The 1,153,433-nt window shown below is 41.6% G+C and overlaps 1 protein-coding gene and 1 long non-coding RNA gene across 3 annotated transcripts; one reads left to right on the top strand and one right to left on the bottom strand.

Moving 5' to 3' along the window:
* Positions 1 to 385,553: 385,553 nt before the first annotated feature.
* Positions 385,554 to 1,107,280, top strand: CRIM1 (cysteine rich transmembrane BMP regulator 1). Its single transcript, XM_075862815.1, has 17 exons — positions 385,554 to 386,595; positions 496,685 to 496,858; positions 746,086 to 746,328; positions 777,717 to 777,837; positions 820,194 to 820,315; positions 899,133 to 899,315; positions 912,588 to 912,785; positions 984,378 to 984,506; positions 1,006,309 to 1,006,465; positions 1,042,968 to 1,043,089; positions 1,049,984 to 1,050,193; positions 1,060,370 to 1,060,585; positions 1,074,354 to 1,074,575; positions 1,098,917 to 1,099,111; positions 1,100,651 to 1,100,770; positions 1,101,721 to 1,101,908; positions 1,105,872 to 1,107,280. Exons 1-17 carry the CDS (start codon positions 386,283 to 386,285, stop codon positions 1,106,046 to 1,106,048), a joined length of 3,090 nt encoding a protein of 1,029 aa, XP_075718930.1. The 5' UTR covers positions 385,554 to 386,282; the 3' UTR covers positions 1,106,049 to 1,107,280.
* Positions 983,078 to 1,117,304, bottom strand: LOC142759977 (uncharacterized). Of its 2 annotated transcripts, none has more exons than XR_012883221.1 (3): positions 1,117,230 to 1,117,304; positions 986,832 to 987,182; positions 983,078 to 983,356 (listed from the first exon to the last, which is right to left on the bottom strand). It is a non-coding gene; the product is annotated as an uncharacterized LOC142759977 (long non-coding RNA). The 2 variants fall into 2 exon arrangements; XR_012883222.1 differs by having other exon boundaries at positions 987,021 to 987,182.
* Positions 1,117,305 to 1,153,433: the final 36,129 nt, after the last annotated feature.

The following is a 1,153,433-nucleotide window of genomic DNA, read 5'->3' as shown; positions in this document are numbered from 1 at the left end:
TTTTTGGCCCTTCCCAGCCTCATAATACCAGCCTGCGGCCGCCCCAGTACCCGACCATCACAACAGATGGTCGGGTACTGGATCGTACCAAGCTCTTCCCGGCACCCCTGGTGGTGGTGGGTACCGGGGTAATAATGGGTGGTTAGTGTTAGCCTCTGCACCGGCTAACACTAAGTACCGCCTTAATAATGGACGCTGTCAATCAGCCAACTACCATTATCTAGGCACTAATAAAGTTTAAAAAAAAACACAAAGACAATTCTTTTTTATTGAAATAAGAAATCCCCAACAAAACCCTCGTTAACCATTTTATTAAATTTTAAAAAAACGTAGATCTACGCAGTAGTCCAACGAATCGAAGATGTAGTCCAATCGGTACATCAAAATCTGCAACAACATAAAAAAACAGTTATCAATGTGAACAATAACAATACTTCTACTCACCTACACACATATACGCACGCACACACAAACAACCATACACAAACACACACAAACACACACATATACACACACCCATATACACAAACACACACATATATAAACACACACACACACAAACATCTACACACAAACATATATACAAATACACCCATATATATACACAAACACACATAAACACACCCATATACACACATATACACAAACACACACATATACAAAAACACACACACAAACATCTACACACAAACATATACACATACACCCATATATATACACAAACACATATACACAAACACACCCATATATACACAAACACACATAAACACAAACACACATATAAAAACAAAAACAGACAAAGACACATACCCAAACACACACACTGTTTCTTTTAAATGCTGCTTGGGAACCCGCTCGATCCACTATATAAGGCTGCGCTATAGTGCAGCATTTAAAAGAAACAGGATCCTGACCTGTCCATAGAGTTTAAGGCAGCACAGAGTATTTCAGGAGATGAGCGTGCAGATTCAGTGCTGCTGTGAACTCTGCTCTTACCATTACGTAGCTCTCAGTCTGTTACCTCTCCTCCACTCCTGTCCTCAAGAACACCTTCACATGATTGGCAAGTCACCACGTAATGGTAAGAGCAGAGTTCACAGCAGCACAGAGTATTTCAGGAGATGAGCGTGCGGATCTTGTGCGGGGTGGTGACTTGCCAATCATGTGAAGGTGTTCTTGAGGACAGGAGTGGAGGAGAGGTAACAGACTGAGAGCTACGTAATGGTAAGAGCAGAGTTCACAGCAGCACTGAATCTGCACGCTCATCTCCTGAAATACTCTGTGCTGCCTTAAACTCTGTGGACAGGTCAGGATCCTGTTTCTTTTAAATGCTGCACTGTAGCGCAGCCTTATATAGTGGATCGAGCGGGTTCCCTAGCAGCATTTAAAAGAAACAGGATCCTGACCTGTCCACAGAGTTTAAGGCAGCACAGAGTATTTCAGGAGAGGAGCACGGCCGGCCACAGGCAGCCGGTCGTTTTTCCAAGCCGTGCTCCCATTATGCACACGACCGTAAAAACACCCGTTATTGTGGGTCGTAATTACGACCCGCAATAACGGGCTCATAGACTTCTGTTACCCATGGGTACCTTCCCATTTTCTCACGGGAAGGTGCCCGTGCCGTTAAAAAAATAGAACATGTTCTATTTTTCTATTTTACGGGCCGTGCTGCTATAAAATTTAGGGTATGTTCACACGACAGCGTCCGTAACGGCTGAAATTACGGGGATGTTTCCGTCTGAAAACATCCCCGTAATTTCAGCCGTAACGGCATGTGCAGGCGCTTGAACGCGGCGTCCATTACGGACGTAATTGGCGCTGCTATTCATTGGAGTCAATGAATAACGGCTCCAATTACGGCCAAAGAAGTGACAGGTCACTTCTTTGACGCGGGCGTCTATTTACGCGCCGTCATTTGACAGCGGCGCGTAAATATACGCCTCGTGTGAACAGACAAACGTCTGCCCATTGCTTTCAATGGGCAGATGTTTGTCAGCGCTATCGAGGCGCTATTTTCGGGCGTAATTCGGGGCAAAAAATCCCGAATTACATCCGTAATTAGTGCGTGTGAACACAGGGTATGTTCACACTCACTAATTACGGACGTAATTCGGGCGTTTTTGCCCCGAATTACGTCCAAAAATAGCGCCTCGATAGCGCGGACAAACATCTGCCCATTGAAAGCAATGGGCAGACGTTTGTCTGTTCACACGAGGCGTAATTTACGCGCCGCTGTCAAATGACGGCGCGTAAATAGACGCCCGCGTCAAAGAAGTGACCTGTCACTTCTTTGGCCGTAATTGGAGCCGTTATTCATTGACTCCAATGAATAGCAGCGCCAATTACGTCCGTAATGGACGCGGCGTTCAAGCGCCTGCATATGCCATAACGGCTGAAATTACGGGGATGTTTTCAGGCGGAAACATCCCCGTAATTTCAGCCGTAACGGACGCTGTCGTGTGAACATACCCTTATAATGACAGCACGGCTCGTAAAAGCGGCCGGCCGTGCTCGTAATTACGAGTCGTAATTACGAGCACGACCCGTAAAATAAAAAAATAGAACATGTTCTATCTTTTTAACGGCACGGGCACCTTCCCGTGAGAAAACGGGAAGGTACCCGTGGCTAACAGAAGTCTATGGGCCCGCTATTTCGGGTCGTAATTACGACCCTTAATAACGGGTGTTTTTACGGTCGTGTGCATGAGGCCCCGTAATGACGGGTGGCTACATGTGTGCACCCGTCATTACGGCAGCGTTGCTAGGCGACGTCAGTAAATAGTCACTCTTCAGGGTGCTGAAAGAGTTAACTGATCGGCAGTAACTGTTTCAGCACCCTGGACAGTGACTACCGATCACAATATAGAGTACCTGTAAAAAAAAAAGACGTTCACACTTACCGGGAACTCCCTGCTTCCTCCAGTCCGGTCTCCTGGCCGTTGCCTTGGTGACGCGTCCCTCGCGACAGCCGGCCCGACATTCATTGATGACGATGCAGCCCATGTGAGCGCTGCAGCCAATCACGGGCTGCAGAGGCCTCTGCAGCCAATCACGGGCTGCAGAGACCTCTGCAGCCAATCACGGGCTGCAGAGGCCTCTGCAGCCAATCACAGGCTGCCGCGTCAGAAAAGAAGGTCCGACTGGAGGAAGAAGAGAGACTCGTCCGCAAGACAACGACCAGGTACGTATGAAATGCTTTTTATTTTATTTTTAATCAGCAGCCTCTTTTCTCTATCAGTGATTGATAGAGACAAGTGGCTGCCGATTTGTATAATATTTTTGACCGGGTTCGGTCAAAACGGGTTCGGCCGAACCCGGTGAAGTTCGGATTCGCTGCGAACCGAACTTTTCCGGAAGTTCGGACCGAAACCGGGTTCGGTTGTCCCGGTTCGCTCATCTCTATAGTAGACCTTGTAAAGATACAGAGCTGGATCACTGCGTCCTGAGGTGTATAGTCCATAAAAGTCGACAATAACTGCATGGTTTCAAACCTCATCTCGCATTAACATCAACACAAAAACTGTGCGCCTGGAGCTTCATGGCATGTTTTTCCATGACCGATCAGCTGCATGCAAACCTTACATCACCAACCACAATGGCAAGCATCGGATGAAGTGGGGTAAAGCATGCTTCCACTGGACTCTGAAGAAGTTCTGTTCCGTGGAGTGGAGAATCATCCTTCTCTATCTGATGGACGAGTCTGGGTTTGGCGAATGCCAGGAGAATGTTACCAGGAGGAGGGATAATGCTATGGGGTGGTTTTCAGGGGTTAGCCTAGGCCCCGGAATTAGAATAAAAGGAAATCTCAATGCTTCAACATACCAAGACATTTAGGAAAATTGTACACTTCCATCTTTGTGGGAACAGTTTGGGAAAAGCCCTTTTCTGTTCCAGCATGACTGTGCCCCAGTGCACAAAGCAAAGTCCATAAAGGCAGGGTTGGGAGAGAACGGTGTGGAATGACTTGACTGGCCAGCACAGAGCACTGACCTCAACCCCATCGAACACCGTTGGGATTAACTGGAATGGAGATTGTGGGTTTGACCTCACAAATTCTCTTCTGGATGAATGGGCAAAAATACACACAGACACACTCCAAAATCTTGTAGAAATCCTTCCCAGAAAAGTGGAAGCTATTTTTGCTGCATAGGAGGGACCAAATCTATATTAATTCCCAATGCTTTTGTCCATAAACGGTGTGTATATATTGATAAGGTTTACCTAGCTAGCAAGATCAATACCTTTCCAATAGTACATAGTAAGCAAATAATACATTTGTTCTGTTCTGCCATATGCTGTTTTCAGAATTAGACTAAAAATTGAAAGCGGTACTTTACCAACCACATAGAAGATGAGTGTGTCCAATGTTCAGTGAGGGAAGAAACCTCATTGCTATATACTTGGAATAACATTATTATCATTTCCTGCCATGTACTGAACTCTAATTGTCTGACAGTGATCTATGAAATAAAGGGAACAAACACAAAAATTAAAAAATTAAATCAATGTAACAGTAAGACTTTGTTCTTTTAAATACACTAACAATTTTTGGCAATAGTTTCCTTTCAAAGGGAAAATATCATAAAAAAATAAATTTGTATTTAAATTAGGTTGATAAAATTATTTTAATTTTGTTATTTTTTTTATTTATTTGTTTATATCATTATCCATACAAAATAAAGAATTCCAGTTTATACATTAGTCACCGGAGCATACATAATTGATGCTTCCTATTTTCTGTAGGTCACTTTTCAGCTTTGCTGCGTAGACTGGAATAGCAGAGCTGCTAAAAGAACCTCCCCCACTGCTCTGTCTGCAATAGGAGACAAAGAATGCTAAGCCGGCCTCCTTGTCTAAGCCCAGCCCCCTCAGCGCTCTGTCAGCCAAACAATGATGTCCATATGCCTTAATAGGGAATATGGAAAGGGGTTGTCTCCATGAAATAAAAGATTTTAACTGCCATGCATTGTAGCTGCCATAGTACACACACACTCGCGCGCGCACACACACATACACACACACTCATACTCACACACACACACACACACACACACACACACAGACACACACACACACACACACACACACACACACACACAAACACACACTGTGTGTCCCTTCAATATGGCAGCCCCCATGTAAGTTTTTGAAAATTCAATATAAATACCTACATTTAAAAAATTACAAATACTTTTATTTCTCTTCTACAAACTCTAATTTAAGTAATGAAATAGATGAAACAGTCCAGGTAAATTGAGTTTGTATTTTGATTTAGTGCATTGCAGACCCACATTTCTCTATAAATATGTATCCCACATAACCTACTAGGAATGTTGGCATGCCTTAATCTACCAGATATAGTTGCTCAGAAGGCGTTTCTACACATTCCACTTGGAAACCATGGTGATAACTACTTTTATTTTGTCTTGACAAATAGCCGGGAAGTACCTAAAATTGTCATAATTTGTGCTTCTTTCATTTTGAACAAAGTTCTCCTCAAGAAATAATATAATTTTTTTTTCAAATTTACAGAACATTGCCAAAATGTATAAGTCCAAAAAGGGCGACTTATTGGCTTAGCCGCAAATGCCCCAAATCTTCCTAAATAAGTCAGCATCGTGCTGTCATTACACCATCTGGCACTAAATAGATGAATGGTAATTGCTGCTTGCTGACTGCTTATTTGTAGTTTTGTACCTTTCTTAATTAAAAAGAGGGAATATCTTACACGTTCTAATACTCTCTGTCTATTCTCCTGTTTTACAATCATACTTCATTCTTAATAATAATGTATTACAGAAACACTGATTCTAGCCATTCTAAGAACACATTAAGTGTTCAGGCCGCTTTGCTGTCATTAGAAGATGAGTGGTATATATTGCTTAAATTGTTATAGCATCACGGTTGACCATCTACTGGATGAAATGCTAATACAAAGGATGAAACTTGTTATTAACCTGGTAGCCTAGGTATATCACACATTTATTTAGAATAGATCTTTAAACTGTATGTGGGGCAAAAGAACATGGACAGAATATAGTTAGTGAAAATGAGTATATTATTTGAGTATGTACCAAAATTACCACATCTATTCCCAAGTGAAATTTTATATAACATTACATCTATTATTTGCTATTCAAATAGCGCTAATATATTCTGCATTATTTTGTAGAGAATGTATTTACATAAGTCCCTGCCCAACGGAAATAAATTCCCTACATCAGACAAATACAAACCAGTCGTGTGGATATAGGGGTCGCAGCGTTCGCAATCGCGACCGGGCCCCACTGCCAGGGGGGCCCATGGCACCCCGCACGACGTCTAGAAAAAGTTACTATAGTAACTGGGGCCTATGTAATAAACTACACAAGCCCCTGTTAGTCCCTGTTCACATGGAAGTTTTTTGCAGGCAGAAAATTCTGCCTGGAAAAATCAGTGCCGCTTTTTTTTAAGTGGTTTTGCACCACGCACGTTTTTTGACGCGTTTGTTGCTGTGATTTTTGCTGCGCTTTTTTGTCGTGGTTTTTTTAGGCTTTTGTTACCAAAATGATACTAGCCTGCGGCTGCCCCAGTGCACAACCTTCACTACAGATGGTCGGATACTGGATCGTACCTGGCTCTTCCCAGCACCCCTGGTGGCGGTGGGTACCAGAGTAATAATGTGGGTTAGTGTTAGCATTTTTACCAGCTAACATTAAGCACTACTGCGGCAATTACTAAAGCGGTAGCAATAAAGTTTAAAAAAAACAAGAACATACAATTTTTTTTTACTGAAATAAAGAATAAACCCACAACCCTCATTAACCATTTTATTGAGAATAAAAAAAAAAACGCTACAATGAATTGAAGCAGTCCTCGAATCCGAAGTAGCATCTGAAAACGTCAAAAAACACAAACGCACAAAAAAAAATTTGTAACACATATTATTATACTTACCTTTCCTGGGTCCAGCACTGGAGCTGCAATGCGTGAGCTGGGCACTATATCTAAATCCTATAATGTGTGATACTGTCTGCTAAGCCATTGTATCTAATCCTATCCATAGCTATAGGGTCGTAGTGCTATAGATATGCTGTCTCAAATAAATATATATATATATATATATATACATAAATATATATATATATATATATATATATATATACGCACACATAATTTTTTTGGGGGGGGACATATGTATTGGGGCTATTGCTCCTGTCGTTTTAAGACCTTAGTGATGCCTCTAGCTGCTAGTGCTGAATTATTGGGTCACTTAGAAGACCCAGCGTTGCAACTCAAAGCTGCAGGCCTTTGGCTATGAGAAGAATTTGGGAGGGGGGCCAAGAAGAACTTTTTCACCGGGGCCCATGAGCCTTTAGCTATGCCCCTGATACAAACGAAAGGCTTATGCACTTGATGCTTCATGCATGATCCAGGAATTGCATTGGATCATCTTCAGTGAGATCGAGGTACAAAGAAGCATGTACAAAAGGCTTTCCTTATCTCACCGGACGGTATTCAAAATTAGCCTTGGCTCTAGATATACAGCTCATGTAGGAGTCATTATGTGCTCATGTGCACAAGCTCTAAGGAACTTTTTTTTATTAAGAGTTTGTATAGGAAGTCTAAAGTTTTTACCTTATGTCTTGATCCAGCACTATTCAACAGCTTCAAAATATCAATATAAATAGTATCAGCCAACGAAAGGTTAAAGGGGTTCTCTAGGACTTTTCCATTAATGGACTATCCTTACTAATCTTCTGTAGCAGTTGTGCCTCGGATTGCAGCCCAGTCCTAATCACTTGAAGTGTATGGCGCTGTGCTTGGTAAACTATGAAGAGACTGCGGCATTCTACGACTCGGCCCCTTGAGACAGTTTATCGGTGAGGGTGCCAGTAGTTGAACATCTATCGATCTGATATTAATAGGCCATAAATATAAAAGTCCCAGAGAACCCCTTTAACAGCTTTAACATATTTTTGTCTTGATGCTCATTATTGGTAATCAATGCGGGAGACATGATCGAAATAATGTCTAGTATCACTCTTCTTTGATGTGAACAGTATTCTGTGCTCATGCACTTCTCATGTATATTCAGATGTAAAACTATAGACAAAGTGCAGAGTATTTAGAATTCATTTGGATGCTATGGAACCACTTAAGTTCAATTCACCTGAAATACTTGTGTACAGTGTCAGGCTAAAGTTTCATGGGCCACTGGTAAATTATTCTGAGGGCTCATCCTACTTTTATACAGAACATGTCCACATCCAGTTTTAATTGCATCATAAACATTGCTGTTCTCATTGAGCACACATTGTGAATACACCCATAAGTAATAGACCCCAGTCGCAAGGGAGCTCCACATAGAGCTGTCATCTCCTGAACCTTTGAGGCCCTGCTGTATTAGGGGCCATTATTATGGGCCGATCTTGTACTCGGTGGGCCATTCGGCGTATCTGCTAGTGTATTTTAATTTTTTTTGTCCCTAGTTGGACAACCCAATATTTCATTATTAGGACAATTGGCTGAGTTTGCCATTTTACAGGGAGATAGTAACAATTTTATAACACATAATGATGTTTTTCATCTCAAAAAGAGTATACATGATAAAATTGTGTTCAAGTACAGCTCAGATTGAAAAACCTAAGTTAGTTATATTGCATTATTTTGCACGTTCTAAGTAAATAGTATTAAGTGAATATGTGAAACAAGTGTGTTTTGTTTGAGGTTTTTATACATAAATTACCGATCAAATATTCCTATGATGACATTTTTAATATTTTAACTGATGTTATTCCTGCTTTTCAGGGTTTACAATCTCCTGTTTATATCAGTCTCTTTAAACTGTGCAGTACGAGATTGGCCAGTTATTTCCTGCAGAACTTAGCCTTAGCTACAATGATAACAGCTTCCATTTGTGTTGGTAATCCTCACTGTATTGTTCTGCTGCTCGCACAGGAAATGCCCACAGAGGAAAAGCAAACCAAGTTATATTGTTTAATAAATAGCTCGGGAGAATGGTATTTCCGGATGGGCTCCATGTCACTTGGAGAAACATTACATTTTGCTTGATGATGGCCAAGGGAGCACGTTATAGTTTAGAAACATCATACCGAGACCCTAAACTCTGCAGATTTCCAGAGTGATCTATGTTTTCAGCAATGATTATAAATGTTTTCACAAAGGAAATAGTGTGTTGTCCAGGAAATCTAATGTACGTGATTTCACATATTTATGATGAACTTGTGCTTAAGTCCAGCCATATTTCTTCTGCCTGAGGTATTTCACACATGCGGTATACATTTCCTGAATATTATTAGTAACAGATTAGAATTTAGAAACAATCTGAATATCAACCAGTGCATTAAAAACATAGAAGTAAAAAAAAATTTATATCGGAAACATAAGGCATATTTATTTCATTGGAATGTGATCCTAATTCCAGGTTACGGGTAAAATTAGCAAATAAATAAGGCATTGTGTTTGACAATTGCAACAGTCACTCAGTATAGCTGCAACCCCAAATAAGCCCTGTGCATTCTTCACAATAGTAAAATTAAAGAAAAAAAAATCCATGCTTCAGCACTAGCGGCCAACAGTTATCATCCACCGCTAGGTGCCAGCTAATAGATCATAATGTATACATGGTGCCATTCAACACTTCTCCACTAGCGGTAACACCTGTACTATACATTGTGTGTTTCTAAGCAGCAGCCAAAACATGTTCAGCCCCTTTGTAGTAAAAGGCTTGCATAAAAACATTAGGGAGCTGAAGGACTGTCTAATGAATTACTGCATTGGAAAAAACCACTGCCGTTTCCCTTCAATCTCATAAAATATTTAGCAGAGGGAAATATTCAAGGGAAATCTGGCAAAATGTGTCCCCCTACCCCAAATTGGTGTCTGTATAAATTTGTCATCACCATACCAGCCCTACTATTGTCTATATAATAGTACCAGCCACCTCATTGCCTGTATAATAATACCATCTACATCAATTGTATTAGCCTTGTTGATCATATAATAATACCAGTTACTTATAATATCCCCAGTCATGGTGACCATATAATATCATTACCCTTAATATGTACATATCGAGGCACCAACAAGTAAAAGTTAAATAGAAAAAAAAAATTTATAAATATATTTTAGTACAAATGAAAGTCCATATGTAAAGGATCTGCCAGGCACTGCTTCGGGGTTAATTCCCAGAATTAATCAGTCAACACCTGAGTGTACATCCCTGAGACAGACACCAGCTTCCTCCACTCAGGCTGGCAGGCTTAGGAGTGGGAGAGCCTATCGCAACCTGGCCAGACTCAGCTAGCTCCCGCCCTCGGTCTATTTAAGCCTGCTCTTCCTGTCCATCTGTGCTTGTGAATTCTTTCCTTGAGGTTTCCTGGCCCAGCTACAGCTCCTGCTACTTTTTGATCCTGCTCCATACAGACCCCGGCTTACCGACTACTCTTCTGCTTTTCGCTTTGTACCTCGCACTCTCCTGGCTTGACTCGGCTCGTTCACTACTCTGTGGCTCACGGTGTTTCCGCGAGCAACTGCCCATTTCCCTTGCTTGTATTCCCTTGTTTGTTTGTCGTGTTTGTCATGCACTTACTGAGCGCAGGGACCGCCGCCCAGTTGTACCCCGTCGCCTAGGGCGGGTCGTTGCAAGTAGGCAGGGACAGAGTGGCGGGTAGATTAGGGCTCACTTGTCCGTTTCCCTAATCTACCCGCCACTCTGTCCCTGCCTACTTGCAACGACCCGCCCTAGGCGACGGGGTACAACTGGGCGGCGGTCCCTGCGCTCAGTAAGTGCATGACAAACACGACAAACAAACAAGGGAATACAAGCAAGGGAAATGGGCAGTTGCTCGCGGAAACACCGTGAGCCACAGAGTAGTGAACGAGCCGAGTCAAGCCAGGAGAGTGCGAGGTACAAAGCGAAAAGCAGAAGAGTAGTCGGTAAGCCGGGGTCTGTATGGAGCAGGATCAAAAAGTAGCAGGAGCTGTAGCTGGGCCAGGAAACCTCAAGGAAAGAATTCACAAGCACAGATGGACAGGAAGAGCAGGCTTAAATAGACCGAGGGCGGGAGCTAGCTGAGTCTGGCCAGGTTGCGATAGGCTCTCCCACTCCTAAGCCTGCCAGCCTGAGTGGAGGAAGCTGGTGTCTGTCTCAGGGATGTACACTCAGGTGTTGACTGATTAATTCTGGGAATTAACCCCGAAGCAGTGCCTGGCAGATCCTTTACACCATATGTTTAGAAAATGTAATATTTGGTGACAGTCTGATCTAACTTTTTTACATATGAAATGTTTAGGGGCGGTTTTGATCCTTTTACATGTAGAGATATCCATTTTCCTTAGTGAATGTCCCATTAGCTCACGATGGTAATAAATACACTATCAGCACAGTATGTAATATCTGCTAAAAGCAATAAGTAATACGTTTAAATAAGTTAAGATTTATTCCTGTTTTAAATATTTATTTTGGCAAAGCTTTTAAAAGCATATCCATCTATATGTTTTCTGAATGTCAAGTGGGGATCAAATACTTCTCTAAGGCATTTAGAGCAGTCCATTATCCACGTAAGATGTCACTTATTTTCTTTCAATGTCTTATAACACAATGGCTGAAATTAGTCATTTCACTTCATCCAACTTTTGAATTATGATGTTTTCCAAGGTCAATAATATTGGCAATGTCTGTATAGTTCTGTACACATGCATTGTATAGGCATAGCATTTCAGACAGATGTTAGCACAGTCAGAACAGGAAAGGTTATGGTTTTAAACCTTTACACTTCACAGGTAAAACTCTGTACTCAGACAGTCAAAAGATAGAATGCTGCAAAAAAACAAAGACAACATGAAACGATTAATTAAATGAATAGTGTAAAATATTATTGTTTCATTGTTAATGTTTTCTTCCTAGATTAAATAGTTATTCAAAAGTTATTCAAAAGTTATCAATTCTCCAAAAATTAGTACATTATATTGAACTTGGCATTATGCTCCCATAATTTATGTTACCATTATTATCCTAAAAGAGTACCTCAGGTTATAGATAACTTTGCATAAATCAATAGTACAAGCGAATGTAAGAAACTTTGTAACATATCTTATTAGAGAAAAATGCTACTTTCACAGGCTATCTGGCTCCCCCCCCCCCTTCCTAACTGTTCTAAAGGAGATGGACCATCAGCTCACTGAGGGATAAGGTTACATGCTGCCCATAAAAGTCTATGGAGGAGGTAGGAGGGAGCAGGAGCAGAGTGAGACAGAGAAAGAGGAGGGAGAGCCACAGAGACACTGCATCAGCTTCCTAGTAAGTGTTATATCTCACCCCAGTGAAGGATTCTTAACTGCACTGCTCAGTACTGCTGTGTGATCTCCTACATGTTGCTCCTGTTTCTAAATATGTGATAGATAGAGATCGGAGAGCATGATTCTCCTTTGTGTCCCGTTTATAAATGACATGATAGCAGTTAAGCTCCACCCACTAGCTCAGAAAAATTTTAGAATTAGAGATAAAAACTTCAGAGGAAAAAACTACTAAAAAAATGGCATATATAAGTCTTATAATTGCCAGATATACCGTGGTGTTATTCCTCATGTACACACATATGACATTTTATTCTGAAAAGTTATCTGAAAAATTATCTGACAAGTTATTTAAAAAAATATATATTTAAAGAGATTTAACATTCTGTGCTGATTAATTTCTTTATATGTCTTTATAGCAACCAGAGCTTAATTTTTCTAAAACGTATCTCTATATCCCCTGCATAGACATAAAGTTAAATGACAACATTATGGCTTCCTGCAGCCACCACTAGAGTTCCTAAGAACTAAATGCATATTGCTTATATATCAAACTTAATAATAAAACAAAATGCAGTACTACTTCGCTCCGTCTAGTGGTGTCTGCAGTCAGCCATAATTGCATAATTTAACTGTGTATACAGGGGATTTAAAGCTTAGTGTGAGAAAAATGGTGCTCTACCCGCTATAATGATATATTAAGAATTTATTCAGCTCAGAATATTAGACATAAAAATGACACAGTGATTGGTCACTATGAGTCACAAGGCCACAAATTCACGCAGCCATGCTTGATACCTGCTGCTAATAGTTACAGGCTGAAAAAAGACACAGGTTCATTAAGTTCGCCCTTTCTCGTTCATTTATACATCATTCACTGTTAGATTAATTATAATCCTCATTGCTATTCGTGATTAGATAAGCATCTAGTTTTGTTTTTGTTTGTTTTTTTAAATGCTGACATAGTATCTGCCATTACTATCTCTTGGGGGTAGGGCATTCGATAATTTGACTGCTATTACTCTAAAGAACTCTTTCCTATACTCATGTCTGAAGTTCCCCCACACGCAGTGAATGTCCTCAGGTCCTTTGTGCAGTCATATTTTTCTTGATCAAAAATTATATAAATTAGTGTTAGAGTACATAAAAGCATTGTGAGCATGTTAAGCACACATATACAGATGTAGCCACCCTTATCTTGACTTTTAACGCATTAAATACACAGTGTCAAGAAACTTTAACTTGACATTTTTCATGGCTTTTCAATGGCTTTTGTTTGTGTGACATCACGCTGCAGCAAGTTATCAGTCAAGATAAAGATGGCTACATCCTTACTGTATAACTTTTTGTACAATATCCATACAAATACTGTACACTGTGATAGTTGCTACTGGGCATTTATTATTGACTGACCCCTTAACAGATCAATAAAACAGCCTATGCAATTACTATTCTTATTTTCAGGATTGCCAGACAAAAACAAAATAAAACTCAGAATAACAGAATGTTGAAGTAAAAGGTTTCAAAATGCTACTTAGAACAACAGTCATCAGGTTAGCATTCTTAGCATGATTTCATATTGTCAGTAGGAGGAAAACCTCTTCTGTTGCTTTATAGAGCAAAATTCTTTAAGCTGGGTCAACAATCTATAGGGGAGTCCAAAGTCCCCCAATAGCAGCTTTCAACATGTCCAATCCTTTGTTTCCACCAGAGATAAAATACCAGAGGTGTGTGGCAGAAGGTTAACCCCTTCGCTATCCACGACGTACTATTCTGTAATGGTAAGCGCATCGTTCCCGCTCATTGACAGAATAGTACGTCGCGAAAGCAATGGCCATTTCGGCCGTCCTCCCGACACATACAGGAGATGTGACAACTGCTGTCTCATACAGCAGTTGCCGCAGCTCCTTCAGCGGGGACCGATCGCGGTGTCCCCACTGATTAACCCCATAGAAGCCGGTATTGCCACGTCCGTAACGGCCTAAACTGCAAAAGTATTTTGTTATCTATCCCGCGCGGTGAACGCCATAAAAGAAAATAATATTAAACCATACCAGAATCACAATTTTTTGGTCACTTCATCACCTCCCAAAAAATTGAATAAAAAGAGATCAAAAAGTCGAATGTACCTAGAAATGGTTGATAGGAGTTTCTGATATATAGGCCCCTCAAAGCCACTTCAGAACTAAACTGGTACCTAAAAAAAAAAGAGGATTTTGAAATTTTATTCAAAATATGAGAAATTGCTGCTAGAAAAAAAAAAGAATGTTAAAAAAATGATGCAAACATATAGTAGATATATGGAAAATGTGAGCTAGTAACTATTTTGGGTGGTATACTGTCTTACAAGCAGATGCATTTAAATTCAGAAAAATGCTATATTTTTCAAATTGTCTCTATATTTTGCTATTTCTCACAAATATACACTGAATATATCGACTACATTTTATGACTAACATGAAGCCCAATGTCTCACGAGAAAACAATCTCAGAATCGCTTGGATAGGTTTAAGCATTCCGAAGTTATTACCACATAAAGTGAAATATGTCAGATTTGAAAAATGGGTTCTGAGCCTTAAGGCCCAAACTAGGCTGCGCCCTTAAGGGGTAAAGACCTTTTTACATGGGCCAATTATCGGGCAAACAAGTGATCACAGAACGTTCATTTTTGATCATTGCTCTGTGTAAAAAGGGCATTGATCAGCCGATGAACAAGCAAACACTTGATTTCAATGGTGTCAGAACTGGTGCCTGTGGTTTCCGTTTGTCTCTTTTGTGCACCGGACCCGTCGTTCTGCCGGAAGCAATAGAGAATCAATAGCGTAGTCGACTATGCTACTGCTTCCGGCAAAACGACGGGTCCGGTGCACAACAGACACAAACGGAAACCACGGGCAAGGGCTCCGTCACCATTGAAATCAATGGTGATGGAAAGGGAAACCTCTGGTTTCCGTCGGGGTCAGTTTGTGCCTGCTAAGGGTCCCGTTCTGACGGAAACCTCCGACGGAACATCAGAACGGGACCCCAACGCAGATGTGCACGAAGCCTAATGTGTATTTTTTAGATGCCTTATTTTGATGTGATTCTTAATGTTTTAGTAAACTTTGAAATCAAAACAACCAAGGTTATAAAATCTAACTATACATTTTAAAATATTTTGTAAAGTCTACATATTAATTTAGAATAGGATGTAGAATGTCTAAAATATCAATGGAGTAGTATCAGGGGTTAGCAGCCAGATTTGGTCTAACAGAGCTCCACTGTGACCCATTATGCTAATATTTATTCTGCTCTCTGTGTGAACCTAGCAGTTGACATAACATATTTTGCATGGTCAATCCCAGTCATCATGACAATTATGTAATTAAATAGCATTATCAAAAATAGGTGTAAGACGTTGAGTCAAATTATTGCATGTTAGGTCTTTCCATGATGTTGTATCTGCAAAAATGTAATTAAAGCGCACCTAAATTCTCAGTTGACTTTTCAGATTAAGCTGTCGTGTGAATAATACATGAGAAAGAACAATATTTCTGACTATTATATGACTCATATTCTCCCTTACTTTTCATTTTTTGCAGTTTTTCCCTCCACAGGCTCTATCTCTAATTCTCAGTTTTCTCTGCGCTAGTGGTTGGAGCCTAACTGCTATCATGTCTGCCATACACTGCACACAGAGAAGAGAATAATCCTGCTTCCCTATCTGTATCTATCACATATATAGAAGCAGCAGCATGGTGGAGATTAAGATACAGTAATGAGCAGTGTAGTTGAGAATCAAGCACTGGGGTGACATATAACTCTTACCAGCAGCTGCAGCTTGTCTGTGTGTCTCACTGACTCTGTTTCCTCCACTCTTCTCCATAGACTTCTATGTGCAGCATGTGTGTGTCTTTCTCCCTCTGCTCCTTCCTCCTGCTCCTCCCCCCTATCCATAGACTTCTATGGCAAGCATCTGTTTTTCTCTCACTCTGATACAGCTCCCGCCTCCTGCTCCTACCTCCCCTCTCCATAGACTTCTATTGACAGGCTGTTTAGACACTAGAGTCTGCTTTGGCAGACACCCATTTACTTCCTGCAGTCTGTATGCTCTGCTCTGTAAATAGAGACAGATTTTACCCAACAACAGGGGGTGAACATCAGATTATAGGAAGGACACATAGTGGTATTAAGTTTACACAGAATTTGCATGGATAAAACAACTACATTTTAACAGTAAGTAAATTACAAAGTTGAGATATATCAGGTATACTTATAGATTAGCATAAATTGTTTGAAATATTAGTGTCCATTTACAGGGTAACTAAACTTTCAAAAAACTTTTGACATGTCATAAAGTTTTGGTTAGTGGGGGTCCAAGCACTGAGACCCCTACCAATCGCTATAACGAAGTGACAGAATAATTCGGATCAGTGCTTAGTTTCTGATCGCTTTCCTCAGAAAGCCGAGCAAGCGGTGTACGGACTCAATAGAAAGTCTATGAGTCCATACAATGCAGACCCCCTCTACAGCACAATGCAGAGTTCTAAGAATTCCAAAACATATATTTTATGGAGAATAAAAGCATTTACTAGAATAGACTAACAGATCCTTTTTAAATTTTTGCTTACTGGCTCAGATGGGCATTACAACACTCATACAAAGATCAAGGTCAAAGAGTAAAATGATGAGATGATGGATTTGCATTTATACTACTGTCATCACATGCTGTCTGCATTGCGAATCCACCACTTGAAAAGTTTCATATGAAAGATTACATATACTTACTTTAATCTCTGATTTTCATAAATATATGATTTTTGTTGTTTCTTAGATAAGATTATATACACATGTAATGGTGGAAATTGTAGATACTAGTTTAACCAGAGTGCTGGCCTTTCTGCTTTACATGGGCATAGTTCCAAGGCACTTCAACAAAGTCGTGTCTTAAGATAAGCTAAACAATTCAGCAATGTTTGGAATTTAGACTTGGTCAGTTTGGTGGTCCCTAATTGACCTGCAAACTGAATTGTAGGAAGTTCATTTAGAGGGCACTGTTTCATAACAACCAGCAGAACATTCAGAGTAATTGTACAAGAAATAATCATTCTATTTTTCTATTCTATCTTCCTTGAAACATAATTTTGATCAATATGAGTCTGTCCCATAACACAGGTATGCACAGGATATGGTATCATGCATTTGCACTGTTTCCCTTTGCCTCAAACTCAGAACCTAAACATGTTATAAAGTTGCACCCGTCCCAATTGCTTAGCCATGACATGCGCCATATACAGCTTTATGCTTTCTATAATCCTTCAATGGATTCCAGGATAGACCCTAAAAATGTTGATGTAAGCCAAAGACGCAAAACACTTATCCGAGTGCTTCTCCATCTTTTGTAGCAATTAATGGGGTTTTCAGCACCCAGCGCCTTACAGAAAGAAACTTCTGACATGTTTCTATGACATCTCAAAAGCTTATGTAAACCATAGTTACCTGTAAAGTGCTCTCAAGTTGATATTTACCCTTGGTGACAACACCACGGGTTCTATATTCTGTTTGGGTTTAAGCTTCTTAAAAAAGTTCATGATTCCTGTGATTTTATATGTTCACCCTGTTGTTAGTCAAGCTCTTCCTCTTTTTCCCTCAACTCTTTCAATAATAAGTGTATTTTGCAAGCTTCTAATAAGCTGGTCATACATATTAGATAATTATCGATGGAGTCCACCAATTTTGGTAGGGTTCACTTAATGTATGTGGAGAAAAAACAACTGTTAAATTTGAAATCTATGTCTGTTCCCCCAGGAAATAAATAACACCAGAGGTATTTATTTAAGGGGTAATAGGCTGTTGGCCAAGATACAGTAGCTATCAAAAGTGTATGGCCAGCTATAGATTGTCGAAAATAAGATCACTTCAGTCTGGTCAATAGCACTTCAAACTTTAGGTATAAATTAGATAGTTATCAATTTTGTTCCACTTTACACCAACAGAAAAGTGGAAAATATATATTTGCAGTTAATTTTCTTTCACATGTTTACATATACAATATAAAGAAATCATGCCATGGACTAATTTAGGTAAACTTAAGCTAACTATCAGTTTCATATGTTCTAAAAAAAAAAACGTTTGTACATCAAGACCCAAAGGCATTTGAGGACCATTGTACCCATCCCCAAAATATAGAAACTCTACCAAAAGGAGGAGTAAAAAGAACATAAATAAGAGCACATTAGTAACATCTGTGACCACCACTAATTTCCAAGAGAAATCGGTAGTAGCAATCACTGGCGTAGCTATAGGGGTCGCAGCGGTCGCAATTGCGACAGGGCCCCGAAGCCAGGGGGGCCCACGGCCCCCCGCGCCACATCAATAAAAAGTTACTATAGTAACTCGGGCCGCGGGCCCCTGTTACTATAGTAACATACTTTACTTACCTTCCTGGTTCCGGATCGCAGTGGAGGTCCTGACGTCAAGCGCTGTGCGCAGCGCATGACGTCACAGCGCTATGCGCCGCGCACAGCATCGAGACGACAGAACTCCCGCCGCGGCCGAAGAGGAAGGTAAGGTTAGCCCTGACTGGCGGGGTCCGACTCCCGGGACCCGCCAATCAGCTGTTTTGAAGGGGCCGCAGCACTCGTACGAGAGCTGCTCCCCTTCATTCCGGTCACACTGTGAATCCGTGTCGGCGATTCACAGTGTGAGCGAGTAGTGAAATGAAGGGGAAGCAGCTCTCGCACCGAGTGCTGCGGTCCCTTCAAAACAGCTGATTTGCGGGTCCCGAGAGACACATCAGCTATTGATGGCCTATCCTGTGGATAGGCCATCAATGTTTAGGGACTGCACAACCCCTAAGCCTATGATGTAGCAGGCTTAGGGTGCCCATGAGACAGGATCACAGATTGTGTGATTGTGTCTGCTGGGCCCTGTATCTAAGCCAATCACATAGTAGGCTTAGATACATGGCCCATGCGTGATCCTGTCTGCTGGGCCCTGTATCTAAGCCAATCACATCGTAGGCTTAGATACATGGCCCATGCGTGATCCTGTCTGCTGGGCCCTGTATCTAAGCCAATCACATGGTAGGCTTAGATACATGGCCCATGCGTGATCCTGTCTGCTGGGCCCTGTATCTAAGCCAATCACATGGTAGGCTTAGATACATGGCCCATGTGTGATGCTGTCTGATGGGCCCTGTATATAAGCCTACCACACTGTAGGTTTAGATACAGGGCCCCAGCACACAGTAATCTTATACTGTATAAGATTACTGTCTGCTGGACCCTGTATCTAAGCCTACGTTGTGGTAGGCTTAGATACAGGGTCCCACAGACAGTATCACACATGGGCCCTGTATCTAAGCCTAACACATGTGTTACTAATCGTTTTTCTTGTGTGTTTTCTTACAGGTTCGGTCGTTGGACTACGTCGGATTCCAGGACTACTTCGATGACGGCTTTTTTTTTATTATCAATAAAATGGTTAATGAGGGTTGTGTGGGTTTTTTTTTTATTTCAATAAAATATTTTTTCTATGTCTTTGTGTTTTTTTTTAAACTATATTACTACCGCCTTAGTAATGGCCGCCGGCTGATTGACGACGTCCATTGCTAAGGCGGGGCTTAGTGTTAGCAGATGCAGAGGCTAACACTAACCCCCTTTATTACCCCGGTACCCACCGCCACCAGGGGTGCTGGGAAGAGCCGGGTACGATCCAGTACCTGACCATCTGTAGTGATGGTTGGCCACTGGCGTGGCCGCAGGCTGGTATTATCAGGAGGGGAAAGGCCAAAAACAGTGGCCCTTCCTACCCTGGTGATGCTAGGCTGCTGCTGCTTTATTGTATCTGGCTGGTTATGAAAAATGGGGGGGGACTATAGGTTTAGAAAGTATAGTTTGTAATTGGATTGAGAATTGGCTCAAGGACCGTATCCAGAGAGTTGTGGTCAATGATTCCTACTCTGAATGGTGCCCAGTTATAAGTGGTGTACCCCAGGGTTCAGTGCTGGGACCACTATTATTCAACTTATTTATTAATGATATAGAGGATGGGATTAATAGCACTATTTCTATTTTTGCAGATGACACCAAGCTATGCAATATAGTTCAGACTATGGAAGATGTTTGTGAATTGCAGGCAGATTTAAACAAACTAAGTGTTTGGGCGTCCACTTGGCAAATGAAGTTTAATGTAGATAAATGTAAAGTTATGCATCTGGGTACGAAAAACCTGCAAGCATCATATGTCCTAGGGGGAGCTACACTGGGGGAGTCAATTGTTGAGAAGGATCTGGGTGTACTTGTAAATCATAAACTAAATTTCAGCATGCAGTGTCAATCAGCTGCTTCAAAGGCCAGCAAAATATTGTCGTGTATAAAAAGAGGCATGGACTCGCGGGACAGGGATGTAATATTACCACTTTACAAAGCATTAGTGAGGCCTCATCTAGAATATGCAGTCCAGTTCTGGGCTCCAGTTCATAGAAAGGATGCCCTGGAGTTGGAAAAAATACAAAGAAGAGCAACGAAGCTAATAAGGGGCATGGAGAATCTAAGTTATGAGGAAAGATTAAAAGAGCTAAACCTATTTAGCCTTGAGAAAAGACGACTAAGGGGGGACATGATTAACTTATATAAATATATGAATGGCGCATACAAAAAATATGGTGAAATCCTGTTCCATGTAAAACCCCCTCAAAAAACAAGGGGGCACTCCCTCCGTCTGGAGAAAAAAAGGTTCAACCTGCAGAGACGACAAGGCTTCTTTACTGTGAGAACTGTGAATCTATGGAATAGCCTACCGCAGGAGCTGGTCGCAGCAGGGACAGTAGATGGCTTTAAAAAAGGCTTAGATAATTTCCTAGAACAAAAAAATATTAACTGCTATGTGTAGAAATTTTTTACTTCCCCTTTCCCATCCCTTGGTTGAACTTGATGGACATGTGTCTTTTTTCAACCGTACAAACTATGTAACTATGTAACTATGTTACTATGTAACCCGTCATTTAAAAAAAATAAAAAAAAAATTGGAAATAACGATGTGGGGTCCCCCCCAATCTTCATAACCAGCCGGATACAACACAGCAGCAGCAGGCAGCATTACAAGGGTGGGAAGGGCCACTGTTTTGGCCTTCCCCAGCCTAATACTACCAGCCTGCGGCCACCCCGGTGCCTGCCCGTCACTACAGATGGTCGGGTACTGGTCCGTACCCGGCTCTTCCCAGTACTCCTGGTGGCGGTGGGTACCGGGGTAATAATGGGGGTTAGTGTAGTCTCTGCACCGGCTAACATTAAGCCTCGCCTTAGTAATGGAGGTTGTCAATCAGCCAGCGGCCATTACTAAGGCGGTGATAGTAAAGTTTAAAAAGATACAAGCACATAGAAAAAATATTTTATTGAAATAAAGAAACACAACCCTCATTAACCATTTTATTGAGAATAAAAAAAACGCCGTCATTGAAGTCCTCGAATCCGAAGTCCAACAACCGAACCTGTAAAAAAAATACAAACACACAAAAATAATGAATAACACATAAAGAAGCAAAATTATTATTCTTACCTATCCTGGGTCCAGCGCTGGAGACGCAATGTCAGCGAGCTGAGCCCTGTATCTAATCCAATCATGTGTGATGCTGTCTGCTGAGCTGTGTATCTAATCGAATCATGTGTGATACTGTCTGCTGGGCCCTATATCTAATCGTATCTTGTGTGATACTGTCTGCTGGGCCCTGTATCTAATCCTATCATGTGTGATACTGTCTGCTGTGCCGCTGTATCTAATCGTATCTTGTGTGATACTGTCTGCTGGGCCCTGTATCTAATCGTATCTTGTGTGATACTGTCTGCTGGGCCCTGTATCATATCCTATCATGTGTGATACTGTCTGCTGAGCCGCTGTATCTAATCCAATCATGTGTGATACTGTCTGCTGGGCCCTGTATCTAATCGTATCTTGTGTGATACTGTCTGCTTGTTCCCTGTATCTAATCCGATCATGTGTGATACTGTCTGCTGAGCCACTGTATCTAATCCTATCATGTGTGATACTGCCTTCTGAGCCACTGTATCTAATCCTATCATGTGTGCTACTGTCTGCTGAGCCACTGTATCTAATCCTATCATGTGTGATACTGCCTTCTGAGCCACTGTATCTAATCCTATCATGTGTGATACTGTCTGCTGAGCCACTGTATCTAATCCTATCCATAGTTTATAGGGTCGTAGTGCTATAGATATGCTATGCTGTCTCCTATAAACACATTTTTTTTGGGCGGACACATGTATTGGGGCTATTTCCCCTGACATTTTAAGCAGAAAACAGCACCGTAATTTCAGCCGTAATGGCATGTGCAGGCGTCCTTTCGCTGCGTCCATTACGGACGTAATTGGAGCTGTTTTTCTATGGAGTCCATGGAAAACGGCTCCATTTACGTCTGAAGAAGTGACAGGCACTTCTTTGACGCGGGCGTGTTTTTTACACGCCGCCTTTTGACAGCGGCGCGTAAAAAAAATGACCGTCGGCACAGAACATCGTAAGACCCATTCAAATGAATGGGCAGATGTTTGCCAACACTTTTGAGCCGCATTTTCGGACGTAATTCAATGCTAAAACGCCCGAATTACGTCCGTAAATAGTGTGTGTGAACCCAGCCTTAGTGACGCCCCCGGCTGCTAGTGCTGCATTGTTGGGTCACTTAGGAGACCCAGCGATGCAGCTGAAAGCTGCGGACCGTCGGTCATGAGAAGTTTGCGGGGGGGGGGCCCAGTAAGAATTTTTGCATAGGGGCCCATGAGCCTTTAGCTACGCCCCTGGTAGCAATACACACAGCAATTGCACCCCTTAAGGATTTGTCACAGCGAATCCGCGGCAAAATTTACCTGTCTTATCTTACATGGGGATTATGTTGTAGATTCTGATGCAGAAGTGATGCAGATTTAACCATTTGCAATGTCTCACCAAGACAGCCCCTTTTTTAAAATGAAGCCAGCATGGCAATCATCTTATTGCTGCGGGTCTAGCTTCTGTAATCGAAAGCGATCAGCTGTTATCACTTTGGAAGCCGCGTCTCCCTATTCTTCTGCCTATCTTTGTAGCATTACATGTCGGCAATCTGTCTTATACACGGATGGGGTGTGTCCGCTAGAGCTGCTTTGAAGAGAAGATTACTTTTCTGGCTCATAGAGTAGGTCCTGAGCAGAGTACCCCCCCTTTATGACATCCATATGCCCTAATAGGACATATGGACGGTGGGTATCTTTATGAGACAACCCCTTTAAGAATACATTTTTAGATTTAACTTTTTAACTTAGAACCAGTAAACCATAGCATAGTCCTCACATCTGGATCTGAAACTTTGTGAACAAATAAATGAATAAGTTACTAACTTTCAGTACACTTGAACATGTCAAGTTAAAACAGTGTTCAATTTTCTTCTGCCCTCAAAACCTCCGCCTGTACCTCTTAGGGTATGTTCACACGCTGAGCCAAAAACGTCTGAAAATACGGAGCTGTTTTCAAGGGAAAACAGCACCTGATTTTCAGACGTTTTTTGAGCAACTCACGTTTTTCGTGGTGTTTTTCGCGCCGTTTTTTCGACCGTTTTTGGAGCTGTTTTCAATAGTCTATGAGAAAACGGCTCCAAAAACGTCCCAAGAAGTGTCCTGCACTTCTTTTGACGAGGCTGTCATTTTACGCGTCGTCTTTTGACAGCTGTCAAACGACGACGCGTAAATTACAAGTCGTCGGCACAGTACGTCGGCAAACCCATTCAAATGAATGGGCAGATGTTTGCCGACGTTTTAGAGCCGTATTTTCAGGCGTAAATCGAGGCATAATACGCCTCGTTTACGCCTGAAAATAGGTCGTGTGAACCCAGCCTTATTGTCCACTATTTAAAGCTTTGTTCTTGGCTGACACGTTTTTCTTTTCAGCTAATAATTGTGTTTTGTTCCCATAAGAAATCAGCAGTATTTTCTATATTTACTTAGAGTCAGCTCATGGAATACAATAAACAGCACCTTAGAGGACCAGAGTCACTGTTTTGAACCCAAGAAATTGTTCTTAATACAGGAAGGCAGATGGATGCCATGTTTTAGTTCATCAGCTGAATGCCTGTGGAATCCCCAGAAGACGAAGCATAAGAACTAAAAAAATTTTTACTAAATAAACAAACACCCTAAATAAAACAATCATTGCTCGGTCGCTGTTGGAATCTTTTAACTGCTTATAATAAAGTTTGTTGGCAGTGAGAAAGTGTTAATGTTTTGTCAGTTATGGCACTCTTTAGGAATGAAAGGGCAAGTGCTAACTTAAGCAAACGTAATATCATTTCCAATATTCACACACCATACTCATGACTGCTGTACTGTACGATCAGCTGGTCCTTGTAGAGCAAAGGGAATGTTTCAGCCAGATGTTACCTTCAACATATGCAAAGCCGGGTGAACGAAACTGTCTGATGAGACACAAAAAGCAGGCATAGTAACATGGTTTATATTTTTACTTGCACATCATTTACTCTTGCAGCAAATCTTGAGCTAGCTAAAGCAATTTTAGCATTCTTTTAGGAGAAACATGGCATAGAAAATAGACAAGTGCGAACGAGTAAAAGTGTATGAACAGAGGCAGACTAGTTGCAGAAATTACCATCCCATATATCAGAATGGGGTTGTCTCTGCATCATATGCATTTTTACCAACCCCATTTACTTGTTGTAAACTAGTATGTAGATTCTCTCATTTCTGTATTGGAATAATACATAAATAGTTCAGTTATTTAAGATTATTTAATGAAAATTAATCTGATAGCAGCAACAATCTATAATATACAGTAACTGTTGAGTTGATCAACAGAAATAATGTAACAATAAGCATACTGTAGCAGTAACCATAACTGCACAAGATATTCGCAATTAATCTATTATATTTTCACTGTGAATTGATACGGCTGTAAGATCAATATTTACACTTTTTGCAACTATTGAATATAATATGAACGATTGCAAATTTGATCATAAATGTAGGAATATAATTATGTATTAACAAGTCGGTAAACAATTTATATTTATATGTAATAAATGAAAAAAACAACAACCTAGTTGGCAAACATAGTTTTAATATTTAGATCAGTTTTACACCATAATACGGTTGCAATTTAGGATTGAAGTTTGGTTCAGTAGGAACATGAGGGTAACATCTTTTGCGACCCTAATACAGAACATAAAATGCAACTGAATTACTGCCATTTAAAAACAGCCTTAGGTCTTATTCTGACGAACGTGGCTAAACTCAGATATGAAAACTGCTGTTGCCCCCGTGCGAGTTCCAATTACACGGATCCCCATAGACTTGCGACTATGGAGGGATTCGTGAAAATGGAAGAAAATAGGACATGTTCTATTCTTCAACAGACCCTTCACACAACGAGACAACGGCTGTGTGAACGGCCCCATTGAAATACATGGGTCTATGTAGTGGCCGTTGTTTTAACGGCCGTCACACAGGCGTGTTCAACGTTCGTCTGAATAAGCCCTTAGGCAGTATTTTAGTCCGTATTTGCTTCAGTATTTGTAAGCCAAAACCAGTAGTGGAATCTACATAGAGAAAAAGTGTAATGGAAAGATTTGCACCTCTTCTGTGTTTTGGACCCACTCCTCGTTTTGGCTTCCAAATACTGATGCAAAATACTGCCCAAAATACAGCAATGTGACCTAACTTTTACACAATGTATATTCTACATTTAATTTTCTTGAATGGAACCAACAATCACTTTGTGTAAATTGGTGCAAATTTGTCAGAGCTTGCTACTTGCTACTTCATTTTTTAGCAACGGAACACAATCAATACATCTAAAAACTGGGGCGTGGCCTGGACGTGCATGGAGGAAGTTGCATAGTAGCTGAGCTCCCGGTTTGAGAGCCAAAACCGGCAAAACTAAACCCTGTACCTGCTCCTTTTCCAGTGGATAGGATCTCCTAACTGCTCTGGTGGTTTTGAGCTCCGATTAGTGCTTGCTCTGGGACATTTGGGGTGCGCAGCACTTACCTTGTGGCTGGCGGCGTCGGTGCCGACATCTTCCTGCTTCACAGCTTCTCTGCTCCTCTGGGTCATCTTCAGCGGCTTGGTGCAGAACCCTGGACTCGGGAGTGTGAGGTGCGATCCTGGTGCCTCCTGTGGGTACCTGCCGGCAGCTTCTTGTGGTGTGGTGCCCCAAGTGAAGCAATCTGCTCACGATTACTGGCGCCATTACAGCTCTCCCTCCTCCGGCGGCCATCTTGAGATCCGGACTCTCTGTTCAGCGTGGTGCAGCGTTCTATATAGCAACATATGAGAAATATAGACCAGTATAGGCCCTGCTTCTGAACTAATCCTCGCTGGTGGCCTTAGGAGTGGAACGGTGCAGCTGTTTGAAAGGTACTTGCATCTTCCTGGTCTTTCTCAGTGAAGACCTTACTAACTTTCTGCCATATTGTCAAGCAGTGTATTCCCCCTTGCCAAAATGGGGGGTACATCTAAAAGAAATACTAAGTCCAAGCCGGTCTAAGCTTACTGAGTTTTTTACTAATTCTTCATCTCAGCAATCGGTGGTGAACCGCCGTATTTCCCTTCCTCCATCCTCGCCCTCTCAATCTTCTAAGGCTGCATCAGTGGAAAATGACATGCAGGATGATCTGGAATCTCAACCTGTTTCTGAAAACATGATTAAGAGACTTTTAAATTCGTTGAGGGATTCGATTCAATCGGATATACGTCAAGTTATCAGGGATTTACGGTTAGATATACAAGCTATTGCCTCAAGGACAGATCACATGGAACCTAAGTTGGAAGAATTTGTAAAGTCACACAACTCGCTCATTGATGCGAACTCCACGTTGGAGGAAGAGGTAACGAGACTTTCTACTAAAGTTTTGGATCTAGAGGATAGATCGAGACTAAATAATGTCCGAATCAGAGGTATACCTGAGTCGGTCACACCAGATCTCTTATCTCAATATCTTACGGACCTGATGACTATTGTCCTGCCGCAAAAATCTGCTCTGGACCTTACAATTGATAGGATTCACCGAATCCCTAAGCCTAAACACATTGCTGCGCATTGGCCTAGAGATACGATTGCTCGCATCCATTTCTTTCATGTGAAAGATGAATTTCTCCGAGGATTGAAAGCATCCCCTGATTTAACAGACCACTTTAAGGATATTGCTTTGTATCCGGATCTGTCTGCGGCGACCATGCTACGACGTAAAGAATTTGCAGTGCTGACAAAAATTCTACGGGATACATTTTATACAAGTGGGGCTTTCCAGTAAAGCTCATAATCACAAAGAATGGCAGTCAACATGTTTGCCTCTCGCCAGACTCCGCGAAAGATTTTCTCCACTCTTGGGGTCTCCTAGCATCCCCTCCTCCGAGTCCTCATCATAGGAATCCTACCAGACCGGAGATGGTCAGACACAAGGAATAGGCACAAACAGAGACTTCCTGACTAGAGCTGGGGCTTCTTGTCCATCAAGGCTTTCTAAGTTCTCACCTGGATGCTACTCGTCCTTTCTGCTCTTCTTGTAGCCTTAAGCTATTTGACTGGCTGAACTTTTGTCTCTACACTCTTTTACCTGAAAGAGGGAAGTTCCTGACTGGTAACTATGCTGGGTTGCATATCGGTATTGGATGTTTTTTTTCTGTTGTTTTTGTATTATGTTGGTTCTATTTTGCTGTGCCACAATCCTAATAATTTTTTTAGTTTGTCAAAATGGGTCTCAAACTACTTTCTGTCAATGCCCATGGCTTAAACTCTCCTTTCAAGAGATCTCTGCTTTGGAAAGAAGCTTTCAAATCTAATTGTGATATATTATGTGTTCAGGAATCACATTTATCTTCCAGAGATTGTCATCTATTTTAAACATAAGAAATTTCCTCATGTTTACTATGCCTCTAAAAATGTAAAAAAAAGGCGGGTGTATTTATCGTTGTGAAGGAGACGATTGCTTTTAAATGTATTACCTTTTTTTCTGATCCACAGGGTAGATATATAATTTTAGTCTGTGAAATTGATAACCTCACATACACTTTGGTTTCTCTATATCCCTAATGTTAGAAAATTTCCCTTCATTAAAAAAGTTCTGTCGAAAGCTTAATCTGTTCAGAAAGGGGGTTTAATACTGTGTGGAGACTTTAATGTAGATTGTCTCCTGACTTGACTTCCTGGGTATTGGAAGAAGGGATGCATGACGTTTGGCGATATCAACATGCATCTGAAAAGGATTACACGTTTTATTCTTCCCCGCATAAGATGTATTCTAGCATTGACTTCTTTTTGGTGGATAGGGAGGTGTTATTAAATTCGGTTTCCTCTACAATAGGTTTGATAACCTGGTCCGATCATGAACCAATTGCAGTTACACTATCTGATCAGTACATTGCTCCTCGTAATTCCTCTTGGAGATTAAATACTTTCCTTTTAAATTCCCCAGCACTCCAAGCCTCTATCGAACAGGATTTGAAGGAATTTTTTAAGCTTAATGGTCCTACGGCCTCTTCTCCTGAACTACTCTGGTGTACGCACAAAGCTTTTGTTAGAGGTTTGTTTATTCAAGCCGCTGCTAGAGCGAAAAGGGATAGAAACAAAGACTTTGATTTTCTTATTGGTAATATTCAGTCCTTAGAGTCTCAATTAAAACTTAATCCTTCATCTTCCCTGAGAAAAGAATTACGTAACTTTAGGAATAAATTGCGTAACCATCAGCTCTTCTTATATGAGAAAACGTTGAAAAAACTAAAATGGAACTTTTACGTTCAAGGGGATAGACCAAGTAAAATCTTGGCGAAAAGAGTAAAACAACATATGGCAAAGTCTAAAATGTCCTGGTTGCGCACTGCGGAGGGCGCAAAGGTGTCTGATCCTCAGGAGATCACTGATACATTTGCAACATATTATAGCTCCCTATATAATCTTAAAGAGGATAAACAGCTTCCTGAACTGTCTAAATCCACGGTAAATTCTTTTTTGGAGCAAGTGCATCTTCCAGTTTTATCTGATTTACAACTTAGTCAATTAAATGCCCCTTTTCGGTTGAGGAAATCAAATTGGTAATTCTTAGATCTAGACAAAATAAATCCACTGGGCCGGATGGTCTACCGAACGAGTATTACAGAACTTTCGCAGATTTGCTGCTTCCATGTATGCAGTCTACGTTTATGGGTATTGCGTCTAATCCTACCCCCCCTCCGGAAATGTTACAGGCCACCATAGTTACGCTTCCTAACCGGGTAAAATACCAGATTTCCCAGCCAATTTTCGCCCGATATCCCTATTAAATTGTGATATAAAATTTTATGCTAAACTCTTGGTGAATAGGTTGAACGACTGCTTGCCTTCCCTAAAAGCTCTAGACCAAGTAGGGTTCGTCAAAGGTCGCCAAGCGAATGATGGTACGCGCAGAATTTTAGATCTCATCCAGATAGCCGGAGATTCTAAGACTGCCTGCCTTTTAATTTCCCTGGATGCCGAAAAGGCATTTGACAGAGTAAATTGGCAATATCTGGAGGGTACTTTGGATAAATTTGGCTTCCATTCCTTTATAAAGACGGCTATACTCTCTCTGTATTCCTATCCGTCGGCTAGGGTTCTTTCTTCTGGAATTCTGTCTAGATCTATTGCAATTACTAATCTATTGCAATTACTAATGGGACTAGACAGTGTTGTACTTTATCACCTTTATCACCTTTATCACCTTTAATATTTACTTTGTGTATGGAACCATTTGCGGACATAATCCATAGTTCTGATAACATTTCGGGTATCCAGGTAGGTAGGACCGAACATAAAATAGGACTATATGCGGATGATGTTATCTTGACCTGCACTTCTCCCCTTTCTTCATTGACAGAGTTACTTCTTATCCTTTCTAGGTTTTCGAAGGTATCTTATTATAAGTTAAATGTTTCTAAATCAATGATGTTACCACTGCATGTAGACCTACTTTTCACATGGCCTGGACTGAGTCAGGTTTGGTGTACTTAGGGATAAAACTGTATTCTTCATTATCTCACATTTTACAGGAAAAATACTCAGATCTTCTTGCGGGTATGAGATCAGAATGCGAGAGATTGAATGCTTTTCCCTTGTCCTGGATTGCTAGAATCAATTTAGTTAAAATGTTATTGCTTCCCAAGTACCTGTACCTTTGCAGAACTATTCCTTTGTTGATACCTACTTCTATTACGTCACAAATTCAGAAATGATTTCTCAATTTTATTTGGAACAATAAAAGAGCGAGAGTAGCTAAAAACGTATTGTTTCGCAAGGTCAGGGAGGGGGGTTTAGCAGTCCCAGATGGGCTTTCTCATCAGAAAGCCCAGCTAGTAAAAGTAGTAAACACGCCCCGATGTACGCACATAATACACGCCCAGTTGTACTTTTACTTTTCAACACGCCCAGTTGTACTTTTGCAAGCCTCATTTGCATAAATACGAAAATGGTCATAACTTGGCCAAAAATGCTTGTTTTTTAAAAATAAAAACGTTACTGTAATCTACATTGCAGCGCCTATCTGCTGCAATAGCAGATAGGGGTTGCAAAATCTGGTGACAGAGCCTCTTTAAGAACTCTGATGGCTGCGACTTATGTGGGGGCGGGTCTGCCTATAGTGACCTTGCAAACCACTTCTGATTCTTTGAAGAGTTGGAAGCTATATGCCTGTATGGCTTGACTTCTAGCATGTTTCACCAGTATCTCCAGCTTAGACATTTGCTTCAATCGATATCTGTCACTGTTAAACCTACTAATCTTTCCTCCTTTCATAATTTTTTCTTTAAATGGCAAGGATACAGTAGGGGTCTTTCCTGTAGTTATGATCTTCTCGTGAATAGGAAAACCTCGGGAAAGTCTGCTCACATGCTAAGATGGGAACGAGAGTTGGGAGCAACATTTTCTACTGAACAATGGTTGAAGGCTTCTAGTTGGATTATTCGACATTCTAAATTCGTTAATCATACAGAACTTACCCGTAAAATTAATCTTAGATGGTATCTGACTCCGTCCAGATTTGGAATTTTTTTTACTGGCAGTTCTAATAGCTGCTTTCGGGGATGTGGTTCTCTTGGCTCCACTCTACATATATGGTGGTCATGTTCCATGATTGGAGTTCTGTGGAAAGAGATTTTTCACCTACACTTACAGGTATATATTTTCCGTATAGCCCGGAGTTGGCCATCCTTGATATTGGGCTGGATGAGGTTCCTACTGACTTTCGAGTTCTAGTGCAGCACGTCTTCATTGTCACTAGAATGGCTTTCGCCAAATCATGGAAGTCTCCCATGTCTCCTTCCTTATCAGAAGTAATAGGTAGGGTGAATGTTACCTGTCACGATGAAACCCTTTTACTGCAAACTCCCTCTGTTCATAAAAGGAATCTATGTTCTTGGAAGTTATGGGTAAATTCTAAATATTATGTCTAATGACTTGCTTTCTTTGTAATTGCAATTTTAATTTTTTGATGTACATGGCACAGTGATGTTGATTTATGTTTGTGTATGTTTTTTTGTGTATTTTCTTATGCTATCACATGTGTGCACTGCTTCTCATATGGGTCCGTGTTCCTAGGACCGAGCTTTGGTTTTCAGGTAATTCAGACGTTGCAGATATCACAGCGGACTTGCCATAGATTTCAGTTTTTGCATTGCAAAGGCTGAAATCCGCAGTGAAATTCCGCTGCTTCTCCGTGTAATGAGCATGCTGTGGAGGGAAAATTCTGCACTGCAGCCTAATTTCCGCACAGTTACTTTCTGCAACGTCTGAACTAAGTTTCCTAAAAATGTATAGAAGGAAATGTAAAAAAACGGCTGCTGTAGAATTCCACTGCGGACTGTATGCAGCAGAATTCAACAGCACTTCTGTCACGTCTGAATGTGCCCTAATTCATTTAATTAATACACAGATTGTGCATGCCTTTTAACCCTTTCAGGACTGAGCCATTTTTTGCTTTTTCATTTTCGTTTTTCACTCCTTGCCTTCCAAGAGCCATAACTTTTTTATTTTTCCGTCAATAGAGTTGTAGTTTCTATTGACACCATATGAAGTATGATATACTGGGAAACTGAAAAAAATTATTTGCGTGCTGAAATTAGAAAGAAAAGCGATTCCTCCATTGTTTTTTGGGTTTCGTTTTACGGCGGTAAACGATTACGGTGATACCAAATGTATATATATTTTTATATTTTACTACTTTTACAAAGAAAAAACTATTTGTTAAAAAAAATTGTTTTGTTTCACCACATTCTGAGAAACATAACTTTTTTATTATTTTTTTGATTGAGCGGAGTGAGGGCTTGTTTTTTACGGGATGAGCTAGTTTTTATTGGTACATACAACTATTTGATCACTTATGACATCTTTTTGGAGAGCTAAGGTGACCAAAAAACTGTGACTTTGGCGGTTTACATTTTTTATTTTCTGTGGCGTTCACCGTGTGAGTTAAATAATAGTAAATTGTAATAGTTCAGACTTTTACGGATGCAGCGATACCAATTTTCTTTTTGTTCTTTTTACATTACTTTACAAGAAAAATTAGAAAAGGGTTTTATTCTTTTAATATATTTTTTATTCACAACTTTTTTTTTTACACATTTTTAGTCCCCCTCAGGGAATTGAACCAGCGATTGTTAGATCGCTGGTACAATACACTGCAATTCTAGTGTATTGCAGTATATTGTAATTTTAACAGCCTTCTGTTAAGCCCTGCCAGAAGCACAGCTTAAGGCCTCATTTACACGAGCATGATATACGTGCATGCGACGCGCGTGCTTTTCACGCGTGTCGTATGCACCTATAATAGTCTATGGAGGCATGCAGACAGTCCGTGAGTTTTGCTCAGCGTGAGTCCGCTGAAAAAAACTCACGACATGTACTATGTTTGTGCGCTATTTGCGCATCACGCACCCATTGAAGTCAATGAGTACGTGAAAACCACGCATGCCGCAAGGAAGCACTTCCGTGCGAACTGCGTGATTCGCGCAACAGCTGTCAAACTCTGAATGTAAACAGAAAAGCACCACGTGCTTTTCTGTTTACAAACATCCAAACGGAGTGTCATAATGATGGCGGCTGCGCGAAAATCACGCAGCCGCGCATCATACGCTGATGACACACGGAGCTGTTAAGTGCCTTTATGCACGCAAAACGCCACGTTTTTTGCGTGCGCAAGACGCACACACTCGTGTAAATCAGGCCTAACAGAGGCAGAGTGAAGGCAGACCTGGGTGCCTTCATTAGGCCCCTGGGCTGTCATGACATCCATCGGCACCCTGAGATCGCGTCGCGGGGGAGCGATGAGCTGTCAGAGGGGGCCACCCCCTCTTTTTAATGCCTCAGATGCTGCGGTCACGATTGACCGCAGAATTTAAGGGGTTAAACGGCCAGGAACAGAGCGAACGCTGATCCTGGCCATTAGTCCCAGATGACAGCTGTAATACACAGCCGACACCCGTAGCATATGGAGCGGGCTCAGTGCATGAGCCCGCTTCATACATCACCCCCCGCACCAGGACGTGCCATTACGTCCAGGTGCGCAAAGGTGTTAATAAATTAGGTGCATGTCTGGCCGTCCGTACACCAGAGAGTAAAATCTACATGCTATGAGAAGCATTAGATTTGCGCTATAATTTATGTCACTTTCTGGCGTAAATGATAGTAAAGCTCAGCCCACTTTTCAGAAATGTGCCGTAAGTGGCGAAAACTGAACAAAAGTCTACATTTTTCTCGTTTGTGCTGGATATGACTTTTCGCCAGAAAATTCCCCCCAATGTTCTTTTTGCTTCTATTTCCTACATTTTGTCCGAAATATGTAGAGATCTTTAAGTTAAAAGTCAAACATAACAGCTAGCAAATTCCTGCTCGTGTCAATGCATGATCTAATTTGCGCTTTAAAATTAACATTCTGTTACTCTATTTGATTTCACTGCTTGAATTTACTTCTAAAAATAGATCCAGAGTCAATATAACATGATAACCGCAATTACTAAGTGAACACAATGTTCAATACAAATTTATGTGCATCAGAAAAAAAGTGAATTGTCCAGCAGCAGCATTTATTAGCCAGCAAAAATTACAATACTAACTACAGGGAAATGCGTATTGAGTTTTGTATCTGATTTTGTCCTATCTACATAACACTTACGCGTTTTTCCATCACTGCATTTTCCACTGTAAAATAAGTTTAGATGCATGTTGGGTAGTAAAAAATTCTATTTGCTATTTGAAGTAGGCTATCTGCATACAAAGAAGGTTCTTGGGATATGTTCAGTATATTATTCCACGTGTTCCTTCCCTGAAGCTGTTGATAAAAGGATTTCTGGTTCAATTTTGCCAGGTGATATATTGCCCCAATTAATAACGAGAGCTGAAATTTAATTTGCCAGAAAAAGCACTCACATTTTCTGTCATATTTTTGCTGGGCTGTTAGGCAAAAAAATACTAATTTTTCAGATGACTAATCCCTATTACTTTTTTTAAATGCGTTGTGTATAAAGCATGAAATTCTTGTTTTTGCAAAAAGGAATAAAACTTGTTCAATTATTTATTTTACAAATAAATAAAATGTATGGCAGGGTTTATTAGCAGAATGACAGCTTTGCTTTCTAATAATACCTTGTTAAAGAACAACTCAAGTAGCAATATAAATAAGTATTTTACCTACATCCAACATATATACAAATGACGCTCTCTTCCATTGAATGAAGCTCCACCTTTTTTTCAACATTGGCTCTATAGTCAGCAAATATAAAATCTAGTTTCTGTGTAATACATAACACCGATAAATGACTCCATAAGGCCTCCTCGACACAGAAAATTGCTGGCAATTTAAACTGCATCAAAAAAACCGCTTCTTAGACCGGGTTCCCACGGGTTGGATACGCTGCATAAAAACTGCACAGCGTATCTGACCTGGAACCAGCAGCACCTTCTGTCATCCCGTGAGCCCAGCCTGCTGCAAGAAGGAGAGGGTTTTTGGCTTACTGTTGCTGGTTTTGCATCTCCATTGAATTCAATTGGGAAATCCCGCAAGAGAAAATCAACGAAAACGCAGCATAAATTGACATGCTGCGGATTTAAATTCCACACCACAGATCAATTTATTAACGTTTACGCTGCAGGTTTTTTTCCGCAGCGTGGGCATTAGATTTTCTAAATCTCATCCACTTTGATGCTATTGTAAATGTATAATTCATAAACTACAGAATTCCGTTGCGGAAATTCCGCAGCATTTATGCGGAAATTCCGCAGCATTTACACTACTTGGGAACCCGGCGTTTCTAATGGTGATTTTTACTGCGGCCAGATGTGCAGTCAAGTCTATAGTCTATTGACTGAAATCTATAGTAAAATATGAAATACACTACATGCAACTGCGTTTCGGTTTGTGGCGTTTTTGAGGCAATTTTGTGGTCAGTGGCGGTTTTTTTTCAGATGCAGCATGCATGCAGCAGGTTTTTCTTATAAAACCTCAAAAATGCCAGATAAAAGTATGTACAAAATTATACCACATGAAAAATTCCACCAAAGACGCCACTAAAAACACCCTAAAAACTCATGTTTCATTTGAAAACACTAGCTTTATTAAAATGGAACATGCGTGTTTTTATGGTGTTTTTAGTGGTGTTTTTTGTGACGTATTTCATACAGTCTCATTTTGTACATGTCTTTTTTATGGAATTATTAAAGTTCTTCAGAGAAGCCTATTGGAAAAATGGCTTAAACACCATACCCAGAGCATAAAAAAAAACGCCACTGACCACAGAATTGTCTCAAAACGCCACAAACCAAAACACAATTGTATGTAGTGCTTTTGTATTTCACTATACACTTTTATGTAACAACAGGCCGTACTAAAAAAAAGTGTTTAAAAACCCATAAAAAATATATAGTGTATCCCGCAGTCACAACAAGGGGGAGACAAATAACTGTTCATCTGTAACTTACAGTAAAAGGCACTGTAATTGGAGAGGCTGTTTCCGGGAAAAAAAGATTTGGGCCTGACAGGTAAGGGATGTGTAAAGTGTTTCCCGTCATTGTACATGTGGGGAGCACTCTTCCAGAGGCGGCCTGTGTGAGCTGCCTACAGAAAATTGTGGGCAGAGAAGCTGTGTGCAGAGAAGCTGTGGGCAGAGATGCTGTGGGCAGAGGAGCTGTGTGCAGTAGAGTGGTCAGAGAGGCTGCAGGCAAAGAAGCTGTGTGCAGAGAAGCTGTGTGCAGAGGAGCTGTGGGCTGAGTAGCTGTGAGCAGAGAAGATGTGTGCAGAGGAGCTGTGAGGAGAGAAGATGTGTGCAGAGGAGCTGTGAGAAGAGAAGATGTGGGCAGAGGAACTGTGATCAGAGAAGATGTGTGCAGAGGAGCAGTGAGCAGAGAAGATGTGTGCAGAAGAGCTGTGAGCAGAGAAGATGTGGGCAGAGGAGCTGTGAGCAGAGAAGATGTGTGCAGAGGAGCTGTGAGCATAGAAGATGTGGGCAGAGGAGCTGTGAGCAGAGGAGCTGTGTGCAGAGGAGCTGTGAGCAGAGAAGCTGTGAGCAGAGAAGATGTGTGCAGAGGAGCTGTGAGCAGAGAAGATGTGTGCAGAGGAGCTGTGAGCAGAGAAGATGTGTGCAGAGGAGCTGTGAGCAGAGAAGATGTGTGCAGAGGAGCTGTGAGCAGAGAAGATGTGTGCAGAGGAGCTGTGAGCAGAGAAGATGTGAGCAGAGGAGCTGTGAGCAGAGAAGATGTGGGCAGAGGAGCTGTGAGCAGAGGAGCTGTGTGCAGAGGAGTTGTGAGTAGAGAAGCTGTAGGCAGAGAAGCTGTGTGCAGAGGAGCTGTGAGCAGAGAAGCTGTGTGCAGAGGAGCTGTGAGCAGAGAAGATGTGTGCAGATGAGCTGTGAGCTGAGAAGATGTGGGCAGAGGAGCTCTGAGCAGACAAGCTGTGGGCAGAGATGCTGTGTGCAGAGAAGCTGTGGGCAGAGATGCTGTGAGCAGAGAAGATGTGTGCAGAGGAGCTGTGGGCAGAGGAGCTGTGATCAGAGAAGATGTGGGCAGAGGAGCTGTGAGCAGAGAAGATGTGTGCAGAGGAGCTGTGAGCAGAGAAGATGTGTGCAGAGGAGCTGTAAGCAGAGAAGATGTGTGCAGAGGAGCTGTGAGTAGAGGAGCTGTGTGCAGAGGAGCTGTGAGCAGAGAAGCTGTGGGCAGAGGAGCTGTGAGCAGAAAAGCTGTGTGCAGTGAAGCTGTGTGCAGAGAAGCTGTGGGCAGAGATGCTGTGGGCAGAGGAGCTGAGGACAGAGGAGCTGTGAGCAGAGGAGTGGTGGACAGAGGGGCTGCAGGCATAGAAGCTGTGTGCAGAGAGCTGTGGGGAGAGGAGCTGTCAGCAGAGAAGATGTGGGCAGAGGAGCTCTGAGCAGAGAAGCTGTGGGCAGAGGAGCTGTGTGCAGAGAGGTGTGGGGAGAGGAGCTGTGAGTAGAGAAACTGTGGGCAGAGGAGCTGTGAGCAGAGAAGCGGTGACCAGAGAGCATACTACAAAGGGAGGTAAAGAAAGCAGCCTCCCAGACTATATTAGGAGTCCTATTGCCACAGGTGTATAATATCAAGCACCTATCTATACAGTCTGCGTTTACAAGTATTTGTGAAAGAATGGGTCATTCTAAAGAACTCACTGAATTCCAGCATGGTACTGTAATAGGATGTCACCATTGCAACAAGTCAGATTGTGAAGTTTCTTCCCTCCTAGATACAGGTGTAGCCATCTATATCTTGACTCTTAACGCATTAAATACACAGTGTCAAACAACTTTTACTTGACTTTTTCAATGGCATTTCAATGGCTTTTGCTATGGGATATCACGCTGCAGCAAGTTATCAAGATAAAGACGGCTACATCCATATTCTGCGATCAACTGTGAGTGGTATAATTACACAGTGGAAGCGTTCAGGAACCACAGCAACTCCACATAAAGTAAAAGAGCCGAGTGCTGAGGTACATAGTGCATAAAAAGTCGCCAATGCTCTGCTGACTCAATAACTGCAGAGTTTCAAACCTCCTTTGACATTAACATCAGCACAAAAACTGAAGGCGAGCTTCATGACATGGGTCTCCATGGCCAAGCAGCGGCACGCAAGCCTTATATCACCAAGCATATATATCAGGGGCGTAGCGAAAGGCTCATGGGCCCCAATGCAAAGATTCTTCTTGGGCCCGCCCCCCCAACTTATTATGGCCAACGGCGCGCTACTTTCAGCTGCATCGCTGGGTCTCCTAAGTGGTCCAACGATGCAGCACTAGCAGCCAGGGGTGTCACAAAGGTCTTAAAACGTCAGGGGAAATAGCCCCAATAAATATACCCCCCAAAAAATGTGTGTATGTATATGTGTGTGTATATAGGAGACAGTATATCTATGACCCTATAGCTATGGTTAGGATTCGATACAGTGGCTCAGCAGACAGTATCACACATGATAGGATTAGATACAGTAGCTCAGCAGACAGTAGCACAAATGATAGGATTAGATATAAGGCCCAGCAGACAGTATCACACATTATGGGATTAGATACAGTAGCTCAGCAGACAGTATCACACATGATAGGATTAGATACAGTAGCTCAGCAGACAGTATCACACATGATAGGATTAGATACAGCGGCTCAGCAGAAGAGTATCACACATGGTAGGATTAGATACAGTGGCTCAGAAGACAGTATCACACATGATAGGATTAGACATAGGGCCCAGCTCGCTGACATTGTGGCTCCAGTGCTGGACCCTGGAAAGGTAAGAATAATAATTGTTTTGCTTTTTTTATGTGTAATTAATAATTTTTGTGTGTTTGTGTTTTTTTACAAGTTTGGTTGTTGGACTACATCGGATTCGAGGACTACTTCGATGACGGCATTTTTTTTTATTCTCAATAAATGGTTGTGTGTGGGATTTTTATTTCAATTAAAAACAAAATCCTATGTCTTTGTATTTTTCTAAACTTTATTACTACCACCTTAGTAATGGACGCTGGCTGATTGACCACGTCCATTACTAAGGCGAGGCTTAATGTTAGACATGAAGAGGCTAACATTAACCCCCACTATTACCCCGGTACCCACCGCCACAATGGGTACCGGGAAGAGCCGGGTACGATCCAGTAACAGATGTGAAGGTTGGGCCCTGGTGGGTACTGGATCGTACCCGGCTCTTCCCGACATCCCTGATGGCAGTGGGTACTGGGGGAATAATGGGGGTTAGTGTTAGCCTCTGCACACTAAGCCCTGCCTTAGTAATGGACGCTGTCAATCAACCAGCAGCTATTAATAAGGCAGTAGTAATAAAGTTTAAAAAAAAATCAAAGACATAGAAAAAAAAGGTTTATTGAAATAAAAAAAAAACACACAACCCTCATTAACCATTTTATTGATAATAAAAAAAGCCGTCATCGAAGTAGTCCTCGAATCCGATGTAGTCCAACGACCGAACCTTTAAAAATACAGAAACACAAAAAAAAAACATTAGTAAGGGCCTGTTCATATCACCGCTGTTCTTCTGTTGGGTAACCCCTCAACGGAAAGGCAAACTGAAACCTCAGCTTCCGTTTCCTTCACCATTGACCTCCATGGTGACGGAAACGTTGCTAAAGGTTTCCGTTTGTCACCGTTGTGACAGGATTCCATTGTTTTGATGGAATCAATAGCGCAGTCAAGAACAATGGCCGCTGCGACCCCTATAGTTACGCCACTGAGATATATATTCTTTAGATGATGCACTGTTAAAGTTTTTTTGCTGCCTTCCCTTTAGTATAGAAGAAGTTAATCGTAACAACTTTATAAACAGTACATTATAAAAACAAGTCGTACCATGGGTGATAAAAGAAAAGATAATATGTTTTGAGGCCGATTGCTACTGAAATAATGGGTTCAAGCAAACGACAACCAACAACCCCGTTTGGGATTAATGAGACTCTACTGCTGCAGATTATTAGAATGTTCTATCGACTTGTAAGGATACTCCTAAAATATGTCCATTTCTATATTGCTGGGGCATAAGAGACTGCTCAATTATTCAAAACCATGACACCATATTGAGAGCTGCATACAATATTAACACACCAGAAAATGTCTGCCCTCGAATAGATTTATGTGATTAATTACATGGAACATAATCTGTCTCTACTATAGCAAAGGAATCTGATCTGTCTGGAAGAATATAACATTGTGAAATTCATAAAGTTGATTTTTGTATTTTATGTGTAAATGACACAATTCTAGAAGTACAAATATAATTCAAATGGCTCAGCACTAAAAGAAGCCATAATCCTTCAGTTTAGTCTATTTAGGATCATTTGTATTATTTCTTAAACAACACCAAATCCTCCCTAAACTCACAATATATGACAAAAATATATAGCTGACATAGTTTGAGTATGCACCCTCCTATTTTAGCACAGGACTGGGAGCCATCTTCCATAACTGCTTCTGGTTTCATGGGTGGAGTCTCCATGCGCTCTTCTATGTTCATGTTCATGTTACTTGGCATGTTGTACCTTTCCCATTAGTCGCATGTTGTTTTCTCATGCCTTTTCATTATAGCTATTGAAAAATCCAAAGCAATTCTATAGCGGATCCCCCTAGGTCTGTTTAGGGGCCCGAGGAATAGAAAAATAAAATCACAATCACGCTGCCTGCATCGCTTCACTGGACTCAGAAGTGACCAGGTCTCAGAAGAGGACAGCGTGGGAATGAGAACAGGTGACTGTGGCCACTGGCGTAGCTATAGGGGACGCAGCGGTCGCAATTGCGACCGGGCCCTGAAGCCAGGGGGGCCCACGGCCCCCCGCACCACATCAATAAAAAGTTACTATAGTAACTCGGGCCGCGGGCCCCTGTTACTATAGTAACAGACTTTACTTACCTTCCTGGTTCCGGATCGCAGCGGGGGTCCTGACATCAAGCGCTGTGCGCAGCGCATGACTTCACAGCGCTATGCGCCGCGCACAGCATCGAGACGACAGAACTCCCGCCGCGGCCGAAGAGGAAGGTAAGGTTAGCCCTGACTTGCGGGGTCCGACTCCCGGGACCCGCCAATCAGCTGTTTTGAAGGGGCCGCAGCACTCGTACGAGAGCTGCTCCCCTTCATTCCTGTCACTTCATTCCGGTCACACTGTGAATCCGTGTCGGCGATTCACAGTGTGGGCGAGTAGTGAAATGAAGGGGAAGCAGCTCTACGAGTGCTGCGGCCCCTTCAAAACAGCTGATTGGCGGGTCCCGAGAGACACATCAGCTATTGATGGCGTATCCTGAGGATAGGCCATCAATGTTTAGGGACTGTACAACCCCTAAGCCTACGATGTAGCAAGCTTAGGGGGCCCATGAGACAGGATCACAGATTGTGTGATCCTGTCTGCTGGGCCCTGTATCTAAGCCAATCACATGGTAGGCTTAGATACATGGCCCATGCGTGATCCTGTCTGCTGGGCCCTGTATCTAAGCCAATCACATGGTAGGCTTAGATACATGGCCCATGTGTGATCCTGTCTGTGGGACCCTGTATCTAAGCCTACCACACTGTAGGTTTAGATACAGGGTCCAGCACACAGTAATCTTATACTGTATAAGAGTACTGTCTGCTGGACGCTGTATCTAAGCCTACGTTGTGGTAGGCTTAGATACAGGGTCCCACAGACAGTATCACACATGGGCCCTGTATCTAAGCCTAACACACGTGTTACTAATCATTTTTGTGTATTTTCTTACAGGTTCGGTCGTTGGACTACGGCGGATTCCAGGACTACTTCAATGACTGCTTTTTTTTTATTATCAATAAAATGGTTAATGAGGGCTGTGTGGGTTTTTTTTTTATTTCAATAAAATATTTTTTCTATGTCTTTGTGTTTTTTTTAAAACTATATTACTACCGCCTTAGTAATGGCCGCCGGCTGATTGACAGCATCCATTGCTAAGGCGGGGCTTAGTGTTAGCCGATGCAGAGGCTAACACTAACCCCCATTATTACCCCGGTACCCACCGCCACCAGGGGTGCTGGGAGGAGCCGGGTACGATGCAGTACCTGACCATCTGTAGGGATGGTCGGGCACTGGGGTGGCCGCAGGCTGGTATTATCAGGAGGGGAAAGGCCAAAAACTGTCCCTTCCTACCCTGGTGATGCTAGGCTGCTGCTGCTTTATTGTATCTGGCTGGTTATGAAAAATGGGGGAACCCCACGTCATTTAAAAAAAAATATATATATATATAATTGGAAAGAACGATGTGGGGTCCCCCCCAATTTTCATAACCAGCTAGATAAAACACAGCAGCAGCAGGCAGCATTACCAGGGTGGTAGGGGCCACTGTTTTTGGCCTTCCCCAGCCTACTACTACCAGCCCCCCGGTGCCTGCCTGTCACTACAGATGGTCGGGTGCTGGTTCGTACCCGGCTCTTCCCAGTACTCCTGGTGGCAGTGGGTACCGGGGTAATAATGGTGGTTAGTGTAGCCTCTGCACCGGCTAACATTAAGCCTCGCCTTAGTAATGGAGGTTGTCAATCATCCAGCGGCCATTACTAAGGCGGTGATAATAAAGTTTAAAAAGATACAAGCACATAGCAAAAATATTTTATTGAAATAAAAAAACACAACCCTCATTAACCATTTTATTGAGAATAAAAAAAATGCCGTCATTGAAGTCCTCGAATCCGAAGTCCAACAACCGAACCTGTAAAAAAAACACAAACACACAAAAATAATGAATAACACATAAAGAAGCAAAATTATTATTCTTACCTATCCTGGGTCCAGCGCTGGAGACGCAATGTCAGCGAGCTGAGCCCTGTATCTAATCCAATCATGTGTGATACTGTCTGCTGAGCTGTGTATCTAATCCAATCATGTGTGATACTGTCTGCTGGGCCCTGTATCTAATCGTATCTTGTGTGATGCTGTCTGCTGGGCCCTATATCTAATCCTATCATGTGTGGTACTGTCTGCTGAGCCACTGTATCTAATCCTTACATGTGTGGTACTGTCTGCTGAGCCACTGTATCTAATCCTATCATGTGTGATACTGTCTGCTGGGCCACTGTATCTAATCCTAGCCATAGTTTATAGGGTCGTAGTGCTATAGATATGCTATGCTGTCTCATATACACACTTTTTTTTGGGCGGACACATATGTATTGGGGCTATTTCCCTGACATTTTAAGCCCTGAGGGTATGTTCACACGGCAGCGTCCATTACGGCTGAAATTACAGTGCTGTTTTCAGGAGAAAACAGCACCGTAATTTCAGCTGTAAAGGCATGTGCAGGCGTCTTTCGCTGCCTCCATTACGGACGTAATTGGAGCTGTTTTTCTATGGAGTCCATGGAAAACGGCTCCATTTACGTCTGAAGAAGTGACAGGCACTTCTTTGACGCGGGCGTCTTTTTTACGCGCCGCCTTTTGACAGCGGCGCGTAAAAAAAAATGACCGTCGGCACAGAACATCGTAAGACCCACTCAAATGAATGGGCAGATGTTTGCCGGCGCTTTTGAGCCCCATTTTCGGACGTAAGTTAATGTTAAAACGCCCGAATTACGTCCGTAAATAGGGTGTGTGAACCCAGACTTAGTGACGCCCCCGGCTGCTAGTGCTGCATTGTTGGGTCTCTTAGGAGACCCAGCGATGCAGCTGAAAGCTGCGGACCGTCGGCCATGAGAAGTTTGCGGGGGGGGGGCCCAGTTAGAATTTTTGCATCGGGGGCCATGAGCCTTTAGCTACGCCCCTGACTGTGGCGCTATCTACAGGGGGTGTGTGGAGCTATCTACAGGGGGCAGTGTGGCGCTATCAACAGGGGGAATGTGCGTAACTATCTGCAGCGGGGGTGTGGCATCTGCATGGGGCTCTGAAACACTATCTACAGGGGGCTGTGTGGCATTATCTACAAAGGGCTGTGTGGCATTATCTACAGGGGGCTATGTGGCACTATCTATAGAGGGATGTGTGGCACTATCTGAAGGTGGGTGTATCTACAGGGGAGTGTCACTATCTACAGGGGGGTTTGGCACCATCTCTAGGGAGTGTGGTACTATCTATAGGGGGTGTGTAGCACTATCTACAAGGGGCTCTATGGGGGCACTATCTACACAGGAATCTATGGAGGCAATATCTACAGGGTGCTCTATGGAGGCGCTATCTACAGGTGGCTCTGAGGGCGTATTATCTACAGGGGGCTGTGAGGGGCTACGCTGCTTCTGTAACTGCCATTCTCTTCTATTGCAGCTACGGAAACAGAGTAGCTCAGCGAGCTACGCTGTTTTCATAACTCCAACCATCTAATCAGGAAGTGGCCCGGTTGCAGCGGGAGCTGAGAAAGGTAGAAATGCGTTTAGGGGGCCCGATTCTAGAGATATGTGTGGGTCCCAGAGAAGGGACCCGCATCTATCTGACATTTATGGAATATCCTGTAGGGAGTATTTATATGTACCACCAGCTTTTTTTTGCATTTAATAGTGTAGGACATTATATCCTAAGGTGTTTCCCAGGATGTATAAATTAGATTTAAAAAATGAGGGGGTGGCCTGGACCTGAATGTGAGCGGTCACACGGAGTAAGAGATCCTACTCGCCATTTATCCTTGGACACATTTATCCTGTTCCATACCGTGCTTGATGCTCATGGACAACCTCTTCAAGACAGGCAAGGTACAGGGCATACTCTGGTGGTCTTCGCACACTGTTCTTATGACCCGCACTAAGAAATCCCTTCTTGAAGAGGGAGACCGCATGGAACAAAATGGCGCCGCCGCCGGCTCCCAAACTCCTTGGCAGCTGAGACAGGCTGAACGGGCTGCTGAGACAGCGACAAGTCTGGAGCAGTATGCTAGGTCTGCAACAACCAGCCAGGATAGAACGGTGCCTGCTGTGGCTGATATGCTGGTGGAAGAGGTGGATGACACTGGTGAGGAGGGAGAGATGGAGGAGGGTCGTGCCGGGAGTGTACTGGGTTCCAGGACGGACATGTTGGAGCAGGCTGGGAAGGCCCTCACTGGATCACCAACACAGACCCTGATAAATTCTGCCACTGAACCGACACTGAGGAACATTATGACGGCAGTTACTACATGTAATACCAATGTTTCTACACTGTTCTCACAGATGGGAAAAGTGACCGCTGGCGTTACCTTTTTGAGACATGATGTAAAAAAAAATCTCTGATCGGACGACTGAGGTTGAGGGAAGAATGAGTGATGTGGATGATGCTCTGACACCTGCCTTCCAGGATTTACACCATCATGACCAAACTATTGCGAGCCTGGTAGCCAAAGCAGACGACCTAGTATATAGGTTAAGCCGGAATAATGTACGCATAGTGGGAATGCCGGAGAAGGTGGAGGGTTCGGATCCCACTATATATTTTGAGTCTTGGCTTCTGTATACATTTGGAAAGAAGAATTTGTCGCCGTGGAGCGGGCTCACAGGTTACCAACTAGGCTGCTGCCTGAGGGAGCTCCGCCAAGGACTGTGCTGGCCAAACTGTTACACTATAGAGACAGCGATGCCATCCTGAAAAAGGCCAGAGACATATCTGACATATCTGTGAATGGTTGCAGAATTGCTTTTTATCCTGACTACTCCACGGATATACAAAAGAGGAGGGCAAAATTCACGGATGTAAAGTGTCGCCTCAGAAATCTTCATGTACAGTATGCCATGTTGTATCCTGCGCGCCTACGTGTGGTGGCTATGGGCTCTACACACTTTTTTGACACGCCTAAAGCGGCTTTGGGGTGGCTAGACAGATGGGAGAACAGGATTCAACGAGGTGATCCTGGAGTCAATGGGCATGACGGTTGACTTTGCACACCAGCAATTTGCAGTTGTGAGAAGTCTGTGTGCATCGACACGGATGTGCTGAAAGTCCATAGTTTGTTGCGGAGTTAAGCCGAGTTGGGCTGAAGTTATGACATATATTATGTGGACGCCTTGCAGATATCACTCTTGTGGGGGTCGTAAGGTAATCTCTTAAAATCTCATTTATGAAATTCTGGAAAACCGCGGGAGCATTACACAACCCAAAGGGCATGACGATGTATTCGAAATGACCTTTGGGCGTGTTAAACGCAGTCTTCCACTCATAGTCCTCTTTGATGCTGATAAGGTTATACGCCCCCCATAGATCAAACTTAGAGAACCATTGGGCCCCCCTGAACCTGATTAAAGAGATCAGGAATCAAAGGAAGGGGATACTGGTTCCTTACAGTGACCTTATTCAAGTTACGGTAGTCAATGCATGGCCTAAGACCACCATCCTTCTTCCCTACGAAGAAGAAGCCAACACCTACCAGAGAAGTAGAGGGTCGAATGTAACCCTTGGCCAGGCATTCCTGGATATACTCTCTCATGGCTTCACGTTCGGGACAAGAGAGATTAAATATCCTACCCTTAGGGAGCTTAGCTCCTGGTACCAAATCGATAGCGCAATCGTATTCTCTATGAGGAGGTAACACTTCGGAGGCGTCCTTAGAGAAAACATCAGCGAAGTCCTGAACAAACTCTGGTAGCGTGTTCACCTCCTCAGGGGGAGAAATAGAATTAACAGAAAAACATGACATCAAGCATTCATTACCCCATTTGGTAAGATCCCCAGTATTCCAGTCAAATGTGGGATTATGCAACTGCAACCAGGGAAGGCCTAAAACCAAATCGGACGATACTCCCTGCATCAACAGTACAGAGCACTGCTCCAAATGCATGGAGCCAACAAGGAGTTCAAAAACAGGGGTATGCTGTGTAAAATAACCATTAGCAAGAGGAGTGGAGTCGATACCCACTACCGGGACAGGTTTAGGCAAATCAATGAAAGGCATAGCTAGAGACATAGCAAATTCCACAGACATGATATTAGCAGACGACCCTGAATCCACGAAGGCACTGCCGGTAGCAGACCTACCACCAAAAGAGACCTGAAAGGGAAGCAAGATTTTATTACGTTTCATATTTACGGGAAATACCTGTGCGCCCAAGTGACCTCCCCGATGATCACTTAGGCGCGGAAGTTTTCCGGCTGCTTATTCTTATGCCTAGGACAGGTGTTCACTTGATGCTTGTCATCCCCACAATAGAAGCAGAGACCATTCTTCCTGCGGAACTCTCTACGTTGTTGGGGGGACACGGAGGCCCCGAGTTGCATAGGTACCTCCGAGTCTTCGGTGGAAGAACGAAGCAACGGAACCTCGGGAGGCATCATGGGGGAGTCAGAGGAGAAAACACATAAACGTTCACGTTGTCGTTCCCTGAGACGTTGGTCAAGTCGTACCGCTAAAGCCATAACCTGGTCTAGGGAGTCAGAAGAGGGATAGCTAACTAGCAGGTCTTTGAGGCAGACCCAACCTAAACTGGCACCTTAAGGCAGGGTCATTCCACCGAGAAGCTACGCACCACTTCCTAAAGTCAGAGCAATACTCCTCAACAGGTCTCTTACCCTGACGTAAGGTCACCAGCTGACTCTCGGCAAAGGCAGTCCTGTCAGTCTCGTCATAAATGAGTCCGAGAGCAGAAAAGAAAAGATCAACGGAGGAAAGTTCAGGGGCGTCAGGAGCAAAGGAGAAGGCCCATTCTTGGGGCCCTTCCTGGAGCCGGGACATAATTATACCCACTCGCTGGCTCTCAGAACCTCAGGAGTGGGGCTTTAAACGAAAATAGAGCCTACAACTCTCCCGAAAGGAGAGAAAAGTCTTCCAGTCCCGAGAACCGGTCAGGCAACTTGAAGTGGGGTTCAAGAGGTGAGGTGAGGGGCACTACCATGGTAGCATAAGGCTTGTTGACCCTCTGAGCCAGGGCCTGGACCTGTAGGGAGCGACCCTGCATTTGCTGAACCAGGGTCTCAAGGGGGTCCATAGTGGTGTGAGGGACAAGGGTAGAGTAGGTATATGGGCTTGTGATTATGTAATGCTAGGGATAGGGAAACAGACAAGTGAGCCCTAATCTACCCGCCACTCAGTCCCTGCCTACTTGCAACGACCCGCCCTAGGCGACGGGGTACAACTGGGCGACGGTCCCTACACTCAGTAAGTGCACGACAGACAACCAGACAAGGAAACACAGAACAAAGGGAAGCGGGGCAGTTGCCCACGGCAACACCGTGAGCAACAAGAGTAGTAAACGAGCCGAGTCAAACCAGGAGAGTACGAGGTGCCAAACGCAGAGCAGGAGAGTAGTGAACAAGCCGAGTCAAACCAGGAGTGTACGAGGTACCAAACGCAGAGCAGAAGAGTAGTTAGTAAGCCAGGGTCAATACGAAGCAGGGACAAGTAGTTCAAGAAGCTGCAGCAGGGCCAGGAAACCAACAGAGAAGAATCACAAGCAAGGAGCAAAAGGGAAGGCAGGTATAAATAGACGGAGGGTGGGAGCTAGCTCCGTCTGGCCATGTTGTGATAGGCTCTCCCACTCCTAAACCTGCCATCCTGAGTGGTGGAAGATGGAGTCAGTCTCACAGACATAGAAGCAGGTGCAGACTGATTACCTATGGGCGTGGATACAGAAGCTGTGCCTGGCAGATCCATAACACTAGCATTGCCAAATCACAGGAAGAGTCTTGATATGTGGCATCTGTATATGCCGCTCAGGGGAATATGGTGTCTGAAACTACACAGATATTGGAGGTGTTTCATCTCTTCTATAAAAATTTATATCAGTCTAGATTAACAGAATCGAATGACAGGATTCGGCAATTTCTTTCTGATGCACATCTAAATGTCTTGTCGGATGAAGATAGAGATTTCTTGGAGGCTCCTTTGACTTTGGAGGTGTAATGACGGGGTAGGGAAACAGACAGATGAGCCCTAATCTACCTGCCACTCAGTCCCTGCCTACTTGCACGACCCGTCCTAGACGACGGCGTACAACTGGGCGACGGTCCCTACGCTTAATACGTGCACAACAGACAAACAGACAAGGGTACATAGAAGCTAAGGGAAATGGGGCAGTTGCCCACGGCAACACCGTGAGCAACAAGAGTAGTCAACGAGCCAAGTCAAACCAGGAGTGTACGAGGTACCAAACGCAGAGCAGGAGCGTAGTCAGTAAAGCCAGGGTCAATTTGAAGCAGAGGTCAATAGTACTAGCAGGAACAGCAGAGCCAGGAAACAAGACAGAATCAGAGGTAAAGGAGGAGCAGGAAATTAAGGTATAAATAGACCGAGGGCGGGAGCTAGCTCCGTCTGGCCAGGCTGTAATAGGTTCTCCCACTCCTCAGCCTACCAGCCTGAGTGGTAGCAGATCGAGTCACTCTATCAGATCTAGGAGCAGATACAGACTGATTAACCACGGGCGTCGACACAGAAGCTGTGTCTGGCAAATCCTTTACAGGAGGAGTTACAAAATGCTACTGCCTCGTTAGCAAATAATAAAGTACCGGGGGACGTCGGATTGCAGGTAGAATTATATCAAAAGTTTGGGGAGGTATTGCTTCCATAATTACTAAAGGTATTTGCAGATGCTTTGGTGACGAGATTGATGCCTGAGTCTATGACAGAAGCTATAACAGTTGTATTGTTGAAACCTGGAAAAGACCCGTTTTTAACTGATTCGTACAGACAAATCTCCTTATTACCAGTGGATGTTAAAATTATTGCAAAGGCCTTGGCCGTACGTCTTTCTAAGGTCATCACCACTATGATACATCCAGCTCAGACTGGTTTTATGCCCGCGAAATCTACAGCCATTAACCTTAGACGAGTGTATTTGAACTTGCAGATTCCAGTGGATAACCTTGGGAAACGTGCTATATGCTCCTTGGACGCGGCCGAGGCCTTTGACATTATAGAGTAGGAGATTTTATGGAAAGTTTTAGAACGCATAGGGTTTAGGGAAAGAGTCATATCTTCGGTACGTCTTTTATATAGATCTCCTGTGGCTCGTGTACGGGTGAATCGTGCTTTGACTGATACGTTTATGTTGGGTAGAGGTACTCGACAGGGCTGTCCTTTATCCCGTTGTTATTTGCAATTGCCATAGAGCCTTTAGCGGCTGGCATTAGAGATCATCCTGGAATAGTGGGTTTTCGTCGTGGAGGATTGGAGGAACGAATAGCCCTGTATGCTGATGACATGCTATTATTTTTGTGGGATACTGGTCATACGGTGGATACTGTAATTAGTGTCATCCGACAATATGGGTCCTATTCTGGGTTATCTATAAATTGGACAAAGTCTGACTTACTTCCGATAGATGAGCCGTTGGTGGACTTAGATAGGGAACATATACCACTGCAGTCGGAAATTTCTGGGCTCCATTCTGGGGCCCCCCTCACTATGGGATATAGGATGGGAGGTAAGGCAGCGGTGAAAAGCAAACTAGTAAGGTCTCGTTGGAGAGGCAGGGCAGAAACAGCTGGTGGGTATCAGGGGGCAAGGTGGAGAGACTAAGTGCCAGGGCTACGTGGGGGAAGGAGGAGGGGATTTCTGGGAGAACAGGAAGTGGCAAGGGTGGCGACATCGGGCATGAGACCGCCCGTGCCACCTGTCGGAACGGTCCCCCCCATGGCCGGCGGTGTACAATAGCAGAGCAGGGAGGTATCTCCCTGCTCTGCAATCTACTAGCGCCACTGTAGCTCCCTGAAGGAGCGAAATTCCTGTGTGGTCGGGGGTTCTACTCCTGGTGTGCTCCGCTTGATGTCTCTGTCTGTATATGGACAGTGACATCAGGGGCAACTCCTGAAAGGGAATCCCCATCCACAGCGTTGCCGACTCTGTGACCGGGGATTCCACTCCAGGAGAAGCCCTTGACGTTACTGTTCATAAATGGACACAGGCGACAGGGGCTTCTCCTAGAGTGGAATCCCCTGTCACAGCGTCGGCAACGCTGTGGATGGGGATTCTGCTTCAGGAGTTGCCCCTGATGTCACTGTCCATATATGAACAGAGACATCAAGCGGAGCTCTCCAGGAGCGGAATCCCAGGCCACAGGGGGATTCCGCTCCTTCAAGGAGCTACAATGCCGCTAGCTACAAGAAGGGGATGCTATCTACAAGGGGGCTGTTGGCTGTGTGGCACTACCTGCAAGGGGGCTGTGTTGCACTACCTACCAGGAAGCTGTGTGGCACTACCTACCAGGGTGCTGTGTGGCACTACCTACAAGGGGGCTGTGTGGCACAACCTACAAGTGGGCTGTGTGGCACAACCTACAAGGGGGCTGTGTGGCACAACCTACAAGGGGGCTGTGTGGCACAACCTACAAGGTGGCTGTGTGGCACAACCTACAAGGGGGCTGTGTGGCACACCCTACAAGGGGGCTGTGTGGCACCACCTAAAAGGGGGTTGTGTAGCACTACCTACAGGAGGCTGTGGGGCACTACCTACAAGGGGGCTGTTTGGCACTACCTACAGGGGGCTGTGTGTCACTACCTACAGGGGGCTGTGTGGCACTACCTACAAGGGGGCTGTGTGGCACTATCTACAGGGGGAATCTGTGAGTGACAGGCTGATGGTCATTTTACTGTGAGTGGGGCGCTGATGGTCATTTTACTGTGAGTGGCGGGCTGATGGTCATTTTACTGTGAGTGGGGGACAAATGGTCATTTTACTGTGTGTGCTGGGCTGATGGTTATTTTACTATGAGGGGGGCTGATGGCCATTTTACTGTGGGTGGGGGGGGGCTGATGGTCATTTTACTGTGAGTGGCGGGCTGATGGTCATTTTACTGTGAGTGGGGGACAGATGGTTATTTTACCGTGAGTGAGGGGCTGATGGTTATTTTACTGTAAGTGGGGGGGGCTGATGGTCATTTTACTGTGGGTGGGAGGGGGCTGATGGTCATTTTACTGTGGGTGGGGGGGGCTGATGGTCATTTTACTGTGTGTGCTGGGCTGATGGTTATTTTACTGTGAAGGGGGCTGATGGCCATTTTACTGTGGGTGGGGGGGGGGGCTGATGGTCATTTTACTGTGAGTGGCGGGCTGATGGTCATTTTACTGTGAGTGGGGGACAGATGGTTATTTTACCGTGAGTGAGGGGCTGATGGTTATTTTACTGTAAGTGGGGGGCTGATGGTCATTTTACTGTGAGTGGGGGGCTGATACTTATTTTGTCGTGAGTGGGGGGCTGAGGGTCATTTTACTGTGAGTGGCGGACTGATGGTCATTTTACTGTGAGTGGGGGGGCTGATGGTCATTTTACTGTGAGTTCGGGACTGATGGCAATTTTACTGTGAGTGGGGGGCTGATGATGATTTTACTGTTAGTGGGGGGCCGATGATTATTTTACTGTGAGTGGGGAGCTGATGATTATTTTACTGAGACTGGGGGGCTGATGGTCTTCAAGTGGTTTCCACCTCTGACCTCCAATTGAAATTAATAGGAGGCAGAAAATATCTGCGTCGCTCGTTTGTTGCTTTTTTTCCTGCGTCTTTTGCATTTGCTTCAACAGCTTAAAAAAAACGCAATAAAAAGGTCAAACAACACTGTCAATTCCTGAAGGAATTTTGAAGCAGGTTTTTTTTGCCTAGCAAAAAACGCAGTGTGAACATACCCTATGAGTGTAGTACTTGTTTTTAGCCATTTTTTGTCTTTCTCTAAACATTTTTTGGTAGGTGGGCCCTGAGGAAATTTTCTTAGAAAAAATTGGTAGAGACCCTAGCAGCTGGCAGGGATAATTTTAATGAACGAACAGATAAATGTGCATAGGCACAGAGAAGTCCCAAATTTCCCAGCTGCTATCGAATTAATTAAAATATAACTTTTAATGTTTAGATTAGAAACAAATTGGAAACAAGTTGCAGTAAATAAAGTAAATAGTTGTACAATAATTGTTTGATTAAAATTTTTCTTCAGAGCTGGTTAGTCTAACGTTGGAGATCTGGAGTATAGTAGGATCTCAATGTGTCAGGCATGGACGGCAGCTGCAGACTGCTCGGTCAGCCTCTATTATGACACAGTGGTAGGATTAATTTGTTAGACCAGCAATGATTTTAAAAAAGAAGAAACGCTAGCCCCCCCGACATGTTTCACTGCTTCAGCAGCGTCCTCAGGGGATAATTTCAGGGCTATTACTCGCGCGTTTGATTTCCTCTTCCTTATATAGTGAGGAAACACCTCTTTCATGGTGTGTCATCACCATGAAGCAACCAATGAAGATTGTGAACCGAGACGAGCCTTCTCTGTGTTTAACTGGCACAGAGATCGGCCTATCATATGTCGAGGCCGTTGTCCCGGACATGTGGAATGCCTGGTGCATGCGCACTACCGTCGGATCAAGTGATAGAGTCAGGTAATGAAATTTATGGCTCTTAGAAGATCGTTGTTCTAAGTGGAGCTGGTAGTGATGCCCGAAACTGAACGATACATTATATATACAAGTGCATTCTATAATACCGGCGAACTCTTAGTTTTTCATCAAACAATGGAGTTGTCCGATGAAATAGGTCATTGGTTCTATAGTTTGTACTACTGTCAGAGAGGTCATTGTCGGAATCAGACTATAAGTAGCGACACTTACGTGCCTTAGTTAGATCCGGACGTAGAATTACGATATTAAGAGGGACCACTATGATCACTAAAGATGCCATAATAGACAAGAGAGAAAAGAGTAAAGAGTAAATATGCTCTGTATACAGGTGCACTGCATATTATCGGCTGCGTCTACATTTACTGGCATCTAGTGTAGATCCTAGATTTAGAGGCAGTTACATCTGGACGTATATGTATTTATTGAGATGACAGTGAAGTATGGCCTTCACTGAGACCTCTGCTGTCATTAGAAGATACCGCAGCAGATAAATGCGCTGTATGTATAGTCGCATAACATATTATCATCTAAATTTAGGTTTGCCTGCTATAATGTTGTTACTATAAGGTATATCTATATTTACCCACATATAATTAAATTACTATGTGGCAGGTGTATTGTCTAGGGAGAACCAGAAAATGCGCCGTAATAGCCCTGAAATTATCCCCTGAGGACGCTGCTGAAGCAGTGAAACATGTCGGGGGGGCTAGCGTTTCTTCTTTTTTAAAATCATTGCTGGTCTAACAAATTAATCCTACCACTGTGTCATAATAGAGGCTGCCCGAGCAGTCTGCAGCTGCCGTCCATGCCTGACACATTGAGATCCTACTATACTCCAGATCTCCAACGTTAGACTAACCAGCTCTGAAGAAAAATTTTAATCAAACAATTATTGTACAACTATTTACTTTATTTACTGCAACTTGTTTCCAATTTGTTTCTAATCTAAACATTAAAAGTTATATTTTAATTAATTCGATAGCAGCTGGGAAATTTGGGACTTCTCTGTGCCTATGCACATTTATCTGAGGAAATTTTCTTTCTCCAGTGGTGCCTCGAGTCCGAAAATGTTGGGAAACTCTGTACTAGGCTACAGGATAACCCCGGCCGACGCAAGGATTTCATGGTAGAGCAGCTCAGTTCATCGTGGGAACGGGGCCTAGGTGAGTGCAACTTTTTTTTTTTTTGGGAGCACTGTCTACAAGGGGGAGGTGGGGGAATGTATGGCACGATCTACAGGGGAGGTGGGGGGCTGTATGGCACTGTCTAGATGAGGGAGGTGGAGGACTGTATGGCACGATCTACAAGGGGGAGGTGGGGGGCTGTATGGCACTGTCTACATGAGGGAGGTGGGGGCTGTATGGCACTGTCTACAAGGAGGAGGTGGGGGCTGCATGGCACTGTCTACATGGGGGAGGTGGGGGGCTGTATGGAACGATCTACAAGGGGGAGATGGGGGATGTATAGCGCTGTCTACAAGGGGGAGGTGGGGGATGTATGGCACTGTCTACAAGGGGGAGGTGGGGGCTGTTTGGCACTGTCTACAAGGGGGAGGTGGGTGGATATGGCACTATCTAAAAGAAGGCTGTATGGCACAATCTACAGAGGGGCACTATCTACAGTGGGAGCTGTGTGTGGCAGCCAGGGGAGGGGGGCATTATACTGTTTGGGGGCCACTAAGCGGACATTATACTGTGTAGGGGTACTACATGGGAAAATATACTGTGTGTGGCAGACAGGGGAGGGGGGCATTATACTGTGTGGGCACAATTAGAGGACAAAATACTGTGTTATTATACTGTATGGGGGGAACTAAAGGGAAATTATACTATGGGGGCATTATACTTTTTTTTGGGCCCTTTTTTTTATGATGGGGTGGGGCGCCGAAAGATAATTTTGCATGGGGCACCATCTATCCTAAGGCCGGCCCTGTCACTACCCACCACAGGTTTGAAAGCTATGTAAACATTTGAATGTGTTTTTTGTTGTTTTACCAGTATGTTTTGTCCTACTTTGTAAATACTTTTTATTAACAATTATTTTTACTTTATCAGATACAGCTTCTTTGTATCCTGTATACAGAGCAGCTGTATCATGCACTGAAACCTTTATCTGTAAGATCAGCGGGACTGATGTGTTCAGTGTCAGCGGGTCCTGCGCGTCACTGTTCATAATTTAGATTTGATCAATAACAGGTGGATCCTGACCCGCCGACACTGAACCTGTCAGTGCCCCGGACCTAACGGATTCAGGTCTCAGCGCACGATATAGCTGCTCTGTATACAGGATACAAAGCAGCTGTATCTCCAAAAGTAAAAATTATTTTTAATAAAAAGTATTTACAAAGTTTCATAACACACACTAGTAAACTTTTTTGTATAAAAAAGAGGTGTACATAGCCTTTAAGATATCTCCCCCTCCCCCAGGTATCCTCTCTCTTTCCTCTACCCCTCCCTTCAGATATCCTCTTTTCCCACAGTTATCATCCCCCTAGTATATTGTCTCCTTCAGTGTCATCCAGCCTTCATTATTATCTCCTACCCACTACACCATCATCTCCCTGTCCCCATTGTCATCCCACCCCCCATAGAAAACAAGTGTCTTACCCGGGACTGCGGACACTGAAGCACCGCATTGTATCACTAGCAGCAGCACTAGGACAGCTATCTCCTGTGCTGTGTATAACGGGACAATAAACCTGTCTTCTCCCTCTGCTTACACAGCCCGGGAGATAAGAGGGAAGAACTGCTGCTGCTGATACAAGACCATGAAGCAGAGCTGAGAGGGTATAGTGCCGACATGGGTAACATTGCTTTTTATTGGGGGAATGGGATGTGAGGAGGCTCCGGGCAGCAGCAGCAGCCTGACAGACATTACATACTGTACTCACTGTGTCAGAGGACTTCTGCTGCTGCTTGACGCCTCCACTGCATTCAAACCTCCCGCTGCCTTCATGACGTCTCCCCTCCTTGTCTCCTCCACACACGCTGTCACGCCGCTGTGGAGGAGGAGGAAGGGCAGGCTCTATGTGAATAACGGGCCCTTATGATTTTACTTTGATGCAAAGAACGGGCCCCGACTCCGTGTTGGGACCTGTTCCTTTCACCAAAGTGAGGGCCTGTGAGCAAATGAATTCCAGCATTGGAGCACGAGCCCCCGTTTTTTCACATTTATGACCGACCCCTGACGGCAGTAACGCCAGTACTGCCCTGATGGCAGCCATGACTGCAGTGTGCTTCTGTTATTAAATACTTAGGAATAAGGATATCAACAGTGCTGACAGATTTTGAACATTTGAATTTAGATCCTCTAGTGGCTAAATTTCGGACTAAATTTGTGGCATGGTGCGTGTTACCTTTATCTATAATAGGGCGAACAAATCTTATTAAGATAGTATGGATGCCTCAACTGTTATATGTTTTACATAACCCACCGGTTTGGATACCCCAAAGTATTTTTATGATGAATAATCGATTGTTTAGGGATCTTATATGGAAAAACGGAGATGTACGCATAAAATTGGACACTCTACAACGTAGTAAAACTGACGGGGGTTCGGCAGCTCCTAATCCAGGGTTCTATTACTTGGCAGCACAGTTACAGCACTTAAGGGGATGGGGGTTGGAAGAACATGATTCTACGCTAGATATGTTACGACATTACACACAGTGCGACAGGTTATTTGCAGCTTTTGAAATTGGTAAATTTAAGACTCATACTAAGCGACCGCCCACTTTGTATCAAATGCATAAAGTGTGGGGGAAGGTGAAGTACTTCTTGGGCATTCAGGGTCATACTCAGGTCACTCCTCTTTGGAATAACCCCTTGTTACCAGAAGTTGCGAGTTTGGAAGGTTTCGGGAGATGGAAGTACAAGGGCATTTGGTGGTTGGCTCAGCTATATAAAGGGGGGCATATGAGAATGTTCTCTGATCTGCTTTGCCGAAAGATTCCTTTTTTGAATATTTACAGATATGTCATGCATTGGCAAAAGAGACTACGGTGCGCGATACCCTCATGTGTACTATGAATCCCATCGTCCCTTTCAAGGGGTTATTTCGATGGTGTATAACTATTTCTTAGGCAGAGAGCATTCTAAATTTCCTATTGGGGTCAAAAGCAAATGGGAAAGGGATGTTGGTCCTATTGAGGATGGGCAATGGCAGGATATAGTGGCATACACCCCTAGATTGTCGCTTAGTGAGGCGCATAGATTGTCACATATATATCTTTTACACAGGGTGTATAAAACACTTCTGTTCCTCTTTAATATTGGCTTGAGAGATAGCCCCTTGTGTAACAGATGTAAAACTCAAAATGTTGACCTCATAATATCATGTGGTCATGTCCAATTCGTGACACTTTTTGGAGAGGGGTTGTGAGTATAATTAATGGTGTGTATTCTGCTGATATTATATTGATGCCATATGTATGTATTCTAGGGTATGTGGATGATTTAATAGGGTCGGAGCTGTTTAAAAGCGCAGTGGCTCGTTTACTTTATATGGCGAGTAAATTGATTGCTCAGCGATGGTTCCAGGAGCTACAGTGAAGGAAATAAGTATTTGATCCCTTGCTGATTTTGTAAGTTTGCCCACTGTCAAAGTCATGAACAGTCTAGAATTTTTAGGCTAGGTTAATTTTACCAGTGAGAGATCGATTATATAAAAAAACAAAACAGAAAATCACATAGTCAAAATTATATATATTTATTTGCATTGTGCACAGAGAAATAAGAATTTGATCCCCTACCAACCATTAAGAATTCAGCCTCCTCCAGACCAGTTACACGCTCCAAATCAACTTGGTGCCTGCATTAAAGACAGCTGTCTTAAATGGTCACCTGTATAAAAGACTCCTGTCCACAGACTCAATTAATCAGTCTGACTCTAACCTCTACAACATGGGCAAGACCAAAGAGCTTTCTAAGGATGTCAGGGACAAGATCATAGACCTGCACAAGGCTGGCATGGGCTACAAAACCATAAGTAAGACGCTGGGTGAGAAGGAGACATCTGTTGGTGCAATAGTAAGAAAATGGAAGACATACAAAATGACTGTCAATCGACATCGATCTGGGGCTCCATGCAAAATCTCACCTCGTGGGGTATCCTTGATCCTGAGGAAGGTTAGAGCTCAGCCGAAAACTACACGGGGGGAACTTGTTAATGATCTCAAGGCAGCTGGGACCACAGTCACTAAGAAAACCATTGGTAACACATTACGCCGTAATGGATTAAAATCCTGCAGTGCCCGCAAGGTCCCCCTGCTCAAGAAGGCACATGTACAGGCCCGTCTGAAGTTTGCAAATGAACATCTGGATGATTCTGAGAGTGATTGGGAGAAGGTGCTGTGGTCAGATGAGATTAAAATTGAGCTCTTTGGCATTAACTCAACTCGCCGTGTTTGGAGGAAGAGAAATGCTGCCTATGACCCAAAGAACACCGTCCCCACTGTCAAGCATGGAGGTGGAAACATTATGTTTTGGGGGTGTTTCTCTGCTAAGGGCACATGACTACTTCACCGCATCAATGGGAGAATGGATGGAGCCATGTACCGTCAAATCCTGAGTGACAACCTCCTTCCCTCCACCAGGACATTAAAAATGGCTCGTAGCTGGGTCTTCCAGCACGACAATGACCCGAAACATACAGCCAAGGCAACAAAGGAGTGGCTCAAAAAGAAGCACATTAAGGTCATGGAGTGGCCTAGCCAGTCTCCAGACCTTAATCCCATTGAAAATTTATGGAGGGAGCTGAAGATCTGAGTTGCCAAGAGACAGCCTCGAAATCTTAATGATTTACAGATGATCTGCAAAGAGGAGTGGGCCAAAATTCCATCTAACATGTATGCAAACCTCATCATCAACTACAAAAAACGTCTGACTGCTGTGCTTGCAAACAAGGGTTTTGCCACCAAGTATTAAGTCTTCTTTGCCAAAGGGATCAAATACTTATTTCTCTGTGCACAATGCAAATAAATATATATAATTTTGACAATGTGATTTTCAGTTGTTTTTTTTATATAATCTATCTCTCCCTGGTAAAATTGACCTAGCCTAAAAATTCTAGACTGTTCATGTCTTTGACAGTGGGCAAACTTACAAAATCAGCAAGGGATCAAATACTTATTTCCTTCACTGTACCTCCCATACGATCAGAGTACATTGCTAAAGTGAATTGGTTTGTGTCTATGGAAAAACCTATATACTTAAAAAGGGGTGGTTCGAAAAAATACGAGGAGATGTGAGCTTCTTGTTTGGATGACTCGAGTTTGGCTTCTATTGCACTGATCAGAGATAGAGGTACACTACCGTTCAAAAGTTTAGGGTCACTTAGAAATTTGATTATTTTTGCAAGAAAAGCACAGTTTTTTTCAATGAAGATAACATTAAATTAATCAGAAATACACTCTATACATTGTTAATGTGCTAAATAACTATTCTAGCTGCAAACGCCTGGTTTTTAATGCAATATCTACATAGTTGTGTAGAGGCCCATTTCCAGCAACCATCACTCCAGTGTTCTAATGGTACATTGTGTTTGCTAACTGTGTTAGAAGGCTAATGGATGATTAGAAAACACTTGAAAACCCTTGTGCAATTATGTTAGCACCGCTGTAAACAGTTTTGCTGTTTAGAGGAGCAATAAAACTGACCTTCCTTTGAGCTAGCTGAGAATCTGGAGCATTACATTTGTGGGTTCGATTAAACTCTCAAAATGGCTAGAAAAAGAGAGCTTTCATGTGAAACTCGACAGTCTATTCTTGTTCTTAGAAATGAAGGCTATTCCATGTGAGAAATTGCCAAGAAACAGAAGATTTCCTACAACGGTGTGTACTACTCCCTTTAGAGGACAGCACAAACAGGCTCTAACCAGAGTAGAAAGAGAAGTGGGAGGCCCCGCTGCACAACTGAGCAACAAGACAAGTACATTAGAGTCTCTAGTTTGAGAAATAGACATCTCACAGGTCCTCAACTGGCAGCTTCATTAAATAGTACCCGCAAAATGCCAGTGTCAACGTCTACAGTGAAGAGGCGACTCCGGGATGCTGGCCTTCAGGGCAGAGTGGCAAAGAAAAAGCCATATCTGAGACTGGCTAATAAAAGGAAAAGATTAACATGGGCAAAAGCACACAGACATTGGACAGAGGAAGATTGGAAAAAAGTGTTATGGGCAGACGAATCGAAGTTTGAGGTGTTTGGATCACACAGAAGAACATTTGTGAGACGCAGAACAACTGAAAAGATGCTGGAAGAGTGCCTGACGCCATCTGTCAAGCATGGTGAAGGTAATGTGATGGTCTGGGGTTGCTTTGGTGCTGGTAAAGTGGGAGATTTGTACAAGGTAAAAGGAATTTTGAATAAGGAAGGCTATCACTCCATTTTGCAACGCCATGCCATACCCTGTGGACAGCGCTTGATTGGAGCCAATTTCATCCTACAACAGGACAATGACCCAAAGCACACCTCCAAATTATGCAAGAACTATTTAGGGAAGAAGCAGGCAGCCGGTATTCTATCTGTAATGGAGTGGCCAGCGCAGTCACCAGATCTCAACCCCATAGAGCTGTTGTGGGAGCAGCTTGACCGTATGGTACGCAAGAAGTGCCCATCAAGCCAATCCAACTTGTGGGAGGGGCTTCTGGAAGCATGGGGTGAAATTTCTCCCGATTACCTCAGCAAATTAACAGCTAGAATGCCAAAGGTCTGCAATGCTGTAATTGCTGCAAATGGAGCATTCCAAGACGAAAGCAAAGTTTGAAGGAGAAAATTATTATTTGAAATAAAAATCATTATTTCTAACCTTGTCAATGTCTTGGCTATATTTTCTAGTCATTTTGCAACTCATTTGATAAATATAAGTGTGAGTTTTCATGGAAAACACAAAATTGTCTGGGTGACCCCAAACTTTTGAACGGCAGTGTATATCTAGGAGTCTTGTTTAGATAATAGGCTAGAAGGGGTTGTACTTATATGAACCTAATAATTCACTGTATTTTAACGATATATATTGTGCTCCCACAAATATGAACATTTGAAAATTCACTGAAGTGATAAATGAGTAAAATGTATAATTTTTATTTCATAGCTATCTAAAAACAGGGGTACAATCACCACTGTGAAAAGCCCAACCGTGTATTTAAAAACGTATTAAACACAATACTCCCAGTCCTAGTTCGTTTGCGAACCCTTTGTGACTGGGTATGTAAACAGAGATATCAAAATATGGAATCAGCGTATAACATTGGTAAAGCAGTGGTTTGGACCCTCGTTCACACAGGAGCCTGTGTGAAGTGAGGGAATTTTGCGTAGGGGGCAGTGGCATTGTTGTGCATCTGTACATTGGGAGAATCTGGTGCGGTTAACGCAGGCTCCAGTGTGAACGAGGGTCCAAACCACTGCTTTACCAATGTTATACGCTGATTCCATATTTTGATATCTCTGTTTACATACCCAGTCACAAAGGGTTCGCAAACGAACTAGGACTGGGAGTATTGTGTTTAATACGTTTTTAAATACATGGTTGGGCTTTTCACAGTGGTGATTGTACCCCTGTTTTTAGATAGCTATGAAATAAAAATTATGCATTTTACTCATTTATCACTTCAGTGAATTTACTTATATGAACCTGCTACTTCTAAAATTAAAGGATGTTGTCAGTAACGTGTCTGTTTGGGAGGTGCTAAACTATATGATGACAAAATGTTTATACAGATTGAAGGGAATCTCTTCTCGGGTGCACCGGTTTGGGGGGAAGGGATGGGTGGGGATTTGTGTTATGTTTCTTGTGGGTGTCTTTCTCACTGCATGTACTTGTAGGTGCTTGTACTGGGGGGGGGGGGATGCACTAGTATTGTGAAAAATTTAAAACTTGTTTGTTTTAATAAAAAGTTATTTGATTTTAAAAAAATGTAAAAAAAAATTAACTTTATAAAACACTTCTATTAATTATTCTGCTCTATCAAGCTGTCGGCTCCAAGTCTTTTTTTGTTTACAAACAAATGTAGTGATGTGCAGCGAATGGCGTTTGACCACAGCGATAAAATGATATCACAAAAATAACATGTCATTCATTGAGTACACTTTGTACAGACGAGTGAGGAGCATGGGAATAGAAAAAAATTAATAAGATACATTACAGGTTTTTAGGTTTACATTTAAAGCCCAAAAAGCCTTTTTCATATCTTGTTTAAAAAAAAATAAAGAAACCTTTCTGCAGAATATTATAAATTCTGCTGAGCTACGATGCCAAACAGCACAAACAATATAATTTTTTTAAAAGCATTTTAAAGCCGTTTTCTTTTACTCAAGTGCAAAAAAAAAAAAAAAAGGTTCATTGGAATATGGTCTATCACAAGCGGTCTCCAAAAGGAAGATGGCCTTTAACCTATTCTCAAAACCTTGAAGTCAGAAGGCGCTTCAAGGATCAGGGACAAGTGGTCTCACCTTGTCAAGGCTGCGTTTGGCTATGCAATCAAAATAGAATTGGACGTTCAATATACTGTCAACTAAATAATTACTTGACAAAGAGGTGACAAAGTTGAGGGTCAGGATTTTGCCTTGCATTTTGTTGCAGATTTTCCACGGATCTCACCCTTTGCAATCTAATTTGCAAATGTGCAAAAGAAATGACATACTGCGGATTTGAAAATATGCAGCATGCCCTGAATTCTGCACAGATTTTTTCCGCTACATGTGGATTCCGGTTTTGAAAACCTTATCCATATGCACTGTTTTCTAAGACCTTGTTCACACAGTGCAGATTTAATGCAGATTTTGCATAAATTTTTTAAGCCAAAACCAAAAACGCAGCATAAAAAAATTGATCTGTGGTGCAGAACTTACATCCGCACCATGTCAATTTATGCTTTGTGTTCATTGCTTTTCTGTTGCGGGTTTTCCCCAATTATTTCAACGGGGATTCAAAGCCCACAACAGAAAGCATTTGAGGCGGCATTGCAGTGACTCCGCCACAAAAATCAAAACTCAGAAAAAAAAAAAATCATACTTACCTAGAACTCCCTGCTTTTTCCTGCTGCCCGTCCTCCGGGGATGAAGTACCATCCCATGTGACCGCTGCAGCCAATCACAGGTTGCAGTGGTCACATGGTCTGCAACGTCATCTTAGGAGGCCAGACTACGCACAGAGGAGGGAAAGGGGGTAAGTATAAATTTTTGTTTTTTTCAGCCCGGAATGTGGACGGAATGTGCTGTGGGTTCCAGGTCAGATACGCTACACACTTTTTACGCAGCACATCCGACCCATGGGAACCCGGCCTAAGGGCTTGACCACACGTAGCGGAATTGCTGCGTATTTTCTGTCCGTAATTGCGGATACAGTATACAGAATACAGTAGTAAATTTCCGACCAGAAATTGACCTGCGGTTTTTCGTACCACAGCATGTCAATTCCTGCTGCAGAAATTGGACTGAATTGCTGCGTTTTTCAGGGGAGATGTCACCATCTCCCAACATTGAGAAAAGCAAAATTTGCATCATTTTCTGTAGTAAAAAACACAGGAAATGGTGTGGTTTTTCTGCCACGAAAATCTTACTAGTTTCTGCGGAACTGCTGCAGAATTTTTCTGCACCAATTTTGTTACATGTGGACAAGTCCTTAGACCGGGTTCACACGGGACGGATACGCTGTGTAAAAACCACGCAGCATATCCAACCTGGAACCTGCAGTACATTCCGTCTGAAAACCACACCACATTGTGGTGCAATTTCTCGGATTAAAAAGCATTCATACTAAAGTAGGACATTGTTATGGTGACATGTCCCTCTATTGCACTCCGGTCTGGCCTGCCTAGATGACGCTGCAGCCCATGTGACCACTGCAGCCTGTGATTGGCTGCAGCGGCAGTCACATGGGATGTAATGTAATCCCAGGAGGCCGGCTTCTGACATCATCCAAGCCGGCCTCCTGGGATGACGTATCATCCCATGTGACCACTGTTGCAGCCTGTGATTGGCTGCAGAGGTCACATGGGATGCAACGCCATCCCAGAAGGCCAGACTGCAGAAAGAAGGAGGGGGTTCTGGATAAGTATGTTTTTTTTAAATGTATCCACAGTTGCGATTTTTGCGGCGTAATCGCTGCGAATACGCCACAAAAGTTGCAACACTTGGCTTTCTGTTGCGGGTTTTGCATCCCCATTCCCAAGTTCCGCAGCGTTAATGCTACTTGGGAACCCGGCCTTAGGGTGCAGTCACACAAAGCAGATTATGTTGCAGGAATTTTCTGCGACAGAAAATCAGTTCCATTCATCTGAATGAAACGTGCAGAAATCCATGCATTAGCTGCAGAAAAACATCCCCATTCAGATGAGTCAATGAGTCAACCACAGAAATTTCTGCAACAAAATCTGCCAATTTGAAACCTCCCTATGCCTCCCGGATTTTCAGTGTGGAATGTGCACATAAAATCTGCGTCAAATCGATGTGTGACTTCACCCTTAGGTCTCTTTCACATGGCAGAATTTTGATTAGTATTCTGCATCAGTATTTGTAAGCTAAAACCAAGAGTGGGTCCAAAACACAAAAAAGGTACAAATCTTTCAATTATACTATTTCACTCCTAGTTTTGGCCTCCAAATACTAAAGGGAAATACTGCCCAAAATACTGCCATGTGAAAGAGGTCTTAGGGCATGTACAGACGTGCCGGAATTTTTCCGCTGCAAATGTTGCTGCAAATTCATGGCAATTACGCAACGAATCTGCCACAACATTTGCATATTTGACAGGTAGTTCACAGTGGACTTGCTGTAGATTTCAGCCTTGCAAAGGCTGAAATCTGCAGTGAAAGGGCGGATTCAGACGAACGTGAGCGTTTAGCGCGTGCACAAAACGCTGCGTTTTGCGCGCACGGCAGCAGAGTGTCAGCTCCGTGTGTCCTGTTCATATGGATGTGCTGCTGTGTGATTTTCGCGCAGCCGCCATCATTATGACAATCCGTTTTGATGTTTGTAAACAGAAAAGCACGTGGTGCTTTTCTGTTTACATTCATTCTTTTACTGCTGTTGCGCGAATAACGCGCGTCCCACAGAAGTGCTTCCGTGGGGCATGCGTGATTTTCACGCACCCATTGACTTCAATGGGTGCCTGATGCGCGAAAAACGCCTAAATATAGAACATGTCGTGAGTTTTACGCAGCGGACTCACGCTGCGCAAAACTAACGGACTGTCTGCACTGCCCCATAGACTTGCATAGGTCCGTGCGAGCCGCGTGAAAACAACGCGGGCTGCACGGACGAAAATCACGTTCGTGTAAATCCCCCCAAAATCTGCTGCTTCTCAAGAACAGACTGTGCATGCTGTGGTGTGAAAACTTGGCACCGGAGCCTAATTTCCACACTGTTATTATCCGTAAGTTACCTAAAAAGGTATAGAAACAAATGGAAAAAATGGCTGCAGAGAAATTCAACAGCAATTCCGCCACATCTGAACATGCCCTTAGAGTAGAAGCATTGCAGTGTGCACAGTACTGCATGTAGTACTGTATGTATGTATATAAAAATGTTGTTAAACATTGGACTGTAATACACTCAACATTTGTATTTATGCATAACACATTGACATAAGTCATTGAACATAATTATTCAGTTTTTATTTCGACATGAAATGGGGAAAAAAAATAATAATATTATGCAGATTTCAGACATTGGCCAGCATCTTAAATGTCACTAATAGTAAAGCAGAAGCAAATAGCTTTCAGATCTCAGTATGCTCAATTTTCATATAATTGAGCATCTTTGATATTGAAAGCCTGACCAAATAATTTAATTTCACAAACTTTCTCTAAACAGTGACAAAAAATTCTTTGCTGTGTAATAAAATAATTGAAAGTATTAAATACGATAGTATCACAGAAAAAAAAATACTTTTATATATATATATATACATATATATATATATATATATACATATATATATATATATATATATATATATATATATATATATATATATATATATATATATATTCATTATATAGAAATTGATGAAATATTCGTCAGTCTTTAGAATTAAAGGAATCTGCCTTTTCTGGAAGCTGTAAATTACTGTATGAAAAAAGGAAGAAAAACAACACTTTTGTGAACTTTTAATTAACAGTTATTATTATTAGTACTAAAATTAAACTGTGCACAATGTGTAAAATAGGATCAAATTTATAAGCTTTACTTCCCTGTAAAGTGTGCAAATAGTGTTTTACCTATTGGGGAACTGAAATATATTGACAGACTTAAAGTGGCTCTGTCACCACATTATACGTGCCCTGTCTCCTACATAGTCTGATCGGCGCTGTACTGTAGATAACAGCAGTGGTTTTTATTTTGAAAAACAAACATTTTTGAGCAAGAAACGAAATCTAAAATTGCTCATAACTTGCTCAAAAATGATAGTTTTTCAAAATAAAAACCACTGCTGTTATCTACATTACAGCGCCGATCAGATTATGTAGGAGACAAGGCACTTATAATGTGGTGACAGAGCCTCTTTAAATTTACTATGTGTCTTTTATATATTTTGGTTGTCCCTACATATTCTTTGTGTAATCAGGAGATGCGATTGGGCAATCCTCAAGTCAGGTTTCATTAAAATGTACCTCCAGTGATCATTACGGTATGCCCTATCAAACAGAATAGATATCTTTGAGCATGCGCCGTCTTTAGAATATCATGAATTTAACTAAGTCCGGGTGCATGCGCAGTCCGCAGTAACCCATACTTAGACTGTGTTTTTTGGTGCTACCGGGCATGCTCCGTACGTAAGAAGCAATTGGCTCTCGTAGGAGCTTCGTGTATTGCCTAAATCCGCTGTCTATCAAATGTGTCTGAATAACCGACAATACACCAAACCAGCTGATTGGCTCCTGTGCACTGGTCCTCTAGTGGTGTTCTACGAAGTTTTATAAGCCGAAGACTTTGCTGTTTCTGTCACCATTGCCACATTGTACCCTTGAGCACGCCATCTCGGCAAAACATGTCGGGGGAGCTTTGTTGAATGTTTTTAACATACCATCAGCACAGAATCAATTCTGGAATAGCAGTCTGCAGACGCTTCTGTAACGTCTATGGCCGCGGACCGTCATCCTGACTTACCCTCTGACGGCCGCAGCCATGGACGAGTGAGTTCCCGGCGGCATCTCCCTCCTGGGAGAAACTGGTAATCACTTCCTGGTCTGGACACTGTCTCCCGCAGGGCATGCGCGCCCGCGCGTCCACGGCCTTAAAGAACCTCTCCGGAGTTTCAATCCAGGACTGGGGCGTGTAGACAGAGCCAAGGCAAACCCAGCAACATGGGGTTGACGGCCTTGGGTAGGACAAACAGGGAGATGAGTTCAGAATGAAGGGCTCCCTCTTGAAGCCTCAGCGGTTTGGTCACAGACAATATTGGGTCGGGCAGCGGCAGTCCATCTACTGAGGCAACGATCAATGGCTTCTCCAGAAGGGTAGCGGGCAAGTGAAGAAGATCCACAAGGTCTCCGCGTATAAAATTGGCTGCAGAGCCAGAGTCCAGATAGTCAGAGACCAGATGGGACCTCTCGCCAGCGCCAATAGTCACAGGGATGGACAGCATGGAGGAGCGTTCTCTGTCAAATGCTGTGTCGCCCAGAGTTGTCTCTCCACCAATCCTAGGCATTAGAGTTTTTTGGCTTCTGGGGACACAGACGCACAACATGGCCAGCGAGGCCGCAATAGTCCAGAAGTGCGCTTGCGCTGTTTCTCCTGAACAGGTAGTCTAAGCCGATCTACTTGCATCGTGAGCTCGGGTGGAGCAACAGATGAGGACAAGAGGGGTTGCTGGAAGTTGGGAGTCAACCTAGGAAGCCTTCTCTCTCGGTGAACCTCTTGGGATCTTTCTCTGAGCCTCATGTCAACCCGGGTGGCAAGTAAAATTAGGTCGTCCAAGGTAGGTGGTAGATCACGAGCAGCTAGTTCGTCCTTGATCTCGGATGACAGACCATTCCAGAAGGAAGCTACTGATGCCTCGTTGTTCCAGGAGAAGCTCTCTTCCCAGAGTCCGGAACTGGATGGTGTACTCGCCCACGGAGGTGTTCTCCTGGCGAAGGTTCAGTAGAGAAGTAGCTGCCGACAAAACTTGTCCAGGCTCCTCGAACACAGTGCAGAATAACCGCAGGAATCCCTGGAAGTCTCGGGTCCCTGTCATTCCCAGATAGGGTTCGCCCATGCCAGGGCTTTGCCGGCAAGCAGGGAAACAATAAAGGCAATCCTGGCGCCATCTGAGGGAAATACTCGGGCTGTAGGGTGAAGTGGATATGACACTGGTTGAGAAATCCCCTGCACGCGCTTGCGTCTCCGTAAAAACAAGAATTGAGCATCAGAACCGGTGCTAACAAGAGGTGTAGCAGGAGGATCAGTCGGAGAAACTGGAACAGGAGCAGAGGAGGAAGCAGCTAGCACCCCTAGCTGTAGTGCCATGGAGTTTATTGCCACAAGGAGTTGATCCTGTCGTGTTCGCAGGTCCTGCAGGTCCGCTTGCATGGCTTGGGAAGGAGACAGGCCCTTGAATTGACCAGCGGGGTCCATGTCCTGAGCGTACTGTACTATAGACATTGCATTATACCTGTTTGGCCAGCTGCTATCCCGCTACGCGGTACGGCCCAGTGGGTCCACACCCCGCGCCGTGACAGCTTCCCTCTAGTATAGAGAGTATATTAATTCTAGTGTTGTTAGCAGAGACTGACCATTACATCTCTATATGAGTGATAAAGTTTCTGGGTTGAAGGGTTGTTTTTAAAATATAGGCTATGTGCCTTTAATAAAGGTTATATTCATTAATAGGAATTATGTAAATAGAACAATTCAATAGCTTCTGTTAGTTAATTTCTGTTTATAGTATTAGCACTATCTACATGGACTCTCTGGGGGGCATTAACTACAGGGGACTCTGAGGGCACGATTTACAGGGGACTCTATGTGGGGTGCTATCTACAAGATGCCTATATACAGGGGACTCTATGGGGGGGCAATATCTACAGGGGACTCTATGAGGGGCACTATCTACAGGGGGCTCTATGAGCAGCAGGATCTACATGGGGCATTGTGAGCAGCACTATATAAAGGGGGCTCTATATGGGACACTATGTACAGTGGGCATTGTGAATGGCACTATCTTCAGGGGGCTCTGTGAGTTGCGCTATCTACAGGGGCACTGTGTGAGCTTTACTTTACACTGTTTGACACAATTTTATTCAGGGGTACAGTGTATGGTATTATTATATTCAGAGACACAGTGTATAGTACTATAATATTCAGGGTCACAGTGTATGATGCTGCAGAGAGAAAGAGAAAATGATCCAGCGCTGATGTAGGTTTAAAAGGGAAAGTCGAGTCCCATGTTTATTTCAGGAAAATCTTAAAATCGAAAGGGAGACGCAGTCCCAAGGCAAAAGGTAGGAGTAGTTGGGGTGGATGCCCAAGCCTACGCGTTTCGAACGCGGTCTGCGTTCTTAGTCATGGCAGGAGAGAAGTGTATGATGCTATTATATTCAGGGGCACAGTGTATGGTTCTATTATATTCAGGGTCATAGAGTGTGGTACCATGAGTATTTCATCTTCGTTTATAGGTGCGGAAATGTTGGAAAAGTGAGGAGTCAAAGACATCTGAGCGGCAAACTCTGCAGAAATGGGTTGTGGCCAGGAGGTGTCGTCATGAAAGTCTGGACCGGATGGAGAAGAAAAGAGAAAGTGAATGACTCCAATCTGAGAATATGTCACATGTGAGTCCCTATATGTAAATGTTTATTCTTTCTGTGACTGATCAGTACTAATCACTGTATGATCTGCAGCGAGATGATGGGTGGTAGCATTCTTTTTTGCGAAATAGCAACTTTCAGCATAACCATTGTTTAGGCCATACTGGGTAGTAGTTTTAGGGTATGTGCACACACACTAATTACGTCCGTAATTGACGGACGTATTTCGGCCGCAAGTCCCGGACCGAACTCAGTGCAGGGAGCCGGGCTCCTAGCATCATAGTTATGTACGATGCTAGGAGTCCCTGCCTCTCTGCAGGACAACTGTCCCGTAATGTAATCATGTTTTCAGTATGGGACAGTTGTCCTGCAGCAAGGCAGGGACTCCTAGCATCGTACATAACTATGATGCTAGGAGCCCGGCTCCCTGCACTGAGTTCGGTCCGGTACTTGCGGCCGAAATACGTCCGTCAATTACGGACGTAATTAGTGTGTGTGCACATACCCTTATGCTGTACAAACTTAAATGGTAGGGGTTAAAGGGGTTGTCTGGGCATGAGGTGGTTTTCATACTGATGACCTACTCACCGAATAGGTCATCAGTTTATGATCGGTGGGGGTTGGACGCCCGTACCCCACACCGATCAGCTGCTCTAGCTACTTCTGGCACCGTAAGTTATGCAGTGGTCAGTGTCTGAAGCAGAAGGCTCCAACCACTGTATAGTGGCGCGTGCTGCAGTACTGCAGCTCTGCTTCTATTCACTTAATAGGAGCAGAGCTGCAGTGCTGCAGCATGGCCACTGTACTGTGATAGGAGCATTCCGGCTCTGACCACTGCATAACTTACAACACTGGAGGAAGTCGGATTAGTGTGTGGTCCGGGTGTTGGACAACCACTGATCATATACTGATGACCTGTCCCGTGGATAAGTCATCAGAATGAAAAAACACCCTGAAAAACTGAATTTGGAAATGATCCCTGTACTGAGCTGTATTTGTGCTGGCAATGTATATATGTACTGAGCTTGGTTCAGGTGATGTATTTATGTTCTTGGCTTGGTTCTGATGCTGTATTTATGTACTGAGCTTGGTTCTGTTGTTTTATTTATGTACTTGGCTTGGTCCTGATGCTGTATATATGTACTGAGCTTAGTTCTGGTGCTGTATTTATGTACTGAGCTTTGTTCTGGTGCTGTATTTACATACTGAGCTTTGTTCTGGTGCTGTATATATGTACTGAGCTTTGTTCTGGACATGTATATGTACTGAGCTTTGTTCTGGTTCTGTATCTATGTACTGAGCTTGGTTCTGGCACCGTATCTGTGCATTAGCCGGAAGATTTGTTGTGACTTACTATGCACACCGCACTGACCTCCACCCTTTTCACAGTGCACAGTCTACCTAAATGGGCTGAGTACGCTTAGGATATTGAATGTGCACATATAGGTCTATACGTAACGGGTGGGTTTAATATAATGTGTGGCTTATGTAATTATATACATAATGTGGAAATCCAGTTAAATGTTCTGGACAGGAAGTTTCTTTATTTAGAGTCTACCTTAATATAGGGTGTATTTGGAATATTGTAATTGTAATGCGTTTTTAAAATCAACCAATTGACTTCTATAGACTAAAACCTGAACCAATACGGACCTGTTGGAACATATTTCATATTGATAAAAGGCAGGTGCATAAAAAGATGCGCATATCAAAAATGGAACTGTAAATAAAACCATTTTAATATATTTGCATCCTTTTTCCAATGAAAAAATAACCGAATTAAGCTCTGTGCCAGTAAAATGTAACTTTAACCACAATAAAGATGTATTATGAAATTATTCAGAACAGAATTTTGGACCTATTAATTTATACAGCTAGCATTAAACTCAACCTATTGGTGGACCCTACCTCTATGGTAATTGCCTGTAACTTTAAGAGATTAGATTGGTATTGACATTTTTATTGTACAATACAACGCCTTTTTTATCTCTCTTTTTGTCAGTTTGCTTTAAGTTGGCCATAGAATTAGATCTTTTGGCCCTGGGCATTAGCCGATGGTCTCTCAACAACTCCTGTCAGAAGTAAAAAGTATCCGAAGAAAAGCATCTCTGATGTGTCAGGTGGCCGCCTACTGTCCGCCCCTATTAAAAAAAATATATCCTACACTCAACTGAGCCAAAAAAATACATGTTTACAGGGAATCTTGGTTGATAACTGCAGGCTACCAGATATTGCATGTTTTTGAACAGAATTAAAATGTAGATGTATTTGTACATTGTTAAAAAAACACAATTTCCATTGTAGGAAATTTTAACAGCAGAATTATTACTGACTGGTTATATAGAATAAATGTAATTGTTTTTTTAATCAGCCAGGATGAAATGTACTACAATCGAATGTTATCTTCCCATAAAATGGGCAGGCATAAGGTTCTGTTCACAAATTTTTCGTGGCTTCTTGTGCCCACAGCGCTGCACCGTAACCCCAATTGCACCCGACTGACCCCGTTGACTTATAATGGGTTCCATAAGGATTCCGCTGTAGTTTTTATAGTTTTGATAGGAAGAAATGTGCTGCATACCTATGGATCCTTCAAAAGCAGTGTGAACATAGGCTAAGTAGAATACCGATGTCAAGCTGTTGGCCAAAGTTTTGGCCAGCAGATTGATGAAGGTAATGAATAGTATAATTCATCCTGATCAGACTGGGTTCATTCCTGGCATGGTTATGGTAAATAATGTCCATAGAGTCTTTGCTAATTTACAGCATGGGAGAGTGTATGCTAAAGGGGGAGTGCGGCAGGGTTGTCCCCTGTCTCCCCTCTTGTGTACCCTAGTAATTGAGGTCTTGGAAATGAAGATCAGAACTTCTGAGAATATATAAACACTAGAGAAGAAAGGAGTCCATAACTCTCCCACTCTTCACACACTGATAGCAACACCGCAGAAGAAATGCTAGCACAGGCTTCCAGTATCCGTAGTTTCAGTTGCTGCACATCTTGTATCTTCTCAGCATAGACAATTGCCTTCAGATGACCCCAAAGATAAAAGTCTAAGGCCTCATTCACACGGCAGGGTTTCCCGGCCGGGTGCCGGCCGTTCATAAATCGGCCGGCACTCGGCTGCATTAGGAATAATAGACCCCTAATGGGGCTATTCACACGACCGACTTTTTGACGGCCGGGAAAACCGGCCGTCAAAAAATAGGACATGCTCTATCTTCGCCCGGGTACCCGGCCGCCCAGCTCCCATAGAAGTCTATGGGGCCGGGTAATACACGGCCATCACCGGGATGTGTTCCGAGTGATGGCCGGGTTTTCCGGCGCTTGCGCTCTATCTCCTCCTCACAGCGCAGAGTGCATGTGAGGAGGAGGAGTTGATGCCATTCTGACGAATTGCATCGCTGTACACTGTGTGGCAGGGCCGGGGTGTACAGCAGGTGGAAGGGAGCGCTGCGCTGGCTCCCTTCCCCTGCTTGAAAAGCACCCTGGCCCAGCGACACCTTCGATGGCGCCGCTAGCAGCTGCAGCTGCTGCTGCTGCTGCGGCTGCTACTACTGTAGTGACGCCAATATAGCAGAGCGGGGAGGTATCTCCCCACTCTGCTATGTCCTAGCCGCACTTTAGCTCCTTGAAGGAGCGGAATCCCCGTGTGTTCGGGGATTCCGCTCCTGGACAGAGCGCTTGATGTCTCTGTCCATATCTGGGCAGTGACATCAGGGGAAACTCCTGAAGCGGAATCCCCGAACACATGGGGATTCCCCTTCAGGAGTTGCCGCTGATGTCACTGTCCGGATCTGCCTGGCCCGGCACGGATGCAAAACTTAATGCAAACCGGCCGGGCAAAATGGCCGATTTTACCGGCCGACACTCGGGCTCGGGGACGACCCGGTCGTGTGAATCCCGCCTTAGGGGGTCAGATCGGGAGGCATTTCTTCTGCGGTGTTGCTATCAGTGTGTGAAGAGTGGGAGAAGATGGTTGCATTGACAATCCAACACAATGGGCAGCACTTTGAACACATTTTATAAGTGGTCAGAAACTTGTAAATTACTCATGAAAGAATAAAGTAACGTTAAAACCAAGCACACCATTGTTTTTCTTGTGAAATTCTCGATAAGTTTGATGTGTCACATGACCCTCTTCCCATTGAAAAAACTAAAGTTGGATACACAATGGCTGACTTCAAAATGGCCGCCATGGTCAACACCCAGCTTGAAAAGTTTCCCCCCTCCCATATACTAATGTGCCACAAACAGGAAGTTAATATCACCAACTATTCCCATTTTATTTAGGTGTATCCATATAAATGGCCCACCCTGCTTAAAGAGCGGACTCTCAGCTTTAATTTGGGGTATTCACATCCTAATTTGAGGAAGGGTTTAGGAATTACAGCACTTTAATATGTAGCTGCCTCTTTTTCAAGGGACCAAAGGTAATTAGACAATGATCTCAAAAGCTATTTAAAGGGCTGCATGGGCTATTCCCTTGTTAAACCATCATTAATTAAGCAGGCAAAAGGTCTGGAGTTGGTTCCAGGTGAGGCATTGGCATTTGGAAGCTGTTGCTCTGTACCCACAACATGAGATCAAAGGAGCTCTCAAGGCAAGTGAAACAGACCATCGTCAAGCTGAAAAAAAAATGAAGAAATCCATCATAGAGAGCACAGATGTTAGGAGTGGCCAAATAAATTCTTGAAAAAAAAGAGCGCACTGGTGATCTCGTGAACTCCAAAAGGCCTGGACGTCCACGGAAGACAACATTGGTGGATGATCGCAGAATCCTTTCCATGGTGAAGAAAAAACACCTTCACAACATCTACCCAAATGAAGAACACTTTCCTGGAGGTAGGTGTATCAGTATCTAAGTCTACCATAAAGAGAAGACTTCATGAGAGCAAATACAGAGGGTTCACCACAAGGTGCAAACCATTAATCAGCCTCAAAAACAGAAAGGCCAGATTAGACTTTGCCAAACAACTTCTAAAAGCCAGCCCACTTCTGGAACAGCATTCTTTGGACAGATGAAACTAAGATCAACCTGTTCCAGAATGATGGGAGGAAGAATGTATGGGGAAGGCTTGGAACGGCACATGATCCAAAGCACACCAAATCCTCTGTAAAACATGGTGGAGGCAGTGTGATGGCATGGGCATACATGGCTGCCAAAGGCACTGCGTCACTAGTGTTTATTGATGATGTGACTGAAGATAGAAGCAGCCGGATGTATATTGAAGCATTCAGGGATATACTTTCTGCTCAGATTCAACCAAATGCAGCAAGGTTGATTGGACATCGCTTCACAGTACAGATGGACAATGACCCAAAACATACTGTGAAAGCAACCTAGGAGTTTTTTAAGGCAAAGAAGTGGAATATTCTGCAATGGCCAGATCTCAAACCGATCAAGCTGCATTTCACTCTCTTAATACAAAACTTAAGGCATAAAGACCCACAAACAAGCAAGAACTGAAGACAGCTGCAGTAAAGGCCTGGCAAAGCATCACAAAGGAGGAACCCCAGCGTTTGGTGATGTCCATGGGTTCCAGACTTCGGGCAGTCATTGCCTGCAAAGGATTCTCCACAAAGTATTTTAAAAAAAACAAAAAACATTTTATTTATGGTAATGTTAATTTGTCCAATTACTTTTGAGCCCCTGAAATGAGGCGGCTGTGTAGAAAAATGGTTGCAATTCCTAAACGTTTCACAGGATATTTTTGTTCAAACCCTTGAATTAAACCTGAAAGTCTACACTTCAATTGCATCTCAGTTGTTTCATTTCAAATCCAATGTGGTGGCATGCAATGCCCAAATCATGAAGATTGTGTCACTGTCCAAATAATTCTGGACCTAACTGTATATATATATAATTATGTATATATACACATATATCTATATAAATATATATAGAGAGAGAGAGAGAGATCTAAAAATACAAAACAGGCAGCACGTCCAGATGTAAGGATAGAAAAATAGAGCTGTATTAGCCCATGTGCGACGTTTTGACTCCACACACTAGAGCAATGGATTGTGTGTTTGTTTGTGTGTGTGTGTGTGTATGTATACAGTATATATATACACATATATATGTATATATATATATATATATATATATATATATATATATATATATATATATATATATATATATATAGTTCTATTACAGTCCTATTCTAAAATGGATATTTGTTTTTCTTATCAAACCTGTCAGGGTTGATGAGAGCAATGATGCACAACTTTTGCCGGATCTCTCCATAGAGGCTCGATAAGGTTTAAGTCTGAGCTCTGACTGGGCTACTCAAGGACATTTACGGGCCTGTCCCAAAGCCCACCTGCATTGTCTTGGCTGTGTGCTTAGGATGGTTGACATCAAGATTTTCCTTGTAATTTGCTTCATTATTTTTTTTCCTTGTGAATGAATAGTCTTCCAGTTCCAGCAGTTAAAAGACATCTCCACACCATGATGCTGCTATAAGAATGTGAACGAAAATTCCCATCCTCCAAAAGGGACATTGGATGCTTGATTTGTACATTGGTGTATATACCGAAGTATGGTATGTTTATTTATTTATGCAGTGTGCCATTAAACTGTATGCTTTTTATGTTGCTTTTACTCCCTAGGTGGCCTTCCAAAGGAGGAGCAGCCTGTCCGACTGGCTGTACTTATGTCACATTTATGTGGCCAGTAATGGTTTGAACTTACATTGTTCTGCTATTCTGTTTATTCGGCTGTAACTTTACATCTCTTTGTGGTTGGCTCGTTAACTAGTATGTATGGCCCGGACGCCATATTGGGTAATTATGCTGCACCATAACAGTGCCAGGTCATTGCAGTGTAGCTACCCTGCATCCTGATGCTGGGTGCGGCCATGTCTTGTATAAAACGGTGGTCTGCCCGAGCTGTATTGACTGTTCGAAGAAGAGTAGGAACCTGGCTGTGGAGTGTGAGCTGTGGAGCTGCCAGAGAGGCAAATAGTAGTAACAGTGGGCTTGAGTCTGTGGTTCCGAAGCGTGTTGTGGGTGACAGTAATGAGTCTTTATGTGATGTGCAAGAGTGGTGTGAACTGTGGTGGGTTACGGGCAGAAGCATTCCAACCTGTGACAGCGTATAGCACGTGAGCAGGCCAGTAGTGGCCAAGTAGACCTAAAATTGCTAGACCACCTCTGTTTTAAGGAGGAGTGCCCTTGGCTCTGATCACAACAAAGTGTGAGCCAGCCATCCATCATGTGCGAGCCTAAAGTGGCATATGCAAGAAACTGTGTCTTTCATATTGAGAAGTCTTTTGTGTTCCGCTGTGACTATGTGTTCCATCAAGATCGGAATATTAAAGTTCAGCTGACACAAAGATCTCCTTCCTTCATACCATTTTGCCACAACACCTAAGCATTAGCTCTTACACTACTACATATCAGGGGCCACTTCCTTAAACTGCCATCGCTATGCTTCATCATAGGGATAGTATTGGCAAGTTGATGAGCAGTGCCTGATTTCCACCAGGCATGACACTCAGTCCAAAGAGTTCCATCTTGGTTTCATTGGACCAAAGGATCCTTTAAGTGCATTTTAGCAAACTCCAATAAGACTTTCATATACAGTACCCTTTATTTATGGTCTTCCATCTGGCCACTCTACTATAAATATCTGATTGGTGGAGTGCTGCAGATATGGTAGTCCTCCTGCAAGGTTCTTCTATCTCCACAATGGAACTCTGGAGCTCTGTCAGAGAAAACACCTCTGTAAGCAAGCCCCCCCCCCCCGACCCAATTGCTCAGTTTGGCCATGTGGTTAGCTCTCGGAAAAGAGTTCTGGCTCCTGACTAAATCCACTTAAGAATTATGTAGGTCAATGTGGTTTTTTTTTGTACCTTCAATGCTGCAGTCATTTTTTGTATTTTTCCCCTGATCTGTGCCTCAAAACAATGGTCTGCAAACACTTCCTTTGACTTTGTGGCTTTGTTTTTTCTCTATGTGCTGTCCAAATGATTTCCAACTAGTTGAATTGGATTCCAAAGTTATAGACACATTTCAAGAATGATCAATGGAAGCAGGATGCTCTTGAGTTCAGATTTTTCTGCCATAGGAAAGGCTCTTAAAACTTATATAAATTAGATTATTCAGTTTTTTATTTTTAATAAATCTGCACAAATTTCTACAATACCTGATTGCATTTTGTCGTTATTGGGTATTGTGTTTAGCTTGATGAGAAAAACAATGAATATTATCCATTTTAGAATAACGAAAATAATAACCTAACAAAATGTGCTAAAAAGGGGACTGAGTACTTTCTAAATGCTGTATATGTACAAGATCGGAGTTTCTTCTGGGTCCTGTACAGTACAAACAGTGTAAAAATAAAATAGAGCCATCCACACATGCAGCCAAAGGAGCAACTCGACCTGACACATTTAGATAGCAGTAAAGTACATAAAGCTCTTTATTGTACCTTTATTGAAAATCCCATGCATTGCAGATCAACAAAACTGTGACATTCAATGTGGTAAATTGAAAGCGCATTATAAGCTTAAAATATTGTAAACAGAGGCCATAGGATTGTTCAATTTTAGCACAGAAGAATTTGGGGGACATAGGGTGGATTTATTGTTTAAATACAAACCCCAATAACCTCAACGATGATGGATATAGGTTCCTATGGATGTATTCAATGACCATGTCTATGAATATGCATATGTAAACAAACAAAACCCCTTCTGCAATTGTGATCAGCGCTCTTACGCCTTATAAGAAATATATATTAGGAATTTGAAACATGACATTTGTTCCTATTTTAGCAATGGTGATATAAAACTATAGGACCCCTTGGAATTAATTCCCTTTGAATTTAACTTAGCTATTTAGGTGCAGCGTCAGCTAGAATCTTTGATAAACACTGACATTATTACATTTTAAATGAAATGTTCTTTGCATGCCTACTCCAAATGACTGCTTTTATCTTTCCTTTTGTTTTATTCAGGAGTAGCATAGTTAATGAGATGAGGTGGTGAACTTGTTCTAAAATTCCTAATATTGCATTTCAAATGCTGTTGAAAACCTTTTTAAGACATTTGCACAGATAATTAACAAATTACATGTTTATCTACACAACCCTGATAAACATTTATTCACTCAACAGCAGCAGCTTGTATAAAAAGAAAAAAAGACTACAGATACAGTCATTTTTATTCAGAGTTTTGCTTCGGTTTTGTAGAGATGAACAATTTTATAGATGCACCGTTATCCAAGAGTACCTGCATAATTCCCAGAAGGCGTAGTCTCTGAGACAGTGTTTATTCCTTATAATAAAAATGGAAAGGCTAATTTAAATGACACCAGTGAATGCCTTGTAGCCAGATGTGGGTTATATGACTGAAACATCTGTTACACTTGACTATGCCTCGTATAAACACTGAGACATGGAGAGAATAAGTATGAGGAAGCTATATCCCTTATCGACCACTATATTAAGTAGATTGCTTGAATTACTAAACAGCAGTTGGTGGTTTAATGCCTGGTGTCAGAACGTAATAATAAAACTAAAAGTGTTCTCCCTGCTCTATAACAGCAAGTAATGACATATGTACCTTGGATTTTATATAATACTACCTTTATATTAAAGCCTAAATTCACTCAAATTCGGAAAATTCAGGTTTGGCTGTAGATAGACCTGGGCTAAATGACGACTTTGGAGCAACATAGAAATGCAATGATTCAGCTGTGATAACCTCGGAAAGCCACTTCTGGTCAGATATTTCAAATAAATGGTAGATGATGTAATGTATGGCTGGGCCGGGACTGCCAGAGCGGGAGATACTCTTACATTGCAGCATCCGGGAGGCCTCCTCTTTGATATACATATGCCCTAATTGGGTATAGGGACAGTGGTTGTCTTTGTGAGACAACCCCTTTAAGAAGCTCCCCACATTGTGAAGGATGTCTGTCAGAAACGCTTTTTAAGCCCATTTAAGATGACTGCATATTGTTGGTGCCCAGGGGTTGACCAAGGGGGGAGAATGGCCAATAGTGTTATTTATCATGTACACACAACTTCATCTCAAGGTGTAGGTACGCTTTAAAGTGGTTTTCCCATCAGGGACATTTAGCATCCCACATCTGCGACCCGCACCTATGTCTAGAACAGGGCCCCTAAACCCCGGCCTACCGCTCTGTGCTCTGGCTTATTCATGTGATTCCTGACCATGAAGAAGAAAACAGCGTAGCTCGCTGAACTATGCTGTTTCCATAAGTCCCACAGTAGTGAATGGCAGTTATGGCAGTTATGGAAACAGCGTAGCATTTGAGCTACGCTGTTTCTTTAACTACCATTCAGTTTTATGGGACTTATGCAAACAGCGTAGCTCAACGACGCTACGCTGTTTTCTTCTTCATGGTCGGGAATCACATGCGTTAGCCGAAACAGAGAGCAGCAGAACGGGGTTTAGGGGGCCTTGTTCCAGAGATAGGTGTGGGTCCCAGAGATGGGACCTGCATCTATCTGACATTTATGGCATATCCTGTGGATATGTCATAAATGGCCCTCATGGGAAAACTCCCTTAAGTATATTGGACAAAGTCCAAAATCATTTATCCGTTGTTGTTGTGTTTTTTTTTTTAAAAGTCAATTGAGATGTACACTTGAATTTCACACTGTTCTAAACAATACATTTTTATTTTGCTATTGTCTTCTAGAAATGTACACATAAATAGGCTAACGAAATAAAGTGGGTAAGCGAGATTCAAAAGCCTTATCATTATGTGTAAAGGATGAATGAACAAGAGGCTGTGACACATTCGAAAGAAATAATTCGATATTCACAAAATTATCCATAAAACATGCCACTTGACACAGGCAGGGATGCTTCATGTCACATACTTTTGAAATGTTAGAAGAGGATTGCCCCCAGTGTCACCTTTAATAGCTAGCAGAATTATTTTTATTGCAGCAGTTTTGTCACTTGGCAGAGTTTTATACATGGTAGAATAATGTCAGGCTGCTATTAATGCTAGTTAATTTAACAGTTAACTAATGACATTATTAAGGTCGCTACATTTGCACACTGCAGGTTGCTGCACGTAACTTTTTTAAGAACATTTATTTTAAGCTTTTACTTTAGTTTCAATCATATTATCTCCCATCAGTTAAAACCACCTTTTGTGTTATAGAAAGGGCTTTCAGTGGAAGCTGTCAATGTATATTGTACATCTTACATTCCCAGTAAGGCAGGGTTCACACAGGGATATTGAGTCAAGTTGAGAGATGCACTGAATATTCTATCTAAAAAAGGCATTAGGGCTTATACACACGGCCGTTCTAAGGGTATGTTCACACAGCCTTTTTTCGGCGTTCTGTTCCGATGGGCCGTTTTTTTACGCGGCCGTTTTGAAGATCGGCCGCGTAAAAAAACGGCTGCGAAAAAGAAGTGCAGGTCACTTCTTGGGACGTTTTTAGAGCCATTTTTCATTGACTCTATAGAAAACAGCTACAAAAAGGGCCGTAAAAAACGTTGCAAAAAAACGCCACGAAAATCGCGAGTGGCTTAAAAAACATCTGAAAATCATTATTTTCAGACGTTTTTGAGTTTGAATGTGAACATACCCTAAAGATCCGTCTTGTACAGATACCTAATATGTGCCCATAGACTGCTATGCATATAGAGATGTAGCCAAGTTTATCTTGACTCTGATAACTTGCTGCAGCGTGATATCACACAATAAAGCCATTGAAAAGTAATTGAACAAGTCAAGTTAAAGTTTCTTGCCACTGTGCGTTAAGAGTCAAGAAAAAGATGACTACATCTGTAAATACAATTTGCCAAAAGCCAGCTAATACCTTAATTCTCCCTATATTTAAAACATAACTTTTAATATTTTAAATTAGTAAATTGAACCCAACTGTTAAAACAACAGCTAATTGTCCCACTGTTTAGTTAACTTGATCATCTAAGTCATACGTAGTTTACTTCACATTATTTATGATGTATAACATGTGATTGTCTCACACTTATTATATACTGTATGGAAAGACAAAAGTGGCTATTAAATTATTAAATAGCAGAGCCCCTGACATGTTTCGAGGTGAAACCGTTGTCATCAGGTGTAACCGGACTATAGTTGTGATATTTTTCTGACATGGTTTCTTATAACCTCATTTGACATCACAGAGGTTTCTCTTTTTATTTAACCATTGACGGTTGCGATAAAGAGCACGCCCCCCTCAAAATCTTTGATGGATGATTATAATAGTCAATCAGAGCCTTACCTTAACAGCCAAAACAATCTGATACTGGGCCCATGCACCATCATCCTCAGAGTGTTTTCATTGTGCCTGTGCTGGCAATTAGTAGATTTAGCCATCGTAGACGTAGACTGCGCCTGTGCAGCCTCATGGCTGTTACAGTTCATTCGTCGTCACACTTTCAGTATATGTCACTGCGCCTATGCTGACAGTTTTTTCTACTTTGTGATGGCTATTATTACTAGAATGGGAGAAAAGAGTGCCCCATGGAGTCACCATACAGCAGCATAAGGAGCGTCTAAGGCTTTATAATATATAACTGTGGGACTGGATGTGCCACCATACAGTCTCCTTGCACCCAGATTTGCACAGGCCTCACTTATAATGCAAATATAGGTTTTGTTTTTGGTGTCACTGTGTCACGGAGCGGGTTAGTGGACCCACTAGGCCGTACCGCCGCAGCGGGGAGGCAGCTGGCCAAACAACAGGACACCCCAGAAATACAATGTCCCGCACAAGGGTACCTGAATACTCCAGATGGTGGCCGCAGCTCTGGCACAGATAAGATGGGTGCAGCAGATGGCACCAAACGTGGCGGACGACACAGGAGCCGCAAGTTGCGCCAGACGTGGCGGATTCCTCCGGACGTGGCAGATAACACAGGACGTGGCGGATTCCTCTGGACGTGGAAGATGACACAGGACGTGGCGGATTCCTCCAGACGTGGCAGATGACACAGGACGTGGCGGATTCCTCCAGACGTGGCAGATGACACAGGACGTGGCGTATTCCTCCAGACGTGGCAGATGACACAGGACGTGGCAGATTCCTCTGGATGTGGCAGATGACACAGGACGTGGCACGACTTGATACTAGGGCAAAGCACGGGAAACAGGAACGGGGAACAAGGTACGGGTAACAACAGGAACGGGAAACACTAAGGGACCATTTGCAAGACAGACTGGGAAAACTAACAACGCTCAGGCATCGAACTAGGGGGCTGGACCCCTCTTATAGCCCAGGGTACTCACGGGTCAAAGGTCGTTCATGATGTCCGGCGCGCGCGCTGCCCCTTTAAGAGCGGGGACGAGCGTGCGCGCGCACCCTGCAGGCTCCGGCGGAGGTGAGGTGTTACAAGCGCTGGCGTTTCCTGAGGAGGAGGCTGGGGCCAGCGCTTGCCGACTCGAGGCTGCGGCTGTCAGCGGGAGGCTGGAGCTGACAGCCCGCAGCCACGGACATTTCACACTGCAATGCATTTTTTTTATAGAAGCAAGAAGATAACAAAAAGGGGGTCTAAGATAAGAAAAAAGTGTGTTTCCATCATTGCAGTCACCGGGCAAAAATGCTACAAAAACTGCCTGAGAAATTGTTCACTGTGGGTGACATAAAAAATTATTAGGGGCTTAAAAACAGGTAGTACACAACCACATCAGAACACTGCACCTTGGAGTTGTGTTATTTCTTATTTAAAATACTGTATCAGATCACATACAAAGGAGGAAGGAGACAGTAGGGTAGGGTAGAAGCTGAGGTAACAGAGAGGTTGGATCCAGCGCTCTGGGTAAAGTAAAATGGAAGCGATTTCCAAGTTTAATGGTCTTGGTTAAAAAGGTCCAATAATGTGGAGTCCTGGTGTGCAAGAATATGGGATATTGATCCTATGAGCCTACGCGTTTCGGACGACTCTGCCGTCCTTAGACTTGGATGACACTACAGCCAAGTCTAAGGACGCCAGAGTCGTCCAAAACGCGTAGGTTCATAGGATCAATATCCCATATTCTTGCACACCAGGACTCCACATTATTGGACCTCTTTAACCAAGACCATTAAACTTGGAAACCGCTTCCATTTTACTTTACCCAGAGCGCTGGATCCAACCTCTCTGTTACCTCTGCTATATACATCGTGTGCCGACACGAGGACCCGGGCGCTAACAGCGACACCAACATTGTGTCAGGTGAGCTGGAGGATTCCTCTCCATTTCCTTTTTTCTAGGGTAGAAGCTGTTCATCTGGTTGAGTAGTGGCAGTATGGATATTTCAGTTTGTAAGCTTTTCTAAAGAGGTGGGTTTTCAAGTTGCTTTTGAAGATTTGGATGGTGGAAGAGAGTCTGATGTAGTGGTGTAGAGGGCTTCAGAGTATGGGGGATGTACGGGAGAAATGTTGGAGACAATGATGAGAGTAGAATATAATAGCAAAGCAGAAGGTCTTGTGAGGACCAGAGTTTATGTGTGGGGAGTTATCGGGAGATTAGGGCAGAGATGTATGGAGGGGACAGGTTATGGACGGCCTAGTATGTCATTGTTAATATTTTTAACTGAATTCACTGGGCAATAGGTAGACGGTAAAGGGATTTGCAGGGAGGAGAGGCAGACGTGAAACGAGGGGAAGATAAACCTGGATACAGAGTTATGGGTGGATTGGAGCTATATGGGAGGCCACAGAAAAGGATGTTGCAGTAGTCTAGGCAGGAAATAATAATGGCATGTACTAGCATTTCTGTTGAATTGCGGTTGAGGAAAGAGCGGATTCTAGTAATGGTTTTGATGTGGAGGTGGCAAGAGGTGGTAAGGACTTGGATGTGCAGTTTGAAAGACAGGGCGGAATGGAAGGTAATACAGAGGCAGTGGACTTGTAAAACTGGGGAAAGTGTGGAGGCATTGACTCTGATTAATAGTTCTGGAAGGGGGTTGAGTGAGATGAGGAAAAGATGATAAATTTAGTTTTCTCCATGTTGAGTTTAAGTAAACGGGAGGAGAAAAAGCGGATATGGCTATTAGGCATTCTGGAACTCCGCAAAGTAGTGATGTGATCTGGGCCAGAAAAGGATAATTTGAGTACCATCAGCATAGAAACTGTCCCAGGCCAAAGGTGTAGATAAAGAAGAACAAGTGTCCCAAGACAGAGACTTGAGAGACATCAACAGAGAGAGGGTGACGAGGAGATGGTGTGCAAGTGAGAGACACTAAATGTTCACTTGGGGAGGTATGAGCAGATTCAGGATAGGGCAGCTTTGTCTGGTGCCAAGGGATGAGAGATTTTGTAACATAAGGGAAAAGTCAACTGTGTCGAAGGCAGAGGACAGGTCTACGAGGAGGAGCACAGTGTGATATTGTGAGGCTTGAAGCAGTTAAAAGATTTTTAGTGACTTTGGTTAGAGCCATTTCAGTGGAGTGGTGTGGTTGGAAGCCAGGTTGGAGATGGTCGAAAATAGAGTTGGATGAGAGGTGGCAGGACTGTTCAAGTTAGACATTATGTTCAAAGAATTTGAAGCAAACAGAAGTAGCTAAATGAGGCGATTGTTGGGCAAAGAGGGGTGGGGGTCAAGGTATGGTTTCTTAAGGATGGGTGTGATGGTTGCATGTTTAAATGTAGAAGGGAAGATTTTAGTGGATAGTGATAGGTTGAAGAGGTGGGTTAGGGCTGGGCTAAATACTGTAGTAAAGTTAGGCATGAGGTGGGATGGAATGAGGTCAAGTGCACATGTGGTGGGGTGTGATTTGGAGACTAGGTGGAAAGCTTTAAATCAGTAATAGTGGAGAAGAGCTCTAAGCAGCTGTGAAGAGGAATATAATGGTGGTTTTCTTGGCTCAAATACCCACAAAATCTCTCTCAGACCGGAGCAGGCAAAACTAAATTGGGTATGATCCAACAAATACTCTAAATAACATATATAAAGTACAGTGAAGTTTACCGCTCAGACGGCACTGGTAACAGTCCAATATCATTCAGTATGGACTCTCTCCCAGAAAAATGCAGTGGACAGTCCGCAATCCAATGAGGGTGTGGATGGTAATTCTTATCCTTGTAGTTCCACCAAGCTCCTTATCGTCTCTCTCCACATTCAAAGAACTCCTGGTAGGAAAAGGATCTTATGTCTCTAATAGATGGAAAAAGGAAGACACATAGTGCAACACCCTCTGAAAAAAGATTGCTCCACGCCAAGTTTAATTCATACTCACAGAAGTAACAAGAAATAAAAGCATCAAGGTAAGTAAAAATCTTTAAAATTTCTAGGCGGCACGCCAAACACTCTCGCCAGACCCTGGGTTTCGCCGTTCCGGCTTCCTCTGGCGTGGAGCAATCTTTTTTCAGAGGGTGTTGCACTATGTGTCTTCCTTTTTCCATCTATTAGAGACATAAGATCCTTTTCCTACCAGGAGTTCTTTGAATGTGGAGAGAGACGATAAGGAGCTTGGTGGAACTACAAGGATAAGAATTACCATCCACACCCTCATTGGATTGCGGACTGTCCACTGCATTTTTCTGGGAGAGAGTCCATACCGAATGATATTGGACTGTTACCAGTGCCGTCTGAGCGGTAAACTTCACTGTACTTTATAGCTGTGAAGAGGAGTTGTGGAGACTTTAGGTTGAAGCTTTCTCTAATCCTTCAAATCTTTTGTGTGAAATGTGTGGCAAATTCCTCAGCTTAGATGAAATAGTAGGGAGTTAAAAGTGTTAAATTATTGTTTGGAGTTGTAGGACAGAGAACATATGAAAGCGGCAAAGTATTGCCGTTTAGTAGAATTAATGCTGATTTGAAGCCGAGAAGAACTTCTTTGTATGTTGTGAAGTCTTCCCTGCAGTGGATTTTCTTCAAAGGTTGCTTTGCTACACTGGGAGCTTAGTTTTTGTGTGCAAAAGGGGTGACTGAGTTAAGAGCTGATGTAATTGTGGTGTTATAGTATAGTATAGTATAGTATAGTATAGCTTCTGTGTCTTTAAGTGTAGAAATGGGATAAGAGGTTCCTGTGTAGGCTGTGCTAGTTTCTGAACTGGGGGGGGGGGGGTAGTTAAAGATAAAATGGAAGAGAATATATTGCCTTACAGGCTATGTTCACTGGAATCTGCTGTGTGCCTGCGCCCTTAAAAGGGTTGTCAAGGCATGGGACGTTTTTTTATGCTGATGACCTATCCACAGAATAGGTTATCAGTATATGATCGGAGGGGGTCTAACACCCAGACCCCACACTGATCAGCTGTTCAATCTGCCTTCGGGCACGTCAGGTTTTGCAGTGGTCATGCCGGAAACAGCTCCAGTCACCGTATAGCGGTCGTGCTGGGTTATTGCAGTTCTATTCACTTCAATAGGAGCAGAGCTGCAGTACTGCAGCATGGCCAGGAAACAGCTGATCAGTGCGGGCTTCAGGTGTTGGACCTCCACCGATTCTATACTAATGACCTATCCTGTGTAAAAAAAACTGTCCCCTGTACAACACTCACTTGGTCATATAGTAAAACACGCCCAGTTGTCCATTGAGAAACTCATTAGCATAAAGCTAATATAGGTCATAACTCCATCAAAAATGATAATTTTTCTAAATAAAAGAACACTGCTGTAATCTACATTACAGCACCGATCACATTATGTACAATATAGGCCAATCATAATGTGGTGACAGAGCCTCTTTAAGAACAATCAATAAATATGGCTGCAGGGCAGCAAAGGTTGTAAAATAATGTCTCTGTATATTTTACACTATTGGGTGATTACAGCTGGAAACTCTTTTGAATGCCCTGCACAGGTATTTAGGACTTTTTGTGAATTCTAACATCTCTGTTTCTCAGGTTTCTTCAGCAGTTCCTGAATTTTAACAGATCAGTGATAAATCTTGTTCGACACATTCATTCTCAAAACTTTTCGGGGATGCAGTGTGAAATACATATTTTGTTTTTTAGTTTAGGGAGGGAAAAAGAAAGAAAGAAAGAAAGAAAGAAAGAAAGAAAGAAAGAAAGAAAGAAAGAAAGAAAGAAAGAAAGAAAGAAAGAAAGAAAGAAAGAAAGAAAGAAAGAAAGAAAGAAAGAAAGAAAGAGAGACAGAGAATAAAAAAGGCTGGGGGGGTTCCTCATCAACCATCTACTAACCGCCATTGTGAATCCAAGTATTGCATTAGTGTAATGACGGGGTAGGGAGACAGACAGGTGAGCACTAATCTACCCGCCACTCAGTCCCTGCCTACTTGCAACGGCCCGTCCTAGGCGACGGCATACAACTGGGCGACGGTCCCTACGCTCAATATGTGTACGACAAACAAACAGACAAGGGTACACAGAAGCTAAGGGAAATGGGGCAGTTGCCCACGGCAACACCGTGAGCAACAGGAGTAGTGAACGAGCCGAGTCAAACCAGGAATGTACGAGGTACCAAACGCAGAGCAGGAGCGTAGTGAGTAAAGCCAGGGTCAAAATGAAGCAAGGTCAATAATAATAGCAAGAGCAGCAGAGCCAGGAAACAGGAAAGAATCACAGGCAAAGACAAGCAGGAAATGAAGGTATAAATAGGCCGAGGGCGGGAGCTAGAACCGTCTGGCCAGGCTGTGATAGGTTCTCCCACTCCTGAGCCTACCAGCCTGAGTGGTAGCAGATCGAGTCACTCTATCAGACCTAGGAGCAGGTGCAGACTGATTAACCACGGGCGTCAACACAGAAGCTGTGTCTGGCAGATAGTTTACAATTATGTTATCAAAGAGATATATTCCAGAGAATTCTCAAAGCTAAACCAGTAATGCCAGTAGTGCAGAAATTTGTCATGAGTGTACCCCGCAAAGAGGCAGTGAGTTACTGAATCTTATGAAACAAAAGGCGTGTTGTAGGAGGGTCAACTTGCTTCCATAAGGCTGGTATGCAGGCATGAGCTGTGTTAACCAAGTGACATGCCAGACAGTGTCCCAAAAGGCAGTCAGCTTTGAACAGCTCCAAACGGTACGTAGATGGTCACCTACTTGAGAACCACATCTCCAACACATGTGTGAAACCGAAGGGAAAAAGCCATGGAGTTTGGAGGGGAGCAAACTTATGAAAAGTTCGGTTCGGCAGGTTCGCCGAATTTCATGAAAAAGTTTGATTGGGACCGAACTAGTTCTGACCGAACCTGTAATACAAGAAAGCCCTAAAAATCGTGTATAACACTGTTTAAAAGCCCTAGAAGCCCTGTATAACACTCTTAGGTCACCCATGAGTGTATCCAAGTACTTTTGAGCTGTCTTTAAGGCAAAGTTAGTGTCAAAGTTACGCCAACATGTATGGCTATAGGAAAACGGATGGGACACGGTGATAACTAACAGAAACCACTGCACTTAAAAAAGGTACAAAAATTAACCATTTTTGGCGGCAGATGCCTGCCAGGGTTCATACATATAAGGTGGTAAAAGAAGAAGCAATGGCTTTTGACAAGCCCTCAAAAAATTTACCCTTTTTATTGGCAGATGCCTGCCGGGGTTCATCCATACATGGATGTAAAAGCAATAAGCAATGGCTTTTGACAAGCCCTCCAAAAATTTACCCTTTTTATTTGCAGATGCTTGCCGGGGTTCATCCATTCATGGATGTAAAAGCAACAAGCAATGGCTTTTCACAAGCCCTCCAGGCCTGCTTGTAGCAGACGGGCGGCAGTGGAGGTGTATTGGTGGTAGTAGAGGTAGCCAACACAGACAGCAAGGGTGGTAGACTGGTAGTAGTAGTAGTAGCAGCACATTAAAAAAAGAGACTGGACGACAGTCACAGGACAAAGCCCTGTGGTGGGGCAGGCCTCAGGCCTGCTTGTAGCAGACGGGCGGCAGTGGAGGTGTATTGGTGGTAGTAGAGGTAGCCAACACAGACAGCAAGGGTGGTGGTAGTAGTAGTAGCAGCACATTAAAAAAAGAGACTGGACGACAGTCACAGGACAAAGCCCTGTGGTGGGGCAGGACTCAGGCCTACTTGTAGCAGACGGGCGGCAGTGGAGGTGTATTGGTGGTAGTAGAGGTAGCCAACACAGACAGCAAGGGTGGTAGACTGGTAGTAGTAGTAGCAGCACATTAAAAAAAGAGACTGGACGACAGTCACATGACAAAGCCCTGTGGTGGGGCAGGCCTCAGGCCTGCTTGTAGCAGACGGGTGGCACTGGAGGTGTATTGGTGGTAGTAGAGGTAGCTAGCCAACACAGACAGCAAGGGTGGTAGTAGTAGTAGCAGCACATTAAAAAAAGAGACTGGACGACAGTCACAGGACAAAGCCCTGTGGTGGGGCAGGCCTCAGGCCTGCTTGTAGCAGACGGGCGGCAGTGGAGGTGTATTGGTGGTAGTAGAGGTAGCCAACACAGACAGCAAGGGTGGTAGACTGGTAGTAGTAGTAGCAGCACATTAAAAAAAGAGACTGGACGACAGTCACAGGACAAAGCCCTGTGGTGGGGCAGGCCTCAGGCCTGCTTGTAGCAGACGGGCGGCAGTGGAGGTGTATTGGTGGTAGTAGAGGTAGCCAACACAGACAGCAGGGGTGGTGGTAATAGTAGTAGCAGCACATTAAAAAAAGAGACTGGACGACAGTCACAGGACAAATCCCTGTGGTGGGGCAGGCCTCAGGCCTGCTTGTAGCAGACGGGCGGCAGTGGAGGTGTATTGGTGGTAGTAGAGGTAGCCAACACAGACAGCAAGGGTGGTAGACTGGTAGTAGTAGTAGTAGCAGCACATTAAAAAAAGAGACTGGACGACAGTCACAGGACAAAGCCCTGTGGTGGGGCAGGCCTCAGGCCTGCTTGTAGCAGACGGGCGGCAGTGGAGGTGAATTGGTGGTAGTAGAGGTAGCCAACACAGACAGCAAGGGTGGTGGTAGTAGTAGTAGCAGCACATTAAAAAAAGAGACTGGACGACAGTCACAGGACAAAGCCCTGTGGTGGGGCAGGCCTCAGGCCTGCTTGTAGCAGACGGGCGGCAGTGGAGGTGTATTGGTGGTAGTAGAGGTAGCCAACACAGACAGCAAGGGTGGTAGACTGGTAGTAGTAGTAGCAGCACATTAAAAAAAGAGACTGGACGACAGTCACATGACAAAGCCCTGTGGTGGGCCAGGCCTCAGGCCTGCTTGTAGCAGACGGGCGGCACTGGAGGTGTATTGGTGGAAGTAGAGGTAGCTAGCCAACATAGACAGCAAGGGTGGTAGTAGTAGTAGCAGCACATTAAAAAAAGAGACTGGACGACAGTCACAGGACAAAGCCCTGTGGTAGGGCAGGCCTGCTTGTAGCAGACGGCACTGGGGGTGGATTGGTGGTAGAAGTAGTAGCAGCACCAACAGCGGCACATTAAAAAAAGAGTGGACAGGACAGAATCCCGTAGTAGCAGGCGGCAGTAGCAGGCGGCAGCAGCAGCAATGTCAGATCTAATCAGTGGCATCAGGCACAGGGGTTTTAAAATCCTCACCGATCCACGCTTGATTCATTTTCAGAAATGTGAGATTTTCCAAGCTGTTGGCGGACAATCTTGTTCGCTTAGTGGTGACGAAGCCCCCTGCCGCGCTGAATACCCTCTCTGACGCTACACTGGAGGGTGGACAAGACAGTACACCCATGGCAAACTGGGCCAGTTCTTGCCAATGATCCAATCTGCTGACCCAGAAGTCGATGGGGTCTGGGATCAGCATTTCTGACGGAGAAAGGGCACAGTCCAGGTACGAGTGAACCTGGTTGTTTAGGTGCTGCACCTGGTGATGGTGAACATCCCTTTGGTGACTACGATGTGTGTCAGGTCGGGGTATTGGATGTAAAAATGTTGTCATCAGATTTTCCAAACTGAATTGGCTGCTGCTGCTGCTTCCGCTGCTGCCGCCTATTGCAGAGGTAGCTCTGCCAGAGGTGGAACGATGAGACAGTGGGGAGCGGAGAGTGGCCCCCCGGTCAGACATGCTTGCAGCATGTGTTTGCCGTTTGAAAGCCGTGACAAGCTGGCTGCATAGCTTCTCTCGATAATAAGCCAATTTTGCCTCCCTCTCGGAAGGCGCAAAAAACTCCCCCATTCTGGCTTTATACCGAGGGTCTAAAAGTGTGGCTATCCAGTACTCATCTCTTTGCTTCATGCTAACAATACGACAGTCAGCGCGCAAGTAGCGAAGCATACAGCTCGCCATCCTGGCCAGCGTTTCAGAGGGCCCGGTTGGTTCCATATCCGCCCCATACTGCCATGGTTGTCCATTATCAAGGTCGTCGTCAGACTCGTCATCACCACCATCACTGTCATGTTGTGCGGCTGCCTCGTCCCCTATCCCTTCCTGTGATTCCATCTCCAAATCCAGCTCCTCTTCAGGTCCTGTTTCCTCATCCTCATCCTCCTCCTCCTCCTCAACATCCATAGCCAGATGTGATCCTTCCTCCATCCTTTGCTGAATCATCGCTGTGAGCGTTTGCTCCATAATGAATATCAGCGGCATAACATCGTTCATTCCGCTAGCGTCATGGCTCACAAATCGTGTGGCCTCTTCAAAGGGCCTCAAAACGCGACATGCGTCTCTAACCAGCTGCCAGTGCCTGAGCTCGAAATTACACTGGCTCCAAACGCTGCCCGTCTGCTGCATCAGGAAATCATTCACGGCTTTCCGCTGTTCGTACAGACGGTCCAACATGTGCAGGGTGGAATTCCAGCGTGTTGGAACGTCGCAAATCAGGCTGTGTTCTGGGAGATTGTTTTGACGCTGCAAGTCCAGGAGGGCGTGCTTAAATGCATACGAACGTCTAAAGCGAACGCAAACCCTCCTGGACATGGCCAGCACACCCTTCAAACCAACATAAGACTTTAAGAAGCGTGTTATGACCAGATTGATCACATGTGCCATGCAAGGAGCGTGTGTCAGGTGACCTAGACGCAGTGCAGCCACAACGTTCTTCCCGTTATCAGAGACAACATTGCCCAGTGTGAGTTTCAGAGGAGACAGCCAGCGTGCGATTTCCTCCTTGATGCACAGCAGCAGCTCCTGCCCTGTGTGGCTTTTCTCGCCCAGGCTCAGCAGGTGTAAGACAGCGTTGTGGCGCTTCACCTTGCACCTATGAAAAGAGGAGGGAGGAGGAGTGGAAGATACGCTGTGTCCTGTCGGGGACGGGAAGACCTCCAAGGAGGAAGGCAAGGAAGAGGAGGAGGAGTAGGAGGAGGAGGATGGTAGGCGCCTGGTGTCCGGAGTTGAACAAGAAAGATACAAGCATGGAGGTGGTAACGCCTGGCATTGCTGCGGTGGTGCATCGGACTGCAAAATATTGACTCAGTGGGCCGTGAAAGACATGTACTGTCCCTGCCCATAGTTGCTGCTCCACGTGTCGACGGTGGCATGTACCCTGCTGCACACGGATAATTGCAAGGACTGGCACACCTTTTCCTCCACATGCTTGTGCAAGGCAGGGACAGCTGTTTTGGAGAAGTAATGTCGGCCAGGTTTTCGCCACCTAGGCTGAGCGCACGCCATCAATTGCTTGAAGCCGGCGGAGTCGACCAGGTGGTACGGCAGCAACTGCACCACCAACAACTTAGCCAGGTGTGAATTAAGCCACATGACAAGTGGTTGACTGGGTATATATTGTTGCTTATTTGACAACGATTCCGTAATGGATAACTGACGGGTCGTAGGAGGAGCACTAGATGACAGTGATGATGATGATAACAACGACATGGTGGATAAGGCCTGGCTACTACTTAGATGACAGGGACTCGGAGCAGCAGCAGCAGCGTCAGAGGGGGTCTTCATTAGATGTACATGATGATGGTGGGGCATGTTGATTGTCCCACATGGCCTTGTGATGCCGCTCCATGTGTTTACGTAGAACGGTAGTTCCTACATTGCTGCCCTGCCCACGCCTTACTTTCTGCTTGCAGATACGGCACTGTGCCATGTTTTCGTCCTCCGGGAAGGTACAGAAAAATTGCCACACGGCAGAGTACCGTAAAGAGGTAGTACCACGTCCACCACCAACACCACCACCATCCGAGCTTGCCCCTTGTCTGGCAGGCTTTTTTCAGGGAGCCTACACCAGCATCAGTCTCGCCGTCACCGGCTCCTGAGCTGACCCTACCGCTGCAACGTTTTGCAGATTGACTTCTGCCCCTACCTCGGCTTGGCTGTTTATCACGGCCAGTGCCGCCACTACCACCCTCCTCCTCTGACGCCGTCATCACCTCATCACCTGGTTTCCACGTCCTGTCTAAAACAACATCATCATCATAGCCTTCCTCATCATCCCCGCCACTTCTGTCACTGTGTTGTGAATGTGATGTGACATCATGGCGTTCTCCATGCCCCCCCTCATTACTGCGTCTGCCACCACGGCTACCACCACCAACACCCCCACTACCGCAGCTATGCGTCTCGGACACCGCTTCCACCTCCACCACCGCCGCAACACACTCCATTGGCTGACTCGCGGAAAACAAATCATCATCATCACTATGCTGTTCAGTATCTTCCTTCGCACCCAAGGAGATGTCTCTTAGGACTCTCAGGAAAGATGGCTTCCCGCTAGGAAGGGGGAGCGAAGACATAGATGATGGAATGGAAACCCTAGAAATACCTATATTACTACTGTCACTGTGCCAAGGAACTGTAGAGGATCTGGAATCCAACGAAACCTGGCTTGAAGCCAGATCGTCAGAGTCTTCCTGCTGAGATGACCGCGAGCCAGCCAACCAGTCCACAATGGCCGTATTGTCTAAAGTAACCCGCCCACCGGAGGAGATGGACAAGTCTGGCTTGCTGATACTACTACCAGCAGGCACATGGCGGCTGCTACTAGTGGAACTGGGCACATGTCTTGTGCCACAAATGCTGGTACTGAGTCTGGCACCAACAGATCCAACATTTGGATTGTAAGAGGAGACGGCATGGGTGTTTTTTCCTCTACCCCGTCCTTTCACAACCTTTTTTTTACCAGACATTTCACTGCTGGAGTGCAGCAAGTTGAATCAAAATACGGGGGATGAGCCCCTTCTAAAAGCATATTCACACTGGCTTGGCAAATGGCAATGAATGAGAATTTCTATCAGCCACGCCGCAATGCACTCAGGTAATGCTGGGCGTTGTAGTACTATGTCTACTACAAAGGCTGCCTGTATTGCAAGTTGGATTGTTATTTGTTTGTTATGTTAACAGCCGGGGATGAGCCCCTTCTAAAAGCGTATTCAGACACTGACACTGGCTTGGCAAATGGCAATGAATGAGAATTTCTATCAGCCACGCCGCAGTGCACTCAGGGAATGCTGGGCGTTGTAGTACTATGTCTACTACAAAGGCTGCCTGTATTGCAAGTTGGATTGTTATTTGTTTGTTATGTTAACGGCCGGGGATGAGCCCCTTCTAAAAGCGTATTCACACACTGACACTGGCTTGGCAAATGGCAATGAATGAGAATTTCTATCAGCCACGCCGCAGTGCACTCAGGGAATGCTGGGCGTTGTAGTACTACGTCTACTACAAAGGCTGCCTGTATTGCAAGTTGGATTGTTATTTGTTTGTTATGTTAACGGCCGGGGATGAGCCCCTTCTAAAAGCATATTCACACACTGACACTGGCTTGGCAAATGGCAATGAATGAGAATTTCTATCAGCCACGCCGCGGTGCACTCAGGGAATGCTAGGTGTTCTAGTACTACGTCTACTACAAAGGCTGCCTGTATTGCAAGTTGGATTGTTATTTGTTTGTTATGTTAACGGCCGGGGATGAGCCCCTTCTAAAAGTGTATTCACACACTGACACTGGCTTGGCAAATGGCAATGAATAAGAATTTCTATCAGCCACGCCGCGGTGCACTAAGGGAATGCTAGGCGTTGTAGTACTACGTCTACTACATAGGCTGCCTGTATTGCAAGTTGGATTGTTATTTGTTTGTTATGTTAACGGCCGGGGATGAGCCCCTTCTAAAAGCGTATTCACACACTGACACTGGCTTGGCAAATGGCAATGAATGAGAATTTCTATCAGCCATGCCGCAGTGCACTCAGGGAATGCTGGGCGTTGTAGTACTACGTCTACTACAAAGGCTGCCTGTATTGCAAGTTGGATTGTTATTTGTTTGTTATGTTAACGGCCGGGGATGAGCCCCTTCTAAAAGCGTATTCACACACTGACACTGGCTTGGCAAATGGCAATGAATGAGAATTTCTATCAGCCACGCCGCAATGCACTCAGGGAATGCTGGGCGTTGTAGTACTACGTCTACTACAAAGGCTGCCTGTATTGCAAGTTGGATTGTTATTTGTTTGTTATGTTAACGGCCGGGGATGAGCCCCTTCTAAAAGCGTATTCACACACTGACACTGGCTTGGCAAATGGCAATGAATGAGAATTTCTATCAGCCACGCCGCGGTGCACTCAGGGAATGCTAGGTGTTCTAGTACTACGTCTACTACAAAGGCTGCCTGTATTGCAAGTTGGATTGTTATTTGTTTGTTATGTTAACGGCCGGGGATGAGCCCCTTCTAAAAGTGTATTCACACACTGACACTGCCTTGGCAAACGGCAATGAATAAGAATTTCTATCAGCCACGCCGCGGTGCACTAAGGGAATGCTAGGCGTTGTAGTACTACGTCTACTACATAGGCTGCCTGTATTGCAAGTTGGATTGTTATTTGTTTGTTATGTTAACGGCCGGGGATGAACCCCTTCTAAAAGCGTATTCACACACTGACACTGGCTTGGCAAATGGCAATGAATGAGAATTTCTATCAGCCATGCCGCAGTGCACTCAGGGAATGCTGGGCGTTGTAGTACTACGTCTACTACAAAGGCTGCCTGTATTGCAAGTTGGATTGTTATTTGTTTGTTATGTTAACGGCCGGGGATGAGCCCCTTCTAAAAGCGTATTCACACACTGACACTGGCTTGGCAAATGGCAATGAATGAGAATTTCTATCAGCCACGCCGCGGTGCACTCAGGGAATGCTGGGCGTTGTAGTACTACGTCTACTACAAAGGCTGCCTGTATTGCAAATTGGATTGTTATTTGTTTGTTATGTTAACGGCCGGGGATGAGCCCCTTCTAAAAGCGTATTCACACACTGACACTGGCTTGGCAAATGGCAATGAATGAGAATTTCTATCAGCCACGCCGCGGTGCACTCAGGGAATGTTAGGCGTTGTAGTACTACGTCTACTACAAAGGCTGCCTGTATTGCAAGTTGGATTGTTATTTGTTTGTTATTTTAACGGCCGGGGATGAGCCCCTTCTAAAAGCGTATTCACACACTGACAATGGCTTGGCAAATGGCAATGAATGAGAATTTCTATCAGCCACGCCGCAATGCACTCAGGGAATGCTGGGCGTTGTAGTACTACGTCTACTACAAAGGCTGCCTGTATTGCAAATTGGATTGTTATTTGTTTGTTATGTTAACGGCCGGGGATGAGCCCCTTCTAAAAGCGTATTCACACACTGACACTGGCTTGGCAAATGGCAATGAATGAGAATTTCTATCAGCCACGCCGCGGTGCACTCAGGGAATGCTAAGCGTTGTAGTACTACATCTACTACAAAGGCTGCCTGTATTGCAAGTTGGATTGTTATTTGTTTGTTATGTTAACGGCCGGGGATGAGCCCCTTCTAAAAGCGTATTCACACACTGACACTGGCTTGGCAAATGGCAATGAATGATAATTTCTATCACGCCGCGGTGCACTCAGGGAATGCTGGGCGTTGTAGTACTACGTCTACTACAAAGGCTGCCTGTGTTGCAAGTTGGATTGTTATTTGTTTGTTATGTTAACGGCCGGGGATGAGCCCCTTCTAAAAGCGTATTCACACACTGACACTGGCTTGGCAAGTGGCAATGAATGAGAATTTCTATCAGCCACGCCGCGGTGCACTCAGGGAATGCTAGGCGTTGTAGTACTACGTCTACTACAAAGGCTGCCTGTATTGCAAGTTGGATTGTTATTTGATTGTTATGTTAACGGCCGGGGATGAGCCCCTTCTAAAAGCGTATTCACACACTGACACTGGCTTGGCAAATGGCAATGAATGAGAATTTCTATCAGCCACTGTGCACTGACTCAGGGAATGCTGGGCGTTGTAGTACTACGTCTACTACAAAGGCTGCCTGTATTGCAAGTTGGATTGTTATTTGTTTGTTATGTTAACGGCCGGGGATGAGCCTCTTCTAAAAGCGTATTCACACACTGACACTGGCTTGGCAAATGGCAATGAATGAGAATTTCTATCAGCCACGCCGCAATGCACTCAGGGAATGCTGGGTGTTGTAGTACTACGTCTACTACAAAGACTGCCTGTATTGCAAGTTGGATTGTTATTTGTTTGTTATGTTAACGGCCGGAGATGAGCCCCTTCTAAAAGTGTATTCACACACTGACACTGGCTTGGCAAATGGCAATGAATGAGAATTTCTATCAGCCACGCCGCAGTGCACTCAGGGAATGCTGGGTGTTGTAGTACTACGTCTACTACAAAGGCTGCCTGTATTGCAAGTTGGATTGTTATTTGTTTGTTATGTTAACGGCCGGGGATGAGCCCCTTCTAAAAGCGTATTCACACACTGGCTTGGCAAATGGCAATGAATGAGAATTTCTATCAGCCACTGTGCACTGACTCAGGGAATGCTGGGCGTTGTAGTACTACGTCTACTACAAAGGCTGCCTGTATTGCAAGTTGGATTGTTATTTGTTTGTTATGTTAACGGCCGGGGATGAGCCTCTTCTAAAAGCGTATTCACACACTGACACTGGCTTGGCAAATGGCAATGAATGAGAATTTCTATCAGCCACGCCGCAATGCACTCAGGGAATGCTGGGTGTTGTAGTACTACGTCTACTACAAAGACTGCCTGTATTGCAAGTTGGATTGTTATTTGTTTGTTATGTTAACGGCCGGAGATGAGCCCCTTCTAAAAGTGTATTCACACACTGACACTGGCTTGGCAAATGGCAATGAATGAGAATTTCTATCAGCCACGCCGCAATGCACTCAGGGAATGCTGGGTGTTGTAGTACTACGTCTACTACAAAGACTGCCTGTATTGCAAGTTGGATTGTTATTTGTTTGTTATGTTAACGGCCGGAGATGAGCCCCTTCTAAAAGTGTATTCACACACTGACACTGGCTTGGCAAATGGCAATGAATGAGAATTTCTATCAGCCACGCCGCAGTGCACTCAGGGAATGCTGGGCGTTGTAGTACTACGTCTACTACAAAGGCTGCCTGTATTGCAAGTTGGATTGTTATTTGTTTGTTATGTTAACGACGGGGGATGAGCCCCTTCTAAAAGCGTATTCACACACTGGCTTGGCAAATGGCAATGAATGAGAATTTCTGTCAGCCACTGTGCACTGACTCAGGGAATGCTGGGCGTTGTAGTACTACAAAGCCTGCCTGTATTGCAAGTTGGATGCAACGGGGACGAGCCCCTTCTAAAAGCGTATTCACACACTGGCTGAGTAGTGAGTAGTGGATGAGCCCCTTCGATTGCTGGATTCCTGCCTTTTAGATTCCTAAAGCTTTCCCTTACTGCACAGAGATGCTATCCCTACAGCTCCTGTCTGTAAAATGGCCGCTGAGCTCCATGCATAGACTTTTATTGCAGGCTTGAGCCCGCCCCTATGCTGCCTCCCGATTGGCTGGGAGAGCCGTTAGGCATTATGGGGTAGCCTGATGTCAGGTGATCTTGTGAAATCCTCCATTTTAGATGTAACATATGGCAGGCGCCAAAATGTAGCCGGGTTCGGTCAAAACGGGTTCGGCCGAACCCGGTGAAGTTCGGATTCGCTGCGAACCGAACTTTTCCCGAAGTTCGGACCGAAACCGGGTTTGGTTGTCCCGGTTCGCTCATCTCTAGTAAGGAGGATAGGGAGCTAAAAAAATAAGCGTAACAGGTGTATGGGGAGGTCTTTGAAAAAATATAATAGGCGGGGTAACACCATAATTTTAAAGATGGAGCAGCGACAAAACTAGGTAAAGGTCCCTTTGGACCATCTGTCGAGGTCACCTTTGATTGTGCTTAGGAGAGTGGGAGTATAGTTGTGAACACGTTATCTGATAGGAGAATCCCAAGGTATTTAAGAGCGGAAGAGGCCCAACGTAAAGAGAAGGGATCTGCCAGGGCTGATGCCATTTGGGGTGGTATGGATACATTGAGTTCCTCTGATTTTTGGAAGTTAATTTTAAAATTAGACAAATTTGCATAGGATTTGAATTCGGCTAACAGATTGGGTACCGAAATGTAGGGACAAGAGATGAAAAACAGCAGGTCATCTGCATATGCTGCTACTTTATGAGGCGTGTTACCAACAGTGACACCTGTGATGTCTAGGTTAGGCCGGATGTGACAAAGGAAGGTTCTAAGCACAGGATAAAGATCAAGGAAGATGGCGGGCAGCACTGGTGGGTTCCATTGGTAATGGGTAAGGAGCGTGAGATGTAGCCGTTGACCTTCGCGGATGGCGAGGGAGAGGAGTACGAACTCGAAATCCAGCTATTCATACCCTGATAGAGTCTCTTGAAGAAATGAACAATCTACTCGGTTAAATGCTTTCTCGGCAAAACCCAACTGATCACCATGGATAATCGTAGTGGGGAAATGTGGTGAGTCGTGTGGATAAAATCTTGGAGAATAGCTTGAGGTCTAAGATTAGGAGGGAGATGGGGCGATAATTATAATTTAAGGAGTGGTCTTTGCTTTCTTTGGGGATTACTGTTATATGGGCTCTCAGAGTATCTAGGGGCATTGTTCTATCTTTGGGGATGGCTTTAAATGCAGCTAGGAATCGGTAAGTGAGGTAGGTTGCAAGTTTTTTTATAATATGGTAATGACAGACCATCCAGTCCTGGAGCTTTACCCGATGGAAATTATTTAAGGGCTAAATTAAATTTGTCTTCCGAGAGTTCCGGTGGGCGGGGCGTCGTGTTTGCCTGCGTTTTTCAGACGGGTGATAGCTGGGGGATATCGGCGCCATCCGCACCTCATCTGGTACTGGCAGGTGTCTGGTAATACCCTGCAGGGGGCGCGGATTTCGGAGCCTCGAAAGTTCTGCCAGAATCGGCCCGAAAGTCCGGCAATACTGCCTGGTGCACGGCACCGCATTACTCGGTCCGCCATCTTGGATCTTGTCACGTGTCCGACCGCCATCACGGACTTTGCTCTGGGAGAGCCAGTGATCAGAGAGGGGATCCAGCGCTGTCGCGGACCTGCCTTCCCAGACAGCACAAACTCCATCTGCCACAGGTGAGCAATCTTGGCCCCACGCTCCCTGGTGTACCTGGGAAAGGGTGTCTGGCCCTGAGTGTAGGCCTGAACCTCCCTCCCTTCCTGCCTGCATCCAATAGAAGGGGATGCTGTGGGGCTGCTTAACTGCCATCCCGGACAGCATAGATACAAAGTACCACAGGGGAGTGATCCTTGCTCCCTTGAGACCCTGGTGTGTGGCCCGGAAATTTAGGCCTGAGCCCCCCTACCTGCCTGACTTCTCGACTGTTATCCCAGGTTGCACAGATACACGCTGCTGCAGGAGTAAAATCTCTGCCCCACGCTCCCTGGAGTTCCTGGGAGGGGGTGTTTGGCCCTGAACCTGTCTACTGGCCTGGCATTTTGAAAGTGCTCTTATAATACATAATAGGACCCCTTGTGGCAACCCATATTGTTCACAAATTGTTTATTCTCTGACAATACGACCTATTTGGCTGTGCGGTTTTAACCTCTCGACGGATGTTCTAGAGACGTTGCTTTGAAAGTTAACATTTGCTTAGCAAGGGAACACTGCCAGCACGAATAATACCTAGGGACGCCCTAAGCTACGGGTCCAAATTTCCCCAAACGCTTGGCCCTGACTTTTTTCGCACTGATGACCTATCTGTGTCCACCGGGCCTCCACATGAACTAGATTAATTGGATACCCTTCCTGGGGAAACTGATCTCTCTCTCTCCCACTCTACCCATATAGGGATGGACAAATACCTTCACAAGCCCTCCTCAGCCACGAACCTACGACAGACTAGACAATCTCAATCGTCACGACCACCTACACTGACGATGTCTAAGGGGAAACAACCGAAAGACAATACAAAAGCACAACAAAAATCTTGTGCTCCACAGGTGGAAGAGACACCCTCGCCATCAGAGGATCTACTCTCCGATGGGGATATCACCCCTCCCAATCTTTCTCTAGCACCCTCTCCTGAATTTTCCCCAGTTTCTATGCAGGGTCCAGCCTTTGATATGGCACAAGAAGTCACACGACAGCTCCTCCCAATACTGGATAAACGCTTTGACATTTTGCACGCCTCTATAAACTCAGCCTTGACATAAATAACAACCAACTCTCAAAAGATAATTGATCTTGAAACAAAATTATTGTCGCACGAGGACACCATCTCGAATCTGCACCAAGCTATGTCGCAACGACAAAATGCTGAAATTATACTACGTGACAAAATAGAGGACTTGGAGAACAGGGATAGGAGAAATAATTTACGATTCATAGGAATTCCCGAAAAAATCTCGGCTGAGAACATTATTCCCTATCTCACTAAAGAAGTTCCGCTGGCTCTCAACCTTAACCCACCATATGATCCCTTGACCATCGAAAGGGCTCACCAAATCGGGACACCGAGGGGAGAGAGAGACAACATACCAAGACCGGTTATCGCCAAATATTTAAACTGGACTGTCAAAGAAATGATTCTCCGAGCATATCGGAGGCAATCTCCCCTTCGAATACAAGGTCATAACATCCTGATATTCCAGGACTTTTCGGCTGCAGTGGCACTGAAGCGAAAGGCCTTTACTCTGATCTGTAAATATCTCTTCAAACAGAAGATCCGATTTCAACTACTGTTTCCTGCCCGCCTGTAGGTTCTGGAGGATGGCAGACAAACGTTCTATGAAGATCCAGTCGAAGCTAGACGACGCCTGATCAGAGAGGCACCGGACTGATTTATACTAATATAATCCCAGGGAGGAAACTTTCCATCTTCTCTTCATTCATAAATGTTTCATAATTTCACTGTTATGCTTTTCCTTCCCTTTTACCTTTGCATAATGTCAAAAGTATTGGGTTTACATGTTAACCTTTGTTTTTTCATTCCTGTGACCCATGGTTCCACACCCCCTTCTGGACATCCGGGCTCTGGAAACTGAGGAGGCTCTTCGCTAGCTGGGACGAGGAGTCTTGACAGATCCAACGTACACTATCATCTACGCACAGGAATAGGATGAGTACTCTTGATACAGACACGTGGACACACACGTATCCACAACCCCAGACACTAAATTTTGTATCCTGGAATGTAGCAGGACTGAACACAGTTGTTAAACGGAAAAAAAATCGTAACTCACCTAAAAAGATTAAAGCCAGACATAGTCTTCCTGCAAGAAACACACTGGAATAAAGAGGCAGTAGGGACACTAAAAGCTAACTGGATAGGTGATTGCCTGACGGCGTCTCAGATGTCTAAGACTAGAGGAGTAGCGATCATCATACATAAATCATTATCATACTACATTCCTGAATCCTATGCAGATCCAGACGGTAGATTTCTATATGTGGATGTAACGATCCAGGACACTAGATATAGCCTCCTCAATATATATGCTCCTAATTACCCCACTGCAAATTTTTTCTCTCACTTGCTAAACTTTCTACTACATCACTCACTTCATTCCCTGATAATAGGGGGAGACTTTAACACCACCCTACATAATGACATAGACCGTACGAGCTCGTCTACGCAGGATGACACGGCAGCCTCGGTTATTCTTGACCTAATGACCCAACTATCTCTGTGTGACCCCTGGCGATTACTACATACGACTGAACAAGACTATACCCACTATTCACACGCTCACCACTCACACTCCAGAATTGATATGTTCATAATGTCATTACAGGCCTTCCCTGCGATTTTCTCGGCGGAAATATTAACAATGGCCATATCTGACCACGCTCCCATAACTCTCACAATAGAAGCAGAACCACCAAAACGTAAAAGCCGTAATTGGAAATTTCCTTCTTACCTATTTACCTCAGAGGATTTTAAACAATATCTAAACACGCACTGGTCACACTATGCCACGGATAATAAGGAACATATAGATAATTCCAGCCTATTTTGGATGACATCAAAAGCAGTTATGAGAGGTCATGTCATCTCATATCTGAAACATAGACATAGCAACCTACAGAAACAATATGATATAATAAATCTTGGTGTTATGGAGGCACATAAATCCTATTTATCAGACAGATCAGCGGAGAATAAATCCCTTTTCATAGAAGCTAAAACTCTTCTAGACACTTACTTGCAGGGTCAAGCTAAATGGCACATTGATGCCATAAATAACAAGTATTTCCGCTGGGGCAACCGTATAGGCCAGCTGCTGTCAAAAATCCACAAGCCTCGTAGATCCTCATATGATATACCGAAACTAACTCATCCCACCACGGGAGAAACCATGTTGATCCCAGACCAAATCCAACAAACTATTAGGGAGTTCTTCTTGGACTTTTGCAAACCCGCACAATTTGATTAGGAGACGACAACGTCTTTCCTGTCCTCTCTTACATTGCCTAAACTCTCATTGCCAGACCAGCAACTCCTAGACCAGGCACTCACAGAAGAGGAGGTACAAAGAGCCATTACTGCCTTGCCAAATAATAAAACACCAGGCCCAGATGGCATATCCTCAGAATATTACAAAATGCTTTCACCCCACTTAATTCCACCCTTAACTAGATTTCTGAATGACATCTATACCAAGAGATCTGGGCCACGTGAATTTTTCAGCTCACGTACTATTTTAATACAGAAACCACATAAAAACCCGACAGACATAGGTTCTTACAGACCTATATTCCTGTTAAACCAGAGACTATAAATTGCTAATGAAGATTTTGGCAGATCGTATGCAATTGATCCTGGGAAAGATAATTACGCAGCATCAATTAGGTTTTCTTAGAAATAGACACTCAACCAAAGGGATTAGACAGGCAGTGGTGTCCACGATACAGGCCCTGCACCCACACTCTGCACCCACAATGATTCTGGGACTGGACGCGGAGAAGGCCTTTGATTCTGTTTCATGGCCTTTCTTACACGCCAATCTTCAATACAGAGTGTTTGGAAATGTTTTCCTAAACTTTCTCACGGGATCACAAGACCAGGCGCATACCACCTTCACTATAAATGGAAGTAACACACTACCCATTGAGATTAACAGAGGCACACGACAGGGTTGCCCATTACCACCCCTTCTATTCAATCTCTCCATAGACCTCTTTCTTAGACACTTACTCTCACTGACCCCCTTTGAGGGGATACACGTTGGCCCCACGGAATTGAAGCTCTCAGCTTTTGCAGATGATATATTGTTATATATCTCCAATCCAAGAACCTCCCTTGACACATTACTGTCTGATATTATCAAATTTGGCTCAATATCGGGTTTTAAAATTAACACAACTAAGTCCGAAGCACTACTTCTAAAAGGCCCTGCAAATCCATCTTGGGCCCCTGGATATGACTTCCACTGGAACACCACTTCTCTTACCTACTTAGGTATTCAAATTACTAGATCCCCCAGTCTCCTATACAAGCAGAACATAGGAGCCTTCATCTCATATCTGGGGTCCCAACTTACCACATGGCGAGGCGTCACACTCTCCTTTCTAGGAAGGGCAAATCTCCTAAAAATGGTAATATTTCCCAAGCTATTATATATTTTCCAATCTCTCCCAGTTCATCAATGGGTTGTTTCGCCGTTTCATCTGGAACAACAAACGACCATGAATTGGCTTACATATTCTGCAACAACACAAAACAAATAGGAGTTATAAACATCTCGGACATACAACGTTATAACATAGCCGCCCAACTGCGCATTGTGTGAGACTGGTTACAGCAAACCTCTGTATACACAGACACCATATTAAAGGGTACATTTTTTCCTCATATATCGTTGACTAACCTCCTACATACCCCATACTCAGAACTTCCTGAGGACATTACTAAAAACCCTTTATTGTTCACAACATGGAAAACTTGGACCAAGAGTAGACAGTTACTGTCACTTAATCCGAGGTACTCCCTATCCCTGCAATTCCTGAAAAATCCTACTTTTCAACATGGTCAACCGCCCCCAATTTTCAAACTTTGGCACTTTGGAGGCCTGAGTAGCGTTGGGAAACTAGTGGATAAGTCCAGGAGACAGATATATATACCTTTAACAAACTAAGATTGCAACGTGATGTAGTAGGTCCACACCTGTTTTACTATCTACAAGCTCACAGCTACATCACTAAGATACTACATCACATGACGGATAGGGATTGGGATGATCCCTTTTTGGCACTGACACCAGCCAGACAACACTCCCCTAAACTAATGACATATTACCAACTACTTTCCCATAAATGGGATTACTCTAAATCCAAAGCAGGAATGTTCCGTTGGACCACTCTAATATCTGACATTGCGGTGGACGATATTTTGGTTGCATTACAAACGGCAAATAAATACCTACCATCAGCAATGTATTGGGAAATGGCATATAAAATAACTCATAGAGCTTACATCTCCCCACATAGAGGCTTTATGATAGGCAACACCACGGATCATTCTTGTCCTAATTGCTCCTCGCCCAACGCAGATTTACTCCACTGTCTTTGGTTGTGTCCCCAAATAAGAATATTCTGGACGCAAATTCACTCTTTTGTCACCAAAAACCTGCTACACTCTTGTCCAAATGCAGATGTGTGGAGCTTATTTGGTATTGTCCCACCCGAACATAACATAATCCGGCAACATGAGAAAAAGCTCTTACTATTTATTTCAGCACCAGCACGTAAAACTATACTTCACTGCTGGATCTCACCCTCCCTGCCTACTATTAGACTCTTCCTTTAGAAGTTATCATACCTCTTTCGTATGGACTGGATAGAAGCCTCCTTGTCTAAGGAACAGAAAGTAAAACACTTCTTCAAAATCTGGAACAAATTTATAACCCTTCTTCCTGATAGGATCAAGCTTAAAGAGGCTCTGTCACCAGATTTTGCAGCCCCTATCTGCTATTGCAGCAGATAGGCGCTGCAATGTAGATTACAGTAACGTTTTTATTTTTAAAAAACGAGCATTTTTGGCCAAGTTATGACCATTTTCGTATTTATGCAAATGAGGCTTGCAAAAGTACAACTGGGCGTGTTGAAAAGTAAAAGTACAACTGGGCGTGTATTATGTGCGTACATCGGGGCGTGTTTACTACTATTACTAGCTGGGCGTTGTGTATAGAAGTGTCATCCACTTCTCTTCAGAACGCCCAGCTTCTGGCAGTGCAGCACTGTGACGTCACTCACAGGTCCTGCATCGTGTCGGCACCAGAGGCTACAGATGATTCTGCAGCAGCATCGGCGTTTGCAGGTAAGTCGATGTAGCTACTTACCTGCAAATGCTGATGCTGCTGCAGAATCAAGTGTAGCCTCTGATGCCGACACGATGCAGGACCTGTGAGTGACGTCACAGTGCTGCACTGCCAGAAGCTGGGCGTTGTGAAGAGAAGTGGATGACACTTCTATACACAACGCCCAGCTAGTAATAGTAGTAAACACGCCCCGATGTACGCACATAATACACGCCCAGTTGTACTTTTACTTTTCAACACGCCCAGTTGTACTTTTGCAAGCCTCATTTGCATAAATACGAAAATGGTCATAACTTGGCCAAAAATGCTCGTTTTTAAAAAATAAAAACGTTACTGTAATCTACATTGCAGCGCCGATCTGCTGCAATAGCAGATAGGGGCTGCAAAATCTGGTGACAGAGCCTCTTTAAATTAAAATCTTGCTTTGGTCCTACTACTTGGTATTTGGAACAGACTCCCTTGGGTTCCCCACCGATTAGGATATGATGAAATCAATATACTTGGGGTGCTGACCCAACGTTTTGGTCCAGGAACAGGCCCGGATGCCCCGTCACTGCCCCCCCCTTCCCCTTGTTTTGATAATATGCTAATCTATATTGTTCATGGCAAGTTGTGTATTATCAGACTAGATTTCTTTATTGACTGTCATTAGAAGATTGTACCACATAATTCTGAACATGTTGAAATATCTCACTGTTTGTATTATTCCCCCTTTTCCTTCTGTATCCCTTCCAGAAAAAGTTGAAAATTTAATAAAAACAGGTTTAAAAAAAATAAAAATAAATTGTCTTCCGAGATGGGGGATTCTAATGTCTCGAGAGCATCTGATGGGATAAGACTCATTCCAGAATTCTGAAGAGAACCGATAAAAAGGTAGGACCTGATAGAACTAAGTCTGGAGTTGGAGGCAAGGTCTCCAGGAGTACTAGGAAGATTGTAAAGATTCAAGTTGTAAGAGCGAAAAGCCAATGTGTCTTAGGAAGCCTCTTTATAAAACATTTGTGTGCTTCCCACACTGAAAGAGGGGTTGGAGTGCTCAGTGGAGTTGATATAAAAAAAGGAGCATAAGTCATTAGTTAATTCCTCAAGGACTTTTGGGTCCTGTTGTAAGGATTCATTTAGGCGCCTGTAGCGCTGGCAGCCATAGTTCACCACTATCCGGCTTCCCATGGTGGCCGCCAGCTTAACTTGCCTCTATGCCGGTGTTCTCCTCCCCCTCCCAGGAGACGCGGGCAAGTACTGCTTCTCCCTGCTGCTCGTTCCCGTGCGCCCTGGTCTCCTCTTAAAGGGCCAGCGGGCGCACCACTATTTTATTCCCTAACCTATCCCTGTCCACTATGCCCTACTTTAATACGCCCTGCCAATCTTCCTGTGACTGAGCGTTGTTGTATTCCCATGTTAGTCTAAGAAAATGGTCCATTAGTTGTATCCTGCTCCCAGTGTTCCCGTATCCTGCTTCCCGTATCCTTTATCCTGTTGCTGTGTTTGTTCCTCAGCCAAAGTCTATTGTTGGAGTCGCGTATTTCTCATCTGCCACGTCCAGCGTCATCTTCCACACCAAGCAGCATCTGTGCCAAGTGTCTGCTACACCAAGTGTCTGCTACTAGGAGTATCTGCCAGATCATCTTCCCAGGTACGCTAGAGACTGTTATTGACTGTCATTTGGCCACCTGCTACTCCGCTATGGCAGAGCGGCCTATTGGGTCCACATACCCCACAGGAGTGACAGCGCCACTGCCAGGGTGTGGGATGGAGGGGCGGGAGGGCTAGGGAGAGTAGGATCATGGCATGGTCAGAGAAAGAGATACAGTCAATCGATGCAGAGGAGAAGAGCAACAGTTGTGAGTGACAAAGGAGGAAGTAGTCTACACAGGAGTACATATTGTGTGGGTGAGAGAAAACTGTGTAGTCTCGGTCAGTGGGATGAAGGATACGCCAAAGATCTGTCAGTTGTGAGTATATAAGAGGTGACGTAAGCGGCGATTCAAGGACATAGGAGGGTTAGGTAGTGGTTTAGTAGTTTCAAGTGATAAGTCTAGCGGTAAGTTAAAGTCGCCTCCCAGTACCAGAGTCCCCTCAGCAAACTCGTCAAGGGCAGCAAGGGTTTCTTCCAAGAACACCAGTTGACCTGGGTTAGGGAGGTTGAGGCTTGCAAAAGTAAGTGTGGAGTTTACAAACTTAACTTTAAACAGGATCTGTCACTAGTTTAGTAATGCCCAATCTCCTAGCTAATCTAATAGGCGATGTCACACTGATAATTCTAGTGAATATTATGTCCCAAAAAGTTTATTATTTATGTTTATTATTTTTTCTAAATATGCAAATGAGGCTATACTAGGCAAGTGGGTGTCAACACCAGCGATTCTCCTGAGGTGGAGCTACCTCACAAACTCTGACGCTGTCCTATCAGCATGAAGCTCCTTTACACAGTGTGAGAGACTAATGCTGGAGGGAAGGTGGATCACTTCCAATAGCCATATCTCGTGCTGTGGATCACATACAACAGTGGTTCATAGTGATGGTATATGAAAGGTGAGATTCTAATCTTTCATACGGCACCTGGATTGCAGTTCTAGCTATGACACAACCGGAGGTATCACCAGTTGAAAACACAGTCAGGAATGGAAGCTGTATACTATATGATCAGGCTGTGTTGCTGGGCTGGGAATGAGGAGATTGGACAGCGTCACACAGAAAACTTACACCGCCCAGAGTGAAAAGAAAGAGTCACCTCCCATTTGGCAAATATAGTCAAATTAGCATATTTAGAAAAATGCACATAACTTTGCAAATAATAAACGTTTTGGAAAAAAAATGACACTGTATTCATCAGCATCTTAGCCAATTAGATAGGGCACTAATAAACTAGTGACAGATCCTCTTTAACAAACAGGTATCTCATCTGTGCGAGTACCCAGTAATTCCCATAATTCCCATGGTAAGGAGCGAGAAATAAGGATGGACACGCGTTTCGTTTTAGAGTCTGGAGAGGTGCTGTGAGAAACATCAGGGAATCTAGAGTTACACAAGCTCAGTAGCACTGAGCTTGTGCTATTTTTGTAGAGTTGTAGAAGGAAGGACCCCTTTTCCGTGACATTCAGACCCTGGACATTTGAATAGACAACAGAAAGGTTATCCATGGCAATACAATGTACGTTGAGATGAGGTCAAGGGATAGGGGGATGGAGCAAAGTAAAAAAAAAAAAGGGGGGAAGAAAGATAAAGAAAAATAGAAGTAGCAGTGAGAGGGGACAACTGTGTGTTGTGAGACCCTAAGGTGCAGCAGCAGACAGGCCCGGAGAATCCGGAATATGGTAGCGTATATAGCAAAGAGTTAACTGAAACCTGAATAGTTTTATATAACAGCTATCGAACGGGCAACAATGGTGGTATAAACCAATACAGGAGCAGCTCAGTATGTTAGATACCAAGTGAGGGGGACTATAACGTAGGATATATGTAAACTATCATCCTGGATAATAGCAAAGCATTGATGCTCCACCTACTTGGTGTGAGCTTGGTGTGAGCTCCTGCCATAACAGGAACCAATAAGGGGTGTAGGAAATAAGAGCAGATCAATGTCAACAGGGTACATAACTGGAAACAGTTCCATTTGTAGGGTAGTGAACCCCGCAGCAGGTAAGGGCATGTGAAGAGATGTTCCTCAATTTGTAAATGTAGCCAAGTCAGGCGGAGACTTGCAACATTGCTAGAACACCTCCAATCTACGTGTAACTGGATGTAAGCATATATCAGACCAATGGATGGTCAGTATAAGGGGATTCTTTGACATCCCTCCAAGGAGGCTACAGTTCCATAAGATGTGCCGATTCAAAGATAGGGGATAAGGAACCCCTGGGAGAGGAGACTGACCTTGGAGGCAGAGCTGCAGAATCTCTCCATTTTGGTAGTGTAGGAGGAGGTAGGGTCCAGTCAGGAACTGTGACATGCTCCGTTTCCAAGAAGATGAAAGCCTCAGCCAAGTCATTAGATGACTTGACTACAAATGTGTGACCAGATTTTTCATAGAATAATGTAAAAGGGGTGACCCCCAACGATAGGAGGCTTCAGCTCGCCTAATAGCTTCCAAAAGAGGTTTGACAATGCCTCTCATGTACAATGTTAGTCTTGTTACATCTAGTAGTATTAAAATGTCAGCTCCATTATAAGGTACCAAACCCTGTTCCCAAGCGCGGCGTAGGATGTCTTCTTTCTGTTTATAAAAATGGACTCTGCAGAGAACGTCTCTGGGATGATTAGGGTATTGGATCTTGGGCAAGCTGAGCGATGGACCCTGTTCAGTTCTAGGAGGGCCTCCACTTGACATTCCAGCAATTTATTAAAGAAGGATGTCACTGCATAATACAGATATTCCGGTGCTGTGGATTCAGGGGTGCCACGTAGTTTGAGGTTATTACGCCTTCCCATGTTTTTGACATCATCAAGGTGGAAGGCAAAGTCATTCATTTGTATTGCTTGGATAGCAAGCGAGATGTTGTGGTTCTCCAAGTGAGTGGGAAACGTCCTGCATGGTTTTGGCCTGTTTTTCTTCAAGCCAGGTCCTGTGCGCATCCATGTCTGCCCTAGTAGGGAGAGCTCATTCCATCTCCACAGCTCGGTGAGGGTGCGGCAAGCTGGGGAACAGGGAGCCGAAAAGGCACATGATGCCGATGCTGAAGTTGGCGGGGATGGGCGGAATACCGCTGGAGAGCCTTGCAAGAGCGGAGTCACTGCTGACGCGGGTGCGCTGGGGTCAGGGGTGGACGTCATTACCAGTTCATGTGGTCCGTCGTCTTTTAGGCATTGTTGCGACATTGAATTTTTCGCCAGGAGATGTCCGCAGCTCCGGAGAAGTGCTGCCTTACGCTGCCATGCCTAAGCCATGCCCCTCTACAGAATTTTTTTATGGTTATAATCCATTTTAAAGTGGATTTGTCATCATACTATGCTACTCTATGAAAAAGCAGCATACTATGGGGACATGTCAGCTCCATTAGCCCAAATGGACCAAAAAATATTACTCATATAGCCTTATAAAGAATACAGGAAAAGGATTCATTTGTAGTATAAGATATTTCCATATCGAGTTTTGTCATTATAGCAAATTATACTGGAACATCTGAATGCATTCAGCAGGGACCCTAACAACTATTATTTCCAGTGATGTTTTTTAGCTTAGAGGTTTAGGTAGACTCATAATTATTTATTACGTTTTCATTTTCCTTGAGACATTTTCAACCAGAATTTCTCTATATGCTTTTACTAGAATGTATTATGGAATTTATGTGTGAAAGGTCTATAGGTGGTACAGTTTACTTTGCAGTGCCCACCAGAGATGACATTTATTTCCTTATAAATGGAACTTAATCAACATGTGTGGGATAAATTGTATTGGCTAGATATGATAAAGATAAATCTAGTCAAATGAAACAATATTCTGTGTGAAATGTATGATTGTATAGAATAGAGCTTTAGGATCTAAGTGCTCTTGTAAACTGCCATATTATGGATCTGTGTTGTACTGTGTTGTACTGATCTGTAATATAGCGTGAATTATCTGCTATAGGCCCATAATATACCGTTGTATGCTTCTAATTTCATATAGAGGAACAGAGGATTTTTGGGAATCTGCCAAAAAAAAAAAATTTTTGGAATGCTTCATTGCATTATATTCAAAGACAAAAACCTGCAGATGCATGCTGTGGTTGCTAAGATTATGCTGTTTTGAAGGCAAAGGGTGGTTACACCAAATATTTGATTTAGATTTCCCATTCACTTTGTATTTTGAGAATTGATAAAAAAACAACTATTAACACCTCTATATTTTTATTATTATTGTAAATTACTTTACTGATATATGTATTAGGCCTTATGCACACAACCACATTGGTTTTGCGGTTTGCAAAACCACGGGTCCGTGGCAGTCCATCAGACCGCAAAAACCCTTGTTGTATCCATGTGTCATCAGGACTTACGGATCAACAACAATTCACCAGTAATGGTGAATCCGCAAATACGGCCCCCCCACACGGATCAATGTAAATCACGGTTGTGTACATGGAGCCGTAGAAATGAATGGGTCTGCAATTTATCCGCAAAAATAAGGATAAATTGCCACCTCAAAAGCATGGTCATGTGCATGAGGCCTTATACTTAGAAATTTGAGGTTCTTAGCACTCAGTTTGATTAAATTGTGCGAGGCCATCTGCTACGACAAGGCAACCTCATACAGGGAGTCTCTACGCTCAACATTATGCCTATATAATAGGAGACTTACCAATCTCTTGGGACTAAGCCCAAAAAATGATCTCAGGGTAGATAGGAGTTAGCTTTATTCTGCTCTAATTGAAAACAGGACACCTGTAACGTCCGTGGACGCTGACCACGAACTCCTTCCATCCAGTCGACGCTCTTCTCTCAAGAGTTATCTGCACATACGGCCGTCCTGCTCCACATTGACCACCAGGGTGCGCTCACAAGCTCAGTCCAGACTTAAGAAGCCAGAGCGCACGCATTTGGACATTGAGCTAATTGCTCCCAGAGCACCCTGGGCTATAAGAAGGTCCCAGCCCCATCCTCCCATGCCTGAGCGTTGTTGTAGTATTCCAAGTCTGTCTTGCAAATGGTCCCCTAGTGTTTCCTGCTCCCAGTGTTCCATGTTCCTGTATCCTGTAACCTGTATCCTGATCTAGTGCTGTGCTGAGCAGTAGCCTTGTTGTGCTGTATACCACGCCTGTCCTGCTTCTCCACGCCTGACGTCTACCTGCTGCCTAGTTCCTGCCATGCCTGCCTTGCTACTGTCCGAGCTGCCACAAGTACCCTATATGAACTATAGCATCTGACCTGCGCCCTGTTGGCCAGCTGCAATACCGCCAAGGCGGTACGGCCCAGTGGGTCCACGAACCCTACGTGACAACACCTTGGACAGGTGGGAGGAGAGCCCGACCAAGATGGAGGCAGTCACCAAACCCAAATAGATAGGACAAACAACATGGTTAGTTAGAATCTCCTTAAAAATTAAATAAATACTAAAGGTGTGTGTGTATATATATATATATATATATATATATATATATATATATATATACAGTGAAGGAAATAAGTATTTGATCCCTTGCTGATTTTGTAAGTTTGCCCACTGTCAAAGACATGAACAGTCTAGAATTTTTAGGCTAGGTTAATTTTACTAGTGAGAGTTAGATTATATAAAAAAAAAAAACAGAAAATCACATTGCCACAATTATATATATTTATTTGCATTGTGCACAGAGAAATAAGTATTTGATCCCTTTGGCAAACAAGACTTAATACTTGGTGGCAAAACCCTTGTTGGCAAGCACAGCAGTCAGATGTTTTTTGTAGTTGATGATGAGGTTTGAACACATGTTCGATGGAATTTTGGCCCACTCCTCTTTGCAGATCATCTGTAAATCATTAAGATTTCGAGGCTGTCGCTTGGCAACTCGGATCTTCAGCTCCCTCCATAAGTTTTCGATGAGATTAAGGTCTGGAGACTGGCTAGGCCACTCCATGACCTTAATGTGCTTCTTTTTGAGCCACTCCTTTGTTGCCTTGGCTGTATGTTTCGGGTCATTGTCGTGCTGGAAGACCCAGCCACGAGCCATTTTTAATGTCCTGGTGGAGGGAAGGAGGTTGTCACTCAGGATTTGACGGTACATGGCTCCATCCATTCTCCCATTGATGGGGTGAAGTAGTCCTGTGCCCTTAGCAGAGAAACACCCGCAAAACATAATGTTTCCACCTCCATGCTTGACAGTGGGGGCGGTGTTCTTTGGGTCATAGGCAGCATTTCTCTTCCTCCAAACACGGCGAGTTGAGTTAATGCCAAAGAGCTCAATTTTAATCTCATCTGACCACAGCACCTTCTCCCAATCACTCTCAGAATCATCCAGATGTTCATTTGCAAACTTCAGACGGGCATGTACATGTGCCTTCTTGAGCAGAGGGACCTTGCGGGCACTGCAGGATTTTAATCCATTACGGCGTAATGTGTTACAAATGGTTTTCTTGGTGACTGTGGTCCCAGCTGCCTTGAGATCATTAACAAGTTCCCCCCGTGTAGTTTTCGGCTGAGCTCTCACCTTCCTCATGATCAAGGATACCCCACGAGGTGAGATTTTGCATGGAGCCCCAGATCGATGTCGATCAGTCATTTTGTATGTCTTCCATTTTCTTACTATTGCACCAACAGTTGTCTCCTTCTCACCCAGCGTCTTACTTATGGTTTTGTAGCCCATTCCAGTCTTGTGCAGGTCTATGATCTTGTCCCTGACATCCTTAGAAAGTTCTTTGGTCTTGCCCATGTTGTAGAGGTTAGAGTCAGACTGATTAATTGAGTCTGTGGACAGGAGTCTTTTATACAGGTGACCATTTAAGACAGCTGTCTTTAATGTAGGCACCAAGTTGATTTGGAGAGTGTAACTGGTCTGGAGGAGGCTGAATTCTTAATGGTTGGTAGGGGATCAAATACTTATTTCTCTGTGCACAATGCAAATAAATATATATAATTTTAACTATGTGATTTTCTTTTTTTTTTTTATATATATAATCTATCTCTCACTGGTAAAATTAACCTAGCCTAAAAATTCTAGACTGTTCATGTCTTTGACAGTGGGTAAACTTACAAAATCAGCAAGGGATCAAATACTTATTTCCTTCACTGGATATATAGACAATCCAAATTCCAGCAGCAGAGGCAGCGTGTGGGTGCAAGCCCTGAGGAGCAAACCAATGTCCGTCAATATAGAAGCAAAAAATAGGCAGCTCTCCGCAGATGTAAGAGAAAGATAGGGGTAATTCATGGATTATTTATAAAATAAAGTACCCCTATTTTTGATTTTTTATATATATATAGATATATATAGAGAGAGAGAGAACCATATGAAAATGGAACGGCACCAGGACTTCAATGAAAATGAAAAATGGTTGCATTATAAGGTGAATAAAGCAACCATTTTTCATCTTCATTGAAGTCCTGGTGCCGTTCCTTTGTCCAATGGTTTTCTCTACATATTCATTGGGGAAGTGATTCATCCTCTGGTAATGTGCACATGGCCTAATATTTAGCTTTGGTTGAGTGCTGTGTTCAATTATGTTTGGACTGTATATATATATCTTAGAGCCCACAGCGTGTATCTGTATCTTTGCGTCTGTGCGAATGGCTGTCTATAAAATCCCATTCACAACCGTGTAACATCTGGCAGATACCATTATTTACCACATCAACAAGAATGTGTTATAACCACCTCATGTGCACATACCCTTATACCTTTGTGGCCAACTATGCATCTGTTGTATAGCATAGATAAAGTCTACAAGTACATAGCTATTTATCCCCATTTGCATTCACCTGTTTCCGGCTTGTTAGTCCTCGTGAGTAGAAGGATAGAAAACTTGGCTTCTGTGGTGTAGAGCTTGGGGAATACAACCACAATCTAACCTGTAAGCTTCGTATAATACTGTATTTACATAGCTCATATCCAGAAGGGGTGTTGGAATAGAGTTGTTTGGTTCCCTTAAATTCTAGTCAGCCTAGCCTTACTCAGGAGACGATTAAGCTGGATCTCCATATTGCTGTAGAGAGGTTTGCAACCACCTACTAGTCTGCAGAAGAGCTGGTATCACATATTGATGACACCACACCAGAACCTCGACACCAAGGATTTCTTCTCTTTAGCGAGTTGCTGAAGTATATCAATCTGAAATACAGAACAATATTTAAAGGCGTTGTCAAACGTCACTCTTTGAATGGTATAAATGTTCATACCAACTGTTTAAAACTGTTTACAACTTTACCGTTTACCGTACCTTTTTTGTTTTATTCCCTGTATCTTCTTTCCCTTCCGTGTCGAACGGCAGAGATTGTGGGAGGGATTGAGAGTAGGCACACGTGATGGCACTATAGCGGCTGTTTGCTACAAGCCCCATAACTCCATATGTGTGCCTCTCCTACTGCGCATGCTCGGATTTCTCGCTAAAAAGCAGTAAGAAATCCTAGCCTAGTACAATTGAGGGGCAGGGCACAGGGAGATTTGTAGATCAATGCACTGCTGTAGATCTGACCGCACAGTCAGTATATTTGCGCATGCGTGTCCTCCAAATCATTCCTGGAAGGTTGTGTAAAGAGCCATACAGGAGAAACAGCAGAGGGTGTCAAACTAAGTTTTTTTTTTTTTTATAATATGATTTGTTATTGTTGTTGATTTATATAACAAAATATTCCATACTACATAACAAAAAACAACTAAGAAAATGTTCAGAGTTAACATTATATTAAAAAAAATACTATACCAAAAGTCAATGCTGGAAAATCAACAGTTACGCCCTAAAGCCCTGGAAAATATTGCGTGGGGTGGGGAGAGAGAAAAAATAAATAAATATATAATAATAATAATAAAATAAAACATTACTCCTAAAACAACTACTAACACATTTTAAACCAGCCCTAAGGTTTTTTTCTGTTTGGGGGATAGTTCCATTAAATATGTTCGGATCTTATAAAAAAAAATGTTTCTCCTTCCTCTTTACTTAGTGTCAAGTAATATGATCTTTCTAAAAGCATCACTCTATTCACATTATGGTGCCATTCTACTTCCCGTGGGAAATCTTTTGAGATCCATTTATAAATGATAACCAACCTTGCCAGAAACAAAATCTTTCTAATTAGTTTTCTACAAACACAGTCTTGCCAAAAATAAATAGCATCAGTTCGATTGGAACCTCTTTCCGAATTAATTTAGAAACAGATGCTGGTACTCCACTCCAGTATCTATGTAGCTTGGAACAACGCCACAACAAGTGGATGAGATCCGCTTGATTTATACCGCATTTCTGACAATTATCGTTATTCCTTAACCCCATAAAATGTAAACGCTTCGGTGTATAATAAAGTCTATGACTGACCATTAAACAAATAAATCGGTGATCGGGCTTTAACCCCTTCCCGCCGCAGCCCTTTTTCAGATTTTCATTTTCTCCTCCCCACCTTCCAAAAGCCATAACATCTTTATTTTTCTGTCGATATAGTACTATGAGGGCTTGATTTTTGCGGGACGAGTTGTAGTTTTCCGTCGCACCATTTATTTTGCCATATAATGTACGAGGAAACGGGAAAAGAATTATCTGTTGGGTAAAAAATGAAAAAAAACAGCAATTCCTTCATGGTTTTTTGCGTGCCGTTTTTACGGAATTCACTGTGCAATTAAAACAACATGTTAACTTTATTCTGTCGGTCAATACGATTACGGCAATACCAAATATATATAGTTTTTTCTATATTTTACTACTTTTACAAGTAAAAACCTAAGTGTAAAAAAGAAAATTTATTTTGTGTCGCCAGATTCCGAGAGCCATAACTTTTTTATTTTTCCATCGATTAAGTGGTATGAGGGCTTATTTTTTTGCGGGATAAGCTGTAGTTTTTAATAATACCATTTTGGTGTACATGCGACGGTTTGATCCCTTTTTATTTCATTTTTTGTGGGAGATTAGGTGACCAAAAAATAGAGATTCTGGTGTTTACAATTTTTATTTTTTTACAGCGTTCACCGTGCGGGTTAAATAATGATATATTGTAATAGTTCAAACTTTTCCGGAAGCGGCGATATCAATTATGTTTATTTATTTATTTTTTTACTAAGCACTAGGGGGTAAATGGGAAAAGGGGGGTTTTTAGAACTTTGAATTTTTGTAATTTTGTTTTGCACAAAAAAACTTTATTTAACTAATTTTTCCATTTTTTATTAGTCCCCCTAGGGAACTTCAACTAGCGATTGTTAGTTACACGCACGATATACTGCAATACTAATGTATTGCAGTATATCGTGATTCTGACGGGCAACTATTAAGCCATGCCGTAGGCACGGCTTAATAGGTGCACAAAGATGGCGGACCTGGGGGACTTCATTAGGCCCCCAGGCAACCATAGCAATCATCGCCCCCCCCCCCTCGATTGCGTTGCGGGGGGCGCGATGAGCTGTTAGAGGGGGTCGCCCCAGTCTTTCTAACGATTTAAATGCTGCGGTCGCTATTGACCGCAGCATTTAACGAGTTAAACGAGCGGGATCGCGCTCGAGCGCGATCTCGCTCGTTACTCTGAAGTGTCGGCTCTAACAAACAGCTGACACCCGCATCGTATGGAGCGGGTTCACTCCGTGAGCCCGCTCCATACTTCCCCTACCCGACTTTGGCGTATGGATACGTCAAATGTCGGGAAGGGATTAATGATGCTTCTCCGATATGTTTATAAACTAACCCCCAATCGATCCTAATCCCAAGATCCTTATCCAATTTGATTTGTGATTTAATAGGTTGCCAAACTAACTTAATAATTAGTTTATCTCTGGATCTATTTCTTTATTTTTTTGAAAAAACACTTCCAATAAACTAAATTATTTGTTTTATATAAGGAATAATTTAATTAGCACTTTGTTTTATAAGACTATGCCTTCAATAATTGCAGCTAAGCATTTCAAATATATTTCTGTGTGTCTCTATATATATGCAGGGTTGCTTCATTCTCATCAGTTTACAAAAACAGTGGTCAAATTATTTATTTCCAGCAGCTAACAAATGAAATAAACCCCACAGAACACACTGTTCTGTTGGGTTCTAGTGTTTTATATTTTTGTAAACAAGTTGACAATAAACACATCCTTGAGACAATTATATCACTCATGTACTAATTGCAAGTCGGTGCTTTCCGCAGCCCATATGCTACATGGATTCCATATGTTGCTAGCTCGCAACAATAACAGAAAAAAATAGTTTGGGGCATAATGACTACGGATAAGTTAACAAGCTGTGTCAAAGATACACACCCTGTATTTCAGGGATTTTGTATTTGAAGTAAACGTCTACTAACTTCAGCTCAGCTGTATTTATTTTAGTCTTTTTTGTGTAGAGTTTGTATCTGGAATGAGCAGCTGCATTGTATTTCTCACAATGTTGAATCAGGACATAGAATAAAAATTGAGCATCAGAGAAAATGTAGTACAGTACTTGCTAAAGGTCTAAATATTTGAAAAATAAGGTTTATTTATGTTCAAAACTCTTGTTATTACCTATATTTTGTGAAAATTTATGAGAGAAAAATGTTGATGACCAGTACGGGCAGTATGGTGGCACAGTGGTCAGCTCTGGTGGCTTGCAGCAGCAAGTTCCTGAGTTCAATATATGACAGGGCAACTTCTTCATGGTGCCTGTATGTTTTACATGGGCATTTTCGCACTCCATGGAAATACAGATAGGTCAAATGTACAAGTGTAGGGAGGGGAGTCTCGTAGATATAACACAGATATTAAAATACGACTGTCTGAAACCGGCCTTATGGGCAATAATGTATATTTACACCCCATCTTAGATCCTCATCAGAATTGTTTTGCGACCACTTATCCCTCTCTCTCTATGACAATAAAACTTCTTATTCAGGCATGTATGTTTATGGGGGAGTTGGGCACCCTATTTAAATTATGCGGACAACCTAATTTGCCCAGTACTGCTCTTACAGGTACTGATAGCAGACTAGATTTATGAAGCTTGTATTTTGCTGATGACGCCTGTAGGGCAATGGAGGCAATCCAGATTCTCTGTAGCCCTCGAGAGTTATAATCGAATAACTACTACTTGTGAAGGGATTTTATATATATATATATATATATATATATATATATATATATATATATATATATATATATATATATATATATTTATATTGAAGTCAAACAGCAAATCACAATACATGAAGAAAATGGAGAAGCATTGCAAATATCTCAGAGACCTAAGTATCAGCATATTGCAGAAGCAAAGCATAATACTGCGAATAGACACAATTTACAGGTAATAAAAAAAGATCTACAATTATTTAAGAGGGGCAGAGATCAATACTGGGAAGACAATTTGGTGTAACTAACCATATAAGCAAACACCAATGATACCTACTGAAGAAAAGAGATAGAGGAACAAGTCCATATATGATAGCTGCAGAACACTTCACATGCACCAAACATGGGAGTTGATAGCTGAGGTGTGAAGGGTCCAACAAGTAATGTAAGTGGACATCAGAGACCACTGTTGTGGCAGTTGTACACCAAAAGAACCCTATCTTCTCTAACTTCTGAGAGCACATGGGATGTAATATACAAGTTTCAATACAGCATGTCAATAATAAGTTGTATCCATTAAGTAGGGTAGGGCATGGAAGTTGCCACTGTGGGGTGATGACTGCTGAGAATTAGAGAATGGATAGCTATGTAATCATTAAAGTTACTTCAAATAAAGCTTCACTTTAAAACCCCCTTTATTTCTTGTTTTTGTTCATGTAACCAATTAGGCATCTGTACCTGGATGGATTATCAATATATAGTTAGAATCCTTTCAATTATAATAGTGTAATAACACCAAATCCACCATATTAATTAAATATACAGCTGTGCATTAACAAAACGGGTTGTAATACCCAACGCTGTGAACTGTTCACACAGCTGCAGGAGTTTTGTTCCAAAAATACATAGAGAAATAAATGAGCAGAGTTTGATGATGCTTATAACAAAGCCAGAAAATAACATGGAGCAAAGAAATCCAAAAATAGAAAAATATGTGTTCTAGATTCTCCCAAAGAAGTATTGATAACTAAATCAGTCCAATCACACATATACTAAATATAGGGGGGAAAAAACATTATCTACACATAGCAGGATTTTATATCCAAAAAAGCAATCAGCATTAAGTAACAAAATGTTCTAAAAAAAAAGTATGATCTCCATCATTTTTAAAGATAAAGAGCGTGAAGAAAACTGGTCCCATGCATAGTCACACTTAAATATAACAATCAAATGAATTACCACAATGCTATTAAAATGATGGCGTATTGATAATATACAGCATGTATATTATGGTTCATCATAGAGAAAAACATTAAAATATTGATTAGCCCTGACTTCTAAGAATCAATAGTTAGCAATCCAAGTCCCTGGACGTAGCCATGGCAACCAGAATGAATAGCTGCATTGCTTACATTGATGACTGCATTTAAAGACTTAGAAAGCAGTGTGTAAATAGGAGTGAATCAAGGGAGGAGTTTATTTTTTATTAGATTAAGGATATATTCACACGGTGTTGTCAAATCACAGTTAATTACCATAATCACCACAAAATCGTAGCAAATTAGTGCTGTTTTAGTGAAACTGCTGCAAAATTACGGCACTTTGTGGCAATTTCAAAGTAATCATGTTAATTAACTGCATCATCTGAATATAATTAATGAATGCTTTAAACTGTATGTTGCAGAATTTAACAATCGTAGTTTAGATGAGCTCTAAATACGGCCAGAGACAAGTCAGCAGTAGCCCTAAGAACCCAGTTCCTAAGACTGTATTGTAATACATACTGACTATGAAATACATAATGAACAAGTTGGTAACAGTCCACAGCAAAACCGTATTATGAAATACACAAAATAAATTGTAATTCACAACAGCAGGATATAAATTGTAATCCAAAACCACAGAATATAAATTGTAATTCACAATGGCAGGATATAAATTGTAATCCACATCGGCATATAAATTGGAGGAGCCATTAGATCCCCAAAGAAAGGCTGTGCTTCTTCTTAGATGCTTGATTCCAGAGATGCTTGATGCCTAAGGGGTAGAAAGTATGGCGCTTACCATAACTGCTGTGCCAACAGTCAATCCTTCCAGGGGAGACTCTGCCGTCTTTGCTTACGTGCAAGCAGGAAACTGGGCGCCCTCCAATTTTTCCTGTACGTCTCTGTATGGCATGGGTAATTAAGGCTACCACTAACAAGAGGGCTTAAAAGTGCTCAATAAATATAAGTCTTATACTACAAAGTGACTTCTTTATTTAATTTCAAGAGTTAAACAGCTTTATTAAAGCTTTGAAACCCCTTTAATGAATCTATCGCAACAACAGATTGCAATATTTAGGCCATGTGACATATTTAAATGAAGGACTAATTTGAAGATTAAATGACAAACAATTTAGCAAAAGTATAATATTCTATAACATGTTCAATGCTCAGAATTAATTTTTTAAATATTTTATATATATATATATATATATATATATATATATATATATATATATATATATATATATATATATAATATGATGACAATAGACAACAGGTACAGTTTTTGATTTAGTATCTGCGCTATACTCTCTATAAGGCTGAGTTCACATGGAGGCAATACTTTGCGTAAAAACCCTGTGGTGCAGTTTTTTGCCTGGAATGTCCGCTGCAAAAAACTGCAGCACTGCAGCATGATGATTCATCCCAGGAGACCGCTGCAGCCTGTGATTGGTATATAGCAATGGTGGCCCATTAACTGTCTTTTGGGGGCCACAATAATTACTAGCTGATCTTTTAGGAGACTTAATCATGAAAGCATAAGCAGCAGATATTATAGCAAAACTTTTATATGTAAGAACCACCTATGCGTCTTCGTATATTACCCTGGTCATACCTCCAAAACAAACCTAGTGGTAATTTCGAGACAACACTCCACACTAGGGCCACATAGCACTTATACAGTGGTGCCACATTGCAAATAGTCCACATGGCAGAGTCAATCAAGAGCTGTAGGCCAAAAAGTAACACCGCTATAGTAATAACACTCACATAGAATTACCCATAACATTGTGCCCACCAGTTAACTGTGACAAAAAAATAACTGTTGGGGTTCTTGCCCTGGCAGGGTGCACGTCAACTTATCTTGACCTGTGGTGTTCCATTGCCAAGGCGATGCCACAGCTCCTTGCTTTGTACTGTGCTCAGTTTGGCCACGGGATCGAGGCCTAGCCACAAAGGATAACGTCAGAGGCTGAAAACATTAAAGAGGAACTACTTGTCCACCTACACTGACTAGTGAGGAGCACCATAAGCGATGGCAAGTAAATCAGTGTCTTAATTGTAAACACTTCCTGAGCATTCACTTGCATGCCACTGTGTAGGAAAAAACATTGAAAAGGCTGCTGCTCTAAGGAGGAATGAATGGTCCATGCTGCAGTTTCCTGGACATCAATGAGCGACATCAGGAATGGCCTACTCGGTCACCTGTACTGACTAGTGAGTAGCGCCGTAGCCGATGGAAAGCCAATCTGTGTCTTTATTGTGGTAAGCCTGAACACTTTCTCAGCACCTGTCCTACTCAGCCACCTCGTGCCGGTATGCGGGTAATTCTACCGCTGCTTCTGTATACAGACATCCCATCTCATTTAATAATCTAGTCACCAGCCTTTGAACCCTCTCCAGCTTTCCTATATTCTTTTTACAATGTGGAGCCGAAAACTGAATGCCATATTTGAGATGTGGTCTTGAATTGTGGATTCGCATAAGATTGGTTACTTTTTCATGTTGCCAAAACCCCACTGTTCCCTAATATCCTGGTTAAGGACACTTTCATCAATTGCTTCAGCAATTCAATCTCTTTTCCCTCTTAGGGTATGTTCACACGCAGTGACCAGAAACATCTGAAAATATGGAGCTGATTTCAGGCGAAAACAACTCGTGTTTTTCACTACATTTTTTACGGCCGTTTTTGGAACTGTGAAAAACGCCTCCAAAAACGTCCCAAGAAGTGTCCTGCACTTCTTTTGACAAGCCGTCATTTTACGCGCCCTATTTTGACAGTGACGCGTAAAATAAAGGCTCGTGGGAACAGAACATCGTAATTCCCATTGAAAGCAATGGGCAGATGTTTGTAGGCATATTAGGGGCATTTTTTCAGGCATGATTCGAGGTGTAAAATGCCCGAATTACGTCCGAAACCACTGCGTGTGAACATACCCTTAAGATTATCTATATTTCTGTCCAAGACTATTCTGAGATGTTTGCTCCCCCAGAGATCTCCTCCCTGCTTAATCTGGATGTCATTGCTAATCCCCAGTAAGTATCATACATCTGTGGATGAATTCTGTACTAAGAAAAGTGGAGTCTCTTCCTCCTTATCGGATCTATGATTGCCCGATAGATGTCCTCCCAGGGGCTAAGATTGCCACCATTTTTCCCCTAACATTAGTTAGTACATGCAACGCTACACTCAAAATGAACCCCATATATACAAAGGACTTGTTCACATCATGTTTATGCTCTCCACAGAGCACATACACTTGAATATTATAAAAAAAAGTTTTTCAAAATCTATTCCTCGGCATATACTTTGACTTTAATGGGCCAAACGTAGCCCAAAGAGTATACTTTTGACTATGTTTGACCGACTTTATCCAGGCATACGCTTTACTTGGAGGACATACAGTGATAGCACAGTATACTATGCTATTTTGTCCCCCATTGAAGTCATATACTTGACATATATGTGTTTTTTTTTTACATTATAGTCAATAGGTGACATATGCAAATGTAAAGCTTTTCCTTTGCATATGGTAAACGTATACATTTGTAACTCCTTTTTGGTGCAAGAAAATAAAAAAAGGTGTTGTAACATTTAAAGTAAAAGTTAAACAGATTCACAAATTAATGCAAATGGATGCCTATACGTTTACCGTATGCTTCCAAAAAACTTAGACAGAGGTATTATAATGGCATACATGAAACATATACACTAAATGAAGACTCAAAATTTGATGTGAACAGAGCCTAACAAATATTTAATGTGTATGGAAACCTTATTGCATATCGGAAACATTTTACAGCAGCCAGATGTCACATTGTTACTGGATTTTATAGACTGTTCTTCTCACTGAACACTGAATGTTAAATCATTTTGCAATTTGCATTAATAATTTGGTCCCTGAAGTGGGATCTTGGAGGCCTGGGCTGTATGGACAACATGTGTTTTGCCTTAACACATACCCATGCAGTGGCCTCAATGGACAAGCTGCATAAATTCATCTTATTTTCCAGCAGCCCAACCTATTACTTCTGTCCAGTACATCTTAAACATTAGATCCCAGGGTCTTGATGGTGAGTGCATAATGGACCTATCTTCATATGGGAACATTGATCCCCAAAGTGGTTTACAGTAGGTGATAGAACGTATTGAATCAGAACTACTATGCAGATATTACAATTCTTAACGCAATACTTATTAAAGCTTTGGTTAATGTGTAAATTGCTTCTAGACTTTGTTTTTCATAAAGATAGCGAATATCATCTAAATCTTGATTGTAATATAAACTGAAATGTAGTACCTGAGCATGGACCTCAAATAACCTGTCTGCATGAAAGGGCTGTGTTTGTTTATTCATGCATATACAAACCTCCAAATATTTGAGTCCCTTTTGGCAGGACATTTTAAGTCCCGCCCAAAGTCCACCCAAGAATATCTACAAAACCTCCTAAAAACACCCACTTTGGTGCACAATTTAATAAGCCCCCTCTCTGAGGTCCATTTTGCGGGACATTTACGCAAAAAAAAACATGCATATATATAACTGCATATATTTAGGAAGATTTATTAAAACTAATGCTATAAATATCCCCCAATATGGTCAGAAAGAACCTGCAGCTATTATCCATGCCCTCTGCTGATAGAAATCTTGACGCTGGACTAAATGATAGTATAGGTACAGCTACTGGTTACGGTGCCACACAAGCATTATAAGGCATCAAATCAAATTATCACATACTCAGCACTACAGAAATAAAACATATTCTACTTGTTGTATAGATTATATGAACTATGGAACTCCTTAAAGAAGTTGTCTAGTTTAGAAAACCCATTTTCATATGCTCTATTAGGGAATTCTAGGTTAATAGAGGGGCGTCCTCTGTTCAGGATCCTCATCTCATGGGCAGAGTGGAAATCGGTTAAAAAGAGCAACTCTCGGTCTGGAGGACCTGTCCTGTCCTGCATTACACAGATAACCCACTGATTTGAATGCGCCCTGTGTAAGTCTTAATTTCCCACGTGGTAGTGTGGCAGGGAAACTGAACAATAGTCAGATTTCCTCACAGGTTACAGCTGATTGCTGGGAATCCCAGCTGGGGGACACTTTGCGGTCAGCTTATTGTCAAGGAACCCTTCTAACAAGTAGAGAATTGTGGGAAAAAAAAGATGTAAACGACCTCCAAACACTGCTTTTAAAATATGAACACATCACTAAAAATTGGAAACAAAGAGAAGTATAGAAATAACTATACACGGCATATGTATTACAACCCTTTTGAAAAATGCAGGGCTGAGATGTGTAGTATCTGGGGAAATACTCTAAGGAGCAAAGGGTTCAATGAAAAATTGGGAGTTCCCCTTTTGTATTTGGAGAGATGACAAATAATCTATCGAAACCAAAATTCTTCTTCATGTAAGTAATGCCAAGAGGTTTGTCTTGGCTTTTAAAGGAGAAAAAACTTACTCTAACTATTAGTTAACTGTGCAACATCTGTTCTCCCTGTAAAACTTCATGATTATTTCTACATTATTTGATGTTCTTTCAGTTGGCAAATTACAAAATAGTGTATCTAAGTAAAGCATGTGTTTTTAAAGGGGCTATAATGCAAAAAAAAACAAAGCATTTACATTTTTATTCAAGGATATATTAAGCACAGTAGCAATTCTCGCCTGTTGTTAAAACTCTACTAAACCATTACTTAGAGAAGCATTACTTAGGGAAACTGGACCATTGCAGTATCTGGAAAAACTGCTGCAAAAACACAGTAAAACAACATATTAAATGCACAGTTCTACCATGTAAATACTTTAGCCGCCAAAAAGTAAATCTGACAGTGTTGAACTGACAAACCACCACATTTTCCTGGTCTAGCTAAATAGACTTGTTTCATTCTAATCCTCTCATTATTCAAAATATATTCATTAGTATATTTTTCTATCAGTTTAACCCCTCAAGGGCACAGCCTTTTTTCGCTTAATGGACCAGGCCATTTTTTTCAGATCTGACGTGATACTTTATGTGGTAATAACTTTGGAATGCTTTTATTTTTTAAAGCGATTCTGATACCGTTTCCTCGTGACACATTGTACTTTAAGTTAATGATAAAATTTGGTCGTGACATTCAGTGTTTATTTGTGAAAAACACAAAAAATTGGCGCAAATTTGCAAAAATTTGAATTTTTCTAAATTTAAATGTATCTCCTTGTAAAACAGAAAGTAATACCACAGAAAATAGTTACTTGTTCACATACCCCATATGTCTACTTTATGTTGGCACCTTTTTTGAATATTCTTTAATTTTTCCAGGATGTTACAAGGCTTAGAACTTTAGCAGCAATTTCTCACATTTTCAAGAAAATGTCGTCTTTTTTTTTATGGACCAGTTCAGTTCTGAAGTGGCTCTGAGGGCCTGATTTATTAGAAACCCCCTATAAACCACCCCATTTTAAAAACTGCACCCCACAAAGTATTCAAAACAGCATTTAGACAGTTTCTTAACCATTTAGGCATTTCACAGGAATTAAAGCAATGTGGAGATGAAATTTACAAATTCCATTTTTTTTGCAGAAAATTGTAATTCTTAATTTTTTAAAGTTTTAATTCATTTTTTTCTGTAACACAGAAGGTTTTACCAGAGAAATGCAACTCAATAAATACTGCCCAGATTCTGCAGTTTTTATAATTATCCCACATGCGGCCCTAGTGTGGTAATGGACTGAAGCACAGGCCTCAGAAGTAAAGGAGCACCTTTTGGATTTTGGGGCCTCCATTTTATTAGAATATACTAGTATTTTAGGCACCATGTCAGGTTTGAAGAAGTCTTGTGTTGCCAAAACAGTGGAAACACCGCCAAAAAGACACCATTTGGCAAACTAGACCTCTCAAGGAAGTTATCAAGGGGTATAGTGAGAAATTTAACCACACAAGTTTTATGCTGAATTTAGTGCAATTAGGACATAAAAATGAAAATCGAAATTGTTTCCAATAAAATATAGAAATTTTAAATTTTTACAAAGCATAAAGGAGAATAAGCACCCCTACCTTGGAAAAGCAAACTCTTCTAACTATGCCAATGGGCAATATGTGGTGATAAACTTCTGTTTGGACACATGGCAGGACTTACAAAGGAAGAAGCGCTATTTGGCATTTGGAGCTCAAATTTTGCTGGAATGCTTTGTGAAAACCCCCCAAAAAGACACCATTTGGAAAACTACACCCCTCAACAAATTTTAATGAGGGGTATAGTGAGCGTTTTAACCCCACAAATGTTATTGGGTTTTTTTTTGCTGAATTTATTGGAATTAGACTGTGAAATTGAAATATTTTTTTTTCTGATAAAATTTTGAAAATTTACATTTTTACAGGGAATAAAGGAGAAAAAGCATCCCAACGTTTGAAAAGCAATTTCTCCCGAATACGGCAATACCCCATATGTAGTAGTAAATTCTTGTTTGGACACACAGCAGGGCTCAAAAGGGAAGAAGCATTATTTGTCTTCCAGAGCTCAAGTTTTGCTGGAATGGTTTGCGGCACGATGTCGCATTTGCAAAGCCCCTGAGGGAACAAAACAGTGGAAACCCCCAAAAGTTACCTCATTTGGGAAACTACAGCCCTCAAGGAATTTATCGAGGCGTATAGTGAGCATTTAGACCCCTCAGGGTTTATTGCTGAATTTAGTGGAATTAGGCCGTGAAAATTAATATCAACAATTTTTCCACTAAAATGTTGACATTTTTCATTTATACAAGGGTTAAAAGAGAAAAAGCCACTCAACATTTGTAAAGCAATCTCTCCCAAATACAGAAATATCCAACATGTGGTCATAAACTGCTGTTTGGATGCACAGCAGGGCTCAGAAAGGCAGGAGCGCTACATGGCATGCAGATTATGCTGGAATTGTTTTTGGGCAATAAATAAAGCATTAAAACCACCCTAAAATTTGTAAAGCAACCTCTTCTGAGCACAGCAATATTCCATATGTGGCAATAAACTGCTGTTTGGACCCACGGCAGGGCTTAGATGATAAGGAGCATAATTTGGCTTTTGGAGCTCAAATTTTGCTGGAATGCTTTGCGGAAACCCCCCAAAAAGACACCATTTGGAAAACTACACCCCTCAACAAATTTTAGGGGTATAGTGAGCGTTTTAACCCCACAAATGTTTTTGGGGTTTTTTTTGCTGAATTTATTGGAATTAGACTGTGAAATTGAAATATCTTTTTTTCTGATAAAATGTAGAAAATGTTAATTTTTACAGGGAATAAAGGAGAAAAAGCATCCCAACGTTTGAAAAGCAATTTCTCCAGAGTACGGCAATACCCCATATGTAGTAATAAATTCTTGTTTGGACACACAGCAGGGCTCAAAAGGGAAGAAGCATTATTTGTCTTCCAGAGCTCAAGAGAAAAAGCCACTCAACATTTGTAAAGCAATCTCTCCCAAATACAGAAATACCCAACATGTGGTCCTAAACTGCTGTTTGGATGCACAGCAGGGCTCAGAAAGGCAGGAGCGCTACATGGCATGCAGATTTTGCTGGAATTGTTTTTGGGCAATAAATAAAGCATTAAAACCACCCTAAAATTTGTGGAATTGTTTTTGGGCGCAATGTCGCATTTGCAAAACTCTTGCGGGACCAAATCAGTGGAAACCCCCAAAAGTGACCACATTTGGGAAAATACTCCACTGAAGGAATTTATCAAGGGGTATAGTGAGCATTTTAATCGTACAGGATTTTTGCTGAATTTTGTGGAATTGTGCAGTGAAATTGAAAATTAGATTTTATTCTGATAAAACGTGGAAATTTTCAATTTTTACAAGGAATAAGGGATTAAAAGCACACCAATATTTGAAAAGCAATCTTCCAATTACAGCAATACCGAACATGTGGTCATAAACTGCTGTTTGGACACACTGCAGGGCTCAGAAAGGCAGGTGAACTTTTTGGCATGCAGATTTTGCTGAATTGGTTTTTGGGCACCATGTCGCATTTGCAAAACCCTGAGGTATCAGGGTACAGTGGAAGCCCCCAAGAAGTGACCCCATTTTAGAAACTACACCCCTCAAGGCATTTATAATTTTCTTGGACATATGACAGGGCATTTTAAGGGGTGTAGTGAGCATTTTGACCCCCAGGTGTTTTTTTCATTAGAAATTAATGCGCATCGGATGGTGCAAAGTGAAAATTGCAATTTTCCACTGATGTACCACTGAAGACAAATATCTCATAAACTATCAAGCGGATTCTCCCGGATATGGCGATCCCATATATGTGGACATAAACTGCTGTTTGGGCACGCTGTAAGGTTCATAAGAGAGGGAGCGCAATTTGGCTTTTGGAGCACAGATTTTGCTTGATAGTTGTTCTGTTTGGGGTTTTGCTGGTATTTCAGTTTATGATGCGGGGGCATATGTGAGCTGTGCAGAGAACATCAGGGCATAATAAAAGGGTATAATAATGCAGTAAATAAATAATAATCCGCAGTATGTGGCCAGAGTCGCACTGATAAATGGTGCACAATCTTATCTGCTTTTGGAACACTGCACATTTTGTGTCGCTATATTCTGAGAGACAAAACTATTTTAATTTTTTCTCCAACGGAGCTGTGTGCTTTTTTCTTGCAGGACTATCTGTCGTTTTCATCGGTAAAGTTTTTGGGTACACGCGATGTTTTAATTACTTTTTATTCAATTTTTTGGCAAGCAAGGTGACCAAAAACCATAAATTCTGACAATGTTTTTTTATTCTTTTTTTTTCACAGTGTTCACCGTGGGCTATAAATGACAATTTTACTTTATTCTGCAGGTTGATACGATTACGGCGATACCAAATGTATATAGTTTTTTTATGTTTTGCAGAGTTTGCTCAATAAAATCCTTTTTTTATTAAATAATTAATTTTTTGTGTCGCCATATTCTGAGAGCCATAACTTTTTTATTTTTCAATCAAAAAATATGTGTAAGGGTTTGTTTATTGCGGGATGGGTTGTAGGTTTTTTGGGTAGTATTTTGGGGTACATGCGACATTTTGGTCACTTTTATTCCATGTTTTTGAAGGGGGTGACCAAGAAATAGGAATTCTGGAATTTTTTATTTATTTTTTTGCAGTGTTTACCGTGCAGGAGAAATCAAATTATTATTTTATAGTTTGGGTTGTTTCGGACACGGTGATACCATATATGTGTACTTTATTTAACGTTTCATTTTTTTCCTATAATAAAAGACCTATTATAGAAAAAAAAAAGGCAGTTTTTATTTTATTAAAGTGAAATTTTATTTTTACACTTTTATACAACATTTTTATTTACTTTTTTTGAGCTTTTTTTTGTCACACCAGGAGACTTGAAGGTCTGCGTCTCTAATCTTTACTCTAATACATTACACTACCTATGCATTAGAGCTGTAATTTATTCACTGACAGCAAGCCTATTAGGTCCCGCCTCTGGGTGAGGCCTAATGGACTTCTGTACGTGGCAGACCAGGAGGCCATTGTTAGACCTCTCATTGCCATAGCAACGATCGGCATCCTCACAATCACATTGCGGCAATGCCTATCACTACAAACCATTGAGAAGCTGCGATCTAAGGGGTTAATGGCAGGCATTGGAGCTAGCTCCATTCCCTGCTGTTACAGCAGGGTGTCAGCTGTAGCATACAGCTGAAACCAGCAGCTGATGTCGCAGGCTCAGCTCCTGAATCTGCACCATCTTCTTTTTGCGTCCTGAAGCCTATTGGGCCCCGTCTTTGGGCAGGACATAACAGGCTTCCGTACTTGCCAGATAGAAGGCCATTGTTAGGCCTCTGGTCTGCCAGAGCAGCCATCGTAAATCCACGATTGCTGGTGATGGTGCACCAGCAAAGCAAAATACAGATTAGTTATTTAGCATTAAGTACATAACGACAACAACGTACTAGTACGTTGGATGTCATTAAGGGGTTAAACCATTTTACCGGTAACCAAATTGGGGAATTTACTATGTACAAAATTTGCGGTAAGAAAACAACTTTATTAATGCTAATCATTCAGACATATTTAACGGTAACCTATTCCACACTGACTGCTTTACTCAAAATGTTTCCAACAGTGGTTGCAAATTCAGTACACAGAATCTATTCAGATCTCCTGAGCACTTAACCCCCATATATTTGAGAGTCCTTTTGTTTCAAAACTCTTAAAACCATCTTCTGCAACACATACAAAAGGAATAGTATCGGTTTTTACCCATTATTGGCCAGTCGAGAATACCATCAACAAAATATAGGGGTTGTCTGCATTTTTAAATATCCTGTTAGGCCAATCTGCGTTAATAGAGGAGATCCCTTTTTCATCACCTCTATCAATTAGCTGGAGCACAAAGTAGCTACAAAGAGCATCTCTGTCATTGGAGGACCCGCCCTGTTCATGCATTACAGGGACAGCTAAATGATTTCAATAAGCACTGTGTAATGTTTTATTTTTCCTGTAGTGGTGCTGCAGGGGAATTAAACACTTGCTGCCAGGTTCTAATGCAGATTGCAGCTGATCACTGGTAGTCCTAGCAGCAGGATACCCTTTGATTAGCATATTTTCGGGGGACCCCTCTTACAAAGAGGAAATGTTAAAAAAAACCACCAAATTTAAGGCATCTTTATTCTCTCAGTGGACAGAAGAAAAGAGCTGTTGCCAACAGCCATCAAGGCAGTCCTATTCTCCTTCCATAAATGGCATCTGTATTCTGCAAATGTTGCCGGGGGCTGTTAAAGGGAATTTGATTATATCTCAAATCAACCCAACGGGAGCAGTTTTTAAATTAAAATATAAGAGGGAATTGCTCATGCCGCAAATCCCTATTATTCAAATGTTGTATCATGCAATGTAGGACATATACTTTAGATCAATGTATGCATTGTGGTCCTGTGCTGCTAAATATCCACCCTAAATAAGGGTCAAGTAAACTTTTTAGACAGGGAAATGCCTAACAACATACAGTGGTTTGCCTTCTACTTTATTACCAACAAGATGCAGTTGGAAATGCTAATTTGGCAAATCTCCTTAGGTCTGTAAGACTGATGCTGTAATTTAACAGTGCTAGAGTATACCTAATAATGATGTACCAGCACATCAAAAACCCTAGACTTTAACAGAGAAGATGGTAGTCAGTCTTACATGGAGAAATAAAGAATTACATTTTTGCGTAGGGGTTAAAAAAGAAACACATGTGAAGGCTTATATTTATAATTGTTGTTTTTTTTACATTGCGTTACAGGGAAAATGGGAAATGTTTGTTTTTTTACTTTTAAAATGTAATATTTTTGTACATAGAAAAACTTTATTTAATTGTTTTTTTAAGTTCAATAGGAGCACAAATATGGCAGACCTGCTAGCCTTCAATAGGCTCCCAGGCTACCATGGTAACCATCAGCACCCCACGATCGAGTCAGGGGTGGGCGATGGGACATCGGAGGGAGTTGCCCCCTTTTTCACATTAAATAATGTAACAGCTTTATAGTCGGGGTCATTACGGACGCGGCGATACCAAATATGTGTAACTTTTTTCCTTTTTGTAGTTTTTTAATAGTAAAGCATTTTGTAAGGGGAAAAAGTGGGTTTTTCATTATTTTTTTTTTCACTTTTTTTTAAATTAACTTTAGTAAACTTTTTTTACTTTTATACTAGTCCCACTAGGGGACTTCACTCCTTCGATCGCTATTATAATACACTGCAATACTTTTGTATTGCAGTGTATTACTGCCTGTCCGTGTAAAACGGACAGGCATCTGCTAGGTCATGCCTCTGGCATGATCTAGCAGGCATTCACTCCAGGCAGACCTGGGGGCCTGTATTAGGCCCCCGGCTGCCATTGGAGACACAGACACTCGGCGATCTTATCGCCGGGTGTCGGTGGGAGAGAGAGGGAGCTCCCTCCCTCTCTTCAAAACCACTCAGATGCGGTGCACGCTATTGTGCACCGCATCTGAAGGGTTAAACTGGGGAAGATCGATACTAATATCGATCTCACCCGGCAGAGCAGGGACGCCCCCAGCCCTACGTCTGGCAGCTGAGAGCAGGGAGATTTGACAGCTCCCTGCTCTGTTTACTTTATTCTACAGCAGCGCCGTGGAATGGCGGCGCTGTAGAATAAAGCCCATTAATGACCGCCGTGAAAAGGCTTATCGGGGGTCATTAAGGGGTTAAAGGAAACAATGGGAAAAGGTTGTTTTTTTTAACTTTTTTTCACTAATAATAACATTATTAAACTTTTTTTTTACACCATTTATTAGTCCCCCTAGGGGACTTAAACCAGCGATCGTTAGCTCGCTGGTACAATATACTGCAATACTAATGTATTACAGTATATCGTCATTTTCACAGGCTTCTGTTAAGTCGTGACAGAGACACGGCTTAACAGAGGCAGACAAATTGCAGCCCTGGGGGACTTCATTGGGCCCCTGGGCTGCCATGAGAACCACCGGTGCCCCCCGATCGTGGTGTGGTGGTGCCGATGAGCTGTCGGAGGGGGCCGCCCCCTCTTTTCAACGCTTTAGATGCTGCGGTTGCAATTTACCGCAGCATTTAAGGGGTTAAACGGGCAGGAACAACGCGATCGCTGTTCCCGGCTGTTAGTCTGGGCTGTCAGCTGTAAAACACAGCTGACACCCACAGGGTATGGAGGGCGCTCCACCTGTGAGCACCCTCCATACTTCTCTATGACACTTATCACATACATGTATGTGATAATGCATCAAGGGATTTAAGGAGATACATAATTTAAATGTATTTATCTTTTAAGACAGAATTAACAAGACTATTTTTATTAAGTACTAATTTTCTATTTTTCGTGTGAATGTTTTTTTGTTTTTTTCATCATTTGGTCAAATTTGGATCATAAAAATGTCTATATATATATACACTACCGTTCAAAAGTTTAGGGTCACTTAGAAATTTCCATATTTTTGCAAGAAAAGCACAGTTTTTTTCAATGAAGATAACATTAAATTAATCAGAAATACACTCTATACATTGATAATGTGCTAAATGACTATTCTAGCTGCAAACGTCTGGTTTTTAATGCAATATCTACATAGGTATATAGAGGCCCATTTCCAGAAACCATCACTCCAGTGTTCTTATGGTACATTGTGTTTGCTAACTGTGTTAGAAGGCTAATGGATGATTAGAAAACACTTGAAAACCCTTGTGCAATTATGTTAGCACCGCTGTAAACAGTTTTGCTGTTTAGAGGAGCTATAAAACTGACCTTCCTTTGAGCTAGTTGAGAATCTGGAGCATTATATTTGTGGGTTCGATTAAACTCTCAAAATGGCTAGAAAAAGAGAGCTTTCATGTGAAACTCGACAGTCTATTCTTGTTCTTAGAAATGAAGTCTATTCCATGCGAGAAATTGCCAAGAAACTGACGATTTCCTATAACGGTGTGTACTACTCCCTTCAGAGGACAGCACAAACAGGCTCTAACCAGAGTAGAAAGAGAAGTGGGAGGCCCCGCTGCACAACTGAGCAACAAGACAAGAACATTAGAGTCTCTCGTTTAAAAAATAGACGCCTCACAGGTCCTCAACTGGCAGCTTCATTAAATAGTACCCGCAAAACGCCAGTGTCAACGTCTACAGTGAAGAGGCAACTCCGGGATGCTGGCCTTCAGGGCAGAGTGGCAAAGAAAAAGCCATATCTGAGACTGGCTAATAAAAGGAAAAGATTAATATGGGCAAAAGCACACAGACATTGGACAGAGGAAGATTGGAAAAAAGTGTTATGGACAGACGAATCGACGTTTGAGGTGTTTGGATCACACAGAAGAACATTTGTGTGACACAGAACAACTGAAAAGATGCTGGAAGAGTGCCTGACGCCATCTGTCAAGCATGGTGGAGGTAATGTGATGGTCTGGGGTTGCTTTGGTGCTGGTAAAGTGGGAGATTTGTACAAGATAAAATGGATTTTGAATAAGGAAGGCTATCACTCCATTTTGCAACGCCATGCTATACCCTGTGGACAGCGCTTGATTGGAGCCTATTTCATCATACAACAGGACAATGACCCAAAGCACACCTCCAAATTATGCAAGAACTATTTAGGGAAGAAGCAGGCAGCTGGTATTCTATCTGTAATGGAGTGGCCAGCGCAGTCACCAGATCTCAACCCCATAGAGCTCTTGTGGGAGCAGCTTGACCGTAAGGTACGCAAGAAGTGCCCATCAAGCCAATCCAACTTGTGGGAGGGGCTTCTGAAAGCATGGGGTGAAATTTCTCCCGATTACCTGAGCAAATTAACAGCTAGAATGCCAAAGGTCTGCAATGCTGTAATTGCTGCAAATGGAGCATTCTTTGACGAAAGCAAAGTTTGAAGGAGAAAATTATTATTTCAAATAAAAATCATTATTTCTAACTTGTCAATGTCTTGACTATATTTTCTAGTCATTTTACAACTCATTTGATAAATATAAGTGTGAGTTTTCATGGAAAACACAAAATTGTCTGGGTGACCCCAAGCTTTTGAACAGTAGTGTATAGATTTTTTTTGTGCTAATATATTTTAATTAAAAATGATTCAAGCGTATAGATATGGATAAAAAGTGGATCTTTCACACAATAACCATAAGGGTATGTTCACACGCCCTATTTACGGACGTAATTCGGGCGTTTTAGAAGCATTCTCCACCCATAGTGGTAATGGGAATAGGTAAGTAATTATGTTATTATTTTTCTGTTAGGTACATAGATAATTATGGGGGCATTATACCGTATAGGACAGCTAAGGTGAACATTATACTGTATGGGGCAGCTATGGAGGGCATTATACTGTGTGGCAGCTATGGGGGCATTTTTACTGTATGGGGCAGCTATAGGGGGCATTATACTGTATGGGGCAGCTATAGGGGGCATTATAGTGTATGGGGCCGCTATGGAGAGCATTATACAGTATGGGGCATTACAGTGTATGGGGCAGCTATGGAGAGCATTATACAGTATGGGGCAGCTATGGAGAGCATTACACAGTATGGGGCAGCTATGGAGAGCATTACACAGTATGGGGCAGCTATGTAGAGCATTATACTGATTGGGGCATTATAGTGTATGGGGCAGCTATGTTGGGTATTATATTGTATGGGGGAATTATACTGTATGGGGGGCATTACACTGTATGGGGCAGCTATGGGTGGCAATATACTGTGGGGGCAGCTATGGGAAACATTATACTGAGCAATTACAAGAGCTGCAGGTCCAAGGGGGGGGGCGCTGTGTAGCACTATATACAATGCGGGTGGCGCTGTGTGTCACTATATACAAGGTGGGATTGCTGTATGGCTGTAATGATGGGGGTAGGGAAACGGACAAGTGAGCCCTAATCTACCCGCCACTCTGTCCCTGCCTACTTGCAACGACCCGCCCTAGGCGACGGGGTACAACTGGGCGGCGGTCCCTACGCTCAGTAAGTGCACGAGACAAACAGACAAGGGTACACAAAGCTAAGGGAAATGGGGCAGTTGCCCACGGCAACACCGTGAGCAACAAGAGTGGTGAACGAGCCGAGTCAAACCAGGAGTGAACGAGGTACCAAACGCAGAGCAGGAGAGTAGTCAGTAAGCCAGGGTCAGTATGGAGCAGGATCAAATAGTTTGAAGCTGTAGCTGGGCCAGGAAACCACACGAGAAGAATCACAAGCAAAGGAGGAACAGGAAAGGCAGGTATAAATAGACAGAGGGCGGGAGCTAGCTCCGTCTGGCCAGGCTGCGATAGGCTCTCCCACTCCTAAGCCTGCCATCCTGAGTGGTGGAAGATGGAGTCAGTCTCAGAGACATAGACTCAGGTGCAGACTGATTACCTATGGGCGTATACACAGAAGTTGTGCCTGGCAGATCCTTTACAGTACCCCCCCTTTTATGAGGGGCCACCGGACCCTTTCTAAGTGGACCTGGTTTATTGGGGAAACGAAGGTGGAACTTCCTGACCAATACCCCAGGGTGAACATCCCGGGCGGGTACCCAAGTCCTCTCCTCAGGCCCGTATCCTCTCCAATGGACCAGGTACTGGAGGGAGCCTTGGACCATCTTGCTGTCCACAATCTTGGCCACCTCGAATTCCACCCCCTCAGGGGTGAGAATGGGGACAGGAGGTTTCCTCGAGGGAGCCAAGGACGGGGAGCAGCGTTTAAGGAGGGAGGCATGAAACACGTCGTGTATTCGAAAAGATGGGGGCAACTCCAGTCGGAAGGAGACAGGATTGAGGACTTCAATGACCTTATACGGCCCAATAAACCGGGGAGCAAACTTCTTGGACGGGACCTTAAGGCGCAAGTTCCTAGACGATAACCACACCAGATCCCCGACCATAAACAAGGGGTTAGCAGAACGTCTTCTATCAGACTGAGTTTTTTGTACGCTCTGGGACGCCTCTAGGTTCTTCTGAACCTGGGCCCAGACTGTGCACTGTTCCCGATGAACGACCTCTACCTCGGGATTGTTGGAACTACCAGGTGAAACGGAGGAGAACCGTTGATTAAACCCAAAATTACAGAAAAAGGGGGAGACCCCTGACGAGTTACTGACCCGGTTATTAAGGGAAAATTCGGCGAGGGGAATGAATGAGACCCAATCATATTGACAGTCAGAGATAAAACACCTTAAATATTGTTCTAGAGATTGATTAGTCCTCTCTGTTTGGCCATTCGTTTCAGGATGGAAGGCAGAGGAGAAGGACAGATCAATCTCCAACTTTTTACAGAAGGCTCTCCAAAACAATAAAACAAATTGTACCCCTCTGTCCGAAACAATATTGACAGGGACCCCATGGAGACGCAGGATGTGTTTGACAAACAAGGTAGCTAACGTCTTGGCATTGGGTAGTTTCTTGAGGGGCACAGAGTGGCACATCTTACTGAAGCGGTCTACTACAACCCACACCACCGACTTGCCTTGGGATGGAGGTAAATCGGTGATAAAATCAATGGAGATATGTGTCCAAGGTCTCTGGGGAATGGGCAAAGAACGTAGTAAGCCCACTGGTCGGGACCCGGGAGTCTTGGACCTAGCACAAACCTCACAAGCGGCGACGTAGGCCTTAACGTCTTTAGGCAACCCAGGCCACCAATAGTTTCTGGCAATGAGGTGTTTGGTACCCAGGACGCCTGGATGACCAGATAGTGTGGAGTCATGATTTTCCCTAAGTACCCTTAGCCGGAATTGCAGGGGAACAAACAGCTTCTCCTCAGGAAGGTTCCCGGGAGCTGAACCTTGATCAGCCGCAATTTCAGAGACTAAATCAGAATCAATAGAAGAAATTATTATACCAGGAGGCAAAATACAAGTAGGATCTTCCTCCGAAGGAGGGCTGGCCATGAAGCTACGCGACAGTGCATCGGCCTTAATATTTTTAGACCCAGCCCTATAGGTAACCAAAAAGTTGAATCTGGTAAAAAATAGCGCCCATCAAGCTTGTCTCGGGTTTAGCCTCCGGGCAGATTCTAGGAAAACCAGATTCTTGTGGTCGGTAAGGACCGTTACCTGGTGCCTAGCCCCCTCCAGGAAGTGGCGCCACTCTTCAAATGCCCATTTAATGGCTAAGAGTTCGCGGTTGCCAATATCATAGTTACTCTTAGTGGGCGAAAACTTCCTGGAGAAGTAGGCACAGGGGCGGAGATGGGTGAGGGACCTGGTACCCTGGGACAAGACAGCCCCCACTCCCACCTCGGATGCGTGAACTTCCACGATAAATGGCTCCATTTGGTTGGGCTGAACCAGCACCGGGGCCGAGATAAAGCACTTCTTAAGGACCTCAAAAGCCTGGACAGCCTCAGGAGGCCAGTGGAGGAGATCAGCACCTTTGCGAGTGAGGTCCGTAAGAGCCTTAGCGATGACCGAGAAGTTAGCAATAAATCTCCTGTAATAATTAGCGAACCCCAAGAAACACTGTAACGCCTTCAGGGAGGCAGGTTGGACCCATTCCGCCACAGCCTGGACCTTGGCGGGGTCCATGCGGAATTCATGAGGAGTGAGGATTTGACCCAAAAATGGTATCTCCTGTACCCCAAACACACATTTTTCGGTTTTCGCAAACAGTTTGTTTTCCCAAAGGACCTGGAGCACCTTCCTGACATGCTCAATGTGGGAGGACAAGTCCTTGGAAAACACCAGTATGTCATCAAGGTACACTACAAGAAATACCCCCAGGTAATCTCTTAAAATCTCATTTATGAAATTCTGGAAGACCGCAGGAGCATTACACAACCCAAAGGGCATGACGAGGTATTCGAAATGACCTTCGGGCATGTTAAACGCAGTCTTCCACTCATCCCCCTCTTTGATGCGGATAAGGTTATACGCCCCCCGTAGATCAAACTTAGAGAACCATTGGGCCCCCTGAACCTGATTAAAGAGATCAGGAATCAAAGGAAGGGGATACTGGTTCCTTACAGTGACCTTATTCAAGTTACGGTAGTCAATGCATGGCCTAAGACCACCATCCTTCTTCCCTATGAAGAAGAAGCCAGCACCTACCGGAGAAGTAGAGGGGCGAATGTAACCCTTGGCCAGGCATTCCTGGATATACTCTCTCATGGCTTCACGTTCGGGACAAGAGAGATTAAATATCCTACCCTTAGGGAGCTTAGCTCCTGGTACCAAATCGATAGCGCAATCGTATTCTCTATGAGGAGGTAACACTTCGGAGGCCTCCTTAGAGAAAACATAAGCGAAGTCCTGAACAAACTCAGGTAGCGTGTTCACCTCCTCAGGGGGAGAAATAGAATTAACAGAAAAACATGACGTCAAGCATTCATTACCCCATTTGGTAAGCTCCCCATTATTCCAGTCAAACGTGGGATTATGCAACTGCAACCAGGGAAGGCCTAAAACCAAATCGGACGATAATCCCTGCATCAACAGTACAGAGCACTGCTCCAAATGCATGGAGCCAACAAGGAGTTCAAAAACAGGAGTATGCTGTGTAAAATAACCATTAGCAAGAGGAGTGGAGTCGATACCCACTACCGGGACAGGTTTAGGCAAATCAATCAAAGGCATAGCTAGAGACATAGCAAATTCCACAGACATGATATTAGCAGAACACCCTGAATACACGAAGGCACTGCCGGTAGCAGACCTACCACCAAAAGAGACCTGAAAGGGAAGCAAGATTTTATTACGTTTCATATTTACGGGAAATACCTATGCGCCCAAGTGACCTCCCCGATGATCACTTAGGCGCGGAAGTTTTCCGGCTGCTTATTCTTATGCCTAGGACAGGTGTTCACTTGATGCTTGTCATCCCCACAATAGAAGCAGAGACCATTCTTCCTGCGGAACTCTCTTCGTTGTCGGGGGGACACGGAGGCCCCGAGTTGCATAGGTACCTCTGAGTCTTCCGTGGAAGAGCGAAGCAACCGGACCTCGGGAGGCATCATGGGGGAGTCAGAGGGGAAAACACAAAAACGTTCAAGTTGTCGTTCCCTGAGACGTCGGTCAAGTCGTACCACTAAAGCCATAACCTGGTCAAGGAAGTCAGAAGAGGGATAGCTAACTAGCAGGTCTTTCAGGGCGTTTGACAGACCCAACCTAAACTGGCACCTTAAGGCAGGGTCATTCCACCGAGAAGCTACGCACCACTTCTTAAAGTCAGAACAATACTCCTCAACAGGTCTCTTACCCTGACGTAAGGTCACCAGCTGACTCTCGGCAAAGGCAGTCCTGTCAGTCTCGTCATAAATGAGTCCGAGAGCAGAAAAAAACGATCAACGGAGGAAAGTTCAGGGGCGTCAGGAGCCAAGGAGAAGGCCCACTCTTGGGGCCCTTCCAGGAGCCGGGACATAATTATACCCACCCGCTGGCTCTCAGAACCTGAGGAGTGAGGCTTTAAGCGAAAGTAGAGCCTACAACTCTCCCGAAAGGAGAGAAAAGTCCTCCGGTCCCCTGAGAACCGGTCAGACAACTTGAGGTGGGGTTCAAGAGGTGAGGTGAGGGGCACTACCATGGTAGCGTCAGGCTGGTTGACCCTCTGAGCCAGGGCCTGGACCTGTAGGGAGAGACCCTGCATTTGCTGGGCCAGGGACTTAAGGGGGTCCATAGTAGTGTCAGGGACCAGGGTAGACTAGGTATATGGGCTTGTGATTATGTAATGATGGGGGTAGGGAAACGGACAAGTGAGCCCTAATCTACCCGCCACTCTGTCCCTTCCTACTTGCAACGACCCGCCCTAGGCGATGGGGTACAACTGGGCGGCGGTCCTTACGCTCAGTAAGTGCACGAGACAAACAGACAAGGGTACACAAAGCTAAGGGAAATGGGGCAGTTGCCCACGGCAACACCGTGAGCAACAAGAGTGGTGAACGAGCCGAGTCAAACCAGGAGTGAACGAGGTACCAAACGCAGAGCAGGAGGGTAGTCAGTAAGCCAGGGTCAGTATGGAGCAGGATCAAATAGTTAGAAGCTGTAGCTGGGCCAGGAAACCACACGAGAAGAATCACAAGCAAAGGAGGAACAGGAAAGGCAGGTATAAATAGACAGAGGGCGGGAGCTAGCTCCGTCTGGCCAGGCTGCGATAGGCTCTCCCACTCCTAAGCCTGCCATCCTGAGTGGTGGAAGATGGAGTCAGTCTCAGAGACATAGACGCAGGTGCAGACTGATTACCTATGGGCGTATACACAGAAGTTGTGCCTGGCAGATCCTTTACAATGGCACTATATAGAAGGGAGGAGCGCTGTGTATCACTATATCTAAGGGGGGATTGCTGTGTAGCACTATATACAAGAGGGGCTGTGTGGCACTATATACAAGAGGGGGAGGGCTGTGTCACACTATTTACAGTGGTCTGTGTGTAGCGCTATATACAGAGGCAGTGTTGCGCTATTTAAAGAGGGGAATTGGCTGTGTAGCGCTATTTACAGGGGTCTGTGTGTGACGCTATCTAAAGGGGCCTGTGTGTGGCGCTGTCTACAGGGGGTCTGTGTGGCGCTATCTACATGGGGCTGAAGTGTGACGCTATTTACAGGGGCTGCGTGTGGCTCTATCTGCAGGGGGTGTGGTGCTATCTGCAAGGGGGTGGCACTATCTACAGGGCGGTTGCGTGTGGCGCTATCTATAGGTAGGGCTGTGTGTAATGCTATCTACAGGGGGATGTGTGTGGCGCTATCTACAAGGGGGGTGTGACGCTATCCACAGTGGGGGTGGCACTATCCACAGGGGGATGTGTGAGGCGCTCTCTACAGGGGGGGTGGCGCTATCCAAAGGGGGGGGTGGTGCTATCTACAGGGGGATGCATGTGTGATGCTATCTACAGGGGCTGTGTCTGGCGCTATCTACAGGGGCTGTGTGTATGTGGTGCTTTTCTTTACAGTGTTTGACACAATTATATTCAGGGGTGCAGTCGACTGCGCTATTGATTCCGTCGAAAAAGCGGAAACCTGCCGGAACGTTGACGAACGTAAACCATTAGCAATGTTTCCTTCACCACTTTGATATCAATGGTGATGCAAACAGAAGCTAAGGTTTCCGTTTGACTTTCCGTTGAGGCATTCCACGATGGAAACCTCCGACAGAATCCCTGAATGGAAAGTCAACGCTGATGCTAACCAGCCCTAACCCTCATTTGAAAAAAAGATACAGTAGTTAGAAAGACTTTGTTTATTGTTTTTGTTTATGTTTTTAATAACATCTACTTTAGCTCTCATAAAATTTGCTACAGTGTGTGTGGTCAAAAATGATCAAACTGCGCAAATCATTAGCTGACGTAGAAGGTACTTGGTAGTGGAAGAAAAACTATAGCCTTTGTTTTGACGTAATTTAAAATTTCTTTTATCAGCTGGTAACAAATGAATCCTTGTGATTCTAATTTCTAGGTCAGCTTTTTCAAGGATCTGCAGTAAAATTAAATGATTTATACAGTGCAGAAAATTGTATTTGATCTATAGGGTAATGAGAATTTTTGCTGACCTGCAAATTAGTCTGATCTATTGCAGATCATGCAGATAATTTACGTATCACTAATCGTGATTCATGAATCATTATATTTTTCAGGATCTTGGTCTAAGCTTACTGTAACTGTATTATCCAGAATGAATGGCATTTTTAAAAAGTACTTAAATAATGTATTACCATGTTTAGGTGTCTGAGATAAGAAATCTTTTTAAGGCCATATTCACACGAACATTGTATACGTCTGTGTGACAACCGTTAAAACAATGGCCGTCACACGGACATGTATTTCAATGAGGCCGTTCACATGGGGCCGTTGTTTTAACAGACAGTGTGAAGGGTCCTTTGAAGAATAGAACATGTCCTATTTTCATCCCATTTTCACGGACCCCTTGATAGACTCAAGTCTATGGGGATCCGTGAAAACAGTTACCGCATGGGTGCAACTCAGACGTGAAAAACGGCTGTTTTTCACATCCGAGTTTGCACTAGTTCGTGTGAATCTGGCCTAACAGTCAAGATTACTGCTAACATTCTAATTTTATAAGGTCCAAAAATAAATTCTTATGTGATTAAACTAAATCAATGTCATTGTTTAGTATGTACTTTATCTTTCTATGGTCCCGTCTGGTTTAGAGAATTCATATTTAAATACCCTGTTAGGGAATGCAGAGTTAATATAGTAGGACTCCCTGGTTCAAGGGGTGGGATATATTATGAAACAAGTGAACAGTCAGTACTTGTTGTAAGTTGATGTTTTGGAAGCAGGAAAAATGGGCAAGAGTAAAGGCCAATTTACAGGGGCCAATGATCGGGTGAAAACAGGACAGCAATCAGCAGACGAACAAGTACTTACTAATTCGTCGACTGATATAACCTTTTATGCTGCCCATAAAATTATTGTTGTCGGCAGCACAACTCCCCGTATAAAATGGGTTTGTGCTGCCGACATTATATAAACTGTTTGGGGACTGAACGAACAAATTAATGATCGTTTCTTCTCATACAGTTTACATTGACCTGTGCAAAAGGCCTTCAAATGAGCGCCGATCGACCTGTAATTATCTGCGATCATTATGGGCAGATATCTGCCCATGTAAACCCAATTTAAGGATCAGAGCTACTTTGAAAATGGCCACATTGTGATGACTAGAGGACTGGGTCAGAGCAACTCCAATCAGCAGGTCTTGTGGTGTGTTCCTGGTATGTATTGCTTAGTACCTACCAAAATTGATCCAAGGAAGGACAACCGGTGAACCGACGACAGGCGCACAAGGCTCATTGATGCACATGAGGGGTAAAGGTTAGCCTGATTGGTCCAATCCCACAGAAGAGCTACAGTAGCAAAAATTTCTGTAAAAGTAAATGCTGGCTATGACAGTAAGGTGTCAGAACACACAGTACATTGCATCTTCCTGCATTTGTGGATGCCTTACAGCAGACCACTCAGAGTGCACCACTGAAATTGTCTACACAGGGCACATGAACATCGGAACTGGACCATGGAACAAAGGTAGAAGATGGCCTGGTCTGATGAATCATGTATTCTTTTACATCTTGTGGACGTTCGGTTGCATGTGCGCCTCTTACATGGGGGAGAAATGTCACCAGGATGCAGTGCGGGTAGAAGCAGGTGGAGCAGTGTGATGCTCTGGGCAATTTTCTATTGGGAAAACTTGTGTCCTGGCCAGTGGCGTAACTACCGCCGTAGCAGCAGTAGCGGCTGCTACAGGGCCCGCGGCATGAGGGGGCCCGTGTCGCCCACCGGCACGGGCCCCCACCATGGCCGGAGGCTCCGCTAGCAGCCGCTATGGCTGCTACAGCGCGACGCCGCTGAACAGTACGGCAGAGCAGGGAGGTATCTCCCCGCTCTGTCATTAAGCAAAAGACATGTATCCCCTATCCACAGGACAGGGGATACATGTGTGATCGCTGGCAGCGATAGGGAGAACGGGGGACTGAAAGTCCCCTGAAGTTCTCCATCACAAACCTCGGACTTCCGGGGTCTGTGTCGGCAGCTCCGTAGAAATGAATGGAGCGCCGGTCCCGCTTGTGCGCATGCGTGACCAGCGCTCCATTCATTTCTACAGAGCTGCGCAGACGCCGGAAGTCAGAGGTTAGTCATGGAGAACTTGGGGGGACTTTCAGTCCCCCGTTCTCCCTATCGCTGCCAGCGATCACACATGTCTCCCCTATCCTGTGGATAGGGGATACATGTCTTTTATTAGGACACAATGTAGGTCGCATTTTTTTGGGAGGGGGGATGCTGTATAGCGTTCCCTACAGGGGGGGGAACGCTGTATGGCGTTCCCTACAGGGGGGGACGCTGTATGGCGTTCCCTACAGGGGGGGACGCTGTATGGCGTTCCCTACAGGGGGGACGACGCTGTATGGCGTTCCCTACAGGGGGGGATGCTGTATGGCGTTCCCTGCAGTGGGGGGACGCTGTATGGTGTTCCCTACAGGGGGGGGACGCTGTATGGCGTTCCCTACAGGGGGGGATGCTGTATGGCGTTCCCTACGGGGGGGACGCTGTATGGCGTTCCCTACAGGGGGGGACGCTGTATGGTGTTCCGTACAGGGGGGGAAGCTGTATGGCGTTCCCTACAGGGGGGGGACGCTGTATGGCGTTCCCTACAGGGGGGGGCTGTATGGCTTTCCCTACAGGGGGGGGCTGTATGGCGTTCCCTACAGACCCCCCCTGTAGGGAACGCCATACAGACTCCCTGAAGGTAACGCCATACAGTCCCCCTGTAGATAACGCCAGACAGTCCCCTCTATAGGGAACGCCATACAGCCCCCCCGTAGATAACGCTATACAGTCCCCCCTCTAGATAACGCCATACAGCCCCCCCTGTAGATAGCGCCATACAGTTCCCCCTGTAGATAGCGCCATACAGTCCCTCTGTAGATAGCGCCATACAGCCCCCCTGTAGATAGCGCCATACAGCCCCCCCTGTAGATAGTGCCATACAGCCCCCCCTGTAGGGAACACCATACTGTCCCCCCTGTAGGGAACGCCATACAGTCCCCCCTGTAGGGAACACCATATACCCCCCCTGTAGGGAACGCCATACAGTCCCCCTGTAGGGAACGCCATACAGCCCCCCCGTAGATAACGCCATACAGCCCCCCGTAGATAATGCCATACAGCCCCCCCGTAGATAACGCCATACAGCCCCCCGTAGATAACGCCATACAGCCCCCCCGTAGATAACGCCATACAGCCCCCCGTAGATAACGCCATACAGCCCCCCCGTAGATAACGCCATACAGCCCCCCCCCCGTAGATAACGCCATACAGCCCCCCCCCGTAGATAACACCATACAGCCCCCTCTGTAGATAGCACCATACAGCCCCCTCTGTAGATATCTACAAAGGGGGCTGTATGGCGTTATCTACAGGTGGGCTGTATGGTGTTATCAAAAGGGGGGGTTTGTAAAAAAGGCACTATCTACAAGGGGGGGTTGTGTGACACCCACGGGAGGGGGGGCCCCAGTCAAAAGTTTACTATGGGGCCCAGTCTTTCCTAGTTACGCCCCTGGTCCTGGCATTCATGTGGATGTTACTTTGACACGTATGACTACAGCACCTAAACATTGTTGGAAACCAAGTACACCCCTTCATGACAATGTTATCCTCTAATGGCAGTGACCTCTTTCAGCAGGAAAATTTGCCCTGCGACACTGCAAAAAAATTTCAGGAATGGTTTAAGAAACATGACAAAGAGTTCAATGTGACTTGAACTCCAAATTCCTCAGATCTCAATCCGATAGAGCAGCTGTAGGATCTGCTGAAAAAACAAGTCAAATCCATGGAGGCCCCACCTCACAACTGACAGGCCTTAAGGGTCCCTTTGTTCCAGATACCAAAGGATACCTTCAGAGATCTAGTTAAATCCATGAGGGATCAGAGCTCTTTGGGTGGTACAAGGGGTTCTACACAATTATAGGAAGGCGGTTTCAATGTTAAGGGTGATCGCTATATATATATATATATAAATGTATATATATTTTTTTGTATTTTTTTTGGAAGTGAGGTCATTTTTACTCTTTACATCAGGTGGTAGATAAACTAGATTCTCGAGTACATAGTCTAGCAACAGCTGTACATGTATCCAACAGAGACATTTTACTGTCTTTTAAGACCTCTGATTAAAGGGAAGGATCGTGATATTGCAGTAACATTTTCCAAATCAGAAACTATCTTTATTTCCCTCACACATGGCCAGTCAATAGATCAGGCTGAAAAAATGATAAGCTTCACGTGCAGACACCCGCAAACGTATTGTATAATTATTCCATCTCCTAAGAATCAAAGCTGGTACTAATGCTACTCCAAACATCTATGACCATGCACAAATAAGGATCTTTACATGCAAAAGGGAGAATCGGAAAATAAAACTTTTTATAACATTCATTTAGCCAATCTTATCATAAACTTCGGACTACTGACCAAAAGAATCCATCATAACTCATCAGAAGTTTGACAACTTGTCTATCAGGTAGTCTTTTGTATATAAGAAAGTGGCTTATAATCTTGAAAAACAGTTGACAGCGAATGTTTTAACGATATTTGTCTCATGTTTATAGGCAGTTTAACATGTCCAGATAAATGTCATATAAACAACACTCCTAAGTAAAATAAACTTTTTATATCCAAAATGTGCTAGATTCATCATACCAATGGTGCCTAAAGAGCCTCAATTACATTTATTGGGGGTCTGTCATTTTTATGGCAAGAAATGATTGGCATGCTGCCCTTTTTTTGCCGTCAAATCTGACAAAAATCAGGCGAAATAGCCGACAGATCCTCTGGTGCAAGCAAGAACATAGTCTTTATTGGAGATGGAAGATTTTTTTTATTCTTGTTTTTAAATAACGCAGCCAGCAGAGAGCAACAGAAGAGTACAATATTGCAGATGACATTACTGCTATTAGAGGTTATTACAGCGAAAATGTAATGCATCATCCTCAATGTGTCTTCATTTATAGTGTTTTAGTACATTTTTCCTTATTCATTTTGCAGTGTAATGGGAAAACATTAAAATGAGGCATTATTACATCTTAAACTGAATTTCTAAGAGATCAAACACTGTGTGTCTAATGCGAAATGTGTGACTTTCTCATTTCTATACTGTAAAGTTAATTACAAGAAGGGACGTCTAGAGACATCTGCTTTAGTAAGCTGCATAGGCAAATTAAGGTATGCAACAGCATGTATTTAACCTCCAATGTCACAGTAACCCACTCTTACACACAAAATCTTCAATTAGGTAGAATCACTGCTTCTGTATTAAAATGAGACTCAGAGGGATACAATATCAATTCTATGGTTTTATGCCCATGAGCTGTAATGCATAAGGATGTAATGCATTTTAAATGACTAATTTAGCCCGGAATTTGCTGTAGCTTTGACATAACGATATTTTCACAATTTATAGTAATGCATGCATTTGTTGGCAAATCTTCTGCCACTGCGCACTGGTTCTCAAAAGAGCTGTTTCAGAAATGATTATTGTAAATTCAGATCAAGAATGAATATTACAGAGAGATAACAAACAGAAATGTGTTATATGCAGGTAATAAAGGAAAAGCAAAATAATTTGTACATATTATCATCTTTTTTTAATAAGATAGGCCTGTTAGAAAGAGGAAAAAAGATTTGAAATTGAGTTAGCTTAGAAATGTATTAGAAAATAACATTTCAAATTACTTAAAGCGACTGGTCCACATATGAGCACCATTTTATAGTTTGCATATGAAATTATTCTACAGAAAAAGTAGAGAAACTTTTATTATCTTGTGCGAATCCTAAGCTACAGAATGTATTATAGTCCAGAGATATTTTCACAATTCTGTAGACTTCAGCGATGAAATCTACCAGCATTCCTTGTTAGTCCAGTGTCTGCACATTCTGGTGATTGGCATTCTGGGAAGCAGAGCCGGCCTTACGTTCGATGACATCCTGTGCGCTACTTTCTGTTGGCGCCCCTCATAGTCTGCTGTCATATGATACTACCATACAGTTGTCCAAAAAAGAAATCTCTACAGTGCACCCACCACTATACACTGAAAAAATAATTTACTGTACAGTGTCTAAATAGCAGTACCACACAATGACGAAGTAAATACCGTCATACAGTGCTTTAATAATACCAAACATATGTGACCAAAGAGCTCCATACAAGAAGTAATCTAATAACAGTTTTTTACAATATCTAAATATTATTGCTGGGCAATTAGTGTTAAGGTTCATGCTGGTTGCTATGCTGAGCTGCCAAGCCAACTGTAGCGCCCCCTTCAGTGCGAGTGGCTGATGCACCCTGTGCAGCCACACATGTTGCAAACTTCTAAGACCGGCCTTGCTGGTAAGTGCAGTCTTTACACCAGGCACTACATAGCAATCGAAAGTAGGAAAACCTAACAGTCTCACTGCATTATATGAGCACTACTAAGCTTTTATTTGTCGGCCAACAATATTGTTTCCGATGACAACCGGAACTGTCAATGTATCTCTGCACTATAAAACAGATTATAACTCAGAATCAGTACCTGGTAAATCATGTAAAGTTTCTACAAAGTTACTTAACATTTTATGTGAAGTATCTACAGTATGAATAAACTGAAATGGTGTTAATGTAGTTGTAATTCTTGGTGGTGGTGCTTTATCTGATTTTCCTAACTTTTCCTTTCAAGGGTGCCATAGATCAGGGACTGAATTGAATCTAGTGTAAAACTTATCAGGAAGAATCCCAGAGAGAGGTGAAGAGGGAGAAGAGAGAAGGCACTACACTTTTCTAAAAATCAATGGGTGACTGTGACAAAATTATAGCTATATGGTAATAAAAACTGGCTGCTGTAATGTAGCTAATTCCTAAACCAAACGGTTAGATCAAGAAGTACGGTATAACAAAAAATAATCACTCGATATGTGTTGCCAGATTCCAGCTCGGAATACCCACTGTCGCTGACAGATTCAAAATTGTCATTAACCAAGGAAATGCAATACACTAGGTTTTTTAAAAGCTAGCTTGATGTTGCTGAGAGACATGCGAGAAGGCAGAAAGATGGCAAAACCACACTAAATGTTTGCTACTTCTCCACTTGAAGTCTGCTCTAGTATCTATACGAGCGGTCCAGTGTGAAGAACGCTTATAACTGGCTCACGTGACCTTGGATGGGCTTCCCTATAATGCATTGCAGGTAGCCTTCCCAAAATCCACTGTGTTTATCCATCCCCCTACCAAGGGCCACACCGTCCATGAAGCGAGATGAGCATCTCACCTTAGGCGTCGGCCTGCTGCCTCTCTGAGGTAGCAGCGGCGCCACTGAAACCAGCCGCCCCCACCGCCTTCTGAACTATAATTGTACCTGCCTCTATAGGACGCAGATACACTTAGATGCATAAGCGCTGAATCGCGGGGCACGGAACGTGCCCCGCTATTCAGCAGCTTTCAATTAAGTAAGCGGCATGATGTCGTCATCGCACCGCTTGCGTCGTTGCACTGCAAGGCAGCCTGCCAATCAGTGCATTTCAACGATGCAACATCTAAAGGCGTTGAATGGCCGGGCAGAATGATTTGCCCTGTCACTCAGCGCCTTCATTCAGCCCCAGCAGACCTGCTCAGAAGAGAGCATGTCTGCATTGCAAGATCATGGCACGGGAACGAGTTTAGGTGAGTATGTAAAGGTTTTTTTTCTGTTAAAAGTGTGAGGGGCTAAATGTGGAGTACTACCTACAGGGGGGCTGTATGAGAGGGCTATATGTGAAAGATTATCTACAGTCTGAGGATGTATGTGGGGGCTATATGTGGAGCATTATCTACAGGGGGTGGGGGCTATATGTGGAGCATTATCTACAGGAGTGCTGTATGTGGGGCTATAGAGATGTAGCCTACTTTACCTTGAATTTTAACGTATTAAATACACAGTGGCAAGATCCTTTAGCTTCAGTTTTTCAATGACTTTTTCAATGGCTTTTGTTGTGTGATATCACGCTGCAGCAAGCTATCACAGTCAAGATAAAGATGGCTTTATCCATATGTGGAGCACTATCTACAGAGGGTGTTGGCTATATGTGAAGCACTATCTACAGGGGGCTATATGTAGGGGTCATATGTGGATCACTAACTACAGGGATGGCCATATGTGGGGCACTATCTACATGGGGCCATATGTGGGGCACTATTTACAGGGGGCTGTATGTGGGGCACTATCTACAGGGGCTACTATCTACAGGAGGATCTATGTAGGGTACTCCCTACAGGGGCTCTATGGGAGGCAGTATCTAAAGGAGGCTCCATAGGAGGCACTATGTATGTGAGGCACTGTCTACGGGGGCTCTATGCGGGGCACTGTTTACAAGGGGCTCTATGTGGGGAACTGTCTACAAGGGGCCCTATGTGGGGCACTGTCTACAGGGGACTCTATGTGGGCTGCTGTCTACAGGGGGCACTGTCTACAGGGGGCACTATATACAGGGGGCACTATATACAGGGGGCACTGTGTGTGTGTGTGTGTGTGTGTGTGTGTGTGTGTATGTGTGTGTGTGTGTGTGTGTGTGTGTGTGTGTGTGTGTGTGTGTGTGTGTGTGTGTGACAAAGTGTATGGTGCTATCATAATCAAGGACACAGGGTATGGTGCTATTAGAATTAAATGTGCAGTGTATGGCGCTATTAGATTTAGGGGTGTTGTGTGTGGCACCATGAGAATTTTATCTTCGTTTATAGGTGCAGAAATGTTTGAAAAGTGAGAAGCTGAAGACATCTGAGCGGAAAACTGCAGAAATGCGCCATGGCCGGGAGAAGTCATCATAGTGGCCCAGACCGGATGGAGACGTCACCTGTGAGTCACTTAATGTAAATGTTTATTCTGCCTCTAATCAGCACTGTAGTCTCTGTATGATCTGCAGCAAGATAATGGGTGGTATGATTTTTTTTTGTGAGGCTTCTAGTGAAAAGCTAGAATCGGCCCTGCCTCTACCCAAATATGCTGCTGTTACTTTGATATAACTAATGCTGGCTTGGCGTAAAAGAGCTTGATAGGGGGTTGGATACAGTCCTAGAAGACAACAGAGAGTCAGACACGAGTTTTCAAGGCAATCGGGGCACTTGCGATTTGAGGTGAATTTATTCAGACTGAATATAAATTGGATGACTGATTCGACCAGGATACCACTAGATCTGTCACTCGGAGCAGAGGGGAAGGTCTGCTAGCATTCTCTAAAGATAAGCCAGCAGCATTTGCACATCAAGATGTCGTCTGAGTGGCAATTGCAACTGCAGCGCCGGGGGAATTAATTTCTCAGTCGCGCATCTTGCATGACCGAGACCACAGGTATTGTAATAATGTCCTTCCCTATATAGCACAATTAGCAGTTTTGAGGCCTCAAAACTGCTGACAAGAATAGCTTTAATGTCTCCACTCATTATTTTTGTTGACTCAAATGTTAAGCCAATGAGTCCCACCTGTGTCCTCCCAATAGGGGGTGTTTTCACAGGTGTCACTAATATTATTTTAAAAGTGACCTTGTGACTATCTGAGAAAAATCTGATCAGGACAGAAATTGTGCGGAAGTAAAGTTTCACCCTTTAAAAAACAAAGTTTGTCTTCAGTATCAAACAGTCATGGTCCACATAATAGTTTCCTACAATCCTAAGATAACATAATATATGCTTTCCTTAACATAGCACATTGTAGAAAGTTGTCAAAAGTACTAGTGTAATACTTTTCCAGATAATTCCGCCTGGAAAAGAACGCTTAAAATACAATTTTAATAAAAAATCCTTAAAATGGGCTTCACTAGCCAAAATTATTCCGAAAGATACCAGGTAGGTAAAGACTAGATAAGGGTACCAGTAATGAGTAATAATCCACCTAAGGTTAATTTATTGTAGCATAACTCCAGAATATCTAGCTAAAAATATAACACCTATCTCTACCTGGACTAAATAGCAAAGTGTGCATTCTCACTAAATAAAGAAACTGAGAACTAGCAGAGTGTGCATTCACACTTAATAGTGGAAACGCAACACCTAAGACAGTGTGCATTAACACTGAAATGAGCCACAGCACATAGGGATAATGTGCATTAACACGCATAGATAACAGCGCAGCACCTATAGCTATAGTGTTAATTCACACTAAATGAAGATCTGATACCTAGAAGAATGTGCATTTACACTTAATAGCGAAAAAGCAACACCTAAGACACAGTGTGCATTCACACTGAAATGAGCACCAGAATGTAGGGATAATGCGCATTCACACTCATAGATAACAGTGCAGCACCTATAGCAATAGTGTGCATTTACACTTGACAGAGATTATACACCCAAAGCAAGAGTGTGCATTTACACTAAACGAATTTGAACACCTGCGTGTGCATTCACACTCAATGGCGAAAAAGCAACACCTAAGACACAGCGCACATTCACACTGAAATGAGCACCAGCACGTAGGGGTAGTGTGCATTCACACTCATAGATAACAGCGCAGCACCTATAGCAACAGCGTGCATTCACACTTGACAGAGATTGTACACCCAAAACAAGACTGTGCATTCACACTGAACGAATTTGAACACCTAACGCATTTATGCGTCCTTAGTTTGTATAGGATGTTTCATTTTTTTTTTTTAACTCGTTTTATTGAAAGAATTTGCACAATACAAATGTCCGTAGTACATAACAGCAAAGAAACACATTTAGATAATCATACATTACATGAACATAGAGGCATAGTAGTAATGGTGGTAGTTAACAGGTCATAACACATTAGATCACATATTTAACCTTCAATAAGAACATCCCAGCGGGCAACATACTTTTTAAGGCCAATTTCCAAGTTATTTCATACAAAATATAGAAGCCCTGCAAGTAACCAATCATGTATCGTCCGCCCTCCTCAAGGTTGCAGCAGCTGGTCCCTCAGATCTGTGAATCTATGCAGAGTGTACAGGGGGCATGATGAGTCACACCAAATCTGCCATATTTTATAAAATTTACTAATACACCCTCTTTTCTTATATAAAACTCGCTCATATGGAATAATGGAATTAATCAGCGATTTCCATTTCATCACCCTAGGAGGCCTCTGATCCATCCACCGAAGTGCGATGGTTTTCCTTGCCATAAACAATACCTCCTGCAATAGAATACGCATGTGGAATGGCCACTGATCCTCAGGCAGCACCCCAAATAGATAGATTTTGGGTGAAAGGGGAATCGGCTGCTTCACCACTTCCTCAACCACTTTCAACACATCCCCCCAAAAGGAGGCCACCATTGGACAATCCCAGATCATATGCCAGAAATCAGATCTGGGAAAACGGCATCTATGGCATTCAGTGCTAGGATATCTACCCATTCTATGCAGTCTCACCGGCGTGAGATAGCTCTGATGAACTATAGATAGCTGAATCATTTTGTTATTTGCCACCGGTGAGACAGAAATAGGAGATGAAAGTACATCCTCCCATTCCTCCCCCGTCAGATCTGGTATCAAGCCCTCCCATTTATCCTTTACCGGTAACTTGACATTGGCCAGTTTAGCTTGTATAAGAGCAGTGTAGACAGCAGAGATCAACCCCCGGGGGCCCTGTGATCTAAAAACACCAATCAGAGGGAATCGTGAGAATTTGTGATCTGACCTAGGGTATTGGTCCAAAATCAGTGATATAAAGGTATACGTTTAAATTTATTGAAATACACTTGTTCTACCTGTATAAACGTTTAAAATAATTCTTTAATGATAATTTATTAAAATGTAGTAGGGCACAGAGTGCCAAAAGATCCAAATACAGGCGTTGGCAGCCAGATCAAGAGTGCACAGTAAGAGGAATGTGAAGTAGACAATCAACATGCACTGATTAAACAGTGCCTGACAAGTCTGATGTAATTTTCAACACCTCTTAAGATGTGCTGGCAAATATTGGTAAGATCTGATTGCCACAGATTACAGGCACACTTCCCTACGCGTTTCTGCACCACATTAGGGGAGCGTCCTCAGGGGTATGAATTGCCTGATATTACTCGTATTTGTTCACGAGATGCCGGTCAGCTGATATTCAGCTGTTCAAGTAGTATAACGGCGCATACGAGACACTGATGTCGGTCCTAGGGTATTGACTCGCGAGAGCATGTCGCAGTTGCAGATATCTATAGAAGCCTTTTCTAGGGATTTGGAAGTCCTCTTGCATTTGTGTAAAGGATTTAAAGGCGTTATCAATATACACATCCCCAATTCTACGCACCTCAAAGCCACACCAGAAAGGGGGGGCTTGCCCCTCCATTAGATGAGAAAGAAGGGGATTATCCCACAATGGCATGTCCACCTGTATATCTGCATATGCATAAATTTGCTTGGCAGCCATCCAGGCCTGCACTGCCACCCTATGGATTGGAAGCATTGCTTTATAGGTTCCCGGGGAACTTTCCAGCACTGGCCAAAGATGTGTAAGATGCAAATATGTAGCGAGGTGCTGTTCCCTCGTTGGTAACGGATCCGACCCTGTCCATAGCTGTAGGTACCTCAGCTGCCCAGCTAGATACTACATAAACAGGTCCGGCAATGCCATCCCTCCCTCATGTTTAGGTCTCTGCAGGGTGGACAAGCTAAGTTTGGATCTGTTGGATCCCCATATAAAAGCTGGGAATAATGCATGGAGGGATTTAAAAAAAAAGCCTTATATACTGGTATGGCTGTGTGCTCCAGGACATATAGACATTTTGGCAGAATAACCATTTTAATTAAATTTACTCGGCCCGTCACTGCCAATGGAAGGGCCCCCCACACCTTGAATTTGAGCTTAATATAATCCAACAGAGGCAATATATTGGTAATTCGGTCCTGCCTATAGTCTCGGTTTATAATAATACCAAGGTATTTAACCCTTTCAGGACACAGCCTGTTTTGGCCTTGTGGACGCAGGCGATTTTTTCAAATCTGACATGTGTCACTTTATGTGGTAATAGCTTGGGAATGCTTTTACCGATCCAAGCGATTCTGAGATTGTTTTCTCGTGACATATATTGTACTTTACGTCTGTGAAAAAATTTGGTCGATAAATTCAGTATTTATTTATAAAAAACACCAAAATTTAGAGAAAATTTGCAAAAAATGGAATTTTTCTAAATTTGAATGTATCTGCTTGTAAAACAGATATTAATACCACACACAATAGTTACTAGTTAACATTCCCCATATGTCTACTTTATGTTTGCATCATTTTTTGAACGTCCTTTTATTTTTCTAGGACGTTACAAGGCTTAGATCTTTAGCAGCAATTTCTCACATTTTCAAGAAATTTCCAAAACTTATTTTTTCATGGACCAGTTCAGTTCTGAAGTGGCTTTGAGGGCCTTATATATTAGAAACTCCCCATAAATCACCCCATTTTAAAAACTTCACCCCTCAAAGTATTCAAAATAGCATTCAGAAAGTTTCTTAACCCTTTAGGCATTTCGCAGGAATTAAAGCAATGTAGAGGTGTGATTTACAAATGTAATTATTTTTGCAGAAATTCATTTGTAATAGAAAAATTTCTGTAACACAGAAGGTTTTACCAGAGAAATGCACTCAATATTTATTGCACAGATTCTGCAGTTTTTAGAAATATCCCACATGTGGCTCTAGTGTGATAATGGACTGAAACACCCGCCTCAGAAGCAAAGGAGCACCCAGTGGATTTTGAAGCCTCCTTTTTATTACAATATATTTTAAGCTCTAAGTCTGGTTTGAAGAGGTCTTGTGGTACCTAAACAGTGGAAACCCCCAAAAAGTGACCCCATTTTGGAAACTACACTCCTCAAGGAATTTATCTAGTTGTATAGTGAGCATTTTAACCCCACAGGTTTTTTGCTGAATTTATTGGCGTTAGTCTGTGAAAATGAAAATCTACATTTCTTCTGAAGAAACATAGACATTTTTAATTTTTGCAAGGAATAAAGGAGAAAAAGCACCCCAACATTTGTAAAGAAATTTATCCTGATTACGGCAATACCCCATATGTGGTCATAAACTTATATTTGAACGCATTACAGCCCTCAGAAGGGAAGGAGCGCCATTTGGGTTTTGGAGCTCAAATTTTGCTATAATGGTTTTCGGTGCCATGTCCCATTTGCAACGCCCTGGAGGGACCAAAACACTATCACTATCAGAATCCAAGAGAGCAAATGCCTCTTAAGTGGTATATAACTTGCGTGCCATTTTTTACGTATTTGTTTTTTTACTTATTTTTTGTAACAGTTTTAATAAAAGTAACAAAGAAAAAGTCCACTAATCCATTGATCAATAAATTTATGAACAACCCTAAGGCCCTGTTCACACAGAGTTTTTTTACGAGTTTTTCGGCACGGAAACTGCTCCGCAAAACTCGTCAAAAACCGCCCAAAAATGTCTCCCATTGATTTCAATGGGAGTTGGACGAGTTTTTTTACCGTGAGCAAAAAAAACGCATCGCGGTAAAAAGAAGCGGCATGACCTATCTTTTGGCGGTTTCCACCTCCAAAACCCCATTTCAATCAGTCAGAAGGGTAAAAAATACACCTCGACGAGTGTTTTGGCGAGTTTTTGTCAAACCACTGTGCAAAAAACATCTGGAGCAGTTTTTGCAAAAGGAATTTTCCTCCTGCAAAAAAATCAGTGTGAACACAGCCTAACAATGAATCAATGTATTTAGAATTTACATACAATTTAATTTTTTGACGTGTAAAATATATGAAGAGATTTATATATGTATATGTGTGTATACGTATATATTACATGTACGTATATATCTATATGATGTTATAGATATATAACATCCCTAATTATTAATTTTTAGTATTAACAAATTTCAAATATATGTCTATATATCATATATATTACGTGTGTGTGTATATATTATATATATATATAATATAGACGTGTGTATGTGTGTGTATTTATATATATATATATATATATATATACATACATACACACAGTATATAAATATATATATATATATATGATTTTATATATACATATATATATATATATATATATATATATATATATACATACATACATACATACATACATACATACATTATAAGCCCTAATTGATTACTAACTAATTAATTGTCCTAGTCTGAGTAATATCTACCTAACAGACTACCTGAACTATAAGGGTATGTTCACACGGCGGGGGTCCGTAACGGCTGAAATTACGGGGATGTTTCAGCCTGAAAACATCCCCGTAATTTCAGCCGTACCGGCATGTGCAGGCGCTTGAACGCCGCGTCAATTACGGCCGTAATTAGCGCTGCTATTCATTGGAGTCAATGAATAGCGGCTCCAATTACGGCCAAAGAAGTGACAGGTCACTTCTTCTACGCGGGCGTCTATTTACGCGCCGTCATTTGACAGCGGCGCGTAAATATACGCCTCGTGTGAACAGACAAACGTCTGCCCATTGCTTTCAATGGGCAGATGTTTGTCAGCGCTATTGAGACGCTATTTTCAGACGTAATTCGGGGCAAAAACGCCCGATTTACGTCCGTAAATAGGCCGTGTGAACATACCCTAACTAGCTGCCTACACTAAACTATCTATGTGGAGGTGGTTTTGTGTGCTTCACAGTTGCTGTGTCTTTATAGGAGACACACAGCAGCTGCTCGGCACAGTGCTGCTTCTTCTCCCCCACTGTCTCAGAACGATCTGACAGGGAGGGAGGAGAAACATTGTAACGAACAGCTTAGAAAGTTTGTTGCTGCAACAAACTTTGCTGTGAACACCATGATAGCTTTATGATGGTGATCACGTCATCAGGACCGACACCAATCCGGTCCTGTTGTCTTCTCTCAGCACTTAGGCTGCTAGTAGCAGCGTGTGCTGAGAGATTCAGAGCACAGGGAGAGCGCTGTGCACTCTGTTCTGGCACCACGTGAATTAACGGGCTGCAGGAGAAAAGCCCAGCACGGCAGCCCGTTAATCTACGTGGGCTGGTCGTGAAGGGGTTAAAGGACGACACCACCTGTAAACCGTGCTCAGCATCCGCCCACCCTACTTCCTTCAAGGGCATGAAAAATGATTTATTCCAATTGACATATAGGCCAGAAAATCCACCGAACTGGTTCAGGATTTCAATAGCTAGCCCCAAGTTGTCCCTTAGGTATGACATGTACAATATCACGTCATCTGCGTACAAACTAATCCTCTCCTCTCTTCCCCCCAACACTATTCCCCGATATTCTGGGTGCGTTCTGATACGTATCGCCAAAGGTTCGATAGCTACTGCGAACAATAGCGGGGAGAGAGGGCACCACTGCCTGTACTAGGCAGGTCTATGGAGTTGAAAATAGGGGGACATTATACCATTGATCAAAATTTGCACCCTCGGATCCTTATACAGGATTGTTATCCATTTAATGAAAGTCGGGCCAAAACCAAACCTCTGTAATATTTCAAACAAATATGCCCACTCAACGGAATTGAAGGCCTTGGCCGCATCTAGAGATGCCATTGCCCAGTCCTCCTTCAGTGCCTCACCTATTTGAGCCAAAATTTGAACCTTGCGTATATTGTCAGAAGTGGACCTCCCAGGCATGAAGCCCGCCTGGTCCGGGTGAATGATTTGTAATATCACCTTATTCAATCTATTTGCCAGTACCTTTGCAAGTAGCTTCTAATCTAGATTCAATAATGAAATAGGGCGGTAAGAGCTACATTCACTAGGGTCTTTGTCAGGTTTTAGTAACACTACAATTGTGGCGTCATAGAAACTGTCCGGGAGTTTACCCTCCCTCAGAGCGTGAGAATACATAGAGCATAATGGGGGAATGAGCTGGTCAGAATAACGAAGGTATACCTCCAGTGGAACCCCGTCCGGGCCCGACGCCTTACCCTTCGACATATCCCTCAATGCCTGTATAACCTCATCTTCCGTAATGTCAAGTTCTAACATGTCCCTGCCTGCCGCATCTAACTGTGGAAATTCCAAATCATCCAAATACGATATGCACTCGGACCAAAAATACGTAGACTGGGAGGAGTATAAATCCCTATAGAATTGGGTGAAGCGGGCAGCTATGCTGGGAGTATCAGTCAAATCACGTCCCCGACCGTCCTTAATCTTTAGTATTGCTGAGCTCTGAGAGCTGTGATGAATTAAATGAGCCAACAATTTGCTAGATTGGTTTCCCAATTCAAAATAGGATTGCCGAGCAAAAAACAGTTTCCTATCAGCTTTTTCTTGTAGCAATAATAACTATCTACGGCCCACCGTCAGCCATGCATGTTTGTTTGCCTCCGAGTGGTTCTCTATGTAGTCGCCCTTCAGTGTTTTACATTGATGCGCCAACTGACCCTCTTCCTTTGCCGCCTCACGTTTTATGTAAGAGATGGTAGATCGCAAGCAACCTCTCAGATAGGCCTTCAGGGTATCCCATAAAATATTTAAATTATTACACTTGGAATCTTGGAAAACCTCCAATTGATCCGGTATGCGATCTTGCGGCCCAATCAGGGTGAGCCAGAATGGGTGAATTTTCCAGTTACCAGTTCTCACAGGCCCTGGGTTATTGAATTGCGCTACTATCGGAGAGTGGTCTGACACTCCCCTCGCTTCATAAGAAATATCCGTTACCATAGGGACCATTAGGGCGTTCCCAAAGATATAATCTATACGGGACAGGGAGTTTCTGCCGATAGAATGACATGAGTATACCTTTACATTCGGATGTCTGCACCTAAATATATCTATCTAGCCCATTTCTTGAAACAGCAAGTTCAACGCTGTCGGAACCACCGGTACAGCACCAGAGTCCACTTCCCCCCTGAATTTATCACATCTGGGATCCAAGACCATGTTAAGGTCCCCCATACCCAATACCGTAGCTTGTGGCTATGTGGCAGCAAATGCGGCAGCCTCATGTAAAATCTGTGCATTCGCCGGAGGAGGAACATACAGGCCCAGTAGTACAAATGGTATAGTGTCGATGTAAGCATGTATAAACACATATCTACCTTCCTTGTCCACTTTAAGTTTGACCACTTCCCACCTCAGAGATTTGTGGATTAATACAGATACCCTCCGGGAGTAGGACGTATGAAAGGAGTGCGAAGACCATTGGATCCAAGGTCTACGCAGTAATCTCATTTTATCTGGGACTAAATGCGTCTCTTGCAGACATATTATAGAGAGATTGAATTTACGGATACATGCAAAAATGGCCGCCCTCTTCCGCGGGGTACCCAACCCCCGTACATTCCAAGACATGATCGGTATGGACGCCATTAGTGGACCTGGAAACTAAGTCTACCTCGGAGGGAAGTTGACTCCCGGCTCCTGCATAATACCAATATACATTTCCTAGTGACATTTTCCACACCTCTTTGCACTGTATGATCTTTTAGACATTTGCATTCATAAATAAGTATAATTTCGCCTACATACGGCATTGAAAACATGAACGACAGAACTAACATATAAACAGTGAACTGCATCGGCAATGCGAGATGACACATAGGCCATTGCCGAATCATGCCCTCCTCGTGGCACTAAAGATTAGCAGGGAAGGCCCCGTGCTATTAGGCAGTGTTAAAGTATCCTTCCCTATCTGCATCCCCAAACACCACATTACATCCTAAGCCCTTTCCAGAAATTCGCATAGGAGAACTATAAATCAATCATCAGTTTAAGCTATACACCAGTAATATTCGACCACCAAATGCTTTCTGGGCAGATACCAGGAACACTTCTGCGTTTTCTCAACTGAAGCCCCTTCTTCACTTCGACCGGATCACTCCTTCCCAGTACAGGCTAAGTACCTTAAGCAGAATGGAAACGGATTGGCAGTCCCGGCAGTCCATCCAGATTAAATGGGGAGGATAAGAATGACCCTTTTCAAGGCCTCCAGAACTATCAATCCACCGGATAAATCTTCCAATCTGGGTTTACCGTAACATCGGCATCCCTCCTTAAACACAGGAGACCAACCGAGAAACTTTAGCCTGCATCAGGCGCATGAGGAACTCCAACGCCAACTTTAAATTCCAGCACTTTCCATCCTCGCTATCCAAAGGATTCACACGCGGCGGGGCGATCTCTTTCCTCTCACCCAATCGTCGGCCTCCACCGGAGAGTTAAAAAAGATAGAACGGTCGTTATCCACTACCCGCAGCCTTGCAGGGTACACCATGGAATATGGGATATTGAGATCTCTCAGCCGCCTTTTCACCGCCATGAACGTAGCTCTAATACGGGAAATATGGAGATGGCGACACCATTATACTTGATTCCTTGCAGTCGGCGGGCTTGACGTAGGATCATGTCCCTGTCGTTACAATTAAGCAACCGGGCCAGCATAGGCCTCGGAGGGGCCCCAGGTGGAGATGGTCTTGCCGGTACTCTGTGCGCCCATTCCACTGCAAAGGCCTGCGAATAAGGTGCATCTGGCAGTATCTCTTTCAGCCACTTAGATATAAATTCGCCCAGATCTTGGCCCTCCGACTTCTCAGGCATTCCTATTATCCGGATATTATTCCGGCGCAGCCTATTTTCCAGATCATCATTTTTTTGTTTTAATAGCTCAGTCATGGATTCCAGATCCGTAATAGCACGTGGCATGGCTGCCGTCCTGTCTTCCACCCCCGACACTCTATCTTCCACATGTATCACTCGTTCTTTCAAGGCCTGCATATCCTGTCTGATAAGGCCTATATCAATTTTCACCTCCTCCATCTTACCGGTCAGCGAGGTATTGCATGCTGATATGGCTGCCAGGAGTTTATTCATCACCTCTGACGGGGTAGGTTCCGGCTCCATCTCCTCCACCACCGCTGAAGAAGAGGCCGTCCCTCCAGGCGTCTCACTGCCTTTTGAACGCTGCTGCACAGAAGCATTGCCGCCATCTAGGGTTTCTCCCCGGGCATAGCTCTGCAGCTTTTCCGTGGCCGTTTGGCCTCTCGTGGGGCCCATAACTCCACTCTTACCACCCGATTGCTGCCTGGATCTCCGGGACGTAATGGTGAAGGTAAGGAACGATCAGGATAGTCACAGGATCAGTATAGCACGGGACCACAGCGGAGCTCTCAAGTCATGCGACTGCTCCCGTTGCGCGCCAAGCCACGCCCCCGTATAGGATGTTTCTTCAGAGGTGTATAGTGAGACAGGGCAGATTAGCACATCGATTTCCTGTGCAATATAATCAAGCCGCCCTGTGTCTGCTAGAACTTTACTCTAACAGCACGGTTCTGGTATCTGACCGCAGCACATGCTATTTAAGCCTTTAACCCTGCCCATCCACAGGCTGGACGATTACGTCAAACCCCCAATCAGAGGGCGCCACGTCATCAGACGTCCGTCCTCTCAGGAGCTCATCCAGATCTATCCTCCCTGAGCATATTGAACGATGCCTAGCGTCATGTTGCCATGGGAACCTCCAAGCGGCTACAAAACCAAATAGAGGCGTACTATATAAAAGGGAAACACTGTATACTGACATCGGTAAGAGGTCATATAGAAATAAAGCATTAACAATTTAGACAGATACACAAAACTAGCCACTATGCATATAGTAGTAGCCGTCGATGAACATATTGAAACCCATATGAATATGCCCACAGGACAAAGTATTATAAACGGGACAAGACTGACCCCACCATACAAACACAACTCACTCATAAAAAACATGTAGAAGAGATGTTTTCATTCAAGCCCCCAGGTTTAGCAGTCTGTAGCAGAAACATCCATTGTGATTCCCGTTGAAGAATACGTTTATCCCAGTCACCCCCTCCCCCCAGGATGAGGATGTACCCTTTCAATGCCTTGAAATCTCAAATGATCAGTATTGCCCTGATTTTGCTCCCAAATGTGGCGTGAGATTGGAGTATCAGCTCGTTTTTCAGTATCATTAATGTGGTCTCTAATTCGTCTGCGAAACTCGCGAATGGTTTTACCCACATATTGGATACTACAGCTGCATGTCATCAAGTATATCACACCTTGGGTCTTACAATTGATGAGATCATAATTTTTGTAAGAACAATCAGATGTAGTACTCATAAATGATTTACTTATTGAGATTGATCTACTGGCCTTACAGGCAACACAAATGTATGTACCTATTGGGGGCTTAGACAGCCATGTTGAATTAGTAATTGGTTACATATGGCTCTGGACCAGTCTGTCCTTTAAATTACATCCTCTACAGTAGGTTATTGCTGGCCTATCACTCAAAAGTCTCCCTAAATTGGGGTTGGCTTTTAAAATACCCCAAAATGTCTGAATGACCTCTGTCACTTGTGTGTGTTGTGAATCATAGGTCCCTATGATTCTAAGGTCGGTCCCGTAATTCTCTCTCATCCTTGGATTAAGAAGTTCATTCCTATCCACTGATAAGGCATGTTGGTATGCATTTTTGAGAACCCAATCTGGGTATCCCCTTTGACCAAATCTCGTTTTCAAGTCCGAGGCTGCATTCTGATAGTCAGACAGACTTGTACAATTTCTACGGGCTTGTAGATATTGAGCCTTTGCAATTCCTTTCTTAAGGGGTTTTGGATGCCAGCTATCTCACCTTAATAAGGTGTTAGTGGCTGTCGGTTTTCTATGAATTTGTGTATTGACGCTTCCTGATACTGACTTGCTTATTAGCAGATCTAAGAATGTAATCTTGTGCACGTGTATTTCTGAGATTAAAAAAACAAGGTCATTGACATTCAATATCTACATACTCATTGAATTTAGCTTGTGAACCATTCCACAGTATTAAAATATTGTCAATGAACCAAAGCCAGACACTTGAGGTCCAAATTTCCATAGCCTCTTTTCCGTCACCAATTTCTTTCTCCCACCAGCCCAGGTAGAGATTGGCAAAGGTTCGGGCACATGGACTGCCCATTGCCCCTCCCCTGAGCTGGTTTAAGAACTTCCTGTCAAACGTGAAGCCGTTCCGTCCCAACACAAATCAAAGTAACTTCATGACAAACTCATTATGGCTTGTATAGTGAGTACCTCTAGATTTGAGGAAATATTTCACTGAATCACAAACCTTTTCATGCAGTACACTGCTATAGAGGGCCTCATCGTCCAAACTACCCAAGAGTACATCATCATCAGGCTGTACCCCCTCTAACTGTTTAAGGACATTTATTGTATCTCTGACATAGGATGGAAGTGTCCCCACAAATGGACGGAGGATACTATCAACATATAAGCCGGCATTTTGTGTAACACTATCAATGCCTGCTACAAGAGGCCATCCTTTAAGTGGTACTAAGCCTTTGTGAACCTTGGGTAAGCTATAGAATGTTGCCATAACAGGAAACTCTGGAAATAGAAAATGTAACTCTCTCTTGTCAATAAGACCTTCAAATCTTGCAGACATCAATAACCTGTTTAATCTTTGTAAGAATTAGACAAAATTTCATAACACTATGATCGTCATGGATCGCGAGGCACATAGATATATACACCTGGCGATCCATGACAACCACATTATCACCCTGTCAAAGATATTTTAATATCTTTATATGTGTGAACCTAAACTGCTCAACATGGACGGACAGTTGAAATGGAAAACAGCCTACAGAGGGGAATGGCTATTCTATTCTAAGGGTATGTGCACACGGTGAGAGGCTTTTACGGCTGAAATGACAGACTGTTTTCAGGAGAAAACAGCTGCCTCGTTTCAGCCGTAATTCCTCCTCCTCGCATTTTGCGAGGCTTCTCTGACAGCCGTAAATTTTGAGCTGCTCTTCATTGAGTTCAATGAAGAACGGCTCAAATTACGTCTGAAAGAAGTGTCCTGCACTTCTTTTAACGAGGCTGTATTTTTACGCGTCGTCGTTTGACAGCTGTCAAACGACGACGCGTAAATGACAGGTTGTCTGCACAGTACGTCGGCAAACCCATTCAAATGAATGAGCAGATGTTTGCCGACGTATTGTAGCCCTATTTTCAGACGTAAAACGAGGCATAATACGCCTCGTTTACGTCTGAAAATAGGTAGTGTGAACCCAGCCTAAGACTTCTGGTTTATGACTTTACATTCAGCTGTTACAAAGGCTGATGTGACAAGACTTGATGACGTATTTCTTTTGGCTAAAGATACATACTACGATGAGCTTGGGATTCTGTATGTTACCATATGTACTGTAGAATGTATATGTATGCAATTATGAGGGTAACATCTACTCTCATTACCTTATAAATGAAGATGCATTTGCCCCTCCCAGGGGCAGAGACTGTTTTGAGCACCGAAGCTGCGTGTCATGGTCTCTCTCCGGCCAACCGGCCTCTCTCAGATCCACCAATTAGAGAGCATAAATTAATTTGGAACTCATAGACAAATGCAGATGATGTCCAAAGTTAACGGACAAAGTAAATTCTGCAGCGACATTTCCTGGGGGCTCTTGTCCGGGATCCCAACACAGATCAAAGGAGACAATCGAAGGTGGACGACAGCTGAGTAAACAATGGGAAATTTCACACAATATCGATGAGTAAGGAATGTTATTCTTACTGTGCACTTCTCTCTTGTTTTAACTGCTGTCCAGGTATTGTCTCTTTTGGCTAATTGGGAACTATGAACACCATTTGTCTATGAGTTGTTGTATGATGTATTGGACTAGCTGGGTGAAATGAATCTGTGAATGAATCTGTGATAGGCTGAGATAAGGGACCATTTGTTTTCTGATCCCAAGACATACAGAAACGTAACCAAATACTGAGATAACACTAAACGGCCTGTCCAAAGTATTCCCTCCGGCCCCTGAGTTTAGTCTATATTAGGATCAGATTGCAAATTGATGCTTGCAGAAGTAACGTGTACCCAACCCCACCCAAGCGATTGTTAGGACTTTCGCACATCCTGACTGTGACCCATAGGAGTCGTACCTGTCCGGAAGTAAGAGTATGTATATGGGCTAAACTTTGGATGCTCAATCTGAATGAGTTGCTGATTATTAAATAATACCTCTGTAGCTAGAAAGTTTATAGAATAGCCAAGGGCCACTAACACAGTTAGACAGTTATGAATCACACCCACCCCTTAAATGATAACAAAGCAGGTTAACGAAGCTTGTTGATAATAATTATTTGGCTGCTGTTTAGGGTTAAACAAATCAGATACCTGGTTACCCTACTGACAGACTAAAATATTTAGCAGAGTGCAAAGGGAACCCCTAATGACAGTCTAAATGTAGGTTGAAGGCCAGGATTTAGCAGAGCGCATATGAAACTCCCGTTTGACAGACTAAAAAATTTAGCAGAGCGCCTGCAAAAGTCTGGATCTACTGTACGTGTGCCCAAGGTAAAGTGCTGGCCAGCCAAGATGAAGGGGCATGCCACCCAAGGTACAGGGTGGGGAAAGACAGCAGCAGATATTGTTAGAAAACTATGTGGGAAAAGGTTCAGTGAAGAACCTGGAGAACATAAATAAGAAAGTGAGAATGCCCAAGTAGGGGAGTCCTCAATTATACTAGATGGGTTGGTTTCTTGAGAGATGATGGGTCCTGGATTAATAGACAGAGTTGCAGAGAACAGATAGAAGTGATTAAATCTACCAGAAATAAATAAAAATAAAAAAACACAAGGAAACCCAGTTGTCAATTATAAGTAAGAATTATACACTGTCTAATTCTATGGATAGTGACATTCCAGTAGAAAAGAATGTGCCAATGTATAATTCTTCTATGTACAGCTTTATAAAAAAAAAAGTTTACAGAAACAAGAGGTTTTTCAGGGGTGATATGCCCTCAGTTATTAGCAATAGGTTGAGAGAAATGCATCATTCATAAAGGAATCAATTAACTCTTCACTTCCTAAAAAGGAAACATTGGGTGAAATGTTCAGAGATTATTGATAGAGAGATGTAAGGCTGGATTCACACGACCATGTTAGGTCCGTAGAGGACGGAACGTATTTCGGCCGCAAGTCCCAGATCGAACGCACTGCAGTGAGCCAGGCTCCTAGCATCATAGTTATATATGACGCTAGGTGTCACTGCCTCGCTGCGGGACAACTGTCCCGTACTGTAATCATGTTTTCCGTATGGGACAGTAGTTCCAGGGCGAGGCAGGGACTTCTAGCATCGTACATAACTTTGATGCTAGGAGCCCGGCTCCCTGCAGTGTGTTCGGTCCGGGACTTGCAGCCGAAATACGTTCCGTCCTTTACGGACCGAACATGCTCGTGGGAATCCAGCCTTAGACGTGGATTAGGAATTGGCTAGAAATAGAGTTAGAGCCAATACGATAATTTTAAGTGTAGTGACCATGGTTTGTAAAAGTAGAAGTGAGATTGATAAAGTAAGATTCTTATATATTTCTATCCAGGATAGGATTGTTGGAATATACTGTATTTCATCTGTCCCAAATTGTCACTAATGAAATTTCCTCTCGTTACAGGAGTTTTTCCAAGACATTTTAAACATTACTGTAAATCTTTTTACTTTTAGGTTTATTTAACAGTCATTTTAATAATTGCATGGAATGTCTAACAAGGTATATTGTTAATCTATAGTAACAGTGTTAGACTAATATAACTAATGATAAAAGAGGATAACGTGTGTTACTTACAAGAGCATGATGCCTCAGATCTACATTGTGGAATGACCATGTGAAGATGCTTGGTCATTGATTGACAGGAGCACATGGTGACATTTTGACCTTGTAGCTCATAAGTTTTGTCTTGTTAATGCTAGATTCTCTGTTATCTGTTGTAGTATGGCTGTGTCTGCAGAAAGTGCAAATTTAGTGCAAAATAAGTACTGTCACTTAAAGATTAAGAAAAAAAAGCCTGATAAGATCACATACATTACATATGCATACACACACACACACACACACACAAACACACACACACACACAGACACACACACTCACACAGACACACACACACACAGAAACACGCACACGCACATTGGGTATCAGATTCCTGTCCAGTCAATCTTATAGTTTCTGACATCCTTGTAGCAATGTAGGTTGTCATCCAATATAAGCCTGATGAACAGATTGAAGTTACTGATTATATGCAAAATTTTATGCGTGCTGTACTCTATGGGGATTGCACTAAGAGGAAGACCTCAAACCTCAGGAATTATTGAGGGCGGTCCTGTCCTCCTTCTGGGCACAGGGTAAACAGACTTAGGATGCATGCCTGTGGCCCCTGTGACTGTTAAAATTATTGCACACAGCCCCAAACCCCAGTTGAAGCAGTGCCCCCTAGGCCTCCCACAGTTTAAAAGTATTGATAACCAGATAAGACAGTATTTGGAGGCAGGGGTACTGAAGACATGTATATCTCCTTATAAACGCCCCTCTCCCTAAGAATGGCAAACAACTTTGTACCTTCCAGGGTCTCATAGGGTACTGTAAAAATTGGGTGCACTCCGCCCCTGCCCTTATGCAACCCCTATACGATGCAATAGGGCAGTAACCCTTCACTTTGCAGAGGAAGAAGTTGAAGCCATTAACGGTCTAAAGCATGCTATTGTTTCTGTCATACCTACCGTCTTGTATCTGTGTAGTAGCAGCAGCTGCTCTACTCAAAGACAAGACAACAGACATAGTGCTAAGATTAGCCTCTAGTTCACATGGTACCTCATGCTGTTAGTGAGATTCTTAATAAAACATATACTAAGCATACTGTATGTCTACTTTACCTATCACTAATTATAAGACTAGTCTCATCGCCACATCTAACCTAACCATACAGTGATGTACTGTTTTCAACCCTGCTACATTGCTTCCGCAGGGTCCAACAGAGGAGGAAGAGAAGGATAGGTTACATGAGCAATGGGAGACTTGAGAGGGAATGGGATAAGTCGCAGAAAACAATAGACAGTGAGTTTCCAACTTGGTGGGAAGTTGATTTCCCAGCACATTTGATTCCCCAGTACCAAGATAATCAACATAATTGTCTTGAATTACTGAAAATAGAGATGAAAAGATTAGAAAATATAACAGATGATCCAATATCTAATCCAGCTTTTGAGGGGTTTTTTTCGTATATGGTTCCAGGTACCACCATGAAGGATGCTACAAGACTGGGTATACTATCACCACCGAATCAGAAGTAATAAAGTAAGAACCACTCCCATCCTCTATATCAGAACAGAAGGTGGAGTTGAAGGTACTCGCTGAGGTGTGTAGACTGGCTTAAGGTAAAACCACAAATATATATAGTGACTCTAGATATGCCTTTGGTATTGCACATGATTATGGCCTAATCTGGAGGAGCAGTGATTTTACTAGGCCCACGGGTAAACCCATAATGTTGAGAGAGAGTGAACGAACTGTTTGAAGCTCTGACACTGCCAGAGCAGGTAGGTATACTCAAAGTGTAAGCCCACACTAAAGAAACTACACCCGAAGCGAGGGGAAATAAGATTTGCAGACGAGGCAGTGAAAGCTGCGGCTCTCACGTCCCTCAAGGAGTAGGACGTATTTTTGACCAGCATAGCATCTGGTCCCATAGACATGATAATATTAAGTAGACTACAAAGTAAAGCCACAAAAGAAGAAAAAGGACAGTGAAAGACAAAAGGTGCCAGTGAAGGGGAGGATGGAATATGGAAGGTGGGTAACAGGATGTGCCTACGCAGAGTCCTCTGCCCCATGGTAACCCAAATAATGCAAAGACCAACACATGTGTCAAGAGAAGGAATATGTGCAATGGTGACTAAATGGTGGGTAGCCCCAGAGTTCAGCAGTGCTGCTGCCAGATTTGTCCAGAGCTGCATGATATGTGCCTGCCATAACATAGGCAAAGCTGTGCTGGTTGCAAAAAGGCATATGGTAAAGGCAGACTACCCATATCAGCGATTGCAGATTGACTCAGTTACCAAAGGTGGGACAGTATGAATATGTACCGGTCTGTGTAGATCTGTTCTCTGGGTGGCCTGAGACGTGGCCAGTAATGAGGGCCACAGCAAAAGTAACTGCAAAAAAAATTGCTCTCAGAAGTGGTATGTATATGGTGTCCCTGAGACAATAGAAAGTGATAGAGGAACTCACTTTACTGGAGAGGTACTCCGAGAAATCTTGCAGGCCCTGGGCATAGAGCAGGCTTTTCACACCTCTTATCATCCCCAGAGGAGTGGGAAGGTAGAAAGTTTAAAGAGGACTTTAAAGTTAAAAATCCAGAAAGTCATGGCTGAAACCCAGAAACCCCGGACTGAGCACCTGCCACTGCGCCCTGACCTCACTAGTTATGTTGGAGCTCTGTAAAAAACAGTTCACGCAGATGTATAAATATGTTTATGATTCCATTCCAGATCCTAAGGGCAGATACAGACGGACGTTGCGTTTTTGAGCGCGCAAACAACGCAGCGTTTTGCGCGCGCAAAAAACATTTGACAGCTGCGTGTGTCATCCGTGTATGATGCGCGGCTGCGTGATTTTCGCGCAGCCGCCATCATAGAGATGAGGCTAGTTGACGCCCGTCACTGTCCAAGGTGCTGAAAGAGCTAACTGATCGGCAGTAACTCTTTCAGCACCCTCGACAGTGAATGCCGAACACAATATACAGCAACCTGTTAAAAAAAAAGAAAAAGTTCGTACTTACCGAAAACTTCCCGGCCGTTGCCTTGGTGACGCGTCCTTGGTGACGCGTCCTTGGTGACGCGCCTCTCTTGACATCGGGCCCCACCTCCCTGGATGACGCGGCAGTCCATGTGACCGCTGCAGCCTGTGCTTGGCCTGTGATTGGCTGGAGCTGTCACTTGGACTGAATTGTCATCCCGGGAGGTCAGACTGGAGGAAGAAGCCGGGAGTTATCGGTAAGTCAGAACGTCGTTTTTTTTTTTTACAGGTTCATGTTTATTGGGATCGGTAGTCACTGTCCATGGTGCTGAAACAGTTTAACTCCGGTGAAGTTCGGTTCGATTGTCCGGGTTCGCTCATCTCAAAGACACTCCATTTGGATGTTTGGAAACAGAAAAGCACGTGGTGCTTTTCTGGTTACATTCATCCTTTTGACAGCTGGTGCGCTGTTTCAGTCGGTTCGCACGGAAGTGCTTCCGTGCGACCTGCGTGGTTTTCACGCACCCATTGACTTCAATGGGTGCGTGATGCGCGAAATACGCGGAGATATTGAACCTGTCGCGCTTTTTGCGCAGCTGACAAACGCTGCGCAAAAAGCACGGACTGTCTGTACTGCCCCATAGACTTGTATTGGTCTGTGCGTGGCGCGTGAAAACCACACGGCCCGCACGGACCGAATACACGCTCGTGTGAATCCCCCCTAAGTGAAAGGAGGACATTGTTTACAGCCAGGGGACTGGGCATTCATCTTTTCTGTCATCTCTACTCTACCTATGGTCTAAATCAGGGGTCTCAAACTCGGCCGGGTAAGTGGGCCACATATAGAAAAAATGTGAAGTTGACGGGCCGCATTACTTTCAAATTTGATACATTACAAAATGATTATTAATCAATTCGTTATTTGAACTACTATAATAATACTACATTACTACTACAACAATACTACTTTACTATAATAATACTACATTACTATACAGTGAAGGAAATAAGTATTTGATCCCTTGCTGATTTTGTAAGTTTGCCCACTGTCAAAGTCATGAACAGTCTAGAATTTTTAGGCTAGGTTAATTTTACCAGTGAGAGATAGATTATATTTTTTTTAAAAAACAGAAAATCACATTGTCAAAATTATATATATTTATTTGCATTGTGCACAGAGAAATAAGTATTTGATCCCCTACCAACCATTAAGAGTTCAGCCTCCTCCAGACCAGTTACATGCTCCAAATCAACTTGGTGCCTGCATTAAAGCCAGCTGTCTTAAATGGTCACCTGTATAAAAGACTCCTGTCCACAGACTCAATTAATCAGTCTGACTCTAACCTCTACAACATGGGCAAGACCAAAGAGCTTTCTAAGGATGTCAGGGACAAGATCATAGACCTGCACAAGGCTGGAATGGGCTACAAAACCATAAGTAAGACGCTGGGTGAGAAGGAGACAACTGTTGGTGCAATAGTAAGAAAATGGAAGACATACAAAATGACTGTCAATCGACATCGATCTGGGCTCCATGCAAAATCTCACCTCGTGGGGTATCCTTGATCCTGAGGAAGGTCAAAGCTCAGCTGAAAACTACACGGGGGGAACTTGTTAATGATCTCAAGGCAGCTGGGACCACAGTCGCCAAGAAAACCATTGGTAACACATTACGCCGTAATGGATTAAAATCCTGCAGTGCCCGCAAGGTCCCCCTCCTCAAGAAGGCACATGTACAGGCCCGTCTAAAGTTTGCAAATGAACATCTGGATGATTGGGAGAAGGTGCTGTGGTCAGATGAGACTAAAATTGAGCTCTTTGGCATTAACTCAACTCGCCGAGTTTGGAGGATGAGAAATGCTGCCTATGACCCAAAGAACACCGTCCCCACTGTCAAGCATGGAGGTGGAAACATTATGTTTTGGGGGTGTTTCTCTGCTAAGGGCACAGGACTACTTCACCGCATCAATGGGAGAATGGATGGAGCCATGTACCGTCAAATCCTGAGTGACAACATCCTTCCCTCCACCAGGACATCAAAAATAGCTCGTGGCTGGGTCTTCCAGCACGACAATGACCCAAAACATACAGCCAAGGCAACAAAGGAGTGGCTCAAAAAGAAGCACATTAAGGTCATGGAGTGGCCTAGCCAGTCTCCAGACCTTAATCCCATCGAAAACTTATGGAGGGAGCTGAAGATCCGAGTTGCCAAGCGACAGCCTCGAAATCTTAATGATTTACAGATGATCTGCAAAGAGGAGTGGGCCAAAATTCCATCTAACATGTGTGCAAACCTCATCATCAACTACAAAAAACGTCTGACTGCTGAGCTTGCCAACAAGGGTTTTGCCACCAAGTATTAAGTCTTGTTTGCCAAAGGGATCAAATACTTATTTCTCTGTGCACAATGCAAATAAATATATATAATTTTGACTATGTGATTTTCTTTTTTTTTTTTAGATAATCTATCTCTCACTGGTAAAATTAACCTAGCCTAAGAATTCTAGACTGTTCATGTCTTTGACAGTGGGCAAACTTACAAAATCAGCAAGGGATAAAATACTTATTTCCTTCACTGTAATAATACTACATTACTATAACATTACTACATTACTATAATAATAGCGCTAGATTTAAACAGAAATTTGCGAGATTTCTATATGTACTTATTTCAACAGTCAAGTTTTACAGTTTAAGTGTCACTAAATTCAGTCCCGCAGCTCAGTTGGCAGCGTTTGGCAGACGCACAAATGTCAAGATTAGGCAGCCCCTTTTTAGATCGTGCCACAGAGCCCTCTATAGATACTGCCACATTTCCCTCTATAGATAGTGCCACAGTGACCTCTGTAGATACTGCCAAGTGCCCTCTGTAGATACTGACACAGTGCCCTCTGTAGATAATGCCACAATACCCACTGTAGATAATGCCACAGTGCCCTCTGTAGATAATGCCACAGTGCCCTCTGTAGATAATGCCACAGTGCCCTCTGTAGATAATGCCCCATTGCCCTCTGTAGATAATGCTACACACCCCTAGATAATGCCAATGTCCTCTATAGATACTGCCACACACCCACCCATAGATAATGCCACAGTGCCCTCTGTAGATAATGCCACAGTGCCCTCTCTATATAATGCCACAGTGCCCTCTGTAGATAATGCCACATTGGCCTCTGTAGATAATTCCACAGTGGCCTCTGTAGATAATTCCACAGTGGCCTCTGTAGATAATTCCACAGTGGCCTCTGTAGATAATTCCACAGTGCCCTCTGTAGATGCTGCCACAGTGCCCTCTGTAGATGCTGCCACAGTGCCCTCTGTAGATGCTGCCACAGTGCCCTCTGTAGATGCTGTCATAGTGCCCTCTGTAGATGCTGCCACAGTGCCCTCTGTAGATGCTGCCACACACACCCCTTGTAGATAGTGCCACAGACACCCGCAGTAGATTGCTCTGTTTGGGCTCTCTCTAGGAGTGGAATCCCCAGCCCGAGCATTGCTTTGGCCCGGGATTCCTCTGCTGGAGGAGACCCTGATGTCACTGTCCATACTCAGTGACATCAGGGGATCCTCCTGGACCAGAATGTGATGTCTGGGGCAACCCCAGAGCCGATGTCCCAGAGTGGAGCACTAGTGTAGGCTCTGCTCCAGAAATCTTGGGAAGCCACTGACATCAGTGTCCATATATGCACTAACATCGCAACTAGCGCAACTAACATCGTGTGTCCATTCATGGACAGCGATGTCAGGGGATTCCACAGAGTCCTGGAGCAGAGCCCATGATAGCGCTCTGCCTGGGACTCCGCTCTGGGGAAGACCCTGACAAAACTGTCCATATATGGACAACGATGTCAGAGAATTCCACAGAGTCCCGGAGCAGAGCCTATACTAGCACTCTGACCAGGACTCAGGCTCTGGGGAAGCCACAGACATCGCGTGTCCATTCATGGACAGCGATGTTAGGGGATTCCAGAAAGTCCTGGAGCAGAGCCTATGCTAGCGCTCTGCCCGGGACTCCGCTCTGAGGAAGACCCAGACAACACTGTCCATATATGGACAGCCATGTCAGGAAACTCCACAGAGTCCCGGAGCAGAGCTTATACTAGCGGCTCTGTGTCCCGCGGGCCGCAGATGACAACCTTAGGGGTCGCATGCTTGAGACCCCTGGTCTAAATGATGAGATAGAAGAAGAGTTTAAGAACAAGTTTATCAAACATCAAGTGATATCAGTATTGACTAAATTGCTGGACTGTTGTATATGTATCCATTCCCCTCTTTATTCAAAAACTATGCCATATCTGAAGATATATGAAGTTATTGCCTTGGCCTTACAGTCCCATCTCTTTTCCCTAGTGCATAACCCTAACTCTCCTGGAGTTGTTTCTCTTGTTCCCTGACTGTTTAACCGTGTAAGACATTTGGCGAAGTACTGTGGAAAATAGATCTCAGACCAGGAATAATGTAGTCCATGATTAGATGTTACCCCAATGACACTGTGTGATGTGCAAACATAAGTCAGGTTAATAAAAATGACATGTTGTTTGATGCTTTAAACCTCACCGATTGTCTGGCAAAAGACACAAAATATGTATCTTGTGTGGAGATAAGAGCAGATGGCAGCTCCCAGTGCTTCAAGACCACTAGTAAATGGATGATGCAGGGCCTAGAAAGCGCAATACGAGGTAATGTAACTAATAAAGAGGTGGCAACGATGAATGCCACCTGACGGGACATAATCTTGTTCTCCTGGAATGAAGGAGTGTTTAATCACTCCAGTGATATGCTTCAACCCAACATATACTTCATATATGTGGGTTTAAAACATATAAGTGGTTGCCACCCAGGAGACCAGGAGTATGTACCCTAGCTAGACTACAATCAGCTACATAGATAGAGATATTGGTTAAACTTGTAAACTGTGATTACAAAAATAACAGCAGTCAAGAAAAATGTGCAGGATATTAAAGTGCATGTGGTTCAGACCACCCACCACCCAAAGAACCGAGGAGTAAGTGAACATTCAGGACCACCTGTTTACATGACACTGAATGCTTCCATACATGATAAAGTTATTTGTCAAGCCATAGCACAACACCAAGGTGGATGGTATTGCCCGAATTGTAAAACCTGGAATTCCCTAAATCTTCAGGTGTGTACAGTATGTAACGCTGTACACTCACCTATTGATAGACTTGTATACTAAGTACCCATCCAAAGGTGAATGGCACACGGGATGCCCTGATTCAGGGGATCTGATCAGAATGTACCTGTTGGGTGTGTATTCTAATACATGGCTAAATAAATTTATGTTGAAAAAAGGGAATTATCAAAGATATTTTAATATCTTTATATGTGTGAACCTAAATTGCTCAACATGGACAGACAGTTGAAGCTGAAAACAGCCTACAGAGGGGGGTGGCTATTCTATTCTAAGACTTCTGGTTTATGACTTTTCATTCAGCTGTTACAAAGGCCGACGTGACCAGACTTGATGACATTGTATTTCTTTTAGCTAAAGATATATACTACGATGAGCTTGGGATTCTGTATGTTACCATATGTAGAATGTATATGTATGCAATTATGAGGGTAACACCTACTCTCATTTCCTTATAAATAAAGATGCATTTGCCCCTCCCAGGGGCAGAGACTGTTTTGAGCACCGACGCTGCGCGTCATGGTCTCTCTCCGGCCAGCCGGCCTCCCTCAGATCCACCAGTGAGAGAGCATTAATTAATTAATTTGGAACTCATAGACAAATGCAGATGTCCAAAGTTAACAGATAAAGTCAATTCTGCAGAGACATACCCTTAACGGATGTCTTAATCACAATGGATTCATCTTTCTCAAGGTGCCTCAAACCCTCCACCTCTTCAGGCGTGATGTTATTCACTTTGCCACTAGAATATAGATGAGTAAATTGGTCAATGACTACTTTAAGGAATGTATCAATAGGTGTATTGTCATTTATTGGAGGATTTTTTGTTGAAGGGAGGGTCAAACTGGTGAATGAATCTTCACCTGTTATCCTATTACACTCATCCAACAAACCATGCATTGTTCTCAAAAGTGGCATGTCCTCCTCCTCCAAACCCAGTTCAATACATCTGTGTCTATGATTCAACTTGAAGAATTTTTTCCACTAGGGCTTACGCCCAAACAATTGCAAATCCTTCACCCCTGAAGACAGGTCAAAGGATGGTGTAGGTACAAACGAAAGCCCATGTTTCAATAAACGCAGTTCTCCTTCCGATAGTCTTTTCTGGGATAAATTTAGGACTTGTAGTTCATGTGTGCCCTTCACTAGTTTTCCTTGCGTCCCCGCAGTAAATAGTCAGACACTAGTGGGCCTTGGGCTAAAAAATCATCCCTATTAGAAGAACTAGACCTACGTTGGCCTCTACTTCTCCCTCTAGCATTAACATTGGGATAACGAGATCTACCCTGATAACCCCTCTGTTATTGACACAACGGGAATTAAAACTGTCATAGTCAGAGGCAAGGGCAGATTATCATAGGGCGTTTTGGGCGGCCGCCCGAGGCCCTAGACTAGGGCCAAAGCACATTGTAGTTTTGTCACTTTTTGCCGCGATTTTGACATGAATCGCAGAAAAAACCGGTGACTGAAAAGACAAAACTGCATTGTGTATGTCCTGCAAAAGAACCTTTAGACATAAGGTCACATGACCTTATCTCTGAAGTTCCTACTACTGCTTAGAGACCTGCTGGTCACATGACCGCAGGACCTTGAGCAGCAGCAGCAGCAGCAAAATTCCACAGAGAAGACTGAGGAAAGCTGCTATGTAAGTATAAGGGGATGGATTTGTTTAAGGGGTCTGTATTTAGGGGGACTGTATTTAGAGGGTCTGGTGTGGGGGTCTGTATTTAGGGGGCCTGGTTTGGGGACTGTATTTAAGAGGTTTGGTGTCTGTATTAGTTTAATGGGTCTGTATTTAGGGGGTCTGGTCTGGCGTCTGTATCAGTTTAAGGTGTTTAGGGTCTGTATATTTAGGGGTCTGTGTTAGTTTAAGGGGTCTGGGTTTGGTATTTAGGGGTCTATATTAGTATGAGGTCTGGGGTCTGTATTTAAGGGGTCTGGTCTGGGCTCTGTATTAGTTTATAGGGTCTATTTAGGGGACCTGTTCTAGGGTCTGTATTAGTTTAGGGGTCTGTATTTAGGGGTCTGGTCTGGGGTCATTATTAGTGTAGGGGTCAGGTCTGGTGTCTGTATTTAGGGGTCTGGTCTGGGGTCTGTATTTAGGGGTCTGGTCTGGGGTCTGTATTTAGGTGTCTGTATTAGTTTAAGGGGTCTGTATTAGTTTAGGGGTCTTTATTTAGGGGTCCGTATTAGTTTAGGGGGTCTGGTCTGGGGTCTGTTTTAAGGGAGTCAGGTCTGGGGTCATTATTTGTTTAGGGGGTCAGGTCTGGGGTCTGTTTAGGAGTCTGGTCTGAGGTCTGTATTTATTTAGGGTGCTTGTTCTGGGGTCTGTATTTGTGTAGGGGGGTCTGGTCTGGGGACTGCAATAGTGTAGCAGGTCTGGGGTCTGTATGTATTCTATGATCTAGTCTGGGGTCCAAATTTATTAGTCTGAGTAAAAGGGGTTGTCCAGGCACATCGATAGGTCGTCAGTATATAAAAACGTGTCATCAGGAGAAGTCGCCATAATGGTCTGCGTCAGATGGAGATGAAAAGAAAACAACTCCTATCAGAGAAGACATCACTTGGATCTATAGGGGATCTGTCACCTCCCCTGACATGTCTTTTGCAGGTAATCCTTGTATTCTACATATCTCTGTGTACCCAGGACTAATAGACAAATGTGTGTTACCATTCCCATTGTCAAGAGGAAGTGTCTCCACACAGTGTGATACTGTCAGCGATGGTTGGGGACTGTCAGTATGTAGGGACACAGCTCTTTGACAAGGGGAATCGTAACAACCATTTGTCAATGCACGCACAGAAAGGTCATGTTCACTATAGACACGGCAGAGAAGCGGTGGGGAAGGGGGCCCAAGTTTGTGGAACAGCCCAGGGCCTATGGTCTACTTAATCCACCACAGGTCAGAGGAGGAAAACTCAGTGTCTAGGTCATGACCAACCTGATCTTTTCTGTTAAATTCAAAGGATTCTGACCTCTTTAAAATCCAACAAGTCTCTACGATATTGAAAGTGCTTTCTTTCTTTAACATGAGCCGTGAATTTTTCTATAGCCTGCTGCAACACCAGTTCCTTTCTCTCAAAATCAGTGTGGCTTTCAAACTTTTTCACCATGTGAATACTTTTGTAATACTTTCCGCTAGGCTTCTTCATCGGTCCTTTTAGGGCGAAAGGGAGTACACAAGTAAAATATCCTGAGGCTTTTTAATAAATTGCCTGTATCAAAGCAGTCCCTAAGCCAAGATCTTAGGGAACTTAGCGCTGCGGCCCCCTTCATTTTCACGATCAAAGGGTTATGTCCTAGCGATATACCATAACATTCAATGATGGGATTACCCCTTAAAAGCATATTGATCATTATAATATGTTTTGCATAAATGAGTAGTACATGTGAGTATTGTACTGTATATGAAACTTTGCATTAAATATTATCAGATAAAGTGAGAATAAAATACTTCTTCCATCCTCAAAATTGTATCTATCTGGGGTCTTATGATGTTAAGGTCTAGGAGAATCTCCTGGATTTCTTCATCACAATCATGATTTAGTGCATAATGGAGGTAATAATGACCCACTCTGTCCTTTGTACAATCAAATAGCCCATATGCACTGCTTCAGTTGAGATGAGATTACAGCATCATGTATAATTTACAGCAACAAGCTTTAATGGGTTAATATCTGCTTCACGTACGAGTACTATACTCTTGGTAAAAGTTTGCATTCTCCAATATGCACTTTCCTGATATATGAATACAACATGCTGACAATGTGTCACATATATATTATATTTTGAGAACTAAAGGGCAATTAAATCTTAACTCTGTTTGAAAGCTATAATTCATATTTTTTTTCTACGTTTTGATGAAAGCGATTTATTACCATAGTTACTTTATTTTGTTGGCACCTTTCCTCTTCTATGTTCCTCTGAAGCTCTCAACACTTCACTAACTTGTTCAGACTTTACTGAATGAGAGCCAGAAGAAAAAGCACAAGCTCTCTTTGGGATAATACATTTGAAGTTGCAGCATGAAGCCACTCTCTAGCCGCACTCCAAAATCTCACATTCTTTTACAAATGAACAAACATTGCTATGAGCCAAAAAATCATACAAGACTTAAGGGAATACTCAAGGGAGCAGCTCCTCCTAGTTTTTTCCTTGTATTTTTTTGTTTTGTTTGTTGTTTTATTAATGATGAAATAAAGAAACCAAGATACTTAGCCACAGCCTACATAAATAAGCCTCAAACTGAAATAAATATTTTGTTTACTTCTATTTGGCATGGGGCACTAAAAACAACTGCCTAGTATTCCTGATATGCCTGTCTAGTGCATTGTGCGTGACTAGAGATGTTCCTTCCCAGCAGCAAAGTGTCCCTAGGGATTGCATTCAGATGTTGGCAGCTTTACTTTATACCAAGTTCCAATGAGCAATGATGTAAATAATGTATATTAGGCACCAGTTTCTCTATCATAAAACATATATTATTGATTATGCAGGACACAAACATATTGACACTGCCAATTTTTTATAAAAGTTCTACAGAGACAACTATACCTATGTCATTATCATATGTCATTATTAAAATAATGGCCAATGTTCCAAATACCTGCTTGCTCTTCAAACTTTGTGACCTTTATTTTTAAATGATCAACAGTTAATAGCTTGTCAAAAAGGAACAAGGCTCAGTTTTGCCATACATAAATCATAGGTTCTCATGGAGTCCAGTGAGTTCCAAGTTAATCATCATTATTAAACAAATCATCGGTCAGATAAGGGTATACATGTACATTTGTAGCAGAGCTGAATATGTCATAAAAAATTTGATCTTTACTTAGAGTCAATTATGAGTCAGTTGCTACTTTGCTACACCGATGAAGTCCTGTCTTTGTACAATATGTTGCATAGCTAGAAAAAGGACACAGGTCCATCAAGTTCAACCTTTCTCAATCAATTACACGTCATTCATTGCTAGATTAATTATAACTCTCAAGGCTATTCATCAATAAATAAACATCTAGCCCATTTTTAACTGCTATTACTACCTCTTGGGGTAAGGCATTTCATAGTTTGACTTACTCTAACTGTAAAGAATCCTTTCCTATATTGATGTCTGAAGTGCCTTTCTCCCATATTCAATTAATGTCTTTGTAAAGTCATCAGAAAGAACAGATTATGTGCTAGTTCTATGTATTGACCACATATAGACTAAGCTGTATGATCATCTCTAAGCTGTGTTTTTCCAAGGTGAACAAGCCCAATTTTTCTACACGTTTATTCTAAGAGAGACCTCCCATCCCTTTTATTAATCTAGTTGCCCATCTTTGAATCCTCTCCAGCTCTCCTAAATCCTTTTTACTATGTGAATCCCAAAACTGAATGCCATATTCAAGATGTGGTCTTACAAGGGATTTATAGAGGGGTAATATTACATTTTAATCATGGGTCTTTTTATACACCCTAAAATCATATTTGCTTTTGCAGCTGCTGCTTGACATTGAGCACTGCTGCTTAGCTTACTTGTAACCAAACTACCCAGGCCATTCTCTTGTTCTTTCATAGTTTTAATGCATATACATTAAATGGAATAAAACTGGAGTTACTGTGGCCTAGGTGCATTGCTTTACATTTATGTATCTAAGCCACTATTGCGTAGAGGTCAAAATAAAATGGACGGATTTAGCCATCTTTAACTTGATTCTGATAACTTGCTGCAGCGTGATATCACACAACAAAAGCCGTTGAAAAGTCATTGAAAAAGTCCAGATAAGAGATCTAGCCATTGTTTATTTAATGCGTTAAAAGTCAAAGTAAAGACGGATACATCTGTAGAATGCCATGTCAGTTATTTATTTGAAATCCAATTTGAATCACCTATACTCATCTACAGGGAACATAGTACCTTTCACGTTGGGTACGTGGACCCACTGGACCGTACCGCCTTGACGGTATGGCAGCTGGCCAACAGGACATAGGTCACAGTCTATAGTTCGTATAGTGTACCTGTGGTAGCTCAGACAGTAGCAAGACAGGCTCGGCTGGGACTAGGCAGCAGGCAGGCGCCAGGCATGGTGTATCAGGACAGGCGTGGTATACAGCACAGCATGACTTCAGCTCAACACGGTACTTGACCAGGATAGCACGGGATACAGGTTACAGGTAGCAGAAATGGGAAACACTGGGAACTGGAAAACCCTTAGGAGACCATTTGCTTAGACAGACTAGGGGAATGACAACAAGGCTCAGGCAAGGCAGGAAGGGGCTGGACCACTCTTATAGTCCAGGGCTCATGGGCTAATTCTGTACTTAATTTCAGGACGGGACCTGGCCAGGAGAAGCGGAAGTGAGCGCTGGAGTCTCCTGAGGAGGAGATGGGGACCAGCGCTCACAGTTCCATGGCTGGGGGCGTCAGGAGGTGAGTAAGCCTGACGGCCCACGGCCATGGGCATTACAGTCCCTATAGAAAGTATTCACCTCCTTAGGCTTTTTCATATTATACTTTTTCAACATTGAATCACAGTGAATTTAATTAGGTGTTTTGACATCAATTAAGTGAAAAGTGATCTAAATTCACTACAATTATTAATTTAAAATAATTAAATTCATAATTATTTATCCCTTTTTCCTATGACATACCTAAATCACTAAAAGCCAGTAGGTTTTGCGACAGTTGCAGTCCATAGAAATACATTGATTTACACATACATTCAACTTTCATTAGATTTTCATTTATGTGACTAAATATCAGGGTGTAAAAAAAAAAAAGATGCACACACAAGTCACATGAAAGTTGCATTTAAGACACAATAGATACTAATAAAGCTGTTGCATGTAGCTCATGGGACAGCTCCAATTTCAACAGCCCCAAATGAAAGGAGGACCCTTTGGGTGACCTGCAGACAAATAAAACAGCTTCATGACAGAAAATATGGCTAAGAATTGTAGCTACTTCCTGTTCTAAAAACTAAAGGGAGAAGAAGTCTAGGGTACACACTTTTTGAGCTTAGAGAGAGTTTGCACATGGTTCATGTACACAAGGATTCAAGAGCACAGTTCCATTTTCATTTTTGGCTGCTAGTATGTTTAAATTGTGGCAGCTACTCAGTGATCTACTGAGATAACACGTCACATATAAAGTTGCAAAACCTAATTGTCACGTAGAAATTTGGAATCAACAATTTATCTTGCCTTCCTCAACATTTATATGATGTAAGTATGTTCATACACTGATTCTGTGATACCATATGTCAATATAATGTACAGATATCAATCTTGGGGGCAAAAAATAATCCAACTTGACTTTATCATCTATAAAATTATCAATTCCCCATTAGTACAGGTATTGGTAAAGGGTCTTGTGTGTCCAAACTGGCCTCGTTATTGTTTTCTATGAGAATAGACTGCCTAAGGATGTTGACAACACTCATAACTATTAGGCTTTCAGCTAATCCTGACAAAAGTTTGTCCGGAACTTGCTGACATAAATATAATGTCTATTAGAAAAAGTTATTCTCTTGTGACTTTATGCTAACTAAAAACAATCAAGATCACCAGTCCAGATAATAATAACCAAGTATTTCTGCCCAGCTATGATTGATACTGGGAAAAAAACGACTAGGGCTCTGTATAACTCCTGAGTTGTATGGAGCAGTAATATGGCACCCAGAAAAGTCTATGGTACCATACTGTACATTCATATACAGTGAAGGAAATAAGTATTTGATCCCTTGCTGATTTTGTAAGTTTGCCCACTGTCAAAGACATGAACAGTCTAGAATTTTTAGGCTAGGTTCATTTTACCAGTGAGAGAGAGATTATATAAAAAAAAAAAAAAGAAAATCACATAGTCAAAATTATATATATTTATTTGCATTGTGCACAGAGAAATAAGTATTTCATCCCCTACCAACCATTAAGAGTTCAGCCTCCTCCAGACCAGTTACACGCTCCAAATCAACTTGGTGCCTGCATTAAAGCCAGCTGTCTTAAATGGTCACCTGTATAAAAGACTCCTGTCCACAGACTCAATTAATCAGTCTGACTCTAACCTCTACAACATGGGCAAGACCAAAGAGCTTTCTAAGGATGTCAGGGACAAGATCATAGACCTGCACAAGGCTGGAATGGGCTACAAAACCATAAGTAAGACACTGGGTGAGAAGGAGACAACTGTTGGTGCAATAGTAAGAAAATGGAAGACATACAAAATGACTGTCAATCGACATCGATCTGGGGCTCCATGCAAAATCTCACCTCGTGGGGTATCCTTGATCCTGAGGAAGGTGAGAGCTCAGCCGAAAACTACACGGGGGGAACTTGTTAATGATCTCAAGGCAGCTGGGACCACAGTCACCAAGAAAACCATTGGTAACACATTACGCCGTAATGGATTAAAATCCTGCAGTGCCTGCAAGGTCCCCCTGCTCAAGAAGGCACATGTACAGGCCCGTCTGAAGTTTGCAAATGAACATCTGGATGATTCTGAGGTAGATAGAAGGAGATCAGCAGCACAGGACAATTTCAATTCTCAATGCTTGAGAAAGGCTCGCACTGAGCTGAAACGTTGCACACGTGGAATAAAGGATCCTTATTTTTGAATATTTTGGAGTGCTGTCTCAATTTCTTCCTATCCTGGATGATTCTGAGAGTGATTGGGAGAAGGTGCTGTGGTCAGATGAGACTAAAATTTAGCTCTTTAGCATTAACTCAACTCGCCGGGTTTGGAGGAAGAGAAATGCTGCCTATGACCCAAAGAACACCGTCCCCCCTGTCAAGCATCGAGGTGGAAACATTAGGTTTTGGGGGTGTTTCTCTGCTAAGGTCACAGGACTACTTCACCGCATCAATGGGAGAATGGATGGAGCCATGTACCGTCAAATCCTGAGTGACAACCTCCTTCCCTCCACCAGGACATTAAAAATGGCTCGTGGCTGGGTCTTCCAGCACGACAATGACCCGAAACATACAGCCAAGGCAACAAAGGAGTGGCTCAAAAAGAAGCACATTAAGGTCATGTAGTGGCCTAGCCAATCTCCAGACCTTAATCTCATCGAAAACTTATGGAGGGAGCTGAAGATCCGAGTTGCCAAGCGACAGCCTCGAAATCTTAATGATTTACAGATGATCTGCAAAGAGGAGTGGGCCAAAATTCCATCTAACATGTGTGCAAACCTCATCATCAACTACAAAAAATGTCTGACTTCTGTGCTTGCCAACAAGAGTTTTGCCACCAAGTATTAAGTCTTGTTTGCCAAAGGGATCAAATACTTATTTCTCTGTGCACAATGCAAATAAATATATATAATTTTGACTATGTGATTTTCTTTTTTTTAATATATATATATATATATATATATATATATATATAATCTATCTCTCACTGGTAAAATTAACCTAGCCTAAAAATTCTAGACTGTTCATGTCTTTGACAGTGGGCAAACTTACAAAATCAGCAAGGGATCAAATACTTATTTCCTTCACTGTACCTCTAATTTTATACAAAGCATATATAGGGGGTTTTTTTCTGTTAGATTAATAGGGATCCAAAATAAAAAAATCACAGGGCATGTGCCATCATACGCTGTATTATGGAGGAATTCTTACCTAGAAACATTGCTTCTAGTTCAGAATATCTCCATAATATGGTGCCATATGGAGGCAACATACAGAACACACATAGTGCCTAGAGCTCGTAGTACGGTCCTGTGGGGACTCTCTGTGCCTCCATACAGGCAGAACACACATGGTCTTTGCCACTTACATGAGGCCTCACTTCAGATAAGATTTAATAAATATCGTATTTACATTGATAAATAATCAATTCTGAGTTAAACTTGTCCATGCAGCAGACAGAAAAAATCATGTATAAACTAAATATATTCCATGGTACTGAAATGCCTCCTTTGTGTTCTCTACTTTCTTCAGTAATAGTTTATTGTACCATACATATTTATTTATTTATTTATTTATTTATTTATACATACACATACATACTGTACAAATTTATATTTGCATTTAATACACAAAGTCTAAATGTAATATCATCTATATCAGCCTTCCTGTGAGAAAATATTGTATTCCGCAAACTCAAAAGGAGTTTAAAAAATGCAACAATTGGTCTATGTATAATGCAAAATATATAACACTGGATTATGGTTCAATCCTTCCACAGATGTGGTTGTTGGAGGGGGATGAAGCTAATCTCTCCCAATGGTTTTGACTGTTACGCTTTGATTTAAATAAACGACAAAAGAAAAATAACAGTTGGAATGGTGTTAGCAGTAATGACCAAGGACTTCATCTCTTGAGATTCTGAGGTTAGAATGAAGCAAATAACCAGTGACAAGGTTTTGGTCTAAAAGAGTGAAAAAGCATTCACTGCTGAATTGCTTAAAACTGGGTCATTCCCTTGGTCCCAGCTGGGACTTTTTAAAGAGTCAGTTGGACTGTAGTGTTAACCCAATATTAAACACTTCAATGAATGGAAGTGCCTGCAATACTTCAGTTTTATGTTTCTTGGCACCTATTTTGCGCTGTACCTTTTGATGTGTCTGCAGAGAACTAATTTTCCAGAATCCCAGACAAAGAAATACTTATTTATATCAATGCTAAATGCACAAACATTTTACATAATGACATATGGCACAAACAATTCTTGCATTCCTGATACTTACACAATCCGTATTTTGTGGGAAAGGATAATGAGGCCCTGTACCAGAGGGTTATGTAAGGACTGCTTGGTTGGAATAAACAGGATCAGTGTGAAGATCTACAGTACATCATGGTTGTTAGTGGTACATTTAGTTATTTAATTAGCATTAGCAAAGTTATGTCGTACCAGAGACACCTGCTTACAGCTATATCATTGAAAGGTCAGCAGGATATAAAGAAAAAGGATATAACCTTGTTAATTGCTATACTTGTACACAGAAAATAGAGCATCTCAGGAGTCAATAGCAGATGACAAGTAATTTCCACTATCAGGTTTTATATAGGTTTACACATGGCTCAAAAATAAGAAGAACCATCTGCTATTTAAATGGTTTATTATTAGTATTATTAGTAGATTCATTTAGTATTATACATACAATACTTTTAGAAAGGTACAAGCACACGATATATGAAAATACGGAAACAAAACTGCATTGTATACAGATGTAGGGTTGTAAATATAGGGGGTCCTGATGTAGGAGGTGCGCTCAGGCCCTTATGCCTCAGGAGGTCCAAATAGCTCCTCTGCCACATAGATAGACATATTATAAATGTAACAAGGCCCCCCTCCAAGAGTTGGGGGGGGGGCCTTGTTACAGATTTTGCATTGGGGCCCAGGAGCTTACAAAAATAAAGCATTCAAATGGAAGCCTTATGGATGTTTTACACAGATCCAAATTTTTAGATCTCCATTAACATCTATGGGGGAAACCTGTCCTGCATATGGCGTCCAATGGAGTTTGCAGTCATTTTTTTTTTTTACACAAACTGCATGTACAATTTTATATAGAATATTAGTTGCACATTCAAAACCTTTTTGATAAGTGGACCCATACAAATTACAAATGTGTTTGTGTGCAATAGCCCTTTACAAAGTTATGAAACAATAGTAAAGGTGCATAAGGTCGATCAGCTTCATTGGACAACTATCTGAGGGTCATATCAATGCTGCATTCTTTAAAGAGCATTGACTGAATTTTGTTTGTGTATCCAGTAGGGGAATAATCACTAGAATATTGCATAGGCATACAGCACTGGTTTAAAAGAGTTCATGGTAATTATAGAAGCTTTTCACCAGATTGGTCTGGTTGACACTTCAGGATGTGTTAAAGGCAGCTTGGAATTTAGGACTTTAGTGGGATAAGGTTATATACTGTATGTCTGAAGAACGCTACTATGACTCACATGGTAGCCATGTAAACTCCACCATAGAAGAAGCTTTCTTAGTTCCATAATAGGTATAAGGAAACATAATAAACATAAGTGGAAAGAGATAAACGGCACGTTATAATAGTGATATATTATTGATGTATTCATAAATGTGGTTTTACTGTGGTTCAGCCACCATACAGTAATGATGCCGCTTTATGTGCTACCTTATTGCACTATGTGAATACACCTTTGATAAGGTATTATTGTTTCAACATATAGCTTACAGTATTTATTGTATAATAAAAAGTTATTTAATTTTCTAATATACTTTTTATATGAATTATTCATGGTTTTCGAGATTATAGCTTGTAGTCATGGAATGGGATCCTTCATTGCTTACTTCCGGACAATGAAAATATGTCTTGGTCATGTGATGATTGGAAGGTGTGGGAAGGGTCCCCCCCCCCCCTTCATGGAGTGGAGAAGCTCTCATCCACAGATCTGCTGCTATCTCTTGAAATGTAATAATTTATGTTTGTGTTAAATGCATACTAACTTTTCAAACAACTTATGCTGATCTATTAGTATGCCTGATATATATCAACTTTGAACTCAACTTACTGTTAAAATGTAGTTGTTTTATCTATGCAGATTTTGTGTGAACTCACTGTCTGTCACGATAGGTGTGTGGACCCACTGGGCCACACCATCATAGCGGGATAGCAGCTGGCCAAACAGGATACCAAGGCAAAGTCAATAGTTTGAATAAGGGTACCTGTGGCAATACAGACAGTAGCAAAGGCAGGCTCGGATGGGGCCTTGGTAGCAGGCAGACACCAGGTGTGGTGAAATACAACAGGCATAGTATACAACACAACGCGACTCCAACTCTCTACAGGAAAGGAACAAGGTAGCACGGGATACAGGATTCAAGGTAGCAGGAACGGGAACAATGGGAATTGGAAAACACTAAGGGACCATTTTCAAAGACTAACATAGGTAACACAACAAAGCTCAGGCAATGAAGGAAGGGGCAGCTCCCTACTTATAGTCCAGGGTGATCATGGGAGCAATCAGTCAATATTAAACATGTGTGTGCTCTGGCTCATTAAGGCCGGGAATGAGCTTGAGTGCACACTCTAGTGGTCACTGTAGGACAGGATGGGCGCATGTGCTGGCATCTCTGAGGAGGAAGACGTCTGCAGGATGATAGGAGACTGCAGTCTGCGACCGAGACCGTTACACTGCCACTAGATGTCTCCCATGTCTGCTGTCCTTCTGTTGTCAAGCAAAATCCATCCCTAGTTATACAGCAGAGGAGACAAATTGCAGGAAGTGGGGTGTGCCCATAAAAGTCTATGGAGAGGAGAGGGGGAGCAGAAGGAGAGAGCAAGAGCAGGAAGGAGACAGAGAGATACAGAGACATTAGGTCGAGAACTATTTGGACAGTGACACAAGTTTTGATATTTTAGCTGTTTACCAAAACATATATAATATACAGTTATATAATCAATATGGGCTTAAAGTGCAGAATCTCAGCTTTAATTTGAGGGTATCCAAATTCTAATTTGAGGAAGTTTTAGGAATTACAGCTCTTTAATATGTAGCTGCCCCTTTTTCAAGGCACCAAAGGTAATTGGACAATTATCTCAAAAGATATTTAATCTGCTGCATGGGTTATTCACTTGTTAATCAATCATTAATAAAGCAGGTAGAAGGTCTGGAGTTGATTCCAGGTGTGGCATTTGCGTTTGGAAGCTGTTGTTGTGAACCCACAACATGAAGTCAAAGGAGCTCTCAATGCAAGTGAAACAGCCCATAGCCAGGCTCAAAAAAATTAAGAAATCCATTGGAGAGATAGCACAAATGTTAGGAGTGGCCAAATCAACAGTTTGGTACATTCTTGAAAAAAAGAGCGCACTGGTGATCTCGTGAACTCCAAAATGCCAGGACATCCAAGGAAGACAACAGTGATGGATGATCGCCGAATCTTTTCCATGATGAAGAAAAACCCCATCACAACATCTACCCAAGTGAAGAACACTCTCCTGGATTTAGGTTTATCAATATCTAAGTCTACTATAAAGAGAAGACTTCATGAATGCAAATAAAGAGTGTTCACCACAAGGGCAAACATTAATCAGCCTCAAAAATAGAAAGGCCCGATTAGACTTTGCCAAACAACATTTAAAGAAGCCAGTCCAGTTCTGGAACAGCATTCTTTGGACAGATGAAACTAAGATCAACCTGTACCAGAATGATGGGAGGAAGAAAGTATGGAGAAGGCTTGGAACGGCTCATGATCCAAAGCACACCATATCCTCTGTAAAACATGGTGGAGGCAGTGTGATGGCATGGGCATGCATGGCTGCCAAACACACTGCGTCACTAGTGTTTATTGATGATGTGACTGAAGACAGAAGCAGCCGGATGAATTCTGAAGTGTTCAGGGATATACTTTCTGCTCAGATTCAGCCAAATGCAGCAAGGTTGATTGGACATCGCTTCACAGTACAGATGAGCAATGACCCAAAACATACTGTGATAGCAACCCAGGAGTTTTTTAAGGCAAAGAAGTGGAATATTCTGCAATGGCCAAGTCAATCACCAGATCTCAACCGAGCATGCATTTCACTTGCTTAAGACAAAACTTAAGGAAGAAAGACCCACAAACAAGCAACAACTGAAGACAGCTGCAGTAAAGGCCTGGCAAAGCATCACAAAGGAGGAAACCCAGAGTTTGATGATGTCCATGGGGTTCCAGACTAAAGGCAGTCATTGCCTGCAAAAAATTGTCTACAAAGTATTAAAACATTTTTTATTTATGGTAATGTTAATTTGTCCAATTACTTTTGAGCCCCTGATGTAAAGAGGCTGTGTAGAAAAATGGTTGCAATTCCTAAACGTTTCATAGGATATTTTTGTTCAACCCTTTGAATTAAACCTGAAAGTCTACACTTTAATTGCATCTTAGTTGTTTCATTTCAAATCCAATGTTGTGGCATGCAGAGCCCAAATCATGAAGATTGTGTCACTGTCCAAATAATTCTGGACCTAACTGTAGATGCTGCCCATAGAAGTCTATAGAGAAGAGAGGCGGAAGCATGAGGAGGGAGAAAGAGAAAAGATTGGGAGACAGACACGCTGGCCATAGAAATTTATAGAAAGAAGAGGGGAAGCAGGTGGAGGGAGCAGAGGGAGACACAGATGCTGCTGCCCACAGAAGTCTATGGAGGGCTGAGTAGGAGGAGAGAGCAGGGAGAAAGAGAAGACACAGACAGTACTGCTTATAGAAATATATGGAGAGGGGTAAGGGAAGCATGAGGGGAAATAGAAGCAGAGGCAGATAGAGAGAGGAGACAAAGGCTGCTGGTAAGAGTTATATGTCAGCCTACGGCAGGATTTTTAGCTACACTGCTCATTACTGCTGTATAATGTCATCCATGCTGCTTCTGCTTCTAAGTGTGCTACAGAGAGATAGCCTGTGCTGTGTATAGAAGACATAATAACAATTAGGCTCCACCCACTATCTCAGGGAATACTGACAATAAGTGATAGAGCCGGCAAAGGGGGAAACTGTTTAAATAAAATGCCATAAACAAGTCATATAATGGCCAGAAATAGTATTAGTTCTTATGTACATGGATATGACAGCTTATCCTGAAAAGTCACCTGAAAAGTTAGATACGCTTTAAGGAGACCAATGCTGATGTTTTATATGTTATGTATATATTTGCATTGCTGTTCTGCCGCCTAGTGGTCAGGCTGCATTATTATGTGTTGTATTGTGGCAGGGCTTGTGGTCACATGTTCTGAGCTGTGCAGGTCATCAAGCCAGCAAAGGTCGCTGCAATGTAATACTGTTCAGGCAATGGTGGCTCGCCCTGGTATTGCAGGTGCCAGAGAGAAGGACCTAGGCGCAATCTTGGATGTATACTTTAGTGCACCAACAGCATAGTGATGGCGCAAACAGCTTAGGGATGCTACCTTCCTCACATGGGGTTAGTGCCTGATTGATAAAAGGCAGCAGTTCCCTCCCAACAATGGGGTATAGTGCCATAGAGCAGCAGGGGTGCTGTTGGGATAGTGGGCACAAATAGGCCCTGAAGCCAGAGAGGGCCCATTGCTGTGGTGAGTGGAGTGCTGGAGCTTCCTCGCAGATGATTGCTGTGGAGGAAACCGGGCAAAGTTGCCTGGGACCTCCCCACAATAATGATGAAGGACAAGGACTGTTGAAGGCCAAGAGAAAGAAAAGGGCCTGGATTAAAAGTGGACATTACCCCTGAAACAGGGAGCAGCCCAACCTCTGTCCACAGAAAACCAAGATGGTGATCCACCATTGCCGCTTTGCCTTTATTTGTATTTTGCATTGTAAAAGTTAAAGTTACAGTGCCTCTCTGCTGAGAAATGTTTGTACCCTTTGTGGTCATTTTGTGAAGCTTTCCGACCTAGTAAAGAGACTATTTTTGCATTAACCCAGGGTTTTTGTCATCATTCTACAACTTATCCTACAAACCTTCCCGATTGGCTTACATGATCACGTAGGTGCTTGGATCATTACAGTACAGTTATCAGTGCTTTGACTTGTAACAAGCCTAGCCCCTGTGTTTTTTTTTATTATTTCATGTAGACACTCTATGTCACTAGATATTCCAAATTATAAGACCACATCTCTTATGAATCAAACATGTGGTGCATATTACACAGGCCACCAATGTATGCAAGTTATTTGCATATTTTTCCATATGGGACATTTCCGGAAACATCCTATCTTTTTCTGAGTTTCTTAAAGAGACTCATAATTCCAATGATGCCCCTCACCTTGGAGGCTTCTCTAACACAGGAGGCAGGCCACATTATGCACAGGGTTACATACTTAATGTGGCATTTTAATGTGAAAAGCCCTTAGCTCACTCCAATTTGCTGGTTAGTTTACTTTTGGCCATGTATGGATGCCCCACAGCAGCTGCTATACATGTCACACTAGTAGTTACCCCTTTTTCCAATACAGTGCTTTTAGTGTTTTTCTGGAGCTCTTGTTAATGATATACTTGTGCCCCACTAAAATAGGAGTACAAATTCACACATTCTATAACTTGAGGGAGCACCCAATGTAAATGTCCACCGTTTAACACAATGTTCAATCTCCTGTGCTGATGAAGAAATACCCAGGTTACCCAGGCACAGCGTCAGACTGGCCCACTGGAGGACCTGAAGTTCCTTCAGTGGGCTCAGGCGCTGAGCTGCATCTTTCTTTAGCGTCGGAGCAGAGAGCCATTGGCTACCTGCCCTGCCGCTTACTCTTTTAGGCCACAGGCTGTTGTGCTGGTGACACAATGAAGTAACTGCACTGGGTCACGGAAGGAGGCAGAGGAGCTATGCACTCATTGTGGGAGCGGAGTCAGGTTAGAGTTTTTTCCCTTTCCACTAGCACAAAGGGGACCTAGCTAATATATGGAGGGCACAAGGGGGCCTAACTACTATATGGAGGGCACAATTTTTCATCAACATAGGCCAATGAGGGTTAGTTTTTTGTGAGAAAGGTGCTTATAATATATTAAAAACCTTTTATTCCATTTTTGGGGAAGGGGTGAACAAGATAAAAGCAATTCTGCCATTGTTTTTCGTTGTTTGTTTTTTACTTTGGATTTTGGATCTTTTTTAACTGTAATTTTTATCAAAGATTTTAAATTTTCCAAGGATAAGTACATAGAGAACAATAAATATATAGAAAGACAATAAGAAAAAAATTGCCACTAACCACTCAGTTAGTGGATTCATCTACACAATTATAATAAGACTGCATAGAACTATACATAAACACCTTTCAGTAAAAAATATCAACACATAAACAATCATCAGTGGTAGCGAAAAATGGAAAATTAAACAAGAAAGACAAGACAATGGGGAAAACAAGTGGGTGGGAAGGTAGGAGTAAACATTGATAGCCCGGAACTTCAGTATTGCTCATGCGGCATCATAAGCGATTCTAATCTCTTGTAGTCAAGGTACATCAGATGTCACACTGCTCCCATTAGGGCCTGTAAAGAATCTAAAGTATTATTAAGGGAAGCGACTAAATATTTTAGAGAACTCCTATAACCTAGCATAGAGGTCTAGTCTGGAGGGAGGGGCATTCTGCTTCCAAGACCTGGCAATAGGAGACTTCACTGCCATGCAGATAAGTAAGAACAGAATGGAGCACTTTATACCCAGTCACTTCAAAGGAACATTGAGTATATAGTGAAGAGGATCCAGTGGGATACTAGCTGAAAAGATGGCATCAACTATGCTCCTCATATCTTTCCAGTAGGGAATAATCAGGGGGAAGTCCCAAAAGATATGGATAAGACAACCAATATCTGTTTGACAATGCCAAAAACTAGTTAAAATAGAAGGTTTAAGGATTTACTTTTGATTTGATTTTTCATATTCCTCTAGGGGACTTAGACATGTGATTGTTTGATTGCCGATATAATACTCCTGTATTGAGTGTATTATCCCTGTCAGTGTACGGTTACAAACACAGTGCCCTGGTACTCGCAGGGAATTCCATTTTACCTCCCTATTAAATTGCTCCTGTGCCCTACCATCCCGGCTAACAATGTATGCCCTTTTAGAATTCCCCAAGGAAAATAGTATACGACAAAGTCGTCTTGATTTGTCTCAATTTCATGTATAGGAAAAACACTGTTGTATTTAGCTGTATATTTGGTGTCAGTGTTAGTTTCATATTTTTTAAAGTATACAGTGTTACTATAGCGCAAATGTTAGTCAAAAGAATATGACAACTAAATATGTCAACTAATAATCAACTAAATATTGAAGTCAATGGCTCCTTATTTAATTATCTATGAACTATGAGGTAGGAATGTTGGGGTTCGAAGTCAAGGGGTAGGCAGTGTGTGTGCTTATCTGACAAGTATACTTAAATAACACATGTGGTGAAAATATCAGGTCTTGATCCCTGATTAAAGGCTATGTAAACCTTTGGAGGGATTTTTTTCTTTTTTGTGTTTTTAATAAAAAAAGGTCAGCCAGTGTGATTAGTGAAAATTTCTAAATTGTTTTTTTTTTAAAATTAGTATTACTTTCTGAGATACAGCTGCTCTGTATTCTCTATACAGAGCAGCTGTATCATTCGCTATAACCTGAATCCGTCAGTCCCGCAGACCTAACGGGTTCAGTGTCAGCGGGTCCTGCGTGTCTCTGACACACAGGATCCACCTGTAATCTATCACATCTAAGTTATATCTAAGTTATGAATTTAGATGAGAAAGATCACAGGTGGACCTGACGGGAGCAGGATTTAGCGTTAGATACAGCAGTTATGTATAGAGAATACAGAGCAGCTGTATCTCAAAAAGTAAAACAAATTTTTAATAAAAACAGACTGATCTTTTTATTAGAAAAAAAATTGCCCTCCAACGGTGTACAAAGCCTTCAAGATCATTCTGACTGCTGCTGGGAGCAAGGTGTGTACAGTATATAGGTTCATATAGCAAAGTCTTTATACACAAGTGTGTGTAGACCATAAAACATAATTACATACTGCTAAAAATTTAGAGACCAAAAATTTTTATCAAAAGTCATTCACTTTTCATATTATTGTTTTTAATAGAATTTTATTGTTCCATTGGCGAGATGAAGATTGTTTTCTTCCTGCCAGTAAACAAAACCTCCTCAAAGAGAAAGGAAAATTAATTCAATTGCAGTTGTGAATTTTGGAGCCAGTGTGAACCAGCAATGCCTAAAATGACATTTTGTCAGCAATGGATGGGTTTAGTAATGTTTAATTATCTGAAGTTGAAAAACTCAATAGTTCTGTTTAAATGTCATTGCTTCGTCTGTCTATCAAATAAAAATTATTCTGTGTCAGTAGAAATGTTCTTGACAGTTTTGGATGCAAAGATATAAAAATGATTAATATTCACATGCAAAATATACTTGAACTTGACAGCTAAGAAAATACCGTGATATGCCAGCACTTTGTTCCCTTAGTTTTCTGTATGAGAGTCAGGTGTACAGTTTAGAATTTAGGGTCATGGAGTCAAACAAAACACATTGTTACTGTGTATTCAATCACTACAGATAATTGCTGATGAGGAAACAATTCAATGCAGTGGCAGCAAGAAAATTAAAAATTTCAACTACTTCAGATTATTGGAACAGGCATTACATCTACTGCAGTCAGTATGTGAAATCTGATACTGATTCTCAGCCTAAAGTCCCTTTTACACTGGGCAATTTTCGGTCAGAACGCTCGTTGCCGATAATTGCCTGTATAAACAAGGCATCGCTCGTTCATCTGCTGATCGTATCGTTTTAAAAAACTAAAATACTATCGTTGTCGGCAGCACATCTCCCTGTGTAAACAGGGAGACGCGCTGCCGACATGATGATAATGTATGGGGGTGAGCGATCGGAGTAACGGCCACTCATCCCCATATATAGCTCCTTGTGACAGGGGCAAACAAGTGCCGATCAACGAGCTGTGTCCTTGATCGGTGCTCGTTGCACAAGCCGATATGGTCTTATTTACACTAGCATTTTTTTATTTCTTTTTGACAATCCTTAGGACAAGAAATGTAAGTTAATGGATCCGTCCACAAATACCATTTAGGCTAATTTCACATATGCAGTTTGTGGGACAGTTTTTGAGCCACACATGAGTGGATACATAAGAGAGAAGTATTATGCTGGCTTCACATACAGCGTTTATCTGCATTTTTTTATGTTTTTTGTGGTGTTTTTAATGGCGTTTTAAGCAGCGTTTTGGTGCTGCCATATTTTACATTGAAGTCTATAGTAAAATATAAAATGCACTGCATACATCAGCATTTCAGTTTGTGGCGTTTTAGAGGCCATTTTGTGGTCAGTGGCAGTTTTTTTATCCAAATGCAGCATGCTCTTGGTATTGCGGTTTTTTTCTATGTTTTTCGCATAGGCTTCTCTATGGTTTTCTGGCGTCAGCGTATATATACGTCGGGAGAAATCCTGAGGTACACGCTAAACGTGTCCATAGGGCTCCATAAGCAGAAAGGAGGCTGTAAAAGTGTCCTTCTGGTTTTCGTCAAGCTGGTATACGTTGGTATACCTTTTATATGGAGGAGGAAATAACGTAGTAGACCATGCAATTCCATCCTGAGGGATCCAGCAAAAAACATTTTTTAACATGGGAGTCTATGTGTGATGGATGCCACTGAATGACATCAGTCAGAGGTTTACTTTAAATATACAGTATAACTCAAGAAGCTTCACCAGGGCCGGGAAGAGCATCAGGAAGCGCTGTGGCCTGAGACTCCAGGACATCAGGGGCTTCACGAGAAGCCGAATCCCCGTTCAGAGCATTGCCAATGCTCTGGCAGGGGATTCCGGCATCTTAAAGCTGCTAACGTCACTGTTCATATATGAACAGTAAGGTCACAGGCTTCACCAGAGCACATGCAATGCTCTGGCTGGGGACTCCTGCACTGTAGCTTCTGACATCACTGTACATATATGGACAGTGATGTCAGGAGCTTCCCCGGTCACAGTGCTTCCAGTAGCGCTCTGCCCGGTGAGTTCGAGTGAGGTATCGCACTGTATGTCTGTACAGTGGGATATGTCGCCACCTTCTGTTGAAGGCATATGTCGAGACTCCTCCAGACATATACCTCCGACGTTAGGAAAAAACGTGATGTGCCCAGACCCTAACAACCACACATAGTTTTATTTGTATTAAATAAATTTTTAGAAATAATTTTTGTTTATTTCTCATTATGCCCCAAACCCATTTTATTCTGCAAGTTCTGGTACTTCAGGCTGCCAGGGCTGCTTGACTTCCTCACTGTGTAGCCACTATGTGCTACAGGTAATGAAGTGAATAAAGGGCATTCTATTTCACATATAAAAGCCTGCCTCTCTATGTTGTGCATGCTTTTGTAGATCCAAGGTCACAGAGGTGTAGATACAGGTGATACAAAGGTAGCAGTCACAACTGAGCACTGGTGCCTGAGAGGTGAATTCAAAAAACACCTCTGCAAAGCATTGGAAGAAATAATACAGCCTAAGGGCGGATTCAGACGAACGTGTTTTGCATCCGTGCCGGCCGCGTGGTTTTCACGCGGCTTGCGTGGACCTAGAGAAGTCTATGGGGCAGTGCAGACAGTCCGTGAGTTTTGCGCAGCGGTAGTCCGCTGCGTAAAACTCGCGACATGTTCTATGTGTCTGCGTTTTTCGTGCATCACGCACCCATTGAAGTCAATGGGTGCGTGAAAATCACGCATGCCCCACGGAAGCACTTCCTTGGGACAAGCGTTATTCGCGCAATAACAGTAAAAGAATGAATGTAAACATAAAAGCACCACGTGCTTTTCTGTTAACAAACATCCAAACGGAGTGTCATAAAGATGGCGGCTGCGCGAAAAGCACGCAGCCGCGCATCCATATGAACAGGACACATGGAGCTGTCAAGTGCCATTTGCGCACACAAAATGCTGCGGTTTTTGCGTGCGCAAAAACGGCACGTTCGTCTGAATCAGCCCTAAGACCTCTTTCACATTGTAGTAATTTGGTCAGTATTTTGCATCAGTATTTGTAAGCTAAAACCAGGAGTGAAACATAAGCAGAGAAAAGTATAATGGAAAGAAATTTACCTCTTTCCATATTTTGGACCAACTCCTGGTTTTGGCTTCCAAATACTGCTGCAAAATACTCACCAGATTACTGCTATGTGAAAGAGACACAAGGCTGGAATCCCACATGCAGTTTTCGTGGCAGTCTTTTGTGCTAAACCTAGAAGTGTATCCAGGGACGTAACAATCACAGTCACAGAGAGTGCGACCGCTGCCGGGCGCGGAAGGTTAAGGAAGTCTGCCAACACCAGACCACTGTGTGAGGGCAAATTACTATGGTGGAGCAGAGAGCCACTAGCTGCTTGCCCTGCCACTAAGTATAGTGGTTCCTCAGGACGTTAATCAGACATCCCGGCTCAGGCGGCACGATGATGTCATTGCATTGCACCAACTGCACCAGGCGGAAGAAGCAACAGCTAATTCTTGCATCGGGGTTAGGTGAGCTTCACATTTTTTTATTTTCATTGGTGCAAAGGGGGCACTCTTAATGGAGGAGAGGGCCTATATACTATATGAGGGCACCTAACTACTATATGGGACCTAACTAATATATTGGAGCACCTTAGTACTTTATGGGAGGCCTAACTACTATATGGGGCACCTATCAACTATATAGTGTTTTTTTTTTATATTCAACATTTTTATTGGTTTTAATACAAACAAGTGCAAACACATTTAGAGGGGATGTGTCCCCGTAATCAAAAGAACATGACAAAAAAGGGCACAGCCCAAACAGGAAGGTGGACATCACAACCAATGATATGAGCAGTATACGTCAGCAGCCTGAATAAGCGCAATGTATAGGAGCATTGCAGAAAAAATTAAGTAGAAATACAATAATTCAGACTGTACACAATAAAATGTAACGGCCGTAGGCAACCGCAATCACAGGAAGCATATGACCACTTAAAATAAACACTGGAAGGGAAGGGAACGATAGACTGGGAAACAAACAAGGGCAAAGGAGACACAAGATGAGCTCATGGAGAACCTGGACTCCAGTTGCGGATTATCATGTGTAAATAAAAAGAAGAAGCAAAAGTATCTATGCACCTGGCTGAGGCCTGATTGGAGCAAGCAAACCCCCACGCAACTGTACGGATCCCCCTCTCATATGGAGTCTCATAGGAAGAGGGAGGGTAATGTCTCAAGTCATTGTAGTACGGTAGATGGAAGACGAGAGGAACATAAGCCAATGAGACCATGCATCCGTGTATCGTGTAGAAGCAGCCGAGGAATGAGCCATAAGGTGTTCTATTCTCTGTATTAAGGCAACCTCCTGGAACCACTCATCCAACAGTGGAGGAACCACCGTTTTTCACCTGTGTGGGATAACCGATTTGGCAGCTTGGAGGAAGTGTCTAATTAGGGAGCGTTTGTAAATTGGTAGTGGCATAGGGAACATGAATATAAGGGCCACCTCGGGAGAGCTAGGGACTAAGACCCAAGTTACTTCTAATATGATTTTAAGTACCGCCTACCAAAAACTCTGCAAGGAGGGGCAACTCCACCAAATGTGAGACATGGATCCCCCCGACGCTCTACAGTGCCAACACGTGTCAGGTACAGATGGGTACCATTTATGCAGGGCAGTGTGGACCCAATACCACGTAGAGATAATTTTATAGCTAGTTTCCTGAGCCCGTATGGCTATCGAGACATTTTGGGAAAGGGAAAAACATTGTTTTCATTGTGCGTCAGTGAATGTCTTGTTCAATTCCTTCTCCCAAGCCTTGCAGAAGGATGGGAGATGAGGGGACCGCTGGGAGAGCAGTAGTTTATATAGTGTGGAGATGGCATGTGTAGGAGACAGGGTGGAGTCAGTAAGTGACAAGGAGACAAGCCCCCCCCCCCCCCCCCCCGGAAAGGCAGGGTTGTCAGTAATAGGGGTCAATGGGCCCAGTGGGTTAATGAGTGGGCCCCCTATCCCAGAGCACCGTAGCGCCAGGAGGGTATGAAAAACAACAAAGGAGGCGGGAGAGGGTCTGTTCCCAGGCAGGGTCCATGGCAGAGTAGCTAGGGTACGAGTACAGAGTTGTTGGGCTAAACAAACCCAGAGTTTAGAATCGTGGTTGTGAAAAATGGAGACGACAGTCCGGAAAACCAACCCCACCTGCACCCCTGGAGCAAGTAAGAATTGTTCTACTCAGGCGGGGACGACCCGTTGGCCATATGAAGGATTCAAAACATTGTTGGATACGTAGCCAATAAGAGGATGGGATGGAGATTGGGATCGTCTGCAGGAGGTACAGCAATCTGGGGAGGAGTGACATTTTTATAATATTAATACGGCCAAACCAGGAGAATTCCCTCTTGTTCGAAGAAGCGAGTTTGGTGCGAAATTTAGCGATTAGGGGGTGACGTTATTGGTGAACGGTTGTGAGAGATCAGAGCTTATACGTGTATATATAGTGGGTTTTAACTACTATATGTGGACCTAACTACTATATGGGGTCATCTAACTACTATTTTGGGGCAACTAACTACTATATAGGCGCACATATCTACTATATGGGGACAGCTAAATACTATATTTGATACCTAATTACTATAGGGGGGTCTAATTACTATATGGGGCCTAACTACTATATGGGGGCACATATCTACTATATAGGGGATTCTAACTACTATATAGGGCTTAACTACGATTTGGGGAAACCTACTACATTGGGGTACCTAACTACTATGTGGGGACACCTAACTACTATATGGGGGCACCTATCTACTATATGGGGACAGCTAACTACTCTATTTGGCACTTAATTACTATATGGGGCTCTAATTACTATATGGGACACTTATCTACTATTTAGGGGATTATAACTACTATATTGGGGTCTGACTATGATATGGGGACACCTAACTATGATATGGGGACACCTGACTACTATATTGGAGCACCTAACTACTATTTGGTGGCACCTAACTATTTGGTAAATAATTACTATATGGGGGTCTAATTACTATATCGGGGCCTAACTATTTTATGATGGCCTAACAATTATATCGGGGCCTTACTACTATATGGGAGCACTTATCTACTATATAACGGGTCTAACTACTATATGGGGGCCTAACTACTATATAGGGCTTAACTACGTTATCGGGAACCTAAATACGATATGGGGCTTAACTTCTATATGGGGGCACTTAGGTACTTTATGGTTGGCACCTAACTACTATACGGGCATAAAACAGGACTACTATTATATGGGGCACAAAAGAGGACTACTACTGCGTGACTGTGTGGGGGTATAAAGGAGGACATTACTATTGTGTGGTAGTACTATTACTGTTTGAAGGGTACTATTACTGTGTAGGGCACTAAACGTAACACAATTACTGTTTGGGAAAAGGTGGGGAGGATGCTGTAAAGAAGACAAGTCCTCGCTGAAAGAAGTCGTCATGGCAGTCTGGCCTGGATGAAGAAAAGGGAAAGTTCACTCTGAGAAGATGTCACCTGTGAGTAATTGGATATAACAATACTATAATCACTTATATAGTCTGGAGAGCGCCTATGTGGAACTGGTATATACCACTATATGTTCACTGTATGGTGGTAATATAAACAGTATGTTCGCATTATTCCTTCACTATGCGGTGGTGATATGTGGTCATGGTGTTGCAGTATTTTTTTTCCTCTGTACAGTGGTGTTATTGGTAATGTTAGTCTCAGTATACTGAGTTTTGTTCAGTATCAGTATGGTGAAATTTGTTCCTTGTATAGTGGATAATGGTATTATGTGGTAACTTTATGACTGTATACACCGCGTTCCAAATTATTATGCAAATGTTATTTTTCGCTGATTTTCCTAAATAGTCGATGCAAATGACAGTCAGTATAATCTTCAAGCCATCAACCGTTGGAGTATAATGCGAATTTTATTGAACAAATCTCCTAATGATAACAGAATTTTTTTAGAAGTAAAAAACTCAAAATTCACTGTTTCACATTATTATGCACAACAGAGATCAAAACATTTTAAAGGTTGTAAAGAGAAGTAAAATGGTAATTTGTTGAATTTGCAGCATCAGGAGGTCATATTTACAGAAATCAAAAGCTCTTTCAATCCAAAAAAACTTAGCAGGCCAAGTTACATGTTAACATAGGACCCCTTCTTTGATATCACCTTCACAATTCTTGCATCCATTGAATTTGTGAGTATTTGGACAGTTTCTGCTTGAATATCTTTGCAGGATATCAGAATAGCCTCCCAGAGCTTCTGTTTTGATGTGAACAACCTCCCACCCTCATAGATATTTTGCTTGAGGATGCTCCAAAGGTTCTCAATAGGGTTGAGGTCCGGGGAACATGGGGGCCACACCATGAGTTTCTCTCCTTTTATGCCCATAGCAGCCAATGACACAGAGGTATTCTTTGCAGCATGAGATGGTGCATTGTCATTCATGAAGATAATTTTGCTAGAGAAGGCACGGTTCTTCTTTTTGTACCATGGAAGAAAGTGGTCAGTCATAAACTCTACGTACTTTGCAGAGGTCATTTTCACACCGTCAGGGACCCTAAAGGGGCCTACCAGCCCTCTCCCCATGATTCCAGCCCAATACATGACTCCGCCACCTCCTTGCTGATGTCGCAGCCTTGTTGGGACATGGTGGCCATTCACCAACCATCCACTACTCCATCCATCTGGACCATCCAGGGTTGCACAGCACTCATCAGTAAACAACACGGTTTGAAAATTAGTCTTCATGTATTTCTGAGCCCACTGCAACCGTTTCTGCTTGTGAGCATTGTTTAGGGGTTGCCGAATAATAGCTTTATGCACACTTGCAAACCTCTGGAGGATCCTACACCTTGAGGTTCGCGGGACTCCAGAGGCACCAGCGGCTTCAAATACCTGTTTGCTGCTTTGCAATGGCATTGTAGCAGCTGCTCTCCTAATCCTATTAATTTGTCTGGCAGAAACCTTCCTCATTATGCCTTTATCTGAACGAAAGCGTATGTGCTCTGAATCAGCCACAAATCTTTTCACAGTACGATGATCCCGCTTACGTTTTCTTGAAATATCGAATGTTTTCATACCTTGTCCAAGGTATTGCACTATTTCACGTTTTTTGGCAGCAGAGAGATCCTTTTTCTTTCCCATATTGCTTGAAACCTGTGGCCTGTTTAATAATGTGGAACGTCCTTCTTAAGTAGTTTTCCTTTGATTGGGCACACCTGGCAAACTAATTATCAAAGGTGTCTGAGATTGATTACAATGATCCAAAGAGCCCTAAGACACAATACCATCCATGAGTTTAATTGAAAAACTAATAATTAAATGTTTATGACACTTAAATCCAATGTGCATAATAATTTGGAACACAGTGTAATTTAGAGGTATATTATCATACATGGAAAACTGTCTCATAGCAATGTTGTTTTTGAGGCTCGCAACCCCACTGGGGCCCAAGCATCCAAGTAACAAGCGATGGAGACCAGGTGCAAAATTTGCTCTGGGGCCCCTAGGACTCTAGTTCCGCCCCTAAGTGAATCCAAAAAGGAAGAAAAGTATAATGGAAGGACTGATATGTCTCCTCTCTGTAGTATCCACTCTTGTGTTAGGCTAAAAAAAACTGCAACAAAAACTGCCACAAAAATTGCATTCAGCCTTTAAATGAAAAACATAGAAGTCAATTGTAAAACACACAGGAACAAGAAATCTATAAACTATGTGCTGTCTACGTACTAATAGGGAGACTTGTGGTAGACATTTTAAAGGCTACGTAAACCTTTGAAAGTCAAAATTTTTTTTTAATAAAAAGGTGTATCAGTGTGTTCTGTGTAATTTCGTAAATAGTTTTTATTTATTTATTTTACTTTTTTAGATACAGCTGCTTTGTATTCTCTATGCAGAGCTGCTGTATCTAGCACTATTCACTAAATCTGTCAGTACCACTGTCAGGGATCATTACCATGTATATTGTTTTAAAAATATTATCCTCACACATATGTATATACATTTCAGTTCTTTGTGTAATATACTGATATATAATAAGTTCTTTGTTCATGTCGGACACACCTATGGAAGACACCGCTCCCTGGAATGCAAGAAGAGTCAGTCTGAGAAGTTACAGCTGAGAAACCGGTGGTTGGCTTGGGCACTCCCACATCTCTCTGGAGGCATGTGTCTCTTTCTTTGTTTCTTTGTTCTGAATAAAGAGTTTCAGTCTTCCTCCTGGTTGACGGAGAGGATGTCTACCAACATTACTCTGTGTGGTGTACTTCTCTCCAGGTATGCCTTCAGCTTTCAATTTACAGAGGTGGTTATTCGGTGTGAAATACGGACCTGACATTTGGCTCCCAACGTGGGGCCTCACTCGAGGAAATATCAAAATCCGGACAATCGACAATCACAGGGTGAAACAGAGGACTCAAAGTTGCCCACTGAAGGAATTTGATCATCTCCATACTAAGCACGGTAAGTCAGTTGATTTTATAAATCTTCGACTTATCTGTGTTAGTGGACAGTCTTGTGGCGATCTGTAGAACTCTTTTGTTGATTTCCTGGATTATCTCAGACGACAGAGGTGATATTTTCCGCTGTGAGGTCGAAAACCTGTGAGACCTTAGTCGCGCCCGACTAACCATCCTCTGGGTAATTAGAGTCTAAATAAAAGGTTATATAACAGACCGGAGAGCTGCAGACTGCAAATGTTAATATTTCCAGCGAGGCCAGAGAGTCTAAATAAAGATTTTTATATCCTAGCGAGATGTAATAAATACATTGCAGACTAGAGATTATACTATTTCGGCGAGACTTAGTGTTGCAGACTGTGAAATTATAATATTTCCTGCCAGACCAAGAGTTGCAGATCGAAAATTGTTATATAAATTACGTGTATAATATAGACTGTTAGAATGGATGGTTTACGGTCCATATTCAAATCTCCAGGATCGTCCGTAAAATGAAGAAATTGATGGAAGTCTGTGGGATCCATAGAGGAGGGCGGCTCCAAGCCGCAGATTGGGCAAAAGGTATTCTGGAGAACAAAGGGAAGTTGGAAGGTAGTAAGTTGATGGAAAGTGCTTTAGAGGTATTTGCAGAAGAGGAAGTTAGGAATAAGAAAAGTATTATATGTATTAGAAAACACAGGACCAGCCGACGCCCGGTAATGGTGTCCGTACCTCATGTTGAGTGTGTCCTCATTGTGGGTGGGAAACCCCCCCCCCCTCAAAGCTGCACAATGTATTTCCAATGGGTGAGGCTGCCCCCCCTGCCCCTGATGTGGCCACGCCCGGCCCAACCAAATCAGTATGAAATAATCGCCTTGTTAATTTTGTCATTTGTAGTGTCTTTTCTATTTTTAGGTTCCATTCTAGTGTGCACACTGGCGTAGCTATAGGGGTCGCAGCGGTCGCAATTGCGACCGGGCCCCGAAGCCAGGGGGGCCCACGGCCCCCCGCACCACATCAATAAAAAGTTACTATAGTAACTCGGGCCGCGGGCCCCTGTTACTATAGTAACATACTTTACTTACCTTCCTGGTTCCGGATCGCAGCGGAGGTCCTGACGTAAAGCGCTGTGCGCAGCGCATGACGTCACAGCGCTATGCCGCCGCGCACAGCATCGAGACTACAGAACTCCCGCCGCGGCCGAAGAGGAAGGTAAGGTTAGCCCTGACTGGCGGGGTCCGACTCCCGGGACCCGCCAATCAGCTGTTTTGAAGGTGGCCGCAGCACTCGTACGAGAGCTGCTCCCCTTCATTCCGGTCACACTGTGAATCGGTGTTGGCGATTCACAGTGTGAGCAAGTAGTGAAATGAAGGGGAAGCAGCTCTCGTACGAGTGCTGCGGCCCCTTCAAAACAGCTGATTTGCGGGTCCCGGGCGACACATCAGCTATTGATGGCCTATCCTGTGAATAGGCCATCAATGTTTAGGGACTGCACAACCCCTAAGCCTACGATGTAGCAGGCTTAGGGGGCCCATGAGACAGGATCACAGATTGTGTGATCCTGTCTGCTGGGCACTGTATCTAAGCCAATCACATGGTAGGCTTAGATACATGGCCCATGTGTGATCCTGTCTGCTGGGCCCTGTATCTAAGCCTACCACACTAGGTTTAGATACAGGGCCCCAGCACACAGTAATCTTATACTGTATAAGATTACTGTCTGCTGGACCCTGTATCTAAGCCTACCTTGTGGTAGGCTTAGATACAGGGTCCCACAGACAGTATCACACATGGGCCCTGTATCTAAGCCTTAGGGTATGTGCACAGACACTAATTACGTCCGTAATTGACGGACGTATTTCGGCCGCAAGTCCCGGACCTAACACAATGCAGGGAGCCGGGCTCCTAGCATCATACTTATGTACGACGCTAGGAGTCCCTGCCTCGCTGCAGGACAACTGTCCCGTACTGTAATCATGATTACATAAGTACATAAGTGCGACGCTAGGAGCCCGGCACCCTGCACTGTGTTCGGTCCGGTACTTGCGGCCGAAATACGTCCGTCAATTACGGACGTAATTAGTGTCTGTGCACATACCCTTACACATGTGCTACTAAGCATTTTTTGTGTGTTTTCTTACAGGTTCGGTCGTTGGATTGCGGCGGATTCCAGGACTACTTCGATGACGGCTTTTTTTTTATCAATAAAATGGTTAATGAGGGTTGTGTGTTTTTTTTTTTTATTTCAATAAAATATTTTTTCTATGTCTTTGTGGTTTTTTTTAAACTATATTACTACCGCCTTAGTAATGGCCGCCGGCTGATTGACAGCATCCATTGCTAAGGCGGGGCTTAGTGTTAGCCGATGCAGAGGCTAACACTAACCCCCTTTATTACCCCGGTACCTACCGCCACCAGGGGTGCTGGGAAGAGCCGGGTACGATCCAGTACTTGACCATCTGTAGTGATGGTCGGCCACTGGGGTGGCCGCAGGCTGGTATTATCAGGAGGGGAAAGGCCAGATACAGTGGCCCTTCCCACCCTGGTGATGCTAGGCTGCTGCTGCTTTATTGTATCTGGCTGGTTATGAAAAATGGGGGGTACCCCACGTCATTTAAAAAAAAAAAAAAGAAAAATAATTGGAAAGAACGATGTCTGGTCCCCCCCAATTTTCATAACCAGCCAAATACAACACAGCAGCAGCAGGCAGCATTACCAGGGTGGGAAGGGCCACTGTTTTTGGCCTTCCCCAGCCTAATACTACCAGCCTGCGGCCACCCCGGTGCCTGACCGTCACTACAGATGGTCGGGTACTGGTTCGTACCCGGCTCTTCCCAGTACTCCTGGTGGCGGTGGGTACCGGGGTAATAATGGGGGTTAGTGTAGCCTCTGCACCGGCTAACATTAAGCCTCGCCTTAGTAATGGAGGTTGTCAATCAGCCAGCGCCCATTACTAAGGCGGTGATAATAAAGTTTAAAAAGATACAAGCACATAGAAAAAATATTTTATTGAAATAAAAACACAACCCTCCTTAACCATTTTATTGAGAATAAAAAAAAACGCCGTCATTGAAGTCCTCGTATCCGAAGTCCAACAACCGAACCTGTAAAAAAACACAAACACACAAAAATAATCAGTAACACATGAAGCAAAATTATTATTCTTACCTATCCTGGGTCCAGCGCTGGAGCCGCAATGTCAGCGAGCTGAGTCCTGTATCTAATCCTATCATGTGTGATACTGTCTGCTGAGCTGTGTATCTAATCCAATCATGTGTGATACTGTCTGCTGAGCCACTGTATCTAATCCTATCATGTGTGATACTGCCTTCTGAGCCACTGTATCTAATCCTATCATGTGTGGTACTGTCTGCTGAGCCACTGTATCTAATCCTATCATGTGTGATACTGTCTGCTGAGCCACTGTATCTAATCCTATCCATACTTTATAGGGTCGTAGTGCTATAGATATGCTATGCTGTCTCATATACACACTTTTTTTTGGGCGGACACATATGTATTGGGGCTATTTCCCTATGTTCACACGGCAGCCTCCGTTACGGCTGAAATTACGGTGCTGTTTTCAGGAGAAAACAGCACCGTAATTTCAGCCGTAATGGCATGTGCAGGCGTCTTTCGCTGCGTCCATTATGGACGTAATTGAAGCTGGTTTTCCATGGAGTCCATGGAAAACGGCTCCATTTATGTCTGAAGAAGTGACAGGCACTTTTTTGACGCGGGCGTCTTTTTTACGCGCCACCTTTTGACAGCGGGGCGTAAAAAGAAAAGACCGTCGGCACAGAACATCGTAAGACCCATTCAAATGAATGGGCAGATGTTTGCCAACGCTTTTGAGCCGCATTTTCGGACGTAATTCAATGCTAAAACGCCCGAATTACGTCCGTAAATAGTGTGTGTGAACCCAGCCTTATAATTGTATAATTCCTATACAATGGTGTGATGAATGATTGCAGATACGTATGTTGTTTTGCCGGCATTGAAAGTGTTAAGATTGTGAGACTAGAAGCTGTGAGAAGTGAGTGTGTGACCCCCCTCCCTCCCCCCTGTAGTATGCTGTGTTTAGGAGGAGGAGGGGGGGCTGACTGGGTGCAGTCTGCAGGGCTGATGAGACAAAGGAATTTCAATATGCACTGCTGAGAGATATATATATATATATATATATATATATATATATATATATATATATATATATATCAGTAATGTCTACAAACCTAAATAAATTTCTTCTTTTTGCACATGCGCTGTTGTTTATAAAAGTTACGATATTTATGTGTTATGATGTGATCAGATTTCATGTGTTATGATGTTAATTCAGATGTATTAAACTATAGATACTGTGAGACACAGGGTTTTGAAAATGTTTGTGCCCCCCACCGTTCCCTATTTTTATATACAGTTTATTGGTTTGCAGTAATTAATGTTATCAGATATAATATTTTCGGTTTTATTGAATAACTAACTACAATTGTTTTGTTTTTGATTTCACACATGAGTTATGTCATTGTAAAGATCAAATGTATTTTCGTCAGGAAAAAGTCATTTTTGTTTCAGGCTGTTGTACATTACAGGGGGTTCAACTAGTGCCCGACTTTGTTATGTTGAGATGTAGTTTTGAACTCTGCTACATTACTTTCGCAGAGTCCACAAAGCGGGGAATGTTGAAGGGACTGATCACGTACAATTTTGGTTTGTTTTGAGTTAATTAATTTGGTTTCAGGAGATCTAAAAATGTGTAAGAGACCCCAATGAGTAATCCAGATTAAATGTGTATGAGAGTAACCTACATTTTGAGGTTTTTCTGTGTAGATGGTTCCAGATCTTTCCAGAACAGTAAATATGGCACTGGGTAAGCTGTGCTGTAGTCTCCACCCAATATGAGGTATTGTGTAAAAGACCATCCCCCTCCAGCAAAGTTACACAGGAGGTGACGTCACTCACAGATGGGTCTTTACAGATTTAGATGGGGGAGAAGGAAAAAAACAAAAAAACTTGTCTGGACATTGTTAATTTGATGTAAAGTTTTTAGGAATGTTTTATTTTTATTTGTTTTTGTATTAATCAAGTATTTGCAGAACCTGATAGAAGTGAGATTCTCAAAGTATTCTGGATTATCAGATGAGTGTGGAGAAGTGTATAACATTTGGTTTTATTTTAGAGGATGAAGACGCCACCCCTTTGAAATGTTCTATCTATATGTGACGTGGGTTTTTAATGTAAATTTGTAATGTAGAAATACTTCATACAGTATGTACAAGACAGGATACGAGGCACCAGGTAAATTACCCAGAAACCACTCTCACCTTCTTGTTCATCTCAAGGAGCGGAGCTGGAGGTGCTCGCTGAGGCTGTAACCTGGCAAAAAGGTAAGACGGCCGACATTTACACTGACTCTAGGTACGCTTTTGGCATCGCCCTCAATTATGGGCCCATTGGTAGTAGGAACTTTATTGGATCATCGGGTAAGCCAATTGAGAGAGCAAGACAAGACAGACCTGACAACAAGAATATGTGCGGCCAGGTGTCAGTAAATTGGCTTGTCCCTGGATACAATAATGCCACCACTAGGTGTGTAGCAGCCGGCATGATGTGTGCACGGCATGACATAGGTAAAACAGCAAAGGTACCTGTGAAAAGTGCAGCCCGGCCAGATTACCCGTCCCAGCGACTGCAGAACATACAACTACCCGAGGTAGAAGTGTATAACAATGTGCTCGTGTGTGTAGACCTGTTCTCAGGGGGGCCTGAAGCCCGGCCTGTATCTTCCCCACTGCAGACGTTGTGTGTAGTGACAGGGGAACAGTGCTTATCCCAAGTATTGACCTGGTGTTTGTACAATGATAAGATGTCAGCAGTTCTCTAGACGTTGTCCCAAGGTTAGTTTGTTTAATAACTGTATTTAAGAAGTGTTGTGGGAATATTAAATACTGAGGTTAAGTTTTATGTAAAGTTCTGGATGAGCCTCAGCATTGGACTATTGGAGGCGTCAGATACAGAAGCGGAATATTCCCATGCGAAAACATTTTTATTTGTTTATTTTTGTTGTTATTATTGAGAAAGGGAAATTTTAGAGCAGAGAATTCTGTGCAGTGTATATATGTGTATGTATAGATATATATATATATATATATATATATATATATATATATATATATATATATATATATATATAAAGAAGAAGAATCAGTTTGTAAGTTTTAGTTACTGACCAGTGTGAACTTTTAAAATAAATCTGTCATTGTTAATGTTTTTCTTCAAGTTAATTATCTGATTAAGATCAATTACTGATTAGGCTATGAAAAGCTTGTTCTTCACAGGAAGAGTCCAACTGGGAGCGGAAGGCGTGAGAACCAGATTCTAACAGAATGTGGACGGATAAAGGAAGGTAAACCGGTAGCGCCCAATGCATTCTTGATAGCCCTCATATATGCCCCAAGACTGCAAGGATCGACGTGGTAAGATCTAATTGGTATGCCCCAGGTTTTACAGCTGATGCTGCTAAATTCTGTTAGAGCTGTTTGATTTGCCTACAGAACAGTCCTGGCAGACCGGTGCCAACCTTATCATACCCGCCTCCCACGAAGAGAACCGACCTTGAGAGGCCTTCCCAGGTAGAACGAACCAGATTAGAGTAAGAAAAATAGGTTTAAGACACTTGTCAGATAAACATGTGGAATCTGTGTATTTTTCTGTGAGGTGGAGATGTTCTAGGCAATCAGCTGAGATCAAGGTACAAATCCTGCTGAAAGAGTATCACCAAGTGCAAATGAAATGTACCCAGTAATCACACATATTCTAGGTGCACTGTCCATTGTAACAGAGAAGTTTTTCCTTTTATATATATATATATATATATATATATATATATATATATATATATATATATATATATATATATATATATATATATATATACAGTGAAAGAAATAAGTATTTGATCCCTTGCTGATTTTGTAAGTTTGCCCACTGTCAAAGACATGAACTGTCTAGAATTTTTAGGCTAGGTTAATTTTACCAGTGAGAGATAGATTATATTTAAAAAAAAAAAACAGAATATCACATTGTCAAAATTATATATATTTATTTGCATTGTGCACAGAGAAATAAGTATTTGATCCCTTTGGCAAACAAGACTTAATACTTGGTGGCAAAACCCTTGTTGGCAAGCACAGCAGTCAGACATTTTTTGTAGTTGATGATGAGGTTTGCACACATGTTAGATGGAATTTTGGCCCACTCCTCTTTGCAGATCATCTGTAAATCATTAAGATTTCGAGGCTGTCGCTTGGCAACTCGGATCTTCAGCTCCCTCCATAAGTTTTCGATGGGATTAAGGTCTGGAGACTGCCTAGGCCACTCCATGACCTTAATGTGCTTCTTTTTGAGCCACTCCTTTGTTGCCTTGGCTGTATGTTTCGGGTCATTGTCGTGCTGGAAGACCCAGCCACGAGCCATTTTTAATGTCCTGGTGGAGGGAAGGAGGTTGTCACTCAGGATTTGATGGTACATGGCTCCATCCATTCTCCCATTGATGCGGTGAAGTAGTCCTGTGCCCTTAGCAGAGAAACACCCCCAAAACATAATGTTTCCACCTCCATGCTTGACAGTGGGGATAGTGTTCTTTGGGTCATAGTCAGCATTTCTCTTCCTCCAAACATGGCGAGTTGAGTTAATGCCAAAGTGCTCAATTTTAGTCTCATCTGACCACAGCACCTTCTCCCAATCACTCTCAGAATCATCCAGATGTTCATTTGCAAACTTCAGACGGGCCTGTACATGTGCCTTCTTGAGCAGGGGATGAAGGAATAAAAGCAAAAAAACGGGTGTCTTCCATGCGCTACTGATCGAGGTAGTCATCCATATCATCCAATATGTGAAAAGTCGGAGATTAGTCCGTGGAAAAAGGATTTATTGAATATAACACGACTGTTTGACAATGAACAGTTTCAAAACCGGACCGGTTTCTTCCTCAGGTAACAATACAGATACGTAACAGGGTGGAGTGTCGGTTAAATAACCGATTAAAAGGTCAAGTGAGGACAAGAACTACCGGGTCGGGTACATAGATTAAACAGAGTTGCATATCGAATAATACATATGATTACAAAACAATTTAAAATAAGTAAAACGATTAAAAGTGTGAGTTTGTGTAATGGTTAAAAACATAGTTACTTTTCATATTTTATAAAAGGGAAATATCTGATCATTATATAAAAACACTAAACAAAATAAAATCTATATGCACATATATATATAAATGTCATATACACATGTATTTTATCGGACAAATACCACTGTATAAAAACTTTGATAATCAAAAGGTCTTAGTTTAAAAAGGAAATTTGTTTAAGTGGGGGGATAAATTTAAAAAGAATTTATTTCATAGTATTCTTAACCCTTAAAGTGATTACCGTAAAGGATATTTTAGCATATGAATGGAGTATCATTCTCTTTATAGTTGTTTCTAAAGTCCTTTTTTATATATATGTTTATTTCTATTTTTATATTTAACCATAAAGATTCATAAGTTTTAAGCCATAATATTTTTTCTGCGGATTCTGTATGTATACAAAATTCATGTTTCCTTATTGCTCTATAGTTATATCATTTCCATAGAAAAGTACTGATTTTTTATTTAATATTTTTTATTTTTTACTGGACATTAATGTTCTTTTTTTAAAAAACAGAGTCATAGTTTTTATTATTTAGAAAAATTCTGTGTCTATACATTTTTTTCTTTTTTTTATATAGGTATGGTCTTTGCCGATTCCTATATAGTGATATATATAGTCACCTATAACGAAAATCTTAGTGTTCTTTGTGTCATTGAACTGATCAGAAATAAATTCGTTTTGTTAAATTATAATCTCACTAATTTCATTTAGACCTTCAGGTTTTAAGGTCTTCAGTTTATAAATCCAATAGATTTCCCTTTTGCAAAGTGCATCATATCTGTCCACTCGGTTTACATTTATATGTTCAATAGGTGTAATATTAAAACACTTGAAATCACTATTATGAGATAGAGTACAGTGTTTAGAGATACTGTGCAGGAGAAATTTTTGCTTACAATTAGAACGGTGTTTATTTAGTCGGCAATGTAAGGGTTGAGTGGTTCTTCCCACATATTGAAGACCGCAAATACAATCAATGAGATAGATAACATAGCTTGATAGGCAATTTAGCTGTATTTCAATTTGATATATCTTTTTTGTTTGATTTGATATAAAGGTATCTGAAATATGTATACTAGAACAGCATAAACATCTTTTTTTCTTACATTGAAAACTCCCCTTTGTATGTAGACACGGAATCAGAGTACTTTGTTGCAACTTCTTTTGTTTTCCATCAAAATCAATACGGCTCGGTGCCAGAAAATTCTTCATAGTTTTTGCTCTTTTAAAAGTTATTTTTGGTTTTATTGGCAGGTTATTTTTTAAAAACGGGTCAATATGTAAAATGTGCCAATGTTTATTCATGATATTTTTTATATTTCTGTGTGCTGCATTATATTTAGTTATAAAATTAAGGGTAAAGGAGTTCGTTTGTTGTTTCTCCTTTACTTTTTTTATGTCTGTCTTATCCCCTATTTCATTTTCATTCGATGGTGTGTTTTTAGGAGGTAGGCAATCCTCTTGACTTAGAGTTACTGTTTTTTTATATGCATCCCTAAGTAGTGTCTGTGGGTAATTCTTTTCTTTAAATCTTTTTTGCAAAATACGACTCTGCTCGTTAAAATCTTTATCCAATGTACAGTTCTTTCGAATTCTTTTGTATTGACTATACGGAATGTTTTTTAACCACTTATGGTAATGGCTACTCTTATAATCTAGGTAGCTGTTACTATCCACTTTTTTAAAATGTGTACGGGTGATGATTTTGTTTGTAGTTTTTACAACCGTAAGATCCAGAAAATCTATTTCAATTGATTGAATATTAAAAGTGAAATTTATCCCCCAGATGTTGTTATTTAGAGATTGACAAAATTTTGTCGCTGTCGTAGCATCACCTTCCCAAATAAGGAACAGATCATCTATGTATCTTCTGAATAATAAAATATTAGAGGTTGCCCATGAGTGTTGCCAGATATGTTCTTCCTCAAACATTCCCATAAAAATGTTTGCATAGCTAGGAGCTACCCGTGTCCCCATAGCTGTGCCTTTTACTTGGTGATATAGTTTCTGATTAAATAAAAAAATATTATTCTTGAGGATAAATTCCATGCAATTGCAAAGAAAAATAGTTTGTATCGGTGGAAGATCCATATCTCTCTCCAATCTTATTTTCAATTTTTCTAAACCCAATGTATGTTCAATATTGCTATAGAGAGCAGTCACATCTAGAGTAATAAATAGTAGATTTTCTCTCATAGAAATTTTCTTTAGGTCTCCTATTAGCTGTGTTGAATCTTTTAAAAAACTTGGAAACTCCATCACATATTTCTGTAACATTATATCCAGATAATGAGAAAGGTGACAGGTAGGCGATTGCATGCCTGATATAATTGGTCTCCCTGGGGGGTTGACTGGATTCTTGTGGATTTTAGGTAAGTGGTAAAAAAAGGGCATATTAATATTTTCTGGAATCAAATAGTTTTTCTCTTTTTTATTTAGAATATTATCAGAAAAGGCTTGATTAACCATATTTTTGAGGTTCTCCATAATTGTCGATAATGGGTTATCTGCTAAATTCTTGTAATAATTCTCGTCTGATAAAATTTTCAAAGCTTCTGCGTGATAGTCTGTAATATTTTGTATTACTGTCCCCCCGCCCTTGTCTGCTGATCTTATGACTATTTGATCATTATTTTTCAAATTTTTTAGAGCTATTTTTTCTTTATGGGTTAAGTTGTTTTTACCTCGAATTTTATATGAATCTAGATCCTCTAAATCTTTGAGGACTAGGTGATGAAAGGTATTAATAAAATTTCCCTGGTTTCCCACAGGATAAAATTTCGATGCCGGTTTTAGATCTGTATGTCTAATAGAGTCCAATGTTTCTAGATTTGAAATTATGTTTGTATTATTCACATTATCGGGGCTGATAGACTTGTTTTTTGTAGCTATGACCTCAAAATGTCTATGTAATGTTAATTTCCTCGTAAACCTGTGTAAATCTAAAAATAGTTCGAAACCATTGGTACTGGCAGTGGGGCAGAAGGCTAACCCTTTATTTAAAAGTGATATTTCCGAATTGTTTAAAATATGGTTTGAAAGATTAAAAATAGAGGTTTGTTGTATGGGGGGGGGAGGCTTATTCTTTTTTTCTTTTTGCCTCCTCTGGTTCCTCTATATCGCATTTTCTTTTTTTGGGGTGAAAGAATTGGGTAATTGTTGTTTTTGGTAACTTGAGTGGAGGAATTGTATCTAAAAAAAGAGGGGAGGTGTGAGAACTGGAGGGTATGGGTTCATCTATTTGGGTTAAAAATGCAGAGGCTAAAAATGGAACTGACATGTTTGACCCAGCTCTCGTGTTGTCGATGGTATTTGTTCTCATAGGGAGAGGGCAATCGACAGAGCCTAATAGTGCCAACTCAGGAAGGGGTGATAGTGTAATCGGTGAGTGGGAAAAGGAGGAGTCTAATTTAGTTCTAGTAGGAGAGTTGTCAGGTGAATTATGGACTGTTAATATAGACATATCAATTGATAAATTTCTAGTCGGTGAATTCTGAACTTCCAATGGGTCAGAAAGGGTAAGGTTAGTTAGATTGAAATTTTTCTTGTTTTTTTCTCCAAGTGGAGGTTTGTAATTCGGTGTATTCCTATGATTTACTTTATTGTATTTACTATTCAAAAACATTCTACGGGATTGACTGATCTCAAATCTTTTTTCTAATTCTATTTTTTTATTGTCTGATTGAAAAGAAATAATAGTTGGTTGCAGAAGATTATTGGTTGTATGTATTCGTTCGGGACGGGTATGTTGAAAAGATTGTTTAGTCCAAGATCTAATTTGGTTAGTTTGATAATCTATTCTGTCTCTAATGAGTTTATTCGCTTTTTTCTCAATTAATTCCTGTTCAGCTTTAAATATTCTATTATTAATGTTTTGGTTGATATGTTGAAAATCTACATGTTTGGAGTAGATTTTAAGTTGTTCTATAATAGTCTCAATATTGCTAATGAGTTTTACACATAACATTTTCCTTTTAGATAACAATCTATTAATCATTCCTTTTGTGCATTCTTCCATAAATTCTTCCCAATTTGTTGTAAAAATAATATCATCTTTAAATGTGGAAGAAAAAGGCATTCTAAGGCCCCTGGGCGTGATTTTTTCTTTTAAATACATAGATAAAAACATTACATCAATATGATGTTGCATTTCAAGTCTGGATGTATTTTCTAATTCATTGAAAAGAGTGTTCATTTTTTGTGATTCCTCAGCGTTAAAATCTACGGTCTCAAAAGCCATTTGAGGATCAGTAGGGAGGTTACTTGCAGTCAGTAATTTTATCAGTCTCTCTCTGGACTCTTTGCGGTTTTTAAAATGTTCCATTTTTACGGGTGATCCAAAAAATGAAGATTTGATTGAAGAACGTATTTCTTCTTCTAGTCTTTAAGGTACTCCAGAAGGAACTATTCTTTGCAGCTTTGTGAAGAACACTGGGGTTCAATCTATGGGTTTTCTAAAAAGATCCCATATATAAACTAGAAGGAGATAGAAAAAACACAAAGCGCACAATAGTGCATGACACTGTGGTAAGCAGCGTGTGAACAAAGACTGAAAATGGCTCACCTGGTGCAGTTATGCTGGGAGCATAACATCCAGTATAACAAATTCCAAAAAACGATAGCCTCCACGATGTGGGCAGCTTCACAATGCAGGTGTCAGGATCAGATTTGCAGCATAGGACCCGATTTGAGAACTTAGACTATGAAGTCTCAATAAGGAAATGAAGGAATAAAAGCAAAAAAACGGGTGTCTTCCATGCCATACCATACCTATATAAAAAAAAGAAAAAAATTTTTTTTTGGATCACCCGTAAAAATGGAACATTTTAAAAACCGCAAAGAGTCCAGAGAGAGACTGATAAAATTACTGACTGCAAGTAACCTCCCTACTGATCCTCAAATGGCTTTTGAGACCGTAGATTTTAACGCTGAGGAATCACAAAAAATGAACACTCTTTTCAATGAATTAGAAAATACATCCAGACTTGAAATGCAACATCATATTGATGTAATGTTTTTATCTATGTATTTAAAAGAAAAAATCACGCCCAGGGGCCTTAGAATGCCTTTTTCTTCCACATTTAAAGATGATATTATTTTTACAACAAATTGGGAAGAATTTATGGAAGAATGCACAAAAGGAATGATTAATAGATTGTTATCTAAAAGGAAAATGTTATGTGTAAAACTCATTAGCAATATTGAGACTATTATAGAACAACTTAAAATCTACTCCAAACATGTAGATTTTCAACATATCAACCAAAACATTAATAATAGAATATTTAAAGCTGAACAGGAATTAATTGAGAAAAAAGCGAATAAACTCATTAGAGACAGAATAGATTATCAAACTAACCAAATTAGATCTTGGACTAAACAATCTTTTCAACATACCCGTCCCGAACGAATACATACAACCAATAATCTTCTGCAACCAACTATTATTTCTTTTCAATCAGACAATAAAAAAATAGAATTAGAAAAAAGATTTGAGATCAGTCAATCCCGTAGAATGTTTTTGAATAGTAAATACAATAAAGTAAATCATAGGAATACACCGAATTACAAACCTCCACTTGGAGAAAAAAACAAGAAAAATTTCAATCTAACTAACCTTACCCTTTCTGACCCATTGGAAGTTCAGAATTCACCGACTAGAAATTTATCAATTGATATGTCTATATTAACAGTCCATAATTCACCTGACAACTCTCCTACTAGAACTAAATTAGACTCCTCCTTTTCCCACTCACCGATTACACTATCACCCCTTCCTGAGTTGGCACTATTAGGCTCTGTCGATTGCCCTCTCCCTATGAGAACAAATACCATCGACAACACGAGAGCTGGGTCAAACATGTCAGTTCCATTTTTAGCCTCTGCATTTTTAACCCAAATAGATGAACCCATACCCTCCAGTTCTCACACCTCCCCTCTTTTTTTAGATACAATTCCTCCACTCAAGTTACCAAAAACAACAATTACCCAATTCTTTCACCCCAAAAAAAGAAAATGCGATATAGAGGAACCAGAGGAGGCAAAAAGAAAAAAAGAATAAGCCTCCCCCCCCCCATACAACAAACCTCTATTTTTAATCTTTCAAACCATATTTTAAACAATTCGGAAATATCACTTTTAAATAAAGGGTTAGCCTTCTGCCCCACTGCCAGTACCAATGGTTTCGAACTATTTTTAGATTTACACAGGTTTACGAGGAAATTAACATTACATAGACATTTTGAGGTCATAGCTACAAAAAACAAGTCTATCAGCCCCGATAATGTGAATAATACAAACATAATTTCAAATCTAGAAACATTGGACTCTATTAGACATACAGATCTAAAACCGGCATCGAAATTTTATCCTGTGGGAAACCAGGGAAATTTTATTAATACCTTTCATCACCTAGTCCTCAAAGATTTAGAGGATCTAGATTCATATAAAATTCGAGGTAAAAACAACTTAACCCATAAAGAAAAAATAGCTCTAAAAAATTTGAAAAATAATGATCAAATAGTCATAAGATCAGCAGACAAGGGCGGGGGGACAGTAATACAAAATATTACAGACTATCACGCAGAAGCTTTGAAAATTTTATCAGACGAGAATTATTACAAGAATTTAGCAGATAACCCATTATCGACAATTATGGAGAACCTCAAAAATATGGTTAATCAAGCCTTTTCTGATAATATTCTAAATAAAAAAGAGAAAAACTATTTGATTCCAGAAAATATTAATATGCCCTTTTTTTACCACTTACCTAAAATCCACAAGAATCCAGTCAACCCCCCAGGGAGACCAATTATATCAGGCATGCAATCGCCTACCTGTCACCTTTCTCATTATCTGGATATAATGTTACAGAAATATGTGATGGAGTTTCCAAGTTTTTTAAAAGATTCAACACAGCTAATAGGAGACCTAAAGAAAATTTCTATGAGAGAAAATCTACTATTTATTACTCTAGATGTGACTGCTCTCTATAGCAATATTGAACATACATTGGGTTTAGAAAAATTGAAAATAAGATTGGAGAGAGATATGGATCTTCCACCGATACAAACTATTTTTCTTTGCAATTGCATGGAATTTATCCTCAAGAATAATATTTTTTTATTTAATCAGAAACTATATCACCAAGTAAAAGGCACAGCTATGGGGACACGGGTAGCTCCTAGCTATGCAAACATTTTTATGGGAATGTTTGAGGAAGAACATATCTGGCAACACTCATGGGCAACCTCTAATATTTTATTATTCAGAAGATACATAGATGATCTGTTCCTTATTTGGGAAGGTGATGCTACGACAGCGACAAAATTTTGTCAATCTCTAAATAACAACATCTGGGGGATAAATTTCACTTTTAATATTCAATCAATTGAAATAGATTTTCTGGATCTTACGGTTGTAAAAACTACAAACAAAATCATCACCCGTACACATTTTAAAAAAGTGGATAGTAACAGCTACCTAGATTATAAGAGTAGCCATTACCATAAGTGGTTAAAAAACATTCCGTATAGTCAATACAAAAGAATTCGAAAGAACTGTACATTGGATAAAGATTTTAACGAGCAGAGTCGTATTTTGCAAAAAAGATTTAAAGAAAAGAATTACCCACAGACACTACTTAGGGATGCATATAAAAAAACAGTAACTCTAAGTCAAGAGGATTGCCTACCTCCTAAAAACACACCATCGAATGAAAATGAAATAGGGGATAAGACAGACATAAAAAAAGTAAAGGAGAAACAACAAACGAACTCCTTTACCCTTAATTTTATAACTAAATATAATGCAGCACACAGAAATATAAAAAATATCATGAATAAACATTGGCACATTTTACATATTGACCCGTTTTTAAAAAATAACCTGCCAATAAAACCAAAAATAACTTTTAAAAGAGCAAAAACTATGAAGAATTTTCTGGCACCGAGCCGTATTGATTTTGATGGAAAACAAAAGAAGTTGCAACAAAGTACTCTGATTCCGTGTCTACATACAAAGGGGAGTTTTCAATGTAAGAAAAAAAGATGTTTATGCTGTTCTAGTATACATATTTCAGATACCTTTATATCAAATCAAACAAAAAAGATATATCAAATTGAAATACAGCTAAATTGCCTATCAAGCTATGTTATCTATCTCATTGATTGTATTTGCGGTCTTCAATATGTGGGAAGAACCACTCAACCCTTACATTGCCGACTAAATAAACACCGTTCTAATTGTAAGCAAAAATTTCTCCTGCACAGTATCTCTAAACACTGTACTCTATCTCATAATAGTGATTTCAAGTGTTTCAATATTACACCTATTGAACATATAAATGTAAACCGAGTGGACAGATATGATGCACTTTGCAAAAGGGAAATCTATTGGATTTATAAACTGAAGACCTTAAAACCTGAAGGTCTAAATGAAATTAGTGAGATTATAATTTAACAAAACGAATTTATTTCTGATCAGTTCAATGACACAAAGAACACTAAGATTTTCGTTATAGGTGACTATATATATCACTATATAGGAATCGGCAAAGACCATACCTATATAAAAAAAAGAAAAAAATGTATAGACACAGAATTTTTCTAAATAATAAAAACTATGACTCTGTTTTTTAAAAAAAGAACATTAATGTCCAGTAAAAAATAAAAAATATTAAATAAAAAATCAGTACTTTTCTATGGAAATGATATAACTATAGAGCAATAAGGAAACATGAATTTTGTATACATACAGAATCCGCAGAAAAAATATTATGGCTTAAAACTTATGAATCTTTATGGTTAAATATAAAAATAGAAATAAACATATATATAAAAAAGGACTTTAGAAACAACTATAAAGAGAATGATACTCCATTCATATGCTAAAATATCCTTTACGGTAATCACTTTAAGGGTTAAGAATACTATGAAATAAATTCTTTTTAAATTTATCCCCCCACTTAAACAAATTTCCTTTTTAAACTAAGACCTTTTGATTATCAAAGTTTTTATACAGTGGTATTTGTCCGATAAAATACATGTGTATATGACATTTATATATATATGTGCATATAGATTTTATTTTGTTTAGTGTTTTTATATAATGATCAGATATTTCCCTTTTATAAAATATGAAAAGTAACTATGTTTTTAACCATTACACAAACTCACACTTTTAATCGTTTTACTTATTTTAAATTGTTTTGTAATCATATGTATTATTCGATATGCAACTCTGTTTAATCTATGTACCCGACCCGGTAGTTCTTGTCCTCACTTGACCTTTTAATCGGTTATTTAACCGACACTCCACCCTGTTACGTATCTGTATTGTTACCTGAGGAAGAAACCGGTCCGGTTTTGAAACTGTTCATTGTCAAACAGTCGTGTTATATTCAATAAATCCTTTTTCCACGGACTAATCTCCGACTTTTCACATATTGGATGATATGGATGACTACCTCGATCAGTAGCGCATGGAAGACACCCGTTTTTTTGCTTTTATTCCTTCATTTCCTTATTGAGACTTCATAGTCTAAGTTCTCAAATCGGGTCCTATGCTGCAAATCTGATCCTGACACCTGCATTGTGAAGCTGCCCACATCGTGGAGGCTATCGTTTTTTGGAATTTGTTATACTGGATGTTATGCTCCCAGCATAACTGCACCAGGTGAGCCATTTTCAGTCTTTGTTCACACGCTGCTTACCACAGTGTCATGCACTATTGTGCGCTTTGTGTTTTTTCTATCTCCTTCTTCTTGAGCAGGGGGACCTTGCGGGCACTGCAGGATTTTAATCCATTACGGCCTAATGGGTTACCAATGGTTTTCTTGGTGACTGTGGTCCCAGCTGCCTTGAGATCATTAACAAGTTCCCCCCGTGTAGTTTTCGGCTGAGCTCTCATCTTCCTCAGGATCAAGGATACCTCAGGAGGTGAGATTTTGCATGGAGCCCCAGATTGATGTCGATTGACAGTCATTTTGTATGTCTTCCATTTTCTTACTATTGCACCAACAGTTGTCTCCTTCTCACCCAGCGTCTTACTTATGGTTTTGTAGCCCATTCCAGCCTTGTGCAGGTCTATGATCTTGTCCCTGACATCCTTAGAAAGCTCTATGGTCTTGCCCATGTTGTAGAGGTTAGAGTCAGACTGATTAATTGAGTCTGTGGACTGGAGTCTTTTATACAGGTGACCATTTAAGACAGCTGTCTTTAATGCAGGCACCAAGTTGATTTGGAGCGTGTAACTGGTCTGGAGGAGGCTGAACTCTTAATGGTTGGTATGGGATCAAATACTTATTTCTCTGTGCACAATGCAAATAAATATATCTAATTTTGACTATGTGATTTTCTTTTTTTTTTTTATATAATCTTTCTCTCACTGGTAAAATGAACCTAGCCTAAAAATTCTAGACTGTCCATGTCTTTGACAGTGGGCAAACTTACAAAATCAGCAAGGGATCAAATACTTATTTCCTTCACTGTGTACATATATATAAAGGTGTTTGATGTCATTTAAGGGCCTGACATTATTTCTATGTACTTAGAACAACGTTTATAATGTATGTGGATGATGTTATCACCAGATTAGTGTTTATTTTAACAATTGACAAGGATTGGGGGTCCCCAGCAAGTGCCAGTAAATATGAACTAAAAGACTTTTAACACGATGAACTCCATCACTGAGATGCGGCAGGCACAGCCTGAGCCAGTACAACGCGTTTATCATGAACTGACGGCAGTGTCACAATTCTAAGCGGCCGCCCAGACAAATAACTTGCCAGAGGAAGAGATCAGATGCGGAGGGTTCGTGATAGTCACAATACAACTCAACTAATCCGCCTACATGGGATCTCACCCCAGGCTCACAGCATGAGGTGCTATGTACAGCCCGGTGACGTAAACTAAAGGAGACGGTGTCGGACAGATGAGAAGGACCAAACCAAGTCCTGATGACATCAGCAAAGATCAAAGTAAAGACCAAAGACCTGAGTGAATCCGTCAGCAGGATCAAGTGTTTTGATAAGTAAGTGGCTAGGAGGGGGTAATAATAACTCCCCCACTGGACACCAACGTAGTCTGACTCCACAATTGTGTGGGTTACCCTGAGGGTGACAGTCAGTGAAGAGCAGAAGACAGGAGAAGAAGAAGACGATGGTGTACAGGACTGGCAATGAACTGATGGGACCCGAAACCTGAGGGTGATAGCATGAGATTGGTGATAGCATTATGTTATTAGTTGAGGCCCTATTGTTTATAATGTCTGAGGTTTATAATTATAATGTGTGTAAATATGCCACGGTGCTGCAAATTACAATCTGAGGAGTTTTATGTGGAGGTGTGAGGTGAAGGTCACTGTGCTGTCCATGACCTGTTATATCTGCAGGGGTAAAAGTCCCATTAGGACAGTAAGTGACAGTGCGACAATTGTTACCATTAATAAAATGTAGACTGGATTAATTATATATATATATATATATATATTACAACCAGCAGCGGTTTGTAGATTATATCAAGACAACCATCCTGTATCCTGAGGAGAATAGGGAAAGTTAGGATCATTCCGACACCTTGGAAGTCCAGGTACAAAGGGGGGTCACTTATCAGGAGTAGCTCGTCTCAAGCTGGTGAAGAAATCCAAAACCCCTACCCGCCTGGTTCGAGTGGTCAGTGGTAGGTTGCTAGGCAAGACTCAGGGAAAGAGTAATAATATTTTTAGGGGGGACTGTCAGGGATCATTACCATGTATATTGTTTGAAAAATATTATCCTCACACATATGTATATACATTTCAGTTCTTTGTGTAATATACTGATATATAATAAGTTCTTTGTTCATGTCGGACACACCTATGGAAGACAACGCCCCCTGGAATGCAAGAAGAGTGAGTCTGAGAAGTTACAGCTGAGAAACTGGTGGGGGGCTTGGGCACTCCCACATCTCTCTGGAGGCATGTGTCTCTTTCTGTGTTTCTTTGTTCTGAATAAAGAGTTTCAGTCTTCCTCCTGGTTGACGGAGGGGAGGTCTACCAACATTACTCTGTGTGGTGTACTTCTCTCAAGGCATGCCTTCAGCTTTCAATTTACAGAGGTGGTTATTCGGTGTGAAATACGGACCTGACACCACGGACCTGACAGGTTCAGTGTCGGCGGGTCCTGCGTGTCTCTGACACACAGGATCCACCTGTAATCTATCACATCTAAACTCATAACTTAGATGTAATAGATTACTGGTGGATCCTGGGTGTCAGAGACACGCAGGACCCGCCGACACTGAACCTGTCAGGTCCACAGGACTGACAGATTCAGTGAATAGCGCTAGATACAGTTGCTTTGTACAGAGAATACAGAACAGTTGTATCTAAAAAAGTAAGAATAATTTTTAACAAAAAGTACCTACAAAGTTAGAAAAAACACACTGATTTTTTTATTTAAAAAATTGCCTTTCGAAGGTTTACATAGCCTTTACAGCAAACATACAAACATATAGCATTTATTTGAGAAAGGGTAACTTTTTAGTTACTATCACTGAAAGAAAGGGTTAAAGTACTTGTTCAGCCTAAAGGTACTGAGCTGCAAAAAATTAAAATAAATCTATTGGGCAGTCTGTGATGGGGCTGTTTGTGAGTCCACAAACTTAGGCCGAATTCAGGCAACCGTTGTATATGTCCGTATGTATTTCAATTGGGCCGTTCACACTGCCGTTGTTTCAACGGACTGTGTGAAGGGTCTGTTGAAAAATAGAACATGTCCTATTTTCTTCCGTTTTCACGAATCCCTCGATAGACTCAAGGGATCCGTGAAAACAGGATACGCACGGGTGCAACTCGTCTGAGTTTGCACCCGTTCATGTGAATCTGGCCTTACTATGTTCTCCACTAGAGGTTGTGTTTCAGGTGAGATCCCTCTAAGCTTTTAGTCTTGTATTCTTTTTCATTACTACAGTTCTTTCCACTGTGTGTGAGGAAAACGGAATAAACAGATTAATGATTTTAATTATGTATGCTGTGTAGTATTGTCGGTCATAATATATTCATAAGATTTTTTAATAAATATATGCTCCCATTTCTGACAGGCATGGTAAAACACTGTTGCTTACACATGGTTTAATACACATTTTATATTAAACCTTACTTTTACAGCAAATACTAAACCTCCTCTTGGTGAACATTCACCTTTGGCCCTTTTAAATGCTTCCATTTTAGAGACGACATTTCGTATGTTGTTGTAGGAAGACAGCGTGGTTGTCAGGATTGTTCTAAAAGTCATCCTGATTAAACATGTCTTTTACATATTGATTAATGGGTCTACCATTATCCAAACTTTTGGAATAGGAATGCTAAGAGCTGCTAAATATCACATCTAAAAACCTGTGCTGTTTCACAAATGTCTGACATTTTAGAAAGTATAGCCTTAATTGATTTGGCAGTGGAGAACAAAATGTGCTGTGATAAACTGTCACTTTATGCCCATTCTTAAAGTTGTATTCCCATTTAAGACAAATGTCTGTTAAGTGCTGGGACCCGCACCTATTTTATCTGACCTGGGTCCCACAACTCCCTTCCCACCTAGTGAGGTTGCCAGTGGCCGCCGCGTCCAGATGGAGAGTCAATGGAGAGGTGGCTGTGCAGCTCTACTTGTATGGAAACAGTTGATCCCGCTTGTCTAAACTTGAGTGCTACATGGTACCAACTACAATGCACTCATAAAGAATATCTAATGAACAAGTAGAGCTTGTGAGCTGTCAGACAATGGCCAACATTGACCTCTTCACCCTAAGAGCCTGTTTAGCAGTTCACAGCAGAGGCCTTACTGCTTCCTAGTATGGAACTACTCAGCCTCCATGACGTACCACTGTGTTCCATCGTGCACCCTATATTTAGAGACATTCTCCCCTAGAAGCAATGCTTTTAAGGGAGAACATCTCCTGACATATGCAATCTGATGAATTATAATATAGACGTACAGTATGTCTGTATGGGCACCATATTATGGCTCCATACAACTCAGTGAATGGAGCCATAATACGTCCGCGTGCATGAGCCCTATTATTTGGTATAAATCTCCATAGCAGCTTCATATCAATCAACGTGTTAATGTGCACTTCTATTTGCAAGAAAGTAAAAAAATGTTTTACACTTCTATAAACAAAACCTCCCCAAATGTATACTTCCATCAGATGCTATGATGTTTACCTGTTCCGATAATGTTATGAGGAGGGCACACACCTGTTTTCTAATCCCCCCCCCCCCCCCCCCCGACTGCTAAAATAATCCCCCACATAAATAACACAAGACAAGTGTTTGGCAAAAAAGATGGTGGCCAATTACACCCTATCACATGGATATACAAAAAATTGGAACACCACACCCCCTACCTCCACCTGGCCGGCTTTGACCTTTTTAAGGACCAACCGGACAGTCATGTCATTGCCCACTGATGGTTGACTAGCCTCATGGCCATGCTCAACCCACTGTGGGTCCATCAATTACCACGCCCTTGTTGCAACAAGGGTTTGGCAAAAAAAAGATTGCCACCTTTTTCTTTTATGTAACTTATTACATGGACATACAACTTGAGGAGCCTGGGCCAAATTGCAACACCACAGCCCCCGCCTCCATGCACAGCCTGCCGTGGGTCCACCAATTACCACGCCCTTATTGGGGGGAAGTGTCACAATTCTGCCAATAAAATATGTTTTTTTCAAGGAATGGCCCCTACTTTTCTGCCAAACTCTTAGACAATTCATTCCCTAAAAATGCAGACACTAAAAACTCTAGTATGTCTTGCAAGGAATTATTAAATATGTCCAAACCAATTAGGCCTCATGCACACGACCGTAGCCCGACCGTAGCCGTGTGCACGGCCGTGATTTTCGGGTCGGCCGGCTGCGGACTGTCAGCGGACTGTCAGCCGCAAGCCGCCCGCACATGCACATGGCCGCGGCCATTGTTTTCAATGAGCCCGGACCGCAACTCCGGACCGTAATAAGACATGGCCGTACTTTCTGCGGTCCGGGCTCCCGGGCCGTGCACGGACCGCAAAAACTACGGTCGTGTGCACGGCCCCATAGAAAAGAATGGGGCCGCAATTCTCCCGTGGATTTTCGGGGGAATTGCGGACGCAAAAACACGGTCGTGTGCATGAGGCCTTAGTGTCAGGTGCACACCATCCGACTTGTACAGTCCCTTGCATTTAACAGCCCTGCATGACAGCCCAGCATGACACACGACTGCTCAATGGCCTCATTTACCTTTTTCCTTCATCTCTCTACTGCACGCACGCACCCAGTTTGGCGCCACTCACACCTTTAAATGAGACTAAACTAAACCAGCTTCAGAGCGGCCTACCTAGCCATTGATGTCTGAAGCTATAGATGTTCCAGTGGATGTCAAGATGGAATATTCCATTTCAGAATGGCAAGAGCTGTTCCAGAATCATTTGGCTACAAGTATTGTAGATCATGGCTACAACAGATTTTTTATTTTTTTTTCCAAGACACAGGTTTGTCTCAACCTACCTGCCCTTCCTACCTGCAAGAATACTCACCATGTTAGAAGCCATAGAAGAGTTCACATCCAAGAGTGCGATAGAGGTGGTACTAGTCGACCAATGGGTGTTTAAGATCTACTTTGGGACCTACTTTCTTCCCAAACCAGACAGAAGATTCAAAACAATAATCAACTTCAGATATCTCAACACCTTCATTCAAAATAAAAAAAATCAGGTTGTAGAGAATTTAGTTAGTGCTATCCCTGAAAAACCCAGACAGACATATGGTGGCCCTGGATCTTATGAACGCCTATCTGCACATGCCATTAGTGCTCACCCACAGCAAGTTGTTGAGGGTAGTAGTTGGGGTAGGGAGATCACTCTGCATTTTTAAATCCAGATGCTGCCTTCGGGATCTTCTGTTCAATCATTTTTTATTGGATTTTACACAAAAAGAATGGATGCAAACTATACATGTAGCATATTATTGAATACATATATCAAAAACTACAGCATCTTATTCATCGAAACATCATTGTTTCGGTCCAACATAATAACATTTCAACAAGACAACAGAATAACATCACTAGCAGCTTGTATATCGTCAAAAGATTTTGTTATGAATATGAATCTAATTAAGATGTCAGTTGTTTATATATGAGCTATATTTGATGGCACAAAGGGCTGGCTGACCAGCTTTCCCAAATGTTGGAGAATTTAGGGAAACTAAGATTGCCAAGTGCTATTATTCTTTCATATGCATAAGAGGAGTTAATTAGCAACAACAGTTCGGCCTGGGTGGGTATGTCGGCACTCTTCCAATGTCTAGTCACCACTAACTTTGCCATAGCTAATATTTTACATGACAGTATTCTGAATTTTGGAGGAATGTCTTCCATGTGTAAAAACAGTAGTGCTAAATGAGGGGATACAGGAATCCGTATGTCAAACATAGTTTCTAATAATGCAAATACCTCTCTCCAGTAGCTTAGTATTACTGGACACTCCCACAGTACATGTAATAGAGTACCTCTGTTACCACATCCCCTCCAACATGTTACTGAGACATCTGGGAACATTATATGAAGTTTGTCCGGGGTGTAATACCAGTGTAGATGGGTTTTTAGAGCCGCTTCTAACTGGGAGCTACATTGCAGCGAACTATGAATCTGGTTGTATGCTTTCCTCCATGTTTCTTCCCCGAATGACATTCCTAGCATCCGCTCCCATAATAAAATATTGTGAGTTTTACAAAAATCCGTGTGACTTGACAATGTATCATATACTCCTTTCAATATCTTAGTAGATTTGGTCAGCAAGCTAAAAAGTTTTGTATTATAGATAGGGTGACGATCCTTTAAAGTGGATATAAAGTGTCTGACCTGTAAGTATTTATAAAAGTCACTCCTTGGAAGGGAGTATGTGAGCTTCAAATATTCAAAGGAGTGTAGTTGTTCCTTGCAATATAACTGAGAAATTTGGGATATTCCCCCAGACTTCCAGTTGTTTAAGTTTAAATGAGGGATGGCCAGTTCCAGCACTTCCAGAGGGACCTGCGATTTGGTAAGAGGCACACGATTAGAGGAGTGTTGCTGTATGTAGGACCAACACCTTAAGGCTGCTTTAGTAATTGGGGAGATGTGTGCAGGGATGGCTATGTTCCAAAGTTCAAGAAACATGAGAGCTTTCAAGCTAGACGGATAAACATAAGATGTTTCTATTTGAACCCAATGTGTTGAGAGATTAGTCGTCCACCCTGGACTTAAGAGTGCCACCAAAGTGGAGGAGTAGTATGCATAAATATCTGGTATTCCCAATCCCCCTAGTCTTCTATCCCTGGTCAAAATATGTGCTGCGACACGTGGTTTGCGATAAGACCAAATAAATTTCATGATAGCCGTTTGGATACATTTGAAGAAAGATTTTGGCACGGCTATTGGGACCGTTCTAAACAAATACAGCAGTTTAGGTAGTAATAACATTTTGAATGCGGCAATCCTGCCTATCCAAGACACTTCAACTTTATGTAGTCTAGCCATTTCTACTTGGATTGTTTGCAAAAGGGGTTCATAGTTAGATCTGTATAAAGATTTGTGAGATTGTGTCAGAGTTATACCCAGGTATGTGATACCTTTATCTTTCCAGTCAAATGGATATCTATACTTAAGAAGATGAAGTAGAGAGGGCGAAATGTTCAGTGGTAATATTTGAGACTTCTGGGTATTTAATTTGTATAGCGAGACTTGTCCAAATTTTTGAATACAGTCTAGAGTAGCTTCGAGTGAATCTTCTGGGGAGGATAAGGAGAGTATTATGTCATCTGCATATAATGAAACTGTATGTACTCGATTGTCAATGCATATACCGTGAATGTTTGCATGTGTTCGTAAAATTTGGGCTAGGGGTTCCATAGATAGTATAAACACAAGGGGGGATAAAGGGCATCCTTGTCTAGTTCCGTTTGTAATTTGGAAAGAGTCCGACAACACTCCATTAGTATATACCTGAGCTGACGGGCATGAATACAGAGCTTTAATAGCGTCAATTATACATCCTCTGAACCCCATCTTTCCTAACGTCGAAAAAGCGTATTCCCAATGGATACGATCAAACGCTTTTTCAGCGTCTAGGGCTAGCATTACCGAAGGCATCTCTGATTGTTCTATAGTATGTAGAATACACAATACTCTACGAGTATTGTCTGAGGCATGTCTACCCTTTACGAATCCTACCTGGTCTTCTCCTATAAGCGTGGGCAGCAAGTGGGAAATTCTCATAGCTAGTATTTTTGCATATATTTTAACATCTACATTTAATAATGAGATAGGACGAAAGTTTTGAGGGGTATCTATAGTTTTCCCTGGTTTCGGGATGGTGACAATTAAGGCAGATTGATTTTCGGCCGGTAGAACCCCTGAGTCCATTGCTTTCTGGAAAAATCTACACATGAACGGTAATAATATACCTTGTAGTGATTTATAATACATGTTGGTAAGTCCATCTGGGCCAGGAGACTTGCCGTTGGGTAGTAACTTAAGAGCGTCAGATATTTCCTTTTATAGAAACGGGGCGTTTAAATTCGACAGTTGGATCTCAGAGAGGTGAGGTAGATTTATTTTTTGCAGAAAAGCCTGAATATCTGCATCCGACGGATGCGGGGAAAATGGGTCTTTCCTCAAATTGTATAAAGAGGAATAAAAAGTTCTAAATTGGTTAGCAATGTCTGTGGGGTGTGTTATTTTCGTTTGGGTGTGGGGATCTATCAGAAATGGAATCTTGGATTTTTGGTGTTGCGTCTTCAATCTAGCTGCCAACAACTTGCTGGCCTTATTGTTCTGCGAATAATACCTTGCTTTGGTTTTTTTGAGATTTTTCTCATAGTCAGAAAGTAAGCTACATCTTAAGCGTTGTCGGAGAATAAAAAGTTTTTCGGCGTTTTGTGGCGTCTGCTTAGTTTTATTTTGGGTTTCCATGGAGCAAATTTCTTCTGTAAGGGAAGAAATTAAGGCCATCCTTTGTTTTTTAACTATATGTCCCAAACGAATGAGAGTGCCGCTAACAAAGGCTTTGTGGGCATTCCATAAGGTGAAATCATTGATTTGGGAATTGTCATTTTGTTGGAAATATTCTCTGAGGTCATTCGCAATGGTTTGTTTATGTTCCGGATGTGACAGTAAAAAAGGGTTGCATCTCCAGAGGTAAGTGGGTTTGGACCTATGACTTTCCTCAATTGTCAGGGTTATTACCGCATGATCCGACCATTTAATGGTCTCTATTGATGAGTTTTTAGTGGCAAAGAGCGATTCTTTGTCCACGAGAAACATATCTATGCGGGAATAACTATTATGGGTTGAAGAGTAGAAGGAATAATCTTTCTCTGTACTGTGCTGTGCCCGCCAGACATCATATAGTTCTTGTTTCCCTACCAAGGGTCCAAGCTGGGCTTGTGATTGACGAGTGGGGTTTGTAGTATCCAAAGAGGCATCGACTATAGTGTTGAAGTCCCCACATATTATCACCCTACCTTGACGTAGTTTGTTCATTAGTCGGAATATTTTGTGGAGAAAACGAATTTGGTGACGGTTGGGAGCATAAACGTTTACAATTGTATATGTTATGTTGTTAATTATGCAGATTAATATAATATATCTACCATTTGGGTCAATATGGGCCTGAATTTTCTGGAACGCTACCGAGTTTTTTACAGCAATTAGAATGCCTCTGGACTTAGCCGTGTGGTGTGATTGGAAAATGTGAGGAAATAAATGGTGATTTATGCGATTCGCATCTGTTTGTAATAGGTGCGTTTCTTGGGCACACAAGATATCACATACTATGGATTTAGATTCTTGCCACATATGCGCTCTTTTATGTGGACTATTAAGCCCGTTCACATTAAGTGAGGCTATTTTAATAACCATTGTAGCTGTAAAGAAATGCGATGTAGTATCCTATCTGAGGAGATATTAGTTTGTTTTCCCCTGTACCTGTACACAATGTGATCAGCTCGTTCAGTTTCCATCGACCATATTCACAATGGGTGTATCTGCTGCTAGCACAAAAATATAAAAAAGAATTAAACACAAAACAGTAGATTCTACATAAATCTAGTACGAACCATGGACAAGTGAAACTGTCCATCAGAAAAGGGGCAAAGACAGTCAGCTTGATGTTGGGCCAATATGACCGCAACTGCACCAATATTAGCTAAACCTCAGCTAATACTTTGAAGAGGGATGTTCCGTCATATCCGAGACCATCAGAGAAAAGCGGAGAAAAGAAAAACACATATCATTCTTTTCATCATTTGTGTTGTTTCTGGCGATCTACCATCTGCCATTCATCCCTTACTCTTTGGGGGGGGTGGTTAGATGGCTGTTCTTGTAGATGTACCGTAATGTCCCATGTTTTCAGTAGGACTACTCCCTCTGAGATATTTCGGATCACGTATAGAGAGTTATTTCGGTGAATAAGTAGGCGAACTGGGAATCCCCAGCGGTATAAAATGTTGTTGTCCCGTAGGGCATTTGTGATAGGAGCTAAACATCTTCGTAGCTGCATCGTCGCAGCTGAGAGATCTGTAAAGATGGATATCATACTGTATTGTGATGGCGTAGCATCTTTTCTCTTGAGAGACATCATCAATCGTTCCTTGATATGGTAAAAATGAATCCGGGCTATTACGTCGCGCGGTATGCTATCTGCAAGATGTTTTGGTTTTGGGAGTCTATGAATTCGATCTATAATAAGATCCCTCGGGGTACATGCCGGAAGCATGGTCTTAATAAATTCTTGCGCAAATTTAGGCAGATCTTGTGTATTTACATCTTCAGGGATCCCTCTTATCTTGATATTGTTTCTACGGGATCTGTCCTCTAGGTCAGCCATTTTTGCTTTTATCTGAGATACTTCAGTTTCTAGGTCATAGTGTGCATCAATCAGCTCATTATGAGACATGACAAATTCACTGAGTTTAGTTTCAGCATGTTGAACTCTAAGTTCTACGTCTTGTACTGCTGCTGACAGGGGATGTAGCATTTTAGCAAACCCTGCTTGCAGGGAGGTACTGAGAGCCTGAAGCATGGTCTTCATTGCAAGCTCTGTGACTAAATTAGCTGAGGAGGGCATGTCATCTAGATTTTTTTCCTCTGACAGGGAGAACCCAGGGGGTATGCATTCTCCTACCTGAGTTGATGGAGATTCCGGAGAAGACCGTCTCTGTCTCTGTGGAGATGTACTCCTGGAACTCAGCAAAGGCGGCGATAAGGATGCAGAGGTAGGTGTTGATGATTTAAGATGGCGCCCACGTCGTCCTGAATGAGTGAGGCCTGTAGCTGGAATATCCCGGGTAGACTTCACTATAGTTGCCGCAATGAGTGGAGGAGCTAGCGACGGGACAGAGGCACTCCTCCTCTGCGTAGCTGCAGCATTATTGAGTTGAGACGGGGAGTGTGGAGGCGGCTCGGTGGTAAGGGAGCCAGTCAGGGAGCACGTGTCCCCTCCATCTTGGATCTCCTCAGTGTGGCGCGGAGGGAAGAAGTCCGTGAGCTTGGAGGGTCTCTGTACGGGCCTTCTGCGTCTCGGCATATCTGCTTGGTATTCCGGTCTATGCAGGGAACTGCCTTCGGTTCGGATTTGTGCTGTTTTTGAGGCTTTAGTCGCGGTAAAGTCGGGTCTGGTGCAGGAGCTCTGTACTCACACGGCCATTCAGACCGACCGCCAAGCCACGCCCCTCCTGCCTTCGGGATCTTGACAGCCCCAGGATCTTTACAAAACTCATCCTGACTATGGTCGCCAAACTCTGTCTTGAAGGGAATTTCATCATACTATACTTGAACAATGGGCTAATCAAAGCGATATCATACTAACTAGTATCATACTAGAAACGGGTCATATGCTTTCTCTCCTGCCTAGATTGAGTCATGAATCTGGAGAAAACCAGTCTCACTTCCACCAGGAAGTGTCAGTTTCTGGGGTTCATTGTGGACTCAGAGAGTATGATTCTAAGCTAGATGCCAGAAAGGGTGGTCCTTCTGACTTCACAGGTTGAAAGTCTACTGGAGCACAGACCTATCTCGATCTGTCAGGACTCATGTCTGCGGCTATAGATACAGTCCAATGGGCCAGATAGCAGCTTAGGCTCCGCTATCTGGAAGTCCTCAGAAGATGGCACTACAAACCAGATACTCCTTACACTGGTGGATGGATGTGAGAAATGTCAGTGTTGATTACCATGTCATCCAAACCCAGGGAACTACTGGGAGTATCCAAGGCTCTCCTCCATTTTAGCCAGCTATTAACAACAGCTCTGAAAGTCCACTGTCCACAATGCCCCCACAGTGGTCAACATTAATAGTCAGGGAGGAACAAGGTTCCAGTGCCTTCTAAGATGGTTCTGACCTGGGTGCATGCATATGCAGAGGACATTTTGGTGACCACGTTCGTGAAGAACTCAATGTATGGGCGGACCGTCTCATTTGCTTTCCACCCATTCTCTTGATCTCAAGAGTCCTGGACAAGGTCAGGTGAGACCGAAACTCTGTGATAGCTGCCATTCCATTGTGGCCGAACAGAGCACGATTTCCCTGCTTCTGATTCAGGAAACCTACTGGAGCCTTCCGCTCAGCTAAGACTCAGAACATTTGTATGGCTGCCTCATGGGGTATGCCCAACACCTTTATTTGTGACTATGAGCTAGACTTCTCAGCTAGGGAGGACGTTTTGTTCAGTCATTCAGTTTTGTCTGTTAAGGTTCTGTGAAAAGTCTGAATTTGCTTAAGCAATTCCTCTTTCCTGTAGTTCAAACAGCAGCATAAGTTTGCTACTCTTCCAATAAAGTTTTGATGGTTTTTTTAATGGCCTTAAAAAAAAAATAGAACATTTTCTATTTTTGGCCGTTTTGGAAGAAAATTTGTTTTTTCAGTTAAATGAATGTGTTATTTGTTTTTACGCAACTTTTAAAGGAAACCTTTCACTAGCCCATGCATGTGCAGCTGAGTGCTCCATGTAATAGGCACTGCTGCACAGACCTTGTGTCACTTTAAACTATGTTTCTAGCCTCCTCTGTTTTTAAGATATTGGTGCCGTTATATTTTTCGTCCGATATGTAAATGACCCCCTGTACTGTTAACGGGGCGTTTCTTTTCTTGGAAACGTCAAGGGGAGTGATACTTAGCGCTCTGATGCTGTCCAATCAGCTAAAATATAACGGCATTTAATAGAAAAAACTAAATTGCTTCCAAAGGTGTACATAGCCTTTAATCCACTGGTCCATGTGTGATGCTTCTATGCAATCCATTTTCCTTAGTGTTAAAGTGTTTCCTTAAAGTAGCGCTGTGCCCAGGGAGTCCCCTTATGAGGGCTAGGATCCGTTTTTAACGGCAATCACATGTATTTATTTCTGAACAACAGCCATTAAAAACTGATCCATTGACTTCTATGGGGATCGTCGGGCCGTTAAAACGGCCAAAAATAAAACATGTTCTATTTTTTTAAGGCTGGTATTCACGGACCATAAAAAAAATGGCCATGTGAATACAACCATAGAACTTCTTTTTTCTGAAAACGGCCGTGTGATGGCATTTAAAATGTATGGGCACGTAAAAGGTTCCCTTTAACCCCTTCCCGACATTTGACGTCTTTGAACGTCCTTTTATTTTTCTAGGACCTTACAAGGCTTAGAAATTTATCAGCAATTTCTCACATTTTCAAGAAAATTTCAAAAGGCTATTTTTGTCAGGGACCAATTCAGTTCTGAAGTGGCTTTCAGGGCCTTAAATATTATAAAGTCCACATAAATCACCCTATTTTAAAAACTGCACCCCTCAAAGTATTCAAAACAGCATTCAGAAAGTGTTTTAACCCTTTAGGCGTTTCACAGGAATTAAAGCAAAGTAGAGGTGAAATTTTCAAATTTTTTCGGAACACAGAAGCTTTTACCCAAGAAATTCAGCTCAATATTTATTGCCCAGATTCTGACGTTTTTAGAAATATCCCACATGTGGCCCTAGTGTGCTACTGGACTAAAACACAGGCCTCAGAAGCAAAGCGTCATTTGGATTTTGTAGCACAGATTTTGCTGGAATGGTTTTTGGTGCCATGTCGCGTTTGCAATGCCCTGAAATGACCAAAACAGTGGAAAACCCCCAAAAGTTAACCCATTTTGGAAACTACACCCCTTAAGGAATTTTTCTAGGGGTATAGTTAGCATTTTGACCCCACAGGTTTTATGCTGAATTTATTGGAATTTGTCTGTAAAGATGAAAATCTACTTTTTTTTTCTGAAAATAATGTAGAATTTTTATAAGTAATAAAGGAGAAAAGCACAACAACATTAGTAAAGCAATTTCTCCCGATTACGGAAGTACCCCATATGTGGTAATGAACTGCTATTTGGATCCACAGCAGGGCTCAGAAGGGAAGGAGCCTCATTTGGATTTTGTAGCACAGATTTTTCTGGAATGGATTTTGGTGCCATGTCGCGTTGGCAATGCCCTGAAATGACCAAAACAGTGGAAAACCCCAAAAAGTTAACCCATTTTGGAAATGATACCCCTCAAGGAATTTTTCTAGGGGTATAGTTAGCATTTTGACCCCACAGGTTTTATGCTGAATTTATTGGAATTAGTCTGTGAAGATGAAAATCGACTTTTTTTCTGAACATTTTTTTGAATTTTTTAAATTTTTACAAGGACTAAAGGAGAAAAGCACCACAAAATTCGTAAAGCAATTTCTTCCGATTACGGCAATATCCCATATGTGGTAATAAACTGCTGTTTGGACCCATGGCAGGGCTCAGAAGAGAAGGAGTGCCATTTGGAGCACAGATTTTTCAGGAATGGTTTAGGGTGCCATGTCGCATTTGCAGAGCTCCTGAGGTACCAGTACAGTGGAAACCCCCAAGAACTGTGTACATTTTGGAAACTAAATCCCTTAAGGAATTTATTTAGGGGTGTAGTGAGCATTTGGACTCCAAAGGTGTTTTATAGAAGTTATAAACACTGGGCCGTTAAAATGCAAAATTGCATTTTCTCCAATAAAACGTTGCTTTATCCCCAAATGTTTCATCTATACAAGGGATAATAAAAGAAAAAGCACCCCACAAGTTGTTATGCAATTTCTCTTGATAAGGGCAAACCCCGTATGTGGCCATTATCTGCTGTCTGGGCACATGGTAGGGCCCAGAAGGGAAGGCCCACCGTTTTGTTTTTGGATCATGGATTTTGCGCAAATGTTTTTTGAGCACCATGTCTCATTTGCAGTACCCCTGAAGTGCCAATACAGTTGAAAATCCCAAAAAGTGACCCTGTTTTGGAAACAACACACTTCAAGGAATTATTGCAGGTAGTTAGTGCGTATTTTAAACCAACTGGTCTTTTCCAGAATTTATTGTGCAGTGGATGGTGGAAAGTGAAAATTGAAAATTTCCCACCATTACGACATTTCAGGTGCCCAATATGCCCAACTTGTGCCACTGTAGATATATATCTTGTGCTGAATAATACTCATATATGATTTTTACACAGTTCCAGGAGGTTTTTAGGGCCTACTTTTTACTTGGATCCAGAGGTTCCAGAGCATAAAGGAAGTTCAAGAAATGCCTCATTTAATAAAATTACACCCTTCAAGACACCGTATTCATCTAGAGGTATAATGGGAATTTTTAGTTTTTTTCTTTGGGGAAGGGGTGGTTTTATTGGAATATCAAATTAATTTGGAAAATAAATGCCCAGAGGGTATGAATGAAGTGGATGCGATGTCAACGAAGGAGTAAAAATTTGATTTAATGAATATCGAACAGAGGAGTGAAATAAACTGAAGCATTCTCCGATGCAGAGACCTGGTTTAGAGGGACAGGTTATACAGTAGTGAGTGGTGTCTTTCCTAATCCCTCTGCTTGAGCAAACTCTACACCTTTTCTGGGGTTTTTGTTTTTTTTCTGTGGGTGGAAGTACTCCAGGGAAATGCTGGCCATGTATTATTCTGGAGATCCCAGAAGTGCTGCTACCTTCACTGCTGCCCTTCCTGGACTCCAAAAATCTGTTTTTTTATAATTTTTTTCCTGAAATCCGAGGAAAGTCTCCGTATTGCTGGCTGTTCTTTAGAGAACAAAGGAGTTATAGAGTGCCACTTGGGTGAGGTATACAGAGAATTTTTTATACCGCACTTTTGATTTTCTTATGACATTGTAGGGCGGCAGTACCGGGTCCGAAAGATCCACCCCTCCCATGAATTGGTTATAGTCTTGGATGCACACAGGCTTGATGGTCTGCTCAGTGGCTCCTTTGACTGGAACTGGGGTGGATCGATTAGCATGGAGTGTGGTCAAAACAAAGACATCCCGCTTTTCTTTATATTTCACAAGCATTCGATTTTCCAGAGGAAACAGCCCTGCTTTCCCCACGGCGAAATGTCTGTTCTAAAAAGGAGTTGGGGAGACCCTTTTGATTTCGCCAAAATGTGCCACATGCTAGTGTGCCCCTGGCAGCAAGGCACTTCAGGAGGCGGATGCTTTTGTAATAATTATCCAAATACAAGTGGTATCCGTGGTCCAGTATTGGGTGGAGCAAATCCCATACAATCTTCCCACTTATTCCCAGACAGGGGGACAGTCTGGTGGCCCGATCTTCGAATCCTTCCCTTCATAAACATGAAAGCGCAGTGTATACCCAGACACACTTTCGCAGACCTTATACAGCTTCACGCCGTACCTAGCCCTTTTGTTGGGCAGGTACTGGCGGAAATATAATCTGCCTTTAAAGTGGACTAGGGATTCGTCCACTTTTCGAGCAGCATAGACCTGACTAAATTTTGAGTTGTAGTCGTCAACTACTGGCCTAACTTTATAGAGTATATCATAATTGGGGTCGTTTGGGGTGGGCACTCATCATTATTGCTATAGTGAAGGAATTTTAATATACTTTCAAAACGGGTCCTGGGCATGGCAAAAAAATAAAGAGGGGAATGATAAAGGATGTCTCTGTTCCAATATGAACGTATTGTGGTTTTTTTGGTAATGCCCATACTCAATAAAAGACCCCAGAACTTGTGAATTTCAGTGGGGTTTGTGTGGGTCCATTTATGGGGCCTGGCGTAATAACAATTTGGATTGTGGGCAATAAATTGCTCCGCATAGATGTTTGTTTGCGCCACCATCAACTTCACAAGGTCATCAGTGAGGAACAGTTGGAAAAAGTTAATTTCACTGAAACCTGTGGTATTGATGCCTAGAGTCATAGTAAATTCAGGCACCTGGGGCACAAAATTATCTGCGGGGATCAATGTGGAGTCAATTGTACTGGGCTGTGATTGTGCACTACTGATGCCTACCCTTGGACGCCTGCATGACGGTTCATCAGTAGATGAGTCACTAGATGAAGAGGACACTAAAAATGTCACTTCATCCCTACTGCCAGAATCAGATTCCTCAAAGAGCAAGGCACATGCCTCCTCGGCAGTATACGGCCGCTTAGTCATTTTTTTTTCTTCTGTAAAACTAACACAAAACGTTTTTTAGTGTTTTGTTTTTTTTGTGTTTGTTTTTTTTATATAGAACTATAACTAATTCCCTAAACCCAAAGTAATTATTTTTGCTATGAACAAAAACTCCCAGGTAAAATGTGTCAAGCTCAGGTGGATGGAGATGAGGTACGGAAGTTTGGTATGGGTCACAGATTTGTCTCAATTAGGCGCAGGATACAGGAGGGTAGCGATGAGGCAATGAAGGGGTGAATTTATTTTACATCCCCACACACACACACACACACACACACACACACACACACACACACACACACACGTCACTGGGCAGTGAATTACAGGTGATACTGGAGGCACAGAGTGCTGATGAGGCTGATTGGTGCCAATCAGACACAGGAGGGTGGCGAGGAAGCAATGACTGGGTTCATTTTTTCCTTTATACGCTGGGCAGTGTACAGGCGTCTTGATAAACAGGAGGCTAAATAAGGCATGGATGAGGCAAGTAGGCTGGTACAGGTGCCTAATCAGGCACAAGGCGCTTGCACAGGAGGCTGGATGCGTCACAGGAGGCTGTCATACTTATGATGGGGCACCAAGGGTACTGTTCTGTGACGCAGATGGCTGGTGATATTGGGCACAGATCACCTATATAGGACACAGGCCACGTTTACAGGACAAGTGTATAGGGCAGTGTAGACTGGCTTCTGGGTGATCCAGGGTTTAATTTATTTACTTTTATATATTTTTCCTGATAGGGTAACTATACAATCTTCAATGGCTCCGTCTCTGATCGCTTCGTGAGAGAAGTGAAGTGGTCAGAGACGGAGACTACACTAAACTCCCCCTCCAACTGACATATTAAACTGTGATTGGTCCATCTGCACTGATAGACCAATTACAGCGATCGCGGGCCGGGGACTGCTGTGATTGGTCCTCGGCCAGAAACGCTAGTTACTATGCTGTCACAGACAGCCGTCTTTATTAAACTCCCGCCACCAGCAGTTTAAAGCGATCACGTAACTGTACGTGGAGATGCGGGAACAGACCGCATCCTACGATGTACAGTTACGTGGCAATGCGAGAAGGGGTTAAATATAATTTTTCAACTTTAAAATAGTTTAGAATTAAAAGTATGCAAATCTGTTTCTTTAAGTCATGCACAGCAAGCAATAGCAGCAATGTATCATTTATTAACAGTACATGCTTTTATGTGGTGCAGCTTTTATTTGTAAATGTACCCCAAGACTCTTGATTGTTATTTTTAAAACTGGGTGCCACAGAGATGTGGCTTGTTAGTCTAAGGTGAGAAGCACATTTATCAATGTCTAAAAACACAGTTTTGTCTTACAAAAATGGAGAATGTGTAGGACAGGTTAGACAGCAAGTACTTAACATTGTGCCTGTTTTAGAACAGTCTTAAGCAATATGAGCCATGCGGTCACTTAAATTCACTGTTCATGGCAGTTTTTATACCGGACTAGAACTTCTCAATATTAATAAATCTGCCCTAGAAAATTTTCTGCAGACTTGTCATGCTTTCAGGAGTGTTGTTAATTTGGTAAAGCACTATGTTATATAAAGGTTACTGTTTTCAGAAGTGCAACTTTAAAAAAGAAAGTTGGATTTTTTAATATATATATATATAAAGCAATAGAAAGCAGGAGCACTCACTAGAAACAAATGTGTAGGTGCCAAGCAAGTCGTCCAGATCCAAGGACAAGGTAGTATATAAAAATAGAAATCTTGCAGCACTTCAAAGTGTGAAAAATAAGTGGTTTATTCAGCCAACAAACAGCGACGTTTCTGTCCTATTGTAGGACAGAAACGTCGCTGTTTGTTGGCTGAATAAACCACTTATTTTTCACACTTTGGAATGCTGCAAGATTTCTATTTTTATTTATATATATATATATATATATATATATATATATATATATATATACATACGTACATACATATATTTTATTTAAGCCTGTGCTGCTGGATTCTATTTTTGTATATATTTATCAACAAGAAGAGCAGCGCCAAAAAAAAGAAATTTAAGTGGTAGGGTGTTCGAACCTCAGGACCTCGACCTCCAGTCCCACAGTTAAATATCCAAAAGATAGGCAGCCCTCCACATGGTTTGTCAAGTGAGAAAAGGGATTTTATTCACCCATATATAAATGCGACGTTTCAGCCCTTATCATGGGCTTGAGAAAAGTCCATGATGGGGGCTGAAACATCGCATTAATATACGGGTGAATAAAATCCCTTTTTTCACCTGACAAACCATGTGGAGATAGATAGATGATAGATAGATAGATAGATAGATAGATAGATAGATAGATAGATAGATAGATAGATAGATAGATAGATAGATAGATAGATAGATAGATAGATAGATAGATAGATAGATAGATAGATGATAGATAGATACAAAAGTCCAGCAGCACAGACAGTAGTGAGTGCAAAATATAGTAGTCAAAAATTAGGCAGCACTCCAATGGTTCAAGTGAAAAAGATAGGTACTTTATTTCCCTGTGCAACGTTTCAGCTCTTTCCTCTAGAGCCTTTCTCAAGCAACTGACACATTGTGGAATCACAGCATATAACATGGTTTCAATTAACAAGTAATTAGTGGAACATTTTACAAAGTTATCATGTGAATTTAGTTACATAGTGAAAATTCATATATTGTCAACAAGAGAACGTGACAGACAGTGTACATTTATGAATAGAACTGTATATATATATATATATATATATATATATATATATATATATATATATATATACATAATGGTATAGTGATAAGCATTGATCAGCAGCTGTAGTGAATAGTAACATTTTAAAATTAATCACCTCATCGTCTCCATAACTATGGAAGCGCCAAACTCGGCGTCCGTGTAGCGCTAGTGCACATGCGTGGAAGGGTAATAGTTAAGAATAACAAAATGTAGTGTGCATGTCAGCGCATGCGCAAAAACTAAAAGAGGCCATGGCGGCCATCCTAACTATGGGGATGGGTATGTATATTTTATTGATGCGGTCGACGCATACATATAACGCAACTCTCGGTAATTCTGAAATATGAACAATTGACTTAGAGAGATAGTTAACATGACATTATGTTTATTCAGTAATTAATAAAGCTATATTAATAAGTAAGGTAATAATCTTCTGGTATGTTATAGATAAATGTAACAGGACCACATTGATAATGTCTGTGATTTTGGACCACCAAAATGAAAGGGCTCTATAGAGAGCTCAGGGGCGAACATACCGTCCAAGCATAGTTTCAGCATTGACAAGTGAGTGAGGCTTAGTGCTACAAAAGGGCATAGCTTAACATGATGTGTATGAAGGATTTGACTGGTGTTTACATTGTGAGTGATATTTGTGTAGTGTTAGCAATTTAGGTCCAGTGTATGAGTGAAATATGCACGTTTGAGTGGTGTGTGGGCATTGAGTGTGCGAGAGAGAATGTATGGCATGTTTCTAATGTGTGCTGTGTGTGTTTGGTAAGTAAATGATGTGTAACTGACATGTATATAGTGTGAATTTAATTTGTACATTTTGTATATATATATACACTACCGTTCAAAAGTTTAGGGTCACTTAGAAATTTCCTTATTTTTGAAAGAAAAGCGCAGTTTTTTTTTAATGAAGATAACATTAAATTAATCAGAAATACACTCTATAAATTGTTAATGTGCTAAATGACTATTCTAGCTGCAAACGTCTGGTTTTTAATGCAATATCTACATAGGTGTATAGAGGCCCATTTCCAGCAACCATCACTCCAGTGTTCTAATGGTACATTGTGTTTGCTAACTGTGTTAGAAGGCTAATGGATGATTAGAAAACACTTGAAAACCCTTGTGCAATTATGTTAGCTCTGCTGTAAACAGTTTTGCTGTTTAGAGGAGCTATAAAACTGACCTTCCTTTGAGCTAGTTGAGAATCTGGAGCATTACATTTGTGGGTTCGATTAAACTCTCAAAATGGCTAGAAAAAGAGAGCTTTCATGTGAAACTCGACAGTCTATTCTTGTTCTTAGAAATTAAGGCTATTCCATGCGAGAAATTGCCAAGAAACTGAAGATTTCCTACAACGGTTTGTACTACTCCCTTCAGAGGACAGAACAAACAGGCTCTAACCAGAGTAGAAAGATAAGTGGGAGGCCCCGCTGCACAACTGAGCAAGAAGACAAGTACATTAGAGTCTCTAGTTTGAGAAATAAACGCCTCACAGGTCCTCAACTGGCAGCTTCATTAAATAGTACCCGCAAAACGCCAGTGTCAACGTCTACAGTGAAGAGACGACTCCGGGATGCTGGCCTTCAGGGCAGAGTGGCAAAGAAAAAGCCATATCTGAGACTGGCTGATAAAAGGAAAAGATTAATATGGGCAAAAGAACACAGACATTGGACAGAGGAAGATTGGAAAAAAGTGTTATGGACAGACGAATCGAAGTTTGAGGTGTTTGGATCACACAGAAGAACATTTGTGAGACGCAGAACAACTGAAAAGATGCTGGAAGAGTGCCTGACGCCATCTGTCAAGCATGGTGGAGGTAATGTGATGGTCTGGGGTTGCTTTGGAGATGGTAAAGTGGGAGATTTGTACAAGGTAAAAGGGATTTTGAATAAGGAAGGCCATAACTCCATTTTGCAACGCCATGCCATACCCTGTGGACAGCGCTTGATTGGAGCCAATTTCATCCTACAACAGGACAATGACCCAAAGCACACCTCCAAATTCTGCAAGAACTATTTAGGGAAGAAGCAGGCAGCGGGTATTCTATCTGTAATGGAGTGGCCAGCGCAGTCACCAGATCTCAACCCCATAGAGCTGTTGTGGGGGCAGCTTGACCGTATGGTACGCAAGAAGTGCCCATCAAGCCAATCCAACTTGTGGGAGGGGCTTCTGGAAGCATGGGGTGAAATTTCTCCCGATTACCTCAGCAAATTAACAGCTAGAATGCCAAATGTCTGCAATGCTGTAATTTCTGCAAATGGAACATTCTTTGACGAAAGCAAAGTTTGAAGGAGAAAATTATTATTTAAAATAAAAATCATTATTTCTAACCATTGTCAATGTCTTGACTATATTTTCTAGTCATTTTGCAACTCATTTGATAAATATAAGTGTGAGTTTTCATGGAAAACACAAAATTGTCCGGGTGACCCCAAACTTTAGAACGGTAGTGTATATATACACACAGTGCCCACAAAAACTTCAGGAACACCCTCATAACTTTTGAACGGCTCGAGGTAGAGGGTTGAAATTTGGTGGGATTTAATGGGGTCATAAAATCTACCAGTTAACGGCAAAAAAACACCCCCACCCCCAACACCTTGGGGGCGGTGGGGTGGGCGGGATCAGCAAAATCTTAAATGGCACAGGAGGGTCGAGTGGGAGCTTATTTGAAAGCTCTTTTCCATACGAAAGCAATGCCGCAATCGATTTTTAGATATTTAACTTTAAAGTTATCATCTTCATTATCGGCTACCGCCAGTGTTAGCATTACCCAAAATGTACCGCGCGGGTAAAATCCTAAATGTGTGTGGGCGCGTGTGCGTGTGTGTGTGTGAGATGGGGAATGTCACATCAAGGTGACTTTAAATTGTGCATTATTACAATCGGCCTCGGCGATACAATATGGACCTTCTATACGATTGTAACATGATTTCATGTGTACAAATTTCGGTAGTCGCTTGTGAATTTCAGAGAGCGCTAATTCGGAGAGTAATTTTAATTTTTGTACATTTCTATTGTCATATCACAAAATGCATTTGACTGAAACTGAAAGGATCACATTATTGATGATGAGAGGGTACAGCGAAGAAAAATTTAGATCCTGTCGAGAAGTAGCGGCTTTATTCAATGCCACTTATCCTATCCGTGATCAATTTCATTGTCAACTGTTAAAAGAACTGTTCATCGTTTTGAAATTAAATTAAATGAAATTAAATCGGTTCAATTAAAGACGCACCAACATCTGGAAGACCCAATCATGCTAGTAATGATGAAAAAGCTTTAGATGTTATGCTCACTGTACATGACAATCCTCACACATCTGTCTCAAGTGGAGCACAGCAAGTGACTACCGAAATGTGTACACATGAAATAATCTTACAATCGTAGACAAGGTCCATTTTTCACCTCGAGCCGTTCAAAAGCTATGAGGGTATTCCGGAACTTTTGGTGGGCACTGTATATATACATATATATATATGTATGTATATATATATATATATATATATATATATATATATATGTATATATATATATATATATATATATATATATATATGTATATATATATATATATATATATATATATATTATAGATTTTTTGTTTTATGTAAACAAATCTTATTTATTGTAAAATAAAAACGTATGAAACTTTCTAATATACTTTGTGTTTCAATTCTTTTCACACACTAACACTAGTCATACACATTTGAGTAATATTAGCAACCATGCAGCTTCTTGATAGTGTTAGATCATTCCTTCGATAGGAATCAACCATCAACATGTCAGATGGAACTGGCAGATTAATCCACAAGTAAAGTTGCATTTGCACTTTTCATTAAGGTTGCAATTTCCCCATTGTAGTCATTTGGAGAAAATGTCAAAAAAGCAACAAAAATGACACAAATTGGGCATGCTGTGGTGTTCAAAAACCACAGCTAGCTGGACTGTGTTTCATAATAAACCATTGATGACAATGTAGCATCTGGCGACTGTAGTTATTTATAGCAGCAGCAAAAAGCAGGGAAAACAGTGAATATAGTCACCTTTCCTGTGAAAGTGTTCTCATTTATTGTACTTCTATTTAGCTGGATGTTACACACATTCTAGACATCTGTCAAATAAGCTATATCTAGAAAGTTATAGTTAACGTTTTTAATATTCTTTTTCTAGGACCTCCCAGGTAAACCACTAGAGGCTCTTAGTTTATAAAACGAAGCATGATATTTTTTCTGTTTGTTTTATTTGTCTTCAGCAACCTTTATAAAAAAAAAAACAACAACAATAGTACATTTACTGCTTACAAAAAATTTGAATCTATTCATATTTAATTGTATTAAATTTCTTATAAGGAGATATAGTATTGTAACTTAATATGTTTGAACAGCTAATAAACTACTACAAGGTAGAGATTATTCAGAAATATTTTTAAAGCCTGTGCCAAAAAAACGTGACCTATGTTATAGATACAACAAGCCATGTTCCAAAATTGCAATAATTTTCTTCTGTGATGCCCCCTTCTACTTCAAATGATGCCTGAATATGCATAATTTTCTCTAAATAGATTATAATCTCCTAATAGACCTAGCTGTCAAAGACAATAATTCAAATAGGGAACCTACAAAACATCTAAAAAATTAACAGACTCCTTTACATACTAAGCAAAACCTAAAGATTGGAGTCTGACACACCAAAATAGAATTAAAACAATGTAACTTTATTAAATCAATATAAAATAACACACATTAAAAACAGAGATGATTTCCACAGTGCGGAAAGACAACCAGATTAAATAGACATAGTAGCTATAACCATATAGGTAATAAGTGACACAATGTAATCACAAACAAGATGATATTACAGCATATAGCAATTGTATCATATATATGTTTTAATATATGAAACGACAAGAGAACCTGCTCAGCAATAAATAGATGGGTAATGTATCAGTACCCATAAATAGCAACAGGTAAAAAAACACACTGATAATGTAGTGAAAAGATGTATATAGCAATATGTAACCAAGTAAAACCATTAAATGGTACACCCAGGATGGTACCTGTATTAGCAACCAAAAAATTATTTATCTATAAGTTTACCAAAGGTGGAATACACTATACCCTGAAAGAAAATCGTATGCTGAAAAGGGACTCTTACCCATCTTGACAGTCCTTGTCTCGGGTGTCAAACCCCGACGCGCGTTTTGTGCCGAAACGCGCGTCGGGGTTTGACACCAGAGACTTGAAAAGCCATAGCCATACTATGTATAGGGCCAAGGCTGTGATTATTGACTCAGTGGAAGAACATGGTTAATACCAGACTCCTTTTTGAGAAAATTGTGTATAACAACTGGGGTGCCCCAATAAAATTCAAAAGGTTTTGCATCACACGCATATAACTGGATACAACACCTTCTGCAGAAATAATTATGTTGCAATGCTTTTAACTGCCTGTTTTTCTATCCAATTTTAAATACTGTTCTTAATATCTACTTTTACCTTCATCAGGATAGGTTTATTTGTGAAATGCATATTGTGTTACTTATTTGTATTGATGTCTGTATGGCTGCTTTTTACACTATTTATATTTTGCAAAGTGTAATTTCTCAATAAAACGAGTTTAAAAAAATATGAAATATATGAATATAATTAAAAAAAATATTATAGAAGGTGGCAATTTCCTAGTGCTGAGGGTTAGATTTATAGAGGATAATTTTTGAGAGGGAGTGAGGTTTTAACAAAAGCCATTTTTGGTAGAAAAGTTTGAGGGACAGGTAAAAAAAAAAAACACAGCAAAAAGTGGATGCTAAAGCAAAAATTATAACTACACCACGTTCCAAATTATTAAGCAAATGTTATTTTTCGCTGATTTTCCTAAATAGTCGATACAAATGACAGTCAGTATAATCTTCAAGCCATCAACCGTTGGAGTATAATGCGAATTTTATTGAACAAATCTCCTAATGATAACAGTTTCTCCTTGAATATCTTTGCAGGATGTCAGAATAGCCTCCCAGAGCTTCTGTTTTGATGTGAACTGCCTCCCACCCTCATCGATATTTTGCTTGAGGATGCTCCAAAGGTTCTCAATAGGGTTGAGGTCAGGGGAACATGGGGGCCACACCATGAGTTTCTTTCCTTTTATGCCCATAGCAGCCAATGACACAGAGGTATTCTTTGCAGCATGAGATGGTGCATTGTCATGCATGAAGATAATTTTGCTACGGAAGGCACGGTTCATCTTTTTGTACCACGGAAGAAAGTGGTCAGTCATAAACTCTACGTACTTTGCAGAGGTCATTTTCACACCATCAGGGACCCTAAAAGGGCCTACCAGCTATCTCCCCATGATTCCAGCCCAATACATGACTCCGCCACCTCCTTACTGATGTCGCAGCCTTGTTGGGACATGGTGGCCATTCACCAACCATCCACTACTCCATCCATCTGGACCATCCAGGGTTGCACGGCACTCATCAGTAAACAACGCGGTTTGAAAATTAGTCTTCATGTATTTCTGAGCCCACTGCAACCGTCTCTGCTTGTGAGCAATATTTAGGGGTGGCCGAATAATAGCTTTATGCACAATTGCAAACATCTGGAGGATCCTACACCTTGAGGTTCGCGGTACTCCAGAGGTACCAGTGGCTTCAAATACCTGGTTGCTGCTTTGCAATGGCATTTTAGCAGCTGCTCTCCTAATCCTATTAATTTGTCTGGCAGAAACCTTCCTCATTATGCCTTTATCTGAACGAACCCGTCTGTGCTCTGAATCAGCCACATATCTTTTCACAGTACGATGATCACGCTTAAGTTTTCTTGAAATAGCCAATGTTTTCATACGTTGTCCAAGGTATTGCACTATTTCACGCTTTTCGGCAGCAGAGAGATCCTTTTTCTTTCCCATATTGCTTGAAACCTGTGGCCTGCTTAATAATGGGGAACGTCCTTCTTAAGTAGTTTTCCTTTGATTGGGCACACCTGGCAAACTAATTATCACAGGTGTCTGAGATTGATTACAATGATCGAAAGAGCCATAAGACACAATACCATCCATGAGTTTAATTGAAAAACTAATAATTAAATCTTTATGACACTTAAATCCAATGTGCATAATAATTTGGAACACGGTGTAAACACAGAAATTCAAGATTGTCTATCCAGGAAATTTTCATTAGTGCCAAGGTAACCCCACCCTAAAAGTGACAGCCGCTGTGTCAGCATAAGGGTATGTGCACACGACCTCTTTTCAGACGTAATGGAGGCGTTTTACGCCTCAAATTACGTTTGAAAAGACGACTCCAATACGTTGGCAAACATCTGCCCATTGCTTGCAATGGGTCTTACGATGTTCTGTGCAGACGAGCTGTCATTTTACGTGTCGCTGTCAAAATACAGCGCATAAAATGACGGCTCATCAAAAGAAGTGCAGGACACTTCTTGGGACGTTTTTGGAGCCGTTTTCTCAGACTATTGAAAACAGCTCCAAAAACGGCCGTAAAAAACGCTGCGAAAACACTGCGAAAAACGCCGCAAAAACCGTGAGTTGCTCAAAAAACATCTGAAAATCAGGAGATACAACAGCTCCGTATTTTCAGACGTAATTTGTTAATCATGTGAACATACCTTTAGGCTATGTTCACACAGTTTTTTGACAATTTTTTTCACGTGGAAACCGTGCCGCAAAACTCGGCAAAAACGGCCCTAAAATGCCTCCCATTGATTTCAATGATTTCAATGGGAGGCGGGGGCATACCCTATCTTCAGGCGTTTACACCTCTGACCTCCCATTGACTTCATGCCTCCCATTGGTCTGAACATGTAGGATCCCTAGATAGTGGTAATGGGGAGTTGTTCACAGGGGATCAAGAGAAGGCAGAGTTACTAAATGGGTTCTTTAGCTCCATATATACAACAGAAGAAAGAGCAGCTGATGTAGCCGGTGCCAGTGCTGTTAATATATCAGTGGATATACTGAATTGGATGAATGTAGATATGGTCCAAGCTAAATAAAATAAAATAAATGTGCACAAGGCCCTGGGACCAGATGGGTTACACCCTAGAATTCTTAAAGAGCTTAGTTCAGTTATTTCTGTCCCCCTTTTCATAATATTTAGATAATCTCTAGTGACTGGAATAGTGCCAAGGGACTGGCGCAGGGCAAATGTGGTACCTATTTTCAAAAAGGGCTCTAGGTCTTCCCCGGGTAATTATAGACCAGTAAGCTTAACATCCATTGTGGGGAAAATGTTTGAGGTATTATTGAGGGACTATATACAGGATTATGTGACAAAAAATAGTATTACAAGTGACAGCCAGCACGGTTTTACTAAGGATAGAAGTTGTCAAACTAACCTAATCTGTTTTTATGAAGCGGTGAGCAGAAGCCTAGATAGAGGGGCCACTGTGGATATAGTGTTTTTGGAATTTGCAAAGGCATTTGACACTGTGCCTCATAGATGTCTAAATGGGTAAATTAAGGACTATAGGTTTAGAAAGTATAGTTTGTAATTGGATTGAGAATTGTCTCAAGGACCGTATCTAAAGAGTTGTGGTCAATGATTCCTACTCTGAATGGTCCCCGGTTATTAGTGGTGTACCCCATGGTTCCGTGACGGGACCACTATTATTCAACTTACCGGTATTTATTAATGATATAGAGGATGGGATTAATAGCACTATTTCTATTTTTGCAGATGACATCAAGCTATGTAGTAATGTTCAGCCTATGGAAGATGTTCGTGAATTGCAAGCGGATATAAACAAACTAAGTGTTTTGGCGTCCACTTGGCAAATTAAGTTTAATGTAGATAAATGTAAAGTTATGCATCTGGGTACCAATAACCTGCATGCATCATATGTCCTAGGGGAAGCTACACTGGGGGAGTTACTTGTTGAGAAGGATCTGGGTGTACTTGTAAATCATACACTATATAACAGCACACAATGTTAATCAGCTGCTTCAAAGGACAGCAAGATATTGTCGTGTATTAAAAGAGGCTTGGACTCGCGGGACAGGGATATAATATTACCACTTTACAAAGCATTAGTGAGGCCTCATCTAGAATATGCAGTTCAGTTCTGGGCTCAAGTTCATAGAAGGGATGCCCTGGAGTTGGAAAAAATACAAAGAAGAGCAACGAAGATAATAAGGGGCATGGAGAATCTAAGATATGAGGAAAATGTAAAAGAATTAAACCTATTTAGCCTTGAAAAAAGACGACTAAGGGGGGGGACATGAAAAAGTTGTATAAATATATTAATGGCACATACAAAAAATATGTTGAAATCCTGTTCCATGTAAAACCCGCTCAAAAAACAAGGGGGCACTTCTTCCGTCTGAAGAAAAAAAGGTTCAATCTGCAGAATCGAAAAGCCTTCTTTACCGTGAATCTATGGAACAGTCTACCGTAGGAGCTGGTCACAGTAGCTACACTAGATGGCTTTAAAAAAGGCTTAGATAATATCCTAGAACAAAAAATATATAAGCTCCTATGTGTAGAAATATTTCCCTTCCCTTTTCCCATCCCTTGGTTGAACTTGATGGACATGTGTCTTTTTTCAGCCGTACTAAATATGTAACTATGTAACAAGGGGGGGCTGTGTGTGGCAGCCAGTGATGGGGGCATTATACTGTGTGGAGGCCACTAAGCGGATATTATACTGTGTGTGGCACTTAGGGGGCATAATACTGGGTGGGCACAATTCGGGGACAAAATACTGTGTCCTTGAAGGAATTATATTATATTATTAAATATTTTTATTATACTGTATGGGGGGCACTAAAGGGGCATTATGCTATGGGGGCATTATACTATTTTATGGGGCATTTTTTTTATGATGTGGTGGGGCGCCAAGAGATAATTTTGCACAGGGCGCCATGTATCCTAAGGCCGGCCCTGTCTGCAACCATATTTTTCTATTCTCATACAACCCCTTTAACCCCTTAAGGACGCAGCCTAGTTTGGGCCTTAAGGCTCAGAGCCCATTTTTCAAATCTGACATATTTCACTTTATGTGGTAATAACGTCGGAATGCTTAAACCTATCCAAGCGATTCCGAGATTGTTTTCTCGTGACACTTTGGGCTTCATGTTCGTGGTAAAATTTGGTCGATATATTCAGTCTTTATTTGAGAAAAATTGCAAAATTTAGAGAAAATTTAGAAAAAATACCATTTTTCAGAATTTAAATGCATCTGCTTGAAAAACAGACGGTTATACCACCCACAATGGTCACTAGTTCACATTTCCCATATGTCTACTTTAGATTGGCATCGTTTTTTGAACATTATTTTATTTTTCTTGGACGTTACAAGGCTTAGAACATAAACAGCAATTTCTCATATTTTTAAGAAAATTTCAAAAGCCTTTTTTTTAAGGTACCTGTTCAGTTCTGAAGTGGCTTTGAGGGGCCTATGTATTAGAAACCCCCATAAAGCACCCCATTTTAAAAACTAGACCCCTCAAAGTATTCAAAACAGCATTTAGAAAGTTTTTTAACCCTTCAGGCATTTCACAGGAATTAAAGCAAAGTGGAGGTGAAATTTGCAAATTTCGTTTTTATTTCTGAATTTCAATTTTATTCAATTTTTTTTCTGTAACAAAGAAGGTTTTACCAGAGAAACACTACTAAATATGTATTGTCCAGATTCTTCAGTTTTTAGAAATGTCCCACATGTGGCCCTACTGCGCTCGTGGACTAAAACACAAGCCCCAGAAGCAAAGAAGCACCTAGTGCATTTTGGTGGTGCTTTTTTATTAGCATATATTTTAGGCAGCATGCCAGGTTTGGAGAGGTGTTGAGGTGCCAAAACAGTAGGAATCCCCCAAAACTGACCCCATTTTGGAAACTGCACCCCTCAAGGAATTAATTTATGGTTATTGTTACCATTTTGACCCCGTAGTTTTTTCACAGCGCGTATTTGAATTGGGCTGTGAAATTAAAAGAATGACAATTTTTCCAATAAGATGTCATTTTTGATCAGAATTTCTTATTTTCACAGGGAACAAAATGCCCCATTTTGTTGCCCAATTTGTCCTGAGTGCGGCAATACCCCATTTGTGGTGATAAACTGCTGTTTGGGCCCATGGGAGGCCTCAGAAGGAAAGGAGCGCTATGTGTTTGTTGGAGTCCAGATTTTGCTGGATTGGTTTTCGGGTGCCATGTCGCATTTGCAGAGCCTCAGAGGTATCAAAGCAATGGAAACCCACCAAAAGTGACCCCATTTTGGAAACAAAACCCCTCAAGGAATTTATTTATGGGTGTTGTGACCATTTAGACCCCACAGTTTTTTCACAGAACTTATTTGAATTGGGCTGTGAATTTTAAAAAAAAAACTTTTTTCCAATAAGATGTAGTTTTGGCTCAAAATGTCTTATTTTCACAACGAATAAAATACCCCATTTTGTTGCCAAATTTGTCCTGAGTGCGGCAATACCCTATTTGTGGCCATAAACTGCCGTTTGGGCCCATGGGAGGTATTAGAAGGAAAGGAGCGCTATGTGTTCTTTGGAGCACAGATTTTGCTGGATTGGTTTTCGGGTGCCATGTCGCATTTGCAGAGCTCCAAAGGTATTAAAGCAATGGAAACCCACCAGAAGTGACCCCATTTTGGAAACTACACCCCTCAAGGAATTCATTTATGGGTGTTGTGACCATTTAGACTCCACAGTTTTTTCACAGAATTTATTTGAATTGGGCTGTGAATTCAAAAAAATGTAATTTTTTCCAATAAGAGGTAGTTTTGGCTCAAAATTTCTTATTTTCACAAGGAATAAAATACCCCAATTTGTTGCCCAATTTGTCCTGAGTGCGGCAATACCCCATTTGTGGTGATAAACTGCCGTTTGGGCCCATGGGAGGCCTCAGAAGGAAAGGAGCGCTATGTGTTCTTTGGAGCCCAGATTTTGCTGGATTGGTTTTCGGGTGCCATGTCGCATTTGCAGAGCCCCAAAGGTATCAAAGCAATGGAAACCCACCAGAAGTGACCCCATTTTGGAAACTAAACCCCTCAAGGAATTCATTTATGGGTGTTGTGACCATTTAGACCCCACAGTTTTTTCACAGAATTTATTTGAATTGGGCTGTGAATTCAAAAAAATGTAATTTCTTTCCAATAAGAGGTAGTTTTGGCTCAAAATTTCTTATTTTCACAAGGAATAAAATACCGCATTTTGTTGCCCAATTTGTCCTGAGTGTGGCAATACCCTATTTGTGGTGATAAACTGCCGTTTGGGCCCATGGGAGGGCTCAGAAGGAAAGGACCACCATGTGGCCTACTGGGAATTTTCTGGTGCTAAGTCGTGTGTGCAGAAGCCCCTGAGGTATCAGTACAGTTGAAACCCCCGAGAAGTGACCCCGTTTTAAAAACGACACCCCTTAAGGAATTCATCTAGAGGTGTAGTGAGCATTTTGACCCCACAGGTATTGTGTAAAAGATAATGTGCAGCAGTTGGTGCAGAGTGAAATTTGCAATTTTCTATACATATATGCCAATTCAGTGTCCGATATATTGTGCCCAGCATGCGCCACCGGAGATATACACCTCATAAACTGTAATGTTGGCTCTCCCGGGTACGGCAATACCCTACATGTGGCTGTTATCAGCTGCCTGGGCACGCAGCAGGGCTCAGAGGGGAAAGATGAGGAGGGGTAAGCTGTGCGAAGTGGATCAGAGCGAGTAAAACTGGGGTAAATTAAAAATAAAGGGATGGATGATAAATTTGAAAACACTCTTTCATACAGAGCTCTAGTTTTTCGGGACACGCGTCACATTGATATATTGTGTCCTTCCTTATCCCCCTCTTATAGCAGACTCTGCACCTCTTTTGACTTTTTCCCTTCTTGCCAGTTTGGGGAACTTCTCCTAAAAAGTGTTGCCCTGGTACGATACCTGTGGCCCCGCTTCCAGAAGTACTGTAAGGCTTCAGGACTTGATCTGACAAGTCCACCCCTCCCATGTACCTATTGTAGTCCAGGATGCAGTCTAGTTTGGGGGTCCCTGTACTGGTACCTCGTACAGGTACATGGGTACTGGTGTGGCATCTCCCTGGTCTTGTACTTGACACACAATATGTTGCTGCTAGATTGTGCCCTGCTCTCACACCTTCTGAGTGTTTGCCCAAGCAGAGTCGTAGGGAGGCCTCTCAGGTTTCTTCTAGCAGTGCCGCATGCCGCAGGACTTCTGGAAGCGAGGCAGTTGAAGAGTGGGATGCTGGTATAAAAATTATCCAGGTAGAGGTGGTAACCCTGGTCCAGCAGTGGGTGCACCAAATCCCACACAATTTTTGTATTAACTCCCAGTAAGGGGGTGCATTCTGGGGGCTGAGTACTGGTGTCCTTCCCTTTATATATCCTAAATTTGTAGGTATACCCGGATGCACTCTCGCACAGCTTATACATCTTCACGCCATACCTTGCCCTCTTACCCGGCAGGTACTCGCGGAATTGAAGCCTCCCTTTCAAATGTACCAGGGATTCATCTATAGAAATACACTTCTCGGGGGTGAATGCTTGGGAAAACCGGGCACTGAAATGGGCTAATAGGGGTCTCCGTTTATACAAACGGTCAAAACTGGGGTCATCTCGGGGTGGGCACGGCTCATTATGAGTATAATGTAAGAAGCGAAGTATTGCCTCATTTTTATTTTATTTTTTAGTTTCCAGCTCAGTTCTGAAGTTGCTTTGAGGGGCCCATATATTAGACACGCCTATCAAACACCCCATTTCAGAAACTAGACCCCTCAAAGTATTCACAACAGCATTTAAAAAGTTTATTAACCCTTTAGGCGTTTCACAGGAATTTAGAGCAAAGTAGAGGTGACATTTAATTAATTTAATTTAATTTATTAGGCACCATGTCCGGTTTGAAGAGGTCTTGTGGTGCTAAAACAGTGGAAACCCCCCAAAAGTGACCCCTTTTTGGAAACTAGAGACCTTGAGGAATCCATTGCAGTTTTCTTGGGGTGCATGCGACTTTTTGATCAGTTTTTATTCTAATTTTAGGTGGCGTGGTGACTAAAAAAACAGCAATTTTACTATTGTTTTTTATTCAATTTTTTTTACAGCGTTCACCGTGCGCTATAAATGTCATATTCACTTTATTCTGCGCGGCGATACGATTACGGCGATTTCAGATGTTTATAGTTTTATTTTATGTCTTATGGCGTTTGCACAATAAAATACATTTTGTAAAATATAATTTACTTTTTGTGTTGCCTTATTCTAAGAGCCATAACTGTTTTATTTTTCCATCAGGAAAGTCGTGCGAGGACTTATTTTTTGCGTAACGAACTGTAGTTTCGATCAGTACCATTTTTAGGTACATGCGACTTTTTGATCTCTTTTTATTCCATTTTTTGGGAGGTGAAGTGACCAAACAATTGTGATTGTGGTACGGTTTATTATTATTTTCTCTTACGGCGTTCACCGCGCAGGATAAATAACGACATAGTTTTGTAGTTCAGGCCGTTACGGACGTGGCGATACCAATTATGTATAGTTTATTTGTTTATTTATATATTTTTATTAATAATAAAGAACTGATAAGGGAAAAAGGGGGACTTTTACTTTTATTACTTTTAAATCTTTTATTTTCTTATTTTTACACAACTTTTTTTTACTTTTTTACACTTTTTTTACTTTGTCCCACTAGGGGACATGAGGGCAGGAGGCTCTGATCGCTATTCTAATACACTGCACTACATGCGTAGTGCAGTGTATTAGAGCTGTCAGCTGTTCGCTGACAGCAAGCATAGTGGGTCCTGATTTTGTCGGGACCCACTAGGCTTCCGTCGATGGCGTAGCTAGAGTCCATTGTTAGGATTCTGGTTGCCATAGTAGCCATCACGGCCCGCTATCGTGTAGCAGGCCGGCGATGGCAGCTTAACCCCTAAGAAGCCGCGATCGCTATTGAACGCGGCTTCTAAGGGGTTAATCGGCGGGGACCATCGCGATCGGTCCCTGCACACTAAGCTGTGATAGCCTGCTGTCGGAAACAGCAGGTATCACAGCTCAGACACGCGCCGGGATTAAATGGCGCCGTGTTTACTCAGGTCAGTAATAGTACTGACCTGAGCGCGAACGTTCTACTTAGCAGGACGTACTATTACTGACCTGAGCGCGAAGGGGTTAATACCATTATACACCTGGTGTTAATGAGATTTTCCAATTCCAAATTTTAAATTGCCAGTTTCATAAGACATCTTTAGGAAAGCCAAAAGAGACTGCCAAAGCTGTTCTGGAATTTAAATTTCAGAGCTCTTCTGAAAAAGATGTGTGGGCAGCAGTAGTAGGTAAGAAGTGCCTAATGTGCTATATGTAAATAAGGCCCGGTTGCTGGTATATTTAGTGCTTTTGTTTAACCCCTTCACGACTGCCATACCGCTATATATGTTCTAACTGCCGATGCCCCGTGCAGTTAGCACGTGTATAGACGTCGGCAGCCTGGAAGGGGTTTAATGAGTGCAGTGCTGCTTCAGCGTGAGCAGCACTGCACTCTCATGTGTGCCGGGGCTTTGAGAGCTCACTCCCCACAGTGGATAGTGCCGCCCACAGCCCCCGCAAAACCCTCTGTAAACAGCGCCACCTAAGCTCCCTCCAGCATCGGAATCCCCGGCCAGCGCTCTGGCCGAGGATTCCCCTTTTAGAGGGAGCCCCCGCCATCTTTCTATCCCCGCAGTAGATAGTTCCACCCCCCTGCAGATAGCAAACCCCCCCACCGGCTGTAGATAACATCACACCCCCAAATGTAAATAGCGCAACCTGAACTGAGTCTAGGAGCGGAATCCCCGGTGTCAGATCGCACGGATTCCGCTCCTAGACAGAGTCACTAACGTCACTGTCCAAATAGTGACAACAGGGGCTTCTCCAGTAGTAAAAAGTGTCGGCCGGGGATTCTGCTTCTAGACAGAGCCCCTGACGTCACTGTCTATTTGCACAGTGACGTTAATGGCTCTCTCTAGGAGCGGAATCCCCGGTCGACACTCTGGCTGGGGATTCCGCTACTGAAGAAGACCCTGGTGTCAGTATTCATATATGGACAATGACGTCAGGGGCTCTCTCTAGGAGCGGAATCCCCGAGTCAGATCACTCTGCGTCGGGGATTTCGTTACTGGAGAAGCCCCTGGTGTCACTATCCATATATGGAAAGTGACATCAGGGGCTTCCTGTAGAAGTGGAATCTTCGGCCAGAGGGATTCTGCTTCTACAGGGAGCTTTAATGGTGCTATTTACAGGAAGGGAGTGCCATTTACTGGGGGGGTTGCGCTATCTGCAGCTGAGATATTGCTATCTACAGAGGGGGTGACGCTATTTACAGGGGGTGTGGTGCTATCTACAGGGGGGTGCTATATACAGAGGGTATGGCACTATCTACATGGGTACTGTGGCATTATATTGGAACTCTACAGGGGACACTGTGGCACTATCTACATGAGCACTGTGTGTGGAACTAAGTGGGCATTATCTACAGGGAGAACTGTGGCACTATGTGGGCACTGTGGCACTATTTACTGTGGCCACTATCTATGTGGGTACTGGCACTATTTATGTGGGCAATGTGGCACTATCTACAGTGGTATTGCATCACTATCTACATGGGTACTGTGGTGTATTCAGGGGGTTGGGACAAATAGCCCTAACGGATAAAATTCATAATTTTTTTTAACGTCCATGAAAAACGAATGGCAAATGTCGCTTAAAAACGGTCAGACGGCTGGAAAATGGATTCAAATTTTGAGACACATTAATGCAAAACAGCCATGAAAAACTCACAGTTGATTCGTTGTTGACTGACATTTTTTTCACGGTTGTGTGTATATAGCCCTCTTCACTCTCCCCTCACAGCAATCCAGGGTGAGGGAGAGAGAAGAGGACTAATTGTTACAGAACTCTACAGTGTATGTGTGTGTATATATATATATATATATATATATATATATATATATACATACATGATAGATAGATAGATAGATAGATAGATAGATAGATAGATAGATAGATAGATAGATAGATAGATAGATAGATAGATAGATAGATAGATAGATAGATAGATAGATAGATAGATAGATGATAGAAGAAAAACAAATGGATTCAGCCGCACCGGTATGCTGTGGGTGCAAGCCAACGGGATAAGACCACAATCCCAATGGTATATAAGACAAAAAATAGGCAGCACTCCGTTCAGGTAGAGGTGAAAAAAGAGGGTACTTTTATTGTCCCATAAACAGTGGCAACGTTTCAGCTCCTTCCACTGGAGCCTTTCTCAAGCAAGAGAAAGGCTCCAGTGGAAGGAGCTGAAACGTTGCCACTGTTTATGGGACAATAAAAGTACCCTCTTTTTTCACCTCTACCTGAACGGAGTGCTGCCTATTTTTTGTCTTAGATAGATAGATAGATAGATAGATAGATAGATAGATAGATAGATAGATAGATAGATAGATAGATAGATAGATAGATAGATAGATAGATAGATAGATAGATAGATAGATAGATAGATAGATAGACAGATAGATAGATCGATAGATAGATAGATCAATATACATAGAAAAAAATACAAAAAAGTGTTTTTTCTTTCATTTTTAGTGATTTGTCTGCGCATAATAAAAATTAAAAACACTGAATTAATTAAACTAATCTAGAAAATGAAAGCCCCATAAGTCTTGTAAAATAAAAAAAAAAACAAAGTAAAAATAGTTGTGATATTCAAAGCGGTTCCAAAGATATTATCGTTTAAAGAAGTGCATATCAAAAATGGAAAATTTGACCTGGACACAAGGGCATCAATGACCCTTGGTCATGAAAAGGTTACTGATATTCTTGAGCATTAAACATGTTCCAGAAATTGGCTATTCTTTAAAGAATTTCCATATCAACAGGTCTATGTTATGTTTTGATGGTACAGAAAGATCATTGCTGAATATTTAATAAGTATCTTGATATTTCGCTCTTCCAAAACAGCACAGGATATATGCGCACAAAACAGCTTCTTTGCTCAGAAATAGAATTAGGAAGATATCTTCTGTGATGTTGGCGAAACTTTTATAATTGAAAGACATTACTCCACAATGACCATAACTTTTTATTACAACCAAGCAAATGTAGACTTTAAAAAATATATCTTTTATTCCAAAGACACAATTTGAGGTAAAGACTGAACTGTAAATTGTCTACTTACAGATCAATATAGAGAAATGCATAAAGAAACCATCATCTTTTGAATCAGCCAGAGCTGATTGTAATAAGTATTTTTTTTCCGGAAAGCCTCGATAAAGGAAGTTAGATTGTCATAGAGAACCCAGCAAGATCTCCTATAGTGGTGCAGTTTCGCTCAGGGATCATTGACTGGAATATATATCAAGTATATCAGGTCCTATTTTTCAAGCTGAGAGAATGCAGTTCAGCTATAAACTTGTGCAGAAAGAAGCATTTTAAAATATAATAAGCTGGCCTGAGTTTTTTACTTAGTCCTCTGGTATTTATAAAATATATTTCATTTATTATATTTTCTAGCATATTGATCCTACCGTCGACCTTTTATTATGTGTTTTCACTATTTCAGGACCAGGCCATTTTTTATTTTTTTCATTTTTGTTTTTTCCTACTGAAAGAACCATAACTTTTTTTCCGTCAAGCTGGCCATATGAGGGCTTGTTTTTTGCAAGGTAAGTCGTTTTTAATACCACTATTTATTGTACCTTATGATACGTTTATTTTTATTTTTTTTACATTACTTTAGGGGAAAAATAGGAAAAGGTTTTTTTTTACTTTAATATATTTTTTGTATATTACTAAAAACATTATTATATGCCTTTTTCTGTTTTATTTAGTCCCCCTAGGGGACTTAAACAATCGTTAGGTTGCTAATAAAATACACTGCAATACTTATGTGTTTCAAACACAAGAAAGAGAAACGAGCTTATAGCCAGATTGTATATAAAAAGTAGAGTTTATTTAACACATATAACAAACAGAGTTAAAATTGAACAAAAGGACAAGACCCTAGTATAAACATAGGAGCAGTTACTGGCTCTTGCAAAACATTGAATATATGTATATGGGCTATAAGTCATGTGTAGACCCACAAGGGGTAGTCTACCCTTGCATTTTTGGGTAAGTTATCGCTGTTTGTTTCAAACAGCATTTTGATGCACTAGCACTTTATTTACTTGATAGTCTCCCCTGTGTTCTTACTCTACTATTGACTTAACATACATGTATACGGTTTATTAATTATCAAATAGGGTAGACAACCCCTTGTGGGTCTACACATGACTTATAGCCCATATACATATATTCAATGTTTTGCAAGAGCCAGTAACTGCTCCTATGTTCATACTAGGGTCTTGTCTTTTTGTTCAATTTTAACTCTGTTTGTTATATGTGTTAAATAAACTCTACTTTTTATATACAATCTGGCTATAAGCTCGTTTCTCATTCTTGTGTTTGATATACAATATGGAACTGCCTATGTGGTAACTTATGGGGGGACGCTTCTGCTGTGAATCGTGCCCAGCCCTTAGTACAAATGCTTTTGGAGTGCATATATTGATAATACTTATGTGTTGCAGAGTATTGTGCTGTTTACTGACTTCCATTAAGGCAGGGCTTAATAGGAGCAAAAACATGGCAGACCTGCAAGCCTTATTAGGGCTCCAGGCTGCCATGACAACCATCGCACCCCACAAAAGCGTTGCGGGGGGAAAAGATGGAGTGACAAAGGGGACTCACCCTTTTTCTAATGGCTAAAGTAGTTAAACAGCCAGGATCAGACTTATCGCCTATTCAGTCCATTAGCACCACGTACCTATTGTATCATTCTTCCCATTTCATGTAGATTGTAAGTTTTAGAGGTGGAAACTTCTCTCCCTAGGTCTCATAGCGTGTTCATTTTTTTAATTACTTGGCTTTATACTTGTTTGATACTTCCCCAATCGTAAAGTGCTACAGAATCAATAACAATTTATTATTTTGTGTAAATAAAGGCGTATATGTAACCTCTGCCTGCTCCTTCCTATACCGAAACTCTAAGTAAAATATATTGGAAGGTGTGAGAACTTTTGTGCTGGCTGCAACAGACTCTAGCTGTTAGTTCTGGGGACTCCCTTTAAAGTGACACTTTATGCAAAAGCATAAAATCTAGCTTTTGCCTAGAGTGAAGAAGCCAGCATGAGCCTGGGGTTCCTTGGACACCCACCAGAGGAAACAATTCTGAGGCCCACCCTCTAACTATACAGAACACGTAAACATTCACTTTTAATTTCTTCATAATCGTTATTGTCATTATTGCACGTATAGGACATATTGTATCATCAATACTGAGTGTGGCGGGTATACATGGTTACTGGTCCTAAGCATTAGCCTTTTAAACCACTGTTTTGCTGGTATGATTTACAAGCTACTTTCATGTATTGCCTTGATACTGTTTAACTTTCTACTTTATTGGATTTTATATTCGGTCATCCTGCCCCTACTTTCTCTACTTGATTTCTACATCTGGTGGATTGTAAAAAAATGTGTTTCCTCCCCTTTTTTTATTTTTATGTGTTCTGTACCTTGTCTGTTTTACTATTATGTATGTTTTTAATGTATATCAATAAATTTATATAATTTTTACCGTATATGGGTCGAGCACATAAAATCTCTATAGATGCCATATTTAATTTAGGGGTGAGGTCTAAGACCAAGGATTACCCAACCTATCCTTTGTTAGAATCAGAGCTTTGCATCGGTGGTATTGTATTATCAGTAGGTCTAATAGGTTCTTTGTAAAATTAATTCATAATTAATTCATAAGAAATAAACCCTAGTTTTAAAGCTAGCTCCAAATGGGGCTGTCTTCTGTTGGTCTTGTTATATTAGTTGTTCAGTATTGCGTCACCGGGAATTCCGCTGGTACTCTGATGGCCCAGTTCAGCCCTGGAAGGAACCCACCCTCAAAGTTCCAGTTACCTGCTGATCTGGAGATCCACGGGGCTCTTATTGCAGGCTGCTACGGCAAGTATGTTCAGTTGTCATGACTCACCTGGGGACATGTATAGAAAGTAAAACTCAGGGGTGAGACACCCCACTCTGGGAAAAAACTTGATGCTCATTTTTCGACCAGCACGTGACTTTACAGTCAGTTATGTCTTAAAGCTGCACAAGAGCCGGCACAAATATTCCTAGCACTTCTTATATTGAACAAGCTTTTTAGTTATAATGATATAAATGTCCGCCATCAGGGCAGTACAGATGGAACTCCCGTCATGGGCCCGGGCTAAACAGGGGCCCGATGCGACCACGTAGCCAGGATGGGGGGTAGCAATTGTTACCATGGTCCCGTAGCCAGGGGGTCGTGGCCCCCGCATCACGTCTAGTAAAATTTACTATAGTAACTGGGGACTATGTAATAAACTACTCGGGCCTCTGTTACTCTAGTGATAACAGTATACTTACCCTCCTTGTTCCCAGCTCAGCGGAGGTCCCATTGTCTTTGACATCACAACGTAGCGATGCTGGAAGGCATCAGGACCTCCACTGCGCCCAAAGCCAAAGAGGAGGCTAAGTATACTGTTACTGTCCGCTGGGGCCCTGTATCTAAGCCTACCATGTGGTAGGCTTAGATACAGGGCCCATCAGACAGGATCACACATGGTGTAATCCTTCTGCTGGGCCCTGTATCTAAGCCTACTTTGTGGCAGGAATAGATACAGGGTCCAACAGTCAGTATCACACATGGGCCCTGTATCTAAGCCTACCACACTTAGATACAGATATCATGTGGTAGGCTTAGATACAGGGCCCCAGCAGACAGGAAGCTTATATTGTACAAGATTACTGTGTGCTGGGCCCTGTATCTAAACCTACCATGTGGTAGGATTAGCTATAGGGTACAATAGACAGTATCACACATGGGCCATGTATCTAAACCTACCACGTGTTACAAATTTTTTTGTGTGTTTGTGTTTTTTTACAGGTTCGGTTGTTTGAATACTTCGATTCGAGCACTACTTTGATTATGGATTTTTTCATAACCATCCAGATACAACATAGCAGCAGCAGGCTAGCATTACCAGGGTGGGAAAGGCCACAGTGCCCAGCAATCACTACTGATGGTTGGGTCCTGGATCACACCCAGCACTTCCCGATACCCCGGGTGGCGGTGGGTACTGGGGTAATAATTGGGGTTGGTGTTAGCCTTTTCACCGGCTAACACTAAGCCCTGCCTTAGTAATGGACGCTGTCAATCAGCCAGCGGCCATTACTAAGGCGATTGTAATAAAGTTTAAAAAAATACAAGGACATAGAAAAAATATTTTATTGAAATAAAAAAACACAATCCTCATTAACCATTTTATTGAAAATAAAAAAAGCCGTCATCTAAGTAGTCCTCGAATCCGAAGTAGTCCAACAACCGTTCATGTAAAAAAACACAAACACAAAAAAAATAGTAACACATAAAAAGGAAAGCAATTATTATACTTACCTTTCCTGGGTCTGGAGCAGTAATGTCAGTGAGTAGGGCCCTATATCTAAGCCTATCATATGTGATAAAGTCTGCTGCGCCACCGTATATAATCCTATCCATAGCTATAGTGTCTTAGTGCTATAGATATGCTGTCTCCCCTGATGTTTTAAGACCTTAGCGACACCCCTCTATAGGAGTATAAAGGACGAGAACAAAACTCTGTAATCTTGTCGTAATAATTCCCCAAAACATGCCAGTGTTTAATGATAATTCTTGCCACCTTGGAACTTCCTTTATTAAAAGTGGACACCATTGGAAGTCTTTTGTCTTTAGTCACTCTACTTCTACTCTCACTCAACTCCTCCCTTCTCAACTGTTGTACTCTATCCAGATGTACCTTAATAATCTTCTTGGGATAGCCTCTATTTGAAAATGTATTGGTCATTATATTCAGTCTAATATCTAGATCATTAGGGTCATCCACTATCCTCTTCACCCTCAGCAATTGGCTAAAGGGTAGGGATCTAATCATCCCACTTTGGTGGTGACTGTCAAAACTAAGTAAAGTGTTACAGTCAGTCGGTTTTATATAGAGATCAGTCATGAGTCTACCCTCATGTATAAAAACCATAGTATCCAAAAAAGTTAAGTTTGTATCCGAGACCATTTTGGTGAACTTAATGTCAGGGTCTATATTGTTAAGGACCTTAAAAAATTGATCCAAACCTACTATGTCCCCAGTCCAGATAAGGCAGATGTCGTCGATGTATCTCGAACACTTCAGCACATGTATGTCTATGTATAGACCGACATCTCCTCAAGGTCCACTATGAGCATATTGGCATATGTGGATGCCACATTCGAGCCCATGGCGGTACCTCTCAATTGCAAAAAAAAATTGTCATTGAATAGGAAGTAATTGCACATTAATACAATCTCAAGTAATCATAAGAAAACGTTTACACTCTGTTGGGAAATCAGTCTGATCAAGTGCCCTGCTTACACTATTCAACCCCCCGTTAATGGTTAATTGATGTGTAAAGGCTCGTTACGTCAAACAAAACTAAAAACGCGCCTGTCGTAATGGAGATCTCACTGATCTTAGACAAAAAGTCTGAGGCATCTCTAACATAGGATCTAGCTGAAGTGGCAAATCTCCTAAGGAACTTGTCCAAAAAAATCGCCATTGGACTTAATAAAGAATCCCTACCCGAGACTATTGGTCTACCAGGGGGTGCGGTTAAACTCTTATGTACTTTGGGTAGACAGTATAACATAGGTGTAATAGGAAATTTTGGAACAAGGAATGAATACAAATCAGCATCTATAATATCACTAGCGAAAGCACTATCTATTAGGATTCGCATACGTTTCTCTATGTCCTTTTTGGGATCCAGAGACATCTTCCTATATACATTCACATCTCCCAATTGTCTATAAACCTCCTCTGGATACATCATTCGGTCCATAACGACGACCGCCCCTCCTTTATCAGCAGGTTTAATAACCAAAATATGCACTCCAAAAGCATTAGTACTGCGGGCTGGGCACGGTTCAAAACAGAAGCGTCCCCCCATAAGTTACCACTTAGGCAGCTCCATAATATATAACAACCACAAAGAAGAAAGAAGAGCTTGTAGCCAAAATTATAAAAAATACTATTTTATTAAACATATATCACAAACAAGGTTTAAAAAAAGATGAAAGGACAAGACCCTAGTATAAATAAAAGAGCGATTACTGACACTTGCACTAAGAAGTGATGGGTATCTGTGTTACAGAATATTAGATCAAATACATGTTCACATAGAATAGGCTTCCCTGTTAAATAGTTATTGAACCATTGAAAAATGATAACACACATTAATAACCAGGTCGTCGTTATGGACCAAATCAGCAAGAGCTCTTTTCTCTCCAAGTGTTAAATTATTTTGTACATAATTTTGTAAACATTCTTGTTTAAATCCCTCAACATCTTTTAATACTGACAGAATAAATGTTTCAACCACCTGCATGCATGTTAGGTGGATGAAAATTACTTTTACTAAATAATTCCCATTCCTTGAGACACAATTCCTGACATTTCACCACGTCTTTCTGTCCAGTGATTATTTCCTGTTGAGAAAACCATACTTTTAGGCGTACTGATCTAAAAAAAATTGTTTAAATCAACATCTAATTGTAACCAATTTATGTTAGTAACCCTTACTTAACACTGATACTTCCATAGAGGTCAAACAATGTGTAGAGATATATACCACTGATTTACATTTGGAGGCATCCTCCTCCCAGTTTGTGTTGTCAGTTTGAGATGCTTCATATTTCTTGTTCTTGAACCATCGATTATAGTGTCTCCCTCCCCTCCTTGTACCGCGTTGTTTTCCCCTGGATTTCTTTGAGGAACACCTAAAAAATCATCATGATCATTGGTTGAGCGTCCAGCTTTATTTCTAGGTATTCTTGCCTGAAAGTCCCTTCGTTGCGTTTTCTTCTGTACTGTTTGTTGTTGTTCCCGTTTCCAACTATAGATCCTCCCATTCGCATAATCATCTCTGTCACAATACCACTTATGGCGCTTGATCTCCTCCTGTTCTTGCTGAAACTTATGTAGGATAGAGTGAAATCTTTCAACATATGATATATATACATCATCAGTCATCTGTGTTCGCAAATTCTCTTCTGATTCTGTCTTTCTTTTTTGACAATTCTCAATCTCAATCTGTAAGAATTCTATATTCAATAAAATCACATCAAGGGCATATTTGTTCGAAAGTCCTTCCAAACGAGTACAGAAATCCACATTATTGGGGAATAGGTTTGGTTTCAGGGTATAATTTGGTTTCTATAGTATTCTCCCAGAAGTGACAGATGTAATTTCAGACTGATGATCCTCCTGGAATCATACTCAAAACCGCGTTTCATATCCACCTTGGCAGGAACGCCCAAAAACGCTCAATCTCCTAGTGAACCTCCCAAGATCCTGTCCACATCATCAGTGGTATAGGAAAAGATGTTGGATGAAATATTCAATGTCTCTATGGGCTCCATGTTACTCACGTGTTCGACCTCCTGGTCAACAAGGTATATAGAAATATCAAAGATAGGAGCAGCACTATGATTTCTCGCCTATTAAGGCCGGTGCTATGCTTTCAAACAAGGAGTGACCTCTCCTTGTATAACGTACATCCAATGAAGAGAGAACAAAGCAGCACTCAAAAAAACTTGGGTTTATTCATCCAACATCCACTCCAACGATTCACCCTCTCTATGAAAGCTTTTTCAAGTCAAATGTGTTCACAATACATGTGTATATATAAGGGGCAAAGCCCAGAGGTACCGCCAAGGGCTCTAATGTGGCACCCACATATGCCAATATGGTCATGGCAGACCTCGAGGAGATGTCGGTCTATGTATCCCACCACTTCGGCTTTGTGCTGAAGTGGTGGAGATACATCGACGACATCTTTCTTATCTGGACTGGGGACATAGTAGATTTGGATCAATTTTTTTAAGGTTCTTAACAATAAAGACCCTGACATTAAGTTGGTCTCGGATACAAACTTAACTTTTTTGGATACTATGGTTTTTATACATGAGGGTAGACTCAAGACTGATCTCTATATAAAACCGACTGACTGTAACACTTTACTTAGTTTTGACAGTCACCACCCAAGTGGGATGATTAGATCCCTACCCTTTAGCCAATTGATGAGGGTTAGGAGGATAGTGGATGACCCTAATGATCTAGATATTAGACTGAATAAAATGACCAATACATTTTTAAATAGAGGCTATCCCAAGAAGATTATTAAGGTACATCTGGATAGAGTACAACAGTTGAGAAGGGAGGAGTTGAGTGAGAGTAGAAGTAGAGTGACTAAAGACTTCCAATGGTGTCCACTTTTAATAAAGGAAGTTCCAAGGTGGCAGGAATTATCAAGAAACACTGGCATGTTTTGTGGAATTATTACGACAAGATTACAGAGTTTTGTTCTCCTCCTTTATTCTCCTATAGGAGATGTAGCAATTTAAAACACCAACTGGTAAAAACAGATGTCAGCAATGTACATAGTGGACAGTCTTGTTGGACACGCAAGGGATGCTTCCCTAGCCTCTCCTGACTCCTGCCTCTCCTGCGACAACTGTCCTCTTATGATTAAGGGTGAGGTTTTTACACACCCAATAACACGTAAGCATTAATTCTTTCTACACATGCAAGATTGATTACGTGATATATGTACAAAAGTGTCCGTGTAATTTGATCTATGTCTGGGAGACGACGACGAAATGTCGCTTACGATTAAATAACCACAAGTCTAGTATATGGACTAAAAAAGTGGAACTACCTGTAGCACAACATTTCATTGAGGCTGGGCATCAGATCCAACAGCTTAGGTTTACCATCATTGATGGGGTTCCCCCATTAAAACGTGGAGGTAATAGGGAATTGACTTTAAAACGGTGTGAATTACAGTGGATTACAAAACGTAATTCCCTCCATCCATATGGTCTAAATATAGACTATCCACTCAATGTCTTTAGATAGAATTAACAACATTAAACTCACTCTATTACTTCCTCCACTATATCTTTGGATCCTCTATAGAATATGGCGTATCTAGATCTAGTCCCTCTGTCTGGGTTCTTTCATTTGAATCCTGTTGATATCATATAGAAGTGGTTATTGGATCATTTAATGTGTTGATTTTTTTATCATGTATTTAGGTGATTGTAGGTAGTTTTAACCCCTTGAACCCCCAACATGCAGTAATACATGACCTGACAATATTTCCAAACATTTTCCTGTATGTTTTTTTCAGACGCAGCAAAATCTTTGAAATCAACTTTTAAAACAGGGCACACTATATGCTAATTACTCATTAAAGAGGCATGGAGCGGTGCCGCTATCCTGCAGAGTCACATAGTACTGTCTCCAAAACAACCTTTCCATGTTTGATTGACATCCTCCTGGCTAATATACATCACTACGTCTCCTTCAACTTTCTTGGATTCGCCATTGCCTTGTACTACTTGGGCACACACTGTGCAGCGAGGTGTACTCTGCCCGGCTGCAACGCACATGCCAGTACAAGGCAACGGCACATCCGGAAGAGTTGAAGGAGGCTGCTAGTGATGTAGAACAGCCAAGCCAGGTGGCTGTCAATCAAAATCTTGGGTGCGCCATTTCAATTTTCGCCTGAGGCAACAGAAATGCTAGAATCGCCACCCTTGGTGGCTGGGAGCATGAGTGTGCAAGAGAAGCGTCAAAGGGAACTCTGTCCCTTAATTTTTGGGATCAGCGGGTGTCCCAGAGGTCTGACACTAACCAATCAGAATGTTATGGCATATCCTGGAGATTTGTCATAACATTCAAAGCTGGGAATACCGTTCCAATTATTGTGCTAAATATCTGAAGACTTTTAGGCTCTGTTCACACACACTGTGGTTTTAACACATTTTTTCTGTGATATTAAAAAAAAGTGTTAAAATCGAGGCAAAACCACTAAAAAACCACAGCAAAACCACTATAAAATCACAGCAAAACCACAGCGTGCAAACACAGCCTAATGCATTGACTTTGTAACCACGTGATTGGCTGATTAGGTATTTGCATTAAAGGGGTTTTCCCATCTTAGATATCTCTGGCATATCCACAGAATATGCCATCAATTTCTAAAAGATGCAGGTGTCAGCTCTGAGACCCGCACCTATATCGAGAACAACTCCAGACCCCTGACTCGCCGCTGGCCGCAGAATCCATGCGGGGTCTAGTCGAGAGAGGGTCACACGTGCGCGCTGCTCTCTCCATTCTGTTCAATAGGAGTTAAAGAAACATTCGAGCAGCGCTTGCTCAACTGTCATAGCTCACATTGAACAGAATGGTTGTTACGGAAACAGATGAGCAGTGCTGTTTCCGGAACTGCCATTGAACAGAATGGAGAAAGCCGTGCACACGCGCTGCCTTCTCTCCACTAGACTCCGCCTGGATTCTACGGACGGTGGCCGCCTTATATATCTTTTTCTTGAGAAAGGCTCTTGTGCTGAGCTGAAAAGTTGCATTTACTTATGGACCAATAAAGCACCACCACTATTTTGCTTGTATCGCTGGAGTGCTGCCTGATTTTCTGGATCTTGTTTTGGGTCTCATGACCCAGGCGGGCTTGCACCCACACACTACTGGGCTGTGCGGCTGACATCTTTTTGTATATTATATATATATTTTATATATTATATATATCGTCCAATTATATATATATATATATATATATATATATATATATATATATATATATATATATATATATATATATATATATATATATATGGACGATGACCTAGCCAATACCAAGTATAAAATTTCTGGGACTAACACCTGATGAACCAGAATCAGCAGGTATCTCAGAATACAGATATAGAGAGTAATGATGCCCAAAAATGCCACTTGGTCCAATTTCGACCATAATAGCTGGCACCCAGACAAAACTATTAATAGACAACGTGTTACGCAGTATGAAAATAGCCCCCTATAATAAAAAGATATATAAGCTAGATAGCGGCAATATGTGACCCCTAAAGAATATATGCCACAGCGTACGGGATCAAAAAGAAAAATATAGGTGTAATAGCTATTCAAGGAAACCTATACAGTATATAGGGAACAGTCTGGAAAGTCTGGGAAGCAATAGCCAGAAGATGAAATCAGAACATGGATTACCTTTGGACATGATGATTGGCCTTGTCCCAAAATACCATGACACACGTTTCGATGGCCTGCAGCTTCATTCTCTATATCTTTGGGCCCTTTTTTAATCTCTGTGGCCCTATCAGAGTTTCCCTCCTATTTTATATATATTGTCATATATCTATGCACTATTTTTCAATAAAATTAAATTTTGTATTTTCGTATACATATTGTTCTGTGGTTATTCTTGCTCTCTTTTTGGTGGGATATCCTATGGATAAGCCAGAAATGACCAAGTTGGGAAAACCCCTTTAACTAGCACATGTACAGTTGTACCTCATAAAGTGGCAACATAATTGTATTTTGTTTATTGTAGACGCTTTTTTATTTTTGGTGGCTGGCATCCTGTAAATTGAAATTTTTGGGTGATATTGTTTTATATTGTTCATCTCATTTTTGCCGCAGCTGGTAATTAGCTTCCATCCACAGTGATTAGGACTTGCAGAAGTGTGAAATGATCTTTCTGCACTTGTCTTATTTTGAGGTAAGAGATACTTTTCATTTTCTCCCAAAATAAATAATGGGCTTTCAAGACTAAATAATATACTAGTTGCACTTTTTCAACAATAAAAGAAAACATGTTTATACTCTTTTCTTATGCTTATTTTATATTTTTATTGATTTTATTTTTCAAATTTCTTTCACACATCACTACTATGACTATAGTACATTTTCCTTATAATCTCAATGAAAGGGAAAAGTCTTTACTACATATAAAATATAAATTTGTCAAAATAAATTTTTGAGAAAATGACATATACAAAAAATATTTAGGGTGCCCATACACATAGCAGCCAAGCGGTGGTAGAGAGTACGCAGTTTTCCTGGTTTTGCCATGCAGTTTTTTGGTCACACACTTCTGTACAAGCGAAGCACATTGTTTCACTGTGCAGAATTGCAGTGATCGGTGGTGAAATTGTGAAAGATTTTGCTGTGGAGTTTTCGCTACACACCTGCTACATGTACAGGTACCCTCCCCTGTTCAATCAATCTGTATGTCATATTTTCAGATGTGTTTCTTACAGCAAAAAAAATCACAGAATTAGCCTTTATTTGCTTTTGCATTAACCCCTTAATGACCGGGCCATTTTGCACGTTAATGACCAAGGATTATTTTTTGTTTTTTCACGGTCGCATTCCAAGAGTCGTAACTCTTTTTTTATTCCGTCTACATAGCCGTATAAGGGCTTGTTTTTTGCGGGACGAGTTGTATTTTGTAATTGTACCATTTTTAGATGCATATAATATATTGATTAACTTTTATTAACTTTATTTTAGGAGAGAATTGAAAATAAGCAGCTATTCCAGCATTGATTTTCACGTTATAAATTTACGCCGTTTACTATGCAGCGTAAATAACATGTTAACTTTATTCTATGGGTTGGCACGATTACGGGGATACCAAATATGTAAGGGTTTTATATGTTTTCCTACGTTTGCACAATAAAAAGCCTTTTAGAAAAAAATTACTTGCTTTTGCATCGCCGCATTCCAAGAGCCGTAACGTTTCTATTTTTCCGTCGATGTGGTCGTATGTGGGCTTGATTTTTGCGGGACAATGTGTAGTTTTCATTAGTACTATTTTGGGATACATAGGACTTATAGATTAACTTTTATTTTATTTTTTATGGGGGGAATGGGAGAAAAGAGAGAATTTTGACGTTGTTTTTTGCGTTTTCTTTGGACGCCGTTCATCCGGCGGTTTAATTAATATGTTCATTTTATTGGTCAAGTTGTTACGATCGCGGGGATACCATATATGTGTATGTATGATTTGTTTTGACCGTTTTACTAAATAAAACCTCTTTTTGGGCCAAAAAAGTAGTTTTATTTGACTTTGACTGTAATTATTTATTTATTTTTTTCACAAACTTTATTTAACTGTTTTACATTTTTTTTTTTTGTCCCACCAGGGGACTTCACTATGCGATGTGCTGATCGCATATATAATGCTTTGGTATACTTCGTATACCAAAGCATTATTGCCTGTCAGTGTAAAACTGACAGGCAATCTGTTAGCTCATGCCTCCGGCATCGCCTAACAGGCAGATGCTGAAGGCAGACCTGGGGGTCTTTGTTAGACCCCCGGCTGTCATGGAAACCCGACGGCGACCCGCGATTTGTTTGCGGGGGCGCCGATCGGGTGACAGAGGGAGCTCCCTCCCTCTGTCAAACACATTAAATGCCGCTGTCACTATTGACAGCGGCATTTAATGGGTTAAACTGCCGGAATCGGCGCGCGCTTCGATTCCGGCAGTTGCAGCAGGAGCCAGGCTGTGTATAACAGCCATGTTCCTGCCGCTGATCGCGTGGGTACAGTCTCAGTACCCGCGCCATCACAGGACGGATATATCCGTCCTCCTGCGCGAACTAGCAGCTGCTGAGGACGGATATATCCGTCCTTCGGCGTTAAGGAGTTAAGAGAGAAAGACAATGATATCCAATGAATTTGAACTATAGGATAATAATAATAATAATAATAATAATAATAATAATAATAATAATAAAAAGCACATACATTTGATTTTTTGTAGCCTGAATGTTTTCCAAACAAGAAGGAATGGGTTGTTACTAGAGAGCAGTATTAAGTATTCATTTAGTCAGCACAGCATAGTATTGCGTATGCAGTATGAATATATATATATATATATATATATATATATATATATATATATATATATATATATATATATATATATATATATATATAGACAAGAAAAGAGATTGCAGCACTCCAGCAAGGTCCAGTAAGAAAGCCTGTGGTATTATTTGCCCATGTTCAGAGCCAAGGGACGTTTCAGTTCCACTCTTTACACGAGTGCTGCTTCATTTAACCCCTTAATGACCGCCGATAAGCCTTTTCACGGCGGTCATTAATGGGCCTTATTCTACAGCGCCGCTATTCAACGGCGCTGCATTAGAATAAAGTAAACAGAGCAGGGAGCTGTCAAATCTGCTGGGGGCATCCCTGCTCGACCGGGTGAGATCGATATAAGTATCGATCTCACCCGTTTAACCCCTCAGATGCGGTGCTCAATAGCGTGCACCGCATCTGAGTGGTTTTGGAGAGAGGGAGGGAGGGAGGGAGTTCCCTCCTCCCCCACCGACACCCGGCGATAATATCGCAGAGTGTGTGTGTCTCCGATGGCAGCCGGGGGCCTAATAAAGGCCCCCAGGTCTGCCTGTCGTGAATGCCTGCTAGGTCATGCCGGTCATGCCTCTCCGTTTTAAACAAAAGTATTGTAGTGTATTATAAAAGAGATCGGATGATCGCATATGAAAGCCCCCTAGTAGGACAAGTTGAAAAAAAAATTGAATAAAGTTAATTAAAAAAAATGTGAAAAAAAAAAAATGAAAAACACACTTTTTCCTCTTACAAAATGCTTTAGTATTAAAAAAATACAAAAAAGTAAAAAAGGTACACATATTTGGTATCGTCGCGTCCGTAACGACCCAGACTATAAAGCGGTTACATTATTTAACCCGCACGGTGAACGCTGTAAAAAATTAAATAAAAAACAATGGAAAAATTGCTGTTTTCTGTTAATCATGACTTAAAATAAATTTTGTAGGTGAATAGGAGCCTCATACAGTTGCAGTGATATTTTTATTTCTTATGGTATTTTAAGCAAGTATTTAAAAAAATGTCCTGCTGACCTAACGGATTCAGCTTTGACAGCAAGATACAACTTTTATGTACACAGGGTAAAAAAAATTGTGCAAAGGTCTCTATATCCTTTAATGATTTCTTTAAAAAAAAATTGTTAGAATTATCTTTTTGTTAGAATTATCTCTCGAAAATATGCTGCTCACAGAGTGTCCTGCTTCTGAGACCCCCTTGTGATGAGTTTATGGCCTTTTTACACAGGTCAATGATCGGGCAAGCGTCCATGTGAAGGCTCGTTCCCGATTATTGCCCTGTGTAAACAGGGCAACGATCAGCCAATGAACGAGTAAAAGCTGGTTGATGGGCTGATCTGCTCATTTATGTAGCCAATAAAATGATCACAAGTCAACAGCACATCACCTTGTGTAAATAGGCTGTCTCGTTGATCAGAGCTCGTTTTCATGGCCCATATTGGTCCATGTAAAAGGACCTCAAGGGGAAAGCATAGCAAGTGTCTGATTCCCCTGAACGGCACTACAGAGGAAATATGGCATTACATGGTTCCCTTGAATTAATGGGCTGTCCTTGTAATAGATGGATGTGTTGGGGCGTCCGAAGAGAAAGACGCACTTTGACGCTACTTTCTGCTTCAACTAATTGATCAAGGTCCAGATTAGGCACTCACTATTAACTCGAAATATCTTAATATGGTATTTAAAGCTTAGTAATTATACAGCCTGTCTTGGCCATTAGTACTATAGTGCTGATATTAGACACAATGGCTTGGGCAATAAGCCAATCCTCAGTGTGTCTGTCAATCATAGCACTGTGCCCGCACATATAATTGCAGGAATATTTTCCACATATACAGGGTGGGCCATTTATATGGATACACCTAAATAAAATGAGAATGGTTGGTGATATTAACTTCATGTTTGTGGCACATTAGTATATGGGAGGGGGGAAACTTTTCAAGCTGGGTGTTGACCATGGCGGCCATTTTGAAGTCGGCCATTTTGTATACAACTTTAGTTTTTTCAATGGGAAGAGGGTCATGTGACACATCAAACTTATCGAGAATTTCACAAGACAAACAATGGTGTGCTTGGTTTTAACGTTACTTTATTCTTTCATGAGTTATTTACAAGTTTCTGACCACTTATAAAATGTGTTCAAAGTGCTGCCCATTGTGTTGGATTGTCAATGCAACCCTCTTCTCCCACTCTTCACACACTGATAGCAATACCACAGAAGAAATGCCTCCCAATCTGACCCCCTTAGACTTTATCTTTGGGGTCATCTGAAGGCAATCGTCTATGCTGTGTAGATACGAGATGTGCAGCAACTGAAACTACGGATACTGGAAGCCTGTGCTAGCATTTCTTCTGTGGTGTTGCTATCAGTGTGTGAAGAGTGGGAGAAGAGGGTTGCATTGACAATCCAACACAATGGGCAGCACTTTGAACACATTTTATAAGTGGTCAGAAACTTGTAAATAACTCATGAAAGAATAAAGTAACGTTAAAACCAAGCACACCATTGTTTTTCTTGTGACATTCTCGATAAGTTTGATGTGTCACATGACCCTCTTCCCATTGAAAAAACTAAAGTTGGATACAAAATGGCCGACTTCAAAATGGCCGACATGGTTAACACCCAGCTTGAAAAGTTTCCCCCCTCCCATATACTAATGTGCCACAAACAGGAAGTTAATATCACCAACCATTACAATTTTATTTAGGTGTATCCATATAAATGGCCCACCCTGTATATTGGATGATACCCTGTGGGATGTCTTCTATTTGCACCCTCCCTTCTTGTGTACCATAAAATGACCACCTAATACAGTCATATAGCATACAAATGTCATTGCTGTAAAATGTCCAAATAACACTGCCAGATATTTTTGCCTGTATGACACTGACCAACCAATAAATTAGGTGATGAAGCTATATCCTGTGTAGCTGTAAGCCTGTGGTTAAGACATGGCACTAAGTCCAGATTATTATTATGCAAACAGCAGTCCTTTTATTAATAACAGGTGGTATAAAAATATCGGACAAAAGGGGGTGCAAATCAAAATGATGAAAGGCACAGTCTTTAAAAACATTTTAATACTGGCATTGGTGGCTCACCAATTCTTCCTTCTACAGAGCTTTTTACTACTCCCTAATACAGGGGTAGCACCCTTTTTCCCTTTAGGCCCTCTTCTCTTCTTACATTCCTTACAGTTGTTACATTCACAGCCTGTGACCACTTCACCCACTCTCAGCTCCAGAAACTCCTCCGGCCCCTAACTTGTTGCGCTGTCCAGCCAAGGAACTCCTGCCCATGTCTGCTCTGCAGCTTCCGCATCTTAATCACTCCAACCGCCTTATTGCAGTCTCTCTTTGAGGGGAGGCTCCCTGGCAAATTTACCAGCTGTTGTAATCTCGCACTTTGCGTGGAGGTACACTGGCAAATCTACTCACCAATACTAGACCCACTCTCATGGGTCTCTCACGCTTTACGTTACTCAACAGGGCTACTCTCTACTGCTACTCATGCCTTGCTTCCAAGAGGGATGCTATTTAACACTTTACACACTCCGTACTGCATAAGGCCCACAGCGTCCCTATGAGGGTTGCTTCCCCATACCATTGTTGGCACAGTAAAATACATTAGAACATGGCGTCTGGGCCTATTCCTTCTAGCGCAGCACCCAAAACAAACCACATTTCAACTGATGAATAAAACAAATCCACAGGAAAACCTTGTGCGGGTTCACGGCCGCTGCGTTTATGGGCACCCTAAAATTTTCAATAGTGGAGCAATACAAATTGGAAATACACATTAAGATGATTACTCAAATAACAGTTGTGAAAGTAATTAAAACATAGACCAGGAAATCATGACAGTTGATGATGGTGACGACGATTTCCTCTGTGCGCGCACTGGCCCTTTAAGGCCGGGCATGAGCGTGCGTGCGCACCCTACGGGACACAGCAGACCGGAGCGGAAGTGAGCACTGGCATCTCCTAGGAAGGAGATGGGGACCAGCGCTCACGGATCCATGGCTGCGGGCTTCGGGAGGTGAGTAAACCCGATGGCCCGTGGCCATGGACGCTACAGTTTCTACATTAGTTATGTTTGTCCTTGGTTCTCATGCGAAACTCGTGGAAAGAAGGAAAGAGGAGTGAGATAAGGGAGGGAGACACATTCACATATGTATGTGAGTAAAATTCCCCCATCTTAGAAGAACAATCTATTATATCCTTGCCAAGAGAAATAAGCCATCTGCAAACCTGACGTCAGCATCTAATGAAATGATAATATTCTATAAAAAATTGTTATATATGCCTGTGATTTGCTAAAATATGAAATATTCTCATTGTATGCTATTGGCTGAATCAGAATTATTGTCACATTGCCTCTGATTGATTAACCTCAAGCCTTCACCCCTATTGAATGATATTATTGTAATTGAGTTTGGCAATAAAGCTCAGGAGTATTTTGAGCATACCAGCAGCATCTGTGTGTTATTCCTCTCCGATATATCGATAAGATTTTTGACCTGGATAAATTACTGAGGTTATCGGTTGATGTACCCATTACAAACTTTAGTCTAATATATTTCTGGGCCATGATTGCATTAACAGTTTTTGGTGCCGGAAAACCTGGGAGATTGATCGTCTGATAGCTGTCACTGGAGGTCGGACATTGCATCAGTGAATTAAAACCGTCCGGTACGTAAGAAGCTTATTCTTACACGTACCTTTTTCACTCATTCACTGGAATTTAGCTGTCATGACGTTACATCTTCTGGACACAGTGTGATTTATCCAGAAGTATGAGGTATGTGAAAAAATGTTGTGTGATGAATGATGGCAGATGCGTACGTTCTCTTGAGTTGTTGTCGAAGATGTGTACATCATGGTATGAGAGAATTTTTTCAGGCTATGAAACTGTTACAGAAGTTGTGAGTGTCATAGGGCTTGGGAGGAAAGTGACAGTGAAAAAACTTGTGCAGTGATAAAAAAAAACTTGTGCATTGCATCCAGCTGTCTGTGTGTAAAGTGAGAAAGAAAGGATTTGTACAAAGAACTTGCAATGAACTGCGGTTTTGATTTGTGTATTGTTATAGGTAAATTGGCAATTTAATTTATTATTTGGCTGCTGTTTAAAATTGTTAAGGATCAAAGGAAAGGTTACCCTGTTGCCCGGTTGTTCTGAGAGAGCCGAGTGTCAGGGACCCTTGACTCAGCAACTGTCCGAATAGACAGACTGCGCATTTATAGCAGAGAGTCACAGATAGACAGACTGCACGTTTAGAACAGGGAGTCTGGATCAGAAAAGTTGGATATTCACAGGTGATATCCAGTAATATCATCAGGACTTCTGTGGTAGTCCTAATAATGGAGGACTTAGAGAGCAGAGTGACAGGGGAAGCCCAGTAGTGTGATATACAGCCAAAGAAATTATGACAAACCGGGTAAGAAAGACACTATAACAACTAAAAAGGGTCCTGTAATATTCAGGTCCTTTGTCAGGATTGTAATGGTCAAATGGACATATATGGGAGTGCATGTGACAAATGTGATACATGTATATGTACCATTACACAGTGCAATAGGGAAAACATTGAATGTTGTATTAAGTAACCATTTATGAGCTCCTAGCACACTGCCAGCTTGTAATATTGTGTGTAAGGTTTGTTTTTTTTGTTTTTTTTAAACAAAATCTCATTTTGAAAATGTATGTTGTTTTAAAAGTAAATGGCTGCAAGGTATCTAAAAGATAAAATGCAGTTTTGTCAGTAGAAAGTAATTTTTGTTTTAGGCTATTGCATCTTAAAGAGGGCAAAACTAGTATTGAGATATGCAGTTTTGAACCCTGCTACATTAATTCTGCAGGGTCCAAAAGGGGGGAGTAGTGATGGGACCGATTAGGTACGTCTCAGTGACAACGTACATTTTTGATTGGAGATCTACACAATGTGTCAGACGCTAATGAGTAACCCAGATTAATTTTGTATGAGAATAAACCAGATTTTGAGGTTTGTTTGTTTTTTCTGTGTAGATGGTTCCAAATCCTTCCAGATTGGTAAATATGGCACCGGGTTGCTGTGCTATAATCACCACTCAATATGAGGTATTGTGTGGCAGATCACTCCCCTCCAGCAAATCTGCATAGGAGGCCGAGGTAATGTCACTTACAGATGAGTCGTTACAGATTAAGATGGGAAGGAGGTGAAAATTACCTGAATATTGTTAGTTTTATGCCAGATTTTAGTAAAATAATTTTTGTTTGTTTGAGGTGTTAATCAGGTATTTGAGGGACCTGATAGGGGTGGGATCAGAAAACTCTACACTTTTGAAATAATCTATATGCAACATGGGTTTCAATATAAATTTGTAATGAAGAGAAACTTCATCATATACCATATGTACAAGACAGGATACACGGTAGTCACGATGCACGAGGTAATTCAACAAGAAAGCACTCCCACCTTCTTGTTCATCTCAAGAAGCGGAGGTGGAGGTGCTCGCTGAGGCTTGTAACCTGGCAAAAGGTAAGTTTTCCAACATTTACACTGACTCTAGGTACGCTTTTGGCATCACCCACGATTATGGGCCCATTGGTAGTAGAAACTTTGTTGGATCATCGGATAAGCCAATTGAGAGTGCAAGCAAATTGGCTTGTGCCTGGATCAATAATGGCACCACAAGGTTTGTAGTAGCCTGCATGATATGCTCATGGCATGACATAAGTAGAACAGCAAAGGTACCTATGAGAAGTGTACCCTGGCCAGATTACCCATTCCAGCAACTGCAGAACATACAACTATCCGATGTAGGTGTGAATGAAAAGGTTTAGAAAAAAAGCAGATATTCCTCAGCACATCCACAATGTGGAGTATAAGAATACCTTTATTTGGGGATTTTTTAAAAGTCCATAGAGAACGCAGGTAAGGCGTGTTACCGCTTACCCGTTTCGAACAGAAGTGTTCTTACTCATAGCGTAACGTAACAGATTCGATACATGTGTTTTAAAATTACAGATAGCCAATCCTGACACATCCAATTAGGAGTGATTTGCGATTAGGTTATATAAAGTATAGTTCATATTCTAGAAAAAAAATGAAGAAAAAGTGTCAAAAAATAACCTAGGAAATGTCTACTAAATGGGAAATGTGTAAGAAGACATAGTCCCTATATTATCAAATGAGTTTTGAAACTATGCGTATATAACTAGACATAAATAAATTGCACCAAGAATATCAAAGTAATGAGACTGTTTTTCGTTTGAAAAAAACTATTCCTAACGAAAAAAGATCAAAAATGTATCAATTGCACAAAGCAATTGAACAAAAACCACAGTAAAAGAATCAATATGTATACTTAGGCGCTAAATATGCATAACCAGGGCATATAAATATTATGTACAAATTACAAAGTAATAGATCTACTTTACACTTGGAAATACAATTTATATATAAGGACTGTAATAAGTTGTGTCACTGACATGCAAAACTCTACAAACCAGCCTTGCAATATTACATAAGTTTTAGATGGTGTTTTTCGGCTTAATAATTTTAAGTGTCTTATTTTAAAAAGAAGTCATTAGAAAATACAAAATATGAAAAAACTTTTCCCTTTAAAGCCAAACTTTTTAGTTAGTATAAATAAAGGAGATCTCCCCTCCAATTTATCCCCTAGGGGTGACGAGTATCCACTTGGAGAATCCAATAGTCTTCCCTATTAAAGAGATGTCTCTTCCGATCGCCTCCCCATTAGCCCAATAGAATGGAATCTGAAATATTCCAGGGAACTATTATGTTTGTCAATGAAATGTTTGGCAGCCTGAGATGTCTTTTAAGAATTTTTCGATATGCCGCTCAGTGGCGGATTAAGTAGACTACAGGCCCTGGGCTGTTACCCAAACTTGGGCCCCCCTTCTCCCCCGCCGCGCCGTAACTATTGTTAACACTACCTTATTGTGCAAGCATTAACTAATGGGTGTTACGATTCCCCTTGTCAAAGGGCTGTGTCCCTACATACTGACAGTCTGAAACCATCGCTGACAGTATCACACTGTGCAGGGAAACATCCTCCTGACAAGGAGAATGATAACACGCATTTGTCTATCAGTACTGGACTGCACAAAGACTTTTTGTGAAACACAAGGATTTTCTATAATAAACATGTCAGGAGCGGTGACAGATTCTCTATAAATCTAGTGACTCACAGGTGACGACTTCTCAGATTCTGGTAACTTTTTTCCTCTTTTCTTCTCCATCCGGTCCAAACTTCATGACGACTTCTCCCGTCCATGACCCATTTCTGCAGAATTTGCCACTTAGATGTCTTCTGTTCCTCACTTTTGCAACATTTCTACACCTATAAACGAGATAAAATTATCATGGTGCCACACACTGTGCCTATAAATATAATAGCACCATACACTGCGCCCCTGAATATAATTGTGTCAAACCCTGTAAAGTAAAGCACCACATGCACAAAGGCCCCTGTAGATAGTGCCACACACAGACCCCTGTAGATAGCCTCACACACACAGCCCCTGTATATAGCTTCACACCCCCCCCTGTATATAGCGTCATACACATCCCCCTATAGATAGCGTCACACACAAGCCCCTGTAGATAGCTTCACACACCCCCCTTGTAGATAGCGTCAGACATACCCCCTGTAGATAGTGTCACACACAACCCCTGTAGATTGCGTCACACACACAGCCCCTGTAGATAGTGTCACACACACAGCCACTGTAGATAGCGTCACACACATCCCCCTGTAGATAGCATCACACACATCCCGCTGTAGATAACGTCACACACACAGCCCCTGTAGATAGTGTCACACACACAGCCCCTGTAGATAGCATCACACATACAGCCCTGTAGATAGCACCACACACACACCCCTGTAGATAGCGTCACACACACAGCCCCTGTGGATAGCATCTCACACCCCCCCCTGTAGATAGCGTCAAACACACAGCCCCTGTAGATAGCGTCACACACACAGCCCCTGTAGATAGCGTCACACACACAAGCCCTTTATATAGCATCACACACAGCCCCTGTAGATAGCATCACACACACAGCCCTTGTAGATAGCATCACACACACACCCCTGTAGATAGCGTCACACACACACCCCTGTAGATAGTGTCACAGACACACCCTTGTAGATAGCGTCAAACACCCCCCCTGTAGATAGCGTCACACACAGCCCCTGTAGATAGCGTCACACACACAGCCACTGTAGATAGCGTCACACACCCCACTGTAGATTTTGTCCCACACACAGCCCATGTATATAGCGTCACACACACAGCCCTTGTAGATAGCGTCACACACACAGCCCTTGTAGATAGCATCACACACACACCCCTGTAGATAGCGTCACACACACACCCCTGTAGATAGTGTCACAGACACACCCTTGTAGATAGCGTCAAACACCCCCCCTGTAGATAGCGTCACACACAGCCCCTGTAGATAGCGTCACACACACAGCCACTGTAGATAGCGTCACACACCCCACTGTAGATTTTGTCCCACACACAGCCCATGTATATAGCGTCACACACACAGCCCTTGTAGATAGCATCACACACACAGCCCCTGTAGATAGCGCCACACACATCCCCCTGTAGATAGCATCACACAGCCCCTGTAGATAGCATCACACACACAGTCCCTGTAGATAGCGTCTCACACACACAGCCCCTGTAGATAGCGCCACACCCTTCCCCTGTAGATAGCGACACACACATCCCCCTGTAGATATTGCCACACCCCCTATAGATCGCGCCACACACACCCCTGTAGAGAGCATCAAACACACCCCCTGTAGAGAGCGCCACACAACCCCCTGTAGATAGCGCCACACAAACACCCCATGTAGATAGCATCACACACAGCCCCTATAGATAGCGCCACACACACCACCTTCAGATAGTGCCACACACAGCTCCCTGTAGATAGCGCCACACATACCCTCCTGTAGATAGAGTCACACTCATCCCCCTGTAGATAGCATCACACACATCCCCCTGTAGATAGCGTCACACACACAGCCCCTGTAGACAGCATTACACACATCCGCCTGTTGATAGCGTCACACACACAGCCCCTGTAGATAGTGTCACACACACACAGCCCCTGTAGATAGTGTTACACACAGCCCCTGTAGATAGCGTCACAAACATAGCCCTTGTAGATAGCGCCACACACACACACCCCTGTAGATAGCGTCACACACACCCCTGTAGATAGTGTCACAGACACACCCTTGTAGATAGCATCAGACACACCCCCCTGTAGATAGCGTCACATACAGCCCCTGTAGATAGTGTCACACACACAGCCACTGTAGATAGCGTCACACACCCCACTGTAGATTTCGTCCCACACACAGTCCATGTATATAGCGTCACACACACAGCCCTTGTAGATAGCATCACACACACAGCCCCTGTAGATAGTGTTACACACAGCCCCTGTAGATAGCGTCACAAACATAGCCCTTGTAGATAGCGCCACACACACACCCCTGTAGATAGCGTCACACACACCCCTGTAGATAGTGTCACAGACACACCCTTGTAGATAGCATCAGACACACACCCCTGTAGATAGCGTCACACACAGCCCCTGTAGATAGTGTCACACACACAGCCACTGTAGATAGCGTCACACACCCCACTGTAGATTTCGTCCCACACAAAGCCCATGTATATAGCGTCACACACACAGCCCTTGTAGATAGCGCCACACAACCCCCTGTAGATAGCGCCACACAAACACCCCATGTAGATAGCATCACACACAGCCCCTATAGATAGCGCCACACACACCACCTTCAGATAGCGCCACACACAGCTCCCTGTAGATAGCGCCACACATACCCTCCTGCAGATAGCGTCACACTCATCCCCCTGTAGATAGCATCACACACATCCCCCTGTAGATAGCGTCACACACACAGCCCCTGTAAACAGCATCACACACATCCGCCTGTTGATAGCGTCACACACACAGCCCCTGTAGATAGTGTCACACACACACAGCCCCTGTAGATAGTGTTACACACAGCCCCTGTAGATAGCGTCACAAACATAGCCCTTGTAGATAGCGCCACACACACACACCCCTGTATATAGCTTCACACCCCCCCCCTGTAGATAGCGTCATACACATCCCCCTATAGATAGCGTCACACACAAGCCCCTGTAGATAGCGTCACACACCCCCCTTGTAGATAGCGTCAGACATACCCCCTGTAGATAGTGTCACACACAACCCCTGTAGATTGCGTCACACACACAGCCCCTGTAGATAGTGTCACACACACAGCCACTGTAGATAGCGTCACACACATCCCCCTGTAGATAGCATCACACACATCCCCCTGTAGATAACGTCACACACACAGCCCCTGTAGATAGCGTCACACACACAGCCCCTGTAGATAGCATCACACATACAGCCCTGTAGATAGCACCACACACACACCCCTGTAGATAGCGTCACACACACAGCCCCTGTGGATAGCATCTCACATCCCCCCTGTAGATAGCGTCAAACACACAGCCCCTGTAGATAGCGTCACACACACAGCCCCTGTAGATAGCGTCACACACACAAGCCCTTTATATAGCATCACACACAGCCCCTGTAGATAGCGTCACACACACAGCCCTTGTAGATAGCATCACACACACACCCCTGTAGATAGCGTCACACACACACCCCTGTAGATAGTGTCACAAACACACCCTTGTAGATAGCGTCAGACACCCCCCCTGTAGATAGCGTCACACACAGCCCCTGTAGATAGCGTCACACACACAGCCACTGTAGATAGCGTCACACACCCCACTGTAGATTTTGTCCCACACACAGCCCATGTATATAGCGTCACACACACAGCCCTTGTAGATAGCATCACACACACAGCCCTGTAGATAGCGTCACACACACACCCCTGTAGATAGTGTCACAAACACACCCTTGTAGATAGCGTCAGACACCCCCCCCTGTAGATAGCGTCACACACAACCCCTGTAGATAGTGTCACACACACAGCCACTGTAGATAGCGTCACACACCCCACTGTAGATTTCGTCCCACACATAGTCCATGTATATAGCATCACACACACAGCCCCTGTAGATAGTGTTACACACAGCCCCTGTAGATAGCGTCACAAACATAGCCCTTGTAGATAGCATCAGACACACCCCCCTGTAGATAGCGTCACACACCCCACTGTAGATTTCGTCCCACACATAGTCCATGTATATAGCATCACACACACACCCCTGTAGGTAGCGTCACACACACCCCTGTAGACAGTGTCACAGACACACCCTTGTAGATAGCATCAGACACACCCCCCTGTAGATAGCGCCACACAACCCCCTGTAGATAGCGCCACACAAACACCCCATGTAGATAGCATCACACACAGCCCCTATAGATAGCGCCACACACACCACCTTCAGATAGCGCCACACACAGCTCCCTGTAGATAGCGCCACACATACCCTCCTGTAGATAGCGTCACACTCATCCCCCTGTAGATAGCATCACACACATCCCCCTGTAGATAGCGTCACACACACAGCCCCTGTAGACAGCATCACACACATCCGCCTGTTGATAGCGTCACACACACAGCCCCTGTAGATAGTGTCACACACACACAGCCCCTGTAGATAGTGTTACACACAGCCCCTGTAGATAGCGTCACAAACATAGCCCTTGTAGATAGCGCCACACACACACCCCTGTATATAGCTTCACACCCCCCCCTGTAGATAGCGTCATACACATCCCCCTATAGATAGCGTCACACACAAGCCCCTGTAGATAGCGTCACACACCCCCCTTGTAGATAGCGTCAGACATACCCCCTGTAGATAGCGTCACACACACAGCCCCTGTAGATAGCGTCACACACACATGCCCTTTATATAGCATCACACACAGCCCCTGTAGATAGCGTCACACACACAGCCCTTGTAGATAGCATCACACACACACCCCTGTAGATAGCGTCACACACACACCCCTGTAGATAGTGTCACAAACACACCCTTGTAGATAGCGTCAGACACCCCCCCTGTAGATAGCGTCACACACAGCCCCTGTAGATAGCGTCACACACACAGCCACTGTAGATAGCGTCACACACCCCACTGTAGATTTTGTCCCACACACAGCCCATGTATATAGCGTCACACACACAGCCCTTGTAGATAGCATCACACACACAGCCCTGTAGATAGCGTCACACACACACCCCTGTAGATAGTGTCACAAACACACCCTTGTAGATAGCGTCAGACACCCCCCCCTGTAGATAGCGTCACACACAACCCCTGTAGATAGTGTCACACACACAGCCACTGTAGATAGCGTCACACACCCCACTGTAGATTTCGTCCCACACATAGTCCATGTATATAGCATCACACACACAGCCCCTGTAGATAGTGTTACACACAGCCCCTGTAGATAGCGTCACAAACATAGCCCTTGTAGATAGCGCCACACACACACCCCTGTAGATAGCGTCACACACACCCCTGTAGATAGTGTCACAGACACACCCTTGTAGATAGCATCAGACACACCCCCCTGTAGATAGCGCCACACAACCCCCTGTAGATAGCGCCACACAAACACCCCATGTAGATAGCATCACACACAGCCCCTATAGATAGCGCCACACACACCACCTTCAGATAGCGCCACACACAGCTCCCTGTAGATAGCGCCACACATACCCTCCTGTAGATAGCGTCACACTCATCCCCCTGTAGATAGCATCACACACATCCCCCTGTAGATAGCGTCACACACACACCCCCTGTAGACAGCATCACACACATCCGCCTGTTGATAGCGTCACACACACAGCCCCTGTAGATAGTGTCACACACACACAGCCCCTGTAGATAGTGTTACACACAGCCCCTGTAGATAGCGTCACAAACATAGCCCTTGTAGATAGCGCCACACACACACCCCTGTATATAGCTTCACACCCCCCCCCTGTAGATAGCGTCATACACATCCCCCTATAGATAGCGTCACACACAAGCCCCTGTAGATAGCGTCACACACCCCCCTTGTAGATAGCGTCAGACATACCCCCTGTAGATAGTGTCACACACAACCCCTGTAGATTGCGTCACACACACAGCCCCTGTAGATAGTGTCACACACACAGCCACTGTAGATAGCGTCACACACATCCCCCTGTAGATAGCATCACACACATCCCCCTGTAGATAACGTCACACACACAGCCCCTGTAGATAGCGTCACACACACAGCCCCTGTAGATAGCATCACATACAGCCCCTGTAGATAGTGTCACACACACAGCCACTGTAGATAGCGTCACACACCCCACTGTAGATTTCGTCCCACACACAGTCCATGTATATAGCGTCACACACACAGCCCTTGTAGATAGCATCACACACACAGCCCCTGTAGATAGTGTTACACACAGCCCCTTTAGATAGCGTCACAAACATAGCCCTTGTAGATAGCGCCACACACACACCCCTGTAGATAGCGTCACACACACCCCTGTAGATAGTGTCACAGACACACCCTTGTAGATAGCATCAGACACACACCCCTGTAGATAGCGTCACACACACAGCCACTGTAGATAGCGTCACACACCCCACTGTAGATTTCGTCCCACACAAAGCCCATGTATATAGCGTCACACACACAGCCCTTGTAGATAGCGCCACACAACCCCCTTTAGATAGCGCCACACAAACACCCCATGTAGATAGCATCACACACAGCCCCTATAGATAGCGCCACACACACCACCTTCAGATAGCGCCACACACAGCTCCCTGTAGATAGCGCCACACATACCCTCCTGTAGATAGCGTCACACTCATCCCCCTGTAGATAGCATCACACACATCCCCCTGTAGATAGCGTCACACACACAGCCCCTGTAGACAGCATCACACACATCCGCCTGTTGATAGCGTCACACACACAGCCCCTGTAGATAGTGTCACACACACAGCCCCTGTAGATAGTGTTACACACAGCCCCTGTAGATAGCGTCACACACACAGCCCCTGTAGATAGCGTCACACACACAGCCCCTGTAGATAGCGTCACACACACAGCCCCTGTAGATAGTGTTACACACAGCCCCTGTAGATAACGTCACACACACAGCCCCTGTAGATAGTGTTACACACAGCCCCTGTAGATAGCGTCACAAACATAGCCCTTGTAGATAGCGCCACACACACCCCTGTATATAGCTTCACACCCCCCCCCCCTGTAGATAGCGTCATACACATCCCCCTATAGATAGCGTCACACACAAGCCCCTGTAGATAGCGTCACACACCCCCCTTGTAGATAGCGTCAGACATACCCCCTGTAGATAGTGTCACACACAACCCCTGTAGATTGCGTCACAAACACAGCCCCTGTAGATAGTGTCACACACACAGCCACTGTAGATAGCGTCACACACATCCCCCTGTAGATAGCATCACACACATCCCCCTGTAGATAACGTCACACACACAGCCCCTGTAGATAGCGTCACACACACAGCCCCTGTAGATAGCATCACACATACAGCCCTGTAGATAGCACCACACACACACCCCTGTAGATAGCGTCACACACACAGCCCCTGTGGATAGCATCTCACATCCCCCCCTGTAGATAGCGTCAAACACACAGCCCCTGTAGATAGCGTCACACACACAGCCCCTGTAGATAGCGTCACACACACAAGCCCTTTATATAGCATCACACACAGCCCCTGTAGATAGCGTCACACACACAGCCCTTGTAGATAGCATCACACACACACCCCTGTAGATAGCGTCACACACACACCCCTGTAGATAGTGTCACAAACACACCCTTGTAGATAGCGTCAGACACCCCCCCCCTGTAGATAGCGTCACACACAGCCCCTGTAGATAGCGTCACACACACAGCCACTGTAGATAGCGTCACACACCCCACTGTAGATTTTGTCCCACACACAGCCCATGTATATAGCGTCACACACACAGCCCTTGTAGATAGCGCCACACAACCCCCTGTAGATAGCGCCACACAAACACCCCATGTAGATAGCATCACACACAGCCCCTATAGATAGCGCCACACACACCACCTTCAGATAGCGCCACACACAGCTCCCTGTAGATAGCGCCACACATACCCTCCTGTAGATAGCATCACACTCATCCCCCTGTAGATAGCATCACACACATCCCCCTGTAGATAGCGTCACACACACAGCCCCTGTAGACAGCATCACACACATCCGCCTGTTGATAGCGTCACACACACAGCCCCTGTAGATAGTGTCACACACACACATCCCCCTGTAGATAACGTCACACACACAGCCCCTGTATATAGCGTCACACACACAGCCCCTGTAGATAGCATCACACATACAGCCCTGTAGATAGCACCACACACACACCCTTGTAGATAGCGTCACACACACAGCCCCTGTGGATAGCATCTCACACCCCCCCCTGTAGATAGCGTCAAACACACAGCCCCTGTAGATAGCGTCACACACACAGCCCCTGTAGATAGCGTCACACACACAAACCCTTTATATAGCATCACACACAGCCCCTGTAGATAGCGCCACACACATCCCCCTGTAGATAGCATCACACAGCCCCTGTAGGTAGCATCACACACACAGTCCCTGTAGATAGCGTCTCACACACACAGCCCCTGTAGATAGCGCCACACCCTTCCCCTGTAGATAGCGACACACACATCCCCCTGTAGATATTGCCACACCCCCTATAGATAGCGCCACACACACCCCTGTAGAGAGCATCAAACACACCCCCTGTAGAGAGCGCCACACAACCCCCTGTAGATAGCGCCACACAAACACCCCATGTAGATAGCTTCACACACAGCCCCTATAGATAGCGCCACACACACCACCTTCAGATAGCGCCACACACAGCTCCCTGTAGATAGCGCCACACATACCCTCCTGTAGATAGCGTCACACTCATGCCCCTGTAGATAGCATCACACACATCCCCCGGTAGATAGCGTCACACACACAGCCCCTGTAGACAGCATTACACACATCCGCCTGTTGATAGCGTCACACACACAGCCCCTGTAGATAGTGTCACACACACACACAGCCCCTGTAGATAGTGTTACACACAGCCCTTGTACATAGCGTCACAAACATAGCCCTTGTAGATAGCGCCACACACACACACACCCCTGTAGATAGCGTCACACACACCCCTGTAGATAGTGTCACAGACACACCCTTGTAGATAGCATCAAACACACACCCCTGTAGATAGCGGCACACACAGCCCCTGTAGATAGTGTCACACACACAGCCACTGTAGATAGCGTCACACACCCCACTGTAGATTTCGTCCCACACACAGCCCATGTATATAGCGTCACACACACAGCCCTTGTAGATAGCGCCACACAACCCCCTGTAGATAGCGCCACACACACAGCCCCTGTAGATAGCGTCACACACACAGCCCCTGTAGATAGCATCACACATACAGCCCTGTAGATAGCACCACACACACACCCCTGTAGATAGCGTCACACACACAGCCCCTGTGGATAGCATCTCACATCCCCCCCTGTAGATAGCGTCAAACACACAGCCCCTGTAGATAGCGTCACACACACAGCCCCTGTAGATAGCGTCACACACACAAGCCCTTTATATAGCATCACACACAGCCCCTGTAGATAGCGTCACACACACAGCCCTTGTAGATAGCATCACACACACACCCCTGTAGATAGCGTCACACACACACCCCTGTAGATAGTGTCACAAACACACCCTTGTAGATAGCGTCAGACACCCCCCCCTGTAGATAGCGTCACACACAGCCCCTGTAGATAGCGTCACACACACAGCCACTGTAGATAGCGTCACACACCCCACTGTAGATTTTGTCCCACACACAGCCCATGTATATAGCGTCACACACACAGCCCTTGTAGATAGCGCCACACAACCCCCTGTAGATAGCGCCACACAAACACCCCATGTAGATAGCATCACACACAGCCCCTATAGATAGCGCCACACACACCACCTTCAGATAGCGCCACACACAGCTCCCTGTAGATAGCGCCACACATACCCTCCTGTAGATAGCATCACACTCATCCCCCTGTAGATAGCATCACACACATCCCCCTGTAGATAGCGTCACACACACAGCCCCTGTAGACAGCATCACACACATCCGCCTGTTGATAGCGTCACACACACAGCCCCTGTAGATAGTGTCACACACACACATCCCCCTGTAGATAACGTCACACACACAGCCCCTGTATATAGCGTCACACACACAGCCCCTGTAGATAGCATCACACATACAGCCCTGTAGATAGCACCACACACACACCCTTGTAGATAGCGTCACACACACAGCCCCTGTGGATAGCATCTCACACCCCCCCTGTAGATAGCGTCAAACACACAGCCCCTGTAGATAGCGTCACACACACAGCCCCTGTAGATAGCGTCACACACACAAACCCTTTATATAGCATCACACACAGCCCCTGTAGATAGCGTCACACACACAGCCCTTGTAGATAGCATCACACACACACCCCTGTAGATAGCGTCACACACACACCCCTGTAGATAGTGTCACAGACACACCCTTGTAGATAGCGTCAGACACCCCCCCTGTAGATAGCGTCACACACAGAACCTGTAGATAGCGTCACACACACAGCCACTGTAGATAGCGTCACACACCCCACTGTAGATTTCGTCCCACACACAGCCCATGTATATAGCGTCACACACACAGCCCTTGTAGATAGCGCCACACAACCCCCTGTAGATAGCGCCACACACACAGCCCCTGTAGATATCGTCACACACACAGCCCCTGTAGATAGCATCACACATACAGCCCTGTAGATAGCACCACACACACACCCCTGTAGATAGCGTCACACACACAGCCCCTGTGGATAGCATCTCACATCCCCCCCTGTAGATAGCGTCAAACACACAGCCCCTGTAGATAGCATCACACACACAGCCCCTGTAGATAGCGTCACACACACAAGCCCTTTATATAGCATCACACACAGCCCCTGTAGATAGCGTCACACACACAGCCCTTGTAGATAGCATCACACACACACCCCTGTAGATAGCGTCACACACACACCCCTGTAGATAGTGTCACAAACACACCCTTGTAGATAGCGTCAGACACCCCCCCCTGTAGATAGCGTCACACACAGCCCCTGTAGATAGCGTCACACACACAGCCACTGTAGATAGCGTCACACACCCCACTGTAGATTTTGTCCCACACACAGCCCATGTATATAGCGTCACACACACAGCCCTTGTAGATAGCGCCACACAACCCCCTGTAGATAGCGCCACACAAACACCCCATGTAGATAGCATCACACACAGCCCCTATAGATAGCGCCACACACACCACCTTCAGATAGCGCCACACACAGCTCCCTGTAGATAGCGCCACACATACCCTCCTGTAGATAGCATCACACTCATCCCCCTGTAGATAGCATCACACACATCCCCCTGTAGATAGCGTCACACACACAGCCCCTGTAGACAGCATCACACACATCCGCCTGTTGATAGCGTCACACACACAGCCCCTGTAGATAGTGTCACACACACACATCCCCCTGTAGATAACGTCACACACACAGCCCCTGTATATAGCGTCACACACACAGCCCCTGTAGATAGCATCACACATACAGCCCTGTAGATAGCACCACACACACACCCTTGTAGATAGCGTCACACACACAGCCCCTGTGGATAGCATCTCACACCCCCCCTGTAGATAGCGTCAAACACACAGCCCCTGTAGATAGCGTCACACACACAGCCCCTGTAGATAGCGTCACACACACAAACCCTTTATATAGCATCACACACAGCCCCTGTAGATAGCGTCACACACACAGCCCTTGTAGATAGCATCACACACACACCCCTGTAGATAGCGTCACACACACACCCCTGTAGATAGTGTCACAGACACACCCTTGTAGATAGCGTCAGACACCCCCCCTGTAGATAGCGTCACACACAGCCCCTGTAGATAGCGTCACACACACAGCCACTGTAGATAGCGTCACACACCCCACTGTAGATTTTGTCCCACACACAGCCCATGTATATAGCGTCACACACACAGCCCTTGTAGATAGCATCACACACACAGCCCCTGTAGATAGCGCCACACACATCCCCCTGTAGATAGCATCACACAGCCCCTGTAGGTAGCATCACACACACAGTCCCTGTAGATAGCGTCTCACACACACAGCCCCTGTAGATAGCGCCACACCCTTCCCCTGTAGATAGCGACACACACATCCCCCTGTAGATATTGCCACACCCCCTATAGATAGCGCCACACACACCCCTGTAGAGAGCATCTAACACACCCCCTGTAGAGAGCGCCACACAACCCCCTGTAGATAGCGCCACACAAACACCCCATGTAGATAGCATCACACACAGCCCCTATAGATAGCGCCACACACACCACCTTCAGATAGCGCCACACACAGCTCCCTGTAGATAGCGCCACACATACCCTCCTGTAGATAGCGTCACACTCATCCCCCTGTAGATAGCATCACACACATCCCCCTGTAGATAGCGTCACACACACAGCCCCTGTAGACAGCATTACACACATCCGCCTGTTGATAGCGTCACACACACAGCCCCTGTAGATAGTGTCACACACACAGCCACTGTAGATAGCGTCACACACCCCACTGTAGATTTCGTCCCACACACAGCCCATGTATATAGCGTCACACACACAGCCCCTGTAGATAGTGTCACACACACACAGCCCCTGTAGATAGTGTTACACACAGCCCCTGTAGATAGCGCCACACACACCCCTGTAGATAGTGTCACAGACACACCCTTGTAGATAGCATCAGACACACCGCCCTGTAGATAGCGTCACACACAACCCCTGTAGATAGTGTCACACACACAGCCACTGTAGATAGCGTCACACACCCCACTGTAGATTTCGTCCCACACATAGTCCATGTATATAGCGTCACACACACAGCCCTTGTAGATAGCATCACACACACAGCCCCTGTAGATAGTGTTACACACAGCCCCTGTAGATAGCGTCACAAACATAGCCCTTGTAGATAGCGCCACACACACACCCCTGTAGATAGCGTCACACACACCCCTGTAGATAGTGTCACAGACACACCCTTGTAGATAGCATCAGACACACCCCCCTGTAGATAGCGCCACACAACCCCCTGTAGATAGCGCCACACAAACACCCCATGTAGATAGCATCACACACAGCCCCTATAGATAGCGCCACACACACCACCTTCAGATAGCGCCACACACAGCTCCCTGTAGATAGCGCCACACATACCCTCCTGTAGATAGCGTCACACTCATCCCCCTGTAGATAGCATCACACACATCCCCCTGTAGATAGCGTCACACACACAGCCCCTGTAGACAGCATCACACACATCCGCCTGTTGATAGCGTCACACACACAGCCCCTGTAGATAGTGTCACACACACACAGCCCCTGTAGATAGTGTTACACACAGCCCCTGTAGATAGCGTCACAAACATAGCCCTTGTAGATAGCGTCACACACACCCCTGTAGATAGTGTCACAGACACACCCTTGTAGATAGCATCAGACACACCCCCCTGTAGATAGCGTCACACACAACCCCTGTAGATAGTGTCACACACACAGCCACTGTAGATAGCGTCACACACACAGCCCCAGTAGATAGTGTCACACACACACAGCCCCTGTAGATAGTGTTACACACAGCCCCTGTAGATAGCGTCACACACACAGCCACTGTAGATAGCGTCACACACCCCACTGTAGATTTTGTCCCACACACAGCCCATGTATATAGCGTCACACACACAGCCCTTGTAGATAGCATCACACACACAGCCCCTGTAGATAGCGCCACACACATCCCCCTGTAGATAGCATCACACAGCCCCTGTAGGTAGCATCACACACACAGTCCCTGTAGATAGCGTCTCACACACACAGCCCCTGTAGATAGCGCCACACCCTTCCCCTATAGATAGCGACACACACATCCCCCTGTAGATATTGCCACACCCCCTATAGATAGCGTCACACACACCCCTGTAGAGAGCATCAAACACACCCCCTGTAGAGAGCGCCACACAACCCCCTGTAGATAGCGCCACACAAACACCCCATGTAGATAGCATCACACACAGCCCCTATAGATAGCGCCACACACACCACCTTCAGATAGCGCCACACACAGCTCCTTGTAGATAGCGCCACACATACCCTCCTGTAGATAGCGTCACACTCATCCCCCTGTAGATAGCATCACACACATCCCCCTGTAGATAGCGTCACACACACAGCCCCTGTAGACAGCATTACACACATCCGCCTGTTGATAGCGTCACACACACAGCCCCTGTAGATAGTGTCACACACACACAGCCCCTGTAGATAGTGTTACACACAGCCCCTGTAGATAGCGTCACAAACATAGCCCTTGTAGATAGCGCCACACACACACACACCCCTGTAGATAGTGTCACACACACCCCTGTAGATAGTGTCACAGACACACCCTTGTAGATAGCATCAGACACACCCCCCTGTATATAGCGTCACACACAGCCCCTGTAGATAGTGTCACACACACAGCCACTGTAGATAGCGTCACACACCCCACTGTAGATTTCGTCCAACACATAGTCCATGTATATAGCGTCACACACACAGCCCTTGTAGATAGCATCACACACACAGCCCCTGTAGATAGTGTTACACACAGCCCCTGTATATAGCGTCACAAACATAGCCCTTGTAGATAGCGCCACACACACACCCCTGTAGATAGCGTCACACACACCCCTGTAGATAGTGTCACAGACACACCCTTGTAGATAGCATCAGACACACCCCCCTGTAGATAGCGTCACACACAGCCCCTGTAGATAGTGGCACACACACAGCCACTGTAGATAGCGTCACACACCCCACTGTAGATTTCGTCCAACACACAGCCCATGTATATAGCGTCACACACACAGCCCTTGTAGATAGCGCCACACAACCCCCTGTAGATAGCGCCACACAAACACCCCATGTAGATAGGATCACACACAGCCCCTATAGATAGCGCCACACACACCACCTTCAGATAGCGCCACACACAGCTCCCTGTAGATAGCGCCACACATACCCTCCTGTAGATAGCGTCACACTCATCCCCCTGTAGATAGCATCACACACATCCCCCTGTAGATAGCGTCACACACACAGCCCCTGTAGACAGCATCACACACATCCGCCTGTTGATAGCATCACACACACAGCCCCTGTAGATAGTGTCACACACACACAGCCCCTGTAGATAGTGTTACACACAGCCCCTGTAGATAGCGTCACAAACATAGCCCTTGTAGATAGCGCCACACACACACCCCTGTATATAGCTTCACATCCCCCCTGTAGATAGCGTCATACACATCCCCCTATAGATAGCGTCACACACAAGCCCCTGTAGATAGCGTCACACACCCCCCTTGTAGATAGCGTCAGACATACCCCCTGTAGATAGTGTCACACACAACCCCTGTAGATTGCGTCACACACACAGTCCCTGTAGATAGTGTCACACACACAGCCACTGTAGATAGCGTCACACACATCCCCCTGTAGATAGCATCACACACATCCCCCTGTAGATAACGTCACACACATAGCCCCTGTAGATAGCGTCACACACACAGCCCCTGTAGATAGCATCACACATACAGCCCTGTAGATAGCACCACACACACACCCCTGTAGATAGCGTCACACACACAGCCCCTGTGGATAGCATCTCACACACCCCCCTGTAGATAGCGTCAAACACACAGCCCCTGTAGATAGCGTCACACACACAGCCCCTGTAGATAGCGTCACACACACAAACCCTTTATATAGCATCATACACAGCCCCTGTAGATAGCGTCACACACACAGCCCTTGTAGATAGCATCACACACACACCCCTGTAGATAGCGTCAGACACCCCCCCTGTAGATAGCGTCACACACAGCCCCTGTAGATAGCGTCACACTCACAGCCACTGTAGATAGCGTCACACACCCCACTGTAGATTTTGTCCCACACACAGCCCATGTATATAGCGTCACACACACAGCCCTTGTAGATAGCGCCACACAACCCCCTGTAGATAGCGCCACACAAACACCCCATGTAGATAGCATCACACACAGCCCCTATAGATAGCGCCACACACACCACCTTCAGATAGCGCCACACACAGCTCCCTGTAGATAGCGCCACACATACCCTCCTGTAGATAGCGTTACACTCATCCCCCTGTAGATAGCATCACACACATCCCCCTGTAGATAGCGTCACACACACAGCCCCTGTAGACAGCATCACACACATCCCCCTGTAGATAGCGTCAGACACCCCCCCTGTAGATAGCGTCACACACAGCCCCTGTAGATAGCGTCACACACACCCCTGTAGATAGTGTCACAGACACACCCTTGAAGATAGCATCAGACACACCCCCCTGTAGATAGCGTCACACACAACCCCTGTAGATAGTGTCACACACACAGCCACTGTAGATAGCGTCACACACCCCACTGTAGATTTCGTCCCACACACAGCCCATGTATATAGCGTCACACACACAGCCCTTGTAGATAGCATCACACACACAGCCCCTGTAGATAGCGCCACACACATCCCCCTGTAGATAGCATCACATAGCCCCTGTAGATAGTGTTACACACAGCCCCTGTAGATAGCGTCACAAACATAGCCCTTGTAGATAGCGCCACACACACACCCCTGTAGATAGCGTCACACACACCCCTGTAGATAGTGTCACAGACACACCCTTGTAGATAGCATCAGACACACACCCCTGTAGATAGCGTCACACACAGCCCCTGTAGATAGTGTCACACACACAGCCACTGTAGATAGCGTCACACACCCCACTGTAGATTTCGTCCCACACACAGCCCATGTATATAGCGTCACACACACAGCCCTTGTAGATAGCGCCACACAACCCCATGTAGATAGCGCCACACAAACACCCCATGTAGATAGCATCACACACAGCCCCTATAGATAGCGCCACACACACCACCTTCAGAAAGCGCCACACACAGCTCCCTGTAGATAGCGCCACACATACCCTCCTGTAGATAGCGTCACACTCATCCCCCTGTAGATAGAATCACACACATCCCCCTGTAGATAGCGTCACACACACAGCCCCTGTAGACAGCATCACACTCATCCGCCTGTTGATAGCGTCACACACACAGCCCCTGTAGATAGTGTCACACACACACAGCCCCTGTAGATAGTGTTACACACAGCCCCTGTAGATAGTGTCACACACACAGCCACTGTAGATAGCGTCACACACCCCACTGTAAATTTCGTCCCACACACAGCCCATGTATATAGCGTCACACACACCACCTTCAGATAGCGCCACACACAGCTCCCTGTAGATAGCGCAACACATACCCTCCTGTAGATAGGGTCTTACTCATCCCCCTGTAGATAGCATCACACACATCCCCCTGTAGATAGCGTCACACACACAGCCCCTGTAGACAGCATCACACACATCCGCCTGTTGATAGCGTCACACACACAGCCCCTGTAGATAGTGTCACACACACACAGCCCCTGTAGATAGTGTTACACACAGCCCCTGTAGATAGCGTCACAAACATAGCCCTTGTAGATAGCGCCACACACACACCCCTTTATATAGCTTCACACCCCCCCCTGTAGATAGCGTCATACACATCCCCCTATAGATAGCGTCACACACAAGCCCCTGTAGTAGGTGTCACACACTCCCCTTGTAGATAGCGTCAGACATACCCCCTGTAGATAGTGTCACACACAACCCCTGTAGATTGCATCACACACACAGCCCCTGTAGATAGTGTCACACACACAGCCACTGTAGATAGCGTCACACACATCCCCCTATAGATAGCATCACACACATCCCCCTGTAGATAACGTCACACACACATCACCCTGTAGATAGCGTCACACACACAGCCCCTGTAGACAGCATCACACACATCCGCCTGTTGATAGCGTCACACACACAGCCCCTGTAGATAGTGTCACACACACACAGCCCCTGTAGATAGTGTTACACACAGCCCCTGTAGATAGCGTCACAAACATAGCCCTTGTAGATAGCGCCACACACACACACCTTTATATAGCTTCACACCCCCCCTGTAGATAGCGTCATACACATCCCCCTATAGATAGCGTCACACACAAGCCCCTGTAGTAGGTGTCACACACCCCCCTTGTAGATAGCGTCAGACATACCCCCTGTAGATAGTGTCACACACAACCCCTGTAGATTGCATCACACACACAGCCCCTGTAGATAGTGTCACACACACAGCCACTGTAGATAGCGTCACACACATCCCCCTATAGATAGCATCATACACATCCCCCTGTAGATAACGTCACACACACAGCCCCTGTAGATAGCGTCACACACACAGCCCCTGTAGATAGCATCACACATACAGCCCTGTAGATAGCACCACACACACACCCCTGTAGATAGCGTCACACACACAGCCCCTGTGGATAGCATCTCACACCCCCCCCTATAGATAGCGTCAAACACACAGCCCCTGTAGATAGCGTCACACACACAGCCCCTGTAGATAGCGTCACACACACAAGCCCTTTATATAGCATCACACACAGCCCCTGTAGATAGCGTCACACACACAGCCCTTGTAGATAGCATCACACACACCCCTGTAGATAGCGTCACACACACACCCCTGTAGATAGTGTCACAGACACACCCTTGTAGATAGCGTCAGACACCCCCGCTGTAGATAGCGTCACACACAGCCCCTGTAGATAGCGCCACACACACAGCCACTGTAGATAGCGTCACACACCCCACTGTAGATTTTGTCCCACACACAGCCCATGTATATAGCGTCACACACACATCCCCCTGTAGATAGCATCACACAGCCCCTGTAGGTAGCATCACACACACACAGTCCCTGTAGATAGCGTCTCACACACACAGCCCCTGTAGATAGCGCCACACCCTTCCCCTGTAGATAGCGACACACACATCCCGCTGTAGATATTGCCACACCCCCTATAGATAGCGCCACACACACCCCTGTAGAGAGCATCAAACACACCCCCTGTAGAGAGCGCCACACATACCCTCCTGTAGATAGCGTCACACTCATCCCCCTGTAGATAGCATCACACACATCCCCCTGTAGATAGCATCACACACACAGCCCCTGTAGACAGCATTACACACATCCGCCTGTTGATAGCGTCACACACACATCCCCTGTAGATAGTGTCACACACACACAGCCCCGTAGATAGTGTTACACACAGCCCCTGTAGATAGCGTCACAAACATAGCCCTTGTAGATAGCGCCACACAAACACACACCCCTGTAGATAGCGTCACACACACCCCTGTAGATAGTGTCACAGACACACCCTTGTAGATAGCATCAGACACACCCCCCTGTAGATAGCGTCACACACAGCCCCTGTAGATAGTGTCACACACACAGCCACTGTAGATAGCGTCACACACCCCACTGTAGATTTCGTCCCACACACAGTCCATCTATATAGCGTCACACACACAGCCCTTGTAGATAGCATCACACACACAGCCCCTGTAGATAGTGTTACACACAGCCCCTGTAGATAGCATCACAAACATAGCCCTTGTAGATAGGGCCACACACACACCCCTGTAGATAGCGTCACACACACCCCTGTAGATAGTGTCACAGACACACCCTTGTAGATAGCATCAGACACACCCCCCTGTAGATAGGGGTCACACACAGCCCCTGTAGATAGTGTCACACACACAGCCACTGTAGATAGCGTCACACACCCCACTGTAGATTTCGTCCTACACACAGCCCATGTATATAGCGTCACACACACAGCCCTTGTAGATAGCGCCACACAACCCCCTGTAGATAGCGCCACACAAACACCCCATGTAGATAGCATCACACACAGCCCCTATAGATAGCGCCACACACACCACCTTCAGATAGCGCCACACACAGCTCCCTGTAGATAGCGCCACACATACCCTCCTGTAGATAGCGTCACACTCATCCCCCTGTAGATAGCATCACACACATCCCCCTGTAGATAGCGTCACACACACAGCCCCTGTAGACAGCATCACACACATCCGCCTGTTGATAGCGTCACACACACAGCCCCTGTAGATAGTGTCACACACAGCCCCTGTAGATAGTGTTACACACAGCCCCTGTAGATAGCGTCACAAACATAGCCCTTGTAGATAGCGCCACACACACACCCCTGTAGATAGCGTCACACACACCCCTGTAGATAGTGTCACAGACACACCCTTGTAGATAGCATCAGACACACCCCCCTGTAGATAGCGTCACACACAACCCCTGTAGATAGTGTCACACACACAGCCACTGTAGATAGCGTCACACACCCCACTGTAGATTTCGTCCCACACACAGCCCATGTATATAGCGTCACACACACAGCCCTTGTAGATAGCATCACACACACAGCCCCTGTAGATAGCGCCACACACATCCCCCTGTAGATAGCATCACATAGCCCCTGTAGATAGCATCACAAACACAGTCCCTGTAGATAGCGTCTCACACACACAGCCCCTGTAGATAGCGCCACACCCTTCCCCCTGTAGATAGCGTCACACACATCCCCCTGTAGATATTGCCACACGCACTATAGATAGCGCCACACACACCCCTGTAGAGAGCATCAAACACACCCCCTGTAGAGAGCGCCACACAACCCCCTGTAGATAGCGCCACACAAACACCCCATGTAGATAGCATCACACACAGCCCCTATAGATAGCGCCACACACACCACCTTCAGATAGCGCCACACACAGCTCCCTGTAGATAGCGCCACACATACCCTCCTGTAGATAGCGTCACACTCATCCCCCTGTAGATAGCATCACACACATCCCCCTGTAGATAGCGTCACACACACAGCCCCTGTAGACAGCATCACACACATCCGCCTGTTGATAGCGTCACACACACAGCCCCTGTAGATAGTGTCACACACACAGCCCCTGTAGATAGTGTCACACACACAGCCCCTGTAGATAGCGTCACACACACAGCCCCTGTAGATAACGTCATACACACAGCCCCTGTAGATAGCGTCACACACAGCCCCTGTAGATAGCGTCACGCACATCCCCCTGTAGATAGCGTCACACACAGCCCATGTAGATAGCATCACACACATCCTCCTGTAGATAGCATCACACACAGCCCCTGTAGATAGCATCACACACATCCCCCTGTAGATAGCGTCACACACACAGCCCCTGTAGATAGCATCACACACACAGCCCCTGTAGATAGCGTCACACACATCCCCCTATAGATAGCATCACACACAGCCCCTGTAGATAGCGTCACACACATCCCCCTGTAGATAGCGTCACACACACAGCCCCTGTAGACAGTGTCACACACACAGCCCCTGTAGATAGCGTCACATTCACAGCCCCTGTAGATAGCATCACACACATCCCCCTGTAGATAGCGCCACACACACAGCCCCTGTAGATAGCGTCACACACACATCCCCTGTAGATAGCGCCACACCCTTCCCCCTGTAGATAGCGTCACACACATCCCCCTGTAGATATTGCCACACGCACTATAGATAGCGCCACACACACCCCTGTAGAGAGCATCAAACACACCCCCTGTAGAGAGCGCCACACAACCCCCTGTAGATAGCGCCACACAAACACCCCATGTAGATAGCATCACACACAGCCCCTATAGATAGCGCCACACACACCACCTTCAGATAGCGCCACACACAGCTCCCTGTAGATAGTGCCACACATACCCTCCTGTAGATAGCGTCACACTCATCCCCCTGTAGATAGCATCACACACATCCCCTGTAGATAGCGTCACACACACATCCCCTGTAGACAGCATCACACACATCCGCCTGTTGATAGCGTCACACACACAGCCCCTGTAGATAGTGTCACACACACAGCCCCTGTAGATAGTGTCACACACACAGCCCCTGTAGATAGCGTCACACACACAGCCCCTGTAGATAACGTCATACACACAGCCCCTGTAGATAGCGTCACACACAGCCCCTGTAGATAGCGTCACGCACATCCCCCTGTAGATAGCGTCACACACAGCCCATGTAGATAGCATCACACACATCCTCCTGTAGATAGCATCACACACAGCCCCTGTAGAAAGCGTCACACACATCCCCCTGTAGATAGCGTCACACACACACAGCCCCTGTAGATAGCATCACACACACACACAGCCCCTGTAGATAGCGTCACACACATCCCCCTATAGATAGCATCACACACACAGCCCCTGTAGATAGTGTCACACACATCCCCCTGTAGATAGCGTCACACACACAGCCCCTGTAGATAGTGTTACACACAGCCCCTATAAATAGCGTCACACACAGCCCCTGTAGATAGCGTCACACACACAGCCCCTGTAGATAACGTCACACACACAGCCCCTGTAGATAGCGTCACACACACAGCCCCTGTAGATAGCGTCACGCACATCCCCCTGTAGATAGCGTCACACACATCCCCCTGTAGATAGCGTCACACACACAGCCCCTGTAGATAGTGTCACACACACACAGCCCCTGTAGATAGTGTTACACACAGCCCCTGTAGATAGCGTCACACACACACAGCCCCTGTAGATAGCATCACACACACAGCCCCTGTAGATAGTGTCACACACATCCCCCTACAGATAGCATCACACACACAGCCCCTGTTGATAGCGTCACACACATCCCCCTGTAGATAGCGTCACACACACAGCCCCTGTAGATACCCCCACACACACTATAGATAGAGCCACACCCCCACCCCCCTGTAGAGAGAATCACACACATTCCCTGAACAGAGCACTACACACCCTATAGATAGCGCCACACACCCCCCCCCCCCCTGTAGAGAGCATCCCACACACACACCCCTGTAGGGAGCGCAACACAAAAACCCCCATGTACATAGCATCACACACAGCCGCCTATAGATAGTGCCACACACATCCACTGCAGATAGCGCCACACACAGCCCCCTGTAGATAGCGTCACACATTCCCTCCTGTAGATAGCGTCACACACACAGCCCCTGTAGATAGCGTCACACACATCCCCCTGTAGATAGCGTCACACACACAGCCCCTGTAGATAGTGTCACACACATGCACCTGTAGATAGCATCACACACACAGCCCCTGTAGATAGCTTCACACGCAGCCCCTGTAGATAGTGTTACACACAGCCCCTGTAGATAGCGTCACACACACACAGCCCCTGTAGATAGCATCACACACACAGCCCCTGTAGATAGTGTCACACACATCCCCCTACAGATAGCATCACACACACAGCCCCTGTAGATAGCGTCACACACATCCCCCTGTAGATAGCGTCACACACACAGCCCCTGTAGATACCCCCACACACACTATAGATAGAGCCACACCCCCACCCCCCTGTAGAGAGAATCACACACATTCCCTGAACAGAGCACTACACACCCTATAGATAGCGCCACACACCCCCCCCCCCTGTAGAGAGCATCCCACACACACACCCCTGTAGGGAGCGCAACACAAAAACCCCCATGTACATAGCATGACACACAGCCGCCTATAGATAGTGCCACACACATCCACTGCAGATAGCGCCACACACAGCCCCCTGTAGATAGCGTCACACATTCCCTCCTGTAGATAGCGTCACACACACAGCCCCTGTAGATAGCGTCACACACATCCCCCTGTAGATAGCGTCACACACACAGCCCCTGTAGATAGTGTCACACACATGCACCTGTAGATAGCATCACACACACAGCCCCTGTAGATAGCTTCACACGCAGCCCCTGTAGATAGTGTTACACACAGCCCCTGTAGATAGCGTCACACACACACAGCCCCTGTAGATAGCATCACACACACAGCCCCTGTAGATAGCATCACACACACAGCCCCTGTAGATAGTGTCACACACATCCCCCTACAGATAGCATCACACACACAGCCCCTGTAGATAGCGTCACACACATCCCCCTGTAGATAGCGTCACACACACAGCCCCTGTAGATACCCCCACACACACTATAGATAGAGCCACACCCCCACCCCCCTGTAGAGAGAATCACACACATTCCCTGAACAGAGCACTACACACCCTATAGATAGCGCCACACACCCCCCCCCCCTGTAGAGAGCATCCCACACACACACCCCTGTAGGGAGCGCAACACAAAAACCCCCATGTACATAGCATGACACACAGCCGCCTATAGATAGTGCCACACACATCCACTGCAGATAGCGCCACACACAGCCCCCTGTAGATAGCGTCACACATTCCCTCCTGTAGATAGCGTCACACACACAGCCCCTGTAGATAGCGTCACACACATCCCCCTGTAGATAGCGTCACACACACAGCCCCTGTAGATAGTGTCACACACATGCACCTGTAGATAGCATCACACACACAGCCCCTGTAGATAGCTTCACACGCAGCCCCTGTAGATAGTGTTACACACAGCCCCTGTAGATAGCGTCACACACACACAGCCCCTGTAGATAGCATCACACACACAGCCCCTGTAGATAGCATCACACACACAGCCCCTGTAGATAGTGTCACACACATCCCCCTACAGATAGCATCACACACACAGCCCCTGTAGATAGCGTCACACACATCCCCCTGTAGATAGCGTCACACACACAGCCCCTGTAGATACCCCCACACACACTATAGATAGAGCCACACCCCCACCCCCCTGTAGAGAGAATCACACACATTCCCTGAACAGAGCACTACACACCCTATAGATAGCGCCACACACCCCCCCCCCCCTGTAGAGAGCATCCCACACACACACCCCTGTAGGGAGCGCAACACAAAAACCCCCATGTACATAGCATCACACGCAGCCGCCTATAGATAGTGCCACACACATCCACTGCAGATAGCGCCACACACAGCCCCCTGTAGATAGCGTCACACATTCCCTCCTGTAGATAGCGTCACACACACAGCCCCTGTAGATAGCGTCACACACATCCCCCTGTAGATAGCGTCACACACACAGCCCCTGTAGATAGTGTCACACACATGCACCTGTAGATAGCATCACACACACAGCCCCTGTAGATAGCTTCACACGCAGCCCCTGTAGATAGCGTCATGCACATCCCCCTGTAGATAGCGTCACACACATCCCCCTGTAGATAGCGTCTCACACAGCCCCTGTAGATAGCATCACACACATCCTCCTGTAGATAGCGCCCCACACAACCCCTGTAGATAGCGTCACACACATAGCCCCTGTAGATAGCATCACACACACAGCCCCTGTAGATAGCGTCACACACCTCCTGTAGATAGTGCCACACACATCCCCCTGTAGATACCGCTACACCCCCTATAGATAGCATGACACTCACCCCTTGTAGATAGCGCCACACACCCCCCCCTGCTGATAGCATCACACACAGACCCCTATAGATAGTGCCATGCACCCCCCACCCCCCCACCCCCCCCCCCCCCGGCATATAGCATCACACACAGCCCCCTGCAGATAGCGCCGCAGATATCCCCCTGTAGATAGCGCCACACATACCCTCATGTAGATAGCACCACACAGCCCCCTGTAGATAGCGCCACACATAGCCCCCTGTAGATAGCGCCATACAGTGCAGTGATGAAGGGAGGGAGTGATGGAGGGATGAAGGGAGGGAGTGATGGAGGGATGAAGGGAGGGAGTGATGGAGGGATGTAGGGAGTGAGTGATTGAGGGAGTGATGGAGGAATGAAGGGATGGAGGGAGTGATGGAGGGATGAAGGGATGTAGTGCGTGATGGAGGGATGAAGTGATGGAGGGAGTGATGGAAGGATGAAGGGAGGGAGTGAGGGATGGAGGGATGAAGGGAGGGAGTGATTGAGGGATGAAGCGAGGGAGGGAGTGACTGAGGGATGAAGCCAGGGAAGGAGTGAGTGATGGAGGGATGAAGGGAGAGAGGGAGAGAGTGAGCGAGTGAGTGAGTGATGAAGGGAGGGAGTAATGGAGGGAGGAATTGATGAAGCGATGGAGGGAGGGATGAAGGGATGGGGGTTTGGAAAAGCACTCACCAGCCTGGGGCACTATGTAAAAGCCTGACTGGTGGGCGGGCCTTCTTCCCTGCAGATATTCTGCTTCTTTACTGTGGTAGAAGGACCTGACCGGTGGGCGGGGTCACATGGACTTGACGTCATCAAAGGTCCTTTAGCCTACTATACGGAGCACTTTTATGTAGAGAGGCATGTCCTAAACACTAGCAGATGTGCTTAACCTCTGCTAGCTTTCACTATCCCGGCTAAGCCTGCCCTGAATTGCTCTCCCTGCACCTTCTCCCCATCTCCGCAGTGACAGTTAGCAGTGCAAGGGCGTTGCATAGTTTTTAAAATTATGTGCAGTTCGGGCTGGGTGCCTCGGGCCCCTGGCGGCCGCCAGAACCGCGCTTATGATGATCCGATATTGGTTCTGCTATACGTATTTTACGTTTTCTGGTCGTACACCCTATATAGTTTAAATTGCATAAAGCACAAGTAATAATATAGACCACATGGTGTGTATCACAATTTATAAAAGAGTCTCTTTTATGTATTTTATTGTTAGGTAGATTTGTCTTCATACTATATTTGCAAACATTACATCTATTGCCGCCACATTTGAAAAAGCCCTTTTGGGATAACCATATTTTATTGGTGACATTGCATGAAAAAAGGCTTGGTGAGAGGATATCACCCAGACTCTTACCCCTTTTGGCCACATATTTTCAGCCTTGTTTTATAATTTGAGACAAAGTAATGTCTTGATTTAACATGGGAATATATTTCTTTATGATGTTAACAATCTCCGAGTCATTAGAGCTATGGGCAGTAGAAAAAACTATAGGGGATATTGCTGAGGAATTAATTTTACTACTGTTTTTCAGAAAAGACTGTTGTGATTTATTTATGACATAATTCCAGGCTTTTTTCCACATCCACTTTTTATAGCCTCTACATGAAAGTCTCTTCTCTATGTCTTTACATTGTGTAGCAAAAGACAGGTCATCAGAGCAAGCTCTTCTTGATCTGATTAATTCTCCTTGCAGTATCGATTTGATTTTGTGACTGGGGTGACAACTAGATGCATGTAAAATGGTGTTGCCTGCCATAGATTTACGGTATAAAGTAGATACACTTTTGCTTTCAGTGTCCCCACTCAGAAGTAAATACAAAAAAGGAAGTTTGAAAATTAGATGCATTAAAGTTACATTTTAGGTTCAAGGTGTTATCATTAATGTAGTCCACAAACTGTGGTATGCATACCACATCTCCGTCCCAAACCAAGAGCAAGTAATCAATGTAGCATTCATACCACTTGATGGCACTGCTAAATTAATTAATTTCTGAAAAAATAAGATTTTCTTCCCACCAGGGCATATATAGATTGGCTAGGGAGGGTGAGAATTTTGAGCCACCTTCAATTTGTATATAAAACTTATTATGGAAGCTGAAAAAATTGTGACTCAAAAGGTATTCTACTGACATTACAATTAACTCCTGTAGTTCTAATTTATAAGCGCTGTATTTATTTAAATGGGATACAACAGCATGCAGTGCCATGTCGTGGGGGATACAAGAATATAGTCCCACGACATCACATGTAAACTAAGACGAAGTATTAGAGTATGTGAAGTTTTGAAAAGATTTCAAAGCTTCTTTATTGTCTTTTAACCCCTTAAGGAAACAGCCAATTTTGGCCTTGAGGACAGAACAATTTTTTATATTTCCCTCTTAATATTTCTGACTTTGGCCAGAGGTGCTCCCACTTTATCTGATTGATCTAAATATTGCAATTTCCTCAAGTTGACTACTATGTCTAAACAATTCTATGAGCTTGATTTGAATCATGATTCGATCTCTACTATCACCAAAGAAACAGCTATTAAACCGATATGTGATACCACTACTATGGATGCACGTTTTTCCAAACTAGCAGAAGATATTTTGGTCAATCAGTCCCACGTGATACAAGCACAATGGAATGTAAACAGCTCTTTTCCACCTTAGAGAAGCTACTAAGTTCAGAACAACATACTTGGTGGGACCATAAAACATTGAAAATGTATGTGGAACGTCATATGATACCGAGAGGTCTCAGAATGAAAAAAATTCTCACCACTATATACTCATCGCAATTTGTGGTTGAATGGAATTCAGACTGCTCCATCAAACTTATAAACTTAAAGAGGCTCTGTCACCACATTATAAGTGGCCTATATTGTACATGATGTGATCGGCGCTGTAATGTAGATTACAGCATTTTTTTTATTTAGAAAAAAGATAATTTTTGACGGAGTTATGACCTACATTAGCTTTATGCTAATGAGTTTCTCAATGGACAACTGGGCATGTGTTTTACTTTTTGACCAAGTGGGTGTTGTACAGAGGAGTGTATGACGCTGACCAATCAGTGACCAATCAGCGTCATACACTTCTCTCCATTAATTTACTCTGCAGATAGCGATATAGCTATATCGCTATGTGCAGCCACATACACAAACACTAACATTACTGCAGTGTCCTGATAATAAATATACATTACCTCCAGCCAGAACGTGATGTGTATTCAGAATCCTGACCACTCCTGTAGCGTCTCTGTGATTTACAGCATAGCAGGCGTAGTCTCGCGAGATTATGCTGTAAACTGTCATTCACAGTGAGATCTCGCTATGCTGTGCTGTAAATCACAGAGACGCTACAGAAGTGGTCAGGATTCTGAAAACACATCACGTCCTGGCTGGAGGTAATGTATATTCATTATCAGGACACTGCAGTAATGTTAGTGTTTGTGTATGTGGCAGCACATAGAGATATAGCTATATCGCTATCTGCAGAGTAAATGAATGGAGTGTATTGGTCAGCATCATAGACTCCTCAGTACAACGCCCGATTGGCCAAAAAGTAAAACATGCCCAGTTGTCCATTGAGAAACTCATTAGCATAAAGCTAATATAGGTCATAACTCCATCAAAAATGATCGTTTTTCTAAATAAAAACACTGCTGTAATCTACATTACAGCGCCGATCACATCATGTACAATATAGGCCACTTATAATGTGGTGACAGAGCCTCTTTAATCATCAAATATGAAGAAGTAATACGAGGAAAAGACTAACTTAGCTGGACTTTCAAAGAACAATAATGTCATTATATTATCTCCAACAATTCTAACTAAAAACGAAATGAATGTTCTTTTAAAGGGACTAAACTTTGTACCTACAGCCAAAGTCAACCTTTTCCAAACTATACTAGATGTCAACAAATTTGCTCGTCTCCTGACAGTAAAGAAACACTTTTTTGAGAACGATCAATGTCAAGAAACTTAACAGAATATTTATTGTAATATGAATACTGAATTTGTTTCAAACTCCTCTATGTCAAAAAACATGTACAATTTTGGTCATGGTTCACATGAATGCGGTTTTTCCGATAATTAATTTTTACATTTAAATTTTCAAAAATCAGTACTACATTTGACAGATTTGTATAACGAAAGCAATGAACCTGTTTTATACAATACAAAGGCAGCTAACTTTAAGATGTCGAATCTCAGGTTTTATCCTACACAATCTAGGGTTGGCATCTTGGATGACTTCCAATTTTGCATAGAAAGGGATCTAAAATCACTATTTGATGAAACCTCAACTCCCTCGTCAACTAATACAGAATGTGATCTAATTAGTCAGAAGTACAATCTTACATTGTAATGTCAGTAGAATACCTTTTGAGTCACCATTTTTTCAGCTTCGATAATACGTTTTATATACAAATTGAAGGTGCCTCAATGGGCTAAAAATTCTCACCCTCCTTAGCCAATCTATATATGTCCTGGTGGGAAGAAAATTTTGTTTTTTCAGAAATTTATTTATTTAGCAGTGCCATTGTCACGGTGCGGGGTGTGGACCCACTGGGCTGTAGCGTGTAGTGGGATAGCAGCTGGGCAAACAGGTACAATGCAATGTCTATAGTCCAGAAAGGGTACCTGAGGCAATGTAGATAGTTCTCCATAATCTGGTTAACCCTCTTGACCTGACCATTGGACTGGGGATGGTAGGCCGAGGAGAAGTCCAACTTTACACCTAGGAGACCGCAGAGTGCTCTCCAAAACTTTGAGGTGAACTGGACCCCTTGATCCGAGACAATATGCAGAGGCAAGCCGTGCAGACGGAAGATGTGTTGGACGAAGAGATCGGCCAGTCGGGGAGGAGGAGGCAGACCAGTCAGTGGAACAAAATGAGCCATCTTGGAAAAGCGGTCCACCACCACCCAGACCACACTGCATCCAGCAGAGAGAGGCAGATCTGTGACAAAGTCCATTGCAATATGTCACCAGTTGGCATCGGGCACAGGCAGTGGTTGGAGCAGACCAGCTAGTCTGGAGTGGGCAACTTTATTTGCTGCGCACACCGTACAGGAGGAGACAAAGTCCATTACGTCTTTGGGCAGGGGGGCCACCAGAACTGACGGGCAATTAGGTCTCGGGTCTTACGGGCACCCGCGTGACCTGCCAGCTTGGAACTGTGTCCTCAGCGAAGGATTCTTCCTCTGTCTGCCAGACGTACAAAAGTCCTTCCTGGAGGAATATCTCTAACTTGCAGAGGGTTGACAGAGAAGATGCAGAAAGGGTCAATAATATTCTGTGGGGACTTCACAGTGTCCTCTGTCTCAAACGACCTAGACAAGGCATTGGCACTCACATTCTTGTCGGCAGGTCGGTAGTGGAGCTCAAACTGGAACTGAGCGAAGAACAGCGACCAGTTGGCTTGACGAGGATTCAGCCGTTGAGCCGTCTGAAGATAGGTGAGGTTCTTGTGGTCTGTGAAGACCAGGATTGGATGAGTTGCGCCTTCTAGTAGGTGTCTCCACTCCTGCAGAGCCAGCTTGATGGCCAGTAACTCCCTACCCCAATCGAGTAGTTGCGCTCTGCGGGAGAAAAGAGCTTAAAGTAGTAGCCACATACCACAGTCTTGCCTTTGGAACCTCTCTGGAACAAACATGCGCCAGCACTAACAGAGGAGTCGACCACCTCCAATGAAAACTGTAGGGACACATCAGGAGGATGAAGAATTGAGGCTGACGTGAAGGCCTTTTTTAAGCTCTTGAACGTGGCCTCTGCTTTTGGAGACCACACCTTGGCATTCATGCCCTTTTTAGTGAGTGTAGAGATGGGAGCTGTCAATGAGAAGTTGGGAATGAACAGCCGGTAGAAGTTGGCAAATCCGAGGAAGCGCTGTATGGCCCTTAAGCCTTGAGGACGTGGCCATTTCAGGACAGCCTTTACCTTCTCAGGATCTATTTTGAGGCCCTGATCGGAGATGATATAGCCCAGGAAGGGTTGAGACTTTATTTCGAACACGCACTTTTCCAGCTTGGCATATAGGTGATTCTCCCTTAATCGAAGCAAAACCTGGCGGACATGTCTCTGATGAGTTACTGGATCTGGGGAAAAAAATCAAAATGTCATCGAGATACACCACAACACAGACATAGAGGAGATCACGGAAAATGTCATTGACAAATTCTTGAAAAACCTCGGGAGCGTTACACAGGCCGAAGAGCATAACCAGGCATTCGTAATGCCCATCAAGTGTATTAAATGCAATCTTCCACTCGTCACCCTGACGAATACAGATTAGATTGTAGGCCCCACGCAGGTCTAATTTAGAAAAATTTGTCCCCCGTATGCGATCAAACAGTTTAGAGATTAAAGGCAATGGGTATCTGTTCTTTACCATGATCTGGTTGAGACCCCAGTAGTCAATGCAGGGTCGAAGGGATCTGTCTTTTTTCTTGACAAAGAAAAACCTGGCTCTGGCCGGGGATGAGGATTTACGTATGAAGAAGAGAGGGTATACTCTACCGCGAGGAGGAGACGAATCAGGAACCAAGTCAATAGGATAATCATATGCTCGATGTGGTGGCAGCGTCTCTGCCTCCTTCTTGTCGAAGACATCTGAGAACTTCGAGTAACAAGGAGGCAACCCTGCCAATGACTGATGCGGAGGAGATTGAGGCAGATGGATATGCCCCAGACAACGGTTGAGACACTTGGGACCCCACTGAAGAACCTCTCCGGAGTTCCAATCCAGGACTAGGGCGTGTAGACGGAGCCAAGGCAAACCAAGCAGAACGGGGTTGACGGCCTTGGGCAGGACAAACAGGGAGATTAGCTCAGAGTGAAGGGCTCCCACTTGAAGCCTCAGCGGCTTGGTCACAGACAATATTGGGTCGAGCAGTGGCAGTCCATCTACCGAGGCAACGATCAACGGCTTCTCCAGAAGGGTAGTGGGCAAGTGAAAAGGATCTACAAGGTCTTGGTGTATGAAGTTGGCTGCAGAGCCAGAGTCCAGGTAGGCAGAGACCGAATTGGGCCTCTCACCAGCGACAATGGTCACAGGGATGAATAGCTTGGAGGAGAGTTCCAAACAAATGCTGTGTTGCCCAGCGTTTTCTCTCCAACCAATCCTTGGAGTTTTTTGCCTTCTGGGGACACAAACGCACGACATGGCCAGCGAGGCCACAATATAGACAAAGTTTAGAAGTGCACCTGCGCTGTTTCTCCTGGACAGACAGTTTAAGCCGATCCACTTGCATTGGGACCTCGGGTGGAGTAGTAGATGAAGGCAAGAGGGGTTGCTGAATGTTGGGGGCCAGTCTAGGAAGCCTTCTCTCTTGTCGAACTTCTTGGGATCTTTCTCTGAGCCTCATGTCCACTCGGGTCAGAATTAGGTGATCCAAGGTAGGTGGTAGATCCCGAGCAGCAAGTTCGACTTTGATTTCGGATGATAGGCCATGCCAGAAGGGAGCTACTAGTGCCTCGTTGTTCCAGGACAGCTCTCATGCCAGGGTCGGGAACTGGATGGAGTACTCGCCCATGGAGGCATCCTCCTGGCGAAGGATCAGCATAGCAGTAGCTGCCGACGAGACTCGTCCAGGCTCCTCGAACACAGTTCGGAATAACCGCACGTACCCCTAGAAGTCTCGGGTCCTTGTCATTCCCAGATTGGGTTTGCCTTGCCGGCAAGTAACGAAATAATGAAGGTGATCCTGGCTCCGTCTGAAGGAAATGCTCTGGCGTGCAGGGTGAAGTGGATATGACACTGGTTAAGAAATCCCCTGCACGCGCTTGTGTCTCAATGGAAACGAGGTGGCAGTGGCAGCGAGAACCGAGGTTCAGAATAGGAACTGCCAGGAGGTATAGCAGGAGGATCAGTCGGAGAGGCTGGAACAGGAGCAGAGAAGGCAGCAGCTAGCGCCCCTGGCTGCTGTGCCATGGAGTCTACTGCCCCAAGAAGTATATCCTGTCATGTTCGCAGGTCCTGCAGGTCCGCCTGTATGGCTTGGGAGGGTGACAGGCCCTTGAATTGACCAGCGTGGTCCATGACCTGAGCATCCTGTCACGACGCAGGGTGTGAACCTACTGGGCCATACCATGTAGCGGTATAGCAGCTGGCCAAACAGGTACAATGCAATGTCTATAGTCCAGAAAGGGTAGCTGAGACAATGCAGACAGTAGCGGTGGATTCAGGCTAACATGAGGCTCTGACAGTCAGAGGCGTAGCTAGGTTCTCCAGCACCCAGGGCAAAGATTCAGTTTTCACTTTTCCAACATTTCTACACCTAAAAATAAAGTTCCCATTATACCACACACTACGCCCCTAAATATAAAAGCCCCCTGTAGACAGTGCCCCCATAAAGCCCACCCCTGTATATAGTGTCCCACAAATAGCTCCCCCTATAGTGCTTCACAGATAGCCCACACCTGTATATAGCCCCCCTGTAGATATAGCCCACCCCTGCATATAGTGCTCCACATAAAGTCCTGCCCTGTATATAGTGCTCCACATAGTCCACCCCTGTATATAGTGCTCCATAGATAGCCAACCCTTGTATATAGCCCCCCTGTAGATATAGCCCACCACCTGTATATGGTGCTCGATAGATAGCCCACCCCAGTAGATAAATCCCCCCTGTAGATAAAGCCCCACATGTAGATAAAGCCCCACTGTAGATAAAGCCACCCCTGTATATAAAGCCCCCCCATAGATAAAGCCCCCCATAGATTAAGCCCCCCTGTAGATAAAGCCCTCCCTGTAGATAAAGCCACCCCCATAGATAAACCCCCCTCTAGATAAAGCCACACCCTTTTTGTATTACAATAAAATAACAAACTATTCAAACTTACCTTGATCCCATTCCCACGCCGGCCGGCAGCAATGGAGACCTGCTCTCTTCTGCACAGGTCTCCTGGGGCTGAACGAAGCGTCTATAAATGGCGCTGATTGGTTGGCAGAATGACTTTGCCTGTCAGTTAGCGCCTTTCAACGACGGAAGCGTGATACCGCTTCACTCGTGGAAAAGCACTGAATGGCCGGGCACAGAACGTACCCGGCCATTCATTGCTTCTAATTGCACCTGCGTCCTATAGATGCAGGTACAATTATAGTGCAGGAGAGGATGGCACTGGCGACCCCCTCTAAATTGCGCCCGGGGCACATGCCCTGCCTGCCCCCCCCCCCCACTAGCTACGTCCCTGCTGACTGTAGACAGACACCCGGCGGGTTGTGACACAATAGATGCAGCAGAAGACACAACACGACACAAAGGCATGGTAGCACGGTATACAGGCAGCAGGAACGGGTAACACTGGGAACTGGAAAACACTAGGAGACCATTTGCAATGACAAACTTTAGGTAACTGACCAACGCTCAGGCAATGATCAAGAGGGCAGAGCCCCTTTTATAGTCCAGCAGCATTCTGGGCTAATTGCAGATATTCTGCAACTGTGCGCGCACTGGCACTTTAAGGTCCTCCCTGCGGGAGACAGTACCGGACCAGGTAGTGAATGCCGGCGTCTCTCAGGAGGGAGATGCCTCCGAGAACTCACTCGTCCATGGCCGCGGCCGTCAGAGGGTAAGTCAGGACGACGGTCCGCGGCCATAGACATTACAGCCATCATGTGGTATGAACGCTACATTAATGAACTGCTCTTTGTTTGGGGTGGAGATGTGGCATGCATACCACAGTTTGTGGACTACTCTTAATGATAACACCTTGAACCTAAAATATACCTTTAATGTATCTAATTTTCAAATTCCCTTTTTGGATTTACTTCTGAGTGGGGGCACTGAAAGCAAATGTGTAGCTACTTCTTTATACTGTAAACCTATGGCAGGCAACACCATATTACATTCATCCAGTTGTCACCTCAGCCATACTATCAAATCAATACCACAAGGAGAATTAATCAGAACAAGAAGAGATTGCTCTGATGACCTGTCTTTTGCTACACAATAAAGACATAGGGAAGAGACTCTCATGTCGAGGCTATAAAAAGTGGATGTGGAAAAAAGGCTGGAATTATGTCAAAAATAAATCGCAACAGTCTTTTCTAAACAACAGTGGTAAAATTAATTCCTCAGCAATATCCCCTATCGTTTTTTCAACTGCTCATTGTAGTGTCTATGGCCGCGGCCCACCGTTCCTACTCACCCCTTGGCGGCAGCGGCCATGGATCTGTGAGTGCTGGCCGACATCTCCTTCCTAGGAGACGCCAGCACTCACCTACGCTCTCCGCGACTGTGTCCCTTAGGGTGCGCGCGCACGCGCCTGCCCGGCCTTAAAGGGCCAGCACGCACACATGAATTATATTACAAATTAGCCCTAAACACTCTGGACTATAAAAGTGGCCCTGCCCTTTCAATCCTCGTCTGAGTGTTGTTCGTATTTCCCATGTTAGTCTTATCAAATGGTACCTCAGTGTTATCCTGTTCCCAAGTGTTCCCGTCACCTACTACCTGTTCCTGTATCCTGTGCTGTGTTGGTTCCTGAGCCCTATCGAGTGTTGGATTCGTGTTCTGCCATCGGTCACGCCTGCTGTCGTACGACCGTCTGGTGTAATCTGCCACGCATGATATCCTCCGCCACGTGTGGCATCCTCTGCCGTCAAAGTTCCATCTGTGCCTAGCCACTGCGACTGCATGGACTATTAAGGTACCCTTGTGCTGGAATTTGTATTGTTTGGGTACTCTGTTGTTTGGCCAGCTGCCTCCCCGCTACGGCGGTGCGGCCTAGTGGGTCCACATACCCACAGATCGTGATACTCAGATCTAATTACACGGAGATTGTTAACATCATAAAGAAATATATTCCGAAGTTAAATCAAGACATTACTTTGTCTCAAATTATAAAACAAGGCTGCAAATATGTGGCCAAAATGGGTACAATTCTGGGTGATATCCTCTCACTAAGCTGTTTTTCATCCAATGTCACCAATAAAATATGGTTATCTCAAAAGGGCTTTTTCAAATGTGGTGGCAATACAAGTAACGTTTTCTGATATAGTATGAAGACCAGAGAATTTAATCTACCTAACAATAAAATACATAAAATAGATTATTTTATAAATTGTGATACACATCATGTGGTCCATATGATTACTTGTGCTTTATGCAATTTAAACTATATAGGGTGTACGACCAGAAAACTTAAAATACCTATATATCAGACATATCAAAAAACTTCTTTAAAGACATCTGGGGCTGCCAAACATTTGATTGAGAAACACAATAATTCCCTGGAATGTTTCACATTCCATGGTATTGAGCTAGTGGGAAAACCTGTCAGGGAAGGCAATTGGAAGAGACATCTCTTTAATAGGGAAGCCTATTGGATCCTGCAAATGGATACTCGTCACCCCAAGGGGATAAATTGGAATGGAGATCTCCTATATTTATACTAGCTAAAAACTCTGGCTTTAAAGGGAAATGTTTATTCCTATTTTGTATTTTCTAATGACTTATTTTTAAAATAAGATACTTTAAATTATTAAGCCGACAAATACCATCTAAAACTTATGTAATATTCCAAGGCTGTTTTGTACATTTTTGCATGTCAGCGAGAGAAATTTGCAACGTTCCTTATATATAAATTGTATTTCCAAGTGTAAAGTAGATCCATTACTTAGTAATTTGTACATAATATATATATACCCTGGTTATGCATATTTAGCGCCTAAGTATACATATTAATTATTTTACTGTGGTTTTTGTTCAATTACGAAAAACAGTCTCATTACTTTGATATTTTTGGTGCAATTTATTTATGTCTAGTTATATACGCATAGTTTCAAAACTCATTTGATAATATAGGGACTGTGTCTTCTTACACATTTCCCATTTAGTAGACATTTCCTAGGTTATTTTCTGACACTTTCTTAATTTTTTTTCTAGAATATGAACTATACTTTATATAACTTTATCGCCAATCACTCTGCATAGGTTTCTACATGCGTTTATACGTTTTGTAACTTTGTAATACATTTAATCTGTTTCTAAAAGTGGTCTTTTAATTGGATGTGTCAGGATTGGCTAACTGTGATTTTAAAACACATGTATCGAATCTGTTACGTTATGCTATGAGTAAGAACACCTGTTCGAAGCGCGTAAGCGGTAACACGCCTTACCTGTGTCCTCCATGGACTTTAAAAAAATGACCCAATTAAGCTCTTTTTATACTACACATTGTGGATGTGAGGAACATCTCCTTTTTTCGAAATATTGAGTTCCTTGTCTGCCTAAAAGCCCTTCCAATTGCAGTCAATTGAGGAACTACAGATCTCAGGACGGACTATTGGGTGAGCTAATTTGTGGCTTTTGCTGCTGTCTTTTTTTCTCTTATTTGTATGAAAATGTGCTTGTATGTGTAGATCTGTTCTCAGGGTGGCCTGAAGCCTGGCCAGTATTTTCCCCACTACAGAAGTTGTGTGTAGTGACAGGGCAATAGTTTTCTCCCAAGTATTGAACTGGTGTTTGTACAATGACTAAGATATCAGCAGTTCTCTAGATGCTATCCCAAAGTTAGTTTGTTTGATAACAACAGTATGTCTAGTTATATACGCATAGTTTCAAATCCCATTTGATACTATAGGGACTGTGTCTTCTTACACATGTCCCATTTAGTAGACATTTCCTAGGTTATTTTTCACACTTTTTCTTCATTTTTTTCTAGAATACGAACTATACTTTATATAACTTTATCGCAAATCACTCTGAATAGGTTTCTACATGCGATTATACATTTTGTAACTTTGTTATACATCTAATCTGTTTCTAAAAATCGTGTGTAGAACTGTCTTTTAATTGGATGTGTCAGGATTGGCTAACTGTGATTTTAAAACACATGTATCGAATCTGTTACGTAAAGGCTATGAGTAAGAACACTTACTCCGTGTGAGGGGTAACACGCCTTACCTGTGTCCTCTATGTACTTTTAAAAAATGACCAAATAAAGTTATTTTTATACTACACATTGTGGACGTGCTGAGGAATATCTCCTTTTTTCTAAATATTGAAAATCCCCCTCCCCTTCCAATTGCACTCCATTGCGGAACTACAGATCTCAGAGCAAAATATTGGGTGAATACATTTGTGGCTTTTGCTGCTGTCTTTTTTTCTCTTGTTCGGATTGACTTTGGCCAGAGGTGCTCCCACTTTATCTGATTTTTTAAATATTGCTATTTCCTCAAGTTGACTACTATGTCTAAACAATTAGTGACCCTAAACTTTTGAACGGTAGTGTATATTCAAGAAGTATTATGGGAATATTGAATACTGAGGTTAAGTTTTATATAAAGTTCTAGATCAGCATGGCTTAACATTGGACTATTGGAGGCATGTGTCAGTGTTATAATTAAAATGATAACGTCTCAGTGGAAATAGATTCCCATTGCACAATGTTATTTGGTTTTGCTGCGGATTTAACCAGCAGTTTGCTATAAAGTTCTATGCAGTATTTATAAAAAGAAGAAAAATCAGTTTGTATGTATCACTTTTCGTTACTGCCCAAAGTGAATGTTTAACGTAAAGATGTCATTGTTAATGTTTTCCTTCAATCTAATTATCTGATTAAGATCAATTAATGATTATGCAATGAAAAGGATTGTTCTCCACAGGAAGTGTCCAACTGCGAGCGGAAGGCATGAAAACCAGATTCTAATGGAATGTGGATGGATAAGGAGGGTAAACGTGTAGCATACAAGGCACTCTTGATGGCACTTGAATTGATGGTATGTGGCCTCACACATCCCTCCAACACTGTAAGATCTAATTGGTATGTCTCAGGTTTTACAGCTGTTGCTGCTAAATTCTGTTATAGCTGTTTGATTTGCCTACAGAACAGTCCTGGCAAATCGATGCCAACCTTATCATACCTGCCTCCTACAAAGAGACCTTGAGAGGCCTTCCCAGGTAATACAAGTTGTTTTAAGCTTCCTAAGATATTAGGAATATGTTAAGGGTGTTCATTTGAATCTTAGGGTAGGTAAGAGAAAAAAAATTGGTTTGAAACACTTGTCAGATAAACATATGGTATCTGTGAATATTTTTGTGGGTAGGAGCTGCAGAAGTAATCAGCTTAGATCAAGGTACAAATCCTGCTGAAAAGTGTAACACCAAGAGCAAAATAAAATGTACCCAGTAACTACACATTCTCTAGTTGTCCTGTCCATTGGGACAGAGAAGTTTTTCTTATACAAAGGTGTTTTTTTGATTTAGGGCCTGTCATTGTTATTGTATTTACTGTACTTAGAACAACTTTTATAGAGTATGCAGTTGTTGTTATCACCAGATGAGCATTTATTTTAACAATTGATAAAGGTTGGGTGCCCAGTAAGTGCCAACAAACTTAAATCAAAGATTTTAACAAGACGAACTCCATCACTAAGATTGCGGCAGGCACAGTCTGAGGCAATACAACATGCTTGTCATGAATTAAAGGCAGTGTCACATCTCAAAGCAGCCATGTAGCAAGCTACTTTCCGGAGGATTTCAATTCGGAGGGTTTTGGGGCAGTCATAATAAAACTCCACTAATCCACCTACGAGGGAACTCACCCCAGGTTCACAGTATAAGGTGCTGTTTACAGCCCGGTAACGTACACTAACAAGAGACAGTGACTGACAGATGAGAAGAACCAAACCAAGTCCTGCTGACATCAGCAATTGTCACAGTAAAGTAAAGGCCAAAGACCTGAGTGAACCTGTCAGCAGTATCTAGGTGTTTCACAGTGGAAGATAAGTGACCAGGAGGTGGGTAATAATAAATCCCCCACTGGACAACACCGTACAGTCTGACTCCACAATTGTGTGGGTTACCCTAAGGGTAACAGTCAGTGAAAAGCAGAAGACAAAAGAAGAAGAGGATGATGATGTACAGGACTTGACAATGAACTGATGGGACCCAAACCTGAGGGGTAATAGCATAAGACTGGTGATAGCATTATTTAATAAGTTGAGGCCCTATTGTTTGCGGTTTATAATTATAATGTATGTAAATATGCCATGGTACTGCAAATTACAACCTGAGTTTTTTTATGTGGAGTTATGAGGTCAAGGTCACTGGTTGTTGTCATTCATAAGTAAGAAGTACATGGCAGCAATGAGAACCCTGAGGTTGTTACGTGGGTGTCTTTAGGTTTGGGAAAGATGTTGCCCATGACCTGTTATATCTGTAGGGGTAAAGGTCCCATTAGGACACTATGTGGCAGTGCAACACAATTATTATGACCAATATATATGCTGTGGCAGGAGAAGTTTGGATTATTGCCAACATTAGTAGGTTTAACAGTAAAGAAAGTATATAATATAGAGAAATTAGCGGAAATATTTGACAAAGTTATTGATTATGTATTTGATGTTTTCAATGTAACTTCTTTAGTTGCTGGATAATTAATATACAATAGTGTGAGATGTTTTTAATGCTGCCCAAAGGGGCATGTGCCAAGTAGTTGGCCTAGCATGTTGCCATTATATAGACCTTTTTGCCATTATACAGGTCAAGTATGACAAAGAGCAAGGGTGGCCAGATTGGTTACCATGCCTAGACCCTTCTAACTGGTTTGAGGGTATTGGGGGATGGATAATGGTTTGCTCCAGAGTGTCCTGCAAGTTACATAGTTACATAGTTAGTACGGTTGAAAAAAGACACATGAACTTCAAGTTCAACCAAGGGATGGGAAAAGTGAAGGTAAAAATTTCTACACATAGGAGCTAATATTTTTTTGTTCTAGGAAATTATCTAAGCCTTTTTTAAAACCATCTACTGTAGCTACTATGACCAGCTCCTGCGGTAGACTATTCCATAGATTTACAGTTCTCACAGTAAAGAAGGCTTGTCACCTCTGCAGATTGAACCTTTTTTTCTCCAGACGGATGGAGTGCCCCCTTGTTTTTTGAGGGAGTTTTGCATGGAACAAGATTTCACCATATTTTTTGTATGTGCCATTAATATATTTATATAAGATAATCATGTCCCCCCTTAGTCGTCTTTTTACAAGGCTAAATAGGTTTAATTATTTTAATCTTTCCTCATAACTTAGATTCTCCATGCCCCTTATTAGCTTCTTTGCTCTTCTTTGTAATTTTTCCAACTCCAGGGCATCCTTTCTATGAACTGGAGCCCAGAACTTAACTGCATATTCTAAATGAGGCCTCACTAATGCTTTGTAAAGTGGTAATATTATATCCCTGTCCTGTGAGTCCATGCCTCTTTTAATACACGACAATATCTTGCTGACCTTTGAAGCAGCTGATTGACATTGCATTATTTAGTTTATGATTTACAAGTACACCCAGATCCTTCTTAACAAGTGACTCCCCGAGTGTAGCTCCCCCTAGGATATATGACGCATGCAGGTTGTTGGTACCCAGATGCATAACTTTACATTTATCTACATTAAACTTAATTTGCCAAGTGGATGCCCAAACACTTAGTTTGTTTAAATCCGCTTGCAATTCACGAACATCTTCCATAGACTGAACAATACTACATAGATTGGAGTCATCTGCAAAAATAGAAATAGTACCTATTAATCCCATCCTCTATATCATTAATAAATAAGATGAATAATAGTGGTCCCAGCACGGAACCCTGGGGTACACCACTTATAACCGGGGACCATTCAGAGTAGGAATCATTCACCACAAGTCTCTGGATACGGTCCTTGAGCCAATTCTCAATCCAATTACAAACTATACTTTCTCAACCTATAGTTCTTAATTTACCCATTAGACGTCTATGAGGGATAGTGTCAAATGCCTTTGCAAAGTCCAGAAACACTATATCCACTCTGTCTAGACTTCTGCTCACCTCTTCATAAAAACAAATCTGGTTAGTTTGACAACTTCTGTCCTCAGTAAAACCGTGCTGGCTGTCACTTATAATACAATTTTTGTCACATAATCCTGTATATAGTCCCTCAATAGCCCCTCAAACATTTTCCCCATGATAGATGTTAAGCTTACTGGTCTATAGTTACCTTTTTTAAAATTAGCACCGCATTTGCCCTGCGCCAGTCCCTTGGCACTATACCAGTCACTAAAAAATCTCTAAATATTATGAAGAGGGGGACAGAAATAACTGAACTAAGCTCTTTAAGAACTCTAGGGTGTAACCCATCTGGTCCCGGGGCCTTGTATACATTTTTCATTTTAATTAACTTAGACCATATCTACATTCATCCAATTCAGTATATCAACGGATATATTAACAGCACTGGCACCAACTACATCAGCTGCTCTGTTGTTTTATTATGTATTGCATTATATTTGCTTTTGGGGCCTGGCAAAACTCTTGCAATGCTTCACAGCAAAGGCTCAAATAATTACTCATTAGCCTGGATCCTTTGATCAAGTATATTTCATGAGAGAAATTAGTATGGGTTAAGAAAGTCCATAAGGGGGGATAAGCCCTTCCTTAAGTACCTGGCTTGGATACAAAATGTCCTCAAATAAACAAAATGTGGGAAATGTGAAAGTGATTAAAATATGTTTCAATTATTTCATTTTGTGCAGCAGCCATCTTGCATGGCGTCTCCATCTTGTTTCTTTTGTAGTGAATAAGAAAGTCATTGTTCCTTTAAGACAAGTACGGTATTAGTATAAGAAAAGTATATTAATGCTGATTTTGTATGTTTCTAAGTTAGTTGTGCTTGTCCTTGGTTCTCATGCGAAGTTTGTGGAAAGAAGGAAAGAGGAGGGAGATAAGGGAAGGAGACACATTCACATATGTATGTGAGTAAAACACCCACATCTTAGAAGAACAATCTATTATATCCTTGCCAAGACAAATAAGCCAGCTCCAAACCTGATTGGCTCAAATATGAAATATTCTCATTGTATGCTATTGGCTGAATCAGAATTATTGTCAACTTGCCTCTGATTGGTTAACCTCAAGCCTACACCCCTTTTGAATGCTATTATTGTAATTGAGTTTGTTAACAAAACACAGAGTAGTATTTTGAGCATACCAGCAGCGTCTGTGTGTTATTTATCTCTGATATATCGATAAGATTTGGACCTGGATAAATCCCTGAGGTTATCGGTTGATGTACTCATTACAAATTTTAGTCTAATATGTTTTTGGGCCATGATTGCGTTAACACAGGGAATATCTAGCAGTAAGAAAACTACAAATAAGTAAAGACGTTATACAGAAGTAAAAGGGAAAAGTAAACTTAGTAAGGGTTTATGAGGTTCTGCATCATTCACCTTCCAAAATATCCAGTTACTGGATAACTAGAAAGAAGTAACTGCAATAAGATATCCCAGGCACAAAAATTATACTTTTGCCTGTGGGTGAGGTTCTAAACTACATTAGGTAATGCAGGTGTTTATAACCTAAAAGAGGTACAAACAACTTAGAAATATGTCAGCTTTTGCTCATCTATTATTAACTTAATGAATAATATATGTTAGAAAAGCATCAGAATTGGAACAATTACATAAAAAAACAATTTAAAATGTACAGATGTTGTTATGGAATCGCTAGTTGAGCAATTGCCAGAGTGATCATTTATGAAATTGCTATGTGAGCAATTCCTCAAAAGGCCACTGGAGACTCAGGATCAAGCGAGCAAGTAAATCTGCAACCTCAAATCTGTCACAACTCTGATCAACAGAGTCTAAGGCTATTCTATGGTTTTCGCCAGAGCCTACCGCAAGGCAGGATGTTTTTTGCTGCATAGAACCCAGGTTGTTTTAACAGAGTTCAGTGTTGGATAAGAGGTGCAATTCAGGAAATACCAGAACAGATAACAAGACAGCCAGAGGGTAAACAGAGAATCCAACTCACAAAGCTAGGGGATGTCAGGAATAGCAGAGGTCCGAACCAGCCGGGATCAGAAAATTCAAATCAGAAAGCAAGGGGTAATCCAGAGACAAGCCAAGGTCCAATTCCAGGAAGTCAAAAGCCAAAAGGTGATGGTCAGTAGATTCATCAAACACATGTAAACCAGAAAATTCACAAGCAAAGAGACAGAAGTAACCCAGGTTTAAGTACTCCACCCTTACACCTGATAGGAAAACAGACAGAGAAATGGGATAGGCTCAACACTAAAACCAGAACCGCCAAGAAGCTAGACTAGTAGTCATGGTAATCTTAAAGGGATGGATGTTTCCTAAGAGATGTTTTAAAAATTTGGGCATCACATGTCTTGTTATGTTTTAACCAGAACAAGAAGTACCTGGTCCCACACTTGCTCAACATTTGCTGATTGTTTGTTGCATACTTAAAGAGGCTCTGTCACCACATTATAAGTGTCCTATCTCCTACATAAGGAGATGGGCGCTATAATGTAGATGACAGCAGTGCTTTTTATTTACAGAAAAACTATCTATTTTCACCACGTTATTAGCGATTTTAGCTTTTTGCTAATGAGTTTCTCAATGGACAACTGGGCGTGTTTTACTATTGACCAAGTGGGCGTTGTACAGAGGAATGTATGACGCTGACCAATCAGCGTTATACACTTCTTTCCATTAATTTCCTCAGCACATAGGGATCCTTTTAGATCCGTATGTGCTGTCTTATACAAACACATTAACGATACTGAAGTGTTTAGACAGTGAATAGACATTCCACTGGATGACTATTCACAATCTCTGCACTTGGTTAATGTTTCTGTGGTAGTTACGGCAGAGCAAGCGTAATCCCGCGAGATTACGCTGTAAATGACAGGTTACAACGAGATTACGCTTGCTCTGCTGTAACTACCACAGAAACATTAACGAAGTGCCGGGATTGTGAATAGACATCCCGTGGAATGTCTATTCACTGTCTAAACACTTCAGTATAGTTAATGTGTTCGTATAAGACAGCACATACTGATCTAAAAGGATCGCTATGTGCTGAGGAAATGAATGGAGAGAAGTGTATGACCCTGATTGGTCAGCGTCATACACTCCTCTGTACAACACCCACTTGGTCAATAGTAAAACACGCCCAGTTGTCCATTGAGAAACTCATTAGCATAAAGCTAAAATCGCTAATAACGTGGTGAAAATAGATCGTTTTTTTAAATAAAAATCACTGCTGTCACCTACATTATAGCGCCCATCTCCTTATGTAGGAGATAGGACACATATAATGTGGTGACAGAGCCTCTTTAAGTATGCAACAAACAATCAGCAAATGTTGAGCAAGTGTGGGACCAGGTAGTTCTAGTTCTGGTTAAAACATAACAAGACATGTGATGCCCAAATGCTTAAAACATCTCTTAGGAAATGTCCATCCCTTTAAGATTACAATGACGGCTCTATAATGTAGGTGACAGCAGTGATTTTTATTTAAAATCAGGGTCATACACTTCTCTCCATTCATTTCCTCAGCACGTAGGGATCCTTTTAGATCAGTATGTGCTGTCTTATACGAACACATTAACTATACTGAAGTGTTTAGACAGTGAATAGACATTCCACGGGATGTCTATTCACAATCCCGGCACTTCGTTAATGTTTCTGTGGTAGTTACCGCAGAGCAAGCGTAATCTCGTTGTAACCTGTCTTTTACAGCGTAATCTCGTGGGATTACGCTTGCTCTGCTGTAACTACAACAGAAACATTAACCAAGTGCAGAGATTGTGAATAGACATCCAGTGGAATGTCTATTCACTGTCTAAACACTTCAGTATCGTTAATGTGTTCGTATAAGACAGCACATACTGATCTAAAAGGATCCCGATGTGCTATGGAAATTAATGGAAAGAAGTGTATAACGCTGATTGGTCAGCGTCATACATTCCTCTGTACAACGCCCACTTGGTCAATAGTAAAACACGCCCAGTTGTCCATTGAGAAATGGTGAAAATAGATAGTTTTTCTTTAAATAAAAAGCACTGCTGTCATCTACATTATAGCGCCCATCTCCTTATGTAGGAGATAGGACACTTATAATGTGGTGACAGAGCCTCTTTAAGGGTAAGGTTAACCTTGCTGTTAATTCTTCTCTCATCCCTCGTCACCCTGTGCATGACAACAGAAATGGTATCAAGGATACAAAATTATGTCTTTACTACTACAATCTTTATTACACCCAAATTTGTAAGATTTCTGTTGCTGAATTTTTTATTTGTTCCAATATATAAATATAAAATATAATATTTGGGTGCATTTTGCCACACAACTAGTACAGATATGGGTTAACAAAAGGTACAGTGCTGTGAGTCATAGCAGGATAGGGTGCTATATAGAGGGTGGGTTATAGGTGGGAAGGGTGCTGGAAAAGCAAGGAGACAAAGGTGTCTTGGCAGCAAACTCTGCAGAGTCATAGCTCTAGGCTTTCCGGGCCAAGTTCATGGCAGTCCAGGCCAAGTAAATGAAAATTGAGTGACTCTAATCAGTGATGACGTCTCCTGTGAGTCAAAACTTTTCTCATTAATGTGTCTAAAAAATGGCCCCTCTAAATACTGTAGATATAATTGTTTTTAAAATGTTTAATTGACTAAATAGACACCAGAAAACAATTAGCAAAATGTTCAGGGGTGGGGGGCACACATGATATTTTTGCACTAGGACCATTAATGTGTTAAAATGGTTCTGATTGTAGTCAATTGTTCTTACTGCCAAACAATTCAATGTCAATGTTTTGCCTTTTCTAAATTTTCATCCGAAGCTCTCATTTTATTAGCAGAAGTGTTGTGCTAACTGTATTTTATTTACAAGTATTCTAAATTGCACGTTGCAGGGAATTTCCATTTTCTGAAAACACCCCTTTCATACATGAATACAAAAAAATATATTTTTATTCTATTTTTTATTTTGGCATTTATACCGTCCTCTCAAAGGTCTCTGCATGATCCATTTTGGCACTCCTATGTATTGTACTTACTATAGCATTCAAAGGAGAACCTTGACAGCTTTCACTTTTTATCTTTTGTTCTGACTGAGCATTGTTGTATATATATATATATATATATATATATATAAATCTCTCTTTTTTTAAACTTCTTTCAAGGTTGGTAAGACAAACGTGAATTTATTATAATAAAGTGAGTGTGCAATATTGGCCATGCTGATGTGAATTACCAAGCGATAGAACTAAAAATGAATAAAGAGGTGCCCTGTATCTAATCACACAGAAATTAAATATTAGCGAGATACTTGAGTACGAAGCTAAATAAATGTCATATAAAAGTCACGTGATACTACAAAACAGCAGAATACTAGTTACATCTCCCAACTAGTTGTCACTATTACCAACACACAAAACATTGCAATTTATTTTATTTGCGTATTATGGAAGAATCTGACTTACCTTAAAGTTGACTAATTTAACCCTTTATCGACATGCCACGTACAGTTAGGTCGCTGCCGTTAGGTACTTAACACAAAAGCACGTAACTGTACGTGGCAGTGATGGAGTGGGCCCAGAAGATGAGCCAGCGCTTACAACAGCAGGTGTCAGCTGTATATTAAAGCTGACACCCTGCTGTAAGGCTAGGAACAGAGCTAGCCCCGAAAAGGCTTGCTGTCTGGGCAGTGGCGGATTAAGTAGACCATAGGCCCTGGGCTGTAACCCAAACTTGGGCCCACCTTCCGCACCGCCGCCCTGCCACGCCATAACTATTGTGAGCACTACCTTTTTGGGCAAGCATTAACAAATGGGTGTTACGATTCCCCTTGTCACAGGGATCGTCCTGACAAGGGGAATTGTCTATCAGTCCTGGACTGCAGAAAGACTTTCTGTGAAATACAAGGATTTCTTATAATAAACATGTCAGGAGAGGTGACAGATTCTCTATAAATCTAGTGACTCACAGGTGACGACGTCCCAGATTCTAGTCGTTTTTTTCCTCTTTTCTTCTCCATCCGGTCCAGAGCTCATGACGACTTCTCCCGGCCATGATCCATTTCTGTAGAATTTGCCACTCAGATGTCTTTGGCTCCTCACTTTTCTAACACTTCCACACCTATAAACGAAAATAAAATTATCATGGTGCCACACACTGTGCCCCTAAATATAATAACAGATAGTGCCATACAGCCCCCCTGTAGAGAGTGCCACACAGCACTCCCCCTCTTGTAAATAGCGCCACAGAGCCCTCCATGTAAAGAGCGGCACACATACCGCTGTGGATAGCGCCACACAGCCCCCCCTTGTATATAGTGCTACACAGCCCTTCCCCTTTGTATATAGTGTCACACAGCCCTCCCCCCTTGTATATAGTGTCACACAGCGCTCCCCCTTTGTATATAGGGCAACACAGCGCTCCCCCTTGCATATAGGGCCACTTAGCGCTCCCCCTAGTGTATAGGGCCACATAGCGCTCCCCCCTTGTATATAGTGCACACAGAGCTCTCCCCTTTGTATATAGTGCCACACAGCGCTCCCCTCCCCCTTGTAGCTAGGGTCACACAGCACTCCCCCCCCATTGTATATAGGGCTACACAGCGCTTCCCCCTTGTATATAGTGCCACATAGTGCTCCCCTTTGTATATAGTGCACACAGTGCTCCCTCTTTGTATATAGTGCACACAGCGCTCCCTCTTTGTATATAGTTCACACAGCGATCCCCCTTTGTATATAGTGCACACATCGCTCCCCTCTTGTATATAGTGCACACATCGCTCCCCCCTTGTATATAGTGCACACAGCGCTCCTCCTTTGTATATAGTGCACACAGTGCTCCCCTTTGTATATAGGGCCACACAGAACTCCCCCCCACCTTGTTATATAGCGTCACAGAGCACTCCCCCTTTGTATATAGTATCACACAGCGCTCCCCCATGTATATAGGGACACCCAGCACTCCCCCTTGTATATAGTGTAACGGAGCACTCCCCCCCTCCTTGAATATATACATAGCGCTACCCCCACCTAAAAAAATATATATATTTTACTTACCTTGCCCAGTGGCGGCCGCTCCAGTTGGATGCATGTGAATCCTCCGGACTAGACGCATCCGTAGACCGGCGTAATGCAGTACCTCATCACGCCGGCCTGCGCAGGGATTCTTCCCAGCGCCTTATAGGCTGCAGGCCTAACGTGGCCTGCAGCCTATAATATTAATTTGTATCTGAGTCCTGAGTACTCAGATACAAATGAATGTGGCTGCCGCTAGCACCGGGGCCCCCTCCGGTGCTAGCGACACTACCGGGCATGAGGGGGCCCATGTGTTCATGTGCGGTTCAGGCGGCCATGTCCCCCCGGGAGCCTTGGGCCCCGGGCGGCCGCCCGAACCGCCCTAATGATGATCCGCCACTGTGTCTGGGCCAAGAAGATGGCACAAGCTCAGAAGCTGAGCCTAATGCCATCGTCAGTGGGCCTGGACCAGAGCTAGCCGATTAACCCCTTAGATGCAGTGATCAAAAGCGATCGCTGCATCTAGGTGGTTTCTAGCACATTCACATCTCTGTGGGGGTGCCGATGGTTGCTATGACAACGAGTGGCCTAACAAGGGCCTCCTGGTCTGCCAAGTACGGAAGCCTATTAGGCCCTGTCCACAGGTGGAGCCTAATAGGCTTGGTGTCAGTCTATAAATGACAGGTCTAATACACTGCACTATGTAGATAGTGCAGTTTATTAACCCCTAGTTGCACCACACTGCATTTAGGGGGTTTGTGGCACATCGGCAGCCTCCATGCAATTGTGGGGGTTGCCGATGGTTGTGATAGCATCCGGAGGCCAGACAACGGCCTGGTCTGCCATGTATGGAAGCCTATGAGGACCAGCCTCTGGCTGGTCCCCATAGACTTACTGTCAGGGCATGTTCAGACGTGGCGGAATAGCTGTGGAGTTCCACTGCTGACAGTCCGCAGAGCAAATCCCCAGCATACAGTTTGTCGATTGGTTTCCACACCTTTTTAGTTATCTTCGTGCAGACCTAGCGGAAAACTCTGCTGCGGACCATAGGCTGCGATGCGGAATTTGGTGTCCGCAGCATACTCTGGCTGTTGCGGACTTGATGCGTACTTGTGGCGGAATTTCTCCATTGACTTCAATGGAGTTGCAAAATTACGCAATGAAATTCGCAGATGTTATGTGTGTTGCATTGCGGATTGCTTTCCCGAATAGGATATTTCATCATTCTGGCTGGACCTATGTGTTTTGAGGTCTATAGCCAGACTGAGATGGAATGTTTTAAAAGAGAGCAGGATGTACTCTTCACCAGAATCCGCAACGACTAATCCGCAGCATTTTAGTTAACAATTCAGGCAAAGGCGCAACGGAATCTGCAACGCAGATTATGTGCGGCATTGATGCGGACAGTGTCGGCAGAATTCTGCCACATCTGAACATGCCCTCAGAGTGACTGTGACGTCATACTGACTGTTGGAATACATTACACTACCTAGGTAGTGTATTGTATTCTAGCAGTGATCAGTGCTACAGGTAAAAAAAGAAAGTGTAAAAAGTTAAACAAAGTTAATAAAAAGTGTAAAAATAAAAGTTATTTTTTTCCTATAATAAGTCTTTTATTATAGGAAAAAAATGAAAACATTAAAAAACAGTACACATATTTGGTATCACTGCATTCATAACGACCCAAACTATAAAACTATAATGTTATTTTTTCCGCACGGTGAACGCCGAAAAAAACCCATGAAAAACTATGCCAGAATCACTATTTTTTGGTCACCACCCCTCACAAAATATAGAATAAAAAATGATTAAGAAGTTGCATGTACCCCAAAATAGTACCGATAGAAACTACATCCCATCCCGCAAAAAACAAGCCTTACACAGCTTTTCTGACTGAAAAATAAAAAAGTTATGGCTGGTATCGCTGTAATCGTACCGACCCGCAGAATAAAGTAAAACAGTCATTTATAGTGCATAATGAACGCCGTAAGAAATAAAGAATTTAAAACGCCAAAATCACTGTGGTTTGGTCACCTTAGCTTTAGAGCAAAGGTGACCAAAAAATAATGATTTGGAGTTTTAAATTGTAATTAAATTACCGTAAATGTAATATAAAGTGATCAAAAAGTTGTATGTACCAAACAAATGGTACCAATACAAACTACAGCTCGTCCTGCCAAAAATAAGCCCCACACCACTCAATCGACCAAAAAATATAAAAGTTATGGCTCTCAGAATGTGTTGATAAAAAATTTTGTTGTTTTTTTAACAAATCGTTTTTTCTTTGTAAAAGTATTAAAATATAAAAAAAACTATATACATTTGATATCACCGTAATCGTATTAACCCAGAGAATAAAGTTAAGTTGGCTTTTTTACCACACGGTGAAAGCGGTAAAAACAGAACCCAAAAAACAATAGAGGAATTGCAGTTTTTTTCCAATTTCTAATAAAAAAACAATTCTTACCACACGTGGGATATTTTCGTAGTCAAAAATTTTTAGTGGACAAAATTGTTGATATTAATTTTCACGCCCTAATTCCACTAAATTCTCCAAAAAAGAACAATTCCTTGAGGGGTGTAGTTTCCCAAATGGGGTCACTTTTGGGGTGTTTCCACTGTTTTGGTACCGGCAGTGCATTGCAAACGCGACATGGCACTGAGAACCCATCCAGCAAAATCTGCTCTCCAAAATCCAAATGGCGCTCCTTCCCTTCTGAGCCCTGCTGTGGGTCCAAACAGCAGTTTATTACCTCTTATGGGGTATTTTCGTAATCAGGAGAAGATGCTTTACAAATGTTGTGGTGCATTTTCTTCTTTATTCTTTGTAAATATTACAAATTTCTATGTTTTTTCAGAAAAAAAAGGAGATTTTCATTTTGATAAATTTCCCCTCTATATTGCTTTATTTCCTGTGTAACGCCTAAAGGGTTAAGAAACTTTTGAATTCTGTTTTGAATGCTTTGAGGGGTGCAGTTTTTAAAATGGGGTGATTTATTGGGGTTTCTAATATATAAGGCCCTCAAAACCACTTCAGAACTAAACTGGTACCTGTAAAAATAGCCTTTTGAAATTTTCATTTGAGAAATTGCTGCTAAAGTTCTAAACCTTGTAACATCCTAAAAACATAAAAGGACGTTCAAAAAACTATGCAAATATAAAGTAGACATATGGGAAATGTTAACTAGTAACTATTTTGTGTAGTTTTACAAGCAGATCCATTTACATTTAGAAAAATGCAAATTTTTGGTGTTTTTCACTAATAAATATTGAATTTATCAACCAAATTTTTCCACTAACAAAGTACAATGTGTCACGAGAAAACAATCTCAGAATCGCTTGGATAGGTAAAAGCATTCACAAGTTATTACCACATAAAGTGACACGTCAGATTTAAAAAAAATTTGCCGTGCTACAAGGCCAAAACAGGCTGTGTCCTAATGGGGTTAAAATAACATTTACCATAGTTCATGTCTACGTTCCAAATAAAGGTCAGCGTAAATATATTAACTCACTCTTGATTCGAGGGAGGAAATCAGCAGTGGGTAGTATTATAATCGGGGTTGATGTCGATGCATCATGTAATAAATCTAGTGACAGTGTCTTCATGAGGGATATTCTGATAGCTTTAGATCTACATGATGTGTGGCTCTACATACAACACAAACACACAAAACAAGATTACACCTTCTTTTCAAACCCCCAATCTAGTTACTCCAGAATTGATTTATTTTTAGTAGATATGCAACTTCAAAGTGGGGTAACAAAGGCAGAGATCCTGCCTATAGCTTGGTCCGATTATGCCTCTATTCAACTTATTATATCAAATAGCCACTCCCTGGAGAAATCATAAACAATTTTAAAAAGGAGTTGGAGGATTCATCAGGAGAATATTTTGGACATAATTCAACCAATAATATATCACCTTCTACAATTTGGCGGGCCTATAAAGCGGTAGGGAGGGGAGTTTGCATACATTTTCAGTCTAGATTAAGAAAACAGGAGGAAGTTATAGTAAATTTCTTACCTAACCAGCTGAAATGATAACTACAACAACATAAAGAGAATTCAAATGATAAACTACATAGTACTATTGCTGAGATCTGGTCCCAGTTTAGGGCAATAAATCTGGAAGAATATGGGAATAATTTAGGGAAAACCAAGTCTATAATGTATGCGATGGGGGACAGACCCAGTAAATTATTGAGTCAGCGGCTCAACAGACAAAAGAGCGAGAGACATATTGATAAGATTCACAATGGAAAAGGAGAGCTTGTTTACGACCCGCATAAAATATTGGACTCATTTTGTGAGTACTATTCTAATCTTTATATTCTCAGAAATGACCTAGGAATCATTCAACCTACTGCTTACATACATTAGATTTACCAAGACTCTCTGAGCTACAAAGGGCGGGCCTAAATGCGGAGGTGATGATAGACGAGGTGGAAGAGACAATTTAATCACTCAAATGTAATAGAGCCCATGGTCCAGATGGATATGTGAACGAATAATATAAAGAATTCACTTTAACTTTGACCCCTCAACTTACTTCATTGTTCAACCACCTCTGCATTGAGGGATACCAATATTGCAGAAAAAATGTTGGAGGCGAGAATTATTACAATTCATAAAACGGGTAAAGATCCATTGTCTCCTGGTAACTACTGCCCATTATCACTTTTAAATGGTGATATTAAAATCTTGGCCTCAATTATGGTGAGACGGCTGAGTACAATGATTGATTCACTTACTTCTCCTGGTCAGGTGAGGTTTATGCCCCGTAAACAGGCTAGAGATGCCACTAGACATGTGATCAAGCTGGTTTAGGTTGCTGATTATTCGGGATGCCCCAGGGGCTTCCTTGAAGCAGTATTAATTGTGGAATCTTTGGTCTGTTTTTAAAGGCGATTATGGCACTCTATACCCAACCAACGGCACGTGTGTGTAGTATGGGCTTCAGTTCAAATGCCTTTACCATCTCAAATGGTACCAGACAGGGTTGCTCTCTTTTGACATTAACCCCTTTGCGCTCAGCGACGTACTATTCCGTCGCGCTAACCAATACGTTCGCGCTCAGCGACGGAATAGTACGTCGCGGGAGTAACAGCCATTTCGGCCGTCCTCCCAATACATACAGGAGCTGTGACAGCTCCTACAGCGGGGACCGATCGCTGTGTCCCCGCTGATTAATACCTGAAAAGCCGTGTTCAATAGTGATCACGGCTTTTTAGGGGTTAAGCTGCAATCGCCAGCCTGCTACGCGATAGCGGCTGGCGATGGTGACTATGGCAACTGTACACCAAACAATGGTGTCCGGCTCTGCCATCGACGGAAGCCTAGTGGGTCCTGACGAAGTCAGGACCTACTATGCTTGCTGTCAGTGAGTAGCTGACAGCTCTAATACACTGCACTACGCATGTAGTGCAGTGTATTAGATTAGCGATCAGGGCCTCCTGCCCTCATGTCCCCTAGTGGGACAAAGTAATAAAGTTAAAAAAAAGTTAAAAAAAGATGTGTAAAAATAAGAAAATAAAAGTTTTAAAAGTAATAAAAGTAAAAATCCCCCCTTTTCCCTTATCAGTCCTTTATTATTAATTAAAATATATAAACAAACAAATGAACTATACATCATTGGTATCGCCGCGTCCGTAACGGCCTGAACTAAAAAATAATTTCATTATTTATCCCACGCGGTGAACGCCGTAAAAGAAAATAATAATAAACCGTACCAGAATCACAATTGTTTTGTTACTTCACCTCCCAAAAAATGGAATAAAAAGAGATCAAAAAGTCGCATGTACCTAAAAATGATACTGATCGAAACTACAGTTCGTTACGCAAAAAATAAGCCCTCGCACGGCTTTCTTGATGGAAAAATAAAAACGTTATGGCTCTTAGAATATGATAACACAAAAAGTGAATGATTTTTTACAAAACTTATTTTATTGTGCAAACGCCATAAGACATAAAAAAAACTATAAACATCTGGTATCGCCGTAATCGTATCGCCCCGCAGAATAAAGTGAATATGTAATTTATAGCGCACGGTGAACGCTGTAAAAAAATTCGAATAAAAAAACAATAGTAGAATTGCTGTTTTTTAGTCACCACGCCACCTAAAAATAGAATAAAAACTGATCAAAAAGCAGCATGCACCCCAAGAAAACTACAATGAATTCCTCAAGGGGTCTAGTTTCCAAAATGGGGTCACTTTTGGGGGTTTTCCACTGTTTTGGCACCACAAGACCTCTTCAAACCGGACATGGTGCCTATCAAAAAGGAGGCCTCAAAATCCATTAGGTGCTCCTTTGCTTCGGAGGCCGGTGCTTCAGCCCATTACTGCACTAGGGCCACATGTGGGATATTTCTCAAAACTGCAGAATCTGGGCAATAAGTATTAAGTTGCGTTTCTCTGGTAAAACCTTTTGTGTTATAAAAAAATGGTATAAAGAGGATTTTCTGACAAAAATAAAATATGTAAATTTCACCTCTACTTTGCTCTAAATTCCTGTGAAACACCTAAAGGGTTCATAAACTTTCTAAATGCTGTTGTGAATACTTTGAGGGGTCTAGTTTCTAAAATGGGGTGTTTCATAGGGGTTTCTAATATATAGGTCCCTCAAAGCAACTTCAGAACTAGAACCTAAAAAAATTTATTAATTAGGCAATACTTTGCTTCTTACATTATACTGATAATGAGCCGTGCCCACCCCGAGATGACCCCTCTTTTGACCGTTTGTATAAACGGAGACCCCTATTAGACCGTTTCAGTGCCCGGTTTTCCCAAGCATTCACCCCCGAGAAGTGTATCTCTATTGATGAGTCCTTGGTAGATTTTAAAGGGAGGGTTCAATTCCGCCAGTACCTGCCGGGTAAGAAGGCAAGGTATGGTGTGAAGATGTATAAGCTGTGCGAGAGTGTATCAGGGTATACCTACAAATTTAGGATATATAAAGGGAAGGACACCAGTATTCAAACCCCATAATGCCCCCCCCCCCCTTACTGGGAGTTAATGCAAAAATTGTGTGGGATTTGGTGCACCCACTGCTGGACCAGGGTTACCACCTCTACCTGGATAATTTTTATACCAGCGTCCTAACCAGCATTCTAAAAATGATACTGATCGAAACTGCAGTTCGTTACGCAAACAATAAGCCCTCGCACGGCTTTCTTGATGGAAAAATAAAAACTTTATGGCTCTTAGAATATGATAACACAAAAAGTGAATGATTTTTTACAAAACTTATTTTATTGTGCAAACGCCATAAGACATAAAAAAAACTATAAACATCTGGTATCGCCGTAATCGTATCGCCCCGCAGAATAAAGTGAATATGTAATTTATAGCGCACGGTGAACGCTGTAAAAAAATTCGAATAAAAAAACAATAGTAGAATTGCTGTTTTTTAGTCACCACGCCACCTAAAAATAGAATAAAAACTGATCAAAAAGCAGCATGCACCCCAAGAAAACTACAATGAATTCCTCAAGGGGTCTAGTTTCCAAAATGGGGTCACTTTTGGGGGTTTTCCACTGTTTTGGCACCACAAGACCTCTTCAAACCGGACATGGTGCCTATCAAAAAGGAGGCCTCAAAATCCATTAGGTGCTCCTTTGCTTCGGAGGCCGGTGCTTCAGCCCATTACTGCACTAGGGCCACATGTGGGATATTTCTCAAAACTGCAGAATCTGGGCAATAAGTATTAAGTTGCGTTTCTCTGGTAAAACCTTTTGTGTTATAAAAAAATGGTATAAAGAGGATTTTCTGACAAAAATAAAATATGTAAATTTCACCTCTACTTTGCTCTAAATTCCTGTGAAACACCTAAAGGGTTCATAAACTTTCTAAATGCTGTTGTGAATACTTTGAGGGGTCTAGTTTCTAAAATGGGGTGTTTCATAGGGGTTTCTAATATATAGGTCTCTCAAAGCAACTTCAGAACTAGAACCTAAAAAAATGTATTAATTAGGCAATACTTTGCTTCTTACATTATACTGATAATGAGCCGTGCCCACCCCGAGATGACCCCTCTTTTGACCGTTTGTATAAGCGGAGACCCCTATTAGACCGTTTCAGTGCCTGGTTTTCCCAAGCATTCACCCCCGAGAAGTGTATCTCTATTGATGAGTCCTTGGTAGATTTTAAAGGGAGGGTTCAATTCCGCCAGTACCTGCCGGGTAAGAAGGCAAGGTATGGTGTGAAGATGTATAAGCTGTGCGAGAGTGTATCAGGGTATACCTACAAATTTAGGATATATAAAGGGAAGGACACCAGTATTCAAACCCCATAATGCCCCCCCCCCCCTTACTGGGAGTTAATGCAAAAATTGTGTGGGATTTGGTGCACCCACTGCTGGACCAGGGTTACCACCTCTACCTGGATAATTTTTATACCAGCGTCCCACTCTTCAACTGCCTCGCTTCCAGTCCTGTGGCATGCGGCACTGCTAGAAGAAACCTGAGAGGCCTCCCTAAGACTCTGCAGGGCAAACAAGAAGGGGTGAGAGCAGGGCACAATCTAGCAGCAACATATTGTGTGTCAAGTACAAGACAAGAGAGATGTCCTTGTATTGACAACAATACATGGCCACACCAGTACCCATGTACCTGTACGAGATACCAGTACAGAGACCCCCAAACCAGACTGCATCCTGGACTACAATAGGTACATGGGAGGGGTGGACTTGTCAGATCAAGTCCTGAAGCCGTACAGCGCCATGCGGTGTGGTATAAGAAGTTGGCCGGGCACATCATACAGATGGCATTGTACAATGTGTACGTGCTACTTCGATGAACAGGCCAGACGGGAACTTTCCTGGAATTTCAAGAGGTGGTTATCAAGAACCTAATCTTTAGGGACCAGGAAGGGGGGGCACCCAGTACTTCTGGAAGCGAGGCCACACGCATCGTACAAGGGCAAAACTTTCCAGGAGAAGTTCCCCAAACTGGCAAGAAGGGAAAAAGTCAGAAGAGGTGCAAAGTCTGCTATAAGAGGGGGATAAGGGAGGACACAATATATCAATGTGACACGTGTCCCGAAAAACCAGAGCTCTGTATGAAAAGTGTGTTTTAAAATTTATCATACATCCCTTGGTTTATAATTTACCCCAATTTTATTTACCCTGATGTACTCCGCACAGCTTATCCCCCCTTATCTTTCCCTTCTGAGCCCTGATGTGTGCCCAGGCAGCTGTTAACAGCCACATTGAGGGTATTGCCATACCTGTGAGAACCCATATTACAGTTTATGGGGTGTATGTCTCCGGTCAAAATGCTCAATACACCTCTAGATGAATGCCTTAAGGGTGTCGTTTTTAAAACGGGGTCACTTCTTGCGGCTTTCAACTGTACTGGTACCTCAGGGGCTTCTGCATACATGACTTCGCACCAGAAAATCCCCAGTAGGCCAAATGGTGGTCCTTTCGTTCTGAGCCCTCCCATGGGCCCAAAACTGCAGTTTATCACCACAAATGGGGTATTGCTGCACTCAGGACAAATTGCGCAACAGAATGGGGTATTTTATTTCTTGTGAAAATAAGAAATTTTCAGCCAAAACTACATATTATTGGAAAAAATTTATTTTGTTTTAATTCCCAGCCCAATTCAAATAAGTTCTGTGAAAAAACTATGGGGTCAAAATGGTCACAACACCCATAAATGAACTCCTTGAGGGGTGTAGTTTCCAAAATGGGGTCACTATTCGGGGATTCCTCCTGTTTTGGCACCTCAACACCTCTTCAAACCTGGCATGCTGCCTAAAATATATTCTAATAAAAAAGAGGCCTCAAAATGCACTAGGTGCTTCTTTGCTTCTGGGGCTTGTGTTTTAGGCCACGAGCGCAGTAGAGCCACATGTGGGACATTTATAAAAACTGCAGAATCTGGACAATACATATGTAGTAGTATTTCTCTGGTAAAACTTTCTGTGTTACAGAAAAAAAATTCAATAATATTGAAATTCAGCAAGAAAAATTAAATTTGCAAATTTCACCTCCACTTTGCTTTCATTCTTGTGAAATGCCTGAAGGGTTAAAAAACTTTATAAATGCTGTTTTGAATACTTTGAGGGGTCTAGTTTTTAAAATGGGGTATTTTATCAGGGTTTCTAATACATAGGCCCCTCAAAGCCACTTCAGAACTGAACATGTACCTTAAAAAAAAGGCTTTTGAAATTTTCTTAAAAATATGAGAAATTGCTGTTTATGTTCTAAGCCTTGTAACGTCCAAGAAAAATAAAATAAATGTTAAAAAAACGATGCCAATCTAAAGTAGACATATGGGAAATGTGAACTAGTAACTATTTTGGGTGGTATAACCGTCTGTTTTACAAGCAGATACATTTAAATTCTGAAAAATGCATTTTTTTCAAAATTTTCTCTACATTTTGCAATTTTTCACCAATAAACACTGAATATATCAACCAAATTTTACCACGAACATGAAGCCCAATGTGTCACGAGAAAACAATCTCAGAATCGCTTGGATAGGTTTAAGCATTCCGACGTTATTACCACATAAAGTGAAATATGTCAGATTTCAAAAATGGGCTCTGAGCCTTAAGGCCCAAACTAGGCTGCGTCCTTAAGGGGTTAATTTTTAATTTTATAATTGAACCCTTGGCCCAAAAAAATAAGATCTAATCAGGAGATTCGAGGTATCAAATGTGGGTCTCAATAACATACGATCGGGCTTTATGCCGATGATATATTGATCTCGTGTTTAGATCCCTTAATCTCACTAGACAGCCTTCGAAAGACTAAGAGTATTCAGCGGTTTCATATTATAAAACAAGAATAAATGTCAACTGCTTCTTATCAGTTGCAATTCTGACACAACTTCCACACTCAAGTCTCTTCTCCCCTACAATATAGTAGATAAGAGTTTTAGCTATTTGGGTATCCAAATATCATATTCAATAGAAAATTCCTTAAAATTAAATATGAAATATTTACTCCTAAGAGTTAAACAGGAATTTACTAACTTATACAACATATCCCTTTCATGGATTGCCAGAAGTAATAAGGTAAAGACATATTTGCTCCCAGTGGTATTATATTTCTTTAGATGTTTTCCAATATCCTTCCCGAAATTGTTTGTAAACTACAAAGTGAAATTTCTAGGTTTATCTGAGTTAAAAAACGGCCTAGAATAGCTAAGCAATCTTTATTCAATTTGCCACGTCTGGGAGGTTTGGGAGTTCCTGATTTAAATAAATATTAAACTGTGGCCTTATTAGATCCAATAAAAACATACTAGAGAGGACCACTAGATAGGTAGCAATCGAGACAGCATTTGTGATGTAAAATCCTTAAAGGGGCTAGTAATAAGCCGCCTTTTTAAGCTAACTAGCCAAAAGCCCCTGTTCGACTCGACAAATAATGCCCTTAGGGAATGGGATCTATATGTCCAGTCTCTTGGCGGCATTGGAGTTACCACAGGGGAGTTTTGTTTGGAATATTTAAGCGATCGGAACGCAGATTTAGATCCTTTCGGTATGGAGAAACTCGAACGTGAAAACACTGGCAGAGTTTTCTGTAGGATCCAAGCCCGTGACCTTTTCAAGCGATCCGATAAATCTTCCCCAGACTTCATATTTTTCATACTCAAGGGTTAAAACCTTTATTAAAGGGGTTTTCCAGACAGTAAAAATTCATGGCCTATCCTAAGTTTTGAAGTGCTGCCTCCAAATAGATCTTAATTGGGTAAATTTCTTAGTAAAGGCATAGTAGGTGGGGGAATTGCTATTATTTGTAAAGAAGTTATGAGTCGGAAATGCCAAAGTAAAATCGGGTATATGTTAAAATTGGAAAGGGATCCAAAGAAAAGTTTTTTTATCCGTTTCTGGCATAGGGCTATGAGATGGTCGAGTAAAACTATGCGATGTATCAACCAAATGGAAGCTCTGAAAAAACTTCAGATGCGTTCGCATCTAACCCCGGCAAGACTCGCTAGGTCTTTCCCGGACTACTCAGATAGATGTTGGCGCCACTGTGATGCCAGATCCATCTATGGTGGGGGTGTTCCCAAATAGTCAGCTTCTGGCAGGTAGTCTCAAACATAATCTCTAAGATATGCGAAACTAAGGTTCAGCTGATGCCAGAACTTGCTCTGTTAGGCTTAGCTTGAGAAGATCTCCCCGAGATGTACAGTAGATGGGTGGTTTATATGATTTGTATAGCTGCTTGATCTGAAGTGACCTCTAATTGGATATCAGAAATTATACCTAGGATTAATAACGTATATATAAAGTAATAGAATATTATACTTATGAAGTAACAATGGATGAATTGGGGGTCTCTAAAGTGCCTAATTTGAATGAGAAATGGGCTTGCTGGGTGGAAAACATGAATCTCTAGATGGGATAGATACTCTTCGAATAATGGGAAGTGATCAAAAAGTTGCATGTACCCCAAAATTGTACGAATAAAAACTACAGCCCGTCCCGCAAAAATCAAGCTCTTACACAGCTTTTTTTACGGAAATATTAAAAAGTTATTGTGCAAATGCCGCAAAACATAATAAAAACTATAAATTTGTTTTCGCCGTAATCGTATCTAATTTATACCGCACGGTGAACACTGAAAACAAATAAAAAAAGTGATCAAAAAGTTGAATGTACCCCAAAATGGTACCAATGAAAACGAAAGATTGTCCCGCAAAAAATAAGTTCTCACATAGCTCAGTTGGCAAAAGAATAAAAACGTTATGGCTCTCAGAATATGGCAGGCGCAGTGGGACGTGTTGAGACTCCATACAATATCGATGTCTGTATATTTATTGCTTTATATCTTTTTGTTATGTAATTGCTTCACATGTGGATATGCATATTTAATCGTAATGATGATGTCATATCCCCTATATATACTGCACTTTGCACTTTGTTAAAACGCTTGAAAAAGACACTAGGGTCAAAACGTCGCTGTGGTGGTGAAATAAACTTCCTGTGCCTTTTTGATATCTTGAATACATGTGTGCTGCAGTTTTCCTTCTCTTAATCATACCGAAGAAAAATAGAGCTCGTAGTCAGAATATATAAGAATATAACAATTTTATTTATACAAAATAACATACATTTAAAAACACGTAATTGTAAGACTCTAGTACTAATACTGTGGTGGTATAAAATTCAGCACGAATATAACTGAATAAGAGGGTATAGAGACATGAAGTATAAACTGCATATACTACCCACAGAGATTATATATAGTATTACATCCACAATGGTTTACACTCTGTTGAACCACAATGTTCTCTAAGCTTTGTAAATGCATGGACAAATACCACTAAAGAGAGAGTCACATAGGGAACAGTCAGTATTTATGGTAAGTAGTTAAATAATGCAGTCTTACCCATTTATGGTAAACAAAGGGTGTTGTACAGGTTCGTGCTGGATCCACCACAGATCACCCCAACGCGCGTTTCGCTTGAGGAAGCAACCGAAAAAGCGAAACGCGCGTTGGGGTGATCTGTGGTGGATCCAGCACGAACCTGTACAACACCCTTTGTTTACCATAAATGGGTAAGACTCCATTATTTAACTACTTACCATAAATACTGACTCTTCCCTATGTGACTCTCTCTTTAGTGGTATTTGTCCATGCATTTACAAAGCTTAGAGAACATTGTGGTTCAACAGAGTGTAAACCATTGTGGATGTAATACTATATATAATCTCTGTGGGTAGTATATGCAGTTTATACTCCATGTCTCTATACCCTCTTATTCAGTTATATTCGTGCTGAATTTTGTACCACCACAGTATTAGTACTAGAGTCTTACAATTACGTGTTTTTAAATGTATGTTATTTTGTATAAATAAAGTTGTTATATTCTTATATATTCTGACTACGAGCTCTATTTTTCTTCGGTATGGTTTAATAATCATGGAGCAGTCTATATGGTAAAATATGGGGGGAAGTTGGTGTCCTAAACTTCACCTAGCCTGTAACAAATTTGCGTTTGGAGTCTATCTATTTATAATTCCTTCTCTTAATGTCTGTTTGGAGTTGATAGGCTATGGCCCTCACACTGCGTGCACCTGATGCATGAATGTGATGTGCTGCTTTCTCTCTCTTTCTTCTCAGAATATGGCGACACAAAAGGTGTAGCGTGTGTTCCAAAAGGGGGATAAGATAAGGCATCATTTATCAGTGTGATACTGGCCACATATTAATGGATTATTATTTATTTACCGCATTATTATACCAATTTATTATGCCTTGGGGTACTCTGCCTAGCTTACATATTCCCCCACATCATAAACTGAAATACCAGTAATACTACAGTGTGCCCAAACAGCAGTTTACATCCACATATACAGCATATCCGGGAGAACCCACTTAACAGTTTATGAAGTATTTGTCTGTAGTGCCACAAACTGGGCACAAAATATTGGGCACTAAAATGGCAGATCATTAGAAAATTAAAAATTTCCCTTTGCACCATCTGTTGCGAGTTAATTTCTAATTAAAAAAAAACCTGTCTGGTCAAAATGCTCAGTTAAAAAATGCCTTAAGGGGAGCCGTTTCTAAAATAGCGGTCACTACTTGGGGGTTTGTTTTACTATTTGACCTCGGAGCCCTGCAATTGTGGGCCAATGCTGCGAAAATCACCAAATAGGCCTCAAATGAGCATTGTGCTCTTTCACTCCTAAGCCCTGTCACATGTCCAGGCAAATGATAAATGCTTTGGGGGGTCTATTTTCCAAAATTGGGTCACTTCTCGGGGTTTTCCACTGTACTCTGGTACCTAAGGGTGCTCTGCAAATGCGACATGGTGCCCGAACACCAATCCAGCAAAACCTGTTCTCTAAAAGCCAAATGGCGCTCTTTACAATTTGAGCTGTGCCATGTGCCCAAACAGCAGTTTAGGGCCACACATGGGATATTGCTGTATTCGGAAGAAATCTAGTAATAAATTGTATGGTGTTTTTTCTCCTATTACTCCTTGTGAAAATAAAGAATTGGGAGAAAATAACTACACATTTTATTATTATTTTTTTTTCATATTCACTGCCTAATTCTAATAAAATCTATGAAGCAGTTGTGGGATCAAAATGCTCACTACACCCCTAGATGAATGCCCTGAGGGGTGTAGTTTCTAAAATGGAGTCACTTTTAAGGGGTTTCCCCTGTACTGGTACCTCAGGGGCCAGGGACGTAACTAGGAAAGACTGGGCCCCATCGCAAATTTTTGACTGGGCTTCCATCTCCCGCAACTAACACCCCCACCCCCACATCCCCCACTCCTCCTGACAATGAATATTTATCATTTCTGTATGCAATCTAAAAATACAGCTAGGCCACCAGAGTACTCTTATTAACATTTAGTTACCGGGTTATGAAAATTGTAACAAACAGTTAAGCACTGATATTTTAACGTGTTCTTACTTAATTATGTTATTTCATAGTCATAATAGTTATTAAAAAAACTGACCCGACACTTATAGCACCAGGACACACCCCTGTAGATGGAGCCACACACAGGCCCCATTGTACATAGTGCCACACACAACCCTCCTTATACATAGTGTCACACAACCCCCCTTGTCCATAGTGCCAAACACAACCCTCCTTGTACATAGTGCCACATAGCCCCCCTTGTACATAAAGCCACGTAGCCACATACCCCCTGCTTGTACATAGTGCCACAAACCCCCCTTGTATATAATGCCACACACAACCCCCATTGTACATAGTGCCACATAGCCCCCTTGTACATAGTGCCACATACCTCCCCCATGTACATAGTGCCGCACAGCCCCCCTTTGTACATAGTGTCACCCCAAACAAATAAAAAAATGTATACTCACCTAGCCCCGTTCCCGCGACGAACTTAGCTGCTCCACAGCAGCCTGAGATGGAACCCTTGCATAGGCCGGCATGATGATGTCTAATTCCACTAAATTCAGCAAGAGACCTGTAGACTGAAAATGCTCACAAATGGTGTAGTTTGCCAAATGGTATCTTTTTTGTGGGTGTTTCAACTGTGTTGGCACCACAAGACCTCTTCAAACCTGACATGGTGCCTAAAATATATTCCTATAACAAGAAGGCCCCAAATTCGACTAGGTGCTCCTTTGATTCTGAGGCCTGTGCTTCCGACATGTGCCCTAGTAGCACACTAAGACCACATGTGGGATATTTCTAAAAACGACAGAATATGGGCAATAAATATAGAGTTGCGTTTCTCTGGTAAAACCTTCGGTGCTACTGAAAAGAATGGATTCAAATGAAATTTCTGTAAAAAAAATTAATTTGTACATTTCACCTCCATATTGCATTAATTCCTGTGTAACACCTAATGGGTTAAGAAACTTTATAAATGCCGTCTTGACAACTTTGATTGATGCAGTTTTTAAAAGGGTGTGATTTATGTGGATTTCTAATATAGGGCCCTCAAAGCCACTTCAGAACTGAACTGGGCCCTAAAAATATAAGTTTTGGAAATTTTCTTGAAAATTTGAGAAATTCTTGCTAATAACTACTAACTATTTTGTGTGGTATTACTATCTGTCTTACAAGCAGATACATTAAAATTTTGAAAAATGCAAATTTTTGAAAATTTTCTATAAACTTTGGTGTTTTTCACAAATAAACCCTAAATGTATCGACCAAATTTTACCATTAACATGAAGTACAATTGTCACGAGAAACCAATCTCAGAATCGCTTGAAAAAAATAAAAGCATTCCAAAGTTATTACCACATAAATTGACACGTCAGATTTGAAAAATTGGCATGGTCCATAAGGCCCAAACAGGCTGTGTCCTTAAGGGGTTAACCCCTTCCCGCAAAATGACGGGTCTAGTACATCGGCTTAACAAGTTACATACCGCAATCCGAAGTACTAGACCCGTCATGAAGATGAAGCGGACACAGGAGCTGAGCACGCTTCACCCTACCGCTACAACGGCGGCGATGGCACATACCACCGGTCGCCACCGTTTAACCCCATCAATGCGGCGGTCAATGACGTCCGCCGCAATGAAGTGGTTTACAGAGGGAGGGGGCTCCCGCTGTACCCCCCTCCCCTGCGCGCAAGAGATTGCAGGTAGCGATGTTTGCTATGGCAACCAGGAAGCCTAGCAACGGCTTCCTCCTTGCCAAGTAGGTCCTAATAGGCTTAACTGTCAGATGAAGAATGACAGTTAGGGTATGTGCACAGACAAAATAAAAAACTTCTGAAAATACGGAGCTGTTTTCAAGGGAAAACAGCTCCTGATTTTCAGACGTTTTTTATTCAAAGTCGCGTTTTTCACACAAACAAACAGCCCTCCCACAGTGATATCAACTGAAAAATAAAAAAGTTATGGCTGTCAGAAAATGGCGACACTAAAACATGATTTTTTTTAGAAAAGAGTATTTTTATTGTAGGAAAGTAGTGAAACGTAAAAAAAAAACAATAGTCTCTCACTGTAATCGTATTGACCCACAGAATGAAGTTAACATGTTGTTTATACTGCACGGTGAACACTGTAATAAAGAAGAAACAAAACATTGCTAGAATTGCTGTTTTTTGGTTTCGTCTTCTCCCCAAAAATGTAATAAATAGCGATAAAAAAAATCACATGTGCCCCAAAATGGAACCAATAAAAATTACAGCTCGTTCCATGAAAAACAAGCCATCACACAGCTCCGTCAACGGAAAAATAACAACATATAACTTTCAAAACGCAATGATGCAAAATGATACTAAATGATGCTAAATGACGACCCAGACTAATTTTTTAGGTCCAGTAGTTTTTCACTAAAAACCCCACATCAACATTTGTTAGACCCCACAGGTGGACCCTGTAGATGCAGCGGAGATGAGGAAACTTTAGGGCTTTGTGCTGCTTATATGGCTAGTGAAGAAGTCAAAGATTAGGCAATACTAGAGCACAGATATTTAGTACAATACCCAAAAAACCAGGCCTGTGCATAAAGTATTGGTTCAAAGTCTACCACACCAATACATGGATTATTCATTTTATTATTCATTCTCCCCATTATTACATCATCCTATTATGCCCAGATGTACTCCGCCAAACTTACATATACCCTGATGTACTCTGCCCAGCTTACATATACCCTGATGCACTCTGCACCGCTTACATATACCCTGATGCACTCCGCCCAGCTTACATATACCCTGATGTACTCTGCCCTGCTTACAGATAGGCATTTCAGACACAGATCATGTCCTTAAGCATGACATATGTACTTTATGCCTTCCTTAAAGGGATCCTGTCATCAACATCTTACCTGTTAAACTCGCCTGACCCCTCAATGGCCGCAGCTGTCCAGAGTTCGTTCCTGTTCTCTTCATTTCTGAAGTCCTCCTCTGTCTGTAAATATCGTCGTTTAAACTTTTCCCGCCTTTTATGGTAATTATTTTTCCCTCTGGGATGCAGCTTCTTAACCCCGCCCACCATTGCCACCTTTCTGGCCCTGACTGGCTAAGGAGATGTCAATCAAAAAGAAGGAGGTGGAGTCCACTCTGAGACGCTGGAGGAATGAAAATCTGACTCTTTTCAGATGAAGATTTGACTCTTTTCTGCTCATTTGCATACGGCGTGGGACCACTGAAAAACGGAATACTAAAGCTACAGAGCTTACTTAGAACATATTTATAGCTTAGATGACAATGATTTTTCACCCACTTTCACCAGGTATTGCTGGCTTTATAGCTAAAATGCTGGTGACAGGTTCCCTTTAAGGACATGAGCTGTGTCTGAAACGTGTAGGCGATTCATTATCATCAAAGCACCTCTCAATTGAGTTCCGATATTTTATATTTTTGTTTAAAAATAAAATTAGGAACATTGTTTCCATTTAACGATTTTTCAGCTCTGGATCAAATTTCCTTTTATTCTCTATGATATCTGCCGTGAGGCGTCGCGGGGATCTGAGCACTGTTTAAACAGGAGACGCAGGACCGGTGAGCTGGAGGATTCCTCCCTATTTTTCTTCAGCTTACATATACCCTGATATACTCCGCCCAGCTTACATATACCCTGATGTTCTCCACCCAGCTTACATATACCCTGATGTACTCCCCACATTATAAGCTGAAATACCAGTAAAACCCCAAACAAAACTACTACCAAGCAAAATCTACGCTCCAAAAGCCATAAATGGCGGTCCTTCTAAGACTTACAGTGTGCCCAAACAGCAGTTTATGTCCACATATGTATAAGTATTACTGTACTCTGGAGAACCCGCTTAACAATTTATGGGGTGTGTGTCTCCAGTGACACAAGCTGAGCACAACATATTGGTCACTGAAATGGCATATCATTGGAAAAATGGCAATTTTCAATCTGCAACTTCCACTGTGCACTAATTTCTGCAAAACACTGGCGGGGTCAAAATGCTCACAATACCTCTAGATGAATTTCTTCAGGGATGTAGTTTTCAAAATGGGGTAATATTTCAGGAATTTCCACTGTACTGGTACCTTAGCTCAATGCAACATGGTGTCAGAAAGCTAATTTTGTGAAATCTCAACTCCAAAAACCAAATTGCGCTATTTCCATTTAGAGCCTTGGTGTGTGTCCAAATAGCAGGTTATAACCACATGTGGGGTATTGCCGTACATGGGAAAAATTGCTCTACAAATTTTGGGCGGCTTTTTCTCCTTTATCCCTTGTGAAAATGCAAAAATTCAACTTTTTAGTGGAAAAATGAAAATTTTTACGGCCTAATTACAATAAATTCTGCAAAAGACCTGTGTGGCCTAAATTCTCACAATACCCCTAGATAGATTCCTTAAGGCATGTAGTTTCCAAAATGGGGTCAATTTTTGAGGGCTTCTACTGTTTTGGCCCCGCAAGTGCTTTTGAAATGTGACATGGCACCCTAAAACCATTGCAGCTAAATTTGAGCTCCATCCCTTTTGAGCCATGCCGAGTGTGTAAACAGCAGTTTATGACCACTTATGGGGTATTGATGTAATCGGGAGAAATTGCTTTTCAAATGTTAGGGTGCTTTTTCTCCTTTAATCCTTGTAAAAATTGAAAATGTCCACGTTTTATTGGAAATAATGTAGCTTTTCAATTTCATGGCCTAATTCCACTAAATTCGGCAAAAAACCTGTGGAGTCAAAATACTCCCTATACCCTTGGATAAATTCCTTCAGGGGTTTCCAAATGGGGTCACTTTTGGGGGTTTCCACTGATTTAGTCTCGCAGGGGCTTTGCAAATGTGACATTCCAGCAAAATTTCAGCTCCAAAAGCCAAATTATGCTCCCTTCCATCTAAGCCCTGCCGTGGGTCCAAACAGCAGTTTATTGCCACATATGGAATATTGCTGTGCTCAGAAGAGGTTGCTTTACAAATTTTAGGGTGGTTTTAATGCTTTATTTATTGTGATAATGGAAAAATCTGAGCTAAATCTACATTTTATTAGAAAAAAATTTAGCTCTTCAATTTCATGGCCTAATTCCATTAAATTCGGCAGAAAAAACTGTGGGTTCAAAATGCTCTCTATATCCCTAGATAAATTCCTTCAGGGCTGTAGTTTCCCAAATAGGGTCACTTTTTGGGGTTTTCCACTGTTTTGGTCCCACAGGGGTTTTGTAAATGGGACATGGCACCCGAAAACCATTGAAGCTAAACTTGAGCTCCAAAAGCCAAATGCCGCTCCTTCCATTCTGAGCTCTGCCGTGTGTCGAAACAGCAGTTTATTACCACATATGGGGTACTGCCGTAATCGGGAGAAATTGCTTTTCAAATGTTGGGGTGCTATTTGTCCTTTATGCCTTGTAAAGATTGAAAAGAATGAATGTTTTATTGGAAAAAATTAAAATTTTTATTTTCACGCCCTCATTCCACTAAATTCAGCAAAAACCTGTGTGGTCAAAATGCTCACTATAGCCCTGATAAATTCCTTGAGGGGTGTAGCTTGCCAAATGGTGTCTTTTTGGGAGTGTTTCTACTGTTTTGGCCCCACAAGACCTCTTCAAGCCTGACATGCTGCCTAAAATATATTCTAATAAAAAGAAGGCCCCAAAATCCACTAGGTGCTTCTTTTAATTCTGAGGCCTCTGTTTCAGTCCATAAGCACACTAGGGCCACATGTGAGATATTTCTAAAAACGTCAGAATCTCGGCAATAAATATTGAGTTGCGTTTCTCTGGTAAAACCATCTGTGTTATAGAAGAACAAGGATTAAATATGAATTTCTGCAAAAAAAATGAAATTTGTAAATTTCACCCCTACTTCGCTTTAATTCTTGTGAAACGCCTAAAGAGTTATGAAACTTTCTAAATGCTGTTTTGAATACTTTGAGGGTGCAGTTTAAAATAATGGGGTGATTTATGGGGGTTAGTAGTTTATGGACCCCTCAAAGAAACTTCACAACTGAACTGGTCCCTGAAAAAATAGCCTTATGAAATTTTCTTGAAGATGTGAGAAATTGTTGCTAAAGTTTTAAGCTTTATAACGTCCTAGAAAAAGAAAAGAACGTTCAAAAAATGATGCAAATATAAAGTAGACATATGGGATATGTGAAATAGTAATTATTTTGTGTGGTATTACTATCTGTTTTACAAGCAGATACATTAAAATTTAGAAAAGTGCTAATTTTTGCAAATTTTCTCCAAATTTTGGTGTTTTTCTAAAAAAAAAAATACGGAATTTATCTATCAAATTTTTTCACTAACATAAAGTACAATATGTCACGAGAAAACAATCTCAGAATCGTTTGGATAGGTAAAGGCATTCCAAAGTTATTTCCACATAAAGTGACACATGTCAGATATGAAAAAATCGGTTTCGCCTTTAAGGAGAAAACAGGCTGTGTCCTGAAAGGGTTAAACTGCATGGTGAATACTATATAAACAAAACAAAAACCAATGGAGGAATGGCTGTTTTTTCTATCTTCCCCAAAAAATGCATAAAAGTTTTTCAACACATCATATGCACTACAAATGGTGACTTTACAATTACATTATGTCCTGGAAAAAACAAATCCTCGGCTACGTCAACGGAAAAATGTAAAAGTTATGGCTCCTGAAATGTGGCAATGAAAAAACAAAAACATCATTGTGTCCCAAAATAACTACGTCCTTAAGGGGTTAAAGGGTTGTCTCGCCACAGACAACCCTATTCATATGGGAGCCACCTGGGCTGATTTTGTTAGCGGAAGCTGCGGTCAGCCAGGCATTTCCCTTACAGTGTAGTATTACATGGGCATCATTCAGATTAATGATCATCCATGTAAGTTTGCCAGAGTCCGCTCTAGCCAGATATCACCATTTCTACATACGTATAACAGAGTAAAAATAATAAGCTTTACTAATTAGTGAGTTGGCAGTACCTTCATACAAAAATAATACAAATGATTGCAATAGTGTTTACATCAGTCAATAACAAATCTGCAATACTATTACAAGCATCTATACAGATGAAAAGTGAAATTGCATACATTAAACAATAACAACATGTGAAATTGGGCAAACTGAAAATACAACTTTGTCATAAATGATCCCCAATTGTTGCCGGAAGATAAGAGTCATAACTTTGTAGAACTCAATTGCACCGAATATTCATTTTACATTGCATACAGCAATATAATTAACATTTAGATTACAGTACAGTATTATGTCTAATAACTGCTTCCTCCCACAGTGTGATTGCACATCACATGGGAACGAGCGTAGAGAGTTCCGATCATTAGCTTGATTTACCTACGTTTTCTAAATGATCCTGCTGACCTCATGTAGCAAAGAGGGGGCTTACTCATTAATCTTTATAAATGTCGGTAAAACTGTTCAAGTCAATGGGAGACTGTGACTGGTCACCATGCAATCAAAAATTTGGAAATAATAATAAACCCTTTTGGGTGGTGACAGAATAATCAAAATCATTTAATCATTTAATCAGAGCATAAGAGGCTTCATTATTTCTTTTCTGATGCTTTAGTCAAGCAATGTAGCATGCTTTTTACCACGTTACCCTTAAAAAGGTCAGAATTGCAGCATTCACCTGGTGTAAACTGTTCTGGCAGAGAGGAGGGGGTACAATAACCTCAGTAGGCTAAGCAGGAGAAATGCAACCAATATAAGATAAACCAAACTCCATGTTAGCATTTACCATGTGTGCTATATTTACAGAGCTGTTGGGCTGTCACTTTTTTCCCCTTTTTTCGTTTTCTGTTTGTGTGGACAAAAAAATGTTGCAAGCACAGGCAGAACACTAGCCTAAGAACAACAATGTGTAGTTCCAAGCGCCGTCTAGAGTGCTGTAAGGCACTGAACTCTGGAGCAGTAGAAACGTGTTCTCTGGAGTAATGAATCACAGTTTACTAGCTGGCTCTCTGATGGACGAATCTCGTTTGGCGGATGAATGCCAGGAAAATGCTATCCACCGGAATGCATTGTGCCTACTGTAAAATTTGGTGGAAGAGGGATAATAGTCTGGGGCCGTTTGTCAGGGTTTGGACTAGGCCCCTTATATCCATTGAAAGGTAGTGTTAATGCTAGAGCATACCAAGATATTTTAGACAATTGTATACTTTCAACTTTGTGGGAAGAGTTTGGGGAAGGCCCTTTCCTGTACCAGCATGACTGTGCCCCAGTGCACAAAGCATTGTTCATAAAAACAGGGTTTGACAAGTTTGGTGTGGAGGAATTTAAGCTGCCTGCACAGAGCCCTGACCTCAACCCCTTTGATGAATTGGATTGACAGACCTCATCTGCCATCACTGCCTAACCACACAAATGCTTATTTGGCTGAATGGGCACAAATTCCCACAGACACACTCCAAACTCTTGTGAAAAGCCTTTCCGAGAGATCCACGGTTATAGCCGCAATAGAGGGCCAAACTCTATATTAATGGCCATGGTTTTGGAATGGGATGTCTAACAAGCTCATATAGTTGAGATGGTCAGGTGCCCACATACTTTTGGCCACATAGTGTATATAGCTTAAATATAATATTTTTTATATATAAAAAGAAAAAAATTATTAGTTTTTTGTCACATAAAGAGACTTAAAAGCTATGTACATCTTTGAAATATATATATTTTTTAAATAAAAATGTCTATCAGTGTGTTTTGTGCAACTTTATAAATCGCTTTTACTTAAAATTAATTTTACTTTTTGAGCTACCGCTGCTTTGTATCCTATATACAGAGCAACTTTATCTAGCACTAGTGTTGTGCATGAAAATATGGTTTACCCCTACAAGTATTTAGAAAAGATAGTTCTGGAGACATTTGGAGGGTCCCGGGAGGTTTCCATTGTGATGCTAGCCCCAACGATGATGTTATCGGGTCAGCAATCACCAGTACATGGGAGGATCCTCCGTCATTTTGCATATCATTTGAAAGGCTATGCAAGTGAGTTAAAAAAAATTCTTATGTATATTAACAGGCTTGTTGCATGATGGCCTTAGGTTACAATCCTCAGTTTGCTGATGCCAGAACCAATCAGTAAAGACATGCACTCTAGATGAGTTGAAGCCATAGTGAAACATAAACCAGGAGCGACTCTGGCAGAAACTCTGGCAGAATCCAAGTTCATTAGGTAACAGGGAACAGTGCTCAGACATGGCATGGAATGCAGGAGACAGATATCTATAAGTTAAAGTACATGTCATCAATTTAGACACCACTCATAAGGCAGGAAATTTTAAATGCTCCCTTAAGTTACAATATTAATTCATTCTGGAACAACCATTGTAACTTGAAAAAATTGTAACTTGAGACCATAATTCTATAGAAAACTAGTAATTGGTTCTAAAGCCCAAAGTATAAGAAAAATAAGCACATAACTTAGAGAGATTATCATGGCGCCGATACGGCCGCCAGCCCCATTTTTACCAACTTCCTACTGGTACTTGCCATTTTCTAGGTTTGGGTTGTTGCTGTTCTGCTCCCCCTAGCAGCCCGACGCCCAGACTCCTCTGCCAAGCGCCCAGACTACCCTGCCACCGCTCCACTCCTGCTTCCCTGGCACTTCCTTATACGTGTCCCTTAAAATCCTCTTCATTTAAAGTGACAGAATGTGACAAAATCTACCTAGCTTTCTTGGGTAGATACCCTCCCCATAGCTCTTTGCCTGAGCAATTAAGTTCTTTAGTGTAGTTTGCTAGTACTGCTCTTCTGTGATAGCTATTGGATTTACTGTTACTGATCCTACTTGAACTTCGCCATCCCTGTCTGCCGCCTTCCTTGACCTATTGCCTGTTCACCGTGATGACTGCCTGCAGCCTGCCCTGACCTCTGGCTCAGCTAAACGTGAGTGAACGTCTGCCACCTGCCTTGACCTACGCCTTAGTTCGGACCTTACATCTGTCACCTGTCATTGTATTTAGTTTGTTTACATTAGCCGTTGCCAAAAGATACTACTCTGGAGGTAGCGACCTGGGATACCTGCAGTCAAGTCCACATTTCCATATGGAGGTTAAAGGGTGAACATCTAGCAATCCCTTAGACTCCACTCCCCAGTTTAGCCCTACGCCAAATTAGTTAGCAACGAATTTTGATGGAGTATGGCAATTTTTTTTCTGCGTTGTATCCAACAGAAAAAACTCCATATGCCTTTAATATCGATAGATTCCCCAAGCATCCCTATTATAGAACTGTACAAAACAGAGCTATAATACGGATTTGCGCATGAGCCCTAAAGGAGAAAACACGAATATTATGATTGTACATTTTCCCTAAAGTTCTGTGGTCTCAGATGGAAAGCTCCCTACCACCGTGCCATCACGTGTTTATGTAGGTCTGTTCCTTTGCTTTAAAGGGAACCTGTCACCAGCATTTTACCTATTGAACTTTACTTATCCCTTACTGGCCGCTGCTATCAAAATTTCATTGCCGTTATCCCCTCTCCTAAACTCCTCCTCCGACTGTAAATAACGGTCTGTAAACATGTTGGGCCTTTTATCGCAATAATTCGGTGTCCCGTTGTACGCTCACCAGAAGAGGACATCAATTCACAAGTGTGGGATTTTATGAGCTGTCAATCAAAAGTAAAGAGGCGGGTAAACTCGGAAAACTTGAGGAATGGAGATATGACTCTTTTCAAAAAAAGATTTGACTCTTTTCAAACAAAGATATGACTCTTTTATACTCATTTGCATACGGTGTGGTAACACTCAAAAACTGAATACTAAAGCTACAGAGCCGACTAAGAAGACAATTTTAGGTTAAATAGAAATGATATTTCACCCACTACCACCAGGTATTGCTGGTTTAATCAGTAAAATGCTGGTGACAGGTTCCCTTTAAGTAATCGATTTAGTGTATATTAGCCGTGAAGTAAATACAGATAACACAGTGAGCAGTGCACTTTTTAGGATAACTCTTGTAAATTAAATACATTTACCAAGAGATAAGGGACCCTGTTAGAAAGAAAAGCAATTGGGCGATACAGTAGCATGATTAAAACAGGAAAATTATTGATCCTTGGAAATGTTGATTGTCATCTATGGAAAAAAATCTATGATATTTGCAATGGATTTTCATCTCAGCTGATATATTACCATGAGACACAAAGATCAAGAACAGCAAACGTGGAATTGCACAAATAACCATAATAGCAAATGCTGTTTAATAGTCCATATGAATTTTGGCTTTACTTTACAGGACAGTAGTAAGATCTGTTTTTCTCATCCAGAAAACCAATGGATTAGACGAGTTGAATAAATAAAAGTATTAAAGTAATGCATCAAATGCAGAATTTCAGTGGTGCAAGGGTATGAATGTACCATTTAGAAACTATAGTCAGTTACTACATTATATGTTTTTATTCATAATTAAAGAAAACTGTTCCGCAATGGAAATTTCACAACAAATACCCTATGTGAACCTGGTCCTCTGTCAAACATTCTGCACCCATAGGTACTATTTTATTAATCTGAACCTACAAAGCATTTGTCAGGCAACCATTTATTTATATGATAAAGAATAGAACAAGTACCACATTTTTAAAGAGGACCTGTCATCTCTCCTGACGTGTCTATTTTAGTAAATACTTGTATTTCCAAGGAACTAACAATTCTGGAACATAATTTCTCAGAGCTCTGCGTTGTGACATTCTTCTGTTATTCCTTCTAGAAATATATGGATAAATTCACAACTGAATGTTATCATTCCCCTTGTCTAAGATTCCTTCACACTCCTTCTCTTCATGTCCGTCATACACGGATACTGGCTGGTGACCGGCTCATGCAGCTTTATGTGCATCACCCCATGTGAATAAAAATGGCTGGACTATTGTACTGAACAAACACTGTTACACTTTGTGTCTCCCTTATTTCCTCATAGATTGTAAGCTCTTGCGAGCAGGGTCCTCACTCCTCAGGTTTGACTTGCAAATTAACTTTGTCACTATGTAATGTCTGATATTGTTTGTTTCATGTTCCCTCTAAATTGTAAAGTGCTGCGTAATATGTTGGCGCTATATAAATAAAGATTATTATTATAAGGGTGTGTCCCTACATCGTCTCACTCTGTCAGCACTGATTGGCCATTGTCAGTATGTGTAGGGACACCCCCCCCCCCCAACTGGTAACACCCAAGTGGCAAATTATTCATAAATATCTAGGAGGAATAGCAAAGGAACTGCACCATGTACAGTTCTTAGAAATATGCTATACAATTGTTATTTCATGGAGAATACAAGTATTTACTAAAGCAGATATTTTATGATTGGTGACTGGTTCCATTTAAATAGTTGAAAGTGTGATATATAATACATAAAGATAAAAATTGCATATATGATAAAATGTTGAAAAAAAAAATAAAAGCACCAGCATGTCCAGTGGCTAATGGATTACACATTTTGGAAATGCTTTCTTTGTCATAGCCAAGCTAAGGTCTTTAGCCTATGAATAAGATAGCATTTCCGAAATGCTTACAGACACTAGTCATGCTGGTGTTGTTTTTCTTTTTGCTATTAATACATTTATAACAAAGCATTATAAATATTTTCTTTATTCATTGAAGTGCTGATATCTTTTTATATAATTTTATCTACTACTGAGCCCTCCTGAGTCAGAAGAAATGGAAAGCTGCAGCAAAGGCTCATGCTCTGGTTGACTCGGTGTAACCATGTATTACATGGCTTCACCTTCAATATAGGCTACATGTAATACAGAATTTGTGCAGGGAAAATATTTATCTGTTACCGACCCGCGGCAATAAAAATAACAACTGATCTTTGTGGCGCCAGGAAACGCCTTAATCAACTCACGGTCTAGGGAGCTGCAAATTTTAAAGAGTTTGTCTAGATCGGCAATCCATTTAACCCGTTAGAGACCACCCCATAGTGTTTCTACGTCGGTCACTAACAGGCTTTATTCCGATGCAATAGACTTTCTACGTCACTGCATCAGAATAAAGTAGCTCCGCCGGGGGGAGGTTTAGCTCCCTGCTCTCAGCTGCCGGATTTGTGCTCTTTCCCTCCCTCCTCTCACTGTAGTTGATCTGTGAGAGGAGAGAGAAAAATACTATACAAATCTTGTGCTGTATTATACTGTGAAATACACCACATATTTGCCAGTGTTCCTATATTACCTGTAATCACCCCCCAGATTACCCGTAATCACCCCAGATTACCCGTAAATCACACCAGATTACCCGTAAATCACCCAAGGTTACCCGTAATCATCCTAGATTACCCGTAATTATTTGTTATCTCCGTAATCCTTTTTTTTTTTCCGCTGATTTCATTTTAGTTGCTGTTATTAACTGCGATTTACCATATTTTTTTTATTTTGTTCTGTTAGTGTAATTTTATTTTTTTGTATTTTACATTTATTTTGTATTTTTTTTTAATATATGTAATAAAAATACAAAATAAATGTAAAATACAAAAAAATAAAATTAATTTGTTTGTTTAGTGTTACAAAAAAATGAACCGCAGAATCCGCAGAATGTTCTCTGCAGTGCAGGCATACGTCATGCTGTGCTCTAGCAGTTCCATGAGCGGTACGGACACTGAGTCAGAAGCAGAAATTGGCTCAGAAAGCGACACAAGTTCTGCTTCTACCACTGGACCCCCCAGCCCTATGGTGGTGGACGCAGCTGTCACCGGTGAAGGGTCAGCAGCAGGGCCTAGTAATGCAGTCCCTCCTGCAGTTTCTTTCTCCCCCCAAATTCCTGGAACTAATTGTCCAGCAGACAAATCTATACGCCAGGCAATTTGTCACCCAAAATCCCAGGTTTTACTGTGCCAGAGAATGGATCCCCACAACCGTCTGTGAGATTTAATTTTTTGGGGGAATTACACTAAACATGGGGATAGTAAAAAAAACTTCTATCCGCTCCTACTGGGCTACCAGCGCTATCCACAGCACCCCTGTATTTGCTGCTGTCATAGCTCGAACGAGACTAATGCATTTCATGCACTTCTCAGACAACTCCCAAATCCCCCCAAGAAGTGACCCAGGCCATGATCGCCTCAACAAGTTAAAACCCCTCATCTCCCATATGTCCTTCAAGGGCCGTCTATCATTTCGCCAATACATCCCCTCCAAAAGAGCCCGATACGGTGTGAAACTTTATAAGGTGTTCGAGAGCACAACGGGCTACACCTGTGCCTTTTTTATATATGAGGGCAGGGACCGCCACCTTAATCCCCCAGGATGCCCAGAGGATGTTGGCATTAGTGGGAAAATTGTCTGGGAACTCTTGGTGCCATTCCTACAGAAAGGGTACCATGTGTACACCGACAATTATTACACCAGTGTCCCCTTGTATAAGTCCCTCCATGCTGCTAATATAGGGGCCTGTGGGACGGTATGCAAAAATAGAGTCGGCTTCTCTCAACAACTGGTGTCCAGGCGAATAGAAAGCGGTGCGACACTCTCATTTGCAAGCAACCAGTTGTTCGCTGTCAAATGGAGTGACAAAAAGGAGGTTTACATGCTGACCACCGTGCATGAGGACACCACAGTGGCAGTAAGAGAGAGGGGTGCTACCTCTCATAAGAGGAAACCGGTCTGCGTGGTGCACTATAATAAGTTCATGGGGGGAGTCGATCTATCTGACCAGGTCCTACAACTGTACCTGGTCAAGCGCAAAACTAGGGCCTGGAATAAAAAGGTAGCAATCTATCTCATCCCGATGGCTACTTATAACAGCTATGAGCTGTACAAGACCCAGGGAACGCTCAGTTTCCTCCAATATCAGGAGAAAATTATAGAGCACCTCCTGTTTGACTCCCCCGCACCTGGAGAATCCTTTGAGTCAGAGGATGTCAAAAGGCTCACTGAGCGCCACTTCCTTCATCCCGTCCCTGCCACTGAGAATATGGAATACCCCCAAAGGAGATGCCGGGTGTTTAGTAAACATGGAAGGAGGAGGGATATCCGGTTTTACTGCCCCATGTGCCCTTCAAATCCAGGCCTGTGCAACTTCCCCTGTTTTGAGACCTATCACACCGTTTCTAATCATTGATTTTATATATAATTTAGGGAACACCAAAAAGGGTGGGGTGGGGGATTCATTTTAGGGGGTCCATTTCATTTATTCATATTTTTTGTTTAGTTTTTGTACTTTCCAAGGGAGGGAGGGATTTTCACGGGGAGGTAGTAAAGTATTTATTTCAGACTGTAAAACTAATTTTCCCCTTTTTGACTTTTTTATACATTTCTTGGACAATTAAATCCTGGACATGATCACTCACAAATGAATACTGTTTATTGTGCAGGAGCCCACATCTGTCTATTCAGAACATGGACCCCACAAGTGTTCTTGAAATAAAAAATAAATGTGGGCATTGCATTTATTAGTGGATGAATCCAACACCTGCGGCCTAAGCCGCCCCTGAATTAGTGGAAGTCATGCATTTTAGCAATGGTTACAAGAATAAATTGGGGATGTATTTCCTTTTCCTTATGACTATGTCCTGCTACATACAGCTGTTACATTCCTAATTCTGTACCGTGATATGGGCATGAAATTATTTTTTTTTTGGAGGATCTCTAATAATCGAGCTGTTCCTTATCAATACACCATGGGCTTTGTTACAGTTCTTCTGGAAATACTGACATCATTTTGGGGATTAGTGATCCTTTACTGTTCCTATAGATGGTTTTGGACACTGCCCCATTATATATACTTTAACTGATTGGTTGTTTTGTGCACATAGCGGTTCCTACCTTGCCGGGCAGGGGCCTGTTATGGTGTACCGCGTCACTTGGCACGTTCGTCCCTCATATAGGGATTGATGGAGCCAAAGAGACGTTGTACAACCAGTCACTGAAAAAAAACAAAAACCTTGTCATGGCAGCCCTGCAGGTGTTCTTCTATCTAGTGAACAGACTCGAGTTTGCAGCATAGTTGGATACATTTTCCTCCATTTGTTTGAAGATATTGTCCATCACTCCAGTACAGTTTATTTTTTCCTCTCTGACTGATTTTATATTAGGACAGAATTCTGTCCACAATGACATCATAATGGCACAGATGCGGGACAACTGCTTCTTCAGCAAGACATAGTCATAAGTACAGGAAAATACGTCTATAGCAACATGTATCCGTTATGAATACACGGCTTCACTTCTCTTCTGTATGCCACACAAATTTATTAATGTGGCATATTTCTAACAAAATAATCTTCTACCACGTCTCCTCTATTTTATCTGGAAACGTAATAAGAATTTGAAGAAAACATTATATACCCATAGTGTCTGAAATGATACCCATTATTTCCTCCTTTAAAAATGTTTTGCTCTGCATGCTCACTACACCACTAGATGAATACCTTTAGGGGTTTCGTTTTTAAAATGGTGTCATTTCTGCGTGTTTTTTTTTTTTTTTTTGTTCAGGCAGCTCAATGCCTCTAAATGCAAGATATGGGGCCTAGAATTTATTCAATTGTGCCCTGAAAGCCAAAGGGTGCTCCCTCTCTTTTTGGCCCAGCCACACGTCTAATAAGAAGCTTGGGGCAACAATGGGAGTATTTTTAAAAATAGGAGAAACAGGGTGATAGATTTTGTGGTGTGTTTCTTCATTTTCATGTTCGCTTTACAAAGAAATCGGTCTTCAAACTGATACTTTTATGAAAAAAGTAAAATGTTATTTTTTTTCACCTGCTATGTATTAAATTTAGCAAAAAACAGTGGGGTCAAAATACTTACTATACCCCTAAATAAATACCTTAAGGGGTCTAGTTTTCTAAATGGGGTCATTTATGGGGAGTTTCTATCGTTCTGGCAGCTCAAAGCCTCTCCAAATGTACAGTGGGACCTAAAACATTTTCAAGCAAAATATGAGTCTTGAAAGTCTCCGGGTGCTCCCTTTCTTTTGGGCCCTGCCGTGTGTCCAGGCAACGCATTAGGGCCACAATGTGGGTATTTTTGAAAACAGGAGAAACAGGGTGATAGATTTTGTGGTGTGTTTCTTCATTTTCATGTTTGCTTTACAAAGAAATCGGTCTTCAGACTGATACTTTTATGAAAAAAGTGAAATATTTTTTTTTCACCTGCTATGTATTAAATTTAGCAAAAAACTGTGGGGTCAAAATACTTACTATACCCCTAGATACATACCTTAAGGGGTATAGTTTTCTAAATGGGGTCATTTGTGGGGGTTGCCATCAATCTGAGACCTATGAGCCTCTGAAAACCTGGCTTGGTGCAGGAAAACAAAATGTACTTCAAAATTTATAAAATTATTATTCAATTTGTAAGTCCTCTAAATTGCTGAATTTTTTTTTTATTTTTTCAAAAGTCCTGCCAAAATAAAGAGATGGAAATATTAAAAAAATTGTACAGTATGTGTGTACATATGTGACATATTGCAGTTAAAAATAGGGAAAATGTTAATTTTTAAAAAATTTCTTCAATTTTTCTATTTTTTTATTAATTTCCGCAAATTGTATCAGTCTACTTTTACCAATAAAATAAATTACAACATGTTACGAAAAACAATGTCAGAATTACTTGGATATTCAAAACTTTCGCGGAGTTATTCTCTATTAAAGTCAGACATACCAGATTTGACAAATCTGGCTTGGTCATTAAGGTTCAAACTAGCTTGGTCACTAAGGGGTTAAGACGACACTGGTCTGACTGCTCAGTGCTGAAATATGGGCACTGGGTCTTACAGCAACCAATTAGCATCCAGCAATCATTTTTATAGCACAGGTGAGAAAATAAAAGAATTGATCTGATTGGTTGGTATATTTTTTCCCCATTTCTCAAGACACACAAAAGGGATATTAATATGTATCTCCAGAGTGTTCTCCTTGTAGATGTCCATACAGTAGACATATTGTATCAAAATTGAGAAAAGTTACATTAGTGCCCATAGCAACAGATTATAGTTCAACTTACATTTTGTATACTGCATGGAAAAAGAAATAAAACATGGATTTTGATTGCTACTGGCAATAAGACCATATTTTTTCTCTAAGGCAGTTTTGTTACATAAGGCACGCTTATATTCACATGCGGCATAATTAGATAAAGTAGCTAGAGAAAGGTCACGTCTATTTAGCATAATACTCATTTCAGAACACATGTTACAATCCAGGCTGTTCTGACGGTTAAAGTAATAGGCTCCATAACTTATTCAACATTACGCAGAAGAGAACCTCTTGACATCTTCAGTGTCTGTTTACAAGCATAATTTGTCTGCAAATGCTTGATAATAAGCAAATAATGACTTTTGGTTAAGGATATAAAGGAATTTGAGCAAGTTAATTTAAAATAACAGGTATAAACAATTACATAAATGGTTGTTTCTTTAACATAAAATGATTAATTATATGAAACTAAAAATGTGACATATTAAACATATGCAGATGTGTACCAAGCAATTGCATTTTATCCAGATGTGACCTACTTCTGCTATTATCAGTGGCTATGAAGAAACAGCAGGGAATGTGAATTTCCTTAATATATATTGTAACAATGTTAAGTTATTTAAAGCTACATCACAGTTTCAAGGATATTTTCCTACTAAGTTAAATTGGTGATTTGCTAAACTTGAGAACCACTTGAGAAAGTGTGTCGGGGTCCAGTGGTGGTGGTCTTTTGGTGCTGTATTTTTGACATATGATGGGTCAGTTTACAAGTGGACTCCTATCTTTTGTGTCACGTGGGCATGGTACTGTATTTACTTATTAGAACTTATGGTTTGCAGTAAATTTTGTTAAGCCCTTGTTATAACTATTATATCTATAATTTGCCTTGTGTGGGGGTTTTCTCCCCAAAGATATATTCTCCCACTTGGGAATTTTGGCGTTACTCTGTGGTTTTCATCAGTGAATACCTTGTACCTTATAACTCTATATTGGGTTTGTGTATTTATGACGACCACTGCAGTTTCTGTTTTAGATTTTTTTAATCATTTTTATCAGACAGTCGTATTATGTATTACTTGTACTAATTGTACTAATAAAGATATATTGTATATTTACTTTCTGTAGTATACATTTGTAGGTGTTTGTTTACAAGTATAATTTGTCTGCAAATGCTTGATAATAAGCAAATAATGACTTTTGGTTAAGGATATAAAGGAATTTGAGCAAGTTCATTTAAAATAACAGGTATAAACAATTACATAAATGGGTGTTTCTTTAACATCTGGTGATATTTATGAAAACTGGTGCTCAGGGAAGTGATATTACACAGAGCAACTAACCATATTCCAGCTGCCATGATTGTAGTTAATGCAATAAAAATGAACACTAACATCTAAGTTGCTTGCCTTGCTTAACCCCTTTCCTACATCCGCCATATATGTACAGTGAAAGTCAGAAGGGGAAATACGGAGCGGGCTGAGCTGAGCTGTGTTTTACAGCTGACACCCTGCTTTAATGGCTCAGATCGGAGACATCTCTGATCCCATCCATTTAGCCGCATAAAGTTTAATCGCAATCGTGGGGTGCCTATGGTTGTCATGGCAGCCTGGGAGTGTAATGAAGGTCCCCAGGACTGGCATTTTTGTCCTCCTATTAAGCCCTACCAGAACCCGGGCTTAATAGGAACATTGAAAAAAGGCCAATAAACTGTCATAGATAAGTAATGTAGTGTATGGTAACAGCAAACTAATGATAAATAATGTTTTTAGGAATATACAAAAAATAGAAAAATATTAAGTTTATAAAACACCCCTTTTCCTATTTTCCTCAAAAAATTATGTAAACAATGGAAAAAAACAACATAAATGGTATCGGTAACGGTTAACGCTATAGAAAGATCCTATAAAACAGCCAGATATGCTTTTTTTTTTGTCACCTTACTACAGCTCGCCCGACAAATAAGAAGCAGTCACACAGCTCCATAAACTGCAAATAAAAAGCTGTGGTGCTCAGAATATGGTGACACAAAACTATTTTCTTTTAACAAATTCTCTTTAACCCGTTAGTGACCGGCCCATAGTCTTTTTACGTCGGTCACAAACGGGCCTTATTCCGATGCCATAGACTTTTTACGTTGCGGCATCGGAATAAGTAAACAGAGCAGGGAGCTGTCAAATCTCCCTGCTTTCAGCTGCCAGAGGCAGCTGAGGGCTGGGAGCGTCCCTGCTCTGCCGGGTGAGATCGATATCAGTATCGATCTCACCCGTTTAACACCTCAGATGCGGTGCTCAATAGCGAGCACCGCATCTGAGTGGTTTTGGAAAGAGGGAGGGAGCTCCCTCTCATCCCACTGACACCCGGCGATAAGATCGCCGAGTGTCAGTGTCTCCGATGGCAGCCGGAGGCCTAATAAAGGCCCCCAGGTCTGCCAGTAATGAATGCCTGCTAGATCATGCCGAAGGCATGACCTAGCAGATGCCTGTCCGTTTTAAATGGACAGGCATAATACACTGCAATACAAAAGTATTGCAGTGTATTATAATAGCAATCGGATGATCGCATAGTGAAGTCCCCTAGTGGGACTAGTAAAAATGTAAAAAAAAAAGTTTAATAAATTTAATTTAAAAAAAATGTGAAAAAAAAAAATGAAAAACCCACTTTTCCCCCTTACAAACTGCTTTACTATTAAAAAACCAAAATACAGCTAAAAAGTTACACATATTTGGTATTGCCGCCTCCGTAACAACCACGACTATAAATCTATCACATTACTTAACCCGCAAGGTGAACGTCGTAAAAATAAAACAAAAAACTACGGAAAAATTGCTGTTTTCTGTGAATCCTGACTTTAAAAAAAATGTGATTAAAAAGTGATCAAAAAGTCGCATCTACTCCAAAATGGTACCAATAAAAACTACAAGTCTTCCCGCAAAAAAAAAGCCCTCATACAACTGCATCGGCGAAAAAATAAAAACGTTACGGCTCTTCAAATATGGAGGCACAAAAACAAATAATTTTGAAAAAAAAGCATTTTTACTGTGTAAAAGTAGTAAAACATACAAAAACTACACAAATTTGGTATCGTTGCAATCGTAAGAACCCGCTGAATAAACTTATTGTGTTATTTATACTACACGGTAAACGGCGTAGATTTAGGGCACAAAAAAGAGTGGTGAAATGTCTGATTTTTTTCTATTCCCCCCCCAAAAAAGTTAATGAAAGTTAATCAATAAATAATATGTCCCCCAAAATGGTGCTATTAAAAAATACAACTTGTCCCGCAAAAAACAAGACCTTATACAGCTATGTCGAGGCAAAAATAAAAACGTTATAGCTCTTGGAATGCGACGATTCAAAAACGTAAAAAATAGCTTGGTCATTAAGGTCTAAAATAGGCTGGTTATTAAGGGGTTAATTATATAATCACCGGAATCGTGTTGACGTTGTAAAAACGAAATCAAAACAATCATAGAGAAATCGCAGGTTTTTTTTCCATTCCACGTCACAAAATAATTTTTTTACGTTTCCCAGTATATTATATGGTAAATTGAATGGGGCCATTAAAAAACACTACTTGTGCCGCAAAAAGAAGCCTTCTATGGTTACGTCGACAAATTTTTTTAAAAGGTAAGACTTTTGAAAGACAGGAGGAAAAAATGAAAAATCTGAAAATGGCTGCGGTGGGAAGGGGTTAACATCATTGTTTCTTTGCAAAGATTTTTTATAAGTGCCCATAAAGAAGAGGTATTAATACAATATTGGTCATTAGATCTAAGCCATAAGGCCTTTTATACACAGCGCAGATTTGATGCAGATTTGACATGCTTTTTCTGAAACCTGAACTGGATCAAGAAGAGGCAAAACTTTAAGGCCTCATGCACACGACCGTAAAAACTCCCGTTATTACGGGTCGTAATTACGACCCGTAATAACGGGCTCATGGACTTCTATTGGCCACAGGTACATTCCCGTTTTCTTACGGGAAGGTGCCCGTGCCGTTAAAAAAGATAGAACATGTCCTATTTCAGGCCGTAATAACGGCACGGACAGTCCATAGAAGTCTATGGAGCTCCCGTAATGACGGGTGGCTACATGTGTGCACCCGTCATTACGGCAGCGTTGCTAAGCGACGTCAGTAAATAGTCACTGTCCAGGGAGCTGAAAGAGTTAACTGATCGGCAGTAACTCTTTCAGCACCCTGGACAGTGACTACCGATCAGAATAAAGAGCAACCTGTAAAAAATAAAAACAAAAGACGTTCATACTTACCGAGAACTTCCTGCTTCCTCCAGTCCGGTCTCCCGGCCGTTGCCTTGGTGATGCATCCCTCTCGACATCCGGCCCGACGTCCTGGCCGTCCCTGGATGACGTTTCAGCCCATGTGACCGCTGCAGCCAATCACAGGTCAATCACGGGCTGCAGCGGTCACATGGACTGCCGCGTCATCCAGGGATGTCGGGCTGGATGTGAAGAGAGGGACGCGTCACCAAGACAACGGCCGGGTAAGTATGAATTTCTTTAACTTTTATTACAGAAAGGGCTGTCCCTTCTCTCTATCCTGCACTGATAGAGAGAAGGGGCTGCCGATTAATGCAGTGCTATTTTGCCGCCAAAAACGTGCCCGTAAATACGGGTGGAATACGGGTGTCATCGGACCCATATTTACGGGCACGGGTCCGTAAATACTGGTGCAAAACGTGTCGAATACGTGTGACACCGGACCCGTATTTACGCCAGTATTTACGGGTGGGAAAAAATACGGTCGTGTGCATGAGGCCTAAGGCATTCCTTTAGATTTCTTTTGTTTAGGTTATATAGTTACATATTTAGTACGGTTGAAAAAAGACACATGTCCATCAAGTTCAACCAAGGGATGGGGAAAGGAAAAGGAAAAATATGTACACATAGGAGCTAATATTTTTTTGTTCTAGGAAATTATCTAAGCCTTTTATAAAGCCATCTACTGTCCCTGCTGTGACGGCTCCTGCGGTGACTATTCCATAGATTCATAGTTCTCACAGTAAAGAAGGCTTGTCGCCTCTGCAGGTTGAACCTTTCTTTTTCCAGACGGAGGAAGTGCCCCATTGTTTTTTGAGGGGGTTTTACATGGAACAGGATTTCACCTTATTTTTTGTATGTGCCATTCATATATTTATCGAAGTTAATCATGTTCCCCCCTTAGTCGTCTTTTTTCAAGGCTAAATAGGTTTATTTCTTTTAATCTTTCCTCATAAGTTAGATTCTCCATGCCCCTGATTAGCTTTGTTGCTCTTCTTTGTATTTTTTCCAACTCCAGGGAATCCTTTCTATGAACTGGAGCCCAGAAATGAACTGCATATTCCAGATGAGACCTCACTGATGCTTTGTAAAGTGGTAATATTATATCCCTGTCCAGCGAGTCCATGCCTCTATTAATACACGACAATATCTTGCTGGCCTTTGAAGCAGCTGATTGACATTGCTTATTGACATAGTTTATGATTTACAAGTACACCTAGATCCTTCTCAACAAGTGGCTCCCCCAGTGTAGCTCCCCCTAGGACATATGATGCATGCAGGTTATTGGTACCCAGATGCAAAACTTTACATTTATCTACATTAAACTTAATTTGCCAACTGGATGCCCAAAAACTTAGTGTGTTCAAATCAGCTTGCAATTTACGAACATCTTCCATAGACTGAACAATACTACATAGCTTGGTGTCATCTGCAAAAATAGAAATAGTGCTATTAATCCCATCCTGTATATCATTAATAAATAAGTTGAATAATAGTGGTCCCAGCATGGAACCCTGAGGTACACCACTTATAACCGGAGACCATTCAGCGTAGGAATCATTGACCACAACTCTCTGGATATTGTCCTTTAGCCAATTCTCAACAAATTACAAACTATACTTTCTAAACCTATTGTAATGATGGGGGTAGGGAAACAGACAAGTGAGCCCTAATCTACCCGCCACTCAGTCCCTGCCTACTTGCAACGACCCGCCCTAGGTGACGGGGTACAACTGGGCGACAGTCCCTACGCTCAATAAGTGCACGACGGACAAACAGACAAGGGTACACAGAAGCTAAGGGAAATGGGGCAGTTGCCCACGGCAACACCGTGAGCAACAAGAGTGGTGAACGAGCCGAGTCAAACCAGGAGTGTACGAGGTACCAAACGCAGAGCAGGAGAGTAGTCAGTAAGCCAGGGTCAGTATGAAGCAGGGACAAATAGTTCAAGAAGCTGCAGCAGGGCCAGGAAACCAAACGAGAAGAATCACAAGCAAGGAGGAACAGGAAAGGCAGGTATAAATAGACAGAGGGCGGGAGCTAGCTCTGTCTGGCCAGGCTGTGATAGGCTCTCCCACTCCTAAGCCTGCCATCCTGAGTGGTGGAAGATGGAGTCAGTCTCACAGACATAGAAGCAGGTGCAGACTGATTACCTATGGGCGTATACACAGAAGCTGTGCCTGGCAGATCCTTAACACTCCCATCATATCCTTACCATTGTTCGGGCCATGCTGGGAGCTGTAGTTTTATCCATACTAAACCTATACAGAAGGGGTTGCACTAAATTGAGCTGTATTTGTGTTGGTGCTGTATTTATGTACTGGGCTTGGTTCTGGGGTTGTATTTATGTACTGAGCTTGGTTCTGGGGATGTATATATGTACTAAGCTTGGTTCTGGGGCTGTATTTATGTACTGAGCTTGGTTCTGGGGCTGTATTTATGTACTGAGCTTGGTTCTGGGGCTGTATATATGTACGGAGCTTTGTTCTAGTACTGTATATATGTACTAAGCTTTGTTATGGTACTGTATATATGTACTGAGCTTGGATCTGGTGTTGTAGTTATGTCCTGTGCTTGGTTCTGGTACACTGTTTCCGAAAGTCCCATAGAACTGAATGGTAGTTAGGTAAACAGCGTAGCTCGCATGCTACGCTGCTTCCGTAACTGCCATTCACTACTATGAGTTACGGAAAGTTCATGGTCAGGAAGTGGCTGAGAGGCAGCGATAGCAGAAAGAGCTAGAACAGGGTTTAGGGGGCCCGGTAATAGGGATAAATGCGAGTCCCACCTCTGGTAACTGCACCTATCTGACAGGATATGTCATAAATTTCCCTCATGGGAAAACCCCTTTAAAGTGTAGCTAAACTTGTAAAAAACTTCTGACATGTCATAGTAAAATGTCAGAAGATTTGATCGGTGGGGGTCTGAGAACTGAGACCCCCATGGATCGCTAAAACATAGTGCCAGAAGCGCTCAGGTGACCGCTGTGCCGCTTCGTTTCTGATCTGCTTTTCTCGGAAAGCCGAGCAAGCGGTGTACGGACGTACACCACTCCGAGGAATGCCGATCTGTAGCGAAGCGGCGCAGCATTCAATCGTGCGCTTCTGCCGCTTCACATTAGCGAACGGTGGGGGTCACAGTGCTTGAACCCCCCACCGATTAAAAATTCATATCACTATGACATATCACTATGACATGTTAAAAGTTTAGTTACACTTTAACCCGTTAGTGACCGCCCCATAGTGTTTTTACGTCGGTCACTAACAGGCTTTATTCCGATTCAATAGACTTTTTATGTCACTACATCAGAATAAGTAAACACAGCAGGGAGCTGTCAAATCTCCCTGCTCTCAGCTACTGGAGGTAGCTGAGGGCTGGTGGCATCCCTGCTCGAAGGTGTGAGATCGATATTAGTATCGATCTCACCCATTTAACCCCTCAGATGGGGCGCTCAATAGCATGCGCCGCATCTGAGTTGTTATGGAGAGAGGGTGGGAGCTCCCTCTCTCTCCCACCGACACCCGGTGATGAGATCATCGAGTGTCTGTGTCTCCGATGGCAGCCGGGGGCCTAATAAAGGCCCCCAGGTCTGCCTGTAGTGAATGCTTGCTATGTCATGCCAGAGGGATGACCTAGATGATGCCTGTCCGTTTTACACGGACAGGCATAATACACTGCAATACAGAAGTATTACAGTGTATTATAAATGCGATCAGAGGATAAAAGTTAAAAAAAAGTTTCAGAAAATGTGGAAAAAAAAAGGGGAAAAAAAAATGAAAAAAACACTTTTCCCCCTAACAAGCTGCTTTATTATTAGGGTATGTTCACACGGCCTATTTACGGACGTAAATCGGGCGTTTTTGCCCCGAATTACGCCCGAAAATAGCGCCTCAATAGCGCTGACAAACATCTGCCCATTGAAAGCAATGGGCAGACGTTTGTCTGTTCACACGAGGCGTATATTTACGCGCCGCTGTCAAATGACGGCGCGTAAATTGACGCCCGCGTAGAAGAAGTGACCTGTCACTTCTTTGGGCGTAATTGGAGCCGCTATTCATTGACTCCAATGAATAGCAGCGCTAATTACGGCCGTAATTGACGCGGCGTTCAAGCGCCTGCACATGCCGGTACGGCTGAAATTACGGGGATGTTTTCAGGCTGAAACATCCCCGTAATTTCAGCCGTTACGGACCCCCGCCGTGTGAACATACCCTTAACAAACAAAATAAAGTAAAAAAGTTACACATATATCCTATCGCTATGTCCGTAACGACCCCGACTATAAAGTTATTACATAAGTCAACCTGCACGGGGTTAAAACAAAAACAAATAATTTTGAAAAAAAAAGTGTTTTCACTCTGTAAAAGTAGTAAAACATACAAAACTGCTTTATATCCTGAATACAGAGCAGCTGTATCTAGTGCTAAAACATGTATCCGTCAGGTCAGTGGCACTGACAGGTACAGTATTAGGGCACGTTCAGACGAGGCAGTTTTTCCGCTGCAAATGTTAGTACAGATTTGGGGCAATTACGCAACGAATCTGCACCAACATTTGCATATTTGACAGGTAGTTCAGACGTTGCAGAAAAGACAGCGGACTTTCCACAGATATAAGTTTTTGCATTTGAAAGGCTAAAATACGCAGTGAAATTCCGCTTCTTCTCCGCAACAGACAGTGCATGCTGCGGAGGGAAAATTCTGCACCGCAGCCTATGGTCCGCAGCGGAGTTTTCCGCAACGTCTGAACTAACTTGCCTAAAAATGTATAGAAACAAATGTAAAAAACGGCCACTGGAGAATTCCACTGCGAATTCCGTCAAGTGTGAATGTGCCCTCAGCTGGTTGGGGGGGTTGAATTGCGTGTGAGGGGGAAGGAGTGGGCCCAAGTTGTGTCAACAGCTCGGGGCCCATGGTACACTTAGGGTATGTGCACACGATAACTCCAATTACGTCTGAAATTACAGAGCTGTTTTCAGGAGAAAACAGCTCCTGAATTTCAGACGTAATTGCATGTACTCGCGTTTTGCGGGGCGTCTTTTACGGACGTAATTTGGAGCTGTTCTTCATTGGAGTCAATGAAAAACGTCTCCAATTACGTCCCAAGAAGTCTCCTGCACTTTTTGACGAGGCTGTAAATTTTACGCGCCGTCTTTTGACAGCGACGCGTAAAATGACAGGTCGTCGGCACAGTACATCGTAAAGCCCATTGAAAGTAATGGGCAGATGTTTGCCGACGTATTGGAGCCATTTTCTCAGACGTAATTCGAGGCGTAAAACCCAGCCTTAATCCACCACTGCCTGATTTGCGTGCCCAAGTGCATTCAGCGTGGCAAAACATTCCTTAGGCAACCATTAGTTACCTCATTGATAGCATGCAAGGCGTGTAAGTGCGCGTATTTCTGTGAGTGGCGCTCCTTCTAGATACTGAATAAATCAAGATGTTTAGAATATTTTGTTTCCATTTTTTATCCTTTGCATATCATTAACATGTATATTGATCCTGTGATTTCCATTATTCCAAAACTCTTCCTTCTTGGTGTTGCAATTTCAATGTTGAGGAGTGTATATGTACTTTGACAAACTTAATTCCTCCAACAAGAAAATTTTAAAAGTATGTATTATTTATTCAAAAGCACAACACATTGTAACTATTTACAGTCTTTGGCACAGTCAGAGGAACTTTTTACGCAGCGTATCCAACCCGTGGGAACACAGGCCTTAGATGACCTGAACTGATTTTCAGTTGCACAAATTTCTGCAACAAAATCTGCTGCGTGTGACTGCACCCTTAGGATATGTTCACACGGCCAAATTTCAGACGTATACGAGGCGTATTTTGCCTCGTTTTACGTCTGGAAATACGTCTCAAATACGTAGTCAAACATCTGACCATTACTTTCTATGGGTATAACGCTGTATTGTCCACACGACGCGTAATTTTACGCGTCGTACGGCAATTACGACGCGTAAAATTACGCCTCGTAAAAAGAAGTGCAGGACACTTCTTTGGACGTTTTTGGAGCTGTTTTCTCATAGACTCCAATGAAAACAGCTCCAAAAACGGACGTAAAAAATGCCGCGAAAACGGCGTGAAAACGCAGCGAAAAATGCGAGTTGGTAAAAAAACGTCTGAAAAGCAGGGTCTGTTTTCCCTTGAAAACAGCTCTGGATTTTCAGACGTTTTTGTTGACTACGTGTGAACATACCCTTAATTTGCTTTGCTGCTGCTTTACTAACTTTGTAAACACATTGGGCACATTTACTATTGTTGTCGTGCCATAATTCTAGCATAAGTTGGTAATTTTGTTTGGTATGATTCAATTTAGACAAATTTATTATTGATTTGCGACAAAAAGAACAGATGTTTGCGCCTCTCTAGACACTTTTCAAAATGATCTGAAAGGGGGATGGTAAATTGAAAAGGGTGCGGAACTTAAAATGCGCTAATAAGCACCAACTTTTTGGAAAAAATAACTGTCGCAAACTATGCCTTTCAAAAGGTGGTATAAGGAGGAGAAAAGTGTCTAACATGTCTTACAAGCTGCACCAAATTTACCATACAGCATGCACCACTTTGATAAATTTGGCGCATTTTCTGCCTGGTCTAAGCTTATACTGTCTAAATAGTAGATAGCATTAGTAAATCTTCCAAATGATGCAAAACGTTGATTCTATGCAGAAGAATTCAGTAGGCATTCGTAGGACGCCATATTTAGTTCAGAAAATAAAGTCATAAAAAGTACCAAATCAGAAGCGCATGAGTTGGGCCTAAACATTTCTGGCTGACAATTAATTCATGTATATATATGCTTGTCTAGTAGCTGAAAGCTCTTCTTAAAATGCACATTTCTGTGTAACCAGTACAGTACGTAATAGTGAAAATATCACGCAATAGCCAGTGGTACTCTTTTCAGACAAAGAGATTTATTTCCTTCTACATTGTAAAGCATTTCCTGCTGTATATTGGTAAATCTCTACTTTTGCTTCGATATATCATAGCAGAACTAACAAATCAATGCACAGTATACCTAGAGTAAATCAATGTATAACTCTTTTCTTCAATTCCAGTGTTGGACTGTTGGTGGCAGCAGCACAACTCCGTTTAATAAAAAGGCAATAGGGGAATTGCGTGTAATAGCTTACTTTTTACTCTTTTCCAGTTAGAGCAATTTCTTAACAAAATCGATCCTGGGAATGTTCTCAGACCTGTCTATCACCTTTATTCTGCAGTCAAAGCTGATAAATGTTAAGAAATGAAGAGACGCCTTAGCTAATGTTCTATGGGATTATCACCACCTGCAAAGTGGCTTATACAGAGTGATTATTGGTCCAATGTGAACGATTATAACAATAATTGGTCCACGTAACTCAGATAAAAATATATTTTATTGTTTGGTAAATTCATGGTGAATACATAATAATGTAATTAATAATGTAAATGACTATCAGGAGGGTAAAATCTGCACAATCATTACAATACCATGACACATACTATAGATACAGAGATTTTGACATTGAATTGATATATCATTAGTGCCAATTGATCAGCATAAGCGCTTATTCAGACGAATGTGGCGAAACTCGGAGGGGAAAAACGGTAGTTTTTCACATCCGCGTTGCCCCTGTGCGAGTCCCGTTTTTACTGATCCCCATAGACTTGAGTCTATGTAGGGATCCATGAAAACGGAAGAAAATAGGACATGTTCTATTTTTCAACGGACCCTTTACACGGTCCATTGAAACAACGGCAGTGTGAACGGCCCAATTGAAATACATGCGTCCGTTCGTCATCACACGGACGTATTCAACGTTCGCCTGAATAAGGCCTTAGGCTGTGTTCACACGTCGTGGTTAATCTGCGTTTTTTTGCACAGCATTTTATTGCAATTTTGCAAAAAGAGTGGCATAAAAAACACAAATTGACAGCAAAGTGTGGACCTATTATTAGGGTATATTCACATGCAGCAGATTTGTTGCAGAAATTTCTGAAACTGTTCCATTTATCTGAATAGGGCTTAGGGTATGAGCACACGATGAGAGGCTTTTACGTCTGAAAAGACAGACTGTTTTCAGGAGAAAACAGCTGCGTCGTTTCAGACGTAAAAGCTCCTCCTCGCATTATGCGAGGCGTCTGTGACGCTCGTAAATCTTGAGCTGCTCTTCATTGACTTCAATGAAGAACGGCTCAAATTACGTTGCAAAGAAGTGCCCTGCACTTCTTTGCCGAGGCAGTCAATTTACGCGTCGTCGTTTGACAGCTGTCAAACGACGACGCGTAAATAACAGGTCGTCTGCACAGTACGTCGGCAAACCCATTCAAATGAATGGGCAGATGTTTGCCGACGTATTGTAGCCCTATTTTCAGGCGTAAATCGAGGCATAATACGCCTCGTTTACGTCTGAAAATAGGTCGTGTGAACCCAGCCTTACAGAAATCCAAACACATGCTGCAGAAACAGCTCCATTCAGATGTATGGAATGGATTTTCAGTTGCAGAAATGTAAACATACCCAAGGGGTATTTAACCATTGCCTCTACCACATTGAAGGACACCAGGAATGTATATGGCACATGATGGTTGGTGGATTCTGTACAGACTTGGTACTGAGGGACCGGAAGCTTCAAGTTAAGTCTACGCTATGGATATCGATTGCTATGGGAAAAAAGTTTTGAGGGAAAAAAAAACCAACTCAGAATCATATGCAAGCCTGTAGGGACTGAAATGAACACCCAATAAAAAACACAGTAAAATTGATACTTTCAATACTTACCATTATCTACCATGGAAAATATGTGGCTTTCTAGTACATGTGGTACTACAAGTTCAAGCATCTCTTGCAGTAGTACCTCTAGTACTGCAGAAAAGTAACAATAGTGATTCAGCTTGGACATCTATGTTATATTGGTATATTGGGATCTTTTTTTTGATTCTGCAGAGCGGACCATAGTTGTAACCAGCTGTAACAATCCAATATTGTAAGTGTCCAATAAATGAATAAAACAATGAAGTTGGCCATTGTTGTTGATCTGGCGGAACATTGGGCTGTAGATGGAGAAATGTTACTAATGACCAGAGAGGCATTTGATAGTTTATGAATGCTCCTCCTTGGGGTGCAGTCACATGCAGCAGATTTTGTTGCAGAAATTTCAGTGACTGAAAATCAGTTTCATTCATCTAAATAGAACTGGCCGAAATCCATGCACCTGCTGCAGAAACAACCCTATTCAGATCAATGGAACAGATTTTGGGTATGGCCACATGGAGCGGCCCAGACACGGTTGCAACGCAGCCAACAACCGCGCTGGCTCTATGTAGGAGCGGCTGACAAATACCTCGTTAAGAGGTATTCCGGTTACATGCGCATGCGCACTGCCGCTCCATTCATTCTTTATGGGAGCGCCGGAGATAGCCGAGTGCAGTGTTCGGCTTTTTCCGGCGCTGCCATAGAGCATGAATAGGGGGTAAGTTGTTGCAATTTGCTAAATCGTGCGGCCATAAAGGGTGTATTAATTTATGGCCACACGATTTTGCAGATAAAGGAACGGTTTACCCGCGATAACATGCGGCCACCAGCAGGCTGTTTGACAGCCGCACCGAACATGGTGCCGGCGCGGTTGTTAGCCGCGTTGTGACCGTGTCAGGGCCGCTCCGTGTGGCCCTACCCTATCAGTCGCAAAAAAATTGTGTAATAAAATCTGCCGCGTGTGACTGAACACTAAGGCCAAGTTCACAGAGTTTTTTGGTGCTGATTTTAATGCACTAAGCGCTTCGGAATCATCGCCAAAAAACGGCCTTAAGCCACCTACCATTGATTTCAATAGGAGGCGGAGGTGTTTCTTTTCCCGAGCAGGTCTTAACTGCTCGCAATGGAAAAAAAGTGGTTTTGCCTCTGACCAAGCCATTGAAATCAATGGAAAGCAGAAAAAGTGGTTCTCGCTACGTTTTTTTGCCTACAGCGCACAATGGCCGTTGGCGAAAAATGCCTCACAAACCACGGCAAGAAAGTGCAGGTAGGTCAAAATCTGTCTCAAGATTCCTGAAGGATACTCCTTGTGAACAGGGCCTTGCCTTAGGGTAAGTTCATGCCAAGGTTTTTGTCAGGCAGGAAAAATGTACTTAAAAAATGCCAGTGTTCTTTGAGGGTTTGTTTTTTTTGTATTTTTTTTACCGTGTTTTTTAGGCGTTTCTTTCAAAAAATTCAATGCAAAAACCACGGGAGGTTATGAGTCAAAAACCACATTACAAGATGCTTCAAACGAGCGGCACGTTTTTCTGCCTCCCATTGATTTCAATGGAGGTTCAACTGCTCCAAGAAAGGGCATGCCATTGAAATAAATTGGGGGGGGGGGGGGGGGGAATTGGGGCGTTTAAGTCACTGATTCCAATGCGATTTCCGCTTCAAACTTAGCACTAAAGAACGGTGTAAATTGTGCTATACAATTAACTGAACCTATTGCTTACAGAAATTGGAGTAATAATAATAATAATCTTTATATAGCGCAAACATATTCCGCAGCATTTTACAATTCGGGGGTACCATGTACAGGCAATACATATTGACCAAACAAATTTACAATTAAAACAAGAGGAGTGAGGACACTGCACGCAAGAGCTACAATCTAAGGGTATGTTCACATGAGGTCATTACGTCCATAATTGACGGACGTATTTCGGCCGCAAGTACTGGACTGAACACAGTGCAGGGAGCCGGGCTCCTAGCATCATACTTATGTACGACGCTAGGAGTCCCTGCCTCGCTGCAGGACAACTGCCCCGTACTGAAAACATGATTACAGTACGGGACAGTAGTTCCACGGAGAGGCAGGGACTCCTAGCGTCGTACATAAGTATGATGCTAGGAGCCCGGCTCCCTGCACTGTGTTAAGTCCGGTACTTGCGGCCGAAATACGTCCGTCAATTATGGATGTAATGACCTCGTGTGAACATACCCAAAAGTGTAAGGGCATGTAAAGCCGTGGTGGAAATTTCTGCTGCGGATTTTGCCGCAATTCAATCCAGACATGGTGGATTTCACAGCAGACTTGCCGCAGGTTTGAACCTTTAGGGTATGTTCACACGACAGCGTCCATAACGGCCGAAATTACGGGGCTGTTTTCAGGAGAAAACAGCCCCGTAATTTCAGCCGTAACGGCATGTGCAGGCGCTTGAACGCCGCGTCCATTACGGACGTAATTGGCGCTGCTTTTCATTGGAGTCAATGAATAGCGGCTCCAATTACGCCCCAAGAAGTGTCAGGTCACTTCTTTGACGTGGGCGTCTATTTACGCGCCGTCTTTTGACAGCGACGCGTAAATATACACCTCGTGTGAACAGACAAACGTCAGCCCATTGCTTTCAATGGGCAGATGTTTGTCAACGCATTCAAGCCGTAGTTTCGGACGTAATTCGGGGGTTAATACGCCCGATTTACGTCCGTAATTAGTGTGTGTGAACATACCCTTACATTTCAAAGGCTGAAACCTGCATGGGAAAATCCATGGCTTCTCCCCAACCAATTGAGCATGCTGATGGAAATTCTGCACTGCTAGCTATATTCCGCACCCTTGTTTTCTGCAAAGTGCACTAAGTAAACTAAAAAGCAGCAGATTTCCACTGCAGCCTGTCCGGAGCGGAATTCTGCTGAAAATCTGCCACGTCTGAACATGCCCTTAATATCACTGCAACAGACGACGTTGTGCTGCTGGTTCTTAGAGCCCAGGAATCTGAGTATAAGGGAATATAGCGGCATAGCTGGCATTAATAACAATGATGTGAGTAATATACGACATCATTTATCAAAACTAGTGCAAGGGAATAGTGGAGCAGCTGCCCATAGCAGCCACTAAGACAAGAGATCTCATCTTCAGAGACCCTATACTTTATTTTTCTATCCCGATTCTTTCAGAACCATGAACAGTGTGGGCAGCATGCTGAGCATAGCAGAGTAGAGCGCCAGTATGTTCATGCCAGGTTACAAAGACTGACATACCTTAGACCAGGTATGTTGTCAGAATATTGACTGTTGGGGAGAATGGGGCACACTAGTGGGCAAGCTTCCTCAGCATTTTCATATAAAGCAAAGTGGCTGATAATATACAGTACTATCACATGGTGCGACTTTTACCAACACACAAGTGCCAGTGCCGAATAACGGGTGTATTTGTGTTTCAAAACCGCCCCAATGGATTACTGCAGATAGATCTTCTGCATTCACTGAACTCTGCGAGCTCATAGATGACGCATTCCACCGGACCAGCTCTGCTACATGCGCCTATAACGTGCACACAGGACAAGTGACGATAGCCGCACACCCTGCAGTGAGGAGAACTGCGCTCACACCTCAAGCTCGTCCTGTACGTTCCATATGAGGAATCTCTGGGCGGTGCAGGACAATGGCGCACTTTCCAATAAGAAGACGGAACGCGGCCGGGGGAGTTGTCTGTATTGTGACGCCGCCATGAGGGAGGAGGAAGCGTGAGCAGCTCGGGCTGCGTTCTCTACGAGAGAGCGATAAACAAGAGAGGGGAGAAAAGTAACGACTGTGTGAGAGATAGAAGACGAGAGGAGCATGACAGGCGGACAGTGCTGAGCTCACAGGGCGCGAAGGACGGGACTTCTCTATCTATGTGACTGACTGACTGGCCGCCTCAGGACTCTGCTTTGAATTGATATAAGTGCGCAGCGGTGAGGGGAGGATTCTGCACATTGGAAGAAGGGGACAAGACGGGGAAGTTTTCTGTGAGGGACGTGGAGAAGTTTCCGTGGAAGTGACAACTCTGAGGAAAGTTCTCTCGTATAAATGTTAGCGGGGGCGGCTGTGGTCGCGTCACTGAGCTGACAGGAATATGTGGCGTACAGTGGGCTCCCCTGTCTAATACACCGCTCGCTGTGACATTGGGCTTCTTGTGTGAGGAAACTTTACACAGGTGATTTTCTATTATTGCTTCGTTCTTGGGATAATACACAGCAGAGCGGCGCACACTTCTTCACCGTGTGTGACAGTCGGGTGGCATTGTGTGTGACAAGGAGGAAGGATGCACCTGGCGGGCGGGAAGTCGCTGCGTCTCTGGCACCTAGTGCTAGTGGCTATGTCGCTGCTGGCTGCGTCCAGCCGGGCATTGGTCTGTTTACCCTGCGATGAATCCAAATGCGAGGAGCCAAAGAACTGCCCTGGGAGTATAGTTTTGGGCATTTGCGGCTGCTGCTTCATGTGCGCCCGGCAGAAGAACGAGAGCTGCGGGGGAGTCTACGGGCTGCATGGAGCCTGCGATAGGGGTCTGCGCTGTGTCATCCGCCCCCCGCTTAATGGCGACTCCATCACGGAGTATGAAGTGGGGGTATGTGAAGGTATGGTGACAACTAACGCCCTCCATCACCTTATTAATTCTCATTTTCCTGGCAGGTCACATGTCATGTACAATACACACTGCTGAACTTTCCCGTCTAGGATCTTACTATATAGGCATTGTATAGACATATAGTCTACTGGATGGATGATGGATGGGACTGGGTGATGGCCGGTGGCAGTGAATCGCATGCGATTTAAATGTATCTTGCATGAGATTTTTTTTTCTCTCGCTTTGTCATTTATTTACGCAAATCAAGTGACATTTTGTCATGCGATACATTGCACGATATTGTCATCTTCTTACTATGGGGAGAAGACAGTTCAGAACAATCCCATATAACCGCATTATGAATATAAAGTCGTGTTTTCTTGGCATGTACAACACAAGTTAGGGGTCACTCGCTGCATTCCTATGGGATAAGAGTGTCGCACGACAGTATTCCCTTACTTTGAAGAGGTGCAGCCCTGATGGCTGAGGAGGTAGAGATTTCATTATTCTGAAGCCAGGGGTGGCCATAACCCTGCCAGCATGCATGGCATCCAGTGACTCCGTGTAATGTACACACTCACACACCGTGCACAATTAATAACAGGGCTGTTTGCTCTTCTGGATTGCTGGTCCTGGGCCAGATCAGGCACTCAGTAGAAGCTGCTGCCAGATAGTTGGCAGTGCTGTGTGGCGATGGCTAATTGAGAAGCTATCCCAGTGTGCGAGGATGGGATGCTGATGATAGCAACGGTACCAAAGGAATTCCCATGGTTAGTTAGGGAAAAAATGTAACAGCGTGGCCGGAGACAGGCCTCCTCTACACAGCTCAGTGGGAGAGAAGAGTGTTTGTAGTGGGAGCAGCACATAGGACAGATGCAGCAGAGTTGAATTTGTCCTTTAGGTCTGCATTGTTTGTGCACCACGTGATTTCTTTAAACTATGATGTCAGTAGATTTACCTGCAGCCCTAAAGATATCACATTGCGATATCATGATTAGTTGTGCCAAATAAACAAATCCAAATATTCATGCTATGGTTGTTGTACTTTATATGCTGTGTTACAAACAGATCATCGGTACGGAGCAGCGCAGATCCCTTCCTTTTGGCATGTTGTGCCGGCATTAGTATGTGAATAATGAAAGCAGAATCATGTTTGACTTATTGATGAGTAGGGGAGGTCAGATCACAAGAGAAGGGTCTGCGAATATGGCAGAGCAGAGTCTCGGGGGGATCTGTCATCATATTCAAGAGGAAGATGTGGATATGAAGCACATGGCAGAATATATTCTAGGCCACTGCGTGTGAGAGTATGACTATATGTACATATACATTTATATATACATACGTGTGTGTGTGTGTGTGTGTGTATATATATATGCGATGATTGCTGAGACAAATTATTCTTCACTGACTGGTTTAACCAATAACGAATGACACCGTCCAGCTAATTCAATTTATTGAGAAGCACTTGAAATGTGATGGGAATCCCTAATATTAAGATAATTGCGGATGACCACTGTCTAGATTATGTAAGGCAGAATCAGAAGACAGTCCATGGTTGTTATCGTCCCAATATCCACTCTATTAACTCAACAGGTTGCACCGTGGCACAGCTACCTAAATATCAGATGCATCCAACTGATCTACTTCAGATCTATTCTGCAATTGAATATCCATTCTTACAGCTTTCTGACAAAATGTTTATCTGCTTTTGCACACAAGGAATAGAAACATATCTTTTAGGCCTCCGTTGTTAAAGTGATTTTGCGCTGGATACAGCGTCTACTATGACTTGTGTTTGCTTAGCAGGGTCATGTCATGAATTCAGACAAGTATAGGTTGTATTTGAGAATACATGTGGCCTGTTAGTTCTCCAAAAATCAGTATAAAAAAACTTTTCTGTGCAAAGATGAATGCCCCCTGTTGAATAAGCTTTTAACAAGATGGGTGGAAACAATAGAGTGCAGGCCACTTGACTAGTCATAAAAGGTAACTCTGCATGGTTCCTGTTGCATCAAGTGCGAAAACGATGGATTTTAGAATCCTGGCCCGGCCTTGACTCGCACAACAAATACCATGTCTGTATACCTGACAGGTGGAGAAATGGCCTAGCACTATTCCGTATTTAATGTGATTCACCTTCATTGTCCCTTTTATAAAATCACCTTCTCAGTTTAGGGTCATGCTTGGTGATGCAAGAGTCGCAGCCTAGGGATATAACACCCTAGAACTATATTACTGAGAGATTTAGGTTCAGAATGTATTTTAGTTTAGTGGCACGTGCTGGGGCTCCATGCACAGCCTGCAAAGATTAGCTCTTCCTGAAGAAAGGAAGTGGGAATTGCTTGATACTATCTATCTAAAGTGATTCCATTTCAAGGCCTCCATCTCTTGTATTTTACTAGGAAAAGGTCTCCTGAGGCTTTTCTGAGTCACCAGCAGATGTTTAATGCTGATTTTCACTGCCTAAACCCTACTCTCCTGTCAGACTTCAGTCCATTGCACTGTCTTGTGGACAGAACAGGATACGTTCAGAATATCACTTACTGCTCTACAACAGAGTCTAAGGTCACCAGAACCAGCAGTCCTTCTTTAAATTGACTCTTCTGTTTTCAGTTATGTGCACTTGACCAATAACCCTCACTATTTCTAGAATTTATTGCAAATAAGCTCATTTGACTTAATACTACTGAAGCTTGACAATTATATTCCATTATATATTTTGTTTTTAGGCCTAGTTCACACAGTTTTTTTTTGTCAGGCACGTGAACTGGGCCTTAGCATGCCAGGGTACGAAGGGATAATAAGAGGGAGTGGCATGCACAATATTTTATGTCTGGTGGTTCTGTTTAACATAGGAAGACAAGACTTGGGGCACGGCCAGACGTGGTGGAATTCTCCAGCGGCCGTTTTTCACATTTATTTCAATACATTTTTAGGCAAGTTAGTTCAGACATTGCGGAAAACTCAGCTGCGGACCATAGGCAGCGGTGCAGAATTTTCCCTCCGCAGCATGCATTGTTTGTTGCGGAGAAGAAGCGGAATTTCACTGCGGATTTCAGCCTTTGCAATGCAAAAACTGAAATCTGTGGCAAGTCCACTTTCTTTCCTGCAACGTCTGAATTACCTGTCAAATATGCAAATGTTGGTGCAGATTCGTTGCGTAATTGCCCCAAATCTGCACCAACATTTGCAGTAGGAAAACGACGCCACATCTGGCCGTGCCCTAAAAGGGTGTCCGTGGCAATACTTTGGCTATGTTCGCACGCCGCGATTTGTTCCAGATTTTTAAGCCAAAGCCAAAAGTGGAACCAGGAGGAAGGAAAGGTATAAGTTATTCTTTTATATTTACCATTTCTTTTGAAACCACTTCTGGCATTGGCTAAAAAATCGGTAGCAAAATCTGCAATAAATTGCGATATGTGAACATAGCCTAAAAGGCTACATGCACTTTTGAAACTAATTGTTGCCCGAACGCAATTAAAATAAAAAGTAAAACAAAAAAGTTTGAATTAAGATGTCCTACAGTATTGTCTACAACTCCTTTGCAGACCTATGTGTCTCCATGGTTACAGACTACAGACAAACCCTGTCTGATCCTGCAGTCCCTTTCATCTGCTAGCTCTTCTTGCTGTAGGCATCTATGAAAGTGCCACATTGAAAGTAATTGATCTTTTTAGCACAATCCCATGCTACTTCTTATATTTGTCTGTGGGGGCTGCATACCTGATTCTATGCACCCACTCCAGATGGTCATGGATACTTAATAAATTGTTCATCTAGCAGCCATCAACCCCACCTTTTTATACTTCAATTTTTGTCAAACTTCTTCCTTGCCAGAGATGTCCTGGCTTATATTAAGTGCTCTCATATTGAAATGGAAACACCCAGGAGAAACAGCAGCCAAGGAATAAAGTGGTAGGCAGTCAAGCCCACCAAAGGGGATCACTGAATACAGAAGTGTGTAATATGTAAATATCATCTGTCCTTGGTTGCAGCACATCTGCAAGTAATAGATCATTGACCTAGAACTTCTGTACACACACTGCAGAGTCTCCGTATATTCCCATGTGATGCAGCTTCACACTGCTCTCCCTGCTTCCAGCTTGTAATAGATAAGTGACATACTGTAGAACTGCTGTATCCTAAGGGTATGTTCACACAGGGTGGATACGCTGTGTAAAAGCATGCAGCGTATCCGTGTGGTGCTGTTTTTTGACCAGAATGTCCGCTGCGGAAAACTGCACCGGAGAAACAAAAAGTTTTATACCTACGTATCCATGGTGATGCATCCCTCCGCCGTCCTGCAGCCCGTCTCCTGGGATGATCTTCCCATGTGACCGCTGCAGCCTGTGATTAACTGCAGCAGTCACATGGCTGATATGTCATCCCAGGAGGCCGGCCTGTAGGAAGAAACACAGACTTCTGGGTGAGGCCCCATGCACACGGCCATGCCCGTAATCACGGCCCGTAAGTATGGGAGCACGGCCTGTAAAATGCAAAAGAAAGGACGTTTCATAATTTTCTGAACATTTCTATGGCACGGACACCCATCCGTAGCAATAGAACAAGTATTACGGTCCGCAATTCCGGACAATTTTTACGGTCATGTGCATAAGGCCTGAGTAAGATTTTATTTTTGTGAGTTGGGTTTTTTTCCGGCGGAATCTATTTTCACGTCCGAGGTGACCCGGTGCGGGTCCCGGTGCATAGTCTCAGTGTATCCTATATTATTCAGCTTCAGCCTGTCTCACCTGCCTCCTGCTTGTGATAGATTTCTCTCATTCAGCTCTTGCAATCAGGAGACAGGGAAGAGCATTGAGAAGCTGCATATACACACAGGTAGTATGGACAGTCAGTGTGAGTCAGGAAGGCTTTATAACTGCAGCTAATCCTTGTATGGACTCGCCTATTATATAATTTTACCTACTCCCTTAGGCTGTGTTCACATCACTGTTGCCCTTTCGTTGAGGGGTTACCTCGCAGGTTTCTGTCGAGTTAACCGCTCAATGGAAAGGCAAACGGAAACCTAAGCTTCCGTTTGCATCACCGTTGATATCAATGGTGACGGAAATGTTGCTAAAGGTTTGCATTTGTCACCGTTGTGACAGGGTTCCGTCGTTTTTGATGGAATCAATAGTTCAGTCAAACTTTAGATTTCCGTTTGCCTTTCAGTTGAAGGGTTAACCGACGGAACTCCTCAACGGAAGGGCAACGCTGGTGTGAATAGGCCCTTAGATAGGGCAGAAATAATCTCTTCAGCAGCACCGTATGCATGAGAGGCAGGGACGAGAGATACAGAGGAACAAGGAGAGTGGAGCTGCCAGGAGAGATTGACCTCCTGTCTACACACCAGAGCATGGTCTGTTTTGGTGGCTCAGACTGAAATCACATGACGCAGCCGACCATAATGAAAAGGTGCAAAATGTGTAGATGCAACTGAGCTGGAAAGAAACAAATGACTTCTAGAATATTGCTGGTAGGTTAGCATGATATGTGATTTTTTTTTTTTGCCAGGATGCTTCTTTAAGGAACTGCATGCCTTTTTAGCCTCAGCCAGGGATAAAATACATGAAACAAAAGTCGAACAGTTATTGCAATGTATGAAATCCGCAACTGATAGGGCATACTGCAGACGTAAAAATCTGCAGAATGTCTAGTGTCCACTGCAGATTTTTTACGCTCTGTGGATATGTTTACACAGGGCAGATACAGTGTGTAAAAGCAAACAGCGTATCCGCCCTGGTCCCCGCAGGGAATTTCGGACGAAAAACTACACCAAATTGTAGTTTTTCGGCTACGGAAAACAGCATGTAAAAACAAAGTCTATACTTACCTGTAGCCATGGCATCCCGTCCCTCTGATGTCCTGGAGCCCGGCCTGGGGTGATGTTTATCTCATGTGACCGCCGCAGCCTGTGATTGACTGCAGCAGTCACATGGGATGTAACGTCATCCCTGGAGGCCGGGCTGGACGCAGGAAAGTAGAGATCTGGGTAAGTATAGCCTTTTTGTCTGAGTTGTGATTTTTGCGCGTAATCGCAGCTTTTCCACTGCAAAAACGCAACATCTGCTATCTGTTGCGGGTTTTACCTCCCTATTTAATATGTGGAAAAGCAGCAATTCCGCAGCATAAATTGTTATGCTGCGGATTAAATATATTTATATATTATATATTTCTTTCACTGACAACATGCAGAGATCAAGAAAATGTTGAATTGAAACACAAAGGGCCAGATTTACTAGGACTGGCGTTTCACATGCCAATCTTAGACTGAAGCCTGCTGGAGTAAGATGCGGCACATTTATTAAGAGGTGCTCTGCTCTTATAAAATTTGTCGCATCTTTGGCTGTCCGTTAGCCACTAAGTGAAATCTACGGCAGCTATGAACTACTATTATTCAGAACTCTGCACAGGTCATTTCTATATCATACTGAATATTCGTGCTATTAAACCATTTGAAAATCATAGCGCAGCCTTTGTAAAAAATTTTTTTTTACCATACAGTGGTTAATTAAACAGCAGCTAATGCATAAGTATATAAAACCATGAGCTGTACGGCTTTACAGCATTACCTATCAGAGGGTGTTTGTTACCTGTGGTGAAAATTAGCAGCCGTGGTTCTGCCATTTGTATATGGTCTAATGCACCCTGATCTAAAAGCTGCAATCCTTACAATCCGAATGATTACTTTTTACTGCCCTCTTTTATGATTCATGCTTTTAAATATAGAGAACCATGTACATACAGTGTATAAAGGCAAGCCTTTATTCCCATGTTATCAATGCATAGAGATATTATACAGCGATCACTGACATTTTATTATGTGCACAGTACCGATCATAGTGCACAGTTTCCCTCATTCTACCACCAAAAAATAGCAGACATAATACGTTTTAATTTTGATATCCTGTTTAGACCCCAAACGGCTAGAAATGATGTGTGTGCATCATGTGCACAAGGGGGCTGTATGGAGGTACACAGAGTTCCTCCGGCTCTCCATCTGCCACAGTATGGTGCTCTGTACGGCACCATTTTATGGGAATATTCTCCCCTAGATGTAATGCTTTAGGCGGAATACCTCCATAATATGGCGTCCGATTTAAACAAATTCTGTATGAAATCAGAGGCATAGAAGTCTATGGGAGCTGTACAACTCCACGTACAACTCGCACAACACGTTGAATAAGTAGCATGTAGCAACTGAGAATACTCTGTGCTCTTCTTCCATTTGAGATTTTGACTTGAGCAGAAGAAACAGTATATACATTGTATTTGGCAACATGTACATGCAAACTAGGTTTTCATCTGTTTTGCAGAAAACTTGATGTTCTCATATTTGAACAGGACTCAATTGCAGTAAAGTCTTTTACAGTGCCTATGCATCTAAGGCCTCGTTTACACGAGCGTGATATACGTGCGTGTGACGCGCGTGCTTTTCACGCGTGTCGTACGCACATATTAGTCTATGGGGGCATGCAGACAGTCCGTGAGTTTTGCTCAGCGTGAGTCCGCTGAAAAAAACTCACGACATATCCTATCTTTGTGCGCTGTTCGCGCATCGCGCACCCATTGAAGTCAATGGGTGCGTGAAAACCACGCATGCTGCACGGAAGCACTTCCATGAGACCTGCGTGATTTGCGCAACAGCTGTCAAACTCTGAATGTAAACAGAAAAGCACCACGTGCTTTTCTGTTTACAAACATCCAAACGGAGTGCCATAATGATGGCGGCTGCGCGAAAATCACGCAGCCGCGCATCATACGCTGATGACACACGCAGCTGTTATGTGCCTTTTGCGCACGCAAAACGCACACGCTCGTGTAAATGAGGATATTGAGAAATCTCAATATGTGTACATCTTCATATGGTTCATGCATTTTGCAACATAACTACAGTACCACAACATCAAATAGTAATTCTAGCGTTTATCTGTGCATGCGATTTAGGCAAGGTATTGATGTGTTCAATCTGCTGTAAAGCGGGCCGCCACTGATCCTTGGTATTTGTACCTGATTCTCCAAAAATGTGTCAATGGCCACATTCACAGGGCAGTGTTTTGCATCAGTATTTGTAAGCCAAAACCAGGGATGGGTCAAAATGCGGAAAGAGGTACAACGTTCACTCCTGACTTTGGGTCAGTTCACACATAGTTTTTTGGCATTAAAAACATGTCAGAATCAGCACCAGCAAATGGCCGAAGCTTTTGGCAGCTCGCGGGAACAAAATCGGCATGTTCTTTCTTGCAGCGGTTTCTGCCTCTGACCTCCCATTAAAAAAAATAGGAGGCAGAAAAAATGTGCGGCGCGTTTCGGATCATTTTTGCTGCAGTCCTTGCATTAGATTCAACTTCCGCGTGCAAAACAAAACCCATGGAAAAAAACAAGCGCTGGCAGTTCAAAATCTGCCTCAAAATTCTTGTTTTGCCTACAAAGCACTGTATGAACTACTTCTTTGGCTTCTAAATACAAAAAATGAGGATTTCTTAAATCTGGCTGCAACTAAAACACCCCGCGGAAAAACACTTTCTGTAAATCCAACCTAAGGGCTTGTCCACACGTAACAGAATTTCTGCAGCAATTCCATTGAAACAAGCAGATAATCCACTACGGAAAAACCACAACATTTCCTGCGTTTTTTTTACTGCAGAAAATGGTGCGGATTTTGCTGTGGTTTTTTCAATGATGGGAGAGGGTGATATCTCCTCTGAAAAAACCCAGCTTCAGTCCTCTTTCAGCAGCAGGAATTGGCATGCTGCGGTACGAAAAATACGAACCGAAGGTAAATTCCTGGATGGAAATTTTACACAGCGCGTGGGTGAGAGTTGTTAAATCTCACCCAATATGCTGCTACTCTATTCTGCTGCGTATTTTCCATCCGCAATTCCGGACGGAAAATACACAGCAATCGTTACATATGGACAATCTGAAGGTGCACAATTTTCATAAATTTATTTATTCATTCATCAAATTTGGAACTGACCGTAAGGCCTTATACACACAAGCGTATTTCACGTCCGTGTTACGCGCGTTAAAACAACGGACGTCACACAGACCTGTGCAATTCAATGGGGCCATTCAGACATTCAGTATTTTTCATGCAGCGTTTGTCCGCTGCATGAAACTCACTGCATGTCCTATACTTGTAAGTATTTTGCGCATCACTCAATTGGTGCGTGAAAATCACGGCCAGCACACGGATATCATCCCTGAGTTGTCCGTGATTCACACAACAGTTGCTAAATAAATGATGAGAAATAGAAAAACACCTGCTTCAGTTTTCTTTGCTGACGGAAAAAACGCATGACATACGGATGACGCACGCGTAAACAATGCAGACGTGCACCATACACGGCTGTCACGTGGAACTGCAATGCAAGGAAAACGCTATGTTTTTTTACGCGCGCAAACCAGACACGTTCGTGTGAATAAGGCCTAACAAGGAAACTTCTGTTTGTGTACATATTCCGGCACATTTTCCACCACAACTAATAGGGAATTTAGATGTACAGCCGGCCATGTGTGCTCCCTTTTTTTGCTACAGAAATAGCAGTACTTTATTACAGGACAGAAGCAGCGGACACGATTTGTGCGCATGAATCATATTTTCATTTAACACCAATAATACCTGAAATTCTGATATTGTAAATTTGACAATACCTCTAATAAACTAGTATCTTCACTGGTATTATTAAACATAGCCATTACACATAAGAAATTCATATATCATCTTATAAGAAAACATTGCCAATGAATAATATGTCTCATGAAACTTTACTTTAGAAAAAAAAACTGATTTGTTGTGTGTTGAGGTTAAGGATACGTTCACACGCTTAGCAAAAAACGTCTGAAAATACACTGCTGTTTTCAAGGGAAAACAGCTCCTGATTTTCAGCCGTTTTTTCTAGCAACTTGCGTCTTTCGCTTAGTTTTTTACGGTTGTTTTTGGAGCTGTTTTTCTATAGAGTCAATGAAAAATGGTTCCAAAAACGTCTCAAGACGTGACATGCAATTATTTTTTCGCGGCCTGTCGGAACAGAACGCCATTTTTCCCATTGAAATCAATGGGCAGATGTTTGGAGACGTTCTGCTTCTGATTTTTCATCCGTTTACGATGAAGAACAGCCGAAAATAAGCTGTGTGAACATACCCTAAGAGGCCAACTAGAAATCCTGAATACTGAAGTGTTGGACTATTTTTCAAATAAACTACACATTGGTGCCCGCTGTATGATAAATGTGACACAACTCCATAGACTTGTAGAGAGGTCTCTTCCTTATGCCACCTGGCTGGCATACTGTACACCAATATTTGACACCAAAATATGGCAGACATCTCAAATCTTTGAGGGAGACATAAAAAATGTCTACATTTATATTTATAATAAATTTGGCCATGCCATGTCCCCCATTGTTTCTCTGTTGCCTGTTCTCCTCTACCAGTTCTAATACTGTACCAGTAAAAGAAAAATGTAGTTGCCCTTCTCCAGAACTTTTGCATCTATCGTGGTTATACCTAGTGGTCATTTATTTTGCTAGACAGTCTCCTAAACTCATTTAGACACTTCCTAGTAAGTCTGAAGGTACCCTAATGAATATTTATATTTGGGTTTTTCCTGAAGTTTTTCTTTTTTAACCCCTTAGGACATGGACTAGTTGGCACGTTCAGGACGCAGCCCCATTTTTCAAATCTGACATGTTTCACTTTATGTGGTAATAACTTCGGAATGCTTTTACCTATCCAAGCGATTCTGAGATTGTTTTCTCGTGACACATTATACTTTAAGTTAGTGGTAAATACATTCAGTATTTTATTGTGAAAAACACCAAAAGTTTGTGGAAAAATTGCAAAAATTAGCATTTTTCTAAATTTAAATATATCTGCTTGTAAGACAGATAGTAATACCACACAAAACAAATGCTAACTAACATTTCCCATATGTCTACTTTAGATTGGCATCATTTGTTGAACATGCTTTTATTTTTCTAGGACATTACAAGACTTAGAACTTTAGCAGAAATGTCTCACATTTTCAAGAAAATTTAAAAAGGCTATTTTTACAGGTGCGAGTTCAGTTGTGAAGTGGTTTTGAGGCACCCATACACTGCAAATCTCCAGAAATTGCCCCATTTTAAAAACTGAACCCCTCAAAGCATTCAAAACAGCATTTAGAAAGTTTATTAACCCTTTAGGCGTTTCACAAGAATGACAGCAAAGTAGGGATGACATTTACAAATTTCATTTTTTTTGCAGAAATTCATTTTAATCCTGTTTTTTTTCTGTAACACAGAAGGTTTTACCAGAGAAACACAGCTCAATATTTATTGCCCGCATTCTGCAGTTTTTAGAAATATCCCACATGTGGTCCAAGTGTGCTAATTCACTGAAACACAGGCCTCAGAAGCAAAGGAACACCTAGTGGATTTTGGGGACTTCTTTTTATTCTAATATATTTTAGGCACCACGTCCGGTTTGAAGAGGTCTTGTGATACTAAAACAGTGAAAACACCCCCAAAAAGACATCATTTGGCAAACTACACCCCTCAAGGAATTTATCGAGTGGTATAGTGAGCATTTTAACCCCACAGGTTTTTTGCTGACTTTAGTTGAATTAGGCCATGAAAATCAAATTTTTTTTTCTCCTAAAATGTCGAAATTTTTTATTTATACAAGGCATAAAGGAGAAAAAGCACCACAACATTTGAAAACCAATTTCTCCCGATTACGGCAATACCCCATAAGTGGTCATAAACTGCAGTTTGGACACACGGCAGGGGTCAAAAGGGAAGGATCACCATTTGGAGCTCAAATTTAGCTGGAATGGTTTTCGGGTGACATGTCACGTTTGCAAAGTGCCTGCAGGACCAAAATAGTAGGAAACCCCAAAAAGTGACTCCTTTTGTGAAACTACACCCCTTAAGGAATCTATCTAGGGGTGTAGTAAGCATTTAGACCCCACTAGTCTTTTGCAGAATTTATTGTAATTAGGCCGTAAAAATGAATATCGACATTTTTTCCGCTAAAAAGTTGAATATTTTTATTTCCTCAGGGATAAATGAGAAAAAGCCCCCCAACATTTGTAAAGCAATTTCTCCAGAGTACGGAAATACCCCACACATGGTCATAAACTGCTGTTTGGACAAACGACAGGGCTCAGAAAGGCAGGAGAGCTATTTGGCATGCAGATTTTGCTTGATTGTTTTTTGGGCGCCGTGTCACATTTGCAAAACCCTAAGATACCAGAGTACAGTGAAGCCCCCAAGAAGTGACCCCATTTTGGAAACTACACCCCTCATGGCATTTACCATTTGCCTGGACATATGACAGAGCTCAGAAGTGAAGAGCAACATGCGCATTTGAGGTCTATTTTGGTGATTTTCACAGCATTAACCCACAATTGCAGGGCTCCTAGGTCAAACAGTAAAAAAAACACCCAAGTAGTGACCCCTATTTTGGAAACTACACCCCTTGAGGCATTTTAAGGGGTCTAGTGAGCATTTTGCCCCACAGGTGTTTTTCCATTAATAATTATTGCGCAGCGGACGGTGCAAAGTGAAAATTGCAATTTTCCGCCGATATGCCATTTTAGTGCACAATATGTTGTGTCCAGTTTGTGCCACTGAAGACACACTCCTCGTAAACTGCTGAGCTGGTTCTCCCGGGTATGGCAATGCCATTTATGTGGAAGTAAACTGCTGTTTGGACACGCTGCAGGGTTCAGAAGGGAGGGAGCACCATTTGGCTTTTGGAGATCAGATTTAGCTTGGTAGTTGTTCTGTTTAGGGTTTTGCTGGTATTTCAGTTTATAACGTGGGGGCATATGTAATCTGCGCGGAGAACATCAGGGTATAATAAGGGGGTATGATAATGCGGTAAATAATATTTCAGAGATATGTGGCCAGTGTCGCACTGATAAATGGTGCCCGATCTTATCCGCTTTTGGAACACTGTGCACATTTTGTGTCGCCATATTCTGAGAGCCAGAACTTTTTTTATTTTTCAGTCAAAAAAGCTGTGTAAGGGCTTGTCTATTGCGGGACAGGTTGTAGTTTTTATTGGTACTATTTTGGGGTACATGGGACTTTATGATCATGTTTTGTGAGGGTTGGTGATAAAAAAAATAGCGATTATGGCATTGTTTTTTTATTGTTGTTTTTTGCGGTGTTCACCGTGTGGGAAAAATAACATTACGGTTTTATAGATTGGGTCGTTACGGACGCGGTGATACCAAATATGTGTACTTTTATTAACGTTTTCATTCTTTCCTATAATAAAAGTCTTATAGGAAAAAAGTCAGTGTTTGTTTTTATTTACTTGAAACTTTTCTTTTTACACTTATTTTCAACTTTGTTCAACTTGAGGGCCTGCATCTCTGATCTTTACTCTAATGTACTCTACCCACATAGTGCAATGCATTAGAGCTATCAGTCATTCACTGACAGCAAGCCTATTAGGCCCCATCTGTGGGCGGGGCCTAATAGGCTATCGTACGTGGCAGACCAGGAGGCCATTATTAGGCCTCCGGTTGCCATAGCAACGTTCGGCATCGTCACAATCACATCGTGTCGATACCGATCGCTACTAAGATGCCACGATTGCTTTTGCCATTAACCCCTTTCATCTAAGGGGTTAATGGCAGGGATCGGAGCTAGCCGTTACAGCACGGTTACATACAGCGGCAAATGTCGCAAGGCTCCGCTTCTGAGCCTGCGGCTGCCTTTTAGGCCCAACCTCTGGGTGGGACCTAGCAGATTTCCATACTAGGCAGACAGGAGGCAATTGTTAGGAGCAGTCATCGGAACCCCGCAATTTAATTGCAGGTTTCTGATCTGCTTGTAAACACCATAGATGCAGCGCTTGCTTTTGAGCGCTGAATCTAAGGGTATGTTCACACGCAAACTCAAAAACTTTTAAGCGACTCGCGATTTTGGCGGTGTTTTTCGCTGCGTTTTTATATGGCCGTTTTCTTTTTCAGGGCCGTTTTTTTACCTTGAAGCAGTGATAGCGTTAAGCTATCACTGTTTTAAAACTGTGTCTGCAGACACAGTAGCCTGTTAACGCGTTTACGTACTATTATGTCAGTTCGCGTTAACAGGCCACAGGGCGTTAAGGGGTTAAAGATGTTTGTTTAACCCCTTCCCGACATTTGTCGTAAGTATACGTCATGGAAAGCCAGTGCTTCCCGCAAAATGTCGTATACTTACGACAAATGTTTGGCACCGGCTCAGAAGCTGAGCCGGTGCCATCATCGTCGGATCTCAGCTTTATCTTACAGCTGACATCCGACTGTAACGGCGGGGACCGAAATTAGCTTAGATCCCCGCCGTTAACCCCTTAAGTGCAGCGCTCAAACGCGAGTGCTGCACTTAAGGTGTTTGCAGCTCATCGTAACCCCAGCAATGAAATTACCGGGGTTCCGGTGGCTGCAATGGCAACCGGAGGCCTAATACTGGCCTCCTGGTCTGCCTAGCACCGAAGCCGGTCAAGATCCGCCCGGCGGCGGAGCCTGATCGGCTGCCGGCAAGATGGCGCCGGGTCAGGAGCTGATCCGGCGTCATCAGCGGTGGAAGTCAGCTGTATGTTACAGCTGACATCCACCTGTAACGGCGGGAACTGGAGCTAGCTCCGATCCCTGCCATTAACCCCTTCGATGCAGCAATCGAAAGCGATTGCTGCATCGTAGCGGTTACTAGCAGATCGCCAGCCCTGACAGGCAATCAGGACTGGCGACTGCTGTTATGGCAACAGGAGACACAATGGTCTCCTGCTCTGCCATTACGGAAGCCGATTTAGGCCCCAACGGGAGGCGAAGCCTAATCGGCTTGCTGTCAGTGAATGACTGACAGATCTAATACATTGCACTACGTAGGTAGTGCAATGTATTAGAAAAAAAAATAATCTGACCGTTGGACCTTCAAGTCTCCTAGTGGGACTTGAGAAAAAGTGTAAAAAAAGTATAAAAAAGTGCAAAAAATAAAAGTTTGAAAACAATAAAAGTTTCAAGTAATCAAATAAAACACAATCCCCCTTTTACTCTTATCAAGTCCTTTTATTATTGAAAAATAATAATAAACCATACGTATTTGGAATCGCCGGGACTGTAACGACCTGAGGTGTCAAAATATTATATTATTTATTGCATGCGGTGAACAGCGTAAAAAAAAAACGTAAAAAACGTTGCCAGAGTTTCTGTTTTTTGGTCACTTTGCCCTTCAAATATTGGAATAAAAAGTGATAAAAAAGTCGCACGTATCCAAAAATGGTACCTATAAAAACTATAGCTCGTCCCGCAAAAAACAAGCTCTCATACAGCTCCGTCGACAAAAAAAATTAAAAGTTATGGTTCTCACAACTTGGCGACAGAAAAAATACATTCTTTTTACAAAAGTAATTTTATTGTGCAAAAAGTTGTAAAACATAAAAAAGTGCTATAAATTTGGTATCGCCGGAATCGTACGGACCCGCAGAATAAAGTTAACATGTAGTTTATAACGCATGGTGAACGCTGTATATAAAAAAAGAAAAAAGCTGCGCCAGAATTGCTGTTTTTTTGTTTACCTGGCATCCCAAAAAATAGGATAAAAGGTGATCAAAAAGTTGCATGTACCCCAAAAACATTACCAATAACAACTACAGCTCGTCCCGCAACAAACCAGCCCTCATACCACTATGTCTATGAAATAATAAAATTAGTTATGGCTCCAATAAGTCAGGAAATAAACAAATATGCAGTTGTGCCCGAGGGGAACATTTCTTCTGTTTCAAGAGGCGATTTATCAAGGACCTAAAATTAGGGAACCAGGAAGGGGAGAGCCCAAACATATCCGCTGGAAGCGACGGTGCCCGTATTATACGCGGACAACACTTTCGAAGCAAAATTCCCCAAACTACAAAGGTGCGGAGTGTGGACCAAAAGGGGGATAAGAAATGACACCATTTATCAGTGCGACACCGGCCTGTGCAGAAAGGATTGATGCACAGCATAACACACATCTATGGATTGATTCACAGCGTAACACACTTCTATGGATTGATTCACAGCGTAACACACATCTATGGATTATTTTTTTTTTACCCCATTATTATACCACCTGACTATGCCCCTGATGTACTCTGCCCAGCTTACATGTACCCCCACATTATAAATGGAAACACCAGCAATAATCAAACAAATCTAGTACCAAGCAAAATCCGCTCTCCAAAAGCCAAATGGTGCTCCCTCCGCTCTGAACCCTACAGCGTGCCCAAACAGCAGTTTCCTTCAACATATATGGCATCGTCATACCCGGGAGAACCCTTTTAACAATTTTTGGGGTGTGTGTCTCCAGCGTCATAAGCTGGGCATGACATATTTGCCACTGAATGGTATATCTAGGGAAAAATATACATTTTTAATTTGCACCATCCGCAGTGCAATCATTTATGGAAAAGACCTGTGGGGTGAAAATGCTCACTACACCCCTTAATAAATGCCTTGAGGGGTGCAGTTTCCATAATGGGGTCGCTTCTCAAGGATTTCTTTTTATTATTTCACATCTGAGCCTCTGCAGTTGTGAACCAATACTTTGTAAATCGCCAAATTAGGCCTCCACTCCGCATGGTACTCTTCACTCCTGAGCCCTGTCATATGTCCAGGCAAAAGATTAGGGTCACATGTAGGGTGTTTCTAAAACCGGGAAACACCGCATAATAATTAGAGGGCTGTCTTGTTATGGTGGCACAAGCCGGGCACCACATATTGGCATATCTATGGAAAAAAATCCCATTTTCACTCTGCAACATCTAGTGCACACTAATTTCTACAAAACACCTGCAGGGTTAAAATGCTTATTACACCCCTTGGTAAATGCATTGAGGGGTGTAGTTTCCAAAATGGGGTCACTTCAGGGGGGTTTCCACTGTTTTGGGCCCACAGGCGCCCAGAAACCAATCCAGCAACATCTGCACTCCAAATGGCGGTCCTTCCCTTCTGAGCCCTGCCGTTTGCCCAAACAGCAGTTTATGACCACATATGGGGTATTGCCGTACTCCGGAGAAATTGCTTTACAAATGTTGGTTTCTTTTTTTCCTTTATTTGTTGAGAAAATGAAAAAATTTGAGCTAAAGCTACGTCTTATTGAAGAAAAAGGATTGTTTTTATTTTCAATGCCCAATTCTAATAAGTTCTATGAAACATCTGTGTGGTCAAAACGCTCACTACACCCATAGATGAATTCCTCAAGAGGTGTAGTTTCCTAAATGGAGTCACTTTTTTGGCGTTTTCATTGTTTTGTCCCCTCAGGGGCTTTGCAAATGTGACATGGCCTCCGCAAACCATTCCTGCTAAATGTGATCTCCAAAAGCCAAATAGCGCTCTTTCCCATCTCAGCCACTCCGTGTCTCCAAACAGCCGTTTGTTACCACATGTGGGGTATTGTTTTACTCGGGAGAAATTGCTTTACAAATTTTACGGTGCTTTTTCTCCTTCAGTCCTTGTGGAAATGAGAAAAAATTAGCTAAGCCTAAATTTTCTTTGAAAAAATTTAGATTGTCATTTTCAGGGCCTACTTCCAATAATTTATGCAAAAAACCTGTGGGGTCAAAACACTTACTGTACCCCTAGATAATTTCCTCAATGGGTGTAGTTTCCAAAATGGGGTCACTTGTGGGGGGTTTCCACTGTTTTGTCCCCTCAGGGGCTTTGTAAATGTGACATGGCCTCCGCAAACCATTCCTGCTAAATTTGAGCTCCAAAAGCCAAATAGCGCTCTTTCCCTTGTCAGCCACGCCGTGTCTCCAAACAACCATTTATTACCACATGTGGGGTATTGTTTTACGCGGTGCTTTTTCTCTTTTAGTCCTTGTGGAAATGAGAAAAAAAATCGCTAAGCCTACATTTTCTTTGAAAAAATGTAGATTTTAAAGAGGCTCTGTCACCAGATTTTGCAACCCCTATCTGCTATTGCAGCAGATAGGCGCTGCAATGTAGATTACAGTAACGTTTTTATTTTTAAAAAACGAGCATTTTTGGCCAAGTTATGACCATTTTTGTAGTTATGCAAATGAGGCTTGCAAAAGTCCAAGTGGGCGTGTTTAAAAGTAAAAGTCCAAGTGGGCGTGTATTATGTGCGTACATCGGGGCGTGTTTACTACTTTTACTAGCTGGGCGTTCTGATGAGAAGTATCATCCACTTCTCTTCAGAACGCCCAGCTTCTGCCAGATCACGCTGTGACGTCACTCACAGGTCCTGCATCGTGTCAGACGAGCGGGGACACATCGGCACCAGAGGCTTCAGTTGATTCTGCAGCAGCATCGGCGTTAGCAGGTAAGTCGATGTAGCTACTTACCTGCAAACGCTGATGCTGCTGCAGAATCAACTGTAGCCTCTGGTGCCGGTGTCCTCGCTCGTCTGACACGATGCAGGACCTGTGAGTGACGTCACAGCGTGATCTCTCGAGAACACGCTGTGTGTCTGTGCACTGCCAGAAGCTGGGCGTTCTGAAGAGAAGTGGATGATACTTCTCATCAGAACGCCCAGCTAGTAAAAGTAGTAAACACGCCCCGATGTACGCACATAATACACGCCCACTTGGACTTTTACTTTTAAACACACCCACTTGGACTTTTGCAAGCCTCATTTGCATAACTACAAAAATGGTCATAACTTGGCCAAAAATGCTCGTTTTTTAAAAATAAAAACGTTACTGTAATCTACATTGCAGCGCCTATCTGCTGCAATAGCAGATAGGGGTTGCAAAATCTGGTGACAGAGCCTCTTTAATTTTCACGGCCTATTTCCAATAATTTCTGTAAAAAACCTGTGTGGTCAAAATGCTCACTGTACCCCTAGATAATTTCCTTGAGGTGTGTAGTTTCCCAGATGGGGTCACTTTTGGGGGATTTTCACTGTTTTTGCACCGCAAGAGCCCTTCAAACCTGACATGGTGCCTAAAATATATTCTAACAATAATAAGGTCTCAAAATCCACTAAGTGCTCCTTTGCATCTGAGGCCGGTTCTTCATTCCAGTAGCACGGTACGGCCACATGTGGGATAAGGGTATGTGCACACGTAGTGACCAAAAACGTCTGAAAATCCAGAGCTATTTTCAAGGGAAAACAGACCCTGCTTTTCAGACGTTTTTTGACCAACTCGCATTTTTTGCTGCGTTTTTCGCTGCGTTTTTTACGTCCGTTTTTGGAGCTGTTTTCATTGGAGTCTATGAGAAAACAGCTCCAAAAACATCCAAAGAAGTGTCCTGCACTTCTTTTGACGAGGCTGTATTTTTACGCGTCGTCGTTTGACAGCTGTCAAACGACGACGCGTAAATAACAGGTCGTCTGCACAGTATGTCGGCAAACCCATTCAAATGAATGGGCAGATGTTTGCCGACGTATTGTAGCCCTATTTTCAGACGTAAAACGAGGCATAATACGCCTCGTTTATGTCTGAAAATAGGTCGTGTGAACCCAGCCTAAGGGCAGATTCACACGAGCGTTGCGTTTTTGCGCGCGCAAACAACGCGGCGTTTTGCGAGCGCAAAAACCATTTGACAGCTGCGTGTGTCATGCGTGTCTGATGCGCGGCTGCGTGATTTTCGCGCAGCCGGCATCATAGAGATGAGGCTTGTCGACGCCCGTCACTGTCCAAGGTGCTGAAAGAGCTAACTCTTTCAGCACCCTCGACAGTGAATGCCGAACACAACAGCGAAAAACCTGTAAAAAAAAAAGATAAAGTTCCTACTTACCGAGAACTTCCCGGCCGTTGCCTTGGTGACGCGTCCTTGGTGACGCGTCCTTGGTGACGCGCCTCTCTTGACATCGGGCCCCACCTCCCTGGATGACGCGGCAGTCCAAGTGACCGCTGCAGCCTGTGATTGGCTGCAGCCTGTGCTTGGCTGGAGCTGTCACTTGAACTGAAGTGTCATCCCGGGAGGTCGGACTGCAGGAAGGAGACAGGAGTAATCGGTAAGTTAGAACTTCGTTTTTTTTTTACAGGTTCATGTATTTTGGGATCGCAAGTCACTGTCCATGGTGCTGAAACAGTTTAACTCTTTCAGCACCATGCACAGTGAATGTCTTCCGACGTCGCGGACCGGAAATTTTTTTGCCGGGTTCGGCCAAAACGAGTTTGGCCGAACCCGGTGAAGTTAGCTTCGGTTGTCGGGGTTCACTCCTCGCAAAGACACTCCGTTTGGATGCTTGGAAACAGAAAAGCACGTGGTGCTTTTCTGTTTCCATTCATCCTTTTGACAGCTGTTGCGCAAACACGCAGTTCGCACGGAAGAGCTTCCGTGCGACCTGCCTGGTTTTCACGCACCCATTGACTTCAATGGGTGCGTGATGCGTGAAATACGCAGAGTTATTGAACCTGTCGCGTATTTTGCGCAGCGAACAAACGCTGCGCAAAATACACGGACTGTGTGTACTGCCCCATAGACTTCTATAGGGCATTGCGTGCCGCGCGAAAACCACGCTGTCTACACGCTGCCAAATCACGCTCGTGTGAATCCCCCCTTAAGACTGCAGAAACTGGGCAACAAATATTGAGTTGCATTTCTCTGGTAAAACCTTCTGTGTTATAAAAAAAATTGTATTAAAAATGTATTTCTGCCAAAAAATATGAAATTTGTACATTTCACCTCTACTTTGCTTTAATTCATGTGAAATGTGTAAAGGGTTAAGACATTTTCTAAATGCTGTTTTGAATACTTTGAGGGGTGAAGTTTTTAAAATGGGGTGACTTTTTGGGGGTTTCTAATATATAAGGCCCTCAAAGTCACTTCACAACTGAACTGGGTCCTGTAAAAATAGCCTTTTGAAATTTTCTGGAAAATGTGAGAAATTGCTGCTAAAGTTCTAACTAAGCCTTGTGATGTCATAGAAAAATAAAAGGATGTTTAAAAAACGATGCCAATCTGAAGTAGACATATGGGTGATGTTAATTAGCAAGAATTTTGTGTGGTATAACTGCCTGTCTTACAAGCAGATACATTTAAATTGTGAAAAATGCTAATTTTTGCAATTTTTCGCTAAATGTTGGTGTTTTTCACAATTAAATACTGAACATATTGAGCAAATTTTGCCAGTAACTTAAAGTGCAATGTGTCACGAGAAAACAGTCTCAGAATCGCTTGGATAGGTGAAAGCATTCCGACGTTATTACCACATAAAGTGAAACATGTCAGATTTGAAAAATGAGGCTCTGTCAGGAAGGTCAAAAGTGGCTAAAGAGGGAAGGGGTTAAAGGGAATTTCTCATCTCCACAGAGTATCTCACCTCTGGGAGCCCCACCTATTGGAAGAATGGGGCATCCAGCTGGAGATTGAATTAGCGGTGGCCAATCATGTTCACGACTGTGGGTGCTACGAAAAGAAACAAGCAATTATATCTTAGGGTATGTTCACACGGCCATAAACGTCCGAAAAACGGCCGGAAAATCGGAAGTAGAACGCCTCCAAACATCTGCTCATTGAAATCAATGGGAAAAACAGCATTCTGTTCTGATGGGCCGTTTTTTTACGCGGCTGTTTGAAAAACGGCCGCGTAAAAAGACGGCCGCAAAAAAGATGTGGAGGACACTTCTTGGGACGTTTTTGGAGCTGTTTTTCATAGACTAAAAATGGCCGTAAAAAACGCGAGTGGCTTAAATGTCTGGAAATCAGGAGCTGTTTTCCCTTCGAAAACAGCTCCGTATTTTCAAACATTTTTAGTTTATCATGTGAACATACCCTTATGTGGCTGCAGTCTGGTCTTACTGTCTCCTTCTCAGCCTACGTGTCCTGCACTTCTTTTGACAGTGACGCGTAAAATTACAGGTCGTCGGCACAGTACATCGTAAAGCCCATTGAAAGTAATGGGCAGATGTTTGCTGACGTATTGGAGCCGTTTTTTCAGATGTAATTCGAGGTGTAAAACGCCTCCATGAAAATAGGGCGTGTGAACCCAGCCTTACAATCTGTATATATGCAAAGAGCGAGAAGGTGTAAGGAATTAGAGCTCTATGGTGATTTTATTTTTATTGGATACCAAGATCCTGTCCATGCTGTACCTAGATATCGCCTATATATTCTAAATATCTCCTTATATCTGCAAAATCCAGAACAAAAAATAATATCTGACTTTTATCTTATACCCCATAACACCAATTTATTTTTCTTTCTAATCACTTGAAGATGCCTAGAGTATAGACGGTTTTTAAACTATGCATATTTGTATTGTAGAATGTATTACTAGAGCAGAGCACTCTTCTAGGTCTGCTAGCTAAAAGATCCTAAGGATAAGGCCACACTATGCGTCGTTGATGCGGTTTTGTTGCATTCGAAAACCGCATGCGGTCAACTGCATGCGTTTTTTGTCTCTGTAAGGGCTTATTCAGGCGAACGTATAATACGTCCATGCTACGTGCGTGATTTTCACGCACGTCACACGGACCTATGTTAGTCAATGAGGCCGTTCAGACTGTCAGTGATTTTCACGCAGCGTATGTCCGCTACGTAAAACTCACGACATGTCCTATATTTGCCCATTTGAAGTCAGTGGGTGCATGAAAACCGTGCACGGCACACGGACGCACTTCCGTGTGCCGCACGTGATGCGCGCTACAGTAGTCAAAACTATGAATGAAAACAGAGAAGCACCACGTGCTTTTCTGTTTAGGCCCCATGCCCACTTCAGTTTTTTCCTTCAGGGTGCTATCCGTTTTTCTGACGGCTAGCACCCTGACCCATTCATTTCAATGGGGCCATGCACACTTCAGTTTTTTTGACGGTCCCGTTGCTCCGTTACGATCCTAAGTAGAGCATGTCCTACTTTTGACCGAGATTCCGTGACCGTGTGGCCCATGCAAGTCAATGGGGCGTCAAGAAAACTGAAGGCACACGGAAGGCATCCGTGTGCCACGGAGCCGTTGCCTAGCAACGGCCGTGTGGGCAGAAATACATTACAGAAAAATTACACTAATCGGCAGCTACTTCTCTCTATCAATCACTGATAGAGAAAAGAGGCTGCTGATTAAATATAAAATAAAAAGCAGTTCATACGTACCCGGTCGTTGTCTTGGTGACGAGCCCCTCTTCTTCCACCAGTCTGACCTTCCTTTCTGACGCAGTAGCCTGTGATTGGCTGCAGAGGCCGCTGCAGCCTGTCATTGGCTGCAGAGGCGGTCACGTGGGATGAAGCGTCATCCCTGGAGGCCGGCCTTCTGATGTCATCCTGACGTTTGTGACCGCCACTACAGCCTGTGATTGGCTGCAGCGGCGACATGCATGAAATGTCATCGCTGGAGGCCGGACAGGAGGAATGTGTGAACTTATTATTATTTTTTTTATTACATTAAAATTTTATTTTCCGAGTGCCGAGCATGGTACTGTCCAGGGTGCTGAAAGAGTTACCGCCGATCAGTGCAGCCCATTAACTCTTTCAGCACCCTGGACAGTACCATGCTCGGCGCTCAGAAACGGAAACACGGAGTGCACACGGCCGCTAAAGCGGGCACACGGATCCGTCACAAACGGCCGTGAAAACTGTCGGAAGTGTGCACGAGGCCTTACAAACATAAAAACAGAGTGTCATAATGATGCCGGCTGCGCGAAAATCACGCAGCCACGCATATGCTGATGACACACGGACCTTTTGCATACCTTTTGCGCGCGCAAAAACGCCGCGTTTTTGGGCGTGCAAAACGCACACGCTCGTGTGAATCCGGCCTAATGCTGCAGTTCTGTTGCCTTTTTAAAGGGAATAATTGGTGGACATAGTTTTCACCCGTGTTGAGGTTTGTTCGGTGCTTCCTGTATATAGTTCATTACAATACATTGCAGAACTGTTAGCAAAAACGCAAGCAGTTCAGCAACAACTTTTGCAGCGCCGTCATTAACTACATGCGGTCAGATATTATGAAGATGTTAACTGCACAAAAAAACACATTGTAATATAATAGCAGCAGTCTGTCCATGACACAAATGTCACCACTGACTTCTATTGAAAAATGTCTTGCTGCGGTTTAACAATACAACATAAACGCACCGTGACTGCACCATGTGGCCTTAGGGTATGTTCACACGACCTATTTTCAGACATAATTCAGGCACTTAACAAGAGCGGACTTTGTTGCAGAAGCGCTGCAGATGCGCTATGGAAAAGTAGCAACATTTCCGTCCCGTGTGAATGCAACCTTAGGGTATGTTCACATGGCTCATATATGCTGCGTAAAAGGTTGGCAGTGTATCTAACCCAGAACACGCAGGGAAATCTGACCGAATATTTGCACCAAATGGTGCTTTAATTTGGTGAGTCGATCCTGCTGGATTGACCACTGTGAAGCGGTAAGTATAGGCTTTATTTTTTAACCTGCAGAATTTGCTACGAATACGCAGTGTAATGGCAGCAAATTCGGCAAACAATGGCACTTCGCTCCTACTATAAGGCTGGGTTCCCACGTAGCGTAAACGCTGCGGAATTTCCGCAATGAAATTCTGTGTGGAAATTCCACAGCATTTACAATATCAGCAAAGTAAATGAGACTTAGAAAATCTCATGCCCATCCTGTGGAAAAAAACCGCACAAAAGTCGTGCGGAAAGTGTTCTGCGGTGCGTTTTTCAATTCCGCAGCATGTCAATTTATGCTGCGTGTTCTGTGCGGAGATGCTGTGTATTTGGCCCATAGACTTCAATGGGGAGCAGAAATTCCGCGACAGATTTATGTTGCGGTTTTTACAGCGTTTACGCAGTAAAAACCGCTGGAAATCCGCAGGTGCACATATACTTTGCTATAACCAAAGTTTAACACGAAATCCGCAGGTAAAACCGCTGCGGAAAAAAGGCAGTGTTTCTGAAGCAATATGAACAGGAAAAACGCACTATTTGGTGCGGATTTCTGTGACCGATTTAACAGCGGTTTTCTAGAGATTCTGCTGCGTATTTTCTGTTGCAGAAAATCTGCCGCGTATCCTGTGTGTGGGAACATACCCTATCTTCAAAATCTTCAGCATATATGCCACGTGTGAACATACTCTAAGGCCCCATGCACACGAACGTGCTTTTGCGACCGCAATTCCCCCGAAAATCCACGGGAGAATTGTGGCCCCATTCATTCCTATGGGGCCATGCACACGACCGTGGTTTTCATGGTCCGTGCATGGCCCCGGAGCCCAGACCGCAGAAAGAACGGGCAAGCCTTATTACGGCCGTGTTCTGCTGTCCGGGCTCATTGAAAATAAGGGCCGCGGCCATGTGCACAGCCCGCGATTTGCGGTACTCCGTGGCCGGCTGACCCGGAAATCACGGCCGTGAACATGGCTACAGTCGTGTGCATGAGGCCTTACTCATATTTGACTTCTAAAAAATAAACACACAATGTCAGATATTTTTGTAGAAAGAATATATTCAAAATGGTATTTTACAATTATGGAAATTCTAAAAATATTTTTCTATGGTGTGGAATTGCATATCGTAATACTTTATGTGAATAGGACGAATATTGTTTGTTGCCTTTTATTCTCAGAAAAAGGTGTAAAATCTGTAATATTTTTATAATTAATGACCCACGTGATTACACATGTTGTTATTTGCTGTTTAACGTGTTAATTACCATTTGTTCTGTTACATAGCAACCTGTAAAGTGCAAAGTACCAGTCAAAGTAATCATGTCATATCCTTAACAGGAACATATGTGCATCTGATCTGCTGTTAAAAAAAATTGTTATATATATATTTACACTATATGGACAACTGTATTGGGACACACTTTTTGTTCATTGTTTCATTCAGTCCCGTTGCCACAGGTGTAAAACAACAAGCACCTCGCCATGCAGTCGCCTTTACAAACATTTGTGAAAGAATGGGTTGTTCTAAAGTGCTCACTGAATTAGGCCCCATGCTCCCGACTGTGCTGGTAATCCTGGTTCGTGATTACGGGCACGGCTGGCCGCGGACAGCCGCCTGTATTTGCGGGCCGTGCTCCCAGATAAGGTATGGGATTACGGTTCGTAAAAAGCAAAAAATAGGACATGTCCTATCTTTTTTAGAGCCTTTCTACGGCAAGGACACCTTCCGTAAATATACGTGGGCAATAGAAGTGAATGGGTCCATAATTATGGACGAATTCTACGGTCGTGTGCATGCGGCCTTAGGGTATGTGCACACGTAGTGACCAAAAACATCTGAAAATACGGAGCTGTTTTCAAGGGAAAACAGCCCCTGATTTTCAGACGTTTTTTGAGCAACTCGCGTTTTTCGCTGCGTTTTTCGTGGCGTTTTTTACATCCGTTTTTGGAGCTGTTGTCATTGGAGTCTATGAGAAAACGGCTCCAAAAACTTCCAAAGAAGTGTCCTGCACTTCTTTGACGAGGCAGTCATTTTACGCGTCGTCGTTTGACCGCTGTCAAACGATGACGCGTAAATGACAGGTCGTCGGCACAGTACGTCGGCAAACCCATTCAAATGAATGGGCAGATGTTTGCCGACGTATTGGAGCCGTATTTTCAGGCGTAAATATAGGCATAATACGCCTCGTTTACTCCTGAAAATAGGTCGTGTGCACCCAGCCTTAGAGTGTGGTACTGTAATAGGATGCCACCGTTACAGCAAGTCAGTTCGTAAAATTTCTGCCCTCCTAGATATTCCACGATCAACTGTGAGTGGTATTATTGCAAAGTGGACGCTTCTAGGAATCACAGCAACTCAGCCACAAAGTGGCAGACCAAGTAAAGTTTCGGTGCGTGATCACAGAGTGCTGAGGCGCATAGTGGAATAAGTAACGTTTTATTTTTATAGTAAAGGATGTTACAGATGCAACAAGAGAAATTATGTATAGCATTTTTGGTTTATTTCTTATATTTTTTTTAATTAATTATAAAGCATTTTTTAAGGGAAAGAGTTTTAGTTTTTTCTTTTTTTCATTTTTTTTTCTTGGAACTTTATTGAACTTTTTTTTCATTTCTTTTTTTAGTCCCTCTAGAACATCCGATCTCCAGATCGTTTCTATAATACATTGCAATCTTTCTGTATTGCAGGGCTTAATAGGCTCTTGTATATGACCTGGGGGCCATTTTAAAGGCCCCGGCTCCCATGGCAACTCATTGGCACCCTGTGATCGCATAGCGACGGTGCGGGTGAGCTTGCAGAAGGTGCCCTCTCCCTCTGTAGAACCACTAAGATGCTGTGGTCGCTATTGACCACGACATCTAAGGGGTTAAATTATCTGAACTGGAGTTATCTGTGAACCCAGATGTTGAAGTGGTGTGTTGGCTGTATCACCTGGCACCCGCAAATGATGGTGTGCCCTCGGATCATGTGCCCACGCGATCACTGCAATGTACTTTTATGATGGTTTGCGCGAACACCCGAGACGTAATCGTATGTCAAAGCGTGGGAAGGGATTAAATAGTTGCAAGGTAAGGGCCCTTTTATGCGGGCAGATATTCTGCCTGATAAACAAGCGCCAATCGACAATACAGCATGTCAATCGGCACTCGTTTGCTCCTTTCAAACAGAGTAATGATTAAAATTCATGGGGATGAACAATCATTGATACGCTTGTTTGTCCCCATCGGTTTGTATCTAGTCAGCAGCATATCCCGTTTACACAGGGAGATATTCTGCCTACTAATGTGCATTTTTCTAGCTGCATAAAAGATCCGATCAGCGGACAAGCGAGCGTTTGATTGTTGGCTGATCGCTGCCTTGTTTATACAGGGCAATGGTCGGAAAAAATCATTCGTAAGAACGCCCATCGGCCTGATCCTGGGCCCATGTAAAAGAGTCTTAATGTTGATCATCCACACGAGAATTGGCAGACGGAGAGAAGGTGGAAGCTTATTTCCTGGAGAAACAAAGGATCTGATATGTTGAAATTCAAAATGCCAGAACTTTCTTTTCCCTGAAATATCAGATGGCTGTGATATTGGGACAATTAAAAGGGCAGATATTCTTTCATAATCGAGCAACGAGCAGAGATTTAAGTTGTTTACGTCCGAAAGACAATAAAGATTTTCGCTGTTTAGTTGTCACTGCGATCGTTGCTTGTTTGTCCATGCACACCAAAATGACTGGAAAATTTAGATAAGCGTGGTCAGTCCGTGATATACGGTCCGCAGATCGAAATTGACTAAATTAGCTGTTATTTGTCTAGTATGTGTGGCCAGTTTGGCACGGACTAGGGCTGGGCGATTATGACCTAACACACTTAATTGAACATGTAAACTCGATTACGATTAATGAATAATTATTTAGGCCACACTCCCTATTTGCATGCCACAGCATTGAATTCATATATATCCCATGAGCCTGCTCTAAAATACTGTATATAATATACTCCATGATACTGCCACCACGCAGTATAATTCCCACAATGCGCCCCCCCACATTATAATGTCCTCCTAGCTGCCCCCACAGTATAATGCCCCTATAGCTGTCCCCACACAGTATAATGCCTAATAGCTACCCCCACCCAGTATAACGCCCCTATAGTTGCTACGACTACTACGACTCATGAACATGCTTAAGTATACATGTGCCCATAATCCAAGCACCCCTGCCCAGATTGCTTTATTCAAACTTGGTTCATCCACATTTCATGAGATTGCACTTATGTTAGGTTGGTGAAGGCAGTTTGCAGTTTTCCTTTATTTATGTCTCGTAATAGTCAGCCTGAAATATAAATAGGTTCCCTCTGTGTTTGGACAATATTTAAACTGTGCAATATTAGATGGTGTTTAGTCCTACCTGGCACAACCACCTACCCCAAGCCATTTTTCATGACCATTGTCTGTGTTATATCTGAAGTTATCTACCTATATCCCTAAGGAGAATATAACTTCTGACTCCATAGGAGTAGATAATCCCACTCACTAATCCCACTGACATGAAAGCAAATGCATACTTTTTGATTTATGTAGTTTTCATGTTCCCTTCTGGGGGGGGGGGGGGGGTCACGGCTGCTAGCATAAATATACAAAATACAAAAGTCATCATCTAAAAAAGGGAAATACAGTGAAGGAAATAAGTATTTGATCCCTTGCTGATTTTGTAAGTTTGGGCAAGACCAAAGAGCTTTCTAAGGATGTCAGGGACAAGATCATAGACCTGCACAAGGCTGGAATGGGCTACTAAACCATAAGTAAGACGCTGGGTGAGAAGGAGAAAACTGTTGGTGCAATAGTAAGAAAATGGAAGACATACAAACTGACTGTCAATCGACATCGATCTGGGGCTCCATGCAAAATCTCACCTCGTGGGGTATCCTTTATCCTGAGGAAGGTGAGAGCTCAGCCGAAAACTACACGGGGGGAACTTGTTAATGATCTCAAGGCAGCTGGGACCACAGTCACCAAGAAAACCATTGGTAACACATTACGCCGTAATGGATTAAAATCCTGCAGTGCCCGCAAGGTCCCCCTGCTCAAGAAGGCACATGTACAGGCCCGTCTGAAGTTTGCAAATGAACATCTGGATGATTCTGAGAGTGATTGGGAGAAGGTGCTATGGTCAGATGAGACTAAAATTGAGCTCTTTGGCATTAACTCAACTCGCCGTGTTTGGAGGAAGAGAAATGCTGCCTATGACCCAAAGAACACCGTCCCCACTGTCAAGCATGGAGGTGGAAACATTATGTTTTGGGGGTGTTTCTCTGCTAAGGGCACAGGACTACTTCACCGCATCAATGGGAGAATGGATGGAGCCATGTACCGTCAAATCCTGATTGACAACCTCCTTCCCTCCACCAGGACATTAAAAATGGCTCGTGGCTGGGTCTTCCAGCACGACAATGACTCGAAACATACAGCCAAGGCAACAAAGGAGTGGCTCAAAAAGAAGCACATTAAAGAGGCTCTGTCACCAGATTTTGCAACCCCTATCTGCTATTGCAGCAGATAGGCGCTGCAATGTAGATTACAGTAACGTTTTTATTTTTAAAAAACTAGCATTTTTGGCCAAGTTATGACCGTTTTTGTAGTTATGCAAATGAGGCTTGCAAAAGTCCAAGTGGGTGTGTTTAAAAGTAAAAGTCCAAGTGGGCGTGTACTATGTGCGTACATCGGGGCGTTTTTAATACTTTTACTAGCTGGGCGCTCTGAAGAGAAGTATCATCCACTTCTCTTCAGAACGCCCAGCTTCTGACAGTGCAGATCTGTGACGTCACTCACAGGTCCTGCATCGTGTCGGCCACATCGGCACCAGAGGCTACAGTTGATTCTGCAGCAGCATCAGCGTTTGCAGGTAAGATCGACTTACCTGCAAACGCTGATGCTGCTGCAGAATCAACTGTAGCCTCTGGTGCCGATGTGGCCGACACGATGCAGGACCTGTGAGTGACGTCACAGATCTGCACTGTCAGAAGCTGGGCGTTCTGAAGAGAAGTGGATGATACTTCTCTTCAGAGCGCCCAGCTAGTAAAAGTATTAAAAACGCCCCGATGTACGCACATAGTACACGCCCACTTGGACTTTTACTTTTAAACACACCCACTTAGACTTTTGCAAGCCTCATTTGCATAACTACAAAAATGGTCATAACTTGGCCAAAAATGCTCGTTTTTTAAAAATAAAAACGTTACAGTAATCTACATTGCAGCGCCTATCTGCTGCAATAGCAGATAGGGGTTGCAAAATCTGGTGACAGAGCCTCTTTAAGGTCATGGAGTGGCCTAGCCAGTCTCCAGACCTTAATCCCATCGAAAACTTATGGAGGGAGCTGAAGATCCGAGTTGCCAAGCGACAGCCTCAAAATCTTAATGATTTACAGATGATCTGCAAAGAGGAGTGGGCCAAAATTCCATCTAACATGTGTGCAAACCTCATCATCAACTACAAGAAACGTCTGACTGCTGTGCTTGCCAACAAGGGTTTTGCCACCAAGTATTAAGTCTTGTTTGCCAAAGAGATCAAATACTTATTTCTCTGTGCAAAATGCAAATAAATATATATAATTTTGACAATGTGGTTTTCAGTTTTTTTTTAAATATAATCTATCTCTCACTGGTAAAATTAACCTAGCCTAAAAATTCTAGACTGTTCATGTCTTTGACAGTGGGCAAACTTACAAAATCAGCAAGGGATCAAATACTTATTTCCTTCACTGTATAAATTCACGGGCTAATCTGCTGATGCAATGCAAACAAACAGCGCAGCAGCCACTAAGGCACTCTTCACATCACGTTTCTGAACTACGTTTATCGTGTACATCGGTAAAACTCCAGACGTACAAGAAAAACATGTCCATAGGGCTCCATTAGCTCGATGGAGGCCCAAAGAGTGTCCTTTTGTCCTCCATCAGGCTAGTATACGTTGGTTTACCTTTTATTTAAAGGATGGAATTGCATAGTATACTACATTATTCTATAATGAGGGAACTCGCACAAAAAGTATACTTTGCGGTATAATGTTTTTTAGCATGGGAGCCTATGAGTGACGGATAGCACTGTTAAGCATTCGGCAGAGGTGTACGTTAAACGTATACGTCGGGAATCTCCCCAGGGCCGGTGTCCCCGGGCAAAGTACTTACTAGTGTTTTCTCTGCCCGGAGACACCGGCCCTGCAGAAACTCCTGAAGTCACTGTACATATATAGGCAGAGCTACACAAGGGGCCGAGTTCCCCCAACATATACCTCCGGCAGAAGGCAATTAACGCAATGTGAAGAGGGCCTAAGATATGTGCAAATGTCAAATGCAATAGTTACTATACTTTAAATGTGAGATTCTTAGCACACCTTTTTATCAAATTGTGTGAGCTCACCTGCTACGACAAAGTGTTGCAAGTGGGTTCCCACACTCACATTATATCTGTATAACAGGTAAAACATTCTTCTATTAGTGCCTGGCCTATAAAACTTACCAAGATTTAGTAGGAACTAACTTTATTTTAGACTTTTTAAAAACAGCCTTCTGTTTGTTGTTTTGTTTGTATATTTATTTTGCTTAACCACAAGGGTAAGTCCACACGTCGCATAAATACTGTGGATTTTCCGCAACGTATTTCATTGCGGAAAATCTGCAGTGTAACTCAGTAGCTTCATAGTGGATAAGATAGAACAAATCTTATCCACATGCTGCATAAAAAAAATCTGCCGAAAAACTGTTCATAAATTGACCTGTGGCAGATTTTTTAATCCGCAGCACGTCCATTTATGCTGCAGAATCGTTGGTTTTCTGTTGCAGGTTTTCCCTATTGAATTAAATGAGGAGGTAAGACCCGCAACAAATAGAAATGTTGTCAGATAAGGAATTTGGTTTCTGGGGCCTATGGGCTCTATCTATTATCAGTTCTTGTGATTCGGCCACCGGCAAGAGGACCTTGATCAATTGGTGCAGATAGGCTTGAAGGTCAGAGGGTGAAACTGATTCAGACTTTTCCCTAAGGCTATGTTCACACAGAGTATTTTGGGGGAGGAATATCTGCCTCAAAGTTCCAAACGGAATTTTGAGGCAGATATTCCTCCCCCAAAATACTCCATGTGAACAGCAATTATCGCGCCGTTTTTCGCCCGCGGCCATTGAGCGCCGCGGGCATAAAACAGCGAGATATACGCTTTCTCCTGCCTCCCATTGAAGTCAATGGGAGGTCGGAGGCGGAAGCGCCCGAAGATAGGGCATGTCGCTTCTTTTTCCCGCGAAGCAGTTTTACTGCTCGCGGAAAAAAGACACCGACGCCTCCCATTGAAATCAATGGGAGGCGTTCTCAAACCGTTTCTGCCGAGTTTTGCGACGCGGTTTCCGCGTCAAAAAACTCGGCAAAAGACCCCGTGTGAACATAGCCTAAGCTTTACGTTGTTCCTCCTGTTTCTATCCTTCATGTCGGCCATTTTTTATTTCATGGCTTCCACTTCTTCTAGGGAATAGTGTGCATCAATCAGGGCATTATGAGATTGCATGAGCTCATCCATCTTATTCTGAACATGTCCATTGATGACCTGTTTCTGCCCAGGTCATCAATAGAGGTGTTAAGTGTCGACTTTAGGTGTGATAAGTCCTGTTTATGGGAGCTCCTGAGTGCCATGACTATCTAGTTAATAAAAGTTTCTGAGGCAGCCTGATCTGTCATAGGTATGAATGACAGCGGACTCCCCTCCCTAGTTAAAAGAGCCCAATCAGCATCTGGGTGTAGCGACACCCCATCCCCAAGTTTGGGATGTTGTTTTTCAGGGCTAGTTGTAGCATACCTCCCAAACGTCCCGGATTCAGCGGGATAGTCCCAGATTCCGGGCGGTGTCCCGCTGTCTTGGGCGGCCGGGGGAATGTCAAACTAATTCTGAAGCGGGGAACCATCAGCTCCATGCTTCAGAATTAGTTCATATTGGAGGAGCAGAGGGAGCTCCTCCGCTCGCCGAGGACTCCCCGGGCACAGCGCTACTTTAAGCGCTGTGCTCGGGGAATCCCTTGACATTACTGTCCATATATGGACAGTGCTGTCAGTGGCTACTCCTGGAGCGGAATCCCCGGCCAGAGTAGGCAACGGGGATTCCGCTCAAGGAGTAGCCACTGACGTCACTGTCCATATATGGACAGTACCGTCAAGAACTTAAAAGCGCTGTGCCCAGGTAATCCTCGGTGAGCGGAGGAGCTCCCTCTGCTCTTCCTCTCTGAACTAATTCTGAAGCAGGGAGCAAGTGGCACTATCTACATGGACACTGTGGCACTATATAGGGGCACTATCTACAGGGGACACTGGTGCTGTGTACATGGGCACTATATGGGCACTGTGTCACTAAGGGGGCATTATACTGTATGGGGGCATTATGCTGTATGGGGGGAATTTGTTTGGGCATTATACTGCATGTGGGCATCTGTATGGGCATTATACTGTATTGGGGTATTTGTGTTGTCTTTATACTGAATGGGTATATCTATGTGCAGTATACTGTATGGTGGCAGCTATGGGGGCATTGTACTGTATGGTGGCAGCTAGAGTTCACTATACTGTGTGGGGGCAGCTATTTGGTATTATACTGTATGGGAGGCACTATGGGAGCATGATACCGTGTGAGCTGAATCGGGTGTGTATGGGTGGGGATTGGGTGGGTTTAGAGGCGTGGCTTAAAATAAAAAAAATGACGCGCTGCGCGCGCCACATCGATTGTCTCTCTTTGTGATACTTGAATGTTGGGAGGTATAGTTGTAGGGGTGCCCCAGGGGATTCACCTGCTGCTTGCGGTGCCACCTACTTGCCACAGCTTACAGGTAGCACATGGCTTATAATACACTGGCCCTGGAATACTTACAATGCTGGCATTGGTTTAAGATTTTCCTTTGATAACAGGTCTATACACTTATTTCACTGACATTCAAAACAACATTTTGAAGTTTATGCTGAGCCTTCAAAATAACTGGAATAATACCTTTGTGAAGTAATATAATAAGTTACTGCCTTTATGTTGTGGGTATGACAATTTCTCATGGGCATGCCTTTAAAACATCCCGGAAGAGCATTATGATGATAACCCCTCTTATAAAGTAACATATAACACTACTACTAACTATTGGAGTGGCACATTTTACAATACTTTATATGATAATATGCTACAGGAAGTTTCTAGTCCTCTCCGCCACTGTTATTACTGCCTGACTTGCGGTGCATAACTGAACTATGCACATCATAGACTACTGTAATATGAACTGACATTGGTGACAGTGTGGAATATGTGGGGGTCAAATAAGTTTATTTTTGTCCTTTGTGTAAGTCGTAAGGGGAAAATCGAAGGTTACTTCAATTCTATGGCCGTCTGATTTAAGTCTGAAACTGGAAAGTTGTTCTTTTTTCATCTTTTCAGACTGACAGCCTCATAAAAGGAATGCTTCTCATTGTTCTCTCCAACTAACGCTGTGCAAGCAGTTCCTTGGTGGCAGATGCATTTGAACAAAAGTGGGAACTCAATTGCGTCCATTAGTTGACAAAAAGACAATTCTCATCGTACGGCGACTAGAACCTGACATTTTCTACTCATTTATCTTGTGAGTCCTTGTTTTTTTTAACTTCCATAAGCTTTCTGCCCTTGTATAAGCACCACTGATTAATGGCAAACCAAGTTGTGACGGAGACATGGACCTGCGGGGAATGTCATTTTAAAAACCTATTCAGACACTTTAAGGCTGGGTTCACACGTGGCGGAATTTCACTTAAATTCCGCTGCGGACACTCCGCAGCGTTAATCCGCAGCGGAGCCGTTTCTGCATTGACTTCCACTTCTATTTAGAAGTGTTCGTTTAGATGATGCGTAACATTCCGCTGCGGAGCATAGGCTGCGGAGCGGAATTTGGTGTCCGCAGCATGCTCTGTCTGTTGCGGAGCAGTGGCGGACTCATGGCGGAATTTCTCCATTGACTTCAATGGAGATTCTAAGTTCCGCAATGAAGTCCGCAGCTGTCATGCACATGTTATGTGTGCTGCGGATGCGTCTTGCTTTTTTGCCATGACATTTCTTCATTCTGGCTGGACCTATGTATTTCTAGGTCTACAGCCAGACTGAGGAAGTCAATGGGGCTCCCGTAATGACGGGAGCGTTGCTAGGAGACGTCTGTAAATAGTCACTGTCCAGGGTGCTGAAAGAGTTAAGCGATCGGCAGTAACTGTTTCTGCACCCTGGACAGTGACTACCGATCACAATATACAGCAACCTGTCAAAAAATATAAGTTCATACTTACCGAGAACTCCCTGCTTCTGTCTCCAGTCCGGCCTCCCAGGATGACGTTTCAGTCTAAGTGACGGCTGCAGCCAATCACAGGCCAAGCACAGGCTGCAGCGGTCACATGGACTGGCGCGTCATCCAGGGAGGTCGGGCTGGATGACGAAAGAGGGACGCGTCACCAAGACAACGGCCGGTAAGTATGAAATTCGTTTACTTTCACTAGGGAAAGTGCTGTCCCTTCTCTCTATCCTGCACTGATAGGGAGAAGGGAAGCACTTTTCCCGCAGTCCGCAGCAGCTAGTCCGCATCAATTTACTGCACATTTTGTGCAGATCCGCAGCAGAATCTGCAACGCAGATTCTGTGCGGCATTGATGCGGACAGTTGCGGACGAAATCCGCCACGTGTGGTCATGCCCTATCATTTTGGTGTGCAGACTAGCCTGAAACATCACTGAATAAAATGAATACAATATTTATCTTTCCTCCTTTTTATCTTTTGTATTTAAATTCTCATTAGCTCCACACATAGATAATACTATACCATGCAGTTGGAAGATTATTTTACGTTTGTACACTTGTTTTATCTACATCTCTCTCTACAAAGAGCAGGTGCAGACATTTTAGAAATGTTCTTTAGTAAATAAGTGTGTTATAGATGTTAATCCTAAGTAAAGGCCCTTTTACAACGACACTCGGTGCATCGTTGATCGGCGCTCGCTTGCTTCTATCACACGGAGCTATGGATGGGGACGAGCGGTTGTTACTTCGGGCGCTCGTCCCCATGCATTATCATCATGTCGGCAGCGCGTCTCCCTGTTTACTTTTTTAAAACGACACGACCAGCAGATGATTGAGCGTTTGCTCGTTCATCTGCTGATAGTTCCCCTGTTTACACAGGGCAATTATCAACAACGAGCGTTATATTAACTCTCGTCTGCCCGATAATAGTCCTGTGTACATCATAGAGGGTGATCCCCCGTTTGAGACCCCACTTTAGGAGCCCGGTCCAAGAGCCGGAACATGACAGTTATAAGGGTTGTCTGATGTAGACAACACCTTCTCTAAAGAGAGCTGCCCCAGTGATCTGCTGATCGCCAGGGGGGCTCTTCATCAGGCAGCCTTTTACTTGTCATGTACAGGCCAACAACAGTTACACTTCATAATTTTGCTGTAAGGGTATGTTCACACAGAGTGTTTTGGCCGTTTTTCGGGCCGTAGACGCCCGAAAAACAGCCGAAAAATCAGACACAGAACGCCTCCAAACATCTGCCCATTGAAATCAATGGGAAAACGGCATTCTGTTCCGATGGGCCGTTTTTTACGCGGCGGTTTTGAAAAACGGCCGCGTAAAAAAACAGCTGCAAAAAAGAAGTGCAGGACACTTCCTGGGACGTTTTTGGAGCTGTTTTTCATACTCTATTGAAAAAAACTCCAAAAACGGCCGTAAAAAGCGCAGCGAAAATCGCGAGTGGCTTCAAAAACGTCTAAAAATCAGGAGCTGTTTTCCCTTGAAAAGAGCTCCGTATTTTCAGACGTTTTTAGTCTAGTGTGTGAACATACCCTAAAGATCTGGATGAATTTTTTAAATGTTACATATTTGGGGGTGGGGTGGGGTGGGGACTTATAGCACCAGTAAATATAACCTCATATCCAATATATTTTTCCAAAAATTAACTATTATGGCATGAACATTACAAATACTAATAAAGAATTGATGATAATATTAGCCATTCAAAATCAGGACCATAGTAGTGGCTTCATGCAAACTTCCAAACTAATCTGGGCAAGAAAGGGAAGAAACAACATGTCTGAACTTATTTCATGCTCAGAGCAGAGCAGTGGTGCTGTATTTGTTGCCAACTAGTAACAACTGCTGCTTCTGTACAGGCTGCCCATCTTTGGTGTATTCAGAATGGCAGCACCTTTTGTGTGTTTGCAGAAAATACTGCGGTGAGTATTACTTACAGGAAAAAAAGGTCAAATGTAATATAAGGCCCTGTTCACACTGAGGTTTTTTGCATGAATTTTGAGGAAGATTTTGACCTGCCTGCAACTTATTGTTGCGATTTTCGTCCGTGGCCATTGCGCACGAAGACGCAAAAAAACGCTTTCTCTGCTTCCTATTGATTTCAATAAGAGGTCAGAGGCGGGACGGCGGCAAGAAAGAGCATGCTGCTTTTTTTTTTTTTTACCGCAGGCGACTAAAATCCGTATTCTGCGTAAATATCAGCGTAAAAAAAAAAACTGTGTGAACTTGTCCTTAGGATGCTATGTAACTGATTTCGATAAAAAATGTTTTACGGGTTCTCTTTAAAAGATTTGGCGCATGTCATGTTGTGAGTTCTTTTTTTAGATCTAGCAAGTAAAAGATAAGAAAGAAAGATCTTTAGTACAAGGAATTGATTAGCTGAATTGGATTATTTCCCTTACATCTGTATACTGTGCATTGACGCCACTGATTCAGCACTATTAACTGCAGGCAATTATTAGTAAATTGCAACTGATTTGAAGTAATATGACATTTAACATTATCTAAAAATCAATGGAACACATATTTCTGCTGTTCTTAACACTGCCAACATTTTCTAGAGGTTATTTTATTGCCAATTTTGTTCTGTCTGCTGCATAGTGAATGTTGATCTTGTTCCGTCTTCTATTTCAATACATCATCTAGACAACAATTATAATTAATGTAATCTCACAGGCATCCTGCATAATTATTGATTAAGAATATAATGCCGTTTATGCCGCAAACTAAGAATCATTTTTTATTTCAACCAAAACACTTTTTTTCCACCCGGTTTGTAGATCCTTAAGTATCGTGACGTTTTTGTCAAGTTTTCAGCTTGGAACATATTTTCTAGTACTGCGGTGAGAGATTTCAGCAGGTTTATTGGTGCAATTTCTCGCTCATATCTCCTGCATCTAATAGATAAGCCGATGATTTAACAAAACAAAACAAAAAAAAAAAAGAGGAAAAAGAAAACAAGCCTTAGTATTTCATACACTATCCATTACTGCTGCAGAGAGCAAGATTCAATATATTTTACTTATCAATGCATAAGTCAGAAAGGTAATGAGAACTGCCATTTAAAAGCGCATTACTCAAAAAATAGGCATACAAGATATCATCAAATTAATCTAACAGCGAGAGGAGTAATTTCTCTTTCCATAGAGTCATGTCAGAGGCCAAAAGAAAAAAAGCAAGAAAAAAAAAAGCTGTTTGATGCAATAAGCAAGCACTGTAAAGCTGAATTATGCTAAATGTCTCTGCAGCTCTAATTCCTAGCTCTGAAATGTGATTAGTTGTCTCAGCAAAGGGCATCAGAGACACTTACACGGTTCAGATGATGTTACTTGTGTTCAGAATAGTAATATTTTGAGATTTAATGGCTACCGTGTCTACTAAATGTGAATTATAACTTTTTTTTAATTAAAGGAAAGGTTCATCTTTGATCATCTTGTGACAAGTCATTAAGACATGTTAGAAGATTTGCTGCTCCTCCTATTGACTTCTCTGGGAAAATGAATTCTAGATCTAGGAATAAAGAGCTCCATGCCCCCTTAGCACTGGTGATTGGTGGGGTCTGTCCAGAAGTCACATGGGATGGGTTGCCTTGTACTGGGTATTGTGTAGCTGGCTGTCTATGTGACAAACAAAGATTTATGGAATATTTTGTAAAAACTGCAAAGAAATTGGTGCCCCACACTAGGAAAAAACTGGGTTGCGAGCAAAGAAAGTTTCATAAATTTACATCACATATATTTTGCCAGTGTATAAAGAATAGAGAGTCCGCATTGGATTAGTATCCTGGAGAGGTACGATATGTAGAGAGATTAAAATGATGGTATTAAAAACAGCATGTGTCATTTTGACATTCTTTTTACTTCTTATTTCTCTATGCACCATATCATATCAGAAAAGCGCATCGAAAGCATACAGGTTATCTGCTTTTTAGAGGGGTGACTGTGTATGACCATGTTTAAAGAGGCTCTGTCACCAGATTCTCTAACCCCTATCTCCTATTGCATGTGATCGGCGCTGCAATGTAGATAACAGTAACGTTTTTGTTTGTTTTTTTAAAACGTTCATTTTTGGCCAAGTTATGAGCTATTTTATATATATGCAAATGAGGTTTGAAATGGACAACTGGGCGTTTTTTTTTCGTTATGTCCAACTGGGCGTGTATTGTGTTTTTAACTGGGCGTGTTTATGTGTATGACGCTGACCAATCAGTGACCAGTCAGCATCATACACTCCTCTACATTCATTTACACAGCACAGCGTTCTTACTAGAACGATGTGCAGCCACATACACAAGTGTCCTGATAATGAATACACATGAAATCCAGCCTGGACGTCATGTGTACTCAGAATCCTGACACTTCTGACTCTTTTCTTTGAGATTTCTAGCAAGGGAAGCGAAATCTCGCGAGATTACGGAGGTAAACGAGATTTCGTTTCACTTGCTGGAAATCTCACAGAAAAGATTCAGAAGTGTCAGGATTCTGAATACACATGACGTCCAGGCTGGATTTCATGTGTATTCATTATCAGGACACTTGATTAACGTTAATCTCTGTGTATGCGGCTGCACATCGCTGCTGTGTAAATCAATGGAGATGAGTGTATGACGCTGACTGGTCACTGATTGGTCAGCGTCATACACATAAACACGCCCAGTTAAAGACACAATACACGCCCAGTTGGACATAACGGAAAAAAAAACGCCCAGTTGTCCATTTTAAACCTCATTTGCATATATATAAAATAGCTCATAACTTGGCCAAAAATGAACGTTTTAAAAAAACAAAAAAACGTTACTGTTATCTACATTGCAGCGCCGATCACATGCAATAGGAGATAGGGATTTGAGAATCTGGTGACAGAGCCTCTTTAAACCCAGCTTTCAAGATAGGTTACAAAATTTTTAAGAATATTTATCCAACACACGCCAACTGTTGGAGGAATTCTATCAGCAATATGTTTTATGTAATCATTGGTTGTTATCTCTTTTTAATCATTAATTGTTATACTTATGTATGTCACTGAAAGACTTCATTGAAGCCTCCCTTACAGCATGACTGTTCACTACAGTAATTCATGTTAAAAAAAGAATCTCAAAAGAGTGCAAAGTTCTTGAGAGTCACCTTACATTCCACTCCTGGGCGCTACAAGTTCAGTGCGTGTGTTATATCGACATATATATAACTGAACTCTTACATGGAGTGCATCTGAGGATGAGAGATTGTAATACATTCTACTAGTTGCTGTATGTGTTATTTAAAGACTTGCCAGATATACATCCTGCTATGACATTAGCGGCTATGATGATTGTTTCCTGATTGACGTACTTTCATCTAAAGTGCATTTTAGGGGGTAGAAAGGGGCACATGTAATAAAGTTATGGAGAAGCCTGAAAATAAGAAGAATGTTTCATGTATTTAAAGGGAACCTGTCACCAGCATTTCACCTATTAAACCGACTATACCTGGTGGTAGTGGGTGAAAAATCATTTCTATATAACCTATAATTGTCTTCTTAGTTGGCTCTGTAGCTTTAGTATTTAGCTTTTTAGTGTTCCCACACCGTATGCAAATGAGCAGAAAAGAGTCAGATCTTCATTTGAAAAGAGTCAAATCTTCGTTTGGAAAGAGTCATATCTTCATTCCTCAAGTCTTTCCAAGTTTACTTCGCCTCCTTACTTTTGATTGACAGCTCATCGCCTTCCCCCAGCACACAAAATCCTGCGCTTGTGCATTGATGTCCTCTTTTAGTGTGTGCGCACAAAGAGACACCGGATTATTACGATAAAAGGCGCAAAACGTTTGCAGACCGATATTTACAGTCGGAAGAGGAGTTTAGGAGCGGGGATAACGGCAATGAACTTTTTATAGCAGCGGCCAGTGAGGGAGAAGTAAAGTTCAATAGGTGACATGCTGGTGACAAATTCCCTTTAAGTCTGTAGAAGAAAAATTATGTGTTTATTGTTTTTTGTAAATGTACCATTTAAAAAAAAAACAAAAAACATCACCAATGGATGTGGCTTTACACTAATGGTAATCAGTGATATGGTCTTAACTCTAGCAGCAAGATTTAGTAATGCTGTAATATCCCTGAGGTTATTAGTGCACAACAGTATCTGCAGCTTCACACATCCAACAGGGGTCCCGGGAGCTACTGATTAGGGCACAATGGTATATTGTGTTGCTATCTTGCTGTGGCACTGCCTTTAGCAGTACAATAGAGCAGTTAGGCTGGGTTCACACGACCTATTTTCAGACGTAAACGAGGCGTATTATGCCTCGTTTTACGTCTGAAAATAGGGCTACAATACGTCGGCAAACATCTGCCCATTCATTTGAATGGGTTTGCCGACGTACTGTGCCGATGACCTGTAATTTACGTGTCGTCGTTTGACAGCTGTCAAACGACGACGCGTAAAAATACAGCCTCTGCAAAAGAAGTGCAGGGCACTTCTTTGGACGTTTTTGGAGCCGTTTTCTCATAGACCCCAATGAAAACAGCTCCAAAAACGGACGTAAAAAACGCCGCAAAACACTTGAGTTGCTCAAAAAACGTCTGAAAATCAGGGGCTGTTTTCCATTGAAAACAGCTCCGTATTTTCAGACGTTTTTGGTCACTACGTGTGCACATACCCTTAGGCCTAAAAAGAGGTATGAAAGAGGTTCGGCTATCTCCAGCAGCCCCATAAAAAGATAATGGTGGCTGAGCATTCACTGCACTGCTCCATTTACATAGGGCACTCGGGGGAACCTCGTTCTCGGGATCGGAGGGGGGGGGTCCCCAGTGGTCTGACCCCACCAATTAGGAATTTGTCACCTATCCTGTGGATAGATGATAAATGATGATTATGCAGAAACCCCTGCTCTCTAATGATATTGAGATGGCTCTATTCATCTTGTGTCAGTCTATACAACAAAGCTGACAAGTGAGCTTCAAAACAACAGAAAGCTTCATCTTATTGGGACTGCTCGTCACATTAGAAAAAATAATAATAAATAAACATTTAGGCTAGGGTTGCACGATGCATCGAAACTTCGATACTGTTTCGATACAGCGCACCCTCAAACGGTTCAATACCGTTACTTCATGTATTTCGATACTAAGCTATAGCGTCATTTATGATATGTATGCTGTAAAAACTGCTTTCTTTCACTTATTAATGTGAGGCACGGGGTTAGTTACTATTAATGTCAGGCACATGGAGGTTTGAAATTCATCACACCATGTGTCTCCCATCAAAAAATGGGAGAACTTTTTTTAAATTTATTTATTTTTTTTGCATTTTCTGCCCACTGCCATTAGATCTAATGCAAAAACCAGAGGCAAAAACAGCCACAAAAACGCTTAAAACAAGCACCGCAGGTTTTTTATGCCTCCCACTTGATTTCAGTGGGAAGTCAGAGGCGGAAACTACTCGAAGAAAAAAACATGAAATCAATGGGGGCGATTTAGACCTTTTTTTGGCACTGATTCCGACGCGGTTTTTGTGTCGAAATCGGCACCGAAAAACTCTGAATTGACCCTTAGGGCCTGTTCACATCACCGTTCCTTTCTGCTGAGGGGTTCCGTCTGAGGTTATCGTCGAGTTAACCCCTCAACAGAAAGGCAAATGGAAACCTTAGCTTCCGTTTCCCTCACCATTGAACCCAATGGTGACGGAAACCTAACTATTGTTTTCCGTTTGTCACCGTTGTGACAGGGTCAACTGCACTATTGATTCTGTCAAAACGCCGGAACCCTGTCACAACGGTGACAAACTGAAACCATTAGCTAGGTTTCCGTCACCAGGGAATGTTAAACAATATGTTTATAATAAAAAATGTGATTTAAATAATATGTTATTTTCTAATGAGACATTCCCTGTAAATGGTAGGCTATAAAATTCACTCGTGTGTGTCTGATGTAGGAATTTTAGAATGTGAGGCCATTGGGGACAGTGACTGATGTGAATGGTCGCAATCTCTGTAATGGGAAATAAATAGTAAATAAACATGACACAACAGGTCACTATGATTACATGAAGCACAATGCTAGGAATATGCCACCCTGAAAGCTTCCACTTTAACAAATGACACATTTTATATATGTTTTATACATTTTATTATATATATATCACTCTAAACTGCTTTTATACACCCATGTACTTATAGATAAACAGTCAGACACATATGTATGAGTTGCAATGTATTAGATTTACAATAACCTTTCTTCGGTCATCGTAAAGCAAAACCTACAATGACACAGATAATACCCATCGGGGCCACAAGCAGACAACTAGAAAATCTAGCCAATCAGCTTGCTCATTTAACTGGTAAATCTCTAATTGGCCATAGTGAACAGTCATACAGCATAGTCAATCACATTTGGGACAAGCAGAATCAATCAACGCGTGCTATAATACTAAAGTGCATGCGCTGATTGGCGGCCTCTCTGCAGTATAGTAGACTGCTACATATACTGTACTACCTGTGCTACATGTACTATACTGCTACATTTACTGTACTACATGTACTGCTCTTTACCTGTACTAGATGTACTGTACGGCTATCTACATGTACTATACTGCTATCTACCTGTACTACATGTACTGTACTACTACATATACTGTAATACATGTACTGCTCTCTACCATTCTACATCTTCTGTACTGCTCTCTACCTGTACTACATGTACTATACTGTTCTCTACCTGTATCACATGTACTGTACTGCTACATATACTGCACTACATGTACTATACTGCTATCTACCTGTACTACATGTACTATACAGCTATCTACCTGTACTACATGTACTGTACTGCTATATAGTGTACTACATGTACTATACTGCTATCTACCTGTACTACATGTACTGTACTACTGCATATACTATAATGCATGTACTGCTCTCTACCTATACTACATCTTCTGTACTGCTCTCTACCTGTACTACATCTACTGTACTGCTACATATACTGTACTACATGCACTATACTGTTCTCTACCTGTGCTACATGTACTATGCTGCTATCTAACTGTACTACATATACTGTACTACATGTACTGCTCTCTACCTATACTACATCTTCTGTACAGCTATCTACTTGTACTACATGTACTATACTGATATCTACCTGTACTACATGTACTATGCTGTTCTCTACCTGTGCTACATGTACTATGCTGCTATCTAACTGTACTACATGTACTGTACTGTACTGTTCTCTACCTGCGCTACATGTACTATACTGCTATCTACCTGTACTACATGTACTGTACTGCTACATATACTGTACTACATGTACTTCTCTCTACCTATACTACATCTTCTGTACTGCTCTCTACCTGTACTACATGTACTGTACTACTACATATACTGTACTACATGTACTGCTCTCTACCTATACTACATCTTCTGTACAGCTATCTACTTGTACTACATGTACTATACTGATATCTACCTGTACTACATGTACTATGCTGTTCTCTACCTGTGCTACATGTACTATGCTGCTATCTAACTGTACTACATGTACTGTACTGCTACATATACTGTACTACATGTACTATACTGTTCTCTACCTGTGCTACATGTACTATACTGCTATCTACCTGTACTACATGTACTGCTCTCTACCATTCTACATCTTCTGTACTGCTCTCTACCTGTACTACATGTACTGTACTGCTACATATACTCTACTACATGTACTATACTGTTCTCTACCTGTGCTACATGTACTATACTGCTATCTACCTGTACTACATATACTGTTCTACATGTACTGTACTGCTATCTACCTGTACTACATATACTGTACTACATGTACTGCTCTCTACCTATACTACGTCTTCTGTACTGCTCTCCACCTGTGCTACATGTACTATTCTGATATCTACCTGTGCTACATGTACTGTACTGTTATCTACCTGTGCAACGTGTACTATATTGCTTTCTATTTGTGTTGCAGTCTAACTGTGCTAGGAGAAGCTGCTGCCTTTTTTTTATTTTACTGTACACTGTTTGCTCCCAGAGCCCTCAATATGTCAACCCAGATTAGATGTCTTCTTCTGGGGATAATTACTAGTTTCCCAAAGAGTTAGGGTAAGATCATGTGTTACATACAGATTTTGCTGCAGACTTGCTGTAGATTTCGGTTCTGCTTGTTAATAAACGACTTTGCACTTGTCAGATAGATGGTGGGTCACATGACTGACACCATGTTTATTTGTTTTTGATCAGATAATTTTTATTAGTCAAAGTTTTCAAAACCAATCAAACATAGACACAATACAATAAACCCCATAACCCCCTAACCCCATGTCTCGTTCCAGGCATAACTTGATAATGCATATTAAACTACAATACCATAGTATAGGTGGCTACCACGCAGGGTAGGAGCGCAAGAGCCGGATATACAAAATCGAAGATCAATACATATCATGAATACTTTTCACATTACAATATGAAGCACATTAGAATACAACCCAACCCTCCGATACTAATAAGATTTCCTCATCCGTTTCCTAAGTTTGGGGTGTTCAGTATCATGAGCGACTCACACATCCTGCCCTTCCGTAATGAAGTATTCGCTAACCCAGGTGTATCCAGCCACGGCTGCCACAGTTTTTCAAATTTTTGCGGTACTTTACGTTTACAAAATATGGCCCGTTCATTCATCAACATAACATTTACTTGAATTCAATTAATTCAGCTTTAGAAGGCAATACCTATTGAATCCATTCTATTAGTTTCCTAGCTACACAAAAGAGATGTCCCACCGCTTTTTTACCCTGAGTATCTAACGGGAGTTCTTCGACATAACCCAAAATACAAATTTTAGGGTCCCTGGGTGCATATAGTGAGTAAGCTTCAGCTATAACATCCAGAATTTCCGACCAGTAGGTATTTATCCAATAATACCCTGTAGAGGGCTGATATGAGACCTTTCATATAACCCCTCGAATCAACATATTGTAACATAGCATCCATCCCTTTTTATCATCAGAGGCCGCCTTTTGACCTGAGCACCTGTATGCACGTATTATTTTGAGATATCTATAAAAACTGATGCGGGAGAGAAAACTCGTCCTGTAGCTGGTGGAAGGATTTAAAAGTATCTTCGTCCAATAAATTGTGAATTATAATGTGATCAATTGGGCAACGTAATCTAATAATAAATCTTTCTTTGTATACACTTCATTATCGTTCATTTGTGTTTAATGTCATTCATTCAACGCTTGATATATATTTTGCATACTTATGCGTTACATTAGGAGGGTCTTGATTGAATATAGTAGAATAATGGTGGCTCATGAGTGCAAGGCAAGGTTAATCCAGTGGTCAGTGAATGCAGAGGAGAGGCCAGGCTTCCATACAAAACCTGTCCACTCTAAGTTTTGCTTGGACCGCTGTAAGCATTTACACCCTAGCTACCTTTATGTGGATTTTTCACAAAAGACAATAATACATTTGCCTCCTCATCCATCATGTATGTCAGCTTTACAATACCAGCTTACCATGCACTCTCATTTCATGTTAGCCTCTCTGTACTGATCAATAGAACAGGCTAAGATATGCATAGACATGGTAAAAGTTAAGAAAAGCATTCAAACGGTTCTACTACCTATTGTGATGAAGCACTAATACAAAATTCCAATATTAGCCTGCTCTTCAGATATTATGGTCCATATTGGTGTCTTATATAAGGATTTGCCTTACTTAATTTGTGTGTAATATTGTGTGTGTAACATGCATGTAATATTGGCAAATTTATTTTTAAACATCTGATAGTAGTGAAGAAATGTCAGCAAAGGACACTGAAGAAGATAAATGCACATATAATTTGATGATAACATGTCCTTATTGACAAGAGAACTAACATATATAAAATAAAGCCCAGACTCTCCCACTAAATATTCTCCCTGGTCACCTGCAAACTTTAAAGTCACAGTACGTGCTGGCAAGAAATGGAAATTTCCTACATAGGAGTTAAATTTACCTATCCAACCAGTAAAATATACCAACAAAATTAACCTTCACCTCCATCTGAAATTATGAAACACTACTCTAAGCATCTACGTCCATGGTACGCGTTTTTGCTATTTTTAAGATGCTTCTCCTACCAAAATGTCTATACCTATTTAGAACTGTTCCAATGTCCTTGCATAAGTCCTTCTTGTCTGCGAACACACAACTACAAAAATGTATCTGGAGGGCGAATAAACCCTGAACTGCCTTTTCTATTATGACTCAACATAGGAAGGTCAGAGGATTGTTGGGATCTACCCAAATTATATGATTACCATCGTGCCTGTGTTCTGGACCAACTAGTTTTTTGATGGACAAAAGATTTAAACAAAACCTTTGTTTGAAATGTAATGAATAGTTAACGACCATACACAATTAAAGGGGTTATCCAGTCATAAGAAATCGATGGCCTATCCTCAGGATAGGCCATCAACATCTGTTTGTTGGGGTTTGACACTCGACACTCCTTCCGATTAGCTGTTTTGAAGGGGCCGCATCGCTTGTACGAGTACTGCTTCCCCTTTATTCCTTAACTGCTCGAACTGTGAATCACCAACACACTTGTAACAGCACTTCACAGTATTATAGCCTTCTCTGATTCAATTGAATGGAAGAAGGCCGTAATTCTGTGAACCGCTGCTACAAGTATGTTGGCGATTCACAGTATGAGCAAATAAGGAATGAAGGGACTGTGGCGCTTGTACGAGGGCAGCGTTACCTTCCAAACAGCTGGTCGGCAGGGGTAGGATAGGCCATGAGGATAGGCCATCCATTTCTTATTACTGGACAACCCCTTTAAGGACCATACCAATCACCCCACTGTAGGACACTCCTCATTCCTACTTAACTGCAATACAATGTTTAGATCTGGCCTGGAAACCGCTTTTGAATACATATTTAAAAAAAATACATGTCCTCTTACGTTAATCCATTTAGAAATTAAACATTATTGGCAATCTGAATCTGAGAAACTGGAAGATTAAGAGAATAAACAAAATATAGGATCCATACGACACAGCAGAGAACGTTTAGTTCCTCCACTTGCGACTGGAATACCAAATATCTAAAGGACTTTTTTTTTTATATTCCTACAAATTCTCAACTTTCTGCAAAAAAGAAACCAAAAAAGCCTTAATATCGAATCTAGTGTAATACAACATCTAAATAAACCCACTTCAAAAGTCAAAGGCATTTCCTTTTTTAAAACATTTTGAGATTTTACATCTGCAATGTAAGAGAATCTTCCCATTACTCTTCCTATTTTGCTTAGTAGTAGTTATGTTTAGGGTTTCACTGGTGTTTCAGTTTATAATGTGGGGGCATATGTAATCTGTGTGGACTACATCAGCGCATATTAACCCCTTAAAGACCGGGCCAATTTGAGTCTTTTCATTTTCATTTTTTTCCTCCCCGCCTTCCAAAAGCCATAACTTTTCTATTTCTTTGTCGACATAGCCATATGAGGTCTTGTTTTTTGCGGGACAAGTTGTAGTTTTTCATGGCACCATTCATTGTACCACATAATGTACTGGAAATCTGAAAAAAATAAATTTGTAGGGTAAAATGGGCAAAAAACTGTGATTACACAATTTTTTGGGTGGTTTTGTTTTTACTGCGTCCATCAGGCAGTAAAAACGACATATTCACCTCATTCTACAGGTTGATACAATTACGGCAATATCATATTTTTATGTTTTAGTTTTATGTTTTGCCACTTTTAAAAAAAGAAAACTATTTGCTAAAAAAAAAATGTTTTGTGTTTGTCATATTCTGAGAGCCATAACTTTTTTATTTTTCATCAATTTAGAGGTGTGTGGGCTTAAATTTTGCGGGGCAAGCTATAGTTTTCACCGATGCCATTTTGGGGTACATGCGACTTTTTGATCACTTATTATTATTTTTTTTGGAGAGATTAGATGACCAAAAAACGGCAATTTGCATGTTTTACATATATATATTTTTTACGTCTTTCACTGAGCGGGTTAAACAATGCTATATTGTGATAGTTCGACTTTTACGGACACGGCGATACCAGTTATGTAAACGTAATTTTTTTTTAACATTGCTTTAGGACAAAAATGGGAAACGTTTTTTTGTTTTTTTTTACCTTTTAATATTTAATTTTTTTTGGAACATTATAAGAATCTTTATTTAACTGTTTTTTACATTTTTTCATTAGTCCCCCTAGGGGACTTGAAGCAGCGATCGTTGGATCGCTTTCATGATATACTACAATACTAATGTATTATAAATGGGTGCTGTGAAAAAACTGCGGTCAAAATGGTAACAACCACCATAAATTAATTCCTTGAGGGGTGTAGTTTCCAAAATGGGGGTCACTTCTGGTGGGTTTCCATTGCTTTGATACCTCGGGGGCTCTGCAAATTCGACATGGCACCCGAAAACCAATCCAGCAAAATCTGCACTCCAAAGAACACACAGCGCTCCTTCCCTTCTGAGGCCACCCATGGGCCCAAATGGCAGTTTATTGCCACAAATGGAGTATTGCTGCACTCAGGAGAAATTGGGCAATAAAATGGGGTATTTTGTTCCCTGTGAAAATAAGAAATTTTTATCAAAAATGACATCTTAATTGGAAAAAATTTCATTTTTTTAATTTCACAGCCCAATTCAAATACGTGCTGTGTAAAAACTATGGGGTCAAAATGGTAACAACAACCATAAATTAATTCCTTGAGGGGTGTAGTTTCCGAAATGGGGTCACTTTTGTGGGATTCCTACTGTTTTGGCACCTCAACACCTCTTCAAACCTGGCATGCTGCCTAAAATATATTCTAATAAAAAAAGGCTTCAAAATGTACTAGGTCCTTCTTTGCTTCTGTGGCTTGTGTTTTAGTCCACGAGCACACTAGTTCCACAAGTGGGACATTTCTAAAAACTGCAGAATCTGGACAATACATATTTAGTAGTGTTTCTCTGGTAAAACCTTCTGTGTTACACAAAAAAATTGAATACAATTTAAATTCAGCAAGAAAAATTAAATTTGCAAATTTCACCTCTACTTTGCTTTAATTTCTGTGAAATGCCTAAAGGGTTAAATAAACATTCTAAAGGCTGTTTTGAATACTTTGAGGGGTCTAGTTTTCAAAATGGGGTGTTTTATTGGGGTTTCTAATACATAGTCCCCTCAAAGCCACTTCGGAACTTAACAGGTACCTTAAAAAAAAGGCTTTTGACATTTTCTTAAAAATATGAGAAATTGCTGTTTATGTTCTAAGCCTTGTAACGTCCAAGAAAAATAAAATAATGTTCAAAAAACGATGCCAATCTAAAGTAGACATATGGGAAATGTCAACTAGTAACTATTTTGGGTGGTATAACCGTCTGTTTTACAAGCAGATGCATTTAAATTCTGAAAAATGCTATTTTTTATAAATTTTCTCTAAATTTTGCAATTTTTCACAAATAAACATTGAATATATCATCCAAATTTTACCACTAACATAAAGCCCAATGTGTCACGAGAAAACAATCTCAGAATATCTTGGATAGGTTTAAGCATTCCCAAGTTATTACCACATAAAGTGAAATATGTCAGATTTGAAAAATGGGCTCTGAGCCTTAAGGCCAAAACAAGGCTGCGTCCTTAAGGGGTTAAAATGTATGAACTACACATTTCTCTGTTGGTACCTTTGTTATCTTTACCCTGTTCATTCAGTTTTGTTTTATTTTCTACCTATACTTGGTAAAACACACAAGAACAACTTGACAGCCTTTAATCATTTTTGTTATGAATGATGTAACATGAGTTGTATCTATATTCATGTGTCTCTCTTGTATTCTATGCTGTGAATTTTACTTTATAAGACAATACAAATTTAATTTAAAAAAAGAGAGCTGAGGGAACCTGTCACCAGCATTTCACCTATTGAACTCTACTCACCCCTTGCTGGTGGCTGCTGTCAAAAGTTCATTGCCATTATCCCCTCTCCTAAACTCCTCCTCCGACCGTAAATAATGGTCTGCAAACATTTTGCACCTTTTATGGTAATAATACGGCAGTCTCGTTCATTTCTCTTCTTATGCCCGCCCACCGCCGAAAACTGGCCCACCCTGAATGCTGTCTATCAAAATTAAAAGGAATGTGTCGCTAGAATTTTTATTTTTTTTGCTTAAAGAGGCTCTGTCACCAGATTTTGCAACCCCTATCTGCTATTGCAGCAGATCGGCGCTGCAATGTAGATTACAGTAACGTTTTTATTTTTAAAAAAAACGAGCATTTTTGGCCAAGTTATGACCATTTTTGTATTTATGCAAATGAGGCTTGCAAAAGTACAACTGGGCGTGTTGAAAAGTAAAAGTACAACTGGGCGTGTATTATGTGCGTACATCGGGGCGTTTTTACTACTTTTACTAGCTGGGCGTTCTGATGAGAAGTATCATCCACTTCTCTTCAGAACGCCCAGCTTCTGGCAGTGCAGATCTGTGACGTCACTCACAGGTCCTGCATCGTGTCGGCCACATTGGCACCAGAGGCTACAGTTGATTCTGCAGCAGCATCAGCGTTTGCAGGTAAGTAGCTACATCGATTTACCTGCAAACGCCGATGCTGCTGCAGAATCATCTGTAGCCTCTGGTGCCGATGTGTCCTCGCTCGTCTGACACGATGCAGGACCTGTGAGTGACGTCACAGCGTGATCTCTCGAGAACACGGCTGTGTCTGCACTGCCAGAAGCTGGGCGTTCTGAAGAGAAGTGGATGATACTTCTCGTCAGAACGCCCAGCTAGTAAAAGTAGTAAACACGCCCCGATGTACGCACATAATACACGCCCAGTTGTACTTTTACTTTAAACACGCCAAGTTGTACTTTTGCAAGCCTCATTTGCATAAATACAAAAATGGTCATAACTTGGCCAAAAATGCTCGTTTTTAAAAAAATAAAAACGTTACTGTAATCTACATTGCAGCGCCGATCTGCTGCAATAGCAGGTAGGGGTTGCAAAATCTGGTGACAGAGCCTCTTTAAACAATTATTATTTAAGTGATTACACATTGTTTTAATTTTTTACATTTTTTCACAAGTCTGGAAATATTATAAATTAGATTCTAATGTATAACATTTCCATGTGCTGGCCACTAGAGGGAGCAGTTCCCAAAATTGCAGCATGGTCAATGTGGTAAAGCAACCTCATTGCTTTATGCTGCAAATTTGGGGTAGACACACTCGCTCTAGTGTCCTCACACAATCCCCCCTCCCTTATTCTGGCTAGTGCCAGGAAAAGGAGGGGTTTGAATCTTCAAACCTCCTACACTGTGTGCCGCCATTTTCTGAGTGACTGCACAGTGTAGGAGGATTAGATACAGTGCTCAGCAGACAGTAATACACGAACATAATACACACCTCACATACACGAACATAAATGACCTGCCGCCTCCGCTCCTATTCCTTGCGCCTTCGCTTTCTTAAACATATGGCCGGAAGCCGCGGCCGGAAGTCGTCATCTTACTGTCCGGCAGCGGCTTCCGGTCCACATGAAAATGGCGCCGGATTTCACTCTGCGAACGAGCTTCGTTTTGGTCTGTGTGGGAGCGGCGCATGCGCCGTTCCCACACAGACGGCGTACGCTGCAGAGAATGGAACGGCTCCCGTTCGCATTCTCGATGGGGTTGTATGTGCCGTATTCCATCTCTGTATGTGTCGTTAATCGACACATACAGAGATGAAAAAAAAATGGCAACCCCCATAAAGAAGTAAAAATAAGAACAAGGTAAAAAGTAGAACATGAAAACACAAATAAATAAAATTTATGTTATTATATTAAAAGCAATATGATAAAAGAAAAAAAAAATTCATGACACATTCCCTTTAAGCTTTCACTCAAAAGTAAGGAGGCGGAGTTAACTCGGAAAGGCCTGAGGAATGAAGATATGACTCTTTTCTAACTAAGATATGACTCTTATATGCTCACTAGCATACAGTGTAGGAACACTAAAACACTAAATACTAAAAGGCACAGAGCCGACTTAGAAGATAATTATAGGTTACATTCAAAATGATTTTTGGAATGTAGAAAGGAAGTCTTAGGCTACATTCAGACAAGCGTCGGCAACCTCGGAAGTGAAAAAATGCAGTTTTTCACGTCAAAAGTGCGCCTATACGGGACGCTTTGTCACGGAACCCCCATAGACTAGAGTCTGTGGAGGGATGCATGACAAGCAGTAAAATAGGACATGTCCTATTTTTTCACTGACCCTTCACACGCTCCATTGAAACAACGGTTGTGTGAAGAGCCCCATTGAAATACATGAGTCCGTGATGGCTGTTGTTTTAGTGGTCATCACAAGGACGTGATACATGCTCGTCTGAATGAGCCCTTAGCCTGTCTGACAGGTTACAAGGTCATGGACTCTCAAGAAAGTATTGTTTAGGTGAAAGAATTGGGGGTTTATTACCACCTTAAGCATTTGAGAGAAAGATCGGTTCGGGTTCCACCTCTGGAACTGTGGTCCAGTCACCCCTGCTCGCCAATTTCCAGCATCCTCATTCTCCATATACTTCATTGGAGATGTGGCTGCAGTTGTCTGTGGCCCCCTATATTGTACTTTATGGAAGTTGCAGAATGAGCTGTACTGTTTGAAGTGTAGATAGAATGCGGAGGATGGGAATCAGCAAACGGGTCACCGGACAATCATTCTCCCTATAGGTGAGAGTCCCAGTGGGGTCTTGTGTATATTCTGTAATTGCTTCAGATGGGGTACCCCTTTAGTAAATACAATACATACAGGGAAATGTTCTCTTACATTCATATGTATTGGAGAGACGCTATCATTAGGAAATGTTCCTCAGAAGTTTCAAGTCCACTCTGAATGTACGGTTTTGTGAGACATTTCTGCGCTCTACATATCTGGTTTAATAACCATCGCCGCCAACATTTGATTCATCTCAAATTATGTTTCACCGTTTTAATGACCTCATTAAAATTGAAGATACTCTTAATGTAATAACAATAAAACTTTTTTTCATATGTTCTCTTACCTTTTAATTATGGAATCTTTTTATCTAACTGCATCTTTGTAGTGCTGATTTTCAGGGCTGATGAAAACATTTGTGTTTGCGAACAATGCTGACCCCTCAAGTCACAATGTACTGCATTCTCAAGAGATTATCTGCGCGATACGAAAGTCATCTATACACACTGAACTGCAAGCCCAAGCATTTACCGAGCTTTCACATAAATTCTTCCTACCACTTTCACGCACATTACAAGAAAGTAGTAATGCATAGCCTATGACTGCCAGACTTGTGATAGATACATTTGTTTTCACGTAGGCATGTAATAAATATTCAGAATCCACAAGTGTCCCTGGAGAACCCAGCCTTGGTAAAACACACTCAATGGCATACAGTTTGGGTTGTCCTGATATCCTGTCATGTAAAGCTTCCATTATCCAGTTTTTTTAATTTAATTTTATTTATTTTTTACATTTTAAAATATTAGCCACATTATAGAACAATTCCATTTACTAACAGTTTTCCCACTATTAGCAATATACTATAATAGACCTACCTGGTGTCTTCTGCCAGGGTGGTGACTGAAGCAACGGGCCACCTTAGAATGTTTTAGGCATAAGACCTCATTCACACAACCATATTACTGCCCCGTACAATCTCATACTTGTACACACAAACATATTACTTCTCCGTACAATCTCATACTTGTACACACAACCATATTACTGCTCCGTACAATCTCATACTTGTACACACAACCATATTACTGCTCCGTACAATCTCATACTTGTACACCCAACCAAAATTACTGCCCCGTACAATCTCATACTTGTACACACAACCATATTACTGCACCGTACAATCAGATACTTGTACACACAACCATATTACTGCTCCGTACAATCTCATACTTGTACACACAACCATATTACTGCTCCGTACAATCTCATACTTGTACACACAACCATATTACTGCCCCGTACAATCTCATACTTGTACACACAACCATATTACTGCTCCGTACAATCTCATACTTGTACACACAAACATATTACTTCTCCGTACAATCTCATACTTGTACACACAACCATATTACTGCTCCGTACAATCTCATACTTGTACACACAACCATATTACTGCTCCGTACAATCTCATACTTGTACACCCAACCAAAATTACTGCCCCGTACAATCTCATACTTGTACACACAACCATATTACTGCACCGTACAATCAGATACTTGTACACACAACCATATTACTGCTCCGTACAATCTCATACTTGTACACACAACCATATTACTGCTCCGTACAATCTCATACTTGTACACACAACCATATTACTGCCCCGTACAATCTCATACTTGTACACACAACCATATTACTGCTCCGTACAATCTCATACTTGTACACACAACCATATTACTGCTCCGTACAATCTCATACTTGTACACACAACCATATTACTGCCCCGTACAATCTCATACTTGTACACACAACCATATTACTGCTTCGTACAATCTCATACTTGTACACACAACCAAAATTACTGCCCCGTACAATCTCATACTTGTACACACAACCATATTACTGCTCCGTACAATCTCATACTTGTACACACAACCATATTACTGCCTCGTACAATCTCATACTTGTACACACAACCATATTACTGCCCCGTACAATCTCATACTTGTACACACAACCATATTACTGCTCCGTACAATCTCATACTTGTACACACAACCATATTACTGCCCCGTACAATCTCATACTTGTACACACAACCATATTACTGCTCCGTACAATCTCATACTTGTACACACAACCATATTACTGCTCCGTACAATCTCATACTTGTACACACAACCATATTACTGCCCCGTACAATCTCATACTTGTACACACAACCATATTACTGCTTCGTACAATCTCATACTTGTACACACAACCAAAATTACTGCCCCGTACAATCTCATACTTGTACACACAACCATATTACTGCTCCGTACAATCTCATACTTGTACACACAACCATATTACTGCCTCGTACAATCTCATACTTGTACACACAACCATATTACTGCCCCGTACAATCTCATACTTGTACACACAACCATATTACTGCTCCGTACAATCTCATACTTGTACACACAACCATACTACTGCCCCGTACAATCTCATACTTGTACACACAACCATATTACTGCTCCGTACAATCTCATACTTGTACACACAACCATATTACTGCTCCGTACAATCTCACACTTGTACACACAACCATATTACTGCTCCGTACAATCTCATACTTGTACACACAACCAAAATTACTGCCCCGTACAATCTCATACTTGTACACACAACCATATTACTGCTCCGTACAATCTCATACTTGTACACACAACCATATTACTGCTCCGTACAATCTCATACTTGTACACACAACCATATTACTGCTCCGTACAATCTCATACTTGTACACACAACCATATTACTGCTCCGTACAATCTCATACTTGTACACACAACCATATTACTGCCCCGTACAATCTCATACTTGTACACACAACCATATTACTGCCCCATACAATCTCATACTTGTACACACAACCATATTACTGCCCCGTACAATCTCATACTTGTACACACAACCATATTACTGCCCCATACAATCTCATACTTGTACACACAACCATATTACTGCCCCGTACAATCTCATACTTGTACACACAACCATATTACTGCCCCGTACAATCTCATACTTGTACACACAACCATATTACTGCTCCGTACAATCTCATACTTGTACACACAACCATATTACTGCTCCGTACAATCTCATACTTGTACACACAACCATATTACTGCTCCGTACAATCTCATACTTGTACACACAACCATATTACTGCTCCGTACAATCTCATACTTGTACACACAACCATATTACTGCCCCGTACAATCTCATACTTGTACACACAACCATATTACTGCTTCGTACAATCTCATACTTGTACACACAAATTATGTTTCACCGTTTTAATGACCTCATTAAAATTGAAGATACTCTTAATGTAATAACAATAAAACTTTTTTTCATATGTTCTCTTACCTTTTAATTATGGAATCTTTTTATCTAACTGCATCTTTGTAGTGCTGATTTTCAGGGCTGATGAAAACATTTGTGTTTGCGAACAATGCTGACCCCTCAAGTCACAATGTACTGCATTCTCAAGAGATTATCTGCGCGATACGAAAGTCATCTATACACACTGAACTGCAAGCCCAAGCATTTACCGAGCTTTCACATAAATTCTTCCTACCACTTTCACGCACATTACAAGAAAGTAGTAATGCATAGCCTATGACTGCCAGACTTGTGATAGATACATTTGTTTTCACGTAGGCATGTAATAAATATTCAGAATCCACAAGTGTCCCTGGAGAACCCAGCCTTGGTAAAACACACTCAATGGCATACAGTTTGGGTTGTCCTGATATCCTGTCATGTAAAGCTTCCATTATCCAGTTTTTTTAATTTAATTTTATTTATTTTTTACATTTTAAAATATTAGCCACATTATAGAACAATTCCATTTACTAACAGTTTTCCCACTATTAGCAATATACTATAATAGACCTACCTGGTGTCTTCTGCCAGGGTGGTGACTGAAGCAACGGGCCACCTTAGAATGTTTTAGGCATAAGACCTCATTCACACAACCATATTACTGCCCCGTACAATCTCATACTTGTACACACAAACATATTACTTCTCCGTACAATCTCATACTTGTACACACAACCATATTACTGCTCCGTACAATCTCATACTTGTACACACAACCATATTACTGCTCCGTACAATCTCATACTTGTACACCCAACCAAAATTACTGCCCCGTACAATCTCATACTTGTACACACAACCATATTACTGCACCGTACAATCAGATACTTGTACACACAACCATATTACTGCTCCGTACAATCTCATACTTGTACACACAACCATATTACTGCTCCGTACAATCTCATACTTGTACACACAACCATATTACTGCCCCGTACAATCTCATACTTGTACACACAACCATATTACTGCTCCGTACAATCTCATACTTGTACACACAAACATATTACTTCTCCGTACAATCTCATACTTGTACACACAACCATATTACTGCTCCGTACAATCTCATACTTGTACACACAACCATATTACTGCTCCGTACAATCTCATACTTGTACACCCAACCAAAATTACTGCCCCGTACAATCTCATACTTGTACACACAACCATATTACTGCACCGTACAATCAGATACTTGTACACACAACCATATTACTGCTCCGTACAATCTCATACTTGTACACACAACCATATTACTGCTCCGTACAATCTCATACTTGTACACACAACCATATTACTGCCCCGTACAATCTCATACTTGTACACACAACCATATTACTGCTCCGTACAATCTCATACTTGTACACACAACCATATTACTGCTCCGTACAATCTCATACTTGTACACACAACCATATTACTGCCCCGTACAATCTCATACTTGTACACACAACCATATTACTGCTTCGTACAATCTCATACTTGTACACACAACCAAAATTACTGCCCCGTACAATCTCATACTTGTACACACAACCATATTACTGCTCCGTACAATCTCATACTTGTACACACAACCATATTACTGCCTCGTACAATCTCATACTTGTACACACAACCATATTACTGCCCCGTACAATCTCATACTTGTACACACAACCATATTACTGCTCCGTACAATCTCATACTTGTACACACAACCATATTACTGCCCCGTACAATCTCATACTTGTACACACAACCATATTACTGCTCCATACAATCTCATACTTGTACACACAACCATATTACTGCTCCGTACAATCTCATACTTGTACACACAACCATATTACTGCCCCGTACAATCTCATACTTGTACACACAACCATATTACTGCTTCGTACAATCTCATACTTGTACACACAACCAAAATTACTGCCCCGTACAATCTCATACTTGTACACACAACCATATTACTGCTCCGTACAATCTCATACTTGTACACACAACCATATTACTGCCTCGTACAATCTCATACTTGTACACACAACCATATTACTGCCCCGTACAATCTCATACTTGTACACACAACCATATTACTGCTCCGTACAATCTCATACTTGTACACACAACCATACTACTGCTCCGTACAATCTCATACTTGTACACACAACCATATTACTGCTCCGTACAATCTCACACTTGTACACACAACCATATTACTGCTCCGTACAATCTCATACTTGTACACACAACCAAAATTACTGCCCCGTACAATCTCATACTTGTACACACAACCATATTACTGCTCCGTACAATCTCATACTTGTACACACAACCATATTACTGCTCCGTACAATCTCATACTTGTACACACAACCATATTACTGCTCCGTACAATCTCATACTTGTACACACAACCATATTACTGCTCCGTACAATCTCATACTTGTACACACAACCATATTACTGCCCCGTACAATCTCATACTTGTACACACAACCATATTACTGCCCCATACAATCTCATACTTGTACACACAACCATATTACTGCCCCGTACAATCTCATACTTGTACACACAACCATATTACTGCCCCATACAATCTCATACTTGTACACACAACCATATTACTGCCCCGTACAATCTCATACTTGTACACACAACCATATTACTGCCCCGTACAATCTCATACTTGTACACACAACCATATTACTGCTCCGTACAATCTCATACTTGTACAAAGCTATAATATTTGCCAATTGAAGTCTATGGTCCAGATGATAGAAAGGGAATTGCCATACTTCTTTGGTTGCCGTATTATGGAGAGATTCTAGAATAACTCCTCATGTTAGCGCTGTATGAAGTCTGTAGTATGGGGTCTTAGGGACTCCGTACAGCCACTATGCATATAGAACTGCCGTGTACATGAGACCTTCTACAGAATTCTGGCAAAGTTCCGCCAAGTTAGGTGCTGTTTGGGTAAACCATACACAAAGTTAATAGTTTTAAAAACAAGTAGTATGTAGCAAACATGTATAATAACAATTCATTTTTCAGTAAATGTAGCCCTTAGCGGTTCTGTTTTAGAGAAAATACTTCTTGGCTTTCATCTTTTATAACGCATGAATTATTTTCATTTTTGGCTTGGGGTACCGGAGGCTAATCATATCTCTCTTCTTAATAATGTCTTATGAGAGCAGCTTTTTTTTCCCCTCTCCTCACTGGCAACTTACAAATAAATCAGACTGCAGAATTATCCTTCGGGAGAGAGTAAGGGGAAGGGAAGTTAAATCATTATGTTAGTGAGTTTGTGTAAATTTCATAAGTAGTTTGGTATCATCCTCAATATGCTAAGTTTGGTTGTATCGTCTGAATTGGCTCTGTGGCTGTATTTCTATTAATAATTTATGAATAACAGTTTTTTTCTTTTTTAAAGCAGGATCTTGCAGCATACATTATGATTCATAGTGATATGAATACACGGAATGCGTCCTTTGGTGTTGTCTTGCAGAGCATTGTTTACCTATACAGATTGTTGAGCTACTGTGTAATAATTACACATAGTAAATCTCATGTGAAAAAAAAAGATGCTTCACTCTGTAAATATAAAACCTCTGTAATAAAAAATGGATGAACATATGTGAGAAAGTTTCTTGCCAACATTAGGTATTAGATGGGGTTTAGAATTGCATAATAAATAAACCCTTGTTCAGACTGCGTTGATTTGGAGAAGTTGGCTCAGGATGCAAGAAAAACAACACCCATGTTCAGTAACTATCCAAGTCAGGCTGAGATGTAGTTACATAGTTGATAAGGTTGAAAAAAGAAACAGGTCCATCATGTCCGACCTATGAGCCTACCATGTTGATCCAGAGGAAGGCAAAAACCCCCATAAGACGGATGACAATTTCCTGATTTGGTAAAAATTTCCTCACGGACTCCAGTATGACCATCAGAATAATTCCCGGGATCAACGTCTCGTCTCCAGAATCTGGTACCCATAACTTGTAATATTATATTTTTCAAAAAAGGCGTCCAGGCTCTCCTTGAACTTGCTCAATAAAAAAACAACCACCACAACGTCCTGTAGCAGAGAGTTCCATAATCTCACTGCTCTCACAGTAAAGAAGCCCCGTCTATGATTATGGTGAAGCCTTCTTTCTTCTATAGTCATAGTAATTAAATCATCCCTTAAGCCGTCTTTCTTCTAAACTGAATAACCTCAAGTTTGATAACCTTTCTTGCTACTACAAGCCACCCATTCCCTAAATTACAATGGTCACCTTTATTTGCGCCCGTTCTAGCTCGGCTTTGTCTTTATACATAGGTGTCCAAAATTCTACTCAATATTCCATGTGTGGTCTGGCTAGTGATTTGTATAGAGGCATAACTATTCTTGTCATGAGTATATATATATATTCTTCTTTTGATGCATCTCGTGATTTTATCTCCCTTGGCAGCACTAAAGGTAAATTTACTGCCTTCCAGTATCCCCAAATCCTTTTCAGTAGTAGTTTTACCCAGAGTTTTACCATTTAATGCATAACTGTAGAATTTGTTTCCTCGGTCTTACATTTTATCCACATCAAACTTAAAGAGGCTCTGTCACCACATTATAAGTGCCGTATCTCCTACATAAGGAGATGGGCGCTATAATGTAGATGACAGCAGTGCTTTTTATTTAGAAAAACAATTTTTTTTTACCACGTTATTAACGATTTTAGCTTTATGCTAATTACTGACCAATCAGCATCATGCACTTCTCTCCATTCATTTACTCAGCGCATAGGGATCCTGCTAGATCACTACGTGCTGTCTTCTACTGACACATTAACGTTACTGAAGTATTTAGACAGTGAATAGACATTCCTTCTAGCCAGGACGGAAGGTCTATTCACAATCCTGACACTTCGCTAACGTTTTTGTGGTACTTACAGCAGAGCAAGCGTAATCTCGCTGTAACCTGTCATTTACAGCGAGATCTCGCGAGATTACGCTTGCTCTGCTATAAGTACCATAGAAACGTTACCGAAGTGTCGGGATTGTGAATAGACCTCCCGTCCTGGCTGGAAGGAATGACTAGTCACTGTCTAAACACTTCAGTAACGTTAATGTGTCAGTATAAGACAGCACATAGTGAATAACGCAGTGTCACTATGCGCTGACTAAATGAATGGGGAGAAGTGTATGACGCTGATTGGTCACTGATTGGTCAGCGTCATATACTCTCTGTACAACGCCCACTTGGTCTAAAGTAAAAACACGGAACACTTGGGCATTAAGAAAGTAATTAGCATAAAGCTAAAATCGCTCCTAACGTGGTAAAAATAGATAATTTGTCTAAATAAAAAGCATTACTGTCACCTACATTACAGCTCCTTATGTAGGAGATAGGGCACTTATAATATGGTGACAGAGCCTCTTTAATTTGCTATTTCTCTGCCCAAACCTCCAACTTCTCCCAAATCCCTCTGTAATATTATATTATCCTCCTCTATGCTGAGTAATTTAAAGAGCTAAAGAGGCTCTGTCACAACATTATCAGTGGCCTATATTGTACATAATATGATTGGCACTGTAATGTAGATTACAGCAGTGTTTTCTATTTAGAAAAATTATAATTTTTGACAGAGTTATAACCTATATTAGCTTTATGCTAATGAGTTTCTCAATGGACAACTGGGCGTGTTTTACTTTTTGACCAAGTGGGCATTGTGGAGAGAAGTGTATGACGCTGACCAATCAGTGACCAATCAGCTGTAAATTACAGTTTACAGCGTAATCTCACGAGTGGTCAGGATTCTGAATACACATCACGTCCTGGCTGGAGGTAATGTATATTCATCGTCATGACACATGAGTAGCGTTATAGTGTGTGTATGTGACTGCACACAGTGATATAGCTATATCGCTAATTGCAGTGTAAATGAATGGAGAGAAGTGTATGACGCTGATTGGTCAGCGTCATACACTTCTCTCCACAACGCCCACTTGGTCATATAGTAAAACACGCCCAGTTGTCCATTGAGAAACTCATTATCATAAAGCTAATATAGGTCATAACTCCTTCAAAAATGATCGTTTTTCTAAATAAAAAGCACTGCTGTCATCTACATTACAGCGCCGATCACATCATGTACAATATAGGGCACTTATAATGTGGTGACAGAGGCTCTTAAGTATCATCTGCAAGTATTGAAAATATATTCTGTGAATCCTTTACAAGGTCATTAAACCTTCTAATATTTTTCCCATTTACAGGCCTATAGATTCTAGGCTCACTTTTTGACCCCTTTTTGAATATTGGCAGCACATTTGCTATGCGCTAGTTTTGTGGAACAGACCCTGTCATGATAGAATCCTAAATATTAGAAATAAAGGTCTGTCTGTCACGGTACTTAATTTCTGCAGAACTCGGCGATGTCTGCCACCCAGAACCCGTTGATTTGGCTATTTTAGTGTTTTTAAGGTGGCGCTGCACTTCTTGCTGGGATAAGCAGGTGACATTTAATGGAGAATTTACTTTATCCCTAATCAAGTCATCAATCATTGGATTTTCTGTACAAATATAGTAGAGAAAAATGTGTTTAATAGATTGTCCTCCTCATCCTCCTTCACCATTACATCCAGATGGTTTTTAAGAGGGTCAACAACTTTAGTTTTTAGTTTCTTATTCATGGGTTATTTTTACTTTGACTACTAGACTCTCTGTTTTCCGTAACTTCACTTTAAAACCGTAATCTGCATCATGGTACTTTGTAATGAGGACCTACATTTGTCAGGAAATACAGCAGAGATTTGTGTTTTATTTCTTCAGTGTATATGATAAGGGGTTAAGCACATTCTTTTCAGTACTGTAACCAGAAAGCTGCATGTTAAAGCAGTATCGATTTTCTCTGCGCTCTACCAGTCCCTGACAGTTCTTCTTAGAAAAGAAAATAACAACAAAATTTGATAAATTTTAATAATCATTGACTCGACTTTTAATATTGTCTTGTTTTTCATTATCATTCCATAAATATTCTATTGTAGACTTATTTAGACTGTTTTACATCATATTATTAGTTTATGTATCAAATTATTATTCTGCCATTGTAAATTAGCACTGTTCAGAGTAGACAAGTATCTTTGGTTATCTATTCAATCTCGACTTGATTCTTCACCTCTACAATCTGTCAGTCTTGTGTCTACAGTGTCATAGTCAATCTATGTCTTAAAGGGGTTGTCCAAGAATCAAAATCTTGTGATCGGAGAGGGTCGTAGAGGGGGCCCCAGCGGTCAGACAATTCTCACCTATCTTGTGTATAGGTGATAATTGGCCATTCTGGGTATAGCACAAGTAAAGACACTTTTAGAGTTTATTCACGTTGTTGAGCTGCAGTTTTATCAGTTTTGCCACGATATTATCAAAATCGCAACAAAAACACAGCAGTATTGCAAAGCTAGTAGTAAAGTCCACTGAACGGCTCCGATGCCTGACTACCCTCTTACCCGGCAGCTCGCAAAGGCAAATCTGTCTTTGGGTTTCCATTCTTTTTAATTAAGAGGGCAATTTGTCAGAAATCAGCTATAAAATAAGACATGAAATGTGAAAAAAAATAAAAAAAATACTATTTTAATGGTGTACCCTGTGGACAGATTCAGAGAATGTATTGGTCTATGTGTGAGGCAAACAATCTTATGTTTAAAAGGTAACCAAGTTAACCAGCGCAACATTTCTTTGGGAATACTGCGACATTTTGGCACTGCGAGTAGCAGTGTTACTGATGAACACAAAGTTACAATATTCACCTACTGTAATTGACTCCGAGACATCTTTCCTAGGTCTGTTTTGTACACAGTAAATAAGTTTTTATTATTCCGATATCGTTTTTAAAATGTAAAAAAGTTTTATACCTGTTAGTTATGTTGAACTAATGTTGCTCATCTGTTTTCATTGCAATATTTCTTCTTTCTACTTGCGCTGCTCTCGTTCTGCACTTTGTTTACATCTCTAATTTCCTGTGCCCGGCCGTTTCCTACTCTGATCAAGAACTCCAAATCCCAATAAGCAAAGTGCCCGATGATTCCTCCGTAGAATCTCCCCTTCCAGATCCTCCCCAAAACCCTCCTTCATATATATATATATATATATATATATAATATATATATATATATAGAAGGCAGACGGAGCAGCAGATCGTTGCCCGGTCCTGGTGTCAGACCCCCACTGATCATATTCTGATGACCTATGAAAAACGGTCCTAGACAACCCCTTAAAGGACCCTATTGATTTATAATGCAGGCCGTGAGGTGCTGTCTGGTTTTAGTTTTCTTTCCTTATGGCAAGAACTATGCTGCAGACTACGCCATTTTTGCTGTTTAAAAAAAATATGGAATCATGACAAAATGGAGAATGACAATAATGTAAACAGACATTTTTTAATTTTGTGTTCCACAAGGTGCATTACAGAGGAGTGACGGGGATGCGGCTTCTTAGATGTGGCTGTACGACATATTTATCAATGTCTGACTACCTTATTTTGTACAAAAGCCGTAAAAGCTTTGCTAAATATTTCCCAGCCATTGCTCAAATTACTGCCAATTTTTACACAGTGCTAACCCTGCACCTACAACTGTATTACTCAATTTACCCCATGGCAGCAAATAGCAGTATTGGTTAAAGAGGCTCTGTCACCAGATTCTCAAATCCCTATCGCCTATTGCATGTGATCGGCGCTGCAATGTAGATAACAGTAACGTGTTTTTTTTTTAAAAAAAACGTTCATTTTTGGCCAAGTTATGAGCTATTTTATATATATGCAAATGAGCTTTGAAATGGACAACTGGGCGTGTATTGTTTTTTTTTTCGTTATGTCCAACTGGGCGTGTATTGTGTTTTTAACTGGGCGTGTTTACGTGTATGACGCTGACCAATCAGTGACCAGTCAGCATCATACACATCTCCATTGATTTACACAGCAGCGATGTGCAGCCACATACACAGAGATTAACGTTAATCAAGTGTCCTGATAATGAATACACATGAAATCCAGCCTGGACGTCATGTGTATTCAGAATCCTGACACTTCTGAATCTTTTCTGTGAGATTTCTAGCACGGGAAACGAAATCTCGCGAGATTACGAGATAAACGAGATTTCGTTTCCCTTGCTGCAAATCTCACAGAAAAGATTCAGAAGTGTCAGGATTCTGAATACACATGACGTCCAGGCTGGATTTCATGTGTATTCATTATCAGGACACTTGATTAACGTTAATCTCTGTTTATGTGGCTGCACATCGCTGCTGTGTAAATCAATGGAGATGAGTGTATGACGCTGACTGGTCACTGATTGGTCAGCGTCATACACATAAACACGCCCAGTTAAAAACACAATACACGCCCAGTTAGACATAACGAAAAAAACACGCCCAGTTGTCCATTTCAAACCTAATTTGCATATATATATAAAATAGCTCATAACTTGGCCAAAAATAAACGTTTAAAAAAAACAAAAAAAAACGTTACTGTTATCTACATTGCAGCGCCGATCACATGCAATAGGAGATAGGGGTTTGAGAATCTGATGCCAGAGCCTCTTTAAGCTACGATACCCCCCCCCCCCCCCCTTCCATGTCCTTTAATAATGCTGATCATTATCAGGCTATGACTCCCTATATCTTTGTGTGTATTTAACCCGTTAGTGACCGGCCCATCGTGTTTCTACGTCGGTCACTAACGGACCTTATTCCGATGCCATAGACTTTTTACGTCGCGGCATCGGAATAAGTAAACAGAGCAGGGAGCTGTCAGATCTCCCTGCTCTCAGCTGCTAGAGGCAGCTGAGGGCTGGGAGCGTCCCTGCTCTGCCGTGTGAGATTGATATTAGTATCGATCTCACACGTTTAACCTCTCAGATGCGGTGCGCAATAGCGAGCACCGCATCTGAGTGGTTTTGGAGAGAGGGAGGGAGCTCCCTCTCTCCCCCACCGACACCCGGCTGTACGATCGCCGAGTGTCTGTGTCTCCTATGGCAGCCGGGGGCCTAATAAAGGCCCCCAGGTCTGCCTGGAGTGAATGCCTGCTAGATCATGCCGCAGGCATGACCTAGCAGATGCCTGTCCGTGTTAAACGGACAGGCAGTAATACACTGCAATACAAAAGTATTGCAGTGTATTATAAATGCGATCGGAGAATCGCATATTATAGTCCCCTAGTGGGACTAGTAAAAAAGTGAAAAAAAGTTTAATAAAGTTAATTTAAAAAAAAAATTTGAAAAAAAATGAAAAACCCAGCTTTTCCCCTTACAAAATGCTTTACTATTAAAAAAAACAAAATAAAGTTAAAAAGTTACACATATTTGGTATCGCCGCGTCCGTAACGACCCCGACTATATATCTATTACATTATTTAACCCGCCGGGTGAACGCCGTAAAAAAAATTATAAAAAACTATGGAAAAATTTCTGTTTTCTTTGAATACTGTCTTTAAAAAAATGTGATAAAACGTGATCAAAAAGTCGCATCTACTCCAAAATGGTACCAATAAAAACTACAAGTCGTCCCGCAAAAAAAAAGCCCTCATTCAACCGCATCGGTGAAAAAATAAAAACTTTACGGCTCTTCAAATATGGAGACACAAAAACAAATAATTTTGAAAAAAAAGTGTTTTTACTGTGTAAAAGTAGTAAAACATACAAAATCTATACAAATTTGGTATCGTTGCAATCGTAACAACCCGCTGAATAAAGTTATTGTGTTATTTATACCACACGGTAAACGGCGTAGATTTAGGACGCAAAAAAGAGTAGCTCAATTTCCGATTTTTTTTTCTATTCCCCCCCCCAAAAAAAAGTTAATAAAAGTTAATCAATAAATAATATGTACCTAAAAATGGTGCTATTAAAAAATACAACTTGTCCCGCAAAAAACAAGACCTTATACAGCTATGTCGACGCAAAAATAAAAAGGTTATAGCTCTTGGAATGCGACGATTGAAAAACTTAAAAAATAGCTTGGTCATTAAGGTCCAAAATAGGCTGGTCATTAAGGGGTTAATGGAGACTGCACTGATCCAGCCAAAAACCTGATGGCCATATATTACGTTTAACAAAACTGGATAGTTATGTCGTCTCACTAAGGGCATGCCCCCACGTGGCGGATTTCCTCCGCAGCTGTCCGCATCAATGCCGCACAGAATCTGCGTTGCAGATTCTGCGGCGGATCTGCCCAAAATGTGCAGTAAATTGATGCGGACTAGCTGCTGCGGACTGCGGTAAAAGTGCTTCCCTTCTCTCTATCAGTGCAGGATAGAGAGAAGGGACAGCACTTTCCCTAGTGAAAGTAAAAGAATTTCATACTTACCGGCCGTTGTCTTGGTGACGCGTCCCTCTTTCGGCATCCAGCCCGACCTCCCTGGATGACGCGGCAGTCCATGTGACCGCTGCAGCCTGTGATTGGCTGCAGCCGTCACTTAGACTGAAACGTCATCCTGGGAAGCCGGACTGGAGACAGAAGCAGGGAGTTCTCGGTAAGTATGAACTTCTATTTTTTTGACAGGTTGCTGTATATTGGGATCGGTAGTCACTGTCCAGGGTGCAGAAACAGTTACTGCCGATCGCTTAGCTCTTTCAGCACCCTGGACAGTGACTATTTACTGACGTCTCCTAGCAACGCTCCCGTAATTACGGGAGCCCCATTGACTTCCTCAGTCTGGCTGTAGACCTAGAAATACATAGGTCCAGCCAGAATGAAGAAATGTCATGTCAAAAAAGCAAGACGCATCCGCAGCACACATAATATGTGCATGACAGCTGCGGACTTCATTGCGGAATTTAGAATCTCCATTGAAGTCAATGGAGAAATTCCGCCATGAGTCCGCAACCAGTCCGCCACTGGTCCGCAACAGACAGAGCATGCTGCGGACACCAAATTCCGCTCCGCAGCCTATGCTCCGCAGCGGAATTTTACGCATCGTCTAAACGAACACTTCTAAATAGAAGTGGAAGTCAATGGAGAAACGGCTCCGCTGCGGATTAACGCTGCGGAGTTCAAGTGAAATTCCGCCACGTGTGAACCCAGCCTAATAAAGAAGACCTGCAGAATTTCAGCCAAGAACAACATATTCTTGCAATATCTCTATGAATAAAAGTAAATAGGCATAAACGAAAGTTCATGTTTTGTAAATGAAGCTCTAATATACTCTTCTGTTACACTGGCTTATATTATAAATGTGAGACATTTTATAAGTGAGGCAATTTTGTTTCTTGCGCTGAATTGCATACAATTTTTGTTCCTTTTAGTGCCTTCTCTAGGCTGTTGATGTATGTTTTATTTTATTTGCGCATTGTACGAACACCTAAATCCAACTGCCACTTAAAATCATTTTTGCCATCCCTTGTATTGAAGGTGTTGTCTGATTTCAGAAAATTATTGTTATTTTTTTGTATAGCTAAAAGTTATACAATTTTCCAGCATACATTCTGGTTTGATTCCTCAAGGTTTTCAAGATCTCTGCTTGTTGTTAATCAGTGGGAACTTTCATAATTTACTTCTGTCCATGATCATGTGATGGACACACAGGTGCACGGCTCGTTAGAAGACACAACTGTGATACACCTACTGTAACGAGCCGTGCACCTGTGCGTCCATCACATGACCATGGACAGAATTGTATCTGCTAGAAGTAAACTATGAATGTTCCTACTGAATCTCGAAAACCATAAGGAATTAATAAAGTCCATTAGAAAATGGTATAAATTTTTATTTTACAAAAAATCACATTGTTTTGTAAAAGCAGACAAGCTGCAGTAGTATTGCTTCATCTTTCCGAGCTCCTGCCATCATCCTATAAATAACTCTCACAGACGATGTCTGCAGCTGTTTTGCGGAAGTAACAGTCTTGTCAATAAAACGTCCCGGCCTGTTTATAGATTGCTTCAGCTATGGTAAAACCTTCCTTTCGCTACAGGCTTAGGCTTCCTTTCACTACAGAGTGTTTTTCGAAGATTTCCAAAATGCATGACTGTATCAGTATTACGCTCTTTTTCCGTAGTGTTCAGTCAGGGAACATTTACGGCTCATCCACACGTAGCGGAATTGCTGCGTATTTTCCGTTCGGAATTGTGGTTGGAAAATACGCAGCAGAAGACAGTAGCAGCAAAGTGGGTGAGATTTTAAAAAATCCCATCCACACGCTGCGTAAAATTTGACCTGCGGCGCGTATTTTTCGTATTGCAGCATGTCAATTCCTGCTGCGGAAAGTGGACTGAATTGCTGCGTTTTTCAGAGGAGATATCACCATCTCCCATCATCGAAAAAAACGCCGCCAAATCCGCACCATTTTCTACAGTAAGAAATTCAGGAAATGGTGCGGTTTTCCGCAGCAGAATGTCTGCTAGTTTTAACCGAACTGCTGCATAAACCGTTACGTGTTGACAAGACCTTAGACGAAACGTGTTGATAATTGTGTAGAGCCGGCGCAGCTTAGTAAAGTCAGTTGTCTAAATGTATTGAGAATCTCATCTTGTTAGCCACCTTTTAAATGACCTGATAGAATTTCAAGGTAATGCACTTAGCTTTATGTACTCTAGTTTATCCAGCAATTGAGTTTATTAAATACACTAGTGATCATGTCATCTAACCAACTCCAACAATAGAACAGCACGATTTATTCAGAGGGGCAGAGGTTGCTGTTCTTAAAGGGGTTGTGTGGTTGAGAGATTGTGCAGAAATAGAAAAACATGACTACTTTCTTCTAAAAACAGTGCCACACCTGTCCACAGGTTGTGTGTAGTATTGCAGCTTAGACGCATTCACTTCAATGGAGCTGAGCTGCAATACAAGACACAACCCATGGACTGGTGTGACACCGTTTTTGAAAGAAAGAAGCTATGTTTTTTTAAATCTTGGACAACTTTTAGGTTTAAACGCTGATCTTACAGATATTGTAATTGATGTGCGTTGGCCGCTTACACACACAATAGACTCAATTCCTTCTTTTTTTTATGATCTTTCTATAAGGGAGGTTTTACACAAGCGTGTGCATTTTGCGCGCGCAAAAAACGTGTCGTTTTGCGCGCACAAAAGGCACTTAACAGCTCCGTGTGTCATCATATAGGATGTGCGGCAGCCGCCATCATTATGACACTCTGTTTGTATGTTTGTAAACAGAAAAGCACGTGGTGCTTTTCTGTTTTCAATCATACTTCTTACTGCTGTTGCACGAATCACGCGCGTCCCACGGAAGTGCTTCCGTGTGGTGCGCGTGATTTTCACCCACCCATTGACTTCAGTGGGTGCGTGATGCGCGAACAGCGCAGAAATATAGGACATGCTGTGCGTTTCACGCAGCGGACACACGCTGCGTGAAAATCACGGACTGTCTGCACGGCCCCATAGACTAATATAGGTCCGTGCGACGCTGGTGAAAATCACGCGCGTTGCACGGACGTATATCACGTTTGTGTAAATCCGCTCTAATAGTCGTGTTTCAGATGCTGTTTACATGCTCCAATCATGGAGATTGGCAGACAGATTTTTAAGCACGGAACAGATCAGTTTTCTGGCAGATGAGAGATTTCAATCTGATCAATTGGCTATAAAGAGCTTCTCTCACTCTGAAGGGAACAGCACATTCATACATTTCAGGGACAGACCAATGATTTCCGTGGGAACTCAAAAAGGCCTTGTTCAGGAAGGCCTTATAGGTCTGCTTTCCTGGATATGATTCTGGTTTTAGACTGAAAAATACAAGCAAAATCTGCATTTTGTGAACAAGGCCTTATACTTCATTTCTATTGCAGTAGAGCTGCAGGTTCCCCCCTACCGTGGACACCCTGTGATCAGCTTAGCGGCTTTCTAATAAACAATGATTGACTGAAGCAGACAAACCCTTTAAGGCTACAGCTAGATGATGAAGTAGCAGATGTCTCCATAAGTCTACGTTGAGACCCACCATGGGGCATATCCTTTAAAGAGACTCTGTCACCATATTATAAGTGCCCTATCTCCTACATAAGGAGATCAGCGCTATAATGTAGGTGACAGCAGTGCTTTTTATTTAGAAAAACAATCTATTTTTACCACATTAGGAGCGATTTTAGCTTTATGCTAATTAGTTTCTTAATGCCCAAGTGGGCGTGTTTTTACTTTAGACCAAGTTGGCGTTGTACAGAGGAGTGTATGACGCTGACCAATCAGTGACCAATCAGCGTCATGCACTTCTCCCCATTCATTTAGACAGCACATAGTGACACTGGGTTGTTCACGATGTGCTGTCTTATACTGACATATTAACGTTACTGAAGTATTTAGACAGTGAATAGACATTCCTTCCAGACAGGACGGGATGTCTATTCACAATCCTGACACTTCGTTAACGTTTGTTTGGTACTTACAGCAGAGCAAGCTTAATCTCGCGAGATCTCGCTGTAAATGACAGGTTAGGCTGGGTTCACACAACCTATTTTCAGACGTAATGGAGGCGTTTTACGCCTCGATTTACGTCTGAAAAAACTGCTCCAATACGTCGGCAACCATCTGCCCATTACTTTCAATGGGCTTTACGATGTACTGTGCCGACGACCTGTCATTTTACGCGTCGCTGTCAAAAGACGGCGCGTAAAATTACAGCCTTGTCAAAAGAAGTGCAGGACACTTCTTGGGACGTAATTGGAGCCGTTTTTCATTGACTCCAATGAAGAACAGCTCCAAATTACGTCCGTAAAAGACGCCCCGCAAAACGCGAGTACATGCAATTACGTCTGAAATTCAGAAGCTGTTTTCTCCTGAAAACAGCTCCGTAATTTCAGACGTAATTGCAGTTATCGTGTGCACATACCCTTACAGCGAGATTACACTTGCTCTGCTGTAAGTACCAAACAAACGTTAACGAAGTGCAGGGATTGTGAATAGACCTCCCGTCCTGGCTGGAAGGAATGTCTATTCACTGTCTAAACACTTCAGTAACGTTAATATGTCAGTATAAGACATCACATAGTGAATAACGCAGTGTCACTATGCGCTGACTAAATGAATGGAGAGAAGTGTATGACGCTGATTGGTCAGCGTCATACACTCCTCTGTACAACGCCCACTTGGTCTAAAGTAAAAACACGTCCAGTTGGGCATTAAGAAGCTAATTAGCATAAAGCTAAAATCGCTCCTAACGTGGTAAAAATAGATTGTTTCTCTAAATAAAAAGCACTGCTGTCACCTACATTATAGCGCTGATCTCCTTATGTAGAAGATATGGCACTTATAATGTGGTGACAAAGTCTCTTTAAAGACCCTTTAACACCGGCCAGTGATCGGAGAAACGAGTGTTCATATGAAAGCTCATTCCCGATCATTGCCCTGTGTAAGCATGGCACTCGTTGATCGGCACTCGTTTTCACAGCCCTTATCGGGCCGTCTAATAGGACCCTAAGACTGGCATCACTGGTTTTATTTTTTTATTTTTAGAACATTTGTGGTAAAACTAAGTAAATTAGTCTCTTAGGCTGGATTCACACGAACGTTGCGTTTTTGCGCGCGTGAAAAACGCGCCGTTTCGGTTGCGTTGGAGTTTCGTGTGGCATCCGTTTGGGCAGCGTGATAGCGTATTTAACGCGCGTATGGCATGCGTTTTTTACGCGCGTCAAAACAACGGAGGGTGGAGTAATGGAGAGGGCAGCCTACAAAAAGACACCTTCTCCAACACCTGCTTGCTGTGAGCACATGTTCGCATCAAGATTTCACGTTACCTCACACTTTGGCCCGTGTTTGTTGTTTTTGGGTGGTTTGACAGGTTAAAAAACTACTATTGCTGCAGATGTCAGTTTAAACTGTGCGCATGTGCTCAAAGTGAAAAGCCACTTCCTGGTTTGTAGTTGTTTTGTCTAGTCTGCTCAACTCATTTACATACACCTAACAAGTGTTGCGTGAAAAACGCTGTGCGTACGGAGGTGCTTCCGTGTGCCCTGAGTTGTTTTCACGCACCCATTGACTTCAATGGGTGCGTGATGCGTTGAAAACGCTGAATCAACGGACATGTCGTGCCTTTTTGGCAACGGAGCAACGCTGCGCAAAAACCACGCACATGTCTGCACGGCCCCATAGACTAATATAGGTCCAGGCAACGCGCGTGAAAATCACGCGCGTTGCACGCGCGTATTTTACGTTCGTCTGAGTAAAGCCTTACTGTGTTGGAAAGCAGAGCTGTTGCTTAGTACCAAATGGTATTTTTTGGTGCTATTATGCCAGCAATGTGCAATTTCATTGATAAACCTCCCCTCAGTGGTACCTCAATTTAATAAGCACATTGAAATTTTACCGTACCAGAATTTTGGACTTGGTGAACGCTGGTTTTGCCTTTTTTCACTAATGAAAATTGATAGGGACAGAAGATAAGAAAATGTGATTGCCTGGGCTGGTCTCTGATAATACGGAGCCAGGTGGTCATCCCAGCTTTGTTTTGCATTACAGAGAGTGGTGAAGCATTGTTCGCTGATTGAAGACATTGTAAAAATCAATATTGCGGTCAGCGTTGACTGCACTCGCCACCTGACTCCAAGTCATTAAAAACAGCTGAGCCAAGATTTCCCCAACTTGCGGCATCTTGCTTCATGAAGCTCTGTGACTCAATAGCAGAAGAGTTTAGATTAGACGAGCCCCGTTCTGCGAAGAGGTTACAGGCAAAATCTCTAAAGTTAACCCTGAGAGATACTTACAAGTCTTCTTACTGTCTCTAGACTAATTATTGACATGTACCTTGTGTTTTGCTGTTTCTTCTATAGCATGTGACGTAAAAGTACAAGATTCTAGCGGAGGCGCTCAACCGTCTACATGTATCTAATAGACCAACAATTATTATGGAACTCACGATTTCTGTAGATAGCCAATAAAGGCAGAGTGTAATATTCTGTTGGGTTACGGACTAGAAGTCAGTCCTGCTTGTTGTCATAAGTCCATGAAGTGTTTCTGTGTGTCTTGTGATTTATGAATTAATATGAATAAGGGCCTGTTCACATCAACATTGGTTTCCGTTGAGGGGTTCCGTCGGAGGAACAACTCAACGGAGAGGCAAACACAAACCAAAGGTTTGCGTTTGCATTACCATTGATTTCAATGGTAATTCTTCCGTTGCTTATAGTTTTTGTTTGTCACCGTTGTGTAAGGTGTCCGTTTTTTTTTTACGGAATCAATAGCGCAGTCGACTGCACTATTGATTCCGTCAAAAAAACAGAATCCTTTCACAACAGTGAGAATCGTTTTCCTTTCCGTTGAGGAAAGCTCCGATGGAACCCCGTAACGGAAACCAACGCTGATGCAAACACAGCCTTTAATAGAACTTCTATTTTACAGTTATTGGTCCGGGTATGTGCTCTTCTTTTGTTACTTTTTATATACTAGTATCTATTATTTTAAGTTATTGAATCAAAAGTGACAACATCAGTTTGGATTTTTTTTTTAATGGTAAACCCAAAATATTCATGTCCGTTACATACATACATAGCTTGTTGCAGGCCTAAACATCTTCCCAATGTATACTTTTTTTTTGAAGGATCGCTTTGTATTGAAAGTATTATCAGGATGGATTAAGGACCCAACCTTACCTGTGGACCCCGAACCTTACCCTTTATTGTGCATTAGTGAAGCCCTCTTCACTGAAGTCTATGGGAGTTATGAAGATAGCCAAGTCAGTGACTCCATTAGACTTCTAAAAAGGGAGCCACGCACGTCTCCTCCTCTCCTCGACTGGATAATTGTGCTGAACGGCCATCGGGATCCTTGTTTTTTTATTTACTAGATATAAACACTTTAGAGCCAAAAATATGTGGATACGCCTCTAATTATTGACTTTGGTCTTTCAGCCACACCCATTGCAAACAGGTGCATAAAATCAAGCACACAGCCATGCAATCTCCATAGACAAACATTGATAGTAGTGTAAATCGTACTAAAAAGCTCAGTGACTTTAAAAGTAGAACTGTCATAGGATGCCACCTTTGCCACAAACCAGTCTGAGAAATTTCCGATCTGCTAAATCTTCCTCGGTCATCTGTAAATGTTATTATTGTGGAAGCGTCTAGGAGTAACAATAGCTCAGCCATGAAGCTGTAGACCATGCAAACTCACAGAGCGGGCCATCGAGTTCTAAGAGGGTAATGCCTAAAAATCGCCTATACTTTGTTTCATCACTCACTATAAAGTTCCAAACTGCCAATCACCATATGCAATGCCAAGCATCCGCTGGAGTGGTGTGAAGCACGCCATAACTGAAGCAATCCCGTTTCACTATCTGTCAATCTGATGGACGAATCTGAGTTTGGCAGATTCCAGGGGAATCTACTGGAATGCATAGTGCCTAATGAAAAATTTGCTGGATGAAAGATAAGTCGGGGATGTTTTTTTTAGGGGATCGGCCTAGGTCCCTTATTTCCAGTGAAGTAAAATCTTAATACTTCAGCATACAAATACATTTTAGACAACTGTATGCTTCCAACTTCATCGCAACGGTTTGGGGGGAAGGCCCTAGTATGTTTCAGCGTGACTGTACCCTAGTGCACAAAGTTTAGTTTGGAGAAACTGGAGAGCTTCTGCTCAGAGCCCTGAACTCAACCCCATCACATACCTTTGGGATAATATAGAACAGAGATTGCGAGCCAGACTCTCTCGTCCAACATCAGTGTCTGACCTCACAAATGCTCCTTTGGCGGAATGGGAACAAATTTCCACAGACACACTCCAAAATCTTGTAGAAAGCCTTCCCAGAAGAGTGGCAGCTGTTAATAGCTGTAAAAGGGGGCCCAACTCCATATTAATGCCATGGATTTGGAATGGGATGTCCAACAAGCTCATATAGGGTCTGATGGGCCGGTGTCACAAAAGATAGATAGAATATGTCGGGGCAGGGAGAGTGGGCGTTGGACGCCACTTGCCCCTTCTGCCTACCCCTATAATCCGGCGCTGAGCGTAGTCAACTGTGCTTTTCAATACAGTAAAAAAAAATTATATCGTCACATACAGCCCCATTCTTTTGGCATACGTCAGGTTCATAGGAGTCTAAGAATACATTCGGCGTATATGTCGGGAGCATTTTCTGGCATATACTCCAAATGTGCGCTGCAATGTGAACGTAGCCTAACATTGTGGTCAGAAATACTGGTTTGTCTCAAGTATATAATACCTTACCTGGTCCTTGTGTTCTTCAGTTTACAATTGGTGACAAAAAGCCTTTGTTTAAAGGAAAAAATAAAACCGTATAACCATATTTCCTGCCACCTTCACAGCCCTCTGCCTCTTATGTGAGAACGTAAAGATGTATTGAGCTGTGTTTTTTACAACAGTCACATATATAATAGTTGGTCTGGTTGGACACATCAGGCCAGACAGAAACCTAATTTGGAGCTGAATCAACACCATAGCAACCATAATAAATTATGTATGGGGACAGTCTTATTTTCAGGAACTAGATTAGCTGGAACTGATTTTGTAGACTTCATTCTCAGTAGAGCTCATTGCAATTTCTCCGTATGAGCACAAATTGCAAGTAATAGAAAAACTAAAATCTATTAGTCGTTAGTCAGGTGATTATCTCACTGCAATGCACATCTAGGGAGTTGGTACAGGCGCTCATGGTGCTCTCGCTGGGGGCACAAGAACCGTCTTATATGGCATAAATATCATGCAGACACGTGCGTTTCTGAATAAGCAATGTAATTCGTTACTATACACAGAATAAAAATAGGTTCTATTAGACGCTTCTTTATCATTTAACTTGTGGCAAATTTTACATTTTACTTTTGTGTTACATTTGGCAATGCATGAAAGAGATTTATTGAAGCAGATGTCCAGTCACTTACAGATACTGTGTATGCTGCTCTCCTTCTTCCATGGTCCGGCTGTAGGAAGCGGGCATGCAATATTCATCATATGAATACTTCACCTCCTGTTCAATACAGACTAATATGCAACTTATTTCCAACTGTGATCGGGGCTGACATTGTGCACTATATCCTGGACATATCTAACTGTAAGGGCCCTTTTACACGGGCCAAACATCGGGCAAACGAGCATCCACAGAACACCCGTTCGCGATTATTGCCCTGTGTAATCCGGGCAACGATCAGCCGATGAACGAGCATCTGCTGCTTGTATCGTTTTAAATGCTGAAACTATTATCGTTTATGGCAGCGCATCTCCCTGTAGTAACAAACGCTCGTCGCCATACTTGGCTCCTTGTGAAAGGAACAAACGAGCACCGATTAACGAGCTGTCTCGTTGAGCGGCGCTCGTTTATACGGCCCATATTCATGTTGGGCTGCCACATTTGATGTGAAAAATTTGCGCAGAAAATCTTAAGGAAGCTGCAGGGAAATCTGCAGCAGGAAATACACACAGCCGAACGTCCACAAACATATACGCTACTCACTTCCCCTGGTACTCACGTGGCAACGCTTCCCTGCTCCCCCGCCAGTCTCTGTAAACCTGGCCTCCATATACTTAAATTCCACCATTGTTATTTGCGTTTTTCTCCGCTGTTTAAACTGCGGTGAAAATAACGTTAACTTTATTTTATGAGTCAATATGAATGCAGCAATACTAAATATGTATATTTACTTCACATTTTAGTAGCTTTGCACAATAAATACATGTTTTATGTGTTGTTTCATTCGAAGATCCGAGATGAAGGCTTTATTTTGAGAAGTTACAGTTTTTATTGATACCACCTTGGGGTACACGTAATATATTCGCTTATTATTTCTTTTTGGGGGGGGACAGCAATTTTGCCATAGTACATTGCTTTTTAAGTTATCTTTTTTCTAAGAGTCGTAATGATTGTAGCGGTACCAAATATGGAGGTTTTTTTTATATAGTAAACGATTTTAAAAAAACGAAGAGATTATATCATTTTTCATTTAAAAAAGGCTTTATTTTTTGGTGGGGAAACCTTTTTATTTTTATAAAACGTAATATTTTTCTTTGTCCCACTAGGGGACTTGAAGCAGCGATCTTTTGATTGTTTGTATAATGCTTTGGAATACTTCGTATTGCAAAGCATTATTGCCTATCAGCGCAAGTCACTGACAGGCAACATATTTCTAGTCACTAATAGGCAACAAAAATTAGGTAATGCCTATGCTAGGCCCCCGGCTGCCATGGTAACCAATCAGTATTCTGCGATCATGTCGCGGTGCGACAATAGTCTGACAGAGGCCGTGGCATCTATGGGGTTAAACTGACTGGTTCGGAGTTACCTCCTATCACAGCAATTGCACCAGGACCATGGCTGTATATTAATGCCATGGTCCTGCTGCTAATCAACAGGTACAACAATAGTGCCCGCGCGATCAGTGTACTGTCCTAGTCTGGTGCTGGACCTTTCAGGATTTCTGCCAGCGCCGCACTATTACGGCACTATGATTGCGCGCTGCTTGTCGTCAAGGGGCTAAAATATCAAACATTGTTGAGATGCAGTTTCCATTCTCAACAGTATATAAGGCACATGGCTAACGTGACTTTTTGTTCTTTCTTCTTGATATTTAGTCTTTCAGCAGTCACTTGAAAAAAGCTTGAATGTTGCATTGGTGTACAACTCTCAACTCTCTTGACTCAACGAGCAAAGTGCATTTACACCACTATTCTGCCATTTATCTATCAAAAAATAGGGCGTATTTATGAAGTCCCTGCATAGTAGGGATGCACGATGCATCGAAACTTCGATACTGTTTCAATACTGTGCATCCCCAAACAGTTCGATACCGTTATTTCATGTATTTAGATACTTAGCTGTGCAGCCGCACAGCTAAGTATAGTAACACATGAATATATGGGAGCGAGGCTGCGGCTGTGTAATACAGCCAATGCCCCGCTCCTGAGTCCTGACAAGTGCGCGCCGTCAGGATGATGCGATGTGGCCAGCGCTGCACTAATGAACGGCGACACTGAAGCTGACCGCAGCATTCAAAGGTAAATGGATCGAGGTCCATACCATATATGGGCAGACAGCCCAGGGTCCATTGAAGGACCCCAGGGCTGTCTTACCATATTTCCTGTTGTTAGGGCATACTTAGGTATGTCCTAGCAACTGCCTGTGTACTATCCGTACACAGGCTAATGTACTGTAATATAGATATGCCAGTACATTAAAGTTTAAAAATAAAGTAAAAACTTAAAGTAAAAAAAAAAAACACACATACATCTTTTTTACAATAAACATTAAAATAAGTCTCAATACATAAAACATACATATTCGGTATTGGCGCGGCCGTAATAACCTGCACAACAATTTTTTTGCGTCATTTATGATGTGTACGCTGTAAAAAAATTAAATATAAACTGCTTTCTTTCACTTATTCTGAGGCACGAGGTGTGATGAATTTAACCTCCATGTGCCTCATATTAATAGTAATTAACCCCATCATGTACCTTACATATTAACCCATTGACTGGGAAACATGATGGGGTTAATTACTATTAATGTGAGGCTTGTGGAGGTTAAATTCATCACACCACGTGCCTCACATCAGAAAATGGAAGAACTTTTTTTTTTTTATATTACTGTTGGCAAAGTATCGTTTTGGTATCGAAATCGCAATACTACACAAAGTTTCGGTATCGAAGTCCAAATTCTGGTATCGTGACATCGCTACTGCATAGTGCTGCATAGTCATGATTTCTGGCCCCAGAGTTTTTACCTTACACCAGATTCCTCAACATGAATCAGGCATACCCCTCACTGGGTGAGATACTGGTGCAGCAGTATGCAAAAATGGACAAATCTCACCCAGTGGCCCACATTTACTAATGCTGACTAATAGTTACAAAGTGTAAACTTAGACCAGGCAGGCACAAAATGCGCCAAATTTATCACAGTGGTGCATGCTGCATGATCATTTTGGCACATCTTGCATCACCTGTTAGGGTATGTACGCACACACTAATTACGTCCGTAATTTACGGACGTATTTCGGCCGCAAGTCCCGGACCGAACACAGTGCATAGTTATGTACGATGCTAGGAGTCCCTGCCTCTCTGCAGGACAACTGTCCCGTACTGTAATCATGTTTTCAGTACGGGACAGTAGTTCCACGGAGAGGCAGGGACTCCTAGCGTCGTACATATGTATGATGCTAGGAGCCCGGCTCCCTGCACTGAGTTCGGTCCGGGACTTGCGGCCGAAATACGACCGTCAATTACGGACGTAATTAGTGTGTGTGCACATACCCTTTTCTCTTCTTTATACCACTTTTGATTTGGCTTATTCTGCGCTAGAATTTTGTGCCAATTTTTTAGCACATTTTTGGCGCACATTGGCATATTTTAACCCATGCCCCCTTTCCAACAAGCCACACTCCCTTCCAACTAAATCGCGCCACCTTTTCGGAACACTATTAAAAAAAGTGTCTATTGAGATGAAAACATCAAAATTGCACCAATTTGTGCCAAAATTTGGCTCATTTTTCAACATTTTCTATATCCGGACAGGATAGTGAATCTGCACCAATGTGTTCCTATGAACTGCAAAGTGTAACACAAACTGTTTCGTCTGTGTGTAGCCAAGTCATTGATATCCATCAGAGGCACAATTTATATTAATGTTAGTAGTAGTTGTATGAAAAGAACTTTTAAAAATCAATAGCGCACTTGAAGATGCCATGGACACTGCGTCAGTTTAGACAAATAATCCCATATAACTTTGTATTGTTGTTTATCCCAAAGGGCTATATTTTATAGGACAAGCAGGAAGTGTTTTAGAAGTACTGAGCTAATGTAACCACAGTCCTATACCCATGTGAGCGGGTAAAGCTTTTGAACTGTCAGATCAGCATGCAGCTGCACAACAAAATGCTTTAAGGTCTCGGATGCAGTACGAGGAAAGACTAGCAATTATATGAGACCCCCACTTCCATGCTTGATGTCTTAAGGCCACAGTTTCCTGATAATCTCTCCAGATGTTGTATATACCCAGGAAAACTATGCCAGGAAGGATCCTTGACTGGCAGTGTTTTTTAAGTACATATAATGAGATGTAACTTCTGAATCAATTAATATAAATGACAATGTTTAAAAAGCCATGATTGAAATGAAAGTAGACAGTGTTCTAAATACTAGATAATAATTAGGCTGAATTTTATTACATTAATATGACAGCTGCGTTGTCAAAACAGAATAGTGTAATTATCGCAGATATAAATGACGTATTGCCCTCTGCTCTTAGCCTCGTGGCTAGCCATAGCCTCGTAATTACATTCTGCAGAGAACAATAGTTTTGTATAAATGCTGCCCTAGATAACCTTCATCACTCAGGCTGGGTTCACACTATGCATTTTTGTTGTGTCTTTAGCATGTGTTTTTTGTTTTGTATTGGTAGATAAACTTCCATATCTCTCAATGGTAGTTCACCAATGAAAATATAACGAGAAAAAAAAAAGCATGCTGAAAACCCAATAAAAATACACAGTATAAACCCAATTTAAAGGGTTATTGCCAAAATCTTAAATTATCACCTACCCACAGGATAGGGGATAATTTGCTATCGCTGGGATCCCCACCGCTGGGACCCCAGCCAATCCTAAGAATTGGGGCCCAAAACTCCCAGAACCTACTCACTGCTCGAACACCGTTAGGAGCACATTGAATGGAACGGTGGTCGAGCATGCGCTTCCGCTCTATTCAATGTCTATGGAAATGACCGAAACAGCCAAGTACAGCATTATTCACATACAGTGAATGGAGCGGCTGGGCTCATGTGCGACCATTGCTCCATTCAAGCTCTTTCTCACTGCGGGGAGTGAAATGAGGTGGATCTGGATATTCAGGACCCCCGTTCTCGTGATGGGTGAGGATCCTAGTCGTGGGACTCCCAGCGACCATAAAATTATCCCCATTCTGTGGATAGGTGATAATTTATGATTTTGGGAATACACCTTTAGGGTATGTTCACACGATAGCAGGCATTTACGGCTGAAATGACAGCCTGTTTTCAGAAGAAAACAGCTGCGTCGTTTCAGCCGTAAATGCTCCTCCTCGTAATATACGAGGCGTCTGTGACGCTCGTATATCTTGAGGTGCTCTTCATTGAGTTCAATGAAGAACAGCTAAAATTACGTTGCAAAGAAGTGCCCTGCACTTCTTTGCCGAGGCAGTCAATTTACGCGTCGTCGTTTGACAGCTGTCAAACGACGACGCGTAAATTACAGGTCGTCTGCACAATACGTCGGCAAACCCATTCAAAGGAATGGGCAGATGTTTGCCGACGTATTGTAGCCCTATTTTCAGACGTAAAACGAGGCATAATACGCCTCGTTTACGTCTGAAAATAGGTCGTGTGAACCCAGCCTCAGAGAGGACTTGTCACTAGGTCATATAAGTTGAACTGGTTAACTGACTGGAATAGCGCTGTCTCCCTGATTCCAGCACTGTTTTTCTTTTTTTCCTGTACTCCCCTGTTCTAGAGATATGGTTCGCTGTTGCGCTGGCTCCCTCTAGGCTAATTTGCTGTAGTTAGCCAATGGGGGGGGGGGGGGCTTGCTTCCCTGCCTCTGAAGCTAACCAATTAGCGCAAGGCAGCTTAAAGAGGCTCTGTCACCACATTATAAGTGCCCTATCTCCTACATAAGGAGATCGGCGCTATAATGTAGATGACAGTAATGCTTTTTATTTAAAAAAAACATCTATTTTTACAGATTTTAGATTTATGCCAATGAGTTGCTTAATGCCCAAGTGGGCGTATCTTTACTTTAGACCAAGTGGGCGTTGTACAGAGGAGTGTATGATGCTGACCAATCAGAGTCATGCACTCCTCTCCATTCATTTAGGCAGCGCATAGGGATCCTTTTAGATCGCTATGTCCTGTCTTATACTAACACATTAACAATACTGAAGTGTTTAGACAGTGAATAGACATTCCACGGGATGTCTATTCACAATCTCTGCACTTTGTTACTGTTTCTATGGTAGTTACAGCAGAGGAAGCGTGATCTCATTGTAACCAGTCATCTACCGCGTAATCTCGCAAGACTACGCGTCCTCTGCTGTAACTACGCCCACTTGGGCATTAAGCAACTCATTAGCATAAATCTAAAATCGCTAATAAAGTGGTAAAAATAGATCGTTTTTTTAAAATAAAAAGCACTGCTGTCACCTACATTATAGCGCCCATCTCCTTATGTAGAAGATATGGCACTTATAATGTGGTGACAGAGGCTCTGTCACCAGATTATAAGAGCCCTATCTCCTACATAATCTGATCGGCGCTGTAATGTAGGTGACAACAGTGGTTTTTATTTTGAAAAACAATAATTTTTTAGCAAGTTATGAGCAATTTTAGATTTATGCTAATTAATTTCTTAATAGAAAACTGGGCGTTTTTTACCTTTTATCAAGTGGGCGTTGTAAAGAGGAGTGTATGACGCTGACCAATCAGTAACCAATCAGCGTCATACACTTCTCTCTATTGATGTCCATTTTGTACTCCACTCCTTGGTACATTTCTATTGGCCCTCTGTGCGGACGCACCTCCTGACGTCACGCTCAGAGGTTTTAAGGGAAGTGAATCTCGAGCGCGCCGCCATTAGCCCCAATATACCCCTGAGGACGCTACGTTGGTAGCAAAACATGTCGGGGGGGGGGGGGCTTCTTTGCTTTTAATACCCCAATGTTTGTCTAGCAATTACAATTGAATCGATATTGGCTTTCTTGTGTTTCTGTTCAGCCGCTGCCTGCCGCTGATTGTAACATCCGTGCTGTCATACACCAAACGTATTCACTCTAAGGGTATGTGCACACAACCTATTTTCAGACGTAATTCAGGCGTTTTATGCCTCGAATTACGCCTGAAAAGACGGCTCCATTACGTCTACAAACATCTGCCCATTGCTTGCAATGGGTTTTACGATGTTCTGTTCAGACGAGGTGTAATTTTACGCGTCGCTGTCAAAAGACAGCGCGTAAAAATACGCCCCCGTCAAAGAGGTGCAGGACACTTCTTGGGATGTTTTTGGAGCCGTTTTTCATTGACTCCATTGAAAACCAGCTCCAATTACGTCCGTAATGGAAGCCGCGAAAAACGCGTGTACTTGCAAAAACTTCTGAAATTCAGGAGCTGTTTTCACCTGAAAACAGCTCCGGCATTTCAGACGTATTTTGCGTTTGCGTGTGAATATACCCTAATACTCTAGCTACACTTCGTACTCATATATTGCTAGACCACATTGGCCAATTTTAACCCTGTATGTTTAGTGTCGTTTTTTTGTTTGCATTAATGTTAAAGTTAATCATTTTTACTTTATTTTCTGACTTCACATAGTAGTTGGAAATTTGGGTTTTATTATGCCCCAGGCATATTAGAATTTTGTATTGTTTCACATACCCGCCAACTACTAGGGTCTATTTTTTGTTCTTTGTACTCAGCACAGCACAATCTCGCGAGATCACGCTGTGCTGTCACATACACACACATTAACTTTTCTGAAGTGTCTTGAGAGTCTATTCACACTCCCGACACTTCGGTAAAGTTTTTGTGGGACTTAGGCCCCATGCACACGAACGTGCTTTTGCGGCCGCAATTCCTCCGAAAATCCACGGGAGAATTGCGGCCTCATTTAGTTCTATGGGCCCATGCACACGACCGTGGTTTCCGCGGTCCGTGCATAGCCCTGGACCGCAGAAAGAACGGACATGTCTTATTACAGCCGTGTTCTGTGGTCCAGGCTAGGAAATAATGGACGCGACCATGTGTACGGCCTGCGATTTGTGGGTGGCTCGCGGGTGACACTCCGTGGCCGGCCGACCCGAAAATCACGACCGTGCACATGGTTACAGTCGTGTGCATGAAGCCTTAGGCTGAGTTCACACAGAGTTTTTTGCAGGCGGAAAATCTGCCTCAAAATTCCATTTGGAATTTTGAGGCAGATTTTGCTCTGCCTGCACGCCGATTTTCGCTGCGTTTTTCACCTGCGGCCATTGAGCGCCGCGGGCAAAAAACGCATCGAAATATGCTTTCTCTGCCTCCCATTGATGTCAATGGGAGGTCAGAGGCGTAAATGCCCGAAGATAGGGCATGTCTCATCTTTTTCCTGCGAGCCGGATTTTGCGCTCGCGGGAAAAAAACGCCTCCGCCTCCCATTGAAATCAATGGGAGGCCTTTTCTGCCTTTTTTGGCGCGTTTTCCAACGCGGTTTCCGTGTCAAATACATGTTAAGAAACTCAGTTTGAACTGGCCCTTAAGGTATATTGACAGTGAGTGTCTTCAGGCGTATTTCGGGCGTTTACGCCTCGAAAAACCCCTGAAAAAACGGAAGAACGCCTCCAAACAATCTGCCTATTGATTTCAATGGGAAATACGGCGTTCTGTTCCGACGGAGCGTTATTTACACCTCGTAAAAAGACGCCCGCAAAAAAGTAGTGCCGGTCACTTCTTGAGACGTTTTTGGAGCCGTTTTTCATTGACTAGAGAAAAAAACGGTCCAAAAACGGCCGTCAAAAATGCAGCGAAAAATGCGAGTTTGATTAAAAAACGCCTGAAAATCAGGAGCTGTTTTCCCTTGAAAACCGCTCCGTATTTGCAGACGTTTTTGAGTTTGTGTGTGCACATACCCTAACTCACACAGCACAGCCTGATTTCGCGAGATCACGCTGTTCTGTGTGAATAAGTCCCACAAAAATTTCACCAAAGTGTCGGGAGTGTGAATAGACATCGCGTCCTGGCTGGATGGAATGTCTATTCACTCGCAAGACACTTCAGTAAAGTTAAACATCACGCTGTGCTGAGTACAAATGGACATGAATAGAGAGAAGTGTATGACACTGATTGGTCAGCGTCATACACTCCTCTGTACAACGCCCAGTTGGTAAAAAGGTAAAAAACGCCCAGTTGTCTATTCGTAAACTAATTAGCATAAATCTAAAATTGCTCATAACTTGCTCAAAAATTTTGTTTTTCAAAATAAAAACCACTGTTGTTATCTACATTACAGCTTATAATGCGGTGACAGAGCCTCTTCACGGGTAGGTCACGCCCAGTTGGCTTACTACCGCAAATTTGCACACATGGAGCCATCATAACAGTGGTCCATATCTCTGGAATGGGGTGGTCCAAGAAAAAAAGAAAAAGCGCTGGAATCAAGGAGACCGCTATTCAGGACAGTTAACCAGTTCAACTTATATGACCTAGTGACGGGTCCTCTTAAACTCTTTTAGATAATAGCAGATGCTATATGTACCATATGTCACTAGCAGTTTTCTATCAACCATCATTACTATGAATCTTGCTTCATGTGATATGTGTATGTAGATAACGTATATAGTTTGTATGGAAGCCATGTGCTTTAGATTCTAACCCTGTCATGCATTTGTCTGCTTAGTGTGTAAGCGCATAGGGACATGGATTAGCTGTACCTATATTGAATCTGCACTGCTCTGGCAGAAGGATATAAAAGTGATTAATACCATTGCATTAGTTTTTTTAATGTACCGCCCAGTAACCTTTAGCTATGAAATATGAGGCACTTAAATGTTCATTGAGCTGGTAAAAGTAGGGCCTGTGTTTCCCTGATGTTATTGTTAGACGGCCTCTTTACATAAACTGGGGAAGCTTGGTAAATAGGTGCAATGCAAGGTCCTTTGTTTCTCCCAGTTGTATGAGGCTGCTTAGAAAATCTGGGGGAAAGCATACGTTTCAGCCACACACAAACACTAGATAATGCAGTCCTTGTATCGGAGAGATTACAAGGAATGTACGGCGCTGGGCTTCTATGAAATCCGAATATTTACTTTACCGCCTTGTCCCATTAGCAACTTATACGTCACTGTAGAATGCAGTCTTTATTTTGCATGTTTTCTTGTAGGTCTTTAAACTTGATATATTTTGTTCCTTATATTAGTGTGAATATCTGAGGTAGTAACATTTTATAATGTTGATCATACCCTTTTTTTCTTTGAACGAAAGCAAAAGTTCTGCAGACTGCAATTTTGTTTCCGTTCAAAAAAACGGAAACCTAGCAAACGGAGACAAACAGAAAGCAGCTGAAAGAAAAGAATTACCATTGAAATCAATGGCAATTCTAACGGAACCGTTGCTCTCCGTTTAATCTTTCGATCCTCTCTGACGGAAGAGGGGTGAACGTATACCTTACAGTAGTGTCATAGAAGCGATTAATATTTCCTTACACCACCAGCAATAAGTCATTCCTGAAATTGGTACAACATAGATAGTTGTGCCATGTACATGTTAATATTCAGCAATAGAACCGGAACAATAACAATAATTTCATGAACAAATTATCAATTTGGAGGCTTATTTTATTAAGAGTAAAATCCATGGAACACTAAACCGTTATAAAAGATTTCCTATTCAATGGTTTCCCATATAGGCATTGCCAGTTGAATGCTCAATGGACCACTACGGTAACTTGTTTGGCACCTACACACCGGTAGGATATACAAGTTAATGTGCCCTGGATATGTAGAATGAGTTAAAAATAGGGCTGGCGATTAATCAAATCCATTAGCGCCACTCACAATTTCATTTTTACTACATGCGGCTCTTAGAAGAGGGTGGGACGCCCCACAGCGCAGAGAGCACACAAGCCTCGACACCTCTAACACACTTAGCACATGGCAGTGCCGTGATTCTGCAGGCATACGTCTGTTCTGTCAGCTATCTGACGTCCTGTGTAGTTTCTCCTACACCGGAAATTGGGAGAGGGGCTCTTCTGGCACATGGATGGTGCTCTATGGATTACATTTTTTTCTGCCTTTCATTTGACCTCATTTCTGGTAGGTCTTAAACTCAGGACCTACTGAATGGGAGTTAAAGACACGAAGGGCTCGTTCACACGTGACGGAATTGCTGCATATTTTCCATCCATAGTTGTGGGCAGAAAATCTGCAGCAGATTTCGGTACCAGTAAAAAGGATAAGACAACTAATACACGCTGCAAGAATTTTCAGAGCGGAAATTGACCTACGATGCAGATTTTGAAATCCGCAGCATATCAATTTCTGATTTGGATTTGTTGCATATATTATCCCCGTTGTGTTCAATGGGTATGTCAAAATTTGCAAAAAAACCCAAATGTTGTAGATTTTGCTGTGGATTAAGGGTCAGTTCACACGGCAAATTTTGTGTGGCGGTTCCCGCCGCAAAAACCGCCGCAGAACTATTCCTCCTTTCATTGACTGTGGGGGACCAGGCTAGCGTTCCCAGGGGAGCGGCAGAAGATTAGGAAGGTGAGTATACAGATTTTTTGGGTTTTAGCCAATCTGCACTAAAATGCACATGATTTAGTGTGGAATCACGGCTGCGGATTATATTGCGGCTTCCCCCTGGATTTGCTGCAGAAATTTTGACCTAAAAATAAAAAAGTTATAACTGTTCAATGTGTGTTGTATAAAACTTTTATCTTATGTGGCTGCATTGGACACCATTGCTCCCAGCATGCACATTTAGGAAACTGATGCCAGGACCAAGAGTCTGATATATTCAATATAGGCTCCTAAACCCGCCTGCTGGCTGTTTCCGGTAGCCCTATTCAAGTCTATGGATAGGGACAGCGCTTGCCCAACTGAGAGCACAGACTAAGGGCCCCTCGCTCTTGGCAACGGTTGGTGTCCCAGAGGTCAGACCCCCACTGCGCTTACTTTTGTAGCCTGTCACATTTACAGTTTAGAAAATAATAAAGGGGTTGTCGTGGGACCCTTTATGGTACATCCAAGATAGAGATTCATTTAGGTCAAGATATGTTTGAACTGTGGGGATAAAAAGACTTACAAATGGAGAACATGTACTGGTCAGAATTAAACCTATCCACCTTGGCTTCAACGCAACACCATATGAAATAAGACGTAATAATTTGTATTGTTTTATCTTTGTGGCCGGTTTCCTTTGTGGATTAAGAGGCTTGTTGAAAACAGATACAACATCTTAATTACTAATTATTAAAACACTATGATCTCTTACTTTGATTTCTTATTATGCATAGAAATGTAAACCATTTTACAGTTTGTTTCCATATTCAGTCTACGGTACGTTTGATCAGATAGGGAAATAAATAAGTCCGAGCATATGGCTGGATCTGCATATTAAGGTGTTGCCTGCATGTTGGCAGACATGTGTTGACCACATGGGGCCACTTAGTGAGTTAAAGACCTGCGCTAGGATGGTGTTTGCGTAGTCTTAAGTTTTTTCGGGCAGTGGATGATGTAATGATGGCAGCCTGCCCTGACACAAATTTCAATGGTTTTAAATACTCTGGCCAACAGCAGAAGTGGGACGTTTTGCTAATGACCAGCTTTCTTGTAATGCAGGTGGTATGAACATGTTGTTTCGCACTATAAACCATACTTAAGCTTCAGTATGTTTTGAGACTATAAGGTGTCCGAGCTTTCTGTAGGGTGACGGTAAATTCCCATGTTACAAGGGATTATCTGAGAATATTTTTAATTCGGCTATTTCAATGTTTATTTTTTGAGACCCATGTTAACCCTAAAAAAAGATATTAAACACGCAGACGTAGTAACTGGTTTTTCAGGTTTTAAAGAACACGGATGAATAGCTTGTATATAAAATATGCTATGTTACAGTCTATTCTTTAGTGAAAATACGGAATTAAAAGTTTCACTGCTAATGTATAAGGAGGGTAACCACAAAGTTTGGAAGGTTTTGTTCCCATGTTGGGGCCCATAGAAATAGAATCTTGGAGAGTAATGTTAAGAAGTTACAGGAACTTATAAAGTTGTCTTTATTGATCATTACAAACAAGGGTTAGGGTGGGTGATGATCAGAGAATTCTTTCTATGGTTTTGCCAGCCTCGGGTTGTAACAGTGAACTAATCTTGACATTATGACTCACTGTAATTTATTATTTAAGGTGAATCTTTCACCTCTATTTGCTGTCCTATGTAAAGGCCCTATTGCACCCGCCAATTTTGGCCGTTGCAACGAGCGCCGATCAATGAGACAGCTTTAATTATTTAGGCATTTAGATCTAATTTGGTCATCATATACTGTAAATTGTGTACATGTTCTGAAATATTTGGTAATATTGAGTGATTTCTCTTATAATGCAGCATATGTATGGCTAAGAATTGAAGTATAAAGTTCCCATCTTGTGTGACAGTCAAGGGCACGTGACTTGATCACAATGTGAGTGGCCGCTTGAAACTTTTACACACATAATTGAACTACTGCAGTATTCTCACATGTGCTATGATCTATTGTTCTCGGCCCAAAAATATGGCAAATTTAATTAGCGTTACATCAGAGATCAATTCCTTTTTAATAATTAACAATACATCTATGAAGTGCTTTGTCTTTGCACAAGGTCATGATTTACAATTACAAGATTTATAGTATTTTTTTTTCTTTCCGTTATAGAGCATTTTAACACATTTAATGTTATTTCATTTCTTAAGCCTTAAAACTAAATTCTTTGTCACCACTCAATGGATTACCGTGTATTGCATTTTAATATTCAGATTTCTGGCTAGAGCCAAATAAATAAATATGGTAATGTTGGTGAACAGATATTTATTATTAATACGGTCAAGCCGTCCTTTGGGCATTTGAGCAGTACTACCTCTGTCATAATTAGGCCAATATTAAAACAGAAAACATCAGTCCGATTCCATTAGCAGAGCCTGTTCACATCTGCATTGGAGGCTCCATTAGGGGCCTCTGTCACAGATCTGGCTGAAAGTACCCAAAAACAATAGCGCTATTGTATCCAGTAAAACCACGGACACCCCAAATGGAAACCCGACAGAACACATTAAAGTCAATGGGCTCTGTCTGGCACCAGTTGTCTCTGTCGTGCAACGGAACCGACGTTACTGGTATTTTTGTTATATTGCTCCTCTGATGGAGCAGAACAACGGAAACCCGAAGGAAAGGGACAAAGGGTCGTTCTGCTTATGAGATTTTAATAGATTTTTTATAGCGCTGGCGGGGGACCGGAAGGTTAGTTGCACAGTATTTTTTCATGACGACATGACTCTTCTTCATGCACTCTGTAATCGCTGTAGCAGTAGCAAGTCACATGATGAAGAGTCGTGTCGTCATTAAGAAAGACTGTGCAACTAGACTTCCAGTCCCCAACAGCGCTATAAAAATCGATGAAAATCTCATAATCAGCGCGACGGGGACCGGAATGTATATTAGCGAGTACACTGCTAATACTTTTCGGTCCCCACATAACCCCTTTAATGCACTATGAGAAAGGCAATACTATCCACTCCCTGTAAATTTTCTAGAATTACGCTGTAAACTGTCATTTCAAACGAGATTGCGCTTGCTGTGCTATAATACCGGGATTGTATTAGCGAAGTGTCAGGATTCTGAATAGACATCACGTCCTGGCTGGAGGTAATGTATATTCATTGTCAGGACACTGCAGTAACGTTATATTGTGTTTATGTGGCTGCACACAGTGATATAGCTATATCGCTTTGTGCTGTGTAAATGAATGGGGAGAAGTGTATGACGCTGATTGGTCAGCGTCATGCACTCCTCTGTACAACGCCCACTTGGCCAAAAAGTAAAACACGCCCAGTTGTCCACTAAGAAACACATTAGCATAAAGCTAAAATAGGTCATAACTCCGTCAAAAATTATCGTTTTTCTAAATAAAAACCACTGCTGTAATCTACATTACAGCGCCGATCACATTATGTACAAGATAGGCCACTTATAATGTGGTGACAGAGCCTCTTTAAATTATGTAATAACTTTATAGTTGGGGTCGTTATGGACGTGGCGATTCCAAATATATGTAACTTTTTTTACTTTATTTTGTTTTTTAATAATAAAGCAATTTACAATGGGAAAAAGTGGGTTTTTCATTTTTATTTTTTTCCCTTTTTTTCCCCTTTTTTTTTTTACACTTTTTATTAAACTTTTTTTTATTTTTTTACTAGTCCCACTAGGGGACTTCACTATGCGATCCTCTGATCGCATTTATAATACACTGCAATACTTTTGTATTGCAGTGTATTACTGCCTGTCCATGTAAAACAGACAGGCATCTGCTAGGCCATGCTTCAGGCATGACTTAGCAGGCATACACTACAGGCAGACCTGGGGGCATTTATTAGGCCCCCGGCTGCCATCGGAGACACAGACAGTCGGTGATCTTATCGCCGGGCGTCGGTGGGAGAGAGAGGGAGCTCCCTCCCTCTCTCCAAAACAACTCAGATGCGGCGTTCGCTATTGAGCGCCGCATCTGAGGGGTTAAACGGGTGAGATCAATACTGATCTCGATCTCACCTGTTAGAGCAGGGATGCCCCCAGCCCTCCGTTACCTCTGGCAGCTGAGAGCAGGGAGATTTAACGGCTCCCTGCTCTGTTTATTTATTCAGATGCAGTGCCGTAAAAAGGCCAATGCATCGGAATAAAGCCCGTTAGTGGCCGCCGTAAAAACACTATGGGGCGGTCACTAACGGGTTAATGGCTGTGCTACACAGAGACTTTTTGTAGTGCAAATTATTGTTTTTAACTATCAAATGATAGCTATAGTCCACAGGCTTCAGATGTCTTAAAGCCCTGTTAGACGGAGCGATTAGAATTTTTTGTATAATCATTCGAATGTATGAGATAATGGCCATGTATAATAACGTTCAATGATGGAACGATGAGTGATTAATCGTTGGGATTCCTGGGTGAAAGATTATCGTTCGTCGCTGCCACATGCCCTCGTCTAATCAGAAATCTTTCAGCCGTTATCAGTTTAGAGATGAGGTGTGGGCGATCAATCGACGATCACAGTACAGCGAAAATCTTTAGCAATTATTGTAACGTGTAACAGACCGTCTTTCGAACGCAAATGTCTTTCTAAATCATCACTGGTCGCTTGATCATGAAAGAATAAGTGCCCGTCTAATAGGACCCTTAGTCCTTTACATTGCTCAAAATATCAGAGAAGGATCAGACCACAAAGTACCATTATAGGTCTTGGGGTGGGCACAATTTTTGTCAACCATGAGTCATCTACTGATGTATGACCAACTTGTATAATGGGATCCATCAATATGTTGACAGTTTGTTCCTGGAAATCCTTTTCTAATGCAGGTGAGTTAATACACGTATCCTTTACCACAGTGGCATTGTGTTATTATTCATTAAGACAGTTTTCTGGGCAGCTCGACATTTTCGTAGTGTTTTTCCTTGTCAGTGCTCCTATCTGTGCATTCGTTTGAAAGATAGCTCTTAGACCCCTGTTCATTTCATTTTCTTTCAGTTTCATGCTGTGCAAGGAGATAGAAATCAACTGAATCAGCAGACAGAGATTTAGTAAACAAGGAGCTTGAAAGAAAAGGAAAGATATGAAAATCATGTTAGGGAAAAAAGTGTAAATACTGTGCATCCAATCACTGCTCTAAAGATCCTTTTACACTGGCCAATGATCGGGCAAACGAGCGTTCATATAAACGCTCATTCCCGATCATTACCCTGTGTAAACAAGGCAAACGCTCATTCATTGGCTGATCATATCGTTTATGCAGCAGAAAATATTATCTTTGTCAGCACCACATCTGTGTAAACAAGGAGATGTGCTGCCGGGGGATGAGCGATCGTTACTAGTAACGATCGCTCGTCCACATACATAACTCCTTGTGTGAGGAACAAACGAGCATCGATTTATGAGCTGTCTATTGATTGGCGGTCGTTGTGGCAGCCAAAATTGGCCGGTGTAAAAGGAACTTAAAGAGGCTCTGTCACCAGAGTAGAAGTGCCCTATCTCCTACATAATCTGATCGGCGCTGTAATGTAGATAACAGCAGTGGTTTTTATTTTGAAAAACGATAATTTTTGAGCAAGTTATGAGCAATTTTAGATTTATGCTAATTCGTTTCTTAATAGACAACTGGGCGTGTTTTTACTTTTTACCAACTGGGTGTTGTACAGAGGAGTGTATGACGCTGACAAATCAGTGACTAATCAGCGTCATACACTTCTCATTGTTCCAGCCCATTGTTAGTGTGATTGTGCAGTGAGAGAAGCTGGGCTGGAACAATGAGAAGTGTATGATGCTGATTAGTCACTGATTGGTCAGCGTCATACACTCCTCTGTACAACACCCAGTTGGTAAAAAGTAAAACACGCCCAGTTGTCTATTAAGAAACTAATTGGCATAAATCTAAAATTGCTCATAACTTACTCAAAAATTAACGTTTTTCAAAATAAAAACCATTGCTGTTATCTACATTACAGCACCGATCACATTATGTAGGACATAGGGCGCTTATAATCTGGTGACAGAGCCTCTTTAAATTGTTACCATATTTTTCTTAAAGGGGTTTTCTCGTCACACAAAATGATTGCATATCACTTGGATATACAATCACTTTGCTATTGATGGGGGTCCGACTGCTGTCCTGGATCGCCCCCACTGATCCTGAGATTGAAGGGGCCGCAGCGCTGATTTATCGCTATGAAAGAGACGCTGTACTAAATCAGTGTTGTGGCCGTTTCAATCTCGGGAACATTGGGGATCCTAGCTGTATGCCATTACTTTTTGTGATGAGAATACTCCTTTAATAATAGTAAGGTATTGTTACCATTAAATGTTCTCTGTTGCCATGCTCTTCTTGGATGTTAAACCTAAAGCAGAGATCAACCATAAATCCCCTCTAGCATGATGGGAATAATCCCATACTTGTAACCAGTATGTAGTGGGAGGCATACATATGCCTGATGTTATGCAAGAATAACAAATTATGTCATTTAACTCAATGGAGAACAATAACCTACAACGAAATAGAGTCTATGACACTCAAATATTTATAAAAGTATACATTTTATTAAATCCAAAAATTTTAAAACACATATCTCAATATAAAATTCAGAGATGACTAACCACAGTGAGGTAATGGACACCAAATAGGAACAATCATTAATGCACAAAGGTACAAAAATCTGAACACATCACATGTGATATGCGATATGTTCAGATTTTTGTAACCTTTGTGCATTAATGACTGTTGATATTTGGTGTCCATTACCTCACTGTGGTTAGTCATCTCTGAATTTTATATTGAGATATATGTGTTTTTAAATTTTTGGATTTAATAAAATGTATACTTTTATAAATATTTGAGTGTCATAGACTTTATTTCGCTGCAGATTCTTCTTGGATGTTGTAGCTTTTATAGTAGCAAATCCATACTAATCCTCTCTACCGGACAAAAAAGCTATCCTGAAATGGTGAATATTATTTCCTTGCAGATTCTTGGTATTGTTATGTGGAGTGTAAATTACAGTGATAGCTACATTGCTTCCATAACATGCTCGGCCAAAGTATACCCATAGGAGTGCTAGCCACAGTATCGCCATTGAAGTGCCAGCCACACAATCACCGTAGAAGTGCCGGCCTCAGTGGTTTAATAAATAAAGAAATGTGAAATAGTTACAAAAATATTTTAACTCTTACAACCCAATGTATCAAAACTAGCTTATAAGTTACCTTGTTACGCAAAGCAACTGAAAAATCTGAATTTTTGTTGGTTGTTATGTACAACAAGGCCATCAAAACCGCAGGTAAACAAAGGTCATTCCGCAAGTAAAATCCGTTTTTTTTAATGTGTTTTTAGTTGCGGTTTTTACATTTTGATGCAGAAATAGATGCGGTTTTATGCCATGGATATTGGTGCGTTTTTAAAAAAAAATAGATATAATTCGCAAGCGGAAACGCAAGATAAATTTGGATGCTGCAGATTTTTAAAATATGCACCGCAGGTCAATTTACATGCAGAAAAATCCGCAAAGTATAGATGAGTTTTCTTGAAATCTCATTCAGTTTTTTTGGTACAGTATTACGCTGCGGATTTTCCGCACGTAAATACGCTTGGCAAATCCGTAAATCTTAATGTCTATGGCCAGCTTAAGTCAAGATCAGCCACAATTCTATTCGTGTAAGTCGTTTCTTGCCTATGTTCTATAGCTGGAAAGAAAAAAAAAATAATCACATTATTGCTCATGGGCATTTTCACTTATTAAGAGGATCATTACTGGGTCTCCACCAGAAGATTTATTTCTCCGAACATGGAGAAAACAATAACAGGTTCACTTCTTCTCTGAAATTGTCTCTGCATAACATATTTAATCCCTCAGGTGCTTCATTAAACAGAATGCGGAGAATAGCTAAAGACTTCACTATGAAATTCAGGTTAGTGTAGATCACCTGACATAACTGTGACTGGCATGAGCGAAAATAACAAAGGGAAGCTCCGAGTTATTCTGTCCCGAAGGGGGAACGTTTCTCTTTCCTGTATTTGACAATGGGACTAAGTCATGCAGCATCTGTAAGGCGCATAAAAATAGGACATAATTTACATGTCTGTCAGCCTGTCTAACCAGAACAAAATGTGCGCACCACGAGGGATAGATAAGCAATTTTCCTGTTTGCATGGGAAATCATACAGTGGGGATGTGATAATCTAAATCACTTGGCGATAGAAACCTTTTCATGTTTTTTTTGTATCGTGTTGACCATTTGACTGTGATTCCTGTAGACACGTTGATCCAGTCTTGTATTTTTAGTCTCCGTCACAATAACAATTTCCCTAGGGAAAGTATGCCTCAATCTAGGCGGAATGAGACTCAAACATGCTCTTTTAATCCCTTTGAAGCTAGTGCAAACCTAAACACGTTCTTTCAGTACAGAGCAAGACAATAAAGGATTGGAGCTTTATGCCTCTCCGTATTGTAATGTAGCACTGGATGAGCGATGCACCTCAAACACATTATTATCTACCTGCAGGCAATTTATTAACCGTATGGCTGCTTTATAAACAGCCAGAGTATTCAGTGTGAGGGTATGTGCACACACACTAATTACGTCCGTAATTGACGGACGTATTTCGGCCGGAAGTCCCAGCCCGAACTCAGTGCAGGGAGCCGGGCTCCTAGCATCATAGTTATGTACGATGCTAGGAGTCCCTGCCTCTCCGTGGAACTACTGTCCCGTACTGAAAACATGATTACAGTACGGGACAGTTGTCCTGCAGAGAGGCAGGGACTCCTATCATCGTATATAACTATGATGCTAGGAGCCCGGCTCCCTGCACTGAGTTCGGTCCGGGACTTGCGGCCGAAATACGTCCGTCAATTACGGACGTAATTAGTGTGTGTGCACATACCCTTATTCTCCCTAAATATAACTGTTTAACAGTTTATCCCGATATGTGGTCGGGCTGCAGGAAAAGGTCCTTACAGTTTAGTGTATTTGCTGAAGCAGGTTCTACTGTAAGGCCACATGCACACAATGCATATTACATGGGGATTGGCTGCGCAGATTTTCCTGCGGAAAACCCGCTGCATAATACAATACCAGCAAAGTAAATGAGATTTCAAGTAATCTCAGCTACATGTTGCAGAATTTTTCCGCACATGAATTGACCTGTGGTGCAGGTTTTAAAATCCACAGCGTGTCAATCTATCTTCCATTTTAGGATTGTATCTGACAAGTTTATAAAAAAAATGCACTAAAATCGCACCTATTTCCTCATCAAAATGTAAAAAGCACACCTAAAAATGCATAAAAAAATGCAGTAATAATATACTTGTGGAATTACCAGTGTTTACCTGCGTGTAATTACGCAACATGTGCATATATCCTAAAAGGTCTAGTGTGGAGCCAGAGACACAATTTTGGTCTTATTTTAAAGCCGAGACTTTTGTTGGAGCTAGAGTAGGTTGAAGTGGGTGCTGCATATACTATACTGGCAGCCCTCAGATCAGCCTTTGGAGAGGGGGGCAGTAGGGGACATGTTGACAGCCTGATGGGAGAGGAGAGGGATCTGTTAGCCTTCTCCTGTCTCTGTATGGCTTCAGGTAACCCCAGGGGGAGAGGTAGCAAGGACTTTTTCTCATGATATCACCTCCCCTTATTAATCAGATGGCAGACTTTCTCTCTGATGGTCACAGATGGTGCCTTCTTTTTTATTATTATACGACCCAGCTCACAGAATGCCACGGTTAATGCTGACCATACCACCTAAGTGATTTTATAAAACTAACAAATAAACCCTTTTTTTCCCTTACACAATGTTTTATTATTGGGGAAAAAAAGAGAACAAATAACCCATAGTTAGTTATCCCACATAATAAAAACCATAAAGAAAAAATGAATAAAAAAATTCCAGAATAGCTACCAAGTCATATGTACCCAAAAATGTTACCAATGAGAACTACAAGTCGTCCTACAAGAAAAAGGAATGTGGCGACACAAAAAAAATATTTACCAAAAACAGTGTTTTATTTGTGCAAGAGTAGCAAAACCTTACAAAAATAATATAAATTTGGTGTTATAATCATAATGATACGTAAAGTAACATATTATTTATACCACATTGTGAACGCCTTAAAAAAATCCAGAAAAACTATGAATTGCTGTTTTTTTTTTTTCTATTTCCCTCCAATAAAAGTTCTTCAATACATTATATGTACCCTACAATGGTTCCCGATAAAAGCTACAACTTGTCCCGCAAAATCTAATTTCTCATACAGCTACATTGAAGAGAAAAAGTTATGATTGCTAGAATACAAAGGGGGAAATTATTTTTTCTCAAATTAGTTACGTCACTAAGGGGTTAAATAGCAGCTAAGCGACCTGAGTTACGCGTCAACAATATTTATTGAAACAGAAATTTTGGGGAGGGTTTTTCCAATTTCTCTGTTCATCGGATGAGCTGAATAGTCGACTATTATATTGTTTCCGCTAAAAAACGGATACAATTTTCTTGTTTTGTGTGCACTTAAATAAAAAAATTGGCTTTTCTGGAGATGTTGTCACTCATTGACTACAAGGACTGGTGGTGTGTATTCATTTTTAGTTATTGTAATTGGTATGACCCATAGAGCTGTAGTCATAGTCAAAGCAACGCTGGTAACATCTAGCTGACATTCTCTGCTATGACATTAGACTCATGGTTGTCTCTGGTAAATTCCCTGAAGGTCTTTTTGATCCAGTGCAATAATAGACCTTAGAATCAGGGATGTATGATGAGATATTGAGCTCTTCTGGCAATTAGAAGTCTTGACGTTTGGACACCGTTACTATGGCCCTAATAACAGATAAGGCTCTGTTCACAGTTGCATTTGTTCTTTTCTGACAGTTTTCCAATGTTTTTATCCAATGGGGAAAAATAACATCATTACAGGTCCATCAAACAGATCATAAGGGATCCATCATATGTGCCATGGATTCTGTAAAAAACCATGACGTCACTGTTAACAGAGTCTAAGGCATTATATTGTTTTTGGCAGATGAAAGGTTTTTAAAGTGGTAAGTGTTGCTGTTTTCCGTTGTAACTTTATTACATGGCTGTTGTCAATTTTCTTTTGCTTTTTAGATTGGTTGATTGGTTTCTATGGATAGCTCCTCTGTCTTTTGTCTGCACTAATCTAATAAACAAATTATCTGATGTGTCAAAATGTCAACCAGGGAGATGTGCAGATATCTATTGCTCTCCACACTTCTAGTAAGGTGAGAACTTCAGGTTTAGTCTGGGAGGTCTATAGATATTTTCGTGTGGTGTTAGTTTGCTTTGATATCAGTTAGCAGTGATAGCGTGGTTCTTTATGGTTCTCAATATTGGAATTGTAAAACCAAGTTGACAGCTACTTGGCCAAATATAAAAAAAATAACTTGCCTCAGAATAAGAATTGTTTTGGACATTTTTTTCCCCCCAAAGGTTTGAATTAATGGTAATTGCAATAATGGGTGCGTGAGATTAAACTCATAAGCTGAGCTACAAGGTGTCTAGTAAGTAATGAAGGATATGTTGTTCTTCAAGATATTTGTTGTAACGTCCACAGCTGCGGACCGTCGTGCTTACCTGCCCCAGACGGCCGCGGCCTTACACAAGCGAATGCCGGGCGGAATCTCCCTCCTGAGAGATGCCGGCACTCACTTCTGCATCGCTGCACTAGTTCCCGTATGGTGCGTGCGCTCGCTCCCGGCCTTAAAGGGTCAGTGCACACACATGAGGAAATCTGTAATTAGCCCATGATCACCTTGGACTAAAAAGGGCTCTGCCCTTTCATTCATTGCCTGAGAGTTGTTGTGTTTACCGTGTTAGTCTTGCAAATAGTCCATTAGTGTTGTCCTGTTCCCAGTGTTCCCGTACCTTTTTGTTCCTGTGCCTTAGAAAGTTGGAGTCGTGTTGTTCCACCGGTCATGCCTGCTGTGTTACACCATGCCTGGTGTCTGCTGCCAAGGTCCCATCTGAGCCTAGCTGTTGCTACTGTCTGAACGACTACAGGTACCCTTGTGCTTGGACTATATATACATTGACTTGGTACACTGTTTGGCCAGCTGCTATCCCGCTACAGCAGTACGGCCCAGTAAGTCCACATACCCACAGATCGTGACAGTACGCTCAGTCTATGGACCCTGCTGGTCAACCCAAACCCTGTCGACATCACAAGTCATGCAGACAGATATGCTAGTCTAGATAAATCAGGTACGATAGAAGGAAGTTGGCACCACTCGTTGTTTCTATAGTACGGAACAGATGTATAGATGCAAATGAGGGCAGGATTTCCTAGTCAAACAAACTTCGGGCGGTGCTCAGCATAAAGAAAGACAGTCTTGCAATATCGTGTAGGTAAGGAAAATGAACATGCAGCACTCACCCGTTTGTTTCTTCTAGACTTTATTGTAACATCTTAGCAAACATAAAAGCGTTAAAGGGAGGACAGCACCCATTCCTGTTGCTCCGGCGATTCCTCCTGCTACACCTCCTGTCAGTACCAGTGCTGACTCCTGATTCTCACTGCCACTACCTCCTCGCTACGATGGAGACGCGAGGATCTGCACAGGATTTATTTCTGAACCAGTGCCAGATCCACTTCGGTCTAAATGCCAGAGCATTTTCTTCTGATGGCGCAAGGATCACATTTATAGTGCTTACCTGGCCCCCGACGGCCGCGGCCATGGACAGGCGAGTGCCCGGCGGCATCTCCCTCCTGAGAGACGCCTGCATTCCCTTCCGCATCGCTGTACTAGTTCCCGTATGGTGCGCGCGCTCACGCCCGGCCAGTGCACACACATGAGGAAAATCTGTAATTAGCCCATGATCACCCTGGACTATAAAAAGGGCTCTGCCCTTTCATTCATTGCCTGAGCGTTGTTGTGTTTACACGTGTTAGTCTTGCAAATGGTCCCTTTAGTGTTATCCTATTCCCAGTGTTCCCGTACAATCTACCTGTAACCTATATTCCGTGCTACCGTTGTTCCTGTGCCTTAGAAAGTTGGAGTCATGTTGTGCCACCGGTCATTCCTGCTGTGTTACACCACGCCTGGTGTCTGCTGCCAAGGTCCCATCTGAGCCTGGCCGTTGCTACTGTCTGAACTTCTGCAGGTATCCTTGTGCTTGGACTATATATACATTGACTTGGTACACTGGCCAGCTGCTATGCTGCTACGGCGGTACGGCCCAGTGGGTCCACATACCCACAGATCGTGACATTAGTGGTTTTATATATATATATATATATATATATATATATATATATATATATATATATATACTTTTCTAAATTCAAGAGACCCTTTAGCACAGAATTTTTTTAGTTGAGAGTTTTGCTACACTTGGCAAGACTTTATACACCGCGTTCCAAATTATTATGCAAATTTTATTTTTCGATGATTTTCCTAAATAGTCTATGCAAATGACAGTCAGTATAATCTTCAAGCCATCAACCATTGGAGTATAATGCTAATTTTATTGAACAAATCTCCTAATGATAACAGATTTTTAAAAAACTCAAAATGCACTGTTTCAAATTATTATGCACAACAGAGATCAAAACATTTTAAAGGTTGTAAAGAGAACTAAAATGGTAATTTGTTGAATTTGAAGCATCAGGAGGTCATATTTACAGAAATCAAAAGCTCTTTCAATAAAAAAAAAACTTAGCAGGCCAAGTTACATGTTAACATAGGACCCCTTCTTTGAAATCACCTTCAAAATTCTTGCATCCATTGAATTTGTGAGTATTTAGACAGTTTCTGCTTGAATATCTTTGCACGAAGATAATTTTGCTATGGAAGGCACGGTTCTTATTTTTGTACCACGGAAGAAAGTGGTCAGTCATAAACTCTACGTACTTTGCAGAGGTCATTTTCACACTGTCAGGGACCCTAAAGGGGCCTACCAGCTCTCTCCCCATGATTCCAGCCCAAAACATGACTCCACCTCCTTGCTGACGTTGCAGCCTTGTTGGGACATGGTGGCCATTCACCAACCATCCACTACTCCATCCATCTGGACCATCCAGGGTTGCACGGCACTCATCAGTAAACAACACGGTTTGAAAATTAGTCTTCATGTATTTCTGAGCCCACTGCAACCGTTTCTGCTTGTGAGCATTGTTTAGGGGTGGCCGAATAATAGCTTTATGCACAATTGCAAACTTCTGGAGGATCCTACACCTTGAGGTTCGCGGGACTCCAGAGGCACCAGCGGTTTCAAATACCTGTTTGCTGCTTTGCAATGGCATTTTAGCAGCTGCTCTCCTAATCTTATTAATTTGTCTGGCAGAAACCTTCCTCATTATGCCTTTATCTGAACGAACCCGTCTGTGCTCTGAATCAGCCACAAATCTTTTGACAGTACGATGATCACGCTTAATTTTTCTTGAAATATCCAATGTTTTCATACCTTTTCGGCAGCAGAGAGATCCTTTTTCTTTTCCATATTGCTTGAAACCTGTGGCCTGCTTAATAATGTGGAACGTCCTTCTTAAGTAGTTTTCATTTGATTGGGCACACCTGGCAAACTAATTATCACAGGTGTCTGAGATTGATTACAATGATCCAAAGAGCCTTAAGACACAATACCATCCATGAGTTTAATTGAAAAACAAATAATTTAATGTTTATGACACTTAAATCCAATGTGCTTAATAATTTGGAACACGGTGTACTAGCAAAATTACCCACATACTAAATAGCAAAATACCTATGCTTACAAGACAATCCCAACATCACTTTATGCTTATTATTAACGTCTTAGGCCACATGCAGATTACTGTCTTATGACTTCATACAAACTCCAAATTCTATGTGGCCCTACTGTACCTATGTTAGCCTCAGATTTAATTGCGGAGGTATACAGAGTTTTTTTATGCCTGTTGAATTTTTATGGAATTGGTGTATACCCCCCATGAAAAATAAAATAAAAAAAGACAACTAATTCAGTCATACCAAATAATACCTTCACAACATGACCACAAATAACTATGATAAAGATCAATATTACCAGTTATTACCATACAGTGACTAAATAGTGGACAGATATGAGTCCTACATTGGCGCTCTGCCGAGTATAATCATTTTGCAAACGGTAAAAGTGAAGACAGTACAGTTAAATCCAATGACTCACAGTTGACGTCTTCTCTGATTGTAATTGTTCACTTTCCTTTTCTACTCCATTTGACCCAGACTGCCATGACAACTTCTCCTGGACATCACACATCTCCGCAGAGCTTGCTGCCCAGACATCTTTGGCACTTTATTTTTACATTACATCCACACCCTCTACATAAACTTCCCATTCTGCTGACATCTTTAACCCCTTCCCCCTGCTTGCATTCTGGGCCCTAATGACCAAGCAATTTTTATAGTTTTTCCATCGTCACATTCCAAGAGCTATAACTTTTTTATTTTTTTGCGTCGACTTAGCTGCATGAGTTCTTGTTTTTTGTGGGACAAGTTGTATTTTTTAATAGCACCATTTTGGAGTAGATGCGACTTTTTGATCACTTTTTATCACATTTTTTTAAGTCAGGATTCACAGAAAACAGCAATTTTTCCATTGTCTTTTATTTAATTTTTTACGCCGTTCACCGTGCGGGTTAAATAATGTAATAGCTTTATACTCAGGGTCGTTACGGACGCGGCGATACCAAATATGTGTAACTTTTTTTGCTTTCTTTTGTTTTTTTTTAATAGTAAAGCATTTTGTAAGGGGAAAAAGTGGGTTTTTCATCACATTTTTTTTTATTAACTTTATTAAACTTTTTTTTTACTTTTTTACCAGTCTCACTAGGGGATTTTAATATGCGATCCTCCGATCGCATTTATAATGCACTGCAATACTTTTGTATTGCAGTGTATTACTGCCTGTCCGTTTGAAACGGACATGCATCTTCTAGGCCATGCCTCTGGCATGAATTCTGCATCATACCTAGATTCCACTGTGAGTAAATGGGATATGTACTGTTCTTATTTGCGGAATGTCGGTGTGGATTCGGCAACCAAAATTCCGCAGCAAATGAGTGTGAATCTAGCGTTACATTGTCTTTTCTTTTTTTTTCGTTGTCGTATGTTTGTACATTTTTCACTGTGTTATGTCGTATGTTGACTGATTGTAAAGTGCTGCAGAATATATTGGTGTCATATCAATTATTATATATCACGATTTTTATTATAATGTTGTATAAATTGCTTAATGAAGAGCATATAATACAGTATTTGTCTGAGTGTATTAAGTTGGCACCTAGTAGCTGTCCTGATAATTAACGTTGGCAGTGAGATTTGCATCGCTATCTATTCTGTAATAGTACTAGGAGATAAGCAGGAGATTGTTATGTGAGAAGGAAAGTTCTGAGGCTGATGAAGGAACCACAAGCCTGCTAGGCCTCTGTCTTCTGTTCCTCCGGGAAGAGTGTTTGGACCAGTGCCAGTACTGGTTAGTTGGGATTTTTTTTTACATTCCAGTCATGTGGAAAGACAGGAATTTGACACAGAGATCTTGATTTGGAATGTGTGCTCTGGGTAATGGTGGTTATCAAGGTGCTAAGCATTCATACAGGCACGCAACTGAACAGCCTAAACGAAACGTTACTAACCGAGAAAAGATTAAAACAGGGGTGTTAGGTGCATAAACAGTTTGCTGGACAAGGTGAAATACAGAAGACTAATGTGAACTGATTCTAAAGGAAAGGGTTGACAGTGGACAAAGTCGTTTTGTGGTTTGTTTCCTAGACCCCTTTCCCTTCACATTTTTGGTCTACGTTTAGTGTATACATCAGTAAAAGCTCCCGACGAATATGTTAAACTGCTTTTTATAACATATGTTAAACGGATGCCACTGTTAAGGCCCTATGTAAAATACGTTTGTGTGAATAAGGCCTTACAATGATAATAGTTTGCTCGTTCATCTGCTAATCGCTACCCTGTTTACACAGGGCAATTATCGGCAATGAGGGTTTTATGAACGATCGTTTGCCCAATAATTGCTCAGCGTAAAACCCCCTCTAGGCACCCGTCACATGCATTGATCACTTATAGGCTATTATGGCATTCGTTTAACGTATACGTCATGAAAAACTCATGGCGTATATGTTAAACATATTACTGTGAGGGATCCCATACAGTGGCATCCGTCACCCATAAACTTCCATGTTAAAAAATATGTATGCCGTGCACTATACATTTTTATGGGATTCGGCTGTATGGAATAGCGTAGTTTACTATCCTATTCCATACGTATTTTTTTTTACAGTATACCTGCCTTATGTAGGCCAACTGGACTCTCTTTTGGCCTCTGTCCAGCTAATGTTGCCCTATATATATACATTTAGAGTGTATGTCAGAAGTTTTCCTGGTGTATACGCTAAACATATGGAAAAAAACTTTTTGTGAATGGGTACTATTCATAGCACCTATGAATGTACAGTGCTAGGTTGTAGGAGTATCACCGAACTTATCTAACAGGTTCTAGTAGCATCATGTGTGTAAAATCCAGACCTTTACTAAACCAACTTTTGCCGTTTAAGACCTTCACCCACACCAATAATTTGCTGTCCACATATCTGATCCACAGAATTTACACCAAGAAACGACCAAAAAAATAGCTGATTAAAGTGGAATGTCAGGAAAACTTTTTTTTTTACTATTCATATTAGCGTGTTAGAATCCTTAGGTAATATATACATTTTATGTTTGGTGAACCAGCAGGTGACTACACTGGATGTCCATTCTGCTGCTGTTGAAGCCAGTAACATGGGCAGATATGTGCCCATGATGATCGCCAATAATTACAGGTCGATCGGCGCGCGTGTAAAGGCCCTTTAAGGGAACCAATGATCGTTGATGCAATCGTTGTGTTGGGGAGATTGTGCTGCCGACAGCAATAATTTTCAAGGCCTCATAAAAGATAAAAATCGGCCGACGATCGTTTGCTAGTTCGTGAGCTGATCGCTGCCTTATTTACAGTCCCCACTAGTCCTCAAAAGTAGCAGCACTACCATCACTTTGTTATAAATGGCTTTGTAATATAGTTTACTGTATAATGTCATAACGTGAGCATCTAACAGCGTAGTCGTAGAATTTGAAGGTAGCGTGTATTGGTTATGTATTTTATGTGCTCCTCATATGAGGATGATGATGATGCACTATGTTTAGTTTCTTCTTGTCTATATAAATGTATTACATACAAACTCTCTATAAGATTTGAACATTTTACATCTTTTGCTTGATATTATTATATGCTTGGGACACACCAATATCTTTATCCAGACAGACTCCACTTATATTTTACATGTTTTCACTAGTTTATGTATTGAATTTCCTTTTAGTTTCCCAGTCTCGAGCATTGTTTTTACTGGTTAGAATTTGTGGCGCTGGGGAATAAAGACGTTTTCAACTAGGAACTTATTTCTGCTGTCTCAGACTTTCGTTTCTAACACGTCTTACAAGTGTAACATTCAGACCAATGTGATTTCTCATAAACAGGGAATTGACTTCAGAGGCAAACACAAAACAGTGGCCCTTCTCAGCAGTGATGTGTTTCAGGAAATTGTGCGTGTCACACGAGTGAGCTGAGAGACCACAGACCACGTTGAGAGAGAGGAAACTTTTTTCCTGTTTTATATCATGTATTATATAGTTATACAGTATATGATACATTTTCTTCAGTCCAACATCCATTCAAAATGGAATTTTCATAGCCCAACTCTGATTAACCCTTTGTTTGCCTGGATAATAGTGTACGCTCGATGCCATTAGACTCTTAAATGACATACCCTGATTTACATTTTATCACCAAGCGTCTCATAGACTTACATAAAGAAACTGGCTTCCGGTCCACACCTAAGACGCTGTGTGAATCGGAAAGTCAGTTTACAGGTCACATGACTGAACGGGGAAGCCGAAAGCAGCCCATGGATTGAAAATAGACGCTCGATGAGAAAATAAAATATATATATAATCACATGCGTTCCTTACAGGCATGCTAAAGCTGAATAGGCAGGTAGGATGGCAGCAGTATACTAAACTGTAGGGAGCACAAATAATGCTATTCAGGAGCGTGCTGGGTGTATATCACTGTAACTACTCAGATCAGTTGTCATGCACCTCTACTAAATGCATCATATGCGTATCTCGCGGGAAGTGTCCAGATTTTGTAGGATCAACACCTTTAGGCCTCATACACACGACCATAGCCGTGTGCACATTACAGTACGGACAGCCCGAGAAATGTCATCCGCGGGCCGTCCACAATCACAGACCGTGCACACACATGATGTGCATTGTCTTCAATGCAATTGCAGACCGTAAAATTACTTTTTTGCGCTCCGCGCTCCCGGACAATGTATAGACCGGGAAAACCACGGTCGTGTGCACTGGCCCATGGGATAAAATGTGTCCTATACTCTCCGCAATTGCCTCACTATCTGCAATCCGCCTTAGGCCCCATGAGCATGACCGTGCCCGTAATCATGGTCCGTGATTACGGGCACGGACAGTCACCCGCATTTGCGGGCCGTACTCCCATTATAAAGTATGGGAGCACGGTCCGTAAAATCAAAAAATCAGACATGTCCTATTTTTTATGGAAGCATTCTACGGCCCGGACACCTTACCATAAATATACGGGAAGGTGTCCGTGGGACATAGAAATGAATGGAACCGTATTTTGATCCACAATAACGGTCCGTAATTGGGGACCAAAATTACGGTCGTGTGTATGGAGCCTAAAAGGGTTTTGTATCGAATATATTTCAACTTTCTGGTGACTCCGGGTGACCTTGGGAAATCTGAAGTTCCCCTGTCCTGCTATATTTACAGATTATTCCCCCTGCAAATAGAAGCAATTTCGTCATATTTTATTCGAGAATTGCTGTTTATGCCTTCAACCATTCTGTAAAGTTTTCAAAGTAGAAAAACACTTAGCAAATGGCTGACTTGCCCATCAAAAGGCCTAAATGTGCACATAAGATATTCCACAGAGAACATAATGTAAATAAAATTGGTTACTATACATCTTTCTACAGTTGCAGCCACCCATGAAAGTCTTAAGAATGCAGAGCTTTGCTTATGTTCTGACAAAATACTCTGCACAACAAGCTCCGACTGTACATTATAATAATCTCTATTTATCTTTTCGTTTATATTCTAGATGAGAATTGGGATGATTTCCAGCTCCATGGATTTGAACCTTGCAATGAAAACTTTGTAACAGGATGCAATATCATCAATGGAAAATGTGAATGCGACACTATTCGGACCTGTAACAGTCCCTTTGAATTCCCCAACCAGGATTCATGTCACTCTGCCCTGAAAAGAATTGAAGGTAAGTCACGAGATGGCACGTTCCATATACCAAATACATCAGAGCATGTTCATCTGGCAGTATGGTTTCATATGATCTTGTGCTTTGCGGATGATATAATGCAAGTTCTTGTGGTATAATGTCATTGTATTGTGGGTGGTTATCAGTCTTGTGTTATTGTAGCGTGGGGATCGACAAATCCCAAGAGCCAGGTAGTCAACGTGCTTAGAAATGTGCTACTGGCTCCTAAGTTCTTATTGTCAGTCCACTAATAAAATCAGATTGGCTCTTGGGACTCATTCACACGAGCGTGAATCTCGTCAGTGTGCTGTGCGTTTAAACAACGCACAGCATACGGCGCCATTGATTTTCAATGGGGCTATTCACACATGCGTGAGTTTTCACGCAGCGAGTTTCCGTAGAGTGAAACTTACTGCATGTCCAGAAGTCAATGGGTTTGTGAAAACCACGGACAGCACATGGATGCACATCCGCGTGCTGTCCGTGTTTTACGCATCAATTCAATTGAAAACAAAGTTCTTGCCAGAGCGTGAAAAACACATGACACGCGCAAAGCACACTGATGCAAAACGCGACGCACACAGACAGATTTTACGCACGTAAATCTGTCACGCTCGTGTGAACGTAGCCTTAAAGTGTCTATATTGTAGATATTTGTTTCCATTGCATTTGGAAAGATGTTGGCCAACGGCACCATTAACACAACCGCTACCTGATGTTTAGTACATTAGGAAAGGCAAACCGTTTACTTGGATGGACCTATTTGGCTGTTTATTTCCCACAAATTGCAATGCTTTAAAAGGTATAGATTTAATTTTATATGTGACTGCACTTAGTGGCCAGTATATTATGCCCAAAGAACATTTGAAACTTTTTTTTCATCGTTTTTATAGAGCAGATATTGCTGTTTACTGGGAGGTACGGCCGTACACATGAGGCAGCTGTCGGCTGGCAGCTATTTCTATTTCTTACAATACCGGACATGTGATGTATGTGGATGGGCAAAGGGTGGCCCAATAAAGGTGGTCATACTAGGCTGGTGTGGTCCTGATGTGCATAAATCAATGAGCTACCGATGTATACAACGCTGGTTTATGTTTATATCAGATGGCTAATATACATTAAAACTTCTTTCTGATGTTCTGCTAATGCTGAGGATGAGAACAGTTCGACTTCTTAGGTTTACTGCTTTTATTGCAATTGTCCTAAACTTTATATATTGTGATTTTCTAAAGTTCAATTATCACTATTTTTATTATTATCAATATTTTTATTATTATTATTGTTATTATTTATATTAATAACAATAATATTATCCTGCCATGACTAATAATGAAAAAAAAGCCTTAAAGGTTGTATAAAAGTTTGAGCACTTTTTTCCTTTTTGAGATACAGCTTCTATTTATCCTGTCATGAACTTATATGTGATCGATAACCGGTAGATCCTGCATGTGAGAGACAGGCAGAACCCGCTGATCTGACGGATTCGGGTTTCAGTGCAAGATACAGCTTCTATGTTTCCGGAATACATAGAAGCTGTATCTCTATCTCAAAAAATAACACATTTGCTTAATAAAAAGTTGTCTAAAATCCCCATATACGTTGATCTTTATATATAAATATATATATATATATATATATATATATATATATATATATATATAAGCTCTAAGGTTTATACAGCCTTTAAACTGTTTTGTGGAACCAAGGAAACTTAATGTCACATATGTCTCCTGACTTGTGGAAACCCTAAAAATATCTGACCTTAACAGGTTGATGGGAAATTCTAGAATGATGCAGGGATGACTTTGGCTGAATGTCGGTTTCCAATGCCAGGTTTATTTTGTGTCTTTGCATCTGTCTGGCTCTGTGTAGTTATTAAGTGGACTTTCTGAACATATAAATGGGCCTATGTGCTGTGCCTCATGAAACATGATATTTTCCAAAGGAAAAAAAAAAAATAAAGTACCAATGGCTGAATTTTAAAGTGTGCTTGTGGGCAACACCATGAGAACGGATCATCTAAAAACGCAGCTCAAGATGCTTCTGGGATGTCCAAGGTGTGTTGGGGTGTCGTAGTCTGCATTCCTACAAATATTGTGTCCGGCTTGTGAAGACACCAGGTCCTGTGCCCCAAAGGGGATCTTCATTGGCACAAGACGGTAGTGGTTTTATTGTATCATTGCATCACATAAAGAATCTTTGCACATATTGGGGCTTATTTCATTCAAAGTAGGAATATTTACATTGAATAGCAAGAAAATATTTTTTGCAAAAAAATCATATTTTAGATGTCTTATGGATAAAAACTGTAACCGACTTCAGCAGCTCGATATTGCATTAGAATGACCGGTTTGATGTGTCAACCAGTCTTCATTCTTACCCGGCTCAGACCTCAGTCTTTTTATGACTCACTTTCTACCTGTATTTTTGATTGTTATTGCCGTGTGCCATTACCTGCTACCGTAAAATCCTTGGGAATAGTCTGGTATTGTTTACTCCAGATATTGTTTTCTTTCTTTCATGTAGACTTTTCTAAGTGTTATCTTTGCCTTTTCTTTGTTGAGAACTTGCTGTACTCCAATAATAAAGCAATGACTGCATTAGGGAGATGAGAGGTGTTTTATATATATATATATATATATATATATATATATATATATATATGTATATATATATATATATGTATATAATGTGTCTTATAATTTGAGGACGGCTCATTACAATAAGAAAAGGAAGGGGCATTTTATATTGTGTATGTGTACTGCTTTAGGTATAATCTCTCTGGATTCTAACTTTATTAACCCATTTTTGGAATTGTGATGAAACCATATATTTCTTTCCATTCCAGGTAGTTATACTCGCATACATAATTCCCTTAATACTTAGCCAGTTTATCCTTGGCTTACCTGTGCAGCTGCTTAAAATCCCCGGTTTACCTGTGGAGCCAGATTACATTTTGGATTTCGTGTAATCCCCCCACACTGATCATAATGTATAAAGTGCTGATTTCTACATTGCAAGCAAAGGAAGGCACCGATGTAGCGATCCTCCCAGATTAGATCATCTCGAATTGATTCAGTATCAGAATGTTCAAAAGATATCACCAAACATGCAAAGATATTTTGCTTCAATTTTGAAAACCGATGATTAAAAACAGGAACAGAAAAAAATAAAAAAATAATATTTCCCTTATGTAAACTTTACAGCAAATTCTTGCTTGTGCCGAAGCGAGATCTCTCTCTCTCTTTACAACCAGGAGTGATTCGGCTGATCGGGGGGGCCTGAATGTGAGGAAATCAAACTGCACTCCTCAGCACTATTCTAACCAATACCACTTCCTTCCCTCCTTTCCTTCCCTTTCATTCATTCATTCATTCATTCATTTATTCATTCAACAGCACTCCTCGGCACTATTCTAACCAATACCACTTCCTTCCCTTCATTTCCTTCACTTCCTTTCATTCATTCATTCTCTAAATTAACCCTATACACATCTAAGTCTACTTATTTTGAGACTGTTGGTAGGGAAGATATCAGTGTTTAAAAAAAAAAAAAAACACCAAAAATAAATACTTTCCTAAACTTTTTGTGCAAAATTTTAAATAAAATTGTCAATTTATAAGGGAAAAATTAATGAAGGGTTACAAAGTATTTGCAGTAAAAGTCAGTTTTCCCATGAGAATTTTTGGCTCTTTTTCTACAAAGTATACACAAATACAGCACTGGAATTTTATTTCGTTTGCCAATTCTGGCCTGAGAAACATAAATTAAACAAATTATACCTGTTGGAGATGAAGTTACGTCATTTGGAAGCAGAAAAGAAAACCACTCACACAGTCTGGTGGTAGATTTGCACATTTTGCTTAACCTTTCTTGTTAACAGATGAACAGGCAGCTAAATTAAGTGTAGTGTATGTAAGTGTACTGTCTGAGTCTTGACAGCTTGCAGCATCAGTGCTGCATGACAAAGTGTGTTAGCATGGATTTCATTATATCGCTGTGTGTACAGTGTCATTACAGTGTACAGTGAAGCTTAAGGACTGTTTACACCATTTCTACCCATAACGAGCGTCGATCTACCATGTAACAAGTCGATTGCCACTCGTTTAAAGGAACTTTTACACGGGCTGATGCAACATTATGGAGACGATTAATCATTAATGCAATTGTTTTCGGTCCGCGGACCCCTGTTTACCCAGTAGATTCGCTGCCGAAAACAATTATTTTTAAGGCTGCACAAAAGATGCCATCAGCCAACAGACCAGCTTTTGCTCATTTGTCGACTGATCGCTGACATGTTTACACAGGGCAATGATCAAGAACGAGTGTTCCTACGAACTCTTGTTCGACTGATTATAGGCCGATGTAAATGGGACTTTAGACATATACTGTGCATTGCGCTAGCAGACAAGGAGATATGACACCATGAAAAGGTTCAAAGTCAATTACATTCCCCATATACACTTACCTCATGTTCCTTTGTTTCAGTATAGCGCTCAATAGGCTTTGTGGTATTACTAGAAAAATACCAATGGCAAGTGTGTTTAGCGATAATCTCTGAATGTAATCTCACTCAAAAGACAGTGAGATATCAAACAATTATCATATAGACTGCTCTTGGTAATCCCCACTCCTCTTTTATCAGATTAGGTCAGACGTATAAGAAAATCCATATTGTCCCAGGAAGCATAATCTTCGGGCTAGGTATCATATCTTTAGCCTTCTCAATGAGAAAATTGGAAAACCTCTGCTAGGGGGAAGGAGTTGATCGATGGACATTATTTGTTGTGGCAGAGGCTAGAGGCGGACATTTGTATCTTGCACATTGTGTGACATTGGTATTGCTGAGCAAGGCGTTTCGATGACAATACAGTTTTTATTTTATACTAGATTAACAGCCATTTATACCCAGGGACAAGAAAGATTGCTATTAGCGTTTGACTCTTTGATGGTAGGACTTCTCTCTCTCAGAGTACTCTTTTCTACCTTCACAGTTATTTTATGTAATTGGTGAAAATTATGCCATAAACCTTTGTCAGCTGACCAGTCAAGAGCAAATGCTGGTTAGGACTAGCCGTACGTTCAATCTATCCATAAGTGTACGTGGCTAAAAAAAGAAAAATCCGTCTGTTCCTACCCTTTGTCTTCACTACAAGAGAAACATTTTCATGTCTTATGGTCATTTTCAGTCTTTTTAATATGACAGTGTTTTTCAAACAGTCCCACATAACCGCAACAGGTCAAGTATTGAGCACCTTGTTAGGATTGGTAGCAATGCATCATATGTTCTCTCTGCAGAAAATTTCTTAAACTATTTTAAAGGTGTACATAGTCTTTTCGTTCCTTTTAAAAAAAATAAAAATATCTATCCGTGTGTTCTGCTACTTTCTAAACACTTTTTATTAAAAATTATTTTTACTATCTGAGATACAGCTGCTTTGCATCCCGTATACAGAGCAGCTGTATCGTTTGCTGGGATCAGTCTCAGCTGGGTGGATCCACCTGTTATCGATCACATCTAAGTTATGACCTTAGACGTGATCGGTAACAGCTCGATCCTGCGTGCTAGAGACACGCAGGATCCGCTAACACTGAACCCTACAATGCCGTTGACCTGACGGATACAGGTTTTAGACATAGATACAGCTTCTCTGTATACAAAGCAGCTGTATCTCAAAAAGTAAAAATAATTTTTAATAGAAAGTATTTAGAAAGTTGCACAAAACACACTGATAGACATAAAAAAACATGATTTCAAAGGTGTACATAGCCTTTAAAATGGGACCTGTTGGATTACTTGAGAAGAGTAGTAGCGCTTTCCATGGTGGATTTCCAACCAGACAAAATTCCAGTAAATAACATAAAAATGGAAAGGTAGCAGGTTGAATCTTACCTGAGTTTTTATTTAATCCATCTTTTACTTATTTGCAAAACTAGGCCTAGGTCTCCGACATGAAATACAGCCTTCATACATTATGCTGCTTGATGCCATTTCTAAGTTACATGTCCTTTTCACAGCACTGGGTTAAAGCGTGAGATAAATGATCCCTTTCTTTGTGCATCCAAATTTCTAATGTATGTGGTAAGCAGACCTTCATTGTAAAGGGAGAAGGTGGCAGTGCCGTCGTATTCGCACACGTTTTGATTAACTCCCAATCATTCCTGAATAAGTGGATTTAAATAATTCATAGAAGAAAATAGTCAATAGTTGGCCTTGAATAGTAATGTGATAGCCAGTTCCCAGAAGGAGCATATTTATGCTAAGTCCTCATACTGTAAAGCTGGCCATACACTTTTCAACGAACCACCAGATATATCAAATATATAAGAACATTTGTAGTTGTTTTTCATGTTTTTTTAAAAGCTGCCATGTAACAGGAAAAAAGGCTTTGAAACATCACATAGTCCAAATTATTAAAATGATATAGGTTAGACTCAATTTACACCGAGTCTCTAATGCATGCAGACTTTATAGCCAAATGTATGCCAAAGCAATGTCCTTTTGGCATTCTTTTGACCAGTCTATTTTCGGATATGGTACTAATAGAGTTTTCCGGTAAATAAGGTGTTATGGGATTTCTTGCAAAATACAAATTTAAGCTCACATTTAAGATTCTAAATGCAGCCAAGTCAAACTATCGTATTAAGGCCCTGCTTCCATCCCGTTTCTGATTTTCTTTTAGCGTGTACGTCAGGAGGGCTCCCGAGGTGAACGCTTACCATGTCCATATGACTCCATTAGCCCAACGGAGGCCAAGAGAGTGTACTTTTGGCCTCCGTCGGGTTGGTATATGTTAGTATACTTTTTTTTTTTTTAAGGAATGAATAGCGTGCTGGACTATGTTATTCCATGATGTCACAATACACAATTCTAAAAAATACCAATAATAATAAAATAAATAAATAAAACAAAGTGTGGATAAAAAGGTCGCAATGCTTTATTAAGGCGGGATTCACACGAACGGGTCGTTCCCGAGCCCGAGTGCCGGCCGGTAAAATCGCCCATTCTGCCCGGCCGGCTTGCATAAAGTTTTGCATCCGTGCCGGGCCGGGCAGATCCGGACAGTGACATCAGCGGCAACTCCTGAAGGGGAATCCCCATGTGTTTGGGGATTCCGCTTCAGGCGTTTCCCCTGATGTCACTGCCCAGATATGGACAGAGACATCAAGCTCTCTGTCCAGGAGCGGAATCCCCGAAAACACGGGGATTCCGCGGCTAGCACATAGCAGGGCGGGGAGATACCTCCCCGCTCTGCTATAGTGGCGTCGCTACAGTAGTAGCAGCCGCAGCAGCTGCTGCTACTAGCGGCGCCATCGAAGGTGTCGCCGGGCCAGGAAAACAAGCAGGGGACGGGAGCCAGCGCAGCGCTCCCTTCCATCTGCTGTACACCCCGGCCCTGCCACACAGTGTACAGCGATGCCATTCGTCCGAATGGCATCAACTCCTCCTCCTCACATGCACTCTACGCTGTGAGGAGGAGATAGAGTGCTAGCGCCGGGAAACCCGGCCATCACTCGGAACACATTCCGGTGATGGCCGTGTAATACCCGGCCCCATAGACTTCTATGGGAGCCGGGCGGCCGGGTACCCGGGCGAAGATAGAGCATGTCCTATTTTTTGACGGCCGGATTTCCCGGCCGTCAAAAAATCGGTCGTGTGAATAGCCCCATTAGGGGTCTATTATTCCTAATGCAGCCGGGTGCCGGACGATTTATGAACGGCCGGCACCTGGCCGGGAAACCCTGCCGTGTGAATGAGGCCTAAGGGTTACCAAATAATAATAATATTAAATTATCATAAATATAAAATAACCATAAATATTTAAAACCAATAAAATATATCACATATAATAATAAATCAGTTTAATAAACCCGTCACCCATCAATAGATGGGAGACAAAAACCCCACTAATAAAATATTGCGACAAAAGTATGAGTAAAAATTAAACAGGAAGGGAGGGTGGGGCGCTGGTCCTCAGGAAAAGCTGCTACTGGCACCGAACCCGCTGAAATGAGCTACTTTTTAAATACAAATTTTCCCGCCGCTGTGGCTTGTGGCCAATCAGGAAACAACGCTAGGTGCTGGGCAGATTAGCAGAAGATTCTAGAAGCTGTTTCCCGCCACAGCGACCAAATCCAAGAAGGAATTCAGGTGCTAGGCAGAAGAGCAGAAACATCTGGAGTTCATGGTAAGTACCACTGTAACATAAAAAAGGAGGGGGAGGAGAGCATACCAAAAAACAAAAACAACATTAAAAAAGTAGTTTTTGTTTAATTTTTAATGTGTCCGTGCCATCATGTGTCCCCCAAGCAATACTGCTCTGGGGGGGCCCTATCATTCTGCGGGATCTGCAAACAAAGTACATGTGTATATCACGGTCATGTTTTTTTTTAACATGGGAGCCTATGGGTGACATATGCCACTGTTTGACATGTCAGAGACATCTGTTTAACAGATACATCATGGGCTTCTCAATAGCTATTCATGACTTATCCGTTAAACGAAGCCTAATAGCGGCATCCGTCAACCATAGACTAAAATGGTATCCATTTAGCGAATACGTCATGAACTCTTATCACCCCAGTTCACAACATATCCGCTTGACTGATACCATTAAAGTCTATTTTGACGTTTGCCACTGTTAAGTAACCGTTACAGCCTACATTTAACGCATACATCGGGAGATTTTTCTCGTACGCATTAAACGTTAGTAAAACCGTGATGTGAACAGGGCCTAAGATGGTGACTTACTGGTTCCTACACGCAGTAATCCATTATATTAAACAGGAAATACTGACGTCATGCAACAGTGCTTCAACAGTTAATGCAGGTCTTTTACGGACACATATGTGACAAGAAGCGGATTCCACTTTTCTGACAATCATTCTGTTTTCTGGATAAATTCTCATATACATTTTAGTAAAGTAAAGGCAGTGAACAAAATGCAGATAAATAAAACTGGGCAAGATAACCTATGTATACTGAATGTTTAAAAATTCACACTTTCTTCATAAAACAATTTTATTTTAAACTAATCCTTTAGTAAAATTTCCCTTTTCTGCCACTTTACATTGAAATGTATTCCTCCAGATTTTGGCAGTGATTTCCTCCATGGAACATGGTCTTCTCTCGTCTCCCTGGGCGCCAGACCTGGTGGTAGAAAGCTTAATCCGAAGAAAATCATGCATAAGTCCTAGTGTGTGCGTGACGCTGGCTGCCGCACGCTATCTGCAATAAACACGTGTTGGGATGTGAAATAGAAACTCTCGGGGAATAGAATCGCATTGAGGCCTTATGGTGAAAAAACAACAATGGCCTTTCTTTTTTATTTTACATGTTAAACAGAGTATCGTCGCTCCAGGACACTCTGTGCAGATTGTAATCACAATTCTACAGTTTTCGTGTACACCTTCAAAACAAACCCTAACATCTAATAAATGACAAGACGGGACATGTCTTACAATTTGATGAGGTTTTAAAGGCCTTTTAATATTGTGCAAATATCATGACATTAGACAAATTTAGATTTAAATGATTAGCTTTAGCCAGGAAAATTAAATGAATTAGCCTGCCGTAAAATAAAGGAAATTCCAGTTATAAGGGATTAATTTAAGAACACCCTAGGATATACTGGTATATTGTGTTATGCCTGGAGATGCAAAGAACACCAAAGATAGAAGTCATCCACCGCCTATCCGGCCCTGCACTTAGCAGAACACAGTGGGGCAGAATTACTAATACTTTCTAAGTTTGTAGACATCGTGAACATAAATTTGGCACATTTTCTGACTGCATTATCTATCAAAATGGTATGATAAATTTGCCACATCTTGCTAGACATGTTAGACAATTTTCTCTTCCTTATACCATTATTATTATTATATGGTTAGCCTAGTTCACGCCAGGTGTCACATTTTAAGTCACTCCTTTCTGCTACACCACGCCTCTCTCGTTAAACCACACCCCCTTGTTGAGGGTGTTGAAAAAATGTCTAAAACCGTTCATAAATATGGCGCACAGCATGTACATCAGAATTCTGGCCCAATTTGCATAGTAAATCTGACCCAGTGTCTCAGTTTTTCCTAGAGTGTTACTTTAAAAAAGAATGCTAATCGTAGTTATTTCAAGAGAACCTTAAAAGAGACCTAACAGTAGAAATATATAAATGACCCATTAGTGCACACTAAAAGTATGAAAAACCTCATTAACGTTTCACTTCTATAATGAGATATTGCTTGAAGTTACAGGCCCTAAAGGCCGTATTACACCGGCCGATAGTCGACCGGTTCAGCAAGCGCCGATCGTTGATCGTTGCTCGTTTGCTCCTGTCACACGGAGCTATGGATGGGGACGAGCGGTCGTTACTCCGATCGCTCGTTCCCATACGTTATTATCATGTCGGCAGCGCGTCTCTGCTGCCGACAACGATAATATTTTACTTTTTAAAGACGATACGATCAGCAAATAAACGAGCTTTGCTCGTTCATCTGTTGATCGCTGCAAAGGTTTACACAGGGCAATTATCGCCAACGATCCTTCTACGAACGCTTGTCTGCCCTGATAATCGCCCAGTGTAAAACCCCCTTAAGTGTGAGACTGCACTATTTGAGATTCTGATAGGAACACAAGGTGTTCGTATTTCTCTCATGGTAAATGTATTTATGTTATGCCCGCTGTCGCTGACTGCTGGCACGTCACACTTACTGGCAACCGCAGGACTGTATCTTCATGTCGCCGTCTCTCTCCTCAGAGACATTGACACACACGGCTGCAATACTCTCTTGTGTCCTGTAGGGTGCGCGCGCTCACTCCCGGCCTTAAATGGCCAGCGCACGCACCTGTCTAAGGTTTCCCAATCAACCCAGTAACACCCTGGACTTTAAAAAGGGCCCTGCCCTTCCTCTCCTTGCCTGAGCATTGTTTGTATTCCTGTGTTTGTCTATGCAAATGAACCCTTAGTTGCATCCTGCTCCCAGTTTTCCCATATCCTGCTTCCTGTATCCTGTTGCTGTGTTTGTTCCTGAGCCTAAGCCTATTGTGGGAGTCGTGTGTTCCTCATATGCCACATCTGTTGCCATCTGCCACGTCCGGTGTCATCTGCTACGCCAAGCATAATCTGCCTGCTTCACCACGTGTCTGCTACTCTGAGTACTTGCCTGATCTTCCACCCAGGTACCCATATCCGAGAGACTGTTATTGACTGTTTGGCCAGCTGCTTCTCCGCTACGGCGGAGCGGCCTAGTGGGTCCACATGCCCCACAGCCGTGACAATTTATGGGGATTAAAATCACCACCCATATCAATGTTCACACTTATACACACATATTTACCACTTATGAAGCCGGATAGATAAAGAAGGTGTTTTGATTCTCCACAAGGTCTCCATAAATTAATGTAGTACAGCCTATCTGGAGGCAGAATGTTATAGAGGAGGGGCTGAGCAGATTGATGGACAATTTTGTGGAAAAAGATTCAGGATAACCTGTAATTTATTCACGTAAATCCCTGCTCACTGTAGGATAAAGAGTCCAGTGGGCGGTCTCAAATCTTGATTGACAGCCTTCACTGTTTGAGTATGAATACTGAAATAGGACAGCCCATTGGACTCTTAAACCCAGAGTTGGCAGGTATTTAAATCAATAAATTACAAGTTATCCTGAATGTTTTGCATTACAACTTTCTATCAATCTGCTGAGTTCCTCCTGCTCTATAACATGCTGCCTGCAGATTGGATTGCATGTTTGTCATTTCAGATTCCCTTTAAAATGTGTTTCATATTTTAATCTAAGCTAAATAACATTTGAGGGTATGTGCACACGTAGTGACCAAAAACGTCTGAAAATCCAGAGCTGTTTTCAAGGGAAAACAGACCCTGCTTTTCAGACGTCTTTTGACCAACTCGCATTTTTCGTGGCGTTTTTCGCGCCGTTTTCGCGGCGTTTTTTACGTCCGTTTTTGGAGCTGTTTTCATTGGAGTCTATGAGAAAACAGCTCCAAAAACGTCCAAAGAAGTGTCCTGCACTTCTTTGGACGAGGCTGTATTTTTACGCGTCGTCGTTTGACAGCTGTCAAACGACGACGCGTAAATAACAGGTCGTCTGCACAGTACGTCGGCAAACCCATTCAAATGAATGGGCAGATGTTTGCCGACGTATTGTAGCCCTATTTTCAGACGTAAAACGAGGCATAATACGCCTCGTTTACGTCTGAAAATAGGTCGTGTGAACCCAGCCTTACACATTTCTTCTGGAAGTTCTCCCTTACAGATGATTAACCACATATATTTTTTTACTGCTGCCACACATCTAGTTAGGTTTATTCGCATATAGAGATAGTTGTGAAGTTCCCTAAAGCTCCCCATCGTCCGATGTGATGCGGCGGTCTTTGGATATCCGGGATAATAATGATATGGAGTCATGGTGGCTGTTTATTATTATCTGGATTTTTTTTCTGTTGGCTGGACAAGGATAATCTGTAGATCTTCAGGAACTCAACCAGTCGGGCATATATTAAAGCTGATGTCAATGTAGAACCGCAAGAACGCTAAACAGTTAGATATTGACATTCTTTTAAATATATAACAATGCTTTAATAGCTGCCTGATTGGTTGAGTTCCTGGACATCTCATCGGATGACGAGGATCTCTAGGGACCTGTACAACTACCTCTATATGCGAATACCTTCAACTATCACAACTATGACATAATTGTAACTTGTATAGACTCACTATCTCGATATACTACACTGTGACGCGGGCAATTTGTATTTGGTACCCTATAGATCATTTGTGGGAAAATCTGACATTCCACGCACCCACGGCCAGGTTCTCTATTCTCATAATAACCAATACAGCAACTGCCACCAGAAGTAGCGCAGAGAAATGTTGTTTGTTTGAAACTTTTACCCTTGCGCCAATTTCCCAACTCTTCTTTGCTAACAATGCTGTTTTTTTCAGGAGAGTCCTGCACAGTTTCTCACCACCCAATAGCAAAACTGGTTGGGACAAATGTTTTGCTGTCATTCTCATGCTTTTATTTGGTCTAATATTTTTACTACATAGTAAAACTGAAGGTGAATATGTTACCGCACGGCCATATAGATCAACAACTTCTGTATGCAGTAGGCACCGTACTGCCTTGGTATCTTGAAATGTTGAGCTCAGATAGAGATTTCCGATTTTACAAATTTTTTAGAGCCTATGAAAATGCAGTTTACTAGTCTGTAGTCATATTTCTGCCTCAATGGCAGCATCACAAGCACACTGTGTAGAAGAGTCAAAATGCCTGGAAGTTTGTAACATTGGTTGCATGCACGTTGAAGACAGCGACATTACTGAAGTACATACATGTACACTCCCGTTCAAAAGTTTAGGGTCACTTAGAAATTTCCTTATTTTTGAAAGAAAAGCACAGTTTTTTTCAATGAAGATGACATTAAATTAATCAGAAATACACTCTATACATTGTTAATGTTATAAATGACTATTCTAGCTGCAAACGTCTGGTTTTTAATGCAATATCTACATAGGTGTATAGAGGCCCATTTAAAGCAACCATCACTCCAGTGTTCTAATGGTACATTGTGTTTGCTAACTGTGTTAGAAGGGTAATGGATGATTAGAAAACACTTGAAAACCCTTGTGCAATTATGTTAGCACCGCTGTAAACAGTTTTGCTGTTTAGAGGAGCTATAAAACTGACCTTCCTTTGAGCTAGTTGAGAATCTGGAGCATTACATTTGTGGGTTCGATTAAACTCTCAAAATGGCTAGAAAAAGAGAGCTTTCATGTGAAACTCGATAGTCTATTCTTGTTCTTAGAAATTAAGGCTATTCCATGCGAGAAATTGCCAAGAAACTGAAGATTTCCTATAGCGGTGTGTACTACTCCCTTCAGAGGACAGCACAAACAGGCTCTAACCAGGGTAGAAAGAGAAGTGGTAGGCCCCGCTGCACAACTGAGCAACAAGACAAGTACATTAGAGTCTCTAGTTTGAGAAATAGACGCCTCACAGGTCCTCAACTGGCAGCTTCATTAAATAGTACCCGCAAAACGCCAGTGTCAATGTCTACAGTGAAGAGGCGACTCCGGGATGCTGGCCTTCAGGGCAGAGTGGCAAAGAAAAAGCCATATCTGAGACTGGCTAATAAAAGGAAAAGATTAATATGGGCAAAAGCACACAGACATTGGACAGAGGAAGATTGGGAAAAAGTGTTATGGGCAGACGAATCGAAGTTTGAGGTGTTTGGATCACACAGAAGAACATTTGTGACACGCAGAACAACTGAAAAGATGCTGGAAGAGTGCCTGACGCCATCTGTCAAGCATGGTGGAGGTAATGTGATGGTCTGGGGTTGCTTTGGTGCTGGTAAAGTGGGGGATTTGTACAAGGTAAAAGGGATTTTGAATAAGGAAGGCTATCACTCCATTTTGCAACGCCGTGCCATACCCTGTGGACAGCGCTTGATTGGAGCCAATTTCATCCTACAACAGGACAATGACCCAAAGCTCACCTCCAAATTATGCAAGAACTATTTAGGGAAGAAGCCAGTATTCTATCTGTAATGGAGTGGCCAGCGCAGTCACCAGATCTCAACCCCATAGAGCTGTTGTGGGAGCAGCTTGACCGTATGGTACGCAAGAAGTGCCCATCAAGCCAATCCAACTTGTGGGAGGGCCTTCTGGAAGCATGGGGTGAAATTTATCCCGATTACCTCAGCAAATGAACAGCTAGAATGCCAAAGGTCTGCAATGCTGGAATTGCTGCAAATGGAGCATTCTTTGACGAAAACAAAGTTTGAAGGAGAAAATTATTATTTGAAATAAAAATCATTATTTCTAACCTTGTCAATGTCTTGACTATATTTTCTAGTCATTTTGCATCTCATTTGATAAATATAAGTGTGAGTTTTCATGGAAAACACAAAATTGTCTGGGTGACCCTAAACTTTTGAACGGTAGTGTATGTGATCACTTTGTGTATACACCAGTACCAAATGTTTATGGTCCATTATACAATGGTATGTCTGAGGAACATTTTCTCAAATCTGTTGATGCCTTGGTGCCATGACCTGGAAGCAGTAGAGGATGACGATCCATAAATGGAACACAAGTATTTTGAGAGGAGACATCTGGGATGGATTAGTGGAAAGAATTATGATTTTTTTTTATTTCAGGAGTTCATTCTTAGTAGTCTTTGGATTTATCTTTCTCTCTTTTCCTGCAGTTTTTCTGGCATTTACAATAAACCACCGCACCCAAGGGATGTTGTGCTACTGAAACAAAATTCCAAATATTTTCTCCGGGTGTGGAAAGAAGAAAAGTATGAGAGATGTGAATTAGCGAGATTCTTTTTCACTAGCTTGACTGATTTCCAGAAATCCCCTTCAGAACTAGAGTGGAGGGTCAGCAACCCATTTCTGTACAGCTAACAGGTCTTTTGGGCATTGTGCCTATTTTTTAGTGAGCCGGTCTTTATTGTTGTTACAACATCAGACCAAGCATATTGTTATTCCCTGTACATTATTTGTACATAATCTATATTATAATACAAACACGAATGTTTCCATTCACTGCTACTTATATTAGAAAGTTTCATAACTTTTCATTATACAATTAAAAACTTGGTTGTAATTTTTTTTTTCAGTCTTAATGGGGTTGTCGCACCTCCCACTATTATCGAACAGACATCCTAGAGATACATTTGACTAAAAACAAAGCTGTTACAATGTTTTACATCATTTATAATACTTACCTGTCTCTTTTTTTTGGCACTCGATGCCCCCAATATGCCGCGTTGTGATGCCTGGTTTGGGAGGCAGGCTATTACCCTGCCCCATGTGACCGCTGGCAAGCATTTTTCCGACAATAATATAGTGAATCGGCACCCATCAGCACCGTACGCCCCTTTCCTCTATGGCTCCAAACAACCCAGGCAGACAGCTGTCTGTATCAGTGCAGACACAGCAGCATGGCTCAGGGCTACTGCCAATGCGGAGCCGCCATGTACTAAATTACTGAGACTGAAGGACAAGGGGGTTATGCCCAGTGGCTGCGCACATGGATTCGGAGGACGGCTGTTTGCTCACTGTACATGCACGTCCTGTCCTCCCTTTCGTGGACCAAAGGGACCCTCATGTACCGCAGCTCTGCCTTTTTCATGAAAAATTATGCATTTTCAATCATTTATTGTAATTGCAGATTTGATTATAGCAACATAAGCAGACACTCTACGGCCAGATATTGAGATGAGACTACCCGTTTACGCAGTCCAATTTTGGTGATCACGAGCCTGCAGCTTACCCCATTTACAATACACTCCTGTAACTATTGTGCATTAGGATGGAGACTGGTCGTGTCGTAAGGAAAAATACTGAAAAATAATAATTTTCTTTGCTGTCTACAGTCATTAAAACATTACCTTGTTACTTAAAGAGTATCTTTCATTTCAAGAAGAATTGTTTCACTGTAAGATAAATTCTAAATGAAATGACTGTCTAGTCGTACAGAATTGTTGGCTCATGTGACAGATGAATAAAAATGAAGCACTAGTTAAATATGTTTGGCGTTGGCAATGTTCTTCCAGAAGCCGAGCAATATCCAACAATCCTTAAAAAATATCCATATCTTTTGTTTTTTTCATTATGTTCATTTGACCTTCTAAAAAGGACAGTCGCATAGCAAAGGAAATGCCTTAGATTCCTGCATCTGGGTTTGTGTCTTTATATTTTGTTGGCACGGTTACAGCAACAGCCTTTTTCTTTCACTCAATCCTCATGTGTTCTTGTTCAGATGGACAGAAGAGCAGCAGCTTTGCCAAAACCAACATGTTTCTGCTCCTGGGCCGGGCACCGTTGCATTGCTTGTTGTTTCAGAAGGCGGCAAATGCGATAGTAAAGAGATGAAGGGATGGGGGAGCGCGTTAAATAATGGGATGAGTCCCAGCAGTTTAAAAGGAGGTCTTCACCTATGAAGTACATAACATACTTTTTAGGTGTCAAAACAATGTTTTTATTTGTTCGTATGTTTTTACAGAACATTATTATGTCCTGTGTTTTCATACGAAGGGGCTATTTATTCTCTTTATTCCATGCCTACTACATGATACAGCAGGATGGATGGACAGATGGGCTTTCTGCATTAGTATTACAAGACTCCCACAAAACAATAATGGCTTTAAGTCATGGCCTTTTTACTCTGATTTTTAAAACTACCAGACGATCAGTAATTTGAAAAAAAATCTTTTCTGAGGATCGGATGAAGATTTCCACTCTACCGATCCTCATAGCCGGTGAATCGGAAACTCCTCATGGCTGGGTGAGGTGCCTCAGTGTCGCCTAGCGATGGCTCTTGCAAGTACCTTGTGTAAATGTTGCTATAAGTTGCGTTTACAGTTACAGATGGTGCTGCTGATAAAAATGATTTTTATGGTGGCACAATCGATCAAGATCAACGATAGTTTTATGGTTATTTGTTGATCAATTCTCACTTTCACACAGGCCAATTATCGTTATGATTGGTCGAAAAATGAAAACCGTGGTGATAATTGACCGGTGTTATTGGGACTTTAAAAAGCAGTGTATTTGCAGTTCTAGACATAGTCACATGGATATGAACAAAATAAGCATTGTATCCTTTCTGTTCAGCATTTTCCATTTTGGCAACATCTAGATTTGTTTGCTTAATTCCTAATATCCTACAGCAGACTATTGCCTAATACTACACTGCATTGAAGCTTTAGGGGAATGCTTATTGAGCAGAATTCCTTTTAACTGACCCACAGGAGAGTTCTTTGTACATCAACATGAACAAGAGGGCTGTCAGAAAAGCACATGTATAGCCAAGACACTAATGAATCCCCAGGTTGGTTTATTAAAAGGTTCTACCTGCAAATAATTTAGATTTCATAGCTAAAAGCCTGTTTAGTCGCTCTTCAAGCCCGAATTTGAAACCTTTGATGATATACGTTAGCACATAATACACTTGAGAATTTTCATTTTATTGAATATACAGTGCATTCGGAAAGTCTTCAGACTTATGTTGATGCCTTGTGCTAAAATAAAACAAAATTCAAGTTTTTCCCCATCATTCTTCACTCAATACCCCATAATGACAAAGTGGAAACACAATGTTAGTAATCTTTGCTAATTTATTGAAAAGGAAAAACTAAAATATTGCATTGACATAAGTATTCAGACCCTTTACTCAGTACTTAGTTGAAGCACCTTTGGCAGCGATAACAGACTCCAGTCTTCTTGGGTATAATGCCACAAGGTTTGCACACCTGGATTTGGGGATTTTCTGACATTCTACTCTAGAGATCCTCTCCAGCTCTGTCAGGTTGGATGGGCACCATCGGTGGGCAGCCATTTTCAGGTCTCTCCAGACTTGTTCTAATGGGTTCAAGTCAGGGCTCTGGCTGGGCCACTCCAGGACATTCACAGAGTTGTCCCTAAGCCACTCCTGTGCTGTGGCTGTGTTCTTAGGGTCATAGTCTTGTTGGAAGGTGAACCTTTAGCCCAGTCTGAGGTACAGAGCGCTCTGGATCAGGTTTTCATTACGAGTATCTTTGTACTTTGTTTTATTCATCTCTCCGTCAACCCTGAACAGTCTCCCTGTCCCAGCTGCCCCTTAAACACCAACACAGCATGATGCTACCACCAACATGTTTCACTGTAGGGATGGTATTGGGCAGGTGATGAGCAGTGTCTGGTTTCCTCCAGACAAGACGCTTAGAATTGAGGCTAAAAAGTTCAATCTTGGTTTCATCAAACCACAGAATCTTGTTTCTCACAGTCTGAGATTCCTTTAGGTGCTTTTTTGCAAACTCCAGACGGGCACATGTGTCTTTCTGGCCACTCTACCAATCTTGGCTTTATGGCAAAGTGCTGCAGTGATGGTTGACCTTCTGAAAGTTTCTCCCATCTGCTCACAATTTCTTTGGAGTTCAGCCAGTGTGACCATAGGATTCTTGGTCACCTCTCCTACCAAGGCCCTTCTTCCCCGATTACTTAATGGTGGGGAGGCCAGCTCTAGGAACAGTCCTGGTTGTTCCAAACTTCTTCCATTTAAGAACAATGGAGGCCACTGTGCTCTTGGGTGCTTTCAGTGCAGCAGTTTTTTTTGTACCTTTCTCCAGATCTGTGCCTCCACACAATCCTGTCTCTGAGCTCTACAGGCAGTTCTTTCCTCCTCATGGCTTGGTTTTTGCTCTGATATTCATTTTCAGCTGTGAGACCTTATAGAAAAAGAAGCGAGATGCCCTTCCTTCGGGCATTTCTGTTTCTGACCTCCCATTGACATTAATGGGAGAGAGCGAAAGTGTTTTTCGTGGCGTTTTTTGGCTGCGGCCGAAGAACGCTGCGAAAAATGCGGCAAAGAGAGTGCAGGCAGGCCAAAATCTGCATCAATATTCCTGAAAGAGTTATTTTTTTTTGTACATTTTCTGTTTATTTTCTTTCAAAAAGTAACAAAAGGATTAATTCCGAATCACTAACATTACAGAGCAGTAAAGTGTAAAATAAAACAGAACAAATAGGGGGAGAAAAAGGAAAGGGTAGGGGATTCCGCTTAATGATGATCTAGAAAGATAATCAGAAAAATACAGATAGAGTATCTTTTCATGTTTCTATCTCAAGCAACGTTTTCTAGATAAAGATTAGATCCGTAGACAAAAACTAGTCGACTACTCTGAATTTTGAGCCGGATTTTTCTGCCTGCAAAAAAACTCAGTGTAAACAGGACCTTAATTTGGTTTTAAAAAAATAAAAAGCGGTCTCTCCCCGGATAAGCCAGGTGAATACTCCGCTGCTTTTATATGTTTTGTCTGTTTACTTACATCTTTGTACCTTTTTACTATGTGTCTTTTCGTAAACTATCTGTATTCACTTAGCGATTGTGTGTGGACCTATTTATTTGCACAATCTTTGAATCGGTTGTAGAACAGGGGGCTTCCTTTGTTTAACCCCTTTCAGCCCAGGAATTGCGATCAATGAGGACTAATTAAGGGCCCCAGGATTTTCCAGCAGCGATACCTGTTCGGTCATACCTAAAGTATACAGATATTCCACTACATTACACTTGAAATTTAAAATTTCCCTAGTGGGACTAAAACACAAATGTAAAATAAAATGTAATTAACATTACGTAAATAAAAAATGGTCACACATATGAAAAATATACATATTTTTTTAAATAGACATTTTTTATTAAACAAATACCACAAAACATAATAAAATGCCTCCCATTGATTTCAATGCGGCAAACAACTCTGTGTGAACATAGCCTAACAATCTATATTATAAAGCCATTGGTGTATGGTGAATGGCAAAATTTTAAACCGCAAATACAAAGTTCCATTTTTTTTATACATACCACCATTATAAAAAATTCATATAAATTAAAAGTTTACTTAAATGTGTTCCCTAAATCCCTAAAATATCTGCAACTCATCTGGAGAAAAAAAAACCAAAACCTAATAAGATATTATAAAGCTAGGTCAACAAAAAATAAAAAAGACATGGCTGTCAGAATGAGAGAGCAACGAAAATAAGAAAATAAATGTGTTCCTGAAAGCCAAAAATGGCTTGTTCCTTAAGGGGTTAATGTAATTATGTATTATTTAGCTAAATAATTAATACTTACTAACAGCTACATGCCTGGTGTTACTTAATGAGTTATCCCACTTTCTAAAAATGTTTCCTAATGGCTGCAAATGACATGAATTAACAAAAAAGGCAGTACTCCCTTATCCTTACCCTTACCGATACAGTGCTGACGCTCCAGCGGCACTCCCGGTGATTGTTTACATGCAGGCAGTATGTGACCACTGCAGCCATTCAGAGGGCTCAGCAGTCATGTATTGTATTTCTACCATTGAGTGAGTACTGCTTGTTGTATTTCTGGATAGGTGAGTACTGCTTGTTGTATTTCTGGATAGGCGAGTACTGCTTGTTTTGTTAATTCATGTAATTTTAAGCCATTAGGATTTTTTTTTTTAGAAACCCCGATAACCCCTTTTAGTTGGCTATACACATAGGATAAAATTTGTTGGAACCTGCCAATTTCTGCAGGTTCTAATGTGAATGGGAATCTCCTAACAGATATCGGAGGAAGAAGGGATTGGGCATGTTGGATTTGAAATGTTTACAGCCAAGTGCCATCATTTTGTAAAGTTGGTTCTGATATTAAAGTATGTAGTCATTCAGACAGATACCAGTTGAAAAATTGGTTTGGTGTATGTACAGATTGGCATCACATCATTAGCAGGTTGACACATAGGGAAAGATTTATTAAGAGCATTTCTTAGGCCCCATGCACACGAACGTGCTTTTTCGGCCGCAATTCCCCCGAAAATCCACGGTAGAATTGCGGCCCCATTCATTTCTATGGGGCCATGCATACGTCCGTAGTTTTTACGGTCCGTGCACGGCCCGGGAGCCCGCACCGCAGAAAGAATGGACTTTGTCTTATTATGGCCGTGTTCTGCGGTCCGGGCTCATTGAAAATAATGGCCGCGGCCATGTGCATGTCCCGCGATTTGCGGGCGGCTCGCGGCTGACAGTCCGCAGCCGGCCGACCCGAAAATCACGGCCGTGCACATGGCTACGGTCGTGTGCATGAGCCCTTAATATAAAGAGTTTGAGTAAAATTTGTCTAATTTATTAAGTGGCGCACCTCTAGCTGTCCTCCAGTCGTAGATAACTGTCTCCAAACATTTTGCACCTTTTATGGTAATAATCCGGCAGTCACGTTAGTTCCTTTTCTTATGCCCGCCCACTGCTGAAAACTGGCCCACCCTGAATGCTGTCAATCAAAAGTAAGCTGCCAATCAAAAGTAAGGAGGCAGGGTTAACTTGGAAAGGCTTGAGGAATGAAGATTTTACTCTTTTCAAACCAAGATATGACACTTTTAAGCTCATTAGCATACAGTGTGGGAACACTATAAAATGGAATACTAAAGTTACAGAGCCGAGAAAATAATTACAGGTTACATAAACATGATTTTTCACCCAGTTCCACCAGGTATTGCTGGTTTAATAGGTGAAATGCTGGTGACAGGTTCCCTTTAAAGAGTCTCTGTCACCAGATTATAAATGCCCTATCTTCTATATAATCTGATCGGTGCTGTAATGTAGAGAACAGTGGTTCCTTCTAGCCAGGACGGGAGGTCTATTCACAATCCTGACACTTCGCTAACGTTTCTGTGGTACTTACAGCAGAGCAAGCTGTCATTTACAGCGTGATCTCGCGAGATTACGCTTGCTCTGCTGTAAGTACCATAGAAACGTTAACAAAGTATCGGGATTGTGAATAGACCTCCCGTCCTGGCTAGAAGGAATGTCTATTCACTGTCTAAACACTTCAGTAACGTAAATCTGTCAGTATAAAACAGCACATAGTGAATTACGCAGTGTCCCTATAGGCTGACTAAATGAATGGGGAGAAGTGCATGAGGCTGATTGGTCACTCATGATTGGTCAGCATCACACACTCCTCTGCACAACGCCCACTTGGTCTAAAGTAAAAACACGCCCAGTTGGCCATTAAGAAAGTAATTAGCATAAAGCTAAAATCGCTAATAACGTGGTAAAAATATTTTTTTTCTAAATAAAAAGCACTGCTGTCACCTACATTACAGCACCGATCACATTATGTAGGAGATAGGGCACTTATAATGTGGTGACAGAGTCTCTTTAAAGAGGTTTTCCCCTTTAAGTTCCCCAAATAGGAAAAAAATTAAGTTAATTAAAAAATGTAATTTTCAACCAACACGCAAGTCATTACCTATAACAGAGCTGAACAAATCCCAGGAACCTGGCAACCAATGCACCTAGAAATCTTTTGCTGCCAAGAGTGAGAAGGTTTGGCTGTATATGACGTTTGAACATGATGGGACTGTACAGTCATAGGAATAGTATCTTCCTTTAAATTTCCCCATTTCATGTTACATTTCACTTGTTTAGATCTGATTGCATTTCAGCTCAAAGAGAAGCTCATATTTTATACAAATCCGACCTCATTTGTTAGTGAAAGAACCTTAGTGTTTACTCCTAAGTAAATAAACTGTGACATGGAATAATGAGCGGCTACGTTTTCTGATAAAGCACAAATTATAATCACCTAGAGATAAGCCAAATAAATCAATAGTGATGAGTCTGATTGTGCAAGTAAACAAGAAAGTCAGTGGAGAAGAAAAGGCAAAAGCTTATCAGCAATAAATTGTTAAAATGTTCATTTACAGCGGTGCTTCTGAAACGTGAGCCGTGCTGCCCCAGTGAGGTGCCCCCAGTTGTTGGTGACTTGCAGATGGGGAGACAATTTTTACATAAGTGACTATAAGCTTTACAGGCATTTCTCTAGCTGCACCAGTCTCTCCCATAATGGACTCCTTTTATAATTATTTTAATGTTCCAATATGTTCAGGAGATTTCATTTAAGGATTTTTTTTTACATTTTGGCATGTGCTACAACCAATGGTGAGGCCCAGTAAATAAAGAATTTCAGTTTTGTTTTCAGTAAGGGCTCATTCAGACGAGCGTATATGTAGTCTGTGTGCCCGCTAAAACAACGGCCGTGACACGGACTCATGCACTTCAATGGGGTCGTTCACACGACCGTTGTTTCAACGGAGCTTCCGTTTGCAAAACTAAAGCTTCCATTTGCATTACCAGTGATTTCAATGGTAATGCTTCAGTTTACTGAATGGAAACAAATGGAAATCAAGGCAAAGTTTCCAGGTTTTTTTTCACGGAAACAATAGCGCAGTCGACTATGCTATTGTTTTTGTGAAAAAAAAACGAGAATTTAACAAAACAGAGACCAACAGAAACCAAGGCCAACTGGCATTAACATTGAAATCAATGGTAATGTAAACAGAAGCTTTATTTTCCATTTGGCTTTCCGTTCATGGGTTCCTCCGATGGAAAGCTGCAAAGGAACCCATGAACAGAAAAGCAGTGCTGATGTGAACAGGCCCTAATCTGGCCTTTCTGTTCTTGAGTTTAACCAGTGGTGTGCATCTTGAGATAAACCCTCTGTATTTAGATTCATGAAAGCATCTTTTGATTGTAGACTTTATCAATGATACACCAACCTGCTCGAGAGTGTTCTTGACTTGACTAGATATTGTGAAGGAACTTTTCTTTACCAAGGTAAGTTTTCTGTGAATATCCACTTTAGTTGTCTTCCGTGCTCTTCCAGACCTTTTGGTGTTGCTGAGTTTGCCATAGGTTGACCCACACCTATGTTGAGAATGTGGAGCAGACACCACATTGAGGTGGAGAATAAGTGGAGAGGTGTGCCCAGCTGTCTCCACTCCGTTCTATGGGAGTTATGGAATCCCGAACACCTTCGCACCAGAATTCAGTGGCTGCCTCACCAGGCAGAGATGGGGTCGGGGGACTCTCATACTTTAGATAAGTGCCGATCCCGAAGGTTAGACTCGCATCTATCAGACATGGATATGCCATAAATGTCTGACGTAAGACAACCTCTTTAATGGCTAGCATGGTACAACTCTAATGTATGTTCAGAGAAAAGATTGTAATATCCACAAGACAAAAGAAAGTAAAAAAGATGTATGCTGGATTATGTGTAAATGAGAACGTCTACCTTTATCCATCAGGCAGAACTGATAATGTTTTAAATTGAAACAAATCCATAATTTCAAACTTAAAGTGTAGCTAAACGTTTGACAAACTTCTGAGATGTCATAGTGACATGTCAGATGTTTGGATTGATGGGGGTCCGAGCACTGAGACCACCACCAATCGCTAGAGCGAAGAGGCTGAATCGCTTGTGTGAGCGTTCAGCCACTTCGTGTCTGTTCATCTTTTTCCGGAAAGCTGATGTATCGGAGTACGGGCTCATAGGCTTTCTATAGAGTCCGTACACCGATACACTTATTTCTTCAGCTGCTTCGTTCTAGCACTTGGTGGGGTCTCAGTGCTCGGACCCCCACCAATCCAAATTTCTGACATGTCACTATGACATCTCAGAAGTTTGTCAAACGTTTAGCTACACTTTAAATTTAAAGTAACAGTACAAAACTATAAATAATTAGGCTATAAACTCTATATGAAAAGTTTGTGGGGTAAAAAAAAAGGATAGATTTAGGCTACATCTGTCCAGAAATGGAAACAATTTTGCAAGCATATTCAGAAATGTTAAGGAAACAGACGGTGTTCCCAGAAAGGCATCTAATATGATCACAATGAATACTTAGCAGAGAATTAGACTTCAATATAAGATAATATGAAATATTCATGGCCCGTAAAAAGCATGAGTTATGTAGATCCCCTACATGCAACAATGAAATGAAGCCTTGTAATGAATAACTTAGTATCTATGGGGAAGCATTTGAAAGACCTGCTTGTTTAAAAAGTAAAATGTTGCACAAACTAGGATGAGAAGATATTGCTCTGTGTAATGTGTTCTAGGTCACAGGAATAGCTGCTGGAAAGTGCTTTCAGGACATCAAAGTCTGCCGCAAAATGATTGAATCCTTTGAACATAATTTAAAGAAAAAATGCAAAGCCTCAGTATTATCATCCTCATTACTTTACTGTACCTTTCTTTGTGACAAATGTGTTATCTAGGACAAAGGTGTGCAACCAGTGTCACCTAGCTACAGATACCAGCGTCTCCTAACATCAGGAAACGATGCCAAATCATGAAATGGGATCTACACAACACCCAAGTGATATGATATAATGTAAGGGATTGGTTATTGTGTAAATGTTGTCCCTATTTCCAACACACACACTAGGGACAATTTCATAAAGGGGGTTTACATTGGGCGTTTATCGGGCAGACGAGCGTTCATAGAACACTCGTTGCCTATAATTACCCTGTGTAAACAGGACAGCGATCAGCAGATGAACGAGCAAACGCTCAATCATCTGCTGATCGTATCATTTTTAAAAAGTTAAATATTATCATTGTCGGCAGTACATCTCCCAGTGTAAACGGGGAGACACTCTGCCGACATGATGATAATGTATGGGGATGAGCAAGTGGAGTAACGAGCGCTCGTCCCCACCCATAGCTCCATGTGACAGGAGCAAACGAGCGCTGATCAACGATGTCTCGTTGATCGGCGTTTTTTGCACTGGCCGATTATCGGCCGGTGGACCTATAAGTATGTTTTTGGCGTTCGGGAGGAAACTAGAGAACCCGGAGGAAACCTACGCAAAGACACGGAGAACATACAAGCCCCATATAGATGTTGACCTTGAACGTGTTCAAATTTACGGCCCCAGTCCTCCAAGGCAGCAGTGCTAACCACTCCACCATGTGTATATTTAGATAGAGATAGTAGCGACGTTCCAGCCCATATGTGTGGTCCATAAAAGTGTGGGATGCCATATGCGCTCTGCTACCTCACTGTATATACCAACTATATATTTTATTGTAATGTGAGGTAGTCACCAATAATAGGTGATGAAAACGCGTTAAAACATGGTGGCCTCTTGAAATATTTTCTTCAGTATAATTTATGGGGGGGGCGGGGGTTTCTTCCGGGTTTATAAGGGTTTGTGAAGGGACAGTAATGTAGGGTTGTCACTTTCGGGGAGAATGTGATAGGTTGGTATAGGGGAAGACTATGCCTCATATGCTACAATCCCTATACTCTGGGATATACCCTAAGTTAAAGAGGCTCTGTCACCACATTATAAGTGCCTTGTATCTTGTATATAATGTGATTGGTGCCGTAACGTAGATTACAGCAGTGTTTTTTATTTAGAAAAACGATCTATTTTCACCAAGTTATGACCTATTTTAGCTTTATGCTAATAACTTTCTTAATAGATAACTGGGTGTGTTTTACGATTGACCAAGTGGGCGTTGTACAGAGGAGTGTATGACGGTGACCAATCATCATCATACACTTCTCTCCATTCATTTACTCTGCACATAGTGATCTTGCGCTGTTCACGATGTGCAGTCACATACACCCACATTAACGTTACTGAAGTGTCCTGACAGTAAATAGACATCGCTTCCAACCGGGACGGGATGTCTATTCACAATCCTGACACTTCGATAACGTTTGTGTGTGACTTACTCACAAAGCACATCAAGATCACGCTGTGCTGTAATTTACAGCAAGATCTCGCAAGATTACGTATGCTGTGCTGTAAGTCCCACGCAAACGTTACCGAAGTGTCGGGATTGTGAAAAGACATCCCTTCCTGGTTGGACGCGATGTCTATTTACTGTCAAGATACTTCAGTAACGTTAATGTGTGTGTATGTGGCTGCAAATGAACGTGAACAACGCAAGATCACTATGTGCAGAGTAAATGAATGGAGAGAAGTGTATGAAGCTGATTGGTCACTGATTGGTCAGCGTCATACACTCCTCTGTACAACGCCCACTTGGTCAATCGTAAAACACGCCCAGTTGTCTATTAAGATAGTCATTAGCATAAAGCTAAAATAGGTCATAACTTGGTGAAAATAGATCGTTTTTGTAAATAAAAAACACTGCTGTAATCTACATTACATCACTGATCGCATAATGTACAAGATAGGACACTTATAATGTGGTGACAGAGTCTCTTTATGCTGAAGCTTTGTTCCTGGGACTTAAAACAAAATAAAATGGACCAGGAACTTCCAGTGGGATAGATGTGAATTTGCCTATCATATGAACCTTACCAAAGGCTGGATCTTTATTCTTGGAATCCAAAACAAAATAGAACATACCAGGAGTCTCAAACCAAAAAGTTATGAATATTCTTACTGTATGAATCTTACATAAGGGAACCCTGTAAGTTGGTTCTTAAATACACATGTATACATTAAAGAGTTTATATTATTATTATTATTATTATTATTATTATTATTATTATTATTATGTTTTAGTTGTTGGAACAATAAATATTTTTTTTTTACCATATTGTATGTGAGTACTATCATCAACTGAGATTGGAGGTAAGAATACTATAGTCTGCAACCCCATCCTTACCTACAGAGAAACAGAACAACAGAAACCGGATGAACCTAGTAAAAGCCAATAGGATCCATTAGGATTCGCTAGGATCCATTTCACATCAGATCCAGCAAAGTTTTCATGGCTCTGTTAATGGAAGTCAAGAGGCTAATATGAACAGAGCCTGAAGGTGGCCATACTGTCCGCTGCGGCAGGATCGGCCAACCATCTAATATGTGTGGAGGCATCCCGAGTCATTGTATTTAGATCCTATCTGAGCGTGAATGTTCATGTGGGTATCTGGAGGAATAGCTGTTTGGTTACCTAATGTGTGTGGCCAGTCATAGACTTTAGATTGTATATAGATCGCACAGAGATTGTCACAACTTATGTCTATGACTAGCTATGGTTTTTTTCTTTTTAGGAGCTAATCTAGACATCCTTGTCCTTTTTGTGCCAAGTGTAGGCGATTTTCTCCCATCAACATATGCATAACTTCAAAAATAACAGGACAACTTTGTAGAGTTAAAGGGTACCTGTCACCAGCATTTCACCTCTTAGGCTGGGTTCACACGACCTATTTTCAGGCGTAAACGAGGCGTTTTACGCCTCGAATTACGCCTGAAAACACGGCTCCAATACGTCGGCAAACATCTGCCCATTCATTTCAATGGGTTTGCCGATGTACTGTGCCGACGACCTGTAATTTTACGCGTCGCTGTCAAAAGACGTAAAATAACAGGCTCGTCAAAGAAGTGCAGGACACTTCTTGGGACGTAATTTGAGCCGTTTTTCATTTACTTCAATGAAGAACAGCTCCAAATTACGTCCGTAATGGACGCCTCGCAAAACGGGAGTACGAGCAATTACGTCTGAAATGCAGGAGCTGTTTTCTCCTGAAAACAGCTCCGTAATTTCAGCCGTAATTGACGTTATCGTGTGCACATACCCTTAGTGTTCCTGCACTGTATGCTAATGAGCATAAAAGGGTAATATCTTCATTCCTCAAGCCTTTCCGAGTTAACCCTGCCTCCTTACTTTTGATTGACAGCTCCTCACCTCCCCCCAGCACACACAAAATCCCGCTCCTGCACATCGATGTCCTCTTCTGGTGTGTGCGCACAAGGGAACCCTGGATTATTACTATAATAGGCGCAAAATGTTTGCAGACCATTATTTACGGTGGGAGGAGGAGTTTAGGAGAGGGGATAACGGCAATGAACATTTGACAGCAGCTACCAGCGAGGGGTGAGTAGAGTTTAATAGGTGAAATGCTGATGACTGGTTCCCTTTAAGGCCCTTTAACATGGGCCAATTATCGGGCAAGTGATCGTTTATAGAACGCTCATTGCCGATAATTGCTCTCTGTAAACAGGGCAGCGATCCGCAGATGAACGAGCAAACGCGCTTTCATCTGCTGATCGCATCGTTTTAAAAACCAAAAATATTATTGTTGTCATCAGCACATGTGTAAACAGGGAGATGTGCTGCCAAAATTATAATGTATGGGGACGAGCGGTTGGAGTAACGACCACTCGTCCCCACCCATAGCTCCGTGTTAAAGGAGCAAACGAGTGCCGATACACGAGCTGTCTCGTTGATCAGCGCTTGTTTACACTGCCCAGGACCGGCCGCGTAAGAGGACCTTTAGTCCACACCATAATTGTTTCATCGAAAGCACTATACGGAAACAGAATTCTTGCCCATTGGCATTTACAATTAAGGTAATGTAGTAAATTGTTTCGTCATTGTATTCATTCAGTCATTGCAGAGATCACTGAAAGAGTTGCAAAGGAAGAAATGTACTTGACAGTTTTATGGCTCTTATTAACTCCAGCTGTATCCACGGTCCTGACTGTTTTCATCATAAACACACTTGAACATTACTCATTTGGTGGAATATTTTTAATGCATAATTAAGAAAACTCTAACCTTAAGTGAATTAAACAGTGCATGCTGAATTACACGTGGAATAAATGAATTTTTCCTTGTAGTTGCGTTGATTATTGGCTAAGGCCACATATTACATACTTTCCGGTTCTGTGAAATTGAAATGAAACAGTCTATTATATATCTGAATTGTGTATTAAGTCTGATGAATAGAATGAATAGGCCTTAAGGGCACCCAAACTGCCTGTAATAGAGGAAAGCTATGAAGATATCACCTCGCTTTTTAACTTACCTTAGCCATATGACAGGATATGTTCACAAGTCCTATTATTTAAAGGATCACTAAGTACAATAAGAGCTAAATCATATTATTTAGTATTTTAAAAGGAATTTGTCTCCAGCACGCCCTGAGCAACCGTGTCCCTAGAAAGCATGCTCTCTATTTTAAAAGATTTTTCAGAATCAACAATTATCAGCTATCCACAGGATAGTTAATAATTGTCTGTTTGCTGGGGGCCCCATCACTGGGACCCCCACCGAGTGATGTACCCGACTGTTTCCGTCATTCCAATAAATATTGAATGGAGCTATAGCACGCATGCTCGACTGTCGTTTTATTCAATGTGCTCCACACTAGGGATGCACGGTGCATCGAAACTTCGATACTGTTTCGATACTGTGCATCCCTAAACTGTTCGATACCGCTATTTCCTGTGTGTAATTCAGCCACAGCCCCGCTCCTGAGTCATGATAAGTTCGCGGGGTCAGGATGATGCGATGCGGCCAGCGCTGCACTAATGAGCGGTGGCACTGGAGACAGAACATGGCTGGCGCACTACAAAACACCCCCATGTTCTGTATCCAGTTCCTGAACTGCCGCTCATTAGTGCAGCGTCGGCCGCACCTCCTCAAGCTGACCACGCACGCACTTCCTGTCAGGAGCGGGGCAATGGTTGTATTACACAGCCGCAGCCCCGCTCGATAACGGCGGAGATCAGAGAAACCTCTCATCTCCGCCGTTATTCCCCTGAATGCTGCGATCACAGCTGACTGCAGCATTCAGGAGAAAATGAGAAGGGGGGATACCCCTGGATCGCGTCACATGGAATTCCATATATGGGCAGACAGCCCAGGGTCTATTGACGGACCCCAGGGCTGTCTTACCATATTTCATGTTGTTAGGACATACCCAAGTATGTCCTAACAACTGCCTGTGTGCTATCTGTCCACAGGTTAATGTACTGGCACATATCTGATATATGTCAGTACATTAAAGTTTAAAAATAAAGTAAAAACAAAGTATTGTTAAATTGAAAAAAAAATACACATTCACCTTTTTTACAATAAACATTAAAATAAGTCTCAATACATAAAATATACACACATTCAGTAATGGCGCGCACAACAAATTTTTTGCATCATTTATGATGTGTACGCTGTAAAAAAATGAAATAAACACGGCTTTCATTCACTTATTAATGTGAGGCGCGAGGTGCGATGAATTTAACCTCCATGTTCCTCACATTAATAGTAATTAACCCCATCATGTACCTCGCACATTAACCCATTATGACTGAGAAACATGATGGGATTAATTACTATTAATGTGAGGCGCGTTCAAAATTCATCACACATCGCGCCTCACCTCAGAAAACGGAAGAATTTTTTTTTTTTATTACTGTTGGCAAAAGTATTGAAATTGGTATCGAAATCGCAATACTAAACGAAGTATCGGTATCGAAGTCCAAATTCTGGTATCGTGACATCCCTACTCCACACTGCGGTTGAGCAGTGAGCAGGAACAGGGGGTTCAGGTAACCAATTCTTGCAATTTGGGGGGAACCGGCAGTTGTGTGCCCAGTGATCAGACAATAATCACCTATCCTTTGGATAGGTGATAATTGTAAATTCTGGGATTACCCCTTTAATTGTGCAAACCTGCATCCACAACACTTGATGTATATATGATCCTGAGTGCTTAGTAGGTACACATCTTTTCACTGGCTTTTTTTGGAGCATCTGCATCTAAGTTTGTTTTGCTCCAATGCATCTAAAATTAAAAATATAGCAACTTTGCAAATAGTCGTAATTAAAAGTTCCTTAGAATTTTGTGACTACAGCGCTTTTGCAGACCTATGCGTCTCCATGGTAACAGACTACACACAAACACTGTGTAGTCTGATCCTGCAGTATCAGTCCTTTCCATCTGTACCCTACTTCTGGCTAATTGACCAAAAGAAAGATTTGTGATCCGTGTAAATAGGGGATGTGCTGCCAACAAAAAGCAAAATGTATGAGGACAATTGATCGTATTAACAATTGTTAGTTCCCATATATTCCGCTCATTTCTCAATGTAAATAGAGCTAAACGAGCGCCGATCGACATGCTAAGTAGTCGATTGGCGCTTGTTTACCAGCCAGGAAATCTGGTCGTGTAAAACCCCCCTTAGACACATTATAGTAAACTACCACGGAATAAGCAGAAAATTAAAATTCTTTGCGGATATAATCTTTATCTGTACAGTGATGAGTGAAATCTAGATTCTGGTAGAAGGTTTCGGTAAGTTAAATATTTGCTTCATACAAAAAAATGGTACATCATAAAGTTTCAGCAAATATTTGACTTTTACAGTGCCTCGAGGCAAATGTTACCCAGCATTTTATGTCTCTGACCGTTATTGGGAAGTGAATGCAAATTTATAAATCTTGGGATTGTGCTCAGAATATTTGATGTCTAGTAAATTGGAGAAATTTCTGTTTTTAGGATTCTTTAGCACCCATACTTTAAGATTTGGTTTATACTGTGCCAAGACCTTTGTGACTGCTCATGTTTACTATTGGTATTGTATTACCCCATTCATTCTCATAACATCGTTGAAAAATTGTATGGTGTGACATACACATTATGAGGTTGGTAGAGATCACTGAAAATATTTTACGATCTGCAGTAATGCATTTTCATTTGGAATTAGGAGACTGGCAAGATTTAATACAGAGAAGACAGAGCTTAGTTTTATACATTACCCCCAGCAAAACTGTGCATGTGCTTTTTAGCTAATCATTTGATGTGGAGTGAATGTTATTAGCCTAGTGACATTCTGACCTCTAGTTAGCTGTGATTTTAATGGCTTTTATAATTCCTGCCATAGACTAAACCCTTACATGCCCAATTTTCAATGTTTGAGATATTTGGAACAACCTTCATTATACGGTCGGCTTCACTGACTTAATATAATATTCAAGAAAATATAGACTTTATTGATTCTTCTCTGTTTAGACAACTGCAGAAAGATTCATGATTATAATGACATGAAACAAATAAAAACTAACACGCTCTCTCTTTAAATATTATAATTAAAAATATTATTATATCATTATTATCATATCCTATATAGTTCAGGGCCTGTTCACATCAGCGCTGGCCTCCGTTCATTTGTTCCGTTCATCCTTTCTGTCGGAGCAACAGATGAATCGGAAGCCAAATGGAAACTATCGCTTTTGTATGTATCACCATTTATTTCAATGGTGTCAGTTTGCCTCTGTTTCGTTTTTTTGTTTTTTTCATGGAAACAGTCGACTACGCTATTGTTTCCGTGAAAAAAAAAAAATGGAAACCTTGTCGAACGGAGGCAAACAGATACCAACTGAAAGAAAAAAAATACCATTGAAGTGAATGATAAATCAAACAGAAGCGAAAGTTTCGGTTTGGCTTTCCGTTCATCTGTTCCTCTTTCGGAAAGGTTGAATGGAACAGATGAATGGAGGCCCTTAGCTCTATATCTTTTCCTGGCTGGTAGCTGTTATTTCAGTACAACTGACTACACAAGGTACACTGGACCCTGGTGCTTGACGGAGCCCAAAAGCTTCAGGTTAATTCTGTGTCTTGGAGCTTGTAAAGCCGTTGAAGTGAATTACAGATGCATCCACCCTTAGGCTGGGTTTACACGACCTATTTTTAGACGTAAACGAGGCGTATTATGCCTCGATTTACGCCTAAAAATAGGGCTACAATTTGTCGGTAAACATCTGCCCATTCATTTGAATGGGTTTGCCGACGTACTGTGCCGACGACCTGACATTTACGCGTCGTCTGACTGCCTCGTCAAAGAAGTGCAGGACACTTCTTGGCAACGTAATTTGAGCCGGTTTTCATTGAAGTCAATGAAGAACAGCTCAAGATTACGGGCGTCAAAGACGCCTCACAAAATGCGAGGAGGAGCTTTTACGTCTGAAACGACGCAGCTGTTTTCTCCTGAAAACAGTCTGTCTTTTCAGACGTAAAAGGAAGCTAGCGTGTGCACATACCCTTAGCTTTTCTTGAATTCCGTTAAAGCGACCCTCCGGTCACAGTACAACATTTTAAATATTATGGTGTATATGGAGTAATAATATCTGATGCCCTCCAGTTACCCCCCTTTTCCGTGGATCCGCCGTTTTAGGTTCCCCTCTGTGATTGCAAGTTTGAGACACTCCCACTGTTCTCGGATTGTCCAGAGACTCCGTTTGGGAAGCGCTGTGGCCATTTTTGAGAGAACACAGTGGGTTCCCTAAAATGGCAGATCCAAGAAATAGGGGGGCAACAGGCGGGCACCAGGTAATTTTACGACATATACCCCATCACACTTATAATTTTGTCCTGTGACCGGAGGGTCGCTTTAAGTTATACAAGTTTTTATGATACCAATTCAATACAATCTTAACACGGGAGTCTGTGAACGACGGATGGCTAATAGATGCCATCCGTTGGAGGTATATGTTGTGTTTATTATTATTTTTTTACATGTTTGTTTAACGTCTCATGCCATACATCTTGGAATATGCCGGGTTTAAGGATAAGTTAATGGAAGACACATCTGTAAACCAAAATCGTGCCTTTATTGTGATTTTCTCATCCTTACGATGTGGAAGAACTCTGGTTTCTCTGCTGAATGATATATAGTCCGATGTCATCTCGTATGTCAGGCTATACATATATTTTACGTCGTGCTGTCAGCATAACATAGATTTTATTGGATTTGAATTCTCCTTGGTTCTCCATGCATGGTAAAACACTGCTGGACCATTAGGAAAGGCATGAAATAGGATTCTCTCGAAGACAAAGTATTTGTTAGAAAATGATTCAAGGGTGTACTTATCCTTCAATTTGCATTTATAGATTTTGTTTCTACTTCCTACCTCTACCTTTACCTTCTCGCCATTATAACACTTTGCTGAATTATAGTTTATGTGGTTCGAAGTTGAACGCATTTGTTTTTTCTCATAATGAAAAAAGCTTCACAGAACTGCCATTTTTCTCATTGTCTTCTTATGTTTTCCTCCAGTGGCTTCTACCCTGCCAATTTCATGTACAGTATGGCTTCAGGATGAGATGCTGGTTAAAACCTTTATTGTACAGACATCCTGTCATTTATTTTCCCCTCCGTCACTGAGAATGAGAAAATAGAATAGTTGCACTGATGTAGACAATAGCCTCAGGCAAAGACTTCTCAAAATGTAAGGGGAGTTCCTACATGCTATCTTCAGAAATGTACTTGGACCTTCTCTTAAATTCATTCTGTATTAAACATACATGTGAGAGCCTTTACAACCCAAAGAAAGAACTGAGCCTCTTGATGTTGAGTTCATTGTTTTGAGTACACACTGAAAATTTATTTTTTTGCCGACTTTTAACAAAAACCACTTTCTTTGCATATGACTGATTTCTTAGGTGTTTCGAGACGTCTTCTGATAATAGGCAAGAATCGCAAGTTACATACAGATGAAGTCACTTTGCTACCAGTATGAAAGGCTTACATGTTCTGTTTATTTTACAGTCTACCCCATAATCAAAGAGAAATATGACATGCTTAAAAAGATATTTATTTTTGGCCTTAAAGTATTCTGAGAATTAAGATCATAACTTAATAAAATAGTTTTGTTACCAAGTGTAAACACGCAAGCTATAATCGTAAAATTGTAAGATTGATTAAACAATTGGTTAGGGTTAAAGAGGCTCTGTCACCAGATTTTCAAACCCCTATATGCTATTGCAGCTGATCGGCGCTGCAATGTAGATAACAGGAAAGTTTGTTTTTTTTTAAAAACTAGCATTTTTGGCCAAGTTATGAGCATTTTTATATTTATGCAAATGAGCCTTTCTTATGGACAACTGGTCGTTTCTAATCTTATTTCCAACTGGGCGTGTATTGTGTTCGTTACATCTGGGTGTGTTTACTTGTTTTACTAGCTGGGCGTTGTGAATGGAAGTGTATGATGCTGACGAATCAGCATCATCCACTTCTCTTCGTTACCACCCAGCTTCTGGCAGTTCACAGACACACAGCGTGTCCTCGCTCGTCCGACGGGATGAAGTTCCTGTGGGAGGAAGTGAGTGACGTCACAGCGTGATCTCACGAGGACACCCTGTGTGTCTGTGCACTGCCAGAAGCTGGGTGGTAACGAAGAGAAGTGGATGATGCTGATTTGTCAGCATCATACACTTCCATTCACAACGCCCAGCTAGTAAAACAAGTAAACACACCCAGATGTAACGAACACAATACACGCCCAGTTGGAACTAAGATTAAAAACGCCCAGTTGTCCATAAGAAAGGCTCATTTGCATAAATATAAAAATGCTCATAACTTGGCCAAAAATTTTCTTTTTTGAAAAAGAAAAACGTTACTGTTATCTACATTGCAGCGCCGATCAGCTGCAATAGGAGATAGGGGTTGCAAAATCTGGTTACAGAGCCTCTTTAATACAACCAAACATCTTTAGACTGAAAATTCAAGGTATGTTTGTATTAAATAGACATTTATATAACTCCACTGCAGTTTAATTACTATTACATCTTTATTTTTAAATGGACACTAACTTTTCCAACAACTATTCGTATACCTGATATAGATCAACTTTGTAATTTACTTACTGTCAAAATGTAGTTGTTTTATCCATGCAATTTCTGTGTGAAGTTACTACCACTAGGTGTCCCCCTTCCTGTAATCTGCTGTCCATCCCCTGTTGTCAAGCTTACAGAGCAAAAGTGACGGACTGCAGAAGGTGGGGGTGTGTCTCTTCACTGCCTTTCAATACAAGTCTATGGAGAAGGGAGATGGGAGCAGTAGAAGGAAGCCAAGTGGAGAAAGTGAGTCAGCAGCAGACACGTTGCATACAAGTTTTTCTGAGAGTGGAGGAAGCAGGAGGAGGGAGCAGAAAGAGTGTGTGTGTCTGCAGCAGACACGATGCATACAAGTCTATGGAGAGGGGAGATGGAGCAGGAGCAGAGTTAGAAAGACACAGACGCTGCAGAGGAAAACTGCTAAATAATGCAGAATACAAGTCATATAATGGCCAGAAATAGTGTTATTCCTCATGTACAGACATATGGCAGCTTATTCTGAAAATCCCCTGAAAAGTTAGATACTCTTTAAAGATTTTTATTTAGAAAATCAGTTTTCTTTATTGTGGCGTCAGAGGTGTATAACTTCCTTTTATACATATAATTGGCAATCTTTTCATTGATTGGTTGGCCACCTCTGTTTTAAGTCACTTTTACACAGGTCGATGATCGGCTGAACGAACACACTTTCATATCATTTATGTTTGTTGGTTGTTCGGCTGTTTTATGTGGGCATTAAAATCAACAGTTGTCCGCAGCACATCTCCCCGTGTAAACAAGGATGTGCTGCCGACAATAATGAAACTATGTGCAGATCCACTTGCTCTATTGGCTTACCGCACTCGTTACAGGCTGCAGATTCTAGCATGCCCCTAATAAGTTTATAGAATACTTCCATGATATAAGTTATTTTTATCTTATAAAGGTATTATAGTTTATGCAAATAATGTTTTTTCTTTGAATAATGAAAGATTATACATATTTCCACTATACTTTCTGTATTAATTTCCGTTTTCAAGATCTCTGCTTTATGTCATTCAATGGGCACCTTCATGGTTTATGTGATGTGAATGGTAACAATCTCTGTACAACGCTGCAGAATTTGTTGGCACAATATAAGAAACAGGAAATAAAAAAGTGTTTACTTCGAGTGGATAAAAATCTGTACTGGTCATATGATGGACAAACAGGTGCTTGGCTGGTTACCTTAGGCCTCATGCACACGACCGTAAAAACTCCCGTTATTACGGGTCGTAATCACGACCCGTAATAACGGGCTCATAGACTTCTATTGGCGACGGGTGCTTTCCCGTTTTCTCACGGGAAGGTGCCCGTGCCGTTGAAAAAGATAGAACATGTCCTATTTCAGGCCGTAATAACGGCACGGACAGTCCATAGAAGTCTATGGAGCTCTCGTAATGACGGGTGGCTACATGTGTGCACCCGTCATTACGGCAGCGTTGCTAAGCGACGTCAGTAAATAGTCACTGTCCAGGGAGCTGAAAGAGTTAACTGATCGGCAGTAACTCTTTCAGCACCCTGGACAGTGACTACCGATCAGTATAAACCTGTAAAAAATAAAAATAAAAGACGTTCATACTTACCGACAACTTCCTGCTTCCTCCAGTCCGGTCTCCCGCCTGTTGCCTTGGTGACGCGTCCCTCTCGACATCCGGGCCGACGTCCTGGATGACGTTTCAGGCCATGTGACCGCTGCAGCCAATCACAGGTCAATCACAGGCTGCAGCGGTCACATGGACTGCCGCGTCATCCAGGGATGTCGGGCTGGATGTGAAGAGAGGGACGCGTCACCAAGACAACGGCCGGTAAGTATGAATTTCTTTAACTTTTATTACAGAAAAGGCTGTCCCTTCTCTCTATCCTGCACTGATAGAGAGAAGGGGCTGCCGATTAGTGCAGTGCTATTTTGCCGCCAAAAACGTGCTCGTAAATACGGGTGGAATACGTGTGACACCGGACCCATATTTACGGGCACGGGTTCGTAAATACTGGTGCAAAACGGGTGGAATACGTGTGACACCGGACCCGTATTTACGCCAGTATTTACGGGTGGGAAAAAATACGGTCGTGTGCATGAGGCCTCACAGTACAGTTATCGGACATGTGTCTTGTGAGCTATGCATGACTTTGAATGACTGTAAGCAGAGATCTTGAAAACAATGAATTTATACAGCAAGTATTATGGAAAATGTAATAACTTTTCACTATTTAACCCCTTAATGACCGCCGATACGTCTTTTTACGGCGGTCATTAATGGGCTTTATTCTACAGCGCCGCCAAACTACGTCGCTGCTGTAGAATAAAGTAAACAGAGCAGGGAGCCGTGAAATCTCCCTGCTCTCAGCTGCCAGAGGCAGCTGAGGGCTGGGGGCGTCCCTGCTCTGCCGGGTGAGATCGATATTAGTATCGATCTCACCTGTTTAACCCTTCAGATGCGGTGCACAATAGCGTGCACCGCATCTGAATGGTTTTGCAGAGAGGGAGGGAGCTCCCTCTCATCTCACTGACACCCGGCGATAAAATCGCCGAGTGTCTGTGTCTTCTATGGCAGCCGGGGGTCTAATAAAGACCCCCAGGTCTGCCTGCAGCGAATGCCTGCTAGATCATGCCGCAGGCATGACCTAGCAGATGGCTGTCCGTTTTAAACGGACAGGCAGTAATACACTGCAATACAAAAGTATTGCAGTGTATTATAATAGCGATCGGAGGATAGTGAAGTCCCCTAGTGGGACTAGTAAAAAAGTAAAAAAAGTTTAATAAAGTTAATAAAAAAAAAAAGTGAAAAAAAAAAAAATGAAAAACCCAGCTTTTCCCCTTACAAAATGCTTTACTATTAAAAAAAAATACAATAAAGCAAAAAAGTTACACATATTTGGTATCGCCGCGTCCGTAACGACCCCGACTATAAAGCTGTTACATTATTTAACCCGCACTGTGAACGCCGTAAAAAATAAAATAAAAAACAATGGAAAAATTGCTGTTTTCTGTTAATCCTGACTTAAAAAAAATGTGATAGAAAGTGATCAAAAAGTCGCATCTACTCTCAAATGGTACTAATAAAAACTGCAAGTCGTCCCGCAAAAAACAAGACCTTACACAGCTATGCCGACGCAAAAATAAAAAAGTTACAGCTCTTCGAATGTGACAATGGAAAAATCTAAAAAATGGCTTGGACATTAGGGCCCAGAATGCCAGCAGGGGGAAGGGGTTAAAGAATAACCTTTTTTTTTTGCTGAAACCGGAATACCCATTTAAGCCATATCCCCAATTGGATTTATTGCAAGAAAGTTATTCCCCATAAATAAATTGAGCGATTTTAGGAGAAGCAAAATGATGTATATTTAGAAGTCAGGGAATTAAATCTGAATATTATCACAATCTTCTTGATTTTGATCATTTTGTTCTTGCTTTTCAGCTATGTGATAGAACTGAAAAACTTGACTGAAATGCGGACATAGTATTCTTGAATGCATGCACATAAATTTATAATAAAAACTGTTAGGACGTGACGCATATGAGTAACATTAGTTGCCTGCTAAAGAAAAAACATTTAGGCTATGTTCACACAGAGTATTTTGCCGAGTTTTTTGACGCGGAAACCGCGTCGCAAAACTCTGCAAAAACGGCCCGAAAACGCATCCCATTGATTTCAATGGGAGGCGTCGGCGTCTTTTTCCCGCGAGCAGTGAAACTGCCTCGCGTGAAAAAGAAGCGACATGCCCTATCTTCAGGCGTTTACGCCTCTGACCTCCCATTGACTTCAATGGGAGGCAGAGAAAGCGTATTTCACGGTGTTTTATGCCCGCGGCGCTCAATGGCCGCGGGCGAAAAACGGCGCAAGAATCGCCGCGAAAATCGGCGTGCAGGGAGAGGAAAATCTACCTCAAAGTTCCAAACGGAATTTTGAGGCAGATATTCCTCCTGCAAAATACTCTGTGTGAACATAGCCTTAAGGCGTTTCGAAGATTTGCACTCCTCTCAATGAGCCGGTAAAGGATATCTCTTTAAAGAGGTTTTCTGCTTTAGAACCCCCCCCCCCCCCCCACCACCTGGTACAATACGCTACAGGATACTACTGTTACTGTATGGAAAGATTGACACAAATTTTGTATTGTATTGAAAGATCAGTTCTGCATTTAGAAATTCATTGACTTCCACATAAAGACCATATATACCGACTGCTTCACATTTCTAAAATGAATTCTATATTAGTCGCTCCTACATAGGCTGTGTACCCATGATGGCGATAATGCCACCCAAAAAATGGCCCTCCTCATCTAATTGTGGGGGTTCTGTTAAGATCTTGTGAAATATCACCGTTAACAATAGTGTAGAATACTCAGGGCTGGCGCATCAGCTGAAAAGGGGGGCACCACAGGTGACATGGAACCCTAAGCTTGTGACCACCACAAATCTTAATATCATAGCACTGGAGTTAGATGACTTTATGTATAACACCGTCATTACATCACTTTCACTGTTAGTCTTCCTTCATACAGACTTTTTGTGTTGCATTTTTTTTATCACACAAAAGCTTAATTTATTGCGGAAAATTGTACATGTATTTTTGGTGGCGTTCTTTGCGGCTAGTGTGTTTTACTACCTGTCTTTTTTTTAGGTGGTGTTTTTCACATTGCACATCGTATGGTTTTAAGATTTTTTATTTTTTTTTTTAAACCCACTAGAAACGCCTTTAGAAATACAATACACATTGACACTTGACCCAAAAAGGCAAGTTAAAATAAAAAAAGCCACCTAAAAAACTTCCATGTATGTAGGGTGTTTTATATCTCCCCATTGACTTCTAGAGTGTATCCAGCCTTGTTTGGTAACTGTATGTTGTAATTATTTGAGCACTGTATTAGTGGTATTTACATGTGTACTATGGGTATTATTTTTCCAGTGTATGATAGTGGCAGCACTGTATAGCATTGTTATTTAGGCAATGATATGGATGTGTTATTTGGCACTGGTTTTTGGCCACCATCCTTTATAGTGCCTCTAATTAGGCATTGTATGGTATGGTTATTTATATACTGTTTGACCATACACTATGGAATATAAGGCCAGCCCTGAGTATACCATACTGTAGGTTTTGAGTGCTATCGTGCCGTATAGTTTTCCCTTTATTGTAGTAACGAGTGTATTTGTTAAGTCTGCGTATATTGCGTATTGCTTTTTAATTATTGATGGCGTTATGTTCTTCAGTGAGGGAAGTCATTTTAGTTATAATGGCACAAGCAGGTTGAGTAAATGATAAATCTTAATTACACTTAAGTATTACATTCTTTTATTTCCTTTAATGTAATAGTATAAGCTGTTCTGCTTTGTTCTGGGTCTCTAGGTACATTTATCATGACCGCAATGAATAATGGCTCAGTGCTTCTTACTTCAGATGGGGACAACACAAAAGCATGCTGCCTCATTGTGACTATGTAGAGAAAGTACCTCAAATTTTTAATTTGTTTAAAATTATAATTAGAAAATTATAATTAAAAATTATACGGCTATAGTCTTAATAATAGCGGAGGAGTTGTGAAACTTTAAACAACCTTCCCATTAGAATTTTTACACAATATACTGTATACACTTCACCAGTTGACCTTACTTGAGGAGGTTTGCAACCTAAGAAGAAATTGCCCAAACTATCGAAACTATTTTTTTTTTTATTTGTATGGCTCAAGCATGATAACCAGCATACTTCCCAACCGTCTCGGATTTAGATGGACACTCCCGGATTTTACGTGGTGTGCCGCTTTCCCGGGCGGCCGGTGTTATGTCCCGGTTTCAACTCTATCTACGTCCTCAAGATGCAGATACAGTTGAATCCAGTGGTGAACCAGGAAGCTCCGTTCTTCACCATTCACTACTGTAACATCGGTCGTGAGCAGCTTCGCGCAGACCGGCACGATGCAGTGACGGCATAGCGCAGATCATGGGAACAGGGTTAGGTGAATTTTTTCTTTTTATTAAGCACTATTGGGGCATTATACTGTATGGTGGCAGCTAAGGGGACATTGTACTGTATGGGGCAGCTATGGGGGCTTCTGTGGGAGCATTATACTGTATGGGGCATTATACTGTGTGGAGGCATTATACTGTATGGGGCAGCTATTTGGCATTATACTCTGTGGGCATGCTATGGGGGCATCATACTGTGTGAAGGCCACTATGGGGGCATTATAATGTGGGGGGCACTACGGGGGAATTTTACTATGTGGGGGCAGCTATGGGGTCATTATACTGTGTGGGGGGTTCTATAAGGGCATTATACTGTGGGGAGGCACTATGGGAGCATGATACTGTGTGGGCTGTAGTGGGTGTGTATGGGTGGTGATTGGGCGGGGTTAGAGGCGTGGCTTAACAGGGAAAAATTTGCCATGGCATCTGTTGTCCCTCTTTGCAGTACTTATATGTTGTAACCAGTACTATCACTTATATAATGTCCATCTGTTATATTTCAGACTTACTATACACTATTTTTTCTGCTACTCTGCTTAGGCATTATAATACGTCTAAAGCCAAGACAGAAGGGAATTACAAGGCATTACCTAAAATCACATAGAATAAGTACTTTTATAACACCAGCAGGAAGAACAATACAGACATTGAAATCTGTCTCACTGCACAAATAAATAGAAACTTCCCTTCTAAAAGTCATTTAACTACATGACCAGCTGTCATAGACACTTTGAAGGCCCATGAACAATGAATTCAAATCCCTGTCAACTACCAGACACGGCAGCTTGAAACCATTTAGACAGTGACAATTTATTTGCTCTTAGCCCTAGTTAGGTTCCCATTTGTTGCTGTGCACACTGGGGTTGTGTGACAGCCTTAGAGCACATCAAATATAAATGTGATAAACTGAGTGCTGACAGAGTGGACAATTGTAATACCTTTCCCTCAAGTAATACATTTCCCTATCTGTATATTCATCCCTGGGTTAATCATGGTTAGCCGGCTGTCTACATTTATTTGATAAAACATCTTGTAATCCGATGATGTCATATGTAAACTTTGATCTGTTCTGGTTTACACAAACTTTATTGTTAACTGCATTACTCAATGTCATATAAGTTTATGTTCACCCGAAAAGGAGCAGGTTCTCTGATATACTTTATTTTTTTTTTTGTGTGTGTTCCTTATATATATATATATATTTATATATATATATATATATATATATATATATATATATATATATATATATATAGAATACGTAATGCTCTTAAACAAGCTAGGAGAGCCCTTTGCGTTGCCCATTTTGCATGTTTGTGTGCAGGTGAAAAATTTCATTGTTAGATTTTTTTCCCACCCAACATTTCAGAAGATCATATTGATACTCATATACAAATCTATTGTCACGTAGGGTTCGTGGACCCACTGGGCCGTACCGCCTTGGCAGTATGGCAGCTGGCCAACAGGGCGCAGGTCACAGTCTATAGTTCGAATAGGGTATCTGTGGCAGCTCGGACAGTAGCAATGCAGGCTCGGCTGGGACTAGGCAGCAGGTAGACGTCAGGTGTGGAGTAGCAGGACAGGCGTAGAATACAGCACAACACGACTACAGCATGGCACGGCACTTGACCAGGATAGCACGGATACAGGAACAGGGAACACTGGGAACTGGAAAACACTAGGAGACCATTTGCTTAGACAAACTAGGATACGACAAACAACGCTCAGGCATCGAAGCAAGGGGCTGGGCCCTTCTTATAGTCCAGGGCACTCATGGGCTGATTACACATTAAAGTCCGGTGCGCACGCTGCCCCTTTAAGAGCGCACCCTACGGGACCCGGCCGAGGTAAGTGGAAGTGAGCGCTGGCGTCTCCTGAGGAAGTGACTGGGGCCAGCGCTCGCAGACCCATGGCTGCGGCCGTCAGGAGAAGAGTGAACCTGACGGCCCGCAGCCACGGACATGACAACTATAGATCATCAAAACCCTGTTTAGTCTTGAAATTTTTGACAGCACATTCCAAACAAGTGGCCATTTAAATCCGTGAGTTCGGGCCCTCTGTTCTGTAAAGCGATGGTGGTTTGAGCTCACGGACTCCACAAATGTAATCTTCTGCCATAGATCTGTAATATATCAGAATATTTTTGACAGAATTTTTTTTTTAATGTGCTGTTGTTTTCTGTCCATTGGAGGGTAGATTGTCTTATAGGGAACCTTTATCACATGTTAATCAAATATGTCATAAAAAATCAGATTGATATTAATAAAAGTAAAAAGTAGCCAGGACACATTATGGTTTCATGACCACAGGGAGAATAGGACTCGCCAGATCTTAAATAGGATTTAAACATAGAAATGGCCGTATATTACATCAGAAGTTAAAATGATAGTCTAAATTTTGTCAATATAGTTTTTACTTCAAGAGGTTGTCCAGGATTAGAAAAACATGGCTGCTCCCTTCCAGTAACAGCGCCACACCTGTCTATGGGTTGTGTCTCGTTTTGCAACTCGGCTTTATTGGAGTGCATAAGGCTGAGCTGCAATACCACTCCCAACCTGTGGACAGGTGTGGCGCTATTTTTAGTAGGAATTGGCCATGTTTTTCTAATCCTGGACAACCCCTTTAAAGAGCAACAGGAAGTGCAGCCATATTGTTTTTTGCAACAACTTTCTGGTAACCTGTCACTTTAATATTGAAAGTATATGCCGACTAAATGACAGCTGATCATTATAATGTCATGCTATGACTTGGAATCGGATTCGAAAAGCGTAAGCGTGCATGAGACCTCAAGCTATGTGGTTCACTTTCTGGTCATTTGCAGCACGTTCTTAATGATTATTGAATAAAGATTTTACTTGAGTTGCGCCAGATGGATTAATTGTTTTTTTTAGTAAGTTTCACCTTGAGGCCAACAAGGATATATGGACTCCGTTTTCTTAACTGTTGACTCCCGACTAGACCCGTTGAGCTCTCTCTTCTTTTTTTATATTAAAATGGCACTTCAAAACGGAGAAATGTAAGTAGAGATCAGTCTGACTTCTGATTTACTGGTATACGCCATTTTTTTTTTACATTTTTGGGGAAAAATCCTATTTAGGGTGGGGTGATCTGATCATTATTTATTTTTTCTATTATTGATCGACATGTCTTGTTTTTTTTTGTGGGACAATAGAAGAGAGTGTAAATACTGTATGTGTTTTTGTGTGTTTGCTATCCACTGACCAAGAGCATGTCTAGCCAGCCAACGATTTTCAGGGTTATAATTATGTTTTTACGTCATTTTTTTTTTTAACCCTCCAATCGTAACTGTTGTCATCCCAATTGCTGTAGCACTACATGTGTCAGCATGATAACATACAGATGGTACAATACTATACCCGGTAGTGCAGTAAAGAAAAACACTGACAAAGTGTGCTGGGATTTGTAGTTCCAAAGCAGCTGCACAAATGTGCTTAACATGAGTTATGTAGATTTAGATAGATTTGCCAAATGTTTTCAAGAAACAATGAAGGTTCTATTTCTCCCAAAGTGAAACCAGTTACCATGGAAAAAGTAAATACAAGGAGAGAATCCTAAATAATTAATTGGAATATTGTTCTTGCGTTAAAACATAGGCTTTTTTTGGACAGGAATTTTCCTTTGAGGAAAAAATAAATGTCATGCTTACCCAGAATAATACTGCATGGGAAAATGAATGCCTGCCTTTCAGCATCTCCTCATAATAACATTACTGCATGTTATCTGTGACTGAACACTGAAATGAGTGAGCAGGGAGTCGAAACTTTAACTAAGATTTCAATACAAATAAAATGAAAGCATTTAGTTAGGATGATTACAGTAAATGTCTTCTATTGTTTTTTTAGTGTCAGTTCATTTTCTTTATGACAGCCAGACATCTTAAGCTGATGATCACTTGTCGCTATGCTGCTACTGCGGATGGCATTGGTGATACTAGTAAATACTTTTACTGTATAAAGACTATAATGATTTTCAAGGTTTTCTTGTGTATTAAAGCGTACCTACATTTTCAGGTGACTTTCAGAATAAGCTGTCATAAGTGTGTACATGTGGAATAACACTATTTCTGACCATTATATGACGTGTATTCTGCATCTTTTTTAGCAGTTTTTCCACTTTGTGGACTCTATTTCTAACTCTCAGCTGTCTCTGAGCTCGTGTTCAGAGGTTATCATGTCTTCTATATACCGCACAGAGAGAGGAGGAGAATCCTGCTCTCTTATCTAATAAATATAAATATATATATATATATATATATATATATATATATATATATATATATATATATATATATATATATATATATGCTGGAGGAGATTGTACAGCAGTAATGAGCAGTATAGCTGAGAATCCAGCACTGGGGTGACATAGACATCTTGACAGCAGCCTGTGTCTCCTCTTCCTGATCCCTCTTTCCTTCTCCATAGACTTCTATGGGCAGCGTGACCTTGTCTTTCTCTCCCCATTATTTACTCCTGGTCCTCCCTCCACTCTTTATAGATTTTTATGGGCAGATCATTTGTGTCTTTTACTCAGCTCCCTCCTCCTGCTCCCCCTCACCTCCCCATAGACTTCTATGGGCACATTGTGTCTCTTTTACTCCGCTTTCTCCTTCTCCCTCCTTACATCTTCATAGACTTCTATGGGCACATTGTCTCTGTCTCTTTTACTCCGCTTTCTCCTTCTGCTCCCTCCTCACCTTGTAATGGCAGGAAGGAGGTGAAGGGAAAGTGAGCCCTAATCTACCCACCGCCCTGTCCCTGCCTACTTGCAACGACCCGCCCTAGGCGACGAGGTACAACTGGGCGGCGGTCCCTACGCTGGCTAAGTGCACAGGAAGACAAACAGGGAACACGCAAGGGAAGGGGCAGTAGCCACGGAACGCCACGAGGAAACGGGGCGGCGAACGAACAGTCAGGACCAGGACGAAGTGAGTACACCCGAGCGGACACGGAGACAGAAGCAAGCCAGGGCAAGCAAAGCAGGTCAAGCAGAACTGCAGCAAGGCAGAAGCACGGCAGAAGCAGGCTGGAGCAAGCAGCAGTGGGGCCAGGAATCCAAAAGAATTACAAGCACTGAGGGAGAGCACAGGGCAGGTAATAAAGGGCAAGGGGCGGAGCTAACTCCGAGAGACCAGGCCGCGATAGGCTCTCCCACTCCTGAGCCTGCCACCCTGGTTGGTGGGAGAAGGTGTCAGTCGAACAGGTCTGGCCTCAGGTGTGGATTGATTAATCCCAGGAGTGTAGCTAGATGAAGTACCTGGCAGATCCCTAACAGTACTCCCCCTTTTATGAGGGGCCACCGGACCCTTACTAAGGGGACCCGGTTTAGTGGGGAAGAGGAGGTGGAACCTCCTGATCAATACCCCAGCGTGAACATCACGGGCAGGTACCCAAGTCCTCTCCTCCGGCCCGTATCCTCTCCAATGGACCAGGTACTGGAGGGAGCCCTGGACCATCCTACTGTCCATAATCTTGGCCACCTCGAATTCCACCCCCTCAGGGGTGAGAACGGGAACAGGAGGTATCCTCGAGGGGGACCAGGACGGGGAGCAGCGTTTAAGGAGGGAGGCATGGAAGACGTCATGTATGCGAAAGGATGGGGGGAGCTCCAGACGGAAGGATACAGGGTTGAGGACTTCAATGATCTTATAAGGTCCAATAAATCGGGGAGCAAACTTCCTGGACGGGACCTTAAGGCGCAAGTTCCTGGACGACAACCAGACCAAATCCCCGACGACAAACCGGGGGTTAGCAGAACGTCTACTATCCGCCTGAATCTTTTGTGCGCTCTGGGACGCCTCTAGGTTCTTCTGAACCTGGGCCCAGACAGTGCACAGTTCCCGATGAACCTCCTCTACCTCAGGATTATTGGAACAACCAGGGGAGACGGTGGAGAACCTAGGGTTAAACCCGAAATTACAGAAAAACGGGGAGACCCCTGACGAGTTACTGACCCGGTTATTCAGGGAAAATTCAGCAAGGGGAAGGAATGAGACCCAATCGAATTGACAGTCAGAGATGAAACACCTTAAATATTGTTCCAGGGATTGGTTGGTCCTTTCCGTTTGGCCATTGGTTTCGGGATGGAAGGCGGAGGAGAAGGACAGATCAATCTCCAACTTTTTACAAAAAGCTCTCCAAAATAAGGAAACAAATTGTACCCCTCTGTCAGAAACGATATTGACTGGGGCCCCATGGAGACGCAGGATGTGTTTCACAAACAAAGAAGCTAACGTCTTGGCGTTAGGTAGCTTCTTAAGGGGCACAAAGTGGCACATCTTGCTGAAGCGGTCGACTACCACCCACACCACCGACTTGCCCTGAGATGGAGGCAAATCGGTGATAAAATCCATGGAGATATGGGTCCAAGGTCTCTGGGGAATGGGCAAGGAACGTAGTAGGCCCGCAGGTCGGGACCTAGGGGTTTTGGACCTAGCGCAAACCTCACAAGCGGCGACGTAAGCCCTAACATCTTTAGGCAACCCAGGCCACCAATAGTTTCTGGTAATGAGGTGTTTGGTGCCCAAGATGCCAGGATGACCAGATAGAGCGGAGTCATGGTTTTCCCTGAGTACCCTCAGCCGGTATTGCAGGGGAACAAACAGTTTGTCCCCAGGGACGTTCCCGGGAGCTGCACCCTGATCAGCCGCGATATCAGAAGCTAAATCAGAATCCGTGGCAGAGACGATTATACCAGGGGGTAAAATACAAGCGGGATCCTTCTCGGAAGGAGGATTGGCCATGAAACTACGTGACAGAGCGTCAGCCTTAATATTCTTGGACCCAGCCCTATAGGTAACCAAGAAATTAAATCTGGTAAAGAATAGTGCCCACCGAGCTTGTCTAGGATTAAGCCTCCGGGCCGATTCTAGGAAAACCAGATTCTTGTGATCCGTAAGGACCGTTACCTGGTGTCTGGCCCCCTCCAGGAAGTGCCGCCACTCCTCAAAAGCCCATTTAATGGCTAGAAGTTCGCGGTTGCCAATATCATAGTTACTCTCCGTGGGCGAAAACTTCCTAGAGAAGTAAGCACAGGGGCGGAGATGGGTGAGGGAGCTGGTACCCTGGGACAGGACGGCCCCCACTCCCACCTCGGAAGCGTCAACCTCCACAATAAATGGCTCCTCTTGGTTGGGCTGAATCAGCACAGGGGCCGAGATAAAGCACTTCTTGAGAGTCTCAAAGGCCTGGACGGCCTCAGGGGGCCAATGGAGGACATCGGCACCCTTGCGGGTAAGGTCCGTAAGAGGCTTAGCGACGACCGAGAAGTTGGCAATAAATCTCCTGTAATAGTTGGCGAACCCTAAAAAACACTGTAACGCCTTAAGGGAGGCAGGTTGGACCCATTCCGCCACAGCTTGAACCTTGGCAGGGTCCATGCGGAATTCATGAGGAGTGAGGATTTGCCCTAAAAATGGTATCTCCTGTACCCCAAAGACACATTTTTCAGTCTTAGCAAACAGATTATTCTCCCGAAGGACCTGGAGCACCTTCCTGACATGCTCCACGTGGGAGGACCAGTCCTTGGAAAACACCAGTATGTCATCAAGGTACACAACAAGAAAATTACCCAGGTACTCTCTCAGGATTTCATTAATAAAATTCTGGAAGACAGCAGGGGCATTACACAACCCAAAGGGCATGACCAGGTATTCGAAATGACCCTCGGGTGTGTTGAACGCAGTTTTCCACTCATCCCCCTCTTTGATGCGGATAAGGTTATATGCCCCCCGTAGATCGAACTTAGAAAACCATTGGGCTCCCTGAACCTGATTAAAAAGATCCGGAATCAAAGGAAGTGGGTACTGGTTCCTTACGGTGACCTTATTCAGGTTACGATAATCAATGCACGGCCTAAGACCACCATCCTTCTTCCCCACGAAGAAGAAGCCAGCACCTACAGGAGAAGTCGAGGGGCGAATGAAACCCTTGGCCAGGCATTCTTGGATATACACCCTCATCGCTTCACGTTCAGGACATGAAAGATTAAATATCCTACCCTTAGGAAGCTTGGCACCAGGCACCAAATCGATAGCGCAATCGTAATCTCTATGGGGGGGCAACACCTCGGAGGCCTCCTTAGAAAACACATCGGCGAAGTCCTGAACAAACTCAGGAAGTGTGTTTACCTCCTCCCGGGGAGAAATAGAGTTAACAGAAAGACATGACATCAGACATTCATTACCCCATTTGGTGAGATCCCCAGTATTCCAATCAAATGTGGGATTATGCAACTGCAACCAGGGAAGGCCTAAAACCAGATCAGACGATAATCCCTGCATCACCAGTACAGAGCACTGCTCCAAATGCATGGAGCCAACCAGGAGTTCAAAAACAGGAGTATGCTGAGTAAAATAACCATTAGCAAGGGGTGTTGAGTCGATTCCTACTACAGGGATAGGATAAGGTAAATCAATACAAGGCATCTTTAGAGACATAGCAAATTCCACAGACATGATATTAGCAGATGAGCCAGAATCCACGAAAGCACTGCCCGTGGCAGACCGGCCAGCAAACGAGACCTGAAAGGGAAGCAAAATTTTATTGCGTTTCACATTAACGGGAAATACCTGTGCGCCCAAGTGACCTCCCCGATGATCACTTAGGCGCGGAAGTTTTCCGGCTTCTTATTCTTGCGCCTGGGACAGGTGTTCAGTAGATGCTTGTCGTCCCCACAGTAGAAGCAGAGACCATTCATTCTGCGAAACTCCCTACGTTGTCGAGGGGACATGGAGGCCCCGAGTTGCATAGGTACCTCCGAGTCCTCCGTGGAGGGGCGAGGAGACGGGACCTCGGGGGGAATCGCAGAAAAGTCAGAGGGGAGCACACTGAAGCGTTCTAGCTGACGTTCCCTGAGACGTCGGTCAAGTCGTACTGCTAGGGCCATAACCTGGTCAAGGGAGTCAGGCGAGGGGTAGCTAACCAGCAGATCCTTCAGGGCGTCAGATAATCCTAACCTAAACTGGCACCTTAGGGCCGGATCGTTCCACTGAGAAGCTACGCACCACTTCCTAAAATCAGAACAGTATTCCTCAACCGGTCTTCTACCCTGACGTAAGGTCACCAGCTGACTCTCGGCTAAAGCAGTCCTGTCAGTCTCGTCGTAAATGAGTCCGAGGGCAGAGAAAAAACGATCAACAGAGGAAAGTTCAGGGGCGTCAGGAGCCAAGGAGAAGGCCCACTCTTGGGGCCCTTCCTGGAGTCGGGATATGATGATACCCACCCGCTGGTTCTCGGAACCTGAGGAGTGGGGCTTTAGGCGGAAATACAGTCTGCAACTCTCCCGGAAGGAGAGAAACGTCTTACGGTCCCCTGAAAACCGGTCAGGTAACTTGAGGTCGGGTTCTAGAGGTGAGGTGAGGGGTACTACTAAAGCAGCGTCACCCTGATTGACCCTTTGGGCCAGGGCCTGGACCTGTAGGGAGAGGCCCTGCATCTGCTGGGTCAGGGTCTCAAGGGGGTCCATGAAAGCGTCAGCGTAGGAGAAATGGTAGACTAGGTAAGGGCTTGTAATTATGTAATGGCAGGAAGGAGGTGAAGGGAAAGTGAGCCCTAATCTACCCACCGCCCTGTCCCTGCCTACTTGCAACGACCCGCCCTAGGCGACGAGGTACAACTGGGCGGCGGTCCCTACGCTGGCTAAGTGCACAGGAAGACAAACAGGGAACACGCAAGGGAAGGGGCAGTAGCCACGGAACGCCACGAGGAAACGGGGCGGCGAACGAACAGTCAGGACCAGGACGAAGTGAGTACACCCGAGCGGACACGGAGACAGAAGCAAGCCAGGGCAAGCAAAGCAGGTCAAGCAGAACTGCAGCAAGGCAGAAGCACGGCAGAAGCAGGCTGGAGCAAGCAGCAGTGGGGCCAGGAATCCAAAAGAATTACAAGCACTGAGGGAGAGCACAGGGCAGGTAATAAAGGGCAAGGGGCGGAGCTAACTCCGAGAGACCAGGCCGCGATAGGCTCTCCCACTCCTGAGCCTGCCACCCTGGTTGGTGGGAGAAGGTGTCAGTCGAACAGGTCTGGCCTCAGGTGTGGATTGATTAATCCCAGGAGTGTAGCTAGATGAAGTACCTGGCAGATCCCTAACACACCTCTCCATAGACTTCCATGAGAAGGCTATGAAGAGCCTCACCCCCACTTCCTGCAGTCTGTCTTCTGTGCTCGGTAACTAGAGATGTACTTGACAACGGGGTGGACAGCAGATAACAGGAACGGAGACATCTAGTGGCAGTAATTTCACACAGAATTTGCCTGGATAAAAAAAACTAAATTTTTAACAGTAAGTAAATTAGAAAGTTGGTCTATATATCAGGTATACTATCAGATCACCATAAGTTGTTTGGAAAGTTAGTGTCCAGTTAAATTTGATAACTGTACCATCGATAAAGGTGTGTGTGATTGGGGCTCTCTTTGTGTCTAGTTTATTGCGAAATATAATGATTATTTAAGTCCCCCCCCCCCCCCAAAAAACATATTTCCCCATATGCCAACAACCTCCAGACACTATTACTCACAAAAACGCTATTCACTGATCGTCGTTTTCACATTGCGCTTTTTGTTTACATCCGTTTTTGGTTCTCTTTGTTTACTCAGCTTGCTGCTGAGACTACAGTTTCATGCATGTCTTTCCACGCTCTAAGGAGCTTGCATTAGTTCATCAGTTCTGGTTCATGGGTCTCTTCCACGCTCGTCACTGCCGACATCCTGACCCGTCCAGCGATTCCAATTTCCAATCCACCAACCATATTAAAATAAAGTTTGCCCCCTCCCCCCATTTTCCATTATTTCCCTGAGTTTTATCCTGTCCCTTCCAAGTTTTGCTTATACGGTTTACATACAGTATGAATAAAATCACCTTGTTTTTCTGAGAGAAAAAAAAATCTGATTTGGTGAACAGGAGGAATGGAAACCGTAATCTGAGTGTCTCCTGCACTGGCTAGACGTATCAGCGCCCAATAGCGCTGATACATCTCTGCAAGGGAAGTGCGGGAGAATGCAATCACCAGGAGTGTTTAAAGAGAATACAGATGGGAAGCAAGCATGTGCGGTACCCCTTCTAAAAATAGTGGAGAGGTGTACCTGCAAGCTACCAGATATGAATGAAGAGAGTAGGCTGCACAGTCACAGCTGAAGAAGAGGCCGCCCAAGAAACTATATGTCACCGGTGATGTGCCGTATATACCCAGCTAGGATTATGTGATGGGATAACGGCACGTCAATAGAACGTTCTGAAACCGTGACATCAGAAGTCACGGTACGAGCGGGAAGAGCGGAAACTGGCAGTTCATTCCAAGATAATAACGGGGCACAGCGTAGCCAGAATGCCCAACTAAAAATTAATATCGGACAACCCCTTTAACAACTACCAGCTGTCTTGCCGTTGAAGTGGGGTCGGCTTGAATTAAGGGTTTTTCGTCACTCAGAGAAGAACATGAATGTCTGTGGTCGCCATATAAAGTCTGATAAGCCGGTCTACAGCAAGTGATTTATCTGGATTTTTGGTGGGCACAGCATTATGCCTGATGTAATTGTTGGCAAAGAAGAACAATATGTCATATATTAGTTGCTGGGACGCTGTCAGAGGCAGGAATGCTAGTTTTTCATTAGGAAATAAAGACTTCTGCACGTACTATGTGCGCGACAAGGGCTGGACTCACTCGTGTGCCATGAGGCGTCCCCTGCCCACTGGCTGTGATTGACATCTTCCTGCCATTCCATGCTGATAGGGATATAGCTGTCAATCACGGCTGGTGGGCGAGGAAGCTTCCTAGTTCATGAATGAGATGGACTCCTGAACTTTTTATAGTAATAGAAAACTTACAGCTCTCGATATCCAAGACAAGAGCTGGAAATAGTCCGTGTTAGGTGTAGGGCAGATAAAACAGGGATGCTGCCTGCCCATGGCAACCAACCAGATTTCAATTGCTTTGCAGGTGAACATAAATAAATCAAGCTTCCCCTCGGTTGCTATGGGCACTACCAGTGCTCTTGCACATTGCACCATGTGACAGCTTGCTCATCAGCCTGTGGTATCAGTTGTTCTTGTCCAGTCATGGCACATAAGTGGCACAGGCCATAAACATCCCAGGTCTAATGAGATTTTGTGATGTGTTTTTTTCTTCTTTTGTTTTGTTTTTTTTTTTTTGCTCGGTGCCTGTACACTGTTAATTTGTGGTGTGCGTGTTCTTGTAACAGGTTATCCGCGCTGTTACTGATTGGCTGAGGTCCAAGGGTTGTTGCTAGGAGACATTGTTTTGGAGTACCCACTACACCTGCCAGATTAGAAGAGATGGCTTCTAAATGTAGTTCTAAAATAAAGCGTATGAATTTCAACAGAATAGTGTCTCCTCTGTAAGTGCCGATGGGTCACATGGTGCATAATAAATGGATATACATCAATATAATTATTTCGGGGTTGTTTTCTGGATCCCAGGCATTTGCAAACAATAACAGAAGCAGCTGTTGGAAATGCCTATTAATTCCTGTATAATAAAATTGTGAGAGATCTGTACAGATGCCCACGACACGAGAGACAGAGATGTCGAAAACCATTACAAGGCTAAATAAAACCGTGCATGAAAAATAACAAAATAGTCAGTTCAATAGTTTCTTCTTTCGTATCCTCCAAATAAAAACCCCACAAAACAATGTCAATTACGGTATGTGGGAAAATTGATTCAGGTGCACATGAATGTACTTGAGGCCAAGGACGGTCACATACTGTATGCACTTTTATTTTATTGTCTGTGGCGGCTTTAAACAATTGATTAGATTTCATTCTATAGTGAGATTGTGGGAATGGAAAACATTCCAGATTTTGTTTGAAATTGCTATTAAAAGGGGTTTTCTGTTTTTTTACCTGGATAAAGCTTGGGCTCTGTTCACATCTGCGTCGGAGGCTTTGTTAGCGCATGCAGGGCACCTCAGTAGAACCCGACGGACGCCATTATAAGTCAATGGGGACCGTCGCGTCCTGCTGGTGTCTGTCGTGTGACGGATCCGTCTCAGCGCTGGGCCTTCCATTATAAACCACAACACAGATGTGAACAGAGCCTTATTCACACATAATTCAGCTATCTAATATACTTCATTCATCTGCTTGCTGCCACCGACAAAATTCTATTGACATAAAATAAAATTGACATTAAAAAAATCTTATTACGTTTTTGCATTTGTAAAACTTTTTGAAGCCCTTAATTGAATTAGTTTTGCTTCAGAAAATACTGATAGAGATAAAAGGAGTCTCATCAAGACAACCCCTTCCCATATTTCATATTGGGGCATAAAGTCATAGAGGGTGGTCCCTGCTCAGGACTCCCCACTTTTAGCCAAAGCAGAGTCGCTGCAAACTCCACTCTGCTGGATCTGGCCTATATTACATGGATGACCGTTAATTTAGAGTTTCCCCACAATGATAACAGCTGATCTTCAGGGGTCCCCTTTAATCATGTAGTTATATATAAAATAAAGTAGCCTAGAGGAGACATAACGCTTGAGCCTGGGTCATTGCGGTGTAAGAATTATGTCTTGCTTTATGTATGTTCTTTGTTTTACGTATGTTCTTTGTTTTATTTTGTTTTCTTATTTTATGTGTTTTTCTATATTTTGATGTTTCTTTATCCAAATTATTAGGGACAATTTTCCCTCTTTATACAGCTGCTGTGACCTCTTAGATTTATGAGACTTCCTAAATGGGGACGAAGAAAAGGAACTGTTTCTGTCAACACCTCTTTCCTTTCGTGAACAGTAATCAGTACTCTGCAATTGGGTCAAGATGTTCTGAGCCTCAGGCCCCCAAAGCATTATGTAGTTCAGCATGTATAGTGCCTGTGTGCTGCATCCAGCCCAGTAACCATAGTAAATCATGAAACCGTCCCTGTGCACACAGCCTAAAACCATGGCCTGCTATGTGTACGTTACTGAGTCTTCTCATTATCTCCACTAGAATAGAATCTGGCGCCAGGCCTGGCCTGATCACTGGTTTTGAGCAGGCAGCTGATTTAAAAGGGTTTTCCGGGCATTTTATATTGATGACCAATCCTTAAGATAGGTCATCAATATCAGATCGGTGAGGATCCAATTCCCAGTACCCCCACGATCAGTTAATTGAAGGTGCCGTGGAGTTCCTCGCCGCATCCTCTTCAGTGTTGACCAGGCAAAGCGCTGTACACTTCCGTAGCGGCTGTGCCTCAGCTTGTAGCTCAGTCCCATTCACTTGAATAGGACTGGAGTTGCAATCCCAGGCACAGCTGCTACAGTGTACAGCGCCGTGCCTGTAAACTTGGAAAAAACTGCGACGACTAATGCAGCGGCCCCATCAATCATCTGATCAGTGGGGGTGCCAGGATTCTGACCCCCACCAATCTGATAAAATGCCCGGACAACCCCTTTAAGCTCAGTATATTGTCAAACATTGTGACTAGAATTTGTTGTAGCAAATATATAATTTCGGATGCTGCACTTGCAGAAAATAATCGTACTTGTTGCTTCTATTTGGTCCTGGACATGAATCATTTAGAAATATCAAGGGTCTGTAATTCTTTAGGATTGAGGAAATAATACTTATCCTGCAGGAACCATATTTTAATATAAACTGAATTTTTTTTCTCAACAGTAGTGTTGGCCAGGCATTTTTTTCGAATAGTTTTCGGAAAAATACGATGATGTGAGACCTAAACAAGGTGTCCATGCAAACTGCATTCTATAGAGGTTACATTGACATCTAGGACGGGCACCTATACATAGCAGGCATGCCTCGTAATAGAAGCTGATAGAGGCCCAATTTACTGTGGAAGGGTATAATTTAATGACGCTACAAAACACAAAATCACATCTCTCCTGAACCAGCATCATCCCTCTATGCATGCGGAAATAAGGTCCATGCACACAACATGGTAGCCATACAGAAGGACAGCTCTTACTGACAGCTCTTACTGACAGCTCTCTCTCGGCAGCACAGGTTAGTCTTGTGGTTTACGTGTTTAGTTGTTTTGTTATTCTTTGGCTGGTACTTTCTCCTACTTGATACCTTGTCAATCCTTTTGGTGCAGTATACATATATAGCCCGGAGGATTTGAGCATGTGGATCACTTTTTCAATGGCTTCCTATATTTTCTGTACTAGAAGGTTTCTGATGATTCATGTTGATGTTTGTTTGATCTTACGATGTTTTACAACATCTACCTGCATCTCTATTTTTATAGGGCCAGTATTGTTGCTGGCTGTTTCGAACACAATATCCGCTGCGGAAGAAAGCCGTTCATACTTACCCCCGCCCTTCTCTGGTGTCCACTCTGGCCTCCCTCGATGACGTTGCAGGCCATGTGACGCTGCGGCTTGTGATTGGCTGCAGCGGTCACATGGGATGCAACGTCATCCCAGGAGGCCGGACTGCAGGAAGAAGGGCATTCTGGATAAGTATGTTTTGTTTTTTTCCCGTCGTTGCGATTTTTGCGGCATAACCGCTGCGAATACGTCGCAGACGTCGCAACACTTGGCTTTCTGTTGCAGGTTTTGCATCCCCATTGAATTCAATGGGGAAAACCTGCAACGGAAAATAAACAAAAACGCAGCATAAATTCCACACCGCAGGTCGATTTATTAATGTTTACACTGCGTTTTGTTTCCGCAGCGTACTAAGGACCCGTACGACATCAATGCCCTGCCGTACAGGCTCAATGTAACCGGGCGCTGCCATGTGCATGAGTCCTAAGGTAGAAAGTCCATGTGTATGATCATGGGACAGGATTTTTACTGAATAGAACCAGCACTACATGCGGATTGGGTAACCTAAACCTATAAACAAATGTGACTACAAAACTATTTAGCATGGGAACTGATTTGTGAAAACGGGTTAAATAAGTTCTAGAACTTGATGCATTAAAGTGCTCCCATAATGCAAAGTATGTGAGTTGTGGATTGCCCTCCGGAGGCGCTTTAAGTGGAATGCTAAAAGTTTTGAGCTATTGGCGTGTCAGATCTGCGGTAATATATGTCAGTTTTCCTTTCACTCCAAATCTTTTCATGCATTTCGTAAACTGATAGAGCCTTGTGAAATGTGAAAACAATTAGGTTTGATTTGCCAAAAAGCTGTGATGGATGGACTATGAAGTAATAGTTAGCATGCCAGGCAGTAATAATGTGCGGCTAATACGCAGTCCTCTATTTACACCACAGCTAGAAGTGAAAATGAATTGCAGGTCACAGGTTGCGGATTGTTCTTGTTGCATTGTAGAATATTTGCTGCTTACATGAATAGCAGAAAGTAATGGTGACACCAGTTCCCTGAACACGTAACATGTTATTAATGTATATACATGTCGGTGCTTAAGGTCATGGAATTACAGAAAAAAATGAACATTATCACAAACACTTATGTATTGTTCAACCGTTCAATGCATTTCTATCACATATTCAGTATGCACAGCATGCCCACAAATCTGTGTGGATTTTTTCTGCGACATCTTAATGGGGTTTTGTAAATTTGGCTGCAGATTTTCAATGTGAAATTTGCAACAAGAATCCGTAGCAAATCTGCCGAGCTGGCCACGGAAGCAAAATGGACTACTCCCATATAATGAAATTCCGGTAATTTTTCATTGCATTAATTTCCATTTTCATCTTGAATGTTTTTTTGAAAAATATTCTGAAAGGAGAGACACCAGAAGGCAGCTAAAAAAGTGGTATTTATTGTACATTGAAAAGGTAAAACTTTTTAACATCTTATCTCTATTGTGAGATCGCTTTAGATCAGGGGTCTCAAACTCGGCCGGGTAAGTGGGCCACATATAGAAAAAATGGGAAGTTGACGGGCCGCATTATTTTTAAATTTGATACAATACAAAATTATTGTTAATCAATTAGTTATTTGAACTAGTATAACACTATATTACTATAATAATAATACTACATTACTATAATAATACCGCTAGGTTTAAAATTTGAGATATTTCTCCACGTGTTTATTTCAACAATCCAGTTTTCCAGTTTAAGTGTCGCTAAATGCAGTCCAGCGGCTCAGTTAGCAGTGTTTGGCAGACACACATGTCAAGATTGGGCAGGCCCTTTTTAGATAGTACAACAGTGCCCTCGGTGGATGCTGCCGTATTGCCCTCTGTGGATGCTGACACTGCCCTCTGTAGATAATGCAACACACCGCTAGATAATGCCACAGTGCCCTCTGTAGATAATGCCACAGTGCCCTCTGTAGATAATGCCACAGTGCCCTCTGTAGATAATGCCACAGTGCCCTCTGTAGATAATGTCACAGTGCCCTCTGTAGATAATGCAACACACCCCTAGATAATGCCACAGTCTCCTCTGTAGATGCTTCCACAGTGCCCTCTGTAGATGCTGCCACAGTGCCCTCTGTAGATGCTGCCACAGTGCCCTCTGTAGATGCTGCCACAGTGCCCTCTGTAGATGCTGCCACAGTGCCCTCTGTAGATGCTGCCACAGTGTCCTCTGTAGATGCTGCCACAGTGGGCTCTGTAGATGCTGCCACAGTGCCCTCTGTAGATAATGCCACAGTGCCCTCTGTAGATAATGCCACAGTGCCCTCTGTAGATAATGCCACAGTGCCCTCTGTAGATAATGCCACAGTGCCCTCTGTAGATAATGCAACACACCCCTAGATAATGCCACAGTGTCCTCTGTAGATGCTTCCACAGTGCCCTCTGTAGATGCTGTCACAGTGCCCTCTGTAGATGCTGCCACAGTGCCCTCCGTAGATGCTGCCACAGTGCCCTCCGCAGATGCTTCCACAGTCCCCTCCGCAGATGCTTCCACAGTCCCCTCTGCAGATGCTGCCACAGTGCCCTCCGCAGATGCTGCCACAGTGCCCTCCGCAGATGTTGCCACAGTGCCCTCCGCAGATGCTGCCACAGTGATGTCAGGGACTTGCCATGAGCTGGAGTCCCGGAGTAGAGCCGCTTCTAGCACTCTGCCTGGGATTCCAGCTCTGCTCCTGACATCACTGTCCATATATGGACAGAGATGTCAGGGGCAACCCCGGAGCTGGAGTCCCGGGCAGAGCACTAGCAGGCTCTTCCTGGGACTCCATCTGTGCTCCTGACATCACTGGGACTCCTGCTCTGGGGAAGCCCCTGACATCATTGTCGATGTATGGACAGCGATGTCAGAGGCTTCCCCAGAGTCCCAGAGCAGAGCCTATACTATACAATCCCATCCTAGGTGGTCCGTTTTGAACCTGTTTCAACAAACGTTTTTCAACTGCCAATAACACCATGTGCACAAACTGCTGGAATGGGCCAGTACCGGAGTCATTGAGGAGCCCCTATGAAAAAGATATAACCACGGATCCTCTGGAATTCTAAAACCTGTTATCTAAAACAAAGTGCCGATACTTCCTTCCATAAAACCCTTAATTGTGGGCATTCCCAGAATCTATGATACATTCTTATGCTAAGTTTATTGTAGTGCGTTGCATAATATCAAGGATATGTTCACACACGGCAGATTCGTTTCCATACATCTGACTTGCGTTGTTTCTTCATCTTGTACAAGTGAATTTTCTGTAGCAAATTTCTGCTTGTGACCATCCCCTAAATGTCATAGCACCACGTTTCATGGTCAAATAAAGGGGCACTGCAACAGACTATGGCGCATCGTAACAGTGCAGGTTACTGGCAGCTCATATAACAAGTTTTCGCTTCAATTACAATTTGTAAAACCAAATAATATCAAGTATTTGTTGCTGATGGGATGGAATGATCACCCATCCACTTTTTCACTGAGGCAGTTTAGATATAAGAGGTTCACTTGCATTAAATCGTTACATAAGGGACAATTAGAGCTTGAGCCCCAATGGGGAGACTGAAACATTATGTGTACAGCACACTGGAATATGTCCGTTTTTATAAATGACAATAAAAATCGTACTAATGACAATATTTAGAATATTACAATTATCTATGAGGCATAATTATGGAGCATATCGTGATATCAGGGGGGATTTGAGCATATAGGTTGAAAAAAAAGTCTGCATCTGACCCTTAGGCTACATTCAAGTCCGAGGTGCACCCGTGCGGGACGCGTTATCACGCATCACCCATATACTAGATGGAGGGATGCCTGAAGCGGGAAAAAAAAATAGGACGTCTCCTATTTTTTTCACGGACCCTTCACACGCTCCATTGAAACAATGGTCGCGTAAACGGCCCTATTTAAATACATGATTCACACGGACGTGATACACGCTCGTCTGAATGAGCCCTTAGGCCCCGATTTAGCACGGACCCTCCTCCATCCCTCAGACTTCCTTCCTGTAAATAACTACAGCAGGGCTAGATTTCATTTATGTTTAGCTCTGGCTTAGGAAAGAGCAATATTGTACTGGTAACCCGTTCTAGAGGGAGAGGCAAACATTATATCCCAGAGTCATATGAAATACATGGACCGCTATTTCATCAGTGAACAGTTTGTTTTATTATGGGTTTTCTGGGGATCATATGTGAGCGCATATCTTATGATTATTAAAGCACCTGCCGAGAATTCCTAAGCAGAACCATACATATCTCATACCTCCTTGTCTCATTCGTTCCGATGCCAGCAACTTTATATGTTTTTTAACAGGTTTTTTTTTTCCCTTTGAAACCTGTTTTTTTTTTCAGCGGTACAAAATAATTCTATGCAAATTAAGGTCAGGTGGGGAGACGTGATATCATTCTTATGCACATAAGCAATCTCAGAGGCTCAGCCGTAGTCATCCGTTCACATTGCATATGATAGGCATCCACTTTTATGTGCAAGGGGATTTACTGCGAAACACTAGATAGGGGGAAAGTGTGACTCATAAAAAAGAATAATTTACAGGCTGTTTAATGCCCAGCGCGAACACACCCGGCCATTCCCAGAGTTCAACATATACCAATCACATTAAAGTGTTTCCTCCATTTGATAAGAATCTTTTTATCGGAACAATTTTATCCTTTTGTCTTTCCCTTGACTAATTTTTGTATTTTTTTATTCAATAGATTTTTATTGTGTTTTTGTATTAAAGTACAAACAGTACAAAACATCTTTAATTATGTCTTTTTTTTCTGGGTGTGTAATACAACTTTTAAGCTCGATCAATGGTTCATTGTGCGCCCATATAATCATACCAAGCAGTGCCTAATTCTAAGTACCATACAGTGCCATATGTTGGCCAAATAGTACTTCTACACAGTTGTCTAAATAACATTGTTACACTACAAAATAATATACTGTACACTGCCTAAGCAGCAGTGCCCCATAATACATACCACCATACAGTGCTCGAATAATACCAATATACAACCACCAAATAACTGCTCCATGTCAATAATAGTGCTATATAATTAATACTTAGATTTTTGGTGGCCCTCCAGCAGAGGTGACTAATGCACCCTGTCCGACTGCACAGGTCGCACACCCCTAAGGACGGCCATGGTTGTATGCCATACAAATCTGTGGTAAAATGATGGTATGAACCATTGTACTCTATATGTATTTATTATGCCCTAGTAACATTGATTCTACAGGAGAATACACGGAGTCCATTGGATCATGCCACTATAATTTTTTCTGTCAGAATGTATGGTTCCGTACTAAAGGCTCCGTGTATAGAGCTCTGCAGTGTGCACGAGCCCTTACCCTGTTATCAGATATTTGCAGAATGGATTATCGCAGCTTGCTACTGTCAATATTTTACTGGATCGTAAAAAATTACATTTGTCTTGAACATGAGGCGGTTGAAGATAAAGTTGCCAATATGTGTTGTTTTTTTTTACTTATTACAGAGTGGGCATGTGGCTTCCGCTCCTTGGCTTGCATGTCAGTAATGACATGTTAATGGGTAGAATATTTGCTTACCTTTTCCTTGCGCCATTGCAGTTATACAGCAAATTTTCTCCTCACATTTTAATTTCTTTAATCATACTTTCACCACAAGTGGTCTTCAGTCTACCAAGGCGTGAAATTAACAATATGAAGAAATGTCTTGCCGATATTGTATATATGTTATATTTCTAAATGTTTGCATATATATAATATGTTTTCAATTTACCATTTCCTTGACAACAGTATGAAAGATGAAATGTCCCCGTGGATTTCTTACTCCCACATTTTATGTGTGATTTTCAGCTTTTGCCGTGTAACAATGGTCCGTGTGTGTGCTGCAAATTTGGTTGCATGAGACCTGGTTGTCTTCCAATGGCATTGTGTATGGATCTAGATGTCAATCATAAGGTCATCTCAATTTTTTACATTTTAGTCGAGACCCCTGAAAAATCTAATCTGACCGAGACTCTGTATGACACTTATCAATAGTCCTTGTGGAACGCTGGCAACTGTGTCTCAAAGGAATGTGCCATAAACATTTAGAGGAAATTGGATATTTTATATATGATCAGCGAATCCTGAAGCGGGCAGTAAGGGCATGGTCACACGCGTCAGATTTGTTGCAGAAATTTCTGTAACTGTCCCATACATCTGAATGGGTCTTGCTGAAATCCATGTACATGCTGCAGAAACAGCCCCAAGAAACAGATTGTTAATCATATCAATTTCTGCAACAAACCTGACGCAAGTGAATTTAAATTTAGGCCCCTGCACACAATGCGTATTGTGTGTGGATTTTCCGCACGGATCTTCCTGTGACAAATCCCCAGCATAATACAGTACCAGCAAAGTATTTGATATCTCAAGTACTCTCATGTACACGTTGCAGAATTTATTCCGCGCTTAAAATGTGTGCATGTATTGTAAAAATCACGCAGCATATCCGACCTGTAACCCGCAGTACATTCCGTGTAATTTCTGCTGTGGAAGAAAGCCGTTCATACTTACCCCCTCCTTCCTCTGACATCCGCTCCGGGCTCCCTGGATGGTGTTGCAGACCATGTGATGCTGCAGCCTGTGATTGGCTGCAGCGGTCACATAGGATGCAACATCATCCCAGGAGGCCGGACTGCAGGAAGAAGGAGGGCGTTCTGGATAAGTATGATTATTTTTTTCCGTAGTTGCGACTTTTGCGGCGTAATCGCCGCGAATATGCCACAAAAGTCACAACACTTGGCTTTCTGTTGCGGGTTTTGCATTCCCATTGAATTCAATGGGGAAAACCCGCAACGAAAAATCAACAAAAACGCAGCATAAATTGACATGCTGTGGAATTAGGGCAAAGCCCCACGTGGCGGAATTGCTCTGGAATTCCGCTGCGGACACTCCGCAGTGTTAATCCGCAGCCGACCCGTTTCTCCATTGCCTTCCACTGCTTTTTAGTATGGTTCGTTTAGACGATGCGGAAAATTCCGCTGCGGAGCATAGGCTGCGGTGCGGAATTTGGTGTTCGCAGCATACAATGGATGTGGCGGACTGGTTGCGGACTCATTGCAGAAGTTCTCCATTGACTTCAATGGAGATTCTAAATTCCGCAATGAAGTCCGCAGATGTCATATACATGTTATGTGTGCTGCGGAGCGTATTGGTTTTTTAACATGACATTTCTTCATTCTGGCTGGACCTATGTATTTCTAGGTCTACAGCCAGACTGAGGAAGTCAATGGGGCTCCCGTAATTACGGGTGACTACGTGTGTGCACCCGTAATTATGGGAGCGTTGCTAGGCGACGTCAGTAAATAGTCACTGTCCAGGGTGCTGAAAGAGTTAAGCGATCGGCAGTAACTGTTTCTGCACCCTGGACAGTGACTTCCGATCACAAAATACATCAACCTGTAAAAAAAATAGAAGTTCATACTTACCGAGAACTCCTTGCTTCTTCATCCAGTCCGGCCTTCCAGGATGACGTTTCAGTCTAAGTGACGGCAGCAGCCAATCACAGACTGCAGCGGTCACATGGACTGCCGCGTCATCCAGGGAGGTCGGGCTGGATGCCGAAAGAGGGACGCGTCACCAAGACAACGGCCGGGTAAGTATAAAATTCTTTTACTTTCACTAGGGAAAGGGCTGTCCCTTCTCTCTATCCTGCACTGATATCCTGCACTGATAGAGAGAAGGGAAGTACTTTCACCTCAATACGCAACGGCTAGTCCGCATCAATTTACTGCACATTTTGGGCAGATCCGCAACAGAATCTGCAACGCAGATTATGTGCGGCATTGATGCGGACAGTTGCGGAAGAAATACGCCACGTGGGGCCATGCCCTTAAATTCCGTACCGCAGGTCAATTTATTAACGTTTACGCAGCGTGGGCATGAGATTTTCTAAATCTCACCCACTTTGCTGCTACTGTAAATGCTGCGAAATTTCCGCACAGCATTCCATTGAGGAAATTCCGCAGCATTTACGCAACGTGGGAACCCGACCTTAGGATATATTCAGACAGTTTTGTGGTCTAATCGCGGTTAATTATAGCAATTACCACAGAACTGCTGAAAAACGCAGCATTTGTTTCAAACCCACAGCATTTTGCCTCAATTTCATGGTAGTTGCGGCAAAAGAGGCAGCATGAACGCTACGTCTGAATATTCCCATAACCAGATTAGATCTTGTGCAGACTGCTTTATAGTAGCTGGTTGAGCCTTACATTTTAAGGGGTCTAGGCATGAAATAAATGTAATAAAACTATGACTATATACTATAACTTAGTAAGGATGTGCTCACACGTGGCGTGCTTGCTTTGTATTTACGTAGCGTATGAATACGCTGCGGAAAACCACAATGTATTCCTTTGGGAAAAATATTCTGCAACACAAGAACTAGAGAAATCGTCATAGAATATTCTTCCCATAGGCAATTATTGTCGTTTTTCGCAGCGTATTTATACGCTACGGAAATACAATGCAAGCATGCCACGTGTGAGCGCACCTTGGGGGAGCCAGTGAAACACTTTAGAAACAAGTAGGACATTTTTTCAGGCAGAAATACTGTTTTGTAACAAGTTAGTTGATTTTTTTGCTGGATTTTGAGTTGTTTCTAGTGGCAATACTGGTTTTTTTTAATACATGTGGACGGAAGTACAATGTCATAAAATGGCATTACTGCGGCAGATCCTAGTCTGTGTCCAGCTATGACTAACATATAATGGAAGGCTATCCTCTAGCATGTAGATAAGGTTGTAAACAGACACAAATATGATGAAATAATAAAACAAAGGGCGCGCAGGATCCACTGCACTTCTCCTAACGTAGACCCGGGCCTGTGCGTGAGGATCTGTCAGCTCTCCTGACATGTCTGTTCCAGAATATACTTCATTCTCCGTGAAATTCTGCATGAAAGAACAATGTTGAAGCGTCTTTTCTTACAACCCAGTGTTGTGCTGTTCCTCTATTATTCCTCATGAAAATGTTAGAGTAAATTGACAACCCTTTAAGTCCATTCCCTTCGTTTGCCGGGTGTTTCCCTACACACGGACGTTGTCAGCACGCAGTATAGGGATATGTCTGATTGATAAGGGGAATGGTGACACCCAGTAGTCAATTTATTCATACATTTTCAAGGGCAAAACAGGGACGGCACAATGCAGAGTACTAAGACCAGAAGCTTCAGCATTTTTATTTTATGCGGAAGTATTCACTAAGGCCGCATACACATGACCGTGTATTTACGGTCACATTCAATCCGTAATTGTAGTCAGTGTAGAACATATTCTATCCTATGGGCCAATGCATACGACCGTGGATTCCACGGTCTGTGCATTGCCCGGAGCAAGGACCGCAAAAAAAATAGAACATGCCATTTTACGTATCGCAATTGCGGTCCAGGCTCGTTGAAGTCAATGCACATTTTGTGTGTGCACGGTCGGTGATTGCGGACGGCCCGCAGATGACACTCCGCGGCCTGTCTGTGCCGTGAACACTGACCGTGAACACAGCTATGGTCGTGTGCATGAGGCCTAAAACAGACATGCCAGGAGAACTGGCAGGTCCTCTTTAAGATAGTCCAATACTATAAGGCAGAGCTACTTAACCTTTTTCTACTGGGGTCTCCCCATCTAAACTACCCAAGGCTGCACCACATACATGGCTATGCTGCGCCACATACCTGGCTCTGCTACATTACTGTTACTTATTTCTGGCTTATCCGACTACGATCTACTCTTCGCCCCTGGTACCGTATATGTATCTGTCTGACTACGGTTCACGCAGAGTTTTTTTGCAGGCAGAATAAGGCTCTATTGACACGGAGGAATTTGCAGGCAGAAAAAATCTGCCTCAAAGTTCCTTCAGGAATTTTGAGGCAGATTTTGACATGCCTGCACTTTCTTGTTGCGGTTTTCGCTGCATTTTTTGCCTGCAGCCATTGAGCGCCGCGGGCAAAAAACGCAGTGAAAAACGCTTTCTCTGCCTCCCATTGAATTCAATGGGAGGTCAGAGGCGAAACTGCGAAAAAAAGAACATGCCACTTTTTTTTCCCCTGCGAGCGGCTAAAACCCGTGGAAAAAAACTTCCTTTCAATGAGCGAAAAACTGCAGCGAAAAAGGCTCAGAAATGAGCGCCGCAGGTTTTTTCTGCCTCCCATTGATTTTATCAACTACGGTATTGATTCTATCAAAACGACTGAACCCTTAAACAACGGTGACAAACGGAAACCATTTGCACCGGATCCGTCACCATTTAAATCAATGGTGATTCAAATGGAAACCTATGGTTTCCGTTTGTTTCAGTCAGGGTTCCGTTAATGGGTTCCCCTGACGGAAAGCTCAGACGGAACCATGAACGGAGCCCTGACGCAGATGTGAATGAAGTCTTAGCTTCTCTGTATGGGAAATAAGGATTTGTCATCTGCTACCGATGATAAAATCTGATCATTGTTCCCTCAGCTACAAAGTTTCCATTGACCCTTTTTTTTTTTTAACGCAGCCTTTTGACCTGAAGCTGTAAAGTGTCAATATGTTTTGGTTTTTTTTCCGTGGTTTGTAAAGGGAGCATGTGTCTCAAGAATGTAACTCTTACTAAAATAAAAGCCTTTCTGATTCAGAACTTTATACTCGGCTTATTGTGTTCACTCCAACGTCTCTTCAATATTCCCAAGTAGATGGACTGTTGGCATTATAAGAATCTTCTTGACAAAAATGCCTAGTGTCTGCAGCCTGAAATAAGGGCACCTACTTAACGCCATCTATAGGTTGGTCACAGTTAATGGATTGCGTGTGCCATCTTTATGGTTATTTTTTAGTGTGTAATTGACCATTATCTCAGCATGGTAAACCTTTGCTTAACTTCTGACCCGACGCTTATATTTTGTGAGCATTTTACTGCCTGCAAAATGCTCAATCAATGTTACTGCAGGGTGCGAGCGATAAGCGGGAGAGGTGACTGCAGGCTTGTGGTTCCTTTCATCTGGCCACCAGGGATGTGTAATGGTCCTGTTGTGAGATGGCAACAAAGGTTAGACGCTTGTTAAAGCTTTCACAGTAAACCACGGCGGTAAATGGAAATATATGAGGAGTTCGTTGAGAAGACGTCACACTTCGCTTTCTGCGTTAATAAACTTCAAAGACGGAGGCAAATTAAAAAGCTACATCTGTTGTTGGCAGTCGTAGCTCATTAAAACTCTTACCACTCGCACGGCATTGGTATTTAGTCGATGAAGAAAAGAGACGTTGGATAAGGTCATATCTTATGAATGGTTAAAATATTACTGGTCTGTTCAATATGTTCACAATTACGCATCTGTTCTCGAGCTGACGGAGCCACTTACATCTTGGCACAGTCTTACCTTGTGTCTTGTTGAAGAAAATTATTTTGGCAATTAAAAAAAAAAAACCCCGTGGTATCTTCCTTTCTTTTACGCTACATTAGTATCAAGGCATCAGATAATGATTATTTTTTGTAGTTAATAAAATGGAGTTATGTGTGCAAAAGTGCGGCGTCCTGGAAAAAAAACAACATTCTTTAACTTTATGGAGCGGTCTAGAAAGCGAAGATTCGGATCTTCTACTCTCATAATTTTGTGTACAATCGAGTAGTTCTACAAAACATTTCCCATTCAGAAGTCAATACACTGGAGGACTTTATATATGGCGTTTTTGCCCCGAATTACGTCCGAAAATAGCGCCTCAATAGCGCTGACAAACATCTGCCCATTGAAAGCAATGGGCAGACGTTTGTCTGTTCACACAAGGCGTATATTTACGCGCCGCTGTCAAATGACGGCGCGTAAATAGACGCCCGCGTCAAAGAAGTGACCTGTCACTTCTTTGGCCGTAATTGGAGCCGTTATTCATTGACTCCAATGAATAGCAGCGCCAATTACGTCCGTAATTGACGCGGCGTTCAAGCGCCTGCACATGCCGTTACGGCTGAAATTACGGGGATGTTTTCAGGCTGAAACATCCCCGTAATTTCAGCCGTTACGGACGCCCTCGTGTGAACATACCCTATATGTGTGTGTTGTGAGTGGAAACAGATTGGCTGTCAAGGGAGACCGCGATGCTCAACTGCCTCCATTCTTTCAGAGGTACGAATTCTACGCACTTTAAGGCTAGAATCACACATTCAGTTTTTGATGCAGTTTTTTGTGCCAAAGCCAGAGTGGATGCAATAAGAAAAAAAAGAATAAAGGAAACTGATACTACTCCACTCTTTTGTATGCACTCATTTAGCTAAAAAAAAAATGCATCAAAAACTGCTACAAAACGTGCATGTGTGGTTTCAGTCTAGGGTAAGATACATTGCAGATTTTCCGCTACTGCATAATCTCGAGAAAATGCAGGAAAATCCGTTACAGAAATCTGCATCAATTTTTGCTGCGGAAACGCAATGTTGGTGCAGAAATCATCGTGGATTTTCCGCAGAGTACCCGTGGGTTTAGTGTGTAGCATTGATTGTAGCAACCTTTGTGGGCACCTGCAGATTTACAGCTGTTTTTACAACTTTTCCGTTGCGTAATTTCTGTACAAACTGCACCAAAACTCAACTTGCGCATTTTAGTGCAGAATTTTTTTATCCCCATTCAAGTCTATGGCCAAAACACGCAGCATCTCCGAAAGAACCCTCAACATAAATTGACATGCTGCGAATCTAAAGTCGTACCGCAGAACAATTTCTGCATGGCTTTTCTGCATTTTTTCCCGCAGCACGTGGCTGAGATTTGCAGAAATCCCATTCATTTCACTGCTACTGTATACTTCCACATAGAATTCGGTTGCGGAAATTCCGCAGCATATCCTGCCTTTGTGAACATGCCATGGCTATATTCACACGTGGCAGATTTGTTGCAGAAATTTCTGCGACTGTCCCATCCATCTGAATGAATCTTGTAGAAATCCATGCACCTGCTGCAGAAACGCCATTTAGGGATTTGATTTTTCAGTCGCCAAAATGTCTGCAATAAATCTGCCGCATGTGAATGTACCCTAATGTGACTGTGTGTCCCTAAAGGCATTTGATTGAAAGGCAATCAGATGCCAACATACATGGCATCCTGCTTAATTCTAACCATAGCCCAAATATTTTGGCTGATACTTAACTGTCTATTGTGAAGAAAGGAATGGGCACCTAAGAAACTTAACCCTTACTAATAGAGTTTTGTGCATCAGTTGGACAATATGTTGGATGTACTGGATTTTTTTATCTTTATTTTTTTGATTGTGTGCAGCAGCCAATAGAAAAAGAAATGCACATTACTCCACCGGAAAGCAAGGCTGGATTTACCTATAGGCACAGTAGGGCTCGGGGGAGGGGCGCCTGTTAAAGGAATATTTACAGTACATATGAATACACTGAACAGTGTGGATTTTTATGTAAAGTCTTTTATTCTGGGCTGAGTTGAATTTGCAAGACAATCTGTACCTATAGGCTCCTGAGATGTATATCCAGTACTATAAGAAAGGCAGCACCATACAGAATTCAGAATGCCGCGGCCACTCTAGCCATCCGGCTTCTCCCCAGTCCTACACATTAGGATGTATTGATTTTTTTTTTGTTATTTGCACAAAGGCAAGACGTGCCACGGCCGTGGTCGCAGACTGCCGCCGTTCCTTACATGGCGACGCCCGCACCCACAGTCCGTTGTCTTTCTGCCGACGTCTCCCTCCTTGGCACCGGCTGGTCCTGCTCTCACTGGTAAGGTGCATGCGCGCGTGCGTCCCCGGTCTTAAAGGGCCAGCGCGCGCATATGTTTAAAGTTCCCTAATCAACCCCTGCCCATCTAGGACTATAAGAAGGGCTCCGTCCTTCCACTCCCTGCCTGATCGTTGTTGTATTTTTCCCATTTCTGTATTGCAAATGGTCCCTTAGTGTTTTCCTGCTCCCAGTGTTCTTGGTCAGTGTCCTGCCTCCTATATCCTGCATCCCGTGCTGTGCCTTGTTCCGAGCCTGCATAATACCTGACCTTGCCTTCTGGAATACTCTACGTCGGCTGTCGTCTGTCATTCGCCACGTCAGGCGCAACCCACCACCTCCAGCCATATCTGTGACAGAGCCCTTGCCGCCATCCGGACTATCCCAGGTAACCGTGTGCTACACTCCTACCATAGACTGTGTGTGTAGATTGTGAGTTGGTCATTTGCCTCTCCGCTAGGGCGGAGCGGCCTAGTGGGTCCACATACCCCTAGATCGTGACAAGACGTAAGGACAGCAATATATACTCCTCACTCCATAAAATATTATTGTGGATAATATTGTCTTTTTTTTTACTATTTAATATGAATACTGGTATTTTCCACATAAAAGGTGTGTACATTTACACTGATAAACCTAAACGATAGTAATGTTCATGCAATGCACATATGATAATATAAAGATGTAAATGAAAGACACAGAACTGTGAGGATACAGAATACCACTATATGTGAGGACATGAGGGTGATACATTTATACTGTAGACTACGACACCATAGTTGCCAGTGATACCTAGAGCTAAGTGGTATGAGCGGGGTCAGCAAGGTGTGAATGGCGCTGGATGAGATTGAGCGAGCGCAGCTGATATGTGTTCATTAGGAAAACATTTTCTTTCATGTGACTACATTGCATCGTCCCTCTTGTTAGCTCTAAGCTCGGTCTCTGATTATAAAGAATTTATGAGCATTGTTTTCTAGCCTTGTTTCCATGTGGAAAACGTCAGGTGCTTTAGTCTTAGCCAGGGCAGATTAATGCCCAGGAAACAGCTGATAATGAAGAATGGATCATAATTTCTAATGTGACAATGGCAATAATGCCTCGCCTGAGGCCATTGTTTGTAGTAATTCAGCATGCATTTATTTTTTCTCGTCACATTCTGGCATATATAGAGATCAGCTGCAGGGCGGTATTCAACCTGTCAAAGTAAAAGCGTAAAAAGAAAGTAGGAGTCCTACAAAGCACAATAATTATCATTTATTCATTGTTCAGAAATGCAAAAAAAGAAACCAACAATGTAAAAAAAAAAAAGCTTTTTTGCCTATTCTCAATAATATTCTGCATTTTATATAATTGCATTTGTAAACCTTAAATGTCAATCGGGTTACACCGATAAACCCATGTGTATGGAGAGCAGAAGACCGTTAGGGAAAGTGGGTACTGGGTAGGTTTGATTTCAAACTAACCGATCTTGGTATTCCCTATAAAATAAGCAGTGCCCTTTTCTGTAGAATGCTCCCACTATGGAAATGACATACCCGTTCGGCCAACTCAAATTGGCATGTTTATAATGGAGTAATGTTAGCTTTCGACCAAATGATGGTCCAGGCTACAATTAATGTTTAACAATTGCCAATTTATCTCTGGACATATGCTTGATATTGCTCTATAATCCTTATCCAACCCCCACTGGGACTCAGATTCTCATGCTTCTCAGCAGAGGGAAGCATGAAGTGCTGTAAAATGTCCTGCTAGACGGCTGCGCTGACTGGACTTGATATAACACGGTGGACCAACACTGCTGCTCAGTGTCCAAAGTCCTGTTTTCAGATGAAAGTAAAATTTGCATTTCATTGGGAAATCAAGGTCCCAGAGTCTGGAGGAAGAGTGGAGAGGCATCAATACAAGTTGCTTGCGGTCCAGTGTGAAGTTTCCACAGTCAATGATGGTTTGGGGAGCCATGTCATCTGCTGGTGTTGGTCCACTGTGTTATATCAAGTCCAGAGTCAGCGCAGCCGTCTACCAGGACATTTTACAGCACTTCATGCTTCCCTCTGCTGACCAGCTTTATGGAGATGCTGATCTTCATTTTACAGCGGGACTTGGCACCTGCCCACACTGCCAAAAGTACCAATACCTGGTTTAATGACCACAGTATCACTGCGCTTGATTGGCCAGCAAGCTCACCTAATCTAAACCCCATAGAGAATCTATAGGGTATTGTCAAGAGGAAGATGAGACACCAGACCCAACAATGCAGACGAGCTGAAGGCCGCTATCAAAGCAACCTGGGCTTCCATAACACCTCAGCAGTGCCACAGGCTGATCGCCTCCATGCCACACTGATGCAGTAATTCATGCAAAAGGAGCCCCGACCAAGTATTGAGGGCATATACTGTACATACTTTTCAGTAGACCAACATTTCCGTATTACAAATCATTTTTTAAATTGGGCTTATATAATATTCCAATTTTCTGAGAAACTAAATTTGGAATTTCACTAATAGAAAAAAAATACTGGAAATAGATCACTCAGCGTGTAATGCATCTATATAATATGAGTTTCACTTTTTGAATTGAATTACTGAAATAAATGAACTTTTTGATGATATTCTAATTCATTGAGAAGGACCTGTAATAGACGAGTTTCATAGGAAGCCAGTTAACCTATGAATATGTTGTTGAAATGTTGTATGAAATCTGAGTACTCGAAGGAAATCCAGACCAACTCTGGGAGAACATACAATTTCCATTGAGATGTTGCTTTGCTTGGACTAGAACTCAGGACCCCAGAGCTATAAGGGTATGTTCACACGCAGTGGTTTCAGACGTAATTCTGGCATTTTACGCCTCGAATTACGCCTGAAAAAACGCACCTAATACGCCTACAAACATCTGCCCATTTCTTTCAATGGGAATTACGATGTTCTGTTCCCCCGAGTCTTTATTTAACGCGTCGCTGTCAAAATACGGCAAGTAAAATGACGGCTCGTCAAAACAAGTGCAGGACACTTCTTGGGACGTTTTTGGAGCTGTTTTTAATTGACTCTATTGAAAACAGCTCCAAAAACCTCCGTAAAAACGCTGCGAAAATAGCGAGTGGCTTAAAAAACGTCTGAAAATTAGGAGCTGTTTTCCCTTGAAAACCGCTCTGTATTTTCAGACGTTTTTGGTCACTGCGTGTGAACATACCCTAACAGTTTTACCATTGTGTCAATTCATTAAGAAAATCTATTTGACACCATGTATAACAAACTTTAGAGATCGTTTTGTTTTAGTGAAATTATCTGCACCTAAAAGGTATCTTCCCCCGAATTCCCCATTATACCCAGTTTACATCACGTTTATGCCCCTTTCTCCCTTTGGCACTCTGTCTGGCCGGTATACATTAGTTTACTGCCAAAAAACGGTTTGGAATAGCCAAGTACATTACACTATTCTATCTTGCCGGATCCTGGAAAAAAAACATATGCTGTGTGGTATAAGTTTTTTAACATGGGAACCTATAGGTGACGTAGGCTGTCCAATAGCTTTTCATGATGTATACATTAAACAGTTACCATTATATTCTATGGGTGATGGTTCTGTTAAACAGATGACTAATACTGGCATCCATCACCAGTAGACTATATTGGTTTATAAATTATGAACTTAGATGTGATAGATTACAGGTAGATCCTGCGTATGCTGTCACTGAACCCATCAGTCCCGCGGTCCTGACGGGTGCAGGATTTAGCGCTAGATACAGCTGCTCTGTATAGAGAATACAGAGCAGCTGTATCTCAGAAAGTAAAACAAATAAATTTTGTAAACATGTTTATTAAAAAAAAAAGAAAATGCCCTGTGAAGGTTTACATAGCCTTTAAGGGAATGTATAGCTAGGATCATATTATACTTACAGATAGGTGTAGAGAGTATTCTTGTGAACTCTGGATGGACCATCAACATGACATGCACTTATTTTCCAGACCATCAATTTTGACACGGGAAGTAAAGCAACATAAAAATAATCCTTGGTCTAGACATTTCAGTTTGACTTTACTCTTTATTCTCGCGATCATTTGTAATATCTTTAATTACTTTAATGTGAAACGTATAGTGATATAGTAAAGTATTCGGACCACCACTTCAGTATGTGTAACAATGACGGCTCTCTAGATTCAACCCCATTTGACATCATTTTCTTTCTATGGATATCAATTGTATTCCTCAGTAAGTATGAATGTGAACTGTGCTGTAAATTCTAATACTATCGGAGCATCTGTATCTTAATGACAATTCTATCAGTAAAAATAAGATCTGCTCTTCATCTACGACTATGTCTATAGAATGCATTTTGCAAAGTTCTGTATCCTTAGTCGTGACCATAATTTAAAGTTATGATAGAAAGTGGGATGGAAGCAGTTTCAAGTTTACTGCTTTTAAAATCTTGAACTCGTCATTTCCATTAAGAAGTAGAATTTACTGTAAGATGTGCTCCAGGCATTACACATTTTCTTATATGACGTTTGTCTACAAACTTAAAATTTAGTAGAAACCAACTACAATTTTATAACATATGCATCTTTTCTTGAGAAACACGAAGCCTTAGGGTGATAATGTTCTAAATTCCCAAGTGCAGTGAAACTTAAATTGATTGGTGTTTGCCGCATCCACATTTCGAGATGTCTACGAAGTGAGTTTCATGGTGGTTGTAATGTCCGTGGCTGCGGGCATCAGCTCCAATCCCCCCTGACAGCCGCAGCCACGTGTCCGAAAGCGCTGGCCCCAGCCTCCTCCTCAGGAGACGCCAGCGCTCACTTCTACTCTTCATCACGGGATCCGGCTGAGATCTTTGAACCCGTGAGTACCCTGGACTATAAGAGGGGTCCAGCCCCCTGCTTCTATGCCTGAGCGTTGTTGATGTTTCCCAAGTTTGTCTATGTGATGGCCTCCTCGTGTGTTCCTGTTCCTGTATTCCATACTATCCTGGTCGTGTGCCGTGCTGAGCCAAAGTCATTTCGTGCTGCATCCCAGGTCTGACCTGCTTCACCACGCCTGACGTCTACCTGCTGCCTAGTCCCAGCCGAGCCTGTCCTGCTGCTGTCCGAGCTGCCACAGGTACCTATACGAACTATAGACATTTACCTGCGCCCTGTTGGCCAGCTGCCTTACCGCCAATGCGGTACGGCCCAGTGGATCCACAGACCCTTTGTGACAGTGGTTTAGAAGGAACGGCCAGAGAATGCAGTGTTAATACCTGAAATTAATATTGTGTACAGGTAATATTGGCATTTAATGTATAAAAACACGGCAAACTTTTGTGATGCACAAATACACTTTTTTTTTTACCCCAAAACATGCCCAACAGGTGGCCCAGAAAACACTGCAACCATTGAGCCAGAATCACACACAGAGTTTTGATGCAGTTTTTGCTCGTTTTTTTTTTTTAGCCAAGGCCAGGAAAGTTATAAAGAAAAGACTTTCTTTTGTGTCCACGACTGTGTTTGACTCCAAAAACTGATCCAAAAACTGCATCAAAACTGTGTATGTGATCCTGGTCTTAAAGCTGTGGTTGATTTTTAAAGAGACTCTTTGATTATTTTATGCAGGTGTATGCAGAATCTAGTATTTTTATAAGGTATTTTTGTTAGACTGCTTTTACTTATTTAAAGAGGCTCTGTCACCAGATTTGGCAACCCCTATCTGCTATTGCAGCAGATCGGCGCTGCAATGTAGATTACAGTAACGTTTTTATTTTAAAAAAACGAGCATTTTTGGCCAAGTTATGACCATTTTTGTAGTTATGCAAATGAGGCTTGCAAAAGTCCAAGTGGGTGTGTTTAAAAGTAAAAGTCCAAGTGGGCGTGTATTATGTGCGTACATCGGGGCGTTTTTAATACTTTTACTAGCTGGGCGCTCTGACGAGAAGTATCATCCACTTCTCTTCAGAACGCCCAGCTTCTGCCAGATCACGCTGTGACGTCACTCACAGGTCCTGCATCGTGTCGGACGAGCGAGGACACATCGGCACCAGAGGCTACAGATGATTCTGCAGCAGCATCAGCGTTTGCAGGTAAGTAGCTACATGGACTTACCTGCTAACGCCGATGCTGCTGCAGAATCATCTGTAGCCTCTGGTGCCGATGTGTCCTCGCTCGTCTGACACGATGCAGGACCTGTGAGTGACGTCACAGCGTGATCTGGCAGAAGCTGGGCGTTCTGAAGAGAAGTGGATGATACTTCTCGTCAGAGCGCCCAGCTAGTAAAAGTATTAAAAACGCCCCTATGTACGCACATAATACACGCCCACTTGGACTTTTACTTTTAAACACACCCACTTGGACTTTTGCAAGCCTCATTTGCATAACTACAAAAATGGTCATAACTTGGCCAAAAATGCTCGTTTTTTTAAAAATAAAAACGTTACTGTAATCTACATTGCAGCGCCTATCTGCTGCAATAGCAGATAGGGGTTGCCAAATCTGGTGACAGAGCCTCTTTAATTTGTTTTTACTTTCTGCAATATAAGGCAAATGCTGTTATTGCTAGCTGGAACCCACAAACAAGCTGCTGTTGACGGATCTGTTGTTTTTATTATGTGGTTATCTTTAAAGAGGTTGTCCACTCCCGGGCAACTGATGACCTATCCACCGGATAGGTCATCAGTATATCATCGGTGGGGGTCCGCACTGATCAGCTGCTCCGGTTGCCTGCGGGCATCAGATGTCATTGCACAGTATGCAGTGTACAGAGGCAGAAGCAGTTGGCTCCGTACATTGCATAGCGGCCGTGCTGCCGAATTGCAGCTCTGCTCCTATTCATTTGAATAGGAGCAGAGCTGCAGCTCGGCCGCTATTCCGTGGCCGGAGCCATCTGCTTCCAGCATGGACGTCCGGTGTACATAGACGTTTGGTGGATAGGTCATCAGTTGTCCAGTAGTGGACAACCCCTTTAAGTACTAAATTATAGTTTCCTTCTGTGAATGAGATATTAGTTTGACTGGCTCATTCCAAAAGTATTAAAGTGTAGCTAAACGTTCGGCAAACTTCTGACATGTCATAGTGACATGTCAGAAGTTTGTATTGGTGGGGGTCCGAGCACTGAGACCCCCACTAATCACTAGAACTAAGCATCTGAAGCTCTCGTGTGAGCGTTCAGCTGCTTCGTTTCTGTTCGGCTTTTTCCGGAAAGCCGATGTATCGGAGTACGGGCTCATAGACTTTCTATTGAGTCCGTATACCGATACATTTATTTCCGGAAAAAGCCAAACAGACATGAAGCAGCTGAACGCTCACATGAGCGCTTCAGATGCTTAGTTCTAGAGATTGGTGGGGGTCTCCGTGCTCGGACCCCCACCAATACAAACTTCTGACATGTCACTATGACATGTCAGAAGTTTGCCGAACGTTTAGCTACACTTTAAGTATTTCTATGTTACTTAGACTACTTGGATGTATTTTTTATTTTTATTTTTTTTAAATCTTACATTTTTATTGAAATATTTTTATACATTACAACCAAACAAAAATACACATAAGTAACAAACACTCAATACTGTTCGTATTAGAATGAGTACTTGGATGTATTTTAATGGATTGAGTTGCAGGGTATACAGAAGTCAGAATTAGAATGAAACTAAAACCATAATAATATTAATAAGCAGATGTTAGCCTGTTTGTTGAGGGCTTTCAGATGAAAAAAAAATGTCTGCACTTTACATAATAAAAAACGTGCCGATAACTATGTAGAATTGCAGCAGTAGAGGAAGATGGTAGATTTTACATTTGCTCATTAGAGTCCATGATAATGAAAGGTGGAGCTACAGACAAGGAGTGATAACATTTCATCGGCTGATCCAGTCTACCTGGACATTGGCAGTAAAGATAGGTGGTAAACGTTACATCAGTGTGTGTTTCGACCTCTATCCCTAGTTCATTCTCCAATCGACACCACTGTAAGGGTATGTGCACACGATAACTGCAATTACGTCTGAAATTACGGAGCGGTTTTCAGGAGAAAACAGCTCCTGAATTTCAGACATAATTGCTCGTACTCGCGTTTTGCGGGGCGTCCATTACGGACGTAATTTGGAGCTGTTCTTCATTGGATTCAATGAAAAACGGCTCCAATTACGTCCCAAGAAGTGTCCTGCACTTCTTTGACGAGACTGTTATTTTACGCGCCGTCTTTTCACAGCGATGCGTAAAATTACAGGTCGTCGGCACAGTACATCGGCAAACCCATTGAAATGAATGGGCAGATGTTTGCCGACGTATTGGAGCCGTGTTTTCAGGCGTAATTGGAGGCGTAAAACTCCTCCATTACGCCTGAAAATAGGTTGTGTGAACCCAGCCTTAGAAGGAGCTATATGAAGCGTGGAATGCGGGCGGCTGTCTCCAAACAAGTCTACGAGTTTAGTCCCATCGGGGGGGGGAGCACATCACAGTACAGTTTTCATGTTTTCTATCTTGTAGTTTGGAGAAATATTTCCACATATTAGACCACTGTAGTAAAGATACAGCAATAACTCGATTTGTTAACTGTCACTCTGTACCCACTGGGTACTAATACTTATGCGTACTATCATGGGTACTAATATTTATATTTATAGTATAGATGCGCCAATTTTACCACAGTGCCACATGCTGTATAATAAGTTTGGCACATCTTGCTAGAATGTTAGACCATTTTCTCTCCCTTATACAACCTCTTGGTTGGCTTAGTTGATGCCACTTTTCAGCTCAATTTTGGCGCATGTTGGCTCATTTTGCCACACTCTCTTTTCTAAACCACAGCCTTTTCCCGTTCAGCCACACTGCTTGTCGGGAGTAGCACAAAAAGTGGCTCAAACTGTTAATAAACGTGGTGCACGGCATATGCTCAATTTAAACCAGAGCGAGACCCGGGACGATCAGCCTCAGAGGCCACATTTTGAAAGGTTATATGTTTAGTATCAAGGTGGGAATATGTAGTTGAATGATATCTCAATTTAGTAAATGTTCATTTGCCCTGTTTGTAAAGTAACTCTCACATAGTGCAAAATAAATTTGAGATGTAATTGTAATATTATTTCTAGTTAAACAGACAAAATCAACATTTTGATCCCAAAAAGTTGTTTCATTTGTTGCAAAGTAATATCACATACATTTTAGAAGAAAATAAATATGGGTGTAAAGCCATGTTCAGTTGTATTGTGATGGGTTAACAGAAGAATCTTGCCGGTAACTTAATTCCAGGTCATTGAGACTTGAAGGCAAAATACCCAAATTAATCCTTCAGCGAGACTATAGCCAGAATGCATGATATAATTTATTCCGGATCTCAATTGATCATTTTCATAGCAGTTAATCTGCAGACTAGAGCAGTGGTCAGTGACAGAAGCTCATTTCACAGAAGTAGTCTTCAGCTTAACCCCTTAAGCACTAGCCTAGTTTGGGTTTAAAGGATTATTTCCATCTTAGACATTTATGGCATATCAAGAACGAGAGTCACCCTGCCCCGATACGCACTGAGCGAGGCTGCCGCTGGTCACCAATTTCAGGTGGGTACTAAGTGGAGATGTGACCATGCATGTGCGCGGTTCTCAATTCTGTTTTATGGGAGTTACGGAAACTCTGAATATGTCATAAATGTCTTAGATGGGAATAACCTGTTAAGGACCAAGCATTCTTTTTTGTTTTTTTATCGTCATGTTTTTTTTATTGTCACAAGAGCCGTAACTTTATTTTACCGTCAATGTAGCTGTGTAAGGCCTTTGTTAGGTCCTCGGCTACCAATCTAACCCTTCAGCACCCTGTGATTCCCCCCGCCCGTCAAACACCTTATATGGGGGTTAAATGGATGGGATAAGAGTTTTCTCTGATCCTGGCTGTTGCAGTGGAAGCCCGGCTGTCGATCACCACCAGGTTCCTGCGGTTGATAGCACTGGCACAGCTTCAGCTTACTAAGCAAGACTATGTAAATGCCCCCTCAGGCTGAGTTCACACGTTGTAGATTTGTCGCATATTTTGTTGCGGTTTTGACGCAGATCTCACCCTTTTGCATTGCAAAGTGTAAAATCTGCGCTGAATTTCTGCGTAAAATCCGCGATGTGTACACTCAGTCTCAGAGTTTTGTTATTAATGCCTGATCAGTGGGAAGTGGGTTCTGAGATCCCCCAGTGATTTATGAAATGAAGGGACGGCTTATGGCAGCAATACTACTTTACTTGGGAGACACCAGGTTGGTCTATTATAGTTCATGGGGCAGATTTACTATTCAAATATAGCCGGAATTGTTAATCGTTTAGGACTCTTTTTACGCCTCGTCCAACAAGGGTTGTGGCTTAGACACCCACGGGACGTGTTCTAGTAAAATCATGCAACTAAATTTTGACACAAAAAGCTAGCGTAAACTAAGCAAACCAAGAGGTGATGTCTAGTAAGGTTCCCCCAATTTATCATACAGCGTGCGCCACTTTGGTCTAAGTTTACGCTGTCTAAATCTTTTACATCATTATGTGTTCACCTGGTGTCAAATGGGCAAAGTGTAGTACAATCGAAGGGTCATAAGCACCACAGACCCCATAGTTTATTTGGGTCCCGGCTTTTGGGCCCCCAACAATCATACACATGGCGTGTTCTGTCATTATACCATAAACCCCGTTCAAATCAGACTTTTACTAGAGCCAAGTATGAGCTTCCTATTCCCAGTGCTTTTGTTCCAGTCAGTGTTACAGTATGTGTGTTATTCAGGTCACATTATCTTCCTTTGTCCAAGTTTCTAAGCACCTCAGTGTTATCATATTACGGACTGTGACGGCTCCATAGTCCATCCGCATGTTCGCATTAATCTCCCCCGAGTGTTTGAAGTCGCTAAGAATTTCAGAGTATGAACAAGTTAGGAGGTTGATTTATTGAGTTCTGCCACAGATGTTTCTGGTGTTAAATTGATTGTAAAAAAATATACATTTAAGAAGAAAAAACTTTTTGGTGTCAATTAGTGAAGCTATTCAGCTTACCGACACATGCTGGCAAAATAGCGGAGGTTGTGAGCAGATCAATGGTGCAGGATTGATGTGGTTTACATATTAAATGGTGTATGAAAATCTCCATCCTTCATCTTCATTTGCATGATAAAAGATGCCTGTATATTGAGCAGAAGAAACACGCTGCTCAGTGCCTTGCCGTTTCCATGTATATTCGAAGTGTGGGATTTAATTGCCGGTATATCATCGCAGATCATATTTGTTTTTGTTTTTTTCAAAATATGTGAGACAAATAGAGAAGTTTCACATCTTGAAAAACTTAAACTGTCCCTGTCATCTGCCAATACAGCGGGCATTTCGCCACCCATTAGATACTTCTGAGTTTTTGGCTTATCCTTTGACAGTAGTATAAACATTTGTGATTTATTAATATTAAAGGGGTTGTCCACTTTTGAAAAACTATCAAGCAATGCTAATTTAATATTAAAGTATTTTTTAAATATAATTACCGTTTCAAAGTTGCAGATATCTTCTAGTTCCGTCAAGTGTTGCATGCGCATTAACGGTAAGTTCATTGCGCCTGTGCTTTCAAATACTATTAATTGCGCCTGCGCAAAAAAATATATGATTTTAGCGATTTTGATTCCGCTTGACTTCGGCCATACACCCAGGTTCGAGGCATGCTATTGGTTCAAAGCCTCCTCAATGCCTGCCTCGTACTTTCTTTGATTACGCTTCAATGCCAGCACTATTTTATTTTCGTTCATGTTATACCTCAGTGCCCGTGCGTTATTCCTCAGTGTCATTATCACGGTAGATACCATCACTAAAGGATAACATGAACGAAAATAAAATAGGGCTGGCATTGTTGCGTAATCTAGGAACGAACGGGGCGGGTATTGAGGAGGCTTTAGACCAATAGGATGCCTCGAACACGGGTGTATGGCAGAAGTGAAGCGGAATCTAAAAGGCTCAAATAACTATTATTTTTGTTGCGCAGGCGCAATTAATTGTGTTTGAAAGCGCAGGCGCAATGAACAGTCTTTTAATGCGCATGCGCAAAATATTGTAAGCAAACATCACGATATAAACAATACAGCGTAAAGCTGATTTAAATATAGAAAATTGTGAAACAGGGGACAATAATATAACAAGACAGAAGCATTGTAATGATTTTTTTTTTTTTGATTTTTTTTTAAAGTAGTGGAGAACCCTATTAATAGTTATTTAAAATTAATCCATCCTACAGCGGAATCATTATAAACCCATTTACAATTTCTACAATTTTCTGTACTAATTCTATCCCACTAAGTTTTACCTACCACATCGTCCCTGATGCAGAGATATTGGAAGTTCGCCCTGCTTGCCTCCTCTGGATTTTGTTGCCCTCATTGATGCTTCTGGATTTAGCAGGGTGGATCATAACACAATGTAATGCACAGGGTGTCAAAGGGAACCCCAAGATCTCAGTGTTTATGGAACCCCATGTATTTAAACTGGACGTATGATTTCTGAAAGCTTCTAGTGAGGGCTTTACATAGGCGAGGGTGGCTAGGAAGAAGTTGTGCCAGAGCTGCAATCTACATCAAAGCTCAGAGGGGTCTATTCATACATCATACCGGTCATATTGTGGCTTTTGCAGCGATTTTCATAAAATTATAGCAACTTCTGCGTTTTTCAAACATTGCGGCAGAAACCCTTAAAGGGAGTCTGACACCAGAAATTTACCTATCAAAGTAGCAACAGAGTAACATAGTGTAGGCCCACCTGAATATAACGTTTTTTTTCCTTTTTTACATCAGTGCCTCCTTTGCAGAGAAAATCACTTTATGCAAATGAGCATTTTGGAGCAACGAGGGCGTCACTGTTGCTCCAAAATGCTCTGTCTTCTTTCCTCAGTCCACCCATCCCTCCCTTTCTTTGATTGACACGGGCCAGGCAGTGTAAAAGCCGAGTTCACGCCTGACCCCATATTTTCCTGAGCCGCGAGCACCTCTGCTTCATAATCGGTGCATGCGCAGTACATCCTTTTGGAAGTGACAAACATCGGCATCAAAGAGCAGAAGAGGGTGTAGTCTGATGTAATCGGCGCATGCGCAGTACAGCTGGTTAGAGCGGTGTAACATCAAGGATGTGCACGCGCGCGATTAGGAGAATACGGGTCAGGCGTGAACTCGGCTTTTATACTGCCTGGTCCCTGTCAATCAAAGAAAGGAGGGAGGGGGATAGAAGCCAGAGTGTTTGTAGCAACGGTGACGCCCTCATTGCTCCAAAAAGCTAATTTGTATATATTGAATAAAGTGATTTTCTCTGCAAAGTAGACACTCATGTGAAAAAAAACATTAGATCCCGTTGAGCTTACACTATATTACTCTGTTGCTAGTTTAACCCCTTAAGGACGCAGCCTAGTTTGGGCCTTAAGGCTCAGAGCCCATTTTTCAAATCTGACATATTTCACTTTATGTGGTAATAACGTCGGAATGCTTAAACCTATCCAAGCGATTCTGAGATTGTTTTCTCGTGACACTTTGGGCTTCAAGTTCGTGGTAAAATTTGGTCGATATATTCAGTCTTTATTTGTGAAAAATTGCAAAATTTAGAGAAAATTTACAAAAAATAGCATTTTTCAGAATTTAAATGCATCTGCTTGAAAAACAGACGGTTATACCACCCAAAATAGTTACTAGTTCACATTTCCCATATGTCTACTTAAGATTGGCATCGTTTTTTGAACATTATTTTATTTTTCTTGGACGTTGCAAGGCTTAGAACATAAACAGCAATTTCTCATATTCTTAAGAAAATTTCAAAAGCCTTTTTTTGAAGGTACCGGTTCAGTTCTGAAGTGGATTTGAGGGGCCTATGTATTAGAAACCCCCATAAAACACCCCATTTTAAAAACTAGACCCCTCAAAGTATTCAAAACAGCATATAGAAAGTTTTTTAACCCTTCAGGCATTTCACAGGAATTAAAGCAAAGTGGAAATGAAATTTGCAAATTTCATTTTTTCTGCTGAATTTCAAATTTATTAATTTTTTTTCTGTAACACAGAAGGTTTTACCAGAGAAATACTACTAAATATGTATTGTCCAGATTCTGCAGTTTTTATAAATGTCCCACATGTGGCCCTAGTGCGCTCGTGGACTAAAACACAAGCCCTAGAAGCAAAGAAGCACCTAGTGCATTTTAAGGCCTCTTTTTTATTAGAATATATTTTAGGCAGCATGCCAGGTTTGAAGAGGCGTTGAGGTATCAAAACAATGGAAACCCACCAGAAGTGACCCCATTTTGGAAATTACACCCCTCAAGGAATTCATTTATGGTTTTTGTTATCATTTTGACCGCACAGTTTTTTCACAGCACCTATTTGAATTGGGCTGTGAAATGAAAAAAATGATATTTTTTCCAATAAGATGTAATTTTTGATCAAAATTTCTTATTTTCACAGGGAACAACATACCCCATTTTGTTGCCCAATTTGTCCTTAGTGCGGCAATACCCCATTTGTGGTGATAAACTGCCGTTTGGGCCCATGGGAGGGCTCAGAAGGAAAGGAGCGCTATGTGTTTGTTGGAGTCCAGATTTTGCTGGATTGGTTTTCGGGTGCCATGTCGCATTTGCAGAGCCCCAGAGGTATCAAAGCAATGGAAACCCACCAGAAGTGACCCCATTTTGGAAACTACACCCCTCAAGGAATTCATTTATGGTTTTTGTTATCATTTTGACCGCACAGTTTTTTCACAGCACCTATTTGAATTGGGCTGTGAAATGAAAAAAAAGATATTTTTTCCAATAAGATGTAATTTTTGATCAAAATTTCTTATTTTCACAGGGAACAACATACCCCATTTTGTTGCCCAATTTGTCCTTAGTGCGGCAATACCCCATTTGTGGTGATAAACTGCCGTTTGGGCCCATGGGAGGGCTCAGAAGGAAAGGAGCGCTATGTGTTTGTTGGAGTCCAGATTTTGCTGGATTGGTTTTCGGGTGCCATGTCGCATTTGCAGAGCCCCAGAGGTATCAAAGCAATGGAAACCCACCAGAAGTGACCCCATTTTGGAAACTACACCCCTCAAGGAATTCATTTATGGTTTTTGTTATCATTTTGACCGCACAGTTTTTTTACAGCACCTATTTGAATTGGGCTGTGAAATGAAAAAAATGATATTTTTTCCAATAAGATGTCATTTTTGATCAAAATTTCTTATTTTCACAAGGAACAACATACCCCATTTTGTTGCCCAATTTGTCCTTAGTGCGGCAATACCCCATTTGTGGTGATAAACTGCCGTTTGGGCCCATGGGAGGGCTCAGAAGGAAAGGACCACCATTTGGCCTACTGGAGCTTTTCTGGTGCTAAGTCATGTGTGCAGAAGCCCCTGAGGTACCAGTAGAGTTGAAACCCCCGAGAAGTGACCCCATTTTAAAAACTACACCTCTTAAGACATTCATCTAGAGGTGTAGTGAGCATTTTGACCCCACAGGTACTGTGTAAAAGATAATGCGCAGCAGATGGTGCAGAGTGAGATTTGCAATTTTATATATATATATGGCATGTCAGTGTCCGATATAGTGTGCCCAGCATGCGCCACCGGAGATATACACCCCTTAAATTGTAATGTGGGTTCTCCTGGGTACGACAATACCCTACATGTGGCTGTTATCAGCTGCCTGGGCATACGGCAGGGCTCAGAAGGGAAAGATGAGGGGGGTAAGCTGTGCGGAGTGCATCAGGGTAAATTAAAAATCAAGGGATGTATGATACATTTTAAAACAATCTTTTATACAGAGCCCTGGTTTTTCGGGACACGTGTCACATTGGTATATTGTGTTCTTCCTTATCCCCCTCTTATAGCAGACTCTGCACCTCTTTTGACTCTTTCCCTTTCCACCGGTTTGGGGAACTTCTCTTGGAAAGTGTTGCCCTGGTACGATGCGTGTGGCCTCGCTTCCAGAAGTACTGGGTGCCCCCCCTTCCTGGTCCCTAAAGATTAGATCTTGAAATTCCAGGAAAGTTCCCGTCTGGCCTGCACATCGACGTAGCACATACGCATTGTACAAAGCCATCTGTATGATGTGCCCGGCCAGCTTCTTATACCACACCGCATGGCGCTGTAGGCCTTCAGGACTTGATTTGACAAGTCCTTCCCTCCCATGTACCTATTGTAGTCCAGGATGCAGTCTGGTTTGGGGGTGGCCTTTCCTTCATATATCCTAAACCTGTAGGTATACCCTCATACACTCTCACAGCTTATACATCTTCACGCCATACCTTGCCCTCTTACCCGGCAGGTACTGGCGGAATTGAACCCTCGCTTTAAAATGTACCAGGGACTCATCAATAGAAATACACTTCTCGGGGGTCTATGCTTGGGAAAACCGGACACTGGAACGGTCTAATAGGGGTCTCCGTTTATACAAACGGTCAAAATGGGGTCATCTCGGGGTGGGCACGACTCATTATCAGTATAATGTGAGAAGCGAAGTATTGCCTCATTTATTTATTTTTTTAGGTTCCAGTTCAGTTCTGAAGTTGCTTTGAGGGGCCCATATATTAGAAACCCCTATCAAACACCCCATTTTAGAAACTAGACCCCTCAAAGTATTCACAACAGCATGTAGAAAGTTTATGAACCCTTTAGGTGTTTCACAGAAATTTAGAGCAAAGTAGAGGTGACATTTACTTTTTTTTTTTTGTCAGAAAATCCTCTTTATACCATTTTTTTTATAACACAAAAGGATTTATCAGAGAAACGCAACTTAATACGTATTGCCCAGATTCTGCAGTTTAGAGAAATATCCCACACGTGGCCCTCGGGCCGGTAATGGACTGAAGCACCGGCCTCCGAAGCAAAAGAACACCTAGTGGATTTTGAGCCCTCTTTTTTATTAGGCACCATGTCCGGTTTGAAGAGGTCTTGTGGTGCCAAAACAGTGGAAAACCCCCAAAAGTGACCCCATTTTGGAAACTAGAGACCTTGAGGAATCCATTGCAGTTTTCATGTCATGCATGCGACTTTTTGATCAGTCTTTATTCTATTTTTATGTGGCGCGGTGACTAAAAAACCGCAATTCTACTATTGTTTTTTTGTTCTATTTTTTTCACAGCGTTCACCGTGCGCTATAAATAACACATTCACTTCATTCTGCGGGGCGATACGATTACGGCGATACCAGATGTTTATAGTTTTTTTATGTCTTATGGCGTTTGCACAATAAAATACGTTTTGTAAACAATCATTCACTTTTTGTGTTACCTTATTCTAAGAGCCAGAACGTTTTTATTTTTCCTTCAAAAAAGCCGTGCGAGGACTTATTTTTTGCGTAACGAACTGTAGTTTCGATCAGTACCATTTTTCGGTACATGCGACTTTTTGATCTCTTTTTATTCCATTTTTTGGGAGGTGAAGTGACCAAACAATTGTGATTGTGGTGCGGTTTATTATTTATTTTTTTTACGGCGTTCACCGCGCGGGATAAATAACGAAATAATTTTGTAGTTCAGGCCGTTACGGACGCGGCGATACCAATTATGTATAGTTTATTTGTTTGTTTATTTATTTATTTTAATAATAAAGACTGACAAGGGAAAAAGGGGGATTTTTACTTTTATTACTTTTAAAACTTTTATTTTCTTATTTTTACACAACTTTTTTTAACTTTTTTTTTACTTTTTTACTTTGTCCCATTAGGGGACTTGAGGGCAGGAGGTCCTGATCGCTATTCTAATACACTGCACTACATGCGTAGTGCAGTGTATTAGAACTGTCAGCTACTCACTGACAGCAAGCATAGTGGGTCCCGACTCTGTCAGGACCCACTAGGCTTCCGTCTATGACATAGCCGGACGCCATTTTTTGGTGTCCGGTTGCCATAGTCACCATCGCCGGCCGCTATCGTGTAGCAGGCCGGCGATGGCGGATTAACCCCTAAGAAGCCGCGATCGCTATTGAACGCGGCTTCTGAGGGGTTAAATCTGCGGGGACCACCGCGATCGGTCCCGGCACATTGAGCAGTGATAGTCTGCTGTCGGAAACAGCAGCTATCACAGCTCATGCACGCGCCCCGCGCGAACGGCGCCGCGTTTACTCCATGACATACTATTATGTCATGGAGCGCGAACGATGCACTTACCATGACATAATAGTATGTCCTGGAGCGTTAAGGGGTTAATAGGTAAATATCTGGTGACAGACTCCCTTTAACGTCTATTAGTCTACTTACAGGTACAGTTGGAGATACTGAGACCACCAAGCTAAAATTAAATAGGGGCACAGTGAATTTAAGAACACTGTGCCCCTTCATGCTAGCGATCAAGTGGGGGTTCTAGCCAATAGACTCTATCTGGTGAAAAGTTATGTCACGTATGCATGGTAAATTTTTATAAAAATACCACAATACACATTAGGGTTTTCGCTATTGAAAATTGATTCTAGTTTTGGCCCAGAGTAACACTTTTAAGATGACCTGTCCCCTTTCTTTATTTTTGTTAAATGTTTCTAGAATTCTGCTAAGAAATTTGTAATTTATAGTATTTATAAATATAACAGATTATTGTATTTTTGAACAGAGTGGGTATCTAAGATTAAAGGGGTAATCCGGGGAGTAAGCATTTGTTATTAGGGCCTGAAAGTGAAATAAACCAGAAAAGCAATTCTTACCTATCTTTGGCCCTGAGGTTCCGGCGGCACTCCCGGTGGTTGCTTACATGCACATAGCATGTAACCGCTGAAGCCAATCAGGGGGCTCAGCGGTCATATGTTGTATTTCTGGCATCATGACAGAAATATGATTTGTCACCAATGAGCCCCGCTGAGCCCTCTGATTGGCTGCAGAGGTCGCATGCTATATGTATGTAAGTAACCACCGGGAATGCCGCCGGAGCCTCAGGGCTGGATCGCCGGTGGCAAGGATAGGTAAGTATTGCTTTTATGGTTTATTTTTTTTATTTTTGCCAGCCCCTAATAAAAAAAATTCACATCCCAGATAACCACTTTAGGGTATGTTCACACGCGGCTGAAAAATCGGACGTAGAACGCTGCTAAACATCTGTCCATTGATTTAAATGGGAAAAACAGTGTTTTGTTCCCACGGGCCGTTTTTTTACGCGGCCGTTTTGTGAAACGGCCACATAAAAAAACGGCCGTGAAAAAGAAGTGCATGTCACTTCTTGAGCCGTTTTTGGAGCCGTTTTTCATGATAAAAACAGCTCCAAAAACGGCCGTAAAAAACGCATCGAAAAACGCAAGTTACTTTAAAAAACGTTTGAAAATCTGGAGTTGTTTTCCCTTGAAAACAGCTCCGTATTTTCAGACGTTTTTTGCTAAGCATGTGAACATACCCTTAAAGAGACCAGGCCAGCAGCACTCCTTCCCTCCCTAAACATTCCTACGAGACCAATATTTCATCTATTTTGTGTTATATCCCTGTCTGTAATAACAGAAGGTGAGGCCGAGCTGCAGATTCTGCAGTTTATGCCCAGTAAGTACTCAAAGTGGTGGCGTTGATATACATATTTGTGATCGGAAACTAAAATATAAATGTGGATATTTGTTTTAAGAAAAAATTGGTACATTTTATAATTGATAGACCATCGGAAAACCCCTTTAAGTGGCTTGCGTCATACTCCCCTATTGCGATATGATGCATGCTTTTTTACAACATCAAGTATGACATATATAATAAATCTGTCCCATTACATCAAATATGGCTCCAAACTGCATAAAGTGGCATTATGAACATCAGTATAGAACATGTGTGCATTTCCCTATTAAATCCCACCTCTTGTGATGTCCATTGATCTGCAGTAAAAGCCGCGTCTGAGTGGATAGATGATGTACATGATCATGAGTCCTCCGGTCACACATTCATGGGAGAAGCCCTCCTGGATGCTTCTTACAGGGAAACAGTTAAGCTATTTGTTCCTTTCCCGTGAGTAAAAATAGAGCGGAAAGCAGCCGCTAGATTTGCTTTTTTTTTCAAATTATTATTTTTTTTTTTCGGAAGGAAGCCTGAAACTGTTTTTAACACCATACATCAGCAAAATGACGGCAGGAGAAGACAGAGCTAGCCATAAAATATACTGGCTTTTAGATGTGAGCGCTGATGTGTTGGGAATGAAATTACCGATGTGAAGCAGCGCAGTCTAACCACGGATACTTTTTGTTCTGTTCAGCATTGCTATGCTGCAGCAAATGTATGGCAGATAACTTTCTGACATTACATATAGTACATTGCTCTTACTCACTGCGCCTGAGGATAAAAGGGAGAAGCGCAATCGCTGAAAACATCTTATACTGTGGTTTATCCTGAAACCTCAGCAATTTCATCCTCTCTTTATTCTTGCTTTATTTCTTGTGGCTATTTTCATACCTAGAAATGTAAGAAAATAAGCGAAAGGCTAGCCATTGCAGGTTTGGATGAATAACAAGGTTGCCAGTTTCTGGAAAGCATGGAAAAAAAATTGGCTGACCCGTTTATGATCCCGTGTCCATGTAGCCGGAGACATCGGCGGCAGACAAGCAACATTGCTGGGATTTTACTAGAAGTCGTATCCAGGAATTGCTATATTTGACTCTGCAAATGAGTGGCCCGCGCTTTCGGTATACAGAGCTTGCCCATCGACTAACAGTATAGCTGGCGTATAATCCGCGATTACAAACTGGCGACACATTTATCGAAAGCTTCTTTATTGGCAAAAATACAGCAGTCTGGACATGAGGGCCAAACCTCAAAAATGTTGCATGGACATATGAGAATTTTAGTATGGACCTTTAGAAATCCTTCTACAATGTACAACTGACCTGGCATAGGCTGCCCAGCAGGATTTGGAGGTAGAAAACTTCCCATGCTTTATAAATTTGGCATACATTTGTCAGAAATTAGACTCCCAAAAAAAAAAAGTGATGGCATATTGCTTTTCGATTGCTGTGGGGTCCCCCACCGATTCTGCGAATAAACGGGCCGCAGAGCTGGTTTAGACAAACCCCTTAGGAAACAAACCACCGCACACAAATTGTGTGTTCGCGCCATGATATTTTGCAAAAATCGCAGCAAAGACCGCGATATGGCTGCACTATGTGAGTATACCCGTCTCAGTGTGGCCTCGGGGGATATTTACAGGAGACATTTTAGACACGTTTTTTTTTTTTGTTTTTTTTTTACACGATTTTCTTAATTGTGTTAAAACTAAAAATATCTTTCTAAAAACCGTTGCGGTTTTGCTGTGATTCCAAAAACCGAGTGTTGATTTGTGTGACCTGCGCTCTGCCTCAGTACAATCACTTTGTGAAGCAGTCGTATCTTTCTGAAGTTGTCTAATGCCTGATATTCAATACAATCCTCCCTGTAATGTGAATGATCAGCGTGTGTTTCATCGAGAAATACGTAAAACTTAATATTCCAAAGTCTTCAGCTCCTTACAGCTTAAATTTTATCAGCAGCTGTGCTCATTCTAAATGAGGAACCTTGATATGTCGGAGGAAATATATTGAGCTGAACAATAACCATTTTAGTATCGTTTGTAAAATACCAGGAGCAGTACACCTATATTTTCTTCATAAACATTTGTCTATCTATCTATCTATCTATCTATCTATCTATCTATCTATCTATCTATCTATCTATCTATCTATCTATCTATCTATCTATCTATCTATCTATCTATCTATCTATCTATCTATCTATCTCATATCTGTGTATCTATCTATCTATCTATCTATCTATCTATCTCATATCTGTGTATCTATCTATCTATCTATCTATCTATCTATCTATCTATCTATCTATCTATCTATCTATCTATCTATCTATCTATCTATCTCATATCTGTGTATCTATCTATCTATCTATCTATCTATCTATCTATCTATCTATCTATCTCATATCTGTGTATCTATCTATCTATCTATCTATCTATCTATCTATCTATCTATCTATCTATCTATCTCATATCTGTGTATCTATCTATCTATCTATCTATCTATCTATCTATCTATCTATCTATCTATCTATCTATCTATCTATCTATCTATCTATCTATCTCATATCTGTGTATCTATCTATCTATCTATCTATCTATCTCATATCTGTGTATCTATCTATCTATCTATCTATCTATCTATCTATCTATCTATCTATCTATCTATCTATCTATCTATCTATCTATCTATCTATCTATCTATCTATCTATCTCATATCTGTGTATCTATCTATCTATCTATCTATCTATCTATCTCATATCTGTGTATCTATCTATCTATCTATCTATCTATCTATCTCATATCTGTGTATCTATCTATCTATCTATCTATCTATCTATCTATCTATCTATCTATCTATCTATCTATCTATCTATCTATCTATCTATCTATCTATCTATCTATCTATCTATCTATCTATCTATCTATCTCATATCTGTGTATCTATCTATCTATCTATCTATCTATCTATCTATCTATCTATCTATCTATCTATCTATCTATCTATCTATCTATCTATCTATCTATCTCATATCTGTGTATCTCTATCTATTTTCGCGCAGCCGCCATCATTATGACACTCTGTTTGGATGTTTGTAAACCGAAAAGCACGTGGTGCTTTTCTGTTTTCATTCATAATTTGACAGCTGTTGCGCGAATCACGCTCGTCCCACGGAAGTGCTTCCATGTGGTGCGCGTGATTTTCACGCACCCATTGACTTCAATGGGTGCGTAATGCACGAAATACGCACAAAGAACGGACATGTGAGTTTTACGCAGCGGACTCACGCTGCGTAAAAATCACGGACTGTCTGCACGGCCCCATAGACTAATATAGGTCCGTGTTAGACACGTGAAAATCACGCGCGTTGCACGGACTTATATCACGTTCGTCTGAATAAGCCCTAAGGGTATGTTCACCAAAAACGGCCGTAAAATACGGAACTGTTTTCAAGTGAAAACAGCCCATGATTTTCAGGCTTTTTTTTAAACAACTAGCGCTTTTTGCAGTGTTTTTTACGCCCGTTTTTGGAGCTGTTTTTCTATTGAGTCAATGAAAAACGGCTCCAAAAACGGCTCAAGAAGTTACATGCACTTCTTTTTTAGGGGGCAATTTTTACGCGCCGTTTTTAAAAACGGCCACGGAAAAAGCGCCCCGTGGGAACGGAATGCTGTTTTTCCCATTGAAATCAATGGGCATATGTTTAGAAGTGTACAGCCCCCGTATTTATATCCGTTTTTCGGGGCGTTTACGGCTGAAAATAGGTCGTGTGGACATACCCTAACAGTGTACATAGGGCTTCATTAGCCCAGCGAAGGCCAAAATAGTGTCTCTTTTGGGCTGGTATACGTCAGTGTACCTTTATTTTTTGATGCAAGTAATATCGTAGTAGATTATACGGTTTCTCACAATGGAATACCATAAACAAAAAAACAAATTTATGGGTTGTTTTTTTTGAACATAGCCTACGGGTGGCTTCTTCCACCGTATGGCATACGTTACAGGCATATGATTAACATATATGTCATGGGCTGTTAAAAAGTTTTTTTTAATGACGTATATTTTTAACGGATACCATTATAGCCTGTGTGTGATAGATATGTTACCCATAGACTATAATGGTATCCGTTTAAGGAAATACGTCATGAAAAAATTTTCATGGCGTATCCGTTAAATGAATACCATTACAGTCTATGGTGACAGATGCCACTGTTAGGCATTCGTCACAGTCTACATTTAAGGTATACGTAGGGGGCTTTTCCAAGACTATACGTCAAATATAGGCCATTTAGGGCATGACCACACGTTGCGGATTTCCTCCGCAACTGTCCGCATCAATGCCGCACAGAATCTGCGTTGCAGATTCTGCTGCGGATCTGCACAAAATGTGCAGTAAATTGATGCGGACTAGCTGCTGCGGACTGCGGTAAAAGTACTTCCCTTCTCCCTATCAGTGCAGGATAGAGAGAAGGGACAGCACTTTCCCTTGTGAAAGTCAAAGAAATTCATACTTACCGGCCGTTGTCTTGGTGACGCGTCCCTCCTTCGGCATCCAGCCCGACCTCCCTGGATGACGCGGCAGTCCATGTGACCGCTGCAGCCTGTTATTGGCCTGTGATTGGCTGCAGCCGTCACTTAGACTGAAACGTCATCCTGGAGGGCCGGACTGGAGACAGAAGCAGGGAGTTCTCGGTAAGTATGAACTTATATTTTTTTACAGGTTGCTGTATATTGGGATCGGTAGTCACTGTCCAGGGTGCAGAAACAGTTACTGCCGATCGCTTAACTCTTTCAGCACCCTGGACAGTGACTATTTACTGACGTCTCCTAGCAAAGCTCCCGTAATTACGGGAGCCCCATTGACTTCCTCAGTCTGGCTGTAGACCTAGAAATACATGGGTCCAGCCAGAATGAAGAAATGTCATGGCAAAAAAGCAAGACGCATCCGCAGCACACATAACATGTGCATGACAGCTGCGGACTTCATTGCGGAATTTAGAATCTCCATTGAAGTCATTGGAGAAATTCCGCCATGAGTCCGCCACTGCTCCGCAACAGACAGAGCATGCTGCGGACACCAAATTCCGCTCCGCAGCCTATGCTCCGCAGCGGAATTTTACGCCTCGTCTAAACGAACACTTCTAAATAGAAGTGGAAGGCAATGGAGAAACGGCTCCGCTGCGGATTAACGCTGCGGAGTGTCCGCAGCGGAATTTAAGTGAAATTCCGCCACGTGTGAACCCAGCCTTAACGTGATGTGAACTAGGCCTAATAGGCATGCAGCAAATTTGAAGATCTACTGCATGCCAGAAACTTGCACAAATTTTTCGGCTGAACATGTAAATGGTTTTTGAAAACAACATTCACATGTATTGTCCTGATATTTGTCTAAAAAAATCTGCCACATCTGAGCCTGACATTAAGAGAACCTAAAATAAGGACATGAGTATTATACCCTAATAGAGTTTATAATAGTGGGTACAATAACACCCACTATAGCTGAATAGAAGTTGAAAAGTGACAATTGTAGCCAAGAGTGCGGGTTCAAAAGGAGAATACTGAGCTATGTTAGTCGGTGAGGAAGAAATTTGGTTCAAGGCTATAAAAATCGTGCTCGTGAATGTTGAGATTTACCGTATATATTATATATCTATATACGTCCAATCCTGTAATAATACAATTGTAAACTGAGTTTCTGTAATTTTTTTTTTTACTTTATTGAAGTATATTCTGTATAATATCAAAAGCATGGTCTTCGAGGAAAATGTACAAATTTGTCACACATCTATTTTAGTAGATGTCCTTGAAGAAAGCCTCATGTATCGCTGCGATTTTCTAGACTGGCTTAGAAGGACAGATGGCACCGTATTTTTTTTATCATTTTTGTGCACTGTTCTATATTTGTCAGTGATGTTGAATATGATTATTTCATTTGGATAGACAACATGCTGGCTCATGTCACTACTTATTATCAGGCTATGTTCACACGTGGTGTAATTGCGGATTTTCCATCTGGATTTTTGGGCAGAAAAGCCACAGGGTATTACTGTAGTAGCAAAATGGATGAGATTTAACAAATGTCACCCACACGCTGCAGAAAATTTCCATGCAGATTTTTGAAGTCGCAGCATGCCAAGTTATGCTGTGGAATAGTTGTCCGTTTGTTGCAGATTTTCCCTATTGAGTTCAATAGGGAAAGGAAACTCCACAACAAATGGCAAATGTTTTTTTTGCTATGGACCAGCCACATTTCTGCAGCAAAAATTGCAACTAGAAGAGAAAAAAAGCCTTTTTCTACTTAAAAATGAAACAAAAATCCATACTCATCTCCCCTGTCGCTCCCATAGCGTCGCATCGCTACTCCCCAAGCTGGTCTATGCTGATCCGGCCCCCTGGGATGACGTTTTGTTCCATGTGACCACTGTAGCCAGTCATAGGCTGCAACGTTACATGGGACGGGATGTCATCCCAGGATTTCAGCTCAACACAAACCAGCCAGGGGAGCAGGGACTCTTCGCTACGGAAGCGCCTGGGGAGGTGAGTATAGTATAGCCTTTGTTGTTGTTTTTTTTTGTAATCCCCTTTGCTCTCCTCTTTTCCTCAGCGGAAAATCTGGCTGAAAATCTGCACCAAAACAAACAATTGGTGTTGACCTTTGGCCATAATTCCCTGTGGAATCTGGGTTAAATTTTCCGCAGAGTTTTCCACAGCAAGTCCGACTCATGTGAACGTAGCACAGTGGACTCATAGTTATAAGTCTGCTGTATTGATGAGGGGAACGTTTCCCCAACTTTCTCCACCCATCCAGGGAATGAATGATGGCTGTCATGTATGATACCTCCCAACTTTCAACGATTGTAAAGAGGGACTAGCCATGCAACGCGTGTAGTCAGGCTTCTAACCCCACCCAATCCATGTACATGCACACCCAGTTCCTTTTGTGCCCTCACATAGTAATAGTACCCTGTTTTGGATAACTAACTGTAATACTGATCATTTGTGCCCTACATACTTTCATAGTGCAACCTTTGTATGGCACACAGTAATAGTGCCCCCTCACAGTGATGATACGTCCGTGGTGTCTCCTAACAGTAATGATGCTCCCTTTGTACCCCTACACTGTATTATGCCCCTGTAGTGCACTCCTCACAGCATCATTCCTTTGTAGTGCCCCCACACAGTATCATGCACTCATAGTGTCCCCCACACAGTATAATGCACCCATAGTGCCCCCTAGACACAGTACAATGCCCCCATAGTGCCTCTCACACACAGTATAATGCCCCCATAGTGCCACACACACAGTATAGCGCCCTCATATTGCCTGTCTCTAAAAAGCCGCTCGCGGCAGGCGTCACAGAGGAGAAAGGTGAAGTAGGAAGCTCAAGGCTTGTATTCAACGTTGTTTGCATTCTAAGGACGTAGATACAGGTGAAATCGGGACATGCCGCAGGCCTCCAAGAATAGCTGTATATCGCCCGTAATCTGGAATTGTCACGCTGGATCCAAGATGGTTTGGAGGTGTGATATATACATGCAGATATGAAAACCCATCAATCACTGGTTAAGGAGATGAGAGAAGTGCTCCCCTCGGGAATATGGTGGCTTAATTGGGCACATCGCTCTGCCAGGTATTTCAGTGCCTTCATTCTAGTGATCTTTAAAGAGCGTTAGCACCCGGTAAAGACTTTATGGTACGCTTTAATATAGGGGGTGTAATGAACTTGTCCTATGTCAACTATATGCAAGTTATAGGCCAAACTCTCCCTGGAGTTTATAGCGTGTTTCCCCCACTCAAGTCCCCCGTTATGAGCCAGACCAGAATCGAACCTCATATGTATAACGTTTTGTACCCGCTGGTCACCGCAGCGGGCACAAAACCAAAGGGGTTGTTTGTGATGGGACCACAGATTTTGCATTGGCGCTCCAGCACTGCTCTAATCTTATGACCTATGTTAAAAATTGTACAACTAAAAAACACCTTAATTGCTAGTTTTTTATAAAAAAACAACACATCAACAAAATGAATACCGTGCGATTAACCCTCAGGCCCCATGCACACGACCGTAAAAAACCTCCGTTTTTGCGGACCGCAATTGCGGTCTGCAAAAACGGAGCCATTCACTTTCATTGAACACTGACACCTTTCCGTAGCACTACAGAAGGGTGTCCGTGCCGTGGAAATGTTCCGGGAATTATGGAACATGTCCGTTCTTTCGCATTTTGCGGGCCGTGCTCCCATACTTTGTATGAGAGCACGGCCCGAAAATGCGGCTGTCAGTCAGCGGCCGGCCGTGCCCGCAATTGCGGGCACGGTCGTGTGCATGGGGCCTCAGTCTAATTTGCCCGGTTAACATGACAATGCACCTTCTGCTTTGTGATGTTTCTCTGACATTGAAAAAAACAACAAAAAACTGTTGATCTATCACTGAGACGTCACGCTTTTTATTTCAGCTCAGTTAAACACAGAGCAGTGATAATCCAAAGTAATGGAGCTACGTAGGAAAGTGATTCATCATAGGAAGAGATTGATTCATCATTTTGATAACAAAATCAAATTGCATGACTGGCTATTAAAATAAATGGATAAATGATGACGGTAATAAATCTGTATATTGTGGTAATGTTGTTTAGCTTTTGTTAATATTTCTCAGGAACAATCATGTTAAGCAGACCTAAAAAAAATAAAATAACTGCAAGCAAACTCATAAAAGCAGATGAAGCAAGCGAAAAGAAGATTCTGTGCCAGTTTGTAAAGCTTTCCTTAGGTTTAATTGTTACATTTTTGGTGCAATGTTTCCCAAAAGAGAAATTTCCTTTGCTAATTTGACCATATTTTTGTCTTTGGAAAAAAATGCAACTTGTACTGTGTACAAGTAAGGGCATGTTCACACGTGGTGGAATTTTTCCACTGCAAATGTTACTGCAGATTTGGGGCAATTACGCAACGAATCTGCACCAACATTTGCATATTTGACAGGTAATTCAGACGTTGCAGAAAACACAGCGGACTTGCCACAGATTTCAGTTTTTGCATTGCAAAGGCTGAAATCCGCAGTGAAATTCCGCTTCTTCTCTGCAACTTAATGAGTATGCTGCGGAGGGAAAATGCTGCACCGCAGTCTAATTTCCGCAGTGTTATTTTCCGCAACTAACTTTCCTAAAAATGTATAGAAACAAATGTAAAAAACGGCTGCTGCAGAATTCCACTGCGGACTGTCCGCAGCGGAATTCAACAGCAATTCTGCCACGTCTGAATGTGCCCTTAGACTTCGTTCATATCACGGAACCCTGACTCAAACAAACGCAATACTGTAGTCGACCACTGTATTAATTCCGCCAAAACGACGAAACCCTTGCACAACTGAGACAAACGGAAACCATTTGCATTGGATCAGTCACTATTGAAATCAATGTTAAAGAGGCTCTGTCACCACATTATAAGTGCCCTATCTCCTATATAAGGAGATGGGTGCTGTAATGTAGGTGACAGCAGTGGTTTTTATTTAGAAAAGCAATCTATTTTTACCACGTTATTAGCGATTTTTAGCTTTATGCTAATTAGTTTCTTAATGCCCAAGTGGGCGTGTTTTTACTTTAGACCAAGTGGGCGTTGTACAGGGGAGTGTATGACGCTGACCAATCAGTGACCAATCAGCGTCATACACTTCTCTCCATTCATTTACACTGCAGATAGCGATATAGATATATCGCTATGTGCAGCCACATAAACACACTATAACATTACTGCAGTGTCCTGATAATGAATATAGATTACCTCCAGCCAGGATGTCATGTGTATTCAGAATCCTGACACTTCTGACTCTTTTCTGTGAGATTCCAGCAAGGCAAACGTAATCTCGCGAGATTACGATGTATACGAGATTACGTTTGCCTTGCTGAAAATCTCACAGAAAAGATTCAGACATGCCAGGATTCTGAATACACATGACGTCCTGGCTGGAGGTAATGTATATTCATTATCAGGACACTGCAGTAATGTTATAGTGTGTGTATGTAGCTGCAGTTAGCGATATTTCTCTATCGCTATCTGCAGTGTAAATGAATGGAGGGAACGTACAACGCCCGCTTGGTCTAAAGTAAAAACACGCCCACTTGGGCATTAAGAAACGAATTAGCATAAAGCTAAAAATCGCTCATAAAGTGGTGAAAGTAGATCGTTTGTCTAAATAAAAAGCATTACAGTCACCTACATTATAGCGCCCCTCTCCTTATATAGGAGATAGGGCACTTATAATGTGGTGACAGGGCCTCTTTAATTACTTCAAAATCGCTGAGGTATCATTTAGGAGAGAGGAGCCACCATACATGCTACATTCCTGCCCGATCCCTCTGAGTTCCACTTTGGGTAGCTGTTTATTAGGCGCAATGGCATCTATTAAATCCGTATTACTAGTAGAGAAGTCTTTTAGGGTGATATATACGGATGTAGCCATCTTTATCTTGACTCTGATAACTTGCTGCAGCGTGATATCACACAAGTCATTGAAAAAGTCAAGATAAGAGATCCACTGTGTATTTAATGCGTTAAAAGTCAAGATAAAGACGGCTACATCTGTATGCTATTAAAAAAGGCAGAATTGCCCCACAATTCTGGAGTTAAAAAGTTGCATATTATCGCTCACACCACATTTGCGCTGTTTTAAGTTTTTCGCTTCTTTGGGTGGGTTTAGATGGACTTGGTGGGGCCACTCTTGGTCAGTCAGATTTACCGCAATTTTGACCGAAAAATTGCTCATAGCAGGGGTAGATTTTCATTGTTGGCGCACAAACTACCAAAGATGCGGCAAATATTTTAAGAGGTGTGCGCCTCTTAATAAATTAGGCGCATCTTACTCCAATGTGTTTTGGTTTTAGAGTGAATTATGAAATGCCAATCTAAGCAAATCTCCCCCATACTGTTTCCAAGGTTCCGACTGCGGACAGTACCTTCAAATTATGGCTCATGCCATCGACTGCAACTTTCGAGTTATACTGAGACATATTAGAGCACCTATGACGGGTCCCACTGTACCTTTGTATGGTTTTGCTTTCATATGGAGGCATACAGAGCTTTTTTCTCAAAAATTTCATATGAGTCAGACAGAAAAAAGGGTTGCGTCATTCTTCATCAGATGCTGTATGACAGCGTTGTGATCCCCTAGGAGCATTGCTAATATGCCCGTAATACGGTGCCATACAGAGGCACCATACGGCAGCACAGGAAGCCATGGCTGCCATGTGTGGATGACAAAGGGCTCCAGTGATTGAAATGTATTAGTGCAATGTGAAGTCCCCAGGAAATTCTGGTCATTTAAATTTATAAATCTGGGTAAATGACTTTGTAAATAGGGCTAGTGATTCCTTTTTTGTGTTAGAAGGAATATGATCACATATTACATGAAGATGAAAGTTGGTAATTATATTATTCCAATATATCTCATACTGTGCAAACACAAAACGTACCACCGTCTCTCCCAAGGCCTGCGCTTGCGTGACTGCTCTAAAAATGTCAAAATCATTTTTTTTTTATTGCAATTCAGTCTCGCCCCAATGACAGCACATGGGCATCTGGTGCCGCGCAGATAATGGTTAACAAGTGCAAATTATTCTCCGATTTCCTTTCTGGCGTGATGACATTTTCTCTCAACTAAAAACCCAATGCACTTTCAAACAATGAAAATGCAGTTTTCCATTTGTTATTGGTACGAAGCCGAGAGATTTGTTGTTTTTTACTGTTCAGTTTTACATAGAAAGAAAGTGAGATATAATGGTGCTGTACGTTTACTGAGCCGAGTCAGAGGGTTATGGGCAAACGGGATTCATGTGTTTAATTATGTTTTCTGTTGTGTAATGTAGAAGCCACAAGCTAAGAATCATCTAATACCTAGAATTGTATGCTTTAATGAATATGGTATTAGGCTTTGTTCACACCACATTTTCCCCGTCCTGTTTTTAAAAGTACTGTTTTTTGTTTCCAAGATTAAAAAAAGATACGTTTACAATAAAATTCCTATCCTGTTACTATTGACCTCTATTGTACAAAAAAGGGATCCCCGTCTGGATCCTGTTCTTCAGCCGGACAGAAAAAGGGAGCCTGTTGTGTCCTGTCCACACTTTTGTGTCCTGTTGTCTCCTGTTTTAACAATAAATTTGATTAAAAAAACAAAACAAAAAAAAGCCAGGAAGCAAACACATAGTGTGAACAGAGCCTTAGTTGATTCTGCACATCTTAGAGATTTTGTCTTCAGGATTAGGTATTCTATAGTTTTTTTCCTTAAATACTTTTTTCAAAAGAGGTTGTCCAGACATTTTTTTTGTATTGATGGCCTATTCTTAGGGAGGACCATCACTATCAGATCGGTGGGGGTCCAACTACCAGCCCCCCCCCCGACATTCCGCTGACTGAAGGGGCTGCGGTGTTCGGCACCACGGCCTCTTCAGTATTTATTAGGCACAGCGCCGGACACATCGGTAGTGGCTGTGCCTGGTATTGCAGCTCAGTCCTATTCACTTGAATGGAGCCGAAACAGCAATTCCAGGCACAGCCATTCCGGATGTATAGAACGCTGTGTGTATAAACTATGAAAAGACAGTGGTGACAAACGCTGTGACCCCATTAATTAGCTGATTGTGGGAGTGCTGGGAGTCGGACCCCCACCGATCTGTTATTGATGACCGATCCTAAGGATAGACCATCAATAAAAAATGACTGGACCGCCCCTTTAACAATTTCTTGTCCAGGACTAGAAAAAATGACTTACTATTTTCCAGAAACAACGTCACTCTTGGCCATGGGCCGTGTCTGGAATTGCAGCCTACCACCATTTAAGTGAATGGAGCTAAGCTGCAATACTAGACACAGCCCATGGACAAGAGTGACGACGTTTCTGGGGAAAAAAGAGTTGTGGCACAAATTTCACCAAAAAAGTGGCGTACATGGCATGCGTCAAATTGATTGATGTATTTTAGACATTTTTTGCATCACATGGCGACCATTGAAATCATATGTATCAAAATGTATTTACATCAGAAAACCGCATAGATACATTGATATATGTGCCCCATGTCTATCCAGGTTTGTACAATATTGGGTACCTACCATCTGTATATATATATCTAGTGTGACTTCATGGATAAATGTGCAGATGCAAACAAAGCTTCTCTTGACAGTGCAAAAATCCGGCTTCAAGACACGTTTATGACTAGACAGACATAAATATGATCATCTTCAACCCAAACTCACTTATTCTGCTTTGGGGAAATTCAGAATATTAAGCTTGAAAATGAACATGCGTCCCTCTGGTATCACTCCAAATGTGAACAGTGATTTAAATTAGGTTGGAACCAAATTCCTTGTGTGAAAATGCAGCAAGATTAATTATTTCTCCAGTCTATAAATTTGCTCGGGATATCACGCTCGATGCTGATTTATTGCAATTAGCCGCTCTCTCCGCACAGTTACAAATTGAATTGGCTATGTGAGTGGGATTCAGCACGAAATGGGGACTATCTGGATCCGGAGTGAAACAAAAATGTTTTTACAAAAATAAACATTCTTTTTTTCCTCTTGAAATGATGCGAGGTCATTGCGTTTCAGCATTTGTATATCATTATTATTATTGATTTATTACAATTATGCTCCGCCTTGTAGGGAGTTATTATTGGCCGCAGGGAAATCATGTGGCACTTCCCTGCAGGAATACTGGCAACATTTTGCCAGCTTGTATTTTCTGAAAAGAATTAGCAGACAACTGGTGGCCATCACCTGGCAAATCACTATTCACAGAGCATGGGCTGACAGATCTGATGCTTGTATTGTACTAGTGCCTGCAAATGAGGGGGCCAGGAACCTTATTGCCCCCTCACTACCTGGCTGTATTAGCACCCCTTCTCCTGAGAGGGCGCTATATTATGGAATGGTAATGCAATGCCTTGTTGTAAAATGTAAAGTGGCATCTTTATTTTATAGGGTCAATAAGGTTAATTATTATTATTCTTTATAATAATAAAGTTTTTTGTAACTCATTAATCAGCTGGTGCGGTTAAAATTTGGAAGGAGCGCATTGTAACAGTCTATTCACACTGTGTTTACAGTATATGTTGGGAGTTATTCCTGACGTATATCTCTGACAGATGTCTCCCATGGATTCCACTGTATAGGCATACAACGGCATTCATTGCCCATAGGCTCCAATGTTCCAAAAACGTATACCACACAAATCTGATTGGACAGTGTCACAGTCATAGTAACACGCCCCCTTGCCAGTACACGCCCTGTTGACTGTTCAGGGGGTTATTTAAATATCGGGCGCCAAATATAATGGCACCGATATCTAAATAACGGAGGAGGGTAGAAATAAATGTAATGTGCCCCAGGGTTTGTGCCGCCCTCCCCATTACATGCTGCACATCTATGGGGAGGTGAAAGGTTCTCCTTAAGCCTTGTGTTTATGTTCCTAATACATACTAGATTGTACCTTATTGTATACAACCTCCAGTCTGCTATATTTAGTCCCTGTATCTTTACTTTGTATCTAAGTTGTTTCTAGTTAAATAAGGGTGTGCGACTGTAGACTGAAAAACTCAGTGGACGTTCCCCGAGCAGCTCCAAGTGACCTTTCAATGTCAAAAGTTAGTAATTAATGAAGTAACATTGAATGTTATGTCTAATAACTCTGTAGGACTCCATTCGTGGTTATTTATGGCATATGTTTTTTTTAATTGACCAATGAAAATAGAATAAGTGAAAAATACAAAATGCAAAACCTTACACATTGACTATTCTTGCTGGTAGCAAAAATGAAACATTGACTTTTTCTCTCTAATATAATTCTGATTAGATCTTCTAGATATCGAAACCCTTTTAAATGGGCATATACATAGTATCTGTCGGCTGGCAAGCTATCACCCCAGATTACTAACGTGGACATTTGGCTTGGCTGTTAATGGAGACCGTTATGCAGTATTATTTCTATAAAGTTTTAGAACTAAATATAACTAGTATGCTTTTTGTTCCAATTTTTTTGAAAAAATGCTACGCATTCTGCTTCCTGTCAGTGAATGAAATCATTATTGCTTACATCCAGAAGCTGTTAGCTTGTACAGACCTAATACTTCTCATAACTAAATATGTACAGTTAAAAGAAAAAGTAAGTTGACCCCATTGTAATTGCCTGGATTTCAGCATGGACTACTAATAATATATGGTCTGATTGTTACAATTATAGACAAACATAATCTCACTAAACTACTAAGGGTATGTTCACACGAGGGCGTCCGTTACGGCTGAAATTACGGGGATGTTTCAGCCTGAAAACATCCCCGTAATTTCAGCCGTAACGGCATGTGCAGGCGCTTGAGCGCCGCGTCCATTACGGACGTAATTGGCGCTGCTATTCATTGAAGTCAATGAATAACGGCTCCAATTACGGCCAAAGAAGTGACAGGTCACTTCTTTGACGCGGGCGTCTATTTACGCGCCGTCATTTGACAGCGGCGTGTAAATTACGCCTCGTGTGAACAGACAAACGTCTGCCCATTGCTTCCAATGGGCAGGTGTTTGTCAGCGCTATTGAGGCGCTATTTTCGGACGTAATTCGGGGCAAAAACGCCCGAATTACGTCCGTAATTAGTGCGTGTGAACATACCCTTACACACAAAGAGTTGTACTGCTCATGTCTTTTATTGAGCACTTTGAGTTAAGTTCCACAGTGCAGGGAGAAAAAGTAAGTGAACCTTTGTGTTAATGACTTCTCCAAGGGCTAATTGGCAAAAGGTGTTTCAATAAGGCCTTATTCACACGAACGTGTGCGTTTTGCACGCGCAAAAAATGCAGCGTTTTTTTGTGCGTTACAGTGCCGTGTGTCATCAGTAGTTGGTGTGTGGCTCCGTGATTTTCGTGTATATGACATTGTTATGACACTGTTTTTATGTTAATAAACAGAAATGAAGGAGGTGGTTTTATTTGTCCCTTCATTTCTTTAACAACTGTTGCGCGAATCACGCGCAGCACACGGAAGTGCGTCCGTGTGCCGCGTGTAATTTTCACGCACCCATTGACTTCAATGGGTGCGTGATGCACGAAAAACGCCCAAGTATAGGACATGTTGTGAGTTTTACGCAGCGTACACACGCTCTCTCTGAACGGCCCCATTGAGTGAACTACGTGCGTGTGAATAAGGCCTAAGAGAGATGAGATTGGAAGTGTGGGTTTCACAGGTGCTTTTCCGACTAAAGAAAGGCACATAAAGCCTGGTTACTGACAAATTTGTTCTTCTCAAGAAAGATTGGTTAGTGCGAACCTTGCCTCAGGACAAACAATTTTCAGAAAACATCAGAGGACGTGCTATAGAGACGCATGAAGCTGGGGAAAAAAATCCTGGGTATATATATCAATCCATGTTTGGACAAATTGTCTACAAATGGAGAAAATCTGGGCTTTTGCTACTCTCCTGAAGAGTTGGTGTCATGTTAAGATTAGCCAAGAGCACAGTGGGAAATCCTAAACGTGGTGAGGATGAACCCAAACATAACAGAAAAAGACCTACTGAAGACTGTACAAACTGCAAAAACCTCTGTTCATGTGTCCACTATTAGAAAAACACAGAATAAGAATGGTGCTCATGGAAGGACGTCACAAAGCAAGCTGCTTCTATCCAAAAAACAACAACATTGCGGCATGTCTCAAGATGCTCGAGACCATCTAGATATTCCACAATTCTTCTGGAAACATTTTCTTTAGTCAGATGAGACAAAAGTGGAACACTAATGCACAACGCTATGTTTGGAAGAAAAAGAACATTGAAAAGCAACACCAAAACCTCATCCCAACTGTGAAGTATGGTGGAGGGAGGATCATGGTATGGGGCGCCTCAGGGCCTGGACGCCTGGAGATAATTGAGGGAACAATGAATTGAAAGGTGTATCAAAACATTTTACAGAAGAATGTAAGAGCAGCAGTCCATGACCTCAAGCTGAGGAGACGTTGGGTGATGCAATGACAATGGCCCAAAGCACACAAGTAAATCAACTAAAGAATGGTTCAAAAAAGATTTGTGTTTTTGAATGTCCAAGTCAGAGTCCTAACGTTTACCCTATCGAAATGCTGTGCCATGACCTGAAGAGGGCTGTATAAGTAAGACATCCTAGAAATATATGATGAACAAACACATTTGTAGAGAGGAATGGTCCAAAATTCCTCCTCAGCATTGCGGAACTCTTGTTGGCAGCTAGAGGAAACATTTGGTGGGTGACTGCTGCTAAAGAGGGATCGTCAGGTTATTACATTTAAGGGTTCACATACTTTTTCTCAATACACTGCTCAATGTGCACAATAAAAGATATGAACAGTACAGCTATTTGTGTGTTATTAGTTTAGTTACATTGTGTTTTTCTATTACTGTGACATAGGACCTGTTCACATCAACGTGCGGTTTTCCGTTGACGGGTTCGGTCAGGAATTTCTGTCGGAGGAACTTATTAACAGAAAGTCAAACGCAAACCATAGCTACCATTTGCATTACGACTGACCTATTGATTCTTTCCAAAAAATTGAAACCTTACAGAACTAAATCTATGGTTTCCGTTTTTGCCTTTCCATTGATGGGTTCCTCCGATGGAAAGGTCTGACGGAACCCATCAAGGAAAACCGAACTCCGATGTGAACACAGCCTTAGATACAATCAGACCACATTTTATTAGTAATTAATGCAGAAATCCAGGTAATTCCAAAGGGTTCACTTACTTTTTCTTGCAACTCTGTGTCGAGTCTATAGATTCTTCTGTGAATTGAATACATCAGCTGCAAATTCTCTCTTCTGTCCTGAGAGTTTGCTACAATGTTCCAGTGTAGGTAAAACTTCTTAGCCTGGAGTACTAGCTATTAAGCCCACTGAGGATTGCTTGGACTAGATACAATTGCAGCAGACCCTCAGGAGAGGACAATACAATAATCTTGTGTTCCATCGTTTTGTGGCTGTGATAGAACATGTTTGTAATTAAGCTGGGCAATAAGAGAGGCAAACGATAATTGAGCGTGAGATAGGGAGAAGAGACGACGAGACAAATATATAGACAGTTACTGTACAAGATTATTGGAGATCAATCCCGTTTCGGCCGTGATATCGCTAGTGAATTATTGATGGACGTCACAGGAAATTAGAGTAAAGTGCATGCAGTGAAAAATCTATATATTAATAAAAAGAGGAGCGGTGTAGACTTGATGACTCAATGGCCTCTGTCCGAATGTTTCCATAAGACGACGTGGACTGAATTCAGCCATAATGCGTTGTTAGGGGATAAAGTCAGACACAAGAATACGATCAATTCACGAGAAATGTATGGGTCACATAGAGCTGGCACAGTCCTGGTACCCCTGGTGCTCAGCTAGATAATTAGTCATCAAGTAGCGGTATATACTGTACAGGTGGGTAGCCCAGGGGAACCGTTTTTTTTTCTTTTTTTATAATTACTATTATTATTATTACTTTCTCCTAAGGACTAGAACAGAGGCATCTGACATTTTCCATAGCGTTTAATTCAGTATTGTTAGCAGATACAAGGATGAGATCTCCAGGTGACAATGACATCATAAAAGTCACAAGTTACACCTGCAGTTGCACTAATGGAGCCATTTAACATCTGCATCCCAAACACAATGATCCTTCTAACAACTACAGTTCTTTACAGTTACACAAGTGATTCCCAATGACGCAACGTTCAGGTGCCCAGACTTCTGTTTAACCGTTTAGGCTGGGGGTAGTCTAGTATTTATGTCGCTAGAAATAATCGCTCTGATAAATCACTGTCATAGGAATGCATTGAGTAGCTTGAAAATGTCTTCAAAATCGTTCCAGTCAAGAGATTTTCGAGCTATTTTTTGTTTAATGGCTACGTGCTGAGATTTCAGAGCTAAACCCTTGTCTGGAGCGATTTTATCTCGCCACGTGAAACGCCAGGGACAGGTGAAGCTGCACATATACGCGACCCCTGCGGTTCTGCAATTCGCAAAATCCCTGCGTGGATATTCAATCTGCGTTGTTGGACTAGAGAAGGTTTTGGAGACTGAAATACAGCGGAATATATCCAGAGGTTTCTGGTCCGAACGAGTCTCTTGTTTTGAAGGTGGGGGTTATGGTGACTACGTATAATATAGTCACCGAGGTTTCTCCCTCGTTATGAAATGCTAGTGTCAGATGAAAGTATTGGCCAATAGGTCTCAATGACTTTTCTTCTTTCCGGTGCTGTCCTATTGTAAGTGCCTAATATTCTCACGACATCTTCTCACGTGGTGCCCAGGACCCCCCACAAGAGGATGTCTCCTCTCCTGATTGAATGTTTCCCTCAAACACCTACCTGGGTACCCTCTGTCTTTAAATCTTTTCCTAAGATCAGTAGATTCCAATGAACCGTTTCTTTGTATCCGAAAAAACGTCCTTTTAAGACCATAACCTTAAAAACCACAACCGTAGTACTTAGACCAGACAAGCAGTGGCATTGTAAACGAGTGGAATTACATTTTGTTTTGGTAATTTTAGATGGATTTTGCCGCATTTGAAATAATATATATTACCTTTCTTAAAACTCTTAAATATATCAATAGCGCTGCCCCTTTGATTTGGACATGTGGTATATGTATCTGTGAGGCTTAGAAGAAACATGGGTGAATGCACCTTTATACTTGCGCCATGCTGCCAGTCCAAGTCTATTCATATTTTCACGCTCCTCATATATTCACGATCAAACCAGCAACAGTAAAGACTAAACTGACTTCCTGGGGCTGGTGCAAAGTGGATGAAACTTTCCAACCTGGCCGCTCACATTACCAACAGACCGAAATCTGCCGTCAGCTATAGCGAACAATCGTTCGTGTACATTTTTCAAATTATGGTAGGCCGAAAATGCCAAAATTGACCATTTCAGCCGATTATATGCATATAGCCAGCTTTACACAAGATTGCCCGACATCGAAAGGGATGTAGAGAAAGATCAGGAACTATTTCTGTAAAGTTCTGTGCATTCTCGTGATTTAGTGATTTAAGGTGGGTAATCCTTTGCGCCTTTGATTTGGTATTTGTATCTGTGATTTAGGAGAAACATGCGTTATTGTTTTGTACCGTAACATTTCATACATTTCTTCTACTTTAAAAGCGTGTGACTAATGTGGTAAATGTGTTTACCCGTGAATCCAAAATGGATGACAGTGGTTGCATATTCCAGTTAGGCTGTATTCACACATGCCTTTTTTGTTGCAGTTTTGTCCAATTTTGGCTGCAAATTTGTCAGCAAATGATCCCAGAACTGTTAAGTTGCTTATAAATACTGCACTTGCCAATTGTTGTTTTTTGTTTTTTTTTGCCCCCATTAAAGTGGTTGAAGGGCAGCACAAAAACACGGGGCATTTTGTGTTTTTAAAGAAAACACAGCAGGGCCCCATAATCAAAAAGTGTAGTCCTGCTTTCTACAGGTATGCATCTGTACAGAGAGCAGAAATATTGTATGATGATTATCACGTTACGTTCTCAATGATGACCATTATTCCTCGCCCTTCCAACCAATGATTTTTAAGAAGCTTGGCTAAAGTGAGCGCTCCTTTTCTGGTTGGCCTCTCTGAGATTATCTGTGACTCCTGTCTTTTCATGATCATCCAAGGAAAGAACGATCTGCAGCCGATCAGATCTTTTCAAAACCACCAGGCACATCCAGTGACCAGGATATTGCAGCAGCGAGCTGTTGGCTGGTATGATTATTCGAGGACTGGACTGCACGTCACTGGCGTCACGTGCCGAAAGGTAAGCGGGAAGCCAGAGAGTCAGTTAGATAATGGAGGCTGATAAGTGGCACCTGTCTGAGCGATGAAGAAAGATTGTGGTGTCAAACTCATCTGTGTATGAAACAAAGTCAACTTGTTATTCTTAGAAAATAAATAGATATTTGACGACGTGACAGAAAAGTTTCCCTTTGAAGTAAAAGAGTGAGAGCAGCGGTAGTGTGGAGGGAATAGTTTGATAGAGCAGTCCGGCTTTGTGTGGTCTCATTGCTGGATCTTCTCATACCGCATATTGTGCATTAGGTAATAAAAGGCAGTAATTGTCTAGACAGGAGAAAACACCTGCAAGCTATCCTGCTGACAGCTACGAAGCCGGGACATGCTGGGCATTTTAGCGCCTGTGTGTGTTTGTTCATCTCGTCCTTTTCAGGTGGAAATCCCAATGCACATAAAGGGGGGAGGGTGCTGTCGGAAGTACTTTCCCAAATTGACATAATGAGTCAGTAGCTGCCGCTAGTCTCTAAAAGGCCCCCCCCCCCCCGAAGCGCACACCTTCTCTCTGTCAGCCACGTCACTTTTTGAAATGGTAATAAGATAAGCAGTTAAAAGGTCTCTTAGGCAGGATTCACACATTACATATTTGTTTCAGGTTTTGATGCAGAAGGAATGATGAAGTAAATATAAAGGAAGAAATATTTCTTCTTCCTCCTGGATCCCCTTCTGGCTTTCGTATAAAACAGCTGCATTAAAATCTGCAACAAATACGCGATTTGTGAATCCAGCCAAAAAAGTTGATCAAAATCTACAGCAAATCTGCCATGTGTAAGACCGGGTAATCACGTAGAGTAAATGCTGCGGAATTTCCGCAACGTAATTCTGTGCAAAGTGGATGATATTTAGAAAATCTCATGCCCACTCTGCGGAAAAAAAACGCAGGTTAATAAACTGACCTGCCATGCGGAATTTGAAGAGCTAACTCTTTCAGCACCCTCGACAGTGAATGCCGAACACAATATCGAAAAACCTGTTGAAAAAAAAGAAAACGTTCGTACTTACCGAGAACTGCCCGGCCGTTGCCTTGGTGACGCGTCCTTGGTGACGCGTCCTTGGTGACGCGCCTCTCGACATCGGGCCCCTCCTCCCTGGATGACGCGCCAGTCCATGTGACCGCTGCAGCCTGTGCTTTGCCTGTGATTGGCTGGAGCTGTCACTTGGACTGAATTGTCATCCCGGGAGGTCAGACTGGAGGAAGAAGCCGGGAGTTATCGGTAAGTCAGAACTTCGTTTTTTTTTCTACAGGTTCATGTATATTGGGATCGGAAGTCACTGTCCATGGTGCTGAAACAGTTTAACTCTTTCAGCACCATGGACAGTGACTATCTCCTGACGTCGCGTACCGATAATTTTTTTGCCGGGTTCGGCCAAAACGAGTTCGGCCGAACCCGGTGAAGTTCGGTTCGCTTGTCCGGCTTCGCTCATCGCAAAGACACTCCGTTTGGATGTTCGGAAACAGAAAAGCACGTGGTGCTTTTCTGTTTACATTCATCCTTTTGACAGCTGGTGCGCTGTTTCAGTCGGTTTGCACGGAAGTGCTTCCGTGCAACCTGCGTGGTTTTCACGCACCCATTGACTTCAATGGGTGCGTGATGCGCGAAATACGCAGAGTTATTGAACCTGTCGCGCTTTTTGCGCAGCAGACAAACGCTGCGCAAAAAGCACGGACTGTCTGTACTGCCCCATAGACTTGTATTGGTCCATGCGTGCCGCGTGAAAACCACGCGGCCCGCACGGACCGAATACACGCTCGTGTGAATCCCCCCTTACGACTATTATTGGATTCAGATGTTTCATTCTGTGTCTTAGGGCTTATTCAGATGATTGTGGGGTTTTTCACATCCGTGTTGCCCCCGTGCGGGTCCCGTTTTCACGGATCGCCATAGACTAGAGTCTATGGATGGATCCGTGAAAATGGAAGAAAATAGGACATCTTCTATTTTTCAACTGATCCTTCACACGGTCCGTAACAACGGCCGTGTGAACGGCCCCAATGAAACACATGCGTCCGTGTGACGGCCGTTGTTTCAACGGCCGTCACACAGATGTATTCTAGGTTTGTCTGAATAAGGCCTTAAAGTAATCATGCTGAACTTTTATTTACAGCATCACTGATAGCAGCATTTTTAATACCTTCCATTGGACTGAATCTTATGGACTACGCTAATTCATCGGACTGCTGCTCAACTTCTTCTGGGCAGCTGGTTTATGGAACCTGTTAGGCTAGCCAAAAATTTATGACATAGGTCACGCGGAAAAAGATCGCGGTGCTGCCCTGCCTGTATTGCAGGTAAACTAAATCAATTGTGACGACAAGTTGCCACGACTGTGAATTACTTGACGCATGAGATCCAAACACGCTGGACTTCTTGCGACTATGGTGTCGCAGTTGCGGCAACATGTGACCGCATTCACTTGTATTACTATGATGTACGCAGTGCGACACTACGATCATTAGATGGGTAACCTGTGTCGCGGCCAGAGTAGCGTGTGCCTTTATAGTGTTTATCCTATTCACATCCTAAACATACCTTTCTACACTGGCACTTTAGGACACTGTTGGGCGCACAGAGTCGTCCCTAAGCAGCTCTTCATTATATTCTTCTACTCCTGCTCAATCTGGTTTACACAGCACAGTGAATAACGCCGCTGTTACACACCTGCCACTCGGCTGTTTTCTCAATCGCTGTCAATGTCAATTAGCATTGAGCATTTATAGGGCTCTCTTGGTACCTTACCCAGCATTATAGAAGGCCATTTCATTACATTAGCGGCACCAGAATGCAGTGTTAAGCACACCTTTAAAACTAAACCTCAATATGCTCACTATATAGGACTCATAAAACGCCAGGCCTGTGACTACAATTATACCGTACTGTGCTTGATCTGGCGAGCCACAAGCATTTCCTGTCACCAGAAGTTTAAAGGGACACGTTACAGACAAATCCATGTATATTGCATGTTTTATATGACTTTAAAATGACTGCCTCCCATAAAGGTGGATGGGTGTCAACCCATGCAATGATCAATCCTCAAACATGCCAGCACATGTACATAAAGATAACACTGAAAAATTTGATATTATGTGGGAGGGGCTTACTGTTACTCCATTTTTCCCGTAGAATAAGGGGACATAGCTAAAAGATAGTACTATTGCATAGGGATGTCACGATACCAGAATTTGGACTTCGATACCGATACTTTGTTTAGTATTGCGATTTCGATACCAATTCGATACTTTGCCAACAGTAATTTAAAAAAAAGTTCTTCCATTTTCTGATGTGAGGCGCGAGGTGTGATGATAAATTTAATGGGTTAATGTGTGAGGTACATAATGGGGTTAATTACTATTAATGTGAGGCACATGGAGGTTAAATTCACATTAATAAGTGAAAAGTTTTTATTTTATTTTTTTACAGCGTACACATCATAAATGATGCAAACAAATTGTTGTTCAGGTTATTACGGCCGCGCCAATACCGAATATGTATGTTTTATGTATTGAGACTTATTTGAATGTTTATTTTAAAAAAAGGTGTATGTGTATTTTTTTAAATGTAATATTGCTTTATGTTTTTACTTTAATGTACTGGCATATATCTATATTACAGTACATTAGCCTGTGTACGGATAGTACACAGGCAGTTGTTAGGACATACCTAAGTATGCCCTAACAACAGGAAATATGGTAGGACAGCCCTGGGGTCCTTCAATAGACCCTGGGCTGTCTGCCCTTATATGGTGTGGTCCTAGATCACGTCACAGGAATTCCCTGTGACGCGATCCAGGGGCACCCCCCCCCCTTCTCACTTTCCCTTGAATGCTGCAGTCCGCTGTGATCGCAGCATTCAATGGAATAGCGGCGGAGATGAGAGGTTTCTCTGATCTCCGCCGTTATAGAGCGGGGCTGCGGCTGTGTAATACAGTCATTGCCCCGCTCCTGACAGTAAGTGCGCGTGCGGTCAGCATGAGGTGATGCGGCTGGCGCTAAATTAATGAGCGGCGGCACAGGCACTGAGGACAGAACACGGGGGTATTTTGCAGTGCGGCTGCCATGTTCTGTCTTCAGTGCTGGCAATCATTAGTGCAGCGCCGGCAGCATTACCTCATCCTGACGGCGCGCACTTGTCAGGACTCCGGAGCGCGGCAATGACTATCACACAGCTGCAGCCCCGCTCATACATTCATGTGTTATTATACTGAGCTGTGCGGCCGCACAGCTTAGTATCGAAATAGATGAAACAACGGTATCTAACCGTTTGGGGATGCAGAGTATCGAAACAGCATTGAAGTTTCGATGCATCGTGCATCCCTACTATTGCAACATATCTAGAATCTTATTACTACAGTAATTTTTTAAAAAAAACAGTGCAATATACGAGCCACGGTCACAGCCTCCTATTTCCCTCCCCCAAGTTATGAAGCATTGAAATGGATGTTGCCGATTCGCACATTTGAGCAGTATTATAACAAAAGGCAAAATGATGTCCAAGCTACACTATGGATTCATGATCCCCCACAACATTTTATGTTATTTCATTATAGCAGACGAGCGGTGTGTTAAGTCTAAGGCCTCATGCACACGACCGCAGCCATGTGCACGACCGTGATTTTCGGGTCGGACAGCCGCATCACCCGCGGGCCGCCCGCAAATCGTGGGCCGTGCACATGGCCACGTGCATTCATTTCTTTGAGCCTGGACCGCAGAACACGGCCGTAATAACACATGCCTGTTCTTTTTGTGGTCCAGGAAACCACGGTCGTGTGCATGGGCCCATTGAAATGAATGTGGCCGCAATTCACCCGCAGATTTGAGGGGGAATTGCGGGCGCAAAAATAAGTTTGTGTGCATGGGGCCTAAGGTGTCACGCACATAGCAGAGTCGTGTGACGGAGGCCGTATAGATGAACACAAAGTCCCTGCGGCTCTATGCTCACATACAGCGCCGCATTCTGGGATTATTTTCTGTAATATAACATCCGGTTCAGCATGCCAAGACTTCAGTATGCATCTATGAAGAATAAGAGGCATACAGAGGTACAGCAGAGCCCGTAGGAAGCAATTGGTGCCATGTTAGGCTGGGTTCACACAACCTATTTTCAGACGTAAACGAGGCGTATTATGCCTCGTTTTACGTCTGAAAATAGGGCTACAATACGTCGGCAAACATCTATCTGCCCATTCATTTGAATGGGTTTGCCGACGTACTGTGCAGACGACCTGTCATTTACGCGTCGTCGTTTGACAGCTGTCAAACGACGACGCGTAAAAATACAGCCTCGTCAAAAGAAGTGCAGGGCACTTCTTTCAGACGTAATTTGAGCCGTACTTCATTGAACTCAATGAAGCACAGCTCAAAATTTACGGCTGTCAGACAAGCCTCGAAAAATGCGAGGAGGAGGAATTACGGCTGAAACGAGGCAGCTGTTTACTCCTGAAAACAGTCTGTCATTTCAGCTGTAAAAGCCTCTCATCGTGTGCACATACCCTTATACAGTTTCTTACACCTTGCAGGTTGTACGAAGACCTCATGCACTTGGTGATTGGAGCCATCTGGTAAAACCCTGTATTACACCTGTCCATGTGGTTCTGTTTGATGCTTCCATGCAGCTCAGTGTGCCACAGTATTCCCCCTGTAAGCAATGAGAATACTGTCTTTAATAAGGCATGCGCTAGAGCGTGCCACAATTTCTCTGTGTCTCCATTTAAAAATTGAAGTCTGAATGGGTGTTCAGCAGGGGCCCGTATAATACATACACAACACATGCTGAATATGCTCTTGTGCATGATAAAGCTGGATTTCTGTATTAGGGTCAGTTCACACAGAGTTTTTTGGCACTGATTTTGATTCAGAAACTGGGTCAGAATCAGCGCCATAAAACCGTCCCAAATTGACCCCAATTGATTTCAATGTAAAGCAGATGCGTGTCTTTCCTGGGCGACTTGCCGCATGCAGAATAAAAAAAAGTGGTGTGCTCTTTCTTCGTGCAGTTTCCACCTTTTTTCTGCCTGTCAAACATCTCTGTGTGAACATATCCTTAGAGATTCCTGCGTTTTATATTCATCTTTTATTCTTTTTAATGGGTCAGTGGACAAAGTCAGAGTATTGTTCGACGAAACCTCTGTCACTACAATTACACCGAGACACCAGATAATAATAGAAAAGTTTTCCTTGCGTTATGTATAAATTGAGAAAATAGATGAAACCTAAATCTTCAAAAACAGCTCATTTATGTCCCACTTTGTCTCATACTTGGAGCAAACAAGTCTAATAAGGCATGCTAAAGATGCTTTGACAATTTGTCACAATTTGTCACTATATTGGAATTATTTTACGGTCAGTGTCTAAATTGCTGGAATTCAATTATTTAAAATTGCTTTTTGCAGTTTTAACATGAAAGTTGTTATTCTGCGTCTTCCATGTTTTTGCAATTTTAAGAAGGATTTATTGTTTATAAAGTTAATATATTGAGGAATCTATGTTTGTATCAGTGCAAATGACAAAAGAAAGTAAACACAGTGGGGAAGATTTATTAATGTGTCTGCGTCTCAGGCTCCGTTCATGGGAACCCAAGAACGGAACCCTGACTGAAACAAACGGAAACCATAGGTTTCCGTTTGCATCACCATTGTTGGTTTCCGTTTGTTTCAGTCAGGGTTCCATTCATGGGTTCCGCTGACGGAAAGCTCCGACGGAACCCCTGAACGGAGTCCCAATGCAGGGGTGAACGAAGCCTAAAATGTGTCAAATTGATCAGCCCAAATGGTTGTCTACTGCTACACCTTTGAGGCCCATTTTTGTATCAGATACTCGACCTGCTGGATGAACCTCTGGTACTCGTGTGCCAGTCCGATCCTGATATGATGTCAAATTAATCACGTCTATTTTTAAACTTCATTGATAGCGATAATAATCAGTTAAAACTTGTCATCGTCCCTTGTCGGTTTTTTTAATTGAACCTTTAATTTCTCTATTCTAATCACCGCTTCCCTCAATTCGTATCAATGTAATTGTCACCTCGTGCTATAAAAGATGTGGTGTAGGTAACATTCAGCAAGTAATGAGAAAAAAAAATAATCTAATTAAATGAAATGTCGTGTTTTCTCCTGTTTTCGAGAAATATATAATTCACCGTAACTTCAGGATTTTTTTTCATTTAAGCTTCATTTCGAATTGTTGTATTTGCCTTTCGGCCCTCTCCTTAGTCAGCTATTAATTAGTCTTGAGTTGCTCATCGCATGTGTCTTTGCCTTTAGCACCCTTCTCTGTTTCAAGGTACTATTAGGCCGGGTTCGTATGCACCACTAAAAGTAAAGTAAAATTCACATGGCAGAAATCTGTGCAGATTTTATTGAATACTTCAGAGATACAAAAACATGAATTATCCCTCGCTGATATAGCAGCGGATTTAACCCATTGTATTGAAATGAATGAAATCTACAGCAAAATCTGCATGCGAATATTTTTGCAATCTGAATGTAAATTTTTAGCAAATTCACCAACACATGAAGCCGCATGTACACATGCTATATTCTGCAACCTCCATAGAATAATATTAGCTGCGATAACACACAATATAGAAATGGGATGTCACAAAGGGCATTGAACGCAGTTCATACCATCACTGTGAAGCCCTGGTCTTTGTCGTTGAGGTATGTAAGGATACCCCAAACTGGGAGCTCAGACAAGTAGTGGTGGTCCTTGTAGTATTGATTATTCATCTTATGTTGAGCACATTTCTATATTGCGATTTTTGGCTGGGCCTCCATGATGACATGTGTGATGATTTTGTACTGTGTAGCAGCTTTGGTCGGTGGCATAGCAGATGAGACAACCTAAAATAACTTTAGTATCCTGGGCTGAAATTCAAAATTTGAAACATGGCCCCTCACCTACCTTGTGCCAAATAGAATTCTGATGTCTCCTCATGTGGTAGAGGGGCATTTGGGCTCCATCAGGCACTAGAGTCTGGGCACAACTTCTACTCCTGCACCAACTATAACTACACCCCTGACAGCATCATATTTGGCCCATTCCCCAGGAGTAATGCTGCTGGTGCAACACCACTTGCCGTATCTTGACACTAAACTCTAGGTAGGTAGGGCTGGAGGAACAAGCTAGTATCAACTAGGAATTAAAGGGTTATTACCATCTTATGAAGTGATGGCAAATCCCTAAAATATGGCAACAGTTTATGAAAACTGCCGGGACCACCACTGATCCTAAGAATGATTTAGCGTTCCGTCTCCTTCTAAGTCTTTCCGGCACATCGGCACCCCAGCCACCCAGGTTTGCAGGGAACTGCATCCGGCCCATTGACTTGAATGCTGCTGTGCAGGAAAAAACATTGAGGGGGACTTAGCGAAAAATCTGTTCTGGGGTCCTTACATTCTGAGAAATGGGGGTCCCAAAGGTTGGACCTGTACCAATCATAAAGTTTTTTGGCATATCGTAGCAATATGCCATCACTGTAAAGGATCTGCCAGGCACAGCTTCTGTGTATACGCCCATAGGTAATCAGTCTGCACCTGCTTCTATGTCTGTGAGACTGACTCCATCTTCCACCACTCAGGATGGCAGGCTTAGGAGTGGGAGAGCCTATCACAGCCTGGCCAGACGGAGCTAGCTCCCGCCCTCTGTCTATTTATACCTGCCTTTCCTGTTCCTCCTTGCTTGTGATTCTTCTCGTGTGGTTTCCTGGCCCTGCTGCAGCTTCTGAACTATTTGACCCTGCTTCATTCTGACCCTGGCTTGCTGACTACTCTCCTGCTCTGCGTTTGGTACCTCGTACACTCCTGGTTTGACTCGGCTTGTTCACTACTCTCCTGCTCAGCCTTTGGTACCTCGTACACTCCTGGTTTTACTCGGCTCGTTCACCACTCTTGTTGCTCACGGTGTTGCCGTGGGCAACTGCCCCATTTCCCTTAGCTTTGTGTACCCTTGTCTGTTTGTCATGCACTTACTGAGCGTAGGGACCGTCGCCCAGTTGTACCCCGTCGCCTAGGGCGGGTCGTTGCAAGTAGGCAGGGACTGAGTGGCGGGTAGATTAGGGCTCACTTGTCTGTTTCCCTACCCCCATCATTACAATCACATCATAAGATAGGAATATCCCTTAAACTATGCCGTTATTTTGTCTGCCTTGATAGTAGCAGAAATCCCCCTTTGGGATGATATGATCACTGGCGGCCTGCTTCAGACGATGGGATTCCCCTTATTACTTTTCTACTGACTGAACCTTTGTCCTACGTTTCTTCTTAGATGACGAGATCTAACTTACCTAGCTATCATTAAAATATCTACAGTAACTAAACATCAGCCAAATGTTTATTTTATACTCCACTTGTTTGACATTAGTTTAATGAGTTATTTGCATTGGGCTTGTGAGATAAGTGGGACTTCCATATCAGACTGATATTTTCCCTGATCATCAGCTTTGTGAGATGTATTACGTTTTGTTGATGATATTGCACTGCTATTTGCATAATTTTGACAGGAACACACAGAAAATAATAATAAAACACCCATATTCAGTAAATCAGCACTAGACACATCCCAGGAAGCAGGTAGTCAATGCGGCTACAAATGTATTGCCGGTCCTTAACTTTTTGAATTGATATCTATGAACTTGGCTGCCTTCTAAAAATAAAAAATGGAGTGGTTTGTTGACCCCTGCTATACAGGAATGTTATACTGTACTTTCAAAAACTTTTCTCTTTTTTTTTTCTTGGGTGGGGTGTGGTGTCAACTTTCAGACAGTCAACATTTTAATATGCTTTCTAACTTTTAATAAAAGGATGCTTAGCACTTCGCACTGGAGAAAAGCTTCTGACGTACACAATAAACTTTTCCATAGGGTTTCATTGGCCCGATGAAAACCAAAAGAGTGTTCATTTGGCCTCTGTCGGGCTGGTTTACGACAGTATACTTTTTATTTTTTTAAGGATGAAATAGCGTAGTAAACTACGCTTTTCCATTCTAAGGGATACCGCAAAAAAAATTATTCCACACGGTAAACTTTCTTTTTAACGTGGGAGCCTATGAAAGACGGAAAACACTGTATGGAGTCAGTCACAGATATATGTTAAACGCAAACCTCAGCTAGCTCCAGTGACGTAACTGTACATATATAGTTATGTCATTGGAGCTCCCGGCACAGGGCCGCAGGAATCTATTCTGCCCGCAGAGAGCGCTCTGCCGGGGAACTCCGTCCCTGGGGAAGCTCCTGACATCACTGTCTATATATGGACAATGACGTCAGGAACTTACCCAGGGTCATTGTGTGGGGCTTGAGTGGGGCAGTTGGGGCAACGTATCCCACTGTTAGCATATACATGATCTGAAGGCTTGAGGGAGCGTGTCTACGCAAAACAGCTGTTGCCTGTGATACTGTCTTTACCCGCTTGTTTTTACGGTTAAGCAATAAAGGAAAGGAAATGTCGACTTGGGTGAGTGACGCTCCTTCTTTTTTCATTAGTGGATTACCTGTGGACTTTACCTATGGGCTGAGCACCCCCCTTGACTCTGTCACGGAGCCTGTTAAGCGTCAGAACGGGACTTCATTGATAAGCAGTGCCGATCAATACTTTTTTTCCCTGTGTGAATACAGTGGGACACGTTGGAGCCGTCCGTTGGAGGTGTATGTAGTCCTTACAACGTATACCTCCGATAGAAGGCAGTTACTGCGATGTGAAGGGGGCCTGATATGTGAACTGGAAGCAATTTATTTAAGACCTTTTTATTTTTGGTAGAATTACGTTAATAATACTTTTATTATTTACAGCAATAGGCCAGAGTTTTTTATTGGACAGATACCACTTTTATAATTGTGATCTCTCACATGGGTGTGGACGGCTTATCTAGGAGAGAAACTATTAGATGGGTGAGACTAGAATAAATGTTCATTGCTTTGCTAACACAACGATCTATTTCTTAGTGACTTATTTTTTCCTCTTATAGAAGTTAATTATTATGGAAATCTGGAATGTAAAATACAATAGATTCATATTCAGTGTGAATTATATCAGAGATTATATTATGTTTATATTAGTTAGAAGAAATAAAGAAGCCCTTTAATATGACTTATCTGATGTTCTTCTATTGGGGTATGTACACTGTACAGTAATAGGATACACAGTTCAGTACTGTATTTGTAGCATTACATGTAGTTTATTCAGAATAGGATTTTCTGCTGCTGAAGAACTGCTGCATCCCGTCTCCTGGCTATTGGCTTGTTGGGAATCCTGGGAGTTTTATTGCAGGACATTGTGTCAGAATTCTGTCATTGCAATGAACTGACGTGATGAAATATGCCTTGTGGGGAAGAAAATGTAAGAGAACCAATCAAGAAAGTATCATTGATTTGCAGGTTGGAAAATAATGGAAGGTCTAATGAGCTGACTCATCGCGTGTGAGATCATGGAGGCCCCTGAGGTTTACATTACTGATCCAGAGGCTGTCTGTGGTTAGTTCTTATATGCGAACACATTCGAAGTGTTATTATTATTATTGATGATGGAATAAGTACTGATATACGCTGCTCATGCTGGGGTCATCTTTCATTTTACACATTTTTCACTCTATTGTGAGTGTTTTTTCCCTAATAAACTGACAAAATCATGTCCTATTTGCAAGTTAAAGATGCTCTGTCACCACATTATAAGTGCCCTATCTCTCACATAATCTGATCGGCGCTGTAATGTAGATAACAGCAGTGGTTTTTATTTTGAAAAACTATCATTTTTGAGCAATTTATGAGCAATTTTAGATTTATGCTAATTAGTTTCTTAAAGACCAACTGGGCGTGTTTTTACTTTTGACCAAGTGGGTGTTGTACAGAGGAGTGTATGACGCTGACCAATCAGTGACCAATCAGTGTCCCACACTTCTCACTGTTCCAGCCCAGCATGATCCACAGCACAGTGTGATTGTGCAGTGAAAGAAGCTGGGCTGGAACAATGAGAAGTGTATGACACTGATTGGTCAGCGTCATACACTCCTCTTTACAACACCCACTTGGTCAAAAGTAAAAACACGCCCAGTTGGTCTTTAAGAAACTAATTAGCATAAATCTAAAATTGCTCATAACTTGCTCAAAAATGATCGTTTTTCAAAATAAAAACCACTGCTACATTACAGCGCCGATTGGACTATGTAGGATATAGGGCACTTATAATCTGGTGACAGAGCCTCTTTAATACATTTTTCTGGGATCAGCTTTGCCCTACATTCTTTAAAGACTGTCTTTGTGGCTGCTTTAAGACCAAATAATTGTGGGGGCATTACGTATAACCCCATTACCAGTCCCCATGGTCAGCGTGAACCAGGGCTGTCGCTTTCCACAAGCATTGGATTATTAGCAAACAAGGAAGAAGGAAACTAATAGGGTGGGGGTTAATCCAGAATTGGGGTCTTCTGTTCTAGGGCTGCACGTCTTCTCCAATGACTTTCCCTGAACCACTAACTGAGAAATGACAGTTCTCACGAATTTGTAAATTGCTAAATATCATCATTTAATATTTTCTCAATTTGTTTCATTTGTCCTAATATTTATACATTTTACAGCAGAGGGTGTTCCTTCAAGATGTCTCTGGTTACAACAAGCCAGTACATTAGTTTCTGATTTTAAGCAAAGGTCAGCCCGATGTGACATTCTCTTACACATCAAGTGGGTCGCTTCGCCGTCTGAATTAATGAAGAATTAATAATCTACATTCCTTCCTGTGTCTTTCCTCTGCCGTACGATATCAGTAGATGATAATTCAATAGTGCATTAATGTGAGTAGAAAAGGTAGGGGCGAGGGTTGTATTATAAGATATATCATGAAGTATAATATCGAGCTATAATAAAGATATTTTTTATCTGTGTATAAAGGATGCCTTGTCTTATCATTACATCTTCCAGCATTATTATTACTATGTGTGCTATATAAGGTCTAGCAAATAAACTAATGCGTATTGATTACTATAGGTTCTCCCCAAAGATTAAACATATAGGTGTTGTTAGCAATGACAAGCCAGTGTTGTCCACTACGCTGGGTTCACACTGTGCATTTTTGTTGCGTTTTTAACAGGCATTTTTTTTTTTGTACATGAACAACAATTGAAAGATATGGAGTTTATCAATCAAAACATAAAAATCATGTTAAAAATGCAACTAAAACGCACAGTGTGAACCCAGTCTTAGGTCTATTGATCCAAATATTGGGGGACATTTATTAAAAGGGTAAAGCCACTTTAAAAAATTGCAAATTATGGCTGAAACCATAATTGAGCAATAATCTGCGACTTTCTAAAATTTTCCGCCTTCAGCGGCGCATCACATTTAGTACAATTTACAGGAATTGGAAGAAATTACAGCGGAAATCAAGCTTGCATAGATTTCCTTTTCTGGAGCATGGATGGCCAGAAATGCGCCTAGTTTATTATCCTGCATGCGCCTCTTAATAAATTAGGCAAATCTTACTCCAAACTATTTTTGACAATGTCTTTTTGGAAGTCACTTTTACAGTAGCAGCAAAGTGTATGAGATTTAAAGAAAGCTCATGCACACACTGCAGAAAAAATCTGCAGCAAAAATGTTCTGAATTGACCGGCAGTGCATATTTAAAATCCACAACAAATAGCCAAGTGTTGCTACTTTTGTGGCAGAAATGCTGCAATTTCGTCGCAACAATTGCAAATGAGAAAAAAACAAAACCGTTAATTTTTAAAATTAATTAAAAGAAAACTGATGCTTACACCCGGCTATTGTCCTATCGACGCATACCTCTGTTCTCCATCCGGACGGGCCTCCTGGGACGACATTTTCCCCCCATGTGACTTCTGCAGCATCATCCCAAGAGGTCGGACTGGACGAGAAAAGAGAGACAACAACCGGGGGTAAGATTCCACATGGAAAACTGCACCATTATTTGGTGCGGTTTTTCATACCGTACCCAACTTGTGGGAGCATAGCCTCAGTGCAACTTATTGGTGTGGCTAGAAGATGAGTTCACAGATGCCCGATCCAGCTGCCAGCAGTTATCCTCCAGCTGAAGCTTCTAGCAGGCCCAATACTGAACATCATTTTAGGCCTACGCATGCTGTGATAATATCACTTTAATTGCCGCATTGTTTTGCCAACAAAAAAAACAATAAAGCCGTCAGCACCATTATAGTCATGTTATGTTTTCATCCTTCTCTCACTATTACATTATACAATATAATACAATAACACAATAAACAGAATCGTTGGCCACATTTTCTTTTGTGTTTGTGTCGCTTAAATCATAATTTTTTTTTTTGCTCAGTTGAAATAGTTATTACCAGCAAGCAGGAATAAAATAGGAGAGGAGACCTGTAATTCTAAATCCTGCTCCACGGTTACATTAAGGCCAGATCTGAATAGGTCTGGCATCTCCATTGATAAACAACAACCTTAAGAGAAAAGCTGGCCGCAAGTGAGGCGGGAAGGGCTTTCTTTTTCCCTAGTGCCCGATGATTAAAGCCCAGCCGTGAACACACATTCTTAACTCTACATTCCAGTTTTACTGTCCGGAAGAACAGAATGTCTGAAACGATTCATCAAGTAGAATGAGCAGTAAAACGTTATGAGACAGGCCCATATGCACAGGCAACCTTTCTGAACTCTTGCCTCTCTGCCATCCTTTACTTTTAGAGGGAAGGTTGAATATGATAAGGCGTGCAGAGTGGAGCTGCACTGCATGGGGCCTGTTTATTACTAATACTCCTATGGAACGCCAGTAGAACTACTGGGCCCGGCATGACGTCTGCAATTAATAGGTTAACACAACATCTTGGCTGGTACTGAATTAGTAATAATATTTCTTTATTGTGTGTGTAGGAGGCTCAGGCATTGAATTATACGAATTACCGAAACCAGCCCGCTGTGTGCACTGAACCAGTTGGGAATCAGTGTTGTCAGTCAACACTGCGACTACTGTATTGGAGAGAGAGGCACATTCATAAAATCGCGGACTCGTATACATAGAAGCTGAAGCAAAGGAGCCTGCTTCAATACATGTGTCAACGTCTTGGGACCTCAGGTCACTTTATCCTGCTGTGCTTGATGACAAGTATTAGATTGTAAGCTTTACGGGGTAAGGAGACACAGGAAAGCAGAAATATTTAACGTGCAATGGTATATAAGTGACATACTAATGATATTTAGGTTGATATATATCAGCTTCTATACTGTCAAATGTTTAGGCTTGTCTGGCATTATATACTATTCTCTACAGAAAGCAGGTGCTGAGCCAAATAGAGTTAGAATATGGGACATGACAACATGTTGTTTTCAAGTTTTCTATCGCCGTCTTGATAGGACAACCCCTTAAAAAAACATTTTCTGACTCTGATGTGCCACAAAAGTGTGATAGGTGGATAGTTGCAAGTCCAAACTCAGGGACCGGAGCCTTTGGTGAACGGGAGTCATCCGACGCCTGTCCTACCTGGTGAGCCAGCCGCAAGCAAGCTCAGCTGTTTCCGTAACTCCCATAGAACTGAATGGAGAGAGCCGCACAGCCGCCCCTCCATTCATCTCCACCTGGATGCTGCAGCCGTTTAACCACTTTTTCCACATACAATGCATTCGGAAAGTGTTCAAACCCTTTTGCTTTATTCACATTTTGTTATCTTGAGGCATTGTGCGAAAGAAAAAAATCAAGTTTTTTCCCATCATTCTGCACTCAATACCCCATAATGACAAAGTGAAGACAAAATTTTACAAATTTTTACAAATTTATTAAAAATAAAAAACTCAAATTTTGCATGGACATAAGTATTCAGACCAGTTGCTATGACACATGAAATTTAGCCCTGAGGCGTCCCGTTTCTCGAGATCATCTTTGACATTTTTTTACTCCTGGATTGGAGTCCACCTGTGGTAAATTAATTCGATTGGAAATGATTTGGAAAAACACACCCCTATTTATATAAGGTCTCACAACTGACTGCATATCAGAGCAAAAACCAAGCAAGCCATGAGGAGGAAATCACGGCTTGTAGAGTTCAGAGACCAGGATTATATGGAGGCACAGATCTGGAGAATGGTACAGAAAAATTTCTATAGGGGTGTTTATTAGTGGCTGGAACAGGGAGACTGGTCAGGGTTGACGAAAATATGAAGGAGCAAAGTACGGAGATATTCTTTATGAAACCTGATCCAGAGTGCTCTGGACCGCAGACTGGACCTCAGACTGACAACCCTACAACAAGACAATGACCCTAAGCACACAGCCAAGACAACACAGTAGTGGCTTAGGGACAACTCTGTGAATGTCCTTGAGTACCCCACCCAGAGCCCTGACTTGAACCCAATCGAACATCTCTGGAGAGATCTGAAAAAGGCTGCCCATCGATGGTGCCCATCCAACCTGTCAGAGCTGGAGAGGATCTGCAGAGAAGAATGGCAGAAAATCCCCAAATCCAGGTGTGTGTGTGTGTGTGTGTGTGTGTGTGTGTCATCATACCCAAGAAGACTGGAGGCTGTTAACACTGACAAAGGTGCTTCAACTAAGCACTGAGTAAAGGGTCTGAGTACTTATGTCAATGCAATATTTTAGTTTTCCTTTTCAATATATTAGCAAAGATTATGAACATTCTGTTATCACTTTGTCATTATAGGGTAGTGAGTTCAGAAAGATGGGAAAAAACATAAGGTTTTTTTAACACAAGGCCTCAACATAACAAAATGTGAACAATCCTGATGGTCATCACCTTCTGTCTCATTGTAAAGGATCTGCCAGGCACTACGTCTGTGGATACTCCCAAGATTAATCAGTCGACACCTGAGGCCAGACCTCTTAGACTGACACCGGCTCCCACCAATCAGGGTGGCAGGCTCAGGAGTGGGAGAGCCTATCGCGGCCTGGTCAGTCGGAGTTAGCTCCGCCTCCTGTCCATTTATACCTGCCGTTTTCTCTTCCTCATTGCTTGTGATTCTTCCTGGTTTCCTGGCCCCACTGCTGCATTGCTCCAGCCTGCTTCTGCCGTGCTTCAGCCTTGCTTCAGTTCCGCTTATCCTGCTTCGCTCTGCCCCCGGCTTGCTTCCTGCTCCGTGCTCTGCGTTTGTATACTCCATTACATCCTGATCCTGACTGGCTCGTTCACCACTCCGTTCCCTCACGGTGTTCCGTGGGCTACTGCCCCTTCCCTTGCTTGTTCCCTGTTTGTATCCCCTTGCACTTAGTCAGCGTAGGGACCGCCGCCAAGTTGTACCCCGTCGCCTAGGACGGGTCGTTGCAAGTAGGCAGGGACAGGGCGGTGGGTAGATTAGGGCTCACTAGTTCCCTTCACCTCCTTCCTGCCATTACACTCATATTTACTCATATTTGGTCTCTATGTTGGACAAACTATCATACATATCTATGTGGGAGATGGACTTACACACATCCTTTACTGTAAGGGAATGGCAGGATATGGCAGAACACACTGCAAAAATTTCTATTAATGCTTCGTTGGTTGAAGCCAATTATAAAGTACTTTTACAATGGTACCTAGTCCCCTCTAGACTGGCCAAGATGTTCCCTGCTTCCTCATCGTTGTGCTTCAGAGATTGTGGCTGTGTGGGAGATCATCTACATGTATGGTGGGGTTGCCCTAAGGTTTGCAGATTTTGGCGGAGAATCTTTAATATGCTCTACTCTATAACTCAGATTAATTTAACTCTGTCTCCGACACAGGCGTGACTTAATGAGACCGTCCCTGGACTATCTAAAGCCTCTCATAAATTTGTATCCTTTCTTTTTCTGGCAGCTAAAACTGCTTTAGCTACATCCTGGAAAAGCCCTGTAATTCCTCTTCATCTGGTTAAAACTAAGTTGAATTGGATTTTGGTAAATGATCGATTGCACTGTATGGTCTCAGATAAGGAAGAACTCTTCCTTCAAGTTTGGCAACCATGGCTCAGATATCTAGGTCTTAGGTCTATTTTGCCACTTGACACTTGACCTTCATTCCTCTACCTTTCCCTTTTCTTCCCTTCCCTTTTATATTCCCTGCCCCTATTTTTATTTTGACCTGCAGCAATATATGGTATGTATTTGCCTGTTACAATTCGATTTATGGGGACTACCCCTGGCTACTACTTGTGTTGTTTATTGATGAATGTTTGTTGTTGTTGTTTTAAAAACCCTCAATAAAAATGATTGAAACACAAAATGTGAACAAATTGAAAGGGTCTGAAGACTTTACCCATCTATAAAAAACAGAGTTACTCAGTATATTATTTAAATCAATACGAAGACAATCACTTTCGTTATTCCTTGTTTACTAGTAATGGTAATCCAGAAAAAAAAACCTGTTTGGTTTGCATTACCTTCATTTACATTACATTATTACCAGAGTTGCACATACTGATTTTGTAAATCTAGTCTTAAAGGGGCTTTCCTCTGATGGACACCCATATTATAACAACTAGATATTCCATTAAAATCTGATCCTGAGGACGGTGGACTGGCTACATTCATGGTCGCTCTCCAGCACAATAAATAGCACATATGAAAACCACTGAGCATGCTCACTTAGCTGTCTCTGTATGTCCCAGAATGGTAGACCTGGACCTCCGTTTTTGAGGTCGGTGTCTATCTGTCCTGGAATTTTGGCACCCTCCATCAGACATTTATGGCATGTCTCAATGATGTGGTGGTAAAATCCCTGTAATGATTTCTGTGATATCGGCGGTTTATATACAGAAGAGTCACAATAATCATGCGATTATTTAAGTTGACATAAAATATGTGTGGACGTGAGTGCAGCACTCCAAACATTCCTGTTGATTCTCTTTTCTTTTAAAAGACTTTTTTTTTTATTGACTTTTTTTTTCCTGGTGATTCTCTAACTTGTGACTGCAGACTGTTTCTTCCTGTCATTGTGTCACTGGTTTCCTGCTGGATCAAGCCCCTTTTTTATTCTCTCTTCTCTTTGCTAATGTTTTCCTCTGGTTGTTTTTTGTTATTATTATTATTGCTTCTGCCACGGGCTTTTCTTTCATTATGCTTGTAATCTCCGGTGTCTACGTAACGTGTCTGGTATGTCAAAAAGGGGTGGAGTAGTTGGCACTGCCCTTCAGTGGCCCTAAGTTAGGCTAGAGGTCACTGTCGAGAGAAATCACAGGTTGTGGAAATTTTCATGCTTCTTCTAGTAGGGCACGCTGGAAGAAATGGTAAAATAGCAACGATGAACTGCAAACCAGTAGTTTTGTGAAGTGAAAAAATACGGCCAGCGTTTGGATGACACCCAGGCAAAATTCTTTGAAGGAAAGCAAACCTTAATCCCCTTGTCGTTCCAATACGCTGCATAGTGATGCCAGCAGTCATTTAGCGTCTCAACCTGGTGTCTTCACATATTGTTATTTCACCATCTTGTGAAATACTTACACCATGAGGCTGATAACCATTGACAGGAGCAAATGAAGTCTTGTTCAGACAGGACAGTTTTGATGCAGTTTTTGATGCAGTGTTTGTTTAGTCATGACAGGGTTCGGATCCAAAAAAGAGAAGGAACAGAAGTTTTTCCTGTATCCTGGGCTATGTGAACCTGGCCTAATGAGGTGTTACTACTGAACCTGACTAACTCCAATATTTCCAATTATCGTCCTCCTTCATCCTCTTTATTGCGACATTGCTGGGCAGTAATAAAATATGCACATTAGTAGCAGGAAAATGTAAGCATTCCACAGGAACGTCTTTTACAAAACGGGCTTCCTGACATTGCGGAAAGGCAGCAAATCAAAGTAAAAGTGTTTGGCTTTAGATTCTGCCCTCAGGCGTAACTGTGCGGATTGCTAGCCTAAAGAATATATTATGAGCGTGGAATCTTTTAATCAGCACAAGTTGCCCATCTATTGTACAGTACGTAGCCTGTGTTGTATCTTCTCGTTTGTCTCTTTGTTAATGCTATGTGTATGTTTTCAGTTGCTCTTTTATCACCTTTATGTGTCTTGTATATTTTAACCTTAGGATGTCATATTTCTTATGCCTCATGCACACGACAGTGTGTCCCGGCTGGGATCCGGTCCATGATGGGTGGAATGATAGGACATGTCCTGTTTTTCCACAGATCAGAAAGTTGGTTCCGCTTTCACAGACCCAATTCACCCGCTAAAGTAAATGGGTCTGTGAAAACTATCAGGTGCAACACGGATGCCGTGAAAAATGGCCCGAGTGGCACTCGGTCGTGTGCAACTGCACTTAAAGCTCAGTAGGTCCGTTACATTTATCATCCTCTTGCAGATAACTTTTCCAAATTATGTAAAGGCCCTATTACACCAGCCAATTTTCGCCGATGCAACGAGCAGCGATCAACGAGACAGCTCGTTGATAGGCGCTCGTTTGCTCCTATCACATGGAGCTATGTATGGGGACGAGCGGTCGTTACTCCAATCGCTCATTCCCATACATTATTATCATGTTGGCAGCAGTGGCGGATTAAGTAGACCATAGGCCCTGGGCTGTTACCCAAACTTAGAGCCCCCTTCTCCACCGCCGCCCTGCCGCGCCTTAACTACTGCTAACACTACCTTTCAGTGCGAGCATTAACAAATGGGTGTTACGATTCCCCTTGGCTGTGTCCCTACATACTGACAGTATCACACTGTGCAGGGACACATCCTCCTGACAAGGGGAATGGTAACACGCATTACACATCTATCAGTCCTGGACTGCACAAAGACTTTTTGTGAAATACAAGGATTTCCTATAATAAACATGTCAGGAGAGGTGACAGATTCTCTATAAATCTAGTGACTCACAGGTGACAACTTCTCAGATTCTAGTTGTTTTTTTTCCTCTTTTGTTCTCCATCCGGCCCAGACTTCATGACGACTTCTCCCGGCCAAGACCCATTTCTGCAATATTTACCACTCTGTTTTCAGCTCCTCACTTTTCCAATATTTCCATAAAATTATCATGGTGCAAACACTGTGCCCCTGAATATAATAGCACCATGCACTGCGCCCCTAAATATAATAGCACCATACACTGCGCCCCTGAATAAAATAGTACCAAACACGGTGCCCCTGAATATAATTGGTTCAGACACTGTAATTGCGCCACACACAGCCCCAGTAGATAACGCCACATACAGCCCCCTGTAGATAGCATCACCCCCCCTGTAAATAGCGCCACCCCCCCTGTAGAAAGCATCACACATAGCCCCCTATAGATAGCGCCACACACAGAGCCCCTGTAGAAATCACACATTCCCCCTATAGCTAGCACCACACACATCCCTCCGTAGAGAGCGTCACACACAGCCCTTTATAGATAGCGCCACACAGCCCCCCCTGTGGATAGCGCCACACACAGCCCCCTGTAGATAGCACCACACAGCCTTCCCCCTTGTATATAGGGCCACACAGCGCTCCCCCTTATATATGGGGCCACACAGCCCCCTTGTATATAGGCCCACACAGCCCCCCTTGTATATAGGAAGAAAAGTATAGTTAAAAATGGATATTCCCTCTGGCGCAACCTACATAGGATTTATTCGTTCTACCCAGTCGGAAGACAGGTGAGTAAAAACAAGGCTTTATTTTTGTACAGGATACAACAAAAAGTTTCGAGATCGAACAGACCTCTTCCTCAGGCTATGTACAAGTGATTGTAAGGGTATGTTCACACGTACACGTCCGATACGCCTGAAATTACGGAGCTGTTTTCAGGAGAAAACAGCTCCACAATTTCAGACGTAATGGCAAGTGCAGGCGCTTTTCGCTGCGTCCATTACGGACGTAATTGGAGCTGTTTTTCCATGGAGTCAAGGGAAAACGGCTCCAATTACGTCTCAAGAAGTGACAGGCACTTCTTTGACGCGGGCGTCTTTTTTACGAGCCGTCTTTTGACAGCGGTGCGTAAAAAAAATGACCGTCGGCACAGAACATCGTAAAGCCCATTCAAATGAATGGGCAGATGTGTGCCGACGCTTCGGAGCCGTATTTTCGGACGTAATTCGGGGCTAAAACGCCCGAATTACGTCCGTAAATAGTGTGTGTGAACCCAGCCTAATTGACAAAGACTCTGCTATATATCACGGGAGAGGAGTCGGCTTAGAAACGACTACTGGGTCACACTGACAGGTCAGGCAATCGGTGAAAAGATATATATGTAAACAGTATATAGTAATGCTTTTAAAACAAAGTTAATGTGTTCCAATAAAATTAATAAAATAAGATAAGAATTCTTAGTATTATAACGTGTATAGGAAGGTAATATCACGTGTTAATATAGATGTCATACCGAAAGTTCAGTTACTAAAATGTCATCTAAAAATGGCATATAAGAACAGTTTGAAGTTGCAGATGATATAAAAATATATATAGTTATATCATTAACAGTTATATATTATAAAAGCCGCTAATTTTCCAGTAAATTTAGTATTAGATGTACAGAACTTTATTTTACAATAATTTTTTATATACAATTAGTGGAAGTACAATCTCAGAGGGTCAGATCAGGGAATAGTTAGAATCATTATATTGATTATATTATATTGATTATATTATATTGATTATATTGATTATTTATAATGATTACTTGGGATAAATAGTGTGTTAATTTTAATTAAATAACTGTCTCCATTATTTAATTTAATCCTTCTGGAATTAGAGTTTTCAATTTATATATCCAGAAGTTTTGTCGGTTGCAAAGTGACTCAAAACGATTTGTGCTAGATATGGCTATTTGTTCTATAGGTATAATCTTAAAACAGTCGAAATTATTATTGTGTAGAAACACTGTGATAGAAATTTGTTTTTACAATTTGACCGGTGTTTATTAACACGGCAATGCAAGTTCTGTGTAGTTCTTCCTACATACTGTAAGCCGCATGGGCAGTTGATTAAATAAATAACATATTGTGATTGACAATTCAAATTCGTCTCAATCTTATATGTGTTTCTAGTTTGATTTGACTTGAAGACATCGGTTTTGATGATCATATCACAGCAAAGACATCTCTTTTGTTACATTTTGAACTGCCTTTTTTGTTTAGTTGCATCAATTGTTGTTTTTATTTAGTTATTCTTGTTAGAAAAAATTGCACGACTGGGTGCTAAAATATTTTTGATTGTTTTTGCCCTCCTGAAGTAATTAACGGCTTGGTAGGTAAACTCGTAGGGCGGATTTACACGAACGTGTAATACGTCTGTGCAACATGCGTGTTTTTCACGCGCGTCGCACGAGCCTATGCTAGTCTATGGGGCAGTGCAGACAGTCAGTGATTTTTGCGCAGTGTGAGTCCGCTGCGTAAAACTCACGACAAGTCAATGGGTGCGTGAAAATCACGCGCACTACACGGAAGCACTTCCGTGGGACGCGCGTTATTCGCGCAACAGCAGTCAAAAGTATGAATGAAAACAGAAAAGCACCGCGTGCTTTTCTGTTTACAAACATACAAACAGAGTGTCATAATGATGGCGGCTGCGCGAAAATCACGCAGCCGCACATCCTATGTGATGACACACGGAGCTGTTAAGTGCCTTTTGCGCACGCAAAACGCTGCGTTTTTTGTGTGTGCAAAAATGCACACGCTTGTGTAAATCCGCCCTTATTTAGATAAGGGTCACTTTGTAAAATATGCCAGTGTTTGCAAATGATATTTCTAATTTTTTTATGTGCACAATTATATTTTGTTACAAAATTAAAAGAAAATTTGTTTGTTTTTTTATTATTTGTCATTTTTTCTTTTGCATTGATAGTGTCAAAACAATCTGATTGTTTCAGGCTTTTTGTTTTTTGTAGGCATCAAACAATAAAGTACGTGGATAATATATAACTGTTAATGATATAACTATATATATTTTTATATCATCTGCAACTTCAAACTGTTCTTATATGACATTTTTATGCCATTTTTATATGACATTTTAGTAACCGAACTTTCGGTATGACATCTATATTAACACGTGATATTACCTTCCTATACACGTTATAATACTAATAATTCTTATCTTATTTTATTAATTTTATTGGAACACATTAACTTTGTTTTAAAAGCATTTCTATATACTGTTTACATATATATCTTTTCACCGATTGCCTGACCTGTCAGTGTGACCTGGTAGTCGTTTCTAAGCCGACTCCTCTCCCGTGATATATAGCAGTCTTTGTCAATTACAATCACATGTACATTGCCTGAGGAAGAGGTCTGTTCGATCTTGAAACTTTTTGTTGTATCCTGTACAAAAATAAAGCCTTGTTTTTACTCACCTCTCTTCCGACTGAGCAGAACGAATAAATCCTACGTAGGTTGCGCCAGAGGGAATATCCGTTTTTTCCTATACTTTTCTTCCAATTGAAACATCGAGACTGTTCCCAGCTCTCGAACCGGATTTCCGGCTGCACCTAATTCCAAGTCCTCACAACCTCTAAGGACCATTGATTCATACGTCTATGGATGTTATGCTCCCAGCATAACACCGCAAGGTGAGCATAACCTTGTCATCCTTTGCTTGATAAGCATTTTTACCGTTTCATGCACCCCTGGTATATAGGGCCACACAGCCCTCCCCCTGTATATTGCCACACAGGGCTCCCCCCTGTATATTGCCACACAGTGCTCCCCCTGTATGTTGCCACACAGCGCTTCCCCCGGTATATTGCCACACAGCGCTCCCCCCTGTATATTGCCACACAGCGCTCCCCCCTGTATATTGCCACACAGCGCTCCTCCCCTCTGTTTTCACACAGCGCTCCCCCCTTCATGTTGCCACACAACGCTCCCTCACACACTGTATGTTGCCACACAGCGCTCACCCCCTGTATGTTGCCACACATCGCTCCCCCTCTATGTTGCCACACAGTACTCCCCCCTGTATGTTGTCACACAGCGCTCCCCCCTGTAAATCACAACACAGTGCTCCCCCATGTATGTTGCCACACAGCGTTCCCCCCCTGTATGTTGCCATACAGCGCTCCCCGCCTGTATGTTGCCACACAGCGCCCAGCGCTCACCCCTGTATGTTGCCACACAGCGCTCTCCCCCTGTATGTTGCCACATAGCGCTCCCTCCTGTATGTTGCCATACAGCACTCGTCAACGATGTTCCTTGAATGCTTGCCTGCCCGATAATTGCCCAGTGTAAAAGGGCCTTAAGAAACAGGGATTGGGCTGGTTGATTGTTTCCAATTGTCAGATTCTTTGTTTCCAACATGATAAGCCGCATTATAGGTTTCTTGCTGTCTCTAATCTCCCTCCCTCCATAGAAATATCACCTATGGGCTAGCTGAATGAACATGTTGTCTACCAAACTACTCCATTGATAGAAACGAAATAAAACTCTGTATTTAAGGGGTTGTATGGGAATAGAAATGAGGGGTCTGTTATTTACTCTGAAACAGCACCACTCTTGTTTGTGGGCTGTGTCTGGTATTGCACCTCAGCCTCATTCAATTGAATGGAGCTGAGCTGCAATACCGGAAACAGCTCATGGTCAAGAGTGGCGCTGTTTCTACAACAAAAGCAAACCACATTTTCCAATCTCAAACAACCTCTTTACCTCGCAGCTTTACCTTGATTTTTTCCTTGTTTTATTCATTTAAAAAAATGTTCTTAAGGTTCAGTTTCTGGAATACTTCGGCCCTGTTCACACTGAGTTTTTTTGGGCTGTGATTTTGCCACAGAAACCACGTCAGAATCAGCGTCAAAACCGCCTCCCATTGATTTCAAAGCGTCGTGATCTTTTTTCCCGCGGTTCCGTCTCTGACCTCCCATTGAAATATTGAAATCAATGGGAGGCAGGGAGAGGTTTTTTCACTGCGTTTTTTTTGCCGCTGCTGAAAAACGTAGCGAAAACCGCAGCAAGAAAGTTCAGGCAGGTTCAAATCTGCCTCAAAAGTCCTGAAGGACTTTTGAGGCAGATTTTTTCATGCCTGCAAAATACTCCGTGTGAACAAGGCCTTACCACATGTAAGAAGAGTTTTTCCACTGTTTCAGGCAGTTTTTCATAATTTGGTTTACCCCTTTGAAGTCAATAGGGGAATCCGCAACTAAATCTCAACCAACAGGGCATGCATATTTTAAAGAAAACAAACTGGCCCGAAATCTACAGGGTTTTTAAAGGGGTTTTCCACTTTCTGACAACTGATGACCTATCCACCGGATAGGTCATCAGTATATGATCGGTGCGTGTCCGACACCAGGACACTGCACCGATCCGCCACTTCGGCAGCCTCCGTTGCATTGGATGTTTGGAACGGTATGCAGTAGTTAGAGCCGGAAGCAGATGGCTCCAACCACTGCATAGTGTCCGTTCGGCAGAACTGCAACTCTGCTCCTATTTACTTGAATAGGAGCAGAGCTGTAGATCGGCCGCTATTCTTTGACTGGAGCTATCTGCTTCCGGCAATATCGTCTGGTGCCCGTAGGCAGCCGGAGTGGCAGGTCAGTGCGGGGTCCGGGTTTCGGACACGCACCGATCATATACTGATGACCTATCTGGTGAATAGGTCATCAGTTGTCAGAACGTGGAAAACCCCTTTAATCAGAATGTGTAAATGGGATTTAATAAAATCCTATTAATAATCGTGTAAAATCTACACATTGTAGTTACTTACCGCAGAATCAAAAACGCAGTAAAACAGAATATGACAGCACAGAGTAGGTGATAAATATCTGATTGGTGGGACCCCCATCTATCCCGAGAACTGGCTTACTTTGCCTTCCCTGTGAGCCCCATATGAATGGAGTGGCCACTGCTTCATTCATTTCTATGGGGCTGCCACGCACTATCTTTGACAGCCCTATAGAAATGAATGAAGCGGTGGCTGAGCATGTGGCGTGCTACTCTATTCATATGGGGCTCACAGGGAAGGCAAGGTAAGCCCGTTCTTGGAGAACGGTGGGGGTCCCAGCAGTCTGGCCTCTACCGATCCTGTGGATAAATAATAAATATAGTTTATTGGAAAACCCCATGTGTCAAAACCTTCCCAGAAAAATGGACTTCATTGGAAAAACCTTATTCCATAGGACATTTTTTTTCTGTAGGTGGCTAACTTTAGCTTTGAATCCACCTAAAATGATATTTAAAACTTCTGCACGATCCTGCCATGTGATTTTGAAGCTGGAAAGCTTTTACTTTGTATGTATTATTAGTGTATGTTCACACGCTTAACAAAAAACGTCTAAAAAATACGGAGCTGATTTCAAAGAAAACAGCCTCTGATTTTCAGGCGTTTTTGAAGCTGAGGGTATGTTCACACGGCTTATTTACGGACGTAATTCGAGCGTTTTACGCCTCGATTTACGTCCGAAAATGCAGCTCGATAGCGTTGGCAAACATCTGCCCATTCATTAGAATGGGTCTTACGATGTTCTGTGCACACGGGCATTTTTTTTACGCTCCGCTGTCAAAAGGCGGGGCGTAAAAAAGACGCCCGCGTCAAGGAAGTGCCTGTCACTTCTTCAGACGTAAATGGAGCCGTTTTCCATGGACTCCATGGAAAACAGCTCCATTTAACGTCCGTAATGGACACAGCGAAAAGCGCCTCAACATGCCATTACGACTGAAATTACGGAGCTGTTTTCTCCTGCCCCGTAATTTCAGCTGTTACGGACGCTGCCGTGTGAACATACCCTGAGAATGAAATTTGGAGCTTCTTTTGAGGCTTCTTTTCAGATGTATTTTGAGGCGTTTTTTGAGGCGTTTTTCATAGTGTTGAATGGAAAATCGGCTCCAAAAAACGTCCCAAGAAGAAGACATGCTACTTCTTTTTACGGAGCGTCTTTTTACGCTCTGTTTTTTGACAGCGAATCGTAAAATAAAGGCTCATGGGAACAGAACATCGTAATTCACATTGAAAGCAATGGGCAGATGTTTGTAGGCGTATTAGGGGCGTTTTTTCAGGCGTAATTCGAGGCGTAAAACGCCTCCATTACGTCTGAAAATAGGTCGTGTGAACCCAGCCTCACATAACATGTGCTGCTCCAACAAAATTTAGGTAAAACATACACGTCAAAACTCTATTGCAATATAAAAACAAATTTTAAAAAAAACAACCATTAGCATCAAATGTCTTGCTGTATGCTATCAGAAAGTAACATGTCAGCACAGCCCACAGAGAATGATACATATGAAAATTATCAATCCATCTATTTATGTAGCCTGTCATAACATTGATTCTCCTCGGCAGTCATTATGCGATGTCAGCATACCAGCGTGTTAAATTGAATACTGTGACATTCTCTGTATTAATTTAACTCCCACATAAGAACAGAGAACATTTTATGGCACATTCAGTACCGCTTAAGCTATGTTCACACTTAGTTTTTTGACGCGGAAACTGCGCTGCAAAACTCGTCAAAAACGGCCCGAAAATGCCTCCCATTGATTTCAATGGGGGGCGGTTTTCTCCCGCGAGCGGTAAAACCAGGGAGGGGGGCTATGTGGCACTAGCAGGGAGGGGGGCTGTGTGGCACTAGCAGGGAGGGGGCTGTGTGGCACTAGCAGGGAGGGGGGCTGTGTGGCACTACCTGGGAGGGGGCTGTGTGGCACTACCTGGGAGGGGGGGGCTCTCTGGCACTACCTAGGAGGGGGGCAGTGTGGCAGTACCTAAAAGGGGGGCTTTGTGGCATTTTCTACAGAGGATACTGTGGCAATATCTACAGAGGGCATTGTGGCCTTATCTACAGAGAGCACTGTGGCATTATCTACAGAGGGCACTGTGGCACTAAAAAGTGGCTGTCCAATCTTGACATTCTTGTGTCTGCCTTGCGCTACCAATTGAGCAGCCAGACTGCATTTAGCAACACAAACTGGATTGTTAATAATAATAAGCACGTGGAATAACTCGCAAATTTAAGTTAAAACCTAGCGATTTATTATAGTAATGTAGTATTGTTATAGTAATGTAGTATTCTTTTAGTAATGTAGTATAGTTATAGTAATGTAGTATTGTTTTAGTAATGTAGTATAGTTATAGTAATGTAGTATTGTTATAGTAATGTAGTATTATTATAGCAGTTCAAATAACTAATTGATTAACAATAATTTTCATTGTATGAAATTTGAAAGTAATGCGGCCCATCAACGTCACATTTTTTTCTATGTGCGGCCCATTTACCCGGCCGAGTTTGAGACCCTAGTCTAAATTATACAGTAGCATAGCATAAAAACAGAATTGGCAGGTACAGGTTATATTCACACAGGGTAGCTTGATGCATCTACCGTAGTTAGCAAATAATACAAAAAGAGGGAAAGTCCGCTATTTACAAACTATTACTGGCTTTACATACACACAACCCAAGTGTTTCGATTTTGGAGATAAAGTCCCTACTCTTAACCTGAATCCCTTTGCTTCTAAAATGTCTATCTTTTGGTAGAAGTCAATAGGTTCTAAATAATAAATTGACTGGATTGCTCCTTGTTGGATCTTAAATCCCACCATTATCTCACACTTTATTTCAGCTGATGTTTATATTAATCTGCAAATTAAAAACTATCGTCAAATACGAACAGCTCGAAAAAATGGAACCTTCACACAGTGGTTTTGGTGCGTTAAGCCACACTATTTGCTTCACTGGGATTGGATACAAAAGGGAAGAGGATCCAATTTTATTTATTTATTTTTAAAAAAGAACACCTAAATTATAAACCATGCCGTGCCCTTTTATGAAATTTTTGAGAAAAATGCTCCTAGACTGACAACATATTGTCCCTAAGGGTATGTTCACTCGGCAGCGTCCATTACGGCTGAAATTACGGAGCTGTTTTCAGGAGAAAACAGCTCCTGAATTTGAGACGTAATGGCATGTTGCCGGCGTTTTTGGCTGCGTCCATTACGGACGTAATTGGAGCTGTTTTTCTATGGTGCCAATGGAAAATGGCTCCAATTACGTCCCAAGAAGTGACAGGCACTTCTTTGACGCGGACATCTTTTTTACGCGCCATCTTTTGACAGCGGCGGGTAAAAAAAATGACCGTCGGCACAGAACATCGTAAAGCCCATTCAAATGAATGGGCAGATGTTTGCCGGCGCATTGGGGTCGTATTTTCGGACGTAATTCAAGGTTAAAACGCCCGAAAATAGGGTGTGTGAACCCAGCCTTATAATCCGGAGCAGCCCCAGAATTTTAGTACTGATTAAGGGCCTGTCACATCAGCGTTCGGTTTCCGTCGATGGGTTCCGTCAGACCTTTGCATCGGAGGAACCCATGAACGGAAAGGCAGACAGAAACCATAGCTTCCGTTTGCACTACCATTTCAATGGTAATACTTCTTTTGCAAATGGTTTCCGTGGGTCTCCATTCCGTAAGGTCAAAAAACGGTAAGCTTATGGAACGGAGACAAACGGAAACCATTTGCAAATCTGGCAAAACCGCACGTAATATGCATCGTGTGCATTGAGCCTTAATGTTATGTCTGGACGGTGTACATTGTTGCCCAAAGTTAGAAATACAACATGTTCTTTCACTTTCTAAAATAGGGTTCGCAGAAGAACCCTGAAGAAAAGTGTGCAGTAAATAGGTGAAATCCACATCAACCTCCACAGCGGATGGAGCATGTTGCAGATATATTCTCCTCAGCATGCTGCAAAATCAGCCCTGAATTTTGTCCACTGCATGTGAATCGGTTTAGAAAAATGCAAAATGCTCATTTTCGTTGCAGAATCTACTAAATATCTGTACAAATTCTGTGGCATTTCGTTGCCGTTTGTCCTCTTTCAAAATTGTTGTCGAAAAAGATGAGATTACATCTGAATGCTTACTATGGGCTATGCTACAACTTTCTGGAGAACTGGTTTGTAAATGTCCAGGATATTGATAGAAGTGCTGACTGAAATAGCTGAGGGATCAGATTCTTTGTGTTTCTTACAAAAAAAAAAAGTGTTATCAGACATAAGTAATTTTGAAAGGGAGAAATTCTTTTTAATTTTCCTACGGGGAGCCTATCGTGATGTGAAATGCAAACAGTAGCTTGAAAAAAATGCAACCTGAGGCTGTATAAAACAAATACATTCCGGCCTTTAAGTCTGCCAGATCAAAAACTGCTGAAAGAGCTTTGATGAAATTTCGGCTTGCTGAACTTGGCTATTGTCTTGTTCCAGGCCTCGGGCCTAGCCGTCTTCTGAAAAGTGTGTCTGATTTCACCCAAGTTCCCACATCGGATCGAACGATGGTCTCTGCATCAGCAAAATTCCGCTGTCTGTGTTTATAGTGGGCCAGGATATTGGACTATAAAGCCTGTTTGGATAACTGCATTGCCTTTAATCTGGCGTGAGCTTTAAATGATTTTAGACATATTATCTTATTGTACTTTTACGCTCTATGTGGCCTGGGGGAAAGTATCCCAGTCTTTGCGGGTGATTAGCATTGTGTGAACAGTTCATACAAGAGTAATTTGCTTGAGCAAGGCATTGGCTATTCCCACAGGGCTTCTGGATCTGATTTATTGGCAATATCGTTTTTCCCCCCCACAATATGTTTGAAGGAGGCAGAAGAAGCGCTAGGACTTAATGTAACATATGTTACTTCTTTGGGTGCCTCCGTGTTTGAAGCAGCCAGATGGTGCCATGATGTTCGTAACTCTGTTAAAAAGCAAAACCCTGCTCCTTTAATGTGTTAGGAAGACTTGCCTCTTACATCAATGAGAAATTGAAATGTAGTGAAAAGGAGAGGTGTTTACTCGGGTATCCCTGAAATAAGTTTGGTACTATTACGGAGGCCTTTAGTTATGTCATGTATAAGCCGTTAGCGATTTATATGTTAAAAGTTATTTAATAGTTATATAATATTACATGGAGCTTTAATTGTTTCATTTTTTTATAGAATTTTTTTTTCATACAAAATAAGGAGAAATGTTAGATTTATATTGAGTAGAGTACCTTTCACAATGTAATAATCTTGTCTGTATTATAAAGGGCACCTTTGAGAATAGTGACCATCTCTGTACAGCGTGCAGAATACGTTGGTGCTATATAAGCAACAGAAAATAAATGGTCGTGCTTGTGCAGAGAGGAATTCCTGTATAGATTTTACTTTATGGTTTAGAGGTCTGTACAACTTACACAGCTACTAAAACATTTTATATACATGATAACAGTTCAAATAAAGTCTACATATACCTAAGAAAAGCTGACCATACACTGCCCATGTATATAAAACATTTTATATACATGATAACACTTCAAATATAGTTACATATACCTAAGAAAAGCTGACCATACACCACCCCATGTATATAAAACATTTTATATACATGATAACACTTCAAATAAAGTCTACATATACCTAAGAAAAACTCACCATACACTGCCCATGTATATAAAATATTTTATATACTTGATAACACTTCAAATATAGTCTACATATACCTAAGAAAAGCTGACCAGACACCGTCTAATATGAATAATTCATCAATATGAAGATGAGGGTATATTCCAATGATCGGATGTACTTAGTATTGCACAAATGAAATATAATCAATTTTCAATAGAAAAATGTAGGTTGTGCACAGGACAGCCACATGCATACAAGGACTTTATTGAAGAAGTCCTGTCCCCCCCTAAATAATCTGATTCAGGCCTTATGCACACAGGCCTGGCAGTTGCTGGGCACTGTAATATGGTGTCCGGAGGCTTCTATGGGGCCCTGCCTCTGCCTGTTTTTTTCCTTTCTCATGTTGCATGGACTGGCCTACAATGCTTCTAGGGGGAATAACCCCATAATATGGTGCCATACAGAACAGTATAATACACCTTACAATGAGTGTTACCCAACACTGTGTGCCTTCATATAAAAGTATTGTGAGCCCCAATGGGGACAGTAAAAAAGAGGACCTCTATACAGCGCTGCGTAATATGTTGGCGCTATGTAAGTAACTGAAATAAATAAATAAAAGTGGCATGGCTGGACTGGCAGGAGCTGAATTCCTCCTTCTCTGTCTCTGCCACATTAACCACATCCTGGTAAACATAAATGTAGGTGGAGAACGTCTTTAAACATTACTAATTTGTAGTTATGCACCTGACTAACTTCACACAAATGAAAGGCCGCACCTAAGCATGGAATTGGCGGTAATGGCTTGAAACTATGCACTGAACAATTCACCTGTCTGCCTGTATTCACATGTCTCTGACAGGCATCCTGCTGGTGAGACATCATTGATGAAACGGATCAACGACATGTGTTTTGACATTTTGAATCTCATAATAATGATGAATTCAAGTGGTTTACTTTTATTACAACTCCTAAAGGGAGAGGCTGAAGATTTAAGAGGTGAATATCCCAATGCAGTATATGGGGGAAATATATAGTTGTCCATGTATCTATCTATCTATCTATCTATCTATCTATCTATCTATCTATCTATCTATCTATCTATCTATCTATCTATCTATTTAGTATCTATCTCTCTCTCTGTCTGTCTGTCTGTCTGCCTATTAAGGATCTATCTATCTATCTATCTATCTATCTATCTATCTATCTATCTATCTATCTATCTATCTATCTATATCCATCCATCCATTATTCCACGATCAACTGTGAGTGGTCTTATTGCACAGTGGAAGCGTTTAGGAACCACAACAACTCAACCACAAAGTGGCAGACCACATAAAGTTACAGAGTGGCATCGTCAAGTGCTGAGACTCATAGTGCATAAAAGTCGCCAACGCTCTGCTGACTCAATAACTACAGAATTCCAAACCTCTTCCGACATTAACATCCAAACAAAAACTGTGTGTCGGGAGCTTCAGAGCATGGGTTTCCATAGCCGAGCAGCAGCGTGCAAGCTTTTCATCACCAAGCACAATGCCAAGTGTCGGTTAGAGTGGTGTAAAAATACTGCCGCCACTGGACTCTGGAGAGGTGGAAATGTGTTGATAGAGTGATAAATCATGCTTCTCTATCTAGCAGTCTAATGGACGAGTCTGGGTTTGGCGAATGCAAGGAGAACGTTACCTGCCTGACTGACTTGTGCCAACTGTAAAGTTTTTGTTTTTTTCAGGGGTTGGCCTGGGCCCCTTAGTTCCAGTGAAGGTAACTCTTAATGTTTCATCATAGCAAGACATATTGGACAATCGTATACTTCCAACTTTGTGGGAACAGTTTGGGGAAGGCGCTTTCCTGTTCCAGCAGGACTGTGCCCCAGTGCCTAAAACAAGGTACATTAAGACATGGTTGGGTGAGTTTGGTGTGGAAGAACTTGACTGGCCAGCACAGAGCCCTGCCCTCATCCCTCACGAACACAGACCTCACAAATGCTCTTCTGGATGAATGGGCAAAAATTCCCTCAAGCACACTCCAAAATCTTATAGAAAGCCCAGAAGAGTGGCAGCTGTTTTAGTTGCCAAGGAAGGACCTACTCCATATTAATGCCTATGGATTTAGAATGGGATGTCATAGAACCTCTGGTAAGAGTAATGTGTAGGTGTCCCAAGACTTTTGTTCATATAGTGTATATACACAAGTATTACTAAAAGTGCGTCACTTTATAATTGGAACTATATTCTGGTCGTCTCCAGACATATTGCTTCCCAACCTTTCCTCTCTCCCTAGTTGTAGTCTTGAATAAATTTAGGTAATAACAATTGTTAAAAAATAAAAAAGCTAAACCATAAACAGCGCTGCTAACATCAACAATGAGTCCAGGTTAATATTTAAAGAAACAGCTTTAATTGAAGGCTAAATATGGCTACGCGTTTCAACACTGTACCAGTGTCTTCCTCAGGCCATTAACAATTGTAATTATGCAAATCTGGCGGTTACATTAAATGTGGACCGGATTGGTCTAGGTTGCAGCTTCATCACATTTCTTTCCTCTGCTTGCATCGGTGTTGTACCTGAAGTTGCACAACTCTACTAGGTGAGTGCACACCACCACACCCATTCGTTTTGCATCATTTTTCTTTGGTGACCTGCACCATGTGGCGCCGTGTTTTTCTTATTTATTTCTTGAATTTATGCCATTTACAATCCAGCCTACTGGGAAGGCATTTTTATGTTCTGCAGCACTGGGGTAGGTGTATAATTTTACTTCTTTTTTTATAACAATAGTGTATTAGACACTAAAACTACACTGAAGTGTGGAGTTGCACTTTAATGCACTGCTGTCCTCATTGGCACTGAGCTGTGTTTATGTATTGTGGGGTAGACTGTGTCTAACATTATTCACTGCTATTTTTGGAAGATTAGTTTACTGTAACTATATACCTCCGCCTTCTGCAAATTCCCATATTAGTGCTACTGTACAGAATTAACCTGTAGAAGTTTCCACAAAACTGAATTATTAAGCATATGATGTTGACAAAGAATGTCATATCAATGTAGATTTCCAGCAGTTGTGCGATTTTTCTAAAGTTAAAAATTTAAGCACAGAGTTATGTAGTAGAAACAATTCCATTTCTACATGCAGTAAGCACTTTTTCTAAACATACAGTGGAGAATTCATCCAGTAGCCACTTAAAGGTGATATATGGGAGTCTGACTTGTTAGGCTGCAGTCACTCTCTAATGCTTGTTCTGTGGTGCAGTGTTTTTGCCCCTCAAATTTTTTTTTCATCAATACCAGGATCAGGTTAAAGAGCGTTATAAAGTGGACATTTTAATCCAAGCCTGGTTTATTGTAAAGAAAACCCTGCAAAAAACGTTGACGCTGAACTCTGATCCTCACAAGTGTATGACAGCGTCTATCAAATATTCTGTATTGTTGGATTATTAATATCAGTAAAGGTAATGTAGGTATCTCCCTTCCTTTAATGCGCTATCCCTCTCTGCTGTCAAGCAAATCCATCTCTAGTTACACGGCCTGCAGAAAGTGGGGTGTGTCCCTTCACAGCCTGCCCATAGAAGTCTATGGAGAGGGGAGGGGGACAGCAAAGACAAAGAAGAAACAGATACTGTTACTTATTCACATCTATGGAGAGGAAAGGGGGAGCAAGAGGATAAGGCACGGAGAGAGAGAGAGAGACACACACTGCCCATAAAAGAGAGAGAAGAGGGGAGCAGGAGGAGAAAGCTGAGTGAGAGACACAGATATGCTGCAGATAGAAGTCTATGGAGAGAGGAGTGCGAGCAGGAGCAGATTAAAAGCAAATTTACGTTCATCAGCTGATCTGCTGTTATATGCAGCATTAAAAATCATCGTTGTTGGCAGCACATCTCCCTGTGTAAACAGAGAGATGCGCTGCCGACATGATGAAAATGTATGGGGACAAGCAATTGGAGTAACAATCGCTCGTCTCTATACATAAGCAATCTGTAATGACGGGGTAAGGAGACAGACAGGTGAGCCCTAATCTATCCGCCACTCATTCCCTGCCTACTTGCATGACCCGTCCTAGGCGACGGCGTACGACTGGGCGACGGTCCCTACACTGCACGAGAGACAAACAGACAAGGGTACACAGAAGCTAAGGGAAATGGGGCAGTTGCCCACGGCAACACCGTGAGCAACAAGAGTAGTGAACGAGCTTAGTCAAACAAGGAGTGTATGAGGTACCAAACGCAGAGCAGGAGTGTAGTCCGTAAAGCCAGGGTCAAAATGAAGCTGAGGTATAGTAATAGCTGGAACAGCAGAGCCAGGAAACAAGGAAGAATCACAGGCAAAGACCAGAAGCAAATTAAGGTATACATAGACCGGGAGCGAGAGCTAGAACCGTCTGGCCAGGCTGTGATAGGTTCTCCCACTCCTCAGCCTACCAGCCTGAGTGGTAGCAGATCGAGTCACTCTAACAGACCTAGGAGCAGATGCAGACTGATTACCCACGGGTGTCGACACAGAAGCTGTGTCTGGCAGATCCTTTACACAATCATTGCTCGGTGTGAAAGGAGCAAACGAGCGCCGATCAATGAGCCGTCTTGTTGATCGGTGCTCGTTCACATGGTCCACACCAAGCCGTGCAATAGGAGCTTTAGCGAGAGAGCCTGCAAAGGGGCTGAAAAGTGCTGAAAAACACAGAATACAAGAATATAATGGCCAGAAATAGTGACCGCTTATTCTAAAAAGTTAGGTACGCTTTAACCAACAATATGAAACGCGTTTCGCCATTTTGTTAACATTACCTCTCCCACCCACAGTGCTGCTGGCAGCCACTGTACCGTAATAATTCTGTTTATCAATGACATCTGCCTGTGTATGGCCATCTTAAAGTCATTTAAATGATTAGTAACAATAATTTCCTCGTGTAAAAGCACATAATGATCAATGATAAAAAATAAAACTATTGTTTAACGTGGATGAAAGTTAATACATAAGAAAAATCATCATAATAGTTTGTGAAGTTGTTAAATGTAAATGTTTTTGATGCGACTCTTCCTATTACTATTTTTATTGCGGCCACGGTTACATTTGAATAAAAAAAATGGAATGGAGAACCCGGAAAGAGAGCCCAGATTAAAATGCTGTCTGTCCATCCTGTATTGTCATCCAAGGAGTCTTCTCTTTAGTTATTCCTGTCCAGTCTTCTGCTTCTAGTCTTGTGAGATTCTATATTACTGTGAAGTTCTGTGCCGGACTTTCAGGGTTTTTGGAAGGAGAAGTAAAGAAATGTTATTGTGATTTGATACTTGTAAATTCTAAATCACATTGTTAGTTACATTGTTTTTGCTTATAGAAGAAAGAGAAAACAGAGTCTAAGAGCCAATATATATCAACGAGTATCAAAAGAAGTTTCTTTATTCAATATAACAACAAACATTTAAAACTGTATATGACAGGAGAAACTCAAAGTAATGTCAACACAACGATATATCAGGGAAACCCAGATTATAGGTAGTAAACCATTAACCAATATAAATCTACAGGCAAGAGTATCATTAGTTAGGAAGTGCAGTGCAAGAATTATGGCTGCTACAGGATCAAATGATCCTGACAAGAAGCATGGATGTACTAGGAAGATAAAGGTGAGCCATCCCCTGAAACTCCAGGAGTAGGCATGATAATCTTACCCATATAAAGTCTTGATGAGTTCCCTGACGATCAGTGTGTGCGCCCCGACGCGCGTTTCGCGATTATTCGCTTCCCCACTCCCCCTTGAGGAAGCGAATAATCGCGAAACGCGCGTCGGGGCGCACACACCGATCGTCAGGGAACTCATCAAGACTTTATATGGGTAAGATTATCATGCCTACTCCTGGAGTTTCAGGGGATGGCTCACCTTTATCTTCCTAGTACATCCATGCTTCTTGTCAGGATCATTTGATCCTGTAGCAGCCATAATTCTTGCACGGCACTTTCTAACTAATGATACTCTTGCCTGTAGATTTATATTGGTTAATGGTTTACTACCTATAATATCGTTGTGTTGACATTACTTTGAGTTTCTCCTGTCATATACAGTTTTAAATGTTTGTTGTTATATTGAATAAAGAAACTTCTTTTGATACTCGTTGATATATATTGGCTCTTAGACTCTGTTTTCTCTTTCTTCTATATATATACTATAGAGTTGCCTTAACATTAAAAATGGGAGGATGTTTCTTGGAACAATACCTAGCCCAATAACCTTGTTAGCCTCTGGAAACTATTGGTTATAATTGTTTTTGCTTAGGCTGAATCTTGAATCTTAGGAATCTTTTTAATATCATTATATTTCATGTATTTCAAGAGCCTCTGTTAGTCTTCGCTTGCTCCTGTGATCTTGCTTGCAGCGTACAGACCACCACAGATGGCTGACTTCCTTAAACTCCCCTATATTAGTGGGAACCAAAGACCATTGATGTAACCTTGTATTGCTACATGCCTATGATGCTCGTCCTACAGAGAAGCATCAAAGAACTATGTCCATATGGTGTTTCATAAATTTCCATTTGATTCCCTTTTTTTTATTTGGCAAGAACTTGTTGTTTATGTCTGTCTCATGTAACATGCCCATATTGCATTCTGTTATCTATTTAACCTTGCTATCTCCTATTTTATAAACCCGCTTAGATGATGAAGTACTGAATCTCGATGGTTTTATGTGCTGTAAAGTGGGAATGTTGCATAACTAACTATATGAATAAAAGTCAATTTCATCTATTCTTTGAGAACTAATCATTCTCTTTTATAAAAACAAAAAAAAACAGATAAAATACAGTTTCTAATGTGTGTGTCTAATGTGATTTTATCAAATTATGTTGGATATTCAAAGTCTTTGTGGCAGATTTACCTAGACTGAAGCCTTCTGGAGTAAGATGCAACAATTGTATAAGGTGTTGCAGCCTGAGTTAGCACATATGGCCTTTTTTCCTTATATATTGATTGAGGATGTTTGTAGAAGAAATTGCGAGCACAAAAAGTAAGTGTTGTTTATGGGGTTTCTTTGTTGTGTATTGATGAATTGATCTATGCAATTAAACATACTTTACTGAATTGGGCTATTGACTCTAAATCCAGTCTAACAGCTTGCTTCATAGGGAATGCATTTAAGCAGTAGTTAGACTCTGATTGTATCCATGTCTGTAGGGGCGTAACTGCCGCACACAGCCCTCCCTTGTAGATAGTGCCCCCCCTGTAGATTGTTCCATACATCCCCTCTGTAGATTCTGCCATACAGCCCCCCTGTAGATTGTGTCATACCCCCTTGTAGATAGTGCCCCCACCTCCCCTTTGTAGATAGTGCCATACAGCCCCCCTGTAGATAGTGCCCCCACCCCAACTTGTAGATAGTGCCATATAGCCCTCTGTATATAGTGCCCCCCACCTCCTCCTTGTAGATAGTGCCCCCACCTCCCCCTTGTAGATAGTCCCCCCACCTCTCCCTTGTAGATAGTGCCATACAGCCCCCTTGTAGATAGTGCCCCACCTCCCCTTGCAGATAGTGCCATACAGCCCCCCCTTGTAGATAGCGCCCCACCTCCCCATTGTAGATAATGCCCCCCAAAACAAATGAAACAAACAAATATATACCCACCTAGGCCCCGTTCCCCGGATGAACGGAGCTGCTCCAAAGCATCAACACCGACAGGGTCCTTGTGTGGTTCTGCGTGATCCAGTGAGGAACATGGCCTTAGCCTAGTAAATGGCAGAGCAGGGAGGCATCATGTTCAATAGTATCTGTGTCCTAAGGACGGAGATACTATTGCACGTGGTGTTGCTACCACTGTAGCAGCCATGTCGGCTGCTAGCAGCACCACCAGGCATGGGGGGGGGGGTGCTATGGCTGCTACAGCGGTAATTACGCCACAGCATGTCTATACTGTACTAAGAGTGCTGGGATTACAATGTAATAACCTTTGTGAGGTTGGGGCTCCATGGATCAGACATGGTTTTCAAGAACATCCCACAGATTCTCAATTGGATTGAGATATAGGGACTTTGGAGGCCATTTCAACACCTTGAACTCTTGGTCATGTTCCTCAAACTATTCCTGAACATGTTTTGCAGTGTGGTAGAGAGAATTATTTTGCTGAAAGAGACCACTGCCATTAGTGAATACTGTTACCATGAAGGGGTGTACTTGGTCTGCAACAATATTTAGGTAGGTGGTACGTGTCAATGTAACATCCACATAAAAGCCAGGACCCAAGGTTTCCCAGCAGAACATTTCCTAGAGCATCACACTGCCTTCACCGGCTTGCCTTCTTCTCATGGTGCATCGTGCTACCATCTCCTCCTCAGATAAGCGATGCACGCGCACCCGGTCGTCCTCATGATGTAAAAGAAAACATGATTCATCAGACCAGGCCACCTACTTTGATTGCTTTATGGTCTAGTTCTGATGCTTATGTATCCATTGTAAATACTTTTGGCGGTAAACAGGGTTCAGTACGGGCACCCTTACCAGTCTGCAGGTGCGCAGACCTAAACGCTGCAAGCTGCGATGCACTGTGTGTTTTGGCACCTTTCTATCAAAGCCAGCATTAACTTTTTCAGCAATTTGGGCTACAGTAGCTATTTTATGGTATCGGAACAGACGGGCTAGCCTTCGCTTCCCTCATGCACAAGGAGCCTTGGGCACCCATGACCCTGTCGCCTTTTTTTGGACCACTTTTGGAAGGTACTACTCACTGCATACTGGGAACACCCCACAAGGCCTACAGTTTTGTAGATGTGCTGACGCAGTTGTCTAGCCATCACAATTTGGCCCCTGTCACAGTTACTTGGATCCTTACGCTTGCCCATTTTTCCTGCTTCCAACACATCAACTTCAAGAACTGACTGCTCACTTGCTGACTAATATATCCTACTCATTGACAGGTGCCGTTGTAACAGGATAGTCAATGTTATTCACCTCACCTGTGGCTATATACATATATATATATATATATATATATATATATATATATATATATATATATATATATACCTAATTGTAGAATTTCTTTATAAAACATTCACCCATACGCTAACATCGAGTCAGGTACAGAATTGAGTCATATGACATTCTTGAGGATGAGTATGCTGGTCCTCAATAGAATTATGGGCAGATAACCCAGAAAAATATTTCCTCTCGACAACACTATTTTATCTCCATTATTTACAGTTCCGAGACCCATAGATATGTGAATGATATCAGCTCAGTTTATAAGATGTGGACTCGGTTTAGTGCTCCTTTCAGAATATATAACGCTTTCTTAGGCCCAGTTCACACAGAGTTGTTTTACGCTGATTTTGACACGGAAACCACGTCGGAATCACTGCAAAAAAACTGCCGAAACTGCCTCCCATTGATGTCAATGGGAGACGGAGGCGTGTTTTTTCTGCATCAGTTTTTTGCTGCATGCTCTATCTTGCCACGGTTCCACCTCTGACTTCCCATTGAAAACAATGGGAGGCAGAGAAAGCGTTTATCGTGGCGTTTTTTTCCCGCAGCGCTCAATGGCCACGGGCGAAAATCGCAGTAAGCATTTACAGGCAGGTCAAAATTTGCCTCAATATTCCTGAACGAGTTTTGAGGCAGATTTTTCTGCCTGCAAAAAAACTCTGTGTGAACAGGGCCTTAAACTTTTTTTGTAACACCCGGCTATTTCTCAGCCCATCACATGCCGCTGTACAGAACTTGCAGCTTTTAATCTTCCCGTGTAAAGAAACCCTCCTGGGATCCATAAAGATTCATTGAAGCTCTTGTTGCATTTCCGGTGCTGCGTCAGTGAGTGTCTTGCAGAACATGATCTTACGCACTTCCAGCTCTGGAGGAACTGTGCTCTCTCACAACTGAATGAAGGATGGGAGCAGTCACTTTCCACAGAGACAAGGTGGAAATATTTCCACAGACTATGTTAACATTTTGTCAGTAATAGCTGTATGATTTATCACAGCCTGTCTCTGCTGATGAACTTTGGAAGAGGTATACCATGGACCAGCAACTTCCTCTCCGATGGGAGAGTGTGGCATGAGCCCTTATTCCACACGCTGATCTATAAGAAAAAGGGCTCTGACAGAAAGCACTACACAAAGTGGGTGATTGATACAAAGCTGCGTTGCATCACACATCCCGGAGACAACAAACTATTTAGCATCCTGTCACACCAAATGTGTTTCATTTGCTTATAGAGAACCGCCGGAGGACATTAAATGCTAAACTGAATGGATCTGCTGAGCTCAATACTTTTTCACTGGATGGGAACGAAATCACAAAATGAACACAGTCTGTGTGTGTGTATAAATATTTGCATATGCAGCGACAGATCTAGCAGAGTTTAATTTATTTTGCTGTTTTTAGGTCATTTAGAAAATTCAGTAAAGTCCTTGTATAGCGCTATGGAATACTACAGATAAAACTTTGTGATATTATTCTCTTCTCTCCTTATAATCTGATCAACCTTTACCAAATAAAACACAGAGACTAGAGCTGGACATACACTAGACATTTTAGACGGCCAAAAAGGCAGATTAAAGGCCCTATTACACCGGCCGATTTTATCCGGTGCGGTGAGCGCCGATCAACGAGACTGCTCATTAAACAGAGCTTGGTTGCTCCTGTCTTAGTCGGCTCTGTAGCTTTAGTATTCAGTTTTTTAGTGTTCCCGCACCGTATGCTAATGAGCATAAAAGAGTCAAATCATCGTTTGAACAGAGTCAAATCTTCATTCCTCAAGTCTCTCCGAATTTACCCGCCTCCTTACATGATTGACAGCTCCTCGCCTTTCCCCAGCACACAAAATCCCACGCTTGTGCATTGATGTCCTCTTCTGGTGTGTGCGCACAAAGGGACACCGGATTATTGCGATAAAAGGCGCTAAATGTTTGCAGACCGTTATTTACAGTCGGAGGAGTTTAGGAGAGGGGATAACGGCAATGAACTTCTGATAGTAGCGGCCAATGAGGGATAAGTAAAGTTCAATAGGTGAAATGCTGGTGACAAGTTCCCTTTGAGGCCCTATTCAGACGACAGGGAAACTCCGCCGTGTGATGGCCGTTTTTTTAACGACCATCACACAGCTGCATTGAAATCAATGCATGTCTTTGGGGCTATTCACACGGCCATTTTTTTTTACGTTCCGGGACATGTCTTATTTTTGCCTGTTTTCCCAGATCCCTACATAGGCTCAAGTCTATGAGGGATCCGTGACAACGGGTCCTGTAGGGGTGCTGATTTGACACCCGGTCGTCTGAATAAAGCCTAAGACCATTTTATGACAAGTGTCGGCTCCTTTATGAAACGAACAAGCGTGACAGACACGACCGAATGATCTCATTGACCGGCACTCCGTATAGACTCTTGGGGTGCTCGCTTAGTGACGATAAAAGCCAAAAATGTTACAAAAGGAATAACGCGATGCTCTTGGTTAGAGAATCTTAAAATTTATTCTCAAGGATGAAAATATTTTCAAATTGCAATATGCGTGTCAATGTGAATGTACACCACATAAATTAAAGACGAGACGTTTTGGTCCCTCCCGTACCTTTTGATGCATGGGAAGAAAGAAAAAAACGCCGGCCAAAGGCAGGTATTTGTGGAAAACTTGACATCTGTTTGATTTTTTTCAGTTGTTGTCAGGTGCATTTTTGGGGCGTTGTTCATTCCAAATGATAAATTTGCATCCCATTAATAGAAGCCCAGACCAGGCCAAAGATCAACTAGTTGTTGTAATAACTTATGGCATTGTCATTCAGAACAACAACCCTCACAGACCAACCATGAATGAAAAGTTGTTGAGAAATGTCTGTCTGAAATCACTGGTGTGTGGCCAGTTTAATAGAAAGGAAACAACAAGCCTAAGGCGGAATTCACATGACAGGGTTTTCCGGCCGGGTGACGGCCGTTCATAAATCGGCCGTCACCCGGCTGCATTAGGAACAATAGACCCCTAATGGGGCTATTCACACGACCGATTTTTTGACGGGACGGGAAAACCGACCGTCTAAAAATGGGACATGCCCTATTTTCGGCCGGGTACCCGGCCGCCCGGCTCCCATAGAAGTCTATGGCGCCGGGTAATACACGGCCATCAACGGAATGTGTCCCGAGTGATGGCCGGGTCTACCGTCGCTCGCGCACTCTCTCCTCCTCACAGCGCAGAGTGCATGTGAGGAGGAGGAGTGTATCCCATTCAGAAGAAGCTCTGTATGCTGGAGGTAACACTTTGGGGGTACTGCTGTAGCGAGGTCCCTGCTCTGCTATGTGCAGGGGTACTGTGTGGCAGGGCTGGGGTGTACAGCAGGTGGAAGGGGACGCTGTGATGGCTCCCTTCCCAAATTTCCCTGGCTCGGCGAATCAGCCTCCTTTCCGCCCTGGCGCTTCTTCAGACGTCGTTACAGCTATAGCAGCCATAGCGGCTGCTAGCGGCGACACCTACCATGGCCGATGGCGCCGCTAGCAGCTGCTGCGGCTGCTACTGCTGTAGATTTGTCCCTGCTCTATGTGCTAGCCCCACTTTAGCTCCCTGAAGGAGTGGAATCCCTGTGCGTTCGGGGATTCCGCTCCTGGACAGAGTGCTTGATGTCTCTGTCCATATATGGACAGTGACATCAGGGGAAACTTCTGAAGTGGAATCACCGGCCACATGGAGATTCCACTTCAGGAGTTGCCCCTGATGTCCCTATCCAGATATGGACAGAGACATCAAGTGCTCTGTCCAGGGGGACATACAAAAGAATGTTGAAAACTAATGAAGTAAAAGAATGAACATTATTAGTAATAATAAGGTTGACTGGTAATCATGTGACCTTACTGGGTGTGTTTATAGTGGGTTGACTCAAAAAAACAATTGACAAATGAAATTCATCCGATTAAAAAACGGTCAGGGAAAAAAACGAATGCAAATCGGGTCCAAATCGGCCGGTAAAAACGTCAACACGGCCCGGAACAGAGTCGGAACGGATGCAAACCGGCCAGGAAAATCGGCCAAAAACGGCTGATTTTCCCGGCCGACACTCGGACCCTGTCGCGCGATTTTCGTGGCGTTTTTTATGGCCGTTTTTGGAGCTGTTTTCAATAGAGTCTGTGAAAAACGGCTCCAAAAACGTCCCAACAATTGACCTGCACTTTTTTTTCGCGGCCGTTTTTTACGCAGCTGTTTTTCAAAAGCAGAACACCGTTTTCCCCATTGAAATCAAAGGGCAGATGTTTGGAGGCGTTCTGCTTCCGATTTTTCGGCTGTTTTTCGGGCGTTTATGGCTCGAAAATAGGTAGTGTGAACATACCCTAAAGAGATAAAATAGTCAGCAGCTAAGCACTCAACCCCAGCCATAAGGGTGTCCACAGGGCATTTTTGCTGCTTTTTTTTTTATTGCAGTTTTCAAAGGTTTGAAAACCTTTTTTTTTTTTTTTCTTTTTTTTAAAACGCATGCACTTTACCACAATTTGCCGTAATTTTGTAAAGTGGTTTTCAGCCAGGCTATTACAGGTGAAGCATATGGTTTCAATGTCTTTCACGTGTAATAGTCACACAGCCAAAAACCACAGCGCAAATTCACAGCAAATAGTTGAAAAAGGAAGTGTTTTTGAAAATGCCTTTTTTAAAAAAAAGTAATTAAGAAGCACATCAAAACAGCAATGAAAATGATGAAAAAGCAATAAAAATGCCCTGTGAGACCCAGCCTAAGAATAAGTATAGACAAGTGGATGGAGACGCTGCATGAGTCTTCTCCACACATTTGATTGGTTCAGTTAATTTATGTGTCTAATAAGCAAATTATCAGCTCCCAGATTAGAGAATTGGGTTAATTTTTGTCTCGCTTCCACGGATGGAAGTTTAGGGTAAATTTAGTGAAGTTGATGCGCCCACTGACTAATGTTTGTTACAACATCTTACAGATATCTTAACATTAAAGAGTCTGTCTGATATCACATTATTTCGCTGCTGTACCTTTGTACAATGTTTAGTACATGCTACATTATTTCATAGATTAACAACTATCACCTATCTACAAGATAGATGATAAATGTCTAATTGCTAGGTCCCCCAATGATCACTGAACGATCGCAGTGAGGAGGAGCTTAAATGATCCCCCAATGATCACTTCACGATCGCAGTGAGGAGGAGAAAAAATGGTCCCCCAATGATCACTGCACGATCGCAGTGAGGAGGAGCTTAAATGGTCCCCAATGATCACTGCACAATCACAGTGAGGAGGAGCTTAAATAGTCCCCCAATGATCACTGCACGATCACAGTGAGGAGGAGCTTAAATGGTCCCCCAATGATCACTGCACGATCACAGTGAGGAGGAGCTTAAATGGAGCAGAGGACCAGCATGCTCACAGCCACTACATTCAATGACTATGGGACTGTCGGAAACAGCCGAGCGCTGCCCATTGTGCACGATTAGGATCCTTCTGCCCATTCAGACTTGGTTGATGCATTTCCTGTGAAACTAAAATGAGATGTTTATACACGCATAGATGTGCCCAGGTATTTATATACTACATACCCATTTACAGGTGGAGCTTTAATCTTTGCAACGTTTCAATGTAGCCCTTTTTTCTGCTTCTTGCAGTTCACATTGTTCTGTTGGTGTCATTTATGCAACTCCTTTTAGAACAGTTATTAAGTTTTCACATTCATCCAAATAACTGTGCTACTTGTCAAGAAATAGCTGAACAACATCAAAGCCAAGTGCAATAAATAAAAGTGTTTACAATGTGACCCCGGTGAACCTCAGCTGACCCATTATCATAGCGCTTGGCCTATGTCCCAGGCATCTGACAGAATATTCATTTAGTCTTCTGTCTAACCACGATAACTTCTCTCTGTAACCGTGTGAATTTCTATTCTCTCACTGTATCCTGTTATGTTGCAGGAAAATCTTTGGACTGTGGCTTGGGTGTTGAAATGGGAAGGAAGTATAATTTACAAAGACGTACAAACAGAGTCTCTATTTTTCTGCGTTTGGTCATGGGAGTTTACCAGAGGTCAAGTTTGTGACGATTAATCCAACAAAAAAGGAATGGCTAAAAATCTTTTTGACAGATTATTCTGGGAGCTATTCCGTTCACTCGTACAGAGATTTTTTCAGCCTCCCCTACCCTTAGATTCAGGTTAAATGCTATTTTTGGAGATCGCATACTTCTCAAACAGACGTAACTACTTGGAATTGAGCAATTTCCCATTAAAAAGACTTATTGTTCTAAATGCTGTCGCACATTCCATAGGCTCCCCTGTTTATCGTCTATAGCTTAATAAATCAGTGAATAGAAGTGGATGACTAATTAGTTATAATTTTAATTGGTTGACTTAATTGCGCTAATATTAACTAAACAGTAATTACCATAATCAAAGTCATTTCTCTGCGCTGTCAATGTAATTTAACTAACAGATTGTGTTAAATCTGCTCAATTGCTTTTTGGCAATATAGACTTAGTTTGGTTCGCTTTTACGTTATTGGTTTTCACTTTGACTGGCCAATTGCTATTTCTATTTATTTTTCTCTTTGTTGTTTGTTTGTATCAAAATTGTAAAAGGCAGAAAACGGTGATGCTATACTGAAGGCCTGATTGGCTTGTTAGATTAATATATGGAAGAAAAACGTCAAAGTTATCTGACTGCTGTAAGAAGATAGCACATTTTACCTAGACATTTCACCCTTGGGATTACAAAGGTTGAAATCTGCATCAAAATCCACACCGTAATCCATTCTTGTGCAGATTTGCTGCAGATTTTTCCACCCTGCGTGAATTAACAAAAAATGAATTATTTTTATTAAGCAGATCTCCAGGATTTTCCTTTATTAAAGCTAATTTGCCTCTGTATATGAATGACCGATACCTGGTAATCTTGTTTTTCGCAATTGTGGTTCAAAGGGGTTTTACCATAATCAATATTTATCACCTATCCACAGGATAGGTAATAAATATCTGATCGCTGGGGGTCCGACCGCTGGGACTCCCACCGATCCCAAGAACGGGCTTATCTTGCCGTTCCTGGGAGCCCCATGAGAATGGAGCAGTAGTGCGCATGTTTGGCCACTGCTCCATTCTTTTGTATGCGGCTGCCGAGCGCTATCTTCAGCAGCCCCATAGAAAATGGGTGGAGCGGTAGCCGAGCATGTGCACTAGCGCTCCATTCATTGGGGGCTCGTTCTTGGGACCGGTGGGGGTTCCAGCATTCCACCAATCAGACATTTATTACCTATCCTGTGGATACAGGGGTTCACAAATTACTGTAGACTTTACATCTACTTACATAATTTAATGACAACCTGAAAAAGTAAGGTTGTTGTTAAATTATGTAAATTTCTAGGTGTATCAACTATATGGCTTAAGGTTATTTACCTTGGGATTCCTCAGGGTGTTTTTGCTGCATTTTTGACCTGCAGAAAAAACCAAAACAAAAAAAAACCACATTGTATACAACCATGTGTAGTAACTATTACGCCTTTTAGAGGTGTTTCACCATTAATCACCTGCTTACAAAATTGAAAACTATGTGCCCGGCGTAGCAAAACAGCCAGGGGAAAAACAAGCAGAACTGCACATGAACTCTGCACGGCACTTAACCAATTAGGGTACTTATTGCCTGACAGACTGTACAGTATACGTTTTTTTTTAGAGCCGACAAGTAGCGGGAGGAGAGCGAACGAGGAAAGGGGTGACCATGCTTTAAAATCTCAAGAGTGAGAGAATGTCAGTAGGATGGGGGAGCACGGCCAGGTCACTGAGTGGGCAGCGATAGTATACAATTGTGAGAAGAGGGGAAATCACTGTAACCCCCCCCCCCCTGAATGAAGAGATTGCAGATCATAAATGGTGTCAGCTGTCATCTGGCAGGGAGGAGGAGGGGGTAGGAATCCGATGTGTAGATGGCAGGGTTTAACATGTAGGCACTAAGCAGACATGGATTGCCTGGCAGTGACGCTATCAGGGGAGACCAGCCCATGAGTTCCTCTTGTGTATTCGAAAATTGTTCTCCATGTGCGCGGTTTCTCACATTAATGTCATCCCTATGACTATGCTCTCACTGCTCCTTCTCCACCTCTCTATAGCAACCCTGGAGATTCGGTTTTCTGGCCAATCCCCGCCGGTCTGCAGAGTGGGGAGCCAGGCAGCTGTGGTGGAGCAACAAGGGGTATTGTATCGCTTTGTTTTCTCCCCTGTGCATAGAGATGTTGAAGGTACAAGTCGGGAGGATCTCGCAACGTAACCCCTCTGACGGAGGCTGCAACGTTTCCCAATGTATAGACATACAGTGGGATACATCGCCCATAGGATCCTGTTGTAAAAAAAAGTATACTGTGGTATAAAGTTTTTTTTTTACTGCAAACTCTTCTATTCCATACTTTATTTTGTGCAGTATACCAACATATGCAGCCCCAAGACAAAAGGACACTAGTTTAGCCTCCGGTGGGTAAATGGGGGCCGGTGAATATCCTTACCATATACGCTGCAAGCTTTCCCTGCGTATATGTTAAACATACACTGCAAACAGTGTGAACATTGCCGAAACGTTGATGAGGAGTCTCAAAATCATTGTCACTAATACCTCGCAGTGAATGGGGGTATTCCCACATGCAAAACAAAGAGTGGTTCGAGTTTTACAGACGGCTTCATCCCTGGCAAAAATGTGGGTGTTTCTTGTGAGATTTTGGACAGATTGGGTACATGGTGTATTTTTCCCCTGATTTCCATTTGGTAAAGCTAGCAGATAAAAGATTTGCACCTTTCAATCCTAGTTCTAATAATGCCGGCTTGGTAGACTCTTTCCTATAGAGTATGCTTGTTGGGAGAGAAGGGCCTAAGGGTACGTTATCCCTGCAGAAGCTTGCACCTCCATGTGGGAAGGAGATTTGGTGTACTGACCATATTCAGCACAAAGGAGTCTTTCTTTTCCATTCTTCAGTCTTCCAAGTAGTGAATAATGGGGCCCATTTATAAGGGAATGCTCAGACTGGTTTTAGGTGTGAATGTGTTGATAAAATGGTGCAATATATTGTGTCTTACTCATAAGTTGTGTTTAGGTATTTATTTATAGAATTAGCTTGTCCAACATTTTTGGTTCGGGGTAAGGGCATTTAATATATATTTCATGGAAAAGCTCCTGTCATGCTGTATATGTTAAACGGATGCCTGTGACAGATGTCATACAGTGGCATTCATCACCTATAGGCTATTATGGCATCAGTTTCAGGTATACCTAATGAAAAGCTCATGATGTATACGTTAAACAGATGTTATACAGTGACATCCGACACCCATAGGATTCCATGTTTAAATAAAAAGCGTATACGGCATAAGGTTTTTTTCTTAGTTTTTTTTTTTTTTTTACTGGACTCCAGTCAGACAGGTGCCAAAGAGGCACTCTTTTGGCCTCCGTGGGACTAATGTAACCCTATGGAGTACACAACATTTTTCTTAATTTCACTCTCATCACATGAACGTTGTATGCTTTTTGCCAGGGAAAACAAAATGTGTGATATCACTTTAAGGGCACATTCAGATGAGTATATGTAGTCTGTGTGACGGCTGTTAAAACAATAGCCGTCACATGGACTCGTACTTCAATGAGGCCGTTCACATGACTGTTGTTTCAACGGAGCGTGTGAAGCATCCGTGAAAAAATAGGACACGTCCTATTTTACTGCGTGTCATGCATCCCTACATAGAACAGAAAAAATGGAAGTATTACAAAAAGTTCGCTCACCACATTTCCACTGTGTTTCCAATGCGTTAAATGGTGCAAGTTGGTATAAATATATACAAATGCTGCAGGTGCTTGTAGATATTCCCAATAAGGTCCTGTGTCGACAGCAGGTAATAGAGGTGTATGATGAAGGTATATCCAGCACTCAGAATAAAAGTTCTAGGGTTTATTAGGTCATGTTTAAAACAAAAAGATTAAAACAAAAAATCCTGGGAGTACGCTTACGCGTTTCAGACCAATAAGGTCCTTAATCATAGCTATGATTAAGGACCTTATTGGTCTGAAACGCGTAAGCGTGTTCCCGGGATTTTTTGTTTTAAACATGACCTAATAAACCCTATAACTTTTATTTTGAGTGCTGGATATACCTTCATCATACACTTTTATCCCTACATAGACTCTAGTCTATGGGGAATCCGTGACAACGTGCCATGCATTTTTTCACGTCCGAGGTTAGCTACGCTCGACTGAATGTAGCCTTAGGCCTTATTCACACGAACGTATAATACGTCCGTGCTACGTGCGTGTAAATCACGTGCGTCACACGGACCTGTGTTACTGAATGGGGCCGTTCAGACTGTCAGTGAATTTCACGCAGCGTGTGTCCGCTGCGTGAAACACACAACATGTCATATATTTGCCCGTGTTTCATGCTGCATGCACCCATTGAAGTCAATAGGTGCGTGCAAATCGCGCTCAGCACACGGAAGCACTTCCGGGTGCTGCGCGTGATTCGCGCAATAGCAGTAAAAACAATGAATGAAAACAGAAAAGCACCACGTGCTTTTCTGTTTGTAAACATAAAACCAGTGTCATCATGCTGCCGGCTTCGCGAAAATCACGCAGCCGCGCACCTTATGCTGATGACACACGGACCTTTTGCACGTGCAAAACGCAGCGTTTTTTGCGCGCGCAAAACAGACACGTCCATGTGAATAAGGCCTAAGGGTTTCATTACTGCGCAGTCCACACAGTCAAGCATTGGTTGGTAAAATGCTCAGCTGGTTTAGTCTGCTGTTTATAATATAACCGCAATAAATTCATTAGCCAAAAACGGGAAAGCGATCAGTTAATTACTTAAACGCAAACATCCACTCTCGCTGAAGCAGTTGAAACAATAACGGTAATTAGCGGGCAGTTATGTGATTAATATGAAGGCATTTCCTGCATTCATTTACAGTATATTCCACATTGCCTATGATTATATGACATAGTATTAGCATTCAGAGCCCGGTGCTTATTGGTTATTCATGTGAGAGGCTTTAAAGTGATCTGGAATGCTGACATAGTCACTTCTGTCAAAGATACTATTTTCTATGTAATCATGCACATTGACTTAGCCCATCAAAAGCTTCATTCAACAAGCCAGACCTAGTTCCTCTGTATTTACTGTGGAGAATAAGATCTCACACATAGGTTTTGTTTTTTTATTGGTGTTTTCCACAGCGTTATTTTAGGTCATAAACGATATGGCAAGATGTTTCTTTTTCTGCCGCATAGAGTCAAATAAAGAGGCCCATGGGGGAAAACGCCATATCCAGAGAATACTGCGTTTTAAAAGAATTGTCACGGATTCCATAAAAGCCACAAACCAAAACGCTGTGTATGTAGAGTTTTATATATTTCACTATAGACTTTAAAGTAAAATATAGAAAACACTAAATACACAGGGGGTATTTTATTAACCTTTCTACGTCAGAAAAGTTAGTGAAAATTAAAAAAGTCACAATTTGCGGCGAAAAACCTTTGGAAAAAGGGAATGGAGCTTAACAAAAGGGTCGTCGTTTTCACTCTGTGAGGCGAAGGAAGGTAGAGGTCTGCGCTGAGCCCTGTCTTTAGCCCCCTTCTCCCTGATCGGACAATAAAATAAAAGAATTTTAAAAAAAATATCTGCTCACCTCAGCCTCCCCCGCACCGCTTCTCCCCACCCGGTCCCCTCAGGCTCTCACTTGCAGACCACGGCTCATACAAGTTACTGACGATGAACATCATCAGGAGGTTGTATGTGACGGAGAGTGCTGCGTTACATTTAAGGCCCTGACCTGCTCGGCTTCAGTACATTGTATGAGCCGTGGCCTGCAGTGAGAGCCTGAGGGGACCCGGTGGAGGAAGCGGTGAGGTGAGCATACATATTTGTACGTTTATGGGGCTGATTGTTACGCCACAACTGTGGCACACGGCCAGCCGAAAGATGCAACAAATTTATTAAGAGGCTCTGGCCTCTTAATAAATGTGTCATATCTAAGTCCAGCGAACTGTTCATTAAGACTGGCGTATGAAATGCCAGCCTTAATATATCTCCCCAATGCATTCAGACTATAAAGTAAAATACAGAACACACTACATACACAGTTTTTAGGCTCCAAAGTGAAATATAGAAATAAACGACATACACAGCATTTAGACTATAAAGTGAAATATAGAAATAAGGACCTGTTCAGACCTACATTGGAGGCTCTGTAAGGGGCCTCCGTTGCATATCCGGTGGAAATGACCGGAAAGAATAACACAGCATGCTGTACTATTGTTTCCGGGAAACCCACGAACACTCAGACTTAACCAATTAAAGTGAATAGGTTCCGTCGGCCGCCGGGGGTGTCTGACAGAGCAGAATAACGAAAAGCCCTGACGCAGATGTGAACAGGACCTAAATGACATTCACAGCATTTAGACTATGAAGTAAAGTATAGAAACACCGGGGAGAATATCATGCACGCAGGGGCGGACATACCGCATGTGCAGCCGGTGCAGCTGCACAAGGGCCCCGCGTGGGAAGGGGGCCCGTTCAGTGGCGTAACTACCACAGTAGCAGCCGTAGCAGCTGCTACGGGGCCCGCGGCATGGGGGGGCCCGTGTCGCCCTGACAGGCACATTACATTTTATGTACCAGGCCTGGCGGCACGGGCCCCCTCATGCCTAGTAGCATCACAACACTAGGCATGAGGGGAGGGAGGGGGCGGGGGCCCGGTGATAGCCGCCACACTGCACTACCAATCGGGAGGGAGGGGGCGGGTGCCCGGGCCCGGTGATAGCCGCTACACTGCACTGCCAATCTGGCACAGATGAATAGGACAGGACGGCGATGCTGGTGGTAGGAGGAGCGCTCAGGCAGGGGAGAGGACAGGGGGCGGTGCGACGTAAGACTTCGGGCGGCTGGACAGTACAGTCAGGACTGCCGGAGAACTCATAGGATGAGCGGAGGACAGACACAGGACGAGTGGAGGACGTGCAGACTGCAGAGGACAGGTAGATGAAGTTAAAAAGTTCATGTCAGAAGGGAGAAGTTTTTATGTAGAAAAATCTGCCTCATAATTCCTTCCGGAATTTTGAGGCATATTTTGACCTGCCGGTAGAACACTTCCCGCGTTTTTCATTGCGTTTTTTTGTGGCGTTTTTCGGCCATCGGGCCGTGGGCAGGGAAACGCAGCAAAAAACGCATTTTCTGCCTGCCATTGTTGTCAATGGGAAGTCAGAGACAGAAACGCCCGAAGAAAGGGCATTGCGCTTCTTTTTCCCGCATGCGGTTTTTACTGCTCGCAGGAAAAATTTCATGGATTTCAATGGGAGGCACTTTCTGACGTTTTTCGCGAAAAAAACCTCAGTGTGAACTCCCCCTAACACAGGGGCGTAACTACTGCTATAGCAGCCGTAGCGGCTGCTACGGGGCCGCGGCATGAGGGGGCCCGCGTCACCTGCCGGCACGGGCCCCCACCTTGGCCGGAATCTCCGCTAGCTGCCGCTATGGCTGCTACAGCGCGATGCCACGGAACACTACGGCAGAGCAGGGAGTATCTCCCCGCTCTGCCATTAAACATAAGACATGTATCCCCTATCCACAGGATAGGGGATACGTGTGTGATCGCTGGCATTGATAGGGAGAACGGGGGACCGAAAGTCCCCTGAAGTTCTCCATCACAAACCTCGGACTTCCGGGGTCTGTGTCGGCAGCTCCGTAGAAATGAATGGAGCGCCGGTCACACTTGAGCTGCGCAGACACCGGAAGTCAGAGGTGAGTGATGGAGAACTTCGGGGGACTTTCGGTCCCCCGCTCTCCCTATCAATGCCAGCGATCACACATGTATCCCCTATCCTGTGGATAGGGGATACATGTCTTTTGTCTTTTCACACTGTAGGTCGCATTTTTTTGAGTGATTGGGGGTGTATGGCGTTCCCTACAGGGGGGGGGCTGTATAGCGTTCCCTACAGGGGGGGGCTGTAAGGCGTTCCCTACAGGGGGGGCTGTATAGCGTTCCCTACAGGGGGGGCTGTATAGCGTTCCCTACAGGGGGGTCTGTATGGCGTTCCCTAAAGGGGGGTCTGTATGGCGTTCCCTACAGGGGGGGGCTGTATGACTTTCCCTACAGACCCCCCCTGTAGGGAACGCCATACAGAACCCCTGTAGATAACGCCATACAGACCCCACTGTAGATAACGCCATAAAGTCCCCCCTGTAGATAACACCATACAGCCCCCTGTAGATAACGCCATACAGCCCCCCTGTAGATAACGCCATACAGCCCCCTCTGTAGATAGCGCCATACAGTCCCCCCTGTAGATAGCGCCATACAGTCCCCCCTGTAGATAGCGCCATACAGTCCCCCCTGTAGATAGCGCCATACAGTCCCCCCTGTAGATAGCGCCATACAGTCCCCCCTGTAGATAGCGCCATACAGACCCCCCTGTAGATAGCGCCATACAGACCCCTCTGTAGATAGCGCCATACAGTCCCCCCTGTAGATAACGCCATACAGCCCCCTCTGTTGATAGCGCCATACAGTCCCCCCTGTAGATAACGCCATACAGCCCCCTCTGTAGATATCTTGAGATTCAGTCCTGCTTGATAGGTAACAGTGCAGTAAGCTAAGCATGATAAGATCATCTAAATTATTGCATCTCAGTTGCATGAGTGCTTTGTGTTATATTCAATGATTCAATTTAACCTAAGTCTCTAAATGTGGGCAAAGAAAATAAAAAAACTATACTCACCTCCTCCCTCGCCTCCGTTCACCCGCCGCAGCCCCCATCCTCCTGTCTCGGTCTGTGTTACAAGTGTACAAGGCTGCACTGGTGACGCGCTGCCGATGGCACGTGACCGCTGCTGCCAATAACTCCTCATTGGTGTGCTGCTGAGGACAGTAGTTCCACAGCAAATCGCTGTTGAGGGCATTGATTGGCTGCAGCGGTCATGTGCCATCGACCGCGCGTCACCACAGCAGCTTTGTAAACACAGAAAGGGATAGGGGCTGCGGAGGGGGAACGGAGGCGCCGGAGGAGGTGAGTATAGGTGAGCCCTGGCACATTATCTGCACAGGGGCCTTTTGCAGTCTGTGTCCGCCACTGCATGCACGGGTGCAATTCTAATTACCTGGACCCATACATAATACTCTCCGGCGTATGGTTACCACCCAGGAGCGTCTCTCCACGCTCTATGTTACTTCCGGCAGGAGAGTTTACCTGGAGGGACTCATAATTCAAGAACTCCTTACTCTACATTTACAGGCTTTCATGAAGATTTAATAGCAATTGGCATTTTCTGTTTTTCCAGACTTTTTTTTTTTTTAACTAAATCAATGTTTTTTAGTGTTTAATGCAACTTTGTCATTGGTTTTTATTAAAAAAAAATAATAATTTTGAGATGCAGCTTCTATGTATCCTGAATACATAGAAGCTGTATCTTGCGCTGAAACCCGAATCCGTCAGGTCTGCAGGACTGACGACTTCGGTGACAGTGGATCCTGCGTGTCTCTGATGCACAGGATCAAGCTATTATCGTTCACATCTAAGTTCATGAACTAACAGGTGGGTGGATCCTGTGTATCAGAGACAGACACGTTGTCACTGAAGTCGTCAGTCCTGCAGACCTGACGGATTTGGGTTTCAGCGCAAGATACAGCTTCTATGTATCCAGGATACATAGAAGCTGCATCTCAAAAAGTTAACTTTTATTTTTAATAAAAAAACAATTACAACGTTACACTAAACACTAAATACATTGTTTTAGTAAAAATAAAAAAAGTCTTCAAAGGTTTACATAGCCTTGAAATACTGACACTTTCCAATAGGTATCAGACTTGTTACATCGGACCATGTATGAATCATTGTCCTGTACATTGATAGATTGTCAGGATATGAGGCCTTGTTAATGAGTTTTTAGACACTATGAAATTATTATCACGTCCATCATTGAATAGAAAAGATTTGTTCACAGGTTGTGGCATTGTGAAGTCATAAAAGCTTCAGGACTCTTAACAGAACACATGTTCTCCACTTTAAGATGTCATTGAGATTGTTCAGAGGCAGAAATCCGTAAATACAGCGAAAAAGACACAATCACAATCAAATCACAAGTCATTTTCTGATTGTCCCCAAGTCACAGTAATGGAGTAAATGGTTGGTTCTTCTTCACATAAGTAATGCTGTGCGGCTTCAAGATGTACTACAAATCTAAGACTGCCCTTCCGTTATGAGCGCGTAAGATTTTATTCACTACATTGCAAAAACACAGGGGAAAAAATGACTTATGAGAAAATATCTGCTCCGTGGCAGTAACTTGCTACCTTGTAAAACAAATTGGTTCTGAATGAGTTATTAGCAGACCTGTGCAATAGAGTCAACGCTGTCTTCAGGGTAAACGCACAATTTATTTACATTAATATATTCCAAAAAGACATGTTTGTATTATGCAGGCGGGGGCCGTTTCCCCATGATATACATAGCAGTCAACATTTCTATTCAATTGCTCACAGGGTTCAATTGAACTAAAAAATTCTATATAGCAGAAAAGAAGCACGTTTGTTACAAGCTCCGCGCTACCTTCCAGGCTTTGGATTACAGCTACATGCAGGATACAACATAAAACAGGAGTCGACATTGTGGAAATCTGTTTCATGGCTGGATGCCTACCATTTCATGTAAATCCAATATATGGCACAGAGAGATCGCACATTTAACCTCATTGTCTCAAAGCTCAGATTTGCTGAACGGACTTTCAAATGTTAGGCAGAAAATTGGAGAGCAAACCATCCATTTCTGTGTTTTATGCATTTATACATTTGTTGTTGTTACTGTTGGCTATAACCTCTGTAGAATAGTTTTTAGTGAGTGCATTATGTGTATTGTTTGCTTTACTAGAAAGAAGCATTATGTTAGATTGAAATCATACCAAGCATACACCGTGGCAAGACAATTGCACTGTACCAGGATTGCATTCAGTGGTTTTATGGAAGAAAGGTTGTAACCATTTATGCCGAGCCATGTGCCCCCCCATGTCAGGACCGTGTATACGGTGCGGCACGTACCACCTGAAGTGATCCGGGGAAGGTCCCCGTCCGCTGTATCGCTATTGTTGCGCCACTTTATGTGAGAGATTTATAAAAAAAACATTTCAAGGGAAAAATGCAGACGTTGTCCATAGCAACCAGACGCCAGCTCTCATTTCTAGAGGCCCTTGTTGCTATGGGAAACTCCTTGACTTTTCCCTTGCAGTAGTTATTGGAGTCCCTGCTATAGCAGCTGACTGCACATTATAAAACGATCCTGCACTGTTGTGTAACGACTGCTTAGAAGTCAATAGAAAGTGACGTGTTCACAACAGTGCCGCAATTTTTCAAGGCGGAGGGATAATGTTGTGCAATTCGAATCACAAAAAAGTGACTTGAGCGGTTTGCCTTGGTTTGTGCCCGATATTGTGCATCAAAAGTCAATATATATCTCCAGCTTACTATATAATATCCAAAAATGGAGACAGGACTCTACAAACACCAATGCCACCTAAACACTATAAATAAATATGCATTGCTGCTGAATCTACTTACAATAGTGAGGTTCTTAGCGCACATTTTGATCAAATTGTGTGAGCCTACCTGCCACGACAAGGCGACATCTATGAGGTGGGAACCTACGCTGCTCGTACCCCCAGAATTGCGTTCCCACACACACAAAAATGTATATCAAACTATGTATGTACCTATCTTATGAACGTTTGTCCAGGAAACCATGGGCATCAAGGAAACTACAGGCTCAAATCACATTCATTAAGTGCAAAACGGGAAAAATGGGATTCCATGTGTACATAGATTTTACAAGCGCTGCAGGACAATACCAGCAATACATTCATGATACTGTTGCCGCTCAGATTCTAGACTACAGGCCAACATAGTATGACGTGATGCGGTAACACAATCTCCCAGGAGGTTAACAGTTCAATACTGGTGACTGATGTTTTATCTCAAGGCAAGAATAAATCATGTCAAACTTTATTTACATTGAATCTGGAGGGCGTACCCTGATCGCCTCCACCCTGAGGAAAATGTGTTTACATTTATAAGCAGACAAGTCTCTTCCAAGGGCCCTATTAACTGCAGTGAGAAGTGCGGTAATATGCTATTAATTCGGGTGTAGCCAGCCATAAGGATTCATAAAGCTCAGTTCAAGTGAGTACATACAGATGGTCGAAAAAGCTAAAACAAATAAGATGCCTCAATCAACATCACCAGAAGAAAATGTTTATCGAAATATTACTGTGAATTACTGGATGCCTATGTACACTTATCATTTAGATACAATAAAGACTAAATCCAGAATATGTGTAGCAATTAAAGGGTGACTCCAATCATTTGAAGTAATAGCATATCACTAGGATGTGCCTTCACTTTCTGATCGGAGTGGCCCGACCTCTGGGACCCCTATTGATTCTAAAATTAAAGGGACAAGTTTTCTCTGCACAGACTTCCGGAAACCGGCTGTGCAGGGAACTTGAATGGAGCAGTGCTGCAGTTTCTTGAACATCGACTGGTGAGGCGTCGCTGTGCTGGGAAAAATGGTGAAGGAGACCCCCACTGATCATAAAGTAATGGCATATCCTAGTGACATTACATTACTTTATAAGATGGGAATACCCATTTAAGTCACATCGAGACAATGGCGTCATTAGGTCATGAAGAGCCAAGTATAAACAGGTTTTTAAGACCCTCTTCACATTATATTTTAAACCTTCTGTCGAGGGACTCCAGACACATACCTCCGATGGAGAGCTGCTACATCCAGAGTTAGACCCTGGGGAAGCACCCAATGTAACTGACCCATATATATATATATATATATATATATATATATATATATATATATATATATAGTGATGTCAGGAGTTTCCCCAGCGCCGTGTCATGTATATGGACAGTTACATCAGGAGTTTCCCCAGGGCCCAGAACTCCTGATGCGCTGCTCCCGACCCTGGTGAAGCTCCTGACGTCACTTGCATATATGGATAGTGACGTCAGGAGCTTTGCTGGAGACCCGACAGGGTATTCAGAGAGTCGATGCCTCTTCCTCCCGGGACAATGCAGCGCTACCAGCTGCAGTTCAGTATTCAGGTGAAGACTATCCAGTGTCCTCACAGCCTCGGGACTGTTGTGTGAAGCGAAGATACAGGCAAGGAGTGAGTTTGGCCAGGGAAGCTCCAGTGATAAACCGTCCCTATATGGACATTTACGTCAATGGAGCTTCCAGACGTGCACGTTTTACAGAGGCCTGTGACGGCTGCTATACAGTTTAATCAGTCTCACCAGGCTCCCATTGTAAATAAAAAAACGTATACGTTTAACATGGACACCGCAGATAGATTAGCGTAGTCTACTATTAGACTAGCGTAGTCCATACTATTTTTTTTGCTGTATACTGACACTCTTTTGGCCTCCATTGGAATAATAAAGCCCTATGGACAAGTTTAGCGTGTACATCGGTATCTTTCCTGATTTACTCACTAAACGTAGAGAATAAAACGTGATGTACAAGGGGCCTTAGTAATTTAATAAACTACGTATTGGTTCATGGCCAACAAAGGCTGCTTTCACTGTATAAAGGAGTGTACCAGAATTATACTTGAAAATGTTTTCTTTCTCACAGCTGAATCCTATGTAGTAATTTCCAAAGGTGGTTAACCAAAAGTAGAAGCAAGAAATCACATGGTCTTCCAGGTTTTCATCTAAAATTCCACCAGTGGCGTGAGCCCATAATACAACAGTATATCACCGTTTTGTGCACAAAAAAGGTATTTTAATACATATAAATAGTTTATCCGCCGGCCCCACAGCATCATTTCGTAATACCGCATCCTCCCGACCATGAAAAGAACATCAGAAACCCATATAGTTAAATGTAGCGTTTGACGGTAAATGTGCTCCCCTGTCAGACAAGAGCTCTTCAGTTGTCAAGTCACTGCAAAGCCAAATGTGTGGCAGATCAATACACCGGCAATGACAGATCACAGGCAAACACTTACCATTTCATGTTTTTAATTCTAGAAATGGGACGGTAACGTTCTTATTCTTACATAAACAGCAGCCGTGTAGATGGCTAACCCTATGGTATGTTGCACTGTCTAATCTCTCCAGCTATGGAAAGGTTAATTATCCAGATGCTCCCTGGAGGATTATTAATGTCTTAAGGCTTTGTCTTTGAAAATTTCACAGATGACACTAGACATTGAGAAGAATTCATTAACTTTTCTAAAACTGGCGTAGAAAAGTAGAAATTGCTCATCTTGGGTCGTTTACGCCACTCACGCCTCTTCTCTAAAAAGTGGTTGAAGTTTTGTTAAAAGGGAAGGGGCAAGCAGTGGCCTAACACATTTAGGGCTTGTCCACACGTAACTGATTTTTTGCAGAAAATTTCCGCTGCATTTTACGGATCAACTTGCAGACAATCCGGTGTAGAAAATCAGCACCATTTCATGCGTTTTTTCCCTGCGGAAAATAGTGCAGATTTTTGCTGTGGTTTTTTTGTGCGTTTTTTTTTCATGGGCTGTGTGATGATGATATTTCTTCTTCCTGTGATGTCATTTCCACGTCCTGGAAGAAATTCCGCAGCAAATTCTGCAGTACATCAGAAAAACATAGGAAATCAGTCCACTTTTCGCAGCAATAATTGACTTGAATTTCTGGCTGAATTTGTGGACTGAATTTTTCCGCAGCGTGTGGATGACGATTGTTCAATGACACAGTTTGCTGCTACTGTATTCCGATGCGTATTTTCATACATAATTCCAGACAGAAAATACGCCGCAATTCCATGTGGACAAGACCGTGGACAAAAACTGGCGTAAATTGTGTCGATTTTACTGCATGACCACGGGTGTTCCAGTGTACAGGCAGGCCCCGTGCCAGACCCCGTACCACCCCATCAGACATTAAAATCTAATTACATTTTTTTTACTTGCTCCTTCCTCAGGCCACAGCGCAAACAAGATACGGACACCAGTCGGCGGCAATATATGCAACGCAGCACACAATGTTCTGACGCTGGACGTGGTGTGTTGTGTTGTAACAATGTCCTGACGCTGCTCGGTGTCAGGACATTGTATTCACTGCAGATTTTTGCCGGTGCCTGATGTAGGAGCCTAAGGCTATGTTCACACGGAGTATTTTGGGGGAGGAATATCTGCCTCAAAGCTCCAAACGGAATTTTGAGGCAGATATTCCTCCCCCAAAATACTCCGTGTGAATAGCAATTATCGCGCCGTTTTTCGCCCGCGGCCATTGAGCGCCGCGGGCATAAAACACGCTTTCTCCTGCCTCCCATTGAAGTCAATGGGAGGTCGGACGCGGAAGCGCCCGAAGATAGGGCATGTCGCTTCTTTTTCCCGCGAGGCAGTTTTACTGCTCGCGGGAAAAAGACGCCGACGCCTCCCATTGAAATCAATGGGAGGCGTTCTCGGGCCGTTTCTGCCGAGTTTTGCGACGCGGTTTCCGCGTCAAAAAACTCGGCAAAAGACCCCGTGTGAACATAGCCTAAGAATTAGATCGGTGACTACAATTTTTTTTTTATGTCCGATCGGGGGGGTTGCAGTCGCATTGTTATGCTACAATTGTGCCGCACGGCCAGCTGAAATATGTGACAGATTTTTTAAGAAGCGTGCGCCTCTATATAAAAGTGTCACATATGAAACGCCAGTCTTAGTAAATCGACCCCATTGTGCGTACCTGACTTAAGAAACCATGCAGGCTTCCATTGAGGGAAAAATATACTTTTTTTTTAAATAAGCTGCAGGCGCGCAGTCCCCAGTTACTACATTCAAGACCTTTCCGGCTTGTCTGACCACTAGCGAGCAAGGTCGCAATGGAAAACGTATTAGCATTTTAAATACCTTAATGTATTTATTGTTAGGCATCTGAAATAACTCCCCGCTGCTCCTTATCTCCAAACAACTGTGATTGCTGTGTTTTTTCCTTCTTTTCAGCCCCTTCACCATTCTTTCTATCCACAGACATTATTTATAGTCCAGACTAGCCTTTGACGTGAAAAATGATACTAGTTACAGGAGAGAGCTGAGCAATTTAGTATAGCCAGGCACTTGTCAGTTACAGAACGCTCTGCACATCTTTACAGCTCAAGCTTAATAAATGATGTTCTGCAGGGTGCAAATTTTCTGGTGTACATAAAAAAAAGTCCGTTTGTGTTCTTACTCATTAAATCTATAGTGTTTGAACAGGAAAACACAAAAAACAAACAAACAACATTTTATATCAAATATTTAACGGACACAAAAAAACACACTGTCCATTTTGTATTGTGAAATATATTAAGAATCAAATTATTTTGCGCTATGCACTGAAATATGGCCTTTCAGGGTCTGACAGAAATTTACGTGGGCTGAAAAAGGCCTTAAAAGAAGAGACGAGAAAAGGTCATTGGCCGGTAAGCTGTGTTTTAGTTATAATAAAGCTACTAAAAAGGTGAATTCCGCAAGTTTCCTTTTTTCTCTTCTGTGAACTGTTTAGAGGCTATGTACACCTTTGAAACTTTTTTTAAAAGTATTTTTAATTAATAATCTGTATCTGTGTGGTTGGTGCAACTTTCTAATTACTTTTTATTACACACTATTTAAACTTTTTGAGTTACAGCTGCTTTGTATCCTGTATACAGAGCAGCTGTGTCTTGCGCTGAGACCTGAATCCGTCAGGTCCGCGGGACTGACAGGTTCAGTGACAGCAGGTCCTCCTTGGAGACACGCCGGATCGAACTGTTACTGATCACATCTAAGCTCATACCTAGATGGATTGATTACAGGTGGATTCTGCTGCTGACACTGAACCCCTCAGTCCCGCGCACCTTACAGATTCCGGTTTCAGCGCAAGATACAGCTGCTCTGTTTACAGGCTACAAAGCAGCCGTATCTCAAAAAGTTTAAATAATTTTTAATAGAAAGTAATGAGAAAGTTGCACCAATCGCACTGATACAGATTATTAATAAAAACAAAACATAGTCTTTAATTTGTGTTACATTTATATCATGTTTGGCCATACAATTGACAAAATACATAATCTTGACTATCCTGTGACTTGAAGACGTATGGCATTAAACATGAGAAATAGAAATATCCAGAAAATGTAGAAAGGTCTGGTAGGCCTGGATATAGTGAAACTTCTCCAATAGACCACCTCTTTGAGTAGGATTTATATAGGGGGTTTCCATGCGCATTGGTGCCCATTGTGGAGGCAGAAAAATGCCTCCTTTTTCTGACCGTCCAGGAAATTACAGTTGATTGATAACCCTAGTTAATAGCTAATATTACTGGTGGTTTGGGAGGATACAAGGAATAATAGAGGTGGTTTAGGGTAGAATTTAGGAAATAATTCTTTATAGGGGTAATTTTTTTTCTGATACAGAGCTACAGACCTTGCTTTTCTTCACACTGCGATAGAGTTACATGATAATATCCTGGTTGCCTGCAGCCAACACTAGGGGGAGCTCACTGCATAGGGATTTATACAGCTCCCATTTAACACAGTATGTCGTGAGCTTCCCCTAGTGGCAGCCAAAATAATTCCTCCTAAGTGTGCCCCTGCCTTTATCTAGACCACATTTACAGTGACAGATTTTAGTTCCATCATATACTATGCATACTGGCCATCTTCTATGAGAGGATCACCCCCTATATGCAATTTTGGGAGTTTGTCTCTTTTCAGAACAATATAATACAACAAAGTCAATTTGGACAGTATGCTTTTATATGTATAACGGTATGGCCAAAGCTTATGGATAATAATATATTAGGCCCCATGCACACGACCGTGAAAAAGTCCGTAATTGCGGTTCTATTGGCCGCGGATGCCTTTCCGTATCGCTACAGAAGGGTGTCCTTGCTGTAGAACCGTGCTGGGAATTATGGAGCATGTCCTACTTTTCGGATTTTACGGGCCATGCTCCCATACTTTGTATGGGAGCACGGCACTAAAATGCGACCCGCGGGTGTCAGCGGCCATGTCCACAATCGCGGGCCGTGATTACGGGCACGGCCATGTTCATGGGGCCTTACCAAGCAAATCTGTCCCTGCAGGCACTTATCTCAAGGGCCAAATCTACGTATTTGTTTATCAGTGGAAAAACATTTTAAGCTTCATGTGTTACGTTGTTCGGCTCCATCAGAGGAACAGAATAAGGGAATACCGGAAGCAACGCTTCTGTCTGCTTTCCGTCCGGGTGTCCGTGATTTGTCTCCGGTAATCTCGGCCGGATCTGTGACGGAGGCCCTAATGGAACCTCCAACGCAGATGTGAACGAGGCCATAGCAGGGCTTTTTCCTTCGTTTTGTATTTCAGGTTCATCCGTTTTTCTCAATTGATTAGAGAGAGGAGACATAAAAGATGCATTGAATTGTAGGTAAGACATCAAAATATAATAAAATGTGAACTACGGCTAACCAACTCATAGTTTGTACTGTCAGTCCACAACATCATGTCCATTTTGTAAGTTACGAAGACAAGAAGAACCATCTGTAAATGGGCAACATCTTCAATATAAAGCACCTATGATGTATTAAACGCTTCTTACATGGGGGAGAGGGGTCACAAACTTTGTATTCCTTCTGTATACAGCCCTATCCGAGTATCCGTGTTCCGTATTAAAGAAACTAAGCTATTGTAGAAATTGCAGAGAAGTAATTTGTAGCTGCATTTTATCAACATTTGAAATGCATTATGATCATGAGAATGGGCCAAATTACAGATTCACCCAAAATATACCCACCTACTCTTATACTATACTTTGAGGATATTGATATTATTTTTCTTGAGAATCATTATTGAGGAATCCAATTTGTACTACAATATCTGAACTGACATAGGAGACTCATCTGTCTACATGCTCCAAATTATTCATCTACCAGAATTAGACGAGTGTCTTATTGTAAATGAGTGTAAGTGACATAAATATGACAGGTCTGGTCCGCTGTCAATCAGCAACGATTGAAAATCTTGTTCATTTATGACCTCCCCATCAATTCTAGATGTAGAAAAATAGTCTTTTTTTTTTTCATGATGTATATTTTTGTTTTTCTAATTTACTTGATTTACACAATATGATTTATTTTAAAGGCTATGTAAACCTTTGGATTGTTTTTATTAAATCAATGTGTTTTGTGTTTTTAATGATTTTTCTAATTGAAGCTTTTTTGTATCCTGTATCGTTCTCGCTCAGCCGTATCCGTCAGTTCAGCTGAACTGATGGCTCGGCTGTATCTGACACACAGGATTTAACGAATATTGATCACATCTAAGACATAGACTTAGATATGATCGATATTAGCTGAAAGGGAAAAGTGGTGTACTCAGGAGACTTCATTCTTTTCACAAAGTACATCTGAAAAAAAATACCTAGAATCTGATTGGTAACTATCGGCAACACAAATATAATGCTCTGCATGTTCTGTATGTACTAACCTGCAGTCTGAGGTCCTATTTGTGTTCACATTGGATGAATGAATGCTTTATATAGGCCTAGCTAAAGAAATATTTCTGGTGGTGCTGATGGATGATGTAGACAGGCTGTACTTGTAATACAGCACCCCCAGAGTATGGAAGCACTTGTGCATTATAGAAGTTCTTTAAGTATAGACTATTTTTAAATATGTTACATTGTTAAATCATTGAGAGACCAAAATCACTATCAATAATTTATCCATGTAATTTAGTTCCTCATATATCACCTGTTTCATTCAAGTCAATGGGCCAATTGCTTGCATTGTGTTATTGCGTAGTCTAATCTTTCCTTGTGGGGTGATTACCTCTGCGGGATTGTACCTGATGTATTTTCCTATGACATTGTAACTATTCTAAATGTGGACATATTGAATTATGTCTTATTGTAATTATACACTAGGGGCCTCGGCAGGGGAAATGTACTGCTGAAACATCCCCCAGTGATCAGTGCTGATTGCTGAGATTTACAGGAGTCGGACCCGTAGCGATCGACTGATCAGCAGTGCAGCTGTCTATAGAGGTTGTTTTTTTTTAAGATAACCACGTTAATAAGTAAAAATCCCTTTAAAGTTAAGGTGGTTTACAAGTAACAAAAATGAAGAGTAGTGCATTTCCAAAATGTATTTAACAGTATGTATAATAATAATATACATATTTCGGCTGGATTATATTGTTTGACTATATTATCTCACATTCACATTAAACCAATTCTTCCTTCATATATATATATATATATATATACACAGTATACACCTACACACACACCAATAGGGAAGACATTAGAAATGCACGTCTGCTGAAAACTCTCACCTTGACGTGCTACAAGTGAGTCACCTTCTGAATCATTTACCTGCTTGTCAGGTTGGTGTTTTTGGTCAGCATCACAGTGTTTTACAGAAGTAAAGTAATATTATTATAACCTGTAATTTATTAGCTTGTAAAACTGCTTTTAATCTAAACTATGGAAGGTAGGGAAGTAATTATTCTCAGGAACTTTCAACAGGTGACAGTTTTACAAATGACACATATAAAGGAAATTATTTTGTATATAATGCAGCCATAAATGAAGACTTTTAGAGATTATCATTCTATACCAAAAGGCTTCGGGAAAGTTTGGCCAAAATACATTAAAAATGGATACATTTTTATTTATTTTATTAACTTATTGTAATAAATCCCCAGAATGAGAAAGTTGCATCAGCAAATAACCTTTACTACGACCGGACAATCTCAGCACTGCTGAATAAACCACAAAATGTTATAATTCAGTAATACATTAAAAATAGAAAATATAAAGAACGCAAAATGAAATCATGGACATAAACAATGTAAGTGGAATCATATTTAAATGTTAAATAAAATAAAACTCAATCCTCACTTGTATTGCACATAATTCTGAGATGCATTTCAGGAATCTTAATGCTCTGCTGAGTGCCCACTGGTCTACTTCCTGGCTTGCAGGGCTACCCACAAACACCACAGGGCACCTCATTCTTGGCAGGGCTCTTAACACATAAACAACATGTATATCAATGCGCGGTTGTTCCCCACACCCTATGAGCACAAGGACATAAAGCACGAGCTGTGTTTTGGCGTACACTCGCTTTGTATCCTGGTCAGCAGCACTTTGTGGTTAATCTTAAGCAGCATGTCAGACTTCCCAAACAAAGCTCAGTTGTTCCCTCGCTCCAGTCCTGAGATGGAATGTTTTTTTTTACCACATAATCAGCCATTGAAAGTTGACATGAATGTATGACTGAGGGTTTTAAGGTCATTCAACTTGTCAAACGCTTTCACAAGAGAACACAGAAGACTCCATTTTCATAATCTGATCTCTCTTTTCATTTTCCCCCAGTAATACAACTAGAACATTTGTAGTTTTTCTTCTGTCAAAACGTTTTCGGATTTCGGAATGCTCCCATGTAAATATAGACATCATTGTTCATTCGGGATGGATCACTGGTGTATTTTCCACAAAGTACCATGAAAATGTATTAAGAGCCACTTGGGGACATTTATATGTTCTGTATTTTTTCAATAGTTTTCTGTTTTAGGTCTCCTTTAGGGTATGTTCACATGAGGTAATTACGTCCGTAATTGACGGACGTATTTCGGCCGCAAGTACCGGACCGAACTCAGTGCAGGGAGCCGGGCTCCTAGCATCATAGTTATGTACGATGATAGGAGTCCCTGCCTCGCTGCCGGACAACTGTCCCGTACTGTAATCATGTTTTCAGTACGAGACCGTAATTCCACGGATAGGCAGGGACTCCTAGCGTCGTACATAACTATGATGCTAGGAGCCCGACTCCCTGCAGTGTGTTCGGTCTGGTACTTGCGGCCGAAATACGTCCGTCAATTACGGACGTAATGACCTCGTGTGAACATACCCTTACACAGGCGGTTTAAACTGCATTTTTTTAAAAATGTAACATGTACGTTTTTTATGCCGGTATTTTTTATTTAATGTCATTTTGTATATGCGTTTTTTAGTCTTACAGAGAAGCCTACGGTAAAATCGCCAGTAAAAAACCACCGTACACAGAGCACAAACCAAGTCACTGTGTATGTAACCTTTTCAATAATTCACTATAGACTTTAACCCCTTCCAGGCAGGTAGGGGACGTATGGAGAAGGCTCACGGGCTGAGCCCACTCCATACAACATGGGTGACGGCTGTATGTTACAGCCAACACTTCAGTGTAACGCGCGGAACCTCGCACATTTATCCTCATAGATGCCACGATCAATAGCGAACGCAGCATCTAAAGTGTTAGAAAGAGGGAGGAGACCCCCTCTGATAGCCTATCGCCCCACTCCCCCCGTGGCACGATCACAGGATGTTGGTGGTTATGGCAGTCTTGGGGCCTAATGAAGGTCACCAGGTCTGCCATCTTTGTGCTTCTATTAAGCCCTGCCTCCATCAGGGCTTTATGGGAACCTGTCAGAGACATTAGTATTACAATATATAGTGCAAGTGATCCAACGATCGTTGGTTCAAGTCCCCTAGGGGGACTAATAAAAAAAAGTAAAAATCATTTAAAGTTTTTTTTACAAAATTATAAACATGATTGGTATCGCCGCATCGGTAAACGTCTGGAATATTAAAATATGATATTATTTAACACGTACAGTGCACGTCATTAAAAAAAAGTAAAACGCCAGAATCGCTGGCCTCATCTCCCACAAAACAATGGAATAAAAATGTATCAAAAACTTGCATGTACCCTAAAATGGTACCATTTAAACCTACAGCAAAATATAAGCCCTCATACTGCTCAATCGACACTTGTTTCACTAATGTTTTTGTGGTCTTAGATATAGTGTACATACTGGTATGGTATACCTCATATGCCTGATACCTTACCTAGTGTCCCCTCCATGATGTATCCATGATATCTATGTATTTAACATATGACTTAGGCCTCCCACACACGAGCGTGTTTGGTCCGTGATATACGGTCCGTGTGACAGCCGCATTTCCCGGACTGAGCACACTGCAGGGAGCCGGGCTCCTAGCATCATAGTTATCTATGACGCTAAGGGTATGTTCACACGAGGGCGTCCGTAACGGCTGAAATTACGGCAATGTTTCAGCCTGAAAACATCCCCGTAATTTCAGCTGTAACGGCATGTGCAGGCGCTTGAACGCCGTGTCCATTACGGACGTAATTGGTGCTGCTATTCATTGGAGTCAATGAATAACGGCTCCAATTACGGCCAAAGAAGTGACAGGTCACTTCTTTGACGCAGGCGTCTATTTACACCTCGTGTGAACAGACAAACGTCTGCCCATTGCTTTCAATGGGCAGATGTTTGTCAGCGCTATTGAGGCGCTATTTTCGGACGTAATTTGGGGCAAAAACACCCGAATTACGTCCGTAATTAGTGCGTGTGAACATACCCTTAGTGTCCTTGCCTCGCTGCGGGAAAACTGTCCCGTATTGTAATCATGTTTTCAGCACGAGACAGTAGTTCCGCGGGGATGCAGGGACTCCTAGCGTTATACATAACTATGATGCTAGGAGCCCGGCTCCCTGCAGTATGTTCGGTATGGGAAATGCGGCCGACATTCAGTCCGTATATTACGGACCGAACACGCTCGTGTGAATCCGGCCTTAGATGGATGTGGGATGGACACATTGATTTGTAACCACTCATTTTCTGTAACATTGTGATTTTTTTTTTTACTGGAGTCCTCTTTACTGGAGTCCTCTTTACTGGGGTCCTCTTTTCTTGTCTGTGCTTTTATAGTATATATTGTTAGTATTTATAAGTGAGGAAATAAAATTTGGTATTTTTTGGAAACATGGTAATTTTGGACTCTTCTTTTTGTTGTGTTTTTCAATATACCTTTGGTGGAGTCTTTTCTATCAGTTACATACGTAGGGGGAGGGGGGGAGGCTATAGTACCCCATAGGACCCAGCCCTACTTACAAATGTTTCTTTTTTTTCCTGTATATTTATAGATGTAACCATGTATTTATCCCTCAAAAGTTAGAACTCTCACCTCTCTAGAATTGACTGTTTTAGTAAATACTCGTTTTCCCCATGAAATATTAATTCTGGAGCATCTTTTAGGGGGTGTCCCTAATAGGGATGCACGATGCATCGAAACTTTGATACTGTTTCGATGCCGTGCACCCCCAAACGGTTCGATACCGTTATTTCATGTATTTCGATAGTAAGCTGTGCGGCAGGACAGCTCAGTATTGTAACACATGAATGTATGAGAGCAGGGCTGCGGCTGTGTAATACAGCCATTGCTCCGCTCCTGAGTCCTGGCAAGTGCGCGTCGTCAGGATGATGCGATGTGGAGCGCGGCTGCAGCTGTGTGATAGTCATTGCCGCGCTCCGGATTCCTGACAAGTGCGCGCCGTCAGGATGAGGTAATGCTGCCGACGCTGCACTAATGATTGCCGGCACTGAAGACAGAACATGGCGGCCGCACTGCAAAACACCCCCGTGTTCTGTCTTCAGTGCCTGTGCCTCCGCTCATTAGTTTTGCGCTAGCCTCATCACCTCAAGCTGACCGCGCGCGCACTTGTCGTCAGGAGCGAGGCAATGGCTGTATTACACAGCCGCAGCCCCGCTCTATAACGGCAGAGATCAGAGAAACCTCTTATCTCCGCCTTTATTCCCCTGAATGCTGCGATGAAAGCTGACTGCAGAATTCAGGGGAAAATAATAAGGGGGATGCCCCTTGGATCGCATCACAGGGAATCCCTGTGACGCGATTGAGGGACATACCATATATGGGCAGACAGACCAGGGTCCATTGAAGGACCCCAGGGCTGTCTAACCATATTTTCTGTTGTTAGGGCATACTTAGGTATGTCCTAACAACTGCCTGTGTACTATCCATACACAGGCTAATGTACTGGCATATAGATATATGCCAGTACATTAAAATGTATTAATAAAGTAAAAACATAAAGTAATATTAAATTAAAAAAATACACATACACCTTTTTTACAATAAACATTAAAATAAGTCTCAATATATAAAATATACACATATTCAGTATTGGCGTGGCCGTAATAACCTGCACAACAATTTTTTTGCGTCATTTATGATGTGTACGCTATAAAAAAATAAAATAAAAACTCCTTTCTTTCACTTATTGTGAGGCGCGAGGTGTGATGAATTTAACCTCCATGTGCCTCACATAAATAGTAATTAACCCCATCATGTACCTTACACATTAACACATTTTGACTGAGAAACATGATGGGGTTAATTACTATTAATATGAGGTACATTCAAAATTCATCACACCTCATTCCTCACATCAGAAAACGGAAGAACTTTTTTTTTTATTACTGTTGGCAAAGTATCATTTTGGTATCGAAATCGCAATACTAAACGAAGTATCTGTATCGAAGTCCAAATTCTGGTATCGTGACATCCCTAGTCACTACACATACTGAGAATGTCCAATCAGTGCTGACAGAGTGAGACTCTGTAGGGACATACCACTTTGACAAGGGGAATGGTAACACCCAGTGGTCAATGTATTCTTACATTTCTAGGAGGAAGAACAGAGGAACACCACAAGACAGAATTCTATTTACTAAAATAGACATGTCAGGAAAGGTAATAAGTCCTCTTTAAGGCTGTGTTCACATCAGCGTTGACTTTACGTTGAGGGGTTCCGTCGGAGGTTTCCATCAGGTTAACCCCTCAACAGAAAGGCAAACGGAAACCTTAGCTTTGCGTTTGCATCACCCTTCAGGCTCAAAGGTGACGGAACGTTGCTAAAGGTTTCCGTTTTTCACAGTTGTGACAGGGCTCCGTTGTTTTGACGGAATCAATAGCGCAAAAAAGGTTTCCGTTTGACTTTCCGTTGAGGGGTTAACCCAACGGAAGCCTCTGACGGAACCCCCCAATGTAAAGGCAACGCTGATGTGAACTTAGTTGTTATACACATAGGAAAGGCCGTGTAATTTTAGGTGTAGATATTTATTTATTTTTCTACAAACAATTCCACTTTTAATAGTTTTTACTGACACAATTCCAGGTACGAGCACTGAGCATGGACTTTTGGGATCATTTACCTGCCATATCCAAGTGATAATGAATGATAACTTACAGCATGCCCAGATTTCCAGATTTATGGCCAGAATTTTGAAACCTGTCTCTTTGTCGCCATAGATATGCTGGGCGAATGGATAACATAGTATTGGCCAATTTCTTCATGTCTAGCATTAGGCCTTGTGTACATTCACAGCATTATCCACTTTTGGCTTTAATATTTGTGGGGAACATCCAGTATATGAAGTACTGGATATGGCCATACATCTCCTGGATCTCAGTCGGGTTAGCTGAGGTAGTGTTTATTTCTTTGTGCTGTCTGGTGCAACGCTTCCCCCTTACTAGCATGGTAACTAGAGCACACGTCTTTACTCTGTCATCACTTACAAATACTTATATATATATATATGAGGCAGATGGAGATGGAACACACGTCCTTTTTCTGCCGTGTACAGAATGAGTCCTCAGCTAGATTGAAATACTATAACCATGCTGCCAAACTAATATCCTGGGTGACTATTCTCATCTGCCTTTAAAATTCCCGTTCCCTCTCATAAGGCATGCTAATATATATATACATTGCATTTCCATATGTACCTTTTAGTAATACAACACTGAAGGTGTCCTGTGGAATCTGGCACCAAGACATTAGCAGTAGATCCTTTAAGTCCTGTGAGTTGTGAGGTGGGGACTCCATGGATGGGACTTCTTTTTTTTTTTTTAGCACATCCCACGGAAGCTCAATGGTATTGAGATCTGGGGAAGTTGGAGGCCACGTCAACACCTTAAACTATTTGTCATGTTCCTCAAACTATTCCTAAAAAATTTTGTGCAGTATAGCAGGGCACATTAACAACTGCATAACAACCCACAAGACCTGCCGTCTTGGAGACGCTTTGACCCAGTCGTCTAGCCATCACAATATGGCTCTTGTGGATATGTTCACACAGCTTATTTTCAGTAGTTTTTCAGGCCGTAAACACCCGAAATACGGCTGAAAATACGGAAGCTGAACGCCTCCAAACATCTGCCCATTGATTTGAATAGGAAAAACGGCATTTCGTTCCGACGGGGCGTTTTTTAACGCGGCCGTTTATAAAAACGGCACGTAAAAAAGCGCCCCGTAAAAAGGAGTGCATGTCACTTCTTGAGCTGTTTTTGGAGCCGTTTTTCATTGGGTCATTAGAAAAACAGCTCCAAAACCAGCTGTAAAAAAAACACATAAAAAAAAGCTTGATTCTTAAAAAACGGCTGAAAATCAGAGGCTGTTTTTCCTTGAAAACAGCTCTGTATTTTACAGCCGTTTGCTCTTTAGCTTGTGAACATACCCTTATGCTTGCCCATTTTTCCTTTTACACCACATCAACTTCAAGAACTGACAAAGTGCCATTGTAATGCCTCATGCACACGACCGTGTGCGCCAGCCGAGTCCCGTCAGTGATCCGAGGAAACATACAACATGTCCTATCTTTCCTCGGATTGTAGTCTCTGATAATTTTTCACGGACCCGATTCACCTGCTAAAGTGAATGGGTCCGTGAAGACTATCGGGTGCCACGCGGATGTCGTCAAAAATGGCCCGAGTAGCACAACGGTCGTGTGCATGAGGCGTAACAAGATAATCAATGTTATTTACTTCACCTGTCAGTAGTTTTAATTTATTGACTGATTGGCGTATATACAGTAGGCAGGGTCCACACGTTGCGATCAAAATAAGGTTTGAAAAAAACGGCACCATTGTCTCGGCAAAAAAAAAATGCATTTTGACCGCGGTGTGTGTACCCAGCCTTATACTATATGCTACTATCACCGTGTTGACTAATCTTTGGAGTCTCCTACTTGATTCTATTTTCTGGATTTGGTCTTGTGAAACCCAAAATTATCATACAATTCTATCCTGAGATTATTGACTGTGGAATTAGAGGAATTTTTCTGTACATGTAAAAATAACCTAAACTTCAATCCGGGAACATTCTGTTACTTTAAACCGAGAACTGTGTTCTTCCAGAAAGTCAACATAAAACCGTCCATGAGTAGAATCAAGCCATTCGATAGCTAAAGACTCAGTGTTGCAATCTGGGTATTTGAAGCCAGACATGTATTTACTACTGAAGAAACTTCTAATAGCTCGGTCTGTGTTTTCTGTATCTTGGCAATAATGTAGAGATTATATCACCACAAGTCAACTAATAAATTATGAATTGAGCTAGATTAACAGTGGCCAAAATAATCCAGTAGTGGCATTTCATCCAGATGTGAAACCGGTACATGGAGCAAATAGCAAACAGTATAAAACCATTCAACAAATTCGTAACTTTTAACTCAACCTTTAAAGCGTACCTACAGCGATCCACCTAAAAACCGTAGGATTTACAACTCATTTTCTAATCTTAATCCCCCCTGCACACAGGATGGAAACGCTGCAGGTTTTCTGTGCAGATTTTCTATATCGGATTACAGTACCAGCCATGGGGATGAGATTTGAACAAATGTCATCTATGTACATGCTGCGGAACATTTTCTGCACGGAAATTGGAGCATGCTGCGGATTTATCAAATACACTTGCTTTCTAATGGCCGCGCAGTGTTGCGGGTAAAGCTGCTGGTTACCTGCAAAATCGTGCGGCCTTATCATTAATGGCCACACAATTTTGCAGGTAAACAGCAGTTTTACCCGCAACACTGCGCGGCCATTAGAAATCAATTTGACAACCTCAGCAAACCAACTTGGTTTTCTGCCACTTATGGAATATTGGTGGGCAACATGTCTGTTTTTCTTTTTCTCTTGTTTTCAGGCATAACCTCACTTGTGTTAGGTTATGTTTACACAGTGAAATCCACTGTGGATTTTTTTTCCGCGGATTGGCATTGCCCCAATGATGAGCATGCTATGGATTTTGAAATCCGCAGCACATTCATAATTTCCTGTGTTATTTTTCGGAACGTGTGAATGGGGCATAAAATACCGCATTCTCATTTATTGATGATGTCATTCTAGCGGATTGTATCAGGAATTGGGTGCAAAATATGCGCCATAATCCTAAAAAATCCTTAACATGTAAATATGAGTGTCCAACGGACAAAAGAGACGGGATTCACACATATTTGTTGCAGATTATGTTGTAGATTTTGAAAGCCAGAATTTTAAAAGGAATGGGAAATATAAAGGAAGAACTTCTACTTCTCATTCCTCCTGGATCCACATCTGGCTTAGGCCTTATTCACACGAGCGTATTTCACGTATTAAAACACACGGACCTATGCAATTCAATGGGGCCATTCAGACATTCCGTGTGTTTCACGCAGCGTGTGTCCGCTGCGTGAAACTTAATGCATGTCCTATACTTGTGCGTTTTTTGCGCATCACGCACCCATTGAAGTCAATAGGTGCATGAAAATCATGGACAGCACACGGCCTTTTATTAATTTGCAATGATATGTTTTAAAAATAATCTTTCCGCTTCCTGTCCTAGGGCGCTCGGTTACCTGAGCGCCATTGTATATAAACATTGCACCGTCGCTCATGTTTGTACTCCCCCTCTTACTCTATGTTGAATGTACAGGACACAGTGAGAGTCAGCAACGCGCCAAAGGGAGGGAAGTGGTGAGATTTTTTAAAAAACATATAATTGCAAAGCCCTCTTATTCTTAATAAATAAGAGGGCTAAATAAAAAACAACAACAAGGACAACCACTTTAAATGCTGTAAAATCTATATGAAGATCAACGATCAGTTAAGTAAAAAGATAACTATGAATATTAGGGTATGTTCACACGTGCTATTTTCAGCCATTTTTTGGGCCGTAAACACCACAAAAAATGGCTAAAAATGCGGGGTTGAACGCCTCCAAAAAGGGTGTTCCGTTCCCACGGGGCGTTTCTTTTACGTGGCCGTTTTTAAAAACGGCTGCGTAAAAAAACAACCCGTAAAAAGAAGTGCATGTCACTTCTTGAGCCGTTATTGGAGCCACTTTTAATTTACTCATTAGACAATGGATTATGCAGAAAAAATTCACTCCTTCTCGAGGTGCTCCTGTATGTACGTGGTATAGTTTGTGGTACCCCTTCCATTAGGTAAGGAACGATCCACTCCCTTCACGTTTGGGTAAAATTTCTAATTTATTCTATATATATATATGATGAAACGATAAAAACAAATAAAACCGTAAAACAATAATGGTGAGCTACGCGTTTCGACCCAGAACTTGGGTCTTCATCAGACTTCAGGGAAACAGCTTTGTATTTTCAGCCATATTTTGTTAAGCGTGTGGGCATAGCCTTACTACCATTTAGACTGTATATATGTGATGTAAGATAGTTGTACTTTCCCTTTAATCACTCATTTTTTCCAGCTGTGTAGACTAGAAAGGGTCCTTTATTGATGCCACACCGTATCACACACAAATCTCTCTATAAATAGTGAGAATCATGCAGCTGTGGTACGTATGGAGATTACTAATCCATTTGCTGCCAGCGCGGTCTGTAGAGGGCTCCAGATAAAAGTGCTGAGGTGCACAATTTCTACAGTTACGCAGAGATCTCTTAAACCAGTTACCAAGACGTAAAGACTTTTCCCTGGGAGAAAAATGTTAGCTTTATTGAAAAGCTATTTTGGTAAATAAGAAATAGGATAATCATATTCAATTTTATGAGCAAAAAAACTGAAATTTGCAGATTAGATTAAAAGAAATGTCATTTAGTTTAGACCAGTAAGAGAATGTCATATTTATGAGCATTAGAGAAAGTGATAACAACAATAACCATAGCAAAATGACTACGACAAAAGAATAAACTAGACGTTTTTGTGGTAAAAAAAGAGGCTTAGAAAATTGTATAGGCCTACAAGAGCTCACTGGCACAGAGCTTGTACAGCTCCTAAGATGACATACAGGCTCCAGGCACTGCTGTACAGGCTCTGTCGGACTCCGTGTATACGGAGATATTCGTATACATTAGAAACATTCTAGCTTCCTACAATTTTTTTTTTCTTTCATATTCGGACAGACTTATGAACCTCTATGGCAGCCCTTTTAAAGAGGACCTGTCAGCTCTCCTGATATTTCTATTATAGTAAATACTTGTATTCCCCATGAAATATAAATTTGGGAGCATCTTTTCTTAGAACTCTGCCATGTGCCATTCCTTAGTTATTTCTCCTAGAAATGGAATAAATTGACAACTGGGTGTTATCATTTCACTCGTCAATGGGGCGTGTCCCTATACAGTCTCAGTCTGTCAGCACTGATTGGACAGTGTCAGTGTTTAGGGACACACCCCCAACTGGTAACACCCAGCTGTCAACTTATTCATGCATTTTAAGGAAGAATAACAGAGGAATGGCACACGTAGAGTTCTAAGAAAAGATTATCCAGAATTGTTATTTCATGGGGAATACAAAAATGTGTTTAAACAGACATGTCAGGATAGGTTACAGGTCCACTTTAGGGTAAGTGTGCACAGGGCAGAAAAACAAAATGTTCAAACACCCACCAAGTGCCTCTGTTCTTGCCATTTTAGCCTGTTCAACTTGGCACCCTTTCTCAGAATTGGCATTCGCACGCGATGGACAATTCTGGGACTTAAAACTTCTAATTATTTGGGGCTAAAATGTAGGATTTTAAGATTGTTTTGATAAAAACTAATGACATAAGATAATCACATATAACTGTATGATACATTTGACCTTCTCATTCAGTGTAGACAAGTGAATAAATAATATATCTGTGCTCCTAGCTGGCCATTACTGTCCTCAGAGTCTATGAAATGTTGTTAAATAACGCTCTGTGAAAGTGAAAAGAACCAGAATAGATGGAGCTGACATATTTATTTGCATGCTCAGGCCAGCTAATAGCTACAGCAGAAAACTGAGAAACATTTGTAAAGATTGAACAAGCCCGTGGCACTCCTGGGAGGCATCGGGCTACTCCAGAGTGTTTGTACTCGATTATACTACTTTGCCATGTAAAACACCATCTACTGCTGTTTACTGTTATAACTCATGGAATGTTACGAACAATAACATTTGTACAATATCTACCGTGTACAGTGAAAAGTAATCCATCTGGATGTTGTAAGTCAAAGATTAATGTATATGTCATCAATTCCACACAAATATAGTTTTATGCCAAGTTGTTTTATTGTCCCCAATTCTGGCTATGATTTCTTTTATAGTGAAATGGACTTTATCAGCAAACCTCAGTTTTAGTGTAATGTGAGACAAAACGATTCCCTTGTTTAGCTGGCCGTACATGGCCGGGTTCTTAGCCCAAATTGATAATGCATGACCATATGATGTCCCTCCTCTGAGACTTGGACCTGATTCACATTGCGTTTTAGCTGTATATCCAGCACAGACGTCGGGAAAACTGACGTCCACGCTAAACGTGTCCATAGGGCTCAATTAGCCCAACAGAGGCCAAAAGAGTGTCCTTTTGGCCTCTGTTGGGCTGGTATATGTCAGTACACTTTTTTTTGGAGGGTGGAATAATATAGTAGACTACGCTATTCCATCCTGAGGGATCACGCAAAAAAGACAAACCAAATACCACGCGGTATACTTTTTATTTAAAACATGGTAGTCTATGTGTGACAGATGCCACTGTATGTCAAAGGTATACGTTAAACGGGTAGATCATCAGGTAGTGCGCGGCCTGGGGATTCCGGTCCTGGGGAAGCCCCTGATGTCACTATCCTTATATGGACAATGAAGTCAGGGGTTTCAACTATGGAGTTCCCGGCCAGAGCATCGAAAGCGCTCTGGCCGGGGACTGGACTGGAGAAGCCCCTGATGACACTGTTCATATAAGGAAATTGGCGTCAGGGGCTTCTCCAGGAGCAGAATCTTAAAGTTCCTAACATACCTGTCTATATATAGACTGTGATGTCAGGAGCTCCTTGCGAAGGCCCTAGACTGTGACGTCAGGAGCTTCCCCGGGCACAGTGCTTCAAGTAGCGCTCTGCCTTGGGAGCACTGAATGCCTATACTGTGAGGTACGTCGCTACCTTCCATCAGAGGTATACGGGAATTCTATCGATGGAAGGGAAAAAACGTGATGTGAACCAGTCCTCACTGACTAGATTGCCACCTGTCCTTTTCTTCCGATGCTTATCTCTCGCTCCTTCAATGCCACTACTGTCTATTTTCTCAGTTGGCTAATAGTCACCCAGAGATAATACTTAGGCTGGGTTCACACGAGCATGTTACGTCCGTAATGGACGGAACGTATTTCGGCCGCAAGTCCCGGACCGAACACACTGCAGGGAGCCGGGTTCCTAGCATCATAGTTATGTACGATGCTAGGAGTCCCTGCCTCTCCGTGGAACTACTGCCCCGTACTGAAAACATGATTACAGTACGGGACAGTTGTCCTGCAGCGAGGCAGGGACTCCTAGTGTCGTACATAACTATGATGCTAGGAATCCGGCTCCCTGCAGTGTGTTCGGTCCGGGACTTACGGCCGAAATACGTTCCGTCCATTACGGACGTAACATGCTCGTGTGAACCCAGCCTTACACTGACATGCAAGGCTTTCTCTAGCCGAAGCTCCCCGTACAGTTCCTCACTGATCTCCAGATAACAACCTAAATGGAATGGATACCCCATTCTGTTTGAGATTCTTCTATTTTCCACTCCTTCATGACTTCTTTACTCAAAAAACTAATTTCAAAAGACAAATCTGATATAATCTGTCATCAACCTTATCTTAAATCTCTATCATACTACCACCTCCAATACTCAATAAGCTGCACACTGTAACCTAGCCTTTAAGTGTAGCTCTGATTTCAGGTGACTTTTTAGAGTAAACTGTTATATGTGTGTACATAAGGAATAACACTATATCTGACCGTTATATATGACTTATATCCTGCACTTATCACCAGCTTTCATCTCTGCAGACTCTATTTATGATAGTCAGTTTTCCCTGAATTTATCTCCGGAGCGGGTGGGGACTAGCTGCTGCGATGTCTCCGATTTAGGGCAGATTCACACGAACGTTGCGTTTTTGCGCGCGCAAACAACGCAGCGTTTTGCGAGCGCAAAAACCATTTGACAGCTGCGTGTGTCATGCGTGTCTGATAGGCGGCTGCGTGATTTTCGCGCAGCCGGCATCATAGAGATGAGGCTTGTCAACGCCCGTCACTGTCCAAGGTGCTGAAAGAGCTAAATCTTTCAGCACCCTCGACAGTGAATGCCGAACACAACAGCGAAAAACCTGTAAAAAAAAAAGATAAAGTTCCTACTTACCGAGAACTTCCCGGCCGTTGCCTTGGTGACGCGTCCTTGGTGACGCGCCTCTCTTGACATCGGGCCCCACCTCCCTGGATGACGCAGCAGTCCAAGTGACCGCTGCAGCCTGTGATTGGCTGCAGCCTGTGCTTGGCCTGTGATTGGCTGGAGCTGTCACTTGAACTGAAGTGTCATCCCGGGAGGTCGGACTGCAGGAAGGAGACAGGAGTAATCGGTAAGTTAGAACTTCGTTTTTTTTTACAGGTTAATGTATTTTGGGATCGCAAGTCACTGTCCATGGTGCTGAAACAGTTTAACTCTTTCAGCACCATGGACAGTGACTATCTCCTGACGTCGCGTACCGATAATTTTTTTGCCGGGATCGGCCAAAACGAGTTTGGCCGAACCCGGTGAAGTTCGGTACGCTTGTCCGGCTTCGCTCATCGCAAAGACACTCCGTTTGGATGTTCGGAAACAGAAAAGCACGTGGTGCTTTTCGGTTTTCATTCATCCTTTTCACTGCTGTTGCGCGAATCACGCTCGTCCCACGGAAGTGCTTCCGTGTGGTGCGCGTGATTTTCACGCACCCATTGACTTCAATGGGTGCGTGATGCGCGAAATACGCAGAGTTATTGAACCTGTCGCGCTTTTTGCGCAGCAGACAAACGCTGCGCAAAAAGCACGGACTGTCTGTACTGCCCCATAGACTTGTATTGGTCCATGCGTGCCGCGTGAAAACCACGCGGCCCGCACGGACCGAATACACGCTCGTGTGAATCCCCCCTTACAGCACACAGAGAAAATCTCTATCTAACACACAAGCAGCAGCAGTGTGAAGGACATTATACAACAGTACTGGGCAGTGTAGTGTAATGTAGCTGTAAATCCAGCTCTAGGGTGAGACAGCAAAACACTTAATAGAAGCTGCAGCAGCGTCTCTGTATCTCTCTCGGTCTCTCTGCAGCTGCTTCATCCTCCCCTTTTCCTCTCAATAGACTATGGATTTTACCAGTAAATTCAGAGTGTGTGGTCAGTGTATGAGGCAAGGGGGAAGAGGAAACTGATAAGTGGAAAAAAGGCATTTTTCTGTAATAGAATTTATTACACAGTTTATAATCACCACGTTTACTATTGATTCATAGGGGAAAAATTGAAAAGACGTGTAAAGGATCTGCCAGGCACTGCTTCAGGGTTAACTCCCAGAATTAATCAGTCAACACCTGAGTGGACATCCCTGAGACAGACACCAGCTTCCTCCACTCAGGCTGGCAGGCTTAGGAGTGGGAGAGCCTATCGCAACCTGGCCAGACTCAGCTAGCTCCCGCCCTCGGTCTATTTAAGCCTGCTCTTCCTGTCCATCTGTGCTTGTGAATTCTTTCCTTGAGGTTTCCTGGCCCAGCTACAGCTCCTGCTACTTTTTGATCCTGCTCCATACAGACCCCGGCTTACCGACTACTCTTCTGCTTTTCGCTTTGTACCTCGCACTCTCCTGGCTTGACTCGGCTCGTTCACTACTCTGTTGCTCACGGTGTTTCCGCGAGCAACTGCCCATTTCCCTTGCTTGTATTCCCTTGTTTGTTTGTCGTGTTTGTCATGCACTTACTGAGCGCAGGGACCGCCGCCCAGTTGTACCCCGTCGTCTAGGGCGGGTCGTTGCAAGTAGGCAGGGACAGAGTGGCGGGTAGATTAGGGCTCACTTGTCCGTTTCCCTACCCCCCCCACCATTACAAATTCACAAGCCCTATACCTAGTCTACCCTGGTCCCTGACACCATTATGGAACCCCGTGAAACCCTGGCTCAGCAAATGCAGGGTCTCTCCCTACAGGTCCAGGCCCTGGCTCAGAGGGTCAACCAGCCTGATGCTACCTTGGTAGTTCCCCTCACCGCACCCCTTGAACCCCACCTCAAGTTGCCCGACCGGTTCTCAGGTGACCGGAGGGCTTTTCTCTCCTTTCGGGAGAGTTGTAAGCTTTACTTTCGCTTAAAGCCTCACTCCTCAGGTTCTGAGAGCCAGCGGGTGGGTATAATTATGTCCCGGCTCCAGGAAGGGCCCCAAGAGTGGGCCTTCTCCTTGGCTCCTGGCGCCCCTGAACTTTCCTCCGTTGATTGTTTCTTTTCTGCCCTCGGACTTATTTATGACGAGACTGACAGAACTGCCTTTGCCGAGAGTCAGCTGGTGACCTTACGTCAGGGTAAGAGACCTGTTGAGGAGTATTGCTCTGACTTTCGGAAGTGGTGCGTAGCTTCTCGGTGGAATGACCCTGCCTTAAGGTGCCAGTTTAGGTTGGGTCTGTCGAACGCCCTGAAAGACCTGCTAGTTAGTTATCCCTCTTCTGACTCCTTAGACCAGGTTATGGCTTTAGTGGTACGACTTGACCGACGTCTCAGGGAACGACAACGTGAACGTTTATGTGTTTTTTCCTCCGACTCCCCCATGATGCCTCCCGAAGTCCCGTTGCTTCGTTTCTCCCCTAAAGACTCAGAAATACCTATGCAACTCGGGGCCTCCGTGTCCCCTCAACAACGTAGAGAATTCCGCAGGAAGAATGGTCTCTGCTTCTACTGTGGGGATGTCAAGCATCAAGTAAACAACTGTCCCAAGCGTAAGAATGCTGCCAGAGAGCTCCCGCGTCTAAGTGATCATCGGGGAGGTCACTTGGGCGCACAGGTATTTCCCGTAAATATGAAACGTACTAAGATATTGCTTCCCTTTCAGGTCTCTTTTGGTGGTAGGTCTGCTACCGGCAGTGCCTTCGTGGATTCAGGGTCCTCTACTAATATCATGTCTGTGGAATTTGCTATGTCTCTCGCTATGCCTCTGATTGATTTGCCTAAACCTGTTCCGGTAGTGGGTATCGACTCCACTCCTCTTGCTAATGGTTATTTTACACAGCATACCCCTGTTTTTGAACTCCTTGTTGGCTCCATGCATTTGGAGCAATGCTCTGTACTATTGATGCAGGGATTATCGTACGATTTGGTTCTAGGTCTTCCCTGGTTGCAGTTGCATAATCCTACGTTTGACTGGAATACTGGGGAGCTAACCAAATGGGGTAATGAATGTTGTACGTCATGTTTTTCTGTTAATTCTATTTCTCCCCCTAAGGAGGTGAATACGCTACCCGAGTTTGTTCAGGACTTCGCTGATGTTTTCTCTAAAGAGGCCTCCGAAGTATTACCGCCTCATAGAGAATACGATTGCGCTATCGAATTGGTACCAGGAGCTAAGCTTCCTAAGGGTAGGATATTTAACCTTTCTTGTCCCGAACGTGAAGCCATGAGGGAGTATATCCAGGAATCCCTGGCCAAGGGTTACATTCGTCCCTCTTCTTCTCCGGTAGGTGCTGGCTTCTTCTTCGTAGGGAAGAAGGATGGGGGTCTTAGGCCATGCATTGACTACCGTGGCCTGAATAAGGTCACGGTAAGGAACCAGTATCCCCTTCCTTTGATTCCTGATCTCTTTAATCAGGTTCAGGGGGCCCAATGGTTCTCTAAATTGGATCTACGGGGGGCGTATAACCTTATTCGCATCAAAGAGGGGGATGAGTGGAAGACTGCGTTTAACACGCCCGAAGGCCATTTCGAATACCTCGTCATGCCCTTTGGGTTGTGCAATGCCCCTGCGGTCTTCCAGAACTTCATAAATGAGATTTTGAGAAATTACCTGGGGATATTTCTTGTAGTGTACCTTGATGACATATTGGTGTTTTCCAGGGACTGGTCCTCCCACATAGAGCATGTCAGGAAAGTGCTCCAGGTCCTTCGAGAAAACAAACTGTTTGCCAAAATCGAAAAATGTGTATTTGGGGTACAGGAGATACAATTTTTAGGTCAAATCCTCACTCCTCATGAATTCCGCATGGACCCTGCCAAGGTTCAGGCTGTGGCTGAATGGGTCCAACCTGCCTCCCTGAAAGCGCTACAGTGTTTTTTGGGGTTCGCTAACTATTACAGGAGATTTATTGCTAACTTCTCGGTCGTCGCTAAGCCTCTTACGGACCTCACTCGCAAGGGTGCTGATGTCCTCCATTGGCCCCCTGAGGCCGTCCAGGCTTTTGAGACCCTCAAGAAGTGCTTTATCTCGGCCCCCGTGCTGGTTCAGCCCAACCAAAGGGAGCCATTTATTGTGGAGGTTGACGCGTCCGAGGTGGGAGTGGGGGCCGTCTTGTCCCAGGGTACCAGCTCCCTCACCCATCTCCGCCCCTGTGCTTACTTTTCTAGGAAGTTTTCGCCCACGGAGTGTAACTATGATATTGGCAACCGCGAACTTTTAGCCATTAAATGGGCATTTGAAGAGTGGCGCCACTTCCTGGAGGGGGCTAGGCACCAGGTAACGGTCCTTACCGACCACAAGAATCTGGTTTTCCTAGAATCTGCCCGGAGGCTAAACCCGAGACAAGCTCGATGGGCGTTGTTTTTTACCAGATTCAATTTTTTGGTTACCTATAGGGCCGGGTCTAAAAATATTAAGGCGGATGCACTGTCGCGTAGCTTCATGGCCAGCCCTCCTTCGGAGGAAGATCCTGTTTGTATTTTGCCTCCAGGTATAGTCATTTCCTCTATCGAGTCCGATTTAGTCTCTGAAATTGCTGCTGATCAAGGTTCAGCTCCTGGGAACCTTCCTGAGAACAAGCTGTTTGTTCCCCTGCAATTCCGGCTAAGGGTACTTAGGGAAAATCACGACTCCGCACTATCTGGCCATCCAGGCATCCTGGGTACCAAACACCTCATTACCAGAAATTATTGGTGGCCTGGTTTGCCTAAAGACGTTAAGGCCTACGTCGCCGCCTGTGAGGTTTGTGCCAGGTCCAAGACTCCCAGGTCCCGACCAGCGGGCTTACTGCGTTCGTTGCCCATTCCCCAGAGACCTTGGACACATATCTCCATGGATTTTATCACCGATTTGCCTCCATCCCAAGGCAAGTCGGTGGTGTGGGTGGTGGTAGACCGCTTCAGTAAAATGTGCCACTTTGTGCCCCTCAAGAAACTACCCAACGCCAAGACGTTGGCTACCTTGTTTATCAAACACATCCTGCGTCTCCATGGGGTCCCCGTCAATATTGTTTCTGACAGAGGGGTACAATTTGTTTCATTGTTTTGGAGAGCCTTCTGTAATAAGTTGGGGATTGATCTGTCCTTCTCCTCTGCCTTCCATCCTGAAACCAATGGCCAAACGGAGAGGACTAATCAGTCTCTAGAACAATACTTAAGATGTTTTGTCTCTGACTGTCAATTTGATTGGGTTTCTTTCATTCCCCTCGCCGAATTTTCCCTTAATAACCGGGTCAGTAACTCGTCAGGGGTCTCTCCCTTTTTCTGTAATTTTGGGTTTAATCCACGGTTCTCCTCCGTTTCACCTGGTTGTTCCAACAATCCCGAGGTGGAGGTCGTTCATCGGGATCTGTGCACAGTCTGGGCCCAGGTTCAGAAGAACCTAGAGGCGTCCCAGAGCATACAGAAGGCTCAGGCCGATAGAAGACGTTCTGCTAACCCCCTGTTTGTGGTCGGGGATCTGGTGTGGTTGTCATCCAGGAACTTGCGTCTCAAGGTTCCGTCCAAAAAGTTTGCTCCCCGGTTTATTGGGCCGTATAAGGTCATTGAGGTCCTCAGTCCTGTCTCTTTCCGGCTGGAGTTACCCCCGTCTTTTCGTATACACAACGTGTTTCATGCCTCCCTCCTGAAACGCTGCTCCCCGGCCTTGGCCCCCTCGAGGAAACCTCCTGTTCCCGTCCTCACCCCTGAGGGGGTGGAATTTGAGGTGGCCAGGATCGTGGACAGCAAGATGGTCCAAGGCTCCCTCCAGTACCTGGTCCATTGGAGAGGATACGGGCCCGAGGAGAGGACTTGGGTACCCGCCCGGGATGTTCACGCTGGGGTATTGGTCAGGAGGTTCCACCTGCGTTTCCCCAGTAAGCCAGGTCCACTTAGAAAGGGTCCGGTGGCCCCTCATAAAAGGGGGGGTACTGTAAAGGATCTGCCAGGCACTGCTTCAGGGTTAACTCCCAGAATTAATCAGTCAACACCTGAGTGTACATCCCGGAGACAGACACCAGCTTCCTCCACTCAGGCTGGCAGGCTTAGGAGTGGGAGAGCCTATCGCAACCTGGCCAGACTCAGCTAGCTCCCGCCCTCGGTCTATTTAAGCCTGCTCTTCCTGTCCATCTGTGCTTGTGAATTCTTTCCTTGAGGTTTCCTGGCCCAGCTACAGCTCCTGCTACTTTTTGATCCTGCTCCATACAGACCCCGGCTTACCGACTACTCTTCTGCTTTTCGCCTTGTACCTCGCACTCTCCTGGCTTGACTCGGCTCGTTCACTACTCTGTTGCTCACGGTGTTTCCGCGAGCAACTGCCCATTTCCCTTGCTTGTATTCCCTTGTTTGTTTGTCGTGTTTGTCATGCACTTACTGAGCGCAGGGACCGCCGCCCAGTTGTACCCCGTCGTCTAGGGCGGGTCGTTGCAAGTAGGCAGGGACAGAGTGGCGGGTAGATTAGGGCTCACTTGTCCGTTTCCCTACCCCCCCCCACCATTACAAGACGGTTGCACTTTAAGTTCGCCATAGACATGAGAATTTTGTCGGCAGGTCAAGATCTGCAGACAGTCTCATGTCTTTGGGAACAGCATGGTTCTGCTTACCTTCCGCTATAGTAATATGGCTGAAAAAGCATGTTATTGAGGATAGCTCTCAGCAGAACAATCTTATGTCTATGGCTGGTTTTAGGGTATGTTTACATCAGTTTTTCTTTGTTTCAGATTTTGCAGTGATTTTTGTTATAGCAGCAAAACCACAGCAGTCTTTACACAAAATTGCGCCTTTTAGAAAAAAAGTACTGCTGTGATTTTACCATTGTCACAAAAATCACGGCAAAAACAGCGACAGGAATCGACTCATGTAAACATATCTTTTATTGCATCTCATACATCCCCCTCCCCTTGTCTCTACGCTTGAATTTCTTTATAGTGTAAGCTGCACCATTGTACAGCTTCATGGAAGATTTTCTGGTACATAAATACATTTCACAGCAGCGCTTGATATTGTGAAAGAAGATTTTACATGTTAAAAAAACATTTCTGTTATGACCCAATTGTAATCTGCTGTGCCACTGAAGCATATCTGGGAAAACTTCAAGAACAAACAAATGTTTCAATACGTGTATGTATATATATATATATATATATATATATATATATATATATATATCTCAAATTTTGACTTCAGTAATGCCCTCAAAACGTTATTTTCATAACTCCAGTCTTTTCCTACGAAGTGCCAATACCGAAGTGCCAATCCCTTTAGGGAGGCATTCCTGAGCTCAATAGGAGCGGCATATAAGCATTTGCTTGATCTCAGGAGGAGAGAAATATGGAAAAGCGATTCTAGTGGCGCGTCCTGGCTGGAGGTGATGCCTATTCATTGTCAGGACACTTGAGTAACGTTAATGTGTGTGTATGTGGCTGCACATAATGATCTAGTAAGATTACTATGGGCTGTGTAAATGAATGGGGATAAGTGTATGATGCTGATTGGTCACTAATTGGTCAGCGTCATACACTTCTCTCCACAACGCCCACTTGGTCAAAAAGTAGTACATTAAGAAAGTCATTAGCATAAATCTAAAATAGGTCATACTCACTGCTGTAATCTACATTACAGCGCCAATCACATTATGTACAAGATAGGGCACTTATAATGTGAGTTTACTCCATGTGCTTATTTTAACAATCCAGTTTTCCAGTTTAAGTGACGCTAAATGCAGTCTGGCTGCACAGTTGGCAGTGTTTGCCAGACACAAGAATAAGAAGATTGGGCAACCACTTTTTAGATAGTGCCACAGTGCCCTCTTTAAGCATTCACCACAGGCATCTATCACCCATAAACTATTATGGCATCCATTTAATGTATAGGTGATGAAAAGCACATGACGTATACATTTAACAGGTGCCTGTGTCGTTGCATGCGTTAACCAATGGCTCCCATGTTAAAAACAATGTATATCACACAGTATAGGTTGTTGTTTTTTGGCAAGATCCCTTTTGTATGGAATAGTGTAGTCTACTACGCTATTCCGTACAAAAAAAAGACCGGTATTCTGACATACCAGCCTGACAAAGGCCAAAAGGGACACTCTTTTGTCCTATGTGGGGCTAATGGAGCTATCCTAGCGTACACGCTAAACCAGGGGCCTCAAACACGCAGGCTGCATTCGACCCGAGGCTGTTGTCTGTGGCCCACGGGGCACCGTAGCTCCCTCGGGAGAGGAGAGAGCAGGCCGAAGAAGCAGTGCGCCAGCGCTCCTTCATATATGGACAGTGATGTCAGGAGCAGAGCTGGAGTCCCAGGCAGAGTGCTAGAAGTCTGCTCCGGGACTACGGCTCTGGGCAAGCCCCTAACATCACTGTCCATATTTGGACATTAATGTCAGGGGCCTACCCACAGTTCCGGACCAGAGCCTATACTAGTGCTCTGCTCTGGGACTCCGGCTCTGGGGTTTCCCCTGATATCACTGTCCATATATAGACAGTGATGTCAGGAGCAGAATTTGCTAGTAGCACTCTGCCCGGGCCTCCGGCTCTGGGTTTGCCTCTGACATCACTGTCCATATATGGACAGTGATGTCAGGGGCTTCCTCAGAGATCTGGAGCAGAGCCTATACTAGTGCTCTGCTCTGCTCTGGGACTCCGGCTCAGGGGTTGCTCCTGACATCACAATCCGGTCCAGGAGGATCCCCTATGGACAGTGATGTCAGGGGCTTCTCCAGCAGAGGAATCCCCGGCCTAAGCGTAGGCAACGCTCTCGCTGGGTACTCCACTTCTAGAGGGAGCCCCAATGGAGCTGTCTACAGGGGGGGGGGGTTGTCTGTATGTAGCACTATCTATAGGGTGTGTGTCTCTGTTGCACTATCTACAGAGGGCACTGTGGCATTTACAGAGGGGACTGTGGCATTATCTACAGAGGGTACTGTGGCATTATCTACAGGTGGGTGTGTGGCAGTATCTACAGAGGGCACTGTGGCATTATCTACAGAGGAGACTGTGGTATTATCTACAGAGGACAATGTGGCATTATCTACAGAGGGCACTGTGGCGCTATCTAAGAAGGGGCTGCCCAATCTTCTTATTCTTGTGTCTGGCAAATGCTACCAACTGTGCAGCCAGACTGCATTTAGCGACACTTAAACTGGAAAACTGGATTGTTAAAATAAGCACATGGAGTAAACGCGCAAATTTCCGGTAAGTTTAAACCTAGCGGTATTATTATTATAGTAATGTAGTATTATTATTGTAATGTAGTATTGTCATAGTAATGTAGTATTATCATAGTCATGTAGTATTGTTATAGTAATGTAGTATTGTTATAGTGGTATTGTAGTATTGTTATAGTAATGTAGTAGGTGTTATAGTAATGTAGTATTATACAGTAGTAATGTAGTATTGTTATAGTGATGTATTATTATTATTATAGTCATGTAGTTTTGTTATAGTAATGTATTATTATTATTATTATTATTATTATAGTAATGTAGTATTGTTATAGTAGTTCAAATAACTAATTCATTAACAATAATTTAGCATTGTATTAAATTTGAAAGTAATGCGGCCCATCAACTTCAAATTTTTTCTATGTGTGGCCCATTTACCCGACGGACTTTTAGAACCCTGCGCTAATCGTATATCACAAACATGATGTGAACAGGGCCTTACATCTGTAATATCTGCTGTCTATGGCTTCGTTCACATCTGCGTCAGGTCTCCGTTCCGACGTTTCGTCTGAGCTTTCCGTCGGAATGGAGCCCTGACTGACACAAACTGAAACCAAAGGTTTCCGTTTCCATCACCATTGATTTCAATGGTGACGGATCCAGTGCCAATGGTTTCAGTCTGTCTCCGTTGTGCAAGGGTTCCGTCATTTTGACTGGATGAATACCGTAGTCGACTACGATATGAACATAGACTAAGGTGTATTTAATTGTATCAATCCCTTTTAGAGACAAAACATTTAGTTATGATGTTGATGGTCTAATATTAGACTTTTTTTTATGTGATTGTTGAATTTAGCATCCTCACATCTTCTAAAAGAACATTCTGCAGCAGAAGTTCTAGAAGTTCAGTCCAAATAATAATAAAAAGTGATTTCGTCATAAAAAGGTATCACTAAAAAGCAGATATTACAGAGAGCTTAATAATGTGTGCCTGATATGGAATGTTGGGCAAAAGAAAGATATATTTACGTATTCGTCTTCACAGGCGATATCCTACGGTTGTCTTATCAATAATGAATTATTTATGCCTTCATTCAACCTATCAAATGGCTTTGGAATATCACATACCCTGCAGTAGGTCTTACGTTGGCCAAGCGTGTCAGTCAGTAAGACTTATGGATTTGTCTCCTAATGTAGTTCACACTGACAGAACCTGAGCAAGTCGTACATCACAATTTTTCCTAATGAATTCACAGATGTAAGAGCCGAGCTTTGCAGACATCTTGCTTCATATTCAAAGCAATGCATTCCTCTTTACAGAATTACAGCAACAATTCATGAGATCGGGGATTACTAACATTATTCAGCTCCATTTACCCCTTCATTGCCCAGGTGGGCCACAAAGCGTTTTCACTGGCACTAGAGTACAGAATTTCTAGCTGGTGTAACTGGAATCAATATCGCGCATTTCTCAATATTTCCTATGTATTATGTATACATTTCCTATGATGTTTTCCTATGATGTTTTTGGGGGTTTTAAAAGATGCACCGTTACTGGACATGATGTATAAAAACAGTTTTAATAGGAAAAAAAATTGCAGATAGCCAATCAGATACTCACTTTTGTCATCCAAGAGCCATAAGGAGGCACACAGAGTCCGTGCGGCTCCATACTACAGAGCTGTGGGCACTTTTTCTGCCACCATATGGTGCTTTGTACGGTTCTGTATTACAGGGCAGTGCTTCTAGAAGGCATGCTACTATTTTAGTTTTGTCTCATTCATACAGACTAGTTTCTATAGGCAACTCTTTCACTTTTGGTTCTCCAATGTATGGTATCAGTAGGACATTGTTGCAGCTGCAACAGCCTGCTGATCGTTGCATTGTACACTAACAGCTGGTGTGCCAGTCGCTGACCTAGGTGTGCATCAGCATTAACAATCCATCAATGCGGGAATGATTGGAGCACTTAGTGATTAAAGTTTCAAATAATTGTACTGTATCCTGATTAGTGTGTGTGTATGTATGTATGTGTGTATGTGTGTATGTACGTATGTGTGTATGTACGTATGTGCGTATGTGTGTATGTACGTATGTGTGTATGTACGTATGTGTGTATGTACGTATGTGTATGTACGTATGTGTGTATGTACGTATGTGTATATGTGTGTATGTACGTGCGTATGTATGTATGTCTGTATGTATGTATGTATGTGTGTGTATGTATGTATGTGTATGTATGTATTTGTGTATGTACGTATGTGTGTATGTGTGTATGTACGTATGTGTGTATGTACGTATGTGTATGTACGTATGTGTGTATGTACGTATGTGTGTATGTGTGTATGTACGTGCGTATGTATGTATGTCTGTATGTATGTATGTATGTGTGTGTATGTATGTGTATGTATGTATTTGTGTATGTACGTATGTGTGTATGTGTGTATGTACGTATGTGTGTATGTACGTATGTGTATGTACGTATGTGTGTATGTACGTATGTGTGTATGTATGTATGTGCGTATGTATGTGTGTATGTATGTCTGTATGTATGTCTGTATGTATGTCTGTATGTATGTGTGTATATATATATATATATATATATGTATATATATATATATCTGTAGGACGCTGCTAAAATAACCAGATTCCCTTTAATGTGAGAAGTCCACTGGTGATATTTTCTAGTCATATAGAAGCGATGGACAGTTCTATTTTTCTTATAATACACATGTCAGAATTGCTGTTATTATTTTCTGCATCTGGAGGCTGCATAAATAGTTGGAAACCAGCCAAAGACTATTATATACGCATCTTCCCCAGGGCTAAGGCTTGGTAGTTGGTTGCACAGGCTGGGAGGATTTACTTCCCAATTTGTTTAATTTTCTCATGATTCCTCCGGCGGGACTTTTGTTGCTGGGTGTGTGCCGAAATTAGAAAGAAAAAAAATACATCAGAGAACTTTTTTTTTAATGTTCTATTAACCAACATTTGTGTTTTTACAGGTGTAATATGACTGTAGTAGTATTCCTTAAGGTTGTTAAAATACATCTGTTACTATTACGTTTTCCTTTTTAAATAGTTTCATTTCTTTGGGGCAATTTGCTAAAATTACTAGGGAAGGGGTTTTCTAGAAAAAAACACTTTTTTTCTTTCTCTCTAAAAAGTTATATACCTTGATATTAAAAACGTCTCACTTTTCGTACTGTATGCGAGCACTGTACCCTGCATTGATGGACAAAATTATGAAATTACACTGTGCCCTAAACCTTCGGCTCACAGGGAAGGGCAAATCATGGCGTCGGTCACACGCACTTTGAAAATAGCCCAGCTTGCTGTTGAACATTCCCTGTATAAAAAGGAGGTTATGGCAACGTGTAAAAAGGCTGAGCACTTATGCAAATTATAGTTTTGAACCTTTAGATATATTACCTGCAGCTGCCAGAAATTACCCACCCACAGGATTGACTTCTATGGCACAACCAGGGCCCGCATTTGTTTGCCTTTTATATGATTACTACAAAAAAAATGTGTTCATATTATAAAACTCCTTTCAATTTTTTCCCCATAATGCGATGGTTTTACGGACCCTAAGCACGCTACGTGCATGAGGCATAATACTTCAAAGCTGTTCTATACATTTTTAAAGGGAATTAATTGTCCGTGTCTCAACTTTTCCACATGCTTAGGCCACATGCCGAGTGCTTGGACCTGTACACCATGTGCCGCCATATTCTACATCTATGAGGCACCATAGTCTCCTCGAGATACAATGCTTGATTTCCTTGCTTGACTAAAAGAGGATTGAAATTAAACCGTGAACCTAGATGTCTAAGAAATCTCATTCAGGATTGGGTCATTGACATATTTAGTGTTAGACATGATGTGAACATCAGTGACAGCTTAGCTTGTTACAACAGGGCAGTTAGAAGGCAAGTTATACTCTATATATACACAACACTATCTACAGTGCAGACCTTGTGCTGGATATATTATTACCTTTTCCATGTTATTTTTGTTCTAAAACACTACAGAGATCATATAAAAAATAATTTCAGGGCACACTCATACATTTTTGCCAAAACGGTGACCAGATGAAACATGGACGAGCAGTATAAAGCTCTCCGCTATAACTCTCTACCCTGTTTTATAAAAAAAACAAACTCAAGAATGATGTAAACACATCGCGCTGATGGGCTAATCCGGGCTGATTCTGGCTTTATTATATTTGATATTACAGGACTCCTTATATTTGTCCAGACACAATATACAGCTTATATATGCCAAGTATATCACGTGGCTGCCAAGGAATTGCAGCAATATTCCAAATATATAGCTGATCGTAACTATACATCATGTAATATTTCTAAAGCTTGGTGTTGATGTCAACACTGATCAACCAGGTATTGTGCACTTTAGCCCATAATAACCAGTCTCTGTCCCTGTTTTCTCTTTACTCTTTGTAATAAAAAGGGTTAACAGAATCTTTTCTGTGTAAGAGCAATTATAATTTTGTAGGAATAATTGCAGTGATGTCTACAACTCGTCTCCAAATGGCTTTGATTTCTAAGGATGAAAAGCATTACATCAGTATAAGGTTTTCATAATTTATTATTTCCAACTCTCGTCTATTCCTTTTTAATAAAAAAAAAAGACAAAAAGAATTTAAAAATTCCAGAATTTTACCCCTGAAAGACAAAACGGCAACAAAGAGATACTCAGTATCGATGTGTTTATTTCATCATGTAAATATTGACATTGTGATAAACATGAAAACAAGGGTCAAGGTCAGTGGAAATACTTATTCATGAGATCATTAGAAGAGAGAGATTAAATACCGTACATTTATACATGTCACAATATGTTATCGGTGGGGGTTTGTGAGCCGAGAGAACGATGGGGCAGTAGCTCTGTAGCGAGTGCCTTACTCTTTTATCTTTTGACAGCTTCACTTTTACAATTCTATAACTTTAACTGACACTAACAGTAGTTCCAATGAAATTAGTGTAATAGCCATTGGTATCGGTTATGAAAATGTCCATGAGACGCCGACATGGCTTTCACTTGACCGTTGCAGCCTCCTGATCATTCAAACAATCTGTGGGGATCTCCGCTCATTCACCCTTTCTGATGACACCTTTTATATTTGTCTTAAGCCCAGTTCACATGATGTTTTTTTTTATGTTTATCATGTAAGTTGTGAAAGCTCCCAACGTAGAAATGAAACAGATCTATAGGGCTCCATTGTCAGATGAAGGCTAGAAGAGTGTCCTTTTGGCCTCTATCTGGCCGCTATATATCAGTATATCGCAAAAAATTTGCATCCAAAAGATAAATTGGGAACAGCAACTCCTACTTTCGATTTCCACAATGCAAAGCCGCCATATATATAGTACAGACGTCAGCATCCTTATTGCAAAAATATTCTTTATTTATGCCAACATCCTGTGCGTATAAAAAATATGGGAATGTTTCAACCCTACACACTTAGAGAGGCTCTGTCACCAGATTTTGCAACCCCTATCTGCTATTGCAGCAGATCGGCGCTGCAATGTAGATTACAGTAACGTTTTTATTTTTTAAAAACGAGCATTTTTGGCCAAGTTATGACCATTTTTGTATTTATGCAAATGAGGCTTGCAAAAGTACAACTGGGCGTGTTTAAAAGTACAAGTCCAAGTGGGCGTGTATTATGTGCGTACATTGGGGCGTTTTTACTTCTTTTACTAGCTGGGCGTTCTGACGAGAAGTATCATCCACTTCTCTTCAGAACGCCCAGCTTCTGGCAGATCACGCTGAGACGTCACTTCCCCAGGTCCTGCATCGTGTCAGACGAGCGAGGACACATCGGCACCAGAGGCTACAGTTTATTCTGCAGCAGCATCGGCGTTTGCAGGTAAGTAGCTACATCGACTTACCTGCAAACGCCGATGCTGCTGCAGAATCATCTGAAGCCTCTGGTGCCGATGTGTCCTCGCTCGTCTGACACGATGCAGGACCTGTGAGTGACGTCACAGCGTGATCTCTCGAGAACACGCTGTCTGCACTGCCAGAAGCTGGGCGTTCTGAAGAGAAGTGGATGATACTTCTCGTCAGAACGCCCAGCTAGTAAAAGTAGTAAAATCGCCCCGATGTACACACATAATACACGCCCACTTGGACTTTTACTTTTCAACACGCCCAGTTGTACTTTTGCAAGCCTCATTTGCATAAATACAAAAATGGTCATAACTTGGCCAAAAATGCTCGTTTTTTAAAAATAAAAACGTTACTGTAATCTACATTGCAGCACCGATCTGCTGCAATAGCAGATAGGGGTTGCAAAATCTGGTGACAGAGCCTCTTTAAGTCTTACTTGGATAATTACGATCCAAGAATTTAATGCACATCACATCAGTATTTTTAGAAAACTTACAGTAGTCTCCCAACTTGTTAATCTGTGAACTCGCAGCAATTTACTCCAGGGCAAAGATCCTACCATGGAACGTGAATAGTCACTATTAAAATGAAGTCAATTATTTATATCTGTTTTTTGGGGTTTGTTTTTTTGTAAATACATCCGTATGTAAAGTATTTTCCTGAAAATATACACGTGTATCCAAGAGTTGCCATTCAACATGTGGAAATTATTGCAGAAGCGTAAGGAGAGTATTGGAGTTGTGTCCAGATCTGATACCCTAATGCCTATGGTGAAGTTCCTGTAAACCCAAAAATACTGTTTGTATGAAATTATACAGCAGCCCAGATCCCTGTCCAACAACGGGGAGACGTTTTCTAACACAGTAAATATGCATTGTAATATGTAAAATGTCTGTAAAGGATATATAATAACCCTAACATTGGTAATGATGGGGGAGGGGTTACTTCATTGGCTAATCATTGAATTGGTGGAACCTTGTGATATTTGTGACACATGTTGTATGGCACTAGGCTTAAAAAAGTGTCGCGGGTCGAAATGTTGCCATTTTTTCTATTACAGGATGTTAGCATAAATAATAGAATAGTTTTGCAGTAAGGATGCTGTCGTCTGTACTATATTTTGGACTGTATGGCATTTGTCCCAGGTGTCCGTTAAACAGAAACATGGACATTTCAATTGCTTTGCATGACGTATCCGTTTAACGGAAGCCATTATAGTCTATGGGGGATGGATGCCTATGGACTCCTAACAGTGGAATCCTTCATCCATAGGCTATTATGGTAAATGGATACGTCATGAAGATGATCATGAGAGTTCATGAAGTATCCGTTAAATGGATATCACTCTAGCCTATGGGTGAGAGATGCCACTGTTAGGCATCCGTCACAGTCTATGTTTAACATGTACGTCTGGAACTTTTCTAGGCCTATACATCAAACATAGGTGAAAAATGCCTTACTAAGACATGCATATAGACTTAATTCTTCACTCTTGGATCTGGTCTTGGTTTCCTACCCAAAAAATAAGTCCTATGACAACTGAAATGCAGCTGTGGGTTGTTTAAATTTGACATAAAGAACATGTCTTCCTAGGTAAGCACAAGTTGTATGAAAATTTAGTGTCTATTTAAAGAGGCTCTGTCACCAGATTTTGCAACCCCTATCTCCTATTGCAGCAGATCGGCGCTGCAATGTAGATTACAGTAACGTTTTTTTTAATTAAAGTTATGACCATTTTTATATTTATGCAAATGAGCCTTTCTTATGTACAACTGGGCGTGTTTAAAGTTATGTCCAAGTGGGCGTGTATTGTGTGTGTACATCTGGGCGTTTTTACTTGTTTTACTAGCTTGGCGTTGTGAATAGAAGTGTATGATGCTGACGAATCAGCATCATCCACTTCTCTTCGTTACCACCCAGCTTCTGGCAGTGCACAGACACAGCGTGTTCTCGAGAGATCACGCTGTGACGTCACTCACTTCCTCCCACAGGAACTTCATCGCGTCGGATGAGCGAGGACACGCTGTGTGTCTGAACTGCCAGAAGCTGGGTGGTAACGAAGAGAAGTGGATGATGCTGATTCGTCAACATCATACACTTCTATTCACAACGCCCAGCTAGTAAAACAAGTAAAAACGCCCAGATGTACACACACAATACACGCCCACTTGGACATAACTTTAAACACGCCCAGTTGTACTTAAGAAAGGCTCATTTGCATAAATATAAAAATGGTCATAACTTGGCCAAAAATGCTCGTTTTTGAAAAAAACAAAACGTTACTGTTATCTACATTGCAGCGCCGATCTGCTGCAATACGAGATAGGGGTTTGAAAATCTGGTGACAGAGCCTCTTTAAGTGACCTTAGCAACCAGTAGGAAACTAGACCTTCAGATGTATTGTCACGCCACTATATGTGATGGTGTAATGACGTATAAAGAGGCACTCAAGCTTCATTATTCCTTTACTATCAGTTAATATTATCTTACAACATAAGCAAGGTTTCCATGAAATACATGGAGAGGTTAACTTAATGTTATTATAAATTGAAATTAGGCAGCTGCTTCTAAGAATATGTGAAAAGCAGCGTACAGGAGTAGACGTCATTCATTCATTTATTCATGTCAATGCTGATCTTGGCACCCTGAACATTATGGAATCAGCTGTATTATCTAATCTGTTAGAGAGAAGTGAGGTCTGTTCTGGGTATCTCAAGACTCTTGTTTTATCTCTAGGACTTGAATGGCAAGGAGTTGCATGTAGCTAGGGAGCACAAGCTCCTCTCTCATCAGTAAAGCATTGCTGCAGATAAGACATTCCCACTTCTTGGGTGTAGAGTGAACTTGACGTGACTGATTTACTTATCTTCTGTGCTGCTGACCTAACCATATCAGTTGAACACTTGTCTGTTTTTATCATCTCACCTTTACAGTGTTTTTCTTATACGTGCGCTTGTCTTACTACTAGCAGAGAACCATTTTTATTCTTCTTGATATTGAATGTATGATCTGGGACAGCACGTTAAAATATTATGTATTATAGACTCATTCCATGGGGTATACAATGCTAACAAATTGACATTGTTTCCAGATATACTTCTGCTAAAGACATTGGAGGATATTCATGAAAACTGTTAACATTTTCATGAATTTCCCCCATTATATCTAAACTGCAATCTATGATAATGTCCTATATAACCACTTGACACAAAATTCCCATTCTTGAGCTTAATGGTGTTGTCAAGGATTGGAAATACATGGCTGTTTTTTCAAGAAACAGCTCCACACCTGTCCATGGGTTGTGTCTGGTATTGCAACTCAGTTTCATTGAAGTGAATGGGGCAGAATTGCAATACCACACACAACCTGTAGATGATGGTGGCAATGTTTTTGGAAGAACACAGCTAGGTTTTTCTAATACCAGATAACCCCTTTACCTCTAATATAGTCAAAAACTTTAAAAGGGTTCTCTATGGAGTATAGATTTCACTACATATGGTCTAAAATTTACTCTCTGCATGCAGATGTACAGTGGCTAGAAAAAGTAAGTGAACCCTTTGGAATTACCTGGATTTCTGCATTAATTACTAATAAAATGTGGTCTGATTGTATCTAAGTCACAGCTATAGACAAACACAATGTAACTAAACTAATACCACACAAATAGTTGTATCTTGTTATGTTTTTTTATTGAGCACATTGAATAAACATCCACTGTGCAGGGAGAAGAAGGTGAATGAAAGCTTGAATCTACAGATCCCCCTATAGCAGCAATCACCTCCACCAAACATTTAATGTAACTGCATTTAAGATTTTCTGTAATGCCTTGCGTGCACAGTCCACCAAGGGCAGGGCTCTGACTTTGCCATTCCAAAACACAAATCTTCTTCTTTTTTTTTTTTTTAACCCTTCTTACTTTTGTGCTTTGGGCCATTGTCATTGCATCACCCAACGTCTCCTCAGCTTGAGGTCAAGGAGTGCTCCCCTTACATTCTTCTGTAAAATGTTTTGATATACCTTTGAATTCATTGTTCCCTCAATTATCACAAGATGTCCAGGCCCTGCGGCAACAAAGCAGACCCAAACCATGATCCTCCCTTTACCATGCCTCATAGTTGGGATGAGGTTTTGATGTTATTATTCCTCTAAACATAGTGTTGTGCTAAAAATGTCCACGTTTCCATCTGTCTAAAGAAAATGGTCTCCGAAGTACTGTGGAATATTCAGTTGGTCTTGCGCAAACTTGAGACGGGCCACAATGTTTTTTCTGGGACAGGTTCTTCATTCGTGGTATCCTTCTATTAACACCTTTTTTGTTCAGTGTTTTCTAATAGTAGACACATTGTTTGAGATTTTTGCAGTTTGTAGAGTCTGCCGGATGTCTTTTGGGTTCTTTCTCACTTCTTTCAGGATTGCCCATCGTGCTCTTGGAGTGATCTTAACAAAATGCAAACTCCTAGGGAGAGTTGCAGCAGTCCTGAAATGTTTCCACTTGTAGACAATTTGTCTAACCAGTCATTAGCAGTGTTTTTGTAGCCTTTTTATGTATACCTATAACACATCTTTTGAGGTCTTTTAAAAATTGCTCGCTTCAAAATATGGTTCAAACTAACCAATCTTTCTTGAGAAGAACAGATTTGTCAGTAAACAGGCTGTGTGTGCCTTTATTTAATGGGCAAAGCACCTGTAAAACCAACACTTCAAATCTAATCTTATTTGAAACACCTTTTGCCAATTAGGTTTTGGAGAAGTCATTAACACAGTAGTTCACTTACTTTTTCTACTTGTGCTGTGGAAGTTAAAAAGGTTTTCCTATAATCATTATTTATCATATATCCACAGGATAGGTATAAATATCTGATCGTGGGGGTCTGACCGATGGGACCCTTATCAATCACATATTTATCACCTATCCTGTGCATAGGTGATGAATATTGATTATGAGAAAACGCCTTTAACTCAATGTGCTCAATAAAAGATATGAACAGTACAACTATTTGTGTGTTATTAGTTTAGTTACATTGTGTTTGTCTATATTTGAGACTTCGATACAATCAGACCACATTTTATTAGTAATCAATGCAGAAATCCAGGTAATTCCCAACGGTTTACTTACTTCTTGCTGTAAGGTAACAAGGAAAGGTGGTGGGCAGTGTTTGGTTTTATCATATGGTCTGTGGATTCATAGCAGTCTATGCATATAAACACTCATTACAACTCCATCCGCCTGCAGCTTTGGTCCAAAGATAAGCACATTTTTTGAAGTTATTATGGCGCTGTGCATGAACCATATAGTGCCAAAGACAGGATTTAATCCTGGGAGTCAAGGAAAGCCTTACCTAGAGAAAGTTATCCTGTCTTTGGTTCTAATTATACTTCTCATAGATGGCGCCATAATACAGTCATGTGCATGAACCCTTAGTGCCCTTAATTTGAGTTTATATGGATCATTAAGGTCAATGCATCTACTTCATCGTTCCCTTGCTTTTTCTGTTAACTTGGTAACAAGAGATAGATACATTACTTTTTCTTTGTTGCTATTGAAATCTAAAAAAACTTCAGTTAATTTGTATGGGTTAGCAGTCAATAAGATTATTAGTGCATAAGAAACAAAGCAGAAACAATGCCTCTTTTCTGTAGCAATTATTTTTATTACAAACAACATAATATATTGTTGTTTTTATTAGCTGGAGACTAAATTCTCCATCCATCCACTATTTCATATCCATCTATCTATCTATCTATCTATCTATCTATCTATCTATCTATCTATCTATCTATCTATCTATCTATCTATCTATCTATCTATCTATCTAGCGCAAAAGAAGATGTTGTCAGTACACTGCGAACACTAATGCCACCTAAACCACTAAATATAAATAAATATGCATTACTGCTAAATCTACTTACAATAGTAAGTTTCTTAGCGTACATTTTGATCAAATTGTGTGAGCTTACATGCCACGACAAGGCGACCTCTATGAAGTGGGAAACTACACTGCACATACACCCAGAACTGGGACTAAGCCTACATATATCTGGGGATGGTAGGAACCAGCATTAAACTAATTAAAATAACACAGGGCAGAATACAGCATACAGGTGCAAGAACGCTTGTGGCTGCAAATTTATACAGGACACAGCACTATCTATCTATTTATTTATCTATATATCATCTATCTATCAACTAACTTGTAAAGGATCTGCCAGGCACAACTTCTGTGTATACGCCAATAGGTAATCAGTCTGCACCTGAGTCTATTTCTCTGAGACTGACTCCATCTTCCACCACTCAGGATGGCAGGCTTAGGAGTGGGAGAGCCTATCGCAGCCTGGCCAGACGGAGCTAGCTCCCGCCCTCTGTCTATTTATACCTGCCTTTCCTGTTCCTCATTTGCTTGTTATTCTTCTCGTGTGGTTTCCTGGCCCAGCTACAGCTTCTAACTATTTGATCCTGCTCCATACTGACCCTGGCTTACTGACTACTCTCCTGCTCTGCGTTTGGTACCTCGTTCACTCCTGGTTTGACTCGGCTCGTTCACCACTCTTGTTGCTCACGGTGTTGCCGTGGGCAACTGCCCCATTTCCCTTAGCTTTGTGTACCCTTGTCTGTTTGTCTCGTGCACTTACTGAGCATAGGGATCTCCGCCCAGTTGTACCCCGTCGCCTAGGGCGGGTCGTTGCAAGTAGGCAGGGACAGAGTGGCGGGTAGATTAGGGCTCACTTGTCCGTTTCCCTACCCCCATCATTACATAATCACAAGCCCAATACCTAGTCTACCTTGGTCCCCGACACTACTATGGACCCCCTTGAGACCCTGGCCCAGCAAATGCAGGGTCTCTCCCTACAGGTCCAGGCCCTGGCTCAGAGGGTCAACCAGCCTGATGCTACCATGGTAGTGCCCCTCACCTCACCTCTTGAACCCCACCTCAAGTTGCCTGACCGGTTCTCAGGGGACCGGAGGACTTTTCTCTCCTTTCAGGAGAGTTGTAAGCTCTACTTTCGCTTAAAGCCTCACTCCTCAGGTTCTGAGAGCCAGCGGGTGGGTATAATTATGTCCCGGCTCCAGGAAGGGCCCCAAGAGTGGGCCTTCTCCTTGGCTCCTGACGCCCCCGAACTTTCCTCCGTTGATCGTTTCTTTTCTGCTCTCGGACTCATTTATGACGAGACTGACAGGACTGCCTTTGCCGAGAGTCAGCTGGTGACCTTACGTCAGGGTAAGAGACCTGTTGAGGAGTATTGTGCTGACTTTAGGAAGTGGTGCGTAGCTTCCCGGTGGAATGACCCTGCCTTAAGGTGCCAGTTTAGGTTGGGTCTGTCGAACGCCCTGAAAGACCTGCTAGTTAGCTATCCCTCTTCTGACTCCCTTGACCAGGTTATGGCTTTAGCGGTACGACTTGACCGACGTCTCAGGGAACGACAACTTGAAAGTTTTTGTGTTTTCCCCTCTGACTCCCCCATGATGCCTCCCTAGGTCCCGTTGCTTCGCTCTTCCACGGAAGACTCGGAGGTACCTATGCAACTCGGTGCCTCCGTGTCCCCCCGACAACGTAGAGAGTTCCGCAGGAAGAATGGTCTCTGCTTCTATTGTGGGGATGACAAGCATCAAGTGAACACCTGTCCTAGGCGCAAGAATAAGCAGCCGGAAAACTTCCGCGCCTAAGTGATCATCGGGGAGGTCACTTGGGCGCACAGGTATTTCCCGTAAATATGAAACGTAATAAAATCTTGCTTCCCTTTCAGGTCTCTTTTGGTGGTAGGTCTGCTACCGGCAGTGCCTTCGTGGATTCAGGGTCTTCTGCTAATATCATGTCTGTGGAATTTGCTATGTCTCTAGCTATGCCTTTGATTGATTTGCCTAAACCTGTCCCTGTAGTGGGTATCGACTCCACTCCTCTTGCTAATGGTTATTTTACACAGCATACCCCTGTTTTTGAACTCCTTGTTTGCTCCATGCATTTGGAGCAGTGCTCTGTACTGTTGATGCAGGGATTATCGTCCGATTTGGTTTTAGGCCTTCCCTGGTTGCAGTTACATAATCACCACGTTTGACTGGAATACTGGGGAGCTTACCAAATGGGGTAATGAATGCTTGACGTCATGTTTTTCTGTTAATTCTATTTCTCCCCCTGAGGAGGTGAACACGCTACCTGAGTTTGTTCAGGACTTCACTGATGTTTTCTTTAAGGAGGCCTCCGAAGTGTTACCTCCTCATAGAGAATACGATTGCGCTATCGAATTGGTACCAGGAGCTAAGCTCCCTAAGGGTAGGATATTTAATCTCTCTTGTCCCGAACGTGAAGCCATGAGAGAGTATATCCAGGAATGCCTGGCCAAGGGTTACATTCGCCCCTCTACTTCTCCGGTAGGTGCTGGCTTCTTCTTCGTAGGGAAGAAGGATGGTGGTCTTAGGCCATGCATTGACTACCGTAACTTGAATAAGGTCACTGTAAGAAACCAGTATCCCCTTCCTTTGATTCCTGATCTGTTTAATCAGGTTCAGGGGGCCCAATGGTTCTCTAAGTTTGATCTACGTGGGGGGGGGGGGCGTATAACCTTATCCGCATCAAAGAGGGGGATGAGTGGAAGACTGCGTTTAACACGCCCAAAGGTCATTTCGAATACCTCGTCATGCCCTTTGGGTTGTGTAATGCTCCTGCGGTCTTCCAGAATTTCATAAATGAGATTTTAAGAGATTACCTGGGGGTATTTCTTGTAGTGTACCTTGATGACATACTGGTGTTTTCCAAGGACTTGTCCTCCCACATTGAGCATGTCAGGAAGGTGCTCCAGGTCCTTCGGGAAAACAAACTGTTTGCGAAAACCGAAAAATGTGTGTTTTGGGTACAGGAGATACCATTTTTGGGTCAAATCCTCACTCCTCATGAATTCCGCATGGACCCCGCCAAGGTCCAGGCTGTGGCGGAATGGGTCCAACCTGCCTCCCTGAAGGCGTTAGTGTTTCTTGGGGTTCGCTAATTATTACAGGAGATTTATTGCTAACTTCTCGGTCATCGCTAAGCCTCTTACGGACCTCACTCGCAAAGGTGCTGATCTCCTCCACTGGCCTCCTGAGGCTGTCCAGGCTTTTGAGGTCCTTAAGAAGTGCTTTATCTCGGCCCCGGTGCTGGTTCAGCCCAACCAAATGGAGCCATTTATTGTGGAAGTTGACGCATCCGAGGTGGGAGTGGGGGCTGTCTTGTCCCAGGGTACCAGGTCCCTCACCCATCTCCGTCCCTGTGCCTACTTCTCCAGGAAGTTTTCGCCCACTGAGAGTAACTATGATATTTGCAACCGCGAACTCTTAGCCATTAAATGGGCATTTGAAGAGTGGCACCACTTCCTGGAGGGGGCTAGGCACCAGGTAACGGTCCTTACCGACCACAAGAATCTGGTTTTCCTAGAATCTGCCCGGAGGCTAAACCCGAGACAAGCTCGATGGGCGCTATTTTTTACCAGATTCTACTTTTTGGTTACCTATAGGGCTGGGTCTAAAAATATTAAGGCCGATGCACTGTCGCGTAGCTTCATGGCCAGCCCTCCTTCGGAGGAAGATCCTGCTTGTATTTTGCCTCCTGGTATAATCATTTCTTCTATTGATTCTGATTTAGTCTCTGAAATTGCGGCCGATCAAGGTTCAGCTCCCGGGAACCTTCCTGAGGACAAGCTGTTTGTTCCCCTGCAATTCCGGCTAAGGGTGCTTAGGGAGAATCATGACTCCGCACTATCTGGTCATCCAGGCGTCCTGGGTACCAAACACCTCATTGTCAGAAACTATTGGTGGCCTGGGTTGCCTAAAGACGTTAAGGCCTACGTCGCCGCTTGTTAGGTTTGTGCTAGGTCCAAGACTCCCAGGTCCCGACCAGCGGGCTTACTACGTTCTTTGCCCATTCCCCAGAGACCTTGGACCCATATCTCCATGGATTTTATCACTGATTTGCCTCCATCTCAAGGCAAGTCGGTGGTGTGGGTTGTAGTAGACCGCTTCAGTAAGATGTGCCACTCAAGAAACTACACAATGCCAAGACGTTAGCTACCTAGTGTGTCAAACACATCCTGCGTCTCCATGGGGCCCCTGTCAATATTGTTTCGGACAGAGGGGTACAATTTGTTTCATTGTTTTGGAGAGCCTTCTGTAAAAAGTTGGAGATTGATCTGTCCTTCTCCTCTGCCTTCCATCCTGAAACTAATGGCCAAACGGAGAGGACTAATCAATCTCTGGAACAATATTTAAGGTGTTTTATCTCTGACTGTCAATATGATTGGGTCTCATTCATTCCCCTCGCCGAATTTTCCCTTAATAACCGGGTCAGTAACTCGTCAGGTGTCTCCCCCTTTTTCTGTAATTTTTGGTTTAATCCACGGTTCTCCTCCGTTTCACCTGGTAGTTCCAACAATCCCGAGGTAGAGGTCGTTCATCGGGAACTGTGCACAGTCTGGGCCCAGGTTCAGAAGAACCTAGAGGCGTCCCAGAGCGTACAAAAAACTCAGGCAGATAGAAGACGTTCTGCTAACCCCTTGTTTATGGTCGGGGATCTGGTGTGGTTATCGTCTAGGAACTTGCGCCTTAAGGTCCCGTCCAAGAAGTTTTCTCCCCGGTTTATTGGGCCGTATAAGGTCATTGATGTCCTCAATCCTGTCTCCTTCCGACTGGAGTTGCCCCCATCTTTTCGAATACACGACGTGTTTCATGCCTCCCTCCTTAAACGCTGCTCCCAGTCCTTGGCCCCCTCGAGGAAACCTCCTGATCCCGTTCTCACCCCTGAGGGGGTGGAATTCGAGGTGGCCAAGATTGTGGACAGCAAGATGGTCCAAGGCTCCCTTCAGTACCTTGTCCATTGGAGATGATACGGGCCTGAGGAGAGGACTTGGGTACCCGCCCGGGATGTTCACGCTGGGGTATTGGTCAGGAAGTTCCAACTTCGTTTCCCCAATAAACCAGGTCCACTTAGAAAGGGTCCTGTGGCCCCTCATAAAAGGGGGGTACTGTAAAGGATCTGCCAGGCACAACTTCTGTGTATACGCCCATAGGTAATCAGTCTGCACCTGAGTCTATTTCTCTGAGACTGACTCCATCTTCCACCACTCAGGATGGCAGGCTTAGGAGTGGGAGAGCCTATCGCAGCCTGGCCAGACGGAGCTAGCTCCCGCCCTCTGTCTATTTATACCTGCCTTTCCTGTTCCTCCCTTGCTTGTGATTCTTCTCGTGTGGTTTCCTGGCCCAGCTACAGCTTCTAACTATTTGATCCTGCTCCATACTGACCCTGGCTTACTGACTACTCTTCTGCTCTGCGTTTGGTACCTCGTTCACTCCTGGTTTGACTCGGCTCGTTCACCACTCTTGTTGCTCACGGTGTTGCCGTGGGCAACTGCCCCATTTCCCTTAGCTTTGTGTAGCCTTGTCTGTTTGTCTCGTGCACTTACTGAGCGTAGGGACCGCCGCCCAGTTGTACCCCGTCGCCTAGTGCGGGTCGTTGCAAGTAGGCAGGGACAGAGTGGCGGGTAGATTAGGGCTCACTTGTCCGTTTCCCTACCCCCATCATTACATAACTTTCAGATGTATCTCATATCTGTATATCCATCCATCCATCCACAAATTGCGTTAAGTTATATAATTTATCATGATATCAGTTCAATATAATCTTGCGCCATTCAGTAAAAAACAAATACGTTAACGTATAAAATAAATTAACATGGGAGTCTGTGGGTAACAGGTTGCTGATGGATGATATCCGCCAGAGGTATACATTTTTTTAAATTTTCTTTTAACATCTCGTGCGACACATCTCGGGATGTGTCAGGTTTAGAGATAAGTTAAAGAAGAACACATCTGTACCTTCCTATCATATATATATATATATATATATATATATATATATATATATATATACATACATACATATACATACATCATATCTATCTATCTATCTTGTTATAATAAATGAAAATTTTAAGGCTAGGGCTCCGTGGCAACTTTTGATGGAGTAGTGAATCACAGAAAAAATTGCTATGGAGCCCTAACATGAAGGTTAGGACAAACATAGCTTCAACCGTGTGCAGTCAAAAGCCACGACCGTGTGCGGTTGGCGCAGATTAAATATCGGTAGTTAATGGCTGCATAATTTTGCATGTAATACCGCAATTTTACCAGCCAAGCGGTTATGCGGGTTATTGTATGGAATTTAAATTGTGCTCCCATTAACCATCAATTTGTAATCTGCGCCCACCGCATATGGACATGGTTTTCTGCCGACTGCGAACGCCGCTATGTGTGTCATCACCCTGATGCTGACAGATTAGGCGGTCAGGTGTTTCGAAAAGGTTAAAGGGGTGTTCCTGTTACAACAAGTTACCCCCTATATGTAGGGGGGTACCTGCCACTCCGTTCAAACGAGGGGTCCGGGCAACTTCGGTATCCAAGCTGTAGTACACCCACCGATCAGCAAGTTACCTCTTACCCTACCGGAATTCCCCTTTAAATTAGTTGCCATTCAGATTATAGATACGTTTTTAGCGTTTTGTAGGTTATTTCATTATTATAGGTTACATACTTTTGTTCCCCTTCAGATGTTGTATTACGTTATTGTGACTGAGACTTAAGAAAAAATACCCCTCACTATTTATTGCATTTTTATGTTCCTCAAACGCAACAATGTAAAAATCTCAATGTCAGACACAGCACCACAATAGAGGCACAGAAGTGTTATTTAATGCAGCAATGTCGCCATTAACTTGACTGCTCTGACATAAATGAGTATTCTTAAAACACTCTCCTTATCATAAATCAGATAGCAGAAACACATAGAGAAAAGAAAGCTGTCAAACCTAATAAAAAAAGACGATCTTTTCAAGTAGTTCTACGATTACATCTACTCTCTCATACAATAAATGGACTAAATGAACTTCCAACTTTTTATATACCTTTTTTTTTTCATCTAATCTTCTTCCTTTTGTTATTTTGTAATGTGCTGCACCATTTAACTGGTTCAGATGTAAGAATTACTTCCTGTGAAAACGACAAAAACGATCTACGGATAGTTTGTTTTTAAAGGGAAAGATCTGCATTTATCAGAGATTTCCCTAAAGGCTTTTTATATGTAGATGATTAAGTTGTACATTATCATTTTGTTTTTTATCCACTGACCCTTCTCACCTTGGCCTTACTCACATTATAGCCTTTGTCGTACTCCTGTCGATCTAACATTTATCACATCTCATGTGGAAAGGTGATAAATGTTATTAATAGGGAAATCCTCTTTAAATTATATCATTTTGTCTGCCTGAAGCCACCACTAGAGGGGGCTAACTGGAGATTACAACTCCCACTAAACAATAATAATGTGAAAGTGAAGCCAAACGTTTATCAAACTTCTGACATGTCATAGTGAGATGTCAGAAGATTTGATTGGTGGGGTTCCGAGCACTGAGACCCCCACCAATCAATAAAATGAAGCTGCTGAAGCTCTCGTGTGAACGCTCAGCCTCTTAGTTTCTGTTCGGCTTTTTCCGGAAATCAATGTATTGGAGGACGGACTCAATAGAAAGTCTATGAGCCCGTGCTCCTATACATCGGATTTCCGGAAAAAGCCGAACAGAAACGAAGCGTCTGAGCGATCACACGAGTGTTTCAGCTGCTTCATTTTAGCAAGTGGTGGGGGTCTCAGTGCTCGGACCCCCACCAATCAAAACTTATGACACGTCAGAAGTTTGTTAAAATTTAGCTACACTTTAATCATCAATAATACTACATTTATTTCAGTAAACCTGTAAGTGGCAACTATAGATGTAGTCATCTTTTTCTTGACTTTTAATGCATTAAGTACACAGTGGCAAGAAACTTTAACTTGACTTTTTCAATAACTTTTAAATGACTTTTGCTGCAGCATGACATCACAAAACAAGTTATCGGAATCAAGATAAACTTGGCTACATCTGTACATGAAGTCAGATTTTTTTTTTTATATAAAGGCTGGTGTCCACGGTAAGATTTCTGCCCATTACGAGCTCCCAGCACCAATAAAACAAGTAGATCAGCGCTCGTTTGAAGGCCTTTTTACATGGTCCGATTCAAACTTTATGGGGATTAACGGTCGTTAATATGATCGTTCGGTCCGCATCCCCTGTTGATACTGGGAGATGTGCTGCCGACAACGATGATTTTTATTTTGTTGGCTAATTACTGCCATATTCAAACAGGTCAACGATCATTGGCCCGTGTAATGACCACACGATTTTGCCGGTATTACCAGGCCACCAACAACAGCATGTGTGGGAAGTTTCATCTGCATATGGCTGCCACTACATGGGACTGTACCGTCAGTCCATGTGAGAATCAGTTATAGGATCACTACAGTTATTGCAGACAACTGCATATTCCAGTTGCTATGCAAATGACAGAAATGTACTTGAATTGTCTACTTCCAGGCTTTATTACACATGCAGGATCCTCATGAATTATCCAGGTTGAACATAGCCCTAAGCACAGAACTGGGATATTAAGCCTAGGTGGAAATGTGCATTTGATCATTGTAATATGTAAGTACAATTCCAATAGCTAGGCATGCTCAAAATCTACTTGGTGTTGGACGTTCTATCCTATAGAGGCATGAAGAACGTTCTCCACATGCAATGAGTTTTCAAAATCTTCAATCACACCCAATATTTATGACTGTTCTCCATTTTTTGGGAGACGGCAGTACAGCAGTAAGGTCCTCCTGGAGGACCTCTATCTTTACATCTAGTTTTGTCGTATTTTTAATTCTTTAGAATTAATAATCCAGATCCTGTCTGATCAATGTTTTCCAGATTAAATTAACTTTAGTTTATAAGTAACAGAGTGGGAGGCAATTCCAGACGGTGAGTTGATGGTAGAGTTCCATCTTCTGGATCCCCTCGAAGATCGTGGTCATGCGAGTTCTCCAAAGTGAGAGCCACTCTGGCGAATGGAGGGAGTACCAAGGATGGGACTCAGTGACATCTGTATGCTTTAAAAGGTGTATGGGCAAGGGGGTTTGTCCTGAGCGGGGCAATGCACAACAATATTTCTAAGGCCTCATGTGCACAACTGTATTCTGGATCCATATCACGCTGATCCGCATACGACCTCAATGCATTTTAATAAGGTAATGCACTTATTTATTTAGAGCCTGCATCAAAAAATTCTAATACGTTGAATCTGATAACGAATATCTAGGGTTAAACTCACACAGAACGATATGGTGCTTAATATGATTCTGTTTTGCAGATCAAAATGATCATGGCCTCATTCATCAGATCTAAGTACGATTTTCCGCTTAATGTTATTTTTGTTTCTTGTGTAGCAAAATTAAAGCCACGTGGTATTTGGTGGTAGGACAAATGCATGTGTCGCTTAGGCTCGGTTCCCGCCTCCGTTCTGCTTTTCTTTGTTTTGCTACATCAGAGGAACAGAACAACGGAAATACCGGAAGTGACGATTCCGTTGCACGACAATTATCACTGGCGGCCGACGGAAGCCATTGACTTTAATGCCTTCCGTCGGGATGTTTGTGGTTTTACCAGAAACAATAGCGCAGTATGCTGCGCTATTATTTCCGGTATTTTGCACTGGATCTGTGACGGGGACCACTAATGGAGCCTCCAACGCAGATGTGAACAAGGCCTTATCTTATTGTTAATCTAAAACTGTAAATACAGTGATAAAAGCAAATAAGTAAAAATGGAATAGCACGACTGGTTTATTTTTAGTCAAATTCTCTGTTTGTATGAAAGATTCTATTAAAATGCAGCAAACATGTAAGAGTCCCTGAGTGCAGACATCAGAGCGTTCACGCTGAGGCCGGGTGGGTCATTGATGTGTGCAGCCACATGGAGAGGCAGCAGGTTAATGATATGTAGATGAGGGCAGAGAGCTGGCTCTACACCAGCTACTTCAGCTCCACCGGCCGTCAGGAAAGTGGGACGCACAAGCCGCAACATTTGAGTCGTTTTTCCTAGAATCTGTGATGTTTGATGATGGAGGTCAGTAACTCTGACCTGGCTTTCGAGATGTTTACTTTCTGAAACATCTCTTGTTAGACAACGCGCACCTTCAGCCACTAAATAATAATTTGGATGTCACAGCCGGTGCTTTCCGGCACAGTCCATAATCACTGCTCGCTGATAAATGACAACGCAGCCTTCTACCCATATCATGTCACAGCACACATCTCGCCAAACTGCATGCTTGGTTATTTCTCATTTGCTTCATGTTACTGAAAAATAAAAAACATTGAGATGAGCTTTGCTGAGATGTGGACTAATAGTACATGAGGTTATTTGGTCAGAATGACTGGCAAATCCCTTACAGCCCAGTTTGCCAGCTGCTGACTCAATGAATGGCAAGGACATCTATCTATCTATCTATCTATCTATCTATCTATCTATCTATCTATCTATCTATCTATCTATCTATCTATCTATCTATCTATCTATCATAACATTACAAGCACCTGCCTAATATTGTGTAGGTCACACTCGTGCCACCAAAATAGCTCTGACGTGTCGAGGCATGGGCTCCACAAGACCTCTGAATAAGTCCTGTGGTATCTGGCACCAAGATGTTAGCAGATCCGGTAAGTTGTGAGGTTGGGCCTCCATGGATCGGACTTGTTTTTTCTGCACATCCCGCAGATGCCCAATGGGATTGAGATCTGGGGAATTTGGAGGCCAAGTCAACACCTTGAACTCTTTGTTATGTTCCTCAAATCATTCCTGAACAATTTCTGCAGTGTGGCAGATCGCGCATTATCCTGCTGAAAGGGGCCACAGCCATTACTTGGCCTGCAACAATGTTTAGGTAGATTGTACATATCAAAGTAACATCCGCATGAATGCCGCGTCCATTATTTTCTATAAGCCTTCTACGGCCGTAATAAGACATGTCCGTTCTTTCTGCGGTCCAGGCTCCTGGGCCATGCACGGACCGTGGAAACCACGGTCCGTGCATGGGCCCATAGAAATGAATGGGGCCGCAATACTCCCGTGGATTTTCGGGGCTGTTTACATTCTTAATGTGTGGTGACTCCTCATAGAAATTTATATATAGATATAATATTTAGATTTTATTTATAATAAAAGAATCATAAATAATAAAAGAATCATTGTGTGTCTATATACACATATATACATACAGAGATAAAAAATGTATCTTAAAGAGGAGCTTTCAAATCTCCCGACATATTTGTTTAAGCAATTATTTGCATTTCCCATAAAATAACAATTCTAGAGCATATTTTTTTTTTAAACTTTGCATTGTCGTTCCTCTGTTATTCTTCCTGGGAGTGTATAATTAAATTGACAACTGGGTATTACCATTCCTATTGTCAAAGGGGGTGTCCCCACACACTCAGACACTGTCCAATCAGTGTTGACAATAAGAGTGTGGAAAAATCGCCCGCAGATTTTCACCTGCCTGCACCCTCCGTGCCCTGTCTTTTTGCAGAGTTTTTCGGCAGCGGCCATTGAGCACCGCAGGCAAAAAACGCAGCAAAAACCGCTTTCTAATTGATGTCAATGGGAGGTCAGAAACGGAAACGCCCGAAGAAAGGGCACCGCCTCCCATTGAAATCAATGAGAGATGATTTTGGCCGTTTTTTGGCGCTGTTTCTGACCTGGTTTCCGGGTCAAAAACATTGGAAAATTACTCAGTGTGAACTCCTCCTTAAACAGTTGCACTAGTCCGTTTCTAAAGGAAGGAATTCCAATAATAATATTAAACTGGATCCGAAGTGTGATTTTCTCATCACTACAATTCCTTTCTACAATAAATCCTACACAGCGATCAGTTGATCGTCATAGATCCAACTTCAGAAACCCCAGATTTTCAGCTTTTATTGCTGAGGGAAGCTCAGTCTGACTATACATTCCCTCTCCTTGGGAAATATATGCCAGTCATTCAAATGGAAGGTCATCCATGTAATACACGGATAGGTGAGTCCGCCAGAAACAGAGAGAGAGAGAGATGTGGGGAACCCCCTTTTATGATGTCATGTGGCCTAATAACCAATATATGAAGAGGGATGTCTTAGTGAGACAAGCCTATTAACTATTTCCAAGCATTTCTAAAAGATTGATGAAATGCGGATCATGTAATTTTAAGACACACACCTCTCCCATTGATCACTGAATACACCAAGCAAAGCTTTCTTATTTGGTTACTTGTCTACAACACCGCACATGGTGGCAGATTTACTAAGACTGGCATTTTTTATGCCGGTTTTAGTCAGAAGCCTGCAGGAGTAAGATGCAACCAATTTATTAAGTGACACACGCTGACATCGTTTTCTAGATGGCATAGACTTCCGCTACAATTTACGTCAATTTTTGGCATATATTTTGGGAAATTGGTCCTTCTATTAAGCCCTGCCCCCTTTCTTTTTTTTTTCTTCTTTTAAAAGTGGCGCAAGCGGTGTAAAATGGCAAATTATTTAGCAAATATGGCATTTATTGGTGTAATGCCCTTCATAAATTCCCTTCATTATATTTTTGTTCTGTCTTTTAATAATTAGGCTAATAGGTCTGGCCAGCATTAGGCAATTTTGCTGTTAGTGTATAGATGACAGAAGTTGGACTGACCATCTCATTTTATTTTTAGAAATATAATTCTATAAAGTATAGCTAGAACGAACCTTATCATTAATGGTGTTTTTGCGTGCAGATGGTGTAACTGAATACACAAAATCACAGCTGAAACGGTACTTAGCTTCAGTCCCAGATTCTTCAGACTGTAGATAAGTACCGTTTGAGCGGTGATTTTATGTATTCATTGTATTGTATTGAGTGGTGTGGATCCCACCCTGTTACCTTCTCCGGTCTATCTTACATTTGGGAGGTTCAATTATTTAGATGGTGTAACTGCAGTAAGACGTATCACAGAAAACTTACAGAGGCATGTCAGCTACAGACAGTAAGTCACTCTCATATGCAGTCATATGACCTCAGTCCTAGTGTTTATCTCCTTCTTGTGTGATGCCAAACACTAAACACATAGTTATTTCCCCTCTCCCCATCCCTGTAGTAGGGAATATCACACAGCACATGCCTTATCTCTACTGCTCCCCCCTCCCACCCTGTCTCTGGAGGGATCATGTTTCATATGCTGGGCAGCAGAAAATGCAGAGTCTAGCAGCAGAACAGCAGAGCAAACAGTAATTCCATTACTTTACACCAGCTAATAGAGGGGCATGCAGGCAGCTGTAAATATAGGCAATGTCTGTGAGAGGGGAGAGGGATCATGGGAAAGGTAGTCTTTTACATGGTAATCCCACCCACAGCAAGCCCTAGCGAAATGAAAACATGAGTGCTGCACAGAGCTGGGCAACATAAAGAAAATGTAAAAAAAAAAAATCCGCTATGGTGGCATTGTCTGGCTAGCATTCAGATACATATAGGTACTTTTCTGTCTTTTTCATAAGTTCGGAAAACCCCTTTAACTTTTCGGTATGCACTCTAGATATCATTTATATTTCTATGTGTATGTAGAAACATTTTGATTTCATCAGCTAATTCCTGCTGCTTCTACCAACAGAGACACAAGCAGCATTTTAGCAGTAAGCTTTGATGAGTTAATTGCTGCTTCCCTGTCACTGCCGCTCTCTCACTGTCACTGTTCACATCAATCACTGGAGCCAGGGAACAGACTATTCTGTCAATTTAGTCAATTGGGCAGCTGACAAATATTTTGTGAAAGGCACCTGACTTTCATTTACCGCTCCTCTGCATAACTTGTTCAGGCCACACTCCTAAAGCAGTCAGAAAGAGCGACGGCACACTCGCCACCATCCAGTCCGGGGTAATTAATAGGAAGGGGAAGTGAAGCAAATCTGTCAGGGTCATTAAAATACTCTTTTGTTGGCAGCTTAATTGCTTTTAAGAAACAAGTTTTTTCACAGTCCGCAAACTATATAAACCAATAAACTTTAGTTCATTAGCCACTGCATAGCCTCGCTCCACAGGCTGTGGGAGTCTGCATTGCTGGCTAGTGCTGTCATCTGCAGTATATAGCAAGAAACAGCAGGATTTCCTCATATTCAGATTTATAATCACTTTCATGAAAAATGTTTGCCTGCTGGATTTCCCTCTACAGGATGGGCCATTTATATGGATACACCTAAATAAAATGGGAATGGTTGGTGATATTAACTTCCTGTTTGTGGCACATTAGTATATGGGAGGGGGGAAACTTTTCAAGCTGGGTGTTGACCATGGCGGCCATTTTGAAGTCGGCCATTTTGTATCCAACTTTAGTTTTTTCAATGGGAAGAGGGTCATGTGACACATCAAACTTATCGAGAATTTCACAAGAAAAACAATGGTGTGCTTGATTTTAACGTTACTTTATTCTTTCATGAGTTATTTACAAGTTTCTGACCACTTATAAAATGTGTTCAAAGTGCTGCCCATTGTGTTGGATTGTCAATGCAACCCTCTTCTCCCACTCTTCACACACTGATAGCAACACCGCAGAAGAAATGCTAGCACAGGCTTCCAGTATCCATAGTTTCAGTTGCTGCACATCTCGTATCTTCACAGCATAGACAATTGCCTTCAGATGACCCCAAAGATAAAAGTCTAAGGGGGTCAGATCGGGAGACCTAGGGGGTCAGATCGGGAGACCTAGGGGGCCATTCAACTGGCCCACAACGATCAATCCACTTTCCAGGAAACTGTTCATCTAGGAATGCTCGGACCTGACACCCATAATGACATAAATAACTCATGAAAGAATAAAGTAACGTTAAAATCAAGCACACCATTGTTTTTCTTGTGAAATTCTCGATAAGTTTGATGTGTCACATGACCCTCTTCCCATTGAAAAAACTAAAGTTGGATACAAAATGGCCAACTTCAAAATGGCCACCATGGTCAACACCCAGCTTGAAAAGTTCCCCCCCTCCCATATACTAATGTGCCACAAACAGGAAGTTAATATCACCAACCATTCCCATTTTATTTAGGTGTATCCATATAAATGGCCCACCCTGTAGATCTATTGCAGGCAGAACGTCCCACTTCACCTTTTTTTGCATAACAGCATACAACAAATTTAAAGGGATTAGACAGTCATGACAACCCTCGTCTAAGGCCTTGGCGCCTGTTCACATCTGCGTTGGAGGCTCCGTCGCAGATCCGCCAGAGATTACCGGAAATAATATCGAAGCATGCTGCACTATTGTTTCCAGTAAAACCACGGACACCTCGATGGAATGCCAAAAGAACCCATTAAAGTCAATGGGTTCCAATGGCAGCCAATGGTGTTCATACTGTAACGGAAGCATTACATCCGGCATTCCCTTGTTTTGCTCCTCTGACAGAGCATTACAACGGAATGCCCTGAAGCAGATGTGAACAGGGACTTATTCACACGAGCGTGTCCGTTTTTTGTCCGCAAAAAATGAGCTGTTTTTCATGCATATGTCGGTGTTGCGTCAGTGTGGTTTCTGTGTATCATCCGTTTTTCTGGTCCGTTTTTCTCCTCTTCAAGCACTTGCTGGTTTTACTTTTGTTTGTTTCCTCTGCATTTCTTTGGCAAATGTTGCGTGAAAACATCTGTGTGCTGTCCGAGTGTCGTCTGTGTGCTGTCCGAGTTTTTTTATGCACCCATAGACTTCAGTGGGCAAGTCTGATCTGCAAAGATGGCCCAGAATAGGATATGCGATAAGTTTCACGCAACAGACACACGGTCCGTGAAAAAAACACAGATGTGTGGATAGCCCATTTTAATTGCATTGATCAGTGTGCTATCGGTTATTTATAATGTAATCACACGGACGAGAAATAAGCTCATGTGAATAAGGCCTAAATGTTAGGTAATATGGATGTCAAAGAGGAGGTTCTTCGCTCAGGGCTCTTCTGGTAGCCAGAGTAGAGAACTACTGCAAAGAGCGACTCTCCATCTGGAGAACTCAGTGAGACATTGTAATACGTGGTTGCGTAATGACTTCAATAGGTGCTGTATAAAGGCATACATCCAGAGCAGCGTACGGCGGCACATGGAGCTCCTATGTTTCCCTCCTACACATTTCCTAAGCACTCTATGATGCCTCCACATGGGAACATATTATGGAAATATTATCCGCTAGAAGCAGTGGGGGCCGGGGAGATTTACTTAGAATGTCGTTCCATACGCTAGTCTTAGTCCAGACTTGCACCAAATTTATTGAAAGATGCGCACTTCTTAATATATTTGGCGCATATTTGGCTGTCCATGTGCCAGATGTTGAAATCTACACCTGCTATGAACAGGTTTAGATTTGCGCTATAATTTACCTCAGTTTCTGGCATAAGTTACAGTAAAACTGTCGGTGTGTTGTGACCCTGCCGGCAAAATCTGGCCACTTTTCTTACCGCTTTTGAAAATGACAAGAGACGTGAAATGTTGCAAATTTTAGTGCAAATATGGCGTGCTGCAAAATTTGGGACTTTTTACTGCCACAAAAGTGGTGCAAAACCATTAATAAGTTCCCCCAATGTCTCCATATTTAAATTTTCTGTCAGATTCTATATAAAGCCATCTTCACACGTTGTAGATTGTGTCAGGATTTAGACGCCGTTATTATTGACACAGGTTCTGCCAAGTTTGAGCTGCGTATTTGTGCTGCCGAATATCTTTACAATCTATTCGAATTTGCCTAGTGCAAATCCTGACTGTGTAAATAAACCCTAAATCCTATGTATGCCTCTGTATAAAAATAGTCATGCAAAAGTATGCCATGGCCCCATAGCCTTCTCTCGCCGTGTTTGTGACTGTTAAAATTGGGCAGAATTGTTCAACGACCATGTGAGTACCCGTGACTTCTATACAATCTATCAGGACCACCTTTATCCTGATTACACAACACACATATGTCGGCAGGATGTTGAGAAATTGATGCATGCCTCACTTTACCCAATGTGAAACGCGTAATATATCTTGATGTTACCTTATACATCAAACAATAAAAGAATATCTCATTCCTCCCCGAGTGTCTTTCCATAGACTACAGTGCTTCCCTTTACTCAAGGTGCGCCATAAAACAGAAGATTTGATCTGCTCAGTTTATGAGTCATAGCCAGCGGTATAAGTGTTAGGATCAATTGCTTATTCTCAATTCTGTGACTGTTAAATGAGAATAGTTCCCATAACCACCTAATACAATCTCCATGCATCCAGCAGGCTCTGGATCACAGTCGCGATCTCCCATGGCATGAGAACATGCCGTCGTTTATACTTATACATGGCGCTGGTTTTAGCATATTTCCTTTTTCAGTGATTTCTGAATTTTCATTCCTTCCACAGCTTTAATTTTATGACAGAAAAAAAATATCTCGCATCGCAGGAGATGAAAAATGTTATTGAAATTTAATACAATATGGCCACTGGGGGTAACAAGAATGTAAGGAGACATTTATCACATTATACAAACAAGTCAAATAAATTCATTAGACATGCAGGTGTATAGCACGGACAATGTGATCATTAATCTAGGGCAGCGTACTCAAGCTTAAAGTTTTCTTATGGAGTAAGAACTGCATAGGCCTTATGTAAACGTACAGTGTAAAACTCGTCAGTGCTTCATTAGAGAAAAACTGACGATGTTATATCAGACTTAAATCAATATTGTGTCACAGTGCGTTCAGTTTGTTACTTTTTTCTGTCAGTGTAGCATCAGTGATCATCCATTTTTCACCCGTGTGAGATGCGCCTAATTTATTAAGGGGGGTGCTCCTCTTAATAAATTAGGCACACTTTACTGCAACTTTCTTACTATTTAGACTGTGGTATGGAACGCCAATCTTAATAAATTCCCCCCTTTATGTGTTGTGTTATGGAGGAAATATTCTAGGGGAGAATAGCTCCATACATACTGCGTCTGGTGGAGCATGCCATGATTGTATATTTCGCATAGTCACACGGTGTCTGACAGAAAACAACCTCCGTATGCCTCTGTGTGATATTGGAGTCCTACAGGGGTACAGTACAGTAGAGCCAAAGTGAAGGTTTGCGGAGCTGTGATACAGTAGTATGAATGAGGTCTAAGAGCGTTTTAACACGGTGATGTTATTATGGTTTTTCTCATTTATTTCTGACATTTAGTGGCATAAAAACTATCCAAAACAAATCAAAAATAAAAACAATATGTAAAATCCTTGCATGCCATTCCATACATTTGGTGTACAATAACATTTATAGGAATTTTGCCTCTATTTTTTTCCGTAAAAACAACACGTAAATGGGCGCAATGCGGAAGCATTTTAGGGATCACATTACAGCTGCATAATCCATTGATCCGAACTTAGATTACCACATGACAGGCACAACCCAATACCTGCAGCTCCCTGCTTTATGCACTTTATTCAATTCTGTATTGGCTGACTTGGAAATAATATGTAATTTCAGTACCTGGCGATTTCACTGATAAAGATGGAAGACATTTGATACTAAACTCCTGAAATAGATATACTTAAAGGGACTGGATTCCTCACAATATACAGAAAATAAGTCAATCCGCTACTTTTCGTAGTGCCATTAGTGCCATTACGGTGCCTCTGGGCTTCACGAGGTTATGTACCTTTCATTTGCTGGGTCTTAATAACTTTAGAAGGCAACTTTTCCTCTTTTGCACATTGTCAGTCCATTAGGGATGGGTTAGGTACATGAACATGATTGAACAAATAGCTTTGAGACAAATGTCACCTCACGTCTCAGCGTTACATAAGAGGCTTCAGAGCAGCATTTGAGATGCAGGTAGTCAGGTCAGTTTAAGCAGTGCCTGTAATAATGCGAGAAGCTGGGTCTGAATGAAGTTTGCCTTGTACCGATCTGTATGCTGCATACAACTATAGGCTCCTTGAATTTTAAAGGCATAGAAATCTATGGTGATAATCTCCTGGCTTTAACAACAGGTCAGAAAGGATGCAAAATTACTGCAACTGATTTATTGCTTCCAATTGTGTTGATCCTTTATAATAGCACCTGGAAAGGCTTTTACTCTTCACCCTTCCACATTACAATTGTATTACAGCTTATATTTCCGTTTAGCCCATAATATAGAAATACGTATTGTTGTATCATTGTATAAAAAAGAAAAAGGAAAAAAGGGTATGCTGCATTGTATACTTTATTGCATGATACCCTGTATTCAAAAACAGCTACATTTGTGTATGGGTGGACATAGACGTGGACCATGTCCCTATGACAAGTGTTGTGCGTTAAGTAGTAAAAGCAACAGCATCCGAACAACTTGCCCAAGTACTCATACAGAAGAAAAAACAGCAACGTTTCGACCCGTAGTAGTGATTGGTTCCATCTCAAGCTTGAAAAAGACCCAATCACTGAAAGTCGAAACGTTGCTGTTATTGCTTCTGTATGACTACGTGGGCACAATATATTTTTGACTACCGAATTGGATGCTGTTGCTTCTACTACGGTTTTGGATATCGTATTGGGAGTGAAGGCCATCCCATTTCTTGAATCCTTCTATTGCTTGGGTCTGCTGCTGTCCTGCAATCTGGTTTGCTGGAATTGCTTTCCCTCCGGCTTGAGACCTGAAACCTTAAAGGGGTTGTCCGAGATACCATCATATTTTCAAAAACCCCTATAATGCATGTAATTTATAAATGTAAATACATTTGTAATATACTTACATTTTCCAAAGTGGCCCTGTTTCCAGATCCTTTCGTGGGGAACTTGACTGGTGACGTGGTGTATCGGCTTGTTCTGTTGTAACGCGCGAGAACAGCAGTGACAGCGCATGCGCGTTACGGGCTATAAATCAGAAAAAGGCGATCTACACCACGTGACAAGTGACGCATACCCGGCAAAGAATTCAAGATCAACAAAGCGGCAGAGCCAGTGCAGAGAGTGACGTCACCAGTCAAGTTCCCCATGGCAGGATCTGGAAACGGGGCCACTTTGGCAAATGTAAGTATATTACAAATGTATTTACATTTATAAATTACATGCATTAAAGGGGTTTTTGAAAATATGATGGTATCTCGGAACAACCCCTTTAAGCATTGATAACTTTCCCCCATAATCCAATGCTCATTTTGACTTGAAAACACGTATCAGAAAATGGATCTTCCTAAGGTGATTTGCAAGGGGCTTAATCTATAAAAAAAATTCTTATATCAATTTTTTGTCATTTGTATTTATGGTGACCTAAATATTCAGATGATTCAACCATAAGCAAGCAGTCATACGGTATAGATAATCATTGTGTCTATGAAAACAATACATCAGTCCTGGAGCTTCTGAGACCCTCAGCAAACAAGTGGGGAAAGTTGTCACCTGGGCTCCCCTCTATGAGGCCCCAAGTACACGACCGTAAAACTGTGCTACGGCCCCCGGTTTTACGGACCCATTGGCCACGGACACCTTTTCGTATTGCTACGAATGGGTGTCCGTGTCCTAGAACCGTGCCGGGAATTATGGAGCATATCATTTTTCCGTGTTTTATGGGCCGTGCTAACCACTATGTATGGGAGCACGGCCCGAAAATGCGGGCGGCCATCAGCACACTGCCGTGCCTGCAATCGTAGGACGCGATTACAGGCACGGTCGTGTGCATGGGGCCAATGTTCTAATAGGTTATATGTACATGGGTGGTCTTCACAGGACAACTGTTTAAATATCAATTAATACAATTTAAGTAAATGCAGATATTACATCATAGATCGATGCTATGATCTGAACGATCCTCCCATGATTTTCATAGAAGAGAGATGGTTTTGTAGGGTGCATGGCTGTGCGGTGGTTAATAATGGGTGTGAAGAGGGATAGAATAATTGGAACAGCTGAGATGTAATTATTTTTTTTCCGGATTTCTCCAGTTTGAGATGTGTTTTTTAGAAGACGTAGATTAAAAGACAGAAGCAGTAGATGTATCGACTTTTTTAATCTTTGCTGTTAACGTTTGCTGCACACTTGTAACTTTCTATAATTCCTATCCCTGAAACAACATGGCAGCCATGGGCAAATACTGCCAAAGTACGTTTTTAAAATCTAGTTTGCAGTGTGCCAAGCTTTTCAGGAAACAATATGCTTTTCTTACTGAAATGTTCTTAGCACAGTTTGACGAAGAGGAAACCATTTTTCTCATCTAAATCTCTGTGGGCAGTGCCAGCTTGCCTGTAACGGCCATCCTGGCCACGAACATAACAGCATCAAGCGCTGCAGTAAATGTCGCCACTGTTTTGATTTGTGTATAATAAACCTATAGAGCGGTGAGAGGTTTCCCAAAATTCTTGTAATCACAACATTGGAACGCAGTCTGCCACATTTAATTACAACTTTTTTAGCTTCAGGTTTTCCTTCCCCACCTGCAAATCGGAGAGAGGCCGTCTATTGTACTTTCCGTACCTGTAATTATTCTAACCTTGAAGGTGTTTATATTTATTATTTACTCCTTCAATAAATCACACTAACCTGCCGGCTTTATAGAAATGATAAATGGTAGTTACGGAAGAGGAACCGTTTCTTTGCTGGTTGATAGAATCCACATTGGATACCTGTAATTGGATTAAATCGGGGGCCTTGTGGCAATGACAACTGTAAAAGTGCTGACGAATATTGGTTAGTGGCAATTTCTCTCTGACAGCCCTATAAATCAACATTTTAATGATTCAATGCTTTTCTCAAGGATGGCATTTTTTTTTTGGAGGATCCATACCATGATTTGTTTATATTTTATCTGATAATACGCAATGGATATTGGTAAAGCGTTATTTTGAAGTCAGCCGGACTCTCTTAGAATTTGCTAATACAGTTAAAGGGGTTAATGAACATGCCTTTAATAAAATGTTTGTGGAAAAAAATAACATACATTGGTGTCAGTGGTAGCGCCCTTTATGGTTTCTGGTGTCCAAGCTTTCTTCTGCGGTGGACATGCATGTGCATTTGGTTCCTGCCTCTCTTGAACACCCTCTGAGCCGGGCACTGATCTTCCAGTGAGGCAGCCATGGTCTTCTACTATTGCGCTCAATGGAGACCGGAGAGTGACAAGTGGGGAAGAGCTTTCAGCAGAGCAGCGAGAATACATTTCAGCCGCGGTGTGTTTGCCCTTTAGCGGGGGCTCTTAAATTTTTTAGTGTTTAAACTGCGGAAGCTCTGAGACTACTTTTCAATCTATGGAGGAAGACAGCAGGGGGTGGAGCTACAGCAAGCCGCTCGCAATTCAAACCGCAGAGGAATCACATGGGACGCTCAGACACTTTTCTCTTAACACAGAAGAAGACTGTTAAAAAAAAAAATGACCCAACATTATTAAAAAAATATTATTTTAACAACGCTTTAGGGGAAAAAATTATTGGTTAACATAATACTAAAGGTCTGCTAAATTCTATTTTTTAGGGATTTTGTGGGATAACCCCTTTAGAAGGAACACAATCTAGGCACTTTAAGAGGCACTTCTTTTGATTAACCCCAAATGCACACGACCGCTGTGCCACTAGGGCCGTTTTTAACGGCATCCGAGTAGCACCCGATAGTCTTCACGGACCCATTCACTTTAGCGGATGAATCTGGTCCGTCAAAACTGACCTGATTCTCCGATCCGAGGAAAGATAAGACATGTTCTATCTTTCCTTGGATCACTAACGGGACTCGGGCAGCGCACACCGTCGTGTTCATGAGGCTTTAATAAGTAAATTAAACTAAAAATTCATATTGCCTATGGAGATTTACCTTCATTAATATGGTCTTTTTTTGTTTTATAAAAAGGTACAACATAACGATAAATTATTGGCAAATGTACCAATAGAATTTTTGGAGCATGCCGAGAATTGAACTAAAAGGTACAGCAGTTAGAGTCAAATATATAGGATTATCAATATAAGATTACATCCTTGAGTTCTAAATATTACAAATAATTACTAGTTTACCATGGTCGCTAAAATATGTTGGAAGCAAGATGAGACATAGACAGCAAAGGAATCTGTAATAAAACATTGTGTTTCAGCAATCTAATTTTGACCATATGCTTAGATTATTAACAAGACTTTAAAACCTCATGGCAAAATTACTCTCAAAATAAAATAATTGGAAAATAGAATATGCTTTACCTTTCCGCAGAGGAAATTTCTGGTGGGACAAGATTATTGAGAAAGAAGAGAAAACAAATCCTGGACTATTGAGAAATTTTTGAAGTATGTTCTTTACAATGTTGTTTTGGACTACCACCATCATCCAGTGTCTTTTTTATTTTTCACATACATTTTTATTTTCATTGACCTTTTCTACATCCTAATTGATAATGATTACGTGAGAAAATCAGAGCAGTTTTTAACACTCGTAATTTTTGAAAAATGTGATGCTATTTATTTCATTGTTTGAAGTACACCACAAATCAAAGCCTTGAGAACCTCAGAAGGGATACATCTGCAGTTTTTTTTCTCCTGAACATCTTGGCAAATTAAGACGCCGTATCATAGTTAGTAAGGAGCACTCTTACTCTGCCTTAGGCTAAGTTCAGACGACCGTAGTATACGTCCGTATTTTTATTTATTTTTGTTTAAAACAACAGCCGTCACACGGACGCATGTATTTCTGTGGGGCCGTTCACCGTGTGAAGGGTGCGTTGAAAAATAGAACAGGTCCTATTTTCTTCCGTTTTCACGGATCCCTCGATAGACTCAAGTCTACGAGGGATCCGTGGAAACGGGACACGCACGGGCGCAACACATACGTAAAAAACTGCAGTTCTTCACATCTGAATGTGCACTCGTTCCTGTGAATCTGGCCTTACTCATATCTTTCTCAACCCTGCAATTTTGGCCTTCAATTTATTCTATAACTGAATAGGATTTAATTCAGCAAAGTTTGGCTTGTAAAGTTTCAAGATAATGTCAGTTTTGCAATTCATAGATCATCTTAAGGCCTTATGCACATGGCAGATTCGTGTGCACAGAGCCTGTAGTCAGGCACATAAAGTCGGTGGGTATTTTTTAAATTTTTTATTTATTTTCTTATGCTTAAACACAAAACAAAAAGAAGAAAAATGAAACAATAGTTTCCATTATGGCACTAAAAATACTCGTTGTGAAGTAAGAGGCAGGTACAGTACCGTCCCATAGACTCCTATAAGTGCCATATAACAACTCCGTACAGCTAGTAGGTCATATAGAGCTGTAATATGGTATTGTGCCCTTAGGCTGCTACTACATGGAGACTAGGGGGGCTTGTGTCATCTATACTGATATGTTTGTATTCATTGTGTGGCTAGGGATACAGCATGACTACGATTGTCTTTCGTTACTCCAGAAGTAACGCCGTGTATCATCAAAACTGTTACATTTTGAGTAGTCATGTAGCTGCAGCATCTATATTCTATAAGATCTAAGGAATAACATAGTAATAATTTACTCACAATGTAGATTTTGTTTTTACTTTATTTACATTTTTATTGTTACATTTTGACGATATCCTTCAAGCAAAATAGATATGTTTTCCTTTAAATGTGTTATTGACGTTTACGATGGCATGGAATTTTGATCTTCACTTTGAATATAAGAACTAGAAACAGATGGGGAGTATAATTGAAAAGCATTACATGGTTACGTGTCTGTGTTATTACCGCTGTGATATACATTTTGAATGAACTTGGGCTTTAATAGACTTAGAGCTCAGTCAGATCTTTGCCAGGGCACATGAAGCATACCTGAAATGACTTCATTAACAACCTGCTTAATGTTTGACACAGTCTGTACTCTGCAGAGGAATCCGCATACTTGATTCATTTCGGGAAACCCTGACCCTTGTTTTCCCAGGCACTTCCATCCTGTCACTATAGATTCGGAAGGAAATGGCCCATTGGTGGGAGATTTTTAAAAAGGCCAGAGGTCCAAGCAATAAAACTTCATTAAGTGCACTTACAATAACCTTTCGCTATACTCCTTGTGCCCTATAGACAACTATGGATAGCATTGGGGTAATGACATTGAGCAAAATTCTTTAACTGGCGACTTGCAGTCCGGTCTTTGTAGGTTTTATTTCTAGAAGCCTGATAACTATGTTGTGGCACAATATTATTTGTATGAAATTTTTTTTTGTTATAGCTGTGATTAATTTTTACATTATTATGCAATACATGTTTAGTGCTATAATAACAATAAGCACATAGGTCATTCTGCACAGAGACTATATCCTTGCTCAGTGACAGTGGCATAAAATGTAATTGGAAAACCTAATTGGACACTTACCTACAGCGGCTAACAGATTGTACTTAGCGGCCAGCCTTTTTTTTAGGTCTTAATGACCAAGCATTTTTGTTGTTGTTGTTTCTCCATTGTTACATTGAGTGAGATATAACTTTTTTATTTTTTCCGTAGCTGTATGAGGATTTTTTTTTTTTTTGTAGGATCATCTGTAGTTTTCAATGGCACCATTTTGGGGTACGTATCATTTTTTGATTCACTTTTATTAACTTTTTTTGAAGGGGAAAGGAATCTTAAATTCTTAGTGAGTCTCATAGGAAAGAAACGAGAGGCTGACTTCCGGGCCATACAGCATACGCTATAGGATTCTGTTAAGCAGATCTGCAGTCACTTGGCATAATGGCCTCCGGAACGGAGGCTGAAAATTATAAGATCCATTCATCAGTTTTCTAATCACACTAACGTTTATGCCACATCAATCACTGACGGAGGGCCTACATAAGTATGTTTGTTTTTTTTCACTTACAAAGATATTGCCATTTTCCAGAGACTCTGTCACCACATTATAGGTGCCCTATCTCCTACATAAGGAGATGGGCGCTGTAATGTAGGTGACAGCAGTGGTTTTAATTTAGAAAAACGATCTATTTTCACCACGTTAGGAGCGATTTTAGATTTATGCTAATTAGTTTCTTAATGCCCAAGTGGGTGTGTTTTTACTTTAGACCAAGTGGGCGTTGTGGAGAGAAGTGACCAATCAGCGTCCTGCACTTCTCTACATTCATTTAGTCAGCGCATAGTGACACTGGGTTGTTCACTACGTGCTGTCTTATACTGACACATTAACGTTACTGAAGTGTTTAGACCGTGACTAGACATTCCTTCCAGACAGGACGGGATGTCTATTTACAATCCCGACACTTCGGTAACGTTTGTTTGGTACTTACAGCAGAGCAAAGCGTAATCTCGCTGTAACCTGTCATTTACAGCAAGATCTCGCGAGATTACGCTTGCTCTGGTGTAAGTACCACAGGAACGTTAACGAAGTGCAGGGATTGTGAATAGACATCGCGTCCTGTCTGGAAGGAATGTCTAGTCACGGTCGAAACACTTCGGTAACGTTAATATGTCAGTAGAAGACATCACATCGTGAACAACCCAATGTCACTATGCGCTGACTAAATGAATGGGGAGAAGTGCATGACGCTGATTGGTCACTGATTGGTCAGCGTCATACACTCCTCTGTACAACGCCCACTTGGTCTAAAGTAAAAACACGCCCAGTTGGGCATTAAGAAACTCATTAGCATAAAGCTAAAATCGCTCAAAGTGGTGAAAACAGATTGTTTTTCTAAATAAAAAGCATTACTGTCACCTACATTATAGCGCCGATCTCCTTATGTAGGAGATAGGGCACTTATAATGTGGTGACAGAGCCTCATTAACCCCTTAGCGGCCTGCCTTTTTTAGGTCTTAATGACCAAGCATTTTTGTTGTTGTTGTTTTTCCATTGTTACATTGAGTGAGATATAACCTTTTTATTTTTCGGTAGCTGTACAAGGAATTGTTTTTTGTAGGATCAGCTGTATTTTTCAATGGCCCCATTTTGGGGTACGTATCATTTTTTTATTCACTTTTACAAACTTTTTTTTGAGGGGAAAGGAAAAAAACTTAAATTCTTAGTGAGTCTAATAGGAAAGAAACAAGATGCTGACTTCCTGGCCATACAGCATACGCTATAGGATTCTGTCAAGCAGATCTGGAGTCACTTGACATAATGGCAGACCGGAACGGAGGCTGAAAATAGAAGATCCGTTCATCACTGTTTTTTAATCACACTAACGTTTATGCCACGTCAATGACTGATAAAGGGCCACATTTTTTTTGCTGGGAATGCTACATCAGTATGTTTGTTCTTTTCACTTACGAAGATATTGGCATTTTCCAGTTTTGATCTGACAGACAGTTTTTATAAAGTCAAACAGGAAGTGTAGCCATATTTGCTTAAGGTTAGCGTCTCAGATATGACACACTCATTTTGTCACCATGTTCTATCAATAACAAAGGGACGTCAGTTGCTGCAAAGCTAATTCGAAAGTGACAACTACCATGGCTGAACTTTCTGTTGTCAGATTTGCAACAATAACACTGAATGGAATAATTCCAATATCTCTAAATGTGGCTACTCCTCAAACTTCTGATTTATTAACATATGTTCATTTGTAGGTTTCTGGTGGAAATCCCATTGAAGCTAAGTCAGCTGGGGATTCTGGATAATATATATAAAAGAGTATCCGGCACACCAATTTTGAAACAAGGGTATTTTTTTTATTTTGTTTTTGTTTTTAATGCCAGTGGCAGAGTGTGACGTTTCGGTCTAGGTGCCCTTTATCAGGCACTGAGCCGTGCTGGGAAACTGAATTGACGAGCGCTAGTGGTGCTGATACAGCGGGCAACCGCTATCAGCACCACTAGCGCTCGTCAATTCAGTTTCCCAGCACGGCTCAGTGCCTTATGAAGGTCACCTAGACCGCAACGTCGCACTCTGCCACTGGCATTAAAAACAAAAACAAAAAAAAAAAATACCCTTGTTTCAAAATTGGTGTGCTGGATACTCTTTTATATTTATGCTTGGGTTGGGCCCCTATCCGTGCAAAACCTCACCCTTCCACGTATCTGGTGCTATCTGAACCTATACACAAGGGGATTCTGGATAAGACGTACTAGACTGGAGACTGTGGAGAGAAACAAAAACAAAAAGTTGTCATCAACTTTTCTTGAGTTATGTAAAAAAAAAAAAAAAAGTCTTGATCTGCTAGAAGAACTGTAGCTGCTGACCGCTCTGCTCCAGAGGTCTAGATGTTTGACATTGTTGTTAGTCTTTAGCCTTCCCTCCTTTTACTATTGTCGTTTTAGTAGTAACTTGCATTTCTTTCTGCCATCAACAATGCAAACCCTTCCAACTAAATAACGACAGCAGAAAAGTTCCTTTCAACTTTGTGCAGTGATTTTAAATATTTATACATTACTTCTTCAAATACATCAGTCAGCGGACTTTGATTTCTAGCCGGTTGTTGAAGGCACATCAAGTTTTCAACGATCCACTTTGTATGGTAAATCAAAAGATTGAAGTGTATTTTTTTCCAGGGTGAGTTTGACTCTCGGGGTTATCAGGTCTTTACTGATTCTGTGGCTTCTTATATAAGCTCCTGTTTACGGGTCCCCTGTTAATAGACATGCAGGTGTTTCCTAGGGTTGTACCTGCCAAGCCTAAGCATTGATCAGATTTTCTTTTCGAGTGATGATCTAACGTGCCTTTGAAAGTATACGTCCGTGTGATGTTCCTCACTCTCCCTTCTCGGCTTCCTTGCTTGTACTAATATTCTTTTGTAAGTATTGATAGGAGAACGGTAAGCGAGTCTCCACCTGGAGGGCTTTGAATACTCATACCCTTGACATTGTTGAGTCTGGACATCAGCCCATAAGCCACCTAAATCTGGGATCTTTAATATGATATCTTCACACTGCCATGGCCTGTTGGTAGAATTAAGTGGAGGTCTTTTTTGTTTTGTATTAGACAATTTGATTTTTTTTTACAATATGCTCCCCAAAAGATACAATATTAGCGTGTAATGTTTTAATTAAGGCTAGAGCTAAACGGTTCCAAATCTGCTGGATTTTTTGCGACTTTTTTGGCATGATTGCAGCAACCCGCGGGTCACAACGTGGCCACATTTATTAGCTTTCATTACCTGCAATGCAGGCAGGGCATCACATTGGTTTTTGGTAGTTCGACCTGTGTCACGGCGAAAGTCGTTGTGTAACCCTGGCCTCAATCTTTGACTGCTTTTGGCTTTTAAGCCCACAGAGAGTCTGAAGTGAGGGTTTCCCTGCCCTCTTCAAGTATGCTCACAAAGACATAGGGGGAAATTTATGAACACTCCTTTGCCATACATCAGGTCAATGGGGCCCTATGGATATGTTGCTGCAGGAGCTTTCCTTGCACATACACCGATGGATGAAAAATTGTATTTGAACATAGCCTTAGACACTCAACTCTGCTTTATTTTATTTCATTGGAATAACGTAGTTGTATTATCTTGTAAGCTGTCATCTCATAAACCAGAAAACCTGAATTCTGGTGTCCAATAAGTGCCGAATAGGACGACCTTTTAGACTTGGGCTACATGGTCGCATATGTAATGTCATTATATTAAACAATATATTATTTTATAGAATAGTTGGGAATTCCCAACCTTTATCAGTCTCTTAGCCTAGATTTACCAACTTCCTAGTTTTTAGCAGATCTGTATTTGCATATTTAGACTCTAAAACACGTAGGAAAAACATAAAAACATAGTTTTAACTACGTGTGAATGCATTGGTGAACTCCTTGGCTTTTAGTCCTGTCCGGCACTACTATTTATACTTTTATACTCTTCCAAGAAGATTAAACCCTCTGATTAAGTTACTTCACTGAGGTAGCAATAAAGATCACCGGCAGCCAACATGGGCTTCATAGATAGGATATGAACAGCAAACATTAGTATAGTACAGAGAAACCAAAGAGCTGTTTGCTTTTCTAAATACTTAAATGATGTTCTGTATCAGCATAGCTTTCCCTCACAAACTGTTTATCTAGGGATCGTTTCACGTCAGACCCCAGTGAGTCTATGTTCAATGAACAGCAGCACCAAGGGCAATAGCCGCCATTTTTATAATAATTTTTAACAGCCAAACATTATATAATTATCATATCCATTAAAAAGCCATAGATAAAATGTAAAATTCAAATAAAATTAACACGGTAAGCAAAATAAATAATAAAATATTTGTTATTTAGAAGTTTGAGTCATTACTTGCTGCAATACCACAAAAAGATGATATATTCTAGAGTCTTAATATAAAATCTGTGTGTGATATTGCAGCAAGTAATGACTTAATAAAACCTAACTATTTAAAACCAAAAATTTCAATGGTGACTGCAACTAAGCCCTACATCCCATTGCTTTTTATGTCATATTAATAGGTGTCCAGGGAACTAAGATCTCAGGGGGGGGGGGGTCCTCACACTGTACAACTGCTTTATATTCATTTCTGTGATATGGACATGATTTTCCTGGCTAACAAAGTAGCTGCAAAAATCTATTTTTTTTTTACACTAACCCAAGTAAGGCTCTGTTCACAACTGCGTCAAGGATTTCCGTTGTTCTGTAACATCTTAGAAAAGTTGGAGCTGCCGGATCCATTGCATGACCAACTAGTAGAACGGAATGGGTTTAATGGGTTCCATCAGGTTTCTGTCACTGCCGGACAAAGTGGCACAGCATGCTGCACTATTTTGTCTGGCAAAATCGACGGAATCTGCGATGGAGTCTCCTGATAGGCTCTGTTCACATCTGCATTAGAGGCTCTAAGTCTGGTTTTGAGTGGATGAAGGCTTTAAAGAAAAGTATTTAGTGTATAAGGTTTGAGTTGAATGACATATACCCAGCAGCCTCTATTTATCCAGTATACAGTGCAGCCCTCGGATGTACAGAATCTCTGGTCCAATGATACATAAGCTGCAAGAAAAATCGTTTCGATTTAGATTTTAGTCATGTCTGTATTTTGCTCCTTATTGTGCAGACAAAGAAACAGTTTGAGACTAATATAGTGTCCAGACAGCTTCCAAAGTAAAGCGGAAGATAATGGTTCATGATACATAAACGTTACCGGCTTCATTACATAACTCAGCAGTGCCGTGTATTGTCAACCCTCAGGACTCGTTCATCCACAGGTGTTATTAGTACTGTATAGTTAATGTATGTATGTAAAATGTTTTACTAGGCTTTAAGGTTATTATTACAGATTAAAAAAACTGCATAAAAAAACAAAGATTCCAAAGGATACGGTGGATACCAAAGCAAAGAACAGTATACAGGCACACAGCTTTGCCACATGCAGGGCCCCTATATCCTATAGACTCGCTATGGGTTAATATAATGGACCTGTAGGCACTCTGTACTTCTAAGGTTTCGTTCACTTCTGCGTCAGGGCTCCGTTCAGGGCTTCCGTTGGAGCTTTCCGTCAGGGGAACCAGTGAACGGAACTCTGACTGAAACAAATGGAAACCATAGGTTTCCGTTTGCATCACCATTGATTTCAATGGTGACGGATCCGGTGCAAATGGTTTCCGTTGTGCAAGGGTTCGGTGGTTTTGACGGAATGAATACCGATGGAACCCTTGCACAACTGAGATAAACAGAAACCATTTGCATCGGATCCGTTTGTTGAAAAGCTCTGATGGGACCCCTGAACGGAGCCCTGACGCAGATGTGAACGAAACCTAAGAGAGATTGCATTGTGATTTTTAATCTTTTTGTATCCACTGCTTGTTTTTGGCTAAAACAAATACACGTAAAAAACTATCATGTGTAAACCCAGCCGACTATCTGGTACATAAAAAAGAAAAGTTAGAGATCTCTACCATTCCAAGGAATAAATAGTAGGTTACAACAAAAATAGCTGTCTGTAAATATATATAGTCATGTAGTATAAATAGGCGCTGCTTCCTTCTGGATTATAATTGTGTGAAATGAATTCACCAGCGGTATATTACCTGAAAGGTTAAATGGCCACTTGTGTAAATGCAGTTCAATGTAAATGACTCTTCTGTTCCACAGTTGATACTTTTACAGTAGTTTATATATTTCAAAAGGAGATAGGTTAAAAAGGAAAAGAATCATACATTACTGTGTACGTCTGCAGAATTTCAAATACTCTGCCATTTTCACAAGAATAGGAACGCATTATAAATCTAGCGCTTTTCTGTGATATGCTATTGAAAGTTTTCTTCGCAAGCTTTAAAAGCAAATGCAGAGCTGCATAGAAGCAGCATATTAGCATGGAATGGAGAGAAGCCTGTACAACTCATTGAGATTTCTGATCCATTACTTGACAGTGCGCTGCTGAATACACAAGTACCAACAGTTTGGAACTCATATTTGATTATGTCCCTGATCTATGATGTTCTCCTGTTTCCATCTCATTTGCTGCTCATTTCAAAAAGCATTAGTGAAAAGGTTTAGTGAGGACTGTCTTTTAGTTACTTCAAGTCCTCAGTGCTCACCTAACATAACATCAGTGATATTTGTGCGCCCATGAATCATGTTTAAAAAGGATGGCTTATTCCGCTGTTGTCAGGTTTTACTAGTGTATTTTGCAAATCTTTTATTGTTGGTCGTGCGGAGGGAAACATTTGTCTAAATAAATCACATTAATACAAAAAAATTGTGCTAGATAGCCATAGATAGATAACAAGAGATAGATATGTAGTCATAGGTAGATAGCAAGGAATAGATCGTCATAGATAGAAAGCATGGGGTAGAGAGTAAGGACCCTTTTACACCGGCCAATTATCGGGCAAATGAGCGTTCACAGCCAATGAACCAGCAAACGCTCTTTCATCGACTGATTGTATAGTTTCAAATGCCGAAAATATTATTGTTGTCTACAGCACCTCTCCCTGTGTAAATAGGGAGTTGTGCTGTCGACATGATAAAAATATATGGGGACGAGCGATCGGCGGAACAAGAGCTCGTCCCCATACTAGCTCCTTGTGAAAGGAGCAAACAAGCGCCGATCAACGAGCTGTCTCGTTGATTGGCTCTCGTTTACACGGCCCACATTGGGCCATGTAAAAGTACCTTAAAGGGGTTTTCCACTACTGGACATATATGATCGGTGCGGGTCCGACACCTGGATACCGCACTGATGAGCTGCTCACATCGCCTGCAGGCACTGGATGTCACTGCACAGTTTTGCGGTGTACGAAGCTGGAAGCAGGTTGCTCTGTACACTGCTTAGCGGCTGCAGAACTTGAATAGGAGCAGAGCTGCAGCTCAGCCGCTGTTCCATAACTAGAGCTATCTGCTTCCCGCATGGACGTCCGGCGCGGGGAGGCAGCCGGAACAGCTGATCGGTGCGGGGTCCGGGTGTCAGACCTGCACCAATCATACACTGATGATCTATGGATAGATGGATAAGTCATCAGTTGGCCGGTAGTGGACAACCTCTTTAAGGGTCCTTTTACACGGCCGTGTAAATGAGTGCCGATCAACGAGACCGCTCGTTGATCGGCGCTCGTTTGCTCCTTTCACAAGGAGCTATGTATGAGGACGAGCACTCGTTATTACGATCGCTCGTCCCTATACATTTCTATTATGTCGGCAGCACATCTTCCTGTTTACACAGGGTCATGTGCTGCCGACAACGATAATATTTTAGGCTGCAGAAACGATACCATCAGCCAATGGACAAGCGTTTTCTCATTCATCGGCTGATCGTTATCCTGTTTACACAATCATTGGGCCCTGATAGATGGATGGATGATAGATAGATAGATAGATAGATAGATAGATAGATAGATAGATAGATAGATAGATAGATAGATAGATAGATAGATAGATAGATGTTAGACTTATTTTGGAGGGGCTGTCTTTTTGGGCTGGATGTTGCTTTTTGAGCCCTCTCGTCAGCATGTCTTTCTGGCAAGTGAAGGGTGAAATTAGACATTTTAGGAGCATCCTGTCTTTTGCAAGTGTGTTCTGTGCGGCTAACTCTGCTGACATAAGCTGGTTTTCCCTCAAGGGCACACCATACCCATGTTGAACCTGTTAACCTGTGAGGTAGACTCTATTAGCATATATATTGCTATGACCAGCATTATTAATATTAATGACTGAAGGTATGACTGTTTGTTTGCACCCGTCAGCTTAATTGCAAGTTCACACTGTACGATGGTCATAATAGTTGGCATATAAATAAAACAAATATGAAATACACAAAGCAGGAGGCGGACAGTCGGTCTGTTTGTGTGTCTATAGACTAAGAACAAATCTGTGTTTTCCACAAACATGTTTAACATCCTGACCTACTACCATTTGTGGATCAGGGATCTGCCACCTTTTATTTACCCACCACCATCATAAGACACATTTTGGAGATTAGTTTAGATTGCAAAATTATTTATTATTATTTATTTGCCTGAATTAGAGGGTGTTTAAAAAATGTAAAATAGTTCAAATCTTTTACCCAGGCCCACAAGTTTGCATTTTGCTATATGAGATTATATGTATATGTTATAAATGTAGAGTGATAGATTTGTTTTTTTCTCCCTATAAAAAAAAGTATAGAAACTCGTAGAAAAAAACACACACTTTACATATATATATATATATATATATATATATATATATATATATATATATATTTTTATTTTTTTATTTTTTTTTATTTATTTATTTTTTTTTTTTTTCTGCGTTGAATAGCATGGTAGACGGCACTCTTTTGGCATTCGTTTAGCCCATAGAAACGAATTGTGTTTTTTCCCCCAATCAAACGTATGCTGTACTTAGCCTATAAACATGGTGTGAATAGAGCCTTAAGTTGAGCCTTAATCACTTTGTTTGCCCTTTAATAATTTTTAGGTTGATCAGAAAAATATTTAGCTGGGTTATCTAAATGCAATCTCCATATTCTTTTATTCCAGAGGAAAAGCCAGATTGTACTGTGGCCCGATGTGAAGTGCAGTTTTCACCACGATGTGCAGAAGACTCAGTCCTCATTGAAGGCTACGCTCCTCCTGGCGAATGTTGCCCGCTGCCCAGCCGATGTGTGTGCAACCCAGCAGGATGCTTGCGAAAAGTTTGCCAGCCAGGCTACCTAAACATACTTGTGTCTAAAGCATCAGGAAAGCCAGGGGAGTGTTGCGACCTCTATGAATGCAAACCAGGTAAAATAGGTTGTTTCTTGTTACTCAGCCACTTATCACAAATCAATTTTATTTTGGTACTGTATAAAGATAAAAGCTCCAGTGATGGTAGAATTGACATCACCGCCAACACCTCCTGCATTATCCAGCTAACACTAAAGTACTTGTGACTGTTTTAGTGGAGCTGTTATGCACATTTCTTTCAGCATTCACAAAACCTCCTTAAGGTGTGATCTTTACTAATGAAAAGTGTCAAGAGTTTACTACACAATAATCTCTATCCTATTTGGTTTTTATGTAACTCACATTGTCCCTTTGCCATTTAACCGGATACTAAAATAGATTCTACTAAATAACTAAATGTAAAGTTAATTTTTCTGTGTTTATTGTAGAAGCCGAGGCTTAAACACCCAATTAATGTTTGTAGAGTTTCAAGGTAAAAAGCATTTGAGTGCAGAAAATGAAATTGCATTTAGAGGAAAAGGAACGAACGAGAATTTAAACCTTAGACCCTGGTATGTAGCTTTATAAATGGCTCAGAATAACAACTGCTTTTACACTCATAAACAATGGAGGACTATAATAAAAGGGTATAATAAAAGAGGGTATAATAAAAGGGTATAATAAAAGAGGGTATTGCTCTTAACAACAATCGACCACAATATGAAATGTTCACATTAAAATCTGTAACTAAAATCCATAGTTATAAAAATATCCACAATCAAAGTAATTTAATATATGTGTGTGTATATATATATATATATATATATATATATATATATATATATATATATATATATATATATATATATATATACACACACACACGTGACAGAGGAAACCTCAAGTGATAGCGAGAATGGATACAATTTAGTTAAATGATACCTAAAACTACATTGTGTACATTTTACACGCAGCTAAGAGGGGGTTATATAGTCTATTATATAGTTTAATAACTAGTACTCCCAGTTTATTTAAGGCAATAAGATAAATCTAATATATATCAAGACAGTTGACGCTACACAATGGCCACTTATCAATACAATATATTTATTTCTGAATGATCGTAACAATAAGAATTGTAAATGCACAAAAGTTTATTCCTGATCTACCTCGATCGTGCGTACATAAAAATGATCACCATCGTCACTAATGTGGGCAAACGTTGCTTACAAGAGCCATCACTGGGCAACGGTGATGCTTCCTACCAGGCTAAGAATATCTGATGGATCAGATACTTGGACCGATTTTTACAAACCGCTGATACTAGGCAGGGGGGAGATCATGTGATGAGGGGGAGATTATGTGAGCCGGAGATGATGTAAGGAGGGAAATTTGGTCGATAAATTCATTGCTTATTTGTGAAAAACAACAAACTTTAGAGAAAATTTTAAGAAATTATGATTTTTCTAATTTTAGGGGTATGTGCACATGAGAACTAGCTTTTACGACTGAAAAGACAGACTGTTTTCAGGAGAAGACAGCTGCGTCGTTTCAGACGTAAAAGCTCCTCCTCGCATTATGCGAGGCGTCTTTGACGGCCGATCACTTGAGCTGTTCTTCATTGAATTCAATGAAGAACGGCTCAAATTACGTTTCAAAGAAGTGTCCTGCACTTCTTTGACGAGGCAGTCATTTTACGCGTCGTCATTTGACAGCTGTCAAACGACGACGCGTAAATGACAGGTCGTCGGCACAGTACGTCGGCAAACCCATTCAAATGAATGGCCAGATGTTTACCGACGTATTGTAGCCCTATTTTCAGGCGTAAAACAAGGCATAATACGCCTCGTTTACGTCTGAAAATAGGTCGTGTGAACCCAGCCTAAATGTATCTGCTTGTAAAACAGTTAGTAATACCACAGAAAATAGTTACTAGTTTACATTTTCCATATGTCTACTTTATGTTTGCATTGTTTTCTGAACATCCTTTTATTTTTCCAGGACATTACAAGGCTTAGAACATTAGCAGCAATTTCTCACATTTTTAAGAAAATTTCAAAAGGCTATATTTTCAGGGACAATTTCAATTCTGAAGTGGTTTTGAGGGCCCAATATATTAGAAACCCCCATAAAACACCCCATTTTGAAAACTGCACCCCTCAAAGTATTCAAAACAGCATTCAGAAAGTGTTTTAACCCTTTAGGCGTTTGACAGGAATTGAAGGAAATTAGAGGTGAAATTTTCAAATTTCATTATTTTTTTTACAAAATTCATTTGTAAAACGTTTTTTTCTGTAACATATAGAAGGTTTTACCCGAGAAATGCAACTCAATATTTTTAGAAATATCCCATATGTGGCCCTAGTGTGCTAAGGGCATGACCACACATGGCGGAATTCCTCCGCAACTGTCCGCATCGATGCCGCACAGAATCTGCGTTGCAGATTCTGCAGCGGATCTGCACAAAATGTGCAGTACATTGATGCGGACTAGCTGCTGCAGACTGCGGGAAAAGTGCTTCCCTTCTCCCTATCAGTGCAGGATAGAGAGAAGGGACAGCACTTTCCCTAGTGAAAGTAAACGATTTTCATACTTACCGGCCGTTGTCTTGGTGACGCGTCCCTCTTTCGGCATCCAGCCCGACCTCCCTGGATGACGCGCCAGTCCATGTGACCGCTGCAGCCTGTGCTTGGCCTGTGATTGGCTGCAGCCGTCACTTACACTGAAACGTCATCCTGGGAGGCCGGACTGGAGACAGACGCAGGGAGTTCTCGGTAAGTATGAACTTATATGTTTTTTTACAGATACATGTATATTGGGATCGGTAGTCACTGTCCCGGGTGCAGAAACAGTTACTGCCGATCGCTTAACTCTTTCAGCACCCTGGACAGTGACTATTTACAGACGTCTCCTAGCAACGCTCCCGTCATTACGGGAGCCCCATTGACTTCCTCAGTCTGGCTGTAGACCTAGAAATACCTAGGTCCAGCCAGAATGAAGAAATGTCAAGTTAAAAAAGCAAGACGCATCCGCAGCACACATGACATGTGCATGACAGCTGCGGACTTCATTGTGGAACTTAGAATCTCCATTGAAGTCAATGGAGAAATTCCGCCATGAGTCCGCCACTGCTCCGCAACAGACAGAGCATGCTGCGGACACCAAATTCCGCTCCGCAGCCTATGCTCCGCAGCGGAATTGTACGCATCGTGTAAACGAACACTGCTAAATTAAAGTGAAAGTCAATGGAGAAACGGCTCCGCTGCGGATTAACGCTGCGGAGTGTCCGCAGCGGAATTTAAGTGGAATTCCGCCATGTGTGAACCCGCCCTAATGGACTGAAACACAGGCCACAGAAGCAAAGGAGCACCTAGAGGATTTTGGGACCTCCTTTTTATTAGAATATATTTTAGGCACCATGTCAGGTTTGAAGAGGTCTTGTGGTGCCAAAACAGTGGAAACCCCCAAAAGTGACCCCATTTTTGTAACTACACCCCTCAGGGAATTTATCTAGGAGTATAGTTAGCATTTTGACCCAACAGGTTTTTTGCTAAATTTATTCGAATTAGTCTGTGAAAATTAACCCCTTCCCGCTCCTTGACGTACTATTACGTCATGGCAGCTGTATCGTTCGCGCTCCATGCCGTAATAGTACGTCACGGGAGTAACGGCCGTTTTGGCCGTCCTCCCGACACATACAGGAGCTGTGACGCTGCTGTCTTGTTCAGCAGCTGTCACAGCTCCTACAGCGGGGACCGATCGCTGTGTCCCCGCTGATTAACCCCTTAAAAGCCGCGTTCTATAGAGATCGCGGCTTTTTAGGGGTTAAGCTGCCATCGCCGGCCTGCTACGCGATAGCGGCCGGCGATGGTGACTATGGCAACCGGACACCAAACAATGGCGTCCGGCTATGCCATAGACGGAAGCCTAGTGGGTCCTGACAACGTCAGGACCCACTATGCTTGCTGTCAGTGAGTAGCTGACAGTTCTAATACACTGCACTACGCATGTAGTGCAGTGTATTAGAATAGCGATCAGGGCCTCCTGCCCTCATGTCCCCTAGTGGGACAAAGTAATAAAGTTAAAAAAAAGTTAAAAAAAGATGTGTAAAAATAAGAAAATAAAAGATTTAAAAGTATTAAAAGTAAAAATCCCCCTTTTTCCCTTATCAGTCCTTTATTATTAATAAAAATATATAAACAAACAAATAAACTATACATAATTGGTATCGCCGCGTCCGTAACGGCCTGAACTACAAAATTATTTCATTATTTATCCCGCACGGTGAACGCCGTAAAATAAAATAATAATAAACCGTACCACAATCACAATTCTTTGGTCACTTCACCTCCCAAAAAATGGAATAAAAAGAGATCAAAAAGTCGCATCTACCTAAAAATGGTACTGATCGAAACTACAGTTCGTTACGCAAAAAATAAGTCCTTGCACGGCGTTATTGATTGAAAAATAAAAACGTTATGGCTCTTAGAATAAGGTAACACAAAAAGTGAATGATTGTTTACAAAACGTATTTTATTGTGCAAACGCCATAAGACATAAAAAAAAACTATAAACATCCGGTATCGCCGTAATCGTATCGCCCCGCAGAATAAAGTGAATATGTCATTTATAGCGCACGGTGAACGCTGTAGAAAAAAAAGAATAAAAAAACAATAGTAGAATTGCTGTTTTTTAGTCACCACGCCACCTAAAAATAGAATAAAAACTGATCAAAAAGTCGCATGCACCCCAAGAAAACTACAATGGATTCCTCAAGGGGTCTAGTTTCCAAATTGGGGTCACTTTTGGGGGGTTCCCAATGTTTTGGCACCACCAGACCTCTTCAATCCGGACATGGTGCCTAATAAAAAAGAGGGCTCAAAATCCACTAGATGCTCCTTTGCTTCGGAGGCCGGTGCTTCAGTCCATTACCGCACTAGGGCCACATGTGGGATATTTCTAAAAACTGCAGAATCTGGGCAATAAGTATTGAGTTGCGTTTCACTGATAAATCCTTTTGTGTTATAAAAAAAATGGTATAAAGAGGATTTTCTGACAAAAAAAATAAGTAAATTTCACCTCTACTTTGCTCTAAATTTCTGTGAAACACCTAAAGGGTTCATAAACTTTCTACATGCTGTTGTGAATACTTTGAGGGGTCTAATTTCTAAAATGGGGTATTTGATAGGGGTTTCTAATATATGGGCCCCTCAAAGCAACTTCAGAACTGAACTGAAACCTAAAAAAAAATAAAAATGAGGCAATACTTCGCTTCCTACATTATACTGATAATGAGCCGTGCCCACCCCGAGATGACCCCAGTTTTGACCGTTTGTATAAACGGAGACCCCTATTAGACCGTTCCAGTGCCCGGTTTTCCCAAGCATACACCCCGAGAAGTGTATTTCTATTGATGAGTCCCTGGTACATTTTAAAGGGAGGGTTCAATTCCGAGAGTACCTGCCGGGTAAGAGGGCAAGGTATGGCGTGAAGATGTATAAGCTGTGCGAGAGTGCATCAGGGTATACCTACAGGTTTAGGATATATGAAGGAAAGGCCACCCCCAAAACAAACTGCATCCTTGACTACAATAGGTACATGGGAGGGATGGACTTGTAAGATCAAATCCTGAAGCCCTACAGCGCCATGCGGTGTGGTATAAGAAGCTGGCCGGGCACATCATACAGATGGCTTTGTACAATGCGTACGTGCTGCATCGATGTGCAGGCCAGACGGGAACTTTCCTGGAATTTCAAGAGGTGATTATCAAGAACCTAATCTTTAGGGACCAAGAAGGGGGGGCACCCAGTACTTCTGGAAGCGGGGCCACACGCATCGTACCAGGGCGGCAACACTTTCCAGGAGAAGTTCCCCAAACTGGCAAGAAGGGAAATAGTCAATAGAGGTGCAAAGTCTGCTATAAGAGGGCGATAAGGGATGACACAATATATCAATGTGACACGTGTCCCGAATAACCAGAGCTCTGTATGAAAGAGTGTTTTAAAATTTATCATACATCCCTTGGTTTATAATTTACCCCAATTTTACTTACCCTGATGCACTCCGCACAGCTTATCCCCCCTCGTCTTTCCCCTCTGAGCCCTGCTGTGTGCCCAGGCAGCTGATAACAGCCACATGTAGGGTATTGCCATACCCGGGAGAACCCACATTACAGTTTATGGGGTGTAGGTCTCCGGTCAAAATGCTCACTACACCTCTAGATGAATGCCTTAAGGGTGTAGTTTTTAAAACGGGGTCACTTCTTGCGGGTTTCAACTGTACTGGTACCTCAGGGGCTTCTGCATACATGACTTCGCACTAGAAAATCCCCAGTAGGCCAAATGGTGGTCCTTTCCTTCTGAGCCCTCCCATGGGCCCAAACGGCAGTTTATCACCACAAATGGGGTATTGCCACACTAAGGACAAATTGGGCAACCAAATGGGGTATTTTGTTCCCTGTGAAAATAAGAAATTTTGATCACAAATGACATTTTATTGGAAAAAATATATTTTTTTTTAATTCCCAGCCCAATTCAAATAAGTTCTGTGAAGAAACTATGTGGTCTAAATGGTCACATTACCCATAAATGATTTCCTTGAGGGGTGTAGTTTCCAAAATGGGGTCACTTCTGGTGGGTTTCCATTGCTTTGATACCTCTGGGGCTCTGCAAATGCGACATGGCACCCGAAAACCAAACCAGCAAAATCTGTACTCCAAAGAACACACAGCGCTCCTTCCCTTCTGAGGCCTCCCATGGGCCCAAACGGCAGTTTATTGCCACAAATGGGGTATTGCTGCACTCAGGAGAAATTGGGCAACAAAATTGAGCATTTTGTTCCCTGTGAAAATAAGAAATTTTGATGAAATTTTTTCCAATAAGATGTAATTTTTTATTTTTTTAATGTCACAGCCCAATTGAAATAGGTGCTGTGAAAAAACAGTGTGCTCAAAATGCTAACAACAACCATAAATGAATTCCTTGAGGGGTGTAGTTTCCAAAATGGGGTCGCTTTTGGTGGGTTTCCATTGCTTTGATACCCCTGAGGCTCTGCAAATGCGACATGGCACCCGAAAACCAATCCAGCAAAATCTGGACTCCAACAAACATATAGCGCTCCTTTCCTTCTGAGCCCTCCCATGGGCCCAAACGGCAGTTTATCACCACAAATGGGGTATTGCCACACTAAGGACAAATTGGGCAATCAAATGGGGTATTTTGTTCCCTGTGAAAATAAGAAATTTTGATCACAAATGAAATTTTATTGGAAAAATGACATTTTTTTCATTTCACAGCCCAATTCAAATACGTGCTGTGAAAAAACTGTGCGGTCAAAATGGTAACAACAACCATAAATGAATTCCTCGAGGGGTGTAGTTTCCAAAATGGGGTCACTATTGGGGGATTCCTACTGTTTTGGCACCTCAACACCTCTTCAAACCTGGCATGCTGCTTAAAATATATTGTAATAAAAAAGAGGACTCAAAATGCACTAGGTGCTTCTTTGCTTCTAGGGCTTGTGTTTTAGTCCACGAGCGCAGTAGAGCCACATGTGGGACATTTCTGAAAACTGCAGAATCTGGACAATACATATTTAGTAGTGTTTCTCTGGTAAAACCTTCTGTGTTACAGAAAAAAAAATGAATAAAATTGAAATTCAGCAAGAAAAATGAAATTTGCAAATTTCACCTCCACTTTGCTTTAATTCCTGTGAAATGCCTGAAGGGTTAAAAAACTTTCTAAATGCTGTTTTGAATACTTTGAGGGGTCTAGTTTTTAAAATGGGGTGTTTTATGGGGGTTTCTAATACATAGGCCCCACAAAGCCACTTCAGAACTCAAGAGGTACCTTAAAAAAAAGGCATTTGAAATTTTCTTAAAAATATGAGAAATTGCTGTTTATGTTCTAAGCCTTGTAACGTCCAAGAAAAATAAAAGAATGTTCAAAAAACGATGCCAATCTAAAGTAGACATATGGGAAATGTGAACTAGTAACTATTTTGGGTGGTATAACCGTCTGTTTTACAAGCAGATGCATTTAAATTCAGAAAAATGCAATTTTTTCAAAATTTTCTCTAAATTTTGCAATTTTTCACCAATAAACACTGAATATATCGACCAAATTTTACCACGAACATGAAGCCCAATGTGTCACGAGAAAACAATCTCAGAATCGCTTGGATAGGTTTAAGCATTCCGACGTTATTACCACATAAAGTGAAATATGTCAGATTTGAAAAATGGGCTCTGAGCCTTAAGGCCAAAACTAGGCTGCGTCCTTAAGGGGTTAAAATCTTCGCATTTTTGCAAGGAATAAAGGAGAAAAAGCAACCCAACATTTGTAAAGCAATTGCTCTCGATTACGGAAATACACCATATGTGATCATAAACTGATTTTTGACCCACGGCAGTGCTGAGAATGGAAGGTGCGCCATTTGGATTTTAGAGTGCAGATTTTACTGGAATGGATTTCGGTGCCGTGTCGCGTTTGCAACGCCCTGGAGGGACCTAAACCGTGGAAACCCCCCAAAAGTGACCCCATTTTGGAAACTATACCCCTCAAAGAATTTTCCTAGCGGCATAGTTAGCATTTTGACCCCATAGGTTTTTTGCTGAATTAATTGGAATTAGTCTGTGAAGTAGGGATGTCACGATACCAGAATTTGGACTTCGATACCGATACTTCGTTTAGTATTGCGATTTCGATACCAATTTCAATACTTTTGCCAACAGTAATAAAAAAAAAAAATTCTTCCGTTTTCCGATGTGAGGCGCGACGTGTGATTAATTTTGAACGCACCTCACATTAATAGTAATTAATCCCATCATGTTTCTCAGTCATAATGGGTTAATGTGCGATGTACATGATGGGGTTAATTACTATTAATGTGAGGAACATGGAGGTTAAATTCATCGCACCTCGCGCCTCACATTAATAAGTGAATGAAAGCCGTGTTTATTTCATTTTTTTACAGCGTACACATCATAAATGATGCAAAAAAATTGTTGTGAGCGCCATTACTGAATGTGTGAATATTTTATGTATTGAGACTTATTTTAATGTTTATTGTAAAAAAGGTGAATGTGTATTTTTTTTAAATTTTAACAATACTTTGTTTTTAAACTTTAATGTACTGACATATATCAGATATGTGCCAGTACATTAACCTGTGGACAGATAGCACACAGGCAGTTGTTAGGAAATACTTGGGTATGTCCTAACAACATGAAATATGGTAAGACAACCCTGGGGTTCGTCAATAGACCCTGGGCTGTCTGCCCATATATGGTATGGCCCTCGATCGCGTCACAGGAATTCCCTGTGACGCGATCCAGGGGCATCCCCCCTTCTCACTTTCCCCTGAATGCTGCAGTCAGCTGTGATCGCAGCATTCAGGGGAATAACGGCGGAGATGAGAGGTTTCTCTGATCTCCGCCGTTATAGAGCGGGGCTGCGGCTGTGTAATACAGAACATGGGGGTGTTTTGTAGTGCGCCCGCCATGTTCTGTCTCCAGTGCCGCCGCTCATTAGTGCAGTGCTGGCCGCATCGCATCATCCTGACCCTGCGAACTTATCATGACTCAGGAGCGGGGCTGTGGCTGAATTACACAGCCGCAGCCTCGCTCCCATACATTCATGTATTACTATACTGAGCTGTGCGGCTGCGCAGCTCAGTATCGAAATACAGGAAATAGCGGTATCGAACCGTTTAGGGATGCAGAGTATCGAAACAGTATCGAAGTTTCGATGCACCGTGCATCCCTACTGTGAAGATGAAAATATTTTTCTGAAAAAACATAGAATTTTCAAATTTTTATAAGGAATAAAGGAGAAAAAGCACTCCAACATTCGTAAAGCAATGTCTCCTGATTAAGGCAATACCCCATATGTGGTCATAAACTGCTGTTTGGACCCACGGCAGGGCTCAAGGGATGGAGCACCATTTGGATTTTGCAGCTCAGATTTTGCTGAATTGGTTTCTGGGGGCCATGTCACATTTACAGAGCCCCTGAAGTACCAGTACAGTAGAAATTCCCCAGGTGTGGTCCATTTTGGAGACTATAATCCCTCAAAGAATTAAATTAGACGTGTAGTGAGCATTTTGATCCCTCAGGTGTTTTATAGATTTTATTAGAATTGGGCCGTGAAAATGAAAATTTATTTTTTTCCAGTAACCTGTAGATTTAGCTCATAATTTTTCATTTCCACAAGGAATACAGGAGAAAAGACACCTCAAAATGTGTTACACAATTTCTCCTGAGTAGGGAAATACCCCATATGTGGTTGTAAACTGCTATTTGGACACACGGCAAGGTTCTAAAGGGAAAAAGCGCAATTTCGTTTTTGGAGTGGAGATTTTACAAAATTTGTTTTTGGAGCCATGTTGCATTGCTCTGAGGTACCAATACAGTGAAAACCCCCGAGAAGTGACCCCATTTAGGAAACTACAACCCTCAAGGAATTCATCTAGAAGGGTAGTGAGCATTTTGACCCTAAAGGTTTTAAAGAAATTAGTGTACAGTGGATGTTGCAGATTGAAAATTGCCATTTTCTACAGATATGCTATTTCAATGCCCAATGTGTTGTGCCCAGCTTGTATCACTGGAGACACACACCCTATAAATTTTTAAGCGGTTTTCCAGAATACAGTAATACCCCATATGTGATCATAAACTTCTGTTTGGGCACACTGCCAGGCTCAGATTTTGTGATCATTATTAGTTAAGGACCACGACACCTATAATATCAGTTGGGATATAAAAAAGAACTACTGGCAAAAGCTACATAGATATGAGAATTAACAAAAAATATTTGGGATTGCTAAAAATAAACTGTTTTAGTTCAGTTTGCTCAAGGAGAGCAGGTCTCACTGATCCTCAAGTCAAAACATAAGGGGAAGTGTGTATGACTTCAGGATCAGACTACACATAAATTGCTTGTAGTCTGTAACCATGGAGACACATGTCTGCATTGGAGCTGTAAACACAAAACACAATTTTTTTTAAAAGTTATACATCTATTTACTTTTCACAAAATCTAATATACATCTGAGGTAGAAATTTGGGACATACAATGATGGAAGACAGCGACTTTGTCAGATTTTAAATGCCATGCTTCCACTCTATAAACATATAATTGGAAGTTAACTAGGTGAAGGAAAACTTTTGAAGATTGCTATTTCTCAGCGTGCCTTCAAGTTCACAGTTTCTCCGAAGCACCGCAATGTGTGTGATGTTTTTTTCACTCTCTGATGTTTCTCTATGGATTGCTCGCACATTAATTCACAGCTATAGATGCTATCACAGTGAATACCAAAAGAATCAATAGAAAAACTAAGCCCCAGTTCCTTACATTGTTTAACTGCTGTATTTTGTGGGGTCCTTCCAATTGTAATTGTTTTGTTTTGGCAGCTGTTTGTGTGTCATATACAGAAAATATGTATGAAACTTTCTCTGTATGTGATACAGCAGCGGAGATCAAAATCAGGATGATGCTGGGCAGTCATGAAGCGTATGTGCTACAAATTATATTCTCTTCTCTCTTACCCTTTGTTGGCACTTTTTAAGCTATATTAGGATTTTGTTTTTAGGCTGTGTCCCTTTTGACGACCGCAGACAACAGTTTATAGCTTTCTCATATTTAATTATGGCTGCCTGCTCTATTTTCTTATTACTCCTGCAGCGAGTATTATTATTCCAGGGAATCACAGAATTGCCAATTAAACATTATGGCCCATTCACACGAACGTGAATAACGTCCGTGTGCTGCGGATGGGAATCACGCGCAGCACACGGACCCATTGATTTCAATGGGACCCGTTCACGCATGCGTGAGTTTTCACGCAGCGTGAGTGTGCTGGGTGAAACTCACTGCATGTCCTATATTGGTGCGTTTTCACATACCTACGCATCCATTGAAGTCAATGGGTGCGTGAAAACCACGCACCGCACACAGATGCACATTCGTGTGCGAAGCGTGATTTGCCCATCAATTCAATTGAAAATATTTTTTTTTTAAATGGGCTTTGCCAGTGCATGAATAACGCATGCCACTCACAAAGCACATTGATGCATAACGCAACAGACACGTACCAGGTTCACGTGCGTTTTTCACGCGCGTGAATCTACGCTCGTGTGAATGTAGCCTTACTCTAAGATATTACCTTCAAATGGGCAATAAATAGTAACTGCAATTGCCAATAAGCCTTTATAATTCAATAATTAAAATAATGTAGGCTACTAAACTTTTTTCATACACTAAAGGCCCTATTACAGGGGCCAATGATCGGACAAACGAACGTTCATATGAACGGTCGTTCCCGATCATTGCCCTGTGTAATCAGGGCAACGATCAGGCGACGAATGAGCATTTGTTCATCAGCTGATCTACTAGTTTATGCCGTATTTAAAACCCTCGTTGTTGGCAGCACATCTCTGTGTAATCAGGGAGATGCGCTGCCGACATGATAAAAATTGGATCGCTCGTCCCCATATAAGCAATTATTGCTTTGTGTAAAAGTGTGAAAGGAGCAAACGATCGCCGATCAATGCTCGTTGATCAGCGCTTGTTTACACGGCCCAGGTCAGCCCATGTAATAGGAACATTAAAGAGGCTCTTCAGTGACATGTGGTAATGCTTATCTTCTATTTATTTACTACAGTTGTGGCTCATTGACTGGATTTTATCTCTACTGCATAAGGGCTTATTTACACAAACGTGATATACGTCCGTGCAACTCGTGTGATTTTCACGCGCGTCACGCGGACCAATGGTAGTCTATGGGGCCGTGCAGACAGTCAGTGATTTTTGTGCAGCGTGAGTCCGCTGCGTAAAACTCACGACATGTCCTATATTTCTGCGTTTTTCGCGCATCACGCACCCATTGAAGTCAATGGGTGCGTGAAAATCACGCGCAGCACATGGAAGCACTTCCGTGGGACGCGCGTGATTCCTGCAACAGCAGTAAAAAGTATGATTAAAAACAGAAAAGCACCAAGTGCTTTTCTGTTTACAAACATAAAAACAGAGTGTCATAATGATGGCGGCTGCGCGAAACTCACGCAGCCGCGCATCATATGGTGATGACACACGGAGCTGTTAAGTGCCTTTTGCGCGTGCAAAACGCAACGTTTTTTGCGCGTGCAAAATGCACACGCTCGTGTAAATCCGGCCTAAGGGTTCAACTATAATTATTTGCTCCACTTTTGCTGCATTGTCTAAGGAGAAAATGAAGTAGTTTGAAATACATTTCCTATCTCATCAGACACTCAAACTCCTTTATCCTTTGCACTGCAGCTCTGTTTGTTCTGATTGTCTTCTGTGTATAAGTACTAGCCCACCATTAAGTCATTGCATGGTGAGTTCATTTCCATTAGAGCAAGGAAGGAATTATTGCAAACTACAAGCAACCAAACTGCTAGTGAGAAAAAGAAGGGTTATCAAGTAACCGACACTAAAATATTGAAGAACCAAGAAAGTTGTTGGGGGATATTTTAGAATTGTTAAGTATTGCTCTTTTGGTTTGTTTATTTAATTTCCAGCTCCTATTAAAACATGTTCACACCCCGGATGACCCCCTTTAAACACACCCCCACGCAGCTTTCCGGTCTGCCATTTTGCAAAAAACAGGCTTTTTTTATGGTAACAAGAGTCCGTCCATAATATATTCAAATCCAAAGTTGATTCAGCCCATGTAACTCAATAGCAAGGAAATTGTGAATTTTTTCACAAATCAAAAATTGGCTGGATTTTTTTCCTACTTCTAATTGTCGAACATTTCTATTTGTACGTTTGGCTATCAGACTCATGGATGAAATAAGCCCATGTGTGGATTAGCCTATTAGATGAAGTAGCGTATTTCTCAATCTCTGTTTTTGTTTTTATTCATTTTTTGTTTCCGCATCAAGGGTAACATGTCATTGATGGAGAAGGGCTCAGTAAAGAAAAATGATGAGAATGCAAGGCTGTAAGGCTACAAGACTTAGCATTGTTATCCCAACCCATTGATAACCTGACATTCTGGCATTCCTTTTCAAAGCATCTATCATTCTATATTGAAAATGTGTCATTCTTTGCAAGCGAGAAATGAGATGTGAGTTTCAAAGGAATCTATACTTAGCAATATTTCTTTATGACTTCCTAAAGTAAAGCGTTTAATTCTAATAAATCATTTGCAAGTCAGAAGTTACAGAACAGCTCACTTCAAAAGAATTAAACAGTAAAAATGACCCCAATTTAAAGACCTTGTAGCAAGAGGTAAAAGATAAGGGACAATTCACTAGGTGCAAACAAAAGGATGCTATAAAAGAATTTAGAAGTCATCCTCCTTTATACATGGATTACTTAAAGGACTGGAAATTGAAAAACTCTCCGGTGCCTGAATACTTATCAACAATTGCCTAAAGGAAAGAATTAATTTCAGACCAAATAAAAGACAATAAAACACAGTAAAAATTGTAAAAAGACACAAAACAATAGCAATACTTAAAACAACAATTTGTATAAATCATTATTGTCTTATTTCTGTCACACACAGTTCTATCTTTGCATTGAAACATTATTGCCAGCTCAGACATTTATGTCATAACTACAGTATATGCTGTAAATGTCTGATAGGTGTGGGTCCATAGGTGATCTCTGTGAACACTCTCTATTGGGTGGTTGCCTATACAACGAGACCCGATGGAGAGGTTGCAATGTGTTTGCGCAGCTCTCCACATTGACGTACATGGAAGTAATTGACACAACCAAGAAATCTTGGACACCTCTTCATCTAGTATCCTCCTATATGCAGCTGCATCTGACCACTTGACTTGCTGAATGAGTATTAAGGGATCCCCATTCTCCAGATGGGTGGGGGGCCAAGAGGTGTAACCACCACCTATCAGATGTTTGTGGCATATTGTAACGTCCATGGCCGTGGACCGTCGGGATTACTCACCCCTCAACGGCCGCACTCATGGTCTGGTGAGCACTGACCCACACCTCCTCCCCAGGAGATGCCAGCGCTCACTTCCGCTACACTCTGTTGTGTCCCGTAGGGTGTGCACGCACGCTCGTGCCTTGCCTTAAAGGGCCAGTGCACGCACATTTAAAATATAGTTAATTAGCCCATGACCCTAGACTATAAGGGCCCTGCCCCATTTCCTGAGCGTTGTTGTGTTTTCCTGTGTTAGTCTTGTAAATGGTCCCTTAGTGTTATCCTGTTCCCGTTGTTTCCCGTGCCCTGCTACCTGTGCCCTGTATCCCGTGCTATTTGTTCCTGAGCCTTAACCCCTTCCCGACATTTGCCGTAAATGTACGTCATGGAAAGCATTGACTTCCCGCAAAATGCCGTACATTTACGGCAAATGTTTGGCACCGGCTCAGAAGCTGAGTCGGTGCCATCATCGTCGGATCTCAGCTGTATCTTACAGCTGACATCCGACTGTAACGGCGGGGACCAAAATTAGCTTCGATCCCTGCCATTAACCCCTTAAGTGCAGCGTTCAAACGCGATCGCTGCACTTAAGGTGTTTGCAGTTCATCGGAGCCCCAGCAATGAAATTGCCGGGGTTCCGGTGGCTGCAATGGCAACCGGAGGCCTAATACTGGCCTCCTGGTCTGCCTAGCACCGAAGCCGGTCAAGATCCGCCCGGCGGCGGAGCCTGATCGGCTTCCGTAGCTGCCGGCAAGATGGCGCCGGGTCAGGAGCTGATCCGGCGTCATCAGCGGTGGAAGTCAGCTGTACTGTACAGCTGACATTCACCTGTAACGGCAGGAACCGGAGCTAGCTCCGATCCCTGCCATTAACCCCTTCGATGCAGCAATCGAAAGCGATTGCTGCATCGTAGCGGTTACTAGCAGATCGCCAGCCCTGACAGGCAATCGGGACTGGCGACTGCTGTTATGGCAACAGGAGACACAATGGTCTCCTGCTCTGCCAATACGGAAGCCGATTAGGCCCCGCCGGGAGGCGAAGCCTAATCGGCTTGCTGTCAGTGAATGACTGACAGATCTAATACATTGCACTACATAGGTAATGCAATGTATTAGAAAAAAAAAAATCTGACCCCTAGTGGGACTTGAAGAAAAGTGTAAAAAAAGTGTAAAAAAAAGTGCAAAAAATAAAAGTTTGAAAACAATAAAAGTTTCAAGTAATCAAATAAAACACAATCACCCTTTTACTCTTATCAAGTCCTTTATTATTGAAAAATAATAATAAACCATATGTATTTGGTATCGCCGCGACCGTAACGACCTGAGGTATCAAAATATTATATTATTTATTGCACGCGGTGAACAGCGTAAAAAAAAAACGTTACCAGAGTTTCTGTTTTTTGGTCACTTTGCCTTACAAATATTAGAATAAAAAGTGATCAAAAAGTCGCACGTATCCAAAAATGGTACCTATAAAAACTATAGCACGTCCCGCAAAAAACAAGCCCTCATACACCTCCGCCGACAAAAAAATTAAAAAGTTATGGTTCTCACAACTTGGCGACAGAAAAAATACATTCTTTTTACAAAAGTAATTTTATTGTGCAAAAAGTTGTAAAACATAAAAAAGTGCTATAAATTAGGTATCGCCGGAATCGTACTGACCCACAGAATAAAGTTAACATGTAGTTTATAACGCATGGTGAACGCTGTATAAAAAAAAACAAAAAAAGCTGTGCCAGAATTGCGTTTTTTTGTTTACCTGGCATCCCAAAAAATAGGAAAAAAGGTGATCAAAAAGTCACATGTACCCCAAAATGGTACCAATAATAACTACAGCTCGTCCCGCAACAAACCAGCCCTCATACCGCTACGTCTATGAAAAATAAAATTAGTTATGGCTCCAATAAGTCAGGAAATAAAAAAATATGCACTTGTGCCCGAGGGGAACATTTCTTCTGTTTCAAGAGGCGATTTATCAAGGACCTAAAATTAGGGAACCAGGAAGGGGAGAGCCCAAACATATCCGCTGGAAGGGACGGTGCCCGTATTATACCAGGACAACACTTTGCCAGAAAAATTCCCCAAACTACAAAAGGTGCGGAGTGTGGACCAAAAGGGGGATAAGAGATGACACCATTTATCAGTGCGACACTGGCCTGTGCGGAAAGGATTGCTTCACAGCGAAACACACATCTATGGATTATTTTTTTTTTTTTATACCACCTGACTATGCCCCTTATATACTCCGCCCCGCTTACATGTACCCCCACATTATAAATGGAAACACCAGCAATACTCAAACAAATATAGTACCAAGCAAAATCCGCTCTCCAAAAGCCAAATGGTGCTCCCTCGGCTCTGAACCCTACAGCGTGCCCAAACAGCAGTTTCCTTCAACATATATGGCATCGTCATACCCGGGAGAACCCTTTTAACAATTTTTGGGGTGTGTGTCTCCAGCGTCATAAGCTTGGCATGACATATTTGCCACTGAATGGCATATCTAGGGAAAAATATAAATTTTTAATTTGCACCATCCGCAGCGCATTCATTTATGGAAAAGACCTGTGAGGTGAAAATGCTCACTACACCCCTTAATAAATGCCTTGAGGGGTGCAGTTTCCATAATGGGGGTCACTTCTCAGGGGTTTCTTTTTATTATTTCACATCTGAGCCTCTGCAGTTGTGAACCAATACGTTGTAAATCGCCAAATTAGGCCTCCACTCCGCATGGTACTCTTCACTCCTGAGCCCTGTCATATGTCCAGGCAAAAGATTAGGGCCACATGTAGGGTGTTTCTAAAACCGGGAAACACCGCATAATAATTAGAGAGCTGTCTTGTTATGGTGGCACAAGCCGGGCACCACATATTGGCATATCTATGGAAAAAAATCCCATTTTCACTCTGCAATATCGAGTGAACACTAATTTCTACAAAACACCTGCAGGGTTAAAATGCTTACTACACCCCTTGGTAAATGCATTGAGGGGTGTCGTTTCCAAAATGGGGTCACTTCTGGGGGGTTTCCACTGTTTTGGGCCCACAGGCGCCCAGAAACCAATCCAGCAACATCTGCACTCCAAATGGCGGTCCTTCCCTTCTGAGCCCTGCCGTTTGTCCAAACAGCAGTTTATGACCACATATGGGGTATTGCCGTACTCGGGAGAAATTGCTTTACAAATGTTGGGTTCTTTTTTTCCTTTATTTGTTGAGAAAATGAAAAAATTTGCGCTAAAGCTACGTCTTATTGAAGATAAAGGACTGTTTTTATTTTCACTGCCTAATTCTAATAAATTCTATGAAACATCTGTGGGGTCAAAATGCTCACTACACCCCTAGATGAATTCCTCAAGAGGTGTAGTTTCCTAAATGGAGTCCCTTTTTGGGCGTTTTCATTGTTTTCTCCCCTCAGGGGCTTTGCAAATGTGACCTGGCCTCCGCAAACCATTCCTGCTAAATGTGATCTCAAAAAGCCAAATAGTGCTCTTTCACTTCTAAGCCCTGCTGTGTGTCCAAACAGCCACATGTGGGGTATTGTTTTACTCGGGAGAAATTGCTTTACAAATTTTGGGGGGCTTTTTCTCCTTCAGTCCTTCTGGAAATGAGAAAAAATTAGCTAAACCTAGATTTTTTTTGAAAAAATGTAGATTATTATTTTCAGGGCCTACTTCCAATAATTTCTGCAAAAAAACTGTGGGGTAAAATCGCTCACTATACCCCTAGATAAATTCCTCAATGGGTGTAGTCTCCAAAATGGGGTCACTTGTTGGGGGTTTCCACTGTTTTGTCCCCTCAGGGGCTTCGTAAATGTGACAAGGCCTCCGCAAACCATTCCTGCTAAATGTGGACTCCAAAAGCCAAATGGCACTCCATCCCTTCTAAGCCCTGCCGTGTGTCCAAATATCCGTTTATTACCACATGTGGGGTAATGTTTTACTCGGGAGAAATTGCTTTACAAATTTTACGGTGCTTTTTCTTCTTCAGTCCTTGTGGAAATTAGAAAAAATTAGCTAAACCTACATTTTCTTTGAAAAAATTTAGATTATCATTTTCACAGCCTACTTCCAATAATTTATGCAAAAAACCTGTGGGGTCAAAACGCTCACTATACCCCTAGATAATTTCCTCAATGGGTGTAGTTTCCAAAATGGGGTCACTTTTGGGGGTTTCCACTGTTTTGTCCCCTCAGGGGCTTTGTAAATGTGACATGGCCTCCGCAAACTATTCCTGCTAAATTTAAGCTCCAAAAGCCAAATGGCGCTCTTTCCCTTCTAAGCCCTGCCGTGTGTCCAAATATCCATTTATTACCACATGTTGGGTATTGTTTTACTCGGGAGAAATTGCTTTACAAATTTTGCGGTGCTTTTTCTCCTTTAGTCCTTGTGGAAATGAGAAAAAAAATCGCTAAACCTACATTTTCTTTGAAGAAATGTTGATTTTAATTTTCACGGCCTACTTCCAATAATTTCTGTAAAAATCCTGTGCGGTCAAAATGCTCACTATACCCCTAGATAATTTCCTTGAGGTGTCTAGTTTCCCAGATGAGGTCACTTTTGGGGGTTTCCACTGTTTTGTCCCCTCAGGGGCTTTGTAAATGTGACATGGCCTCTCAAACCATTCCTGCTAAATTTGAGCTCCAAAAGCCAAATGGCGCTCTTTCCCTTCTAAGCCCTGCCGTGTGTCCAAATATCCATATATTACCACATGTTGGGTATTGTTTTACTCGGGAGAAATTGCTTTACAAATTTTGCGGTGCTTTTTCTCCTTTAGTCCTTGTGGAAATTAGAAAAAAAATCGCTAAACCTACATTTTCTTTGAAGAAATGTTGATTTTAATTTTCACGGCCTACTTCCAATAATTTCTGTAAAAATCCTGTGCGATCAAAATGCTCACTATACCCCTAGATAATTTCCTTGAGGTGTGTAGTTTCCCAGATGGGGTCACTTTTGGGGGATTTTTACTGTTTTGTCACTGCAAGAGCCCTTCAAACCTGACATGGTGCCTAAAATATATTCTAACAAAAATAAGGCCCCAAAATCCCCTAGGTGTTCCTTTGCTTCTGAGGCCGGTGCTTCAGTCCAGTAGCATGCTACGGCCACATGTGGGATATTTCCTAAAACTGCAGAAACTGGGCAACAAATATTGAGTTGCATTTCTCTGGTAAAACCTTCTGTGTTATAAAAAAAATTGTATTAAAAATTTATTTCTGCAAAAAAATATGAAATTTGTAAATTTCACCTCTACTTTGCTTTAATTCCTGTGAAATGTGTAAAGGGTTAAGACATTTTCTAAATGCTGTTTTGAATACTTTGAGGGGTGACGTTTTTAAAATGGGGTGACTTTTTGGGGGTTTCTGATATATAAGGCCCTCAAAACCACTTCACAACTGAACTGGCCCCTGTAAAAATGGCCTTTTGAAATTTTCTTGAAAATGTGAGAAATTGCTGCTAAAGTTCTAAGCCTTGTGATGTCATAGAAAAATAAAAGGATGTTCAAAAAACGATGCCAATCTAAAGTAGACATATGGGTGATGTTAATTAGCAACAATTTTGTGTGGTATAACTGCCTGTCTTACAAGCAGATACATTTAAATTGAGAAAAATGCTAATTTTTGCAATTTTTCGCTAATTTTTGGTGTTTTTCGCAATTAAATACTGAACATATCGAGCAAATTTTGCTAGTAACTTAAAGTGCAATGTGTCACGAGAAAATAATCTCAGAATCGCTTGGATAGGTGAAAGCATTCCGGAGTTATTACCACATAAAGTGACACATGTCAGATTTGAAAAATGAGGCTTTGTCAGGAAGGTCAAAAGTGGCTAAAGAGGGAAGAGGTTAAACCTGTTGGTCGTGTTGTGCCACCGGTTCCACCTGCTGTGTTACACCACGTCTGGTGTCTGCTGTCAAGGTCCCATCTGTGCCTAGCCGTTGCTACTGTCTGAACCACTACAGGTACCCTTGTGCTTGGACTATTTATATACTGACTTGGTACTCTGTTTGCCAGCTGCTATCCCGATACGGCGGTACGGCCCAGTGGGTCCACATACCCACAGTTCGTAACACATTCTGTGGCTATGTTATAAATGTCTGAAGTAGGATAACCCCCATTGTCAGAATTATTAAAACAAATTAAGTACAAATCATATTTTGTTAAAGCTAAGTTCAACCTTGCGTTGCATAATCTGTTAGACTTTTAGTTCACACTTGCATTGTATAATTCATTACTCTGATCCGTGTTTAGATCAGAATAAGGATAAAAACGGATGTATTAAAAATCCCATTGAAATCAATGGAATTTTTTATTGCATCCGTTACATCCGTTTGCGTCCGTTATCCATTTTTTGGACGGAGATAAAAGTGCAGAGTGCAGGACTTTTACTCTGTTCCAAAAAACAGATGTCTAACGTATAGGTTATTTTTATCATTGGTGTCAATGTAAAGCGGATACAAACGCATTGTAATCCGTTTACATCCGTTATTTTGATTTCAATGGGATTTTTAACTGATCTGCTTTTATCCTTATTCTGATCTAAAAACAGATCAGAGGAACGGATTATACAACGCAAGTGTGAATTTAGCCTAACTCTGATCCGTTTTTAGAAAAAAATTAACTGGTATAGCCGCAAATGTCTGAACTATTATAATATAACATTATATTACCTGCATGGTGAACACCGTAAAAAAAAACACATCTCCCACAAAAAATGATCAATGATCTTATGTATTCTAAAATGGTGGCAATAGAAACTACAGCTCGCCACGAAAAAAAATAAGCCCTCATACCGCTCAATCGATGGAAAAATTATGGCTCTCAGAATATGGCGACACAAAACCAATATTTTTTTAACAATTTGTTTTTCCCTTGCAAAAGTACTTAAACATAGAAAAAATATAAATTTGGTATTGCCGTAATCGTATTGACCCACAGAATAAAGTTGACATGTCGTTTTTACCGCACGGTGAACACCGTAAAAGCGAAACTCAAAAAACAATGGAGGAATCACAGTTTTTTTACATTCCACACCACAGACATTTTTTTTCCTGTTTCCCAGTACATTATATGGAACAATAAATGGTGCAGTGAAAAACAAGCAAGCTATATCGACGGAAAATTAAAAAAGTTATGGCTTTTGGAAGGTGGGGAAGCGAAAAATTTGAAATGTCTGCCGAGGCAAGGGGTTAACAGTGGTCATGCTATGGGAATATATCAAGGGAAAACAACATTGTTTTAATATAATTTTTTTTATAATATGCACAGAATTTTATTTTTTTTAAAAAGTACAGTTTTCACTCTGGCAACTAGAGCAGACACAATAGGCTGATGCTTCCTGTTTTCTGAAGATCATATGTCAGCTTTGCTGTGTAGACTGAAAAAAGATGAGCAGAGTCATCTCATTATCATTAGAGGATGGGTAAGTTGAAGGGAATCTGGCAGCAGTTTTGAGCCGAGCGTCCAATCAGGAGACCCCTAGAATCATCACTCAGATCAGAGGTGAGGGGCTGGCAGCATGAGGAGTCTGGAAACTAGCAACTTGCATGACCAACACCACCAGTATAGTTACGCTACACTCCCCACCCTGTATTTAGTGCTGCCAGCTTTAGTAAGGGCTCAAAACTGCTGACAGATTCCCTTTAAAGACAGCTCTCTTGTACTGTAAAGGCCCTATTACACTGGCCAATTATCGGGCAGACAAGCGTTCACAGAACCCTCTTTCCCGGCTAATTGCCCTGTGTAAACAGGGCAGCGATCAGAAGATGAACAAGCAAACAGTTCATCAGCTGATCGTATTGTTTTAAATGTGTAAAATATTATCGTTGTCAGCAGCACGTCTCCCTTTGTATAAGGTAGAATACCACCACTTTATATTATGTTTACAGATAAGTCTGTGTATGTATCTGTCCAGTCCATGACTCTGCAGTGATTCAAAAACTAAAAAATATGCTGCACCCCCAAAGCCAAAATGTGGAGTTTCCTAAAGGGGTTTTTAATTTTCATCAAAGGTCAGGTAAGCACTGTTTTAAGCAAATAAACTATTTTCCAGACGTCCATTCATTGACAGCAAGCACAGATCTTTAAAATGGTGAAACACTAAATATAGTAGAAAATAATTTGCATTATGCAATGATTAGGGTATGTTCACACGCAGTCAAAAACGGCTGAAAATTACGGCACTGTTTTCAGAGAGTTTTTGAAGCTGAAAAAGTTGACACAATGAAAAACAGCTCCAAAAACGTCTCAAGAAGTGGCATTGCAAGTTTCAAGCTGGGGGCAGAGGCAGGAGTTTGATCCTTAGATCTGCATTTGCTGGACTGTCTGCTACCCTACTTCTCAACCAGGAAGGCGCTATTGTCAAGCTGGCTGAGAGGTTCACATACAAAAAACAAAACCTCATGTCAAAAGCGCCACCAGCAGTAAGTGGCTCGCAAGTTAGGCCGGATTCACACGAGCGTGTTCAGTACGTGATATACGGTCCGCATTTCCCGGACTGAGCACACTGCAGGGAGTTGGGCTATTATCGTCATCGTTATCTATGGCGCTAGGAGTCCCATCCTCTCCGCGGAACTACTGTCCCGTACTGAAAACATGTTTTCAGTACGTGACAGTTTTCCGGCAGCGACTTCTAGCGTCATAGATAACGATGACGATAATAGCCCAACTCCCTGCAGTGTGCTCAGTCCGGGAAATGCGGACCGTATATCACGGACTGAACACGCTCGTGTGAATCCGGCCTTAAAGGATGGAGACTATAATTTACAGGGTTATCATAAAGTTGCCTATTAAATATTAGGAAGTTCTCAGCTTTCGTTTCTTACTTTAAGTGATATTACTTTTTTTAAATTTTATGTAAGCAATAGAGTATACTGTTGAATGACTGCAAGCAGAGATCTCACCCCCTTACACCTGTTTAGGGCTTAAAGAGGCTCTGTCACCACATTATAAGTGGCCTATATTGTACATAATATGATCGGCGCTGTAATGTAGATTACAGCAGTGTTTTTTATTTAGAAAAACAATCATTTTTGACGGAGTTATGACCTGTATTAGCTTTATGCTAATTTGTTTCTTAATGAAAAACTCGGCGTGTTTTACTTTTTGGCCAACTGGGCATTGTACAGAGGAGTGTATGACGCTGACCAATCAGCGTCATACACTTCTCTCCATTCGTTTACACAGCACTAGCGATATAGCTATATCGCTATGTGCAGCCACATAAACACACTATAACGTTACTGCAGTGTCCTGACAATGAATATACATTATTTCCAGCCAGGACGTGATGTTTATTCAGAATTCTGTCACTTCTGTAGCGTCTCTGTGATATTTACAGCAAGGCAAGCGTAATCTCGTTTGAAATGACAGGTTACATCGTAATCTTGCGAGATTACGCTTCCTGTGCTGTAGTGTCGGGATTGTATTAGCGAAGTGTCAGGATTCTGAATACACATCCCGTCCTGGCTGGAGGTAATGTATATTCAGTATCGGGACACTGCAGTAATGTTATAGTGTGTTTATGTGACTGCACATAGCGATATAGCTATATCGCTAGTGCTGTGTAAATGAATGGAGAGAAGTGTATGACGCTGATTGGTCAGCGTCATACTCCTCTGTACAACGCCCACTTGGCCAAAAAGTAAAACACTTATAATGTGGTGACAGAGCCTCTTTAATGACCAAGCCAGATTTTGGATATCTGGCATGAATTACATTATTAGGGAATAACTCTAAGGCTTTATTCAGACGAACGGGAATTACGTCCATGCATCGCGCGTGATTTTCACGCGCGTCGCACGGACCTATATTAGTCTATGGGGCTGTGCGGACATGTGCGTGATTTTTACTCAGCGTGAGTCCGCTGAAAAAAACTCACGACATGTCCGTTCTTTGGGCGTTTTGCGAGAATCACGCACCCATTGAAGTCAATGGGTGCGTGAAAACAACGCATGCTGCACGGAAGCACTTCCGGTCGAACTGCGTGATTCGCGCAACAGCTGTCAAAAGGATGAATGAAAACAGTGCTTTTCTGTTTACAAACATCCAAACGGAGTGTCATTATGATGGCGGCTGCGCGAAAAGCACGCAGCCGCGCATCATATGCTGCAGCCACACAGTGCTGTTAAGTGGCTTTTGCGCATGCAAAACGCCGCGTTTTTGCGTGCGCAAAAACGCCACGCTCGTGTGAACCCAGCCTTAGGGTATGTGCACACGACCTATTTTCAGATGTAATGGAGGCGTTTTACGCCTCGAATTACGCCTGAAAAGACTGCTCCAATACGTCTGCAAACATCTGCCCATTGCCCTTCAATGGGTTTTATGATGTTCTGTGCAGACGAGGTGTAATTTTACGCGTCACTGTCAAAAGACGCCGCGTAAAAGAAATGCAGGAAAATTCTTGAGACGTATTTGGAGCTGTTTTTCATTGACTCCAATGAAGAACAGCTCCAATTACATCCGTAAAAGACGCCGCGAAAAACGTGAGTACATGCAAAAACATCTGAAAATCAGGAGCTGTTTTCTCCTGAAAACAGCTCCGTAATTTCAGACGTATTTTGCGCTGTCGTGTGAACATACCCTAATGGTTTTGCACATCTAAGTGATTCTAACATAGAAAATCCTAGAACTATCCCATTTTGAAAGCTACACCCCATAAGGTATATATTGTGTGTGTCATTGTTTTGACCCCACAATTTTTTGCATTAATTAATAATTCAAAAAAAAGTTTCATGTCAAGACAGTTTTTTCTAGAAGGCACTTAAAATAGGAAGAAACTCACCCAAAATTATATCACCTTGTTTCTCCTGTGTTCAGAAATATGCTCATTGTGGCCCTAATTCTCTCCCTGGACACACGACAGGACCAAAAAGGAAGGGAGCACCCAATGGCTTTCAGTTTTGCTTGAAAAATATTTAAGGCCCAATTTCACATTTGTAAAGGCATGGAGCTGCCAAAATGTTAGAATCCCCCCCTATAAATTACCCCATTTTTCAAAATATTCATCTAGGGGTGTCATGAGTATTTTGACCCCACAGTTTTGTGCTAGATGAATGCACAGCAGGTGAAAAAAAAATAATAATTTCACCGTTTTCACAAATGTGTCATTTTAAAGGGTAACTAAACTTTCAACAAACTTCTGACATGTCATAGTGACGAGTCAGAAGTTTAGATCAGTGGGGGTCTGAGCACTGAGACCCCCCACCGATTGCTTGAACAAAGTGGCAGAAGCGCTCAAGTGAGCGCTGAGCCGCTTGGTTTTTCTCGGAAAGCCGATGTAACAGTATAGAAAGTCTAGGGATCCGTACATTGCTACATCGGCTTTCCAAAAAAAAGCTGATCAGAAACTAAGCGACTCAGTGCTCACCCAAGCGCTTCTGCCACTTCGTTCTAGCGATCAGTGGGTGTCTAAGTGCTTGGACCCCCACCAATCAAAACTTCTGACGTGTCACTATGACACGTCAGAGGTTTGTTGAAGGTTTAGGGTATGTTCACACGTAGTCAACCAAAACGTCTGAAAATCCAGAGCTGTTTTCAAGGGAAAACAGACCCTGCTTTTCAGACGTTTTTTACCAACTCGCATTTTTACCAACTAATTTTTTTACCAACTCGTTTTTGGAGCTGTTTTCATTGGAGTCTATGAGAAAACAGCTCCAAAAACGTCTGAAAGAAGTGTCCTGCACTTCTTTTGACGAGGCTGTATTTTTACGAGTCGTCGTTTGACAGCTGTCAAACGACGACGCGTAAATAACAGGTCGTCTGCACAGTACGTCGGCAAACCCATTCAAATGAATGGGCAGATGTTTGCCGACGTATTGCAGCCCTATTTTCAGACGTAAAACGAGGCATAATACGCCTCGTATACGTCTGAAATTTGGCCGTGTGAACATACCCTTAGTTACCCTTTAAAGACCGGTATTTTGTGAAGCAAACATGAGAATGAAGAAATTAACCCGAAAATGTATCAAACTATTTCCCGTGTATTCGAATAAATCCCTATTGTGGCCCTAATGCGCTGCCTGGACACACAGAAGGGCCCAAAAGGATAGGAGCACCCGGTGGCTTTCAGGACACAAATTTTGCTTGAAAATGTTTCAGGCCCATTGCACACACACACACACACACGGTATGTTCACACGTAGTGACCAAAAACGTCTGAAAATACGGAGCTGTTTTCAGGCGAAAACAGCTCCTGATTTTCAGACGTTTTTGTAGCAACTCGTGTTTTTTGCAGCGTTTTTTACGGTCGTTTTTGGAGCTGGTTTTCAATGGAGTCAATGAAAAATGCCTCCAAAAACGTCCCAAGAAGTGTCCTGCACTTCTTTTGACGAGCCGTCATTTTACGAGCCGTATTTTGACAGCGACACGTAAAATAAAGGCTCGTGGGAACAGAACATTGTAATTCCCATTGCAAGCAATGGGCAGATGTTTGTAGGCGTAATGGAGCTGTTTTTTCAGGCGTAATTCGAGGCGTAAAACGCCCGAATTACGCCTCAAAACGCTGCGTGTGAACATACCCTTATAAGCTGCCAGAACGGTAGAAACAACCCATAAATGACCCCATTTTCAAAACTAGACTCCTTATGGTATTCATCTAGGGGTGTAGTGAGTATTCTAACCCCATACTTTTTGCAGGAATGAATGTAAAGCAGGTGAAAAAAACATTGTTTCAGTGTTTTCATAAATGTGTAATTTTTAAAGACAGCTGTTTTTGTATAACGCGCATGAAAATAAAGAAACACACCCAAAATGCTTAACTTTGTATTTCCTGTGTTCAAAAATATCTCCCTCTATGTTCCTAATCTTTTGCCTGGACACACAGTAGGGCAAAAAAGAAGAGAAGCACTCAAACTTTGCTTAAAAATGTTTCAGGACCATTCAACACTTGTAGAGTTATTGAGCTGCCAAAATTTTAGAAAACTTCCATAAATTAACCCTTTTTTAAAAACTAGACCCCCTACAGCATACACTTGGAGTATAATGGGTATGTTGACTGCAAAGTTTTTATTGCAGGAAATAATGGAGATTAGATGTAAAAATTATAGATATCAATTTTTTTCCACAAGAAGTTCATTTTAGGACTTTTTCCATACAAAGTGCATGAAACTGGGGAAGCACGCCTTAAATTTATTACGACTGTATGTCTTAGTATAGAAATCTGCTGCATATTCATCATTGGGGGACAAACAGAAGAGGAGTGATGTGGATTTTATTTTTTTGGGAAGGAGGGGAGGAGTCTACTTTTATAGATTGAGAGAGACATGTCCCTAAGGCCCTGTTCACACTGAGTTTTTTGGCGCTGATTTTGACGTGGAAACCGCGTTGGAATCAGCACTTGAAACCGCCTGAAAAAACGCCTGAAACCACCTCCCACTGATTTCAATGGGAGTCAGTTTTTTTCCCGCTAGTGGGGAAAGAAAGCAACATGCTCTTTCTTCCCGCAGTTCCATTTCTGATCTCCCATTGAAATCAATGAAGGCAGAGAAAGCGTTTTTCGGTGCGTTATTTGCCAGCGGCGCTCAATAGCCGCGGCCGAAAAACGCAGCGGAAACCGTGGCAAGAAAGTGCAGGCAGGTCAAAATCTGCCCTAGGGCTAGTTCACACAGAGTATTTTCGCGCTGTTTTTGACACGGAAACCGCGCCAAAAAATGCCTTCAATGGGAGGCGGAGGTGTTTTTTTTCCCGCGAGCGGTAAAAAACACTCCTGCGAAAAAGAAGCGACATGCCCTTCAGGAGTTTCCGTCCCTGACCTCTGCGATGCAGAGATCGCGTTTTTCGTGGCGGTTTTGCCCGTGACGCTCAATGGCCACGGGCGAAAAACGCTGCAAAAACCGCGGCAGGAATTTTGAGGCAGATTTTTCTGCCTGCAAAATAGTCTGTGTGAACAGGGCCTAACAGTTCATGCACCTGTATGTATGACTATGGGGTGCTAACAATGCAGCTGTCCTGAAATCATGTCAGCCTATAGGAATTATGAACAGCAACCCGCCCTGATATGAAGTAACATAGAGTGGGAAAAATAAATAAACTGTGTTAGGTCCCATGCACACGAACGTAAAAAATCTCCGTAATTGCGGACTGTAATACGGTCCGCAATTATGGACCCACCCAGTTCTATTGGCCGCGGACACCTTTCCGTATCGCTACGGATAGGTGTCCATGCCGTAGAACAATCCCGGGAATTATGTAGCATGTCCTAGTTTTCGTTTTTTATGAGCCGTGCTCCCATACTTTGCCGGCCATGCCTGCAATCGCGGGCCGTGATTACAGGCACGGCCGTGTGCATGAGGCCTAATAGAAAATGTCAATAATAATCCAAAATAAATAGAGGGAAAATGTATCCAACTATGTGGGAAACTCCAGCTTGTTGACGGGAATAAAGAACACCTGTAGGGCTACGTCTCTTTAGCCCCATCAACCTCAGTATCAGGGTATGTTCACACGACAGCGTCCATAACGGCTGAAATTACGGGGATGTTTTCAGGAGGAAACATCCCCGTAATTTCAGCCGTAACGCATGTGCAGGCGCTTGAACGCCGCGTCCATTACGGACGTAATTGGCGCTGCTTTTCATTGGAGTCAATGAATAACGGCTCCAATTACGCCCAAAGAAGTGACAGGTCACTTCTTTGACGCAGGCGTCTATTTACGCGCCGTCATTTGACAGCGGCACGTAAATATACGCCTCTCCACACCTCTGATGTCTGGTGAGTTCAGGGGAGGGTGAGAGCACTATAGCTGCCATATCTTGTATTTCTGTGTCTGACATTGTTATGGGGCACTGTGGCTGGCATTGTGTTGGGGCACTGTGGTACACTATTATCTCAATATTACCCAGGAAATGTCCAGTTATAGGGAAAACTTTTTTTTTTCTCCTCTTTTATGCTACAATTTATGGGTACGTCTTATGGTCCAGTGCGTCCTATAGTCCGTAAAATACGGTAATAGAAAAAAAAATCCCAAATACATCCTGCTTTTCTCTCTTCCTAATTTATCACTCAGGAATAAAATGAGTAATGTGGGACAGATTGATACATTTTAAAACAAATGCAAAGACCGAGGTTGGAAGGACAAGTGGAGCAATAGTATCTTTGCCGTCCTTCTTTGCAACAGATACGGCACCTTTTTTGGGAGATATTTTTGGTTTGGTGTTGAAGGGACGGGGGTATAAAAAATGTCTTAACAAGTCAGTATGTAAGTTAGTACTCCTACGGGGGAAGGAAAGTAATCTCTCTAGTGCCACCTTTTGGAGGTAGCTCCCCTTTAAGTCAATGTCCGAAACGTAGAAGTGTCTTGAAACATGACTAGGTATTTTTGCCAAGCCAGACTGTCCTCAAAAAGGAAGAGAAACTCGTCTATAGACCGTTGTTTCAGGTACAGAGCAGGTTACTGACTGGGTGAGAGGCCTTTCATGTAGCAATCTGGGGGTGCTGGTTCTCATTAAAGAGGCACAGCTGGTATGGAGTCTTACAGGCAATACTCCGTGAAAAATGTTCACAATTTGGCGCACACCCTCCGACTTGTGGTCTGCCCTCTGGTCTGCAGATTGAAATAGGACATCTTCAGTTATCTTCTCCTGAAATTCACAGATTGTAGCCCGGCCCCCTGATTTTTTGTACTGGACAAATCCCTTGTGCATCACTACCTGGATGAGGTATAATACTTCTGCTTATTGTTCCACAGGCTCCGCCACTGGCACCATGCAGGGCACTAAACAATTTCACACTGGTGTATAAGCGATTGGTGAAGGAATGGGTTCATTAAATCCCACAGAATCTTACCAGTGGCACCAATATTAGAAGAGCACCCTGGTGGATGAAATTTATGGTCTCTCCCTGTATAGATTTTACACGCACACGTGTAGCCACATAACTTATATATTTTTATCCCATAATTTGCGCTTTTGGAGGGTTTGAAATGACGGAATGAGAGACGCCCTTTGAATTTTATTAGTGACTCGTTTACTGCCAAATTCTGGTAAGAAGTATATACTACTAAACAGGCATCATTTAGGAAGTTTAGTAAAGGCCTAATGATATACAACCAGTCATGGCTTCTGTCACTGCAATGGGGGGCCTGCAGGTTGTTGTTACGCCAAATGCACACAACCGTGTGCGCCGGCCAAGTCTCGTCAATAATCCGAGGAAAGATAGAACATGTCCTATAGAGACTCGGATCATTTTCCGTGGACCCGATTCACCCGCTAAAGTGAATGGGTCCGTGAAGACTATCGGGTGCCACTTGGATGTCGTCAAAAACAGCCCGAGTGGCACAACGGTTGTGTGCATGAGGCGTTAAAGTGGAGAAATCTGATAAGTATTTCATATCTGCTTCATGACATAATGGCAAAATAATGGGGGTGGCCTGTATGGGAGTTAGTGCCCAGTAGGACCAAATAGAGTTTTTTTTGTAATGTTCTTTTTAATGTTTTTTTATTCTAAAGTGAATAACCTTTATTTGTTGAAATCATAATACCCCTCTAAATGATACTCTTTACCATGTTGGATTGCCCGATGTTCCTTATAATTATATATATATTTGTTCTCTTTTAAGTTTTCAGTGTGGATTGCAGTACCGTGGAATGCCCTGCAGTGCAACAAGTTGTGTGCCCATCTGACAGCTACGCAACGCAAGTCCGACTGACGGCTGATGGATGCTGCACGCTGCCAACAAGGTTTGCCATTAACCTCATGTTGTATGTCCACAGTTAGTTTTTTATAGTTTTGAATATGCTGGTTAATATAACCAATTATTGTGGAGAATCAGGAATACTTTATTCTAGTAACTTTTCATTTTGAGTTTGCATAAGCAAATGTGAGAACCACATGCGACCTGACGCCGGCCTCGGGCCTCATTCAGATGGCTGTAATGCGGCCGCATTTTAGTGTCCGTATAATGGCTGCAAGTCTGGGCCTGACCGCGAGTCTAATGACCCAAACTAACAGCATCAGATTCCTATTAAGCATCATTTTCCTTTCTGAATATTTACTTATTTCCGCCATGTTAACTGAAGCTTAGCCAACCTAAACATCTAGAAATATAGACATCTTGGCAGCTACTACAATATTATTGCCTGTAACTATAGATTTTCTATGTTAAAGGCTTATTACAGTTTCAGCAAATAAAAGGTATTTCTTATATAATGAAAAGTTCTAGAATTTTCAATATACAGTATACTTTCTGTAGCAAATCCTCATGATTTTTCAAGATCTCTGCTTGCAGTCATACAGTAGGAACCTTTAGGGCACATTCAGACGTGGCGGAATTTCTGTTGAATTCCGCTGCGGAGAGTCCGCAGTGGAATTCTGCAGCAGCTATTTTTTTACATTTCTTTCTATACATTTTTAGGAAACTTCAGACATTGCAGAAAATAACTGCGGAAATTAGGCTGCGGTGCAGAATTTTCCCTCCACAGCATGAGAAGAAGCGGAATTTCACTGCGGATTTCAGACTTTGTAATGCAAAAACTGAAATCTGTGGCAAGTCCGCTGTGATATCTGCAACGTCTGAATGACCTATCAAATACGCAAATGTTGGTGCAGATTCGTTGCGTAATTGCCCCGAATCTGCACCAACATTTGCAGCGGAAAAATTCCGACACGTCTGAACATGCCCTTAATGTTTACTCCAGGGCATAGAAATCTGTCCTAGGACCTGAATCTGAGCACCTATGTTGCAACATTTGGATTTTTTTCGCCATTGATTTTAATAAGAAATAGGCAAGACAATAGGGAAACAGTTCTAGCAACTATATGTGATATACTATACTGCTTGTTTGTCTGTTTTGAATCAAAGGCATAATCTTCTAATTGATTATCATCTTCTAATTGATTATCTTCACTTTTGCTTGAAAAAGTGAATTGTTCTATATCTTCGGGTTATTGCCAGTAAAGGTTAAGACATTCTTACACAATGCATTGCTATCCTGCTGTTTTCAGGCTTGCAGGTATTTTATGTGTATGGCCAGTTTTATTGTTGTGCACAGCTAGCTATTCCGTACTTTTCAGTTGGAAATTTAGGGCTCATACGGACACTTTCGCAACAAATCCTAAACAAAAAAATAAACCGTGACATGCTGTAATGGACTCTGTACATAGGGAGGTATCTACATTAGCACCATAGCTACTAGGATATAATATCTCCGTACATACAAAGTCCTACGGCGGCTGCTATTTGTTACAGTATATCAATATAGACTATCCCCTAAGAGCTAAACACATCAGTAGGAAAAATCAGGCTAGGCATTCAGCCTTTGAATATAAAGAAAAATATTTCCATTCACTAACAGAAAGCAGGCATTTTGAAAACTGTGAGAAGATGGACAGTGTACAGTATAGTATTTTAGAAAGTAGCAAATCCATTATATATATATATATATATATATATATATACAGTATATATATATATATATATATATATATACACACACATATATATATATATATATATATATATATATATATAGCACACAAGAGAATGGCGACTGCGCACTGCGAACACTAATGCCACCTAAGCCACCGAATATAAATAAATATGAATTACTGCTCAATCTACTTACAATAGGGAGGTCCTTAGCGCACATTTTGATCAAATTGTGTAAGCCCACCTGTCACGACAAGGCGACTTCTATGAGGTGGGAACCTATGCTGTACATACACCAAGAAACCTACATACTCTTGGGGATGGTAGGAAACAGCATTAAACTAATTAAAATCACCCAGGGCAGAATGGGAGGAGTGCAAGATCAAAAAATTTAGGCAATCACTAACCCCACATATATGAATCACATAAACAACACAAAAGTTTGAACAGCACATTCCAGCAAAATGAAATAAAACGTGTATACAGGTGCAAGAACGCCTGTGACTGCAAATTTACACAGCACACAAGAAAATGGCGACAGCACACTGCTAACACTAATGACACCTAAGCCACTAAATATAAATAAATATGCATTATTGCTAAATCTATTTACAATAGGTATGTGTACAGGGATGTGTCCCCTTAAATAGATGGATAGATAGGAGAGATAGATAGATATACATTTATATGTGTCTATATCTATCTGTGTCCCATGAACCAGGGCTGTAGAACTGCCCTGGTCATGGGAAATTGCTCCAGGCGAAACCGGACTGGACAATTAGACATTGAAGACAGGAAAGTCTGCCTTTGACTCACCCACCTCCCAACTCAGCGGGGGGGGGGGGGGGGCAAACTGTCTCCTTCCCCCCCGACAGCTCATAAGTCAGCCGGTGACATCAATCATATTACTTCACCGACCCATGTGAGCCGGGAGCGAGCTTAAATAGCCCTGCGCCGGTGTGCTCTCTCTCTTGCTTCCCTACCACCACTAATGAAGGACCTCCTGCTTCCTCCGGATCACCGCTAAGTATCCTCCCCCGCTCCATGTGCAGCAGCAGCTGCACTTAACCATCTCTCCCCTCATACAACAAGCATTCCCCTGGTTAACCCTATCTCCCCTATACAATGAGCATTCTTCTGGTTAACCTTTTCCACCCCTGGATACCAAGCATTCCTACCTCTCTACCCCTATACTTAACCCTTACTTCTTCTCCCTACATTTTGCCCCCTGGTATTTAACTTTTTCCCCCTATACAACGAGCATACATGAACCCTATACCTCCCCATAACGCACATTCTCCTGGTAACCATTTACCTCCCTGCAACATTACCTGCACATTCCCCTGGTTAACCCTTTTCTGCCTTACCTACCTATTCCCCATGTTACCTCCCTTTCCTTCATTACCTACACATTCCCCTGGTTAACCCTTTTCTGCCTTACCTACCTATTCCCCATGTTACCTCCCTTTCCTTCATTACCTACACATTCCCCTGGTTAACCCTTTTCTGCCTTACCTACCTATTCCCCATGTTACCTCCCTTTCCTTCATTACCTACACATTCCCCTGGTTAACCCTTTCCTGCACTACCTGCACATTAACCCCCTCCTATCCTAGCACTGCACACAAATACAGCAGAAGCTGGATTATCCCCACACTACAGTACTGCAACCCTTTAAAGTTAACGCTTTCACTGCCATCCGCTGTAAAGCAGGTCAGCCCCTTAACTGCCATACAGCTGCATTTCTTTCCGTATAGCCCCTTATTGTGTACAAGATTAACCCATTAGTTACAGGGACAGTTAGTCAGGTGAAGGTGGGACATAGAAGCATGCATGAGTGTACTGTATTTTATATGTATGTTTAGGTACGTGGGTTGGTGTTAGTATAGTACTATAATACATTGTACTAGTACTGTGCCGCGTGTTGTATTAGAATACTGAATACATACTAAGTTATGTGTATTGAGGTATACTGATACTATACCATGAATATATATATATATATATATATATATATATATATACACTACCGTTCAAAAGTTTAGGGTCACTTAGAAATGTCCTTATTTTTGGAAGAAAAGCAACGTTTTTTTCAATGACGATAACATTAAATTAATCAGAAATACACTCTATACATTGTTAATGTGCTAAATGACTATTCTAGCTGCAAACGTCTGGTTTTTAATGCAATATCTACATAGGTGTATAGAGGCCCATTTCCAGCAACCATCACGCCAGTGTTCTAATGGTACATTGTGTTTGCTAACTGTGTTACAAGGCTAATGGATGATTAGAAAACACTTGAAAACCCTTGTGCAATTATGTTAGCACCGCTGTAACAGTTTTGCTGTTTAGAGGAGCTATAAAACTGACCTTCCTTTGAGCTAGTTGAGAATCTGGAGCATTACATTTGTGGGTTCGATTAAACTCTCAAAATGGATAGAAAAAGAGAGCTTTCATGTGAAACTCGACAGTCTATTCTTGTTCTTAGAAATGAAGGCTATTCCATGCGAGAAATTGACAAGAAATTGAAGATTTCCTACAACGGTGTGTACTACTCCCTTCAGAGGACAGCACAAACAGGCTCTAACCAGAGTAGAAAGAGAAGTGGGAGGCCCCACTACACAACTGAGCAACAAGACAAGTACATTAGAGTCTCTAGTTTGAGAAATAGACGCCTCACAGGTCCTCAACTGGCAGCTTCATTAAATAGAACCCACAAAACACCAGTGTCAACGACTACAGTGAAGAGGCGACTCCGGGATGCTGGCCTTCAGGGCAGAGTGGCAAAGAAAAAGCCATATCTGAGACTGGATAATAAAAGGAAAAGATTAATATGGGCAAAAGCACACAGACATTGGACTGAGGAAGATTGGAAAAAAGTGTTATGGACAGACGAATCGAAGTTTGAGGTGTTTGGATCACACAGAAGAACATTTGTGAGACGCAGAACAACTGAAAAGATGCTGGAAGAGTGCCTGACGCCATCTGTCAAGCATGGTGGAGGTAATGTGATGGTCTGGGGTTGCTTTGGTGCTGGTAAAGTGGGAGATTTGTACAAGGTAAAAGGGATTTTGAATAAGGAAAGCTATGACTCCATTTTGCAATGCCATACCATGTGGACAGCGCTTGATTGGAGCCAATTTCATCCTACAACTGGACAATGACCCAAAGCACACCTCCAAATTATGCAAGAACAATTTAGGGAAGAAGCAGGCAGCTGGTATTCTATCTGTAATGGAGTGGCCAGCGCAGTCACCAGATCTCAACCCCATAGAGCTGTTGTGGGAGCAGCTTGACCGTATGGTACGCAAGAAGTGCCCATCAAGCCAATCCAACTTGTGGGAGGGCCTTCTGGAAGCATGGGGTGAAATTTCTCCCGATTACCTCAGAAAATGAACAGCTAGAATGCCAAAGGTCTGCAATGCTGTAGTTGCTGCAAATGGAGCATTCTTTCACGAAAGCAAAGTTTGAAGGAGAAAATTATTATTTGAAATAAAAACCATTATTTCTAACCTTGTCAATGTCTTGACTATATTTTCTAGTCATTTTGCAACTCATTTGATAAATATAAGTGTGAGTTTTCATGGAAAACACAAAATTGTCTGGGTGACCCCAAAGTTTTGAACGGTAGTGTATATATTTTTTACTGTGTTGTGTATTTTGTGTTTAATAACAGAGTGTGATTTGTGTTGATAATAAACCTATCTTTACTATACACTTGTGTCGTGAATCACCGCACACACACACACACACACACACTTAGTACCAAGGCAATTGATCGTGTTATACAAGGAAAAGGGTAGAAGATATAGGCATAACCCTAGTGACCCTTATATAAAGGAGGTGGTAATAGTGGGTGACACGAGTTAGTGAACCCCACTAAATAATAGCCCCTTTCACAATAAATATATATCAACACATATTGCAGGTGTCCTTACAGCCGCTTTCAAGGACTACTCAGCACCCCCGCTCCCTGAAATCTGAAGACTTTTTTGAGACCCAACTGATATTTTTAATACTCAACTCTCAGACCCAATTCTTACAAATGAATTCTTCAGCAGAAAATGTATTTTATAAAAGCAATATGTTTAGTATTAAGTGTCTAGTCGTATATTTCCCTTATTTCAGTTTACATTAATCTACAGTAAAGCATCTTTGTTTGCAGTCTCTTGGGAGATAAATAGCTGGATTCTTTTAAAGCAATGTATATTGAGTTAATATAAAAATTGCAGAACATCAAAAAAGAGTTTTCAAAACTAGACGTAGATTTTTATAAAAAATGAAAAAAAATTCTAAACAACATTTTTGTTTCTCAGCTTTGTTCATTCTTAATGGATAGAGTGCTGGCAAATATCCAGGTGCATAATAGGCAAGGAGCAGTGTGAGAGAATAGTAAGAGAAGGTTTTACATATTATTATCGGCTAAATCTTGATGAATAAGATCAGAGTTTGCATAACGGGCAAATAACTTGGTAAGTCGCCACTGCTGGCAAGCGTACAAGCTTACCTTTATAATCGCAAGAGACAAAAAAGAATTTCCACTTCACGCAACCCAGGTCGAAAATGAGTAACGGGTACAGTCAAGAAACAAATTAGGGATAATTCATTGGCATTGTGTTTTCTGTTTAACAGTAAAAGGAAACTGCTTGTAGCTCACATGTAATCCAAAATAATCAAGTTGAGAGATTTTGCAACACATTAATCATCTCCGAGACAGATTTATAACCCGGCTGTTAATAGCCTAATTTCATAACATGCTGAAACAGAAGCTCCAGGGAGAGTTTAAGATACGACTGGTCGGTAAATCTTAAGCCCGATAGTTAAGAAAAAGAGAAAAGGGATTCTGTCGGGAGGAAGAAGGAGGACAGGGAAGAAACACACATAAACTGCAGCAATTAGATCGCAGCCCCACTTAGTAATGTATATTGGATTTGCAGTAAAGAAAAAGACATGTAATTTCATGTCTTGATATTTTTACGGCTCCTTCATAGTTCAGTAGGTATGTTTAATAACTTTTCAAATTTAACCCAACAGAATATAAGATGCGTTGTGCTATAATTCAGCTGTTTTGTTGGTGTTCTACAAATTGCATTTTTACATGGTATGTCCCCATAGGCACTAAGTCAGGACACACTAAAATACTTTTAAAACAATATTTTTTTTCTACAACGGGCAGTGGTTTAGCTCTATGGTGTGCAGAGGTAGCAGTCACACCTTAGGAAGGTCAAAGGCCCCTCTGCCACATAAGAAGACACTAATATAATAAATAGCACATAATAGGTCGGAGCCCCGGTAAAAGATTTTAATTGGAGCCCAGGTGCTTCAAGTTACGCCTCTCACAAGAGGGGTAAATTTAAATTTAGGGATAACTGAATTTTCCAAAAACTTTTGACATGTCATAGTGACATGTCAGAAGTTTTGATCGTTGAGGGTCCAAGCACTGAGACCCACGCGATCGCTAAAACAAACTGAGTAAGGGGTGTATGAGAAGCCTTAAAAGAATCTTCCATTGATTTGGATTTATCAAGGATATGTAATAACTTCATCATCGGTGGGTGTCTGACCACTGGGACCACCACTGAGGTCCACTTCAGACATTTTTTTGTGTATACAACAACTCTGATCAGGTACCTCAACATAACTTCCTTCACTTGGAAAATGGGCTCTTGTCCATTCATTCTAGGGATTGTGTGGGGTCTCAGCAGTCAGACTCCCAACAAGTATGAAGTTATGTTATATTCTACATTATGCAATAACTTTAGATGGTTGGTATGTCCACCTTTGAACACCATTTAGTTACAAGTTGTCTGACACAGTCCTAACAGCTGAGCAAACTTCTATGATGTCATCGGACAGTTGAGATAAGTAATACAATATATTTAGAATATTCATACAATACAATTTACAATACACAGACTGTAGGAAAGGGAAATAGGGCTAGTATGAGATTGACCCTAATTCCCATGGGCCTTAGTAAGTTCATAAACTACCTCTGTTGTCTGTGCACCATTGCTTGGCTATTCTTATGCTCATGTTTAAGGGTTTATGAAGGGTGACTTCCAGGACAACCATAAAAATGGTAGATTATGGGCAGTGTTCTTCCTTTGGGAGTAGGATTATTAGCATGATATGTTCTTGCATTCAATTAATAAAGAGATATATAATATAAAATCATCCTTGCATAATGGGGGGTTAATTCATATTTGCAAATGTGTTTTGTAGTAACCACCTCATATATATAATAATACTTTAATATATGGAATGGGGGTTGTCCAGGATCATGAAAAAAAAAATCAGCTTTCTTCCAAAAACAGCGCCACACCTGTCCATGGGTTATGTCTGCTATTGCAGTTTAGCTTGATTGAAATGAATGGTACTGAGCTGCAATAATACGCAAAACCTCTGGACAGGTGTGGCGCTGTTTATGGAAGGCAGCAGCAATGTTTTTCTAAAATAGCCACATGGTAGTCTAAAATAGAAGACTTCCATAAGCCTGTTTGGAAATAAAGTTTCATGGTGTTATTGCACAACAAGACCTAAAGCTCATCCAGATAGTCAGACACATCCAGTGATCACATTTATATTTCTTGCAGTGTTATTCTCACTGTGTTATCACCTTCAAGGTTAAAATGAACAAATATTTGGTGCTAAAACGTGTTTAGTCACACCGTGAAACTTAAAAGAACAATGTTAAACAAGAGAGGATAAAATGACAGCCTTCCAGATAACAACCCTATCCTTCTCCCCAGTGATTTATATCTTTTCTCGTAATTTTCCCAGAGAAATACCTTGAAACATATTGGAATCCATATGTGACACATACACAGCCCTATTACTGTCAGCGCAAGCTTCACTGATTTAAGGGACTGTATAGGAGGACACACTGTGGTGCATGCTGGTCCTTCTTTCTGGGAAGGTTTTAAATAAAAGTGTGGTCTCTGAAACATATTTCTTGTTTAGCACCTGTCCAGTCACCAGAAAATGAATTGACATTCATCATTTGTAATAGATGATAGCAACCATGCGTATTAACTTGTTGGAGTCACAGGAAGACGGCGGTGCTTTTCCTCTCTATGTTTAATAGTATACATTTTTCATAGTGACGAAAGCCCTCCAAACATCTGTAAACACGCCATCCATTCCTTTCTTTCAATGTGTTAAGGTAAACAGAAAGATTTCTTTTTCAAAGGATAGGTTGACAAATGCATCATATCTTTAGAATTTGTACTGTTATGTTAGCATTGTCCGCAAGACAGCTATGCCAAGTACGGAGAAAACTGTCATGCACTCATCACAGCACACCAACAACATTTGAGGTCTATTCTTATAAGAAATAATGGCGTCAGACACAAATCGTGGAGATTAAAAGTTTTTACTTCATTTAGTCTAAAATGTTCCCTTACAAAATTTGCCATCTTGAAAACATAAAGGTGTCAATGAAGCATAAAAATCTTTAATTCCCATATTTAATACATGTTCCAATGTAGTTGGACATATGGTTTAGAATAATCTACATAAAAAGGCAAGTAATTTTGTAGCTACCTTACATTACCGATCTTATACTGATCATTCTGGGAAGTATAGATAGGTACTATATAGTAATCTATTGCCAGAAAAACAAACTCTCCCAGTCCCACCATATTATAGGAGCTGAGCAAAATTGTTAAAAATCTGTCTCCCGACCAGCTTGTTGACTTTCCAATGACATCCATTAGAACTGTGAATACAGTTTTGGTAATACAGTTCCTTAAAGGGTTTTTTCCATCAGGGACATTTATGACATATTCACAGGATATGCCATAAATGTCAGATAGACGCGGGTCCCGCCTCTTGGACCCGCACCTATCTCTAGAACGGGGCCGCCTAAACCCCCGTTCTACCTTTCACGGCTCCCGCAGCCACTTGTAATTTACGACCATGTAATCAGAAAACAACTTAGAAGTGAATGGCAGTTATGGAAACAGCGTAGCTCAGCGGGCTATGCTCTTTTCTGATTACATGGTCAAAAATTACAAGTGGCAGAGAGAAACGAGAAAGGTAGAACTGGGTTTAGTTGGTCCCATTCTGGGATAGAGGTTGGATCCGCATCTATCTGACATTTATGTCATAAATGTCCCTGATGGGCAAACCCATTTAACTTTTTTTGCAGATCATTGCTATATAAAAAAAATAAATGTTGTTCAAACATAAACATAGAGAAGTATAGTAAAGAGTTAGGTTCGGTTCACATTAACATTATGGCTTATGTTTATAATGGGACCATGGCAGTTATGATAGATCTGTTTCTAAGCAGGTCCATTAGGTTTCCATTAGGCCTCCAGTATGTATAATTACAGGAATAGCGCTGTAGACCACACTTTTCTTGGCGTTAATAATACTGAAATCCCCAATGGAAATTGCATAAAGCAGATGTGAACAGAACCTTATTATATTAATAAGGTATAATCCAAATATCCATAGTGCTTAAAAAAAAACTCTTATTCTGTAAATCATTTGCCAATTGTCTAGTTTAAACTTTTGCAATTGAAACTTTTTTATTTTAGCAACCAAACCTCAGACATTCACTAAAGTATTCTCTTCATGCTATGAGCAATTTTAGATAATTTACAAAGAAACTGTTCAGAAAAGTAAGGTAGGAAATATACTCTAGTATAATATATAAAAATTAATCTTTAATGTTCTCTGCTTTGGCTGATTGCTCTGTTATTTTTAATACAATCCCAAAAATCTATTTCTTTGGTTCTCTGATTTAATAAAACTTTAGTTTGAAAATGTAGTTTGTAGGTAAAAAAAAAACCAGTATAAATGTTGCTTGAATTAAAAATTGAGAGCGCATATAGCCGGTTGTTGAGGTTTGGTGAGTGCTTCCAACCATTTTATTAATTTAAAAAAATTAGAATATCAAAGGTTTTCTCCATCCATGACAACCGTTGTCCCTTAATAGTTCATATAGACATCATAGTCGCCACTTGTAACCCCCCTCTATTAGCCAAAGAGAGAACCACTAGACTCCTGTGGAAGAACGATCATGTATTACATGGTCTTCTATTGACCAGACATTTTCCCTGCAACAGTAGTTTTCCCCCATTGATAAAAGCTCATTGATGGGGGTTGCATGAGCCAGACCCATGGCAATTAGTTCACTATTGGGAAAGCTGTCTGAGGAAAAGTGGTGGTCCTCAAACTGTCGGAATGGTCAGGTGTGGGAATAAGGGAGAAAGGTCATTTATGTTTTGGATCTTCAACAAACGCCCACACTCTTGGCTCCAAGCCCAACAACACTTGATTGTATAGGGGTTATTATTTTTCTAAATAATGCTTCAGAGGCTCGTGGTTAATTTTAGAAAATATATAAATGGAGAAGCACCACCCTTTCCTACAACTGTTAGGGTTGAGTTACTCGGCTGGACCCAGAACTTTGGTGCCTCAACTAGCCCGGTGATTGATTCTCCGGATAACATCAGGGGTAGGGGAACCAGACGACTATAGAGAAGTAGGAGATACGGTTGCTAAGGGTAACAGTCAAAAGTCTAATAACATGTACCAGGAATATGACGCAGTGGAGTCAAACAATTCAGGGTTCGTTATGTAGCCGAGCCGGTATATGATTCAGAAGCGTTGTCGGGAGAATAGTGAGGCAATCCCGGGTTTGGTAACGGAGATGTAGGAGAGTTGAATATGCAATATAATAGATAATTCAGGAGAATAGTCATGAATGAAAAAGCTCAGTATATACAGATAATGCTGAGTAATTATACTGTTGAGGCCTACACATGAGAAGTTCATCGCTGTCAATTAGTATACAAGCGCCTCACAATTTGACTAGTCGGACAGCCGTGCGTTTTGCACTTGCGCCGACCGACAGCCCTGCCGAGGTATTCATTGTGGCGGAGGCTGGCAGGGAGAGGCGGCACTGGATTGTGGGAAAGTATGTTACTGGTTGTCACTACTGTTACCACTAGCTTCATAAGTAGTCCCAATATATAGACAGTGGTTTTACATAACATTGTATTACATTGTAATCAATGGAGAGTTGCTGCGAGATGGCATTAGAGCATCTTTCAGAATAGCCTGGTGAGAGGCGGGAAAAAGCTCTCGCGTAAAAGGCTTCTTTATAGGATGCAATGTTATTTTAGCTAACCCATCACACAAATCACTTTAATAGTTCTACCTAGCTGTTTTTTCTGCTGAACTCACATGAACTGTCAGTGCGGAAAACGCTCAGAACCATAAATGTTGTGTTCATTCAGCAGCTGTCCAAACGCTACTGAGCTTCTCTCGTGTTAAAAGCGCTCTTATGTCACCAGCCTTAAATTCTATGTCCAGCTAAAAGGGGTTCACATATATAATATATATCCAGCCAGTGATTTTTTTCGATTCATCCAAACACAACTGATGGAAAATTGTGCACTATCTGTCTCAAGGAGACGTCGGTTGACACAACTGATGCCACCTTACACAAAACTGTTCCTATAGGCAACTATGGGATCAGTTTTGTCATTAATTTACCTCCAGTGTTTTTGTATTAATCTCGAGGGAACAGAGACTGGGAGAGGGGGAGGGGCTGGACATGTGAATGGACCCAATTATATTTTCTATTTAAATTCCTTCCTGTTTCCTTGTGATTGCCGCCAGCAGCTTTGAATGGCCGAATGGAAATCAGAGGCTCTTACTCTCTTGATATGTGGGTGTACTAGTGGGAACCCCCACTTATCAGACACTTATACCATAACTTATGGAACGTCCCTTTAAGATAATTAAATAGCCAAAAATTAGTCTGTTTTCAAGTTTTTGTTTGCCCTCCTAGAGATTGTCTTCATCCTGAATGCCATGCTACTGCAACCATCAGCTAGATTCAAGAGAACGTCTCTATAAGCTCAAAGCTATGAATAGCAATATATATTATATTCAGAAAAAGTGACATTTTCTGTTGGTTTTATATCATTCATAAAGGTCATACAACCTCAAGTATATTTGTGGCAAATTAAAAAGAGATGAGAGGGGCAAAAATTCAGTTTCTGTCTCTGAAAGCAGAACGGCTAAGTACAACGCTGACGTTGTCCCGTTTTAGGTCTGAAGTCACACGAGGACAATAACAGTGCATTTATATGATCTAATTAATAAGTAATGTTTTAGCAGCATAAATGTATTTACAGTACGTGGGAGGTTGGTAAAACAAAAAGAAAAAACTGTGCACATTCTTAAGATCGGTTCAATCAATGCTCCTTGTTTATTTTCTGCTAAAAATACTGAAGTCGAGTTAACCTTGCAAGAGATTTCAGCCAAGGACATTTTACTTGTTCACTTTGTACTTAGGTGATTTGGGAATGAAAGTAAATACTTAGATAAATTAGTGACGTTGTCTGTGTTTATGGCAGTGTTATGCACCCGTCTTTTGTATTTCACTCATTAAATATTTATTTTAGTATGTATACACCATAACCAAGAACATAGATTCATTCCAGGCCCTCCAACTTGTGTCAAACAGGTTCATCAAACATTTTATGTGCCACGGATACACAAAGTCTAATGGATGCCATGGTTTTTAAAGCCGAGCTCTAAACGTAAAAATTCATGTGTGACTCATGTCACAGAGGTTCATAGATATGGGGATGAGTTTGGTAGGTCCTCGCATTGTATTTCTGCTTTACCTCTTCCTGTACTTAACTGTAAAATGCATAAAACATTTTGTGGTGAGTGGAGACCGACCTAATAATAATTGTTTGCCTGGAAGCATAACAAACACAAAATTAAAATTAGAACACTAAAGGTCATATTACAACATAGAATGAAGATATTGCACGTCATTCGACGATCGCTTAGCTCCATTTTTATGGAGCAATCATTGTACTGTATGGGAATGAATAAGATTGTTTGTTCCTATACAGTTTGCGTCATTGTGGGCAGCATATCCCCTATTTACATGGGGAGATGTGCTGCCAACCACAATGATTTTTACTTCCGCTTAAAAGATGTGATCAGCTGACAAATGAGCGTTCCATTGCCCCCGATCATTGGCCAGTGAAAATGGACCTTAACTGTGCTTTTACTTGTACAGAAGTCTGACCAATTTCTGTCCAATCGGACCAATATTAGTCTAAACTGGTGTGTGTAAATGGCTAATTGATCTGATTGAAATATTTATTTTCTGCCAGAAAACTGATTTGACGCGCGTAACAAAATGTCTGTGTATGTCAACGGCCAACTCAGACCCATTTCATCATCTGTAAGATCAGTTTGATTGTACCAGAAATCTGTGTTTACATCTGCATTGGAGACTACGGGTCCTATTGCACCGCCTAACATCGGCCATGTAAAGGAGCGCTGATCAACAAGATAGCTCGTTGATCGGTGCTCGTTTGGTCCTTTGACAAGGAGCTATTATCAGTAATGTATGGGGACAAATGCTCGTTACTCTGATCGCTTGTCCCCATACATTTCTATCATGTTGGCAGCATATCTCAGGAAGAAGTACTGCTGACAACAATAATATTTTAGGCGGCGTAAACTATACAATCAGCTGATGAACGAGCGTTTGCTCGTTCAATGGCTGATTATTGCCCTGTTTACACAGGGCAATTATTGAGAAAGAGGGTTTTGTGAATGCTCATTTGCCCAATTGTTGGCCGGTGTAAAAGGGCCCTACGTTTGGTGCCTCTGTTTCAGATTCCATCATATTTGATGGTATAAATAGCACTGCTATTTTTCCCATCAAAACGACATACCACAATGAAACCCATTATAAGTCAATGAGGCCCATCTGGTGTCGGTGGTATACTTCGTACGATATATCGAGTTGTGTCATAAACAGAACCCACAACATAAGGTAGATATAAACAGAGACTTATCCCACAAACAGTGTGACATTTTCTTTCCCCTTAGTATCAAGGGCGGGAGAAGGGAAGGGAGCATTTGGTATCTGTTTGTGTTTATCCATTGTAAATTTGTAGAAATTTGGAATAAAGAATAATTTACTTTAAAAATTCTAAATAAATAAATCAGAAAAAAAATGGCATGACCTAAAAGTTTTGTTACAGTAGATCCATATCCTTCAGCTGACGGAAACATGACAAATGAGACAGTATTCACAATCTACAACACCTAAACGCATACATCTCAACATTCCTGAAGGCTAAAGATAGATGCTTATGATGATTGTGAAAGACTCAATTTTTCACATATTTAAACATATCCATTAACAAACAAGAACTCGTGTTGAAGATGTGTATTAGCATACACATCTTATTTTTTGTATATATTGTTTTTAGATTAGATTGAAATAAGGACTGTGTACAAGAAAACATGGACTTTTAATGAAGAAGTCTGTCCCTTCAACAGACGGATACTTAAAAATGTTATGATTGTCCTTGTACATGTCTGCTAGCATTATTTAACTAGAAGTAGGACAACTACACACATTTTCTCATATATTGTAAGATCCTTAACATTTAACTGGAAAATCCTGTAGGATCATTTTATATAATGCCAGGTATTTATGTAATAGCAACATCTTCTAGTGTCTTGTGTGAGAATGTGTGTTTTTTTTCACATTAATAGTTTTTTTACATTAAGGCTATGTTCACACGGAGTATTTTGGGGGAGGAATATCTGCCTCAAAATTCCGTTTGGAACTTTGAGGCAGATATTCCTCTCCCTGCACGCCGATTTTCGCGGCAATTATCGCGCCGTTTTTCGCCCGCGGCCATTGAGCGCCACGGGCATAAAACAGCGAGAAATACGCTTTCTCCTGCCTCCCATTGAAGTCAATGGGAGGTCGGAGGCGGAAGCGCCTGAAGATAGGGCATGTCGCTTCTTTTTCCCGCGAGGCAGTTTTACTGCTCGCGTGAAAAAGACGCCGACGCCTCCCATTGAAATCAATGGGAGGCGTTCTCGGGCCGTTTCTGCCGAGTTTTGCGACGCGGTTTCCGCGTCAAAAAACTCGGCAAAATACCCCATGTGAACATAGCCTAATGCTGCATGGTAATAACACCAGCTATTGTGATTCCCTGCCAACAAGTGAAGGAGACCTTAAAAGTAAAAAAATACAAAAATGGCAACCTGGGACGTGTAAACGAGCGCCGATCAGCGAGACAGCTCGTAGATCGGCACTCGTTTGCTCGTTTCACAAGGAGCTAGTATGGGGATGAGCGCTCGTTACTCCGATCGCTCGTCCCCATACGTTATTATCATGTCGACAGCGCATCGGCATGCGCAGGGAGATGTGCTGCCGTCAACGATAATATTTTTAAAATGGGCAGCGATCAGCAGATGAGCGTTTGCTAGTTCATCTGCTGTTAACTGCCCTGTTTATACAGGGCAATTATCGACAACGAGCGTTCTATGATCTATTTTTTTTACCCGATAATTGACCCGTGGCCTTTAGGTTTGGGTGGATATTACAGTTATCTCCACCTCCACCCACCCCAAATTCTAGATAACTTCCCAAATTCTGAGATCATTGAAGTCTGAGATTCAGACTCTTTTTTTTTCCGGTTGTTTAACCCTTTCAGAACCGAGCTCATTTTGGTCTTCAGGACCATCCCCATTTTTTCAAATCTGACTTGTGTCACTTAATGTGGTAATAACTCTGGAATGCTTTTGCCTATCTAAGCGATTCTGATATTGTTTTCTCGTGACATATTGTACTTAATGTTGGTGGAAAAATGTGGTCAATAAATTCATTGCTTATTTGTGAAAACACCAAAATGTAAAGAAAATTTGCAAAAATTATGATTTTTCTATTTTTAAATGTATCTGCTTGTAAAACAAATAGTAATACCACACAAAATAGTTACTATTTCCCATATTCCATATGTCTACTTTATATTTGCATTGTTTTTTGAACATTATTTTATTTTTCTAGGACGTTACAAGGCTTAGAACTTTAGCAGCAATTTCTCACATTTTTAAGAATATTTCCAAAACCTATTTTTATAGGGAACAGTTCAGTTCTGAAGTGGCTTTGAGGGCCTTATATATTAGAAACCCCCATAAGTCACCCAATTTTAAAAACTACACCCCTCAAAGTATTCAATACAGCATTTAGAAAGTTTCTTAACCCTTTAGGTGTTTCACAGGAATTAAACCAGAGTAGAGGGGAAATTTACAATTTTTTTTGCCGAAATTCATGTCTAATAAATTTTTTCTGTAGCACAAAAGGATCTACCCGAGAAACGCAACTCAATATTTATTACCCAGATTCTGCAGTTTTTAGAAATATCCCACATGTGGCCCTAGTGTGCTAATGGACTGAAGCACCGGCCTCAGAAGCAAAGCAGCACCTAGAGGATTTTGTGGCCTCCTTTTTATTAGAATATATTTTAGGCACCATGTCAGGTTTGAAGAGGTCTTGTAGTGCCAAAACAGTGGAAATACCTCCAAAAAGACACCATTTGGCAAACTAAACGCCTCAAGGAATTTATCAAGGTGTATAGTGAGCATTTTAACCCCACAGGTTTTTTGCTGAATTTCGTGGAATTAGTCCGTAAAAACTGAACATCTAAATTTTTTTCAATAAAACTTAGAAATTATAAATTTTTACAAGCAATAAAGAAGAAAAAGCACCCCAAGATTTGTAAAGCAATTTCTCCTGATTACGACAATACCCCATATGTGGTAATAAACGGCTGTTTGGACACACGGCAGGGCTCAGAAGTGAAGGAGCACCATTTGGCTTTTGGAGATCAAGTTTACTCAATTGGTTTTCGGGTTTCATGTCGCATTTGCAAAGCTCCTGAGGGACCAAAACAGTGGACACCTCCCCCAGAAGTGACCCCATTTGGGAAACTACAGCCCTAAAAAGAATTTGTCTAGGGGTATAGTGAGCATTTTGATCCCATAGGTTTTTTGCTGAATTTAGTGTAATTAGGCCGTCAAAACTTCTATTGTTTTTTATTCTTTTTTTTTACGGCGTTCACCCTGCGCTATAAATGACATATTTAATTTATTCTGTGGGTCGATGCGATTACGGCGATACCATATGTATATAGGTTTTTTATGTTTCACGGTGTTTGCACAATAAAAAAATTATTTTGTTTTTGTGTCGCAATATTCTAAGAGCCACAACTTTTTTATTTTTCTATTAGTAAAGCTGTGTAAGGGCTTGTTGTTTGCGGAACAAACTGTAGTTTTTATCGGTACAATTTTTGGGTACATGCGACTTTTTGATCCCTATTTATGCAATTATTTGGGAGCTGAAGTGACTAAAAATAGTGATTCCGGTATAGTTTCTTAATTATTTTTTTATGGTGGTCACCGTGCGGGATAAATTACATTATATATTTATAGTTCAGGCCATTACGGACGCGACAATACCAATTATGCATAGTTTATTTATTTTTTTCTCATAATAAAGGACTTTATAAGGGAAAAAATACTATTTTAAAATTTTATTATTTTGACATTTTACTTTTGTACATTTTTTGTAACTTTTTTTGACTTTTTTTTTGTTTAGTCCCACTAGAGACTTGAAGATCCAATTGTTGGATCGTTGTTATAATACCCTGTAATACTTATGTATTGCAGGTTATTATACCTGTCAGTTACACACTGACAGGAGGCATATTAGGTCCTGCCTCTGGCAGGACGTAATCGCCTTCAATAGATGGCCTTTGTTAGGCTTCCGGTTGCCATAGCAATCGCCCCTCGCAACAATCGGCCCCCGCAATCGCGTAGCGGGGTGCCGATGTTGCTATAACAACTTAAATGCGGCGGTCGATATTGACTGCCGCATTTAAGGGGTTAATCGGCCGGGATCACCGCTGTGATCGACCCGATGTTTTCCTCCAGTACTAAGGCTGCTAGTAGCAGCCCGTACTGGGAGATTCTACTTAGGCTGCGGGGAGCATCTGTGTGCTCTGTTAGGAGCACACGTAGATTAACGGGCTGCAGGCACAAGGACCAGCTCTGCAGCCCGTTAATCTACGTGGGGTGGTCGGGAAGGGGTTAAGGCAGTGTCTAGAAGAGTCCTTCAGATGTTACCCCCTTCTGCATAGTTTGTCTATGCGAGCTGCTGTGCCTAGTACTCCAGCTCAATCCCATTCACTGTGCTGATTTTTGGAGTTCAGAGTAGTTGATCAAATGTTCATAGCCTTTCCGAAGGAATCAAAATTTTATGGTGTTGTCCAGGATTAAAAAATCATCGCTGCTGTTTTCCAAAAACAGCACAACACCTGTTTACAGGTGGTCTGGGGAATTGCAGCTCAGCCTCATTCACTTCAATAGAGCTGATCCACAATACCAGACACAAACCATAGATAAGTGTGGCACTGTTTATCGAAGAAAGCAGCCCTATTTTTCTAATTTTGGACAGCCCCTTTAAGTCCTAGCCAACCCCTTTTTATAATAAAAATAACGAATATAACATGGAACTTTTCACTTTTATATAATTTTCTGTCCGGTTTTCTAAAAGATACAATGATATCACAAGTTCCTTTAAAGTTTATTAAAAGAAAGCTGTTTTTCATTATTTTACAGTTTAATAAAAGGAGTGAGTGAAGAGTAAAATATTGCTCCGTTTCCTTTTTAGCTCCGAGACACATGTTATTAAATACATATTGTCAGGGGAAATTTATCCCGAGCACGGTAGCTCCATTCTTTATACCTCCGATTTTACTTTCACTTGTTATTACAATTATAATAGCAATCCAAATGGGCCTTGGGAGGAAACACATTCTGTCAAAGTGCAGTCATCCATTGCAAGTATGTTTAATAGCAATTGATATCAATTAATATCATGCCAACCATCACTTAGATTGAAAGAAAGGCATTTTCATCTCTCTAGCTCAGCTGTCCTCAGGCGTCTGGCAACACAGACTCCTGTCAGCAAGCTGAGCTGAAGCGGAAGCTGCCATAAGAAAGTGCCCAGTAATCTTATTGATGCTGGGATGATATCGATAGTCATTTCACTGCCGATTTATCTTAGAGGGAATCTCTCACCTACACGCAGCTGCGCATTAACCCCTTCTCCCTTTGGCCACTTTTGGCCTTCCTGACAGAGCCTCATTTTTAAAATCTGACATGTTTCACTTTATGTGGTAATAACTTTGGAATGCTTTTACCAATCCAAGTGATTCTGAGATTGATTTCTCGTGACACATTGGACTTTATGTTACTGGCAAAATTTACTCGATAAATTCAGTATTGAATTGTGAAAAACACCATAATGTAACGAAAAATTAGCATTTTTCTACATTTTTATGTTTCTGCTTGTAGGACAGGCAGTTATACCACATAAAATTGTTGCTTAACATCCCCCATATGTCTACTTTAGATTGGCATCGTTTTTTGAACATCCTTTTATTTTTCTAGGATATTACAAGGCTTAGATCTTTAGCAGCAATTTTTCACATTTTCAAGAAAATTTCAAAAGGCTATTTTTTCAGGGACCAGTTCAGTTGTGAAGTGGCCTTTAAGGGCCTTATATATTAGAAACCCCCATTTTGTCACCCCATTTTAAAATTGTCACCCCTCAAAATATTCAAAACAGCATTTGGAAAGTTTCTTAACCCTTTAGACGTTTCACAAGAATTAAAGCAAAGTAGAGGTGAAATGTACAAATTTCATTTTATTTTGAAATTTATTTTTAATTCATTTTATTTGTAACACAGAAAGTTTTACCAAAGAAACGCAACTCAATATTTATTGCCCAGATTGTGCAGTTTTTAGAAATAACCCACATGTGGTCCTAGTGTGCTTATGGACTGAAGCACAGGCCTCACTGGCAAAAGAGCACCTAGAGGATTTTGGCCTCCTTTTTATTAGAATAGATTTTAGGCACCATGTCGGGTTTGAAGGGCTCTTGCAGTGCCAAAACAGTGGAAATCCCCCAAAAGTTACCCAATTTGGGAAACTAGAACCCTCAATGAAATTATCTAGGCGTATAGTGAGCATTTTGATGCCACAGGTTTATTGCAGAAATTATTAGAAGTAGGCCGTGAAAATTAAAATCTACAATCTTTCAAAGAAAATGTAGGTTTACCAATTGTTTTCTCATTTCCACAAGGACTAAAGGAGAAAAAGCACCACATCATTTGTAAAGCAATTTCTCCCGAGTAAAACAATACGCCACATGTTGTAATAAATGGCTGTTTGGACACACGGCAGGGCTTAGAAGGGAAAGAACGCCATTTGACTTTTGGAGCTCAAATTTAGCAGGAATGGTTTGCGGAGGCCATGTCGCATTTGCAAACCCCCTGAACGGACAAAACAGTAGAAACCCCCCACAAGTGACCCCATTTTGGAAACGACATGCCTTGAGGAAATTAAGGCCATGTCACATTTGAGAAGCCCCTGAAGGACCAAAACAGAGAAAACACCCAAAAAGTGACTCCATTTAGGAAACTACACCCCTTGTGAATTCATATAGGGATGTAGTGAGCATTTTGACCCCACAGGTGTTTCATAGATTTTATTAGAATTGGGCAGTGAAAATAAAAACAATCCCTTTTCTTAACAAATAAAGGAAAAAAGAACCCCAACACTTGTAAAGCAACTTCTCTGGAGTACGGAAATACCCCATATGTGGTCATAAACTGCTGTTTGGGCACATGCCAAGGATCAGAAGAGAAGGAGTGCCATTTGGCTTTTGGAGTACAGATTTTGCTGGGTTGGTTTCTTGGCACCATGTCGCTTTTGCAAAGCCCCTAAGGTACCAGTACAATGGAAACTACCCAAAAGTGACTCCATTCACAAAACTACACCCCTTGAAGAATTCATCTATGGGTGTAATGAGCGTTTTGACCCCACAGATGTTTCATAGATTTTATTAGAATTGGGCAGTTAAAATAAATAAAATCCTTTTTCTTCAATAAGACATAGATTTAGCTCAAAATGTTTCATTTTCTCAACAAATAAAGGGAAAAAATAACCAGAACATTTGTAAAGCAATTCCTCCCGAGTATGGAAATACCCCATATCTGCTCATAAACTGCTGTTTGGGCACACAGTAGGGCTCAGGATGGAAGGAGCGCCATTTAGCTTTTGGAGTACAGATTTTGCTGGTATGGTTTCTGGGCGCTATGGGACCAAAACAGTGGAAACCCCCAGAAGTGACCCCATTTTGGAAACTACACCCCTTGTGAATTCATATAGGGATGTAGTGAGCATTTTGACCCCACAGGTGTTTCATAGATTTTATTAGAATTGGGCAGTGAAAATAAAAACAATCCCTTTTCTTAACAAATAAAGGAAAAAAGAACCCCAACACTTGTAAAGCAACTTCTCTGGAGTACGGAAATACCCCATATGTGGTCATAAACTGCTGTTTGGGCACATGCCATGGATCAGAAGAGAAGGAGTGCCATTTGGCTTTTGGAGTACAGATTTTGCTGGGTTGGTTTCTTGGCACCATGTCGCTTTTGCAAAGCCCCTAAGGTACCAGTACAATGGAAACTACCCAAAAGTGACTCCATTCACAAAACTACACCCCTTGAAGAATTCATCTATGGGTGTAATGAGCGTTTTGACCCCACAGATGTTTCATAGATTTTATTAGAATTGGGCAGTTAAAATAAATAAAATCCTTTTTCTTCAATAAGACATAGATTTAGCTCAAAATGTTTCATTTTCTCAACAAATAAAGGGAAAAAATAACCAGAACATTTGTAAAGCAATTCCTCCCGAGTATGGAAATACCCCATATCTGCTCATAAACTGCTGTTTGGGCACACAGTAGGGCTCAGGATGGAAGGAGCGCCATTTAGCTTTTGGAGTACAGATTTTGCTGGTATGGTTTCTGGGCGCTATGGGACCAAAACAGTGGAAACCCCCAGAAGTGACCCCATTTTGGAAACTACACCTCTCAAGGTATTCGCCTAGGGGTGTAGTGAGCATGTTAAATCTGCAGGTGTTTTGCAGAAGTTACTGTGCACTCAGAGTGAAAATTGCATTTCTTTTACATAGATATGCCAATATGTGGTGCCCAGCTTGTGCCACTATAACAAGACAGCTTTGTAATTATTATGCTGTGTTTCCCGGGTTTAGAAACTTCCTACATGTGGCCCTAATCATTTGCCTGGACATTTGACCAGGCTCAGGAGTGAAAGAGTACCATGCGAAGTTGAGGCCTAATTTGGCGACTTACACAGTATTGGTTCACAATTGCAGGGCTCTGATGTGAAATAATAAAATAAACCCCTGAGAAGTGACCCCATTTTGGAAACTACATCCCTCAAGGCATTTATTAAGGGGTGTAGTGAGCATTGTTACCCCACAGGTCTTTTCCATAAATGATTGCGCTGCGGATGGTACAAAGTAAAAATCTAAATTTTTCCGTAGATATGCCATTTCAGTGGCAAATATGTTGTGCCACTGGAGACACACACCCCAAAAATTGTTAAAAGGGTTCTCTCGGGTATGGCGATGCCATATATGTGGAAGTAAACAGCTGTTTACGCACACTATAGGGTTCAGAAGGGAGGAAGCGCCATTTGGCTTTTGGAGCGTGGATTTTGCTTGGTAGTAGTTTTGTTTGGAGTTTTACTGGTATTTCAGTTTATAATGTGGGCTCATGTGTATGCTGGGCAGAGTACATCAGGGGCATAGTCAGGTGGTGTACTAATGGGGTGAAAAAAAGAATAAAATGATCCATAGATGTGTGTTACTCTGTGAAGCAATCCTTTCTGCACAGTCCAGTGTCTCACTGATAAATTATGTCCTTTCTTTTCCCCCTTTTGGTCCACACTCCGCACCTTTGCAGTTTGAGGAATTTTTCTGGGAATATACGGGCGCCCTCGATTCCAGCAGATATGTTTGGGCCCTACTCTTCCTGGTTCCCTAATTTTAGTGCCTTCATAAATTGCCTCTTGAAGCAAAGGAAATATTCCCCTGGGGCCTGCACTACTCCATATTTTTCTTTCCTGACTTATTGGAGCCTTAACTTATTTTATTTTTTCATAGACGTGGTATAAGGGCTGTTTTTTTGCGGGACGTGCTATAGTTTTTATTTATTTACCATTTTGGGGTACATGCGACTTTTTTTATAGTGTTTATTACACATCATAAATTACATGTTAACTTTATTCTGCGGGTCAGTACGATTCCAGTGATACCAAATGTTAGCACTTTTTTTATGTTTTAAAATTTTTTGCACAATAAAATTACTTTTGTAAAAAGAATGTATTTTTTCTAACGCCATGTTCTAAGAGCCATAACTTTAAAAAAATGTAGTCGACGTTGCTGTATGAGTGCTTGTTTTTTGCGAGATGAGCTATAGTTTTTATAGGTACCATTTTTGGATACATGCGACTTTCTTGATCACTTTTTATTTCAGTTTTTGAAAGACAAAGTGACCAAAGAAACAGCAATTCTGGCAGTACTTTTAGTTTTATTTTACGGTGTTCTGCGCGGGACAAATAACATAATATCTTTATAGTTCAGGTCGTTACGGACGCAGCGATACCAAATATGTATGGTTTATTTCTTTTTTTCAATAATAAATGACTTGATATTTTATTTTTTACAACTTTTATTTTAACTTTTTTACACTTTTATTTTAGTCCCACTAGTGGACTTGAAGGTCCAACTGTTTTATTGATGTTCTAATACATTGCACTACCTATGTAGTGCAATGTCTTAGAACTGTCAGTTGTTTACTTACAGCAAGCAGATTAGGCTCCGCTTCCGGTCGGGACCTAATTGGCTTCTGTAATGGCAGACAGGAGGCCATTGTGAGGCCTCCTGTTGCCATAGTAGCAGTCACAGCCTTGCCATCGCAAAACCAGCCTTCGATCGCTGCATCTAAGGGGTTAATGGCATTTATCGGAGCTAGCTCTGGTTCCTGCCGTTACACTGCGGACTCCCACTGCCGATGAATCCGGCTCAGCTTCTGAGCCGAAAGCTGAGCTGGCGCCATCTTGTTATGGTACCGGAAGCCTTTTAGGCCCCTCCTCCGAGCGGGGCATAGGAGGCTTCCGGTGCTGGCAGTATTAGCCCTCCGATTGCCATTGCAACCACCGGCAACCCAGCGATCACGTTGCTGGGGTGCTGGTGGCTCAAATATCCTCACATGCATGCTACGGCCTATTTTTGGAAATCTTTTCTATTGTGTAATATATATATGTCATGCAAAAATTACTTTATGTGATGGTAGAAAAAAAATCTTGGTATTCCGGTGGATATTGATAGCTCCAAAGTGGTGGGAGTCCCAAATAGCAAAAAGCTTTTGTGATGTGATAAGTTCAATATGACAGTTTACTTGCAAGTCTCTTTTTGGGGAGCAAAAGCAGCTACAAGATCTTAAAGGGGTCGCCCACCATTACAAAAACATGGCTGCTTTGTTCCAAAAACAGTACAATACCTGTACATAAGTTGTGTCTGGTATTGCAGCTCATCTCTTCTGTAGTATATGGGGCTGAACTGCAATACCACACACTTTCTGTGGACAAATGAGGCAGTGTTTTTGGAAAAAGTAGCCATGGTTTTCTAATCCTTGACAACCCTTTAAAGAGGCTCTGTCACCAGATTTTGCAACCCCTATCTCCTATTGCAGCAGATCGGCGCTGCAATGGAGATAAGAGTAAAGGTTTTTGTTTTTTTTTTAAAACGAGCATTTTTGGCCAAGTTATGGCCATTTTTATATTTACGTAAATGAGGCTTTCTAAAGTACAACTGGGCGTGTATTATGTGTGTTACATCTGGGCGTGTTTACTTCTTTTACTAGCTGGGCGTTGAGAAGAAAAGTATCATCCACTTCTCTTCGTTAACACCCAGCTTCTGGCAGTGCAGACACACAGCGTGTTCTCGAGAGATCACGCTGTGACGTCACTCACTTCCTGCCCCAGGTCCTGCATCGTGTCGGCCACATCGGCACCAGAGGCTACAGTTGATTCTGCAGTAGCATCAGCGTTTGCAGGTAAGTAGCTACATCGACTTACCTGCAAACGCCGATGCTGCTGCACAATCAACTGTAGCCTCTGGTGCCGATGTGGCCGACACGATGCAGGACCTGGGGCAGGAAGTGAGTGACGTCACAGCGTGATCTCTCGAGAACACGCTGTGTGTCTGCACTGCCAGAAGCTGGGTGTTAACGAAGAGAAGTGGATGATACTTCTCTTCTAAACGCCCAGCTAGTAAAAGAAGTAAACACGCCCAGATGTAACACACATAATACACGCCCAGTTGTACTTTAACTGTAAACACGCCCAGTTGTACTTTAGAAAGCCTCATTTACATAAATATAAAAATGGCCATAACTTGGCCAAAAATGCTCGTTTTTTTTTTAAAAAAAACGTTACTCTTATCTCCATTGCAGCGTCGATCTGCTGCAATAGGAGATAGGGGTTGCAAAATCTGGTGACAGAGCCTCTTTAAGGTCATGTTCACACGTGCCATAATTGCTGCATGCTTTTTTTCCCCACTCTCATTATTAGTTGCATAGAGCCATTACCAATATAATAACATAAAACATCACTGGAGCTTTACTTAAGACAGAGTTCATGATCGGCAACATATACATTTATTTAATATTTTTATATGTGGCCACCTGCATAATTACCATTCTAAGATAAAGTATCAGTGCAGTCCTTAGCAGCCAATATGATTCCAGTTTTCATGATCCCAGAGTTGTTTGAAAAATGAACTTAATCTGATTGATTGCCATGGGAAGCATTGACACTTTTCCTTTATATACTTTTCATGCATGAGGGCCATTATTTTTTTTTCAAATTATGGATCTGCGTTAAGGTCATAAGCTAATGGTATGCCAAGAACATTCTCATCCAGGATAAAAATATTTACATCCTAAGAACATGCTCTTCCAGGAAGAAATGTTTACATCCTAAGAACATGCTCATCCAGGAAGAAATGTTTACATCCTAAGAACATGCTCATTCAGGAAGAAATGTTTACATCCTAAGAACATGCTCTTCCAGGAAGAAATGTTTACATCCTAAGAATTTGCTCATCCAGGAAGAAATGTTTACATCCTAAGAACATGCTCATCCAGGAAGAAATGTTTACATCCTAAGAACGTGCTCATCCAGGAAGAAATTTTTACATCCTAAGAACATGCTCATCCAGGAAGAAATGTTTACATCCTAAGAACATGCTCATCCAGGAAGAAATGTTTACATCCTAAGAACATGCTCTTCCAGGAAGAAATGTTTACATCCTAAGAACATGCTCATCCAGGAAGAAATGTTTACATCCTAAGAACATGCTCATCCAGGAAGAAATGTTTACAGCCTAAGAGCATGCTCATCCAGGAAGAAATGTTTACAACGTAAGAACATGCTCATCCAGGAAGAAATGTTTACATCCTAAGAACATGCTCATCCAGGAAGAAATGTTTACATCCTAAGAACATGCTCATCCAAGAAGAAATGTTTACATCCTAAGAACATGCTCATCCAGGAAGAAATGTTTACATCCTAAGAACATGCTCATCCAGGATGAAATGTTTTCATCCTAAAAACATTCTCATCCAGGAAGAAATGTTTACATCCTAAGAACATGCTCATCCAGGAAAAAATGTTTACATCCTTAATGGGGTCTTCCAATTTATTATTAATCAAGATGTCAGAAGGTCACATCTGTTGTAGTCAAGAACCATATTAATGTCCTGGAACCCACTTTGAGATTAGATATTTACTCTTGCTTTCACTCATAGGTTTGTGCTGGTACCCATTTGTTCAAGACATAGATCGTGTTAAGCCAACTTTTTGCAGTATTCTGTTTTTCAGATTAATTTTTTAAAGGATATTTTGTCCATACCAAGTGAACACTTTCGTTCAATTTCACATCACACAAATTGTATTATTTGTTTTTTTTAGCTTAATTGGACAATTATTGGTATTGGTTCCAATATGTTGTGATAATAATCACATCCCACTATTTTGTAATAATGGTAACAAACAGTATTAATTGGTCCCATAACTGTTCATAACTGATTCCCCTTCTATACCATACTCCCTCCACCTCTTTTTTTTTTGTCATACCTTTCTACCATTTTCATCAGTAAAGTACAAATGCATGTCCTTACATTCACACACAAATAGTCATACACAATCATTAAGGCTCATTTCATTACAGTGGCAGTAAAGTTTTGAACCTTGGGACTAAACCCATGTGTACCAAGGAAGAACAGACAACATATACAGTGAAGGAAATAAGTATTTGATTCCTTGCTGATTTTGTAAGTTTGCCCACTGTCAAAGACATGAACAGTCTAGAATTTTTAGGCTAGGTTAATTTTAAGGGTTTGGCAAAACCCTTGTTGGCAAGCACAGCAGTCAGATGTTTTTTGTAGTTGATGATGAGGTTTGCACACATGTTAGATGGAATTTTGGCCCACTCCTCTTTGCAGATCATCTGTAAATCATTAAGATTTTGAGGCTGTCGCTTGGCAACTCGGATCTTCAGCTCCCTCCATAAGTTTTCGATGGGATTAAGGTCTGGAGACTGGCTAGGCCACTCCATGACCTTAATGTGCTTCTTTTTGAGCCACTCCTTTGTTGCCTTGGCTGTATATTTCGGATCATTGTCGTACTGGAAGACCCAGCCACGAGCCATTTTTAATGTCCTGGTGGAGGGAAGGAGGTTGTCACTCAGGATTTGACGGTACATGGCTCCATCCATTCTCCCATTGATGCGGTGAAGTAGTCCTGTGCCCTTAGCAGAGAAACACCCCCAAGACATAATGTTTCCACCTCCATGCTTGACAGTGGGGACGGTGTTCTTTGGGTCATAGGTAGCATTTCTCTTCCTCCAAACATGGCGAGTTGAGTTAATGGCAAAGAGCTCAATTTTAGTCTCATCTGACCACAGCACCTTCTCCCAATCACTCTCAGAATCATCCAGATACTCATTTGCAAACTTCAGACGGGCCTGTACATGTGCCTTCTTGAGCAGGGGGACCTTGCAGGCATTTTAATCCATTACAGCGTAATGTGTTACCAATGGTTTTCTTGGTGACTGTGGTCCTAGCTGCCATGAGATCATTAACAAGTTCCCCCCGTGTAGTTTTCGGCTGAGCTCTCACCTTCCTCAGGATCAAGGATACCCCACGAGGTGAGATTTTGCATGGAGCCCCAGATCGATGTTGATTGACAGTCATTTTGTATGTCTTCCATTTTCTTACTATTGCACCAACAGTTGTCTCCTTCTCACCCAGCGTCTTACTTATGATTTTGTAGCCCATTCCAGCCTTGTGCAGGTCTATGATCTTGTCCCTGACATCCTTAGAAAGCTCTTTGGTCTTGCCCATGTTGTAGAGGTTAGAGTCAGACTGATTAATTGAGTCTGTGGACAGGAGTCTTTTATACAGGTGACCATGTAAGACAGCTGTCTTTAATGCAGGCACCAAGTTGATTTGGAGCGTGTAACTGGTCTGGAGGAGGCTGAACTCTTAATGGTTGGTAGGGGATCAAATACTTATTTCTCTGTGCACAATGCAAATAAATATATATAATTTTGACTATGTGATTTTCAGTTTTGTTTTTTTTAAATATATAATCTATCTCTCACTGGTAAAATTAACCTAGCCTAAAAATTCTAGACTGTTCATGTCTTTGACAGTGGGCAAACTTACTAAATCAGCAAGGGATCAAATACTTATTTCCTTCACTGTAGATTCCAGCAGAAAATTTGTAGATTAAATCAAGCATGCCGACAACTGACGTGAAGGGTCTAGAATATGGAGCTAAACGGCACATAAAGTATGGATGGTGTTGTCTGCATCTAGCTTACTATTTATGTCAGTATTGTGGTAGCATTTTATGTGTTTTTTCAGTATATTTCATTTGCATTTTCTCCCATATTTGAGAAAAATAATGATTTGTAGAATAGATGTCAAACAAATGTAAAATATACAACTCTATTACAGATCTCTTTTTGCAGGCTTTATTGCAGTTTTTCCGAAAATACTGTCGCCTTGTTTTGAACAGTACAAGACAGAAATATTAATGTTTGTGATGCCATACTGAATTGGCTTCACTATTGTAACATACATAAACACCATTCAGCCATAACATTACACTGTTGACACAGAGTTTTTGCAGACAAAAAAAATTTGCCTTATTCCTCCAGGAATTTTGAGGCAGATTATGGACTGCCTGCATGTATTTTTCCAAGTTTTTTAGTGGCGTTTCCCGCTCTCGGCCATTGAAGCTAATGCAAGGACTGCGGGCAAAAAAAGCACCGAAAAACGAGCGCCGCTTATTGATTTCAATGGGAGGTCGAGGGTAGAAACCGCAGCAAATAAGAACATGCTGCTTTTTATTTCCTGTGATGGCCAAAAATCACCCGGGAAAGAAAACGCCTCTGCCTCCAATGGAAATCAATGTCAAAATCAGTGCCAAAAATCTCAGTGTGATTGACCCTAAATGGGTTTTCCCACTACTAAAAATTTCTTAAATATCGTTGGCTTGACATGCAGGATAGATACATTTTGGAATCGTCATATTTATTTGTTAAGATCCTTACTTTTTTCTTACTTTTAGTGTCCCCATTGGATCGGTTCTGGGCTTTGTGGGCAGGCTGTGCATTGTGATGCCGCTCTCCCACAATTCCCCTGCATTGCTACGTGTGCCGACGTGACGCAATCCCCACAGTTCCCCTGCACTCCTCCTCACATCGAATGTGCAGGAAGTATCTGTCCTGTGCACGCGTAAAAAATATGAGCGTTGCAGGTAAAAAGACACAGCTGCGCATGCGTGACCATCTATTCAAGTGCCATTGGTGGAAGTTACCACCAGCAACAGCATGTATAAACATAATAATGACATGGAGCAGTGGTAAGCGAACAACTTTTGAAAGAGGCATTTGCAAAAATAAAATAAAATTACAAAGAGCAATATTTTATTAAGATCTGATTTTTTTTGTGGAGAAATGCTGCAAAGTAAGAATGCTTTAAAAAAAATAGAAGTGTTAATAGTTTTTTTTTAATCAATTAACAAAGTACAAAGTGGATGAACAAAGGAGAAATCTAAATCAAATCAATATTTGGTGTGACCACCCTTTGCCTCCAAAACAGCATCAATACTTTTAGGTAAATTTGCACACAGTTTTTGAAGGTACTCGGCAGGGAGGTTGTTCCAAAGATCTTGGAGAGAGAACAACAGATTTTATGTGGATGTAGGCCTTCTGTCTCTTCATGAAATCCCAGACAGACTCAATGATGTTGAGATCAGAGCCCTGTGGGGGCCATATCATCACTTCCAGGCTCCTTGTTCTTCTTTACACTGAAGATCTTTTTAATAATATTGGCTGTATGTCTGGAGTCGTTGTCCTGCTGAATAAATCTGAATAAAGAATAAATTTGGAGCCAATCAGATGCCTCCCTGATGGTATTGCATGATGGATAAGTATCTGCCTGTATTTCTCAGCATTGAGGACACAATTAATCCTGACCAAATCCCCAACTCCATTTGCTGAAATGCAGCCCCAAACTTGCAAGGAACCTCCACCATGCTTCAATGTTTCCTGCAGACACTTATTATTGTACCTGTAAAGGATCTGCCAGGCACAGCTTCGGGGTTAACTCCCTTAATTAATCAGTCAGCACCTGAATCTACATCCCTGAGACTGACTCCAGCTTCCACCACTCAGGCTGGCAGGCTTAGGAGTGGGAGAGCCTATCGCAGCCTGGCCAGACTCAGCTAGCTCCCGCCCTCTGTCTATTTATACCTGCATTTCCTGTTCCTCCTTGCTTGTTATTCTTTTTCGTGTGGTTTCCTGGCCCAGCTACAGCTCCTCCTATTTTGTTCCTGCTCCATACAGACCCTGGCTTACTGACTACTCTTCTGCTCTTCGTTTGGTACCTCGCACACTCCTGGCTTGACTCGGCTCGTTCACCACTCTGGTTGCTCACGGTGTTGCCGTGGGCAACTGCCCCTTTCCCTTGCTTGTATTCCCTTGTATGTTTGTCGTGTTTGTCGTGCACTTACTGAGTGCAGGGACCGCCGCCCAGTTGTACCCCGTCGCCTAGGGCGGGTCGTTGCAAGTATGCAGGGACAGAGTGGCGGGTAGATTAGGGCTCACTTGTCCGTTTCCCTACCCCCCGGTCATTACAGTACCGCTCTCCAGCCCTTTGGTGAGCAAACTACCTTCTGTTACAACCAAATATTACAAATTTTAATTCATCAGTACAGAAAAGCTGCTGCCGTTTTTCCACACCCCAGTTCCTATGTTTTCGTGCATATTTGAGTCGTTTGGCCTAATTTTCACTTCAAAGGTATGAGTTTTTGGTCGAAATTCCTCCATGAAGATCACTTCTGGCCAGACTTCTCCAAAAAGGAGATGAGTGTACCTGGGTCCCACTAGAATCTGCAAGTTTTGAGCTGATGGCATTGCTGGACATCTGATTTCAAAGTAAGCATGATATGTGTTTCATCTGCTACATTAAGTTTCCTTGGCCGACCACTGCGTCTATGGTCGTTGCCCGTTTCTTTGTGCTTCTTCAAAAGAGTTTGAACAGCACATCTTGAAACCCAGTCGGCTTTGAAATCTTTGCCTGGGAAAGACCTTGCTGGTGCCGAATAACTAAACCAAAGAAGAAATCTTGATATAATAATATTTAATCAAAATAATTTTATTTAATCAAAACAAATAATTTATTACACATAAATACAAAAATAATTAAGTAAAGATACAAAAATTGAACCCCCCTCCCAAGTATATACTATAGACAATTAAAATAACATAAAATATATGCCAGGTTTATGATGAATAAAGATGCTAAGTATGGTGAGTATAATGGTATCAAGTCCTCATGCAGAAAAGCATGTACCCTTAAGGAAGGATATAAGAGCACTTATATGCATATCTATATATATATCTACATGCAAGCACTGTTATGCATATCCATATGTATATCTATATGCAAGACCAGCATCAGAGCACCAGGGAACCGATATGGATAGTGCTGCAATAACAAGTCACTCCAGTGCCAATAATGCAATGATGTAAGTAAAGCAAAAAGCACTGTGTCAAAAAAAGGGAAGGAATATCAACTACAATGAGTAGACTATACCTGCAGAGGACATGATGGAAGAAATGATACACCTGGACACCGAGCACCTCGACGCGCGTTTCGCAACCTTCGTCAAGAGGTGCCGAATAACTACCTTGTGACTTGTTTCTGGGCTCAGTCTTGCCATGGTGGACCTGTGACATAAAAATATTTCCCACAACCTCACCTTTCTAGCAGAGTTTGGCTGTTCCTCACCCAGTTTTAAGCTTCCTACACAGTAGTTTCTGTTACAATTAATGACTGTGTTTCAACCTACATATGAAAATGATGATCATTATCACCTGTTTGGTATAATTGGTTAATCATACACCTGACTATAATCCTACAAAATCCATGACTTTGTGCAAGTGTACCTAGAAGAATTGATGCTGTTTTGAAGGCACAGGGTAATAATACCAAATATTAATTTGATTTAGATTTCTCTTCTGTTCATTTACTTTGTATTTTGTTAATTGATAAAAAAAACAACACTTCTATTCTTTAAAGCTTTATTTTGCTTCTTTTTTCCACAATTGCCTAAAACTTTTACACAGTAGTGTGTATATATATATATATATATATATATATATATATATATATATATATATAAATATAAAACAGTCAGTTTTTGAAGTTGATGTGTTCAAAGCAGGGAAAATGAGCAAGCGTAATGATCTAAGCAACTTTGGGGTCATATTTTGATGGCTGGATAACTGGGTCAGAACATCTACAAAATGGCAGGTCTTCTGGGGTATTCCTGGTTTGCAATGGTTAGTATCTACCAAAAGTGGTCTAAGGTGGGGCAACTGGTGAACCGGCGACATAGCATTGGCGCCCAAGGCTCATTGATGTGCGCAACAAGTAAAGGAAAGCCAATCCGGTGCGATCCCACAGAAGAACTATGGTAGCACAAATTGCTGGAAAAAGTTAATGCTGGCTTTGATAGAAAGGTGTCAGAACATAGTGTATCGCAGCTTGCTGCATTTGGGGCTGCATAGCCGCAGACTGGTCAGAGTTTCCATGCTGACCCCTGTCCACCGCCAAAAATGGATGAATCACGTTTTCTTTTACATCGTGTGGACAGCCAGGTGTGTGAATTACCTGGGGAAGAGATGGCACCAGGATGCACTATGGGAAGAAGGCAAGCCGGCGGAGGCAGTGTGATGTGCTGGGCAATGTTCTGCTGGAAAACCTTAGGTCCTGGCATTCATGTGGATGTTACTTTGACACGTATCACCTACCTAAATATTGTCGCATACCAATTACACCCATTCATGACAATGTTGTTCCCTAATGGCAGTGGCCTCTTTCTGCAGGATAGTGCACCCGGTTACACTGAAAAAAATGTGTAAGAATGGTTTCGGAACATAACAAAGAGTTCAAGGTGTTGACTTGGCCTCCAATTTCTCCTGATCTCAGTCCGATCCAGCATCTGTGGGTGATGCTGGAAAAACTATTTTGATCCATAAAGGCCCCACCTCGCAACATGCAGTTTAACGTCTTGGTGACAAATTTTACAGGACACCTTTAAAGAAGCTCTGTCACCAGATTTTGCAACCCCTATCTGCTATTGCAGCAGATCGGCGCTGCAATGTAGATTACAGTAACGTTTTTATTTTTAAAAAACGAGCATTTTTGGCCAAGTTATGACCATTTTTGTAGTTATGCAAATGAGGCTTGCAAAAGTACAACTGGGCGTGTTTAAAAGTAAAAGTCCAAGTGGCCGTGTATTATGTGCGTACATCGGGGCGTTTTTAATACTTTTACTAGCTGGGCGCTCTGACGAGAAGTATCATCCACTTCTCTTCAGAACGCCCAGCTTCTGCCAGATCACGCTGTGACGTCACTCACAGGTCCTGCATCGTGTCGGACGAGCGAGGACACATCGGCACCAGAAGCTTCAGTTGATTCTGCAGCAGCATCGGCGTTAGCAGGTAAGTCGAAGTAGCTACTTACCTTTCAAAGGCTGATGCTGCAGTAGAATCAACTGTAGCCTGTGGTGCCGGTGTCCTCTCTCGTCTGACACGATGCAGGACCTGTGAGTGACGACACAGCGTGATCTCTCAAGAACACGCTGTCTGCACTGCCAGAAGCTGGGCGTTCTGAAGAGAAGTGGATGATACTTCTCATCAGAGCGCCCAGCTAGTAAAAGTATTAAAAACGCCCCGATGTACGCACATAATACACGCCCACTTGGACTTTTACTTTTAAACACACCCACTTGGACTTTTGCAAGCCTCATTTGCATAACTACAAAAATGGTCATAACTTGGCCAAAAATGCTCGTTTTTTAAAAATAAAAACGTTACTGTAATCTACATTGCAGCGCCTATCTGCTGCAATAGCAGATAGGGGCTGCAAAATCTGGTGACAGAGCCTCTTTAAAGGTCTTGTGGAGCTCATGCCTCAAAGAGTCAGAGATTTTGAAAACTCAAGGCGTATCTGCACAATGTTAGGCAGGTGACATGTTGGTGATACACTGCATAAAATAGATTAGTGTCATTTTTTATGCCACATTTAATCTCTTTTCTGGCCTTGGTGAACACAGAATTTTCATTAGTGGTCAGGATTAATGTTCAGACAAACTTCTGATTAATTCTAGAATTTTCTCCAATTACAGTTTGCAGTCAGTGTTACGATTCACACTGTGTAAATACAACAAAATCCCATGACACAAAAGCTTCTAAGAGTTTGGAATGTACAAACATTTTAGTTTAATTTCTATCCATAAAGTTTCCCCAAATTAATTTAAAATCTGTCACAAAATATAATATTTTTTTTTAAATGACGTTGACATCTGTTTTCATTTTATTAGAAAATGAAAAACATGGTAATTGCAGATTGGTAACATGTACACACATAAAAATCATTATTAAATACTAGAGTCTTTTGAGCTGTTATAAAGACTTGCCAATTCAAATAAAAGTTTAGCTTATTTCCCTCCATTCCCGTCAATGTCTGTTCATTCAATAAGTGTGTGTCAAACCTGGTCCTCCATTCTCCTTCCTGAAATTGCAAGTCTGTATGATTATATCGGCATGTTCCCTTTGCTCTCTGCTTTTCTCCCCTCATGTCGATGTCCGTCATTGTGATCGCACTCCCATTGTCACTACCATTCTGCCTCCTATTAGGTGCAGCTAGACATCTACAGCTAATATATGTATATACAGAGAGAAAAGCATTGCCAATGGTATGAGTGCAGGGAAATGTACATTTATAGTGATATCATTAAGAAGGAAAGTCTTGGCAGGGTAATACCTTGATAGTTCCTATTTCAATGTCTGCAAAAATTAATGGAACAAAAGCCCTAAAAAACACAAAAGCAATTACATAATATAACCAGTAATACATTCTGCTTTTCATTGTAATCGCTGGAAGTCCACTTTTATAATATGTTTGTGCTTAAAATTAACACCTTCATTGTCAAAGTTACATAAAATTGTGTGACATGCAAAATACACTATGTCCTTTGGGAAACATTTAGGGTATGTTCACACGGTCTATTTTCAGCCGTTTTTCTGCCCGTAAACGCCCCGAAGTACGGCTAAAAATACGGAGGCTGAACGCCTCCAAACATCTGCCCATTGATTTTAATGGGAAAAACGGCGTCCCATTCCCACAGGGCGTTTTTTACACGGCCGTTTTTAAAAACAGCTGTGTAAAAAACGCCTCGTAAAAAGAAGTGCATGTCACTTCTTGAGCCATTTTTGGAGCTGTTTTTTATTGACTCAATAGAAAAACAGCTCCAAAAACAGCCATAAAAAACTCTGCAAAAAACGCTAGCTGTTTAAAAAAACGGCTGAAAATCAGGGGCTGTTTTCCCTTGATAACCGCTCCGTATTTACAGCTGTTATTTGTTAAGCGTGTGAACATAGCCTTATAGGAAAAAGGATGCTGTACTGCTTGAACACTGCATGCAGTGGCAGCATCCCCATGAATTTACGTGACATAGTTTCACAGTTGTTGTCCCTGATTCTCTAGTTTCAGAAGTGTCGGACATGTCATTTAGACATGATAGGAACATAAGTATTTGGAGGTCCGGGGGATTGAATTTATGCAACTTGATACATGGCCAAACCAGTTTGACTAGTAGTACTCTTATTTATCCATTTTTGTATTTTGGAACAGTTGAAAGATAGAAAGATATTGGGGGGAATATATCAAACATTTGACGCTGGCGTAAAAAAGGTTGCAGCTTTTAGCGCATGTCATAGTTGTGCTAAAATTTGCAGGTTTTTTTCGTTTTCTCACCACTTTTTGAAAGAGGTGAGGAAAGGGCCCGGGCTTAGTCGTAGGGAACGGATTCTCAGCCGGAACGACAAATTTATTATCATTTATTCCGGAAAACTTGTGCAAATTCTAGCATAAATCTCTAGCAGCTCCCCCTTTCCCTTCGGACACATAAAAAAATATTTATATATTTATACCCCCCTCTCCGCTCCTCTTCTATTCTCCCCATCGGGTCCTCTCATTCGCCCTCTTCATGCTGTAGCTCATTCCAGGTACTGATGTTGAGTGTGCGTTGCAACACTCTACGTTATCAGTGCTTCACTATCGCATGGGTGCTGACGCTGCCCGGCATTAATACCTTAAATGAGCCACTGTATAAAGAGCGCGCCGGAGGGGACCCCATGGGGAGAAGAGAAGCGGTGAGGTTTTATGATATTGGGGAGGGGATGGTGGAGGCGTGGTCGTTATGGCACAATTTTGGCGCATAGCAAGCGGAAAGATGCGACACATTTATTAAGAGGCATTCGCCTCTTAATATATATGTTGCATCTTATGTAAAGGAATTGGTTATTAAAGCTGGCGTGTGAAACGTCAGTCTTAATAAATCTGCCCCATTGATTTCACTTCTGCTGTAGCTGTGCACATGCAGTAAGGGAGGAACAAGTTTGATATCAGGCCTTTATAATAAATACTGCGTGTATTGGTAGGGCTGTTATACACCACCATGACATTGAATATAACGTTACTTTACTAACATTACCATTATGCTCCATTAGTCTAAAACATGTTGCATTTTCCAGTTAACTTACAGTAGCTATAGGAGATGTCAATTTTAGAGTTAGGGATTTCATGCGGATTAATAACTTATTCCGTTGTAGTCAGACATTGAGTGTGCTGTAGTACCTCCGCATTACAGTCACTATTATCTGAGAGCTATAGGAGGAAACATGTGAGGTCACAGCAAGGCTGAATATATGTATGTATTCCAGTTCTGCCATTCAGAAGTCGGCATCCTCTGTCTTCTGCCTGTGTGAAGTGTAGAAATTATGGTAATAGTGAGTCTCTAGGTGTCTTGTGCTGCTGCCAGACAGAGAGTGATAGGAGAAGTGACAGACCTTCCTATGGATTCCAAGGTATATAATATCATGAATAATTGAGAGCCGAAATAGCATTTTTAGAAAATGTTCATGCACGACTCAGACATGAATTGCATTCACCTCTGCAGGAGCCCTGCCGTGTCTTAAACTGAAAACGAGTGCATTAAAAGTAATATTAATACTGTCATTATGCATGTGTGTTATACCATTTATTGCCTCATCCCTGGTGAACAGCATCTATATTACTGCATATGAGCCATTTTACTGTAGGCTTTGTCAGATCTGAAATCCTGTAATCCAAGTGGAATGAGCTTTTCTTTGTCTTTTTTATGCTCACAGAGATGGCAGCTTGCTGAAAGTAAAAAACACGTGCACTGTGTACTGTATACTGCTTGTATCTCAGCATGCCACTGAATTGCACTAGCAGTAGTCAAACATTGAGTCGTATTTGTATTTAGAAAGCATTCCACACTAGTTTGGCTGACAGCTACTATGGTGGCTGGTATCACTCTGGTTATCTGGTTGTTTACAGGCAGGTGATGTCTCACTTTATCATCAGGGCTAGGCGATATGTGCTGACCACTACTGGTTGTGTAGATAGTGCCACACTCCGTGTCCCTGTAGATGGTGCTTCACACTGCCCCCAGTAGATATGGCCACGCACTGCTTCCTGTAGATATTGCCATGCACTGCTCCCTCTAGATATTGCCACACAGCCCCCCTGTAGATGGAGCTCTACAATGCTCCCTGTAGATATTGCCACACACTGCTCCCTGTAGATATTGCCACACACTGCTCCCTGTAGATATTGCCACACAGCCTCCCTGTAGATGGTGCTCCACACTGCTCCGTGTAGATATTGCCACACAGCCTCCCTGTAGAAGATGCTCCACACTGCCCCCAGTACATATTGCCACACACTCCTCTCTGTAGATATTGCCACACACTGCTTCCTGTAGATGTTGCCACACAGCCCCCTGCAGATAGTGCCACACACTGCTCTCTGTAGATATTGTCACGCACTGCTTCCTGTAGATAATGCCACAGTGCCTACTTCAGATAGTGCCACATGCCCCCCCTGTAGATAGTGCCATAGTACCCTCTATATATGGTGTCACACATCCCCTATTTAGATAATACCACAACCCCCCTGTAGATAGAGCCATTGTGGCTCCCTCTAGGAGGGGAATGCCCAGCCAGAGCGTCGGGGATTCTTCTACTGTCGAAGCCCCTGACGTCACTGTCCATATAGGGACAGTGACGTCAAGGGCTCCTGCAGTAGCAGAATCCTGGCCAGAGCGTTGTCAATACTCTGGCCAGAGATTCCGGCACTTCAGAAGGAGCAGCTGACTTCACTGTCCATATATGGACAGTGACGTCGCCAGTGGCTCCCTCTATGAGAGGAATCCCCGACCATCGTGTCAGAAATTCACTGCACAGGGATTCCGCTGCTCCTGATGTCACTTCCCTTATATGGACAGTGAAGTCAGGGGCTCCCTCTCCCTCCCTCCATGAGTGAATGGCAGAGCAGGAAGCAGATAGTTTCCTGCTCTGCCATAGTATTCAATTGTATCTGCGTCCTGAGGACGTGAATACAATTGAATATAGCAGTTGCCGGGACAAGTCCCGGGACAGTAATTTGCCGGGACTGTCTCTGTAAATTAGGGACAGTAGAAGCAAATTCGGGACTGTTGGCAAGTATGACATACCAACATAAATAATGTAATGTATACTGTCACAACCCATACTGAGGTTGTGTGTGTGAGGTCAAGTGTTCTAACGGTGTACAATGGAAAATATGCACTGGAGTCAGATTTATTAAAAGGTTAGGTACATACAATATCACATTATTAAGTACAGTAAATGTAAGATCAAAATTATTTTATTTTATTGCACCACTTTGGTAATAAGTATTTGTTTGCAATAATCTATTTACTTACATACCTACAGCTGTATATACAGTGAAACCTCTTCTAGCCGAATTACCCAAAATTGTACAGAAAAATTGACGTGGGGGTGGTCCTCTTAAAGAACAAAAAGTAAACAATATAAAGGGTAAATTGTGTAATGTAGTCAGCAAACATGTACACCACATATATAAACAGCCCTCTCATTCTTAGTCCCCAGCATAACTCCCCCTCTTATTCTTAGTCCCTAGCATTGCTCGCTCTTATACCTAGTTCACAGCATGACTCCTCTCTCATTGCTAGTCCCCAACATCGTTCCCTTCTCTTTCCTAGACTCCAGCCTGGCTCCCCTCTAATTCCTGGCCACCAGCTTTGCTCCCCTCTCATTCCTTTTCCCCAGCATGAACTCACCCTCATTCCTAGTTCTCAGCATTGCTCTCCTCCCATTCCTGTTACCCAGCATGGCTCTCTTCTAAATCGTGTTCCCCAACATGTTTCCCCCTCTCATTCTTATAGAGTACCGTACACCAGATTGGCTCCCCTCATTTAAAGTTCCCAGTCAAGCTCCTCTCTCCATAGCTCCCCTCACTGCTAAGCTTGACACCCTAGCAGCGGTCTGCAGGCTCCTTGGCTCAGCAATCCAGTGGGCTGTTCAGTGCAGCATGGCACGTGCTGCACCTTCCTCTTCTCCAACAGCCTCCCTCCTTCTCCCTTGTTTCTTATGACGCTCCATGGTGCTGGAAATGCTCCTACTCTTGCTCTCTCTGCCCCAATGATGCGTCGCGATGTTGGCAGCTTCTCTAACCTGATGCACCAAGTTCCACCTCCTAAACTCCCTGTTTCCGTAATGTGGCATAGCACGTACACGTATCCAGATGATTTACAGTGCATTTAAGTCTAATTTGTGGTCTTTTCAAAAGGGGTCCCCACTGAAAAATGTTCTAAAAAAAAAATTGTCTTTTGTTAGATTAGTGGGTGCCCTGCTTATAGAGTAGCAGCTTCCATATACTATAATGTTGGGGAAAATCTATCACAGCAAAGTTTGGTCTGGAGGAGGGGTCTTCGCAAAGAGGTGGTCTTCTGGGGAGATTTCACTCTATAAACAGTGGTAACATATTGTGTTTGTTGTTTTTTCTGTGCCAATGCTCACATCTATCCCCCCAGGGCCAAAAAAAGTTTAATGTCAAAGAAGACAAAACTAATACAAAGCTGAAATTGCCCTGATATCCTCCAACCCTGATGACACGTTGCTGAGCTTATATCATATAGTCAAATAATTTTTACCCAATTTTGTTTTAAGTGCCTTCCTGTGATGTATACTCAGAACATAAAGGGCAGTGGGGGGAATTTAACAACGGCTCTATGACAATTTTTATGCGACTTTTGTGTAATTTCCACCACTCTCGCCACCTTTTTAAAAAAGTGGTTGCAGCCGAGTGGGGGTGGCCACTTGTTGCCCGACACTTTGACTATTATATCTACGCCAGCTCCTGGCAGAAATCTACTTCAGCTCCCGGCTTGCATAGATTTCATTGAGTGTTGCACGGACAGTCGAAGATGCAACAAATTTTTTTAAAAGCGTGTGTCTCTTAATAAATTTGTCGCATTTTACTCCAGCTTGTTTCTTAATAAGTCTGGCGTAGTCTTAATAAATCTCCCCATGTATGTGTATGTCTATGTACGTATTGACATCATCAGCCAGAAAACACTGAGTAGTGCCACGTTACTCCATAAAGGACAATACTTACGTGCTTTCTTAAGGCTGGGTTCACACAACCTATTTTCAGACGTAAACAAGGCGTATTATGCCTCGTTTTACGTCTGAAAATACGGCTCCAATACGTCGGCAAACATCTGCCCATTCATTTGAATGGGTTTGCCGACGTACTGTGCCGACGACCTGTCATTTACGCGTCGTCGTTTGACAGCTGTCAAACGACGACGCGTAAAATGACTGCCTCGTCAAAGAAGTGCAGGACATTTCTTTGAAACGTAATTTGAGCCGTTCTTCATTGAATTCAATGAAGAACAGCTCAAATGATCGGCCGTCAAAGACGCCTCGCATAATGCGAGGGGGAGCTTTTACGTCTGAAACGACGCAGCTGTTTTCTCCTGAAAACAGTCTGTCTTTTCAGACATAAAAGCCAGTTCACGTGTGCACATACCCTTAATCAGAGCGATTCTATAATTGATGCTAATAAGACCATTGGCATATTTAATGCTAAAAAGGATATAGCTATATTCATTTCCCCTCAGTAAAAACAGTGAATAAAGCCTATTGATTTTGGCATCCCGTTGTCTACCGATTCTGTGCACTGACTGATAATCCAGAACTTGTACAAGTAATAGACTCTTTTGACATCTGCTGGCAAAACCTAATGTACACTGGAGTTCCCCAATGTGTTTAATTGGTACTTAATTATTTTGGCGAGGAACAAAGGGAGCTGTAGCACTGACGCTTTCTCCACCTTTTGCTTTTTCACAGATGTGAATGTCTCTCTGGGAACTGCAGCTTCCCTATATGTGAAGCAGGGTCAATTCCTCGGATAGTCTCGCGAGGCAATGGAACACCTGGGAAGTGCTGTGACATCTTTGAGTGTGTTAACGGTAAGCGGATTTTGTCTTTCTTTTTGCATTAATATACGATGGATAAAAAGGCTGGAGAGCAGAAAGTTTTATGCGTCAGCACAAAAGTTTGCTCAGGACTATGTAACCAAATTAGAGGTTACAAAAAGGACATTTCTTCTCAGTTCTTTAACCTCTCAGAAGGTTTACAAGTTGTCTGGATCTCTTTAATTAACAGTTTAAGTGAAGATTACAGTTTGCATTCAGGCAGCACATCAATGAAAAGAAAGAGGAAAAAAAATAAAGGACAGGGGAGATGCATCAAAGGTGATTTAATGATTCGTGGGCGTGGGGTTGTTCATTTATCTGATTTAATCATCCACCAGTTGCTCGGCATTTAATTCTAAATGAATTCATTGTTGAGAACACAATTTTTTTCTTTAGTCCTTTGGTCAAGCTGCGAACTGTCTTATCTATTCCCATTACCCAAATAGGATCAAAAGCGGCAACTAACTTTCATGCATGTAAAGATTTTTGACGTGGTTGAAGTCTAAAGAAGATAAATCCCATCAAAAGAGATCAGCCGGAGGTAGCAGTATGTGATAAGACGTGGATGCTGATATTTTCCAAATGTAGCTGAACAAATAAGAAGCTGCGTTCCATTCGGATAAATGATATTGCTTTATTGACAGGGTGCTGCAAATAGCTGCAAGTCTAAATCACACATGCGGGGAAGCATCCTGGGATTGTATGAGGGAAGTGATGCCTATTGTGCGCTTAGCATTTATGAAGTTCACGCAGTGTAAACATGTTGTAACTTATTACAGTTCAAATCAGTTATTTGTATAGTAGCGAAAAGAAAATTGATAGGATAATGGGCTCTTTACCCTGGGTCACTCCAGCATAAATGGGGGTAATCTAAGTGATCATCTAAAGATCTGGATTATTCAAGTATCTATCTGAATATGCATAGCTACACAAAAGTGTTTTACTTAGCTGTATTTCCCTATGCAGGTACTTGAGGAGAACATATAATAGTACTTTAAATGGACACTAACTTTTCAAACAATTTATGCTATTCTAATCGTGTACCTGATATAGATCAATTTTGTAATTTACTTACTGTTAAAATTTAGTTGTTTTACCCATGCAAATTCTGCGTGAAGTTATTGCCACCAGGTGTCTCCCTGTTATCTTCCGCCTACCTCCTGTTGTCAAGCAAAGTTCGTCCCTCAGTACAGACAGATTGCAGAAGGTGGGGGTGTGTCTCTTCACTGTTTACTATTCAAGTCTATGGAGAGGGGAGGCGGAGCAGGAAGAGGGAGCAGAGAGAGAGAGTGTGAGTCAGCAACACACAGGCTGCATTTATAGAGACACTCCAGTTGCATAGTTACATAGGTTGAAAAAAGACATAGGTTCATCATGTTCAACCTTTCTCAATAAATTAACTGTCATTCATTGCTTGATTAACTATAACACTCAATGTGATTCGTAAATAAATAAGCATCTAGCCTTTTTTAGAATGCTGACATAGTATCTGCCATTGCTACCTCTTGGGGAAGGGCATTCCATAGCTTCACCGCTCTAACTGTAAAGAACCCTTTTTTATATTGATGTCTGAAACAGTTTTCTTCCACACTCAATGGGTGTCCCGTGGTCCTTTGTAGAGTCATTGGAAGGAACAGATCATGTGCTAGTTCTCTGTATTGACTACACATATGCTTATACATATTAATAAGATCCCCTCTAAGACGTCTTTTTTCCAAGCTGAACAAGCCCAATTTTTCTAGCCTTTCATTGTAAGCGACACCTCCCATCCCATTTAATAATCTTGTTGCCCGCCTTTGAACCCTCTCCAGTTCTCCTATGTCCTTTTTACAATGTGGGGCCCAAAACTGAATTTCATATTCTAGATGTGGCCTTACAAGGGATTTATAGAGTGCTAATATTACTTTTAATCCCGGGTTTTTATCTCTCTTTTTATACACCCTAAAATCATATTTGCTTTTGCAGCTGCTGCCTGACATTGAGTGCTGCTGCTTAGTTTATTATTAACCAGAATACCCAGGTCCTTCACTTTTTCCGTTTCCCCCAGTCTTATTTCATGTAATGTATATGAATTAATGTAATGATGGGGGTAGGGAAACGGACAAGTGAGCCCTAATCTACCCGCCACTCTGTCCCTGCCTACTTGCAACGACCCGCCCTAGGCGACGGGGTACAACTGGGAGGCGGTCCCTACGCTCAGTAAGTGCACGAGACAAACAGACAAGGGTACACAAAGCTAAGGGAAATGGGGAAGTTGCCCACGGCAACACCGTGAGCAACAAGAGTGGTGAACGAGCCGAGTCAAACCAGGAGTGTACGAGGTACCAAACGCAGAGCAGGAGAGTAGTCAGTAAGCCAGGGTCAGTATGGAGCAGGATCAAATAGTTAGAAGCTGTAGCTGGGCCAGGAAACCACACGAGAAGCAAAGGAGGAACAGGAAAGGCAGGTATAAATAGACAGAGGGCGGGAGCTAGCTCCGTCTGGCCAGGCTGCGATAGGCTCTCCCACTCCTAAGCCTGCCAGCCTGAGTGGTGGAAGCTGGAGTCAGTCTCAGAGACATAGACTCAGGTGCAGACTGATTACCTATGGGCGTATACACAGGAGTTGTGCCTGGCAGATCCTTTACAATTAATGCTATTATTGCGTCCTAAGTGCATTCCTTTACATTTATCAACATTCAATTTCACCTGCCATATTTTTGCCCATGCTGCCAGCTTATCTAGGTCTTTCTGTAATATTTTATAATTAAGCTGAGTTTTAAGTATCCTACAAAGTTTTGTATCGTCAGCAAAATCTGACACCTTGCTATTAATCCCATCCACAAGGTAATTAATAAAGAGATTAAAAAGAATGGGGCCTAATACCGATCCTTGTGGTACCCCCGCTGCTGACTTCAACCCATTTTGAGTAAGTTCCATTTATAATGACTTTTTTTTCTGTCCCTTAACCAATTCTTTACCCACTTGAATACACGTTCCCCCCGTCCCTATGTCTGTAGCTTCAGAACAAGACTGTTGTGTGGAACAGTATCAAATGCTTTTGCAAAATCCAAACAAATCACATCAGCCGACCTGTTTTTCATGTATCAATGATGGTTATCAGTAATTTTCTCTGCTATATACTTTTATTTCATTTTTTTCTTTATTGTGGCCCCAGTTTGTAAAGTACACCCGATAAAAGGTAGGGCAGGTCATCCTCTTACCGGGTGCTTTGATTCAGAAATATCCCGGCCGCAATTATGTCACGTGACCGCACTGTGACCTGCCCATTCCTACAGAGTCTGCTGTGTGAACCGGAAGTCTCTTTCACTAGGCATTTCTATGTGATGCTGTAGGAATCGGCCAGTCACAGTGCGGTCATCTGACATAATTGCGACCAGGATATTTCTGCAACAAAGCAGCCGGTAAGAGGATGACCTGTCCTACCATTTACCGGGTGTACTTTACAAACGGGGCCACAATAAAAAACTAAAAAACTGGACTGTCTCTTTAAGTCTATGGAGGGGGAAAGGGTGATCAGGGGGGTAAGCAGGAGCAAAATAAGAAAGACACAAATAGGCTGGTAAGATTTCTATATTACCTCCGTACTGGATACTCACTACACTTCTCATTACTGCTATATAATCTCCTCTATGTTACTACAGCTTCTATATATGTGATAGATAGAGATAGGAAAGCAGGATTCTCCTTTTCTATGTGTGCTGTATATAGAAGAGAGCTTGCAGAGAGGAAAACTGCTAAATAATGCAGAATACAATTCATTTAGTGGCTAGAAATAGTGTTATTCCACATGTACACACAAATGACAGCTTATTCTGAAAAGTCCCTTGAAAGGTTAGGTATGCTTTAAATTACAGGTTCCCTCTAAATGACTTCTAAGGTGTGAACAACTAATTTTATGTTTCAGGTCCCCCAACAACAAGACAATGCAAAGCATTGCCTGAATGAAATAAGTGGTCTACCATCTGCCCTCTAGAATATAGCTCTGATAGAAGGGGTTCCTATCCGTAACTCCCACTACCAGATCAAATTGTCCTAATGGATGTGAGGAGAATACATTTTCTAATTCACGTAACCCCTACAAAGTCTGGTGGAAAAGTAGAAATCAAAGTTAACAATATTGGCCTTGCATTTTTAACATTGTCCAATTTGTATTAGAGCTAGGCCATTTCCATTTGCTGTCTTCTCTTTCAGGGAATATTTTTTTGTCTAGAATCTCTTACTTTCAGCTGGTAGGGAATAGTTGTATATATCTTATTATTGTCAATAGACCTAATTAATCACTCAAAATGTATGAGATGCAATTAAATTGCAAAATGTAGTAATCAAAGGCAATGATATTCCGAGATTAGAAATCATCTGTGTAGTTGACCTTATAGAAAACAAACTAATGTAAAATAAATTGGCCCACAATCAAGTAACTAAACGTTCTTGTATAATTTAACCCTTTAAAAGGATGTTGTGGAGATACAAGCTCATGTAACAATGTTATGGCACCTTTGCAGTGATGTTGTCATTTGCATATAGCAGGGAGAAATGTCCAGAGCTTAATGTTCTGCATGCCCGGAAATTAAGGCCTGATTCACATCACGCTTTTACCCTTTATTTAACGTGTACAGTGGGAAAACTTCCGACAAATACGCTAAATGTGTCCATGGGGTTCCACTAGCACGACGAAAGGCAACAGAGTTTCCTTTTGGCCTCCTTCGGGCTGGTACACGTCAATATACCATTTTTTTGGAAGATGGATTAACGAAGTGGGCTACACTATTTATCCTGAGGAATCCGCTAAAAATATGTATACATTTTGTTTTAACATGGTAGTCTATGTGTGATGGATACCACTGTATGGCATCCGTCAGAAGTCTACATTAAACGTATACCTCAGGGAGCTTCCCCAGGATTCCAGCCCTGGTAAACCCTTGATATCACTGTCCATATATGGACACTTATATCGGGGGTTTTCAACTACGGAGTCCCAGGCCAGAGCACCGGAGGCACTTTTAATGTATTTATCTGTAGTATTGTATGTGGTACAATTTGTGGTTCAAAAATTAGAAATTGGATGTATTCTTCTTTAAATGTGCTGTTACTTTTGTTCCAGTAAGAAATGCTGCATTGTCTGTCAGTTTTTAGGGAAATATCAATGCTACCCTCTAAAGTCTACTGCTTTAGGTATGCACCTAGGTTGTTTAAATGACAAGCACTATTAGGTCTCTTTCTATATGGTATTAATTGTCACCTTATACAGTGACATTTAGGAGTTTTCACAGGGCCTCAGGAGTACCAGGGCAGAGTACTTCCTGTTGATTGTCCCCGGCTGCCTTTTATCCCATCCGGGGAGCTACATCACCAGAGCTTCCCTGGGGTAATCCCAGTAGACCGTTATATTACTACAGGTAGCCGGTGTATACATTTAACATAACCTGTGATGGATTCCGCAGGATCCTACAGGATGGAATAGCGTAGTCTACTACGCTATTCCATCCTTCAAAAAAAGTTATTCTGACGTATACCAGCCCGGCGGAGGCCAAAATGACAATCTGATGAAAGCTATTATGCCTGAAACAGCTGTATACAAGTTGGAATAAATGGCTCTGTACACAATAGGTTACATCTGTGCTATACACAGCAGTCCTGGATGAATAGTTGGCCACCAAGAATCACTGCCCCTCTCTAGTTGTACTTCTAGTATTCATTTGATAAATGCCACTAAATACATGTTTAGCATGCAGACAAAAACGAATTAAAAGGAAAGATTGTTTTACTTGTTTTTTTGTGATAGTTGTCAAAAACACAAAGTATGTTGTAATCAAGAAAAACTTACTGTGTAAGAAAGGCAACTTATGTACCTTGAAAACATCTGTCTCAATGATCCCTACGTCCTACATTAAAGTGGAATATCATGCTGTACGTTCTAAAGCTGTCACAATGAAATTGACACATATAATAGAGTGAGTGAAAGGTACCATCAGCTCGTTATCAAATCACCATTGATTACAATTGCAAAGTATTTATAGAACGTTGATTGTAATTATGGGCTAAATGCCGACGTAATGAACCGTTCTACTTACCAGTGCGCATTCCAGTTGTAAATCACTTCATCCCAAAGTTTCTAAGTAAATAAATATTCCAATGTGATCAGAACAGAAGTTTTTGACAAAACAAAGCTGAATTTCTTTAAATGAGTTGCGGTTCAGCTCTTCAAGTGCACTTGTCACCATGAATTATCATTTTTCTAATTAAACAGAGTTTCAGCTGCCTGCATAATGTCGATCTGTATTAAGATAGACAAATACATGAATTGATGTACTGTAACGTGCTCTTTATGGAAGAGATATATCGGAGAGGTAATTCATTACATGTATAGAAAAATTACCTATAACTATCACAAAAAACTATTTATTTTAAGACAGCCCCTCTCCATATTCCCTATTGGGGTATATGGACATTAAAGATGAGGGGGGCGCTCTTTGGACCCTCCTCTATGAGCTGCCTAATAAGAGTGACTCCCACCTGGTCATGTATAATATGGTTACTATTCATTTTAATGTAATACTACATTTGCCCTGCAGTGGCTAACAGCTGAGCATTGCGGATTTATGGAGCCGAACCAACATCGATCACCTGATTGTCAGGCCGGATTCACTTGTTAAAGGGGTTGTCTAGAAACAATCCCTTTAAGCAGACCAGTGATTCTGCAATTTTGTAATACATTTGTTTAATCTGATTCTTAAATCGTAGTGTGTCTTTATTCTGAGGCCCCAAGGGGTAATGTCACCTAAACTTGTTGCATGATATTTTATGCATTGTGTGTAATGAAATGTAGTATGATTGTGTGTATAGAAAGTGTAGATGCATCCACCTATAGATCTAACTGTAGTCCATCTCATTCTTATGCCTCTTATAATTAATTGAGAGAATAAAGAAGGATAAATTCCTATGTTTCAAGGAACTGTCTTCTCTTGTGTTCACAATGCTACTAGGGGAGAATACTTCTGTACGTACAGTATTTGATGGACTATGGCACAAATTCTTTTATTGCTGGATTCCTACATAATCTGACAGAAAAAAAACTGTATGCCTCCACATGAAATACTAAAGACAAGTTCAGATTTTGTGTTATGGCACAAAGCCTATCCTATATTAAATGTCCATTAGTACTGCAGCCGGCTTTATTTTGCTTATCAGAGGCAATAGAAACCTGTCAGAAGGACATCGGTGTGAACAGAGACAAAATCTGGCTATACACTTGAAATAAGTTTTGGTTCGAACGATAGCTATTTCTTCCAACTCCACCATAAAATGCACACTCAGCTCAGCCGCACGTGCATGTATAATTGTCAATGGTTAGAGGGTAATAGGCTCTTGCCAGTCCACCGTGGCAGCAGTAGTTTTCTGGCAGGAACCCAGGATAGGGCATATTAATCTTTAGCTTGCCAGATCCCTATTTTCTCTGACCACTGCTGTCAGGAGATCACCATGCACATAAAATAGTTTTCTGGTTCCGCCAAAGTCGTCGGGTTCTGACAATTTTTCTCTTATGAGTTTTTGAAAAAATGGGGCATTTAGCCAATGTGGTTTTCATAGACACGCCACATGAAAACTAGATTAAATAACTGTCTGAAAAAAAAACACAGCAGCCGTATCAGACATGGGAAATCTTGAGTATCCTTGGTATTTATTTTTTCCTGGATATTGTGAGCAGAAAATGTTCACATCTTCGGACCCGTTCGGTCCGTGAGATACGGACCGTATGTCGGTCTCATTTCCAAACAGTTCAGGGAGCTGGGCTCCTAGCATCATAGTCATCCATAATGCTGTGAGTCACTGCTTCCCCGCGGGACCACTGTCCCATACTGGAAACATGATTACAGTATGGGACTGTATTCCCGCGGGGAGGCAGGGAACCAAGCGTCATACAGAACTATGATGCTAGGAGTACGGCTCCCTGAACTGTGTTCCTTCCGGGAAATGCGGCTGACATATGGTCCGTATCTCACGGAAAAAGAAGACGGCCGTGTCAATAAGGCCTCATGCACACAAACGTATTTTTTTCCTCCCGTAAAAACTTGCGTAAATACGGGTACTTTGTCACCCGTATTCGACCCGTGTTCCACCAGTATTTACGGTCCCGTGACAGTAATTACGGACCCGTTGTCACCAGAGTTTCCGCGGCAGAACGCAGCGATTGTTAGTAAAAGAAGTTCATACGTACCCCGCCATTGTCTTGGTGACGCGTCCCTCTTTTGACATCCAGTCCGACCTCCCTGGATGACGCGGCAATCCATGTGACTGCTGCAGCCTGTGATTGGCTGCAGCGGTCACATGGGATGAAACGTCATCCCGGGAGGCAGGACTGGAGGAAGAAGAGTTCTGGGTAAGTTAACTTTTAATACTATTAACTCCAGCGGTAGTCACTGTCCCGGCTGCTGAAAGAGTTACTGCCGTTTCAGTTAATTCTTTCAGCACCCTGGACAGTGACTATCCCCTGACGTCGCCTAGCATTGCTCTCGTAATTACGGGTGCACACACGTAGCCACCCGTAATTACGGGAGCCCCATAGACTTATTACGGCCTGACATAGGACATGTTCTATATTTTTCAACGGCCCGGGCACCTTCCCGTACGCCAGTAGAAGTCTATGGGCCCGTAATTACGGCCCATAATTGCGGGCGTTTTTACGTTCGTGTGCATGAGGCCTCAGTCAGTTTGTTTTGTAGCAATCCCATGTTTGAATCTTTTTGCTTCTTCTCAGCATTATATAAACCTTACTATCATTGCTAGATTTAATTTTAAAACAAATATGTCAAGTCAGCTTAGACTTCACTAATATTCCGAGATAATTTAAGAAATGGCGCAATTCATCAATTCACTCCATGGAAATCTTTCTTTTTAATCACCTTTTTCATGCATAGAATTATCATTTTTTGTTTAATAAAGTAATTTAGGAGTATAGCTATTATGAAGATTTACAACTAATAATGTCATTTTACAGTCAGTGGCTTCGAAGGTCAACAAGCTCCGATTGTAGGACATCTGATTTCAGAATAACAGTTCATTATGTGATGTTTTTCAGTATTACTGGTTGTTCTCCAAAAGTGACAGAGGGCAGAGATACTGCACCTAATAATGGTAGTGTGGACAATAGATAACACATCAGCATATGTCTGCCACCATACAGCTTAGCCGATGAAGGTCACCTCAGGACATGGGGAAAAGGGACTTTACGTGCATCAGTAGACACATTGACAGCCTCATACAGTCTACTGGATGTTGCTTCTCTCTGGTGGCCCATTTGATTTTATTATGGGAACAGTCACCTCTAATTTTTTTCTAGTCTGGGCAGCAGAACAAATCTCTGGGAAATGGAGCCATACAATGAGAAGCTTTATTGCTGGTGCAAAGCCTGAGAGCACAGCTTTTCTGCGCCTCATCCATTCTGCTGCCTTGCCCACTATCGTGCTTGGTTGGTTTGATGGACAGGTGCACAGCACCATAATGGAGGTCCCAGACATTATTATATAGTTCACTTGTTTTCATTAGTGTCACAATGATCCGTTTATTTTTCCATCCATAGTCCCAGTTTCAGTGTCCTTGCTTTATCTAAAAATGAGCAATAGCTTTGAATAGCTTTTTAATACAGTTCAAAAAGTTCACGATTTTTCGTTTTATGGGCATGTAAACCTACCTAAACTTATCTTAATTTATAAAATATGCTCTACTGAGATGGTATATACATGACTATGTTTGTTGTCCATATGTTCCCCTCTTCCTACCTCCCAGGGGTCAAGCACCCTCTAGTTCTTACATCTGTCCATTCCCATTAGTGCAGGAATTGGAAGATTGCTGGTGGCAAAGCCATGAGTAATAATAATGTAATATTCGAACAGTGGCAAGTTTCTGAGAAATTACATTTTTATGAACATTTTGTTGTAGAAGAAAATGTATTCCTTATAATATACACGTATTTGTGCTACGGAAAGCATAGCAGCCTGTGCTTTTCTAGGCTCCAGTGTAAAAGCTACACCTAACTTATGACTTCACATGCACCAGAAATAAAATAGATGTAGCAAAAATCAAGTGTAGTCACTTCATTGTGCAGTTACTATGATATATCACAACCCTCCTGCAACTTAGGCTGAGTTCCCACAGGTCGGGTACGCTGCGTAAAAGTATGCAGCATATCCGACCTCGAACCCGCAATGAATTCCGCCCGGAGTTTTGCGGTAGAATAGTTTTCGCTGCAAAAGTCACAAAACTTGGTTATTTGTTGCAGATTTCTCATCCCCATTGAATTTATTGGGGGCACCCTGCAACAGAAGAGCAGCGAATCTGCAGCATTAATTGACATGCGGGTTTAAGAAATGCAACGCAGCTCAATTTATAAACGGTTTCACTGCGGATTTATTCTGCAGCGGGTGCATGAGATTTGTTCAAATAAGTGCTGTGGAATTTACGCACAGAATCCCGTTATTCAGCAGCGTTTACGCTACGTGCAAACCCAGCCTTAGGGTTCACTTGTCACCAGCTGTGTCTCCTATAAATGCACCACTGTTTTTTACTATATGAATATCTTCTCAAGATTTCGGTGTGTCCCCTGCAGCTAATGCTCCTATAGTAACGAATGGTCTGCGATTTCCGGAGTTCACTATTTAGATGCCTTTATTAAAGACACGTTGCCCGCTGTAATCTTGTTCTGTAAATAATTAACTTCCTAAATACATGTTACACATTATGCATTCAGAGTTCCTTCTGAAACATGAATCCACTATCCATTTTTCTTTGTCTCACATCAGTGGTTGACAGCTTGCACTACATGAATACATCTCCCTGCATATTGTATATCACCGCCATCTCCTTGCAGGTGGAAAATAAATATAGGTTTTCATTTTGCTGCTACTCATATCACCATTAATTCAGGCACTTAAGCTTCTCCCCGTGGCAATTGGCGTAAACCGTAATAACTAGTAACTTGGATTTTGCGGTTCTTCGGTGGCAGCTGTTGATCATGATCATCCATTAGAACATACAGAACGTAATGCAAAAATAACCGGCTGCGCTTGAAATGTTTATATATTAACTGGATGCATTTTGTGGTTCATTTAGCCTGATAATATTCATGACTGGATGGGTAAGTATTACTAGTAACGCAATCCGGGCAGCACTAGTACGAAGAAATACTGACTTTATCTTGTCTTGGGTGATTTTCCTTCCAGTAATTGATGAAGCAAAGAATTTAGCAATTATAGCTCCGTGTAATCCCCTTAATTGCGAGTAAAACCTCTTTCTTGTTCAAGTGGGCTTCAAAGACTCTATTACTAGTTTCCGGGGTGCTTTGAGAAAGGAATGGGGATTTTTTTTTCTTTTTTTTAAATGACGTATTTTATCTTGGACATTAAAGAGGAAATTTTTTTTGTGGTTAGTTTTCTCTAACGTGGGGTCAGGGCCATTTGTGGGATTAGTGGTTTAAATGCAAGTTGAATCCGGGCTCAGGCCTACTGCTGAAAAGGAGAATTAATTGAAGACGTGTGTCTTTATTAGCTCGCACAGCGCTGGCTTTCTGTCATTCAACAATTGTATCTAATTGTATTCAGAATGTTTGCATTCAAGTGTTCATCTTTTTAGTTTATTGTCCTCTAATGTTTTTTATGTACGAACTATGCCTTTTCTAATATATTCCTTATTCCATAGGTGGCAATAATTGTTCATAAACCGTTCCGTTATCTTTTTGACTTTATAAAATCAAGACTCTGTTTACATTGGGGTTTAGGTTCTGTTCAGTCAGTCTGGCTATTCTGCCTATCTATTCTAGCCGATGGACCTAATCAGGACAAGGGATTTATCATATACATTGAGGATCCTTTAGAAACCATGATGCCAGTGTGAACAGTGTCCTCAGCAGGCATTTTCCTTCTACAAAGTCATGCTTGCTAAGCTTTTATGAGGCTGGGACTACAACCACAGTCTATCGCAATACACTTCTTTTTACAGTCATTTTTTATGTACCGTAACTGTTTGCAAATTTTTTTCTTCTTGCAAATTTTGTTGTTTAACTTGAAAAAGTTGCACCATTTTTTCCGCCCATAGCATGTTACATGGTAACACAAGCGCCACCCAACCTTCCAAACACACATACTAAAAACGTAATTAATAAAGACCAAGAGACAATGCAGATGGAATAAAATGGCTGCGGTATTCATTAAGGGGATACATAATAAATAGAATAAATAAATATTAATAAACTAATAAATACCAAATATTTTAATAAATATTAAAAACCAATAAATATTATACCAATAATTCATGACCTTGTCCACCCATAAACTGGGCGACTAACCCCCCACTAACAAGATACCGCGACAATAAAAGGGAGGGGGATGGGGCGATGATGTTCCTCTTCTTCATCCAACTCGGATGGGCAGCAGACCACTCCAAAACCTGCGAATATATAGTCAAAATTCCCGCCTTTTTACCAAAGGGAACCAATGAAAACACCAGATTTTCCCGCCACATAGGAATTTTCCAGAACCTGTGCGTGCCAAGACCAAGTGGGTGGGGCACCACTGACCTGAACTTGACCTCATACAGGTAAGTACCAAAAAAAATAGGGGAAAAAGAGGGTTAAACCAAATGACCTTTAATTAGTGACCATAAAAGGAACTGGAGGAAAAAGGGGGGGGGGCGCTGTGTTACCATGAGGGGCTTATAAACGTTGACAGATGCTCACACTACAATTACATCATTTAAATTAGATTCTATGTAATGACCATAAATTCCTGGGTGTTACAATAATCATATAGATCATTCTATTTGTAGGTCAATTGTTTCATCTTACTACTACTACCTCATCGTACGTCATTACTTAGGTTTTTTTTTTTTTTTTTCGAAGAATATAATCAGCTATACTTGCAGTAAGGCCTCATACACACTACTGCAATATGGGTACAAGCATCCTCCGCGTTGTACTGAACGGTAATTTAGCATCCATAGTTTTTTTCTGGGGAAAAAAAACCTAAAAACTGTGCCTTGTTCCAGAGGACGTCGTAATTCGGAGTTATTTTCTGTAACACAACGCTGTACTGGGGCACCATACCATGCTCTGGCACGTACAGGCTTTGTGTCCACGGCTTCATAGTACATACTCTATGCACATGGCCTAAAGCTCTAATAATCCCTCAGACCTTGGCCCCAGTGGGATACTGATCTATTGGATGGCTGTAACATCACAACAGATCCTCCCATGAGCTCCAGCCTTTTAGGAGTCTTCTTTATGTGATCCCTAGCCTCCCAGATAGAGACGTTCTCCCCTGTGGTGACCAATGGTTTAAACCCTGAAAATGAAGTAGTCTTACTATACTTATAGTATCTTGACATTGGATTATCCATTTAATTTCTCTGAATATATTATCGTAGTTATAACCATAAGTCTCCATATGGTGCTCTGCAGGACAGTCATAGTGTTTCCCATGAATAAATTTTTTTTTAGTACTGGGATAGTTATAATTAGAAAGTACCATACAGTTTACCATCAATTATTCTGCAATGTAAAAACTCTGCGGCACGCAGTATTTCACAGTGGCGTAGAGACATGTTTAAGGGTGACACGAGCCTGACCCGTAGCTTAAAAACGTACAGTACAATAGTGCGCTCGATGTAAGATACAGCTCTACATTGTACTTAATAATCGGGAAGTCTCATAAACGTAAGCTATACAACTTGACATCTTTGTGAGGGCAAGACGAGTTGTTTTTTCTCCATTTTTTAAGTCTACATAATTAGAACTAGGATTATTTTCCCAACAGAGATGTTAGGTAAAGATATGATATAAATTCCTCATGATTTTCTATGTAACTTTGTTTTATAGAGTTTTTATAATGAGGGAACTTAGTACGAGCAGCTTTCACCGTAGGGGAAAATAAATAGATGATATAGAGCGAGCAAAGCTTGCAGCACCATAATAAAATAGAAATGCACCTAGTTAGTATTCCGCTGACATGGGCACGGATGTGGCCTAGCTGTGTTGATGTGTCCATTTTCCGCCTTGTTTTCGCTGTATCGTGTAAGTCTCAGGCTGCCTCCACGCTTCATTTACGGAAATGTTAAACACCACAAACTATGTATGTTAAAGGATTTGTGTTGAAGCCTTGAATTTTGCCTTAGGGCTTGGTTTCAGAATAATAGCAATGTTTTGTTCACTGACATTAAACAGGAGAACAAGGGTATTTGTAAAGTTTACCATACACTTTGTACACCCCGGTGAACTTTGCTTTTCTCTTGTATCCGTTGTTTCATAAATACTACATGTGGTTGATGAATATTTGTTCTTGTAACACCCTTGGCCAATTTTACTTTCTCCTGGATGACTTTTTGTGAACTCAGCTGCAGCACCAGTATTAATACAGAACAGTGGGAACGTAGGTCATTACAGATGGGCAGAAAACGGCATTGAACAGTTTAGTATTCGTTTTCTGTTCACAGAAGTTACCAGTGATCGGGAGAACCAGTCAGTTTTTATATATTCATTGTTGTCATGTTATCCTCCTCAATATCGTATCATCCCCTTCTATTTTGCCAGTTAATCCTTCTATACATAATTCATTGCATCATCTGATAATATGCTTCAAGGGTAAAGGTCCGCTTGTTGTCATAAATATTTATGATTTAACTTTTTGGGTAAGGCTTCGTTCACATCTGCGTCAGGGCTCGGTTTCCGACATTCCGTCGGAGCTTTCCGTCGGAACGGAGCCATGACTGACACAAACTGAAACCGTAGGTTTCTGTTTCCATCATCACTGATTTCAATGGTGACGGATCCGGTGCCAATGGTTTCAGTTTGTCTCCGTTAGCCTAGTCGACTACGGTATTCATCCCGTCAAAACGACAGAACCCTTTTACAACGGAGACAAACTGAAACCATTGGCACCGGATCCGTCTCCATTGAAAACAATGGTAATGTAAACGGAAACAGTTTCATTTTGTGTCAGTCAGGGCTCCGTTCCGACGGAAAGCTCAGACGGAACGGAGCCCTGACGCAGATGTGAACATAGCCTAACGTCCTCCATACACTAATAATTTTTTAAAGAGAGTCAATAAAGAAGAAAAAAATGTTGTGTATTTGGATCCAATTTTACAGCAGTTCTAATCAGCACTCGGGTGTCTCTTGAAAAAAACTCCTTTCACAACTTAAGCCGGCCTGCTGATCACCGTGGGTCTGGCCAGATACTTCAGGGGTAATGTATAATTGGAAGCTGAACATTAAAATTAATGGCTGACGATGATCGACGGTCAAAACCTCTGTCTATGACGTACATATTCTCCTTGTGCCTAGTACGTATTCTATTGGATATAGATAAAATGTAATAGTGGTTAGATATGTGCTTGCTGTTCCTCCTAGAGTCGATATGCATATATATTTTTATATACATACATATATATATATATATATATATATATATATATATATATATATATATATATAAAATAGTAAGGCAGGTAGGAGCAGCACAAGTGCAAATTACCAAATAAATGGTCTGTGCTAAGCTTCAAATGATAGGAGTGACTTCTCCCCATATGATGTATAACAAAAAGACAAGAGCATGGAAGCAGCACTCACGAAAAAAAGTGACGTTTATTCACCCAACAAATGCATTTGTTGGGTGAATAAACTTCACTTTGTTTCGTGAGTGCTGCTTCCATGCTCTTGTCTTTTTGTTATATATACATATATATATAAACGAAAGAAATCCCACAGCACTCCGATGGTTGGAAAAAGTATGTGATTTATTCAGTCAACAGCTGCAACGTTTCCGTCCTGCTATAGGACCTTTTTCAAGCAAGGTCCTATAGCAGGACGGAAACGTTGTGGGATTTCTTTCGTTTATGTCTTATAATCCACGGATCTGGATTACCTGCTTGCACCCATTACCGTGTAGGAATCTGTCGCAGAGTGCTGCTTATCTCTACCTATGTATACATATATATATATATATATATATATATATATATATATATATATATATATATAGCAGACAAAAAATGGCGACAGCACCCTGCATATATATACAAAAATAGACAAAGATAGATTTTGGTGAATAAATTCCTCCTTCTTTTGAGGTCTCCTTCTTTGCTCTTTATTTTTGTATATATATATATATCCAGTAACTCAATGGGAGTGTGGTTTGACCTAGAGGGACAGCTAGTAGGCAGAATGTTGGGAATTGTAGTCCTCTATCGTGGTGGTCACTGTGGCAGGGCCCATCTTCACTAGACCTCCCACACTCCTGGGGCTGGCACAGCTATGAGGGGGTTGCACTTAGATGATAGTGGTAGTTGTTCCCCCAGGGGCACACCCAGTGTAAACGTCTCCTGGCTGGTGAAAGGTAGGGTGCCCTTGGTGGTGTAGTGCAAATGATTGACAGGAGATTGTAGTGCAGTTGGACAAATAACTCACGGTTTCTTTACTTGTCAGCAAGTTGCATAAAGCTATGTTCACATCACCGTTCCTTTCCACTGAGGGTTCCGTCGGAGGTTTCCTTCAGGTTAGGAAAGGCAAACGGAAACCTAAGCTTCTGTTTGTATTACTATTGATATCAATGGTGATGGAAACATTGCTAAAGGTTTCCGTTTGTCACCGTTGTGATAGGGTTCCGTAGTTTTTGACGGAATCAATAGCGCAGTTGACTGCGCTATTGATTCAGTCAAAACAACAGAAAACCTTGTCACAAAGGTGACAAACGGAAACCTTTAGCAAGGTTTCCGTCACCATTGATATCAATGGTGAGGGAAACGGAAGCTTAGGTTTCCGTTTGCCTTTCCGTTGAGGGATTAACCCGACGGAAACCTCCGACAGAACATTTCAACGGAAGGGCAACGGTGATGTGAACAGGCCCTAAGGCTACATTCACACGACAGTGGAAAAAAAATGGCCATTAAAAACTGATCAACTATCAGCTTTTCATGGCCATTTTGCATCAGTGTGTCTCTAAATTTTCAACAATTTCCAGTCCACCTGTCTGTTTTTAATGGCCGTTAAAAAAAAAAAAAAAAAAAAAGGATGGATTTAATTTGTCAGGGTTTTTTTTTGTCCCAACCCCCTGAAAACACTACAGTGTCCATGTAGATAGTGCTGCAATGTCCCTGTAGATAGTGCCACAGTGCTCACTGTAGATAATGCCCACATAGGGCCAGTGCTCCCATAGTGCCACAGTGCCCACTGTAGATAGTGCCACAGTGCCCACATAGTACCACAGTGCCCACATATAAAGTGACATAGTGCCGACATATAAAATGCCAGTGCCCACATAGTGCCACAGTGCCCACTGTAGATAATGCCCACCTAGGGCCAGTGCCCACATAGTACCAAAGTGCCCACATAGTGCCACACTGCCCACTGTAGATAGTGCCACAGTGCCCACTGTAGATAGTGCCACAGTGCCCACATAGTACCACAGTGCCCACATATAAAGTGACATAGTGACGACTTATAAAATGCTAGTGCCACAGTGCCCATTGTAGATATATGGAGAGTGACGTCAGGAGAGCGGAATTCCCTGCCAGAGCGGGCCGGGGATTCCGCTCCAGGAGTAACCCCTTGACGTCACTGTCCATATATGGCTAGTGACGCCGGGGGCTTCTCCAGGAGCAGAATCCCCTGCCAGAGCGGGCAGGAGATTCCGCTCCAGGAGTAACCCCTTGACGTCACTGTCCATATATGGCTAGTGACCCTGGGAGCTTCTCCAGGAGCGGAATCCCCTGCCAGAGCGGGTTGGGGATTCCGCTCCAGGAGTAACCCCTTGACGTCACTGTCCATATATGGATAGTGACGCCGGGGGCTTCTCCAGGAGCGGAATCCCCTGCCAGAGCGGGGTCTGACCACTGGGAATTCCGCTCCTACATGGAGCTACAGTGGTGCTATCTAAGAGGGATGGGGGGGTTGCTATCTTCAGGCAGTGGGGTGCTATCTATATGGAGGGTGCTATCTACAAGACTGGAGTCCTCGGCCAGAGATCTTGCGATGCTCTGACCGGGGATTCCATATTCGGAAGCACTGACTTAACTGTCCCTATATGGGCAGTAATGTCAAGGGCTTCCCCGGACTCAGCTCTCAAAGTAGCGTTGTGTGCGGGGAGGATCAGTTTTTACCGGCCGTTACAAGGATTGTTTCCTGAAAAATGGCTGCTAAAAATTGATCCATTGCCCTATATGGGAGCCGTCTGGCCGTGAAAATGGCCAAAAATAGGACATGTCCTATTTTTCGAAGGCCGATATTCACAGGCCGTTAAAAAAAACGACCATGTGAATACACCCATAGAACTTTATTGTTCTGAAAACAGCCGTGTGATGTAAGTGTAGCCTAACACTTCCAAGATAAAGGTGCACAATCTGATGAAGCAGTCTTTAAACAAAAGACTGGCTGAGCTGGAGCATGGTTTCCCAAATCAAGTTTTCTATTGAATGTCGCAATACTTTTCTCTGATGCAATTTCCCTAATAGCGATAGTCTAATATGTAGTTCCCAACAGAGGGATGCACAAATATCTTATATTTTCTGCAGTTCCTATCAGTGAGGTGCAAATATTAATTTAAACCAGGTTTCTGAGTAGTAGGGTGGCACCATGTAAAGGATTTTAAATACCAAAAGGGTGCTCAGCGCATCAGGTTGACCTCCAAGCCAGGATCATAACAATATATGGCAAAGAGAGAGCCTGAAAATGACTCTGTGGTAGAGTCGAAACGTTGCCTGTCCATTATGGATGAATAAACGTAACATTTGGATCATGCCAACATTTGGAGTGCCGCTCTCAAAATACATTGCACATGTGAATGAACTTCACTGTTATTCAGAATCTTGGAGTGTTGCTGTTTCTTCTTCTATTATCTAGATATTTATATTTTCAGCTTCCTGACTTTGTATCTTTCCATTGTACTATTCTTCAGTAATATCAATGATGTTACGTACCTTTCATTCTGTTATTTCTCAGATAACTGAACATTCTACTTAATTTTCTTGAAAACACTTACGGTACTTGTGACTGACTTTCTGACGTAGGGAAAAAAAAATTCTCTAGTTGTGTGCCTTATATCTTTTCTTTTTCTGTTCACAAATCAATAGGTAAAATTACACAGAGAAAGCCGAAAAGAGAAATAGTAGAGACGGAAGCGTAGTGCTACCATATTGGCAGATGTTTGCAATATATTACAGAACCTGTTATTTTGAAGTGCAAATGCATATTAAACACAGACAGGTTTCAACATTAGTAGGAATTCTTTTGTAACAGAAAATGTTATTGCCACTTCTATTATTAGATGAATAGCAAATAAAAAAAATAAAAATAAAAAAATCAATGACCTCATCCACAGCATTTCACATGTAAGGCATTATGGACAAATGACGATACTTTGTATATAGATTTATTTCTTCTATTCCATCTCCATACAAATGATAGCTGAAAGCTAGTGTTTATTGCAGAAAATAGAGGGCATGCGGTGTATTTCTCTATAGTGTAAATGCTGACGAGTAGTGATGTCATGTCGAGAAGAGCTTCATAAGGAGCCGACTCCGTAATATCATTAAAGGGTATTTATTATGGAGATAGAAATGTTCATAGGCAGGGCAACCAACCACTGCTTCCCATTTCTAGGAACATGTAGTCTAGACCACTAATCCCGTTGAGTATGCTCGCAGCCCTGCCGAAGACTGAGACTTGTCATATCCCTAACTCTGGCCTGTAAAATCATTTTTGTAGATATTGTGCTATCCTGTATCTCCATGGACCACAATCTAGTTTCTATATCAAAGACGCGCAGAATTGGACTGATCATTGGCCATGACCAGTGTCTGGCCACAGCACCTTAAAGGGGTATTCCAACAATAGAAGTGTGGGATATCCCTAGTATATAGTCTAAACGTTCTACGTTTCCCAGTGAGTAAGAAAGAGGAGAAATGGGGATCAGTTGACCTGATATGTGCGGGCACTCTCCACTATCCATTATTGTATTATCTATTATAATTCAGCCAAGATTTATCATGGTGCCCATGTCCTTTATTGCTCGTAGTCTGACTGTTGTCAAATAACTTATTAGTATGTCGCTTCAGTTTGGCTGTGTACGTACACCCATACAAATTTTTGCTCAGCTTTTAGAGCTTTAGCCTTTAGACTTTTTTTCTACCAGGTGCTTTGTGAAATGGCCCATAAAGATTGTTCTTTTTTTTTTTTCACGTGACACCTGAGCAGCTGATCCTAGCGCAGAGCTCATCTTCCCTAATCATCTCTAACCAGAAGTCACACTTTCCTGGAGAAGAGCCTCAGACATCAGAAGCCATTTCTTGAAGCAGCTGTGTAACCTCAAGGTTATATCTGTTGAAATTATTGCCATGTCTAATCAGTCTTTCCATTCACAGATAAAATAATTGCCAATTACAAGTGGCTGGTAATGAATGTATTGAGACATTTATTTTGTCTCTAAGACGTTTAAAGGAGCATCGCCTCCTACCCAAGCATGAAATGTCCATTGGTGGTCACATACAGGTTTGCTTAATCTGTGATTTTCTACTATGGTTATTCAATTTTAAAATGAATTTGATCTGTCTATGTGCATTGTAGATGTGCACATTACATAGATCGTACATTGTTAAGCCCTGTATTGGGACCCTAACATTGTGTATGAGCGGGGCGCTTGAGAGACTATATAAAAAATGCAGCATTTTTTGTTTGCTGCACTTAATGGGAGGTTGATCGTTTAACTCTTTGGTTTGCTGATCATTTGGCTTTTTTTTATATTTATCCATGATATATGTACCTGTAGACTAGCATATTGTCAATTAAAAACCAAGCCATAAATCATGAAACCAATGTAGGTCAAGCAGTATATATATATATATATATATATATATATATATATATATATATAATCAAACCACAAACTTTTCACAATTATAATCAAAGCGCAGTGTACAAAATATTGATTATACAGAACCTTTCCTAGTATATACCTGTATTTTATTCTTCATCCTTATTACGACAGTGTGAGGCAGCTATTCTTCATTACAGCCAGAGTGGAATAATATGTGGTAACCTTTAATCTTCTTGATAGATCTGACCTTTTGTTAGAGTACCCAAGTATTAAGAACTTTATGATTGCCACCGCTTATAAATGAACTTGCCATCAAAAGTATCGATTGCCATTACAGATTTAACTTTACATTCATTACGTCATCTTTTGCCGGTTGCAATGTCAGAAAAGTTTTCTTTACCATCCAGCGCTTCACAGATATATTCCCACTCCAGTTTATGCTTGGACTGTAATCATGAAAGGCTTTAATGAATTTTAACTTGTGTGTTGGGAGAGCAAGGAAGTTTCGATGAAATAAACTGTGTAGAAGCAGAGCGCCTCTTGTTTCTGCTGCTCAGTATCTGTCTTTTGGGGTCAGTCACTGTGAGAGGATAACAATTGTTCTGCTAGATTAGTGATAACATGCATCTCAGCATCTTGAAAATAGACAGCCCCTAGCTGTTGGTCCAAATATCTAGATTCATTCATCTAAGGCCCTACTAACTGCGATGAGAGATTGTGAAACGCAGTAGATACCAAAGAATAAAATAATATTTAAAGTTAACAGAGACAATAGTTATTGCCTATCCACATGATAGATGATAATTGTCTGAACGCTGGGACGACCACCGATTGCGAGAGTGCGGGGACCCGGACGTCACATTCTAACTCACTGCGCCCAGTAGTGAGGAGGAGCTTAAATGCAACTGTGGTTCGGCATGTGTCCGTCGCTCCAATCAATGTCTATGGGTCTGATGGCTGTTCCCGTCATTCCCATAGACTTTAAAGGAAGCGGCAGCACGCATGCTCAACTGCCACTCTATTTAATGCCCTACTCACTGCAGACGAGCAGTGAGGAGGAAAGGAGGGATTCAGGACTCCCGTTTTCGTGATCGTCGATAATTGTCAATTCTTGGAATACCCCTTTAAGATTTAGAATTCAGAACTACTTTAGGTTAGAGAACAAAACAATACATTTCAATCTTTAATTCTTGACTCTTTTTCAAGATCTCTGCTTGTTGCGGTGAATGGGAACATTCTTGTTTTCATCCAGAAGCTAAAACCCTGTACAAATCTAATACAGCTGAAAGTTTGCTACAATTGTATCCAGTCTAGGCAAACCTGATAGTTTGCTACAATGTATCCGAATGAAAATGTTTTTTTTAACAGCGTTAATGCATGTAGCTCTCAAAATTTGTAATATAGACTGAGAAAAGATGTACAGGGGAGCAGGCTGACGAGAGAGGTAGAGAGGGACAGAGATTGCGTGCAGCCATGGTTGTGCTCGTGGCTTTAAAGAGGTTCTGTCACCAGATTATAAGTGCCCTATCTCCTACATAATCTGATTGGCGCTGTAATGTAGATAACAGAAGTGGTTTTTATTTTGAAAAACTATGATTTTTGAGCAAATTATGAGCTATTTTAGATTTATGCTAATTAGTTTCTTAATGACTAACTGGGCGTGTTTTTGCTTTTTACCAACTGGGCGTTGTACAGAGAAGTGTATGACGCTGACCAATCAGTGACCAATCAGCATCACACACTTCTCATTGTTCCAGCCCATTGATACAGAGTGATTGTGCAGTGAGAGAAGCTGGGCTGGAACTATGAGAAGTGTATGATGCTGATTGGTCACTGATTGGTCAGCGTCATATACTTCTCTGTACAACGCCCAGTTGGTAAAAAGTAAAAAAACGCCCAGTTGGTCATTAAGAAACTATTTAGAATAAAAATTGTTTAGAACTTGCTCAAAAATTATTGTTTTTCAAAATAAAAACCACTGCTGTTCTCTACATTACAGCGCCGATCAGATTATGTAGGAGATAGGGCACTTATAATCTGGTGACAGAGCCCCTTTAAGGATGGAACTGCTTCCTATAACTTTTCACACTATAAAGTGCTTACCTCATATTTTCTCAGACCGTTTTACAGCGTTGTGATATTGGGAAGTCTTTCACCTTACATACTTACTCTATTATGGGCACACTTTTTTCTAGTGCATTGTACGTGAGCACTGGTTGTCGTTTTATGTTTCTAAGTTAAAGGGTTCTGCTCTGGTAAAAAGAAAACTCCTATTGAAACCCCTTGAAGTATTAATTTGTATAGTAGTTGTGAGGAAAGGTCCGTCACTTTTAGGTCGTCATGACTACTAGCCAAGCTTCTGGGTGGCCCTGGTTTGAGATGCAGAGCCAATCTTATTTTCTGTCTGCAACCTATCAGGGTCAAGGGCGGAGTATTTGAGTCTGTTCAGTTTTTTCATTGTTGCTTGTGATTTTCTTATGCATGTGTCTGATCAAGCTCCTGTTTACACCCTTAATCACCTTGACTACCTCGACTCTTTGAACTGGACTTCGGCTGTGTCTTTGGATTTACCCTCTGCTCAATGATTTGGACATTCTGCTCACAGCTGGTTTCGACCTCTGCAACTCCTGGTATTCTTCTGTTTTGTGTTTTGGACTTTTAGTCTCTCCTGGTTTGAACTCCCTGCTTGTTGGTCATCCCTCTGGCTTTCTTGTTATCCATTCTGGTATTGCCTGCAAGTGCACCTCCTGTCCAGCACCTTATTCTGTAAAAGCAACCTGGGTTTTATGCGCCCAAATCCAACCTGCCTTGTGGCGTGCTCTGGTGAAGACCATAGAGTAGCCGTAGACTCTGCTGGCCAGAGTGGTGACGGACTTGAGGTAGCTGATTTACTTGTATTCTTGATCCAGACAGTCTCCAGCTGCCTTTGGGGAATTGCTCGTATAGCAATTCCAAAAACGTTCACTCTGTGGAATTGCTCAAGTAGTGATTTCTTGACAGTAGTTCATAAATTATAACTTGATATGTCATTACAGCTCTGTACTACCAAGTCATATCACAGCTTATCACTTATGTTGCTGGAGGACCTGCAGACTTTCCTAGGTAAAAGGACCAGTTTTAACAGTGATATCTGCATGTTATATTATATTGCTATGCCACTGACGGGCTGATTTATGAAAATGGGTGCAGTATAAATGTGGTGGGGTTGCTAACCCTGAACCAACTTCTTTGTGGGTTCAAGAAGTACCTAAGTAACTCACTTTTGTCCTAGCATATGCTAATAACTATGGAAAGATACGGGTTTGTGCCAGAATTCACATTGGTCATTATATTAATATTAGACACTAAGGATGTTATTGGAGAAAATAAATAGGTTGTTAGTGGTGCCCAAATTTTACGGTACCTTAGGATAGATTTGGCGTGGCTTGACTTCAGCTACAATATGAGTCCCTCTTGGAATATTTGCTTCTTTTATCTTGATCTGGGAGGCATCTGTGTAGTCAGCAATTACTGTCATCACAACATCATTTAAATGATATTTTGTGCTGAAGAATGTTAAGTCATTATTTTAATAACTCCGTAAAATTCCAGGGAGCCGCTTCCATCACGCAAGACCGATTGGTATCGGTCTGAAAGGGACACAGTGCCCCATTAGTACTATCTCTAATAATGAAATATAAAGGGTGGCAGCAAACCATTTCAGCTATAACATGCTAGGATATAAATGAATTATAAAACTGGGACATGATAAGCACACACACACATTATATATATATATATATATATATATATATATATATATATATATATACACATATATATATATATATATATATATATATATATATACACAGATAGGTACAGAATTATTTGAAGAGTGACACAAGGTTTGTCATTTTAGCTGTTTACCAAAACATAATTGCTATACAGTTATATAATCAACCTTCAATATTGGGTTAAAATGCAGACTCTCCGCTTTAATTTGAGGGTATTCACATCCTAATTTAAGGAAGGGTTTAGGAATTACAGCTCTTTTATATGTAGCTGCCTCTTTTTAAAGGGACCAAAAGTAATTGGACAATTATCTCAAAAGCTATTTAATGGGCTATTCCCTCGTTAATCTATCATCAATTAAGCAGGTAAAAGGTCTGGAGTTGGTTCCAGGTGTGGCATTTGCATTTGGAAGCGGTTGCTGTGAACCCACAACATGAGGTAAAAGGAGCTCTCAATGCAAGTGAAATAGACCATCGTTAGGCTGAAAAAAATGAACAAATCCATCAGAGAGAGCACAAAGGTTAGGAGTGGCCAAATCAACAGTTTGGTACATTCTTGAAAAAAAACAGCGCACTGGTGATCTCGTGAACTCCAAAGGCCTGGACGTCCACAGAACACAACAGTGGTGGATGATCTCCGAATCCTTTCCATGGTGAAGATAAACCCCTTCACAACATCTACCCAAGCGAAGAACATTCTCCTGGAAGTAGGTGTATCTGTATCTAAGTCTACCATAAAGAGAAGACTTCATGAGAGCAAATACAGAGGGTTCAGCACAAGGTGCAATCATTAATCACCCTCAAAAATGGAAAGGCCAGATTAGACTTTGCCAAAAAACATCTAAAGAAGACAGTCCAGTTCTGGAATAGCATGAAACTAAGATCAACCTGTACCAGAATGATGGGAGGAAGAAAGTATGGAGAAGGCTTGGAACGCCTCATGATCCAAAGCACACCAAATCATCTGTAAAACATGCTGGAGGCAGTGTGATGGCATGGGCATACATGGCTGCCAAAGGCACTGCGTCACTAGTGTTTATTGATGATGTGACTGAAGACAGAAGCATCCGAATGAATTCTGAAGTGTTCAGGGATATACATTCTTCTCAGATTCACCCAAATGCAGCAAGGTTGATTGGACGTCACTTCACAGTACAGATGGACAATGACCCAAAACATACTGTGAAAGCAACCTAGGAGTTTATAAGGCAAAGAAGTGGAATATTCTGCAATGGCCAAGTCAATCACCAGATCTGAACCCGATCGAGCATGCATTTCACTTGCTTAAGACAAAACTTAAGGCAGAAAGACCCACAAACAAGCAACAACTGAAGACGCTGCAGTAAAGGCCTGGCAAAGCTTCACAAAGGAGGAAACCCAGCGTCTGGTGATGTCCATGCAGTCCAGACTTCAGGCCGTCATTTCCAGCAAAGGATTCCCTACAAAGCATTAAAAAGGAAAAGACATTTATTTATGGTAATGTTAATTTGTCCAATTACTTTTGAGCCCCTGAAATGACGAGGCTGTGTAGAAAAATGGTGGCAATTCCTAAACATTTCACAGGATATTTTTGTTCCACCCCTTGAATTAAACCTGAAAGTCTACACTTCAATTGCATCTCAGTTTCATTTCAAATCCAATGTGGTGGCAGCAAAACCCAAATCATGAAGATTGGGTCACTGTCCAAATAATTCTGAACCTAATATATATATATATGCGTGTGTGTAAGGCACAATTTACTGTAAATTCCTTGCCTGCTGCTTTAGTAAAGCGTTTAAATGTTACTTTGTTACAAAAAAGACGAGAGGAATATTTGCTTTACAATTATTTGTTGCACAGACCACTCAAGTGCTGCCCTTTCCAGACGTTAACACTCCACACACTTCCCTAGTGTCCCCTGATTCAGTGGGAGAAAGCTGTTTTATCTTTACATTTTCCGAACCGCATGTGTAAATCGACCCACTATGTTTCATGTGTAAATCAACCCACCATGTTTCAGATTCACCCAAAAAAGTGGGATGATACAGAAAACATGTTTGTCTTGCTAAAAAAAAAGTTTATCTAAATATTCACAATACAGTAATACAGCATGAAGACCACAAAGAAAAGGCTGATTTAATCCTAATAAATGACAATATTGATATTCAGGAAAACTGCAAGTGTGAACAAGCCTAATGGTGCCCATATATCTTACAGTTCTATTACTCAGTTGCAGTGAATGCGGGGTGCTGATACTTAAAGGGAAGGTGTCATGAAATTATATATTTTTTTTTTATCATACTGCTTTTAGTATGATATGAACATAAATTTTATTTATTTGTGTTCTACTTTTTACTTTTTTCTTACTTTTACTTCTCTATGGGGGCTGCCATTTTTAATTCATCTCTGTATGTGTCGATTAACGACACATACAGAGATGGAATATGGCACATACATCCCCATAGAGAATGCGAACAGGAGCCGTTCCATTCTCTGCAGCGTACGCCGTCTGTGTGGGAAAGGCGCATGCGCCGCTCCCACACAGACCAAAAGGAAGCTAAATCCGGCGCCATTTTCTTGTGGGCCGGAAGCCGCTGCCGGACAGTAAGATGACGACTTCCGGCCGTGGCTTCCGGCCATATGTTCAAGGAAGCGAAGACGCAAGGAATAGGAGCGGAGGCGGCAGCGGCGGCAGGAGCAGGTAAGTTATGTTTGTATATGTGATGTGTGTATTTTCTTCGTGTATGTTAGTGTAATACTGTCTGCTTAGCACAGTATCTAATCCTCCTAGCACTGTGCAGTCGCCCAGAAAATGGCGGCACACAGTGTAGGAGGTTTGAAGATTCAAACCCCTCCTTCTCCTGGCACTAGCCAGAATAAGGGAGGGGGGATTGTGTGAGGACACTAGAGCGAGTGTGTCTACCCCAAATTTGCAGCATAAAGCAATGAGGTTGCTTTACCACATTGACCATGCTGCAATTTTGGGAACTGCTCCCTCTAGTGACCAGCACATGGAAATGTTATAAATTAGAATCTAATTTATAATATTTCCTGACTTGTGAAAAAATTAAAACAATGTGTAATCACTTAAATAATAATTGTTTAACAAAAAAAATAAAAAATTCTAGTGACACATTCCCTCTAAAGAATCAATCTCTTTTACTTGTTAGTCAGAGGATTATAAACATAGGTTGTGTGCTGTCACTTATTTACCACACAAGCTGAACCTTCTAGAATCTAAAAAGTCTGCCTGAGCTTGGACTTGGACTTTTTAAAATCATTGTAATGCATGGTTCTACCAAACAAGTCTCCACCTGTCCACACGTCTTTAAAGAGGATGTATAATTTATAATGAGGCATTCCTCCCGTGACTTAGGATCGGCTTTTCCAACCGCTAATACCGGGGCTAGACTGGAGATTCTGACCTTTTACTGAGCTCGATCCAAGTCATTGTCATCTTATGTTGGCCATTTGTGTGGTTAAGCATACATGCCATGGAGAAAAGGTCTTGCATTATACACAACTTGAGGTAGATGTTGGACATTTGCAAAGAGCCCATAAAATAGTATTGGTGTCCAATATGGTCAACATTGGAGCCAGTAGCTCCTCTGTTTACAATAAACATATTTCATTGATACAAGTTACAAAAGTCTAGTATTCACAAGACTCGTGATCCTGTATATGTTGATGTGATAGATCTTGGAGGAAATCTGTAGTTCAGTTGTGTGGGTACAGCACTGTCCCTGCCAAATTTGGGTGAATACTACCATTGGTATTGCCAACCCATTGCATGCTGGACCAGTTTATTTCTTCTCTTATAAAGATTGCTCCCGGGACTGATCCTAAATTACTGTTGGGTTAATAAGCTTCCTATAACTTACAGGTTTCTTAGATTAGGGTATGTTTCCCATGGACTGGTGCAGTACATTACAGTATAGGAAAATAAATCTCTGAAATCTCTTATAGCGCAGTTGTCTTACAATGCTGTCAGTATGTTGCAGTCTGTTGAGTTTGAAATGTTCAGATTATAACTGATCTATTTATAAAATTCTGACATTATCACAGCCATTCTACAAACCGTATTACAGGCGTCATTGCATTTCTCATACTGCCAAGTTTTAGAATCTTTTCTCCATGGAAGGCTCCTTTTTCTCCATGTTCAATATCTCTTGCTGGTGTTGGAGGCCTAAATGGTATTAATACTTTTCTTTTGAATCATTTACGAATTTACATAATGTAGGATTTCCTTTCTATTTTCGTATTTTTACATATTTAACATTATTAACAGTTCTTGGGCTGCATTTTCCTGTAATTCTTTTTTTAAAGATCTAAATTCTCGATTAGTAACAGAAATTATTAAATTCAAACGTATTATTATATTATATTCCTTCAAAAAATTAAGAGTGAAGTCTTCTCGGTCGAAATGTTTGCCTCCTTGGATTGCTTATTGAATGACAGAGCCCATTACAGCCTCTTTGTATAGTACATTAACCTAGTTCATTACCCATAATTATATAAAACGTGGACTATACATTTGCTGTAGGTTGTGATACATGGGAGCTTATTCTACTGTAGAATTACATGGTATAACTGATAGAATTGAAATCTAGAACTATAGGTTGTGTGAGTATAGTCTAAGATTCCAGAACACTATCAATGTGTAAGTTGTGATCTGATTTTAAGTCAAATTTTTTTTGGGTGGGTTTTGTACACTTTAGTCACGTGAGCCATAAAAACGTAATGGGGTTGTCTTATTACCCCACTTTTTAAATTGGAGCTTGAAATCGGCAATCAGGTGATTGCTGCAGGTCCAACTTCATAAACCCCCAGTGATCTGCAGTCCCGAGTGAGCGGCCACCTATATGAAGTCTATATGCCCTATTACAGTAGGTCAGATAGAAAAGGGTTGTCTTCATAAGATAGTGTCTTTAAATACTAAAAGAAGGGAACTACCTGACTGCCTTACACTCTCAGTAGCAGACAGGTTTTGTTGCAGACATTTTCTCCTGCGTGTAAATAGTTTTACCTATCCGGCTATACACTTTAGATAGCTGTCTCGCCTAACACTCATTCGACCGACAGCTGTTCCTCCCGATCCCCACATGCACACTCGGGTATGGCGATGGCGTATCTCCCTTTGAACAAAAGGATCAGGCTCGTTAATATCCAACTGCCCGATCTTTTGTTCCACCGACACCGGCAGGTTCGGCCGACATTAATACAATGTGTATGGCCATCTTAAGTTAAAGGGACAATACTGGGTTAGATTGCATATCCTCTTGAGATAAGACGGTCACAGAGGATCTTGCTGCTAGAAACCACTCCTATGATCAATTATTGCTGGGAAACTGCAGTGTAAAAAAAAAAAAAAAAAGCAAGCTCTCCCAAAACTATCTCTAAAATTACGGACATAACAACAATGTTGGTAGAAACGAATATCACTTAGGGATTGGGTATAGCTGACTGCAATATTTAGGTTTGAATGGAATAATTTGCAATAGTTCATAGTGTAATCCACAAAGTCTAGATGTTTTGTAGTTCATTCCAAAAAGTTTCAATCGAGAGGCTCCATCAAAAGGCTTTCTCTTTAAACTTCAATATTGGATTTACCCAGTATAAGGCTTAGTTCACACCTGCGTTGGAGGCTCCGTTAGGGGCCTTCATCGCAGATCTGGCGTGGATTACCGGAGACAATAGCGCAGCATGCTACACTATTGTGTCCGGCAAAATCACAGACACCCCGACGGAACCCATTGAAGTCCATGTGTTCCGCCGGCCACCGGTGATGTCCGTTGTACAACGGAACCGTTGCTTCCATTATTCCCTTGTTCTGCTCCTCTGACGGAGCAGAACAATAGATTGTCACAACGCAGGTGTGAAGCCAGCGTAAGAGAACCATGGTGTCCGCTGACCAGACCTTAACCTGAATGTTGTTCTGAGATCCATATCAGGAGGCCATTCACTGGAACCAAGTTCCATTTTTATTTTGTTCTTAACATAATATATAGATGTGCAAAGTAAAAAGGAACTGATGTAAGCTCTGAAAAAAAGTCAGTGTAGATGTATATATTAGTAGTTAATAGATCTCTGCTCCTTGTTTTCCTCTCTCCTTCTGTTTTGGTGACCTGTGGTAATCCCGAGGTTGTACATATCAGAAGAGGTACTTCACAATCCATGTGCAATGTGCATGTGAAGGGTCTAGGCGGGTTGAAGCTGTGAATTGGTTCCTGAGCTGTATGCGCTTGTTACGCCTCAGGAATTCACAATAGACAAGGAGAGCGAGTGGAAATCAGACACAACTTCGCCTGCCAGAGACAGCCTATAGTCTCTGCAGCACAGACAGTTCTGCATTCTTGTGGTTTCCCAACCTGTTCTCACTAATATGCCATAGTTTGTTCAAACAAGAGGGAAGAGGAAACTGGCTTAGCGTATCCATACCATCTCAAGTTACAAATATGAAAATATTTCACCTTGCTTCACTTAACTCCTTCACTACTATGGGGATCCGCAGCTATTTGTCCAGAGAAGTTTGAATAAAGTTGATAAAAAGAAAAAGGCACGTACAGTAAATTAGTTCTTGTAGCAGCTTATATTTTCTAAGAACTGACCAAGAGGTACCTAGCTGTGGTCTCCTTACGGTTTACCGAGTCACCCACTGCAGTAATATTATATTCAGTAATTGCATTCACTAAGGTTTCCTTTATTGTTCCTTGTGCGTTCGCTTTTACGTATAATTGTACAAGATGCTTATTCGTTCTGCATTTATACCTGGCTTTACATAGTGATAAATTGCCACTGTTAAAACATATGTAAGACCTCACCTGCAAGTACTTTTATTTTTTAGCCACATCATTTATGTACATATGTTTCTGTATTATTGAGCATCTCAAAAATGGGAACTGACATAAAATATTTACTGGGGCAGTGCTGGACTGGGGCACCTTGGACCCACCAGAGAAAATGATTTAGGGGGGCACCCTACAGCTATACAGAACATGTATGCTTCCATGTTTAACTGCAAGTCAACACCAAAAGATGTTGTCCTCTTCTGGACCTTTGTTACTCGGTTCTAGTATGAGCCCATTATTGTGTTGCAACCAAGGTACATCGGAGTATCCCGTGGTTCTTGGTGGGCCAGTCCAACTCTGTATCAGGGCCACTAGTCAAAGTTACATCAGTAAGATTTATATGGTATCATTGGCCTATCCCTTCCAGATGTCAAATCTTATTACATTACCTCTCATCTTTCACGAGTAGTCGACTGGTGTAGACATGCATCCTTCAAGCCTCGGGTGGCTCTTGAACAAAGCTTCACCAAAGTCCCTCTCGGTGCCGTCCCTTGGATAGAATCTGACCAATTGAAAAAGCTTCGCCAACATCCTACCATTGGTCCCACCTTACTATGCTGCTCAAACTCCTCAGTAAGATTGTCTCTACTCCCCATTCACTGATCCATGTATCCCATTTTAGGTAATCCGCTCTTTCCTCCCGGTCTAGAGGATCTAGTTTTCCAAACATGGATAACTGCGGGAAGGTTCAGAGCTTCTCACTCCCCATATAGCTTGGAATGGCTCTCTCCCTCTGACTTGTCTCTGATCTCTGACCCTAAACCCTAGGTCATTGGAGAACTCTTCAACAAAGACATTTTTGTACCTCCATTTCACCTCCTTCTGCATATCAAGACTCTAAAACTTTTTTTAGGGGAACCGTGAAAGTGGTCCGGCCTGACCCGTCACATCTTATCAGTGATTTATACTTTTCTTCAAAACCTTCCCAATCAACCTCCTAAGTATCTATCACAATGGGAATCGGACTTGAACATTTCTCTTTCCCCCACACAACAAACACATATTCTTACTCTGCCCCCCAAGACTTCTATCAGCTGTGGTTATCAAGAAGCTAGCTACAAACTTCTATCTTGATGGTAAAGAGTCCTGGAATGCTTGCACGTCATCTTTCCAACATTATCTCCCCTATGTTGGAGATGCAGCGCGGAGAATGATACCCTCCTCCACACTTTTTGGTCCTGCATTCTTTTAACATCATACTGGGATGGAGTTAAGAGAGTGATCCGTGAGGTCATGGGTATCGGCATCACCTTGGGCCCGGCTCTCCTCCTCCATCACAGTGATATTCCTATCAAGATATACAAACGCTCATTGCTTCACTTTTCAGTGATGGCAGGTCGTCATTGTATCCCGTTAAAATAATAACAAACTTCGCCTCCTTCCTTGTCCATCTGGATTACTAGGGTCAATACCTTATGCACATGGATGATTTACCATCTTCCGTCACTGACTCGCATGATTAATTCTACCTCACATGGTATCAGTGGATGGAACTCCAAAGTTCGGACTCCTACAGAGATATGCTTTGTGAATTATTTCTCAAAAACCCACCTACCTAGATGTCATTTGCATTGTTGTTTTCATTTATTTTACCGCACTAGCACAAATCTCACACCCCTCTGCCTGTTGCATCTGATGTCCCCCCTTTTTTTTCTCTTTCTCTTCTCTCTTTTTGCCTTTATTCTCGTCCTATCGTTATGTGATTATTGCATTCAGGTTTATAGATTCCCCATTACATATATGTGACATCTGTTCTTGATGCCGAACGGTGACCCTGTTCCAATGACAGTTAATTCTTGTCCTGTAAAATGTACCATTTTGGGTACAAAAATAAAGAATTAAAAAACAAATATGGTATCATTATTATCATCACAATAAAAATAAAAATTAGTTGTAAATCAATAATACATTGAATTGTAAGTACTATTTATGTTGTTATTATTATATTTATAATTATTATTATTGTTAATATTATGAATAATATTAATATTATTATCAATAATGATCTGGCTAAGGGCCTCTTCAAATAAGCGTTGGCTTTCCATTGAGGGGTTCCGTCTGAGGTTTCCGTCGGGAGAACCCTTCAACGGAAAGGCAAATGGAAACCTTAGCTTCCGTTTGCATCTCCATTGATATCAATGGTGACGGAAACATTGCTAAGGGCCTGTTCACATCAGAGTTGGCTTTCCATTGAGGGGTTCCGTCTGAGGTTTTCCGGTTTTTTGACGGCATTGATAGCGCAGTCAACTGTGCTATTGATTCCGTCAAAAAAACTGAAAACTGACGGGATGGGGACAAATGGAAACCATTATCAATGTTTCCGTCACTATTGATATCAATGGAGATGCAAACGGAAGCTAAGGTTTCAGTTTGGCTGTTGAGGGGTTCTACCGACGGACACCTCCGACGGAACCCCTCAACGGAAAGCCAACGCTGATGTAAACAGGCCCTTACAGACAGCAGAGGTGAGTCTTTTTCTGTTGGATAGTTTTGCTTGTAACATTCAGATGTTGTTTATGTCTTCTTTTACACTGATTAAAGGGCTATTCCTAACTTAAATATTTATGGTATAACCACGGGATATGCTATAAATATTTGATCGATGCGGGTCCCTGCTTCACTCACTGACTAGCTGACCCAGTTTTGGAGATAGGTGCATTTACCAAAACTGGGACTCACATCTATCAGTCATTTATGGCATATCCTGTGGATCATCCGATCAGCGTCATAGAGCTTCTTCCCTTCCCAGCACAGGGGATCTCAGCTTTAACCCCTTCCCGACATTTGCCGTAAATGTACGTCATGGAAAGCATTGACTTCCAGCATCTTGCCGTACATATACGCCGAATGTTTGGGACCCGCTCAGAAGCTGAGCTGGTGCCATCATCACCGGATCTCAGCTGTATCTTACAGCTGACATCCGGCTGTAACGGCGAGGACCGAAATTAGCTTCGATCCCCGCCATTAACCCCTTAAGTGCAGCGCTCAAACGCGATCGCTGCACTTAAGGTGTTTGCAGCTCATCGGAACCCCAGTAATGAAATTGCCGGGGTTCCGGTGGCTGCAATGGCAACCGGAGGCCTAATACTGGCCTCACGGTCTGCCTAGTACCGAAGCCGGTCAAGATCCGCCCGGCGGCGGAGCCTGATCGGCTTTCGTAGCTGCCGACAAGATGGCGCCGGGTCAGGAGCTGATCCGGCGTCATCAGCGGTGGAAGTCAGCTGTACTGTACAGCTGACATCCACCTGTAACGGCAGGAACCGGAGCTAGCTCCGATCCCTGCCATTAACCCCTTCGATGCAGCAATCGAAAGCGATTGCTTCATCGTAGCGGTTACTAGCAGATCGCCAGCCCTGACAGGCAATCAGGACTGGCGACTGCTGTTATGGCAACAGGAGACACAATGGTCTCCTGCTCTGCCATTACGGAAGCCGATTTAGGCCCCGCCGGGAGGCGAAGCCTAATCGGCTTGCTGTCAGTGAATGACTGACAGATCTAATACATTGCACTACATAGGTAGTGCAATGTATTAGAAAAAAAAAAAATCTGACCGTTGGACCTTCAAGTCCCCTAGTGGGACTTGAGAAAAAGTGTAAAAAAAAGTGTAAAAAAAGTGCAAATAATAAAAGTTTGAAAACAATAAAAGTTTCAAGTAATCAAATAAAACACAATCCCCCTTTTACTCTTATCAAGTCCTTTATTATTGAAAAATAATAATAAACCATATGTATTTGGTATCGCCGCGACCGTAACGACCTGAGGTATCAAAATATTATATTATTTATTGCACGCGGTGAACAGCGTAAAAAAAAACGTAAAAAATGTTACCAGAGTTTCTGTTTTTTAGTCACTTTGCCCTACAAATCTTAGAATAAAAAGTGATCAAAAAGTCGCACGTATCCAAAAATGGTACCTATAAAAACTATAGCTCGTCCCGCAAAAAACAAGCCCTCATACACCTCCGTCGACAAAAAAAATAAAAAGTTATGGTTCTCACAACTTGGCGACAGAAAAAATACATTCTTTTTACAAAAGTAATTTTATTGTGCAAAAAGTTGTAAAACATAAAGTCCTATAAAATAGGTATCGCCGGAATCGTACTGACCCGCAGAATAAAGTTAACATGTAATTTATAACGCATGGTGAACGCTGTATAAAAAAAACGAAAAAACCTGTGCCAGAATTGCATTTTTTTGTTTACCTGGCATCCCAAAATATAGGATAAAAGGTGATCAAAAAGTCGCATGTACCCCAAAATGGTACCAATAATAACTACAGCTCGTCCCGCAACAAACCAGCCCTCATACCGCTACATCTATGAAAAATAAAATTAGTTATGGCTCCAATAAGTCAGGAAATAAAAAAATATGCAGTTGTGCCCGAGGGGAACATTTCTTCTGTTTGAAGAGGCGATTTATCAAGGACCTAAAATTAGGGAACCAGGAAAGGGAGGGCCCAAACATATCCGCTGGAAGCGACGGTGCCCGTATTATACCAGGACAACACTTCCTAGCAAAATTCCCCAAACTACAAAGGCGCGGAGTGTGGATCAAAAGAGGGATAATAAAGGACGCCATATATCAGTGCGACACCGGCCTGTGCAGAAATGATTGTGTCACAGCGTAACACACATCTATGGATCATTTTATTGTTTTTTTTTACCCCATTATTATACCACCTGACTATGCCCCTTATATACTCCGCCCGGCTTACATATGCCCTATATTATAAACGGAAACACCAGTAAGACTCCAAACAAAACTACTACCAAGCAAAATCCACACTCCAAAAGCCAAATGGCGTTTCCTCCCATCTGAACCCTACAGCGTCCCCAAACAGCAGTTTCCTTCCACATATATGGCACCGTCATACCCGGGAGAACCCTTTTAGCAATTTTTGGGGTGTGTGTCTCCAGTGGCATAAGCTGGGCACGACATATTTGCCACTGAATGGCATATCTAGAGAAAAATATAAATTTTTAATTTGCACCATCCACAGCGCATTCATTTATGGAAAAGACCTGTGGGGTGAAAATGCTCACTACACCCCTTAATAAATGCCTTGAGGGGTGCAGTTTCCATAATGGGGTCACTTCCCAGGGGTTTATTTTTATTATTTCACATCTGAGCCTCTGCAGTTGTGAACCAATACTTTGTAAATCGCCAAATTAGGCCTCAATTTTACATGGTACGCTTTCACTCCTGAGCCTGGTCGACTGTCCAGGCAAGAGATTAGGTCCACATGTAGGGTGTTTCTAAAACCAGGAAACCCAGCATAATAATTAGAGAGCTGTCTTGTTATGGTGGCACAAGCCGGGCACCACATATTGTCCACATATCTGTGGAAAAAATCCCATTTTCACTCTGCAACATCGAGTTCACACTAATTTCTACAAAACACCTGCAGGGTTAACATGCTCACTACACCCCTAGGTAAATGCATTGAGGGGTGTAGTTTCGAAAATTGGGTCACTTCTGGGGGGTTTCCACTGTTTTGGGCCCACAGGCGCCCAGAAACCAATCCAGCAACATCTGCACTCCAAATGGCGGTCCTTCCCTTCTGAGCCCTGCCGTGTGCCCAAACAGCAGTTTATGACCACATATGGGGTATTGCCGTACTCGGGAGAAATTGCTTTACAAATGTTGGGTTCTTTTTTTTCCTTTATTTGTTGCGAAAATGAAAAAATTTGCGCTAAAGCTACGTCTTATTGAAGAAAAAGGATTGTTTTTATTTTCACTGCCCAATTCTAATAAGTTCTATGAAACATCTGTGGTGTCAAAACGCTCACTACACCCCTAGATGAATTCCTCAAGAGGTGTAGTTTCCTAAATGGAGTTTTCATTGTTTTTTCCCCTCAGGGGCTTTGCAAATGTGACATGGCCGCCGCAAACCATTCCTGCTCAATGTGATCTCCAAAAGCCAAATAGCGCTCTTTCCCTTCTAAGCCAAGCCGTGTCTCCAAACAGCCGTTTATTACCACATGTGGGGCATTGTTTTACTCGGGAGAAATTGCTTTACAAATTTTGTGGTGCTTTTTCTCCTTCAGTCCTTGTGGAAATGAGTAAAAATAAGCTAAACCTACATTTTCTTTGAAAAAATTTAGATTGTCATTTTCAGGGCCTACTTCCAATAATTTATGCAAATAACCTGTGGGGTCAAATCGCTCACTATACCCTTAGATAATTTCCTCAATGGGTGTAGTTTCCAAAATGGGGTCACTTGTGAGGGGTTTCCATTGTTTTGTCTCCTCAGGGACTTCGTAAATGTGACATGGCCTCCGCAAACCATTCCTGCTGAATGTGAACTCCAAAAGCCAAATGGCACTCTTTCCCTTCGAAGCCCTGCCGTGTCTCCAAACAACCGTTTATTACCACATGTGGGGTATTGTTTTACTCGGGAGAAATTTCTTTACAAATTTTACGGTGCTTTTTCTCCTTTAGTCCTTGTGGAAATGAGAAAAAAAATCGCTAAACCTACATTTTCTTTGAAAAAATGTCGATTTTAATTTTCACGTCCTACTTCCAATAATTTCTGTAAAAAACCTGTGCGGTCAAAATGTTCACTGTACCCCTAGAAACAGGGGTACAATCACCACTGTGAAAAAAGCCCCACCGTGTGTATTAAAAACGTATTAAACAATAACTACCAAGTCACTTCAGTGAATCTACTCATTTTCCTATATTGTGGGAGCACAATTATATGTATCGTTTAATACAGTGAATTATGGGGGATGTTAATTAGCAACAATTTTGTGTGTTATAACTGCCTGTCTTACAAGCAGATACATTTAAATTGAGAAAAATGCTAATTTTTGCAATTTTTCGCTAAATTTTGGTGTTTTTCACAATTAAATACTGAACATATCGCGCAAATTTTGCCAGTAACTTAAAGTGCAATGTGTCACGAGAAAACAATCTCAGAATCGCTTGGATAGGTGAAAGCATTCCGGAGTTATTACCACATAAAGTGACACATGTCAGATTTGAAAAATGAGGCTCGGTCAGGAAGGTCAAAAGTGGCTAAAGAGGGAAGGGGTTAATTGTGAGTTCATGCTGTGTTTACACTTCTGGCCGCAGCCCCTTCAGCAGGGAAAGGGAGAAGCTGGATGACTCTGATTGGACAGCATCAAACAGACAACACAAACACCGCCCACAGAGAAAGAACAGCGTTACCGCCCCTTTGGCTAGTACAGCCTCATTTGCATATTTAGAAATAGAATTATTAGTGTGACAACGCCTATCAGATTAGTTAGGAGAATTGTCATTACTAACCTAGTGACGGATCCTCTTTAATATCTCTTAATTTCTTCCAATTTCTAATGATCTATATCTGACAGAAGCTACATAAAAGCTTTTGAGGCTGTAGAACATTGTGAGGGTGTTATGATTTATTCATAGCATTGTTAGGAATTAATGACTGTTATCCTAAAGCAGCAAAGAGTGTAAATAATGTTCTTAATGAACTGACTGGAGCTATTCCTGTGGAACTTTAATCATTTGATCATTGACTACTACAGTGGAGATCTGATCCTCCGTAGTTGCCATACAGATGTAGCCAAGTTTATCTTGCGTTTTGTAACCTGCTGCAGCGTGATATCACACAGCAAGAGCCATTGAAAAGTCATTGAAAAAGTCAAGTTAAAGTTTCTAGCTATTGTGTATTTAATGCGTTATGGATCAAGTCAAGATAAAGATGGCTACATCTGTACACCAGCCAACAGGGAAGTCATGCCAGTGGCATTGGTCTGGGATCCATCTGTTCATATAGTAATGCGCCTTATTCCACCGCTCTGCATGACTTTTGCAAATGCCCATTTCGCTCTCTATGCCTGGTGAGTGGGTGGGATGTTTCTGGTGTGATGCTAACGCATTTCTCTCCACTTCTCCCACAGCATGCAACCTCATAGACAGAGAGAAAGTGCAGCTGCATCCCCCTCTCTACTTTTTATTAAAATATGTTAGACAGATTGTTTGAAGAATGAGGCAGTTCTGAACATTCACAGAGAAATTGTACTACGACAGTTGTGTTTTAGGAGGGACCTGATATGTCAGTTACGCTTATTACTACTATTTGTACTAAACATGCGGCATACAGTATTCCACTATTCTGTGCATAGATTAGTTGCTTTAATGACAATAAACTACTGAGTTTAACTCCCGACTTTAATGATGAGGGGGATCACATTGGCGGCTTAACGCTACCTTACTTGTAAACGGTATTTAGCTTATACAGCGCAAAGAAGTTCATGGGGATGGATTTAATTGATGTAAAAGTTTATTGTTATTAGCACATTTAATAAATGGTAAGTTTAATAACAAGGCTGGGATTGTGACAACCACTGAAAGATTAAGGGTATGTTCACACGGCCTATTTACGGACGTAAATCGGGCGTTTTTGCCCCGAATTACGTCTGAAAATAGCGTCTCAATAGCGCTGACAAACATCTGCCCATTGAAAGCAATGGGCAGACGTTTGTCTGTTCACACGAGGCGTATATTTACGCGCCGCTGTCAAATGACGGCGCGTAAATAGACGCCCGCGTAGAAGAAGTGACCTGTCACTTCTTTGGCCGTAATTGGAGCCGCTATTCATTGACTCCAATGAATAGCAGCGCTAATTACGGCCGTAATTGACGCGGCGTTCAAGCGCCTGCACATGCCGGTACGGCTGAAATTACGGGGATGTTTTCAGGCTGAAACATCCCCGTAATTTCAGCCGTTACGGACCCCCGCCGTGTGAACATACCCTAACAGTATAATTGCCATACGAGAACAATGGACATCAATAATGATTGTTCAAGATTTAAAACATTTGTACAGTCAAAGTAATATGGAATTACTGTGTGTTTTAGCTTGGAGGTACCGTATGTTTTACGGAAACGGTAGCAGAGTATTATGGCCTCTCCTAATCCATCATTATAAGACCTCCATCTATTACTGAAGTCTACACCTTTTCTAACAAGTGAGATATCTATGGTTGTCTTAGTTGATTGTTCCTCTGAGAACTTCCCTGGCGCTGGTATTATTTTATCTACAGGCAACGTAAAGTTCAAGTAACCACAGCGACACAGCTTAGTAAAAGAGCGTTGCCTTGTCTAAAAATTGAGTTTGATCAGTGGAGAATAAAAGAGAATTCTCTATTGCAAGGATTTGATCAAGCACAAATTCACAGCTTCTGTTGGGCAGGTCCTTAGAACATCTGGAAGTCACACAATGCATGAAATTGTATGCCAAGTAGATGTGTCTAGATTTCCTTCTCTAGAAATTACTTCTTATGTAACTCCGAAGTAAAAACATGTGTGATAGATCACAATTGTAAGCATGCGTGGGTGATTTAACTGTGAGGTCAGCCTTGGCTTCTACATTGCTGACTCCTTTAAGCTTTCATTCAGAGATAAGAGAAGAGAAAATATTTGTGAACAAGCCACAGCCAAGGGGTTGTCTGAAAACAGCAAAATCACCTGCAGAAGTCATGGCTTGTTCTAACACAGACTCGTTTCCAAGCAAAGATGAATATAGTAAACATGTACTGCGCCATTTATCATTACTGAGTCTCCTGTAAATTAACGGGGTTTTCTGGGACCTAAATATTGATGGCCTATTCTGAAACCCCCGGGACCCCTGCCAATCAGCAGTAGTGAATGAGGATGGGACTAAGCTGCAGTACCAGCCACAGCCAACAATTAAAGTGACGTGTTGCACGCCCTTTACTTGTGCTGATTGGTGGGAATCCCGGGCGTCGGATCCCAATCAATCAAATATTGATGGCCTATACTAAGGATATATGGAGTTCAAGAACTGAAACCCGGCCGTAGGGGCTCCTCAGAAGCTCTCTTGACTTGTCTTAACATATCAATACCTAATATCTCCATCAGATATTTAAGAGTTAATGAGCTGGACCACAAGTAGTAGGTTTATGTGTGCCTCTGATGGTGTGGTAGAAAGCTGCACTTCACCACATTGGTTCAAACTGTGCAAAAAAGGCCAAACCGCAATGTAAATACAATTGGTTTTACCCGTTTCTTCGCGTAGAAGTGGGAGAAAGAAGGGTAGTATGAACATACCTTAAGTTGTTAATAAGCTAGTTAGACCTGCAGTCTGTATCCACTACACCGTTGTACATTCATAGTGCAAAATAGGGGCACATAAAGATGAATTATAAGGTCTGTCAGCAGCAGTTAGTCTTCTTGTTGACAACTTTCAATTTGCAACTGGAAGTTTTTGTTCTACACTGCTCATAGTAAAAAAAAAAACGGCAAAATGTTTTAGGAAAATATATGGCAAAGATGCTAGATTTGCAAACTATAGAGCCAATATTATTCAGAGGTAATGCTTCACTTTAATGACTTGTGAATTTGAAACTATGTGAAAAAGTTGATTAGGGTGTATTCACATCTGCGTTCGTTTCCGCTGAGGGGCTCCGTCGGATGTTTCCGTCAGGTTAACCCCTCAGCGGAAAGTCAAACGGAAACCTCAGCTTCCGTTTCCCTCACCATTGATATAAATAGTGACGGAAACCTAGCTTATGGTTTCCGTCTGTCACCGTTGTGACAGGGTTCCGTCGTTTTTACAGAATCAATAGCGCAGTCGACTGCGCTATTGGTTCCGTTGAAATATGCACCTATACACACTCATAGTTTTGTTTTTTAGTTTATGGAATATTTATTTACTTTCATTAAACCTCTGAAGGACAATACTACTTTATATATTTTTTCTTTCTTTACAGTACATCTTCCGCTTGTAACTAGGGCTGTCGGGGCAAAGCCAGTTTGAGTTGAATATTGCCCTTAATGTACTATTTGTCACTAAGAGAACTACACTTGGTTTAGTAAGACCCGTCTTATTAATGGTCATTTAGGGGTTAAAAAAAACCCCCTTCTTTGTTATTCATAGAAACCTCTTATCTTAAAGGTTGAAATATGCACCTATACACACTCAGAAGTATCTGTTACAATATCACTAAAGAGTTCTTGCGAGAGCCCCCGTTCTCTCTTTAGGAGAATTAGATTGTAAGCCCAATAGGGAGAGGATGTGATATGCGTAATGATAGGTTGTGCAAAGCTCTGCAGAATACAGTATAAATAACGGGTAATAAGCAGAACATCTCCTAAGCAGATTTGCGCTTAGGTTTATGCATATTAGCTTCCGTTCACACCTCCCTGGGGACCCTAATGGTCTATCTACACATCTGATGTGAAGGTGAGACACAAGCAAGCACAAAAAGTCTCTGATAATTACAAGGTAGTATCACATTTGGCCTCATTAATTCCAACTTTTCCTTCATCCCCCTAACAGTCATTTTTTTACTCTCTTTTAAGTTACCGAAAAAAAGGCAGCCGCTCATCAAGTTCAACCTGTTATATAATTCCTGGTGGTAAAGTGACATTCTGAGACCCTTATTTCAGGTGGTAGAATACATTAAGACAGAACTTTATGAATACTTTGATTTTTTGATAGCACATTCAGAGCATATTGTGCCCTTGGTGCTTTACCTTCGGTGTACTTAAAGAGGCTCTGTCACCAGATTTTGCAACCCCTATCTGCTATTGCAGCAGATAGGCGCTGCAATGTAGATTACAGTAACGTTTTTATTTTTAAAAAACGAGCATTTTTGGCCAAGTTATGACCATTTTTGTAATTATGCAAATGAGGCTTGCAAAAGTCCAAGTGGGTGTGTTTAAAAGTACAAGTCCAAGTGGGTGTGTATTATGTGCGTACATCGGGGCGTTTTTAATACTTTCACTAGCTGGGCGCTCTGATGAGAAGTAACATCCTCTTCTCTTCAGAACGCCCAGCTTGTGACAGTGCAGATCTGTGACGTCACTCACAGGTCCTGCATCGTGACGGCCACATCGGCACCAGAGGCTACAGTTGATTCTGCAGCAGCATCAGCGTTTGCAGGTAAGTCGATCTTACCTGCAAACGCTGATGCTGCTGCAGAATCAACTGTAGCCTCTGGTGCCGATGTGGCCGTCACGATGCAGGACCTGTGAGTGACGTCACAGATCTGCACTGTCACAAGCTGGGCGTTCTGAAGAGAAGAGGATGTTACTTCTCATCAGAGCGCCCAGCTAGTGAAAGTATTAAAAACGCCCCGATGTACGCACATAATACACACCCACTTGGACTTGTACTTTTAAACACACCCACTTGGACTTTTGCAAGCCTCATTTGCATAACTACAAAAACGGTCATAACTTGGCCAAAAATGCTCGTTTTTTTAAAATAAAAACGTTACTGTAATCTACATTGCAGCGCCTATCTGCTGCAATAGCAGATAGGGGTTGCAAAATCTGGTGACAGAGCCTCTTTAAGCATGCAGAGAGCAATGTAAATTAATTAACTTTATGAAAAGAACAGTTTCTGCTCCTCAGAGGTACATTGGCCATTTGGATGACTTTTGAGCCTCATGGCATAAGCCAAAGTCAGAAGTGTCTTCCTATATAATCAGATATGTCAATTAGATATCTTATACACATCACATATCTGGATTTCTCATAGATCATGACAATACATTTTTTTGATGAAGTGAAATGTGGTAAACCAAAATGGCGGAATGAAAAACTTTAAAAGGGTTGTCCTGTCATAAGAAATTAATGGCCTACACTTTAGAATAGGCCATGAATATCTGATCGTGGGTGTTCGACAACTCCCATCACCCCCTGATCAGCTGTTTTAAAATGGTCACTGTTCATACTGTGAAACACTTGTAGCGGCAGTTCACAGTATTACAGCCTGCTCCTATTCAAGTGAATGAAAGAAGGCTATAATACTGTGAACCGCCGCTACAAGTGTGTCGGCAATTCTCTGTATGAGCAGTGACAGTAATGAAGGGAAAGCAGCACCCGTATGAGCATCGCGATCCCTTCAAAACAGCTGATCTGCGGAGGTGATCTTTAATATTATCTTTAATATTAGCATCCATAGGAACTAGTCTGCTTCCGAAATTTGAATCAGTAGAGATGACTAGACCATAAGGTTATGTTCACACAACACTGTTTCCTCGTGGGTCTTTTTTAATTTAATCCGCAGCAGATCCACATGGCCTTCGGACTGCTCTGAGAAGTGCATTCACCTGGTGGATTTATCAAATAGTAATGGAATGGATTTTCAGCACGGAATTTGCGGCAATAATGTACGTGCTGCAGATTTTTAAATCCACACTGTGTTCATTATTCCGCGCAGATATTTTCCTGGACATGTGAATGGGGTGTAAATTACCCCAATCACAGGCATTGCAGGCAGAATATGAGCAGATTCTGTCAGGATTTAGAATCTAGAAGGTGTGAACATGGTCTAATGCATCTCTTTGGACTTGCCTGTAACCACCTGGACAGTTTTTAAGTTATATTGTATTTGAGCAATATCTGGATAACAGAAATGCAAAGCTCAGTCTGTTTTGAACGGTCATATATTTGAATATGTTAATATCTGTTAAAGATCTATGTGTATAGGAATAGATACTGGATACCATATGAAATGTTCATTTTTCATAGACTTGTTACACTTTGTTTGCTCAATTTGAGAAGTAAATATTCAATTGTAAATTAATTATAAAATAATTTCTTCGTATTTGCATATGTAGTCACATGCTGTTACAATGATTGCTCAGGTGTACAAAGGTGTACAATGTTATTTCAGCTGTAATGACACATATCAAGTAGCAGAAGGTGCACATTAAGCTCAATAAATAATGTGGCTAATACGTTTTTGCTGGAGTTGGTAATGAAAAGTGGGCTTCCTGAAATAATGTACAAAGAGCCATTTATCCTTGTTAAGCCGTGTCAAATATTGGAAACAGCATATTATAGATTCATTTTCTAGAGGAACTACATACAGATCACTGACCCTGTTAAACCAAATGGTAAAGCAGGGACACAGGTGTATAACTTGTGTTCACACGTTGATCAGATGTAGCCAGATTTATCACATGATACTCGTATCAAAGACTTTGGTAAAGACAATTTACTGTTCTTTCGTAAACAGCTACATATTTTTTAAAACAGAAAATTTTTACATGAACCAACTGGCTTTTTAGCATATGCAATCTAAAAAAAAAAGATTCTAACTTAATGGAGTTGTCTGGTATAGAAAACCTAATTTCTAATACCCTATTAGGGAATTTATAGTTAATATATGGGTTCACCTGTGTTTAGATTATACAAAATGCGATTGTCTAAAGCATACCCCGAATACAAAAAGAAGGCATATACTTATCTCCACTAGCATTGCCATAGCAGTGCGTCCCTGCTCTTTCGGCTGCTATGTATACAGGCGCCCTCCTGTGATGAGGTTTCATCACATGTGACGACTAAAGCCTGTGATTGGCTGCAGGGTTCACATATGATGAAGCTTGGACACCGATCAGCTAGAAGAGTAGGGACTTTTACACAAGCAGGAGCATGGTCATGTGACTGTATGTGACACCGACTTACAGCAGCATTTCAGCTACAGACAGCACATTATTATGTTATATGTCTTACTGCAGTTAAACCATCTACACATTTTTAAAGACCAGAAATCCCCTTTAATAGTTTATTGTTGAAATTATGATGACAAATAGCAAGCTTTCGAGACTTCGTAGGCCTCTTCATACCATACATGATGAAGTAGTCTCGACTACTGGCTATTTGTCATCATCAATTCAGTTAGTCAATTCAGTTAGTCAATAAAGAGTTGGTTAGTCTGATCTGTTATTTGTATAGGGCGTGCATTTTCACCTTATGCATTTTTTTAAATTTAGTAACTCATTGATTTCACTATTTATTTTTTTATGCACGCATTATATTATTATTATATTGTGAATACGTTTACTCAATACAAACTGTATCCACTATTTTCTGTGTGTGTATGTATGTAAATACATGGCAAAAGCATCTGCATGTTTCACCGCCACTAGAGTGAATGTACAGGATGAGACTAATTTAGAAAATGTTAAGGGTATATGCCCTTCCATTGGCTAGGAAAAACTAGTATTAAATGCAATGGGCCATGCGGGATCCCCTCTATTTACTCATGTATTGTTCTTGTACTAAATGCTGTGAAATGTGTATCCGACAGAGGACAAGTGTAGGTCAAACATCTTTGAAATAGGATGGATATTAGTTTAGCAGGGAAGCTTCATACATCAGAGTTTGTGTCATCTTATGTCCATGTGAAGCATGTTCAGAAATTAGATCCCTGAGCTATGAAAAGAAACATGGTCACACATGGTCAGCCAGCATGTACCCACTGGATGTTTTTCCCGAGGACATACAGTGCACATATACATCATGAACTGTCAAATGTTGCCAGAAATAAATTGGGTTTTGTTGGCGCAGTAAATCAGTTTTTTCAATTGTAAAATTTTTCCAAATTCTCTATATAGCAAATATGTGTTTTCAAAAAAATTTATGAACATTCTCATTATTAGACCTGTAATTTAGTAAAGCTCATAACTGGTTATAAAGTGAACCACTCTTTTCCGACACTGTAGATAGATAGATAGATAGATAGATAGATAGATAGATAGATAGATAGATAGATAGATAGATAGATAGATAGATAGATAGATAGATAGATAGATAGATAGCACCCCCGGCATACAGCTGATTTTGTCCAGGAGAAGTTGATGTTGGCTGTACCTCTCCGGGGGTGGAATGGCAGACCATGTAACACATGAACAGCTCAAGTTTGCCAGTGTGTTTGTTAGTGGCTGTCTGCTCTGAATCATAGAGTGGGCACTGAGCAGGGGACCTGTATGCTTTAATAGGGCATATGGACAGGGATTATCTTTGTGAGACAACCCATTTAATAATTTTTTTGAAACACTACTTAGGTTTTACTGTAATCTTGAGTCTACTGTTATGGTTTGTGTGAGGTTTTGGTGGTAGTTTTAATGGTAGGATTTCTTTTGTTTTTATTTTAAATTATTAATATTTATAGGCATCAAGAAGTGAAAATGCAATACAAATTGAATGAATAAAAAAAAGAAAAAGCAATACAAGTGGTGGAGGCAGGGTACTTTCACAGGGGCCTGCCGTCCATGCAGTGGTAAATCAGTAAATTAAAGCTTAGAGATAATTTAACAGTAATGTTGCCTTAAACGTATAGCAAACAAAAGGAAAGCCATAAGAAAATGGAGTCGAGAAAAGCAAATGTGCATCCTGAACACATGGGGAAAAAGAATTACAGGTTTTGGATCAGTCAGATGTAAGTATACCATTATCTAAGTTATAATGGAAAGCCCTGGAGAGGGGCAAATAGCAGTATAAAACAACATTTCATACCTCCCAACTTTCAAGTATCGGAAAGAGGGACACCTGATGCGGCGTGCATAGTGCAGCATTTTTTCTTTTTAAAGAGGCTCTGTCACCAGATTATCAAATCCCTATCTCCTATTGCATGTGATCGGCGCTGCAATGTAGATAACAGTAACGTTTTTTTTTAAACGATCATTTTTGGCCATCAATTTCTAATCGGTGGGGGTCCAACTCCCGGCACCTCCGCAGATCAGCTGTTTTGAAGGGATCGCGATGCTCATACGGGTGCTGCTTTCCCTTCATTACTGTCACTGCTCATACAGAGAATTGCCGACACACTTGTAGCGGCGGTTCACAGTATTATAGCCTTCTTTCATTCACTTGAATAGGAGCAGGCTGTAATACTGTGAACTGCCGCTACAAGTGTGTCAGTGATTCACAGTATGAACAGTGGCCATTTTAAAACAGCTGATCAGGGGGTGATGGGAGTTGTCAAACACCCACGATCAGATATTGATGGCCTATTCTAAAGTGTAGGCCATTAATTTCTTATGACAGGACAACCCTTTTAAAGTTTTTCATTCCGCCATTTTGGTTTACCACATTTCACTTCATCAAAAAAATTTATTGTCATGATCTATGAGAAATCCAGATATGTGATGTGTATAAGATATCTAATTGACATATCTGATTATATAGGAAGACACTTCTGACTTTGGCTTATGCCATGAGGCTCAAAAGTCATCCAAATGGCCAATGTACCTCTGAGGAGCAGAAACTGTTCTTTTCATAAAGTTAATTAATTTACATTGCTCTCTGCATGCTTAAGTACATAAGATGCTGACAAACACTTCTATTCACAACGCCCAGCTAGTAAAACAAGTAAACACGCCCAGATGTTACAAAAACAATACACGCCCAGTTGGAAATAAGAGAAAACACACTCCCAGTTGTCCATTAGAAAGGCTCATTTGCATAAATATAAAATTTCTCATAACTTGGCCAAAAATGATCGTTTAAAAAAAACAAAAAACGTTACTGTTATCTACATTGCAGCGCCGATCACATGCAATAGGAGATAGGGATTTGATAATCTGGTGACAGAGCCTCTTTAAGCCACACTTCTAACCCCGCCCATACACACCCGCTACAGCCCACATAGTATCATGTATCCATAGTGCCTCCCCACAGTATAATGCCCACAAAGAAACCCCACACAATATAATGCCACTATAGGTGCCCCCACACACAGTATAATATCCCATAGTGCCTCCCACAAAGTATTATGCCAAATAGCTAACCACGCACCGTATAACGCCCCCATACAGTATAATGCCCCCAAAGATCCACCCATACAGTATAAAGCCAACACAGATGCCCCCATATAGTATAATGCCGCACAGCTGTCCCCATACAGCATAATTCCGCTCCATACAGTATAATGCCCCCATAGCTGCCTCCATACAATATAATTCCCAAACAGATGCCCCCATACAGTATAATGCCCCATAGTGCCACAATGCCCCTGTAGTTAGTGCCACAGTGCCCACTATAGATAGTGCCCACATAGCTAGTGCCAGTGCCCACAAACCACCACAGTGCCCACATAGTGCCACAGTGCCCACATAAAAAGTGCAAATTCCCACATAGTGCCCATGTAGATGGTGTCCATATAGTGCCACAGTGCCCATGTACATAGTGCCACAGTGCCCACATAATGCCACAGTGCCCTCATAGTGCCACAATGCCCACATATAAAGTGCCAGTGCCCATGTAGATATTGCCCATATAGAGCAACAGTGCCTATGTAGATAGTGCCACAGTGCCCACATATAAAGTGCCAGTGCCCACATAGTGCCCATGTAGATGGTGTCCATATAGTGCCACAGTGCCCACATAGTGCCCACATATAAAGTGCCAGTGCCCATGTAGATGGTGCCCATATAGTGCCACAGTGCCCATTTAGATATGGACTGTGAAGGAGTCTTGCGCTGTTCTGGCCCAGGACTCCAGAGTTGACTGCTGAAGCAGGGAGCTGACGGTTCCCTGCTTCAGCTTTGGATTCAACTGTATCTGCGTCCTGAGGACGAAGATGCAGTTGAAACCAGGACATAGCATCGGCTGTCCGGGACAGCAGGACACCGCCCAGAACCCGGGAATGTCCCACTGAATCGGGGATGGTTGGGAGGTATGGCATTGTTATATTATAAAGAGGTTGAGAAAACACTCTGATTAGCAGAGTCACCCATATATTGCCTACCCAAGGCTGCCAAATGGCATCATGACGATCCTCTGAAGTGAATTCCGACGGCCTTTGTTTTTAAAAAAAAATCATAATGAGTTTAATTCCAAGCTTTTGTTTTTATTTAAAAAAAGTTGTAGAAATACAATGTACGTATCATTGTCCTTCTTGTATATACACACTGATCAGCCAAAACATTAAAACCACCTGCATAATATTGTGTCGGTCCCGCTCATGCCACTAAACAGCTCTGACCCGTCAGGGCAAGAACTTCACAAGACGTTTGAAAGTGTCCTTTGGTATCTGACATGAAGACGTTAGCAGCAGATTTTTCTACGTTCTGTAAGTTGTGAGATCGATCGATCGGACTTGTTTTTTCAGCACATCCCACAGATGCTCGATCGGATTGAGGTCAGGTGAAATTGGATGTTAAGTCAACACCTTGAACTTTGTCATGTTCCTCAAACCATTCCTCAACAATTTTTGCAGTGTGGCAGGGCGCATTATCCTGCTGAGAGAGGTCACTGCCATTAGGGAATACCATTGCCATGAAGGGGTGTACTTGGTCTGCAACAATGTTTAGGTAGGTGGTACCTGTCAAATTAACATCTACATGAAAGTGAGGACTCAAGGTTTCCCAGCAGAACATTGCCCTGGTCATCACACTGCCTCCGCCGGCTTGCCTTCTTCCCACAGTGCATCCTGGTGTCATCTCTTCCCCAGGTAAGTGACACACATGCAATTGCCCATCCACCTGCGGTAAAAAAAAAAAAGATCCAGTTCTGATGTTCACATGACAATTGTAGCAAGTTGTGATGCACTGTGTGCTCTAACACCATTCTATCTTAGCCAGCATTTACTTTTTTCAGTATTTTGTGCTACAGTAGGTCTTTTGTGGGATCAGACCAGGCGGGCTTGCTTTCACTCCCTGCACCCACGTCCCTGTTCACCTTTTGTCCTTCCTTGGACCACTTTTGGTAGTTACTTACCACTGCGTACCAGGAATACACCACAAGACCTGCAGTTTCGCAGATGCTCTGAGGGAGTCATCTAGCCGTCGTACTTTGGCCCTTGTCAAATCCTTACACTTGCCCATTTTTCAGATTCCAACACATCAACTTCAAGAACTTACTGTTCAGTTGCTGCCTAATATATCCCACCCCTCGACAGGCGCCATTTTTTTGAGATAATCAATGTTATTCGCTTGACCTGTCTGGGGTTTTAATGTTATTGCTGATCGATGTGTAATTCCATAGTACATACATAAGAAGATGGCTGGAGGAACCTAAAATCAAAACTCTTTATCTGAAGTAACGAATGTCAATTGGAGCAAAGGAGTCTGGGAAGACACAAGAGAGGATAATTGCTTGGAATTCAAAAAATGATAAATGCATTAATCATTAAAAATAATGAGAAATTCCTTCCCATTCAAGGTATAATTAAACTGCTGTAATGAACAAGCGTGTCTGTATTTGACTGAATTAAGCTACGGTTTGACGGTTTTGTTTCTCAGTTGTTTAACCTGTTTGGTATTCCATTGACTTGCGCGTATGCTCTTGAAAATCACAGTTTAATTAGAAGTTGCATAACTAGTTTTATCTCACAATGTCGAGTATTTGAAAGATGATGTTAACAGCTTACATCCCATCAAAATACCTGTTCTCAATCATTCACTGTGTTGTGCTTTTGTTTTTTGGGCCCTCCATCTATTTTCCATTCCCCCGTGCCAGAAAATCCTGCAAGGGTCAGGAACAAGTATAGCCAATACATTACTTCAGTCTTACAGCAGAGGGATTTTTTTATTCCTTCCTTCCCACCTTACTGGTTATCTGACAACTACAATATCTTGTACTGATGAGGGCTAAGAAGCAAGAAACAAGTGAGAAGAGATGGCCTTAAAGGGGTTTTCCAGGACTTAGATATTTGTAACCTATTCTTAGGATAGGCCATATTAGATCATATTAGACCCGTCACCAACACCAAACAGGTGATTCATGGGGCTCTTTCATTGTTTAGCAGGCACAACTTTGTACATTTGGTAGGGGATGTGCCTACTATTGAAGCTTAGATTAACTTTAATAAGGATGAGAATCAGTAAGCTGCAATACCAGGTCCAACCACTACAAAGTGTACGGAGCCGTGTCTGGTAAACCATGAAGGGGAGCTCCGCGGCCCCTCATCCTAAGGAGAGGCCCTCAATATCAATGTCCCAGAAAACCCCTTTAAAGCTTATGTACAGCTGTGGTGCTTGGACAACATGCTGAGTAACAAAGTAATAATAGGTCCGATTTATCAGTAGAATAAGCTTTAGACTGACTTTAGTGTGCACTGTCAATGTCCGGGCGTAAGGAAACATAGTGGATAAAATAATCTGCACTCTGCCCCGTGCTGCTGCAATGACATGCCCAGGGGTCTCCTTTAGATATCAGACAACCACATTATTTACTTACTGTACGTCTCCTGACAGCCCTAGAGTGATACAATACTACAAATCTGGAACCCTATGGATCCACAGCAACCAACCAGATTCAGAGTAAATGGCCTAGTCAACCCTGTTTAATGAGAATGGGCCATATTCGACAGCCTTATTTAAATTATTTAAAGGGTTGTCTCGTGGAGATTCCAGATTGAGGCCACTTTCATTGACATTGGCGAGGTATGCATTGGAATACTTTTTTTCTTTTCTTTTACTGTATGGAACAGCATACTAGACTACTCTAATCCATACAGGGGGATCTAGTAAAAAAAAACATTTACTGCATGGTATAAGTGTTTTCTTTTTTGCAAAAGAGCCCTATAGGCAACGTATGCCACTGTACGTCAAAGCGCTCCGTTGGAGGTACACATCAGGAAATACTCCCAACATATACCTCCGACAGAAGGCGGATGTGAACATAGCCTAACAGAATATTTAATGTCATGCACCAAATGCCAGCTGAAGGAAGCTCTCTCTGTAAATGGCCAATCTGCAGTCTGCAGAGTCTTTCCTTGTGTTCCCAGAGTAGTTCAGAGGGTACAGTGGTTATAGAGCTTACCAGATTTATCTTATATTCTACTTGCAGTGAATCCTAATCTTCTGTGTTCTTCGAGTCAAACTTGAATGTTCTTCTTTATGTTCACCAACTGTTCTGTGACCTTTCTGCAGCTTTCACACATCATTAGCAAGAACTGTTGTTTCTTTTTCTTGTCAAATGAACTAACAGATGTACAGTGTGTGACTAGTCACTCTTCCAATCTAACAAATAGATTATTTACTAAGAGTATTTTTAAATGTCCATCTAGTTATTGTTCAAAAGTCTGTAAAAGACATGTGAAACAATAGGTGAATAAAAAGCATGCGTCCCAACACTCTTCAAAATATATTATTGTTGGGGTCGGCTCTGTGGATCTGCATTAAAAAGATCATTGAATTTGCACCGAAAGAGTAATTTTGGTTCTCACATTTTTCCTGACCTCTACCTGGGTATTGTTTTTGATAAGTGGTTCAAAAGCTATTTTATACATGGAACCAAAAAACGCTATAGAAGTAACTGAGAAATGCTTACAGACAATGCTGGACAGAGGGCTCCAGTACTCTGCGGAGCAGCAATATAGCTAGGTGCATGACAGAGAAGAAATGCTGTAAGCACTAGTGAAGTAGCTACATCTTATTAATGTCAATACAACCAAACAGAAAAGTATAGTAGTGATCACCCACCAAATTACAAGTAATATGTATCAAAAAATACTTCAAAAGAAGTCAGTTTAGTATATGTTTGCCTGCATCCAAACTGAATAACCTAACCAAAAACGAAAAGAGATGCAAAACACAATTGTTATATAATCAAATATAAAATATATAATCTTTATTGAGAATACTAAAACAGAGCATGTAAAAAGGTCCACAGACACACTAAAAGAAAGAGGCACATCAAAAACTCCTGCACATAAAGTGATGAAAAGTATATGCATGGGTCAGATAGTGAAGTGTATCATACAAAAGCAGACAAAAATGTACAAATGTTTGCATATAAATACATATTCTATAATAGTCTACATCACAAGATGATTCTAGAGAATAAATGACCATACTGACACATAAAGTGCTAGAGCGATTGATAGACGTCCACCCCGATGCGCGTTTCGGCGTACTTGCCTTCGTCTGCAGCAGGAGATTGCACCAACACTACACCTCTTCTTCTGCCGTTACACATTTTCATCTCAGATAACTACTAAGACTCCTTGTCTGAACCCAGGGATTTAAGGAAAACGCAATTTGAGAAATACAGTTTTAGATTCTAGAAATGTATTTGTTTTGTTTATCTTTCTTTTGCCATGTGTTGTTTTTTTTTCTTACATTGAGAGTTTACTAAATGTTAGACTACAATAGTAAACTGTTATGTTCTATAAGGGTCAGTTCACACTGAGTTTTTTGGCGCTGATTTTGACGCGGAAATCATGTCTGAATCAGCGCCAAAATATGGCTGAAAACGCGTAAGGGATTTGAATGGGAGGTAGGGGCGGGATAAAGAGCAGCTTGTTCTTTTTTGTTGCGATTTCCGCCTCTGACCTCTTATTGAAATGGGAGACTGAGAGGCAGAAAAAAGCCTGCTCTAATTTCTGAGCATTTTTCACCGCATTTTTTACCTGCAGTCCTTGCATTAAATTCAACGGCCGTTGGCAAAAAAACGCTGCAAAAAATGCCGAAAAAAAAAAGCGCAGGCGGTTCAAAATGTGCCTCAAAATTCCTGAAAACATTGAGGCAGATTTTTCCGGCCTGCAAAAAAACTGTGTGAACAGGGCCCAAGGGGTGCTGCAAGGAAGACTAGAATAAACGGCATCGTTGGTAAGCCTTTATCATATGGCTTACAAGGAGAACCTCCGCAGTAGCTATGTGCTCTGTTTTTTAAAAAGATTTAAGGATTAAAAACACATCTTTTTTTTTTCTATTTACAGATTTGGTGAGAGATTTCAGTATAAATTTGTATAGTTGCTACCTAGCGACTTTTAATGAGATTTGTTTCTTTCTTTTACTTATAAACATTGCCCCCTCCCTAACTGACATTTCTTAAAATCCACAGTTGAGTTCTACACTATTTTGCAGCATGAAAAGTTCCTGACATTAATTGATATTGTTTAGAAGACACTCTCATTTTTCTTTCAAGTATTAGCAGCCTCAGGCTTGTATCTTCTGGAAGGCTGGCATCTTGGTATAATGTATCTGGCCTAGTGCTAATAGCATCTGTGCTCTGTGCAGTAATATATTTGACATGAACATACAGCAATGAGATTGACTATGTGGTAACCCACTTATATTATTAAAACATGCAGTGGAGCATTTCTCTACTACATTTGTTCATATTTTAGTCCATTTGCAATACATTAAAAAAAATATTAAATGATAAATTAAGTACACTGAAAATGGAATCAAAGATCAAAAGAGGATCCGTAGGTGGTAACCTGATAGACATTCTTGTCCTTCTTCTTGGTGCGTGGACTGCTGATGCATGATTGATAATATAGGGCTGATAAAACTTCCGATAAAGGTGGAATGAAGCTAGACAGCACAAGAACGGAAAAAAGGACCGGAGCTCTTTTATTGAAAACAGCATTGGTGATTGCCGTAGAAAGTCATAGTGAATCTCCACTGTTTGAGTTATATGTATAGGCATAACTCTATGTAGCAATTATCGGTCTAATGACTCGTAAAATATTCCACGATCTTCAAGACACTAATTTAGAGACGCAAGAAACAGTCCCTCTGGTGTGTAAGATGGCTTGTATATAATAAAGTAATTCCAAAAATATGCCTTTAGATAGAGAGCTGCAATCGGCAAACAAGAAGTGACATGCTACATCCTTTTATGGGGCGAAACGGGCGCGTAAAAAAACCATTAAATGAATATACTTATTGTAAAGGCCCTTTTACACGGGCCAATTATCAGGCAGACGAGCGTTCATCGAAACAGGACAGCGATCAGCCGATGAACGAGCTTGTTCATCAGCTGATAATATTGTTTTACATACTAAAAATATTATCGTTGTCAGCAGCACATCTACCTGTGTAAACAGGGAGACGTGCTGCCGACATGATAATAATGTATGGGGACGAGCGATCGGAGTAACGACTGCTCGTCCCCATCCATAGCTCCTTGTGACAGGAGCAAGCGAGCGCCGATCAACCAGCTGTCCTGTATAAAAGTAGCTTAAAGAGAATCTGTCACCACATTATAAGTGCCATATCTCCTACATAAGGAGATGGGCGCTATAATGTAGGTGACAGCAGTGCTTTTTATTTAGAAAAACGATCTATTTCTACCACCTTAGGAGCAATTTTAGCTTTATTCTAATTAGTTTCTTAATGCCCAAGTGGGTGTGTTTTTACTTTAGACCAAGTGGGCGTTGTACAGAGGAGTGTATGACGCTGACCAATCAGCGTCATGCACTTCTCTCCATTCATTTAGTCAGCGCATAGTGACACTGCGTTGTTCGCTATGTGCTGTCTCATACTGACACATTAACATTACTGAAGTGTTTAGACTGTGAATAGACATTCCTTCCAGACAGGACGGGATGTCTATTCACAATACCTGCACTTCGTTAACGTTTCTGTGGTACTTACAGCAGAGCAAAGCGTAATCTCGCTGTAACCTGTCATTTACAGCGTGATCTTGCGAGATTACGCTTGCTCTGCTGTAAGTACCACAGAAACGTTAACTAAGTGCAGGGATTGTGAATAGACATCCCGTCCTGACTGGAAGGAATGTCTATTCACGGTCTAAACACTTCAGTAACATTAATGTGTCAGTATAAGACAGCACATAGTGAACAACGCAGTGTCACTATGCGCTGACTAAATGAATGGGGAGAAGTGCATGACGCTGATTGGTCAGCGTCATACACTCCTCTGTACAACGCCCACTTGGTCTAAAGTAAAAACACGCCCACTTGGGCATTAAGAAACTAATTAGCATAAAGCTAAAATCACTGCTAATGTGGTAAAAATAGATCGTTTTTCTAAATAAAAAGCACTGCTGTCACCTACATTACAGCTCCTTATGTAGGAGATAGGCCACTTATAATGTGGTGACAGAGCCTCTTTAAGTTTCTGTTCTTGATCATACAACATGTTTCAACCCCATACTACTATATTCTTTTTTTTTTGCCTATTGGGAATCCCGAGTAGCACCCTATGTGAAGCCATTTTTTAAGAATAATCTTTATTGAATAATAGTGAAACTAAAGTTATAACTCAAATACATTTTTATTCTTACGAATTTATGCCTTTTTTGAAGGTTTTTTGCTTATTTTTCTTTAAGCTGCTCAATTTTTTAGTATCCATTTTATTTTTTTTAAAGAACCTTTACTAATATTTATTACCCTATAACAGGATAATTTTCTTCACAAGTGGAAGTGATTTGATAGTAGAAAGTAGCGACAGTGAGAAAGTCAAACTACCCGCCATTACCCTTTATGTCCATCATCAGGATACAGATTCCTGCCTACGAAGCAAATAGGTTCACTAGAAGTAAATTTAGCCCATAATGGGAAATCTGCCCCCAAGTTTTCACTTACATGGTTCTCACGATGATAATGCTGATAATAGTTACATGATAATAATAATAATAATAATAATAATAATATGCCAATAAATACTGTAATAGGTATTTTCTTTTGTATTTTTATTGCTTCTCCTATAAGGCATTACAAAATATGTTGGCGCTATTTACACTATATGGACAAAAGTACTAAGTTGACTCCGGACCATCACATCTTAATGAGTTGTTGGTCATCCTATTCCAAAACCATGGGTCTTAATATGAAGTTAGGCCTACTTTTGCAACTATGACCGCCTCCATTCTTCTGCAAAGGCTTTTCTCAAGATTTTGGAGTGTGTCTTGCCCATTCAGCCAAAATAGCATTTTTGGGGTCAGTGATGTTGGATGAGAAGGTCTGGTTTGCTATCTGTGTACCAATTAATCTCAAAGATATTTTATGGGGTCGAGATTGGGGCTCAGGACATGCCATCTGAGATTCTCCACCCCAAACCATGTCTTAATGAACCTCCTCCACCATATTTTACAGTATGTTTTCCGGTAGGTAGCATTCTTCTAGCATCTCCCACATACAGATTTGTCCATCAGACTGCCAGATAATGAAAAGTGATTCATCACTTCAGAGAACATGTTTCTATTACTTCCACTGAATAACACACACTTATATATGTATATATGTTTGTTTGTATGTATGTAAATATGTATGTATATATGTTTGTTTGTATGTATGTAAGTAAGTATGTATGTATACATGTATGTATGTGAATATGTATGTATGTTTATATGTTTTTTGTTTATATAACTGAAAGATTCATAGATTAGGAGTTTATTGATTCTTCAAATACTGAAAAAGGGAGAATTGCATTTAAAAACCTATTGTTTGGATGCAGAACGAACAGTATGTCCTTTAGATTGAGAGAGCTTCACTGAGCCTGGTCTCCTAGCTATATTTGTCTGTGGTCCCTGAAGAATTCTTGAGCTTTTACCATTGTAATTGGGCCATTAGACACACAAAGAAAGGAAGCTGATGCCGGTGGGTGCTGGGTTCATGACTGAAAGGATACTTGGATGCAAATTTGTTGACTTTCCAGAATGTCAGTGCTTGGCAGACGACTTCTGTCATTTTCAAGCTGCCCCCATGATTTTAGCATATCATACGGTTTTGTTTTTATGCCATTTTGCATGTTGGTCCAGCATGTTGACAAAAAGGTCCTTGCTGGAATAAAAGAACCTGTAAACTACTAGATTTTCACTGGTTTTGGGCCATTGTAATAAGTGACAGAGAGAGACTTTTATAACCGAACACCTTTTGATTGTCTTAACATTGTCCAATAACACTAGAAGTAATAAACTGGCATTTCTTACCTCATAGACCACTGCAACATTAATTGTCATTTACAAAAAGAACAATAATATGGAGAAAACATTATATCTTCTCTTCAAATGCTGTGCAGCAATTTAGTAATTGTTGTGAACCATTGTTTCCTCATAAGCTTTAAAAAAATTACTGTGGATACAATCATCCGGTGTGTGTGTGTGTGTATATATATATATATATATATATATATATATACATATTTATTGATGTATATATTAACCTTTAATAAGTTAGCAGTGCATCCCTTGAAGATATTAATTTCATTTACATTAATCCCTGCCGAGAGCAAAGCTTACCGTGTATGCACACCTTGTATGGCAGTTTTCAGTGGGTAGTCAGTACACCTAATAATATCAACTTAAGCAGAAATTACACGGAGGAAAACATCATCTGAGGATTAAATATGTTCACATCGTATGACAAGCTGCGATAACGCTAAAGCCACTAAAATATACATGCAGATAGGATTTACTTCTAGCCATAAATCTACATCTTACCTCAGATGTTCTCCACTTACGCTTATATATAGAAAAATATGATGATGGCCACATTCAGACGACAGTTTGTTGATCAGTATTTTGCATAATTAAGTTTAAGTTAAGTAAAAGGCATAATGGAAAACATAATGGAAAATTTTGTACCACTGCCATGTTTTGGTCCTATTCCTGGTTTTGGAATAGGACCAAAACATGGCAGTGGTACAAAATTTTCCATTATGTTTTCCATTATGCCTTTTACTCTGTTTATGACTCACTTCTGGTTTTGGCTTACAAATACTGAGGAAAAATACTGACCAAAAAGTGGGCGAATGATGCAAACGCAAATATGGAATAATTCACACAATATACGATCCAGCAGACCATGTTGAAATGGCATGTATCTCTTTATTAACTCCAATACAGACATCACAAGATTTTTTTGAACCAATGTGACCTCTGTGTATTGGAGATTTATGGATAAAGAGATACTTGCCATTTCAAGACGGAGTGCTATATTGGTTATCATGTGGATTATTGATACCTACGGAGGTAATACGCGCCCTCTGTGGACGCTGGGCTTTGACCCAAGAAATTTAAAGCTGCCAAATTGGGTGAGCTGATTTTTGTTTCCAGTTCAGTTTTCAGATGGGGAATAGCATTACATAACTGCTGCCAAGCTCTTTGCCCCTTCTCAACCGGCAGCACAGTACTAATCCAGCCTAATTCTGAACAGCTGAATCATGCCATGGCCATCGGGTGGTAAAACAACCCGTAGCTTAGACTATTGTGTCACAGATTACTCAGATCTTCGGCTCAAGACAAAACTAAACTTCAGTAGACCTGCCTCTTCTTCTACGGTTGTAATAACCATATTTTTGTCAGGTCCCCTATTGCAGGCCCAGTAAATGTTCCTCTTTTCCTACTTGGAATTCTTATTCAGTACAGGGATCCTTGCTGTACTAAAAGTACTGGAGTCCATATTGTGCCTGTCACAAGTAGCGAACACTGAAATTAAAGAGGCCAGCTCTGCTGACTTGTCTGTTTAATAAAATTATTGCATTTCCCATAAAATAAAAATTCTGGAACATCTTGTTGTCATTCCTCCTGGAAATGTGTGAATAAATTGCCAAGTGGGCGTTACCATTCCCCTTGTCAATAAGGTATGTCTCAAAAACGGTCAGCACTGATTGGACATGTCATGGTGTGTAGGGAAACGCCCCTTTGACAAGGGTAATGGTAACGCCCAGTAGGAATAATAGAGGAACTGCACAACGCACAGTTCTAGAAGCTCCAGAATTGTTCTTTTATGGGGAAATCAAGTATTTACTAAAATAGACACATCATAAAGATTTGTTAAGATTTTCATAGCGTACAGCAGGGAATCCGGAAGGTTTGTTGGCTCTATCTGTATGAGGGGATACTAAAAGTTAATGAAGGAGCGGCCATATCGCTCTCCTTAGAAAACATTTCTTTCGTACAGTATTTTTCACATCGTTCCTGAGTCATTCAGCGTGTTAGAATTGTTAATTCATGTATCAAAAAACTGATGAAAAGAGATTTTAATTAAACATGCAGTACGTAGGATAGGAACAGTAATGCGGATATATCTAGAAGGTCCTAGTAAGCCTTTCAGCTTTGTATGAATATTATGTTAAAACTGTGAAAGGAAGAAAGAAACCTGTAAAAGGAGCTCAATAACGGCTGTGAGAGAAGTGTGAAAATAAGGTTATTTATGCACGGTGAGGTTTATTAATGACAAACATAAATGTGGGAATTGAGAAAGTTTTCAAAGCAGACGTGAATGAGAACAGTCTTAATTAAAGAGCGGATTTTATAGCCTTGGATAATACGTCTGTGGCCATGTGTTTTATCTATCAGCTGAGTAAACGCTGCAGAGGTCAATCTAACGCTTTTCACCTGATTAAGTCACCTGCACGTGAATTGCGCCATGCGGAATATTAATCAGAACTATTGCTACAATAAGAGTAAAAGAAGGTCTGGTTTTATATCTGTCTGTAATATGTGGTATAAAATAGACTTACCTTACACCTTGAACTCGCCATCGTACTGCTCTGCTGAAAGCGGTTACGTGTGACATTTCTATTATATTTTTATATATACAGACATTGTCCTTCTTGCTCAATAACAGAGGGCCTTGCAATCAAAAACAAGAAATATTTGAAGGTTCCTCTTTTTAATGGGCTGTATCCCTACAGTATGACATTGGACACATTGACTAGGGGAATGGTAATGCTCAATTGTCATATGTTTCAAGGAGGAATAACAGAGCAGCACAACATAGAGTTCGAAGAAAAGGTGCTCCGGGATTGTTATTTTAAGGGGAGTACAAGTATTTATTATAATAAACATGTCAGGAGAGCTGGCAGGTCTTCTTTAACATGACGGGATCTGATCCTGTTTCTCACACTAAATATACGACTCACACTCAGCTGTAATGTAAATAATACACTTTCCAGTTTGCTACAACAGAATAATAGTCTCTTTTAAGGCCTCATGCACACAGCCGTGCTTTTGCGGCTGCAATTTATCCGCATTTATTTTGCGGATAAATTGCAGACCCATTTTTTTTTTTTTACGGCCCCATGTACATGACCGTGATTTACACGGATCGGTGCGGTTTTACGGTCCGGATTTGCAGATTTACCAGTACTGGTAAATTGTGGATCCGCGAGTCCTGATGACACATTTTTGTGGTCCGATGTGGTCGTGTGCATGAGGCTTATGACTTGTCTGGTATAAAATCAATGAGGCAGATTTACTGTTATTGTTTCACCAGAGTTCTGGCCTAAGTTGCACCCTTTTTTTTCAGCAAATCAATTTACACAAATTTATTATTGATTTGTGCCAAAAAGAACAGATGTTTGCGCATCTCTACACACTTTTCAAAAGTATCTGAAAGGGGGATGGTTTACTGAAAGGACGTAGCTTTAATGCACCAAGATTTTGGCACAAATAACTTCCTTAAACTATACCAACCAAGAGGTGGAGAAAAGTATCCAACACGTCTAGCAAGATGTGACAAATACAGCATGTAATACTAATTCATTTGGCACATCTTCTGACATTCGGACAAGTGGTGCGGCACACGATGCAGTTAAAATCAATACTGCTTTATTGGTTACAAAATTAAAACAAGTAAATAAAAGAATAATCCCGGGTGAAAGAAGCTTACGCGTGTTGAATCTTTAGGTTCTTACTCATAGCTATGAAACGCGTAAGCGTCTTTCACCTGGGATTTTTCTTTTATTTATTTGTTTTAATTTTGTAACCATTAAAGTAGTATTGATTTTAACTGCATCATGTGCCGGGCCACTTCCTGGTATGAATTTACACAGTCTAAATCTTAGATAGTATTCGTAAATCTGCCCTAATATTTCTATGTCTATGCAATTTCATAATATACTAGGATAAAGCACCTCTACGCAGGAGGTATTGCGTTGCAGGTGTGATGTTGTGAGCAGACAAGGAGCCCACCTTAATGTTAGCCAGGGACTGTATATTTGGTTATTGTATTTTACTGAACTGAGATATACTGCAGACATGTAAGCTGAAATGAGATCTGAGACTAAAGTAGAGGTGCAGTGAATTCTTTTATTTACTTTGTGTGATGAGCATCATGAAATGGGCCCACAGTGCTGTATACTCATGTGCCTGATGTGGTGCATTTGATAGACTGGAACGCTCGCACCTAATATGTTATTTTCTTACATCTAAAACTCTTGCAGCCTTTCCATCTTAGCAGAACGCACAATAGATTTGATAGCAATAATAATAGGATAAAAAAAAGAGTAGGTTTCCTAAACTATCATTTTCAGTAGATGAATGGAGCGTGATTGGTTTAGGTATCTCAGTAAATGAACCACTTCTAAGGTGTCTGATTGGAGCTATAGATAGCCATAGGACATTGTGGAAATGGATAGAGCATTGTTATTGTTGTTATGTATATTATTCGTACTGTACTTACTTGGTATAGTTTTCTGTCTTCTCACTAATTAAGATGATGACCAGTTTGTTATCCACCTAGTACCTCCCATTGGCATATCTGCCTGGTAGCAATATAGACTCTAACCAACCTTACGCCAACCACAATCAACATGTTAATACTGCGCTGACGGCACGCCTTAGAACCAGTCACCCATCATGTAACAGCACTGGGTAAAAAGACACTGTAAGCATTCAAACATGTAATATATATGTACATATGTAAATGCATTATATATTGGGTAATGTGCCGCCTACTGCAAATTATAAGAAAAATAGCAGTCACATAGGACTTCCGTGTCCAAAAAACTTATTTTGCAAAAGTGATCTGTAGCAGACTCCTTTTTGCAGTCAAAGTCAATGTCACTCATATCTGTATAACGTCCGGTACTGACATCGGAATGTGATGTTTATACACATATTATTTTCTGACGTATATTATAAAAATTAATAACTGTTTTAATATAAAACAGATATAACAGAAATTGTCTTGAATTCAAGTGGTCCATATAAAAGCTTGTCATATATATATATATATATAGGCTATGCATATAGCATAAAAACTCTAAATATAAACAATTGATCTGTAATGATATGTATAGTGCATAAAAAAATTTCAGAAACACACAAAAACTCCCAGCAGTTGGCATAGAATTAAAGCAACAATGGTTGACCAAAGAGTAAGGGCCTGTTCACATCTGCGCTGGAGGCCCCATAAGGACCTCCGTCGCAGATCCGGCCAAAAATATCAGAAACAATAGTTCAGCATTGTTTCCGGTAAAACCATAGACACCCCGATGGAACCCAGTAAAGTGGTTGTCCACGTCGTTCAACGGAATCTGTGATTCCGATATTTTGGCTGCATCTCTGACGGATTAACAGAAAACCAAACACAGATGTGAACAGGCCCTACCATAAGTAGTTGTGGTGCATCAAATAAGGCTCAATTCTCTTTAGCATTAGAGGGGTTCATTCCACCTTCTGTTTATTTTCAAATTCCAGAAGATGGATCAATAGAAAGTATTCCTAAAAAAGGTTTGAGAATGTTTTATCCTTGTTCCTTTTTTTGGGATCTGGATCAAGGCCAACCAAATTCTAGTGAAATCTGAGCCTTTCAAAGCCTTACAAATAGATAGATCATTCATAAAACCAACAATTAGAGGTTCGTTTTTCTTTTCTTTTTCTAAGTAGGTCCAAAATTCAGCACGGATTAATATATTTTTAGAATGTGTGGAGCTCTATTTTTTACAGAGCTCCATATACCCTGCTGAACTTTATACAGCCATATGATACATCAAAGTGATTTCATTCTGTCTCCAGCCACCACTAGAGGGAGCTTAGGAGCTTAATCTAGATTATTATTGAGTTCTGTGGGAGTTGTCTGAAGTAGTATGCAGCAAGCTCCACTCCATACACTATAACCCTATAGGTGGATCCCTACTGTGCTTGGAAACTGAGCTCTTCTGTTCCTATAGAGAATTATTTGTAATATAAACTATCAGTATTCCTAGGATGTAAGGATTATAGTATGCTGTTTGGTAGCTTTTGAACTTTAGTATTAGTTCTAATATTATTATTGTAACCCTTCTGACTATGAAATTCTAAGTACCGGATAACCATGGGGCTGAAGTACATTTCTTATTCCAAAGAAAATGAGTTTAAGCAGCCGATTAATATACAGTAGCATTTTCTCCCACTGCACTGCAAGCAACACGATACTTTGAGTGTTCTATAGAGATAATGACACCGCCGACAAGTGTGCAGCGTGGTCTTAAACCTGTTAAAAGCAAGACCATATGTTATTATTTCTTCTTTTTTTTCTTCTATTCTCTAGGTTGAAAGCTTAAATCAGTAGATCATTGCTAATGGCCCTGTTAAATATACATTTGTGAGTGCAGCTGACAAACATGGCGTAAAAGTTATTGGAATTTCTGGCTCCATAAAAAGGTTACATAAATCAACAGCTTGGCAGCATTTGTTATTACAGCAATGCCAGAATATTTGCATGACATATCCTTGGCATTACTGGTAAAAGAGGCACATTATTGCAGCATTATAAGTCAATCGCATACTTAAATGGCTATTAGACACCTAGAGGGTTTGGGACCAATTTCGTGACTTTCAGGCTAAAGATTTACTATACTTTCGTTGTCTCTGCTTTTATCATGGCCGTGTATTTGTCTTTGTCTCTTTTTTATTGAGTAACTTAATAACCCTCCTGTCCTCATGAAGTCGAAACTCTGCCCTAGTTTACATATATATGAACAGATAACCGCAATTACAGGGGACAGCGAAGCAGTTGTAGTCGGTCACTTTCTATGGACTATCCTAGGAGCTGTAGCTACATGGTATATAACCTGTCTGCAAGGAAAGCTAGAACTTTGGAGTCACTATAACGAATATATTACTCAATGGGATGGTTTTTAATGAAATGCTAATGTCGGAAATACTCCCTTCCTATGGGCTTTCATATAACAATGTATAAATTCCGTCTGCTTACCCTGCAGACGCTCCAGCAGAATGCAGTCTGCCACTTTTGCAGCCTGTGGTCTTTTATAGCCTGCCGGTTTTTATCAGAATATTCTTGTAGCTAAAACGAGCATTTATGATAAAACCATTAATGGATTATGCAGTTACCCAATGGCTTCTGTATTGCAGATTCACTTTAAATGTATGATATAGATATATATATATATATATATATATATATATACACACACGTGTGTGTGTGTGTGTGTGTGTGTGTGTGTGTATATATGTGTGTGTGTATATATATGTGTATATATATATGTATATATCTGCGTGTGTGTGTATATATGTGTGTGTGTGTGTGTGTATATATCTATATATAGATAGATGTGTGTATATATATGTGTATATACATATATATGTATATATAGATAGATATATATATCTATCTATATATATATATATAGATATATATATATATATATATATATATATATATATATATACCCTCTGACTTTTATTGAAGTGTGCCATATTTTAATACATAAATATTTTGGTGTGTGACTATAAAGCTTGTGCATGTAAAGAGCCTGAAAAAGAAAAGCTTGAATAAACGCCATTCTCAGAGGATGCTGCGCTTGGAGAAAACGCCATTCACCGCAAACTTGCTTCAAATACACCACAAACCAAAACACAGTCGTATAGGGAGCCAACACAACAGTGGGCCATAACTCTGGAACGGGAATGGTGGTCCAGGAAAAAAAAAACAGCGCTGGAATCAGGGAGACAGGGCTATTCAGGTCAGTTAACCATTTCAACTTATATGACCTAGTGACAGGTCCTGTTTAATGTAACATCTGACCGCGTTATAAAACACAATGAACAACGCACAAAAATGCAGCACAACGCAGTGAGTGAATCTAGCCAAAGAGTGGTTCTCTACTGACAGCACTGAACAATGAAGTGAATATATCTATTATACATTATATACACACATTATAATATTGTATTAGTACACTTTGACCCTTTCCCCTCACTAGTATGCCATTTATGTCGGGAAAGGGTTTTTAAAAATGGAGCCCGTCCAGAAACGATAACACCTTAGCCGCCGGGTCTCTGCGGTGTTGCAAGCATTTAACCCCTCAGATGCCGGTCACAAATGTGACCACCGGCATCTGAGTGGTTTTTACTGGCCCTTTCACTCCGGGGCTGGTCACCGGCTTCCGTGCGGCGAGATAACGGGAGTCGGTGTACTCCTCTAGCAGCTAGGAGGCTTGTAAACGCTCCCAGCCTTGCTATAGGAAGATTGCAATGCACTAATATTGCCATGGACTTCAATATTGTGATATTGCAGTCTATAGCATAAGCGATCTAATGATTGCAGGTCCAAGCCCCCTAGGGGGGCTAAAAAATAGTAATCAAAAAATGTAAAAAGAGTTGTTTTTTTTAAAATATAAAAATGTAAATCACCCCCCTTTCCCTAAATCACATATAAGAAATAAATAAACAAAAATTAACAAATTAAGTATCCTCGAAAAAGCACGAACTATAAAAATCTGAAAATATTTTTCCAATACAGTAAACGCTATAGCTGGAAAAAAAAGGTCAAAATGTCCGAATCGACTTTTTTTGCCACTTCAACCCCCAATTTTTTTTATAAAAGTGATCGAAATGACAGACATTACCCAAAATGGTATTAATAGAAACGACATCTTTACACGTACAACAATACGCCTTACACAGCTACGTACACAGAAATATAAAAAAGTTACGGGGGTCACAATATGGCCATGCAAAAAAAATTAAAAAATTTCCTTCAAACATTTACATTTTTTTAAAGGTACTAAAACATAACAAAAACTACATCAATTTGGTATCACTGTGATCATACTGACCCGCAGAATAAAGGTAATGTGTGATTTTCACCATAAAGTCAAAACCGTAAAAATGAAACCTATAAGAAAATTTGTTGCTGTTTTTTTCCAATTCCACCCCATTTTGATTTTTCTTCAAGCTTCCCAGTATATCACATATAATATTAAATAGTACCATCAGAAAGTACAATTTATCCCGTAAAAATTAAGCCCTCGTATGGCTGTGTCAACAAAAAAAATAAAAAAGTTATGACTTTTTGAAGGCGGGGAGGAAACAACAAAAGCATAAAAACGAAAATTAGTCTGGGTCTGGTCCTGAAAGGGTTAATGCTTGTGTATCCTATATTCTGCTATAAAGCCTACTAGAAAAAACAAACGGAAAAGGAGACATTTTTGGGAAGGTATGAGACTGAACCGTAGAAGCCAAAAGTGGTCGCAGTTAGCCCAGACAAGCACTACTTATCCATCATCAGAAAGAGGGAAGAGTGAATGAGAAATGAGCCTCACAGGTATAATTTGTCTTTGCTGCTAACTCATTCCAATGCTGATTTCTTTTTCTTTCGTTTTGTACTGTGTATAAAAGATGCCAGGCTGCAGTTTGCAGCTTTTAGTTAATATCATATCCTAACTGTCATATAGCAAATTGCAGCTATTTTAATGCACATTTAAAATGTAATTTCACTCCATTTTCACCGGCTGTGGCGAGCTCAGATTCATCTCATGATTAATAGGGAAATAAGAACCAATACAAATGATTTTCAAACCTTTTCACATGAGAAGCAAACGCCATGGAGCCTATATATACCTCTAGGCGTCTAATTTAAACCCAAGCTATGAGTGACATGTAACTCTCTGAGATAAAGCTGCTATCTCGAGTGTTCCCTAAAACATCACTGGAATACAGCGTTTTTATTACACTAAGTCCCCTTGATTGTTGGAAGTTTTTTTGTTTTTTTTTAATAAAAATGTCTATTAGTGTGTTTTGTCCAACTTTCTAAATACTTTTTGTTAAAATGTATTGTTACTTTTTGAGATACAGCTTCTTTGTATTCTGTATACAGAGCAGCTGTATCTAGTTCTGAAACCTGTATCCGTCAGGTCAGCGACACTGATAGGTTCAGAGACAGCGTATCCTGCGTGTCTCTGACACGCAGGATCGAGCTATTACCGATCACATCTAAGTTCATAACTTAGATGTGATCGATAACAGGTGGATATGCTGATACTGGACCCGTCAGTGTCGCTGACCTGACTGATTCAGTTCTCAACGCATGATGCAACTGCTCTGTATACAAAATACAAAGCAGCTGTATTTCAAAAAGTAACAATAAATTTGAATAAAAATTATTTAGAAAGTTGAACAAAACACACTGACATGTAGAAGGCAGGTGCATGGAACTCAGGCACTGGGCCAGATTAGATGCAATCCAGACAAAAAGAGAAGTGGTTCCAGCAGCCAAGAGAGTTTTAAAATAAAAAACTTTTATTTAAAACATGGACGTGTATACTCCATAGAAAGTGGGTCAGAATCACTTACGCGTTTCGGACTGAAGAAATCTAGTCCTTATTTATAGCGCCTATGATTTCCAAGGGACTCTCCCAAAAGTCAACTCCTTTGAAGTGCGGAACACAAGGGGAATTTATCACATTTTCTGTGCCTGTTTTCTGGCAGAGAAAATTTGCAAATGACACAAAAGTCACAAAAGGTTGCATAAATGACAACGGGAATCTTTGCCAGCTCTTAGATGGAGAAGACTTCACTCCGTGGCGTACGGACTACCAAAGATTCAACAAATGTAACAAATATGTCCTGTGGGCTTTAAATCTGCCCCTGTAGGTGTCTTAGTAAATCTGCCCCTGTAGGTGTCTTACTAAATCTGCCCCTGTAGGTGTCTTAGTAAATCTGCCCCTGTAGGTGTCTTAGTAAATCTGCCCCTGTAGGTGTCTTAGTAAATCTGCCCCTGTAGGTGTCTTAGTAAATCTGCCCCTGTAGGTGTCTTAGTAAATCTGCCCCTGTAGGTGTCTTAGTAAATCTGCCCCTGTAGGTGTGTCACTTGAAAAACATGGCTATTTGACAAAATCTATAGGTTGTAAGAAAGTGCTTAGATTTACACAGGAGCAACTTTAGCATTAGAATAGGATAGAATAGAATATTACTTTATTGTCAAATATGAAAAATTGTGTAAACATCAATCCACACATTAAGAAATATAAAACACTATGGGATACATTGAGTAGCTTGAAAAATCTCTATGCTGGGATTTCAGAGCTACACAGTGGAGGGATTTTGGAGGGATTTTCAAGCTACTTAATACATTCATATGGACAACGATTTATCGCAGCGATTTTTTTGTAGTGAGAAAAATACACTCTGTGAAGTCCTGGTCTAATACATTCCTTAGGACAGCGATTTATCGCTCACTACGAAAAAAGTCTAGGTCTAGCCCAAGCCTAAGAGCGTAAACACCTCTACTAGATCCACCTAATTCCTACCATTAGTCATCTTAGAATATACATGATGCTTTTTCCTGAAATCAAAAATCATCTCTTATTTCCACATTCAGGACTAAATTATTCTCCCTAGACCACCTTTCAAACGCTAAATCTCAGATCGGTAAGAGGTTTCATCCTCAGGCAGTTTACTACATACAGGTCAAAAATGCCTTCAACCAGGACTCCAAACATGACTAATCCAGCTGGTTGCTTAAGACAACATCTTCACATTTTATTTTCATTCGTTTTCTGAAAGGCTATGTAAACTTTTTTTTTTTTTTGGGGGGGGGGTCATATTTTTTTTAAAAATAAATGTACATATTTAGTTGATCAACTTAGATATGATCAGTATTAGGGTTATAGAAGGCATCAGAGGGACACAGTAAGAGCTGACCTTGGAGCCGTCAGTGTAATTCACTGATGGCTTGGCTGTTCGTAAAGAGATGCGGCTTCTATATACAGCGAATGCAAAGGAGATGCATCTCGAAAAGTAAACATGTACATTTTTATTTTTTTAAAAAAGACCCCAGAGGTTTGCATAGCCTTCAAAGTCAATCTCCAGGTCAAGTCTGAAACTTAAGTCTCCCCCTAACTCTCCGGAAACTTAAATTGAAGCCCCCTCCACCCAAACCCCCCCCGTTTGTCCTCTACCCATTGTGACTTTACTGAGAGTTTTGACAAAGCCAATGTTCAATTTAATTTTATAAGGAGCCAAGTAAAAAGTCAGAAATCAGTACAAAGTAAACCAAAAAGTTAGGAGCCAGCAGCAAGTTTTTAGGCACGTTGGCTGCCTGGATCCTGGGATTTTTCTATCCCTGCTGTAATAGCATACAAAGCTGCTAGATGGATATAGCAACCCATGGACTTTTTGACTATGTTTAGCATTCTCAGAAAACAAAAATGAAAATATAATTTGATGTTAGCAAGACATAAAGTTCTGAGATGTTAATATTGTAATATTTCTTTACAATGAAGTAAGCTGGAAGACGACAATAAGATAAGTAGCATTAATGTAAAATAAATGTTATCCTTGCAAGTCTCTAACACATGTTTCCATCTGTGATATAATATGACGCATAGCAACTCGGAAAGATTTCAAAATGAAATGATGAGTTCCTATTCGCATTAAGTAAGATTTAGATTTATACAGAAATGCTGAGAAAATGTAATACTAATCATATTATGCAGAATAATGCTATAAAATCTGTGCTGGCTCTGCTTTTAGTGAACATCACTTATTCATATTAACAAGAGATCAGTGTTTGAAACTCTATTTCTTGAACTTCGTGTCTTGTCTCTGCAACATATGATAATGCTTGACTATCGCAACGACTAAGCCTGGTGATGTGGCAATTATTTGCTTTTGTAAGTTATTTAGTATGGGATTGTTAGTTTATGGTATATCCTTGTATAGTAGTTCAAGCCTACAGTACACCACCAGGGCCGGACTGCCAATCTGTCAAATGCCAGATGGGCTGGGGTCTGCAGTGGGCTGCTCTCCTCCTTGTTCCCAGAAGCAGGCTTTTGGGCCGTTGATCTGTGAGCAGCGTTAGCCAAATGGATACAAAAGTGTTTTTGCATAGGGTAAACACTGCATTCCCCTGCAAACGTAAATTTGAATTTCTAATATGCAAACTCCTAAAGCATGTCTATTTAGGGCTAGGTAATGTTAAACAAAAAATCCTCCCATCATTAATTACCGGACGAGTCCATATATACTTATAACATACCAAAGAAAAAGGGAGTATTTAGCCATCTATGTATAGAAATATAATACATTTTATTGATCATACATATACGACAAACACTGTTTAAAATTTGATACAACAAGACAAAAGGCTAGTATTGATACATGGCATAGCAGGAAAAATCATAGGCGCTGGATCAAAAAATATAGTATTCCTATAATAGAGTCATATGTGCGTAATATATGGATGGCTGCATATAAATAAATAAAGTTCTAATGTAACCCCAAGTGACTCTATAAACGCTATTCCTAGTCTCATTTAGGAGTTTCTATAGAAAGTGCCAGTGCATAGTTGTATTCTGAGTCAATCAAAAGCCAGCCTTACCCATCTCAGCAATACAGTGGTCCTGCGCAACCAGTATGAACCCCAAAGCGCGTTTCGCAGTGATCTGCTTCCTCAGGGGTGCATAGTGTCTTGATGCTGCCTGGCTCTTATATGGTGTGGACAACAGGTGCCCCTTTATTGGCATTATACTGTATGAGGGCAGCTATGGGTGCATTAGACTGTATGGGGAAGCTATGGGGCATTATACTGTATAAGGGAAGCTGTATACTGTGGGGGCAGCTATGGTGGCATTATACTGTATGGCGGGATTTGTGGACAATATACTGTATGGGGGCAGCTATAGGGGAATTATACTGTATAGGGGCATCTGTGTGGGCATTATACTGCATTGGGGCATATGTGTGGACATTATACTATATGAGGGCAGCTATGGGGGCATTATACTGTATGGGGGCATTATGCTGTGTGGGGCAGCTATGGGGCATTATACTGTATGGGGTAGCTATGGGTGCATTATACTGTATGTGGGAATTTGTGTGGGCATTATATTGTATAGGGGCATCTGTGGACATTTTACTGTATGGGGCAGCTATTTAGACATTATACTTTGAGGCAGCTATTTAGACATTATACTTTATGGGGGCATCTGTGTGGGCATTATACTGTATGGGGTCATTTGTGTGGGCTTTATACTGTATGGGGGCATCTGTACTAGCTTTATGCTTCCTCAGCGGTGCATAGTGTCTTGATGCTGCCTGACCCTTATATTGTGTAGACAACAGGTGCCCCTTTATTGGCATTATACTGTATGGGGGCAGCTATGGGTGCATTAGACTGTATGGGGAAGCTATGGGGCGTTATACTGTATAAGGGCAGTTGTATACTGTGGGGGCAGCTATGGCGGCATTATACTGTATGGGGGAATTTGTGGACAATATACTGTATGGGGGCAGCTATAGGGGAATTATACTGTATGGGGGCATCTGTGTGGGCATTATACTGTATGGGGGCATCTGTGTGGACATTATACTATATGAGGGCAGCTATACTGTATGGGGGCATTATACTGTATGTGGTAGCTATGGGGCATTATACTGTATGTGGGAATTTGTGTGGCCATTATATTGTATGGGGGCATCTGGACATTTTACTGTATGGGGCAGCTATTTAGACATTATACTTTATGATGCAGCTATTTAGACATTATACTTTATGGGGGCATCTGTGTGGGCTTTATACTGTATGGGGTAATTTGTGTGGGCTTTATACTGTATGGGGGCATCTGTACTAGCTTTATGCTCTATTGCGACAGCTATGGAGCATTATAATGTGTGGGGAAAGCTATTTTGCATTATACTCTGTGGGAGGCACTATGGTGATATTATACTCTGTGCGGGGCAGCTATAGGGGCATCATACTGTGTGGGGTTCTATGGTGGCATTATACTGTGGTGGCAAGATATATATATCTTTGTGGGTGACCTCAGAACTGGAGATATATGAGATAAAGTAGTCAAGGGGACAGACATTTTCCTGGACTTCTGATTTGTTGTCTCTTTAAAACCATATTGCACATCTGACAGGGGAATTGAATTCAACCCATCAATCTTTTCATACAAGTCATAAGTTTAAGTATCATAATATAATGTGCTTATTTAAAAATTGTACTTTTCATTACAATGCTTATATGCTGCCAGTATACCTAGATGGGATAAGCCTAACTCTTGTGCCCGTCCTTTCACTGTAGATGGTGGGGAGGATTTCTGCGCTTGATCAGGTTCAGTTTTATAACATTGGATTGACTGTGAAGTTTCCTCTTTAATCTTGCTTGTGTTTACGTGTGCTTTGCATTCTACTGTGTTTTATTAGTATGACTTTCTTTAAAGAACATCATAAGATTAAACATAAAAAGCAACTTCTAAGGATTTTTTCTATGTAAGGATTTTTGGAGTTAGAAAACAATTCTGCGTTAGAAACACAAACTTCATTGTTGCTTGTGCTTAAAGGGGTTGTTTGGCCTTTTTTTGTTTATTGATGACCATTCTTAGGATAGGTCATCAATATTCGATCAGTGGGGGTCCGACTACCAGCACCCCTGCCGAACAGCGGAATGAAGGAGCCGTGGCGTTCTCTGCCTCGGCCTCTTCATTGTTTAGCAGGCATAGCGCCACACACATCGGTAGTGGCTGTGCCTGGGATTACAGCTCAATCCCATTAACTTGAATAGCACCGGAAGTGCAATTCCAGGCACAGCCACTACCGATGTGTAGGGTGCTGCGCCGGTAAACTGAAAAGTCAGCGACAAACGCCGAAGCCCCATCATTCAGATAATCAGCAGGGGTGCCAGGAGTCGGAGCCTCATCGATCTGATATTGATGATTTATCCTAAGAATAGGCCATCAATTAAAAATGTCAGGACAACCCCTTTGAAGCCAGGCAAGGCCCTGGGAGTTACAGAAAAATATGAACATGCTTGATTGGCACTTTTCCATGACTCCCATAGACTTTTGTACTCATTCAGGGAACACCATTCGCCCAATAGATGAATGTCCCAGAGATGGGAAAACAGGATATGACGTTAATGTCTGATTTGGCAATACCTCAATTAACCAGGGTATCTGCCATTGATCCCGCAGCTCCCTGAAAAAGACATAGGGGACTGGATAAGGAATGCCAACATGTTAACATTTTCAGAAAAGCCTAAAAAATCACATAAAAGCTAAGCAAGCTTACCACATTTTAAACTGTCACAATGTGTCAGAATGTGATAGGGTACATCTTTACAGGTTGCCCACGGAGCACTCACAACAGGTTTGCCCGCTAAAAGGTGATATAACTTAATGTAATAAATGAGGCCATGTAATGAACATAGATATGTGGATGATTATGTCATAGAGCTAAAGAAGACGCACAAGTCATTTACACATCATCTATTGAATGCAGAAAATGTATTGATTTTGACATTACCACATGACGCACTTGATCATGAATCATGTAGTCCCCACCGTTGTAGTGAATAAGCACAGTCTAACCACCAAACATTTGATTGATAGCGGTCTATTGCTCTGAGTATGACTGATCATATTCTTCAAATGATGTGAACTGACAGTGGAAATAAATATTTTTTTGTTACGTAATTTGGAAGTGTTTAACTACGATTGCCTATCCAAGTTGTTTTAAGTACAGTAGAGAGGTAAAATAATAAACCAAAAGTAATACTGCTTGTTGCTGTCCACAAAATCTATAGGCTATCAGCGGGCAGAAAATTGAATGCACTATCTTGACCGCATATGAGGTAGAACGCTGTTCTGCGTAGACGAGAATGATCCCTCTGATAGCAGCATTTTTTTTAAAGCCGTATTTCTGAAGAGTGCATATGGCTTTGTTAACTGTATAAACACAATATATCTGCCGTATGGAAGGACACTAGCCTCAAAAAATCAGTCCATGAAATGTGGAAGAAAAAACAAAATGTGCACGCGGTAAAACCAATGGAAAGGTCTGACAGATCTCGAAACTGCATTTTCCTTGAACAGTCCAAAGACTTTTTCTGAAATTATCCGGTTGGGGTGTGCTGTATGAAATGTAAAAGTCTGTTGGTTGCTCCAGAGCAACAGACCACAAAACTTGTAATTTGTTGCTGAGGAGCAACCAATATAATTTTAAATGCCTTGTGGTAAATCCTAGTGTGACTGAACCTAGATTTATTTGCTGTTGGATCAGTTGTGCCTCATATTGACCATATTGTATTTGGTTTTCCAATTATAGGGACTTATAGCTGTCATTGACACTGACATATACCGACTAGGCTTGTTTTTTCTGAATATCATTTGCTCTCTTTGCAGACCATTTCATTAGCCAGATGGTTCCACTAGCCTTGGCATCAATGGTTAAGCCAGTACACAGCTTGCATCTAGAGCACTTTTTTGTAATAAAATTGAGTGCAGTTTACAGAAGGTCTAATGTCATGCAGTTTGATCATTTTTCAACAACGTTCACTTGTATGTATAATTTATGGAAGTGCTGTAGGAGCTGAAGTGGCACGGGTAGCAGAAAGTAGTAAAATTCTGCCCATTTCAAGCCTTTCACCTCTTAGATGATGATATATTTTCCGCTGGGGCTCCGGATAAAATCAGAGAGACTTTTTTCGTCCTCTCAGCACAACTTTAACTTAGTTGCAGCCTGGCCGCATAAGATAGATTGCCCCCATATATGTATTAGTCAAGTATAATAGGTGTCACTTGTGAGCTGCTTGCTTGAGGACAGAATGGTAAATAGTATAATAACTCAAGTGACATACACCGGCTTTATTGAAGACTTGGGACAAGCGTATTACTTTTTTCTAAAGAACAGCGTGCATAAAATATGATAGTTGTGTTTTTTATTTTTTTTTCATTTGGTTTAACTTGAAACTGTAATTGAAATGATTAATTCTGCCTTAAATGCATTAAATATTTTGCACTTGTTAAAGGAATGTTGTTCCCCAATATCATGCGTCTGTCCATATGACAATGTTTAAGGAATAATAAGTGGGCTGAATCCCTTATTCCCCAGAGAAGCCGCTATTCCCATATTCACTGTCTAGGCTAAAGTGCTGTCTATCGGGCTTTGTTATGTAGCTGAACTCGGCTCTGCTAATTCAGACTACCCTGCATCCATCAAAAGAAGCCCCTGCACAGTCCCCTGTGTGATCATGCGATCTTTCTATTCGCTATGCTGCCTATACAGTTGTCCTTCACTGGGTTTAAGGCACTAGGTCTGAGCTCCTGCTCATAGATCCTTGGTGCTCCGGCAAAATGGGACAGATAGGAGTGGTGTGGTATACCCTCAAGCCTGAACATAATATACCATGTTACAATAGGGTGTGTAAAAACTCATTCTTAGCTAATCGATACAGGACATATTATGCATTCACGGTATGTGAGCGGACCCATGGCTTTGAATCCTGCAGGACAACATCTCCGTGCCAAGGGATTAAATTCTCAGCCAGAGTTTACATTGATGCATTATATATATATAGTCCTTCTCAATTAATTAGAATATCATCAAAAAATTTATTTCAGTAATTCAATTCAAAAAGTGAAGCTCATATTCTATAGATTCATTACACACAGAGTGATCTATTTCCAGGATTTTTTTCTTTTCATGTTGATGATTATGGCTAACAGTTCATGAAAGCCCAATATTTAGTGTCTCAGAAAATTGGAATATTATATAAGCCCAATTTCAAAAATGATTTTTAATACTGAATTCGAAATGTAGGCCTACTGAAAAGTATGTATGGTATACGCACTCAATACTTGGTCGGGGCTCCTTTTGCATGAATTACTGCATCAATGCGGCGTGGTATGGAGGCGATCAGCCTGTGGCACTACTGAGGTGTTATGGAAGCCCAGGTTGCTTTGATAGCGGCCTTCAGCTCGTCTGCATTGTTGGGTCTGGGGTCTCATCGTCCTCTTGACAATACCCCATAGATTCTCTATGGGGTTTAGGTCAGGCGAGTTTGCTGGCCAATCAAGCACAGTGTTACTGTGGTTTTTAAACCAGGTATAGGTACTTTTGGCAGTGTGGGCAGGTGCCAAGTCCCGCTGGAAAATGAAGATCAGCATCTCTATAAAGCTTGTCAGCAGAGGGAAGCATGAAGTGCTGTAAAATGTCCTGGTAGACGGCTGCGTTGACTCTGGACTTGATATAACTCCGTGGACCAACACCAGCAGATGACATGGCTCCCCAAACCATCACTGACTGTGGAAACTTCACACTGGACCGCAAGCAACTTGTATTGATGCCTCTCCACTCTTCCTCCAGACACTGGGACCTTGATTTCCAAATGAAATGCAAAATTTACTTTCATCTGAAAACAGGACTTTGGACCACTGAGCAACAGTGTTGGTCCACTGTGTTATATCAAGTCCAGTCAGCGCAGCCGTCTATCAGGACATTTTACAGCACTTCATGCTTCCCTCTGCTGACAAGCTTAATGGAGATGCGGATTTCATTTTCCAGCAGGACTTGGCACCTGCCCACACTGCCAAAAGCACCAATACCTGGTGTAATAACCACAGTAACACTGCGCTTGATTGGCCAGCAAACTCGCCTGACCTAAACCCCATAGAGAATCTATGCGGTATTGTCAAGAGGAAGATGAGACACCAGACTCAACAATGCAGACAAGCTGAATGCAAAAGGAGCCCCGACCAAGTATTGAGTGCGTATACTGTACATACTTTACAGTAGTCCAACATTTCGGTATTAAAAATCAGTTTTGAAATTGAGTTTATATAGTCTTATTTTCTGAGAAACTAAATTTTGGGTTTTCATTAACTGTTAGCCATAATCATCAACATGAAGAGAAAAAATGCTGGAAATGGATCACTCTGTGTGTAATGCATCTATATCATATATGAGTTTCACTTTTAAAATTGAATTACTGAAGCAAATTAACTTTTTGATGACAGTGCATTTCAGCTTCACTTGCCTTGCACCCCAAAAACCTGCACTTTTTAAATGATGAAATTTATATTGATTCTTTGTTGTCAAATGCATAAGGCTTATTGTATCTTTTGGTAAATATCACAAACTTAACACATTTTTTCCCCCCTCTTTTTTTTAGAGACAAAACCAGCATGTATATTTAATAACGTGGAGTATTATGATGGTGATATGTTTCGTATGGATGCATGTCGGTTCTGTCGGTGTCAAGGAGGGGTTTCCATCTGCTTCTCAGCTCAGTGCGGAGAGCTTCACTGTGACCGCTATTATGTGCCAGAGGCGGAGTGCTGCCCAGTTTGTGAAGGTAATATCATTTATCAGCATTAGTAATGAGTAACTTTTAAGCGATTCAAACTGTAAGATACCTGTTAGGACTTACCTGTTGGGATATTTCACAGCTTCTATTTGTTACATATCTACAAATTCCAGATATTCTGTTTCACATGGGGGATTTGTCAGTGTGTCCCGAAAACTGTCAAAGACGGCATGAACTATAGTTGCCCAACCGATGTACAAACAACTGGTATCTAGCCACAAAATGTTGTCTTTGGGTACTTTTACACAAGGACTACGAAATGACCCTGATAGCTGGCGGGCAATAGACATACAAAAAAGGACAAATAAATGTATCAAATAAATGTATGAAAATAAACTAAGATATAACTTTTAATTAGTCTAGCTAAAAGGATTTCAATTGGGACATACAACATATAGGCTTAAAAGTAACCAATGTAGGCTAGCGGTAAATGGTAGGTAGAGGAGCGTAACCGCAGTAAATAGAATGAGTGCAACCAAGCTCTGATATGGCAAACAGGGGCAGTGGTACGCTGTGCCAATGACCGTTCACTGAATGATTTCAGTACAATTGCTAGCCTAACAGTGAAGTATTAAAAGCACTGAAGCCCCCCCGACATTTTTCGCTACATACGTAGTGTCCTCAGGGGTACAATGGGGCTGTAGCGAAACAAGTCGGAGGGCTTCAGTTTGCCATATCAGAGCTTAGTTGCATTCATTCTATTTACTGCGGTTACGCTCCACTACCTACCATTTACCGCTAGCCTACCTTGGTTACTTTTAAACCTATATGTTGAATGTTCCAATTGAAATCCTTTTAGCTAGACTAATTAAAAGTTATATCTTAGTTTATTTTCATACATTTATTTGATAGCTGGCAAAGCTGGGTATTTTGTGTGCTCCAGCACATTTGTCCTTTTTTGAATGGGTACCTTTACACACACATCACTACCCCATCATGTTAAATACCCATGGTTTTATTGCAGTTTTGCCACAACTTTTCCCATTGTTGGGGAAACACATCGCGGAAACCATGAAAAACAAGCAAAGCACTGAATTGTTGCAAAAAACACTGCATGCCCCTAAAAAAGGATCTGACTGCGGCAGTAATATACCACGGCAGCCAAATGCACTACAAATAACAGCTTACAAATGGGGAGTCAATGTACGCCAGGTCAGAGCAGGCATACAACCTGTGCCTATTTTAGAGCATTAACTGATATTCAACATATTAAACAATTAGAAGGAAACTTACACTAAGAGTATATTCACACGCAGCAGATTAGATGCAGAAAATCCATACATCTGAATGGAGTTGTTTCTGCAGCATGTGCTTTTTTAATATATCTTTACAAACCCCATTCAGATCTATGGAACAGATGCAGAAAATTCTGTAAGGTCACATGGCAGTATTTTGGTTAATCATTTGCTTCAGTATTTTGAAGCCAAAACCATTAGTGGGACCATAACACAGAAGAGGTGCATATCTTTCTATTATACTTTTTCTCTATGTATGTTCTACACCTGGTTTTGGCTTCCAAATACTGAAGCAAAATACGGACCGACATACTGTCGTGTGAATGAGGCTCAAGGCATCATGCATATGACCATTGGCGTTAATCGGGCTGCAAACTACGAATCCTAGTAATGACTCAGACTCTTCCGTAACCATTCCCTATGTCCATATGTTACGGCCGTGTTGTTTCAATGTATCATCCGTATTTTGCGGTCCATGATCGGATAGGAAGGTCACGTGATCACATTCCCAGGCGCTTCCTACTTTTACTTTCTGTACATGAGAATCTGTCTATGGTCATGTGATGGCTCGATACAAGACACATCTCTAATAACTGCACTGTAATTGTGGTTTCCCAAGTACCGTCTTTTTGGAAAAAAGCTAAAAAAAAATGGTGCCATTTACCAACATTTTTTGGGGCTTAAAATGCCTCGGCCAGATGTTAGCTGAAACTCTATAGTGAAGCATAGAACCTTATTTTTGTTTGTTGTGTTTTTCTGGCCTTTTGGTACATTTTTTGGGTCAGTGGCGTTTTTTTCAGAAGGCAGCATACACTAGACATGGCATTTTTCCCATAGACTTCTCTGTAGGACTTAAAAAATACCAGAAAACAAAAATGCATTTTATAAATGTAACGAATAGAAAAACTCCACAAATAAAAAACGCATTGTACCATGGCTTGTGAAGGAAGTTTATTGTTAAGGTCCCACGAGGTGGCAATGACGCAGTTGCGATGCGGATGAAAACCGTGCTGGCTGGATGCTTGGGGCAGCCATTGATGAATAGACCTGTATCGCTGCATGATTTTGCCGGTAACCAGCAGTTTTACCTGCAGCACCACGTAGCCAGTAACAAAGCATTTGACAACTGCACCGAACTGAAAGTTTAATTTGAAAATGGTGGAACTTTTCATTATACATACAACGAATAACCTTTATTTCTAAAAACTGTAATACCTCTTGAAAAAACAGTTACTGCATTGGCAAGTCTAAAGAAGATCTGACAAAATAAACAGTGATCATACGAAACAAGCAAACAGGAATGAAAGAAAAAATAGAACATATAAGCCGGGTGAATAAAGAAAGATCTCTTTACATGTGGATGTTTTAGTTTACATTTTTATTTTGTATTTTATGTATATAACTCCAAATTGTGTAGCATTTGGCACGAGTGTTCCATATCACAAGGGAAATGGCATTATCTCCATTACTCAATCACCTCAAATGTCTGTCTTCAATGTGCATGGCTGCCTGATAATATCACCACTCGCTTCCCCCATAAAGCTGGAGATACTGCACATCTGCCTGAGACATCTGCTTGCAGCATCTGATGGACCTGGTGTCGCTTACTGATCCATTCATCCATTCAGACAGAAAAGTAACAGCCCTAGGCAGGGTCATTACACTGAGGATGGAGCTTGCATTTCACCACGCACCTTGCTGAGTAGTTTATTTCTGGTTAACATAACAGTTTGGTCCAGTAACAAGACGATTATCAAGAATCTGTATGACGTTCACATGTGTTTCTTTGGGAAAATGTATCCATCGTGACACAGTTAATAATAAACAAGTCTTCGAGCAATCTTCAGAAACCCATTAGAAAATCCATCAGTGGAATAGTAGTCTTTCACGGAATTTACCAGCTGCCACTATAGAGACCCTAATCCTCACAGAGCAAGTTCAATCCAAAGTCACTGCCAACAAAGTTGAATCGAGACACTGTCCTAAACTTTATGTATGTATAACGGAGTTGTCCCTATTGTTTGATAGCAGTTCTCCTGTATGATCTTATAGCTCAACATTATGGAGAAGGGGTGTCCAGTTGAGGCTTTTTTTAAAGAAAGTTAGAGCCCATATTAAATACATTTGAAGGCCCCCATATCTTTTACCACGCCGCTCTTTCTAAATGATGGAGTTCTATAATTTGATATATATATATATATATATATATATATATATATATATATATATATATATATATATATATATATATATATATATAGGGCTCACGTAATAGAGTACATTCAGTAACCTTGGTACATTCTTTGATGGGACAAATTAATAGCGCCCCCTATAGACTTATACTCTTTATCTTATCCATAGAGACGATCTTTCTTTAAGAGCATGGGAGATGGTCCACCGGTTATAGGCTCCGCTTTTCTTTCTGTTGTTTTTTATGTTGCTACTGTATATTCAGGTTACAATTCTCTTGTTTAATTTTACAGCATCTATTAATATTTCCGTAAATGTATTTGTAACATACAATAAAATAATCACATGTGCCTCGCTATAATACAAAACACCAGTGATTGTCTGTCAGCTGAACATCATGTCCTGCGTCAGTCTGAAACGGAATCTTTCCAAAAACTAAACTGCTTGTGTTTCCACCATTTACTAACCAAACGAAACCTGAAGTCCATCTCAGTGTGTGGCACTACCATAACTTCTAGGCAGCACTCTCGCTGTCTTGGGGTTATTTTCGACTCAGATCGTTCCTTTACTCCTGATAATCAATCACTTACAGATTCTTGTCACCTGCACCTCAAAAATATCTTTCGAATCCGCTTTTTTCTTACTGTGGAAACAGCCAAAACTCATTGCTGCTCTGATTCACTCATATCGTGACTGCTTTTAGCTCATTACTAATCGTCTTCCCCTCACCAAACTCTCTCCTCTCCAATCTATGCTGACTCATCTTTCTGTCCAACCACTACACCCATGCCTCTACCCTGTGCCAGTCACTTCACTGGTTGCCTATTCACTTTAGGATTTAATTTAAACTTATTACTCTCACCCACAAAGCTCTCCACAATGCTGCACTTCCTTGCATCTCATAGATCGTAAGCTCTTGCGAGCAGGGTCCTCACCAATTTACTTGTTTGAATTGGTAATTCGTTTTGTCACTATGTAATTTCTGATATTGTCTGTACATGTTCCCTCTGAATTGTTAAGTGCTGTGGAATATGTTGGTGCTATATAAATAAAAACTATTATTATTATTATAATTATGTGCTGATGTGTTTCCCCATATTGATGTCCTTTTTCTCAGAGCAAGTGAGCCAAAAAAAGAGAGCTTGGCACTATTGGCAACTAAATCCTAGCCGGAGTGCAAACTACATGTCTAAAATATTGTAAGCAGTAATGCAGTATATTAGGAGAGCACAGCTGTACAAGTCGTGAAATATAGCTACAGAGTTGCTTTGTTTCTCTCCAGGGGCGCTGAATTTAATCTATAAATTCCAATTTTCCACCGGTGTATGCTTTTCTGGTTTAAAAATATTATTCAAATTTTCTTTTGATCATTTTGATTTTCAACACAGAACATCTCACACGGAAAGATACTGTATCATCAAACAGCCCATAACTGGACAGGGCCGATGTGATAGGTTAGATGTTTTAGAAAACCGACTTTCAAGTAGACTAATAGCCTTCTGAGATAATAGACGGGATGCCTCATTTAGGACTTCAATAAATTAGCTGGAGTGGAGAGCAGCTAGAATGAGTGTCTTTGGTGCTGAAGGACCCAGTGCGTCCGTGTATTACATTAGCATCCCATTAATTTCAATTGGTACCATAGTTAAGCAAAAAAGTTAGGGTTAGGAGGGCTAACATTAACCAAGAAGATCCTTTACTCAAATAAATTGAGATATAGCAAAGCCTACCTAAAAATGAAGGTATTTACATGCTCGTCTCCAGGATCCACACAACAAAATTAATCCTCATTCTGGGATAATGAGTGGAGGTTTGTCATTTGTTCATTTATACCCTTGGTGGCCAACTATGTATGCTTAACCATTGATAAAGAGCACAGATACAGTATAATAAGTACAGAGACATTCATTCCAAGCTGCATACAGCTGTTTCAGGCTTGGAAGGTCCCACTTCTAGGTACACAACAAAGTTAGAGTGAAGAGGGCTGAAGTGACCAAAAAGTACAGTACTTACATGCACTGCTTCCTTCCCCCTTTGGTGGCGCTGTAGAGACATTAAACACTTTCTGCCGGGTACCCCCGAAGATTACAACTGATCGATGGGGGTCCCTGCAGCTTATTTTCAGAGAACCGTTCTCTAAAAAAAGGGATTGTATGTCTGGTACCTAAAGGAATTGGCAAATGTGTAGTTCACTCAGACCTATACACATAAAGATTTTAAAATAGTAAAATTAAAATGTACCGTGCTTATGGATGTGTATTTACAATTAAGCATCTACAAAACGGGGGGCGTGGCCTAGCGGTGAATGTGAGAGGACGTGTGTGACCGGAGCTCCTGCTGTATCCATCCTGTAAGGCCCATATATATCGCAAAATTCGGGGAAAACGGTTTCCCCAGTGTCTTACCTGAGTCTAGAGGTGGAGCAGAATTCTATGGTCCTTACTGCCTTATCATGCCAGATGGGTGGATTGAAGGAGGACATTTTGTTGCTCAGGAATGATTTGCAAAAAGTAGCGGAACGCACCACTGCTGTGGAGGGGAGAGTCTCAGACATGGAGGATGCGATTCCTTACATAAGGCAGGATGTACAAGCACACTCTCAGGCAGTGGCGGCATTGCTGGCAAAGACAGATGACATGGAGAATCGGCTGAGACGGAACAACGTTCGCCTCGTGGGGGTTCCGGAAAGAGTGGAGGGAACGAATCCGGATGATTTATTTGAAAAATGGCTGATAGACACATTTGGCAGAGATGAATTGACCGCTCTGTTTGCTGTGGAGAGAGCGCACAGAGTGCCGACCAGACCCGGCCCTCCGGGGAGGCCGCCGAGACCCGTCCTGATAAAGATTCTACACTACAAAGATAGAGACAAGATCCTGAGGAAAGCTAGAGAACGTCAAGACATCTCCTTCAATGGGGTGAAAGTGTCCTTCTTCCCGGATTTCTCTATGGAAGTACAACGGAAAAGATCGCAGTTTATGGATATAAAGAGACGCCTAAGGGCTTTACAAGTGCAATATTCTATGATGTATCCTGCCCGCCTGAGAATAGTGGCTCTGGGCACAACTTCCTTTTTCGAGACACCGAGAGAAGCGGTTAGATGGTTGGACAGCCATGAAAGTCAACTGAGACCGGCGGAGGCAGAGAGACGGCGTTGATCTGGAGCGGAGCGGCTGAGAAGATGAGGCCGGGGATGCGGGATTGAACCAGGTGTCATAGACCATTGCAAGAACTGTCATTGAGGGTTCCTGGCTATGCTTGGACTCCTGATTGAACCCCTGGGGGCCTTTGAGGGCCTGGCTGCGGTGCACACTGAAGGCAGGGAGTGGAGGAATTTGTCTATGGACATTGAGGGGTACTGATATGTTGAAGGGATGGCTGTTTATTTGCAAAAAGGCAGCGGGAGTAATGGTCAGTTAAGCGGGAAGGGTGAATTGCAAGTTATGGTATTGCTGATTGTACGGTGGGCGGAGTTGACCTACCGAGGCTTGTTGTTATGGGTTATGACAGATACTATCTGTCGCCCTGACCCTTGGAAAGGGGTAGGTTTACGGGCGATGTTACAGGGTGGGGGAAGGGAGGGGGGGAGGGAAGGATGACCCAGCCAGTCGGATATTTAAAATTACGAATACCGGGTAGGATGTATTGGGATATGTTGAGGGATGACGGGATCACTTAATAGTCTGTCCTGGAATGTTCGGGGCTTGCGGGACTCCAGAAAACGGCAGGCGGTATTTGAATTTATCAAGAAACAGGAGTCACGGGTGATAGGACTACAGGAGACGCATATGACAAGGGATTCGGTCTCCATGCTGCATAGGGCCTGGGTAGGCCATAGTTTTCATTCCTATCACACTACATATTCAAGGGGGGTGAGTCTTCTCATACATAGGGCGGTGCCATTTATATGTCATGACTCCTTCCAGGATGGGGAGGGGCGGTATGTGGGGGTACACTGTACTCTTTATCATTGGAATTGTGTGTTGGTGGTGTTGTATGTTCCCCCTCCCTTTTCAAGCGGGTGTATTAAGACAGTGGTGGAAGAACTGGCTAGATTCCCGGAGGTGCCGTTACTCGTGATGGGGGATTTTAACGCGGTACCGAATACTAATATGGATAAATTTGGCACGACAGGGGGAGGAATAACAGCGTTTGGTCATCTTGTTGCTGAAATGGGCTGGCGGGACATATGGAGGGATAAGCATCCAAGTAGGTTTCAGTACTCTTGTGCGTCTTCCACGCATCAGTCTCTATCCAGGATAGACTTAATCTTGTGCTCGCCTGCAGCGGTACCCTTTGTAGACCAGATAGAATACCTACAAAGAGCCTTATCGGATCATTCTCCTGTGTTAATGAAGGTAGTGACGGAGGGGAGGACAGGGCGGGGGCAAGGGGGCTGGAAACTCAATGCCTTCTGGCTGAAGTTGATGGATAATAAACAAATTTTAGACCTCATAAAGGAATATTTTCAGTTCAACTCGGGTACTGTACCGCAAGAGATACTGTGGGATGCGATGAAGGCGTGGTTGAGAGGGGTGTTCATCCAGCACATTTCGGCAGTAAAAACCAGGTCTAGACAATTAGGGGAAGCGCTGTTGGAAAGGGTAACGGAGACAGAAAGGTTACATATTGCGGATAACACACCAGAAACTTTGAAGCATTGGGTGGAGGCACAGAGGTTGTTAAAACAGCATCAGTTGGAGAGGGCAGATAACAAACGGATGTTTTTAAAACACCAATATTATGAGGAGGGGGAGACCACAGGACGGTTACTGGCAAGGATGGCGCAGGCTCAGAGGGAGAATAATTATATACATACTATTAGGGGGGAGGGGGGAAAGCCAGAGACTGATACAGGACAAATATTGAAAGTCTTTCAGCAGTTTTACTCCGATTTATATGCCTCTAGAGCAGAACACACACCCCAACAGTTGGAAGAGTATATAGGGGAGATTGACCTTCCCAGGTTGGATGGGGAGGAGAGAATGACATTGGAGGAACCTATATCTCTGGAGGAGCTCCAGGCAGCCATAGGGATACTAGCCAGTGAAAAGGCTCCGGGGCCGGATGGTCTTCCGGTGGAGGTTTTTAAAGAATATGGGGAGGAACTCACACCTCAGTTACTGGCTACTCTTCTGGATAGTTTTGAGAGGGGGCGGCTCCCGGAATCAATGTATGAAGCAACTATAGTGGTTCTGCCTAAAGAGGGGAAGGATCCTCAGCTCCCGGGCTCCTATAGACCAGTTTCTCTATTGACGGCGGATATTAAAATCCTAGCAAAGGTCTTGGCGCTTCGACTGGCTAGGGTAGTGGCTGGGCTGGTACATGGAGACCAGGCCGACTTTATGCCATCCAAATCGACGGCGGTGAACCTGAGACGGCTGTTCTTGAATTTGCAAGTTCTTCCGGATAATCATGGGGGGAGAGCCATTCTTTCCTTAGATGCGGCTAAAGCGTTTGATTGCGTGGAATGGAGATATTTGTGGTCAGTTCTGGGAAAAATGGGATTTGGCCCTAATTTCATAAAATGGGTAAGGTTGTTATACGTAGCCCCGACTGCAAAAATAAGGGTGAATGGGGCCCTCTCTGATCGGTTTGCGCTGGCGCGGGGAACACGTCAGGGTTGTCCCTTATCTCCGTTGTTGTTCGCGTTGGCGGTGGAACCATTGGCGTGTGCAGTACGACAACATGAGCATATACAGGGGTTGAGATATGGGGGGGTGGAGGAACGAATTGCATTATACGCGGATGATATGCTGTTGTTCATGGCGGATACCGAGCGCACACTACCGTTAGTTATGGCCCTGATCAAGCGTTTTGGGAAATATTCGGGATTGCTCATTAATTGGTCAAAATCGGCTCTTATGTTCAAGGATCCGGGGGTTATCCAGACTGGGGAGGAGGAGGTGGAGATACCGGTGGTCACGGAGTTTAAATATTTGGGGGTTAGGGTGACGGCGAAAGCACAGGATTATATGTCCCTTAATGTAATGCCACTGTTAACAACGATAAAGGCCAAAGTAGAGGCTTGGAATAAGCTACCGCTATCTGCTCTGGGTAGGACGAATTTGATTAAAATGATCCTTATGCCTCAAGTGCTGTACGTCCTACATAATTCCCCGGTATGGATCCCCAAATATTGGTTTAGGAGGTTGCATAACCTTTTTAGAGACCTAGTATGGAAGAAGGGGGTACCCAGGATTAAACTGGAGAAACTCCAATTGCCTAAGGAGGAGGGGGGCCTGGCTTTGCCTAATGCTTGGGTGTATTATTTAGCTGCCCAATGTCAGCATTTCTGGGGGTGGGAGCAGGAAGAGACCTGGGGGTCCAGTGCGCGCATCCTATCATATCTGGGGGGGGGGGGGGAGAATCCGTTGGCAGGACTGGAAGCACACAGCTATAAAGGGATGGCGAGTACTCGACCCACCCTGCTTCTCATACATAAGGTGTGGTGGCAGTGTAAGCACTTGTTGAAGATAGGAGAGTGTACTAAATATACCCCACTCTGGAGGAATGCGTATCTGGGGGAACTGGGTAAATTGGAAGGGATGCAGGGGTGGGAGCAGCGAGGCATAATATGATTGACTCAGTTGTACGAGGGAGACTTACTCAAATCCTTTCAGCAATTACGGGAGGGGTTTCAGTTGGATTCCCGCATGTTCTATCAGTACCTGCAGATTCGGCATGCTGTGCAGACACAAGCGGCCAGTGTAGACATGGCGATACATGCCACCGGAGTGTTGGAACATATAGCAAAAGCAGTAACGTCAAAGGGATTAATTTCATTGGTTTATTGCAGGTTGCTGTCGGAACATCTGGGAGATCCTATGGCACCAGTCAAAGCTACATGGGAAAGAGATGTGGGTCCTATTCCTACAGACCACTGGGAGGCGGTCTTGGCGGCATCATGTACTTTGTCCATCAATGTAGCACAACGGAGATCTCAGTTGTTTCTGATACATAGGGTGTATAGGACCCCCTGGGTTCTGAAACAAATGGGATTACGGGCAGACGCCAGGTGCCCTAGGTGTCCGGAAGAAAAGGCAGACATCCTTCATATGTTCTGGTCCTGCGGGAGATTGGGGACCTTATGGACAGAAATGTCAGAGTTACTGGGTCGAGTGTTTGAGGTACAGATTCCATTGGATCCTGTGGTAATGCTGCTGGGGTATGTTGGTGATTTGGAGGGGGATAGGATGTCAGGTTTGGCAATTGCAAAAATATTATACCAAGTTAGGAAGGGAATAGCAAAACGCTGGCTGGATGCGGAACCACCCTCAAAGCAAGAAATTATAGGGGCACTTAACTCTCAGGTTCTGATGGAATATAGGATATACTCCAAGAGGGGGTCCAAGACTAAGTTTTAAAAACAATGGGCTAGGTGAATTGATCATTCTGGGTATGCTTCCTCGGAACTAATGACGCTACGCGCGCTGGTTTCACTCTAATTGAGCCTGGGGTTCAAGGGAATACTAAGGGCGCGGGGGGCACGGGAGCAGGGAGGGCAAGGTCACACATTCAGGAATAGAGCTACTGACAGTTGTGTACATGCGGGGAGTTGAAGTGAGATGGGGAGTGGAAATGGGAAGGAGAAGGAGATAGGATAAAGAAGCTTGTAACGGGAGGACCGGCTGGGGGATACAGGGGGGAGTTGGGGGGAAGGGAATGTTTTGTTGGAAATAAATAATTGGGTCTGTGGAAATATGCTTTCACTATGTATGAGAATGTATAATGACCTGTACTGATGTGAAGTTTGTTGAATAAACTTGAACTGATTAAAAAAAAAAGCATCTACAAAACGGGAGCGAGACATCAGGCTGAGTTTTTTTTTTTGTTTCATCATCAGTGCATCAAGGACATGCATAAATTATTATTGACAGCAATCTTCCATTCTTACAATCAGAACTTGTGAAATTAAGATGTTCCTGTACGTCTTCATTAAGATTAATGATAGTAGAAGATGGAATTAGTTGGGCAGATAATTGAATTGAAATTGAGTTCTTATATACAGTTAACTGAACAGTGCCAATAAGAGACTGACTAGACAGGGTCTCTGTAAATTAATCCGAGCTTGTAAGTGGAAAGTTTTGGGAATAATTGTTTCTACTTAATGTTAATAATTTGTTGCCTAGAAAATATAAACGGTATCTTATATTCGACATAATTTTTTTTAACTTTGTAAACACATTGCGATACTTATCTTGTACTGATCCCGTATCCTGTCCAGAGCTGTTTTCATAATTCTGCTGTTTGTTATTGGAAAGTCAACAAGTCTTTGACAAATAAACATTTTTTAACTGGAGGCCAGCAATCTCTGAGGTTGAGTTCATATCTGCGTTGGTATTTCTGTTATAGGAACAGAAAAATTAAAACAAAGGCAGATCTGGATCCATCACATGACAGATACCAATGGTGCGCCCAATGGACCCTATTGATTTTAATGGTGTCCGTCAGGTTTCCCTCATAATTTTTCATAATTCACTGCATTCGGCGCTATTTTTTCTGGAATTTTGATGGAATCTGCTATGAAGCCTCCAACGCAGATGTTAAAAGAGCCACTATTCAGCTATTGTCACTAGGGGAAGCCGCATCTACTGGATATCTCCTCTGCAGTAGCCACTGAAAAAATAAATGACCGTCCATGTAATGGATGGATGGGCCTCGTCCACCTCTTAGTGCCTCCACGTACTGGTTCATAAAGTGGGGTATTGAGTGGGGGACCTATAATAGGCATATACCGTAATATGGCATAAAGACAAGGGTTATCTTTATGAAGCAACTCCTTTAAGAGCTTACTTGAGCACCAAGGTTACTCTTATGTAGACAGTTACTTTTTCGTAGACTGTACAATGATGTTTAAAGGTAAACATGCCCCTTTTCTTTAAAGGGAATCATACTTTTTGCCATTATTCTCGAATAATACTTTTAAAAATAACACCTATTATATAGGATCTGCCAATGTATTACATTGTCATTGACCATTTTGTTAAAAGGTAATAAGGTAATCTCTTCATTTCACAGTACTTTTCTAAACTCTGGCTAGCAGGCTCAGGTTACCCTGAGTGTTAAATATTAATAGTGCCATTTCTATAGGTAGCTCAAGACACTGAGATTTTTACCAAAAAGGAAAACTTGAATGCAGATATTGATTAGAAACACTACCTTTTATTCAAGGCACTCCAGCATGCATTCGCCAATGAATACACTGCTAGAAAATATTGTTTTCCACGTGCTATATAGGCTAGGGCTAATTGATGGCAAGGACACCTTTGCCGAATACCAGCATCACTTACCATTGTGGACCTTTGGCAGAGCATTGCATCGCACCTGTCTGTAAAGTAACCAAAAAGTTTAGTTGAGTACAGTGACAAAAAATGGTGGGCATCAAAACAAAAGCTCTTAATTTATTACCCATCAAAATAATTTCTAAAATGCTGTGACCCATTATTTTCATTCTATTATTTTTAACATTCTAATTCTCAACTGTCTGATTATAAAAAAAACTTTAAAAAAAAATATTTTTCCTATTTACCTGTGTCTTTATAGAGTTATCATTCTCCTCTGGTACCTGTGTCAACACTTCTAGTCCTTTCAGCATTATCATAGGCACATTGATGTGGATCAAAATCAATATCTGTTTCAATAAATAATTAATAACAGAAGTTTTAATATGCATGATGGCTGAAAACCTCAAGAGTAAATGTCTCGGGGCATAGAAGAGTGACTTAAAATAATTACATTTATATATTATATTATATTTATATACATTTTTGTATAGCTCTTTTGGAAGATTTAGCTTATTAATATCATATAACATCGTTTGGTTTCCCGGCAGATCCTGTGTACCCAGTCCATGATCCTGCTGGTTGCTACGCTAATGGACAGATAAGAAGTCATGGTGACCGCTGGAGGGAAGATGACTGCACATTCTGCCAGTGCATCAATGGAGAGCCACATTGCGTTGCTACAGCTTGTGGCCAAAGCTGTCTGAAACCAGTTAAAGTGCCTGGAGAATGCTGCCCAGTGTGTGAAGGTAGGGACTCATGCATTCAGTGGTGTTTAAAATTTGAAAGCAATAAAAAAAGACACAGTTCCCTCAAGTCCAACCTATATTCCTACCGTGTTGATCCAGAGGAAGGCAAAACCCCCTATGAGGCGGTTGTCAATTGCCTCATTAGGGAAATAATTCCTCTACGACTCCAAATATGGAAATCAGGATAAATCCCTGGATCAACATCCCATCTCCAGAATTTAGGACTCATAAGTTGTAATATTATATTTTTTAAGAAAGGTGAACGGTTACTTCTTGAACTTCTTCAATGAACCAACCATCACAACATTCTCTGGCAGAGATTTCCAAAGTCTCACCGCTTTCACAGTTAAGAATCCCCATCTGATGATGGTGAAACCTTCTTTCCTCTAGATGTTCAGGATGCCCCGTTGTCATGGTTACAGGCCTAGGTGTAACGAGATCATTAGAAAGATATCTGTATTGTCCAGATATATATTTGTTCATTGTAATTAGTTCACCCCTTACCAGTATTGTTTACTAAACTAAATAACCCCAAGTTTGATAACCTTTCTTGGTACGGCAATGCACCCATTCACTTATCTACCTTGGTCGCCGTTTTTGCACCTGCTCGAGTTCAGCTATGTCCTTCATATACACAGGTGCCCAAAACTGTACACAATATCCTATATGTATATAGGCAAAACTGTATACTTGTCATGTGCATTTATGCTTTTTTCATGCACCCCATGATTTTATTTGCCTTGGCATCAGCTGCCTAGCACTAGTTGCAGTCTTTTTCAGTAGAAGATTTACCCAGTGTTTTACTATTCAATGCATAATTACAGGATTAGTTTCCTTACATTTATCCACATTAAACTTTATCTTCCATTTCTCTGCCCAAACCTCCAGCTTCCCCAAATCCTTCTGTAGTCTTATATTATCTTCCTCTGTGTTTAATACTTTACAAAGCTTAGTATCATCTGCAAATACTGAACATATACACAAGGTCATCAATAAACATATTAAAAAGAAGTGGGCCCAATACTGACCCATGTGGAAACCCTCTGTTAACTGTGACCCAATCTGAGGAAGTCCCATCAATCTCATTTTATGCACCCAACTTTTCTGCCTCACAGTCTACTCCAGGATAGAATCTCTTATAAAACCTTCACATATTTTACCCACAATGGAGGTTAAACTTACAGGCCTATAGTTTCCGGGCTCACTTTTTGACCCCTTTTGGAAAATTGGCACCACATTTGCTATATGCCAGTCCTGTGGAACAGAACCTGTCATGATATAATTCTTAAAGGGGTTGTCTGGGCACGAAGCGATTTTTCATACTGATAGCCTATCCACAGGATATGATCGGTGGCGGTCCGACATCCGGACCCCACAATGATCAGCTGTTCTGGCTGCCTCCGGGAACTGGATGTTTTGCAGTGGCCGGTGTCGGAGGCAAATAGCTCCGTACACTGTATAGCGGCCCTGTTGCAGTACTGCAACTCTGCTCCTATTCACTTCAATAGGAGCAGAGCTGTACTACTGCAGCATGGCCGATATACTGTGACCGGAGCCATCTGCTTCTGGCACGGACATCCGGGGCAGACAGAACAGTTTATCGGTGTGGGGTCCGGGCATCGGACCCCCACCAATCATATACTGATGGCCTATCCTGTGGATCAAATGGCTGAGAAAGGTCCTGTTGGACTGAAACGTTGCACGGGTGATTAAAAAGCTGACATATGTTGGAAGTTCTGTCTCCTCGTCTATTCTGTATGTCCTGTGGATAGGTCATCAGTATGAAAATCCACAACGTGCTCGGACAACCCCTTTGAATATTAGAAATAAGGGTCTGTCTATTATGGTACTTAATTCCTGTAGAACTCTGCTGTGTATGGCACCCGGACCCGGTGATTTGTCTATTTTAGTGTTTTTAAGGCGGCGCCGCATATCTTGCTGGGTTAAGGTGCACTGATGACAAATTTACTCAACCTGTTATGAAAAATAACTATTATTTCAAATGTTTACATAATATAAAGGGATCTAAAAAAAAATACTTAAAATTGTAGCTTCCTGGAGTGAGAGAGAGTCTAATTCACTTTAACACTCCTATTCTCCTATATGCCTTATTACAGAGGTGCCACATGGGAAATGTGTGCAGCTACTCAGGGACCCTGTAGGATAGGGCTCCAATGCCACCTTAAAACTTTGCTTTCTACAGTTTCCTAGATTTCTTGTAAGGGACTGTGCTAATTATTCCCATGCCTAACAGTTACTCGTGGATTGCTACCCACCTGAGAAATTGGAACAGTGGTGAGGGATTTGCTAGAGAGCCATGACAAAGGTTTCTTATAATGAATCCCTCACTTTAATCATATGGTGGAAAGTATTACGCACACCAGTTGGGGTAAATCTGCAGGTTAAAATTTTTAATTTCTCAAACCGGGGTGCGACGTTTCGGTCCAAGCAGAGACCTTTCTCAAGCACTCATTAGCGGTAAACCGCTCTTCCTTGCGCCGTCACGCCGTCTCACCAGTTATAGAAGTGCTTGAGAAAGGTCTATGCTTGGACCGAAACATCGCACCCATGTATGAGAAATTAAAGATTTTTACCTGCAAGTTTACCCATACTGGTGTGCGTAATACTTTCCACAGTCTATAGAGGGTTAGGCCCCTATCTATGCACCCTTCTACTCAATCACCTGGTGCTATCTAAGGCCCCATGCCCACTTCAGTTTTTTCCTTCAGTGTGCTAGCCGTTTTTCTGACGGCTAGCACACTGACCCATTCATTTCAATGGGGCCATGCACACTTCAGTTTTTTTGACGGTCCCGTTGCTCCGTTCCGATCCAAAGTAGAGCATGTCCTACTTTGGTCCGGGATTCCATGTCCGTGAGGCCCATGCAAGTCAACGGGACCGTCAAAAAAACTGAAGGCACACGGAAGGCATCCGTGTGCCGTCCGTGTGTGACGGAGCCGTTACCTAGCAACGGCCGGGCGGGCAGGAAAAACATAACAGAAATATTACACTAATCGGCAGCCACTTGTCTCTATCAATCACTGATAGAGAAAAGAGGCTGCTGATTAAAAATAAAATAAAAAGCAGTTCATACGTACCCGGTCGATGTCTTGGTAACGAGTCCCTCTTCTTCCTCCAGTCCGGCCTTCCTTTCTGACGCGGTAGACTGTGATGGGCTGCAGAGGCCGGTGCAGCCTGTGATTGGCTGCAGAGGCCGCTGCAGCCTGTGATTGGCTGCAGAGGCGGTCACGTGGGATGAAGCGTCATCCCTGGAGGCCGGCCTTCTGACGTCATCCTGACGTGCGTGACCGCCACTACAGCCTGTGATTGGCTGCAGCGGCGACATGGATGAAACGTCATAGCTGGAGGCCGGACAGGAGGAAAGTAAGTATGAAATGTATTATTATTTTTTTTTTTTATTACATTCAAATTGTATTTTCCGTGCGCCGAGCATGGTACTGTCCAGGGTGCTGAAAGAGTTACCGCCGATCAGTGCAGCCCATTAACTCTTTCAGCACCCTGGACAGTACCATGCTCGGCGCACGGAAACTGAAACAACCGAGTGCACACGGCCGCTAAAACGGCCACACGGATCCGTCACAAACGGCCGTGAAAACTGTGGCGGAAGTGTGCACGAGGCCTAAACCTATGTCTCACTTTAATCATACCTAACTTTTCAGAGGGCTTTTCAGAATAAGCTGTCATATGTTTGTAAATAAGAAATAACACTATTTCTGGCCATAATATGACTTGTATTATGCAATATTTAGCCGTTTTTCCGTTTATTTCTGAGCTAGTGGGCAGAGCCTAGCGGCTATCGTGTCTTCTCTACACAGCACACATAGAAGAGGAGAATCCTGCACTTCTATCTCTATCGATAACAAATTTATATATATAAACTGCAGTAGCAGCTTGAAGGAGATTATACAGCTGAGAATCCAGCACTGTATGGGCAGCATGTCTGTCTGACTCACTTTTTCTCTCTCTCTCTCTCTCTACTCCCTCTTCCTGCTCAGCCCTCCCTTCTCCTTAGACTTGTATAGGCAGGTAGTGAAGAGATACACCCCCACCTTCTGCTATCCATCAATACTGATCTGTAGCTAAGGACGGATTTTGCTTGCATCAGGAATGGACAGCAGATCACAGGAAGGGGGACACCTAGTGGTAATAACTTTACACAGAACTTGCATGGATAAAACAACTAGAATTTAACAGTAAGTAAATTACAAAGTTGATCTATATCAGGTATACTATAAGATAAGCATAAGTTGTTTGAAAAGTTATTGTCCATTTAAGCAAATAATCTTTCTGAGAGTTAGAGACTCTTTTGCACTCTATTGTTTGTGCCTGTCCCTGCATCATTTTAACAATACTATTACAGCACTCAAGTAGTTAGGCTATATTCAGGTGAATGTGGTGCGAAATAGTCTGTGAAAAACTGCAGTTTGTCACGTCTAATTCGTACCCGTGCGGGACCCTTTTTCACAGATTCCTCATAGACTTGAGTCTATTAAGGGGATCCGTGAAAACGGCCAAAAATAGGACATGTCCTATGCTTTTAGGGGCCCTTCACACGGCCCATTAAAACAACAGCCATTTGAACAGCCCCATAGGAATACATGCAGCCGTGTGATAGTCGTTAAAAAAACGTCTGTCACACGGACTATTTAGACGTTTGTCTGAATAAGCCCTTAGAAAGAAGGTATTAAAAGGAAAATGTATTGTATTGGTCAACGTTTATTAAAAGCAGAATCGGTGGGGAGGGTTGGGATGCACAGCCTATCTCTATTCTTCTGAACGCTGAGATCAATTACCTTAGATGAAATTTAAAAAAAAAGCTTTAGTTCTCAGTTTTCCTGTTCAGCTAATAGCAGCTGTGTAATGGGTGCCGCATCATGAAATACTTTTACAGAATAAAAAGAAGATCCATCAGATTATTAATGTTCCTAAAAGGAGAAATGAGCACAAACTTCACAGCGTGCATCCACCCAAAAACTAATGACAAGTTAACTGTAATCCCCCTCCACCTGGGGATTAACGCAAAGTAAAGAGAGCAGCCGCAGGAAAGAAAACTCATAAAGTAGAGTAAATCCTGCCATTTTACAGGACAAACACTTTACTAATAATACTATAATTATGCAACTTAACATATTAGAACAGGTCAAGGGTCAGGAAAATGTAACCTTGAGCAATAACCTCGGAGAATATAAGTGCACAGACACAGTATAACTACTGAGCAAATGGCAATTCTTATATAACATGCCTCTCACAACAAGTGATTGACAGCCGGGCAAGAGAAGGGACCTATGTGATAAATACCCTTAACACAGTGTGAAATGACTGGCTGCCCTTTAACCTTGGCTGGTGTTTTTTCTAATACATTTGGCTAAGTCTGAAAGCTCAGATGTGTATAGAAGGATACGTGTTTTATTAGTTTTACAGATATATGTTATATTATTATTATTACAGCAATATTACTACTACTATTATCTTAGTAAAATGACTTTATTGCAGAAAATTAATTTTGTCCGCCAGCATTTTTTTTCCTGCTGTCTATTAGTCCGGCATCTTATAGACATGAAAGCTCATCTTACATGTGACCCTCTTTTTATCAAAATGTCTTTGTCACGATTATAGAACTCACAGATTTATCTTAAAGGGTTTGTCTCATGAGGCAGTCCCATGACGTATACTTACTCAGTCCAGTGACCGGCTGCAGCAATCATGTGGGTAAACGGGCACGTCATTGCTGCAGCCATGTCAACAAACAGCGGCGGGACCACATTTTTTATGAACTCGGATGACCCCTTTAAAGACTATGAACTTGCATGAAAAAGCGGATCTTCCACACAATAAGTTTTCATGTTTCAGCCAGCTGTAATATTAGGGGGCTATGCTCAATGTACTGTAGAAGACTTCACAGAGATAACCTATTCGAACATTGGTGAAAGTTAACTCTTATGCCAGTCTTCTGGCGTAGAAATGTCGGCATTTCCCCTCGCTCTAGACACTTTTCAAAAAGGTGGGTGGAGCTTAGTAGAAGGGGCATAGCCACCAGCCCGATGCAATAACTATAATTTATGCCAGAAACTGACATAAAGTATATTAGAAATCTGCACCAGGTCCTGGCTGGTATGGGCCTCTTAATACATTTTTTTGCATCTTAAGGCCCTATTACACCGGACAATTTTGGCCGGTGCAATGAGCGCTGATCAACGAAACAGCTCAATGATCGGCTCTTCCTTGCTCCTATCACACGGAGCTATATATGGGGACAAGCGGTCGTTACTCCGATCGCTCGTCCTCATACTTTATTATCATGTCGGCAGCGCATCTACTATCGGAGGGAGATGTGCTGCTGACAACGATAATATTTCCAATTTTTTCCGTTTTAAAACGATACGATCAGCAGATGAACGAGCATTTGTTTGTTTATCTGCTGATCGCTGCCTTGTTTAAACAGGGAAATTATCGGCAACGAGCGTTCTATGAACGCTTGTCTGCCCCATAATTGCCCAGTGTAAAAGCCCTTTACTCTAACTTGTTTTTTATTAAGACTGGCGTAGTATTGACGCATCTTCCCTATTGTAAGTTAATCGGATTGTTTCATTTGGAAATTCCTCCTCACATTGCTAGTCGCATGGGTCCTGATGTTTAGGGCCTCCATAATCAGCTTCTATCTATGCGGAAGCCAGCGTATAGTTGTTTGAAAATGCTCCCAAAAAAAAAGCATTATTGGTCAAACAATCACTTTCATTTCTTAGCATTGGATACTACAATCCTCCAGTGCAAATGGAGAGAGAAACCTGTTTTTGTTTTTTTATTTTTTTTAGGTTACAATAGCTGTAAAATTTATGTGGAGTAAATATTTTTTTCAGTGATTATGAACTAAAATGTTGCATACAAAAGTGTCTAATGTAAAGTGTACAATCGAGTCTATTGCTCTTTTAGCGTTCTTGGATAGGACATTGTGCAGACGGTGCACATTACACAATCATATTATTGAGTGTGTTAGGAAAATGTAGATATGGGGCACCCTTTAATTTCCAAAGGACTGTGGAGCTGTTTCTAAGGGCTTTGAAGAGGACATATTGAGGCAAATTGGGAGCACAGTAAATTGTTGTGCTTATTTCATTCAGTGTTGTACAATAATTACAAGGCTTTGATTAGGCAGTTAAATGAGCATAAGTAGCTGATTGGAATCAGCCGTCAGAGGATGCAAATTAAGAGCACAGCAAAATAAAACATGGGACTATGTGCTGGAGCATTGTTAGCAATATCAGCCGTGTCTTCCGCCAGTGTAATACCAAATCAGATGTATGTTGTACACCATGGGTTGCCTGTTTCGGCAGTTCTGGTGTGATGTGACGTGGATACCAATGCCTGAGGTATTTTATTAAGGCGTTCACAAGTGATCTTTCAGATGGCAAAAACAATTCCATAAAGCAATCTACCCGGTTTACTGCCATAAAAACAAATAAGACCTACGGTGAGAGGGGAGGGATGACTGTAGCTCTTTTTGGAGCAATTCACCATCTTGGCTGCACTGGTGATAAAGCCATTTCTGGCTGTCACATGACCATGTTTGGTCTTAGACTTGACCAGTTAGCCTTGAATGGCCACCAAGTCTTGTAATTATGTTGAGTTAATGATGCAACAAAACTGCAAGCTTCATGAGGTACTTAAATGCAGCAGGGGTGCAACTTGCGCGTTGATGTTTGGAGCTCCCAGTAGGGATGTCACGATACCAGAATTTGGACTTCGATACCGATACTTTGTGTAGTATTGCGATTTTCTATACCAAAACGATACTTTGCCAACAGTATTAAAAAAAAATAAGTTCTTCCATGTTCTAATGTGAGGTACGAAGTGTGATGAATTTTGAATGTGCCTCACCTTTTTAGTAATTAACCCCATCATGTTTCTCAGTCATAATGGACAACACTGGGTTAATGTGTAAGGCACATGATGGGGTTAATTACTATTAATGTGAGGAACATGGAGGTTAAATTCATCACACCTCGCGCCTCACATTAATAATTGAAGGAAAGATGTTTTTATTAGAGTTTTTTACAGCGTACACATCAATGACCCAAAAAATTTGTTGTGCAGGTTATTACAGCCGCGCCAATACCGAATATGTGTACATTTTATGTATTGAGACTTATTTTAATATTTATTGTAAAAAATGTGTATGTGTATTTTTTTTATTCAACATTACTTTGTTTTTACTTTTTTATTTTTAAACTTTAATGTACTGGCATATATCTGTAAGCCAGTACATTAGCCTGTATTCGGATAGTACACAGGCAGTTGTTAGGACATACCTAGGTATGCCCTAACAACAGAATATATGGTAAGACAGCCCCGGGGTCCTTCAATGGACCCTGGGCTGTCTGCCCATTTATGGTATGTCCCTCAATTGCGTCAGTTATTCCCTGTGACGCGATCCAAGGGGCATCCCCCCTTCTCATTTTCCCATTGAATGCTGCGGTCAGCTTTGATCAAGGGAATAGCAGCGGAGATCAGAGGTTTCTCTCATCTCCACCGTTAGAGCCGGTCTACGGCTGTGTAATACAGCCGTTGCCCCGCTCCTGACAACAAGTGCGCGTTCGGTCAGTATGAGGTGATGCGGCCGGCGCTGCACTAATGAGCGGTGGTTCAGGCACTAAAGACAGAACATGTTCTGTATTCAGTGCCGCCACTCATTAGTGCAGCGCTAGTCGCATCATCACATGCTGACAGCGCGCACTTATCAGGACAAGTATCACGCAGCCCCACTCTCATACATTCATGTGTTACAATGCTAAGTTGTGCGGCCGCACAGCTTAGTATCGAAATACATGAAATAACTGTATCGAACCGTTTGAGGGAGCATGGGATCAAAACAGTATTGAAGTTTCGATGCATCATGCATCCCTAGCTCCCAGGGGCCCTCACAGGTGCAGTGACACTTCCTAATGATGTTGGAACACTACATGCTTGTTCATATTTTAACAATGAAATGGATGGATATAGTCTACACATTATGCTAGAAAGATATCTATTACACTGACATATGGATACACATAAAGTGTAGCCGACCAGCCTTAAAGGGACCAGTTTATCAATTCCCTATCTCCTAACTAATCTAATAGGCGCTTTGCTGCTGATAACTACAGTGTCATTTGTTTTAAAAAACATTTATTTGCAAAGTTATGAGCATTTTTCTGAATATGCTAATGTGGCTCTAATAGCCAAATAGGAGGTGACTCTTCCTTTTCACTCTGGGCAGTGTAATGTTTTCTGTATGACGCTGTCCAATCAGCATACAGCTTCTCCCTCTTCACTGCCCAGCAATACAGTGTGATGATATAGTACACAGATTCCATTCCCGACTGTGTTTTCATCTGGTGATATCTCCGGTTGTGTCATTAGAATCGCCTCTTTCATATGCCAGCAGAACCGCTCTTCTAGGTGGTCCACACCCCGAGATACGGCTGTTTGAAGTGAATCCCCCTCCCCCTGGATCGTGTCTCATACTGTGTGTGAAGCAGCTTCATGCTGATTGGACAGTGTCAGAGGCTGTGAGGTAGCTCCACCTCAGGAGAAACGCTGCTGTTACCTCCCAGTTGTCTAATAAAGGCTCATTTACATATTTAGAAAAATACTCATAACTTTGCAAATAAAAAACTTAAAAAAAAACAAATCACACTGTAGTTATCAGAAGCAAAGCGCCTATTAGATTAGTTAGGAGATAGGGAATTGATAAACTGGTGACAGAGCCTCTTTAAAGGGGTGTTCCACCTTCTGACAACAGATGACCTATCCACCAGATAGGTCATCAGTACATGATCTGTGGGGGTCCAACACCCAGGCCCCGTATAGATTATCTAGTCCGGTGCCTCCGTGCACCGGACGTACATGCCGGAAGCAGTTAGCTCCGGCCATGGAAAAGCCGCCGAGCTGCAGTACTGTGAATAGGAGCAGACCTGCAGTTCTGCAGCACGGCCACTATGCTATGTACGGAGCCAACTATGTACGAACCACCTTTAAGAGGGTTTTACACTGGGCGATTATCGGGCAGACAAGCGTTCATAGAACGCTCGTTGCCTATAATTGCCCTGTGTAAACAGGGCAGCGATCAGCAGATGAACGAGCAAACGCTCAATCATCTGCTGATCGTATCATTTTAAAAAAGTCAAATATTATCGTTGTCGGCAGCACATCTCCCTGTGTAAACAGGGAGACGCACTGTCGACATTATAATAGTACGAGGGATCGGAGTACCAGACTACATAATCAAGACATTTATTAGCTCTCTTAATGCCACTTAGATAAAAGTCTGGTTTACTGTAGTTTTCCAACCTCTTTTACTATAGTGTCTCTACCTATTTGCAGTGTATATCATTAGGGACAATATGCTGTACACAGCTTGTAGTCCAAAATATTTCTACTCATTTCCCTTGATTTTGCCTGGACATTACGATCATATGGAGATTGTGCTCAGATCCTGATGTTTGTGTAGTAGACCATGTTCATTTTTTCTTCCCACATTAAGGAACTAGAATAATTTGTAATGTTGCAGTATAAACATAGTGGCCGAATCTCTTTCAAGTATGCATTTAAATGTAATATTAGAAACCTATGACAAGTGAATGGGGCCAGCAGTACACTTTTACTAGAGCGGAATGGCCTATGTGATAGAGTTTAATGGCTTTAGTAGAGCCGCGCAGCATTAATCAAACACGCCTAAAATGACAATACATTATGCTAAAATAGCAATGTTTTTAAACTCCTTAGACTTCCTCAAATCTTACTAAAAGATATGAGAGATATCAAGTGTTGGAAGAGTCATTTAACAGTGATTGAAGATGGTACAAGTTGCTACGAGCTATTTATATCTTTGCCTCAGACTGTATGACGGCTGAAAGATACATCACACTGTCTGCTGGAATGTGTTTCCTCTCAATGTACCAAGTGAAGATAATATATTGAGGCTTTAGCAACCATTTACCTTGGATCACCTCGAGATGACCACTTTCATGTTATTGTAGACTCCAGAACTACATAAGCAGACAGCTCTATATTGATTTGCAAGAAGTAAACATTAAATTCTAAGGGCTCATTCAGACGAGCGTAATACTCGTCCATGTGCTGTGTGTTGTAATCACTCACAGCACACGGACCCCATTCACACATGCGTTGTTTTTCACGCAGCGAGTGTCCATGGCGTGAAACTCACTCCATGTCCTACATTGGTGCGTTTTCACGTACCTGGTCGCCCATTGAAGTCTATGGGAGCGTGAAAACGACGGACATCACGCGGACGACATCCATGTGCTGCCCTCATCAAATACATTGAAAAGCAGAGAAATAAATGCAATAGCAAAATGAAATGCATACCACACGCAAAGCACACTGATGGACAAGAAATGTAGGAAAAACGCTGTGTTTTTTACATGTGCAAATCGGGCACGCTCGTCTGAAGGGAGCACATTAGTTAAACTGTTTTCTTGTAAGCTGGCACTGGCGTCACTTATACTTGGCATTCACTTAGCTTTCTTAAAACTACTGGTTGTTTAGTGAGCAAAGCAAAGAATGTTGTTTGGCTTGGAAGATAGTCAGCAATGTGTGCAATGAGCTTTGGGCAGCAGTGATGGCTTTTAATGGCTTTATTAGGAAGAACGCAGTATGTAATGTTCTCTTTATTTGGGTTTAAAACAGCAATAAGTAGTATAATGTACAGTCAAATAGCTACTAAATATCAAATAAAAACTCAAACATTTGCAAGAAAAAGTAAGTGAGCCATTTGGAATTACCTGGATTTCTGCATAGATTACTAATAAAATGTGGTCTGATTGTATCTAAATCACAATAATAGACAAACACAATCTCACTAAACTAATAACACACAAATAGTTGTACTGGTCATTTATTTTATTGAGTACATTGAATAGACATCCACAGTGCAGGAAGAAAAAGTAAGTGGCCCACTGTGTTAATGACTTTTCCAAGAGCTAACTGGCAAAATGAAGGAGATGATATTGGAAGTGTTGGTTTCACAGGTGCTTTTCCCATTAAATAAAGGCACACAAAGCCTGATTACTGACAAGTCTGTTCTTCTGAAGAAAGATTGGGCAGTGTAAACCATGCTTTGAGGCAAACAACGTTCAGAAGACCTTAAAAAATATGTTATGAAGACAAATTAAGCTGGAAAAGGCTACGAAAGCATTGCTAAAGACCTGGATGTACATAAATATACGGTTAGACAAATTGTCTAGAAATTGAGAAAATTCAGCACTGTTGCTACTCTCCCTAGGAAGGGTTATTCTATTAAAATCACTCCCAGGGTAACAGCAAAAGACGTGCTGAAGGCTCTACAAACTTCAGAAACCTCCGTTATGTGTCCACTATTAGAAAAACAAGAATGGTTTTCATGGAAGGACAACACGAAGGAAGCCGCTTCTGTCCAAGAAAAAAACATTGCGGTCTGTCTCAAGTTTGCTGGTACCACATACATTTTTCACAATGCTTCTGGGAAAATGTTCTATGTACAGATGAGGCAAAAGTGGAACTTTTTAGCACAATTGCACATCGCTATGTTGGTAGGAAAAACACTGCACACCAACACCGCATCCCAACTGTTAAGCATGGTGGAGGGAGCATCATGGTGCAGGGCTGATATACTGCCTCAGGGCCTGGACGCCTTTCGAACATAGAGGCAACAATGAATTTAAAGGTATATTAAAACATTTTATAGGTAAATATATGGGCAACAGTGCGTGACCTCAAGCTAAAGAGACGTTGCATGATGCAGCAAGACAATGACCCAAAGCACACAATTACATCAATTAAAAAATGGTTGAAAAATAAGATTTGTGTTGAGTCCTGACCTTAAACTTATTGAGATGCTGTGGCATGTATTACAGAAATATTTATGAACTGAAAGGGAACCTGTCACCAGCATTTTAGCTATAAAGCCAGCAATACCTGGTGAAAGTGGGTGAAAAATCATTGTCATTTAAGCTATAAATATATTCTAAGTAAGCTCTGTACCTTTAGTATTCAGTTTTTCAGTGGTCCCACGCCGTATGCAAATGAGCAGAAAAGAGTCAAATCATCATCTGAAAAGACTCAGATTTTCATTCCTCCAGCGTCAGAGTGGACTCCACCTCCTTCTTTTTGATTGACAGCTCCTTAGCCAGTCAGGGCCGGACAGGTGCCGGTGGTGGGCGGGGTTAAGAAGCTGATTCCTGGAGGGAAAACTAATTACCATAAAAGGCGGGAAAAGTTTAAACGACTACATTTACTGACAGAGGAGGACTTCAGGAAAGAAGAGAACAGGAACGAACTCTGGACAGCTGCGGCCATTGAGGGGTCAGGCGAGTTTGACAGGTAAGATGTTGATGATAGGATCCCTTGAAACACATTTGCATGGAGGAATGGTCCAAAATTCCTCCTCCACATTATGGAACTCTTATTTGCAGCTACAGTTGACGTTTGGTGGAGGCAATTGCCATTAAAGGGAGACCTACAGCTTTACTCAATTTGCTCACTAAGAGACATGAACAGTACAACTGTTTGTGTGTTATAAAGGCCCTTTTACACATGCCAATGATCGGGCAAATGAGCGTTCATATGATCATTGCTCTGTGTAAACAGGGCAACGATCAGCCAATGAACCTGCAAACGCTCGTTCATCGATTAATCGTCTTGTTTATGCGGGCCAAAAAATGGTCGCTAATCGGCAGCTCATCCCTCTAAACAGGGAGATGTGCTGCCAACAATGGAAATGTAAGGAAACTAGCAATCACTCATCCCCATACATAACCAATCATTGCTCCTTGTAAAAGGAGCAAAGACGCGCTGCTCAACGAGTTGTCTCGTTGATCGGCACTCGTTTTCGTGGCCCATATCGTAAAAAGACCTAGAGTTTAGTCAGATTGTGTTTGTCTATAGTTATGACTTAGCTAACAATCAGATCTTGCAACTGTGTGTGTATGTATATATATATATATATATATATATATATGTATACATACAATATGTGTAGTAACGTGATTATTTGAGAGGTGTACAAAATTAAGTTTATTACATCACATTATATAGTGTATATGGGGCCCAAAGAGGATACTTGACCAGACTATGCATTTTCTGTAGTCCCTAGATGATATTTGATGGAACCATTCCTTTCCTCTGTTATGTACAGAAATGAAAGCAATTTCAGGCCATAATGTTTAGGAGACCACCTTGTTCAAGTGCAATTACAGAAAAAGAGAAAAATGAAGCTTGGCAGAGTATATTGCAGATTTAATTGCATAGTAATATTAGCCTTTTCGTGTTGTAAATTTAATTGTATCCATTTCTCTATGCAAAGGGAAAGTGTTGATGATTGACTGGCAGAAAAAGTGATTGGAGGATAATGAGAATTCAGCCTTGATGGCTCAGGAAGAATAGCTAAATATCTGAGAGAGGGAGATGAAAATCTATAGTATTTTCCTGTAACACAAGTACCCTTTCATATATCCCCACTGATTTATGGGAAATATAGAAACGTGTGACAAGTCTGTTTCAAGGTTACTGCTAAACCTTTTTAACTCAAAGTCAGGATGCCACATGTTTAATGATATTGAAACATACAGCCCTTCTTGCCTTGTATTTAATCTGCAAAGGTCGTCATAGCACATTACTGTTGCTTACAGGATAGAAATTACCATATATCATTTGTAAGCCATATCATAGCTGTTCCATGGATGACAATCCAGATCTAGTTTGTAAGAGAGAGTCTCTGTGGTGCCCTCAATTTAAAAGGTAACCTCACACATGCATATTTCATACCAGAAAAGCTTGTGCGCCTGCATTTCTACAAGCTTTATGTGTTGTTTTCAATTTTTTATGGAATATTTTTGCAACAAAATATAATAATTTATATTTAAAGGGTTTGTCCACTTTGGACAATCCATTATTGTTAGAAAGCTCTCCTAACGATAAGCTGATCACAGGGAATTCTGCTAATGGGATCCCCGAAAATCAGCTATAATACAGTGTATTCGGAAATTGTTCAAACCCTTTCACTTTTTTCACATTTTGTTATGTTGAGACCTTGTGCTGAATTTTTTTTTTAAAAAAACATGTTTTCCCCATCATTGCCAATTTATTAAAAATGAAAAACTCAAATTATGCATTGACATAAGTATTCAGACCCTTTGCTATGACGCTTGAGATTTAGCTCTGGGGCCTCCTCTTTCTTTAAATCATCTTTGAAATGTTTCTACACCTTGATTGTGGTCCACCTGTGGTAAATTCATTTGATTGGACATGATTTGGAAACACAACCCTGTATATATAAGGTCTCACAGCTGACAATGCATATCAGAGCAAAAACCAAGCCATGAAGAACTGCCTTTAGAGCTCAGAGACTATGTGGAGGCACAGATCTGGAGAAGGGTAAAAAAAAAATCTGCTGCATTGAAAGTTCCCAAGAGCACAGGGGCCTCCTACATTCTTAAATCGAAGAAGTTTGGCGCAACCATTACTCTTCCTAGAGCTGCCGACCCACTAAACTAAGTAATCGGGGGAGAAGGGTCTTGGTAAGAGAGGTGACAAGAACCCGATAGTCACTCTGGCTGAGCTCCAAAGATCCTGTGTGTAGATGGGAGAGGCTTCCAGAACGTCAACCATCACTACAGCTCTCCAATTAGTCTCGGCTTTATGGCAGAGTGGTCAGAAAGGATCCTCTCCTCAGTAAAAGGCACATGAAAGCCCACCTGGGGGACTCTCAGACTGAGAAACAAGATTCCGTGGTTTAATGAAACCTAGATTTAACATTTTGGCCTCAATTCTAAGTGTCATGTCTGGAGGAAACCAGGCACTGCTCATCACCTGCCCAATACCATCCCTACAGTGAAGCATGCTGGTGGCAGCATTATGCTGCGGGGTTGTTTTTCTGGGTCTGGTACAGGGAGACTGGACAGGGTTGAGGAAAAGATGAATGGAGCAAAGAACACCTTCCAACAAGACAATGACCCTAAGCACACAGCCAAGACAACACAGGAGTGGCTTAGGGACAACTCTTGAATGTCCTTGAGTGGCCCAGCCAGAGTTCTGACTCAAACCCAATCGAACATCTCTGGAGAGACCTGAAAATATCTGTTGACCGACGGTGCCCATTCAACCTGACAGAGCTGGAGAGGATCTGCAAAGAAAAATTGCAGAAAATCCCCATATCCAAGTGTGGAAACCTTGTGGCATCATACCCAAGAAGATTGGAGGTTGTTATGACTGCCAAAGGTGCTCCAACTAAGTACTGAATAACAGTGCAATATTTTAGTTTTTCCTTATCAATAAATTAGCAAAGATTACTAACATTCTGTTTTCACTTTGTCATTTTGGGTTATTGAGTGCAGAATAATGGGTAAAATCTTGAATTTTTATTTTAGCACAAGGTCTCGACATAACAAAATATGAAAAAATTGAAGGGATCCGAAGATTTTCTGAATGCAGTGTATGTGGGGGAACCCGACAGCAAGTGTTAAATTCTCCTGCAGCACCATCGCTAAAGAAATTACACATTTGTCGTTTAAATAAATGGGCCATCCATAAGAAAATTTATAGAGGTTTATAGGGAGCAGGCAAAAGCAGAAAACATAGCCAGTATATAGAAATATAGAGCCTTTATTAGCCCCTACTACAACAAGCTTTTTTGAGGTCGGAAGCGGAAAAGGGGTACTTCAAGAGTGGAAAAAGTTTTCAGGGGGCTCACATAATTGGCCTGATTTTTTTGCGTGGGGGTTTAGAGCACTTTGAAATTGCCACTTCCATGTGACTGCTTGTTCATGTTCTTATAGTCCCTCTTTTCATAAGGTCACATACACACTATGAGTGCCCAAAATTATTACACGTAATGTAACTAGTTGGAGATGTCATTATAAAATGGTATCTATCGGTGACTTCGGATCTGAAGCATTGTCATTGGTTATCCTTAAAATGCAGCACAAAGTGAGAAAGTATTTACATTCCATAAAATGTTTTATAATCCAATGGTGTAAAAAAATCACATCGGCATGTACTAAATTATCATTTGTAATGGGACAATTAAAAGCAATGATGCCAACTTTCATATGGTCATTCTAGTATACTCCTGGGCCAACAATGGGCATTATATATTTTAAAGGCAGTGATTTATAGTGCAGTGAAACAGTGACACCTCTGGGGAAATCCAGGTAATTCTGACTCTCGTATGATAATACCCTTTAAATCGGCTATCATAGTAACCATGGAGACTTCATGTTTTATTAAGGATTTGCTAATAAACTGTTTTTATTTTTATTAGTTAGACAAAAAGCTTAATTTACAGAGGAGGAAGCATTCTTCCCCCGCTCCTATTTTTGGTTCATTGCACAGATTATTATATTTTTTTTTTCACCTCTTCTAAATATATTTTCCATTTAGATGAATCTCATTTTCACCCGTAATATTCTGAATATGATAATGTTGAAATGTTTTATTTGAAAAATCTAGAACATTCTAAATAGGTTTCAAGAGGGAGAAAACCTTGTTAGGCTCTGCTCACACCACGTTTTTTTTAATTCAGTTGAGGTTTACATCCTTTCTCATTTTTCCTTCCAAATATAAAGATAATTCTGTTAAAAAAAAACAAGTGGAACTGCATCCCATACTGTTGAACACATCTACCCATATAAAAACTCCAAAATGTGATAGTCCTATATTACTTTGACCAGCACAGTGATGGATAATCTGGTTTTCCAGGCTTTTAGGGCATGTTCAGACGTGGCGGAATTGCTGCAGACACTGTCCGCATCAATGCGGCACATAATCCACGTTGTGGATTCCGTTGCGGATTTGGCTAAAATGTTAGGTAAAATGCTGCGCATTTGTCGTTGCGGATTCATGTTCGGATCACACCCTGCTCTCTTTCAAACATTCCATCCTAGTCTGGGCATAGACCTCGACACACATAGGTCCAGCCTTGATCCCGTGTGTTGCGCTCACTATACCCTGCACTGCTGGACGTGTCCCACAATTCGGGACGGTTATGTACCTAAAAAACAAATAGACAGTGCATATTGAAGTTTGATTTGTACTTATGAATAATGTTATATATGTTATATGTTTATCTTTGTTGTAATGTTTACATACTTCAGATGCTGCTATTCAGACATCATACATACAAGTAAACTAGAGAAAACGTGACATAAACATGTAAAGTTACTTACAAGGTTAATAAGAGTGGACACTTCCATATCCATTCGCCTATATCTGGCCACGGTAATAGCTCTGTGTTCATGTAATAAGCCTGCAAGGCAAAAGTGGAGGTTTTCTCTTCCTCATCAGAATGATGAAATATCCTGTTCCTGAAAGAAATCCGCAACGCAACACACAGCAAATCCGCATCACACATAACATCTGCGGATTTCATTGTGTAATTTTCAAACTCCATTGAAGTCAATGGGGAAATTCCGCAACAAGTCCGCAACAGCTTGTGCATGCTGCGGACTGCAAATTCTGCACTTGTAGCCATTTGTGGGCTTGCTTTTTGCGGGACAAGGTGTAGTTTTTATTGGTAGTATTTTGGGGTACATGGGACTTATTGATTAACTTTTATTTTATATTCGGGGGATAAGAGAAAAAAAGAAATTTTGCCGTTGTTTTTTGCATTTATTTTTTTTACGTCGTTCACCCGACGGTTTAATTAATGTGTTAACTTTAGGGGAAAAAAGTGGTTTTATTTCATTTTTACTGTAATCATCCCTCCTTCTTATTTACCTCTGAATGCTGCAGTCCGCTGTGATTGCAGCATTCACGGGAATAACGGCGGAGATGAGAGGTTATAGAGCGGGGCTGCGGTTGTGTAATACAGACATTGCCCCGCTCCTGATAGGAAGTGTGTGCGCGGTCAGCATGAGGTGATGCGGCTGGAGCTGCACTAATGAGCGGCGGCGCAGGCACTGAGGACAGAACACGGGGGTGTTTTGCAGTGCGCCCGCCATGTTCTGTCTTCAGTGCCGCCGCTCATTATTGCAGCGCTGGCCGCATCGCATCATCCTGACAGCGCGCACATGTCAGGACTCAGGAGCGGGGCAATGACTATCACACAGCCGCAGCCTCGCTCTCATACATTCATGTGTTACAATACTGAGCTGTGCGGCCGCACAGCTAAGTATCGAAATACATGAAATAACGGTATTGAACCGTTTGGGGATGCACAGTATTGAAACAGTATCGAAGTTTCGATGCATCGTGCATCCCTATACCAAATCATTATTGCCTGTCAGTGTAAAACTGACAGGCAATCTTAGGGCCTGTTCATATCACCGTTCATTTCCGTTCCGGGGTTGCGTCTGAGGTTTCCGTCGGGTGAACCACACAACGGAAAGTGAAACTGAAACCACAGCTTCCGTTTCAGTCACCATTGATAGCAATGGTGACGGAAACATCGCTAATGGTTTCCGTTCGTCACCTTTCCGGTTTTCTGACGGAATCAATAGTGGAGTTTTTCTCCGCTGTTGATTCAGTTGGAAAACCGGAAACTTGCCGGAATGGTGACGAACGGAAACCATTAGCGAAGTTTCCGTCACCATTGCTATCAATGGTGACTGAAACGGAAGCTGTGGTTTCAGTTTCACTTTCCGTTGTGTGGTTCACCCGACGGAAACCTCCGACGCAACCCCGGAACGGAAATGAACGGTGATATGAACAGGCCCTAAGATTGAGATCAATGTTGACTGAAACGGAAGCTGTGGTTTCACTTTCCGTTGCGGGTTTCACGTGACTGAAACCTCCAACGGAACCCCGTAACGGAAAGCGAACGGTGATGTGAACAGGCCCTAACACCTGCTTGTGATGGATATATCCGTCACTCGTCACTAAGGGGTTAAAGAACCTGTCATGAAACCTCTCCTCTCTGTAGGTTAAGGCTGGGTTCACACACTCTATTTACGGATGTAATTCGGGCGTTTTAGCCTCAAATTACGTCCGAAAATACGGCTCCAAAGCGTCGGCAAACATCTGCCCATTCATTAGAATGGGGTTACGATGTTCTGTGCCGACGGTCATTTTTTTTACGCGCCACTGTCAAAAGACGCCCGCGTCAAAGAAGTGCCTGTCACTTCTTGGGACGTAATTGGAGCCGTTTTCCATTGACTCCATAGAAAAACAGCTCCAATTACGTCCGTAATGGACGCTGCGAAAAACGCCTGCACTTGCCTTTACGTCTGAAATTCCGGAGCTGTTTTCTCCTGAAAACAGCTCCGTGATTTCAGCCGTAATGGACGCTGCCGTGTGAACATACCCTAAGAAGAAGAGTGGTATAACACATGACTGAATGATGAGACTACACAGGGTTTGTTTTTAGTCTGTAGGTATGGAGTCATATGGAGGCGTTGTAGCAATAAAAATCTGTAGGAAAAGTGCTCTTATCTTTTAAGTGAAGCTGCTCATGCGTAAAGTGGTTTAGACGCTTTAACGTAACCTCAACATTTTTGAAAAGTGTCAAAATGGTTAAAAGGAGACAAATTTACTAAAACTGTGTGATATTTTTTTGGAGCAAAATATTTTTGCAAATCTATAGCAGCAGTGAGGCGGCATAAAGAAGAGAAAAGTCTCTAATATGACTTATGAGTTGCGCCAAATATTTTATGGCACATGCGCCATTTTGATAAATTTGTCTTAATTTATCGGCAACTTTTTTCATGCATCTTAAAAAAGCCTTTCTCGCAAATTCTTTTCTGGCCCGTTGGAAAGGCACATTATGTAAATTGTGGTGAAGGTAATTTTCTTATCGGTGGCTGTATTTGTTATCCACTCCCTTCTGGTCCTCAGCTGTCTCATGTACTTAATGTGCATCTCTAACGGGCCAGAGAATAAAAAAAATTGTGGGAGTTCTCCTTTAAGGAACTATTGCTAAGTCTTCCCCTATGTGCTTTTAAATATGGTCAGTTTAGATGTGGGCACAGATGGGGCAGCATATTAATGTCATATAGAAACAGTGTTGTATAGTAGTTTCATGTTCCCGCTGTTTTTAGACGTTTCATCAAGTGACAATCTTTTGCTCATATTAACTGTTTCAGATTTCCTAGGGCTTGTGATTTAGGACTGGCATGTCACAATGTAGGCATGTTAATTTGGCTTCAGATTTCCTTATTCAAATGATCATTTCCTTATGGGAATCCAGAGTCCTATGATCTATTTTTAGGCATACGTATCTTGTGTCGCCCAAATGGTCTCCTTTCTGGGAATAATTTTTTCTCCATTCTTATATGCTTTAATCATCACATATTTTTTTATTATTATTATTATTTTATTCCTTGCATTTTTCAATTAATGAACTGGAGGGAGCGGGAAGCGAAATATGCAAAGTATGAGCTTGGAAAACATTTAGTCAGTCTCGGAATGATATGAATGTTTTTGCAGGGAGCTTAAGTAAACATACATTGAATGGCTCGGAGGGCAGAGTTAACTTTTTTGGATAACAGACAGAACTTAGACAAGTACTTAAAGCTAATGCAAGGTTATTAATCCATTTTGCAGCCGGAGGGGATGACAACATATTGCTCAGTAACCTGTTGCTGGTACTTGTATTAGGCTGGAATTCCGCAGGCCGTTTTTACTGCAGTTTTGTAGTGCTTTTCAATTGCTGTGAAGAACGCATGGTCAAAACCGCAAGCGTTTAAACCGCGAATTGCAACTTTTTGCAATGCGATTTTCGTCTAATTCAGGTAATACACATGAAGCACATGGTTTGGGTGTGCTTCATCTGAACTAACTGCAAAGTCAAAAATTGCCTTGCAGAACCATGGTGGTTAATGATAAAACGCATGCGGTTTTTACCATGCGTTTTTAACAGCAATTAAAAAGCACATGAAAATCACTATAAGGGTATGTGCACACACACTAATTACGTCCGTAATTGACGGACGTATTTCGTCCGCAAGTAGTGGACCGAACACAGTGCAGGGAGCCGGGCTCCTAGCATCATACTTATGTACGATGCTAGGAGTCCCTGCTTCTCCGTGGAACTACTGTCCCGTATTGAAAATATGATTACAGTATGGGACAGTTGTCCTGCAGAGAGGCAGGGACTCCTAGCACCGTATATAACTATGATGCTAGGAGCCTGGCTCCCTGCACTGAGTTCGGTCCGGTACTTGCGGCCGAAATACGTCCGTCAATTACGGACGTAATTAGTGTGTGTGCACATACCCTAATACTGCAGTAAAAAATTCGTAAAAACACCATGTGGAATTTTAATAAATGTTTCGAACTGTGCAGTCCATGGGATGAACTGCAGCAATCTCTTAGTACTATATTTGATGAATATGATATATGATATTTAGCACTTTAGACATCATTTCTGCAACGTTTTTTTCGTCACCAATGCAGGTTTCTTTTCCTTCTTTTTTTTTTTCATTTTTATATACATAATTTTCGCTTTTTAAAACTTTTAGGCTTATAGCTTGAAAAAATAGTAAAAGAAAATATGACATTTTACATTCTAGTTAATTTTTCTGGTAAGCATATAGTGTTAAGCCTCATGCACACGAACGTATTTTTTTCCTCCCGTAAATACTGGCGTAAATACGGGTCCATTGTCACACGTATTCGACCCGTATTCCACCAGTATTTACGGACCCTTGCCCGTAAATATGGCTGTATTTACGGACCCTTGACCGTAAATATGGGTCCGGTGTCACCAGTATTCCACCCATATTTACGGACCCGTATTCTCTGCACTAATCGGCAGCCCCTTCTCTGTATCAGAATAGAGAGAAGCGTCAGCACTTTCGGGCAGAGCTTCCGCAGCGTTCGAAAGTAAAAAAAAGTTCATATGTACCCCGGCCGTTGTCTTGGTGACGCGTCCCTCTTTTGACATCCAGTCCGACCTCCCTGGATGACGCGGCAGTCCATGTGACCGCTGTAGCCTGTGATTGGCTGCAGCGGTCACATGGGATGAAACATCATCCCGGGAGGCAGGACTGGAGGAAGAAGAGTTCTGGGTAAGCTAACTTTTAATACGATTAACTCCAGCGGTAGTCACTGTCTCGGCTGCTGAAAGAGTTACTGCTGATCAGTTAACTCTTTCAGCACCCTGGACAGTGACTATCCCCTGACGTCGCCTAGCCACGCTCCCATAATTACTGGTGCACACACGTAGCCACCCGTAATTACGGGAGCCCCATAGACTTCTATGGGCCTGCCTGTGCCGTTATTACGGCTTGAAATAGGACATGTTCTATATTTTTCAACGGCACGGGCACCTTCCCGTAAGCATACGGGAAGGTACCCGTGGCCAATAGAAGTCTATCGGCTCGTAATTACGGGCGTTTTTATGTTAGTGTGCATGAGACCTTACCCTAACATTTTATTCATGTTCATCATCATCTACCATTATTTTTTCTATATTACATGTCCAATTCAGGGTTATATATATTTATTTATTGTCTGCCCCTCAAAGGTCAGAAAAGACCGCTGGGGGACTTTATTAGTTTACTTCTTTTTTTTTTTTTACACATCTATTTACATGAGGAAATGTGCCCTGTTTCGGTGACATTAGCCACTGCTAGAGCTGTGTTAGGTTAGTTAGACCTAGCAACAGTCTTCCTTCTGCCGGCATCCCTCCGACTTAAACATTGGCTAAGGCCGGATTCACACAAACCTGTGCGCAGAGTTTTGCGTGCTGCAGTTCCGTTTGTCATCAGTGAATGGTGCGTGGCTGCGTGATTTTCACGCATATGCCATCCTTATGACACGTGGTTTTGCTGTTTAGAAAAAGAAATGAAGGAAGTGCTTTTATTTTTTCCTTTATTTCTTTATCTACTGTTGCGCGAATCGAGCGATACACGGAAGTGCTTCCGTGTGCTGCGCGTGATTTTAACACACCCATTGACTTCAATGGGTGCGTGATGCGCGAAAAACGGCCAAGTATAGGACATGTCGTGAGATTTACACAGTGGACATACACTGCGTGAAAATCACGGACTGTCTGAACGGCCCCATTGACTAACATAGGTCCATGCGACACGTTCGTTAAACACGTTCGTGTAAATAAGGCCTTAGGTTAAAGGACCAGAACCGCCCACCTGGAAATTTACGGAGGGTTGTCCTGAAGCTATTAGGGTATGTTCACACGTAGTCAACAAAAACGTCTGAAAATCCAGAGCTGTTTTCAAGGGAAAACAGACCCTGCTTTTCAGACGTTTTTTTACCAACTCGCATTTTTCGCGGCGTATTTTACGGACGTTATTGGAGCTGTTTTTCAAACCGCATACTGAGAGTTGCCATGAACAGCTACAAAGTGCAAATTCAACACTGAATCAACTCCTAAGCTTTTATTTTCTTAATTTTTCATATAAGGAGGGAATAGGCCATGAAACGGCTTATCAGTCAATTGTCCAATTACTTTATGAGACTGTGAACATGGAGAGACTATGTAAAAAAAAAAGTGTCTGGATTTCCTAAACGGTTAATGCAAGATTTTTATAAAACCTCTTGAATTAAAGCTGAAGGTCTGTACTTCAATCTTTTCTTAAATACTTTGTTTCATTGGATGGTGTACAGAGGATAAATTATGAAAATTGTGTCACTGTCTAAATTATTCTGGACCCGACTGCATATTAAATGATCCACAGTGTAAAAGGAAGTTTGTCTGCGCAAATATTTGGCAATTTGATGTATAACATAATTTTACTACAATTAGGAGCAATTGGGAGATTTTCAAAAGTCAGTGGTTAGTGGAAATGAATGGGGCCGCAATTCCCCCGTGGATTTTCGGGGGAATTGCTTCCGCAAAAGCACGTTCGTGTGCATGGGGCCTAAAGTGGATGATCAGAGAATTCTTACCTTGGTAAAGAAAAACCCCTCCACAACATCAAGAACACTCCCAAGAAGGTCGGTATGTAATTGTCAATGTCTACAATCAAGAGACGTCTTCATGAGTGTAAATATAGAGGGTTTATCTCAAGATGCACACCAGTGGTTACACTCAAGAACAGAAAGGGCAGATTAGACTATGCTGTAAAACACCTAAAAAACCCGCCAAGTTCTGGAACAACATTCTGTGGACAGATGAAACCAAGACTTGTACCAGAATGATGGGAAGAGAACAGTATGAAAAAAGAAAGGAAGGACACGTGAAGCATACCACATCATCTGTCAAACATGGTGGAGGCAGTGTTATGGCATGGACATGTATGGCTGCCAATGGAACTGGGCATTGGTGATGTGACATGGATAGAGGATGAATTCTGAAGTGTAGAGTGGGACTTTCTGCTCAGATTATGTCAAATAATAATAAGGGCACTTTAGGCTTCGTTCACATCTGCACTAAGGCTCCATTGCGACGTTACGTCTGAGATTTTCGTCGGAACTGAGCCCTGACAGATACAAACGGATACAGCAGTCGACTACGCTATTCATTCCGTCAAAACGACAGAACCCTTGCACAATGGAGACAAAGGGAAACCATTCGCACCGGATCCATCACCATTGAAATCAATAGTGATGGAAACTTTTGGTTTTCGTTTGTGTCTGCCAGGGCTCCGTTCCGACGGAAAGTTCAGTCGGAACGCAGCACTAGCGCAGAGGTGAACGAAGCCTTACAGTGCAGATGGATAATGACCCAAAACATACCACAAAAGCAACGCAAGAGCTTCTTAAGGCAAAGAAATGGAGTATTCTTCAATGGCCGAGTCAGTCATCTGCAGTAAAAGCCTGGCAAAGCATCTCAAGGGAGGAAACTCAGCATTTGGTGTTGTCCATGGATTGCAGACTAAAGGCAGCCATTGTCTGCAAAGAATTTGCATTCAAGTATTAAAAATAATTATTGTATTAATAATTATGTTAGTTTGTCCAATTACTTTTGAGCCTGTGAATATGGAGGGACTATGTAAAAAATGTCTGCAGTTCTTAAAGGGTTAATTCAATATTTTCCGTTACACCCCTTCAACCGCCTTCTCCACTTCAATCACATCTTCATTGCTTTCTTTAAACTCCATTGTGGTGTACAGAGGCTAAATGATGAGCATTGTGTCACTGTCCAAATACGTCTGGGTCCGACTGTTTGTCCTAGTGACCTTGAATGGTCAGATAGCTCCACAATCGGTTTTATGTCTTCTCCATGCATCAACGATAATTAATTTGATCATTTACTATATTTACCTCTATTCTCTATATTTGTGAACTAAACAATATTCAGGATTAACTTGTGTAAATGTCAAGTGATATATAGATCTATTTGTGACTGGGCAGAACCTGCATACAGATTGGAAAAAAAAAATTCAGTTTGACAAACTGTAACATATTGAACAGAAGAAAGTATCACCCTAGCAACCAGACCCTGTTTACATGATGAGAGTCTCCACAATGTGATAGGAGCAGAATATTCCGTGCATCTAAAATCCTGGTGCTGAAAACATTGCGGACATTAGTATGAGCATGGACAGTTGCAGGCATAGGTTTTTTATGACGATATTCATAGACTGACTCTCGCAGTCCTTTAAATATTATCGGGATTTTACATTAAGGCTGGGTATTAAGGTTGTACTTTCAAGCAAAAGAAGATGCTAAAATCCTTCTGTATGACTAAAGTACAATTCATTTTCCACGCTACTTTTTATAAAGACTTTTTAGCTGAGAAATTGGTATAATTTTTATATATTTATTTGACATAGATGGGTTTCCAGGAAAGGTTGGAAGCATGGAGAACTATGTACAGAACAAGTCTGCTGGAGGGTATGGGTATAGGACATTTTACAGGAGCTGGTCACAGCAGGGACAGTAGATGGCTTTAAAAAAGGCTTAGATAATTTCCTAGAACAAAAAAATATTAGCTCCTATGTGTAGAAATTTTTTACTTCCCCTTTCCCATCCCTTGGTTGAACTTGATGGACATGTGTCTTTTTTCAACCGTACAAACTATGTAACTATGTAACTATATGTAACTATTAAGTTTAATGAGCCCAGAATGCAAATGCGGCCCGTAAAATAACATGTCCTATTTTTTTTGCGGTCCGGGCTCCGGCAAAACCACCTTGGCCCATAGGATATACTGTGCCCTATACTATGTGCAATTGCTTCTCCACAATTAGATAGTATACGGAAGCAAATACACGGTCGTGTGTATGGGGCCTAAACTTGGACAGGCTATCATCTTTATAAAGACAAATATGCTAATCATTTTTTTTTATACAAGGAGAAGCCCCCGTGAGCGGTCTATGCCGTGATATATATAACAAGACCCCATAATTACTGAAAAACTCTTAATGTATTTACATAATTTGTCTCCAAGCAATGTTTGAAGGAACATGGAGCTCCAGTGTCTTTTGAAATCTGTGTGAGCACTATTAAAATGATTATTACATAAAAGCAGCTACTTAGAATGCATTTTAAGGGTCTTCAGTGACATTTGGATCACAGAGTTCTTCAAATTGCAATTAAAATGACCAATTACTTAAAAAGCTTTAAAGTAGTACTTCAAATAGGAAACTGTACATCTTCGTCCTATAATCCGCAGTACTAACATCTGCAACATTTACTTTAATAGCAATTTTACTATGTAACTTTTACTAAGTATATTTCCCTATTCAGTCACATACAAATCTACACAGGCAAACTTGGTGACGTAAACTAACTGTTGTCATCCACGTTCAAATAATACAACATGCTGGAGAACAATTCTAAAATAACACCATAACAAATACATTAAAGCTTCAAATAATAACATTTTATTGGTTATTAACATAAGAACGGTGTTAATGCCCTGATAAGCTTTGCCTGATGTCATCACTAAATACCAAATAGACAATGATTATAAAACTTGATATACAAACTCTTGCAGGATGATCAGAGGGCAGGAACACAATGAAAGGTAACCCCTATTATAAAGCTGGAGGCAGATAACATCATTCACTATAGATGATGGACATAGCTCAGCTTCTCCTCCCCTTCCCTGCACATGACACAGAGCGTGCCCACAACACTCTACATAGACATCAATGAGAAATGTTATGCCTTTGTTTTCTAATGTCCTATAGATGACGGACATAGCTCAGCTTCTCCTCCCCTTTCCTGCACAGTGACTGCTGCACATGACACAGAGCGTGCCCACAACACTCTACATAGACATCAATGAGAAATGTTATGCCTTTGTTTTCTAATGTCCTATAGATGACGGACATAGCTCAGCTTCTCCTCCCCTTTCCTGCACAGTGACTGCTGCACATGACACAGAGCGTGCCCACAACACTCTACATAGACATCAATGAGAAATGTTATGCCTTTGTTTTCTAATGTCCAGGTGCTTGCTGTAAAGCAAATCTCTGCAACTGCTGTGACAGTAACTCAGCCAAGATGGTTTCCCCCCATACTAATGTAAAGAAAAAAAGAATAACAAGAAAAATAAGATTAGGCTAAATTCACACTTGCGTTGTATAATCCATTACGCTGATCCGTTTTTAGATCAGAATAATGGATAAATATGGATCCGTTAAAAATTCCATTGAAATCAATGGGATTTTTAATTGCATCCGTTAGCGTACGTTCGCGACCATTATGTTAGTCATCTGTTTATTTTTACGGAGATAAAAGTGCAGAGTACAGGACTTTTTTCTCCATTAAAAAAACCGATGTCTAACGGATGGGTTATTTTTATCATTGCTGTCAATGTGAGGCTCTGTTCGCATCTGCATCGGAAGCTCCATTAAAGGCCTCCGTCGCAGATACGGCCAAAATTACCAGAAATAATAGCGCAACATGCTGCGCTTTTGTTTCCGGTAAAACCACGGATACCCCGACGGAAAGCCGTTGGAACCCATTAAAGACAAAGAATTCAGTTTGCCACAGGTGGTGTCCGTGGTGCAACGGAACCGTTGCTTCCGGTATTTCCTTCTCCTGCTCCTCTGACGGAGGTGTAAACCCAGCCTAAAACGAATACAAACATATTGTAATCCATTGGCATCTGTTATTTTGATGGATGATTGGCATCCATAAAATAATGGATGATTTTAAAACGGATAGGGCAATGCAGATGTGAACACAGCCTCACAAAATCAGAGTATGCTTTAGTATATATTCTTAATAAAATAAATTCATATATTCCTTTTAACCATAGCATAACTGTAGTAGTCAAGTAAGCACCATGTAAACCAGTTCCCGACTTGTGTAACTTGTGTTTTCTACATTAGCATACACTAATAGATTTTGCGAGCCTTTATTTGTACTCTGGCTAAGCATAATGTACGGAAAACTAACATTTCACTATGTACTAAGCACATTAACATACTGTCTTTCTTTGTGAACCTAATAGTATAAGGGGTTAATCGCACTTGCCTGCTCGAACTACCTGCCATCTAGCACTTTAAGATCATTGAAATAATTGAGTTGGTACTAGGACTGTAGGGAATGTGGAGCGTATCTGCAGAGACACTGTGACATTATTCTTATCACAGAGGGAAAAGTAATGGCTCTGTTTGACGTGTGACCTGGAGCCAGCTGCTTTATCTCCCTGTGCTTTTGATACGGAATTAGATTCATTGTGAACAGACAATCTGTGCCCTGAAAAAAGCTTTTTCATTTTGGTACCTCTGACACACTGGGATAAATTGAGTCGCTGGGTGTCACCCGGAACAGGTCTCAAACCCAGATCTGGTCACTCACCTTTAGAGCGTTTCTTTGTTTCTTCTTTTTGAGTTGTAGAATTCTGTACAAAAAGGATATATTAGTAAAAAAAGAGATAGACCAAGAGAAGTCATGGCGGTTTTAATGTGGTTTATCCATACGCTTTTTCTCTAAATTTATTTAAAGCGTACATAACCTTTCAGGTGACTTTTCAGAATATGCTGCGATTTGTGTGTACATGAGGAATAACACTATTTCTGGACATTATATGACTTGTACATGGCAATTTTTTTTATTTTGCAATTTTACCCCCTGTATCTATCTTTAAATCTCAATTTCCCCTGAGCTAGTGAGCGGAGCCTAACTGCTATCATGTCTTCTATACAGAAGCTTCAGCAGCATGGGGGAAATTATACAGCAGTAATAAGCAGTGTAGCTGTAAATCCGGCACTGGGGTGAGATAGAACTCTTACTATGAGATGCTGCAGTGTCTTTTTGTGTCTGTATGTCTCCTCCCCCTCCCCTCTCTATAGACTTCTATAGGCAACTGTAACCTCATCCCTAAGTGAGGTGATAGTCCGTCTTATCTTGAGGGGACAAATTCAGCAGTAAATTCAGATCGAGTGAACAGTTACGATTGGGGGTAGAAAAAGAGCCTGATAAGTGTGGAGAAACAGTCATTTTTCTCTTAATACAAAGTTTATTATATTCACTTGTACTATTGATCTATGCAAAGTTTTTTGAAAAGTTAGTGACCATTTAAATTGATTGATATCATAGTAAAGTTATTGTACCTGCTTTTGGTGACTAATATCTAATAGCTCAGAAGGCCTTTACCTATTATTGACACCTTCCGCAATGCTTTAGTACTCATGCCACATGCAAGTAGCTTTGCCACGTGCCTACCTACCAAACCGTATTATGGACCTGTAGGCTGTCTGTGCACATCTGCATGGTGTTCTCCCCTAGAAGCAGTGATTTTAGGGTGGAATACCTCCATAATACAGCACGTGATACTGCATGCCACTAAATTAAAACTTCTTCACACATTGCTTGTAGCATCAGTAGTAATCTCAGATCTGGCCAGTGAGTTTTAGGCTATGTTCACACACAAAATGAAAAACTGCTGTAAAATAAAGAGCCGTTTTCAAAGAAAAAGAGCCTCTAATTTTCAGCCGTTTTTGGAGCTGACTTTCTTTTGACACAAAAAATGAGGTTTTTTAAATGGTCAGATGGCAGATGTTTGGAGGCGTTCAGGTTCTGGTTTTTTCAGTTGTTTTTCGGGGCGTTTAGATAATAATGCACTAATTGCTCATATAGATAGTGCATTACTGTCAGACATCTCACAAAAATTAGTTCCACTTGATAACAGTAAAGTGAATACACACGTGAAGGAACGATAAAGTATTTAAGGCCCTCAGGGTCAAATACCACCTGGGAAATCTAGAATGGTTTCTGAAATCTTTGGTCTTGGTTTTCTGTCGGATGAGTTGAATAGCTAAAATTGTGTTTCGTTCTCTAACAGCCCGCATCTCGTCCCTCTTCTGCATCCTTCCTCTGCTCAGCCCTGCCTCCTTAACTATTCAGCTGTGTCTGTGCGCGCTCCGTTCCTGATTAGACTCTTTGGCATACAGACACAGCCGAGATGAGTATCCGCTGTTATAGGTACATTGCCAATAGGTTGTTCTCTAGACTGACTGTGCGTTCACGTCCATGATGATTGACAGCCAGAGCAGGCAGGAGGACTTGTATCCTGATGCAACCTGTCGTGCTGTACTGCGTGTGTTCTCCAATGTAGGACGCGTGTCTTATTTACTAATTTTACATCGGCTATTTTAATTATCCTAATGATTGCCTCCTAGACAAGATGAGAGTTCATAAAAAATTTAAGGTTTTTATTAATTTGCTTATAGTAAATTATTTTTTTTAATTATTCCCCTTTTAAGTGGCAGAGGGGACTCGGCTCTTTGGGGCACCAGGGACCAGACGTGACTGCTACCTCTGCATCCCTTATAGCGACGTCCCTGACGCTGAACTAGTTGTCAAATTCCTTTTATACTATATGCTTTTTGTTCATTACTTGATTTCTATACTTATCTATTATACTTATATACTTTCTTTTTGAAGGGGTTGTTTGCTTTTTGCAATTCCTGTCTCATGAAAGTAGGTTGATCACAGGTCGTCCCACTGCTGGACCCCAATTGATCAGCTGTAATTGTCGGGGGAAAAAAACAGCATCAAGTGTTCAATTACCCTGCCACGTCGCCACAGGGAAAATAGAGCATTGCATGGTGTCCTTTGAAATCAATGAATCGGATGCACCGCGTCCTCCAGATAGGAGCACTCTGTATCGCTGACTCATTGATCGATGTAGTGAACAAGGGACCCTCCATTACTAATTCAGAAGAACCTAAGAGGGTATTTTAAAATGGATTTTCTAAACCGACAACTTCAAAACTAAATCACCACTAGTACTTTTTTAAAGTGGGCAAAACATCTTCAGTACAAGATTTACGCCAGAAACAGCAGGAGGGATTATTCCAATAGTCGAGTATCCTCATTGAACCTGTAAATGAATGATATCAGTTCTGTTTGCTAATATGCAATGCTAAAATTTGTGTTATTTAGAAGACAACCAGAACTTTCTCCAGATTATGAAATGTTGAATTACTGTTAAATGAAAGTGAGGGATAATGAATTGTAACCAGTTTGTGAAGCCTTTTCCTTGAAGGCACCAATTATGTTAATGGCTCGTTATTATTTTGTCAGGCCTGGGGGACTTGTAGCCAATCTATTAGTGTAAGATTAGAATCAAGTGAAATCCAAATAGTTTAATGGCTCGTTAGAAGATGACATTGCTTTTTAATAGGTCTAAAAGCCAATGAAATCAAATAAATATATATATATATATATATATATATATATATATATGTGTGTGTGTGTGTGTGTGTACATACACTGAAGACATCTCTTAAAGGGGTAAGGGTATGTTCACACGAGGTCAATACGTCCGAAATTGCCGGACGTATTTCGGCCGCAAGTACCGGACCGAACACACTGCAGGGAGCCGGGCTCCTAGCATCATAGTTATGTACGATGCTAGGAGTCCCTGCCTCGCTGCCGGACAACTGTCTCGTACTGAAAACATGATTACAGTACGGGACAGTTGTCCGGCAGCGAGGCAGGGACTCCTAGCGTCGTACATAACAATGATGCTAGGAGCCCAGCTCCCTGCACTGTGTTCAGTCCGGTACTTGCGGCCGAAATACGTCCGTCAATTACGGACGTAATGACCTCGTGTGAACATACCCTAAGAATCAACTTTACTTATTTATTAATTCATCAATTTAAATCAAATCAATTTAATCAATATAGGGTGAAGCTATAGGAGCTGCAGTTGCACCCAGGCTCTGGTGCCTAAGGGGGCCCAAAGACATCAGATTTATAAATAGCACATGGTAGATGGGGGTCCCAGGCTGATTTTGTATTGTGGCCTAGGAGCTTTAAGTTATAATATGAAATTAAATTCCACTTCATATAAATACCTCAGAATTGTGACTGTGTATATACCTTTTCATGAAATCCAATAATGTGTTTTTTTTAAAAAAAAAATATATTTCTGCAGTACGTTTCATCGTGTTCTCTTTCTCCCTATCCCCCTTGTGCTTTTTCCTTACCCACTCCTCATGCTCTTTTCCTTTTTTTATTTTTAATTACTTTGCATCCTCCTGGTAGTTACAGTTTTTAATCTGCTTCACACTGTGCTGGTGTTCTGTGAGAGTCCTCTTCATTCTGGAAATCATGCCCTGTTATAGCATTATACATTATAGACCGTGACAGAGAGCTTTTCCTTAGGATATATATTACTCTTATTGTTGGAGTCTTTAGCTGTATTATGAACTTGTACTTGCTTTATCACTGCTCCGTAGTGCTCATTGGTTCATAGTGGTGTGACTTTTGTCACTTTATACAGTGTTAAGGTGTTTTGTGATGAAATACTTGATATTTATTTAAAGACTCGTTTTCAAGACTCGATTTACAAAACTTTTCCATCAACTATTTATCGTGAGAAAGTAAACCAAATAAAATCAAGCAGTTATTAAATAAATATTATTTAGTAGATTTTAGACACACTGCTCCAAATTCTGAAAAAAAAAACTTTGCAGAAAAAAACTTCAGTCTCAAGCATTTTAGATAATAGATGTCATATCTGTAAATTATATATAATTTGCTGGATCTTTTGAAGAAAATTGAGTTCTTCTGTATGAAATCAATATTTCCTGTGGCAGCAGACTTATACTTAGGTTTTTTCAAATAGAGTGGGCGAGATCATACTAGGAAATTAAGGCTTTTTCTCATATGACTACTTGTACCTTTATTTGAAGATGGCATTTGCTGAAGCTCATAAAATCTTTATATCATATTATTATATGATGTCTACCTTTTGGATGCTTTAAATGGTTAAATGATTAACCGTAAGTAAATCTACCATCAAGGTGTCAGTTAGTAAGAAGGTAAAGGCTTATTCACACGAACGGGATAATCGGCCTTGTGACGGACGTTTTTTTAACGTCCATCACACGGCTGTATTAAAATCAATGTACTTCTATGGGGCTATTCACACAGCCATTTTTTTAACGGACCGTGTTAAAGGCCGATGAAAAAACAGGACATGTCCTAATTTTCACGGATCCCTCAATAGACTCAAGTCTATGAGGGATCTGAGAAATCGGATACCGCACGGATGCCAATCGGCAACGAAAAACGGCCGATTTGACAGCCATTCATTTGAATAAGCCCTAACTGGGTCACCTGCAGAATTTTACCTATGGAATTATATTCATATAAATGATTTATTTATATATATATATATATAGGTATATGCAAAGTCAGGCAGCACTGGCAGCGTGTGGGTGCAAGCTCTAAGGAACAGACCAAGTTCCAAGTACATACAAAACGAAAAAATGAGCAGCAACTCCAAGATTCAAGTGAAAAAAATTAGTACTTTATTGCCCGTGCGACGTTTCAGCTCCGTCCACTGGAGCCTTTCTCAAGCAAATGACTAGTGTGAATTCACACAATATAACAGAGTCTCAATCAAAAAGTGCTGTTAACAGTAATCAGTGAAAATGCAGAGGTTTGTACATAGTAGACAGTATACAGTGCAATGCATGTATGTGATAGTTAATACAGAGGCTAGGTACATACACGGAAGGTTGCATTTATACATACAGAGAAGTAAAATCTAAAAATTATCACAACAAGGTGATTAGTACAAAGGTGCAGTGAATTAAAATCAATCTCTCACCTCTTGGAATACCGTGCGCATGTCCGGAAGTAAAATCTAACTGAGGGTAACAGGACACAAACAGTGCATGCGCCGTGAGGGAATGAGGGCACAGAAGCCATTTTGGACTATGGAAAACATGCCTGAGATTCTCGTAAGCGCATGCGTGAAATTGTAGCGCTCGGTCATCCTGATACTAATGTCTAAGTCGATTTAGAGTTATAGTATAATATGGAATATTAATTATTAAAATGAAGGAGACGACATGCAAGGATGTATCCATATTTCTGTGCACTAGTGGTACGAGTATATCACTATACTCGTAGTAGTCAGGTAGCCGGGTAACCTCATACACTTAAGAGGACTAGGGAGAGGAGAAAGGCTGCAATGGCCATTAAAGATGGTCACGATCCAGACCCCAAAATACGGAGTACCGGCAACCAGAGCGTAGCGTTGGCTTGCTCATCGGCTAGTGGGGCATCCATATAGCTCCCTATGAGAAGTGTGGTGGGGACCACACAAGTGTGTATAACAAGGAGACAAGGGTGGCATATGACGTTTCAAAGTTGTGACGTGATGGACATCAAATGCAGGTTCCTATCAGGAGACCAATTATAGGAGCGGTATACATAAGTCAAATATATCAAATTACCCAGAAGTAGATATAAAGAAAAGAGAAATAACATATAGAACACAGATAGGGTATCATAGAGGTGATGGATACGAAGTGTGGATCATCTTCAAAATTAAAGACACCCATTCATTTGAATAAGCCCCAACTGGGTCACCTGCAGAATTTTACCTATGGAATTATATTCACATAAATGATTTATTTATATATATATATATATATATATATATATATATATATATATATATATATATATATATATATATGTATTTTTTCACATTTTTTGTGTCTTTATTGACCTTTTTCTTTTTTTTTAATAATGATCTCAATTGTGCAAGGTATCAGTTGCTCTGTACACTGCACCAAGAAATTTAATTCCTGGGTCAACACTATTAACAGGCTTAAAGTGGTTTTCCAGTTTATGACAACTGATGACCTATCCACTGGATAGGTCATCAGTACGTGATCTATGGGGGTCCAACACCCGGGCCCCGCACAGATCAGCTGGTCCGGTGCCTCAGTGCACGGGACGTACAAGCCGGAAGCAGTTAGCTCCGGCCACGGAATAGCGGCCGAGCTGCAGTAGTGCAGCTCTGCTCCTATTCAAGTGAATAGGAGCAGACCTGCAGTTCTGCAGCACGGCCGCTATGCTATGTATGGAGCCAACTGCTTCCGGGCTCCGTACATAGCATTATGTGCCACAACATCTGATGCCCACAGGCCACCGGAGCTGCTTATCAGTGCGGGGTCCGGGTGTCGGACCCGCACCAATGACATGCTGATGACCTATCAGAGCGCAAAAGGCGGAGTCAGGCAGGCAAGGTCAAAACCGGGAGAGTGCGGAAAAAACAAAAGTCAGAAGGCAAAGAAAGGTCAGGAGTGCAGCCGGGGTCAAGGGTTATAAAGGAGTCAAAATGCAAGTCGCTCAGGGGAGTCTGAAACAAGGGAAAACACCAGGCTAGGAAACTCTAATTACAGGCAAAGGCCTACTACCCCAGGCTGAACTAAATAAGAGGGCGGGAGCTCAGGAACATCAGCCAGGCTTTGATTGGCCTGAGCTCCTATTGGCTGCAGACTGCCTCTGTCTGCCAGGCCGGGCGACGCCCGAGCGAGTAACTCTCGACGTCCTGGAGACCGAGGGAGCAGCAGGAAGGGAGTACGTGACAGCTATGGTTTCAGTTCATGGGTTCCCCTGACGGAAAGGTCTGACGGAACCCATGAACAGAACCCCGACACAGATGTGAACGAAGCCTAAGAGCTATTACTCTAGAGGTGAGTTGCGTTATACAACATTGGGCTGGATGCTGCAGATACAACTTCATATTTTCCTCAACCATTCTATGTGCCTTAATCCAATGTTTCCTAAACCTGTCTTCAAGGAACCACAGAAGGTCCTATTTGATAATTGCCCAGGTGATAATTATTGATTTAGTAAAACTTATTAAATCACATGTGCAACATTAAGGAAATCCTCAAGGCATGTTTGGGTTCCTTGGGGCTGTCATCCCATTGTGCAATTTTGCTGTCTGTTTAGCTTATTGTTTTTTTGTTTTAGCTGTTAGGAGACATGAGTTTATCCACCAAAACAAAAAAATGCATGCTAAAAACACAACAAATAACGCCCAGTACGAACCCAACTTTAGGACTGGTTTGTGTAACACTGCCTTAATGGATAGTTAGGCTGGGTTCACACGACCTATTTTCAGACGTAATGGAGGCGTTTTACGCCTCGAATTACGTCTGAAAAAACGGCTCTAATACGTCGGCAAACATTTGCCCATTACTTTCAATGGGCTTTACGATGTACTGTGCCGATGACCTGTCATTTTACGCGTCATTGTCAAAAGACGGCTCGTAAAATTACAGCCTCGTCAAAAGAAGTGCAGGACAATTCTTGGGACGTTTTTGGAGCCGTTTTCTCATAGACTCCAATGAAAACAGCTCCAAAAACGGCCGTAGAAAATGCCGCGAAAAACGCGAGTTGCTCATAAAATGTCTGAAAATTAGGGGCTGATTTCCCTTGAAAACAGCTCCGTATTTTCAGACGTTTTTTGTTAAGCGTGTGAACATACCCTTACTTACTAACATGTGGGATTTGGTTAGTGCATCAGGGTTTGGTTACCTGGGAAGTAGTTTAGTAATATCAGAAAAGGTGCTTCTTTTAAAAACAGCAGCAGAAAAAATGGGACATAGATAACTTCAAAACCACAAAAAAGGCCATACTTACTAAGTGGGTGGGTGAAAACCCGTTCCCAGCAGGACGCAGACAGGTCAAAAAATGCTGCAGAAGGAGGGTGCATTAAATAGTGATAGCCACTCCCACTAGTCTTGGGGTGAGTGGCGAACTAAGTGCTCACAAGTGTGTGATAAATGAATGTCAGTTTTAGTGTAGTGCTAAGGTGTGAATGTATGGTAAAAAAGAAAAGTGTATGTATGGAAGTGTCAGAAATGTGTGATAAAGTAATAAGAAATAAATGTGTGATGAATGGTGATAAATGCTGTGAATAGTACATGGGGTGTCAGTACTAAGTGTAATACGTGGAGGGACAATGTGCTGGTCGTCAGGCATAGCATATCTTGCCGAGTCACAGCCTATTTGTAACGCCGCTAGCCAAACGCCAGCACATCATGCCCTCCCAGCATATAAGACCTGGGTGCATCCTGAAAAGATTTATACATAGTAAACATATCCATGAAACATGGGGTATTAGTTGTTATTTTGGCCAAAATACGCAAAGCTCGCAACCCAACGTCAAGCATCCCCAGTGCCTTGCGAGTCCCTAACTAGAACTTCTGCAGCATTTTTTGACCTGTCTGCGTCCTGCTGGGAACGGGTTTTCACCCACCCACTTAGTAAGTATGGCCTTTTTTGTGGTTTTGAAGGTGCTACTTTTGTATCATTATTACTTTTTTACAGGCATACTTCTGTATCGTTTTACAAGATTCAAAACAAATGCTTTTTATTCGTCTTGTTAAATGACAAAGTACCGTAGGTTTAACCTGTTAGTGACCGGCCCATAGTGTTTCTACGTCGGTCACTAACGGGCCTTATTCCGACGCCATAGACTTTTTACATCGCAGCATCGGAATAAGTAAACAGAGCAGGGAGCTGTCAAATCTCCCAGCTCTCAGCTGCCAGAGGCAGCTGAGGGCGTCCCTGCTCGACCGGGTGAGATTGATATAAGTATCGATCTCACCCGTTTAACCCCTCAGATTCGGTGCTGAATAGTGTGCACCGCATCTGAGTGGTTTTGGAGAGAGGGAGGGAGCTCCCTCTCATGTCACCGACACGCGGCGATAAGATCACCGAGTGTCTGTGTCTCCAACGGCAGCCGGGGGCCTAATAAAGGCCCTCCGGTCTGCCTGCGGTGAATGCCTGCTAGGTCATCCCGGAGGCATGACCTAGCAGATGCCTGTCCGTGTTACATGGACAGGCATAATACACTGCAATACAGAAGTATTGCAGTGTATTATAAATGCGATCGGAGGATCGCATAGTGAAGTCCCCTAGTGGGACTAGTAAAAAAGTTTTCAAAAAAAGTTTAATAAAAAGTGAAAAAAATAATAATTTTAAATCCACTTTTCCCCCTTACAAACTGCTTTATTATTAACAAACAAAATAAAGTAAAAATGTACACATATTTGGTATTGCCGCGTCCGTAATGACCCCAACTATAAACTTATTACATCATTTAACCCGCACGGTGTACGTCGTAAAAAATAAAATAAAGCAACATTGCTGTTTTCTTTGAATCCAGCCTTAAAAAAAAATTTGATAAAAAGTGATCAAAAAATCGCATCTACTCCAAAATGGTACCGATAAAAACTACAAGTCGTGCCGCAAAAAAAAAGCCCTCCTAAAATTGCATCGGCGAAAAAATAAAAATGTTACGGCTCTTCAAATATGGAGATACAAAAACAAATAATTTTGAAAAAAAAGTGTTTTCACTGAGTAAAAGTAGTAAAACATACAAAAACTTTACAAATTTGGTATCGTTGCAATCGCAACAACCCACTGAATAAAGTTATTGTGTTATTTATACCACACGGTAAACGGCGTAAATTTAGGACGCAAAAAAGTGTGGCGAAATTGCTGTTTTTTTTCTATTCCCCCCCCCCAAAAAAAGTTAATAAAAGTTAATCAATAAATTCTATGTACCCCAAAATGGTGCTATTAAAAATTACAACTTGTCCCGCAAAAAACAAGACCTTATACAGCTATGTCGACGCAAAAATAAAAAGTGTATAGCTCTTTGAATGAGACGATGGAAAAACACAAAAAATGGCTTGGTCATTAACGTCTAAAATAGGCTGGTCGTTAAGGGGTTAACAAACAGTGTAATCCATCCACAACACTAGTGATATCAGCAAACTCTGCTGGTCTAAGGTATATTCCTTATCAGTGCTTAGTATTTTGGCTTTCATTATTCATTTCTGTTACTTATATAGCACCAACATACGCTGCATCGCTGTACACACTTACTGTCCCCATTGGGGCTCACGATCTAAGTACCCTATCAGTATGTTTTTGGGGTGTGGGAGGAAACCGGAGTACCCAGAGGAAACCCACGCAAACACTGGGAGAACATACAAAATCCATGCAGATGTTGTCCTTGGCTGGATTTGAACCCAGGACCCCAGCGCTGCAAGGCAACAGTGCTAACCACTGGGCACACAAGAATACTGGTATTGGTATTGGTAAAAGTTGAATTTAAACCATTCATACATACATTTTATTTTCTAAATTGCCGGTTGTGTGATATAGAAATGTTTCTTTGTCTGTAGAAAGCAGTGGCAATTTAGCTGAAGCGCCAACATTAGATTCAGTATGCGGTTCCTATTGAGTATTTTGTGGAATATTGCAGCCAGTTTCATGTGCACAGGCCTCTGAAGAGATTGATGTTCTTTTGTGAAATGCCTTTAAATGACACCACTGGGCCCCATTCACGGGCTAATTTTCCAGCTATTACAGCACTCTCGACCATGCAGAATGAACATTATTCCAGCTAATCATTAACTTGCTCTCCTCCTTCTCTCCTTTGGGCTTTGCAGTCATACACCCCTTCACACATAAACAGTATGCATTTTAATCCTTTCATCCCTGATTTAAGTTGAGTAGCTTATAATGCTGTGCACTTGGTACTGAGGGAGGTGATGTAAAAATGGTTTGTTATCATATATTTAAAGGTGCTGTCTGGTTTCAACAGATTAATGTTAATTTTTGTATAATTAAATGTTATACAATTTTCCAATATCATTTTTGTATTATTTCCTCCCTCTTTTCAAGATCTCTGCTTGTTGTTATTCAGTAGGAACTTTCATTGATTACTTTCAGTAAATAAAATTCTGTCCATGGTCATGTGATGGACACACAGGTGCTGGGATTGTTAGACACAGCTGATACACATATTGTAATTGTAACGAGCCGAGCACCTGTGTGTTCATCACATGACCATGGACAGAATTTTATCCACTGGAAGTAAAGAATGAATGTTCCTACTTAGTCACAACAAGCAGAGATCTTCCAAACCGTAAGGAATTAATACAGAAAGTACATTGCAAAATTGTAAAGCTTTAAATGATACAAAAAAATAACATTTATTTGCTGAAACCGGACAATAAAAATTAAAAGATAATGTGTCTCGATCTATACATTTTTCTTTTACTAAATTGATCCTTGTCCAATATTCAGGACCCCCGCACATTCCAGAATTTTACCTAGGATAGCACATCATATGGTCAACTGTTCTGTCGATCATGCCAATTCTTAAAAGGGCTTTAGACTATTTCTAAAGTAGTATATCCCAATGCAACTACAGGACCATGCTTATTGGATAATACACATCCATGTGTCAGACTCAATGGATTCTCTATGTACATAGACTTGAGTGTATGTACAAGGTATAAAGACTATGAATATGTTAATAAAGATACCATGTCCGTACAGCAGTGGTCTCTGAGAGCTCAGCTTGAAAAGCATATTGAGACATGCTCTAAATTATAAAATAAAGCAACTTTTTGTATGTAAGCAAAACGTAAAAAAAAAAAATACAGAAACGCTTTAAGAAAAAAAGTAGAGCATCACCTCACAATTGGGGCTGAGCTGCAGCTACACAGCCCAGGGACAAGGGTGGTGCTGTTCCTGAAAAAAAGTGGATTTTGTTTTTTTTCTTACATAACCCCTTTAACTGGTAAACAAAAAAAAGCTTTTGAGCCTTGCCAAGTGCTTAGTTATATGTACTACAAGCATTTTACAAATACATGTGAAAATAATCCTTTCTGAGTTGGGGCTTCTGCTTATAATGGAAGCCACAAGAATGTGCCGGATCCGTCTCACAATTGACACCACCGGTCTCCGACGGACCCCAATGTCTTATAATGGGGTTCGCCAGGTCATGCTGAAGCTATTTTTTCTGTCAAATGCGACGGAATCTGCGACAGAGCCTCCAGCGCAGATGTGAACATAGCCTGAGGTCAGTTGGATTATCAGATGGATTCCTATGTTCACATTTCAACGGAGGTTGAATATAATTTTGCAAATCTTTTGGAAAATAATTGATATTATGAATCTGTATTACATTTACTGCAGGCACAAATGACACTATTGTATTTAGCTCACAGCATATTCCTTTTATTTGAATGTCTCAGGTCTACTTTAAAACAACATCATTCTTTATAGGGATAGGGAATAAAATACTTAGCAATTCAGTTTGTATTAGTCTTGTCCTTTTCAGTTTTTATGTGGGTTCATACAACATTAAATAATGCGTTCTTTGGGGACAGGATTAAACCTATAGTTGGCTACATTGCAAAAGTGGAAACATATGTTCATCAGTCGTAGACCACTTGAATATTCATTAAGGCTTATTTGTTGTGCCGCCTAATAGCACTGAAAATCCCTGTGCTCAAAGCCGTGCCAGTATCGCACAGGGAATGAAGGTGCCAGCTTGTATTCATAGCTGGCTTCCCTGTACTCACGTTATTATACTGTCACCTCTAATGGTGTACATTCGCACTAATACGTTAAAAGTAAAAAAATTATTTTGCAACCTTCTTATTATGACCTCCCTCCCGCTTGAAAACTACATGTTTTCCATCATTGTGAGTTATGGCATAAATTGAAGTTTTGGGGGGCCCCAATGCAAAATCTTTAACAAGGCACCCCAACTATAACATGTAATTTAAAGTACAGTACTGGTATCCTCATATGGCGCAAAGAGACCTCTTATTCACCTTAGGCTCCAGGGTCTGAGTTCAACTTTAACCTTTGCATCTCATATAGCTAGGCCCCTTGGCATTGTCTAAACACTTTTAATATATAAACAGCCATATTTATTTGACACCTCAGATCCACTGTTATCCGGATTTTAAGTAACTTGAACTGAATCAGTATTGCTATACTACTGTTTAAAACAGTCTAACAAACTCTCTCCATTGCTCCCTTGTATACAGTGGGAAGCAGACATTGGATAAGGAAATAAACGCATTCAGTACTTACATTTTCGACTGATCTCAGATGAGGTTACTTCCATATAGAACCCCATTGTACATAGTTTGTAACATAGCATAAAACTGATTGTAGGTGAGTATTTGCCAAAATATAATAAGGCAAATGTAATAAGGCTTATGATAATTATAACTAAACAGCTGTAATGTCCGTGGTCGCTGACCACGAACTCCTTCCATCCAGTCGACGCCCTTCTCTGAAGAGATGTCTGCACATCCGACCGTCCTGCTCCACAGTGACCACAAGGGTGCGCTCACGAGCTCAGACCAGACTTAAGAAGCCAGAGCGCACGCATGTTGGTGATTTGAGCTAATTGCTCCACAACACCCTGGGCTATAAGAAGGTCCCAGCCCCATCCTCCCACGCCTGTGCTTTGTTGTTGTATTCCAAGTCTATCTTGCAAATGGTCCCCTAGTGTTTCCTGCTCCCAGTGTATCCTGATCTAGTGCCGTGCTGTGCTGTATACCACGCTCGACGTCTACCTGCTGCCTAGTTCCTGCCAAGTCTGCCTTGGTACTGTGCGAGCTGCCACAGGTACCCTATATAAACTATAGACTCTGACCTGCGCCCTGTTGGCCAGCTGCCATACCGCCAAGGCAGTACAGCCCAGTGGGTCCACGAACCCTACCTGACAATAGCGTTGCTAGGGAATTTTTTTTTGGAGCCTGTACTAATTTCATTCTTTTCCCCCATCCTAGCACTCTTTTCAAGGTACAGACAATAGAAATGAATTGTGAAAAATGTCGAGGATGATGTCTATAGCAACCAATTAAACTAATAAATGTTTTTTTTTTAGTTTAAGTTGAAACAGAGGCATAATTAATTCCAAAATGGTTTTCAGAACTAATCCTTAAAATGTAGCTATTGTTATACTTTTGTTTGCATAAAGCAGTAACATATGTGGATTTATTAAACGTCCTCACTATCCAGCAGCCGGTAGTGCCGCTTTCCCTTCCAGGAGGTTTTTTTGTACATTTTGTACATTTTCGCAAACAACATCTTCAGTCGTCAAAAATTCCCTCTGGTCTAATACTATAAATTGGAGGCTGGGAGGAGGGGGGTTCAGCTGCAAATTCTCTCTCTCTGTATCTGTGAAAGGGTGCAGAAATGGGGAGACATTTGATTGGTCCAAAGTATTAAAGAGTAACTACACTTTCATCAAACTTTTGATATGTCATAGAGACATATCAAAAGTTTGAATTGCTGGGGGTCCAGGTGCTGAGACCCCCACTGTTGCCGAAACTAAGGTGCAGAAGCTTTTTAGGTGATCATCTCTCCCTGTCAGACTGAAGACGGCTCTTATAGACATTCTTTGTAAGCCGTCTTCAGGCTGACAAGGAGCGCTGATCACAGCCAAAGGTGCAAAGCGCTCAGCTGAGCGCTTCTGCAGCTTTGTTTCAGCACCCGGATCCAAACGTGTAGTTACTTTTTAAGCACATCATTGGCATCACGATAGGAAGAGCCCACTTAGCAGATATGGAGAAAATATGCATTTTCAGAAAGCATGCAGATAGATGAAAAAATACCCAAAACATAATCAATTAGGGTATGTTCCCACACACAGGATACGCTGCAGATTTTCTGTAACACAAAATCTGCAACAGAATCTAGAAACGCTGGTAAATCTGTCACAGAAATCCGCACCAAATAGTGTGTTTTTCCTGCTCATATCGCTGCGAAAATGCTGCGTTTTTTAACGAAGCATTTTACTGCGGATTTTGTGTTAAACAATGGTTATAGCAAAGTTTATGTGCACCTGCGGATTTCGCAGTAAAAACCGCAACAACATAAGTGTGTTGCGGACTTTCTGCTCCCCATTGAAGTCTATGGGCCAAACACGCAGCATCTCCGCACAGAACATGCAGCGGAATTGAAAAATGCACCACAGAACATTTTCCGCACTACTTTTTTTTTCCGCAGCGTGGGCATGAGATTTTCTACGTCTCATTCACTTTGCTGCTACTGTAAAGGCTGCGGAATTTCCGCACAGAATTCCACAGCGGTTACGCTACTTGGAACCCAGCCTTAAGCAGCTCCCTTCCTTTCCTAAATATTTTTTAAACTTGAGTCTATCATTTTGGAGATCAGAGGCATTCCCCTTTTAGGCCATAAACAACCCATGACAACTGATCAGGGTTGGCAAAAGGTGGTTTTCCAGTTTGTGCTTGGAATAACACTTGCTCTAAATTTTACTTTCATATTAGGGGAAATTGAGAATATTTTATATCTTATCAAAACTTGCGATGTGAGACATAATAATTGCATTTGCGCTATATAGCAAAATGATTCCTTCGCCAAATGAAAGATTTAAATGCCATATCCAACCTACTGAAAAATGTGAACTTCTGCAAGTACAAGTGCCATTCGCATAGTTTCTTGACATAAAATTTGAGTTGAAATACAATGTAACTTATGATGGAGCGATGCATTTACATTCATGCAGGATAGTCCGGCTTGAATATTATTTTGCTTCTCCAATTTCAGCTCCAATTAAAATATTTTATCTCTTTAGAATAATGTTGGTTAATTTTATAGACTAGTCTCCTTGCTTCCAATACTAATGCCTTTGGCGGTTTGGGCCATCAAGCTCTCTGCTCTAATAGTGCAGAAGTTAATTTGATGCAAAAGAAAGAAGATGGTTCATGGGAGCTGTAAAAAGCAAAGCTGAAGAATTGAGAGGGAGGACGGTGTCGGCAGGATTCTCACAGCCCCTGAGGGTTCTATAAAGCTCACTTGCTGTAGTGTCACAGACCATTTCCTAACAGCAGGTGATAGCATGCGCCTGGGCTGTCCCTCAAAGGCACTTATAAAGATCTGAAAACATGCCTATGGAAGAAAAATGTCTCTTTTCAAGGTGACACAGACCTTATGCCACCGTGTGTGTTTTTGTAAAAAAAAATGATCAAAGATCGTTTTTAAAAAAGGTACTTAGAACGCGTCAAACTGGAGACCTGCCATACTGGCTACAGATATGTCCAAGCTTCTGCCTCAAGGATTTTCTCTACATGTAGACATTAGACCCTCTCTAGGGTGTTATAGCATGGGACTCAAATAGAAAAGGAGGCGAGAGGTGTATAGTGCATTATAGGGAGGGAAGATTGGTAGACAGCCTGTCAGCAGGAATACATAATAGATCAGACATTGCGGGCGGCTAGACTGAGCAGATTTCACATCACTGAGCAGAATCTGACAAAAGTGTGGATCTCTCCAGCTGTACGTGCCTACAATGCCAGGCTAATTAGCTGCACCGCACATCACAAGGCTTAGTCCAGTCATGCCGATGATCATTGAAACTACAGCTCACATTCTGCTTCTTCCGGTCACTTGCCTGCCACATGCGAGATACTTTTCTCTATCTTGTCTGCAGACTTTTGAACACATTAAAAATTCCCAGCAAGAGCAAATTATTTTACTGTATTTTATACTGCACCTTAAAAAAGAAAATGGTCAGTAATAAAACACAGGAGCACTTTGTATCTATTTCAAGTGTACCATCATTTGGCTTCTTTTACTAAAAAGGTCCCAAATTCTGTGCTGATTCATTTCATAATAATATCTTTAGAAGGTTCAGAGCTCCGTTATTCTGTTTTAGAGCTCCAAACTCCCTGCTTCCACCCATACAACTCTGGCTGCCACTATGGGGAGCTTAGGCTGAAAGAAGATGGATTTATTATTGAGTTTAATAATAGCTGTTTAAATCTGGCTTTGTTAAGCTATTCCTAGTGGTGGCTTCAGGCAGCAAGAATTATTTCACTTAAAAAGGCACTCCACCTGTTTTTGTTTTTATGCCCCCCTCCCCTCCCCATTTGAAAATGTAATGTAGTGTAATGTGGACATGTGTAATGACTTACCTGGTGCTGTATTTGACGAGATGCCGTTCCGCACCGGGCCACCGCGGGGCCACATGACCTTCATTCTGACAACACAAATCCTACAGCGTCTACTGTAGGAACCGAATGTAAGTCTCTCAATACACGTCTATGAGACTCACATCGAAGATTTTATAGACTTGCATTGAGAGCCTGACTTTCGGTCCCTACAGCAGACGTGTTAAGATACTGGGAGTCAAAATAAAGATCACGTGACCCCCATGGCGGCCTGGAATGGAAGGGCATCTTGTGAAGTACGGCACTAATACTCATTTCTACATGTGTAGACGGGCAAAAGAAAAAAAAGCCGGAGTGCTTCTTTAACTTTATCGCTATGTGAAGGGAAGCAGAGGATATGGAGCTCTGAAACAGAAACAAGGAACTCTGAACCCTATAAATATATAGTATAAGGTGAATCAGTACAGAAATTTAGACCTTTTCAGATGCAAACCAATAAACTAAAAAACAAAACGATTTGTATACTTTATGTTTACAGCCATTGATAAGCTTATGTCAGGGAATAGCATAGTCATTCCCAAATGTAATGCTATTATAAGAATCTCCCCCTCTTACAGGCGCTTATGTAAAATTCATATTCCCTGCATTTATTAATCAGGAACCGCCAGCAGAATACAGACTGTTTGCAGTAGTCTTTGTCTGCAAATTGTTAAGTGAATACAAATATAAATTCGTGCTGGGAATTTGAAGTGATCTGCAGCCCCGTAGACTTCTTTTTATAACATTATTTGTGGGAGTTGTTGTTTATGCAGATTTCTAATACATTCTAATATATTCTGCAGCGTAGAGCTTCACTTTAAAACTGCGGTAGAAATCGGAGAAATTTTATTTACCAAAATAGACAGACTATCTACCATCCAAAATGATGAAAATATTCAAATGTATGCCGGCTTCTTAGTGTCAAGATCATCATTACTATTATTGAAGTAGGAGACTTCGAGTCATAAGCAAGAACAAGATATGGCAACCCTCCTATTTCAAACACTTTGCTGACCAAGATCAACTTAGATTGAAATATACGTACAGAGAGGGTCTGATGACAGATGGCAGCGGGGTAAAATTGCTATATGACAGCAAGGGTGGTCTAAATAAATGACAGCTATTTTAGTGCAATATTGCCTAAGGTCAGATATCAAGCGTCAGATACAAGTAGAGCACATTTTGATACACTTCCAGAAAAAAAAGTAATCATTCAGCTGGTGGAAGAGGTGCTGAAATTCTGTCATATTTATATTCTCTGCTATACATCTCGCTCTTCTGTTTCTTTTATAGAAAATAGGATAAAATCTATTTCGGCACAAAATACATATTCAGCTATATTATTTTTTTTATTTTTCTCTTGGCCACAAGCACATTTTATGGCTGCCAACAGTTAGAAAGGATTTCATTTTAATAATTATATGTTATAGATGTGTATTGCCAGAGGGAGGTATCGGTTTGGTTCCAAAACGCGTAGCTTTGTACACACTAGATAAAATTAAAATAAAAAATTAATGGTTTGAGCAAAAAAAATAAGGCACACAGCATCATTTATAGCCGAGAACTAGCAGCGTCCATTATTCTGTCACTATGTGATCACAAATTGTTATCTAGGTCTTTATATGTTTCTTATAAGAGTAGCTGGAGTCCCAAACTTTTTTTTTTTTACTTGTCAGTGCATTGGCTTTCGTTCTGAGCCTCCCTGGTTGTAATTCAGAAAGAATTGTTGCAAATGAAAACAAATGCTCATGTCTGAACTGTGATACGGGGAAAACATGCGGAGGGTTCGAGTGGGAGATGTGTAACTCCCGAAAGCTATGCTGAAGAATTAATAGGCTTGTGTTGTTGAAAAATGTGTTGCTATTAGTAATGTTTTTATAGACAAATCATACAACTCCTGTTTGGAGAAAATGCAGTGACGTATGGAGTATGGGGTTTATATGTATGTTTGTATGAAATAAAAATTATATTAAAAGCTCTTTAGTGCTGAAAACAGTTTTTAATATCGTTTTTTGATACCTATTTTCTTTGGTGGGTTTTTACGTGCTTGATGTTTTAGGCCCAGAGTTCAGCATTGAAACATTTAGGCTGGGTTCACACGAGCATGTTACGTCCGTAATTGACGGAACGCATTTCGGCCGCAAGTCCCGGACCGGACACACTGCGGGGAGCCGGGCTCCTAGCATCATAGTTATGTACGATGCTAGGAGTCCCTGCCTCTCCGTGGAACTACTGTCCCGTACTGAAAACATGATTACAGTACGGGACAGTTGTCCTGCAGCGAGGAAGGGACTCCTAGCGTCATACATAACTATGATGCTAAGAGCCCGGTTCCCCGCAGTGTGTTCGGTCCGGGACTTGCGGCCAAAATACGTTCCGTCCATTACGGACAAAACATGCTCGTGTGAACCCAGCCTTTCACTTTGTTTATACAAATTACCATCCACATCAATATTCACATCATTGAAAAATGGAATTTAAAGGAGTGGTTCACTTTTAATTTGTATTATTAATCTATTTATAGAATAGGAAATCATACAGATTTCTAATATAAACGTACTTAAAATTCTGCTCACGTACCTTTCTTAGTTCATAGTAATGCATCCATTAGCGGCAGTCATGTGACCCACACCATGTGACCACTGGCATTCAGGTAACACTGTCCAGGTATATAACGGGTGAATAATAGGTTATTGAGGAGCGGAAGTTATAAAGTATTTCTACCTACAGCAGCATCTCATCATCATGTCGGTGTCTGTGAGGGGCAGCTCTTACATTCTTCTCCCAGTCTCCTCTGGGTGTTGTGTTTTTTTAAATTAATTTTTAACTTTATTAACAACATGACAACATCCCCTAGAGACAGGCAATTATATTATAAATCATCTAGAGACAGTCAATACTCGCACAGTGAATTTGTAGTACATAATTTTTCCACCATTCCACATGACTGACGCCATGTTTAGTCATATTCAGTAAGCCTATGGATACTTTACACAGGACTGATCTTTGGGCTATACCATTCTGCCGTGACAGGGGCCGCATACACTATAAGAAAGGTATGTGAGCAGAATATAATACATAATACATGCATATGAGAAAACTGTACGATTTCCCATTATACAAATAAATAAAAACTGGACAACCTCTGTGAGCATGCTATGCTGCTTCTGTAACTGGCATTCACTACTATTGGAGCTACGTAAACAGCGTAGCTCCGCAAGTTACGCTGTTTACGTAACTCACGACCATATCACGTTTTTCATGGTCGGAAGACACCTCATTCAGCCGCAACACACAGCAGCTGAAAGGAATTTCGGGGGCCCCGTTCTGGACATAGGTGCGGGTCCCAGAGCTGGGAGCCGCACCTATCTGACATTTAGGACATGTCCTGCGGATGTGTCATAAATGTCTCTCGTGGGAAAACACCTTTAGGGCCCTAGGAGTAGTGCAACAGCTCCTGACATTTTGGCCGCATTACAGTAGTACATTATCTTTTCCCTAGTCTCCAATAACCAATTAGGGCCTCTTGACTTCATGTTCTTTAGATTTTCATTCTTACTATTATACATTTAGTTATAATATATTCACTCTGTTTGGTCTACTGTAAATTTGTAGACTTACATAAGAATATTTACTGAATCTGAAAATATTTCCATTTGTCACAAGCTTGAAGAGTAAGCAAGAATTAATTCTGTCCTTCCTCTGAAGGAAACTATTTTTCCCCATATTTCCTTTGGGTTAAAAACTGTTCCGATTAAATATCTTGTTTTTTGTAAGACTGGAAAAATGGAGAGTGGAGAAGCAGGGACATCTTAAGTGCTCTTGAGAAAATGTTTCCAATTTGAACATGGTAGAACAATGGGTGTGACATCAGCAAGCCGCAGTCGAGCTTCCAGAACAAGTGCTCTGTTTCTACTGGGAAGTATTTGTGCTTTGTAGCTGTAATGCGTTTCTTATTATTCTAAGCCTATCCACAGCAGTGAAAGATGACTTGAAAAGATCAGAGGTGCACAATGTATTGGAATCCAATTTGCATATGAAATAGCAGGAGTGTAGCCTGTTTTCTGTACCGCTACTCTTGAGTGGTCAAACAAGATTGATGGTGGTTTGGTAATGTGCCGCAGCGTACAGGCTGTCCGTTGCACAGCTTCATTTAGACTCCTTGGCTCCAATATGTTAGTGTGTGACTAATACTAATTACTTATCAGTTTTGGGCACTTATTAACATCATCATGTGCATAATAGCCTTGAAATGCTATTTTAACTATCGGCCCAGACAATGTTTGATTAAAAGCTGCAGACAAGTTAACTTCAATATATTTTAAGTATTTGAGTAGAGGACTTACATTGGAACATGCATTTGGCATGTAATAAAGTGTGTTTTTGAGGAGAATTTGTGTTCTAATAAAACTTGTCTTAAAGTTTAAAGAGGATCTGTCACTAGGTCATATAAGTTGAACTGGTTAACTGATCTGAATAGCGCAGTCTCCCTGATTCCAGCACTGTTTTTCTTTTTTCCCTGGACCCCCCTGTTCCAGAGATATGGCCCAATATTGTGCTAGATCCCCATAAGCTAATTTGCTGTGTTTAGCCAACGGGGTGGAGTTAGTTTCCCTGCCTCTACTCCTGACGAATTGGCACGAGGGAGCTTGAGGGTAGTTCACTCCCTGTTGGATAACTACAGCATATTAGCATATAAGGAGCCAGTAGATAGAAGAAAGACTGTCAAGCAAAGACCCAACAGGGGTTGAAACGTTGTAGTTTTTTACTGCTTGGTGAATAAAGACCAACATCTTTTGGATATTTGAGTGCTGCAGTCTTTCTTCTATCTACTGTGTGCAAGTTGTCCCGCTGGACCTGGGACATTTGTGCTGCGTGCATCATCCCTTGCTGGGATTGTCTACCTTGTTCTCCTCTGGACAATTTCTTTGGTCGTGCTGCTGATTTCTTTTGCAAAAAAACAGCGCTGGAATCAGGGAGACAGGTCAGTAAACCAGTTTAACTTAAATGACCTAGTGACAGGTACTCTTTAACTTTGGTTATGAGTTTCCCCAAACTCATAAATTATGAAAAGCATCATATCTGCTTTTAAATGGCCTACACTTTTTTTTTCACTTAAGTCGATGTCTTACAGTCTAAAATTTAAATAGTAGCACATACGAGATACTATGCTCTGAATTATCCTCTACAAAGGGATTTGGAGAAGGTGGACATTTTCGAAGAAAAGTTATAATTTAATGTAGAAAACTTGGGACAAGAAGCCAATTAGTAAAACACTGGGTGAAACTGACATTGAAAGGAATTATTGGTAGACAGTAAATGTAACTTTAACAACTTGTGCCAGGACGTTGCTGCCAAGGCAAATAAAATCATAGGATGCATCAAAAGAGGCATAGATGCACATGACAAAAACACAGTTTTGCTTCTCTGCAGAAACCAGTCAGAACACACATGGAATATTTGCCCTCACTTTAGTGGTGGAAAATATTTGCAAATTCAGGTGAATGGCTGTTTTGCCCAAAAATTTGCTACTTTTTTTCACTTTTACGTTGGCTTTGGCACTTTTTAAAAAGAGACGTGGCTTTTCAAAAGGGGATAACTGGCATAAATTCTAGCGTAAATCTACGGCAGCTTAGTGCTGCCGTAGATTTCACTTTTAGGCGCATGTACAGTACAAATAAATTACACACATCTTACTTATATTGACTTCTGACTAAGACTGGCGTATAGTATATTTGGGTGCACTAGTGGGTGCGTAGGAGAGTGACTAAGGTAATTAAGGGAATGGGTGGATTGCAGTACCAAGAAAAGCTATCAAACTTGGGGCTATTTCGTTTGGAGAAAAGTCAAGTACGGGTTGCCCTTATGTACAAATATATCTACGGACAGTACAGAGATCTTTCTAATTATTTTTTTCTAGGTTTGTAAGCATGACAAAGAGGTATCCCCTATGTTTAGTGGAAAGAAGCGGTTTCTTTACTGTAAGAATAGTGAAACAACTGAGCAATAGGATGTTGTGTTGGTTGATTTGTTGTAAGGGGTCTGGATGTCCTTCTTGAAAGATTTAAAGTCACAAGTTATGCTGGGTTCACACCAGCATTCAGCTTTCCGTTGTTCTGCTCCGTCATAGGAGCAGAACATCGGAAGTGCCAGTTCCATTGCACGACAGACTCTAGCGGCGACCAACCTAATCCTTTAATGGGTTCCGTCGAGATGTCTGTGGTTATTGATCCAAGGATACTGTATATTCTGATTGCCATATCTGGAGTTGGAGAAGGAATTGTTTCCTCCTAATAAGAGGCAATTGACAACTACCACATAGGGTTTGTTTTGCCTTTTTTTTTTTATCAACACTGTAGGATAATAGGTTTAACTTGCTGGACTTTTGTGTGTGTTTGTGACAAGAATATTGAAACACCAGCAAATATGGTTCTAGATCAATGGCTTTCTTCCACTTGGAGTTCTAGATTGAACAAACACACAGTTGGTGTCTTGCAAGCTGACACATGGACAGTTGGGAACTAGTTTAGGAGTTTAAGCGTTCTTACACAATCTCATTTGAGATTCTACAATTCAGATTATTCAGATATATTGGAACCCAAAAGTTTTCTATTTCAATAAACAAGATACTGTACATAAAAGACAGGGTCCCATGGCACTAGCCTTTGAGGTTACAGGACATTGGTACTTCACATTTTGGGTCAGACACCACTCTACCCAGCTTCGTAAAGACTGGCATTGCCTATTTACATATATCTTTATCTTATCAATGTGGAACGTTATTAGCACCATGGTTTTCTTTTAGCCACTGGCTTTTCTACTGATTTTTGAAAGCTATTCTATAACTCTAATCATTAATTCATTCCTAGGAGCACATAACATTTGTGCTCACGTATTTTTGTTACTGGGTCTAAACACTCGATTATCTTCTTAATTTTCTATCGCGGTGGAGAATACAATTAAAATGCTTAAGTAGGTGTTACATAGACATGGTTAAGTGCTTTAATTTCATTGAAACATCAAGTAAATGTTACTAAATAAGACTGCAACTTTAATTACAAGCTTGCCTACTTATATGCCCACGGGACTGGCAGGAGAAATGCCGATTCTATTTGTAGCCAAATTAAGTCAGAAAATCAGATTCATCTTATTACCTAGTCTGTGATTTGTTTTTCCATTTCTAAGATCGAGGTGCAATTGTTTATTTTATTTGTTTTAGCCAGCTAAGGTGGGTATACTAATGCATCATTCACACTGTTTCCATTTTGCAAACCGCAAAACACAGATTCTAGTGGCTACCGCGTGCTGTACGTATTTTTGGCGAACCCATTCACTAGAATGGGTGACACGGACCGCAAACACAAACAAGAATAGGACCTGTTCTATAATATTAAAAAAACAGTGCATGGCCATATAGAAATGAATGGTTTAGTAGACTATTCGCAAAAAAACAAAAACGGATACTGAATGGACACTGAAGAAAACAACGGTCGTCTGCATGAGCCCTAAGGATGTCTTAGGGTGGATTACCATATGTCATAACTTACATCATGGATTTGTCCGCAGCGAATCTGCCACAAAATCTGCAGGTTTTGAGAAGGATTTCCCCCTTTGAGTATATACATTTTTCTAGCATTTTTTACGTAGGCTTCTTTTTAGGACTTCAAAAATGCATGTTTACAATGTTTCAAACTTTAAAAAAACTGCCCCCAAAAAACTTGTAAAAAAGCCTGCCATTAAAAATGCTTGCAAATTCTGACCTTTTTTTTTTTTTTTTACAAGAGTTAAAAAATGCTGGAAAAAAATGTGTGTGAAGGAGGCCTTAAAGGGGTTGGCCTGTCAGGACAACCTCTGTACATATGTCCTGTTATCATTCCCACTATGGCAGACACAGCCTCTCTAGGTTACAAAGACAGATGAATGGCCGCCATGTAGCACTAAAGTTCCTTGCAGTGGTTGCTTCAGGAGAATGGCGAGACAACCCCTTTAAATTACTTCAAGTCCCGAATGCCTCACTCAATCATCAAAATGGCTTTTCTAAACCAGACAACCCCTTTAAGGAGTGAAGTCAGTGTTAAGAAACAGATTTATGCTCAGGTCAATAGTAAAATCATTACGTTAATAGCAGGTGACTATAAGTCTGTCCCGGGGGCAGCAATACTCACCTCCCCTAAATAGATAGCACAAGCATTTAATAAGCAATGTTAAAATGATATTTGAGAAGTAGTTATCTAAAAGCGCCAAGATTTATCATTCCATGTCATATTTTGGATGCAATTTACAAATGATAGCGTTCATTCAGAAATTGCACGGCAGCAATGTGTTTCTGCAGCAAGGGTTAATTGTCTTATTTACAACACAACTAAGGTCGGAAATACAAGTTGACCTAAGGTGCTAAAAGGCTCAGCTTCTTATGATTCCATTTTTGTTTGGAACGTAAGTGAAACCGCCTGCTGCTAGGCAGATTCTGACCTGGGAGCTAATTCAGCCGACATAAACCCTGCAACTGAAAAGCAGCAGGTGAGAGCTGAGAGGTGAAGGATATAGCAATGTCAGCACTTTGTACAAGGAAACCGTTCCGGATAAGATCGGATTCATCTGTTAATACAAGAGCACAAGGTCAAATTGCTAGTTAGTGATGGAAGACATGGCTGAACTTTAGGAAATATGCTTAGAAGCCCTGCAGATCATTGCACTTAAAAGACCCAAAGCTGTGGATTAAAACACATTGAACTGGCGCTATAGTAGGCCATGTTATATTGACCATTGTCTGATCCTTGTATTTAACCTGTCAGGGAAACCTGAGATATCTGTCGGCAATGGTTTAATACTAATTCATTCCCAGTGTTCAAACAGCAGTTGTGCATCACAGATGATCCCAGTAATTCACCTTATTGTCAGTCATAGTGGAAAGACGATCAGAGGATGACTGACTGCCAGGCTGTATATGTACTATACAAGTAATACTAATACCAAGCCCAGAGAGGCCCAACAAACACATCTATTCTACTACAACCACCTACATGTAGGGCCATATCCAAGCAGGGACGGGCACAGACAGTAGAGGACCCCTGTGCCGGAACAATATATTGGCCCCTTGTTCTCTAATAGCTTATAGAGCATTCCCCTTATGTTTCTCGAACAATCCGCCAGTAATTGTAAGATCTAGACAGGAAGCTGCTAGCTGTGGGCCCCCTTACCGACTTATCCTCTGTGCAGAACAGGTTGGTATGTGCGCCCCTGTATCCGAGACTAATCCTATCCCATACACCCCTGTCGTCTTATGACTGGATGAATAAATGGCCTCTGGTACTCATTGGGGCAAATTTTGCCGCAAATAATTTTAGACGCATTTATCAATGATTTGCTCCAAAAAGGGTCGTGGCGTAAGATACCCCAAATTTACATAACATTTTGGCACAAAAAAAGTGCTTTCAAGTAACCTAATCTAGAGATGGTATAAAGTTAGATTGTAGCGTCTAAATGTGCACCAAATTTATTATCCAGCATGAGCCGCTGTGATAAATGTGGCGCCTCTAGTCTAATTCGAAGCTGCCTCAGTTTAAGATGTTATCAGTAAATCTGCCCTAATATGTCTTTGCTGTTACGCTATGTAATACTAAAATGGTAATGAAGTAATGTGGATGGCCATATAGAGTGTTTAGAGAAATTATAGTAGATTACTTCACTCCAAATATAACATTATTTAAGCTTGTGCCTGATTTTCGGTGCCAATTTCTTCTTAGTTTTGCTCATACAACGAGAAGATAAATAGCAATAGTCTTCTGCATATGGTTTCCAAGTCGAGAGCCCTTGCCCTGGCACAATCAATGATCTTATTACAGATAATTTGTGTTTCTGCGATGGCGTCATTAATTATATTGAATGTAATAACATAAATTTCGAGGCATTTTGCTTATATCCCAATGCGGCTTTGAACTGATATAATAGGGACTTTGGTGAATTGATTTGAACACATTTATGTGAATTTGAGGTGCTTGTCCTTATGTTTTCAGTGTCATTGAATTGGTGATGGCAGTAATGTTACTGAATGGAAAACGAATGCGCTAGCCAGGAAACCCTGCATTTGTAAGAACATTCTCAATTTACCATATTGTCACATTAAGTATCCTAAGGTTTTGGATAAACAAGTCACTCAACGTAGGTACAGTGCAGAAAATTGCTACAAACTGAAACAGATCATTAAAGTCGTGGTAGAAACAGGACATGATGACATCTCGCTGATCGCTCGGACATCACTCTGACAGGTTATTGACTTCAACTTGGGTTTTTATAAAGATATTAAAATACCCAAATAGCATTTATAAATGCACACATGTTATCAGCATAGTTGAGATGTTCCCCTGCTGTGCACATCCGTCAGTGCCCTGTGAAGAGCATCTAAAATATAGCTATTGCAGCTGGGAAGAAATGAAACAAGGTTGAGACTTAGATCATATTCCGCCCTCTTAGAATAAAAAAATCCCACCTGGAAATATAAGTCCCTGAGTTGACCTATTGTAAGAAGACTTTTAGGTTATGTTAGTTGTTGCCATTCATCTGCCATCTGTTGCTATTCATCTCGCCAATATCCCATATTGAAAAAGGCTGTGTTTAATGTATACATTTTTTTATTGGAGGACATAAGATTGTATTGATTTGGTATCGTGTCAAATTGGATCATTTAAAGGGGTAATCCCATCTCGGAAATTTATGGCATATCCACAGGATAAATATCTGCTAGATGTGGATCAGACCTCTGGGACCGGCAGCAACCTTGAGAACACAGCCCCCGACCCCATCCTGCCTTCTGCTGGTGTCGCTGGGCGCTCCGGCCACTGGCTGGGAAAGCAGTGGCCGGGTTTCCCTTTTCCCAGGTTTTGGGCTTACTAGATACTAGACTTTCAAAGGTAACAACTGCTAATGAGAGCCCTTGCAAGACTAATAGGGGTTGTCACAGATTCAGAAATGCCTTATGAATTTGTGGATTTATAGCTCCGCAACTTCCTCCTTTCACTTACTACTCTGTCAGTAAGTCACAGTAGTTTTGGCAGTTCTACCATTATATTCATGAACCAGGTAATTCTGGGCTAATAACCGCACCAAATGATGGTGCCGTTTTTTGCCTGGAATGTCCGCTGCAGAAAACTAGAGCATTTAGCATCCCAGGAGACTGTTGCAGCCTGTAATTGGCGCAGCGGCGGTCACATGGGATGAAATGTCAGAGATAAGTATAAGATTTGTTTTCTAAGTTGCGATATCTGCGATGTAATCGCTGCGTTTCCACCGCAAAAGTTGCAACACTTGACTGTTTGTTGTGGGTTTTTGATCCCCTTTGAATTCAATGGGGGAAACCCGCAACGATCTACCGGCTATTCCATAACCACAATTGAAATGCTGCGGCTTAAAAAAACGCACCGCAGGTCAATTTGTGCGCGGAATCTCCGCATATCCTGTACATAGCGTGTGGATCAGATTTCTTGAAATCTCATCCACTCTGCTACTGTATTATGCTGCGGATTTTCCGCAATTAAATACATTGCGGAAAATTTGCAGTAATTACGCCACATGTAGACTAGCCCTAAGGGTGCAGTCACACACGGCAGATTTTGTGGCAGAAATTTATGCAACTGAAAATCAGTTCCATTCATCTGCTGCAGAAACAACTCCACTCAGATGTATGAAGCTGATTTTCAGTTGTAGAAATTTCTGCAACAAATCTGCCGCGTGTAAACTGGGATTATAATAACCTTAACCTGTTGAGCTGTTGAATGGGATTATAATAACCTTAACCTGTTGAGCTGTTGATTATAATGAGGTACAATGTGAAACATTCAGGTCTCCGGTCTATGGGATGTGTCTGGCCTTGTATCAGTAAGAGTGAGTTCACACATTGCGTTAATACTACAGATTTTCCGCAATGGATTTTGTTGGGGAAAATCCGCAGCATAATACAGTAGCAGGAAAGTGGATGAAATTTGAACAAATGTCATCCAAAAGCTGCGTAGGTCCACATGTTGCACTGCAGGTCAATTTCTGCACAGAAATTTTGCGCAGCACATGAATTAGATTTGTTGAATGCTGCTACTGTATTATTCTGCAGATTTACAGGCCGCAAATCTGGACGACAAACTTGCCTCAATTATTCTATGTATGCAAGTCTGTAATAATTTCTCATGGTTTCCACAATCTTCACTGGTTGTTGTTATTCAGTAGGTATATTCATTGTTTACTTCCAGTGGATAAATTCTATGGTCATGTGATGGACACACAGGTGCACGGCTCGTTACAGTTACAGTATGTATATCAGAGCTGTGTCTTCTAACGATCCCAGCACCTGTGTGTCCATCACATGATCATGGACAGAATTTTATCCACTGGCAATGAAAGTTCCTACTGAATAACAACAAGCAGAGATCTTGAAAACCGTGAGGCATTAATATAAAAAGAATATTGGAAAATTGTATAACTTTGAATTATACAAAAAATAACATTAATTTTCTGTAACCAAACAACACCTATGAGTCAGACTAGATTTGTATGTTTAATATCCAATGCTCTTCATTAAAAAGGCAGAATGTAAGCGTGGTTAAACCTGGTGAAAACAACCTGTCACATAGACAGAGCCTTTTAAATGAGTGAATTTAATAGATGCCTAAAGTATATTTATTGCTGACTTTTTTATACCTGTAGAACTCAGGTCTTCTTCCTAGTTAAATATTTTTTGTTGTGTTTCTTTCTTCTATAGCTTTTGGAAAAATCATCTAAATTTCATTATGTACAACAAATATACAGCAGTGAAAGGTTGTTCCAGCACCCTGATCCCTACTGTGCTAGCTTTAGGCATTATTTGTTGCGGAGCAGATTGATTTGCCATAGCGTTGTTTGGTGTACTGAACAGGTTAATCTCGGAGACTTCTAGAATTATTACAGGACAAACATGTTCTGACCTCTTTGCTAATCACCAACTTTCACCTGTGAGATTGCCCATTCATTGAAGCCGGGCAGCATGCGCTGTGAAATTAGGGCAATGCTCTCAACAATACTGGAATTACCTCTTCAGCAAAAAGGGGAAAGGATTACGATCTATAATTGGAAGTAAAGAATTAAATCCAATTTCATTATTGAGGAAGATCTGATTAAAAGTGGGTGGCTTTTCTTCTGGTTTAGAAAGAAATTCTTTGCTTCGTGTAAATGCTTCGTGCAGCAATTGACATGACATAATTGAACTAGACCTGTATATTCACTCAATCACATAACGCTGTGTAGTCTTTGGATATTGTTGGAACTCTCCTGTGCCACTGGAAATAGTGTCTTTTCCTAGGAAAATGTGACTTTTAATATCTGTATTGATACAGAATTTTTTTATAATAGTCACAGGATATTTCCCTTATACTTTAATACCTGTGCTAACCGTAACTACCTACCACCAGTACACCCAACATTTCTGGAAGTGCCAACCAATGCTCTTTTGCCATATAATTTGCCACACTGTTTCCAGACGACATATGCTGCTTACAATAACATAAAAATATCAAAAGTGGTCAACTCTGTCTCTTACTCTTTTCATGTTGGAATCATTGGGGGCCTCGAATGCTTTTATCCCTATCTGAACATATTGCAGCGTGCGCCTGTACCACAGGGTGACACAAGATGGACAACAGAATATCGGCTCCAGGCAGTCAAGCTTCAAAAATGATAAAAGAGCACACCATGTAGGACAGCTCTATAAAACACTGAAAACATAGAAAATACATAAAAGCTGGGAGAAGCTGTCAGCTTGCCGAGAGAAAACCAGTTAGCTGACATGTGAAGATGAAAAGTTGCTTGCTATAACCACTCATCCGTGACTAAGGGTGTCAGGTGAAATCAGTACTTGTATTGCCCGGAATTTCTGATAATTAGACTAGACATCAATCTTAATTTCCGGTAAATGCAGGTACGCTTTTCTGTTCCACAGTTCTTTAAGCCTCTTCCCTTATACTGTAGGACCTGTAGACCTGCACATATGGTATTTTTTGCTCTATTATTGTGGTTTATTCCACTCCCATAAACAGGATAAGGCTATTGAGGGAATCATTGAGTAGTAGTAAAGTGCTGCTTTGCATTTCTGGTCTTTCCTTTGGGTTCTATGTATTGTTGCATCGGGAATTTCCGAACACGAAAAGAACACAGGATCCGTTAAGCTTAGGCCTAGATTTAAATTTATTGCGCCGAGCAAAGACTCCCTCTCTCACCAAAGACAAATGCATCGTGCACACTTTTCTGAAAAACTCTATGGAAAATGTTTCCATCCTAGTGAACTCACAGACAATAAGCTTTAGAAAATTATATTATTAATTTATTGGGGCACTAGCCTCAAACATTTTTTATTAATTGATTTCCAACTTCTAGTCCTTGTAGGTCTTGGCTATATCTGTTGGCACCATATAAAGTGTTGATCTCAACCTAAGTTATTTAGTGGGATAGCCCTCATTAGTGAGAAAAAGGAGCAATTTTGTATAAGGAGATAGATCTGTCTGACCGGTCAGACATGTCTCCTAGTCTGTCATATGTATATGTAAAGGTGTAGAACAAATAAACCAGCGCATAAATGAGCATTACGGTTGCGGTTTTGGAATAAGGCTTACAAGGATGCAAGTTGATGCGAGTTAAGAGTCATCACTTATAATATGGTTTAGACAGGGTAAGTAGATTTCTAAATGAGGAAACACAAAGCGCTAAGCCCAGGAGGGAGGAGAAGGCTATTAAAACATGGTGTCATATCGCCTGGCCTATAAGAGAGTGCCCATTTTTATGCTAAGTGGTCCCATATATGCTAGAGAGGGGGGGGGAGTTCAGGAATGGGAGCCTTCTATAGATCAGTCTGTGGTTGGGGATAGCCAAGACAGAAAGAGAAGGGGAAAGGCATAGAGCTTAGTCCAAATGGACCCAAAATTTTAGATACCATGATGGAACTAAATAACCATATTGGATATTACTGAAGCTTAGTCTGCTCTTGGGTTTAGTTAATGTAACCCTCGCTATACGGGGCCTTCCTTTTCATCGTAGAAACCTCATGAATATGTCGCATGCTGGAAAAAATGTGAAGGAGGGGTAATTGGGACCATTTGAATTAAACAGAGGAACCGGGGAGAACACCCATATTTAACATATTTATTCCCTCGCAACAGGAAAGCTTTATTTGTATGGTAATAATTAAGGTCATTGGTCAATTTGCATTAGAATGGGGCAAAAGTAAGGTAATAGAGAGACCTAAGGTCCATTATTATCTCGACCACAAGTATTTAACCCCTTCGCGCTCAGGTCAGTAATAGTACGTCCTGCTAAGTAGAACGTTCGCGCTCAGGTCAGTACTATTACTGACCTGAGTAAACACGGCGCCATCTTTCCCCGGCGCGTGTCTGAGCTGTGATACCTGCTGTTTCCGACAGCAGGCTATCACAGCTTAGTGTGCAGGGACCGATCGCGGTGGTCCCCGCCGATTAACCCCTTAGAAGCCGCGTTCAATAGCGATCGCGGCTTCTTAGGGGTTAAGCTGCCATCGCCGGCCTGCTACACGATAGCGGGCCGTGATGGCTACTATGGCAACCAGAATCCTAACAATGGACTCTGGCTACGCCATCGACGGAAGCCTAGTGGGTCCCGACAAAATCAGGACCCACTATGCTTGCTGTCAGCGAACAGCTGACAGCTCTAATACACTGCACTACGCATGTAGTGCAGTGTATTAGAATAGCGATCAGAGCCTCCTGCCCTCATGTCCCCTAGTGGGACAAAGTAAAAAAAGTGTAAAAAAGTAAAAAAAAGTTGTGTAAAAATAAGAAAATAAAAGATTTAAAAGTAATAAAAGTAAAAGTCCCCCTTTTTCCCTTATCAGTTCTTTATTATTAATAAAAATATATAAATAAACAAATAAACTATACATAATTGGTATCGCCGCGTCCGTAACGACCTGAACTACAAAACGATGTCGTTATTTATCCCGCGCGGTGAACGCCGTAAGAGAAAATAATAATAAACCGTACCACAATCACAATTGTTTGGTCACTTCACCTCCCAAAAAATGGAATAAAAAGAGATCAAAAAGTCGCATGTACCGAAAAATGGTACTGATCGAAACTACAGTTCGTTACGCAAAAAATAAGTCCTCGCACGGCTTTCCTGATGGAAAAATAAAACAGTTATGGCTCTTAGAATAAGGGAACACAAAAAGTAAATTATACTTTACAAAATGTATTTTATTGTGCAAACGCCATAAGACATAAAATAAAACTATAAACATCTGGTATCGCCGTAATCGTATCGCCCCGCAGAATAAAGTGAATATGTCATTTATAGCGCACGGTGAACGCTGTAAAAAAAATTGAATAAAAAACAATAGTAAAATTGCTGTTTTTTTAGTCACCACGCCACCTAAAAATAGAATAAAAACTGATCAAAAAGCCGCATGCACCCCAAGAAAACTACAATGGATTCCTCAAGGGGTCTAGTTTCCAAAAAGGGGTCACTTTTGGGGGGTTTCCACTGTTTTAGCACCACAAGACCTCCTCAAACCGGATATGGTGCCTAATAAATTAAATTAAATTAATTAAATGTCACCTCTACTTTGCTCTAAATTCCTGTGAAACGCCTAAAGGGTTAATAAACTTTTTAAATGCTGTTGTGAATACTTTGAGGGGTCTAGTTTCTGAAATGGGGTGTTTGATAAGGGTGTCTAATATATGGGCCCCTCAAAGCAACTTCAGAACTGAGCTGGAAACTAAAAAATAAAATAAAAATGAGGCAATACTTCGCTTCTTACATTATACTGATAATGAGCCGTGCCCACCCCGAGATGACCCCAGTTTTGACCGTTTGTATAAACGGAGACCCCTATTAGACCGTTTCAGTGCCCGGTTTTCCCAGCATTCACCCCCGAGAAGTGTATTGAAAGGGAGGCTTCAATTCCGCCAGTACCTGCCGGGTAAGAGGGCAAGGTATGGCGTGAAGATGTATAAGCTGTGCGAGAGTGCATCCGGGTATACCTACAAATTTAGGATATATGAAGGGAAGGACACCAGTTCTCAGCCCCCAGAATGCCCCCCCTTACTGGGAGTTAATACAAAAATTGTGTGGGATTTGGTGCACCCACTGCTGGACCAGGGTTACCACCTCTACCTGGATAATTTTTATACCAGCGTCCCACTCTTCAACTGCCTCGCTTCCAGAAGTCCTGCGGCATGCGGCACTGCTAGAAGAAACCTGAGAGGCCTCCCTACGACTCTGCTTGGGCAAACACTCAGAAGGGGTGAGAGCAGGGCAAAATCTAGCAGCAACATATTGTGTGTCAAGTACAAGACCAGGGAGATGCCACACCAGTACCCATGTACCTGTACGAGGTACCAGTACAGGGACCCCCAAACTAGACTGCATCCTGGACTACAATAGGTACATGGGAGGGGTGGACTTGTCAGATCAAGTCCTGAAGCCTTACAGTACTTCTGGAAGCGGGGCCACAGGCATCGTACCAGGGCAACACTTTTTAGGAGAAGTTCCCCAAACTGGCAAGAAGGGAAAAAGTCAAAAGAGGTGCAGAGTCTGCTATAAGAGGGGGATAAGGAAGGACACAATATATCAATGTGACGCGTGTCCCGAAAAACCAGAGCTCTGTATGAAAGAGTGTTTTCAAATTTATCATCCATCCCTTTATTTTTAATTTACCCCAGTTTTACTCGCTCTGATCCACTTCGCACAGCTTACCCCTCCTCATCTTTCCCCTCTGAGCCCTGCTGTGTGCCCAGGCAGCTGATAACAGCCACATGTAGGGTATTGCCGTACCCGGGAGAGCCAACATTACAGTTTATGGGGTGTAGGTCTCCGGTGGCACATGCTGGGCACAATATATCGGACACTGACATGGCATATATATAGAAAATTGCAAATCTCACTCTGCACCAACTGCTGCACATTATCTTTTACACAATACCTGTGGGGTCAAAATGCTCACTACACCTCTAGATGAATTCCTTAAGGGGTGTCGTTTTTAAAACGGGGTCACTTCTCGGGGGTTTCAACTGTACTGATACCTCAGGGGCTTCTGCACACACGACTTAGCACCAGAAAATTCCCAGTAGGCCACATGGTGGTCCTTTCCTTCTGAGCCCTCCCATGGGCCCAAACGGCAGTTTATCACCACAAATAGGGTATTGCCACACTCAGGACAAATTGGGCAACAAAATGCGGTATTTTATTCCTTGTGAAAATAAGAAATTTTGAGCCAAAACTACCTCTTATTGGAAAAAATAAATTTTTTTTTAATTCACAGCCCAATTCAAATAAATTCTGTGAAAAAACTGTGGGGTCTAAATGGTCACAACACCCATAAATAAATTCTTTGAGGGGTGTAGTTTCCAAAATGGGGTGACTTCCATTGCTTTGATACCTTTGGGGCTCTGCAAATGCGACATGGCACCCGAAAACCAATCCAGCAAAATCTGGGCTCCAAAGAACACATAGCGCTCCTTTCCTTCTGAGGCCTCCCATGGGCCCAAACGGCAGTTTATCACCACAAATGGGGTATTGCCGCACTCAGGACAAATTGGGCAACAAATTGGGGTATTTTATTCCTTGTGAAAATAAGAAATTTTGAGCCAAAACTACCTCTTATTGGAAAAAAATTCATTTTTTTGAATTCACAGCCCAATTCAAATAAATTCTGTGAAAAAACTGTGGAGTCTAAATGGTCACAACACCCATAAATGAATTCCTTGAGGGGTGTAGTTTCCAAAATGGGGTCACTTCTGGTGGGTTTCCATTGCTTTGATACCTTTGGGGCTCTGCAAATGCGACATGGCACCCGAAAACCAATCCAGCAAAATCTGTGCTCCAAAGAACACATAGCGCTCCTTTCCTTCTAATACCTCCCATGGGCCCAAACGGCAGTTTATGGCCACAAATAGGGTATTGCCGCACTCAGGACAAATTTGGCAACAAAATGGGGTATTTTATTCGTTGTGAAAATAAGACATTTTGAGCCAAAACTACATCTTATTGGAAAAAAGTTTTTCTTTTTAAATTCACAGCCCAATTCAAATAAGTTCTGTGAAAAAACTGTGGGGTCTAAATGGTCACAACACCCATAAATAAATTCCTTGAGGGGTTTTGTTTCCAAAATGGGGTCACTTTTGGTGGGTTTCCATTGCTTTGATACCTCTGAGGCTCTGCAAATGCGACATGGCACCCGAAAACCAATCCAGTAAAATCTGGACTCCAACAAACACATAGCGCTCCTTTCCTTCTGAGGCCTCCCATGGGCCCAAACAGCAGTTTATCACCACAAATGGGGTATTGCCGCACTCAGGACAAATTGGGCAACAAAATGGGGCATTTTGTTCCCTGTGAAAATAAGAAATTCTGATCAAAAATGACATCTTATTGGAAAAATTGTCATTCTTTTAATTTCACAGCCCAATTCAAATACGCGCTGTGAAAAAACTACGGGGTCAAAATGGTAACAATAACCATAAATTAATTCCTTGAGGGGTGTAGTTTCCAAAATGGGGTCAGTTTTGGGGGATTCCTACTGTTTTGGCACCTCAACACCTCTCCAAACCTGGCATGCTGCCTAAAATATATGCTAATAAAAAAGCACCACCAAAATGCACTAGGTGCTTCTTTGCTTCTGGGGCTTGTGTTTTATTCCACGAGCACACTAGAGCCACATGTGGGACATTTCTAAAAACTGAAGAATCTGGACAATACATATTTAGTAGTGTTTCTCTGGTAAAACCTTCTTTGTTACAGAAAAAAAATAGAATAAAATTGAAATTCAGAAATAAAAACGAAATTTGCAAATTTCACCTCCACTTTGCTTTAATTCCTGTGAAATGCCTGAAGGGTTAAAAAACTTTCTAAATGCTGTTTTGAATACTTTGAGGGGTCTAGTTTTTAAAATGGGGTGCTTTATGGGGGTTTCTAATACATAGGCCCCTCAAAGCCACTTCAGAACTGAACAGGTACCTTAAAAAAAAGGCTTTTGAAATTTTCTTAAAAATATGAGAAATTGCTGTTTATGTTCTAAGCCTTGTAACGTCCAAGAAAAATAAAATAATGTTCTAAAAACGATGCCAATCTAAAGTAGACATATGGGAAATGTGAACTAGTGACTATTGTGGGTGGTATAACCGTCTGTTTTTCAAGCAGATGCATTTAAATTCTGAAAAATGCTATTTTTTCTAAATTTTCTCTAAATTTTGCAATTTTTCTCAAATAAAGACTGAATATATCGACCAAATTTTACCACTAACATGAAGGCCAAAGTGTCACGAGAAAACAATCTCGGAATCGCTTGGATAGGTTTAAGCATTCCGACGTTATTACCACATAAAGTGAAATATGTCAGATTTGAAAAATGGGCTCTGAGCCTTAAGGCCCAAACTAGGCTGCGTCCTTAAGGGGTTAATAGATGATGGTTACCATTTAACAGGAAAATGAGCTTTCAGAGATTTAAGGATGTGATGAGGGAGAGAGACTAAACGCCATTGAAAAACTTGCTTAAAAAGGGCGGTAATTTTTGAAGAAACCTGATGTTATATAGCTGTTCATAGTAAGCGCACACAACAGAGGCAAAAGAGGTAGGATTATGGACAGTGGACTGATCTTGGAAGGGCATATATATTATAAGATAGTTATATATAATAATCACTAAAAAGTTTCATCTTTAAGAGAATAGAAGCATTTAGCTTAAGTTAAAAATCAAGATTTAATTTAGCTTTAGAATTCTTAAAAATCTAAATTGTTTAGGACCCTATCGTAAACTTAGTATCTCAGCAAATAAAGAAATAAATCTGCCAAGTATAAAAGTTTGTCACCAAATGTCAAAGCAGATTCACACGCCAATCTGGATTATATGTATTATTCATTGCAGATTAAAACCTGCGCAGTATGTTCTGTTCACAAGTTCCTCAAATTCTTCTCAATCCCATCCACGGTATATTCCATAAAGGGCACAAAGTGGAGCTAAGTGGTTGTGTTAAATGAAATTTTGATTGTATTAATCCATTTCAATAATAACGCTTTTAAAATGTCATTTTGGAGATTCTTGTAAATGTTTTATATTTTTCACATAACCTACCTTTAAAAAAATCCTTCATTTACTAAATTCAATATCTTTTTCCTAAATAACTGGTAATGTAACCAAAAAAGCCTTCTAGAAAATTAGTAACATGCCTATATTTATATTATATCAAAGCGCATATAGCAGAATGCAAAGTTGACTCCTTTAACTATTGCTTCCGTGTGCCTTCAGTTTTTTTGACGGCCCCATTGACTTGCATGGGCCTCACGGTCACGGAATCCCGGACCAAAGTAGGACATGCTCTACTTTGGATCGGAACGGAGCAACGGACCTTCAAAAAAACTGAAGTGTGCATGGCCCCATTGAAATGAATGGGTCAGGGTGCTAGCCGTCAGAAAAACGGCTAGCACGCTGAAGGAAGAAACTGAAGTGGGCATGGGGCCTTAAGGGGACAATACCTCTTTGCTAAACACAGGGTGTCCCTCTGCCTGGAACTCCCAGCAGTCAGCTGTAATCTGTAGGAGAATCTGGTAGCAGGTTTTCAATTCTCTTGCAGCTCCACCAGAAAAGAAGCGTTACATACACTATATGTAAAAAAAGTATTGGGACACCTCTTACTCAATGAATTTAGGTGTTTCATTCAGTCCCACCTAGCCATACAGTCTGCCTGCACAAACATTTGTGAAAGAATGGGTCGTTCTAAAGAGCTCACTGAATTCCAGCGTGGTACTGTAATATGATGCCACCATTGCAACAAGTCAGATTGTGGAATTTCGTCCCTCCTAGATATTCCACGATCAACGGTGAGTGGTATTATTGTAAAGTGGAAGTGTTTAGGAACCACAGCAACTCAGCCATGAAGTTACAGACCATGTAAAGTTACAGAGCGGGGCCGCTGAGTGCTGATGCGCGTAGTTCAGAAAAGTAGCCAACGCTCTGCTGACTCAATAACTGCAGAGCTCCAGACCACCTCTGGCATTACCATCAGCTCAAAAACTGTACGCCGGAAGCTTCATGACATGGGTTTTCATGGCCAAGCAGCTGCATGCAAGCCTTATATCACCAAGCACAATACCAAGCGTCGGATGGAATTGTGTAAATCACGTCGCCACTTGACTCTGGAACAGTGGAAACGTGTTCTGTGGAGTGATAAATCACCCTTCTCTATCTGGAAGGCCTATGAACTGGTCTCGGTTTGGCACATGTTGGGAGAACGTTACCTGCCTGACTGCATTGTGCCAACTGTCAAGTTTGGTGGAGGGGGGGGGGGGTAATGCTATGGGGTTGTTTTTCAGGGGTTGGCCTAGGCCTCTTTGTTCCAGTGAGGGGAAATCTTAATGTTTCAGCACACCAAGACATTTTGGTTAATTGTATGCTTCCAACTTTTTGGGATCATTTGGGGAAGGCTCTTTTCTGTTCCAGCATGACTGTGCCCCAGTGAAAAAAGCAAGGGAGCCATAAAGTTTTCACTTGCTGTTTTACAGCATTATATTCTTGCTAGAAAAATATTTTAGTCACACTTTTAGTGTAAAGCCAATAAGCCATTTCACTGCCTTGTCTGATTTATTTTATCTGTTGAGAACTGAAAGCAATTGTAATGACAGCCCGGACAGTCTAACAGTGGCAGGGACAACAAATAAATGTACGGAAAAAAGTAATAAAAGTCGTTAAATTATTGGGTGTACGGATAGCAGTTAAGTGGTTAAAATGTATCTTTTATAGAATCTGCAGTGAGCCCTCGTCACTATCATCCACAAAATAAGACCTTGAAATGTTTAGATTGCTAGTTGAGAACAAATGTTAGGCCCTGTTCACTTCTGCATTCGGAGCTCCGTTGTTCTGCTCAGTCAGAGGAACAGAACAATAAAAATGCCGGAAGCAGAGGCTCCATTGAACAACAGAGACAACCGGCGCCAAACAGAACCCATTAACTTTAATGGGTCCCGTCGGGGTGACCGTGGATTTACTGGAAACGATAGCGCAGCAGGCTGCACTATTGTCTCCAGTATTTTTGGCGGAATCTGCACTGGAGGCCCCTAATGGAGCATCCAACGCAGATGTGAACAGAGCCCTAGGAGATCAAGGCATCTGTTTACCGTAAGAAAATTAATTTGACACTGGTGCTATATCTAGCAGTTTCATGATAAAGTTTTTAAAAATGTTTTACTACATATGTAAAAAATCTTGGTGGCATACAGCTGAATACAATTCATCCTTGAATACTGAATATTTTATAAGATCACCACACTAATCTCTCTGGACACACCTGCAGGTTAAAAGAGTATGACCTAAGTTAAAATGAGCTCATCCCTGTACTCTAATGTAAAATCTATTGTCTTTGTAATATACAATTTTATGACCATTTTGTCAACTGTTTTTATTTTGTGTAACTTAGTGTAGGAAAAAATATGTTGGAAACTGTCTACAAGCAGGTTAACTACACACATGAACATCCAGATTGATTAACATATAAACACCTTATTGTTATAATCCATTCCCAGCAGAACTCCAATATGCACTTGATGTACTGTACTAAACAGAAGCTAAGAATATAAGATCAGTTGACAGCAGCTTGTTGATGGTTTCCAGGCAGCCAGCAGGAGATTTTTCTAGGAAAAAAAAACATACTGTATAAAGTAAGAGTAATAATAAGAGTCACTTTTATTCTTTTTCTTTTCTTTATATTTTTATGGGAGTTGAAATATAATGATTTAACAGCAAAGAAAAATCTGTACTATAAATTAAATCATTTTGGAGAGGTATTCCCAGAATCGACAATTATCACCTATCCACAGGATAAGGGATAATTGCCTGATTGCTGGGGGCTGATTCTTCCTCTCTTCTTTACTGCATTGAGGGGGACATTGAATGGAGTAGCGGTCTAGTATGCGTGCTGCCGCTCCATTCAAGTTTATTGGAATGGCGGAAACAGCCAAGTACTGTACTCGCCTGTTTCCGTCAGTCCCATAGACATTGAATGGAGCGGCGGGCACATGCTCAACTGCCACTTTATTCAAGCTCCTCCTAACTCCAGGGGGTGGGGTCCCCCATTATTATGATCGGTGGGGTTCCCATAGGTGGGGTCCCCAGAGATCAGAAAATTATCACCTATCCTTTGTGTAGGTGATAATTGGCAATTCTGCGACACCTCCATCAAGGAAACAACGTTTTTTTTATTTTTTTCATCTCTGCTTTCCGAGAGTCATAACTTTTTAATTTTTCCATCGAAGTAGCCATATGAGGGATTGTTTTTTGTGGGAACACGTCGTAGGTGCTCCGATGATGTGATAAAGGTAGCTCCCTCTGTCTAAGCACTTAGATGCAGCAGTTGCTATTGACCGCAGCATCCGATGGGTTAAATGGTAGGGGTTAACTCCAATCTCGGTGGTTGCAGCAGAGTCTTAGCTGTAATATAAAGCGAACACCTACTGCGGATGGTGGGGGCAAAGCTCCTAGGCCTTCACAATCCTCGTGCCGTACATTTACAGTGCTTGGTGCTAACTACATAGACCCAGCACCATAAATAAACGGTGCATGTCACCAAGGGGTTAAAAAGGCGTTTATAGACAATGGCTAGAAACATCTTTACTTGAGCTTTCAGTAGTAATAAAATGCCTTCCTTTTCTGCAGAACCTACTTACATCACCATGGCTCCACCAATATGTGATCTGTTGATGAACTGCACACTGACTGAGAAGGACTGCAGTTATGGATTCCGGTTAGATCAGAATGGCTGCCGCACTTGTCAGTGTAAAACAAGTAAGTCATGGATTTTGTAGGTGGCTTATCGCATAATGTTTGGCTTTGCTTTGACCCATGTAAACTTCTTTATTTGTCCATGTGCAAATCTACATTTATGGACGCCTAACTTATTGTTCATATGTATCTTCTGACTTTTTCTACTTTATGGCACACATTTAGTAAGACTGGTGATTTGTACAACCAAGTAAAAGGGATAGTCGGATTGATTTGTGCCAAATGTATTAAAAGGAGTACGAATGACCGTGGGGACATGACATCTATGCCTGCTATCACCAGTCGTAGATTCGCACCAAAATGTGCGCCATTTCCACATTTTCTAGTTATTTATCGAGTCTAAGCTACTCATTTGGAGGCCATACCCACTTTCCTTGTCACTTTCCCAATTTGGCGAGCAACGAGAAAGGTTGTAAATTTAGCCTCTAAAATGTTTCACGTCATCACTTGATTAATAATTCTGGGTCTATGTGTTCCTGGACAAATAGGAGAGTGTACCTTTTCATGTTACTGGGGTATTCTAGTAAAATAATACTTAGGCTTATGAATGCAATAAGCATACCATCACACATTCTTTTTTCCTGTTGAACGAGTATCTGCACATTTGCAAAAAATAAATAAAAAATCATGCATCTTAGAGACATATCAGAACTTTTGATTGGTGGGGTCCGGGTGCTGAGACCTCCACCGTGCTGAAAGGAAAGTGCAGAAGCATTCAACTGAGCAACCTGTCCCTTCGGCTGTGATCGACGCTCCTCGTTAGGCTGAAAACTGGCTCATAGATGTTCTATGTGAACCCATCTTCAGCCTGAAAAGGAGCGCAGATCACCGCCGAAGGTGCAGGGTGCTCAGGTTAGTGCTTCTGCACTTTCGTTTCAGCAATGTTGGGGGTCTCAGCATCCCCCCACTGATCAAAACTTTTGATATGCCTCCATGACATATCCAAACTTTTTTGAAAGTGCAGATACTCTTTAATTCTATTGAGATAACATATATTGTAGTTCTCTGTTAGTCTGATTGGTGGCATGTCATCAGTAAGCGCCTGTTCATATCAGCGCTGGTTTCCATTTAGAATTTCCATTCATCTGTTCCGTCAGAGGAACAGATGAATGGAAAGCCAAATGTAAAGCATCGCTTACGTTTGCATCACCATTGATTTCAATTTTATCCAGTGGGTTTCCGTTTTTTTCACAGAAGCAATAGTGCTGCCAACTATAATATTGTTTTTGTGAAAAAAAACAAAACGTAAACCTAGCGGAATAGAGGCAAACGAAAACCAATTAAAACAAAAAAAAATACCATTGAAATCAATGGTTATGCAAACAGGAGCGATGCTTTCCTTTCACCTGTTCCTCTGACGGAACAGATGAACAGAAATCCTAAACGGAAGCCTCCGCAGATGTGAACGGGCCCTAACATGACTGCTCAGTTCTTCAAAAGACAATGCCTCTATTCTGGCTGCCAAGTCACTGGCCTTGCTTGGCGATGATGCCAGCACATGCATAGTTAGCAAACCCATTGAAGTAACTGTGGAGACACCAGACCTTCTCTCATTGCCAGTTATCTCTTAACATACAATGTCTATTTCATGGGAATGTGTAAGAGGAGGTTGGATTATGCTGTGGTGAGACTTTGGTGGAGCCCGAAAGTTGATGGGACATATGGTCAAGCAGTTCTGACAGTCAGGATGCACTACATGCCTGCCCAGGGCCAGCACTGAACACATAATAACAATGGGGAAATATTAAGATTAAAAAATGTGAAATGGTAATTAAAATAGATGTTTATCATAGAATATTGTCTGATTTAAAAAAAAAAAAAAAACATGGTTTGCAGTATGAGTTCAGTTTTAATTTGGTGCCAGAAATTCCCCTTAGGTCAATATCACTGACAGCTGCTAGGAAGAACGTGAAGCAAATCTTAACAGTTGTGTCAATGATGTTGGAGCAGAAGCCCTGATCATACCTTCCATGCTGGGACCTATTGGTCTAGCGCTTCTATAGAAATTACCCGGACTCTCCCTAAGCAAATGAGAGATCTATGATCCTGGGGACCATCAGCTTTAGAATTTTCTCATTTATATAATCCGTAATGCAGCGCTAAGCTGTACATGCCAAATATTGAGACATTTTTTTGTACTTAATAGTCACCGAACTGCATTTCCCCATCTTACCCAATACCTAATAAACATAGTGGGGGAATTATATGAAAAACTAATTAACAAAATTTTGATGCACATAACAACTAATAAGATTATTCAGTTTGGAAAATTAAAGCAGTGTTCTGATTGGTTGTTATGAATAACCTCTCAACTTTCTTGAGTATTACCTGTTAGGAAAGACAGAGGGTATATGAATAATATATTGTAGTGAGTTGTATTAGGATGAGGTAGGATGGGAATCCATGAAGACAGGCCTGCAGTACTCTTGCGTGTTGGTAGGAGTTGTTTTCGGTGTGTTTATATTTGCAGCTAGTGATTCTCCTGTATCAGAGGACATATTATTGCACTGTCAATACCTTTTCCTGCTTTGTTTCTTGACTTGAATGGGGACAGCATATCATGCAGAGTATCCGTGGCATTCCATTTCCAAAATCTCGTAAAGTTCTGAGCGTCTGTACTTTGCTGTCTTGTACAAAGGAAGTTTGTTTGCTGACTAAGAAAGAGCCACACTCTGTTATCTGTGAAATATCAAGGATTAGAGCAAAATTGGTATAAAGCATATACATGGAAGAGGAAGATATGTCACTCACATCTTGGGGCGGCAGAGAAATCGTTTTATTCCCACTTCCAGGGCACATAATTCTATGTCACCTCTGTCTAGGATCCCGATCAGTTTTTATACTTTTTGTCTTAAAAATTGACATATATATTTATAGCTTTGGTAATACATTTTTAAAGGTTGAAAAGGAGGAACATAAATTTATAAATGTATTGATTCACTTCTACTAATTACCATTTGGCAATGTAGGGCTGTGTTCACACTATCAATTTTTGTATTAGGAATCATCATGACAGATGCAATGACTGTGCAGAATGCATTAATTTACATTAATTTCTTGATCTGCCTTTGGCATCATTTACAATTTTTTTTATTCCTTAGTTTAGATCCAATTAAGATTGAGTGTTACTATTAGGAGACAGACCAAGGCATAGAAGCAATCATCGGATATTATGTACCTAGGGGGGTAACAAGTAGCCATAGTGCCTCATAGAAAAACTTGAGCAGTGAGTTCAAGAAATGGAAAGGTTCTGATTATTATGGCCCTCCCCTCATCAGTCACAGTATATCCTAAGTATCACTCTTCTTTGAGGCACGTCTAAAGGGAAAAATCATGAGAAAATTACATTAAATCAGGTTTTATTTATAATCCGTTTTGTTTTATTATTTGGTGGTGTTTTTATTTTTATGTGACTATTTGTATAAAGCTAAATTCACACAACAGTGCAAAAAAATGGCCATTAAAAACTGATCAACAATTTTCATCCATTTCCAGTCCGTTTGTCCGTTTTTAATGGCCAGATTTTTTTATCCCAACCCCCTGAAAACGCCACAGTGCCCGTGAAGAGAGTGCTGCAATGCCCCTGTAGATAGTGCCACATTGCCCACATAGATAGTGCCAGTGCCAACATAGTACCACAGTGCCCACATAGTGCCACAGTTCCCACATATAAAGTCTCAGTACCCACATAGTTAGTGCCAGTGTCCATGTAGATAGTGCCACACACAGTGCCCATGTAGATAACGCCAGAGTCCCTGAAGATAGCTCTGGCTGGGGATTCCACTCCAGGAGTAGTCTCTGACGTCACTATGCATGGACAGTGATGCCAGGGGCTTCTCTAGGAGCGGTATCCATGGCCAGAGCATCGGCAATGCTCTGACTAGGGATTCCGCTCCAGGAGGAGCCCCTGAAGTCGCTGTCCATATATGGATAGTGACGGCAGGGGCGACTCCAGGAGCGGAATCCCTGGCCAGAGCGACGGCAGCACTCTGACCGGGGATTCCACTCCAGATATGGACAGTGACGTCAAGGACTTTCCCAAGACAGATGTACCCAGCCGGAGAGCTTGTGATACTCTGGCCAGGGACTCCACAGTTGAAAGCCCTGACATCACTGTCCATATATGGACAGTGACATCAAGGGCTTCCCTGGACTCAGCGTTTAAAGTAGCGATGTGCCCGGGGAGTCACCTTGTGTGGGCTAGCATCAGTTTTTAACAGCCATCACAAGGATTAATTCCTGAAAAAGACCATTAAAAAATGGTCCATTGAGTTCTATGGGGGCCGTCTGGCCAGGAAAACGGCCAAATATAGGACATGTCCTATTTTTTGATGGGCCAGTATTCACGTGCCGTTAAAAAAGCGGCTGTGTGAATACAGCCATAGAACTAGATTGCTCTGAAAATGGCCGTGTGATACGGACATTTTTCTTTCTTGTATGAATGTAGCCTAACTTACTAGAGCACACACTATGAATTAACATTAACAATTTTCTGCAACTCATTTGTTAGCTTTGCTGTGTAGACTGGGACAGAAAGAAGAGGGTGGGAAATTGAATGACTGCTCTGTTGTTCTGCTGGAGACCTAGATGAGGCACGATAGTAAAATTTTATACTGCAAACACGAAGTAGGCTCTGTATGCTACTCCCTGGTCTCAAGGGAGGAGGATGGACTCTGACAAATAACTTGCATTGCAGCAGCCATAAGGCATATACACACACCCCCACACACACTACTGTACTGTCTATACAGACAGAAAGGGAACGATGTGTGTCTACAATATGGCCACCCCTCTGGAAAGTCAAATAAATAAGTACAGTAGCTACAACATTAAAAACAATAAACATATTATTTATGTTCCACAAACTTAAATATAATTAAGGCTTCGTTCACAACTGCGTTGGGGTTCCGTTCGTGGGTTCTGTCAGACCTTTCCGTCAGGGAAACCCACGAACGGAAACCAACGGTTTCCGTTAGCATTACCATTGATTTCAGTGGTAACGCTTCCGTTGCTAGTGGTTTCCGTTTGTCTTGGTTCCGTTCCTGGGTTCCCCTGAAGGAAAGGTCTGACGGAACCCATGAACGGAACCCCGACGCAGATGTGAACGAAGACGAATAAAACTAATATTAACTACATGATACATTTCTTTAAATAATTGAGATTATTCTGCTTGGCCCCAACACTACCCTGGTAAGTATTCCATTGTTAGTACCACACTAATAGCATTGATAGAGTGCTGCATGAATACCCTCAGGGTGCAATTGCTGGTTAATAATATTCACCTTTTATACATTATAATCCAAAAGCTTCAGCAGAGTGGAAATGTGCGAAATATAATGGATAAGATAATAACAAGAGATTTAATAACAAGGTGATATGGGAGAGTGAAGAGCGTAGTGTAAAGCAGTTAACATCTTTCCACAGTATTAAGAATATTCTACAAAGACAGATCACAGACAGTGAGGCTCATTTACAAAGGTGCAAAGTGCAGTTCACATTCTGTTTTATCTCATTGTTGTGGGTCAGCAGGATGATTTGGAAGAAAAAAGGATTATAGCTACAGTGCTCCAGAATATTTTACTGACTGATGAGGAATTTAGGCTCAATGAAACGTCTAGGCAACACTAATGCCATGGACCTGGGGAAAGGTATCCGGTTGTTTTTTTTCACAGTAAGAATGACATAGTCTGTTGTACTATTCATACTGTAAAAACATACATCCTGAAAATAATGAGGAGTTGAATCACAAAGTCAAAATTAAGTTTAAGATTAGACAGTTGCAAACAATATTTAATCCCCTCAAAAAAAAACTTTAAAGAGGACGGGTCAGCTCTTCTGACATGCCTGTTTTAGTAAATACTAGTATTCCCCATAAAATCACAATTCTTGAGCACCATTTCTTAGAACTCTGCGCTGTGACGTTCCTCTGTTATTCCTCCTACAAATGTATTGATAAATTGACAATTGGGTGTTACCAGTTGGGGGAATGACCCTATACAGCCTGATATTGTCCAATCAGTGCTAACAGTCTCAGTGTAATAGATATGCCTGACACAGCTTCTTTGTCAACGCCCGTGGTTAATCAGCCTGCATCTGTGCCTAGGTCTGTTAGAGTGACTCGATCTGCTACCACTCAGGCTGGCAGGCTGTGGAGTGGGAGAACCTATCACAGACTGAGCTAGCTCCCGCCCTCTGTGTATTTATACCTTCATTTCCTGCTCCTCCTTTGCCTGTGATTCTGTCTGTTTCTTGGCTCTGCTGCTCCTGCTAATACTATTGACCTCTGCTTCAAATTGACCTTGGCTTTACTGACTACTCTCCTGCTCTGCGTTTGGTACCTCGTACACTCCTGGTTTGACTCGGCTCGTTCACTACTCTTGTTGCTCACGGTGTTGCCGTGGGCAACTGCCCCATTTCCCTTTGCTTCTGTGTACCCTTGTCTGTTGGTCTGTCGTGCACCTATTGAGCGTAGGGACCGTCGCCCAGTTGTACGCCGTCGCCTAGGACGGGCCGTGCAAGTAGGCAGGGACTGAGTGGCGGGTAGATTAGGGCCCACCTGTCTGTCTCCCTACCCCATCATTACACTCAGACTGTGTAGGGACACGACCCTTTGACAAGAATGATAACACCCAGTTGTCAATTTAGTCATAAGTTTCTAGGAGCAAAAACAATGGAACAGCACAATTTAGAGTTCTAAGAAGACATGCTCCAGAAATTACATTTTAGGGGGAATACAAGTATTAACTAAAACACATTCCAGTAAAGCTGAGGGGTCCTCTTTAAGCTATAATATAAAAAATTATATTTAAATTACTCTTGAAAAAATAAAAACATTTGTACTTTGAAAGGTTTAATCGTTCTCAATAATTAACATGCATAGCGATTCTTTTTTTAATTTTATTTTTGCTGTTGCTATGAGAAAAGTAACATAATTAGTATTGATTTGCAGTGTTAATAAGTTTCTGTTTTATCTATGAAAATATTGTTGTATATATTATCATGGGAGCTTGGACTAGTCACAAACACATAAATACATGTACCTTTGAAATCATCACGTTTGGTTTCAGCAACTTAATTTTGTGCCTTAAACATTTCTAGTAAATAAAGTATTATTTTGTTTTTTGTCAAGTAGACAAAGTAGAAGTTATAGTGTCACTGTGAGCAACAGCATTCTATATATGCCCTGAAGTAGGTAAATAGTGGGGGCCAATGGCACCTCAAGGTAATGAGTTAGAATATGCCCCCCATTGCTTCCATATGACAACTATTCTCAGCAAGCACAATGCCTCTTTCTCCACTTAACCGCGGCCTCTCCCCCCCCCCCCCCCTAGACCTGGCTATTGCTATTGGACACGTGGAGCCCACCCAGGAGAACCCGCTGATAGTTTATTAGAAGCAAGTTCAGAATTATGGGCTGCGGGACAGAGTGCAGTGTTACTGGGTGTAGGAGAACATCTTAGCAGGTAGTGCCCGCCACATCTGGCGCTGAGTTCAGGAATAACAAATTATATGTGGAGCCTAATGGGTAAAAAGACTGCTGGAATATGCATCATACAGGTGAGGTGACATTGTCGTTAGAAGTACACACACACGATGGAAAGTTCCGACAGTTCACCTGGAATGATGGGTTTGCCTTAACTAGTAGTGGCCCGCTGGAAGATCATGTAAAAAAAATGATGGGCTGCACTCCTAAACTGGAATGTTCAGGTGCTGTGAAGGTTCGGGTCGGATGTCCAACAATTGTGGCTTGCGATGTGCTATTGTGACAAAGGCTTAGGATAGGCCGAAACGTCCATTAAAAATCGCCTGACAGAAAAAAGAATTTAAAAAAAATTCAACTAACTTGCAATGTTTAATTAAAAGAAACCATTTTGAAAAAATCTCTTCTACGTCAATTTGTCTACAAGAGTGCTAGGGTTCTTCATATATATATATATATATATATATATATATATATATATATAAAACCATTGGATGGTCAGGCATGAAAGATTTATGGAACTTCTGTATTAACTTGTCACTTGACACTATTACACACTCGGCGCCAACTATATTTATTTGCAGGAAAGGGAACTAGTAACAGTTTTATAAACTTTAATGCCATGGTTAAAGCATATGCATATAAATAAAATCACGGCAGGGAAGGACAATAGCTTCACTGACTATACAATACCACGTCTCATTGACTAGAGCTTGTTTGATGATTTGTGACTGTAAAGAGAAAAGGTTTACATATTAACGTCACAACACCTCCTCACGCTATTATCAAATGGTCCTTGTCACAGACAAGCCTATAAAAGGCTTCATGGGACGTGACAGACAGCCGAGAACTGCACAAGCCTTAATATGGCAGCACACAGAGGAGAACTAGGAAGCCCATTATACAGTAAAATGTCCCTTGATTGTTTTAGTCAAACTTTTTCTCGATACATTAAGTTATTATTACTATTCACAACATTTAACTTGCAGTTTTCCTTTATTATGGAGCAAGACACTTTTCAAGCAGAACTAAATAACAAAGAATGAAAATATTAGCATGCAGAGTCCCATTACTTTATGAGGAATATTTATTAGAATTCTAAGGGTATGTTCACACGGCTTATTTATGGACGTAATTCGGGCGTTTTAGCCCCGAATTATGTCCGAAAATGCGGCTCAATAGCGTCGGCAAACATCTGCCCATTCATTTGAATGGGTCTTACGATGTTCTGTTCCGACGGTCATTTTTTTTACGCCCCGCTGTCAAAAGGCGGGGCGTAAAAAAGACGCCCGCGTCAAAGAAGTACCTGTCACTTTTTCAGACATAAATGGAGCCGTTTTCCATTGACTCCATGGAAAAACAGCTCCATTTACGTCCGTAATTGACGCAGCGAAAAAGCGCCTCAACATGCCATTACGCCTGAAATTACGGAGCTGTTTTCTCCTGAAAACAGCCCCGTCATTTCAGCCGTAACGGACGCTGCCGTGTGAACATACCCTAATAGTCACAGACTGTGGGCCTACCCATCGTAATTTCCTGTCGGTGTGTAAGCCTCATAAATATTTCCAGAGGTTTGAACAAAACTTGTTCTGTATATGTGTTTTAGGATGTACAATGAAACAGCTACCAATGTCTGTAAAAACTCCCCTGTTTTACCATAATCTTCTTTCAGTTATGCCACAGGCTGCCAACTATATTGACTTTTACTGAAACGGGCTGGGATTTGCCGCTCTAATATGAGCGAGGAAAAGCGCCTGCATTACACTTGTGTGAAACTGACCTTCTTGATGTCATCTTGAGCCATACTTATACTTCACCTTGTTAAACTAAAAACCCAAACAAACCTTGAAACCTTATAGACTATAAATTAGGTTTCTGCTTAAAGGAGTTTTCCCAGAATCATAAATTATCACCTATCCACAGGTGATCACTGGTGACACCAACTCTGTGAGACCCACCGATCATGGGAATGGAGTTCCTGAATCCCTAGATCTTCCTCATTGCACCCCTCGCAGTGAGGAGTAGCTTGAATGAAGCGGGAGTCGATCATTGATTGTCTATGAGAATGACAGAAACAGTCGAGAGCTGTACTTGGCTGTTTCCGTCATTCCCATAGTCTTTGAATGGAGTGGCAGCGTGCTTTTACTCTTTACTGCAGTGAGGCGGATCTGGGGGTTCGGGTCCCACATTCTCACAATCGGTGGGGGTCCAAGAAATCAGAAAATTTTCACCTATCCTGTCCATAGGTGATAATTTAGTATTCTGGGACAACCCGTTTAATAAGAAGGATGGGATAGTGACAGCCACCTAGACAGTGGCAGCCATTAATGATGAGAGAAACAACTTCCATTGTGACTGGCTGCCACTCTCTGGGTGACAGAGTTATAATATGGCTGACAATGGTAGTCAACTTCTTCCTTTTTCAGAAACGAAAGGGAGATGTCTGGTGCATTAATATTTAAGCTTAGAAAAGAAAGCATGGTCAATTTATTTATCTCAAAATCTGAAATACAGTGATATTGTTAATTCTGTTTAGCTCAACCTGACAGTTTTTATTACCTAAGAAGGATGATTTTTTTAGTTTTTAATTTCTGGTCATTTTTGTGCCATGTGTGCAAATAACGGCACCATTGCAAAGGTACCATTTGCCTTGCAAGCGCTTTAAACTAAGACAGTTGTGCACCATTGCTGTCGAAAGGATGGTGGCATCTTTGCAATGGTGCCAACATTTGCATACATGGGGTACAAATGTGCACTGGTTAAGACTCCGGACATCAGCTTTCATTCTTAGAACACCGAAAAAGGCCATACTTACAAATGGACACAGCCAGGCCAGAAATGCTGATGAAAGGGCGAGCAGGTGCTTTAAATAATAATAGCCACTCCCACTAGTCTTGAGGGGAGTGGTGTGTGGTGCATGGGAGGTGTAGTAAGAAATAATAAATGAATAGTGTGTGTGCAAGTGTAATACTATAAGTGAAATATAGGGGGCAGTAATAAATGAAGTGCCTCAATAGAAATAAATGGATAATGGGGTGCAAGTGAGTGAAACATGGAGGGATAGTGTGTACGTCATGAGGCACAACGTGTATAGCCAGGTAGAAGCCTATTTGTGACGCCTTGATAATTCATAGAGCGGGCTACCCTGCTTGCTATGCCAAACAACAACACACCATGCTCTCCCAGCATCAAAGACCCGGCTGTGTCCAAGAGAAGCGAATATACATAATAATGAAAAATACCTGGGGTATTGGTAATCATTTTGGCCAAAAGGACGCAAGCTCGCAATCCACGACAAGGATCCCCAGACTTGCGAGTCCCTAAATCCTAAACTGGAACAGAACGTTCCTGATGCACAAACAGAACCGATAAAAACACAGGGACATATACAAAGAACACCGAAAAAGGCCATACTTACAAATGGACACAGCCAGGCCAGAAATGCTGATGAAAGGGCGAGCAGGTGCTTTAAATAATAATAGCCACTCCCACTAGTCTTGAGGGGAGTGGTGTGTGGTGCATGGGAGGTGTAGTAAGAAATAATAAATGAATAGTGTGTGTGCAAGTGTAATACTATAAGTGAAATATAGGGGGCAGTAATAAATGAAGTGCCTCAATAGAAATAAATGGATAATGGGGTGCAAGTGAGTGAAACATGGAGGGATAGCGTGTACGTCATGAGGCACAACGTGTATAGCCAGGTAGAAGCCTATTTGTGACGCCTTGATAATTCATAGAGCGGGCTACCCTGCTTGCTATGCCAAACAACAACACACCATGCTCTCCCAGCATCAAAGACCCGGCTGTGTCCAAGAGAAGCGAATATACATAATAATGAAAAATACCTGGGGTATTGGTAATCATTTTGGCCAAAAGGACGCAAGCTCGCAATCCACGACAAGGATCCCCAGACTTGCGAGTCCCTAAATCCTAAACTGGAACAGAACGTTCCTGATGCACAAACAGAACCGATAAAAACACAGGGACATATACAAAGAACACCGAAAAAGGCCATACTTACAAATGGACACAGCCAGGCCAGAAATGCTGATGAAAGGGCGAGCAGGTGCTTTAAATAATAATAGCCACTCCCACTAGTCTTGAGGGGAGTGGTGTGTGGTGCATGGGAGGTGTAGTAAGAAATAATAAATGAATAGTGTGTGTGCAAGTGTAATACTATAAGTGAAATATAGGGGGCAGTAATAAATGAAGTGCCTCAATAGAAATAAATGGATAATGGGGTGCAAGTGAGTGAAACATGGAGGGATAGTGTGTACGTCATGAGGCACAACGTGTATAGCCAGGTAGAAGCCTATTTGTGACGCCTTGATAATTCATAGAGCGGGCTACCCTGCTTGCTATGCCAAACAACAACACACCATGCTCTCCCAGCATCAAAGACCCGGCTGTGTCCAAGAGAAGCGAATATACATAATAATGAAAAATACCTGGGGTATTGGTAATCATTTTGGCCAAAAGGACGCAAGCTCGCAATCCACGACAAGGATCCCCAGACTTGCGAGTCCCTAAATCCTAAACTGGAACAGAACGTTCCTGATGCACAAACAGAACCGATAAAAACACAGGGACATATACAAAGAACACCGAAAAAGGCCATACTTACAAATGGACACAGCCAGGCCAGAAATGCTGATGAAAGGGCGAGCAGGTGCTTTAAATAATAATAGCCACTCCCACTAGTCTTGAGGGGAGTGGTGTGTGGTGCATGGGAGGTGTAGTAAGAAATAATAAATGAATAGTGTGTGTGCAAGTGTAATACTATAAGTGAAATATAGGGGGCAGTAATAAATGAAGTGCCTCAATAGAAATAAATGGATAATGGGGTGCAAGTGAGTGAAACATGGAGGGATAGTGTGGGGATCCTTGTCGTGGATTGCGAGCTTGCGTCCTTTTGGCCAAAATGATTACCAATACCCCAGGTATTTTTCATTATTATGTATATTCGCTTCTCTTGGACACAGCCGGGTCTTTGATGCTGGGAGAGCATGGTGTGTTGTTGTTTGGCATAGCAAGCAGGGTAGCCCGCTCTATGAATTATCAAGGCGTCACAAATAGGCTTCTACCTGGCTATACACGTTGTGCCTCATGACGTACACACTATCCCTCCATGTTTCACTCACTTGCACCCCATTATCCATTTATTTCTATTGAGGCACTTCATTTATTACTGCCCCCTATATTTCACTTATAGTATTACACTTGCACACACACTATTCATTTATTATTTCTTACTACACCTCCCATGCACCACACACCACTCCCCTCAAGACTAGTGGGAGTGGCTATTATTATTTAAAGCACCTGCTCGCCCTTTCATCAGCATTTCTGGCCTGGCTGTGTCCATTTGTAAGTATGGCCTTTTTCGGTGTTCTTTGTATATGTCCCTGTGTTTTTATCGGTTCTGTTTGTGCATCAGGAACGTTCTGTTCCAGTTTAGGATTTAGGGACTCGCAAGTCTGGGGATCCTTGTCGTGGATTGCGAGCTTGCGTCCTTTTGGCCAAAATGATTACCAATACCCCAGGTATTTTTCATTATTATGTATATTCGCTTCTCTTGGACACAGCCGGGTCTTTGATGCTGGGAGAGCATGGTGTGTTGTTGTTTGGCATAGCAAGCAGGGTAGCCCGCTCTATGAATTATCAAGGCGTCACAAATAGGCTTCTACCTGGCTATACACGTTGTGCCTCATGACGTACACGCTATCCCTCCATGTTTCACTCACTTGCACCCCATTATCCATTTATTTCTATTGAGGCACTTCATTTATTACTGCCCCCTATATTTCACTTATAGTATTACACTTGCACACACACTATTCATTTATTATTTCTTACTACACCTCCCATGCACCACACACCACTCCCCTCAAGACTAGTGGGAGTGGCTATTATTATTTAAAGCACCTGCTCGCCCTTTCATCAGCATTTCTGGCCTGGCTGTGTCCATTTGTAAGTATGGCCTTTTTCGGTGTTCTTTGTATATGTCCCTGTGTTTTTATCGGTTCTGTTTGTGCATCAGGAACGTTCTGTTCCAGTTTAGGATTTAGGGACTCGCAAGTCTGGGGATCCTTGTCGTGGATTGCGAGCTTGCGTCCTTTTGGCCAAAATGATTACCAATACCCCAGGTATTTTTCATTATTATGTATATTCGCTTCTCTTGGACACAGCCGGGTCTTTGATGCTGGGAGAGCATGGTGTGTTGTTGTTTGGCATAGCAAGCAGGGTAGCCCGCTCTATGAATTATCAAGGCGTCACAAATAGGCTTCTACCTGGCTATACACGTTGTGCCTCATGACGTACACACTATCCCTCCATGTTTCACTCACTTGCACCCCATTATCCATTTATTTCTATTGAGGCACTTCATTTATTACTGCCCCCTATATTTCACTTATAGTATTACACTTGCACACACACTATTCATTTATTATTTCTTACTACACCTCCCATGCACCACACACCACTCCCCTCAAGACTAGTGGGAGTGGCTATTATTATTTAAAGCACCTGCTCGCCCTTTCATCAGCATTTCTGGCCTGGCTGTGTCCATTTGTAAGTATGGCCTTTTTCGGTGTTCTTTGTATATGTCCCTGTGTTTTTATCGGTTCAGCTTTCATTCTTAGCGGCAGCAGGAGCTCCCAGTTACGGAGGTGCAAGATGCATGTTATTGCACCTTGTCCCACTTTGACAGATCTTCTTCAAAATATTTTTCAAGAAAAAAAACTCAGTAACTTCTCATTTCAGCGGGAAGGTTCAGTTACTTTACAAGCTGAAAAAACGTATTCTAAATCCTGGAATCTGAATGAGTAATCATACCTTAAATAGCAAACAAACCAAATAACCACAAGATCCTGAAATGAAATTTCCAGATACGAACTATAAATCTTTATAATTATGTAAAGGATCTGCCAGGCACAGCTTCGGGGTTAACTCCCATAATTAATCAGTCAGCACCTGAATCTACATCCCTGAGACTGACTCCAGCTTCCACCACTCAGGCTGGCAGGCTTAGGAGTGGGAGAGCCTATCGCAACCTGGCCAGACTCAGCTAGCTCCCGCCCTCGGTCTATTTAAGCCTGCCCTTCCTGTCCCTCGGTGCTTGTGATTCTTTTCGTGTGGTTTCCTGGCCCAGCTACAGCTCCTTCTATTTTGATCCTGCTCCATACAGACCCTGGCTTACTGACTACTCTTCTGCTCTTCGTTTGGTACCTCGCACACTCCTGGCTTGACTCGGCTCGTTCACCACTCTGGTTGCTCACGGTGTTGCCGTGGGCAACTGCCCCTTTCCCTTGCTTGTATTCCCTTGTATGTTTGTCGTGTTTGTCGTGAACTTACTGAGCGCAGGGACCGCCGCCCAGTTGTACCCCGTCGCCTAGGGCGGGTCGTTGCAAGTAGGCAGGGACAGAGTGGCGGGTAGACTAGGGCTCACTTGTCCGTTTCCCTACCCCCCGTCATTACAAATTACTTGGATAATTTGATCCTCACAATTTTCTGAAGCTATGTTTAAAGCGTAGTCTCACTTTCCAATGCCATCATGTTTCGAGACCAGTTAAACGGGTTGTCTCACAAGGACAATGCCGTTTTTAATGGATGCCAGCCTGGCTAGCTACAACGTCTGGCTTCTGTAACTACTGGCGATCAGCAGCATGGAAAAGGTAGCATTACATGACATTCAAATAAATGGCCGTCTATGTAACTCATGGACGGCTTGGTCCGCCAGAGCGTTTGCCAATTATTTTGGCTCTCTGTTCTGGATCATAGAAGGGCCTCTATCTATGACATTTGATGGGACAACCCCTTTAAGTAGAGGGTTTTTTTCTACCTGTATAATGAAAAACTTGAGCCTACATTCAATTATACCCTGTAGCATTAGTTAACGTACCTTTGCGTATTTAACCACCCATGTGTACATTGCATTTCAGGGCTATGTTTAAATTTACCCACTGTTATATGATGTGTTACCTAGAAGACTGTAAGACAGTCATAGAAGTCAATAAAATGGAGCACGATGCTCATTCTCTTCTATATATATTGGCACTGGTATAGTTTAGCACCCCACTATGAGTTTACGTCTTCTTTAATTTAACCTCACTGAGGGGCAGTCTAATAAATTAGTTAGCAGAAACAAGATTTCATGGCTTTGACACATCATCTGTCACCAGCGCTAAGAGGTTTAGCAGTCCAGCCAGAGATTAATGTGGAAGAATACCTGAGTGACTCTTAATTGAGGAATACATTTCACGCAGGTAAATTACTTTGAATAAGGGTCTCTCTTGTAGACTCACCAGCATTGAATCTCTGTGATTGGAAACTTGAGGGATCAATATGACCTTGTAAGAATCGGCAGTGGCAAGCATGCATAAACACCTGTACCACGCTGACCCAGCAGGGGTCTGTTCTCATTAGACGGAGTACAAATAAATCACTGATTGTGACTGTATCCAGCAGAGTTCTATCATCCTCGAAATCATTATATACTATCAGTGGGTTTTCATGCCCAGCAGCTAAGTGCCACTGTGGTTAAATTAACATAGCCACTAGGATAGGACCCCTCTCTGCAGAGGTTAATTGTTTCTTTCTGTGATTTTCTGGGAACGTGAACCTGGGAAGTATCGGGTGGTTTCACTGGTAGAATATGTTGCAGCTTGTCCTTTATTGAGGTTTGTGTAAATACCTGTATCGTGCTTTTGAAGTTCACATTTAGGATAAAACCAAGTAAACTACCTTTAATTAAGCACAAATGTATCGCAAATGAGACCTAGTTTTAAGAGACTCCCTCCAATTCTCCTTGCATATCATAAATATAAAGTAATGCTTTAATCATTATCAATTATACCTACTAAGCTTTCATCTTAGTACGGCATGTAGGAAAATTGTGCTCTTGCCTTAAGCTCCCTGATTCCATTATCAGGATATTCATAGTACAAAATGATGAGCGTGTTATCTGCGTCCTAAAGCGTCTCTTACAGAGTATATGAAACTACTGTCCTATCTGTCAGTAAAGAGGACCTGTCACTAGGTCATATAAGTTGTACTAGTATACTCGCCTGAATAGCACTCTATATGCTAATTTTCTGTAGTTACCTAAGAGGGCGTGGACTACCATTAATCTGCCTCGCGCTGATTGGTCAGCATCAGAGGCAGGTAAGCTAGCTCCACCCAGTTGGCTAACTACAGTAAATTAGCCTTTAGGGAGCCAACACAATAGTGGGCCATATCTCTAGACTGGAGGTCCAGGAAAAAAACAAACATAAACACTGGAATCAGGGAGAAAGCGCTATTCAGGTCAGCTAACCAGTTCAACTTATATCACCCAGTGACAGGTCCTCTTTAAAGCTATGTAACGCTCCCTAGCACAGAAGCAGTGTCTTGTGTCAGAACCTTTTTTTTCTAAGTCTACACAGCATTGACATCATATGATTTTGTCATATTTTATTATTCATTCATGTGTTAAGGGAAAACTTAAAGAAGACTTTAATTTCTGATTGCAATTAATCATTGGGGCGTTCGTCAGACTCCCTAAGAAATAATTATTTGGAAGTGGAAGTTTGCTGAATAGCCTATGGTTTACACGAGCAAATCTTCACTCTTGTTATCAACAAGTACTAGCGACATGTATTGATACGTGACTCAAGTACTTCCAGTCCAATACCAGAGAGGTGACAAGATGGCTGTTACTCCCTAGCGCTGGACCAAGGTAACAAAGTAAGTTATTTGTGATGTATTGCTGGGAATCCAGCAGAGGCTTCTTGTCTCCTACCAGAGACTTTTAAAGAGGCTCTGTCACCAGATTTTCAAACCCCTATCTCATATTGCAGCAGATTGGCGCTGCAATGTAGATTACAGTAACGTTTGTTTTTTTTCAAAAACGAGCATTTTTGGCCAAGTTATGACCATTTTTATATTTATTCAAATGAGCCTTTCTTATGCACAACTGGGCGTGTTTAAAGTTATGTCCAAGTGGGCGTGTATTGTGAATAGAAGTGTATGATGCTGACGAATCAGCATCATCCACTTCTCTTCGTTAACACCCAGCTTCTGGCAGTGCACAGACACACAGCGTGTTCTCGAGAGATCACGCTGTGACGTCACTCACTTCCTCCCACAGGAACTTCATCGCGTCGGAAGAGCGAGGACACGCTGTGTGTCTGTGCACTGCCATAAGCTGGGTGGTAACGAAGAGAAGTGGATGATGCTGATTCGTCAGCATCATACACTTCTATTCACAACGCCCAGCTAGTAAAACAAGTAAAAACGTCCAGATGTACACACACAATACACGCCCAGTTGGACATAACTTTAAACACTCCCAGTTGTACATAAGAAAGGCTCATTTGCATAAATATAAAAATGGTCATAACTTGGCCAAAAATGCTTGTTTTTAAAAAAAAACAAAAAACGTTACTGTTATCTACATTGCAGCGCCGATATGCTGCAATATGAGATAGGGGTTGCAAAATCTGGTGACAGAGCCTCTTTAAGCTAAGCTTTTATAGTCTAAATAGGATCACATTTTTATAAAGCTGTCTAAGGTCGATTACTTGGAAAAATATATCAATATAGATTTAAAAGATAACCTGCCACTAGGGGGAGCTTTGGAGATTACTGCATACTGTTAATAAATTTAACTCAATAATAACACAGTATTTAGTCATCTAAGCTGCCTCAAGTGGTCACTGCAGGAAGCCAGCATTAACACCCACTATGAAGATATATTTTATTTATTCGATTTATTGGAGAAGAAAAAACATTATAGTTTATATATACATTCCTTCACACTAGGGAATGCATCCAAATCAAGTCAAAATAAACCCAATTACGCTGCCAGACATAGGTAGGCTTAAAATACAAGAATTCAATGTAATATGTCAACATGGTAACCGCAAATATTTGGTTCTCTTAAAGAGGCTCTGTCACCACATTATAAGTGCCCTATCTCCTACATAATGAGATCGGCGCTGTAATGTAGAGAACAGCAGTGGTTTTTATTTAAAAAAACTATCTATTTTCAACAAGTTATGATCGATTTTAGCTTTATGCTAATGACTTTCTTAATGCCCAAGTGGCGTGTTTTTATTTTTGACCAAGTGGGCGTTGTACAGAGGAGTGTATGACGCTGAGCAATCAGCGTCATACACTTCCCTCTATTCATGTATTCAGCACATAGTGATCCTGCATTGTTCACTATGTGCTGTCACATACACCCACATTAACGTTACTGAAGTGTCTTGACAGTATATTTGGATATTTGGAACCAAATATTTGCTGTTAAGAGGTGCAGATTCCCTTTAACCCCTTCCCTCCTGCAGCCATTTTTCCGTTTTTCATTATAGTTTTTTCCTCCCCACATTCCAAAGGCCATAACTTTTGAATTTTTCCGTTGATAAAGCCATATGAAGGCTTGATTTTTGTGGGACGAGTTGTAGTTTTTCATACCACTGTTTATTGTACCATATAATGTACTAGGAAACTGTAAAAAAAATTTAGTGGTGGAATGGGAAAAACAGATTCCTCCATTGTTGTGGGTTTTGATTTTACGGCGTTCACCGTGCGATAAAAATGACATGTAAACTTTATTCTACGGATTAATATAATTACGGCGATACCAAATGTATATAGTTTTTTTTTTTAAGTTTTACTACTTTTACAAGGAAAAAAATATTTTTAAAACTGCAGGAAAAATTAGAGAAAAGAAACTCCTTGATGGAATTTGTCAAATTTCAGAACAATTGTTTTTATTGATTTTGTCTAAAATTTAAACACTGCAACGCGTTTCGACCCTGCACTGGGGTCTTCATCAGGCATTTTGTACTTTTAAAAATAAAATTTGTTTTGTGTCGCCATATTCTGAGAGTCATACCTTTTTTTATTATTTTCCTCGATTGAGCGGTGTGAGCGCTTATTTTTTTGCGGGGCGAGCTGTAGTTTCTATTGGTAAAATTTTTGGGTACATGAGACTTTTTCTTCACTTTTTATAATTTTTTTGTGGGAGATGAGGTGACCAAAAAACAGCGATTTTGGCGTTTTAATTTATCCCGCTTGTTACACTGAAGTGTCGGCTGTAAGATACAACTGACACGCTCATTCTATGAAGCATGCTCAGCCCGTTAGCCCGCTCCATACTCCCCCACCTGACCTTCGCCATATACATACGGTTAGAAGTTAAAATCCACATCTTTGTTGCCGTTTTCAATATCGATTTGGCCACAAATTTCACCTACTGCATTGCATTAAAGCATGCTGCGGATATGAAAATCTATAGCATAGCTAGTATCTGCTGCAGAATTTTTACACTGTTTGTAAATAGGGTTTGTTAAAAACCCCATTCACCTGCAGTTCACTGTACCTTGCACTGTACTGCGGAATTTCATTGCAAATTGTTTGTTCATCTTCGAGCACCATTTTACAGTTTACAGATAAAATTAATCAACATAAATGCTGAACAACTTTGTAAATATATTGCATTATTTACCATGTACTGGTCCTGAGTTACAGAATGTATTATAGTTTAGAGCTGCATTCACAATTCAGCACGGTTCAGAGCTGAAATCTCCCAGCATGTCTTGCTTTTTCAATGTTGCCAGAGCTCACTCTGGACATCCTTGGTTATCATGGGAAGATATCATGGTTAAACAGACCATGTTTCTCCTTAGTGTCAGCGTTTTGTCGACAGAAAATAATACATTTCTGCTAATGACTTTTATTGCTACAGATTTATTTTGCCACATCACTTAGTTCAGCGCCGTGTACGCGATGAAATAGCTGATTAGAAAAATGAAAAAAGACAGAACATCACTAAGAAGTCTGCAGTTCAGTTAACTGTCAAGTGTCTCCTGGCAACTTTTTGCTCCTTTCCATGTGTGTGACAAGAGCTTTATCTTTCAGACAATATGATTTGTCAATATAGTGGGCTAAACATTTTGGAGGATAGCCGAAAATGAAAAGGAAGTCAAATAGATGACTTTCCATATAAATAATTCTGCGTTACGTGCAAGATGAAAGCTTTTTGAAAAATATCTAATTTATTACGAGTTATTGTGTGTACATATATTAGGAATGCTTAACAACTCCCTAAACAGGTACATTATTTTACTGGGGAGCCTGACTTCAGGTCTTTATAAGGGGGACGTACTAGTTACTAAAAAAAAAGATGCAGAGATAAAATGAGAGTTCTCAGGGACCACATTTGCAGCACTACTTATCTACATACGCACATCCGTACAAGAGCATCTGTCAACCTGCTGTGTACAGTGAAGTCCATAGAGCAGCTATATGGACTGTATGCGAACAAACAGTACACTTTTGCTGCTGCAGTCCCTAAGATCTCAGTGTAGGGTTGGCATCATAGAGCTCAGATGGTATGGACCATACATTGAAAGACATTACATTCTCATTTACTGCTTTCTATGGTTACTACTTTCTTTATCAATATTGTTATTGTATCCAACAATACAATTATTACCAGGAAAACCATTTTCTATTGTGTTGCGGTGTATATTTTGACATCAGTTCCATATCATCTACAGTCCCGTCTCAACATAATATAGATACGAGTGGAGCTGGAAGCACTGACAGTATTTTATCATTTTCAGTTAGTATAAGAACAAACAGTGGACTTTTAAAAAGTGTGTATCTTCACTGTATAGAAGAAATACAGGAAGAAAAACAAATCAGTTGTCTTTAGGAGAAGAGGGGCAAAAAGGGACAGGGAAGAGAAGGGAGGAACACCTCGCACAGCATTCTCAGGGGATTAACACAAGAGGAAAGTGGTTCTGGACATCAAAGCCGGACTCTCTGGAACTTATATTGTGTCTGAAATCAAGTTTTCTGGAATTTGACAGTAGAATCTAGAATACGGGCCATCAGGTACTCCAAGAGGTCTTGTGTGTGTGTGTGTGTGTGTGTGTGTGTGTGTGTGTGTGAATAGTGTATGAACCTCTACCCAATAGGGGAAGATCAACGGGCAATCCAAGAACACATGGTAAAGGAAACCCCCAGGGGAATTTCATCGGCAGCACACATTCATTTGTTTTTTTTTTTTCTTTCTTCATAGAATTCAAAGAGGGTGTACTTTTTTTTTCTCATGACTCTGTATTGAAGATACGGCCCACAGAGGAGGGTCCCTGTAAGCAACTGGGCTCAAATGGAGTGGTCCACATGTTTTTATCATTACCCAATTAGATTTTCAATGGTTTCAAGTAAGATCACACTGGCTATTCTAGCAGCCAAGAAAATAAAACTAGTAAGTCATATTTATTATTTCAATACTGTAACTTGAGTGTATTTTGTGTGTTTTTTTTAAAGGAGAGGAGCTTTGCACTGGACTTATATCAGGTTGTGCCCTGGACTGTCCCTATGGCTTTCAGACTCATTTCCACAACTGTGAGATCTGCCAGTGCCGACCAAGGCCCAAGAAGTGCAAGCCCATGGTCTGTGATAAATACTGTCCGTTCGGCTACCTGTAAGTATTCATGGTGCTTTGTCATTTTTGAGGAAATGTTAGTCTCATAAAAACTCGTAAAATTCTGGGATATGTCTCCCTGAAGCCCTCCAGTATGAAATACTATTCTGAGCCAGAAACTCACTGCATTTTAATAAATGTGCTGTCTGACAGAAGCGTCTGCAACCTCCGTGTGTGCATATTTTTTCTAGAACAACTTCATTTATTACATTTATAGCACAGCGCTGACTATGCTGTGCGGCTTAAGCTGCTGTGGTCCCCAACTGCTGCCTTGTGTACATATGTACTACCAATGTCAGAACATCCTAATATATTCCTATCCAATACCCCTGGTATCCCACAGCATTTTGGTTTCACCTGTCAGTCATACAACCATTTATCTGCTAGTATTATGTACTTGTAGAAAGCAGTGATTTTCTATTTTTAATGACTTCTTCTTCATGCATATTTCAAGCCTGATACATTATGTAATAATTTTTTAATGTGAAAAAAAGGTAGCAGTAAATTTTTATTACTTATTTATTGAAATAATTAAAACGGAATGCATGTGCTCTAAACATTATGAGCCAGTAATATATTTGCTTGTCTATAAAGTTTGTCGTCACTCCTATTATTTTACTTTTAGGACAATTAAAGACAGTCATTGGTATATAACTAATATATTAGTCATCTTGCCAGCCTCTTAATGAGAGCACTTCACCTTCGCACAGAAAGAGATATACAGATTATTTTACATTTTTAAGGGCAAACAAAACTTTCAAAAAACTTTTGACATGTCAGCAGTTTTGATTGGTGGGGTCCGAGGCTGCAGTGTTTGAAAAAACAAAGTGGCAGAAGCAATTGAGTGAGCGCTGTGCCGCTTGATTCTGAACGGCTTTCCTCGGAAAGCCAAGCCAGCGGTGTACGGGCTCAAAAAGACAGTTTTTACAAACCATGGCAGTCTCAGCGCTCGGACCCCCACAGATCAAAACGTCTGACATGTCGCTATGATGTGTCAAAAGTTTTTGTAAAGTTTAGTTACCCTTTAATAATAGTATTCTATTTCCACTGTACCTAAGGCATTTCTCTTAGAAATGCCTGCTAGTGGTATATAGAGTCAGACTGGCCCACCACACTATCAGAGGATCCTCCAGTAAGCCCACACACTGACAAAATAATGGGCCCTAAAGGTCCAGCAGAAGACAACTCTATTTAGAGCTAAAGTTGGTCAATTACTTGCCGCTATGGTCTGTCTTATGGGTTGATTCACAGGTAACCAATTAGACTTTATTGATGATATTCCCTGTGTGTTCAATGATAACAACAAAGATCATAATACAATTAAAAGTGGACAAGAACATGATCTATATAGATGGAGGGTGGACTCCTTAGAGCCATTCACACTGGTGGACCCAAGGAACATCAGTCAACATTGGTAGTATTCATAAATTCTCTTTGTGACAGTTAGCGTTACATATTTTGGTAGCTACCAGATCGCTCTTATCAATAGCATGGAAATCCCCTGTTCATGCCTTATACCAAGTGACGTGAAGTCAAGGTCAATTCACACTGAACCTTTGGAATGAATATCTGAAACAAACTTCATCCTGTCCTCTACACACTTGATTTCCTTCCACCCCTAGTTGTTATATATATATATTTATATATACAGGGTGGGCCATTTATATGGATACACCTAAATAAAATGGGAATGGTTGGTGATATTAACTTCCTGTTTGTGCCACATTAGTATATGGGAGGGGGGAAACTTTTCAAGCTGGGTGTTGACCATGGCGGCCATTTTGAAGTCGGCCATTTTGTATCCAACTTTAGTTTTTTCAATGGGAAGAGTGACACATCAAACTTATCGAGAATTTCACAAGAAAAACAATGGTGTGCTTGGTTTTAACATTACTTTATTCTTTCATAAAATGTGTTCAAAGTGCTGCCCATTGTGTTGGATTGTCAATGCAACCCTTTTCTCCCACTCTTCACACACTGATAGCAACACCGCAGAAGAAATGCCTCCCGATCTGACCCCCTTAGACTTTTATCTTTGGGGTCATCTGAAGGCAATTGTCTATGCTGTGAAGATACGAGATGTGCAGCAACTGAAACTACGGATACTGGAAGCCTGTGCTAGCATTTCTTCTGCGGTGTGGCTATCAGTGTGTGAAGAGTGGGAGAAGAGGGTTGCATTGACAATCCAACACAATGGGCAGCACTTTGAACACATTTTATAAGTGGTCAGAAACTTGTAAATAACTCATGAAAGAATAAAGTAACGTTAAAACCAAGCACACCATTGATTTTCTTGTGAAATTCTCGATAAGTTTGATGTGTTACATGACCCTCTTCCCATTGAAAAAACTAAAGTTGGATACAAAATGTCCGACTTCAAAATGGCCGCCATGGTCAACACCCAGCTTGAAAAGTTTCCCCCCTCCCATATACTAATGTGCCACAAACAGGAAGTTAATATCACCAACCATTCCCATTTTATTTAGGTGTATCCATATAAATGGCCCACCCTGTATATATTTTTATATATATATATATATATATATATATATATATATATATATATATATACATAGTTATACTATAATGCTTTGTTTCGAATGTTGGATTATTACTGTTCCTTGTTATATTTTATCTGTCAAAGATATATAGACAATATTATAAGGGTCAATATTGTACGTGAACATATGTTCAGCTTCTAAACATCTCACCCACAGTTAACATTACATTCACGTTAATGACGCTGTGGTAGACCCTTACCATTATTAATGGCACGTGTATATATGACTTATATGCGACAATGAGCCCAGTGTGCCTAAGTGTAGAATATTTTTTATTGCAATAATAACATTACGCATTTCAAAATTTCCTGCCTGCGTAAATGTGAGACCAATCTCTAATTGCCGTGTAAATAATTGCTTAACATGTTTTGTTTATTTTGTTTCTTTTTTTACATGCAACATGATTTCCAATCCTCATTCTGTAAAATCCAGCACAATGTAATTATATACAGATACTTTGTGAGCAGGTATAATCCAAAATAACAGTTTTTTTCACACTAATTGGCGCAACAATTTTACTGTTTTGTTTCAATACTACACAAAGATCAAACATTTTGCTTGTCAGAGTAGCCGTGCATCAGATCTGGACAAGATTTGGCTTTGTAGCCGTTCACCCTAATCATATATGTAGGTTGGGCAGTCCGGCAATCAGGGTATGGTGGGAGATGGCAGAAGAACTTTGGCATATTGCCATAGGACTGCAATTTACTTATCTTTTTAAATGCCCTTTAGAAATTGTTCAGATGAGAGATTTTTATGGAAGGTGATTTGGCTGTAAAAGTGTGTATTTAAATTCTTGGAAAATAACAAAATAATTGAATTTCTGCCTGACTAGCAGGGTCATTTCCAAGGAAAGAGATTGAGCGGAATAGATACCAGAGAAGCAGATATTGCTGTATTAGTCAGACGCTTGCATAGCATTGCAAAGTGATTACAGCTATATACAATTGGCATTGCAAACAATAGTCCTTCATACCATGTTGCTGATGTGCTAAGGGCACATAAAGACTTGCATAAATCTGTGATTTTTCTTAGCTCATAATCTGTTTTTATCTTTTTCTGATGATAAGTTTTCTGGAAGAAGCAGGGCAGCAGAGGAATCAGTGCCATATTTATAACGAAACGTGCTATGGATATGTAATTGAGGAATACGCTTATAGCAATGTACCTACCAAATAAAACTCTCTATCTCCAGCCTACATGAGATAAAGGCGCTGAAGAAAATAGGCTACCATTAGATATCATTAGGCTGGAGAGCATTATGATTTTGCTGGCTGATACAATATATTGTCCCAGCTCTTGAGTGCTTGCTGCCCAGTCTGGGTCATGTTATTCCCCTGCCAGTTCTGTGAAAATCGGCCTTTCTCAGAGTGCAGTAATTTAATTTCAGTAGATTGTGTGAAACAGCGAAGATCAGAAACTTTTCAAAAGGGTTTTGAAATATTGTTTCACACTTTCTATTTAGTTGTGCTTTATAGAAAATTTATTTTTTTGGTGGGCTGGTACATTATTTCAATCTAATATATCTATCCTGTTTTCCAATTTAGTTGACAGTATGGTTTGGTTCTCTTTACCTGATGGCTTGCAAGCCCCATAATTGTTTTTTGTTTTTGAAAGCCACTGAAGAATGTACTGAATAACTTAACAATAGGCCCAATAAAGCAAGTAAATGTATCATATATAAACAACCCTTTAGATTATAATTCCTTCTGTGGATGCCTCCTTTTTAAAAGTAAAAAGGCAGAGCTGATAAAGGATAAAAAAAAAGGAAAAAAATGTGCATATTTTAATATGAATCATCTCAATTAAGGTACATTTCCCTAGTTTGTCTCCCTTTTTAGCATAGTACTGGCTTTGTTGCCACAATTTGGAATCTACTAGCATAGGTCATCTTAAAGGGGTAATCCCATTAATCATTTTCATACCAAAAGAGTTGTTATAAAATAGTTTGCAGTGGTGGTGCTGCTAATCTGTGCTGGGCAGTGGGCTCTGAGCACAATCAATCTTCTTCCCCCTCTGGAAGCTGACAATATGGTTTCTTCTTACTTTTCCTCCAGATAGGCAACATGGGATCCAGAGTAGTGAAAATATGCACTCACTTAGAAACCAATGAAAATATAATGAAATAAAACAATTGTTCATGTCTGCTGTCAGGTTGAAGAGCTTTACAATCCGCAAAAGCTGAGAAGTATTTGTCTCATCGGCTATACTGCCGTGCTACTGCAGAGGCTTTGCTCCTTACCTGACAAGCAGGGAAGAAAGCTATTTCCATTGGCTGATCTGCAGTGAACAGAGGATCAGCAAGTATGCGTGTCCACCAGCACTCAGCTCAGTAGGTGGAAGTGCACAATTTTATACTAAATATATAGAACAAAAAAGAATAACATTTCTGGACAAAAAAACAGCACTCACTGAGTTACAAAAATATTAAATTTAATCCCCATAGTATTAACCCCTTAACGCTCCATGACCTACTATTAGGTCATGCTAATTAGAGCGTTCGCGCTCAGTGACCTAATAGTAGGTCATGGAGTAAACACGGCGCCGTTCGCGCAGCGCGCGTTCACAAGCTGTGACAGCTGCTGTTTCCGACAGCAGGCTATCACGGCTCAATACGCCGAGACCTGCCGCGATGGTCCCGCCTCCACGATCGCCCCTATTGGTCAGTTAGTGAGTAACTGTCCAATAGTGGCGATCGGTCGCTTCACTTCCTCTCCCTGACCTCACATCCGCCCTGAACGCCCTGTTGGAGATAGCAAGGCGTTCAGAGCGGTTGTGAGAAAGAGAGAGAGAAGAGAAAGAGTGTAAAAAAGTGAAAAAAGAAGTTAAAAACAACTTTTTTCTGCTTCCTACCTCCCCAATCCACTACCCAGTCCGGTACCCTTCCTCTTTGTGTTCCCCCCACGTTTTTGGTCAGTGATCTCCTATCACTGACCACTTCTTAGTCTTCAGGACCACATTTCTTGGTCCCTGGGGATACTTTTTTTCTTTATAAAACAATATAAAACAAAAAAATATATAAAAATGTAAAGAAAAAAAAAGTCATTATTTTAGAAAATTTGGACAATTTAACTGGTTAGTTTAGTATTAGTAGGATTAGTTAATGTCAGGGAACCATCAAAAAGCGTAGTTAGGTATAGCGTCAGGGAATTTAGCGTCAGGAATCCGTCACCGTAGTTAGATCTAGCGTTAGGGATCCATCACCGTAGTTAGGTTTAGCGTCAGGGAAGCTTGGAATAATCTAGATAGGTTTAGTGTCAGGCACCCGTCACCGTAGTTAGGTTTAGTGTTAGGGAAGCTCGGAATAATCTAGTTAGGTTTAGTGTCAAGGAATAGTCGCCGTAGTTAGGTTTAGTCTCAGGGAAGTTCAAATAAAATCTAGTTAGGTTTAGTGTTAGGTACCCTCGCCCTAGTTAGGTTTAGTCTCAGGGAAGCCCACTCTTTCTATAAAAACACACCATTTTTTGGCAGGTTTAGGTAGCAGCCTATTGCTCCTAGTTAGGGAAGCAAACAATCATGTCCCAACGGACATTTAGTGCCGAAGAGGCATATTCATTTCTTGCCTCCGACACAGAGTCGTCGGATGGTGAGACTCTGTTCTATTTATCCACCTCCTCATCCAGTGATGAAGAAGGGGAACCCCCTAGGAGACGCCCCAGGACCACCACCACAGTTAAACCCCCCCCGAGCGAAATTACCCCGCCGCAGATGAAACCCCCGAGCGAAGTGACCCCTCCGCAGTTGAAGCCCCCGAGCGAAGGGACTCATTTTGGACACCCACACCAGACATTTATAAGCCCCAAATCCCCGAGTACACGGGCAGCCCGGAGATCAAATTTAATACGGCAGGGCTCAGTGAGATGGACTTTTTCAAGTTCTTCTTCACTGATGACTTTATAGATCTTATGGTCTCCCAGACTAATTTATATGCCCAACAGTATATTACTAAGAACCCCACATCATTTTATGCCCAATCCCACAGATGGACCCCTGTCGATGCAGCAGAGTTGGGCAAGTTCTGGGGACTTCATTTGAACATGGGGCTTCTGAAAAAGCCGTCCATTAGGACCTACTGGAGCACGGACATCTTATACCACACCCCGATGTATCGTATGGCCATGTCCAGGATGCGTTATGAGGCAATACTTCGCTTCTTACATTATACAGATAATGAGCAGTGCCCACCCCGAGATAACCCCAGTTATGGCAGTTTATACAAACTGAGACCCCTGTTAGACCATTTCAGGTCCCGGTTTGCCCAAGCATACACCCCCGAGAAGTGTATTTCTATTGATGAGTCCCTGGTACATTTTAAAGGGAGGCTTCAATTCCGCCAGTACCTGCCAAGTAAGAGGGCAAGGTATGGCGTGAAGATGTATAAGCTGTGCAAGAGTGCATCAGGGTATACATACAAATTTAGGATATATGAAGGGAAGGACAGCAGTATTCAGCCCCCAGAATGCCCCCCTTTACTGGGAATTAATGCAAAAATTGTGTGGGATTTGGTGCACCCACTGCTGGACCAGGGTTACCACCTCTACCTGGATAATTTTTATACCAGCGTCCCACTCTTCAAGTGCCTCGCTTCCAGAAGTAATGCGGCACTGCTAGAAGGAATCTGAGAGGCCTCCCTAAGACTCTGCTTGGGCAAAGACTCAGAAGGGGTGAGAGCAGGGCACATTCTAGCAGCAACATATTGTGTGTCAAGCACAAGGACAAGAGTGATGTCCTTGTATTGACAACAATACATGACCACACCAGTACCCATGTACCTGTACGAGGTACCAGTACAGAGACCCCCAAACCAGACTGCATCCTGGACTACAATAGGTACATGGGAGGGGTGGACTTGTCAGATCAAGTCCTGAAGCCCTGTAGCGCCATGCGGAAATCGAGGGTGTGGTAGAAGAAGCTGGCCGTGCACATCATACAGATGGCATTGTACAATGGGTACGTGCTATGTCGATGTGCAGGCCAGAGGGGAACTCTCCTGGAATTTCAAGAGGTGGTTATCAAAAATCTAATCTTTAGGGACCAGGAAGGGGGGGCACCCAGGACTTCTGGAAGCGAGGCCACACGCATAGTACCAGGGCAACATTTTCCAGGAGAAGTTCCCCAAACTGGTGGGAAGGGAAAAAGTCAAAAGAGGTACAGAGTCTGCTATAAGAGGGGAATAAGGAAGAACACAGTATACCAATGTGACACGTGTCCCGAAAAACCAGGGCTCTCTATAAAAGATTGTTTTAAAATGTATCATACATCCCTTGATTTTTAATCTACGCCAGTTTTACTTACCCTGATGCACTCCGCACAGCTTATCCCCCTCATCTTTCCCTTCTTAGCCCTGCCGTGTGCCCAGGCAACAGATGACAGTCACATGTAGGGTATTGCCGTACCCAGGAGAACACACATTGCAATTTATGGGGTGTATGTCTCCAGTGGCGCATGCTGGCCACAATATATCGGACACTGAAATGGTATATATGTATAGAAAATTGCAAATCTCACTCTGCACCATCTGCTGCACATTACTTTTTACACAATACCTGTGGGGTCAAAATGCTCACCACACCTCTAGATGAATGCATTAAGGGGTGTTGTTTTTAAAATGGGGTCACTTCTCGGGGGTTTCAACTGTACTGGTACCTCAGGGCAGAGGCGTAGCTAGGTTCTCCTGCACCCATTGCAAAGATTCAGATTGGCGCCCCCCCCAACTTATTTCCCGACATCTCCTTCCCCCTCGCCATGTTTTCTTTCCCTACCAATCAATGAAATGTAATTTTTTTTCACAATTTTTTTACTGTAACTCGATTATAAAAGCATTTCTACATTTTACAAGCGATGTAGTTCTATGATGTATTTAACATAAAAATAAATTAAAAGAAAATAAATTAAAGAGGCCACACACAGTCCCTGTAGATAGCGCCACACAGCCCCTCTCTTGTAGATAGTGCCACACACAGCCCCCTGTAGATAGTGCCACACACAGCCCCCTTTGTATATAGTGCCACACACAGCCCGCCTCCCCCCTAGTAGATAGCGGCACACTCCCCCCCCTTGTAGATAGTGCCACACACAGCCGGCTTCCCCCCTTGTAGATAGCAGCACACTCTCCCCCATTGTAGATAGCGCCACACACAGCCCGCTGCCCCTTTGTAAATAGCGCCACACCCCCCCCCCCCCCCCCCCCCGCCTTGAAAATAGTGCAACATTCCCCCCTTTTAAATAGCGCCACACTCCCACCCCTTGTACTTAGCGCCACACTGTGAACAGACCGGTGAGCGGTAGCCTACCTCTACCACTCTCCGCTCTGCCTGGTGTGACTTACCGGAGGAGCCGAGGAGGTCATGCGGCGCAGGCAGCGGCGGAGTTTCTTCTGACTAGGGTCGGTGACAGCCAGGGCCGGCCTTAGCTTGGATGGCGCCCTGTGCGGGACAGATATTTAGACATACAGGCAAATATATAGACGTACAGACACATTATATATACAGTGAAGGAAATAAGTATTTGATCCCTTGCTGATTTTGTAAGTTTGCCCACTGTCAAAGTCATGAACAGTCTAGAATTTTTAGGCTAGGCTAATTTTACCAGTGAGAGATAGATTATATTTAAAAAAAACACAGAAAATCACATTATCAAATTATATATATTTATTTGCATTGTGCACAGAGAAATAAGTATTTGATCCCCCACCAACCATTAAGAGTTCGGCCTCCTCCAGACCAGTTACACGCTCCAAATCAACTTGGTGCCTGCATTAAAGACAGCTGTCTTAAATGGTCACCTGTATAAAAGACTCCTGTCCACAGACTCAATTAATCAGTCTGACTCTAACCTCTACAACATGGGCAAGACCAAAAAGCTTTCTAAGGATGTCAGGGACAAGATCATAGACCTGCACAAGGCTGGAATGGGCTACAAAACCATAAGTAAGACACTGGGTGAGAAGGAGACAACTGTTGGTGCAATAGTAAGAAAATGGAAGACATACAAAATGACTGTCAATCGACATCGATCTGGGGCTCCATGCAAAATCTCACCTCGTGGGGTATCCTTGATACTGAGGAAGGTGAGAGCTCAGCCGAAAACTACACGGGGGGAACTTGTTAATGATCTCAAGGCAGCTGGGACCACAGTCAACAAGAAAACCATTCGTAACACATTACACCGTAATGGATTAAAATCCTGCAGTGCCCGCAAGGTCCCCCGGCTCAAGAAGGCACATGTACAGGCCCGTCTGAAGTTTGCAAATGAACATCTGGATGATTCTGAGAGTGATTGGGAGAAAGTGCTGTGGTCAGATGAGACTAAAATTTAGCTCTTTGGCATTAACTCAACTCGCCGTGTTTGGAGGAAGAGAAATGCTGCCTATGACCCAAAGAACACCGTCCCCACTGTCAAGCATGGAGGTGGAAACATTATGTTTTGGGGGTGTTTCTCTGCTAAGGGCACAGGACTACTTCACCGCATCAATGGGAGAATGGATGGAGCAATGTACCGTCAAATCCTGAGTGACAACCTCCTTCCCTCCACCAGGACATTAAAAATGGCTCGTGGCTGGGTCTTCCAGCACGACAATGACCCGAAACATACAGCCAAGGCAACAAAGGAGTGGCTCAAAAAGAAGCACATTAAGGTCATGGAGTGGCCTAGCCAGTCTCCAGACCTTAATCCCATCGAAAACTTATGGAGGGAGCTGAAGATACGAGTTGCCAAGCGACAGCCTCGAAATCTTAATGATTTACAGATGATCTGCAAAGAGGAGTGGGCCAAAATTCCATCTAACATGTGTGCAAACCTCATCATCAACTACAAAAAACGTCTGACTGCTGTGCTTGCCAACAAGGGTTTTGCCACCAAGTATTAAGTCTTGTTTGCCAAAGGGATCAAATACTTATTTCTCTGTGCACAATGCAAATAAATATATATAATTTTGACTATGTGATCTTCTTTTTTTTTTTTTTTTTAGATAATCTATCTCTCACTGGTAAAATTAACCTAGCCTAAAAATTCTAGACTGTTCATGTCTTTGAAAGTGGGCAAACTTACAAAATCAGCAAGGGATCAAATACTTATTTCCTTCCCTGTCTGTGTACTTATCTGCCGGTGTGTGTGTATATATACACACACACACACACCGGCAGATAAGTTTTTTATCCCTTGCTGATTTTGTAAGTTTGCCCACTTTCAAAGACATGAACAGTCTAGAATTTATATATATATATATATATATATATATATATATATATATACACACACACACACACACACCGGCAGATAAGTACACAGACAGGGACATATACAAATACATAAAAGGCACATATATAGAAGCACAAAGACACATTCACAAACAGACCCATATATACGCACACAGGCACATATGTACACAGTACAGATAATGTAGTAGATGTTACCTGCAGTCCTATGTAACACCACAGATAACACAGAGATAGCTCTCTAAATACAGATAGTAGTGTTACCTGCAGTCCTATGTAACACCACAGATAACACAGTGGTAACTCTCTGAGTTCAGATAATGTAGTAACTGTTGCCTACAGTCCTATGTAACACCACAGATAACACATTGTAGCAGAGCTGAGATTGTAATTTAGCACAATGTGTTATCTGTGGTGTTACATAGGACTGCAGGCAACAGCTGCTACATTATCTGTAATCAGAGTTATCACTGTGTTATCTGTAGTGTTACATAGGACTGCAGGTAACATCTACTACATTATCTGTACTGTGTAGCAGAGCTGAGATTGTAATTTAGCACACAGTACAGATAATGTAGTAGATGTTACCTGCAGTCCTATGTAACACCACAGATAACACAGCGATAACTCTCTAAATACAGATAGTAGTGTTACCTGCAGTCCTATGTAACACTACAGATAACACAGTGATAACTCTCTGAGTACAGATAATGTAGTAGATGTAAGAGACAAACACATGCAGAGACACAGAGAGACAGAGACACACACACACACACACACACTGTAACATATACATACACACACACACACACACACTGTAACATATACACAGACACTCACCATGTCTCCTTGCTGACAGGTCAGGACGGGCTGTGTGTGGGCGGAGCTTCCTCTCTGCTTCTCGGCAGAGAACAGAGTGGAGGCAGATGCAGGGAGGCTGCAGCACGGGAGTGGACCTGTCCCCTGACCTGAGTCATCTGACCTCATGTCACTGACGTGAGGTCAGGTGACTGGACTGGTCCACTTCCTGGCCGTCAAAGACCCCAGTCAGAATGCCGTAATGTCCTGGCTGTTCCTAAGCTGCTGCAGGTGTCCGACATACGGGGCGCCTGTCAGCAGTGATCAGCTTCTCTTCGGCGCCCCCCTTCCCTATCCTCCGGGTTGCGCCCGGGGGACATGCCCCGCCTGCCCTCCCCCCCTAGCTACGCCCCTGCTCAGGGGCTTCTGCATACATGACTTAGCACCAGAAAAGCTCCAGGAAGCCAAATGGTGGACCTTTCCTTCTGAGCCCTGCCGTGTGCCCAGGCAACAGATAACAGCCACATGTAGGGTATTGCCGTACCCAGGAGAACCCACATTGCAATTTATGGGGTGTATGTCTCCAGTGGCGCATGCTGGGCACAATATATCGGACACTGAAATGGTATATATGTATAGAAAATTGCAAATCTCACTCTGCACCATCTGCTGCACATTACTTTTTACACAATACCTGTGGGGTCAAAATGCTCACCACACTCTAGATGAATGCATTAAGGGGTGTTGTTTTTAAAATGGGGTCACTTCTTTGGGGTTTCAACTGTACTGGTACCTCAGGGGCTTCTGAATACATGACTTAGCACCAGAAAAGCTCCAGGAGGCCAAATGGTGGACCTTCGCTTCTAATCCCTTCCATGGGCCCAAACGGCAGTTTATCACCACAAATGGGGTATTGCCGCACTCAGGAGAAGTTGGGCAACAAAATGTGGTGTTTTTTTCCTTGTAAAAATAAGAAACTTTGAGCAAAAACTACATATTATTGGAAAAGATTTCATTTTTTTTAATTCACAGCCCAATTCAAATAAGTTCTGTGGAACAACTGTGGGGTTAAAATGGTCACAACACCCTTAAATGAATTCCTTGAGGGGTGTAGTTTCTAAAATAGGGTCACTTCTGGTGGGTTTCCATTGCTTTGATACCTCTGGGGCTCTGCAAATGCGACATGGCACCCGAAAACCAATCCAGCAAAATCTGGACTCCAAAGAACACATAGCAGTCCTTCCCTTCTGAGCCCTCCCACGGGCCCAAACAGCAGTTTATCACCACAAATGGGGTATTGTCGCACTCAGGAGAAGTTGGGCAACAAAATGTGGTATTTTATTCCTTGTAAAAATAAGAAACTTTGAGCAAAAACTACATATTATTGGAAAATATTTCATTGTTTTTTAATTCACAGCCCAATTCAAATAAGTTCTGTGGAACAACTGTGGGGTCTAAATGGTCAGAAACACCCATAAATGAATTCCTTGAGGGGTGTCGTTTCCAAAATGGGGTCACTTCTGGTGGGTTTTCATTGCTTTGATACCTCTGGGGCTCTGCAAATGCGACATGGCACCCGAAAACCAATCCAGCAAAATCTGGACTCCAGAGAACACATAGCACTCCTTCCCTTCTGAGCCCTCCCACGGGCCCAAACGGCCGTTTATCACCACAAATGGGGTATTGTCGCACTCAGGAGAAATTGGGCAACAAAATGTTTTATTCCTTGTAAAAATAAGAAACTTTGAGCAAAAACTACATATTATTGGAAAATATTTCATTGTTTTTTAATTCACAGCCCAATTCAAATAAGTTCTGTGGAACAACTGTGGGGTCTAAATGGTCAGAAACACCCATAAATGAATTCCTTGAGGGGTGTAGTTTCCAAAATGGGGTCATTTCTGGTGGGTTTCCATTGCTTTGATACCTCTGGGGCTCTGCAAATGCGACATGGCACCCGAAAACCAATCCAGCAAAATCTGGACTCCAGAGAACACATAGCACTCCTTCCCTTCTGAGCCCTCCCACGGGCCCAAACGGCCGTTTATCACCACAAATGGGGTATTGCCGCACTCAGGAGAAGTTGGGCAACAAAATGTGGTATTTTATTCCTTGTAAAAATAAGACATTTTGACCAAAAATGACATCTTATTGGAAAAAATGTAATTTTTTTAATTCCACAGCCAAATTCAAATAGGTGCTGTGAAAAAACTGTGGGGTAAAAATGATAACAACAACCATAAATGAATTCCTTGAGGGGTGTAGTTTCCAAAATGGGGTCACTATTGGGGGATTCCTACTGTTTTGGCACCTAAACACCTCTTCAAACCTTGCATGCTGCCTAAAATATATTCTAATAAAAAAGAGGCCTCAAAATCCACTAGGTGCTTCTTTGCTTCTGGGGCTTGTGTTTTAGTCCACGAGAACACTAGAGCCACATGTGGGATATTTCTAAAAACTGCAGAATCTGGACAATACATATTTAGTAGTATTTCTCTGGTAAAACCTTCTGTGTTACAGAAAAAAAATTGAATAAAATTTAAATTCAGCAAGAAAAATGAAATTTGCAAATTTCACCTCCAACTTTCTAAATGCTGTTTTGGTTTTGAATACTTTGAGGGGTCTAGTTTTTAAAATGGGGTGTTTTATGGGGGTTTCTAATACATAGGCCCCTGAAAGCCACTTCAGAACTGAAGATGTACCTTTAAAAAAAGGCTTTTGAAATTTTCTTAAAAATATGAGAAATTGCTGTTTATGTTCTAAGCCTCGTAACGTCCAAGAAAAATAAAAATGTTCGAAAAATGATGCAAATCTAAAGTAGACATATGGGAAATGTGAACTAGTAACTATTTTGGGTGGTATAACCGTCTGTTTTAAAAACAGATGCATTTAAATTCTGAAAAATGATATTTTTTCAAAATATTCTCTACATTTAGCAATTTTTCACCAATAAACACTGAATATATCGACCAAATTTTACCATGAACATGAAGCCCAATGTGTCACGAGAAAATAGTCTCAGAATCGCTTGGATAGGTTTAAGCATTCCGACGTTATTACCACATAAAGTGAAATATGTCAGATTTTAAAAATGGGCTCTGAGCCTTAAAGGCATGGTGTCGCCCCAAAAACATGTTTTTTTTTTAAAATTTAAACATTTAGTGTGTGGGTGATTAAACATTGTTCAAATTTTTTTTATTTTTTTCGCGAGTCAGGAAATATTATAAATTTTTTCAAATTTATAATACTACCCATTTTTGGTCACTAGATGGAGCTGTTTGGAGCTAGTTCCCAAAATTGCAGCATTGCAACATTGGGTTAAAAGCTATCGCTCTAGTGAGCTCTCAGCAATCCCCCCTCCTTTATCCTGGCTAGTGCCGGGATAAACGAGGGGTTTGAAAGGTTTAACCTCCTACACTGTGTGTCGCCATTTTTTGAGGTAACCCACAGTGTAGTAGGTTTACATGCAGTAGTAAACACACACAAACACTAACATACATTGAAATCGCTTACCTGCTCCTGCCGCCGCGGCCCGTCCGCTCCCTTTGCTGCCGCTGTTCCATGTGCACTTGTCCGGAAGCCGCGACCGGAAGTAGTAATATTACTGTCCAGCCGCGACTTCCGGTCCACGGGAAAATGGCGCCGGACGGCGCCAATTTCGAATAGGACTGTGTGGGAGCGGCGCATGCGCAGTTCCCACACAGACGCCGTACACGGCAGTCAATGGGACGGGAGCCGTTCGCAGTCCCTATGGGACTGTGGCTGCCGTATTCCATGTCTGTGTGTGTCGTTAATCGACACACACAGAAATGGAACAAAAAATGGCAGCCCCCATAGGGAAGAAAAAGTGTGAAAATAAGAAACAGTAAAACACAAACACACAAATGAAAATAAACGTTTATATTAAGGCACTAACATCTTTAACATATAAACAAATTATTTGTGATGACACTGTTCCTTTAAGGCCAAAACAAGGCTGCGTCCTTAAGGGGTTAAAGTCTAACATTGTATAAATACCATTTCCCTGAATAATACCAATCACAATAGTATAACAAACAATTTATAAATTAACCTAAGTGAACCACATAATGAGTATATTATTCCCCAATCCCCATTCTCAGTCAGATGTAAGGTTTCCACTTGCCCTTAGACTCCTTAGCCCTGTCTTGCAGGGCAGAACAATCAGACCTCTCAAATTTAAATATAAACCAACATTTGAGCAATGGTCTGGTTTCAAAGTTTTGTGGTCAGGGAATTCCAGGCGATTTTGCCTATGCTCTACAGCTTGTGTCGCAACATGCAATATCTTTGAAACCTGTTAGATCAATAAGTCGGAACATATGGCAGGTGCATGGCGTGATGACGTCTTTTCACGTCCGTGACAAAACAGAAGTTTTTGGCTGACGCATTTCATCCCAGCTTGGATTTCCTCAGAGCCATAGCTCTGCAGTGAACAGAGGATCAGCAAGCATTCATGTCTTTCATCACTCCGCTCAGTAGGTAGAAGTGCACAATTTTATACACTTTGAACACCAGGTGGCGCCATTTAATATCAGATCTGCAACAGGGATTAGCTGATTGCTGAGGTTCCAGCTCCTGAGACCCCCAGCAGACAGCTGATTTTGCTGGCAAAGTTGCCTTCACGTAGTATTACGTGCAGTTATTCATAACTATTCATAACTAAGCTAGATCCTCTTTAGCAAATCTCTACTCTAGATTTTAGAGGGGGAGTCAAGTGACCTGAGATAACTATTTTAAAATACTCTAATCATAGTAAATGAGATCCTGAATATCTTAACCCTTTCCATCGGCGACTTACGTCAGGAAAGGGTATTTAAATATGGCGCCCGCTCAGAATCATAGCTGCCGGGTCACTGCTGTCTTACCCAGCGGCAATGCTTGCAATCAGAAACATCTCTGATCGCAAGCATTTAACCTTCAGATGCCGGTGTCAGATGTGACCACCCACATCTGAGGGTTTTTTACTGCCCCTTTCACTTCGGGCCGGTCACTGGCTTCCGCACAGCGAGGTGGTGTGTTCCTCTAGAGGCTGGGAGCCTTGTGAATGCTCTCAGCCCTGCTATAGGAGTATTGCTATTAATAGCAATTCACTGATTTTGCCATAGACTGCAATACTGTGATATTGCAGTCTATGGCATAAACGATAAAATGGCAAAAAATTGGAATAAAAAAAAAGTTTATAAAAATTCAATTCACCTCTCCCTAGATCACATATAAAAATAAATAAACAATAATAAACATAAATACATTAGGTATCCCCGCATCCAAAAATGCCCGAACTATAAAAATATTTATCCAATACGGTGAAGGTCGTAGCGGGAAAATAGGTCAAAATGGCCGAATCACAGTTTTTTGCCACTTCAACCCCCAAAAAATTGAATAAAAAGTGATCAAAATGCCAGACATTCCCCAAAATGGTATTAATAAAAACTGCATCTTTCCATGTACAAAAAGGCGCCTTACACAGCTCTATACAAGGAAATATAAAAACGTTATGAGGGTCACAATATGGCCTTGCAAAAAAAATAATTATTTTTTTTCAAACTAATTTTTTTAAAGGTACTAAAACATATCAAAAAGTAAATAAATTTGGTATCACTGTGATCGCACTGACGTGCAGAATAAAGGTAATGTGTGATTTTCACTGTACAGTGAACATTGTAAAAAAAGAAACCCATAAGAAAATGGTGGAATTGCTGTTTTTTCCCAATTCCACCCTATTCTAATTTATTTTCCAGCTTCCCAGTACATCGCACATAATATTAAATGGTACAATCAGAAAATACAATTTGTTCCGTAAAAATTAAGCCCTCATACGGCTGTGTCAATGAAAAAATAAAAAAGTTATGACTTTTTGAAGGCGGGGAGGAAAAAACAAAAACATAAAAACAAAAATTAGTCTGGTCCTGAAAGGATTAATGTATCCCTATAGCTTAAAGGGGTTGTCCAGACTGTTATATAGTTTGAATTTTAAGAGATAATTTAAAATATAAAATACTTACAAATAAACTTTATGTAATAATGTCCCCATTCAAGTCTTAAGCAGAATTGCTTACCCAAATAGTTCTGAAGCGATTTACATGCTCATATGTAGCTGCATCAATAATACTACTTGAAGGTTGGCAAGAAGTTTATGATTATGATTAAGGAATTAATGAATTATTCACTTTAGAACAGGCCATTGACTGGTAATTAATTTCTTTGCCTCCAGGTAATATAATGTTGAGAGAGGATTATTTTCTATTATAAACTAAACTGTTAATTCCTCCTCATTTGTTAAAAAAATATGTTTTTAATGGATCTAGTTCCAAAGAAAAGGTGTTATGAGAGGGTTCATTTAATTCTTATTAAGTTATATTTTATTATTTTAATGTATAGAACTCTACTGTTCAGACATAACGTCAATTGAATGAAAGGTAAACCTATGCTCGTATATTAGAGAATTGATTTTACACCACTTTCTGTCATACGTCTATTATCAGAATCCCTCCCTTGAGAAGTAAGAATAAGGCCTAGTTCGCATCGCGTTTACTCCTTCCGTCTGAGGTATACGTTCCGATGTATACCTGCGAGGGAAGGCTGCAACAAATTCCACTGTACAGGCATACAGTGGGACATGTCGCCCGAAACCCCTGGGCAAAATGCAACCTGAAGTGCTATTCCCGGGGATATGGGCAGAGATGTCATTAGTCCATGGTCAGTGTCAGAAGGGCAGCACCTGCTTCGTCAGGAAGCACCAGCGATAACTGTCCATGTATGGACAGTTACATCACTGAAGCTTCCCGATACATACATTTAATGAAGGCCTGTGAAAAAATACCATATAATGACATTCGTCAGCCATAGGCCCGTGTTAAAAAAACGTATACTGCGCGGTATACGATTATTTTGTTGAATCCGTTGAATTGGAAAAGCGTAGTCTACTGATGTATACCAGCCCGACAGGGGCCAAAAGGACACCTTTTTTACCTCCATTGGGCTAATTGAGCCCCTATGGACACGTTTAGTGTGTATGTCGAGAGCTTTCCTGACGCACTCGCAAAATGTAGAGCCAAAATGCGATGTAAACTAGGCCTAATACAATTGATACAGCAGTAAAGCTACCACGCCCCTTCCCTGTCAGCTGATTAGCAGTCACAGGCAGTTCTAGGACGAAAAAGTGTCAGTCTGTATTGTGATGATGATCTTTCAGGGCAATGTTGGGGTCCATCGCTGTCCAGCAACATTATTACCATTATAATTGGAACTCTGCATGATGATATATATAATATATTCATCTTATATAACTGGATAAGGAAGGATATAATGATCTATTTGACCTGTGTTTTCATTATGATTAAAGCTTTATTATTGAGTCTGCTGACTGTGGGGATTCCAAGTTCCAAATCTTATTATCAGAATGCTCCTACATTTCGCATAATAACGTTACAAAAATGTGTTTGTGGTTTCTATACACATTAGTTATTTTCTGTCTAATATGTGTGTTTTCCAACTTTAGATCTAGGTCTAGCCCCAAACAATATAAAGTAGCAGGTCCCACAATTCGGGAAAGGGTTGTAGACCAGGGGAATTTGGCATTAAAACCGCTTAAAATTTTACTAGCATAACTTAATCTATGTTAATGTTTAGCAGGTGTCCAACCAACAAACACTAAGGGTATGTGCACACACACTAATTACGTCCGTAATTGACGGACGTATTTCGGCCGCAAGTCCCGGACCGAACACAGTGCAGGGAGCCGGGCTCCTAGCATCATACTTATGTACGATGCTAGGAGTTCCTGCCTCTCCGTGGAACTGCTGTCCCGTACTGAAAACATGATTACAGTACGGGACAGTTGTCCGGCAGCGAGGCAGGGACTCCTAGCATCGTACATAAGTATGATGCCAGGAGCCCAGCTCCCTGCACTGTGTTCGGTCCGGGACTTGCGGCCGAAATACGTCCGTCAATTACGGACGTAATTAGTGTGTGTGCACATTCCCTAAAAATGTCCAGTTTTTTGGGGTGTGTGCGCCTATTAAAAAGTGCAAATCTTTGGGTGTTATGTGATCATCTCCTGCTTACAGGTGGTCATATCCTACTGCCTGCCCTTGCTTTGTTTCCTACTGGTAAGCAATTTTAATTGCTTCCATTGCAGTATAAAGTTTAATTTTACAGTGTAGCTAAACGTTTCACAAACATCTTGTAAAGGATTTGCCTGACACAGCTTCTGTGTCGACGCCCGTGGTTAATCAGCCTGCATCTGTGCCTAGGTCTGTTTAGAGTGACTCGATCTGCTACCACTCAGGCTGGTAGGCTCAGGAGTGGGAGAACCTATCACAGCCTGGCCAGACGGTTCTAGCTCCCGCCCTTGGTGTATGTATACCTTCATTTGCTGCTTGTCCTTTGCCTGTGATTCTGTCTGGTTTCCTGGCTCTGCTGCTCCTGCTAGTACTATTGACCTCTGCTTCAAATTGACTCTGGCTTTACTGACTACTCTCCTGCACTGCGTTTGGTACCTCGTACTCTCCTGGTTTGACTCGGCTCGTTCACTACTCTTGTTGCTCACGGTGTTGCCGTGGGCAACTGCCCCATTTCCCTTAGCTTCTGTGTACCCTTGTCTGTTTGTCTGTCGTGCACTTATTGAGCGTAGGGACCGTCGCCCAGTTGTACGCCGTCGCCTAGCACGGGCCGTGCAAGTAGGCAGGGACTGAGTGGCGGGTAGATTAGGGCTCACCTGTCTGTCTCCCTAGCCCGACATTACACATCTGACATGTCATAGTTACATGTCAAAAGTTTGGATTGGTGGGGGTCTGAGCACTGAGACCCCCACCAATGGCTAGAACGAAGCAGCTGAAGTGCTCGTGTGAGCGCTTAGCCGCTTCGTGTCTGTTCGACTTTTTCTGGAAATAAATGTATCTGTGTACGGACTCAATAGAAAGTCTGTGAGCCCGTACTCTAATACATCAGCTTTCGAGAAAAAGCCGAATAGACACGAAGCAGCTGAGCGCTCACTCGAGCGCTTCACCTGCTTCGTTCTAGAGATTGGTGGGGGTCTCAGTGCTCGGACCCCCACCAATCCAAACTTCTGACATGTCTCTATGACATGTCAGAAGTTTGTCAAACATTTAGCTACACTTTAAGAGCGTGGATCCTAAATTCTTTTTTAGTATACACATATATCTGTATACCAAGTAGCCCTTGTGGCTTTAACCATTTGCCCTGCCCCACCAAATTTAGTCTTAAATTCCCTTAACAACATGTATGCCAACTACCTAACTCATACTAGGCCATCTGATCTACTAGTACTGGCTATAGAAAAAGCAGAGAGACTTAAAAGTGTACTCTAGTTGATCAATAGCAGAAAAGTTAAAGAGGCTCTGTCACCACATTATAAGAGCCCTATCTCCTACATAATGTGATCGGCGCTGTAATGTAGATTACAGCATTGTTTTTTATTTAGAAAAACGATCAGTTTTGATGGAGTTATGACCTATATTAGCTTTTAGCTAATGAGTTTCTTAATGACCAAATGGGCATGTTGTGGAGAGAAATGGGTGACGTTGACCAATCAGTGACCAATCAGTGTCATACACTTCTCTCCATTCATTTACACGACATATAGTGTTCTTACTAGATCACTATGTGCAGCCACATACACACACACACTAACGTTACTCAAGTGTACTGAGACTTAATAGACATCACTGCCAACTAGGACGTGATGTCTATTCAGAATCCTGACACTTCGCTAACGTTTGTGTGTGATTGACAGCACAGCACATCCAGATCACGCTGGGCTGTCATTTACAGCGTAATCTCGCGAGATTACGCTTGCTGTGTTGTAAATGACACACAAACGTTAGCGAAGTGTCAGGATTCTGAATAGACATCACGTCGTGGTTGGCAGTGATGTCTATTAAGTCTCAGTACACTTGAGTAACGTTAGTGTGTGTGTATGTGGCTGCACATAGTGATCTAATAAGATCACTATATGTCGTGTAAATAAATGGAGATAAGTGTATGACGCTGACTGGTCACTGATTGGTCAGCGTCATACACTTCTCTCCACAACGCCCACTTGGTCAAAAAGTAAAACACGCCCAGTTGGTCATTAAGAAACTCATTAGCATAAAGCTAAAATAGGTCATAACTCAGTCAAAAATGATCGTTTTTCTAAATAAAAAACGCTGTAATCTACATTACAGCGCCGATCACATCATGTACAAGATATATTATATTGTATTGTACATTGTAGTACAGTAAAGCCACCAAATTGGGACTTTTAATCTGAATTGGGATCATTGTTACCAATAACAGAGCAATATCCCCAGTAATAAGTTTATTGAGTACTTTTGATTAATTCGATTATGAGAACTTATCCTTTACCGAAATCTCGTAAATAAGAGGTAGCTGAAATGTTTCTTGTGAGGTTCCAAAAAATGTTCATATAACTAGTTGTGTCTTAAGTTTGGAATATATGATATGGCAAGGTGGTGGTTGTTTGGTACATCTGTACTTCCACACAACATACACAGAGGACATTGTATAGACTGCTACATGAATATAAGTAAGGGCGGCCATCCCCTGTGGTCTTATTTATGACATGTAGTATACTACAAACTTACATTTAGTGCTCATAATATTGAGTGCTTTTTTATAAAGGCTTTAGAACCCCTTGTTATGAAATTACAAGTTGATGGTTATATTTAGTTTTCGTGTTTATTTGATTTTCTATAAAAATAAAAACAGCTCAAAAATTGTTTCAACCTTTATGGTTGCAATTGGAAGAAAATAAAAGTTTGATACATTTTAGTGGCTTTATGGATAACACAGACAATTAACTATTTCTTTAATTATACCCTAATATAACATTACATTACTTATAACTCACTTACATTACATACAGACTTTATTTTCGCATTAGATTGCAAAGACTTAATATAAAATTTTTAGAAATGTAATACTGTTCAATTTAAAATAGACATTGGGATTTATTTATGGATAAGTATCCAATGACAACCGAGCAGCATTAGGATGCGATTAGAATAGTTCATATTAGACAGAGGAAATCTTACACAAAGTACCAATGCTGTCATACGATTCTGTGAACATCTAAGCTGTTTTTAGGTTTTCACACGTTAGTTTACCTTCAAACCCAAATTTTTTGCAAAGGTGTTAATGTTTGCACATGTTGGCAGGAGGAATTGCCTGAGCTAGTGGAAGTATTACAACATGGAACATGCCTAGACCAGGGAAACCATACTAAAAAGTATGCCAAATTCCAACGCTACAGAACGTTTCTTGCACAATTTAAATGTTTGCATTTTCTCTTCCATCTAGTATTTGCTTTTGAATACCAAATTATACATATAGCCTTACTTTTGGTAGAAGCACTATTGTTCTGCCAATTGTGCCATTGTTCTGCAGATATAAATGCACACATGCAACATTAAGGGGCATCTGTGCATTTTTTCCTGTATGTGTGTATATCTATGCCCATCCAGTCAACCAATGAGACATACAGGGCCAAGACAAGAGGCCTTAGGCCAGCAATAACTGTTGCAAGACTAACGACACACGACGACTTTGCGTTGGCACATAGAGTATCATTGTATCACAGATTCAACTGTTATACTACAATCTTTAATATTTGGCAACCCAAATAATGAAATTGCAGTCTACTGTATAGTTAGACTTGATGTGACTGTTGCACGTGACTTTATTATTTATTCAACCTGAATTGTAGGGGAAAAAAATCATTTATATTAGCGTTGGTTTGTGAGGGATCGTTCCTGTCAAACTAATCTGATGAGCTTCTAGTCATTGGATTTCATTAATCTTTAATTTTCCAAAGCATTTGATACTGTGACACATAAATGTTTGGTACGTAAAATTAGAATCCTGGGACTGGGGGGGGGGGGGAGAATGTGTGTAAATGTGAGTGGGTAAGTAACTGGCTAATTGATAGAAAACATACTCAGATTGGGTCACCGTTACTAATCAGATACCACAGGGGGCAGTATTGGGCCATATGCTGTTTAATATATTTATTAAGGACCTTCTAGGTGAATTGCACAGTAAAATATACATTTTTGCAGATGCTTCTTAACTGTGTAAAGTATTTAACACAAAGGAGGACAGTATTGTATTACAAATGGATCTCGGGGGCTTGAGCAGAGAAGTGGCAAGCGAGGTTCAACACTAATAACTGTAAGTTTATGCACTTGGGAAGGGAAAATACATGTCACCATTACATACTAAATGGGTAAAACTGACATAGAAAAAGACTTAGGAATATTAGTTGATAGTAAACTTAACTGTAGCAACCAGTGTCAGGCAGCTGCTGCCAAGGCAAATAAGGTCATGGGGTTCATGAAAAGGGGCATAGCTGCCATGGTGAGAACATAGTTCTACCATTTTATATTTCTCTAGTCAGACTGCACATGGATTATTGTGTACAGTTTTTGGCACCAGTGCATTAGATAGTAGATATAATAGACATAATAGATAGTAGAGCTTCAACGGGTTCAAAGGTGGGCTACAAAAATAATGAATAGAATGGGCTGACTGGAGTACCCAGAAAGATTATCAAAATTAATATTATTAACTTTAGAAAAAAGACGTCTGAAAGGTAATATAATATTTCTAAATTATAGGAAAAAACGAACACAGGTAGAGGTAGATATGCACCTATCTACCTATCTCTAAATAATACACTCGGGATTGATCTTGTTTTAACTACCCCAATAAAATTGGAACCATGTTCTATTTTAACTGATTGCGCTGGATCCTCTACCTTTGTTCATTTTTTCCTGTCTTCAATACCGTGAGCCGTCACGGAGATCCAGGCGCAGAGCGCAGAAAACCTGCATCCAAGGTGAGCTGGAGGATCCCTCCCACAGTTCTATTTGTATTTCTAAATTATATCATAGCTCTCTCTCATGACCTATTTATACCCATGACTTTAACTAAAGTGGGCATCCTCTACGTCTAGAGGAAAGAAGGTTTCTAAACAAACATAGAAGGGGATTCTTTACTGTAAGAGCAGTGAAATTGCGGAACTCTCTGCTATGGTGTATTCACAGAGTTCGGAAGAGGCCGGGATGCCCTTCTTGAGTGTAATAATATTACAAGTTATGTTTACTAGATTACTGGAGATGGGTCATTGATCCAGAGATTTATTCTGATTGCCATATTGGAATTGGTAGGGAATTTTTTCCTTAGATGAGGAAAATAATTTTTTTCTCCATTGAGGTTTTGCCTTCCTCTGGATCAACATTGCAGGATAATAGGCTGAACTCCATATACGTAAGTCTTTTTTCAGCCTTACAAATTTATGGTACTATGTGACAAAAGATGCATTATAATTTCATATAAATTTCACATGCGACATTTGACTTCATGCAATGCCTGTCTCATATTGTCCAGAGTCGTAGCTAGGCTTTCCTTCAATCGGGGCAAGGATTTTTTTTTAGCTGCCCTAGCCCTATGTTTGAATAACCTGGCAAAGGCTGAGTGATTTAGTTGTTCTCCCCCATGGCGATTAGCAGCCAATTGGTTTAACACATTTATTTTTAATAAGACATGTTTCTAAAATAATGTTATATTCGAGGATTCTTTTGTTTATTTCTTTTATTTCAGTCAACTTATTCAAAAGACCAGAATAAAAACCATCGACTTGTGTCCTTGATATGGGGGGGGGGGGGCAGCGGTGATTTTCTGCATTATGCTGGCTTGGACTGGTAGTAGCTATCATTTTAAAGAAAGTGAGATGTGTAAGGAAGATATGATACTTTGATGTCTGCTCTGATGTCTTTTATTGAGAGTTCCTTTGGAATATGAGTTTTCATATGAATCAAATGCAGTGTGTACTATATTTCAGTTCTAGCGCTAGCACGGATGATCGAGTTATATTGTCAGCTCCATGCAGTGTAAAGTTCTTTATCACTTCTCTAGCTGTCACATACCAGTAGTTTTATGGCAGTGTCTTTTCCAGGTTAGGGCTGCACTGGTGTTCTGATGGTTTAGTTTTACAAAGTATTAACCCAAGAAATGCAGATTTTCATCTTAAGGGCAGTACTAAATTAAGGGCCTCATTGGTCTGGAGATGAAAATTATGAGAACTTTTTCTGAACCGTTTCTTGATTGATCCTGAACTTTACGCTATAAAATTGTGACGGATGTCACAGAATACTGGTTTAATGATTTTTTTCCCCATGTAGCAGATATTTAAATGTATTTTCCTTGAGAATTGGTAACAATTTTTGCTGATAAATATAAATAGTATTTGTCGGTTTAGCCACACATATCACTAGTATAACATTATTGTATACTGTAGTGATGAGAAAAGGTGACTTCACAGAAAGGAGTTGGTTAATAATTTCTTCTTGCTCATTCTGGATATTTATTATATGGGCCATAGATGACATATTACCGGCCACAGATATCTTTGAACCTTTTAGCTATTCTTGTATCACATACACTAAGAGTTTATACCTGTGCTACATAACAATCCTCTTAATAGTCTTGCCTATAAGATGAAAGTAACAGCAGTTCCAAGTGTTCAGCAGGTAGAAGCCAATGGTTAGTCCCCATTGCTTAAAGGGAGAAATCAACATTTAATTCCCCCGGTGCCGTGGTTGTAAGTGCCACTGAGGTGGCCCCTTGATTTGCAAGTGCTTCTGACTCTAGCGGTTTCCTGGTTAGACGCCGTCACGCAGAGCAGAGAGTAGCTCTTGCGACTGCGGTGCTGGGTAAATGAAAGGTCGATTTCTTAGTTATGCAACTTGCATGACCGAGACAACAGTGAGGGTATGATCACACGGGGTGTTTTCAGCCATTTTTTCGGGCCGTAAACTTCCAGAAAATCAGCTGAAAAGTCGGTAGCAGAACGCCTCCAAACATCTGCCCATTGGCGTTCTGTTCCGACTGGTGTTTTTTTACGCGGCCGTTTTTCAAAACGGACTGGTTACATAGTTACATAGTTACATAGTTACATAGTTAGTACGGCTGAAAAAAGACACATGTCCATCAAGTTCAACCAAGGGAAGGGAAAAGGGAAGGAAAAATTTCTACACATAGGAGCGAATATTTTTTTGTTCTAGGAAATTATCTAACCCTTTTTTAAAGCCATCTACTGTCCCTGCTGTGACCAGCTCCTGCGGTAGACTATTCCATAGATTCACAGTTCTCACTGTAAAGAAGCCTTGTCGCCTCTGCAGCTTGAACCTTTTTTTCTCCAGACGGAGGGAGTGCCCCCTTGTTTTTTGAGGGGGTTTTACAAGGAACAGGATTTCACCATATTTTTTGTATGTGCCATTAATATATTTATATAAGTTAATCATATCCCCCCTTAGTCGTCTTTTTTCAAGGCTAAATAGGTTTCATTCTTTCAATCTTTCCTCATAACTTAAATTCTCCATGCCCCTAATTAGCTTCGTTGCTCTTCTTTGTATTTTTTCCAACTCCAGGGCATCCTTTCTAGGAACTGGAGCCCAGAACTGGACTGCATATTCTAGATGGTGAAAAACGGCCGCGAAAAAAAAGTGCATGTCACTTCTTCAGCCATTTTTGGAGCCGTTTTTCATAGACTATATAGAAAAACATCTAAAAAAATGACCGTTAAAATTGCCGCGAAAAACGCAACTTTGATTAAAAACCGTCTGAAAATCAGGAGCTGTTTTCCCTTGCAAAAAGCTCCGTATTTTCAGACGTTATTTTATTTTGTGTGTGCACATACCCTTATTGTTACAATTCCCTCCCCCGCATAGCACTGTCTGACATTTTTATTCCCTTTAGATTTATGTTATGAAACGGGACATCTGCAAATGTGTGTAATAAAGGGATTGCCATCTGCGCCAACTAGACAGCCCCCCCAATTATAATTCTAAGGGTATGTTCACACGGCCTATTTACGGACGTAATTCTGGCGTTTTTGCCCCGAATTACGTCTGAAAATAGCGCCTCAATAGCGCTGACAAACATCTGCCCATTGAAAGCAATGGGCAGACGTTTGTCTGTTCACACGAGGCGTAAATTTACGCGCCGCTGTCAAATGACGGCGCGTAAATAGACGCCCGCGTCAAAGAAGTGACCTGTCACTTCTTTGGCCGTAATTGGAGCCGTTATTCATTGACTCCAATGAATAGCAGCGCTAATTACGGCCGTAATAGACGCGGCGTTCAAGCGCCTGCACATGCCGGTACGGCTGAAATTACGGGGATGTTTTCAGGCTGAAACATCCCCGTAATTTCAGCCGTAACGGACGCCCTCGTGTGAACATACCCTAAGGATTACACCAGAAATGCTCAACTGGGCAGTGTGAGACGATCTCTGCCTCTCAGTAAGTCAGCATTAGGCTAAGTTGACATCTCGTTTTTACTGTACGTCAGATGTGCACGTTTTGACATGAAGAAACTGTCACAACGTGCACCACAACGTGTACATTGATTTCTATGGGCAGGACAGATGCCCCAGTAGTGTAGTTTGCGCATACGTTTTATGTGCTTCCGTTCTATCCTTTTTTTTTTTTATATATCCTGAAAAGCGGTCTACTACGCTTTTCAGTACTTTTCCAAAACGTATACCACACGTATACGTTTTTATTTGTATTGAAGTCATTGGACGACATATGCAATATTAAACCCTACGTTTGTATACGTAAAACGTATACGTTTTTGTCACCATATATATATCTTGACTTTACAAAGTATAATTTAGCACAAGAACAAAAAAAGTATACATTTTTAGAAGTAAGAACGGACACAAACGTATACGACATATACTACAAAAAAACTTAAATGTATACTACAAAAAAACTTAAATGGAAGTTACAAATGCATACGTTTTTGTAGCTTTGAAAACGTATACGTCGTCGTATACTACAAACCTGTGCACAAAACGAGATGTGAACTTAGCCTTACTCTGAGCTCACAGTGATGCTGATTCACCAACAGGTTGCAAACAGGCAGAAATCATCTCACTTTGTGCCAGTTCTGTTGGCAAGCAGAAGCAATGTTCAGCCCCCAGAACATCTGTACGGACATCTTTAGGAGCATCTTGTAAAAGTCTCTGTATACAGGATCAAACAATGTTTGAAACACACCTTATTGTTAAAGAGGTTCTGTACTAATGTAATGTATGTTACTGAGTCAGCACATTGCTAATACGTTTTAACATTAAGAATTTTGCCACTGAGTAGCTACAAAATGAATGGGGATAGCAGCCAGCTCGTACAGCCGCTGCCGGCTCGTCTTAGTGAGTGGCTGCATGGAGCCCATTGAGTTATTTTTAAGGGATCTCGTCTTTGCAACTCAAACAGAGGAGTGACTTCCAATTTTCCGAAACCAAGAAAATTTCACATTGGAGATTGGCAGTCATGAAAGGGGTCTAGATGTTTATGGAAATATGGGACTCCTCCTTCTGCGACCCATAACAATATTTTTTTTTTGTATGTCTCAATGAAGCCACAATATTTGAAATGTGTACACCGTCTTTAATGGTTTTGATGACGTTTCTATATATTTTGTCTAGTTCCACTCTCTATGTACCACATACATGTATACGTTTGAAGCACAATAACTACTTTTGCCATAGTTTCATTAGTATTTTTGGCAATGAAGCTTCCAGAATTAATTCTGATACTAATTTAGCATTCCAGATATCAGACTGAGAGGAAGAATAACTGGGGAATTCCGGTACAACTGATAGCAATGTTTTTGTCTTCTAATAATGACTAAAATATTCCCATCCTATGGGTACAGTGTGTTAACAGCTTCTCTTTTAGAAGGCTCATACTGTTCCTTTTTGTTGGGTAATAGTGCAGTTACCGCAGCGAAGACCTCACATGGGAAATCAAACATGGCTGATGCCGTATCACAAATTTGACAACTAAGTCCCTGTTCACATGACGTTATGGCCTTCTGTATTATGTGTACACCAGGCAAAGCTCCCGACTTACACCTCCGATAGAAGGCTGCAGCGTATTCCACTGTAGAGGCTTACAGTGGGTTAGGTTTTTCTTTTTTAGTATAATCTACTACGCTATTCCATTTTTTTCTTTTTGCGGTATTCCGTTGAAGACCAACAGGACAGTCTTTTGGCATCCGTCAGGCTTATTCTACTGTAGAGGCTGACAGTGGGATAGGATTTTCTTTTTAGTGTAGCGCGGCATAGTCTACTGTACTTTTCCATTTTTTCTTTTTGCGGTATACCTGTGAAGGCCAACAGGAGACTCTTTTGGCATCCGTCAGGCTAATGGAGCCCCATAGATATGTTTAGCTTGTACTCCAGGAGATTTTTCCTGTGCATGCGCTAAGCGTACATCACAAACATGATGTGAACAGGACCTTAGGCTATGGTCACATTGTAGGGTACATTTGACCTTTACACCAGGAAATTCTCCCGACCTATATAACCAATGTGTCTATAGCCTATAATGGATTTGATGCATGCCAAATGATTGTCCTTTGGCACACTTTTGGGCAGTATACTCTGGTATTGTATTGAAAAACATATCTTTGAACCTTTTAGCTATTCTTGTATCACATACACTAAGAGTTTATACCTGTGCTACATAACAATCCTCTTAATAGTCTTGCCTATAAGATGAAAGTAACAGCAGTTCCAAGTGTTCAGCAGGTAGAAGCCAATGGTTAGTCCCCATTGCTTAAAGGGAGAAATCAACATTTAATTCCCCCGGTGCCGTGGTTGTAAGTGCCACTGAGGTGGCCCCTTGATTTGCAAGTGCTTCTGACTCTAGCGGTTTCCTGGTTAGACGCCGTCACGCAGAGCAGAGAGTAGCTCTTGCGACTGCGGTGCTGGGTAAATGAAAGGTCGATTTCTTAGTTATGCAACTTGCATGACCGAGACAACAGTGAGGGTATGATCACACGGGGTGTTTTCAGCCATTTTTTCGGGCCGTAAACTTCCAGAAAATCAGCTGAAAAGTCGGTAGCAGAACGCCTCCAAACATCTGCCCATTGGCGTTCTGTTCCGACTGGTGTTTTTTTACGCGGCCGTTTTTCAAAACGGACTGGTTACATAGTTACATAGTTACATAGTTACATAGTTAGTACGGCTGAAAAAAGACACATGTCCATCAAGTTCAACCAAGGGAAGGGAAAAGGGAAGGAAAAATTTCTACACATAGGAGCGAATATTTTTTTGTTCTAGGAAATTATCTAACCCTTTTTTAAAGCCATCTACTGTCCCTGCTGTGACCAGCTCCTGCGGTAGACTATTCCATAGATTCACAGTTCTCACTGTAAAGAAGCCTTGTCGCCTCTGCAGCTTGAACCTTTTTTTCTCCAGACGGAGGGAGTGCCCCCTTGTTTTTTGAGGGGGTTTTACAAGGAACAGGATTTCACCATATTTTTTGTATGTGCCATTAATATATTTATATAAGTTAATCATATCCCCCCTTAGTCGTCTTTTTTCAAGGCTAAATAGGTTTCATTCTTTCAATCTTTCCTCATAACTTAAATTCTCCATGCCCCTAATTAGCTTCGTTGCTCTTCTTTGTATTTTTTCCAACTCCAGGGCATCCTTTCTATGAACTGGAGCCCAGAACTGGACTGCATATTCTAGATGGTGAAAAACGGCCGCGAAAAAAAAGTGCATGTCACTTCTTCAGCCATTTTTGGAGCCGTTTTTCATAGACTATATAGAAAAACATCTAAAAAAATGACCGTTAAAATTGCCGCGAAAAACGCAACTTTGATTAAAAACCGTCTGAAAATCAGGAGCTGTTTTCCCTTGCAAAAAGCTCCGTATTTTCAGACGTTATTTTATTTTGTGTGTGCACATACCCTTATTGTTACAATTCCCTCCCCCGCATAGCACTGTCTGACATTTTTATTCCCTTTAGATTTATGTTATGAAACGGGACATCTGCAAATGTGTGTAATAAAGGGATTGCCATCTGCGCCAACTAGACAGCCCCCCCAATTATAATTCTAAGGGTATGTTCACACGGCCTATTTACGGACGTAATTCGGGCGTTTTTGCCCCGAATTACGTCTGAAAATAGCGCCTCAATAGCGCTGACAAACATCTGCCCATTGAAAGCAATGGGCAGACGTTTGTCTGTTCACACGAGGCGTAAATTTACGCGCCGCTGTCAAATGACGGCGCGTAAATAGACGCCCGCGTCAAAGAAGTGACCTGTCACTTCTTTGGCCGTAATTGGAGCCGTTATTCATTGACTCCAATGAATAGCAGCGCTAATTACGGCCGTAATAGACGCGGCGTTCAAGCGCCTGCACATGCCGGTACGGCTGAAATTACGGGGATGTTTTCAGGCTGAAACATCCCCGTAATTTCAGCCGTAACGGACGCCCTCGTGTGAACATACCCTAAGGATTACACCAGAAATGCTCAACTGGGCAGTGTGAGACGATCTCTGCCTCTCAGTAAGTCAGCATTAGGCTAAGTTGACATCTCGTTTTTACTGTACGTCAGATGTGCACGTTTTGACATGAAGAAACTGTCACAACGTGCACCACAACGTGTACATTGATTTCTATGGGCAGGACAGATGCCCCAGTAGTGTAGTTTGCGCATACGTTTTATGTGCTTCCGTTCTATCCTTTTTTTTTTTTATATATCCTGAAAAGCGGTCTACTACGCTTTTCAGTACTTTTCCAAAACGTATACCACACGTATACGTTTTTATTTGTATTGAAGTCATTGGACGACATATGCAATATTAAACCCTACGTTTTGTATACGTAAAACGTATACGTTTTTGTCACCATATATATATCTTGACTTTACAAAGTATAATTTAGCACAAGAACAAAAAAAGTATACATTTTTAGAAGTAAGAACGGACACAAACGTATACGACATATACTACAAAAAAACTTAAATGTATACTACAAAAAAACTTAAATGGAAGTTACAAATGCATACGTTTTTGTAGCTTTGAAAACGTATACGTCGTCGTATACTACAAACCTGTGCACAAAACGAGATGTGAACTTAGCCTTACTCTGAGCTCACAGTGATGCTGATTCACCAACAGGTTGCAAACAGGCAGAAATCATCTCACTTTGTGCCAGTTCTGTTGGCAAGCAGAAGCAATGTTCAGCCCCCAGAACATCTGTACGGACATCTTTAGGAGCATCTTGTAAAAGTCTCTGTATACAGGATCAAACAATGTTTGAAACACACCTTATTGTTAAAGAGGTTCTGTACTAATGTAATGTATGTTACTGAGTCAGCACATTGCTAATACGTTTTAACATTAAGAATTTTGCCACTGAGTAGCTACAAAATGAATGGGGATAGCAGCCAGCTCGTACAGCCGCTGCCGGCTCGTCTTAGTGAGTGGCTGCATGGAGCCCATTGAGTTATTTTTAAGGGATCTCGTCTTTGCAACTCAAACAGAGGAGTGACTTCCAATTTTCCGAAACCAAGAAAATTTCACATTGGAGATTGGCAGTCATGAAAGGGGTCTAGATGTTTATGGAAATACGGGACTCCTCCTTCTGCGACCCATAACAATATTTTTTTTTTGTATTTCTCAATGAAGCCACAATATTTGAAATGTGTACACCGTCTTTAATGGTTTTGATGACGTTTCTATATATTTTGTCTAGTTCCACTCCCTATGTACCACATACATGTATACGTTTGAAGCACAATAACTACTTTTGCCATAGTTTCATTAGTATTTTTGGCAATGAAGCTTCCAGAATTAATTCTGATACTAATTTAGCATTCCAGATATCAGACTGAGAGGAAGAATAACTGGGGAATTCCGGTACAACTGATAGCAATGTTTTTGTCTTCTAATAATGACTAAAATATTCCCATCCTATGGGTACAGTGTGTTAACAGCTTCTCTTTTAGAAGGCTCATACTGTTCCTTTTTGTTGGGTAATAGTGCAGTTACCGCAGCGAAGACCTCACATGGGAAATCAAACATGGCTGATGCCGTATCACAAATTTGACAACTAAGTCCCTGTTCACATGACGTTATGGCCTTCTGTATTATGTGTACACCAGGCAAAGCTCCCGACTTACACCTCCGATAGAAGGCTGCAGCGTATTCCACTGTAGAGGCTTACAGTGGGTTAGGTTTTTCTTTTTTAGTATAATCTACTACGCTATTCCATTTTTTTCTTTTTGCGGTATTCCGTTGAAGACCAACAGGACACTCTTTTGGCATCCGTCAGGCTTATTCTACTGTAGAGGCTGACAGTGGGATAGGATTTTCTTTTTAGTGTAGCGCGGCATAGTCTACTGTACTTTTCCATTTTTTCTTTTTGCGGTATACCTGTGAAGGCCAACAGGAGACTCTTTTGGCATCCGTCAGGCTAATGGAGCCCCATAGATATGTTTAGCTTGTACTCCAGGAGATTTTTCCTGTGCATGCGCTAAGCGTACATCACAAACATGATGTGAACAGGACCTTAGGCTATGGTCACATTGTAGGGTACATTTGACTTTTACACCAGGAAATTCTCCCGACCTATATAACCAATGTGTCTATAGCCTATAATGGATTTGATGCATGCCAAATGATTGTCCTTTGGCACACTTTTGGGCAGTATACTCTGGTATTGTATTGAAAAACGTAGGTCAATGCCTTTCAATACAAAGGGATTATACAACAGAATAAAAAACGTTACTGCACGGTATGCATTTTTTTATAAGGGGATTCAAAGGGTAAATAGTGCAACTGTATGTTATACAGTTGTCTACATCAGGGCTATATGTACATTAGCCAAATACGTTGAGAGATATTCCCGACATATATGCCAAATGTGCGTAGTGTGTGAACAGAGCCTGAACCAGAGGACATGGTGTGTTTGGGTTGTGAAGGTGGACATAATCCGCATTGTATCATTATAGTTATATGATTCTGGTGAGGGCACATAGAGATAATTCTGCCCGTCATTCTGGTTATGTAAACTCCCAAAAAAATTCTCCACCTTTGTCTAGTTCTTCCTGATCAATATGAAATTAATACGAACATGGAGACAAGCCTGTACTGTGTAATGGTATGGATACAACTTCTATTTATGAGGTCCTATTAGGTGTTCACCACTCTCAGACTTTTCTACTTCTCTTTCATCTGAAGTTCTAATGTTCAGAGAGGTAATGAGAATTGCAGCATAATTGCAGTATTATACAGCGCGGCTGCAATCGATGTGTAGTTGAGCAATACAGCTCCACTAAATCCATGCCCTTGAAATATCATATCATAATTGGTGCTCAGAGATTTACAAAGACACTCTTGTTAGGCTGTGCTTTGCTATTTCATGGGACCAAGTTCTGTACAAAGTTTGTTTAGTCAAAAAGTTTAATATCTGAGAAATCGTGTGTCATTTTCTGGCGTTCCCAGAAGAGCAGAGAATCGTAATGTTATATTCTTCATCCACCCCAGATTTAACACCCAGTGCCTTTCCCTACAGAATAACGAAAACCAAACATGACTCACCATCTCCCTTAATACGACGTTCCCAGCAGCTGCGGCGCCTGTACTATACATCTATCACTCAGTTTCTGGGTGATGCAGAATTAGCAAAGGATGTTTATTTAGTAATAGTAAAAATCGTTGACACAGGAAAGAAGAATTAAACAATAGTCAGAAGTGTTACTATTAATACCGGACATAGCGGCACAATGCAAACATTGATTGACTTCCGCTTAGAGGAAAACTGTCCTACCTTTCAATATTCTTTCTTTAACCTGAAATCCGAACGATTAAATGACATTTGGCGTGGTTTTTACAATTCTGGACATTTCGCAAAATAAAGGATTTCTTTGTATTATAAATAATATAGAGGTTTCAATGTACAGCCTATTTGGTTTTATGGTTCTGCAAGTCCTGAATTGACTGATAATTTGTAACAATACTTCATGAGATCTTCAGCAAATGTTAGTACAATAGGACTTCTCTCTAGTTCTGACAGTCTACAGTTTGTGGTGGGACATAGACATTAGATTATCAGTATATTTGATGAATTTGCCAACAAATATGTAGTGTGCATGGGCAGCTTAAGATGTGGGAACCTTCACATAGATACTTTAGGTAAGTACAGGGGCATAAAGAGGGTTAGGGGTGCCTGTATCTGGATGATCGGAGGGGGTTGCTAACAAGCCGCTCTACCTTGGCTAGTGCAAGGGCAGTTAACGAAATCTGTGCCCCAAGTATCGTAAAGCCTAGCTATGACTGGATTAATGTTCAAAGGATATTAATGTTTGAGGTTTAGTGGTCCTGTAAATTTAGTGTACGGCTGTACAGATTTGGAGTTCTACCTTTTGACTGAATTTTTACATAATTTTTCATGTAAAGTTGCTTCTGTGAACATTAAAATGAGTTTTAGTCATTTTGTTCTGTGGAAATGTACAAATATCTGGCCCCAAATGGTGCTTCATTTAATCATTTTCTGGTTCAATACGACAGATTGTTCCTGATTTATTGAGCTACGTTGTTGCTTGGATCCTTGTATTCAGTGCTGTAGAAAAACAGGATTCATTTTGCTGCAATCATTCTAAGGGTATGTTCACACCAGAGTCAAAAACGTCTCAAAATACGGAGCTGTTTTCAAGAGAAAACAGCTCCGGATTTTCAGACGTTTTTTGTGCCACTCGCGATTTTCGCTGCGTTTTTCACTGCGTTTTTTACGGCCATTTTTGGAGCTTTTTTTCAATAGTCTATGGAAAACAACTCCAAAAACGTCCTGCACTTCTTTTTCGTGGCCATTTTTTTACACGGAAAAAAACACTGCGAAAAACGCTCCATCGGAACAGAACTGCTTCTGCTTCCGACTTTTCTGACGTTTTTCGGGCGTTTACAGCCCGAAAAATGGCGGAAAATAGGCCATGTGAACATACCCTAAGAGTTTTAGACCTTTGTTACAGCAACTTTCTTTTTCTAATGGGTCCCTCATTTTATATTTTGTTGTCTAGGAAAAACAAACATGGCTGTGAAATCTGTCGCTGCAAGAAGTGCCCGGATGTCTCATGCGGCAAGATTTGTCCTATGGGCTTTGAGCAAGACCGCCATGGATGCCCAGCCTGCAAATGCAGAGGTAAGAAGAGTCCTTCACCTCCGTATCTATTGTGTCCTTTTCTAGCCATCAAACCCCCACCAGATAGTAATAATATGTACAAAACTTTTGTTCTGAGAGACATTTTTATGACTCCTCCAGTGCTACTAAATGTCATTTTTTGACAGCGTAACCCTATTTATTAGAGCTTTGTGTCCCGCTTGTAGCAATTTCATTTTTAATTACTGCAGTCTAATGGAGTAACCCATCATGGAGCCGACAATGACTTTTTAATGAGCACATACAGGAGCCAAATGGACTGATTGTTTCTGTGGTTTTTCTTTTCACATTATTCTTAATTATAAGTAAAGTCCAAAATCTTTCTTTATACTGTACCTACCATACTAAAACACATTTTTAATCTCTTGTTTAGACTGAATGTAAACTCCTAGCCAACTTAATTGTTCAATCTTCAAGCACAGCACAAACAGAAGACAAGACAGTAGACAGGTTTTAGTGTTATTCACACATTTAGTCTCTGTTCACACTAGTTTTCTTGCTATGTTATTTAGTTTTTTTGGTATACATAAATACAGTACTTCCATTAATGGCCCTATTTCAACTGAATTTTTTTAATGACATATTTAACATGAGTTAGCCTCTGTTCTGTCATGTTTCCAGTAAAATCTGCTACACTATTCTACCCATTATGTTTACAATTTAAATCAATGATCCTTATGGCATAGTCTTATTCTTACTAAAACGTATTATCATCCGTATTAAACTAATAAGCACTCCACTTAAACCCGGTGTTTACTCCATTCTAAACCAGAAGAGTCCTATGCCTAAGTGAAGCCCTTAGCCAGGCCATTGGCCATATGCATGTTAGCTGCATATTTGTCCTCCCTTAACTTATCTCTAAACCAGACATATGATGTATTGTGCAAGATGTTAAACAAACGTATACCTCCAATGGATGGCATTCATAGACTACCATGTTAAAAAAAATTATGCGTTCAAAGTATATGTTGTTTTAATGGATGGCTGTTATTGATGTATTTGACGGATGCCGTCGACCATCCGTCACCCATAGACTCTCATGTTATAAACCAGGTCCTCAAGCATGCGGCCCCTGGGGCTGTCATCTGCGGCCCGCGGGACACAGAGCCGCTAGTGCAGGCTCTGCACCGGGACCCTGTGGAATTCCCTGACATCGCTGTCCACATATGGACAGCGATGTCATGGTCTTCACCAGAGCGGAGTTCCGGTTCAGAGCGCTAGTATAGGCTCTGCTCCGGGACACGCTGGAATCCCCTGACATCGCTGTCCATATATGAACAGCGATGTCTGGGGCTTCCCCAGAGCTGGAGTCCCGGGCAGAGCGCTAGTATAGGCTCTGCTCCAGGACCCTGTGGAATTCCCTGACATCGCTGTCCACATATAGACAGCGATGTCAGGGTCTTCACCAGAGCGTAGTTCCGGGCAGAGCGCTAGTATAGGCTCTGCTCCGGGACTCTGTGGAATCCCCTGACATTGCTGTCCACATATGAACAGCGATGTCTGGGGCTTCCCCAGAGCTGGAGTCTCGGGCAGAGCGCTAGTATAGGCTCTGCTCCAGGACTCTGGGGAAGCCACTGACATCGCTGTCCATACATTAACAGTGATGTCAGGGGCTTCCCTAGAGCAGGAGTCCCAGTGATGTCAGGAGCACAGCTGGAGTCCCAGGAAGAGCCTACTATCACTCTGCCCGGGACTCCAGCTCTGGGGTTGCCCCTGACATCCATGTTCATATATGGACAGTGATGTCAGGAGCAGAGCTGGAATCCCAGGCAGAGTGCTAGAAGCGGCTCTGCTCCGGGACTCGAGCTCTTGGCAATCCTCTGACATCACTGTCGATATATGGACACTGATGTCAGTGGCTTCCCCAGAGTTTCGGCACAGAGCCTATACTAGTGCTCTGCTCCGGGACACCGGCTCTGGGGTTGCGCCTGATATCACATTCCGGTTCAGGAGGATCCCCTGACGTCACTGTGTATGGACAGTGACGTCTGGGACTCCAGCAGTAGAGGAATCCCCAGCCAAAGCGTCGGCAATGCTCTGGCTGGGGATTCCACTCCTAGAGGGAGCCCCAATGGAGCTATCTACTTGGGGTGTGTGTGGCATTAAATGCAGAGGGCACTGTGGCACCATCTGCGGAGGGCACTGTGGCAGCATTTGCGAAGGGCACTGTTGCAGCATCTGCGGAGAGCACTATGGCAGCATCTGCTGAGGGCAAAGTTGCAGCATCTACGGAGGGCACTGTGGCAGCATCTATGGAGGGTACTGTGGCAGCATCTACAGAGGGCACTGTGGCAGCATCTACAGAGGGCACTGTGGCAGCATCTACAGAGGGCACTGTGGCAGCATCTACAGAGGGCACTGTGGCAGCATCTACAGAGGGCACTGTGGCAGCATCTACAAAGGGCACTGTGGAAGCATCTACAGAGGGTTCTTTGGCATTATCTACAAGTGGGTGTGTGGCAGTATCTACAGAGGACACTGTGGCATTATATAGGGGTGTGTTGCATTATCTACAGAGGGCACTGTGGCATTATCTACAGAGGGCACCTTGGCATTATCTATAGAGGGAACTGTGGCATTATCTACAGAGGACTCTGTGGCACTATCTAAAAAGGGGCTGCCCAATCTTGACATGTGTCTCTGCCAAACACTGCCAACTGAGCCGCCGGACTGCATTTAGCGACACTTAAAATGGAAAACTGGATTGTTGAAATAAGCACGTGGAGAATTCTCTCAAATTTTAAACCTAGCGGTATTATTATAGTAATGTAGTATTATTATTATTATAGTAATATAGTGTTATAGTAGTTCAAATAACTAACTGATTAACAATAATTTTGTATTGTATCAAATTTGAAAGTAATGCTGCCCGTCAACTTCCCATTTTTTCTATATGTGGCCCACTTACCCAGCCGAGTTTGAGACCCCTTTTATAAACCATACACATTAAAGTATTGATGCAGTGATGTTTTGATGCAGTGCAAGTTTTTTTTAGCCAACTTATTCTTTTTTCTTTTAGCTAAAGACTGCATCCTATAGGTATCAAAACCGTGTGAATAATTCCTAGTTGTGGACTGGTCCAGAATTGCAAAAGCCTTTGGCAGCAGCCATAGCAAATTCAGTTTGAACTATATATGGCATTAAAAGAAAAAAATTGAGGATAATGATGACACTGGGCCCATTCATAAAGACAGTATCTTTGAATGTCCGATCGGCTTCTTGGACCTTTCCCTTAGATAGTGAAATCTCATTGACATGGCCACTTAAAATCATAGTGAAAATGGTCTTCTATAATGTTGTCCTATCAAAGAGGGCCGATATACGTAGGACATAGAGGAATTGAAAATTTGTTACAGAAACATCTTTTTAGAACAGGGGTGGTCTTCTGAACGAGACTGTCTTGGATATGTTTTACTGTACAAACCACCGCACTGTATCGGGTATCAGGAAGACAACAGAGGCAGGAGAGGCCCGCTTCATTGTAGAAACGGCGGAGCAGCAGATTGCTGACCAACAGATCCAGGACCACCTCACCTTTGACTGTTTAACCATTATTCTACATTGATAAATGACAGCATGACTGTGAGGTGACCAGTGACCTTCAGTAGATGCTACTGTGTATTACAAAAGGATTAGAGTACAAGGCTTTCTATTTATATTTGTGTGCTTGATGTAAGGGTCATGGCTGAAATCCGGTCTACAGACTTTAGAGACCTATAGATTTTATATAGGTAATTATATGTGAAGAAAATGTGTCATGGTGGTGTCTTCAGAAATTGTTTAGTAGGAAAAGAGCGGCAAGAAAATCATATTTAATGGGCAAAATCATCCACAACACTGGGGATTCTGGGAAAACCTTCATTGAGCGTTTTTAATAGTTAATTGAACAAAAAAAAAAAGCTAATGAAAATTCTACAAATACTAAAAAAAAAAAAAAAACAGAAGAGAAAAACGTAAACAATGTACAGAATAAATGATACCAGAAGAGATTTGGATTCCCTTTTGATTGTTTCCAGTGACAATTACTTCGGTATCTGTCTGGTTTCACAGACGCAGCACAGTTTTCACTATATTTAAATCAATTTCACATGGTTTATTAATGAACGAGGTTTATACGATGGATGATAAGAATTTTATATACAATAGGGGATCAATTCATTACTGTGTGCTATCGTCCATTACAAAGAATTAGTTAGTTATTGATTTCTGGTGGAATGAATTATCTTAATGGTTGGAAGATTATTCTTATTAACAGAAATGACAGCAGAGGCTTGGAAGAAAGATTTCTTACTGTGGCAATGAAACCGATTGTAAGCTTAATATAATAATCAGATTCCAAACATCCTATAGCCTGGACGGGTCCTCCATGGAGTTAGGAGCCCAATGGCTATATACAGGGGACACCTGTGGCAGCTGCGAAACATCCGGAAGCTGTCTGGGTATTTTTAATACTGCACAATCTGCAACTACTCATGAGGATAGTCATCCAGTGTCAAAAGAGATTTCATGTTGGTGTGGGTGGTGGAGCAGAATTTGTTTTCCAGGCCCTAGCGATCCAGTATTATAGTACGCATTATTATCTATGGTTCTAGTGCAGTGTCCAGTACTTCTATAAAGTTCAGTGCACTGTCAAGACTGTGGTGACCAAGTGCTGCTTTGTCCTTTCCCTGGTAATACAATGTCACTGGTTAAAACAATGGTGATCCAGTTATCATACTCCATCTTTATGATTCAGTCCTAACTCATCAGCTAACAGTTTAGCGCTTACTCCTAGAGATCCAGATTTGTATTTGCTCTGGCATTAAGTGAAATCCGGCCTGATATCCGGTAACATTTTCAAATGGGTAATGCTTCCCCAAAACCATTTTTCCACTCCTACCACAGCCCGTGATGAAACAATAACAAACTCAGCAGTTGGCAGCCACACAAGCTTCCATAAGAGCCTCAGCCACAGATATGCCCCCTTAAATGAATCAGCTACAGATGCACCCCCTATAGTACAAGTCACAGATGTGCCCCTTAAGTGCCTGCCACAAGTATGTCCCCCAAATTGCCCTAGCTGCATGCTTACCTTAGGCATTGGCTGGGACAACTGCACTGAGCCATCTAAGGGCATGTTCACACTTTAGCGTATTTCTTATAGTTTTTCTATGCAGATTCCGCACTGAAAATCCAACAACTACAATGCTAGTGAATGGGGTTTAAAAACAACTCCATTCACACGCAGGATAAAAGTTCAGAGCAAAATTGAGAGGACACTATATATTTTTAAATCTACTAATGTCATTTTTTACAGATTTACAGCACATTTCACCTACCCCGTTTTTAAAGGCAAAATCCATAACAAATGCATGGTAAATTGCGCATGTAAACCCTCATGTTAATACATGCAGATAAACTGCTGATATAAGATGCGGATTTTCAACTGTATTTGAATACATTTTAGTTCCCAGTTCAGTGCACGTTTTATTAGTTGGTAATCACAATCTCATAGTTCACATGCTCACTTCATCTTACTGTAAGTGTATGTTCACACGGCTTATTTTCGGCCATTTATCGGGCCGAAAAACGGCCAAAAAATCGGAAGCAGAACGCCTCCAAACATCTGCCCATTGATTTTAATGGGAAAAACGGCGTTCTGTTCCGACGGGGCATATTTTTACGTGTTTTAAAAAACAGCCGCATAAAAAAACGCCCGTGAAATAGAAGTGCATGTCACTTCTTGAGCCGTTTTTGGAGCCATTTTTCATTGACTCTATAGAAAAAAGGCTCCAAAAGCGGCCGTAAAAAAACGCTGCCAATAACGGGAGTTTGCTTAAAAAACGGCTGAAAATCAGGAGGTGTTTTCCCTTGAAAACACGTATTTCGCTAAGCGTGTGAACATAGCCTAAGGGCTTGTGGGGAACCTGCAGTGTAAACCATAATTTCCTCGAACTGGTCTGAATCTAAAACAATATATTTTTGATATAATAAGTTAGTGTTTCATCTAAGAACAAGATGGTAAAATGGAATTAGTAATTGTCTCATATACTACAAAGCCCACTGGGCCCTTCCAATAAGCAGCGCTCATAACTACGCTGGTGGCAGAAGAAGATAGAAAGGTCAGGTTTAACATACTACACGTTGATCACATTTTGTAAACCAGACCGAGAGTCGGTGGTGAATGTTTATCTTGCAGTTTGGGTAGCGTACATAAGAAAGACCATATGTGCAGCTTCATTATGGGATTTACATCTGGCATCCTCAGGTCAGGCTTTAAACACTATCACTGCAGATGGTATAATTTAGACAGTCCGATATTGCAGGTGGCTGTTAGCTAGTTTAATGCTGCCAGGTTGGAAGCTAGACGGAAGATTATTTGGGCATCGATAAGAATTCTAAATATAAACTGCTGAGTCAGCCTCTGGAGCTCATTCATAGAGCAGATACAAACGAATAGAAATATCCATCTGCTAGTACTTAAATCAAAAAGACGGAAAGGGTTAGGATAATGTTTTAATTTTAAATTCAAATTTTTTTTGCATAAACGTTTCCATACTTGTCAATGGTTCCGGCTAGATGAATGGATCCAAGTAGAGGGGTACGGTTCACTATATTTGTACATACACACCACTGCTGCTGCTTCTGCTATATAACAGATTCACTTATTCAGAATTGTTTGGGGTTTTTTTTATACAGTAATTTAGAAATGCTATAAATGTGGCAAATGATGATACTACATGAAGTGGACCATCACTATGATCTGACAGGGTTCACAGTAAAGTAACCACAATTGCTGCAAAAATACTTACAATGTAATAGATCTTAATACATGGGTGTGAGGATATTGTATAGTTTTTTGTAGATATATAATGTATATATGCTGTTCCCTTACAGAAGCAGCATCATCTGCTGGGCCACCAGTTTTGACTGGCACGTGTCTGTCAATGGATGGAAGACGTCATGAGAATGAGGAGAGCTGGCATGATGGCTGCCGCGAATGCTATTGCCATAATGGACGGGAAATGTGTGCACTGATAACTTGTCCTGTTCCTGGCTGTTCCAATCCCACCATTCTTCCAGGGCAGTGTTGTCCCTCATGTCCAGGTAAGATAGCACAAGCCTGTCTAGTGCTTAACATCTGCTGACATTTTAATTTTTGTTGTATTTTTCTTGTAAAATTTCTTGTTAGACTTGTAGCATTTTTTTGTGTGTGTTTTAGACTCACTGCTTCTCAATCATTAAGATCAGTTCTAGGTTAGGAGTGATTGAAACCCCTTTGGCTAATAAAGTGTGTCTGATGTTAAAAAATTTATAACAAACATCTAATCCTTTGATGAATCCAAGCATGGAAAAAAAAAATAGATTGACGTGCGAGAAAGCTTTTGATAAACAGTGCTTCTAGTGTTTGACCTCTTCTGTTCTTTATCGATTGTCTACACGAAATGATGAAGTTTTAATGATGAAGTTAGGATTTGAGAGAGATTACTCCTACCTGCTTGATTTGGATTGCACCAGCAATTCTACTTTATTCTGTCAAGTCTCTGTGTATATATGTAGTATAAATGTAGTAAAAAGGCACTTAGTAATTATTGATACAGATGTATGCAAATATAGAAAAGATGTAAACCCTTAATGTCAAGGAACTATAAGTGCGTAATATAATAGAAGTGTAAGAAGAGCAATGGAGAGCCGCGGGAATCATCAGAAAGCCAAAGGCTGGTGGTGTGTGTAAGCTGTCGAAAGTCCAGCTAGGGTTGCCATATGAGGCAGAATTTTTTAGTTGAGCGAATCTTAAAGTGCAAAAGTTCTTCCAGTCTACAGAAGTTTCATACTTTATGCAGCCATTGTGGTATGAGGGGGGACCTTGTCGGCCCGGGGGAGCGGATTTAATGTTTTTGCAGCATTTATCATATGTAGAAAAAGATTGGAGATCTCAAAACTTTTGGGAGGGAGATTAAGAAAAATAAGCTGGGGGTTTTAGTATATGGGGTGTCGAAAAACTTGTCTTGTGATCTCTGTTACACTGTCAGAAAGTTTGCATTTGCGGACTCCAACCGGTATTACATATCAATGGTTTAATTTTATGTAGCTTATAGTAGTAAGCATATAGCACATATTATGGCGCTCAATGCACTGTGAGATGCCGTGTGAGTATTTGAGGGCTGCAGAAGCTTTATTAGGAGATGAAATGCTAAATTTGGCTTCCCAAGCGTGCAGAAAACTAGGCGCATCATTATCAGGTGGTGATATGAGTTTTTTTTAATATATTTTGCCCACCAGGTTAGGAATATGGAGGCTAGTTTGTAGAATTTCTCCGAACCATGTAACTTTTCGTAGAAGGTAGCCCTTTTACATACCTCGGTTTTTGTAGTGGTAGCTCGTACAGATGTGAGGAAATTATTTATTCTTATCATTTTCAGGCTACTTTTAAGACCTGTATGTCAATGATATGGAAACGATCTTTACGGACTGATACACCAGATCTCCATTGTTTGTAATTGATTGTCTTCTATACATTTAATGCCTATTGTAGCATGTGACAACAATGTAAATGGATTATCAATGATTTTAGAATAGGAAACATTTTTCTAATCATAGCAAAGCATAATGTGTGGAAATATTGATCTAATATTGTATAGTTATCACTCTAATAATGGAGAAAATGGATTGTTACTTCGAATGTGAATAAATATTCACAACCTTTTTTTTTTTTGCCATTACGGTAAATATTAAAAGGGAAAAGCCTGTTAAAGATATGACCTAGTGATATGACAAGTTCTAGTAATGCTATGATCTCACTGGTGCCAGTAGTGCAAAATAGTCTCTAGAACTGCCAACAGCAGCGGACCGCCATTCCGGGAGCCTAAAACAACACGTAGCGCACGAGCCATTGGTATGGGAACACTGGTCTATAGTCCAAATTTGCAAACGGTTGGGTAATATTTGTAATATTTCTTTGAGGTAAGCGTTTTGCTACTTTAAGGGCATGGCTAGACGTGGCGGTATTGCTCTGGAATTCCGCTGCGGACAGTCCGCTGCGGATTCGCTGCGGTAATCCGCAGCAGACATATTCTCCATTGGTTTCCACACCTTTTCAGTTAGGTTCGTGCTGACGTGGCGGAAAACTCCACTGCGGACCACAGGCTGCGGTGCGGAATTTGGTGTCCGCAGCATATACTGGCTGTTGCGGACTCATTGCGGAATTTCTCCATTGACTTCAATGGAGATTCAAAATTCTGCAATGAAATCCGCAGATGTTATGTGTGTTGCGTTGCGTATTGGTTTTTTCTAACAGGATATGACTTCATTCTAGCTGGACCTATGTTTTTCTAGGTCTATAGCCAGACTGAGGCCCCGTGCACACGAACGTAAAAACGCCCGTAATCACGGGCCGTAATTACGGGTGACTACGTGTGTGCACCCGTAATTACGGGAGCGTTGCTAAGCGACGTCAGGAGATAGTCACTGTCTAGGGTGCTGAAAGAGTTAAACGATCGGCAGTAACTGTTTCAGCACCCTGGACAGTGACTACCGATCACCATATAGATCAACGTGTAAAAAAAATAGAAGTTCATACCTAATGAGAACTCCCTGCTTCTTCCTCCAGTCCGGCCTCCCGGGATGACGTTTCAGTCCAAGTGACGGCTGCAGCCAATCACAGGCCAATCACAGGCTGCAGCGGTCACATGGACTGCCGAGTCATCCAGGGAGGTCAGGCTGGATGTCGAAAGAGGGACGTGTCACCAAGACAATGGCCGGGTAAGTATGAATTTCTTTTACTTCTACTAGGGAAAGGGCTGCCCCTTCTCTTTATCCTGCACTGATAGAGAGAGGGGAAATACTCTTCACCTGAATACGCAACGGCTAATACGCATCAATTTCCTGCACATTTTAGGCAAAGCCACAACAGAATCTGCAACGCAGATTATGTGCGGCATTGATGCGGACAGTGTCGGCAGAAACACACCACGTCTGGCCATGCCCTAACACCAATTTTGTTAATTAGGTTGGGTTCACATGCTTTTAACAAGCATTTTTGTGTTTTGGCAGATGAACTTCCATTGGGAGACTTGGGAGTTTATCTGTCAAAACAAAAAAAAAACGCATGTCAAAAATGCATAGTGTGGACGCAGCCTTATAGGACAGAGCGTCTTTTAGCTACATTCATCTCTGCTGGCGATCAGTTAAAAAGCAGTTGGACCAGGAAGAAACCACAAGCATGAGAACAATGATAGACTGATTAATGTTGCTGTCCTGCCTTACTTAGTATTAGCTATGTCAATGCAGAGTCTGATTCCTCCGAGAGCTTGGCTCAATCCTTAAAGTAGCAGAACAAAGGGGATTTAGCCTCTTTTACATTGCATTCTCTCTAATAGAATCTGAACCTGTTGTGTTAATAATGATTGTCTTCTGAGGTAGCTGCAGCACTGTAGATAGTGGAACAAGAAGTGCTATTAATCAATGCCAATGAAATGCGTAAGACGCAACAGCTTTCCGGGACTCATCCAAGGTCACTGGATAGTGAAAGTTGCTGTTTTTCAAGCCCGAACCAAATAGCAATTCTTCTGTTAGTTTATTTTCAATAGTTGCAGAAAATAACTTTCTCTGAATGCTACCTTTAGTTTATGTGTCAAATCAAGACCATTTTACAATCGCTCCTTATAAATCAAATAAGGCGAACAAAGACTCTCAAGTCCTTATATTTATACAAGAGACCTGTGGCATTATGCTGTGGTTTATGCGAAGCGTGCCTCTGCAAATTGCAATCTGACTGTGCCCTCAGCCACCTGTCCTAACGGAGATAAATGAGGACCATCTGCGGCTGCATAATAAAATGAACATCGTAAACGCTTGACCTAATTATTATTAATAAGCTGTTATTATACCACCATTGTGCTGCAAGCGCCCCGTGCTGTTTTGTACACCAGGACCAAATGCTGATGGTTAACTCACACAGAGGCTTCAGGCTGGCACAGCAGAAGGTTGTGCTTTCTGCTCCACTTGGATGAAACCATTCCAACTGTCTAAAACAGGCTGCACAACAAAAATAGGATTAAGTAAAGGCAGTCTGGCAAAATTAATCAAGTAATTCAGACATTTTGGCTTTAGCTACTTGGGCCGCTTACAAACAGAATATTTCCATCCATGTCTAAAACCTTGTACAGATCTATATCTTAGCAGAGATTAAGAGTAGCATGCCCTAGTTACATGTTTTATATTTCTACACTAAGATTATTTTCTTAGAAGGGGAGTGATTAGGTTATGTCCATATGATACCCTAAATTAAATCTTAAAGAGGTTGTTCAGTTTGGAGAACCCATTGTCATACATCTTGTTTGGGAATTCTGAGGTAATAGAGGGGGGGTCAGCATCCTCATTTCGCGGCCAGAATAGAGATCGGTTACAAAAACCATCTCTCGATCTGGGGGACCATTCCTGTCCTGCATTACAAACAGCACATTGATATGAATGGGCACTGTGTAATTCCTAATTTCCCCTGTGGTGGCACTGCAGGGAAATGTAACATTTACTGAAAGGTTTCCTTGAAGATTACTGCTGATCGCTTAGAGTCCCAGCAGGAAGACACTTTGTGATGAGCTTATTCTCAAGGGACCCTTCTAGCAAGTATGTATTATCCAAAAGCGGTGAACCCCTTTAATATTAAACTAATAATACTCATAAGAGTATGGGTATTTTTAACCTCTTCCCAACGTATATTTACGACATAGCCGGGTAGGAAAATTATGAAGCACACTCAAGGGCTGAGCTCCATACAACGCGGGTGTTGGCTGTATGATACAGCCGACACTTCACTGTAATGAACGGGGTCGCGCTCGATTGCGATCTCGCTCATTAACCCTTTGGATGCCACGGTCAATAGCGACTGCAGCATTGGCCATCCCCCCCGTGACGCAATCGCGGGGGTGCTAATGATTGTTATGATTACTAATGAAGGCCCCCAGGTCTGCCATCTTTGTTCTCCAATTAAGCCCTGCCTCGAGCAAAAAAAATTATTTGTGTTAAAAAAATAAAACAACATAATCTGTAATGCCACGTCCGTAAAATTCTGGGTGATTTCATAGAAATGTAAAAACTTTGAGGATTACTAAGAGTCATTTCAAACCCAATATGGCTGATTTTACTTGTATTTATTTTGCTTCCAAACTTTTATGTATTTAACTAGAAGTTGGAACATGAAATGATCTGTAAATTCCCATTAGCCCTAGCTAACATACATGAATCAAATATCAATCGATGGAGCATGTATATTTACTGAAGACAGAATTTGTCAGTAGTGAGACACTTATCATGATACACATTTGGCTGATCAGGGTATCCTGTAGTAAATAACCATTGATGCACTTGTATAGAAGGTCCACATTTTCAACCATTTATTTAGTTGTTCCAATGCATCTAAAAAAATAATAATTAAGCAACTTTGAAAATAGTCCTAATTAAAAATCTTCTATCGTTTTGGCCATACAGCTTCCATGCGGATGTATTCATCTCTATGGTAACAGACTACAAATAAACCATGCATAGTCGGTTCCTGCAGTCACACTCCCTTCTATATGTCTTCTACTTCTTACTAACATAACTTTGGTAGATTAGTACGAAGTAGGTAGGTGGCAATATGACTGCAGGAGCCTATGTGCACTGTAGGATTATGTGCCAGGAGACATATAATTGATCTATTATATTTCTTTCATGACCAGGTCTGTCAGCAGTGCATTCAATTGCAGATACTTGAATAGCAATGTCTCTTGACCACTGGTTTTATAAATGGAATAATTCTGAAACAAAGTATCAAAGGTTGTCCCATTACTAATCCATTAACATTCTGATGTCTTCAGCAAACTTTGTGAAGCCCTTGACATTTTAACAAGACGGTAGATCTCCTTGACTTGTGATATTCTATTTAATAGAGAACGTGACATTACCTGCCATGGAAAAATGGAAATGTGATTCTGTGGCACAAATGAGAATCTTAATTTCTTGCAAATTAAATTTCAGAAGCAGTGAGGAATACCTTCCATGTTCAGTCTTAAAAAATAAATAGCACTAAGGGGGCAATTTATCAAACACTTAACGCCAGTTTTTCACATAGAAGAGACAAGTTTTGACGAAAAATGTAGCAACTTTTGCATTTTTATGCCGCCTTTAACACTTTTTTTAAAAAGTGGGCGGGCTTAGTGGGAGGGGTCATGGCCATCCGCGGTCATCAAATTCATTAGAATTAGACTGGTGTAAGTTACAGCGGAAATTTACTCCATCTCATAGAGGACGGCAACCATAGATGTGCCTAATTTATTAAGATGCGTTAGTCATTTAACAAATTCAGTGCATTTTGCTTCAGTGCTCTTTATATTAAGACTGGTGTATGAAATGCCAGTCTTAATAAATCTGCCCCTAAATCTATCTATAGTTCTAGTAGTGAATTATGTTTTCTAGAGATATACTATACTTGTAGTTAAGCATAATTGTCATTCACTACATAGTAAGCAAGGCAGGGTTTGCAGCTTCTTAAGGCCAATGTGATTGGTAAAGCTAGTTGTTCTTTTCTGAGGATTGTCTAAAATGTCAGTAAGCATGTACGTGGTGGGGAGGGCAATTCAGTGATAAATGTGGCTCAAGTATTCTTAGGCGAGGTGTACATTATCTTTGACTATTACATCCCTCATGACCGTAGATAACGCATTTCAATAGAGTTGAAGCAATAAGATCCTGGCATATCCCTGCCAAACCTATGCCAATAGGGCATTTATATATGTCGAGAAATTTTCCTGCCGTATGCGCCAAACCATGCATTACAGAGGTGGTTTGAATTTAGCCTTAGTGCGGTCTAAGTAAGGTTCTCCAGTTTGGGCAATCCCTTTGTTTGCTAAATTTCAGGTAGCCTGTGTAGAAACGATCATGGATGTTCTAGTTCTTGCATCGCTCATTTTCTAAGCAAATATTCCAAACTCCGCAGTCCGTTTGGCTACTGGCTCTGTATGGTTTAAGTAGACAACACCTGTTATATTACACCTTATATCACTACACACTTGTTTTAAAGGGATCCCGTTATTGGGTTTGGAGCCACTAAACCACCTGTATGCTGTTATGCACATGGGGTTTAGTGTTCCATACTTGCCAACATCAAAATCGTCCGTTTCAGGGAATAGTTAAAGTAACTTGCAATTAACCAAGATGAACCCGGGAGCGCCATTGGGCAGTACACTTCGCAGGCACAGTAAAGCGAGATGTACTGTCCATGGCTTCACGTATGTAATGCGCGTGCGCCAGATCACACCAGACTCCTTACCTGTACTCCTCTCGGTAAGTTGTAAGTTGCTTTTCTAACTATTGCTGAAACGTTTGTTTTTGACATAGACAGGTTTGGCGCACGAAAACCCCAGATGCATAACGGCATGCTGGGGGTTTAGAGGCTTCAAACGTATTGACAGGTTGCCTTTAGGGCAAGTTTATTCCAAAATACATGTTCGTTTTAACATTTAGTTTGTCATTATACAAACCAAAATGAAGCAGTATCCATCATAAAATGATTAGTGCTTTTTCTGTAAACTTTTTATAAAATCACAATTTTTTCTGTGAACAATCAGGAGATCAGAGACGATAGGTAATTTACAAAGCTTTTCAGTATTAGTGCAGTCATCTCCATGGCTACAGGCCTTATATAATATTCTGTTTTGCGTGTGAGAAATTTTCATAAGATGAGTTGCAAAAGCCAAACAGGATACTGTTCCCTGATTTCAGAGCGGTCACAGAAATGTTGCTCTGAGCAAAAGGTTATTGATTTTTTTCTCAACCTCAATGAAAAACTAAAAAAAATATGCATGTTGTGAACAGACTTAGGGTATGACCACACGTGGCGTATTTCTTCCGCCACTGACCGCATCAATGCCGCTCAGAATTTGCGTTGCAGATTCTGTTGCGGTTTTGCCTGAAATGGGCATTAAATTGATGCGGACTAGCCGTTGCGTATTGAGGGGAAGAGAGCTTCCCTTCTCTCTATCAGTGCAGGATAGAGAGAAGGGACAGCACTTTCCCTAGTAAAAGTAAAAGAAAATCATACTTACCCGGCCGTTGCCTTGGTGACGCGTCCCTCTTCTGACACCCAGCCCGACCTCCCTGGATGACGCGGCAGTCCATGTGACCGCTGCAGCCTGTGATTGGCTGCAGCCATCACTTGGACTGAAACGTCATCCCGGAAGGCCGGACTGGAGGAAGAAGCAAGGAGTTCTCGGTAAGTAGGAACTTCTATTTTTTTTACAGGTTGATGTATATTGTGATCGAAAGTCACTGTCCAGGGTGCTGAAACAATTACTGCCGATCGTTTAACTCTTTCAGCACCCTGGACAGTGAATATTTACTGACGTCGCCTAGCAACGCTCTCGTAATTACGGGTGCACACACGTAGTCACCCGTAATTACGGGAGCCCCATTGACTTCCTCAGTCTGGCTGTAGACCTAGAAATACAAAGGTCCAGCCAGAATGAAGAAATGTCATGTTAGTAAAACCAATACGCTCCGCAGCACACATAACATCTGCAGACTTCATTGCGGAATTTTGACTCTCCATTGAAGTCAATGGAGAAATTCCGCAATGAGTCCGCTACACGTCGGCAACAGTCAGTGTATGCTGCGGACACCAAATTCTGCACCGCAGCCTATGCTCCTCAGCGGAATTGTCCGCAACGTGTAAACGAACCCAACTAAAAAGCTGTGGAAGGCAATGGAGAAACGTGTACGCTGCGGATTTCCGCTGCGGAATTCCAGAGCAATTCCGCCACGTCTGGTCATGCCCTTAAATTCTATTTACTGACAGAAGATACTAGTCACTTTAAGACCTCCTTCACACACAGAATTTTTCTGACAATTTAAACTGCATCAAAAAACGCTTTTAAAAACGCCAGCGTTATTAAAATGTAACATGCGTTTTATACCAAATTTTTTGTTTTTAATTTGGTGTCATTTAGTACTTGCTTTTTTTCTGGAATTTTTGAAGTTCTATAGAGAAGCCTATGAGAAAACCAGCTGAAAAAGCTCCATACCCAGAACTTGCTGTGTTTGGAAAAAAATGCCACTGACCACAAAATTGCCTCAAAATCGCCACAAACTAAAACGCAGTTACGTGTAGTGCATTTGATATTTCACTGTGGACTTTAATGTAACATCTAGCCGCACAAAAAACGCATTAAGAAATGCCGCTGTGTGAATCTAGTTACTGAATGCTAACATTAGGGTGGATTCACACGCGGCAGATTTGTTGCAAAAATTTCTGCGACGGAAAATCCGTTCCATTCATCTAAATGGGATTGTTTCTGCAGCAGGTGCATGGATTTCTGCAAGTTCTATTCTGCTGAATGGAACAGTCGCAAACATTTCTGCAACAGATCTTCCACGTGTGAATATACTTCACAATTTTCAGACATGAATGTAAAATGCTTTCATAACTTAGCCATAATTTCTTATCTCCCTACCCTATTACAAGCAAAGTAGCAGACCACAAAGCTGAGTCTGAGGACATTTCTGCTGCTATAGTGTTCAGTGTCATCACGTACCAGCAAAACCTTGGTGATCTACCGAGATGATCTAAAGCTCATGTATATAGTGGTCAATCCTGAATAAAAAAAAAAACGTCCTCCAATTATCAATATATTGTTTTAATAGCATTTCTAGGGAATGTAGGATATCACAGAACCCTTTATTACCTACTCATTGGTGTAGAACTTAAACTTTAATGGGGTTGTTTTGTTTATTTTCCATATTTATTTTTTTATGTTTTTTTTCTGTTTGATTTTCCTCACCATTGACTTATAATAGGTCTGTTAGTTCTCCATCTTTTTTTGTTTTTTTATTTTACTGGATAGAATAGCACAGCTGTGTTATTTTGACTATAAAAAAAGTAACAGAAACCTGACGGAATACAACTAGTACAAGTGTGAACAGAGCCTATGGATTTTAACAAGGAAATTTTGCAAGCAGAGATCTTGAAGATAGTGAGGAATTAATAACCATGTTTATGAGAAAGTTGCAGAACTTTTCACGGTATAATGCATACGCTTTACGTAAAACTGGTAAATAATATATTATAATATATGTTTGCTTCACATGAAAGAGCTCAGATTACTGTCATCTATTTCAATGCACCGTACAAGCTCCAGAGCAGAGATACAGTTATTGCCACCTGTGATTTGGGACAATATGTTATATGGTTCTATTAGTGATCATAAATGCAAAATCTTAATGATACCATTTACATATCTTCTGTTCCAGATGACTCCAGCGGGAAGAAGCCCGAGTCCTCAGACCCATCAATCTGCCATGCTCCTGGAGGGGAGTATTATGTAGAAGGAGAGACATGGAATATTGATTCCTGCACTCAGTGCACTTGTCATAGCGGACGAGTGCTGTGCGAGACTGAAGTTTGCCCTCCGCTTCTTTGTCAAAACCCTACTCGTACTCAGGACTCTTGCTGCCCGCATTGCCAAGGTATGACAAGGCTATGTCTACACAAATCTAAAGTTCACAAGAAATCCGAGGGTATGGTTTGAGCTGTAGAAGTTGCTTTGTCTACTTTAGAGCATTCAGCAATGTTCAGCTTATTTTCTAAATTCTATAGATATTGAATAATATAGACTAAGTATATACTGATGTATAGACTAAGAAATGGTTGGATGTAATCCTTTAATGAAGCCATTATGGAAAGTATTTGCTTAATCGCAGAGTTTCAGGGGTTTCCAGCAAAGATGTCCGGTGTAGCTTTATTAGTTGGGGAGAAGAAACACGCGTTTCGCACAGCGTTACCATTTACGCTTGAAATAATGCCATGTTTTGACTCCGTTGTCTGTTTTATAATTAAATTATAGTAGTTGGTTGAATAGATGAACTTTTTGCTTGACCATTTCTGAACAAATCCTGGCATTCTCTAGGCTAATAAGGACCAGAGAAACATTCTTAGGATTTCTTCTTATTGAGGGCCCATGTACAGATGTAGCGATCTTTAACTTGACTTTTAACGCATTAAATACACAGTGGCAAGAAACTTTAACTTGACTTTTTCAATTGCTTAAGTGATAAGTTATGACGCCGCAGCAAGTTATCAGAGTCAAGATAAGGATTGCTACATCTGCACACTGCAAATCCATATCCCAAAGTTCTGCCTTATGGTGCCGTTGTGCTTCTGAGGAAAAATAGCTCCGCAGTATGACATACATTTGTAGCATGCCATGATTTTTCTCTCACGGATTCATACAGAATGCCTCCAGGACACAGTATGGGCCTATACCAAGCTATGGCTGTAATTTTACCAATCCAAACTGCAAGAGTATGTAATACAGGTGTGTGTACGAGCCCTGATCTCATTATGAATTCACTTCTACCTCTATTCAAACTGGTATAAGTACGGGTACAACATAGCTCGCATGCTACGCTGCTTCCATAACTGCCATTCACTACTATGGGAGTTACGGAAACTGTTTACTGAACTACGCTGTTTCCGTAATTCATGGTCGGAAATCACACATGGATATGTCATAAATGTCTCTGATGGGAAAACCCCTTTAAGAAAGAAATATGTGTGTGTATTTGTTTCTTGTAAACTTGTTCATCCAAGTAACCAATCCGGTCACATGATGCACAAATAATTGACCGTTTCATTCCAAGGAATCACCACTATGGGTTCGTAGTTTGTAGAATTGATTTTGATGATCCATATTACATTCTACTATTGCATTGATGAACAAAACCAGTTATGTCAAGAGTACACAGTCATTGTGAGTTACACTTGCGTCAGAAACGCTTCAGGGTAGAATAGATGCCATAATAATTTACTAAATTGCAGGTGGTGAAAGTAATGGAAATATGTATCATTTCTCTCAGTGAAACCTTAATCACAAAGTGAAGCGTTTGCGTGAGTGAGTGACGGGTGAATACAGGTGAAGCTCCATGCCCTGCTATATTTTTGCACAACAAAGGCATCATGCGTGTTGAACAGAAGATTTTCCTGTGTATTGTTGGTCCTTTTGCCAATACTGTTGTATTTATAGTAATATTGCTTGTTGGCAGTTTACCACCCAGGAATTTGTAAACTAGTGCCTTTCCAGAATATGCAAAAAATAATCTGTAATACATCCGATTGAAAAGCGATTATTAAAATAAAACCACATCATTGAGCAGCAGGAGCGGAGGAGCTGTAAGAAAATATATAGAGGTTTAGGACTCTTAGGAACTAAATATAAGGAGATGAAATGAATTCAACTTCAGTGTATGTAGTGCTCCAGCCTGTATTATATTATATTCTATACTAACAGTTGCTGGGGTGTAACCAGTTTGAGAAAATATTGTGCAGTACCATTACGTTACGCTTTATGATGTAAAAAAGGGGCACGTTCGATTTTTAGTCCAAGTGGATGTCTACGCAGCCTCTAAGCCTGCCCCAGCTACATAGTATATAGTTTAAGATGGGTAAAAAGGAACCTATACTAAAGATAAATAGGTTAGGGATCATACATAAAAGAAAAAAAAATTCTGCTAAATCATCATACATCTTATTTTTCCGCTACCTTTATATCTGACCGACAGTGGTATGATGTGCTCCTCGTGCATAAAGTGTGTACAACATTCACTTTAACAAAAAAACGGCGGGCCATGAAATGACAGTTCTGAGCTGTTATTCATTGTAGAATTGGGAAATGTCACACAGTGGTATTGTAAGATGCATTCAGTGACAAGTCAATCATACGAAGGTATTGTTCATACAAACATGTCACACTGTCAGAAACCCCTATTTCATTACTTTCTATGATATTGCTGCCATTCCATTCAGTGCTGTAAATTCTATACTAGAAGAATGTTTTTTGGAAGGCCTACAGCATTAATTGCACCAAATTCCTCTACATCTGTAAAACATTCCTATAAATATTATGTATGTTAATACATTCTGCACTCATTTCAACACAAAATTAATACCAAAATGAAAAAATGTAATAAAAAATCTGTAGATTTCAAATAAAACATGAATGACATGCGCAGATATTAACACGTGTGGCATCGGAATTGGCGGTAATACTAAGTGTTGAATTATGACCATAGTGGAATGATGCACCCTAGAACTAACATAATTATTGAATCTAGTCTTCTGGGATCTTAACTATTTTGCCATAGTTTGGCTCTGCCATGCTCTAAGAGGGGGCTAACTCAGTGATCAGACAGCTGCGAATATAAGTAGCTTCTTCCTTAGAGCGGCTTGCATGGGTGCTGAGTTTTAATGGAGTATATATCGTGAGCGCGCTCTTCAGCGCTATTTCGGATTAGAGAGGTCCCCTTTAATTGCCACCTATTGACCTATAAATTAATATCTATATTAAGTTCAAGAATTGATCAGGGTCTCTGTGACATGGTGGGAATGGAGGCCTTCATATATAATCAGTGTATGACCCATACTCTCGTCATAGAATATTCTCCAACTTAATCCCTTCTAACTCTGGGTTTATGAGTCCAGTAGTGGTTCTCACTGAATGATTGGGAGCCTTCCCTTTATAAATGTCCATATATATGTCAGTGATAGATTGAGACTGCACCCCAGACTAATAAGGCCAGAGTTGTCAATCATTCATATCAATAAATTCAATGTTTATTGCAGATAAAATATTAAGGATTTGTGAATATGCAATTTATACGTTTTTAAATGTACATCTATTTGTTGTTGTTTTCTATTTGGAAAAGCCAGAGATGTAGTTGGCCAGTGTAAAAGTCAGATTTCAAAAACGGAATGTTCTTTCCAAAAAATGTACAGATACGACACGCAGGACTTGTATTGACATTTCATGATCAGATTTATTGTTTTCTATAGAGAAGTATCAACATGGATTTCGCTGTAGAGCGACATTTTCCCTGGGGTCAATAAATCACGGCACTCACCTTGACACATGTCAGGAGTTGGATAGCGGCACTGCATACCTGAAGTTCATTTTCTGGTCTTGATCAAGCCAATAGTCCTCCTTGCCTGGTAATTTAGAGGTCAGAGGAACTAAAGCAATGATTTATTTTAGCGAAGATGACTGAAGGGAATAAACATGTACATTGCATGCAGGTCCTTTGCATTTGTGGATCCGTCCTGTGGGGACTGAAAGATAAGACTACAGTATCTTGAGCATCTTGCCCGTGATTGTGGCTTGCCTTGCTTTTCGCTTTTAGCTGCCTTTGATAAAGCAAAGTAAAAAGTAATTGAAGATAGAATGAATTGCTATTTCTGTAAAAGTAATGAGATGGCCTCTCATCTGAATTAGAGATGAAGAATTATGAAAAAAAAAATGCAAATTATTTTCCACATTGCAAATGGGATTTGATGCTAAGCTCTAAATGCACGAGGTAACAAAGGAATTAATTGGCATTACAGTACTTAGAGCCCACTTTGGCCCAGGTTAAAAGACTATTCAGAATGGTGAGAGGATTGACTCCACCATTTGTTTTAGTAATCATGAATATATGAGTCATACAAACTATTACAAGAGCTTTGTAACAATTTTGCAACTTTTTGTAATCTACTTACAAAGAAGACCTTACAATAAGCTACATTTTACGCTTTGCCTGGTTTTCCCTAACTGTCTATCATTTCTTGTATCATAAACTGTTTACTCATGTAATATACACTGTGGCTGTGGTCACCAGTACTTCGTCTTTTCAGCTGCCCATAATACAGGAGAGGAAGTAACAAGATATTGACTGGACATTTCATAAGATGATAGGGAGAAGAAGGGTTAAATGTTAAAATAATAGAACTATGTCCCATAGGGCTAAGAGGTTTTTTGACAAAAACTCCTAGCATCCTGGTTGAGATTCCAGGCTTTAAAGAGGTTGTCTCACAAACACAACCCCTTTGTTTTAAAAAGGAATACAGCGATCAGCAGATCAACAAGGGTCCGGCTTATCTAATTTGGTACATGGCTTCTCATTCATGTATGCCTAGACTCGGCTTCCCCCGGCGATCAACTGTTATCGCCAGAGGAGGCTGTGTCTAGGTATACATAAATGAATGGTCGTCCATGTAATGCATAGACGTGCCAGGACTGCCAGAGAAGGAGCCACTATTACTAAGCAGCTCACCATTCTGAGAGATAGAGGCGGGACCCCCCTCTATAAAGTTCATATGCCCTAATAGAGCATATGGACAAAGGGGGTTCATGTTGTGAGACAAACAATTGAGGCCATGATCACACACATAGTATTGATGCAGCTTTTGGTGCAGTTATCGGCCAAGTTTTTTGAGCCAAAGCCAAAAGTGGATCTAAAAAAAAGGAAATGTATAAAGAAAAGACTGATGCATCTCCTTTCTTTTGTGTCCATTTCTGTGTTTAGCTTAAAACGGAGCCAAAAATCTGTATCAAAGCTGCGTGTGTGATACTGGCCTTAAAGGGGTTTTCAGAGAGATTTTATATTGATGACCCATCTTACGATAGATCACCAATGTGTAATTGGTGGGGTTCTACCCCCAGGACCCCAACAATCATTACTGCAGTTTTAGACACAGTGGCCTGGATGCGTGTGTTGATGAATTGGTACTGCAGTGCTGATTGGTGGAGCCCCACCGATCACCTCAGAAGATAGGCCATTAATGTAGAATCTCAGAAAAAGCTTTTTAGGTTTCTGGCATACATAGGTAAATACAGATGTAGCCATCTTTATCTTGATTCTTAACGTATTAATTACGCAGTGGCAAGAAACGGTAACTTGACTTTTTCAAAGACTTTTCAATGGCTTTTGTTGTGTGATAGCACGCTGCAGCAAGTTATCACAGTCAAGATAAACTTGGCTACATCTGTAAATGTCCATAAACGCTTTCACAGATCATTTGATTTGTGGCATGATTTGTGTATACCGTAGGGATTCAGTCTAATTTCCCTATACGTTAAAAAAATATTAGTGCAACAATTTGAACTCTAAAATAATGATCACAGGTCTGTCTCGTTGTGTAGCCCAAGGGTTTGTGATATTGCCAAATTATCTGCAAGTTGACACACGTTTTTTGAGAGCGTTGATTTATACGTACTTCGCATGTAAAACAAAGCAATTTAGACGTAACACGGTTATTTTCAGCGTGGTTGGCACACGGATAGTTTTGGGTGGACTCCAACTCCCAATGGAAAAAACCTAAACAACTCTCCACGGGTATCTGTGTGAATAATGTTTTTCAGATTCTGCTCATTGTCTAAAACTAGTAAGTTATATTAATTTGTATGATTATTAAGCAGAGATGAAGTGCCCCCTTCATGCTACTTTCTCATCATCCCTGTTGCGTTTTATCTCTTTGTTCTAAGGCACAGTTTGACACTTTTTTTTACAGTTTTATTATTAAAACCATAAATGTTTTTGTTTTACTTGATATTCCAGCACAAAAAATGTACTCCTCATCAAACTAGATTTGTGTATGTGACAGTGGGGACAATTGTTACTATACGATGAGGTCTGCAAACTGTTTTGTTTAATAACTACCAAAGTAAAATAAGTCGTGCAGTGTGGCCCAGCAAGGGAAATATTTTGCATGCAATTACCATGGGAGACATGAATAATGTTTTATGACAGCCTGTGTCTGCTGCTCCATAGGAAGAATGCCATAAATGGTGACCTGTATTCTGCTGATGGATTTACATTTAGGGTATGTTCACACGAGGGCGTCCGTAACGGCTGAAATTCGGGGATGTTTCAGCCTGAAAACATCCCCGTAATTTCAGCCGTAACGGCATGTGCAGGCGCTTGAACGCCGCGTCAATTACGGACGTAATTGGCGCTGCTATTCATTGGAGTCAATGAATAACGGCTCCAATTACTCCCAAAGAAGTGACAGGTCACTTCTTTGACGCGGGCGTCTATTTACGCGCCGTCATTTGACAGCGGCGCGTAAATTACGCCTCATGTGAACAGACAAACGTCTGCCCATTGCTTTCAATGGGCAGATGTTTGTCAGCGCTATTGAGGCGCTATTTTCAGACGTAATTTGGGGCTAAAACGCCCGAATTACGTCCGTAAATAGGCCGTGTGAACATACCCTTAGGGATTTTGACTTCCTAACATGCCTCCAAAGCTTATTGTTGGATTCCTCATACGTGTAAAGGGAGAGACTCCAATGATAAGTGTATACTGGTGAATTACTATTCATGAAAGATAAAAGTATTAGCAGTACCACCTTCAGTCAATGATATTGCTTTTACAGCAATTCTCTAATCTATGCTTATTGCCCAATTCACTCCTACCATTGATTTGGATATCAGGTGAAAGAAAGGGGGACAGAAACCTTTATTCTATCAAAGGAGAAAGAAGAGGAGCTGCTGTGATAGATCTTATAACCTCAAAATCGCTTTTTTATAATGGATTGTCTCATCGTTGATCACCACGGGGTTGGCTACTGAGACCCCCAGCAAGATAAGGCCAGCTTTGGCCATCATGTAATGTTAGCAAGTCTCCACTAAAGCTCATAGAAGGCAGTCCCAAGCCTATTATTCATATAATCGGGCATCTAAAAAGGGTGCACCGCCTCAGCTTTCACACCAAGTAAGACAACGTTGTTACACCATCCATGCGTCATTGTCGCCATAGATTAACTGTTTAATCATTGAAAAAATATTTGCTCGATATTCATTTCAGAGCCACTCTGCCCATTCACATGGTATATTTTTCCAGTAACCAATTAACCCATTACCGCAAATAGGCTTACCATTACGCCATACTTGCGGTCTGTTGACTGCAATAGGGCATAATTGTATGCACAGCAGACAGCATGGACACATGAGCTGTGCCTACACCATTCGCAGCGGGTGCCAGTTATAATATACAGCCGACATCCCACTGCAACAGCTGGGATCGGAGTTATCTCAATGGCGACGCGGCATCTTAGTGGCTACAGAGGTAAGGGGCTCCCTCAGCCACCCCATCTGTGCCCCGCGACACAATTGTGGGCTACCGATGGGGTGCCACAGCAACTGGGAGCCTAAGAAAGGCACCCAAACCTGCCATGTCTGTATGCCTATTAGATTTCCTGTCGGTTTTATACTGACAAGCAGTAATGCTTTGGAATACTGAGTATATCAAATCGTTATATATGTGATCAGTAGATCGCATTTTGAAGTCCCTTGGTGACTAAAAAGTAGGTTATTATAGTTTAATAATGTCTATTTGGAAAAAAAAAGTGTTTACAGTAAAAATAAAATAAAACTATTTTTTTTTCATAAAAAGTGGTTTTCTTTAGCAAAAGTGTTAAAAAAAATAATAATACACATATATGGTATCGCCGCAATCGTAACAACCTGTATAATAAAGTCAACACATTATTTGAACCACACGATGAACGGCATAAAAAAAAAAGATGCCAGCATTTGCCCCAAACAAGCATATTAAAGTTAATCAATAAATTATACCCCAAATTGGTTTTATTAAAAAAATAAGACTCATTCCTCAAAAAACAATTCATCACAAAACTACATTGATGGAAAAATAAAAATTGGAATTGGCTCTTGGAATGCGGTGACATTTTTTTCAATGAAATGTACTATTATTGTGCAAAAGTAGTAAAACATTTAAAAAATCTATACATATTTGGTATTCCTGTAATTGTACAGACCGATTTTTTTTTTACATCTTTCCCTTAAAAAAAGTTAATAAAATGTAAACAATAAATTATATTTAAAATAGCAACTCGTTCTGCAAAAAAATAAGCCTGTTAAAAAAAAATGTTATGGCTCTTAGAATGTGGCAAACCAAAATTAAATGAATGTTTTTTAAAAAAAAAGTGTTTTTGAGGCTTGTCCACACGTAACGGAATTGCTGCGTATTTTACGTCCAGAATTACGGACAAAAAATTCGCAGCAGAAAAGTGGGTGAGATTTAACAAATCTCATCCCCATGCTGCGTTTTTCAGAGGACATATCACCATCTCCCATTATTTTAAAAAAACGCAACAAAATATCAATTTGGTATCTGTTATTGTAACATCTTGCATAATGACGCTCACATGTCATTTTTACCACACGTGAACGCCATAAAAACGCAATCCAAAAAACAATTGCGTAATTGTTGTTCTTTTTCCATTCCCTCAAAAAAAAATGTCAACCTTTTTTAATACATTACATGTACCCCACAATGGTACTATTATAAAATATAACTCGTTCGGCAAAAAACAAGCCCCAAAACGTAGACAACGACAGAACAATTTTAAAAGTTTGGGCTCTCGGAACGCAGTGATGAGAAAACGAAAAAAATAAAAAGCATGACCAAATGTGTTGAGCCGTCTTATCTTACTCAGTAGGGTAATCTGATACAGATGTAGCATTACTCCAGAAATAGAACAGGAAAGGAAACTGCGAGTAAGCGGTCATGCTATTACATTGTTAACACCCTGCAGTTCCTGAGTGTGCTGTCATGTACCTGAATGCTTAGTGGCTGTCTGTCATGACCCTGTCAAGTCCATAGTTACTGTATACTTGTTTATTCTGCAAATCATTAGGTTACAGTCCATTCACAATAAAAATTGTAATATTTTCCAATACACACCATAATTAGCAAACAGGAGTTTATTGGAAGATTCTCTATATATACACCCTTATGTCATAATCATAGAGGTCTGTTCATAAAGTGAATTAGGCCCCCTTTACATCATGTCAGTGCACTACGTTTGACGTATACGTTGTGAAAACGCTGACATATGTCCTAGTAGTGGCATATCTCTCCATAGACTATAATAGTATCTCTTAAACAGATGCGTCATAAACTGGGGTCATAAGAGTTCATGGCGCATCCGTTAAACAGATACCAGTATAGTCTATATGTGATGGATGCCGCCATTAGGCCTCTGTTTAATTTATCCGTCACGCACATGACATAAAGACTAAACGTATGCAAAGGATGTATACCATAGAATAGAATACGTCAACCATAGGCTCCCATGTTTTACCGCGCGCTATATGATTTTTTACGCCATTCCGTTGTATGGTATATCGCAGTCTACTACACTACTTTATACCTAAAAAGAAAAGGTATACTAATGTATGCCAGGCCGACGTGGGCCCAAAGGACTCTTTTAGCTTTCCTGACGTAGATACTAAACGTAGGGAAAGAACGTGACGTGGAGGTGGCCTTAGTGGTAGACATATGTGACTGTATAATATATAGTTGCATACGTCTGAGCTATATGCTTGCAAATATATGCATCATGCTTGCAGGAGAGCAGGGAAGAGAGGTGATCCACTCCTCGTCACGTGCTGCTTTTGTAGCCAATCACATGATAAGTAGGGTTGATTATATCTAACACGATTGCCTCTATAGTTCCTCACAATTACATTGGGACTCTTTTCCCCTGTAAGGCTGGATTCACACGAGCATGTTACGTCCGTAAAGCACGGAACATATTTTTTGGCCACAAGTCCCGGACCGAACACACTGCAGGGGGCCGGGCTCCTAGCATCATAGTTATGTACGATGCTAGGAGTCCCTGCCTCTCCGTGGAACTACTGTCCCGTACTGAAAACATGATTACAGTGCAGGACAGTTGTCCCTGCAGTGTGTTCGGTCCGGGACTTGCAGCCGCAATACCTTCCGTCCTTTACGGACGTAACATGCTCGTGTGAATCCAGCCTAACTATTGTAAACATCATTTTCATTGGTAACAGGAAATATTTCTGGGCCCTAATTTCCCATATACAGCAATTCATAAATTGAAATGTCCGCATTGTTTTAAGAACCTGTACAATCCATGTAGGTTTTTGCCATTTGTGTTCTAAGATCAGATTCCCTGACATACGGCTCTGCTTTTCCGGTTGCCTACAAAGGACACGTGAAGGAACAGATGCTGCCGTTCTGAATCTGAGCTTCAGGAAGCAAGGCACCCAGCTACATTAACAATGTCTTTTATTCACACAGCGGCTGATACACCGGCAGTGGCATAAAGGAAGATGCATCTCTCACGCACTGAAGCATCTTTTGTTTAAGGCACATTGAATATTCAGTAGGAAATCTGTTAGTCCCTTAAAACAACACAGCTGTACAGTTTGATACTTAGTATTTACTCATTTATTCAGTAATTACTGGTGAAACATCAAGACGATGTAGTGCAAAAGAAATTCCTTTGCGATTCATTGGACCTTACTCTTTCATCTGTACAGATGTAAAGGATTTTTGTTTAAGATTTCTATTGTGAAGTCTAACTGCCGTGAAAATGTTTCATTTAACAGCTATCACGCTGCCAGATTTTAATTATGTAGAGAATACATTAAGGGGCACAAAATGGGAGTTTGTGAAATAACTTTTAAAAACTGACCTTAAAGGGGTCGAGTGGGGACCGAAAAGTATTAGCAGTGTACTGACTGCAGTATGTGAGTACACACTCGCTAATATACATTCCTGTCCCCCATCGCACGGATTAATAGATTTTTCCAGCGCTGGCAGGGGACCGGAAGCCTAGTTGTACAGCTTTCTTTGATGACGATACGACTCTTCGTCATGTGACCAACACCGCTGTACTCCATGTGCAAGCAGTAGTACAGCGATTACATAAAGTACAGCGGGACGGTCACATGACGACAAGTCGCGTCATCACGAAGGAAGACTGTGCCACTAGACATTTCCGTTCCCCCACCAGCGCTGTAAAAATTTATTAAAATCTCATAATAAGTATGACGGGGGACCGGAATGTATATTAGCGTGCGTACTTACATAATGCAGTGAGTACACTGCTAATACTTTTCGGTCCCCACATAATCCCTTTAAATTTATACGTGAAAAAAAAGGGAAAAATTTTCATATTTTTTGTATTGGTTCTGCTTCATATACTTTGTTCAAAGAACCTCTGTCATGGCACTAGTTGTCTATACAAATCAGATGTAGGGCATGCCGTTTTCATTACAACATTTAAATATTTAATGGCTAAAACTCTTCTCCAATGGTTGGCTTGGTGAGTTCGATGGGTTACCACACAAGTCAATGCAGAGGGATAGATAAGCATCCTGGTCAGCTTACTAACATTGGCGATCGCAGTACCTTATTAAATATTAGCCCTGTATATCACATAAACTATTATTATTGGAAGACATCTATTTTCATAGAATTCCATCCAAATTATTAGAATGATATATTATTTATATTGACTAGGAGTAATAAATAACATATCTGAACTGTCATCCATTCCCATATCATGCAGTGTTTGCAATAGAAATTTAGGATGAAAAAGCCTGAAGTTTGATCGGTTTGGATATAGTTTGGATATGACTGTTGGGTGTACAAGCTTGACTAACCGATATCCTGCCCCACCTGATGCAGCTTAAAATGGAACCTGACTACCAGGCATGCATTATAGACATATCTCATGCTATGTCTGCGGCCAGCATATAATAAACCATCTATGTCACCCATCATTTGGACTTTTCGACCTTGTGAACCCATACAATAACCACAGTCACTGTGTCCAGTAAAATCATGACTGTGATGTCAGTATTAAATATATATCTCTGGAAAGAACATTTTCAGGGAACATCTTGTGTTTTTGTAGACAACAGATACACATTCGGGCCCCATGCACACGAAGGTATTTTCATCTATCTGTAAATACTGTCCGTAAATACGGATCCGTAGTCATCCGTAACTTATCCGTATATACGGAATGGTATCTGCAAATACGGTCCTTTAGTGCATCCGTATTTGATTCATATATAAGGATCCATAAAAAAAAGGAGGCTGCAACTGACGTCACCAACATGTTGCATAGCAACGCTTCCGTTATCACAGACGGTTTACGGATACACAACCGTAGCTTTTCGTATTTACGGAAGCGCCCATAGACTTCTATGGAAGAGTTTATGCCGTAATTACGGACAAGAATAGGACAGGGTCTATAATTTTTTCAGCAGGTACACCCATCCGTAAAAATATGGAATGGTGTCCTTGGCCAATAGAAATGAATGGGTCTGTAATTACGGATGAAATACACGTGTGCATGGGGCCCCATAAATTGTCTTTCTTTTCCTCCTCCTTATTTGCCTCTGTTTCTCCGAGAGCTGATAGATTTTTTTGCTTATCTTCCAAAACACATAAGAAGGTAAATCTTGTTGTAGGACGCAACATACACTGGAGGAACTGAAACTCTATGACAACAGTCTTCTTCCTCTCCAAGTAGGAACAGCGTGTTCATGTCTAGGACAGGCCAACAATGATACAGAAGTCAGCAGTGTTTTTTGACTTCGGAGCTGATGTAGGTGTGACATTGTTTTGTTAGCCCAACAAGGTTGAAATAGATTTTGAATGTATTTCATAAGTGATTATTAGGATACCACAAAAATGAGAATGAGAAATTGGAAGCCTGCATAGCAACTAGAGAAGAAATGAAATAATTTTTTTAATTTAGTTGATCTAGTGTATGTGCAGGGGCAAATAAGTTAATGTTCCTTTGGGGCCTCCGTCGCAGATCAGGCAAGTTTTACCGTAGACAATAGCGCAGCATGCTGCGCTACTTTGTCCGGTAAAATCACAGAAAGCCGACGGTGTCCATTGTGCAACGGAACTGTTGAATCCGTTATTCCCTTGTTCTTCTCCTCTGACAGAGCAGAACATTGGGACTGCACAACGCAGACGTGAACATAGCCTTGGTCATATTTACACAGGGAAGTTTGTTATGTTTCTCTCTAAAAATACATTCAGGTGGAAAACCCCTTTAAATATTTCCATTTGTAAGACCATGTTTGGTAGTATCGAAGTTTTTGGTTATATGAAAGCAGCAAAGTTGTAGTATCTGGAAGTGGTAAGAAATGCAAACATATTTAGTCTGAAATCAGAAATGAATGAATAGGATAGTGTTGGATGGGCCTGATGCTAAGAATTAGTGACTAGTAACTGTTTGGTGCTTGGCAATGGGGCCAGTATAAATACACAGCAGCTAGCAATTAACTGGTTATGTGAATTGGAGCCAAGTAACAGGAAGGCCAACAAGAAGCTGTACAAGTGAGAAGGCCTTTGAGAATGTAGCAGAAAGCAATCTGTGTTCGAGGAGCTATCTTTGTTTTGGATGGGAAGGTCACTTTCAAGTGTGTCTTTTTGAAATGGAACATTCAGATATATTTTCCACCTTGTAAACGAGCTTGTGTTGGATAGGCAGGACACAGGCTGTACAGTAGCCCGTGCCAGGGGAAAATACATTTTGTACCTGATATGCATTTAGTTTGCCCAGTTTAAGAGATCTGAGCTGACATTTCCTGCCACTAAATGTTTACATTCAATCTTCCAGATGAATCTCTTCTGCCTTCTGTCCCGGGCAATGACAGTCTGCCCAGCTACTGCAAAAATGACGAGGGAGACATTTTCCTGGCAGCAGAGTCTTGGAAACCCAATGTTTGCACTAGCTGTGTCTGCATGGATGGGATGATCAGCTGTTACTCTGAGTCCTGTCCGCCTGTAACCTGTGAAAGACCGGTATTGAGGAAGGGTCAGTGCTGTCCATACTGCATAGGTAAGTACTACAGTAATACACGGGGCTGCAAACTGTACATCAATGTTAGGCAAATCTTTGGACAGGTGGCTGCGAAATGATAGATAAATACAGCTGTCTTTGAAAATTGGTAATATAATATTTAAGTAAAGATTCTTGTTTTGTAAGGTGCTGAAATTCAGTAAATAGACGTGGAAATGTCATCTAATCATGTTTTTTGTAGTATATGTAGATCCCATGCGGCTGTCACCAGCAGTAAGAATGGAATTATGTTTTAAAGGAGATGTCTGACACGTGTTGACAGAGTTTACAGACACTTTAGAGATTGTAGGTCCCTCCAAGTGTGCAGTAACAGCTCCACATATGATGGTTGTAGGTTCTCAGCACTACCTCTGCACTGCATGGCACAGGGGCACCACCACTGTTATGCCACTCCCTCTTCTTTCCCCACTGGTATAGCCATTAAACATGTGCCAACAATTCTACCCTTCAAATTCACCGCTTACCTCTGAACAAGAATCTGACCACAGACATGAGATGTTTGTTGGCGGATCCTACTGATAATTTCATGTCTGTATTGACTAGGAGAATGACCCACAGCTGTCAGCCGGGGCACTTATCGTATGTCTGCAGCCAGCTTTACACACATGTAAAACAAGATGCAGTAAAAAACGAGAAGCCTGCCAAATACATGTCCAGATGTAGCCATCTTTACCTTGACTCTCAACGCATTAATTACACAGTGGCAAGAAACTTTAACTTGACTTTAATGACTTTTCAATGGCTTTTGTTGTGTGATCTCACACTGCAGCAAGTTATCAGAGTCAGGATAAACTTGGCTACATCTGTATTCATCTTTGTTAGTAGCTCTCTATTCTGGCTCACAGACCCCCTCCCTATATGATGTCCATATGCCTTAACGGGGGCTCTTGCTTTTTATCCAAATTGAGGTACAGGAGAAAAAAAGCTATTTGTAAAGGCACAAAAGCAATCTAGGACTATAACACAACTACTGGTTATTCTACCAACACTTTTATGCCAGCTATGCCAGTCATGCACTCAGCAGTTTAACTGCAATATTTAATGTAATACTAATAATGACAGTCATTGTAGCAAATTCAGTACAAATCACCCATTTTTCTATCGTACTTTCGGTCGCTGTAACTTTAGACAGGTTCAAATCACAAAATACTTTACATTTTTTGTCCGGGGTTTTCTTTTCGTACATGTCATTAAATTACATTTTTGATGCCACATACCAGACTGGATTTTCAAGCGAGTTACAACTGGTGCATTCATAGACATTTTTTTCTTTTATAATTTACTTATTTTTTTTCATTCCAGTCTTATAAAGGAGTATTCTATTCAGACAAGACTAAACACAGGGAAATACCATGCTTCTTAATTTCACACTTTTGCAATGTATTTCATGTCTCTTCCAAGGCACAAGTATGTTAGGCATTGGGATGGGATGGAAGTGAGAGAGCGTCTACATAGCAGTCTAGGGTGGAAAGTAAATCCAGGGTGATTTATGCCTTCTTTAAACAAGCAACATTGTATGATTATTTATTGCTATGGAACTGTGATACTCGCAAAAAAATAGATTCCACATTTGTATGATGAATATACCATGTAATTTTATTTTAACATAACAAATCCAATTGAAATAAAGCTGTAAACCTTGATTTTGTTTTAGATCATCTGGCTTCAAGGCCGGCGCTACATAGCTACTTTTTGATGTATGATGCCTAGTGTTCGAGCAGCAATATGTAACCTTATTCTGGAGTAACACTCCAATAGAAATCAATCAGAATCTTGCACAACCATTGCACCACTGTTGAGGTTGCCTGTGACTTACATTGACTTCTATTGCAGTGTGGCTATCCCAAACATTGTAGGCAGCAGAATCGTCATTGGGTAGACCGCCATCCAACCAATGAATGCCTATAGAACATGATTTTAAATAACAAGAAACATTGTAGCCCTAATATTTAGAAATGAGTATCATCTAAGTCTTTGATCATATAACTCAATTAGGTGAATATTGTCTCCGTCATACACTGTGCATTGCAATTCAACCATTTTGCACTATATGAATATATCTATACAAAAGGTCCTAAACGTTCTTCACGAGCAACTTTCAAATACGACAGATGGTGTTGAGCCCCACTAAAAATTAAAGCTAAAAAAGCCAATAAAAGATATAACTAAGTTATGTGGCTGTTACCCTGGAATTAACTGCCTGTGATATAGTTTTGACTGTAGTTCTAGTAATGCTATAACCTCCCTCGTGACACTAGTACAAAACAGTATATGTAGCTGCCACTTTTCCTGCCAGTTATCATAGCTATTTGTTATGAAGGAGAAATAATATATCCCATGATTTGCCTAATAACAAAATATTGATAGAGAAAGAGCATGACTGACTTTAGGATACAATAGTACCATTTACTTTACTGCCCCGTATGAGTAAAAAAAACAAAAACAAAAAAAAACCTCCTGCAAGGAAATAATGTCTCTTCTGTAGGAGCTCCTCTTCAATACAAAAGTGACCGTTGCTGGTGGCTTCCGCTTCACCAGGCCCTTTGTTCTATAGTTACTGGTGGCGATTCATCTATGTCACCCACTGACTGCACAACCTCTTGCTAGTCTTTCGACCAATATTTTCAGGCAGTCCCTCCCTAGTAACACCATCTTATGCAAACACTATTAAAGAGGAATCAATTTATTTAGATTCCGTGTGTAAACATAGTGTCTCTCATAGTGTCAATCTATGTGTCTCTCAGAATGATTTCATTGGGTTAGGATTGCTCTGCCCCATTTGCGTCACACCTTCTTTACGTTTAATTATTTGTTTTAGGAATTCTACTGGATGTCTCTTGGGTGTTAACCCAAAAATAAAGAAAATTTTTCTTCCATGAAAAACATTATAATTATACATAATCACAATCCCACGGCCTATCATTGACTTCTAATATAATTACACCACATTTACCTTTTGTGAGTTTCATGGCTTACGCAGTATTATCCAGGATAGAAACGGGTGGGATATCATTTTAATCTTGTTATGATGTAGTGTATTTTAAGCAGTGTGACTAACCTCTGCTGTTCCACTAGTTTTTATACGCCTCCCCAATAATGTTGTTTTTTTTTCTTCAGGAAAGCATAAAAAGAAAAAAAAACATACCTAACTAGCCAATGTACAGCAGTGGGGCTGTTCCCAATCTGCCCTTGTGTAATGCCATAGACACTTCTGCTCGGTACTGATTGACACTGAAGTGCAGAAGTATGGACATGTGGCAGTGTCACCCAACAGGAGCGGAGCCTGTTGCTAGGCAACCATCCAATCATTCTAAGGTGCTGCCTAGCAAGCTCAGCTGTTACAAAAATAGTTATTAGCGCTCTCAAGGACTCCCTAGTCAATAATTACAATGGGAAACTCCATTTTCTTACTGTTTGTCAGTTACCTAGAAAGCATTAATACAGAGGTTCATAAACCACTACATCTATAGCTTTTTCCACTTTATAATATACCAAAAGCTATTATAGGGGAAATACTTCATATGTCCTTGTTCAGTACTACCGCTTCTGAAAAGACCGCCACAAGGTGATAGGAAAACCTGACACATTTCACTTTTATCTGCTTTAAAGGTCACGTTCTTACTTCTAAGCTACATGTTAAGCCAAACAGTCTTTGGCAAGATTAAAAACATTTTATTAGCAGTTTTCTGGCAATTAAATGTTACTTTTTTTGTGTTTAAACAAGACATGCATCGTGTGCTTTTCATTTCTGTGTAAAAATCTATACCCTAGATATTCCTACTGTTTTGCCAGCCGTACAATGCCCGATTCTGTAGTTTTATGGAATGATTAGACCCGCCACCAGCTGGTGTAGATGGGTTGGGTACGGCAATTGACTCTCACATTGATTTTCTAATATGGCAAAATTTCCCTAAGCTATGGACATTCACTTATAAAATGAGGATCAGTTTTAGTAGGATATCTAACCATCCATGAGTACCTTCAATGTTGATGCAAATAACCTTGGATTATTGGAATCTGTGTTGCCAAGGAAATATACAGTAGGCATTGTATTTTTTCTTAGCCAATATACTAGATGAATCATGGCAAGCATCACTACTGAGGATCTCCTCTGATTATATATTGTTCACATGAATAAAACTAGGTGAAACGCACCAGCATAGACTACATGTCCTGTTCCCTTGAATGTGTTAGCAGGTCCCTATTACTGACGGTGAAGCTTGTTCATTTTTTCTCACCTTGTTTTTTCGGTGTTACAATTTAGAAAAACTCTGAAAGATGACATAAGCTGGTGTGACCCCCGCACTGGTGACAATGGTCCACCTTATCTTTATATCTCTTACACTGACTAGTATGGCATAACAAATCATTTTGACTCTGTTCTCAATTCTATTGTGCGTTTTTATTGTGTTGTGTTATTAAATGTATTTGATGAGATAGATATAACTTTATGTGATTTATTTTTTTAAATTTGGGGCTGTTTATGGGACCAGCTAAGTTTGGGGCTAGTTTAGAATGGGACTTTATGCTTAAAAGTTATGTTTGGGTTTACTTCTATAAAGCTGTCAGTTCATGGGAACCGTTCAGTCTCATGCACACGACTGTTCTCTTCAGTGTCCTATCCGTTTTTTTTGCGGATAGCATACTGAACCATTCATTTCCATGAGGCCATGCACACATCCGTTTTTTTTGCGTATCCATGTTTCCTACTCTTGTCCGTGTTTGCAGTCCATTCTAGTGTACGGGTGCGCAAGTCCGCAAAAAAAACCAGACAGCAGATGGAAGCCACTATGACACTTGTTTTGCAGTCTGCAAAACGTAAACGGTCATGTGCATGATGCCTTATAGTTAGTAATTGTCACTGATATATTCCCTAATAAGCAGTGTAGGACTGGGGCTCATCAGTAAAAATTATGCCAGTTTCTGTTGCAACTGGACCACAGTGTTAGAACCTGGTCCTGCGGGAAGTCTTTTTGATCCACTGATTGCCCAGTCCAAGCCTAGTAATAAAAAATTTAATTCCAGAAGCATCCAAGAGGATCTCTCAGTGAAAATGACAGAGCACACAGGAAGATGGAGATCTTCCTTTGTCATTGTCACCCAATGTATGCACAAACTCTTGCTATGCTCTTTCTCAATCATATAAGATGGTACTCGAGAGGCATCATGTGGTCGCAGCCACAGCACTTTCAATACATTTGTAATATATTCTATTCTATTTGATCTGCTTTTCCCCTTGCTTATCCATTTGCAATAAAAGTAGTTCTGATCTAGTGTGGTCAGAGAACTAATTTGATCACAAATACCAGAGCGCATTCTATTCCTTCAATTCATACGTACCTTTTTGGGAATAATTTTTAGGTTACTATTACATGGATTTTACAGAATGACAACCCATGTGTTTGTTTGTTTGTTTGTTTGTTTGTTTGTTTGTTTGTGTAATGACCGGGGTAGGGAAACAGACAAGTGAGCCTTAATCTACCCGCCACTCAGTCCCTGCCTACTTGCAACGACCCGCCCTAGGCGACGGGGTACAACTGGGCGACGGTCCCTACACCCAATAAGTGCACGACAGACAAACAGACAAGGGTACACAGAAGCTAAGGGAAATGGGGCAGTTGCCCACGGCAACACCGTGAGCAACACAAGAGGTGAACGAGCCGAGTCAAACCAGGAGAGTACGAGGTACCAAACGCAGAGCAGGAGAGTAGTAAACAAGTCGAGTCAAACCAGGAGTGTACGAGGTACCAAACGCAGAGCAGGAGAGTAGTCAGTAAGCCAGGGTCAATATGAAGCAGGGTCAAATAGTACAGAAGCTGCAGCAGGGCCAGGAAACCAAACGAGAAGAATCACAAGCAAGGAGGAACAGGAAAGGCAGGTATAAATAGACAGAGGGCGGGAGCTAGCTCCGTCTGGCCAGGCTGTGATAGGCTCTCCCACTCCTAAGCCTGCCATCCTGAGTGGTGGAAGATGGAGTCAGTCTCACAGACATAGAAGCAGGTGCAGACTGATTACCTATGGGCGTTGACACAGAAGCTGTGCCTGGCAGATCCTTTACAGTTTGTTTGTTTGTTTGTTTGTTTGTTTGTTTGTTTGTTTGTTTGTTTGTTTGTTTTTATTAGTTTGTTACCTGGTAACCTTAGATTTCTGATTATTAAAAATATAAATATTTGTGTTTATTTAGATGATTGTATTTTCAAGAACAGATGAGAATTTTTTAGGAAATATTTGGCTGGTTGTTGGTGTACATTTTGCTTAGATTTCTGTGGATAATTTTCATGAATTTTAATTTTATGTTTTCTGTTGTGAGGAATTTATGCTTGCAGTTGTCTGTAACAAAGAATATTATTAAATTACTATTGTGGAAATGACCTGTTATAGCTTCTGGTAGTGATCCAAAATCCATTTTATTCTAGGACAGATAACCTTTATCTTTGTGGGTGGAAATCCATTCATGTTTTATGATAATATTGTAATTCTAGTTACAACCCCCATTAACCTATAAGACACTGCAGCTTCTCTAATTATTTTAAGATATCATTAATTCTCATCTGAAAAGCTAAATACTATACTACAGGAGGGAAACATTTCAAAACAAGCATAGAAAATACATAACCTTCTTGTGTGTATGCACACGATAGTGAACTTCCATCTTATTGCTTATGAATATTTATGTTAAGTAGGGGCTACTTTCTATTATTGGTATTAACCTCTTGGTGTCGCAGCCAGTTTTCTTCTCTTTTTTTTTTCATTCCATCTTCTGAGAGACATTATTTTTATTTAATTATTTTTAGTTGACAGCCATTTAAGGGCTTGTTTTTTGCAAGACAAGTTGTATTTTTAATAGCACCATATAATGTACTGAAACCCTTTAAAAAAAAAAAAAAGAAGAGAACTTAGACAAGGTAGTCAGTAGATGCACCAAATTCATTCATCACATGCTGTATGTTACATTTTGGGCATCTTACTTGACATACTAGACAATTTTCTCCTTATTATGACACCTTTGATTTGGCTTCATTTGCAACAGATTTTTGTGGCAGTTTTTTTGGCGCACACTCCTTTCCTGAACACTTTTTAAAGATGTCTAGTGTGGCGTAAATATCTGGTTTAACAAGAAAGGCATCAAGATGCGCCAGATTTTGGTGCAATTTACGGTACATTTGAGCTGCCGACACATAAGTACTTCTGCCCCAATGTGTATGGCCAGCTTAAGGGAGAGAGTGGCAAGAATAAAAACAGATTCTATATACAAAGGTACATACAGTTACTATTGTTGAGTTAGGGATTCATTGTCTACACCCTGTGATGCCATTTGAAATATCTGGGCCCCATACAGTAAAATGGTCAGGCCATCACATCTCCAATTCTCCATTTAGTAACCCATTATGTAAATTGGAGGTTAGGATGTTTTTGAAAAGGGTGAAGATCACATGATCTCTATGAAGGTTAAGGATTCTGAAGGCAAGAAAGAGGGAATAATAGATCTGTAAAGTTTAACTAAACTTTTAAAAAACTTTTGACATGTCATAGCAAAGTGCTTTCCTCGGAGCAGTGTACAGGCTCAATAGAAAGTCCCATATACCGTTAGCTCAGCTTTCCGAGGAAAGCCGATAAGAGACGAAGCGGTACAGCAGGGGCGTTGCTGGGGTCTTAAAAGTTTAGGGGCACAAGTGCTGAGGCATATATCCCACCCCCCGAACAATAAATACATTTTTACATACATATCGGAGATAGCATATCTATAAGACTGAGGCCTGATTCACACGAGCGCTGCGCATCTTGGACATGAAAAACTGGTGAATCCGTGCTCAGCGCTGCGGGACGCGATGTCACACATCCACCATAGTTGAGAGTATATGGAGGGATGTGTGATGCGTGAAAAGATAAGACATGTCCTATTTTCCCACGGACCCTTCACGCGGTCCGTTGAAACAACGGCTGTGTGAACGGCCACATTGGATTACATAGGTCCATGGGACGGCCGCTGTTTCAACGGCCGTCCCATGGACGTTAAACACGTTCGTGTGAATCAGGCCTAAGGCTCCTAAATCTACACCACTGGATAGAATTTGATGCATTGTCTCAGCAGACAGTATCACACATGATGGGCCATGTACTTAGGACTCATTCAGACGAGCCTGATTTTCGTCCGTGTGCTGTGCGTTGAAACAATGCACAGCACACAAACCCATTGATTTCAATGGAGCCATTCACACATGCGTGAGTTTTCACACAGTAAGTGTCCGTTGTGTGAAACTCACTGCATGTCCTATATTGGTGCGTTTTCACACACCTTGCCGCCCATTGAAGTCAATGGGTGCGTGAAAACCACGGACAGCACACGGACGACATCCGTGTTTCACACATCAATAACACTGAAAAAGAAAAGTGCTTGTGAGTGCGTGAAAAACACGCCACACGCAAAGCACACAGATGCAAAATGCAATGCACACACCAGATTTACGCACGTTTTTTACTCACGTAAATTTGTCACGCTTATGTAAATGTAGCCTTAGATACAGAGCTCCAGCATTAAGTATCCTTGTACTAACCATCAGGGGCAAATTTGGCATTTCTGGGGCCCCAAGCAAAGTTATGTCTTGGGGCTCCAATCAAAGACACCTGCAGAGCGTTCCCCACACAAGGGTGGGAAGGTTCGCTGTTTTGGGCCTTTCCCAGCCTAATAATACCAGCCTGCCGCCGCCCCTGTGCAAGACCATCACTACAGGTGGTCGGGTACTGGATCATACCCAGCTCTTCCCGGTACCCCCAAGACTAAGCCTCGTCTTAGTAATGGAAGCTGTCAATCAGCCAGCAGCCATTACTAAGGCAGCAGTAATAAAGTTTAAAAGAAAATACAAAGACATAGAAAAAATATATTTTATTGAAATTAAAAAAAACACACAACCCTCATTAACCATTTTATTGAAAATAAAAAAAGCCGTCATAGAAGTAGTCCTCGAATCCGATGTAGTTCAACATCCGAACCTGTAAAAATACACAAACACAAAAAAAAACCTTTAGTAAAAAATGTGGTAGGCTTAGATACAGGGCCCATATGTGATACTGTCTGTTGGATCCTGTATCTAAGCCTACCACATGTTAGGGTTAGATACAGGGCCCCAGCAGACAGTAATCTTATACAGTATAATATTGCTGTCTGCTGGGGTCCTCTATCTAAGCCTGCCTTGTGGTAAGCTTAGATACATGGTCCAACAGACCGTATCACACAAGGGCCCAGTATCTAAACCAATGTGTGATGCTGTCTATTGGACCCTGTATCTAAGCTTACCACAAGGCAGGCTTAGATACAGGACCTCAGCAAGCAGTAATGATGTTACACTTACCCAACTCTTCAGTGCAGCGGATGTCCCAACACCATCCAGCGTCGTGACGTCATGACGCGAGAAGACGTCAGGACTTCCGCTGCGCTCGTGAAGGAGGGTAAGTATGGTGTTATTACTATAGTGATGGGCCCGTGAATTTTTTGACATAGGCCCCAGTTACTATTGTAAATTTCGATAGACGCTGTGCGATGGGCACAGCCCGATCGCAACCGCTGCCAGTTTGCAAATGTGACACTTGTAGCGGCAGTCGCCCCGGAGGTCCGGTGCTAGCGACGCCCCTGCGGCACAGCACTCACCTGAACGCTTCTGCCTCTTTGTTTTAGCGATCAGTGGGTGTCTCAGTGCTCCGGCCATCACTGATCAAAACTTATGAAATGTCACTATGAAATGTCAAAAGTTTTTTAATAGTTTAGTTACCATTTAAACATATTTTTAGACCCATACCATACATCTGGCGTGTCCTTTGGGAGGGCCAAAACGTTAATTAGGGCCTGTAGTATTAATGGGCCCCATGTTTTCATGTTATTGCCCATTAAATAGGGCCTATTCATTTTGCAAATGTATCTGTATAAGTCCCCTGCAGTAGTAGAGCTTAGCTGACAGGTGAGTGTGGGTCTTTTTTTTTTTAACCCTGGCCCCTGACTACAATACTACCTTGATGGTGGCTCTGTCTATACCAAACAGAACCAACCAAAGCATCCAATGTTAGAAACATTAAACCAAACCCAGACTCATTCAAAGTAACACAACCTTTGTGATAGCCAGGTCTTCGTCATAGTCTGAAAGTAGCTTTGTTGGGAGGAACATCCAAACCATGATCCATGTACTGTATGCCCACAGCATATTTCATACTGTGAGACTATGAGCTCTGGATTGCAAGCTTCTTGTTAAGAATTTACTTTATCACTATCCCTTGACTTACTGTTTCTGCGCAAATCCAAAGTGATTATTGGAAATTTATGTTGACAGCAGAAAGCTTTAACCAGTTGAGCGCGCTGAGGAGGTATTGGGCAATAGGCTAGGTAACGTGTTGGTTTAAAACTCTCTCCTTGTCATTCAATTTAATCTCTCATTGCAATTCCTGGTGTTGTGTATATATTCTGTAAGCCAGTGTACAGCACCTTCTATCGATCACTGATAGCATTCATTCAATTCTTGAGCCGCCTGAAGTACATGGACCAATGATTTCAGTTGTCTTATCTGGCAGAGTTGTGATAAGCAGAATAATAGTCAACCTTTTACCAATAGTCATTTAGTTTGTGCTAAGCATGTCTGACATAGCTGTAAAGCTCCTCTTCCACCATAATAACCCTTGCCGCTAATGGCATTTTAAAGAAGTAATTCATGCAATTCCAGATCAATATTTCAAAATAAAAGCAGACAAGACTTGTGCGGGTGTAAATCATTAAACACTACCAGCTAGGACAACAATGTATAGCTGTTCAATTACTTTGCTTTTTATTTCTTGCAGTCTTGTTTTTTGAATTAGTTATCATTTCACTTTCCAGGCTTTTTGTAGCTTTCTACTTTACATATAGTAGATTAGCTCATTTTTTGTTTTATTCAAGGTCATTAAGTTCACAGTTTATATGACATAAGGAAACAGACACCCAGAAGTCTAAACTATTGCCTCATGCATAAAACTGCTCCAGCAAAAAGGTTCGAAAATAACTAAAGTTCTATGATGAGTTGCTATGGACAACATTGACCCGTTTTCCATTGTGTAGTAATAGGGGTCTTCGTGTGTAAGCCATGTCAGGACATCCTCCTCAAACTTTTTAACAGATCAAGTATCTATTTGTGTCTTGGAGTGCATAGTGAACATTCAGTAGTTTCATGTTCTTGTTATTCAGTTTAATCTACTGCTAAACAGGAGTCTCCTGATATCAGCCCCAGCATAAAACCCATTTCCGAAGTTTCTACTAATCTAGAAGCTCCCAAATTAAACATTCACTAGCCACCCTGGCTTAATTGGTGTTTAAGGTCTTGTCCACACAGTCTTTTTGAGGATCCGTGCTGGAGACATATTTGGAGCCAATCATGGGATTCGATGCTGTCCTGTGAGATCAGGAAACCTTCTCCTCAAACGTCTTACCAAGCTCAACATTAAAATGTGAGATTGGACAAGTCAAACGCACATGTTAGAAGGGGATCTTCTATTGGCTGAAAGTTCTTACGGCTGATAACTTATTTCTACGCCCAGCTTTAGGATGTGGGAGTAAAAGGCTGGCTATACCGTCAGACACTCAACAGCATTGACAGTCTATATTAACATATCGACCCGTCCTAATACCGGCCACTTGTTAAATACCATTTTTTTTGCATAGCAGTAATCCTAAATTTTTCACAATCTGCTTGTGTAATATTAATGTCCTTATTATATAACCCTATAATCAGGCATGACAATTATGTACTGTACTTTATATGATTCATGTGCCCCCATAGAACAGGGATCTTGGAGCAGTACTTACTGACCCTATTGTGATTCTACTCCTCTGCTGTTACTAGTCTTTATGTTACAAAACAGGGATCACCACTTCTCTCACTGACAACTCATATTGCAGTTGGAATGCAATTTAATAGGCGTCTGAAAAAATCTCTAGTCTGCACAAGCACTTATTCTGGCCTAGGTTATAGACACTGGTAATGAATACTTCCCTGCCACCTGGACTGTCGCTGGCCTCTAAACTGATACAAATGCTACACATAAAGAATCAATTCACCTTAATTCCATCATATATTTAACATTATGCAGAATAAATACTGATGCAGGGACAGGGCTAGATATAAAGCTTCCAGGGGAAGATCTGTAAACAATGGGACTGTCCATGAAAATGATCAGCAATTGCTAACGGGGACACGGCACATTAGTAAATAATGAGACAACATGGTGTTATTATGAATTAATTGCATAGGCACCATGACAATTCATTGAGAAACCCAGGCAACATCTGCTATGGGATTGTGTCATTTTGTTTCCAAAATGGGAAGCTGGGTCTTGCCAAAAGTGCTTCATAGATGACAAGAATGACTGCAAACTCCTGATCAGAATAAACAATGAAAATGTGCGATGAGGAGCATGATGAGTCCATCATAGCCCTTAGCAACCAATAAATGTTCTTCTTTTTAGTGCATTTTTGTAAATTATTTATTTACAACTTGATGAAATTCAAAAGAGACAAAAACCAAGCAAGGCTGAGGCCAAGAATACTATTCTATAGGGCAACACCGTGGCTCAGTGTTAGCACTGTTGTTTTGCAGTACTAGGTTAAAGTCTGACCAAGGACAGCATCTGCATGGAGTTTGTATAAATTTCCCGTGTTTGCACGGGTTTCCTCCGGGTATTCTGGATTTCTCCATCACTCTCAAAACATACTGAGAGTCTTCCTATTAAATTGGCCCTAGAATGTACAGATGTATCTTTCATTACCTTTCCTCTTATCTCAACATATCCTGAGATGTGTGGCATAAGATGATGAGCCTTGCAAAAAACAAAACCGTGATTTTGCGATACTATGTCACGAGATTGTTATTCTATATATGTCTGTGTGGCCACCCAGTGGTTGTGATGTGATTTTCCCTCCCGTCAAAAGTTTTACTAGCATGTTGCGATATTGTATTGAATTTGTTTCATGCAAAATTAGAGTCCTTAAACAAATTTAAGCAAAGGTAAGGGTGGACACATCTATATGTGTATGATTCAATTTAAATTGTAAGCCCTATTTAGGATAGGGACTGATGTAAGTGATGACAATCTCCGCAGTACACGAAATATGTTGGCGTTGTAAATAAATTAATACCAGTAACTTAGTCCATGTTTACTATGTTTCAAATTAACATTAAACTGTTGTTGCTAGAATCTGAGATATCATTTGTATTGTAAGTCACTGAATGTACAATGGTCTAATTCTCTAATGACCTAAACTTACATATGACCTAACAAAATTATAAACAAGCTCAGTTCATAGATCTACGTCCCTGAGCTTCCTATGAATATCTGCAGAAAGCTGAAAGTGGCCAACCAATTTGAGAAGGATTGCATCAATTTTAAAGCCGAGTGTCATTTGTTAGCACAACATGACTGATGCACCAGTGGTCACGTACTAAGTCATAGGACATTAGAAAGCAGGAACAGCGGGATCTCTCGCACTTTGTAGCACAGTCTGAGAGAGGTATGGAGTTTGACACTAATTGGGACGAACACTGAACCAAAAAAAAATCTGAAAACTCCAGGATTATTTTGATCCATATACACAATCTGCTTTTTATGAAGGATAAAATCTTTGTACTGGAAGTCACAATTGACAAAGTCACATTTATCCTTGTCATGTGTTGCTCTCCTTAAAGCTGAACCATCACGACAATAGCGCTTTTATATTTTTGTCACCAGTCTATCATTTCTGGTCTGGCTTGTTCTTCTTTGTCAGTAATGCTTAATAGCAGCAATGACACAGATTAAAAAAAAATCATGTATTTCTATTTTATTTCTGCTTTGTGACATTCACCAGTCTGAGAATAATATAAAGTAGTTGATGAAATAGAGTAAATCCTTATTCACCGCTCACCTGTAGCATTGGTTAGATGAATACTGCGGTTTTAATTGTGATTTATTGTTATTGTGTTAGATTAGGAGATCATTGTGTACTCGTGTCTCTAAAGAATGTAGCAAAGTGTATTAGTTACATTGATGCAGCATTTAACTGTATTAGATTGTCTTGAGGGTACATGGAGATGGCCCGGTATGGACGGCAATGGTAAATCAATACGCTTAATAAACTGCTTTGCTTTCTTCAGAAATGTTCACTGCCAATCGATTTTCTATATATTTTTTGTATCCTCAGTACACACAAGCATGCTATGGTGCGTGCAGTGGCTCCAGGTGAAAAAAATCAACATTTTCATAGTAGAATTTTTTAAATAATTAATACATCAATCCCCATAGAGGCTTATATTCCATGTCCCAGTCCTTCATTCAGAGGAATGTGCAGCTGACAAATGTAAACTAATACATTGCATCTTTTCAAGTATATGTTCTTTAGTTTACTCTTTAAATCTAAGACTGTGTTCATACTAACATCAAGGCTACCAAATGGTAGTGGGAACAAAGCCCTATATTTTTTTTCAATCTTCACTTTTTATCATTTTCCCTAAAACTTAGTTCATGTTATGTTTGTATATCTGGAATATGCATTTAAGACAAAGCCCCAATGCAGTGGTTCTTAAACCATTTTAGCACAAAGAAAACCCTAAAAAAAAAAGCTATACTTTCAGGTTACTTCTTGCTGGAGAGTCCCTTCAGCAAACTGGCATTCAGATGCCCGGTTATTCCCATTGCAGAAAGAGATGTCATATCACTAGTATCGGCCATCTCTAACAGATCGATGGGGATCTGACTGCTCGGACTTCCACCAATCCTGAGAATGAAGGGGCCGCAGCTCTGGTTTTGCGCTGCAGCCCCTTCATAGTCTTTCCTTGTGCACAGAACGGCAACACGGCTCCATTCAAGTGAATAAAGCTGTGCTGTAGTTTCTTGCCGGTGGCTAGGAGCACCACTGTGCAGTGAAAAAGCAGCACTGCAGCTTCTTCAATCTCAGGATCGTTGGGGAACCCGGCATTTAGGCTGTTACCGATCCGATAACTTACCAATATGCCATCACTTTCTGTAATGGGAATAACTCTTTAATGAAAGTGAGGTGATGGAGAAGTGATATGGCTTCTGGTTAGCTACAGTGGTAGAATCTTCAACCCTCCAAAAGACATGCTTAATGCTTGGCACAACTGCCAAGATGGTAGAAGTACCACACTATATTCTTCCACTATTACCAATTTTGCACTTATTTACAGTAAAACTTCTTTAATGTACCATATGATAATCCAGAATTGCTCAATGATCAGGTGGAAACCTGGTGTCATAAATAGTCTCTTTATTTGTGTAATATGTATTTGTTGTCCGTGGACTTTATATCTTGTTGGCTTTTTTTATCAGTGTAATATTTGTAATGAAAATATTCAATGTCATATCCCGTACAATTAATTGTTCAAATTACATTTAAACCCATTTTGATTCTACATAGTGCGGATGATGCATATAAATGCAGTTGTGTTGTCCATAAAAGCAAGTCTTATAAATATCTCCAATTGTCTTTGCAGTCATGGCTGCGCATTCTAGATATCATGTACCAAAAATATTAGATACAAATGAGACAATGGCACACAATGAGACAAAGATCAAGAGCCCAGCAACTGAGAGAGGGCACCCCCCAATTGGAGTACTTTCCAATCTAATGTCTGCATTCTGACCCAGAGTGGTATCAGTCCGCTGTTGTAGATGGTAGGTGGATAAGCTACATTTGCAAACAGGTTTTTCCAGTTTGTGAACTCCATGTAGTCGCTGGTTCCATGTGGCTTAATATTACATCTCTAAAAGATAAACATTATCAGAAGGATGTATAGATGACATCACAGATGCATTGCGCAAAGTGGAATAGGTTGTAGTCACATTCAGGCTATTGCTGTCTTATATGTACAGTGGTGCAATGATATAAATATAATATATAAAGGCCCGTGCAAAGTACGAACGAGAAAGAAACCATGAAGAGGATGTGGCACTCGTACGACCGCTGCAGACCCTTCAAACAGCTTATCGGCAGGGGTGCTCAGAGTCGGACCCCCAACAATCTAATATACATGGCCTATTCTGAGGATAAGCCATCAAGTACTGTAAATTGCTACAGATCTTCATTATGGAAACCTCACTGATAATCCACAGCATCTAAATTAGCCTAAGCTTACTGTGTTGCTCATTTTCATATAATAAACATTATAATTTTGCAGGTTTGAATTACCCAAAAGTAATAAGAATGTAAAAATATGCATAATAAATATAATAGTACTGTAGGAATATGTTCCTGGGATTAGATATTCAAACGTTACTCAGCCATAAGCAAACTAGGCCAGACAAAGGCAGATGGGGAGAGGTTGATGGCCAGGGTTGCACATCTGTTCATTCTGAGTATTTGTAGGGAATACTGAACTATCTGCTTTTTCTGTGAATCAGTCAACGTTGTCCACCCAACATAGACATAGCAGAATGTCATGTCCCAATCCTAGGGGAGGAATTCAGATGACACAGTGTTATAAAAACCGTAACATTTGCATTAGATATTGGACATTTCTACTTTGCTCTGTTCTGTCCCTATTTGCTAGAAAGGTGCCCTGATGATAAGATCTTTATAAGGTGTCCCAATGCCTGGACTCTGAGACATCAGCTGTAATCTGTGGGGGAGCCAGGCAGAAAGTTTTCTATTTCATTGCAACACCATTCCGGGGAAAATGAAGCAATACATGGTACCCATTCAAGTCAATAGACTGTACGTGTAGCATGGGCATGCTGGGTCCTCCAGAGTGAGAAAAACTATTTGTACCTGCTCTACATTCTAGCTAATATACAAAAAGGGACAATATATAAACATAGACAAAATCTAACTTAAAAAAGCCCTGTCACCAGATTATAACTGCCCTATATTCTACCTAATCTAATAGGTGCTTTAATGTAGAAAAGTAATGTGTTGTTGTTTTTTTTTATAAAACGTTTATTTTTTTACAAAGTTATGAGCATTATAAGTGTTATTCAAATTCGTTCTTAATGCACGAGTGGGTGTTTTCTTACTTTTTACCAAGTGGGTGTAGTAAAGAGAAGTGTATGACGCTGACCAATCAGCGTCATACACTTCTCTTCATTCATGTTAAGCTGTACTCACAGCACAGCATGATCTCGCGAGATCACGCTGTGCTGTGGATTAAGCTGGATATGAATGAAGCTGATTGGTCAGCGTCATATACTTCTCTTTACAATGCCCACTTGGTCAGGAGTAAAACAATGCCCACTTGGGCACTAAGAACGAATTTGCATAACACTTAAATTGCTCATAACTTTGTCAAAAAATAAACGTTTTTTAAAAAACAACAACACATTACTTATTTACATGAAAACGCCCGCAGCATATGGAGCGCACTCCAAACATCACCCCCCCCCCCGCGCACCAGGACGTACCGGTGCGTCCTGGTGCGCTAAGGGGTTAATAAACCTAACAAGTATTTCCCTTAAGCTAAAAACAAAACAAAAAGAAAGTCCTTGAATTATTATTTTCTGTCAAGGTGTCAAAATACTATTTAGCTGTTTCTTACTGAAATCTTGATGGCAACCAATATGGCCACCATTACTAGCCCAACAGAAGTCTAGCTGTGCATTTATAAGGTAGCAGGGGATATACCACCGTAGAATTGCCATTTATCAGGCTAGAAAAGCTAGGTATCAGTCCCTATGCGAGTTGTTATGGCAGAGAAAATGATTTAAATGGACACTAACTTTTCAAACAACTTATACCAATTTTATAGTATATCTGATCTAGATCAACTTTGTAATTTACTTACTGTTAAAATGTTGTTGTTTCATCCATGCAAATTCTGTGTAAAGTCACTGCCACTAGATGTCTCCCTTCCTGCTGTCCACTCCCTATTGTCAAGCAAAATCTGTCTCTAGTTACAGAGCACATGAGACGGACTGCAGCAAGTGGGGGGGGGGGTGTCTCTTTGCTGCCTGCTAATACAAGTCTTTAGAGAGGGGAGGAGGGAGCAGCGAGAGGAGACACAGACTTGCTGCCTATATAAGTCTTTGAAAAGGGGAGGGGGGAAAGCAGGAGCAGAGTGAGAGAGACACAGACCGATGTGCTCAAACTTTCTGGTAAGAGTTATGTCACCCCAGTGCTGGAGTCACAGCTACACTGCTTATAACTGCTGTATAAATTCCTCCATTTTGCTGCACCTTTCTATATATGTGATTGATAGAGATAGGAGAGCAGGATTCTCCTCTTCTATGTATGCAGTGTATAGGAGACATTATAGGCTCTTTCTAGTAGCTCAGAGAAAATTGAAGAGAGATAGAGCACGTAGAGCGGAAAACTGCTAAATAATGCAGAATACAAGTCGTATAATGGCCAGAAATAGTGTTATTTCTCATCTACACGTAAGTGAAAGCTTATTCTGAAAAGTCACCTGAAAAGTTAGGTACGCTTTAAGTTTAAAATGGCTGAATAACATTTTTAACAACTTAAAGAAGGAAAACACAGGATTTATTTTTACTGTCGATTTTCTCGATTTTATAGGAAAAAGCTATTAATCTCATCAGTAAAACTTGGTCCCTATAAAGATCAGCAAGCCCCCCATTGTGCCCACTGTTTCTTTTAACTTAGAATTAATCTACCACAAGCTAATTGCTGTTTGGCTAAAATGTCATTGACTTCAATTTCTGGACAGTTGTGAGTTATAATGAGATGGCAGCTATGAAGAAGGGGTAAGATAAAAATGAGCCTCAAGCAAGGCAAAAAAAGAACACATTTTAATATATTCATGAGGCTGAATAATACAGTGGAACCTACGGAAGGGGTTTATACGCACTCGATGAATGACCGACAATACAGTCAGACGAAAACGCTTTCAGAATGAATCCCTGTCCATTATGCACTTGTAACTTTTACATGTGATTTGGATGGAGAGAGTGTAGTCACACAAAGGGGAGGCAGGCACGCAAGAATTGATAGAAGCATTCCTAATTAACATGTAGAGCAAGGCAATGGGAGGAAGGTTGCATTAAATGAGACTAGATAATAAGGGGATATTCAAACATCACGGCTCGTGGGCAGCTTATTATAAACATCAGGTAACACATAATGAGTGATTCAAGGCGAGTTGTTGGTATTTGTGCTGTGCCACATCTCATCGTTGAATTAATCAGATGTAATTTTCAAGCTCAAATTGGTTATTTGTAGTGCCCTAGTGCCATCTAGTGGGCCACATAATGGGTTATAACAAGCAGTGTATGATTTTCCATTTCCTAAAAATTTTCTGTTTCTCATTGCTTAATTTGCTATATTTTTTTCATATATTTTTAATCAGCATCTAAGCTTCATCTAGTGTTACAAAGAAGACATATTTTTGTGAGTGCCCTGCATTGGCAAGCTAGGGCTTCATAAGACAATTGATAGAAATTCACATTATTGATACATAATCATTCCATTCCTGTTATATATATCAGTAGGGCCCTGTTCAAATCACACTGGGGCTATACATGGGTGGTATACATCAGGAGTGTTCCCCGTCGTGTACTTTTCAACATATTCCACTGTATTGCCATATAGTGGCATACGTCTACCATTGGCCACGTTGTATACCTTTATTTGCGTTGACCCACTGCGCTTATAAAGTTAAAAAAAAAATGCAGATGTGAACAGAGCTTTAGAGATACAAATCCTTTAAAACATGATATAAAACTTGTAAAATTCATCATACTGCAGCTATACCATGAACTGCCCATAATACTAAAATGAGGCTCCATTTCCTGCTGGTTGTTACAGAAGTGTCCAATATCTATCTCGATAGATAAAACAAAGAAACAAACACGGCGCCACATAGTGTGAGTAAGCCCAATGAGACAGTCAGAGTATGACGAATGGATGCTTACCACAGCTGGATAGATCAATCGCTTAGAACTAAATGTAGATCGTGGAGAGTGCTGCTGCCGAAATCCCAAACGGTCACGCCAATGGGTTACCGTGCAATGTTATCAAATAGAGGTAGAAAAAGGGGGATATGACTACGGCGCTGCTACTCAATAAAGATGCAGGAATTATTAATAGTGTTTATTAGTAAGAAGGCTACGCGTTTCAATGACGCACCGGCATCTTCCTCAGGCCATATAAAGATCTTGAAAGCAATGGCTCATCCATTTAATGCACGGACATGTTGAGTCCTCCAAAGCAAGAGACACTCATTGTAGTCGATTTCTACTCTCTATAATAGCGGACAACCTTCTATTAACTTAAATGTTATAGTAGGGTGTTTAAAAATGTTTTTTTTTACAACCAAATAACCCATTTAAAGAACGACACCATTAGCCAATGTCCTATTAATATTCTCTAGGCCCGGCTTATATGCCTCAGGTACTGGGTTCCTTAGGTTCTGAACTATGACTTCAAACAAATTATTCACTATATTAAAGTCAGCAGATATTCAGACCTGATGTATTTCAGAGCAAACTGACAACGATGGGTTTGTAGTCAAACAAGGGTAAAGTATCCACCTAACCCTGCAGCAATGATGCAATGTCATTATAGGGTGAAACGTTATTCAGTGTCAGATGCTAAAGTGTAGACATGACCACGTTGAAGGCAGTGCCGCAGATTGTATGATGTGGATGTCTGTCACTCGCTGTGCAGCTCTGCTTGTTCGTTGCTGCCATAGGCATTCCACGCCTGCTGTTCATTTCATTTCAGATAATAAGACAGACAGAACGGCTGCTGCACTTCCCCCAAACTACAATCTAACGCTGCTACTTCATATTAAAATGACCTTTCAGCTCACTAACTTTCAATAATTTCTATACAGTGATTTGTCCTACTTTCATTCCTGTCCGCTCGGTATGACGCCTGTTTTACAAAGCAAGCAGTTGTTGATGTGCTGACGCTGACTTTGTCATTTAACACACTAAACTCTAGCTTGTTCATGTATCAATACTTTCAGAATGGCCAGATTGGCTCTTAGTTGTTGCTTACTTTTGTGCATTGATAATCGCGCACACGTTCAAAGTCATTAAATGTCTAACTTATTTACATATGTGCCGCCATACAGCACCATATTACGACTAGCTCCGTAATACGAGCACTGATGGAGCATGTCATGATTTGTCTTATCAATCCAACAGAATTCAGATGAATGAAAACTGTATTGATGAGTGTTGTATTAAGACTCCTTACAGCCTAAAGGTTGTACAATGCCACAATAGGTCCCAACACATTCTAAAAGTCGGGACAAATGAAAATCAGAATAAATATTAAATAGGCTCTGTCACCACATTATAAGTGGCCTATATTGTACATGATATGATCGGTGCTATAATGTAGATTACAGCAGTGTTTTTTATTTAGAGAAACGATCATTTTTGACGGAGTTATGACCTATATTAGCTTTATGCTAATGAGTTTCTCAATGGACAGTGTTTTACTATATCACCAAGTGGGTGTTGTACAGAGGAGTGTATGACGCTGACCAATCAGCGACATACACTTCTCTCCATTCATTTACACTGCAGATCGTGATATAGCTATATCGCTCTTTGCAGTCACATAAACATACTATAACGCTACTCATGTATCATGACAATGAATATACATTACCTCCAGCCAGGATGTGATGTGTATTCATTCTCCTGACCACTTCTGTAGCGTCTGTGTGATTTACAGCACAGCGAGATCTCGCTGTGAGTGACAGTTTACAGCATAATCTCACGAGACTACGCCTGCTGTGCTGTAAATCACAGAGACGCTACAGAAGTGTTCAGGATTCTGAATACACATCACGTCCTGGCTGGAGGTAATGTATATTCATTGTCATGACACTTGAGTAGCGTTATAGTGTGTTTATGTGACTGCAAATAGCGATATAGCTATATCGCGATCTGCAGTATAAATGAATGGAGAGAAGTGTATGACGCTGATTGGTCAGTGTCATACACTCCTCTGTACAACGCCCACTTGGTCATATAGTAAAACACGCCCAGTTGTCTATTGAGAAACTCATTATCATAAAGCTAATATAGGTCATAACTCCGTCAAAAATGATTGTTTTTCAAAATAAAAAAACACTGCTGTAATCTACATTTCAGCGCCGATCACATCATGTACAATATAGGCCACTTATAATGTGGTGACAGAGCCTCTTTAAATTCTGTTTTAAACAACCCAGAATTTATCACAGTGATGCGCCATTCAATAATAACTTAAGAGCTACTGCTCCTATTCACTGTGATGTATGCATCATGTAAGACACAGACACAGACACAACAAAGCAATGGAGTGACATCACACAAGATTGGCACAAATGGATGTTAATTTACATACCGCACAGAATATAAAGGTCTGAATCTTCAGACTCTTGTTTTCAACCACAATGCGAGCAAGAGCTCCAGAGTCATGCGTATAGATACACCGAGAGTCTCACTGTCAGGGATGGTCTTAGGTTGAATGATGCCCTATGCGGTACCATCTGTACATAGCATATGGTACAAAGAACTGTGCCATACAATGCCTTATTATAAGCGTCATACATTATGGTGCCCAAATAACATGCCATACGTAGGTTAAATAACTCTTCCATACAGTTGCCTATATACAGTGCTGCCACCATCATGAAAAACAATACATTGTCGTAAAAAACAGTCTCACCATAGGGAAACGTTCAGACGTAGCGGAAACTTGCGGCAAATATGCAACGAATCTGCATATTTGAGGGTATTTGAATTAGCATATTTGAGGGTCCATGCAGACGTGGCAGATTTCGCAGTGGACTTGCGATAGATTTCAGTCTTTGCATTGCAAAGGCTGAAATCCGCGGTGAAAATCCGCCGGTTCTCCGCAACATGCTGCGGAATGTAAATTGCGCACCGCAAGCTAATTTCTGCACAGTTGTTTTCCATAACGTCTGCACCAACTTACCTAAAAAGCTATAAAAACCAACCGAAAAAAAGTTTGCTGCAGTTTTCCACTGCGCCCTGTCCGCAGTGGAATTCCGCAGCAAATCTGCCACGTCTGTACATGCCCTAGAGGCATCATGAAGGAAAGGAACCCGCGCCCCAAGGGCTAATTTATGAAAACTAGTGCAAAGGTGTTGCCTTAGCAGCCAATCAGACTTCAGGTGTCATTTTTATAATTTAGGCTCTAAAATGAAAGGGCTACACTTATACCACATCATTGCGGCACAATGTCTCAGATTTTCACTGTGTATTCCTGTATTCATCTATAAGATCTCATGATCACAATACTATGCACTGTTGTTGTGATTCTTGCAGCGGAACTTGGATTACAGAACCTGCTACCATCTTTTTAGTATTCTGTGCCCATCATGTATTTAGTGGCCTTATTATTATCATTCAACAATAGAAACGTATTATTGCAGTAGTAATGTTAACCTATGCTATGGATCTTTTTACAATAGAAACCAGATAAGTGAAATAATACTATACTATCTTCCTGTCTATTTGACCTTCAGGTTAATTGTACACTTTTCATATTTTTATTTGAGGCTGGAAGGTACAGTATATTAAGACTTGGGCAGCATGTTAATAAATGACTGCAGAATCTATACTTTATACGTGAAGCTTCGGGAGGATTTCTGGGTAATAAGTCCTTATTATCCGTTATAAATAGAGCTGTATTCGTACACCAGTTTCAAGATGCATAGAATATTTCCATCTACTCTTGCTGTGGTTCAATAAACTAAAACTTGTTAGAATCAGAAAATTCAAATTCTTGCAATTTTTCATTGACTGTTTTGTTTTCCAATGTGATTATTCTTGTAACAAAAATCAAGTTAAACTCTGGGCAAATGTTAATATTTTAGTAAGCTGGACCTATTCAAATTTTTTCACTCTTGTTTCATAAATGCAAGTTTCCAAGGTTCACTATAAATTCTTGACACCACAGGCAATAAAAACGACTGCTTCATGTTACTGGTTGTACAGCGGAGGTTGCAAAACACCATCCTTTTTCTGACATCACTTCCTGCTTTGAAGCTATTGGTTTAAACTATAAAACAGAGACTTCCTGTTCTACCCGCCCCCTGCATTCACTCTGCACATAATATTGTTAATACTGTGAGCTATCGTCCCACTCTCCGTCAATCCCCCTGCTTTCTGTTCCAAATGCAGGATAAAGCAGCTAAAGAGAGCAGGGTCACTATAATAAGGAGAACTATAAAAATATAAATGAATGAATGTTGGTTCATGTAGAGGAACGGTCTTTGTTACCTGCTAAAGTAAACCAGCACGTTGTATCCTCACCATACTAATCTGTAGACAACATTGTTACTTATGGTTTTCCCATTTAAAGCTGTTTTATGCATAACTATTTGTCATCACAGAGGATACAATTCCAAAGAAAGTTGTCTGCCATTTCAACGGCAAGACCTATGCAGACGAAGAGAGATGGGACATTGACAGCTGCACACACTGCTACTGCTTGCAAGGACAGACCCTCTGCTCCACCGTCAGCTGCCCACCTTTGCCCTGTGTGGAACCAATAAATGTTGAAGGGAGCTGCTGCCCCATGTGTCCAGGTACTAATATCTGCCTTTCTAAATGTGTTTTCATGCATTTTAAGAAATGTGTATAGAAGGAGATGGATCCCTGTAGCCTTTAAAGGGCAAAATTACCATTGTGCAAATTATGCATATATAATCTACATAAAAAGCCCATTAATTCTGTGAATACATTGCTTATCTTGTATAGCTCCTGTTTTAAACATATACCTAATAACTAGGTAACCCGTGAGTTTTCATTTTCCAAACTGAATAACCACAATTTCTGTAATCTTTCTCGATAATTTAACCCACCCATTCCCTTCATGCCCACCTCTGAACCCCTTTTTAGCTCTGCTATGTCTTTCTTAAAGAGACTCTGTCACCACATTATAAGTGCCCTGTCTCCTATATAAGGAGATGGTCGCTGTAATGTAGGTGACAGTAATGCTTTTTATTTAAAAAAACGATCTTTTTTCACAAAGTTAGGAGCGATTTAAGTTTATGCTAATGAGCTTTCTTAATGCCCAAGTGGGCGTACTTTTACTTTCGACCAAGTGGGCGTTGTACAGAGGAGTGCATGACGCTGACCAATCGGCATCATGCACTCCTCTCCATTCATTTACACTGCACTAGCGATATAGTTATATCACTATGTGCAGCCTCATACACAAGCCCTAACATTACTACAGTGTCCTGATAATGAATACACATGAAATCCAACCTGGACGTCATGTGTACTCAGAATCCTGACACTTCTGACTCTTTTTTTGTGAGATTCCGGCAAGTGAAACCAAATCTCGTTTAGAGTCAGAGTCAGAAGTGTCAGGATTCTGAGTACACATGACGTCCAGGCTGGATTTCATGTGTATTCATTATCAGGACACTGTAGTAATGTTAGGGCTTGTGTATGAGGCTGCACATAGTGATATAACTATATCGCTAGTGCAGTGTAAATGAATGGAGAGGAGTGCATGATGCCGATTGGTCAGCGTCATGCACTCCTCTGTACAACGCCCACTTGGTCGAAAGTAAAAGTACGCCCACTCGGGCATTAAGAAAGCTCATTAGCATAAACTTAAATCGCTCCTAACGTTGTGAAAAAAGATCGTTTTTTTAAATAAAAAGCATTACTGTCACCTACATTACAGCGCCCATCTCCTTATATAGGAGACAGGGCACTTATAATGTGGTGACAGAGCCTCTTTAAGACTGAATCCAGACCTGTGCATAATATCTTATGTTAAAATAACCCATAAAGCTACTATTACTTCTATGCAGTCTTTCTCTATTGACTTTCATCTCATTTCTGAGGTATATGTGTAGTTGTGTAGTTAAAAGTGGAAGAAAAATCTGTTTTAGTAAACATGAAATACCTCGCCATTAATGGGTGAAGGATTCTGGGTCAATAGGTTTGAAAAACAAAACTTAAAGGCGTATTTCCATCTAAGACATTTATGGCATATCCCATGGAAATGCCATAAATGTCTAAGATAGGAATATCCCTTCAATTATATCTAAAATGACAGGATTGGCTCGGAAAGCAAAGCAGATGCATAAATCGTTTGTGTTTTGCAGAGATGTATATTCCTGAACCCACTAACATCCCTATTGAGAAGACAAATCACAGAGGAAGAAACGATCATGACTTTCTTCACTGGCCAACACCAAGTGAGAATGACATTCACCACCATAGAGGTGAGGATTCCATATAGTTTACATCGTTTTCTCTGTGACTTTCAGATTACTTCTATCTTCTGATCATTTATGACACATTGTGCGCCCAGCCATTGATGTTTCTGGCCTTTGTTCCAGGAATCGTGCAGCATTTTGGTCAGTATTTTGTATCAGTATTTATAAGCCAAAACTAGGAGTAGATCCTACAGAGAGAAAAGGTATAATGGAAAGAATTGCACCTCTTCCGTGATTTGGATCCACTACTACTTTTGCCATCTAAATACTGAAGCAAAATACTGGCTAAAACACTACCGTGTGAAAGTGGCGTTAACTTATATTGGTGGAAAACAAACCTTTAGCCCAATGATTAACTTTAACTAGCCCTGTTACCATTACTGTATACCTTATAATATAGCACTTAGGGCAGGTTCTCCTGAGTAATGCTTTCTCATGAACAAGCTTCTTTATCATGGTGCAATAAATGTGTGAAAAATTTCCTGGGATCAATGAGAGCAGCCTCAAATAGATGCAAGTACGGGTAGGTCTTCCATTAGTATTAGTAGTATGCTTGATTCTGGTCCTCACGTTACTGTACTGTGTGGAGGAAACCTGTCCGGGAGCACATACATCTCCGGGATATTTCCTGTCTTCTGGGTAAATGGGGTTCTGGGTATTACCTTTATATTTTGCTTAGTACCTACTATAATATGCACTATTTTGAACTCCATTGAACTATACGTATGTTTATGTCCATATTAATATGCGCTTCATTCTGACTTATGGTCCCAAATCACTATGGTATTAATTGTACTATTTATGTTATTATGATGTCACCACCTTCTAGAATTAAAATGATCATAACCGATTAGGAGGTGAATATGGGGGTTATGCAATGACAGATGGAGCGCGTAAAAAAAATGACATACTGAGGCTCTCTTAAGTAATGATCTTGTTACAATTTATTTATCCAGAAATGGGTCATCTTAAAGTGAACTACAGGGAAGGAGACCGACCTCAGCCGAGCGAGGACACCTCACTTCACTCAGTTGCATGGGTTTCAATCCCAATATTGACGGCTTTGATTATCATCATAGTCCTTCTCCTTATAAATAAGAAAAAGCAATGGATTCCAGTACCCTGTTATCGGACACCTACAAAGGTATAGGATTCTTACATGATATATGTCATATAATCACATTTTATGCTGTTTACTGTACTGTATTTACAATTTTACATTTACACTATAGACAAGTATAATATACGGCATGGCTACCATTTTAAGCATGACGGAACTATATTGTGGCCCTAAAAGCATTGAATGCCTATCAAAAATACAAGTGTAGGTGTGTATTTTTATATGTAGATGTTCTTATAGAAGCAAAATAAGAAAATCCTATCTAGGCTTGAAAAAAAAAAATCCCCAGAAACCACTCCATTCTTGTCCATGGGTTGCGTCTGATATTGTAGCTTAGCCCTATTCAAGCCAACGAGGCTAAGCTTTCACAACAGATGTAGCCCATGGGCAAGCGGGGCACTGCTTCTTGAAAAAAGCAAACCAGTTTTTCTAATTCTAGATAACCCCTTTATTGTGGAAATTCAATCTAATATACCCTTTCATAACATAAAGCAGATCTCCAGAAGCCAACCTATTGAGAATTTGATGCCTCACTATCTATGTGGCAGTTAGCCAATAATCTTATTTTTCTCTCTGGTTAGTGTAATAGGTTGTCCGTGATAAAGAGAAAACAGGCCAAGGGTGGGAAATGGCATAAAATAATAAAAGAAGCATTTCTTAATGCTTATTTTATTATTTTATGCCATTTCCCCCTTGGCCTGTTTTCTCTTGATCTCAGACAACTGCTTTCGGGCTCGTCCACACACTCCGGAGTTGCCGTGTTTTTTCTGGACGGAATATCGGACGGAAAAAAACGCTGCAGAAAACAGTAGCAACATAGTGGATGTGATTTAACAAATCTCATCCACATGCTGCGTAAAATTTCCAAGCCGAAATTGACCTGTGGGGCGTATTTTTCGGACCGCAGCATGTCAATTTCTGCTATGGAAAGTGTGCAGAATTGCTGCGTTTTTCATAGGAGATGTCTCCATCTCCTAGCATTGGGAAAAATGCAGCAAAATACGCACCATTTTCTGCCACAAAAAACGCAGGAAATGGTGCGTTTTTGCCGTAGTGGAAAGCCTTTGACTTTCAACGGAATTGCTGCAGAAATTTTCTGCAGCAATTCCATTGCATGTGGACAAGACCTTAAAGTGGCTCTGTCACCACATTATACGTGCCCTATCTCCTACATAATCTGATCGGCGCTGTAATGTAGATCACAGCAGTGGTTTTTATTTTGAAAAAGGATCATTTTTGAGCAAGTTATGAGCAATTTTAGATTTATGCTAATTAGTTTCTTAATAGACAACTGGGCGTGTTTTTACTTTTTACCAACTGGGCGTTGTAAGGAGAAGTGTATGACGCTGACCAATCAGTGACCAATCAGCGTCATACACTTCTCATTGTTCCAGCCCAGCTTCTTTCATTGCACAATCACACTAACAATGGGCTGGAACAATGAGAAGTGTATGACGCTGATTGGTCACTGGTTGGTCAGCGTCATACACTCTTCTGTACAACACCCAGTTGGTAAAAAGTAAAAACATGCCCAGTTGTCTATTAACAAAGTCATTAGCATAAATCTAAAATTGCTCATAACTTGCTCAAAAATGATTTTTCAAAATAAAAACCACTGCTGTTCTCTACATTACAGCGCCGATCAGATTATGTAGGAGATAGGGCACGTATAATCTGGTGACAGAGCCTCTTTAAAGAGTATTTCCAATTATATAGATAAGTTATTATAGTGCAGGAGAGTGCACAATAATGGTTTTTCTCAATAACTTGCATAGTAGAGCCTGAAGCATGGACCGTGGCCACTCTGTGCTGCTATTTAGAGACAGAATCTACTGTGCAAGTTATTTAGAAAAACAATTATTGCGCACACTCTTGCACTGGTAGCTTATCTATATATTTTGAGGTTTGCTTTATTTGTAGTTAATAATTTGTCCTTTAATGGAAATCAACTCTCCACACACTGACTACCTGGTGAGCTTGTGCTTAACCACTGCCACCAATCTAAAGCACAGCTGCAGTGTAAAGTACAGAGCGGCCAGTGCAGCAGTCTAAACCAATGATGAGACAGGAGCTTGATTTTTGGACTACCTCAGACTCCATTCAGACAGTGTGACTAAACTGCAGTGACAAGTGACAGCTTTGTCCTAATGAAGCTGAGCTAAAAAAGAATCAAGCAGCAACTCGAATGAAATTAAAGGTCAAGTAAGCGTGACCCAAAAGTGCTGACATTCATATCTTATTAAAACCCACAACTTGACATACGCTTTAGGCTGGCCATAAATTTGTCATATATGTCACCGACGCTAACTGTTGACACATGAGAGATAACAAGTGCTTGCGATCCTCAGTAGTGCCTATTAGCAGTCCCATACCAGACCCCAACAATTGGCCCGGTGCGTGGATAGCTTGTCAAGTCACTCATTTCCAGAGTAAACATTGCAGCAAGCAACAAATTGGCGGCCATGGCTGTTCATAGTAGACATCTGTGCGTCAGCAAAGCAGAATAAAATAGTAATTGTGTGTAAACCTAAAAGAAATGACCGTTCTAACATACTGTATGTGCTAAATAGAAGGTATATACATAATTCACATATGCATGTCCTCATTAAATGAATCCAAAAAATATATGATAATGTATGCTTTAAATACAACCTATTGTCCATTACCAGCAGAAAAAAGCAGTGTCAATCATTGTATGCAGAGACAGATGCAGGATGACATTGTACACTGGGTGTATAGATAAGTGTACGTCTCCTTCTACCTTGTGGAAGAGGAGTAGGTTAAAGCAGTCGAGTAGAAACCTAATATCGTGAATATTTGAATTTCGGCCCAGGGCAATACTGCTTCTCGCTTTGCATGTCTGCTCACACTGTCACATTCAGAACATTCCACAGGGAACACAAGATTTAGGTGTTTCAAGGGAATGTGAGCATTTTTACTGTGTGCTTAACCCATTCCGTGCATGAACAGACAGAAATGTGCTAGAGCGATACTCCGTGTTAAACCGGACACCGATCACATTTACATACTTTTGTTGATCAGAATAAAATGTCATCATAAGGGTCTCTCAGACTATTAGCTAGGCTTTCCCTGGCCCTGCATCTAAATACCCTGACCAGGGCAGAGTCGCTTGTTGATGCCCTCTTGGCACTCAGCACCTGGGATAAATGCCCTGCCAGCCCCCCAGTTATGCCCCTTGGGTCTCTTTATCAGCTTCCATTGTAAAACTCCTTTTATGACAATAAGGCCATGGGCCCTTGTAGCATTTGTCAAAAAATCTGCAACTAAAGTACATTACAATGCATGTGGATGCGATCAGTAGCGTGCTCTATCTGTTGCAGATTTTTACAGATTTGCCAAAGATTTTACCCTTTCATATGCAATGGGTGTAATCCATGAGAAAATCTGCATCAAAATCCACAGACCTCTAAGCAGCAGATAAAATCCACCAAATGGGTACATTGCCTTAGACTACAGAGCCTTTATTTCATCAATATAATAAATGTATAATATTGTAATGTCACTCTTCCTTGAAGGACTTTTCTAAGATTAGAATAAAGGGTTGGCTTTTTCTGTAATGGAGAGTGACCACACATGCGCAACCATTTCCAACGGTCCCGCCATGCATAGCATATATAGCCGATATGCCATAAAACTGAATTAAAGGGCCTGTCTAGTTTTGAATATCTCTTCTCACCGTGCAGTCCTACCTATCAACAACTCACTGCACCTTCTCCACATTCTTTTGCCAACCTCTTTTCTTGGGTGTTTCCTTCGACTCCCCATATATGATCATTGTTCCGATCCTTCTTGATAAATATTGCTATATTGAAATAGTATATCCGTATAGCCTTGTGGCCTAAAAGTAAGAACTGTGGCCTTGGAGCAACTGGGTCTAAGTATTTGTTCCAACGTTCTTCGGCACTATATAACTAGTGCTAAATGAACGTTTGCAATATTAATTGTAAACTTTTATGTGTCCTACAGCCGAGTTGCCTGAACAACCAATTGGTGTATGTGGACTGCAAGAAAGGGACTAGGGTACAAGTGGACAGCTCACAGAGGATGCTACGAATGGCTGACCCAGACTCTAGATACAGTGGCTTCTACAGTATGCAAAAACAGAACAACCTCCAGGCAGATAATTTCTATCAAACTGTGTGAGGAACGCCCAGACATCGATCACATGGATTTTCCTTTTGAAAAAAGGAAAATAAAACAGACAAGAGGATGGGAAAAAGACTGAAGCCTGCTATACAAAAAAAAAAAAACTAGAACCGTGCACTTGCTTATTGGATTGTGTGACATGTACAGTCGAGACCTTACTGAGATGAACTCTCGTCTCCTGCAATGTGCCAAAACAAACATTCCCACTTCCCCTTTGTAACAACTGACCAAGTGTTTTCTTAGAACCAAAGTTTGGAGAACTGGCTTATGCGTATCTGCTTGTAACATAGCTGTAGAGATGTTTTCTTTTTTTCAGGTTGGTTGGGGACGTAGTTTGGGTTACGACAAAGGAGAGGTCACAAGAGCTTAATCGGATGCTGAAGGATGGCAAATATGTATAGAAGTCCACCAAATTTCTTCTCACAAAGTTGCTAATACTGGCTTATGCTGTGAGAATCCCAGGTCCCCCCCCCCCCCCCCCATTCAAAGACATTGGCTTCTCCTGCATCTCAGAATCTATATCACAAGAAAGCAATGCTGAAAATTGAGTGGTCTTTACAAATTTTGCTACCGGTTGACGTAGACAAAAAAATGCTATGTACAAATCACAGCCATGTTCAAGCTGCAAGTAATCTTTTTTCTAAGCTGATCTCTCTTCAAATGTACAATACAAATAATGATGTTTTAAATAAAACAAAAAAAACATGCAAAAAGCAGATGATAGCTGCAGTAAGGTAGACATGATGGGTAAGGTTCTAAAACAATAGAAAATGTGCTGCTTTTTTTCTTTAAATACATTTTATTTGATTTTAGCTATTGGCCAGTTGGATTAAGGTAAAATTACAGAGGGCTTAGTAGGTGTTTTTTTCATATATAAATATATATCTATATCTGAGCACTGGATTTTTATTTTTATTTTTCCAGAGAGCAGTAAAGTAGAACATTTTAAGACCTTCACCATATACTGTTCTAATATTTCATTTATAATAGGGTGTTGTTGTTGAATCTATTTTATTTGTTTTTATTTCATTTTCGTGTGTGTGAACATATGTGTGTGTGTGACTTTTGTTTCATTTTTGCGCTACCAAGAGAAGGATTAAAATTGCTATTAACTTTTGTTGATGCTGGAGAGGCAACGGTTTTAGGCAACATTAAAGAAAAGCCATTGGCGTTAGCTTGCTGGAAAAAAAATATAACTTGTGCTTCAAATAAGTGCAGACGGGGTGGGGGTGGGGGTGGGGCTGAGCATTTTTTTTTCTTCCATTTATTTTAATGGTTTTTTTTCTTCACTCTTTTCAGTTGATTTTTTTTAAGTTACTGATTGTGCAAATTAGAAAACTGCTATGCTGTTTTGGAGTTGCTTAATTTTATAGTATTCAAGCACCTTTTTTCAAAGCTGAGTTTAAAAAAAAAAAAAGTTACAAAAAAAAGTCATTGAGGAGAATATGCTTCTTCAAACTTTAGCATTATTGGAATATTTATGTAAATGTATATTATGCTAAAATGACAAAGTATTTGTGTGTATATATATATATATATATATATATATATATATATATATATATATACATATATATATATATATATATATAAATATTTATATATATAATTTTATATGGTTTTTTTTCCTGTTGAATGTATTTTTAGCCAAGAAAGAGAAATTTACCCGTAAAATATACATTAAAAACCAGCATTCCATACCAATGCTTAACTGCTTGTCAGTTCAGATAAGGATGCAGGCATTTTTTTTTATTTTTAATTCTACCTACTGTTTTACTTTCTTTTGTGTTTGTGTGTGCTTTTTGTCTCTGTACTGGTTCACGTGTATTTGCGTGAATATGCATTATGTAAAATGTGTGTATATGTCCGTGTGAACCTGAAAACCACAGTGACTTCAGCAATAAGCAAAAGTCCTGCTACATTGGATATTGAGTTGGGGATGGGGCTTTTAATTTATTATACAGTATATTCTTCTGTTTTTCTATGTTCTCTGTTTTGCTGAACAAGCCCAGGAACTGGACTTGGTTGTTTGATATCGTGAGGTGAAATTCAGTTGAATCAGATATGGAAAGAGTACATTGCAACTATATAAATGGAAAAAACACATGTGGGACTTAAGAAAGGCTCAAGAAAGGTCAAACGATAGAATCTTTTGACCTGCATGGCTCCCTGCATGTTTCTATTCCCCATCAGTGGTGAAAAGGATTAGGGGCAGTTTTATATAGCTGTTAAAATCAATGAAAAAAAAATAATGACCCCTAAAAGTTAATCTGCATTCGAGAATAATGTGGGGAATGATACTGTAATGTGAGCATTGCCTTGGAATGTTTTTTATTCCCATAAAAAATTGTATTCGTATAAATAAAAAAACAAACATATACAATGCTGGAGTCATTCTAACAGTCTGATGTTTCCTCAAATGTTGAGCTTCACTATTAAGAGGAAATACCAGATGCAAAATAAATTAGAGATCTCACATGTGGCCATAGCACAACTGTAACTCATTGTTTATACACAGTAATGTGCGTATGCAATGTGCATTAGTAGAATAGAGGCTACTGAATGTTCGATATTATTTACAATATATCTGCAGAGTTTATGCAGAATTTACATGTATGTCTATATATATATATATATATATATATATATATATATATATATATATATTGTGTATGTGAAAAAGTAAGGACGCCCCTTGTAAAGTTGTGTTGTTTTTTTTCCGGATTTTTTTTTTTTACATATGTGGACATACGGATACATTTTATCCTCATTCAAACAGTTTATAAAAATAAATCGAATGTAATTGAACAAAAAATCGCACATTCTCGTTAAGCACCCTCTGGTGAAATGAAGGATTCATAGTGGATTCTATGATGATGAACTTCCCAAGCCCTGACGCACCAAAGCAACCACAAAACCATAACATTTCCACCATCATGCCTTACAGGTATCAGGTTCCTCTGGTGATAAACTGTTTTTGGATTTTTTCAAAATATCTTCTCCTGCTGTGGCCAAATAACTTGTCTGCCTACAGCACATTTTTCCACAAGTCCTAGATGTTCATGGCCAAACTTTAGTCTTACTCGGACCTTTTTGAACAGCAAAGGTTTTCTCCTGGCACAATTCCCATTTGGATCTAATTTGTGCAACATGGTTGGCTCTTGTACTTTAACATCAATAGCGGAGAGAGCTACCTGTAGGTCCTGTGTTGAAATTATGGGGTTCTTAGAGCCTTTTTTCAGCATCATGCATCCTTCTCTCGGACTGAACTTGCTGAGGTGGCCTGGTCTGGCCTGGGCAAGTTTTAAATTGTAGATGATCTTCCAGAGACTGGAATGATTGATGTCCAAATGTTTGGCAATCTTTTAAAATCACTTTCTAGACTCAAAGGCATCTATAACCTTTTTTCTGAAGGCCCCATTGAGCTTTACGCTCTTTGGGTCTGGGCATGCTGAAATCACACATTTTAACAACAAAGCAAACCAAACTAAATGTCTGAGATTGAAATAAGAACGATTCCTCCATGACTTTCTTTAACAAGTTTTGAATCATTTGCACCTGATCGTGTAGACCGTACTCTAATTTTAATTGTTTAAGGCTGGGTTCACATGCGCACGCGATTTACCACCAGTTGCTGCTTTTTTTTGTGATACGGTTATTGGTCACTCTGTTTTTGCAGGTAGAACACATTAAAAATGTCTTTCACCTTTAAAATCTATGCGGCTAATAATAACATTGCAAAACTGGCAGTTCACTGTAAGGCTGGATTCTAAGCGCATGCTCGGTCCGTAAAGCACGGAACGTATTTCGGCTGGAAGTCCCGGACCGAACACAATGCAGGGAGCCGGGCTCCTAGCATCATAGTTATGTATGACGCTAGGAGTCCCTGCCTTTCCGTGGAACTACTGTCCCGTACTGGAAACATGATTACAGTACGGGACAGTTGTCCCGCAGCGAGGCAGGGACTCCTAGCGTCGTACATAACTATGATGCTAAGAGCCCGGCTCCCTGCAGTGTGTTCGGTCCGGGAATTGCGGCCGAAATACGTTCCGTCCTTTACGGACCGAACATGCTCGTGTGAATCCAGCCTAATAAGCATGGGGTTTTGCAGCACATTTTTAACTGCTTGGCACAGTACCGCAACGTGTGATCCCAGCCTAAGGTAGTGTTTCTGTTAGAGGGGCAGTTATTAGATCCACAGAAGGAAGTAGTATATCTGTGATATTTTTGCAAAATAAATTATTGTCAAGTCATTCCTTATGTTTTGTTTTTTTACCGTTATATTTATATATTGTTTGAATGAAGATCAAATATTGGTATGTGCTTACTTTTTCACATGACTATATATATATATATATATATATATATATATATATATATATATATATACACTCTCTACATACTGCAATGTACAATGTTCATTTGTACAATAAGTCCTCCGCACTTTGTCTAATATGTAGCTTGCATTAGACAGTGAAATTAATTAAGGTTATGAACTATAGATCAAGCCATGAACACATTATAAATCTATTCAAATATATTTCTGAGTGTTATAAATACTGTATCAGATCGGAACAAATAGTATTTTTATATGCTTTTCCTTCAAGTGTCAAATAAAAATAAACACGTACAAAGAAATAAATCTTTATTGGGCAGAGTTCAATCTATTAAACTAATAAAATCATTAATTTGCTGTTTGAAGTCCTATTCCCACCCATGAATATGTCTTTATTAAGTAGAAGTTTTTAGTAATGGTAACAACCCACAGTTTCAATGGTTTCATGATATATATATATTAGGTAGAAAAAAGCAGCACTTCAGAGAATTAAAGTATCACGGTGCTATGCGTCCTTGACCGTCATCTACACGGTCCTGAATTGTATACTCAAACGAGGAAATAGACGCAGCACTCCAGGAGTGGTTGCAAAGATAGTGGTTTATTCACCCATGTACAGAAATAGCTACGTTTCAGTCCTCTCAGCAGGACCTTTGTCAAAGGTCCTGCTGAGAGGACTGAAACGTAGCTATTTCTGTACATGTTTGAATAAACCACTATCTTTGCAACCACTCCTGGAGTGCTGCGTCTATTTCCTCATTTGAGCATATATATATATAGCACACAGGAAAATGGTGACAGCACACTGCAAACACTAATGCCACGTAAGCCACTAAATATAAATAAATATGCATTACTGCTAAATCTACTTACAATATATATATATATATATATATATATATATATAGTAATTAAGTCATTTTCTTTTGCTAAAAGGGTTCCTTATACTATATGGTAATAATACCCCATAAGCACATATGTACACCCCAGTGTACATATAGAGGTATCCCTTGCGGTTGCTATGGAGCTGCTGGAGAGGGGGCCCGAGGGTATGATCCCCACCGATAGGGCAATGTTAGCAAACATGGAAGCGGAAAATCATGAAAGTCCTAAAAATGGGATGGGGGCATCAGGATCTCATCTCCCGGGTGTTTAGGAGTTAAGCATAACCGGATAGGGGTCTAATATTTTTTTTTTTGTTTCGTCCCCCCATCTTCTTTGTACGCCACTACCTATAGGCTAGAATCAGGATGGAGTACAAGTTTATAACATACATTGTTTCACAATTTTGTGTCTTGCACCTTCCCCTCCCACACTATGTCCACCACTAGGAGGGTAAAAGTGGGATGTGTTGCATATTACAATACTACACACCCTTCATATTCTAACCAATTGTCACTATTGCCATATAGTATAGGGAGCCCTTGAAAATTAGAACTCCAAGCAAAAAAAAAAAAAAATGTAAATGCATTTTAATATTTGTGGGCATATAAAAATGTCTGCATTTTAACCCAGTAAATGCTCCATAAATGTTTGGTTGCTTTTAGAGTTACATCATTTTCCGCAATTAATTACTGAACTAATAAGATGCTGTTCATACTTTATTTCTGTCAAAACACTGGAAACCTGACAGACCCCATTTAAAAGGGTAACTAAACTTTAAAAAAACTTTTGACATGTCATATTGACATGTCAGAAGTTTTGATCGGTGGGGGTTTGAGCACTGAGATCCTCACCGATCGCTAAAACGAAGCACTCAGGTGAGAGCTGTGCCACTTAATTTCTGATCGGCTTTACCGCTCCGAATAAAGCCGACCAGAAAATAAGCAAGGCAGCGCTTACCTGAGGGCTTCTGCCGCTTCGTCTTAGCGGTCGGTGGGGTCTCAGTGCACCGATCGACATGTCAAAAGTTTTTTTAAAGTTAAGTTACACTTTAAAGCCAAAAAGAATTGTCAGGTTTTATTGAGGTTTTTTTGAGAAGAGATCCGCCATATCTGCCATAGCTCCATGGAAGGTCTGTCAGGATTTTAGTTTTCTCCCACACCACGAACACCTCTAGTTTAGGCATACCTATGTCGGCGTTGTGGCTGAAATCCTCACCCTGGAAAAGGCGTTTTAATCTTCACACGTTGAATAGGAAGCGTCCGGCTTGTTCCCTCTAAGCCTATCTAGTGGTGTTAGCGGTGTGTGGTGGACAAAAGTCCTGACAGACTCCCTCTAAGAACAGAAGGCCTGATGGTAGTATGAACAGGATCTCATTAATTCATTTATCGTAATTAGATTGCTATTATTATTTACAAACTAGTTCTGTTCTGTTGGGTTTTTCACAGAATTCAAATTCTTCTAACTGATCTTGGAAATGTCGCAATTTTGTTTTGGACACATTTTTATAAATCCCTTTAAAGTGCAAATATTACAATAAATTCTGTGGGCTGAATTTGTAAGAATGCAGAAAGTTATTCTAGCAGAGACTTCATTAAATGGTCCCTACACTGGGCCATAGACGTTTATATTTGCTAATGTTGTGTTTTACTCTCATTGTGTCTTGATAAGAGTGAATTAAAGGAGTTCTGTGATTTCCTAGTGTCAAAGTATATGGAGGAATATGTAAAGTTCGCACTTGGGGATAGAGAGCAGATCTTAGGGACCTCAGCTGCTTCTCACGTAGTCTCTATGGATGAGATATGTGGGATACAATCATGGGGGCCATCGAGAGAGCTAAGCATATATTGTATACATAGAGCATCCTGAAAGGACAAGCAGCATGTAAATAAAAGTCACCCCTCATTACCTGACATCCGCTTACATCGCACATATGCGCCATTATTTCAGCAATATTTCTATAAAACCATTAAGAACTTTAAAAAGTAAATATTGTGCAGGGGGATATTAGAAAAATGTCAGGATTGTGGTCTATAACTTGTGTAATTTGGGTATTTTTTTAAAGCACTAATATGCAAATGCCAACACCTTATATTTACACTAAAGTGCAGTTTCTGAATGGTAACATTACCCATGTCAAGGCAATTTGGGTGATTCGACCAATTTATGCAAATTGCTTTAATTATGCTGGACAAAAAGATGTCCTGCCTACTGTAGCTTTTTTGTGCCTTATTTCTAACTATGATCTTGTAGATCGCATTGTCCAACTTTCTGACATTGTCCTATGTATAACTTCATATATTCAGTAGCTAAAAGTCGTGGATATGAGGTAAAGTTGTAGGCAGTTTCTGTGCACATAAGCTCTGATTTGACCTTTTGTGGTCTATATGCTACAGTATGTACATGAGATTAGCTCACAAACAATGCTGGATGATGCAGACCAAGTGTCATAAATTAGTAGTTGACCTACAGTATTGGAAGCAGTTTTTGCTAAAGGGCTGCTACTGGAATATCACTTTCACATTGTGACTATTAATCCCAGTTCCCAAAACAGATGAATAACTTGGATAAGTGCAGGAATCATAGAGCCCCATAGTAAAACTATGAATGGTCCCACGCCCACTAAAACCCCACCAAATATACTATGTTTTTTTTTAATTAATGTCCACCATTATATATCTTCATAGGGGTCAGAGCTGCATTTTTCAAATATATAGCACCAATGGCCCTACTTTCCTGCACACAGTCTTAGAACTAAGTGCTAAAATTCTGTCTACCTGCAGCCACCACTTAACAGCATATGGACTTATACAACTAGTATTGAACTCAATGGGAGCTGTATAATCTGTATGCAGGGAGCTCTCCTATTGGTAGCTGCAAGCAAACGTTCTGACTATGTAACAGGAAGCAGTTCAGTGGCGGCACCGATGCCAACGTAGCAGTCACATAGTCTACACATATGGTAATTACGTCACTGGTTTAAACTCTAGTTCCAGTAAGCAAAAAGGCCTGGGCTACTCACAAGACCTTTATCAAACTTCTTTATATCATGCAGCGCATGCGTTTTAGCCCTTTATTTCATATAATTCTTTAATTGTTCCAAGAGGTATTTTGTACAAATTGCATGTACATGCCACTTCCATATTACTCTGTGATATCTCGCTGTGTCTAGAAAACAACTCTAGATGTATGTAAATCAGGTGTTGCTTGACTGAGTATATTCCTATATACTATGATTGTCGTGGGATAGTTATTGCAGCTGTTATGGGGCTTCAACCACACAGCACATTGATAATCTCTTCCCTGTACAAGTATGATAAGGTCCAGTATATTTATGCCCGTAAACACATAGAAGTATTACCTGTTTAATAGTCTGTCATCACTGCTCCAATTTTTTTTTTTACATTTCCAAGTTTCATATTCAAACATGCAAATGTCCAATGTAGAGAATGTTCCATGACATCGACTGCCATTTATCATTGTCAGCAAAAGTATAGGGCAGCCCAATGTGTTATGAATATCATTACCCAATACTGTAATAGTGGAAAAGTGTTGTTCTTTTAACATTAGTATAATGTATTTGTAGAATAGAATTGATATTAAGAAAATCGGAAAATATAGGTAAGGGACATAGTGACAGGTCTATGTTACGATATGCAGACTTATTTTCTTGCCTTTGCCTATGGCAGTCAGTGAGCTCAGGTCTGTACAGCAGTTCGATGTTTGTCTGGCACATCGGTTGTCATCTTATACAAGCAGACATCCCATCGAAAGCTGCCCATAGACAGTCTTTTTTATTTAAAATGAATGCATAATCCTATGGGGTTCAGATCGTTTAACAATACCCAATATTCCCATGAATGAAAAGATTATTTACAAAATATGACATTTTGAACATGTTTGATCATTGACTAATAGCCCCCTAAATGTTTTAATTTGTAATTTTTTCCGGCTAGACAACCAAGGCATCATTTTTTGTAAAGAAGTATTGAACACCATATACTATACAAGACTGAAATCAACTCTGGGCACCACTGGGGCTTGTTCAATCAAAGGCCCTTTTACACGGGCCAATGATCGGGCAAACGATAATTCATATGGACGCTCGTTCCCAATCATTGCCCTATGTACCTAGGGCAACGATCAGCTGATGAATGAGCAAATGCTCATTCTTCGACTGATCGTATCGTTTATGCAGCAGAAAATATTATCGTTGTCGGCAGCACATCTCCATGTACAAATGCATGGGGACGAGTGATCGTAGTAACCTATACTCGTCCCCATACATGACTAATTATAGCTCCACGTGAAAGGAGCAACCGAGCTCCGATCAACGAGCTATCTTGTTGATCGGCGCTCGTTGTTACGGCCAATATTTGTTGATGTAAAAGGACCCTAGGGCTAGTAAAAACATGGGGAAGGGAAGTTGGCCGTTACCTCTGTGCAAACAATTTTGAGGCTGGATAAACATGTTTAATGGTATTTCAACAATATATTAGATCTCATTTATCAATACCTTCTACCAACAAAGCAACCAATCAGAGACCTGTGTCTATTTCTCAAACCTCTGTTGAAAAATAAAAGGTGCTCTGTGATTGGTTGCCCTGGGAACAAGGCCATTTTTTATGACAGGTTTAATTGTGTACAAAGATGAATATGATGATTTTTAATTTCTCTTTATTCCAACTACGTTACTCGTAGCCACCTGACAAGGATGGGTTCTTTGGCACGAAGTCTACATGTGTGAAAGTGATGTAAAAGTTAATAATTGATTATGCATTTGTAAATACTCGGTGAGGGACTCATGAAGTACTAAAAGCCATTGCCTGTTTATTACAAAATTTTTCATTTCCAATATTTTATACCTTATCACGTGAAGTTGGATCCATCTATGGATAATTACATCATGAAGCAAAAATCCCACTAACTTAACGAATAGAATTAAATATGTTATGGGAGTGGTTAGTGGAGTAGAGTCGGAGTTCTGTTATGTACATAAAGGTGTAGATAAGAATGATTTGTGGTAGTAAGAATGATTTGTGGTAGTAGTTATTGTAAGTAAGGATGTCATTTTACAATGCCGATAATTATAATCCCTTGAGTTACCGAAGTGAATAAAATCTTCTGGCTCCAAATCATAGTCTCTAAAAATTTAAATAATGTTATCTCTCTCCAGTATAAGTTCCGTGACACATTTCCACAAAAGTCACAATTACAAATTTAGCTTTATATTAATTCAGAAAATTATTGAAATAAGATCTTCATGACTGCCTGGAAGATTATACACACTTTCTGCTACAATGTTATGCCATAATATTAACATCTCATAAAATGTTGGTCGGATACTGCACTGATTAATCTTTTTGTATGTTTTTTTTTTTTTTCTTTGATTTTTTTTGCCAAACTTTGGAAGGAAACGTACGACACCTGATGTGCTTATTGTAAAAAATAATGGAAAAAAAATTATAAAAAAATAGTAACAATGTGCTTTGTAATGTCAAGGAACTTCCAAGTATTGTTGTAGATACTTGGGCTGGTATGATGAATCAAAAATGAAAAAAAAAATATAATTTATTGTTCTAATGAGCTAATTTATTAACATGGAGATTAACAGAATAACCAAATGTTTTCCTAAAGAGAGAAAGGCGGAAACTCAATGCCAACAATAGGGGGAGATTTATCAAATTGGTGCAAATGAAAAGTGGAGCAGTTGTCTATAACAACCGATCAGATTGCAGCTTTAGTTTAAAAAAAGAGCCTTTGATTGGTTGCAATGGACAACCGCTCCACTTTTCCTTGCATCAGTTTTGAATAATCTCCCCATGACCTTTATTTAAATGGCTCCAACATAGTCCAAAAACAATAAGATAAAAGGAGTGAGGATCCCACCGGTATTACTTTAAGAGCTCAAAAAAATGTTTTGCTGAAATTTGCTCAGATTATTGCACATCTAATCTTACCTGCTTTTACATTTCAGGCAGAGGGGAAATCATTTTCCAGACAAACTGGTGTCATTACAATTTTCTTGCCATTTCAGACCTGTCAGAAAAAATAATATTCTTTGTTTTTAAGAAACAAAAAACTAATCTCCCAGATTACGAGTGCTATATATTGTTTATTTCATGTTGTTTGTTACAGCCTTTACCATATTATTAAGTCATTGGAAATGGTGTATTTTTTATTATTGCTATGTTCTGTATTCACACTTTTATTCTGGTTCCTGTTGTGCTCTTGTAAAACAAAAGCAGATCTAATTTCCTGAAGAAACATTATATAGATTCATAAGTGGCACTAGGACTTTATCCACAGAATTACAATTTGCTTGTTTACTTAAAAAAGAGATGTAAAGCGGTTTCTTGTAATTTGGCTCTTTGCAGCACAATAATAAAAAAAAATGTTCAATTTATTGGTGGGCATACATTTATTCATAATCTTTTTGAAGCGTTGGCAGACCTAAAATGTATGTGTATTTAGTAAGACAACTTCGATCCCACATATGCTAACATACAGCCTTGTACACTCCGCTGTTTGCTTGTCTCCCTTTCACTATAATGGAGTGCTTGGAATGGGATACTAGGCACCCACATTCTCCCAATTATTGGATCCCCACCATTCTAATATTTGTTTTATTTATTTCTTTCTTTATCAAAGATTTTTATTTCGAAAATGTAACAGAGCATAAAACATTACACAGAATTGCAAAAGTTTGCACACAGTGCAATACAATAAATTCAAGAAATTCACATCGTAGAAATTATTACAGAAACATAAGAACATTGGTAGGCGGTAGTCTCCCAAGCCAGCCAGCAAGGCAAAGGAAGCAAAAAAAGAAATTCAATAGTAAATAACAGTACCATTTTCACAGCGAAAGTAGTGCAATATGTTGGGAAACCAGTCCCAAAAATTTAACAATAGTGACACGTATAAGTGCAGATTTAAACGTAAAGTTACATAGACACAAGACGACAAAGGGAAACACAAACAGACAAAGCACACACAGTTTGGCTATATAAGCGTTCAATGGAGGCCATCCAACCAAAGAGGCAGATCAGCACCACCCCGGAATCCAGACCATACTGCCCAAGTTTGAACAAAAATCTCGGATTTACCACGGTCAGCAGACATCAGCTCCTCCATCCTCATAATCCCATTCAGCTCCGTTACCCATTCCTTCAAAGAAGGCCACCCTACTAGACTTCCAATGACGTGGGATTACCGTTCTAGCTGCGGTCAGAAAATGCCTAAAGACACCCCTTTTGAGGTGTTGGAGTGATCCAGGAAACATGGACAGTAATCCGACAGAAGCCGAAGTTGGCACCTCAGTGCTGAAAAGCTTGTTACCAAGATCAAAGATTTTTTCCCAAAAGGGACGGAGCTTGGGGCAATCCCACCAAATGTGCAACATAGTTCCAGGAGCCTCCCCGCACCTCCAACAACAGCAGACACATTAGGAAATATCCTATGCAACAAGGAAGGACATCGGTACCATCTGGTAAGTATCTTATAGTTTTTCTCCTCAGCAAAACAAGAAGTAGGTAACTTATAAGCCAGAAAGAAAGAAGTTTCCCAGTCCTCCTCAGAATGTCGAACCCCCATTTCCTCATCCCACGCTGTGGTGAATGTCAATTGAGAATAAGAGTATCTAGGTAGGAGGATCCCATGTAAATAGGACAACGCATGAGAAGGAGTGGAAGTCAAAGACAAATAATGTTCCAGAGGAGTCTTATCCTGTAGCAACACAAGACAATCACCCATGGAAGAGAGATATTAACGCAACTGAAAATAGGACCACCAAATTGATCGTCTCCCCGGGCAGGCCTCAGAAACAGCAGTCAGCGACAGGTTTGCCCCATCAGGCGTAAGTGTCTTAGCCAAATATCCCCCCTCCTGTCTCTCCCAACAGAGGAATGTGTCAACACCCACCACCGGAGGGAAGGAAGGGTTATCAAAAAGAGTAGTCAAAGGACCTGGACGGTGAGCAAGATCCAGAGACCCCACAATCCGCTCCCAAACTACAAGAAATTGACGTGTGCGGAAAGGCAGAGAAGACGTTGGTCGCTGGGGAGCAGTCAACCAAGGCAAAGAAGATAGTGCAAGGGAAGACATAGCCCTCTCAATGCGCACCCATTGCTTACCCGCATCTGAGTGGAACCAGTCCACCAATCTTATGAGGATCGCAGCTTGATGGTAGCGTTTAAAGTCCGGCAGACCCGCGCCCCCCTCCGGCTAAGGAAAGAAAAACGAATGCGAGGCTTAGAGGAGCCCCAGACAAATTTAGTTATGGCCCTATGCAAGGTCTGGAAGAAACACGCTGGGACTACGATAGGGACGGTCTGAAATATATTTAGGAATTTGGGCAATATGTCCATTTTAACCGCGTTAATGCGCCCAAACCACGACATGCGGTTCCCTCCATATGTCACCAATTCCCTCAATGTACGCTGTAGTATGGATGTGTAGTTCAAAGCAAACAAGTCAGACAAACTTGTGGGGATATGCACCCCAAGTATTTTATGGATTTGGATTGCCACTTAAACGGGAAAACCCGAGCGAGATGAGCAGCAAGGGGGGCATCCAGAGATACATTCAGAGCCTCTGATTTGGAGTAATTGACTTTAAAATTACTCAAATGACCAAATCGCTCAAACTCCCCCGTCAAAGATGGCAAGGAAATCATAGGAGTCGTGATGTACACAAGGAGATCATCAGCATAAAGTGCCAGTTTGTGATGTTGCGCACCAACACATATGCCATTAATGTTAGGGTTGCTCCGCAGTGCCACGGCCAGGTGTTCCATGACCAAAACGTATAATAGAGGCGAGAGTGGGCACCCTTGTCTCGTGCCATTAGTAATAGTCAAAGAGTCAGCTAAAAGACCATTAACTCGAACACGAGCTGTAGGCCCATGGTATAATGCCATAATCCTATCCACCATAGTGGTGCCAAGGCCAACCTGTGTCAAGACACTACGGAGAAACACCCAGTGCACTCTATCAAAAGCCTTTTCGGCATCGACCGAGAGTAAACACATCGGTATGTTACGTGTTTGGCAATATGACGTTAAAAGAAGGGTCTTGTTAGTATTATCCCGCGATTCTCTACCACGTACAAACCCCGCCTGATCATCCATGATCAAGCCAGGCAATAGTGGCGAAAGGCGATAGGCAAGCCGTTTCGAAAAGAGCTTTACATCTACATTAATCAACGAGATGGGCCTGAAGTTTGCGCATAACGTCGGATCTTTGCCCGGCTTTAGTAGAAGGGTAATATGAGCCACGAGGGACTGAGGCGCAAAGGCACAAGGAGAAGACACAGAATTAAAGACTTTCGTCATAAAGGGAGCCAGTTGATCTTTAAATGTGTTATAAAATTTATTATTAAACCCATCTGGTCCTGGACTTTTGCCCAAGGGAGAGTCTCCAATTGCACGCTCCATTTCCGATTCCAAGAAATCCTCCTCAAGTCCCAAAGCCTCCCCATTCCCTATGGCAACGCAGTGTCATGTACATAACGTTCAATTTTATTCCGTAACGCCTCAGCCTGCATGTCATGAAAATGGCCTTTGAGATTATATAAGGCCGAGTAATATTGTCTGAAGCAATCAGTAATGCCAACCGGATCATGAACCTCGCCGCCAGTGGGCGATGTAATTTTACGAATGTGTGACGCTTGTGTACAGGGATGCAATATCCTTGCCAGGGACCTGCCACATTTGTCTGCAAATTCGTAAGAGTGCTTCCGCATCCGATCCCTAAACCGAGCGTGTGACTGATCTATCAGAGAACGCAATGATTCTCTCGCCGTAGTAAGTTCCGAGAAAATCTGTGAGGAAGGAACGCGTTTATGACAGGATTCCAAATCCCATATCTGAGCAAGGAGCCGCGCAATAGCTACCCCTTTTTCCCGCTTCAATCGCGCTCCATGCTGGATCAGGACTCCTCTAACTACACATTTCAATGCCTTCCACTGAAGTGGTAGTGGGGTAGATTCATGCGCGTGAACCTCAAAAAAGCCGGTAAGCGTGTCCTTAAGGGCCGACACACAGACTGTGTCGCGCAATAGGTTATCGTTTATTTTCCAAGACTGGAAATTGGGCACCGAATTAGGAAATGTAAGTGACAAAAATACAGGGGCATGATCCGACCAAACCATAGGACCCACCTCAGAGGTAGGATGCCAGGTAAGCAAGTGGTGGCTAACAAGAAAGGCGTCTAGCCGACTGTACATATTGTGTAGGGGGGAGAAATAGGTATATTCACGTACCTGAGGATGGAGAATCCTCCACACGTCAATCAATTGCATGGAATGCATCACAGTTTTCAAAGCCCCCAAGTGCGACTTAGGAACAGCCGACCTGCCCGAGGAGGTGTCAAGCCTAGAATTAAATGTCAGATTAAAATCACCTCCCACAATTAAAACGCCCTCCGAGAACTCCTCCAAATTCCTCAAACACAATCGGCACACCCAAGCCTGATCCTGATTGGGGAGGTACAAATTAGCCAAAGTGAAGATCTTATTCCGAACTGATAATTTAAGAAAAACATACCGACCAGCCGGGTCAACAAGGACATCTATGGTCTTGTGAGAAAGTGATTTGTGGATACAAATACTAGCGCCCTTGGACTTGGATTCTGGGTTGGCACTGTGGAACCAACCCGGATAATAGCGATTCGTGAACTGTGGTGTATGGCCCACCTGAAAATTAGTCTCCTGTAAGAACAAGATATGTACCCGCCCTTTGTGCATGTTATATAGTATCTGCAAGCGTTTTTCAGGGATATTAAGCCCTCTAGCATTAAAGGTACAAACTTTCAACTGTGCCATCTCCCCCGCGCTCAGGAGAATTAAGTCAACGATATGAGCCAATCAGTGACGAAAAAGACAAGACGGACAAGGGAGGGAAACCAAGACAATGAAGACGGACAAACAGGCGAAACAATCACCCACTCCTTGATCTAATCAAGGAGAAAGAAACAAACCGATATACACCGGATACAACCAGTGAGTCCCTAAGAGAAGAGGTGTCAGGACAAGGTCTAGCCAGTGCCCCGCGCCCCCCAACCCAGCAAATTGATAACATAGCTAAGAAAGATAGAAAATAAAAGGAAAAGAAACCAAGGTATTTGGCATTACATCCCAAAATAATTGACCAATGGCATACAGCATTATGAGGAACATAAAGAAACCCCTGCAAAGAACCCCATTGAATACATTCATTGTCAGCATAAATGTAAATGCAGGCAGTTAGCAATAAAGGAAAATAAAAATATAAACATTCACGTGGAAGCAGATCCTCTAGCTCAGCGGCAGCAATCGACCCCCAACAAGTGGCCCACCTGCTCTCCAGAGCATCCACCTAGAACAATAGAACGGACACAAACGGCAGTCTCTACATTAAGCACAGCTGACAGACGCCTCATATGATGGATACAAAAAATAAAATCCGACAGCAGACCGCAGAGGAGACATCGGGAAGGTATCACATCGGATCAGCATGATGACCACCATGGCGCCCCATAGGAGAAGCAGGAAAGCGACCACGCCTGCACGATCGTGGACGTGGTGGTGGAAGGGGAACATAAGGCCATCCAGGAAGAGAAGCTCTAGGCAGATGGAGAGCAGCGCAAAATTCCGGAACATTCCCGGGGTCTCGAACACTCAGCAGCGTCCCATCCCTGCGAACCTGCAGCTGAAAGGGGTGACCCCATGAATAAGGAATCTCATGCTCTCTCAGGACATCCAGCAAAGGACGCAGCACTCGGCGTTCATCCAAAGTCATCCTGGACAAATCAGACAGCAGTTGAATCTTGACCCCATTCAATAGAACCTCGCCTTTATCACGGGCCTTCCTTATGATCTGCTCCTTGAAAGAGAAGAAATGGACTCGGCAGAGAACATCTCTAGGCCTATCAGGATCCGGGTTACGAGGGCCTAGAGTCCTGTGAGCTCTATCCAGCTCCAGAGGATCATCAGCAGGGCGCTCCAGCAAGGAGTTAAACAAAGACTGTAAAGCGGGTATGAGTTGCCCAGGAGAGATATCCTCGGGAATGCCCGAAAGCCGAATATTATTACGGCGATTCCGATTTTCGTGATCCTCAGCCAGATTAAAAAGCATGTGGATCTGATGGGAGTGTTGATCCAGCCGGTCAGCATGAGAAACTTGCTGCTGGGTAACAGTTGAAATATCATCTTCCATGCGCTGCACTTGGTCAGACAATTGAGAGAGATTAGTGGTGAGTGATTGTATCTCTGATTTATAGGTTGTCTCCAGGCGGTTTACATAACGCTCCATGTCCTCTTTAGTGGGCAATGCAGATAGCTGTTGTCGCAAGCCCTGTAAATCATCCCCTAGGACGCAGAACCAACTATATGGGGAGAGAAATGAGCATCCTGATCCCTGGGAGAGGTGGTAGGCAGCAATGCAGGCCCCAGCACACAAGGGGAGGAAGAAGGAGATACCCGGATGCCATGACAGGCACCACGTGGTGAGCAGTCCAGAGCAGGGAGCGCCATGACAGCCCTAGAAGAGCACATCTCTACCCCAGCCAGCAGGGAAGGAGGCTGCCCCAGAGAACCAGAGGCCGAGGAGCGGGTACCGTCGGTACCTGATGCAGCAGCGGCGGCCGCAGATGACATCCCCTCTGTAAGTGGAGTCCCGGCACTATCTCGTCTCCCCTCCGGCGGCGCCATCTTGGAATGCGCTCCAGCAGCAGCGTCCGTGAGGAAACGCTGAATGGAGCCGGCTGAAGACATCTGCCTCGTGAAATAAGGAGTCCCAGTGGTGGCCTTGGATTTCCTGACCATCAGGTAAGTATAATTCTGCTATTTGATGTGCTTATGATCGGCTTAGGGAAGCGCAGGAACGGAGCTCTCAGGCAGCACGTCTGGTCAGCGCCATGTCCAAGCCACACCCCTCTAATATTTGTTTTATGTTCATGAACGTTCATGAATGTTCCTGACATTCAAAGCTAGGATTGTTCTGTAAAGTCAATGCACAGTTTAAGAAGATGTACTCTTGTCCAAAAGTATTGAAATATTGAATATTGAAATACACAATATGGACAAAAGTATTGGGATACGCCTCTTAGGGTATGTGCACACACACTAATTACGTCCGTAATATACGGACGTATTTCGGCCCCAAGTTCCGGACCGAACTCAGTGCAGGGAGCCGGGCTCCTAGCATCATAGTTATGTACGATGCTAGGAGTCCCTGCCTCTCTGCAGGACAACTGTCCCGTTCTGTAATCATGTTTTCAGTACGGGACAGTTGTCCTGCAGCGAGGCAGGGACTCCTAGCATCGTACATAACTATGATGCTAGGAGCCCGGCTCCCTGAACTGAGTTCGGTCCGGAACTTGCTGCCGAAATACGTCCGTATATTACGGACGTAATTAGTGTGTGTGCACATACCCTTAATCATTGGATTCATGTGTTTCATTCAGTCCCATTGCCACAGGTGTATAAAATCCAGCACCTAGCCATGCAGTCGCCTTTACAAACATTTGTGAAAGAATGGGTCGTTCTAAAGAGCTCACTGAATTCAGGCATGGTACTGTAAGAGGATGCTATCGTTGCCACGAGTCAGTACGTGAAATTTATTTATTTTTTCCTCCAAGATATTCCACGATCAACTTCTAGTATTATTATTGCAAAGTGGAAGCGTTTATGGACCACAACAACTCAGCCATAATGGGGCAGACCACGTAGAGTTACATAGTGAGATCGCCAAGTGCTGAGGCGCATAGTGCATAAAAGTCGCCAACGCTCTTCTGACTTGATAACTCATCATTTCCTGTGGCATTAACATCAGCAGAAAAACCATTAGCTAAGGGTTTCCATGGCCGAGCAGGTGCATGCAAGCCTTACATCACCAAGCACAATGCCAAGTGTCAGATGGAGTGGTGTAAAGCACACTTCCAGTGGAGTCTGGACCACGGAAACGTGTTCTGTGGAGTGATAAATCACACTTCTATATCTGGAAGGCTGATGGATGAGTCTGGGTTTGGCGAATGCCAGGAGAAAATTACCTGCCTGACTGCATTGTGCCAACTGTAAAGTTTGGTGAAGGAGGGATAATACTATGGGGTTGTTTTTCAGGGGTTGGCCTAGGCCCCTTAGTTCCAGTGAACGGAAATCTTAATGCTTCAGCACACCAAGACATTTTGGTTAATTTTTATAACTTCATAGGAGCAGTTTACGGAAGGTGCTTTCCTGTTCCAGCAGGACTGTGCCCCATTGCATAAACCAAGTTCCATAAAGACATGGTTGGGTGAGTTTGGTGTGGAAGAACTTGACTGGTCGGCACAGAGCCCTGAACTCAACCACATTGTACACCTTTCAGATGAACTAAAACAGAGATTGCGAGCCCGACCCTCTCGTCCAACATCAGTGTCTGACCTCACAAATTCTCTTCTGGATGAATGGGCAAAAATTCGCACACAGACACACTCCAAAATCGTGTAGAAAGCCTTCCTGGAAGAATGGTAGCTGTTTTAGCTGCAAAGGGGGACCAACTTCATATTAATGCCTATGAATTTAGAATGGATTGTCGTAAAAGCTCCTGAATGAATGTGTAAGTGGCCCAATACATTTGCCCATATAGTGTACGTGGAAGAAAACAGCTGTTTAGTAGGGCTCAGAAGCGAGGGAGCACTATTTGGCTTTTGGTTCATGGATTTTACTCCGTAGCAGTTCTGTTTGGGGTTTTACTGGTGTTTGTTTATGTGGGGGATATGTAAGCTGTGCGGACTTCATCAGCGCATATTAACCCCTTTCCTCCGGAGCCATTTTCTGATTTTCACTTTTGTTTTTTCCTCCCCACATTCCAAAAGCCATAACTCTTTTATTTTTCCATCAATATTGCCGTATGAGGGCTTGTTTTTTGCGGGAAGCGTTGCAGTTTTTCACAGCACCATTTTTTGTACCATGTAATGTAGTGGGAAACGAGAAAAAAAATATATGTGGGGTGGAATAGGAAAAAGACAGCGATTCCTCAACATTTTGGGTGGTTTTGTTTTTACGGCGTTCACCCTACGGTAAAAACGGCATGTTAACTTTATTCTGCGGGTCAATACGATTACAGTGATACCAAATTTATATAGTTTTCTTTATGTTTTACTACTTTTACAAGGAAAAAACTGATTTTTTCGCCACATTCTGAGAGCCATAACATTTTTATTTTTCTGTCGATTTAGCCGTGTGAGGGCTTATTGTTTTGCGGGGCAAGCTGCAGTTTATATTGGTAGCATTTTGGGGTATGTGAGACTTTTTAATCACTTTTTATTTAATTTTTTGTGGGAGAAGGAAGGGACCAAAAAACAGCAATTCTGATGTTTTGAATTTTTTATTTTTTACGGCGTTCATTGTGCGGACTAAATAATGATATATTGTAATAGTTCAGACTTTTACGGACGTGTCGATACCAGTTATGTTAGCTTTTTATTTTTTTTACATTGTGCTTGAGAGGAGAATGGGAAAAGGTTTTTATTTTGAGCTTTTAATTTTTTTTATTTTTTTAATTTGTTAACAAAAACGTTATTTCACTGTTTTTCACTTTTTTTACTTGTCTCCCTACGGGACTTTAACCAGCAGTATTGCAGTATATCGCGATTCTGACAGTCTCCTATGAAGCCCTGCCAGAGTACAAAGATGGCGGACCTGGGGGAGCGCCGTTGAGATGTTACAGGGGGTCGCCCCCCTCTTTTTAGTAATTTAAATGCTGGGATTGCTATTGAATGCGGCATTTAACAAGTTAAACAAGCGGGATCGCACTCGAACAGGATCCCGCTCGTTACCCGGAAGTGTCGGCTGTAACACACAGCCGGCACACTCGCTCTATGGAGCAGTCTCAGCCCGTGAGCCCGCTCCATATTCCCCCACCCGGCGTGCGCCGTATATATACGGCGGATGTCGGGAAGGGGTTAAGGTTGTATAATAATGAGATAAATAATAAAAATTAATAATCCATTGATGTGTGGAATGCTTTTAACCCCTTCCCGTGGTAAACAACTTTCAGATTTTCATTTTCGTTTTTTCCTCCCCACATTCCAGAAGCCATGACATCTATATTTTTCCGTCTACATAGTACTATGAGGGCTTGATTTTTGCGGAACGAGTTGAAGTTTTTCGTAGAATCATTTATTTTGCCGTATAATGTACTAGGAAACAGGAAAAAAATTATTTGTGGGGTAGAAAATGAAAAAAACAGCGATTCCTCCATGTTTTTTTGCGCGCCGTTTTTACGGAATTCACTGCAATTAAAACAATATGTTAAATTTATTCTGTGGGTCAATATGATTATGGCGATACCAAATTTTATAATAGTTTTTTCTATATTTTATTACTTTTACATGTAAAAACCTAAGTGTAAAAAAGAAAATTTATTCTGCGTCGCCAAATTCCGAGAGCCACAACTTTTTTCGTCGATTAAGTGGTATGAGGGCTTATTTTTTGCGGCATAAGCTGTAGTTTCTAATAATACCATTTTGGTGTACATGCGGCGGTTTGATCACTTTTTATTTAATTTTTTGTGGGAGGTGAGGTGACCAAAAAATAGACATTCTGGCGTTTACAATTTATTTTTTTACGGCGTTCACCGTGCAGGTTAAATAATGATATATTGTAATAGTTCAGACTTTTGCGGACGCGGCAATACCAATTATGTGTATTTATTTAAATTTTTACTATGCTCTAGGGGGAAAAGGGGGGTTTTTTGAACTTTTAGGTTTTTTTTGTTTTTTTTTACACCAAAGAAAACTTTATTTAACTCATTTTTACTTTTTTTATTAGTCCCCCTAGGGGACTTCAACCAGCGATCGTTAGATCACTTGTACGATATACTGCAATACTAATGTATTGCAGTATATCGTGATTCTGACAGGCACCTATTAAGCCCTGCCAGAGGCAAGGCTTAATAGGTGTACAAAGATGGCGGACCTGGGGGCGTTCATTAAGCCCCCAGGCAGCCATAGCAACCATCGCCCCCCCCTTGATTGCATTGCGGGGCGCGCGATGAGCTATTAGAGGGGGTCGCCCCCCTTTTTCTGTCGATTTAAATGCTGCGGTCAGTATTAACCGCAGCATTTAACGAGTTAAACTAGCGGGATCGCGCTCAAGCGCGATGCCGCTAGTTACTCTGAAGTGTCGGCTGTAACATACAGCTGACACCGTCATCGTATGAAGCGAGCTCACTGCGTAAGCACGCTCCATACTTCCCCTACCCGACTTTGGCGTATGGATACGTCAAATGTCGGGAAGGGGTTAAGCAATCCTTTATGCACAGAACCCATAGGATAAACTAATGGACAGTCATGTGACCACTGGCATTCAGGTAACACTGTCCAGGTATATAACGGGTGAATAATAGGTTATTGAGGAGCGGAAGTTCTAAAGTATTTCTACCTACAGCATCATCTCATCATCATGTCTGTCAGTATCTGTGAGGGGGGCAGCTTTTACATTCTTCTCCCTGTCTCTGTGTTGTGTTTTTTTCATTTAACTTTATTAACAACATGACAACATCCCCTAGAGATTATACCTATTCACATAGCCCATTTTGCCCCCAATACATTGTGTGAGTGTGTGAGTGTGCATGTGCGTGTGCGTGCGTGTGTGTGAGTGTGTGTGTGTGGTGGGTCACATGGCTGATGGCATTTTTAGTCATATTCAGTAAGCCTATGGATACATTACGCAGGACTGATCTTTGGGCTATACCATTCTACCGTGACAGGGGCCTCATGCACTATAAAAAAGTTATGCGAGCAGAATTTCTAATACATGTATATTAGAATACTATATGATTTCCTATTCTACAAATAAGTAAAAAAACAAAAACAAAACTTGACAACCCCTGTAGTAATTAGTCCGTATTATACCTTTGTGACCAAATGCTTAATTTTAACTAAGAATAACATGATCTGTGGTTAACCCCTTCCCGACATTTGCCGTATTGTTACGCCATGGAAAGCTAGTGCTTCCCACAATTTGCCGTATCCATACGCCAAATGCTTGGCACCGGCTCAGAAGCTGAGCCGGTACCATCATCGCCGGATCTCAGCGGTATCTTACAGCTGACATCCGGCTGTAATTGTGGGGACCGAAATTAGCTTCGATCCCTGCAATTAACCCTTTCAATGCAGTGTTCAAACGCGGTCGCTACATTTAAGGTTTTTGCAGCTCATCGGAACCCCAGCAATGAAATTGCCGGGTGTTCCGGTGGCTGCAATACCAACCGGAGGCCTAATGCTGGCCTCCCGGTCTGCCTAGCACGGAATCCGGTCAACGTAGGTAGTGCAATGTATTAGAATAAAATTAATCAGACAGTTGGACCTTCAAGTCCCCTAGTGGGACTTGAGAAAAAGGTGTAAAAAAAAGTATAAAAAGGGTAAAAAAAAGTGAAAAAAATAAAAGTTTGAAAACAATAAATGTTTCAAGTAATAAACTAAATCACAATCGCCCTTTTTCTCTTATCAAGTCCTTTATTATTGAAAAAAATAATAAACCATACGTATTTGGTATCGCCGCGACCGTAATGACCTGAGGTATAAAAATATTATATTATTTATTGCACACGGTGAACAGCGTAAAAAAAAACTTTAAAAACTATACCAGAGTTTCTGTTTTTTGGTCACTTTGCCCTACAAATATTGGAATAAAAAGTGATCAAAAGTCGCACGTATCCAAAAATGGTACCTATAAAAACTATAGCTCGTCTCACAAAAAACAAGCCCTCATACAGCTCCGTCGACAAAAAAGTAAAAAAGTTATGGTTCTCACAACTTGGCGACAGAAAAAATCCATTCTTTTTACAAAAGTTATTTTATTGTGCAAAAAGTTGTAAAACATAAAGAAGTGCTATAAAATATGTATTGCCGGAATCGTACTGACCCGCAAAATAAAGTTGACATGTAATTTATAATGCGTGGTGAACGCTGTATAAAAGAACCTAAAAAAACTATGCCAGAATTGCGTTTTTTTTTACCTGACCTCCCAAAATATAGGATAAAAGGTGTATCCCAAAATGGTACCAATAATAACTACAGCTCGTCCCGCAAAAAAAAGCCCTCATATCACTACGTCTATGAAAAAAATAAAATTAGTTATGGCTCCAATAAGTCAGGAAATAAAAAATATGCAGTTGTGCAGCCTAAGGGGAACATTTCTTCTGTTTCAAGAGGCGATTTATCAAGGCCCTAAAATTAGGGAACCAGGAAGGGGAGGGCCCAAACATATCTGCTGGAAGCGACGGTGCCCGTATTATACCAGGATAACACTTTCCCAGCAAAATTCCCCAAACTGCAAAGGTGCGGCGTGTGGACCAAAAGGGGCATAAGAAAGGACGCCATATATCAGTGCGACACTGGCCAGTGCAGAAAGGATTGCTTCACAGCGTAATACACGTCTATGGATCATTTTATTGTTTTTTTACCCCATTATTATACCCCCTGACTATGCCCCTGATGTACTCTGCCCAGCTTACATGTACCCTCACATTATAAATGGAAACACCAGCAATACTCAAACAAATCTACTACCAAGCAAAATCTGCTCTCCAAAAGCCAAATGCCGCTCCCTCCACTCTGAACCCTACAGTGTGCCCAAACAGCAGTTTCCTTCCACATATATGGCATCGTCATACCCGGGAGAACCCTTTTAACAATTTTTGGGGTGTGTGTCTCCAGTGGCATAAGCTGGGCATGACATATTTGCCACTGAAATGGCATATCTAGGGAAAAACATCCATAGCGCATTCATTTATGGAAAAGACCTGTGGGGTGAAACTGCTTACTACACCCCTTAATAAATGCCTTTCACTCCTGAGCCTTGTGTAATATCCAGGCAAAAGATTAGGGCCATATGTAGGGTGTTTCTAAAACAGGGAAAACAACACATAATAATTAGAGAGCTGTCTTGTTATGGTGGCACAAGCTGGGCACCACATATTGGCATATCTATGGAAAAAATCCCATTTTCACTCTGCAACATCGAGTGCACACTTATTTCTACAAAACACCTGCAGGGTTAACATGCTTACTACACCCCTAGGTAAATGCATTGAGGGGTGTAGTTTCCAAAATGGGGTCACTTCTGGGGGTTTCCACTGTTTTGGTCCCACAGGCGCCCAGAAACCAATCCAGCAAAATCTGCACTCCAAATGGTGCTCCTTTCCTTCTGAGCCCTGCCGTGTGCCCAAACAGCAGTTTATGACCACATATGGGGTATTGCCGTACTCTGGATCAATTGCTTTACAATTGCTGAGTTCAGTTTTTCCTTTATTTGTTGAGAAAATGAAAAATTTTGCGCTAAAACTACGTCTTATTGAAGAAAAAGGATTGTTTTTATTTTCACTGCCCAATTCTAATAAATTCTATGAAACATCTGTGGGGTCAAAATGCTTACTACACCCCTAGATGAATTCCTCAAGGGGTGTAGTTTCCTAAATGGAGTCACTTTTTAGGGGTTTCCACTGTTTTGTCCCCTCAGGGGCTTTGCAAATGTGACATGGCCACCGCAAACCATTCCTGCTAAATGTGATCTCCAAAAGCCAAATAGCGCTCTTTCCCTTCTAAGCCCTGCCGTGTGTCCAAACAGCCGTTTATTACCACATGTGAGGTATTGTTTTACTCGGAAGAAATTGCTTTAGTCCTTGTAGAAATGAGAAAAAATTAGCTAAACCTACATTTCCTTTGAAAAAATTTCGATTTTCATTTTCAGGGCCTACTTCCAATAATTTCTGCAAAAAACCTGTGGGGTCAAAACACTCATTATACACCTAGATAATTTCCTCAATGGGTGTAGTTTCCAAAATGGGGTCACTTGTGGGGGGGGGTTTCCACTGTTTTGTCCCCTCAGGGGCTTTGTAAATGTGACATGGCCTCCGCAAACCATTCCTGCTAAGTTTGAGCTCCAAAAGCCAAATAGCGCTCTTTCCCTTCTAAGCCCTGCCATGTGTCCAAACAGCCGTTTGTTACCACATGTGGGGTATTGTTTTACTCGGGAGAAATTGCTTTACAAATTTTGATGAGAAAAAAAATCGCTAAACCTACATTTTCTTTGAAAAAATTTAGCTTTTCATTTTCACGGCCTACATCCAATAATTTCTGTAAAAAAACCTGTGCGGTCAAAATGCTCACTATACCCCTAGATAATTTCCTTGAGGTGTGTAGTTTCCCAAATGGGGTCACTTTTGGGAGATTTCCACTGTTTTGGCACTTGCAAGAGCCCTTCAAACCTGACATGGTGCCTAAAATATATTGTAATAAAAATAAGGCCCCAAAATCCACTAAGTGCTCCTTTGCTTCTGAGGCCGATGCTTCAGTAGAGTAGCACGCTACGGCCACATGTGGGATATTTCCTAAAACTGCAGAACCTGGGCAATAAATATTGAGTGGCATTTCTCTGGTAAAACTTTCTGTGTTATAAAAAAAATTGGATTAAAAATTAATTTCTGCAAAAAAATATGAAATTTGTAAATTTCACCTCTACATTGCTTTAATTCCTGTGAAACATCTAAAGGGTTAATAAATTTTCTAAATGCTGTTTTGAATGCTTTGAGGGATGAAGTTTTTAAAATGGGGTGACTTTTTGGGGGTTTCTAATATATAAGCCCCTCAAAGCCACTTCACAACTGAACTGGCCCCTGTAAAAATAGCCTTTTGACATTTTCTTGAAAATGTGAGAAATTGCTGCTAAAGTTCAAAGCCTTGTAACGTCCTAGAAAAATAAAAGGATGTTTAAAAAACGATGCCAATCTAAAGTAGACATATGGGGGATGTTAATTAGCAACAATTTTGTGTGTAATAACTGCCTTTCTTACAAGCAGATACATTTAAATTGAGAAAAATGCAAATTTTTGAAATTTTTTGCTTCATTTTGGTGTTTTTCACAATTAAATACTGAACATATAGAGCATATTTTGCCAGTGACATAAAGTCCAATGTGTCACAAGAAAACAATCCCAGAATCGTTTGGCTAGGTAAAAGCATTCCGAAGTTATTACCACATAAATTGAAACATGTCAGGTTTGAAAAATGAGCCTCTGTTAGGAAGGTCAAAAGTGGCAAAAGAGGGAAGGGGTTAATGTATGAGCTGCCACTCAGAACACAACAGCGCCAATGCCTGACCACGTGCGCTGATCTGAGTGCCAGGTATAAACCATTTAGACCACTTTCATCATCCAGTAAACAGCGCCCACAGCATAGGATTCCGCAACTGCAATTTTGCAACATCGTAATGTGTGATCCCAGCTTAAGGCTTCTGACTTTTGCTCCAAAGTGTCTGCACATTAACTCGTGTCTGTGAGTTTGGACAACACCTTTTCAAATGTTGGGTGTCCCAGACCTGTTTTCAGAGGTCCTACAGCTTCTCTAGCCAGGGAAAAAGATAGGATAAATGTGTTGTATAGTATTGACTGAAATCAGTGTGAGTCCATTCATTTCAATGGATCCTGGTAATCTTACAAAGCGAAGCGCAACCTCACTATTAGACCTGCATGCCCTAACAGGCATATGAAAATGGGCTCTTCAGCCCCATTTTTCATTTTAGAGAAACAACCTTTTAATTACAAACATTTACAGACAATAACGGACTTAAGAAGATCATTCTAAAGCGACCACAAATATGGCACATTTGCAAATCGGCAAAACAGAAAAATGGCACTATCTTTGTATAAAAAGAGTATAGTTATTTTATATTCCCTTTCTCTCATTGAATCAGTGTGGAATTTGTCCTAGTATCTCTTACTGTCATGTACTTTCTTAAGGAGTGATTGTTAAGCCAAATTGACCATAAGTTATATTACATTCAATTCGCATATATTTCCTGGTTCTGTTTAATCCTCTTGGAATCCATTATTTGCTAATATATTCTTCTTTCACACATTAAACAGAAACAGAGTCTATGAAATATACAACTTCTTAGTCATCAGCTTATAATATAAAAGGTAAGATGAGAGTTTAAAGTCATTCATGCATAATAAAATATTTCAATCTGCTACAAAATACGTTGTTATGTGTTCTTCAAAAAGCAAGGTCGTTTTTTATGCCTATGTGCGATATATAGGGAAACCTAATCTAAACTGTAGACTCTTCTAAGGGGAGTTCAGAAGATTACAGCACATGCATTTATATTTGAAGTAAATGGGAGATGTATAAATCCATCCCCAATAAGAGCCACCTAGTGGCGGATGCAGGTAGCCAGAATTTTATAAAACGTCTATGCCTGCGTGAAGGGAGAAGAAATAAGTTCTGTAACAGAAAAACAAAGTGCCAACGTTGGACAATTTTACATAAAAAAAATAAAAACAATAGGTTTACTTGACTATAAAAAAAACCCTTTAAAGATGGTCTCGGAATAATAATAAAAAATCTATAATTAAATCAGTAAATTAAGGATTTCAGTAGAAACATTCCAATAATTGTACAAAAAATAAAGGAAATCCATAAACCAGCTCCTGTTATATGTTCACACCACACAAAAGCAGCAAATAAACCGCCTAATATAATACCTGGTTCTGTGGCTAGAAGTAATGGAATATTGTTTAAATGTGTATGTCTTCCACCAACAGTTTAATATCAGCGTCCGATTACTACAAGAAATTATCTGAAATGACCAAATAGTTTTTCCACTTTAACATATTGTGATAATGTATCTCAACCAGTAAATACATTATTCAGAAAATGTTTCTATAGCCAGCCTTTTACATACAGTGAATAAATCTACTGGCTGCTGCTAGTGACGACAGGGGCTTCTCCTGGAGCCGAATCACCGGCCACCACGCCGGTAACGCTGTGAACGGGGATTCTGCTTCAGGAGTTGCCCCTGATGTCATTGTCCATACAGTGAAGGAAATAAGTATTTGATCCCTTGCTGATTTTGTAAGTTTGCCCACTGTCAAAGACATGAACAGTCTAGAATTTTTACGCTAGGTTAATTTTACCAGTGAGAGATAGATTATATATAAAAAAAACCAGATAATTACATAGTCAAAATTATATATATTTATTTGCATTGTGCGCAGAGAAATAAGTATTTGATCCCAGGGGCGTAACTAGGAAAGACTGGGCCCCATAGCAAACTTTTGACTGGGGCCCCCCCTCCCCTGGGTGTCACACAACCCCCCCCCTTGTAGATAGTGCCTTTTTTACAGCCCCCCCCTGTAGAGAACGCCATACAGCCCCCCTGTAGATAACGCCATACAGCCCCCTGTAGATAACGCCATACAGCCCCCTGCAGAGAACGCCATACAGCCCCCCCTGTAGAGAACGCCATACAGCCCCCCCTGTAGAGAACGCCATACTGCCCCCCCTGTAGAGAACGCCATACAGCCCCCCCTGTAGAGAACGCCATACAGCCGCCCCTGTAGGGAACGCCATACAGCCCCCCCCCTGTAGAGAACGCCATACAGCCACCCACCTGTAGGGAACACCATACAGCGTCCCCCCCCCCTGTAGGGAACGCCATACAGCGTCCCCCCTCCCAAAAAAATGCGACCTACAGTGTGTCCTACAAAATACATGTATCCCCTCTCCACAGGAACTCCACAGGATAGGGGATACATGAGTGATCGCTGGCAGCGATAGGGAGAACGGGGGACTGAAAGTCCCCTGAAGTTCTCCATGACTAACCTCTGACTTCCAGCGTCTGCGCAGCTCAATAAAAATGAAAGGAGCGCTGGTCACGCATGCGCACAAGCACGACCGGCGCTCCATTCATTTCTACGGAGCTGCCGACACAGACCCCGGAAGTCCGAGGTTTGTGATGGAGAACTTCAGGGGACTTTCAGTCCCCCGTTCTCCCTATCAATGCCAGCGATCACACATGTATCCCCTATCCTGTGGAGAACTTTTTTATTTGTTGAGCTAACGACGTGATTTTTGCGACGTTTTTTCCGTAGACAATGCAGGTTTCATTTTTTATCGTTTTTATACACACCTTTTTTGCTATTTTAGAATTTTTATTCATAAAGTTTGAAAATAATAGTAAAAAAATAAGCTTTTTTACATTTCAGCTATTTTTTTTTGGTAATAACACAGTTTTACCCTAAAATAGACCTTTTATTTGTGATCGTCATTGTCTACCGTAAATTTTTATATATTACATGTCTATATTAGGATAATTGGGTCAGCGCTAGCGTTACAACAATGATTGGCGGGGGACGGACGGACGTTTTTTTTGGGGTGGGTATTTTATGTGTATTTATTATTTACATTTTTTGTGCACTTTACTTTATTATTTTTTTATTACTATGGTCTGTCCCCCAAAGGTCAAAGAAGACCTTTGGGGAACTTTATATATTTTTTTTCTTTCTTTTACACCATGTTTTTCCACTGTAACTGGGGCTGCGCAGCAGCCCCAGTTACAGGGGAAATCGGCCCTCTCATAGTGACGATTGTCACTAATAGGGCTGTGCTGGGTCTAGTAAGACCCAGCAGCAGCCTGCCACTAACGGCACCCGGCGATCATGTGACCAGTCACATGATCACCGGGAGGAATAGAGACAGCGCCGCTGCTGCTGTCTCTAATCCTGTACACAGCGCGCATTCAGCGCTGTATACAAGTGATCGGAGAAGACAGAAGCAGCGAAAGCTGCTTCTATCCTCTCCTCAGGGTCCCCGGCAGTCACTGACAGCCGGAGACCCGACATTCAGCTGCCCGATCGCGCGGGCAGCAAGTTAAAACCCGAGCCGTAGAAAGTCTATGGCTCGGGTTTTAAGGACCCTGACCGCTGGCCGTAAAAATACAGCCAGCGGTCCGGAACCAGTTAATGGCAGAGCGGGGAGATACCTCCCTGCTCTGCCGTAGTGTTCAGTGGCGTCCCGCTGTAGCAGCCATAGCGGCTGCTAGCGGAGCCTCCGGCCATGGTGGGGGCCCGTGCCGGCGGGCGACACGGGACCCCTCATGCCGTGGGCCCCGTAGCAGCCGCTACTGCTGCTACGGCGGTAGTTACGCCACTGTTTGATCCCCTACCAACCATTAAGAGTTCAGCCTCCTCCAGACCAGTTACACGCTCCAAATCAACTTGGTGCCTGCATTAAAGACGGCTGTCTTAAATGGTCACCTGTATAAAAGACTCCTGTCCACAGACTCAATTAATCAGTCTGACTCTAACCTCTACAACATGGGCAAGACCAAAGAGCTTTCTAAGGATGTCAGAGACAAGATCATAGACCTGCACAAGGCTGGAATGGGCTACAAAACCATAAGTAAGACGCTGGGTGAGAAGGAGACAACTGTTGGTGCAATAGTAAGAAAATGGAAGACATACAAAATGACTGTCAATCGACATCGATCTGGGGCTCCATGCAAAATCTCACCTCGTGGGGTATCCTTGATCCTGAGGAAGGTGAGAGCTCAGCCGAAAACTACACGGGGGGAACTTGTTAATGATCTCAATGCAGCTGGGACCACAGTCACCAAGAAACCATTGGTAACACATTACGCCGTAATGGATTAAAATCCTGCAGTGCCCGCAAGGTCCCCCTGCTCAAGAAGGCACATGTACAGGCCCGTCTGAAGTTTGCAAATGAACATCTGGATGATTCTGAGAGTGATTGGGAGAAGGTGCTGTGGTCAGATGAGACTAAAATTGAGCTCTTTGGCATTAACTCAACTCGCTGTGTTTGGAGGAAGAGAAATGCTGCCTATGACCCAAAGAACACCATCCCCACTGTCAAGCATGGAGGTGGAAACATTATGTTTTGGAGGTGTTTCTCTGCTAAGGGCACAGGACTACTTCACCGCATCAATGGGAGAATGGATGGAGCCATGTATCGTCAAATCCTGAGTGACAACCTCCTTCCCTCCACCAGTACATTAAAAATGGCTCGTGGCTGGGTCTTCCAGCACGACAATGACCCGAAACATACACCAAGGCAACAAAGGAGTGGCTCAAAAAGAAGCACATTAAGGTCATGGAGTGGCCTAGCCAGTCTCCAGACCTTAATCCCATCGAAAACTTATGGAGGGAGCTGAAGATCCGAGTTGCCAAGCGACAGCCTCGAAATCTTACTGATTTACAGATGATCTGCAAAGAGGAATGGGCCAAAATTCCATCAAACATGTGTGCAAACCTCATCATCAACTACAAAAAAAGTCTGACTGCTGTGCTTGCCAACAAGGGTTTTGCCACCAAGTATTAAGTCTTGTTTGCCAAAGGGATCAAATACTTATTTCTCTGTGCATAATGCAAATAAATATATATAATTTTGACAATGTGATTTTCTGTTTTTTTTTAAAATATAATCTATCTCTCACTGGTAAAATTAACCTAGCCTAAAAATTCTAGACTGCTCATGTCTTTGACAGTGGGCAAACTTACAAAAACAGCAAGGGATCAAATACTTATTTCCTTCACTGTATATGGATAGAGACATCAAGCACTCCGTTCAGGTACGGAATCACTGGCCACAGGGGGATTCCACAGGTGGATTCCACTCCTTCAGGGATCTACATGCTATGTATAGGAAGGAGGGATGGGGGGTGCCATCTACAGAGGTGGGGGTGCTATCTACAAGTTGGCTGCAAAAAATCTCCTCACATGTACTTCGCGCTGTGAGGAGGAGGAGAAAAAGCATGGCCACAGTGGTTCAAAGGAGTGTCGCGGCACACCAGGGTGCCGCAGCACACTGGTTGGGAACCACTGACATATATACAGCACCAGAACCTCAGTACATAAATACAGCATCAGAACCAAGCTCAGTACATATATACAACACTAGAACCAAGCTCAGTACATATATACAGCATCAGAACCAAGCTCAGTACATATATACAACACCAGAACCAAGCTCATTACATAAACACAGTACCAGAACCAAGCTCAGTACATATATACAGCACCAGAACAAAGCTCAGTACATATAGTGCCAGATCAAAGCTCAGTACTTAAATACAACACCAGAACCAAGCTCAGTACATATATACAGCTCCAGAACAAAGCTCAGTATATATATATATACTGTAATGACAGGGTAGGGAGACAGACAGGTGAGCCCTAATCTACCCGCCACTCCGTCCCTGCCTACTTGCAACGACCCGTCCTAAGCGATGGGGTACAACTGGGCGACGGTCCCTACGCTCAGTAAGTGCAAGACAGACAAGGGTACACAGAAGCTAGGGAAACGGGGCAGCTGCCCACAGAGACACTGTGAGTAACAAGAGTAGTGAACGAGCCGAGTCAAACCAGGAGAGAGCGAGGTACAAAACGCTGAGCAGGAGAGTGGTCAGAAAGCCAAGGTCAATAACAAGCAGAGGATGAGTAGTACAAGCAGCAGCAGCAGCAGCAGCAGCAGCAAGCCAGGAAACAAGCATTGAAGAATCACAGGCAAAGGAGGAACAGGAAAGGCAGGTATAAATAGACAGTGGGCGAGAACTAGCTCTGTCTGACCAGGCTGTGATAGGCTCTCCCACTCCTAAGCCAGCCATCCTGAGTGGTGGAAGATGGAGTCAGTCTCACAGACATAGGAGCAGGTGCAGACTGATTGCCCACGGGCGTTGACACAGAAGCTGTGTCTGGCAAATCCTTTACATATACAGCTCCGGAACCAAGCTCCGTACATAAATACAGCACCAGCACAAATACAGCTCAATTTAGTGCAACCCCTGCGGTATAGGTTTGTAGGGCGTAAAACTACAGCTCCCAGCATGGACCGAACAATGGTAAGGATATCCTGGGAGTTGCTGTTTCACAAAAAAAATCATACCACCCATCATCTCGCTGCAGATCATAGAGTGACTACAGTACTGATTAGAGGCAGAATAAACATTTACATTAAGTGGCCCACCAGTGATGTCTCAGATCTTAGTTGTTTTTTTCTCTTTTCTTCTCCATCCGGTGCAGACCTCTATGACGACTTCTCCTGGCCACGGCCCATTTCTGCAGTTTGCCGCTCAGATGTCTTCAGCTTCTCACTATTCAAACATTTCTGCACCTATAAAGGAAGATAAAATTGTCACGATGACACACACTATAAATGTGACACACACCCTATATATTATAGTTCCACACACTGCTCCTCTAATTACAACAGCCCAATACAATGTGTCTCTGATTAAAATAGCATCATACACTGTGTCCCTCATTATAATAGTACCATACATTGTGTTACACACACACACACACACACACACACACACACACACACACACACACACACACACACACACACACACACACAGTGCTCCCCGTAGATAGTGCCCCCCATAGTGCCCCCTGTAGATGGTGCCCCACATATAGCCCCCCTGTAGATAGTGCCCCACATATTGCCCCCTGTAGATTGTGCCCCACATATTATAGCACCCCCTGTAGATAGTGTCCCACATATAGCCTCCCCTGTATATAGTGCCCCACATATAGCCCCCCTGTAGATAGTGTCCCACATATAGCCCCCTGTAGATAATGACCCACATATAGCCTCCCCTTTAGATTGTGCCCCACATATTATAGCACCCCCTGTAGATATAGCCCCGCTGTATATGGTGTCCCACATATAGCCCCCCATGTAGATAGTGACCCATATATAGACTCCCCTGTATATAGTGCCCCACATATAGCCCCCCCTTAGTGTCCCACATATAGCCTCCCCTGTAGACTGTGCCCCACATGTAGCCTCCCTTGTAGATAGTGTCCCATATATAGCCTCCCCTGTAGATAAGTCCCCACATAAAGCTTCCCTTTTAGGTTGTGCCCCACATATAGCACCCCCTGGATATAGTGCCCCACATATAGCCCCCCTTAGTGTCCCACATATAGCCTCCCCTGTAGACTCTGTCCCACACATAGACTCCCCTGCAGATAGTGTCCCACATATAGTTCCCCCTGTTGATAATGCCACTCACACTTTTAAGTGGAAGAAAACTCACCTTAATCCCGTTCCCACGCCATCCTGTGTCAATGCAGGCCTGCTCTCTTCTGAGACATCATCGCGCCGCTATCGTAGTTGAAAAGCGCTGATTGGCAGGCTAGAATGACTTGCCCCGCCAATCAGCGTCACTGTAAAGCAGGTACAATTAGTGCAGGAGGGGGTGGCGGCGGCTGTTTTCAGTGGCGCTGCCGCCCCTCAGAGATGCAACAGGCCACCGGCACTAATTGTTTGGGCGGCCAACAGGCGGCCCACTGTTTACCGGCCCATCTGGCATTTGCCAGAACTGCCAGATGGCCAGTCCAGCCCTGGATTTAGGTCATATTAAATGATACAGCTGCTCTGTATAAAGAATACAGAGCAGCTGTATCACAAAAAGTAAGACTAATTTATAATAAAAACTATTTTTTTATTATTTTCTAGTTACACCAAACACACGGACTAACCTGTTTATTAAAAAAAAATTGCACCTCAAAGGTGTACATGGCCTTTAAGTATTATGATAGGATTCTGAATACATGATGATGCAAAAATCATAAAAGGCATCCATCCAGAACTGAAATTTTCAGAGCATTTTAACCTGACAAACAAACCAGCCGATGAGTAGTTTCCAATTTCCCTTGTGTTTTTTCCTTCAAGTGTTTCCCTAGGAGAATAGGTTAAAAAGGTTTGTAATTTCTACTACTGTCTGCTTCCTGTTTATCATAGTTTCTGACACTGTTCATCAAAGGTGGAAATCTGAATTAAAAACTGCTCAAAACTGAAAGCAGGTGGATCTTCAGAATGAACTTAGTAAACCCTAAGGACTAAATGAAAATATAAGTTTTAGATGCTTTTTATGATTTCTACATCATCATTTACCCAGAACCATATAATAATACTTAGAAAATAATTTATTAACTTTTTTACGCCATTTTTCTGGCATATGCAAGTGGCAAATGGCAAAAATAGTCACAAAACAGCTTCTGTGTATACGCCCATAGGTAATCAGTCTACACCTGCTTCTATGTCTGTGAGACTGACTCCATCTTCCACTACTCAGGATGGCAGGCTTAGGAGTGGGAGAGCCTATCACAGCCTGGCCAGACGGAGCTAGCTCCCGCCCTCTGTCTATTTATACCTGCCTTTCCTGTTCCTCCTTGCTCTTGATTCTTCTCGTGTGGTTTCCTGGCCCTGCTGCAGCTTCTGAACTATTTGACCCTGCTTCATACTGACCCTGGCTTACTGACTACTCTCCTGCTCTGCGTTTGGTACCTCGTACACTCCTGGTTTGACTCGGCTTGTTCACTACTCTCCTGCTCAGCGTTTGGTACCTCGTACACTCCTGGTTTGACTCGGCTCGTTCACCACTCTTGTTGCTCACGGTGTTGCCGTGGGCAACTGCCCCATTTCCCTTAGCTTTGTGTACCCTTGTCTGTTTGTCTGTCGTGCACTTACTGAGCGTAGGGACCGTTGCCCAGTTGTACCCCGTCGCCTAGGGCGGGTCGTTGCAAGTAGGCAGGGACTGAGTGGCGCGTAGATTAGGGCTCACTTGTCTGTTTCCCTACCCCCATCATTACATAATCACAAGCCCATATACCTGGGCTACCCTGGTCCCTCACACTACTATGGACCCCCTTGAGACCCTGGCTCAGCAAATGCAGGGTCTCTCCCTACAGGTCCAGGCCCTGGCTCAGTAAGATGTGCCACTTTGTGCCCCTCAAGAAACTACCCAATGCTAAGACGTTAGCTACCTTGTTTGTCAAACACATCCTGCGTCTCCATGGGGTCCCTGTCAATATTGTTTCGGACAGAGGGGTACAATTTGTTTCATTGTTTTGGAGAGCCTTCTGTAAAAAGTTGGAGATTGATCTGTGCTTCTCCTCTGCCTTCCATCCTGAAACTAATGGCCAAACCGAGAGGACTAATCAGTCTCTAGAACAATATTTAAGGTGTTTTATCTCTGACTGTCAATATGATTGGGTCTCATTCATTCCCCTCGCCAAATTTTCCCTTAATAACCGGGTCAGTAACTCGTCAGGGGTCTCCCCCTTTTTCTGTAATTTTGGGTTTAATCCACGGTTCTCCTCCGTTTCACCTGGTAGTTCCAACAATCCCGAGGTAGAGGTCGTTCATCGAGAACTGTGCACAGTCTGGGCCCAGGCTCAGAAGAACCTAGAGGCGTCCTAGAGCATACAAAAAACTCAGGCAGATAGAAGACGTTCTGCTAACCCCTTGTTTATGGTCGGGGATCTGGTGTGGTTATCGTCTAAGAACTTGCGCCTTAAGGTCCCGTCCAAGAAGATTGCTCCCCGGTTTATAGGGCCGTATAAGGTCATTGAAGTCCTCAATCCTGTCTCCTTCCGACTGGAGTTGCCCCCATCTTTTCGAATACACGACATGTTTCATGCCTCCCTCCTTAAACGCTGCTCCCCGTCCTTGGCTCCCTCGAGGAAACCTCCTGTCCCCGTTCTCACCCCTGAGGGGGTGGAATTCGAGGTGGCCAAGATTGTGGACAGCAAGATGGTCCAAGGCTCCCTCCAGTACCTGGTCCATTGGAGAGGATACGGGCCTGAGGAGAGGACCTGGGTACCCGCACGGGATGTTCACGCTGGGGTATTGGTCAGGAAGTTCCACCTTCGTTTCCCCAATAAACCAGGTCCACCTAGAAAGGGTCCGGTGGCCCCTCATAAAAGGGGGGTACTGTAAAGGATCTGCCAGGCACAGCTTCTGTGTATACGCCCATAGGTAATCAGTCTGCACCTGCTTCTATGTCTGTGAGACTGACTCCATCTTCCACCACTCAGGATGGCAGGCTTAGGAGTGGGAGAGCCTATCACAGCCTGGCCAGACGAAGCTAGCTCCCGCCCTCTGTCTATTTATACCTGCCTTTCCTGTTCCTCCTTGCTTGTGATTCTTCTCGTGTGGTTTCCTGGCCCTGCTGCAGCTTCTGAACTATTTGACCCTGCTTCATACTGACCCCGGCTTACTGACTACTCTCCTGCTCTGCGTTTGGTACCTCGTACACTCCTGATTTGACTCGGCTTGTTCACTACTCTCCTGCTCAGCGTTTGGTACCTCGTACACTCCTGGTTTGACTCGGCTCGTTCACCACTCTTGTTGCTCACGGTGTTGCCGTGGGCAACTGCCCCATTTCCCTTAGCTTTGTGTACCCTTGTATGTTTGTCTGTCGTGCACTTACTGAGCGTAGGGACCGTCGCCCAGTTGTACCCCGTCGCCTAGGGCGGGTCGTTGCAAGTAGGCAGGGACTGAGTGGCGGGTAGATTATGGCTCACTTGTCTGTTTCCCTACCCCCATCATTACAGTCTACAAGTGTACTTTTTCATTGGGCTTTTGTATCCAGGCTATGCAAATTAGCTGGTATACCTATGCATAATTCTATACACCATCTATATCAATTGTTCTAAACAAGCATGAGGGAACCTCTCCAGTGTTAGGGGTACAGCAGTCTATATTTTTTAATAAAAGCCTGTTCCTTGCACAATTACATTGCAAACACACACACACACACACACACACACACACACACACACACACACACACACACACACACACACATATAAGGGTGAAATTGATTTATTATTCCATTGAATTCAATAAAAGTTATATTCTATTGTTACCATAATTCTACTCCTACACTTTCCCTTCCCTTGTTTTTGTCTATTTATCAAATTAGGGCATGTGGACGTCATAGTTTCACGCTCAGGACCCCACTCTATGAGCTAGAGCAGAGAACTTCTAATGGAGTGCGGCTCTCGCCCTGGCTGACCCTACCTATTGCATGCATATACAGTTCCTAGAATTATTTCTTTAAAATTTGCTGTAATTATTTACTACTGTTAGGTGTGAATATATCCTACGCTTTCTTTGCCTCTCTCTCGAGCCACCAAACATACTCACTATTTACAATAGTGTCAGGCACAGAAAACAAGCCGATAAAATAAAAATATTCTTTATACAGTGTTTTTTCTCTAAAGACCACGACAGTTATACATTTTCGACTACACAGATATGTTTATTGTATAGCGGATATATACTCAGTTGCCACTGCTATAATTAATGGTTGACATATTATCCAAAAGGCAGAAGATTAATAATGATTGTATAACAGCCAATGCAACTCAGGTAACTGAATTACATTGGCTTTTCAAAAATGCGTGATAGAAAGCAAGAGACAATGAGACGTGGAGTAGAGAAGTCATGGATTATGTACTAGAACATCAGAGGAATGAGTTTCTGCAGCAGACAAGTACAAGTAGTGAAGATGATGCCATATTATCTCCACCTTTTTAGGATTAAAACACAAGGACTGAGCCTGCTGTCCATTCTACAGCATTAGTGATGTACGACAAGCAAATCAGTCACAGTGCGATACTTAGAGACAGCTGGCATTTTATAGAGTCTGAATGCAGATTACTGGGGAGTATTGGCTGTGGTTCTGAGGAGCCAAGTCCATAACGCCTTCTCAATTAAAGATGTTATCCAGGCACAGCCTTTAGTTAGTATTCATAGCCATCACAGAGACCTCCTGAATCTGAACACTGCTCATTATTAGAAAGTGCAGAAATTGGGAGAGGATCAACCACAACAAATACATGAATAGAGTATGAAGTCATTCTTCACTTCTGTTTACAGATTTTAAACCTCATTGACAATAAAATGTTTGTTTTTCCCCATATATACAGTATATATACAATGCATTCAAAAAGTCTTCAGACCCTTTACATTTTTTCACGTTTTGTTATGTTGAAGCCTTGTGCTAAAATAATCATTCTGAACTCACTACCCTATAAAGACAAAGTGATAACAGAATGTTAGTAATCTTTGCTAATTTATTGAAAAGGAAAAAATAAAATATTGCATTGACTTAAGTATTCAGACCCTTTACTCAGTACTTAGTTGAAGCACCTTTGGCAGTGATAACAGCCTCCAGTCTTCTTGGGTATGATGCCACAAGGTTCGCACAACTGGATTTTTGGATTTTCTGCCAATCTTCTCTGCAGATCCTCTCAAGCTTTATGAGGTTAGATGGGGACCGTCGGTGGACAGCTGTTTTCAGATCTCTCCAGAGCTGTTCGATTGGGCTCAAGTCAGGGCTGTGGCTTGGCTACTCAAGGACAGTCACAGAGTTGTACCCAAGCCGCTCCTGAGTTGTTTTGGCTGTGTGCTTAGGGTCATTGTCTTGTTGGAAGGTGAACCTTCGGTCCAGTCTGAGGTGCAGAGCAATTTGGATCAGGTTTTCATTAAGAATATCTCTGCACTTTGGTCCATTCATCTTTCCCTCAACCCTGACCAGTCCCGCTATCCCAGCCTCCCCCCCCAGAATGACTCCAGACATGTCGCTTAGAATTGAGGCAAAAAAAAAAACAATTTTGGTTTCATCAGACCACAGAATCTTGTTTCTCACAGTCCGAGAGTCCTTTAGGTGTTTTTTTGCAAACTCCAGGCAGGTTTTCATGTGTCTTTTACTAAGGAGAGGCTTCTTTCTGGCCACCCTGCCATAAAGCCCAGATTGCTGGAGTTCTGCAGTGATGACTTTCTGGACATTGGGTACTTGGTCACCTCTCTTACCAAGGCCCTTCAAATCCAATTACTTATTTTGGTTGGGCAGCCAGCTCTAGGATGAGTCCTGGTTGTTCAAAACTTCTTCCATTTAAGAGTTATGGAGGCCACTGTGCTCTTCTAAACTTTCAGTGCAGCAGAATTTTTTTTGTACCCTTCTCCAGATCTGTGCCTCCCCACAATCCTGTCTCTGAGCTCTACAGGCAGTTCTTTCCTCCTCATGGCTTTGTTTTTGGTCTGATATGCATTGTCAGCTGAGACCTTATATAGACAGTGGTGTGTCTTTCCAAATCATGTCTAATGACTCCAATAAAGGTGTAGAAACATTTCAAAGATGATCTAGAGAAATGTAAGGCCCCCACAGCTAAATTGTAAGTGTCATAACAAAGGGTCTGATAGCACAGCTTATGTCCATGTGAAATTTGAGGTTTTCATTTTTAATAAATGTGCAAAAGTGTCTAAAATTCTGTTTTCACTTTGTCATTATGGGGTAGAGTGCAGAATGATAGGAAAAAATTATTATTATTTGTAAACATTTTAGCACAAGGCATGACAAGGCATGACATGACAAATTGTGAAAAAAATTAAAGGATCTGAAAATGTTCCAAATGCGCTGTATGTATATATATATATATATATATATATATATATATATATATATATATATATATATACACACTACCGTTCAAAAGTTTGGGGTCACCCGGACAATTTTGTGTTTTCCATGAAAACTCACACTTATATTTATCAAATGAGTTGCAAAATGACTAGAAAATATAGTCAAGACATTGACAAGGTTAGAAATAATGATTTTTATTTGAAATAATAATTTGCTTTCGTCAAAGAATGCTCCATTTGCAGCGATTACAGCATTGCAGACCTTTGGCATTCTAGCTGTTAATTTGCTGAGGTAATCGGGAGAAATTTCACGCCATGCTTCCAGAAGCCCCTCCCGCAAGTTGGATTGGCTTGATGGGCACTTCTTGCGTACCATACGGTCAAGCTGCTCCCACAACAGCTCTATGGGGTTGAGATCTGGTGACTGCGCTGGCCACTCCATTACACATAGAATACCAGCTGCCTGCTTCTTCCCTAAATAGTTCTTGCATAATTTGGAGTTGTGCTTTGGGTCATTGTCCTGTTGTAGGATGAAATTGGCTCCAATCAAGCGCTGTCCACAGGGTATGGCATGGCATTGCAAAATGGAGTGATAGCCTTCCTTGTTCAAAATCCCTTTTACCTTGTACAAATCTCCCACTTTACCAGCACCAAAGCAACCCCAGACCATCACATTACCTCCAGCATTCTTGACAGATGGCGTCAGGCACTCTTCCAGCATTTTTTCAGTTGTTCTGTGTCTCACAAATGTTCTTCTGTTTGATCCAAACACCTCAAACTTCGATTAGTCTGTCAATAACACTTTTTTCCAATCTTCCTCTGTCCAATGTCTGTGTGCTTTTTCCCATATTAATCTTTTCCTTTTATTAGCCAGTCTCAGATATGGCTTTTTCTTTGCCACTCTGCCCTGAAGGCCAGCATCCCGGAGTCGCCTCTTCACTGTAGACGTTGACACTGGCGTTTTGCGGGTACTATTTAATGAAGCTGCCAGTTGAGGACCTGTGAGGCGTCTATTTCTCAAACTAGAGACTCTAATGTACTTGTCTTGTTGCTCAGTTGTGCAGCGGGGCCTCCCACTTCTCTTTCTACTCTGGTTAGCGCCTGTGTGTGCTGTCCTCTGAAGGGAGTAGTGCACACCGTTGTAGGAAATCTTCAGTTTCTTGGCAATTTCTCTCATGGAATAGCCTTCATTTCTAAGAACAAGAATAGACTGTCGATTTTCACATGAAAGCTCTCTTTTTCTAGCTCAAAGGAAGGTCAGTTTTATAGCTCCTCTAAACAGCAAAACTGTTTACAGCGGTGCTAACATAATTGCACAAGGGTTTTCAAGTGTTTTCTAATCATCCATTAGCCTTCTAACACAGTTAGCAAACACAATGTACCATTGGAACACTGGAGTGATGGTTGCTGGAAATGGGCCTCTATACACCTATGTAGATATTGCATTAAAAACCAGACATCTGCAGCTAGAATAGTCATTTAGCACATATTCTATAATAGTCTGCGCATATTCATCCTCAGCATCACAGATATACTGGAGGACATAACTTATAGCAGCAGCTAGAAACAAACTGATTGCATCGGGTTCTTAGGTAGGGGAATTTATGGAGAACCTTATATTGTGGGTAATTAAATATATTTGACAATATTATTTATTTTAGCAGTGGGGGAGAATGAGGCTTGAGTCAGATTGTGGGAATACCCCTTCAACTGGCTTCCCATTAAAAATCAATGAAAGATAATTCAGATCACAAGCACCACTATACACAATAAAGTAGCAGTAGTAGTAGTAGTAGTGTCACGGACACAGGGTGTGTGGACCCACTAGGCCGCTCCGCCGTAGCGGGGAGGCAGCTGACCAGGTCACAGTCTATGCGAAAGTCAATGGCAGACAGTAACGCTTGGGTACCTGAAATAGTCCGGACGGTGGCTGTGGCTTCCGCACGGATGGAGGCTGGTGCGGCAGGTTACGGCAGACGTGGCGGGCAGTATCCGATGAAGCAGAAGACACTGAACGTGGCAGAAGACACTGGACGTGGCAGAAGACACTGGACGTGGCAGAAGACACTGGACGTGGCAAACGACACTGGACGTGGCAGACGACACTGGACGTGGCAGACGACACTGGACGTGGCAGACTACACTGGACGTGGCAGACGACACTGGACGTGGCAGAAGACACTACTCCAATGCAGGTAGGCACAGGAACTAGAACAATACGGAATACAGGAACGGGTTACAGGGCACGGGTAACAGCTGGAACGGGAAACACTAAGGGACCATTTGCGAGACAGACTGGGATAGACTAACAACGCTCAGGCAAGGATCAGAAGGCCTGGGGCCTTCTTATAGACCAGGAAATCAGGGCAGTTGATGATGATGACGAATAATTTGAGCGCGCGCACCCTACGGGACACAGCAGGATTGGAGACAGGGACCAGCGCTCACGGATCCATGGCTGCGGGCGTCGGGGGGTGAGTAAACCCGACGGCCCGCGCCCATGGACGTTACAAGTAGCAGTAGTAGTAGTAGTGAAACATATTGAGGTCCAGACGGTCCCTGATGTCCAGTGGTTTTATATCCCTAACAGTCCCTCATATCCAGTAGCTTTGTGTCTCAGTAAGTCATTGCTGTCTGATGGTTTAGTGCCCCAGTCTTTGGTTTGCTGCCTAGGTTACTGCCATACAGTCCATGTTATTTATTTCACCTTCTTGGGCCCCCAACATATTCTCTATTTTAAACTCGTTTTATTGAAAAGTAAGTTTGTTTCATCACAACATGAGGCATAAAAAAAAATGTAAAGGACAACAGTGTCCCTATCAATACAACAGAGCACTCGCAGGTGCTGTACAAATCTCAACAACATTTCCACACTGTTTTCTCCGCTACCCACATGAGGCATTAAACATCACAAAGGATATTTTTATCAAATAGATCATATACATCATAAGGCTCATACAAATGTGTTTATATGTGAGAGGTCCGGGAGATCCACTACTTAATCAGACAGTCTAGATCCCATCTACCTCCCCCCCTCCCCTCACCGCGTCTACTGCTATATCCAGCTCCCCAGGGGAGTATGTGGTATCGGAGTTGCTGCACCACAGGTCCTTATGGAATTTGTCTGGCCGATCTCTATGTTTGAAAATGATACGCTCATACGATATAGTAGAATTACCATCTGTTTCCATACTGCAACATTAGGAGGTCGGCGATCCATCCATCTCATAGATATGCCTTTACGGTGCAAAAATAGGGTCTCTTGCAAAAATTTTTTAGTATGACAGGACCATATATCATCATCCAGTATTCCTAATAGACACAGTTCTGGAGACCCCACAATAGGAAATGGCAGCATTAAGTTAAGGAATCCTATGATCTCTGACCAGTAGGACCGGATGTGTGGGCACATCCATACCATATGCCAGAAGTCAGCTGGTGCATGAGAACATTTCGGGCATGCAGGTTCCGATATGTATTTGATTTTAAATAAACGCTGAGGTGTAAGATACGCCTGGTGGATATAGTACAACTGGATGAGCTTGTCAGCAGGTGATACATGCAAGTGTGATTGCAGTAGGTCTTCAATAGTGTCCTCCGTCAGAGATGGAATTCCGCTGAGTCCACCTGGAAACAATCGGCAGCGGAGCCGCATTAGCCTTCTGTTCAAGCAGATGAGCGTAAATAGTAGATATCAGACATCTGGGGCCCTGCGACCGGACCACCCCAATGAGCGGATAGGAGGAGATGGGTTGACGCTGTCCCGGAAACTGTGTAGCAAGGAGGTGACGCAACTGTAGATATCTAAAGAAGTGTTGTCGAGGAAGCTGAAATTTTTCTTGCATTTGTTCGAAAGACAGAAATATATTATTTTCATACACGTCTCCAAGCACTGTAATACCCACATTAATCCAGTATGCGGCATCCGGGTACTTAACTAGGGAGTCCAGCACCATATTATGCCACAGAGGAGTTTCCGCGGGGATGTCCGAAGAACTTGAAATAGTCATAGCCACTTTCCAAACTCCCCTTGCCACTCGACAGACAGGCAGCAAAGAAGACCCTGGCACTCCTTGATGAAACAACACCAGCCAAAGTGATTTATGCGCAGAATAGTCCAGCAACATGCCCTCAAGGCCCGGAGGGCGATGGGCTTGAGTCCAGGTGCCAAGGTATTTGAGTTGGCCAGCCAAATAGTAGAGGTAAATGTCCGGGAGAGCGATACCGGCCATCTCCTTCGGTCTTTGTAGCTTCTGCAAGGCCAGTTTTGACCTAGACCTCCCCCATATAAAGGAAATGATGTGAGACTCCAGTTGTTGGAAGAAGGACTTTGGTATAGGAGTGAAGATATGTTGTAGAATATAAAGACTCTTTGGAAGTATCACCATTTTAATCAGATTAATTCGCCCCATGACCGACAATGGAAGGGCTGCCCAGGTCTTAAAGGAACAGTGTCATCACAAATTTTTTTTTCATATGTTAAAGATGTTAGTGCTTTATTAAAAACGTTTATATTTATTTGTGTGTTTGTGTTTTACTTTTTCTTATTTTTACACTTTTTCTTCCCTATGGGGGCTGCCATTTTTTGTTCCATTTCTGTATGTGTCGATTAACGACACATACAGACATGGAATACGGCAGCCACAGTCCCATAGAGACTGCGAACGGCTCCCGTCCCATCCACTTCTGTGTACGCCGTCTGTGTGGGAACGGCGCATGCGCCGCTCCCACACAGTCCAATTTGAAATTGGCGCCGTCGGCGCCATTTTCCTGTGGACCGGAAGTCGCGGCCGGACAGTAAGATTACTACTTCCGGTCGCGGCTTCCGGACTTGTGCACTTGGACCAGCGGCAGCAGACGGAGCGGACGGGCCGGAGGGAGCCGCGGCGGCAGGAGCAGGTAAGAGATTTCAATGTATGTTCGTGTTTGTGTACGTTTACTACTGTATGTAAACCTACTACACTGTGTGTTAGCTCAAAAAATGGCGACACACAGTGTAGGAGGATACACCGTTCAAACCCCTCGTTTATCCCGGCACTAGCCAGGATAAAGGAGGGGGGGATGCTGAGAGCTCACTAGAGCGAGGGCTTTTTACCCAATTTTGCAATGCTGCAATTTTGGGAATAGCTCCATCTAGTGACCAGCAATGGGAAATATTATAAATTAGAATCTAATTTATAATATTTCCTGACTCGTGAAAAAAAAAAAAAAAAATTGAACAATGTTTAATCACCTACACACTAAATGTTTAATTAAAAAAAAAACAACATGTTTTTCTGGCAACACATTCCCTTTAAACTTTTCTCTGGAAACGGTCAATAGAGGATACACATTGAGTTGTAGGGAAATTGCTGCCTTTCTGGCAATATGTATTCCCAGGTATTTAAAATGATCAACTACAGCAAGACCTTCTCTCGTGGAGCCCACAGGCTGTGGATCCCCAAGCTGTAAAAACATAATGGTCGATTTGGACAAATTAATGCAAAGTCCAGAGTAATCTCCAAAGGTGTTAATAAGATGCATCATTCTCGGGAGGGAAGACTGTATCTGCGAAACAAATAGCATAATGTCATCTGCATACAGAGCAATACGGTCCTCACCCGTCTTGTGTGGGACCCCCTTTACCTCTGAGTCCGATCTGATGAGTATTGCCAGCGGTTCCATTGCCATTGCAGAGAGCAGGGGTGACAGGGGGCAGCCCTGTCTCATACCCCTTCCAAGGTCAAAGGAGGTGGATGTTAGGCCGTTCAGTGCTATGTTAGCTTTGGGATGTTTATAAATGATCTGTATCCATGTCACAAATGCAGGGCCAAAGCCAAAGCTGGATAGAACACTAGCTAGGTAGGTCCATTCCACAGAGTCGAAAGCCTTAGCAGCATCCAAGGAGGCCAAGGCCCAGTCATTGTGGTTTCGTTCGCCTATCTGCGCCACCATCTGAACTCTCTGCAAATTATCAGACGTACTCCTCCCAGGAATGAATCCGGATTGATCCGGGTGAATAATATCAGAAATGACGGAGTTCAGTCTGAGTGCCAGAATTTTGGTCAGCAATTTGTAATCTGTGTTGAGTAGAGAGATGGGCCTGTAGGATCCACAATCCAATGGTGCTTTATCAGGTTTCAG

This window comes from Rhinoderma darwinii, chromosome 4 (genome assembly GCF_050947455.1).
Source record: "Rhinoderma darwinii isolate aRhiDar2 chromosome 4, aRhiDar2.hap1, whole genome shotgun sequence".
Taxonomy (NCBI): domain Eukaryota; kingdom Metazoa; phylum Chordata; class Amphibia; order Anura; family Rhinodermatidae; genus Rhinoderma; species Rhinoderma darwinii.
The sequence above is the reverse complement of the archived record's forward strand: the minus strand, read 5'-3'. Positions and strand labels throughout refer to the sequence as shown.

Coding starts and splice junctions, on each gene's coding strand:
- CRIM1 (XM_075862815.1), top strand. CDS start 386,283: ATGCACCTGGCGGGCGGGAAGTCGCTGCGTCTCTGGCACCTAGTGCTA. Junction 496,859..746,085: donor TGCCCTGAAAAGAATTGAAG/GTAAGTCACGAG, acceptor CTTTTATTCCAG/AGGAAAAGCCAGATTGTACT. Junction 984,507..1,006,308: donor CACTTGTCAGTGTAAAACAA/GTAAGTCATGGA, acceptor TTTTTTTTAAAG/GAGAGGAGCTTTGCACTGGA.